Source organism: Mobula hypostoma, chromosome 4 (genome assembly GCF_963921235.1).
Source record: "Mobula hypostoma chromosome 4, sMobHyp1.1, whole genome shotgun sequence".
In the NCBI taxonomy this organism is placed as follows: Eukaryota; Metazoa; Chordata; class Chondrichthyes; order Myliobatiformes; family Myliobatidae; genus Mobula; species Mobula hypostoma.
The window spans coordinates 138,579,269-139,455,753 of record NC_086100.1 but is presented as its reverse complement, the minus strand read 5'-3'; the positions used below and the strand labels follow the sequence as shown (position 1 = coordinate 139,455,753).

Below are 876,485 nucleotides of genomic sequence, written 5' to 3'. Positions count from 1 at the left end.
TTCTGGTGAAGTTCTAAAAGCAGCTGATGAAGTCCTTTGCTAGTATGAGAAACTACATGAAGGAACCATTTATGACCATGCAACCCCGACAGCACACCAACTTTTATACAATTTTTTGTATAATTGCTGGAGGGCTTACCAGTCATCCTAAACTCTACTCAAATAATTACTCAATTCCTAAATAAACGTCAAGCCACTGGCAGAGTATTTTACCATTGGGTATATACAAACACTGCAGTTGGTTTAATACTTCAGGAAGCCAAAATGAGAATTACTTTTCCTTCTACTTATTGAGACCCCAAGATAAAAAAAAACTCTATTCCTTTGGCAATCTAACAGGATCAAAGAGAGGATTTGAAGCATACTGGTCACTCAGCTGAAACTTACCGGAAAATACATCCAGCAAACACCCCATCGAACATTGTCCCTGTACTGACCCCTGAAGGTCAAACGTCCTTCCGAGTCATATTCCTGAGCAATGCCATTCAATTCTCCATCAATGTAGGTACCATGAAGGCTGCTTCCATCCTCATAGGTGTATACAGCTTGACCTTGCAAAGCATCATCAATGCAGTTTCCGTCCAGTGTGCTAAATATTAAAGAGAATGCATAATGAGACACACTCCACTTCCCCATCCTCAAGAGACTGGTTCTGACGACACCAATGGCTGATGGAGTGACATTAAATATTCATTTGGATGATGTCAGAATTGTCATCAGCTGTAGACATAGATGTCATTTTTGAAATAACTGATGTATCCTCCCCACTTTTGCTTTTACAAAGTTAGCCACAACCAATTACACACAAAAACAGTTCCAAAACAGTAAGCAAAGACATAAACGGGGACTAAATGTCAAAATCCACCAGTGCAAAGTGAATATAGCAAGGGCAAATTTCAGTTTCCAATGACAGCTATGGTGCAGGGAGGAGTATTTTAGTCTCTGCATCTTAACACTACAGTTTCAGTTCAGGCAGGAACCAGCAAAGTACATGGTATTCCAGTACAGTGCTAAAGGACGTCTGCTGATGCCAATTTCAGATGGGAACACAAGCCCATGCTCCATCTATAGTTTTAGATGGATATAAAAAATCCCACTGGCACACTTTTCAAAAAAGAGACGGATACTCTGGCACCAGCTTTTTTGTTTTTTCCCTCAATCGCAAACATCTTCAGTCACTCTTCATCCTTTTATCAGATACACTTGCTACATTCTCTTAGCATAATAGATAAAGTTCTTTTTCTAATATAATATATAACACTTTTAAAATCACACAATATATAATGAATATCATATTTACTGCATATAGACAGGCTATTCCATTCTACAGTTCATCACCAGTTCTGAAATGATTTTGAGAAAACTATATGTTGCTTTGACAAATTTCCAACACTTCCACTGATACAGAACCCAACACAGACATTGGCTTTTAAACCCTTGGAAGAATCAACCATAATCTGTCCCAACATAATTAATCCCAAACCCATAAAGGCCACATTATAGAGTGGACAGAGACGAAAGAGTCAGGGCTTGTTCCAGCTGACCCCTGTCAGAAGTAGACACTGAAGATGGAGAGGAAAGCTCTCCATTGCAACAACTTCCATGGTCAAACAGAACAACTCCCATTGCATTGCTTCATAAAGGATGCTGAACCATTGTTTGAAAATTCTGAGGGTTCAGTATGCAGCTCACTTAGTACCATTTCCAGCTGTTTCCCACTTTCCCTTTAAATACAAGGGTCTCCATTACCCCTGTTCCTTTTACTCTTATCAGAGGCCCTTTATGTTCCTGTAACCTCACCAGGGCTTTATTTCACTTATACACATTGGAGTCCCATTTCCCTTTAAGTCACTGGGGTCACTATAAAATTTATTATACTCTCAGGTAACACCCAAAAAGTGTATTAAAAGTATGTTGGGGGACTAATACAAGTAACATCCAACATTCTGAAAAATCTGCTTGTTCAGCACCAAAGTCCTGAGGATGTGAATTTAGTTACCCCAATAACTAACTTCTAGTTCACCGTTTCATAGAATAGTACAGCACAGTACAGGCCCTTCGGCCCACAATGTTGTGCCAACCCTCAAACCCCGCCTCCCATTTAACTCCCCACCTTAAATTCCTCCATATACCCGTCTGGTAGTCTCTTAAACTTCACAAGTGTATCTGCCTCCACTACTGACTCAGGCAGTGCATTCCATGCACCAACCACTCTCTGAGTAAAAAACCTTCCTCTAATATCCCCCTTGAACTTCCCACCCCTTACCTTAAAGCCACATCCTCCTGTATTGAGCAGTGGTGCCCTGGGGAAGAGGCGCTGGTAGTGAGGGAGGAAAGAGGCAGCAACAAGTACACTGTACTAGGATGTACTTGCAATGTCGGAAAACCCCTAATTGTATTTGTTTCCACTCCCTAAAAAACGTAAGCAGTAGATCACCCCCACTGGTAGCCGAGTTATCCCAGATGGTCATGAGATTAGAATTCAAAGCAATAGTAGCAACGTCCACGGTTACGGCTGTGCAACTGACTGGGTGCGTGGTGCTAACCTCCAACATCAGGACGGCTCTTGCTGTGGAAAGTAGGCCTCAAGCTAGGCCACCTGCTCCACTGAAAGCTTACACTTGCCGACAGCACTACCTGGAACAAATACTGCAGATAGTGAGAATCTAGCAACAAGATTAGGTCATCACACATCTTCTGTTATTCAAACATACCACGCAATCCATATTTTAAATCTATATTTCTGCCTTAGTTCCATAACATTTAACATGATTATTATTAATCTCTAGTGAAATGGCTTCTAGGTTTTAGGGGAGAACTGTTCCAGGTTTCAACTAACCCCTGTGAAGGAGTATTCTTGATACCACCCTTGAATGGCCTGGTTCTAATTTTATGATCACATTTTCATGTTTTTTTTTACTCTTTTTGTCACACCCCCATGGTAAACAAAATCTCCCATCAACTTTTCTTTAAAAAAACATAACAGACCTCCCACCATCTTTTAGAATCAAAAGGATTACAGATATAGTCTGTGCATAACAGCCCCTTTGGCCTGTGCTCTCACACAGGGTGGGGGGGGGGGTAGTAGCTTCCACACAAGCAGCTGAAACGGCTTTAAGGAATTTACTTTGAATGAGGTACTTCCAAGTAGGTGTCAGAAAGATGAGAATAGCAAATGAAAATTTCCCATCAGTTTATGTTTCTCTCAACTCCACACAAAGAACACAGTGTAGGTGGAAGGTCCATCAGCAAAAAAAACAAACTAGAAGCAGTAACAAGGCTGCAGAAGACTAGGAACCATAAATTCTGAGCCATGTGTCATGCAGAAATATTTAAAGATTAGCTTTATTTATCATATGCACAATGAAATGTGTCATTTGCATCAATGAGGATGGTGCTGGGGGGCCACCCACAAGTGTTGCCATGCTTCCAGTGCCAACACAGCATGCTCACAACTGACTAACCCTAACCAGACATCTTTGGGACCTGGCGGCTAAACCACACCACTCAGGTGATCTCCCCGACACCAACAATTTAACTGCAGCAAGATGACACCAATTTATAAAGTACCTTTGATGTATAGATCCCAGGGTACTACACACTATATCCAAACTATGACACCACGTCATATAAAGGAAAATTATAGAGCAGATGGACAGAAAGAGAGTCATAGGGAGAGGGACACAGGCAGGGAGGTGAAAGGAGAGAATTCCAGAACTGAATACCTTAGCAATTGAATGCACAGACCCCAAGTTAAAATTAAATTTGGGGAAGGCAAAGAGGCATGTTAGAGGAGCTCAGGTGATGGTTTTAATGCCAGAAATAATAAAGGGATAACTAAATGGAAAGATATGAAAATAAATATGCAAATTTTAAAATGTGAAGAATTATTTGATAGGAATTCAATGTAGCTCAACAACTCAGAGGCAATGGGTGGGTAGGACTTAAAATACAGGCAGTATTTTGGATGACATTGCCATCTATTAGGTAACACAAGGGAAAGCCTTTGAAGTGTCAAATGTGGGAAGATAACCGCGTGTGGGAAGTGCTTAAGTACAGTTCTAATGCCGTATTTGTTGGCTGATGACACCAATGCTGTTGGCTGAATCAAATGTGGTGATGAATCAGCAAAATCTGGCTGAATGGTGCCACAACAACCACCCCTCACTCAGTGTCAGCAAAAACGAAGAGCTGATTATTGTCTGCAGGACTAAGAAATTGGGGGCCCACAACCCTCATCGGGGATTAGAGGTGGAGAAAGTCAGCAACTTTAACATCCTCAGCACTATCATTTCAAAGGACGGGTCCTGGGTCCAGCATGCAATGTTACAGAGAAAACATGGTAGCACCTCTACTTCTTATAAGTTTGCGAAGATTCAACCTGTCACTTAAAACTGAAACTTCTAAAGATGTGGTGGAGGGTATACTGACTGATTGCATCACAGCCTGGTATGGAAACACCGATGCCCTTGAATGGAAAAGCCAACAAGAAATAGTTGATACAGCCCAGACGATCACAGGTAAAGCCCTCCCCACTATTGAGCACATCTCCAGGGAACACTGTTGCCGGAAAGCAGCATCCATCAAACACACCCTCCTCCCCCCCACCATCTACGCCAGGTTCTCTTCTCACTGCTGCTATCAGGAAGAAAGGTACAACAGACTTGGGTCCCCCATCACGAGCTTCAGGAACAGTTATAAACTTTCAACTATTAGGCTCGTGAACCGGAGATAACTTCACTGAACTGATTCCACAACCTACGGACTCACTTTCAAGGACTCTACAACTCACGCCCTTGATACTTGTTACTTATTATTATCAATATTATTATTTTTATTCTTTTTTTGTATTTGCTCAAGATGTCTTTTGCACATTGGCTGTTCATCCATTTTTGTTGAGTGCAGTGTTTCGTTGATTCTATCCAGTTTCTTTGTACTTACTGTGAATGTCCACAAGAAAATACATCTCAGGGTTGTATATGGTGCCATATACATACTTTGATAATAAATTTACTTTGAACTTTGACTGGATGTGGAGTTCACTATAAATGAACTGAGACAGGGCAAAGACAAGGTAATTTATGGAGGCAGAGATACACGTTCTTAAACAAAAGCATATATATGCAATCCAAACAAACCCTTGTGACATCAGTGTCGGGAACAGTCCATCTCTTATTTCAGAGAGGGCCAGAGTTTGTGACGGCAACCCAAGCTTTGGCATTCCTAGTGTTTAAGGAGGAGACTACAGTCCCATCAGTACTTCAGTCCAGAAGGCATTCTGACTGTTGGAGGGCAAAACAAAAAATCAGGTATCAGCGAGACACAGCTTGCTACCTTTAAGTGTGCAAGTGGAAAGAGAAACAGTTTACACACAACATTGCCAACAGGCAGCATGTAGAGGAGAGAGAATGTTGCCATGAATGTTGCCATAGACAGACAATGAAGTGTGAAAGCAGTCCACACAAAGCACACAACCCAATGAATAGATATGACTTTTGACAAAAAGATTATTTACTTCTGCATCTATTTAATTGCATAAATTGCAAATAATTTAATATGAAGTTTAAGAGTATGTTGACAAGTCCAGGAAGTTGGTTCAAGATACCATATACTTTTGGGATTTTATCTGCCTATTGATTAAAATGACAAAAATGCTAATATAATTACCCAAAGGCATCGAACTTTATAAAAATACTACCTCATTGTTTCCCAATATTGTCATACACTTTTTATTTACTATCTTGTGCAGTAAGTACTTTGAATCAATAATATTAGCTCTTGTTCTTTGGGGAAAAATATTTGGATCACTGTCCTCAAAGGAGACTGAAGGTTAAAGGGTAGGAAACGTTTTGCAACTTTTAATGGCACTAAAACAGTATGGCAAATGAACTGAAAACAACTTGTGAAAGTTGCATAAGGATCAAGACTGCAAGGTTCATGGAATTGCACTGTCAGATTTCCCCGGTGTAAATCCGCATCACATCAGTTTCAGTGTAGCATTCTCCATTCTCAAGTATTTATGTCTGCTAGGATTCGAATACATCCCTGCAGCTCACCCCTAAAGGGATATACCCTAACACATGTAATGTATGAGGTGTGTTTGATGGCTTTGGGCCTGTACTTGCTAGAGTTCGGAAGAATGAGGGTGAGATCTCATTAAAACCTACGGAATACTGAAATGTCTATCGAGAGGGGGCATGGACAGGATGTTTCAAACAGTGGGAGAATCCAAGACCAGAGTGCACAGTCTGAGAAAAGAAGGAATTCACTTTAGAACAGATGAGGAGGCATTTCATTAGACGAGGGTGGTGAATCTGTGGAATTCACTGCCACAGATGGCTATGGAAGCCAAGTCATTGGGTAGGTTTAAAGCAGAGGTTGGCAGGTTAATGATTAGTAAGGCTGTCAAAGTCTACGGGAAAAAGACTGGAGAATGGGGTGAAGAGGGGAAATAAATCAGCAATGACGGAACGATGGCGTAGAATCAGTGGTCTGAATGGCCTAATTCTGCCCCAAGGTTTGTGGTTTTCTACAACTCTCCCAGCTATGGGGAATGTTACTAATGAATGTGGCAATGATAGAAGACAGCACTTTAAGAATGCACTGCTGAAGACTAGTGTACACAGGAAGCGTATGGACTATCCATACCGCCTGACATTTCAAATCAGGGATGCAGTCTATGAATGCTTGCTTCTCCAAGAAGCCCACTTCTAGTTCCTGCATACTGGAAGGAAAATAGGGGACATGCTCTCTCCTTCAGTAAGCTCTACAAACTGAAAGATGTGGCAGAGACTAGCGGTAGCAGCCTAGATGACCTACAGAATAAAAAAAGGGGAGCGTAACTGTGGTAACAATATGCGCAAGCAAGCCATGTGCAGGTGACTGCATTGGAGATCACCGGAGGTTACGGGTCTCAACAAAGACTAAGAATACATTTTGCACATTGCCCTTTCATTAGTACGATTCCACGGATAGAGTCATTAAAACCTGGATGTTCCCTGAATACAAGAGCTGTTGATCTGAAAATGACAAGGTAGAAGATCTTCCAGTAATCATATTTTTCACAGTGCATTACTGTTCATACAAACTGGTTAAGTTTTATATTACAAAATTGCTAGGGAAAATAAAATTGCTACTGAACCAGTCATTATACTCTCCACCACACACCTTTAGAAGTTTGTCGGTCCCACCTCCCCATATGTTCTTGCACCCAGGAACAATGGTTCATTCTTGGTTAAGCTAATTTTCACTGTTCAGGATCGTTAATTTTAAGAATTTCTAAGCCTACAGCCCCAGCTTGTAAAACTCCAAAGTAGATTTCAGAAAATATGCACGAATATCAAGCAAAATAAAACAGTCAGTATACCACACCACTTACTTCTGTAAATTTGGTAAGAACAGGGGAAGGGATGACAAGCCAATTTCAGTTCTGGATCTATGTCACAAACAGACCACAATGGCAAGGCCAGTACACTTCCTTCCCAAGCAGTGTCAAGTGAGCAGTTGTGTTTGTTTAAAAAACAGCAGCACAGTAATTTTGTGGTCACCATCAACATTTCCCATCACTGCCCCATCCCCCACCAGAATTATTTAAATTCTTGAATTTTTAAATTATCCAGCATTATGGCAAGATGTGAACTCATGTCTCCAGATTAACAGTATGACACTCTGGATCCCAGTGATCCTAACAATACCCCCTTGTATGGTGTGTAGTACTGTACATTTGGCATCTCGTTTATACTGTGCCATTCCTAAGGTGTGAAATGCTGTTGCTGATTTCACATATTTACTTTGCAAAACAGAACAATGTAATAGCTATTTATGCAAAAATGATTTCATCCTCAAAATCAAGGATAAACAACTATTTTATTCACTAATGTCAGGGGGCAAATACTACAGTTTCTTTGCTAGAGATCATCAACACTCTTAGAACTCCAGATCTGGCCCCAAGAACCTGAATGTATAAAAATAAAAATTTGCAAACACACAGTGCTGAAAGTGATAATGAGGAGCACCATTAGATGAAAATGAAAATAAAAATTTTTGGATTTATCTCAAAATGCTTGAGTCGAGTTCAGCTCAAGTATTTGACCTTCATGATTATGCAATTCTCTTGGAAACAAACAAGTACTGCAGGGCTTCACTGTTCCAAACACTAAATGCACAGTAATGTTTATTTGTATAGTGCCAGCTGGGTACAAATATCACATTTCAAATAACTGAACCTGAAGTAACTACAACTGGAGATTATCCATAAAATATTGTAAGTTATGAAATAATAGTTTGGTTTCATTTTTATTTTAGGTAAGGATTCCAGCCTACTATCAAGACCCCATTACTACTTTCCTTAAACTACCATACTCTGTTTATCCAATAGATCAGCACTAGTTTGCCCGCACTCTGCTCTGACTTCTGCTTAAGTGCCTTCCCCCAGCCTCACCCAGGCAGATTCCATGGCGGGCTTGCACTCGACCAAGTAAAGCATCCAATCTCATAATCACATCGATCATTTAAGGCCTCTGAACATGTAATCCTAGATCTTCAAGGGCTTTATGCCACTATTCAAGCAAACCTACTTAAATTCATATGAAGGTCTTCTTGAAATATGTGCTTAGTGTAAAATGTTAAATGCCTTCAACTGCCAATGTTTCTATAATCAAGGTGAATGGGTTGGTGCAAAAGGAAGGTACTCCTCTCAGTGTAGTCAAAACTCTTACATGTCAACTTAATTTCCCCCTGCCAGATTCTCATGTTCCCCCCTTAGCTTATGATTTGGAGTTACACACTCTCCAATCTATTTGTACTCCAGGAACTCTTCCCAATGTGTATTTATAAAAATTCCGAAGTAGCAAAACAGAATAATGCAGTTGATTAATAGTAGTATATACTTATAAATATCTTGAGCACCAACTACATTTAAAAACATTCTCACCATTGCCCAGTTAGGAGCATGTCCATTAATTTCAGTTCAATTCACATCCTACCTCAGAGACTTGAACATCAATTCAGGCCAAGTGAATGCTCTGGTGTTAATGGTGCCACTTTTAGAAGCGCGATAAACTGAAGCCCTGTCTGCCCTCTGAAGTGGATGGGTAAGTTTCCACAGCCAGACTGAATAACCATCTTACACATCATTAATTTGTTCAACTCTCTGCTGTGGGTGGAAGTTTGCAGTTTCCCCACAAGTCGCTGAACTTCAGAAGTCAGCCATTGGCTGAAAAGCACTTTGGAATGTTCCACCCTGACCAATGGCATGATAGAAATGCAAGATCTCTGTGTGTCTTACACTTACTTCATTTATCACACTATGCTGTTTTAATGCACTGCACAGAAAACTTTAACGTTTACCTGTCTTCTCTTAGGTTTTCATTTCTGAATCATACAGTATAAAGGCACACAAGTTTATTTTAGCTTAAAGGTAAACACACTTTGCCATATTATATCTGTCATGACTTATAAAATAAATCATATTGAGATATCAAATGAATGATTTGAGTCTTCAATTCTACAATTTATATGGCCTGGGTAAAGCATTTCTTTTAAAATAGCACCATCCCATCAACAAGATTAAAAGGGGGGGAAAAATCTAATGTTTTCCTGCTTTTCCATTTGACTCTCAACACATTAATATTGATAAATATAGGAATAACATGAAATTCATCCTACACTAACACTTGGAATAGAAGTATCAGTGTAAGTGCACCACAAGTCTGTGACACCAGTCATTCTCACCTCTACATGGCTCTTTGCAAGACAAGAGCAATATACCATAAAACTTCAGCACCCAATTTCAACTGTTTCAAATGGAGCACCTTGAGATAATTTTAGCTTGGCCTGATTGGTGGGAAACTGATAGGATGGTTGTCCATTTGCACACCATTTGATTTTGTTTTCTGTTCACTGCACCACCCATTTTGCAGACTAAATGAGCTGGTTTAAATAATGCCAGTTCATTTGATTATTACTACTTTTGTCACTACTCCCTCACTTCACCAACAAAGCAAGGCTGAAAGGCTTCTGCTCCTCATAAACAAGAGAAAATCTGCAGATGCTGGAAATCCAAAGTAACACACACAAAATGCTGGAAGAACTCAGCAGGTCAGGCAGCATCTATGGAAAAAAGTACACAGTCGACGTTTCGGGCCGAGACCCTTCGTCAGGGCTCATCATCTCTCACATTAATAAAATGTCTTGATGAAGGGTCTCGGCCTGAAACTTCAACTGTTTACTCTTTTTCATAAGAACATAAGAAATATGTTTAATAGCTTACCAATACAATCAGAGATGTTTACAACATTTCAACCCATTTTACAAATTTGACAGCGAGATCAGCCAAGGAATGTTGCACCACAAATGGAACATTCCTGCACTGTGCAGGGCTCCATGGATCAGTTCAGAGCCTTAGTTTCAGAAATAATGGCGTTTCTGCTACAATCAACTATACTGTGCCCATCTGGATGGGCTGCATAAAGACACGTCAAAAAGTTTTCAGGCAACACACACACAAATGCTGGAGGAACTCAGCAGGCCAGGCAGCATCCAGGAAAAGAGCACAGTCCTCACTGCCATTCAGGGCCTTAAACAGTCCTTCCAGGTGAGGCCACACTTCACCTGAGAGCCTGTTGGGGTCATATACTGTGTTTGGTGCTCCCGGTGTAGCCTCCCGTATATTGGTAAGACGACGTAGATCGGGAGACTACTTCGCCAAGCACCTATGCTCCATTCGCCAAAAAAAGCGGAATCTCCCAGTGGCCACCCATTTTAATTCCACTTCCCATTCTAATATGTCCATCCATGACTTCATGATGAGGCCACACTTAGATTGGAGGAACATCTTATATTCCATCTGGTTAGCCAACTTGATGGCATGAACATTGATTTCTCAAACTTTCAGTAATGACCCTACCTTCTCTCCTTCACCATTTCTCACCCCCTTTTCCCTCTCACCTTATCTCCTCGCCCACCCATCGCGTCCCTCTGGTGCTCCTGCCCCCTTTTCTTTATTCCATGGCCTTCTGTCTCTTCCACCAATCTACTTCCCAGCTCTTTACTTCATCCTTCCCCCATCCAAGTTACACCCATCACCTTGCGTTTCTCTCTTCCCTCCCCCCCACCTTTCAAATCTACTCCTCAGCATTCTCCTCCAGTCCTGCCAAAGGGTTTCGGCCCGAAACGTTCACTGTACTTTTCTTTCTACAGATGCTGCCTGGACTGCTGAGTTCCTCCAGCATTTTGTGTGTTGCTCAGATTTCCAGCATCTGTTTGACAGAGATTTCAGGATCTTCTTTCAGTACAAATTCCAGATTGGGTAATAAATCCATTCCTGACCACTGTAATAAGGAATTAACAGGAAAGGCGGAGGAAGAACTGATCTCAAAACAAAATAATTTTGAGCTGATGCTGAGGTTCAAAATAACCAAATCAAGACTTTTGGCTGCAGAAGGAAATCTCTGTACACTATCCTGCACTGTGGAAAAAGGTCAAGATTTTTTTTTAATTGATTTCCCAACATCATATTTACTGGAGCATGGTTTCAGTGCAGTCACCCAACTTCTTTCAAAGCAATGAAACAGACTGCAAATTACTGAACGTGGAGATCTGAGACTCCTGAGTGACATTCAGTCTGATGTTGAGAAGCTGATATCACTGCACCGAGCCCCTCCATCTCATTGAAAGGTGAAAAAACAGTGAAGTTGTGAATAGGTCGACTACTAATGAACGCTCTAGAACTATGGATGAAAATTGTTTTTACTCTAATTAAATACTTTTATTTGTAGCTTTAAATAGATTTGAATAATGATTTGCAATTATTTGTCACTGCTTTGAATGACAAGTTCCTATTTCCTTTCACTGAATTGTAAATCAAAATTCTTTAGAGCTTTAATGTAATAGCCGGAAAGGGAGAGTGAGGTGCAGGAGAAGTGGTCTGGGAGCTAAGGGGACGGTAACCCCCAAAAAAAGTTTGGGAACCACTGCTAGAAGCAATTAAAAAAAAGACTCCATCCATGCAGTTGGCTGAATGCAGTGACACAGCTTTGAAATTAAGGCACACATGCTTGAAATGCACAGCCAAATTCCATTTGGAAGTACAGCTCTCGGCAAAGGTCCACATTTTGGAAATACTACAAATTTTAAATATATTAAAACTCTAGGGGATAATGTGATCATATTATGAAGGATTTGTATGCTTCTTAAATTCTTGTTTAATTCCTCACCTTTGAATTTATAAAGTCAATTCATAGTGAAATACTTTAGATGGGAAAACTTGACAAAGTAGTCGGAATGATTTATGGCAATGCAGAGACTAGAGATCAGAATATTTGGTTTGCCTCAGAAACCTATTCCAAATAGATACCTGGAATTCAGATACTGAGAAAGTTGACAAAAAGTATAGCAAAAATCAGGAGCCTAGTTTTGCACAAAAAGATGGAAATTAAAATATATGATTTTAATTGTGCTACCATTTACTTAAGTTTATTTTTTAGCCAAACTTATTCAATATAATTTAACAAATATTGCTTGGTAACTTGTGTCATTCATTTTTCTTCAAAATTTTAAAAGACTTGCCATGCCCCAAATCTCAGAGTTTAATCATGTTTTCCTCTTCAAAATGTTTAAAAAGGAAATTTCACTTTGTTGTACTGACTACAAAAAAGTCTACAAAAAAAAGACTTGTATATCCAATAGAGCTTTCATAACACAAAATAAAGGTGTCAAGACAGCATTGATATTTAAACATTCTCATTTTTACATATTAACCCTGTGGAAATGAACCAGGGGGAACAGATCATCCTCAACAGTAATATATACGTAATCCAACTATTAAGTTCAAGTTTAATTGTTATTCAACCATACATGAATGCATCCAAACCAAACAGCATTCTTCCAAGGCCAAGGTGCAAAAAAAAATGTACCAACAGTCATACATAGAACATTTTATCGGCAAGAACTAGCCCACAGCTTGATCAACATACATTGCAATATATATTAAAACGAATGAAAAAAATAATGTTATTGTTTATCCAGGCATTGTTCCCAAGGGAGAATCTGGATGGGTATAGCAAGCAAATACCTACAGCCAGACTCAATTGGAATAAAATATCCAGCTGGAACACGTGCCCCCTGCAATGCCAGTCCAGTGATCATCAAGGTCTGTTGGCACGGCATCTAATGGCAATGGTTGAAAAGGCATGGAACATCCCTCACACCATTGTAAATATTCCCAGTAATAGATGATAAAAGAACTTTCTCACTCAGGTTAAAAACAAACTCTCTCTAATGGAGTAAACATAAATAAACAAAAGTGATAATTTTAAAATTGATGGTCTAGTGTTTTACCTGCCATCAAAAAAATAGAACTTCCCAGGACCATTCTTCTCACCATGTATAAAATGCCCTTCAAATCTGTCACTAGAGGAATAGGTAACTTTACAGAACCCATGTGGCTGGTTATCTTCATCCAGGGGACCTACAATAGGAACATTTTAAACTTACTGATCCTCGGCAAAAGTAACAGACATCGTTTCAAATCCATCATTGCATTCATTATTTGACGAAATAATTGTTACTGACTAAACATCAAGAGAAATATTCACTCTATCAGAAAGCAGGCATTTGCTGAAGATGACCGATTTCTCATCCGTGACAGCCCAGGCTGGAGGAGGGAGTTTTTTTTTCTGATTGGATTATTTATCACGAGTGAAAACAACAGATCAGCTTTCAATATGACGGCAGGGGGCAATTTATTTTACCTTTGTTGCGAACCCCACAATAACGTCTTAAATTGGGAAACGCCAACTAAATGCATCTTCATTTAATCAATTCCTCTGTACATTAGTACAAGCAATGGTATGTTAGATGGACAATCCTGTCCATCACCCCCTTCCTCAAAAGGTGATTTAACAAAGCATTATGAAAGAAAAAAAATACAGCATTGTTAATATAATGAGTTTCCCTGCTCTCGCTTCGCTCTACAGTGAATGAGCAACAAATTAAAACACGTTCCCTACCATTACACCAGCGCTTTCATGTTGCACTGAAAGCATTGACTGCATCACTATAATCCAGGTTACATAACTATTAAAATAGGCTTATTTTTCTTAAATAGAATCATCAACTTTAAAAATAAAATGCATATTAAGCCTCGGGAATTCAGGATAGTTTCTGATTCGTATCTTTTCGGTGTTCTTTTAACTTTTTAAAACACATTTTTCGAGTGTTGTTATGATGGCACCAAGTTACAGTAGTTATAGAATTCATCGTCGTGTCTTTCATCGGTTTAAGTAAACTCGCAGATTAAACGATTAAACAAACTTTTCAAAATTGTACTGAAAAGTAAAAATAAATTAATTGCGCGGGCATGTGATTTTTAGAAAAAAAAATTGATTAGCTGCAATAATTGCATTTTTCCAAAAAAGATTAATGCACAAAATAAAATGTTATTTTATTTTTGTTTGAAACGCACAATTTTGCGGCTCTGCACCGCACTGCCCCTCCCTTCTGCTTGGGTTCTTTCAGCATACTCGGTCACTGGGCCGCTGCCTTGCCTTCACACACAAACACACACGAGTTCGCCACACTGACACTGCAAGCAACAAGGCACGGCCGGGTGCTCTCACCTTCCACCGTCTCCTCCACATTGTCGTCGTCACTGTCCATTGCACGGAGCGGAGCGGAGCGGCCGCGGCCGGTCCCCGTGTGCAGGCTCGGCTCTAACTCTGCCCCGTGATTCTGCGACTTCTCTCGGGGGCGCTACTGCCGAAACAGCAATCAGCCGCTGACATCATCTCCCGGCCGCTCCGCTGATTGACAGGCGCAGCCCCTCTTCCCTCTGACATCATTCCCAACTCCTGCTCTGACTGACAGCTGCACCATCCCACCCCCAGCCCAAAAAGAAATGAGCGAAATCCATCGCCACCTCATTCACTTCGGCTGGAGAATCGGGGTAGCAGTAAAAAGACTTAGAATTGTCCTCATCTTCTTACCTTTGCCCTAGCATCACACCCTGGTGAGACCACACGATATTTTTGACTGTACTGTGTTTTAAACTTGGTCCCTATTAACTCCATCGCCACAATTCTGTCTCCTGCCTCCTGCCTCTGGGCCTGGTGACCTTCACTAAACTGCAGATTATTCACTCAAGCTGTTCCCCAATCTGGAACATAGCAGTGCCTAAGGGTGCTTGTTTCTGGTAAAAATACTTTCTATCACACAAAATATTTTGATTTAAAAAATGCATTCATACAGGCACAGGCTTAATAGATCTATCGTCTCAATCCAATCTGTTTCTTCTACGATAATGCCACAAGGCTGCCACGGTAGCGGTCTGCGCAACACTATTATAGTTCAGGGAGTACGAGTTCAGAGTTCAATTCCAGCATCACCCGTACCTCCTCCCCGTGGAATGCATGGATTTTCCCTGGGCACTCCGGTTTCCTCCAGCTGTCCAAAGACATACAGGTTAGTAGGTTAATTGGTCATTGTAAATTGTCCTGTGATTAGGCTGGGGTTAAATCGGTGAATTGCTGGGCAGTGCGGCTCAGAGGGCCGGATGTCCTAGTCTACATGGTGTCTTGATAAATAAATAAATCGTCTTACACATTGACCGCAAACAATTTTGATGGATATGGCATTATTCTTGAGCCTTGCCTGTAGGCCCTTTGCACAGGCTTCAGCCTTCTTGAGTGGGAGCCAATGCGGGAACACACACATCACATTGCAAGCCTTTTGACTAATCGATCCAACAATCGTGCTTCTCTGAGTAAGCCTACGGCAACTGAACATGCCTCGCAACATTAATGTTGTACCTAGACAATTACTTGAATTGCTATAGCTTAGAAGACTATGGACCAAGTGCTGGTAAAATGGATTGGTATAGGTGGGTACGGGTGTGCTGAAGGAGCTGTCTTCATCCTGTATGAATTTATAGCTCCATCGCAATTCTCCAAGTAAGCTTCCACAAACTGGACATGCCTTAACAGCAAAACTGGCCCAAAAGTCACCATAAAAGTAGGTCCACCTCAGGGCTGGCAGTGACCACATTTTTTTTCAATCCAAGGGTTTCCCCTCATTCAAAGAGACATATAAAAGGTCAAACTGCAATAGGCCACAAAACTGGGCTGAAGCTGGTCAATCAGAGAAAAACAATACTTCATGAATTCTCTAGCAATAAAAGCAGACATATCTATTGAGGGAGCATCAATGATAATGGGATCCATTGTGCCACTTCCTTTCAGGCAGGATCAAGGATAACCCTATGATCTTGGTCCAGTGCCAAAGAGGTCAATAAGACTGGGCTCTACTGGCAAGGTCACAGATTCAGCAAACAAGTATAGATGGGCGCAAACACATAGTCTTGCCCATATCCTAAAGAGCAAAACTCCAGAGATTAGGACAACAAAGAGGTGGTCTCTGGAAAGCCATTTCATGGATGATGTGGCAATTTCAGATCAAACTTGAATCAACGAAGGATACTCAACAGTTGTGGCAGGGCTTGAATAGTATCACCTCTTTAATCAAGTTAAATCAAGCAACATAGGAGACAGCAGGACTTTGCTTGCAGATGAGCTCAGTGCCTTCTATACTCACTTTGACCATCAAAACATGGAGGAACCATCACAAACTCCCACATCCCCCTGATGATTCTATGATTACCATCACTGAAGCCAACAGGGGAGCATCCTTCAGTAGGAAGAACCTATGAAAAACATCTGGCCCAGATGGAGTACCTTGTCACGTACTAAAGACCTATGCTGATCAACTGACTAGTGTGTTCATTAAGATTTTTAACCTCTCGCTTTAACAGTATGTGATAACCACCTGCCTAAAGCAGGTTTCAATTATACCGGTGCCAAGAAGAGCATGGTGACCTGCTTCAATGATTATCGTGCAATAGCACTTACATCCACAGTAATGAAGTATTTTGAGAGGTTGGTGATGAAACACATCAACTCCTGCCTGAGAAGCGCCTTAAATCTATTCCAATTTGCCTACCAGAGAAACATTCACAGCAGATGCCACCTTCACTCAACCCTGGAACATCTGGACAGCAAAGATGAATACATCAGGATGCTCTTTATCGACCACTGCTCAACATTTAATACCATCATGCTCTCAAAGCTAATCAATAAGCTCCAAGACTTTGGCCTCAACACCTCTTTGTGCAATTGGATCCTGGGTTTCCTCACTTGCAGACCCCAGTCAGTTCAGATTGTCAACAACATCGCTCCCACAATCTCCATCAGCACAGATGCACCACAAAGCTGTGTGTTTTGTCCCCTGCTCTGCTTGCTTTACACTTATAACTGTGTGACTAAGCAGTTATAAGTGTAAGCCATATTTATAAGTTTGCTGACGACATCAGTGTTGTTGGCAAAATCAAACGTGGTGATGAATCATATAGAAAAGAGACTGTAAATCTAGCTGAGTCGTGTTGTAACAATAACCTTTTACTCAATGTCACCAAGTCCAAGGACCTAGTTAATAGACTTCAGGAGAAGGAAACCAGAGGCCCGTGGGTCAGTCTTCATTGCAGCATCACTGGTAGAGAGGATTAACAGCTTTAAATTCCCAGGTATTATTGTTTCAGAGGACCTGTCTTGGGCCCAGCATAGAAGTGCAATTATGAAGAAAGCACAGCAGCGCCTCTACTTCCTTAGGAGTTTGTGGAGATTCCACATGACATCTAAAACTTTGACTAACTTCTACAGATGTATAGTGGAGAGTATGTTGATTGGCTACATCACAGCCTGGTACAGAAACACCAATGCCCTAGTGGATACACCCCAGTCTATCAGAGTAAAGCCCTCCCAACCATTGAGCACATCTACATAGAACGCTGTCACAGGAAAGCAGCATCCATCATCAGGGATCCCCACTAACAAGGTCAAGCTCTCTTCTCGCTGCTGCCATCAGGAAGAAGCCACAAAAGCATCAGACTCACACCACCAGGTTCAGGAACAGTTACTACTCCTCAACTATCAGGCACTGAACCAAAGGGGTTAACTTCATTCAACCTCACTTACACCCTCATAGAAATGTTCCTACAACAAATGGACTCACTTTCAAGGACTCTTCATCTTTTGTTCTCAATATTTATTGCTTTTTTATTTATTGTTATTATTACTTCTTTTTCTATTTGCTCAGTTCGTTTTCCTCTGCACTTTGCTTGAATGTCATAGTTGGGCAGCATTTCATTAACTCTGTTGGAGTTACTATTCCATAGATTTGTTGAGTATGCCCACAAGAAAATGAATCTCAGGGTTGTATATGGTGACATATATGTACAGATAATGAAATTTACTTTGAACTTTGATATCCTTTTCCTCATCTCCCTTACATCACACTCTCCACCTGGCCCTTCCCTCTTTCAGTTGCCCTACCTCAATCTCACCCCTCCTTCGGTTTCCCTCTCTCTCTCCTTTCTTCTTAATTCCTTAGCTCTTCCCACTCTTGCCATCCTTTAGCTCAGGGGTCCCCAACCTTTTTTGAACTGCGGACTAGTTTAATATTGACAATATTCTTGTGGACTGGCCGACCAGGGGGTAGGGTGTTGAAGTAGGGTTGCCAACTTTCTCACTCCCAAATAAGGGACAAAAGTAGCAGTAACAGGAAACTTGTGTTTACCCCGAGAAAGACTACCATGACCATGAAGCCTTGCGCGGGCACCTGTGTGCGCATGCATGTACGTGCCGATTTTTTTCTACAAATCGGTTTTGGCTTAATCTTCCGGATTCTGTTAAGGACTGAAAAGTGAGGAGAAGATGGCGGCGCAACGCAGCTCGCAGCAGCCACTCTGGTGAATGATATCTGTTATTTGTCAAGTAGGGTGCTGTGCACAATCCTGATTTGATGGAGACAGACATGAGAGCACAGAGGAACATCTGGTGAAACTTCTGAAATGCCTGCTTTGCTACTGCTGCTACTGTGTGATCCAGAATCTCCGGAGGAGAAGGCCCCGAGTCCTCGGCTTTGCTTGTTGCTCGGCGGCTGGGGCGGGGTCAAAGCGCTCGGCAGAGGATGGTGCTCAGAGAGGCTGTGTTGGAGGGCTGGTCGGAAGCTGGAAGTTTTCAGATGGACTCAGAGTCCACTGCGGTCGGGTGCTTCCAATGATGCTGCATCGGCAAGTTTGCGGCGCTTGGAGGTTCATGGCAGGGAGAGTTTCTCCTTTCTACCTTCTGCTTGAGATGATGAGGCTATTGGGACTTTGAGACTTTTTTTACCGTGCCCATGGTCTGGTGTTTATCAAATTATGGTATTGCTTTGCACTGTTGTAACTATATGTTATAATTATGTGGTTTTGTCAGTTTTAGCCTTGGTTTGTCCTGTGTTTTCTTGTGATATCATTCTGAAGGAACATTGTACCATTTTTTAATGCATGCATTTCTAAATGACAATAAATGAGGACTGAGTGTCCTCATAATATAACCTAAAAAAAAAGTGAAACTACACTTTATTTATACATTATTTCTACTTTATATAGGCTGTGTATTTATCATATCATTCCTGCTTTTACTATATGTTAGTGTTATTTTTGGTTTCATGTGTTATTTGGTATGATTTGGTAGGTTATTTCAAGTTCAACAGTGCGTGACAGAGAATAACGAAAGGTGCAGCTGATTGATATCATTTCCTCACGGCCTAGTAGCACATGCTTTGCGGCCCGGTACCAATCCGTGGCCTGGTGGTTGGGGACCACTGCTTTAGCTCAGCCCCTCCTCTCTGAGAGTGAAGCCATCGACCAATCTTTGTATTTTGCCTTCTTCCAGGACTTTCGCCAATCAATCACCCCCTAGCCCCAGCAGCTGTGTTGCCCAAGGCCTGTGACAAGATGGAAGCCCCTGACATCTCCCAGAAAATGCTGCAAGAATCATCAGTGTTGCCTGCACCAATAGACTGTAGTATCCCCATGCTCTACAGGCAGGCTACTGGGGTGCCAACGCCAGTATAAGAGAGATCACCATTATTCAGCGTGGACATTGATCTTCTGTTTCACATGTTACTCTTCAACTCAGGTTTTAACTCTGCCTCTCGGAGTCCTCATAAACTGAGGTATATTAATCATCCAATAAGAAATTTGAATTTTTATGAACAATGACACATCTAGATATAGTTCAAATTGTCAATGATGACTTAAACAGCCGCTGTAAAACTGAGGCTACAATACTACCAATGAAGGTGGAAATTGATAAAAACTCGTATGATGGCAAACCAACCAAGGCTTGTCCCTAAGCTCCTGATGTCCTCAAGGTTCAATATTCAAGATTGTTTAATGCCATTTATATATTTCTGTACATAAAGTGACTGACAGGAAATGATAAAGTATCTGCGGTGGTGGAGGGGTAGGTGTTACAGTCTCGGGTCTCAGGAAGTAACACAAAGGAGTGAGGCCACCACAGGAACTAGAAACAATAGGTTGTTATTAAATCAGAGTTAAGGTAAAGGGTAAAAAGATGACGTGTGGTGTGACGGTGCTGGCTGCAGAATGGGAGAGAGCCAGTGGGAGCGGCCTTGTTTTTAAGTAGCTCCCAGCAGGTGCCGGCAATAGAAAGGTAATTGCAGATGTCTCAGGGAACTGCAACACAGATTAAAGAGAAAACACAGGCCTGGAGACATACAGGACATACCACCCTCTCCCTTAAAAAGGTTGCTCTGGGCAACCTAAAGCTACCCCAATAATGCATACAGTAAGTTCAATAAAGGATACAGGGCGTAAGCAGATGCCAGGTACACTTATGACCTCAGAAGGGCATCTGCTAGCACAATAACCCTTCCACAGATGTGGTGAAGCTTCAGGCCATACCCATGCAGGAAAAAACTCCACCACGTTAAATGCTGGTTAGAATTCCCCATGTTTATGAAGGTCTGTGCAAAAATGTACTGAACTGTCTGATTTAGCAACCAAAAGACAAGGGGAACTCCAGGGACTTGAGCTGGGTTCAGCTATGCCATGTTCCAACATGTAGTTTGCTTCTTTACGCAGAAGCTGGTGCTTAACAGGGTTTACGCTGTACGGATGTTGCTTGATAGGGGTAGCATTACCCACATCAGTGCCATGCTGAAATACATTAGGACAGGATGGAATATCAGAGAAGAGGGCCAAATTCTGATTGAATACCTGAATTATGTCAGTGTGCTCAGGAGGGTTTAAATAAGACAGGTAAGTGTCCAAATCTGCCAGTTTTGGCCAAGTGTTTCCCTCTCATGAACAACTAGTGCTTGAAATGAAAAGAGATCAGATTATGATGAGGTCAAAGCACTATTACTACGTCGACTCAGGCCTAGGGGGCCGGCGTCGGGCATAGCAGCTATCTTGAAATCTTACGAGTCGGTTCCTGAGGCTTATCGCCAGCGCTTTAGGAGCTATAGTAAGCTTGACCAGCAAGGTTTGCCAAAGAGAAAAAGAATCTGTCTGACTGGTGGTGTTTAGCTCAGCAAGTAGAAACTAAAGAACAATTTAATCAACTCATCTTGCTTCAGGAATTTGAGAGCTGCCTTTCTGATGTTCTATTGTTTATTTAAATGCGCAAAAGGCATCAACCTTGAGCAAGCTGCCATATTGGAAGATGAGTATGTCTTAACCCACAGAGTTGTTTTGGCAGTAAACAGCTAGCCAAATAAAACTGTAGCAAATTCCTCGCTGTCTCCAGATAGTGAAATCTCAAACAAGAAACATGTGTTGGCTGGCTCTTCTTCCTTCTTTATGGATGCTTTCCATTTCTCTTGCCTCTGATCCTGAGTCAAAGCAACCCATTAAGAACTCGAGGGGCACAGGAGCTTTCCAGTCTGTGATTCTCCAGGATGTTTTGCCATTCTCTGCATCTGCTTTTGGTTCAGAGACACTTGTAAGAGTGTTTTGGTGCGGGTTTTTTTTTGTCCATGCTTTTGCATAACATTTGTCTCTAATCAGGTTTGTTTTCTGGTGAAGTTGCTGTTGCCCTCTGTTCCCAATCCCAGATGAGCCCCCATTATGTTAACCCTTGGCTCTCAGAAAGTATCATAAAGAAGTCAGTCCACAACAGGGATTACAAACAAAAGATAGTTACTAAATCAGAGTTAAGGTGAAAGGAAGACAAATGATGTGTGGTGTGGTAAGTGCTGGCTGCAGAATGGGAGGGAGCTAGTGGGGGTGAGGGTGGCCTTGGCCTTGATTTTAAGCAGTCCCCAGCAGGTTCCAGCAATTGAAGGGTAATTGCAGGCATACCAGGGAACTGCAACACCGGTTAATGAGAAAACACAGGCCAGGAAACATACAGAATGTAACAGTGTGTCAGTGGGTGGAGGTGTTGATCAGCATTACTGCTTGGGGAAAGTAACTGTTTTTGAAACAGGGCGGGTGGGATCCTTCATGATACTACTAGCCCTTTCTGGAATTTTTCTGTATATATGTCCTTGATGGTAAGAAGGCTGGTGCTGGAGGTGCATTGGGCAGTTTTGACTACCCATTGTTGAGCCTTCCTGTCCACTGTAGTACTATTTCCATACCATGCAGTGATGCAGCATGTAAGTATCCTCTCTACTGTACATCTGTAGAATGATGTGAGCATATTAGCACAGTCCAGCTCTCTTCAGCCTCCTCAGAAAGTAGGGCCATTGGTGAGCTTTCCCGATTGTGCAGAATGCATTCTGGGACCACGAGAGGTTGTGCAATGTGTGTATTCCCAGAAGTTTGAAACTGCCTGCAGTTTCCACTGCTGTGCCACTGATGTAAAGAGGGGTGTAAGCAGAGTAAGTTCTCCTGAAGTCAGAAACCATCTCCTTTGTCTTGTTGACATTGAGGAAGAGGGTATGTGTCTGGCACCAGGCCTTGATCTCTTCCACCTCCTCTGTGTAGGCCATCTCATTGTGTTGATAAGACCCACCACAGTTGTGTCTTCGGTGAACTTGACAATGTGATCCTTCCTAGCGTGTCGCACCAGACAGTCAGCCATTCTTGTCTGGCGCGTAGTATCAGGATTGGTCTCCTTTCCGATTAACCGGGTCACGATATGAACGTTCCTGACTCGACTCTTGTGTTTTTTTACAAGGCCGAGTGGCTAGCTCAACGCTCAACTGGGCACAGATGGAAAGCGTGCTCAGGGAGCTGCCCTACTTGGATTCGAACTCGGGAGCCTTGGCTCCGAAGTCCAACGCTGATGCCACTGCACCACCAGCCGGCAACAATGTGAATATTTGGGTGTTTGGCCATGCAGTCTTCTGTGAGCAGAGTGTACAGCAATGGACTCAGCACTCAGCCCTGGGGGACACCCATGTTGAGGGTAATGGGGAAGGTGGAGTGGTTGTGCATCATGACTATCTAAGGTCTGTTGGTTAGGAAGTCCAACGCCCAGTTAATCAGTAGTGTATTTAGACCAAGGAGTAGGTGTTTGTTCACCAAAGTCTGTAAGACAGTAACATTGAATGCCAAACTGAAATCCAGAAACAGCATTCTGACAAAAGTGCCCTTGTTTTCTAAGTGTGTCAGGGCCAGGTGCATGACAGATGTTATGGCATCTGTCGTACAGTGGTTCTGTCATTAAGCATGTTGGTGAGTGTTCAATATGGCAGGAATGGAGTATTTGTTATGTGCCATTATCAGACATTCAAAGCATTTCATGATGATTGGTATCAATGCCACTGGGCAGTAGTCATTTAGTTCTGAAGGCGTAGAATTCTTTGGTACAGGGATGATGGTGACTGATTTGCAGCACGTGGAGACAGCGGCCTGGATGAGTGAATTGTTGAAAATGTCCGTGAAGACACTAGTGAGCTGATGTATCTGCTTCCTGAGTATTTGACCAAAATTGTGGGTGTCAGAGATAAAGCAACTATCTTAACTTCACCAGAACCATCACCACAATGAACTGTAAGATAATCATAGATCAAATTTGTACTGAACAGCTTACATTATAATAGGGGACTATTTTATGTTTTAGTAACACATCGTTGCATGTGCTATTAGGCGCTTATTGATCTGTACGGGTGTGCTGAATTTGGATTATGCCAGTAAAGAACCATGAAAATTAGCTCCTGTCTCCAGCATTTTTATTAATAGCATTGTTGTGTAACCAGGCCACATACACAACAAAATTGAAAACTCTCTACACTGCCCTATCAGTGTGAAAGTCTCTCTGGTTGCTACTGGACTGGCAAGGGAACACAACAGGTTACAGAAGGATCTGAGAAACCACAAGGCATAACTTTTCTTCCTGTTTTAGACTTCGGGTCAGGGACGACATGCTTCCACTCTGGTTTTGGGGGTTCTGAGGTGACTGATAACACCGCTGTGGATACAGACTCTGCCACAGATGGAGAAGGAGCCGGAAGACATGGTCGGTGTGTATTTTATCAGGTGTTGAGCTCAATATGCCATTTACCCTAGGCTTTAGAGCACAATGAAGTCCTGAATAAACTTAGAATCCACTGTTTAGTCCATCAAAATGAATGGATTTTAAGTTCCCAACAACATCTTGAATATTCTTTCTTCACTTTGAGCAGTTATGGACAAGGGATTTTCAAGTGTGGGAACATCAGGCATTTCCAAGGAGGTTCTGAAACAATGCTTGTAACTTTTCTGCTGCTTAAGGTTATCTATAAAAACACAAAGAGATGTCATTAAGGACACTCTTTAACAAAATGGCTCCAAATATGACAGAATGCAATACTAAGTGAAAATCTGAATGGCAAGTAACATTTGTGTTACATCTGTGCCAGGTAATTCCTAACAGAAAGTGGGATCACTTACTTTTCAGATACAATTGATTATTAGAATATAAAACAAAGGGAGAACAGACGGAGGCGGAGTGGAGTTAAGATGGCGCTAAACAGCGACTCCTTTTAGATTATGAGAACACTCAGCCCTCTTTTATTGTCCTTTAGAAATGCATACTTGCATTAAGAAATGATACAACGTTTCTCCGGAGTGATATCACAGAAAACAGGACAAACCAAAGACTAACACTGACAGAACCACATAATTATAACATATAGTTACAGCAGTGCAAAGCAACACCATAATTTGATGAAGAGCAAACCATGGGCACGGTAAATAAAGTCTCAAAAGTCCCTGAGTCGATCAACTCCCGAGTCCCCGATAGCAGGCAGCAAAAGGGAGAAACCCCCTTCCATAAACCTCCAGGCACCATCAACTTGCCGAAGCCTTGGAAGCAGCCAACACTGAGTCCATCCGTCCGAAAACTTTGAGCTTCCGACCAGCCTCTCTGATACAGCCTCCCGAGTGCCATCCTCTGCCGAGCGCCTTCGACCTCTCCCCGGTTGCTGAAACACACAAAGTCGAGGACTTCAGGCCCTTCTGCTCTGGAGATTCCGGTTACCACACAGTAGCAGCGGCAGTGAAGCGGGCATTTCAGAAGTTTTCCAGATGTTCCTCTGTACTCTCACGTCCATCTCCATCAAATCAGAATTGTGCACGGTCCCCTACTTGACAGATAACAGACATCACCACTGAAGTGGCCGCACGCGCTGCTGTCGCGCTGCCATCTTCTCCTCCTCCTTTGCTTGCATTTTTGGAATCAGCTCTATTTCCATCTTTAATATCTTTGTTTTTTTTCTTTCAGGGTTCTTTTGAAGACCCTGACCTGGAGTTACACACTGACACTTTGTGGGAATGGGACCCATTCTCGGGGTTTCAGGACTGGCCATTGTTTGGCACACCAAGGGTTTGGCATGAGAGTCCGGTTTGAATTTGGAAGCCTAAGATCCCGGGGCTCTGGAGACAGACGGATCAAGGGTCGGTGTCATGGCAGGAGACCCGTGTGTCGTCGGGGAAGTCGGGATATCTGCTGTGGGCCCAAAGACCCGGGATCTGGCACAGAGCTTGAAAAAAGACTTTTAACATCGTAAACCAGCAAGCTGTTTGTTATGTCTCCCCACTCACTGGGAAAATGGAGACACTTCTTTCTCCCTTATTAGGGAGAGAGAGAATCTGCGGTATGTCGAATGCCGGATGAAACGCAAAGTCTTTGGGGTAACTGCAAGTCTGAGTCTTTGCTCACACTGAGTGCTTGGTGATGGTGCCAATGTGCGTTTTTTTTGCCTGTGGGGGGAGGGGGGATTGGTGCTTGATGCCATTTACACGCGGGAGGAAGGGGAGCTGGTGGGAGGAACTTTGGGGTTCTTATGTTTATCTGTCATTCATTCTTCGGGATATATAGCATCGTTGCAAAAACCTTGTGTGTATGTCAGATTTTGAGTGCAAATTGAGAGCAACAGTTAAAGAAACCATGGATTAAAAGGAGAGGACAAATCTTTGACAGAACAGTAATGTCTGAAAACAACAGAAGCATGAAGACAGCAAATGGTGACTCAGCCAAATTCATCATCAAGTATCTTGTGTGTACAACAAAGGCGAGCTCTGTCATTAGTGTCTCTGCTTCAAAAACAACATCGGCTTTAATTAAAATGAGCAATTTGTTACTGTCAGGACAAAACAGTGAAAAACTGTTCTGATGGTTGAGATATTCTGCTAACTGTGGTCTAACACCCTTTACAGTTAACAGGTTGGTGACTGAAGAGCTCAAAACTAAAGCATATTGTTGCATGCCTTCTGTCAAGTGCACGATTGGCAATATACCTGTCATGGATTGCATTCATGTTTAAATAGTAAATAAACATTCATTCAGTTCTAACTTTGGAATCCATATTTGAGTTACCATGGTGACACAATGCAGCAAGGAATCTAATATTACCATCGCTGAGTCTCCCACCATCAACATTCTAGAGATCACTGTTAACCAAAAACTGAGCTACAAGATCTGTGTGTTTGTTCTTTTGTGAATGAATCTCCTCCTAACACTCTTTTCAACACCTCAAGGCACAAGTGTGCGAAGGACTGTCCTTCATTTTACTTGGATCAATGCACCTCTGACTCTAAAGGACCATAATGCTGTCCAGGACAGGTTTGATTGATTGGCACCAAATACTACATCCTAAGCATCTATTCTCTCCACTAGAGGTACACAGAGGCTGCTGCATATGCTACATAAAAAGAAGTGTACAGATTGCCACAGCTCCTTCAACAGCACCACCTAAAAACCATAACCTCTACCACAAATGAATAAGGACAATAGGTTCATAGGACCGTCCCCACCTGCAATTGCACCCTCAGTAACACATACTGTCATTACTTCACTATTGTTGAGTTCAAACAGTGAAACTTCCCACCAATGACACTTCACAATGAGTGGCTCAAGGGAGAAGCTTACCATAACCTTCCCAATAACAGTTACGGATAAGCAACAAATGCCATCCTCTCCAAAACTGCCCATGGCCATTAAATTGTTACATAAACAGAACATCTGATATCTAATGGAGGAAAATCATTTGGGAAATTTAAAGCATGTTTTTTCATGTTTCTCAGTCAAATGCAGAGTTGAAGTTAGTCATGAGGTCTACCTGCTGACACTCCAATTACTCTTAGTTGTCTTCCACTTTAAACACACATAATCTAGCACATAATTCTCCAAAACCTCAGCCACCTCCAACGGGATCCCACCACCAAGCACATCTTTCCCTCCCCCTAGTTTCTGCTTTCCGCAGCATTCAGTCCCTACGCGACTCCCTTGTCCATTTGTCCCTCCCCACTGATCTCCCTCCTAGCACTTATCCTTGCAATGGGAACAAGTGCTACACCTGCCCCTACACCTCCTCCCTCACTACCATTCAGGGCCCTAAATAGTCATTCCAGGTGAGGTGACTCTTCACCTGTGAGTCTGTTAGGATCATATACTTTGTCCGGTGCTCCCTGTGTGGCCTCCTGTATATCAGTGAGACCCAACCTAGATGGGGAGACCGCTTTGCTGAGCATCTACGCTTTGTCCACCAGAAAAAGTTGGATCTACTAGTGGCCACCTATTTTAATTCCACTTCCCATTCCCATTCCGATATGTCCATCCATGGCCTCCTCCACTGTCGGGATAAGGCCACACTCAGGTTGGAGGAAAAACACCTTATATTCCGTCTGGGTAGCCTCCAACCTAATGGCACGAACTTTGATTTCTCAAACTTCCAGTAATGCCCCCACTTTCCTTCACCATTTTTCCTCTCTCATCTTATCTCCTTGCCTGCCCATCTCCTCCCTCTGGTGCTCTTCCCCTCTTTTCTTTCTTCCATGGTTTTATATCTCTTTCACCTATACTTCCAAGGTTTTACTTCATCCCTCCCCCTTCAGGTTTCACCTCTCACCTGGTGTTTCTCTCTTCCCTCCTCCCACCATTTAAATCTACTCCTCATCTTTTTTTCTCCAGTCCTGCCGAAGGATTTTGGCCCAAAATGTCGACAATACTCTTTTCCATAGATACCAAACAACAGGAATTCTGCAGATGCTGGAAGTTCAAGCAACACACATCAAAGTTGCTGGTGAACGCAGCAGGCCAAGCAGCATCTGTAGGAAGAGGTGCAGTCGACGTTTCAGGCCGAGACCCTTCGTCAGGACTAGACGAAGGGTCTCGGCCTGAAACGTCGACTGCACCTCTTCCTACAGATGCTGCTTGGCCTGCTGCGTTCACCAGCAACTTTGATGTGTGTTGCTTCCATAGATACCGCCTGGCCTGCTGAGCTCCTCCAGCATTTTGTGTGTGTTGCTTCCATTTTAAACTGCTTTTTTCAGTAGTTCAAAAGACACTTGCTTTTAAGTAGCTGGTAGAATCATCTATCAGATAGTTGCTTCTGACCAGAAATTCTGTTCTCTACTTTGTACTCTCCACAGATGTTAAACTGCTTTCCGAATACTTCCAGCATTTCCTACTTTTGTTTCAGATATCCGGCATTGGCAGTCAGTTTCATAGTTATGGAAACAACTGTTTGTAAATTTAATGTTGGAACTTGATCTTGTGGATTTCAGAAAGGTGACATATTTTGTGCTTTCTAAGTATGCATTTCCACCTCCTCGGTTTTCAGGCACGAGTCCCTCGAGTAGTGCGTGGGAGTTTGTGTCTCACCCAAGAAAAAGATTTCCGCCTTTTTTCCCCGTAAGCACTATTCAAGAATTACAACACTGTGCAAAAGTCTTAGGCACGTGTACAGAGCTTGGGTGTCTAAGGCTTTTGTACAGTATTGTATTTGTCAATGTGGAGCAGAATGCAAGTTTGTAAATCTGGCAGGGACAAAGGATATTATGAATGGCAAAGGTGGAACAACACAGGAAGAGTGTGGGATGGACGGCAGAGAAGATGCATTGGTGCTGTAGCGAGTGCAGGCACACCCAGCCCTGAGACACCAGGCAAGGTCATTTGATTCCAGACAATTGGTTTATTGATCATTACAGAATGTCTCTCTGGTGCCTCCCGCTCCCTCCTCTTTCCCTTCCCCTTTTCCCAACCACGATTCTCCTCTCCCTCCTTCTCATTCTCTGTCCACAATAGAGATCTATATTAGAATTAGGCTTAGCATCACTCACATATGTCATGATTCTTTTTCGTAGCAGTACAATGCAATACGTACATAAAATTACTACAGTACTGTGCAAAAGTCTTAGGCACCCTAGCTATACACATGTGCCTAAGACTTTTCACCGTGCTGTACAGTCATAGAGCTACAGAATCACACAACATGGAATTAGGCCTCTAGCCCCTCATTTCCACACTGAGAATCAAGCATCCATTTACACCAAACTAAACCCCGTTTATTCTCCCATATTTTAATCAACCCTTTTCACATTCCACTTGCACACTAGGTGAGATTTATCAGAGCCAATAAACCTTCTAATAGCATGTCTGTGAGGTCTCCTGAAGGAAACTCCCATGATCTGAGTGAGAATGTGCAAATGTCACACAGAAGGTCAGTATTGAACCTGGGTCATTAGAGCTGAGAGGCTGCAGCTGTACTATTCACACCACTGTACCATCCCCCAAAGTGCTTTGCTGCAAATATTTCACATTTAAGTGTTTGTACTACGGAAATTATAAAGATGGACTGTATCATTGTTGGCCATTTGACAGATTGTGCCGATCTTGACTTCTTGAAAGAGCTTTCCTATTGATCCTATTGATCCCATTTCATTGTTTTGACACATTGTCCTTGCACACTTTTCCTTGTGCCCTACAATCCTGTTTTCATCATCCATTCAGACAATGCCTTCCAGAACATCACCAGCTCATGCCATTGAATACATATTATCCCTTGTGTTACCTATACCAAATATTTTAAATCTGGGTCTACCCCTTCTGTCTGTGAGGAGCTGTTTATTTAATCAATTAAAACTCTTTGTCGTTTTGAGCACTTCTATTACATCTTCCCTTAACTTCCCTGACACTAAGAAGAACCATGTTAGCTTCCCTGGTCTCTTTGCATAACAGTAATACTGTATAGGTAAAGAGAGCACACAATCTATGGAGAATAAGGTGATACAAAGTGAAATTGGGTAAGCGATTAAGATGGTCCATTTTACTGCCCTTATTTAAAAGGTACATGTTTTACATTACAGCAGGAAAATTCCTATCTATTTCAGAAGTTTCACTTAGGGCAGCTGAGGTCTTGGTTAGATTAGACTGGATTTATTTATACTCACGTGTACTTTGAAAAATATAGTATCAGTAACCAACATCATCTGAGGAAATGCTGGTGGCAGCTTGCTAGTGTCAGCCGTCATTCCAGAGCCAACACAGCAAGCACACAATTCTCAGCAGAACAACACACAGCCAACATACAACAGACAACAACAACAAAATAAACCCCTTTCCCCCCCAACCGCCTCCACACACACAGATGGGCCTCCAACTCAGAGTAGCCATCTACTGTGTTACGTATCATCCATAGTCAAGTTAAGTCAGGTTTATTATCACTTAACTACATATATGTATATAATGTATATCGAAATGAAGCAACATTTCTTCGAACCAGGGTGTAAAGCACTGTAGTCCACATAACACGTGAGTACTTACGAAGGTAAGGATAAAATTTACAGATGAATCACACATAAATAACAAACTAAAGTGTATTAATGTTAAATATTGTACTGGAACTAATGACACTTTGAATACGATGCAGTAGCTCAGAAGCCTAATGGACTGGGGGAAGAAACTGTTTCCCATCCTGACCAGTCTTGTTTTTATGCATCATAGTCTCCTGCCTGATGGTAGAAAGTCAAAGAGGATGCCAGATGGATGGGTGGGATTCTTAATAATACTAAGGGCCCTGCATATGCAGTGCTCCTGTTAAGTATCCCCGATAGATGGTAGGAGGCCACAATGATCCTCTCAGTTGTTCTCACAGTCCTTTGTAGGGAATTCTGGTCCAACGCTTGACTGCTCCCGTACTGGATGGAGATGCACCTTGTCAACGTGCTCTCAATGGGTCTCCTGTAAAATGCAGTTAAGATGGGGGGAGGTGGGGAGGCCTTTTTTGCCTCAATTTTCTTTGAAAGTGGAAATGCTGCTGTGCCATCACATTGAAGTCAAACGTCAGGCTGCCAATCAAAGTCCCATCTTTTTCATTCATTCCCATCCTTCATGCAGCTAAGCTACTAAGTATAGCTACATTTAAAAAATGGGTTATGTTTCTCATCTAAGTATAGCACAACTGATATTTAAAAATAGCAATTAAAAACTTTCTAACGTAAAACATATTGCAGAAACTTAGGAGGCAATAATGAACTTTGAAATCAAGTCCTGATTGACATTGTATTGTGATTTGTGAGAAGAGATAATAAAGAATAAAGACTACAAGGGTGAAATTGTGCTTATTTCCGTGGTGGATAGTTTCCAATTAGTTGGTTCCTTTTTAATTAAGCTTTAAATCAGATAATGGATCCTGTTCGCACCTGGTAGCATTTTGCAAAGTTGGCAACACAATTGCTTAAGTGGTCAGATGATGCAGCTGAATCAGGTTATGGGTTGACATCACGTTCAGCAGAGTCCCAGAGCAATTTGCAATCTTCAATGTTTGCAGACCAGGATGGGAGTTCAATCCCAGTGTCCCCTGTAAGGAGTTTGTACGTCCTCCCCATGGAATGTGTGGGTTTCCTCTGGGTGCTCCAGTTTCCTCACACAGTCCAAAGATGTACCAGTTAGTAGGTTAATTGGTCATGGTAAATTGTCCCCTGATTGGGCTAGGGTAATCAGGGGCTGCTGATGGAGTGTCTTGATAGGACTATTCTAAATGGATATATAACTAAGTCCTCTTTCGCTGCCACATTTTCATGCCCTTAATTCTGCCTCTTCTGTAATTGTCACTTCAGCTTCTTTTTTGCTGTACCTCAATTTGTATGACTATTTTTTGCAGCATTCCATTCCTTTTGACCTCATTGTTGTATTTATTATTACAGTTTATTCTGTATGCTTTATGTGAGCAAGGAATCTCGTTGCACCCTGGTGTATATGACAAAAACTAATCTGAACCTGAATTTCATTTGATGGAATATTAGATCAAGGTCAGCTGCCCATACACTCAGATGCAAATGTTCCATGAACATTAGGGATTATAATTCTAATATTAAACTTTCAGCTAACATCACTAAAAATATAGACTATCTGGTCTACCAATTTCCTCCACCAAAGCAATGAATGCCCTTTAAATATAGTTAATTAGTTTGGGATGCACTGAAACTGCAAGACATCTTATATGAATTTTGACTCCCTTTTATGTCTTCCTGTGATAAACATTGAACGGTGAGAGAGTCAGAAATGATGAGGAAGTAAGAAAGAAAGGGCTGGAATACTCAGCAAGACAGGTGGCCTCTGCAGAGGCCTGCATCGGGTCAAAAAAGCCTTCTGACCTGTTAACTCTGTTTCTCCCTCTGCAGTTGATGCCATTTTGACCCTTTCCCCCCCAGATTTCAAGCATCTGCAGGTTTTGCTTTTGAGTGACATAGTGAGGTTGATCATGACGTCATCATTGATTGATAGATCTCCTCATTGTCAAGGTGTATGTTCAAACACAATTTCTTGGATAAAGCACAGAAGAATGTATAATTGTTTGCATGGATAAAACTGAAACATAATGAAACATATAAGATCTACAGTATATTTTTTAAGAGAAGAGCAAATACGTAATTGGGGAAAGCAGCTGTGGTTTGTCATGTGCTGTATATCGGCAATGAAGGAGAAGAAGAAGAATATTAAGGAAGAAATCTGTCTCCCCTAGTAACATCATACTCCATAATCATGTCCTTCCCACACTGTGATATGCATTGCATTTTCTCTCACGACAACTGTACTGGAATTAGGCAATGCTACTGAAGGCGTCTGGTTTAGAGAGCATTAGGTATAATGAGAGGTTGAACAAACTTGAATTCTCTGAAATGTTTGAGGCTGAGAGATGAACTGATAGGCATATATATAAAATTCTGAGAGGCTTAGATAAGGCCGATAGATGGAGTCTTTTTCCTAGAATGGAAATGGCAAATACGAGAAGGCATAGCTTTGGGGTGATGGGGGAAAGTTTAAAGGAGATTAGTGAGGCAATGTTTTTACACAGAGAATGATAGGTGCCTGGAATGTGCTGCCAGGGGAAGAGGTGGAGGTAGCTACAATAATAACACTTAAGAGGCAATTAGACAGACACATGGACAGTCATGGGATAGAAAATATAGACCATGTGCAGACAGATGTGTTTGGTTTAAATTGGTTTCATGGTTGGTACAGTGGGTCAAAGGACCTTTTCTCATGTCGTACTGTTGTCCTATGTTCTACGTTCTATAGTGATAGCATTATGTCTTAGGTTATACATACTTTCTTATAAGAAAGCTATGTGAGGAATAATCTTGCAAGTTGTTTCACATAGAGAAGTTAGTCAACAGGCATGAGCTTTAACTCAAATCAATGCATGAGTTTTATTTCCTGTATTTCTTTATGGTATGTTTGTATTCTGGTACAACTACTGAAAATTTAGTCTTAGGAAGGACTAGTAGTTTGTGAGATGTGATGTTAGAGAAGGTGAGGATAACCTTAGCAGTGTTTATAGATATGGACTACATTCTGTGGCCATTTTATTAGGTACCTCCTGTACCTAATAAAGTGGCTATTGAGTGCATGTTTGTGGTCTGTACCCCATCCACTTCAACGTTTGACATGTGTGTGTTCAGAGAAGGTCTTCTGGGCATCAATGTTTTAACAGATGGTTATTTGAGTTTCTGTAGCCTTTTGCCAACTTGAACCAGTCTGGCCGTTCTCCTCTGATCTTTCTCATTAACCAGGTATTTTTACCCATAGAACTGATGCTCACTGGATGTTTTTTTGTTATTTTTCACACCATTCTCTGCAGAACAGTCTCTAATGAAATTTCCAGCAATTTCTGAGATACTTAAATCACCCCATCTGGCACCAATGATCATGCCACATCCAAAGACTCTTAGATCACATTACTTTCCCATTCTGATGTTTGGTCTGAACAACAAATGAACCTCTTGACCATGTCTGCATGCTTTTATGCATTGAGTTGTTGCCACATGATTGGTTGATTAGATATTTGCATGAACAAGCAGGTGTACAGGAGTACCTAATATAGTGAGTCCTGGGTGTAAGTTATTTATAGAAATAGACCATGTGCAGGTCCTCCAGTATTAATTTGGATTGGCATCACACAGTTGGCTGAAGGACCAGTTATTGTGTTCTGCTTTTTATCTTCCATGCTACCTTTAGCTTATTGGAAACCTGCTTTTGAAGGTACTGTACAGACATTAAAAAAAATAGTGTACATATATTATTCTGAAAATGATAGTAACTATTTTGTTTCATTCTACAACAGCCGAAGAAATTCTGCATTTTGACAGATTGTGAAATTGCTGGACTGTCATTAAGTTGTCACACCAAAACTGTTAGAATGATAAAATAAAACAGATGATGTCCTACTTTAGATGCAGAATAAACAGGAAGATGAGCTTCAGTTTAAAATATATTTATTGTTCACTTCAGGCTTGCTTTATAAATTTTTGTCATTGTTTTTCAATACTTTAAGTGTATCTTTGATTAACATGAAATGTGTTAATGATGAGTTGCTAGTTTCCAAAGCTGCATCTATTCCAGTGTTCTCCAGTGCTTTGGTTACTAATCAATCACTCAAGTTCCATCCTAATTCACTAATTCACCAGTAGTTGTCTTAATTTCAAGTAAGAGACCATATGAATTAATCCATATTTTAAACGCTTAAATGATCAGTATATTAGTCACTAGCTATCAATGGCTCATTAACTACATCATGTTTAATCTGACAAATGCATAAATAGATTAATCTACATATAAATATGCAAAATGCATTAAGGTTTTTGACCCCTGTTTTTCTGCTCTGTTTTCTGCCAATTGGTTATCTGTTTAAGCAGGTTTAAATGCTTTAATTCAGCATCCTAGAAACACGAGCATCAATGACTGGAACAGACCTGCTGCTGTGATCTGCAACAGAGGGTAAGCCCGACCAATAACAAGTGGCTCCACCAGGACACATCATAGCAAAGGGCAGGAGACACCCAACTGCGTGGGGTATGGAGGCAGGATCGGATGTGTCTTATACAGATCAACTATCACAGCAATTACACTAATATACTGACTGAAACTGCAGGTCAAAAAACAAATTAGAGACTGCATTAGACATAGTGTGCCTAATAAATTCATGGCAGAATTCCAGATTTTCGTGAAATAGAGTGTTTGCACAGAACGTTTGTGGATGTTTAAACAAACAAATACATGAAGTGCTTCCACCTATATTGTTTGTCAGGCCTTTACTAATGAAATGGTATCTCAGTAGCATTCAGTGCCTATGGCTGGTCGGTGAACTACATTGAACAGCTTTTTCAAATTACCATCTTCTATGATATTTTAGTATTTATATTGGTAGCGTTGTGGTTAGTACAACACTTTACAGTACAGGCAACCCAGGTTCAATTCCCATCACTGCCTATCTCCCCATGACTGTGTGGGTTTCCTCCTGGTGCTCTGGTTTCCTCCCACAGTCCAAAGACCTAGCAGTTGGTAAGTTAATTGGTTATTATAAATTGTCCGGTGATTAGAGTACATTTAAATTGGGGGTGATGCTGGACAGGGCAATGATTAGAATAATTTTAAAATGGGGTGTTGATGGGCAGCACACCTCAAAGGGCCATGATCAGAATAATTTTAAATTGGGGGTGATGCTGGGCAGCACACCTCAAAGGTCCATGATTAGAATAATTTTAAATTGGGGTGTTGATGGGCAGCGCACCTCAAAGGGCTGTGATTAGAATGATTTTAAATTGGGGTGTTGATGGGCAGCGCACCTCAAAGGGCCATGATTAGAATAATTTTAAATTGGGGTGTTGATGGGCAGCACACCTCAAAGGGCTGTGATTAGAATAATTTTAAATTGGGGGTGTTGATGGGCAGCGCACCTCAAAGGGCCGTGATTAGAATAATTTTAAATTGGGGTGTTGATGGGCAGCACACCTCAAAGGGCTGTGATTAGAATAATTTTAAATTGGGGGTGTTGATGGGCAGCGCACCTCAAAGGGCCGTGATTAGAATAATTTTAAATTGGGGTGTTGATGGGCAGCACACCTCAAAGGGCCATGATTAGAATAATTTTAAAATGGGGTGTTGATGGGCAACGCACCTCAAAGGGCCGTGATTAGAATAATTTTAAATTGGGGTGTTGATGGGCAGCACACCTCAAAGGGCCGTGATTAGAATAATTTTAAATTGGGGTGTTAATGGGCAGCACACCTCAAAGGGCCATGATCAGAATAATTTTAAATTGGGGGTGATGCTGGGCAGCACATCTCAAAGGGCCATGATCAGAATAATTTTAAATTGGGGGTGTTGATGGGCAGCACACCTCAAAGGGCCGTGATTAGAATAATTTTAGATTGGGGTGTTGATGGGCAGCACACCTCAAAGGGCCGTGATTAGAATAATTTTAGATTGGGGTGTTGATGGGCAGTGCACCTCAAAGGGCCATGATTAGAATAGATTTAAATTGGGGAGTTGATGGGCAGCACACCTCAAAGGGCCGTGATTAGAATAATTTTAAATTGGGGTGTTGATGGGCAGCACACCTCAAAGGGCCGTGATTAGAATAATTTTAAATTGGGGTGTTGATGGGCAGCACACCTCAAAGGGCCGTGATTAGAATAATTTTAAATTGGGGTGTTAATGGGCAGCACACCTCAAAGGGCCGTGATTAGAATAATTTTAAATTGGGGTGTTGATGGGCAGCATACCTCAAAGGGCCATGATTAGAATAGATATAAATTGGGGAGTTGATGGGCAGCACACCTCAAAGGGCCATGATTAGAATAGATATAAATTGGGGAGTTGATGGGCAGCGCACCTCAAAGGGCTGGCGGGCCCACTCCGTGGCGTATGTCTAATAAATCAAAAACATAGAAGGACGCCATATCTTGAGGTCCATACAGACTCGCTGAGTAATTCTATTTCCACACTGGAGACACACGAGACTGCAGTGCTGGAATCTGGAGCAAGAGACAGATAATCTACTGGGAGAACTCAGCAGGTCAAGCAGTATTGCGGGAGGAAAGGAACTGTCGACACCACTGGTTGTAACCTTACACCAAGTTCTATTTCGCCACTAATTTTCCTTTAATCTATTCTTCCCTAAGATTCTACCACTAGCCTTGTGCATTGGGGACTTATAACAGTGGCCAGCTATCCTACTAATCAGCACCTTTGGAGTTGGAGGAAAGCAGAGCATTCAGGGGAAATCCATACAGTCACAGCAATGCAAATTCTAATATCTTAAGTCAGAATTGAACCTCTGCTACTTGAACTGTGAGACAGAAGCTTTACAAGTTACATTATTGTGCCATTCTATATTTGTTGCTTAGCCCTAATATTAAAATCACTTTATGAAAATCACTTAAAAATGGAGAAACAATAAGATGTTGTAGGGGAACAGAGCTCTGGGGGAGATCACAAATGAAATAATTACTGGTCACTGCTTTACAGGAATGATGCACTGATTTTGCAAGGTCTGGACTACAGATTCACCATAATTACATTGGGACAAAAGGCTTAAAGTTTGAAAATCGGTTGCATGTACTAAGCTTGTAATAATTTTAAAGTAGAAGATTAAGGACAAATCTAATTGAGTTTCAGATGTTTAAGAGATTTGATGATATGGAGTAGGGGTCCATGGACCACTTAGTTAATGATCGGGGCCCATGGCAGAAGCAAAGGTTGGGAACCCCTGCTATAGAGGGAGGAACTACTTCCTCTGTCAAAAGACCAAGATGAAGAAAATCTTTAAAATTTCGAAAAAGCTGTTTGATAGGTTTTCGTTCAGCAACGATGTATGTTAAAGGCTACTGGACCAGGGCAAATGTTTCTTTCTCCTAAAATGTGCAAACAATACATTAATTTGCTGCCTGTCACTGTCTGTACAAAGTTTCTACGTTCTCCCTGTGACCGTGGGGGTTCCTTCGGATGATTTGGTTTCCTTCCACATTAAAGATGTTCGAGTTAATTGGTCATATGAGTATATTTGGGTGGTGTGGGCTTGTTGGGCGAGAAAGACTTGTTACCATGCTGTATCTCAAATAAAAATAAAGTAACATAACATTCCATTTGCTTACATGATATCTGCACGACTTCAGTTTTTATTCCACATGAGTAGTAAGCCCAAGAGAATTTACTACATTCAAGCCTCTCCTAATGCCAAAGGAGGAGGGCCTTAAGCTGTTGCCCGCCCCCCCCCAAGCCCTTGCAATGGCTAAATCGAGCTTCAGTCTATCTCTGCACACAGAGTAAACAGTTCCTTACACTGGAAGACAGTCAAATTTGGGTAGAGCAACATGTAGCTTGCACAGAGTTTATCATTTTCCGGGAAATGTTGATGTTTATCAGTGTGCTTGTGTTTTCTTGGGAACACGCTACAGATCGCAGAGTTCTTTGTAATGCAGCTGTGTTTGAGAAACCTCAACAAAAACACTGATTCCCTTTCTAGTTCTGCTCGGAAAGTGCACACCCCAGTACAACAGTCTCGTCCACTCTGTAGCCTTGGGAGCAGTTGGGACAGGACTTGAAGCACCTTCAATTAATAACTCAAAAAGACTGAAGTTGGGTAAAATACCGAAAGGTTTTTATTCGCTGTACAATACGACCTCCATGGTGAGTGTCTGCCCCCGGACTGAGGGGGAGGGGGCAAGGCGAAATCACCTTTATTTAGGAATCTGTGGAAGGAGCCACAGGGGCAGTCAGCAGAGGAGCGTGTCCAGACAGCTAACCCAGTTACAACGTATATATGGTTTACCACATTCACCCCTCCTTTTTCTAAAAAGAGTCCCGCGGGGTGAAGTGACTGACAATATTTAAAACAAGCATATTTACAGGTCAAGTCTATCAGGCGGTCGAGTCCGTCGCTGTGATCTACGTAGCACCGGCGATGGCGGTTGTGCTGGTTCCGGCCTGACTCGAGGTGCCAGCACGTTAGGTAGGCGTCGGTAATCCCTCGTGCGTGTGTGTCGCGCCCGGTATGGGAATGTCGTGTGGTGTCTGTGTAGGGTTTGGAGTGCGCGGTGTCTCATGGGTACATACATCGGTGGGTACGGGGTCAATAGTCACCACGGAGTGTCCTACGGGCGCCAGATCGCGGATGGAGACCGTGACCTCCCGCCCATCAGGTAAAACCACATAGGCATACTGAGGGTTCGCATGAAGTAAGTGAACCCTCTGGACCATCGGGGAGTATTGATTGCTCCTCGCATGTTTCCGGAGCAGCACTGGCCCCAGGGACTTCAGCCAAGTTGGTAGGGTGGTCCCAGTGGTCGACTTTCTGGGAAAAGAAAAGAGCCGCTCATGAGGGGTGGCATTGGTGGCCTTGCATAACAGGGAGTAGATGGAGCGGAGTACCTCGGGAAGGACCTCCTGCCAGCGAGAGACTGGCAGTCCCTTTGACCTGAGGGCTAAGAGTGTGGCTTTCCACACCATGCCATTCTCCTTCTCTACCTGTCCATTCCCCTGGGGATTATAGCTCGTGGTCCTACTAGTTGCAGTTCCCCTAGCCAGTAGGTATTGGCCCAGCTCGTCACTCATAAACCAGGACCCTCTGTCACTGTGGATATAGCATGGGTATCCGAACAGAGTGAAGAGCTTGCGCAGGGCTTTTATAACTGATGTGGTAGTGGTGTTGGAGCAGGGGATGGCGAAGGGGAACCGCGAATACTCGTCAATTACGTTAAGAAAGTACACATTGCGGTCGGTGGAGGGAAGGGGACCCTTGAAGTCGACACTCTTCGCTCAAAAGGGCGGGTGGCCTTGATGAGTTGTGCCTTTTCGGGTCGGTAGAAGTGCGGTTTGCACTCTGCGCAGATTTGGCAGTCTCTGGTCATCATCCTGATCTCCTCAAGGGAGTAAGGCAGGCTCCGGGCTTTCACGAAGTGGAAAAGCCAGGTGACCCCCAGGTGGCAAAGATCTACATGTAGGGCGTATAGCCAGTCGATCTGCGCGCTGGCGCATGTTCCCCGGGATAGGGCATCGGAGAGCTCGTTGAGCTTCCCAGGCCTGTACGTGATGTGTTAGTTGTAGGTGGAGAGTTCAATCTTCCACCTCAGAATTTTATCATTTTTGATCTTGCCCCGCTGTTGGTTATTAAACATGAATGCGACTGAGCGCTGGTCAGTTAGCAGGGTGAACCTTTTGTCAGCGAGATAGTGCCTCCAGTGCCTAATAGCTTCCACTATGGCCTGGGCTTCTGTCTCCACTGCGGAGTGCCGAAGTTCAGGGCCTTGAAGAGTACGGGAGAAGAACGCCACTGGTCTTCCCGCCTGGTTGAGGGTAGCAGCCAGTGCGAAGTTGGAGGTGTCACTTTCTACTTGGAAGGGAATGGCCTCATCCACTGCATGCATTGCTGCTTTGGCAATGTCCCCTTTTATGCGGCTGAAGGCCACGCGGGCCTCGGCTGAGAGGGGGAATGTGGTGGACTTGACCGGGGGCGGGCCTTGTCTGCGTAGTTACAGACCCATTGGGCGTAATATGAAAAGAAGCCCAGGCATCTTTTGAGGGCTCTGAGGGTGTTGGGAAGAGGGAGTTCCAACAGGGGGCGCATACGGTCGGGGTCGGGGCCAATGACTCCATTCTCCACGACACACCCAAGGATAGCTAGTCCGGTGGTCCCGAATACACACTTGTCCTTGTTATAGGTGAGATTGAAAGCTTTGGCTGCTTGGAGAAATTTTTGGAGGTTGTTGTCATGATCATGCCGGTCGTGACCGCAGATGGTGATGTTATCCAGATATGGGAATGTGGCCTTCAGTTGGTACTGGTCTACCATCCGGTCCATTTCCCTCTGGAAGACAGATACACCATTCGTGACACTGAAGGGGATGCACAGGAAGTAATAAAGCCTGCCGTCCGCCTCGAAGGCAGTGTAAGGGCGGTCCTCCCGGCGGATGGGGAGCTGATGGTAAGCGGATTTTAGGTCTATGGTCGAGTACACCTTGTACTGTGCTATCTGATTGACCATATCCGCGGTGTGGGGTAGAGGGTACGCGTCGAGCTGTGTGAACCTATTGATGGTCTGGCTATAGTCCACAACCATCTTATTTTTCTTCCCGTTCTGAAAAACGACCACCTGCGCCCTCCAAGGACTTGTGCTTGCCTCAATGACCCCCTCCCTGAGCAGCCGCTGCACCTCCGACTTAATGAAAGCTCTGTCCCCCGCGCTGTACCTCCTGCTTTTAGTTGCCACGGGTTTACAGTCGGGGGTCAGGTTGGCGAACAGCAGTGGGGGAGGGATCCTGAGGGTGGAGAGGCCGCAAGTGGCGTCGGTAGTGTGGCAGTTGGCATGGTGTTGGGTGGGATGCGCGGGTCGGTGTGTGTGTGTGGTCAGTAGCAGGGTATATGACATATCCCTACAAAATTGGGGATTTACGACAGGTGGCTCTGGAAGTCGAGCCCCAACAGCACAGGGGCACACAGTTGAGGCATGATCAGTAATGTAAAGTCTCAATATTCTGTGCCCTGCACCACTAGTGTCGCTACACAACCCCCCCGGATGTCTGTTGTATGCGACCCGGAAGCCATGGTGACCCTCTGACTTACCGGCCGCATCACGAGTCCACAATCCTGCACCGTGTCCGGGTGGATAAAACTCTCCGTGCTGCCTATGTCAAACAGGCAGCTTGTCCTGCACCCCTCCACCAGGATGTCCATCATTGACCTTGCAAGCTGGTGGGGAGCGCTTTGGTCGAGGGTCATGGAGGCCAGGGTTGAGTCGCTGTCTTGGTCCGGCGTGGTGGGGTAGCCCGTGAGCACCCGTTGGTCGTAGGCGGTGGGAGGGGGCGCCGACCAAGATGGCCGCCCCCATGTCTCACACCTGGTGGCGGCGTGCAGGCAAGATGGCGACCCCCACGTCTTGCACGCGGCGGTGCTTGATCCCGCTCGCGGTTTGGACTTACAGACCTTGGCGATGTGGCCCTTCTTTCCGCAGCTGGAGCAGGTAGCTTGTCGGGTCGGGCAGCGTTTCCGAGGGTGCTTCTCCAGTCCACAGAAGTAGCACTTCGCGGACTCACAACTGGCGGCAGCTGAGGTTGATTTGCCGGCAGGTTGCGGGGTCTGCGGCACCCACGAGGCCATCGGGGGATTGCGTGCCTGGAGAGCCTCGGAGTTATGCAGAGCGGCCTCCAATGTATCAGCCAGCTCCATCGCCAAACTTAGGGTAAGATCGGCTTTTTCCAGCAGCCGCTGGTGCACGTACACTGACCTGGTCCCCGTGACGAAGGCGTCTCTCACTAGGAGTCCTGCATGCTGCGCCGCCGTCAGCTCCTGGCAATTGCAGGCTCGCACGAGTGTCCGTAGGGCCTGGACGAACTCAGCACTTGATTCCCCAGGCTGTTGTTGCCGTGTCGCTAAGCGATGCTGAGCATAGACGCTGTTTATCGGCCACAGATATTGTCCTTTGAGGGCGCTCATCGCGCCGTCATAGCTCGGCTGGTCTCTGATCAGCGAATAGACCCGTGGACTGACCCTGTAGAGTAGAACTCTGCGCTTCACTACTGGGTCGGTCGCTTTAATCTCCTCTAGGTACGCTTCGAAGCAGGCCAGAGTTCGAAAGTGTTTCCAGCTTCAGGCTTTTGCGGATCGAGGTCTAACTTGTCGGGTCTCAGCGTGTGTTCCATGCTTTAAAATATACAGTGAGTAAAATTGAAGAACCTTCAATTAATAACTGCAAAAGACTGAAGTTGGGTAAAATACTGAAAGGCTTTTATTCACTGTACAGTATGACCTCCATGGTGAGTGTCTGCCCCTGGACTGAGGGGAAGGGGCAAGGCGAAATCATCTTTATTCAGGAATCTGTGGGAGGAGCCACAGGGGCAGTCAGCAGAGGGGCGTGTCCAGACAGTTAACCCAGTTATGACATATATATGGTTTACCACAGGACTGAGACTGCAGTTGTGCATGAAGGATGTTATGGGAAAGGCCCTTTTCACCACTAGTTACACAAGGTGCTGGTGCTTGTTCAGATTTTGAGATGGGGCAGTGGCCAAATGACTTTGCTTGTTTGCTCACCGAATATTTTTGGTCTCCAGATGAGGGGAAATGGATCGGATGCCTGCTACAGAGCAGAAACAGGGAATTGGCCACTTTCAGAACCAGGAGGTGCAATGCACTTGCAAAGTCAGGCTTGGGTTTCATCCTGATGATTGTGTGATTCGACAGAGTCTGGTACAACTCTAGAGAATGCTCACTCATTCCATTCCGCCTGCATCCGTGTGTGTGTGCATTGCTGACCAGTCTAGGTCACAGTGAGAAAAAGTCAAGTGTGGGGGGAGTCCACCTCAACAAGCGGAGCCATTGCAGATCCAGCTGGAAGTTTATAAAACACTTCCACATGTTAAGCTGCAGTGTTGTTAATGTTACGACTTCCTTTTCCTAATATTTCTTCATTACTGTACTGGAATGTTGTGCGGACTCATTTTAACTCAAGGGTGGCAACAAGGAATGCTGCCAGTTCCTACAAGTTATGTGTGTTTAATTACAAATATGAAGGTTGAATTAGTCAGCACCTATATCAGCAAGCCCTAAAACACCTTGATCTGAAACATTGAGTATCCCTTTGTTTGCATGGATGCTGTTCAACCAGCTGAGTTAGGCCAGCAGTGTCTTTTGCTCCATTTCCCTCTCTTGTATCTCCCAAGGCACCACATTTGGTCCCACAATACTGCATCCAAGGAGAGTAAAGCCTGCTTTAGCCAAAAACAAAATCACCTCACCTAATATAGAGTTGAACATATTATTCTGCTTACTGCTTACTGCCTACCCCAAATGTACACAGTTTTCCACTGAGGAACAGGCACAACATGTGTCTCTGTCAGGAATTGTAATTTCCTGCCAAGAGCTACAAACCATATCAGTATTACTCTGTCAGACTTTGTCCAGCCCGTGAGTTAAACTAACAAAGTTTTATTAAATAATAGAATCTTCATGGAGCAACAGCATTTCTTTTCACTGTGTCCATTCTCAAACCGGTTCTAGCTGATTAAATACCAATAAACCTTAGTTGGTGACATGGTACGATTCGTAAAGGAATACAGATCGAATATTACATAAACAACATGTGTTATCATGTACCCGAACCAGTAATCCACAGTGTAGAGACTGGAGGTCAGAGGTACACCTCCTAACCGATGACTGTTCCCATCTTTCTTCCAATCACTTAAACTCCACTGCTCCTTCCATTTTTCCTTCTTTTGGTTGCCTACCCAGTCTGTGCTCTTCATCTTCCTTCCTCCTGTTCTATTAAATATCCCACCATAGGGCACCTGATCTTCAGCCTCCCCTCCTCAGGAACCGCCTGATGCCCACAGTGAGTGATGATAACGGTAAAATAGGTGGTGCAGTGGTTAAGGTATCAGGCAATAATCCATAAACCTGGGCTAATAATCTAGAGTTCAAATCCCACTATGGGCTTTGAACTCTTGTGGAATCAGAGCCAGAATCAGAACCAGGTTTATTATCACCAGCATGTGTCGTGAAATTTGTTAACTTAGCAGCAGCAGTTCAATGCAAGACATAATAAAAAACAGAAAAATAAAATAAAATAATAATAAATAAATAAGTAAATCAATTGCAGTCTTCGTATATTGAATAGATTAAAAATTGAGCAAAAAGCAAAAATTATATACATAAAAAAAGTGAGGAAGTGTTCAAGGGTTTAATATCCATTTAGGAATTGGATGACAGAGGGGAAGAAGCTGTTCCTGAATCGCTGAGTGTGTGCCTTCAGGCTTCTGTATCTCCTGCCTGATGGTAACAATGAGAAAAGGACATGCCCTGGGTGCTGGAGGTCCTTAATAATGGACACTGTCTTCTTGAGACACCGCTCCTTGAAGAAGTCCTGGGTACTTTGCAGGCTAGTACCCAAGATGGAGCTGACAAAATTTACAACCCTCTGCAGCTTTTTTCAGTCCTGTGCAGTAGCCCCCCCCCCACCCCCTCATACCAGACAGTGATGCAGCCCATCGGAATACTCTCCATGGTACATCAATTAAAGTTTTTGAGTGTATTTGTTGACATACTAAATCTCTTCAAACTCCTAATGAAGTATAGTCACTGTCTTGCCTTCTTTATAACTGCATCGATATGTTGGGGCTAGGTTAAACCTTCAGAGATCTTGACACCCAGGAATTTGAAGCTGCTCACTCTCTCCACTTCTGATCCCTCTATGAGGATTGGTATGTGTTCCTTTGTCTTACCTTTCCTAAAGTCCACAATCAGCTCTTTTGTCTTACTGACATTGAGTGCCAGGTTGTTGCTGCGGCACCATTCCACTAGTTGGCATATCTCACTCCTGTACGCCCTCTCGTCACCATCTGAGATTCTACCAACAATAGTTGTGTCCTCAGCAAATTTGTAGATGGTATTTGAGCTATGCCTAGCCACACAGTCATGGGTATAGAGAGAGTAGATCAGTGGGCTAAGCACACATCCGAGGTGCACCAGTGTTGATCGTCAGCGAGGAGGATGTGTTATCACCAATCCGCACAGATTGTGGTCTTCTGGTTAGGAAGTCGAGGAACCAATTGCAGAGGAAGGTAAAGAGGCACAGATTCTGTAACTGCTCAAGCAGGATTGTGGGAATGATGTCATTAAATGCTGATCTATAGTCAATGAACAGCATCCTGACATAAGTGTTTGTGTTGTCCAGGTGGCCTAAAGCCGTATGAAGAACCATTGAGATTGCGTCTGCCGTTGACCTATTGTGATGATAGGCAAATTGCAGTGGGTCCAGGTCCTTGCTGAGGCAGGAGTTCAGTCTAGTCATGACCAACCTCTCAAAGCATTTCATCACTGCAGATGTGAATGCGACTGGGCAACAGTCATTAAGGCAGCTCACATTATTCTTCTTAGGCACTGGTATAATTGTTGCCTTTTTGAAGCAAGAAACTATGGTCCATTATCATAGTAAGGTCACTTGTAATGTGAAGGGTTAACTTACCTGCCGGTTGGAAGCTCTTGTGCCATGTCAGTCACTGATTGGTCTGTTTGAAGGACGCGGCAGCTCCCTTCCATGCCACGGCAACGCCTTTCAGTACCGGGCACTCCAGGGGTATAAGAATAGCACATGCGAGAACCTCTGGCTCCTTTTCTCGTTAGGGATTCCCCTTCAGATTGGGTTGTGTTGGCCAGAAAGAACGACAATCAGTGAGTAAACAGGAATGGAGGTGGCCATTTTGTGAGACTGTCCTTGCAGCTGCCATTTTGTGAACTGTTTGTTGACCTGGAATAACTTAATCAGAGTAATTGACTGTGTTCACAAAGAGTTCCAGCTAATGACCTGCTAAACCTGAGATCATTCTCAGACAAGTAGCTACTTATTATGCAAAGTAGTAAGTTTACAGGAGGAGCAATCTATAATTTCATTAGGCTCACTGACTGTGTCACCTGGTTTAAATAGTTTAAACCAGTCAGAGTTGAAAAGAACAAAAGGCATGAGGCTGAGGGAAAAGACCATAAGAACAATACTGGTTGTAGCACAGGACCAGAGCCAATAAGAAGGTGACCGTGAGCCAATGAGTTGGAAATGCATCATTTGAACTGCTATGAAGAGTTTAAAGATAAGGAGCTTCAAATGGAAGGCAGCAGCAACTCTCTAGAGACCAACCATTGTGGATGTGTAGTACCCCATGGATGTGTAGAGTTTGCACTGGGGGCATGACGTACACCTTGCCACTGCGGACTCCTTTCCTGGGTACTGTATCACCTTTTCTATTCTTTGACTGTTCATGAAGGGTCAGGGAAATTAGTAGGTGTGTACACAGGTGTTCAGCTGTGTAAATTCACATGCACTTCAGTTGAGACAATAAAGGTACATGTTGGTAAATATGGATTCTCACGGTGGCAAATTGATTATTATGACTAAGAGGTAAATCCTTGTAACAGTTATGACCAGGACTGAAGGACCACAGAGAAAGTGTGCTGCAGAAAGAAGGACCCACACACACACTTAGATAAGTACTTGTTCGAGTTAGAAGTGCTATTAAATGTTTAGTGTTGTAGTTTTGTAACTTAGGAGGCTTAGAGAAGTAATTATAAGACCATAAGATCATAAGACAAAGGAGCAGAAGTTGGCCATTCAGCCCATCGAGTCTGTTCTGCCATTTTATCATAAGCTGATCCATTCTCCCATTTAGTCCCACTCCCCCGCCTTCTCACCATAACCTTTGATGCCCTGGCTACTCAGATACCTATCAATATCCGCCTTAAATACACCCAATGACTTGGCCTCCACTGCTGCCTGTGGCAACAAATTCCATAGATTCACCACCCTCTGACTAAAAAAATTTCTTCACATTTCTGTTCTGAATGGGCGCCCTTCAATCCTTAAGTCATGCCCTCTCATACTAGACTCCCCCATCATGGGAAACAACTTTGCCACATCCATTCTGTCCATGCCTTTCAACATTCGAAATATTTCTATGAGGTCCCCCATCATTCTTCTAAACTCCAATGAATACAGTCCAAGAGCGGACAAACATTCCTCATATGTTAACCCTCTCATTCTCGGAATCATTCTAGTGAATCTTCTCTGTACCCTCTCCAACGTCAGCACATCCTTTCTTAAATAAGGAGACCAAAACTGTCCACAGTACTCCAAGTGAGGTCTCACTAGCACCTTATAGAGCCTCAACATCACATCCCTGCTCCTATACTCTATTCCTCTAGAAATGAATGCCAACATTGCATTCACCTTCTTCACTACCGAATCAACCTGGAGGTTAACCTTAAGGGTATTCTGTACGAGGACTCCCAAGTCCCGTTGCATCTCAGAACTTTGAATTCTTTCCCTATTTAAATAATAGTCTGGCCGTTTATTTCTTCTGCCAAAGTGCGTAACCATACACTTTCCAACATTGTGTTTCATTTGCCACTTCTTTGCCCATTATTCCAATCTATCCAAGTCTCTCTGCAGACTCTCCATTTCCTCAGCACTATTGGCCTCTCCACCTATCTTCGTATTGTCAGCAAAATTAGCCACAAAGCCATCTATTCCATAATCCAAATCGTTGATGTACAATGTAAAAAGAAGCGGCCCCAACACGGACCCCTGTGGAACACCACTGGTAACCAGCAGCCAACCGGCATAGGATCCCTTTATTCCCACTCTCTGTTTCCTGCCAATCAGCCAACGCTCTATCCACGTATGTAGCTTTCCCATAATTCCATGGGCTCTTATCTTGTTACGTAGCCTCATGTGTGGCACCTTGTCAAAGGCCTTCTGAAAATCCAAATATACAACATCCACTACATCTCCCTTGTCTAGCCTACTTGTAATTTCCTCAAAAAATTGTAATAGGATTCCTTTAGGGAATCCATGCTGAGTTCTGCCTATCTTGTCATATGCCTCCAGGTACTCTGTAACCTCATCCTTGACAATCGACTCCAACAACTTCCCAACCACCAATGTCAAGCTAACAGGTCTATAATTTCCATTTTGCTTCCTTGCCCCCTTCTTAAATAGCAGGGTGACATTTGCAATCTTCCAGTCCTCTGGAACCATGCCAGAATCTATCGACTTTTGAAAGATCATCGCTAATGCCTCCGCAATCTCCACAGCTACTTCCTTCAGAACACGCAGGTGCATTCCATCTGGTCCGGGAGATTTATCTACCTTTAGACTATTCAGCTTCCTGAGTACTTTCTCTGTCGTAATTGTGACTGCGCACACTTCTCTTCCCTGCCACCCTTGAGCGTCCGGTATACTGCTGATGTCTTCCTCAGTGAAGACTGATGCAAAATACTCTTTCAGTTCCTCTGCCATCTCCTTACCTCCCATTACAATTTTTCCAGTATCATTTTCTATCGGTCCTATATCTACTCTCTCCTGTCTTTTACTCTTTATATACTTGAAAAAGCTTTTAGTATCCTCTTTGATATTATTTGCTAGCTTCCTTTCATAGTTAATCTTTTCCCTCTTAATGACCTTCTTAGTTTCCTTTTGTAAGCTTTTAAAAACTTCCCAATCCACTGTCTTCCCACTAATTTTTGCTTCCTTGTATGCCCTCTCCTTTGCTTTAACTTTGGCTTTGACTTCTCTTGCCAACCACGGTTGCATCCTTTTTCCATTCGAAAATTTCTTCTTTTTTGGAATATACCTGTCTTGCACCTTCCTCACTTCTCACATAAACTCCAGCCACTGCTGCTCTGCCGTCCTTCCCGCCAGTGTCCCTTTCCAGTCAACTTTGGCCAGTTCCTCTCTCATGCCACTGTAATTTCCTTTACTCCACTGAAATACCAACACATCGGATTTCGGCTTCTCTTTTTAAATTTCACAGTGAACTCAATCATGTTATGATCACTGCCTCCTAAGGGTTCCTTTACCTCAATCTCTCTAATCACCTCCGGTTCATTACACAATACCCAATCCAGTACAGCCGATCCCCTAGTGGGCTCAACAACAAGCTGTTCTAAAAAGCCATCTTGCAGACATTCTACAAATTCTCTCTCTTGAGATCCAGTGCCGACCTGATTTTTCCAATCCACTCGCATGTTAAAATTCCCCACAATTATCATAACACTGCCCTTCTGACAAGCCCTTTCTATTTCCTGTTGTAATTTGTAGTCCACATCACTGCAGCTGTTTGGAGGCCTATAAATAACTGCCATCAGAGTCCTTTTACCCCTGCAATTTCTTAGCTCAACCCATAAAGATTCTGCACCTTCCAATCCTATTTCACCTCTTTCTATTGATTTAATATCATTTCTTACCAGTAAAGCCACGCCTCCCCCTCTGCCTACCTTCCTATCCTTCCGATACACCGTGTATCCTTGGACGTTCAGCTCCCAGAGACATGTATCCTTTAGCCACGTCTCAGTGATGGCCACAATATCATACCTGCCAATCTGTAGCTGTACGACAGGATCATCCACCTTATTCCTTATGCTGCGTGCATTTAAGTACAACACCTTAAGACCAGTATTTGATACTTCGGTACTTTTCATTTTGATTTCACTGCAACTTAATTTTTTGACTCAGATGCTTAGTCGAGTGTTGCTATTTTTAGATAAATAGTAACTGTACTTAATCACAATCAGTATCTTCTGCGGCTCTTACTGAATCTGCAGTTTTGCTTTCATGCAACATTTGGCATAGTTGGCAGTACTTGGTGAGTGTAACTGGAGTTTGAAATGTTCAGAGAGAGGAGCAAGTGAGAAAACACCTTGTGTGAGGAGTGCTGAGTCCTGGGGTGGGTCAAAAACGGTGTTGGGTTGGGCAGTCTTGCCAATCTTCTAGCAGGCCACATCATGCTGGTGGATTGGTCAGACAAGTTGGTCTCCCACAGGGAGAAGATTGGATACCACATTATGTCCATATCTGAGGTAGGTTCCCAGATGAGAAGAGGAGCAAAAGGGATGCCTTTTGACCCCTGGCAGCCATCATAAAGCACCAGTAAAATCACACAGAAAGAGCAGGAGATACGAAGTCTAAAGAACAAGGTGGAGGAGCTGCATCAGCACTCTACCACCACTGGGGAAGTCTCCCGACTGATGGATGGTGCGAATGGAGAAGAGAAGGTAGAGCAGAGTCCTTGCAATGGTTGCTCTCCCTCCTACGCACCACAGACAGTACAAGCCAGACTGGTGACCACCTGCTCCCATACCAGGGAGGGGAGACTTTAGGTTGTGGTCCCTCTGAAACTCACAGGACAGGAAGAGGAGGACGAGGAATGTGGGGCCCCTCTGAGATGACAGAGATCATGAGTTCTGTCAAGGAACTGGTGGGATTGGGGTTAAGTACAGGCAGAAGCCAGGAGAGGCTCTGGCCATGTGGCTGTTGAGGATATGCGATGAGAGAGATATCAGAATGAGTCTACCTAATGGAGAAATGGGGGCTGTTATCCCAACACACAGTCAATAATGCCCTGACGATTCTGTCCGTTTGTCATGAAGGTAATAAGTCCTTATGGGATCAGGTGGCAGTGGCAGTGGCAGTCAAGGTTACGTACCCCGTTCATCTTGAGTGGGATTTAAAGCCCCAGGTAGAGTGGAGCACAGTAGAGGAAGAGACTGGAGCCTTTTGCCAGTGGCCTCTAATTACAGGTTTATTCAACGATAGTGATAACCCGCCAGAGGATTCTGAACTAACCTGGCCATGGTAGAGCATTTAGTTAAGACAGTAGCTCCCCATGTAAAGGATATGGTGCTGCCTTTAATGGAGCTGTTAGTCGGGGGGGGGAGGGAGTGCATGGGTTACCATAGATGTAGCCATTTGGCTGCAGGAAGGGTTGGAGTATGTGGGAGGAGATGTGCGTGGCTGGGTCTGGAAGCTCGATAAGTAGACGGGAAATGGGAGGATCCTGTGTGACCTGTAAGAAGATGTTTTTTTAGTGCTGCTTCAGGCAAAGGACCAGGTCAATGGAGTTCCCACTCCTATCCTCTGTGCGATGTGGAGGGAACACTGCGAGGGAAAGTTGGGCAAGTGAACTGTTAAGGGAAGGGGGTCGTCTTCCAAGCCCTTCCCGGATTTCTCCCCTTGCGATCAGGTTCCCTACATCCCAATTTGGAGGCCTTACAGTGGCACTAGCGGAACTCCATTAGCTGTAGGGGTCGGGTGGTGGGGAGCAGTCCCCTGCCCTAGTCACATAGAGATGGGGACAGAGCTCCCGGTAGCCCCTTCCCAGCCGGGAGACCCGAGCCCTAACACACCCATTGCAGTGGATTGGGGGAAAGGGGACCTGAGGCCTAACGCACCCATTGCAGTGTATTGGAGGAAAGGGGACCTGAGGCCTAACGCACCCATTGGAGTGGATTGGGGGAAACGGGACCGGAGGCCTAACGCACCCATTGGAGTGGATTGGGGGAAAGGGGACCTGAGGCCTAATGCACCCATTGCAGTGGATTGGGGGAAAGGGGACCCGAGGCTGAACACACCCATTGGAGTGCATTGGGGGAAAGGGGACCTGAGGCCTAACACACCCATTGGAGTGGATTGGAGGAAAGGACACCCGAGGCCTAACACACCCACTGCAGTGGATTGGGGGAAAGGGGACCTGAGGCCTAACGCACCCATTGGAGTGCATTGGGGGAAAGGGAATGTGCAGCGATGGACAGCACTAGTGGACACTGATCCTGTGCATTCCACCATTCCAGGAAACTCCAATTGTTGGCAGGTCCCTGTATTACAATAGAGAGCTTAGGGGCTGTTCCCTCGTTCCCACCAGGGAATTTAGCTTGCAGGTGGCCATCAGACCAGGACAGCCAGGACCCATTCCTGTCTTGGTGGCAGTATCTCCTGTGTGCATTTAGGGTATGAATGTGCTGAGGCGTAGATCCCTGCAAACAAGGAAGGGTATTTTACTTTTGGGGTGGTTCCGGTGTGAAGGTACTAGTGGCATTAGCCAAGTGGGAGCCTTTGGTGATTCCACTCCCCTCGAGGGTGGTCAACACCAAACAATACTGGATTCTGGGAGGGACCAAAGAGATGGGGGAGACTGTAGATGCCCTGTTATGGGAGGGAGTCACTCTCCCTGCCACCTCCCCCTATACCAGCCTGGTATGCCCAGTGCAGAAAGGGGATGGGAGATGGCACATAATGATTGACTATCAACAGTTAAATAAACATGCACCATACCACCCCACACCCACAGCAACTATCCTGCATGTGGTGACTATTATTGAGGACATAGGGGTTAGGGAGGGGAAGCATTGGTATATGTGCCTTTGGTATTCGGCTTTGGGGGAAACGGGAAGGAGGTATGCCTCTCCAGCAAGCCTGGCCCAAACGTATGGTAACAGCCTTGAAGAACTTGAGCCTTGGTGACCCCTGGTGGAGTGAGTGCTTTGAGGAATGGTATTTCCCTACTTATGACTTGTTTAACCTAAAGGTCCCAACTCTGAAAGTGATTCCCCAGCCAACAAGGAAGGGAAAGGAATGTTGGTATAGTCTGTATGGCAAGCACAGGTCCAACCAGTCAGTGGGACACAGTGACTGTGAGCACTAGTGGTATCTTTGGATGACTGTATCTATGCCGAGTGGTCCTATGAAGCTGAGCACTTCGAGGACACTGAATGACAATTACTGGGTATGTGGCTCCCCACGGGGTGGTATGGCTGCTACTGTCCGGGGTATGTGGTGCCATACATATTCCACCTCGGGGCCCTGGATGAGTATCCTGCCCATGATGGCCAGTACAGTAAGAGGGCCATCACAGAGACAGAAAGGGTTTGGATAATAGTTTCTCCCCAGTACGATTCAGCCAAACTATCCAGGGAACTGATACGCATGTGATGGAGACACTGGCTAATGAGACGGCCATAGCATTCAAGCACACAGAGGATGCCCTGACCTGAGTTTCTGCCAAAATTATGGTCATTGAATGTTTGCCTTACAGAATTGGATGGCCTTAGACTATCTGCTCACAGAAAGGTGGCAGTGGTGCTGTTATTGATCAAGAATGCAGCACCTACATTACTGATGAGTTGGGGAACATCACTCACCTGGCTGATCACATCTGAGAGTCAGTGGATAAGATTAAGAAAGTAGGGGACCTGTTCCATAATGCTGTTTCTATGCACAAACACAGGAGATGGCTTTAACTGGTGTATTAACATTGCAGTGAGACAGACAGCAGACAGCAGATCAATATGTAGTGCTAAAGGGGGGGGGGGTCATTGCTCTAAAAGAAATAGATCCATACATTACACTTCCTCCCCCTTTGATTAATGCAACATAAAACTGATCAATATGTAGTGCTAAAGGGGGGGGGGGTCATTGCTCTAAAAGAAATAGATCCATACATTACACTTCCTCCCCCTTTGATTAATGCAACATAAAACTGTATATGTACAAAATAGTCAATTTCCTTTTCATAAACTTTATTCTAAATGAACACGCTTTCACAATAACAGTCCATAACTAGCTTCACGGCTCTAAAGGTTCAGTCTTTTTGGTGGTGCTCTGTTTCTTTCAGGATAGCACCTCTGGACTGTGGAGTGGTATCAGGCTTGGTAGGCGTCTTGTCTAAAACAATGTTCTCGGTTTCTGGTGTCATGTTGCTGTCAGTGACATCATCACAGAGTTAAGTCCAGTTACTGTAATGTGTCTGCCTTCTTGGATGCAGTTGACTCAGGTGTGTTCTCCAGTTGAGCATCCAGTAACTTCCAAAAAGGAAGTTGTCCAACTTGTGCTGTAGAGAAATGTCCTCCTTGCTCATCGCTTTAATGGACTTCTTGAAGGTTTGGATAAATGTTTCATCTAACCCATTCGTTGCTGGGTGGTGAGGAGTTGACTTGAAATGTCTGATGTCATTTTTCTTCATGAACAGTCTGAATTCTTCTGACACATATTATGGTCCATTGTCACTCTCTATTTGTTCTGGTAAGCCGTTTCTGGTGAAGATAGTCCTCAGAGTGGAGACAGTCTTTGCTGAAGTGGTTGACTTCATTGGTATAACCGCCAGCCACTTTGAATGAGCATCCACAGCAATCAGAAACATTGAGTCCATGAATGGCCCAGCAAAGTCAATATGTACTCTTTGACATGGTGAAGACAGCTACTCCCATGGGTGTAATGGTGCCTGTGGAGGTATATTTTGAACTTTTTGCCATCCTGAACAGCTTTTGGCCAAGTTTTCAATCTGTTTATCTATTCCTGGCCACCACACGTATCTCTGGGTGAGACTTTTCATCTTGACTGTACCAGGTATCCTTCGTGCAGATTCTCTAACACTCTGGTGTGCAGTTTAGAGGGAACCACTACGTGACATACACACATCAGCATTCTTTGACATACTGACAGTTGGTCTCGTCTCACTAAGAACTCTGGAAACGTGGGGTTACCATGAGCTGGCCATCCTCGCATCATGATTTCATAGACTTTTGACAATGTTGGGTCATTCCTTGCTTCCCTTTGTATTTCAGAATTTATTACTAGCAACTGGTCCACCAATGTGGTGTGGAACACTTCTGCTGGGTCACAGTATGAAGACTTCTCCTCTTCAGTTGCCAGTAGTGGAAGACGTGACAAGTCATCAGCTTTGCCGTGTTGTTTGGTACCTTGAATTGTATGTCATAAGAGTGGGCTCCTAAGAACAGTGTCCAATGTTGTAACCGGGTAGCAGCCATCACAGGAATTCCCTTCCTGGGATTGAAAATGGACACAAGGGGCTGGTGTTCTGTCACTAACATAAAGCTCTGTCCGTAGAGGTAGTGGTGGAACTACTTTGTTCTCCGTACTAGACTAAGGGCCTCTTAGTCAATTTGTGTGCAGTTTCATTCTGTGCTCGTCAATGATCTTGAAGCAAATGTTAAGATCCATCTTTCATAATTGTGACAAAATGACTCCAAAGCCATAATGTGATGCATTGCATGCCAATGTGATGGGCAGGGATGGGTCATAATGGGTGAACAGTTCATTGGATGTTATCAGTCTCTTTGTTTCCTTGACTGCTTTACATATCTTTCTGACCCTTCCCTCTTTACTCCTGTCTGCAACAGTGCATTCAATAAATACAGCACTGTAGCAATGTTTGAGAGAAACGGGTAGTAGTAGTTTAAAAGGCCCAAGTATGACCTTGGTTGTGACACATTTTCCAGTTTGGGTGCCTGTAACACTGCTTCAATCTTCTCTTGTGACTTACATAAGCCATGCTTGTCAATGACATATCCACAGCATGAGATTTCATTCTTGGAAAAATTCACATCTCTCTCTCTTTGTGTGCAGACCACACTCACTCAGACTGGTAAGCACTTTACCTAAGGTCTGGAGGTGCTCTTCATCATTCTTGTCAGTGACAATGATGTCATCAAGGCAATAATGTGTTCCTGGGACACCAAAGATGAGACTATTATACTGGAACAGTCATTTGTGAGTGTTGATTGCGAGGAACTTCCTGCTTGATAACTCAATCTCCATTTTCAGATAGGCTTGTGACAAGTCAATCTTTGAAAACCTTCCCCCACCCACCAAAGATGCAAAAATATCTTCTATTCGTGGCAGGGGATACTGCACAGTACGCAGCACTGGGTTGATGGTTGAAATCCCCACATATGCGAACAACTCCAGCCTTCCCTTTCTTGATAACCAGGACAATGGACATGGCCCAATCATTCCACACAAACTTAGAGAGAATTCCAGATGCTTCCAAGCTCTGTAGATCAGTGTCCACTTTAGGACGTAGTGTGTACTGGACGCACCTTATGGAATCTTGGTGTTGCTGTTTCATCCAGTTCAATTCTGGTCTTCATGCCTTTGAGTTTATCAATCCTTTTCTCAAACACCTTCTCATTAGCATTAAGCAGCTGTGCCAGTGTCTGGTTAGTGCTACCATTGCCTTTTGATGTCACACAGAGCTTTGACTGAGTGCCAGTCGAGTTGGACTTTTCTCAACCATTCACATCTGTAAAGTGCTGGCCTTCCACTTTTCAATACATAAAGCTCTAACTGTTGTGTTTGGCCTTCGTATGTCACATTTACTTTCAGTTTGCCTTTTGGAGACACTGTTTCCACTTGCATAAGTCTTTAGTATCAATGAGGTCTTCTCTGACGGTATTTTAAAAAACAGTCTGTTGTAGTCAGCCTCTGGAATTATGGACAAAGATGACCGTGTATCCAGCTTCATTTTCAGTTTTACATTGGACACGTATATTGTGATCCAAATAATTCTGTGATCTGCTTCAGTAACACGATGCAGTTCTGGGCATGACAGTTCACCTTTGTCAGACTCTATGTTGTCTGATTCTGTTTTATATTCGGCAACTTTATGTATTTGCTTAGTTTTGTGTTTAAGACTTTTCATTTAGTTGTGCTTTTCGTCTGCCTTGCACATTCTCTCTGTGAACTTGACTGTGACACAGTCTGCAGACTTTTTCTATGAACCAACAGCCACTTGCATCATGGGAGGATCTGTCATATCGATAACATCTTTGGCTTTTTACCCCATTCAGGAACATTTTGTGCATTTCACATTCTAACCTCCTTCTCTGTAGTTCTGCTGTATCCTTTGCTGCAGTCTCCAATGACATTGCAATGGTCAATGCCCGTTCTAAGGTTAGGTCTCTTTCAGACAGTAGCCTCGTTTGAGTGCTTTGACTATACATGCCAAATACAAGGCTGTCCCTTAATGCATCAGAAAGTCCATCTCTAAAGTCACAGAACTGGGAAAATTTGTGTAGTTCTGCAATGTATTCAGAAATGCTTTCATCTTGACTGGTTCATTTTGTAAAATCTGAATCTCCCAGTGATTAGTAACAATTTAGGGCTCAAGTGATTTTGTAAAATGGTAACAGTTTCATCAAACATCTTGCTTGCTGGCTTTTCAGGGGTTACTAGGTTGCGTAAGAGATTGCACGTTCTTGGGGCCATTAAGCCAAGAAGTGTAGGGGCTTTGCTCGTCCACGTTGCTCATCTTACAATCCAGTTCAACCCTCTCGATATATGACCCCCCACAGCCTTCATTAGAGCTATTAAATTTATTAACTTTCCAGACTGAAGCCATCACCACGTTATTTTCACTCTAAATTCAGCGAGTCTTTCACGGTTACTCACAGGTTCTTCGACTTCTTGTGCTGTTTAACTCTCGCTGTTTTGTCCCATACCTGTTGGTGCAGTTCGTGATATTTTCTGACATTCAGGTTTGTACTCGTCACCAATTAGTGTCTGTGCACAACTACATAAATATTAAGTAAAAGCACACACAGGTGAGATGGCTTTAACTGGTGTTATTTCAGCAAGAAAGGGAGCGAGGGAACAATGCATATATGTAGATCAGTGGTCTGCAACCTCTGGGCTGCGGACCGATACTGGGCCGCGAAGTATGCAGGGGTGCAGTGGTAGCTGGGATGCACTCAGCTCATCTTTAAGAAAAAAAGCCGAAATAAACAAGCTAATTAATTGGGTGCCGCCGAGGTGCATGGAGCAAGTGAGATTGGGACTCGCCTCTGATCTGGGCTGACATTTACATGCCAGGCGGCACCCAATTAATTACATTGTTTATTTCGGCTTTTTTCTTAAAGATGTGCTGGGTGTGTCCCAGCTACCACTGCATGCTTCGTGGCCTGGCATCGGTCCGTGGCCCAGAGGTTGGGGACCACTGGTGTAGGCAACAGTGCATGTGCAGACAACAGATCAATAGGTAGTGCTGGGGGGGTGGTCATTGCTCTGAAAGAAATAGATCCATTCATTACACATAGCTATTACACCCTGGGGGGGAAGAAGGAGGCTCTTTGAGGTTGATAGACTACCATAGTACACTGGGTAGCTTAAAGTACTTGGCTATTGCAGTAATGGGCTGAGCCTCGATCTCCATTTCAGCTGGGTCAAACTGTCGTGACAGGGCATACGACTTGGTGTCCTTGGGAGGTGTGGTGCCCGGGAGGAAGTTGACTGTACAGTCGTGTGGTCTGTGAGGTGGCAGGGTGCTGGTTTCTCTCTTAATGAAGCCACTGGCAAGGTCGTTGTATTCCTGTGGGAGTTTGGTCAGGTTGAGTTTCTCCTCCATCTCCACGGATTTATGGGATGAAGTCGGCTGAGGTTGCAGCTAGGTGGGTCCCCAACTCAGCATGAGCTAAACGACCAGGTGAAATGAGAGTCGTGAGTGGGGAGGCAGGGGTACTCAAGATCAGCGCATCGATCAGGAGGAATTGGATGGACTCTAGGTACTTACTTTCTGATGTGTGTGTGTGTGTGTGTGTGTGTGTGTGTGTGTGTTCGTTCTGACCATCCCAGACCCCAAGAGACATCTGTCAACAGCTGTGATACAAAAGGGGTGAGAATGGACTCTATACGGAGTCCAAGTTTCACACATAGGTTCCAGTCCAGTAAGTCGCCTGCTGTGCCAGAATCCACCAGAGGCTCCTGTGTGCGTAGAGCTGTTGGCATGTAGAGGAGGACAGTTGGATTATGATGCTGGAACCAGGGGCCAGAAAGATCTTACCAGATAGAAGGTCCCTTGTCTCTACCTCATGGTGCCATTTCCTAGATGCAATGGGCTTGTGTGATTGGTAGCTCTGCAGTAAGCACACACGTTGTTTCTCCACCAGTGCTCACTCCCTTGGGTATTTAAGGAAGCTCTCTCCAACTACGTGGGCTCCGCAGGTGTTGCTGAGAGTCCTGCAGCCTGAAGTGGTTCTGGGATTCTGGCTGATGATTGAGAGGGCCAGAGTGCTGAGGCTTTCAAGGCCAGTCGACATCTTTGGGTAGTCAGCTCGTCTTTCAAATGCTCCGGGAGGCTGTGTTGGTAGTGGGTCAGCAGTGTTTCTGCATTCTAGCCACGCTCCTTCATGAGAGTTCTGAATTCCACTGTTATCCAGCACCAAGCATGAACCTTGACACAGGTGAAGTGTGCAATCTGCTGCATCCCTTTCACTTCCTATATAGTCAAAAACATGGCAAATGCTCAGCAACAAATTTCTTGAAAATAGTGGACTTATTTTCCTAGTTAGGGGCAACACAGATCAGAGCTCACCTGGTTGAGAGAGATGATGAAGGCAATCTTGGCTCAGTCCATGGAATACAGAAGTGTATGATGCATTGGGACAGGAATTTGCAGTGTTGGCTTGGGGATCCATCAGAGCGTTTGGGCACTGGAATCTGGGACTCAGAGGGAGGAGGTTAACTCCTCCGGTATTGTTTTATCAAGACACAGAGTGGCGAGCAGATGGTCAAAGGTTTCCTGCTGCTTCTGGATCATGTGCTCATATTGACGGAAGACTTCCTTTAGGGGATCATACTCTGCTGGAACAATCAATGGTTTACTCATCCTGTCAGGCAATGTAGAGGAGGTTTAACCCAAACACAGAGCAGCAGAGATGATTTAGCAGTGAGCAATCACTTTAATGACCAACTGCAAAATAACAAGCCATGAGGGGCCACAAAACAAGAGAGAACAGATGCTTAACATGACAAGGCATCAAGGTAACTGAAGGCTATGAGCAACTGGTTAAAGCTGGCTGGTTCGATGAGTGTACAAGGGGGTGGATGTCAGCTGGGCTTAAATAGGTTGCAGGTGATTCCTGTTAGCTGGGTGGAGGCAAGGAGGTGCCTGCCTGTGCAGGCCTGACAAAGTTATGCTCTCCAGCATCGACTGTGCTCCTAACCAAATAGTTTGAGTACAATTACATTGTCAGCTACTTGACAATGTGGAAAATTTGCACAGGTACATAGTGTTCACAAAACACAGAACAAATCCATCTGGTTAATTACTACCCAATCAGTCTGCTTTCAATCACTAGTAAAGTGAAGGAAGCTGTCATTGACAATGCTATCGAGCAGCACTTGATAATATGCCCAGATTGGATCTGCTCAGCTCCAGACCTCTTCATAGCCTTGGTCCAACATGGACCAAAGAACCAAATTTCAGAAGCGAACAAAGTGTGACTACTCCTGAGATCAAGGCAGCAGAGCTGATGTGTGGCATGAATGGACCCTGGTAAAATGGAAGTCAACAGCTTCAGTACCCTTATTAAAATAAGGTGTTCCAGGCTACCAGCCAGCTGTAGCTATCTGCCATTTCATAACTCTACATTCAGAGAAATGGCTTCCTTATAAACTCACATGAATTCATGAACAAATATTGTTACTCTATTCACAAAGACTGCCACAACAACACAAACCTCCATTCTTTATCTTTGGTTCTTGCTACTTTGTCAATTGAAATAGTGCACTGCTGATGGGAGCTATCCTCCGTAGTATCCAGGACATCTTCAGGAAGCAATGTCTCATAAAAGCAGCATCCCTCATTAAGGACCCACATCACCCAGGTCATGCCTTGTTTTATTTGCTACCATCAGGAAGGAGATACAGGAGCCTCAAGTCACACACTCAGTGATTCAGGAACAGCTTCTTCCCCTCTGCCATCTGATTTCTGAATGGACATTGAACCCATGAACACTACCTCACTTTCTTTGTTTCTATTTTGCACCACTACTTATTATTTAATATATATTTACAGTAATTCACATTTTTTCTATTATTTATTGCATTGTACAGTTGCCTCTAAGACAAATTTCACGACGTATGCCAATGATATTAAACCTGATTCTGAATGAAATTTGCAAGAGTCTTTATTGATGTTATTTAGACCAATACCTAATAGTCAATCAAAACCTTTTGCTGTTGGATTTTATACACCATGTGTAGGATTGCCTGAATGGAAACATAGGCAATGAAACTTAAACCAGATATCACACACGCAACTTTATTGCAGATATTTTTCTCATGGCTATTTGTAAGTTGCTGATCACATGGTCCCTCTTGATAAACGGAAGCTCACTACTATCAGAGCAAGCATCAATAGTGGGCTACCCAACTGTTCTTACAATCCACTTGCATTATAGGGAGCTGTCTCAATGCTCAAATAGCACATTCCCTTTTACTGCTGGGCAAGTTATGTTAGACATTGACAAGGGCCCTGGGCAGAAGGGTCAGCATGGTCACAGTGGGCAGAAAGGCCTCTTCCTGTGCTGCTTGACTCTGTGACTATGATTCCACCCTCACCATTAGGTGCCTGTCCCTCTGATCCTTAATCACTTCTTTCCTAATACTGACAGTCAGTAGCCAATGCTTTGTGATTCAACCAATGACATTCTTTAAACTGAGCAACACTCAGACTTGTATTTAAAATCAAAGCTATTGTCTGCCACACTAGATGAACAGGATGTCACTTACCCAGTAGCTGAGTTTAAAGGACTGCTCTCATTTCCTTTTTCTGCCTGCGAGGAATCAATAAATAAGGTCTGTGACATATTTAGAATGCCATATAAATGAAGTCCTACAATAGTACCTCAGGCCTTTCTTGACCAGATTTGCTCTCCTCCTAACAACCTAGCAACCTGAACATCTGAAGGTCTCGGCCGGAATCACTAACCGTTTACTCTTTTCCATAGATGCTGCCTGGCCAGCTGAGTTCTTGCAGCATTTTGTGTGTGTTCCAGTATCTGCAGATTGTCTCGTGTTTGTGATCCTCCTCCCAGACTTGCTGCCAGCAGTTTTCTTCTGTGCCTCCAGATTTGCATCTTCCCCGGCTAGCCAGCTGTTATTTCTGCGTTGTCTGTTTCACTCCCGGTTTTGTAGTTGTTTGTGTCTGCTTTCCCAATCTTTTAATATTGAAACCATGGTAACCAGTTTCAATCTACTAGTACTTCTCAAATAATAAACGACTGCCTCATGATGACTGACAACACCTAATAGGCTTTCATGCTAGTCTCCAGCAACAGTCTGGGATAATGAATGCCATCAATCCCTGAGCCTTGTTTGATTTAAACTTGTCCAGCGCTTCCATTTCATCGATACAAACAGTGTCTAGAGAGACGTTGTTTCCTCCATGTCTTTACTTCCTCAAAGTATTCACAAGAGATGGTTTAGAATTCCACGGAATTCCCTCTCAGCAGAGAGGCTGATGGAGCTCTCTGTCACCTATGCGGAAATGACGCAGCAACTTCAGTGAAAAAGTGGGGGCCTGCAGTTTGCAGTTTGAAGTTAGACTGGGACGCATATATTGTTAAACTCACATATCCAAAATTTAGTGTCTAAGTATAGATGTGCTGCCCTGCCATTGGCTTCACTAAAAATCTATAAAATGTGGGAATAAGGCCAGTGCCTCACACGTAAAGCCCTCCCCACCATTGAGCACCGTTTACGAAGAGCGCTGCCACCAGAAAGCAGCGTCCATCAGAGGACACCCGGCAACCAGGCCGTGCTCTCTTCATGCAACTGCCATTGGGCAGGAGGTACAGGAGCCTTGGGTCCCTCACCACCAGGTTCAGGAACAGTTATTACTCTTCAGCCATCAGGTTCCTGAACAGCTTGGATAACTTCATCCACCTCAATGCTGATCTGACTTCACAACCTATGGACTCATTTTCAAGGACTCTACAGCTCATGCTGTCAATATTATTTATTTACCTTTATGTTATTTGCACACTTATTCTTCTTTTGCACATTGGTTGTTTATCAGTCTTTGTTACTTATAGTTTTTTTTAATAAATTCTATTATGTCTTTATTTTCCTGTATATGTCTGCAAGAAAATGAATCTCAAGGTAGTATATCAAAGTTCAATGTTCAAAGTACATTTATTATCAAAGTATGTATTAATTATGCAACCCTGAGATTCATCCGCTTACAGGCAGCCACAGAAGAAGAAACCCAAAGGAACCCAATTTTTAAAAATGACCAACACCAATGCATAGGGAGAGAAAAGACAACAAATCATGCAAACAACGGCATTTGGAACAAAACTGAAGACATGAAACACAGAGCACTCGGAACAGGCTCAGAGCTTTAGTCTCAGATCATCACACAGCAGGGCAAATCGCCACCAAGCTCGCAGACACGAAGCCTGGAACAGCCAGAGCAGTCTCACAGACTCAGCGCCATGGAGAGAGGAGTAAACGTCACAGAAGAGTGGGCGGAATCTTCCCGACCATCGCCTGCAGTCCCAACACCCTGCCTTTCAGGGCCAGTGTTTAAATTGTCCAAACACTGGATCATCCCCCGCACTAGGACCCGGGCCCCGCTGCAGTGATACGCTTTGGGCCTGCACCCTTCTGCCACATTGCAGCCCATAATCGACCTTTCTGAATCAGCCTGGCACTTACCAACCTCACTCCCGGTTTAGGTGGATAGGGTCTGAAACTCCTCCACTCCAACTCCCCTCTGATTTGAACGCTCCAACTCTGTCTCGACCATGCCTCAACCTCGCTCCAACCACTTCTCCTCGAACATGCCATGCTCCAAATTTGCATCGCAACTGTATTCCCCGACCCTCGAGCCAGCCTCGTCTGCACTCGTCTCTTCATTGTTTGCCGTGATAATTTACCACAGAAAAAGTGCTATTAATAAAGTATTTCGTTGTATTTTTTGTTTTATGAACCACCAGTAAGTTGTCATCCAACAGTCAACTTAACCTGGATGCCATGTACAGTAACATATACATAATTTTATAATAAATTTAATTTGAACTTTCAACTTTGGACTTTAAAATGTTTTTTGAACTTTGTGTACTGAGTAGCAGTGTGAAGTTTGTAAAATAACTGAAAAACAAGATCAACACAGACATGTAACTATTGTCTATTCTCATCCAAGTAACATTTTAACTGTTATTTATTTCTTGCAAATAACCTGCTTTAATCATTTAGGTTCCTGGTGGCCTGTGCTCCTTTGTGCAACATTATCAGCTTCCATTTCCACATAAAAACATTAAAAATCTAAATGCACAAGGGCAAAGCTTAGAGCAAACAGTATCAGACTCTCAGCTACAGTAAATTTGGACCTGTTTGTGCCATACTCTATTTATCTTCATTTTCAGGATCAATTATATCTCTTTGTCTTTGTGCCTTTTCTCAGACTTCCCTCTTACTGCAACAGTAATGAGAGGATTTTCTAAACAGTTACAGAATCTTTTGTCTTTGCAGCTATATTGGTCCAAAAGAGTTAAGTTTCTGACTTAGTAGCCCAAGAATGTGCTGAAGACTGTTGAAGACATTTATGTCTGAGAACCTGAGAAAAGCCTCGTCTTCCTCAAGAAGGAGACGGAGTATTCCTTTCAGGACAACAAACAATGTGCTGGAGCACCGTGTGCAGGGTTTCTGTCTGAAACGTCAACAATATTTTTCCTTCCACAGATGCTGCATAATCTGTTAAGTTCCTCCAGCAAATTATTTGGTGCTCCCATTTCCAGCCTCTCTAGTTTCTTACTGTATGTCTCATCTTTTTGAGGAATCCAGGTAGTTCTAGTAAAAACAACATCTATTGCCTATTCCTGCTTTTCTTTGAGAAAGTGGACATTTTTGACCTCCAACCATCAATGTGAATGAGGCATTCTTATAATATCCTCATGTGGGAGGTTCCAGGATTCTAGTCCAGTGCAACAACATTTGATAAATTGTGGTTGTCCCTGATATTAGCAAGATATTGAAGAAAAGTCAACCAAACAACAGCTCCAGAGGTCCCAACCTTTTTTTAAGTCATGGACCAATGCAATAAGCAAGGAATCCATGGACCCCAGGCTGGGAACCCCTGCTCTGATCCATTATATTACGGCTTATTTATACCTCACTGCTTTCTAACAACCCCCTGTAGCTATGTCTAACAAAAATCTATTAATGGAAGTGTTGGAAAAATTTCATTGAACATCACCACAACAATCTTTTATTTTAGGGGCAGGGAGAATACTCTAGATTTTTACTACTCTTTAACATCAGCTTGAAAGATCTGACTTCTAAGTTTTTGCTCCCTTATCTGGATTCCACCAGCAAAGGAAATGGTATCTCCCAATTCCTTAATAAATGGATCATCCCTCTGCACATATTCTACATTTATGGGGATAAAAACCCGGTCCATGAAACATCTCTTTGTAATTTAACCCCTATATTGCCTTCACTCTAGTGAATTTGAAGTGCTTCTTCTCCAAGGCCAAAATATCACGGTTTCATTATGAAGTGAAACAGAATGAAAAACTCTAGATTGGTTTTAATCAAAGCTTTGTATTGTTGCAGCATAACAGCCAAGCAGCTGTGTCACAACACACATGACGTAATGACCAATGTTGCAAGATTAACACAAGAAATACTGGAGATGCTGGGTTGGAGCAACACACACACACACACACACACACACACACACAGCGAAATTCATCAGGTTCTACGGAGGGAAATGAATATTTGACATTTCAGGCCAAGACCTCTCAACTGGACTGGAAAGAGATATGGCAGAAACCAGAATAAAAAGGAGGGGGAGGGGAAAGCAGTAGTGGGCGTGTAATAAGGTGAATCTGGGTGAGGGGGGAAGTTGGGTTGCTGGGGAAGCGAGGGGGAGGGAGTCATGTAAATGATATGGCAGGTGAAAGAGCAAAGGGCTGAAAATGGGCAAGGATAGTTATGGGTTTAATTGTTTTTTTGAAGCTTTTGGTGATTACTGTCCTTAGGTCTTTGTGTCTCCCTACTTCTCCAAAGCTTCTCGCCACTTGGAGAATACTCTGTTCCAATGTGTGTTAGATTTTAGACCCAAAGTTAATTAACTCTCTCCTCTCCATGTGGAAATTAATCTTCTACTGTTTTGCTCATTCATTCTATCTATCAAAGCCCCTTTGCAACTTATTTCAGTATTTACTGTGCTTCTTGGTGTAGTCAGTGAATTTAGACATTTATTTCTCTATCACCTTGAACAAGGTGTTGGTGCGTGGCCAGGTGGTTAAGGCATTGGACTAGTGATCTGAAGGTCGCAAGTTCGAGCCTCAGCTGAGGCAGCATGTTGTGTCCTTGAGCAAGGCACTTAACCACACATTGCTCCTGCACGTTTATAGCTTAGCAGTGATGGTTGCAGTATGGACAAGACAAGACAAGACAGGTCATTTATAGATATAGTGCAAGTTGAGAGACCAGTGTAGATCATTGGGTTACACAACGAATTGTATTCTATCAATTTCAGAATCAGAATCAGGTTTAATATCAAGAAATTTGTTAACTTTACAGCAGCAGTACAATGAAATACAAATGAAATACATGACAAATAAATGTAGAGGAAGAAAACTGAATTACAGTAAGTATGGATACATCTATTCAATAGCTAAGTTAAAATAGGTAGTGCAAAAAAAACAGAAATAAAAATAGTAATGAGGTAGTGTTCATGGGTTCAATGACCATTTAGAAATCAGATAGCAGAGGGAATGAAATGTTCCTGAATTGCTAAGTGTGTGCCTTCAGGCTTCTGTACCTCCTTCCCGATGGTAACAATGAGAAGAGGGCAAGTTCTGGGTGGTGGAGGGGGGTGGGTCCTTAACGATGGACACCGCATTCCTAAGGCACTACTCCTTGAAGATATCCTGGGTACTATGGAGTCCAGTGCCCATGATGGAGCTCACTAATTTTACAAGTTCCTACGACTTACTTTGACCTAGTGCAGTAGCCGCGCCCCCCCCTCCCCATACCAGATGGTGATGCAGCCAGTCAGAATGCTCTCCATGGTACTTTTGTACAAGTTTTTGAGTGTTTAGTTGACAAACCAATCTTCTCAAACTCCTAATGAAATATAGCCAATGTCTTGCTTTCTTTATAGCTGCATCAATATGTTGTGTTGATGTTAGGTCCTCAAAGACATTGACACCCAGAAGTTGAAACTGCTGACTCTCTCCACTTCTGATCCCACTATGAGGATTGGTTTGCGTTCCCTCGTCTTACCCTTCCTGAAGTTCTCAATCAGCTCTTTGGTCTTACTGATGTTGAGTGCAAAGTCATTGTTGCAACAGCACCCAACTAACTGGTATATCTCGCTCTTATACGCCCTTTCATCACCATCTGAAATTCTTCCAGCAATGGTTGTATTATCAACAAATTTATAGATGGCATTTGAGCTATGCCTAGCCACACAGTCATGGATATAGAGAGAGTAGAGTAGTGGGCTCAGCACACATCTCTGTGGAGTGCCAGTGTTAATTGTCAGCAAGGTGGAGATGTTATTTCTAATCCACACAGACTGTGGCCTGCTGGTTGGGGAGTCAAGGAACCATTTGCAGAGGGAGTTTGAACAGATCTTCAATTTTCACCCATAATTAATTCCTACTGAAAACAATAGCTTGCTACCACATTGTAGCTCTTCCGATCCCATTTCTACTCCCTCACAAGTCTTAGTAACTTATAGAGCAACGACGCTGCAATGCTGCCAGATTCATCCCCACTCCATCAACTTTAGCAGATCCCAGAAACTAACTTGCTACCAACCCTATTTCAAAAACGGAATCAGAATCAGGTTTATTGTCACTTACATACAGTATGCTGTGAAATTGGTTGTTTTGAAGCAAGAGGACAGTGCAATTGCAACTTATAAAAAAATATAAGTTGCAATTTTAAAAAGTGCAAAAAATTAAGATGAAGACATTTTCTGTGGTGGGATGGAAAGATGATTGAGGAACCATCCTGAGTCTGAATTATTATGCATATCTAAAGCTGTAGCGAGAACACTTTGTCTAGGTTTAGTCACCGAGAAACAAGAGAAATATTCAAATACTGCATTTCTGGAAAGAAAGAAGCAGCAGGATGTTGACAGTTACAATGTATTTCACCAGCCAGTATCTTGCTTATCTTGCTGTAATAACCACCAAACAAAAGAAAAGACACAGACATTTTAAAAATCATGTGCTTGCAAGTTAAAGTAATACATTGATCATGATAGACAGTCTTGTTGGATGCATCATATCATTTACTCTTAAATATAGCTATACACAATTGCTATATGACATTAGTTACACTTCTGCTGAAAATTGTATTCAATTTTAAACCATTTATCTATTGTGTTATTTCATTTATAGTTGCAGCATAATTGCTATATCACTTAGCTATCATGTTGTTTAGCTGACTATAACAAACCAAAGTTTATGTAGCAGAGTATTGACATACTATAACAACTTTCACTTCTATAGAACTTTGAAGTAGGCAAGTCCCATTGTCCTGATGGAATATATTCCAAGGTACTGAAGAGTTATACAGAGGCATTTGTAATTCAATTCAAGCAATGCAAGATTGTTTAATGCCATTTCCAGTACACAAGTGTAAAGGAGAACAAAATAATTCACCAAAATTCTCTGAACACCTGGCAGATTGCAAGACAGTGAATGTCATGTCACAATTTAAAACAATGTAGACAAAAGGCAGGTAACTATAGGCTAGTTATCTTAATGTCTGTAGTCAGGGAAAATTCTTGAAGCTGTCACTTAGGAAGAAATAGCAAGTATCTGAAATACTGACACATCAGATTTCGGCTTCTCCTTTTCAAATTTCACAGTGAACTCAATCATGTTATGATCACTGCCTCCTAAGGGTTCCTTCACCTCAATCTCTCTGATCACCTCCAGTTCATTACACAATACCCAATCCAGTACAGCCGATCCCCTAGTGGGCTCAACAACAAGCTGTTCTAAAAAGCCATCTTGCAGACATTCTACAAATTCTCTCTTTTCAGATCCAGTGCCGACCTGATTTTCCCAATCCACTCGCATGTTAAAATCCCCCACAATTATCATAATACTGCCCTTCTGACAAGCCCTTTCTATTTCCTGTTGTAATTTGTAGTCCACATCACTGCAGCTGTTTGGAGGCCTGTACATAACTGCGATCAGGGTCCTTTTACCCCTGTAATTTCTTAGCTCAACCCATAAAGATTCTGCACCTTCCGATCCTATGTCACCTCTTTCTAATGATTTAATATCATTTCTTACCAATAAAGCCACGCCTCCCCCACTGCCTACCTTCCTATCCTTCTGATACACCGTGTATCCTTGGACGTTCAGCTCCCAGAGACATGTATCCTTCAGCCACGTCTCAGTGATGGCCACAATATCATACCTGCCAATCTGTAACTGTACGACAAGATCATCCACCTTATTCCTTATGCTGCGTGCATTTAAATATAACACCTTAAGACCAGTATTTGGTACTTTTCACTTTGATTTCACTGCAACTTTATTGCACTGCAACTCATCCCAATGGCTACAAATTTGCCCCATCACCTGCCTGTCTTTCCTGACATCTTTACTGCTCACTATCTTACATTTATTTCTGTTTTCCCCAAGATGTGAGGGTCCTGAATGATAGATGCTGCCTTCCTGAGGCACCACTTTTGAAGATGTCCTCGATGTGGAAGAGGCTTGTGTTTGTGATGGAACTGACTGAGTCTACAATCCTCTGCAGACCTTCGATCCTGTGCAGTGGTCCCTCCATACCAGGCAGTGATGTAACCAGTCAGAATGCTCTCCACGGTACATCTCTAGAAATTTGCTATAGTCTTTGGTGAAATACCAGATCTCTCAAACTCCTAATGAAGTATAGCCACTGGTGTGTCTTCTCCATTTCTGTGTCAATATGTTGGGCCCAGGATAGAACCTCCAAGATGTTGACAATCAGAAAATTGAAGCTGCTCACCCTTTTCACTGCTAACCTCTTCATGAGTATTTGTGTACATCTTCCTGACTCCCTGCTCCTTAAGTTCACAATCAATTTCCTGGTCTTGCTCATGTTGAGTGCAAGATTGTTTATGCAACACCACTTCCCAGCAGATCTGTCTTGCTCCTGTACACCTTCTCATTGCCATCTGAGATTCCACAAACAGTGATGGTAACGGCAAATTCATAGATCGTGTTTGAGCTGTGCCTAGCTACACAATCATGAGTTTAGAGATTAGGACATATATGGATATATTCTCTCTCTCTCTCCATCCATTTGTCTATATAGATAGATAGATAGATATATCCTATCTGTGTATATCTATCTATCTATCATATCTATACATAGATAGGTTGTGAGTGGGCAAGAGTTGGGCATATGCTGTACAAAGTTGGTAATGTGAGATCATCCACTTTGGAAGGAGAAATAGAAGATGAGATTATTATTTAAATAATGAAAGATTACAGCAAGCTGTTAAGCAGAGGTACTTGGGATTGCTGGTGCATGAAATACAAAAGGTTGGTTTGCAGGTACAATTGGCTATTAAGAAGGCAATGTTGTTCTTCATTGCTAGAGAAATTGAATTTAAGAGCAGGAAGGTAACAGGTAAAGACACATGTGGAGTATTGTGTGTCGTTCCGATCTCACTTGAGAAAAATTATACCTACTTTGGAGGTAGTGCAGAGGTTTATTAGGTTGATTCTGAAGATGAGGGGGTTTGCTTATGAGGAGAGATTGAGACGCCTGGGACTGTACTCACTAGAATTCAGAAGAATGAGAGGGGATCTTATAGAAACATATAAAGTTATGAAAGGGATAGATAAGATAGAGGCAAGAAAGTTGTCTGCAGTGGTACGTGGAACTAGAACTAGGGGGACAAAACCTCAATTTTTGGTGGAGTAGCTTCAGGATGGGGAAGAAGAGGAACTGCTTTTCCCCGAGAGTAATGAATCTGTGAAATTTCTCTGCCCAGGGGAGCAGCAGTGGCTATTTCATTAAATATATTTAAGACCAGTGTCTTTCATAGTAGGGGAATTAATGGCTCTGGGAAAAGGCATGTAGCTGATGCTGAATCCATGGTCAGATCCACCAGGATCTCACTGATGGGCTGACCAGACTTAATGGTCCAGATGGCCTACTCCTGCTCCTAGTTCATATGTTTTTATAAAGTAGCAAAGGAAAAAAAAACACTGCACATATGTGAAATCTGAAATAAAACAAAAAATCTGGAGTTAGCCCGTAGGTTAGGCAGTATCTGTTGAAAGAGAAATACATAAGGTTTCAGAATGCAGTCACTTCATCAGAAAGTAGCAAATCTTGCCAAGGTAATCTAAAACACAAATACACCCATTCAGTCAAAACTAAGTTCTTTACCTATACGTTTCAACCCTATCCCTTCACTTCTGGAACCAAAACCCTCATCTGCACTTTCACCACCTCACTGTTCTGATACTTGCAAAACTCTTGCAGGCCTTAACAAGGCAAATGCACAGATAATGTTTGCTCTGGCAGGGGAATCCAGAACCAGAGGGGTCTCTCTCAGTGTAAGAGGCTGATCATTCAGGGTTGAGCACAGAAGGAATTTCTTCACTGAGAAAAGTGAATCTTTGGAATTCTCTCCCTCAGGGGTTGTGGAGGCTCCGTCGTTGAGTATATTCAAAGCAGAGATTGAAAGGCTTTTGGATATGAAGGTTATCAAGGGATTTGGGGTCAGTGCATGAATGTGGCTTGGAGGTAGAAGATGAACCATGATGCCAACTAACGACACAGCAAGCACAGAAAGCTAAATGGCCTACTCCCACTTCTATTTCTTATGTTCTTATAACGCTGTTCTAGTCAGTCTCCAATCTCAATATACTAAAGTCCTTCACTTCCTTCAGCCCAGCCCCTCCAATACTGAGCTGGAGGCTGTTTGCCATGCTCATTTAAAACAGATGTTGATAGATTTTTGGGTATTAAAGGTTCAATGGATGTCATACAATAAAGGGAATATAGTAAAGTGGAAAAGAGGTAAAAGATAGCCATGATCTTATTGTATGGCCAAGCAGGTGTTAGGAGCTGAATAAGCTTCTATTTCGAATGCTCTTAATAGTGTTGCTCACTTTCTACTCCACCACTGGTCATTTATCTGGCCTTGTGCTATTTCTCTCACAGTTTATTTATTCTATGGGGGTTTAAAAGTCTCTTGACGATTGGATTCCTTGACTATACCTTGTGTTGCGCATCTCCATTTCCCCCAGCTTCCCATTCCTTTCTATCTAATTGCAGCAGAGAGCACTCGGTAAACGCTCTCCTTACACACTGCACACATACATTGCCTTGCCATTCTGCTGTCATGGCATTGCGTGTACTTCAATGTCTTCCCCGTTTTATTCTCATAATGGGTTTTAAACCAAGGTGACACGCTTAGGCTGGTTTTGTGCTGCTTTTCCCACAGTACGCGGCGGAATATTCAATTTCTTGAGTAAGGGGATGTTGTGTATACACTGTATTTAAGCTAGATACTTCTGTTTATTTTGTAACATGTTTGTAACTACATTGTGGAGTACATCATGTTCTGATTCATGTGTAGTCTTAACTTTGTGGGTAATTAAAGATGGTATGTTCTGGTACCTAATAAATGGTAACCACCACTCGCAGTGGGAGAGAGAGATCGAGGCTGTCAGGAGTTCACACTGAACTAAGTATTGTGTTGTTTGGTAAATATCTTTTTGTAAATATTGGCAGTTTTCTTTTCACTACTTCAGACATCCCACCCTGCAAAAACTCATTTCAGGGAGGTAACATCATCAATTTGCGGGAGACTCCTGGGAGAGGTGGGATGTCTGCAATAGAGTAGCTCCTTAGCAGCTAGCCAGCTAGTTTAAATAACGTTAGCTATGCTAATGAACGAATGACACCTGTTAAACTCACCTCAACATGTCTTTTACAGTCTTAACCCACCATGGGCAATAGAAAAGTCACTGTTGCAAACAGTGCAGTGAGCAACACTGTCATTATTTTTGACCCCTATTAGGCAGGGGTACACTTTAGTGTAGTCTGGGGTGACGTACGTTTTATTTTTTTTGGAAACACTGCCATGGCGTGCTCTCGCTCACACTCTCTCTTGGTCGCTCGCTCGCTCTCTCCCGCTTTCTCGCTCGCGCGCTCTCGCTTGCTTTCTTTCTCTCGCTCGCGCGCTCTCGCTTGCTTTCTTTCTCTCTCGCTCGCTCTCAAAAAAATTGATTTCTGTGATATTGTATATAATTTGCGGGCATCAGGGAGCCACTATTAATATGCGGGAGACTCCCAGAACTTCCGGGAGTGGGATGTCTGCCACTTTCGCTAATTTTTGTAAGTTTTTTTTTGACGCGCCTAATAAACACCCTTGCACGAAAGTGCTAAGTAACTCCAGACATTTTTTTTCCTTTGGACATAACCCACGTATCTAACACTAATGTAACCTTTGTCTCTATTAAAAGCATTACAAGCATTCTTCTGACCCACATACAGTAGAGCGTAGTGTGAATGTAAGCAGGGGTCACTTCTGCCGCAATTGACAAGCAGTCAGTTGTAATGATCAAATTTAGACCCGCAGAAGTGCACCACCATCAACCAAGTTCACAGTAACAAATCAATGGTATAAATTCTCCCACAGGAGAGGAAATGATCATTTTTCAAAACAGACAGATATGAACTACATTTTACTTCCTTGTCATTTCATCTTCATTTATTGAGTTTTCCCAGAGTGTCTGAGGATATGCTGTTTAGACTGACTGTTGATGTCATGTGTTTTCTTGGCCATTGATTTAAAGTAACTAACTAAAAATCTGTTTTTATTACATCATTCTTTATCAGTTTTATAGAGACTCAATTTTACAACTGTTCATTTTCAATGAAAACTGTATCAATGCCCTTGTTTATTACTGATATATATAGGCGGCTAGGTGTGAGGAGGTTAGTTCACAACAGAGGGATGGGAACCAGTGCAGAGAGACAGAGGGGTGTAAAGTGAGCGTAGAAGCAAAAAGTACAAAGGGGAAAAGTAAAAGTGGCAGGCCGACAAATCCAGGGCAAGCATTAAAAAGGGCTAAGAGAGTTGTAAAAGAGCGCCTGAAGGCTTTATGTGTCAATGCAAGGAGCATTCGTAATAAGGTGGATGAATTGAAAGTGCAGATTGTTATTAATGATTATGATATAGTTGGGATCACAGAGACATGGCTCCAGGGTGACCAGGGATGGGAGCTCAACGTTCAGGGATATTCAATATTCAGGAGGGATAGACATGAAGGAAGGGGAGGTGGGGTGGCGTTGCTGGTTAAAAAAGAGATTAACGCAATAGAAAGGAAGGACATAAGCCGGGAAGATGTGGAATCGATATGGGTAGAGCTGCGTAACACTAAGGGGCAGAAGACGCTGGTGGGAGTTGTGTACAGGCCACCTAACAGTAGTAGTGAGGTCGGAGATGGTATTAAACAGGAAATTAGAAATGTGTGCAATAAAGGAACAGCAGTTATAATGGGTGACTTCAATCTACATGTAGACTGGGTGAACCAAATTGGTAAAGGTGCTGAGGAAGAGGATTTCTTGGAATGTATGCGGGATGGTTTTTTGAACCAACATGTCGAGGAACCGACTAGAGAGCAGGCTATTCTGGACTGGGTTTTGAGCAATGAGGAAGGGTTAATTAGCGATCTTGTCGTGAGAGGCCCCTTGGGTAAGAGTGACCATAATATGGTGGAATTCTTCATTAACATGGAGAGTGACGTAGTTAATTCAGAAACAAAGGTTCTGAACTTAAAGAGGGGTAACTTTGAAGGTATGAGACGTGAATTAGCTAAGATAGACTGGCAAATGACACTTCAAGGATTGACGGTGGATATGCAATGGCAGGCATTTAAAGGTTGCATGGATGAACTACAACAATTGTTCATCCCAGTTTGGCAAAAGAATAAATCAAGGAAGGTAGTGCACCCGTGGCTGACAAGAGAAATTAGGGATAGTATCAATTCCAAAGAAGTAGCATACAAATTAGCCAGAGAATGTGGCTCACCTGAGGACTGGGAGAAATTCAGAGTTCAGCAGAGGAGGACAAAGGGCTTAATTAGGAAGGGGAAAAAAGATTATGAGAGAAAACTGGCAGAGAACATAAAAACAGACTGTAAAAGCTTTTATAGATATGTAAAAAGGAAAAGACTGATAAAGACAAATGTAGGTCCCCTGCAAACAGAAACAGGTGAATTGATTATGGGGAGCAAGGACATGGCAGACCAATTGAATAATTACTTTGGTTCTGTCTTCACTAAGGAGGACATAAATAATCTTCCAGAAATAGTAAGGGACAGAGGGTCCAGTGAGATGGAGGAACTGAGCGAAATACATGTTAGTAGGGAAGTGGTGTTAGGTAAATTGAAGGGATTGAAGGCAGATAAATCCCCAGGGCCAGATGGTCTGCATCCCAGAGTGCTTAAGGAAGTGGCCCAAGAAATAGTGGATGCATTAGTGATAATTTTTCAAAACTCGTTAGATTCTGGACTAGTCCCTGAGGATTGGAGGGTGGCTAATGTAACCCCACTTTTTAAAAAAGGAGGGAGAGAGAAACCGGGGAATTATAGGCCGGTTAGCCTAACGTCGGTGGTGGGGAAACTGCTGGAGTCAGTTATCAAGGATGTGATAACAGCACATTTGGAAAGCGGTGAAATGATCGGACAAAGTCAGCATGGATTTGTGAAAGGAAAATCATGTCTGACGAATCTCATAGAATTTTTTGAGGATGTAACTAGTAGAGTGGATAGGGGAGAACCAGTGGATGTGGTATATTTGGATTTTCAAAAGGCTTTTGACAAGGTCCCACACAGGAGATTAGTGTGCAAACTTAAAGCACACGGTATTGGGGGTAAGGTATTGGTGTGGGTCGAGAATTGGTTAGCAGACAGGAAGCAAAGAGTGGGAATAAACGGGACCTTTTCAGAATGGCAGGCGGTGACTAGTGGGGTACCGCAAGGCTCAGTGCTGGGACCCCAGTTGTTTACAATATATATTAATGACTTGGATGAGGGAATTAAATGCAGCATCTCCAAGTTTGCAGATGACACAAAGCTGGGTGGCAGTGTTAGCAGTGAGGAGGATGCTAAGAGGATGCAGGGTGACTTGGATAGGTTGGGTGAGTGGGCAAACTCATGGCAGATGCAATTTAATGTGGATAAATGTGAAGTTATCCACTTTGGTGGCAAAAATAGGAAAACAGATTATTATCTGAATGGTGGCCGATTAGGAAAAGGGGAGGTGCAACGAGACCTGGGTGTCATTATACACCAGTCATTGAAAGTGGGCATGCAGGTACAGCAGGCGGTGAAAAAGGCGAACGGTATGCTGGCACTTATAGCGAGAGGATTCGAGTACAGGAGCAGGGAGGTACTACTGCAGTTGTACAAGGCCTTGGTGAGACCACACCTGGAGTATTGTGTGCAGTTTTGGTCCCCTAATCTGAGGAAAGACATCTTTGCCATAGAGGGAGTACAAAGAAGGTTCACCAGATTGATTCCTGGGATGGCAGGTCTTTCATATGAAGAAAGACTGGATGAACTGGGCTTGTACTCGTTGGAATTTAGAAGATTGAGGGGGGATCTGATTGAAACGTATAAGATCCTAAAGGGATTGGACAGGCTAGATGCGGGAAGATTGTTCCCGATGTTGGGGAGGTCTAGAACGAGGGGTCACAGTTTGAGGATAGAGGGGAAGCCTTTTAGGACCGAGGTTAGGAAAAACTTCTTCACACAGAGAGTGGTGAATCTGTGGAATTCTCTGCCACAGCAAACTGTTGAGGCCAGTTCATTAGCTATGTTTAAAAGGAAGTTAGATATGGCCCTTGTGGCTACAGGGGTCAGGGGGTATGGAGGGAAGGCTGGGTTCTGAGTTGGATGATCAGCCATGATCATAATGAATGGCGGTGCAGGCTCGAAGGGCCGAATGGCCTACTCCTGCACCTATTTTCTATGTTTCTATGTTTCTATATATTACCTTACTTATTCATTAAATTTTCATTGCTTGCCTGATGCCATGAAAAATACATCAGGTTAGAGTTAAGGACATAGCTGCTATTTAGTGTTATTAAATTGAGAGGTTAGAAGCACCAGATGTTAATTTCCTTGGATTTGTCAATATGGAGTGAGCAGTTTGATAATTGTTCCATGCATAAGTGGTACCATGGATAACTAGGTCTTGATCTTTAAGATTTAATGCTTTTCTACTCAATCCATATTTTTTCGACTTAAACAGATTCTCACAATCAAGGATCACTTGCTTCCACATCAGTTTTGTGAAGTCTGAGGTAGCTAATGAGGTCAATTTAGGATTTGCAGACTCCTTTACAGATGCTCTGGTCACATTTTAAAGTTCAAAAGTAAATTTTATTATGAAAGTGCATGCAAGTTATCATACACAATCCTGAGATTCATTTTTGTGGGCATACTCAACAAATCTATAGCATAGTAACTGAAGCAGGATCAATGAAAGACCACCAAACTAGGGCATTCAACCAGAGCACAGAAGACAACAAACTGTCAAGTGCAAAAAGAAGAAACAATAATAATAAATAGGTAAGCAATAAATATCAAGAATATGAGATGAAAAGTCGTTGAAAGTGAGTCCATTGGTTATGGGAACATTTCAATGACGGGGGCAGTGAAATTGAGTGAAGTTATCCCCTTTGGTTCAAGAGTCTGATGGCTGAAGGGTAGTAACTTTTCCTGAACCTGGTGGTGTGAGTTTTGAGGCTCTTGTGCCTTCTTCCTGATGGCAGCAGCAAGAAGAGAGCATGTCCTGGATAGTGGGGTCCCAGATGATGGATGCTGCTTTCCTGTGACAGCATTTCATGTAGACGTGCTCAGTGGTTGATGGGTAGCTGTGTGGTGTGCTCCTTCCACTGCTTGCAGTGTTTCTGTGTACTCCTTATGTGTCAGCCTTGAGGCTCTCAACACTATCCTAAATGACCCCACAACCTTTGCTTGCAACATTTTCCTCTTGATTGATATTCAACCACTTTAGCTCAGAAGTTAGACATTCTTTTAATGGTTGATCCAAGCTCTGCATTGCTTAATATCTGGCACAGTGTATAAAGAGAGAGAAAAAAACAAAATATAATTGTAAATGAAGCTGTGGAAGTAGAACTAGAGGACATAGGTTCCAGCTAAAGAGAATAAGTTATATTAATGACAAACTGAAGTTATTTATGTCAGAGAAAAATTTTGATGTCCAATGAACATGTAGAGTAATCCTCCAGCTGTCACCAAAACAAAAATAAACAGAAATAATTTTGAAGAAGTTACAATAGGTAATTTTGAATCACCTGGGATAGAAAAGTAAAGGATTTATTCATTCTTAATTATCCTGTGATCCAAGATGTGATTCAGGTAATAAATTACCAATTACAATATGGAGTAAGGGCTTACAAAAATCAATTATCTAATTGTATGTGTGTTGTGGAAGAGTTTGGCTAAAAAGCCTGGATATTTGAATAAAAGGTGTTTGGTTCAGAGAGGAAAGAATTGTTCTTTTTTCATTATCTATTCTTCCTGCTTTGAAACCTGCACAACGGCCTTCATGATGCTTACCAGTCAAAATCTTCAACCATTCATAGTCCATCTCAACCATTGACTCTATTAGTAGACACTCTGTGTTTCTGATGATTGTCTGACAAGTCCTATAAATTACAGAGCCAATTCTTCCTTGATGTCTAAGATATAATTTAAAAAAAAACACTTGTAGATATTGTGATTCATATTCTTGACTGTGGCATCACTAAAGGAAATTCTTAGAGACACCTTGTGTGGTACAAACCAGTGCATTTTTGTCACACAGAAGACCATAAGATATAGGAGCAGAATTAGGCCATTTGGCCCATCAAGTCTACTCCACCATTTTGTCATGGCAGATCCAATTTTCCTCTCAGCCCCAAATCTCTTGCCTTCTCCCCATATCCCTTCACGCCCTGACCAATCAAGAATCTAAAGCAGTGTGGTCACAATGGCAAGTTTGAAAATTTAATAACTGGTACATTTTGTCAAAACAAATTTTCTATTTGCCTTTAACATGGGCAGATCAACTTAAAGGGATGAACATACATAAATATAACATTTCTTTCTGTGACAAGTCAAAGGCTTCAGAAATGATAGACAGGAGTTTAAGTCACTCATTTTATTTTCTACTCTGGTCTGGACACTAATAGTCATCTACAATATGCAGTCATATTGAAATTTTCATTAAATGATGGATTTTAAAGCAAACTTGATTTTACTGAGCTTGTGTACTTTTGAGGTGCAATTGCCCAGAAAAGCCACTAGATGTTGCTGTCGAATGATTCCCCGCCCCCCGCCCTCGGAAGGGTGCTTCACTTATCAGCTGATTTTATTTTACTTATTGACAGCTAATATAAACTCGCCCTCCAAATAATGAGCATCAGCATGGAGGTCGACTGGGCTTCCCTAGCCATCTTTATCAAAGATCGGTCGGAGGATGAAAAGATCAGTAATGAATTTAACACGACCAGGGAGTAAATCTTCATTTGGCATATTGCAACGAGGATACCACGGTGCTGAAGAATTGGGGTGATCTTTGCTGAACAGGTTTGTCCGAGGAGGTTGAAACGTAAATGGAAGAAGGGTAAAGGAGACATTGGCTGTTTGGACTTCAATATTCAAACCTTTCCGAGAATATAAAATAAACGGAAACTTATTTCAAAAGGATAATATTTTTTTTAACTCCTTGTGGAGTCCAACCACATATCACAGTGAACTTTATATTTTGAGATGGGGAGGGAACGGCACACGAACAATGGATGAGTTCTACAGTGCAATAGGCGACAGATCCTCGGGAGTAGGAACAGCTCAACAGGGTGGAGAACATGCGCTCACACAGGAAAGGGCAGGTTCAGAATCAGATTTAATAGCACCGGCATATGTCGTGAAATTTGTTGTTATGCAGCAGTAGTACATAGTACTACATAATAACTATAAATTACCATTATATATAAATAATATAAAAGTAAGGTAAGCAGTGCAAAAAAGGAGGAAAATAAAAGTGAGGTAGGCTTCATGTATTGATTGTCCATTCAGAAATCTGATGGTGGAGGGGAAGAAGCTGTCCCTGTAACGTTAAGTGTCTCCTCAGGCTCCTGTCCCTCCTCCTTGATGGTAGCAATGAAAAGAGGACATACTCTGGGTGATGGGGTTCTTTAATGAAGAATGCCGCCTTTTTGAAGCGTCGCCTTTTGAAGATGTCCTCGATACTGGGGAGGCCAGTGTCCAAAATGGAGCCGGCTGAGTTTGCAACTTTCTGCGGCTTTTCCCGGTGCTGTGTGGTGGCCCCTCCATCCCAGATAGCAACGAAACTAGTTAGAATGCTCTCCAATTTACACCTGTAGAAATTTGTGACTGTAGAAGTATGTCTTTGGTGACATACCGTCTCCTGAAATTCCTAATGAAATATAGCTGCTGTCCAGCCTTCTTTCTAACTGCATCAATATGTTGGTCCCAGGAAAAGGTCTTCAGAGATGTTGATACCCAGGAACTTGAAACTGCCCGCTCTTTCCACGGCTAATCCCCCGATGAGGACTCGCGTCGTTCCTTCGGCTTCCCCTTTCCTAAGTCCACAATTCACTGGTCTTACTGACGTGAGTGAAAAGTCGTTTTATTACAACACTAATCAACCACCTGATCTATCAGGTTTACCACTGACCCACGTCAACAGTGTTTAATATATGATCTAGCTGGGAGGAATACCCCTTTATTGTGTACACTTCAAGGGGCAAACGATTTTCTGCCAATGATATGAAGTTTATTTTGACATTTAAAAACAATGATATGAGGACGTAGCCTTTCCCGAAGCCAAATACAAAGACCTCACTCTAGGCTGGCAGTCAATTACCAACCGTGTCACGTCGGCGGGTGGGGCCGCTCATTTCTCCACCTGTTCCGGCTCTCTCCGCTCCACTGTGTCGGCAGCGATGAACAAAGACTGTGTCTTGCTGGCTGCTGTTTCATTGCTGTCTGCCATTCAGCAGGGTAAGAGACTTGTTTACTGTATCATCCTCACTGTAGGATACATGGTGCCTTTTGAACTACCTCACAAGGTGCTAAAATTAATCTCCACTGCGAACCAGCCCACAGTGGGAAGTCCCGCAAAAGTTAACATCACCTGACTTCCATAAGTGCGTCCGTTGCGTTCCTGACAGGGAGGCGCTGCTTTGGTGCGCATTGCTTCCTTTTTCCTCGTTGACTAAATTAGCACCGTGATCATTTTGTAAGGCTGCAATTTTAAATCCCTTAATTTAGAGACCCAGGCTTTACTCATACAAATCTTTTGAGGGTTGCAGGAGGAATGGGGAAGGCAAACCGCCCTTCAGTTTGAGGGTAGGAGAAGAGTTTTATAGAGGTCCTTTGGGTGAATCCTACATTTAAACCCCACTTGAAGTTTGGTCTCCAGTTCTAGATAGAACACTGTAGGATTTGGACTGGGGTCAGTTTACTTGAATGGTCCCACTGGTCAATCAAGTGGCCAGGCTAGGACTGGTAAAGAGGTGGTCATAATCATGCATCGATTAAAAGGTCAGTTAAGACTGACTTTCAAGTTAATTAGATTTGAGGGAGACAAATTTAAAGTGACTGGCAGAACAGATGTCAAATGAAGATTTACTCCCTGGTCTCATTCATTGCTGATTTTTCCTCCCTTCAAGCAATTGATTCCCCCAGGGCTGAGTATTTGATAGTTGTTTAAAGTTGACAGGTGTGATGTTGTAAGGGAAGGAGGAGTAAATATTTTTGATATTGAACCTCAAAAGTTTAAGGTAACTGGCAAAGATAAAACAGGAGATATGTTTTCTATGTAGTAGGCTGTTACGATTAAACATGTATAACGGGGTGATTGAAGGAGATTGAAATATTACTTTAAAATAACTTGAATTTATAGCTGAAAATGCAGACAAAAAGTTTAGAGCTATGGGTACAAAGCAGGACGTGAGACTAGTTAGCTCCTTCACGGGGACGTGGGGCTTCCTGTGGAAATTTGATGTGCTGAATGGCCTTCTATGTTGATCATTCTATCCTGCTTGGAAATTGGCTACTGTACTCTTTTCCACAGATGCTGCCTGGTCTACTGAGTTCCTCCAGCATTTTGTGTGTGTTGTCATGGTTCCTTGATCTTGCAATATGAAGATAGTAGAGTTGCCTCCAAGCTTCAAAATTGAGTTTCTAACTTTCTATTTTCCCTCAAGTCATTACTTTCTAACGTTGAGTTCCATCTAGCACCAAAAAAACACAATGATCTGTTAATTGCTTTTTTAAAAAATATGGTAACTTTCAGAGTTGTTTCTGATACATTTCACTTGTCTGCACTTCCACTCTGAGGCATGCAATAAATGAAACAGGAATAAAATAATTTTGGCATGACTTCATTTCCAGATACTGCATACTGCACAACACAGCCTGTTGTATGGCTATCACTCCTGTAGCACGTGCACTAGGCAGTCATTCCTGAAGAGACGGAACACCACAGCATTCTTAAGGAAAGCGGAAGGTATTTTGGAGGGGGAAAAGACCCATAGAGCCATACCGCATTTAAAAAAAAGCCATTGGGCCCTTTGTATCCATACTAGCACCCATTTGTGTTTGTCCTCTTGTATCCTCATTAATCACTAGCCACCCTAATGCTATCATATTCTCTTGTCACACGCTCAGTACATTATGAGCAATTGACAGTGGCCTGCGTTAGCAGGTCTTCAAGGTGTGGGGGGGCAGGGTATCAGAGCATCTGGAAGAAACTACATGGTCACAGGGAGAATGTGCAAACTCCACACACAAACCATCCAGGGCCAGGATCAAACTCAGGCCTTTGGATCTGTGAGCCAACAGTATAAACCAGTGTGGCACCCGAATGAGGGTATATCCTTCTTCAGCCAGAGATTCCCTGCTGTGTTGCTACAAGCGAGCAGTGATTTTTAAGTGGAAACACGATTTTTTTTCTTAAACTAGGAAATTGGGTCAAATGTAACAGAAGGTAGCATTTCTGCTCAATGTGACTAAACTGAGCAAACAAAGGAGAGACTTGGGCTATTTCCATATCCTAAGCCTCAGTTGGGTGTACTCTATATTATGGCATTTCAAATCTTAGTCCAGGTACTGTGCAAGTGTTTTGAGGATATCTGTCTCTTGCACCATTTTGAGGAGTGACCTCCAGACCTAGTTTCCTTCTAAGCTTTCTACCTTTGTTCCTCCAGATTGTGATTTCTTTGCTAAGGTAAATAGGGTCTTTTTGTCTAGCCCTCCCATTATATTACTTTTCTCCCTAGTCTGCTTTATCCTAAAAAAAATCCATCTTGGTTGATCTCTGTGCATGACTGTAATTCTCCATTTCTGAGTTCATTCTCATAAATCGTCTCTGGTGCTTTCAGGCACTTCCTTAGTGTGGAGGCAAGAACTGTAGGATTTTAGTGGGGACACACTATAAATTTTATTTTAAATCTAGTTTCTTGGCACCTGCACATTTCACTTAAGGTGATTAATAATAGGATGGGAAATGTTGTGGAGCTGGTTACTTTATCATTCCATGTTATAGTGTCAGAAATTAGCACTTAGTGTAATCAACCTACCTCTTAACCTTTACTAGAGTGTCGTCAACAAGGAGTGCCTCCTTTGGAAAGGAAAAGCACTCTACTGAACTGTCAACTTTAACTTCCTTTAGTTTTGGTGAAGTTTTGCACATTTATGTGCTGATTTTTATTTGTTTCACATGTGACATTAGAGAGAACACCCTTGAAGAAAACTCTGTGATCAAAATTATAATCTCAAGAAGTATCCCTGGTAGAATTTAAAAGGATTAGAAAATTTCTGCATTATTGTTGTACTTTAATTTTGTTCTTTTGGCTCCAAGACAGCTCCTCCAAAGAGATCTATGGCACATAGTGTTGAAATAGATGTTAGACTTCCTTGTTACCTGAGCTATTTAGACCAGACAGCCTAGTTTTAATTCTTATCAGCAGTACAGAAGCTAACCTCACCTCAGAGATGATGAATTTGCTTGGTGATGGACCATTGATGTGCTGGTGATGATCACAAAAGGATTTGGTTAAAGGAAAACTTCAGTCTACATTAGCTTAATTTTTAAGTCTTAAGAAAATCTATTTTCCCATCACATCGCTTACCCAGGTCTTCAATTGTCTGTAAAACTAACTCTGTTCTTTGTAGAAAATCTTCTTTATATATGCCTTTTTTTCTTTCATGAATTTTAGTTTGTATTTCCTTGTTTTATTTCAGTGTGCTGAAATATTTAGAAAGTAATGTTGGGGCTTAATCTTACCTGTATTTTAATGTGATGTTATTTAATTGTGTCCTTCATTTTATCCATTCTTTCCCTGAGTTAGATGTTTAAAGCAAAGCAGCAGCTTCCCCAAAGCTTGAATCCTTCCCCTACTGTGATATAAAATGCAAGAGGTTTTTTATTTGATATTAGAAGGAGAACAATTGAGATGTCCATCAGGCAAAAAGTAATGGTGATAATTCCCAGTCTGTCTTTTTACTGTCTGTCAAATGGCCCTGATCTGCAGTGAGGTGCCACATAAAAGGCTGGTGTACAAGAGCTATTGGTATTAGGGGAAGTGTGTTAGCATGGAATGAGGATTTATCATTGCATAGAAGAAAGAAGGTCTGAATACACAGATTTTTTTCAGATGGAATGAAACAACTAGTACAGTGGTCCTACTATTGGTTCTTGGCCTCAATCATTTACAGTTTATATTAATGACATGGAGGAGGGAGCAGAGCACACTGTGTCTGTTGCCAACGATATGAAAATGACAATCCTAAGAACTTTCCACAGGGGCACGATTGAGAGCATCCTGACTGGCTGCATCACTGCCTGGTATGGGAACTGTTCTTCCCTCAATCGCAGGACCCTGCAGAGAGTGGTGCGGACAGCCCAGCGTATCTATAGATGTGAACTTCCCACTACTCAGGACATTTACAAAGACAGGTGTGTAAAAAGGGCCCGAAGGATGATTAGGGACCCGAGTCACCCCAACCACAAACTGTTCCAGCTGCTACCGCAGCATAAAAGCCAGGACCAACAGAATTCGGGACAGCTTCTACCAACAGGCCATCAGACTGATTAATTCATTCTAATACAATTGTATTTCTATGTTATATTGACTGTCCTTTTTTGTACATACTATTTATTATAAATTACTATAAATTGCACATTTAGACAGAGACGTAACATAAAGATTTTTACTCATGAATATGAAGGATGTATGTAATAAAGTCAATTCAATTCAAAAGGTTAAAGAACATGCTGTAATGGGGTTAATTAGGACTGCAACAGGATATAGATTGAGTAAGAAGGCAAAAATGTAGCAAATATAAACCAGTAAGAGAAATTTATAGGCAGATTATAATCCAAACGGGGAAAGCCAGCGGACAAGTGAAGTACAGAGGCGTTTATTTGTAGTTGTGCATGGATTGCAAAATCCTAGTAAGAAGGTTAAATGTTATATTGGTCCTTATTGCAAGAGGGCTAGAGTTCAGAGATAGGGAACTACTGTTTAAATTTCACAGGGTATTGGTGAGGGCACACTAGCACTGTGCAGAGTTTTGATCCCCTTATTTAAGAAAGGATATACTGGCATTCAAGGTAGACTAAAAGAGATTCACTAGGCTAATTTCTGGATTGAGGGGGCTATCCTACACAAACAGCTAAAGAAATTGGTTCCATACTTCTGGAATTTAGAAGATTGAACGAATATTGCAAAGTATGATCCTTAAGTGGACCTGTCAGTGCAGAAGTTGAGGTGTTTCCACTAGGAAAAGATTCTGAAATGACAAGATATTGTTACAAAAATAGACAATGGTCATTTAATTAAAATGGAGGTACATATTGATTTCTTCACATTGACGATGGTCCATCTGAATATGTTTCTCAGTGTTTTGCAGTTTGATACACTGGGGATCATGTGCATTCTGATTGTACTGCTGCTGTCCTGAACTTTCTGTTTTAAATCTCAAAACAGAGGTCTGTTCTTTAATTGTTGTCAGTGATGCTTTCTCACACTGTAGGAGAGCAGCCTTGTGTTATTTTAACTTTGTAGAAATCTAATTTCTACAGATGTACCATGGAGAACATTCTAACTGGCTGCATCACCGTCTGGTATTTGGTGGGGGGTTGGATTACCACACAGGATCGAAGAAGCTATAGAAAGTTGTGAACTCAGTCGGCTCCATCATGGGCACTAGCCTCCCCATACCATCCAGGACACCTTCAAGGAGTGATGGCTCAAAAAGGTGGCATCCATCATTAAGGACCCCCATCACACCCAGCACATGCATTGTTCTTACTGCTACCATTAGGAGCTTGAAGCCACACACTCAGCAATTCAGGAACAGCTTCTTCCCCCCTCTGACTGTACTTGAACTCTTGAACATCACCTCACTTTTTTTTTGTACTGCGGACGCAAAAACAACAAATGTCATGATATATGCCAGTGGTATTAAACCTTATTCTGACTGATTTCCCCTCCACTCCTTTTTCTAGAAATGTAAAATCACTCTTTATCCATCACTTCCTTTAAATATCAACAATGAAAGTTCCATCAGAGCAGCCTGCATTGCACTGAGTGGGTATTCACCCAACAACATCTCCAAAGGATTGTGAATGAACTTAGGTGACTGACTATTCAACTGTAACAACACTTTCAAACTCTGCAGTCTCTTATAGCAAATCCCTTGCTATTAGTGATCATATGATACTCGTGAGTTTTGAGGACCAGTATTATGGTCCCCTTTTGCTCCTGATCATGCAGTACCCTACCAGTGTTTTGCCTGCAAACAGCAACATATAAAGATCAGACCTTGGATTTCCTTGTCAGTATGGCTTGGGTGTATTTGTTTGGATCAATTATTAAGCTTGCTGCCCAGTCCACTACCTTGCTGTATCAATATTGGCATAGATTTGAGTAATCAATACAATTGATAGTATTGCTTACTTAGATTTATCCCAAAAATAGGTTGTATACACTACATTGAAATTAGCTATGTTTCTTAACAAGTTAGGCCCTAACAGGAAAAAAAAATGCCCAGAGAAGATGGAGTCAGTAAATATTGTGGGAAAGAAGAGAGTCGGAGAGAAATAACTAAGCCACCGAGCATGAAGGTACAATATTAAGTTGTATCATGATTGATATGTGAGCCAGGTATAAATAATTTGTGTTTAACAGTTCAGAGTGGCTGTGGATAACTAAAGGGCATTTAGTTAGCAGTGCAGAACAAATTAGGCATTACACTGTCTATAAATGCTGAAACTTGATCAGATATTCGTCATGTTTTCTTAAGATCAGACAAAAGATTTTGCTAATTTTCAAGTGTAGCTTCATCGTTTTTCCTTTTAATGAGGCCTAGCACGTTGCTACATTAAGAATTCTTTTGAATCTGGAGTTGCAGGACATGTCAGGGGAAATGTTGAAGAGACCCAAAGCAAGAAATTCAGACTTTAACAACATATGTTGTGATACTAATCTTGGACTTGGAGTGTCAGATTATTTTCTCCAAGGTCTGTGCAGTGACATATTGCTGCAGTATTACACTGTCACCACTAGATGCCCTAAGTGGACTGTTTGCTGGCAATCTTGGCGCTGATACATTGAGCCTACATTGGAACATCATTGATGGCCTTCTGATGGCTTATCTTTCCTTAGTATTAACGGGCTGGATCAGTAGTTAACTCTGTGTTTGCCACAACGCTGAGTTAGAAATGACCTGGAAAACACAACACCCCATTGCTACTCCGTGCTGAGGCAGCTTGGAGAGGTGTCTGAGCAAGCTGAGTGGTTTCGGAGCTCTTGGAGAAGGAGGGATGCTTTGGCAGGATTCTTGTTTCTGTTTGCTATTTGGTGACATTTACTGAAATGAATACAACTGTGCTTCCTTTTCTGGCAGGTGAAGGGGTGTGGGGAATAGCAAGAACAGGTCCAGATTGTCTCTTGCTCACTTCCATTGGCTACACTACTGAATTTGATGATATGGGGCTTTGTTCATAGTTTAGGAGGGAGTGCAGGATTCCCGCAGGTTCCTCTGCTATGAGGTGAATTACCCCATTTGGAGGGGAATGCATATGAAGTGATAATCGGCTGGCACTGAACTGCAGACTAGGAAGTGCCATCGTTATAACCTTTGATACTGGGGACATGGCAATTTATCTCAATGCAACTCATCTCTTTGCTATTTAGGCTAATTGAGTTTCTATGCTTAATCATTCAAGTGTCACAGCAAATGTAGCTGACTTGCTTCTTGCTCTCTTTGATCTTAAAAGCATACGGACAGGTTGTTGCATCATCTAAGTTTCCGGATATCTGCCTCGAACTGGGACTAAAATGTTTCAATCAAGAGAATAGAAAAGAAAAAGATAAAAGAGAAAAGATTAGTTTTAATACCCAATTTGTCATCAGGTGACAAATTTGATCTGAAAGCTGATAAACTCAGGGCAGATTATCAAATGTTGCTTGTCCTTGTAGATGGCTCAACAATGTCTTTCTCTGCCTGTGATGAGTCCTGTAGCCATCCTAGCCAGCTTCAAAGAAAATCTCTTCTCTTGGGTTCAATGTATAGAAGTTCTGAGCTTGGTGCGGTGTCATTAGCAGAGGTCTGGTTCTGCTGTTGGTCCTTAAAAATTCATGACTGGAGCACTACCTTGAAAACAAACCAGAATGATACTGTTTGAACTGAAGGGTTACAGTATCTGAATATCATCTACATACACCTGCAGTGAAGTTCTTAAACTTTGCTCTGTATCCATTGCAATCAATTCATATACTTGCTTTCCCTGCAGTACCAGTATAGATGTGTACAGGTGTTTAAATATTGGACAACTTAAACAAATTGCCTCTGATTATGTACTATCGCTTGGTAAGCCGTGTATCTTCTGTACTTATGGTATTGTGTACAATTTATTTTGAATTTTGTATTACATCAGAAATAATTTTTTTTTAAGTTCCATTGTTGAAAAAATCACTTGTTTTCTTTAAAAAAAAGAATCTTTAATGCTCTTGAATTGACTTTCCTGTTGTGCGTGCAGCATATTTTGCAGTGCGAGTAGGAAATGCCAGGAAGAAGTATAAAGTGTTGCCACCAGCAGTTACAGGATCGCCTGATTTTGAGAGAATTTTCCGCGCACAGTAAGTTTATTCCAGTACACATTAACAGTTTGTATTAGCTCTGAATTGACCAAAGAACTTTTTCCATTTTATTCTCAAATGATTTTATTTTCAGTCTTCTATTGTTGCTCTAATTTTCTTGTCACTAAATTGTAAAAAAAGTTGTACAATAATAGAGTTTTATGGGAAGAAACAGGACTTTCAGCCCACCATGTCCATGCCAATGGTTTTACCCACCCACACTAATTCTATTTGTCTTGCCTTCTATGTCTTGCCTTGTTAATTGCCTGTCATAATTTTAACTTGCCCCTCAACCTGCCTCACTCCAGGCAAAACAAGCCCAGTCTACACAGCCTTCCCCTATAACTAAAGTTCTCTTGTCTAGGTATCATTCTGATGACTCAACTCTGCAATTTCTCAATGACTCAAACTCTGTAATCACATCCATTTATAATGTAGCACCCAGAACTACGCACAATACTCAAGTGTATTTAAGTGTTTTAATATTTGCAACATAATGTCACTATTTCTATGTTCTGAAGCCTAAGCTATAAGGGCAAGCATGTCTTCTTTGCCAGCCTAACTATCTGTATTGCCACTTTCTAGACACTGTGGACTTGAACCACAAAGTTTCTCTGTCCATCAACGTTCCCTAGCGCCCTACTAATTACAGCATATGTCTTAACCCTATTTGACTTTCCAGAAAAGCATCATATTGCACTTGTCAGGATTAAATTCCATCTTCTCTTACTCCGCCCAGCTTTCCATCTGATCCATATCCAGCCGTAAATTCGAAGTGCAGTTTTCTGCAATTAAGTATCAATTTAGTTTTATTAACTGTGAATTAATTTTTAAGGAGTTGAATAATTAACAGGGCTTTTAAAGTGGTGAATACTGTAGGAGAAGAGTCAGATTGACAACTCAAAGTATTCTAATCAGCACCACCACTTCACAACTGTTTGCCCATTCATTAACGCAGCCTTAAAGTTCCCCTTGACTCTGGCTGATATACAGAATAATAGGTTTTGGGATAGGCATTTACAAAACAATCAGAATGCTATACGTCCCTGACAAGAATTATACTTCCATTTGTTATCTGCTTTCCCTTTAAGGACAAGCTCTCTGATATATCTTCGATTGTACAAAGTAAATAATCAATTACATTTTCAATGTTTTTGCCTTCCTTCCTTGAAGATATTCAGCACCATGGTAACTTTCTGCTGTCTGTGTGCATTCTTGATTAATGAGTCTCAGCAGTAAATTCCATGTAGCTGCTTGGCTGTAGAGTACATCGCAGCCGAGGTTGAAGCTGCTCTGACAACATCTTCACACACGTACGTGTCAAGAAACTGGATCAATTTGAGCCTGTTTACAGGCATTTAACATGCAAATATTGATTTTACCTGAAGCACATCACACGGGGTGTAATCTGTGTGAATCCATGACCATTCTAAAATTGGACTGTGCTCTTCAGACATGTTAGAGCAAATCCTGAACTTTACTATAACATATTTGGCAAAGGATCTTTCATTCACCACCAACTAGAAACAGAACTCCTGTGTTCATAGAATGAATGTCGTATGACATTTTCAAAAATAAGGAGCAAATAAGATTGCCAGTGAGACATAGTCCCAGTTCTGAGATCAATATATTGCACACACCATCTGCCAGCCACATTTTGCAAACTCTTTGTTTTTTTTCCCCCATTAATGATTACAGAGCCTTTTTAAGATGTTATGTATGTCTGTGCACTGCGCTGTGATCTCTGCCTCAATGATTATTCAGCATCTCTCAGCGGCATGGAGCTGCTTCTGACTAAATGATCATTTTGAGCCCGATCACTCATGTAGGATTGCTGCAATGTGTTCACCACCATCCCCCTCAACCATTGCCCTTTCCCTCATCTTGAAGGCATCCTTTCACGCAGCTGGTCTATAGCCATCTTGGGAAGAGATGCTTTCCAGTAATCAATTTGGCTTTCGGGAGGTTCTTGTGCAACTGCCACTGGTAAGCACACAGCTCAAGTCTATCAGTTCATTCGCTGCAAGGGACATTACTGTCGTACCTTTCAGAGCACTTTTCATTCAATTTATCATTTTGTTTTGGGGTGGGGTGGGGGGAGAACAGCAAGCAACAAAGTTTTAGAGAAGTTAATTGGATCCAATCCAATATCTTGGCAATACTGTTTCCATTTGTGTTGATTAGCAGTTTGAGGCTGTATCCAGGATTGAATTAATTTCCCAGTATCCATTTTTCCATGTTCCCTTTGATATAGAAAGGAGTCATTTGGCCATTGAGTCTATGCCAGCTCACAGAGAAATCCCATTCCATCATACATGTTTCCTTATAACACATTCTCCCAAAATTGTATCAGTTCCCTCCGGATTCTACCAATCATCTCCACTCTAGTTGGCAATTCATGGAGGCCAGGTGACCAAATCGTATACCTTTGGGATGTGGGAGGAGGCTGAAATAGTTGGAAGAAACCAGGCAGTCACGGGGAAGATGCACAAATTTCACATAGAAATAACTAGAGGTAACAACTGAAGTCAGATATCTGGTGCTGTGAGCAATAGTTCTCCTGGATGTGCCATTGTGCCCTAGCTCAGGACAGTTACGGGAAATTTTTAGAAGGTATTTCATGGCGAAAACTTGCTAGACATTGGAGAACATCTTGTTTCGTGCTGAGGAAACACAGATTGTAACGTTAAAGTGTTCACCAATAGCTTTCTGAATATCGAGTTTATTGAGGGCAACATATCTTAAGGGTTTTCAAAGAGGTAGTGTACAATGAAAGAAAAGGCATCCTGCCAAAGGGGACCAATATTAGAAAGTTTTCCAGAGATCTCTGATTGGGGATAGGAACAGAGGGATCTTCGGGTCCACATCTATAGATCCCTCAAAGTTGCTGTGTAAGTTGATAGGTTAGTTAGGAAGGCATACTGTATGATGTAGGCTTTCATTAGTTGGGAGATTCAGTTCAAGAGTGGAAAGGTAATGTTGCAGCTCTGTGAAACTCTGGTTACATCACACTTGGAGTATCGTGTTCAGTTCTGGTCCCCTCATTATGGGAAGGATGTGGAGGGTGCAGAGGAGATTACCAGGATGATGTCTGGATTAGACAGCACGTTTTACAAGAAGATGTTGTGCAAGTTAGGGCTTTTCGCTTTAGAGAGAAGGAGGGTGAGAGGTCCTGCCGAAGGATTTTGGCCCAAAACATCGACTGTACTCTTTTCCATAGGTGCTGCCTGGCCTGCTGAGTTCCCCAGCATTTTGTGTGTGTTGCTCAGATTTCCAGCATCTGCAGATTTTCTCTTGTTTGAGGATGAGAGATGAATTTTTAGAGGTGTATAAGATGATAAGGGGCACAGATAGCATGAATAACAGGAGACTTTTCCCAGGGTGAAATGGCTAATATGAGGGGCATAATTTTAAGGTGATTAGAAGAATGTGTGAGGGAATGTCAGAGATGGTGTTTTTTCAACACAGAGAGTGTTAGGTGCATAGAACACACTACTAGAGGTGGTGGTGGAGGCAGGTGCATTAGCACCATTGAAGAGATTCTTAAATGGGCACATGGATGAAAGAAAAATGGAAAGCTATGTTGGAGCAAAGAGTAGATTAAAGGTCAGCACAACATTGTGGACCAAATAGCCTTACTGTGCTGTACCGTTTCAGTTTCTATAATTGAGATGGGATGAGTGCAATTTTGGTTTCAAGATGATCTTGGAGGATGTAGATAGAAGGATCTGGGGAAATTCCGGAGGATGGAGACCAAGGAAAAGAAAGTGTGGCTACCAGCAACAAGGTGAGTGGAGGAAAGAAGGAAGGAACCAGTTTGATTGGAGGTGTTTGCAGAAATAGAAAGGACCTATTTATTCCATGAAAGAAGTGGAAGCCAACATAAGTCGATAAAGATAATGGTGATAGTGAAATGGGACTTGCTACCTAGTAGGATGTGGGCAGCCGACTTGAATACGAAGTGATCAAAGATTTCTCTGAAAGACAGGTAAGGAATAGAGGTGGAATTAATTGATCTTCTGTCATTTAGAAGAACTTGGGAGCTGGAAACTGAGTTAGAATTGAGCAGGAGGCTGAATGTGGATTAAAACTCTTCAGCACCATTGCTACTTGTACAAGAGAACTTTTGGTGTCTGTGAAAGAAAACTATTTTACCTACTCAGACTATGGAGAGAATGGTTTGTTTTATTTGCTTACAGCTGCAATCTTTGATTGCCAGTAATTAATGTCTCAGCCCCATTTCTTTTAATTGAGTTATATCCATATAATGATACAGTGCTGGTAAATAATTTTGAAAAACTCTTTAGGTAACATAAGATTTAATTTCACGGAAATATGAATTGCATGTGTGTAACTTCACTGTGATGGCTACATGCCCAAATAATACAAGCACAATTTAAGATACAAGACTTATCTCTCAAGTTCATAGTTATATGTCATTCATACATAAAAACTCATGAATACAGCCAAACGTAGCAGCATTCCTCAAAGGTCAACGTACGAAAGTCATACACAGTACAAAGTGCAAATAGCACATATAAGATAGCAAGTAAACATACAGTCACACAAAATATACAGACTGTATATAGCCCAAGTCCCCGAGTGATATGTCCTGTAAATTGATGGTGCATGGGTGCTATCAGCAAGAACAAGCAGGTCTTAGCAGCCCACAGATAAATATACAAATGCATGAACGCTATGCAGTTTGTCTTCCATAAAGCGAACACCGGGTGGCACCACCTATAGGAGGGACCAGCCCCCAACCCAGCATGGACGCCTCATACTCCATCTCCAGCGTCTCCTCTCCTGGACTGCTGCAACAGGCAAGCCCGCAGCTTGAGGCCTAATCCTCTCTTCAACTGCAGCTAGGCAGCTCCCCTGCCGTCTGTCTCACCAATAAACATGGAGATGCATTTGCAGATTTTACATTACTGGTGTTTAACAGGGTCTTGCGATTGTAAGAGAAAGACCCCAGACAATCACTTGCTGTTAGACTGCCCACTGCTTTCGCACACTGCTCCAAAGGCTCTCTGTAGCAGGCAGTATCAGGTCCAACTCGTCTAACTCCTCCACCAATGAGCAGCTCACTGATGGGGTACACCTGCAGTACTATAAGTTCCTAATATCCAGCATTGTCTTGTGGGCATAAAAAAGATGCTTAAAAAAGACAAAAAGATCTTTGGTTGGCTCCCGAGGGGCCACCATCTTATTGGAAGTCACGGTAAAGTTATAATAAATATATCTTTATCAATTTGTTTAAATCTATTTCATGCAAGTGTTTTCCCAGGCAGAATAAATATGGAAGTCTTATTCTGATCTGATTGTCTCAAGTGGGAAATGCATTTGATTTGTAATCTTTCATGGCCAATAATTACCCTTTTCATAATTTTTACCAAAGTGTGGCTTCCTGTTCCCATCTCATACTAGTGACTATTTAAAGACTATTTGCAGTTTTCTTTCCTTTGCCCCATCTTGAAGCTGCCTGTTCCAAGTAGGGTGGTGCTTATGATTAGAGATATCATGTAGCTTGGAATCTGCAATCCTATTCAAAGCTTAACGCACTGAGAGATTAATTTGAGTAATGTGAAAAGTGATCTAATTTCCCCATTTCTTTCTTCCTTGGATATGGACATTGTAGTATTGCTTTCAAGACTCTAATTCTGAGGATGAGGACTTCCTTGGATATGGATGATGTTGTGTATTGCTTTCAATACCCTAGTCCTGAGGATGTCAGAATACAAATGTCAAACATAACATTTCCAGTTAAACTTCAGTTGTCACATTAAAAGGGACACTTGCACTTGGGTGGTGCCCAATTCTTTGCAGTCGGTGAACCATGTTTAAAGTATATTCTGTGTTGCAATACTGCCGCCAATTTGCACACAGTACGTTTCCCCTCAACAGCAATGACCAAATAATCTAATTTGGCTAGGTTGAGTGAAGGATAAATATAGACTCTAACTCTCTTTCAAAATGATACCATGGGCTGTTTTATGCTTACAGAGAAGGCCTAGTGGACATTGGTCTAGTGTTTTGTCCGACAGGTTGCAACCTTAACAGTACAGCACCCGCCCTTTACTAAAGGCACTAAAGATACAGCTGCTAAGACATACATTCCTAGAAGTTTCACTATGCGTCATATCAGACTTCTGAATAGTTGTTTTGATGTCCCACTTGTGGAAATGTCAACAGAAATTAGCAAGTTTGTATTCATCTCATTGTTGTTGATAACCCAGAACAAATCAGCCATGGTTCCCTGTTTCTGACCACAAATTGCTAAACCTCTCTAAGTAAATATAGTGAAGTCTAAAAGAATCCCAGTTCCATAGTAACCTTCCTGCATCAGCTTCAATTCCACATAACTCCTCATTCTTTAAAACAGCCTGATCAGGTACTTTCAGATAAGGGTGGGGGTTCCAGCCTGTGCCACCAAAGAAATTCGAAGAATAAGTCAGCACCTTCAGAAGAGTGAAGGTTTGATGAGCTGTTTAAAGGAAATGTCTTTTGTAATTTAATGTTTGTTATATGTTTGAATCTATACAGGCAGAACTCGGTTGAATTCTATCCCATGTTCTTGATTGTGTTATGGAGTTCTGGACTGTTTTTCAATCAAGGTGAGCAGTAGTTATCTAAAATTAACAACAGAGCTTCTCCATCGCTTAGACTTGTATTTGGTTAGTTTGATTGCAAGACATATTCCACTAATTTCTTGAGCAGTATGCCTAGCTGAACACATGCTCTATTGTAGGGGAAGGTTAATTTCTCATAATATTATAAGTCTCCATGATACTGGGGGCCATTTGGCCCGTCAAGTTCATGGCAGCATTTGGAGCAATCCCATCAACGTCATGGGCAAAGAAGTGGCAGATGGAATATAGTGTTGGGAAGTATATGGTCATGCACTTTGGTAAGAATAAATAAAACTGTTTATCTATTTTCTAACTGGAGAGCAAATTCAAAAACCTGAGGTGCACAGGGACTTGGGAGTCCTTGTGCAGGATCCCTTAGAGATGAACTTGTGGGTTGAGTCTGTGGTGAGGAAAGTAATTGCAATATTAGCATTCACTTTGAGAGGTCCAGAATATAAAAGCAAGGCTGTTATAATGTCAAGACTTTATAAAGCACTGGCGAGGCCTCACAGGGAGTATTGTGAGCCGTTCTGGGCCCCTTATCGAAGAAAGGATGTGCTAACAATGGGGAGGGTTAAAGGAGTTCACAAAAATGACTCGGGGATTGAAAGGCTTGTCATATGAAGAGCGTTTGATGGCTCTGGGCCTGTGCTCACTGCAATTCAGAAGAATGAATGGGGATTTCATTGAAACCTATCAAATGTTGAAAGGCCTCGATAGAGTGGACATGAAGAGGATATTTCCTATGTTAGTGGAGTCTAAGACCAGAGGACATAGGCTCAGAATAGAGGATGTCCATTTAGGATGGAGACGAGAAATTTCTTTAGCCAGAGAGTGGCGAATCTGTGGTATTCATTGTCACAGCTGCTGTGGAGACCAAATCATTGGGTATACTTAAGGCAGAGGTTGTTAGATTCTGGATTAGTCAGGGCATGAAAGGATATGGGGAGATGGCAGGAGAATGGGGGTGAGGGGGAAATGGATCAGCTACAATAAAATGGAGGAGCAGACTCGATGGGCCAAATGGCTTAATTCTGCTCCTATATCTTGTAGTCTAATAGTCTTATGGAAATACCCATAGTCAGGGAATATACAAACTTCGTACAGACAGCCCCGAAGATTTGGATTAAACCAGGTCGCAAGACTGTGAGCTTTACTTGCAGAGCCATTGTGCTTCTGGAGAGCACCACAGTTGAAGATAAAATAACTCTGTATTCCCTTCTACATTTTAACTTGGCTCTGCAGGGGGCTGACAAAACAGCACCAAAGTAGAATAAGGATATTTAACTTTTCCACTGTTCTCTGAAAATGCTGTAAAATCTCAGCAGGCTAGGAAATACCATTAACATTTCTGGTTGAAGACCCTTCATCAGAACTCAAATGTTAACCGGTTCTCTGAACTGCTAAGTTTTTCCAGTGTTTTCTGTTTTTATTTCACTTTTCCAACATCTGCAGTTTTTTTTTGATTCTCAGAAAGTGATGTGGTGTGTAAGTGCACTTCCCAGTGTGACACAGCAGAATAGGTTTGAAAAATCCTGGCCTTCTCTAACATTGTAAGCTGCTGTTCACCAACCTTGGCGGAAGTTATCGCCATGTTTTCACCGTGATTTTCGATTGCTGATCCCGGATTAAGACTGATAATGTGCTCTCTTTGTTCAGGATTGAGCAAAATCAGACTTCATTGTCCATCTGGAGAAATCCAGTCCATTCTACTTATGGACCGAACATTAAGAATGAAAAGTCAACCACATTGCTATGGGACTGCTCAGGCAGGCCACATCAGATAAGACCATTTTTCCCTGCAAGTCAATAATGAACCAGGATGGGTTTTCTCACATTGAGGTGGTTTCATGCTGGGCTTTTACTTGTAGATACATTAATTGTTAATCAAGTGATTTAACCACTACAGTACTACACCCAATCTTTTGGCACGCGAGGTGAGCAATCGAAAAGGATTTGTACAATACTCCTTGAGTTGTTATTTCAAACAATTAGAGGGAGAGTTCATTGAAAGAGCAGCTGGATCATGCAGGTGAGAGTCAGTGGCAGGGCTAGAGGCAGTCTATGGCACTCATTCAGGGTGGGGTTTATTTCAAGAAAATGGTTAGGAAAGATAGGTTTGGAAAGAGAAACGAGGTGGTCAGTAAGGCAGGCAATCAGTTCAGGTTAGCCTGAGGGTAAACATATTGAGTGGGTGTGCCTGTTGGACCAAAAAGAAAGTATCTAGATCACAACTTGGATTCACAGAAACGGCCAAGGATATAGTTAGCCTTTAGTGTCCATGAGCTTCTTCTGGCCTACCATGATGAAGATGTATAAACACAAGAGATTCTGCAGATCAACACAAAATGCTGGAGGATCTCAGCAGGTCAGAGAATATCAATGGAGAAGAATAAACAGTTGACGTTTCGGGCTGAGAGCTTCCAACACTGATATGAAGGTTAGCCAACACGTTACTCACTCATGGCATCAACAAATGTTTGTGCACACAGTTATGAGAGTTGAACCATGTGATTAGTTACCGTTCTTAAGACTACAGGATCCTTTTTAATTAATCCTGAAGCAGATATAACCATCTGGTTAAGGATTGTCTTGGAATGCAGTATATTTGTATAATTTCACAAGCATGATTTATCTTTTTAGTTTTTTAGTCTTAGAGCATTCAAATGTCAGTTAGGGCAGTGACATACTCCTCCTAAGGATATGGGAGATCAGGGAGACTGCCAGTGTCCCCGAGGACTTCACCTGAGGGGAGTGTGTCCAGCTGCAGCTGCTGACTGACTGTGCAAAGCAGCTGGATGCACTCAGGATCATCCAATATGTCGAGAGTTTCATAGATCTGAGTTTTAGCGAGGTGGTCACACTTGAGGTACAGGCAGAAAGTAGCTGGGTAACATTAGGAAAGAAAAAGAGAGTAGGCAACTTGGGCAAGATTCCCCATGGCCATTCTCCTTGAAACTAAGTCTACCATTTTTGGATACTGTTGGTGGGATGGCTGTTCAGGAGAAGGCAGCAGTAGCTGCAAAATTAGCGTAGGGGATGGGATCCAGATTTTTGGCCCATTAGAATCTCTTTAGTGCAGAGGTAGCTTGCACAAGAAGGGTGGGTTACACCTGACCCGGAGGGGTACCAATATCTTGGCAGTGCTGTAAGGGTGGGTTACACCTGACCCGGAGGGGTACCAATATCTTAGCAGTGCTGTAAGGATGGGTTACACCTGACCTGGAGGGGTACCAATATCTTAGCAGTGCTGTAAGGGTGGGTTACACCTGACCTGGAGGGGTACCAATATCTTAGCAGTGCTGTAAGGGTGGGTTTAAACTAGATTGGCAGGGGGCAGGATCCCAAGCATCAAGGAGGCAAAGAAGAGGCTGGAAAGTGATGCAAAAGTCGTTGATACCTAATTGAACAGGTATGACAGTCTGGAGAATGGCCAGGAGCAAGGAAAGTCAATTTGGATTAAATTATAATTATTTTGTTGCAGAAGGTCAAAGCAGATGAAATTAGGGCTTATATAGTTCTGTGGGACTGGGATATTATAGCCATTACAGAAACGTGGCTACAAGAGAGACAGAGCTGGCAGCTTAATATTCCAAATTTCACAGCACAAGTCAGAGTTACTTTGAAATTACTGAGGAATCATCCAGTGAGGCTTTATGGGTGGAGCTGAGAAATAAGAAGGGAATGGTCCACATCGGTGGGATTGTGCTATTGGCATCCAAGTACTCAATGTGAGCTAAAAAACCAAATTTGCAGGGAGATTGGGTTAGCATAGTAGGGGTTAGACTGCCAGACTGTTAAGGGCTTAGATAGGTGACATTCATTAAGTGTACCTGGGAAAATTACCTTGGGCAATAGATAGAGGGCCTTTCTACGTAGAGGGCAAAGCTCATCTTACTCTTGGGTATTAGGGTGGGGCAAGTGATTAAGGTGATAGTGGGGGTGAACGTTAAGACAAATGACCATAGTTTTATTAATTTTAAAATAACTATGAAAAAGGACAGAACTGGACCACAAGTTCAAGTTCTAAATTGGAACAAGGTGAGTTTTGACTGTATGAGACAAGAGCTTGCAAATATCTGATTGGAGTAGTTTGTTTGCAGCCAAATGAACCACAAGCAACTGGAAGGCTTTTAAAGGTGAGGCAGTGAAAGCTCAAGGTTTGTATGTTCCCGTTAGAATGAAGGGCAATGCTGAAACCCTGGATGATGAGGGATATTGAGGTCCTTGCTGGGAGAAAAAAGGCGGCATGGGTCAGTTACAAGTAGCTGAGATCAAATGAATCCCCAGATGAGTACAGGGGATGCAGAAGAATACTCGAGAAGGAAATCAAGCAAGGAAACAGGCATGAGATAACTACTTTGGCAGAGAAGATTAAAGAAAATCCAAAGAGATTATAGGAGTATTTTAAGGGAAAAGGAGTTACAGAGTCCTCAAGGACCAAAGGGAACACCTTGACACGGAGCTGCAGAAATGGGTAAGGTCCTCAATGAATATTTCTCTTCATAGAAAAAGAGAAATGAAAACTTTGGAATTAGAAAAGTAAATGGGAAGGTCTTGGAGCTCATTAGCTTTGCAATGGAGGAGGTGCTGGATGTCTTGAAAGGTACGAAGCTAGACAGGTATCCAGGACTTGACCAGCCTTATCCAACGACACATGGGAGACTTGAAAAGAAATTGTTTAAACTCTGGCTGAGATATTAGCATCTCCATTAACCATGGGTGAGATCCAGTGTAGACTGGAGGAAAGTGAATATTGTGCCTTTAGGAGGGCAGCAAAGAAAACCTGGGAGTATAGGTCAATCAGTCTAGCATTGCTGGTAGGTAAATTACTGGAGAGGATCCTGGTGGGTAAGAAATACATACAGTACATCTGGAAAGATGGATTGGTTAGGGGTAGACAGCATGGGAGATCATGTCTCATGAACTTGATTGAGTTTTTTGATGAGGTGATAAAGTTAATGAGGGAAGGGTTGTAGATATAGTTTATATGGACTTCAGTAAGGCCTTTGATAAAGTTTCATTTGGTAGACTCTGGAAGGTTAGATTGCATGGAATCCAGGGAACAATGTTAATGGATAGACAATTGGTTTGATGATAGAAAGCAGAGAAGGTTGTTTCCCAGACGAGAAGTCCGTGATTGATTGTGTGTTTTGGGTCAGTTCTGAGCCCATTTTTTATGTCATCTATATTAATGATTTGCATAAAATGTATGAAGCATGTTAACGACATGATTAATAAGTCTGCAGATAGTGCTCTGGACAATGAAGAAACATTAAAAATTACAGGCAAATCTTAATCAGCTGAGTAAGTGGGCTGAGGAATGGCAAATAGAACGTGAGTTAAGTGTGAGGTGTTGCATTTTAGATAGTCAAATCCAGGTAGGACATTCACAGTAACAGCATAGCCCTGGGGCAGTGTTCCATCTAATTTGTTTTATAGCTGTGCAGATCAACCATTTTTGTATGGCCCGAAAAACGTGCGGCACTTTAATAAAACATTATATAAAAGAATATTCCGGCTGTGCGGCAAAAAGGCTATGTATATGGGAGCATTTCAGTTATTGCACTGCTGTGCAGCTTAGAGTGAACAGTGCCCTGGGGAGTCTTGTAGAACAGAGGGAGGCAGACAGGATGGCCTTCACTAGTCAGGACGTTGAGAGTTCATGGTGCAGTTGGCAGTGAGGCCACACTTGGAATATTGTGATCAGTTTTAGTCACTCTGCTGTAGGAAGGATGTTGTTAAACTGGAAAGGGTGCACAAAGGATTTACCAGGGTGCTGCCAGGTCTTGAGGGATTGAGTAATAGGGAGAGGTTGAACATGTTAACACTTTATTTCTGAGAAGTTAAGTGACTAAGAGGTGAACTTATAGAGATGTATGAAATCATGAAGGGCAGGCAGTCTTTTTCCCAGAATTTGAGTGTCAAGGACTAGAGGTTTAAGGTTAGGAGGAAAAGATTTAAGAGGAACTTATGGGGGCAACATTTTTGTACAAAGGTTGTCATCTTTGCAGAATGAGCTGCCAGAGGAAGTGGTTAGGGTAGACACAACGGCAAGTTTTAATAGTTGGACAGGTAAACAGATTGGAAGGATTTAGAAGATTATGGGCCAAACAGTGTCAAATTGGACTAACCTGGATAGGGCATCTCAGTCAGCAAGGACCAGCTGAGCCATAGGACATATTTCCATGCTGTATGACTTTAATACTCTTATGACATGACATGAAAGCGGATGATGCGTGCTCTTTCAAGTCACAGCCCATGATAAGATGAAGCCATTGTTATCATAGACCTAAGCAAATTTCCTGAGACACATTTTTTAAATAGTTTAGTTTGCATTAATGTTCCCCCACGTAATAAGTATCAAAGTTGCACTATGGGAGCCCTTCCAGTGAAGCCAGGTTTTTTCCAGCCACAGTATCTCCCTCCTTTCACATCAAGCTCAACATGGATTTCTTCCTATTCTTAATTCCAGTTTAATATCGCAGAGTAAATTTCCAAATTTCAACCTATGTCATTCCATTAATGCCATCACCAACGCCACTAAATAAGTAAATGAGCTGAAAGTTTTGCCTGTATGGAGATGAATCTCTAGACTGTTTATAGTGTACATACTTTTGATAGTAAGTGTATTTCGAACTTTTTCAAAGACAACATCACATTCTCTAGTGATATTCCTACCTCCCTATTTACTTTTGAATTCAAGAATAATCATTCTAATGATTCATAAGTGTGACCAATATCCATAGGATCCCTAAGATTAAGACAAATCAAACATGGTACCACTTAGAGCCATTCAGCATAGAAGCATGTCATTCAGTCACCTTTCTACATAAATGCTTCTTTCCTGCACTCAGTCCATAGCTTCTGTGCCAAATCATTTCAAATAGCTATTGAAAGTTGTGAAAGTACCTGCTTCCTCCATCATCTCATCAGACACAGGGTTCCAGACCTCAGCCACTCTCTGATGAGAATAAAGATTCTTCCTCCAGTCCCTTCAAAAACTTCTACCCCTTACAGCTCCTTCTAGTTACAGACCCCTTTGCTAAGTGGAAGTGTTTCTCACCATCTCTATGCCCCCTCAGTCTGGCATACCATTATTGTGTTTCCCCCCTCAGCTAACCCAAATCTCTCCTCATATCTGAAACACTTGATCCACAAATTTGGCAGTGTGCTAGTGAATCGCTCCTGCATTCTCAATAATATAAACACTTTTTTCACTTACAGTGCGGTGACCAGAAATATGCGTAATACTCAGGCTGTGGTCTAACCAATGTTTTACCTGGTGGCACTATAACCTTCTTGCTCTTATAATCTATGTTTCAGTGAAAGAAATCATGGAAGTATCTCACATGTCTTCATAACCACCTTATTTGTGTGTTACCGCCTTCAAGAATTAAGAAGCCAGTAAGGAACCAAAGAAGGGAATTAGGAAAGCCAGGAGGGAGTTCATGAAAAGTCCTTGGCAGTAGGATTAAAGAGGATCCTGAGGCATTCTGTACATACTTCAAGTGAATGGATAACGAGAGAGGGTGGGACCACTCAAGGATAAAGGGGGAACATTTGCTTGGATGCAGAGAATGTGAGTGAGGTACTTAATGAGTACTTTGCTTCAGTATTTACCATGGAAAAGGATATCCAAGATCTGTAGATCAGTGCTGATGGTATAAATATGTTGGGTTTCCAGAGGTCAAAGAAGAAGAAGAGTTGGTCCTCCAAATGAGTATTAACGTGGATGTCCCCAGGGCCTGAAGGAATTTACCCCAGGTTATTGAAGGAGGCAGGAGATGAAATTGCTGGGCCTTTGACCAATATCTTTGTGTCCTCTCTAGCCAGAGGCGAGGTCCCGGAGGACTGGCGAGTTGCTAAAGTTGTACCTCTATTTAAGAAGGGAACAAGGGAAAATCCTGGGAACTATAGACCAAGGAATAACAAGTCAGTTGTAGGGAAATTGCTGGAGAAAATTCTTAGGGGTAGGATATATGAGCATTTGGAAATCCATGGCCTAATTAGGGAGAGTCATCATGGCTTTGTGCAGGGCAGGTCATGCCTTACCAACGTGATTGAGTTTTTTGACAAGGTGATGAGAGCGACTGGGAAGAGTAGGGCAGTGGATGTTGTCTACGTGGATTTTAGTAAGGCATTTGACAAAGTCCCTCTTGGGAGGCTAATCCAGAAAATTAAGATCCATGTAATGAGCGGTGAAAAGGAGCTGCTGGCAGGGATGACAGTAGAGCAGCAATGGCATGAGTTTCTGGGAAAAATGAGGAAGGTGCAGGACAGATGTATTCCAAAAACAAAGAAATACTCAAATGGCAAAATAGTACAACTGTGACTGATGAGGGAAGTCAAAACTAATGTAAAAACAAAAAAGAGGGCATACAACAAAGCAAAAATTAGCAGGAAGACAGAGGATTGGAAAACTTTTACAAACCTACAGAAAGCAACTAAAATACTCGTTAGAAGGGAAAAGATGAAATATGAAAGCAAGCTAGCAAATAGTATCAAAGAGGATAGTAAAAGCGTTTTCAAGTATGTAAAAAAAAAAGAGATGAGAGAGTAAACAACAGGAATTCTGCAGATGCTGGAAATTCAAGCAACACACATCAAAGTTGCTGGTGAACGCAGCAGGCCAAGCAGCATTTATAGGAAGAGGTGCAGTCGACGTTTCAGGCCGAGACCCTTCGTCAGATGAGAGAGTATATAGGTCTGCTAGAAAATGAGACTGGAGAAATGTAGAAATAATAATGGGGGACAAGGAGACAGCAGATGAACTCAATGAGTATTTTGCACCAGTCTTCACTGTGGAAGACACTTAGCAGTGTGCCAGATTTTGAAGGGTGCGAGGGAAGAGAAGTGAGTGCACTTATTATTCCAAGGGAGAAGGTGCTCAAAAAGCTGAAAGACCCAAGGGTACATAAGTCACGTGGACCAGATGAACTGCACCCTAGGGTTCTGAAAGAGGTAGCGGTAGAGATTGTGGAGGCATTAGAAATGATCTTTCAAAACTCATTGGATTCTGGCATGGTGCCAAAGGACAGGAAAATTGCAAATATCACTCCACCCTTTAAGATAGGAGGAAGGCAGCAGAAAGGAACTTATAGACCAGTTAGCCTGACCTCAGTGCGTGGGAAGATGTTGGATCAATTGTTAAGGATGAGGTTACAGAGTACTTGGTGACACGAGACAAGATAGGACAAAGTCAGCATGGTTTTCTTGAGGGAAAATCTTGCCTGACAAACCTGTTGGAATTCTTTGAGGAGATTGCAAGTAGGATAGATAAAGTGGATGCAGTGGATGCTGTATATTTGGAATTTCAGGCGGCCTTTGACAAGGTGCCACACGAGGCTGCTTCCACCAAGCTAAGATTGGTAGGAGGCAGCAAGTGGGAATAAAAGGATCCTTTGCTGGTTGGCTGCCAGTGACTAGTGGTGTTCTGCAGGGTCGGTGTTGGGACCTCTTTTTATGTTGTATATCAATGATTTAGATGATGGAATAAATGGCTTTGTTGCCAGATTTGCAGATGATATGAAGATTGGTGGAGGGGCAGGTAGTGTTGGGGAAACAGGTAGGCTACAGTAGGACTTAGATGGTTTAGGAGGATGGGTAAAAAAGTGGCAAGTGAAATACAATGTTGGAAGAAATAAATGTGCAAGCTATTTTCTAAATGGGGAGAAAATCCAGAAATCTGAGACTTAAAGGGACTTGGGAGTCCTTGTGCAGAACACCTTAAAGGTTAAGTTGCAGTTTGAGTTGATGGTGAGGAAACCAAATGCAATGTTAGCATTCATCTCAAGAAGTCTAGAATACAAGAGCAGGGATGTGATGCTGAATCTTTATAAGGCACTGGTGAGGCCTCACCTTGAATATTGTGACCAGTTTTGGGCTCCTCGCCAAAGAAAAAATTTGCTGGCATTGGAGAGGTTCAGAGGAGGTTCACAAGGATGATTCCAGTAATGAAAGGGTTATCATAGGAGCAACATTTGATAGCTGGGTCTGTACTCACTGGAATTTAGAAGGATGAGGGAGGAATCCCTTTGAAACCTTCTGAATGTTGAAAGACCTAAGAGTAGATGTGGAAAGGATGTTTCCCATGGCGGGGGAGCCTAGGACAAGAGGACACGGCCTCAGAAAAGAGGGGCTTCCATTTTAAAACACAGACGCTGAGAAATTTCTTTAGTGTTAGGGTGGTGAATTTGTGGAATTTATTACTATAGGCTGCTGTGGAGGCCAGGTCATTGGGTGTACTTAAGGCAGAGCTTGATGGGTTCTTGATTAGACATGGCATCAAAGGGAGAAGGCCGGTGAGTGGGGTTGAGGAGGGGATAAAAGGGGATCAGCCATGACTAAGTGGCAGAGCAGACTTGATGGGCCAAATGGCCTAATTCTGCTTCTTTGTCTTATGGAATTGGCTGTTTGGATTCAGAACTGGCTTGTTCATAGAAGACTGAGGGTAATGATTGAAGGGACTTATTTGAGCTGGAGGGCTGTAATTAGCAGGGACTTCTGCTGTGTATACAAACGCCATTTCCAGTAAAGTTGGGATATTTTCCAAAATGCAATAAAAACAAAAATCTGTGATGTGTTAATTCACATGAACCTTTATTTAACTGACAAAAGTACAAAGAAAAGATTTTCAATAGTTTTGCTGACCAACTTAATTGTATTTTGTAAACATACACAAATTTAGAATTTGATGGCTGCAACACACTCAACAAAAGTTGGAACAGAGGCATGTTTACCATTGTGTTACATCACCTTTCCTTTTAATAACACTTATTAATCATTTTGGAACTGAGGATACTAATTGTAGTAGGTTTGCAATTGGAAATTTTGTCCATTCTTGCTTGATATAAGACTTCAACTGCTCAGCAGTCCGTGGTCTCCATTGTCTGATTCTCCTCTTCATGATGCGCCATACATTTTCAATAGGAGATAGATCTGGACTGGCATCAGGCCAGTCAAGCACACGCATTCTGTGTCTACAAAGCCACGCTGTTGTAGCCCGTGCAGAATGTGGTCTGGCATTGTCCTGCTGAAATAAGCATGGATGTCCCGGGAAGAGACGTCACCTTGATGGCAACATATGTCTCTCTAAAATCCTAATATACGCCTCAGAGTCAATGGTACCTTCACATACATGCAACTCACCCATGCCATGGGCACTGATGCACCCCCATGCCATCACAGATGCTGGCTTTTGCACCTTTCACTGATAACAATCTGGATGGTTGTTTTCATCTTTGGCACGGAGAACTTGACGCCCATTTTTTCCGAAAACTAGCTGAAATATGGACTCATCTGACCACAGCACACGGTACCACAGTCTTTCGGTCCATCTGAGATGAGCTCGGGCCCAGAGAACTGACCGGCGTTTCTGCATAGAGTTGATGTATGGCTTCCTCCTTGCGTAATACAGTTTCAAGTTGCATTTCTGGATGCAGCGACTGACTATGTTGAGTGACAATGGTTTTCCGAAGTACTCCCGAGTCCAGGTAGCTATAATTGTCACAGTAGCATGACTTTTCTGTGCACTTTTCAATCTTATTTTAACTCTGTCCCAACTTTTGTTGAGTGTGTTGCAGCCATCAAATTCTAAATTTGTGTATGTTTACAAAATACAATTAAGTTGGTCAGTAAAACTATTGAAAATCTTTTCTTTGTACTTTTGTCAGTTAAATAAAGGTTCACGTGAATTAACATATCACAGATTTTTGTTTTTATTGCATTTTGGAAAATATCCCAACTTTTCTGGAAATGGGGTTTGTATATGTATATAAGTGACCCAGATGAAAATGTAGATGGGTGGGTTAGTAAATTTGCGGATGATACCAAGATTGGTGGAGGTGCAGATAGTGTAGAAGACTGGCAAAGAATACAGTATGATGCTGCAGATATGGGCTAAGAAATGGCAGATGGAGTTTAACCCAGATAAATATCAGGTGTGGTACCTCAGTGGGGCAAAATCAAGGAGACAGTACACTGTTAAGGGCAAGGTCCTGAACAGTGTTGCTGAGTAGAGAGATCTTGGGATCCAAGTTCATATCTCCTTGAAAGTGGCTACACAGGCTGATATGAAGACTTACGGAATGCTTGCTTTTATTAGCAGAGGCAATGAGTTCAAAAGTCAGGAGGTTATGTTACAACTTAATAAAACTCTGATTAGCTATATCTGGAGTATTGTGTACAGTTCTGATTGCCCAACTATAGGAAGGATGTTGAGGCTTTCGAGAGGGTGCTGAAGAGGTTTACCAGCATGCTGCCTGGTTTAGAGGGCATGTGCTATCATGAGAGGTTGGATAAACTTGGGTTGTTTTTTCTGGAGTGTTGGAGGGTGAGGGGAGATCTGATAGAAGTTTGTGAGAGGCATAGACAGAGTGGACAGAGAGTATCTGTACCCCAGGGTTGAAATGTCTAATACCAGATGGCATGCATTGAAGGTGAGAGGTGTAGGTTCAAGGTGGGTGTGAGGAGTAAGTTCTTTCTTATTGGAGAATCGCGGATGCCTGGAATGCACTGCCTGGTATGGTGGTAGGGGCAAATAAATGAGAGGTTTTTAAGAGACGTTTGGATGGGCACATGAATGTAAGGAAGATGGAGGGATTTGGACGTGGTGCAGGTAGGAGGGACTCGTGTTTGTGTTTTTGATTTGCTTTTTAGCTGGTTTGGCACAACACTGTGGGCTGAATGGCATGTTCCGTGCTGTACTGTTCTATGTTTTATGTAAGCAAGACAGCCAAAGTCTGCAGAAGAACTGTGGCAAGTTCTCCAAGATGCTTGAAACAACCCACCAGCCAATTTTCTTGTAAAACTGCACGACACTGTACCTAAGAGAATTGATGCAGTTTTAAAGGGAACGGGTGGTCACACCAAATATTGATTTGTTTTAGTTTTTTTTTTACTGTTTATTGCTCTTAATAGTAATTTTTTGACATTTAGATACTTCTCATTTCATTATTTTTGAAAGCATCTTTGCTTTACAGAATTTTTTTTGCACAGAACTGTATATAGAAGAAACAGCAAGGTTCTCTACAAAACATCACTAGTCACAGGTTTCCAGTCAAAAAAATAAACAACTTCCAAAGATCTACAAACACTTTCAGATCCAATCTGCCTAATTGCCTGGATCCTATGAACTCTTCCTTTTGAACTAGTCTCGTATAATAGACCTTTACAGAGGCCTTACTGAAGTTCATGTAGATTACATTGACTGCATAATCCTTATTGATGCACTTAATCACAAAATATCCAATCAAATTAGTCAGACAGAACCTTCCCTTGACAAAGACATTGTTGAATCCCACCTTTCCCAGTGTGGATTAATCTCATCTCTCAGAACTTTATTTTCAGTTATTTCCTTACCATTGGTATTGTATCAGGGTCAAAAGCCTGCAATTACCTGGCTGCCCTCCTTGAATAAAGGTACCCCATTCAGTATCCTCTAGATCTGGCATTTCTTCTGAAAAGATCTGAAATTTCTATGGGATGTGAATATTGCTGGCAATGCCAGTATAATTGTCTCCCCCATTTGACCCTGAACTTGGTGACTGCCATTCAGAAACCAGATAAGTGTCAACCACTTTGGGAGGTTTGGAGACGCACATAGTCCCGGGGAGGAAAGATGGAAGATTTTGTTTCCCCTGAAGTACATAATAAACCAGATAAGTTCTAAAACCATAATCTGATTAAAATTTTCATGATTAGCATCATGGATGCTAGCTTGTTATTTAATTGCTTGAATTTCATTTCTCCGTTGGCTATGGTGGCATTTGAACTCATGACGCTAAATCAGTTATCCAGTAACTTAACCACAGTGCTGCAGCACCCCATTAATAGATCATAATTTAAGATTAAAATTTCAGCCCATCCTAATTCATTTCCTCTCAAATGTGTGGTCGCCAACAATATTTAAAGATTTATCTCCATCAATGAAGCTTTTGAAAAAGTTGACAAGGAATTCTGTCTTAGATTAACGACTTAGTTTGCAGCGTTTTCTCCCTCTCTCTGATTATATTCCAAGTGCTGATATCATCTCGGGGAGAGATGACAGAAAGGAGTTGCCATGCCTGACAGACTGTGGAGCTAAATAAATTGCACTGTCGAATGACAACAGTGCTGGCCACCCCATGTTAAAGATGGTACTCACTGATGTTAATTAATTTCTGCCAGGGCTCAGTAATTCCTCCATCACATTAGCCGCAGTTCTTTAAAGTATGTGAGAATCCCTTTTAAGGGATGTTATTATTGGTATAAGTTATTGGTAAGCTTTTACACTGAGACAATATTCTCCCTACAGCTAGAAGCCAATTCTGCACCTTTACTTTATTTATGAAAGTTATTGCAACAATTCCACAAAGGAATTCTACCCCACCTACACCATAGTACCTGCAGCAGTGGCTATCCTCCAGGTGTGAGCCAAGGCCGGAAATTCTGACAGACTATTTCACTACATCTGTTATCCCAAGAAACGTCTTATCCTGTAGTCATATTGCGGCAGCAGATGACTCAGTTATAGGTGGAATTGATCATGAATCCTTCTGCCACATCCCTATGAAACACCTCAGTACTACTTTCTCATATATTTTTGAAAGATCTTGAATTGAGGGCTATAGGGAACTGGTAGAGAGAGTGGCTGAGGCCATGGGCATATTAAATGACTGAGCAGGCTTGAGGAGCCGATTCTTGCTCCCGTTTTCATGTGTTCTTTCTCTCTCTCTCGCTCTGTTACTGGTGAATAGCGTTCACTAAACCAACAGTAACAAAAAATGGCTAAAACTGCAAACTATATTGCCATTTTTATTTTCATGGCCAGCAAATGGGAGGAAAATCTATCACTAGGTAACATGGTAACCAGATATAAACTTAAGGTATTTTGTGAATGGGTTCAGGAGGCTCCGCTCTTGTCTGCATGGTACCTAGCATGAGAACATGTTATTACCAGCACGTGCTGCAAGAGAAGTACTTCATTGCAAATCTACAGTATCCCTCGCATTAATGCAAAAAGTACCTCAATGATTGACATGTGCAAAATGTAGAGACATCAAATTGTCCTTGGTGAAATTAATGATGGATGTATGTTACTGCTTTAATATCTTGCCATCATTTTAATAAGGAACTTGCCCAAATGAGATAGATTTCTTTCAAAATTTCTCATGGCACAAATTAGAATGTTCATTAGTAGTATTACACGGCAGAATTTTATCCTAAGGATTTGCTAAGGCAAACAAAATGGATAATCCAGGGAGGTGTAATTCCAAGAAATTATTTTGTAAATGTATGTCATTGTCATTAGGAGTTAACTATTGTTTAAACAAAAATTCTAGTGTCAAATGTATTTGGCTGAATTTTTTTTGCTTAAAAGCTCAATGGATTTTATTTAATGTACTGTTTTACTTACTATCTCAACAGTGGAAAATGTACATACACCAAACAGCATCTTGCATAACACTTAACATTATAACAATCCATAAGACTTCATGCAAGGTTTATAAAGTCATGTGCGGTGAGCAAAGGTGTAGGGTTTGTGGAACATCTTGAGTAAGAAACATGGCTGCCAATTGTGGAGTGATTTAATTTTTAAGGTAATCAAAAAGTTGAAGGAGCACAGAATTTCACGGAAGTTGCAGACTTGTGACAATGATAGCGATGATGAGACAAACACTAGTGGTTTAGAAGTTGAGGATTTGTTTAACTGAGAATCAACGTAGGTAGAAGGCATGGGTGTGAAAGGGAATTAGTGCAGTTCAGGATCCTAGCAGCAGAGTTTAGAAGGCATCAAATGTATAGAGAATGCAATGGGATGGTTACAGATGAGTATTAGAATTGGAGTCTGAGGGTTTCATCAGCAGGGGTTATGGCAGAGATGGGGGAAAGAGTCGTGATGATGCAGAGATGAGATCTAGTCATCTTGGGGTCAATCAAAGTACTCCAGAACGAGGGGTCACAGTTTGAGGATAAAGGGGAAGCCTTTTAGGACCGAGATTAGGAAAAACTTCTTCACACAGAGAGTGGTGAATCTGTGGAATTCTCTGCCACAGGAAACAGTTGAGGCCAGTTCATTGGCTATATTTAAGAGGGAGTTAGATATGGCCCTTGTGGCTACGGGGGTCAGGGGGTATGGAGGGAAGGCTGGGGCGGGGTTCTGAGTTGAATGATCAGCCATGATCATAATAAATGGCGGTGCAGGCTCGAAGGGCTGAATGGCCTACTCCTGCACCTATTTTCTATGTTTCTATGAAATGTTTCAGTCAGTTATTAGGAAGGCAGATGAAATCACTTGTTAGGAAGTGAAGCTGGTTAATGGCCTCAATCTTTCAATACTTAGTTGAAGGAAATTTCTGCTTCATATAGTAATGTTCCATCATCTTTCACAAGATGGTTTTGTACTGGTGAAATGTTGCATAAAGCCTTGTTGAACTGGTGGGTGGTCATTTTGATATGAAATGTTACAAGTCATAAACCATTGCAGCAAGTGTTAGAAAATGCATTCATTTCTATTGTTTTCAGCCCCCACCGCATTCTAGGTTTTGCAGCCTTACTCTTGCAATGGTTCAGATATTTTGAGGTAAAATTCTGCCATGTTTCATCAAATGTCCGTTTTTCATAATCGAGCTGAGACGCACAGTGTGGGCAGGTTGTGTGACCTTGGGAGGTGATTGCCTAGGTCTTCGTTGGCACACGGTTTAATGCACAATGACTTGGCAACTGAGCCTGGAGCTTCTACAATATGTGCAACACAGGACTACACTATGTGGAGCATTGTTCAATCATGCCATCACAGAATCTTGGACTTGGTGCAGCTCAATATGATGCTGTCAATAATTTTTTTTAAACTTTTGCTCAGACGATTCTTAATTAAACCCTTTGCATAAAAGCTGTTGGAAACTTCATAGGTTATGTAAGCACATCTAATGTGGCAAGCTGATATCCCCTTACTAATTACATTCTCTTCTGGTACAGCTAGAAAATCTTGCCCCAATTAATTTGTTTGGTTGCCAAAATTCATTTTCAGGAGGTGAATGCTCAGATCTGAGGTTCCTTATGGCTTGAATGAATCATCACAACTTGCCTAGTTATGGCTGAAAGGGAATGAGAGAACAAACAGAGACATAAGTAGTCACCTTTGCACTAAATGTAACACTAAATGTATCATCAGTAAGTTGCTACATCATTGACTTTTGTATAAGCCACAGTACAACATTTTGTGTTCAGTTCTGACTGCTGATAACTATTAATGTAGCCTTGTTTTGTGACTAAGCCACAGTCTGGCTGACGAACAGGAGGAAGTGCTATTCAAGGCCAGATTGTGACAGGGAGTTGATCAGCAGGACACATGGTACAAAACTGAGAGGATAAAATAGATTTCTGTAGGGTAAATAGAAATCTATCATTAGAATGCCAATTATAACATTCACTTTGCAGCATTAAAATAAATGCCAACACATTTTAAAATCTAGTTTCAAACGAAGGACATATTTCAATTCATTTCAGGGACTAAATGTAATTCTAAAATTGCAGTCATATGGCTAAGCTGGGTTAAAGTAAAGTAGAGTTGTAAAAGTAGATGCTTCCATTGAAGAAGGGAAAAATCCTGGCACCGATCGGTAAGTCATGTCGTGTTTATCTTCCCAACCACCAGCAGCACCCCCCTCATTTCTCTCCCTCTCACACATACATTCTGAGGGAATCAAGTGAAATGAAGATGAGTAGCACTGGGGTAGAAGATCAGCCAGGAATTTAATGAATAGTGAAGCAGGCAGGATTGGCCATATGGCCTACTCCTGTGCCTGTGTTTTAAAATTCTTTCCTCTCTCCAGTCAACCTCCAGTCTGAAGTCTTCAGGTTGCTGTCAGCTCAGAGGGAGTCTAGGCAGAATGGACATAGCAGCATAATTTAACAGGCTATTTTATTTCAGAGACATGATATTGTCTAGACCTGCAGAGATTAAGGTGAATCTGGTCGACCATGAACAGCTTCTGTTGACATAGCATTTTCACGAAAATTGTTACAAAGATATTCCATAAGGCAAACATTTCACTTTTAACTATTTCATTGCTAGGTTGCATAATTAAAACCACAGGCACTTCATATTTTTATGGATTCTTATTCAAATTTTCCTGGACAATCTTCCCCCTTCCCCCTTTGGTTACATGGATCACCTGCACTTTATCATTTGTGCATCTTGTCATTCCACATGTGAACATATTGGACTATTAACTGTAGACATATAGGATTATTGACAGTGGATTACTGACTGTGGACATACAGGATTATGCTATTTGACTGTGGAAAGTGTTGTGGTCTAGTAGAGTTTAATATTTGTGTGATATTCATTCACAGCTGCATCACAATGAAGTACTGGCCACTAACTGAACTTTCTCTACATCAGAGGCCAGTTCCAGGTCAAGAGACGTTAAAACTAGTTGTTACATCACAAACGTTCCTGTAAAAATTCACGATCATTACGCTGCTTTGTGATTAACGATACCAAACATGATCAAAGTTTATTAAAGAATTGATTATTAAATGTATCTCAAAAATGCAATGTTAAAGTTTTGCTCTTGAATATAGCAGCATTCATAATTAATAGCATGCCAAGTTATGTTGACTTTGATTGTTTAAACATGTTTTGTCTTCTTTCAGAAATTGCCTCAATCGTTGGCCTTCTGTACCTGTTCAGCAGGTTCATGTACTTTAATGAATATGCAAAGTCAGCAAAGAGAAGGTATGAGTTTAAGTTGATGGTAGGTTCTCCCTACATGTAGGGATATCCAAATGGGAGTACAGTACAGGTATATTGAATGATTCTTGTTCACTGGTGGAATGGTGCCATCACTGTCATGCAAAGTTGGCATTTAATTCCCATCCCAAACTGCTTATGAGAAAATCTGGAAAGTCATTTTTTTGAACTGCTCAGAAAGTATGGAGAAAAATACTTCCACACAACTTTTGGGTAGAAGTCTCTGGGACTTTAATGCAGTGATAAAGAAGGATTGGCTATATATTTCCAAGTTGAGGTAGGGAATTCCTTGGGGAATTCAGAAATGCTGAAGTTTACATCTTCCTGCTGCCCATGTCTTTCGAGGTAGAAATGGTCATAAATTGGTAGGTGTTGTTGAAAATAATGCTGGTGACCAATTAGAGTATATTTTGTTAATGGTTTTAAAGCCAACGTAAGGTAGTACTGGAGGGAGTGTGTGTTTAAAATGGATCAAGCAGACTGCTTTACCCTGTATAACTTTGAATTGTTTGATATGCTACCCCAGGCAAACAGAGAATATTCCATCACATTTTTGTGATCAATGTAATAATTAAGGAATGAACTTGTCCCAATCTAGGCAGTATAAATGGTTAATGAATCAATAACAAACTATTGGTTTTGCATTATTACTTGATGAATAAGATGTTGGAATGGTTCAGTAGGATCCTTATACCCAGCTCAAAGGCTGGTTGGGGCCCTAACATTTCATCTGAGCAATGCAAAGCAGAGCCTATTCCATATTGCACTGGAACGTAGGCCCAGCTTATCACAAAACTCTAGAAGGTCTCAACCTTCGACTGAAAGGTGGTTGCCCATTAATGGAAAATGGGAATTCCCATTTTCGTAAGCTTATATTTTCCAGTAATGGGCACATCTTTGAGACCATATCCATTTTTTTTTGTGTGGCCAGAGGCTGCCTGCTGACTTTTCTAATCTGCTATTCCCACCACATATCAATTGGATGACCACTACAGAAGCTAGCAGTTAGGTTAAAGGAAAGCCATAATTTTTTTTCTTCTTTTGCCTTTTCCTTGCTTTAGAACAATAGGGAAGACTTGGTTATCAGTATTCAGTTCACAGCCTAGACCACAGTAGGTGAGACACTTGTGCATCGAGCATCGAGCCAATGTGAGCTGGGAATGGAAACAAACATGCACTACAAAAACATCAAGTGTATTTAAAAATAAGTTGTGATAAGACATTGTGTGATTCTTTTTCCTCATACAGTTATTTCTGTTTTCAGGCTCCCTGGGTTCAGAATCGGTATAGCAGTGCTGCTGATATTAGCCAGTATGAGTATTGGAGGAATCACAAATTCTCTGTTTGACAAATATTTTGATTTTAACATAGCGAAAAAGATCAAAAAAATGATTTTATGATATGCAGGCAGTTGAGCCAAAATACAGATGATTATTGTATATTTTAAGTTTCAAATAATGCATGATTTAAAACACCCTTTTATGAATATCCATTGAATATCTGTAATTCACATACATCATATTAAGATGCCAAATAAAACATTTAATCTGTGCTTTTTGTCTGTAAAACTCATTGTAACACACTGCACAAAAGATAACCTGATCTTATTTTGCTTATTAATTTTGTTCATTGCATTCAGGTGGTGAAACAAGTCAAGGTAAATTAACATTAATTTAAATTCACTACATAAAAATAATTGGTCCCTAGATTGTCTCTAACTTTTAATATCGATACACTAACTATCCAAAAAAAAGTCCCTCAATTTAATATGTTTTGTCCTTGCTGCAATTTTCTAGACAAAATATTTTGTGTACTCAGGTACATTGATAAAGGGCCTGGTTGGAGCATCTGCAATCTTCAGCTTTCTATTGTTCTGTCATAGATCATCTCAAATTTCAAAGTAAATTTATTATCAAAGTACATGTATGTTTCCAAAAACAACCCTGAGATTCAGTTTCTTGCACAGTAAGTCAAAGAAACAATAAAATCAATGAAAGACCTCACTCAACAGGACAGACAAACAACCAAACTGCAAAACACAACAAACTGTGCAAATACAAAAGATAAATAAGTAAACAATAAACTTTGAGAATATGAGGTGATGAATCCTTGAAAGTGAGTTTATAGGTTGTGGGAATAGTTCGGTGAAGCGATCCCCTCTGGTTCAAGGGCCTAATGGTTGAGAGTTAATAACTGTTCCTGAACCTGGTGGCAGGAGTCCTGTGGCTCTTTACCATCTTCCTGATGGCAGCGGTCTACCCCTCACACACACTGCTGTACATTTTCCCTGTGACCCAGTGGATTTCTCCCGGCTTCTCCGCTTTCCTTCTGTGCTAGAAAGACGTAAGGGTTAGGGTTAGTAAGTTGTGGGCAAGCTATGTTGTCAGCAGAAGCATGGCGACACTTGTGAACTGCCGCAGCACATCCTCAGACTGTATTGGTCGTTAACGCAAAATGACGCATTTCATGGTATGTTTTGATGTACACGTGACAAATAAAGCACATCTTTAAATCTTTATTCTGTGAAAGGGAGCTGTAGCTGACATCTTAGTGCTTGCCTCATGGTCTTCCTACTGATCCTTTCCTTTCTCCAAGAGAGGCAATTTTAATATCCACACAGGATACCAAGCCGTCTGTTCCTGCTTGCTACCAGCTGCCTGGAGTGGAGCTTCCGTTTCTGTAGAACTACCACAGAAGAAGAATTGAGGCTGGCATTGATCAAGCTTGAAGAGGCCAAGGGCCTATGCTACCTCTTTTTTTCTTGTGTCCTTTAAGCTTTCTGTCTTGGAGGCATTCCAGGGAAAGTGGGTATTGTTCTCCCTCAACCAGTGCTGACTTTACCTTATGCAAGTAACTAGCTGGATTTGGCACCATGCTTAAAGACCATCTAGTCTCTACAGGGTAGCTGAGTGAACCAATTCACCTTCTGTCCCAAATGGGAGTGCTACCCTTTTGGTTAAAGATTCAATCAATGAGAAGGAAATCTGGGTAATTAGATACTTTATTGATCCCAAAGGAAACTGCAGTGTCACAGTAGCATTGCAAGTGCACAGATATACAAATATTAGAAGAGAATTAAGAAAGAATAAAAAAAAAGTTAGTTGTCTTAGTCTATTACTAAAAGTACTTCTCTGGTCAGCTAAGGTAAGAAACGTTGTCCAGAATTGCCAGGATTTTCCACAGGGTCCTTTGTTCTATCACAGCCTCCAATGCGTCCAGTTTGACTCCTTGAACACAGCCAGCCTTTCTAATCAGTTAATTGAGCCTGTTGGCATCACCCATGTTGATGCCATTACCCTAGCACACCAACACACAGAAGATTATACTGGCAACTACAGACTGCTAGAACATGTAAAGGAGAGGCCTGTATACTCCAAAGGACCTCAGTCTCCTCAGAAAGTAGAGGCTGCACTGGCCCTCCTTGTACATAGCCTCTGTGTTGATGCTCCACTTCAGTCTGACATCCAGGTGCACCCCCAGGTACTTGTAGGTCCTCACCACATTCATATCCTCATCATCGATAGTAACAGGGAGCAATGCAGGCTTAGTCTTCCTAAAGTCCATCACCATCTCTTTTGTCTGACTGATGTTGAGCTGCAAATGATTCAGCTTGCACCATTTGACAAAGTCCTCCACCAGGCCCTGTATTCATCCTCCCATCCATCCTTTATACACCCAACTATTGCTGTGTCATCAGAGAATTTTTGCAGATGACATGACTCAGTGTTGTATCTAAAGTCTGAGGTATACAGGGTAAACAGGAAGGGAGCCGATACAGTCCCCTGTGGCCACCAGTGCTGCTTATAACCATGTCTGTCACACAGCTCTGAAGCTGCACAGACTGTGGTCTGCCAGTCAGGTAGTCCATTGTCCAGGATACAATGGAAGTGACAATCTGTATTGAATGGAGATTGTCCCCAGCACTGAGGGCTGTACGGTATTGAAGGAACCGGAGAAATCAAAAAACATGATCCTCACAGTGCTGCCCTGCCTGTCCAAATGGGAGTAGGTTCTGTTCAGCAGGTAGATGGCAGCATCATCGACTCTAAGGTACTCCTGGTAGGCAGACTGCAGGGGATTGAGGGCTGATCTAACCAGGGGTCAGAGGTGAGCCAGGACCAGCCTCTCTAGGGTCTTCATGATGTGTGAGGTCAGGACCACTGGTCGGTAGACATTCGAGACTTTCAGTTGGCCCTTCTTGGGTACTGGAACCACACGTGATGTTTTCCACAGAGTCGGGACCCTTTCAAGACTGAGACTCATTAAAAATGCGCGGAAGGATGTCACACAGCTGTTCAGCACACTCCCTCAGGACCTTGCAGGTCACACACCATCCAGTCCCAATGCTTTGCCGTGTCTGAGTTTCCCCACAGCCCTTCTCACCTGCTCAGTAGTGAAGGTGAGTCCATGATGCCTGGGGGGTTGGTGGAAGCTGGGGGCTAGGGGGTGGTGAAGATTGGGACAGTAGCCATGGGTATGTGGAGGCGTGGATGGTAGGTGCAGGACAAGGAGCTGATGTAGATAGTAGTAGCCTGTGTTGTTCATCCACATGTTGAACTGGAGGAGGGAGGAGGGGAGGCAATGGTGCTCCTTGGCACCTGGACTGGGATGCTGAGAGGGGGGTGAACAGGAGGGCAAGAGGAGAGAAAGAAAATTGACATGCATCCCCAGAATGTCATGAGTGCTCCAAGATGAATTCATTTCTCTTTGAAGCACTCTTTGTTGCTTTATAGAAGATTTGATCAGCTTGTCACTAGTTGGTGTACCTCACTCCTGTACACTCTCTCGTCACCACATGAGATTCTACCAGCAATGGTTGTGTTGTCAGCAAATTTATAAATGGTATTTGATCTATGCTTAGCCACACAGTCATGGGTATATAGAGAGTAGAGCAATGGGCTAAGCACACATCCCCGAGGTGCACCAGTGTTGATCATCAGCAAGGAGGAGATGTTATCACCAAACTGCACAGATTGTGGTCTTCCAGTTAGGAAGTTGAGGATCCAATTGCAGAGGGAGGTACAGAGGCCCAGGTTCTGAAACTCCTCAATTAGGTTTGTGGGAATGATGGTATTAAATGCTGAGCTATAGTCAATGAACAGCATCATGACACAGGTGTTTGTGTTGTCCAGGTGGTCCAAAGCTGCATGGAGAGCCATTGAGATTGCATCTGCCATTGACCTATTGTGGCAATAGGCAAATTGCAGTGGGTCCAGGCTGAGGCGGGGGTTCAGTCTAGTCATGACCAACCTCTTGAAGCATTTCATCGCTGTAGATGTGAATGCTTCTAGGCAATAGTCATTAAGGCAGTTCACATTATTCTTCTTAGGCCCTGGTATAATAGTTGCCTTTTGAAGCAAATGGGAACTTCTGCCTGTAGCAGTGAGAGTTTGAAAATGTCCTTGAATGCTCCTGCCAGTTGGTTGGCACAGGTTTTCAGAGCCTCACCAGGTACTCCATCGGGACCTTCCACCTTGCGAGGGTTCACTCTCTTTAAAGATAGTCTAACATTGGCCTCTGAGAAGAGATCACAGTGTCATCAGGTGCAGCAGGGATCTTCACAGCTGTAGTTGTGTTCTCCCTTTCAAAGCGTGCATAGAAGGCGTTGAGTCCATCTGGTAGTGAAGCATCACTGCCATTCATACTATTGGGTTTCGCTTTGTAGGAAGTAATGTCTTGCAAGCCCTGCCAGAGTTGCTGTGCATCCGATATCACCTCCAACCTCATTTGAAATTGTCTCTTCACCCTTGAAATAGCCCTCCACAAATCATACCTGGTTTTCTGGTACAGGCCTGGGTTGCCAGACTTGAATGCCACAGATCTAGCCTTCAGCAGATGATGTACCTCCTGGTTCATCCACGGCTTTTGGTTTGGGAATGTACAGTAAGTCTTTGGAGGCACACACTCATCCACACAGGTTTTAATGTTGGTAACAACTGCAGCATACTCATCCGGATCCAAAGATGAACCCTGAATACTGTCCAGTCCACCGATCCAAAGCAGTCCTGTAGGCGCTCCTGTGTTTCCCTTGTCCATACCTCCTTGGTCCTCACTACCGGTGCTCCAGACTTCAGTCTCAGCCTATACTCAGGGAGTAGAACTACAGCTGGGTGATCAGACTTACCGAAGTAAGGGCGTGGAATAGCATGGTAGGCTTTCTAGATGGTGGTGTAGCAATGGTCTAGTGTGTTGTCTCCTCTGGTATTGCAAGTGATCTATTGATGGTAATGGCTTAGTAATTTTTTTCAGACTGGCCTGGTTAAAATCTCCCAAAACGATGGTGAAGATGTTGGGGTGCACTGTTTCGTGCATGTTAATCTCTTTGCTCTGATCATCTAAAGCCTGATTGACATTGGCCTGAGTTAGAATGTAAGCTGCTACCAAAATGACCTCAGAGAACTCCCGTGGTAGGTAAGAAGGATGGCACTTTACTGCTAGATATTCCAGGTCTCATGAGCAGAATTGGGACAGCACTGATGTATTTGTGCACCAAGAACTACTATGTTATCACAGGGAAGTGACTGAAAATACTGCAGATGCTGAAAATGTGACACAAAACAGGAAAACCTGCAAAGACTTTTCTGGTTGGGACCATCTGTGGAGAGAGAAAACCCTTAGGCAGTAACTCCCCTACCTTCCTGACCCATGGCAAGTTGTCGTCCATAGCGCCAACCCTGCTCTCCCGCTCCCCCCCCCCAAACTCCGCTGATGCTACTTGATCTATCTGCTTAGTTGAAGATTCATGTGGGAACGCATCTTTGTGCTCCCCCTGTAATATGAAGGGTTAACTTACTTGTCAGTCAAAAGCTGCTTCCTCCGTGCTGGTCATAGTTTGGGAGATGCAGCAGCTCTTTCCCAGTGGTTGCCTTGTGCACAAGGTGTCTGGTTCCAGTCGCTTCAGGAGTATAAGATTAGCGCATATGAGGACTTACCCTTTGTCTCCAGGGTCTCCTCTTCACACTGAGGTCGCTACCAGTGCTGAAGAACCACTGGGGAAGTATGCTGCGGATATAGGAGGGTCCACACGCACACTTAGCTAAGTATCTGATGAATGCTTAATTTGACAAACATGAGAAAATCTGCAGATGCTGGAAATCCAGAGCAACACACACACACACACACACACACACACACACACACACACACACACACACACACACACACACACATCAACAGTTGGAATGTTTATTGCTGTTGTGTAAATTGAGGAAACTTCATGAAGTATTTGTTGAGTTTGAAGTGATACTGAATATTTAGGGTCGTGGTTTTGGAACTTAGGGTGGCTTAGATGAGTATTTGTTTGACTTAGATGTTTGTCTGTAATTAAGTGGATAATATGCTTACTCATAATCTGTGTCTTCTGCCTCACTTACCAAGCCAGGGAACCCGCGTCCCTGTAACACCCCAAAACCATGAGGTGTTGCTGAGAAGCAGAACCATAGCAGGAGGAAGAGGAGAACCGAGGCTGCAACTGAGTTGCCCACTTTCTGCCCGATTGTCTATGAAGAACTAATCTGAGTTTTATACCATCAGGAACTTATCAGTTTTCCACAATCACAAACAAAATTCCCCACACTACTTGCCTTTTGATAACCACAATGCAGAATTAAAATTCACAACAAAATAGCCATTCCAAATGGAACTTTGAAATTAATCAATACCTTATCAAGTGCAAAATGAAACTGATTGCTGTTGTGTATTACCTTAATTTCCGTGCTGTTTTAGCGTGTGTTAGACTCTCCCTGCAGAATGGTGGTTGTCCATCATGCCTGATGGTAACAGGAAACCTATGTAGGAGAGTTTTTAAAGTGGAAAAGCCACTGTACTGGGGCAGTTCCTCTCTCTGGACCTCAGAATTTCAAGTGCAATGGTACGAACAAGCGTCACAGACTGGGGTCTTCTGTGGTTGCACTGACATCTTCGGTGCCTTGTCATTCCCTTCGCCCTCCACAGAGCGCCGCAGTACCACCTTCCCAGCCACTGGATCTCTCTGTAGATCTCAGCCACCCACTCTGCTGGAGCTGGCTTCGCATGCTGGGACAGGCATACCCGACTCACCTGGACTGCTACCCTCACCAGGTTTAGCACACCCGTTGAACCAGAGTGGCTGCTGTTGCAGGCAGACAGCTACTTGATGCCACACTTCAAGTGGGGGGGGGAGGGGAGAATTAAAGGTGAGTGAGTTATCCCAGAATGGACAAGCCCCTAGACCAGAGCTGCTACCCCATACACTCCCTGCAGTATACTTACTTTTCAAAAAGGCATTTGATAAGGAGCACCCAGATGGTCATTGTAAAGAAAATAACTCAGAGGACTGGGGATTCTACGTTGGCATGAAGAACTGGTGAAAAAGAGAAAGTGGAAATAATTTATTAGTGGAGTGACACAAGGATTTGTGCTGGAGTTTCATCGCCTTTGCAATCTGGACTGAGTTGAAAGGACGGCATGCTAAATGTCCAAATTTACAGATGATATCTGTAAAGGGAAATAGATTGTGAACAGGAAAGGAGCATTTGAATGAATATAAAGTGAGAAAATATGGCATTATTCATCATGCTAGAAACAATTAAATAAAAGGATATTTTTTGAAATGTGAGAAACAATAAGTGTTAGTGTAGGAAGCTATCTGGCACTGGTAGCAGAAGAAAATCTAAGAATTACCCTGCAGGTACAACAGGAAAATTAAATGTTATTCTTAAACACAAGAGAATCTGCAGAAGCTGGAAATCCAGAGTAACACACACAAACTGCTGGAGGAACTCAGCTGGTCGGGCAGCATCTATGGAAAGGAATAAAGAATCGATGTTTCAGGCTGAGACCCTTCATCAGCACTGAAAACACGGGTGGGGGCGGGGGGGGGCGCGAAGAAGCCAGAATAAGAGAATGGGGAGAGGGGATGGAATACAAGCTGGAAGGTGACAGGTGAAACCAGGTGAGGGGGAAGGGAAGTGGGTGGGGGAAGGGGTGATGAAGTGAGAAGCTGGGAGGTGAAAGGTGGAAAAGGTAAAGGACTGAAGAAGAATGAATCTGGATAGGAGAGGAGAGTGGACCATGGGAGAAAATGGAGCAGGGACACCACAGAAAGATGAGAAGGGTAAAAGAAAAGCCAAAAGGGAATAGAAAAAGAGAGGAGGGAGACGGGGAACAAAATTACCAGAAGTTAGAGAAATTCATGTTCGTGCCACCAGGTCGGAGGCTATCCAGATGGAATATGAGGTGTTGCTCCTCCAATGTGAGAGTGGCTTCATTGTACAGTAGAGAATATCACGGAGTGAATTGTTGGAATAGGAATGGGCAGTGGGATTGAAATGGTTGGCCACCGGGAAATCCTGCTTGTTGTGAATGGAGCAAAGATGTGTTTGATGGTAGAATCCCATTGAAGATGGCAGAGGTTGTGGAGATAAATGTTATTCTATATTGTAAGGGGGTTTGAAGAATATGAGTCAAGGAAGTCTTGATGAAATTATACCCTCCCCATGATCCTTTGGTCTCAGTGTCTGAAGATGATGTGCGGGCTGCCTCCAAGAGAGTGAATCCTAGGAAAGCATCCGGACAGGGCGGAGTACCTGGCCAAGTACTGAAGACCTGTGTCGACCAACTAGCTTTGTGTATTCACAGATATCTTCAGCCTCTTGCTCTGCCACCTGCTTCAAGCAGGCTTCAATCGTACCGGTGCCCAAGAAGAGCGTGGTAAACTGACTAAATGACTATCGCTCAGTGGCACTTACATCCGCAGTGATGAAATGTTTTGAGAGGCTGGTGTTGAACCATATCAGTTCCTTTCTGACTGCTGACTTGGATCCTCTCCAATTTGCCTACCGAGGCAATAGGTCTACAGTAGATGCTATCTCATTGACTCTTCACACAACCCTGGAACATCTGGATATCAAAGGTACATACATCAGGATGCTCTTTACAGCTCAGCATTTAACACCATCATCCCCTCAAAACTAATCACTAAACTCCAAGACTTGGGCTTCAATACCCCATTGTGCAATTGGATCCTGGATTTCCTCACTTGTAGACCCTGGTCAGTTCGGATTGGCAAAAAAAAACGTCGCTACAATCTCCATCAGCGCAGGAGCACCACAGGGGTGTGTACTTAGTCCCCGGTCTACTTGCTTTACACCGATGACTGTGTGGCTAAGTACAGCTCCAACACCATATACGAGTTTGCTGACGATACCACTGTTGTGGGCTATATCAAGGGGGGGGCGGAGTTGACTTAACAGCATACAGGAGGGAGACTGAAAACTTGGTTGAGTGGTGCAATAACGACAATGTCTCACTCAATGTCAATAAGACCTAGGAACTGATTGTAGACTTCAGGAGAGGGGAACCAGGTGTCAATGAGCCAGTCCTCATTGGAGGATCAGAACCTTTAAATTCCTGAGTGTCACTATCTCAGAGGACCTGTCCTGGTGCCATCATATAAATATTATTGCGAAGAAAACACATGCCTCTACTTCCTCAGGAGTCTGCAGAGGTTCAGCATGTCACTGATAACCTTGGCAAATTTCTTTAGATGTATGGTGGAAAGTGTGCTGACCGTCTACGTCACAGGCTGGTATGGGAACACCACTGTGTTTGAGTGGAAAATCGTACAAAGTCAGTGGATTTGACCTAGTACATCACAGGTAAAACCCTCCCAATCACTGGGCACATCTACATGAATCGTTGCTGTAGAAAAGCACCAACCATTGTCAAAGATTCTCACCACCCAGGCCATGCTCTTCTCTTGCTGTAGCCTTCAGGTAGAAGGTACAGATGCCTCAGGACTCGCACCACCAGGTTCAAAAACAGTTACTACCCCTCAGCCATCAGGCTCTTGAACAAAAGGGGATAGCTAAACACACTTAAGGACTCTGTTATATTGTTATTTCATGCTCGTTATTTATTGCTATTTATTTATATCTGAATTTGCAGCGTTTGTTTACAGTCACTGTTCTATAGATTTGCTAAGTATGCCCGCAGAAAAAGAATCTCAGGGTTGTATGTGGTGACATATATGTACTCTGATAATACATTTTACTTTGAACTTTGAGCACTGTATTCACACAGTTGAATATACTTGGAATCAGTGCAGCAAAAATTCACTGGTATTGGACTGATTTCTAGAATGAGAAACATTGAGAAAGACTGACCAATACACATTGGAGATTGGATGAATTATAGAGTAATATCTAGAGAGAAAGTAACAAGGTAGATGCTGTGAGACCAACTACTCTGTGTAGAGAATCTAAAAGTACAGGGAATCTTCTTGGGATCATCCATTTAGGACTGATGGGAAAGAGTATCTTTATTCAGATTAGTGTGAATCCTTGAAATTCTCTGCCCTACTTGTGTGTATATTCAAGGCTGAGATTGATAGATTTTTAGCCACTAAAGGAAGCAGGAGAGGAACATGGGTGTGAAAAAGGAACAATCATGATGTGACTGAATGGGAGTAGATTGGTTTTTAGTTCCCTTCTCATGCACTTAAATAGTTGCTTGTCCTTGTCCTACAATGGAATTTAAGTCACTGTTCATTTGGTGCTGCAGAACGTTTGGGGTTGCATTGTGCAGATGGAGGTGGTTAGCAGTTCCCAGCTGCAAAGGCTGAGTTCCAACTTGCAAAAACATGCCAGTTTGGTGCCAGATTCCCTGAAGTTTCTAGACACTGGTGCAGGCTTAGCATTCACAAAGCATTCAGTATATAGAACCATCAAATTTCTCTCACAGCTTGGCCCAGGAGATTCTTTATCTGAATGCTCGGAAGCTGCAACTATCTGAGTTTGTCCAACCTTAGAGCTAGAACTCTATAAACCAGGCAACTTCTTTTACTTTTCCTTCTTTCAAATATGATTCTACTACTAAGCTGCGATCGATTGGAACCTCTGATGTACATTTAATTGGTGTGTTTTGGAGCTGAATGAGCGATAATATATATCACTATCAACAAAGGTCTTAAAATTGATCCTTGCAGAAAACCACTGGTTACAGATCAGTGCACATGCTCTTGTTTGCGTCAATGGTGCTGAGGTCAAGAGCAGAGAGAGCTTCAAGTTCCCAGGACTGAACATCAACAATAGCTTGCCTTAGTCAAAACATGTATGCACCATGGCCAAGAAAAATCACCAGTGCCTCTGTTTTCTCACGAGGCTAAAGAAATTTGGCATGTCCCCTTTGCCAATCAGCAATTATTATCGATGCACTTTAGAAATCATCCTATCAGTCCGGTGTATGGGACTTCAAGCTTCTGCACCTCCTGCCAATGGTAGCTGTGAAAAGATGGCATGGTCAGGTGATGAGAATCTTGGATGATAGTTGGCTTCTTTAGGCAAAGCCTCCTGAAGATATTACTGATGGGCTGGGATGTGTCTCTGATGTATTGGGTAGCATCAACTACCCTCTGCAGCTTCTGTGCATTTGAATTGTTGTACCAGACAATGATGCAACCATTCAAGCTTCTTTCAATAGTACATCAGTTCCTTAGTATGATACGATGGACTCCTGTCCTCACAATCTACTTCTTTTTGGCTTTGTACCTCATTGTCTGCCTGCACTGCACTTTCTCTGTAATCGGAGCACTTTATTCTTTTATTGTTTTTCCCTTGTACTAACTTCAATGCATTGATGTGATGAAATTATCTGTATAGATGGCATGCAAAGCCTAGTTTTTCACTGTACCCCGATACATGTCACAAAACTAAACCGACTTACCAGGCTACCTGTCTTACCCTGCGCACAATGCATGCTATATCACCAGAGAGGTAGGAACCCATTGTAGTATATGCTGATTGCTTTATAGAAACAGTCTCTAATTTTGACAAAATACTTGCTCCTGCATTTGACAAAATACTCTGGCAAGAAGTTCCAATGCATTGCATAGCAATTTTAATTGCTTCACATCTGTGTTTGATTGACAACCCAATGACTTATCACATACCATATGCCCATGAAGCATATCAATCACGGTCCTCTGTGCAGATGGCATGCTTAAGTCTGAAGGCTGAGGAGCATCAGTTGCCATGCAATGTATGACTGACAACACCTTCATGATTTTACACTTTAAATACACTGTATGCGGACAGCTTGGGCCTTAACTATAGAACAGGTTGGAGAGCACTACTTCAAACTTTGCTTTGTTCTATTGTTGGACACAGGCTGCCTGGAAAATAAGAAAAGCAAGCATAAATATACATAAGACAGGGTCTCTATGGGTGACCCATTGTAGCCATTGGACTCCGTACCACATATGGCTGATATCACCTTCACAATTTTATACAATGGATGCAGTGTGTTCTGGTCTCCAGCTGATACCTCTCTGGAACAGAGCCTCTGACTGCATTGTATAATTGCTTTGATCGGGTAGGATGATCCTGGGTCAGGCCTTGCCCTGCATGCAAAGAGAAACAAAAATAAAAATGCTGGGAACGTAGCAGGTCAGAGAAACAGAACAGCTCACATTCCACCTGGGCACAATGTAATCAAAATCAAATGCAGCAATTTCAAGTAACACACTTGTGTCAGAATTAGCCAGTTCTGCTGTAACGTTATCTATTTGTAATACTTTCTTATCTTTTCCCTCTCCACGGACACTGCCTGATCTGCTGAGCATTTCTAATTGGAGAAGCCCTGACTCGTTAGTCCACAGATCTGGCCACTATAACTGCAAATCATTTTTAAAACCATTAATGGCAGCTTAGATTTGTCTGGTAGAACCTTATAGAACACTGAACAGGACAGCACAGTACTGGTCCTTCTGCCCACAAAATCAGTCAAGTGCTTCCCTCCCACATAGACCTCCACTTTTACTTCATCCATGTGCTTATCTAAGAATCTCTTAAATCTCTTTAATAAATCCACCTCTACAACCACCCATGGCAGTGAATTCCACTTTCTGTGTAAAAATCCTACCTCTGACATCACCCTATATGTTCTTCCCAGCACCTTTAAAATTAGGCCCTCTCATATCAGCCAAAGAATAAAGGTGCCAGATGTCCACTCTATAGATACCCTTACCTAATTTCCTCTCATCCTCCATCGCTCCGAAGAGAAAAGCCCCAGCTCACTCAAACTTTCCTCATAGGACATGCTCTCAAATCCAGGTAACACCCTGGTAAATCTCCTCTGCACCCTCTCTAAAGTTTCCACATCCTTCCTATAATAAAGTGACCGGAACTGAACCTGAACCTTATTTTCTTTAGTGAACAATTTACTCATTTAATTGTTTCTTTTCTTTTCCCGGACAAGCCTGTGTTCCAAAGGTAATACGTATATTAACAAAAAAAAAGCTGCTGTTTCTTCACGACCTACCTTGTTGTTTCTGCTAGATAAGTTGTGCTAAGCGGTTTGACAAAAATCACTAACATCATTTATTGTAACACAAATACAATCGAACTATTCCAATTTCTAACTTTTCAAAAATTCTCTTCATTTTTTTGCAGCCACCCCTTCTCTGTCAAGAGAAATCAAATTAATTTTATTCAGTTATCTGTGAAATGCAATTCAAATATGGCCAGTGAAATGAATTGTATTTGTACCAACTAATTTCTTTTTTCATATCTACAAGTACTGAAATACGTAGAACAGGAACACCTAGATAGCTCTGATTGTAAAAACAGGAGGTAGCTACTGAAGAATATGCTGTACAAAAAAGGTGTACAACAGTGTTCCTCCATTCTCTTGCTACTGAAAATACACCGGCAGTTTTCTAAAATAAATCAATTTTTATATTACAATGTACATTTCAAACATTTTACTTTATGCAAAAGGTGGCCATTTAATACATTTGTAAAGAATCAATTGCAGGTTTTTCGGCACGTAGGTAAGATCAAACCTGAACGATCCAAATAAATCAACAAACAAAACGCAATACCTTGGAACCGGCAGCAAAATACACACACATTCATAATAACAATTTTGCTTCAATGAGTTAAAATATTTCAAGCTTCAGAAAATTTCACTGTGGAGATTATAGTAACACCTAGGCCCAATTAAATGCATATTTGAAGCTGGTCACAAAGAGGTGCAGAAGTAAAAGGTATGAGGGTGGATTTCCATGGAGAGCAGCAGTCACAGATGACAGTACTCTACCACTGATAGGGTGATTAAGGCAGTGATGTGCAAGAGGCCAGAATAAGAAATCCCAAAAGTTTCCAGAGCTGCAGGTGACCAGAAATATAAAGGGTGAAGCCACACAAGGATTTGTAAACAAAATGAATTTTAAAATCTAGTTGTAGTCTATTTAATATCTCAGTAATATTTGAATAATATTGTAAATATATTGCTTGATTAAGCATTCTTTGCTTACATAATTCATTCTGGGTGATATGTAAGAAGAATGTGAATGGCATATTCCATTTCGCCACACCAAATGTGCACGCCTCACTAAAGGAAATGAAGCTAAGCACACATATTCTGGACTACCTTGTTTCGCTTTTGATTATTGTTTGGAGTTACAAAACATAACTCTAGGCTTTATCAGACCAGAGAACTATGTAGTTCAAGAGAAGAGGGATGAGTGAAAAGGTATGTTATATGCTATAGGCAGTAAATTTCTGGATGTGTTCTGATTTACAGTGTGAAGATGGCCAGCAGGGCACTGGAATAGAGGCAACAAGTTTAGAGACACACAGGCAGAGTCAGGAGTAATGTTCCAGTAGAGAAATTTGGCAGTCCCATTGATGCAAGGTTTATGTAGTCAGATGCTATTTGAAGATAAAAAAAGAGTGATATTAATGTTGCTGGTAGTTCATTTGCTTGTCTTTCCAGAAACATGGATGAATTTGGGGGTTGGAGAACGGAGTATGCAGCATTCTCCAGCACCCAGTGTCATCAACTATCTTCAAGATTTAGCTGGAACATCTTTCTCAAAACTGGAAGTTGAACAAGCAAAGTGACAAGTCACATGGATGTCTCTGATATACATATGGAACCTTATGTTCCATTTATTGATGATATTTCCAAGAAGCAGCATAAAATTAATAAACAGTATAGATCCTGGGTGCAAGGAAAGGATGGAAAGCCTTTGGAGATGATTTTCTGAAAGTGGACTGGTGACAGCAGTTCATCCATCTGTTTAATGGAGATCTGCTGCAGGAATATGGTATTGTTGACCACATCGAAGGTTGAAGGCAAGTTAAGAAGGATGAGGAGGGACAGTTTACTAATGTCACAGTCACATAGAAACCATAACAAGTGATTGTTTTCAGAGTCATTCCATTGCTCTGATGGCAATGAAAATCAAATTGAGGGAATTCAAACACAAAGCTGTGGGAATTCTAGGTGTAGAATTGAGAGAACCAGCTCAGAGACTTCAGAGGGTAAAGTAAAGTTGGAGGTGCGATTGAGCATTTGACAAGTCTAAGTATGATTCTGTATATTTCCCATTTTGTTAAAAGCTCCATGTTTTTTATCCTCTCAATAAAGGAGAAGGTCCTTGCTTACACAGCAAAGAGCAAATACACCTGAATTTCAGAACTATTGTACACTTGAAATCTGTCTGGGTAAACAAAACATCTACTAGCGATGGGTCACATTAAAATTCTTTTTTAATAAGATCTCATGATTCATTGACATAACATTTTCCACCCCCAACCAACCCCCACTCAAAAAAAATTATTCAACATCACACTTTTACACAGTAGAGGATTCTGTACAGGTTTAAAAAGAACGGAGCTCAGGTTCCAAGCACTGCTTAAGATACAGAGTAAAAATGAAATCTAGAAAAAAATTGTATCCAATGAACACATCTGTTTAGAGTTTACTGTACAAATAATTAGTAAGATATTGTCTGGTGCAATATCATTGCTTTGTTGATGAATTGAAAACTGTAAGATGAAATAAAAATACTTCAATATTTTGTTAAACAAAGAGCCATTCTTTACAGGAAGTAGACCCAATGGTAAGCCTTACATTTGGACTTATAAAAAACCTATTTACATGAAACCATTACAGTTTGTATCACGTCTACATGTACATCAGCACCGTAATGTAACAGCAGTGCAACTACAAAACTAGGTCTACTTTACTTGGTCCCTAAACACTTTTATTTAGAGGATGCTGTAATTTAACAGCTTTTAAAAACTTGTCTACTGCTGGCTACCAAATATTTCATCAAATTCTTGCATCCACCCTTCTGTTGATCCACTTTTGATTAGAGAGTCCATCAGATCAACACTGTCTGTCAAATTAGAGAAGGAACCAGCCCCTGATTGGCTGGTATAATTGAAGGTCAAGTCCTGACTTGTGGTTCTTGTGTGATACCCTTGACCCGGGTTACTATGTGCATAGCAGCCTCCTGCCAACTGTTGGCCTGTGGCCTGGTTAAAACCAGTCATGTTGTGGACTGTCTGAGTCATGCCAGACATAACTATTTGTCTAGGCTGGTTGGTCCTTGGCTGTCCTCCAAAATGAGGCATTATTTGTCCTCCAACTGCACCAGCAGACTCAAGAACAGACTGACCCATTGCCTGGGAAAAATGCTGCTTGGCCATCTTCGATTGACCAGGTTGCACCGGATAAGCCGATTTGTTGTTGAATGGATTGAGCTCATTGTTAGCCTGAGTTCTGTTGGGCATGTTTTGTAAACTATGTTGCTGCCAACTCTGAGCCGGAGAACCAGAACTTGCCATTAGTTGTAGTCTTTGAACTTGAGCCTTGGACATCTGCTGCCCTACCGGTCCTTTCACTGGTTGCTGTTGGACCAACACAGGGTTTCCAAGTAAGTTTTGTCCATAACCAGCTACCATTCCAACCCCTTGTCCTGCAACAGGCTGTTTCTGCATCTGGCTAACGTTACGTGCCATGTTCGCATTACTTTGGTTTGAATGCTGAAGAATTTGGTTCATGCCTGGACTCACACTGTACACTCCTTGCTGATTGCTCTGGGCATTATTGTAGGGCACCATGCCAATCTCTGACTGGCCAGTGGTGGCAGGCATTGCACCAGAACTTTGGACGGGTGGCATCTGCATCATGCCCTGATTCTGTGCAATCAATCTGGGACTTCTCACATTCTGGAGAGCTTGACTCCTTGCTGTCGCCAATTCCTGGGCTGTACCTGTAATGTAGAGAGATAAAAGAACATTGTTCTTTACTGCACAGTGTTAAAGATAAAACATGTTTAACATTATATTAATTCAGATCGCAATCAGATTTTTTTGTCTTACGTTAACAATATAGCATTAACCACATTTCATGGTATCACTTCCATTAAAGTTTAGATGGTAATGATTTATGTCATGGTACCCTGACAGAATTCCTCTAAGAATGTGAGTACTGACATCATGAGTGTTTGTCAAGCCTTTTCTTTTGAGCAGACTGGGGAGGTTTCAGATATAACTGACTGAGATTTATGTCCAGCATGACTCTTACAGATCCAAACACCACAACTCTTGGCAGGAGCTGAGTAGAGTTGGTGTAGAATGTGCATTTATCTAACACGAGTGAGAAGGAATTTCCATCACACGATTTTCTGCATTACCATTAGGTTCCTCCACCTAAGCTCCCCATTACATCACATTGCTGAGGTCGAATGCTTCATCAATGAATTGGGGTACTTTTCTTCTGTATGGTTTTGCACTGTAGCAATTGTGGATTTCATCATCAAGTTCTCAGATAAACCATTGCAAAGATATTTTATATTTTAAAATATTACTTATTCAACACCCACCCTTGTGTCACTGAAGTTAACTCGTCAGTGTTTGATTTCGAACAGAAAATATCCAGTTTATCTAGAATTTGCCTTCCAAGACTAGCATCCTTTGTTTCTTATTGTTTATTAGAAACCGCATGCCATATGTTTGGCATTCATTATCTTCCGCTGGCACCCTCACCTGTCCAGCTATGAATGGAAAATCGCAATGGTGAACTCCCTGCCTATTCCTGCCTGGCGCATTGTTCAGAACTCCAGAACTTGGTACTACTGTGACCACTATTTCCAGTTATTGACTGCACTGCTCCATCCAGCTGTATTCCAACTGTAATATTCCAAACAAAAGAGTTTGAATACAGGTTCTAAAAAGATTTTTTTTATATGTTTCATGGCCATCACATTCAGATTGAAGTGAATGTCACTTACATGTTCTTCCCAATCTTGACATTTTATTCAAACGAAATTAAGAAATACTTGAGTTATTTCAATTAAAATGACAAAGAAGCTAGAAGTTTGGGTCACAATATTTACACCAAGACTTGAATAGTCAAAAGCACTTCATGAAGGAATATGTACAACTCCTTCGTCTTCAACCAATGATACTACAATGAAATATTAGTCTATGCAACAAGTTAGCCAATGTTAAACATCATCAGATCTTACTCCAAATCCAATGACTACTTGACTCTTCCCTTAACCCCCCCCCCCATAGCAATGCTTTTGAATAATCTAAATATGTGTACTCAAGAGATCTCTCCTCATTCTTGGCTACAATTTTCATTTGATGACTTCCTTCAACATTGTTGGGTTCCCTCCTCACCTCCTCAAAACAAATCATAATTTCAAAAAGCATGAATTAAACTTGTTCAAAACATCTTCTGCTCCAAGAGTAATTGTACAAATACTTCAACACTCTTTGCTAACTATAGCTCTTCACTCCTGGCACCAATCCACTGAATCTTTGCTGGTAAAGACTGGGAGTGAATGAATTCCTTTTGCCTTCAGCTGTCATTGTGGTCTGCCTCATGCTTTGTGACAAACTGCACCACCCAGTGCACTACTCAATCACTGGGGCCAGAATGAATTTGTCATCGGATAACCCTTTGGATCTCTGTATATGTCTGTCTCTTGTTACAACCATCTGATCAAGGCGAACATAGACATTTCTCAATTTATTTCCATTGCTTTTCAAATAGCGTTTTGCACTGGAACCTCTTCACTGGTGTCATATGTGCTCTCTGGTAATGTCATTTTGACTCTTCACTTGCTTTGCTTAGGCTTTTGCTTTATTGCCCCTCTCAGTTAGGCAATACGAAAGTGTATTTAAATTGTTCCTGTTTTGCACTGTCATTGCATAAGTTCTTAAGGACTTCCTCCAGTGTGTGTACATGATCGCTGACTAGCTATAGCCATAGGGAGATGGTCTTGGTAGCACAGACCAGCAAAATTTTATCCATGGTGGACCAAAAAATCTTTGGTGAGAATTGACTCAGTACAGCAACTTGTAATGCATCCTGGAGTCAAAAGGCACGGAAAGGACCCTTCAGCCCTTTGCTTCCGTGGCAACCATCAAGCACCCATCCATATAAATCCTACACGAGTTTCATATCAACTGTTGCACCCCACCAACTCCTCCAACTCTTTCCACCCACCGTAATTTCTCCCGGCACTCCACCTCACGAGGGGCAATTCACATGATCCAGTTAGCTTGTTGCCTAACACATTATTAGCATGGGAAGGGAAACTGGAGTACCAGGAGAAAGCTACAGTCAGACAATATCCAAAGTCAGAATTACTATAAATTTGAGCCTCTGAAGTCGTAAGGCAGCAGTGCGAGCTGCTGCACCACTGTTCCATCTCCTATTGATCATGAAGGATTTCTGACTGTCCTCATCTGGGTTCAGCTTGAAAAATGTAGCTCCTGCCATCTTTGAAAAAAGGTCCTGATATGTTGGAAATGGATACTGTTCATTGGTGACAGTCTGATTTTGTTACTTTGTGGATGTCACACAATGTTTATCTGGCTTGGTTATGACTATTTAGTTATGAATTACTTTCACCAAAACTCCACTTTTTTCTGGTTTCAAGTGCTATTCTTCCATCAGGAATTCTTTGTTTGCAGTAAATTGGTTTGAAATCAGGTTTAAGTTAATATTCATGCCTTGTATCTCATGATCCCTTACTTTACAACAGTCTAAAACATGATTTTAGGTGTCTGATTGGAAGCTGAATGTATCCTTCTGAATTTCAGTGCCAATCCTTGCCCAGTTGAACACGATGACCCATATGATCAGCTATAACTATTGGCAAGGTAAAATACTGGCTGTTCTATAACACTGTACTTTCAAAACTTCTCCTAAATAAATTTGCATACCATCTGTGCTTCTTGCAAAAGTCACTCGACTGAAATTTCTCTCATTTGTTTCTTCACCCGTAATGGAACAACGTACTGTTGTAGCAAGCTGAATTAGTAATGAATTGCTGACCATCAGGACCATGAACCTAAAATTGTGCTGTCACACTTATGATATCTGTAGCATTGATGCTGTCCAGATTAAATTCTCCATTGCCTGTGCGGGTTATAATCTTGTACTGATTCCTTCTTTGTTGCTTCATAGGGGAGAACTTCTGGACTGATATTGCTTTTGAAGCATTGCTATTATCTGTTGCCTTGGGCTTGTAAGGTGCTGCAAGGCACCCTGTCTTCAGGCGTGAGCAGCATTTAGTTCCTAGAAAGGAACAATTAAGTGAAGAATAAATGCCATTACAGCAGTAACTCAGACATGCGACACATGCAGTCTCGGATGCTGTTCATGTTATTTTGACCAGTCTCGGTGGCTGCCTTTTGACAGCAGGCTACCATTACTTTTAGCCTTCTCTGACAATGATCAAGGGCAATGCTTTGGATGTGCAACAATGATATTTTTCCTGACCTTTCCAGCAGGTACTGATCTGCAATAGTACTGACAACAATCTTTGTCACCATCTGTCATGCGTTTGAGGATGAGCAGTAAACGAGACTGGGAATGTTGTTTAAGTTCTAACTACTATTTTTTCTCTAGAACATTAGGAACTTCAAGACAAGGCTACATATCTTATTCTGCTCTAAAGGCAATAATTTCACTCAAAGGGCTGCAACTTCACGAGGGGCAAAATGCTGGCATTAGCATCCTTCTGCATAAAGGCACAAATTTGTTTGGTCATTTGTGCTCTGCCAATGTAATCTCCATGGAATTCACTGCCAGGGCACAGACCTGCACTCATGTTGCATTATACATGTGTCAAATCTGAACCAGTTTAGATTTGGCACAGAATCCATGAGCTCATTCATATCAATGGAAATTATTAACACTGTGAAGAAAAATACAAGCATACATTTTTCATATACTTGTGTTTTCCTTTAATGCTTCTAACAGATTAAAAATTTATTTTGAAAGTTTCCTTTTCTATTTTTAATAATTCAATTTCTTAAACTGTTTACTTTGATTTTCACGAGCTTGTGAATACTTAAGAATGCCAAGGATATTCTGAAAGATTCAAAGGAGCTTGACAGCTTTCACAGCAGCAGAGCTGAAGGTTTGGCTTTGTTGTTTGTTGAACTTTCAGCCACTTTAATGTGAAGCTTGTCACCTCATTTGTCCAGGGTCAACGTGGGTTATAAAACAGTAATTGCATGATTCTTGCAATGTGTGTGACTGACAGCGTACTTTCAACAAGTTTCGGCCAAGTGTTAGGTGCTAAGAGTGTATGCTGAATGTGAATTATATTATAACTGGAGGATGGAAAAGTTGTTTGCAAAATTAGAAGTGTTTGATACTGATATGGGGATACTCAGGATCAAAAAGAAACTAACATCAGAGAATAGGTACAGGTGCTTGAAGACCCATATTCAGATTCAGAACATCTTTCAAAGTTCAAAGTTCAAAATAAACTTATTATCAAACTGCATATATATCACCATATACTACCCTGAGATTTATTTCCTTGCAACACAACAAAGAATTACAATGGAATTAGTGACAAACTACACACAAACGTTTCTTTCTCTCCACCGTCAGATTTCTGAACAATCCATGAACCCCATTATTCCTCTTTTTCCACACTTTTAATTTATTTTTGTAACTGAAGAGTTTTTAAGTGTTTGCTACCGTAAAACAGCAAACTTCATGTCATTAATCGGTGATAATAAACCTGATTCTGATTCTAATTCTGAGGATGCACATGAAATTTACTGCGGAAAAATGTAAACTGTGACACATCGGTGGAGATACAAAAATATGCACACACCATTAATTGTAATGAAATTGCTAAGACTGCGGCTGGCCAGTTTAGCACTCAATTTCTCCAATCAGTGTAGATGGCAAAACCAAAGTGAGATTTTTATACAGTAGCTACCCAGGCAAAATGGTGAAAAAAAATTGAAAGAGTAACCGTAACCAAACAGTACAGCATCTGCTCTTTGAATAATGCATCCTATTCTGGTTGTTCCGACTCAAGGGACAAAAATGAAGCAGTATGGAGAACAGATACGAAGCTCACTCCACATGTGAAGAGAGTGACTTATGAGGGAACACTCGAGGAACCCGGGCCTTTTAGCCTGGAAATTTTGCTCCTTGTTGTTCAAGCACCAGACAAAACATCTTTGAAATTCATTATCAACTAGTAAATAGTATTGTCTCCATCTCAAACACTGTACGGTATTCTATCCTTGCAGTTATTAACCCTTTCTATACAAAGCATGCAGTCACCAGGTTTGATGATAAATATATTGCAGCTGTGGTAAGGGTCTGTATTTTCCTAACCATAACCTCACACCCTGTCTCCAATTTTATCATTTTACTGAGGCCAATTAACCTACTACGCTGGGAGGAAACACATATAATCACAGAACAAATGCTCAGACAGAGTAGAGGTTCAAGACTAAACCCGGATCATAGAAGCTGTGAGAAAGCAGCTCTGCTATCTGTGCTATACAGTATCTATCCAATTTTCCATTCTGGTGCCAGGTCTGCAGCTGATTCCATAATATATTCATTGTATAGAATCCATTCTATATCATCCATTGTGATCATGTGACTTAAACATTCAGATGTAACGTCCTGGTTAAGATTTTGACTGCTATGCTGTATGTATTTCATTTTAGCAGCTCTGTAAGAGCAGTCTGTTCTGCTGTCAGCCTGTTTGGGTTTGAGCTGAGATAAGAAGCTTTGTTGTTCAATTCAGGAATGTGCTGTCAGCAATCAGGACAGTGGAATTGGTAGAAGATTCTGGAGAACGCTGAGTTGAGCTTTTTTTTTGGCGGGAGCTGGGAAAAGGCAGGAGGGAGGATGGCTGAGGATGCCGTCCCTGTTGCACAAGGTGCTTCGTGCAGATGAATGGCTTCAGGGAGGAAGGACCAATACTCCGGCGGGAGACCCGTTTGTTCGAGATGGATTTCGAGCAACATTTGGAAGGTGGTGTGTACTTTCGCCCAGCGCGTGAGCGACAGACAAGTTTAAGATGAGCTCCAACTTGTGCACATTTGGTTGTTTAAGAGTAATTGGCCCTTTTTGTTTTTTATCTTTCATGTAATAACTGTTTGCTTAAATTAACATTTTAAATACACTTTTGTAATTGTATACAGTGTACGATCTGTTATTTCATGCTGACGGGCCATTGCCGGGGGCAGTATATCACCCAGCATTCCCACAAACCGGGGTTTGGGTGGGCAAGACACCCCCACATCGGGGATTTAGCGGGACCAAAGTCGTATGACGTTTGAAGTCTGAGAAAGGTGCGTTTCTTGCCGCAAAGCCCAGTGGCTGTTATCAAGGGGCTAATGAGCCGCATTTTCAGAGACGCCCAGTAAAAAGGGGTTTCACAGACATTGAAAGTGAACACATTCCCATTTATTGCCAACATTCAGATACATTTTGCAAGCTTACAATAGGGTAAGCAGATATCTCGTAGCTTTTCCTCTTTATGGTACAATGGAGAATTCTGAGAGGGTGAAGGCTGCTCATACATCCGCTGTCTCACTTTTATAGCATACCACGTCAACAAAAGCAAGGATTCTCTCATCTGCTGGACTGCTGAAAGTTTGCTATCGGTACATTCAAGTCACTAAATATAATATATTCAATAAACAGAGGTTTATCTGTTAGATTGAATTTTCACTCACATTCAAATGGAGCCAATCATCCTAATGTGATAATTCAGTTCAAAGACAACTGCATCGCAATCAGCACAGCACGATCAAAAATATGTGAGAAATGCCTCATCAGAAGAAGAAGACATACGATATTTGGAATGAGTGGCCCTCTTCCTGATTCCCGAAGATTCCTGGTCTTTGCTGGGATATAGCTCAACAGGTTCTGCCAGATATCTAGCCCTTCATCCAAGTGACCATTTGCCAAGTGTGAACCAAGTAAGCTCCTGAACAAAATTGTACATTGCATTTTGAACCTGATCCTACTATTTCTGCTCACAAGCATGCCAGCCTGGATTGTTAGAAATTAAATCATTGACTTGAATCTCATCTGATTGTTTTTTCTGGTTCTCCTCCCATTTGACAATCTGGGGAATTTGAAGACAAACTATAACACTCGCAAGAAACGATCCAACTCATCTCTGATGGGGAATGCAATATGTACTGAAAGAGCTGCAATAGTTCATCAGCCCCTGTGAAGAAGGCGGCAGATTAATAAAATGTGTTTAGTCAGATACTGATGAATTCTACAGAATTTCAGTGTTCACTGCCTCCTTGAATCTTCTAAACTGCCACGGTTCTAATTTGCGTCTTTCAGTTCCAGACCACCTTATGTGTTCAGTATTTGGGAAAGGATCACAAGACGGAACTTGAGGACAAATTTGAACTTGGTATGTTGATGCGGAGGAGCTGATGGTTTCTGAGATACTATCCAACTAAAATGTTCTGTTCTGTCAGTGGGCTAGGGTATGATTGATTCTACCCACTGTCGAAGGTCACACCCTTAATCCAATTAATAAAAAAGTTATATAAATAATAAAACAGAATTAAGAAATGAAAATAAACAAATATCTTACCTGCACTTATGATTTTAACCTAATACCATGCTTGCCAGCCATTCCAAGCTGAAGAGTTGGTCCTTCAGGTTGGGATAGTTGTACTCTAACTACCAGTGGAGGGACGGAAAGAATATGACCTTCAGCTCACCCTTTTGACCTCTGTGCTTCAATGCACAGGAACACGTGTTAGAGATGAGACGACCGGGTACTGCGGTTAGTTGGTGGTTCCCAATCTCTACAGAATGCTCTGTAGAAGGGTTGTAGATACAACCACCTCCATCACAGACACGACCTTCCCCACCATTGAGGACATCTTCTAAAAGCAGTGCCTCAAGAAGGTGGAATCCATCATTTAGTATCCTACCATCTGGGACATGCCCGCTTTTCATTACTACCAGCAGCAGGAGATACCGCAGCCTGAAGGCACACACTTAACGCTTTAGGAACATCTTCCCTCAGCCATCAGACTTCTGAACAGTCCATAGGCCCCTGGACACTGCCTCACTATTCTGCTTCTGCACTACTTATTAATTTTATTTCTATCTAACTTTTTTACGTCTTGCACTATACTGCTGCCACAAAACAACAAATTTCACGAGATATGTCAGTGACTAGCAAACCTGATTCTGAATAGAAATGTCTGCTAAAAGAAAGACAATTCTACAGAGAGTAAGTGTATTTGAATTGTATTTGACATACAGAGTAGCAGTACTTTTCAAAAATATAGATGGTTCTGTTGATAATTGATACCATTGTCAAGTCCCCTCATCAAGTCTCATCAGGAGAAATAGCTTTTTTCTTTATTATTCCAACCCATCAGCTCCTTTAGTCATCTTAAATATTCCCATACTTAGAAGACCCTTTGATTTTCCATATATAGCTCCTATATTGGACTAAGCTGGAATCTAACTGGAGCTCTACAGACCTGTGAACTTCACTCACTGAGTATTCCAGCTCACTTGAGATCCAGGTTAAAATTCCATCAGCATTTATAATTAGCTTCTGTACCAGTTTTTTCAGAAATGTAGTGCTTTCTGTACCTGAACTTCTGAACATCTTTATTCACCAAAATCCCCATCTTTACAGATTTTTATTTGCTCTTTGACCCAAATAGGTGAGCTTGCACTTTCCTACATTAAATTCTGTATGCCATGGTGTTGCTCACTCACGTAAATCTATCAATATCTCCACAAATTTCCACTCCCATCTACATGGCTCACCTTGGTGTGCCTGAAACTTCAGAATTTTACACAGGTTTGGAAGAAGATAACTATCAAGTTTTTTTTTCCAACTAAATTCCTTGGGTTGGAAACCACTGCATCCTGGTTATTTGTGAACCTTTAATCCTAATTATCATTATTTCTGTACTTAAATTGAATTAATTTAATTCTTTCCTTTGATTTTTATTTTTCTGTATATTGCCTTCCATTTTATTCTCATCCTCTACAATGAAGATCAAATCAAGAGTGCCATTTATTTAGCTTGTTTGCCTTTTCTTCAAATGGGAACAACCCTTACACCGATCAGTATGGTACCCCATTATGCCCAGCACGCCTTTTTCTTTTAATACATTTCTTAAAATCTGTAGTATTTCCACTCTTCGTGTGTGCTACGTTACCTTGTCAGGGTATACATAATATTGTGCTCACTGACTTGAGCAATGGAAACAAAAATCGGTGCCGTTCCACTCAAAAGAGCAATTGATTTGAGTTGTGATGGAGGATTTGGCTGATGTCCTGTCATAATCTAAGTGGAAATGCTGAGGAAAAAGCACAAGAAGCATTTTCTTCTGAGGTTCCCGCTGAAGTTACAGTGGGAGATCAGGAAAAGCCCTGCAAAAATTCTCTGTGCTGCAGTTCCTGTCAGAAAATCGTTGTCAACATTCTAGGGGATATTACAGGGCCCAATTTTACTGCCTCATGTCATCGGGTAGCTTGCTGAGAGTCAATATCACAACCTCACGAATAAGGAATGGCTGGAGTACCAATAGCCACAGTACAATGCATGAGAATGAGCCAATCTTTTGGAAGGAGGAGAGGAGGGGGAGTGAAAATCAATGGGTAAAAAGCAAAACAAAATATAAATTTTCTTATCAAGAGAAGCATTGAAAATGAGGTATGACAGTTGGGCAGAGTAAGGGCTACAACAGTGTAGTATGATTAAACGTTTTTACTGAGTTGTGTTAGTAACGGTACACCGTGGGCAATTTATAGTATAGGAGCAACAAACCGGGCCCACTGAGATGAAAAGATGTGCACTTGAAAGCCCGTGCCCAAAAGAGAGTGTCACTCACACACTGGAGGCCCAATCGATTGGCTGCATGTGCCTTGCCACATTCTTGCAATTGGTCTAATACGGTACATGAAGTACTTACAAGAATAAATGACTTCATTCTTGTGCAGTCCATTAATTCAATATTTATAATTAAATCAAAATAGTTGTAAGGAGAAACTACTTCACCGTTGTATATGGGAGCACTGTTGAAAGACAGTAGAAAATTACTACAAGCATTAGAAGTATGGTAAGTTCTTGTGGTAAGTAATCTGTTGTCAATGAGTGTTCTGGCCAGAATTTCAGTGTGAAACAAATCGAAATTGAATCAGAATCAGAATCAGGTTTAATATCACTGGCATATGTTGTGAAATTTTTCGTTTTGTGGCAGCAATACAATGCAATACATAATAATTTTAAAAATTACAATAACAAATAAATATTTAAAATAAATTAAAGTAAATGGGAATGGATAAGTTGATCTTTTGCGTAAATGCAAATATGAAAAACTTGCTGGAAATATGAAAAACTACACTGGAATGGTCTAAAATTATACCACAAAGAATTGCAAATAACTTGAACTGAGACGTTAGCTGTCCTGTGCTATCACCAGTGGGATCATCAGTTGATCTGCCACCTGTCTTCAGCAGTTTCGGCCCACTTATGATCAGGACTCCCTCGAGGTGGTGGGCCAGCAGTGCTAAAGCACCACCTCCCACTGGTGAGCTTAAAAACTTGGCATCTGCCTCTATCAGAGTTGTTAGCATATAGATCTATGAAAGGTTAAAACTTCTGCCTATAATTCCACTCATGGCTCTTTTGAGCTGAGGTACAAAATAATATCAACAGATATATGCCTTTGGTAAAATAGCTGAGAAAAGACATTCAGACAGATGCCTGAGGCACTTTCAAATACTAGAGGGCATAGCTTTAAGATGAAAGGGGGAAAGTTTAAAGGAGATTTACGTGGCAAAGTTTTTACACATTATGTGCCTGGAATGCATTGCCCCCGGAGGTAGCAGAAGCAGATACAATGGTAACGCTTGAGGTGTTTAGACAGGCTCATAAACAGCAGAGAATTGAAGGATATGGACTACATGCAGGCGAATATGCAATTTAAATTGGCTTCATGGCCATCATGGGCAAAAGAGCTGTTCCTCACCTATCTGCTCTATGTTCACTTGATAAGCTGGTATCCTGCATTCAAGCTAAAGACTTTAGAATGAAGACTTTTCAATAGCAGCTATGGTACTAACAAGTTCAAATAATGCAGGGTTACTTTGTCCCTTCTTGCAGGTATTTAAGCAAATGGAAAAGTAAAGCACTCTACTTCCTACTCACTTAGACAGCGGCTGATTCAGTAGTTTCATGTAGTTCTGCAGACACCAACTAAAGCTCAGTTAATTTTTTTTTAAACTGCAGATGCTAGAAATCCAAAATAGTAAAAAAAAACAAATGCTGGAAATATTCAAAAGGTCAGGTGACATATGAGGGCAGAGAGACAGCATTAATGTTTGAGGTCCAATACACTTTGTGAGACCTACTCTTCACTGTCCTAATTTGCTTAGTGATATCTCTTGTGAAGACTGGGAATGATTAGAAGCGCTATACAAATGCAAGTGGTTTTTCATCTGTGAGAGCCAAAATAATCAGTGATGGCATTATTTTCAGTTGGGCAGAGTGCTGAGGAGAGGAGAGGTATCATAGCACATCTCTGCTCACCACCACGAACATCAAGTCTGAATATAACATTTCCTCCTTAGGGTAATCTAATTGGAACAAATCAAATAGCTGTATGTTGAAACCGAACTACTTACATATAGTGAAGTTATTCCTGCACTGACAGTACCTTAATAATTAAAGTCTTGCAGAACAACTTAAGGTTGGATATAATTCCATGTAAAATGTATTAAATTAAAAAGAAATTCACATAATTTTTAAAGAGGTTATTCTCTTAACAAATGTAAAGCACTCTTAAAAACTGACAAATATGGCATGTGAGGTATCTCTCCAAGAAGACCCTCAGTGGCAATGAAGTTCTAGTTGTTTTGAGTTACTGCGGTTTCACGGATTTCACTGATGAGTGAATCATTGTGTTAGTGTTAACGTTTAGTTTCACAGTTCTCTGCAAATCTATCTGAAGACTCTGGCAAATCCCAAATGTGAAATGATTCATTCAGCAAAGAGGCGATTTCACAAATAACAGAGATCAAAATTTGCACATGGCTCAATCCCTGACCGTGCCCCAGGTGGGAACTTGTTTTGGTAAAACATGTGTCAGGATGAAGAAGAAAGGTAAGGTCAGACTCTGCCACTGCAAGACTCAGCTGAAACATACCCCCAGCCACTAACCATTTTCCTTCAACGTTACATTGGCATTCATGTCATGCAATTTATTGTTGTTGTAGAATTCACTGGACAATGCCATGATAAAGTAGATCAATTGGCTGTTGGTACAATGGCAATACGTGTTACAATCAGATGGTGGGTAGAAAAATGGATTGTGCTGGGGAAAAGCGTGCAATTAACTAAACATAAGAGATTCTACAGATGCTGGAAATCTTGGGCAGCACACATACACAAATTCAACAAATCCCTCCCCCCTCTCCCACCCACTCACCTTCTGTCTTACCAGGTTTCACCCATCACCTGCCAGATTGTACTCCTCCCCCTCCCCCTCCCCCACCTTCTTCTGCCTTCTGCACCCTTCCTTTCCTGTCCTGATGAAGGGTCTTAGCCTGGAGCGTGACTATTTATTCCCCTTCATAGATGCTGCCTGACTAGCTGAGTTCCTCCAGCATTTTGTGGCGATTAACTAAGCCTGTATGTCACTCTGCCCCCTCCCCCAGCTGCCTATCACCTCCCTCATGGTTCCGCCTCCTTCTACTACCCATTGTGCTTTCCCCTATTCCTTCTTCACCTTTCCTGCCTATCACCTCCCTGCTTCCCCTCCCCCACCCCTCTATCTTTCCCCTTACTGGTTTCTCACCTGGAACCTACCAGCCTTCTCCGTCCCACCCTCCCCCAACTTGCTTTATAGGGCCTCTGCCCCTTCCCCCTACAGTCCTGACAAAGGGTTCCGGCCCAAAACGTCAACCGATCTTTTCCACGGATGCTGCACGACCTGCTGAGTTCCTCCAGCGTGTTGTGAGTGTTACTTTGACCCCAGCATCTGAAGAGTATTTTGTGTTTGCATTGAGAACTTGCATTCCCGTCTCGTTGCTGTGACCGGCCATGGTGGTACCTATCTTAAAGTAACTTCAGAGGTGCAGTACCAGCTGAAAAGTAGCTGGTGCCAATTAAAGCCACAGAGACACAAGAGACTGCAGGGGCCAGAATCTGGAGCAACGAACAATCTGTATCGGGGATTTGACCTGAACTGTCAGTTATCCTCTCCCTCAGATGCTGCTCAACCTGCATTCCAAGATGGGAAGGAGGAGGAGGAGAAGATAGCGACGCGCGCGGCCACTTCAGTGGTGATGTCTGTTATCTGTCAAGTAGGGGACAGTGCACAATTCTGATTTGATGGAAACAGATGTGAGAGTACGGAGGAACATCTGGAAAACTTCTGAAATGCCCGCTTCACTGCCGCTGCTACTGTGTGGTAACCGGAATCTCTGGAGCAGAAGGCCCCGAGATCCTCGGCTTTGCTTGTTTCAGCAGCCGGGGCGAGGTCGAAGGTGCTCGGCAGAGGATGGCGCTCGGGAGGCTGTTTCGGAGAGGCTGGTCGGAAGCTCGAAGTTTTCGGACGGTTGGACTCAGTGTCGGCTGTGGTCGGCTGCTTCCAAGGCATCGGCAAGTTGACGGTGCCTGGAGGTTTATGGCAGGGAGTTTCTCCCTTTTGCCGCCTGCTATCGGGGACTCGGGAGTCGATGGATTTGGGGACTTTGAGACTTTGTTTACTGTGCCCACGGTTTGTTCTTCGTCAAATTATGGTATTGCTTTGCACTGCTGTAATTATATGTTATAATTATGTGGTTCTGTTAGTGTTAGTCTTTGGTTTGTCCTGTTTTCTGTGATATCACTCCGGAGAAACATTGTATCATTTCTTAATGCATGCATGCATTTCTAAATGACAATAAAAGAGGACTGAGTGTTCTCATAATCTAATCTAATCCTGATATTTGGGAAACTTGGTGGAAGTCATGTTGAATAAGGGAAGAAAGAAGAACATCCAACTTTTGTGGTGATTACCTACATCTGTTTAACTTGATGCGTAATTCTTTTAACTTGTTTAACTTGGTTGAGTTGTTTAACTTGGGTTTATAGTTCTGGGTCCCATCATCAGATATTCCAGGGGTCAAAACTGAAGTTCAAAGTCTGCAGGTAGATCAGAAGTCCAGAAGCCAAAGCCTGGAATTGGAGGACTGTCTGCATATGTGCATGGTTGGGAAGTAGGAAAGGGACTTGGTTTGTTGTTGTTGTGTTCCATAAACAGAGTGACATAGATGCACTTACTGTATCTACTAAATGTCTACCCAGATTAACAAAACCCTGGCACTCACGGACATTGCTGTTTCAAGGATGAAGATGGATATGGATATCTTTCCACCGTATGCTTCAAATCAAATCAAAATTAACCCACGCAGGAAATGACGTAAAAAAACAGCTTACAGTATTGCGCAAAAATCTCAGGCACCCTGTCTATATATGTGTATGTGCCGAAGACTTTTACATAGTACTGCACAAGGTGAAAACATCTCTTTTATAACTTCTTCCCTTACACTTGGGCTCCCATCTAGGCTTAGGTCCCAACTGTTACACAATAAGAGAGTGAAGAAGGCAGATCTCATTATTTGATCTGGTGCTCACCAAATGTCATCAAGGGGGTAAGGCGGGGGGGCGCTCTGCACATTGTGAGTGAATGGTTACAGGTGGTCTGCAGTCAGAAGAGAGTTAAGATTAGCTTGGGTGCATTTCCACAGATGACAAGATTGCACATATTCTAGAGGACTAGGTGAAGCCTCTCTCCATCACGTTACTTGGAGCTCACTTATGTTAAATGAGATGATTCAGAATAGACCCAGAACCTCAAATCACTGCATTAATGAAGCATGTTGGGACTTGTTCATCCATCTTCAGTCAGAACCGCCAGTTGAATGATCTATCTCAGCCTCCTACTAAGGCTGCAATGTCACAGAAGCTAGTCTTCAGTCAATCTGATTCACTCCATGTGACATCAAGAAATGGGTGAGGATATTCCATGTAAGAAAGACAATGGGAGTACGCAATCGCCTAGCTGCAGTGGCAAAGATCAGTCCTCAACTGTGCTAAAGCAGAGCATTGTACAAATCAGCAAATTTGAGGCATTGTAATAGGAGCAATATAACAATCATTGGGGACTTTAATCTCCAATACATAGACCGAGCAAATCAAAATAGCAGTAACAGTGTGGAGAATGAATTCATGGAGCTACAAGAGCTTAATATATCGAACAACTAACAAGGGAACATGCTATTTTAGATCTAGAATTGTGTAATGCATTAATAATTTTGTAGTTAAGATGCCATTAGGAATGACAGAATTTTAAATGAAGATTGAAAGTGACTTAGTTCAATGCAAAATCAAGGTCTTAAATCTAAACAAGGCAAACCACTGGGAAACCGGATTGAAAATAAGCAAGCAACAACAAAACTTGGTGTACAGGAAATAGATATCCCTTTAAGGCACGCACACAAAAACAGGAAATGTGGTCCAGCAATACCTAACAAGAGATGGTAAAGATATTATTGATCAAAGAAACATGAGCAGTAAGCCTGGGGATTCGGAACATATCAGAATTCAGCAAATTCAGAAAGCAATGTAAAATATGAAAGTAATCTCACAAGAAACATAAAAACATTTTACAATTTTAAACAAGAGAATATCTGCAGCTGCTGGAAATCCAGAGACACACACACAAAAATGCTGGAAGAACTCAGCAGGCCAGGCAGCATCTATGGAAAAGAGTAAACAGTCAACCTTTCGAGACCCTTCTTTGGGACATGATGTAACTTCGACGTCATCAGGATTTAAAATGCTCCATTAATATAAAAGAAGAAAAAGGTAAGCATAAGTTAATGCAAAAATAAAAAGGCCAAGAGAAGAAAAAATATATAGGTGAACAGGGAAATGACAGAGAAGTTAAACAAATATTTTCCATCTTCATGAAGCAAAACATTGAAGACCTCCTGGAAATAGTAGGGAGAATCAGATGTAGCGTGAATGAGGAATGGAAAGAAAATAGCATTAAAGAAATTAATGGGACTGAAAGCCAATAAATTCCTTGGCCTGAAGTCTTCCATCTCAATGTTATGTTAGGTGGCATTGGAGGTAATAGAGATTGCCATCTTCCAGAATTCCCTAGTGTCTAGAATGGTTTCCACAGTTCAAAAGACAGAATGGTTCTCACAAATAAAAAGGTAGCAAGTGTAATGCTATTATTTGAGAAACCCTGAGTGCAGAGTGTAGGCTTCAGATCGTTGATAGGTGACCACCAGATGAAGTAAGGGGAGTAAGCAGTTAGTGCAGAGCTTCCCTGTGGCCATTCCCCTCAGCCTGGAAGGGTAGTGTCAGGCAGAGCAATAGTGACAGGAGTTAGGGTCATGGCCAGGAGATTCTGTGGCCATCATAAGAGATTCCAGGACGGTGTACTGCCCAGGTGCTAGGGTCCAGGATGTCTCAGAGTGGCTGCAGCAGCTTCTCCAGAGGGAGGGTGGCCAGCTAGATGTTGTGGTGGCCATCTGTAGAAAGGGGGAAGAGAACCTGAAAGGGGAAAGAGAGTTAGGGAAGATGCTGAAGAGCAGGACATTGCAAGGTAATAAACTCTGGATTGCACCCAGTACCACCTGCTTGTTAGGGCAGCAATAGTACAGATGAATGAGTGGCTGAGGAGGTGGTGTAGGGGACAGGGTCTGGATCATCCTGATCTCTTTCGTGGAAGGTGTGACCTGTACAAAAAGGACAGGTTGAACCCGAGGGGGACCAATATCCTTCAGGCAAGTTTGCCGATGGATATATTTAACATCTCTCTGGAATGTTCCAATATTCCTCCAGTGTCCAAGGTGGGAACCATCATTCCAGTGCCAATGAAGGCAACAGTAACCTGCCATAATGACTGTCGTCCAGAGGCATTAACGTTAACCATTACGAAATGGTTTGAGTGGCTGGTCATGAAGCCATATAAAGCCTTTTTCCCAGCGACATTGAACCCTTTCCAGTTGATTTATCGCTCAAGTCAATCCACTGACGATGCCCTCTACTCTGCCCTGTCCCACGTGGAAGATGGGGTCTCATAAACCAGGGAGCTGTTTATAGACTTTGGTTCAGCATTCAACATCTTCATACCCCAGAAACTGGTGGGGGAAACTGTCCTCGCTGGGTCCAAACACCTCCCTCTGCAATTGGATACTGGACTTCTTAACAGCAGGACCACAGTCAGTCCGTGTGGGCAGCAACGTCTCTCATCCCATTGCGCTGAGCACTGATGCTCCCCAAGGCTGTGTGCTCAGCCCAGGGCTGTTCACACTGCGGACGCATGACTGTGTTCAGGGATCCAGCTCAAACCGTGTCGTCAAGTTTGCGGATGACACAACAGTTGTTGGCCTTATCAAGAACGATGACGAGACAGAGTGTAGAGAGGAAGCGGAGCAGCTGGTGAATTGGGGCGAGAAGAACAACCTAAGCCTGAATGTGGAGAAGACAAAGCGAATCATTGTAGACTTCAGGAGGGTGCAGACGAACCATCACCCTCTGTGAATACATGGCTCCTCTGTAGAGAGAGTTAAGTGCATCAGGTTTCTGGGAGTTCACAACACAGATGATCTCACCTGGTCACTTAATATCAAATCCCTGAACAAAAAGGCACAGCAGTGCCTCCACTTCCTAAGAAGATTGAGGCAAGCAAGGCTCCCCCCACCATCTTAACTGCATTTTACAAGAGTACCATTGAGAGCATCCTGACAAGTTGCATCTCCATCTGGTATGAGAGCAGCCGAGTACTGGACTGGAAGACATTATAAAGGACTGTGAGAACAGCTGAGAGGATTATAGGGGTCTCCCTACCATCCATCGGGGACATTATCAGGAACGCTGCATATGCAGAACTCTTAGTATTATTAGTGATCCCACCCACCCATCCATCCAACAAGCTCTTTCAGTTCCTACCATCAGGCAGCAGACAACAGCGCATAAAAACAAGACTGGTCCGGATGGGAAACAGTTTCTTCCCCCAGTCCATTAGGCTTCTGAACTCCCTACTGCATCGTATTCAAAGTGTCATTAGTTCCAGTACAATATTTAATATTAATGCACTTTAGTTTGTTATTTATGTGTGATTCATCTGTAGATTTTATCCCTACCTTCATAAGTACTCGTGTGTTATGTGTACTACTGTGCTTTACACCCTGGTCGGAGAAACGTCTCGTTTCTATACATTATATGGTTATATACTTTACATGCATGTATGTAGATAAATGACAATAAACAATTTGACTTTCCAGAGCAGTTGGGGAGGGTTTAAGCTAACTTGGCAGGGGGACGGGAACCGGAGTGATAAGGTTGAGGATAGGACGGTTGGTATACAAGTCGATGCACTCTGCGGTGAGATGTGAGGAAGGACAGGCAGATGATAGGGCAAAATTACAGTCAGTGGGATACACTGAAGTGTATTATGAAGGCAAGATCAAAAAGGGTGATGAATACAGGACCGAAGATGTTCAATTTGAATGTACTCAGCATACAAAATGAGGTTGATGATCTTGTAGCACTGTTAGAGATTGGCGGGTATGATAGTGTGGGCATCACGTCATGGCTGAAAGAAGATCATAACTGGGAGTTTAACATCCCAGGATAAACAGTGCATTGAAAGACCAGGCAGGCAGGCAGAAGGGGTGGGGTGGGGAGGCTCTGTTGGTAAAAAATGAAATCAAATCCTTAAAAAGGTGCCATAGCACCAGAGGATGTAGAACCCTTGTGGGCAGAGTTAAGAAACTGCAAGGTTAAAAAGATCCTGATGGGAGTTACAGTATATACAGGCCTCTGAATACCAGACAGGATGTAGGATATAAATTACAACAAGAAATAGAAAAGTCATGTAATAAAGGCAATGTTACGATAGTCATAGTGGATTTCTATATGTAGGTAGATTAGGAATTTGTAGAATGCCTATGAGATTACTTTTTAGAATAGACATAGCTGAGCCCACTAGGGCAAAGGCAATTCTGGATTGGAGGTTGTGTAATGACCCAGAATTGATAGGGAGCCTAAGGTGAAGGAATCCTTAGGAGACAGTGATCATTATAGGACAAAATTAACCCTGCAGTTTGAGAGGGAGAAGATAAAGTCTGCTGTATTAGTATTACAGTGGAATAAAGGGAATTACAGAGGCATAAGAAAGAAGCTGGCCACAGTTCCACAGAAGGGGACACTATCAGAGATGATGGCAGAACAGTTTCTGGGGGCAATTAGGAAGGCACAGGATAGATATATCCCAAAGTAGAAGAAGCATTCTAAAGGGAGGATGAGGAAACTCTGGCTGATAAGGGGAGTCAAAGACAGCAAAAAAGCAAAAGGGAGGACATAAAATACAGCAAAAATTAGAAGTAGTGGGAGGATTAGGAAGCTTTTAAAAACCAACAGAAGGCAACTGAAAAAGCCAAAAGGAAAGAAAAGAAACATGAAGATACGCTGGGTAAGTGGATACCACAAGATATTTTCCAGATATATACAGAGTAAAAGAGAGCTGAAAGTAGATATCAGACTGCTGGAAAGTGATGCTGGAGAGGTAGTAATGGGAGAACAAAGAAATGGCAGATGAACATTAGTATTTTGCGTCAGACACTACAAGACACTAGTAGAATGCAAGACACACGAGAGTGTCACGGGGCAGAAGTGCATTCACTGTAGTTGCTCTTACTAAGGAGAAGGTGCTTGGAAAGCTGAAAGATCTGAAGGTAGGTAAGCCACCTGGACCAGGTGAACTACACGCCTGGGTTGAGAAAGAGACAGCTGAAGAGATTACGGAGCCATTAGTAATAATCTTTCAGGAATCGCTAGATTCTGGAATGGTTCCAGAGGAATGGAAAATTGCAAATGTCACTCCACTCTTTAAGAAGTTGGGGGGGGGCGCAGGCAGAACAAAGGAAACTGTAGGTGAGTCAGCCTGACTACAGTGGTCAGGAAGACATTGGAGTCCATTATTAAGGATGAGGTTTCAGGATACTTGGAGGAACATGATAAAGTTGGCCAAACTCAGCATGGTTTCCTTAAGGGGAAATCTTGCTTGACAAATCTGTTGGAACTCCTTGAGGAAATACAAGACAGAATAAACAAAGGAGAGTCAGTAGATATTGTTTACTAGGATTTTCAGGAGGCCTTTGACAACCTGCTGCATATGAGGCTGCTTAGCAAGATAAGAGCCCACAGTCGGGTGGACAGAAGGTTGGCTGACTGGCAGGAGGTGAAGAGTGGGAATAAAGAGGGTCTATCATGATTGGCTGCCAGTGATTAGTGATGTTCCACATGGGTTGGTATTGGGACCGCTTCTTTTCACATTAAGCAGTACTGTGTTGAAGTCTTAGGGCCATATGTGTATGTATATATGGGTGCCTAAGTCCTTTCCACAGTACTGTAGTAATTTTATGTATTGCACTGTACTGTTGCAAAAATAAAAAAGTTCGGCAGATTGGGAGAATGGGCAAAGAAGTGGCAGATGGAATACAGTGTCGGGAAGTGTACGGTCATGCACTTTGGTAGAAGGAATGAAAGCATAGGCTATTTTCTAAACAGGGAGAAAATTCAAATATCAGAGGTGCAAAAGGACTTGGAAGTCCTTGCGCAGGGTTTCCTAAAGGTTGACTTGCAGGTTGAATCGCTGGTAAGGAAGGCAAATCCAATATTAGCATTCATTTCGAGAGGACTAGAATATAAGAGCAAGGATGTAATGCGGAGGCTTTACAAGGCACTAATCAGATCACACTTGGAGTATTGTGAGCAGTTTTCGGCCTCTTGTCTAAGAAAAGATGTGCTAGCATTGGAGAGGGTCCAGAGCAAATTCACAAAAATGATGTTAGGTATGAAAGGGTTAACGTATGAGGAGTGTCTGGGATTGTACTCGCTGGAATTTAGAAGAATAGGGGGTGGTTTTCATTGAAACCTATTGAATATTGAAAGACTTAGCATCAGAGTGGATGTGGAGAGGATGTTTCCTGTGCTGGGTGTATCTAGGACAAGAGGGCACAGCCACAGAATAGAGGGACATCCATTTAGAACGGAGATGAGAGGAATTTCTTTAGCCAGTGGGTGGTGAATATGGGGATTTCATTGCCACATACAACTGTGGAGGCTAAGTCATTGAGAATATTTAAAGTGGAGGTTAATAGATTTGTGATTAGTCAGGCCATCAAAGGAAGAAAGCAGGAGAATAGGGTTGATGGAGATAATTAATTGGCCATGTTCGAATAGCGGAGAAGACTTGATAGGCCAAATAATCTAATTCTGCTCCTATGTCTTATGGTCTAAAGGGAAAAGGAAACTGGAAATATACAAAGGTAGCAGGGCATTTAGAAAATAATATAATGAATGATCAGAGTTCAAATGGACTAAAGAAAGAAAGAAAAACATGCTTGGCAGATCTGGGCATTTTTTGTTGAGGTTATGCTCACAAAATAAATAAGTTTATAAGTGGCTTTGGTCAGCAGTTCCTCATCATGGTCATAACCAAATTCTCCAGGCTTATAGCCCTTATATGGACTTGAACGTTTGAATATATTAAGGAAGCTAGCCAATCACAGGGTGAATGAATGAAGGCAGCTGTTTAGAGCTGCTGAACACTTCAAGTGGAAGATCTTGCAGTTACATACCAATTGATCGTTAATGGAATAGAAGACAACTCCATGGTGAAGGGAGAATGAACTTATCTGAATAATCGGGGGTGTCATGACACATTATGTGCAATGGTTTCCAGCCTGTGTCAGTAGAATAGCAGTCAGAGCTGCAAACTATTAGTCATTTTAACTGCCTGCATTGGTAGGCAGGTTAATACAATTGCATGCCTTCAAAAACAAAGCAGTTGTCTCCTGTCTAGCCTTGGAAAGAAGCACGGGCATAAATATTAAAAGCAATTCTTACTTTTACACACAGTTGTACAGAATATCTAGGCTGCAATAGGCAAGACTGGATAATGTATTACCCTACTGAAAAGTGGCTTTTCATTGAAATTTTAGTTAATCTAATGGATTTTTCTCTGAAAGTTGCGTAATGGACGGTCACAATAATAAGTAGAATTAAAGGGCGCCATGGTAGCGTGGTTAGTGTGACATCATTACAGCTCGGGGCATCGGAGTTCGGAGATCAATTCCAACAACATTTACAAGGAGTCTGTTTGTGCTCCCCGTGGAATGTATGAGTTTCCTCCGGGTGCTCCAGTTTCCTCCCACAGGCCAAAGATGTACTGGTTAGTAGGTTAATTGGTCACTGTAAACTGTCCTGTGATTATACTAGGGTTAAATCAGCGGCGGGGGTGGGGGAAGGTTTGCTAGGTGGTACTGCTCAAAGGGCTGGAAGAGCCTATTCCGTGCAGTATCTCAATCAATCAATAAACAAACAAACAAATAAATAAATAAATCTTTAAACTCACTTCTCAACCAATCAATGTCCAGACAGAAACCAAATGTCAGTCTAGATTTGGGGCTTTCCCCTCTCCTTTTCCCTTCTCTACCAGAGACAGTGAGAGGCAGCTTTCTGTGATAAACTTCTGTAGCTTTGGACGGGGTTGGGGAGATGATCTGATGATAAGTACTTTGTCAAAGTACACAGCCATTCTTTCTTGTGTGATTTTGTTAAAGGAGCTGTATTGCTTAAAAAAGATCAACGATCTCTGGTAACTTAGTGAAATGTCAGCATTTTGGGATAGCACTTTGTTTCTCACATTGGTGACCTCTATGTAACCATGGACTGTGGACATGAACTACAGTCCACCACCACAAGATCAAGCAATCTGTAAATCACTAAGGTGCTCTTTACTCAGCTGGAGGGACTTCATGAAGTTGTTCCAGTTTTCAAGAACCCATTCCCTACACGTTAACTCTACAGGCAAAGGATCAATTTTCTTAACAATTTTCTTGTTGTAACATTAGTGCCTTAGAATGTTTAGACTATCAGGTAAAACCTGTCTTGTCCTGGAGAGAAACACAGCCACGAATGTCAAAAGCAATTCTTATTTTACAGCCAGCTGTAGAGAACATCAATTGATCCACCAGACAGCAGATTGTCTTCTAAGTTGCAAAATTATGTCATACTACAAAATCACAGATGCTTTTTCCCGTGATTTTCTGTACACAGCCACAGATGAGAAGAAACGTGCAGATAAAGAACTTCAGCTTTCAATAAATTACTCAATGCATGGAGGTCCAAGTACTATAGGCCCATGCAATGCTCAGGACAGGGTTGGATAATCACTGCGAATGCATGGCTCTCAGTGACAAGTACCTTCGTTTGACATCTGAATATATATATATATTTATATATATATGGTTTTTATTCAGGGTTAGAGGGCAATTGCATGTTCTGAATGGAGTAGAAAACAAAGAAAAAATGCAAGTGGTGAACACTGTCGTTGGAGTGAAAGAGAGTGGTAGAATCTGAGGGTAAGACAACTGCATCATTAATTGGAATTAGAATTGGTTTATTATTGTTGCATGTACCAATGTACAGTGAAAAGTCTGGCTTGTTCACTGGTCATTTATTACACAGTGCATTTAGATAGTACAAGGTAAAACAATAACATAATGCAGAATAAACAGTAACTGCTACAGAGAAAGTGTAATGCAGGTGGACAATAGGGTGCAATAAGGCTTACCTTGGAACTGGTTGACCTGTTGTACAGGATATGGATTCCTCTGCTGGTCTTTGCACTGTGGATGTGGTCTGGGGAGATGCCGTTGCATCTGTTCATGTTGTTGCTGTAGTTGCTGTTGCTAATGGGAGGAAAGCAAACCCACTGATTTTGAATAAACAATTGCAGTCAGAGCAGTCATTGCAACCTCCTTAAATTTTTGAAAAGTTTTTTCCATCAATCCACTGACAAAGTTACTTAGATTTTCATCCCTCCTTTTTGGCTTTCCCAAAATCATTTGCTTATTTAATCCAACTAAAGCAATAGGAAAGCCTGAGAAAATAAAGGTTAGATCATTGATGTAGGAAATTAACCTACAGCATTAAACTTAAGGTGAAATTTACTGAGAGATGGCATTCCTATTGTATAACTTATCCACATTTGTTTAATGCAAGTGAGACCTCAATTTTAAAAAATGTGCAAGTTTCAGAGCTGGGTCTTCAACTGGTAACCAATATTAACTCACCCCTTCAAAGGCCCTCATTTATAATATTTATTGGTACTTTTAGTGAAGTTAACTTGAAGTAAATTGTATAAACTGCAGATGACTGCAGATCTTTTATAGGCCTGAAATTGATTGAAATATTTCTTGGATATGCAATGTATCCGGAGATATGGTAGAAAGAATTGAAAGTGTCAGTCCTCCTGGAGAGCTGCTGACCACTCAACTGATTTACATCTGGAGACTATGAGAATCACTGTGAAATTTGCAGGCCAATAGTTTTTCACAAACATTTTCTCTTCTCACCCTGAAATTGCCTCAGAAATTGGTATAAAAGTACAGCTGATGACTGAGCTTCATGCGTGAATTACTACAGTGAGAACTGCAAGCTAATTGGCAAACAACCTCTCATTTCTCCATCTGCACCCAATATACATGGACACTGCAGAGTTATGAGGAGCAGGGGCTTCATCCTGGGACACTATGACAAAATGTAGCCCCTTTCTCATTGCCCAAGAAAACTGCTGAGAGAGGGCAAACCTAGCACTGAAAGTTTTCCATCAGCTAATGTCCAGAGCTGAATTTACAACGAACCCACAATTCTTTTTAAGCAGTGTCTAATCACCAGTTATTTCCACTATTGCTCAAAATTTATTTGGGTGATTACACTGATAAATTCACTTCTCTACAGATGTTTAATTTAGATCAAATGTACGTTTTGAAATCCCCTTCATAACAATAGGGTAGACATTGACTTTGCCTCTACTACAATAATGGAGCTTGCTTCTTTTTCTAATGCGTTGACTGTAACCTTTATTTACTCTCTTGTCACCACCATTCCTGAGCATTTCAAAGACACCACTAGTTTTTAGTGTTCCCCTCCATAAATATCAGCTTTTTCAAAACTTTTCCCATACCTATCTCACATTGTCCTATCCTCGTCCATCATACTTCTCGCCATTTTACATTACATTTAACATTTCTTCTACTTTTTTTGCTTCCCTTCATAATTCTATGCCCCCATACCAGTAATCTACCCTAACCCCACCATCCATGGGTGCTAAGGCCTTTCTGCCTTTCTTAGATCTGCCAAGGCCCCTCCATTGCTCGGGGTTGACCATGGAAGTTGTGACCCAGCTGTCTATGTGATACGCAAGCCAGGGTTGTACAATATGGAGAGCAAGCTGTCGCCAATGTAGCAGGCTCCCCCTCTCCACTCAGCTGATGAATCCAAAGGAATGTCTGAGACTGATACAGTTTGGCACCAGCAGCGTCGCAGGAGTTGCCAGTCAGTGTTGAACTCAACGTCGGACTGCTTTAGAGACTCCAGGTCTGGATTTTTCTTGGGGTTTACTCCCGAAGCCTTCCCCATGAGTGAGTATAGCTGCAAGGTGGCAGAGGTTTGAGATCAGAGTCTTCCTTCTCCTAGGTGAGCTGCCGACCACTGCTGATGAGTCCCATCTGCCCAAAATTTGCTCCACAGGAAAGCATCTTCAGCTGCCCAGCCCCTGTTCTAGAACAGCTCCCCGTTGTTAACCCCCTCATGAAACACCCATCTTTTTTTTACAAAGGTTCAGTTCTCAGAACATTTCTCCCTTATTTCAGCAAATTTTTGTTTTGACTTTACATGCATGTAAAGCCAGTGAAGTGAACAGGCTCTTGTCACCACAGTGATAACAGCAATTTGAATTTATCTGGAGCACCTTTGCCACAGGAAAGCATCCCACGTACAGCATGGAAACAAACTGCACTGTTATGGGGTTATTAGTGAAAAGTAAAGATTCTAAATACAGCTACAATAAATGACTAGAATATTGCCATTAGCCTGAGAACAGAAAATAGAACAATTGCCTCACCCTACTTGGACAGGACAGTGCTCTTACATTCCACCCAATTTGAACAACAATTCAGATTTAGGAAGAAATAGAGAGATTCATTTGCAGGAATAAATTAGTTCCAGCCAGAATTTACAGTCTCTAGTCAGCTCAATCCCTTGCATTAACAGGACCTATTGCACCATCAAATCTCCACGCCTGTGGTCTGAACAAACCATGCCCACAACTTTAGCAATACTTTTTTTGTAGATGGTGTGTTTTCTTTAAAAGCTGGTTTCCCCAACATGAGAGCATCAAATACTTTCGTTTACCTACTCCATGCAGAATGAATGACTTTTAATCTTGACGAGTTGGCCCCATCTGGAGACTATAAGTGGATCAAGTAGTGAGGCAGTGTGAACAGGTTTGGCCTCATCAAAAGCAACACCCAGACAGGTGACACATGCTGAGAATAGATCATCCCTATCAAAAACAAGTGGAGCCCACACTTCCGACTGAAGAACTGGGTTTGTTTTTCACAGCATAGTTCTGGATGTTAGGGTGTAGTATTAGAAAAGACCATACATGTAGATCATGTGCCCTAGGTTAGTTTTCATGGAAGATCAAAATAGATCTGAAAATCAAATGCTGAATGTCTGTTATCCCTAAGTTTATAACTCATATTTTCACCCAATTGTGTCTTGGGTGGGAATTTTTGATATAATGACTTTGGAGCTCAGAATTTGCGTTTTAAGCTAAAGCAAGTGCAAGCTCATGGACTGGATGGTACAGGCCACATATCCACTGACCCCTCACCTTTGTGGCCATTCACCTCTCACCAAACTTGCTTCCAAAGTATTTGAAGCGGGCAGAATGCCTGAAGCACACATGGACAACACTGGTCACTGGACAGTTACCACTTTACAACTCTGCATCAGTCGTCCAAGGACACAGGCACCAATGTGTTAATCTGGGATTGACCTCGGATGTGACCTTGTTCACACTGCTGACCACCACTGGAACTTCAGAGATCTTTTAAAATATGGAGGGGCAATATCAACATAGTCTCTGCTTGGTGGTGGAAGGGTGCGGGCACTTCAAGACCGTGTAGAAAAGTGCAAATGATGATGTTTCGGTATTTGGGTCAGGATCACTGGACCTGGTGTCCTTTTGTTTCTTAATGTACTGAAAAAAGTTATAGAAAGAGCCAACTTTTAAGAGGAGATTTGTTTGACAGGTAATGAAATAGCTGAACAGCAAGTACCAGCCAAGTCCCAGTTCCCTATTATATCAGAGAACGGGGAAGAAATCAATTGATTTGAAAGTTGAGAGCACAGAAGCAGCTCTCCATCCTGGTCACATTCAGTGCTCCCGCAAAGTACAGAACACCAAGGCTCGTAAACCGCTACAATGTGCTATCCACTTTATATTAGTTAGGTTTGCAATGCAGCTTTGACCAACACCTAGTGGGTATGGACGTGGCACCGGTAAAAGCTTGAGAGATGCCCACCTACAGTATGACTTTCATTTGGTTCAAACCTTGGCCTGTGCTATATGGTGGGTGCACCCTTGCACCCCTGGCCTTAGTTGGGTAGTTGAGTGTACATATATGGGGTGTCCAGGGAGGTAGCATCTCTGCTGAACAGGCTAGTCATGTCCTTTCTGGGGCAGCTCGCCCACCTTTAGTCCACCGGACACTCAGCTCTCACCGCAAGTAGCTATTTGCATGCGACAGTGGCTACACCCCGGTGCAACGCTTTGAAGGCAGGCTAAACCAGGTGAGGGTATGCCTGTCCTAGCATGCAAAGTCATGTCCGGCAGATTGGGCAGATTAGATCTACAGTGAGATCCAACGGCTAGGAAGGTGGTACTGCGATGCCCTGTGGAGAACGAAGGGCATGACAAGGGACAGAAGGCGTCACGGTCATCCACTGCAACCAAGGAAGACCCCAGTTTGTGATGCTTCTTCGTAGCACAGGACTTGGACTTCTGAATCGAGAGAGTGGAACTTCCCCAGTACAATAGGTTTTCCACTTCAGAAACTCTCTTGCCCAGGTTTCCCATCATCGTTGGGTATGCTGGGTAACTACCACGTGTTTTACGTATACCAATCCAGGCGCATGATTTTATCCAGTGACCACTGCTGGTAAATTAAATGTGTGTGGGAATGTGAGGTTAGCTGAGAGCTGCTACTATCCTCCTTGAGTGGACTTGGTCTTGTTAGATGCCTTGGTCTCCATGTGGAGAACTGCCTGAGCAACGTAAGGAAACCATTAATAACTACAGACCTGCACAAGTCCTGGCTTCATAGCGAGGAGGAGGGCAAAAAAGGTCAGACTTCAGGGATGAAAGAAAAAGGGATTTTAAATCCTTGGCTAGAAAAGAGTAAATGAGGGGACTACAGGACTTCTTAAGTACTGAGACAGGTCATTTGTGCTATTTTTCCATAGTTCTAATACAGTCCCAATTAATGTGCAACAGGAGTTAAAACTTGGACATTTGCAGTGTCTATGTTCACAGGGCATCTAAGTGTTGAAGCTTCCATTTAAAATACCGAGGCGAGAATTGCAGAAACAATAAAACACACTGTGATTAGGTTCAGGCCTACAGAACTGGATTACAGCCCAGGATAAGTGGGTGGACAGGAGGACACAAGAGGGGAAGAGATTCCATTGCAGCTGAGAATCACAAAACCAAGGAAAGTGAAAATCAAAGACCAACACAAACTAACACAAAGCTAGAGAACGACAAGCATATCACTTCAATACTGTATCTGAGATGAGAGCGAAATGGGATAGTTGGACTGCTGTCTGAGGAGAAACTATGTTGATTGGGTTTGCATATACCCACTGTTTAGAATCAGATGTAACATAATTGAAACTAATAAAATTCCTACAAGACTGGACAGACCGGATAAGAGGAGGAATTTTCCCTTGGTTGGTGGGTTGATAACAAGGAGTCACAGCCTCAGGATATGAGAAAAAATTACTTCACCTGGAAGGCGATGAATGGGTGGAATTAGCTAAGTCACTGAACACAGTTAAGGACATAATTACATTTCCCGTTGCAAAAGGTATTGAGAGGTTGAGAAAACATTAATATGGTATTGAGATAAGAGATAAACCAATATTGTACTGAGTGTCAGAACAGGCTCAAAGGGCTGAATGGCCTAGTCCTGTTCCTATATTTTTAAGTTGCTATGAAAAGGAGACACAAAAAAAGAAAGAGAAATAAAAAAAAGTTACATGTACTCAGATAGGGCACATGTGACACTGATCGTAATGAGAATATAATGAAATCAGGGCAAATTCACAAGGGTCTCCTCCAATTAGACTAGCTCTGGATTTAGTAGGGGAATTCCTGAAGACTAATACCCCTCTGAGGGTTCTGAGGTACGAGAGGGATCCTGGGCTCCAGCCCCTGTTGCAGTCACTAGCTATAATAAATATTTACCTGCTCTGCCAGAAACTGCTGCTGCTGCCTTTGCTCCCTGAATAACTGCTGCTTTTGCTGCTCCATCATGTGAATCTGATGCATTCTCTGTCTCTCTTGCTCCATCAACAACTGTTTCATCATGACAGCCTGCTGCTGGTTTCCAAGGTAACCAGGGCCTCCAGGGTTACCAGTCATGGAGCTGGGCACTGGAGCCCCAGTGCCAGGACCTGGGACAGGGGGCTGGATGGATCCTGCAGGCCGAGAAGATCCCACTGGATTCTGATCCTGTGCAGAGAAAAGAACTGACTTAGTGCTCAAAGAATATACAGGATATAACAACAGCACAAACAGGACACTATATGCAAAAGGAATGGAATCAACAATTAGATCAGCAATAACCTCATCCCAACAATTCACGCTTTGCTTCTGAAATGTTAACAAGAGTGTTATGCTTCATAACTCCAAAACTAGTTGGAAGAAAAACATGGGAGAGCTGGGGTTAACTCGTGGACTTCATTTTTACTTTAAGCGGGGTACACACTGATGAAGTGGTAGCGTCACGACGATTGCAATTCATTTATTTTAACACATAACCCATAATGAATTATTTAAACAAAGAAAGAATGCTTAATCACAATTACAATATTACTCAAATATTACTGAAATATTAAATACAAAACACTCCTCCCAGCTTAGCTATAAACTCCAACTCAATATAGAATGAATCTTAACTCACATATAATATCCATAGCATAGTTAATTTTAAATTGCCCCACTCAGGCCTAAAGATTTCATCGGTGTGGGGTCTTTCTTACTCTTGTGGGATAATGTCTTCCCTGACAAGGGGATTACTCTGCTGAGCATGTGAAACTTGTGGCCGTGAAACAATCTCAGACCCTGGGGTCTCTGAGTGTTGGTTGTAGGAATTGACTCTGGAACTGCAGAAAGTGTTTCCGACAGCTCTGGACACATTTCTTCTCTAACAATTGAGACTGCTCGCATGAACTGGTCAATGTGTCATCTCCAGGTGACGTCAGAAGGAGTCTCCACTGTGTAGAAGAGTGGCCCATTTCTGTCCTTAATCTTGCCAAGTACCCACGTTTGGTCACCTCTGTAGCAGCTCACCTGGACCGCTTGTCCAAGAATGAAACATCGAACCTCCTTGTTTGAATAGTTTTTTGTCTCAGCTGTTTGTCCTGCACACTTCTTCTGAGATTGGGTATGAGGAGATCCAAGCAGGAATGCAAGGGATGAGCCAGGAACAGCGTAGCTGATGAGTTGTTTGTTGTGGAGGGTGCTGCTCTGTGATATGCAAGGTGGAAATTGGCCTAATTCTGATTCAGTGTCAGTAGTGTTTTGCTGACATTGCTCACAAAGCGTTATTTAGACTCTAAACAAACCTTTTCGCCAAGCTATTTGTAGCTGGGTTGCTCAGTGCAAGTGCAATATGTCTTATTCCAGTCACTTCTAGGAATGACCGAAACTCATCTACAACAAACTGTGGTCCATTGTCACTGATTAACTGTTCTGGAACACCAATCCTTGAGAAGAGCCTTTTCAACACATCAACAATGTGCGAGGCTGTAGTGGAGACAATTTGGGAACATTTCTGAGCATTTTGTAGCTCCATCCACTACTACCAAGAAATTTGTGCCCATGAATGGTCCCGCACAGTCCACACGAATTCTCTACCAGGGCAATGCAGGCCATCCCCAAAAAATGTATGGCAAGCTGCTCGATCTGTTGATCTATGCCAGGCCACCAGACAAAGCTTCAAGCCAACACTTTCATTTTAGACAACAGACAATAGATGCAGGAGTAGGCCATTCGGCCCTTCGAGCCAGCACCGCCATTCACTGTGATCATGGCTGATCATGCACTATCAGTATCCAGTTCCTGCCTTATCCCCATAACCTTTGATTCCACTATCTTTAAGAGCTCTATCCATCTCTTTCTTGAAAGCATCCAGAGACTTGGCCTCCACAGCCTTCTGGGGCCGAGCATTCCATATATCCACCACTCTCTGGGTGAAAAAGTTTTTCCTCAACTCCGTTCTAAATTGCCTACCGCTAATTCTTAAACTGTGGCCTGTGGTTCTGGACTCACTCATCAGTGGGAACATGCTTCCTGCCTGCAGCGTGTCCAATCCCTTAATAATCTTATATGTTTTAATAAGATCCCCATGAGATTCATGTAGAACCTCCAACACTTTAGCTCTCAGCTTGGATGTTACAACAACTCTCAATCCCAACATAAGACAATCTCTGTCAAGGGCAAGTTCATCCCAGCACTGATAAAAATGGGGAAACTGGAGTTTCTGCTGCACATTCCATCCACTTTGGGTGGCCCTGTAGATCTGAGATGGTGTGGAGTCTTTTCTGCTTTCGCTTAGGATCATCTCTGCCATAATAGGGAGTCTTTCCATTTGCATTAGGGAGAATATGTCCAGAAGAGTGTCCTCTTTTGTAAATTTTTCAGTTATCTAATTTTCCAGAGGTAAACAGGAACAATCCATCAGCATTTCCATGATGTTGTCACATTGCCTTGTCCATTTTCCTGATCTATAGGAATGTGTTCAAGGGGTAGAGCACAGTAGCCAGGTTTGACAGGAACCGTTATAGTAGTTGACAAATTCCAAAAAGGACTGCAACTGTAACATATCCTTTACTTTGGGGCATCTACCATTGCTTCAATTTTCCTCAGCACACTTGTGTAATTTATGTGTGTTAATGGTGTGATCACAGTAAGTGATGTCGGTTTAAAGAATTCACACCGGTTGCATCATGCTCCGAGCCCATAATCTTCTAATCTTTTTAACATTGCCTTGAGATTTTGGAAATGCTCCTTGTCATCCCTACTGGTAATAATGTTGTTCTCCAGGTGACAGTGAGTACCTGGGCAGCCTTGCAGCACCTGGTCCATAGCTTTCTACCAGAGTGTAGGAGCAGATGCTACTCCAAAAGTACGCCTATTATAGTGATAAAGCCCTTTTTGAGTGTTTATGGTGAGAAACACTTGGGTTATTTTTCCACTTCCATCAGTGGGTTGTAATTAATTGCAATTTTGTTTATGCTCACTTTCATTCCTGACTGCAATACAATTAGACTTAGCTAAGTCTACTTTGCTGAAGCGTTTTCCTTCAGAAACGCTTACAAAGATAACCTCCATCCTGGGCAGAGGGAATTGATTTACTTTCAGTACTGGGTTGATGGTTACCTTAAAAACACCAGAGTTTCTGACAGACCAATTCTTCTTGGCTATTGGGACCACTGGCATTGCCCCATGAGCTCCACTCAACCTTGGAAAGAATTCCTTCAGCCTCCATGTGATCTAGCTCACTGGCTACTTTATCACAGGAACCGGATGGGCTTTGTAAAATCTGAGTGTGGTATTTTCATTTAACACAATTTTACACTTGATATGTTTGAGTTTTCTGATGCCATCTTTGAGCACCACTGTGGCCTCATCCAGTACCTTTCTTAATTCACTTTGAGTTGACTTTATTGTAGGGGATGTGACATGTAAATGATGGCTGGATCACCAACCAAGTTGTAAGTTGTCTCAGCCAATCACACCCCTGGAATGCTGGTCCATCTTTTTTTTTAACCACATACAAGCCTAATATGGCTTGTTTGTTCTGTATTTCACCATTATGAATGTAATTCCCATAGGAGTTATCTTTTCTCCAGTATAAGTCAGATATCTGGAAGCTTTAGTTCAGCATCTTTAAATTACCATTTAGACTCATTTTTGTGGAATGACTGAAACAGCTGAGCCAATGTCCAAATCCATTTTAATTAATTTGCCATTCACTTCAGGTGTAAGCCATATTGCTTGTCTATCATTAGTTTTCACATTGTAAACTTCAAGGCTACCCAGTCCTCTGTCATTTTTCATCAACAGCATGAAGATTGGTACTCTTCTTGAAACTGCAACATGTCTGTTTACCTTTTTCTCTTCCCTGTGAAGTCCATTTATTTTGTCTGCCTGATATGCTCTTTGTATGTGTCCTGCGTTGTTGCAATTTCTACAAGTTTCACCTTCACACCAGTACTGGTTTGGTGTATGTGAGTCCCTGCCACAATGGTAGCACAGTTTGTTCAGCCAGACCAGTTTCTATTTAGACATTGCAATTTTGTTTACGCTCACTTTAATTCCTGACTGCAACACAACTGTGTCTCTGTCTTCCGTTTTCAACGATACAGCAATTTCAACTGTTCTTTTAAATGTAAGTTGTGCTTCAGTTAGGAGCCATTTTTGAATGCTATCTTTTAAGATTTCACAAACTAAATGGTGCATCATTAAGTCCATTACTGAACTGACAATGATTCAAACAATTTCTTCATTTCAGCCATGTACGCTGAAATGGACTCCCCTCATTTTGATTCCGCTTATGAAACCTAAAACATTCTGCATTCAACAATGATTTTGGCTCTAAATGTTCCTGTATTACTTTTACAGTATTGGCAAAACTCATTTCGGCTGGTTTGCTTGGAGCAGTTAAACTTCTAAGCAAACTATATCCCTTTAAAACCAATACACTCAGCAAAACTGCCTCTCGGTTATTTCATTTGCTTCAAAATACTGGTTAATTTGCTCAGTATACAATATCCAGTTATCGCTTGTGCAAGTGAACACGTCTATCTTTCCAATGTAGCCAGCCATTTCTGCTTTTTAAAAAAATTATGACTATTATCACACAGTACTCACTATTTAAGAACCTATGAATTCGACTGTTTTCTGCATTTTTTTTAGCTTGACTATCTTCTCTCTCCCCCTTTTGAAGAGACATGGGCTGTACAGCTTTATTTCTTAACTTGAACATCTCACTGAGCTTTTTTAAAACTCAAACGCCTCACTGCACTTCCACAGACAGGTAGTTGCCTTGGGTTCATTTTAAAAATACCCCATCACGTCCACTAGGCTTAGTAACTCCAAAACTAATCAGAAGAGAAACACGGGAGAGGCAGGGATAACTTGAGTACTTCGATTTTACCTTAAATGAGGCACGCACTTATGAACTGGTAGCGTCATGACATCTGCAATTCATTTATTTTTCCATATTACCCATAATGAATTACTTGAGCAAACAAAGAACGTTTAATCAAACAATATATTTACAATATTACTCAAATGTTACTAAATACTATATAATCCCAAGGCCTCACGAAACAGGGCCATTCAGCTTGTTATAAAGAGGTAAGTATTTATTTTTTTATAACATCTTCCCATCCAGTCTGATGAAAGTGAAGAAATCAAGTGAGGGAATTGTGATTGGGAAGCGGGAGTCCAGATTATATGAACTATAGCTCATTTGCAAAGCCAAGCAACCAGTAGCCACTGTCCAGCCAGATTAAACTATATAACATGGCTCACATGACAGCATATACCTCAACCGCGTACACTATAAGACCCAGGGGATTTGCAGCTATAGCTTTATTTCAGATTTTATACAACCAGTGGCTTGCCTGTACTTCACATAAGGCATTATGCAGCTGCATTCTCAGCTGAAGATTAATTTTGCCTGGCTTTGATACAGTAAAATGTTATGTCTCTCCTGCCACTAGTATAATACCACCAATCGCCAAGCAGGTCTGTAGTATACCACTGGCTTGTTTATTACACTTACACATTAAGACATTATTCAATAAACTGAAAGGCTGACATTCTAAGAGTCACAGCATTAAAAAAAACATACACAGCTAAAAGAATGGTTCTTTATCAGAAGAAAGCAGGCACTTGTTTCAAAGGATAATTACAACCTTCAGTTTTGATAATTGTATGCATGAATTTACAAAGGCAGGATCTCAAATATTAATATTTACATACATCACAAAGCAGCTAGTAATACGATATATTTTTAACATTCTAAGGGCTACAAATCAGTTGGAGGAAGAAGTATTTTTTAAAACATCGATTTATTTTTACATTTATTTCAGCACTCTTAATTTTTTCATATTATGCTTCTCCTGAGACTGCTGGTTCATAATAATATGAACAGCTCAGGTCCATGGAGATGGAAAAAAAAAGCCCTACTGTACTGTGCCCAGGTGTCAATGCTTTGAGAGCCCAAGCAATAATAAGTGGCAGGCTATTTGACTCCGTGCATGCTCAGGTGATTTTATTCTGGAGATGTGCACATCGTTAGCAATGCTGCTCTTATTGCTTATTCCTTAATTGCCCGAGAAACTGGTGCTGGAGGGTTCTGTTGCAATTGTGTTCTTTTCACAAGCTGAACTTGCTAAGAAGAGAAAGAAGAGAGAGGAGGGAGGAAAGAAGAGAGAGAGAGAGAAGAGAAAGGAGAGAGAGGAGACAGGAGAGAAAAGAGAGAGATGAGAAGAGACAAGAAAAAGAGAGGAGAGAGAGGAAATTGAGGAGAGAGAGGGGAGAGATGAGAGAGATGGAATTGAGGAGAAAGAGGGAATTGAGGAGAGAGAGGAGAGAGGGGAGAGAGAGATGGCTTTGCAAACTTTCTTCTAAAAATATTCATGAATAACATATGGTACAAAACTTAAAAATACCTCAGACTTGTTCAGACAAACACACAATTGAAGACAAGCCCGCACGACCTAACTGAATTTAATTGAAGAGATTCCCAGACCCACACTGTATGCCGCTGAAGACTCTGTGCACAGAGAACCCATAAATAATGTGGAGTCCTTTGTGAAGGTTACAGTCTAGAAATTCAATCTTGTGATCATGTTTTCTTTTACGAACTATGGAAATAAATTATGATGTAAAGGTGATCGCAAAACAGGACTGGGACTAAGTCAATCAGGCAAGTTATTCAGCATGGATAAACTAGGCTGAAAGGCCTGCTCCTGTGATGTGTAGTTCTATGACATTATTGAACCATACACATTACAAAGAAACACTGTTGTCATAAGAAAAGCTAACAGAGATTGTAGGCCCAATTCTGTTCTACCCAGAATGATGCAGCATGATGTGCAGTATACACCATTGAATTATATTTCTACTTCTCTTCAGGTGAGATCTTCTATTTCCTTTGGAGGGCTGGAATGGTGGCTGGGGGGAGGGGAGCTTTTTCCTGGCACTCAGTTCTCTGTACGGGTGTTTACAGTAGTGTCAAGAAAACAACCTCTCATAGAAACATAGAAAACCTACAGCACAATACAGGCCCCCTGGCCCACAAAGCTGTGCCGAACATGTCCTTACCTTAGAACTACCTAGGCTTACCTCTATTTTTCTAAGCTCCATGTACCTAGCCAGGAGTATTTTAAAAGATCCTATCGTTTCCGCCTCCACCACCGCCGCTGGCAGCCCGTTCCACGCACTCACCACTCTCTGCATAAAAAACTTACCCCCTGACATCTCCTCTGTACCTACTTCCAAGCACCTTAAAACTAGGCAACATCCTTGTACATCTCCTCTGCACCCTTTCTATGGTTTCCACGTCCTTCCTGTAGTGAAGCGACCAGAATTGAGCACAGTACTCCAAGTGGGGTCTGATCAGGGTCCTATATAGCTGCAATATTACCTCTCAGCTCTTAAACTTAATCCCACGGTTGATGAAGGCCAATGCACTGTTCGCCTTCTTAACCACAGAATCAACCTGTGTAGCGCTTTGAGTGTCCTATGGACTCGGACCCCAAGATCCCTCTGATCCTCCACACTGCCAGAAGTCTTACCATGAATGCTATGTTCTGCCAATGTCGCAAAAACAAAGGAGCTGGTTGTGGACTACAGGAGGAATGGAGACGGGCTAACCCCTACTGACATCAATGAATCTGGGGTTGAGAGGGTAAACAGCTTCAAGTTCCTCAGCATCCACATGACCGAGGACCTCACATGGTCTGTACACACCCGCTGTGTGGTGAAAAAGGCACAACAGCGCCTCTTTCACCTCAGATGGTTGAGGAAGTTTGGTATGGGCCCCCAAATCCAAAGAACTTTCTACAGGGGCACAATTGAGAGCATCCTGACTGGCTGCATCACTGCCTGGTATGGGAACTGTACCTCCCTTAATCACAGGACTCTGCAGAGAGTGGTGCGGACAGCCCAGCGCATCTGTAGTTGTGAACTTCCCACTATTCAGGACATTTACAAGAACAGATGTGTAAAAAGGGCCCATAGATTCATTGGGGACCTGAGTCACCCCAACCACAATCTATTCCAGCTGCTACCATCCGGGAAATGGTACCACAGCATAAAAGCCAGGACCAACGGGCTCCGGGAAAGCTTCCTCCATCAGGCCATCAGACCGATGAACTCATACTGATTTGAGTGTACTCTATATTACATTGACTGTAAATTATTATAGATTACTATGATTGCACATTGCACATTTAGATGGAGATGTAACATAAAGATTTTTACTCCTCAGGTATGTGAAGGATGTAAGAAATAAAATCAATTCAATTCAATTTCCATATCACGGATAGGAAGCCCATTTCTGTTTCTGGAACTTTTTGTACTCCAGATCACTGTAAGTCATCCAAGACCTCTAACAGACTACACGATGAGTTCCACAATGTCATTCAGCAAGGGGTTTGGCCATGGCTTGTGTACAGCTTTCAGCATAATGCATACTTAACGTGTAAAAACATATAATAGATGACAAATTGCACACTAATATGCACAAAAATCTGGCCAGATACTTATTGCTGCAAAAGATGTTTTCAGAGGTATTGGATCAAATCATTGCTCTACCCATCTCCCTTCAGACTGCCGTTTTAGTGCAGACCAACAAGCAAGCCTAAATCTCTAGGCCCTACATTGTCTTTTATAAAAACAAGTTTCCACACTCAATATGAATGACTCTGTAAATGATCAAAGGCATATTACATATCCAGTTTCCAAGTGTTTGAAGAAAAACAAATCGTGCTTGGGTGGCGTGGCTGCTGCACAGGCCCAGCATTCCAGGTTCGATTCTGATCTCGGCAGCTATGTAGTTTCCACATTTCCCTGTGACTGTGTTAGCTTCTCCCAGTGCTCTTGTTTCTTACCACACTCCAAAGGAGTGGAAATAAACTACAAAGACAGAAAAAAAAACTGCAGATACAGGAACAATGAAAAAAGAACATTCGAAAAAACTCAGCGGGTCAAGCATCAACTGTGGAGGTAGGGTTGCCAACTTTCTCACTCCCAAATAAGAGACAAAAGTAGCAGTCAAATACAGGACACTTGTGTTTATCCCAAGGTAGACTACCACGAGCATGAAGCCTTGCGCGGGCACCTGTGTGCGCATACATGACGTGCGCATACATGTACGTGCCGATTTTTTTTCTACAAATCGGTTTTGATTTAAACTTCCCGATTCTGTTCAGTGAAACTACACTGTACATACATTATTTCTACTTTATATAGGCTGTGTATTTATCATATCATTCCTGCTTTTACTATATGTTAGTGTTATTTTAGGTTTTAGGTGTTATTTGGTATGATTTGGTAGGTTATTTTTTGGGTCTGGGAACGCTCAAAAATTTTTACCATATAAATTAATGGTAATTGCTTCTTCACTTTACACCATTTCCGCTTACGAAAGGATTCATAGGAACGCTCTACCTTAGCGGGGGAAATATGGGACAAACCAAATTAGCCCAATATACGGGATGTCCCGGCTAATACTGGACAGTTGGCAACCCTATGTGGAGGCAAGAATTGTATGTTGATATTTCAGGTTGAGGGACTGCATTAGAATTTGCTAATTAATTAACTGGGTGATGTAAATTACTCTTAGTATAGGTGAATAGCAGAAGAACCATAGTGGCGGTGATGAGCATGCAAAAAAGAATGGGTTACAGGGAAATTGCAGAATGGGATTGACAGGAGTGCTCTGAGAAACGAAGTAGACTGGATCAGACCAATGGCCTTTTCCTGTGCTATAAGGATATGTGAGAAATTGGTTCATAAAAGAGATTTTTGAATTGTAATTAATTGCCAACTAACAATCAATTTCTTGGGCAATCTAATAATATCAGCGAAATTACCACTGCCACTAATCACAATTATGTTCTGTCAGCAGGTGGTTCAAAATAATGCATAAGTTTTTAAACACAGTGGATTCTGGTTAACTGGGACACATCAGGAACAGTACATTTTGGGCCAATTAGTTGAAGTTCCAAGGAAATAGTTAGAATGGTATAAAACGGACAAACTACCATTTAACTGTGTAACAAATTATGTATTTAAATGAATTACAGAACAAATTAGAACACTATCAATACTACTACAGTGCTTATAAAATTGTTTATTAGTTCCTAATAGTTATTGATGGAGGAATTCGTCCAGTATACGCGTACTTTTGATTAACAATGAACAAAATCAGTGCAGATACCTAGTGCAGGTACTGGACCGTCTTCATAAATGCTATCAACTCTTGCATCCTCCGAATCTTTATTTTCATTGTAACATTCAAGATGAATGTTGATACCTTCAAGTTCTTTGTAGTTCTGAACTTGGGAGTTGTTAAATCGTTTCACTTTCGCTCCCAGCTGTTTCTGGCATCTCCAAGTCTGAATGCTTGAACTCTCAGTGAGGAAAACAGTTCTGAATTTTATAACTGCTTACTCCTTGCCAAATATCAGTGACAAAAAAAATTGAACACAAGCACACACAACTTACGCTATTTAAATCTGTTTACTCTAAGCACTGTTTAGCATCTAATGGCCACACAAGTGCATGCACCCGTTGCTAGTAAGAATCTGACAACGGTCTACTGCCCTAATAAAGTGGCATAGTTTCCCAAATAAAAGAAGAGAATCTCAGCTATTTTCTCGATTAGTTTTTGTTCTTTAAGTTGTCTCAAATCAGAAGCTGCCCAATTAATCAATCACCTAATCCACGGTATATGAGTTTGGGGCACTAACATAAAACAAACAGACTCAATTCTTGGTTTAAATCTCAGTTCCCAAGACTGAACATTAGGCAGTGTATCCTTACTGATGAAGACTCAATATAGACTGCCAATTGTTACAGGCAAATAATTCTGCAAACTGTACAAAGTCAAAATAGATTTTTAAACAAAATGAAGTTCTTCAAATTTTACAAGCATTCAATTCTCAGATTTAATTAGAAGTCTTCTTCTATGTTTCATTTCTCCTAACGTCATGAATGGCTGTGATGCTTCACTCCCAGACGAACTCAATGCCTTTTATGCGCACTTTGAAAAGGAGAATAAAACTACAGCTACACGGATCCCTGCAGCATCTGCTCCAGTGACCGTGATCTCTGTCTCAGAGACCGGCATCAGGCTGCCTTTCAAGGGGGTGATCCCTTGGAAAGTGACGGGCCCCAATGGAGTACTTGGTAGGGCTCGGAAAACCTGTGCCAACCAACAAGCAGGAGTGTTAAAAGACATTTTCAATCTCTCCTTACTACAGCTGAAAGATCCCACCTACTTCAAAAAGGTAACAATTATACCTGTATCCAAGAAAAGCAGGGTGAGCTGCCTTAATGGCTATCATCCAGTAGCATCTATGGTGATGAAGTGCTTTGAGATGTTAGTTATGGCTAGAATTTTCTAAATATTGAGAAAATACAAAAATATGAGGCACAGAGAGATTTGGGGGTCCTTGTTCAGGAGTTTCTAAAGGTTAACTTGCAGATTGAGTCTTGGTAGGAAGGCAAATGCGATGTTATCATTCATTTCAAGAGGTCTAGAATATAAAAGCAAGTTGCATGCCATCTTGGACAATGTCTCCCATCCACTACATAATGTACTGGTTGGGCACAGGAATACATTCAGCCAGAGACTCATTCCACCGAGATGCAAGACTGAGCGTCATAGGAAGTCATTCCTGCCTGTGGCCATCAAACTTTACAACTCCTCCCTTGGAAGGTCAGACACCCCGAGCCAATAGGCTGGTCCTGGACTTATTTCCATTTGGCATAATTTACATATTATTATTTAATTATTTATGGCTTTGTATTGTTATATTTATACTCTATTCTTGGTTGGTGCAACTGTAACGAAACCCAATTTCCCTCGGGATCAATAAAGTATGACTATGACTATGACTATGTAATGTTGAGACTTTATAAAGCACTGGGGAGGCCTCACTTGGAGTATTGTGAGCAATTTTGGGCCCCTTATCTTTGAAAGGATGTGCTGAAACTGGAGAGGGTTCAAAGGAGATTCACAAAAATGATTCCAGGATTAAACGGCTCTGGTCCTGTAATTACTGGAATTTAGAAGAATGAGCGGTGACTACTTGATAACAGTGGATGTGGAGAGGATGTTTCCTATGGTGGGAGTGTCTAAGGTCAGAGGGCACAGCCTCGAAATAGAGGGGCATCCTTTTAGATTGGAGATGAGGAGGAATTTCTTTAGCCAGAGAGTGGTGAATCAGTAGAATTCATTGCCACAGGCAGCTGTGGAGGCCAAATCTTTATGTATATTTAAGGCAGAGGCTGACAGAATCTTGATTGCTCAGGGCATGAAGGGATATAGGGGGAAGGCAGGAGATTCGGGCTGAGAAGAAAAATGGATCAGCCATAATGAAATAGGCCAAATGGCCTAATTCTGTTCTATCTTATAGTCGTATAGAATTAACTCCTATCTCTGCAAGGATTTGGATCCACTGCAATTTGCCTATCACCACAATAGGTCTAAGGTGGGCGTGATCTCATTGGCTTGTCACACGGCCTTGGATCACCTATGTCAGGTTGCTGATTATTGACTACAGCATATAACACCATCATTCCTACAGTTTTGATCAAAAAGCTCCGGAACTTGGGCCTCTGTACCTCCCTCCACAACTGGACCCTTGACTTCCGAACCAGTGGACCACAATCCATGCAGACCAGAAACAACATTTCCACCGCGCTGACAATCAACACTGGTACAACGATATAACAGCTGTTGGCAGAATTTCAGAGGGTGACAAGAGGGCATACGTTGCACTCAACGTCAGTAAGACTAAAGAACTAACTGTGGACTTCAGAGATTGTAAGATATGAGAAAATGCACCAGTTCTCATAGAGAGATCAGAAGTGGAGAGACTGAGAAATTTCTAATTCCTGGGTTTCAATACCTCTGGACCCAACATATTGATACAGCTACAAAGAAGGCACACCAGAGGCTATACTTCATTAGGGGTTTGAGAATATTTGGTATGTCTCCAAGAACACTCAATAATATCTAGATGTACTGCAGAGAGCACTCTAACTGGCTGCAACACTGTCTAGTATGGTGGTGGTGGTGGTGGGGGGTGAAAGATTGAAGTAAGCTGCACAGAGTTGTAACCTTAGTCAGCTCTATCATGAGCACTCTCCTCCATAGTATCCAAGACATCTTCAAGGACCGGTGCCTCAAAAAGGCGGTGTCCATCATTAAGACCCCCATCACCCAGCATGCCCTGTTCTCATTGCTACCATCAGGAAAGAGGTACAGGAGCCTGAAGGCACACACTCAACGATTCAGGAACAGCTTCTCCCCCAGCTTCTACATACATACACATTTTATTTCTCTATTACTTTGTATATACTACTGCCATAAAGACAACCAATTTCACGACATATGCCGGTGATATTAAACTTGATTGACTTCTACTATCTGCTTCTGAAATGTACTTTCAACACCCAATCAACTACTTCAATTTCTTTAAAAGAATCTCAAGGCAAGTTGTTAATATATTTTGTTAAGACACCTCCATTATAAAAGTTAAGAACAAACCTTACATTATGACATCTTTCTACTATATAAAATGGGACAAAGAAAAATATTGTGGACAGGTGGTAACATAAGTTGACCTACTGTAATTTTGTCTGCCGGGTTTAGCTTCTGTCTTTATCTCTAAATGGTGATCAAAGCGTTTCATTTTCATAGTCGAGAAAAAAAATTGTATTCCACTATCAGAATCAGAAACTAATAATATATTTAGCTTAATGTATAGGTAAAATGCCAAATATTATTATTGTTCTAGTCAACTACATTGCACAATAACGTGGTAGATAAAACAAAGAAGAGTATAGCACAGAATTAGGACCTTCAGCCAACAATGTCTGTGTTGACCATGGTGTCTGAAACTAATCCCATCTGCCTGTACTTAATAGTAATAGTAACAACTTTATTTATATGGCACCCTCCATATATTATGATGCAGGCTCAAAGTTCTTTATTTGTCATAACTAGACAAAATTAAAAACCATAAGAAAAGACATGTAATCAAGTATACCAAATTATATAAATGGAATCAACCCCCATTAAGTAATCCTATAAATTGGTCAAGTTTAACATGTAGCTTTTTAGAAGTGTTTTGAAAAGTTCTAAAGTATTAGCCTGGCATATCTCAGTTGACAGAGTATTCCTGATTCTTGGTGCTTAAGAGCAAAAGGCCACATCACCAGTTCTTAATGCTTGGACCTAGGAACATTAGGCAAACAAGTATTCGCAGATCTAAGATTATGATTAAGGATGCAAGGGGTTAGACACTCAAAATATACAGAGGAGCTAGATTATTCAGAGCCACATTATTCATACGTAAAATTAAGAGTATTTTAAAATTGATCCAAAAGGACACAGGCAGCCAGTGTAATGAAGCAAAACCCAGTGAAATGTGCTCAGATTTTCTTTGTTTTAATGAAGATTTTTGCTGCTCCATTTTGAATAGGCTACAGCCAATTTATATCTTTCTTAGGCAGTCCTGAAAAGTGTGCATTGCAGCAGTCTAATTGGCTAAAACTAAAAGCACGCATCAATTTTTATACATCTTGAGATGTTCTAAGAAATCAAACTCTTGCAATGTTCCTTCAATGAAAAAACATAGTCTTAGCAATATGGTTAATATGAGATTTGAAATTTAGCTCGGTGTCAATAACACCTCTGGCTGTAACTTGAAAAGCCAGATGATCAAGTTTATTTCAAAGATTCATACCATTCCATTCCCTTCACTTACACATGAATGTCCAAATGTCTCAAATGCCAATATCATGTACGTTACCATCTCCACCCCTAGCTGGAGAATTCCAGGACCTACCACCCTCTGTAAAATATAAACTTGCCCCGCACATCGTCCTTAAACTTGCAATGATTTACAATGTGTCTCAGAGTTTGTAGTATCACAGAACTAAGTATGCATGGATGTGAGAGTTTTAGAAGTAGAACGGCTGCTGAGAGGAATAATAATTGAGATCAGTATTATTCAAAGGAGAATGCATAACATTTTAAAGAGACCATGATCCTGAGCATAAAAGCACTTGTGACTGGGAATCAGGTGAGTAACTTGAATCAGAAATATGGAGGTTTGGCTAGGGGACTACTTTGCTACTATTTTCAAATAACATAATTTCATTACTGTTGTCCCTGAAGTTTACTCTTTGTTTGCTGATGACACCACTGTCTTTGGCTGAATCAAAGGTGGTGACAAATCAGCATGTAGGAGGAAGATTGAAAATCTGGCTGAGTGGAGCCATAACAATAGTCTTTCACTCGATATCAGCACGACCAAGGAGCTAATTATTGACTGCAGGAGGAGGAAACCAGAGGTTCATGAGTAAGTCCTCGTCAGCAGATCAGAGATGGAGAGGATTAGTAACTTGTAGTTCCTTGGTGGTATCTTTTCAGAGGATCTACCCCGGGTCCAGCATATAAATGCCATTATAAAGGAGGCACAACAGCGCTTCTCCTTCCTCAGAAGCTTGCAAAGATTTGGCATGTCATCTAAAATAGAAGCACCATGGAGAGTATACTGACAGGCTGCGTCACAACCTGGTATGGAAACACCAATGCCCTTGAACAGAAAAGCTTACAAAAAGAAGTCGATATGGCCCAGTCCATTACTGATAAACCCACTGAGCACATCTACACAGAGCATTGTTGCAGAAAAGCAGCATCCATCATCAGAGACCCCCACTACCAGGACATGCTCTCTTCACACTGCTGCCATCAGAAGGAAGTACAGGAGGCTTAGGCCCCACACTACCGGGTTAAGGAACAGATATTACCCTTTAACGATCAGGCTCTTGAACCAGAGTGGATAACTTCCCTCACCCGAACACTGAACTAATTCCACAACATATGGACACACTTTTAAGGACTCTACAACTCATCTTCTCAATATTATTTATCTGTTTATTTATTATTATTATTATTATTTTGCTTTTATTCTTTTTTTGTATTTGCACAGTTTGCTGTCCTTTGCACATTGGTTGCTTGTTCCTCTTTGTTTCTGTAGTTTTTCACTGACTCTATTATGTTTCTTTCTATTTGCTGTGATTATTATCAAGAAAATGTGGACATACCGTATTTGTACTTTGATAATAAGTTTACTTTGAAAGGAAGCATCAGTGCTAGGCTTCCTGTTCATGAGCTTCAGTCCTACATTTAAGACTTACCAAGGAGTGAAAAAAAACTAGTTAAACTCTTTCAGCTGTGGAGTGATGTTTAAAGTGAAGTTACCGTTTTTGATAATTAAGGACAAATTTGCTGCAGCAAGTTGAACCTGTGCTGAATAACAACACTGGCTTTCTAGAGAAGTTGATTCTCTCATGAAGGATATGTTAGAATTGTATAATTGAACAGAACATTTAGCCAGACGGTTTATAAAAAGCTCTTTAGGTTATTGGTAGTTTCTGTCAGTCGAAAGCCTTGAAATTCAGGCCCCAAGAACTCAATACGGTCAAGTGCTCATCCAGGTGCTTTCTCTACCATCCGTTTAAGTAATGAGTTCCAGTCTTCCCACCACTCTTCCATTGAAAGAACTTTTCTTCAACTTCCTTCTAATTCTTCTACCAATTATCTTAAATCTGTTAAAAATTTAATAAAACACTCAGGTACTGAAGATTTGAAATAAAATCAGAAAATGCTGCAAATAGTCTGACAATATCTGTGGAAAGGAAAACAGCTTTTGAATAATTCAGCTAATAGTTTCTTCACCAGTTCTAATGAAGGGTCATTGACTGGAAACATTAGCTCTGTACAGTATCTCTTTTCTCAGATGCCACCTGACGTGCAGAGTTCTTCCAGTAATTTGTTCTTATGTTAAACTAATGACCACATAGGTCATTCCTGTTTGCCCTGCCTAAACCTCCTATAACACTATATGACTCAATTAAATAAGACCCCTTTGTTCCAATGAAAACAACCTCTGACTTATTAATCACTTCTCATAACCAAAATTCTTTCAGCTGTGTCTACATTAATTGGGAGCATTTGTGTTGATCCTGCAGGAATCGACGGAATAGTTTAACCAATACAAGAGTTTGTCTGTGGTGTGGTGAAACTCAGTCGGTTAGAGCTCAGAGAGTGAGCAAAAAGGTCTGGCAGTCATGTGCTGAAGCAGCTTATAAAAGGTAAGTAGTTAGATATAATTTTTTGGAAATTTAGCTTCCTTGGGAGTAGCAATAAATGGTTACTGAACACTGCTGATCATGGCTGTGGCCTGTAATAGCAAAATTCAGCAGGTGCTAGTGAAAGATCCTTACCCTCTGTGTTCATGCTGGTACTATTGCAGAACAGGCAAAGGAAGATCCCAAGCTAGTTCCAGAGTGAAGTCACACCAGGTCCTTACCACATTATTAAGTTCGCTGATGACACAGCAGAGGCTGGCCTCATTAACAACAATTATGCGTCAGTATAAAGAGAGGGGGTAAAAACAGCTTGTGGATTGGTGTGAACACAACAACTTGAGCCTTAACATGGACAAGACTAAAGAAATGATTGTGGACTTCAGGAAGTTGCAGCTCCTCCGTGGAAAGAATCAGGAACACCAAGTTTCTTGGGGTACACATCACAGGTGATGTCACTTGGTCCCTGAACACCACCTCTTTAGTCAGGAAAGCACAGCAAAACCTCCAGTTCCTCAGGAGATTGAGAGAGAGCAGCTCCCTGCCCCCATTCCAACCACATTCTACCAAAGCACCATCGAGAGTGTCCTGACCAGCTGAATCACCATCTGGTATGGGAACTGCACAGCACTTGACCACAAAACCCTGCAACGGATTGTGAGGACTGCTGAAAGAATCATCCGGGTCTCTCTCCACCACACAAGCCCCCCACCCCCAATCCAGGATATATACCTGAAGCACTTCATTGACAGAACCCTTTGCATTGTCAAGGATCCCTCTCATCCGCCCCACAACCTCTTTGACCTCCTATGGTCAGGAAGGAATTACCGCAGTATAAGAACAAGGACCGTTAGGCTGAGTGATAACTTCTAACCCAGGCTTTGAGGTTTCTGAACACTCAGTACAGACAATGTATGACAGGTCCAGTAGCATTATACTGTTGTATACTGTTAGATATACTGTTGTATATCTAACTATATGTCCTAAATGCACTTTATGCAAACTTCTACATCTACAGGATATATATATTTTAATTATCTGTTAATATTATCTTATGTGCTATGTGACAAAATAAAGACAAATAAATTTAATATTAGTGCAAGTTATACAGTCCCAAGATGGAGCAGATCGTTCTTGGGTTGGTTCAAGAACTTGATGGGAGTGGGGAAGAAGCCGAAGTTGAAGCTTGAAGTGTGCGCTTTCTGGCTCCAGTACCTCCTGCATGATGGTAAATAATGAGAAGAAGGCATGGCCTGAATGGTGAGGTATCATGAGGGACAACTGTGCATTCCAGCTCCTCTAGATCTCACAAAAATGACAATAGTTATTGCTTAGATTGGAGCAGTTGCTTAAAGTTTCTAAGCAAGTCAAGTCAAGTCACTTTTTATTGTCATTTCGACCATAACTGTTGGTACAGTACACAGTAAAAACAAGAGAACATTTTTCAGGACCATGGTGATACATGAAACAATACAAAAACTACACTGAACTACATAAAATAACACAAAAACTACACTAGACTACAGACCTACCCATGACTGCATAAAGTACACAAAACAGTGCAGGCATTACAATAAATAATAAACAAGACAATAGGCACAGTAAAGGGCAGTAGGTTGGTAGTCCGATGGCTTGGGGGGGAAAAAACTGTTGCATAAATAAACAACTGAGTCTGGGATTCCGTCCGTTTCTGTACTCCCGCTGAGTATTTCACTGGAGTCGGATGCAATCCAATTTAATGTCTATTGGAGAGCAATATGGATGGGACAGCCGGCCAGCTAGGGCTTCCTTTTTTCTTGACACGGACTTCTGCCCGCTTGCCTCGCTTCCGCTTCCTCGCACACCACTTACGATGTCCCCACCTCCAGCCACCGGCATCAGGCGACTCCGAGGACAGCAGGCCGAGGTCGCGCAATTTAAGCAGCAGATCTTCATGAAGGTTTGTTTTTGGGCAATCTCTGTATTGTAGCAGTATCTGGCGATGGTAGATAGTCGCTCTGTTATCCATTGCCCTAAACCCTAATTGTGCCTTAAAATTAAATTAAAAAACTAAATTAAAGTAGCACCAGATCCGAAAGGCTGCTGCTGCCGGGCCGCGCCACCTGCTGGATCAGCAACCATAGTTCCCTGCTTCATAGTGTATTTCAAAGTTCAAAATAATTTTATTACTGAAGTATATACAGGCGATTCTATTAACTGGGTCATCAGTTAATTGTGGCAGTCACTTATTTGGGACAATTAACTCTTAACCAACAAAAACTAATCGAGAAAATTGCTGGGATTCCCTTAGTTACTATGCCGCTTAATTGGGGCAGGAGACTGTTGTCCACAGGTTCTAACCAGCATCAGTCATGCACACTTGTGTGACCATTAGATGCTACACCGTGCTTCGAGTTGTTTTTAAATAGCGACTGTTTCACGTGTTTGTGTTCAAAAAGCAGTGAGTTTTGTCATGGAGAGTTGGTGATAAATAAGCAGTATGACAATTCTGAACTCTTGCTCATTGCAGCTTCAAGTATTCAGGCTTGGAAATGCCAGAAATAGCTAGGAATGAAAACAAAATTATTTCAGTACTTCACAAATATAATAACTACAAAGAATTTGAAGGTATCGACAATCATCTTGAATGTTACAATAAAAAAGAAGATTTGAATGATATAATCATCCACAACATTGTATGAAGGCGCCCATTATTTGCACTAGGTGTCTGCGTTAATTTGTTCGTCATGTATACTGGGTAAATTCTTCCATCGATAACTATTAGGAACTAATATACAGTTCCAGTTTGAAATTTTAATACTGTAGTACTATTGGTAATGTTAAAATTCGTCCTGTATTTCATTTAAATACATAATTTGTTACTCAGTTTGTCTTTTTCATACCTTTTAACTATTTCAATGAAACTTCAGCTAATTGGATCAAAATGTACTTGTCCCAATATGTCCCAGTTAACCAGAATCCATTGTATTACCAACATACTACCTTGAAATTCATTTTCTTGAAGGTATTTACAGGGGAAAAAAGAGAAAGACATTTAGAATTTTATGAAAAATGATACAGATACAGAAACAGACAAAGACTGACAAACAACCAATATGCGAAAGAAGACAAACTGTGCAAATAAGAAGTAATACCAAGAACAAAGAGAAAACTACGAAAGCCTGGTTAGACAACACTTGGAGTATTGACTTCAGTTCTGGTCACCCTATTATAGGAAGGATGTGGAAACTTTGGAGAAGGTGCAGAGAAGATTTACCAGGATGTTGTCTAGATTGGAGAGCATGTCTTATGAGGATAAGTTGAGCGAGCTAAGGCTTTTCTATTTTGAGTGGAAGAAGATGAGAGGTGACTTGATAGAGGTGCACAAGATAAGAGGCACAGATTGAGCGGGCAGCAAAGGCTTTTTCTCAGTGTGGCAATGGCTAATATGAGGAGGCATAATTTTAAGGTGATTGGACCCAAAGCATGGGGGCGTCAGAGGTTACATTTTTCACACAGAGGGTAAGTGGGTGCATGGAACACCCTGCTAGGGCTTGTTGCAGTGTCAGACACATTAGGGGCATTTAAGGAACTCTTAGATAGGCACTCGGATGACAGAAACATGGAGAGCTATTTAGGAGGGAAGGATCTTAGAGTAGGTTGAAAGCTCGACAAACTTCATGTGCTCCAGTCTCCAATGTTCTACGTTCTAACCTGAGCTGTAAATCTGTAGACTGAAGAGCCAGTTCAGAGGAGTGGTGAATGAAGTAATCTATGCTTGATGGTTGTAGGGTAATAACTGTTCCTGAACCTGATGGTGTGGGACCTAAGGCTTCTGTAGCTCCTGCCTGATGGTAGTAGAGGGAAGACTGCGTGGCCTTGATGGTGCTTTCTTGTGGCAGCACTCCATGTAATTGCACTTAATTTTGGATTGGGCTTTACCTGTGATGTACTGGGCTATACCCATCATCTTCTGTAGCCTTTTCTGTTCCTGGGCATCGGTAGACCACGATGCCAGCAGTTATATTACTCTCCATTGTGTATCTGTAGAAGTACCAGCTCAGCACACATTAGACCATCCATCGATACGCTCCTCTCTCAATGATGCACACAATAGGTAAAACTCCTGTGCTTTGTGTCTGATAAATAGTCTGCAAGTCTTGATCCACACGACGTGTAGCCACGCCTTGGGGTAGTTGCCGGTCTCTGAAACTTCCATCATTGGTGTGGTTATCCAATTTCAGCTCATGTGAATGGCAGCAGAAATTTAGAAAAAATTTGCAAAATGATGAGCTGATGTATGAGGAGATTACAGTCTGAAGTCAGTATCAGTCTGTTCTTGAGAAGCTGCAGAAGGTATTTGGCAGAAAGAAGATTACGGCCTTGAGATACTAACTGGTACATCCTGCACGCTGTTCCATGCTTCTATGACGCTAACATATATGACTCAGGGAGACTGAACAATAACTCCAAAAGGCTAATGATGGGCAACTGCCATGTAGTCAATTAGAGTAGCATCATGTATGCTCAGCACATTTTTATTCTCTATCTTATCCCTCCACACAACCACCCTAATACCGATATCCAGGACTAAAACTGATGGAACTGTATCAGCTATGTCAGCCATGCATTTGGAATCCGCGTGATTACCATGGCAACATCGTATTATCCTAATGGCAACTGGAGATCTTCGCAGAAGATCAGGTGTGATGGCTTTCCTCCACGCAAGGATTGCCAGCAATTTCTAACTAGCTGTTCAGATTCTGTCTGTGAGGTAGAGGTGACGGGAAGGGGAGGGGAAAGGAGCATAGAGATTTATATATATGTATACAAATATATATGTATACAGATACAAGAGATTACTTCTTGTTACAGTTCTGGAGCAGAGTTGTGAGATTTCTGCAGTTCTTTTTGCTGAAACTCAAAGGGACAGTGAGTCAGCCCTGCACCACAGCTCTAATGCAGAGCACTGTACTGTACTGGATCTTGGTCTGTAGGAGGGGCACTTGAACCACTTCATCACCAAGTTCACCTCCTTGCTTCCTCCACTGACACAGCCTTGTCGGACATGGGTGTGAGAGTCAGCACTCAAACCAAGTATCAAATGACACAAAGCACGCTAGCGTTGCAAAGTAGAAAATGCTCCTGCTATGGCGAAGTGCTTTAAGTTATTTTTAAAATATCTTCAAACCCATACAGAGCATTGAAGAGTTTTTGAAAAAAGAGCCCAGTTGACATCACTTTGGAAGACAGATGAAGGGTGTGGGTTAGACAGATGAAGGGTGTGGGTTAGACAGATGAAGGGTGTGGGTTCAGTGCTAGCATCACCCAGCTGTGTCATTGGAATCAATGTTTTAGTGGCCGTTCAGAGTTGAACACGTGGGGTTCTGCAGACCACTCAGGCACCTGTCAAAACAGCTGCACCGTTCCATTCATTAAGCAATTTTCACCTGGTAATGGGGATCAATTATCTTTGTTCTCGTTATGATCTCTGTAAAGTAACTAATTAGGCAGAACCCAGGCCTGGTCAGTATCAGGGTGGCAGACTTCTGCAGTATATTTGAGGCAGGCTGACTGCCTGGGAATGCAGACACCAAGGCGAGGGACAGAGATGATCACTGAGAAATGGATCTTAAGATAGGAATGAAAGGTGATGGTTTCCTTTTCTCTATATGTAGTTGGAAAAAGTTGTTCCTCACCTGGTACTAATAAAAGTAATAGACAGACTGATTCATAACTGAGGTAGAGAAAGGATCAATAGTGAGGTTAGCTGGGTGTCAGCAGCATGCCAGTGGGAAACAACGCTGTGTTCCTGGGGAAACAGGGGAGACACCAGTGGTATTCGTACAGCCTAACTGACGGTCTAATATAGGTTACATCTTCTGAATGATACCAGTGAAGGTTCTATTATGGCAATAAAATCCTAGTAGCATATTAACCAGGGATTAAAGTAGGCTGGCTTCAATAAAGAGGCCGAACAAGGCAAAACTTTTTTTTTGTGAGGCAAGGAGGAGCAAGATTCCTTCTCTGACTTCATCAGTGAAAGTTGCGGAAAGAGACTTCGGCGGATGGAGACAAGATAAGAGAGTGGGCGAAGATATACCCTTTGGTACAGAAGAAGAGATAAGATGGGAGTATTTTTGAAATGGTGAGTGACTGAAAGATGTTGAGGTTCCAGGGGGCCTTGCTGTCCTGTAAATGAATCACTTAAAGTTAACATGCAGGTGCAGCAAGAGGTTAGGAAAACAGGTCAGATGTTGACCATTATTGACAGAGGAGCAAAGAACAAGCTGCTGATGAACTCAAAGTGTCAAGCTGTTGAGGGAAATGGATAGTCAATGTTTCAGGTCGAGATCCTTAATCTGAGAACTTGTTGGCACAAGAGTTGAACTCTGAAAATTTCTTGCGCTGATGATTAGAAATGAACTACATTTGCTAACATCTGTTTGAGATGCATTAATTTGAGAACGAAACAATGAACAATGTATTAACTCTTCCTTTATGAGTTATGCATTACACGTATGTCCCTCCATAGACTATGTCTGACCTGCTGAGGTTTTCCAACAGTTTGTTTATTGCTCCACGTTCCAGCATTTGAGATCTCTGATGTCTTCTCTTAATTGCATGAAGATCTGATGACCTGAACACCATGGATTTTCAGGGAAGGTGGGATATGTCACCTCTTTTTAAAGATTTGATTTTATTTCTTATCCTCTGCCTACCTGCCTCTCCTTTCAATACAACGCATACCCTTGGATGTTAAGCTCCCAACTAATGATCTTCCTGCAGCCACAACTCAGTGATGCCCACAGTGTCATACCTGCCAATCTCTAATTGCGTTATAAGACCATTGGCTTTATTCAGTATACTATGTCCATTCAAATATAACTTCAAGCAACACACACAAAATGCTGGACGAGCTCAGAAGGCCAGGCAGCATCTATGGAAAGGAGTAAATAGTCAACTTCTCGGGCCTAGACTCTTGTCGGGACTGGAAAGAAAAGATGAGAAGACAAAGCAACAAGGTGGGGGGAGGGGAGAAAGTAGTACAAGGTGAAACTGAGAAAGGGCAGGGGTGAAGTGAAGAGCTGGGAAGTTGACTGGTGAAAGAGACAAAGGGTTGGAAAAGGTAGAATGTGATAGGAGATAGTAGAAGATCACGGAAGGAAGGGAAGGGGGAAGAGCACCAGAGGGAGGTGATGGGCAGGTACGGAGATAAGGTGAGAGAGGGAAACGAAAATAGGAGAATACTGAAGGGAGTGGGGCAATTATCAGAAGTTTGAGAAATCGATGTTCAAACACCTTCAGTCCGGTATTCATCACCCTTTTCAATTTTGCCCCCCATGATGCATTTCAACTCATCCCACTGACTGCAATTTTGCCCCATCATCTGCCTGTCCTTCCTCACAGTCTCACCACACACTGCATCTACTTGTATATCAACTGCCCCATCCTTAGCCCTATCATTCTGGTTCCCATCCCCCTGCCAAATTAGCTCAAACCCTTCCCCATAGCTCTAGGAAACCTTCCCACAAGGATATAGGTCCCACTCAATTTCAAGTGTAAACCATCCTTTTTGTACAGGCCATACCTTCCCCAGAAGAGATCCCAATGATCCAGCAATCTGAAACCCTGCCCCCTGCACCAATTCCTCAGCCACACGTTCATCTGCCAAATCATCCTATTCTTACCCTCAGTGGCGAATGGCACAGGCAGCGATCCAGAGATTATTACCCTAGAGGTCCTGCTTTTCAACTTTCTACCTAACTCCCTAAATTCTCTCTTCAGGACCTCCTTCTATTTCCTACCTATGTCATTGGTACCATTATGTACCATGACTTCCGGCTGTTCACCATCCTCTTTCAGAATGCTGTGGACCTGATCTGAGACATCCCTGACCCTGGCACCTGAGCAGCAAAGTACAATTCAGGTCTCTCTATCACGTCCACAGAGTCTCTCCCCTGACTATGGAATCCCCATCGCTACTGTACTCCTCTTCTCCTCCCTCCCCTCCTGAGCCACCGAGTCAAACTCACTCGCTGCAGCTTCTCCCTGGTAGGTCATCCCCCAAAAGTATCTAAAGTGGTTCTACTTATTATTGAGGGGAACAGCCACTGGAGTACTCTGTACTCTATTCCCCTTCCGTCTCCTGACAGTCACCTAGGTGTCCGCCTTCTGCAACTTAAGAGTGACTACCTCCCTGTGACTCCTTTCTATCACCTCCTCATTTTCCCGTATGAGCCTAAGGTCACTGAGATGCGGCTCCAGTTCGTTAACGCTGTCTCTAAGGAGCTGTGGCTCAGTGCACTTTCTGCAGATAGAGTTATCTGGGAGACTGGAGGTCTCCCAAAGTTCGCACACCACACACAAGGAGCATACCACTAACTCTGGACCCATTCTCAGCACACTAGCAATGTACTAACAGGAAAATGTATTTACTGGAAACTAACTTAGAATGTCTGCCCGTGCTTTCCCAAGGCTACTGAGCCAAAGCCAGACAACTCTAACACTGGCCCACTCTAAAAATGGCTGCTCTGCTCATACGTCCTTTCTGTTTATTGGCTCAAATAAGACTCCTGATGAGACATGCAGTTTTCAAATGGCTTCTGCCCTGCAAGATGTCGCTCTCTTGCTCACTACAATAATGTTTCCTTTCCTCAGAATTTTCCCTTAGCTTCAGCTGGTAGCCTACTGGAGAGAATTATTCTCTAAATATAATTACAATCATCCTAGCATAAGGGAAAATCAGCTGGGATTCACACCTTTGATGAATATCCAATGATCCTCTTTTGACGATTACAAAAAGTGATGGGTTTCGAAACATGCAGCAGGCAGCAAGCTCACATCAGTTCTCACCCACCAAAATAAAAGTCAAATAGCCCTCACTGTTAGTGCCTATTTGATACCACTGATGGGAACTGCATGATTAATTGGAAACAGTAAAAGTAATTGTGGATACATGGCTCTAGATGTGAAATAAATTAAATACATGTTGGAAGATTTGTCTATCAAGTTAGTACTGTATTACAGTCAATCAATGGGAAAGCAGTGCACTTCGAAAGAATCAGTTTTACCAGCAGTGTCCTCATTCCTATCTGTGCACAATAACTTTATCAGTTTGGTTAGGACTTAATATGATGTAAATTTGCAATTATCCCAATCATATAATTTCCAAATGATTCCCTTCCAAGGTAAGAAGCAGTCAGTTACCACGAGGGCTAGTGGCTGAGGATTGTTGAAGTGATCCAGATACCTGATGCTACTGAAATAAGCATAAAGAACACAATAAAACACACACAATAAATGTAAATACAGAACATGAACTGATATACACAGGTCTGACTGCACGTGCGTAGAGTGACAGTAGCTACAGGAGTACAGGTTTCCCTCACTATCTGAAAGTACAGCGTTCCTATGAAACCTTTTGTAAGCCAAAATGGCGTAAAGCGAAGAAGCAATTACCATTAATTTATATGGGAAAAATTTTTGAGCGTTCCCAGACCCAAAAAATAACCTACCAAATCATACCAAATAACACATAAAACCTAAAATAACACTAACATATAGTAAAAGCAGGAATGATATGATAAATACACAGCCTATATAAAGTAGAAATAATGTATGTACAGTGTAGTTTCACTTACCAGAATTGGGAAAATTTAGCCAATTTGTAGAAAAAAATCAGCATGTACACGCACGTGCACGTACACGTACGCGCACACACCTGCCCATGCAAGGCTTCACGGTCATGGTAGTCTTTCTCGGGGTAAACACAAGTTTAAAGCGGGTGCCTTTTCTCGTAAAAGTGAAAATCCTCTTCAGATTTCTTCGATTAGCGAAAACAGGTACTAATGCAGGTCTTTCGTAAAAGCGAAGTGGCGTAAAGCAAACTTTCATAAAGCGGGGACACCTGCATCTGTACATAAAGTGATTCTGAGAGGAAATGATAAACACAAAAGATTCTGCAGATGCTGGAATTCCAGAGCAACACGGACAAAATGCTGGAGGAACTCAGCAGGTCAGACAGCATCTATGGAAATAAGTAAACAGTCGACGTTTCAGACCGAGACCCTTCTCTAGGCCTGGAAAAGAAGAGGAAGGATGCCAGAATAAAAAGGTGGGGGGAGGGGAAGGAAGATTAGCTAGAAGGTGATAGGTGAAGCCAGGTGGGCGGGAGAGGTAAAGGGCTGGAGACAAAGGAATCCGACAGGAGAGGAGAATGGACCATGGGAGAAAGGGAAGAAGGAGGGGCACCCGGGAGGTGATAGGCAGGAGAGAAGTAAGAGGTCAGATTGGGGAACAGAAGAAGAGGGAGGGGGAGGGGAGAAAGTACCGGAAGTTGAAAGGGATGTACATGCCATCACGCTGGAGGTTTTGAAACAGAATTTGAGTTGTTGCTCCTCCACCCCGACAGTGGCCTCACTGTGGCAAGAGGAGGCCATGGACCGACATATTGGAACGGGAATGGAGATAGAAATTAAAATGATTGGCCACTGGAAAATTCCACATTTGGCAGATGGAGCAGAGGTGCTCAACAAAGCGGTCTCCCAATTTACATCAGGTCTCATCAATGGCGGTCCCCCAATTTACGTCAGGACTCACCAATGTAGAGGAGGAATGGTGGTGGTGGGGAGGGCTAGTGGCTGGAGGTGTTGATCAGCCTGACGTGATGGAAGAGGGACGAGCAGTCCATGAGCAGGGTGGGTGGGAACCTTCATATCTGGAATATTCTGTGAAAAGAGGTGGTGGAATCTGATACAAATGTTATGTCTAAGAGACATTAGACTGATATCATGTAAGCTAGGGATGGAAGAATAATGCAAGCAATTGGGATCAGTGTACATGGGCAAAAATGTCAACATTAACATGGAGGTCCAGAAGACTATGTGATTCTATGACTTGTTCAGCTCAATGATACACATTGACTGAACATCCTCAGGCCTTTGCGGTAGAGAATTCCAAAAATTCCTCAGAGTTAAGCAACCCTGATCTCATTTCGAAACAGCTCATTCCATTTCCTGAGGATCAGCTACCAACATCTAGATTCTCTGTCCAGAGGAAATAGCCTTTCAACACCTACTTTCATAAGATTGCTCCTCAATCTACTAAACTCGCCAGAGTATGGCCTGGTCTTATTCACTCCTCCTTTTCAGAAATAATCTAGCGTCCCAACTTATAGGAGCTATGTCTTTCCTTGGGCACAGAGTTTATAGCTGCATATAATTCAGAGTAAAGTCCTGTACAATTTTGGTAAGAATTCAATAGCCTTGAAATCCAACCTCTTGCAATAAAGCTTAACGTACCATGTGCCTTCCAAATGAATTTCTGTACATACTTTCACCTTCATGAACCAACTTTGTACACCAACAACCAAGTACAAGAGATTCTGCAGATGGTGGAAATCCAGAGTAACACACACAACGTGCTGGAGGAACTCAGCAGGACAAACAGCCAGTATGGAAATTTGGAAGTTTGGCTGATCGCCGAGCTTGGCAAAATGTTTGCAGATGTTTCAGCTCCAATTGAGAAGTCATCATCAGTGTGCAGTTGAGGGTGTTGTCTCCTCAGAATGCTGGCTTATATACTCCTCCAGAGCTGGCTGGTTCAAAACACGCTAAACAGTTTCGCAGTAGAAGATCCTGATTGGCCAGTGTTGAGGGAGATCCATTGGAAGTTTTTGCTTCACTGTCCAGATCCCGAGATTACTGGCAATTTGCTGATTGTTGACGTCATTGTTTCTCTTTTCTCCATGAGGGCTCATATGCTGGAGCTATGTCGTTGTGTTTGTTGATGGATCCTTCTGTAGAGAACCATTCTTCGAGTAATTCTCAATCTCCTCTTGTTCTTGCTGAAGTCAAGACTCTGGCTGTTGTCGAGTTGAAATGATGTCTTTCTTCGTCTTCATGAGCAAAACTGGGTCATGCTTTCTGCTCGCTTGCTGCTACTTGTGTAGCCTGGTCGATAGTTTTCTTCCTGTCTAATATTTGTCACAGTCACTACACTGGATTTTGTAGATCACATTTCTTCTTTCAGTAACATTTTTTTGTGCTTTGAGTTTTGCTCATGGAAGGTAGAATCAAGTCTTTGGAGAGGGTCAATTTGTTTCTGAGTGCAATGCCAGTTTTAAATCAGGATTTTTCTAAGAGAATCCACATACTTCACCAGTCTGCTGTAAAAGATTCTTTAAGTGCAAATAATGCCACAGGACATGCCATTATTCAAGGGGAAGTCCCTTCTGATCTATTAACTTCGACCAAATACCTTGTTCCTTTATTCTGTTCCCTATTTCTGTGTCAGATGGCAATGGCAGCTTGTCCATGAGGGTGAGCAGCCTGCGGAAATCAACACTTACACTAAGTCCAAAGAATACTGGCTTCATGAGGAAATAATGTCTTAACGGTTACAAGCAAGCAAAAATTTGAGGGGCTTAAAGCAACAGTCCCTTTTATTTGTATCAGCTAGATCTGGTACTGTCAGACTGAATGTTTGTCTGTTAATTAAAGCTGTTGTCACTTTTTAGAAACAGGCTAGATACCATGGCACCACCAAATTCTGGTTTCTCAGTATCAGCTCTGGGTGACTGGTGAGTAACACTCACAAAATGCTGGAGCAACTCAGCAGATCAGGTAGCATCCATGAAGAGAAATAAACAGAGAATATTTCAGTCTGAGGCCCTTCATCAGGAGTAGAAAGGAAGGAGGAAGAAGCCAGAACAGGAAGGTGGGAGGAGGGGAAGGAGTACAAGCTAGCAGGTGATAGGTGAAGATAGATAGATAGATAGATATACTTTATTAATCCCGAGGGAAATTTGGTTTTGTTACAGCCGCACCAACCAAGAATAGAGCGTAAATATAGCAATACAAAAACCACCAACAATCAAACAACAAAATGCAAACTATGCCAGATGGAAAATAAGTCCAGGACCAGTCTATTGGCTCAGGGTGTCTGACCCTCCACGGGAGGAGCTGCACGTTCAATGGCCACAGGCAGGAACGACCTCCCGTGCCGCCAGTGTTGTATCACAGTGGAATGTGGCCGAAGTCCAACAGTAAAAAGTTCAATATCCAGTCTGCAAACACGTTCCTCGATCGTAATATGCCCCGGATTGCACCATCTGTTGTTAACCAGATCAGTAAGCACCCAGCTCCTTTACGCTTACCGCTCTCAGTGCACTTCCAGTCAGCCGGAACGATATTACCCACCGAACTCCTCTTCTCCATAAGTCTCTGTTGTCTCGACCTGGTCCTCTTTCCTCGCCTTTGTGATCCCCCTCTGCATCCTCTGTCTGTTTTCCTCTGGATTTCAGCAGGGGTGTCCGCCGCTCTGCTCACTAAACCGGCCAGCATTTGCTGGTCCGTGGAATACACAATGCGACCTTGCTTCTGTCCTGCGTGTCGGGATGTAACCATTTCCAGCACTAAAAAAAACCCAAATAAAACTCTCTCTACCAGCATGTTAGAGAGGGTGCAGCTTCGACGTGTTACCGTGAGAAAAAAAATACAAAAAATAATGTAAATTAAAAAGTCAGAAGAAAGTAAGACTAGATCGGAACGGCTGTACCAGGCTGCATGCACGACCGGAGCATGCCCACTTATACACAGGTACAGGTGAGGGGGAAGGTGGATGGTTGGGGGAGGGGGGGATGAAGTGAGATCCTGGGAGGTGATAGGCAGAAAAGGTAAAGGACTGAGGAAATAGGAATCAGATAGGAGAGGAGGGTGATTCATGGGAGAAAGGAAAGGAAGGAAGTGACAATCAGGTGAGAAGAGAAGAGAGAGGAGGGGGAGACAGAATGGGGAATGGAAAAAAAAGAGAAGGGGGAGGAGAAAATTACCAAAAGTTAGTGAAATTGATGTTCATGCCATCAGGTTGATGACAGCCAGATGGAATATCAGGCATTGCTCCTCCAACCTGATAGTGGCCTCATCATGGCAGTACCGGAGCCATGGATCGACATGTTAGAACAGGAATGGGAAGTAAAATTAGGACGTTTGGCCACTGGGAAATCCCACCTGTTGCGGTGGACGGTGCTTGACAAAGTAGCTCCCCAATCTATGTCGGATCTCTCTGATGTAAAGGAGGTGGACCGGGAGGACTGGAAGGAGATCAGTGGGGAGGGAGTTACGGAAAGAGCAATCCCTGTGGAAAGCGGAAAGTGGAGAGAAACAGAAATAATGCATATGATCAGCATAGAGATGTGATTGAAAGGTTGGGAAATTAACTTTCAAAGGTGCTTGACATTTTAGAAGGATATGTAGAAAGGAAAAGAAATAAAATTAGAAAACACAAACAGCATCTGCAGAAAGACAAATGTCTCCAGTAATGTACCCAGACCTGAAACAGATGTTGGTGGACCTGATGAATGTTTCCAGCATTTCAGTTTTTAGTTCAGATTTCCAGCATCTTCAGATTTCAAAAAAGAAAAAGGCGGTGAGAATGTTTGCTAACAAAGGTGAGTTTGTCAATGGTAGGAGAAATTCTGGCACCCTGAAGACCAAGTTCAAGTTTATTGTCATCAGGACTGTACACATATACAACCAAACAAAGTAACATTCCTCTGAACCGCAGTGCATCCACAAAGTATATATCGCACACAGCACATAAAACAAAATATTACCACAAGTAGGTTAATAAAATATAATTCAAAATGATGTAGTGTGCAAACAAGTAAACAGTAAACAGCTTGCTGTCCTAGTGACGAGACCTCGGTGGTGGCAGGGTATTCATTAGTCTCACAGCCTGAGGGAAGAAGCTGTTACCCAGTCTGGCAGCCCTAGTCCTGATGCTTCTGTACCTCCTTCCTGACATTAATGGATCAAAGAGATAATGGGAAGGGTGACAGGGATCCGCAGCAATGCTTGCAGCCCTTCAAATACAATGTTTCCAGTAAATGTCACAAATGGGGGGGGGGGGGACCCCAGTGATCTCAGTGATTTTTATTATCCTATAAAGGGTCTTGTGGTCCGAGGTCTTGCAGCCAGTCAGGGCACCCTCGATAGTGCTCCTGTAGAAGTTGTTAGAACAGGGGCGTGAAGCTTTGCATGCCTTAACCTGCTCAGAAAACGTAGGCACTGCTGTGCCTTCTTGACTAATGAGGAAGTGTTGTGGGTCCAGGTTAGAACGTCTGTTACATGCACACCAAAGAACTTAGTGCCCTTCACTCTTTTCACAGCACAGCCATTGATGTGCAATGGAGAGTGGTCGATCTGCATCTTCCTGAAGTCCACAACCTTCTCTTCTGTCTTGTCCACGTTGAGACTCAGATTGTTGTTCTCACATTATTTGACAAGCCTCTCTACCTCTTATCGTTGTGACCATAGTTAATCGTAGCTGTAATATCGGCCTTAACAGTTTACTGTTAATTCCAAGGCCTTTACTAAGGAAAGGAGTGATCATAGACTTGTAGAATTTCTAATTCTGAGTGAGGATGAGAAACTTGAATTTGAAACTGAAGTAAAGGTAATTACAAAGCTGCATGGACAGAGTTGACTAAAACGCACTGGGAAATAGACTATAGAGTAAGCTTACAGAAGAGTGAAGGAGATATTTAATTAATCAGAGTGTATGTACATATGCTGGTCAGAAAGAGTGCTCAATGAGAAGGATGAACCATCTGTTGTTAGCTGAGGAATTTAAGCATCAAATTGAAAGGGGAGGAATACAATGCTATGAAGATTAGTGGTGGGTCAGGGGATTAGGGAAGTTTCACAGACCAGCAAAGGATGACAAAAAAAAATACAAAGAGGAAGAAGATAGAGTATGAGAATAAACTGGGAAATAATACAAAAACAGGCAAAAAGTGTTCTACAGATGAACGAAAAAGAGAGTAGATAAGGTAAATGTTGGCCCCATAGAGGGTGAGACTGGAGAATCATAGTAAAATGGCAAAGTTATAATAGTTAATTCTACACAGCAGAAGCCTCTTACACATACCTTAATAACAACAGTGGTACAATATTTATTCCAGTTTCATATATGCACCTTTGGTTAGGCTTATGCTCTAGGCTGCTAAAGCAAATCAAACTGAGAGTGTAGTTTGATTTATTCTCTCTGTTTTGCATTCTCTTCAAATATTGTTACACAGTGGGTGAGCAAATGTACTCTATAGTTTGCATGAAGGAATACTGAAACACAAGATCATCTGACGGTAGAGTCATTACAGACCACCTCCAACTTGTCTTTGAATGACAACGAGAAACCAAACAAAATGCAGGCCTTGGTGAGTCCACGTCTAGACTACTGTGAAAGGAAAGACTCCAGGAAAGTACAAGAGTTCCAGGTATGACATCTGGAAAGCCATCTCACATGAGACGTGGCAATTCCAGACCAAACCTGAATCACAGACGGATGCTTGACAGCTGTGGTAGGGTCTGAATGCTATCACCTCCTACAGGGCAAAAACAAGCAACGTAAATGGCAAAGTTTCGCTTCCAGATGAGCTCAATGCCTTTTGATCGACAGGACATGGAAGCACATTCACAAACCACCACAGCCCCAAGGACCATGTGATTTCAGCTCCTGATGCCAATGTGAGAGCATCCTTCAAAAGGGTGAACCCACAGTATGCCTGGCCAGGTACTAAAGACCTGAGCTAATCAACTGGCTGGAGTGTTCACGAACATCTTCAACCTCTTGCTTCAGCAGTCTAAAGTACCCACCTGGTTCAAGCAGGCTTCGATCATACCATGTAATTGCCTGATTTACCATGGATCCAAGAAGAACATGGTAACCCGCCTCAGTGTCAATTGTCCAGTAGCACTTACATCCACTGTGATGAGGTGCTATGAGAGGCTGGTCATGAAGCAGATCAACTCATGCCTGAGGAGTGGCTTGGGTCCACTCCAATTTGCCTACCCTTACAGAAGGATGACAGGACATACCATTTCATTGGCTCTTCACTAGGTTCTGGAACATCTGGACAATGACAATACATACATCAGGATGCTCTTCAATGACTACAGCTCAGCACTCAACAATATCATCCCCTCAAAATTAATTATTATGTTCCAAGACTTTGGCCTTGATAACATCTCGCGAAACTGGATCCTCGTTTGCAGACTCCAATCAGTTCAGATTGGCAACAACACCTCCTACATAATCACCATCAGCACAGGTGCACCACAAGGCTGTGTGTTATCCTCCTACTCTGCTTGCTTTATACCTATGATTGTGTGGCTAAGTACAACTCCAATGCCGCACTTAAGTTTACTAATAATGCCAATCTTGTTGGCTAAATCAAAAGTGGTGACAAATTAGCATATAGGAGGTAGATTAAAAATTAAAGACCCGTTTATTCTCATCATTTGCCTTCTGACAGCCAATCTTCTGTCGATGCTATTATCTTTCCTGTTATACTATGTGCTCCTCTTATATATTACTAGCTAGATTAACTACGTATTTTATCACTTCTCCCTTTATTGATTTTTAAAGTTTCCTCCAGTTGTTTTTTGGAATATTCCCACTCCTCTAGCTATTGTATGACCTCTCTCTTATGCTTTAATACTGTATTTGACTTCCTTTTGTCAGCCACAGTGGTCTCATTTTCCCTTTACATTGCTTCTTTTTCTTTGAGATGAAATGATCCATATTACTTACAGACTCTCCAACCATTGCTGCTCTACCATCTTCCCCGCTCATGTCCCCTTCCAATCAACTTTGGCCAGCTCCTCGCTCATGCCTCTGTAGTTACCTTTACTCAGCTGTGATACTGCCACATTTCATTTTGGCTTCTCCCTCTCAAACGGCAGGATGAATTCTATCATATTATGATCACCGCTTCCTAAGAGTTCCTTTATCTTAAGTTCCCTAACCAAATCTGGTTCATTGCACATCAAATCCCAAATTGCCTTTTCTCCAGTGGACTCCATCACAGTTGTTCAATCTTGTAGGCATTCTATAACTTCCTTCTCCTGTGATCCAGTGTCATCCTGATTTTCCAAGGCTAATTCTGCATTGAGATCCCTCATCACCACATAACATTGTTTTTCTACATAACTTTTCCATCTCCTGGCTATTATTTGGATGCCTGTATATAATCTTTAAGGTCTTTTTACCCTTGTAGTTTCTCAGCTCTACCCACAAGGATTCTACAATTCCAAATCCTATGTTACTTCTTGTTAAGAATTTGACCATGTAAAAATGCTTTAAATGTATCCCATGTAATTAATTTAGACATACCTCCTATATCATTAAAAAGAAAAAAATCTTTTATCTGGGTTTCAATGAAACTGACAAAGTCAGAGTTTTGCAATAATGTCTGAGACATGCGCCATGGTGGGCGAGCAGGAATGACATCATCAAATTCAAAAGACAAACTCAAAGGCGCCTGATCAGATATAGTAATAGCATCATATTCACAATTTTTAACACTAGGCAAGAAGCGGGGATCAATTATAATATAATCGATCTTCGAATATCAACTCTGTGATGCCCATTACATCATATCTGCCAATTTGTAACCATGCTCATCTACCTTGTTTCATATACTGCGTGCAACAAATATAATGAATTTCATTCCTGCATTCACTGCCCCTTTTCTCAAATTTGTTTCCATATTCCCTGACGTTAAATTCTCATCTCTTTCAAAACTTTGCCTTAATATTAATTCTGGAGAGCTCAGTAACCTCTACTGTGTTCTCCTTCTCTTACAATTTGTCTAGAGATTTCCAGGTCATTGAACCCAGCTTCCTACTATTTAGTTTAAAGCCACATCCACAGCCCCAGTTATACAACTAGTCAGGACCCTGGTCCAAACATAGTTCATCCTATTGGAACAGCTCCCTCCTTCCCCAGTACTGGTGCCAACGTCCCACAGGTTCAAACCCACTTCTCCTACACCAGTCTTTGAACCATGCATTTAACTCTCTACCCTTATTGATGCTGTGTCAGTTTGCACGTGGCTCAGGTAACAATCCAGAGATTTTTGATTCTGCTTTTTAATTTCATCCCTAATTGTTCAAATTTTCTCAGCAAAACCTCTTTCCTTGTTCTTCTTATGCTCTTGGTACCCATATGGACAACAACTGGCTTCTTCCTCCACTGACTTCCTCTGCAGATCATATGAGATGTCCTAAACGCAAGCACTGGGCATGCAACACAGTCTTTTGGACTCTTGTTCCTTGTGACAGAGAATCGTGTAAATTCCCCTGATTATACTATCTTGAAGGACAACAACATTTCTCTTCTCTCCTCCAACTTGACTAGCTCCCTTAGCACCATGCTATGGCTCGGTTAGTCATCCTTCTTACAGCCCCCACTCCCATTCGCACATGGAGCAAGAGCCTCAGACCTGTTGGACAGGCTCAAAGGCTGAGGTTCCTCTGAGACTACCTCTTGGATCCCCCTACCTGCCTCACTCGCAGCCACACCCTCTTGTCCGTGACCACAGAGACTGAATGTGAATTTGAAGAATGGGTGTGAATGCCCCCTCAAACAACTTACTGTAGTTCTGTTAAAAAAAATTTATTTCATATTATTTCATATTTTCTTAAGGCTTGTATAGGAGAGTGTCTATGCTCACTCTCCTATATACTTGACATTTAACGTTGAGGAAGGTTGCAAAGTGCTTTGTGGGACGATTGTCAAACTGTTGCTTAGCCAAATAATGGGACGGTAGACAGACAAAACTTGGTTAAGGAGGAGGTCTTAATGAACAATGAAAAGCAGGAAAAGGAGGTGAAAATAGAATGTAGTTTAGGGAGCAAATTCCAGAGCTTATGTCCCTAGTAGCTGAAGGTAATGATTCCAGTGGTGAAACATACGGCTCAGAGCTGAGAGGGAACAAGGCCATGAAAGGAGCTAAAAACAAGAGTGAGAATTTTACAACTAGAGTGAACTTTACAGAGAGCCAAAAGACCAGTAAGCTTTGGCAGGATGAGTGAATGAGACTCATAAACAGAAAGTCACAAAGGCCAATTAAAAAAAAACTACGCAAAAGATTATTAACAAAAATGTTCAGCATCAACTGTTTTTATTCTTCCATCCCTGTCCCAGTACACCCAAAGAGATTTCCCTCTTACCTCCTGCAGCACAAGAAAGAAATCAATCCACTTGCTCAGTTGAGAATCTCATTAAGAAGGGCTAATTGTATTTGACTGGTCACAGTACAGCAGTCTTAGTTTACAGATCATTACAGCTAATGCAGTGAGGGAGCTGGTATGCTACTATGAGCAAGTGTTATAATCAGGTGGAGGATTGTGTGACTGAAGTATTTAACATCAGATTACCATATGCATCCTGTCACTCTCCTCTGCCTCTTGTCTCTGTGATGTCTGGGAATTTTCGCAAATCCCTGCACATCTTTGCTGTAGTTCAAGTGCAGCCTGGCGAAGGACATGAGGCTGTACTAAAGGTGAAGGAATGGAGGTTTGCTCTCGGGGGCCACAGATCTCAAAGCTAACCACTGTTAATACCGGTCACTGGCATAAACTGTTAAATGCCTGCAGAGCAACACTGATCTTGTCCATCACTGAAGGAGGTCTGTGGGCCAGGAAAGTGAGTGATTAATGGTGTTTGAAAGTGTGACTCTAGACCTGCTGTTTCTGGTGCTGTGGATTCAGTCTCACTTTCTACGCTAGGTGTATCCAACAGCATCAGTCACAGAATCAATGAACTACATCAGATGGAAATGCTTGAGTGTAATAGGATTCCAATATTAGATGCTGCACATGGTGATTCTTGTGTGCTCACAGCCCCCAGTGACTAACACAGGATTACGTACAATGTATGGCCCAAACCTTCTGCTCAGTTGGTCCACGCTAGAATTTCTGCTTCCCAGGACCTCCTTTCCTTATTTACCGACCTCCAATCGTTCCTTCTTTACCCAAATCCCTTTATTCCTTCCTCCCTTCTTATATGTGTAGCTTCTGTTTAAAAGTGTCAATATAACTCAGTGTGACCACTCCTGCAGCAGGGAGTTCCACAACCTAGTCTCTCTCCGGGTAAAGGTTTCCCCTGAATTCCCTCGTGCACCTAGAAGTGACGAAATACTTCTGACATCTAATGTTGGTCCCCTTGCACATTTAGTTCCATTTCTTCAAGGAAGTTCATTGCAGTCATGTGACCACTCCCAGATGGTTCCAGTCAGTCATCCCACCCCGTCCTCCCCTGCTTTACTTAGCAGCATTTAAGCCAGGCAAAAGTGTGTCTGAAAAATAAAGACATGATAACTCAGAGAATGTCGGAAAAATAAAGAGCTCACGATAGCTCAGACTACTTAGCAATACCATGACTGAAAGGGAAAATTCTGTGATCCCAGATTTCACTGCATGGAACAAAACAAACACACACACACACACACACACACACAGTGCCCCAATGTCACAGCTCCAAGTCTGACCCGTCCCCCCTGCAACTTTAAATTACATTAATGTAAAATGACCCTAACGGGTCAATCATCTCCCTCTGCATGGCAGGCTTAAAATAGGCAGCAAGTGCAGACATCCATACCAAGTTTTACTGCATTCACTACTCAGACCAACTGTCTCACAGACAGTATCACAGAGAAATCCCAGAATTTTGGGCAGAGTGCCAAATCTAGAATTTCACCTTCTCTGCTTTAACAGACTAAACAGCTTAAGGATGAAGTATAGTCTACTGAATGGATCCTTTATCCTTAAATGTTATAAAAGGCAATACTGCATCTGTATACTTACCAACTTCCCTAGTAGCCTCTGATTCCCCACTTAATGCTTTTACACTGCATGCTGGAGGCTGGCTGAGAGCAGACATTCAGTCTGCACCACTTGCTGCTCCTGTGACATCATAAGTGAGGAGAGCGAAGGAGTAACTGCACTTCTCTTCATGAAGAGATCTGCATGGAGGCCTCCATATTGGGATTCACAACTCCTACCTCCAAATGCTACAAAACAAAAGAGGTTGCAGGTAGCACCACAGCAAAGTGAGTGACCTGGTCCCATGAATGTGTCACTGGTGAGATGTCAGCACAGACTGCCAACTCAGGGGCAACCTGCCAGGTGTGGCTGCTTGAGATTCAGGCCAAGGGTCTATAGTGTCTAGGGTATGGGAGGAATTGGCAGGAGGAGATATGGATGGGAGTTGTCAGCTTCCTGGGATCTCTGGTTCAGCTGTATGCATAAAACAGATTGTCCTGAATGCTGTAGATTGGTATTGGTTTATTGGTTACATATTTCTGTTAGCATGCCAATCAATCAGATGTAAGTAATTGGAGATAGTAAAAAAAAGCAAAATGCAGAATAAAGTGCAAGGGCACGATGTGGTAGATCACGAAATCAAGAGTTTATCTTTAGCATATGAGAGGTCTGTTCAGGAAGCTGGTAACAGTGGAATAGAATCTGTCCTTGAATCTGGTGGTAAAGGGATAGAAGCTCTCATTGAATCTGGTGATCATAGTTGGAATACCCTGTGTACCCTGCCCTTGTGTCAGGTAGTAACACGGGTTAGGACCTGCCCTGAGTCTGGAGGTTAACAGTGCAATACCAGTTGCATTCAGTCCAATACTGCTACAATGGTCCTTATTAGCACATTCGTGGGTTGAATGGGAGTCAAGCCTGTCATCACTGCCTGAAGCAATTTCAAATATGTGTTTCCTTTCTGGCCAAAATATATACCCTCTTATACCCAATTATCTGCTGGAAAACAAATGCAGCTAATTCTATGTAGACCTTCACAGTGGCTACAATTTTGAAAACAGGAAGAAGTAAAATCCTGCAAAGTATGCTCTATTGGACAATTTGGAATAATGTAAGTATCTCATTAATAAGCTTCTCCTTTAAAAGATGTTGTGGTGCAGTGTGTTCATGAGTCTGTGCTCCAGCTAAGTCAAATTATCATTGACTTTCCCTGAGAATGGTGGTATTGGTTGTCAGTGCAGGCCTCCAATTCCACACTCCAATTCCCAACACTTAGTAGTTCAGTGGGGCTTGAGTCCCCAGGATTTGGGCGGTCACTTCTGATTGGCAACGTTGGAGAGAACATGGTTGTGGTCTTAAGTAAAAGCTTATGGAGCTAATTGTTGCAAATAAACCATCTTAATATATCTCTTTAGAATAATCTGATTACTATTAATAATAGCCCATTCTTTTGCATAATGCAATACCAAATATTAATCTTTATCCCAGATGGTGTGATGTTTCTGCTCCATGAGCGATCTTGCATCTCACTCCATCCTGCACAATGAACAGATCTCTCTATTGCTGCTTATTTAACTTCTCATGTGCTCTTTGGCTCAATTATTTGACATGGTAGAAATTCCCTAGGTGAATGAACAGATGTAGATGTACTAAGCAGAGGTCAGGTCGCTGGACAGATGTTGGTGTGCTGGGCACAGGCAAGTTTTGAAACAGATGTTGCTGTGCTGGGCAGAGGTCAGGTAACAGGACAATGGGAGAAGTGCTAGATTAAGATTGGGACATGAGGAAGAGGCGATATTACTGGACAGAAGTCAAGCTGTAAGTAGAGGTCATGGTGCGAGGTAAGAGGTCCAAGTAAAATGATTGGCTTTAAAAGCAACCGGCCCTGAGAGAGGAGCATGCTTTGTGGTTAAGTGACTTCATGATGACTTGGAGGGGTGGAGCAAAGTCAAGATGGCGCTAAACGGCAACTCCTTTGCTTGCATCCTCGGTAACAGCTCTATTTCTATCTTTGATATCTCTTTTTTCCCTTTTCAAGGTTCTTTTGAAGACCCTGACCTGGAGTTACACTCTGGTTCTTTGCAGGATTGGGACCCGCTCTCAGCGCCTCACAACCGGTTGCTTTTCGATATCCCAAGGACGCGGCCTGGAAGACTAGTGCGCCTTCAGGGTTCCCGATTTACGTGACTCTGGAGACGTGCTGATTCTAAGCCAGTGCCCCTGACTGATGCATTGCGGGAGAACACGGAACACTGGGAGCAGCGGGTTAGCTGCCGTGGGTTGTGTGTCCGGAGATCTGCACATTTCTGGGGCCAACTCTCTGGGCTCAGAGCTCGGAAAAAGCGACGCAACAGACTTTTAACATCGTAAATCAGCAAGTTGTTCGTTATCACAAAATACTCTGCAGATGCTGTGGCCAAAGCAACATTCACAACACGCTGGAGGAACTCAGCAGGTCGGGTAGCATCCGTGGAAACGATCAGTCAACGTTTCGGGCCGGAACCCTTCGTCAGGACTGAAGAGGGAGGAGGCAGGGGCCCTATGAAGAAGGTGGGGGGAGGGTGGGAAGGAGAAGGCTGGTAGGTTCCAGGTGAAAAACCAGTAAGGGGAAAGATAAAGGGGTGGGGGAGGGGAGGCAGGGAGGTGATAGGCAGGAAAGGTGAAGAAGGAATAGGGAAAACACAATGGGTAGTAGAAGGAGGCAGAACCATGAGGGAGGTGATAGGCAGCTGGGGGAGGGGCAGAGTGACATAGGGATAGAGGAAGGGATGGGGAGGGACATTCATTATGTCTCCCCTCTCGCTGTGAAACGGGGACACCTCTTTTTCCCCTAAGGGAGAGAGAGATAGCCTGTGGTATGTTGAATTACCGGGTGAACAAGTAGTTTTTGGGGTACGGCAAGTCTGTGTCTTTACTGATGCTTGCTGCATGCTTGAGTTCTCGGTGGAGGGTGCCGATGCTCTTTGCTGGTGGGGGTGGGGGGTCATGTCTTGCTACTGCTTGTTCCTGGGGGGAGCTGGGGGGGCTTTGGGGTTCTAACATTTAACTGTCATTCATTCTTTGGGGCACTCCTTTGCTTTTGTGTCTGTTTGAAAAGAAAAAGAATTTCAGAATGTATATTGTATACATTTCTCTGACATTAAATGTACCTTCTATCTAGGAGGGGTCTGTTTTTTTGGAGACATGAGTTCAAATCTCATCAAAGCAATTGTGAACTTAAGTTCAATGAAATAAATCTGGAGTAAATTATTGTCGCTCTTAACAGGATAATTAGTCCCTGATACAAAAGTGCAATTGCATGTGATTCCTGACCCACCATTGTGACTGTTCCCTAAGCACCTTCTGGAAAGGAAAAGGACCAACAAATGCTGGGCTTACCATTGACTTCCACATTCCCTGAATGCAATATAGTCTGGAGTTGGGTGTTCTTGTTTGGTTTTTCATCAGTTGCTACTGTGGAGTTACAGGTGTAAAAATATGAGATGGAGAGGGGGCACAAAGCCTTCAAATGTTGAACAGGCTGCACTCTATCAGATGGCCAATGATTAGTAGCTGGTTGATTGAGGTCCCAAAACCACAGTCAGCATGAGAAAAAGAGCCGGAATTAGAAAGGGAAACAGAGTGATTAGGAGGTTTGCTTGAGTGATTTTTAAAACTGAAGAATTAAACGAAGCAAGATTGAACATGGCAATTTTCAGGTGAGGGTCCTCACCTGCCAGATATGTCTATCAGGTGTACTATTCACACAGTCGTGTGATGTTCTAGTTGTCACTTTAAATACTCGATAGATTGTACCCCACAGTGCCTAATTTTTGATCTGGTGCATTGAGCATCATTAGGGGTGGGTGGGGAACCATCATTGAGATTGGGGTATGGAATAAATTATTCCCACATACAGTATACAATGAGAAAATTCACATTCAAAGGAAAAGGAGCACAACATTTCACCTCAAAACATGAAACCTTTGATGCCATGAAGGACTTTCACCACTACGTCTATCACTTGGCTGACTGGCTGAAGGCCAGTCTCTGAGTTCACAAATTTAAGATGTCTTGTTAAAGAACAGGGCTCACTACATTAAAGACTTCAGCCTAACTAAAGGCTACCTTTCATCATTAGTTTGTTCTTAACATTACCTATAAGGGCAGAAACGAACTTTTTCTCCCCAGTCTTTCCAAGCTGAGAAATAACTTTTATGTAAAGTAAAATTCCATAAAGAACTGTCTCGCTCATCAGCCACTGAAAGCTAAATAACATTGAGGTATTGAAAGATGATCTGCTAATCTTGCAAAAACATGAATGGATCTTATCTTAATCAACAACAGATTTCAGACCTGAATAAATGTCATTATTTTTTATCTTACTTCTAAGTTAGTGACTTTATTGAGGATGAAAAATGGTTTAAGGAACATGGATGATAAACAAGTTACAGATCCGAGCAAAAGTGGAGTTGATCAAGAACATGTGCCTTTGCTACTTGAACTCAACCTCTTGAACATTTAGTGTGTTTTCTGTTTACTTGTTAGAATTCTATAAAACCCCGAAATTTAGAAAGGGACCAAGGCAACAGTAGTGGAAATCGGAAATAACTGCACAGAATTGTTTGAAACACAGAAATTTGTGCAGTATCTGAAATTTTTAAATAAGTCCATTTATTGAGGGAGCCTTACGCCTGAAAACTAAAAGATGCCTTCAGTTTCCAAACCTGACTGGCTTGATGTGGATTTGTTGTATTTTCTTCTTTTCTCTAGCTCTGTAATCTCCAGTCATCCTCGTTTTCCTTGTTTGAGAGGATAGAATATAGAAGCAAGGAAGTAATGCTGAGACTTAATAAAACATCAGTCAGATTGCATTTGGAGTACAGTGAGTAGTTTTGGGCCTCATATCTAAGAAAGGATGTGCTGACATTGGAGATGCTCCAGAGGAAGGTCACAAGAAAGATCCTAGGAATTAAAGGGTTAACGTATGAGGATGGTTGGATGGCTCTGGGCCTGTATTCACTGGAGTTTAAGAGAATGAAGATGGTCTCATTGAACTATTGAATATCATGTATGATTTATTTTCCCTTAATGGACTAAATGGCCAAATTCTGCACTTATGTCTTACGGTTATCCTATCTCCTTTTGAGACTTGGACTATCTCCAGCAGACACCAATAAAACAGTGTCGCCAATGCTGTCTCTCCAAATTCACTGGAAGAGAAAATGAATCATCAGTATCTCCTCCTGAGGCAATGTCCCCAGTACTGAGTCTCTAGTTACACCCAGTGAGCTACACTGTGTGCATTCCAGAGACTGGACTCTAAACAGAAGCTCTATCCTTAGCTGTGTCACAGGAAGAGATAACCCAGATGGACAGCAGAACAGATTGAAGGATATGCTTAAAAGACTTTCTGAAGAAATGCAAAAGCCCCTCCAACTCCAGGGGATCTCTGGCCTGTGATCAATTAAAGCTGGGAATGAGCTTTCAGGATGGCAGTAACAACCCTGAGTCCATTTCACCAGGAGTAACAGAATCCCTTCAGAATTGACAAAAGCAGTACCAACTATAAAGTACCTGCCAAGCTGTCGATGAAGTATCTCCTGCCTCATCTGTGAAAGAGTCTCCCTGACCTCATGCACCAGTTTAGGACATACAGAATTGGAGCGGAAACATGGCAGCCTTGATCATGAAGGACTGCCAATGAAGAAAATGAATAAGAATCTCCTACAGACCTTGATCAGTTCTGGCCTTTTAATCATCCCCTATTCAGATTAGTCCACCATTACAAAGTCCCTGAAATTCTTTCTCTAATCTTCCACCGCTCTACATCTATCCTGCTTTAATATTTTAGTTAAAACCTCGCTCTTTGACCAAGCTTTTGGCCATCCATTTTAAATGGTTTGATTGTGGATCTCTTTATGATGTTGCTCAACTTAAGGTAATTAAATGAAGCATGTTAACCAGATGCTCAAGATGGGCTGTTTTGAGCCAGCCAGCCCCTTTAAAAGGCAGAAATATTGATAATTATAAGTAAATATACCTTGCATTATCCCAGGACACAGACTGGCAAGTGCTCTGATAATCAGAGTCGCAGCTCTCAAATGGTAATAATTTTATGAACGTTTTGCATCCATAACAATGTCCTAATCCACGTCCAAATTCTCACTTGTATTGATACATCATCCTTTATTGATTGAGGTTAGCATGAGAGTTAATCACTTTTTACAAAAGAGAAAGTCATTTGATCTGTCAGATCCATACCAGCTCCCTGAAAGAGCAATCCCATCAGTCCCTTTGCTCTCTCTTTATTTCCCTGTAACCCTGCAATATAATCTCTCTCAAATGGCCCTCCACTCTCCTTTGATTTGTCTTGCCACTTACCTCCTTACTTACTAACTGCCTGTTATGCCGCTGGCATTTTGGGCAGCAATGAAGGTCCTCTATCTCTCTCTGTCCTTGGCCATCTTCTCTAATGTTCCCCAGGTATGATTCAGGGTCTTCAATCGCACACAGATATAGAAGGATTCTTCATTGCTGTTTCCGTAACAATTTTTTTAGACCAGTCAGGGTTGTTGGTCCTGCGCTGAACCCCCAAACCTGAAGAATTGGTGGAATACTCTTAGCTTGGCCTGTACTGATCGACCTGTTTGACCCTACCAAGAGCCAGAGCACAAGGCCCTGACTCCAGCCAACATATAGATCTCTGGGTCATTAAGACACACAAGCCTCCAAACCCTATGACAAGCTTGAGGTCCTCTTAGAGGTTGCCACTTACCTACACTAAGGGCTACATTGTCTTGCAGTTAACCTATTGGCATATCCTGAGCCAGTGGAAGGAACATGGAGCAACAGTGGAAAACCTGCAGTGGCAGTAGGAATCGAACCCTCATTCCTGGAAGTGTAAGACAGCTGCACTAAATGCTGTACCAATGTGCTGCCCATCAACAAACTACTAAAACTTTTACAGTACTGCTGAACAAAATGATTGGTTGAAATTGCAGCTTTGACTAAATGTGGGAATTTGCATTTATATGTCCGCAAGGTGCAAATTCTGCAACTGTCCACCCACGTTCATTATGTACGTCTTTACCACAACACTTTTACTCATATATCTAATGTCATGTTTCCTACTACATTCTATTCTCTCATGTGGGCCTGGTTCTAAGAAATGAGATACTGCCCCACCCAGAGCTCACCTGTATGTAAGTACAAAGTACCTATAGTCTTTTAACAGGGATATGAAACAGATGTGCAGTTCACTGAAGCATTGATGCGTTGCCTGTCCTTGACTTAGAACAACTGGATCACCCATTGTTGCATACAAATGGCTAATTCTTTTGTTAAATTTAATTGTATTCATTATGAATTCAGACACTGTCATTTGTGGTAATACCTCCCTTTTCACTCAGAAAGATCACTATTTTTGCTGATGAAGACAACGCATTTTCCTTTGTAATTCTAATCTCAATTTGAAAAATTATTCTCCCTTAACATTTAAAATATATTTATAAAACTGCTGTCCGTTTACAAAATCGGTCTTCCCTGTGAATTATTCCAGTCATAGAATCATAACGCACAGAAGCAGAATGACTTGCCTTTCACTTTGACATCACAACTCCCATCTACACCAACCCCCTCTTCTCTCCTGCCACTCAATAATTCTCCTTCAACAACCTTATTTTCCAACACTAGGGGCAATTAAAATACCAACCAGCATGTCATTGGCATGTCGGAGGAAATGGGAGGACCTAGATAAACCCATGCGGTCACAAGGAGAACATTCAAATTCAACATAGTAGAGGGCAGGATTGAACTTGAGTCTGAGGAGGTGTGAGGCTGTAGCACTAACCACCATGCCCCTGTACTGCTCAGCTGTTCAAAAGTGGAATATGAAAACACAAGTGTATAAGAGATCAGAACCAGTATATATACAATGATGGGGTGTATGGGGCGTCAGGGAGGGGTAGCACCTCAGTTGGGGGGACATGTCGCGTCCTTTTCAGGGCAGTTTGTCCATCTTTGGTCCCCACCTGGCACTCAGTTCTCACCTGTGGCTCCCCATAGCTGTTTGCATGTGACAGCGGCCACACCCTGGGCACTGGCTACCACAAGCCGGCTAAACCAGGTGAGGGTAGCCGACGGGTCTCAAACCCCGGTGAGATCGGGAGTTGTCTATCCCAGCATGTGAAGACAGACTCCGGCGGATTGAGCAGACGAGACCAATGGAAGGTCCAACGGTCAAGAAGGCGGTCTCTGCAAGCGTCGTGTAGAGCAGGACCAGACACAGAAGACGTCCTGGTCATCCACTGCGCCTAGTCCCATCTCCAGCCGTCTCGACTCTTGTCTTGCCACTGGATCCAGATGGGAATTGGGAAGAGAGAGTGAGGCTGACACTGCGCAACTCTCCTTCACTTAAATCCAAATCAAGGGCTAGTTTTGACACCGTTTATAAGCCGGCTGGTGGCGTAGTGACATCAGCACAGGACTCCAGGAGTGAAGGTTCCCGAGTTCGAATCCAGTCGAGCTGCTCCCAGGCATGTTTTCCCTCCGTGCCGGGTTGAGTGTCGGGCTAGCAACTCGACCTCGTAAAAAATACTAATGGTGTTGAGGTCTTCATTGATGATGATGGACCAACCTTACATACAATGACCCATTCTTAATTGGTCTTGTTCTGACTTGAGAGCTTTGGAGTCTCTAGATGCTCTTGAAAAGCCAGCTGTCTATTTAACTTTTGTAACTTACAAAAGAGGAGATATGTCAAGTTGCCCTCATGAGATGACTAATGTTCCCTTCCAAAGTAATCTGTATTGCAGGAGATTCAACTTGGATGCCTGAAAGTGAGGTTTTCTTAAACCAATGTGGAGATAGTAACGTTTATCCAGGGAAATGAGAATGGGGTTTTATGTAATGTTCTTGGTGGAGGGAACTAGATGTGTAATCCTAGGAAGCACCCCTTCCATCCTTCCCCAAACTACCGGGGTTTTGAATATCATAAAATAGGTATCATAGATAACTCAACAGTGACAATGGTTAATGAGGTGCTTTCAACGGAGTGAGCAAATTCACGCAGGGTCAGTTCAGAGGGTCTGTGGATTACAGTCTATATTTTCTTAGCCCCAGAATGACTGGCAGAGACGTGAGGGATTAAATTTAGTTGCCTTTTTCAATTGTTCAAAATCACTGGTTTATAAGTAAAGAAAAGCAAATTTTGGATCAGAGAGTGATTGAGAGAGAGAAAGAGAGACACTGTGTGTGTGTGGTGTGTGAGTGTGTGAGAGAGACTGTGAGAGAGACTGTGAGAGAGACAGAGAGAGAGCAGGGGTGATCTAATGCAATGCTGTGCTCTTGTTCACTGTCACTACTGTAATGTCAACTATCCACTAGTAAAGGGGTTCTCAACCTGGGTCCATGACTCCCTTGGTTAACGGTGATAGGATCCACGACTTAAAAAGGTTGGGAAGCCTTGCACTAGAAGGTCTGCTGGAACGGTGCTGAATTTTCAACTCTGCTCTTTCCCAAGCTCTAGGGAAGTGTTTAACCCCACATTTCCTGTCACTCTCGTCTAAATTGAAGTTCTGAACTTTGCTGCAATTTTGCTACTCCATCCATGTGGTGCAAGAACACAAACTTTACATAATCCACAGCAGGATCCAAGGTAAATTTCAAAGTAAAATTTATTATCAGACTATATGCATGTCCGCACATACAACCCTGAGATTCTTTTTCCTGTGGGCATACGCAGCAAATTTATAGAATGGTAACTGTAAACAGGATGAATGAAAGAGCAAAAACATTGAAGACAACAAACTGAGTAAATGCAAATATAAATAAATAGCAATAAATATCAAGAACATGAGATGAAGAGTACCTTAAAGTGAGCCCATTGGTTGTGGGAACATTTCAAAGTTGGGGCAGGTGAAGCTGATTGAAGTTATCCCCTCTGGTTTAAAAGCCTGCTGATTGAGGGGTAATAACTATTCCTGAACCTGGTGGTGTGAGTCCTCTGACTGCTATACCTTCTTCCTGGTGGCAGCAGCGACAAGAGAGCATATCCTGGGTGGTGGGGGTCCCTGATGATGGATGTTGCTTTCCTGTAACAGTATTTCATGCAGATGTGCAAAAAGCATCTGACGTTAAGTTCTCACACAACCTCCCATCACTTTGGATAGGTCATGAACAAATTTCCTGTCATCCCTGTTGGTTCATATCCTTCCATCAAGCCTTACTTTGTCCTCATCTACCATGTGGTTTCATATTCCACTTGTAAACAACTGAGGGTTTCGTACACTCCTGTTCACTGATTGGGCACAATTCAAACTCCATTTAGTCAGCTCCATCTTGGGTATTAGCCTACAGAGTACCCAGGAGATCTTCAGGGAGCGGTGTATCAGAAAGGCAGCGTCCATTATTAAGGACCTCCAGCACCCAGGGCATGCCCTTTTCTCACTGTTACCATCAGGTAGGAGGTACAGAATTCTGAAGGCAGACACTCAGTGATTCAGGAACAGCTTCTTCCCCTTTACTATCCGATTCCTAAATGGACATTGAATCCTTGGACACTACCTCACTTTTTAAAAAAAAATATAGTATTTGTTTTTTGCACAATTTTTAATCTATTCAATACTGTTTATGTATACTGAATAAAGTATACGGAATAAGATTTACTTATTAATTTATCATTATTATTTTATTTTTTTTATTCTACATTATGCATTGCATTGAACTGCTGCTGCTAAGTTAACAAATTTCACGTCACATGCCGGTGATAAGGAACCAGACTCTTGATTCTGATTCTGAGTGGTACAATGGCATGGCGGTTAGTGCTCCTGTCCCACAGCTCCAGAGACTCAGGTTCGAGCCTGACCTCCTTTGGTATCTGGGCCAACACTTTCTCAGATGCACTTCATATACAGCCCAATCCTCTCCATCCTGGGCCTCAAAGCCACTACTGACTTCTGAGAGATCAGAAAATGTGAACTCTTTGGAGTATGAGTACAACTGGAAGGAGGCATGGTGTTTCACTAGAAATCTCCTCTTCAGGGTGGGTGCACAAACTACATGGAACTGTGTGAGCATGTCTAGAACGTTTCAGGTACTGGATGATGAATATCACTGAGACTGGCTACTTCATCTGGTTTCAAGGCTGTGCTTATTCTCCACGCAAGGCATCCTCCCACTTCAGTTAACAGCATTAGAAATAGCAGCGGGAGTAGGCAACTCAACCCATCAAGACTGCCATGCCATTGGATATTACCATGGCTAATCTGGCACAGGCCACCTTTCCTCTTCAGTGCATCAAGGCCGCTGTTGCTTGATGATCTCCAGGATGAGCCAAGAGGATGCCGGATTAAGCAGGCCTTACTGCAATGAATCTTCCCTCCCATGCACACCATGTCTAGGCCCAGGAAAGAGCAGCACACGCTGCACAGCCACTGAAGGATGTAAACACCTTCAGCAGAGAGAAGAACATTAAAAGAAATTTTTGCTCCTTTCTTAAAGTGCACAAGTTTTGGTCTGTAAATATCATCAGTGAGAATTCTGACCTAAATGATGTGCATGGCATCTGCTCTGTTCAAGACGGCAAGAAACTGAGGGAGTTGTGGACGCAAACCAGCCTCTCCTCCATGGAGTTTGAACTGTGCCCAATCAGTGAACAGGAGTGTAAGAAAATGAAGTGGCTTCACACAGCTCCGCAATTGAAGATTAATAAAGCAGCGTTTTGTGGCAGTTTTCGGAGTTTGAACAATACTCTGGCACTGAGTGTGGTGCTGAGACTCGGAAGAGAGGTGAAGAGGACTGCTGTAGTGATAAGAGATCCCATTGATAGAGGAATGGAGGTGAGATTCTGTGGACGTGATAGAGTAACCTGGATGGTATGTAGCTTCCCAGGTGCCATGGTCAGGGATGTCTCAGGTTGTATCCATGGCATTCTAAAGGGGGAGGGTGAGCAATCAGAAGTTGTGGTACATATTGGAACCAAGGACATAGACAAGAAAGATGAGAAGGTCCTGAATAGAGATTTTAGGGAGCTGGGTAGAAAGCTGAAAGGCAGGACCTCCATGGTAGTAATCTCTGGATTGCTGCATGTGCCACGCACCAGTGAGGATAAGAATAGGAACATTTGGCAGGTAAATGCATGGCTGGTGTAGGGGGCAGTGTTTCAGATTTATGGATCATTGGGATCCCTTCTGGGGTAGAGCTAGTACAGCTACTAGGATTTGATGTTTCAATTCCACCGAGATGCAACACTGAGTGTCATAGGAAGTCATTCCTGCCTGTGGCCATCAAACTTTACAACTCCTCCCTTGGAGGGTCAGACACCCTGAGCCAATAGGCTGGTCCTGGACTTATTTCCTGGCATAATTTGCATATTATTATTTAATTATTTATGGTTTTATATTGCTATATTTATACTCCATTCTTGGTCGGTGCAACTGTAATGAAACCCAATTTCCCTCGGGATCAATAAAGTATGACTACGACTACTATGGTAAGTCGGCACTCTTGATGTTGGCAGTGGGCTTGGAGTGGTGACAAGGAGGGTAGGTACGCCATCGGGGTCATCAGGACATTCCTCCTTCTTTGACGTTTTGTTGATAAGCCCACGATGTCTCCAGAGTGCTCAACGGTGCTACCTGGCGTCCCCAGATAAACCCCCCCTCAGTTCCATACCCTCCTGTCTTCATCTTGCAGCCCAGTTGTTGTCTTTCCTTTTAATCCAAATCCAATTGCTGCTTTCTTCTGCTGCATTTGACAAGGACTTGATTGCTTGTTGGAGGGAGTGACCCCTCACCCCCATCTTCTTCAATAGACTGGTCGTAGATATAGCAACAAATCCCCTGCATCCCACTTCTACAGGGAAAATCTTGGTCTTCCAGCCATTCTGGGCAGCTTCAGTTGCCAGTTCAGAGTACTTGGTCTTTTTCCTCTCATAAGCTTCTTTGACACCATCTTCCCATGGTATTGTCAATTCCACAACATATGCCAGCTTGGCTGTTGTGGACCACAGGACCATGTCTGGCTGTTGTAGCCGCAATGTCTGGGGGAAACACAAGTTTTTTTCCCAAGTCCACGTCCATTTTCCAATCCTGAGCAACCTGCAGAATGCTTACAATTTTTGATGTTATATGGTGCTCTGGAGGTCGGCCTGCTGGTACAAATCGTGTGATGTGGACATTTCTTGCCGATGTTTGTGAAAATACAACCTATACTAAAGGGACGGGTTACACCTAAGCCAGAGGGGGAACAATATCCTTGTTGGCAGGTTTGCTAGAGCTGCTCGGGAGGGTATAAACTAATTTGGCACGGGGATGCGGGCCAGAGTGATAGTGCTGAGGATGGAACAGTTGGTTTACAAACGGAGGCAGGCTGATGACAGGGCAAAATTACAGTCAACGGAATTAGTTACAATATAAGAGGGGGACAAAATCAAAAAGAGTGAAAAAGATTGAAGGTGTTATATTTGAATGCATCCAGTATACAGAATAAGGTTGATGAACTTGTATCACAGTCACGGATTGACATGTATGATGTTGTAGGCATCACTGAATCATGGCTGAAAGAAGATTATAGCTAGGGGCTTAACATCCAAGGATACACATTGTATCAAAAGGACAGGCAAGTAGGCAGAGTGAGTTGGGTGGCTCTGTTGTTAAAAAATGAAATCAAATCCTTAGAAAGAGGTGACATAGCATTGGAAGGTGTAGAATCCTTGTGGGTAGAGTTAAGAAACTGTGAGGGTAAAAAGTCTCTGAAGGGAGTTATATACAGACCTCCGAACAATAGCAAAGATGTAATCTACAAATTACAATGTGAAGAAGAAAATGCATGTCAAAAGGGCAATGTCCCAATAGTCATGGGGGATTTCAACATGCAGGTAGATTGGGAAAAGCAGGCTGGATCCCAAGAGGAGGAATTTGTAGACTGCTTACAAGATGGCTTTTTCGAGCAGCTTGTGGTTGAGCTCACTGGGAGATCAGCTATTCTGGACTGGGTGATGTGGAATGAACAGGAACTGATTAAAGAGCTTAAGGTAAAGGAACCCTTTGGGACAAGTGATCATAATGTGATAGAATTCACCCTGCAGTTTGAGAGGGAGAAGCTAAAGTCAGATGTATCAGTATTTCAGTGGAGTAAGGAGAGTTATGGAGGCATGAAGAGGAGCTGGCCAAAGTTGATTGGAAGTGGACACTAGCAGGAATGACGGCAGAACAGCAACGGTTGGAGATTCTGGGAACAATTTGGAAGGCACATGTTAGACATGGCCCAAGAAGAAGTATTCTAAAAGCAAGATGACGCAACTGTTGCTGACAAAAGATCAAAAATTTGTGGGAAGTTAGTGGATTGGAAAGCTTTTAAAAAGCAATAGAAGGTAACATAAAAGTCATAAAGAGGGAAAAGATGGAATACGAAGGTAAGCTCACCAATAATATTGAAGTAGATACCAAAAATTGAGTGAGTGTCAAAAGTTGAGAGATACCAAAAAAGTGAGTGTCGGGGGTAGATGTGAATGAAGTTGCTACTACTAGGGAGAAGATGCTTGGGAAACTGAAAGACCTGAAGGTAGCTAAATCACCTGGACCAGATGGTCTACACCCCATGGTTTTGAAAGAGGTGGCTGAAGAGGTGTGGAGGCATTAGTAATGATCTTTCAAGAATCAATAGATTCTGGCATGGTTCTGGAGGACTGGAAAATTGCAAATGGTCACTCCACTCTTCAGGAAGGGAGAGAGGCAGAAGAAAGGAATTTAATAGGCCAGTTAGTCTGACCTCAGTGGCTGGGAAGATGTTGGAGTTGATTGTTAAGGATGTGGTTTTGGGGTACCTGGGGGCACATGATAAAATAGGCCAAAGTCAGCATGGTTTCCTTCAGAGAAAATCTTGCCTGACAAATCTATTGGAATTCTTTGAAGAAATAACAAGCAGGGTAGACAAAGGAGAATCAATGGATGTTATGTACTTGGATTTTCAGAAGGCCTTTGTCAGGGTGCCACACATGAAGCTGATTACCAAGTTAACAGCCCATGGTATTATGAAAAGTACTAGCATGGATAGAACACTGGCCGACTGACCTCTGCCCCTCTGACCCTCAACACAGGTGCCCCCCAGGGCTGTGTCTTAAGTTCCCTCCTTTACTCTCTGTATACCCATGACCATGTCGTCACCCACAGCTCCAATCTGCTAATTAAATTTGCTGATGACACTACACTGATTGGCCTAATCTCAAATAATAATGAGGTAGCCTACAGAGAAGAAGTCATCACCCTGACACAGTGGTGTCAAGAAAACAAACTCTCCTTCAATGTCGCAAAAATAAAGTGGACTACAGAAGGAATGGAGACAGGCTAACCCCTATTGACATCAATGGATCTGGGGTTGAGAGGGTGAACAGTTTTAAGTTCCTTGGCATACACATCACCAAGGATCTCACGTGGTCTGTGCATACCGGCTGTGTGGTGAAAAAGGTACAACAGCACCTCTTTCACTTCAGATGGTTGAAGAGGTTTGTTATGGGCTCCCAAATCCTAAGAACTTTCTACAGGGGCACAATTGAGAGCTTCCTGACTGGCTGCATCACTGCTTGGTATGGGAACTGTATTTCCCTCAATCGCAGGACTCTGCAGAGAGTGGTGCGGACGGCCCAGCACATCTGTAGATGTGAACTTCCCACAACTTGGATATTTACAGAGACAGGTGCGTAAAAAAGGGCCTGAAGGATCATTGGGGACTGAGTCACCCCAACCACAAACTGTTCCAGCTGCTACCATCTGGGAAACGATACCGTAGCATAAAAGCCAGGACCAACAGACTCCAGGACAGCTTCTTCCACCAGGCCATCACACTGATGCAATTCATGCTGATACAATTGTATTTTTATGTTATATTGACTGTCCTGTTGTACATACTATTTATTATAAATTACTATAAATTACACATTGCACATTTAGACGGAGATGTAACGTAAAGATTTTTACTCCTCATGTATATGAAGGATGTAAGTAATAAAGTGAATTCAAATCAATTCAATTAAAAAAAAAGGAGGCAAAGAGGGGGAATAAAGTGAAGCCTTTCTCATTGGCTGCCAGTGACTAATGGTGTTCCACAGGGGTCTATGTTGCGACTGCTTTATTTTTAACGTTATATATCAATGATTTGGATGACTGAGTTGATGGCACTGTGGCCAGGTTTGCAGATGGTACAAAGATAGGTAGGGGGCAGGTAGTGTTAAGGGGACAGGGAGACTGCAGAAGGACTTAGATAGAAGTGGCAGATGGAATATAGTATCAGAAAGTCATACACTTCGGTAGAAGAAATAAAAGCGTAGGCTATTTTCTAAATGGGGAGAAAGATTAAAAATATGAGGCGTAAAGAAGTCCTTGTACAGGATTCCCTAAAGGTTAATTTTGCAGGTTAAGTTGCTGGTGAGAAAGGCAAATGCAATGTTAGCATTCATTTCAAGAGGACTAGAATATTAAAGGAAGGATATAATGTTGAGCAACACACACAAAATGCTGGAGGAACTCAGCAGGCCAGGCAGAATCTATGAAAAAGATTAACCAGTAGATGTTTCGGGCTGAGACTCTTCATCAGGACACAAAAGCCCAAAATGTCAACTGTTACACGCAAACACGAGGAAATCTACAGATGCTGGAAATTCAAGCAACACACATAAAAGCTGCCGGTGAACGTAGCAGGCCAGGCGGCATCTCTAGGAAGAGGTACAGTCGACATTTCGGCCCGACCTAGAGATGCCACCTGGCCTGCTGCATTCACCAGCAACTTTTAAGTGTCAACTGTTTATTCTTTTCTATAAATGCTGCCTGGCCTGCTGAGTTCCTCCAGCATTTTGTGTGTGTTGCTTTGGATCTCCAGCATCTGCAGAATTTCTCGTCTTTGATGTAATGTTGAGTCTTTATAAGGCACCGGTGAGGCCTCACTTGGATTATCATGAGCAGTTTTGAGCCCCTTTGTCTAAGAAAGGCTGTGCTGACATTGGAAAGGGTTCAAAGGAGGCTCCTGAAAATTATTCCGGGATTGAAAGACTTATCATATGAGGACCATTTAAATTCCAGTACTCACTGGAATTCAGAAGAAAAAGAGGGAAATCACATTGAAACCTATTGAATGTTGAAAGGCCTCAGTAGACTGGATGGGGAGGGGCTGTTTCCTATTGTGGGGTCTACGACCAGAGGACACAGCCTCGGAATATAAGGATGTCTATTTAGTATAGAGATGAGGAAGAATTTCTTTAGCCAGAGAGTGGTTAATCTGTGGAATTCATTGCCATAGGTGACTGTGAAAGTCAAGTCATTGGGTATATTTAAGGGAGAGATCGATAGTTTCTTGATTAGTCTGGGCATGAAAGAATACGGGGAGAAAGCAGGCAATTGAGGCTGAGAGGTAAATGGATCAGCCATGATGAAATGGTGCAGTAGACTCGATGGGCCAAATGGCCTAATTCTGCTCCTTTATCTTATGCTCTTACAGTCTTCTGGGCTCTATCTATACTTCTGATTGCCTCAGTAAAGCCGATCACTTAATTAAAGATCCCACCCACCATGGACAAGGATATGAAAGCTTTAAAGTGCATACCACCAGGCTGAAGGACAGCTTCTATCCCATTGTTATAAGACTATTGAATGGTGCTCTGGTATAATATATGAGACAGATTGTGACGTCCTCTTGAGCTCTCAATCTAACTCATTATGGCCTTGCACCTTGTTGTCTGCCTTTGCTGCACTTCCTCTTTAACTATAGTACTTCATTCCACATTCTGTTATTGCTTTCCCTTGTACTGTTGTAATGAAACAATGCGTACAGATGGCCTGCAAAACAAAGTTTTTCACTCCACCTCAGTACATGTGACAAAAATAAGCCAATTTACCTCCAAAACTATTTATTTATTTATTGGGATATAGCACGGAATAGGCCCTTTCACCAGCTTCTCAGCCAACAGGTACTACAAGGTCCTCACAAAATTTAATAAGTAATTCACGTGAGAACCGGAAAGAAATCTCACTTGACTGAGAAACTGGAGTCTTTCATTATGGAATTTTAGTAGATTTTTAACACAAGGGATAGTCGACAATTGACAAGAAACAAGAAAGTAACAAGACCTCCACGAGAAAATCTTTGTTTTTATGTAATTATGCTCTCACAGAAGTACAGACCCACAAACATGTTTCTATGTTTTGATGTAAACTGCCCTGTAGATAAGCTGCTAACAGGCTACCTGATGTCTGCAGCCAGTCAGGTACAACACTGTGAGTGTTGACATGAAGCATTTTTTCCAGTGTGGGGGGCTAGCAGCTTGGAGTCCTGTTCTGGCATCTCTGGGCTCTTCCAGCAGATGGCTTAATCATGACCACGTTGCTTTTACCTTCTAGATAATGTGGCTAATGTACAGCCAATTCCAGTCAGCTGTGACAGCGTGTAGTAGGTAGCCTGGCAACCGGGAGCATAATGCTGAACAGATGGTGTTTGTACAGCATGATGGACACTGCACGCTGTATCCTGAGACAACCTAAGAATTCCCTGGAGCGTTTGAGGCCCATCTGAATAAGCACACTTCAGCTGCCATCTCTCTCACCCCTGCCTCCTCTCAACATCCCCAGGACAGCGCTGGCTGAGTAGCTCTTATTCACAGACAAGGTGGGGAGGGGGCGCAGGGAATGAGGGGGAGAGTGAAAGAGAGAGAGAGACAGAGAGAGACAGACAGATTGACAAACAGACAGAGTGAGAGGGAGAGAGATAGAACACGAGAGAGAGGGAGGGAGATAGAACACAAGAGAGAGGGAGAGAGAGAGCAGAGAGAGAGAGAGAAAGGGAGGGAGAGAGAGAGAGAACATGAGAGAGAGAGAAATAAATAGAAGCGAGAGAGAGAGAGACAGAGAGATGCAGCAGAAAGATGCAGTTTATTGTAATTCTTCATTTCCATATTTTTGAAGTTATTCACTAACAAGCTCATTAAGAACGATATTCAGTGGGACTCATTGTTATTGCAGTATGAGAATCAGGCGATTATAATAAAGCTGTAAAACATGACAGCATCAATCATCAATTACCTGTCTTGATTCGAGAAGAATGGACTATGAAATACTCACAAGACCTGCAGGTTCCACAGTCTTTTCCCATTCTTCATAAGTTTAATCCTTTTAGGTTTATTACTATAGTGTCAAAGAGTGTGCCAACAACCTAAGCAAAGTGCTAAACATCCGGCTATTACAAACCATGTAATGATATCAAATGGACCTTTACTTTAGGCCAAAATATCTTTTAATGCTTATTGAGCATTTCTTTTGTCCTGAGTGGTGATAACTGTGCTAGATAATTTAATTCTTTGTCTTCGTATCGTTAACTGTATTTCTTTAATATTGATTTTTTTGTCCGTGAATTTTTTATTTTATTTCTATTCTCAGGTCAATTTTTGGTAATGCTCCTTTGGTTCCAAGAGCCAGCAAACAACGCACACAGCAACAGCAATCAGCAAAGTTTAGGGAAAAGTTGGCTAAGTACACGAGGGAGGGAGGAATAAACAAATATGTTGGTGGGATCAGATAAAACTGGGTGGGATAAAACCCATACGTACAGAGTATAAAATATGGCACTGACCAGCTGGGCCAAATCCCTGTTTTCATATTATACAACAGTATTTAAATTTTTGACGACAAGAAGCTGTAATCCAAAGGAACATTGATCAGAAGGGGAGCCACAGAAATATTGAAGGTTGTCTGATGTTTGATCTCACTTCAATTTTAATATCAGGAATAACAGTAAATTGTAAGAACACATCTCCTTGTATTGAATTGAAGAATTCATTCACATTCCCCTCAACATATTACTCCACAGCCAACATTGGTTAGAGCTGTTTAGAGGCTATGTGTTGCTAGACTAGAAAGAGACTACATTTTCAACAGTCTAAGGAGAGGAGGACATTGACTAACTGATACATTGAATAGACTGAGGGACCAAAACATTAACTGCTTATTCATGTCCATAGATGCTGGCCGATCTGCTGAGTCCCTCCAGCATTTTGTGTGTGTTCTTGAGGGATCCAAGGTTCACCATGAGATGCATTGTGAACATTAGACCAAAAACATAAGAAATCAGGGCCACTGGAACACGTAACGCTACCCAGCAATTCAATATGATAATGTTTTATCCACTCTAGACTCCATCTCTTCTTCTGTGCCAATTCCACACAACCCTCGATACCCTGTTTACAACAACTAAAAAACTAGACCACTCTGTGCCATAATGCCCAACTCTGAGGAATTGGGAAGTAAGGAGTTGTTTCTTCCAGTGCTTTCTCAGTCCGAGTTCTATGGCACATTCCAATAAACAGTGGTGACAATACTTTGAACCTGAATAGAGAACTCTGCACTGCCTCCCTGCACTTTTTGCCGTGTCACAGTCACAGGAAGAAGAATTGAAATAAATGATAGTTGTGCATGAGAAAGGAAAACAAGGAAATGAATGTCTTCTATTGTAGGCGCACAGCACAATATAACTTACAATGTGAAAATAAGGCAGTTAGACAGCCAGTCCATACAGACAAGCAGATTAATACTGAACTATTACAACAAACATCATCTGCCCTTACAACTTATTTCAAACGAGATTATGCAGGAAGAGTGGCGAGCTCTTGCTTCATGAATATGAGAAGGAATCAGTTCAGCCACTGTCATGTTGAAATCTAGCATCCTGAGCCTATTACATCCTTCACAATCCTGATGGATTTTTATGTCAGAATCCTCCGGGATCCTCGACGGAATGACTGAACATTCTACAGCAAAGCATCAGATTGGTTGCACCCAGACCAGTAATACTTATTAATAATTCAGGAAGCAAGTCTTCCACATGACATGCCTGTTAGAATGAAAGCAACGAAGTGAACAGGCAGAGCTCACAGACCAACTAAAAGAACGGCAAATCAATTAATCCTGGCGAACTTCTCAATGAAACCTCTTCCAAATTCTATTATGCTGCTTACAGACTAGTCAAGAGGAGTTGTTCTAGGTCAGTGGTGGCTCCTGATCCAGGTCAGTCTGCTTCCATTGAACCAGGAATCAACTGCGCGTGGACACCACTGTGGTGCTCCACAATAACATGACCTTCGGCAGACATGTGGATGTTGAGCAAACGGAGGGTTTTCATCGGAAACATTATCCAAGGCGACACAAATACCGTGACATCTACTTTGATTTTTCAACCTTTCAGCAGCAGGTGGCTTCCCTCCTGTACGGGCATTACAGGATTCAAGTAGTCATGAACGAGGTTACAAATAACCTTCATTTGTGAAGCCATTATGTGATTGTACATCACCGCAATTGTAACATAAGACATCAGGCTCTTATTCCTATTTTAGTTTACTTTAGTTAACCAAAACAAGACTTGGGGATTTCCCAAGGATAGTGGGAACGTCTGGTGGGATTCTGTGTAGTGTGCTTTTCCACTTTCCCTGCCCATGCACGCATGCTCACCACACTGTTTTTATTCTTGCTGGAATACAACCCACCCTTCTGGACTTCTCATTATTTCAACAGGGATAAGCTGCAGAAAAGACCTGTTTAATCGCTATTTTAAGAAACTACAGTATTGTTATTTTAACATCACAACTTTGCGGCATTTCAAGCCAGGCTTGATATCTATATATCTGGATATATACATATACACAAAGAAAAAGAGCAAACAAGAGATAAAGAGAGTTGATTTTAATTGGCCAAGGAGAGTCACAGGAGGACCAGGCATTTAAACCTGATGTTCCTAGAAACTTCTTCCCTTGGCGGGTACAGAGCCTCTGGAATTCTCCACCCCCCCCCCCCCGCCAAGGATAGTGGAGCTCAGATCATTAGATATAATTAAGGTGGAATTAGGTAAATATTTGAAAGGTCGAAGAATTGAGAATTGTGAAGAACTGGGGCAGAAGAGGAGTTCAGGTCTGAACAGATCAGCCATGATCATATTGAATGGTGGTGCAGCCTTGAGTAGCTTTGTAGCCTAAAGAGAGGGAGAGGAAAAGGGTGAGGGAGAAGGAGGGGGAGAGGAAGGGAGGAGAGGGAGAGGAAGAGGGGAGAGAGAGGGGGAGTGGGAGAGGGAAAGAGGGGAAGAAGGAGAGAGAGAGAAGGAGAGGGAGGGGAGAGAGAGGAAGAGGGGAAGAGAAAGGGAGAGGAAAGGGTGAAGGAAGAGGAGGAGAGGCAGAGAGGGAGATTTAAAGAGGTTCTTTTGGAATGGCCTTGATTAGCAGGCAAAAAAAATACCACCCTTGCCAGTCCAGATACCGTGAAGACAGCAAAGCTAATGGCATTGGCATGAAACTGAACACCAACCATCAGAAACAACTCAATGATCATTAAACAAAGGCAGTATTGATGTTCACAGCAGCAATGGTGCTTGGAATGTATGCACTTGTCCTGGGTTCAGGATCATCAGTGGAGTGTGTGTTGTGTGTACTGGTTTTACCAGCTGCTACCACAAGCATCAGAAACAAGCACACAAAATGAAATAAAAATCTCAGCCACAACACAAGCAAGCAGCAGATCAGAATTATCTTCTGCCACACTATGCCATGATAAGGCCTGAAGCACGGTCACAATCCTTCACATAAATTTACAGCTGGTGTCAGCTGTGCATGAGCGTACAGCAGATGCCAAGTGAAAGCCATGGGTTTTTAAACAGGGAAGGAGACAAAGTTCAAAGGTGTGGAAACTCAGAGTAACCTCATGGAGTTTTCCACCTATCCGTCCACCACATATCTACACCGTGTTGAAATTAAAGCTGTAATTCCCTATTACTCTTCCACTGAAAGTGTTCAACTTTTAAAGTACAGTTCTGTGCAAAAGTCTTAGGCACATGTAAAAATATTCTGTAAAGCAAAGCTGCTTTCAAAAATAATGAAATGAAAGTTTCTAAATATTATAAAATTTACTATAATGAGCAGTGAATAGTAAAAAAGTTAAATTAAATCAATATTTGGTGTGATCGCCCTTTGCCTTTAAAACGGTTTCAATTCTCTTAGGTACACTATCGTGCAGTTTTATTATGAAAATCGGCTGGTGGGTTGTTCTTTTGGAGAACTTGCCACAGTTCTTCTGCAGAAATTGGCTGTCTTGCTTGCTTCTGTCTCTCCAGGTAATCCTATTCGGCCTTGATTATGTTGAGATCAGGGTTTTGAGGAGGCCATACCATCTGAAATCTTATAAAAAACCTAAGGGGTGCACAGTACTATACATTCTTGTTATCACTTAGCTGGCAATCACTGACTCATTGCCTTTTACCCATTTCTAATTTTGGTGAGTTATTGGATCTAATATTCCACTTGCATTAGTTAAAAGACAATTGATGCTACAGTGAAGTTATACTGCACCAATAATAGCATACAGGTACAGTAATAAGACACAAGGAGGCATGAGGAGGAACAAGGGGTGGCGAGTCAGCGAGCCGTGAGTTCAAGCCAGGAGTTTGGGGGCTCCTTCATTGGCTAGTTTGGGGGTTGATACCGTATTTTGAAGCCTGAAGGTCAATCAGAAGTCTGGAAGTTAAAGCCCGATGGCCAAAGCCTAGAGAGCAGGACTGGAGGCCTGGAGGGCTGCCCTGGAGTTGGAAGACTGTGTGTACAGTGGGTGGGAGAGGAGAAAGGGCCTTGTTTTGCTGAACACTGTGGGCATCCAATATTTGTACTAGAATGTGTGGCAACCCTTATGGGCTGCCCCAGCACATAAGGCCACATGACTACAAGATACAGGAGCAGAATTAGGTCATCTGGCCCACTGAGTTTGCTCTGCCATTTCATCATGGCTGATCCATTTTCCCTCTCAGCCACAATCTCCTGCTTTTTCCCCATATCCCTTCATGCCCTGACTAATCAGGAATTTGTCAACCTCTGCCTTAAGCGTGCCTCCACATCCTGAGCTTGTGTCGGTTGTTAATACAAGCAATGCACTTCACTGTATGTTTTGAATTATATGTGATAAATAAATGAATCTGAATCTGAATCATAAATCATCTTTCTAAATTAACCTGGCTTTAAGATCAAGAGCAAGGTCTACTTCAAGAAGGTAACAATACATGCGAAGGCAAAAGTGCTGACCACTGATGATCCTAATGAGTAGAAGGAATAACCCAGGTACAGCAACGACTTCTACGTATTACAGTTTCAGTCCAGTGAGATGTCCGGATGCTTTGCAGGAGCAACATCATACAACACAACTACAGCAGCTCAGCAGTTTATGTTGTTACCTCAATCTCCAGAGACCTGGGTCCGATCCTGACCTCGGGCGCTGTCTGCGTAGAGTTTACTCATTATCCCTATGGCGGTGTGATCCTCTGGCTTCTTCCAACATCTTAAAGATGTTGAGCTGGTGGATTGTCAAATAGGTGGCAAGAGTATTGTGGTGGGGAAGGGGAGGAAACTGATGAGGATACAAGAAGACAGACGAATGTGGATGGGTGCTCACTGGTTGGTATCGATGTGGTGAGCTGACGGGCGTGAATCTTTATGACTTGACAAATGAAGCTAATGAGGGATTGTGAGGTCCACTGAGGTAATTTTACTGTGTTGAATGTACACACAGAGTTCAGAGCAAATGCATACAAATAATTTCACTGGACCTCCAGGTTACTATTTGACATTTCCCTTCACTCATCCATATGAACCGTATCAGCAAAAAATTTACCTAGTGGAGTGGTCTTTCAGGAAAATGTTCTACAGATCGCTTTCCTCTTTCTGTGTTCATGTGCAGGCAAAGAATTGGCAGTACACAAATCTCTGCCTTCGACATGAGCAACCATGAATTACTTCAGGGTTCAAGGGTGTGCCACTTGGGACTCCATGATAATTCTGTACAGATGTGGGCCTACACAATACTAGGAGATTGGAACTGGATTATCAAGCTGAGGAGAAATCAAAGCCAACGCAGAAACAACCGCATGTGAGCAAAGTCACCCTGGGAATTCCAACTTTGAAATCTGTGACTTCAACATTAATAATTTGCCCCAGAGTCAAGCAGGCCTCCACTTAAGGTGGAAGTAAAAAAAAAGCGGCAAAAATCCAAGACCAGGCCAGTGGAATGAGCTGCATGTTGCTCTAGAGTGAAAAATTGTGGCCACAAGATACAAACAGAAGCACTTAGAAGGTCAGATAGCATCAGAGTTAATGCTTCAGGTGGAAGACCTGTCCGGTGTTCGTCCTGATGAACAGTCTCCCATAGGAAATGTTAGCTCTGTTTCTCTATAGTTGCTGCCTGACCTGCTGAGCATTACCAGCTCAGGTTTCCAGTAAATGCAGTATGTTCTTATTTTCACGTTGCCATGGATTTGTACTTACTTTTGCTTTGGCCACCTGGCTTCTGTCTCTGCAGAGGTTGGCCATCTTTAAGGTAGCACACAAAGATGTGGCAAGTGGAGCACAGAATCTCCCAAAATCATGGATACCTTACAACCGTAGCATTCACCAGCCAATTCAAAACCCCACTCCCCCCAAAGGCTCTGTCTGTCTTGTACAACTACATTTCCTAAAGAAATCTAACTTTTAAATGATAATAATTCTTCCGCCCCTCCATGGCCATTCCCTTTACATGCCTGAAAAGACACTGTGAGCTTCCTGTCTAATGGAAGTTATAAATAACTCAAGATTTTATCAGTTCATTTTTTCTGTATGTTCAGATTAAAAATAACTCCATTGGGCCATAGAAAAAAGACCATTATTTATAGACCATGAAATCCTAAAATGAAATTGATGTACAAATATATCTGTTTGGCACAATTGAGAGTTACACGTTCACAGGCATCTGCTATATTCAGCTCGGATGCAGACAACCTGTGCTTTAAAGATGCAAATTATCCAGGGAAACTAGATTAAAATCTCCATACTCCAGTGGAAAATTGCACCAGAGTAAAGGTGATCTTCTGCAAAATGAATGTGGCAGTGCTCTGGTGAAAGGGTCCAGCCACAATGTCAGTCACTGCCTTTCTGCTCTGCTTGTGCATTTCCTGCCACTTCAGATTTACAGCAGTTGCAATTATTTTGAATCCACTGATTCATATAAATGGAATGCAATGATTGGTAGAAACAAGTGGTTAAGTGTCCACTGAGTTGTTCTTTTGACCAAGTCCTGCTTTTGTATGTTTGGCCATATTCTCAAACTGTATCTGTGATCAAATTAATTCAGAAAGGGTTAGGGTTAGCTCCGATACTGCCCTTACGGACTCACCTTCAAAAACTCTGCAACTAAGGTTCTCAATATTTATTACTTAATTACTTTTTTTTAGTTTTTGCATTTGCACACCTTTTGCTCACTGGTTGGTTTTTTTGTCTTTGTTTGTGTGTAGTATTTCCTTGATTCTATTGTGCTGCTTTGTAATTACTGTGAATGCCTGGCAGAAAATGAATCTCAGGGCGGTATATGGTGACATATAAGGACTTTGATAACAAATGTACTTTGAACTTGGTGATAACTTGGGCAATGAATCTGAAGCTCACTGATGCACAGGATGGTGGAAGCAGCAGTGTGCCAACGGATCTTGTCGTTGTGGCCCAGCCATCTCAAGTTTTGGATGCTGCCCAGGTCTTCTGTTATCAAATGCGTTTTCTGGGACTGGAGAACGCATCGGAGAACTGGGAGGATGAAAGGGGCGTCAACCGTAGGATTGGCATAAACAAGAAGCTACTCGGAGAACTTCTTCCTTTCCACATCACCCTAGCAAGCATACTGTTAGCAGTACTGAACCAAGGCAGAACCCATTTACATTCTCAATAGATGGTTATATATTCATTTTAGCAAAACCTGAATTCTTCCAATATCCACTACGACCCTTTCCTAGGGTCCTGGAGTGTTACGTCAACATTAATTAGTGAATTTAAAATGATATTAGCAAACTGATACAATAAATGAAACAAAGTCAGGCAACAGAGGGGAGGGAGGGACAGGGAGAAGGAGAGAGAGATGGAGATGGAGAGGGAGATGGAGAGAGAGAAGGAAAGGGAGAGGGAGAGAGAGAGGGAGAGGGAGATGGAGAGGGAAAGGGAGAAGGAGAGGGAGAGGGAGGGGGAGAGGGTGAGGGAGAGGGAGGGGGAGAGGGTGAGGGAGAGGGAGATGGAGAGGGAAAGGGAGAAGGAGAGGGAGACGGTGAGGGAGATGGAGGAGAGGGCGAGGGTGAGGGAGAGGGAGATGGAGAGGGTGAGGGTGAGGGTGGCAGAGGGAGATGGAGATAGTGAGGGTGAGGGAGAGGGAGGGGGAGGGGGAGGGGGAGAGGGAGAGGGAGATGGAGAGGGCGAGGGAGAGGGAGAGGGAGATAGAGAGGGCGAGGGTGAGATACTGCGGCTTGTCACTGTGTTCAGGTCTGTTTACCAAAGCTCCTGGCTCTGTAGATCAGATTCCTCCATTGTGGGGGCTCAGATGCCAAATCAGCAGGGTGAGACCAAGCTTGGGGTGAGAGGCTGAGGTTTGTGGATGGGAGGTGGTCAGAAATAAGATTGGGAGATGTGGGTGGTGTTGGGGGGGGTGCTGAAGGGTGAGGATACAGCATGCGACTTACATCTAAGGTTGCGTGGGGAATGACATGATCTGATGTATTACTAACATGGAAACTGTGAAGGTGTACAAGGGATCTGAGATATGCGGTCAAATTTACAGAGAGGTGTGATCTGATCTGCAAATGGTGATAATTACATTCCACTCCAGGGAACAAAACAATCAATTTCTACATGTGTAACAGTGATAAAAACAAAACATAAACAAACACACACACACACACACACACACACACACACAGATAGAATAAGGGGTCATTTTTAAAATAAGGGATGTCCATTTAAGGCAGAGCCGAGGTAAATCTTAAATCTGTCAGAGGGCTGTTTGTTTTTGGAACTCTTTCTCTCAGAGGATAATGGAAACAGAGTCTTTCGGTACATTTAAGGCAGAGATAGATAGATCTTGATTAGAAAAACGGTGAAAGTTAATGGAGAATATGAAGTTGAGGATTAAGATCAGATCCGTTATAACAGTCCAAATGGCCCGCACTGGCAAAATGCTGGAGTAACTCAGCAGCTCAGGCAGCATCTATTGAGGAGAATATAGGGCTGACGTTCAACGACGACTGCTTATTCCCCTCCACAGATGCTGCCTGACTTGCTGAATTCCTCTAGCATCGTGTATGTTGCTCTGGATTTCCAGTATCTGTAGAATCTGTTGCGCTTATATATTTTTGCTGCTTCACATCTAAAAATAACAATATAATTACTGTATTAATCCTTGGTAGATTGGTCTATTGTTGTCACATGTACTGAGGTACAGTAAAAACTTGTATACTGTTGATAAAGATCATTTCAATACAACCCTGCACTGAGGTAAAACAATGACAGAGTGCAGAACAAAGTGTCCAAATTACAGAGGAAGTGCAGTGCAGTGCACAGTAAGGTGCAAGGTCATATTGAGGTAGATTGTGAGGTCAAGAGTCTATTTTATTATAAACATGTAAGGATTGTAGATCAATCAGAATCTGAAGGCATTATTAAAGGTCTGTTCAATTTACAACCAGAAATTATAATCTTCACAGTCCTTTGGTTCCTTTGCTGGCTGAATGTGTTTCTCAATGTAATAGGAGTTCTTCCTGGACTTCATAAGGACAGCAGTCCTTCTGAAGCCAACACCAGCAAAACCTCCTCTATTACACTGGTGCAGATACTCCCATTCTCTCATCGGCTATTCCTGCACCATTTTTGCTTCCAACCTGCAGCTCACGGTCAGCTTTTGACAGTGGATTCATGCAGGTTCACAACTAGGTTGAAATCTGAACCTATTTGGCACAGGGGTTTTATAGAGTGGGCTTCTTAACTGACCAGCTTGATCTGCATTCAAATCTAGATCCCATCTGCAGCACCCAGTCTGACAAAGAACGGGTCTCGAGCGAAATGCGGACCCTATAAAATGAGTGTGTGCTTTCCAGTTTTCCAGAGTGCAGCTGCTCTGTTTAATGCACGTATTCGTGGACTGACAAGAAACTTCCTTCTGCTCAGTAGTTCAGTTTCTTCAAACATTTATTTTAGAAAACAAGTAGATGGCTTTCAAAAGCACTGCTAGAATAAACATTTATATTAAACATTCTTCTTAAAACAGAGCAGCTTGCTATTTGGCAAAATGAAACTGCGACTTGGTAGGACCATGCATTTTGTGACCCTTGTCTCTGAATCAATAACTTGCAAGTCTGAGCCCAATCCAGATACCAGAGCGTAATAATTTTGTTTGATGCTACAATGCGATACCGACGGAGAGGCGGCACTGTTGGAGATGCCATTTGTTGAAGACACATTAAAACTGCGGCCCCACCTGCCTTTGTTGGTAGAGGGGAAAGAAATTCTATAGCAGCATCTAAAGAGGACAGGAGTTCAAGAGAATCACAGTTAATATTTAAACTTCAACCAACATTGCTAATGCAAATCGGTCTGATCCTTTATCTCAATGCTGCTTGTAGACCCACGATGTAAACAAATTTGCTGCCAGGAATCCTATCTTACAGCAATGACTACACTCTTTTATGATGTGGAAACACTATGAGGTACCCTCATTATGAAAGGCATGTTGTTAGTTTCTTTAATGGTACACAATAGCAGTTTCTACAAGACAGCAACACTTCAACTTATTGAAAGGAAGTTGATACATAATTAGCTGTTGGCTAACAGTGACATTTTTCAACTCAAGTCAAGTCACTTTTTATTGTCATTTCAACTATAACTGCTGGTATAGTAAAAATGAGACAATGTTTTCCAGGACCATGGTGCTACATGAAACAATACAAAAACTACACTGAACTACAGACCTATCCACGACTGCATATGGGACAACATATCAAGAACTTGGGTTCATGTTGAGCATTTAGAAGTCAATATATTGTGGTCTTGGAGGTAAGGTACAAAAGGGTTATGGCTGAGGAAACAAAACTGATTCCTTTATCTCTTGCTGCTGATTCAGTCCTTTCCCTTAACAGAGTCACTAGCCTCTTAGCCTCATGGTGGGCACATTTTCCTCTACATTTACAAATTCCAAAGCGAACTGACCCAATCTCACTAAAATGCTATGTTGTGAAATCAGTATCACGTAATTTTACTGAGCAATAAAGTAGCAATCAGCTAACTGAAACCATAACACCAGTGCTGGAAGCTCTATTTTCAACAGTTCCTCCTATCTGCCCTATAATCCCTAAAGAGCAATTTGATCACTAGTAGCACAAAAGATGATGATATAATAATCCATTATTTTGCTATGTGCTGCGCTCTTTCATCCAGTTCAAAACACTCGACCCATTGCAGGTGTCTCATGGGATCTCAAGCTAATGACCTGAACCATCTGGGCTACCTGGAGTGACACACAGTGAAAGCAATATTCTGAGGTAAAAATGCACGGATTCTGAACAATTACAATTGATTTACGTGCTCTGTAAAGTGCTCCTTTTTGAGAGTTTTAGTTATCTTCACTGAACTCATCTGGAGTCTGCCTTGAAAATTTCTGCCTTCTTTCTTTAATAAGCATAAGCACTAAATCTTAGAAGATATTCAGCATCTACTGTTAAAAATTCATTTTAACAATATAAAAGGTAAAATAAATAGAATTCAAATACTTATAATCATACTTAATGTCTTGACTATTTGCTTCAAGCTTAAAGTCAGCAACAGTGGAACTGAAGTGCCCAGGGGATGAAGCAGGACCTGTTAAGTGTTGGATTCCTTCTTGTGTGTTCTTTCTAGCACCAGCCAGCAAGCAGAACCAAGAAAAAATTATCTGCTTTTCACACCTCTCCATTACAAATGCCGAGATACTGGCTGCTATCACAAATGCAGAGATCACCCCCAATAACATTAACAAGGTGGATGTTGTGCTGCGCTGGGATACTGCCATGTATCCACAGAGAAGTCCTGGTTTCTGACGCTGGTGTGGACTTGATGTGCCACCTGCTGCCCTGTGTCACCAGTTCTGCCTGCCCTTGTATTGCACAAGTGAACAGGGCAGTGCAAACATCGACAGGTTGTCCAGCTGCTGACTTGCAACTTCAGTCCGCTCAGCTTGCACTGGGTTAAACCTGGTGTAAGCACAGACAGTCCCACTCCACATGAATGGAGAAACTGACTGCTGGGAAAAAGTAGCTGGTTTAAATTATTTAAGTGGGAATCAATACATCTAATTGATTTTTTTTGGCATTTTTAGTATTTTCAATGCAGAATAAAATAATGTGTTTAATCAATTTTTTTTTTACTTTATGAGGACCTAAGTGATGCTGACTGTTTTTGAATGGAGCAGGGCCACACTGGCTGTCAAAGCCTGGTTCTGAGTGCAGTCTGCTGTCTGCACTGACACAATCCCTATCGTGCACTGGGCCATGCTCCAGGGTTGGGAAATCAGTTCCACTTGGAAGACTGCAATGGAGGCCCCAGTGGAACAAACAGGGTGGCCCAGGGTCAGTTACACATCAGTGGCAAACTCTGCTCCATTACACTGTGTCATCAGCAACAGGCCAATGGATACTACTAATGTGACAATGCTTGGTAGAGAAACCAGGACCTGGGTGGCAACATGTTAGTTATTCATGTATATGATTTGAAAGCTTGATATCCATCATTCACAAGACTGTTATATAGGAAAGACCATGTTACTGCACAGCTGAGTTCTGATAGTCTCTTTCAGTCACACCACCCACTGGATCAATCAATTTTCTTGACATTGTTCGTTAAAATGCTTCATTATATTAGAATTCATTGCGGGGTATGAAAGAACCAAAGTAATTCAGATAATTAGATCTTATCAACATTAAAACATTTTACATATCAAAGAGCAAGAAAATTTAATACTGGTTTGTCATCATAGCAAGACTATGGCACTGAGATATAATCAAACATATCTGAATGCCAAGATCTTCAGCAATGGTTAAAACTAATCCAGTTTCAAAATATACAATTATATAACTGAAAAAGTACAGGCTCAGAAGTCTATTGCATAACACAATAGATCTTGATTGAATTGGGTTCAACTGCTGACCCTCAGGAGTTGGTTAGCAGCACCCATACTCATATCCACTCCTTGTCTCAACTTGATAAAAAATCACACTGGGTGGACTGTAGTCTACGTTCATATTTTAACTTTTTACTGTCTGGACTGAATCAAACTCCCATGTTTCTGTTTGGAAACATTGAGCTCTGTGTTTCCATTGGCTCTGGTCAATCACAAAATGCTTATGCAATTTCCTCGTCAGTTGCACACAGATGATATTATTTTCCATGCAGAACATGCCTGAAGGGCAGGCAGATGATGGGACATAATTGTAGCCAGCAGGGCGAGTATCATTGCATTAGGGATGCAGAATCAAAAAGGGTGGCAAATACAGCACTCTTAGTGTTCTATCTCAATGCACAGGGTATAAGGTGGATGATTTTGTTGCATTTTACAGATTGTCAGTATGATGCTGAATCGTGGCCGAAGGATGATTGTAGTTGGGAGCTGAATGTCTAAGGTTACACCTTGTATTGGAGGGAGAGGAAGGTAGGCAGAGGGAATGGTGTGGCCCTGCTGGCAAACAATGGCATCAAATCAGCACAAAGATCTGACATAGGATCAGAAGATGTTGGATCCTTGTAGGTTGAGTTAAGAAACTGCAAAGGTAAAAGGACCCTGATGGCAGTTATATACAGGCCTCCCAAAAGTAGCTGGGATATGGACCACAGATTACAATGGGAAATAGAGAATGTGTGTCAGAAGGGCAATGTTATGATAGTCATAGGAGGTTTGAACAGGCATGGTTAGAGCATTGGCTGATTGGTAGGAGGCATCGAGTGAGAATAAAATGATCTTTTTCTGGTTGTTTGCCAATGACTAGTGGTGTTCCTCAGCGGATGGTGTTGGGGTTTCTTTATTTTTATGCTGTATATCAATGATTTAGATGATGGAATAGATTGCTTTGTTGCCAAGATTGCACATGATATGAAAATTGGTGGAGGGGCAGGTAGTATTGAGGAAATAGAGAGGCCACAAAAGGACTTAGACAGATTAGGAGAATGGGCAAGAAAGTGGCAAATGAAATATAATGTTTGAAAATGCACCGTCATGCACTTTAGTTCTAAACAGGGAAAAAAATCCAAAAATCTGAGATGCAAAGGGACTTGGGAGTCCTTGTGCAGAACACCCAAAAATTAACTTGTAGGTAGAGTCAGTGGTGAGGAAGGCAAATGCATTGTTAGCATTCATTTCAAGAGGTCTAGAATAAAAGAGCAGGGATGTGATGCTGAGGCTTTCCTCACCTTGAGTACTGTGAACAGTTTTGGGCTCCTCATCTAAGAAAAGATGTGTTGGCATTGGAAAGGGTTCAGAGGAGGTTCACAATGATGATTCTGGGAATGAAAGGATTATCAAACGTGGAATGTTTGATGGCTCTGGGTCCGTACTCGCTGGAATTTAGAAGGATGAGGGGGGACCTCATTGAAGCTATTTCAACATTGAAACTATTTCCACAGAGTACATGTGGAAAGGATGTTTCCCATGGTGGAGGAAGTCTAGGATAAGAGGGGTGTCCATTTAAGACAGAGATGCGGAGAAATTTCTTTAGCCAGAGGGTGGTGAATTTGTGGAATTTGTGGAGGCCAGGTTGTTGGGTGTATTTAAGGCAGAGCTTGATAGGTTCTTGATTGGATATGGCATCAAAGGTTATGGGGAGTGGAGCTGAGGAGGGGATAAAAGGATCAGCCATAATTGAATGGTGGAGCAGACTCGATGGGCCAAATGGCCTAATTCTACTCCTATGTCTTATGGTCTTTTTCACTGGTGTGACCAGAGTGGAGATACAGGAGCCTAAAGATACACACTCAATGTTTTAGGAACTGCTTCTTCCCTTACGAAATCAGATTTCCTGACTGAACAATGAATCAACCCATGGACACTCCCTCACTATTTTTTTTCTTGCTTTCTGCACTACTTATTCAATAAATGATTAATTTACTTGAATTAATAGAGGGCATGTTCTGGGTGGTGGTGGGCCTTGATAATGGACGTTGCCTTTTAGAGGCATTGCCATTTGAAGATGACCTCAGTGGTGTGGAGATAAGTGCCCATGATGGAGCTGGCTGTGTTTACAACCCATTACAGCTTTTTCCAATACTTTGCAGTGGCCCCTCCATATCAAACGGTGATGCAATCAGCTAGAATGCTCTCCACAGTACATCTGAAGAGACTTGCTGGAGTTTTTGGTGACATACCAACTATCCTCAAACTCCTAATGAAATATGGCCGCTGGCATTCCCGCTCCATAAATGCATCAGTATGTTGGGCCCAAGGTAGCTCTTCTGAGATGCGGACGCCCAGGAACTTGAAACTGCTCACCCTTTCCATACTGACCCATCAATGAGAACTGATGTGTGTCCCCTCATCTTCCCCTTCCTAAAGTCAACCATCAGTTCCTTGATTTTACTGACATTGCGTGCAAGGTTGTTGTAACACCGCTCAGTCAGCCAAACTGTCTCACTCCTGTACACCCGCCTGATTCTGAGATTCTGCCTACAATAGTTTCGTCATTGGTGAATTTGTGGATAGCATTTGTGCTGTGCCGAGCCACACAGTCATGGGTGTAGAGAGAGTAGAACAGTAAGCTAAGTACGCATCCTTGAGTGTGCATTGGTGCTGATTGTCAGCGAGTAGGAGATATTATACCTCCTTTCTCTACAATGGAGTGACCTTAACAAGCAAACAGAGAATATTCAAGGATGTGCTCAGATGCTTATTAGCCATATGCCCCACCGCCATCTGGGTATCCCTCACCCAGGACCACTCCAAGAGGGGAAGGAGTAATCAGAATGATACTGAGACTCTCGAATCCACTCACCAGAAGCTCTCTGCAAGTGGTAGAATGAATCATCATCTCACAAACTAATGTGAAGCACTTCCTGCCCTTTCTGTAGAAGACATGCTCTCCTTAGTAGCTGCTTCTTTTTGGTCCACTCACCAAATCAAAATCCAAAAGATTGGGAGTGGAGGTAAATCATCCTCAATCCTATGGAAATGCTAAGGAAGAAAAGCAGCCTCAGATGCTGTATGTATCAGAGATTACATGAATCTCTTGCATGGCCTTGCTTCAGCTCATCAGCTGCAGAAATCTTCATCTAGTTATTTGTCATCTCTAATTTTGGCTATTCCAAAACACACGTCTCGTCTCCTGCCTTATGTAAATATGCATCCAATAATCTAAAGTTTGCATCATAATTGGAAACAAGAATTGCCATCTATGACAGGGGTCCCCAACCTTTTTTGCATTGCGGACCAGTTTAATATTGACAATATTCTTGTGGACCGGCCGACCGGGGGGGTGGCGGGGGTAGGGTTGCCAATGGACAAGAGTAGCAGTCAAATGCATTGTTTACACAGGAAGACTACAATGACCATGAAGCCTTGCAAGTGCACCAGTGCGCATGCACGTCGTGACCTGCCGATTCCCCCCCACCAGCAAATTCTTTTTGGCAATTCTGTTCGTGAGGGTGGGTGTTAATCACTACTGGAATATAGGCGATAAGTGGGTAATACACTCAATTGTGTTTCTAAAAGGGTTTATCTAACAAATTTAATATTAAACACACAGCGCATATTTTCCTCGCATGAATATAGTGATAAATCAATTATCAGGGGAGCTTGAAGTAAGTGTTGAACAAACTTCCAGTAGAAGTGGTAGTGGCAGGTTCGATATTATCATTTAAAGAAAAATTGGATAGGTATATGGACAGGAAAGGACTGGAGGGTTATGGGCTGAGTGCAGGTTGGCGGGACTAGGTGAGAGTAGCGTTCGGCACGGACTAGAAGGGCCGAGATGGCCTGTTTCCGTGCTGTAATTGTTATACAGTCACTTATAAGTCAATAGCATCATAACATTTTTAGTAACATTTGGATATTAAACACACAGCACATATTTTCCCCGTATAATTATATAAAATCATTGCAACACACCAGTATCACTGAATCAGTGGGAGCCCTGGGCTTGTTTCCCTGCAACAAGACGGTCCCATCAAAGGGTGATGGGAGACAGCGATACTCGAAGGGGGTTCCTTATGTCCAGTCTATTCTGCAATTTAGTTTTTGTTTCATTCAATGCAGAAAACTCCGCTTCACAGAAAAATGTTGGAAATGAAAGCAACGTTTTCAGTGCTTTTGTGGCTATCTCAGGATATTTAGCCTTGACTGTGATCCAAAATGCCAACAGAGATGTTATGTCAAACATACTTTTCAGCCTGTCGTCATTTGCAAGCTCGAGCAGTTGATCTCCTTCCCACCCTGACACAGATGATGCGCGGGTCATGACCTCGCATGCCTAATGGCTGATCAGTGGCCGTGACAGGGAATGAGGAAAGGTGCAGCTGAAAAAAATCGCCAAATCATATTGTTCCCTCGCAGCCCGGTAGCGCATGCTCTGCGGCCCGGTGGTTGGGGACCGCTGATCTATGAGGCTTGGCTACGTTCATTAACTTCTATTGATCTCAGTTTTCTCTTCTTTATTTCCAAATCCCTTCATCATCTTGTCTTCCATAGTTCTTTCATTTCCTTCAGCCCTGCAGCTCCACGGTTCTTCCCATTCTGATCACTTGGACATTCCCATCATTGGCAGTCCTGCCTGTAGCTGCTAAGGTTTGAAACTCTTGAATTCCCTCTCTAAATATCTCCACTTTGTAGAGTCAAAGACTCTGCTTCTTGTTTCTCTTTGTAAGGGGGTTTCTTTTTTTTATGTCACTGCGTAGTATAATTAAAATGGCTTCTTTGTTGTATTATAATTGAAAGGGCTTCTTTGTTATGTTAACTGCTGGGAAAGTCCTTCCCGCTAGCAGTTTGTTTGAGTCACGTTACTAATAGGAAGATGTTATGAACCAATTGCGATAGTTGTTATGTTTTTGGTGTATCTGTAAGATATTGTATGCGCGGGGTTTTTGGGGAGAAGGCAGGAGAGAGAGAGACAGAGGACGGACCAGGTGCTGTGAGTCCGCTAACGGGGTCAGACCCCGAGAGGGGCGTTCGGCGAGGAGAGGAGACGGAGACAGACTCGTGTGGAGCGTCTGGTCGACCACCATTGTTGGTCCCAGGCAGCCAGTCGAGGTGGTCCGGAGTGTCGCAGGGTGAAGAAGGGTCCTGAGCTCCAACTGTTTGTGCACGAAGAGATTGAACTTTAATAAGTGTGACGCCTCTTATTTTCCTTTTATATTTTATTCTCTATTAATTATATAGTTCCAGTGATATCTATAAACTGTAAATCATTTAAACGTATCTGGTGTATTGTCTGTTATTTGGGTGGGGTGGGGTACATCACACAGCATCCACACAAACTAGTTACGCAGTTTGGCGGGGCCGAGGGCTGTTTCCCTAGACGACAGCGAGCCGAGCGACCCTGAGGCTGGCCGGGGGGCTACATCTTTAAAGACACTTCTTTAAACCTTTCTCATTGGACTAGATTTTGGCATATTTCCATATGCAGGATGGTATCATACTTTGTTTAGTCATACAGTATTGTGCAAAAATCTTAGGCACATATATACAGCTAAGGTGCCTGAGACTTTTGCATAGTGCTCTAGTAATGTTACGTATTGCACTGTACTGCTGCTGCAGCAAAAAAAAATCATGACATGTGAGTGATGATAAACCTGATTCTGATATTGGTCTCTATTGTGGATTGAGAGTGGGAAGGGGGCAGGGTGAAGGGAATCATGGTTAGGAAAAGGGGAAGGAGTGGGGTGGGAGCGCCAAGCACTAGAGAGATATTCTGTAATGATCAATAAACCAATTGTTTGGAAGCAAATGACCTTGACTGGTGTCTCAGGGCTGGGTGTGTCTGGCACTCCTGTGCCACCTGTCCCACAACTCTCCAGTGGTGCTCCAACCTCACCATCACCAACCCCCTTTACTCCTGCCAGATTTCCGAACTTGCTCTCTGCTCCACATTGACAAATACAGTACTGAGCAAAATTCTTAGGCATCCTAGCAAAATGCAGTAAGTGTGCATAAGGGCTTTTTCACAGTACTGCATATCTGAGAAGTGCTTTGGAACTTTCTGTTACATTAAAAACTACAGCGTGAATCCTGTTGTTGGTGCAATGTAATCTTCTTTCTCAAACATTATTTGCCAAAGTTAAAGATACTCTAAAGTAGTGCACTGCGAACCTGTACCAATGCCAGCTGAAAGCTATTTCCTGTATCAATGAAACAGTTGCTACTGTATCCGTAATAAGGCCAGTAAAGCTATCTCAGAAAAAGAACGATCATTTATGAGTTTCTTCTCAGACCACAACACTCTATCTATAAAAAGAATAAATATGAAAATGCAAAATGAGGGAAGTATACTTGGTTCAACAATTCCACCTGTTTAAAAGGACTAAGTATTGTCATGGGCTCTTCTGCAGACTAATTGGTGAAGAATATATAAGAATATCTATTCTAATAATAAGTATTCCTCAAGCCAAGGTGCAACCGGCTCTAACTTGTTTTAACTGTGACACCACCCTTATGAAGGATTAATTTCCAGGATCACTTTACAGGATTGCCTTCAAGATGATGACTGCTGCTGTCAACGCTAGAACAATGCACCCTTTAACAACAAAACCTTCAGCCAGCCACTGAAAATAAAGGCACCTGACTGGAAAGCTCACATCTGAAGATCCAGTAGAGTAACCAAAGCAAATAAAAAAATAGCTAGCACTGTCTAATTTTTGTTTTAGTCGTTCTGAGATTATGGGCATTTAACCATTCTGTAGTTATTGGCAGGGCTCCACCCGGACTGCTAATGCTACTGTTTTCTAACTGCACTGATAAACAGTGAGTTCTGGAACTGTTAAGGCATTAACACTGAAGGCACAGGGACATGCCCAAGTGGCAAATATGTGCAGTTTGAATAAGGTCATCTTCACATACATCTGCCGGTGTTTTGCTTCTAAGTCATAACTGTTGAAGAGTTCTTGACAATCTGTGGCTGTGCATTCCACAGACAAGGGGGAAGTGCCACAAAATAACCACCTTCTTACCTCCTATATTAGCCACTGCTTCGTGACAGGCAGCACATTTCCACAAGCTGCTGTACTTCAATCATGCAGGGAAACTGGGCTGGCACCGGCATACTGTATCATTTATCGTGTGTGGAGGGGGCAGCCTTTATCCCCAAGGAGACATCTTCTAATGTTGCTAAGGGGATGGAAAAGTAGTGGGGAGTTTGACCAAAACATGAAGAAGGAATCGTCATGGCCTGCTGGAAAATGGGTACAGGCATGTACAGTCCTGTGGTGGTGATCACTCTTTGGCATGCATATACTCACATAAAGGAGCCCAACTTACTTCAGAAGCCTTCAACTGATTGTGTTCACTGGGAAGAAAGTCTTCTCTTGGTTATCTCCTTGATGCGCAGTATATGTAAATGACTGACTGGAAAAGGGGTGGCGCGCGATGGCAGATGGACAAACATTTAAGACACTCTTAGATCGGCACATGGATGACTGAGAAATGGAGGGCTATGTAGGAGGGAACGGTTAGATTGATCTTAGTGCTGGTTAAATACTTGGTACAATATCATAGGTCAAAGGGCCTGTAATGTGCTTTAGTGTTCTCTGTTCTCTGAGAGCTGTGGCACTGTGATATCCTGGAGAGATAGTACGGCAAAGAGGTTTAGGGTTCATTTCTGTTCTGTACGCATTGCTACCTGGGGGAGCAGGTTTTGTTTTAAGGGCTACAAGAGCCTATCTGAAGGATATACTCTACAAACATAGCACAAGACAGCCAGAAATTTTGGGGGGACTACACTTCCAATGAACGAGTTGTGTTCTACTTCAAGCAGTTCCTTTGCTGTCCTTCCTCTGACCCTTCGCCCTCTGTCATCCGCCAGAGACAAACCTCATGAAACGGAGATCTCTGCCCTTGCTACCCCTCTTTCTTCATGCAACCAGATCAGCACAATGGCGCAGCAGTTAGTGCTGTAGCCTTACATGGCCTTGATCCTAACCTCCCATGCTGTCTGTGTGGAGCTTGCAACTTCCCCTTGTGACTGCATGGGCTTCCTGCACATCTGAAAGAAGTGCTGCCAAGTTCTCGGGCTGCAGCATGTTACACCAAGTGAGGCTGAACACGAGAGCAGCTGATGGGCACATGAGCAAGAATAGGTTCCAGGGAAGTGTGAACCAACAGAATGCTCAGAGAGACAGTACCAGCTCAGTGACTGAATGGCCTGACTCCAGGTCATAATATAAGAAAGTAATGAGAAATGACATTCATTAAACACTCACCTTATTTAGGAAATAAAAAAAACAATCTCTGGGGAAAGTGCTCTTGTTAAAGTCAAACAAAAAAGCAAAACCTAAGACCCAAATCCTTGTAGGTGATTGCCTCCTTAAACATCGTTCTCAGATCTGTTCAGAAATCAATTTACTAATGAGTTCATGTTGATGGAGACTTCTGTTCTGATGTGCTAAAATTGCCTAAGAATCTAAGTAATATCACAAGATGATTGCTTACATGTCTTTACCTATCAGCCCCCAAAATAGAATAAATTTGGCAATGGACCAATACCAAAGTGGAACACAGCAGCAAGTTCCCAAGTGCAAATTTAGCTCTGCTTCTATACAACTCCTACTGGCCAGGGCAGTTAAATTTTCCTTTAGGGTATTGAGGGGGGAGGGTAAATAAATCAAAATAATAAGCAACTTATTTTTAATTATTAGGAAATCAGTTCCAGTGATTTATGGACACTTTCAGATACTCAATGAATCATAGGGAAAACATCAAGATGGTTCAGAAATTATGTGGTCAAGATTAGCTCAAAATTTACTTTGATAATTTTTAAGTGTAACCTTGATCTCAGCATCTGAAGAACATGTTCCACACTTGGCTGCACACTTCTGTCTGGTTTGACTGATGCATATGTATCTCCTGTAACAGTAGCAGTTATACAGATCTCTGGCTTCAGCCAAGTATAGAAAGAACAGCAAACATTAAGGATACACAATGGTATACATATCCAGTGGAATGCATGTCCTCCCTCATCTATCTTGCCGTACCAGTTATGTAATTCGATCCCCAATATCACCAGCACACAAGAAAATCACTACCAGTGGAAGATGGCCAGAGCTATCAACACAAGGAAATTTAGAGCGAAATTAGCTAGCAAAAAAAGTACAAAGTAAACAGCTGCATAGATTATGCGTAATCCTCACTAACCTATGGTCTGGATGCCTCGATATACACTCATCACTGGTTGCTGGTTAATTCTTCACATACCTGGTTGTTGATTTCTATTCAGCCATGAAAGGAATAAGGAAAGATAAATCTTCTATTGATTTCAAAAACAAGAGAAAATCTACACATGTTGGAAATGTAAGCAATACACACAAAATGTTGGAGGAACTCAACAGGCCAGGCAGCATCTGCGTCAGAGAGTACAGTTAACGTTTCAGGCCAAGACCCTTCAGCAGGTCCCTGACTATATCGTTCCAAACCCCTCTCATCTACGTACCTATCTGAAATGATACAATTTAATTCACATTTACCACATCTATCAAGGTGCCCGCCTGAGCTTTTGGCCCATGTCACTTTTCCCTACCCATTAATGCTGTTTAATAGAAGCATATTGAAAACAAAACAGAAATATTTTGTACACTGATGATCAAATGTCCTTTGTTCAATCAAGCAAAGAAAATAAAAGAATGAAATGAAATGCACTGAAAATGAAAGGACGGATTTCACGATCAACCTCACTTTTGCTGGGAGGTAATTCACAAGATAAGGGAGGTAGTCTGCATCTTTCAGAGTCTCCCTAACAATCTTTAATGTTATGAGCAGTGTTTTTCTGTGGGGGCAGGCTGACAGATGAACTTTGTCTTATGGATCTCAAATTAAGGAGCTTCCATTTCTTGGCTTCAGTGAATGAGTCAATCAGTGCTTGCAGCTTAGACTCTAAGATACTCAACCTATGATTTACCACTGAGCTGAAAAAACTACCATGGTTCAAAAGGACTTTGTTTTCATCTTCAGGTTCTGTGTTGTTACGTCTGTCCTGAGTGGTCCATGCTTCCTATTCTGCTTCCAACACTTGCATGGCAGATAAAGATGTTTTGTCTTGAATTTCACTGACAACGGTGTCAAATCATCAAGCTCATTTTTTCATTGAGGTTAACTTCTGCATTTCCATTCCCTGTGAACTTTTAGGGGATAACTTTTACTTAAATCTGCTGTTCTTGAGGTAATAAAATGAACAGACTTCCGTAGTTGCACAGACAACATTCTACTATTTAAGAACTGAGAAGAGGGTATTTTCCTGTATGACACAGAAACAAAACTATCTTGAGATTGTCAGGGATTTGTTTAGTTAATTTAGAGAGAGGCACACAGTTTAGAAGATATAAAACAAGTACCTTCCAAAATTAATCTGTAGCAGCTATATTTTAAAAGGGAATAGTAATCATTACTGGCCTTAGTTTAATATCCAAGTAATCTGAAGACATTATCTAGGGAGTTAACTTCTTAAAAATTAATTGTATTTTCATATTTATTAGGCAATTTCAGTTCAGGAAACAAGAAAGACAACCATTTTCTAGTAACTTTTACCCGCCCCCCCCAGATCATTCTCCAGCAATTTGTGGCAAATGAATAATGAAAGAAGCCACTGTTGACTTGACAACTAATTTGCACACAACACCACAAATAGGACAGTTGTGTGGGTTGGGTGAATTTCAAGGTGACAGTCTAAACAACTCCTCCATGTATGCTAGCAACACCAAAGCAGTAAAAAGTCACTGCTGCTCTTAAAAAAATTGCTGCCATTTAAGAAGCAAAAGTTCCTATTGCTCTCTGTCTGGGTGGCAACTCACCAAGAATCTGCAGTATTCAATACTGGGAGGTTTCAGGGGAAATAATGTATCTTTGTGGATGCATGAGCTACATGGATTAAGAAAGCTTTCCACATCCCTATTTACCTCGCGAGTCTCTTCACACATTCTATAAAAATATTTCATTGTGCTTATTTCACTGACATCTGTTCAAGCATCAGAGGCATTATGATTGATCTTTAGGCCACTGTGCTGGGGAATAGAAAACCAACCAGCATTCCTGAATTGAGAACGCTGCAGAAAATTGTGGTAAATGGGTTCTGCAACTGTATATGCTGTAAATCACTGAAGTTAGCCGTGTGCAAGTCATAGTCCAGAAGCACACGTATGGATTTGTACACCAGGAAGATACAAATGCTGGTTCCGTCTGCTTTAATGGAAGGGCCTTATCACCCGGTAACTGCTTATTAACTGAGGCCCCCTCCATTCCAGCAACATCAGACCGTCTTCACAGTGTACAAAAATAACGTGAACGTACAATTCAATTAGTTAACCATACCCCTAACTCCCAACCTCTTAACTGCATGGTCTAGATCAGAATCAGGTTTATTATCACCAACATATATCGTGAAATTCGTTGTTTTGTGGCAGCAGCACAGTGCTAAACAAAAATTACTATGAGTTACAATTAAAATAAATCAATAAAGAGTGTAAAAGTGGAATAGTGAGTGATAGTGGAATAGTAAAAATTCAAGGGCTGTTCAAAATCTGACGGGAGAGTGGAAGAAGCTGCTCTGAAAACACTTGAGTGTGGGACTTTAAACTCCCGGTACCTCCCCCATTTGGCAGTAATGAGAAGAGGGCATATCCCAAGTTGTAAAGGTCCTTCCTGATGGATTCCACCTTCTTGAGGCACCTCCCCTTGAAGATGTCCTCAATGGTGGGGAGGGTAGTGCCCATGATGGCGTCTACAATCCTCCGCAGCCTCGTCTGATCCTGTGCCTCTCTTCCAGACAGCGATGCAATCAGTCAGAATGCCTTTCACAGTGTATCGGTAGAAATTTGCTACAGTCTTTGGCGACAACCTAATCCCCTCAAACTCCTAATAAAGTATACTCACTGGCAGACATCCCACCCTGCAAAAACTCATTTCAGGAAGGTAGCACCATCAATTTGCGGGAGACTTCCGGGAGAGGTGGGATGTCTGCAATAGAGTAGCTCCTTAGCAGCTAGCCAGCTAGTTTAAATAATGTTAGCTATGCTAATGAACGAATGACACCTGTTAAACTCACCTCAACATGTCTTTTACAGTCTTAACCCACCATGGGCAATAGAAAATTCACTGTTGCAAACAGTGCAGCGAGAAACACTGTCATTATTTTGACCCCTATTAGGCAGGGGTACACTTTAGTGCAGCGGTCCCCAACCACCGGGCCGCGGACCGGTACCAGGCCGCAAAACATGCGCTACCGGGCTGTGAGGAAACGATATGATTTGGCGATGGGAGTCAGCTGCACCTTTTCTCATTCCTTGTCATGTCCACTGTTGAGTTTGAATGCACGCGAGGTCATGACCTGCGCGTCATCCATTTCAGTGCGGGAAGAAGATCAACTCCTCGAGCTTGCAAATGACGGCGGGCTGAAAAGTATGTTCGACATAACATTTCTGCCGGCATTCTGGATCTCAAAGTCAAGGCTAAATATCCTGAGGTAGCCACAAAAGCACTGAAAACGTTGCTTCCATTTCCAACATATCTCTGCAATGAATGCAACGAAAACCAAATTGCGTAATAGACTGGACATAAGGAACCCCGTTCGAGTATCACTGTCTCCCATCACCCCTCGATGGCACCGTCTTGTTGCAGGAAAACAAGCCCAGGGCTCCCACTGACTCAGCGATATTGGTGTGTTGCAATGATTTTATATGTTCATACGGGGAAAATATGTGCTGTGTGTTTAATATCCAAACGTTACTTAAAATGTTATGATGCTATTGACTTACTTATATAACCGTATAACAATTACAGCACGGAAACAGGCCATCTCGGCCCTTCTAGTCCATGCCGAACGCTACTCTCACCTAGTCCCACCGACCTGCACTCAGCCCATAACCCTCCATTCCTTTCCTGTCCATATACCTATCCAATTTTTCCTTAAATAATATTGAACCTGTCTCTACCACTTCTACTGGAAGTTCGTTCAACACTTACTTCAAGCTCCCCTGTCTTTCCCTGATAATTGACTTAACGCTATATTCATGCGAGGAAAATATGTGCTGTGAGTTTAATATTAAATTCGTTAGATAAACCCTTTTAGAAACGAAATTGAGTGTATTAGCCACTTATCACCTATATTCCGGTCGTGATTAACACCACCCCCCCAACAGAATCGCCGAAAAGGATTTGTAGAAAAAATCGTCACGTACACGCATGTGCAAAGCACACATGCGCACAGATGCCCGCGCAAGGCTTCATGGTCATTGTAGTTTCACGGTGTAAACAACGTATTTGGCTCTACTGTTGCCCGTTGGCAACCCTACACCCTCCTGCACCCCCCCCCCGGGTCGGCCGGTCCGCAAGAATATTGTCAATATGAAACCGGTCCGCAGTGCAAAAAAGGTTGGGGACCCCTGTTTTAGTGTAGTCTGGGGTGACGTACGTTTTATATTTTCTGTTTTTGGAACACTCTGCCACTCTGACTTTTTTTGGAACTCTCTCGCTCTTGCTCTCGCTCTCTCTCTATTGTGCGCTCTCTCGCTTGTGGTCACTCTCACCCGCGCTCGCTCTCTCGCGCTTGCTTTCTCAATCTTGCTCTCGCTCTCTCGCCCTTGCTTTCTCGCTCTCACTCTCTCTCTCTCGCGCTTGCTTTCTTGCTCTCAGTCTCTCTCTCTCGCGCTTGCTTTCTTGCTCTCTCTCTCGCTCTCTCTCTCTCTCTCTCTCTCGCGCGTTCTCCCACGCTTGCTCTCAAAAAAATCAATTTCCAGGACATTGTATATAATTTGCAGGCATCAGGGAGCCACTAATTTGCGGGAGACTCCCGGAATTCCGGGAGAGGTGGGATGCCTGCACTTACATGGCTTCTTTGAAATTACATCAATATGTTGGGCCCAGAGATGCTGACACCCAGGAACTTGAAGCTGCTCCCCCTTTTCCATGCTGAACCCTTAATGAAGTTTGATTTGACTTCCTCTTCTGAAGTCCACAATCAATCCCTTATAAATCCAAACACTTCAGTTTACTGAAATTTTGATTAATTCCTGATTGCTCCAAACCTGCCAAGTAATCATATTTTTCACAGAATTATTCAGTTCCAAGCCGACCTTTCCTCCTGTTCCCATCGAGGAGACTCATATTTTGAACAGCCTGGATATCAGAGAATTCTGGCACAGGATGCCTGACTTGCCAAAACACTGCTTCCAAAATGATGGACCATAATCACTAAAACAAAGTGGACAGCATAAAAACAATAAAGATGCCAACATCATTACAGGCACCCACAGAAAACTGAATGTAATTCAGTAGTGTGAAAGTCTCCTGAGCATATGGACACCACAACACTAACCTGCTAACACCATAGAAACATAGAAAGCCTACAGCACAATACAGGCCCTTCAGCCCATAAAGCTGTGCCGAACATGTCCTTTCTATAGAAATTACTGAGGGTTACCCTAACTCCATGTACCTATCCAGGAGTCTCTAAAAAGACCCTATCGTACCTGCCTCCACCACTGCTGCCGGGAGCCCATTCCACGCACTCACCACTCTCTGCGCAAAAAACTTACCCCTGACATCTCCTCTGTACCTATTCCAAGCACCTTAAAACTGTGCCCTCTCATGTTAGCTATTTCAGCCCTGGGAAAAAGCCTCTGACTATCTACATGATCAATGCCTCTCATTATCTTGTACACCTCTTATCAAGTCACCCGTCTACAACCACTCTTTGCCTTCTGTGGGCAAGCCAATTCTGGATCCACAAAGCAATGTCCCCTTGGATCCCATGCCTCCTTACTTTCTTAATAAGCCTTGCATTTGGAGTACCATTATCAAATGCCTTGCTAAAATCCATATACACTACATCTACCGTTCTTCCTTCATCAATGTGTTTAGTCATATCCTCAAAAAATTCAATCTGGCTCCTAAGGCTCGACCTGCCTTTCACAAAGCCATGCTGACTATTCCTAATCATATTATACCTCTCCAAATGTTCATAGATCCTGCCTCTCAGGATCTTTTCCATCAACTTACCAACCACTGAAGTCAAGACTCACTGGTCTATAATTTCCTGGGCTATCTCTACTCCCTTTCTTGAATAAAGGAACAACATCCGCAACCCTCCAATCCCCCGGAACCTCTCTCATCCCCATTGATGATGCAAAGGTCATCGCCAGAGGGTCAGCAATCTCCTCCCTCGCCTCCCACAGTAGCCTGGGGTACATCCCGTCCGGTCCCAGTGACTTATCCAACTTGATGCTTTCCAAAAACTCCAGCCCATCCTCTTTCTTAATATCTACATGCTCAAGATTTTCAGTCCACTGTAAAGCATCCCTGCAATTGCCAAGATTCTCTTCCGTAGTGAATACTGAAGCAAAGTATTCATTAAGTACCTCTGCTATCTCCTCTGGTTCCATACACACTTTTCCACTGTCACACTTGATTGGTCCTATTCTCTCATGTCTTATCCTCTTCCTCTTCACATACTTGTAGAATGCCTTGGGGTTTTCCTTAATCCTGTCCGCCAAGGTCTTCTCATGGCCCCTTCTGACTCTCCTAATTTCAATCTTTAGCTCCTTCCTGCTAGCCTTATAATCTTCAAGATCTCTATCATTGCCTACTTTTTGAACCTTTCGTAAGCTTTTCTTTTCTTCTTGACTAGATTTACAACAGCCTTTGTACACCATGGTTCCTGTACCCTACCATCCTTTCCCTGTCTCATAACCAAGTGGTCATTAGTTTTATACTTTTTGTAAAGTCAATTCAGAGGGTGAATTGTATCCATAGTAAATCTTGCTCCCTCTCGATATGCACGCACTCTGCATTACCAGACTAAACCAAGAATAAAAATCTAAATTCACCACAGGCAACAGAGGGGGAAATGCTTTCTTGTGCAAAAGATTTCTTAGTTGTATTTTCCTCCCCAGGCTAGAAATAAAAAGAGGGAGAATTTCATCTACTATTACCATGCTAAATGTGAGGGAATATTGGTGCTGGTTATGCTCACCTTAAAGTTCAGAAGTTCAAAGTTGAAAGTAGATTTATTATCAAAATACATCTATGTCGCCATGCTGCCATGAGATTCATTTTCTTGCAGGCATTCACAATAGAACAAAGAAGTACAATCGAATCCGTGAAAAATTGCGTACAAGGACTGACTCAAGCAACCAATGTGGAAGACAAACTGTGCAAATATATAAAAAAATAACAAATAGATAGATAGATAAATATAAAATACTGAGAAAAGAAGTCCATAGGTTGTGCTCAATTATCAGTTCAGTGTTGTGAGTGCAGATATCCACCCTGATTCGGGAGCCTAATGCATCAAGGATAAAAAATACTCTTGAACCTAATGGCATGAGTCCTAAGTCTCCTGTGCCTTCTGCTTGATGGTAGCTGCAAGAAGAGAGCATTCCTGGATGTCAGGGGCCCTTGGTGATGGATGCTACTTTCTTGTAGCAGTGCTCCTTGTCGATGTACTCAATGATGGGAAGGGCTTTTTCTGTGATGGGCTGGGCTGTATCCACCATTTTTGTAGGCTTTTTCTATTCTTTGATATTTCCATACCAGGCCTTAATGCCCTCTTGGTAGATGTGCTCAATGGTGGGGAGGGTTTTCCTATGATGAGCTGAGCTGCACTTACCACTTTCTGAAGGCATTCTGAAACTCCTGTGTACCCCTCTGCACATTCAATCCCATGAATGGCTATAGAACTGAGTAAAGATTAATTTCCTTCCTCACCATTCCATCAGTTCAGATCAGTTAATTTAGCACAGATCATGGATTGAAACATGGAATCTCCTTGAACTGGGGGCTCACTTTTGAGTCATGTTGATATATGCCTATTTAAGCACCAGATAGAGTAAAGTGTTTATTTGAATGCAAATGATATAAAAATACAGAAAATCAGAGGCGATGCCTGTACAGACACCACTATTTTCCTTGGGGGAGATTGCAGGCTGAGCCTTATCCTATTCCCAGGTGACATTCACTAACAGTATGGGTTCCCTGAGCAGCATTTAGAGTTGGAAGCCAGGAATGTTTACTCAGTGTCAAAATGTTAATATCAACAGAAGTGTCCTGAATTCTGCACTGTTAAGACTTGTTATCTGTTCACAAACTAGGGACTGAGTCTTGGAAAAACGCATGTCCTACAATGCTCATGCCAAACACGCTGTTACCTGTTGAGTGAGTAAATGTATTTGCTTGGATGCAATCATGGTATCTAAAATACTTCCAATCCCCTCATCCACATAACAACTTTAAATCATTAAGATTCTCTTGTGGTGCTCTGAGATCATCTGCTTAAAGTGCAGGTCTGCTCATTGTAGTATTTATCCTTCCTTTTCCCACATTGACAGAAATGTCTCTTCTAACAACATGACTCTCTTCCTCTACACCCGACCAATGGGTATTGTCCTGTCCCACTATGGATCTGATTCAAAGGGTTCCCACCTCTCTCTTACACACACAGGCACAAACACAATACTACCCCCATTCAGCTTTCCTTCACTGAATCTGTTCTCCCCAAGAGCATTTCTCTCCATTCCATTCCTCAAGGAAGGTCAGTTCAGTCGTTTCTAACTCTCCTTCCATTTAATGAGGATCTCTCACCCTCCCTCTAAACTGGAGAAACTCAGCAGGTCTGGCAGCAACAATGGAAAGGAATAAAGAGTTGATGTTTTAGACTGAGACCTTTCATCAGGATTTGAAAGAAAGGGGGAAGAAGCCAGAATAAGCCTCCAACCTGATAGTATGAACATTGATTTCTCCAACTTCCAGTAATTTCTTCCTCTCCCCCTTCTCTCTTTTTCCATTCTGGCTCTCTTCTTCTCCCATCCCTTCTTCGCATTTGCTTATCACCTCTCTCTGGACTCCCTTCTCCTTCCCTTTCTCCCATGGTCTACCTTTACTCTTATCAGATTCCTTCTTTTTCAGCACTTTGCCTTTTTCTCCTATCACTTCCCAGCTTCTCTCCTCATCCTCCCTGCCCCACCCACCTACATTCCCCCTCACCCCATTTTCACCTACCACCTTCCATCTTATACTCCTTCCCTCCCCCCCACCTTCTTCCTCTGGCTTATTCCCCCTTCCTTTCCAGTCCTGATGAAGGGTGTCAGCCCCAAAACATCGACTCTTCCTTCCTCTGCACAGATGCTGCCTGACCCGTCCAGTCTGTCCAGCATTTTGTGACCGTTACTCTGGATTTCCAGCATCAGTAGAGTCTCTTGTGTTGATCTTTTCCACGCCTTCCCTCCTAAATTATCCACCTCAGCTCTTTATTATTAGGGTTCAAGAATGTCAGATATCGTCGATGTTTATCACTGAAATGTCACTAAAATCAGCCTTATGCTAGTCCAATAATTAATTTGAGCTGTGCAAAATCTTTGATTTTACAAACAAACATGGAATATTAGATATTTTTTCCTGACTCAGATAAAGTTGATCATACAATTGCCAAGTAACAGCAAATGATTCTCACATTTATTTCCTTGCCTTAATATTTGCCTTAACTACCTGTTCTTTTCTGTTATATCTGTTGCTTGTTCCCATCTTCTGCAATCTTTAATCCCCAACAGCAAGCATATTTAATCTGAGCTGTTGTTTAACCTCTACAGGGCTCGATGGACATGATGTAGATAGAGAACAGATTGAGTGTGCAGGACCATCTGAGTAATTACATTGCAACATGCCCCTGGCACATATTAAACCAATATGGTGTTCTCACCACATACTCCTGCTATCAGATCCTTGAAAACTGGGGCAGGCCTATTTCACGGACAGAATCTATTGCATGTGTACCCCTAAAACACAGCGCACATACCAATGCACGTTCTGTAATCCCGTACCATACAGGCTGTATGCAGTATGACATCCTGTGACTAACAGAAATCAACTCTCTGGAGTAAGCATTAAGAACCACAACAGGAAACAAGTCCCTAGGGTGTACTGCACCAGAACAGATGCAAACGCTGCCACTGACAAGACAAGAAAGAGTTCCAACAGACAGACTAATGATTTCCTTTACATCTGAGATGACTGTAAAACTGTACTGTATCTTCTCAGGAAGCAGTTAATGAGCAGTGACAAAAAGTATATGCTCCTGCTTGTGATCTACTTAAACCAAACTTAACTGTGGCTAAATGGAATGCCCCAATAGCTATGAAGTCACCCCATTTATCAGCCATTCTTGCTGTCAACACCGTCATTAACCGCATCTACACTTGCTGTCCTTTAGTTTGCCAAATGATTCACCTTTTTAAAAAGGACCAGCAGGTTGTTTTTTTTAAAAAATGCTCTATCTGGAAGCTCAGTGGTAAATACAATGGTTGTCATGGTGAACAAGGGGCAACATTTGTTGTTCTAAGAAAGGCATCAATTTGAAGCTGACATCATGAGGAAATATCAAAGCACATGGTTGAGGAAATTGTGCTTGATGCATTTGGTATGCAAGTGCCTTCCCCTCCCCCATAACCAACATCTTGTAAACAATATTACCACTTAAGGCTGTGTGCAAAACACCATTCCCTGCGATACTAGATTTAAAATATTGTTAATTCCCTTGAACAGAAGAACGACTTTGCGAAACATTCAACCAAAAAAATCTGGCTCAGCTTACTGAGAAAATAAAAGAAAAATGCAGTTTTAAAGTATTGCATTATAGTATATTATGTGCACTGCGGTGGGGTGGGGTGGGGGTGGGTAGGAAGGAATCGAACCAGCCCACAGCATGGACTAAGAATTGCCAACTGAGTTCATCCAGTCTCAGGCAAAAATCGCTTCACTGATAACAGCAGCTTTGCAAACTGGCCACAATTAGTGGAACTCCTTCAACAAAAACCTGTAATTAATTAGTAAGATGTTTGCATTTCTCTGTAGAGCTCAGCAAAAGTCAGACTTTGCAGCCTGACTGAAAGATAGAGACGCAGGACTATACTGATCCCACTGTCATGCCCACTCTCCAGGCCAGGGTAATGGTGTCAAAGTCAAGGCCCACCACACTGCTCCTCACCTGACTTCAATGTTCCTTCATAGGTCTTCCCCAACTTCCGTCAATCCATGCTCCAATTCCTAGATGCTCCTTTCCCTCCTGCTCCAGATTGTCCTGGATTCCACTCTTGCCTCAACTGATCCTAGGGTGGAAGGTGCCAGCAAACCATGTAATAGCAGTGTCTCTTGAGCAATTATCATGAGCCTTTACAAAGAAATAGCACTGTAAGTCTACCAACTACCTATAAACATCACAAAATACCAGGCCCATTCCAACCTTCTACAGATGTGTGATGGAGAGTATATTGACTCGTTGCATCAGTGCCCTTGAATGGAAAATCCTACAGAATGTAGTGGATACAGCCCAGTCCATCAAAGTCCTCCCCTCCATTGAGCACATCTACACAGAGCACTGTCGCAGGAAAGCAGCATTCATCATCAAGGACCCCACCACCTAGGCCATGGTCTTTTCTCGCTGCTACCATCAGGAAGAAGGTAGAGGGGCCTCAGGATCACACCAGCAGGTTCAGAAACTGTTATTACCCCTCAACCATCAGGCTCTTGAAACAATAGGGGTAACTTCAATCAACTTCACTCACCCCATCACTGAACTGTTCCCACAACCTATAGATTAGGTTTCAAGGACTATTCATCTCATGATGTTGATATTTATTGCTTCTTTATTCATTAATATTATTTCTTTTTTTCTTTCTTTCTGTATTTGCAGTTTGTTGTCTTCTGCACATTGATTGTATTTCGATCACAAACAAGAGAGAATCTGTAGATGCTGGAAATGCAAGCAAAACACACAAAATAGTGGAGGAACTCAGTAGGCCAGGCAGCAACAATGGAAAAGAGTACAGTCGACATTTTGGGCTGAGAACCTTCAGCAGGACGGGTGGGTACTTCATTGATTCTATTACGTTTCTTGAATTTACTGAGTATGCCTGCAAGAAAACAAATCTCAGGGCTATATATGGTGACATATAACCATATAACAATTACAGCACGGAAACAGGCCATCTCGGCCCTTCTAGTCCGTGCCGAACTCCTACTCTCACCTAGTCCCACCAAACTGCACTCGGTCCATAACCCTCCATTCCCTTCCAATCCATATATCTATCCAATTTAACTTTAAACGACAACATCAAACCTGCCTCAACCACTTCTGCTGGAAGCTCGTTCCACACAGCTACCACTCTCTGAGTAAAAAAGTTCCCCCTCAAGTTACCCCTAAACTTTTGCCCTTTAACTCTCAACTCATGTCCTCTTGTTTGAATCTCCCCCACTCTCAATGGAAAAAGCCTAACCACGTCAACTCTATCAATCCCCCTCATAATTTTAAACACCTCTATCAAGTCCCCTCTCAACCTTCTACACTCTTGTACTTATGTACTTTGATAATAAATTTACTTTGAACTTTGAAACATATTTCTTGCAATCATGAAAATTAAGAAACAAGCCATCACTGAACATGCTCTCTGTCACTAGATGTCACTAGGACTGCACACACAATCTTTAAAGTCGGTAATTATGAGCTTAACACTTTTAAGTGATGCTGTCAGAATTCATGACTCTCATTGCTCTGTAAATTCCTTCTTTAAAGAGACACAGAGTCTAATTTACAGATTTAAGAGTTAGTTTTGTCCTCATCTTATCTCCAAAACTCTCATCCCTGACCCCAAGCAGCTCACAAAGTAGTGGATGAACTCAACATTGTCAGGCAGTATCTATGGAGGGAAAAGGTGTGAAGATCCCAGCAATTGCAGTCCCTTGTGCGTCCCTGCCACCAGGATGTCGGATCATATTCTGCGTAGAGAATAGGATGCAGCATAGGTACAGAATAGCTTCGGTAAACCCTGAGCCAGTGAGATCCATGGGTCAAAACTCAGTAAACATAAACAACTTTTTGATGATACCAAAAGGGAAATCACTCCCTACTCAGTCAGAAAGATCTATTTTACCAGACATAAAAGCTTGCCATCAGTATCAAAGAGGGCTGCTCATTCTGGAAAGTTTCCTAATAAAGTGGACAGCCAGATGGAGAAAGTGAAGAAAGTGACAATGGTGGAAGCACATGTTACAAAGTGGTTCTAATGGATACCACTGACTGGATGCAACAGCTCCCCCCACCACTGCTGATGGTTCTATTAAGACCCAAATCGAAGACAATTGCAGTAACCAATTTAAACTAGAAATACGCCAAAGGAAATGAGATCACAAATCAACAACCTTTTAAGTTCAGTATTACTTACGGAACAACCTTCACTGCCGGAGAAATTTCATTGCCTGGGAACATTAGGCTGACAAATCTATCTCTGGTGGCAAGACACCATATTTATTAAAATGATTGAGACATCGGCTGGTGGACACCATCTAAGTCAGTCTTTGATGAGGTTTTATGGCATATGACAAATGAAATCATTCCACAAGAACAGAAGGGTGTATCAATTATCCATCTGTCCAAATATAACGTCGGTAGCACTCCCATGAAATTCATAATTTTCCTACTTTGCTCACTCTATGAATGTGACAAAAAATATAAAGTTAAATGGAAATTTATTATCAAAGTATGAAGACAGTCAGTGGCCACTTTATTAGGTACCTCCAGTGCCTAATAAAGTCACCACTAAGTGTATCTTCATGGTCTTCTGCTGCAGTAGCCCATCACTTCAAGGTTCACTGTGTTGTGCATTCAGAGATGCTCTTCTGCACACCACTGTTGTAACGTGTGGTTCTCTGAGTTACTATCACCTTCCTGTCAACTTGAACAGTCTGGGCATTCTCCTCTGACCTCTCTCAGTAATAAGCACTTTGACCCACAAAACTGCCACTCACTAGATGTTTTTTTTTGTTTCTCCACACCATTCTCTGTAAACTCTAGAGATTGCTCTGCGTGAAAATCCCAGGGGATCAGTTGTTCCTGAGATACTCAGGCCACCCCATCTGGCACCAACATTCCATAGTCCACAGTCGAAGTCACTTAGATCACATTTCTTCCTCATTCTGATGTTTTGTCTGAACAACAACTGAACCTCTCAGTAATATCTACCTGCTTTAAAATATTGAATTGCTGCTGCATGATTGGTTGATTAGATACTTGCATTAATGTGCAGGTGTTTGGTGTACATAATAAAGTGGCCACTGAATGTATGCCTCTATATACTAACTACCTTGAGATTCATTTTTCTTGTAGTAAAACAAAGAAATACAATAGGTCATCAAAATACTACAAATATATAATTATATAAATGACCAGTTCAGAGTTGAGGTGAGTGAATTTATCCATGTAGGTTTAGGAGCCTGACGTTTTAAGGGTAATAACTGTTCTTGAACCTGGTGGTGTGGGACCTAAGGCCTCCTTCCTGATGGCACTAGTGAGAAGAGAGCATGGCCTGGATGGTGTGGGTTCTTGATGAAGCTTGCTACTTTCTTGTGACAGTGCTCCCTGTAGTTGTACTCAATGATGGGATGGACTGGGCTGCATCCATCACTTTTCGTTGGCTTTTCTGTTTTTGGGCTTTGGTGTTTCCATAACAGGCTGTAATGCAACCAGTCAGGATACTCTCCACTGTGCATCTATAGAAGTTAGTCAAAGTTTTAGATGCCGTGCTGAATCTGCGCAAACTTTTAAGGAAGTAGAGGTGCTATCATGCCTTCTTAGTAAATGCATTTATATGCTGGTCCCAGAACAGATCCTCTGATATGATAATGCCAAGGAATTTAAAGTTACTGATCCTTCCACCTCTGATTCCCTAATTAGGACTGGCTCATGGACCTGTGGTTTCTTCCTGCTGTAGTCTATAATCAGCTCTTTGGTTTTGTTGACATTAAGTGAGAGGTTGTTGCTGTGGCATCATTCAGCTAGATTTGAAAAAGGCAGAATAGCTACAAACATGGTCCTTATTGCCAGACAGTATCAGGAAAACGTTCAAAACAAAACTTAAGCCTCTGTTGATCTCACAAGCCCTTCAATATCATCAGACTGTTTAATCCTTGTTGTATTGCAAAGTAAATTTATCGATCCTGCTTTTTTAATTGTTTCAAGTTACGAGGGAAACAGGCACAGAGACATTTTGGCGACTTTGTCTTTCCTGCAGGTCAACTGCTCTCAAGCCATTCTGCTTGGAATGAAACAATAGAGAGGGCATGAGCAGAGGGGTGGGGTGGGGATAGGGATGGGTGAGAGGGGCTCATGGGCCTTAACTAGGATGCTGAGTGGATGCTAACACCTGAACTATAGTGAAAAATAGTACGTGAGGTATCTTTGCTTCACTAACAATGTCCTCACCAAAAACAGCCAGCTTTTGCACCACAGAGCTGCCAAAACAGCCAGCTTTTGCACCACAGAGCTGCCAAAACAGCCAGCTTTTGCACCAAGGACCACACTGCCAAGAGATGTAATTAACAAACCATAACCATAAACATAAATGCAGCTGGCTCCTTTCAAACTTGAGGTGTTCAGATTTGGAACATCTTGAGGTTCACTGCTGATTTTCGCACAAGGAAAGTGCCCACAGCTCCATATCCATGTCATTGTCTCTTCCCAGAGACCAGCCGATAGAGAGAACAAGTGACTTTGCTGTGATTCAATGCTAAGGACACCCACTGGCTGCTAACACATTGCTTTGTGGGTGTTGCGTGTTAGTGAAAACCAAAACAATACTGCTCCACAGATACATCAGCTGGTGTGCATTCAAAGGCAGCAAATCAGGCAGCTCAATGCCTGCTATCCCAGCTGTAGTCACAATGCCTACGCTCGTTGACAGTACTGGTGCCATTTGCAATTGTACCCACTATGAATGGCTTACAGGCAATAAGGATTACTGTCTGATGATGCCAATGTACAAGGCGCAACGTGCATGCAACTCACTCCAAACCCTGACATCAAGTGTCATGCATTGTGGCAACATGATCACTCCCTGGACAGATCTGGATATCCTGCAGCACCTGGCAGATCCAATGTTAAGATCAGATTCAGAATCAGAATCAGGTTTATTATCAAGGGTTATGTGACATGAAATTTGTTAACTTTGCAGCAGCAGTGCAATGCAATACATAATCTAGCAGACAGAAAAAATAATAAATAAAATAAAAATAACAATAATAATAACGAGTAAACCAATTACGTATATTGAATAGATTTCTAAAAACGTGCAAAAACAGAAATACTGTAAATTTTTTAAAAAGTGAGGTAGTATCCAAAGTTTCAATGTCCATTCAGGAATCGGATGGCAGAGGGGATGAAGCTGTTCCTGAATCGCTGAGTGTGTGCCTTCAGGCTTCTGTACCTCCTACCTGATGATAACAGTGAGAAAAGGGCATGCCCTGGGTGCTGGAGGTCCTTAATAATGGACGCTGCCTTTCTGAGACACCGTTCCCTGAAGATGTCCTGGGTACTTTGTAGGCTAATACCCAAGATGGAGCTGACTAGATTTAAAACCTTCTGCAGCTTCTTTCGGTCCTGTGCAGTAGCCCCCCGCCCCCCATACCAGACAGTGATGCAGCCCGTCAGAATGCTCTCCATGGTACAACTCTAGAAGTTTTTGAGTGCATTTGTCGACATACCAAATCTCTTCAAACTCCTAATAAAGTGTAGCCGCTGTCTTGCCTTTTTTATAACCACATCAATATGTCAGGACCAGATTAGATCCTCAGAGATCTTGATACCCAGGAACTTGAAGCTGCTCACTCTCCCCACTTCAAGTGCTAAGCGGTGTGCAGCATACTGCAAACCGCATCACCATAAGGGATTGATCATGGACGAGGATGAAAGAAGAAAAGGGAGGAGGAACCTTGGACAGCCCCACCCTGCCCAGACTATCTGAGTGCAATGCCAGTATTCACAACCCTACATATCCATTCATGTGAGACTCCATCCATCTCTGACTACAACGTACAGACAAAAGCCATCCCAAATTAAATATTTGAACCATAATTTACAAATAAAGTCATTACAGCCTCAGAATCTGGTTTATTAGAATCAAGTTTATTATCACTGACGTTGTGAAATTTAATGTTTTGTGACAATAGCAGAGGACATAAACATTTCTATAAATTACAAAAAGTAGATAGATAAATAGTGCAATAAGAGGAATAGTAAATTGGTGCTCATGGACCTTTCAGAAATTTGATGGAGGAGGGGAAGAAACTGGTCCGAAAAAGTTAAGTATGAGTTTTTAGATTTCTTTGCCTCCTCACTGATGATAGTAATGAGAAAATGGCTTGTCCTGGATGCTAAAAGCCCTCTATGATCAATGCCATCTTCTTGTGGCACTACTCTTTGTTCTCAATGAGGGGTGGGTTGTGTGTGTGTGCATGTCATACTCCATAACAAGTTACCTCATAACTTAGCCATCTCATTTACCTCGACCTAGCTCCAGTGTGTTATGCAATGTTGTCCTTGATTTTGTAGCAAGGCTAGTGACCAGTTGATGAATTTTGCCTAGAAGCCACGGCTACAGACTGCACCACCTCGGCTGCAGCCTAAAAGCTGTTCAGCATTTCAATTAAGATACGTAACTGAGCTAGTCCCATTTGTTCCTTCCTTTGGCAGCTAGTTCCATATACAGCATGTTCTGTGTGAAAGTATTGCCCCTCAGATCCCTTTTAAAGCACCCCCACTCACTCTAAAACTAGAGGACTCTCCCACCCTGGGGAAAAGAGTGTGGCTATTCATCTTATCTATGCCTGACGTGATTTTGTAAGCCTCTGTAAGATCACCCTTCAGCTTTCTATGCTTCAGTGAAAACAGTCCCAGCCTATTCAGCCGCTCCTTACAGCGCAAATCTTCCAATCCAGGTAACATCATCCTGAACCTTTGGGGCTAACTATCCTGCAGGTAACAGCAAGGGCAAAAGTGGAGTGGTAGAGGTAGAAAGTGAAATGGCGTCTTTCTCAGACGTTGACAGCAGATTTATGCAGTCACTGCCAGTCCTCAAGGATTGTGGCTCAGTAATCCTAGTAATCTGTTGGACAATGGATTATTGGATTGCTGTCATACCTTATAAATCCCTTTCGGCACTACAATCCGCAGTTGTGAAACTATTATACTGAAGATAAAGCTCAATCCAGCTGCAGAATAGTTGCATGGTCATGTCCCCCCACCCATGTGAGCCATCTCCCCAGCTGATCCTCTTCATAGTCATAGTCATACTTTATTGTTCCAACGTTCCAAATTTCAGCCATGCCATGCAAACTACGTTGAATTAATCAGCAGCTAACTTCCTAATGAAACTATATGGCTTTCTGTTGTTTATTTTGTCTAAGGCTGAAACAAGCCTCAGCAGCTGCATATGGAGAATTGTTGTGTAAAAGCATTAAATATCATCACTATAATTACTAAACCACAGACCACTACAGAGGGTGCAATGTCAACGGGGCCACAACATTATGACTATAAAGCGCCTCACACCTTGAATAGACATGATCAATGTTATGAATTATTGAAACAATTTATGCCCAGTGGCCACTTTATTAGGTACCTCCTGCAGCTAATAACATGGCCATTGGCTATATGTTCATGGTCTTCTGCTGCAGTAGTCTATCCACTTCAAGGTACAACATGTTGTGCATTCGGAGATGCTCTTCTGCACACCATAGTTGCAATGTGTGGTTATTTGAGTTACTGTCACCTTCCTCTCAGTGTGAACCAGCCTGGTCACTCTCCTCTGACTTCTCTCCTTGACAAGCTGTTTTTGGCCACTAAGCTGTCCCTCACTGGTCTTTTTTTTTGTTTTTCACATCAATCTCTGTAAACTCTAGAGACTGTTGTGCATATCAATCTCAGGAGTTCCGCAGTTTCTGAGACACTCAAAGCACCCTGTCTGGCACCAACAATCATTCTATGATCAAAGTCACTTAGGTCACATTTCTTCCCCATTCTGATGTTTGGTCTGACAAAAACTGAACCTTTTGACCATGTCTGCATGCTTTTGTGCACTGAGTTGCTGGCACATGATTGGCTGATGGGCTATTTGCATTAACGAGCAGATGTACAGGTGTACCCAGTAACTGGGTGTCTGAACAGGACCTTTCGCCCATTCAGTCTGTGTCGAACATCCAACCACCCTTCATACTACCCTACATTAATACCATTTTTGTTCTGCTGCATTCTGATAAATTCTGCCCCCCCAACCACACGCCGCATTCTATCACTCACCCACACACTGGGGGTAATTTACAGCGGTAAATTAACCCACCAATCGGTCAACCTTGGGAAATTGGGAGGACACCAGAGCACCTGGAGAAAGGTCACGTGATCACAGGGGAGAGGGTGCAAACTCCATAACAGACAATACCTGAGATTAGGACTGAGCAAGGCTCTCCGATACTGTGAAGCAGTGGTTTACCTGACCAGCTGGGACACTGTGCCACCCCTGACAAGAAAGGGATTTCAAAATACAGGAGCTAAATTTAATCTTAGGTCTACAACGAACTGGCGAAATAGCTCCTGGAAGTGCTGTGAGGCTCTAAGCTACTTTAAGGCAGGCAGCTAGCTGCACATATTAAACCAGTGCCCCAAGGCAGCTTATGAGGTCAGAAAATTGTCCTGCTACAGTGACTGGGTGAAGGTTCAGATGTCACAAAACAAGGTAAAAATGCTTAATGGCCATTTTCTGTTGCTCTCTTTGAGAACCAGTGGCTGCTCAAAAGTACTGCAAACTGGGGAAACTCACAGGCCTTTTAGTATGATGGTAAGTCAAAGTAAAACAATCCTAGGAAGACTTCTTGGTATTGTCCCTGAAGAGTAATCAATGTAAAATTCACAATAATAATGTACAGATCTACAACTAGTGGTAATGCATTGGGTACATTCTTTAATCTCTCCAAACAAAATCACCTTTAAAGTGTAAAAAAGACTCATCCACCATTACTTGTTGCTATAGGCCATGAGTTTCCCCAGCCTGGGGACAACGGACTCTTTGCTCAATGGGTTTGGTCCGTGGCATAAAAGAGATTGGGAACCCCTGCTATAGGCCATTTCTTTCCACCTTAAACAGCATTCTAGGAATGAGTTGAATTCAAAAGGCTATTTGTTTACCAAACACACAGAAAAGAATTCGTTGTTATCCTGACGTTTTGCTACGTCGGGCCCCATAACGTCAATCGACATGAAATGGTATTGATCTGCTCCTAGTTTGAAATTTATTAAATCATTTTAAAGTAACAGTCTATAAGCGACTAAGGTGAAAACTACCTGAACAAATACCACCATCACCCCATACAGAATAAAGGCTGGGAAAAAACTATTTCAAAGGTACAAGAATATTGGAAGACATTTGGATACGAGTCAAGGTATCCAAACTACAACTGCTTTTGCTTCTGACTGCTGTACGATTTGAAAAACAACACCTGCAGATCAAGTCTAATCCAGATGCTGACAGTCGTTGGGGCCGCAAATGAAAGTAAGACAACAGGAAATAGTGTATGGAGCTTAGTCACATAAACAGTTTCTAGAAATATACGAGGATTGCCCTTAGTATCTGATGAGTGTAGCAATGTGAGTTATGCATTACAGTAAATAAAGGACTTTTTAATTTTGTGTATATGGTAACATTACCACGGGGACGGTTACATGTCAATGCAACAGGATGCGTCGCAAATTTAGGGTGAACAGCATTCCGGGAGAATTTATACTAGGTTCCAAAAAAAAAGTAATAGATAGCTTAATATATGATCCAGTACACTCCATTCAGAAAGTGACAGTTTACTTCCTCTCTTTCTAAACCCTCTGGAGATGGATCAGAATAGCTGCTGAAGATAAGTGTCGCAGGGCCTTGCTGCTGTCACTCAGTGAAGACTTTTGGCCTGATACCAATTCTGAGGTACAGATGCAGCAGTTGGTCAGGTCTCTCTAAAATAATGTTGATGTATTTGCAACTCGTGAGCCGTCACAGAAAATAAGAACGCTGTACACACCTCTTCACAAGTTGCACCGTGTAGACCAGGCATTGAAGTTTACTTCTGTCACAGGATGAGAATACCCTAGGGATGGAGGATGAGATCCAAGGATGTGCCCAGAAATGAAATACCCCTGTCCACTGCTGGGAACCTCTTACCCATGAATGCTCAGGATGGCACTGAGAGTCTCAAGTACATGCTTCAGGAGCAAACAGAAGCCCTGTGCAAGTTGCCTCACGAACGGCTCACCTATCTACTGTTAACGGAGTATGTAGCTCCCACACTGACCTCATCATTCACATCAGAACCTACAAAACTCAAACTTTTCTCGAGCCTCAAAAAGAAGGAAAAGGAGTGTTCCACAGAGCAACTTTATTGTAACTGTATTATATCCAGAAGAATATGTTGCACAATTCTAATCTACTGAATATTCCTTCAATGACACTCTACTAAAAATCCCTCAAACAAAACTGGACACCACTCCATTACTGTTAGACTTTCTTGACCTCTACACTTCATGTTCTTTCCAGTTCCCTTCAGTACTTGTTAGTCGATGAATGGAAGCTGAATATAGACTATGTGCAGTGGAGAGTACCCTAACTGGTTGCAACACAGCCTGGCATGGAATGCCTACGAAAGGAGACAACTACAGAAAGCGATGGATACAGCCCAGTCCATCACAAAGCAAGCCATCTCTGCCACTGGGCACATTGACATGGAGCGTTGATCCATCATCAAAGACCCCCATCACCCAAGCCACACTCCTCTTCTCGCTGTTGCCATCGGACAGGAGGTACAGAAGCCCTAGGCCCCACACCACCAGGTTCAGGAACAGATATTTCCCTACAATCATCAGGCTCCTGAACCAGTGTGGATAATTTCACACGTCACAATTCTGAAATGATTTTACAACCAACAGACTCAATTTCAAGGGCCTTTTACACCTCTCGTTCTCAGTATTAGGTTTTATTTGCATGATGTATCTTCTTTCTCACGTTGGCTGTTTGTCAATCCCTGTTTATGTAGTTTTTCATAAATTCTATTGTATTTCTTTACTTACCTGAAATGTCTGCAAGAAAATGAATCTGAAAGTAATATATGCTAACATATACACATGTACTTTGATAATATAGTTTCCTTTGAAAGAAAAAGTGGGAAATGCCTATGGCTGACAATTGGTTGTACCCCAACTGTGCTAATTATTCTTGATAGTTATTCTCAGACTTCTCACTGTACTGCACGATAATCAGTTCTGTCGAATTGGACTGAAATGATGCTTCATCCTCATTACAGAGGAGATAAGTACAAGCCTATCTGCTTGGAATAATTTGGTTTTCGATGTTGGGGAGGGAGAGGGAGGGTAACTGTATTGTAGATGATCTTATCAGCAAATGAAACTGTAACAGTAAGGGGACGAGAAGGATATGATTAAATTCAAATATTTATTGGGAACCTATACAGGTGCTTGGCAAGGGAGAAAAATTATCCCTCAATACGACCCATTGTTTACATTCTTGGTAAGGTAGGCATTCACGCACTTAATGCTCAGGCGCTAATTACAGCCAGTATTTGATAGCCTTTTGAAAGTTCTAGGATAGCTACAGAATGTTTTAGAATTATTTCGTATGCCAGCGGAGCCACTCTGTACCATGATTTGAGAGTATTACACAATAACCATTTTCCTCAAAGCAAAGTTGTTGACAGGTTGTGGGACTGAAAATCTTCAGCAGTTTACTGTAACTTCCATGCCTTTCACTATAGGTAATAACAATCTTGGGCAAGTAATTGAATAAAATCTTGATCCTTTCTGGGTAAGAATGATGTTTGGTAATTTCTCCTCAAGTGAGACAATAGCAGGAGTTGAAAACAGATAAGCACATCATTGCATGTATTGAAATTCAAACTTTGCTTTCATTTAAACATGAAGCTTGTCAAGGTTCAAAGTTCTGAAGGATAAACTTAATGTTCTTGTTTCAACTTGGCTAATTGCTTTGAAATAGTTTTGAAGTGATTTAAACTAAAGGTCTTGAATTTCAAAAAATGTAAGATCTTTTCCAATTGAAACTTAATGCCAATACACAGCAGGAGTTCAACAAATTAGCATGCTTCTCTGTGGTCATTGCAAAATGCAGTTTGACAGAATCTAATAGGGCCTTGTACCCCCGATGGAGTGATCACACTTCTTGTGTGATCCCAGAAAGAGAAAGGTACAATTCAATCGTTGAAGGCACTTTAGATAGGTAGATAGATACTTTATTGATCCCAAAAGAAATGACAGTGTCACAGCAGAATTACAAGTGCACAGGTATTAGAAGAGAAGTAGGAAGAATAAAAAAAAAGTTACTACAAACAGTCTTACAGGAGGGGGTCATCACTTCATTGGGTATAGGATGACCTATTACAGAGCCTAATGGCTGAAGGAGAGAATGACCTCATACAGCACTCTTCGGAGCAGCGCCATTGTCTCAGCCTGTTACTAAAAGTGCTCCTCTGTTCAGCCAAGGTGGCATGCAGAGGGTGAGAAACATTGGCCAGGATTGCCAGGATCGTCCGTTGGGTCCTTTGTTCTACCACAGCCTCCAATGTGTCCAGTTTGACTCCTATAACAGAGCCAGCCTTTCTAAGCAGTTTACTGAGCCTGTTGGCATCACCTGTGTTGATGGCATTGCCCTTGCACACCACTGCATAGAAGACTGTTGTGGCGACAACGGACTGGTAGAACATGTGAAGAAGAGGCCTGCATACTCCAAGGGACCTCAGTCTCCTCAGGAAGTAGAGGCAACTCTGGCCCTTCTTGTACACAGCCCCTGTGTCTGTCATCCAGATGCACCCCCAGGTACTTGCAGATCCTCACCACATCTACGTCCATACCATCATTAGTAACAGGGAGCAATGCAGTCAAATTTGTTCCTGACCTCCATACACTGGCATCTCCCAGTTGTGATTCCTGAATGGGGACCTATATTTAAATATTAAATCAGATTACCCAAATTCATTAATTTAATTTTTGTTCAAAGGTGTATCAAATATTTGATGCATGGGTTCCCATAGCTCTTGCTACCTTATTGGCAAATGCATTTTCACTCCATACCACAGACTGAAGAAAGCTTTCTTTTGTGAAACATGGGTGTAATATTCTGAAACGTTTCTATTCTTACAAGGATTCCGATTCTCTCCACTTGACTCACCGCATTTTAGCTGCCGTCACTACTTTGACTTTCTGGGAGCAGCGAGACACTGACAAGTGGAAGGACTCATGAACTGAGGAAAAAAATGTAACGACTTCAGCTCAGCTGTCGATTGAATTGCACTGGCAGAGATGGGAGTTATGTCAAGCTCTTAAGCTAACTTAAAATCTAATGAGGCATTTTCGGCTGATGTTACACCTGCATGCCTTCAAATGAGCAATGGATAAGTTGATGGATCAGTTCACCCTAGAGTATTATGTTTTAATTCATCTAGAAGAATTGGTTAATTCACTTCAAAAACCTGGGAACATGAAAAAAGTGAGATGGACCTTCAAGGGTTTATTGGGTGGTAGAAATTGGTAAATCGTTTTGTACTGGCTTTTTAATCAAAAGGAATAGAAACTACCCCACTCACTATTACCAGCTATGCTGCAATTCACCAATGAGAGGGTCTTAAGAAAAGGATCCTCATGCAGATATCAAGCAGGCACTCTCTCTAAATTCCAGTGTATTTAACAGAAATCAAGTTCCCTGCTTTTATGGATTAGGACCTCAGGCACCAGCATCAATCACTGGGAGCCGGTGCAGGAAGATCTGGCTTCTACACTGGTGACCAATATACACTACCAGGGACTTACTCCTGATAGCCATCACTTCTCTGAGTTCAGCACCTGGTCACGTCGACAGATCCCGATCAACTCCAACAAATGACAGAGGTAGAAATGCTAATAGAGCAAAAAAAGCAAACAAAAGGCAGTGAGTGTCACTGTGAACTCATTATGAGTTTTTAAAGTGATGTTTGATTGATTGTTGGCATGACAGTGATTAATGATTGTTCAGGAACCTCTGCCTATGTGGATAATACAACTGAGGCCTTATATGACGGAGTGCATTTATATTCACAAATTGTGCTTTACAGATGTCATCATCTTCACACATACACAAACACATGTATTTAATAGAACCATAGAAATTTTGGTGGATATGGAGGCCATCCGAAAGAGGCTGGAAGAATCTCCCTGACCCCAGAGTCCATGGAAGCTGTGTTCCTCCAACTGCAGCCAGATCAATGAAAGGATTGTAATTCAATCAAGCTTCATGCTACAGGTGAGAGGAGTCTTGGTAGACTAGGTAGTCCTAATCCTCCTGGATCCATGAAAGAGTGCTAATACCTGCCTTAGATGGGCTCTTCTCCCAAAGATGCTTGAATTTGGCTGGAGAATGGGCAAAGAAGTGGCAGATGTAGCATAGTGTAGGGAAGCGTACACTCATGCACTTTGGTAGAAGGAATTAAAGCAAAGACTATTTTCTAAATGGGGAGAAAATTCAGAAATCAGAGATGCAAGGGGACATGGGAGTCCTCATGCATGATTCCCTAAAGGCTAACTTGCAGGCTGAGTAGGCGGTAAGGAAGGCAAATGCAATGTTAGCATTCATTTTGAGAGGACTAGAATATAAAAGCAAGGATGTAATGCTGAGGCTTTGTAAGGCATTGCTCAGATCGCACATAAGAGTTCTCTAAGAAATTTTGGGCCACTTATCTAAGAAAGGATTTGCTGCCACTGGAGTGGGTCCAGAGGAGGTTCACAAGAATTATCCCGAGAATGAAGGGGTTATCATATGAGGTGTGTTTGATGGCTCTGGGGCAGTATTTGCTGGAGTTTATAAAAATGAGGAGGAATTTCACTGAAACCTACTGAATACTGAAAGGTCTAGATAGAGTGGATGTGGAGAGGATGTTTCCTGTTGTGGGTGAGTCTAGGAGCAGAGGGCACAGCCTCAGAATGGAGGGACATCCCTTTAGAACAGAGATGAGAATGAATTTCTTCAGCAGGGGATTGGTGAATCTGTGGAATTCATTGCTACGGATGGCTGTGGATGCCAAGTCACTGGGTATATTTAAAGTGAAGGTTGATAAGTTCTTGACCTGCAAGGGTGTCAAAGGTTATGGGGAGAAGGCAGGAGAATGAGGTTGAAAGGGATAGAAAATCAGCCATATGGAATGGTGGAACAGACTCGAAGGGCTGAATGGTCTGATTCTGTTCCTGTATCTTATGGTCTCATGACTGTCAGCACCTATGGAAGTGTATCTGAGCAAGAATAGCCACCATAAAAATAGAGTAGAAATCAGGAGATGTAGAAAGTGTTCATGCAAAGTCAGTAGAAATATGCTACTACTAAAAGTACAAACACATGAAATTGTGCTTTTTATCAATGCTTAGATATATCAGTGTTTGGCCAGAGTCCTGATCATGACTGATAAGCACAATAACAGCAGGAAAATAATGTTCGTATATTACTTGTGAGTGCACCTGACTATTTTTGACAAATACTGGGTATATATGTATATTTAGCATAAGTGAAAATGATATAAACCAAAGCAACAAGCACATTTCATCCATTTTGTTAAAGTACAGATAAAGTTTAAAGCAATTTTGAAACCCAAATTATGGAAGTGCAGCTCCAGTATATGTGATGTTCAAATCTCAGGCAAGAGATGGGTTCATATTCACTGTTCCTTAGGATACAACTAAGGATTTATATTGACACAGTTGCTGTTGTAATCACTGGAGTCCTTTAGCAGTTTTAGTGCCAATAAAGAACTTCTGAACTGCAGTCACTGTTACAAGATAGGAACATACACTGGGAATTTGTGATGACTCCATTTGGCTGTGGTTAGCTTAGGGGTCTCAGAATTTGTTCAATGCTTTTATTTTAGAGTCTGACAACATCTCAAAACGTTCTGCTTTTGAGATTTGCTCTTTTTTGTGACACTTCTATGTGGTGGAGTTTCTCTGTGGTGCTGCTCTTTTCCTCCTCTATTACTCAATGTGATGCAGGAGATATCCTATCAACATTACTTTTGATACCCCAGATTTAACCAAGTTTAATTATGTACAAATTAACTTTTTGTAGGTGAATTATTTAACAGCTGTTTAAATGCCTTAAAAAGGAAATTCTCTGGGAAAAGTTCTACAGCCATAATATATGTAGCCTTTCAAATGTCAATTCCAGAGATAATGCCAATGAGAATAGTAGATTCTGTGAAATCTAAATGGGTTTTTAGCAAGCTCTTTAACAAAATCCCACGTGGCATTTAAATCAGGAAAGCAAAAGCCCATGGGATCCAAGTGAAAGTGACAAATTAAATTAAGAACTGGCTAACTGGGAGAATGCAAAAGGGTCATGGTAAACAGGAGTTACTGGAGGACAGTGAACAGTGTAGCGCTGCAGGGCACAGTACAAAGTCTTTTACTTTCTGTGGCATTTATGTTAATGATTTGCAGGAAGCTTGATAAAGAGGTTTTCCTTAACTAAATTAACACCATTGTTCATAATGATGGAGAGATTTCTAAGCTGCATCAATGGACTAGGTAGATGGGTACAAAAGCAGCAAATAAAATTCAGTCTGGAGAAGTCTGTGGTACAGGTGTCCCCCACTTTTCGAACGTTCGCTTTACGAAACCTCACTGTTATGAAAGAACTACTTTAGTACCCTGTTTTCACTTTCAGAAGGTGTTTTCACTGTTACGAAGAAAGGCAGCGCGCAATAAAAAATCAGCGCGTGATAAAAGGCAGCGCGTGCCCCGAGCAGCCGCTCTGCCCCGGATTTGGAACAGCATTGCTTAAACACGTTGCATTGAGCAGCCGTTAGCAAGATGAGTTCTAAGGTGTCGGAAAAGCCTGAAAGAGTAAGGGTGTTACACTTAGCGTAAAACTAGACATAATTAAGCATTTTGATCATGGTGAACGAAGCAAGGACAAAGTGAGTTTGGCTTGTGGAAGCTGATGAAGATGATGTTGAAGAGGTTTTGGCATCCCATGACCAAGAACTGATAGATGAAGAGCTGATGCAATTGGAAGAGGAAAGGATAACAATCGAAACCAAATGCAGTAGCAAAAGTGAAGCAACTGCGTGAGATTTTCCCTGCAATGATAAAATACGACTTTAATTTTGAAAGGGTACGTAGGTTGAGGGGATATTTGCAGGACGGTTTGAGTGCTTACAAAAAATTATATGATAGAAAAATGTGCGAGGCTCAGCAGTCAAGCAAGCCTTCCACATCAGCCACAGCAGACGACGAACCTCGACTTTCGACATCGAGGCGGGCAGTCATAGGAGAAGATGAGCTGCCTGCCCTGATCGATGATGAGATGACACCCCCGTGTCCCACCACCCCATCCCCCGGGCCCCAGACAGATACTGTACCGATTCACGGAGAATACAGCGGTAGCCGGGAGGCACACAGCACATCTTTGAGAAAAAAGCCGAAATAAACATGCTAATTAATTAGGTGCGGCCTAGCACATAATTGTCGGTCCAGATCAGAGGCGATGCAATCGGCAATTGCCTCTGATCTGCGCCAACATTTACGTGCTGAGCAGCACCTAATTAATTAGCATGTTTATTTGGGCTTTTTTCTTAAAGATGTGCTGTGTGCCTCCCGGCTACCGCTGTGTTCTTCGCGGCAATGTATCGGGTCGGCGGCCCGGAGGGTGGGGGCCACTGCACCACCCCATCCTGTGACGACTCAGTCTAACACACCATCATCAGTGTGCTTGGCGCTGTTTTCCCAATTCCGGTAAGTGATACTACACTGTACATACATTATTTCTACTTTATATAGGCTGTGTATTTTTTACATGTTATTTGGTAGATTTGGCAGCTTCATAGTTTAAAGGTTACTGGAGAGCGCGTTTATGCCAACAGCGCTTGTGTGAGATTTTCGCTACAGAGATCTGTGCAGGCAATCGTTGTACAGAAGTATTTCTACTTTATATAGGCTGTGTATTTATCATATCATTCCTGCTTTTACTATATGTTACTGTTATTTTAGGTTTTATGTGTTATTTGGCATGATTTGGTAGGTTATTTTTGGGTCTGGGGACGCTCACAAAATTTTCCCATATAAATAAATGGTAATTGCTTCTTCGCTTCATGACATTTCGGCTTACGAATCGTTTCATAGGAATGCTCTACCTTCGGATGGTGGGGGAAACCTGTAATGTGGTGAGGCAAGATGGACAAGTCCAGGAATGACACGATCATGGTAGGAGGCAAAGGACAAGATGGAGCCTAGGGGTGCATGTAAGTTGAACTTTAAAGAATAGCTGGATAAGGTGGGATTTAGGATCCTTGGTTTTATTTTCAGACACAAAGACTTAAGTGCAATGAAATCATAGTCGAGCCATTTCAACAATTATTAAGCCACAGATAGATTACTGCATACAGTTCCAGTCAGCACACTACAGGAAGAATATGTCAGCACTGGAAAGGATGCACAGATATATGCAGATGTTGTTCAGGTTGGAGAATTACAATTATAAGGAGCTGGAGATGTTTCCTTTTGGATAAAAGGAGACCAGGGGAGACTTAAAAGTGGCATTCAAATCTTTGAAAATCTACACTGAGTAAACAAAGAGGATCTACTTCCCTGACATAGAGGCTGATAACCATCCATTTCCTATATTCTATCCAGCAATGAATTCTGACCTACAGATCCAAAACCTACTTACTTCCATATCCTGTAGGTTATATTTTAAGTAAATAGTAAGCAAAATGAATGTAAAGGGTAATGTTTTGGTGAACTCCATGCATATTTACTTCAATTTTGTATTTAAATCAAATACAGAACAAATATGAACAGTTACCAGTGGTTGTCCATTGTGTCCAAAGATGACAGGAACCCTGTGCAAGAGAGCTTTTAAAGTGGAAAACCGCTGCACTGGGGCACTTCCACTCTCTGGACCTTGAAAGTCCCGTTCCAGTGGGATAACAACTGGGGTCTTCCTTGGTTGCAGAGAATGACCATGACTTCTTCTGTGCCTTGTCATGCCCTGTGCTCTCCACATAACATCGCAGAACGACTTTCCTGGCCGTTGGATCTCACTGTAGATCTCATCCGCCCAGTCCACAGGAGCTGACTTTACAAACTAGGACAGGCATGTCCCCATCTCACTGGGATAAGATTCCTGCCAACTACCCTCACATGGATTAGCCTACCTGTCCAAACAGTGTCCTGGGGTGTGGCAGCTGTTACATGCAAACAGCTACTTGGAGACACAGGTGAGAGCCAAGTGTCCAGTGGGGTCCAAAGGTAATATTCAAGATAATTGTCGATACCTTCAAATTCTTCATTGTTCCTAACATGTTGAAGTAGTGAAATCGTTTCATTTTCACTCCCAGCCATTTCTGGCATTTCCAAGTCTGGATACTTGAAACCACAGTGAGCAAAACAGTTCTAAACTGTTTCAGAGCTTATTTCTCACCAACTATCAATGACAAAAATCACTGCTTTCTGAACACAAACACACGCAACTGGCATTATTTAAAAAGTCACATAAAAGTTGCTGGTGAACGCAGCAGGCCAGGCAGCATCTCTAGGAAGAGGTACAGTCAATGTTTCGGGCCGAGACCCTTCGTTAGTCCTGATGAAGGGTCTCGGCCCGAAACGTCGACTGTACTTCTTCCTTGAGATGCTGCCTGGCCTGCTGCGTTCAACAACAACTTTTATGTGCGTTGCTTGAAATTCCAGCATCTGCGGATTTCCTCGTGTTTAACTATCTAAAAACTGTTCACTTTAAGCAGAGTGTAGTGTCTAACAGCCACAGCAGGTGAACTCGACTGATGCCTGTTAGAACCTGTTCGACAACAGTCTCCTGCCCCAATTAAGTGGCATAGTGTCCCAAATAAATGAAGGGAATCCTTATTATTTTCTCAATTTCTTTTTGTTCTTTGAGTTGTCCCAAATAAGGGGTTAGCCCGATTAACCAATGGCCTAATTAACCAGAATCCACTGTACTTCAAATCATTAAAAAAAACCACAGACCTGTCCTAAGCACAGCACAACATGATGACATACATGTAACAAGTGCTGGGTCCGCTGTGTATTTTCACACAGAAATCACATGTTAGCAGCAAAAATTACTGGGGCAGTTTTAGTCTTGTCCTTGTGACTGGTTTCAGATGAAACATATCTTCAGACTGTCGAAGATATGAACCTGATGTAGCAATCAATTGCCAGGTTACTTCACCATAAAATTCTTAAAGCCTTACTTGATAGCCAGATGACCTTGTTCATCTGGAAGGCAACAAATTGCTACTTGATTCATGTAGGCGCAAGAACAAGATGTTAATCCTTTTCCTGCAGCTGAGGCCTATAGCAGCAGGTTTGAATTCCACAGTATCACAGCAGTTATTTATTACTAGGTATTGCATTGATGGCAATGCCAGTGTTTACTACACCTCCCTAATTTTCTAGAACCCAGAAGGCACTTGAGCATGCTTCTAGAATCACACAGACCAGATTAGGTGGGAACAACAGGTCTTCTTCTCTGAAGTGCATCAAAGAACCAGATGTATTTTACAGCCATCTAATGCATTCTATGGTTAGCCTTACAGGATCAGTTAATTTTTTTTAAAATTCCAGATTTCTTTAATTGCTGTTGGGAGATTCCAACATGTGCCTCTGGTTCGGTAGTCCAGCAACTGAACAACTACACTGTCATAATCCTCACTAAAAACTGCGGATTGCGTCTGACTGACACAACTCAGTGCTTCCCAAGGCTCCAAGCGTAAGCATGTCGCACTAACACTGGACTTAAGTGGAATTTTTAATATATGTTATATGTCAATGAAGATGCTGTATTTCTCCAAAAACCTTGTCTCTGGCATCAACGTGACCAGGTCTTGATACAGCAGGGTAGATCACTCGGTGCAAATTTCAAAACACCTATAAATAGGAGCATACTACTTGAGACAGTGTTTTTTATTAAAGATGCAGCACTGAAAAGACAGGAATTGCATATACTTAGAGCAATGCTATTAAGTACTACTTTTAAGAAATAATGTCATTTGAGAAGCATCATAGTCTCAAAGTATTAAACAGTTGTCCAGAGATAACTTGTATTGCAACACTACAAAGCCTCCATGGCTTCTTTGTTAGATAACAAGGTGCAAACGTGCCAAATTGATCAACTTTATAAATTACCGTCTGATATCTGAGCAGCTGGTGATAAAACCAGCAGTGAAATAAATTCCACAAAGTAAGTTGATCATATACCTACACTTTAATTTATATACCCTTTTAAATCAATGCACCTTTATCACAATCAACAGAAATGTCATGCAAACATCACTGTGTAAATGCCTTTGCAGAAGTCAAGAGTTAATTCCCAGAGAAACCATTAAGGCTTTGTGACATGTAACAAAACATTGATAGAATTTCACTTGAGTATGATTACCCTTTCCAAAACTTTGTCCCTTGCAGAAGTGGTGACGTCTATCTGAATATTGGTAAAGCAACAAATGATTGCCAAATGCCTCGGCCAAATCTACCCTGCTCCCCTGTAACTTGAGACTTGACTATTTTGACGCATCCTGCACACTGTCGTTCTTTTTGTTCTAACCTCCATAAAATCAACCCAAATTCCACCAAAAATATCCTAACTCACACCATGTTTTAGAAACCCCTCAGCCCTGCATTTGCTGATCCTTACTGGTCCTGGGGAAACATTTGCTTAATTTTAAAACTGTCTTATAAATCCCTAACAATCTTGCTTTTCTGTGCACCCCTGTAATTTCATTCACCCAGTTATACAACTCTACACACCACAACTCTGGTCACTTGATCTCACTTGAATATAAATGCCCACCAATGTGAACTATGACTCCAGTTATCAAGTCTCCAAGTCATGGAGTTACACCCCTCAAGAACCTGCTTCTTTCTTTCGGTGCTCATTAAAACCTTCACTTGGCTTTTGGTCACTTGACTTAATACTGCAGTCACAGCAGAAGATAGCCAGTGACTTGGTTGAGAGGACAGGTCGAAAAGGAAGTACATTCTGGGAGGCACAGAGCGGTGTGGAGCAGAATGGAGACATTTTAAGACTTTAGGTTGTTGATAACTGAAAGGCCTAATGGCTGACAATCAAATTGAGGTTTGTTTAAGAGACCAGAAATAAATGAGTGCAGACATTTTGGAGGATCGAACTGCAGGAGATAATAGCTCTGAAGTGTTCTGAAGTATTTCACTGTGCTAAAGGTGAAGCATAAGTGCAAATTGATGTTGTTAAAGGGCTCAGTTTGCTTAAACCTGACAATTTAGAACCAACTAGTCAACAAAATTAAATTGTTGCTGTTCAGTCTTATGTTCTCATGATAATACTACCAAGCTTCTGTTAGCCTAATTATTGTAAATATACTTCAAAGCAATGGAGAGCAACAATAATCAAAACAAGCTACAAAAAAAAATCAGACTTACTTTAGTAGTTACGGCAAAATGGTTGTCACATGACTTGTGGGTAAATGGCTTCCTGTGCAGGGATCACTGACAGAGGATAAGGATTCAGGTTTGGTTACTAGGCTTTGGGGAGCTGATCTAAATCTGGGATGGTGTGCAGGCAGTGTGGTGTGATCACAGTGAAGTTTCTGCAGTGGGTCTCAGTGCCTAGGCCATTGTAGGAGCTGGAGTATCAGCCAAAAATCACTTTCAGTGGTTCAGGCTGGATTGTGCACATACTTGAATCACCTATGAGGAAGTTACCATCTACAGCCTTCCTTCCTTACTAGTGCTGTCTGCTTGTTACCGTTGAAGAGCTACACACTGAGTGGTTACATGAGGAGTTAACAGGCAACAGTTCAACACCAGCCCGGAGCAAATCTGCATATTTAGGCAATAAGGGTTAAAAACTGCAGGTGGAAAAAATTACAGGAACAGCAATCCTGACAGTTCTGTACATTATCAATAATTAATTATCGTCTGTTGATACAATAACCTATAATGTCTTTGTTTGCCTTGGTTCTTCAGATAAATGCTGGTTCAGTGTCTCAACACCCTGCAACACAAACAGCTTTTGCACCGGAAAACATTAAACGCGTTGGGCTCTGAGAGCGATGAATAGCCTGCAGCATTCGACAGGTCATACACATAGAGTGTGGAACGGCAAACTTGGTTTACAAAGAGACATCTGTTCCATTACTTAAATGCATTGTGGCTAATTACATCCTGGCCCGTCTGTGAAATGACAACCATTTATTCTCCAGTGAACCATAAAATCCTAACATGCTCAATCGAAAGCAGGGAGGGAAGCACATGACAATTATGTTTGCAGTGCAGTCCAGAAAAGCCAGAGATGATGAAACGGGAGCCAATTTGCCACAGACTAAGTGGGAAAAGCAAGCAGGTCTGAGAAAGACATTCATCTGCCATGTTGCCATAAATGGAGGGGCGGGTGAAGGGAAGGTAAATAGTCGGAGATGGTACTTGAGAAATAAAGAGCTGCCTGAAGCTCATATCACTTTATCATTTCACCAGCTATTTCCTTTCTACACTCCTCCTGGAAACAACCTACTATCAGACTGACCACTGCTTTCAAAATTTCCTATTATACCTTAATCAATGACAGGTTTCATGATACAATACCAGGGCATTTTTATATTAAGTCAATTCAATCCTGTAATATAAATTGTATTAGCACTGCTTAGAATGGGATAAGGTAGATGAATCACAAATAAGTTATTAATAACATAATTGAGCATGAAGATTACAAAGCATTTTTTCCCTGTTCATTTTAACCTCCGATTAAGCAATCAAAGTGTTGAATGACATGATGTCCACCTTGCCTAATTTCACCACAGGAAATCATTCCCAGCCAATCAGGAGTGTAGAATAGGGACAGCTGACTGGCAATTACTGCCATAATTTAATCACGGAACCCACTGACCAATCAAAGATGCGACGGGACTTCTGACCCGAGAACGCTCATCAGATGTAAATTAGGCCATCTCTCGCCTTGTTTGAAAGAATTTTCAGGAGCCATGCCAAATTTAGGAGAGCAAGGCCATAATGCAGCTCGTCAGATAAGCTTTCAATGTTGGTAATAGCACAGTTGTTCAGAAAATTGGCTTTTTAATGCCTTTTCCAGCACTAGTTGCAAACTCTGCCAATTTCATATGAAAAAGGAAGATTATCAGTGAAACATTAAAAATGACATGCAGAGTGCCTCAAGGGGTCCATACTAGGGCCTCTTCTGTTTAACATATACCTGCTCCCTCCAGCTCAAATCATGGTAAGCAACAAAATATCTTACCTTGATTATGCGGGTGCTACTCAGATTTATGTAACAGTGTCATCAAGTGACTGTGGTTCCATAGAATTACTAAAAACTATATTGAACAAATCACTGATTGGATGAACCAAAATTTCCTCCAGTTAAACCAAGAGTAATCTGAAATAATTGTTTTTGGTGCCAAAAAAGAATGCTTAAAAATCAGTACTCAGTTGGAATCCCTGTTGTTACAGACCACAAACCAAGCCAGAAACCTTGGTGTTGTGATGGACTCTGACTTAAATTTTAACTACCACAAAGTCAGCATACAACCATTTTAAATATATAGCAAGAGTTAAAGAGATTATGTCTCAAGAAGATCTAGGAAAAAACTCATCCAACATTTATTTTTAGTAGGCTTAACTACTATAATGGCATTTTCACAGGTCTCTGTAAAAAATCCCTCAGACAGCTGCAGCTCATTCAGAACACTGCTGCTAGAGTCCTCAGATCACCACACTGGCTTCCTGTCCATCGGAGGACTGACTTTAAAATATTACTACAGGTTTATAAAGTACTGAATGGTCTGGGGCCAAAATACATCTCTGATCTCCTGCTGCATCATGAACCTTCTCGAGCTCTCAGGTCATCTGGGGCGTGTCTGCTTACCATCCCCAGGGTCAAAACTGAACACGGTGAAGCAGCTTTTAGTTACTATGCTCCACATATCTGGAATAACCTTTCACAGGATCTGAAGTCTGCCCCAGCTTTTAAGCTCTTTTAAATCGAGGCTTAAAACTTTTCTTTTCGCTGTAGCTTTTAATTAGAATCTCCTGCACTGTAACTTCCATTTACCATATCTACTTTTTGTGTGACTTTATTCGCTTACATATTGTCTGAAATTTGATGTTTGGTTTTTATATCTTATCCTATGTAAAATGCTTTGAACTGCCTTGTGTTTGAAAAGTGCTATACAAATAAACTTGCTTGCATAAATAAGCATAAGAAAAAGTGACGGGAGAGAAAGAAAGGCAAAGCGAAGAGGCAAGCTAATGGAAGGCAAGGGGATCTCCTCTTCCATTTCCAAGCGCTGCAACAAGACTACAGAAGTGCACAAGAACACAAGGAATTCTGCAGATGCTGGAATTTCAAGCAACACACATCAAAGTTGCTGGTGAATGCAGCAGGCCAGGCAGCATCTCAAGGAAGAGGTACACCAGAGAAGGCAGTATCTCCCAGTGGCCACACATTTTAATTCCACGTCCCATTCCCATTCTGATATGTCTATCCACGGCCTCCTCTACTGTAAAGATGAAGCCGCACTTAGGTTGGAGGAACAACACCTTATATTCCGTCTGGGTAGCCTCCAACCTGATGGCATGAACACTGACTTCTCTAACTTCCGTTAATGCCCCTCCTCCCCCATCCCGTTATTTATTTATCATTGTATATATTCTTTTTCTCTCTCTTCTTTTTCTCCCTCTGTCCCTCTCACTATACCCCTTGCCCATCCTCTGGGGTTTCCCCCCTCCCCCTTTTCTTTCGCCCTAGGCCTCCTGTCCCATGATCCTCTCATATCCCTTTTGCCTAACACCTGTCCAGCTCTTGGCTCCATCCCTCCCCCTCCTGTCTTCTCCTATCATTTTGGATCTCCCCCTCCCTCTCCCACTTTCAAATCTCAGTCCTGACGAAGGGTCTCGACCCGAAACGTCAACTGCACCTCTTCCTACAGATGCTGCCAGGCCTGCTGCGTTCACCGGCAACTTTTAAGTGCACAAGGAGCTCCTATGATAACAGATTATGCCTTGTACAATGAACTCATGCTGAGAGCTGGAACATTGGTTGGCAGTGAATCATCCTTCCACTGAGAATGACCCTTCCTAACTGTGTATTGAGAGCGTAGAGTTTGTGAAGGGACATGGTTAAATTCTGGATTGAGGGTTGGGAGTTAATGAGGTAAATGTCAGTGTTAGAGAGCAGTATGGCTGGGAGGAGATGGGGGTGGGGGGACATCGGGAAGGTTCTGGATTAGAAAATAGTGAGAGTTAGATTCCAGAATTCAATTAAATGGGAACCTGCAATTAGTAGTTCATGAAAGAGTGAATGCTGGGAGGGTTGCTAGGCATGTATTGTGGGTTGGAACTGACGGGAAGGGGGTGCAGTTAAAGAGGAAGGCCATGCAGTAAGTAAATAATTTCCAAGACCTAGAATCACAGATTCATCCAGCACAGAAACAGGCCTTTGGCCCTACATGTTCATGCTTACTACAGTATGTATGTATATGAATCCTAATTATCTGCAGCTGGTCTATAGCCGTCTACGATTTGGTACATCAAGCACTTGTCTACTTCAGCCAAGTTCACCGTGCCTGTCGGGCGTGCTCTCTTCAAACTGCCCAACTGTAGAGCTCTGAAAAGTGATCTGACAGGCACCAGTTGGATAAGTTCTAACCTAACATCCCTTGAAAATGCTTTCAATGAATGTAGTCTAAGAGCAACAGCATTATGTTCGTGTCTCATCTGAAAAACTGCTCATCAGTGTTCACACCATTTGTGTTAAATGTCTGGTGAAGTTCAAGATTCAGATTTATTTATCACATGGTACCATGCATTGAAACATACAGTGAAATGTGTTGTTTCTGTTAAGAACTAACAGAGATGAGAATGCAGTTGCCACTCATCCCAGCACTGACATAGTCTGCCTACAATGTTCGACAGAACATCATTAACACACAAAACAGAACACAAGAAACAAAACAACAACAAAACAAGCTTCGTCCCTCCCTCCCACCCACCACCCACACACATACACAGCCCTCCAACACCAGGTCAAGCCATCTTCGTCCTCCAGTTTCCTGCAGAGTCGGACTCACAGACACTGGGCCTTCAACGGACTCGCTTCGACTTGCAGACTCCGTCCGGCCATCGGGCCCTGACTTGTGATCAGCACTGAGGCCTCAATCCTCAGCATTGAGCTCAGAACCCGCCAATCACCAAACACTAGGCCTCTAACTCCGGACTCACCGATTCGTGTACCCAGGGAGTCATTGAACCTCATCCCTCTTGCCCGTATGGAACTCGGACCTCTGTCCACTGTTCATCACTGCCCCTCCTCCTTATACTGGCCCATCTGTGTCCTCCGAGCTGAGTCCTGATGCAGGTTTTTGACTCAAATTCTGTAATTGTACTCTTTTCCCTCCAAAGCAACATAATCATGCTATATTTCTGGGCATGTCAGCTTTTGTCCATGTCATATTGAAAAGGCATCGTTGCAAATCTAGACAACTGTTCTCCTTATAGTTTAAGAATTGATTTATATGAAGCTTGTATCTCCAGTTAGATAGCTTGTCCCTACTTGTTAATAGATCTGTATACTGGACAGGTCCATCAGCTTGTAATTGCGCACACTACATTAATTCATATGAAACGTGCTCCTTTAAGAAGGAAAGAAAAATATTGCTGGTGTATTGAATACAAGTGCAGGGGTGCCTAGGCTTTAACAACCAAATGTAACGTGTGCTATGACCTTGATGTGTTGTTGCACCAGATGCTGATGTTAGTGAAGAGTTACCAACTTCAATAAAGATCATTCTGTTTATAGCTCTACTTATTCATGTGGCAACAGACAGAAACCTACAACACTACACTAGTGACAATAATGGGATGTTGCTGCTTGAGGGATAAACAGGACAATAAGCTTGTGAGAGGAAAGTGGATAATGGGCTCACTGGCAGGCAGTGCATATTCCAGATATAACAGAGAGTTCAGCAAGAACAAGTGAACTTAACCTTTCACTCTGTGTATGGAAGGCATTGTTCGTGAGGATATATTACTGAGGTCCCAGGGAACAGTCAAATCAGAGATTTATTTATTTATTTTTTGAGATACAGCACAGAATAGGTCCTTCCAGCTGCACTACCCAGCAATCCCCGACTTAATCCTAGCTTAATCAGGGAACAATTTACAATGATCAATTAACCTACGAACCAATATGTCTTTGGACTGTAGGAGGAAACCAGAGCACCCGGAGGAAACTCATGTGGTCACGGGGAGAGTATAGAAACTCCTCACAGGGAATGGTGGGAATTGAACCCCGGTCGCCTGTACTATAAACTGTTGTGCTAACCACTACACTACCATGTCATTGTGATTACTGTTATGCAAGAAGAGGAAGACAATCTGGTTGCTGGTGATAGGACTGAAGACTGGTGAGCCTACTAGCACCACAAGCTATGGATGAAGAACCCCATGAACATTATTTAAAGCTTGAAAGGGCATTTTAAATCTGGCATCACTGGAGATTTTTCAGTGTGACAAATTTGGTAAGTGCAAATCAGGAAGCAGGAGAAATTGATACTGTGCTGAGAAGTGACAACATGATGGTGCATTTTCCAGGTCTTCATTAATCTGAAGGGTGCTGCTGAATTGTTCAGTGTGCAGGTTGGTTGGTGAGGAGTTTGGGTGAAATTATTTAAACAGGAGACAGAGGCCAAAAGCTCACATTGGCAATTTCACTCCAAGTGGGATGGTGGTCAAGGGAAAAGAAGGTACAGAATGACCTGAGTTACAACGGGATTGCATTGGTGATGCAGCCAATCATTGCAGGATTAAGATATGGGGTAGGATGCACAGCAGGGCTGCAACTGAGTGGACGATGCATGGCCTTCAGCAGCAAGTGATCTATCAGACCTGTGCTCACTTGGGCATGAACCTTCAGGGTTGGCAAACCCACCTTTGCAGTTGAGAAAATCCCAGCAGTCATTTAAAGATTAGAAGATGCAATGGATTAATATTGGTTGAATATAATACTGGCAAACCTCTGCAAATATAACAATTTTTGTGATGTGGTGGTTAAATTACCTGGATCAGATTCTGGACTATTGACCCAAGGGCACAATTTTGAATCTCAGCAGGGGAGTTTAAATTCAAGTAATTAAATAGATTTGGATTATTTTAAAGCTAGTCTCTTCTACAGTAACCACAAAACTATCAGATTGTCAAAAAAAAAATCTGGTTTACTTAGGTGCTGCAGGAAAAGAAACTGACTTCTTTATGGGATTTCCGATCCATGAATGGATCTACAGGAACGTTTTACTCAGGGCAATGAGGGAAGGGCAAGAATCCTGTATTACCAATAATAGCCACACCCCTTGTATTAATCAAAAAAAATTAACCTCAACCTTATGTGTGTAATAAACTGATAAATTATAGGGGTTTACTATCTTTTTTAAAGGCTAGAGATCAAGTGTTTGAGTACTTTCAAAAATTGTGTGTATTACATATTATATTTTGGTCTTGATATGTTGCTGTCTCAGTCACTTAGTGGTTACTACTTTCATTGAGGGATACCATGTTTACAGCTCTACCTCTCAGTGTTCTTAAACTTTCACTCACACAGGTTCAAGATTCAAGATTGTTTAATGTCAGCTACAGTACACAAGTGTAAAGGAGAACGAAATAATTGTGACTTCTGATCTAGTGCAGCACAAATGAACACTCAGTTAGATAATGAATACAATAATAAAAAAAACACAATAAATATAAATACATAAGACAGCATTCATACATAGATTGATTTTATGTCCAAAAGGTGACGCTAGGCACAGAAGTGTCTGTACATAAGGTGACTCTTGACAGGAAATGACATAGTAGTGGTGGTGGGGGTGTGGAGCACTGGATCAGTGGTTGGAGGTGTTAATCAGCCTTACTGCTTGGGGAGAGTAACTACTTTTGAGTCTGGTCGTCCTAGCATGGATGCTACGGTCTGATGGGAGTGGGACAAACAATCCAAGAGTAGAGTATGTGGGATCCTTCATATCACTGGCCCTATCCCAGCACTTTTCTGTATATACAGTGGATTCCGGTTAATTAGGGCAGCCACTTATTTCGGATAACTCTTGAAGAACTAAAACTAATCGAGAAAATTGCTGGGATTTCTTTCGGTTACTTGGGACACTATGCAGCTTAACTGAGGCAGGAGACTGTTGCTGAACACAAGCACTTGTCTGGCCATTAGATGCCACAACATGCTTCAAGCGAACAGTTTTTAGAGTCGTGTCAGTTGTGCCTGTTTATGCTCAAAAAACAGTGATTTTGTCACTGATAGTTGGCAAGAACTATGACTATTCAAAACTGTTTTGCTCACTGTAGTTTCAAGCATTCAGGCTTGAAGATGCCAGACACACCCAGGAGAGAAAGTGAAATGCTTTCACTACTTCAACAAGTTTCGAAATACGAAGAACTTCAAGGTTTCCACATACAATGAAAATGAAGATTGCAGGATGCGATTGTCAACAGCACCATATGAAGGCAGTGCATCATCTGCTCGAGATGTCTGTGCTGGTTTTCTTCATTGCATACACTGGATGAATTCCTTCATCGATAGCTATTAGGAACTGACATACAGTTTTATAGTACACTAGTATTATTGGTAGTGTTATAATTTCTTCTGTATTTCATTTAAATAAATAATTTGTTACTTAGCTTGTCTTTTTTATACTGTTTTCACTATTTCCATGCAACTTCGGCTTATTGGGTCTGCTGCTTAACTGGGCCAACATATATTGGTCCCAATGCGTTCCAATCGGCCAGAATCCATTGTATGGCCTTGAATGCAGGTAGGCTGGTGCTGCTGATGTATTGTGCAGTTTTGACTATCAATCGTAGAGCCTTCCTGTCCGCCACAGTAATGTAGCATGTTAGGATCCTCTCTACTGCACAATTACAGAAAGACGTGAGAACAGATGAGCATAGTCCAGCTCTCTTCAGCCTTCTCAGAAAGTGGAGCCCCTGGTTGTGTAGGGTGTATCCTGGGATAATGAGAGGTGCACTCGCAGGTTCCACTGCTGTGTCAAATAAACCCACTGGCATGCTACCTAAGAATATCACTAATACTGCTATAAAAATATTTGTCAGGCTTTGCTGGTAATCATTTATATATTGATATGATGTTAGGGTTAACTCAAACTCTAACACTTGAGTGTAAGTCTGTATCTGAACGCAGTGCTGCCTTGCTGGAAGTAGTGTCATTTGAATGAGATTTTAAACTGAGGTTCTTTCTATCTAAACATATAAATGAAACTAAAGCCTATAGAACCTGAACAAGAATTGGTACTTTTAACTCTGGTTGGACGTGTTCTCAAAGGTTTCATTACATCAGCAGTCCCCAAACACTGGGCCGCAAAGCATGTGCTACCGGGCCGTGAGGAAACGATATGGGTCAGCTGCACCTTTCCTCATTCCCTGTCACGCACTGTTGAACTTGAACATAGGGTTGCCAACTGTCCCGTATTTGCCAGGACATCCTGTATATTGGGCTGAATTGGTTTGTCCCATACTGGACTGCCCTTGTCCCATATTTCCCCCACTAAGGTAGAACATTCCTATGACACCTTTCGTGCCAAAATGGCATAAAGCGAAGAAGCAATTACCATTAATTTATATGGGAAAAAATTTTGAGCGTTTTCGGACCCAAAAAATAACCTACCAAATAACACATAAAACCTAAAATAACACTAACATATAGTAAAAGCAGGAATGATATGATAAATACACAGCCTACATAAAATAGAAATAATTTATGTACAGTGTCGTCGGGAAGATTAAGCCAAAACCGATTTGTAGGAAAAAAATCAGCACATACGCGCATGCGCACACAGGTACCCGCACAAGGCTTCGTGGTCATGGTAGTCTTTCTCGGGGTAAACCCAAGTGTCCTATATTTGACTGCTACTTTTTACCCTTACTTGGGAGTGAGAAAGTTGGCAACCCTAACTGTAAAAGACATGTTGAGGTGAGTTTAACCCTACTTGAACACCGCACCCCCCCCCGGTCAGCTGGTCCGCGGTGCAAAAAAGGTTGGGGACCCCTGCTATAGTGAAACATTTTGCCTTGCTTGGCGCAGCTTTACATTGGCATCACTAAGCCCAGAGTTGAATGACTTGAGTCTCCTGTTCTATGGTCATATGTGCCAGCAGTAACAGACAACAGTGGAATGCCCTGCCATTATAAGCAGATATGTAATGGCCCTCCAATGTAAGTATTTTGAAAATTACATGATCTCATTATTATTTTTCTAAGAAGTCAAGTACTGCCCCATGCGCACATTAATTTTAATGAAATGTATGCTTGGGATAAAGATACGTTTAAGGATGCCAAGGCCTATAAATCCATTCACATAACTCCAGAAAACAGAACACTGCAATTGAAAATTGGCTTAACCTGGAGCGTAATAATTCTAATTATTCCTGGTTTTCAGTGGCATTTTAATTTATCTGATATTTTCTCTGGTGTAGGGCTCCTCCTGATGATGTCTACAGTGATAAAACCTGCAAAATTATCTGCAGCAAGATTTTCAAAGTCACTGATCTAAAAAATGACAGCTCATATTTACTCACAGAGTAACCACATTTCACCTAGCCTTATTCCACCTGAATTGGTATTTAAGGTCCGACAGATCAGCTGCATTCCTCACTGCGGCACCTTGCAAGCTCAAATACAGCCTCCCATCTATGTCTGAACTGCTGTACCCGTGGGACTCAAGATCATGGCTACTTTAATCTTCCTAACCTGAAATCATCCAAACTCCATATTCAAACTGCCTGTTTGCCTGTACTGCAAGTTCCCTCAAAGCGCAGGAATTCATATTCTTATGTCCTTGGAGACATCTTCCTGAAGAACTTACAATGGTAACATTTTAATCTAGTCTTGGAGAATCTTCAGAAGAGACAAGAGATACAGTATACAGGCCCTTCAGCGCACTGGATGTTTCTTGACCATTAAACACCCATTTACACTAATCTTACGATGGTCCCATTTTGTTTTCCCCACAGTCTCACCAATCTGTCACTTGCCTACATGCTCTGGGCAATTCTCAACAGCTAATTAACCTACAATGTCTTTGGCATGGGGATGGATACCATTTCAGGAAGAACATGCAAACTCTGCATAGTTAGCACTGAAGGCCAGGACTGATCCTGGGCCGCTGGAGCTGTAAGGCAACAGCTCTAAGAGTTTTAGCATTGTGCACAAGGTCTTCATGATCACCATTACACAAAAAGCACACCCCACTATTCTTCAACATTCTGACAATGATCCCCTGGGAGCACTTTTCCTTCTCTCTCCCTTCATTGCAAGACCAGTGCAATCAGCAGCCACTCTCCCCTGTAGCTGGCAGAGTGGTGTTTACACTGTTGGGTGCACAGATCCCACCTGTGAGTCTAAGCGCCGGCAGCTGCAAGAAATGTCAGTTTCAGTGAGGTGCTATGCAAGGGAACTCGAGTGTTGTCATGTGAACTTTGCAACTTAAAAATTTATCCTTTACGTGACTTTCACAAAGACATCAGTGTGACCACAGTGGTGCTTTAACACCATAGGAAATAATTTCAAGCCCAAAAGTTCTGCAAAGAGATGTTTTCAGGTTATGTGAGAGGGGAAAAAGATGGTCAATGGAGTATTATTGTAGGTAAGTGTGAAGTTATCCAGTTTGGTGGAATGAATGGCAGAGATTATTATTTCAAAGGTGTGAAATTAATGATGCAGGTAGCTCATACATGAAACACAGAAATTTCCTTTACGGATGCAGCAAATAATTTGGAAATCACGTAGAAAATTGCTAGTGGATGCAGTGTTGACAGGAGAAGTCTTACTCCTCACCTCAGGCTGTTGGTGATATCAAACTGCAGATAGCTTTAGTCTCTTTAGGGTCATAGGTCATAGAGTCATACAGAACAAAAGCAGGCCACTTGACCCTCCTCGTCCATGATAGCCAAGAAGCAGCCATCCATATGAATCCCACCTTTCAGAGCTTGGCCTTCTATCTTCTATGCCCAGGCGATTCATGTGTACATCTAGACACCTCTTAAATGCTGTCAACAACTCTGCTTACAGCACTACCTCAGGAAATGTATTCACCTGGATAAAAACTATTCCTTCAGATTCCCTCTAAACCTCTTACTCCTTTGCCTAAATCTTATACAAAGAGTTTACTTGACTTGAAGGCAAAGCAGGGAATTCATGCTAGACTGATTCCCCAGTTGAAATGGGTGCCTTATAAGGAAATATTGAGCAGACTGGGCCTATGCTTATCGGTGGTTAGAAGAGTGAAAGGCCATCTTACTGAAATATATAGATTCTAACGGAGCTTGACAGCGTAGACACTATGAGGATATTTCCCCAGATGGGTGAATTCAGGAGTAAGGGATATAGTCTCACAGTAAGGGTTCAACCATTCACTAAGATGAGAAGGAATTTCTTCATTCAGAGGATTCGGAATCCTTGGAATTGTGAAGGCTGAGCCTGCTAAGATTTTTGGATCGCAGAGCTAAAATGATTATCGGGGTCAGGGAGAAAATTAGAGTTCAGGCCAATGACTACCTAGCCACAATGTTATTGAACAGTCGATTGGTTTTAAGCATTGAATAGGTTATACTTGCTTTTAATTTCTTATGCTCTGAAATGGTAATTTCTCATGACCACCCAAGTTCCAAACCACATCATGAAATAACATGACCCCGTCTATCTTGCATAAATGGCATTTGACCCATGAATGAGCCTGAATAGTGGAAGAAAATCACTGGCAGGTCTCCATCATGCTCCTCCCATCAAGTCATTAAAAGGCTCTGTAGTCATAGTGACCAAGTAACACAATATCAGCACCACCCAAACAATCCTGAGGCACAATACTTTAAGTAACGCAATGGTCAGAGCATGGTCCAATATCCCTACTATTGCACACCAGAATGGTGATAGCAGCGCACCAGATATCCATGGCTCTGCTGTTTTTGAAGATAATTCTTCCTCCCCCCCCACTTTGCCTTGAAGGAGTGATATTACAAATGAAATCCAATGCATTTAACTCGTCACCTTACTGCCATTCTTTATATCGACAGTGCAACTGAAGAAAGTTAGTTGACCACTCTATCAAAAAGCAACCTGGGACAGACCTTGCTAAATATAAATCTCACCTCCACCCACTTAAGAAAAACTCTGAAAACATTAAATCTTGCCTGTAAATAAGTATGTCCCATTTGGAAAAAAATGCCAGCACATGCACTTGAGATTGACTCGAGAAGCGACTTGATTAAAGAAGAATTTCACATTCAGTATAGTTAATTAAAAATAAACCACCATCATTTACTTTAACATCCTTTCATTTATTTCTCTCAGTCTGTTAATCTTTGCTTAAACATTGTTTGAACAAAGAATGTTGTTGTTCAATTAACAGCCGCTGTTGATGTTGCATCTTCCCTTCCTCCCCCACCTCCTCCCCCTCACAAAATACCAGATTAGTCATTATGAGCCAGTTTGAAGCATTTCAGAAGGCTGTATATGCTTTACTGCATTTTGTGTGAACAGGGAGCAGTGGGCTAGCAGTCGGTGCTAACTGTTCCTGTTTTTTTGTCTAGAAATAATACTGGGGAACACAACGTGTTCCCATTTGGACTGCCACTTTCATAGCAAACAACTTCCAACTCTAGAGTAAAGCAGGACTTTTCAGAATAATGCTGTCCTATTCTGATAATCAAGTCTATCCTGACAAAGTCCATGTCACTAGAATCGGACAAGAAATATGACTTTTCTAACATTGCCACAGTCTGAGAATATACTTGAGACAAAACCATATGGATAAAAGATAAAGGGGAGACACATAATTTAAAGAAAACTTTTAAGACTGAATTTTTTGTGAGCTTTGTGTGCACAGCAACGGTTCCTACAGCATGTTATCTGTGAAATTTTAAATATGCCCCTCACTTAACTGACGAAGTTTAGTATATATTTGCATTTATGCAGTATTTTTAAGAGAGAAAAATGTTCAAAATATCAAAAAAAAATCTGAACTTCAACCACATAATGACATACTAGGACAAAGGGTCAAAAGATTGGTCAACTAAAGATGGACTTGGTCAAGGAGAGGTGGACTTCATCGATGAGAGGTGGACATAGTTATCTAGTGGTGACCTGGTCAATGAGAAGTGGACTTGGTCATCCAGTGGTGAATTTGGTCAACGAGAGGTAGACTTAGGGAATTAACTCTGAGGGCAGAAGTGGAGGAGCACAGGGTTGCAGAAGACTGCACAGAACAGAGCAGGCAAGCCATTTGAAAACACAGATAACAATTTTAAAATCAAAGTACTGCTTCACTAAGAAACATTATAGGTCCCCATTCCCAGCAGGAGCTCTCGCCTCAGGTGAAGCATGCTTTCAGCAGCTGGAGAGCTAAGGGAAAGTCCTACAGTATGGGGAATGTGCCTGAAAACTTGTGTTGTGACAATTTGAAAGTTGTGACAGGACCACACCCACAAGGCCAGCACGGTAGCATAACAGTTAGCATGGTGCTATTACTATGCCAGTGACCCTGGTTCAGTTCTCGCCACTGTCTGTAAGGAGTTCATACATTCTCCCCGTGATGGTGTGGGTTTCCTCTAACTGCTCCGGTTTCCTCCCACTTTCCAAGACATATGAGCAGTAGGTTAATTAGTCACATGGTTCTAGTTGCGCCAGACGGGCCTGTTACCATGTTGCATCTCTAAATTAAATTAAATATAATGACCCCATTTCCTGTGCAAAGCTTTTGGAGCATTGCAGAAGAACTTGAACCAATTGGAACCTGTTAATAGTCACTCTAATGATAACTCAGGAGATCTGCAAAGTTGGTAAATACTTAAATAAATCTATTGGTTCCCCACTCCAGGCTCTTTGACATCTCCCACTGTCCCAGCCATTTTCCAACCCACAGCTAGTCTCTTTCCTCAAACCTCACTATCAGGATGCCTGTCTCAATGTTCCACCAACCAATCCATTCCCAACATCGACTATCTATTCATTTCCATAGATACCGCCTGACCTGCTGAGTTCCTCCAGTATGTCGTGTGTGTTGCAGCATCGGCAGACTTTCTTGTGTTTATGATCTACAGGATCGCTTTTATGAAACAAAAGTCATTTTCTTTGTCTCTATAACTAATTCATCGACATCTGTGAGGATAAAAGTATTTCTGCAACTCTCCCTACTTCCTATTAATCAGGGCCTGGTTTACAGCTCATGAAATCGGAAGTGTCATTTGCAGCCATATGTCAAGTTGTTTTTCTCAAGTCTGCTGCAGTTTATCCAAACACTGTGCACTTTGCTGATAAACCCCAATATCATTCTTATTTTTGGAGCCTTTTCTTTAATCTGTTTGGTAAAGAAACAATAGCCTTTTGATAGGTTTTGCCTGCTGGCTGTGATAGGAGCATAGGTGCCACACTTTCTACCCACAAATGCAATGAATAGGCAAATTAGACAAAGTATACATTCTGTTATCACTTCCTTCAGACTGTTGTCACTCATTAGCCTGAGGATTCTCTTCATAGCTTTTTAAAAAAGAAGACAGTAATGGATGATTCAAGCAATTTCCCCGCAAACAGACTGCAACTGAAACCCACGAAACTTGCTCACTCTGTTGGGAAAATTAGCCCATTTCAGTGTAGGCTGAGAGCTTGCTAGCAATCCTCCCTGGCCACTCAGTCTGAAGCAATATCGTCATACCCAGAGGCTAATCAAGTCATAGTCACAGTCACAGTCATAGTCATACTTTATTGATCCCAGGGGAAATTGGTTTTCGTTACAGTTGCACCATAAATAATAAATAGTAATAAAACCATAAATAGTAATATGTAAATTGTGCTATGAAATAAGTCCAGGACCAGCCTATTGGCTCAGGGTGTCTGACCCTCCAAGGGAGGAGTTGTAAAGTTCGATGGCCACAGGCAGGAATGACTTCCTATGACGCTCTGTGTTACATCTCGGTGGAATGAGTCTCTGACTGAATGTACTCCTGTGCCCACCCAGTACATTATGTAGTGGATGGGAGACATTGTCCAAGATGGCATGCAACTTGGACAGCATCCTCTTTTCAGACACCACCGTCAGAGAGTGCAGTTCCATCCCCACAACATCACTGGCCTTACGAATGAGTCTGTTGATTCTGTTGGTGTCTGCTACCCTCAGCCTGCTGCCCCAGCACACAACAGCAAACATGATAGCACTGGCCACCACAGACTCACAGAACATCCTCAGCATTGTCCGGCAGATGTTAAAGGACCTCAGTCTCCTCAGGAAATAGAGACGGCTCTGACCCTTCTTGTAGACAGCCTCAGTGTTCTTTGACCAGTCCAGTCCAGTCCAGGGGTCACCGGTACCTTAGCTCTCCTCAGGTCTACCACCAGCTCCTTAGTCTTTTCTACATTAAGCTGCAGATAATCCTGCTCACACCACGTAGTGCCCTCCCAAACCACCCCACTATGAGAGGGTCTTTTTCCAAATTGGGAAGGAATGTAGGATGGGAAGGGAGGAAAGGAAGCCATCGCTCTATGTATCTATTCACTTCACCTCAGCTTTCCTCTGCTTTATCGCTCGCTCCAACAAACCATCACTGCTAGGTTTTGTAACTCCAAAATATACAACTAATTGAAAGAAAAACACAGAGCTTGGAGATGTGTGTATACTTCATTTCTTACTTTCAGTGAGGTGCTCAGATATGATGTGGTGGTGTAATGATTTACATATAACATATAATGAATCATTTAAACAAAGAATGCTTAAACAATATATTTACAATATTACTCAAATTTTACTGAAATATTAAGTATACAACTCTCCTCCCTGCTTATCTACAAACTTCAACTCAATATAGAATTAATCTCAACTATATACAACACATTTTAACACTGTCTTGAGATTTTGGAGACGTCCCTTCTCACCCTTACTGGTGGTAACAATGATGTTATCCAGATTAACACTGAATGTCTGGGCAGCCTTGCAGAACCTGGCCCATAGCTTTCTGCCAGATGCTACTCTAAAAATAAGCCCATTATAGTGATAAAGCCTTTGCGAGTGTTTCTGTTGAGGAACACTTTGGACTCTTCTTCCACAACCATCTGTTAGTAGCTCTCAGCTTAATCCACTTATTTGAAGGGTGTTCCTCCAGAAAGGTTTGCAAAGATCTCCTCTATCCTGGGCAGAGGGTACTGATCTACTGTCAGTACTGGGCTGATGGTGACCTGAATATCACCACAGACCTCGACAGATCCATTCTTCTTGGCTACTGGGACCACTGGCATTGCTCATGGGCTCCACTCAACCTTGAGGAGAATTCCTTCAGCCTCCGTGCAATCTAGCTCACTGGCCACTTTCTCGCAGACGGTATAAGGAACCGGACGGGTTTCGTAAAACTTGAGCGTGGTATTTTCATTTAACACTATTCTAACCTTGATGTGTCTAAGTTTTCAAATGCCATGCTTGAACACTGCCGTGACAACATCCAGTAACTTCCTTAATTCGTTGGGGATGTGACATGCAAATGGTGAATGGATCTCCAAACAAATTGTAGCTGTCTCAGCCAATCATGACTCCACAGTGCTGGCCCTCCTGTTTTCACCACATACAAGCCCAATTTGGCTTGTTGGTTGTTGTATTTCACTGTTGCGAATGTTATTCCCACAGGAGTTATCTTTTCCCCGGTATAAGTTCTTAGCTGCATATTTATGGGCTTCAGTTTGCTATCTTTGAAATGTCATTCAGACTCATTCTGTGGAATGACTGAAACAGCTTAGCCAGTGTCTAATTCCATTTGAATTAATTTGACGTCCACTTCCAGTGTAAGCCACATTGCTTGTCTTTTGTTATTTTTCACATTGTAAATCTCAAGGCTACCAGGTCCTGGGTTACTTTATTCATTATCAGATTTTTCATCAATAGTGTGCAGATTAGTGCTCTTTTTTGCAACTGCAACTTGACTTTTTAACTTCTTTTGTTCCCTTTGTAGTCTATTTATTGTCTGCCTAACACATCTCTTTGTATGTGTCCTACTTTGTTGCATTGAGTGAGCCCCTGCCTCTGCAGTTACACAATTTGTTTGGCCAGGCCTGTTTCTGTTTAGATGTTGTAACTTCGTTCATGATCCCTTTCATTTCTCACCGCAACTCAATTGTGTCTCTGGCTGCTGTTTCTATTGATACAGTGATTTCAACTGCTCTTTTAAAAGTGAGATGTGCTTCAGTTAGTAGCCATTTTTGAGTGCTTTCTTGCAAGATTCCACAAACTAAGCAACCCCTTAGTGCATCATTAAGCCCATTATTAAAATGGCAAAGCACAGACAATTTCCTCAATTCAGCCATATAAATTGAAATGGGCTACCCTTCCTTATGAAACCTAAAGTATTTTGCAATAAACAATGGCTTCATCTCTAAGTGTTCCTGCATTACTTTCATGCAAAGCTCATTGTGGCTGGTTTGGTTGGAGTAGTCAAACCTCTAAGCAAACAGTATGCCTGTCCAGCCAATGCACTCAGAAAAACTAGCACTTGCTTTTCATTGGCTATTTCATTTGCTTCAAAATACAGCTCAATTTGCTCACTGTACAATATTCAATTATTTCTTGTGCAATCATACACGTCTATCTTTCCAACATAGAAGCCAGCCATTTCTGCTCTTTCTTTAAATGTATGATTACTATCACTTGGTACTCACTGTTTAGGAACCTGTGAATTTTGTCTGTTTTCTACCTTTCTTTTTCTCGACCAACTTTCTCTTCACCTTGCAAAGAAACAAACATGCTGCACTTTCCTTCAACTTGAACATTTCCCTGGAGGTCAACAGGTCTCGGATTTGTTTTAAAACTTACTTGTCACCACTGTTAAGTTTTGTACCTCCAAAATATAAAGCTAATTGGAAGAAAACCAAGGAGCCGGGAGATGCATGTGTATTTTGTTTCTTACCTCAGGTGAGGTACTCAAATATGACATGGTGGTATAATGATGTAAGCCATTCACATACCTTTACATATAAACATAATAAATTACTCACACGAACAAACAATGCTTAATCAAACAATATACTTACAATATTATTCAAATATTACTAAAATATTTAACACACAACAATGGATAAAAATGTACAAAAATAACTGTGGTCCCTTCACTGGAGACACATAGTGAAATGGTGTTCTGTCAAAACATCCTGTTGTCTATCCTGAGCAACATACACAGAAATGCTGGAGGATCTCAGCAGGTCAGGGTGTATCAATGGAGAAGAATAAACAGTCGACGTTTCGGACAGAGAACTTTCATCAGGACTGGAAAGGAAGGGGGAAGCAGGTGGGGGAGTGATGGAGTACAGGCTGGGAGGTGATTGGTCACAGTGTTGTACAGTACAACAGCACAAAAACAGGCCTCTTGATTCACCTAGTCTACGCTGAACTGTATAGTCCCATCAACCCGCACCTGGACCACAGCACTCCATACCCCTCCCATCCATGTACAAACCCAAATCTCCCTTTAGTGTTGCAATTGAACGCCATCCACCACAGCTCATTCCACACTTGTACCGCCCTCTCATTGAAAAAGTTCCCCTTCGGCTTCCTTGAAAATATTTCACTTTTCTCCTATAACCTATGATTTCTACTTCTAGTCTATCCTCTGTTAAATTACACTTTTTACTTTAATTTTCAGTTTGTTTTAATCCTTAACATCTGTCTGCCCTGTTGTTTCTCAGACAACTCCAAGAGGATGATGTTTACGCTGAAGGGAGTGGGAGAGAAACTTACTCCCAACAGGAGCAGATTCAGTGACCTGAGCTGAAAGAACATTGTGAAAAGGCAGGTTTGGAGCTGTGTTTTGGCTAGATAGGGCATCAGAGGCCAAAAATATAGTCCGTAACGGGATTCTGGAGAGAAGGTTTGGAGACACGGATTTCAAACTCAATGGTTAAAGATTGAGTAAGGCTGGTTCCCTTTTACAACTGCAGAAGCAGGCCACATTCATAAAGAATTTTTTTTTGTCATAGTGCACCATACTGTTGCATTTTGTGGAAGAATTTCTATGCTTCGATTCTTGTGTTTGTGCAGCTGGAAGAAAAGTGGCACACCTGGTAAATCAATGGAGCAAGCTGTTTACTAGATTTGGAAGCAATGACGTCCATAATGAAAGCTTGGATAGCCTGACGATTTAAAGCTGGGCTGCAGTGTGAATGGAATGGAAAATTCAGTGCGAGATAAGGAGGATATAGGCAGAAAAGTGAATGGGCAAGGTCATGGCAGGTAAAAATACTATGGAAAGATGTATGCTTGTCCACTTCAGAAGAACGCAAAAGCAGAATTTTTTTTTCTAATGATGAGAATCTGAGAAGTATTCAGCTTGGAGAGAGCTAGATCAAGTTCAAGTTTAATTAGCTTTCAACCATACATGAATATAGCCAAATGAAACAACATTCCTCTGGGGCCATGGTGCAAAACACATTACCAACAGCACATAGCACACTGCAGATAATACATAGCACAAATAGCACCAATGGCTACGATTTCAGGAAAAAAAAACATACAGTCAAAAAGAAAACATTGTAGCCAAGTCCCTGAACGGCACGACTGTAGATTGTCTTGGGTCCAACTTGTGCTTCCACTGAGTGAACACTGAAGAGCAGCATCGTCAGGAGCCGCCAGGCCCCAATCCAGCATGAATCCAGTGCGCCCACAGAGACCCCTGCTCTTTCCCGAGTGGCTGCAACGAGCTGCTGTGTCCGTGATGACCCCACAGCCGAGGCCTAGTCCTCACCACAACCAAGGCAAAGTAGCTCCCTCACCATGGGTCTCGCCAATGAATGGACTTGCAGTATTCTACTTTGGAACGTGAAGGGTTAATTCACTCGCCAGTCGAAAGTCCCTTCTGCCGTGCCGGTCACTGACTGGCCCATTTGAAGGATGCAGCAGCTCTGTCCCTTTGGTTGCCTTGTGTGCAACGGCACCAGCTTCCCATTCCGGGCGCCTCAGGGGTATAAGATTAGTACATACGAGGACTCGCTCTTTCCCTTGTCTCCTGGGCCCGCTTCAGGCGAAGTTGCAACCAGTGCTGGATGACCATTGGGAAAGAGCACTGCAGACAATGACCAGCCTCCTGCATTTACATAACTAAGTACCTGCTTGTTGAATGTTTAGTTCTTTAGTTGTGCAGCTTGGGGAGACTTAACAAAGTACTTGTTGAGATTTAAGTGTTACTGAATGTTTAGTGTCGTAGTTTTTGTAACTTAGAGTGGTTTCGATAAGTACTTGTTTGACTTAGATGTTTGGTCGAGTATCGTACTGTTTGTCTGTAAATAAATGGTTAACGAGCTTACTCGTAACCAGTATCTTCTATCCCACTTACCGAACCCGTGAACCTGCTTCCCTGTAACATACATGACCGATGTCCAACAGGGTCTTGCGATCCCAAGAAAAACGTCCAAGATAATCACTCGTTCGTTTGTTAGATCATGCATTGTCTCAGCATGACGGTACCGCAACAGGTCCAGGTGAAAACCCAACAAAATGCACAATAAGTCCAACTCCATTGCTATTGAGCAACTTGCTGAAGGGATAGCCCTTCAGTGCTTGATGTTCTTAGTAGTGACTTGCGATTGTAAAAAAGGTTTACAAGACGGACAAATATATCTTTGATTGGACCCTGAGCAGCTGCTGCATCTGTGCTCACCGCCGTCCTCCTGGAAAATTGCACTTCTTCTACACAACCACTGGAAGTTGAGGTGCAGATTCAGCAAGTAAATGGTAAGACTAATGGTATACCGGCCTTTCTTATAAGGTTAAGTGAAGCAGTAAAAGAAGTTTAACTGCAGACAATACTTTGAATGCTCTGTACCAGGTCTGCTCTCACTAGTTAAGATTGAAGTTTCACCAGATTGATTCTCGGATTGGGTGAATTGATTGATGAGGAGAGATTACACAGAATTTAGAAGAGTAACAGATGAACTCATGGGCTTGACGGACTAGCTGATGGAACAATGTTTCGCCTGTGCGATCACAAGACTGAAATGAGAGGAGAATCTTTGAGATTCTCTATCTAAGTGGGCTGAACGGTGTACTCAAGACAAAGATCAATTAATTTTTTTGATATTAAAGCAATCAAGGATATGATTTAAGTACAAGAAAGTGGCACTGGAGTAAAAGAACAGCCACGACCTTCTAAGTAGGAAAGAAGGTAGAAGGAGCCAAATGCCCTACTCCTGCATCTATTTCTCCTGTTCTTATCACCAGGATGCCCTTTCTGCACCACATTGTAACTCGTCTGTGCATATGACTGCCTCTTCTGCTGGATCAGATGTCATTTTTAACTTTGTAGGGGACTTAAATTCTGGTCAAATAATGATGGAATTTCTGGCAGTCACTTAGCAGATGTAGATTTGATATTTGTCATATGTGACATGCATGGTTTTACAAAGATTCTTAAAAGCAGATGTTTGCACCAAGTGAAACCTTCGTGGTCTTTGTAACAAAGATAACTCTAAAATAAATACAGAAGTATCTTATCAACAGGGTTTTACAGTACTTGGTTTTGTAAAAATGAGAATAAGTGATATAGAACATAACTTCATAGATAGGTCAGGGCGTTTTCACAGATGACATGGTGAGAAACAGGATTCAATCAAAGATAGTCTGAGGTGACAGGACTAGACTCCTGCTCTGCCAACTGGAAGCTGTTTAGCTGAATAGTTAAAACAACCACTTGCAGTACCCACAGAGCTTTGCTCACGGGCTCTTACCAGAGTCCAGCCAATTACTGGAACATTTACCTCTGCCACAGGTTCCTGTTCACACGCCAGGAACTCAGCCCACAGTTGACCTGCCAATAACATACTTTGCTTGTGTGACTGTCAATCCAGGGCAAATTTCTTTCTTAAAACAAAATAGAAAATTAGACCAGTACCTGTTAGTTATTCCCCTAACTGAAACAGAAACCACTGCAACCTGAACCTCATCCAACATTATTTCGTCAAAGCCAAACACATTTGGTGTACTGTAGTCTGCAAACTTGTAATCTTTCTCTTCTTACAGCCAGTAAGGAAAAGGCTATTTATTAGTGGTGAGTGGCTTCCCTACAAGCTGCCCATTAAACAGGGGCCAGATTTACCCTCCCCCGCTCATATTCAATCTTTAACAGTCAGTAATAAGTTCCATTTCACTGCCAATCACATTTATTTTTGCAGGCACTTAAGTGGACACCTCAGCTGTTGCAGTGAAATGTGGAGGTGGGTGACAGCAATGGCGAAATGTAGACTGTTCGTTATTACAAAATATTTTTAATGCAGTTGTCTCATGTTTTTTTTAAGTTTACACCATGATTGCCATGACACAAATTACAGAGCAGCAAAAATGGTCCAACACTTCTAAGGCTAGGGCCCAAAATGGCACCAAAACAAAGCCCTTTAGTATTACAAATCAGCAGGGAGTGGGCAGCCAGATTGCTTCACTTCACATCAGAAGAAACCTTATAACAGCACAGTCCAAGCTGACTGTTAGAGCAGGCTGCTGATGTAGAAGCTGCCAGCACCTAGTACACACAGACACAAAGAACATGATCATCAATACGTTTAACACTTCTTGGAGCTCAACGCCAGCTCAAAACTATACTCAAAATAGGACTGAGACTAAAATTTGAATACTTTCACCTTAACCAAGCAGGTAAAGGCATAAGTAAACCAGGATTGGTATAAATACCCCCAGCTGGGGCTATAGTTGCCTTAAGTGTTGGTAAGTATTACTAGTGTGTATGTGTATATGGTTCCGTGTGTGTGGACATGTGTGTAAGTGTGTATGTGTGTATGGTTCCGTGTGTGTGGATGTGTGTGTGTGTGTGTGTGTGTGTGTGTGTGTGTGTGTGTGTGTGTGTGGACATGTGTGTGTGTGTGTGTGTGTGGACATGTGTGTAAGTGTGTCTGAGGTCTGTGTGCCGTTGTGTGTGTACAGTTGACTGATTGAGTGTGTGGTGTGTGGGCATAGTTGTATGCATGTGGTTGCATATAGGTATGTGCATGTGTCTGTGTGCATATGTTTATTTATGTGTGTGTTTATGTGCATGCAGATTTGTGTCCATTTGAATATGTGGCTTTTTATAGGGTGTGTTAAAGGTATGTGTCATCCATATGTGCTTATGTGTCTGTTTATGTACATGCAGATGAAGGCATCATCGTTTTTCCACGATGATAAAACAGAGGGCTTGTCTGCAGTTTAGAATGACTTCCTTAAAATAGCTACCACATTAAGCACACGATAGACATACCTTTTCAAAAAATAAACTTCTTCAAAAAAAAAGTACTGCATGAAGTTTCCTTTAGACATTAAAACTTACTTCCCTATTGCTGTGAGCTCTCAGGCTTTTTGCCAGCACTTGCTGTTCCTGCCTCTGCAAGATGATAACAGTGGCCTTGGGATGAATCACAATTCGAGTTCTCCTCCCTCCTCAGGGGAAAAGACAGGTCTTTGCTCAGTGTCACCAACTGACAGCCTGAGCTGTATCTGGCAGTTCTGTACGGGGATACGTTCGAGCAAAGGATCAGCATCATTTCCATTTTAATGCCTTTAAGTAGGGGTAGATAGAACGCAAGGAAAGTTCTTCCAGTTGATCAATTTTCCCCAGCTACTCTAGGATTCTAAGGCAGTACAATAGTCAGAGCTGAAAGCTAGTTCTGTTCTGTTCTTGGGTTTTCCTCTCGTTTTATAGCAGTCCCGGTCTGATTGGCTCTACAATGGAAAGTGAACTAACTACCCCATCAGTGAAGCCCCACATCAGGGTGCAAAGACATCACACAGAGAAGTGAAAATATGTGTCACAACTAAAGCTGATGGGAGAAGGAGCAGCACTTTCTCAGTGGTTAAATGTGGGGGAAATCTCTCTTCAATGACCAGTACAGAGTAAGTATTAATGGGCATTCCGTTATCAGGCTCCCAGCTTTCAAAATATCACAGCATAAAGTTGCAAATGGCACGAGGAATTATTGTGCTCCAAATCTTTCTGAGGTCAGATCCTCACTTCTGCAATTTGTGACTTGCAAAAGGAGGAAATCATGCCCAGCAAAGCATGAATGAAGTGAATCCTGAAAGCTTTTTTGTAACTGAACTAACAAGACCGAAGTGCAAGTACTCGCAGCAACTTCCGCTGCAGACTTTTTCCTTTAACACTTTCATTGACCTTGAACTTTCGCTGCTTCATTTCAACAAATCCTCTACCAGCGTGATGAGACTCCTCCCTAGAAATGTGCGATGTTGTTACACTGTTCTTTGGAGTCAATGTGAAAAAATATACAGGTCATTTTGAACAGTGTTGATATTACTTTATAATTTGATGTATACTTTTAAAACTGCAGACTTTTAGCCCTCTGCATGAGAGCTACAAAATATCTGTTTTCCAAGATTGTGAGCTAGGGATGCCTCTGCCCATTTTATTTGCTTACTTATTGAGATACACCGTTGAACAGGCCCTTCTGGCCAATCCCCCAATTTAATCCTAGTCCAATCACGGGGCAATTTACAATAACCCATTAACCTATTAACTGGTATGTCTTTGGACTGTGGGATGAAACCAGAGCACCAAAGGAATCCCACGTTCTCATGGGGAGAACATGCAAACTCCTTGTAGGCAGCGTTGGGAATTGAACCCGGGTCGCCTGTACCGTAAAACATTATGCTAACCACCGCACTACCGTGCTGCCCCACATATCACTGTATCAGCCCCCAACATCCCACCTCACGATTCCGTTTCTCCTCTTTTCCTCTGAAAACAAAAGACCACGTGTCAATGGAGAACTAGCTATGTTTACAGAAATTGGGGAAAAAAAAACCATGCATTCACAGGAACACTGTGCAAACTCCACAGATAGTACTAGGGGCAGGTCAGGACTGTGAGGCAAGTGCTTAACAGGAAATAGTGAAAAACTTCATGGCCGCTAAGCCTTAGATGGGCATAAAAAGTTCCTCTTCCAGTGCCAGACAGTTATCAGTCATTAGGTGTCCCGTGGACATTAAATTTAACATTACCATCCCAACCTCCCCAAGTAGAATGGATTCCCTTGGAATTGCCCGGGGAATGCACAGTTGTCAAAACTACCATTCAGGTTGACAAGATTTGGGTGGCACAGTGGCAAAAATACAGCAGAGTGCTGCCTCACATCCCTGACCTCCCTCTAATGCTCTCTGTGGAGTTTGCACAATGTTCCTGTGAACACGTGGGTTATTTCCACATGCACTGGTTTCTTCTCGCATCCTAAAGATGTCCTGGTTGTTAGTTTAATTGGCCACTATAAACTGACAATTCCCACTGTGTGTAGGATAGTGGAGAATCTCGAAGGAGTTAAGAACTGATGGGAATTTGTGGGAAATTGATCACAGGGAAAATTAGTGGGGGAATGGGAATACTCTAAGAGCCAGACATGATGGGCCAAATATCCCCTTCCATGTTGTAAAGAAATATAGACATTTCCCCTTGTCTCTTTCAATGGTGATGATGTATTCATTTGCTTGCACACATGAATACCTTGTTGCTGAAGTACTTTGCAGGAGTTTGCCCAATACCCCCTCCAGCTCTTCCACCTTCCACCTGCTCCCAGTTTCACAGCCTCCCTCTTCCTCAGTCACCATCTGCCCATGTGCTCTGTGTTCCTGGCCTGACAGCTGAGATTAAGACCTCCTGATTCCTTAATCAGGAGCATTTCTTGAGTGAAAAGAACCTCATGGCTACAGTGCATTCACACTCTTGATGGTGTGCTTCCACTACAGCTGTGGATGCAATAATAACACCCCCCCCATAGAATTCCCTTACTTTCTAATGAGTGCAATTTAAACAAACTGCTGCTATACCACTTAGCATCCAAAAACTGCAGCAAAGATAGGGAGCTCGTTGACAAAGGTGGGAGAGCTGTGAGAGCTCCAACTAGGGGCCTGCTCTCCAGTCATCTCAACCCAACTTCAATTGAAGCCTTACTCCAAACCTTCTTAATCACAGAAAGCCAACAGGGTAGGTAGACAGACAGCGATTCTGCACAAAGACGGACCAGGTTTAGGCTTTTGAAGGAACTGCCTCACTGCCTTGCTGCTCAGATTTTGCTGTCCTGACAGGAACCTGGGCTAAGTGTATAGACTTTCTAAATCTCAACGTTGTGGCAAATATCACATTATCACACTTACCCAAACAATATATTGATATTTAGATTAAACCAACAAGAGTGAAGAGTCGCTGCCCGAAATATCAACTGTACTTTTTTCCTTAGATGCTGCCTGACCTGCTGAGTTCCTCCAGCATTTTGTGTGTGTTGCTTGGATTTCCAGCATCTGCAGATTTTCTCATTTGTGAAAAGTTTCTCTTAGCACTTTTTGTCCAGCTCAACCCTGCTGAATGCAACCAGTCACCACTAGGAAGTTCACAGCTACATAAACAGAAGTATTCCATGGCCTTCGTGACTTCAAAAGATTTCACCTTTCAACTTTTTTGAACATGAATTGTAGTCTTTGGCTATATAATTTGCTCCTTTCAGGGTTATGCAATTGAAAGTTTAGTTTTCCAGATTGAAACTTAACAATGAAGTTAACTGTTCGACTACACACTATCATCACTTCAAAACTAATCAATAAGCTCGAAGACCTAGGTCACGATACCTCCTGAGTTCCTTACTTGGAGATCCCAGTCAGTTTTGATTGGCAACGGCATCTCCTCCACAATCTCCATCAGCACAGGTACACCACAAGGCTGCGTGCTTAGCCCTCTACTCCACTCACTTTATACCTACAATTTTGTGGTTCTCAGCTGCAACGCCATACTTAAGTTTACTGATGATACTTGGCTGAGTCAAGGATGGCGAACAATTGGCATTTAGGAGGGAGGTTGGAACACTGAGTGACTGGTGCCAGAACAACAAATTCTGATTCAACATCAGCTGATAATTGACTACAGGAGGAAGAAGCAAGATTCCATGGAGATCAGAGGTAGAAAGGGTCAGTAACTTTAAATTCCTTGGGTTTACCATATCAGAGGATTTGTCCTTGGACTAGCACGTGAGTGTCATCACAAAGAAGGCACAACAGTGCCTCTACTTTCTTAGAAGTTTGCACATATTCAGCATGTCATCTAAAACTTTGGCAAACTTCTATAGTGCACAGTGGAGAGTACGGACTGTTAGGGAAACACCATGCAGATGGTAGATGCAGCGCAGTCTATCCCAGGCAAACCATTCCCATTAATGAGCTCATTTACATGGTGTGCTGCCACAAGGAAGCGCATCCGCCATCAAGGACCACCATCATCCAGACCATGCACTATTATTGCTACTTCCTTCAGGCAGTAGGTACAGGAGCCTCAGGTCCCACACTACCAAGTGCAGGAACAGTTATTACCCTCCAACCATCAGGCTCCTGAGCCAAGATGAGGAACTTCATTCACCTGAATGCTGGACTGACTGCACAACCTACCAACTCACTTTCGAGGACTACAACTCATGTTCAAAAAAAGTTGAAAAATATATTTATTATCAGAGTACATATATATCACCATATACAATCCTGAGAGGGCATACCGAATAAATCTATAGAATAATAACCATAACAGAATCAATGAAAGACCACCCAGCTAGGGCGTTCAACCAGAATGCAGAAGACAACAAGCTGTGCAAGTAGAAAAAGAAAGAAATTAAAATAATAATAAGTAAAAAAGCGATAAATATTGAGAACATGAAATGAAGAATCCTTGAAAGTGAGTCCATTGGTTGTGGGAGCATTTCAATGCTTGGACAAGTGAAGTTATCCCTTGTGGTTCAAGAGCCTGACGGCTGAGGGATAATAATTGTTCCTGAACTTGGTGGTGCGAGTCTTGAGGCTCCTGTGCCCCCTTCCTGATGACAGCAACAAACAGAGAGCATGTCCTGGGTGGTGTTGGTCCCCGATGATGGATTCTGCTTTCCTGTACCAGCATTTCATATAGATGTGCTCAATGGCTGGGAGGGCTTTGCCCGTGATCGACTGAGCTGTATCCATTAGTTTTTGCAACACACATCAAAGTTGCTGGTGAACGCAGCAGGCCAGGCAGCATCTATAGGAAGAGGCGCAGTCGACGTTTCAGGCCGAGACCCTGACGTAGGGTCTCGGCCTGAAACGTCGACTGTACCTCTTCCTATAGATGCTGCCTGGCCTGCTGCGTTCACCAGCAACTTTGATGTGTGTTGCTTGAATTTCCAGCATCTGCAGAATTCCTGTTGTTTCCATTAGTTTTTGTAGGATTTTCCATTCAAGGACATTGGTGCTTCCATACTAGGCTGTGATGTAGCCAGTCAACATACTCTCCACCATACATCTATAGATGTTCATCAAAGTTCTTGATTTCATTCCAAATCTCTGCAAATTCTGAAGTAAGTATAGGTGCTACTGTGTTTTCTTCATAATTGCACTTATGTGCTAGGCCCAGGGCAGGTCCTCTGAAATAGTAACACCAAGGAACTTACATTGCTGACCCTCTCCATCTCTGATCTTCTGGTGAGAACTGGCTCATGGACCTCTAGTCTTCTTCTCCTTAGGTCTATAATCAGCTCTTTGGTCTTGCTGACATTTGAGTGCGAGCTTATTGTTGTGGCACCCCCCAGCCATATATTCAATCTCAGGTTTGCTGATTCATCACCACCTTTGATTCAGCCTATGGAAGTGGTGTTGGCAGCAAACCTGAATACGGTATTGGAGTTGTGCTTAGCCGTACAGTCTTGTGGTGAACCAGTGTTGATGGAGATCATGGAGGAAGTGTTGATGCCAATCCCAACTAGGATCTGCAAGTGAGGAAATCGAGGATCCAATTGCAGATGGTAGTGTTGATGCCAGGGTCTTGCAGCTTATTGATTAGTTTTGAGGGGATGATAGTACTGAATGCTAAGCTTAGTTGATAAAAATGCTTCCTGATGTTTGTATCTTTGCTGTCTAGATGTTCCATGATTGAGCGAAGAGCCAATAAGAAGGCATCTGCTGTGGACCTGTTGCTCCGGTAGGCAAATTGCAGCAAATCCAAGTCGCTTCTCAGGCAGGAGTTGATACGTTTCATCATCAACCTCTCAAAACACTTCATCCCTGCGGATGTAGGTGCCACTGGATGATAGTCATTGAGGCAGGTCACCAGGCTCTTCTTGGGTACTGGTATAACTGAAGCTTGCCGGAAGCAGGTGGATGCAGGTTAAAAATCTCAGTGAAAGATCTTAATGTTCTTGTATTAATTAATTACTTTTTTCTTAATATTTACACGATTTGTTTTCTTTTTGCACACTGTTGCCTGTCAGTCTTTGTTTATACGCAAACAACAGGAATTCTGCAGATGCTGGAAATTCAAGCAACACACATCAAAGTTGCTGGTGAACGCAGCAGGCCAGGCAGCATCTCTAGGAAGAGGTGCAGTCGACGTTTCAGGCCGAGACCCTTCGTCAGGACTAACTGAAGGAAGAGTGAGTAAGGGATTTGAAAGTTGGAGGGGGAGGGGGAGATCCAAAATGATAGGAGAAGACAGGAGGGGGAGGGATAGAGCCGAGAGCTGGACAGGTGATAGGCAAAAGGGGATACGAGAGGATCATGGGACAGGAGGTCCGGGAAGAAAGACAAGGGGGGGGACCCAGAGGATGGGCAAGAGGTATATTCAGAGGGACAGAGGGAGAAAAAGGAGAGTGAGAGAAAGAATGTGTGCATAAAAATGAGTAACAGATGGGGTACGAGGGGGGGGTGGGGCCTTAGTGGAAGTTGGAGAAGTCGATGTTCATGCCATCAGGTTGGAGGCTACCCAGACGGAATATAAGGTGTTGTTCCTCCAACCTGAGTGTGGCTTCATCTTTACAGTAGAGGAGGCCGTGGATAGACATGTCAGAATGGGAATGGGATGTGGAATTAAAATGTGTGGCCACTGGGAGATCCTGCTTTCTCTGGCGGACAGAGCGTAGGTGTTCAACAAAGCGGTCTCCCGGTCTGCGTCAGACCCCTCCTGTCTTCTCCTATCATTTTGGATCTCCCCCTCCCCCTCCAACTTTCAAATCCCTTACTCACTCTTCCTTCAGTTAGTCCTGATGAAGGGTCTCAACCTGAAACGTCGACTGCACCTCTTCCTACAGATGCTGCCTGGCCTGCTGCGTTCACCAGCAACTTTGATGTGTGTTGCTTGAGTCTTTGTTTATGTATAGTTTTTCCTAAATTCTATTGTATTTCTTTTGTTTCCTGAAAATGCCTGCAAGGCAATAAATCTCAAGGTCCGATATAGTGAGATACACATACCTTGATAATAAATTTGCTTTGACTTTGACCGTGACCCTGAAACAATACTGATGTCACAGTGCAGACTATGCAGTATTCCTTTAGGAGCGCCAAGAGCATGTGTCAGTGCTGGTGAACCTGGACACAGCAGAGACTGTAAGACATAAGAGCAGAATAATGCCATTCGGCCTAACGAGTCTGCTCTGTACTTGATTGGGCCTGATTTATTTTCCTGCTCAACCATATTCTCCCGCCTTCTCCCTGGAACTTTTGACACCTTATTAAGCAAGAACCTAACAACCTCTGTTTTAAATATACCAAATGACTTGACCTCCACAGCCATCTGTCACAATGTATTCCACAGATGCACAACCCTCTGGCTAATGAAATTTCTCCTCATCTCTGTTCTAGAATCCAGCAAGTACCCAGAGACATTGAATGCTCCTCACATGATAACACTTCATCCCCAGAATCATCCTCACGAACCTCCTCAGAACCCTCTCCAATGTTAGATCTGCAAGTTACCTTTTAGGGAACGCTGTGCTAGGACTCCCAAGTCCTTTTGCACCTCCAATTTCTAAATTTGTGCCCATAACACTGTAAGACAAAGGAAGAGAATCAGGCCACTCAGACCATCAAGCCTGCTCTGCCATTTCAACATGGCTGATCCATTTTCCCTCTCAATCCCGTTCTCCTGCCTTCTCCACATAACCTTTCACACCCTGACTAATCAAGAACCTATCAACCTCCACCTTAAATGAACCCAATGACTTAGCCTCCACAGCTACAGTAACTATGGCAATGAATTCCACAGATTCACCACCCTCTGGCTAAAGAAATTCCTCCTCATCTCTGCTCTAAATGGACCTCCCTCTATTCTGAGGCTGTGCCCTTTAGTGCAAAGAGATCCCCCCTCATTCCTCTAGGTTGCAGCGAGGATAGGCCCAGAGCCATCGTACACTCTTCATATGATAATCCATTCATTGCCGGAATCACTCTCGTGAACCTCCTCCGAACCCTCTCCACTGTCTTAGATAAGGGGTCCAAACCTGCTCACAATTCTCCAAGTGAGAACTCACCAGTGCTTTACAAAGCTTCAATATTACATCCTTGCCATTAATATTCTACTCCTCTTGAAATGAATGCTAACATTGCATTTACCTTTCTCACCACCTCTATTTTAAATGGGCACCCCTCTATTCTGAGGCTGTGTCCTCTGGTCAGCTCTAGTCACCAGCAACCAACCAGAAAAAAACTCCCTTTATTCCCACTCTTTGTCTCCTGCCAATTAGCCACTCCTCCATCCATGCCTGTATCTTTCATGTACTACTGTGGACTCCTATTTTGCTTTGCAGCCCCATGTGCAGCACCTTGTCAAAATCTGTGTGAAAATCCAAGTAAACAGTATCTACTGATTCTCATTTGTCTCTCCCGCCTGTTACTTCCTCAAAGAATTCCAACAGACTTGTTAGGCAAGAGTTCCTCTAAAGAAAGCCATGCTGACTTCAGCCTGTTTTATTATGTTCCTCCAAATAATTGAAAATTTCATCCTAAACAGGCCCAACCACTGAAGCTGTGGCAGAGCAGCTCTGCTAGCTGAACTACCTCAAGACATACAGGGTCTTATGCAAAACCTTTGGTCTGACCATCCATGCTTAGGTATCCTCATATTCTGTGTCCTCTTATGGCAAGTTGACGGTGCCTGGAGGTTTATGGCAGGGAGTTTCTCCCTTTTGCCGCCTGCTATCGGGGACTCGGGAGTCGATCAACTCGGGGACTTTTGAGACTTTATTTACTGTGCCCATGGTTTGTCCTTCATCAAATTACAGTATTGCTTTGCACTGCTGTAACTATATGTTATAATTATGTGGTTCTGTCAGTGCTAGTCTTTGGTTTGTCCTGTTTTCTGTGCTATCACTCCGGAGAAACATTGTATCATTTCTTAATGCATGTATGCATTTCTAAATGACAATAAAAAGAGGACTGAGTGTTCTCATAATCTAATCTAATTCCCACTGCAATACCAGGTTGTAGGAAATTGCCTACTACTTTTATTTGTTCCTGCCCCTTCTTCTCCTTGCACTGAACTGATCCCTTAACCAGAGCCTTATCCCACACCTTTCTGTCCTGATCTTACCACCCATTTAAGTTCCATGTCCTGAACCTTACATCCTATGATCACCTGTTCTCCAAGTACCCCAATCTTTCCTCTGCTATCCACCATCAGTGCCAGTTCCTCCTCACCCCAGCTATCCATCAGCATCAGACTTAAAGGTCTCCCCCCAAGTGGGCAGCTCAGGTCTCCAAAGCTTCCCCAACCACGTCTGCCAGGGCCAGATGCCATTTTCCTCCATCCCGTTCCGTCTATGTCCACTAGCCATCCACCAGCCTGCCAGGATGTAACTGCTACCCAGGAAGCGTGACACTCCTTATCTACGTAGTAACAACTATTTTACAGCAGAATAACGTGCACTTTCCAGGGCATTGAGTATCAACTATTTGGTGTAGAACTCCCGACTCATACATCGGACAGGGTAAGGGGAAGGGACGCATCACTATCCCACAGGGCAACTAATGAACTTGGTGTTTACAGACAATCTGCAGCTCCGCTGTCTTACTTTTGGTTGCCAGCTCAGGTGTGACATGGGGTTCAGCTTTGAGCGTGAGTTCCAGATTGGTAACTAATAAACTTATTATACAATGGGCTTGAACCTCTTATTTGAACAAAAGGCAAACACAAAGTCTGCTGGAGCAGACACACTGTGAGTGGGCTTAATGATTGTTTCTCAAAACACTGGGAGGGCAGGCTGTTTGTTCTCAGTGGGTTAACCGTAACTAGCAGCAAAAAGCTAATGTTATTTGTTCCTTCCTTGTTTCGTGACCAGCCAAGGTCCTCGGCTTTGCTGCCTCTTCCAGGAAAAGATCTGTTCTCACAGATGGAACGCAAGCTGCAGCACCTTACACCAGCTGGTCCGCAGCTGACATCTTGACTTTTGAGCAGCTGAGATCGTGCGTGAAGGAAGGTATCTCTCAGGAGGTGACACAGCAGCACAGCTTCAGGAGCTGCTGCCTCATCGCTCCAGGAATCTGGGCTCAGTCCTGAGCTCCAGTGCTGTCTGTGTGGAACACGTTCAGCCTCCGTGACTGCACCACCTTTCCTTCACTCACTCTGGTTCCCTCCCACATCCAAAGCCGTGCGGGATTGTTGGATAATTGGCCACTGTAAATTACCCCTGGTATGTAGGCAACTGGTAGAATCTGGCAGGAGTTGAACAGGTCTGAGGGGAGAATAAAATTGGGATTAGTGTAGGATTAGTATACATGGTGCTTGATAGTTATCATTCACTTTATGAGCCAAACGATTCTTCCATCTTGTGTAACTTTAATGGACATCATTACGATGATCAAGAAACACAATTAAGTGCAAATGGAAAAAAACTTGCTAAAACACAGAGGAGAATGGCCCTGTTACTGCAATTCCTAATATCTCTCCCATAGCAGTAAGTCTGTGCTCAATGGGGCAATCAGGCTGTGAGACACCTCTTCCGCAAGTCCATAAAGAGAAGTGGAAAACAAGTTGTTTGCAAAGCTCCGTCCAATAACCTGAGACTGACACACATTCTGCCTGGTGATCACCGGCACGAGTCTATCTGTATTCAAGGACATATATAAAGAAAGTTGATAGAAAAAGGCCAGCAATATCATGAAGGATTCCTTCCACCTTGTTTGTCCCACTCCCATCAGGGAAGAGCCTACGCAGCATCCATGCCAGGACCACCAGACTCAAACACAATTACCTCTCTCAAGTCATCCTGCTTATCAACACCTCCAACCATTTACCCACCCTAGCACGGCTACTTTATCATTTCCTGTCAGAATCAGATGTACAGATACCCCTGTACATAGTGTCACTTGTGCGTATAATCAGTATTTATATTTATTGCACTTTTTTATTGTATTCTGTACGGGTAGCCTTCAACCTGATGGCATGAAAATCGATTTCTCCTTCCAGTAAAAAAAACCCTCCCCCTCACAAACATGAGAAAATCTGCAGATGCTGGAAATCCAAGCAACACACACAAAATGCTGGAAGGACTCAGCAGGCCAGGCAGCATCTATGGAAAAGAGTATCGTTGACATTTCGGGCCGAGGCTTTTCAGCAGAGTTGCATTCTTTTCCATTGGTGCTGCCTGACCTGCTGATTTTCTCCAGCATTTTGTGTGTGTTCTCTCCCCCTCACCTCTTCCTCTATTCCCTACTCTGACCCCTTACCTCTTCCACCTGCCTATCACCTCCCCCTTGGTCATCTCCTCCTTCCCTTTCGCCTATAGTTCACTCTCCTCTCCTATTAGATTCCTCTATCTCCAGCCCTTTACTTCTCCTACCTACCTGGTTTCATCTTTCATCTTCTGCCTATCCTCCGTACTCTTCTCCCATCGTTTTATTCAGTCGTCCTTTCCAGTCCTGAGGACGAGTTTCAGCCTGAAACACTGACTGTCTACCCATCTCCATATATGCAGCTTGACCTGCCGCGTTCCTCCAGCACTTTTTGTGCGTTGCTTTATTTTATTGTGTTGTTTACACTTACAGTGGTGCTAGAAAATTTGTGAACCCTGTAGAGTTTTCTCTATTTCTGCATAAATGACTCAAAATGTGATCAGATCTTCATGTGCCCTAAAACTAGATAAAGAGAACCCAATTAAATACATAACACAAAACATTATACTTGTTCAATTATTTATTGAGAAAAATGATCCACTATTACATGTATTTTTGGGGAAGAGTATGTGGCTCCCTAGGGTAATATCCTCTACAAAAGCTATTTGGAGTCAGGTGTTCCAATCACTTAGATGAGATTGGAGGTGTGGGTTGTAGAGGTGCCCTGCCCTATAAAAAAGACACACAAAGTCAGGTTACTGACAGAAGCTGCTTTTCTCAAGAAAGATCTGTTTATGTGCACCATGCCTCGATCAAAACAACTTTCAGAGAACCTTAGAAAAATTGTAGACATGCATGAGGCAGGAAAAGGCTACAAAAGCATTTCTAAAGTGTTCAGTTCTGGTCGCTTCACTGTAGGAAGTATGTGGAAAACATAGAAAGGGTGCAGAGGAGATTTACAAAGATGTTGCCCGGATTGGGGAGCATGCCTTATGCGAATAGGTTTAGTGAACTCGGCCTTTTCTCCTTGGAGCGGCGGAGGATGAGAGGTGTCCTGATAGAGGTGTATAAGATGATGACAGGCATTGATTGTGTGGATAGCCAGAGGCTTCTTCCCAGGGCTGAAATAGCTAGCACAAGAGGGCACAGTTTTAAGGTGCTTGGAAGTAGGTACAGAGGAGATGTCAGGGGTAAGTTTTTTTTTACACAGAAAGTGGTGAGTGCGTGGAATGGGCTGCCAGCAACGGTGGTGACGGATACGATAGGGTCTTTTAAGAGACTCCTGGAAAAGTACATGTAGCTCAGAAAAAATGGAGGGCTATTGGTAACTCTAGGTAATTTCTAAGATAAAGACATGTTCAGCACAGCTTTGTGGGCTGAAGGGCCTGTATTGTGCTGTAGGTTTTCTATGTTTTTATGTAAAGACCCGAGTGAAATTGTCTACAAATGGAGGAAACTCAATACTGTTGCTACTCTCTGTAGGAGTGGGCATCCTGCAAAAATCACACCAATGCTGAAGGAGTGAAAAAGAACCCAAGGGTAACAGCAAGAGATCTGCAGAAATCTCTGGAACTTGTTGAAGTCTCTGTTCATGTGTCCACCATAAGAAAAACACTGAACAAGAATGGCATTCATGGAAAGACACCATGGAAGAAACCACTGCTCTCTAAAAAAACATTGCTGCATGTCTCAAGTTTGCAAAAGACCACCAGGATGTTCTACAATGCTTCTGGGACAAAGTTCTGTGGACAGTTGAGATAAAAGTTGAACTTTTTGGTAGAAATGCACATTGCTATGTCTGGAAGAAAAAGAGCACTGCACACCAACACTAAAACCTCATCCCAACGGTGAAGCATGGTGGAAGGAGCATCATGGTTTGGGGCTGTTTTGCTGCCTCAAGGCCTGGACAGCTTGCAATCATTGAGGGAACGGTGAATTCAAAATTGTATCAAGACATTTTACAGGAGAATGTCAGGGCAGCAGTCCATCACCTGAAGCTTAATAGAAGCTGGATAATGCAACAAGATAATGATCTGAAAGACAAGAGTAAATCAACAACAGAACGGTTTAAAAAGAGGAAAATTTGTGCTTTGGGATGGCCGAGTCAAAGTCCTTACTTAATCCTATAGAAGCATTGTGGAAGGACCTGAAACAAGCAGTTCATGCAAGGAAACCTACCAACATCCCAGAGTTAATACAGTTTTGTAAGGAGCAATAGCCTAAAGTTCCTTCAAGCTCATGTGCAAGACTGATCAACAGTTACCAGAAACACTTGGTTGAAGTTATTGCTGTACAAGGGCGTCACACACATACTAAAAGCAAGGGTTCACATACTTCTTCCAACAAATACATGTAATATTGGATCATTTTTCTAAATAAATAAATGAACAAGTATAATGCTTTTTGTGTTAGTTACTTAACTGGGTACTCTTTATCTAGTTTTTTGACTTACATGAAGAGTTGATATCACATTTTAGGTCATATTTCTGCAGAAACAGAGAAAATTCGACAGGGTTTAAAAACTTTCTAGCACCACTGTATTGTGGTTTTTTTATGCTACATCAGATCCGGAGTAATAATCATTTTGTTCTCTTTTACACTCATGTCCTGATGATTGACAATAAACAATCTTGAATCTTGAACTTATGTTCAACTCATGTTTTTTTTAAGACCATAGACTTCAACAAATTCAAACGGTTCATGTAGATTTTAGTCCACAAGCTATGGCTACCTCATTCAGTAGAACTAAAGAAAGCTGTCCTGTTCCAGCTGCCAACATTCAGAATACGTGTGAAGGCTTTGGAAAATGTTCAACCGAGATTTACCAAACTGGTTTGAGAATTGAAGTACTTTTAGTTACATAGGTAAACTTGAAAAGTTTATGTGATTCTCTTTGGGGTAGAAGTAGTTAAGGAAATCATGAAAGATTTTGATCAAGAAGAAAGAAAGTGTCCTGATGAAGGGTCTCAAACGAAAACGTCAACTGTCTATTCCCCTCCATAGATATTGCCTGATGTGCTGAGTTCCTCCAGCATTTTCTCTGTGTTGTGAGAAAAAGAAATTGTTCCAATCGGTGGAGCAGTCAAGAACGAGGGGACAAGGAATGGAGATAATTTGCAAAAGAGCCAGAAGTTCTATGAAGAAACACTTTTTAAACAGCGAGTGTTTAGTGTCTGGTAGATCAGAAGTGGTAGATGAGGTAGATTCACTTGAATCATTCAAAAGAGAGCTGAGTGGGTTGTTGAAATGAAAGAAACTGCGAAGTTCTGGGCTGGAGATCGGGCGAACACATCCAGAGAGATGTCTCTTTCTCAGATTCTTGACAAGATGAATGGCTGCCTTCTGTACTTCAATGTTCATTTAAAAAAACGCTAGATTCACATTTCACACTTACCACAGAAAGTAAATTGTTCATCCATTTTGCCACTGTATATAAGTATGAAGAAGGACATTAACCTTGTTATGGAAATGCCAGGGACATTCTGCTGATGCTAGCAGGTTCAATCAGATCTTTTTTTGTGCAAGACAGCCAGTTCAGTACTGTCTAGATAGTCTGCAATATATCTACTGTTCTGCTTGTATTTTACAGGTAGGCTAATTAAGTCTTTTAATTGCAAGCCATATAAATCTAAGCATAAGTATTTCAAAGATTAATCCACACAGTTAGCGACACTCACAATGTTACAAAGTGCTCCTGCTTGAGAGACACAACATGGAAGTAGGTCCTTCATCTCACTGAGTCTATGCTGACATCAGCTACGCCTACACACCAATTCTACATTATTCCAAGTAGTTTTTACTGCTTCACAATCTAACAAAAAATCTACCACTTAGCAACACATATAGGACCTCTTACAGTGGCTGAAGAACAACCTGTATGTCTTTGAGATGTAGGAAGGAAATCCATGTGGTCAGAGGGAGACCATACAAACTTCACACAAGCCAGGGATTGAACCTACATCTCTGTGACTGTGATACTACAGCACCACCAGCAGTAACCAGCGTCCCACCTTATAGGCCAAGTTATATGAGTGAGAATGTGGTTTCCAATTCTATTACAAAGACTCGATTCTCATCATCGTATGAGTATTTCTTTGCTGTAGTTGCTCATTCCCAGCGCCAATCCAAACTGATCCATCTGCCCATGCATGGTCTATATCCTTCTGTTCCCTGCCTGCCTAAATTGCTTCGTAACTGCTTCCACCATTTCCTGTGGCAGCATGTTCCAGGAACCGACCACTTCCTGTGTAAAAAAAAAACTTAGCCTGAAAAATCTCCTTTGAATTTTCCCTATCTCTTCTTACAGCTATGTCCTCTACTATTTGACATTTCCACCTGGGAAAAAGACTCCGAGTATCTACCCTCATAAACTTATTTAAATTATTACTCCACAGCTCCACTGCTCTGAGAAAACAATCCACATTTGTACAAGCTCTCCTTAGATAATAATCCCTAATCCAGGCAATACCTGGTGAACCCCTTTTGCACTCTCTCCAAAACCTCCACATCCTTCCTGTAATGCGCTGGCCAGTACTGCATGCAATACTCTACGCAGCTGCAACATGACTTGCTGCATTTTGTATACAATACCCTGGCCAAGTATGACACACACTTTCTTTACTCCCCTATCTATCTACTTGTGTTACCACTATGAGAGCTATGGACTTGCATCCAATACTCTTCCATTTACTGTATACTTTCCCCTTAAATTTCACCTTCCAAAATGCCAAACCTTGCCCTTCTCTGGATTAAACTCCATCTGCCATTTCCCTGCCCATTGTAGCGTAGTGGTACGGCATTGTAATGTAGTGGTGAGCACACTTTACAGTACCAGCGACCCAGGTTCAATTCCCGCCACTGCCTGTAAGGTACATTCTCCTTGCGACCACGTATGTTTCATACGGGTGCTCCGGTTTCCTCCCACAATCCAAGGACATACCAGTTGTAGGTTAATTGGGTATTGTAAATTGTCCCATGATTAGGCTAGGGTTAAATCGGGGGATTGTTGGGCAGTGCTGCTTGAAAGGCCAGAAGGGTCTATTCCATGCCATATTTCAATAAACAAGTAAATAAATAAATAAAATTCCCAACTTGTCCACATCCTGCTGAATCCGTTGAAAACTCCACCAATACTTGTGTCATCAGCCAACTTACTAACCTACCCATCTACATTTTGTCCAAGTCATTCATGCCTATCACAAATGACAGATGTTCCAGCACCGAATACCACAGCTTACAGGTATCCACTCAGAGTATCACTCCTCCACCACCACCTTCTGTATTCCATGGCCAAACCAAATTTGAATCCAATTTACCACTCTCCATGTATCCCGCTTGCCTTGAGCTTCTGGATCAGCCTATCTTAAAGGATAGTGTTGAAGGATTTACTAAGCTCCATGAATATGACACCCACTGCCTCTTCAATCATACTCATCCCCTCCTCAAAAAATTCAAATCAATTTTGTAAGACATGACCTCACCCCACACAAAACCATTCTGAACTTTTAAACAACGCACATTACAGCGCATTACAGCTCTAAAGGTTTGTATCTGCCCCATTCTTTTTCCACTGAGATTCACATAATCCTTTCCCCTCACCACACCACCCACTAACTCAACTGAGCAATTTCCATTCCTTTTCTCCAAGAATTTCATTCCTTCTCCTCTGCTGTCCAAAGAGAGAAATCCCAACCCTTTTCATTTTTCCATGATATTAATCAGCCTACATGAATTGCATACCTGCTCAAATTAACCAATCCCATCTTTCCAGCACTGATGTCTACTATAAGCCTACTGACTCTCACAGCTATCTGGACTATTCCTCTTCTCACCCTGTCTCTTGCAAAAATGCCATCCCCTTCTCGCAATTCCTCCGTCTCCGCCGCATCTGCTCTCAGGATGAGGCTTTTCATTCTAGGACGAGGGAGATGTCTTCATTTTTTAAAGAAAGGGGCTTCCCTTCCTCCACTATCAACTCTGCTCTTAAACGCATCTCCCCCATTTCACGTACATCTGCTGTCACTCCATCCTCCCACCACCCCACTAGGAATAGGGTTCCCCTGGTCCTCACCTACCACCCCACCAGCCTCCGGGTCCAACATATTATTCTCTGTAACTTCCGCCACCTCCAACGGGATCCCACCACTAAGCACATCTTTCCCTCCCCCCCCCTCTGCATTCCGCAGGGATCGCTCCCTACACAACTCCCTTGTCCATTCGTCCCCCCCATCCCTCCCCACTGATCTCCCTCCTGGCACTTATCCGTGTAAGCGGAACAAGTGCTACACATGCCCTTACACTTCCTCCCTTACCACCATTCAGGGCCCCAAACAGTCCTTCCAGGTGAGGCATCACTTCACCTGTGAGTCGACTGGGGTGATATACTGCGTCCGGTGCTCCCAATGTGGCCTTTTATATATTGGTGAGACCCGACGCAGACTGGGAGACCGCTTTGCTGAACATCTACGCTCTGTCCGCCAGAGAAAGCAGGATCTCCCAGTGGCCACACATTTTAATTCCACATCCCATTCCCATTCTGACATGTCTATCCACGGCCTCCTCTACTGTAAAGATGAAGCCACACTCAGGTTGGAGGAACAACACCTTATATTCCGTCTGGGTAGCCTCCAACCTGATGGCATGAACATCGACTTCTCTAACTTCCGCTAAGGCCCCACCTCCCCCTCGTACCCCATCTGTTACTCATTTTTATGCACACATTCTTTCTCTCACTCTCCTTTTTCTCCCTCTGTCCCTCCTAATATACCTCTTGCCCATCCTCTGGGTCACCCCGCCCCCCGTCTTTCTTCCCGGACCTCCTGTCCCATGATCCTCTCGTATCCCCTTTTGCCTATCACCTGTCCAGCTCTCGGCTCTATCCCTCCCCCTCCCCCTCCAGCTTTCAAATCCCTTACTCACTCTTCCTTCAGTTAGTCCTGACGAAGGGTCTCGGCCTGAAACGTCGACTGCGCCTCTTCCTATAGATGCTGCTTGGCCTGCTGCGTTCACCAGCAACTTTGATGTATGTTTCCTGGAGGGATCTGGATCGTGACCCTAAACTTGACGGGGATCTCAGGTTGCCTTCTTATGTGGTGTAACTGGTTTAGACTGGGCTTCTGTCTCTTTGTTTGAAGTAGAAGGTCACTAATAATTAACCCAAATGCAATGAAAACTACTGCTGGTGGACTGAACACCTGCATTTCCTTCCTATTTATTCACTGGAATGGGAAAGTGGGCAGCATGTTGAAAGGGAGACTGATCCACCAGTTCCAATTTTCCACCCACACACTGACGTTGAAAACGCTGTACAGGAATACAATGGGCTCCATTCTTTGAATGGTGTTTTTTACATATGTTAACTTCTACTTCATCCAAACCCCCTGGATTTAGTCTATCTTATTTTCTGGAGGAGTTTCAATGACACCCAGCTCTATCACACCATCATCTCTCCTGAATGTCCTTGAATCTTCAGACGTCCAAAATCCAAGTTGGGTTAACTAATAGTTCAGTTTTTAGATTCAAATCCATCCATGGCTTGTCCACTCCTTATCCTTGTGATGTCCTCCTGCCGGGGCTATACGCAGGAGTATTAACCTGATTGCTTATTAACTGGGTGCTTGACCACAATTTATCCTTAATGTTACAGGGGGAGTGTGCACAAGTGCCTCTTCACACCCTCACATTACATACAGTAAAACTTTATTTCAAGTTGAATATTGAGGGGATCACTGCCCAGGTTTGCTCTCCCTGTCTCCTGTTCTATAATTCTCCATGATACCAGTGTTCCTCCAGCTCTGGTCTTCAGCATCCTCTACTTCAATTGTTCTATTTTTGAGGGTAAGCCTTCAGTTGCCAAGCAATTTTAACTCAACTCCAGCCAACCTCTATGTCTTTCTTACCCTCTTTCCTCCTTTGGGACATTTCATCAAATTTTGACCAACCTTTTGGTCTTTTGCCCTAATCTCTTCTTATATGCTCCATGCCAAGTTTTGCTTACTGACACTCCTTCATTCCTTCTGAGGTCCTCTGGGATACATTAGCATGTTACTCATGCTTTAAAGTCACAGAGAGGCCGTATTACAGCCAGCGTAGAGAAAAGTCCTTTAGCCCACTATGAAACACCAATTTACACTAATCCAACATTAACCTATTTTTGTATTCTCCCCAAAATCTCCTTCAATCCCTCGAGTTTCTACCACACGGCCATGTACAAGTAGCAATAAACTTAGCGCCGCTCACAACTTTGGGACATGGGAGGGAACTGGAGCACCTGGAGGAAATCCGCATGGTCACACAGTGCCTGTGCACACTCCATGCCGAACAGCATCTGAGGTCAGGACTGAACCTGAATATTTGGCATTGTGACAACTGGCACATCTGCTCTACCAGATCTTTTAGATCTTGCCCTCTGTCAGATTTGTGTAGTGTTGGACTTTCATGTCCAGAAATTAAGCACAATGACAAAGGGAGACAAATTCATGAATGGCATGATCTTAAAGGGCAGCTGCATGAAAACCATGTACATGGTCATTTCAGAAAACATAAATTAGTGCATAATATGCATTTCTCTGTCATCTTCCCAGATAGTTCCTCACCAGCATTCAAACTACTGGGGAAGAGACACTTGTACTGCTCTGCATCAATGTTAAGCAACAAACAAAGAGAATGGTAAAGAGAACTAGTAAGGGAAACAACAGAGGTCTCTAGCCCAAATTAAAGAGCTATAACTGATTCAAGGAAGTTACAAGAAATATGTACCAGTAGAGTTCTCACAAGATCTGATGAATGACTTAGTTCCAATCACACACTATATAACCAATAAACAAAAACAATGCATTGATTTATTGTTTGCTTCCACTGTGCGACAGAAAAAGGAATATGAGGCAGAGTTGGTGACCAATTTATCTATTTATGTAGTCAGACATAAAAGTGACCATTTAGCACAGTTGGATATGATTGTGCATCTGACTGGAACATGCACATAAGGGAAACTCAGGCTTCCTGGTCCTTCATTATGTAGACATTTGCAAATTATATTGACCAGGAAAGCATGGTGAGTCAGTTATTTAAAGTGGAGGAGGTTGAGGGGTGGGTTTGTGGAAGAAAAAATCCTAATTACAATTGTTAATAATTATTGATGTATTTTCTAGTATTTACACACTGAAAGGGACTGTCTTCCAGAACTAAATTATGGCCATCTGATTCCACAAGTACTCCAACAGGAAGTGGGCAGCAGCTATGATATCCTTCTGCCACTGCGTTTGGGTGAGAAAGGAAACTTGCATTTATACAAGCCCTTATCACATCTTTCTAAAAAGTTTCAAAGCACTCTACAGATAATGAATTACACTGAAAGGGAACAACTGTTATTGTGTTAGTCAAGGCTAGGCACTTTATTCTCATAGCTAATTCCCACAAACAAGAAATCTGATGAACATGTACTTTAAGTATTTTTAACAGCTGTTATCTGAGAGAAGAATACTGTCCAGAGAACACTGCAGTGTGTCCGTGAATAGCTCCATGACATAGAATACATGGTACAATCTTTTGGGACAGGGTTTTGTATTCATTTGCCACCAAACAACCAGGATAAATATCCACTGTAGCTTTCAGATCACTTGCCAGTTTCCCAAGAGCTTTCTTACCCCGTCTGAACACTTCAGATAACACTGGTGAAAGAAAAGCTTACCAAACCCAAAATTGACAGGTTGCTGCTCTAACCTATGTTGGTCTAATTGTGCTATGGTGACTGGAATATTGGAGGTATTTGAAGAGGAGGTAGATAAATCTCTAAGCGATAGGGAACTGGCAAAGAAGAGTTCAAAGCTGGAGCAGATTATCATGATTGTGTTAAATGACAGGCAGACTTGATGGGCTGAGTGGCCTACTCCTGCCCCTGCTTTCATGGGCATCCTTTGGGTAGGTACTTTAGAGGCAACTACTGGCTTGTACCTTTGCTCCCATGACTCTACTTCCAAGATCTCAAGAAGGCCAATGCAGTGAAAACAGTACGCCCCAGTTCATGTGCTATTTTTCACATTGCTGATGTGGGCAAAGTTGATCAAGCATTGAGTGATTCTTTGCCGGTTGTACTTGGCCAAGAATACAGTATCATAAATTCAGGTCATTCAAAGGCTGGACAAGTTTCATTCTGCTTATGGAGAAGGTATAGTGGTTACCGTGGCTGGAGTATGTTTCTTACATGATTCTTTTTATTTTTACGACTTAGAGCAGTGAGTAAAGAATCACCATTTTTGAGTTGATTTGGCTGAATTATGACTAAGTAGAATTTTTTTCTGGTGTAGCATTGTGTGAGGTAATATTTCAATTAAAGCGTTTGTTGAAACCAGTGAAGAATGCCTTACTGAAAATTCCTGATTGTGGGAGTTCCATGGTGAGGGAGTGGAGCAGGGATCTGGAACTTTCTCCAGCACAATGGGAAAATACACTGGGACGATTAGAATAAAACATCATGTCAAAGGATTGATTGGCAAGATGACAACACCACCAGACATCCTGTCTGGTAGTCTGAGATAGCTTAGGTTAAGTGCTAGAGGTAGCCACGATTCCAAATTCCTGCAGGTAACCAACCTCACATCTCATCAGGGCTCCAAGGGGAATCTGTAGAGGATTGCGTGCATGGTTGTGTGAGTGTGTGGTGTTACCTATGCGTACTATGGCACCTACCTATGTTATGCAAATAATGGGGTCAGGCCTGGGACACTCTGAGTCACCACACTGCAAGTGAAGAGGAAGAAAGTTGGTTGTAAAAATCAATGATCAAAGCAGAGATACGTCTCAAATAATAGGTGTGAGAGATCCCAAAGGGGAGATTGGCCTCATTGAGAGTTCGTAAATATTTTATCTGCTAGCTGAGGGACTCAGCTCTCGTGTGGCTGAGGAAATGATGAAAGGATAAGAAAATATCCTCTTGAACTTAAAACATTGTTGCACTGGAAAAAAGACAAATGCCATAAAGGCATGATTCTATGAGCTGCCAAAAGTCTAAGTTGGCAAATAGCAGAAGCTGAAACTTCCTCACTGTTATATTTAAATCTTTTCCATGACCAGCAGCAGTTTATTGGGGAACTTGAAACAGGACAACTGAACATGTATTAGAGGATGGATAATGGTGCTGGGTGGAGAAAAATTAGAGAATACACTCAACATTAAAGGGTCAAATGTTAAACAATAGCTCTATTACCAATGCAGATGCTACCTCTCTCAATGTAGGAATACAAAATTATGAATGCTTTATCTTAAACAACCATTTAAGTATTTAACCCTGAAATATTAACTTGCTTTCCACAGATACAGCCTGACCAGCAGAGTATTTCCAGTATTTTCTGATTTTATTTTAATTTCCGATCACCCAGTTATTTTTGATTTTCAAACACTGAGCTATGTTTGCTGTGATCAACTTCACAGTAGCCCATAAGAAATAGAACTGACTTTGAAGATTTACTTTTAAAGCCTGAATAATTCAAAATGTAAATTATCTATTACGATCATTATATATTTGCACTTAAGGCACTAGTGCCTTGAAATTCTGCAGCACCTTAATAACCTGGAGGGTGATGTTCCAATCTGCTATGAGAGGCTGGGTTTCAGGGGGTTCAATTATGAAGATTATAAGAACAGGTTGGAAACAGGCACTTGGCTAATCATCAATTTGGAAAGTTTGGAGGGAGATTGCTGAGTGATTATTTGATGAGGGTGGAGATTGAGTGCATTTTTAGAATCCAAACTTACTGATCCATCAATGTATTGGGAGGACCATATAGTGCAGGGAAGGCTCAACCATGTGGGCTACCAGGATTACGTGATCTATTCCCTGCAATGTTGAGAAAACTGCGCAGAAATTATACCAGAATGCAAGAATAAGTCACAACGTCTATGAAATATCCGGTCCCAAATTTCAGGATAGGTGGAGGTAGAATCAAGTGTTTTTGAAGAATTTCTGGGAATAGTGGCTGTCCCAAGCTCTCCATCCTACACTGAGTGGATGGCTACATCTTTGCCAGAGCCTGAGGAAGCCTAATGCTGTCAGTAGTGTCACCACTAAGGCATCCATTTAATGAAGACGGAGTAGAGTTCCCCTATCCTCTCCACCACCCCACTCCTTCTTGATAAATGAAAACACATTTCTTTTCTCTCTTTTCCAATTCTGCTAAAAGTCACCAAACTGAGATGTTGACTGCTTTCCTCTCTCCCTCCAAAGATGCTGCCCGACCTGCTCTACGCAATGAGCAGATGGTGCGGAAGTCACACATTGCTAGATTCGGCACATCCTTAGGAATATGGGTGGTGACTGGGCAATTAACTGTCAGTTATAAAGTCTCCTAGTCGGGGCAAATGATGTCAGCTGAGTGTCCCTTTGAATTGAAAGGGAAGAAGAACATTCTCCAGAGATTTTTGTTTCCGTCGAGCTTTGAGCTCCAAATTATGTCACGTGAAACACACATTATGCCATCATCACATTAGAAATAGAACCTAAGCACGTGAAGCAAAAGGTCCTTCTGCCCCGTTGTGCCAGCTTGACCATGCAACAAGATCATGGCTAATGGTTAAAAGGGTGCTTGTCTGACAATAGCAGGCACACTGACATGGATCATCACCAATTTCCAGACTTTTGTGATTTCATCTAGAAATGGTTGCTAACATTATTCCGTTTGGCTCATTTTGATTCTGGATCACTTTGGGCTGAGATATCCTGTACTACAGGATCCAGTTTCCATGCAGGAGAGCCTTCAGTATGCTGCTGGAGCTGAAAATGTTGCAAATGCCCAGATTTTTGGTACTGGCTCTGTTACTCTTCATGAATGGGGTCAAAGACGATTCCGCACAGGCAAGACCTGACACCTGTACAGTGCTGTCCTGACTGGGAGAATCACATTCAAACCTGACTTCAGCACTGCTCCCTCGGCCTTGCCTTCAGATAAATGGACAGATCGTGTGGCCTCTGACCGCAAGAGTTAAGTATAAATGTACTCCAAGTTATCCTCCTTGTGGGATCCTGTGTTAACCACAGGGAGTATTCCTGCACAACATAAAGTACTGAGGGGCATCGCTGCCTGTAAAATGAGTCACACCCCCAAATATAATCAATGCTGCGAAATCCTAAACTTTTGAAAAACAGATCGGAAATTATTCTGAAACAGCCAAAAACATCTTAGCTCATTTACTGTATAAACAAAAACAACATCTCCAATGATTCTATGTCCTGACTGCCAACACAACCCATCCTACCTACCACACCCTTCCCCTACTCTTCTCCCGCCTCAGGCTCCCATGCCAATGGTCAGTACCAACCTTCTGGCTGCAATCCTCTAACTGTTGACCAACCTCCTTCCAGAACCCTTTCCACTGTTGACCCAATGCATGTGAGGCCCATCCATCCAGGCCTCAATTTCTCCCCATTCACCCTTTGAACCCAACCTTGCCCCGAGATGGCACCTGTTCTTCCGGTTCTCTGCAGAATGGGAAGGATCAAGTGTAATTCAGATGCAGTAGCTGCTGATACTTTGGCCCAAGTGCTCGGATGTAGAGATGTCACAGCTTATATCCACCAACACGCCTATACCAAGGCAGTACAACTCCTGGGCTAGTGTCTTTTATCCAGCTCATGGATGTGAAATGGCCATGGATTGTTTGTCAAGGCAAAAGGTGAGACTTACAATTGCCCCTCCTTCGATACAATTAGACCTAGTACAGACCCTGAGCTATATAATTACTAAGAATGTTACCATAGTTCTGAACCAATCAGTTCACAGCATGCTCAAAATGTGTAATCTAAATGCATACAAACTGACATACCACATCATTAACATATAGATAGATTTTTATCCTGTAAATTAGTGTGGATTAGCTCAAAAAGATAAGGAAATTCATTTCCATGTTCAAAAATGCACCATGGTGATGGCACAGAAGAAATAAAGTGGAACATTACCAACATTTTAACCCACAGGGAAACTCTCCTCTAAGAAAGCCTTGTCAAACTGGTTTGTTGGTGTGTGGTGGCTGAGAGATAGAACAGGCAGCATGTAAAATCACCAGTGGCAGCACACAGGAAACATTCTATTTGGTGCCAGGCCGTGGTAAAACAGGTAAATAAATTGACAAGAAAACCTGCAGATACTGGAATCCAAAGCAATGCACATAAAACGGTGGAGGAACTCAGCAGGCCAGGCAGCATCTATGGAAAAGAGTAAACAGTCAACAGTCAATCTTGATGAAGGGTCTCGGCCCAAAACTTCACCTGTTTATTTTTTTCTATAGATGCAGCCTGGCCTGCTGAGCTCATCCAGCATTTTTTTGTGTGTCGCAGGTAAATAGTGTTTTAGTTGAGTTTGTTCAAGAGCTGGCTACAGATTAAGGGAGCACATGTAATTTGTTGGAAAAATCCTTCACAGCCAAAGAAAGAAACACTTTTGAAGTGAAGTCATTGTTTTGATGGATCATTTCTACAAATATCACTAAGATAACAACTAGATAACGTGCTTGATAGCAATGGTTGAAGGAAATATGTTGGCAATGAGTCTCCTATTCTTAGCAATAAGCTACATGGAATCTTTGAGACATAAGAGGCTGCAAATACTGTAAAGGCGGAGCAATTCACAAAGGAGTTGGAGGAACTCAGAAGGTCATACAGCATCCGCGGAGGAAGATGGGTGGCCAATGTTTCTGGTCAAGATCCTTCATCAGGATTGGTGAAGGACGTTACTTACTACTCCAGGAAATGAGCTTTTGAAGCCTGTGGCTGAGCCCAGAATCAAGCGCACGGAGGACAAGAAGAAAGTTGAGGGCAGGAGGTGAAAAAAGGAGTACAGCACTGAGCAGGAGGACCACAAAGGGAGAGGGGAAGTTGATGGACGCAGTTTGAGAAAGGGGGAAGAGGTGGTAAGACTAAAGGAGATGGTCTTGAAAGAGTGATGGGTTTGAGGAGGTGTACTGTACTGTGCAAAGAGAGAAAAGGCGGAGAAAATGAATGTGGGCAAGATCACGTGATTATGTCCATCCGTATGTCAAAAATACTTGGCAGTTTCTGTTTGTTTGGGAGTACACCTAGTCTAGACAGCGAAGCTGTAAAGACCAATCCCTGGTACAGTGGATACAATAGATTACAGAAACATTGGTGAACTCCAACCATACCATTGACTTTCCGGAGGACGATGGAGATGGGAGATCATTGATGGCCTATGCTCCACTGGGAGCTAAGGGCCCAGGAAGAAGATGATAATAAAGCTGATTCTGATTCTGACAAGAATTCACATGGCATAGAAGGATATGGAAGTGCTAGCAAATGGGATGAGTGCAGATTGGTGCTTAATGGTTGGCATGGGCATGATGGGATGAAGGGCCTGATTTTGTTCTGTGTGACACCATGAGCTCACTGACATGCAACTCATCATGGCTTTGGATTCCAGAGAGTTTGGTCCTTGAGCAATGTCCTTCAAAAACTTCATGGTTCAATGAGAGGCTGGACAGGGGAAATGCCTTGAAGAAGTATAAGTTGCCTGTCCTCTTTCTGAATGCTTTCACATCAGATGCATTTTTGACATCAAACTTTCATTTGCAAGCTAATCCACCTCACAACCTCGCATGGTGTAGTGGCGCAGTCTGGAGCCTGGTAACCAGGGCAGACATGCCCAAGACTGTCCTTGGTGGCGAGCAACCTTTCAATAGCTTGGCTGTAGCCACTGCAGAGGAGATCTGGGCAGAAGTAATAGAGCAACCAAAGACGTGCCTGAGGAGATTGCACAGAATATGTGGTAAACAATCTTACAGTTTTTGTACCTGAATATGTATGTTTGGTATGTCGATTTGGTGAATTATTTAATTTTTAATTTTTTTAAATTTAGAGACAAAGCATGGAACAGGCTGTTCTGGCCCAAAAGCCATAACACCCAGCAACGCATCTATTTAGCACTAGCCTAATCACAGGGCAACTTACCATGACCAATTACCCTACTAACTGATACATCTTTGGAATGGGGGAGGAAACCAGAGCACCAGGAAGAAATCCAGGTCGTCACAAGGAGAACATACAAACTCCTTACAGATGACACCAGAGATGAACTCTGAATTCCGACAGCCTGAGCTATAATAGTGTTGCACAAACGGCTACGTTACCGTGAAGTTATTCACAGTATGTTCCCATTAGACAATGAGTTCAACAGCAACAAGGGGAAAGTAACACGGGAATTGTACTGGTTTGCAAATTCTGGTTACTTTTTATCCTTCTTCACTCAATGGATTTAGGCATTGTCATTAATCCCGCATTAAATGGTCATTCATAGTTATCGTTGAGAAGATTGTGTGAAACCCTGCAACCTTCATGTTGAAGGGACACAATTCCTAAAACTGGGGCCCACTGATCATGAAGCGAACAGCAATATATTTCCAGGTCAGAACAGAACAGGATAGTAGAAGTTACCACTTATCCAGCTGCTGTCGTGGAAGTAACAGAAAGTTGGGACCCACTAGTTTGAAAATGGTCCATTCTGTAGCCAAAGTGTACCAGTGGTGGACAGCAGTGTATGTTCTGGGTGGTTGGTGGGGCGGCAGTCACGTGGTCTGCTTTGTTGTGACCGATGTTAAGCTTTTTAATGTGCCTGGTGCTACAATCATCAAGACAAATGGAGAACTCTTTTCACAGCTCTGTTGTGGTGAGTTGTCAAATGGACGTTAGCAAGGCTATGGAAGTCAGAGAGTTGAGTCTCTCACTGCAAAATACTCATCCTTGTGCTCTTGCATCCATGGAAATGAAGGGCCCACTCAACTCTAGTGTTCTAGTCAGGAAATACCAGGCAATGGTAATGCTATTGAACGTCAAGCAGGAGCTCATCTGTGGTTGTTGGAGACCTGGCACCAGTGAGATATGATTGTAATTTGCCTTTTATTAGCAAGACTGATTGTTGCATACAGGTATAAACTGCCTCTTTGCCCAATCCCTTAATCAGTGGTGTGATACCTCTAGCTTCTTCAATGAGTAACACTCTCCATGCCGATACAAATGTAGTGCTGCAGAGTGAACTCCATCTATAGATCAGCAACCACCCCCTCAATAATCCTGAGGCAAAGAAGTTCAAGGTCACGGTGACCACCACAAACTAAGCAACCCAGTGTGTGCTGCTGTAGAAGGGTAATCTCTGTGATCACCTCCTCATCACACTTTAGCTACCAGATACAACATTGAGTGACAATGCTCTGAGGTCTATGGTGGAAAAGGCCCCTCTAGTCAGGGTCCTTCTCCCCGTTCTCCTCCAGACTCCATGGTTTAGAGGCCCTTCTGGAAAAAGTAATCTCTAACTCAATGCTTTCCACAATTTCCAACAATGCTTGCAGTATAATTATTCACACAATAAAAATACAAACAGGATCTCCTCCAGTTCAATCCTCAGCAAACCTACCATCTACATAAATAGAGTACTTGATGAAAGATGGTGTTTTGATGGTGAAGGATGGTGTTTGCATCTGATTTGTGTGCAGGGTGTACACAGCCGATCAGGTACACAGACCCAGGCCAATGTATCACAATTCACATCAAATCGGCTCCACACGAGGATTAACATTATCGACAACTTACTCCGCGGACTTCCAGCATGCACACTGAACAGAATTGCATCATTTAGGCAGCAGAATCAATACAGTCAGATGTAAACAAAATCCAGATGTGGGCAGATAAATGGCAGATGAAATTTAATGTAAAATGTAAAATATTACATAGAGGAAGCAAAAATATTAGATATAAATATACAATGGGGGTCTTGAGTTAGAAAGTTCACTGCATTGGACCTGGCATCCTGGTCTAGAGACATTCTCTGTAAGTGGTATAATGTGCTTGTGAGGCCACACCTTTGAGCACTGTGTACAATTGCGGTCTCCATATTTTGTGAGGGATGTAAAGGCACTGGAGAGAGTCCAGAGAAGGGCGACTGGACCCATTCCAGGTCTGCAGGGTATGAGCTGTGAAGAAAGATTGAAAGAATTACACCTTTTTAGCTGAAGTAGACCTAGAATGAGAGAAGACATGATAGAAGTGTGCAAAATCACTGAGGGTCTAAGTAAGGTGGATGCCAGCTGCTGCTTCAAAATTAATCCATCATCAAGGACACAGGGCCAGAGGTGGAGACTGGTTAAGGGGAGGTTTCAGACTCACATCAGGAAGCCTTTCTTTACACAGTGAATTGTGGACACATGGAACAAACTACCTAGTTGTGTAGTTGAGAGTAGTACCTTAGAGACATTCAAATCTAAACTTGATAGATATTTCAACACACTATGTGAATAGGAATTTGGCAAGTTTTGTTGGGTTGAATAGCCTGTTCTTGTCAAAAACTTTCTAATGTTCTAATTGTGATTTACAATGGCCAAGTGCAACCTCAAGTACTAAAGGCAAGATGCTGTAAAATCCAACTTCCAGGCCAGTCATTTCCCATGAAACATGATACATAGTATAAATAAAACAGTTCTGATTTAACCAAGGAGATTGTTTAATCCCGGTTTAGAACCTCAGCCTCTAGAAGCACATTAAAGAAAATCACATATTCTCCAATATGCACTTGCATTGGTTGAGGCTTCGCAGCAGGAATGAGCAATTGCAAAATCAAGCTGATAATACAAAGTTAATCTACTATCCATGCCATAGATAATGACTAAGGAATTTTAGAAAAATGTCATTATAAGACTGAAATAATTTAATTGCAACATTTTTATTAAACATGTAATGTAATTTTTATGTACATGATACACTGTAAAGGTTCAATTATAATTTGCTTTAAGGGAATAAGTCACTTGTATCAATGCTACACTAAAGATAAAATGCAATTTAACAACAGATAGATGGCATCAAATGAGCTCAACTTTCTAAACATTTGAAAACTATTATTTGCAATAAATATCATAATTTAAATTGTGCTAAACATATTAGAATAAGCTTTGGTTCATTCTTAGGAATCTTAATGAATTCAAGTATATTCTTTGATGAAATAAACTTTCATCTGAGTTTGCTAAAGGGCTTCTTTGGAGACTTAAATGAATCACAATCGCAAAAATGTTCACTTTCCCTTAAACTATACTCAGTATTTTAATTTTCAATAGTTATCAGCCATGCCCTAGGAGGGTGCTACTTAAACTAGAAGTCCGAATCCAAGGTTTGCTACTGAATATGGAAATCACAAATAAAGCAGTGCCAATCATGTCAGCTCTTTTCTCATCATTCTCCTTTACTCATTATCCATGGCCTCAGTCTGTATCCTACCCAGTAGGCAATGTTCCCTCTAAAGTGTTCATGTGTGCACACATCTTTTGCTACTAGCGCACAAAGTAATTTAAACTGCGCACAAAAGGTTGTCTCCTGGTTGGCCTGTTAACTATATTTCACGATCGTACACAATCACATTTCCTTTTCTAGTTTCTGATGCACACAATGTTGACAATGTGGAGTCAACAGATTCATCTGCAGATTTTAGAACTAGCTTATTTATACTGCTTTTAATGAAGAAAATATTCAGTGCACCATGTTGCTGTCACTGGGCAAAAAATTGCACAAGATTTTTGCGGACACTGGTCATTACAAATTAGAGAGAACATTGCTAGCAGGTCACAGTTGGATAAGGTTACATTCTAGTGATATTAAATGGAATATCATAAAGGGACTCTTGTCTTAAATTGATCAAAATCTTTGATTATTTAGTTTAAACTTTGAGTTAATTTCCATTTTTTCTTTCTTTCTTTCTTTTTAAATCTTTTTATTGAATAACTATGCAAAAGGGTAAACCATACAGGCACTAATACACTGTTAGAATATAATAAAATTACAGGAAATATTAATACAGAAAAAAAAGTGATACAAACAATGTAATTGAAACATAACATACTAAGGTAACATAATAGTATACTAATTTATATATATATATATATATATATATATCAATAGAGAAAAGGAACCCCCCCCCAAAAAAAAACCCACCGTGCAACTAAACTAAAAGCAAAGCAAAGCAATGGGCGAACTTGGAACCAAATAGAGTTAAAGAACTTAAAATCACGTCCTCAAACCCAACCTCCATTAAAAACAGTAAAAAAAAACAAGAAGGGTATATAAATATGGAGCAAAAAAGAGAAGAAAAAAAAATTACATTAAATGAAAATACTGAATAAAAGATCTCCAGGTCTGTTCAAATTTAAGTGAGGAATCATAAAGATTGCTTCTGATTTTCTCCAAATTCAAGCATAAGAAAACCAAAAAAAGGTGGTTGGAGCGTTAAGCTCTTTCCAATGTTGTAAGATACATCTTTTCGCCATTAAAGTAAGAAATGCAATCATTCTACGGGCTGAAGGAGAAAGATTACTGGAAATTTTAGGTAGTCCAAAGATAGCAGTAATAGGGTGAGGAGAGATATCTATATTCAATACCTTTGAAATAATATTAAAAATGTCTCTCCAGAAAGATTCCAGAGTAGGACAAGACCAAAACATATGAGTTATAGAGGGTATCTGCCCCGGACCTTTATCACAAAAAGGATTAATATGAGAATAAAAGCGAGCTAATTTATCTTTGGACATATGTGCTCTATGAACAACTTTAAATTGAATTAGGGAATGTTTAGCACAGATAGAGGAAGTATTGACTAATTGTAAAATCTGCCCCCAGTCATCCATGGAAATGATAGACCCCAATTCCTGTTCCCAATCTACCCTAATCTTATCAAATGGAGCTTTCCTAAGTTTCATAATAATATTATAAATCATAGCTGATGCACCTTTCTGACATGGATTAAAGTTAATTATAGTATCTAAAATGTATGTAGGAGGAAGCATTGGAAAAGAAGAAAGTATAGTACTTAGGAAATTTCTAACTTGTAGATATCTAAAAAAATGTATTCTTGATAAATTATATTTATTAGATAATTGTTCAAAAGACATAAGGGAACCATCTAAAAATAAATCCAAAAACCGTGAAATACCCTTAGTCTTCCAAATTTGAAAAGCACGATCCGTAAAAGAGGGAGGAAAAAATATGTTACCTAAAATAGGAATCGCTAGTCCAAATTGGTTAAGATCAAAAAATTTTCTGAATTGGAAATTTCCATTTTTTATGCAAACCCTTGAGTACTGGACAACAATTTTAAAACCCATAGCTTGCTGAGTGCTGTGCCAGCCATTTTCTGGCCTATTACTGTTGTGTAATTCAACTATCATGTAGCTGATATATGGCAGTAACCATGGTCTCAGAAGCCATCAAGATGTCCTGTCTTTAATGTTTAATTTGTATAGAATCCACAAATACATAATTTAATAAAAGAAAAGTGGAATTTAAAAAATTTGTCTGTCCAGGTCAGTCAGTCAGTCAGTCAGTGGGTGCCCTCCCGAATCCAGGGTTGGCAGCTATGCACCTCCATCTTCTTCGATCTTGCGCTCATTTTCTGGCCTCGGCATAACTCAACCCAGTCCATTGCCTCACATTATCGTACCAAGTGGTTCGCTGCCTTCCTCTTTCCCTCTTTCCTTCTATCATCCCTTCCACTAACAATTTCTGCAGTCCACCACCTCTTAACAAGTGCCCGGCATATTCCAGCTTCCTTTTCTGCACATTCTTCAGCTGAAGAATGTCCAGGTATACAGTAACATTAACTTTGTTGGAGCTTACAAAGGAATCTTATGTTTATATAGCACTTTTCATACTTTCAGCTCTCAAAGAGCTTCCAATCAATACAGTACAGTATTTCTGAAGTGTGGAGAAGCCAATTTGCACAGAGTAGAGTCCCACACCTTTGTGAATTGAGAAATAAATGAGGGGAAGGGGAAAAAAGAAGAACCCGCATGTCCTAAAATTGGATCTGACACTGCTGGAGTCTAGATTACAAACTCAAGATTTTGGCATGAGCCTTGGATTCCAAGATCCTCTTGGATTCCATACATAATGCAACCAGAGGTTTACCAAAGAATAGCACGGAAATCCATTTCCAATTTGCTAACAGACAAATATTCTGGTTTGCCAATGAAGGATTCATTGTTCACTCATTGTTCCTTCTTGCTGCACATCGAAACTGAATGCAGGATCGACGCTTACTCATCGGTTTCCATGAAGACCTCAACTTCAGAAGATCTTCAAAATTGTCGGGTTCCCTTCACAAGTTAAATTGGACAGTTGGGGCTCATGTATAATTGTTATATTGATTTTTTATTGCTCTGCTCAGTTCATCCAAACCAACTATCAACAAAAGGTTGTGCAGAGTAACACACACAAAATGATGGAGGAACTCAGAAGGTCAGGCAGCGTCTATGGAGAGGAATGGAGAGATGACATTTCAGGCAGAGATCCTTCATCAGGACTCTGATACGGTTATGCAGGTAGGGAGCCAGTCACAGCTGCTTCACTGCTAGCATAACTCGCTGCTCTCTTTCATTCCTAAAGTATTTGTTTACCTGGCCACAGCAGGCATTGCAGCCTTAAATGCCAGCGGCATAACAGGCTGTCTGAGATGCTCTCTGCTTCAGACTCTTGGTCCCAGTTCATTGTCTAAGGACCTGTTTTGCACCATGAGTTCCCTCATTCAATGTTAACAGAAAATGTGATGCTTCTAACACAGCCCACCCACCAGCACCCTTCTCCCCCACTCCCCATCATACTCCCAAAATGAAACGACTCCCTCAAGCTTTAGTATATTCATGAAACAGCAATCTGTGCTTATTGGAAGCAAGATTTGAAAAGAGTGAAAAATTCTGGCCCGAAGAGAGGGTCTTTTTAGCATCCAGATACACTGCAGGCAGGAATGGGAAAGAGACATAATGAAAACTATGGGGAAAACAAGCTTAAAGGAGAAAAGATTCAATGGGTGATCTCACCCAATATCTACCTAACCAGATCTTCATTTTGAGAGACAATTTGTGCTATAGCATAACTGAATATATGTGCAGCTCCTCTGCACAAGTCGGAAGGAATGCACCTTTTAGTTCTCCAATATAAACTGAGCTGTGTTATTAATTGTCTCTCATATTCCCCATACCAACCAGAAGTGAAAGGGGATATGCTAACTATTGTTAAACTCTGTTTACATGGGGGTAGGATATGATCAGAACCCACACAAACTTGGATCATGTTCTACCACAAGGTGAAGCAGCACAGTAAGTGTGTGTGATTTTAACCAACATTTCCTTTGGTTTACCTCCCAGTGCAAATGACTGAACCAAACACTATACACTACTCCCAATATGCCGCCCTCAACATACCTGCATGATTGAGTGTTGCAGGGTACGTGTGTGTAAATGCTGGCTCACCAGGGTGCTAATACAGGAATACTGAGCATTCTGAGGTTCACTTGGGTCAAATCAATCCACATTAACTTCCATCTCAATGCACACTGAGCTTAACTGACTACTGTTGCGACACACCGTACCGCCTGAAAATCTGCAAACAGCACAGGGCAATGACACCACCGTAAATTCTTTGCCAAACCAAGATTGTACAGGTTGGTAGACCAAAGTGTAGCAGCTAATGACATGATTTTGGATTTTAATTGTCATGGCCTGCACACCAGTCCCATTTTAAATAGCCTCTGTGGGATTGGTTTTGCTATAGTTCTATTTCCCCCATCAAACAATTACAAAGCAATATGCAATATGGCTTATTAACCTCTGGCTTTTGTAGTATTGCAGTGAAAAATGTAGAGTTAAAGAAAGGTGCACACTCTGTACTCATGACTAATAGGTTTATAGATTTTAAAACAATATGTTTAAATTTATCTTTTCTTCCTCCCCATCCCCCTTCCTACCCCACCCAATGCATTTTCTTAATCAGATCCTGAAGAAATATGAATCTCAGCTTTTTTGGCATGTACTGTACATCTATATTTGATTCCAGATTCTAGTTTTACAGTGACTGTGGTGCAGCAGTAAATCTTTTTGACACACATTTGTATTTAGTGCAGCTTTTCTTCATCTATACAAAACAGCATTAATGTCACCTCACTGTTCCCTCTGCAAACTACCACTTATGCAAACATAACAGCTCCTTGTTATCCATTTTAAGATGTAATTCTTCTCCCTTCTTTTGTACAGAACAAAATGCGGCTATGATATTTTTAATGTTGTTTACTGAGGGACATATGCTTGCATAGCATCCTGCTCCTTAAAATAATGGCTGCTGCAATGCTGATTAAACATTTCAACCGACAAACAGCTTCAATTTGAAGCAAACTCAGCCAGGTAGTAATATTATGCCAATAAGATTATACCGTTTGATTGACGGCATTATTTTTTTGTCATTATACACATTTTGAGCTTTCCTGCCTTGTGGCTGGCAATTTTGACTGCAGCAGCAGATATCCTGTGGGACACAAGATGAACTGATTCAATTCTGTACGCACTCAATTCACTCACTTGGAAAATGCTGTAAATTGTGAACAGTACCTATGGTCAGGGTTTGAGTTAATATTGCCCAGCACCATCGGGTGGATAGATACGTGGGTGCAAGGTGTACTTAGTGGTAAAATCATGACTAGGATGGTACAAAATTGTAAAGGAAAGAGGAATTTTAAAGAGAGGCTGTTTAGGGGGATTCTAAGCTAAGCTGTAACAATAAAAATGTTGCTGGCTTGACTCCGGATCTACAGTGCCTCAAAAAAGTATTCAGCCCCCACAACTATTTTCATTTCACTGTCTCATTTGCCTAAATTTCAAATATATTGAAGTAGGATTTTATCAGCTAATCTACAAATCATTGTGCATCATGTCAAATCAAAAGAAAAATTCCAAAACCTGTCATTAATTTACTAAAAATTAAAAATCAAAATTGTGAGGCTGAAAAAGTATTTATCCCCTTTGCAATTACTATGCTAAACTTCCTCAGTTGCAATATGCAATATTATTTTACCAACTCCCCCAATATGTTGATGTAGAAAATTTGAGGATCACTTGTTTTCAATGAATTCATAAGAATAAATAACACTTCCAACTGCTAGGTCCAACAGTATGGCAGGTTTTCAAAAGACCAAACCAAAATGAAGACAAAAGAGCATCCAAGACAAGTCAGGGAAATGATAATAGAGAAGCACAAATCTGGGGAATGGTACAAGACCTTCTCATAAGCATTGAACAAGCTCAATGCTTTTTCAAAGCTCAGTGCAGTCCACTGTGAAGAGGCGGAAAAGTATGAATCCACAGCCATACTGCCACTCTAAACCTAGTCGCTGGAGAAGACTGGCACTTGTAAGAGAAGCTACCGTGACTCCAACAGTCACTCTGAGATAGCTACATAAGTCAGTGGCTGCAACTGGAAATGGAGCTCATGGCTCCACAATCTCTAAGGTCTTGTACAAAAAAGGGTATTTATGGAACAGTGACAAGGAAAAAGCCCTGGCGATATTTTTAAAAAAGCATATCGTTGCCCGTAAAGGCTTTGCAAAGCGTCACTAAGAAAATTCTGTAAAGCTATAGAGGAAGGTCTTGTAGTCAGATGAGACTAAAGTGGAACTTTTTGGTCTCAACACTAAGCGGTGCGTGTGGCGTGATTCTAATAGAGTGCAACAGCCAGGTAACACCATCCCTACTGTAAAGTATGGTGAGGGTAGCATTATGCTATGGGGATGCTTTTCAGCAGCAGAGACTAGAGGTCTGACCAGGATCAGCAGGAAGATGAATGCTGTTAAACATGATGAGATCCTGGATAAAAACATGCTGGCCTCTGCCAGAAACCTGGCACAGCTTGAGCAATTCTGCAAGGAAGAATGGGCAAACCTTGCTCCATCACACTGTGCAAATCTAATAGAGACTTAATAAAAAAAAATGGATGTAATAACTGGGAGGGGTGGTTCAACGAAGTACTGACCAAAGGGGGATGAATACTTCTGAACTGCTGGCATTTCAGTTTTCAATTTTTAGTTTCTCATGCCTTACAATTTTCCATTTCTTTAGAGTCTACTGTGAAAAAAGAAGCACGTGATTCACAAATAAACATTCTCAGTTAAATTGATCAAAATCCCTGGTTGTAATACTCATTTATGTGAAGAGAGGGTTGGGGCTGAATACTTTTTCAAGGCGTGGATACTGACTGACAGCGTGATTTAGCTTCTGCATAACACTGCCATCATGGCTGATCAGCCAATTGACATTCACTGGCCAAGGTCACCTATGAAGGACACCCCCTCCTAGACATTAATGAACACTCAACCTGACCTTATGAAACCAAGCCTCAGGTGCTAGCTGGCAGCTCCTAGTTACAAAAAAGTGACATAGAACGAAACCTGGAGTTACAGCTGGCAAAGAGAACAAAAGCTCCAGAAATCGGGGGGAATAAAATGCCATTGCCAACAGATATAAAACTGAAAAACTACGAGAGCACTCCACTGAACTTCAGAGAATGCTGGAATAAAAATTCTGCATCCTGCAACACAATAAGTGCTCAACAAAGACAGAAAGAATGAAGGAACTCCTGGAGAGCCATGCAGGTTAGCAAAAGCTGAGAGTACCAGTATAAATGCTAACAATGGTAATCAGAGTAGAAGATAATTATCCAGTGCCATAGTCTGGGTAAAGGTCTTAACCCTTCATTGCCCCATCTACTCAAGTGCCTCCTTCATTTTCTCCTTGTTGTTATGTAATGTATGGTTACATATATGTACTGTACTTTGACAATAAATTTTCTTTGAACTTTTGTTTAATCCTGGCCCTCTCTGGTTCTGCACCAGTGACACTGTACATCACCAGTTATTATTCCTTTTCAACTGATCTCCAGCTTTTGGAGGTGGACAGTGAAGGGTCAATCCGTGCCTTTGTAACTGGCCCCTCTCATTCTTGTTCCCTCTCCCAGATCACTATAGGCAGCAAATTCAGCCCATGTGTTTATCGACTCCTGTCATCTATAAATGGAAATGGCTGAAAATTCACCCCCAAAAAACATCGAAAGAAATTAAGCTAATAACTGAGAAAAAAAAAGACTATTTTACTATATTGAAATCCCGTATCTTCGAGTTGGCTCTGAGCTGGCATCAGAGGATTACGAATAATGGATAGCATCACAGAGCCCTAATCATTATCAGGCAGAACATGTAGTCTCTATAGCAGCACCTTCAACCGCTTCATGTTCATATGTTCTGATATTTAAGTCTAAACTAAGCAAATGAAACAAGGAAGGTTAGTATGCACAGCAGACTCAATAATCAGTCACAAGGGTGTACAAAAGAGTGAGTAGTAGTTCTGAGTATCTACCTATCCTCTTCAGATTTTAAGGGACTCAGACCTCAGACAAGCTTATGGATTAGTCAAATCAAGTTAGTCCCTATATTTATACACATACACACACAACAAAGAAATTTTACAATGCCACAAAGACCAAACTGTACGTCAGAATTGATTCTGGGCAGAAATCAAACCAGATTCACTCAGGACAATTAAAGACAACTACGGTGTCTCACCTTCCCAGTGGTTCAATTGGTATTCTCAAATTTCAGTTTTTAAAAATCACTTGTGGAATCTCTTCACACCTTTTTTCTTCAGAATTAGTGTAGTAGAAAGTAAACAGCACCAACAGATGTGTGTGCAGTTTTTAATGAGCTTGATTTATGTTTTCTTACTAATAAGTGCAGGAAAACATGCACTCCATCTGTCTTACCCCACATCCCTAGGTATCAACATTTGAGAAACAAGAGCCTGGGGTTTTAAGGTTTTCTTTGCAGAAAGGAAAGAGGGATGGATAGTACAAGCTTAACATCCAAGGTCATCCGTAACCTCATGTAATACAAAGTTCAAAGTAAATTTATTATCAAAGTACATATATGTCACCATGTACAACCCTGAGATTTGTTTTCTTACAAGCATACTCAGTAAATCCAAGAAACACAATAGAATCAACGACAGAATGCACCCAACAGGACAAACAATCAATGTTCAAAGGACAACAAACTCCAATTACAAAAGGAAAAAAAATAATAAATAAATAATCATTAACGTCGGGAACATGAGATGAAGAGTCCTTGAAAGTGGGTTCAGTGATAGGTGAGTGAAAATTTCACCTCTGGTTCAAGAGCTGATGGTTGAGGAGTAATAACTGTTTCTGAACCTGGCAGTATGGGTCCTGAGGCTCCTGTACCTTCTTCCTAATAGCAGCAACGAGAAGAGAGCATAGCCTGTGTGGTGAGCGACCTTGACCATAGATGCTGCTTTCCTGCAACAGGGCTCCATGTAGATGTGCTCAATGGTGCTCAATACCCGTGATGGGCTGGGCTGTATTCACTACTTTTTGTAGGAATTTCTGTTCAAGGGCATTGGTATTTCTATACCAGGCTGTGATGCAATCAGTCAATATACTCTCCACCAGACATCCATAACAGTTTGTCAAAGTTTTAGGTATCATGCCAAATCTTTGCAAATTTCTAAGGAAGTTGATGTGCTGCCATGCTTTCTTCATAATTGTGCTTCGTGTTGGGCCCAGGATAGGTCTTATGAAATGATAACACAAATGAATTTAAAGTTGTTGACCCTCTCCACCCCGATCCCCCGATGAGGACAGGTTCATGAATCTTCTGTTTCCTCCTCCTGTAGTTAACAATCATCTCTTTGGACTTGCTGACATTGAGTGAGAGGTTGTTGTTGTGGCTCTACTCAGCTAGATTTTTAATCTCCTTCCTAAATGCAGATTTGTCACTACCACAATAATGGTGTCATCAGCAAATCTGAACATGGTATTGGAGTAGTGCTGAGCCTCACAGTCATAAGTATGAAGTGAGCGAAGCACACCGACTTCTGGTGCAGCTGTGCTGATGGGGGTCATGGAGGAGATGTTGCTGCCAATACAAACTAACTAGGGTCTGCAAGTGAGGAAGTCGAGGATCCAATTGCACAAGGAGGTATCGAGGCCAATGTCTTGAAGCCTATTAATGTACATGGAGGATGACGGGGCTACATTGCGATTCCTTCCTGTTCATCTTCGAAAGCAGTTTAAATTCTATCTTTGATGTCTCTCCTTTTCCCTTTCAGGGTTGGTGGGGTTCTGTTGAAGACCCTGACCTGGAGTTACCACAGACTTTGGTTCTTGGCGGTGGTGGGAGCCGCTCCCAGGGCTCATGGCCAGCCGTTTTTTGATATCCCAAGGACCTGGCCTAGAAGATGAGTGCGCCTTCTGTGTTCTGAGGTTTCGTGACTCTATAGGCAGACTTTCTAAGCCAGTGTCACTGACTGAAGCATCGCAGGAGAGAATGGAACATCGGGAGCAGCGGATCAGCTGTCACAGGCTCATACATGGTGAATTGTGCTCTCTCTCATTCATTGGTGGGTGAGAGATTGTTGCCGATTCTCCGGGCAGAGCACTTGGGGAAAAAAAGTGGCGCGACAGACTTTTAACACCGTCAAAATGCAAGATATTGTATTATGTCTCCCCTCTCGCTGCGAAAGGGGACACCTCTTTTTCCCTGTATTAGAGAGATTGAGAGCTTGTGACATGTCGAATTGTCGGGGAAACGGTTAGTTTTTGTTTTACCGTAGATCATGGTTTTTAGTGGGGGCTTTGCTATTGCATGCTTGGTGGGTGGAGGCTACTGATGCTTTTTTGCGGAAGTAGGGGGACTTTGGGGTTCTAACATTTGAACCGTCACTCTTCTGTTTTTGTGGATGTCTGCAAAGAACAAGAATTTCACGATGTATATTGCAAACATTTCTCTGATATTAAATGGAACTGTTGAACTATTGAATTTTCAGGGGATGATATGGTCAGCTGTACTCAATAAAGTTGATCCAGAAATATGTATCTTTGCTGTCCAGATGTTCCAGGGTTGATGAAATGGCATCTGCTATGGACCTGTTGTACCTGTAAGCAAACTGGAGTGGATCCAAGTTGCTTTCCAGGCAGGAATTGATATGCTTCATGACCAACCTCTTAAAGCACTTCATCACAGTGGATGTAGGTGCTACTGGACGATAGTCATTGAGACAGTTACCACTTTCTTCTTAGGCACCGGTATAATTGAAGCCTGCTCAAAGCAGCTGTGTACCCCAGACTGACGAAGTAAAAGGCTGAAGATACTGGTGTACTTTGTACATACAAGGTCACCTTATGTAATAACTGGATATTCTTCTTAAGTCTACCCAGTGCACATTTGTATCACCACTCCCAGCCCCAAAGCTAGTTTATTTTTTCCTCCTAGTCTCTTGCTGATTTTCTCACTTGTCTGCAGAAAGCATGCAATCCTTCCTGGGACATACTGTCTCTCCTGCTCTACTTGAGTCATCATTTTACATGAGTTAGTCTCAGCCAACTTGAATTCTTTTCCATCATAAGCATCATCATAAATTTGCTTGATCCTTATCTTAACTGACGTCCACACATAACAAACTTGAGTAACATTTTCCCCACCCTAAAGAGGTTAAGTTACTGGTTCCTGGAAAATATATATTTAATAATACATGGGCATAAGCTACAGAATTAATATTTCTACACTAATGCCCAAAAATATGAATTACTGAGCTAATAGGTAACTTCTGCAGTCAACGTTTTATGCTGTGGCTTCTATCACACTTGTGAGGTGCCAACTATTGCATTAGGAACCTATTAAGATGTCGGTGAAACAGCCGACAGTATTTTATGATTGGCAATGAAAAGAGAAAGATGGGACCTGGTTATTTGCAAAAGCCTTTGCATGATTAGTGGGAATAATTACCAGCTTCTTTCTTTCCCTTCCCCTCCCACCAAAACCCCTACACGAGGAATGAAAATGAACTGTGCCATTAGCAAAAAAAAAGTGACCAGAAATTCATCAAAAAGGAAAGTGGAACTGCATTTCTCCACCCTTTGAAGGGAGGCAGCCATGAAATGCAGGAATTAAACTATCCAGAGGAATAAAATCTATAAGCCTTTAAAAATGTAATTCTTTTTTTCTCATTGTCTAAGTAGAAGGGAAAAAATAGTTTGGATAACGACAGTGGAAGAAAATAGTGTGAATTGCAAAGATCTAGCCTGGAATATTAAGCCTGTGCATCACCTTGCTTCAATATCCAGTTGTTATCCATTGCATTCCTTGTCAGTTTGATTGATTCCCCTTCCTGACATTATTATTAGTGCTCGCTAGGCTCTGCAGCAAGCCGCCTAGTGCATCATCCGCCCTTATTTACATGTCAATGTGAAATCTAGCGTGAGGGCTTCTGATGCTCTGCATGTTGCTGGGCCCATAATGCAGCCAAAAGATTTAGCAGTACAGAAGTGTGCTGCCTTAAAATGCTCCCTTAGAGAGTCTCAACCAAAATCACGACGCAGCCAACATATCAGCTCCACAAGTCTCAACATGTGTGATCAGCTTCAGCACAGCTTGCATAAGCAACGAGTGGGGATGAGTAACATGTTTATATCACGAGTGTCTGACCAAGCTGACGTGAAAATTATAACAGTTACAATAAATGAAGCATTGTAGAGTAGGGAGAGAGAGGGTTATATTTTCAATGCAAACTTGAACCTTGAGCCAAGGCAAGTCTAACCTCAGAATGATTGTAAAACTCTGATTCATGCTGGTCATGTGACACCAATAAACGACTGTCAGTTTCATATTAGGTGGCCAAAGCAAATCTAATCCAAATCAGGAACTGTGTACTCCACAGGCTGAACACAATAACAAAAAAAGAATGCATCGTAGTATATATCAGCTTGCAGAGATAATACTTAACTTCAATTAGACAATATGGCCCAATGTAATAATTAAGTAAAACCTCAGGATTTCAGGTATATTTAGATGCCTTCAGTTGCATTACAAATGAACTAATATATCTGCCAATCATTATGATGCAGCACCCTTAAATTTAGCTCAGTGGCTTTCTAAAGTGTCTGATGCATGACCTAACCAGGAGGAAGGAACACAATGAAGGGTGGAGTTTATATTTTTTCATCCCTGATCCAACACCATCCTTTTGATTAACTCCTGGTCTGCCAACGTCTCATGCCTACATGGACCTGAAAAAAAGAGCAAGGCAAAAATCATCCACGATAAGTTAGACGATTCCATAGGGACTGGGAAAAGAGGAGGATTCCCCCCACAGCCATACAGTTAAAGAGAAGTTGGAGGGAAAGGCAAGCCATGTACAAATAGATGAGGATTTTGCTGGAGGTTATGTTTGGTGTTGGGCTCCTAAGGGGGTGGTGGGGTGGGAGGGGGATACAAACAACATGCTAGTGAGCATGTTGGAGACCAGAGGTGGTAAAAGGAGAATGAGTTCAGGGCCAGAGAATGGTAAAAGTAACAAAAATAAACCATGCCAGAATAAATAGTGAAGAACACAAGGAGGGTGCTCTGTAAAAAAATTGAGTAGCATTATATAAACAAGCTTGTATTTATAATTTCACAATATTCCAAACAATTTTACAGCCCCCTGATAAAGTGGGAAGAATGTGTACCTTATTTCTTTACAATAATACAAGAGGGAATGAGAGAGAACCACCATGATCTTGCTAAACAAATTTAATGAGGCATAAAAAGCCACTGTGGCAGCTGCCCTGGAGGACTGAGAAGCACCAATAAAAATTATGTCAGGATTATGAATCTTGTGATTAGATTATTATCCAATGAGGGGCAGAGCTGTTTCTTTAGCCTCCGTTATGGGCTTATTAATCAGAAGTGACTGAGAACCCAGTTGAGTATTAACTGATCAGTGGCTGTATCAGCAGAGACCAAATGTGTGTTTATGAAGGGCAGGCTGTATTTGACTAAGTGATCTGAATTCTTTGAGGGCTTATTACTAACAGGTATTGAAGAGGTTAGCGGGATGTCCATGGGTGCCATACGAATGGACTTCTATTAAGCTGTACATGAGCAAAAGTGGAATTGGAAGTAACCTTGGTCATTGTAAATTGTCTCGTGATTAAGCTAGGGTTAAATCAGGGGATTTCTGGGTGGCATGGCTCGTAGGACTGGAAGGAACTCAGAAGGTCAGGCAGCATCTATGGAACATTTAATGTTTTGCGATGAGACGCTTCATCAGGACTGGAAAGGAAGGATGAAGAAGCCAGAATAAGAAGGTGGGAAGAGGGGAAGGGGTACAAACTAGAAGACTGTAGTTGAAGCTAAGTAGATGGGGAAGAAGTAAGAAGCTGGGAGATGATAGGTGGGAAAGGTAAAGGACCGGGGAAGAAAGAATCTGATTGGAGAGGAGAGTGGACCATGGGAAAAATGGAAGGAGGAGGGGCAGCAGGGGGAGGTGACATGCAGGTGAGGAGAAGTGAATAGGTAAGAGGGGAACCAGAGTAGGGAATTGAAGAAGAAGGAAGGGGGAGGGCTGGCAAACAATGTTCATGCTATCAGGTTGGAGGCTACCCAGACAGAATACGAGGAATTGAGATAAAGAGAATATGCTCTAATTAGCAGGTTGTGAATAAGTGTTTTTTCTCAGAGATCTGTACTGAAAATTTAACTTTGAACTATTTATGAAAATGTGTAAAATGAATGAGTAGAGTTATATATCCAAAACTGTACCTGAGATGAATGTGTGAATCATAATATCTCTGTTACTACATATGTAAGGGAGAAAAATAGAAATGTAATGGGCAAAACCATGGCAGAAGAAGTGTGAGGATATCAATTTTGATTTGAGAAAGCACACAAATAAAATATTTTCTAAATCAAAAATAAACTATGTAGTGTGAAAGAATTAAAAGACTTGGGTTCCCTGATGTACAGTTTACTGAAATCTCATTCATGGGCATAAATACCAACCAACAGGTCTAATGGAATGTTAGCCTTTACTCCAAAGAAGATCTACTGTTAAAAGTTAGGATGCATTGTTTATGGCCTCAACTCATACACTATTTCAGATGCACAGCAACTAAGATAAATTTAACAAATTATATCTGACATAAAAGATAAACTTTAGAGACAGTTTGGAGAAATTTAGTTTGCGGTCCATTTTGTTTACATTTATTTGAAAGTGAGTTGAGACAAGGTAGGTTATAAAAACAGAAATCAACAGGATGTTGAGAAACTTTTATCTGGTGGGAAGTTAGGGCCAAAAAGATATCTTAAAAGGAGTGGAATAAGGAAACACTTTTCATATATTGGGGAGTGGAAAACAGAACTTGCTCTGCAAAAAAAAACATTAATCATAGTGTTGATTGTGAATTTCAAAAGCATGACAGGCAGCTTTTTATATGCTAAGGATATTGAGGATGATAACAGAGTTGAAGTACAGCTTAGCAATTTGAAATAAAACCTTAAATTAATACTGCACATATTGCATCCCCTTCACAACTTCCTGGTGCACTTTACAGTCAATGAATTTGTGTAGTTATTGAGACAGGGAGAATACAGCAGATAACTTATACATAGCAAGCTTCCATAAATACCTCTTTTAGTCAGATTCTTTGAAGGCAAGTTATTGGCTGAGACACAAGGCTAAGTAACTCCCCTGCTTTTCTTCAAAATAATGGTATGGTATCTTTTTCATCTACCTGACAGACCAGATAGTTTCTTGATTTAACGTCTCCTCAAACAGACAACAGCTTTGTCAATGTTGCCCTCTCCGGTACTGTACTCAAGGGTCAGCTGGATTTATATTCAAATACTTATAGTTCAAGTTCAACCACACATGAATATCGACAAACAAAACAGCATTACTTTAGAGCCAAGGAGCAAAACACAGTACCAACAGTCACACACAGCACAAGGCACATATATCACATATAAGATACCAAGCACATATATCAGTAAAATACAGTCACACAAAAAATATATCATCCAAGACCTTCGGTCCACGAATGTTGCACCAAGTCCCTAAATCCACGAGTGTTAGAATTGGAGTTAAGCATTAAGCCTTCTGTCTCAGAGCCAAGAACAGAAGCCACTGAGGTTGAGATGACATTGTTTGCAAGGGATTGGTTGAGAAGGGAAGCAACGGTTGATTGAGGACAAACATAGGTAGTCTGGGTGATTATGACTGAGTGTTGTGAGGATCAGGTCAGCACTTTGAGGGGAGGTATGATTGATAGTAAAAGGTGTTGGACAGAGGTTGTTTTGCAAGGAAAGAGAGGCCAAAGAGAGCAAGAAAAACAAACAATTGTGAAAAGCAGCATCTGCACATGTGAGGAGTATTCACTGTTTAGGATTTTTTTTTGCCAAGCTCAGCTTTCTAACATAGCTACTGACACTTGCAGAGATCAAAGAGTTGTTTACAACCAATATTCTTTGTTCAGTTTCATGTCATAAACAAGAGCCAGCCTTCAGTTCTTAATGTAAATGGCAAGCAATGATCAGTCCGAAATTAAGAAGGCAGGTTTGCAAACAATAGCACTGTCTATACAGCACAGGATGCTGACCCACAGCATAGAGCTGGTTGTACAGAAAGACAATGGGGTGTTTCAATTGGCCTGTTTCACACCAATCTATGCTGGCTAAGTTACTTAATTCAAGGAAGCTTGCAGACCAGAATGATACTAGTACTCAGCACATCAGACAACTGATCTATTAATAGTTGGAAGGCTGGTATATTCAAAGAGCTTCATAGCATTAATTGTGGGTGTCTGAGAACACTGTCTCCAGAAGCCTTTAGACAGTTTGTGTAAAAGAGTATATGAAAAAAAAATCACCTGCATGTGAAGTCACCCAAGTGGCAGAAAAAGAGTTTAAATGTAAGAGAGCAGTCAGGCTTGTTAGGAGTGGTCAAGGAAGAGCAGGAAGAATGACAGACAGATGGAGAGACGAGAATTCATTCCTCTGCCTTCAATTTCTGCGACAGCTCACTCGTTCATCTGCAAACTTGCTGATATCTTCTTTTAGCTTATAGGAATTGTGCCTGGGTTTTGGAAATTTTTTGTGATTTAGAAATCATTTGCAATTTGGAAATCTTTTTAAAGCTAGCAAAGCTCTCTGATTCTTAAATGTGTTCTAAGAATACGGTCTGGATTTAAACAAGTACCACTAAAAATAAATGAAGTATGTTTAAACTACTTTGTTAGCTGGAAGTATCTCCTTCTTGGCATGGAGGTGTATGTGGCTATTGGCAGTTAAAAGTGCCGTGGAGCCTAAGCAAGGAAGTGACCTAGTCTTTGAAGAGTAGGTGGCTACAGTATAATCTCCCTTTGGTGAGAGTACCCATAGCTATATATCAGACAGGGCTTAAGATCTTCATTAGAGTTTAGAACTTCGCCGACAGCAAGCACAATACCATCACACACAAACTACTGACAATACTTAAAGTGCCATCCACACACACGTTGTGCTCTCTTGGATGCCACTGTCCAAGTCTAGGGTTCTCCACGTATTAATGCTTTTATACCTATTTTGGACGAAGAATGACAACTGTGAGCCAACTTCCTAGCAGCAAATCCCCAACTTTCAATTTTACATTTTATTGAAATGTGACCATGTAGCTTTCAAACACATGATGCCATGTGGTCCAATGTATAAGCAGGGTGGTTTGGGAGCAGATACCAGGTAGATATACTGTAAGTTACTACATTAAGAAAAGGCATTGTGGAGGTACATTTTTGAAGACTGCTGGAAATTATCAACTTTAGTCAGCAACGTTCAATTCCTCAGTGTTTTGACCAGTGGAACTGTCCTTTGTCCAGCACATAAGTGCCATTACAAAGTAAGCATAGCAGCACTCTATCATCTTGGAAGTTTGTGAAGATTCAAAGTGTTACAGGTGGTCCCCGTTTTCCAAACGTTCGCTTTACGACACCTCGTTGTTATGAAAGACCTACATTAGTTACCTGTTTTCGCTAACAGAAGGTGTTTTCACTGTTACGAAAAAAGGCAGCACGCGCCCGAGCAGCCAAGTTCCTCCCCGGGAACTGCATTCTAGCCGGCATTGCTTAAACACGTGCTTTATCTCGATTTATTTTGTGCATCTGATAGCAAGATGAGTCCTAAGGTATCGGAAAAGCCTAAAAGAGCTCGTAAGGGTGTTACACTTAGCGTAAAACAAGACAAAATTAAGCACTTCGATCGTGGTGAACGAAGTAAGGACACTGTCCGCGCGTTGAACGTGCCTGCGTCCACCAGTCACATTATTTATACGCAGAGAGAAAGAATTTTGAAAGCTGCCGATGTTACTGTTCTGCTTGTAGCAAAGTGGTCTCTCTTAGTCGGCATCCAATAATGGATAAAATGGAAAGTCTATTGCTTGAGTGGATTGATGGGTGTACAAAGCGTGGTGTTCTATTAAGTTTTCTTATACTTAAGGAGAATTCAGTCAGTCATTTTAATAAGCTGAAACAGAAAGCACTGGACGATGGTGATGAAAGTGTTGCAAAAGTGGAATTCAAAGGTAGTCATGGGTGGTTTGATCGGTTTCTGAGGTGAGGGCAGCTTCGTACTTTAAGCAGTGGTCCCCAACCTCCGGGTCGCGGACCGATACATTACCGCAAAGAATGCAGTGGTGCAGTGATAGTCAGAATGCACCCAGCACGTCTTTAATAGCTGAAATAAACAAGCTAATTAATTAGGTGCCGCCCAGCACGTAAATGTCGGCACAGATCAGAGGCAATTGCCGATTGTGTCAGGTGGTTATTCGTATAAGCAAGTGTTTAACTGTGACGAAACTGCAACTTATTGGAGTCTTTCCAATTCTGGTAAGTGAAACTACACTGTACATACATTATTTCTACTTTATATCGGCTGTGTATTTTTATGTGTTATTTGGTATGATTTGGCAGCTTCATAGCTTAAAGGTTACCGGAGAGTATTTCTGCTGAGAGCACTTGCACCGTGTTTCTGCCGAGAGCGTTTCCGCGAGATTTTCACTGCGCTAGACAGTGCTGCAGAAAAGTATTTCTACTTTATATAGGCTGTGTATTTATCATATCATTCCTGCTTTTACTATATGTTACTGCTATTTTAGGTTTTATGTGTTATTTGGCATGATTTTGTAGGTCTGGGAACGCTCAAAAATTTTTCCCATATTAATAAATGGTAATTGCTTATTCACTTTACGACGTTCCGGCTTACGAACCGCTTCATAGGAACACTCTACCTTCGGATAGCAGGGAAAACCTGTATCTAGAACTTTGACAAACTTCTATAGATGTGTCATGGAAAGTATACTGAATGGTTGCATCATAGCCTGATATGAAAACACCAATGCCCTTTAATGAAAAAGCCTAAACAAAAGGTTGTGGATATAGCCCAGTCCATCCCGGGTAAAGCCCTCCCCATCACTGAGCACATCTACACAGAGCGCTATTGCAGGAAAGCAGCATTCACCACCCAGGACATGCTCTCTTCACACTGCTGTCATCAGGAAGGAGATACAGGAATCTCAGGACTCACAACACCAGGTTCAGGAACAGTTATTACTCTTCAACCATTGGGCTCTTGAACTGGAGGTGATAACTTCACTTGCCTCATCACTGGACTGTGCCTACAACCTATGGACTCACTTTCAAGGACTCCATCTCACATTCTTGATATATATATATATATATATATTATCTTACTTGTTCTTCTTTCATTTTTTCTTTTTTTTTGTTACTTTGTATTTACTGTGAATGCCCACAAGAAAATGATTCTCAGGATTGTACCTGGCGACATACATGTACTTTGATAACAATTTTATTTTGAAGTTTTTGAACTTTGAGACATTTTTCATTCTTCTTCAAACATGAATGAAGTAGACACTTTCCTTAAAACTAAAGCACCATAAGGCCTCTGATGTAAGTAGATATCAACCACTATGATTTGGAATTAGTGGCTTTTAATTATATTCTTGATGCAATTTTAAGTGTTCTCTTAGTATGACACAGAGTCAAATGAATGGACTCAATGAATCTCAGGTCTTAGGGAAAGTCAGTCGCTGTGAAGCAAGGTATTAGCATTGATCTATAACAAAGTAGCAAAGTTGTACTGTGTATAACCATCAGGAGAATTCCTTGATACGCATATGGTTAGCATATTTGTTGATGCTGTACTGTATTTACAATTGGCTGGGAAGCAACAAAATATGCAGTATCCTGCAACTTTTGGTAGAACAGGATGTCACAGTAGGCTGTGGAGGCCAAGCCATTGGGTATATTTAAGGTAGAGGTTGATAGGTTCTTGATTATTAAGGGTATCAAAGGTTACAGGGAGAAGACATTGAGGGGAATATAAATCAGCCATGTACAAATGGTGGAGCAGACTCAATTAGCTGAATGACCTAATTCTGCTCCTATGTCATGGTCTTATGCATCACACACTCTGTCAATGGGACAACTACATATGACGTTCCCATACTAATCGTGAAAGCCATATATAGTAAAACTAAAACAACAGGAATTCTGCAGGTGCTGGAAATTCAAGCAACACACCCTTCCTGATGAAGGGTCTCGGCCTGAAACGTCGACTGTACCTCTTCCTAGAGATGCTGCCTGGCCTGCTGCGTTCACCAGCAACTTTTATGTGTGTTGCTTGAATTTCCAGCATCTGCAGAATTCCTGTTGTTAGATGTAACTCCTGTTAGGTTCCTGGGCACAGGAGTACCAAGAGGAGAAAGTTAGGAAATCAACGCTGCTGACAACTTTAGTCCATATATCTGGTGGAAATGGCCTCCCTTTAAGTTAATAAAATGTAGTTAGAGGGAATATTATAATGAACTGAATCACAAACCCTTCACAACTTATATTAGCCTCTCCTCCACCACTCTAATTGGCACTATTCCATGGGATCTATTTAGTTTTTAAATGCCTGAGCAGGTCCTAGAAATTCTGGATACCAACTACACATTGGCACACTCTGTCACTGAGCTGTCATTTTAAAAGATACCACTTCTTATTTGGGGCAGGCATTTCTAATGGAAGGACAGATGATGATCAATATGGGATGAATGTGCCCTCATTGGATTTCTCAACCACAATTTTAAGCTTGAGAAACAGTTTAAGCTCAGGGATTTTAATTGTCATCCTGGGACAGCACTTAAACAGCTGTAGGGAACACAAACTGGAATATTCATTTAAGTGCTGTTTCTCCTAGTTTTCCTGTTCTGGAGTATTTACACACACTTTGAGGGAAGGAAAACACCTGTTGTGTTCAATCACCAATCCCATAGCGTACCATAATTCAACTCTGCATATCTACCACTGTCAACCAACAACCTGGTATCTCAGACAGTTCATTTGCTGTCATCAACATCAGGCTTTTTGACCGAAGTACAGGGGGCCATAGAAGATAAATATTAGAGGACAGGGATCTATGGGAAATCTGCAAGGCACTGGGTTGGTTTTGATGTGCTTGGGCAACCATACTTAATTGACACAATTGACAAAATGCTCCCCTTCTGTGTGTATTGCTTTGAACCCCAGCTAGTCAAAGCCCAATTCTGCAAGTACAAGGGAAAAGCATGCATCCACAAACACTGGTAGCAATAACATACAGTGAAGTTGTGGCTGTGCTTTGTTCTTTACTTCTGAAACTTGGTATTGTTGACTTTAGGAGCTGGACCTGAAGAAGCAAAGTAAAACACAGTAGCTAGACTTTTGTGGGTCTATCTCTATCAAAGATGAATATGCGCCGTCAAAATTATATATCTTCTGTCACTATATTATAGAGCCCCCCAAAAATTGTTAGAAGTTGTAAGGACACCTGATATTGCTCAGGTCAAAAAAGCAGGAATATTGTGCTATCATTAAACACAAGAACTAGACACAACCAATGCATTATGCTAGAAAACAAAGATTTTGCTTCCTGAATACTTTTGGGTGTTTCTTATGGGTTTTGGGCTGCTGATCATGAAAATCATCATGAAATTTCCCTATCACACACCATTTTTAAAAATCACCTATATTTGTTATTTCAATTTCTAATTCAAGTCGGAATAACTGATGCTAAGATTAAGGAAGGCATTTTTGTTGGTGCACAAATCAAACAGGTCATCAATGACAGGAAACTCGAAGAACTCTAGTGGGACAGGAGAAAATCGCATGGAAGGATTTCACAGATATTGTTGAAATTTTTTTGGCAACTGCAGACAACATGCTTCAGCATACAAAACCATGAAGTGCAACATGCCACTAAATGCCATTTTCTGTGTTTTCGTTTATACTTCTGCCCTGCAAATCTGTCAGTGGCAAGCATGGTGAAAGGCTTCACCAGGACATTGTGGTCATGGTGAAATGGCATTGCAGCAACTGCAATCTATCAATGCAGGCTGATTATTGTTGGACACAAGCAAGAAGCCTCAAACACTGAGTACAGACAAAAATCATCAACAAAACATTTTTAGCTTAGTTGAACTTTTGCAAAGCATCAGCACTGCTATGCAATTTAATGCATTACATTCAATAAAAGTTAAGTTCTTGTTTCTCCAAATTCCTACGTGATACAAGTAGTCTGAAATTATATTTGTGTTCAGCTTCAAGCGGTCTATCACAAATGTTGTTAAAATTCTGAGAAAGCAACATTTTCAAAAAAATTTGTTGTCCGGTGTTAACCCTTTATAAAGTCCCATAAATTATCACTCTATGCTGATGATTTACTTTTATATATTTCTAATCCTGAGAGATCTATTCCTGCTGTTTTAGAGTTATTAGCACAATTTGGTCTTTTCTCAGGTTATAAATTAAATCTTAGTAAGAGTGAACTTTTTCCGATTAATAAACATCTTCCCTTATATTATAAATTTCCATTTAAATTGATTAATAATTACCTTTCATATCTTGGGATTAAAATTACTTGTAAACATAAAGATTTATTTAAGACTAACTTTTTACCATTAATAGACCATATTACTCAACTTTCATCTAAATGGTTTCCTTTATATTTAACTTTGATTGGTCGTATTAATGCAGTTAAGATGTTTTTTTTGCCAAAATTTTTATATGTGTTTCAGGCATTACCAATTTTCGTTCCTAAATCTTTTTTTGATAAAGTCGACTCTAAAATTTCTTCATTTATTTGGCAGAATAAGAATCCGAGACTGGGTAAAATACATTTACAGAAAGCTAAGAGAGATGGAGGTTTAGCATTACCTAACTTTAGATTTTATTATTGGGCTATTAATATTCGACATATGAAATTTTGGTTACTTGACCGGGATATACTATCTATTCCTAAATGGGTAGCATTGGAATTACAATCTGTTCAGGGTTATACACTTGGTTCTATTTTAGGTTCATCTCTTCCTTTTGATTCGAAACGCCTTAAGCAGGTCTCTAACCCGATCGTTAAATATGCTTTGCGTATTTGGTTTCAATTCAGAAAATTTTTTGATCTTAATCAATTCGGGTTAGCGATTCCTATTTTAGGTAACATATTTTTTCCTCCCTCTTTTACGGATCGCGCTTTTCAAACTTGGAAGACTAAGGGTATTTTACGGTTTTTGGATTTATTTTTAGATGGTTCCCTTATGTCTTTTGAACAATTATCTAATAAATATAACCTATCAAGAATACATTTTTTTAGATATTTACAAGTTAGAAATTTTCTAAGTACTATACTTCCTTCCTTTCCAATGCTTCCTCCTATATATATTTTAGATTCGATAATTAACCTTAATCCATGTCAGAAAGGTGCATCGGCTATGATTTATAATATTATTATGAAACTCAGGAAAGCTCCATTTGATAAGATTAGGGTAGATTGGGAACAGGAATTGGGGCTTACCATTTCTGTGGATGATTGGGGGCAGATTTTACAATTAGTTAATACTTCCTCTATTTGTGCTAAACATTCCCTAATTCAATTTAAAGTGGTGCATAGAGCACATATGTCCAAAGATAAGTTAGCGCGTTTTTACTCGCATATTAATCCTTTCTGTGATAGATGTTCGGGGCAGATAGCCTCTTTAACTCATATGTTTTGGTCTTGCCCTACTTTGGAAACTTTTTGGAGAGATATTTTCAATATTATTTCTAAGGTATTAAATATAGATATCTCTCCTCACCCTATTACTGCTATCTTTGGACTACCTAAAATTTCTAGTAATCTTTCCCCTTCAGCCCGTAGAATGATTGCATTTCTTACTTTAATGGCGAAAAGATGTATTTTACAACATTGGAAAGAGCTTAATGCTCCAACTACCTTTTTTTGGTTTTCTCAGACGATTTTATGTTTGAATCTGGAGAAAATTAGAAGTAACCTTTATGATTCTTCATTTAAATTTGAACAGATTTGGGGACCTTTTATTCGATATTTTCATTTAATGTAATATTTACCCTTCTTGTTTTTTTTCACTGTTTTAATGGAGGTCGGGATTGAGGACGTGATTTTAAGTTTAACTCTGTTTGGTTTCAAGTTAGCCCATTGCTTTGCTTTGCTTTTAGTTAGTTGCACGGTGGGTTTTTTTTGGGGGTTTTTTTTTCTTTTTTTCCATTGATATATATAAAATCTAGTATACTATTATGTTATCTTGGTTTCTTATGCTTAAATTACGTTGTTTGTAGTATTTTCTTTTTGGTATTGTTACCTTTTGGAATTTTATTATACTTTAACATTGTATTAATGTTTATATGGCTTACCTTTTTTGTATACTTACTCAATAAAAAGATTTAAAAAGAAAGAAAGAACCCTTTATAACAAGAGCCTTTAACTGGCTATCAGGCAACCAAAAAGGTTTTACAGTTTGAACAAGGGATGTTATGTTTACAGAACCAACAACATAGGATTATTGCCTCAGTACAACAGATCAACTAGTCAGCTACTGCTGGAGAGAAATAACAAGACACGGCACAAGTGAGCAGCTCAGACATCAAACTGTGAAGCCTATGTTTTGCTACAAACCTTTAATCATATGCTGTTCCCTGGTTACGCTTCTTAATCTCTGAGAGTTTGTAAAGGCAAATCGTTCTCAGCATATTTACTTATTTAACATAAACTACACAAAATGCCCACCAAAGCAAAGCCTGAAGCAAGGAATTACTCATGTAGCCCAGAGAGTCAGTTTTCATCAGACCCCCTGATGCTCCAATCAATGAATCCAAAAAAAATATATGCATAACATTTAACATCAAGCTAATTAAAATAAGGGAGAAAGCCAAAAATTCAAAATTATTCACACACCACAGAAATTAGAGGAAGTGAAATAAAGAAATTCATCAGCAGGAGAAGGCCTCCACCTTGCCAGCATTAAATTCAATTTTCTCCTCTCACTTACCGGACCATGGTTTGGCAGTGCTCCATAAGGTATTGTCTGGGGAAGGAGTCCTTTCTGCTTCATTAACAGCATGCGCTTCTGTTCCTCACTAATATGAGAAGTCTGAGGCTGAACTTGTGGCTGCTGTTGCTGTAGGTAGGGCATCATGGGAGCTTTGTTCTGATTAGCCATTGGCGGGGTCATTCTCTGGCCCACGGGCTCAATATTATAATGAGACAGTGGCTTAGTGTTAGCATACGAAAGCATAGGCTGTTTGTTCACAGAGGTTTGCCCCATAGTATTTGGCTGTTGATTCATTATATTCATGTGGTTTTGTGAGAGGTAGTTATTCATGGCCTTCTGAGGGTTGCTTGTCATAGCAGGCACCATAGGCTTTTGATTATTAAAGGCCTGTGGGTACATCATTGGGCTATTTGGTTTGTCTGGAATAAAGGTGCCTCCAAAGGGACTGTGTGGCGGAGCTGCAGGGGACCAACCATGTGCCTGATTCTGCTGGTGTGGCTGCGTGTGCTGCTGCTGCTGTTTCTGCTGCAACAGCATCGCTCGTTGCTGTTGCTGGGCTGCCATTTGCTTCAACTGTTCTGCTCGGGAAAGATCAGTGCTCGTCGACGGTAGAGCTCCCGGACCAGATCCTGGCCCTGGCCCTGGCCCAGGTCCTGGTCCCGGTCCGGGTCCTGGTCCCTGTCCCGACCCTGACCCAGAAGACGTTGTCATCAAGAAGCCATTTCCTGACCTTGCATGTGCTTGAGTTTGACTTGGGGCCTGCTGTGAGGGTTGGCTTGCAGATGTCACTGGTGAAGTGGCGGGTGCAGAAAGGGATGAAATACTTGACACAGAGGACACACTGGAGACTGTGGAGACATTGGAAAATGGAGGGCCTGATGAAGATGGTCTAACCTGTGGCGATCCCATTGACAACTGATTAAAAGGAGACTGACACATTTCACTCTTTATACTTGGGTTATCTGCTGGAACTGGGGTCTGAGACGTAGGCTTGACAACCTCCATCTCCTTCTTTTCATCAAAGTCTTCATTAAATAGGTCATGCATGTCATCTTCCGGAACTGTGCTTGTTAGTTCATCAATTAACTCCTGCCACTCTTGCTCATTAAGATTAATATCTGAGAACAGTTTATTTTGATGGAGAAGGGAAGCATCCGAAGAGTCTATACAACTTGGATCATCAATCAATTCTTGTTTAAGATCCTTGGCTAAAATTAAGTTGAAGTCGTCATCCTCTCTGGTGCCATTAGCTTGTAAGCTCACTCTTGGATGCCTGCCCTCTTTATTACCGTCATCAAACCCTGTTGAATTATTTCCACTGGTAGATATTGGAAGTGACGGCTTCAAGTCAATTTGGTGCAGGGGAGAAACAGAAGGTATAGGGACGTTGTTGGAGAGGCTGTTGCCCTGGTCTACCCCAGATCCCTCTTTTCGAACGCGCTTGCTGTTTGGGGAGAAACTGCTGTCAGAAACTCCATTTTGCAGGTCTCCATTAAGTGGCGAACGGCCACCTTCGAGTTTTCTCTTTACCGTTTCTTGAAGCTTGAAAAGAAACATAAAGAAACTTGATTATTATTTTACTTTACCATTATGAAGAAATATCCATAATTCTCCATAATATAGTTACCGCTAATAGATATAAAATTCCACCAATCAGGAAAACGATCTTTTGTTAATTTTATTATACTTCACTTCACCTCAACAGAGGCAGATGGTGATTGCATTGGATATCACAGCACAGGACTCTGACGAGACCAAGGCTTTCAACAACTAAGATGGTAACTTTAACCAAACTCAAAGGTTGGCCAGCTGATGGGATCAGGAGCAGGACTGGTTTTATAACCCAGCTGACTGGGAGAGCAATGTTCAGTGAATTGTAAAACTAATATCACAGTCCTGCCAAAGGGTCCCGGCCCAAAACGCCGACTGTACTTTTGTTGCATAGATGCTGCCTGGCCTGCTGAGTTCCTCCAGCATTTTCTGTATGTTGCATGGATTTCCAACATCTGCAAATTTTCTCTTGTTTATAAAATTAATATTTGGGTTTCTGAATGTATTCTTAGGCTTACACTACCTCAAAGTTTCAGAAACATTAAGAGTCTGTCATGTGCTCCTCTCCTTTCTCAAGGATACCACAGTGCAGTTGCCACTACCAGCTCAGCAGCCCAAGAAGAGGCAAGATGGACACAAACATTTAATTGGGTCTCCAGTGTTTTGCTTTCATCTGCATCCCCAACCCATCCATGCACTCACTATAGTTGACCTCCATGTTCCTTATCTTGGCTGGAAGACTGGTCAGAGGAGAATCATCTGAAAATGCCATTCACTAGTTTCAGAGCAAAAGGAGTCTTGGAAACACATCTCCTTGGAGATGCGTCTGAGCTCGGTTGTAAGCTAATTAGAAGTCTTGATGTTGGACTATGAAGTTCGGTTCATTAATTACAACAAGCATCTAGAGACTATCTCCAAGGGTTTCAGCTGTCCTGTGGTAGAATGTATAGGAGTTCTGAACTTATTAGGAAGTTTGGAGCATCCGTGAGCCAAAGTTCTGAATTTGCTTTGATTAATCGGCAAGATCCAGTCCAAGAAACTTTCAATCAAAGCAACTGTATTGACTTGTTCCTCAGTATTCCTAGTGTGTTGCCACTGGAAATCTAATACACATTGGGATCATTACAGCCAGGTAAATTTATTTCAATTTGCATGGGGAACGTGTAGCAAAAACTAGAATGTAAGCAGACTTTACTGTACTGCTCTGAGAACTGCTCCAACCTTTAAAGGGAACAAAAACAAGCAACAGAAAACAGGACTTACATGTTACCTATCATGTAAATTCTATTCACTGGCCCAGGATACTGGCACAATCAGATAGCATATGCGCAATAGAATGTTGGCCTTCATTGTTAGAGGGAGAGAATTTAACAGCAGGGAGCTTATGCGACAACCGCACAAAGTACTTGTGAGGCTTCCTATGGAGTATAGCATGCAGTCTGGCCTTCTCAGCTGAGCAAAGATATACTGGCTTTAGAGGGCATGCAGAGGAGGTTCACGTGATTGATGAAGGGATCCTTTGAGGAGAGATTGAGTCACCTACTAATATACTCGATGGAATTCAGAAGAATGAGGGAGATCTTAGAGAAACATAAAAAAAATCATGCAAGGGTTAGATAAGCTAGGGCAAGAAAAGTTGCTTCCACTGGTAGGTGAGACTAAAACTAGGGGATATAGCCTCAAAATTTTGACATGGGAGAAGGTTAACTACAGGGTAGAGATGAGGAGAAACTGCTTTTCCTAGAGGGTAGTGAATCTGTGGAAGTCTGTGTCCAGGGAAGCAGTGGAGGCTACCTGATTAATTATACTTAAGGCACAGTCAGATAGGTTTTTGCATAGAAGGGGAATTGGAAAATCGATCCGCCATGATGAAATGGCAAAGCTGACCCGATGGGCCGAATTGCCTAATTTTGCTCCTATCTCTTATGGATCTGAGTCTATGGTCAGGTCAGCATGACTTTAATGAATGATGGAGCAGCCTCAATGGGCCAAATGGCCTACTCTTGTTCCTATTTCTTATGCTCTTATATACATCGAGAACCAAAGCAGCATCACTCATGACCACTGAATTATGAACGCTCTCTAGAAGCTCTGCACTTCTCCATTATGCCATTGTTGGAATCATGCAAGCTTCATGGCTTCTGCTAACTTGGTCCAACATTCATTAGTCGTTGTACTTGTAGTAAGTTTTATTCCTTTACAAGAGATCTCTTTTTTACCATGTTTTTAATGGTTCCTGTTCATGGTTTGGTTCTTCTGCAAAGAACAATCTGTGTTCTTAAGAGGGCTCCATGTAAAATATTCTAGCAAACCTTTTAATTTGTTGGTTTATGAATATATATAATGATGCAGATTGCATTTAGATACACTACCACATCTCTTGAAAGTGGTATCATGCTAAAAAGGAGGCATGCTTCCCCCTCTCCTTATAACAAATTTGTCATTATTTAACGTCTGTAATGCTTCAATTAAAACAATGCCAAAACAACACCAGAAACAGTTAGCCTGGGGGGGGGGGCGGATAAGAGAAGTAAAATTCCTACATGATCCAAGGTTATGTAGTCTATGATGTTCACTGCAGGATGTCCTGATCATTGCCCATAACAATCAAGTGGTAGAACTAACCTAAGTGTTCCGATGTTATGGAAGATGTTATGTAGTCCATGATCTTCACTGCAGGCCTGTGCTGATCATTTTCCATAACAATCAAGTGTAAAAACTAACATTAGCATTCTGATTCGGTACTTATTCCCTGATGAAGAAGCAGTCCAAAGTAAATTCCTGAAAATATTGGCTCACAAGTACAAAACAGTGAACATTCTGACAAGAACCATAGAGTGGGAAAAGGTTTTTAATTAATGCAATCTCATCTCTTCTTCTATGAACCAGACCCCGAGTAGAACCCTATTCAGGGCATTCCCCCTTTAAAAATACATAACGCTTAAGAAGCTGAAGTAACATATGGAAGGATGCAATCCAGAGACAAGAGTTTTTAACTGCTAATGGCTGCTGAAACTGATCTGCTCAGTGCCCTACAGATCCCAATACATTTCCTTCCCTAAAACAACACAAAAAAAACCGAGGTGTTACTATGGCAACAGACTAAGCTCAGTGTGGTGCACCTCCCCCCACCATCACTGTTTGCCACGGTGACTTCAGAGGACAGTTATTTCAGCTATGCAGAGGAAGTGACCGGTTATGCTCCACTCTTGTCTTTTATTTGCCTTTACTTGTTATGTTACACACAGTGAGATGACTGTTTTGCAGAAATGTCTTGTTCCTTGCAAGCACACAATACTTAAAAGTATAATAAAAATGACAAGTATGTTCTCAAATGCAGTTAGTCACTATTCTACTGGTTGTCCACAGTTTTCTTTATGCATTCCTTCGAGGAGTAGTTAATTCCTAATTCATCTCTGGCTTTTTTCCAGAATCTACCTGCTGGGGCCCCAGCAAAAAATTAAAAAAAACTGGGAAGATTTTTATTCTCGGAAATATTTAGCAGTGAGCAGGTCACTTCATTAAAATGAAGTGCAAGTGAGCTCTCTGACCAATCCACAATACTAACCCTCCAATCGGAACCAAAATCACTCTGAGGTTCATTTTGTCTCCTAGGCAGATGTTAAAATATTCAGAAAACTGTAGAAACAATCAGGTTTACATGGAAGCTGTAAAAGCTTTGACTATTGTATTTAAACAGGTAAATGACTAAAATTACTGTCATTTTAAAGGCTTCTTCAAGACTAAACAAAACAGCAGGGCTTACATAATAAGGCCATTAAATCCTCGAGTTTTTTTATTTCTAGTATACTTATAAGTGACAAATTAAACACTGAACGATCTTACTATTGCTTCTGTTTGACTGGGACCTGTGCTGCAGACTATCCTCTGGGTTCGTGCCTTAGCCATGTGTACATATGGTTTCATTGTCAGCTCTTTCTTGTAGCCAATGGAGTTTCTGAAGGAAACTGAACTGGCCTTATGCTCAGTTAAAAAGGTTTACACCACACAAGTGGATTTACTGCGTACTGCTCACAGTAAGCTACAGAAAATATCTCAAGACTTATGGACAATTCTTAGTTGAAGTAACGTTTAGAATTATCTATCCCTGGAAGGCTATTAATTTAATTCCTATTAGGGATGTCCTGAGGTCAATCACATGGAATTGTTTTCTTTGTTTTAAGGTACTGGTCGTAGATTGATCACTTCTCTAAATAAAGTGATTTGAGTGTGCCTGTTTTATTGAGATGCTACTTGAATCAGTCAGCATGCTAATATGATGCTGTCTGTGTATGTGACATTGCCATAAATAATGGCCATACTGGATGATACTTGGAAAACCTAACTAGGATGTGAACATACGTCTTGCCTTTATGTGCTTTAACATAGGAGTTTAAAATATCAGAACTGAATGAGGATTCAGAATACAAAGGGACACAACAGTTCTCTATCTGGTTAGCAAGGGAGGGGGAGCCGCGATGCACTTAACATTCAGACCCACTGCTGGCAATATAATTGACTGAGAGATGCTTAACATATTATCTTGTCAATCACATTTCTTTCCTCTTTCTCCCTTATTTTTTCTTTCCTGAAGTCAATGACTCATTCTGAAAGAAGCCTCCGCAGGTGCCAACATCCTTTAGTATCTCGCCCAAGTGGGCTATTCTTCATGTCTGGGCAAGCACCGCCAGACGATACAATTGCTGCAGGTCATGGACTGAAGGTAGGGAGGAACATCAGAGCCAAACATGAGCCTGCCTTCATATACACATGCAGTCTGTCAGCAGGGAGCACTGGATAGCATTTGTGGCTGAGACTCACAGAGGACTTTCTCCTTCCCATCCCAGCGACTCCAGTAACAGCACCCGCCACTGATTCTACTACTCTACCACTATCACGAGAGGAAACCCAAAATTTCCTGGTCAACACTCTGGACAAAATGTGGCTGTGAGGTACTTTATTTGAAGAGTGTTAACAGTAGTTCTGAAAGGTCAAGTTAAAGAAAATGTGCATGTCCCAGCAGGGAAATTTGGTCAACATGGTGACAGCAAGCAGTATAAATTACCAGAGCAACACACACAACACGCTGGAGGAACTCAGCAGGTCAGGCAGCATCTACGGAAAGGAATCACCAGCCGATGTTTCAGGCCGAGGCCCTTCTTAAGGACTGGAAAGGAAGGAGGAAGACCACGGGGGCGGGGGGGAAAGAAGGTTAGCTGGAAGGTGATAGGTGAAGCCAGGTGGGTACAAAAGGTAAAGGGTTGAAGAGAAAGGGAGCTGACAGGAGAGGAGACCAGACTATAAGAGAAAGGGAAGGAAGAGTGGATCCAGGGGGAGGTGATAGGCAGGTAAGAAGAGGTTAGGGGTCAGAATGGGGAATAGAAGAGGGGAGGGGGAGGGTAATTTTTTTTTAACTGGAAGGAGAAATTGATATTCATGCCATCAGGTTGGAGGCTACTCAGACGGAATATAACGTATTGCCCCTCTAAGCTGAGGATGGCCTCGAGGGCATGGACCAAATGTCGAAACAGGAATAGGAACTGGAATTAAATGTTTGGCCACCGGGAAGTTCCACTTCTGGGGGATGGAGAGCAGGTGCTTGATGAAGCAGTCTCCCAATTTACGACAGGTCTCACCAATGTAGAGGAGGCCGGACACAACAGACAACCTCAGCAGATTCACAGGTGAAGTGTTGCCTCACCGCAAGGACTGTTTGAGGCCATAATTGGAAGTGATGTTGGAGGTGAATGGGCAGGTGTAGTACTTTGGCCACTTGCAGGAATAAGCACTGGAGTAAGATTAGTGGGAGGAAAGGATGGACACAGGAATCATGGAGGGAGTGATCCCTGCTGAAAGTGGAGAAAGGCGGCGAGGTGGTAGGATCCCTTTGAAGATGACATAAGCTGCACAGATACTGTAAATTACCCTTGTTTATTGTCATCTTTGAATCCTGAAGTTAGTTGAACAGTCAGAATCTGCAGAGAGGTCCAGATTCTCCACAAACTTCATAAAAAGCCATGAACAGAAGATAAAAGAAGTGCTCACAAACCCCTCTCACTCCTGGGTCAAAACCTGCTGAGTATCCTCAATAAAGCGGTAACTGAGTGTTGCCCTAAATTCTAAACTCCCCCCTCCCTCTCTCCTACAAACCCCTGCATTCCATTGGAATTCCTTGCAGGAATTTCTCACTGTTACTGTTTCAGTCAGGCTACAAACAAGTAATTCAAAAGGGTCAACTTTAGAATCATCCTGTTCTAAATATTCTTAACCTTCTAATGTGATTTAATTGTACACTGGCAGCAACTTCTAAGTTAAAAACGGGAGTGCAGCATTTAGCAGAACGCTGTTACAACTCGGGGTTCGGAGTTCAATTCCAGCGCCCCCTGTAGGGAGCCTGTACATTGTCCCCGTGACCAGGTGGGTTTCCTCTGGGTGCTCTGGTTTCCTCCCACAGTCCAAAGACGTACCGATGAGTAAATTAATTGGCCATTGTGAATTGTCCCATGATTAGGTGGGTTGCTGGGTGGCGTGGCACTCTGGACCAGAAGGACCTGTCCCGTGCAGTTAAATAAAATAAGCAAATGGCAGGAATTCTTAGATCTGTGCATTAGCCCAAACTAATATCAAATTGTAGACTGGTACTCCAATGAGATTGAGGTGATTTAGTCTCCAATTCGAATGCAAGTCATCTCCATTACACAAGATGTGGGACATTTAGGGGAAGTTCGTATCAGTGGAGGTGTCGGCATATGTAGAGCAACAGAAACCTCTCTATAAACCAATTCACAGTTGATACTTTGGGTCGAGGCATGGTGACTGAAACATTGCTTGGGATTTCCCTCCACAGCTGCTGCCTGACCCACTGACTTCCTCCAGCATCTTATTTGTTGCTCTGTATTGTGGCATTGACAGGCTCTTCTGTTTCCATGCATCTTTCCAAATTCTCTTCCAAGTCCCTCAAACTGTTTGTCTTAACAGTCATCTGTGAGAGGACTTTCACATTCTGCATCAGTGATCATGACATTAATTCCTTGTAACAGTAAAACAGTATTGCATATTCACAAGCTTTCCTATTTTTTTTGTGTGTGTGAACATTTACTGAACCCAACTCAAACAAAATGGCACTTGTTTGAGCTCTATTTCCAGTGGCAAGCTGAGGAAGAACAGCTTGATTGCTACTGGTCAAAGGGTTGCTCTCCTTCCATTACAAAGAAGTGACTCCAGCTACATGAAGGATATTTGAGCATGTTACTTCACCTTTGAACCCTCCATACTTCACTTATGTGCGTGCCCAGTCTGCTGCAGGCGAAGGGTTCTCGGGTGCCTTGGTCTCAGTTCAAGCTGATTCGAAGCAGGAAACTCTTGCTTCTCTGACTGCGAACCTCACAATATCTGATGATATCTCAGTGACTGGGAGTGTCATCAGTTGAAACATTCGATTTCACATTGCAGCCATATGAAGGATGGCTCAGTAATGAAAAGACAGCACTTTAAAGCAGGTGTCATATATGTCCATAAATCCCATTGTTACAATTGCTCCACTGAAGGGTGCCTTCATTTATTCTGCTAACGACATGCATTTCCAGTAATGTTGTTAACTATAAGATCTTTCACTTTCCTCTGAACGGTTCCCCTGCAGATTGATTAGGTATTTTACTGCTGGATGGCAAAAGGAAATCAGATGCTGGTTTTTTCCTGCCACAGTACAGAGAGTACTGCTGCTCAGTGTGGTTGTATGACAGCAGCCCCCTGCGTCAGCCCCATTGCAGTGGTAATTGCACTCACACCTTCCACGAGGCCGACCACAAATGAAGCTGAAGTTTTGCTGCAGGAACGTGGCTCCCAGACAGCGCTGGGTCGCCCGCTGACTGAAATCATGTCAGTTTATAGCCTGCAGCAACCACAACGACGACGAAAAATGCACAGTGCCTCTCCCACCATCCCTTGCGCTTGGCATTCGAGATGATGGATGTGATCACACAAAGCAGCAGCCGTATTCAGCACCATCCTCTCTCTCTCTCTCTCTCTCTGCTGAGTACATGCCAGTGCTGGAACCAAATCAAAATCTTCACAGCCCCTCCCCCTCCCCCTTCTAGCCAACTGCTAAACAAACACAAAGCACTAAACCTGATTGAGTTAATTCACCTCCAGTCATTCTAGCTGAGCTCGATTGACTGAGTAGATGGTGCCAGAGACCTATTTTCATTGGTATTTCTTGTAAACTGTAGTAACTTTCTGGGCACTGAGTGATTTTCTTTATAACAGAATTGATTTCCAATTAGCTAATCCCAATCGGAACAACGCACTCAACCTGGAAACTACAATACGTGATGGCCCAGGAGTTCTGGCATACCACAGTGCTGCTTCAGTCTAACAGCGACCGGTAGATTCACCAGATGAAGCACACGATTTCCCAACCCGTTCGCAACAGGATAGATTGCTCAGCAATCAGTCAAAAAAACATTGCATTGTTTAAAACAAGATTCTTCAATTCCCACTATTACAGAAACCCAGCACAGTGTTACTATAGGCTTTGGTCTGGCTACTGTATGGTCCAATGCCATTGAGAACAAAAGAGCCTCTCTCAGAGGATGCAAAGTGCCGCAGGATCAGATGCAGGAAGAAATCTTCCATCCATCTAGCCCAGCTACTAGGAATGCCATCTTCAAAAAGTTGTGCTTCAAGAAGGTGGCATCCATCATTAAGACCCCCCCCCCCACCACCTCCACCATCTGGGACATGCCCACTTCTCATTACTAGTATCAATAAGACCTCGATCAGACCCCACTTGGTGTACTGTGTTCAGTTCTGGTCACCTCACTATAGGAACGATGTGGATATTATATAGAAAGAGTGCAGAGGAGATTTAAAAGGATGTTGCCTGGATTGGGGAGCATGCCTTATGAGAATAGGTTGTGTGAATTTGCCCTTTTCTCCTTGGAGCAACGGAGGCTGAGAGGTGACCTGACAGAGGTGTACAAGATGATGACAGGCATTGACCGTGTGGATAGTCAGAGGCTTTTTCCCAGGGCTGAAATGGCTAGCACGAGGGGGAATAGGTTTAAAATGCTTGGAAATAGGTACAGGGGATGTCAGAGTTAAGTGTTTCCACACAGAGAGTGGTGGGTGCGTGGAATGCACTGCCAGAGACGGTGGTGGAGGCAGATACAATAGGGTCTTTTAAGAGACTGTTAGGTAGGTACGTGGAGCTCTGAAAAATAGAGGGTTATGCGATAGGGTAATTCTAGGCAGTTTCTAGAGTAGGTTACATGGTTGGCACAACATTGTGGGCCGAAGGGCCTGTAATATGCTGTCGATTCCTGTGTTCTATGAGGGAGAGGTACTGGACCCGGAGGTGCCACATCCACACTCTTGGTAACAACATCTTCCCCTTCACCATCAGATTTCTTAACAGTCCATAAACACCATCTCACTATTTCTCTCTCATGCTATTTATTTATAACAAAGTATTTTTTATGCACTGTTGCCACAAAAAAACAAATTTCATGGTACAGTATATGTCAGTGGTAATAAACCTGACTCGACACTGCACTGTAGAAATGCTTCACCCTCCTTAAGCCAACGACATGCAACTCACAGTAGACAGTCTCGTTCAGGTCCCTGAGTTGGGCAGACTGTAAAATAGATCTTGAATTCTTAATTGTTGTTGCTGAGACCTTGTCTCATTTTGTAGTTACCAATGAAGGTTGAGTTCATAATAATCCAGTCCACAGAACTGCAACTGCAGACACCTTCCCACCATTTTATCATCACCGCACAGGATGAAGCAGGAAGATTGCTGTCTCTAATTATCCAGCAGATCTGGGTGTAGGAATCAGAATTACCATCACTCCATGGCCCGAGGGTTGTTAGCCAACTAACTGCTAGTCTGACTTTCTGCGTATTGTTGGAACTTAACTTTGGTGGAAATTAATTGCGGCAGGATGGATAGGGAATAGAAGATGACTCCTGGGCAAAGAGTAACAAAAGCTCTTTCCTTTTCCTTTGAACTCGAAAAAGGACATTAAAATAAAACTTAGCTGGAGGGCTGGTCAGCTTTCTAACCCTCTACATCTGACAAGAAAACTATGGTCATTTCTTCTATAAAGTCAAAGTTATGATTGCGTTTGGGGCCCACTACCATATTGAGACCCCAATTAGCAAATATAAATTAGCACCACAAGACTGGACTTGGCTTACTTAATAGGATTCTCTACGTTAATTAGTAACTAATTTTTCCTCAAAAGTTTTGCAACAGATGTCAGAAACAAACTAAGGGACCATCTAACTTCTTTTCCAAATTGATTAGCTAATTGAATTATTTGGGAATAATTGGGAATAAGGTAGAGGGTAATACCAGAGGAGGGTTTGCAGAGGTTATGAAAGAAAAATGCTGCATTTTGAAGTTTTGCCATTGAATTATGATCAGATTGGGCCACCCTTCCCAATACAACAAAGCAAAGCAAAAATATGAAAACCAAGAAAAAAACACTGGATACACTGGAAATTTAAAATAGGAACAGAGACTGCTGGAAATATTCAGAAGTCGGGCTGCATCTCGGAGGAGAGAAACAAAGTACCCTTCATCAGAACCAGAAAGGCGACAAAAGAAACTTGTTACGCTGCAAGGAGGTTGTAAGAGGGGGGACGAGTAAAAATGCTGTGACCATGTGGTAAGTTGTAAACAACCTTATCTGGTCAATACTGAATGGGAGCAGTTAGAGAATGAAAAATTAGACAAAAGAGCATTGGCGAAAGACAGAGAGTGACACACTCACAAGGGATTAGAGATTCTGAAACCTGGAGCAACACAAAAGGCTCAGCACGTCAGACAGCATCCATGGTGTTTCACTGGAAGAACTCAGTACGTCAGACAGCATCTGTGGAGTTTTACGTCAGGACCCTGATTCAGAAAGAAAGGGGGAAATTGCCAGTATAAAAGGGTGGAGGAAAGGCATGGAGCATGAGCTGGCAGGTGATAGGTGGAACCAGGTGAGAGAGGTGATCGGCAGATAAGGGCTGGAGAGATGGCAAAAGCTGGGAGTTGATAGATGGAAGTGACAAAGGGCTGAAGATGATGGAACATGATAGTTAGCTTTATTTTCATTACTGAGGACAATGAGATTGCTGTGCTATTCCATTCAGTGCAAAACAGCAGACTGGCAATTCAATTACTAAAAACATAATTACCAAATTTAAAATAGCGTCTCGGTTATTTAGAATGGCATCGAAGTTACAACTGAATTCACAACAAATAACTCTAAAATTAAAAGAAATAATGGCTGCCTCATTCAAGTATTGTACTTGCCCATGTTATAAAATGCAATCATTAAATATAAAGTAGCACTGAGAATTAAAGCTGAGATTAAAAAAATACAGAGTTCTGAAATCAAAGGAAGGTAGCTACCTCATTTAATTTTATTTTTTTATTGACATACAGCACGGAATCGGCCCTCCGAGCAGCACTGCCCAGCAATCCCCAGATTTAATCCTTGCCTAATCACGGGCCAACTTACAATGACCAATTAACCTAGCAACCAGTACGCCTTTGGACTGTGGGAGGAAACCCACACAGTCACAGGGAGAACGTACAAACTCCTTGCAGGCAGTGGGAGGATTTGAACCTGGGTCACTGGTAACGTAAAGTACTGTGCTAACCACTATGCTAAACCCAAATATTGCATGTGCCCATGTATTGCACTTAGAAATTGTTCATAGTGCTTACGGACTATGTGGGTAGGGGCGCCATCGTTCAGTTACACGACGGCCCTGGGGAAAACTGTTTTCCAATCTGGATGTCTGTGCAGAGATGTTTCTGTATCATCCGCAAGACGGCAGGAGATTGAGCAGGTGATAGGAGAGGATGGTGGAGAGTGGCATGAAGGAGAGGGATGTAAGGAGGGCAACAAGTGGACGGGTGATGGGCAGGTAAAGAAGGGAGAGGGACGGGGAGAAAGACATAAGGTGATGGGGGTGGGGTGGTTGGAGCAGGAGGAGAGCAAAAAGGGGGAAAAAAGTTAAAGAACATAGTAAAGAAAAACAAGACCGAAGAATGTCGGCAAGTTCTCCACTCCAAGGGGGAGAAAAGGTTGTGTGTGTTGGGGCAGGGGTGAATAACAAACTAGATGAGCCAATGTCACATGACAGATAGAATTCAAGTTACTTGATGTTTAGAATTCAAAGTTCAAAGTAAAATTTATTATCCGAGTGCATACATGTTACCACAATATTATTCAATATTGAATCCAATATTTAATTCAATATTTAATGCAAAAGACTGCATTGTGAGGTGTTCATTCCTCAAGCGTGCATGGATCTCACTGTAACAGTACAGGAGGTCACAGACTGATAGGTCAGAGCAGGAACAGAGTGGAGAATTAAAGTGGCAGGCAACAGCATCACACCTGCTGACTGAATATGAGTATTCTGAAAAGTGGTCACCTAGTCTGTGGTTGATTCTCCAATATAGGAGGAGACCACATTGTGAACACCAAATGCCCTGGCCTACAGGAAGTTAAAATAGAGACCAGCAAGGTGATGTAGCACAGGTGTCACCCATTTGTTGGGTCCAGATTACAAAATGACTCAACGATTCCTGACAATGTGTCCCCAAGCACTTGCTAACTGTAAATGGCACAGCAGTGGTTAAAGCATTCTGCATGTTCCCTCAGACAAGGTAGACAAATGGAGGGGATCACAAAGACAAAGGAACCATCACAACAAAAAATAAAAAGTAATAAAACAAAAATGAATTAAATGAGCATCAGTGACTGAAATTACCGTGCTGAACAAGGAATTAACTTTGGCTACAAAACCATCTTTCACTCAATAGTTTAATATTCAAATTTTCTCTGTTTTGAACCCTCAGTTACTCTGACAAGTGTGCTGGAAATGCAAGCCCTCTGTTTGAAAAGGTAAACAGAATATGTTTGCACCCAGCATACTCAAATATATTGCTTCTTGTGAAACATTTCTTTGGCTAAAATGCAACTAAAATGATTAAATAAAATATCGACCGGACGCAGGGATCAAAGAGTTGCTGATGATGCTCACAATCTGTCTTTTGCCTTTGTGCTCACTGGTAGTGCAATATATGCACCACACAAAGGGTTAGAAAGAACCTGGTAGGAGCACACGCCTCGGGAATCAGTCTGAGTCCTTGTAATACTAATGTAATGAGATATAATGAGCTCTGTATGTGTCCAAGCTCAATGCAATGGCAATGCAAGCCTCCCCTTCCATTACTGAGGGCAGGCAGTGGGTCAAACCTGCTTCAGAAGATGCTTGCTATGGACTCGGTCTCGCTCATCCAAATGCTTATGAATAGGCTGCATGCAAAAGATGTTGCTCGCATTAATCTAAGTCAGATTGGTTTTGTTTCCTTTGCTAATTGGAGGTTGTTTAAACACATAGTGTTTCCAATGGTTTCACACACTGCATGGTAAACACGATGAACTCCAATCCAATAAAGGTAACATCGGTTCAATGTGAGGAGGCAATTACTGCCAAGTCTCATGTGACCTCTGATAGTTTAAGGAGAAAGGGGAAAGGGGAAAAATAATTCCAGTTGAAAAGGCAAATCCAAAATTCCGATCCCAGCTGAGTCTCACATGGGAGCCCTAAGGCTTACAGTGGTCCTAGAACGTTTGTGTATCCTGTAGAATTTTCCCCATTTCTGCATAAGTATGACCTAAAATGTGATCAGATCTTCCCACATCCTAAAACTAGATAAAGAGAACTCAATTAAATAAATAACACAAAAAATGATACTTGCTTCTCTATGTATTGAGAGAAATTATATGCATTTGTTGGAAAAAGTATGTGAACCTTTGCTTTCAGTAACTGGTGTGACCCCCTTATACAGCAATAACTTCAAACAAACATTTCTGGTAACTGTTGTTCACTCCTCAACATCAGTTTAGAGGAATTTTAGACCATTGCTCCTTACAAAACTGGTCCAATTCTGGGATGTTGGTAGGCTTCCTTACATGAACTGCTTGCTTCAGGTGTTTTCATAACATTTCTATAGAATTAAGGTCAGGACTTTGACTTAGCCATTTCAAAACATTCTTCTTTTTAAAACCATTCTGTTGTTGATTTACTCTTGTCTTTTGAACCACTGTCTTCTTGCATTATCCATCTTCTATTAAGCTTCAGGTGACAGACTGCTACCCTGACATTCTCCTGTAAATAGTCTTGATACAATTTTGAGTTCATTGTTCCCTCAACAATTGCAAGCTGTCCAGGCCTTGAGGCAGCAAAGCAGCCCCAAACAATGATGCTCCTTCCATTATGCTTCACAGTTGGGATGAGGTTTTGGTGTGGGTGTGCAGTGCCCCTTTTCCTCCAAACATAGCAATGTGCATTTCTGCCAAAACTTTCAACTTTTGTCTCATCTGCCCAGAGAACATTGTCCCAGGAGCAGTGTAGAACACCCAGGTGGTCTTTTATAAACTTGAGACTGCAGCAATGCTTTTTTGGAGAGCAGTGGTTTCCTCTGTGGCGCCCTTCCATTAACACCATTCTTGTTCAGTGTTTTCTTTTAGTGGGTAAATGAACGGAGACTTTAGCAAGTTTTAGAGATTTCTGCGGGTCTTTTGCTGTCATCCTTGGGTTCTTTTCCACCTCCTTCAGCATTGCACATTGTACTCTTGGTGTGACCTTTGCAGGACACCCACCCCTAGGGAGAGTAGCAACAGTACTGAATTTCCTCCATTTGTAGACAATTTCTCTTACTGTGGACTGATGAACACTCGGGGTATTTAGAAATGCTTTTGTAGGTTTTTCCAGCTTCATGCATCTCTACAATTCTTCCTCTAAGGTCACCTGAAAGTTGTTTTGATCGAGGCATGGTGCACATACACAGATCTTTCTTGAGAAGAGCAGGCTCTGTCAATAACCTGTCCTGAGGAAGGGTCTTGGCCCGAAACTTTGACTGTACCTCTTCTTAGAGATGCTGCCTGGGCTGCTGCGTTCACCAGCAACTTTTATGTGTGTTACCTGATTTTGTGTGTCGTGTTTTATAGGGCAGGGATACAACCAACAGCTCCAATCTCATCTCATTGATTGGAACACCTGACTCCAAATAGCTTTTGTAGAAGGCATTACACCAGAGGTTCACATACTTTTTCCAACAAATTCATCTAATATTGGATCATTTTTTTCAATAAATGAACAAGTATAATGTTTTTGTATTACTTATTTAATTGGGTTCTTCTTATCTCGTTTTAGGACGAGTGAAGATTTGATCACATTTTAGGTCACATTTATACAGAAATAGAGAAAATTGTACAGGGTTGACAAACTTTCTAACACCACTGTAACTGTTACTGGATTGGCTGAGGACAATACCGGATAAACTCCTAACCCGACTGCAGAGTTGTGCCATTATCAATGGCCTGTCCAATCCTTTAGCAGCACAGCATGTGTGTTACACATGTACACATTATACTATTTTTGAACATCAACAAGTATTGCTACTTGTCACACTTTCCAAAGTAATTCTCTCTGACTAATGATGAAAGCAGGAATAAATTTAAGTTTATATTTAGTCCCTAGAATTTCTCCCCTATTCTTTCTAAGTAAGTGATTGCTTATGTCTGAGTACTGAAGTGTTCATGATGAGATGGAGGGTGGGAATAACAGCCAGTGTGGAACCTGTTTAAACTGGACCTTCAAAAGTTATCAGAAATGCAAATGGAAGTTCATGAATCGAATACCTAAATTAAAAAACTTGCCCAGCTTGGTCCCACATGAGAATCCTTGCTGACGTTGATCCAACTGATGTTAGCAAACAGAAAGCTAATGCACTGCAACCGGATCTCAGTGCTCTCCCTAAATGGGGTGAAGGAAACACTAATGGGAAGGAATTGCATGGGAGGCCAATACTGGCTCTGGTAGCTTGCTCAGTTAATTAGCAAGCTTATAACCACTGGGGAAATACAACTGGGCGGTGAACCTCAAGTGTACCGCTCCTTAGCAAGAGATGGGGAATGAAAATAGGTAGACTGCTTTCATCCAGGCCATACCCACTTCTCGCTGCTGCCATTGGGAGGGGAGGAGGTACAGGAGCCTTCGGTCCCACACCACCAGGTTCAGGAAAACTTATTACCCTCCAACCATCAAGCTCCTGAACCAGTGTGGAGAACTTCACTCCCTTCGACTCTGAACGGATTCCACAACCACTGGACCAATTTTCAAGGACTCTATAACTCATGTTCACAGTATTATTTATTTATTTTAATATGCACAGTTTGTCTTCTTTTGCACATTTGTTTGTCAGTCTTTGTGTATAGCTTTTCAACAGTTCTACTGTACTTGTTCTGCTACGAATGCCAGCAAGAAAGTGAATTTCGGAGCAGTATATGGTGACATAATTTACTTTGAACTTTATTTAAGGGAGAAATCATGGTGAATATTATAATTTTACCAAGCTATGTAAATGTAAAAGTTATTGCTTTCTAATGTTTTCAGTACGTTTCCTAGGAGAGAAATGGGCACAGTTCGAGTTTGCTCCAAGGTTGGAAGAGGAGTCATTTCATTGTTGATCGTCCTCCCAGGACCTTTGGCAATGCATGTGGTCCATTCCTAGTGGGATGTAGATCAGTAGCGTGTTAATAATGAGGCTTTGGAGTTCAAATCATCCAGGTCTCATTTCTGCAGCAACAGCTATGTTTCTCGCTCACTTAGAAGACGCACCTAAAATTCTTGAGGCCAGCCCCAAAGTAGTCAGAGAACCATCTGACTTCACACCCGAATCCATCTTATCCTCACCCCAGGCAGAGCATATGCAGAAATTTAAACCTGATAACTTTTGAAGGTCCAATTTAAAAAGCACATTGTATGCAAAGGTGCTAAAGTTTAATGATTACTTGAAGAGGGGTAATGGGGAAGCCATGTCCCTGGTGAACCAATGGTTTTATATGTGCCCTTGACCACATACACAGTTCAGATGAGCCAGATAGATCAGAAACTGAACATGAAGCCTTTTGGTTTACGTGATCTAAATGCGCAAAAGATAAAGCATTTCTGGTAGCAATGACTGAAGTTTCCATGATACTGCAGTGAGAAATTAAAACTCAGTACCTCAGGTTAATATGTGATGTCGTCAGTACAGTCAGTATCTAACCTGTTGTCTTGGGCCAGGGCGATATGACAGTTCTATTGAACTCGAATAAGGAAAGTATTAAGATTTCACTTCGTGCAGCCAAGTTACAACAGTAGCCTTCTGCTACTTCAAAGGCTTTGAAGTTTAGGGATATTATGGAAATCTTTCCTGTTATGATCCTACAGCAGGCTGCCTTGATTTTTGTCGTGTTTGTGTGCTAATTGATTTTGCTGCAGAGCCACCATGGTGGACTGCACCATCAATCAGGCTTTTAAACGATCAGCAAACGAAGCTCCGAAGGGCTACAATTGGCACTGAATACTTAGCAGATGGTGGCGGTGGGGGGGGGGGGGGGGAGTTTCCAGCTGCTGGCAATGTGAATCCCAAAACAAGCAAAAGCAACAGTTTATTTTATTACATCCCCTCCCATCACACCAACGCATGCAAACACATGCACATCTTCTATTCCCTGCACCCCCATGCCATTTCCTGAGGCAAGGGTGTGACTTGCTTTGGGTAGTCATATTTAGCTTCCAGGATATTCAAGCAACGCTCTTCATTAGATTTGTCATTTTCCTCAAAAGAGCCACAGTGCTTCCCACCAACTAAGATGGGACATCCCTATCCTCCTCAATTCTCTCCTTTTATCCCACTACTGGGTTCTCCTGAGGTATGAGGCTGTCTCTTCTTCTGAGGTGCTGTCGTTGTCACCTCTTTCTCCTGTTTGTGTATCATACACTGTCACAGAGGAATTATCTGCACAAGAGAGGAAAGAGGTAGAGAAAAAACGTGGAGTGAAATTCAACATCATCTCTCTTAAAACTGCCGTCCAGGGGTTCAAAGATAGCAGTGTGCTGGGCTGCAAAATGATCTCCATGCTATTATGTGTAACCTGCAAAAACCACCACATCTCGGAGTGACAGCACGCAGACCATAGACACAAGAGATTCCGCAGATGATGGAAATCTTCAGTACACTCACAAAAAGCCGGAGGAACTCAGCAGGTCAAGCAACTTCTATGGAGGGAAATTAACAGCTGACATTTCAGACCGAGACCCTTCATCGGGACTGGAAAAGTAGGAGGCAGAAGACAAACATGTAGACATTGGATACAAGTATTCTACATTTAAAGATAGCCAGTAGGGAGGAAGTTTGAGGTAGAGGATTTATGATAATATAGATACTGTGATTTGCCATTATAGTTTGCAAGATTCAAAACATTTGTTTGTTTCAAAGTGAGAATCTTCGACACAGAGGAAGAATCCTTAACAAGCAAAATCCTATTCACAGAATTGAGCTTCCACTACAATAATAGGACAGAGTTTATGACACAGCATGCTAAAATATCATCCGTGATTGGCAATAAAAAACCTGATGCCGTTGCTAATCAGAAAGTCCACCGGTGACCACTGAAAATTAAGCAGAAGTGCCAGAGAAATTCAAAATAACAGAAATGGGCTCAGTCAACCTTTACCTCCGGCTTGCCAGTTCCACGTTCCAATTCAGCTCCAGTGACTCAAGTACAGAAAGCTGATTCTCTAATGCAGTACAAAGCAAGTGACTCACTGACAGCTTTATCTGTTCACTTTGCAACATTCCAATGGTAGCTCCTATTTCAACTCCACATTGGACCCCCAGCCTTGATTTGGCTACACAGCAATAGCCTCAAGACATGTTGCAACAGAGCCTTGGCTGCACAGTAAGAGTTCTTGCTTATTCAAGACTCTTACTACCTTCGCTACCAAGAACGCCCAGATCAAAAGAAATAAATAATTTGAATGCCGCTGCCTTTTGGATGAGACTTTAACCAGAGACCACTTGTGATCCGCTAAATAAATCCCAGGTAAAAATTATGATTTCCCTTGTCCAGGGCAGTTTTTATTCCTTAAGTATTATAACCATTATAGTTTGTAAAGCTTGCTGCACACATATAGCCTGAGTATTTCCATGCCACAGCAGTAACTACATTTCAAAAGTACTTTGTTGGATGTTCTGCTTTATGTTTGTCCATTCATTATGTGCCACGACGTATCACATGGGCAATCATGGACTTTCCACGGCCCTGATTGCTCGTGGCAAATTTTTCTACAGAAGTGGTTTGCCATTGTCTTCTTCCAGGCAGTGTTTTTTGCAAGATGGGTGACTCTAGTCATTATCAATAATCTTCAGAGACCGACTGCCTGGCATCAATGGTCGCATAACCAGGACTTGTGATTATGCACCAGCTGCTCATACGACCATCCACCACCTGCTTTCATGGCTTCATATCACCCTGACCAGGGTCTAAGCAGGTGCTACAAGGGAGACCTGGAGGCTAGCAGAAGGAAGGAGAGCCTTATACCTCTTTTGGTAGAGATTTATCTCCACCCCGCCACCCATTGCTTTACAGTGCTCTGAAAGGAACATGCCTTTATAAATGTGCATTAAATCTTCCTCTCTAAAAGGAGAAGAATTGCATGGGGCTTTTGGGGTGGATCCAAGAGCTCCATGGAATAAGCAGCCATTATTCCATGGAGCTCAGGCAGTCACTTGTTTCAAGGCAACTAAGGTTAGTAATGAACTCAACATAGGAGAGCTGAGGAGAGATATTCAAGCACAGTTTAGATATTAGATCATAAGGTATAGGAGCAGAATTAGAGCATTTTGGCCCGTTGAGGATGCCTGGACTTCCAATCAAGGCTGTTTTCTTTCAACCTATTCTCCCACTTTCTCCCTGTAATCCTTAACCCTTTCAATCAATCAACTGAATCTATCAATCTCTGCCTTAAATATACCCGATGACAGCCTCTACAACCCTATGTAGCAACAAATTCCACAGATTCAACAACTTCTGACTAAAGAAATTCCTCCTTATCTCAGCTTTAAAGGGACATCCATTTATTCTAGAGATTGAGCTCCTAGATCCGAGGTCTTCCCCCTACTTCTCTCCACATCCACTCTACCCAGGCCTTTTAGTATTCAGTATATGAAGCTTTTTATTTACAATTCCGTGTGCAAATATTCCATGGACCTCATTGCCCATGCTTTGCAGGATCCTTAAGTCACGATGAAGGATCTCAGCCAGAAATGTCGCCTCCATACATGCCTCCTGATTTGCTGAGATTCTTTAGCATTTTGTCAGTGTTGTTAACTAAGCAATTAGCTTGTTTACATCATCGAATTCTCTCTGCAATCCAGAAACTCCCAACAATGTTCCTTTTCTGTTTCAATTCTGTTATGTCTAAAAATATTCAGTCTGCAAAATGTGAAATGAGGCTCCCCTTCTTTAAATTGGGAAGCAGTGTTACTGCTTATGCAGTTTGTCAGCTAAAAGTAAAAGACAAATTTGTTTATGTAATCTTCATTTCTAAGTGGGTGACATTACCAGCACATGGAAAGCATCTGGAAGCCTGGAACACAAGGAACAAAGAAAGGAGCAGTAGTGGGAAGTAACCCTTTAATTTGTTGATGCTGTCACTGATATTACTGATTATGTGCAGGGTATTCAAATAATTGTTGAACCCATTATGACACTTGTATCTGCTGCCGATCTAAAACACAAGGAAACTGCTCATTTGTACTGTGTACTTCTGAATTGCCTCTGGGAAGAAACAATATGCTTATCTGAAAAACAGCTTCAGAGTGCCATATGACTCTCTCATTTGTCTTCTTTAAAGCGGAGGAAAAGTCAGCCTTGCCTATCCAACAGGAATGTTATTTACTGCAAATGCCTTTTGAAGGATTACCATTTCCTTTGAAAAGCCAGACACGCCACACTTGAGCTGGCCCTAAGTAAGAGCTGTCGCAAACAGCAGCCAATAACATAGCAGCCTTGCTATCAGCTCTATTTCAACTGGTATTTCTTTGTGTCATATAAATATACTCACAATGCAAATTTTATACCGTGCAGCAGAATAATTCCCATATTGTTATGTCGTTTTTCCTCATATTTAATATCCACATTAATTTGGATTCAGAGGGCACAGGCTGCGCCAAGTGATGCTTCTTTTTGAGGCACTGTGAGGACCAAGTTACAAAATGGCATCAGTGGCCCATACCCATAATGCAAATCTGAACTATCTTAAAGGGATGAGTCCATTTTTACCAAAAGTCCACACAGATCAGATAAACAGATTTAAGCAATGTGAGGAAGAGCACTCTTCCCAGTGTATTTAAAGGTGCCATCAATTACTTACAGTGAAGCTGTTGGCTTATTTCTTCAGGGCTGATGCTGCCATTCTACTTTAAGCACATACTGCCACTGATTAAATCAGGAGTCTTCAGCAAGTGATTTGATAGCTGTTTTCTTTTTCACCATGCTAGGAAGAATGGAGCATGGCTCGGGGAATGAGCAGAGGAGGCAAAAGTGGGAAGAGCTGGAAGAAGGGCTTTCAAGAGGCGGCCACGTTTGCCCACAATATTATTCAAGCAATGAGGGTGAGTAATGTGCTTTACAAAATAGATAAGTCTCTGAAATTTGCCATTTGCAGCCACCACCTCAGCTGCAGAGGAGGGCAAAAACCGAACTGTCAAAGGATGTGAAGGCCCGTGTGTTTCTGACATCACCCTGTGACTGGCACATTGTAAGCTTCTGCTGGAGACGTTGGCAACATCAGGCTACTTACGGTGGATTGCTGAATATTGGATGTCACCGAGGCTACTTTGTTGTGAGATAACAAATTCCTTCTCTGCTACAAGGAAGGAGTAGATTCAGCTACACACCGAGCAATGATATCAGCTTTTCTCTTCCCACTGCCTTGTTATTGGGTGTCAGGTCTCCTGCCTCTTTGTAAGCAAAGCATTACACTCCTATGCATTTCTGTCAAAACCTTCAGTACTATTTCTGAAAGCTAGCAATCCACTCTCCCTCTCTGTCAGGCAACTTTCTTTCCCAGACCAGATCCAGGAGAATGACTTCCAGCACCTGCTATGATACCCAGCCCTTTTAAGGAATGCAGTGTAGCTTTAAGCAGGGTAGGTGCATCTGGAAAATCATACCTCCTGCTGATGCGTACAGCCAATGCACAGCAAGAGACAGAGCTGCATTCAGATATCATTCCTCTGAGCAGGCTGTACAAAGTTTCTACGATAGCTGGACTCCCCTCAACCTGTGTGGATTAATTGCACTACAACCCCCTTGCCTCTTTTCAGACAGTATTAGCTGAATAGTTATTTTCCGTGCACTACATACAGATGTTAGGTCCTTCCTCACTTGAAGCTTGGGGCCCCTCTCCCCCACGTACTTTGCCAAGGACAATGTTCCTTCAGAGATTGTTAGTCAAAGCCCGTACTTCAATCTTTATCTGTTCAAAAGGGATAAAAAAATAAATATCCTTGAGTTGTAACGTCTAATGCAAACAAAATCTTTATTCAGAGATGCCGTTCTTTGGCAAAGTTGCCTAGAAATATCAAGCGGGATTGTGTGGTAGTTGTGGGAGTGGGAGATGGAGAGTGGTTGGGATAGAATACTGTAGTATAGTCAAAGCATTCCTTATAGGGCTGGCTTTCAGTGAGTTGAATTAAATTAAATTGACTTTATTTCTTTTATCCTTCACATACATGAGGAGTAAAAATCTTTAAGTTATGTCTCCATCTAAATGTGCAATCATAATAATTTATAATAAATAGAACAGTCAATATAATATACACTCAAATCAGCATGAGTTCATCAGTCTGATGGCCTGGTGGAAGAAGCTGTCCCGGAGCCTGTTGGTCCTGACTTTTGTGCTGCAATACCGCTTCCCGGATGGTAGCAGCTGGAACAGTTTGTTGTTGGGGTGACTCGGGTCCCCAATGATCCTATGGGCCCTTTTTACACACCTGTCCTTGTAAATCTCCTGAATCATGGGAAGTTCACAACTACAGACATACTGGGCTGTCCACACTACTCTCTGCAGAGTCCTGCGATTAAGGGAGGTACAGTTCCCATACCAGGCAGTGATGCAGCCAGTCAGGATGCTCTCAATAGTGCCTCTGTAGCAAGTGCTTAGGACTTGGGGGCCCATACCAACCATAGGAAGCACTGTATATAGAGCAGGTGGATACATTCCAGAGTCAGATGTGAAGTATGTCAATCACTGAAGGTAGGTGCTTTGTGTTATTCTTTCTATGACAAATTCCCAGTTGGAACTGAAGGACAACCCACTTCATTCATATCTTGTTTCTCGTTTAAAGCAGACATTGGGAAAATTTAGTAAACTGTTTGCATCACACAACACACATCAAAGTTGCTGGTGAACGCAGCAGGCCAGGCAGCATCTCTAGGAAGAGGTACAGTCGACGTCTCAGGCCGAGACCCTTCGTCAGGACTAACTGAAGAAAGAGTTAGTAAGAGATTTGAAAGTGGGAGGGGGAGATCCAAAATGATAGGAGAAGACAGGAGGGGGAGGGGGATGGAGCCAAGAGCTGGACAGGTGATTGGCAAAAGGGATATGAGAGGATCATGGGACAGGAGGGCCAGGGAGAAGGAAAAAGGGGGAGGGGAACCCAGAGGATGGACAAGGGGTATACTCAGAGGGACAAAGGGAGAAAAAGGAGAGCGAGAGAAAGAATGTGTGTATAAAAATAAGTAACGGATGGGGTACGAGGGGGAGGTGGGACATTAGCGGAAGTTAGAGAAGTCAATGTTCATGCCATCAGGTTGGAGGCTACCCAGATGGAATATAAGATGTTGTTCCTCCAACCTGAGTGTGGCTTCATCTTTACAGTAGAGGAGGCTGTGGATAGACATGTCAGAATGGGAATGGGATGTGGAATTAAAATGTGTGGCCATTGGCGAGACCCGACGCAGACAGGGAGACCGCTTTGCTGAACACTTATGCTCTGTCCGCCAGAGAAAGCAGGATCTCCCAGTTGCCACACCTCCCCCTTGTACCCCATCCGTTATTTATTTTTATACACACATTCTTTCTCTCACTCTCCTTTTTCTCCCTCTGTCCCTATGACTATACCCCTCCCCCACCCCCTTTTTCCTTCTCTCTGGGCATCCTGTCCCATGATCCTCTCGTATCCCTTTTGCCAATCACCTGTCCAGCTCTTGGCTCCATCCCTCCCCCTCCTGTCTTCTCCTATCATTTTGGATCTCCCCCTCCCCCTCCCACTTTCTAATCTCTTACTAACTCTTCCTTCAGTTAGTCCTGACGATGGGTCTCGGCCTGAGACGTCGACTGTACCTCTTCCTAGAGATGCTGCCTGGCCTGCTGCGTTCACCAGCAACTTTGATGTGTGTTGCTTGAATTTCCAGCATCTGCAGTATTCCTCTTGTTTGCATCACGCACTCAGTTCTGACACTACAATAGAATAAGTTATATTTTTAAAAAGTGAAAGACAAAATATATCACCTCTATTAGTTATTTTCACTTTTGCCCGTATGTTGGCTCCCTCATCCACTCCACAATAAAACAGCGAGGAATCCTTCAAAAAGAGATGTAATTTTGTCTATCAGAATTTGAAAATTCACATGAAGACTCACTGTAAGCCTTCTCTCAATCGTACCTTTGGCGGAGGGAGAATCTACAACGTTTCCCTTGCTACTGTCTCTAGTCTAATTTTCCAAATTACTTGACCACAAATGTCAGTTTTACACTTTATTAATGCAGCAACACTTGAGCGTTAATAGGCACACCCCTGTTTTAAAGACAATTGCAACACACAGACCTTCTTACTTGTTTTCATGCACACTGCTTATTGGCTGGGGTTGAATTTGATAAACTGACAAGTCAATTGCTGTATAGGGATACTGCTCCTTCAAATGATTCATTTCTATATGGTCTCCAGCAGTGCATGCAACCCTGCAGCTGTTGTCTCTAACACGGCAAAGCACAATCTTCCGAGGCACTCGACTAAACCACAGAAACAAAACAAGGTTTTGCTGCGCAAAATACAACATATTCCTTTCATGATTTTAACGTGTCTCTATTAAGAAATCATGATACATACAGTACTCTGCAAAAGTCTTAGGCACATATATATATATAGCTAGGATGCCTAAGACCTTTGTACAGTATTGTATTTGTCAGCGTTGAGCAGAGAGTGAGTTCGTAAATCTGGCGTGAGCGAAGGATGTTGGGAATGATGAAGGTGGGGCACCATGGGAGGGGTGTGGAACCAGTGGCAGGAGGCCGGGGCGGGGTGGGGGGGGTGACGTAGGTGATGACATACAATTAGTTTATTACTGAATGTCTCTCTGGTACTTCCCGCTCCGTCCCCTCTCACTTCCCTTCTTCCCAGCCATGATTCCCTTCTCCCGGCCCCCTTCCCATTCCCAATCCACAATAGAGACCCATATCAGGATCAGGTTTGTCATCACTCACATATGCCATGAAATTTGTTGTTTTTTTTTTGCAGCAGTACAAAGCAATAGATAAAATTACTACAGTACTGTCCTAACAATATAGGTATATGTGCCTAAGAGTTTTGCACAATACTGTATGAACCCTTGCATGCATATTGCTGGGAAGTCTGTTCAATTTGGATGGAGTGAAGGCGGAGTTCAGTTTGAACTAGGTGCACCATACATTAGGGCTCATTAGGGTTTAATTCTCACTGGAGATGAAGAGTTCTCCCCTTTGTTTTAAACAAAGATTTGAATTTAGAATTCACATCACAGCATGGACACAAACCGGACGGCTTGAAATGAATCGACTGGCTTTTGAACCAATAGCTGACAGCTCAGAAACACACGTGCACACTATATAGTGATTATTATTCAGTTGTTACCAGGCAGGTTACCTATTAAAGCCAGCGCAATGCCTTACTGAGGTACCTTTCCTTAAGCAAAATAAGCTCACAGGTGGCAGGACACTATTTTTGGCTCATTCCTTCAGAGATTAGGTACTGAGAGCTATATTTTTAAGACAAATAGTGGAGACAGTGCTGATATGCTTTATCAATCTGCATTAAGGGTTCAACACCCTCTGATATCTTAGTGTTTTTAAGGAACAATACAATATATACCTTATTGCTAATGTCTACAATGATTTTCCTTTCTATCTGTTTCATGTTTTCCCAGAAATCAATGAGAATTAATTGTTAGTGGGGAAGGGGCAGAAGGGCTAAGAGTTATGTACTGGCAAAGGGTTGTGACTTAAGATTCTGCCATCAGTTCGCATCACTTAATCAATCACTTTCAAGTGGCACAATGTGGTTTGAAATGAAAGATATATCTTTTTTTTAAGTAATGGGCACAGGATCTGAAAAGTGCATTTGAACCTTACTTGTGTTGATTATGATTAAATCATCAGAATTAGAAGGAGGAGACTACCTGGCCCTAAGAGTCTGCTCTGATATTAAGACAAATCATGGCCCAAATTATTCTCGCACCTTAATCTCATTTACATAAAAAACAAGCTTCCGGGATATTAATAAATTCAGAAGCCCAGTATATGTTCATCTTTCTTGTTCTTTGTTATCAGACTTATGTTCTTTCCCTGCCATTCATTACAGTTCTGTGGATACAATATCAAACGATTTTTGTGTACTTTCCAACTTATGGAAGTCTGTAAAAATGGAACCGGTTCAATATCTAGGGATGGTATTTGTCTCTATTTAGAGGCGAAGGAAGAGTTGGTGGTGGGGCGGGAGGCTTTAGAAAGGGTGATATGAATTGTCCAGGGACGCATCTTCCTGCAAGGGTGAAGTGAGACATACCAAGTTCAGTGAACCCTGACTGACAAGAGCTATGGAAGCTCTGGTCAGGAAAAAGAAGGAAGCATACATTGCACCGATTCAGCTAGGTATGAATGATTCCCTTGACAAATATAAAATGCTTAAGAGAGAAATCAGGAAGGCAGAAAGAGGGTGTGAGAAAGATTTGTTGTGCAGGGGTAAAGATAATCCCAAGAGGTTTTTCAGTTATATCACAAGTAAAAGTGAGTGATTAAGTCCTCTTAAGGGCCATCAGGGCCGCCTATGTGTGGAGCTGGAGAAGGTGGCTGGGATTTTTAAAGTCTATTTTTCCTGTGTTTACTATGGAGAACATTATGGATGCCAAAGAAGAGGGCAATAAGTAAGGTTCTGGATCATTTGCACGTCAGGAGGAGGAGGGAACTGCAGCCTTGAAGCACATTAAAGTGGACAAATCCTCAGGGGCTGACCAAGTGCACCCCTGGACTTCATGGACGCTGGAGAAGAAATCATGGAAGCTCTTGTAGAGATATTTGCTTCATTGTTAGCCACTGTTGAAGTTCCAGAAGACTGGAACGTAGTTAATCTTGTTCCTTCATTCCAAAAGTGTAGCAAGGAGAGGCTGGGGAACCTCAGGCCACTGAGATTGACTTCAGTTGTAGGAAAGTTACCGAAGAGAATTCTGAGGGACAAGGTTAACCATTACTTGGATAGTGAAGGCTTGATGAAGAATAGTTAGCATAGTTTTGTACGTGGGAGTTCACATCTAATGAATCTTTTGGAGTTTTTCAAAGAGGTTACTAAGGAAATAAGTGAACATAGATCAGTAGATGTTGCCATTACGAACTTTAAAAATTCCTGTACAAGGTTCCAGATGGCAGGCTGATCTGGAAAGTTAAGTTGCTTTGGATTCAGGGGAATCTAGTGAAGAGAGTCGATGATAGGAAGCAGAGGATGATGGTTGAAAGTTGATTCTCTGACTGGAGGTCTGTGGCTCAGGGGTCAGTGTTGTGATGTCTGTTATGCATTGTTCATGTAAGTGATTTTATAAAGGATTACTCTATGGCAACACACACAAGTGGTGCTTTGGATTTCCAGTATATGCAGATTTTCTTGTGTTTGTGTACAATACTCTATGGCAGTCTGTACTCAAAAGGTGCTAGAGCAGGTATCAGTGATCAAACGGGATTTTTAGTAGAGGCTTCAGCAGGTTAGAAGGAACATTCCTAGACAGTAACTCCAGAGTTAAGTGACACAGGGTGTTGTCCAGCAGTTCTAATTAGCATGCAGTAATTCTACAAAAGGTTTTGATTAAGCTGTTATAGGTCCAGTACTGTTGAGTAGCTGATTGTGATTTTATGTTTTCATATCTCTGCAACATTGAAAGAGGCATTTGATCCATCAAGTCCATGCCAGTTCTGAGAGTAACCCCATCAATCCCATTCCCCCATATCAACACATAATCCATTCTCTCTCACATGTCCAGCACTAATATGCACAACTGTAATCTACTGTAACAAATCAACCTTTTAATCGACACAGACAAAATGCTGGAGGAGCTCAGCAGGCCAGGTAGCATCTATGGAACCTTTTAATCTTCAGGATTGGGAGGAAATTGGAGCACTTGATGAAAACCAATGCATTCAGAGGGAGAATGTGCAAATTCTGTGCCGAGAACTCCATGTCAGAGGTCAGGATTAAACCTGGTTCATCAGAGCTGTAAGGCTCTACCTACTGAATCAATGTGGCACTCAGCTATTTTTGGCAGTTTCAGAAAGTGGGAAATTCCTGGTCTGATTTTTACTGATTACAGAATACAGTCTAAAGGCCTAATTACTTCCCACATCAGGAAGCCTCGTTCCTAGGCCCTCTAAGTTCCCCCACGGACTACATGCTTCTCCTGACTCCAAGCCAGTTATGTCAACTGTGCAAAATGCAAGGGATTTCTTTGTTGCTGGAGCCCCAGACCTCTTCCTTAGCTTCACATCCTTGGTACTTGCTGTTGCACTGCTCCCAACTTAAAAAGGGAGGTTTCACTTCTATTAACTCAAAAGATTGTACCAAGTATTAAAATATTTAAAGATGGGACTATGATTGAAAGTATTTAGCATTCTATCCAGATGCAACACAGCTTGGTATGACAACTGGTCTGCCCAAGACTGCAATATATTTACAGAATTGTGATGTGACTGCAGCTCAGTCTATCATGTAGACTTGCATCCCTTCCACTAACTAAATCTATATGTCCCCCTGTCTTGGCAAAGCAACCAACATGATCAAGGACCCCTTCCACCTAGCCTTCTCTCTTCTCCTCCTTTCCATTGGGCAGAAGAAACAAAAGTTCAAGAACACAAACCACCAGGCTCAAGGACAGATTCTACCCAATGTTATAAGGCTCTTAAACATACCCTTTATCCAATAAACATGAACTCCTGATCTCTTAATCTACCTCGTCATGGCCCTTGCAGTTTATCTGTCTATCTGCACTGCACTTTCCCTGCCACCGGAACATTATATTCTGCATCTATAACCATATAATAATTACAGCACGGAAACAGGCCATCACAGTCCTTCTAGTGTGTGCCGAACTCACTACCGAACTCGTACTCTCACATCTGTTCCCGTTTCCTTTTTGTACTCTCTCTATGTACTTATGTATGGAATGCACTGCCTGGATAACACGCAGACATAATCCCTTCACTGTATCTCAGTATGGACGACCATAATAAATCAAAATTGTATGCACTTTTGGAGATAGTCAATCCTGCCACTGACTAGAACCACTTTAAGAGACAAATTGGGATTGTTTTACTCCTTACTGTGCAAGGCTCCAGTTACAAAGCAAGGCAGATTTGGTTCACTTGCCAATGAGTTCTTTCATGCTTCAGTAAGTAAGATTCAAAAGACAGAACATGAAGGGTGAGTCCTGTTATAAATGGGAACTTGGAAATTAAGCGGCCAGACTTGGCAATTTGAATGTAACTTCCAAATATAAAAGTGGGAAATCAAACTGTTCACCGTATCTAAGCAGCTCCAACTTTCTGACTTCAACAATGACCTTCTCTGACTTGGTTTGTTTCGCCACTTCCATCACTTGTACGTTTGAAATCATCGTTCAAATTACATTTGCTCTTAAAATTATGTACATTTTCATTAGCATTCAAGTTGTAGCAAATTGAAAAGAGGTTGTGTGGTTTACTACCATTGTGATAAGGGTGCTGAAAGGGAATGCTCCTTCAATACTTTCATGTTCTGCATATAACTGACCTTTAATACTTTCATAGTCCTCCATATTTACAAACTGATTACCTTTTCAAGTCAAGTCACTTTTTATTGTCATTTCAACCATAACTGTTGGTACAGAACATAGTAAAAATGAGACAACATTTTCCAGGACCATGGTGCTACATGAAACAATACAAAAACTACACTGAACTACGTAAGAAAAACAACACAAAAACTACTCTAGACTACAGACCTATCCAGGACTGCATAAAGTGCACAAAACAGTGCAGGCACTACAATAAATAATAATAAATAATAAACCAGACAGTAGGCACAGAATTTTTTAATTCTGTGATTTAAAAAAGACGGAAAGATGTACTAAGTTGAAAATCTGGTGCAAGGTAAAGAAGACCTCTTTAGGGGCAGCATGGTGACACAGTGTAAATCTATGACAGTGCAAATGGCCTGGGATCATTTCACACGACTACTCGTAAAGAGCTTGTATGTTCTCCCCGTGAGTGCGTGAGTTTCCACTGGGTCCTTCGGTATCCTCCTAAATTCCAAGACTGTACAGGTTAATAGGTTAATTGGTCAGATGGATGTAATTGAGTGGCTTGGTCTCATTGAGCTGGAGAGGCCTGTGACCATACTGTACCTGTAAATTATAAGGCAACAACATGCACCCATCAGGATGGGAGAGAGATGGGCTGAAACATATGTACAAAGGGGTGTCGTTAACAGCAAAGCAGAGAAGAAAGGATAAATCCAAAGTGAACGAGTCAGACAGAAGAGAGTGGCATGCGAAAGAGGGAGAAGGAAATAGTGTGAAACACAGGCACCAAAAGAGACAGAAAAGAGTGAGAGACACCAGTTGTCATGAGCTCCTTAACACAGTAAATGCAAGGCTGCAGGATTGCTCTGCGGGCCCCTTAGTGATTGATTTCAGTAATGACAGGGCTTTGTGAATTTTCAGTAGCGAGTAATAGCTGGGTGAATAGGGAAAGGAAGGCCCTTGCTGTGCAAATGAATTACAAATGAATCTGTCACACTTTAAAAGGACAATCCCTTTTTCTGATTTGTCCCCTTTTAATTTTTCCAACACATCATGTCATCAGAATATTGGAAGTACTAACTGCTAAACGTCATTTATTGGTGAGTCGTCCAGTTTAGACACAACACACTGTGAATTTGGCTTTGGCTTTAGTTTAAATAGAACACACTGCCTGAGGCATTTTGTATGATTTGAGATGTTAATGCTTAAGACACTGCCAACTGGTATCAATAATCCTTCGGAATTGCTTTGCAAGTTGAATTAAAAGATACCTTAAGCCAAATCAATGGTTGAGTTGGCAGTTGTGAAACGTAGCTGAGCCATACAGACTCAGACCTTCCCAGGTCTGACTCCCAGTAAGTGCTGAATCAGCTAACTTTTAAAGGATGTTATAATTGGCTCTTGGTTAAAGAAGGACAATTTGATTTTCTGCACCTGACTGCTGCCCAATAATAGCTTCTAGAAAGTGTGCATGCATAATTAATAAGATCTCGTCAGACTATTTGGGGTATCATATTTGAGTTAGTGCAGGCAGCAATAAGCAGTAAAACTGGTGTTAATTATCCAAACTTGTTTGGCCAAATGATTAAAAGAGCTTTTTCTTCTTTCATGGTGGTGGCATGCAGGAACTTTTCCTTATCTGCCTCCAGTTGTCTTGTACTGGGATGGATTCTTGGGAAAGAATCCACTCTGACATTCACGTCCACCCCCACTGGCAAGTCACTTCCAAGGCTGTTCTGTAGAAGTGATGTTGGGTAGTGAGAATTGGCAGCAAGGTTGTGAGGACCACAACCTCACTGCATATCTCACTGTCAGAGTGGATTTTTTTCCTAAAATCCCATCCCAGTGCAAAACAAGTGGAGACACACCGGGAAGGACTCCTGCCAATAGGATGGGATATTCATCTCTGCCCACTCAGGTAGACTTTCAAGGCACCACGACGAAAGAAGAAAAAGATTTTAATATTTTGGCCAAACAAGTTCAAATAATTAACAGCAGCCTTATTGCCTATTGTTTCCTGCTGTAACTCAAATACGATTCCCAAAAAATGGTATCGCTAGTTCAAAATACTTGATTCAAAGAAGAAACATGATACACTTAAGTGGATGCAAATTTTCTCACTCATGAATGAGTTAGGGGAAAATGATATATTGCATCGAGCTCACATTTAAACAAAAAGCTACTTTAAGACATTTCAGTGGCCTACATCTCATGTGGAATGGCTTGCACATGTGCTTGCTGGCTGCATGCCCACGAAATCCATTCTTGTTTGTTGAGGGTCCTCTGACGTGAACCTTCCCAGGTCAGCAGGCTTTCAGCTGATCTGGGAGATCAGGCCAGATCCAGACATAAATAGAAAACTGTCTGAATGATGGTGTGTAGCAGAGTGGTACAGCCTGTAGAGTTGTTCCCTCACAAATCCACCCATCCAAGTTCAATCCTGAAAGCCAGAGATGTCTACACATTTCCACTACTTGTGCTTCTCACAGGAGCTCCGGCTTTTTCCCACATCCTAAAGATGAGCAGATAGGCAGGTTAATAATGTGAGTTGCCTTAATGTGTAGATGAGTGATAAAATCTGGCTGAGAATCAGTGAGAATGTAGGGATAATAGATCAATGGAAACGTGTGTGAACTGGAGGCTGAAGATGCTGGAATGTGGTGCAGTGCACAATATGTTGGAAGAAGTCAGAGGATCAGGCAGTATGTATGGAGAGAAATGGACAGCTGACATTTCCCATCGAGACATCCATCTGGGTTTGATAACTGGTAGGCTAAGGGGCCTGCATGACTAATTGCTCAGATAGTCAGTTAAACCATCGCCCTGGCAAAGCTGGCACACTTACTGATGTCTCAAATATTCAGTAATGATTAAAACTTATTAACATTAAAATGTTTACGATATGGCCTGAACAATACAAACCCCCTCATTCTTCTTTTAAATACTGGCATGGGATTTTTACATCAACCCAAGTGATCAGAAGAGGCAACAGACACAAAATGCTGGAGGAGCTCAGCAGGCCAGGAAGCATCTATAGAAAAAAGTACAGATGACGCTTTGAGCTGAAACCCTTCGGCACAAAAGAGCAGCTGGGATCACAGAGGGGGAGCAATAAGAGATGGTTTCACTGAACTCCCATCAAGGGAAGATTTAAACTTCTTCAGGGTAAATTTCCCTGGAAGAGATTTCGTAGTGTAGTAATCCACGGTAGTCAACACAAAACATCAACTGTACCTTTTTCTATAGATGCTGCCTGGCCTGCTGAGTTCCCCCCGCATTTTGTGTTTGTTGCTTGGATTTCCAGCATCTGCAGATTTTTTCTTGTTTGAAATCAGAAGGTTTTAGTTTAATGCCCCATACTGAAGATTACTGGGAGTTCAGGATGAAGAGTGAGTATGTGGCCCAAGACTTGAGACTTTGGAGTTGTTTTGACAAGTAAGATTAATGGCTGTAGGGAAAGAGGATAGATGGAGGGTAGGGGTAGCAAGAGCAGGTCCATCTGACCTTCGAACTTGCTCTGTCATTCGATAAGATTTTGGCACATCCAACCTTGGCCTCAACACTCTCTACCTAATGCTCTTCAATCCCAGACCAGGCCTCATTTGCAGCTGGCATATTTCCTAACACCAGACTATCTTGGACCTTGGGCATGACTGAGATTTCCAGCAAGAGGCCAACAATATCTTCCTTGGATGACTCACCACTATGTTACAGCGGGGAAGGGAGGGTTGAGAATTCCAAAGATTCCTGACGTGTGGCGAGAAGAAATTCCTCCTGAACTCCATCTGAAATGTGTGACCTCCTTAATCAGGAAAATATACCCCCTAAATCTTGATATCCATCCACATTACAGGAAATATTCTATATGTTCACCCTGGTCCCAACATATCGATGCAGCTATAAAGAAGGCAAGACACAACTATACTTCATTAGGAGTTTGAAGAGATTTGGTATGTCAACAAAAATAGTCAAAAGCTTCTCTAGATATACCACGGAGAGCATTCTGACAGGTTGCATCACTGTCTGGTATGGGCTGCGGGGTGGGGAGAGGCTACTGCACAGGACCGGAAGTAGCTGCAGAGGGTTGTAAATTTAGTCAGCTCCATCTTGAGTACTAGCCTACAAAGTACCAAGGCCATCTTCAAGGAACGGTGTCTTAGAAAGGCAGCGTCCATTATTAAGGACCTCCAGCACCCAGGGCATGCCCTTTTGTCACTGTTACCATCAGGTAGGAGGTACAGAAGCCTGAAGGCACACACTCAGCGATTCAGAAACAACTTCTTCCCCTCTGCTATCTGATTCGTAAATGGATATTGAACCCGTGAACACCACCTCACTTTTTTTTAATGTAGATTATTTCTGGTTTTGCACGATTTTTAATCTATTCAATATATATATATACATACACACACACACATATATATATATACTGTAAATGATTTATTTATTTATTTATTCTTCTATATTATGCATTGCATTGAACTGCTGCTGCTAGGTTACCAATATAAGCTATGATAAATATGGAGATCTGAACTATGCATACTCCGGGGGTATGGTCTCATAAACACCCTGTAATGCTGCATCAAAGCTTTCTTACTTTTATACTCTATAACTCTTCAACATTCCATTAGCCTTCCTAATTACTTGCTGTACTTGCACGCACCAGGACCCCCAGACCCTTTCAACTGCAATAATTGTAGATTCACTCCATTTAGGCAACATTTCCCCTTTCATTCTTACTTTCAAATTTGTTGACCCCACATTAACCTCCACCTGCCAAGCTCATGCCCTCTCACTTAACCTATCAATAACCCTTTTGGGACCCTTTGTGTCTTCCTCACTACTTGTTAAATCTAGCCTTTCATTGTATCATCTGCAAATGTGGCTCCAGGACACTTAGTCCCTTCATCAAATGCACTTTTTAAATATTCTAAGTCCCAGAAGTACTCCCTTTAGAACCCCACTAGATACCAATTTATCTCAACTCTCAATTCTCTGTCAGTTATCTCATACCCTATATACGTCAATGTATTATCCCAGTCCAGTGCACTCTTACCTTGTATAGGAACCATTTTTGTGGCACCTTTTCAAATGCCATCGGCAAGCAAAGTACGCAACATCTACCGTTTCCCCTTTGACCACTCATGCTCAAAGAATTCCACCACAGTTTCTGCAACCATTTCCTTTAAAACCCAAGGACCAGATTACCAGGTACTTGTCACCTTGCCTAGGGTTTATTCACTAGTGTTACAGATTGTTTTATCTTCCTCTCTCTCCAGCAGTGAATTATTTAGTACTGATCAGGATAGCTGCACGGCGGTGTAGTGGTTAGCACAACGCTTTATAGTACCAGTGACCCCAGTTCAGTTTCTGACGCTGCCTGCAAGGAGTTTGTACATTCTCATTGTGACCACATGGGTTTCCTCCGGGTGCTCTGGTTTCCTCCCACAGTCCGAAGATGTACCGGTCGGTGGGTTAATTGGTCATTGTAAATTGTCCCGTGATTAGGCTGGGGTTAAATCAGGGGATTGCAGGGCGGTGTGTCTCGAAGGGCCTGTTCTATTCTGTATATCATTAAATTAAGATAGATACAGACAGACAAAAAAAAATAAATAAAATTTCTATTGCAAAGACTGATCCAAAATGATTGTAGTAAGACTCTGATAATCCAGCACACTTGCTACTTTGGCAGCGCTGTACTGGCAGTTTTATGGGCAACCATGGTTACTTCCATGGATACACTACCACACTTCCAAATAAGTTTTTTGTTGGAAGTTAAACAGTATTGTGACAACATTTCCAGTCAACCAGTTACATTCAAAGGGAGCACAGGAACCAGGGCCCCAGCAAGTTAAAAGGGAGTACAGGAACTGGGACCTTTTTGAGTGAGAAGGGAGTTTGGGAACCATCAATCCAGTGAATGGATAGGGAGCATGGCAAACATCACATGATTACACAGATGCCGAACTACTGTCTTTTTAAATGGTGGCATAGCAGATTATCAAAGTTTTACTGTACTTAGAAACTTTGCCATTTCTCTGTTTCCCCAATATTATCATCCCCAATGGGACCAAACCTTTTTACACTCTTCCTACTGTTTTTAGGTTATTTAGTTGAATCTCATACTCTATCTCCTCCCTTTTATAATTTGTTTAATCATCTGAAGATTTCTAAATTTTTTTCCAGTCGTCTTTGCAATAATCTTTGCAATATTCTGTATCTTGCAATTCAATGTCATTCTTACCCTCCTTAGTTAACAACAGATATGTTTCCTTCTCTTAGAGATTCACTATCTCCCTGAAATATATACTTGTTGATAGTTACAAAATATCTCTTCAAATGTTTGCCATTGCAGGTCCACCAAATTACATTTTAGTCTACTTTACCCAATTCTGCCCTCGCACCACCGGAAAATCAGTGCCAGGAGTGAACAAAGAGTTGAGATCTTTAAGTAGAGTTGGGTGCAGCATCAAAAGAGTATCCAACATCATGAAGAATGGGGCTGGTGGGTGCTGATGGCATCAGGGGAGGTTGGAATTGGAGAGGAAGCACAATTGGTTAGTGTAGTTTGGGGAGGATGGAGCCAGGGGGAGTGATTAAAATGGGGTTATTGCAATGATGGAACCAAAGATTTGGGAAACTGGGGGATTGGGACACTGGGCACGAGGGTAGCATAGCTGTTAACATGACACTATTACAGCTCGGGCCTTTCAGGGGTTTAGAGTTCAATTCCAGGGCTGTCTGTGAGGAGTTTGCACGTTCTTCCCATCAACCGTGTAGGTATCCTCTGGGTTCTCCACTTTCCTCCTACAGTCCAAAGATGTACTGGTTAGTAGGCTAATTGGTCATTATAAATTGTACTGTGATTAGGCTGGGGTTAAATAGGTGGACTGCTGGTCCACACTACATCTCAAAATAAATAAAGATTGTGTTGTGTGCAAGTCAGCGTTGGAGAGTTGCTTCAGGCACTTATAATACTTGTGTTAAAAACCATCACACTAATACAGCCTAGCAGTCCCACGTGCACCCAAAAAAGGGTGCTCTCAGAACAACATGGTCCAATTTCCCCTTTAATACTACAAAAGAACCACCGAATTGAGAATGATGTCATCTCATCTGTGTCTCACATGTAAATAGCCTGGCAAACCAGAATAGATTACTTCAGGAAGTACCCAATTCAGAGTGATGTAAAATGACCCGTAAAAGATCAATAGTTAATTTCACTCGAAGTAAAGTAAATTTTCAATTGCCCCATGCTGACTCTAACAGAGTTGTGCAACTGAAATTCAGGACCAGCATGTCTGAGTTTGGATCAAATACCTTCTCAGGATAGGGGTGAGATTTGGAAAGAAATGGCTGAGAAATGGAGCCAGAAACAGAACTAATCTAAAAATCTACCAAAAGAGAATAAAGTTAAACATCTGAAGCCCCTGTTGTGATTCTAGGAACATTCAATCCTTTAAAACAGACTCGTCTCTCACTGTAAGAGTATAAAACACGATAAAGGGAATAACACTGCATAAATAAAAGATTAGCCTTTTCTATTTCCTGAAGTTCTTTGAAATCTTCCAGCAAAGTGATTTGTTAATATTATTCACAATGTACTGATTTACCATAAATCAGCATGGAAATTAGCATTACTGATTTGGCCTCTTTTCCATTTGCAGTGTTCAGTACTTTCAGCATCTGTACCACGATAAACAGCATTGATTCACTGTTTTGGCCAATCAGTGCCAGAGGCAATCGGGAAACAGCACCAAATAGAATTGTAAGTAAGTATTTGGAGGTTTTATGTTTTAGTGATTATTTGGATTAAAAAAAAATCTCTTTGAAAGGAACCAAAGAAAATGTGTCACTGTGCATATGCATTGGATAGATATGTTGAACATTATTTTGTAAATCTCCAGGAAAAAGTCTCTAACTATTCTGGATATAGAAAGGAAGCAAATGAAAGATGATTTTTAAATGAACAGATAGTCCAAAAAATAAATCAATAATGAAATTTGAGATTGGATGAGAGAATGGACAGCACCTTCTGGCCAAGGGAAGACCTTCAGGCTCATGCACATTTTCTTTTGCTTTTCTTGTTTTGTCATTCTTGCTGTTATTTTATAACTTCTTCTTCAGTTGTATGTTACAGAAGGACAGGAGTATATAAATTCAAAACTCATAGCAAGTGGAAAATTTAAATTCAGTTTGTCTAATCACCTGAGAATGAAGATCCAACTCCATTAAAGACGACCCAGTAAAGGCTACCCAGTCAGGACAAAACATGACTCCAGTCATTGCCAGTTTGGTTAAATGAGTCAACTATAGCACCTTGTGGCCTCTGAGGTAGAGAGCCATGGCTGTTAAGTTCCATTCCTCAGGCTTGAGGATATCACCCTTGCTTTTTTTTCTCTAATGTAATAGTGGGTAATTTGACATCTTTCAGAAGTAACATGAAACAAGAGCCTCCATCCGCCTTTCCATGACTACAAAAAAATCTGGTGATACTGCTCTTTAGAAACACAAAGATCTTATACTGGGTGTCTTCAGCTTGACGTTCAGTACTTCAAAGCGTAATTCCTGTTTCAACATCAGACACGCAACAGGTAAACTGCGCTTTGCAAACTGCTGCTAAACACAGGGGAGAAATAGGCCAAAAGGCACAAGAACTAATCTGGTAAACAACAGCAACGCTTTGAAAATGAACATTTAATAATGCAAAGAATTGTGCGTGCTCTCTTACAATTTTGTAACTGAGCTGGGATCAGCCCTGTGAATTGTATGCAGATCTGAACAATTTTTAAACCCCTAGGGTGGCACATCAGCCAGTTGACTGCAACAGCTGATCAGCTGTCTCTAGAGATCAAATTTCCCCTGAGACAGCAAAGGGAAAGAAAAAGTACGCAGAAGTAATGGGGTCAAGTCTGCAGTGACAGCCAAAATGCGCATGCAAATAGGCTCAAGGGAATTCAAGTTATTTGGGCATGCACAGATAAGGTAGATGTGTCCTAGAGAGAGGGAGGACAGGGAGGAGAAACTATTCCTTTTGGATTTGAGACGCTGTAGTGAGATGCAGACAGTGTGAAGTTTGTTTGTTGTTACCTCAAGCCAATGCCCAAGTTTGGAATTGGTTGTAAAAGCATAGTTGGAATGGGGGATATGCTGTGAACTGGCAGAAGGTTTTATGAAGGCAGATTAGACACGAGAGTCAACCGGAGACGCAATAGACTGCAGATGCTGGAATCTGAGGCATGGACACTGGGGGAACTCAGCGGGCCAGTGCAGCATCTATGGAGGGAATTGGACAATTAATATTTCAGGCTGACACCCTTCATCTGGACTCAAGAGTCAAGATTTGGAGAAGTAAAGCAGCCAGCATAAACGAAGATCCCACCCACCCTGGATAATCGCTCTCCTCCCCTCTCCCATTTGGGCAGGGTTACCAAAGCTTGAAAGTTCCTACCACCAGGCACAAGGACAGCTTCTATCCCACTATTATCAGAGTTTTGAATGTACTTACTGTACGATAAGATGGACTTTTGGCCTCACAATCTAACTCTTTATAATCTTGCACTTTATCACTTACCTGCAGTGCACTTTATCAGTAGCTTTTACAGTTTATCATGCATTGCTATTGTTCTACCTTGTTCTAGCTGAGTGAACTGTGTAAAGATTTGATACGTATAAAGAGTATACAAGACAGGCTTTTCAATGTTATGCGACAATAATAAGCCCATCAGCCAGGAAGTCCATACAAGAAGTCCAGGTATGTCCTACGGAAGGCTATTTTAAGGGCGAAGAAACAATTCGGACTGAGGATAGAGACGGCAGCTCTGGCAGGGTTTGCAGGCCATTACTTCCCACAAAGCAGAATCTAACATCATGAATGACTGTGATGCTTCACTCCCAGATGAACTCAATGCCTTTCACGCATGCTTTGAAAGAAAGAATAAAACTACACCTCGGCGAATCCCTGCAGTATGTGGTGTCCCTGTGATCTCTGTCTCGGAGGCTGACGTCAGGACATCTTTCAAGAGGTGACCCCTCGCAAAGCATCAGGCCCTGATGGTGTACCTGGCGGGGATCTGAAATCCTGTGCCAACCAGCTGGTGGCAGTTTTCAAGTACATCTTCAATCTTTCTGTGCTGCAGTCAGTCGTTCCCACCTGCTTCAAAAGGTGAACTGCTCTGTCCCCAATGACTATTACCCAGTGGCACTCCCATCTACTATGAAGTGCTTTGAAACATTGGTCATGGCTAGAATTAACTGCTCCCTAAGCAAGGATCTGAACGCGCTGTAATTTGCCCACCGCTACAATAGGTCTACAGCAGATGCAATCTCACTGGCTTTCCACTTGGCCTTGGATTACCTGGACAATAGCAATACTTATGTCACACTGCTGCTTATTGAACACAGCTCAACATTCAATACAAGTGTACCTTCAAACCCTTATACCTAACCCTAACCTGGGCCAGCTGGTGGCGTAGTGGCATAAGCACTGGACTTCATGGCATTTGGTCCTGAGTTCAAACCCAGCCAGGTCCCAACCTGGGCAGCAGCAGTATCTGTGCGGAAGAAAGGCCTGGCAATCTACTTCCGAATCTTGCCATGAAAACCCTCGTGAAGTCACGAAGAGTCGGACTCGACTCAATGACTGAACAAAAAAAAATTAAGTAAACAACAAACTTCATGAACATATGCCAGCCTAAGAAACCTAATTCTGATTCTGAAAGGCTGTTCCTGGTCTTTGGAGGAAGTGGCCTCAGATTTCAGCAGTGGATCAGGCAGAGAAGTGGGAAACAGTGGAAGTGAATCTTAGGGCCCAACAGCTCTGATGATAGGGAAGTCAGGGGATGGAGATACAGCAGTCATGTTCCAATTCTCCCTCATGTTTGTCCACTGTGGTTCCCATCTGAAACAGAAAAAAACACTGTGCCAAGCAGAAGCTACAGATTTCTATGGAGGAGCTAAACAGAAAGTCAGAGTGGGTGCGAAGGTTAACAAAAAACTGAGATTTAAAATGAGAAGGGATAGGTCGCCTCTGAGAGTTCCAGGATGGCATGATGCTTGTATGAATTAAGTGGTGTAGCATGAAGGGCAGGGGTGCCTCTGGGAGAGTGGCAACACGGAGAAGAGAAATCAATCAAGAGAACAGCTAAAATTTAATTCAGCGTGGTTCCTGAGAAATTACTGATGAGCCACAGGTGCAGTTATATGGCAACACCATTTCCTACGAATTACTTACACACACTTACAGATCGTAGATAAATGCATTTAACATGTTTATATTTAATTAACATCTACCACCATTCAGTAATCAGAGCAGTACAGCATTTTAGCAACAAATGCACAACCAGATTAAAGGGCAAGTGCACATTCCGCGTAAATGAACAACGAAGTCACCCACAAACAATGGTGCTTGTTACTCCTATTATCTGCTAATTTGAAATACAATTAACCACAACTGCATACCTAATTTGCCACACATGTCCAGCAGTCAATGTACAGTACTGGACAATAAAGACCTGTCTGGTCTGCTGAATATGCACAAACTGATTTGATGCTTTTGGTTTAGATTTCTTCTGGATCTTCTGTGAAGTGGCCATGTATTGGAAAATTAAACAAATTACTTAATTATTAACTTACACGTTCAACAGTTCAGGCAAGATTCTCCCAAACCCGATCAAACTCTCAAACTCTCTATTGAGAAGTTTGTCTGAAGATCGAAAGCACTCTATTTTATTTTTATTTTAAGATACTGCATGGCAAGAGGCCTTTCTGGCCCAGCGAGCCCACACTGCCCAATTATCTATTAACTCTTACTCCTTGGAACGTGGGAAGAAACAAAGAGTACCCTACCCAGAGGAAACACACCAGTCACAGGGAGAATGTACTAACTCTTTGCAATGACGGAATATGCAGGAGAAAGGAGACATCTGTAACTCTTTCAGACTTTGTAAATAGATGCTGGGTCAATTAATAATTTTAAATATGATATATTCTCATTGATCAAGGTATTCGTGGATAAGGTTAAAAGGTGGGTATGTACTGGAGAGTTGGGTCTCGGATTACCCACATTCTCCCTGAATGCTGGAACAGGCTCAGAGTAATAAATAGTTTCCTCCTGCTTCTGTTTTCCTAACAGTGCAGGTGGGTGAGACCAGTCGCTGGAAGCAGTCTTCTAAATTCTACATTTGCTGTTTATAAGTCTGCTTGTGGCAGAAGCCTTATTCCAGACATTTCTTTCAAAGGAAGCAAGTGTAGCCAAAGGAAGTAGTTTATGAATGTATTTTTAGTACAAAGTCATGTCTGAAGGTCTTCACATTCACTTTAATTTTATGTTAAAACGTCTCCTGCGAATGCTGTTGTTGCTGGTATGTGGCTGTGTGTTTCAGGGTGGGCAGACAGGGAGTGGGCACAGGGCTAAGTTAGGAAGGGCTGAGGCTGGAAGGCCTCAGAGGAGTGAGGGTTGGACAGAGGATGAGTGTGAGACAGGGGTGTGATCGAATCAAAGGTGGGGGTGGTGATGAATTGGCATAGAAGAGCATCAGAGGGAGACTGAGAATCTGGTTGAGTGATGCCGCAACAATAACCTCTCACTCAGCATCGGAAAAACTACAGATTATTGACTCCAGGAGGAAGAAACGATGGGCCCATTAGCTAGTCCTCATTAGGGGAGAGGTTCAGCAGCTCAAACTTCCTCAGTGTTCACATGTCAGAATGTTTGTCCTGCAACCAACAGCTAAGTGTCATCACAAAGCAGGCATGGCAGCACCTCCACTGCCACAGAAAGTCTGCGCAAGTTCGACGTGTCACCAAAAACTTCGACAAACTTCTATCGATGCACAATGGAGAGTATCCTAAGTGGTTGTATCACAGCCTGGTCTGGAAACACCAATGCCCAGCAACAGGAAAAGGCTACAGAAAGTGGTGAATACAGGCCAGAATATCACAGACAAAGCCCTCCCCACCATGAGAACATTTACATAGAGCACAGCAGTCATCATCAAAGACCCACACAATCCAGTCCGTGTCCTCTTCTCACTGCTACCATTGGGCAGGAGATACAGAAGCCTTAGGTCCCACAACAGCAGAATCAGGATCAATTATTACCCTACAACCATCAAACTCCTGAACCAGCGTGGATAATTTCGTTCACCGCTACTCCGAACTGCTTCTATGACCTACAGACTCACTTTCAAGGACTCTTTATAACTCGCATTGTCAGTATTATCTTTTATTTGCACAATTTGTCTTCCTTTACACAGTGGTTGTTTGTCAGTCTTTACATTTTTCTCCCATAAATTATATTTAATTTATTCTATTTATTGTATTTCTTTGTTTTTCCTGTAAGGTGAAGACAGGGACGACAAGGGAGGGAGGGGAAGAAAACCTGAAGGACGTTCAGGAGTAAACATAGATGGAAGTGGGGCAAAAACTTGAGAGGCGAGTGGGGAAAGCAGGGAGGAGGAAGCAGTAGACCAGGAGATCTGTGCTTGAGCCCACTCCTGTACGTATGCAAAAGGGTGTCTGTGGTCTTCTGTCCCACTGTTATCAGAATCTTGAACAGATCTCTTGTGGGATAAGGACAGGTGAATTATTGATGGCGGAAATGGTCAGCATAAGCATGATGGACCAAAGGGCCTGTTTTGATTGTTGTAGGTAACAACAGAACATTGACAGATGTACAGCTGGGCTGAGAAGTGACAGATGGAGTTCAATCCAGAGAAGTGTGAAGTGATTCACTTTGGAAGGACAAATTTGAAGGCAGAATACAAAGTTAACGGCATGATTCTTGTGTGGTGGAACAGAGGGATTTTGGAGTCTACTTCTGTGGCTCTCTCAAAGCTGCCATGCACGTTAATGGGATGATTAAAAAGGTCTTCATTAGTCAGGGGATTAAGAGCCACCAGGTACTGTTGCTGCTCTGTAAAACCCTAGTTAGGCTACACTTGGAATATTGTTCTCGGATCTGGTTACCTCATTATAGGAAGGATGTAGGTGGTTTAGAGAGAGTGTGGCGGAGATCTACCAGTATGCTGCCTGGATTAGAGAGCACGTCTTATCAGGATAGGTTGAGTAAGCTAGGACTTTTCTCTTTAGAGCGAAAGAGGATGAGAAGTGACTTGATAGAGGTGTACAAGATGATAAGAGGCACAGATCGAGTGGACAGCCAGTTTTTTTCTCAAGGCAGAAATGGCTATTATGAGGGGGATAATTTTAAAGTGATTAAAGGAAAGTATCAGGGTGGGGGATGTCAGACTTAAGTTAATTACACAGAGTGCTGAGTGCATGGTTAGCCCTGACAGGGGTGTTGATAGAGGAGGATACATTAGGGGCATTTAAGAAACTCCTAGATAGGGGCATCGATGATAGAAGAATGGAAGGCTATCAAACAGGGAAAAGGTAGATTAATCTTACAGTAGCTTAAAGGGTCAGCACAACATTGTGCACCGAAGGGCCCGTGCTGTGCTAAGATATTCTACGTTCTTTAACAATACCTCATTTTCTCCTACTTCAGCATTAGAAAAGGGCAAGAGTAACAAAAGTTACAGGAATATGTTCACCGTCACTATCAACCAGACTTGGCCCTGTATTTCCATTCCTTCATTCCCACCGAGTTCACATATCCTAGAAATGCCAAGTTAGTACCTCGGTGTGAGGAACACCTCTCCATTACGGAGACTTGAAACCCGTGTTTGGACACCTTTCTGCCACTTGCCAATGATGCACCTCATACGGAAAGGGAGAAGGTAAAGTCTGTAGCAACTTTGGCACCTTCGATTTTTAAAGGACCAGGAGATATGCTGCCTTCATGCTTTAGAAAGGTAAAGTCAGTCTATCAAGTGAACCTTCCCATTTTACTGTTATCAGTACAATAGTCACAAATAGTAAGTTGAGAGAGTTAAAAATTTTGGTAGCAAGTGAAGTTTTCTGCTACTGACCACTGGCAGAATTAGGCGCCATTCATTGGAGTGGGAAGTTTTCATAAAGGCATCAATCAAAAGTGCCCAGCTCGTCCCACTGTCCAGTAAGTGAGTTGTAAGTCAGTGGTTTGGTAAGTGTGCTGGGACACAGAGAATGGTATATAATTAAGGATGTCCTGAGTAAACTTCTTATTACAGGGACGTGAAAGTGAATATTTTCTTGTTGAGACGTACAACACCAAAACAGGCTCTTTGGTCCATCATGCCTCTGCTGACCATTTCAGCCATCGATAATTCACCTGTCCTTAGCCTTCTGTGCCTTGGCAATCCCTGTGCTTGTCCAGATGCTTTTTAAATGTAACAAGCAATCTGCTGGAAGAACTCTGCAGGTTGAAGAGCATCTGAGCAGCAGCGAGATGCTGATCAACAATTCCTTTACCCACTGATTTCCTCCAGCAGACTGTCTGTTGCTCCAGACTCCAGCATTCTCAGTCTTTAGTGCTGGTTTCTTAAAACGTTGTGACAGCTGCTGCTGCCACCTCCTTAGGCTGTGCAATCCAGACTCCAACTACTCACTTTCTGTGGGAGGAAATTCCCTCTCAGATCCACTCTGAAGTCCCTACCTCTCACCTTAAACCTATGTCCTTGTCTTTGACCCACCACCAATGGAGAAAAGATTCTTGTTATCAACATCACTACTCTATATCCCTCATAATTTTGTATGCAAAGTTCAAAGTAAATTTATTATCAAAGTGCATATATATCCCCCGACATTCATTTTCTTGCTGGCAAATCTATAGAATAGTAACTACAACAAGATCAATGAAAGATCAACCAGAGTGCAGAAGACAACAAACTGTGCAAATGCAAAATAAATAATGAGAACATGAGATAATGAGATAAAGAGTTCTTAAAGTGGAATCATTGGCTGTGGGAACATCTCAATAGACCTTTACAACACGCTGGAGGAACTCAGCAGGTTGACGCTGCCCGACCTGCTGAGTTCCTCCAGCGTGTTGTGAGTGTTGCTTTGACCCCAGCATCTGTAGATTATTTTGTGTTTTCAATGGACCTTTATCAGGCCAACTCCTCAGCTTCCTCCATTTAAGCCTATCCAGCCTTTCCTTTGAACTGAAATGCTCCAACCCTGGCAACGTCTGGTGACTATGCCCTCCGCACCCTCATGTCCTTGTAGTGTCTAGAATTACACCTGCTGCTCCAGGTTTGGCTTCACCAATGTTTTATGAAGTTGTGACATGATACAGTATCTCAGCTCTTATATTCTAGCCCATATACACCTTGATACTGTGGTGCCCTGATGTGCTTCCTGCTGGGACTCATCTCCACAGCGGATGGGGAATATGGGGGGAGTGTGGCGCAAGAATTTAGGACCCTTCATCATTTGTAAGCACATTCGTGCTCCCAATTGTTACTACGTGAACTTTACTGGAATATGTCAATTATAGGCTGCTTCAAGAGACACAATTAAAATGTTAATGCAGGTGGTTTACAGAGTAAATTAGTACTGGAATAGTAAAGTTAACCAAAAATAAATGCTTCAAGCTACAACGAGGCAGCCGCAAAGACGGTACTGCAAACTGCTTTCCACGTGAGAGTAGTAGTGATGGGGGGACGAAGCTGAGGAAGGTACCCAGATGCCAGCCAACACTGCATCAATAAGCTCAAATTACTGAGAGTGCAGATTCTATTACAGCTACTTTCACTCTTCAGTTTAAGAGTCTGGGAAGAGACATCCATCATCAAGGATCCCCACCATCCATCCGTTCAGCACTCCCCCCCCCCCGCCACTGCTACCATCAGACAGGACGTAGAGAAGCCTAAAGTCTCACACCACCGAGTTCAAGAACAGCTACTTTTCTACAATGAGCAGATTCTTGAACTGACCTGCACAAGCTTAACCCTACCTCAGCAATGGTCCTCTACAAAACATACTTGCACTACACGGGACTTGTCTCTGATTACTTCTTGTTTTTTTTTGCACTAATTCCTGTTTTTGCACAGTGTTATTTTCTCTCACTTCACTGTCTTGTATAATTTAGGTCTAATTCATATTCTGTGTGGTGTCTGCTTGTCATGGTGCTGCAAGATTTTTTATTGTAGTTTTATCTCACTGTACTTGTGCACATGACAATAAAGTTGACGTGACTTCTGGAGAGTTGGCTCTCTCTAAGTTCCTCTGGAATCTTCTGTCCCAAGAATTTCTCTAGGGAGTGTTTCTGGAGAATTATTTCAGATTTGTTGTCAATGAATTTCTGCTGGGGATGGTGGGACATGAACTTATCCGGAGAGACTACTGTCCGTCAATTAGTCTGGATATTCTGCCATCCATGAACCAGTCCAGACAACCTGGGAGCATTTCTGGGAAGCCTGCTGTCTGAGAGTTTCTCTGGGAAGTCTCCTGTTGGCAAGTTGCTCTTGTGACTCTGCTGCCTTTATGTTACACTGTTTAATTCTGCAAGTTTCTGTAGGGAGCCTATCACCGTGGAGTCTAATTTCAGAGAGGTTCCCTATGGAATCTGCTGTCTGGCAGTTCCTTTGAAAAGTCTGGTGTCTGGGAGACTTTCCAGGCAGTTTGTTCTCTGGATTTTGCCATCGAGAGTCTGCTGACCAAGTATTGGTTTGGAGAATCTACCGCTTAGCACTTTATTTGGAAACTCTATCTTTGAGTTGTTTTATGTCTGAACTTTGGATCACATTCCTGTCATTTAAACAGCTGATCAGAACATTGTCACTTTTCCACTCGATTTAATGGCTGTTCAGACAATATTTTGATAAGGAGAGATCCGTACACCTTGACTACTCAGTCAGCACATCTGAGCAGGTGAAGAAAGTATAAAGTTAGCCATATGTGAGACAGGCTCCTCCTATCCTGTCCCAACAAGTTCAAAGTCCATACAGTATATGTCACCATATAAAACTGAGACTCATTTTCTTGTGGGCATACTCAATAATCATAATAGAATCAATGACAGACTGCACCTGCGACCTGTGCAATTCCCCGAAAACGGGCAAGCATTCCGATGCACTTGGACCTGGGCAGTTATTTTGCTCATGTTTCCACGACAGAATGATTATGGTTAAAGCCCTCAGATCAAACTTGCAGGGCTACTATCTCAAGCCACCACTTTAAAGGGTTGAGGATCTGAAGGATTCAGCAATGATAAAATTCCTCTGCTTTGAGACAAAAAACAATGCCTGATATGACTATGTGCTTGGCAGTGTTGTTCATCTTGAAAGGTCTTAGCCCAAAACATAATCTGCTTAATCCCCTGCATAATTGCTGAGTTGAATAAGGGCAAAAGATATAGAAGAATTAGGCCATTCCTCCCATCGAGTTGTCCTCAGCATTTTGTTTGTGTTGCTGAAGATTTACAACATCAACAGAATGCCTTGTGTTTATCATTCTGCATTACTGTTTTACCTTGTTCTTCCTCAATGAGTTGATCTGTATGAACAGTGAACAAGGCAAGCTTTTCACTGTATCTTGGTACATGCAATAATAATAAACCAATACAAGATTAGTTTTCCAAGTCCCACTAGTTTAACTACATCTTTTAATTTCTTCAGAAAGGTTAGGGAAGTGCCCAGCTTATGGACCATGTCTAACTTGCAGGATGTGCTGCCCTCTCCCAGCCCCACTGCTCCTCCACCTATCCTGGCTTTCTCTTCCATCCTATTACCTATGAGGCAATGCTCTGGATTGGTAATGTTGATTCAAATAACCACTGGATGTTTGACCTGCAATTCTCAGGGCCAAAGTGCCTTCATTGCTGCTTCCAGTAATTGCCCTGTCATGGCAGTGATCGCACCTGTCCCAAGTTCCTTCCGGACTGAGGCTGGCCGACGATTTTTGTGCTTAAACCCATTTGAGACCTTACTGGGACTTACGGCCAGCAGAGGGAGCAGGTCTCAAAACTGAAGTAGATTGAAAAAAGGATCAATATTTTAACCAATGTATCATCCAGTCACAGCTCTACTTTTAAGGGGTTGGATTGGAGGAGTGGGGAGGAGGAGGAGGAATGGAATTTAGTGGCATCATGTGTAGAACGTGATTTACCAGTTCTGATATCAAATTGCCTCTGGTGCTGTTGTAATGGTGTTAAGTGGAACAGGTTTAGGCTCAATTTATTCTGCACAGGCCTGAGTTAGCAACATGAAACTACCCAATTTGCAGGACTTGTACTCAATCTCATTCAGAATAAGAGGTCTGCTCTGGTATAAAGTTAATCTGGCACAAAACTGACCTGACCATGGTAAACCTGAGAGTGATCGTAGTCACAATTATGTTCATACTTGACATCATTTTTGCATCACCCAATATACCAACCCCAAACATGCAACTGATCTGCTTGTATCACTCTCTGTTTGTGAGTGAAACTCCAAATATTGACCAAGTCAGACCACGCATGCAGTAACGCTAAGCAAATCATTGCGACTTAGCCGAAACACTAAGTTATACCAAATTCATCCAAAACCCAAACGTTTTACACTACAGATACTCCTCACATTACAGAGAATTGTACTCCTGGAAAACTGTATTGCACTTTCCATAATATGAAGCCACATTATCTACGCATGCACTGAGAAAGAAAATAATATTTCTATTTATTTACGGTTATTTCTATATAAATTCCATGAAAGAGTACTTTTATCCCCTAAACTTGGATTTTTGGTAGTGATCTGTGATCACCATAAGGATGAACTTCCATTACCTGAACTGTGGTTGTCTATACCAAACAGGGTAAATACAAGTGGGTTCCATCAAGTAGCCAGGTTCTCGGCAGCCACAGACTGGCCAGTGTGGGAAACAGGATACATATAGTTCTGCAAATTAAACTGACTCCCTTCTAAGTTTGGAATGAAGCAGAAGGAAGATTTTAATTGCACTGAATATATGTTTCCCCTCCCTCAAAGAAATTCATCTCTATTTTACTATGCTACTACTATATTTTGGAAGGAAGTAGGGACAAAGAAAAGGTTTGCTAATATAAGGTATAGGGGGCTTTAATTATTAGGTAATAAAAAGCAGCTCTTTTTACCATAGCAAAACAGATCATGGATAATCTAACTGGGTGATGAAAATTATATAGAATGTATCAAAACTACTGGACTTTCACTGATCGGTTGATTTTCATTTTTGGAATACATGTAAAATCTTCAAAAGAAAAGATAAAAGAGAATTTCTGTTATCTTATAAAGAAAATTTGAAGGATCAGCTGCTTGAGGTTGAAACAGTTTGGATGAATTACACATTTATCCTCTTTAAAGAATTGTAGATGAACACATTTAAAAGGTGCATAGAAATGGAAGGGAAATAGGACCAAGTTTAATAGCTCTTTCACTGGATGTCATTATTAAACTGTACCATTCTACATTGCCGTATTGCATGATTCTGCTGATGCTCTTGTGCTTGGGGCTGTTAGCTCTATATCGCGTTGTATACCTAAGGCCAAGCTCTCCGTGGAAATATTTCAGTACGAGTGGATGGGGAGGAAAGATAAATGAATTCGGTATGGCTTGAGTGAACTTGGCAATAACCATTCCCACAGCAGGTCACTAGTCAATGAAGAATGCCACTGCAGAGGTTTCAGTGAGAGACTACATAATTAGATTATTGTGGATTTCAGCACAGCACCAGTGAAAGCCTCCTGGGGTGTCTATGGACACCTGAAATCAGGCTGAGTGATTGCATTCCATTTTATGAACAAGGTTTACATATCAGTAAGAGATAGGCCTGGCAGCAGCTGCATTGTCTAATGAACTAATAAGCTGCTTGTCTCACAAATATGTCCCCGTATGCCTTCGTTATTTTACTGCAGCCTCTGTGGCAACATTATGGCCTGTGGGCTGACCTTTGTCAGCTACTGTAGCGCGTGCGCGCGCACACACACACACACACACATCTACCTTCCATTAATTATAGGAAGAGCAACAGTACTTGACACACACACACTGGACTGTTTGTTTACAGTTAAATATTAATGGAACATTCCCTACAGAACTTTGTGTCATATGAAAATAAGCAAACTGTTCAGTGGTTACACTTTGCAAAAGAGTAATTGTACACCCAACAGAATAATCATTCCATCAACAGGTCTGAGGTCAGCACACGTTCTTGTGACCTTTCAATAATTTTGAACTTTGCCCCTTCACTGTTGCTAGTTTCATTTTGATACCTACTTTTCCAACCTGAATTCTGGGGCAAATCACACAAATTCATTACTACTTGTCCCCAGTTCCAGTGTCTACATAGAACAAGGGCTCTGAGGATATATTATACAATTCACTATTATCAAGTGCAGATTGTCAAACCTACTGCTAATTCTTCCAGGATGTCCTGCTGCAACCAACACACTGTATTATGCAACAGAGTGCGACGGGCTCCCTATCTCAGTAGTATTAGATATGGAGAACAAATCAAAGTTCATAGTTCAAAGTACATTTATTATCAAAGTATATATACATTATACAACCTTACGGGCAGCCACAAAACAAAGAACCCATTAAAAAAAACGAACGACAAACGTCCCATGTGCAGAGAGAGGGAAAAAAATCATACAAGCAACAGAACAGCAAATAGCATTTAGGATAATCCAAACAGAAAAGCAAGAGGGACAATAGCTAACAAATATGTAGCATTTTCAATTTCAGAAAGTGTAGAGAATCAGGAGAGATCATAAAGGAAAGAGAAGGGAGAAAAAAAATTTCCACTTCATGTAAATGTACTCCCAAAAACACTTCTTTTTAGATCCGTAATTCTGGTCTCTGATCCACTTATACATCCAAGTCATGCATCTATTTGGTCAGTTGTACAGAATACAGTTTCTCCTACATTATTCATATAGTGTCTACAACTTGTTACCATACAAACAAATGATTCCCCAACAATTACAATAATTGTATGTAAGTATTTAACCAGCCTGAGATAATATTTCAGCATTGGTAATGCAGCTCTCTCTTCATTGCCACTGCTTGCGAAGGAAATAGATCTGAAGTATTGCAAACTCAGCAGGATTTCTTGAAGGACTCAGAAGAGTGAACATACAGTTCTGAATTTGTCAGACAAGGGAGATCCTACAGCCAAGTGTGGAATCTTCAGGGGCTACAGTTGTATATCACACAACAGTATATTTTCAGCTAAAATACAAAGCTTACTAATTGCTGGCATTCTTAACATGTCATGTACCCAATCTTGTAATTGGGAGAAAGTTTTGTTTTCACCAAGGTGTGGTGAATGCCATCAAACTGGTTACTTGGTTATTTTGACTGATGTTTATCCCTGCAGAATTGAAAGAAATCTTAAGGAATTGCAATTGTGTGTATAATGAACAATACTAGGAGAGAACTGGACTCACAATTAGTATAATAAATCCCCAAACACAGTCCTGCCTGTCATTCGAAGCCATCAGTTCTGAAGGCCAGTCCACCAGGTAGACAGGATGTGGTATTGAGCTGTTCCAATGAATTGCAGATTCCTCTGCCTGCCTGCAGTTCATTACAGGCAATGTCAGTGTGGAGCTTGCATCAGTTAATCATGTCCACTCAAAGAGGAAAATGGATGACAGGAGAGCAATATTCACCAAAGAAAAGACAGTGATCATTAAAAATCCTCATAAACAAAACAAACTGATGGAATAAAATAGATCAGATTAGTAATGAAACAATGAGTAATGGCAGGGTTTGTAGTAAATACCAGAAAATTTCAGTAAATCTACAAGCCTTAAGTTATTCACAACTTTCATTTCATTCTTCCAGTTTCTTTCTCATATTTCTGCCTCTAAGCACTCTCCTCCCTCCCACCTCACCTTACAACCAAATTCAGTCTCCCATGTTTTTACATGAACCTCTTTGGCTGCATTTTCCCACAGTCCCAGTGTTGAGATTAGGCTTTGCCGGAAATGGAACTGACTTAACAAATTTAAATGATCAAATACTACACCGCTTAGTGAACTGACTGCATAAACTTGGTCGTAAACAACACCAATGGACCATCTCACCAAACTGAAACCTAGAGCACCAGCAACACAAAAGCATGAATAGGCCAAAAGCAGAATCTGAACACAGGATGAGAGTAAAATGGGCTGAAAAATGAGGAATTCTTGTCTAATATAATTAATAGAGAATTTGAAATATTTCTGTAGTGCAACCCTGTACATCGTGGGTGTTAGGGACAACTTTTAACACCCTATGCTGAACATACAGAGCAGGCCGAGAACACAGGAGGCATAAAATCACAGGTAGTGATACCTAACAAGACCATATTGAGTCTCCCTGGGCAAAGGGTCCCATGAACTCCATGGGAAAGAGTCCATGTACACAGACTCTAACTATTGCACACTAATTCTCCCTGGGCGACGGGTCCCATGTGCAGACACTCTTGCAGGGGGAGGGTGTGGTGGGGGGGGGGGGGAAACAGGTCTGAGTCACCAGTCAGATGACTTCACATTTGTCTGTACTAGAATGCATGCCATAACTCAGCCAAGCCATTTAATCCATTAATTACTCTTTGTAAATCTAATAAAATCTAATAAGTACAGATCCCAGCAGCATAATGTAGCCATGCGGAGCAAACTATAGACTTGTCCTCTGTATTGCAATAAAATAAAACATAGCTGCTTGGGGAATTCAACAATATCCCTGGTATATTCAAAACAACAATATAACAAGGCACATTATACCAAGGTTGCATTTATTGACTTAATATTCTATATTCATCTGTAATATAGAAATGTCACCAATCAAGCAAGACAACTTTAATTTTTGACCACTGCAATGCTAACTTATATTAATAAGATGCAACTCGAATTATTCAGTTTTTCCAACAGAATATAGCACATCACGCAGCATGTAGGAGTGGCAGACAGGATACTGTACATAATAAAGCAAAACAGGGTGATTAACTTTCGTCACTTTGATTTACTTTAATAGTTTAAAAGTGGTTTTATATTATAAATTGTTTTGACTTGATTTTATTGCAATATATAATACACTGAAAAGCCCCCCCCCGTAAATAAATCAACTGTGACTGATCTGCATATACCTATCTGTCACTTTAATAGTCTTTCTTAATTTCTAGTGCTGTGTATTTTCATGACACATCATTAATTGTAAGACATCCTTCTTGCCTTCTTGATGAGTCATTTTTCAAGTAATTCTGCTGTTTTTGGTCCGTGAGATTTCAGCAACTCGGGGAGAGAGCGATGAGTCACTGAAAGCTAGAGAATCTGTAGTAAGATAAAGTTACAAACAGGCTGCAGGAGGGACAGCATCTGCTATGTGTTGACAACGTACGACAGAATCTTCTCCTGATGCTTGATCCTTCATAAGACCTTTGCCAGATTGCCACAGACATTTATTACAATCTATAACAGAACTTGAGAGATCATGCGAGTCAACACCAGCAGGTACAATTTTGCATCCCCACCAATGGAGTGTTGATGGCTGCTAAGTGGTAATTTGAATGGATTGCATTGCAAGTTGCTATACCATAGGCAAAGCACTCAATATCCTACCAATCTGTTCACTGCACTGTTGAAAAACTAACAAATCCCCTTTCCATTCTACTACGGGACAAAGCTATTCAGTTTGCTCAAAGACACAGAAAGTTTTTTTTGCGCAAGGATTCTCAGGAAAGCATCTTCTTCAGTAGCTCAGGAGCTGCCTGTCCACAGTACTAATCTGATGGAGGATCCTTGGACTGACATATCGATGAAGTTTGGTGGCCAGTTGCTCTAAAATCTGTAAACAGAAAGGCACAATCAGATATTAATACTTTGATCATGCAGCTTATAAGAATCAATGATAATGTTAATTTTAAGCCAGTGATTATCTTTTACACATACTGCACCGTTACTCATTATTAGCCTGTTTGGAAGACAATCCAGATATTTTTATACTTTTCTAGTGATGTCATGTTATTATGCACAATTACATAGGAGATAACTAATTTTTTTAATCTATTGTAAAATTGAACATGACGTTTAATTTACCTGTAATATTTTTCTATTTGTTGAAGTAAAAGATGGTTATCTTTCTCATTTATGTTTCCAGCGTCATCCTTTCCTCTTCATCCCAGGCTATTGATTTCATTTCACATGTAGAGTCTATCCTTCAGCAAGTGTCCTGTTCAGTCTCCTAGCAGTAACTGTTAGTTTCACCAATGTTCTGTCACCCACGGAGGGTCCTGATGACAAAGCATTTAATTCAAGGACTCGGTTGACTTCTACCAGTTGCAACATGGTATTTCTTCCCTCCCCATGTTGCACTTATCAGCATGCTTGATTTGAAGCTGAAACCCAACGGATTTATCGCAGGTGCTGTACAAAATGTGCACAATTCCTCTACGTGCACCAGAATGGAATGAAAACTCCACCTAACTTAGACATTTCTAAATAATATTTCATAAATCTTCTTCAATGCTACTGATCTTACCCAATGTATTCATTAAGTTCCTGACTGAATGATTGTCATATAACTAGTCTGATTTTTAAACTTGGCTGGGGTTAAGTGAATCCATTTAATCATTAAATTGTATACTTTTAGCCCAACGTACAATGTTCAGCCTCACTGGCTTTTGTAAATTGATATTAATACCACCACATGCACTGTAACATCAGAACTGCTACATTCTATGTATCAGCAAGATGGCAATAAGGTAACTGTAAGATGTAAAATTACTCCTGAAATATTTAATTTCTCATTCTATATATAATCTCCCAAGTTGCCATTAAGTATGTGTAATCTGCATTTGTGTGAAGCTTCACGTTGACTGCCTTTGGAAGGGGCTATGTGGTACCTAAGCGAAATTCTGTTTCATACAAGTGCACTTTCCAGCAGGGAACCTCATACAACCATTCAGAGCTAGAGCTTCAGCTAATGTACTTTCCCCTGAGTTGGGTGACAATGGTATCCATCAGATCATTAGTAGAACGTGCTGATCCATAATTTCATCATTCTGTTCCAAGTCACCATGGGCTAGGAAGGATCATAGAAGCCAACAAAGAAACTGTGCCTGCTAGTTAGATCACTAGTGGCCAGAAAAGATGAAAGTTCTGCACTTCAATTCCTGAATTGTTGAAGAAAATGAGGCACTTTTTCCATCCCATGAGTCTCAGCTAGAAATGGACGAGACCTCATATTTGAAAGTTTAGTATGCTTGCCCATGAATTTCTCACTCATTATTGTCTCCCATTATAAACGGGCACAATACAAAAGCCTGTAGTACAAATACAATTAATTTAGTTAATGACTAATTAATGAGTATTAATTTAGCCCTAGCTCCCCCCTATTACCTTAAGATTCCCACAGTAGGAATACCTCGCTGTTTATTGGGGGTCGATGTGTCTGATCTGTTTTGTTGGGTTTTTTTCGCGCAGGAGAAGGAATTTATGGGTCAATGTGCAGGATTCGTTTTGCTCAGTGTTTGTATGGGAGGAGGGATTTGGGAGTTGATGTGCCTGTTCCATTTTTGTTTGTTTTTTTTATGGGCAGTGGGTGTTGGGGGTTCATGATCGTGCTGTTTTTCTTTTCTTTCTTGCTTTCATGGCTCCCCGCAGAAGAAGAATTTCAGAGTTGTATACTTTGATAATAAAATGGACATTTGAACCTGAAGACTGAAGAACCAAAGAGGGAAGAAGAGTTTATATTGAAGGTGAAGCGAAGTTGAACATTTGAGGGGTTAGAAGATTGGATCATGAATTATTCTAGTCTCTCAGAACCAAATAATCATATGATCAATGTTGATTGTTCCTCTGTGTAAGGAAGTATTTCCTGATGTTTGTCATACATTTACCAATACAATCTTGAAAACAATACTTTCACCCACAAATCTCACTTACATGAGTGAATAAATAAGGTTTCTCATCAAAGAAATATGTCTGATCAATTGGAAATAAATCAAATCATCTGGAAACATGACAGAGGACTCTATCCAGGAACCAGTACACAAAATAAAATCTAGTGTACTACTAACGACATGCAACATTGGCAGAGAAGGCATCCTTCAGAAGAGCCATCTCAGATGCATCCCAATAATCTTTTAAGTTAAAAATAATGATCATGTTAAGCACACTTGCTCTCAATAGGAAATTTCAAATGTAAATGTATTAGACCAGAAATTGCAGAAGGGCAGCATTTTGCTCCATGCACAAATAATTGGATTTGCTACATCATCATCATTATGTGCCCTGTTGTATGACGTGGGCAATCATGGTCTCCAAATTCTTGGCAAATTTTCCTACAGAAGTGGTTTTCCATTGCCTTCTTCTGGGCAGTGTCCTTACAAGATGGGTGACCAGAGTCATTATCAATACTCTTCAGAGATCATCTGCCTGGCGTCAGTGGTCACATAACTAGGACTTGTGATATGCACCAGCTGCTCATACGACCATCCACCTCCTGTCCCCATGGCTTCACGTGACCCTGATCAAGGGGCTGAGCAGGTGCTACACCTTTCCCAAGGGTAACCTACAGGCTAGCGGAGGGAAGGAGTACCTTTTTGATAGAGACATATTTCCACCCTTCCACCCAGATCACTTCTTCATCCATCAGATCTAGACATTTTTCACCCCAACAATTACTCTAATTGTGAACTGTTATTTGCCCAGCAAAATGTAGCAACAATCTAAACTTTTAAGCATTAAGATATAAAGAACTGAAAGAATAAAAGGAGGAGGAAATAACACGACTTGGGCATAAACTAATTACAGAAAGTGAAATGCAGAGAGGGAAAGAGGTATAGAAAAGACAAGAGAAAGGTTCAAATATAATAATAAAAAAAATCTATTTAACTTTGAATCCGAGTACATTCCAATGCTCGGTAATTAATTGACACTTAACACCTTTGCACCAATGACAGGTCTCACATGAAATACTACGCTAGACGCCATGAGCTTTTCCCATGCTTGGCACTACAATACATATCGGTCCATATTGGAGACGGCCTGCAACAGAAACATAGCAAGCAAGAGAAAGGCAAGTGGACTATTTAAACGCCAATAATTTCAAAAAAAAGACTGCGTTTTCCATAAATCAATGGCTGCTCTTCCAACCCACGGAAAGTCAAGCTCTGGATGCCGCCATATACATGAACTTTGATGCATTGTCTTCTATTGGCATAAGAACCAACTGAGCACAGATGGCCCTCCAAGTGAGCCTCTTTTCTATAACTCTCACCAGGGGCAGTGCAATGATATTTAAACATACTTTTCACTCATTTTTCTCCCCTGCCTTAAAGCTGCTAACTTTGTCCAATTGGATGCTTACTGTTCAGAAGATTACTTGACCACTAGGGATATTCAAGATGGCATTCTAATCTGACACCCACAAGTCTAGTCTAGCACCTCACAGCAGGATGCCATTGACCAACAGTGGAACCATCCTGGAATCCTTCTTCCCTTTACACAGTCATGGGCAGTTCACCTCTTTTAAACACTTTCATTATGCCAGGGCTAAAAGCAACTACATCGGCACGAGCCACAGCAACAGAGTGAGACAGTATCCAACTTCAAGCGATGTAGGACAAGGGAAGAATGCAGCTCAGCATAATGGATAAACTTGTTTATATTATACTAATTATGGGAGGAGGCGTGTAGAATTAGGATCAGTAACATAAATGTGAAAAGGTTTTTTTACATCTATTCAACCACTGTTAATTCATCAGTTTTACTCCATATGTTTATATTAATGCTTACATCTCTTCCCTTAACATTTAATCTAATTTTCTTCACACAGTTCCCTGTTAACCCTAAGGGAGTGAGGGAATAGAGTAAAAGTACCACCCCACTGCTTCTTGTCTGCCCCTGTTCACTTTTTGCAACAAAATCCATTTAAGAGCAAGAGCATCCACAAGAAGCGGACAGGGTCTTCATGATAAATCAAAACTGGCTCCTTCTAATCATTCTATCTTAGCCCATCCTACTTCTTGTCTTACATGCCAAACCTGGGCCATAAGATGGCCATTTGGTGTATCAGTTAAACTGATTCACAGCTGCATAGGGGGAAAGGACTGTTAATCATTTTTACTATAAGTTACTAAGATAAAGGCTTCTCTACTTAGAACTGTTCAAAGCGTACAAATCAGCTTCCATGACTTCCAACCTCTTCCAAATGAGTTTTGTTGTCTACAGATTAGTACACTGCTTCAAAGGAATATGTTTCACTTGCCAAATAAATGCAAATACGATCTCACCATGAGAATGCTCTGATACTACCAATTCCTTTGGGACAGCAAAGCACATGCACTGCCCTTTGTAAGCAGAACACCAGAGTAGCCCCAGGTGATCCAGAACTTCCATTTGGAATAGATATCGTCACCATTATAATGGTTGATGGCGTGTTTTGTGTTGGAGCGACTTGCAGCAGAGAGCAAACACTATTAAGTAAGAATGTAGCATCTTTAGCATGTTCTTTAGACAAGAACATTACAGAGAGAATAATGGGGAGGCAGAGAGGGATGGTGATTAGAGTGAATGGCAACAGAGGGAGGGGCAACAGTAAAGAGAGTGGTGAGAAAAGAATGGGAGTAAGAGAGAGGGGTGGAAGAGAGAGAGGGAAAGGGGAGAGAGTGGAGAGAGTAGGGGAAAGAGTGGAGGCATAGAGAGCGTGGGGGGAGAGAGACTGGAAGACAGAAGGAGAGACAGGAGGGAGGAGTGAAAAAGTGGAGAGAAATGATGGGAAGAGAGAGAGAGAGAAAGAGGGAGGTTTAAAGCTCTGAGTACCAACATCCGAAGGCTCAGCAATACATTGAGCGAGGCTGAACATCTAGAGGATACAGAAATTACAATCAGCAGAGCCATGAAGTTATTGGAAACGAAGACAGAATTATCTTTTACTTTAGGTTATAAGCAATGAATTATTAAGCCATTAAAGTAGATTCCACTTGAATTTGGATTTTCAATCAACAACTTCTTGCTACAGAAATCACAATACTTTCTAAAGCTCATAATATTGCTGAGCCTGTTTAGATAATGGTTCATAAGGTTGCATCTAATCACCACAATGTTATTCATTCCAACTTGATGACACCCCAAAAGAACATAACAGCCCAAAGCATATTGCTGCGGTGTGCCTCTCATACTCTTAAAGATTCATGGTTAGATACTGTATAGGAAATCAAAATGCATCTTCCTTTGTGAAGAGAATTTATTAAATTAATAGGATTTTTTTTTTGAGTTTCACTTAAGAACCAGGAAAAATCCATGTGAACTTATTAACAAGCCTTTTACCTTAAACAGGTTGTTTACAGGACTATCAGCATTAAACATTCCCCAATTGTTTGACAATGATCATGAAATTCTGGCATTATTCAGGCCTCAGGCTGGATGAACCCCCAGAGAAAGAGCATAAATGGAATTATGGCAGCTGGTTCATTTAATTCCCAGAGAATTTCAGAATCACTGTTGCCTAGGAATTTGCCTCCAGTTGATAGTGCTCTCTGCCTCTTAAATTCATTCCCTTAACTTCAACTGAATACATTTTGGAGGCACGGTATAATGCATCAATGCAATTATATAGTATTGCTGATTGGAGGTGAATTCCTAAACACACATAACTTCATCTACTGCTGTGTGTATGAGACTTTTGAAATTATGGGCCGTTCATTTATGCAATGCATATAAAGCTAACACAATGGAAATCTTACTCAAACAGCACCAAAACAGCCTGGCGTTTCCCCCTGAGTAAGTAAAGGTGATGCTGGATACAACCTTGTGGTAATTGTTTGTTTCAGTTCCACTGCCTATTGCAAATGAAGAAAGTTTACAATGAGCAGGTGCATCAGTAAAAATAGGCTTTTGCGTGGATTTTCTAATGATCTGAAATGTAATATATCTTGTCCTCCAAGCACCAAAAGACGTGCAATGTATCCTTGGGGCTGCATTGATGTTAATAGGCCAGATTATCACCACAACATCTGGGACCAAGATGTTTACTGTGAATGTTGAGGCTCTACAAGGCACTCGTGAGACCACACTTGCAGTATTGTGTGCAGTTTGGGCTTCTTATTTTAGAAAGGATATACTGACATTGGAGAGGGTTCAGGGAAGATTCATGAGAATGATTCCAGAAATGAAAGGGTATGAGGAACGTCTGGCAGCTCTTGGGCTGTATTCCCTGGAGTTCAAGAGAATGAGGGGGGATCTCATAGAAACATTCTGAATGTCAAAAGGCCTGAACAGATTAAATATGGCAAAGTTATTTCCCATGATAGAGGAGTCTAGGAAAGAGGGCATGACTTCAGGATTGAAGGACGTCCATTTAGATCAGAGAAATTGAAAAATTACTTTAGTCAGAGGGTGGTAAATCTGTGGAATTTATTGCCAAGAGTGGCTGTGGAGGCCAAGTCATTGGGTGTATTTAATGCAGAGATAGATAGGTTCTTGATTAGCCAGAGCATCAAAGGGTATGGGGAGAAGGCATGTGAGTGGGGATGACTGGAAGAATTGGATCAGCCCATGATTGAATGGTGGAGCAGACTCGATGGGCCAAATGGCCTACTTCTGCTCCTATATCTTATGGTCTTTTGGGCCTGAGATTCCATGGTGTGAAGGGATGAGTAAAGGCAGGGTTTGTAGAGGAAAAGTGAGTCAACCAATCACTATGACAGGACAGATATTCACTATCTAGGGTCAGGAAGCTTTTTGCTGAACTCGGCTTTTAGCACACCAGAAAAATCTGTTCAAGGTTCAAGATGCTTACTGTGAATGTTTAACTCATGCTATTTAGCCAATCTCTTGAGAAATAATGCTGTCCGGGCTCAGGAAGCCTACTGTTGATTTAAATGAGACTGCAACCTAATCAGAAGAAACAATATTGTCTGTTAACCTAAGGGTCCTGCCAGTCAATCTGATCAATGCAGTTGTGAACACATCACATGCAGATGAGTTTGTCACTAGATGGCCGTCAAAAAAAAGATATAAATATTAGAAAACAGGAAAGGTGCAGAGCAGTTGCAGAGATGTAGACACGGAGCCCACTGCTCAGCCTCGACCCACAAAGGAGCTCTTCCTAGAGCCTTCTTTTCATGACAGACGACAGGTTCATTGTTATGATTTTCTAGTTTGCAAGGACTGTAGTTCGGTTGGAAATCCTTTGTAGACATTTCTGATAGAATTACCCCTCAAAATAAAGGTGCTCTATTTAAAATAAAATAACTATTTAATCTGCTTTGTTAGCTGGAAACATCTCCTGCTTGGTTGGGAGGACGGACTCAACACTCACAATAGTGATTATTGACAGCTAAACTCGTTCAGAAAAGAGACAAATGGAGCTAAGCACATTAGAGTTTGAAACATAGATTGATACGATATAACCTCCCTAAAGTGAGGAGACATATAAGTATAGCACTAAGGCCTTAGCTTAAGTATTGGACTGTAGAATGGGTATTCCTAATATCATCACATCACCTGCTATAGCACCAGCAGAAGAACAAGCGATATGAATGGCCATTTTTTTCAATCACTGACACCATTTTTGAAGGAACTATGGTGGGAAATTGGTAGAGTGATCTTTCCTGCAGAATATTAGTGACCTGGAATACACCCAGTATGTACACATGTAGCCATTGGCAAGCAAAACCAATTTTGCACCTTGGCTGGAGAGTGTACCAAAAAATAAACAAGAAGAAAGTATCGATATTATTAAATAGAATTCAGCCACACTAAAAAATATTCTGTTTGTAACTGTGAGCACTTCTGCAACTAGATATTTTAAAAGCTAGAATGTTGTGCTGTCTTTCAGCTCATGATACTTCACCACTTAATTCCTACCATGTTCCATTTTCCCATTAAGCAGCTAGTGTGCTTACATTTGGCAGCTGGAATGCAAACTTGTACAAGGGCAGTGTTGTAATTGCATGGAATTCGATGACGTTCTCAGTTCTTTCCCTTCTCTCCCAATTATGTGCCAATGCACATCACCACCTACACATTCTTCAAACCTAACAGCAAATCCTGAACATGGCAACCCTATGAAATGTAGAAGTGTGCTGCAGTGGTGCCAGTGAAATAAATGTTGTTCATATGCAATTTGCAACACACACAAATAACATCAGTCACACACCCACAAAAATTATATCAATGTAATAGGTGGTAGTGATCTGACTTGGCAATCTATAAAAAAGGTGAGTCACGACCATTCAGTAAGATTAATATGTTTTACCTTCACCACAGAGTAAGTTAAGTTTCTTTTTCTCTGCATAGGTTGGTATTTATGTTTTCACCTTTTCTAATTAGTTGCTTTAAATCAGAAGAGTTCTGATATCCACTTTCTGCTTCACCACTAAGATCAATACTTCCAAGTCTAACATGAACTATGTCAATTACTGGTGAACTCTTTAGATTTTTTTTGGATTATGAGGACACACAGTCCTCTTTTATTGTCATTTAGTAATGCATGCATTAAGAAATGATACAATGTTCCTCCAGAATGATATCACAGAAACACAAGACAAACCAACACTAAAAAAAACTGACAAAAACCACATAATTATAACATATAGTTACAACAGTGCAAAGCAATACCGTAATTTGATAAGAACAGACCATGGGCACGTCTTTTGAATCAGCATCAGTTTTATTATCACTGACGTATGTTGTGTAATTTGTTTTGTCGTGGCAGTACAGTGTAATTCATAAAACATACCACAAATTGCAATAAGAAATATATAAAAAGTAGTACATAAAAAGAGCATAAATAGTGATGTAGTGTGCACAGGTTTATGGACCTTTCAGAGATCTGATGGCAGAGGGGTAGAAGCTGTTCCTAAAATGTTGAGTGCATGCCTTCAGACTCCTGTGCCTCCTTCCCTAATGGTAGTAATGAGAAGAGGGCATGTGCTGGGTGGTGGGGATCCTTAATGATGGATGCCACCTTTTTGAGGCATCCATCATTAAGATGTCCTCTGAAGTGCAGAAGCTGGTGCCCATGATGGAACTGGCTGAGTTTACAACCGTCTGCAGTATTTTCCGACCCTGTGTAGTGGCCCCTACATACCAGATGGCATATGCAACTATTTAGAATGCCCTTCAAGGTACATCTGTATAAATTTGCTTGTCTTTTGCGACGTACCAAATCTCTTCAAACTCCTATAGAATAGCCGCTGGTGTGCCTTCTTCATAATTACATCATTATGGAAACACCAATACCCTTGAATGAAAAATCCTAGAAAAAGCAATGGATATGGCCCAGTCCATCATAGGTAAAGACCACACCCCCCGACCATTGAGCACATCTACATACACACTATTGCAGGAAAGGCCCTACCAACCAGAACATGCTCTCTTCTTGCTGCTGCCATCAGGAAGAAAGTGCAAGATCCTGAGATCTTAGAATACCAGGTTCACCAAGGAATAACAGCACTCAACTTTAATTGCCCTATCATTGAAATGTTCCCACAACCAATGAACTCACTTTCAAGGACTCCTCATCTCATGTAGTCAATATTTATTGCTTATTTATTATTATTATTATTATTTTCGTATTTACACAGTTTGTTGTCTTCTCCAGTCTGGCTGAATGCCCCAGTTGAGTGGTCTTCCTTTGATTCTGTTATGGTTATCATTCTATAGATTTACTGAGTATGCCCACAAGAAAATGAATCTCAGGGCTGCATATGGTAACATACATATACTTTGATAATAAATTTACTCTGAACTTTGACTATGTTGGGTTCAGGATAGATCTTCAGAGATGTTAACACCCAGGAACTTGAAACTGCTCGATCTTTCTATTGCTGACCCTGCAATGAAGACTGGGGAGAGTTCCCTCAACTTCCTCTTCCTGAAATTCACAATTAATTCTTTGCTATCACTGATGTTGAGCGCAAGGTTATTATCGCAACGCCACGCAGCCAGCCGATTATCTCATTCATTGCTATCTCTGAGAGTTAGTGTTCAAACAGTCTCTTAGTAGGGTTCTAATTTTACATTTTTCATAAATTTATAGTCAACCAAATTTCTGGCACACCAATCCTTAGTCATGCTAAATTCTGTTTAACCCTTTCCTTGCCTTCATTGATCTTCACCAATTCTCACTCTAGCTGGACTATATATCAATTTTGAAACTCTGATTCCTGCTTTCAAGCCTTCCATATCTTTCCATACAAAATCTCATCTCATCAGCAATCATAGGAAGATGTGAGTTCAGAATAGAACCCAAGAAATAACGTGGCTGAGTGGACTAGGGGGAGAAAGGAGTGGAAGCAGCAGAATTAGTTATAACGGGTGGTGTGAATCTTCATTACAAAGAAATTGTCACCGTATTGAACAAGAGGGTGTGGGCGTTGAGGACGTGGGGAGCGTAGGAAATGTGGAACAGGAGTAGGTCGCTCGGCCTCTCAAACCTGTCCCATGGTTGTTTTGCTGCAGGCCTCATCTCCACTTTTCTGCCAGATCCCCAAGGCCCTCTGTTCCCTAATCCTTTACAAATAATATCCATGAACTAGCCTTCTCACCCTCCAACACACCTCTGTGAGAATTGTTACACACCTCAGTTTTAAATGACCGCCTCCTTTTCTTCTATGCCCTATCCTCAAGAGAAATTATTCTACTCATGGAAACATCCTGACATCAATCTTGCCATGCTCTTTCAGACCTGATAAGTTTCTGTAAGATCACCTCTTCTAACATACAAAGATTATACATCTATTTTCTTCCGCTGCTCATGATAGGACAACTCTGTCATTCCAGGAATTTGCCTTGTGAAACTCATTTGAAATGCCTCCAATGGCAGCATATCCTTTGTTAAATAATGGGATCAAAACTTTGTGCAGTATTTCAGGTGTGCTCTCACAAGATGCGCTCTACAATAGTAGGATTACTTCTGTATTTCTAAACTCCAACCATTTTGCAATTTGAAAAAAATGTTACCAACGTTAAGGGTTTTTTTTGCATTCCAGAACTAATGAGCTACTGTAAATCATCCAGCATTCTCAGTGCCCCTTTAATTCTGGTCTTCTGCCCAATACCAATTTTCACTGTTTCAAAATCATCTGCTTGGGCCATATGCTCTGGAATTGCTGCCTTAAACCACTCCTCCACCCCTATTCCTCTCATCTTTGATGCTTCTTAAAGCCTCCTTTGTGGCCAAGATTCTGATCAACCGTCCTGTAATATTTCTTAACACGACGTGGTACCAAATTTTGTTTGATAATTCCTACTGTGAATTGTTGTGGCAAATTTAAGTACGTTAAACATATTACACAAATGCAAGCTGTTGTTGCATTGAATGTTTCGCATGGAGGGAGGGCAGATAACTAGTGAAGGAGTAAAAGAGAGGATGGGACAAATGGGACTTAATCCATGACAGGATGTGTGTAGCTTATCCAGAATGGAAGGTGGAAAGTCAGCAAACAGATGTTTGAAAAGTTGAGCCTGAATGTCACGAGAATTTGAACGAGGACTTCACCGGCAGATGGGATGAATTAGGGCAAGGGAAACAAAGCTCAGCTTGTGAAGATATGGTGCAGCAACAGACATATGTGAGATTTATAGGACCACCAGTGCTCAGATGGGTTAATGAGATGCCAGTCAGTTTGGTTTAAATTAAAAACATGAGGAAATGAACAGTAAGAAAGCTGAGAGACTGTCCACAGAGGGCTGAGGATGACAAGCTTGCCCTTACTCATGACAGCCTGGATCACATCCATAATTCATAGAAGACAATCCAAGAATTCCAGGTAAGAACATATGCACTGAGGTGACATATGGAGGACCGGTGTCTGTTTTGTTTGAGGCCAACAGGAATCAATGCAGACATACAGTAGAACTTCACTCCTCCACCACCTCCTACCATGCCACAAAAGGTCACAGGGAGAGTTGGAGAAGAGGGCCATGGGGGTAGATGATGAGGGAAGGTCAAAGAGAATTACAAGGAGTAGTATCTTGTTGGAAATTTGAGGACTAACTGAGGAATTGGTAGGAAATCATGGTGTGTGGGTCCCAGGGCTTTGAAGACAGGAAGTGATTGCTGAGAAGGATCCATGTGCAGTGGAAGGAAGACGACTGAAGGGTGAACAATCCACACTGCTGCAATCTTTATTCTCTGGGTATGACCTGCTACTGCCATTGAATTTTATACTGTTCACCTTCTGCACATTTGTGGTCTACTGTATATCACAATCATGAATGCAGTCCAACACCCATCACCAAGTAAACCCAGTGGCTTGTATGTGGAAGCACGTTATATGCAGATAGGAATGGGTTGGAATTTTCAGAAGCATGTTATGTGGATCCAGTGTTAGTTTATAGATTAAAACAGAATCACATAGTGCACAAAAATTTAGGTTTACGTGACAGAATTTCGAAGCCAGGAGGTGAGGAAAAGAAATTGGCTACAGAAATATATTTGATAATGTCAAGAACAGAAAGGCCAATAAAGAGACAGCAAAGTCACAGAGATGTACCTACTTCTGCAACTGGATCCCTGACTTCCTCATCAGGAGACCACAGTCAGTGTGGAGCAGAAGTAACATCTCCTCATCACCGACTTTCAACCTAGGTACACGCAAAGGATGCCCACTCCTCTACCCTCTACATACGACTGTGTGACTAGGCACAGCTCAAGCACCAGTAACAAATTCTCTGATAAACTACGTTGTTGGAATAACCTCAGGTGATGACGAGGAGGCACACAAGACTGAGGTAGATTGGCTGGCTGTGTCGTATTGCAACACAAACCTTGCACTCAATGTCAGTAAGACCAAGGAATTGTTTGTGGACTTCAGGAAGGGGAAGTCAGGAGAATACACACCCACCCTCATCTAGGAGTCAGCAGTGGAAAGGGAGAACAGCTTCAGGTTCCTGGGTATCAACATCTCAAAGGATCTTTCCTGGGTCCAGCATGTGGATGCAAAAACAAAGAGTGGCCATACTTCATTAGGATTTGAGGAGACTTGTGGAGAGCATTCTAACTGGTTGCATTACCAGCTGGCACGGAGGGGCCACTGCACAGGATCGGAAAAAGGCTGCAGAGGGTTGTAGATCCATCATGGGCACTAGCCTGCCTGCCATCAAGCACATCTTCAATAGGTGATGCCTTAAGAATACAGCATTCATCAATAAGGACCTTCACCACCCACAACATGTCCTCTTCTCATTACTACCATCCGGGAGGCGATACAGGAGCCTGGAGACCTATACTCAACTTTTTAGGAACAGCTTCTTCCCCTCCACCATCAGATTTCTGATTGGTCCATGAACTCATGAACATTACCTCATTAATTTGCTCACTTTTTGCACTATTTGTTTATATTTCTTATTCTAACTTCGTCTTTTTTATGAATTGCACTGTACTGCTGCTGCAAAAAAACAAATTTCATGGCACATGTCCATGATGATTAACTTGATTCTGATGTTGGAAGGTTTTGAAGATAAGCCGGTGAGTAAGGGGCGATGGTTGTACGCGATGGTTGAGTTGGCTGAAGGAGGACTGCAAAGAGAATAAGCTCTTACCTAAAGAAAAGGGAATCGCAGAAATGGATACATACACACAAACGTACCACCAAGAAGCAGCACTTATACCTCAGTGAATCCCTGTTGATATTTTCCCTCCACATGAATGAAAAGGTCTAATCACAGTCACTCTAACTGGTTCAGTTCTTCCTTTCTTTCAAGCATGTCTTGAGTCAATTCCTGAACAGTCGTGCAAAGTCTACCTTAAATACCAACTGAAAATTAACTTTACATCTGCAAATACCTTGTGAGCAAGTTTCTGCTCTTTCAAATTAATGTTCTTAAGACATACACCTGTAATTAATTTTCTCCATGGCCCTACATTCTTAACCCAAAAACTACTGGAGAGGTTTTACGTCTATTTACTGGACACAAACTTTCACAGCAGAGAGTACAGAGAAGAGAAAGAGACGTGGGGACATGGAGTGGGAGAAAGAGTGAGGGAAAGGCAGAAAGGGGGAAGAGGCAGAGGGAAAGGAGAAGGAGGAGTGAGAGTGCTGGAGAGGGGGTGGGGAGAGAGAAGGCGGAGGGGAGAGAGGAAAGAGGAGAGAAAAACAAAGAAGTGAGAGAATAAGGGAAAAAGATGAGAAAGTGAGAGAGACAAGAGAGAGTGAAGGAACTCAGAAGGATGATAGGAGGGCAAAGGCTTGTTGCAGTGGTGAATATCATATTGCTTCAAGGGAGACATGTTGTGGAAATAAGAGGCAGGAATGAATCTGTAAAAGATTTTTTAAAAAATAGATATCCTGGCTGTCTGGGATGGACTGAAAAGAAATCAAGAAACCCTCTGTTGTAACTAACATCCACAGTCCACCAGCAGTGGAAAAGCCACTTGTCACTGGGGCTTAACAGGCTCAAATTACAGGGCAGCATATCCCGTCCATCAACAAGCGATCCGCTTATGATCTGAAACTAACCATCTGTAAGCTTTAACTAATGCCTTGGACTCAAAACAAATGGTCAGCTCAGCCACCTTGAATTTGAGTGCAGTCATTGCGAGCTGTTCTTTTAAAAGAGTTTGCTGACGGTGAGCGATGCTGCTTGGTAAAGGTTATTTATGTTGTGGCATGGAAGACAGTTGTCCACAAAAGGCAAGGTGGGGCACTGCAAAATGTCTGCCATCCACAAGGACAGGTAGATGCACCACTTCAGAAAAACTAAGCTGCAGTGACTGGCTGAGACCTTGGAGTCAGATATCAAGGCATCTAAAACTACAGTGCTTAGGTTAAGGGAAAGGGGCAAGAAGCTTAGAGAGCCTCTGTAAGATAAGGAAGGTTTTTTTTCCACCTAGAGGGGCGGTTGGAATCTGGAGTGTAGTGCTTGAGTGGGTACTGGAGAAGTAGCTGGACAAATACATTACCTGCCAACACACACACACTACTCTGGACCAAGTAAGTGCGAGTAAATATGATTAGTACAGACAGCTACTTGAGAGTTGGCATGGAAATGGCGGGTTGAAAGGGCTGCTTCTCTTCTGTCTGAGTCAGTTAAGAGGCAAGAATCGGTATCCACCTGGCTGGACAAAGGAAACGGGGCTCATTCTCTCAACTAGTGTGTGAGAGCAAGAGAGTGAGAGGTTGTGTATGAGTGTGAGGGAGGGGGAGGCAGGGAGGGAGAGGGAGAGAGCGAGGGAGGGAGAGAGAGAGAGGGAGAGAGAGAGTGAGAGAGACAGAGTGAGAGTGAGAGAGAAAGAAAGAGAGGCAGAAAGAGAAACAAAGAGAAAGACAGAGAGAGAGAGAGAGAGAGAATGGAAAGAGAATGGGTATGAGTGTACATGAGCTTTAGTTGGTCCTGTGATGCCCTTCATGGTTTAAGAAACCACCAGCCTTTCACGTCACATGCCAGTGATAATAAACCTGATTCTGATTCACTTCCAGGTCACAGACGAAGGACTGGATGGCAGCCACTGCAGTTGGAACCTCATCTCCCTGTGCTTTAGCACTTTCAGTTTAGAAAAGAAAAGATAATGTGCAGGGTGAAAGGTACATAAAACTGTCATTTTAATTTAAAATATCATAATGCTTCTGTTTGATGGTGCTTAAGAAGAATTATTCAAGAAATAGCTATGCATATCACATTTGGTCTGGACTTTCTAACAAATAAAGAATCTGAAATATGAAAGACTTGCCACATCCTTTGGTTCTGAAACAGTAGATTTATAAGACTAGCAGGGAAGAAGTGACAATTGCATATGTGAGCCCACCGTAGCCAGGGAAACGACTGATTACTGTTCAGAAAACAAGTGGTGTATGCCCAGTTTCTTTTTGAAACCTCAATACATGAGGTTTACCTTCTTTAAAAGGCAATATGGTTTGTTACCTGATTCAGATCTTTCCACAATGTCTATGTTTATAGTTCTCAAGAATGAGACTGGCTTTCTCTAGCAAGTTGCTGCATGTATTGACACTGTTAAGTTACATACTAATGTTACTTTTGGAGGCTGTTAAATTTCAGCTGATGTTCTCCCTGTTTACTCTGAAAGCCGTAGTGTTGCGATAGAACCATTGTTTGTAGACCTTTTTCTCTGAGATGACTCAGAGATTTTTTGGAGGTGGAAAACTTACAAAAAAATATCAGGAATAGGCCACTTGACCCCTCACACTAACTCCTCCAACCAAGATTGTAGTTGATTTTTTATTTCACCCCACTTTCCTATCCTTTAGTTTTCTTAATATACAAAGTTTCTTTCCATCTTTGCCTCTAGATTCCATGGAAACCCTAACCTCTGAAATGATTGGTTCCTTATTCTGATACTTCCAATAAAATATACCCACATGTAGCCAACCCTGTATCAAGCACCGCCACTGCTCTTCAAGCTTCCCTGCACCTAAAACACGAGTTAAAATCACCTAAAGCATTCACTATATTAGTTCCTTTTAGTGGGGCTTGTCTGATCATCTCAAAATGCTTTTTTTTGGCAAAAATACTGGCACAAAATGTGAAACAGCCCCAAAGTGTGGCAATCATACTGAGGCAACATGGAATAACTATTAAACATGCTCTTATACCAGCAATGGGCACCTCACAGTCCAACGGGTGTCCTGGTTTGAGAATGTGAAATGTTTCACCATTATTAATGCCATATTAAACACACTGCCAGGATTCTGCGTGATTGGATATGCACTGTAGCATGTGACTGGCCAGACAATGTTTGTGAAATGTTTCCTCACAGAACAGTGGTGCTGCCTTTTTGTTAAACCCTGGCTCGGGAAGCAGCTGCAACAGTGGTTTCAAGCTGGCAGTTTACGAGCACCACAAATGCTGGTCGTCTGTGCAAGCTACAGCACTGCCCTAAACTTGTTTGATCCAGTTTGCACAGCTAGGCATTTCTCTGGGTGCATTCCTGTGGTTGGATGAAGCAGTGTGCAGGATTAAAACCTGTTAGACCTCCTCGTTTTACAGCTGCCGGACAAAGGTCAGACAAGTGCTGAGCAGTGAGATGTTGCTCCACTGTGAAAGGACAAACTCCAGTGCTCGCCAATTGTACAGACAGGGATTAATATAGTCCGTGAAACTGAGATTTTAACTTGCGTCTTAGAAACAAAATACTTCACTTCAGTTTCCTAACTAAACTCCCCCGAAAATGATCAGAAATTACAGTTTTTGTTTACAAAATTAAGGCCTTCCACTAGTTTGCTATATTTATAAGACAAAATATTTTCTATCACTGTGAAGGAGCAATGTGGGTGCCAATGTTCAAACAATGTCCTGAAGTCCCGAAAGGTTCACATCAACTGCCTGAACATTGCAAAGGGGAGCTCGGGAGTGTTTTTTTTAAAGAGTATGTCTTCATCACCACTGTGTCCCGTTTATTAAATATTTAAAGACAAGAGATCGGGGGTGGGGAAGAACTAATTGACAGAGAAAGGTGGTTGAAATGAGTGATCAGGAGCTGAAATCTCTAGTATCTAACCAGCAAGAATGATAAATTTACAAAAAAAAACCCTCAAAAAAACCCAACAGCCTATGCTTACTGCTGCAAGGCCAAGCTATTTAGGTTACTCCCAGCTTTCAGTCCAGAACCTTGCAGTTACGATGCCTTAAGTGACTTCTTAAGAGTTTCTGCAATCATATTCCTTTCAGGCAGTGAATTCCAGATCCACACTACCATTGGATAAAAAAGAAATTTCCCAAACTCTCCACCTATTCAATCCATGTCCAGAAAATATAGACCTGTCATTGAAAATATTCACCCTGCCGATCTCTTTTATGCACCTCAGTTAAACTTCCCCTCGATCACTTTTATTTGAAAGACACAAACCTATTTTAGACAGCCTCTAGAATTCTCCAACCCTGGCAACATCCTTGTGCATCTGCTAGGTACCCTCCCTTGTACTCTCCCATCTGTCCTGTTCGGTGACCGGAACTGAGTGCAGTACTCTAGCTGTGTCCTATGTGGTGTTTTACACAAGCATGGATAACCCTGATCCAAAGAGTCACTTGTGAATAGAGGTGGCTACAGAGTGAAAAAAAGCAACTAATCTAATCCTGTCAATTCCCCGCTAGGAAAATAATGTCAAAACATTTGCATTTGAGCTTACACTTGGGAATGGAGAGATGAGTGAACATGAGTGGCAATATTAACAATCAAATCTTGCACTAAGCTTGATTGACTTTATTTTAACTTTAGAATTATAAAACATTCTGAAACAAAATCACCCATTGCAACTCACATGAATAGCAGTCTCCTGTAACTATATGACTCTTGATTCTTCATAACTTTATTTGTCGCATACACAAAAAAAATTCAGTTCAGTCGTAAAATTCTTTGCCAGTACATGAGAGCATCTGGTTCTTGTTCTGTGAGAGGGCAGTCCAAGTAACTGAGATCAATATTTTCATAGACAGGCTTGCAAGGTTTAAGCCAGCTTGACTAGTGGATGTTTTAAACTGGACATTGCTTTAAAAGAGAGAAAAGCAGAACTGGAATTGAAAGTCTCAAAGTCAGTGCATGAGTTTGAAGGCAGAGCAAACAATGGTTAGAAAACACTCCAAAAAAAGGATTCTGACCATGCTTAATGGGATATACTTAAATGCAAGGAACATAAGGAATAAGGAATAAGGCAGATGAGATCAAAAGCCAGGGACACTTGGAAGAAAGCTACTGCGGCTCTTACAGAAACATAGCTGAAGAAGTGGGGCAGGAATTGCAGCTGAGTACCTCTGCTACTGTTTAAACATTTTACAGACACAACTGAGGGGGATAAGAAGGGAAGAGGGGAATATTGCAATACTGGTTAAAGAAACAATCACAGCTCTAAGCAGGGATAGTGCATTAGAAGGAACACGAATTGAGGCTACATGATGGATCGAAGAACAAAAATAGATGGTAACTTTTTCTGGGTCCTCCTGTTCATCTACATTAAAATTTCGAACAAGTACACAACAATAGGGCAGTAATAATGGAGGCAAATCAATTAAATTCAGATTAGCAGGTATACAATCCTTACTGCGGGTATGGAGAAAAAAACAAATTCCTCAAGTGCATGCAAAAGAACCTTTTAAACCAGTATGTAGCAAGCTTGAGTACAATGTTGGTACGTGAGGGAAGGCTCAATGTTGGATTCAGCTTTGGGCAGGTGGAAGGGGCATCAGTTTTTTGGATAGTGATCACAATTCGGTTAGATTTAGCACTGTATGACAAATATAAAATAGAAATAAATAGTTCTAAATTGGTGAAGATCAATTTTACTAAGCTAAGAATCATTTACCAAATGTTGACTAGAAATAATACTTGAAGGTAAATCAACATCAGAGCAGCAGGATTCTTTCAAAAAAAGAGAATCCAGGGATTCTAAGTAAAGCTGTTTTCAAAAAGGAAAAGAGTGGAACTGTCCAATCTAGAGCTTCTTGCTTGATATGGTGAAAACGTGCAAAGGCTTTTCTTCAGATGCAGCAGCCAGAGCAACAGAGGGGAAGAGCTAACAGCTGCTCCTTTTTAAAAAATGTGCGATTGGCTAAGTATGTGATAACTCAGCCAATAAAAGGAGGGTAGAATAAAGATTAATGGCCGTTCTGTAAACAGTAGGTATCTGAGGCCTCCTACTCCAAAGCAGGGATGCAGGATCAAGTGATTTTTGTAGCTGCACGATGAGGGAGCTGATGGAACCCATCGTGTTTCCTGCTCACCACGTCTGCAACAAGTGTTGGTCGTTCAAGGAAATCAGGCTCAAAGTTGATGACCTGGGATCTGAGCTTCACATCCTTCACCAGGGAGGGAAGAAATACCTGAACACTGTGTTTCAGGAGAAAGTCACACCCACTAGATTTGGTCAGTGGTCAGGGTGTGACTGCGAGTGAGGCAGGTAGGAGGCCCCATGCGGTAATGTTGGGAGTTTCTCAGCCCCTGGGCTTGTCCAACAAGCCTGAGATTTTTATTCTTGCTCCATGTGAGGATGGGAGTGGGAACTGTAGGAAGTATAAACATCTGAACCGTGGCACTATGGTTCAGGGAGCCATTCAGGGAAGGTGGGGAGGGGGGAGAGGAATGTAGCTGTAACTGGAATAGTACTGTCAGGGAAATAGACACAATTTTCTGTTGCAAGGACTGAGTATCCTGAAGGCTGTATTTTTCTGCCTAGTGTGCTGAGTTTGGGACATCTCAACTGACCTACAAAGGAATTTGGAGTGGGAGGGGAAAGATCCAGTTGCGTGTTCCATGTGGGTACCAATGACATAGGAAGAACAAAGAAAGAGGTTTGGCTGAGAGAATTTGAAAATCTATGAACTAAATTAAAATACAGAACCATAAAGGAATTATTCTCTGGATTGTTACTTGCGAGGTGCAATTTGGCACAGGGTTAATAAGATAAGAGTTAAATGTGTGGCTCAAAGATTGGTAGGAGAAGTGGGTTTGAATTTGTGGGAGACTAGCACCAGTATTGGGGAGGGAAGGAGCTCAATCTGGACCATGCCGGGACCAGGGTCCTGGAGAATGGTACAACTAGGGCACTGGATCAAGCTTCAAACTAAATAGTAGAGGGCGTAAAGTGCAGGAGAGGTTACTGAAGACATGAAGCTTAGAAAGGGATAAGAATTTAACTTTGGACAACAAGGAGACAAAATTAAGAAGGGTGGTGAATACCGGACTAAAACCATTGTATTTGAATACACTCAGTATGTGAAATATGGTTGTTGAGTTTAAAGCACTGTTAGAAGTTGGCAGGTATGACGTTGTGGGTTTCACAGTCGTGGTCGAGAGAAAGTCACAGATGAGAGCTAAATATCCATGGATACTTATCCTGTCAAAAAGACAAGCAGGTGGGCAGAAGGAATGGGGTGGCTCTGTTAGCAAAAAATGAGATAAAATCCTTAGCAAGAAGTAACATTGGATCAGAAGATGTAGAATCCTTGTGGGTAGAAACTGCAAGTGTAAAAAGAACCTAATGGGAGTTATATGCAGGCCTCTCCGAATAAGTAACCAGGATGTGGGTTACAAATTACAACAGGTAATAGAAAAGGCATATAAAAAGGGCAATGTTATGATGGTCATGGGGGAATTTAAATAAGCAGGTAGATTGGGAAAATCAGGTTGGTACTTGATCCCAAGAGGAGGAATTTGTGGAATGCCTATAATATAAAAAGGCTTTTTTTTTAAAGAGCAGCTTGTGGTTAAGCTCACTAGGGAAAAGCACAATTCTGGATTTGGTATTGTGCAATGAATCAGACATACTTCAGGAGCTTAAAGAAATGGAACACTTAGGAAGCAGTGACTATATTATGACAGAATTCTCCCTGCACTTCGAGAGGGAAAAGCTGAAATTGATTGTGTCAGTACAGAAGAATGAGAGAGAAGCTGGCCAAAATTGATCAGAAGAACACACTAGTAGGGATGATGGTAGAGCAGCAATGACTGGAGTTTTGGGTATTGATATGCAAGATGCAAGATCAGTTCATCCCAAAGAAGAAGAAGCATTCTAAATGGAGGATCAGGCAACTATGACTTACAAGGGAAGTCAAAAACAGCATATAAGCAAGAGAGGGCATACAATATATGGGAAAAAAGTGAGAAGCTAAACCATAAAGACCACAAGACATGGGAGCAGAATTAAGCCTTTCAGCCTATCGTGTCTGCTCCTTAATTCCATCATGGCTGATTTATTAACCCTCTCAACTCCATTCTCCTGCCTTCTCCCCATCACCTTTGCTACTCTGACTAATCAAGAACCTACCTATCTCTGCTTTACATATATCGAACGACTTGGCCTCCACAGCTGTCTGTGGTAAAGACCACCCTCTGGCTAAAGAAGTTCCTACACATATCTGTTCTAAATGGATGTCCCTCTATTCTAAGGCTGTGCCCTCCGGTCCTAGATATAGGAAATACACTTTCCACATACACTCTATCTAAGCCTTTCAATATTCAACAGGTTTCAATGAGAGGCCCTTGATTCTTCCAAACCCCAGTGAGCACAAACCCAGAATAACCAAACACTCCTCATATTTTAACTATTTCATTCCCAGAATCATTCCTGTGAACCTTCTCTGGACCCTCTTCAATGCCACACATCTTTACTTAGATAAAGGGCCCAACACTGTTCACAATACTCTAAATGTGGTCTGACCAATGCCTTATAAAGTCTCAACATTACATCCTTGCTTCATTCTGGTCCTCTTGAAAGAACACGAGCATAGAAATGAATGTTCCAATAATCCCAAAATCTGAGCCCTGCCCCCTGCAGCAATTTCTCAGCCATGCATTCCTCTGTTAAACCATCCTATTCTTACCCTCACTGGCACGTGGCACAGGCAGCAATCCAGAGATTACTACCCTGGAAGTCCTGCTTGTCAGCTTTCTGCTGAACTCCCTATATTCTCTCCTCAGGACCTCATTCCTTTGAGGTGGCAACATACCATCCAGGTATCTCTTTCACATCCACAGAATTTCAGGTCTGCCCCTCCAACTATGGAACCCCCTGTCACTACTGCACTCTTCTTCTTCCCCTCCCCCTGCTAGAAAATTAGGGAGCTTTTTAAAACTAACAGAACGCAACTATAAAAGCAATAATGAAGGAAAAGATGAAATATCAATAGCCAATAATATAAAAGAGGATACCAAAAGATTTTTCAGATATATAAAGAGTAAAAAAAGAGGCAATCGGACTGCTGGAAAATGACACTGGTAGTAATGGGGAATGAAGAAATGGCCAACAAACCGAATAGGGATCTTGCACGAGTCTTGAAATTCCAGAAAGACATGAGGGAGTGAGTTCAGTCATTGTTACTAAGGAGAAGCTGCTTCGGAAACTGAAAGGTCTGAAGGTTGACAAGTCACCTGGACCAGATGGGACTACACCCCAGGGGCCTAAAATAGGTTATCTGAAGAAATTGTGGTGTAGTCCATCTAGTTCAGGCGAAATTAGTAGTGATCTTTCAATAATGATTAGATTCTGCAATTGTTCCGGAGGACTAGAAAATCACAAATGTCACTCCACTCCTTAAGAAAGGAGGCAAAAGGCAAGAAATTATAGGCCAGGTAGACTGACTTCATTATTAAGGATGAGGTTTCGGGGTTCTTGGAGGCACGTGATAAACTAAACCAACGTTAGCATTGTTTCCTTAAGGGGAAATCTTGCCTGATAAATCTGTTAGAATTCTTTGAGGAATTAACAGTCAGGAAAGACAAAGGGAAGTCAGTTTATGTTTACCTGGATTTTCAGGTTTACAAGATGAAAATGATGCTGCACATGAGACTGTTAAATTAGGAGCCCACAATATTACAGGAAGGATACTAGCATGGATAGAAGGTCGGCTGACTGGCAGAAGGTAAAGAGTGGGAATAAAGGTGGCCTTTTCTGGTTGGCTGCCAGTGACTAGTGGTGCTCGGCAGGGATCAATGTGAGAGCTGCTACATTATATGTTAGTGATCCGGATAACGGAACTGATGGGTTTGTGTCCACGTTTGCGGATGATACAAGATAGGTGGCGGGGCAGGTAGTACTGAAGAAGTAGGGTGGACTTTGACAGAAATCAGAAGCGTGAAGGGACATGGAATTGGATGTGCACGATTCTGTGAACTTTAACTTACAGGTTGAGTCAGTAATAAGGAAGGCAAATGTAATGATAGCATTCAATTTTGACAGAACTAGAATTTAAAAGTAAGGATGCAATGCTGAAGCTTTATAAAGCATTAGTCAGACCACATTTAGAGTACTGCGTGCAGTTTTGGGCTCCATATCTGAGGAAGGATGCGCCGATATTGGAGATGGTCCAGAGGTGGTTTACAAGAATAAACCTAGGAGTGAAAGGGTTAATGTACAAGGCGCATTAATGGCTCTGGGCCTGCACTTGCTGGAATCTAGAAGAATGAGAGGAATCCCATTGAAATCTATCAAATACTGAAAGGCCTGCATAGAGTCCACATGGAGAACATGTTTCCAATAGTGGGAGAGTCTAGGACCAGATGGCACAGCCTCAAAATAAAATGATGTTCCTTTAGAACAGAGATGAGGAGGAACCTCTTTAGCCAGAGGATGCGGAATCTGTGGAATACATTACTAGAGACTGCTATGAAGCCAACTCATTATATTTAAAGCAGAGGTTGATAGATTCTTGATTAGTAAGAGCGGCAAAGGCTGTGGGGAGAAGTCAGGAGAATGGGGCTGAGAGGTAAAAGAAAATTAGACATGATGGTATGGTCGAGCAGTCTTAATGTATTGAATGGGCTAATTCTCCTGCTGTGTTTTATGGGGGGTATAAAGAAGACGTATTAAAACAGAGGGAATTATAAGAGACACTGAGGGCACAACAACGCAGAGCCTGGAGAAACACAGGAAGTGCAGGCTTGAAATTAAAAGAGAAATTAGGAAAGCAAAGAGGTGACATGAAAAATACAGACAAAAAGTAATTCCTTTAAAAATCCAAAGTTGTTTCATATGTATTTAAAGTTGTTGAAGGCAGGCATCCCCGGTGCTGCCTAAAACAGACTTTTAGGCTGGGGGCCTTTGGGATACCTAGCCCCTTCACCGAATTGTCTGGTTTCAGCAGAGTGGGCTCTAGGTTAATATAAACATATTATTAAAAATCATGACACCATAAGACAGTGAGTTAAGTGACTTGGAGGCAGAAGTGTATTTGCAAAATACAACATCATTGTGGAGGCTTAAACACAGTAAGTCAGCCAGTGTGTTCAAAAGCCAAACTTAAGCTTATTGTCAAATGTACAATAAAGCTGAGGCTTTATAAGGCATTGGTCAGACTGCACTTGGAGTATGTAAGCAGTTTTGGGCTCCTTACCCGAGACATGCTGGCATTGGAGAGAGTCCAAAGGGGGTTCACTAGAATGATTCCAGGAATCTAATGGGTTAAAGTATGAAGACCGTTTGATGGCTGTACTCGCTGGAGTTTAGAAGAATGAGGGAAGGGGATCTCATTGAAACCTATCCAATACTGAGAGAGAGAGTGGATGTGGAGAGGATGCTTCCTATAGTGGGGGAGTCTAGGTCAAGAGGGCATGGCTTCAGAACAGAGGAATATCCATTTAGAACAGAAATAAGGAGGAATTTCTTTAGCCAGAGGGTGGTGAAGCTGTGAAATTCATTGCCACAGATGGATGTGTAGGCCAGTTCACTGGATGTAGTAAATCCTGGTTAATTGGGACACATCAGGACCAGTACATTTTGGCCCAATTAACTGACTTTCCATAGAAATAGTTAAAGTATAGAAAAGAAAAACTAACACATTATGTATTTAAATGAAATACAGAACAAATTAAAACACTACCAATACTATGATTCATTCCTAATAATTATTGACAGAGGAAATCATCCAGTGTACACTGTTGTGTTCTTTTGAGTGACTGTGAATGAACAAAACCAGCACAGACACCTGGTGCAGATAATGGACCGTCTTCATACAATGCTCCTGATGATTGCATCCTCCAAATCTTCATTTTCATTGTAACATTCAAGGTATTGTTAATACCCTCAAATTCTTCACAGTTCCTAACCTGTTGAAGTAGTGGAATAGTTTCATTTTCACTTCTGGCCGTTTCTGGTATCTGCAAGCCTGAATGCTTGAAATCGCAGTGAGCAAAAACAGTTCTGAATTGTCTTACTGCTTATTTCTTGCCAACTATCAGTGGACAAAAATCACTGCTTTTTGAACACAACACATGAAACTGACGCTATTTTAAAAATGTTTGCTCTAAGAACCGTGTAGTGTCTAACTGCTGCACAAGTGTATGTGACTGAAGATAGTTAGACACTGTTTGGCAACAGTCTTCCTGTCCCAATTAAGTAGCACAGTGTCTAGAATAAACAAAAATAGTTCCAGCCATTTTGTCAATTAGTCTTTGTTCTTTACAAGTTGTTCCAAATAAGTGGCATCCCTGATTAACCGATGGACCAGAATCCACTATATATAAAGCAGAGATATGTAAGTTCTAGATTAGTCAGGGCATCAAAATTTACAGGGTGGAAGGCAGGTGAATGGGGTTGAGAGGGATAATAAATCAGCCATGATAGAATGACACAGCATACTCGATGGGCTGAACAGCCTAATTCTGCTCCTACATCCTAAGTGCACGTACGCACAAGAGCAATGAAAGTCTCGTAGCAGCAGCACATCATATTGCTGGTCATGAACTGGTGAAAAGACCGTCACCAATTAGAGCATCCCTTATTTTAAAGTAGATCTTTACTTTGTCCTTTCCCTTCCTAATTTCTCTTTTTGCTAGCCTTCACTGTGTTTAGTAAGACCTCTTTCACTGTGTGCAATGACATAATAAAGTGGACCTGGGCACTTTGAATCAATTTTCAAGATATTCTAATAAATTAAAGAGTGATTGTAACACTTCATATTTTATTCAGCAAATGATACGGTATTTACACAGTTGCACAACATAACTGAACTGATGTTACCCAAATTACTTTTCATGCTGAGACTCAAGCATTTCTGGCACAGTCTCAATTGAGCTGAATGGGCCCCTTCAGTCCCGTCACTAATGTGAAGAGGCTCACACACTTGCCATCCAGGCGTAAGTGGACACCACCCAGGTCCTGTTGGTGATGGTTGGGTTTTCCAGCCTGCTAAAGGCAATGAATCAGTCTATCACTGGACAGTGCCGCTGGTAGCCGTTCAGTACCTCAGCATAGTGGGCAGTTTTCATTTGCATGTCTAGACGGTGAGTGTTGGCGGGCTTGTTGATTGTGGGAGCAAGTTATCCCAGCCAGATCCTGTTTTCAACTGATGAATGCACTCATACATTCCAACAAGGGTCATTGGACTACAAGTAGGCTTGTAAAGCCAATTTGAATTTTGTCCCCTAAAGCCAGCATCTGGTGTCCAACTGGTACCCCAGCTGAAAGCACAGATCATATTGGTTGTAATTACTCCCATGACAACAATGACTCCAAAATCAGAACTATCAATAATGGCCCTAATAGTTAGTTAAATGATGCATTAGATTACTGATGGACCCAGTCCTCAAAATTAAAATAATAACAATACATGAAATATATTTCTCTGACTGTGAAGTGCTTTCGTTTTGAGAGGAGCAATATAAACGCAAGTCTTTCTGTCGAATGGTACTAGCAACTTCAGAGTAAAATAATTTACAATTCCCGATATTTACAGCTTATAATGTAACTACAGTACAAAAGTAGAGCCAAAATCACTAAGACCCCAGGAATTGCAAGTGGGCATCTCATCACCTTACATATGGCAAAATTTCTGATCGAAGCAAAAAATTCTGCTTATGTCACACCATTAACAGAGTCCAATTACACAGGAATCTGCTCCCAGCAAAGGTTTCTTGGCAACTTGCACAGTTAGCTTAACAGTGAGTATGGAGTGCTGGTTGCTACGCTTTGCTTGGCTCAGTGAACATGTCGACCTGCAAGTTTTGAGACAATAAAAAGCCTTGTGTGACGATAAGACCAATCAATGGACTTCACTGTAGAAGTCTAAATGGCAGGCTTTCTTCTGCATGTAGCGGCAGCTCCTAACGCAAACAGGTCCACGTTAAAAAAAAAATCAGCTGAACTTGACATGCCACATTCTCAAGTTCACTCACAAGCCATTGACTGATGGAGCAAGTGGTCAAGTAGTGCAGTGTATAACGCTGATAATCACGGCACTTTTGTCAGGACTGTTCATCAGGAACCCGACTTTATAAACCATAACCTGTGTAAAACTGACCAAGGGACACATACACTGTTGAAATAAAGTAGTAAAACTGTCTTTTTCCAAGGAATGAACAAAGGCAGGTGTGGCAAGTGGTTAGGATGGCAGATGGCATGTTGGCCCTTAAATTACAAGGGAGATGGGTCTTAGCAATTGGGTATTGTTGTAAAAATTGTAGAGGGTTTGATGTTGCAGTGTTCGCAGAGCATGGCTCCAAAAACTGCGTACTGAGGATGTCACCTCAACTGGTGATGAAATGCCTGCAAGCTATCAGCGAACATCGCAATACCCAACGCCTCAGCCCGAGCTACAATATTCACCACCATCCTAAATTGTAGAGGGAGTGTGTGAGGCCACAACACACTTGACCTGTGCATGGTTTGATCTCCTCATCTGTGAAAGACTAATTCCTGAGCTGAGGGTGTTATCTTATCATGAGTAATTTTTTTTTTAAAAACTAGACATGTTTCTTTGATGTTTAGAAGAATGAAGGGTGACCTTAAAGGGATATGAAGGGGAGATTTTGTTACAATGTAGAGGTCAGACACTTAAAACAGAGGTGTATAACAATTTCCTTTCATGGAAGTTGGAGAGCAATAGGAACAGACAAGTTAGAAAAGCGTTTAATTGGAGTAAGGGGATTTATGAGGCTATCAGTCAGGAACTTGGAAGCTTAAATTGGGAACAGATGTTCTCAGGGAAAGGTACGGAAGAAATATGGCAAATGTTCAGGGGATATTTGTGTGGAGTTCTGCATAGGTATGCTCCAATGAGACAGGAAAGTTATGGTAGGGTACAGGAACCGTGTACAAAGGCTGTAGTAAATCCAGTCAAGAAGAAAAGAAAAGCTTACAAATGATTCAGAGAGCTAGGTAATGTCAGAGATCTAGAAGATTATAAGGCTAACAGGAAGGAGCTCAAAAAGGAAATTAGGAGAGCCAGAAGGGGCCATGAGAAGGCCTTGGCAGGCAGGATTCAGGAAAACCCCAAGGCATTCTACAAATATGTGAAGAGCAAGAGGATAAGACGTGAAAGAATAGGACCTATCAAGTGTGATAGTGGGAAAGTGTGTATGGAACCGGAGGAAATAGCAGGGGTACTTAATGAATACTTTACTTCAGTATTCACTATGGAAAAGGATCTTGGTGATTGTAGTGATGACTTGCAGCAGACTGAAAAGCTTGAGCAAGTAGATATTAAGAAAGAGGATGTGCTGGAGCCTTTGGAAAGCATCAAGTTGGATAAGTCGCCGGGACCGGATGAGATGTACCCCAGGCTACTGTGGGAGGCGAGGGAGAAGATTGTTGAGCCTCTGGCGATGATCTTTGCATCATCAATGGGGATGGGAGAGGTTCCAGAGGATTGGAGGGTTGCAGATGTTGTTCCTTTATTCAAGAAAGGGAGCAGAGATAGCCCAGAAAATTATAGACCAGTGAGTCTTACCTCCTTGGTTGGTAAGTTGATGGAGAAGATCTTGAGAGGCAGGATTTATGAACATTTGGAGAGGTATAATATGATTAAGAATAGTCAGCATGGCTTTGTCAAAGGCAGGTCGTGCCTTACGAGCCTGATTGAATTTTTTAAGGATGTGACTAAACACATTGATGAAGGAAGAGCAGTAATGTAGTGGAGATGGATTTCAGCAAGGCATTTGATAAGGTACCCCATGCAAGACTTATTGAAAAAGTAAGGAGGCATGGGATCCAAGGGGCATTGCTTTGTGGATCCAGTGCTGGTTTGCCCACAGGAGGCAAAGAGCAGTTGTAGATGGGTCATATTCTGCATGGAGGTTGGTGACCAGTGGAGTGCCTCAGGGATCTGTTCTGGGACCCCTACTCTTATAAATGACCTGGATGAGGAAGTGGAGGGATGGGTTAGTAAGTTTGCTGATGACACAAAGGTTGGAGGTGTCGTGGGTAGTGTGGAGGGCTGTCAGAGGTTACAGCGGGACATTGATAGGATGCAAAACTCGGCTGAGAAGTGGCAGATGGAGTTCAACCCAGATGAGTGTGAAGTGGTTCATTTTGGTAGGTCAAATATGATGGCAGAATATAGTATTAATGGTAAGACTCCTGGCAGTGTGGAGGATCAGAGGGATCTTGGGGTCCGAGTCCACAGGACGCTCGAAGCAGCTGTGCAGGTTGACGCTGTGGTTAAGAAGGCATACAATGTGTTGGCCTTCATTAATCGTGGAATTGAATTTAGGAGCCCAGAGATAATGTTGCAGCTATATAGAACCCTGGTCAGACCCCACTTGGAGTACTGTGCTCAGTTCTGATTGCCTCACTACAGGAAGGATGTGGAAATCATAGAAAGGGTGCAGAGGAGATCTACAAGAATGTTGCCTGGATTGGGGAGCATGCCTTATGAAAACAGGTTCAGTGAACTCGGCCTTTTCTCCTTGGAACGACGGAGGATGAGAGGTGACCTGATCGAGGTGTATAAGATGATGAGAGGCATTGATTGTGTGAATAGTCAGAGGCTTTTTCCCAGGGCTGAAATGGTTGCCACAAGAGGACACAGGTTTAAGCTGATGTCAGGGGTAAGTTTTTTACTCAGAGAGTAGTGTGTGTGTGGAATGGGCTGCCAGCAATGGTGGTGGAGGCGGATACAATAGGGTCTTTTAAGAGACTTTTGGATAGGTACATGGAGCTTAGAAAAATAGAGGGCTATGGGGAATTCTAGTAATTTCTAAGGTAGGGACATGTTCCGCACAACCTTGTGGGCCAAAGGGCCTGTATTGTGCTGTAGGTTTTCTATGTTTCTAAGTTGAAGAATCTCTGCAATTCTCTACCCTACATGGTTGTGGAGATTAGATCTTTGGAGGCATACAAAGTAGAGGTAGATAAATGTTTGTAAGAAAAATCACAGCCTGCAGCACTATGGAGAAGAGGCCTTGGTACATCAACCATGATCATCTTGAATGCAGGGCAGTTTTGAGGGCCCCGTTTCTATTCTCTTGGGGGTTCACCTTCAGCTCAAACATTCAACTTTCAGATCCCTGTCTGTGTGACCAATACATATAATATAGAGTAGCAGGTAAGCAAATTAATGGATACAAAATAACTTCTGTCTGCATAATTATTCGACTACTTCAGATTTAACTTGAATTAACCCGATAATGGTCCTCATGCTCACTCTCTCAGTCTGAGAAATGGTTTATTTATGAATTCCTAAAGGCTTGCCACATACAAGTGTTAAAGGACTAAGCACAAAGTCCAAATACAGAGTGATCTGCAAAATAAGCTCCACCTTCATCACTCCTTGCTCAACCAGTTGAGAGAGGGGTTAATATTTAAAATGGCTGCCACTCACCTTAGCTAACTGCCACACTCGGATGTAACTAATGGCCTTCAGTGTAAGCTACAAAACTTAGCTTGAATTTTTCCCTGGGTCCCCTTAAAATTTGCAACCAATTGGCATGTCATTGACTGGACAGATTACACTACCTTTTCAACACAGGTTTCCCCCGCCATCTGAAGGTAGAGCGTTCCTATGAAATGGTTCGTAAACCGGAATGTCGTAAAGCGAAGAAGCAATTACCATTTATTTATATGGGAAAAATTTGTGAGCGTTCGCAGACCCAAAAATAACCTACCAAATCATGCCAAATAACACATAAAACCTAAAATAACAGTAACATATAGTAAAAGCAGGAATGATATGATAAATACACAGCCTATATAAATTAGAAATACTTCTCTACAACGATTGCCTGCACTGTTCTCCGTGCAAAAATCTCACGCAAGCGCTCTTGGCAAAACACGGCACAAGCGCCGTTGGCAGAAAATCTCACGCAAGCGCTCTTGGCAAAACACTCTCTCCAGTAACCTTTAAGCTATGAAGCTGCCAAATCATACCAAATAACACATAAAAATACACAGCCTATATAAAGTAGAAATAATGTATGTACAGTGTAGTATCACTTACCGGAATTAGGAAGACAGCGCCGAGCACACTGATGATGGTGTGTTAGGCTGAGTCGTTGGAGGTTGGGATGGTGCAGTGGCCCCCACCGTCCAGGCAGCGAACCGATACCAATCTGCGAAGCATGCAGCGGTACAGACGTAGCAGGGGCACACCCAGCACATCTTTAAGAAAAAAGCCAAAATAAACACACTAATTAATTAGGTGCCGCCTAAATGTCAGCCCAGATTAGAGGCAATTGCCAATTACATAGAGCAAGTGAAATCGGCAATCGCTTCTGATCTGGGCCCACATTTACGTGCTCGGCGGCACCTAATTAATTAGCTTGCTTATTTTGGCTTTTTTCTTAAAGACGTGCTGGGTGCCTCCCAGCTACCACTGCATTCTCTGCGAATCGGTATCTGTCGGCAGCCCGGAGTTTGGGACCACTGGGGTGGTGGGACATGGGATTGTCATCTCATCGTCGATCAGGGCAGGCAGGTCATCTTCTTCTATGTCTGCCTGCCTCGATGTCGAAGGTCGAGGTTTGTTGTCTGCTGTGGCTGATGTGGAAGGCTTGAAAAACGACAGTATGCTTGACTGCTAGCCTCGCACATTTTCCTACCATACAGTTCTTTGTGAACCATCTTGCAAATATGCCCTAAAGTGACGTACCCTTTCAAAATTAAAGTCCTACTCTATCATTGCAGCGAAAATCTCACGAAGTCGTCTCACGTTCAGTTCCTGGACGACTTCACTTTCGGTCCGTTCGCTACTGCATTCGGTTTTGATCGTTATCCTTTTCTCTTCCAATTGCATCAGCTCTTCATCTATCAGTTCTTGGTCATGGGATGCCAAAACCTCTTCAACATCACCTTTGTCAACTTCCACAAGCCAAACTCACTTTGTCCTTTCTTCGTTCACCACGATTGAAGTGTTTAATTATGTCTAGTTTTGCGCTAAGTGCAACACCCTTATGAGTTCTTTTAGGCATCTCCGATACCCTAGAACTCATCTTACAAACGGCTGCTCACAGGCATGTGTTAAAGCAATGCTGGCGAGAATGCCATTCCCGGGGAGGAGCGGCTGCTCGGGGCGCGCGCTGCCTTTTATCGCACGCTGTTTTTTTTTGCGCCCTGCTTTTTTTGTAACAGTGAAAACACCTGCTGTTAGCGAAAACAGGTAACTAATGTAGGTCTTTCGTAACAGCGAGGTTTCGTAAAGCCAACGTTCGAAAAGCTGGGGACACCTGTATTAAAAAGCAACATCTTCCCAAACCTATATAGCAACATTGTCCATCAGCAATTTGGAAATATACTGTGTTTTCCACTAGATGGGAGGCAGTAGTTAGCCAGAGTTGAGCAACAAGCTGAGATGTTTGACAGGCACAGTACACAGGTCCTGACATACCACAAAATAAATCATCACACTCACACTATTCAGGGCTTTCTTATTTTTCACTATTCTAATCCATTTCATGCACAATGACCACATTCTAGCTAAGAAACATACTCTCAAGTTCATTTTTTGTCTTTAATACTAGTGAATGGTATATTTTTAAAAACCACTAACATTAGGACAGAGCACCACAGGTATAAAGGAATTTCATTTTCAACCTACAGGAGGAAAATCAACTTACATCTTTTACAGCCTCTTTCACAACTCAGCAACAAGCCACCTGTGAAAACTCATCCCCACCTGTCAGTCTTTCAAAGTCAATGAATCCTTACTAAGAACAACTTCCACTTATATCCTGTCTTTTGCAACTACAGGATGTCCAGCTTCTGAAATGCGTCACTTCTGACAGGATCTCCCAGCGCAAGGAGGAAAGGAGCAGGAAGATCACAGCGACACCATTATTTTCAAATCTTCGCTCGTTCAAGAACATGAGAAACAGGTGCGTGCGCTGGCATTTAAGTCTAACTTATTTTGGAAAGGGTGCCGTAAAACAATCGCATCTTTGGTCACATTATTTCCATATCCATAATGTGCTTCATGCATTCAAAGCAAAAATAACAAGAGTTCAAGGCAAATGTGTTTCTGTAAGCTAGGGGTAACAAGTTTAGTAAAATTTGAATGTCAAGAGATTGTGAGGGTTTATAAAGAGAAAAGGAAGGATAGACAGGGAACTAGTGACAGGGAAGGCCTGTCAAGAAAACAGTGTAGGACAGTGCTAAAAAAGGAAATTAGGAAGGTGAAAACGTGATTTTAAAAAATCACTGGCACACAAGGTTATGGTAAATCTGAAAGCACCCTATAAGTAAGTTAAGGGCAAAAGCATAACCAGGGAAGACGTAGGGCCATTAAGGACAACAGTGGCAATCTGTGCATGGAGCCTGAAAGTATAGGGGAGGTCATAAATAAATACGTTTCATCAGAATTCAGAGAAAAAGAGCCTGGAGAATTCAGTAAAAGGATAGGTGAATGTCTAGTGCAGGTCTCCATAAATAAAGAGGAGGTGCTTGATGCCTTGGAAGGCTTAAAGATGGATAACTCCACAGGACTGGATGGGATTTATCCTGGGTTGCTCCAGAATGCAAGGAAAGAGACTGCTGGGGCTCTGGCTGAGAAATCAAGATATTCACTGGACACAAGTGAGGTTCCAGACGACTGGAAGTTTAGCTCTTTTTCAAGAAATCCAGCAGGTAAAAACCTGAAAACTAAAGATCTGCGAGCCTTTCATCAATGGATGAAAAATGGAAAAAAATTTTGAGGAAGAGGAAGCCAGAGCGGCTTTATCAAGGGCAGATACTATCGAAGCAATTTGATTCATTTCTATGTGGAAACAAAGTGTATCAGTGAAGGTACACTTAAGAAAGGCCTTTGACAAGGTCCCACATGGGAGACTAGTTCAAAAGGTTAGGGTCCTTGGGATCCAGAGTAATTTGGCAAACTGTACCCAAAAATAACTTGGCAATATGAGACAGAGATTGATGATAGAAGGGTTGTTTGTTGCAATAGAATGACTATAACTAGTGGTGTTTCACAAGGGTCTCTGCCGGAATCCTTGCTGTTTCTAATATATATGTAAATGACGTGTACGTGGATGATAAGATCAGCAAATTTACAGATGACATCAAACCTGCCAGAGACATTAGGAAGGTAGTGTTTGGCTACAGAGAGACATCGATGTTATGGAGAACCAGGCTGTGAAAAAAATCAGACGGGAGTTGTAATCCAATGAACGTGAGGTGATACACTAATGAAGTAGGGCGTTCAGGAGTATTAATGAATAGAGGGATCTTGGCATAAAAATCCACAGATCCTTGATAGTGACAATGCAAGTAGACAATGTGGTTAGAAAGAGAGGGAACTGAGTACAGAGGTAGAAGGATTATGCTCCAATTTTATAAAGACTTGGTCAGTTCGCATCTGGAGTACCACATGCAGTTCTGGAGGAAGATACAAGAATGACATAACGGTGCTTGTCAGGGTACAAAACAGGTTCATCTGAGATAAGCAATTCAATGCCTGGAGTAGAGGAGAATAAAAGGAAACATGACTGAGGTATATAAAATCACGAGGGGTACCAACAGGTTCAACTGCAGGAAACTTTTCCCCATATCAGTGATAGATAAAACTAGTGAACATAGATTTGGGTAAAAGGGAAAAAAATTCAGAGGGGATATGCAGGGGACTTTCACCCAGAGAGTGGTAAGTAACTGTCATGCACTGCCTGAGAGGATGGTTGAAGCTGGGTCACTGACAGCTATTGAAAAAAACGATTTGATGAATACTTCAATCGTGTTAGCATTGAGTGCTCTGGACCAAGATTGGGGAAACGGGGTAAGTACAGAAGGATGCTTGCTGCTCAACGTGGATGGGATAGGTCAAATGGGTGCTCAACGTGGATGGGATAGGTCAAATGGGTGTTCAACTTGGATGGCATAGGTCAAATGGGTGCTCAACGTGGATGGCATAGGTCAAATGGATGCTCAACGTGGATGGGATAGGTCAAATGGGTGTTCAACTTGGATGGCATAGGTCAAATGGGTGCTCAACGTGGATGGCATAGGTCAAATGGATGCTCAACTTGGATGGCATAGGTCAAATGGGTGCTCAACTTGGATGGCGTAGGTCAAATGGGTGCTCAACGTGGATGGGATAGGTCAAATGGGTGTTCAACTTGGATGGCATAGGTCAAATGGGTGCTCAACTTGGATGGCATAGGTCAAATGGGTGCTCAACGTGGATGGGTTAGGTCAAATGGGTGTTCAACTTGGATGGCATAGGTCAAATGGGTGCTCAACGTGGATGGCATAGGTCAAATGGATGCTCAACGTGGATGGCATAGGTCAAATGGGTGTTCAACTTGGATGGCATAGGTCAAATGGGTGCTCAACTTGGATGGCATAGGTCAAATGGGTGCTCAACGTGGATGGCGTAGGTCAAATGGGTGTTCAACTTGGATGGCGTAGGTCAAATGGGTGCTCAACGTGGATGGCATAGGTCAAATGGGTGTTCAACTTGGATGGCATAGGTCAAATGGGTGCTCAACGTGGATGGCATAGGTCAAATGGGTGCTCAACGTGGATGGGGTAGGTCAAATGGGTGCTCAACTTGGATGGCGTAGGTCAAATGGGTGCTCAACTTGGATGGCGTAGGTCAAATGGGTGCTCAATGTGGATGGCGTAGGTCAAATGGGTGTTCAACTTGGATGGCATAGGTCAAATGGGTGTTCAACTTGGATGGCATAGGTCAAATGGGTGCTCAACGTGGATGGCATAGGTCAAATGGGTGCTCAACGTGGATGGCATAGGTCAAATGGGTGCTCAACTTGGATGGCGTAGGTCAAATGGGTGCTCAACGTGGATGGCGTAGGTCAAATGGATGCTCAATGTGGATGGCGTAGGTCAAATGGGTGCTCAACGTGGATGGCATAGGTCAAATGGGTGCTCAATGTGGATGGCATAGGTCAAATGGGTGCTCAACGTGGATGGCATAGGTCAAATAGGTGCTCAACTTGGATGGCGTAGGTCAAATGGATGCTCAATGTGGATGGCGTAGGTCAAATGGGTGCTCAACGTGGATGGCATAGGTCAAATGGGTGCTCAACTTGGATGGCGTAGGTCAAATGGATGCTCAATGTGGATGGCATAGGTCAAATGGGTGCTCAACGTGGATGGCATAGGTCAAATGGATGCTCAACTTGGATGGGATAGGTCAAATGGGTGCTCAACGTGCTTAACTATGGTAACAAATGGGAGCAGAAAAATCCCACAAAGATTACTTCATTTTCCCAAGGGTTTTTAATTCTACTTCAAAGTTTAAAGTTCAAAGTAAATTTATTATCAAATATGTGTACGTTAACCACATACTACCCTGAGATTCATTTTCTTACTTTATTCGTAGTCACCAAAACTTTGGTTTCCTCCAATGTCTAAGAAACCTGCTGATGCCAGAAATCTAAGATAAACATAGATAATGCCAGAAATACCAGATAATGCCAGGCCACAACAACAAGAAGCCAGAGTTGCTCCAATAACTTCAGTTACTTCTCTCCCTGTACTTTACCACTACACCTCTCCACTGGAGGTACGGGATCAATACTGGGCTTGACTTAAGCCATTAATCTTTGCTTTTTCTTTCATATCAACCTGAGTGTGCAGATAGTACCTTGGTTTAACATCTCATCCAAAATACCACTTCTGAAACAGCTCAGCACAGAAAAATCAGCTGGGTCTGTACTCAAGTGAGTCTTGAACACTCAACTTTCTGAGAGTTCCCATGCTGTACCATCCAAACATAGCAGATGAGAAGAGGATATGAACTGCAGTAGTCCTAAAGGCTGGCACCATCTACCTGGCTCTACATGAAATGAACAATGAATCAGGTCAGTTCAAGCCAAATTAAATCTATTGTCACATGCACCAGTAGGGTGAGGTACAGGTAGAATGAAACGCTTGCTTGCAGAGGCATGACTCAAGTCTGTGAGCAGAATGGCACAAAGAATCCTGCTTTCCTCCCCCTTCCTCTCGAGTTCTGAAGAAGGGTTTCGGCCTGAAACATCAGCTGTTCATTCCTCTCGAAGCATCAGCTGTTCATTCCTCTCCAAAGAAGCTGCCTGGCCTGCTGAGTTCCCCCAGCATTTTGTTTATGTTACTCTGGATTTCCAGAACCTGCAGAATCTCTTGTGCTTACACAAGATATTAGCGAAGACAATAAGCTCATGTTCTGGAATGGGACTTGGACGTGCAACTTGTTAACTCAAGAGCCCTTGGGCCATGCAGCTATTTGCAAGGAAGGGAAAGTATGGGGGACTGCCTCCGTTTGGTTGCTCTGTGCTGGGGAACAAAAGAAGTAGCCTGGGATCACACGCATCCTGTCAAGGGTACACCATCTAGGGTGGTAAATAAAAATGGAAGGATGAGGAGAAGGGGTGCATGCCTTCAGAAGTACCTTACTTGACACCATTAATACGACTCAAGAATGCACTCCCACCAAGCCAGAAAACACTGGGAAAACAGAATTACTCCAACACCAGATGAAAAGAATATAAATATTTATATAGAGACCCTCTAGCAGATGTTGAGACGCCTATTGTTTGAACACTACAATCTTGGGTTTTTTAGATTTCTAAAATTTGCCAGCAAACTTTCTATCAAATCCCTAAATGTTAAGATAGCACTTACCCATTTTAACTCCTGTATACCCTGATAGCAGTCGAAGGAACAATTAGTGGTATATGAAAGGAACAGACTAGGTCAATGACTGGAAAAGAACAATGAATATTTGCTAATGTCTTTGCCTGCTTTAATTCAAATACCTTCTAACCACTGCAGGAATTATTGTATTATTTGGAAGATAAAAGATGGGGTAAAGGGACAGTTCCCTAGATTTTAAAATGCCAGATCTTTCACTTGTGTTAAGACTGCCGGTCCGAACGGTGTTTCTTGATTCCCCAGTTTGCTGAATATTCAGCAGCATTTTTATCACATTACTAGCTGTCTAGTGAATACAATTCCCAAGTGCCTGCTGACTGGCTGGCCACCGTGGGAGGACGATTTGGTTTATCACAGCAGAACATCAAGCTGTGTGTAATTCACCCACTAGCTTCTGTCATCTGCTTCAGCCAGCATTGCCGATGAGTTATGACTGATGGATCATTTACGCAGCTGCTGTAAATTCTAATCTGTGCCAATCTACAGCTGTTTGAAAGCAAATTCAGGGCTTCTTCAGCTAGCTGGTCCCACACCCTTTACTATCTTTCCACCATTTTACACCTGATGAGTTTGCTATATCAGAGGAAGGCTAATTTCACCCTCATATATGCTTTTGTTACCTGATAATTCATTATCTGTAACCGTACACTGGCGCAGAAATCCCCAACTGTTGGTCTGTTTACAGCTCAAAAAGCAAGTCTGAGTTAATAAACTACCATCTTGATGGTCAATAATTAAAATATTATATATGCTAAAGGAATCGGAGATCGATTCAAGAGGTACGTATCATTATCTCAGGATCAGGACTCTGCATAGTATGATGTCAAGGTCCTGAATTTACTTGGATGTTCTACTGTGGTGCTGTTATAAATTTGGATCCGGATGTACAATTGCTGAGTTAATAGCTGTGTAATAACAATCTGTCCGAAAAAGTACAGGGCCATTAAATGCTGAAGGCTTCATTTTATGTCTGCATTACAGATCACCTTCTGAAACACGAGTCTAGACTTAGACAGAGAACTTCCAACAGGCAAGGCTGTGGAGGGTTGCCAAATCTTTTGGAGCTGTAACCCAGTGAGACTTGGTGCACTCAAGGGCCAAGTGCAGTCAATTGGCAAAAATCAACTGGCAACAACCCGTATAGGTAGAATCAGACTGCAAGCCCATGCCTCCAGCTCTCAGTCCATTGAAGCAACATCTTATTTACTGTACAGTCCTGCATTAAACGAAATACTTCACATGAAACGGGGCAGCCACTGGCTTTATGTAGGTAAATGCTTTGCTTATTTTGTAACTTCAACACTCATGAAATGGACTAACATTTAATCTGATTCCGGTGGGGTTACTTCAGGGAGGAGGGTTGGCCAGAATTCTTTGTTGGGGGGCGGGGGAGAGTGCCTGATTCTTTTTCAACCCTTAATGTGAGATTTAACTTGTTCACCAGGAAGCAGGACCTGTGTTGAACATCTCACCTGAGAGAATCCTTTCCTTTGATCCTAATCTGCCAAACCAGCACTGATCATGTACTCAATGGGAAAGGGATGTTACGCTTTTAGCATTTTCACTTAGGGGTGCAGCATTGCTGAAAACTGACAGTGAGACAAATAAACAAGAAGAATAAATTAAACCAGTGCAATACTGCAATGTCTTTACTATGTAAATAGGTATACACTCTCAGTAATTACACATGAACATAAAAATTTGGAAATGTGCTCACACATCATTATTGCAAAGAATGACATTCAGCATGCAAAAATGCCACAATCAACACAAATCAATCGGCACTTGATTTTATTAAGAGCCTCACATGACAGACTCTACTAAGTGCAACCAACAGCTGATGAAGGAAGCATACATCTCAACATCCCCAAAACCAACCAGGAGAAAGTGAAGTGGGATTTTTCCAAGAGAACACTAATTAACCTGGATGCAAATTTGAAATCCAGGGAAAGCTAATGATGGCCGGACTACAAACACTTCTCACTTCAACTCTCGCATCAGGGCAAGACGAAGAACCACCACCAGCAACGTACACATGAACTGGATCCTCCCACCCCAATTCTAGTACAAAGCACACAGGGCACTGTACATAAATTAACAACACATTGACCCATACATATCCTGAGTTTACAGTGCAGGATTTGAAGCTTTCTCCTTTCCAAAGTAATAATTTCTGGAGTTAGGAATTTATACATCAGCAGGTATTGGAAAATTCAAAACACTTAACAGCTGAGGGGTTAAATTCAGTTGTGTTCTCAAACTGTGGAACAGAACAGGGGTTAGGAGCTCCTAGGGCCTTGTTAAACACATACCACTTAAACATTAATGCCTGGTTCTCTCCTGAGAGATATTTGAATATCCTGAAAGATGTGAGAAACCCAGTGGCGTCTGGCAAATGGAAAAGGCATTTAGAATTCAAACAGTTAACAGTATCCTCAAATCATCTGGACAAGTGGTGGTACAGAGAGCCTCTGGTCTTCTTCTGGCTGACAAGGCAGAGCCTGCATCGGACAGGTAATCTGATCCTGCCTGTCCCGCAAGCATCCTGATCGGGAGGGAAGACATGAATGGAAACACTCGCGAGACTGAATTCAGATCCTGCACAGAGCCAAGTTCCTTCAATTCAACAGGGATCTGGTGCTGGGCAGTGGAGAAGCAAGAACAAAAGAATGGGATGTGCATACCTAGCCACAGATTACATCCAGATTTGTGGTGCTCTGTGCCAAAACTGAAGAACTTGTCAAAAATTACTAATTGCAACCCCCCCCCCCACCCCACCAAACACCGCCCATCCCCTTGTTACTCAGTAGTAGAGATGCACCACCTGTCCTCAGGGGACAACTACAATACTTGTGCAAAGATGAAATGTTTCCATTTTCTTCAGGGTAAATAACACAAGAAGTGCCGCTTTGGTGCAGGAATCTGATCAATTCAAAAGTGGTTCAGAAGAGGATATAATCTGCAAGATCAAAATTACAACTGTTTGTAACCAGTACCAAAGTTGTACTATTGTAGCCTACTGCTTAATATTTATTATTGTTTTATGAACTTTCTATGGTTTAGTTGCTTTATACGTATGTGTCTAGTGTATATTTTCATGCATTGGAGGAGCGGAAGACTATTCAGTTTGTATTAAGGCTGTTCAACTTTCCTGTAAAAAAAAGTTACCAAACATTAAAAATGTCTTTGCCTTTGAATACAGTCACTCTCTGGATACTGTTGTGTGTTCCACGTGCTCATTGCTCTAATAGCACTGCATTAAAAAGTAACACAGCATGGTTATCACATTCACACTTCTCCACATGCTGAGTTCCATAAACTAACCAGCAGACTAACTTGTCTGAGCTTAAGTGGGGTGTTTTGCACATCAAGAAGTGCGCAATCACCAAAGACCGAAAGGAAGCATTTTCAACAACATTCAGCAACAATTCATACATGTTTCATTCTAATATAATGAAACATCCAAAGACACTTAACAGGAAGATTATTAAAGAAATATTTTTTTCTTTTCATGTGCTGATCCATGCTCTAAGCTCATCTGTCTTACTTACAATAGTCCTTGCATTGAAATAAACACAAAGCAGAACATAATTCACACTAAACTCAACCTTTCAGTTCCTGTCTTTGTATGTAGGCTGAACAACATCTTTCCCCACAACCACTCCACTTGCTATCCTGTTTCCCATTCCCCTGCAACTCCCGCCACACCCCCGGAGCAGCACTAGTAAACCTTCCCGCAAGGACAGTAGTCCCCCTCCAATTTAGGTGCAAACTGTACAGGCCCCACTTTCCCTGGAAGATAGACCAATAATGGAAAGATGTATAGTCCTTCATCTCCTTGGCCATTATTTTCCTATTTCAGACATCACTAGCACATGGCACTTGTAGCAATTCTGAGATCACAACACTGGAGGTCCTGTGCTTTAATTTAGTATCTTATTCCCTGAACTCACCCTACAGGACCTCATCATCCTTCATGCTATGACACTGGTACCAAAGTAGACTCCAAATTCTTTCTACTCACCCTACCACTTAAGAACTCTATGGACTTGATCCGAGATGTCCCTGACCCTGGCATCTGTGAGCCAACATACCATCTGGGAATCTCATTCTCATCTACAGAACCTTTTGGCTGTTTCCCTAACCAATGAATCCCCAATCACTACTGCTTAATAAAGTTTGACACCAAAACACAGAGAGGAAATTTGGAATAAGTGACTATAGGCTTGGTCAGAGAAGTAGACCTTAAAGGATATTTTTAAAGTGAGAAGAGAGGTTGAGAATTCCAGAGTTTGGAATCAAGTTGCAATTGGCAGAGCAATTAAGATCACGATAGCCTAGTGGTTAGCACAACACCTCACAGGTAACTCAGCTTCAATTCCGCTGCCTGTAACAGACATCCCACCCTGCAAAAACTCATTTCAGGGAGGTAGCACCATCAATTTGCGGGAGACTCCTGGGAGAGGTGGGATGTCTGCAATAGAGTAGCTCCTTAGCAGCTAGCCAGCTAGTTTAAATAACGTCAGCTATGCTAATGAACGATTGACACCTGATAAACTCACCTCAGCATGTCTTTGACAGTCTTAACCCACCATGGGCAATAGAAAAGTCACTGTTGCAAACAGTGCAGCGAGCAACACTGTCATTATTTTGACCGCTATTAGGCAGGGGTACACTTTAGTGTAGTCTGGGGTGACGTACGTTTTATTTTTTTTTGGAACACTCTACAATGTCTGTCTGTCTGTCTCTCTCTCTCTCTCTCTCTCCCTCTCCCTCTCCCTCTCGTGGTCGTTCACGCACTCTGAAGTGCTCTCATTTGCTTTCTCTCTCGCTCGCTCTCTCTCCCTCTCTCGCTTTCTTTTGCTCTCGCTCTTGCTTGCTTGCTTGCTCTCTTGCTCGCACACTCGCTTGCCTTCGCTCTCGCTTGCTTTCTCTCTCACTCTCTCTCGTGCGTGCACTCTCTCTTGCTTTTCTCTCGCTCGCTCTCAAAAAAATTGATCTCTGTGATATTGTATATAATTTGCGGGTATCAAGGAGCCACTATTAATATGCGGGAGACTCCCGGAAGTTCCGGGAGAGGTGGGATGTCTGCTGTAAGGAGTTTGTACGTTCTCCCTGTGACCGCATGGGCTTCCTCCAGGTGCTCCGGTTTCCTCCCTCACTCCAAAGACAGATCAGCTGGTAGGTTAATTTGTTCTTGTAATTTATCCCATGATTAGGCTCAGATTAAATCGGGGGATTGCTGGGTGGCGTGTCTCGAAGGGCCTGTTCTCTGTTGCATCTCAATCAATCAAATCATCAGTCAATAAACAAACAAACAAACAAATAAAGGGGAGTGCAAGAGATTAAATTCAGAGCAACAACAAAACATGCAAGGTCTCTAAACTGGAAGAGAGACTGGATTAATAGGAACTTGTAACTAATGTAGAATGAAACTGAACAAATTTAATTAAGCACCAGCACAATGAAAATCCTACTTCGTTAACAAGGATACCATACTACACTAACGTGTGCATCTCCAACAGTTCCTGTTGTTCACCCCGTCCTTGCTAAAATGGCCAGTCAGAAAATGCCCATACTAACCTGCATCTAAGTACTCCTTGTATAGTAATCCAAACACTAAAATAGGGTTTCATAGTGATATCTTTAATTCCTATTTCTATCTCTTCAGACTTCATTTTAAGTAAATTGGATGCCTATATCCCACATAACAACAGTGAGACCATTTCATGATTACATTACTGAGAGACTGTGAAGTGTTTTGGGATGTCTTTAGCTCATGAAAGACACCTAACAAGTTCTTCCTTTCTTTTCTGTTGCCTTTATTTTTCTTTCATCTTAATATTTTCTTCAATAGTCCTTTCACTTTTTTCTTAAATAGACTTCAAGAATATATATAATTTCCAATAGAAATGGAAAAGAGCTGATAGCACCTGGATTGAAAGACACCGAGAATTTTTCCTTTTAGTTCTTTTATAAATACGTTAGTCAAAGGAGAGTAACCTTGGTGAGTTCTTTCAATGTAGCTGCTGTCCTGTGTTCAGCTTCCTTAATCTAGCAACAGGCTTAGATGCCATGTATAACTTGAGCTTAAATCTTGCAGTTAGGCACATGTTCTGGGGAGGAAGACGCTAGGCCTCCAATTAGTTGCATTGTTGTAAGAAGAGGTCTTTATGGCAGCTTTCTAGGGTCATTTCTCCTCCACTCTGCTACCACCTGAGCCACCCCCTCCCCAATCGTATTTCCACTCTTCTCTCTCACCTCACCAGTGGATTTTTTGGGCCTGGGAAAGTGCTTTATGAGGTCAGAATAAGCAAACACCATGCAGTTAAACTATATGTCTAAGTAGATCTTAAATGTTGATTTCTTATCTGTTTCCACCAACTTCCCTGACTTCACATATCTTCTTTAAATTTTTCCCTCTCAACTTAAATCTGTGCTTTCTAGTATTTGACATTTCCACTCAAGGAGAAATAGACTCTGAATATCCACCCTATTTATAAATCTCATAATTTTATGTACTTCCATCAGGACGCCTCCTATGCTCTAGAGAAAACAAAGTTTTTTTGAACTTTATAGCAAATACTCCCTAATCTTGAAAATACCCTGGTAAACCTCTCTGGCACCATATCCAAAGCCATATATACTTCCTGTAATGCAGTAACCAGAACTGCACACAATATTCCAACTGTGCCCTAACCAAAGTTTCATACAGCTGCAACATGACTTCCTGAGTTTTATATTCCGTGTCCAGGTAAAGGCACGTATACCATCTCTCTCTCTGAGTTTCTTCAGAGTAAGAGATTACTAAATCAGCAAGAAATAATTTAAAAATTCTTCAAGCTCCCTTGAAAAAAGTTAACATCCCAGTGATTCCTCGGAATTCCATGCCCCTGAATGTTCAATATGGAAAAGGAGAATCTCAAATCCAATCATTCAAGTGCACAAGCCCAATGTAAACGGAAGAAGGAGCACACCATCACCCACACTAGCAACATGTCCACCCTTCCTGTCCCACCTGGAGGTACCATTGAGTCATCAGCGTCTGCAGGTTCCTTACAGACATCATTCCCTACCACTAAACGGAACCCATCCTTGAACCCTCAGGAACTATACATGAAGAAGATGAGCATCTTCCAACTCACAAACCCCTCCAAGTGAAAACATATATGTACTCCTTATCCAAATTTCCTATCCATAAGGCAGGAGTAGTGTTCCATTGTTGCAGACCCCTTAACCCCTGAAAGTAGTCTGTAGTTATTTGCTCTTTCTGGTCCCTCTTCATTTAAATGCTGGTTGCCAATAACCTTCTCCAGCCTCAAGGTTTTCCAGATTTTGTTTTCATATTTATAATTCCTTTAAGAAATAATCTGTGTCAAAGAAATTAAAAAGTCAAGAGGTACAAAATATAGTTCAAACTACAGCTTGCAAATCATCTTAAATTTTGTTAAAGCTTGAATCCCGCCTCCCCCGCCCCCAATAGAAATGACAGGTTTGAGCACTGAATTAAATTCAGGTTTTACCAGCAACAAAAAACCATAAACAAGCTTTTGATCAATCGGCATTGACTCAGCAAGGACACCAGAGAACGACTGGGTTCATTTGTACACCTGATTAATTGTGCTAATGTATAACAATGTGCCACCGTCACACTAAACAAGCCTCCGGTCTCACTAATTCTGTGATGGTTTCAATTATTGATAGACTATTCCATTACAAGAGTAAGCTGGTTGGCAATGGCCTCAATAATGATTACTGGCATTCACAGTGTTCAGTTACACTTGGTTTAGTTAGAGCTCAATGCAACGCAAGTTATCAGGCACTATGCAATCAAACTTAGCTTAATCTATGTTTGACTTACTTAAACTGCTGGTGCTGCATGTTAGTTCTAAGAGGCATAGCAGTGGTTCACAAGCTATTTTCCAAAGTAATCACCCAGGACAAAGCTCAAGAGTAAAGTATGAGCATATGAATTACAAGATCGATCTAGCCCAGTACATCACAGGTAAAGCCTTCTCCACCATTGAGCACATCTACATGAAGCATTGTCACAGGAAAGCAGCATCCATCATTAAGGAACCCCACCATCCAGGTCACGCTCTCTTCTTGCTGCTGCTATCAGAAAGAAGGCACAGTAGACTCAGGTCTCATGCCAGCAGGTTCAGGAACAGTTATTACCCCTCAACCCAGGCTCTTGAACCAGAGGGGATAACTTTACTCAACTTCACTTACCTTGTTATTGAACTGTTCCCACAGCCCATGGATCCACTTTCAAGGACCTTTCATCTCGCGCTCTCGATATTATTATTTATTTCCTTTTCTATTTGCGCAGTTTTTTGTCTTTTGCACACTGGTTGGATGCCCAAGCTGGTGGGGTCTTTCACTGACTCTATTATGTTTCTCATTCTATTATCAAGTTATTGACTATCCCACAGGTTCATAAATGATGACATATATCTACTTTGATACTTTGAATTTTGAAGTTGCTGAATGAGGGCTTCACTGCTAATAATGTTGGCTTGAGAATTGGTTCTTATTCTCCCAGTGGATTTGGAAGATTGGCTGACAAAAGAAAAGGTTGAACAGTGTGTTAAAAGCCTCTCTGAAGAAATGCAGCATCTCTCCTGCGATTCCCAGACTCCTGACCACTCAAAGCAGAAAAGGAGCATTTGAGAAGGCATTGATGCCTCCAAGCAATATTCCAGGATTACACAGAAACCCTATGTGAGCAGAGGGAGGAGAGGAGCACCTCCCTTCCCACCCTGTCATCTCCTATACTTCCCATTTGAGGAAGAGTCCATGATCCTCACTTGGACTCATCAGCCATCAGAACACACAAGAGAGGAAAAGAAGTCAGTCCCCCTAGGGAGATAATATGTGGGCCAAAATGGTGTCCTCCATGTGTTACATGGGATGGACCCACACAACGAGTTTCTGCTAAATCCACTTATAAACATTTTGTACTTCGTCTCCTGACAGGAATATAATGCAAATGAAAGTTCTGTAATCTCTCTCATTTCTACACTGCCAAGCATACATTTTAAGTGATTAAAAGTAAAAGTACAGTACTGTTAAAATTAACAGGATGCCATATGGGCCACAACAGTGTGTTGATTGGGCCACATGTGGCCTGCTTGAGAACCACTGTGGCTTAGTAATAAGGCAGAGTTTGTTAGAGTGCAATGTGCATAGTAACCCTGTAAACAGTCTTTATCTCATGAACAATGTTGGACATGAAAGTGTAAACTTCATATAAAATCAAATTGGAAACTGAGCTTGGGAAGCCTGATAATTGTCAAAGTCTACTGCCGACCCTTTAGTTTTAATTGGCAGTTGGCTGGGGTCTTCACAGACATTTTTAATCTGTCCCTGGCCCAAGCAGTTGTCCCCACAAGCTTCAAGGTCGCCACCATCATGCCAGTGCCGAAGCATTCCACTGCCACGGGCCTGAATGACTTCCACCCAGTTGCACTCACCCCCATCATTGCAAAGTCCTTTGAGAGACTGGGTCTATCACATCTGAAATCCTGTCTGCCCACTACCCTGGACCCCCATCAATTTGCCTATCACACCAACAGGTCAACAGAGGATGCCATCTCCACAGCACTTCACTCTGCCCTGACCCACCTGGACAGCCCCAACTCTTATGTCAGAATGCTGTTCATTGACTTTAGTTTGGCATTCAATACTGTGACCCCCTCCAAGCTGATCACCAAACTTCACCAGCTTGGTATCAGCTCATCCTTCTGCAATTGGACCTCGGCCTTTCTGACTAACAGACCCCAATCAGTTAAGTTAGATAACCTCTCCTCCTCCACTCTCACCCTGAATACCTCAAGGTATTCAAGGCTGTGTGCTGAGTCCTCTTCTGTACTCCCTTTTCACCCATGACTGCGTTCCTGTACATGGTTCTAACTCCATAATCAAGTTTGCAGACACCACCACGGTGGTTGGCCTGATCAGAGGGGATGATGAGACAGCCTACAGGGACGAGGTCCAGCACCTGGCCACGTGGTGTGCTGACAACAACCTGGCCCTTAACACCCAGAAAATCAAGGAGATCATTGTGGACTTCAGGCATGCTAAGAGCCACACTCATGTCCCCATCTACATCAACAGAGCTGTAGTGGAACATGTATCAAGCTTCGAATTCCTTGGTGTCCATATTTCCGAGGAGGGGGAGAAGATGGCGGCGCGACGCAGTGCATGCGGCCACTCCGGTGGTGATGTCTGTTATTTGTCAAGTAGGGTACTGTGCACAATTTTGATTTGATGGAGACAGACATGAGAGTATGGAGGAACATCTAGAGAAACTTCTGAAATGCCCGCTTTGCTGCCGCTGCTACTGTGTGGTCCGGAATCTCCAGAGGGAAGGCCCCGAATCCTCGGCTCTGCTTGTTTTGGCGGCCGGGGCGAGGTCGAAGGCGCTCGGCAGAGGATGGCGCTCGGGAGGCTGTATCGGAGGGGCTGGTCGGAGGCTCTAAGTTTTTGGACAGACGGACTCAGTGTCGGCTATGGTCGGGTGCTTCCAATGCATCGGCAGTTGTTGGTGCCTGGAGGTTTATGGCAGGGAGTTTCTCCCTTTGCCGCCTGCTATCGGGGACTTGGGAGTCGATCGGGTCTTTGATACTTTTTTTTACCGTGCCCATGATCTGCTCTTTATCAAATTATGGCATTGCTTTGCACTGCTGTAACTATATGTTATAACTATGGTTCTGTCAGTGTTAGTCTTTGGTTTGTCCTGTTTTTCTGTGATATCACTCTGGAGAAACATTGTATCATTTCTTAATGCATGCATGCATTTCTAAATGACAATAAACGAGGACTGAGTGTTCTCATAATCTAAAAAAATTTCACCTGGTCCCTGAACTCCTCCATCCTGATCAAAAAGGCACAACAGCGCCTTTATTTCCTGCGGAGCATCAAGAAAGCTCACCTCCGTCCCAGGATACTGACGGACATTTACCGCTGTATCATTGAGAGCATACTCACCAACTGCATCTCAGTGTGACATGGCAATTGTCCCGTATCGGACTGCAAAGCACTCCAGCGTGTGGTGAAAACTGCCCAGTGGATTATCGGCACCCAATTGCCCACCATTGAGAACATCTACCATAACGCTGCCTGGGCAGGGTGAAAAGCATTATCAAGGATGCATCTCACCCTAACCATGGACTTTTTAATCTCCTCCCATCCGGTAGGCGCTACAGGAGTCTCCGCTCCCGCACCAGCAGGCACAGGAAGAGCTTCTTCCCTGAGGCTGTGACCCTGCTGAACCTCACATCACAGCGCTAAGCAGTATTGCACCCATATTGTACTGTCTCAGTACTGTTATATTTGTGTGCTGTAGCACATACTTTTTATTTGCAGGTATTTTGTAAATAACACTATTCTTTGCATTTCTGGTCAGATGCTAACTGCATTTTATTGGCTTTGTATCTGTACTCGGTACAATGACAATAAAGTTGAATCTAATCTAATCTAACCTTAATGTTGATGTCAAATACAATCTCTAAAGAAACCTCCGGCCCTCTTGTGCTTGGTTAAGTTTAATTTCAATCAATATGGAGTTGAAACAATTCCTGAAGTGAGAAGGACAAAAAGAATTTGGAAACGGGACCATCTTGGTCAGCATGGACCGATAGGGCCAAAATGCCTGTTTCAATGTTATATTTCTCTCTGAGTGTATGGCTCTAATTAAAGCAGAAAATTTCTATTCTGAAATGAATAGGATTGAATGATGCAGAACTCAGCTCTTAGGGCTTCCTAAATCCAGTAATATTCCCCCCCCCCCACCCCATCTTAGAGATAAAAGATTGTGGATTCACATTTCCTACTCCAGAGACTGGAGGACCAAATACAAGTGAATGTTCCCAAGGATCAGAGGGAGTACTCTAAGGTACTAACTTTCCAATGGAGCATTAAACTAGACACACCATCGTTCTTCTCAGGATAACACAGATTTCATAGCACTTTTCAAGGAATGGTGGTAGGATAGAGCAGGGTATTCTGGTCAACATTTGTCTCTCAGTATTCCTCATTAAAACAGAGTGCCTGGTCAGTGGTACAATGACTCTGCAATACTCAAGCCAGACTGCCATGCTTTCTAATTCCCAGCAGTGACTACACTGCTGAAGCAATTGTTTCAACACTGTTGCAGAGTTTGGTTTTCTTTTCAGAAGCTCGGCTCTTCCTTTATACTACCCTTAATTAACAAAAATAACTGAGAAGGCAAAAAAATGGGACAAAAATTAAATGCCGACGCCAGCCCAGGTGAATAAAAATGTTAAACAGTAGGTAAAAGAGCACCTCTCTCCTTCAGCAATGGTTAAACAAACTGATACAATTAGCTGGCAAGAGATTTTCTTTACCCATCTTTTGAAGAATGCATACACCTTCAGCCTACATGAGAAAACACGCCACTTAGAGAATAAACACAAGATATTCTGCTGATGTTGGAACTTTTGAGGAACACACACAATGTGCTGCAGGGACGCAGCAGGTCAGGCAGCGTCTGTGGAGGGGAATAAACAGTCGATGTTTCAGGCTGAGACCCTTCACCAGCAATGGAAAGGAAAGGGGCCTTAGACAGAATAAGAAGGTGGGGGGGGGACAGAAGGGGTACAAGCTGGCAGGTGGTAGATGAGACCAGGTGATGGGGAAAGTAGGTGGGTAGCAGAGGCGAGATGAAAGGTGGAAGAGGTACAAATAAAAGGGGAGCCAGAATGGGGAATGGAAAGAGAGCGAAGGGGAGGAGGGAGGGGAGCAACACCTCATATTCCATCTGGGTAGCCTCCAAACTGATGGCATGAACATCAATTGCTTTGACTTCCAGTAATTTCTCCCCAACCTCCCCCACTTCTCTCTTTTTTCATTCCCTATTCTGGCTCCCCTCTTTCTCTTCTCCTCAACTCTTTCTTGTGCCCTTCTTTCCTTTCTCCTGTGGCCCACTGTCCTCTCCAATCAGATTCCTTCCTCTTCAGTACTTTACCTCTTCCACCTATCACATCCGAGCTAATTACTTCATCATCCCGCACCCCCCCCCCGCCAATCTTCTTATTCTGGCATCTTTCCCCTTCCTTTCCAGTCTGATGAGGGGTTTCGGCCTGAAACATTGACTATTTATTCCCTTCCATTGATGCTCCCTAACCTGCTGAGTTCCTCCAGAGAATCTTATTTTTTGAGAGATAACAGCATGAACAGGCCCTCCCAGCCCAGCAACCTACCTATTTAACCCTAGCCTAATCATACAATGGCAAATTAACCTACTAATGGGTACGTCTTTCCACTGTGGGAGGAAACTGGAGCACCCAGAGGAAACCTACACGATTCACGGGGAGAAGGTACAAACTCCTTACAGACTGCCCTGGAATTGAACTCTGAACTCCAACATTCTGAGCTGTAGTAGTGTCATGCTGCCACTGACCACCACGGTATGACAGAACGGCAGGGTCAACATTAATCCTGCACCAAACACTCACATGATGGATGAAAGAAGGGACTTGAATTTGTATAGTAAATGTCTCTAGCACAGGGCAGCTCAAACATTGCTGCTGCAGTTCAGATGAGCTCATTTGTGTGCTGCAAGAACCTCAAACACAGCGCAAAAATGACTAATTTTTCAGTGCTGTTCGTTAAGAGGTAATAATTCACTCATGGGGAAACTTGTACCAGAGCCCCTGTTCTCTTTTGAAATAGAGCAGCAGAACTTTGTTTTTTGCTTCCAAACGTGCTTCAGTATAAGATCAAATCTGAAAGATGCCAGCTTCAACAATGTCACGCACCCTCAACATGGCACTGTACTGGCAGGTCTGGATTTTGCACGAAGATCAGCAGCAGGTTATAAAACCACTGACTTCTGACTTGCTGATCCAAGATTAGGAATTGCTTTACCAGCTTTAAATAAACAGCATTAATGGCATGTGGTTCTTCTTAAAGCAGATAATATCTCTTGACAGCGTCAGCTTCAGCTCTGTGTTCTGTATTGATCTACTGTAACTTCTCACTGCTGTCTGCATTTGGCCTTGTGGGTATCATGATTAAGTGGAGACATTATATTATAAACGACACTCTTCCAACTACTGGGCAATGCTCTCACCAGCTAACCAGGAACCCAAGAACGGTAAAGTCTACAGGAAGTGATGGACATAACCCAACCTATCACAGGCAAAGCCCTCCCCACTAACGAGTACATTTACATGGAGCACTGCCACAAGAAAGCAGCATCCATCATCAAGGGCCCCCACCATCCAGGCAAAGCTCACTTCTTGCTACTACCATTGAGCAGGAGGTACAGAAGCCTTCGGTCCCACACCACCACATTCAGAAACAACCATCAGCCTTCTGAGCCGAAGTGGACATCCTCATTCATCACAACTCTGAAACAATTCTCACTTTCAAGGAAGGACTCTTTATAACTCATGTTCTCAGTATTTTTTAAAATTTGCACATTTTGTCTTCTTTTGGACATTGTTGTCTGTCAGTCTCAGTTTATGCACAGTTTTTTGTAAATTCCATTGTGTTTCTTTACTTCCTGTACATGGTTGGAAGAAAGTTAATCTCAAGGTAAAATATGGCAACATATACTATTAATACTTCAACAATAAATTTGACTTGGAAATAAACAGATAATGTAATGATGGAGAGGAGGAATAGAATTGGGATCCAAGGAATAATGGAAATCCGGTGAAGAATAGTGACACCTGGATTGATGTAACTGCTAGTTGCTCCTGGCAGGAAGCTGCCAGAGAAGTGACAGAAGGACATAAGTACAGTCTATGAGTACCTGCATTTCAGGAATACTGACAAAGCATACATATGCCCCATGTGCACTCTGCCTGCTCTTGCACAAGAGACTGTTGGAATCTGGAGCAACAAACCATCTACTGGAGAAACTTAACTCCAATCCCCATATTCCGACCCAAATCGATGACTTTCCTTCCCCTCCTCCCCCCACCAACCCCTCACCCACATGGGTGCCACTTCTTCCAGCCGATGGCTTGTTGGAAAAGTAGGAGATGTCAGCATGGAATTTGGGTGACTTCCCTCATGAACCAGTGAGCTTCACTGTAGCAGATTCCATCAGCAACAGCTCACAGCAATCCTAAGACCAGAAGGCTAAGACTGACTGTAACCCTGGCTTCCTCAAGCAAACCAATACGGGCACACATGCCGCATTTGCAGTCATGGATGTTTACCAGTCTCAATAGGAACAAAGAATGCTATTTGTCTGGTAGGTCTTTAAACAGCAGGGGTTCAAAGGACATCAAATTCAAGTTGAAAATATCACAGGTGATGAATTCTGCATGTGATACTATCGTTGACATCATTTAGGTGAATTTTACACTGGAAAATAAGTTCTAGGGTAAACAAAATTCCCACTGAACAGCAGGGGGACTACTTTCCTGAGGGGATTAATTTTTCTTCCCCCGTAAAAGAATTTATAATTTTCTTTTAACACAGTCTCCAAATCGGAAAATCAGCTGAGTAATGGAGGACAACTTACTTCACTCAAAGGTGAGGAGTTTCATCATTGCCCAGAACTCTATCTGAAGTGCTGGTAAGAGATTGCTCAGCATCCTACTAGTTACCACATACAGCAATAGAAAATGAGTGTTGATGCTACACCTGAGAAGATTTTCTTTCCATACTGGCAGCTTCTTTGAGATATCACAGGCAGTCTTAAACTACACTGATGGACCAACAGACAGAAAATGCTGGAGGAACTCAGCAGGCCAGGCAGCATCTGTGGAAAGGAGTACTGTTGACGTTTCAGCCCGAAACGTTGACTGTACTTTTTTCCCACAGATGCTGCCTGGCCTGCTGAGTTCCTCCAGCATTTAGTGTGGGTTGCTCGGATTTCCAGCATCTGCAGATTTTCTCCTGTTTGTATATGGATGGATAATGCTTTGGACAGCAGTGGATAAAGGGAATGATTAGTTTATGAGTGCCAAGACCCCTGCGTTACAGACCCTTCACAGCTAGTCCAACATTGCTACTGTGCACTGCATTTGGGGAACCTCAGATCTCTGAAATGGATGGGTGGGAGGACAGGCTTGTTTGTTAGGGGTCTGGTGATGATTTTGGGCAGGCCAACCATCACCTGACTCCCATTAACCTGCTGGTGGTTGAAAGCATCCAAACTAGAAATGTAATATTAGTTTCCAGACTGGAGAGTTCATAATTTTCTTCCGTGGCCACATAAAAGTGTCTGGCACACAATAACCAACACCATTCTGAAGCAGGGCACCATATAGCCTCAGACAGTCCAACAGCCGAGGTTTCGGATTCTCTACACGTGACGGTTGAAATATCAGCTGGTGTTCATAAAAGATGAGCAATTAGCACTTTTGTGACATCACCACGTCACTGTTTTATATAGCGTGCAACCACTTCATCAACAGTAAAAGAAAAAGCTCAGACTTTGCATGAACCTTTCCAATCACTCATTTAAAAGCATTTGAATTTTTACACTAGTCCCAGACGTGGAGATGGTGAGGAGGGAGTTTGAGGGGAGAAGGAGCTGCATAATTCTTTTCTTACTTCTTGCAATAAACCTAATTCTGATTCAGATTCAAAGTAGCTGTGAGAGTCTGGATGCAATAGAATACAGCCCATCTACATTGTCGAATAGAATAGAATAGAATGCACAGCACAAAACATGAAGACAGTAATATGAACAAGATTGGGAACGTTGTCTCTGCCTGCCAGCTCTTTCCCCCTATTTCACAAGAATGGGATCACCAGTCAGAACGGGACGCAGTCAACCTCAACAGATCACGACATCTCTCTAGTTTGGCATCATTTCCAAGTCACAATAATAAACGCAAGGTTATGTGAGCAAATAATAAAGCAGTAAATTGCATTTTCACAAGATGTCATTAGATTTTCTAATTCCTCAGCAGCAGGATGGCAACTCCGTGCAACAATGACACAATGATGGTAAATACACTATCAGGACATGACAACTTCCCTTATACACAACGATGAATGAAAATCACAGTTTCTTGTCATTAATACATTAGGGGCATTTAAGAACTCTTAGTTCGGCACATCCATAATAGAGAAGTTGAGGGCTATATAGGAGGGAAGGTTAGATTGACCTTAGAGAAGGTTAGATTGACCTTAGAGAAGGTTACAAGGTTGGCACAGCATCGTGGCTGTACTGTGCTTTAATATTCTATGTTCTAATAAATACTTTCAGTTGAACTCCTAAGCACAAGACAAAACCGACACAAACATTAACGTCCCTGCCTTCTGAGATACAAACTAAGTAATTCCAAAGTACCGTGGGGAATGGGAATGGGCTTCTCACAACCAGGATTCTCCCTGTTAAACTTCGGTAACCAACTCCAATATGTTGCAACACACTTCTTGTTGCAGCCCGTGCCTTCACAAAGCATGTGTAAGAAACTGCTACTTGACAACTGATTGGAACAGCAGGTGTTGGCTCTTAGACATTGTGGGGTGCCAAAATCTGAAGCAAAGAGACAACACTACTATAGTTTCAGTGTTTTAAAAAACATTCATTTTATCTGCAACTTCTGTTTTTTGATGGTACACAAATTTTGGGGTTTTGCTAGGCCTGATGTTGAGTTTAAAGAACAGTTGTTTCTACCTACTCTGTTTCAGATTATTCTTTATTTTGATAACTGTTGTGTAGTTAATGTTTTAGTACTGTTTGAGTAATATTGTAAATATTGTTGTTGAATAAGCATTCTTGTTCATTTAAATAATTCATTACTGGTTATATGTAAAAATAAGTGAATTGCATACATCATGACACTACCACATGATCTGTGCGTGCCTTGCTTAAAGTAAAATGAAGTTAGACTCAAATTTCAGACTCCCATGTCTTCCTTTGAATTAGTTTAATGTTTTGAAGTTGCAAAACATAACAGTGGTGACAAGGTATCTTTAAAATGAAAGCGAGATGGCTACCGACCAGTAAAAGCGCGGCGAGACAATCAAGTTTAAAAAAAGGGCAGAAAATGGAAGAATTCACAGTTCATAAACAATGAATACCAGGTGATAATAATCATAAATAAAAAGAGCAGAAATAGCTGGCTACATCAGAAAGATTGACATGTTTGACTACACATAGTGTAACTGGTTCATGTATACTGAGCTAACTGAACAGTATTTTGAAGCAAATGAAATAGCCAATGAGAAATGAATAGCTGAGTACATTGGGTTTAAAGGCATACAGTTTGCTTCAAAGTTTGACTGCTCCAACCAAACCAGCAGAAATGAGCTTTGATGATATTGTGAAAGTAATGCAGGAACATTTAGAACTGAAGCCATTGTTGATTGCAGAACGCTTTAGGTTTCATAAATGGAATCAAAGGGAAGGGGTGTCCATTTCAGTGTATGTGGCTGAATTGAACAAGTTGTCTGAGCATTGTCAGTTTAGTAACGGGCTTAATGATGCACTGAGAGATAGTTTAGTTTGTGGAATCTTACAAGAAAGCATTCAAAAACAGCTCATAACTGAAGCACAACTTTCATTAAAAAGAGCAGTTGAAATTGCTGTATCAATGGAAACCACTGAACGAAAGTGAGCATGAACAAAATTGCAACATCTAAATAGAAACTTGCCTGGCAAAACAAATTGTATTACCATTGTGGCAGGAGCTCACACACCAGATCAATGCAGGTTTAAAAGCGAAATTTGCAGAAAATGCAACTAAGTAGGACACATATGAGCACTAACCTGCATGCTGTTGGTGAAAAATTTGATAATGATGAGAGTGACTCAGGACTGTGTAGTCTTGAGATTTTCAATATGAAAACTAACAACAGGCAAGCAATATGGCTTACACCAGAAGTGAACAGCAAGTAATTAAAATGGAATTGGACACTGTCTCAATTGTTTCAGCCACTACACAAAATGAGTAAGAATGGCACTTCAAAGATGCTGAACTAAAATCTATAGACATCTTTTCTCCAGTATAGGTTCTGAGTTGGATAACTCATGTGGGAGTTATATTCTTAGCAGTGAAATATCAACAAGCCACATTGAGCTTTCTTGTGATAAGAACAGGAGGACCACCAGTGTGGGGACATGATTGGCTAAGCCAACTACAACTTGATTGGAGATCCATCTCCCAGCAATAGAATCAAATGAAAGTGAATTAAGAATGGTACTGGATGATGCCACAACTGTCTCCATGCTGTACACCACGCTCAACAAAGGGCAAACAAGTATTGGTGCCTCTGGCTGGAACGCATATTGGACTAAGGAAGGACATGCTGCTCAAAGGAAGTGTGTAAATGACAAAAGCAATGGTCTTCTGACTACAACAGTTTTTGTACGCAACATATTTGAGAAAACTTCTGATACGTTGCTTGCAAAATATGGCTTGGTTTTAAGCTGGAAGAGAGCTTCAGGAAAGTTGCAAGCAATTGGCTTCTATCAGTATAAAGAACCACAATCTGCTTTGTGTACATTAAGGTTATTGCATGAACTTCAAGTGTGAGACGAAAAGTTGCTTGAAAAAGTAGATGCAAAGACCCAAGCCTGACTGGGTGAATGGAAGGCCAAAAAGTAAGGAGTCAATAGAGATACAAAAACAGAGTATTTGTCAGATGATGTTGTGGATGAGGGAACTAAGAGGAGAAGTCAGGTCATAAAGAAAGCACTAGAAGGATTAATAAGAGAATACTCAAAGGAAATTTTGGGTAGATGAAGCTCATCAGCCTGGGAAGGCAGTCCATCTAAGAGAGGGAAAACTCTGATTTCAAACCTCCGCTGCCTTGCGTCCATACTCACTCATGGGAAAGGCTTCTGGAGTAAACCCTGAGGACAAATCTGGAGTCCCTAAGGCAGTCCGACGTTGCCTTCAACCTCGTTCTGGTAACTCCTGTGACGACACTGGTGCCAAGCTGTATCGGCCCTTGCCCTTCCCTTGGACAACATCAGTGTCGTGGAGAGGGGAGACTTGCTGTATGGGCAACTGCCAGTCTTCCATACAACCTTGCCCAGGCCTGCGCCCTGGAACTTTCCAGGTGCAGATCCATGGTCTCGCTAAACTAACGGATGCCACCGCCACTCAAAGGAACTAAATTCACCTTCCCAAGACCTAGATGCACAAATTAGATCTACCACCATCAAAACCACTTCCTGCAGTCAACTCCTACAACCTAGAACCTGAGATTGTTTCACAGCCACAAATCTCACCTGCCAAGCAGAGTGACACCCTTTGTTAGGAATGACGTTACCCACAAGAACAAGAAACCCGAGACAGTGATTAAAACTTTAGGCCTGAATGGGACAATTTAAAGTTTACTATGCTGTGGATGTCTGTATACAGTAGTTGTATTACATAGTATACTGTGCATATAGTTGAGATGCATTCTATACTGAGTTGGAGTTTATAGCTAAGCAGGGAGGAGTGTTGTGTATTTAATGTTTCTGTAGTGTTTGAGTATTATTGTATAAAGTTGTTGATTAAGCATTCTTGTTTATTTAAATAGTTCAGCATGGTTATATGTAAAAGTAAGTGAATTGCATACATCATGACACTACCATATGATATATGCACGCCTTGCTTAAAGTAAACCCAAAGTTAGACACACATTTTGGACTCCCATGTCTTCCTTTGAATTAGTTTAAAGTTTTGAAGTTACGGAACGTAACAATAACCATTCCAATATTAATATCTGAGCTAAGAATGCTTTCTGTTATGTCTGTGTACGAAGGGTGAAGGCAAGAATATTGGCAGCACTTTGCAAAAAATATTTAAGAAAAGAGGCATAAAGGATTGATTCTACCTCATGTACATCGACATTTTGTTATCATCATTATCCTTTATTGAACCGGGCCACGTCAAACAAAAAAAACTCTTAAGACTTATTTCATTGCAGAACTATCAAGGAGAAAGGCACTAGTAAAACATTCTTGCTTCTGTTCAAGGGTCTGCAACTGCTGAGTTATTCCAAGATTCTTGTTGAAATCTACACTAACCAGCCGTGTGCTCAGTTTTCAACTAATAAGCAACTGATAGTCGTGCCTGCTGTCTGAGAAATGCACTTCTTTTGCTGTGTTCCGTATTATTCTGCCAAGCATTGTGGGCATGCTACGTTGGCGTCAGAATGTGTGGCAACAGTTGTGGGCTGCCCCCAGCACATCGATAGATGTGTTGTTTGTAATGTAAATAACACTTTCATCGATGTACATGTGATTAACAGATCTGAACCTGACCTTTTGCTTGGCACCCTTCATTTCTGCCATGAAGTACATTGTGTATATTTCCACATATAACCATGAAACTAACACAAAGTGGGACGGAAAGGAAATTGTTGAAAGACAATGGGTGTAGTTACCTTAAAAGTGAATGAGTAACTCACAGGTACATTGCACCCCATCTGTGAACAGTGGCCATATCATACTTAACCCAATTCACAAAGATTTTATATCTTGTATATGGCATTGTTTACTAAATATAAAATATATAAAGAGCTTTGTGAGGGGTTGAAGAAGTAAAACTCCATTAATCTGATCAGGATCTTGTTGTTGCTGGACTAGCAAGATTTTTCAATATATTAGATGTTATTTTGTTGATACCCCAACACACCTTTAATTCACTTTTTAAAAAAGACATTACACAGAAATAATATCTTAAAGATTGGACAGTTACATGAATAGGAAGGTGTTAGAGAGATATGGGCCAAACATGAGCAAATGGCAATAGTTTAGATGGGAGTCTTGGTCAGCACGAACCAGTTGGGCTGAAAAGCCTATTTCCATGCTGTATGACTGAGAAACACTCCAGTAAACCAAGTCAGCTTCAAGGGACCACGGACAACTGAACCACGTGAGCTTGCAGAGAGCATAGGAACTGGGGCCGCAGTATGGCTGCGGAGAGTGGGAACTGTGGCCCTTGTGAGTCGACTGGGAATGTGGCAAATATTACTTGGTAATGGCAAACCATCAGGATCACTACGTGACTCCCTTGTCCATTCGTCCCCCCAATCCCTCCCCACTGATCTCCCTCCTGGCACTTATCCTTGTAAGTGGAACAAGTGCTACATCTGCCCTTACACTTCCTCCCTCACCACCATTCAGGGCCCCAGACAGTCCTTCCAGGTGAGGCGACACTTCATCTGTGAGTCGGCTGGGGTGATATACTGTGTCCGGCGCTCCCGGTGTGGCCTTCTATATATTGGCGAGACCTGACGCAGACTGGGAGATCGTTTCGCTGAACATCTATGCTCTGTCCACCAGAGAAAGCAGGATCTCCCAGTGGCCACTCATTTTCATTCCACATCCCATTCCCATTCTGATATGTCTATCCACGGCCTCCTCTACTGTCAAGATGAAGCCACACTCAGGTTGGAGGAACAACACTTTATATTCTGCCTGGGTAGCCTCCAACCTGATGGCATGAACACTGACTTCTCAAACTTCCGCTAATGCCCCACCTCCCCCTCGTACCCCAGCTATTATTTATTTATTTATATGCACACATTCTTTTTTTCTCTCTCTCCTTTTTCTCCCTCTGTCCCTCTCACTATACTCCTTGCCCATCTTCTGGGCTTCCCCGCTCCCCGTTTCTTTCTCCCTGGGCCTCCTGTCCCATGATCCTCTCTTATCCCTTTTGCCAATCACCTGTCCAGCTCTTAGCTCCATCCCTCCCCCTCCTGTCTTCTCCTATCATTTTGGATCTCCCCCTCCCCCTCTCAAATCTCTTACTAGCTCTTCTTAAAGTTAGTTCTGACGAAGGGTCTGGGCCCAAAACGTCAACTGTACCTCTTCCTAGAGATGCTGCCTGGCCTGCTGCGTTCACCAGCAACTTTGATGTGTGTTGCGAGATCACTGGATTGTTGGAGTGTGGATTATCTTGTAGGAATTATTTGAGCTCTTGTCTACAAATATATTTTGGGGAGGATGCGTACTGTTAAAGAACCCAGCTTTCTTTATAATGAAAAAGGGCAGGGAACATCTTCATGTCCACTACAGGCAGGATAGCAGACAGCAGTAACAGAAATATCTAGACTAGGCACAGTTGCAGTAATAAGTGGCTGCAAGTTAAAACTGAACATTTCTGCAATGGCTTCAAATCATAAAAGGAACGAGGAGGTGGGATACTTATTGCCACAAGGACATGCTGGGATGTATTTAATATCTTACTTTATTCTTATTTACTATTAGACATTTGAAAAAGACTGTTGTGGAGTTTCAGGTCTTGGAAAAAATAGGTTGCAAGTTCCTGATCTCAGATAGTCCCATCAGTGGGTAAAGGAGCAAGAACCCCAGCTCCCGGGCAATGTGGTGTAGCTAACACCAGGCAGCCAAGAAATTGGAATGGTTTTTGACACTGTTGAAACGATGGGGGGAGGGAATGGAGTGAAATAAGAAGATACTTCAAAATACACAGAAGGCAAAGAAGGAAAGAATGCCAGACTAAATCCCTGTTTCTTGTATGCAGTCAATTACTAGTTCCAAAGTGGGTTGAGATCTATCAGACTGCCAGATCCAGACTGTTATTTTACATCCAGACTGTTATTTTACACAATGTGTCAACACTTGTATTAAGAGGTAATTTGACACCACCTGCATACAATTTTAGCCCAGGGAGCTCTAATTCAGTTTGGATTATTCAGCATCTTATTTGTACTGTAGAATGTTTCTGAATTGAACAGAAACCTAGTCCCTAAAGCTCAGGCCAATAATTATAAACTATAGAAAAGAAAAAAAATAGCAAATGCTGGAAATCTGATGTAAAAGCAAAAATCCTGCAGGAGCTCAGCTGGTCGGGCAGGATCTGAAGAGAGGGACACAGGTAAAGGCTGCAGGTCAATGGCCTTTCATCCAAACAAAGAAAAGTCATAAAACAAAGATATTTAAATTGCAGAGAAGGGGAAAGAGATGGAAAGGGCAAAGGGAACATCTGTGGAAAAGGAGTTGATCATGCAGGTCCTGATAGTCCACCTTTAAATGTTCCCTTCCCTTCCTCTGTTTCAGGGGACAGTGAGCAACCAGGATCCATTACAGGCCTGCTGACTCCCTCCCACAGGTAACTGCTCCACACCTCCTTCAACCCCGATTTCTCTATACACCATTCCATTCTCCTAGTTTCTCCATCTGTCATATCTGACCTGATGACAACAACACTCCCAAGGTGCCTTTCTTTTACTTTTACTGTGGCTTCCCCTCCGCTACAATGGGCAGTGTTTTCAATTCTCCATTTTACACACTTCTGCTGTCAGTTTCTCTCTTCCCAGCATCTCTTACCAGCCCTTCACCACCATTCTGTATATCATTTATTCGCTGTAATTTCCGCCACCTTCAACACGATGTCTCCACCATGTTCACTTTCTCTTCTACTTTCAGCAGTGTGAAGGAAACATTCATTCAGTGACAGAAGGGTCCACTCTTCCATCCCCACTGAAAGCCACTCTCCTTCTCACAATCAAACTGCAGATGCAACACCTTTCCTTTCACCTCTTCCCTTCCCTTCACACATACAACTGAAGCATCCATTCACTTTGACTTCTAGCTCAGTGCATGACATGCCCACCGCTATATTCCAGACACTAAGCACACATTAGAAAATGATTGGCAGAAGCTTCTATTCAGTCCATAGGTGTTATCCCAGGCTTGCGGTCATTTTAATTCTCCATTCCGCTCCCATTCTGATTCTTCTTTGGCTACCACTCACTGTTCCAGGGCAAGTTGGAGAAACAGCATCTCATCAATGTGGCATTCAACAATTTCCAGTAGCAGGACATCCCTTTAGAACAGAGATGAGGAGGAATTTCTCGAGCCAGCCGATGGTGAATGTGTGGAATTCATTGACATAGACTGCAGTGGAAGCCAAGTCATTGGGTATATTTAAAAGTGGAGGTTGATAAATTCTTGATTAGTAAGGACATCAAAGGTAAAATAAAGCAGCCATGACTAAATGGTGGGACAGACTCAAAGGGCCAAATGGCCTATTTCTGCTCCTATGTTTTATGGCCTTATTTACCAGAACTGGCCATTTCTGATGAAAGGGCTGTACAGGCTACTATGACAGGATTCCATTCCCGCAAGCTATCTGTGACCCAAACTGTTTATAAGGCGGAAGTGTACAGAAACTGTCGTGATACTAAAGCGAGCAGACTCAATGAGTAACGCAATGGGTCAGATAGGAACCGCAGAAAGAAATAGACAGTCAATACTTTAGGTTGAGGGTTAAGATGAACCAATTTCAGCTACTTTTTTTGGAATACCAGACATACTAGCTGCACTAACATAACTTAGCTGCTTCTTGTCCAGTGTCCTGGTTTCAGTCAGTTTTATCCACAATCCCTTCCAGTTGAGAAATTCAATAACACTGAGATGCAAAGTTTATACTGTGCTTGTTATTGTTTTAATTCTTGAACGTGTTCTGAGTCTTTCAGTGCGATACCAATGGCAACATATAAACAAGCAACTCTAACAGTGAGCAACAGAATAAAATTACAACATTTCTACCGTAACCAGACTTGTACCAATCACAATCTCTAACTCATTGTTTTACCTTCAGGAAGAACCTGACAAGAAAATGCCTCTCTGGAGTTAGCTTCCTCTGGAGTTATGGTGGGCAAGGAAGTTCAGTCTTAAAAAATAAGCACTTTCTTTCTGTCTATTGCACCCAGTACCTGTTCAGCTCCAAAGAGAGATTCCTACATGTCTGAAGGGGAATATGTACAGCCTCAGGCATTATACAACCCTTAGATCATCTCATTCAAACCTGTGCAAGCTAGACCACATTGATCAGAGAGGAAGAGCAGGCAGAGAAACTTTAACACCAGATTTTGCTGTCTTGTCCAAGAAACTTTTGGAAACTGAAGCTGTACCTGGGTGAATCTGCTCAACAGTAATTGCAAGAGACAGTGAGCATTTGTTCAAACTACTCGTTGAATTATACTATGAAATATAAAAAGAGCAGTACAATAGCACTATATAAATTCTGCACTGCTGCCAATATTGCTAGTTTTGCATTTCACTCCTGTGCTGTAATCATCGTTTGGAAGAAATGGCATAACTTGCATTTGTTTCTTTACATTTATTTCCCACCTCTACATTAGGCAGAAGCAGATGGGCTTTGCATGAAAGCTGTAAGATCTCTCTGTGGGGAGAGCTAGAAGAAAGAGCCATGCTTGGTTAATCGTTTCATGCTGCCTAGTGACAATGTGCAAGAGCTACTGACTACATGGGAGTAATACAAAAGGGGTTAAGACATCAGACCTGGTGGATCAAGAAAATAGATGTAAAGAGTACGGAACAGAACAATAGGCAGATTTATCTTGATATTTAGGACAAGAAAAATAAATCACAGCACCTCCTCTGTCCTTTGAGGTTTCACATGTGTCAACTACCAAGCATGACAGAGAAACTCACTTCTAACATTCAAAGTTTTTTGGCATGATAAGCATATCAAATGCAATAATTTATTCAGAACTTCCCTCCAAAGCTGAATAGAAGCAATGTCCTTCCAGATATTGCCCATTGATATTCTGAACAATCGTTGTTTGATTTCTCAAAGCAAATACATAAAACAATATCAAATACAAGACAGTGCTGTTAAGGTGGAAAACAGAAAGGAAATGCGCAGATCCCACTTTGAAATTGGTCATTTCGTTTTAATTTGTTATACATATATCCCATAAATAATTTCAAAATCAAACCTTTTGTCCCCGCCAAGAAAAGCTTGTCAAATGTATGCTTCACTTTTCAAACAAATGGTCTTTAAACTATCCTTAAAGTGAGAGCTTTTTCTCTAATTTCTGTAGCTAGTCAGCTTGGCTGTCAATCAGAAGAATCACCTCAGCATTGTACACACTGGAAACCGATCTCTAGAGAAGATCACAAAAGATTCACAAGGATGGTAGTTAGATAGGAGGGAATGAATTATGAGTAGAGTTTGGGTTGGCTGTGTTGTTTTCCTTAGAGCAAAGGATGCTGAATGATGAGTGATCTTAATTCCAATAGTTGTGAGATAACTATGAAGAAGGATAGTTCTGGTCCTCAGGTTGAGATTCTAAATTGGAGAAAGGCCAATTTTGATGGCATGAGAAAGGATCTGGTAGGTGTGGATTTGGATAGGTTGTCTTCTGGCAAAGGGGTGCTTGGTAAGTGGGAAGCCTTCAAAAGTGAAATATTGAGAGTATGGGATTTGCTTTTTTTGTGTACAGAAGGCAAGGCTAACAGGTTTAGGGAACTTTGATATTCAAGGGATATGGAGGCACTATTAACAAAAAGGAGGTACATAGCAAGTATTGCTTGCAAGCAACAAATAACGTGCTTGAGAAGTATAAGAAATGCAAGAGAACACTTAAGAGGGAAATCAGGAGGGCTGAAAAGGCATAAGGTTGCTCTGTCAGACAAGGTAACAGAGAATTCCAAGGGCTTCTTCAAATATATTAAGAGCAAAAGGATAGCACAGGACAAAACTGGTCCATTTTAAAATAAATGTAGTCATTTATGCGATGGGAGAGATTGTAAGTGGACATTCTGCAATCTGCATTTACTTGAGAGATGGACACGAGTCTTTCCAATGGAGGCAAGGCAGTAGAGAGATCATGGACCACATCCATATTACAGAAGAGGATGTACTTGTTGTCAAGGCAAATTAGGATGGATAAAACCTTAGGGCTGAAATAAGGCATCTCCTCAGACCTTGTGGGAGGGGGAGGGTAGTGCAGAAAATACAGAGCCTGGCTGAGGTATTTAATATTTGGCAGGTATTCTAAAGTAAGGAGATACAAGTTTTAGAATAGATAGGGCCTGATTAGGGATAGTCAACATGGCTTTGTGCAAGTAAGTCATGTCTAAACAATCTCATGGAGTATCTTGGTAAAACAGCTATGGAGTTGAATGTGGTTGGATACCACATGCATAGGAATATTTTAACTGTCACCAAAATCAGATTAAGCATCTTACAAGAGAGAATAGATCAATGGCATTCTATGACTGCACGCTGCAAAATGAAAAGGAACACTGGAAAAAAAAAGTGATGGTGAATAAAATTAAGCAGAATAACACATAATAATATCTTGGGCAATGATCTTTCACCAGAAGATGAACTGGAAGGTACCAGTTGCGATCTGGTGCCCCTCAAAGTCCAACCCTACGACCCCGCTGTGAAAGGTGGAAATGGGTAAGGCCATGCAAACGGGCTGTGGTGAAACTGTATAGGCAAATCCTTTGTACAGTGGATACAATGGATTATAGAAACATTGATGAACTCCAAGCATACCATCAACTTTGGACAATGGAGACAGGATGTCATCAACGGCCTATGCTCCACTGGGAGCTAAGGGCCCAAGAATGAGGAATAGTTGCAATCTGGCACAACTGTGAATGGTGATGTCCAGAAAGCTAACGTAAGGATCATTACCAGTGAGAGGAGCAATTCAATGCATCATAGTGAATTCATTCAGAAATACCCTCAACTAAATATAGCTGCATCCATCTAACTAAATAGCAATTTAACTTGATATATTGCAAACAGTTTCTTTTTAAGGGCTGGGACGAGTTTAAAAAATATTCATAAATTGGAAAGTTCAAATTATATTTGCGCATGTCTACTCAACTGATAACCTTCAATTTAAACCCCATCCAATTCCTGCTCAATCATCTCAATTTCTGACATTATTCCAACATCAAACTTCAGGAACAATCAGAACAATTTTATAATTTTGGAAAGCCCAGCAAGATTCCTCACAAGCTAGAAATAAATATTGAACATCTATGCAATGCAAATCATGCTATTCATGCACTGTATTTGAAACACATCCAGAAAAGAAAACTGGTCATATCCAAATTTCTGAATATTTCATAATTGACAAGTCTCTGCACTATTAGCCTAACGGACACAAAACTGTCCATTGTATCCCAACCTTGAATTGAACGCCAAGTTTCCCTAATACTTCAAGACCTTGGCTAACATTTTGATTATCTTGTCTATTTTTCCCACTGCCTGTTCTGTGCCCTTTCGTGTTTGAAGCAGTTCCTCAGTGTTTACCACTGTGATACCTGCCTTACTGTTTTTCTTTAGGGTTGTGTTGTAGCACCTGCCAACTCATGAGCCTCACTTAATGGTCAACCATCCCAAAATGGGTTTGGCCATGTCATCCCCGATATGCAGAGTAGCAACACATCTGTTAAACAGGGTATTGCTTGGTCTCCTGAGGCAAAATACAACTCATCAGAAATTGCCAATACTGCCACATAATCGCACATGTTATAAATGTGGGCAGAGGGTATTTTCACGGTCCGAAAGGAAAAAGCTGCTTGGAGAACATGAACTGCTCTCTGAAACATCACTGATGCTTTGGCACATTCTGTTTTTAACTCCCATCCATCTCATGTTTTGATCAGTCTTTATTTCTCCAGTGCCAGTTGCTCGCAAAGGGCTAAATCAAACAAGTACCTTAACTTTTGTCCTTCCAGAAGATGACAAGCTTTGATGCTCCCAGTTGTACACTTCTAATATTTGCAGTTGTTTATTCTTGTTGTACATGCAAAGAACCTCCAGCCTTGCACGTTACTTCTGCCTCTGCTTCTCTGTCCCAGTTCCCCTGAAGCAAGCTGGGTCACCCTGGAGGAGGGGCCACGGGAGCCTCCGGCCTTATAAACCTTTGGCAATGAGTGATACACATAAAAGTTACTGGTGAACGCAGCATCTCTAGGAAGAGGTGCAGTCGACGTTTCAGGCCGAGACCCTTCGTCAGGACTAACTGAAGGAAGAGTGAGTAAGGGATTTGAAAGTTGGAGGGGGAGGGGGAGATCCGAAATGATAGGAGAAGACAGGAGGGGGAGGGATGGTGCCAAGAGCTGGATAGGTGATAGGCAAAAGGGATACGAGAGGATCATGGGACAGGAGGTCTGGGAAGAAAGACAAGGGCGGGGGGGGGGACCCAGACGATGGGCAAGGGGTATATTCAGAGGGACAGAGGGAGAAAAAGGAGAGTGAGAGAAAGAATGTGTGTATAAAAATAAGTAACAGATGGGGTACAAGGGGGAGGTGGGGCATTAGCGGAAGTTAGAGAAGTCGATGTTCATGCCATCAGGTTGGAGGCTACCCAGACGGAATATAAGGTGTTGTTCCTCCAACCTGAGTGTGGCTTCATCTTTACAGTAGAGGAGGCCGTGGGTAGACATGTCAGAATGGGAATGGGATGTGGAATTAAAATGTGTGGCCACTGGGAGATCCTGCTTTCTCTGGCGGACAGAGCGTAGATGTTCAGCAAAGCGGTCTCCCAGTCTGCGTCAGGTTTCGCCAATATATAAAAGGCCACATCGGGAGCACCGGACGCAGTATATCACCCCAGCCGACTCACAGGTGACACTTGGCAACACTTCACCTGTGCATGGATGGGAGGGGTATGGAGCACTATGGTCTAGGGTCAGGTGAAGGGACTAGGCAGAAAACAGTTTGGCATGGTCCAGGTGGGCTGAAGTATCTGTTTCTGTGCTGCAGGGCTCTATGACTTTATTGCTGTTGTCCTAGGAAATTCCTTTTACCTTAGTGTCCAATGGACATGTAATTGGTATGCATTTGAAACTGCTTTGCCATTAATACATATATGATAACATTAGTTTTTCAAATGAACTCACAAGTGTGACAGGAAAAATAAGAAATGGTAAGCCCAGGGACTATACATTTTAACAGTCTACTAACTTTGATTCTTTTCTTCCCTACACATCAGTGTTCCTTTCAATCTGCTGCTGGATATGGAATACATTGCACTTCAGCCTGGCGTTCATTTATTTTCCGGCATGACCCACACATCCAAATAAAGCATACAATACCACGCACAATAATTTTGAATGTACGATAACACTAGATTTTTGACTCTCTTAAAGAACTAACCAATGTGCTTTCTTGTGGAGTTGGGTCCCACAAACAAGACAACATCCCTTAATGACTACCTCCCAATCGCTCTGATACCCACCATGAAGTGCTTTGAGAGGCTGGTCTTGGCAATTGTCAACTCCAGCCTTCTGACCTTGACCCAGTGCAATTCACCTACCACCGAAACAGGTCTATGGTGGATGCCATCTCCATGGCCCTACAAATCTCTGGAGAATCTGGACAGTAAAGACACCCATATGATATTATTGTTTATTATAGAGCTATCTTCAATGCTATAATTGCAAACCAACTCATCACCAAACTCTGGATACTGGGAGTCAACATCTTCCACTCCAACTGGTCTTCAACTTTCTGACCAACAGATCGCAATCAGTATGGATGGGTAGCAATACCTCTGCCACGATTAGTTGAAACACTGGTTCCCTACATGGTTCTGTTCTCGATCCCCTGCTCTACGCCCTGCACACTCATGACTGTGTGGCCAGATTCTGCACTAACTCCATCTACAAGTTTGCACAAGGTGGGTCGAACCTTAAATAATGATGAGTCAGAGTACTGGAAGGAGACAGAGAGCCAGGTTATATGGTGTCATGAAAACAACCTTTCCCTCATTAACAGCAAAACACAAAAGCTGGTCACTGATTTCAAGAAATGGGGCAGTCCATATGCTCCTGTCTACATCAACTGTATTAAGGTTGTATACTACTCGCTGCATCAGTAAAGCATCCAGCATAATCAAAGACCCCACCTACCCCAGACATTCTCTCTTCTCCCCTCTTCCATTGTGCAGAAATTAAAAAAGTCTGAAAGCAGGCTGTTATGAGATTACTGAATACAATACGATGGACTCCAGAACTCATAATCTGCCTTGTTATGATCTTGCATCTTATTATTTATCTGCACTGTACTTTCTCTGTAGCTGTTACACTTCGTTCTGCATTGTTATTCAAGCTCAATGCACTGTGTAATGATTTGATCTGTATGAATAATATGCAAGACAAGCTTTTTATTGTACCTCAGTACAGGTGATAATGATAAAGCAATTCCAATCACAATTCCGAGCAAGAATGTGTGATGGAGAGACAGGTGTCAGAATTCTTGGGAGTCTTAATGAAAGCAAACCTAAACTAGGAGGGATTATGAAAAGCACATGCAATGAAAGAAAGCTGAGGAGTACATTAAACAAAGGAAACTACTTCAGAAGCTCATCACATGATTGAGCAACATTAAAGAAAGGAATGGGAAATGCTCTTTCAGTACAGACACTCAACATCAATTGAAGCAGACTTCATCTCTGTGAAAGTCGATATTTGAACCTCACCAGGCAGACAGTACCCCAATACAGTCAGTTCCCAGGTTACACCATTGCTCCATTCCTGAGAACTGTTCAGGAGCCACAGTTGCTTGGAAGTCGGAAATGAACAAAACCAGGGTGTGGAAGAGGATCATGGAAACAAGCTGTGATGGGAGAGCGAGCGGGCGCGGGAAGAGTGGCCGCCGGCTGATCTCCCTGACAGAGCGAGTCGACACAGGGCTCCCGGCTCTGCTTGACTCAACCCAGCCCATTTGCTGCTTTGGGGTGGTGGTGGGGTGGAGAGAAAGCATGCGGAAATCCCTGTTTTTATCCAGAAGGATAGACCCGCAGCCACACACCATCCATCCCAGTGGTTTCTCAAATGCTTGTTCATATGTTTATATGCCGGGTGTTCTTGAATCAGGGAGGACCTGCACTGTGCTGGTGGGTAAAGATAGGGAATTAAACCTTGTGGACATTTTGTCCCACACACTCACAGAGCTTGAGAAATTGGGCATTTAATTTACCAGCCAGAAAGGACTTAATTTACCAGTCTTCTGCTCCTTTCCATTTACCCACAGGTTTAGGCGAAGAACAAATTCCATCAGATCCGCTGGGCCACTGGCTGAGCCGACAGCAGTTCCTGTCTCTCCAGAGGATATTCACACACTTCTTCACTGATTCATTGTTTTTCCTCCCTCTACTTTGCTAACTATAGTCTGCCCTTATAACTCTGTTCGCTAACTGAGTGCGTAAATGGCCACTGGCCGTAGTGTCCTCTAACTCAGTAACAAAATAACACGTTTGAAAAACCATCTGTGCACAAGTAAACACTGTGAGATCAGCTGCTCAGTTATATAAGGCTGAGGTTTGTCTTTCTCCCTCCCTCTTGTTCACTGGTATGTAAGGCAGAAAGTGCACTGCTTTAATTTTACCCGTTGCCTGCTGTTCGATAATGATAAATGGTATTTCTTTGTTTAAAGCAGACATCTTGTCTTGCACCCCTGTACCAGTGTGTTTTGTGGTGAGGGAGGGTGGGCCAGTAGGCGCGGGGGGGTGGGTAATAGTGGGAGGAGGGGGTTAGCATGATGTGGATAAGAACTGCAAGCCAGAGAAAGCCGTTGCTATGGTAATGGCATCTGCATGGCATCAGCAGTAGCTCTGAACTCTTGAGCACTGAGGAATATCATGGATGGAGCCAGCAAATGTCAGCTCTTTGTGATTCCTGATAAGTTTTAAGCTTGAAATCCAAATTCAGAAGCTTTTATAAACCATTTAATGCATTGCCTCCTGTTAAAAAATAGATGCAGAATGTAACCAGGAAGCTTTGGGCAAAAACACTCAACTCTTACAGTGCCAGTTCTGCAGTGGGATCCAGCCTTGTTCAGCACAGTAAGGGTTAAAGAGGAGATATTCAACATAGGGGCTGGGGTCCAAGCTCACTTGGGAAGCCAAGTTTAAACATGATGCCGCATGGTGCGGGTTGTTACAGTAACAAAGGGTGAGTAAATTCGATCTTTCCTAAACAAAAGGGTTAGGGAATTTGCAACCTGAATAATTTACAGCAAACAACCTCCTTAATTAAAATTAAATGGAGTAAAATGCAAATACTAATAGAATTAAAACAGGAGGGAGGATCGCAAAATTAATTGTTCACCCCAGATTTTGCTAATCCCAACCTGCCCCTCCTCCCCCACCTCAAATCTCTCCCCATTTATATATTAATTAGGTGCATATGATGTGCGAATCATGCCTGGATTAGTGTCACTGCTGTGGATTCTATTTTGCTGCACTGTGACATGCTGACAGCACTGAACACTGGGTTGGCTCGGATGCAAGGTGCTACAGGGTATGTAGATACTTTCCACTGGAATATGGATGGGACTCTGCACAAAGGAATGCACTACCACACACTTGGGTAACTTTTAACTTCAGTTCCTCCCAGACCTCTACTTCTGCATCCCCTCTCCCACCCCCCCAGCAATTCAGGTCCCTCCTCGTTGCCCCGTGCACTCTTTCTCACCAAGTATTAAAAGTAAAAGATCGTCCAAGAAAGATGGGGATGGGATGAAATTCTGTCTCCTGCGAATCTTTGGAAGTACCCGAGCCAAAAGGCAGGGAACACAGAGTTTCTGAATGCTTTAACTCAGAGGGAAATATGTTCTCAAGAAGTGAGAGGGGTCACCGGGGGTAAGAATGAATATGGAGCTGAGGTAGTACCCAGATCAGCTACAATCTCATTGAATGGCAGAGGCAGCTCAAGCAGCTACTGTAAGTGGCATATTCCCCCTCTCACTTGTAATGTTCTGAAGAGCAAGTCGGCCAGTGGACAGGTTATAAACAATTTCAGTCAAAAAGACTTGGGTGCGTCACTTATGCAAGAAGTAGTAAAATTATCTCCCTCAGAGATGAGGAAGAGCACACACCTCGAGGTGGGCCATGTTTCTATGTCTTTCCATGCCTGCTGCAGTGTGGAAAAGGTCTGCCAACCAGCTCCCTCAACCTGTAAACAACACCGGGGAGTGCAGGGGAGGAGGCAAATAACTGGCTGAAGGAACAGAACCGACACGTCTATCAGTCGTAAGCAGGCAAGTGGGTGAGTTTGCAAACCAAGTACAAAATGACCCCAGATTCAATCTCTAACAATAACTCAGAGCCAAGGCAGTGGCTTGGAATGTGTCGATGCCCCAATCTTAGAGGTCCTGCTCCTGCTTGTTACTTGGTAGTTCCTGGCCAATCAGAAGTGTATGTAAGTGGAGCTTTGAGCACGGCTTCTAATGAAAACTTCCCCTAGTCATTCTCCACACCTGTGCATAGAATGGCTACTTGGCCATAATGTGGGGAGGCTACTGGCATCTCCAATACCTGAGAAAATGGAAAAAGAGGTGACAAAAGTCAGTAGCACAAATTGTTTTGTGGATCACAGAGAAAATAGGGAACTTAATGTTAGCATCTTTTTGCATTTCTTACTGCATAATCGACAAAGGCAAAATTCTGTTATGCACGAGGAATTGTCAGGGCACCCCATTCAATACCATTGGTTAAATGTAAATAGATCCTTGCAATAAATAGACAACAGGATGGACAAAAATAAAATCAGATTGCCAAAACAAATTTAGTATTAACTCAAACCCACAACAAACCTATAATGAAGGTGTCCCATTGGCCACACTGAGTACCATTAGCAGAATTAATCCTCAACTAAAATTCTCTTAATCTCTCAATGCAGTTTGTCCATGGCGACAGCGCACTATTTAACTCTCACACCTCTTTTATTGCACTGTTTGCAGCCATCTCCAGCTTTCTTCTCTAAGGATGCCTTGTTAGTTCACTCTCCAATCAGTTATGGTTCTCCATTCTTGAGTCTCTATACATTTTTTTCTGCTTAGTTCCTTTCATTTTTTTTCCAGGAGGGTTCTCACTAATGAATAGGTGGATGAATGGTGGTTGTAGATAAACTACTGCTTTTGTTTCCTTCTTGTACTTAAACTTGTTTTCTGCTGTAGTTACATGTTCATGGTTTTGATTTCATATAAATGGAAGTAGAGTTGACTGCTGTCAGTACTGGTTTTGCAGTTGCACTCTCTGTATCACTTTGGAGAGGGATTTAAACTCATGAAGTTGTGGATTCAAATCCCACTCTAGAGACCTGAGCCCATAATCTCAGCTGACACTTCCGTGCAGTCATGTGGGAATCCTGTGCTATTAGAGGTGATTGTAGTGTGTTCAGCTCTGGCTAGTCACAAGGGTAAATTCTGACTGCATTAGTTTAAGTGCAGTGTGCAAGGGTGGGCGAACTGCAACAGAGGCATTATTATTAACTCAAACCCACAACAAACCTTTAATGAAGGTGTCCCATCAGCCACACTGAATACCATTAGTAGAATTAATCCTCGACTGAAATGGAGCCATCCTCCAACAATCATTTAACACTTTGAGGGGACACATGTCCATGTATGACAAGAATCCAATCACAAAAGCAAAACCTAGTTTTCCAAGGTTGGGGAATCAAGAACCAGCAGGCAGAGGTTTCAGGTAAGAGGGAAGAGATTTAATAGTAACCTGAGGGGCAACGTTTTCACCCAGAGGGTGGCCTGCATATGGAAATGAGCTGCCAAAGGAAGTGGTTTAGGTTGGTACATTTAAAAGACGCTCGGACAAATACATAGGTAAGAAAGGTGAATTTGTTTATTATTGTCCCATGTACTGAGGTACAGTGAAAAACTTTGTTTTGCATACCATTTATAGAGGTCATTTCATTACATTAATGCATTAAAATAGGATACAAGGGAAAACAATAATGGAATGCAGAATAAAATGCTACAGGTACAGAGAAAGTACATAGTTTGGATCAAATAGGATAAGTTTACATGACTTCTCAGTCGGCATGGTCTGTTTGGGCTAAAGGACTATGTTGTATGATATGATAAATTTATTCTCTTCACATCAAGTAATCTGACATGCAGCAAAACAGAGTAGCCAACCAGAGACAGAATTGGGCTCTACCTATTGCTATACTCACCATGTGTTTCTCTTTGGCTGAGTCCCAAGTTTTCTGGTGCTACCTGGTGTTCAGAATGGCCAGGCTAGTTACGAGTCAGTCTTTTTTCCAAATTATTCTTCACAGATGTAGGCTTGGTGGCAAAATTGTGCTAAAAAGTTCTTTCCCAACTGCCCTGAAGTTTGTATGAGAAATGCATTTCCACAGCATGACTGGGTAGGGTCCTCCAGGAATAAGGCCAAGGATCTACTTGTCCAAATGGCAGTGGTAATAGGAGATGCTGTTGAAAACCTTTTGGTGAGATGCTGGTGTGATTCTTATACAGGTAGATAGATGGTCCACACTGCACAAGACCATAAGACATAGGAGCAGAATTAGGACAACTAGCCCATCGAGTCTTCTCTGCCATTCCATCATGACTGATCCTGGATCCCATTCAACCCCATACTCGCCTCCTTACCATATCCTTTGACTGATCAGGAAACTATCAACTTCCGCCTTAAATACTTGGCCCCCACCGCAGTCTGTGGCAGAGCATTCCACAGATTCACTACACTCTGGCTAAAAAGGTCCTCCTTACCTTCATTCTAAGAGGACACCCCTCAATTCTGAGGCTGTGCTCTCTAGTTCTGGATACCCTCACCATAGGAAACATCCTCTCCACATCCACCCTATCCAGTCCTTTCAAAATTCAGTAAGTTTCAATAAGATCCGCCCACATTCTTTTAAATTCCAGTGAGTACAGGCCCAAAGCTGCCAAACACTCCTAATATATTAACCCCTTAATTCCCAGAATCATCCTCGTGAACCTCCTCTGGACTCTCTCCAATGATGACACATGCATATGCATGGTAATAGGTGGAGAGTGGTTTAAGAATTGACTTACATCTACCTCATGTCTGGAACCAAGTTTCTTCTTTCCTCAATGACCACATCCCCAGTTTCTTCACCATCCCTCGTTCCTCCACCAACAATACCATCTGGTCTGCCCAACCCATAGCATTAAAATCTATCTTTCCCACCTCCTAGTATTTGGCATTTTCACTAGAGGTGTTACTTCATCTGCATGTTCTATATCTTGAAAGCATGTTAAGAATATTAATACATCAACACTTCAATAATATAATTGGCTTTGAATTGCTTTGAATTACATGTAGTTAAAAGGTGCTACATAAAAGCAAGTCTTTTTGAAATATTGATGTTGTGTTGCAAATACACCCTGCATTAATATGTATGAACTTTGGGCATTGGAGAGGGAAAGACAGGCTTACACACTGAACTTGACTCTAAGGGCTTTGCATGGCAGAGCCAGTCGAATATCCCATCCTCTCCCTTCCCTTGTGTCAAACTGCTAACCTCCTTCAAGCAGCTGTTGCCAGTTTATATGCAGTCACACGACAGGCATTCCGTGCTCTCTGACAGACTCAGAAACTGCGCCAAAGTTTAATTCATCTCTTATCAGCCAGTCCGTCTTGCACCAGGCACAACTTTCTCTGGGCCATTTGCTTTTTTTTGGCGTGTGCCTGCATGCATGCGAGTCTGCGCGTGTGCGTCTGTGCGTGCCTGATGATGTCTTTTTCATGGCTTTTACAAGGTGCGGAGTGAGAGAGAGACGGTGTGGCGGGCCACTCCTCACACAGGCATTTTCGCCGTATCTTTCCCTTTATTTTACGAGGTCAAGTTGCAATCTCGACACTCAACCCGGCACAGATGGAAAGCGTACTCGGGAGCGGACCCAACTGGTTTCGAACCCGGGAACCTCTGCTCCTGGTCCGGTGCCGATGTCTTTGCGTCACCAGCCGGTCTCTGGGCCATTTGTGCAGCGACCCATGGTGCACTGCCCACTCAAGTGTAAAACGTCAGTTCAAGACTGAACGGCCCTCTTATATGGAGATGATAGGCTCTTGCTCTCTCAGTCTACCTTCTCAGGGACTTTGTACTCTATTTGGCTACCTGTACGGTACTCCTTCTGTAACTATAGTACTATACTGGCCATTATGTTTCTTCTCTTTCATACTACCTCATGTGTACAGAGCAACGTGCCTGGATGGCATGCAAACAAAGGCTTTTTTTTACTGCATCTTGGTACATATGACAACAATAATAAAAAAGACAATCCAACACCATTCAGCTGAATGTTCAAAACGGGTCAAGGGACATTCTGTCTAATTGAAGGGGGTTAGCTGGTTTACTAACAAGGGAATCTTTGGACAAAGGGTCTCGGCCCGAAACGTCAACTGTACCTCTTCCTACAGATGCTGCCTGGCTTGCTGCATTCACCAGCAACTTTGATGTGTGTTGAGGGGAATCTTAGTGTCTGAGTCATTGCTAAACCTGCAGAGTTTTGAACAGCTCAGCAAGGCGGTTCAGACCCACCTATGATTTCGAGGGACTTGGCTCCAGAAGTAGGTCTGTGGCAAGAGGACGCTGATCTGAAATCTGAATTCCCTCGATGAGAGGAGAAAAGTTGCTGTTAGGCAGCAAGGGTTTGTGAGGTGTGCTGCATGCCGGAAAACGTTGGAGAAGCAGCTTCAGCAGTAACTTTCAAAATGAGATGGGTTCAGGGCTAAAGAGGAAGACTGGAACCAACTAGATAGCCCTTTCAAAGAGCTGGAACAGGCACAATGAGCCAAATGTCCTCCGTCAGTGCTGTAACATTCTATTAATCTTGGAGGAATACACCTATTGCAATCAACAACACTTGGTTGAGGGCAGACACTTGAAGTTTAACTGGCCATGCAGTAGAGTGCTTCATCCACCCAAGCGCTTTAACTGGGCACAGCTTTCTTTGTACGCTGCGCAATCCTCCCAGTCAGATCCGCTAGGGGCTACAAGATACCAATATTATAAATTAGCCAGTCCAGCAACATCTGCATTGCTGCTCAATTTACAAATAAAATCATTTCTTTGACAGAAATGCACACGCAGCTTTGAGAATGTGAAAGAGAGACATTTTTTTGTTTTATTGGTAAAACCAGACACTGCCCATGACTGTGTTGTTGACTGCCAATTCCAAAAGAGTCACATGGGTACATTGAAATTATCTCCCAAAATACCACAGCACGTCAATATATTTCAACATTCTGTACCGAACTGAGGGTCAGCTATTTGGCTTTACTGAGGAGATCAATCATAGCTAATTCAGTAATCTAGGGTGCTGAAACCTCTTTCAATCAAATTGCCAGTCATCTCTCACACTATCACTCCTGGTGACCTCTGCTGGAACTGGCCTAGCGTTTCAACCCCAAGAAACAAGAAGCCGTTACCAACAGAAATATTCTAAAAATAAAAGGAATATGGGTCAAAGAACAGACACAAAACAAGAAGGACTTGAAGGAGTCATTTACATTGGAGTGGACAAAAGCAGAAGCAGTACAACTGGGATCATAATGGCCAATTGAACTGCTTGTCAACAGCTCTTCTATTCTCAGTTTGAGCCAGAACAGGAGGTTTCTGGAAGGAGCGAACAACTTTTCTGCTGCCACATACTATTGGTGGGTGGAAGATACCTTCCACTCTCATCTGTTCAAAGGCTCATCGTATCTACTTTCCTCTTCTTCCTTTGCTTTACAGTACCAGAAGGGTACAGTTCCAGTTAGTATTGTCCTCAGGTACTTCACAAATCAAACAGAATCAATCCAGCACTTAACTAATGGTCAATATCTCCAGGTACTGGAGCTCCCTAGGCCAACAGCTGGATGATATGCCAAACAACTCAAGTTACACTCAATTGTTAAAAAAATGACTGCCCAGGTCCTAAACCGGGACCACATTACGTGTACACTTAGCCAGCGATAATCAGAAAAGCTGAGAAGGTCGGCCACGGGAAATGTTGTCCTGGAGGAAACCCCGATGAATAAGATGGAAGGCTAAACATATTATGTCAACAAATCAGCTTCTTTATCACACAGTGCATGTTACCGGATGTGGCGAAGAAGGAAAGAAATTAAACTTTATAGGTTATGTAAGGGAGTTTCTTAATACCCTTGGCTTTGTGCAGCAGTATACAACACGTGAACAGAGCTGGGAGGCTGCTTACATCAATTAAAATGAGAATTGTGAGAGGCATGAACAAATCTGATGACTGGTAATCAGCTATTTTATAATACCCCACAAGCCAGGTTTACACCTATCAACAGCAAGAGCTTCGGAAGTTTTTTTTTCCTGGGTAGATCAGGTGTACACATTATACACTGGGGGAATATTAGCGCAAGGAAGTTAGAATATCTGACTGCATTGTTTGCAAAAAAGGTTCTCAGTGCATCAGGGATCACAAAAGCTTCAGCCAATAAAGTGAAATCCCATTCCTGAGAACTTGAGGTTAATCCTTTCAATGATACGAAACAGCCGTCAACAACATCTTCAGAGAGTCTGAATTGCATAGCTTCAAGCTAGACAGATTCAGGAATCAAGTTAACAACACAACAAAAGATCCAGCTACAAAGAGCACTTCAAACAAAGGAACCTCCAGTGGGACCAAGACTGCCATTCACTGGGAACGCTCCAAACTGGATGAAGTATCATCGGCAGTAATCAGAATTTCTCACATTTGCACCTCCTTCTGCATCATGGTTTTCAGAACTTTCTTGTATTTACTAAGTGGCATGATTGCAACATTATTCCACTTCCAATTGTCATGCATGAAAGGCTAAATGGTCTCCCGGATGCTGAACTCTCTTATCTCTAACCCGCAGCTACACTGTTAGGGCTAGAAATAACCCACTGTTGGAAAGACACAGCAAGGCAGCATGATAGCCACTCTGTGCAAGGCTTCCAAGCGTACACGGGGGGTGGGCATGGGGCGCAACACAAAGTGGGAAGTGGTAGAGCTCAGCAATTGGGAGCAGTGCTGGTGGGTGTGGGGCAGGGAGGGTTGAGCATACACAGTGCAGTGTTGGTGAAGACGGAGAAAGTGAAGGACCATCTAGTTTAGAGGACGGAGCAGGAGGCAGTGTTGGAAAGAAGGTGGGAGCTGACTGTGAGCGGGTGGTGAATGCGAATGAACGATGAGGTTTGAGAGGAGCTAAAGGTGTCAGTATGAATGGTATGGGGGGGGAGGGAGGAATCAAATAACAAAGGGCCAGCTGCAAGGTAGTGATCACTACCAGCACTTGGTAAGACTGGGCCCAAAACCAGCCTGTAATCTTCAGTTAAACCAACTATGTGGGTGGCCTGGGTCTTCCACAGTCCCAGTGTACAGAAGGATCCTGCTCAAGTGACACACAAATAACCACTGCAAATTACCTGCCATTGCTGAGCATCCCCAGAGTTTTCTGCCTATTGTATCTGACTCATGTTTCAGATAATATTTTGTAACGTTTTGCACACAATTGCTGGACAGTCACTGCCATATAGTCTTTGAGAGATGCAGGATGAAAGCAGGCCCTCTGAACCACCAAGTTGTGCTGACCATCAAACACCGATTTATCTTGTCCCAACCCATTTTATTCCACCCAGACTCCCATCAAATCTCTCCCCCAGAAAAAAGAAAACAGGAGCACCAAGAGGAAACCCACACCTTCACAGGGAGAACACACAACCTCCACACAGACGTCGTCAGATCCGACCCCTGAGAAGTTCTGTTCTACCCAATGTGTGAAGCAGGCCAAGGCCAGGGAGTTTTTATTTTATATCTAAACAGTCCTGGTTGTGGTTACACAATAACCATAGAACTTGGGGTGAACAGTGCAAGGACACACTGGCTGCCAGGCAGTGATAGCAAATTCAGAGAGTGGAAGGTTTGGTCAGAAGACATAAGGAGGAGTACCAGATTACAGTACAGGCAGCAGTACTAGTGGGACAGATGCCAAGACACTGTGGAAAATTTGTATATAAATGATTAATGGAGATTGCAATGTGCCCATTGTATTCAACACACAATTAACTTCATACACTTAAGGCACAAATGGAAATGAAAAACTTATACACCTAGAAACTGGATCTCCCCCTCTTCTGGTGCACTAAATGTGTGAGCAAGGCAGTAATGCACAATCAGGTTTCCTGTACGACTTCATGAAATTTGGCAGAAAGAAGGGCTCTAGCAGTTTGTACCCAAATGCATGCAAGGAAGCAGGACTCAGAAGTTCCCATCAAGAACTGCATGACAGCCGTCCACCACCATACTGATCACTGGGGTGTTCACTGAATCGGTGGTTAAACTGTTCTCCCCATGGCAAGTGCAGAGTAATAGCTGCATTAAGAAAAAAAGTTGCCATGTGGTGCAGGAAAACACCAGGGATGATAAATACATCGCTCTCGTATGGTGGGGCATACCCCAACGCCATGGTCTGTTTGAGCCGAATCCTGTGCTACCACTAAATGTGGGATGATCAAGTGGCTGGAAATTGCAGAATGCAGCTCTGACGCGAGTTTTATAAAAGAAGACTGCAAATAATGACAGGGCAAGCAGCATTGCAATTTCCATTATCCTGAGCACTGAACGTCCTGGCAGATGATGTGTTGTGCAAATTGATATTGCCATGCAGATTCTTTTATTGTCAATCCCCGTGCAATGTGCTTCCAATTCATCTGTGAGTGGACAACGTCAGTGATCCTGAAAGGCTTCATTCCTGCTCAGAATGGAGATAGCATGGTCTGGGAGGTCTCTGGTTATGTAAACGACCCTCGGAACATTTCAACAAGAAAAAGGTGAATTGTGTAAATTTGTCCATTTGCCAGAAAATGAACACCAGGGTAATTTTAGCAATAGAAAAGCGATCTTTATGCAGGATTTACTGAATATAGTAAAAAAAAAGGCAAGAGTTAATGAGTCCAATTTCCAGACAATAAAGTTTTACTAAACTGCAACAGCAAATGGAAGAACAAAACATCTTATAGCACTTATTTATAAAACATGCTTTCTAATCTTGGCTCTAGGAAGATGAATGCACTGCGCACGTCAATTAACACTTTACTTTTGAAAGCTTCTCAATGTATCCAGCTCTGTGAAGGAACTTGCCCTCTGTGTACAACTACTGCCCTAACATCAGCTCAAGCTGAGCTGAAACGCAGTCTATGGAACAAATAGTGCATGCAGCATTCAATCCCTGGTTTAAGCCAAGGCACTGGAACCCGTCAGTGGTCCCCAACCTCCGGGGTGCGGCCCGGTACCGGGCCGCGAACCATGCAGGGGTGCAGTGGTAGCCGGAACGCACCCAGCACATCTTTAAGAAAAAAGCTGAAATAAACAAGCTAATTAATTAGGTGCTGCCCGGCACATAAATGTCAGCCCAGATCAGAGGCCAGTTAGTGGCAGCAATCCCTGAAGCAACCAGCACTGATAGTCAGGCTAAAGCAGAGACTGGACTGGACAGATAGACAAGATGGGAAATAAAGGGGGAGGGCAACTTGGTGAGAAACTGCAATTAAACCAATGTGCTTGTTTGAAGGGGAAGCACCAAATCCAGCCGAATGGGCCAAAAGGCTTGCTTCCATGTTGTGCTTCAAAGTATAAAATGGCTGAAAACATGGAATATCTGCAAATATTTTTTTTAAATCAACACTACAAAATGAGTCCAATATTTTAAAAGTATAAATTTCTCCTGCTTTGCATTACAGTTCAAAACATTTCAGCAGAACACAATACATTATTCAGGAAACGTGAGTGGACACAAAATACTGAGCAAAATATGGAGCTCATTAAGAGAGACAGTGCTTGCTTTTACGATCACAGGCAGACCCTTAACAATGGGATAACAAGTCACAGGGGAGTGTTAGGTCATGGCTTAAAACGCCAACAAAGTAAATAGTAAGTCACCAAAAGAGCTCTCAAAATGCTAGAGGTTGGTCAGCATTCGATGAAAATTGTAGTTTTATAAACAGTCTCTGAAAATGTTCCATGGCGGGGCAACAGCAGCCTGAAAGACACGCAAAGCAAGTCTCAGGCCTTGAAATTTGCAGGAATAACATGGACAGCTGACAGTCCAATGAGGTGGGATACTTCCTTGCATAAACTCAATGCACTGGCTGCCATTTTAGCAAAAACTGAAACACATGTTTCCTGAACCCACGCATTAAACTTGCATAAATCCTAATTTGAATGTGCCTGTATGTATTAGGACCCCTACCAACAGCACGGCTGCCCTGAGAGTGCCTGGTGCCTAGCTGGTTACCCAAGGATAAAGGAGCAAGTGTGGAACCAGACTGACCACCGATCAAATGGACCAAGGTCCTTTCTGGATGAATCATAGCTTGATAATGCCATCCCCTGTGCTCAAGACTGCAGACACAGCTCAGCACATCATGAAAACCGACCTCCCCTCCAGTGAACACAGAACACAAAGCAGTGCAGCACAGTACAGACCCGTTGGCCTATGGTATTGTGCTGATCTTTTAACCTAATAAGATCAATTTAACCCTTCCCTTTCACACAGTGCTCCATTTTTCTTTCATCTATGTGCCTAAGAGTACCTTAAATGTCCCTAATGTATCTGCCTCTACCACTGCCCTGGCAGTGCATTTCACGCATCTACCACTCTCTGCGTAACAAACCCATCTCCAACATTCCCCTCGTACTGTCCTCCAAACAAAGCACCCTCGTATTAGCCATTTCTGCCCTGGGAAAAAGTCTCTGACTGTCCACTTAATCTATGTCTCTTATCATTTTCCACTTCTCTATCGAGTCATCTCTCATCCTCCTCCACTTGAAAGAAAAAAGCCTCATCATGGACCTTAGACCTCACTGTCTATCTACACTGCACTTTCTCTGTCACTCCACCTATAACATTACATTCTACAGTCTGTCTCTGCTTTCACCTTTGAACTACCTCGAGGTATTTAAATTTCGAAATGATCTGTATGGATGGCATACCAAACCAACCTTTTCATTCTCCCTTGGTATATGTGACAATAATAAACCAATCATTATTACCACTGTGGAATCAAATAAATCAAGTTAAACATCATTCTAGCATAGTGTTCCGTCCGTCACCATAACAACTACTGCCCAGGAGAGTCTACCACTGTCTATAACCCACCATTTCAGCTTACACAAAGTCCAAGGCCCAATAGGAGGTGGGCTTGGGCCGAAATCCATCCTATCACAAAAAAAAACTCCATTTCCATCTGCCAGCTCCTCCATTAGCAAATCTAAATGCCCACTCATCCGCTGGAAAATTAGCCAGGCCTTCATTCATAAGGCTTAGTACCCACTTAAGGTCAAAGCTAAAGGGCTCAAATCAGTTCAACATGAAGTACAAGATTCCAGATCGCTTGTTCTTTCCAACATTCCCTTTTCACTGAGGTGCTGACTGAGACTGTAAAAGATATTCCTGGGGTATTAGCAACTCTGACTCCAGTGAACGTTCTTCATGTGTGACTCTACACTCTGAATACTAATAACATATTCAACTCTCCTAGGGGCATGAACTCTCTTCCTGAACCTGTGTACTCTTACAAAAATCAGGAGCAGCTATTCTATCGTGTATTTAATATTTCAGTAAAATTATTTAATTGAATAATTCAGAAACGAATATCTAAGAGGATGTCATGAACAGAGCAAACACAAAAAGAGAAATTATGTATGAGATCATGAAAAGGCAACATAACTTCATTGGACATGTGATTAGGAAAGAGGAGTTAGAATGCATGGTAATTATGGGAAAGACTGAAGGGAAGAAAGCAAGAGGAAGACAAAGACAAATGATGATGGAGACAGCAGCCAAAGAACTGAAAATGAATACCAATGAATTGATCCACTTGACCCGAAATAGGAGTGTGTGGGCCATGGCAATCAAAGCTCAAACTAGGTAAGGCACCTGATGATGATAATGAATATTGTAAATATATTGTTTGATTAAGTATTGTCGTTTACATAATACATTACAGGATAAATGTAAAAGTATGTGAATAGCACATGTAATTACGCCATGACTTTGGAAGTGCATGCCTAACTAAGTAAAAACTAAGCGTACACATTCTCCCCGGTGTTTTTCTTTCAATTAGTTTTTGGAGTTACAAAACATAACAGTGGCAATGAATAGTTTTAAAATAAACCCAAGATGATTACCAACCTTTTGAAGCTCAGCACACTCATTTCTTTGCAAGGGGAGAAAGACAATTGAGATTTTTTAAAAAGCACAGCAATTTTTTTCTTTGCAAAGAGACAGGATGGTCGAGTTTAAAAAAAAGACAAAAAATGGATGAAATTCACTGATTCATAAACTGATAATGATCATAAATTTAAAAAAATAGAAATGGCTCACTACATTGAAAAGATAGATGGATTCGACTGCACAAAAGATAGCTGGGGGATGTATACTAAACAAATTGAGCAGTATTTTAAAGTAAATGGAATAGTTGATGAGAAACAAGTGCCAGTTTTGCTGAGTGCAATTGGTGGAACACCATGTGGTTTGCTTCGAAGTTTGACTGCTCCAACCAAACCCTGCTGAAATGAGCTTCACTGATATCATGAATATAATTGCAAGAACATTTAGAATGGGAACTATTGCTGATTGCAGAATGCTTTATGTTTCATAAATAGAATCAAAAGGAAGGTAGTCTGTCTGTATCTTGTTTTACGGCGGTTGGCATCCAGCTTAATGGTGCATTACCGCCACCCTCTGCTCCAGAATGTGCACTAGACATACATTCTAAATCCCTTCACCCAATCGCGCACGCATACACACACACATATATATATATACACACACAAACTTACACTTCACCCTCCCATCTTTGACCATCCTAGTATCCTATTCCTGTTTATTCATCATATTCTATAAAAAACCCCTGTACCCCTTAAAAACGCTAAAAATACCCGGACTTGCGCTCTCTCACCCATGCCCAGCAACCCTTTTAATGTGAATTCCTGCATCCCCAACTCCCTTAATTTATTTCTCATCATCTCTCTCTGTATCCCATACTTCCTGCAACACAAAACTACATGTTCTACTGACTCCTCTTCCTGACATTCCTCACACAATCCTGTCTGGTGTTTCCCTATCATTTTCAATGTTTTGTTTAATGCACAATGCCCCAGCCTTAACCTAGTCCACATAATTTCCTCTCTTCTGTTCCCATTACCTACCCTAGTAACTGAAGGAAGGTAGTCCATTGCAGAGTATGTGGCTGAAATGAAGCTGTCTCAGCATTGTCAGTTCAGTGATGGGCTTAATGATGCACTGAGAGATTGCTTAGTTTGTGGAATCTTACAAGAAAGCATTTGAAAATGGCTCCTAATTGAAGCACAACTCAAATTAAAAACAGCAGTTGAAATTGCTGTATCAATGGCAACTAAAGTCAGAAAGGCAATTGACTTGCAGTCAAGAATGAAAGTGAGCATGAACGAAATTGCAACACCTAAAGAGAAACCTCCCTGGCTGAAAAGATTGTACTACCAATGTGGCAGGGCTCACATACAGACCAATGCTGGTTTAAAGGCGAAACTTGCAGAAAATGTAACAAAATAGGACATATACATATATACAAAGAACATGTTGGACAGGAAAAAAAATAAATGGGCTGCACAGGGAGGAGAACAAGATTAAAAATCAAGTTACAGTTTCAAAAACAGCACAAATCTGTATGCTGTCGATGTAAAATCTGATAATGATGAGAATGTAAATCTCAAGGCTACTCAGTCCTATGTCAATGTAAAAACTAATTAAAGACAAACAATATGGCTTACAACAGAAATGAATGGCAAATTAATTAAAATGGGATTGGACACTGACTTGGCTGTTTCAGTCATTCTAGTTTGGCATTTCAAAAATACTGAACTGAGGCCTGTAGATATCAAACTAAGAACTTATACTGGAGGGAAAAGACTGTGGGAATGACACTCGTAACAGTGAAATACAACAACCAGACACATTTGGCTTGTAAGTGTTAGAAACAAGAGAGCCAGCATTGTGGAGCAGTGATAGGCTGAGGCAACTGCAACTTTACTGGAGATCCATCCACCATTTACATGCCACATCCCTTGCAATAGAGTTAACTGAAAACAATTTGAGAAAGTTACTGGATGATGCCACAGCAGTGTTCAAGGATGGCGTTTGGCATTGGAAAGCTCAAAGATAACAAAGATAAAATAGTGTGAAATGAAAATAACACACTCAAGTTTTACAAAGGCTGTCCAGTTCCTTATACTATCCACGATGAAGTAGTCAGGGAGCCAGTTCGCATGGAGGCTAAAAGAATTCTTTCTAAGGTTTAGCGGAGCTCATGGGCAATGCCAGTGGTCCCAGTAGCCAAGAAGGACAGATCTGTCGGGATCTGTGGTGATTTTAAGATCACCATCCAACCAATACTTAAAGTAGATCAATACGCTCTGCCCAGGATAGATGATATCCTTGCAAACCTTTCTGAAGGGAAACACTTCAGCAAAGTGGACTTAACTGAGGCCTGCCTACAGATGGAGATTGAAGAAGAATCCAAAGTGTTTCTCACCATTTACACTCAAAAGGGGCTTTATTGGTATTATAGGCTTATTGTTGGAGTAGCTTCTGGCAGAAAGCTATGGACCAGGTGCTGCAAGGCTGTCCAGACACCCAGTGTTACCTGGATGACATCACTATGTCAATGAGGGTGACAAGGAGCATCTCCAAAATCTCAAGACAGCTTTAGAAAGGTTAGAAGATTATGGGCTCAGAGCACGACGAAACAAGTGTGGATTCTTTAAATGAAGCATTACTGACTGTGGTCACAGTCACACCATTGACACACAAGAATTACACAAGTGTGCTGAGAAAATTCAAGCAGTGGTGGATATCCCAAGGCCAAAGAACATGTCACAGATGGGATCCTTTTTTAGGATTTGTCAATTTCTACAACAGGTTCCTGTCAAAGCTGGCTACTGTGCTCCACCCCTTGAATTCATTACTGCAGAGTGGGAAGAAATGGTAATGGACAAAGCAATGTGACTTGCTTTCGAAAAGCTATAGGAAATGGTGACATCGGACACTATACAGACATTATAATACACACCATCCAGTGAAGCTTGCCTGTGACACCTCGCCTTATGGTATAGGTGCAGTCATGTCACATGTTATGAGTGATGGATGTGAACACCCCATAGACTTTGCATCACATTCCCTTACCGCTGCAGAGAAAAGTTATGCACAAATTGACAAAGAAGCCTTGAGTCTGGTTTGGGGTGTAAAACATTTCAACCAGGACTTGTAAAGGATCATTTCTGATCATCTACCACTACTGTCCATTTTCAGTCCACAGGAGGGTGTGCCATTCATAGCAGCAACATGAATGCAGAGACGGGTTCTGTTTCTTGGAGGGCACAATTACAAGATTGAACTAAAGAGGACAACTATTCGTGGCAACGCTGATGGATTGCCCCATTTACCCTCGAAAAAGGAAGTACCTGAAAAATTTACAAAACAGGACGCTCCTCTTGACATTGGGCTAGAAGCTTTGTCTGGTGGCCTGGGACAGATCAGCAAATTGAGCAGCTTGCCATGCATTGTTTGGGATTTCAACACATCCATAAGAAAGGTATTCTGATCTGTCAGAACCACTTCCTGCAGTCCCTGTGTCAACGCCTACAACCATCAAGGAGGAGGCCCCAGAATCTGAGGTTCCTTCACAGCAAAAAGTCTCAGTTGCCAAGCAGTGTGACCTCCCTCGTAAGGAAAGACATCATCCCACAAAAGAAATCCTACACAGTGATTAAATCTTTAGGCCTGAATAGGGCAATTTAAAGTATATACACACACATATATATTGGAGTTGGAGTTTATAGCTAACCAGGGAGGAGCGTTGTGTATTTAATATTTCAGTAATATTGTAAATATATTGTTTGATTAAGCATTCTTTGTTGTTTACATAATTCAACAGGCCTTCTCATCATAAGTGAAAACTAGGCGTACGTGTTCTCCTGGGCTCCTGTAATTTTTTCTTTCGATTAGTTTTTGAAGTTATGAAACATAACAGACATTAACCCCTCCCCTAGCCTGCTGAATCCAGCTAATTCAGCACAATCAAGATTCCTGTTCACTTCTTATCTAGTGCTTTTTAAAAATCTGAATTTCAAGAAAACCATAAGGCCACAAAAGGTTTCATTGTGCCAGGATATACACTGTACCGAGAACAGGTTCTGTCCCATTTCACTGAAAAATATGCACATTGATTCAGTCCTTTAGTCTGAATGCAATTTATAATATCTATTTTCTCTGGCAAACGTTAAACATGTAATAGAATTCCATAAGTTCAGCGGGACCTGAATTTGAACCTCTTTTTATCAGGTGAGATCTCCAAAATGGAGTGATAGAAAATAAGCTAGATATTCCTCTTTACAAGCCATTTGCCATATTCTGCCACTCTTCCCTCACACCACTATGCATATGTCAAATTCACATACGTTCAGCCCAAATTTTTATTTGGCTCAACATTTCACAAAAGGAATGATTACTGTTCATTTATCATAAGCATCTCTTATTAGGGGCATTTCTCTCTAGAAAATATTAGCAAACAAAGTAACTACCTTGATAATATCAAATTTATATATGTAGATATAAAAATGTAGACAGACATGCATACAAAAGTGAAACTCATGCACTGATAACTTCTTAGTGAAAAAAATTGTGTTATTTAGAGTTTTGATCCATCAGTAGCTGTGGACATTTAAGGACTAAGTTAATCATCTTCCCCACATTTTCTTATGATCCTCTTCTTAATAGATTATTTTGATTCTTCTGTCAGACACAAATAGTCCCATGCTCCATGGTCTACTACTGTAAGTTGTCCTCGGTGTTCGTAGAAGAACTGCTTTAGTGGAATAGGAGAACTTCTCCTGTGTTGCCTCAAGCATGTTAAACAATTGCATTCTCAAGCCGAGGGCATTGACTGGCATGGCTAATGTTCTGCCCATCTCCCGTTATCGACTCAGCCAGCTTCAACACAGGCTCTCCATCATAGAAAGGTGGTACCTTAAGAACACAGCAGCTCTCATTAAGGTCCCTGGCCGTTCGGGACATGGCCTCTTCTTGTTACAACCATTGGAAAGAAGGTACAAGAGCATGACCTATACCAAACTACTTAAGAACAACTCCTTCCCCTCTGCCATTAGATTTCTGAACAGTCCACAAACACTGCCTCAGTATTCCTCTGCACTTTTTACTTTTGCAATACATCGATTTTGATGTTTTTTTCCACTGTACTGCTGCAAAACAACAAATTTCATGTCATATAGTAGTGGTGATGAATCTGATTCTGATTCTTGACCTTGAAAAGTGGTGGAACCTTTCACAGTCTATTTGGTGAAGATATACCCAACAATGAAAGAACAACGAAAAAAGTTCAAGTCAGGCTGGCATGCAACGGAAATTGGAAGACTAATGTACCTATTCAAAGTTCAAAGGTCAAAGTGAATTATTATCAAAGTTCATATGTCACCATATACAACCCTGAGATTCATTTTCTTGCAAGCATACGCAGTAAGTACAAGAAACACAACAGAATCAATGAAAGACTACACCCAACAGCACGGACAAACAACTAAAGTGCAAAAGACAACAAACTATGCAAATACAAAAAGAAAGAGAAAATAACAAACAAACAAATAAATAAGCAAGCAATAAATATTGTGAACATGAGATGAAGAGTCCTTAAAGTGAGTCCATAGGTTGTCGGAACAGTTCACTGACGGAGTGAGTAAAGTTATTCCTTCCTGTTCAGGAGCCTGATGTTTGATGGGTAATAATTGTTCCTGAAGCTGCAGGAATGGGTCCTGAGACTCCTGTAACTCCTTCCTGAAGACAGCGGCAATACAAAAGCATGGCCTGGATGGTGGGGTCCTTTACGATAGATGCTGCTTTCCTGCAACAGCGCTCCATGCAGTTGTGCTCACTGGTGGGGAGGGCTTTACCTGTGATGGACCGGGCTACATCCATTACTTTTAGCTGGCTATTTTGTTGCCGTACCAGGCCGTGATGCAACCAGTCAATATACTCTTCACCACACATCTACAGAAATTGGTCAGTTTTGGATGACATGCTGAATCTTCACAAACTTCTAACAAAATAGAGGCACTGTCTTGCCTATTGTCTTTGTCATTCTGCAATGCAAATATAGTGTTTGAAATTTGCAGATATTTGTTAAAATTGCAGAAAATATTTGAAAACCACAGAAGATGTAGTTAGTGGCTATGTTGTACTTTGCAGAGTACACAATGTATCCATGCTGGAAAGAGTGAATGCTTAAAACAGTAGCAGAAAGCAACCAGTTGAGCTGCTTTGTTTCAATTTATTTTTCTCTAAAATACGCCCAACAAAATTAAAGGATATCAATATGGAATTGCTTCCTGGTTACTTTAAGTCACCTTGCCTTGACAAAGCTCCAATTCCCAGGAAGCAGATTAAGTGGCAAGGCAGACCTTGCTACCAGCTATCGGTACCACATCCCCATCCTAGACCTAAAGTGATTAAAGAGTAGCATATTAGCTCTCGGGTAGTAGTGGACAGCTGACTTAAAGGAAAAGACATGGGCAATAAATTTAAATTTATGCTACTTTTTCACCGCTCAGATCAAAATCCAATGATTAAAATCTTCTGGGGTTGCTGCTTGAACGTGGCAATGCGAGACATATGTTCATCTCACTGGATACAACAAACTTATAATGGATAAAATTCTGATGCGAGCTGGAAATAACATCAGGTTCAAGAAAAAGAAGATTCTTAATTCTTTTGTTATTTTGCGGACCTAGAAGTGCTCTAAATTTGCACCTCCCCTAAGAAGTCTGGGATCACACCTTTAAAGAATGGAAACAATAATTGGAATTTACAGCACAACTTCTGTAACAATAGTTTGACATAACCTTGAACAAATTTTAGCATACTAAGCACAAATGAACATATTTGATTATTGCAACATTGGGAAATTGTCAAATTCACTCATTCTTCTCACATGTGAAGAATTGAATGGACTGCATAATCTGGAAATACTGGGCAATATCAAAGCAAGCCATGGCTCAGAGGCCAGAAATTGTGGGTACAAATTTCGATTAAAGGTATAATCTAATGTTAACGAACCTTGCTTAAAGACATCTGCTGCTTCTCTACATAAAATGAGAGTAGAGGTGCAGCAGTTGATCTGGAGGTCCAGGAGATTTTGTCTTCAAACTAATTCATTGGTCATTCATATTGATGTCAATTCCTCTCACATGAGATGTGTACTTCCTACTACATTAATGCAAATTTATTAAAACATTTTGAAGTAATAATTTTGTACTTTCTGGATTCATACTAAAATCTACAAGCCTTCTTTTCTTATCAATAAACTGATGGGAATAAGGCTGGATGATAATATTCTGCACTGGATCCTTTGCTGCATTGCTCTAAAATATACAAGAATGTGTCCAAAACATTTAAAAATTAGGCACTGAGCAATTCAAGATTTTTTTTCTGGCTTGACAAGGAAAGCCTTAAAGTATGGGAGAATAGATGTTAATTCTGGACAGCAAGGTGGGGGTGGCAGAGGAAGAGGGATTAGATCTTGCATATGAAGGCAGAGCAGTGCTTAAAAGGGTAAATCATACTAGATTTCTTTCTACAGGTTAACAGAGTGAATCAAAGTCAAAAAGCTCTTGTTGATCTCATATTATGGGATTAGTCCTGCTGTCAAATGTTGACAGAGACCAGTGTCGGTCACTGCAAGTTCTAAGCTTGACTCCAGGATAGATAATATGTTTTACATTAATAATTCTGCAGTCTTCAAGTCACAAAAGAAATTACGATGATTTTATTCCTCCATCTCATTTTATCAGACAAAATTTCCCTGTGATTTTAGTTGGGGTTTGTCTCGATTAGATGCTGATTCAAGATGACTTGTAGGTTAATTCCAAATTAAGAGCTAAGTACACATATGGCACATTACATGGGAGATTGTGCCTCTGAACTACCTAGAAACTGTGACACAGCCCACTCAATAACACCATCCGCAGGTCTCTTACAGTCATCAGCCACATTCAATCAGCCACAGAGATGACAACTAGTCATTTTGGATGCCTGGATTTTAAATTACATGGTATCCCACAGAAAATGATGAAATAATGCCAAGATTACAGGGGTACCTGCACATTCAACAGACTCAAGTTTGTGTGGCATGCTCGTAACTTGACAGTTACTTGGGTTGAAAACATCCTGTGAGCACCCAGCCCCGTACAAAGCATCTTCTCAATATTAGACTTTACTATCCATCTATAAACACCCCTGAGGAGACAAAGGTGAGCCCCCTTCTGAAATCACCTCAGTCCTGGTGGAGATACTGTCACAGTGCTGCCATCATTCAGACTCCATAAGCATGAAGAAGATCTGTTTTCAAATCAGGATGCTGTGTGACTTCGAATGGAACCTGCAGGTGTCTTGGTGGTTAAGGTTGTGGATTTACAGGGTGCTGTCAGTCTGGGAGGGTACATGCAGTGCATTTTTTTTAAAAAATGGTGCACACTGAAGTCATTGTGTGCAGGTGGCGGAGAAGATAACTATTTATGTGGACAGGGTATCAGTGGGATAGGCCGACGGCTGCCTCGTCCTGGATAGGATCAACTTATGTGAGATAAATGGAACGAATACCTCATCAGGCACTTGACTTTTGTCATATAGATAGTAGAAAAGCTTTGTGGCGGCGGGGGGGCAGGGGAGTGTCAAGAGAGCACTTACAGCAGGATATTCAGCCTTTTATTTGGTCCTGTACGAACTTACTTGGCTGGTCCAGCTGAGATGCCAGTCAGCGAGGACACCACAGATACTGATGCTGGAGACTCAATGATGGCAATGCCACTGAATGTCAAACGTAGGTGGTTAGACTCTCCCTGGTTTGTGGCATTCATTGCCAGGCACAAATATTTTTATCATTTATCAACCCACATCTCAACGTTGCCAGGGCTTTGATGTGTGTTTATCAAAATCACTCCAATTTAGTAGCATTAATACAGAGCTATATTTAAGGCATCCGTTAGTCTTGCGAGACCATGGGTATGCGCCTGGAAAGTCTTCACTCTCCAGGGCGCAGGCCTGGGCAAGGTTGTATGGAAGACCAGCAGTTGCCCATGCTGCAAGTCTCCCCTCTCCACGACACCGATGTTGTCCAAGGGAAGGGCAAGGGCCGATACAGTTTGGCACCAGTGTCATCGCAGAGCACTGTGTGGTTAAGTGCCTTGCTCAAGGACACAACATGCTGCCTGGGCTGGGGCTCGAACTCATGACCAATGCCTTAACCACTTGGCCACGTGCCAACACGGCCACGTGTTTATATTAACAATAAGTAAAATAAATAAGCAAGTCACTGAGCTGCACAGAAGTGGGAGGAGAGAATGAAGCATAGTGAGGAGGTACCCAACAGGTTTTAAAGTGGCTCACGGGTGAGGATCATGAGGAAGCTAATGGAAGTCCCTTGAATTTCCTGTATGAAATACTCAGTAGATTTAACTCTAAAGCCTAACTGAGTCATTTAAAAAAATAACATGTTTTGCTTTAGGATGTTGTTGTGGTAGATAACTCCTGTAAAGAAACTTTGAAACCCTACCTGCATTTTTCACAGACACTCCACGTGGCCGGGCATTCTGCCATGGTATTAGATCAAATATAGTTGGACAGAAAAACAGAAATGGGAGAGATGGATAAGAGCACACGTGTCTCCCAGGAAACCCAGCTGCCGTGCTTCCTTTCAAACAGGGAGTGCGCCAGACTAGGCTTGTCCCATGATCAACAGCAACCATTGGGACACAGATCGAGGACAGTGGGCTTTAGTAGTCAGTTCCCAGCAGCCTGGTGAGGACCGTCACAAAAAAAAGTCTTTACATAAGGAATTACAGAGAATGCGACAAAATCATGTATGGTTCACAACAGCCAGCTGATTATGAAGGTCATCAGTTGAAACTTTTTGATCCAATTTCTACTGATAAGTCATTAACTGACTTACCAGCTGCATAAATTGATAGCATCATCACCTGCAGTGATGGGGGAATAATATTACCAATGCCAGATCGAAATGGAAGGTATCTCCTCCAATTACTGATGGTTAGGAAAGCAGCACAAGTTGTATCTAATGTACCATTAAACATAAAAAGGGTGCAACATTTTAAAATATAATTTCTAGGCAAGACAATTTGGGAAGAGAATTCCAAGACACTGGGACTTGGATTGGTTGCCCATTAACAGCCTTGGAAAGTCAGAATTAGAGGCAGTCCAGGGAACAACTGGTGCATACCTATAATGTTGGATTAGGTTACAGATGTGGTGAGAGTACAGACCACGAAGGGAATTAACCAGAATGATAATAATGTCAAATTTAAGGCATTTGAAGATCGGATAACACATTTAAGTCACTGAGGACAGTGGTAACAGTCCAGTAGGACTTGGTGCACGGTGGAATCTGGGCACGAAGTTTAGGATGAGCTGTGGTTTACTGAGGTTAATGGGTCAATGGTCTGGGTCAGACCGGAATAAAAAGTACAGCAGATACAGGAAATCTGAAATAAAAATTAAAATGCTGTAAAGACAATAAGCCAAGCAATACTGGGGGCGAGGGGTAAGTGAGGAATGTGTCATTTAGGAAGGGGGAAGGGTCAGGTGTGGGTGGTGTGAGTGGGGGGGGTGAGAGACAATGAGTGAAGGGAACTGAGAGAGAGGACAAGTTTGAGAGGGGTGGGGGAGAGGAGAGATTTTAGAAGCACTGGAGTAGGTTTAGCAGAGGCTTGGTGACAGTTTTAGCAACATCCACACTGAACAAAGTGGAGGCAGGAACAATTGCAGAGTGCTTATGATGAAAAGGTTACATATCCAAATCATTGCTAGGATAAAACAGGGCTTGCTGACTGTAAGCAAGCTGGCTTGTCCTGTGAAGTAGAGTTTGTGGAGGAATCTAACAATGGGTTCAGCTTCTCATTCAGCTGCAGAAAATTATGTGAAAATTGAACGAGTCATAAAGGAACAGACAGGACAATCAGATCACTGAAGGAAGGTGGAGAGGTAGAGGTGGTTGTCATAGAGAGGGTTTTGATGCCGTCCATGTTCGTATCTCCAAGTGAAAGCCTGGGCAGAGCAAGTCCAATCAGGCCAGAAGTGACAACGAGAATACGTCGCTAAAAAGACTTCAACTGACAATTCAAATTTCATGTTTTAGCAAGTCAAAAACCACAGCAAGCCCTATATCATTGTCAAGTAACCATTCCAATAGTTTAATGATTCACCTCAACAACTGGTAGTTTTATGTTGGTCATCACCTAGTTCACTGAGTACCTGCAGATCTCATTCCTCTACTGTCCCTTCCCTATCGAACTGGAATTGTAAGACTGGCACTTTGCTCTCAGTTGTTGCCACTCTGTATAAGAATTGGTCAAAGGCTGATAACATTTTGACCTAATCATATCTATGTGCATCCTTCCAGAAGGGAATTATCTGAAGTAAAAGAGAAGATAAATTATATACAGTACTCAAGGATTTCAGCAGCACTGACTAAAACTTAAACCACTGGCAGGTTCAATTTGAGGGCTCACCCAATCTGCTGAAGGCATGAATTATGAATAAAAATGGGGCAAAGCGTCAGCTGAATTTAAAGGGAATTAGAAAATACTGACAGATGGAAGAGATTTCTTCCCCAGTTCAACCCCTCCCACCTCACACATAACGAAGCTGGCAAAAAAATAAAAACAAGATAAAGGTCTCCAGATTAGGTTCCATGAAATAAAGGGACAAAGTTTATTTACAAAATACTTCCAAGGATTAGGAGCTGAATTTTCATATGTGAGATTGCGTAGAATTGTGAGTTAAAATTGGCAAAGCTAAGCGCATGTTGGATAGCTGGCTCCAGCAGTCCAACTTACGCATCTGACTGTAGCATGTTGGCCAGCATGCTGGAAGCCCCTTGGGAGAGGGGCCTGTCTATTTCAATAGGTTAATTGCTCAATTACACCAATATTAAGATGGCTTTCACAATATAACATTGGATCTACAGGTTTCCTGGGCTTCCTGGAACTTGCCAGTGAAAACAGGGCAAAAGCACAGCTGGGGCATGAGGATATGACAGGGGAAAGTGCCAATAAGCACTGACACTTCACAGCTGCTTTCTTGCCAACAAGAAAAACAAGTTCTTGCATTGGGAAATTCCTTTGGAGGCATCACTTAGCTGTCCGCTTCCTACCTGCTGACAGAGAGGTGGTCGCAGGAGGCAGAGGGACGGCTACAGGATTGCTTCGAGTTGGTCGGCTGGGCCCTGTTCAAGGACTGGGGATGTGAATGAATACATCATAGTTGTCATGGACTTTATAAAAACAGTTGTAGACAAGTGTGTCCCCTCCCCCCCAAATCCTTCAGAGTCTTCCACAACCAGAAGCCCTGAATGAACCATGAGATCTACAATCTACGGTGGGTCAGATCAGAGGCATTCAAGTGTGGCAACCAAATAAGATACAAGAAATCCAGGTACAATCTCTGGAAAGCCATCTCACAGGCAAAGTGGCATTTCTGGACTAAACTTGAATGTTGATGCTCAACAGTTGTGGCAGGACTTGAATGTATCATCGCTTATAAAGTAAAATCAAGTGACATAGGCGGCAGCAGGGAATCGCTTCCAGATTATCTCAATACTTTCAATGCTTGCTTTGACCATCATTGCAAGGAGGAATTATCACAAACTCCCACAGCCCCCGACGATCCTGTGATTTCAGTCTCTGAGGCTGACGTGTGAGCAGCCTTCAGGAGGGTGAACCCATGAAAAGCTTCCAGCCCAGACAGGGTACCTGGTCAAATTCTAAAGACCTGTGCTGATCAAGTGGCTGGAGTGTTCACCAGTATCTTTAACCTTTCGCTTTGGCAGTCTGAGGTATCCACCTGCTTCAAGCAGTCTTCAATTATACTGGAACCTGAGCAGAGTGTGGTGACCTGCGTCAATGACCATCATCCAGAAGCATTTACATCCACACTGATGAAATGTTCTGAGAGTTTGGTGATCAAGCAAATCAACTCCTGTCTGAGAAGCGACTTGGATCCACTCCAATTTGCCTACTGGAGCAACAGGTCCACAGCAGATGCCTTCTTATTGGCTTTTCACTTAATCTTGGAGGAACATCTGGGCTGCAAAGATGCATACATCACAATGTTCTCCATTGATCAAGCTCAGCATTCAATACCATCATCTCCTCAAAACTAATCAACAAGTTCAATACCTCCTTTGCAAATGGATCCTCGATTTCCTCGCTTGCAGACCCCAATCAGTTTGGTTTGGCAACATAATCTCCTTCGCAGTCTCCAACAGCACAGGGCTGTGTGCATAGCTCTTGGTTCATACTTGCTTTACACTTACGACTGTGTGACTAAACACAGCTCCAATGCCACACTGAAGTCTGCTGATGACAACACTGTTGTAGACCAAATCAAAAGTGGTGAATGATCAGCACATAGGAGGGAAGATTGAAAATCTGACTGATTGAGTAAGAGGCTGTTGTGGAACCAATGTCAGCAAGAACAAAAAGCTGACAACTGACTTCTGTAGGAGGAAACCAAAGGTCCATGAGCCAGTCCTCAGAGGATCAGAGGTGGAGAGGGTCAGAAACTTTAAATTCCTCAGTGTTATCATTTTGGAAGACTTGTCCTGGGCCCAGCACGTAAGTGGAATTACAAAGGCGGCACAGCACTGCCTCTCCTTACGAGTTTGCAAAGATTCAGCATGACATCTAAAACTTTGATAAACTTCCATAGAAATGTGGTAGAGAGCATACTAACGAGTTACATCACAGCCTGGTATGGAAACAGCAATGACCTGAAAGGAAAATCCTACAAAAAGTAGTGGAGATGGCCCAGTCCATCAAGTGTAGAGCCCTCCCTTCCACTGAGAACACTTACATGGAATACCATCGTAAGAAAGCATCATCCATCATCAGGGACACCCTCCACCCAGGTCATCCTCTGTTCTTGCTGCTGCCGTAAGGAAAGTGGTACAGGACCCTCAGGACTCACACCACCAGGTTCAGGAACAGTTATAACCCCTCAACCATCAGGCTCTTGAACCAGAGGGGATAACTTCACTTGCAATGTTTCCACAATCTCCAACTCACTTCCAAGGGCTCTTTATCTCATTTTCTCAATATTTATTATTATAATTTCTTTCTTCAATTTTTTTGTCTTTTGCACACTGCTTGAACATCTAAGTCAGTGCAGATTTTCATTGATTCTATAATGGTTATTACTCATTATGGATTTGAGTATGCCCACTAGAAAATTAATTGCAGGGTTGTATATGGTGACATGCAAGTTCTTTGATATGAAATTTATTTTGAACTTTGATCTGAGAAGGAAAAGTTAAAGAATAGAGGATTTGGGGAGCACAGGCAGCAACAACCCTGAAGACCCACTATCGCGGATGTGGAGGACCCCACATTGGACTTGTGGAGATGAAACTGGGGCTATGAGGAATAACTGGCCAGTATACAAACCTTTTCCTGGGTATTACCTTTTCTATTCTTTGACGGCTCATGGAAGATTAGGGAAACCTAGTTAGTTCGTTTGTAAATTTATGTGCATGTCAGTTGAGACAATAAAGATACTTGTCAGTAAATACAGATTCTCCCAATGCCTAACTGATCATTAATATTGTGAGTTAATCCTCGTAAAACAACTAAGGAAACTTGATCACCCAGTCTGCAGTAACTTCCATTTCTCAATGTGTTGCTGATCCGGGTGGATCCATCCTGCAGCAATCCATCTCATGAAATTCGAGGGACAGGAGGATTATGAGAAGAGACCTCTTACAATCTCATTATGTAAACTATATTAGAGCTCCTCGAAAAAAATGGAAGGCCCATTTTAAAACCTAGTCAACATAGTCCACTTCAAAATGTGGTTAGGAACCTAAGGTGGATAAAAAACAAGCTGAATATCTCTAAAACCTTATTTACCATTACAATGTTGCTGCTTATCACACAACTATTATGTTTATTGACTTTTCCTGAGAGCAGCCTTTGCATCCAATTTTGCACTGTCTAATGTGGACTGTTTACCATCTGGTGTGCTCACGACTGACTTACCAGGTGAATCAGCAAGGGAAATCCCAACCACGTGCCTTACCAATTCCCAGGTAGGTATGGGGGCCTGGGCTGATCCATGATCTGCAAGAGACAATGCACTTGAGAGGGTGAAGCCCTCTGAAGAGTTGGCATTATGCTCAAGTAGTGAGTGTAAGAGGTTGGGGCGATACGCAGGTTGGTTTGCAGGTGAATTTGCCACTGTCGTCATCATTCCTGTTCTGTTTACACCAATGCAGGGAAACCACAAGCATGGCAGTGACTCCTGCTGGTGGCTTCATTGAGAATTTTTGCCACACTGACTTTGGTTCACATGCAACAGTCTTCCCTTCAACAGTGGTTGAGCAAATTCCAGTGGGTTCAAAAGAAAGCATCTGTCAACTGAAGCAAAGCCTGTGAAAATCTGGGCTCTATTCTGCCATTTCACTCTATCATACTCCCAATCATGAAATCCATTAAACTGCATGTTTGCAAAATTGCCTTAAATTAATCAATGAAATCATCTCACCAAGCCTATCCAAGAAATCTAGAAACCATATAGGAATAAGATGTGTTGACTAAATAGCCTCTGTCTAAAATGCTAAACGTACTTCCTGCATTTCCATTCTAAACCTCCTCCCACACTCTTCTAGTCCCAACTGAATATCTGGAAATTAAAACCTAGCCCAAGTATACATCTTATGAGGGACAGCAATCCTCTGAGGTTGCTGCCCATCTAAGAGACTTATAAGTTGTTGAAGAAACTGGTGACAGAGACAATACATCAGGCTGTGCTGTAAATTCTCTTTTGTTGTAGAAAGGTAATGCTGAGGGTGTGGATAAGGAATAGCAGAGATGTAAAATAAAAAGATACTGCATTTTAACAAACACAAAACTCAGTAGATACAGAGTTTAAATATGTCTCCTTTAAAAACAAAGCACTGTAATTTTATTTAACTATATACTTCTTTCTAATCTGGCAGCTTCTCATTTATCAATTCTGTCAGCTCGACCAGGATGTTCCACAGTCAGGCCTTCCTTACGTAAAAAGACACAAATAAAACACACAAACGTCTTGGATTATCGAACACAAGCGGCTAGATTAACACAACTCTTATTAATCTGCTCATCTTTAACCTAAATCACCAAATGATACGGCACACTGTCTAACTCGCATCTCTCTTGTTAGCACTGCTTTGATGTATGCGATCTGACAAGTCAGGCTGTTATGGGCCGTCTGCATCACTGTCACCATGACAACTATGTAAGACAATCCATGATCCCAGACCTTGGTCACACGTAACAGGACAGCTTATCTGCCCAGGACTCCTAGTTCTAATGGGAAAAGAGTAATTACATTCTTCCCTGTCAAAACCTCCCCTCTCATGTGAAGCTCTCTGTTCTTGTCTTAAGGTGCATACACCGGATCTCCCACAATTCATGAAAAATAACAATATAATAATTACATACTGCATCCATATCTTAAAAAGAAATCAATTTATAATACTTCCCCATAAAACTACATCAGGAGGTTTACCTCAGTCTAATTTACTGTCAGCCTCTAACACAGCAGCAAGAGCTTCACTTGGTGATGGTGGGGGAATGCAGCTTTGGTTTACAACAGAATAGCCCACAAATCAACAGCAGTAATGTATTCTGATTTAGGATTTATAAAAATACTATGCACTGGCATTCATTGCCAGAAGAAAGGACATTTGTTCAAAAGAAAGGCTATAATGACCCATTCTTGACTTTAAAATATCTTAGAGGATTTTTAATTCACTACAATTCATTAATTATTTAAGGACTAAATGGGAATTTTTGCACCATTTCAGAAAATAAATGGTTTGATTTTCTTTTTATTTCCTTCACAGATCAAGATAGGTCATGCTAGTTTGCAGTGATCCTTTGACTCTGGCCTGTTTCACTGGAGACAATGTATGGCATGAAACAGTAGAGTGGCCCAAAAGCACATTGAAGCAGCAGTTTCTCCCCAGCAATTTGCTTGCAAAATGTATTGCATGGTGTGGTGCAGAGCTGTACAGATGAGCAAGGTCCCAGGTTTGACCCATGAGCTGTGCAAAATGAGGTGATCTCAGCTGAGGTGATGATAACAGCTATATAATTAGCCTCAGAATCCTGAAATGGGGAAGTGGGTGGGAAGATAATCCAGTATTCCTATTCAATGGTGCTATGCAGCAATTACAGAGAAGTATAGTCATGTGGTTATTGTGCCAGGCAAGTTTTTTGCTGGCACTGCCTGGAAGGGCTTAACTAGAATGGCAAAGGGACAGAAGGGATAGAAGGAAGGGGAAACAAGGAAAAAAAACTGCAGGCGCGAGAAGCAGCAGCAAAAATGGAAGCCAAAGTAAACATGGGCAAAGTGGTAAATAGGGCCATTGTGCATACAAAGGCAATGAGCTAACATTGACAACAGATGTTTAACAGGTATAGTGCCTTAATGTGCAGAGCATTGAGAAAATAGATGAATTAACAGCACAAATGGTAATGACATAGGTGCTACAACAGTGGCATGACTGCAGGGGTGACCTAGGGTAAGAACTAAACATGCAAGGATACTCAAAATTAGGAAAGGTAGACAAAAAGGGAAAGGAGTTCAGATGCTATTGTCAGTAAAGGAGAAACCCAATGCTCAGAAAATTATGATATGCAAGTATAGGTGCTGGAGTCAAGAAACACCAAGAGACAATGTCTATACACCCCCAAACACTAGTGGTGTACATAATGGAATTAATCGGGAAATTAGAAACACATTCAAGAAGGGTCTAACTGTAATGTTGGGTAACTTTAATCTACGTATAGATTGGTCAAAATAATTTAACAATAATATCTAGAATGCATACATGACCATTTTTAGATGAGTATGTTGGAGTGTGATCTATCCTAGAGAGGATAGTTAATTATTCCTTTCTCATTGCAAAATTTAGTTGTGTGTGATCTTGGAAGGAGGAGAAATCATGATGGAGTTTTTGATTAAGGTGGAGAGTGAAGTAACTGAACAAGAAAGCAGAGTTCTGAATCTGAACAAAGGAAGCTATGAAGGAATGAGGCAATATTGCCTGTGATAGATTGGAGAACTACGAAATGGGTTGACAGTGAATAGGCAGTGGATATGTAAAGAATGTGCATATGAATTACAACAATTATTCATTCCTGTCTAACATAAAAATAAGTTCAGAGTGATGGCTCAATCTTGACATGTGATGGAACTTAGGGATAGAACTAGATCCAAAAAGGATGCATATACCTGCCTGAAAAAGCAACAGGCATGAGGATTTGGAGCAGTTTAAGGATTTAGCAAAGGAGTTCAATTAATTGATTGACAAAGCTGAATGAAATTTGAATGTAAACTTGCAGAGAACATAAAAATTGATGGTAAAAGCTTCTGTAAATGTAAAGACAGAAAGGTCAGTGAAGACAAATACAAGTCACCTGCAGTTAGGGGAGATTATAACTGGGAACAAAGAAGTGGCGTAGACATCAAACACATATTCTAGTTCTCCCTTCACAAAGGAGGACTTAAATCTCTCTGAAATATATTAGGGAACTGAGAGTGTAGTGAAGAGGGAAAATGAAGAATATCAGAGTTATTAAAGACATAAGTTCTAATAAATCCTTAGGGCCTGATAATCTTCACCCTAGTGTTGCAAATGAAACTCCTGAAATTATTGTCAGTCAACTTCAAAATTTCTTTACACTATGGAAAGTGTAAAGAGTGTATCCTTGCAGGTTACAGGGTGGCAAATACACTCAGTTAGGTACAGGAATGGAAGCCGGTGTGGCCTTATGCTACTGTAGCCCATCCTCTTCAAGGTTCAACATGTGTATTCAGAGATGCTCTTCTGTACACCACTATTGTAATGCACAGTGTTACGAGAATACACATAAAATTAAGATGTTTGCTGGCCTGGGCTAGCATCAGTGGCATCAGCAGTTGGTCTGCCACCTGCCCTCAGGGGAAGGAGAGATAAGGAACAATGGAGCAGCGTCTGGAGATGTGTAATGAAGGGATGTGGGAGGGAGAGCTGTCTGGAGCGGCTCCCCCCCTTTGAACCCTGAACTGTTTGAAGTGATGGACAGGCGATACCCCAGCAGGGGGATAAAAAGGGACAGGTTCGCTAAGACAGACACACACGCCACCCGAGGTAACGAGACCCTGGAAGCGGTGCGCCTCTCACGAGTGGTGAGAAGTACCGGACAACGCACAGGGTGGAAAGGTACGATCAGCGGGAACCCGGTGTGTGTCCGCCCTTGCCTGGGTGCCGGGTTCACTGCAGAGGATCGACCGCATCTGGAGGAGGGGTCACAGTCGGTGACCTCAGGTGACATCACCAAGGACCCGCCCAAAAGTTGCTCGTGAGCAATCTCGCTGGTCTGTGAGTGAAGCTGTGCTGAATGATGAGTTGTTCTCTCTGTCTCTCTTCCCCCACCTTGTCCATCGCCATGGCAACGATTACTGCGAACTGAACTTTGAGTCATTTTGAAATTGGTCATTTACCCCTAGACAACGGTAGAGCTTGATTGATGCTGTTATCTTAATTCTGTGCACATGTGTGGTTATCATTGTTGAATTGTTGCATTTATTATCCTTTCGATTACTGTGTTGCTTGTTTCTTTAATAAAACTTTCTTAGTTCTAGTACTCCAGACTCCAACTGAGTGATCCATTTCTGCTGGTTTGGCAACCCAGTTACGGGGTACGTAACATAAGTGGGGGCTCGTCCGGGATTTTGAACGCTAAATTTGGGACGGAGTAAATTGATTGGGTTAAAATTCCCGAAAGAAAGAAAAGACAAACAGCAGAAATGGAGGTTGAGGAATTTATAAAGGCGCCGACCTTGGAGGCATTAGAGGATGCCAGGAAATCGGAATTGATAGCTGTGGCCAAACGGGTGAATCTTGCTAAGGTGAAGTCGACAATGAGGAGAGAGGAGATACACAGAGCTATTGTAGAGCACTATGTATCTAAAGGTGTGTTTCCCCAAGGTGAGCTGGGGGAGGTGTCTATTGAAAAACCTGCTGGAGACGCGGTACAGGTACAGCTTGAAAAACTGAGACTCGAGCACGAGTTCCGGGTACGGCAGTTAGAACACGAAGAGAAGCAGTTAGAAAGGCAGGAGAAAGAGAGAGAGTTAGAAAGGCAGGAGAAAGAGAGAGAGTTAGAAAGGCGGGAGAAAGAGAAAGAGTTAGAAAGGCGAGAGAGAGAGAAAGAGGTAGAAAGGCAAGAGAGAGAAAGACAGTTGGAGAGAGAGGAGAAACAGAGGGAAAGGGAATTTGAGCTGGAAAAGTTAAGGATAAGGGCCGAGCAGGGGCTCGTGCCGAACCAAGGTGGAGGGTTCCGGGCGACCCAGGAGGTTAGGCTGGTTCCCCCTTTTGACGATACCGATGTGGATCGGTACTTTCTCCACTTCGAAAAAGTAGCTATAAGTCAGGACTGGCCGAGGGATAAGTGGGTTGTTTTACTTCAGAGTGCACTGAAAGGGAAGGCCCAAGAAGCTTACTCCGCCTTATCCGCGGAAGATGCCCAGAAGTATGAGGTGGTGAAGGAGGCCATCCTCAGGATTTATGAGTTGGTCCCGGAGGCATACCAGCAGAGGTTCCGGAATGCGAGGAAGCGGTGGGACCGCACGTATTTGGAGTTTGCTCGTGAGATGCAAACATATTGTGAGCGTTGGTGCGCCTCGAAAGGGGTAGAGGGGGATTACGACAGACTGCTGCAACTGGTTCTGATTGAGCAGTTTAAAGGTTGTGTCCCTGAGGGTATGAGACCCTACCTCGATGAGAAAGAGGCAGCCACGTTAGCCGCAACTGCTAAGTTAGCGGATGAGTATGCGTTGACGCATAAAATGAAGGTTGCCCCGAGTAAAGGCTACCAGAAGGGTAGTCAGGACGGCGGGGAGAGTCCGCCGGAAAAGTCAGAAAGTAAGCCGGGGACTAGTGAAAAGGATAAGGTAGACCGGGAGCAGTCTGGTCGGAAGTCTCCTGGGGTCGTCTGTTATAATTGTGGGAAAGTCGGACACTTTGCGTCCAGGTGCTTTGCCCCAAGGAAGGAGACGGGGAAAGGAAAAGCGGAAATTTTGAATGGCTGTATCGAGCTGTTAAGCGAACCGCTAGGGAAGGACAGGTCTGAAAAAGTCCAGGAAGGGCGTGAGAGGTTTATCTCGGCCGGACTGGTGTCAGTGAAGGAGAGGTTAAAACCAGTTCCAGTGCGGATCTGGAGAGACACGGGAGCGTGTCAGTCACTAATACTGAAGAGTGTATTAGAGTTTAGCTCAGAGACCCAGACTGGGGAGGTAGAGGTCAAAGGTGTTGGGGAAGGGACAGAGTCAGTCCCTTTGCACCGGATATATTTACAGAGCAACCTGGTCTCTGGACTAGTCACGATTGGGGTGAGGTCCGAATTACCGATGAAAGACGTGGAAGTCTTGCTCGGTAATGACATCGCCGGAGGAATCGTGTTCCCAGTCGTGAGATTGACGGGTCAGCCTGCCAGCATGGAGGCCCCGCCCGCGATGGTGAATTTGGCCGAAACATTTCTGCCAACCTTGTATGAGACAGGGTGTAGTGAGATAAGAGGTAGTGAGGGAGCTGGGACGGACGTAGCAGTAGCCAGGAAAGAATTTGTGCAGACGCAGGAGCGAGACGAGGGGCTGATGGTTTTAGCCGAGACCGCTCTCTCTGACACAGCCTTGACAAGCTATTGTGCGGATGAGGAAGTGCTAAGGAAGAAAGGGAAATCAAGTACAGCATCCGCAGATGAGGAGTGGGGGGTGGTGCAAAAGAGTTATGGGGATGAGGTTTTTAACATGGCCCACGAGGTACCCCCCGGTGGACATTTTGCGGTGCTGGAGGAAACAGTTGGTGGAATCATGAAAGAGATTTACCGGCTGCCCAGGGGGAAGAATGTTATTGATCATGACCGACGCGAACTGAGACGGTCACCGGCTTTCGATATGCTAACAAACCTAGTCGGTGTTAGCGTGGAAATCAATGAAGCTAGGGGCCCCCTGTTAAGAGGAAAAAACCATTTTGAAAAGATTAGGATGGGATCGGTCAGATGGGAGAAGGCTATTGTTTTGGCCAGGTCTACTGATAAGGTCTCTCCCTTAATCCCCGAAGGAGTAATTAAACGACTTGCACCCATGTGTTTGATTGTCCCGAGGAAATGCAAAGAACTGGGACGTTGGGTGATTGTGGTTACAATAGGGCAGCCAAGTAAACAACACCCATATTTTTCGAGTAATTCAGTGACTAAAGGGCTGATGAACACAGAGGTGTGTATTGGCAATTTAACACGGCTGTCTGAAGCCAGTTTGATAGTGAACCTTGAAAAAAATGAATTCGGCCACACGAGAGTCACTTACCTGGGAATTGTGGTGACACAGGGGCAGCTGGCAGTGATGCAAGCTACAGTGCAGGCTATCGCTGACCTCCCAACCCCGACAGACAAGAGGGCCCTCAGAAGGCTTTTGGAGATGGTGGGGTACTGCAGGAAGTTTTGCAATAACTCTGCGGTCAATACCCGTCCCCCTCCTACTAAGCCCTTGCGAGAGAAAACTGAGCCGGAATGGGACGACCCTTGTTGTTGTGGTCCGGGACAAAACCAAATGAGAGGTTACATTGGTCGCAATTCATCAGTGTTTTTGGCCACTATGAAGTTTGCTGAGTTGGAGCCTGGTCTAAGGGATTATTAATAACACGTGTAAAAGGAACAGAAAATGTGATGACTGTCTGTCAAGGTGTTGACAGCTTCAAATTCTCTGTATTAGCTAAATAACTGTTAAAGATGTATATTGTGTATGTATCAGATAATGTAGTCATGTTTGTAATTTTTACCTCCCGGTAAAAATCCTTAAAGGGGGGAAGTGTTACGAGAATACACATAAAATTAAGATGTTTGCTGGCCTGGGCTAGCATCAGTGGCATCAGCAGTTGGTCTGCCACCTGCCCTCAGGGGAAGGAGAGATAAGGAACAATGGAGCAGCGTCTGGAGATGTGTAATGAAGGGATGTGGGAGGGAGAGCTGTCTGGAGCGGCTCCCCCCTTTGAACCCTGAACTGTTTGAAGTGATGGACAGGCGATACCCCAGCAGGGGGATAAAAAGGGACAGGTTCGCTAAGACAGACACACACGCCACCCGAGGTAACGAGACCCTGGAAGCGGTGCGCCTCTCACGAGTGGTGAGAAGTACCGGACAACGCACAGGGTGGAAAGGTACGATCAGCGGGAACCCGGTGTGTGTCCGCCCTTGCCTGGGTGCCGGGTTCACTGCAGAGGATCGACCGCATCTGGAGGAGGGGTCACAGTCGGTGACCTCAGGTGACATCACCAAGGACCCGCCCAAAAGTTGCTCGTGAGCAATCTCGCTGGTCTGTGAGTGAAGCTGTGCTGAATGATGAGTTGTTCTCTCTGTCTCTCTTCCCCCACCTTGTCCATCGCCATGGCAACGATTACTGCGAACTGAACTTTGAGTCATTTTGAAATTGGTCATTTACCCCTAGACAACGGTAGAGCTTGATTGATGCTGTTATCTTAATTCTGTGCACATGTGTGGTTATCATTGTTGAATTGTTGCATTTATTATCCTTTCGATTACTGTGTTGCTTGTTTCTTTAATAAAACTTTCTTAGTTCTAGTACTCCAGACTCCAACTGAGTGATCCATTTCTGCTGGTTTGGCAACCCAGTTACGGGGTACGTAACAACAGTTACTTGAGTTACTGTTGCCCTCCTGTCAGCTTGAACCAGTCTGGCCATTCTCCCCTGACCTCCCTCATTAATGAGGTGTTTTCACTTACAGACTTGTCGCTCACTGGATGTTTCTTTGCACCTCTCTCTGTAAACTCTAGAGACTGCTGTGCATGAAAATCCCAGGAGATCAGCATACTTTGAGATACGCAAATCACCCCATCTGGCACCAACAATCATTCCATAGTCAGTTACTTAGATCACATTTCTTCCCCATTCTGATGTTTAGTCTGAACAACAACTGAACCTCATGACCATGTGTGCATGCTTTTATGCACAGAGTTGCTGCCACATGATTGGCGGATTAGATATTTGCATTAACGAGGAAGTGTATAGGTGTCCCTAATAAAATGGCCGCTAAGTGTATAACCATATTAATTTTAAAAAGGTGAGGGAAAGATGGGGGGTTAAAAAATCAGCCAGTCTAACATCGGGGGTGGGGCCAGGGAATGTTAGGGTTTATCATAAAAGATGTAACAACTGGACTCTTGGACAGCATTAACAACATTAGGCAAAGTCAGCCTGGGTTGATGAAAGCAAAATCATGCTTAATCTACCAGAGTTCTTTCTTTTGTTGAGGAGGTAACTAGAATAGAAAAGGGAGAACTAGTGTTGTATTTGAACTTTCAGAAGGCTTTTGATCTAGTACAATGCAAAAGTAAAGCACACCTCAGAGGGTTATATACCAGCATAGACTGAAAATTGGTTGACAGTCAGGAATCAGCAAGTTGGAATAAATACAACTGTTTCTCAGCAGGCTTCGTGGATCGTGGTCTGGGTGCTCGTTAAGCGCAATATATATCCATAATTTAGATGAGGGATTTAAAGCATTTCCATGTTTGTGGCAGACAATGCTTGGGGTAAGGTGGGGGGGGGGGGGAATTGGTAGGAGAAATGTAAATTGCATAGTAGATGTAAAGAGGCTCCAGAATGATAAAGACAAACTGGGTCATTAAGCAAATGCAATACAGATGCAGACTAACTCAAGCAACTGTGAGATTATCTACTTTGGTTCTAAAAATAGAAAGAGATTATTTTTACATTGGGAAAGGAAGAGTCGGGTGTCCTTGTACAACAATCATTGAAAACAAATGTTCAGATGCAGTAAGCAATTAGGTCCAAGTTTATTAGAACCCGGGAGCAAGAATATCTTACTGCATCTGTACAGGGTCTTGGTGAGACCTCAGGTGGATTCTGCAGTCCTTGCCTCTTTATCCAAAGAACAATCTTCTTCCCATGGAGGTGTTTTACTATACAGATTGCCGGGATGGCAGCAGATGCATTAGAGGAGGGAGTGGGTGAAGGTTACAAGGTTAGAAGAATGAAAGTGAATCTAATGGGATGGGAACCTTATGAAGAGAGATTAAAGAAAACTGAACCTGAAAAATGGAGCCAATCTCTTAAAAACATACAAAACTGCAGGAATGATGGCTTCCTTGCCTGGGAAGTACACATCCAGGTGTCAAAGTACCAAGATAAGCTGTTGGCTATCCAGAACCAAAATAAGAAGAATTTTCATTACCTAGGGCAGGGGCTCCCAACCTGGGGCCTAAGGTAGGAGTCCATGAGTACTCCTGACCTAGAGGAATGCAGTGGAAACAAAATCACTAATATAGTTAAAAAGCAAGAAGTTATATTTCTTAAAGTTATAGGGATACGAGAAGAAAGTGAAAACATGCTAATGGAGCAGATGATCATCCATGATCATGTTAAATGGTGGAGAGGACCAAACGGCCTATTCCTGCTATTATATTTTATGTCTGATCCCCACAGGTAGCAACTGCTGACCCAAGAGGAAACTAACGCTGGTATATCACAGATAACTTGCCAAAGCGTTGTGTTACTAAGTATAAATGTCTGGATTTATACTTAGTAGCCAAATGCCTTGGCAATTCATCTGTGATGTACCAGTATTAGTTTCATCTCGGGCGGAAAGGAAAAAAATAACCAGCACCTAAAGGATGTAGAAGGTGCCAGGCTGGCACTGCAGCATTTAAACCTACAACCCCACCATAAGGCAGCTATGATGCAGCTTCACATTCATGCCCATCTCTCCCTCTCTAAGTTTACATCAAGCGAAGGAGAAGGACAAGAATGTCCCTCAAATAACAAGAAAACATGCATACCACTAAGACCCTCTTGTCCGTACTCATACACTCACTTAGATAAACATAAGTAAGTGTTATGATTTTAGAAGCATCAATAATAAAGCTAGTAATATGTTTAAAGATCTAAAAGGAAATTATATTGACAAACTATTTCTGTTCATTGTATGTATTTATACTTATAAGCGGTAATCGGATTTGAAATCACAAGGTAAGCATATGAAATCAAGATCTGAGCTCTGTTACAGCAAAGCACAACAGGGATCCACTTGACACAAGTGGCCTGGAAACTGATCACCCTATTTAAACAGACAATGATTAGTTCCTTGATGTGTACATGTAACGGATATTGAGAGTCAGTGCAGCCAGTTCCTAACCTTTAATGAGTTGGAGGAAGGAAACAGAGAGTGGGGAAGTCAACCCAAGCAACTCACTTGCACTACACGTTAGTACATCATTCACAATTCCCTACCATGCAATAGTTAAAAAGGGGGAAAAAGGCTCATTTACATGGCACAATGAACAGCACACGTGACTTGTGGCGAGGGCTGCATACCAATCACAGACTTCAACGGCAAATGTTGTGCGGCCACCAACATTGCGGCCTCTCTCCCAAAAGAGCTCAATCGCTTTTACACTTGATTCGATGTCGCTAACTCTGACCCTCCGAGGAAAGCCACCGCTACAAACTGCAACCTGGTCATCTCTGAGGCTGAGGTATGCAGATGTTTCCAACGAGTGGACAGTCGCAAGGCTGCGGGACCAGACGGCATCCCAGGGCGAGTCCTCAGGATGTGCGCAGCACAACTGGCAGGTGCGTTTACTGATATTTTTAATCTCTCCCACTCCCAATGTAGAGTGCCCTCCTGCTTCAGATTATCTGCCATTGTCCCTGTACCAAAAAAGACCAAGGTAACACGCCTGAACGACTGGCGTCCTGTCACACTCACCTCAATAATAAGCAAATGCTTTGAGAGGCTGGTCAAGGATTATATCTGCAGCTTGGTACCACCCACACTGGACCCCCTACAATTCACCTACCGACACAACTCATCGATAGATGACGCAATAGTCACTGCTCTACGTGCCATCCTTACACATCTGGAGAAGAAGGATGCTTATGTGAGAATGCTGTTCTTGGACTACAGTTCAGCATTCAACACCATAATTCTATCCAGGTTCGACAAGAAGCTCAGAAACCTCAGCCTTGAGCCTGCCTTGTGCAGCTGGATCCTGGAATTCCTGTCAAATCGCCGGCAGGTGGTAAGAGTGGGCTCCCTCACCTCCAACCCTCTGACTCTCAATACAGGAGGCCCTCAGGGCCGTGTACTGAGTCCTTCCATTATTTCCTGTATACCCATGACTGTATCACCACCCACAACTCCAATCTGCTATTTAAATTTGCCAATGACACTACATTGATTGGCCTTATCTCAAAAAATAACGAGGTGGCCTACAGGGAAGAGGTCATCTCTCTGCCCCAGTGGTGTCAAGAAAATAACCTCTCCCTCAATGTTGCAAAAACAAAAGAGCTGGCTTTGGATTACAGGAGGAATGGAGACAGGTTAGCCCTTATTGACATCAATGGAACTGGGTTGAGAGGGTAAACAGCTTTAAGTTCCTCAGCATCCACATCACCGAGGACCTCACACGGTCTGTACACATCAGCTGTGTGGTGAAAAAGGCACAACAGCGCTTCCTTCACCTCAGACGGTTGAGGAAGTTTGGGATGGGCCCCCAGATCATAAGAACTTTCTACAGGGGCACAACTGAGAGCATCCTGACTGGCTGCATCACTGCCTGGTATGGGAACTGTACCTCCCTTAATCGCAGGATTCTGCAGAGAGTGGTGCGGACAGCCCAGCACATCTGTAGTTGTGAACTTCCCATGATTCAGGACATTTACAAGGACAGGTGTGTAAAAAGGTCCTGAAGGATCAGTGGGGACATGAGTCACCCCAACAGCAATCTATTCCAGGGGCTACCATCCGGGAAGCGGTACCGCAGCATAAAAGCCAGGATCAACTGGCTCCAGCATAGTTTCTTCCACCAAGCCATCAAACTGAAGAACTCACACCCATTTGCGTGTTCTCTACATTACACTGACTGCTTGATTTATTATAAATTATTATAAATCACTATGATTGCACATTTAGATGGAGATGTAAAGTACAGATTTTTACTCCTCATGTGAAGGACGTAAGAAATAAGGTCAATTTAATTCAATCACCATGCCTCAAAGTGCTGGCTCATTCATTAAAAGCATATATCTATACACTGTGAAGGGTTGTAAATAAAAGAATTCCAATGTTTATAGAGGAAAATTGGCAGTTCACAAACACACATCTTCAAAATTCTGATGGTGAAATGGGAAGCCCATTTCCTACCGATACTGTTCACAGCCCATTCAATACAGGTTTGTTTCCAATTCTAATCTTACATGCAGTAACTGTTCCATCAGATAATAAGCAAGCCAGCCATTTTACACACAAACAACAGGCGCATGACATGGCAATTAACTGCCTTTAATCATAATGTAAAACTCCAATAACTGCTATCAAAATGTTCACGAATCCCAAAAGACTGGTATCTGGCCTGATCGTTGTCATCTGTAATCCAGTGGGTTTAGTCCTGCTCAGACTGCCAATTTTTGTACTGCTTAATGCAAAGCAGTTCACCAATCGTCAATTATTTTACAGTACACTGTCAACTTTATTTCACTCAAAACCTCACTAGGCTCCATTTCCATGCAGCTTCTCAACTTCACACTCCTTTTAAATCAGAGCACTGTTCGCAGTTCGCCTTTGAAGCTAACTGGTGCGCTGTTTCCCACTCCCTTTAATATCACCAGAATCTGCTTCCTGTGTTTCCTCTAAACTCACCAGGGTTCTGCTTTCCGCCCCCTTTAAACAGACGGAGTTCACTTGCAAAATTTATTAAGTACAGTATCAAAAAAGTGAAATAAAGTGTGTTCAGGAATTAATGGGAATGGCATCCAACAGTCTGGAAACTTTGCTAACTTGATACAATTAAACCCTTGGAGAATCGATTATTGGAATTTATTATATTAGTTCAGAAAGAGATGTTGGCCAAGGGGGATCCATAGCATAGAAAAATTGGGAATTAGCTATTGAGACCATAATTAAGTATCTCATCCAGAAAATAGCATCAAGTGCAAATTACAAAAACAGATCTAAAGCTTCTGGTTCAACAGCAACATCTTACATTTATACCTCATTGTTAACATAATCAAAAGGTGCTTCACGAGGAACCACAGAAGGAGTTACTAGGGGAAATTAATAAAAGCGTGCTGACAATTAGGCTTTGAGCATCTTTTGAAATGAAAGAGAAGTAAATGAGGTGAAGGGAGGAAATTCCAGGATTCGGGATTTTGACATGTGAAGACCAGACTACTGAATAGAGAAACGATAAAATTCAGGGAACAGCAAGAGGCTAGAATTAAAGACGCAAAGAATCTTAGAAGATTAAGGGGCTAGAGGAGATCACAAAGTAAAATAAGGACATGACCATGGAGGCATGAAAGAGAATATTCAAATCACTAGTGATGGTAGCGTCAAATCCAAAAGTGCGACAGATTCAGCAGCAGTGCTTTGGGTGACTAAAGAGACTAGAATGATGGGCAGCACTGTGTCGACAAAGATGTGGCTGAGTATTTTAGGAAGTTGAGACTGGGGCTGAATCAAGTGATGGTACACACAGCTACAATGCGTTTCTAAATAAAAGTGTGAATGGAGAAGTGGCCCAAGAGTTATGTCAGACTCGAGTCCAAATATACTGCTTCAGTTTCAACCATCTCAAGGAAGTTTTAAATAGACAATTATTCCTGCCTTCATAATCTCCACTTGGAAGAAATTTCTACTTATGTAAGGGACCTGACCATTCCTTATGTAGAAAAAAAGTCCTCATGGCACGTTTATTTCTTTTGCCAATTATCTTTATTTTATATCTCTCAATCCTTACCCCTCAAATAGAAATACTGTCCCTCTTTCTTCGGAATGTCAACTCTTCATTATTTTAAGTACTTTTATCTTATGTCCACGAGGAACAACCACAGCTTCTACCACTCATCTGCTCATTTTTTAAGCAATCTAAAGGCACAATGACCTTCACTGGTCAAGAGGAACCAATTTCTCTCTCCACCAAGGATGGTTGCCTCATCTGCTGAGTGTTTCTGAAATTTGCTGCTCTTACTTTAGGGGTCCAGCATGTGCAGGAATTTTGTTTTCCAATTACTGTCTTAATGTAGGTGGATTTTAAAAAGGAGTTCGGAGAGGCATGAATGAAATGGCCAACAATGGCTTGCTAGGCAGCTTTTCTATTCCTCTGTATCAATACAAGTAAAAGCTGTGAAATGTAAAATTAACTAACAATTTGTTGCCGCTTCTTTCATACGCTCACCAGCCAAAATTCATCCAATGAATCAGGTAGTTTTTTGTGTGTGGCAGAATTAAAATAGTTTGCACTTTTATACTAACGTTGTAGAAACGCTGAAGCATTTAAGAGGCTATGAGATAGGCATGTGAATGTGCCGAGAATGGAGGGATACGGACATTGTGTAGGTAGTTTAGCGTCTAATTACTAGGTTAATTAGTTGAGCATAACACAGTGGGCTGAAGGGCCTGTTATTGCACTAGGCTGTTCTATGTTCTATAAAGTTGCCAAAAGAAGATCAGACTGAGAATTGCAGACAAAACACAGCAGGCCTGAGACTGAAGGCTACAGTACTGATCTGGCCCGCTCTGAGAAAGGAGTGAAGACCCAAAAGAAGAATAATGTGTCTCTCCAGGGATAAGGCAAAGAAACTGACTGTGGCCAAATATTATACAAAAGGAGAATGAGGAATTGAATGATGCCCCCTGCTGCACTTAAAATGGTGAACTTGGCATAACAGTAGAAGTGTAAGCAAAGTATTTTCTTGAGAGAAACAGCTTATTGATTTTTCTGTATCACTGTTGTTGAACATAATTTACCACACTGGCCACCACAATTCCAATTGTTATTGCTTTGAATTAAATGCATATTTGGGACCTCTGTCATCCTAATATCATTGGTAAATATCTAAGGAATGCACTATCCTACTCAACCACAGAGCTGGTTACGTTATTACAAATACAGTCATCATATGGATAACTTTCTAGATGATATAACGTGGATGAACCTACTCTTATGGACCCTTTAGCAAGTGATTTCAAAATATCTGAAGCCTAAGGTCCTTTCTCTGCTGGGTAGCTGGTGTTGATAGGAAGACGCCCACAAAGCAGAATGAAGTACACTTTTAGAAGACTGAGAGAGAAAGCTAACTGAACAAGTATCAGAGTCAATCAGTATGTGCAATGAGAGACTTGGTTAACATTTCAGGTTGATAGAATCTTCCATGATGTAAAGTCATTGACGTAAAATGTGAAGCATTTTGACCTGTTGAGTATTTCCAAAGATTCCCTTTTCACTTCAGGTTTTGATGGAGGCAGGTTAGAAGACGTGATGCCAAAAGTTGCCAAAGAAGAAGAACTAAAAGGATTACCTGCTGTCACATGAAATATTTTTTGTGACATCAGCAAAGGCAGGCATATGTTAGAGGGGTTTCACATGAAGCTTTACGTTAAGGCCTGTATTGATTTAAAAGCCAACAACACACTCAGAACCATTGGAGAAGAAACAGAGATTAGAGGTGAGGTAGTGGTTTATAAGGGTCAGAAATGTTTTTATTAAAAAGGACAATAAGGGCATACTTGAAGGTGGGGGTTGGAGCTCTGTATCTAGAGATAGGAAACAGTAAACAAAGCGACACACACAAAATGCTGGAGGAATTCAGCAGGTCAGGCGGAAGCTACGGAAATGAACAGATCATCAATGATTCGGGCCGAGACCCTTCATCAGGACTGGGAAGGAAGGGGGGTGAAGCTAGAATAAAAAGGTGGGAGGTAGGGGAAAGAGATTAGCTGGAAGGTGATAGGTGAAGCCATGTGGGTGGGAAAGGTCAAGGGCTGGAGAAGAACAAACCTGATAGGAGAGAAGAGTGAACTATAGGGGAAAGTGAAGGAGGAGGGGACCCAGGGGAAGTAATAGGCAGGCGAGAAGAACTAAAAGGTCAGAGTGGGGAATAATGATGGTGGTGGTGGTGGGGGGGAACTGGTTCTTCAGAAGGAGAAATCGATATTAATGCCATCAGGCTGGAGGGCAAAACAATCAATTGAAGAGGGAGAAGGGAAGTATGGCTGTCAGAGCAGCTGATCAGTCAGAACCTAGGAAGGCAAGGAGAGTGAAGAGAGGTATTCATTAAAGGCGTAAATTCAAGGCTAGGACAAAATTGGTGAGAGGAAAACGGAGAACCTTGCCCTGTGTGAGAGAAGCAAAAGAAGTGAAAAGGCAGCAGTGTCTGAACGGATGGCTGCACACTTATCGACAGCGAGTAACCACAGAGTTCTTCATACGGCCGGGGGGTTCACGTAGCGTACCGATAGTGTGACAGTACTACAGCCCGGGGCATCAGAGTTCGGCGTTCAATTCCAGCGTCCTCTGTAAGAAGTTTGCACGTCCTTCCCGTGAATGTGTGGTTTTCCCCAGGCTGCTGCAGTTTCCTCCCACAGTCCAAAGCTGTACCGGATAGAGTGTTAAGTAGGTGGGTTGCCGTGTGCTGCGGCTCATTGGACTGGAAGGGTCTGTCCCACAGTGTATCTCTAAATAAATAACACGATTCACAGTACGTGTGTTATAGACAGACCATGATATCACACTACACACACACAAACAACGCTGGAGGAACAGCAGGCCAGGCAGCATCTATGGAAAAAGAGTACAGTCAATGTTTCAGGCTGAAGTGTCGACTAATCTTTTCCACAGATGCTGCCTGGTCTGCTGAGTTGCTCCAGCACTTTGTGTGTGTATTGCTTGGATTTCCAGCACCTGCAGATTTTCTCTTGTTTACGATACCATACCATATGATGACAGAATATAGTATTAATGGTAAGACTCTTGGCAGTGTGGAGGATCAGAGGGATCTTGGGGTCCGAGTCCATAGGACACTCAAAGCTGCTGCGCAGGTTGACTCTGTGGTTAAGAAAGCATACGATGCATTGGCCTTTATCAACCGTGGGATTGAGTTTAAGAGTCGAGAGGTAATGTTGCAGCTATATAGGACCCGAGTCAGACCCCACTTGGAGTACTGTGCTCTATTCTGGTCGGCTCACTACAGGAAGGATGTGGAAACCATAGAAAGGGTGCAGAGGAGATTTACAAGGATGTCGCCTGGATTGGGGAGTATGCCTTATGAGCACAGGTTGAGTGAACTTGGCTTTTTCTCCTTGGAGCGATGAAGAATGAGAGGTTTCCTGATAGAGGTGTGTGTTCGTCCATTATCGGCGTCGATGAGGACCTTGACACCATTTGATGGTGTCGAGACTAGTGCCTTATTTGGATTTAAGTGAGGGAGAGTTGCGCAGTGCCAGCCTCACTCCCTCTTCCCAATTCCCATCTGGATCCAGTGACAAGACAAGAGTCGAGATGGCTGGAGATGGGACTAGGCGCAGTGGATGACCAGGACGTCTTCAGTGTCTTGTCCTGCTCTACACGTTCTACAATGCTTGCAGAGACCGCCTTCTTGACCGTTGGGCCTTCCATTGGCTTCATCCGCTCAATCTGCCAGAGTCTGTCTTCACATGCTGGGATAGGCAACTCCCTAGCTCACCGAGGGCCTGAAACCCTTTGGCTACCCTCACCTGGTTTAGCCGGCTTGTCGAAGCCGTTGCGCGGGGTGTGGCCGCTGTTGCATGCAAACAGCTGATGGAGGAGTACAAGATAATGAGAGGCACTGATCGTGTGGATAGTCAGAGGCTTTTTCCTAGGGCTGAAATGGCTAGCACGAGAGAGCATAGTTCTAAGGTGCTTGGACGTAGGTACAGGGGAGATGTCAGGGTAAGTTATTTTTTTTACACTGAGAGTGGTGAGTGCGTGGAATGGGCTGCTGGCGGCGGTGGTGGAGGCGGATACGATAGGGTTTTTTAAGAGACTCCTGGATAGGTAGATGGAGCTTAGAAAAATGGAGGGCTATGGGTAAGCCTAGGTAGTTCTAATGTAAGGACATGTTTGGCGCAGCTTTGTGGGCTGAAGGGCCTGTATTGTGCTGTATGTTTTCTATGTTTCTCTTTGCTTCTCTACTAACAGGAAAGGTTGGACAAGGTTTATTTTTAAATTATACAACAAAAACAGGCATTGGATTATAAATTCTTCAAGTAATAGACCAACACTGGACTTAAACATATGAAGCAGCATTACAGTCAGGCAATCAAATTCCAGAAGTTACAACTCAGAAGTAGGTCATTCAGTGTATCAATCCGTAATGGTGCCAATTGCAGCTTTGCTTTCTAATCCCATTCTCCTGGCCTTTTGTATATTTTTTTTATATATTTGTGCAATTCAATTTATCTGCCTTAATTTGAAATAGGATTTATCTTTACTGCCACCTAGCCATCTCTGCAGCACAGCTACGGTGCCCTTAATGTTATCTGCCACAAGTCTCTTATGTGGCACCTAATCAAACACCTTCCAAAAATCTATATTTAGAATTTCCTTTATCTAATCACTCCTGCAGTTTCCTTAAAAAATTAATTAGTCAAGCATGACCTGTCCTTTACAATTTTTTTTTATCATCAATTTGGTGTTTAAACACCAAACTTTAATTTCCTGTCTTCTACATTACAGCTTTCTTTAAAAAAAACTGTAACATCTGGCATACTTTGCCATAATTATGGTTTTCAATTTTTATGAACATTCTGCTAGTTTCATGCATATCAGTTGCACCATATAATACTTATAAAGTAGAAATGGTCATTTACTTTAAAAGAAAAAAATGTTAAAACACACGGTATTATAACAGGATGGAGAGTTACTGCAAGAAAAGGCAAAATGAGTGAAAAGATGTCTGTCTTCCCCACGGGGTCACACGGAGCAGTGAGAGTGTGTAGCAGCAGACAGCAGTGAGAATACAAGTAGCACCAAGAGATCTGAAGCTGGGTGAAAATGGCTGGGATTTAAGGGGAGGGAGGGAGGGAGGGGGTGGGGGGGAGAGGGAGAGGGAGAGGGAGAGGGAGAGGGAGAGGGAGAGGGAGAGGGAGAGGGAGAGGGAGAGGGAGAGGGAGAGGGAGAGGGAGAGGGAGAGGGAGAGGGAGAGGGAGAGGGAGAGGGAGAGGGAGAGGGAGAGGGAGAGAGGAGAAATATGTGGGGATGTAAGAAGTGATGAGAGAGAGGATGAATGTGTGTAGAGCTGGGCACACAAGGAGCAGCCCTGAGCTGTACATTGTAATCCAGAATAACGTCACTAAACAGCAGACTGGGAACAGTCGGCAAGTATTACACTTCATTTGCTCTTTAGAGGGAAGGGACCTAAACAGAAAAAAAGCTGGGGGAAAAGTATTAGATTAGATTAGATTATGAGGACACACAGTCCTCTTTTATTGTCATTTAGTAATGCATGTATTAAGGAATGATACAATATTCCCCCAGTGTGATATCACAGAAACACAGGACAGACCAAGATTGAAAAACTGACAAAAACCACATAATTATAATATATAGTTAGAACAGGGCAAGCAATACCATAACTTGATGAAGAACAGGCCATGGGCACGGTAAAAAAAAGTTCAAAGTCTCTCGAAAGTCCCACATCTCACATAGACGGGAGAAGGAAGAAAACTCTCCCTGCCATGCCCAACCACAGTCCAACTCTGAGTCATCTGAAAACTTCGAGCCTCCGACCAGCCCTCTGACACCGAGCACCATCTCTGCCGAGCGCTTCGACCTCAGCCCCAGCCGCGGCAGCAGGCAAAGCTGAGGATTTTGGGGCTTTCCGTCCAGAGATTCTCAATTGCACAGTAGCAGCAGCAGCGAACCGGGCATTTCAGTAGTTTCTCCAGATGATCCTCCGTGCTTCTTGCGGCTGTCTCCATCAGATCAGAATTGTGCACGGTACCCTATTTAACAAACACGATATCATTTCACCGGAGAGCTGCGCACACTGCATCACGCTGCCATCTTCTCCTCCCACCAGTCAATTATATATTAATTTAATATATAATAGACTGACTAGATAGAGGTCTCTACAACTTATTTTCGTCATATTAGTTATTTCCTTATTTACATATTTATTTATTTTTGTATTTGCAGTTCATCTTTTTTTTTGCACGTCGGTGTTTGTCGGTCTTTGTGTGTAGACTTTCACTGATTCTATTGTATTTCTTTGTTCTACTGCGAATGCCTGCAAGAAAATGAATCTCAGAGTAGCATGTGGTGGCATATATGTACTTGGATAGTACACTTACTTTGAACTTTGAAACGGCGAGGAAATCAGATAACTAGGGTTTACAAGTAGGAACACAGGTAAGGGATAATTAAATTTTAAATTAATAAAATCAATGTAATACAGCATTGATAGAACTTGGGTAAAGACAGGAAGATTGTCAAAGGAAGTAACAATAAAGTGTAAACAAATAGTCAGTACCATGGGCTCCTTGTAATCTGTTGACATATTAACCTTGTAATCTGCTTATGAAATTTGGCTTCACTGAATTCAAGGCAAACAAATTTTGGAAGCATAGCACAGTGTACAAATAGGAGCATGAGCCCAGCACATGCCATCACAGATGAACTTCTACTTCAGCATTTAAATGATAAAAATAAACCAGTGAACAAGGTCAAATCAAGAAAAATGTGGGGATAACTATAAATAATGGAATGCGAGGGTATAATCAGCAGAGTAGACGTGATCAAGAGATCTAAAGCCCATGTTACCTGCTCAGTGGTAAATTGAGAAAGAAGAACTTGGGAACAAGAGGGAAGTTGTCATAGCACATGCAAGAACCCAAAACTAGCCGAGAAAGGAATGAGATTCTGCCTAATAAAGAAGAGGAGGTTATAACAAAATATTACATTAATTAGATCCATGTCAAATAAATTTATCTGATTTTTCAGAACAGTTTTGAGGAGTTGAATGGCAGTGCACTGCTCCTACTTCTTATATTCTTGTTCTGAACACGTGCAGCAGATCTAGTTACACAGGTAACTTGGCACATCAAAAAATGAATGACAAACTGGAAAGGAAAGGGATAGTTTAGACATGAAGAATAATGTTAGGGTCTAGTGCAGGGGTTCACAGACCCCTTACTTAAGGGTATTGTTCCATGGCATAAACGAGGTTGCGAACCCCTGGTCTACTGAGAAATTATCTTGGCTTAGAAGATTAGTATGTAAAATGAGAATTAGAGGATTTATGAAGGGAGAAAAATCCCTTCAGAGTAGTTTATCATCTGTATGGGACAGGTACCCCAATATATTCGTTAAGAAATAAAAATTTGAAGCAAATGTAATGTTAGCACATTAGAGATCTAGGTTCAGTTCTGATTTCTGATGCTGTCTATGTGGCATTTATGCATTTTCCCTGTGTGGGGTTCCTGCAGCTAAACTTGTTTTCCTCCCACATCCCAAAGATATGTGGGTTGGTAGATTAATTAGCTACAGTAAATTGATTATATGTAACTGAGTGGGAGAATCGGAGAGAATTGGTAGGATCAAGGGGAGAATAAAACGGGATTAGAGCAAATGGGTATTTGATGAACAGTATGGACCCAATAGAAAGAAGGACATGTTTCCTTGCTATATAACTCAATGTCTAATGTTCCTGAATAATGGGCAAATATATTGAAATAAGTCATTTCCTGCAGCAATGTTATGGACTATTTTAGGTATAGTCTTAGGTAATGAGACAGGTTTAATTAGTACTTTCATCATAACGTATCTTCTAGGCAAGAGTGAGCAGAATGTGAAGGAATTTTTAAATTAAATTTCAAGACATTTTGAGTCGTAAACCAGATACTTAAATAAGCGAATTAAATGGGTATGAGAATAAAATGGCAAGTTAGAATAAAAAGGTATGTTAGCACATACAGCAAACGTTAAAGTAGTATTTTGTGATTCTCAACAAATATATATTCCTCTGAGAAATGTAAAATTCTGTAATAAATTGATTTATCCATGGATAACTAAAGTTATCAAGAATAGTATGGAATAGAATTAAATTTCTAAAAAACCTTATAGTATAGACTAGTTTGGTAATGGAGAGCTTTGGAAACCAATTTATTAACCAATTAATAATGAAAGGAATAGATAATGAACATAAACAATCCAAAAAATGTATGTGCTTTTACACGTTTTTGAAAAATAAGAGTGAATTTAAAACTGGAGCACCTTGAAGCTGAAGCAGAAGAAATTAAAATGAAGGGAAAAAATTGCTGGTGTTTCAAAAAAAGAATTACCCACCTTCATAAGAGATGATACAATGAACATATCAGAATTAGTGAGGAGTAAAAGGTCTAATGAAACCAAGAAACCTAATAATTAGGTTTAAAATTACAATGAAATACAGTCACAGGGAAAATCATAGACTAAGGAAATGAATTGTCCAGTTAAATGAAGATAAAACTGAAACATTTTTGGTTGGTCCCAAAGCTTAAAGTAATAAACTTTTTGATAAACCTGGGAACGCAACTTCCCTTGTAAAATCAGAAGTAGTAAGCCTGGGTGTTATCCTTGATTCAGATTGAATTTAAATCCCACGTAAAGAAAGTGACCAGAGCAGCATTTCCACACTTAAAAAAATATTGTAAGGGTATGTCTGTATCTGTCACATAATGATGCTGAAAAAGTAATTCACACTTTTATATCAAATAGATTAGATTACTGCAATGCATTTCTTACTGGCCTTCCAAAGCAACTTAATGACAAACTTCAACTCATTCAGAATGCTCTGCTAGACTTTTACCTCAAACCAAAATGAGGGAACATATCACTCCCATCCTAACTACTCTGCATTCACTTTTTGCATCTTTTATAATTGATTTCAAAGTTCTCTTACTTGTTTTTAAAGCCCTTAATGGTCTAGGACAGAATACATCACAGAATTGCTTTCGTTTTATAGTCCTGCTCGAGCGCTCTGGTCTTCTGCCAATCTCTGAAATTTCCCTCAAAAGATAATTGGCAGGTCAGCTTTTTTGAACTACTTTCCTGAACTGTGGAATTCAGACTTAAGGCTATAAGATATGCAGAATCAGTTAACACTTTTAAATGCCAACTCAAAACCTATTTATTTAATCTTGCTTTTAATTAACATCTTTGTCTTTTATTTTTCATATTTGTACTTTATCCCATTGTAAAACACCTTGAATCAAGTTTCAAAGTACTACATCGTTTGTATGAAAAGTGCTCTATAAGTTTATAATCATAATAATTATTATTTTGGACTAATTCTAAGAAAACAATGCTTGTGCGAGGGAAAAATGAGAGTGAGAGAAAATGGAGGGCTACAGACTGATACAAGTTGACACAAAATTCGGTATCAACTTTATGAAGGAGATCTGTAAGCAACAACATATCTGGACTTACAAAAGGCATTTTCTTCCAATAGCTATATACCATATAGATGTTTGTGTTGAGGAATTTCTGGGTGTACTGGTACATCAACAAAAGGGACTACAATCCCAAATTTAAGTTTAAAGGATTGGGTAAGAAGCTGTCAGATGTGTATTACAGAAGGAAATTTAAGTTTTTTCTTTTTAAAAAACTGAATTTTTAAATAGAATATAACAATAAAAACAGTAACAATATTGAGATCTAGGCAAGCTGGCTCAGGAAATGCATCGGGTTAACATGTAGATACAAAACAAAACAATTTTCAAAAAGTGTACATTGGCCTTCATTGTAGGAACTTGAATACAAGAGTAAGGAAGTCTTGCTTCAGTTAGAGAGAGCACCCAGAGAGCAGTTTTGGTTTCTATTCCCAAGGAAAGAGGTAGTTGGCTTAGAATTTATACAAAGAAAGTCATTAACATTGATTTCTAGGTTGAGAGGGATATCCCAAAAGGACGAATGCTGGGCCAATATCCTCCAGGTTTAGAAGAGACAGGTGATCTTCCTGAAATGTATAACATCTTGAGGGCTTGACAGAGTCAAGGCTGACAGACAGTTTCCACAGCTAGAGTCTGGAAACAAGAGTAATTGAATAATAATAGGAATCTGAGGAAAAATTTTTTCACTCAGAGGGTTAAGAACCTTTGGAGTTATTTATCCCAAAGGGCTCTCATATCCAACGATTTTTGAAATTTGGATACTAGATGGGAAAATGAATTTAGGATTAGCCAAAATAGATAGTACAGCATGCTTGAGAGGCCATGTATCTCACACAAGCTCCCCTATTTTTTTTTGCCCTTACACTCATTCTGGCCTTCAGTCTAAACCACAGAATATTTATGCGGTTGGAAACCAGCCACAAAGCCTACTGTTGACCAGTGTTCCAAAATCAAACATGATCAGGAATTTGAGTTGGCACTGACTTGCCTATAATTGATCAGTGAAGCAGGTTCTCCTGTGATTTCAATTGGAATGGGTTACTGGGACTTGAATGAGTTATGACCACCTCTAAATCCCATCAGCACAAACCATCAATTTACACCTATTGAAACAATGGGAAGAAAGAATCTCTCTGACAGTCAAATGTGGCATCAGGATTCTGAAACACGATAGCCAATGAACAATGATTTCACACTTGTATACATTGCTGTCTCAGACACAATTACCTGCCTATAATACCCAAATTATAGCTGTTCTTTTGTTCCAGCAGACAGCCGTACACAGAAATGGGTTAAATATTGGTAGTGGATCAAAGCTGATTACAATCTCTGAATTAACATAGTATCTCAGTAGTGATCTGTGCTGAACTGAATCAAATCCAATCTATCACTCTAAATTCTAACACAGGACCATCTATCCTCGATGTGCAATCAATGAGTTCCCACTCACTCACATCTTGTAGTCACTAATGGCTGAAAGCTCTAGCCATATGAATACTGCAGCTATCACAACAGTTCGGAGCCTGGATATCCTACAAGTGACTGAATTTCTGGACAAACCAAAACCGGGCCCCCAGTTGGTCCCTCCATCTATAAAATGGACTGTAGTTACTCACCTCGGCAACTCTGACAGCACCAACCAAACACGTGATCTCCATTACCAAGGAGGACAAGGACTGCAGGTACATGTGGACCACCACATGCAGGGTCCCCTCCAAGTCACTCACCATCGTGGCTTGGAAATAAATTGGCAGTGCCTCACGGAACCGTACAGCACAGACTTCAGCCTGCAAATGTCTGGGCCACCCATGATGCCAAATTAAACTGAACCTACCCGCCTGCAATGGAACACAGACACACAACACAGAAGGTGAAATTTTGCAATACACGTTGTGAATTAGTGTGGGCTTTTACACATTGTTGTAAGAGGACAACATTCAATGCTGCCAGATCTAAATTCTGGAATTTTCTACCTGACAGAAGTGTGGGAGAAGCTTACTGAAAGGACACAGCAGCTGCAGGAGGCTCCTTCTCAAGGGCAATTAGAAAGGGTAAAAAAAATGTGGCCTTATTAGTGACACTTATATACTCCAAAAATAAGAATACAGATTATTACCTTCCTGTTTTTATCACCTGTCTATTAAATTATCTTTGTGTATATAAATCCAAGATCATATTGTTATTTATTATACCTTAATAAGAACTGCAAGCTCTTACACACAATATACCAACCTCATTGCCTTGGGATCAGCTGAAACTTTTCGCATCACCCACTGTTCAGGACAAAGATGGAAACTACGACTCTAGCGACAGTTTTCCCATTTTATATTCTATTTATCAAATGCATATATAAACTTGGCTCTTTCACCTCTGTGATCGGAGCTCAATATTCAATCCTGACACCTGAACTTTGACCTCAAGTCCCAGATGAATTCCTTCAGATCCACCCTTCACAGTTTTCAGCAAGGAAAAGTGAAGGGAAGGGCAGTGGGATTAAAAATGCACCACCGCAGGACAATGAAATTCAACTAGATGAGATTGACCGAAAGGTAACTGATTAATGGAGAAGCAGTTGTTAGTTCACAGAGACAGAACTATCCTTGGTAACGTTTGGGCTATGTTTTGGCTTACAGCTTTGCATTATTTTATATTTGCAACAACGCGGGAAAGACATTCAGAAGAGCAATCCTGTTAGCTCCATTCCCCCATTCTATTTCCCTGCATCGCTGCAACTTTCTCATTTTCTCTCTCCCTTCCCACAGATTCATTTTGCTACTTACCTACACTAGGAGTAAACTACTGGCATGCCATTTGGTTATAGCACGAATTTAGAGAGCCTGGATATAACCCACGCTGTTAGAAGCTGCACCCAAGGTTAATTTGAACCCAGACACGCAGTGATAGGTTTGATGAAAATCAGATTTATTGCCACTGATATTATCCTTTGTATACTTCACCCAAAGATGCCGAAAGCACAGGCAATAAAGTCACGATGTTGGAAATCTTATCCTTGAATGTTGTTGGCTACGGTCTTTCAATGATTCCATCATGTTTCTTGGATTTACTGAGTATGATGGCCAGGAAACAAATCTCAGGGTGTATAAGGTGGCACACATGTACTTTGATAATTACTTTACTTTAAACTTTGGAAGTTTTTGAAATTACTCCTATCAATCGTATTAAAGCTGCTATAATTTTAAAACATCCACCTTCTGACATAAGATGCAGAAACTAAAACAAATCAACTTGCACTCATGTGGCAGCTTTGACCAGAGAACCATCCCAAACTGTTTACGAGAATCTTGCAGGAACCTGAGTTGCAGTACAATGTTTGCTTGGGTTTCCAGGGCATCACCACAGTCCACATACGTAACAGAATAGATTCAGGACTGGCAATTTTAATAAAAGGGCATTAAAGCAAATCCTGAGTGAATTTAATTATTATTTTTGTTTACTACCCTCTTTGTTTACATTGCATATTAGGATCCCATGTCGTGTCCAACAATGTTCTTCACCACAGTGTCAGTTTGGCTTACTACGTCGCACTCTCACTTCTGAGTTTTAAGATTCTGCATTCAACTTCCTTTCCAGTTACAGCAGTATTTAATCTAAGCCAATGTTCAAGAAACGCTGAAGGAGAGCATTATTTACTGGAGCTGTTGAAACTCTGCCTGCCCATTTCAATGGTTCATTATAGATACCCTGGTATTATTTGAAGAGCAGGATGCTCTCACTCAGCCAGTTTTTCCTTTAAAGATTAATTGCTTGTGCATTTTATTACTGTTTGTGGGATACAGTTTCACGCAAATAGATGGGGTGTTTAATCACATAACACCAGTGACCAACTTGAAATTCATTGTAAGGATGCTAAAATGTTTGTACGAGGTTTGATTGTAGATTACTATGTAAACATATGGCCTTATTTACACAGAGGCAAATGCACAGAGATTTACAGGACCAGACCTTGCTTGCTGTTGGTGATTGGAACACAGGTGGTCATAAAACAAGCAAGGCTATCTTCTGTTAAATAGAATCCTGATCGACCTGCATAAGTAGAACCACACATCAACTAATGGCCACTATAAGATGTGCAATGTGAGAATCACAGTGACTGATGTTACCACAGCAGCATCATTATTTTGCTTCTAATGAATTATAATTCTCTTGGGTTTTCAACCAGCGATTACTCCACAGAAGTGGAAGAGAATGAACATAATAAAGCACAGTGCAGAATGGGGGAATTCTAAGTGTTTTGCTCTCTAACCACCTTTATCTTTAAATATTTAAATTAAATGAGTCATTTTTTAAAAAAAATCCCTAAATCCTGCACTTTCTCCAGCTAACTGACTTGACTCTTGCCGGAGAATGGATCCACAAGAATCACCTGCTCTTGGATACCTCAGGCAAACGTATGATGTCATGGCGGTGCAGCAGTTAGTTCTGCTGCTTCACAGCTCCGGACAGCTAGCCTCAGTCCTGATCGCTGTCGCTGCCTGTCCACAGGGTGCTCCATTTCCCTCCCACATCGCGAAGATGTGCTGTTAGGTTAACCGGCTATGGTAAATTACCCAGTGGTGTGCATACATGGCAAAAGAATCAATGGGGGGTGGGGTGGGGGTTCTAAACAGGCGATGCAAGAAAGAGCAAGTTGCAGGAGACAGGAAGATAAAGGAGGAGTGGACAAATGAGATTGTTCTGCTGAAGCTGGCAGACCTATAGGACCAAACAGCCTCCTCCTAGTATGGTCAGAAGAATACATTATCCCCATGTGAATAAGGGTGAACAATTCAGTCTTGGACCATTACAAGAGAGCCTGATCTATTAACTACTTATTTGTTTTGCAGTTCTTTCGCGGTCACTGGACTTTAACCTAGTACGTAAAGTCCTTTACTGAAATTTCCCACCTTTTTTTTAAAAAAGGTTGAATTTCAGAGATTCAAAGCCCCTCTCCAGAGGCTCACGCACAAGATTTTCTCCAACCCTCCACAGAGGGAATACTTGGTACTGCCAAAGGTGTCTTCTTTTAGATAAGGAATCAAATCAAGGCCTAGGCCTTACATTGGGTGGATGCAAGAGATTCCATGCCAACATTTATCCTGTAACTCTATAATTTAAAGAGCAAATGATAAGATCACATTACAACCCACAGTTGACTCCCACAGCTCCTGCACTGCAATACAGACTACATTCAATCTTACTTCATTGGTTACAAAGCTCACAAGATGGTCCCAAAATTGCAAAGGTCCCATCTTAATACTGATTGTTTAGTTATTCATTTTCTTAAAAAAAACAAAAGCAAACAATGAATTAGGAAAGTTGTGAATGAGGGCGAGGAAACAGATAAATATGGGTAAAGTTGCTGAAGTGGCTTATTCACCGATCAACTACAAAATGTGATTGCCTAAGAAAGACAGACATGCTTACAATTACAAAGCACTTACTTGAACATTCCCTGCTTTGGGCTGAGATTGTATCTTGTGTTCGTGATCAAGTGATTATGAGTTAATCTGTGGGTGGGTGAGTGGGCGAGAAACAGAGAGAGAAAATCTGTGATTATGAGTGAGTCTATTTAACTACAAATTGGCAGGTAGTGCATTGCAAAGGGGTGTACCAGTAAAACCAAACTAAGGGAACCCATCCTGCAGAGGGTGAAATAGAATCTGCTATCCTTCAAATAAATTAATTACACATGGAGCTGATGATAGGATTAAAAAGTGTTACTTGCCTATTCAACTCGTTTTGGCACAGAAACACTGGGATTTGCCAAAGAATTCAATAAAGTGGGAAATTTTACCCTCTGTCCTAGAAGGTTCTTCACTCCACACCAGGGCCAGTGTGAAGAAATTCGATATTATATCCATGGAACACCATCTTTAACCAACTCTCCCACTGGTTAGCAGCTGTTGGCCATTTTCCTAACGCTGTCAGTGCCTGTCTCAAGAGCTTTGAGAATTTCAAAAAGGTTGGAGAATCACTTTAAAAAATCATTTCTAACCTGATCGGTGCTTAAACAAAAATCAAAACAGATGAAGCACGTTCAGTGATACACAAATAAAAGACAGCAGTAAACACTGACTGCTTTAGGAGCTGCAGTCAGCAGACAGAAGACTGTACAAAGATGAATTTTTGGTAACGTACTTCCTTCAGCATGGCTTCTACTATTAATTTTTTCCCTCTTTCCTTTTTGTCTTTATTTTTGCCACATTGAATTCATATGCTGATCCTTTAATCCTGGTTATGTACCTTCTTGTCTTTTCCATGTTCTTTACAATGACGATCTTAGGTGAAATTTGGTTTGCTTTATCAGCATGGCATTTAGAACCAACACCAAGTAAAAGCAAAACATGCAACTGGTCCAAAAGTTATGTGAATTAGCTCAAGATACAAATTCATAAAAAGCACTAAAACGAGACCTGCACGGATCCGAACAAGACCACACTCAATTGATTGCTGCTCCTGACCATCTGCTACTCATCTGTAAAGGGCATCAACCCTTAAAGGCACAGTCCCCATGGCTGCCAGACAACAGCAATACATGATTCTGATTGACAATGAGATGAGAAAGACTGCAGGTAAAAGCAACAGAGCTCCCAGATTTATTGAAAGGGACTCAGAAGTCCTGAGGCCGGATACACTTATTGGGTGGAAGCTGGGTAACGTGAGAGGAATGAGTGGAGTTCGCAGAAAGAAGCCTACTAGCTTGACAGCTAGAAAAGCCTGACTGCAAATGGTTCAAACTGTCAAGAGTTAGCGCCACCACTTAATGGAGTGACACTGAAAGCTACGTCATGATCTCCCAAGATTTGTCAGTCAGTTGTACACCACTGAAAGTATTGCTCTGTTCCCCAGACATACTTTTCCACAATCCGTCCATGGCATGGTGAGTCCTACAATCAAACTAGTTCTGTTGTAATTTTGTGGGGTTTTAGGAGAGGACTCTTGAACAACAGAAGTAGGAAGGAAGAATAGAGGAAGAGGAGGAGGGGGAAGACTGGAGCGAGGAGTAGGAGGAAGAGGAAAGACTGGAGGGAGGAGGAGTGGGAGGAGAAGGAGAGGGGGAAGCTGACCTGGTGACAGGAAAGATGGAGCTCATGGGCAGCTTGAAGCCCTTCAAATGCTGGGCATTAGCAGAGGCATGCCTTGTGAGAGTAGATCACTCTACGATACGCGCAGGAACACACCAAGCAAGAACTCACCCCTCTTCAAGAGCACAGCCATCCCGCACATTCCCACCTCACCCATTCGTGAAACTCTTTGTTCGTAAAGACAGTCCTTCTCAGAATGCACAAGGAGCCGCCTACAAGAATGGCGAGGATGGCAGGGACAAAGCACCTGCCATTCAGGCGCTATCAAGCCACTCAACTCTGTGTCTGGATGCAAAGAAGAATTTTAGTGTGATCTGATGAGCCAACATTAGTCCTTGGGTTAATATCCGTCTCTAAGGCATAAAGTCAGGAGATCATTATTTTTTATGTTGCATTCAGTGCACAGTAGAACTCGAGTTTTATGCAACATCTGGACTCTGCTGCCCAATTATTGGTATACAGTGTTGGTGCTGAGATAGGGTGGAGAGGCCAATTTGTTTGCATTGGGGACTTGCTGTGCAGACTTTCTGTGAAAATCATCTCTGCATTAACATTCCCCACATCCCATGTAACTGATGCCCAATTCCTCCAATCAGTGGGGAAACATGGCTGCGAATACTGAATAAGGACATCTGATACCTTTCTTCTGTCTCTTGATCCTGTTCTGGAAGCTTCGCCTCATGACCTCTGCTTCTTTTCCTTCTCTTTATGAGGGTGAATGCACACAGATTTCTCCAGGGGTGGGGAGTCAAAAATGAGAAGGCACAGGTTTAAAGTGAGAGGATAAAAATTTAGTAAGAACTCGAGGGGCAGCACTTTTTTTTTGCCCAGAGGATTATCTGTATATGGAATGAGCTGCCAGAGGGGGTGGTTGAGGCAGTTACATGAACAATATTTAAAAGGTACTTGGGCAGCTTTATGGTTAAGAAAGGTTTGGAAGGATATGGACCAAGATGGGCTTTTTGGTTGGCATTGACCAGTTGGGGTACTGGGCCTGTTTCCATGCTGTAGACTCTATGATCCTGTTTCAGTTGGACAACCAGGTCAGCACATCTATCAATGTGTCCCTGGACGGACAAGGGAAACAAAACCTTAGCTTCAGGAAAACTGCAGTGCTTCCCACTTGCAGGTCTCTTTGCTCATCCGCTTCGGTGGGAGGTATCTCGAGTGTGAGGAACCAGGGATTAGGAGAGAATCCTTCTCCCACCAGAATCTATTCCTAAGGACAATTCCAGACAGACATTATTTGGATGAAGGCATCATGTGTGCTTCCTAGCAGATGGAAACTTTCATGACCACTACCATCTGAATGCTCCGTGAGCAAAAACATTTCCTGTTCAAAAAAAAGTGTCCAGGTTACCGAGCCTTTACAGCATGAGAATGAATGAAACAGTGTCAGAGGTGACAACAGTTCCTCACTGAAACCAAGGAGACAAATTGTTCTCTACAAACACCATCTTTGAGCGACCTCTCTAATGCAAATAGGGAGGCAAGGTGGGAGATCTGTTGCAGCCACTGGCAAAGATCATAGGGTGAGGAAGATGAATCAAGAAAACCTTGACATGCACAGAGTGCAGTCTAGACACGAGTGCATGGACTTAGGTCTTACTGCGAGATGTCATGTATCTCAATGTTGACAGACTTCGAAAACCTGATCCTGTTCATCAGACAGTTCTCAGTATGTGAGGTAGCTAAAAACTCTTGAGGAGTAAGCTGTCTGCATATGGGCAAGTTCTACCTCCGTCCCCAGGAAATCTGACATAATTTAGTGGCAAGCAATGGCTATAATGTTGCCTCCAGTAACAACTGCCACCAACAGAGTAGCTACATAACCCATGTGCAAATTGCAGGAGAAAACACAGTTAGTGGCAACATGGCTTAAAGAACCACCTGTTCTGAAACTGCCCAGGCCCTTAAAACAATGAGAAAAGCAATGAGCAAACACTGCATGTTCTAGGCTCTGTGAAGACTTTTTTTTGTGATGGCCAATTTGTGTTGGTGCAGGTAAAAATGGACATTAAGCAGAAGATGATGTCATCAGCTGCTAAAAGTCAGGCACACTAATGTGGATTGTGCATTGTTAGTCAAATTTTGCAACTGATATGATTACACTGACAAACAATTATTGTTCAATCAACTATAGATAAAATGGAATTTCACACAATTAGTATCTTAAAAAACAGATCCTATACAATTCACTTTCCAAGCATGTGAATGAAATCAGACACTGCCTGTCGTTACTCCCTACTTTTCGTCCAGATTCAATCTCTTCCTGAGTTAACAAGTGCTGAATTCACCTGTCACGCAGGCAGAATTAATTGGCCCTGCAATCACAAACAGAACACACTCCAGCTGAATATTCAGGCGTGACTGAGAAATTTCAGATGGTCAATTAAAGATAACGTGCATTAGTGTTATTTGCAGAACAGAGTTTTAAAATACAAATAAATGACTTAACCAATAAGTTAGATTTTTAAGAAAACATTGAAGTAATAATTTGTGATGATGCAGCATATCTACAAAGAACAAGCCCTTTTCTTTTGACTTGATCCACTCCTGCTTTAAAAAGCAATTATCTGCTTGGTTCACTTGGAAGCACTTTAGCCTTGGAAACAGCAAGTCAAGGCTAAAGGCCTACTTTGGAACTTGTGCATTTAGTCCACAATGATACTTGAGTGCAACACTTAGAGTTGCTGCATTGTCAACATGAGCTTCATTGAGACAAGTTGCTGAACAAAGTTGCTACATATGATTCCAGTGGATGTAAAAATCTAATAGCACAGTTAGAATAGAAGACTCAAGTCTCACTCTGGCCAGCTCCATTGGATTGCCACTCCTGCGCTTCTGTTGTAAGTGAAGTGGCTACATGTTTCTTTAAATAACAGGTACTATCCAGAGAACTCTTGAGATCCATCTGAGTATTTTAAGAGTGCAGATGTTACACCTAATTTCCTTCACAAACCTAAGTAAATACTTAACCAACTAGTTTGTGAAACATAATGGATTTTGAAAAAATTAGATCTCCTGTTTTTTCTTTAATACATTCGAGGAGATATCACAAATGTCTACACTGTCCTGACTGCTAGGTTGTGCTGCATTAGATAATTTTAAATCTCGGATATTCCACTGCTCTGAGTATCAAAGGGATAGAGGAAGGCTTTCCTTTCACATCCTTTCTGCACATCCAATGAGATATTTCCAATGCACTTACTGGAAGGCTGCCAGCTTATTTTTCCCCACACAGCCGGCTCCTACATATAACAATGTGATCATCACCATCTGCCTGAAAGGTAAATATTGGTCAGCTCATCTGCGTTTTTTTTCCTTCAATTGCCACAGAATATTTTACATCCACCCTAAGAGATCATAGAATCTATCATCTCATCTAAAAGAAAGCACCTCCAACAGTGAGGTAGTCCCTCAGTTCTATAATGAAATAACCAGAGAGGATATATTTATTTTTATGCACAAAGCACTGGACAGGGACGAATGCTAATCAATCAAATATGACTAAAACTACGAAAGGGTAAAATACAAATCAGCCATATTTCAACCCTTGCTGCAAAAGGTGTGAGGATGAAGATTCAAGGTTGGAACTGGACACAGCTATGATGTCAACAAAGAGTTGACATTATTAAAAGGTAGTAACATTGCAAATTGGCCCTTCAGCTCTTTGAGTCTGTGCTGACAATCAAGGACCACTCTATTCTTTCCACATTCCTATCAACTCCACTCATCCACACACTAGCAGAAATTTACAGTGGCCAATTAACTTAACAAAGCAGTAAACTACTACCCTTCCAGACTTAAAGATGAAAATGATAAAAGTATAAGGAGTGAAGATGCATTAAATTGGCATTTTTGAGAGAAAATGGGAGGAGGAATGATAAAGACTAACAGCTGTAAAAATAGCAGTCATCGCATTAACTAAAATTTTTCTCCACTGAAAAGCACTAAACAGAGAGAAATCTTCAGGATACAGGATCGAGAATGGAGAACTGTTGCTTTAGTTTTAACCTAGTTCAGGGCCAGTCCAAAGAGTATGAAGTGAAGATAACATTCCTGAAGGTTAATGTTTAGTTATCACACAGCGCAGAACGAGTTGACTGAGATCTTGCTCTGACACTGCTTGGTATTTATTTATGAGGTTGGTAGTGCAATTATCCTCAACACAACAAGTGGACTGCTTCTAGTGGCATTCAGAACCCTGTTCGCATCCAATGGGACATGGCAACAAACTGTTCACATGGCCCACCTCTGAATCATGGTCAAAAGTAGGCGGGCTTTTAGAACATCGACAGAAAGCCAGGAGCTTCTCAAGTTGGATATTTCTGGCAAGAGGATCAGCAGGTTGCCTCAAACTTGTCTACACTGCTGGAAATATGTTTTCAAATTTGGTCACATCTTAGCAGGAGACGAGGAATGCAACTGTGAACATCTACAAGTTACATGGTCAATGTATAATAGAAAAGAGCAGAGAAGTGGGTGAGGCAGAGGGTACAGGATCAATCCATTCATTTTGAAGTTCCTCTGAAGTCCTAAGTGATTAAACACACTGCTGGTTGAGGTCAATTCAATCTTCTTCATTGAGTGAGTTGATCCCAACAGCGACATCAGCACTAAAATTAATCTGATTGCACTGGGTTGCCAAGGGTTTAGGACTAACTGAAGAAAATCTACAGATTCTGGAAAATCCTAAGCAAAACACACAAAATGCTGGAGGAATTCAGCAGGTCAGGCAGCATCTATGGAAAAGAGTACAGTTGATGTTTCCTTCAGGGTCTCGGCACGAAACATCAACTGTGTACTCATTTCCATTGATGCTGCCTGGCCTGCTGAACCCCCCAGCATTTTGTGTGTGTGGCTAAGGATTTAGTACTTTCCCCTGTCCCCTGTACAAACAATTCTTGATTAGTCATGCCAATCAGGAATTGCTTGTACAGAGAACAGCACAGCACACAGGCACATACCTGAATGAACAGTGTTGCAACGGCTAAAGTACAGGAGTCTGAGACTAACAAGTCAAAACCATGAGTGCAATTCCACCTTTAATAATTAGTTGAGTAAATAAGTTGGAATACTTTAGGAAAAACAGTCTCAGTCTCAGTATCATAGTAATCTATCAAGGTTTTCTAATGGCTTTTGGGCAAAGAAATTAACTGTCTTTGTTCCAGCTGGGCTAGCCAACTCCAGATCCACAGCAATGGGCCCTTCACCATCATCTAACAAGCCATTCCTTTGTATTAACTGCCATGTCGAATAGAGCCAGATGCACCACTCAGTATTGACTTCGGCACCAAGATTGGAAACAGCAACACATTTCCCATGAATATCTAAGGTGTCATATCTAAATTGCCATACAGTTGTTCCAATTTAATCAAACACAAGCACAGACATACCAAATTTCTACACCCCTTCTACACAATTCCTAGGTATGCTCCATCTCGCCACAGAGATCAAAGAATACTTGTGTGCAGACTGCCAGTAATCCACAACACTGATATTAGACCCCATGATATCTTGTGGCATCAGGCCCAACAGTGGCAAGAAAACTCTGGTGCAGATCACCAACTCTTGTCCTTCGTCAGCTGATAAATCTGTGTTCCTGGGTGTTGAACAACACTGGAAGAAGGACACCAAGATTACCTCACAAAACTAACACACACCCAAGTGCAAGAATTCAAAACAGCAGGCAGTTCATACAGAACGAAGCAATCCTATAAGCAACTGATCAGACCAACCCTGTCACATCCAGTCATGACTGGTAGTGGGTAATTAAGCAGCTCACAAGAGGAGAAGACTCCAAAAAACATCTTAAGGATCGTACACAGTTACATCCCAGCAAAAAAAAAGGTAAAACAATGTTAAAACTGAACACTCCTTTATTTTTTATTCAGCACTATGACACTGGAAAATAACTTCCTCTGGGTTGGTGGCACAGGAATTTTCCAACAATATATGTAATCGCAATAGAATTGATTTTGTTAACATTGCAAACACAGTGTGCAAACTATTCTATCCAGGACCTCAAATGCACACTGACACTCTGCTCTCCCCTATTTCAGCTGTTCATAGGTGTTCCAGGTTGATAATGGTTGAAAAAACAAATGCAACCCCTTTACAAGTCTTGGCCTGGCAATAAATCTACTGGGACAATCATAAAGGATACAGCGGTCTACGTTCCAAATACAAAAACTATCCACACAAAATGGCACAGACTGGTCCCCAAATCATTGGAAGGGCTGTACGGAAAGCATGGCAAAGGTCTTCAACCTTCATTGTTAGTTTCTCACTAATATTAAAAGGTAGAGGTCCTGAATATATCAAGGCTCAATGTCTTGATAAACAAAAATAGAAGTACTCTTTTCAGGTGTCCAGAAGACATTGCTCAATGTATGAAATAAAAAAGAACATCAGAATTAGTAAAAAGGAAAAAAGTGCTTAAAATATCACTTCAGAAGCTTTTTGACACATTAACTGCAAGAGTCTACAATAATAATAACTATGCTGCAATTAAAATTAAAGAAAATCCTTCAAAGCAATTGCAATCCACAAAATTTGCTTCATTGGTGTAAGAAGCAACCATTAATGAGGTGAAAAATAGAATATCATTGCCAACTGTGAGATCAATTGATGATAAAGGCTGCAATTTTAAAACTGAATTTTGGCGTTCAAAACTATTTGTAGCCTGTTCAAGTTTTCAAATTCGACCACTATATCAGTTAAAAGCAGACCTCAACTGAACTGCATATTTTAAACTGTAAAAAAAACCATATTTTGGAGCTTTAATTTTTTGTGTTTACCCACATTATTGTCTTCATCTGTTCTATCCCTTCCACACAGGATTTAGCCATTGCCTACCACCAGTAAAGTTAAGTGCTCTTATGTGTTCTCATTTCAGAGGATCCATCCTGGGACCAGCATGTAAGTGCCATTACAAAGAGGGCTTGGCACAGCCTCAACTTTCTCAGAAGTTTGCACAGATTCAGCGCATCATCTAAAACAGGTTGCGTCATGGCCTGGTATGGAAACAGCAATGCCCATGAATGGAAAAGCCTAGAAAAAGTGGATAAAGCCCAGTCCACCAGAGGAAAAGTCCTCCCCACCACTGAGTACATCGGCAAGGAGCACTGCCACAAGAAAGCAGCGTCCATCATGAAGGAACCCCACCATCCAGGCTATGCTCTCTTCTCTCAGCTGCCGTCGGGAAGGAGGTACAGGAGCCTTAGGTCCCACGCCACCAGATTCAGAACAATTATTACTCTTCAACCATCAGGCTCCTAAACTGATTCCACAGCCTATGGACTGACTTTCAACAACTCTACTACTCACATTCTCAATATTATTTTATTATTATTATTGGTATTATTGGTATTTGCACTGTGTGTCTTCTTTTAAACATTGGTTGTTTGTCCTTTGTATGGAGTTTTTCATTGACTCTATTGTGTTTCTTTTTATCTACTGTGAATGCCCACAAGAAAATGAATCTCAGGGCAGAAAATGGTAACACATACCTACTTCAATAGTAATAAATTTAAACATTGAACTCCACATCAGGTAAATAGCTTAGGAAGCATTTATTAAAATGAGTATCAGACCTTAGGGCCTAAGAATAACCTCAAACCAAATTTTAAAGTACCCTACCCTTTATAGCACAGGCTGCTTTTTAAAATTCAATCTCTGCTTCTAGATATGTCAACATGTTGTTCAGAACAGGTCCCCATTTCAATAAGTGTTTGTATTTTTTCCATATGTTTACTCTAACAATCTTGTACTGTTAAAAGTATGCTGACTGGCTGCATCATGAACAACAATTTGACTGCACAAGAATGAAAGAAGCTGCAGAGTGGTCGACTTTGGCCAATACATTACGGACACATCGTTCCCCACCAGTGATAGCATCTACTGGAGGTGTTGTCTGAGGAACATCCACCTTCAAAGGTCCCCAACATTGAGGCAATGCAATATGCTCGCAGCTACCATTGGACAGGAGGTACAGAAGCCTGAAGTCCCACACTACCAAGTTCAGCAGAAGCCTTTCAACCACTCAGTTCTTGAACATATCAGCACAACCCCAATCATTACATTTAGCAACATCGTGACCACTGATCAACTTGTGCTAAAATTAACTTTTTTTTGCATCCATTTATTACATCATTCAGGGATACAGCGCAGAGTAGACCCTTTGAGCCACACCGCCCCCAACAACCCCGCATCCCTGATTAACCCTAACCTCACCACAGGACAACTTACAATGACCAGTTTTCTGACCCAGTACATCTTTGGGCTGTGGAGGGAACTGGAGCCCCTAGGGAAAACCTGAGCATTCCATGGGCAGGACGTAGAGAGATTCTATTACAGAATGGTGCTGGAAATGTACTCCAAACTCTGGAATGGCCCAAGCTGTAATGGTGTTGCACAAACCGCTATGCTACCAAGTTGCCACACATGTACTTGCGCATATGACAATGAACTCAATTCTGACTTAGACAAACTCTTACCTGGAGAAAGGCTTCAAAACAATGTAGTGTTCCTATTGTAAAAATTGCATTTTTCTGTCCAATTTATTTGATGGAAAAAGTTACCACAGGGCATATTGCCATTCATTCTCATAAACTCTCTCACACTTTTGGAAGTCTGAGTGAGCAGTCATTTGTACAAATCCACTGTGCAGAATAGCTGGTCATGAACACTCTGCTGATACACAAGAACTCAGAATAACTTTATGACTCTGCGAGGTAGAATTTGGCTTTGTGTGACAGTTTAAAATAGTTGACAGAGAATCAGCCGCTTGTTTACAACTCTCCCATTTTTATTTACTTTTGAAAGAAAAAGTGAGGCAGTTAAATGACAGGCTGCTAAAAGCCAACCAAGTGATTTACACTGAAGTTCCTACCGCAGCTTCTATTCTCTCACTTCATGTAACTAGAGCGAAGCAATGCATGTGTATGTCACTCACAATTTTTCTAACCGCTCTGGTGCCTGATAACATGGTGTCAACAAGCAAGATGCTTGTCTACATGAGGGCAGAAAGTAGTTCGTTTTATAATCTACCCTTAAGACAGTCAATACCACAGCTTTCAGCATTACTCATTGGCTGGATTACAACAGAGAGAGTCAATGCACTGAACTAATTCTGAAAATGTTTAGCTTCTAAGTGTGTACCTTTTTGTGGTAAATTAACTTCTTTCTCTTTCTTGAACAATGCAATTTAAAACGCTGGGCTATCTCTGTTTATCTAAATTGCCTAAATTGTCACTATCCAAATCTTATAGCTACAGCTCAAGAGGAACTGCAATACCACATGAAAACATTCACTTTTACTGTAACAGAAGCGGGGAACATTTCGAATTGCTCTTCTACAGTGCCAGCACGAGCAACGAGGAATGAAGGGCCTTCTCATTTTCAGGATTCTAAATAAAGAAAAATCTTTATTTAGAAAACTTGAGGAAAAACTAAATTCACTATTGACAATAAAATAATGCACTAGTGCAAAAGATTGCTGATAGTTCAGAAGCAACCAATTTATGCATAATTTATATAACATTTTGGTCTCAAATCAGATAAGCATGATAAAGTTTACGTCTATTGTTCCATTTCTAGCAGCTTCTGGCAGAATTTAAATTATTTTCTGGTTGCGTTTCTCTGTTTCCTCCACCCCACCAAACAAAAAAAAATGTAACGGTCTTTTTATCTAGAATGAAATTTGGCCTTTGTTAGTTATGAGAAGCCTCAAGGAAAGCAGCAGACACCACAAGCAATTTTGTCTGGGTCACTCCATCAAACTTTTAGAATGTTCTTTTTTTCTGTCCATGAGCCTGTGGAATACAGATGTTATAACAAAAATTGGGCCATAATAGATCATTTACTCTCCCTATTCAGTTGAAACCCCTGACCTCGGAAGATACTAACCTTCATTTCCCTTTCCAACTCTTTCCACATTGAAACTATTCATCCACCTGTCTCCATTTCTCCTGCTCTTCAGAATCATGATCTGGTTTAATATCACTGGCACATGTCATGGGGACATTTTGCAACAGCAGCATATTGCAATGCATAGTAAAAAAAACCTATAAATTACAATAATATATATACTGTAAATAATATATCTATCTATACAGTATATATAATTAAATTAATTAAGTAGTGCAAAAAGAGAACAAAACTGAACAAAAATAATGAGATAGTGTATATGGGTTCATTATCCATTCAGAAATCTGATGGCGGTGGGGAAGAAGCTATTCCTAACATGTAGAGAGTGTGTGTGTGTTCAGGCTCCTGTACCACCTCCTTGATAGTAGCAATCTGAAGAAAGCATGTCCTGGATGATGGGGGTCCTTAAAAACAGATGCCCCCTTTGAGGCATTACCTTTTCAAGATGTCCTCAGTGATGGAGAGGCTTGGGCCCATGACGGAGCTATCTGAATTTGCATCTTTCTGCAGCGGCCCCTCCATACCAGATGATGATGCATTTGCATGGTACACCTACAAAAATTTGCAAGAGTCTCTGGTGACATACCAAGTCTCCAAAAACTCCTAACAAAATATAGTTGCTGTCATGCCCTTTCTGTAATTGTATCAATATGCTGGGCCCAGGATAGATCTTCAGAGATGTTGACACTCAGAAACTTGAAGCTGCTCACCCTTCCCACTGTTGATCCCTCAATGAGGACTGCTGTGTGTGTTCCCTTGACTTCCCCTTCCTGAAGTCCACAATCAATTCTTTGGTCTTACTGACACTGAGTGAAAGGTTGTTATTTAACCAGCTGATATATCTCACTCCTGTACACCTCCCCATCACCATCTCAAATTCTACCAACATCAATTCTGTCAGCAGCAAAATTATAGATAGTGTTTGAGCTATGCCTAGCCACGCAGTCGTGGGTGTATAGAGAATAGAAAACTGGACAAGACACACATGCTTAAGTGCACCAGTGTTGATCGTCAGCGAGAAGGGGATGCTACTTCCGATCCGCACTGACTGTGGTCTCCCGATGAGCAATTCATGGATCCAGTTGCCGAGGGAGCTACAGAAGCCCAGGTTTTGGATTAGTACTGAGGGTATGACAGTGCTGAACGCAGACTTGTATCAACAAACAGCACCCCGATGTGGGTATTGCTGTTGCCTAGGTGAGCCAAGGCCGAGTGGACTGCCAGTAAGATTGTATCCGGTGTACACCTATTGTGACGATAGGCAAAATGCAGCAAGTTCAGGTCATTGCTTAGCCAGGAGTTCGTTCTGGCCATGACCAACCTCTCAAAGCACTTCACCACAGTAGATGTGAGTGCAACTGGGCAATGGTCACTGAGGCAGCTCACCCTGCTCTTCTCGGGCACTGGTATGATTGTCGCCCTTTTGAAGCAGGTGGGAACCTCCGACTGCAGGAGGGAGAGATTGAAGATGTCCTTGAACACTCCTGCCAGTTGGTTGGCACAGATTTTAAGTGCCCTACCAGGTACACCACCAGGACCTGACGCCTTGTGAGGGTTCACCCTCATAAAAGCTGTTCTGACGTCGGCCTCTGACACAGAGACGACAGGGTCACTAGATGCTGCAGGGATTTGCATAGGTGTAGTGTTCTTTCCCCCTCCCTCTCAAAGCATATAAAAAGGTGTTGAGCTCATCTGGGAGTGAAGCAACACAGCCATTCATGATGCTAGGTTTTGCTCTGTAGGAGGTAATGGCCTGCAAACCTTGCTGGAACTGATCTGCATCCCATTCCATCTGTAACTTCAACTGGAATTTTTTTTTTGCTCTTAAAATTGTCATACATGGACTTCTTGTATATTTCTGGATCACTGGTCTTGACTGCCACAGATCTAGCCCTCAGCAGACTACAATTCTCCTGGTTCATCCACAGGTTTTGATTTGGGTATTTGATTTGACCATACCACACCATATCTTCTTGGTCTTCACCACTGGTGCTGTAGTCTTTAGTCTCTGGCCATACACCGGGAGTAGAAGTACAGTCAGGTGATGGACTTTCCAAAGTGCAGTGGGGATTGGAAAGGTAAGCATTCTTGATGGTGGTATAACAGTGATCAAGAGTTTTGGCTTGTCTGTTCCACAGGTGATATGTTGGTGATAATTGTTCAGAGATTTCTCCAAGCTGGTTCTTCAATGCTACCATACATTTCCTTTTTGCTTTATTGAACTAAAATCTTGTTGTCTTTTTCATTTCTTTCATGAATGAGGAGGCGGGGTGAAGCTAAGGTGGCGCTAAACGGCAACTCCTTTGCTTGCATCTTCAGAAACAGCTCTATTTCCATCTTTAATATCTTTATTTTTCCTTTTCAGGGTTCTTTTGAAGACCCTGATCTGGAGTTACACACTGACTTCAGTTCTTTGCGGGAATGGGACCCGTTCTCGGGGTTTCAGGACTGGCTGTTGTTTGGCTTGCCAAGGGATCAGCCTGAGAGTCTGGCTCGGATTTGGAAGCCTAAGATCTCGGGGCTCTGGAGACGGGCAGATTGAGGGTCGGTGTCATGGCAGGAGACCCGTATGTCGTCGGGGGAGTCGGAAAATCTACTGCTGTGTGCCCAAAGACCCGGGATCTTTGGGAAAAGAGCTTGAAAAAAGCGACATAACGGACTTTTAACATCGTAAACCAGTGAGTTGTTTGTTATATCTCCCCACTCCCTAGGAAAAAGGAGACACCTCCTTCTCCCTTATTAAGGAGAGAGAGAACCTGTGGTACGTCGAATGCCGGGTGAAATGCGAAGTTTTTGGGGTAACTGCAAGTCTGTGTCTTTGCGACTGCTTTGCTCACACTTGAGTGCTTGGTGACAGTGCCAATGCAGTTTTTTTTTGCAGTGGGGGAGGGGGATTTTTGCTCGCTGCCACTTACGCACAGGAGGGAGGGGAGCTAGGGGTGTGGACTTTGGGGTTCTTACGTTTATCTGTTGTCATTTTTTTGGGGCACTTCTCTGTTTTCGTGGATGTTTGAGAAGAAAAAGCACTTCAGGATATATATTGTATACATTTCTCTGACATTAAATTGGACCTTTGAAACTCTGAAGCAAGCATTTTCATCTCCTTAACTCCCAAATACTAGTCCTAGCTTCTGCCACATTTCCTGTGCCGGTACATACAGTCACCTTTCCTTTAACTCCTTGCTGAAATCCTTCTGTTCTAGTATCCAGCGAGATGCACCACCAACATGGTTATAATCAACATCGTTTACGATGAGAACCTCTGCCCCCACCTTCCAGTGAGGTTAGGGTCATCGATTGTATCTAGAGCTTACAATGTCCCAAATCAGTACAAAAGAAGAGATTGTGTAACCGCTCAATCTCCACCTGAAAGCAAGGTTAATCCAAGTTTGATTTTTCAAAGTGTATCACTTCATTTTTCCAGAATGAACTCCACCTGCCACTTCTCTGCACAGCTCTATATCTCACTGTAACCTAAAACATCCTCCTACATTATCAATAACACCAGCAACATTCTTCTCATCTTTCCCACGGAAAGCATCGAGCTCAAACAGTGTACTAGGCGAGTACCAAAGACCTGTTCTGATCAGCTGGCTGGAGTATTCGCCAATATCTTTAACCCCTCACTTTGGCAGTATGAGGTACCTGCCAGCTTCAAGCAGCCTTATAAATATACTGGTGCTTAAGAAGAGCATGGTGACCTGCCTCAATGAATATCATCCAGTAGCACTTACATCCACTACAATGAAGTGCTTTTGAGATATTGATGATAAAACATATCAACCCCTGCCTGAGAAGTGACTTAGATCTGTTCCGATTTACCTACTGTCACAATAGGTCCACAACAGATACCAACTCATTGGTTCTACACTCAAACCTGGAACAGCTGGACAGTAAAGATGCCTACATCAGCATGCTCTTAATTGACTGTAGTTTGGCATTCAATACGAACACCCCCTCAAAGCTAATCAATAAGCTTTAAGACCTGGGCCTCAATACCTCCTTGTGCAAATGGATCCTCAATTTCCTCACTTGCAGACCCCAGTCAGTTCAAATTTGCAACAATATCTCCTCCACAAGGCCGTGTGCTTAGCCCCTGCTCTACTTGCCTATACTTATGACTGTGAGGCCCAATCACAGCTCCAATGCCACATTTAAGTTTGCTGACAACACCACTGTTGCTGGCTGAATCAAAGATGGTGATGACTCAGCATACAGGAAGGAGGTTGAAAATCTGTCTGAGAGGTGCTACAACAACAACCTCGCAGTCAAAGTTAGCAAGACCAGGGAGCTGATTACTGACTTCAGAAGGAGGAAACAGAAGGTCATGAGCCCAGTTCTTATTGGGGGATTAGAGGGAGAAAGGGTCAGCAACTTTAAAATCTTAGGTGAACACTTAGGACATGCAACCTACAAAGATGAAGACACAGGCTAGTCCCTGAATGAATCTATGGCATTACATCTCACAGATGCCCTTCAACACAAAGATTCGGGATTCTGTTGCCAGCCTTTTTGCTGGCCTCAGGTTTATCTCCAAGAGGTGATTTCCAGGAACAAGTGTGGGGATTCCTTGATAGAAATTTATGGAAATACCCAGCACATCAGGCAGCAACTGTGGAGAGAGAATCTGCTTCAGTTTTCCAGGTTCTGCTGGATTTTCCATTTTTGGCGGCTGGTTGGGAAAAGAAATCATCCATCAGGTGATAGATGGTCATTGACCCGAAGTGCTAACCCTGCTTCTCTGCAGAGATTCCCTCTGATCAGCTGAGTCTTTGCAAAACCTGCTCTTTTTATATCTTATTTTAGAAATAAGATATTTCTATCTTTCAGCCCTTAACTTGAATGGAACAAATTTCAGAGGCAGACTTTAACACTGTACAGCGATACAACATAACAACTAAATTGCTAACAATTAGGGGATTGACATAAATCTAAAATAAGCAATGCAAAACAAAATATTGGGGAGAAAATGGGGTAAGAGAAAAAGTATTACAATTACATTCCAGAGTTCACAGGATCCAGCTTTTCACAATTAGCGCCAGGCAGATGATCCATATGGGCAGTCCTCTATTCACAACAAGAACGTTCCTGGGCCTAGACAAGATGGCCACCTACCAGAGTCCAATCAATCTGCCAGACTGCTTGCCTCTCTAGGTTTATGAACACCCTTTTCTAGATTTTCTGGCAAATAATCAAAACTCAATTTGTCTTTCTTTTCTTTTACAATGAAAATGTACTAATTGTTCTCAAGTACCTATCCATTCTCCCAAGGGTGCATGCTCTTTGATCTTGTCTACAAAAATGCCCCATCAATTTTGTTTCTTCACCATTTAAATAGTTTTCTCCAGGATGCAATTGTTTTCTCAATACAAGTAATACAATATTGGTTATACCTCCAATTGAAATAACAAGCCATATGTAACTATTCATTTCCCCAATAGGATTATTTTATCAGGCTGCATTAAGAATATTTTTAATGCTTTTGTTAACATGTAAAGATTTTCATAATCTCCAGGAAATGCATTGTAATTCATGGCTAGCTTCTTAGAGTTCTAGTTTTGGACTATAATTCCTTCACCTTTATTCCATTGCTAGCTTTAAATAAATGTGGAATGTTCAATTTCACTGAAAGCAAGCAGACCACTTTGGAAGAATGCATCCGTTGTGTTTGTAAAGAAGTAAACAGAAGGGTTGAAAGGAATGCGTGAACTCTCACTGGAAACATCCTTGTCTATTCTCTCCCCGGTGGCTTTCATGTTTTACTGACTTTTTGTTGACTTCGACTGCTATTAATAGAAACGTTGCATTTGGGGTGGAGGAGAAGGCAAAATTGTCTTGAACACTGGACCTTGTGTAAACATCCATTCCATCCTAAACATTCCAAGTTATTTTAACTAAAATGGTTGTGATCATCACTTCCAATGACACGCCTTATGTTGTTAATCTTAATTTGTTTTGTCATCCAGTAAGTGATACCTCTTTTGAGATCGGGGTTAATTTTTATGTAAATCAATAAGTGTAAGTCAGTGTTGCCTTATGCATTCCACTAAATATAACACCATTACCTTCAGCAATTAAATAGAACAAGGTGTAAAACCAATCTTGTCAACCTCCCCACAGGGGGGTTGGGTTAAACCTGCACCTTCCCACCACCAATATTTATCTCTGCCACAATCTTTCTGGTCAATTTCTGCCTTACTAGCACTTGACAGGTACACCACTTCTAAGCTTTCTTCACTCTTTCCTCCCCAACCACAAACTGGGCCTCCCACATTTTCTCCATTTCGTTTGGTTCTTTAATGTATTGAAATTAAAATTCACTGCTTATCATTGATTTCATATGGAAAACAGAAATAAAAGTGTCCAATTTTGTAAGATGCCCCTGAACCTTAGGACAGGAGCAACTAAAGCAGGCAGTAGACACTTAATGGCACTTTCTGATTCTCACGGGGAATCTGCACTGTCTGAATTGCTTGTTTTGCCCTCTGTGTGCCAGTTTTCTGTGCTAAAGGTAGCTGTCCAGATGAAAAAGAACTCTAAAAAAGGTCTGTAAGTTCAACTCCTGAATACCACTGTCAATCAATGACATCCCCTCACTAGTCATCTCTTCTTCAGCCCTGTGACCTGGCTTACTCCCAGCCAGGCAAAAATGGCCTCCAACTTGCCCAGAAGATTGCTCTTGAATTAGAAGGCAAAACAAAGTGGGCAGAAAGAGAATGCACATTGAATGGCAAGAGGTAACTAGTGGAGCAGCCAAAGGAAATGGACTGATGTACTGAGTTTCTTCAGCAAGTATGATGCAGACTGCAGCGTGGACATGCAATTTTAAGTTCAGAAGCACTGTAAACTATGTAGAGGAACGAACGGATTGAGTGAGTGGGTTAGCACTTAGAATTCATTGCCGAGCGGTGCAAAGTCCTGGAAATTTGACTTCATGAAAAACAAATTAGAAACATTTTCTTAATGGGGAGGGGATTTATTTGTCCATGTACAACCCTAGTAGGTAGGGTTAAGAAGATATCAAAGGATGATGAAACGTTAACCATTATCTCAAGATGATTGAGATACCAAAGGAAATGAAGTGATCTTTCAGTTGCATACTTTTGTGACCAGACTCCATTTGGAGCATTGTGTTCCACTTCAGACACTGCCACAAGGTATGCTGGCACTTCTGATGGATTCACCAGGATTATAATGGAGCTTAAAACACCAAGTTATGTGGGCTTGTTGCAAAAACATGAGTGAAAACTACTTTAGATTTAGGATTTTCAAAGAATATTTAACATGGTAATCCAATTCCTTTGTACGAATATGGAGATACTATTTTGTGCTGTTAGGATAAAAGAATATATGATTTTAATACTTGAACAACAACATTCAAGAATAAAACTGACTAAGACATTTCAAGCAAAAAATGAGATTAAAATTTAGCTCCTTGACCAAGCTTCTGGTCACCTATTGTGTTCAATTTTGTATGGTCATCTTCCCACAGTGGAACTTTGGACATTTTCCTACATTAAAGGCATTATTTAAAGTGAGCAGTTGTTTTCATTCCATACATACTTCTATGTTCTTCTCAGATAGTACAGACAAACTTCTTCCTAAAATCCAAAAAAAAACAACCCAAGGGAAATTCCCATCTCTTATTTTTATACTTACAAAATTCAGGTACCTCCATCAGCTTCACTCTTTTAGGCCCAGTTTCAGATTAAGACCGAAATTAATAGGTATTGGACTGTGGAATTTGATATTCCAATATCAACCAGCAAACACCCACTACTCCATGATCCAACTCATTTTCATGTTAAAAAGATTTTTTTTAAATGTCCACCATGTAAATTTAAAATAAGTATGCCCATATCCTCTTTTCCACTTTCTGTTTGAATCTTAAATATTGCCAGAAGCAACTAGAACTCCAAATCATTATGTATTTTGTTGCCACTTATTAATACACCAACATTCATTATTCATGGATTAGGGTCACTACTCACACATAATTGGTTACTGTGTCAAATGGGAATGCAAAGTTAGATGCCAACAGTGTAGATTACAGTTTCACATGTAAAGTGTATTCTCCAACCAAAATTACAGCCTGTCAGCCATACCTGCATGCAATCAGAAGTCCACAATGCAAAAGCTTTATCAAAATCCCCATTTCAAAGTGAATACTTAGCCCAGCATCACGCTAGTATACATTATGATTAGAACCCAACCTCAAAGAATCCCCCTCTGTGTTTGCACTCAACTAAATGCAATTGATAGTCAAGTAGTAACTTTCCCAGTGAACACAGCTTCGTCAAAGTATTGGAATTAAAATTTAAATGGAACCCCAATTATTGCACAAAGAGCTGTTAACCACCATTAAGAACGAGTAATTCCTAGGCTCAATCCCAACTGTGCTAAATTAGGGGGAAATCACATATCAGGTGGTAATCAAATTACTCGAGGTTAGTGGGTTCGGATAAACAGTCCGGTTATCCACTTTCTGAGACAGTCTTAAATAAAACAGGAAATGCTGGAAATAGTCAGGAGGTCATGCAGCATCTGTCCTGGGATTTCTAGCTGTCCCTCAGTTTGAGGCAGCTCTGTTCAAACGGGATTTCTAATTGTATGCCATCACCTATACTGCCTGGTCTGCTGAGTACTTTTTGCACCACTTCCTATTTCAGATGTCCAGCATCTCCAGTATTTCGGATTCAGAGACTTGTATGAGGAAATGCAGGTGTTAGGCAAGAATAAACATTACCTGCAGCCTCAGGATGTAATCTCTTTGACCTCCTACCATAGCATTAGGACAAGAACTGTTAAGATGGGAAATAGCTTCTTCCTCCAGGTCATGAGACGACTGAACTCTCTGCCATCACCCATTGTGTATGAAGCACCAGTAGTTTATATTGTTTACTTTCTTCAACTTGTGTTGTAAATGCACCTTATTATTTGTAGTAACATTACTTTTTATGTGTTGTGTGGGTGAGTTATATGTACTGTGCTGTGCACCTTGGTCAAGAGGAACGTTGTCTCGTTTGGCGGTATACATGGTGGTGTAATGACAATTATCCGAACTGGAAATAATGCAATAATTATAGGTAACTCGATTTTTTGTTTGAATCAGAACTAACTAGCTGTAGTTAGAATCAGAACTAATCAGAATCAGCTGTAATACGAACTCAGTTTATCTCCCTCCAGACACTAGCCGTTGTGTTGGTCATATGCAGAATTCTCCTTTTCTAGTCAGATTTTAGCAATAGTTTTGACATGTGTGCTAGGCCTTTTTTAATTTGGCGTTAAGGAGGATGAGAGGTAACTTCACGTAAGTGTAAGAGATGATACGAAACTTAGATAGAGTGGACAGCCAGAGACTTCTTCCCAGAGCAGAAATGGCCAATACAAAGGGGCATTTACGTTACCCAATTAGGATGATTGAAGGAAAGTATAGGGGATGTCAGGGGTAGTTTCTTTTTTAAACACAGAGTGTTAGGTGCAGAGATAAATACAATAGGGACATTTAGGAGACTCTTAGATAGGTACATGCATGAAAGAAAAATGGAGCACTATGTCGATGAGAAGAGTTAGATTTAACCTGCACTAAGAACAAAGGATGGCAAAACATTGTTGGCCAAAGGGGGTGCATTGTGCTGTACTGTTTTAAATTGTATGAACACCTTTAATGTATCCTGTTGCTTGTTCTCTTCTGAACTACCCTTATTATTAACCAGCCAGCTCCAAAGACATCAACATCTGGCCAACAGGGGTCCAACTCATTAGAGGTATTCCCTCTATCTTATCCCTTCCTCCCACATCTTAAAACTAACTTGTTTCCTCACTTTCTCTATTTTGATGAAGGATTTTTAAGCTGCAATATCAACTCTGTTTCTCTTCCAACAATGTCGTCTGACCTGCTGAGTGTTTCTAGTATTTTGCGCTTTTACTTAATATTTCCCAAATATGCACGTCTGACTTGCAGAGACTTCAATCACACACAGCCTGATTCCTAGCATCGGCATATGTGGCAAGTAAAGCCAGTTGGCCAGACAGCAATAGGGTCAAGTACCTGTAGAACTGCTGTCACATCCCAGGCCCTGATGCTGTGGTGGCATCCCACCAATGAGAGGGAGTATGTTAGCTGGTGGGAACACCACAACTCTGAGCCGAAAGACAATGGACTCAAGCCACACCACACAGGGCCTATGGATGAATTCTATGCTGACTCTCAGGCAGTCTGCATCTTCGGAGGTACCACCCAAATGAAATTTTAACCTATGGATCCATCGGTCCATTCCAGCAGACAACCAAGATTGCACAGCAAAGTAAGGGAGCTTGTCTCTAGTACCTTCACCAGTATTTACCCAGTCACTACACTGATATATGCTCTGTTCACTTTAATGCATTTTGACTTTAAAATATTGCAAATACACAAGTTATGGTGATTACAGAGGACAACATCAACACAAACTGGAGCTTCATTATCAATCATGGTCTCAGGACTAATGTCTGCAGTTCGAAGTAAGGAGATCTGTTGCTGCTGTGGGATTTGTTACAGTTCGCATCCTGTGGGACCACTGGACTGGCAATGGTAGCAGCAGCAGGTTGGAAAGCTAGGCCAATACAGGCCTGCCAGTCTACACATGGTTTGGCAATCAGGAGATAGCCGGCTGCCTTCTTTCCAGCTGGGCAGAAAGGATAATTTACAGTGGGCAGAGATACAATCTGATGTCTATTGCCTGTTTGCTCCTCTCATGTCCAATGTCTTGAGGAAAGTGGAAGAAAGTGGAGACAGAATACCCCTATCTACGAAATTCAGACATCCAATCTCACTAGCCAAAAATGAGCCCACTGACCTGCTCCTGTCAGTTCTTCAGGAGTCTCATTCTTTGCAATGCAGCTAAAGTGCTAATATTCTGCATTAGTTCCTCTGAACAACTGGAACCTGCAGCAAAGATCATTCATGGTGCAATGGTGCCATTTACATGCAGAGAAATTATGAATGAAATGCCAGGAAGACAAATAAAACTGCATGTGCTGGATTATCAAACAGAAATAGAAATGACCGAACAAATCAAAACGATATCAGTGGAAAGAGAACCTAGTCATTGTCTGTCCCTTCCTTGGCAATGGACTTCTGCCCTCTTCCAAGGGTTCCTATTCCTGCTTCAGATGATATCTGACAGTTGTTCCTGGTCCCTGTCCTGTAAGCAGACATTAGCCAAGGCAGCCTAGATATTTTGAATTTAGGGAAGATCTAAATCAGTAAATTAGCTATCTGTAACCTGCAATGTTTGGATCTTTGAAGGGAAGAGAATTGATTTAATTATGATACTTCCTTTGAGCCAGTCTCAGCCAGAATGTGTGCCACGGTTGAATTGAGCACATTTGAATCTGACTCCTAGGGCACTATTTAAGGTTAGCTGTGGTAATGCAATACAGGCAAGAGCTGCTGACTCTAGAAGTCTCTCCCCTCCTTCTGGTGAAGGACAGTAGGCTAGCACAAAATATGAAAAAAAGCTCAATACGGCCCTGAATGTGCCTCCTAATGATCACAGGGTCTCTCTTACATCTCGAACAATTGTAAACCTCACTAATTGGCCTCTCCTTCTTCCTAACACATATCTCCCCCACTACCTCTCTCAATAATGGCCAATCCCAAAATCCATTTCCTCCACTCTTTCCGCCAGAAATCTGTAGCTTGGTCTGCCCTCACAGCACCATACCCACCTATTCCCCATCTACCACACTGCAGCTTCACAGAGCCCTTACCTTCAGAATGCTGACTTGCGTGGTATATCAGTCAACTACAGGAATATAAGGAACCATTTCTTAGTGTGGCTTGGGGCCATGGTACAATTTCTAACTGTTCAGAAGGGATGGACTTAAGGCTTAATGAATGGTGAAGTAAATCTTAATGCAAACTAAGTGAACAGGTCGGAAAATAATCAACCCGTAGTTTTGTAAGTTAACTAGCCGCTGTAAATTGCCCCTAACATGCAGCTAAATGGTAGTATCTGGTGGGAGTTGATGAGAGTGTGAGAATAAAATGGGATTAATTTAAATGGGTGGCTCTTGTGGACTCAGTGGTAGGAAAGGCTGGTTTCCATGCTGTATGTTTATATGACTCTATGAATCACCTATTCCCAAATCCAGCTCTCAGACATTCCTTTTGTCCAAACCATCCCTCACTCACCCTCCCTGAACTTTAACAATTTACTCCAATTCTGATGAAGGGCCTTTGACTTCAAACATCAATTCTCTCTTTCGAAATATGCCATGTGTACTGCTGAATTCCTGTTTTTAAATCTATTACGTTTTGTTTCTCAGCAATAGCACACAAAAGGATCTTTTTCCACCACAAACTCCACTCTTAATGTGAAACAGGTACTCCTTTTATCTATCCTCTTTCAAGTATTCACACATACTGGAGAATCAAGCAACAGGGAGATTTCAATGCCACCTTAATCACAACAAAGTTTTCAGTTAACTTTTACAATGATTAGCAACATTTGATCAGACTTAAATACCTGTACACACTACTCAACATCAGGCCAGAGTCCACTGTTTGATTGACAACGAAGATACTTATAAAGAAAATGAAGAAAAAGTTCTATCTGTATACAGAACAAAAAATCCTTTTGGCAACCAGTCTTAACCTCACTGCATTGGATACAATTTTTCTGTAACCATTAAAGTTTCTACAGCACTGTCCAGTTTCTATTATTTCAGTTTGCTATTATCAGCTCACCACAGATAAGTCCAGAACAGACTAGAATGCCTTAGAACCAGCAAACTGCAAGCTTGCAAGGTTAGAACAAGGTTAAATCACAGCATGCTAAAAAAAAAGTAATGGGAATGTGAAAAGCAAGATGTAGATGTTGAAGGGCAACCCAGAGTGATCCGCATAGCTCTGGGCATTGATCTACAAAGCGAAACCGATAAGACGCCCCAGAGCAGGTCATCGGCCACTTTCTGGAAGAGTGAAGGGAAGCAGAAAAGTTAAATAAAGGAACGTCAAAATGTTATCCCCAGAGTATAAATAAATTTTAAAGTTTTAAAACTTTTAAATCTCAGTTTTTAAAACAAGTTTTAAATCTCAGCAACTTCATGTGACTCATGCAGGCAAGTGTGTGCTTTGCCCAGTTTGAATAGCTTTATCAATAGATCTTAATTCACTAGCCCATTGCACTACAACCCCGGAGCTGCTTAGGTAGGTAATGTCTCTGCTGTTGAATACCTTATTATCTGAGGATCACTGGAAATCATTAATTGGGCATTGTTATGGAGGTGGTGTTGGGCAAGTTGTTACCTAGCATCTCCAGACGAAGAAGGACGGGGAGAAGAATGGTAAAGATAATGATAATGATAAAGATAAACATAGAAACATAGAAAGCCTACAGCACAATACAGGCCCTTTGGCCCACAAAACTATGCCGAACGTGACCTTACCTTAGAAATTACCTAGTGTTACCCATAGCCCTCTATTTTTCTAAGAGAATCATTTTGTGGCCTTCCACAGAAACACATTTAAAATGATACCATGCCTGCTAGTCTCGAAGTCACAGAGATTAAGGCACAGAAACACAGTGGCTAACATCACAGATTCATCACCAGAGCCAAGGATTAAGATACTATTAACAGAATACACAAACACCTTAAAGTATTACATTACATACTTTACTTAATATACTTTCCTGATCCAGATCACACACAAGTATGCAATATCGAGAATATTTTTTCATACAGAAAACTGAATACATGTACAAATTTAATATCAGATCATAGATCTTTCCTACTTTAAACAGGATAACTACTCAGTAGTTCTATAGGCAAGGGGTACATTAGGAAGTGTCCTGCCATGAACTTTCTTGTGCGTATTTAGTCCATTAAATTGAGTTACTGCAGGAAAACTGCAGAGGTAAGTGCAAACTGCTGATCTCCTTCCAACTCTCATCTCACCCTCTCCTAACATCTGCATCCTCCATCTAATCCAGTGTCCATTCTTCTGACAACAAACATGAACAGCTCAAGGAATGGGGATTGGCTTCATTGCACACCAGACCCTGTCATCATATCACCACCAATGAATGAGGGTAGAAATAACCGTTTGCAAATAGAAACAAAAAATAACTACTATTTTATCTTCCCTGGATCTGAAGCATGTAGGATATTTCTAGTGTCTCTTTCTCAGCATTGATCCCAGGTTCACCCTTAGGAGAAGGCAGTGACTGGAGGTTTAATTGAAACAATCGAGACCAGTTAATCTTTGGCAAATTCTCCACCTTCCAACTATTCAAAGGCTTCCATTATCTGCAAGATACCAGTCAGGGGTATAATCAAATACAGTGGATTTTGGTTAATTAGGACACATTGAGATCAGTAAATTTTGACCTAATTAAGGAGCTATCCCAATTAGCCGAAGTTATATGGAAATGGTTACAAAGATATTAAAAAAAGACAAACTACCATTTAACTGAGTAACAAATTATGAATTTAAACAAATTAGAACACTACCAACTACAACAGTACTATAAAACGGTATTAGTTCCTAATAGTTATCGACGGAGTAATTCGTCCAATGTACGCTGCTGTGTTTGGGGTGTCCAGTGATGGTCAGTTTGGTCCCCACTGGACACTGGGCTCTCACCTGTGGCTCCAAGTAGCTGCTTACATGTGACAGCGGCCACAACTCTATTCATTGCTTCGACAGGCGGGCTAAACCAGCTGAAGGTAGCTGGCAGGCCTCATGCCCCAGTGAAATCGGGACATTACTGTCCTAGTATGAGACGTCACTGAGCGGATGAGACCTACAGTGAGATCGAACAGCCAAGCAGATGGTTCTGCAATGCTTTGAGGAGAGCAAAGGACATGACGAGGCACAGAAGATGCCATGGTCAACCACTCCAACCAAGGAAGCCCACAGTCTGTGACAACTGCTCGTATTGCAGGACACGGACTTCCAAGGTTGCGAGTGAAACTGTCCCAGTGAAACGGCTTTTCCACTTTAAAAACTCTCCTGACCGGGTTTCACTGTCATCATCAGATACAACAGACAACCAACACACCTGCTGTGTTCTTTTGATTTGACCGTAAATAAACACAATTAGCACAGACACCTAGTGCAGATAATGGACTGCCTTCATACAATGCTTTTGACTCTTGCATCTTCCAAATCTTCATTTTCTTTGTAACATTCAAGATGACTGTCGATGCCTTCAAGTTCTTCGTAGTTCCTAACTTGCTGAGGTAGTGAAATCATTTCATTTTCACTCCCAGCCGTTTCTGGCAACTCCAAGCCTGAATGCTTGCAACCGTAGTGAGCAAAACAATTTTAAATTCTCTTACTGCTTATTTCTCACCAACTATCAGTGACAAAAATCACTGTCTTTTGAACACAAACACATACAACTGATGGTATTTTAAAACTGTTCGCTCTAGGCATAGTGTAGTGTCTAACAGCCACACAAGTTCATATGACTGACCAGAGATGGAAATTGTTCGCAACAGTCTCCTGTGCTAATTAAATGGCATACTGTTCCAAGTAAGCAGAGGGAATCCCGGCTATTTTCTTGATTAGTTCTTGTTCTTTAAGAGGTGTCCCAAGTAAGCGGTTTCCCTGATTAGCTGAGGGACCAATTGACCAAAATCCATTGCACTTAAGCTAACCTGGATGACAGTAGCTTTGATAACAATCAAGACGCTCAAAACCATCCATGACAGGGCAGACTTCAGATCAGGAGCTTACTCAGATTCAGTTTTATGAATATCGGAACAGACAGTGAAATGCGCTGTTTGCGATAACAATCAACACACCCAAGGATGTGCTGGGGGCAACTGGCAAGTGTCGCCATGCATTCCAGTGCCATCACAGCATACCCACTAGGCTCAGAAGAACAACACAAAACAGAACATAGCAAACAACAAAGCAACAATAGCAAAACAAACCTATTTCTCCCTTCCACCCACCTACACAGCCCTCTAACCCAAGAACAGACCACCTTCTTCTTCCTCCAGCCTCAGCAAACTGATGGTTTCGCAGACATTGTACCTTCAACATCTCCAGCAGACTCAAGAGTTTTGAAGACTCCAGGCTCCAGCTATCGGGTCTTGACATCAGGATTTCTGACTGATCATCTGACTTTCATTTGGACTTCTGATTGACCTTTAGGCTTCAATCTTTGGATTCCACCCAGAACTTGCTGATAATGACAACAGAAGACCTGAAATCCAGGCCTCAGGCTCCAGACTGCCACACGCAACACTAATCCCAGAACATTCCAACACTCCAGCTGATAATTCATCAATTTGATGCAGGCACCCTTCCACTGCTGTTGTACCGAAGCACCCCAAGTTGTAGTTACTCATCAAGATCTCTTTAACAGAAACACTTAAAACCACAGCTTCCTCAAATTATACCACAATCTGCCCTCGAACAGTAATGCCATCCTTCACAGTGCCAGAAGCGAAATCCTAAAACTGTGGCCATGACTTTAGGACCTCATAAACTCACCACTAACTCCTCAGGGACAATCAGAAGATGCGCATCAAATGCTGACTTGGCTGGAAATGGGAAGACTGCAGCAATGTGAAATGGTGACCAGGAGCTGGTGAAAAGTATTAAAAGTCAAAAAGACGTGAAAAGAAACGTTTTTAAAATGGCACACCAAAGAACATTAGTGGTGATTGTAGATGTCTCTCGAAACCTCTGTAAGTGATGAGTGATCTTCAAAGGAGGTTTTGGGACACCGCCCAGCTAGGGTCAATAAAAACTGCTGTGCCTTTGATATTCAAAGTCTTCCCTCAGATACAGTTACTTCTTCAATAAATGGAAAAATGTCAAATTTTTTTAGGAGGTCCTTGATGACTATAAACAAATAAACCAGCTGGACAAGGCAGCAAAGGAGTTACTTATGACTACACAACGATATCAATAGGCTTGCAGAGGAGGTAAGTAAGTGACAGATGCAATTCCACATTGAGAAACTGTAAAGTCTCTTTGCAGGAGTTACGAATGGGGAAGAAAAAGTGAAACGTGATCCTTAAATATGAAGACTTGAATGCAAGGAGGTGCAGTTTTACAGCAATCTGAACTTCACCCATGTAATCATGCTTTATAGAGCTTTGACCAACAACCAATCTGGACATCAGAAGTTTTGAGAGGAGGGGATTGGGGATTTAACTCGGGTCCACTGCCCAAACAGAAAAGTCACTGCAGCACAGCAGGGCTTTGACTAGCGACCAATCCATGTTTTGGATTGATTAGCAAAAGCAAATTAAAGGAAGGCAGAGGCAAGTGCAGCGGCCGTCATCAGAATGGCGATCTTGAGAAAGGCTTCAGTTCAGAGAAAGCAAAATAAAAGAAAAGCTCAAGGCTAAGTTTTTTTTTCTCCTTTCTTTATATCTGCTCAGCTAGGAGAGTAGAAATGCCAGGGAGGATAGGTGAATGCTCCTCTAGCGGGATGTGGGAAGGCAGGGAGACCACCAGTATCCCTGACCACTACACCTGCAAGAAGTGCATCCAGCTGCAGCTTCTAACAATCCGTGTTAAGTAGCTGGAGCTGGAATGGGATGAACTCTGGATCATTCGGAAGGCTAAAGGGGTGATAGATAGGACAGATAGAGAGGTAGTTACACCCAAGCGCAGGACACAGAAAACTGGGTGACAGTCAGGAAGGGGAAAGGGGTTAGGGCATCAGTGCAGAGTAACCCTGTGGCCATCCCCCTCAACAAAAGGTATATCCCTTTGGATACTGTCAGGGGTGCAGGTGGGATGACTTAACAGAGGAAAGGCTCAGAGTCCAGCTCTGACTCAGAAGGGAAGGGAGGAAGAAAAGGCATGTTGTAGTGATAGGGTATTTGTTAGAGGAATGGGCTGGAGGTTCTGTGGGCCAGAACAAAATTTCCGGATGGTATTTTGCCTCCCGAGTGCCAGGGCCCGGGACATCTCGGATAGAGTCCTCAGCATTCTTAAGTGGGAGGGTCACGGTCCACGTAGGTACTTATGACATGGGTAGGACAAGTGATGAGATTCTGCATAGGGAGTTCAAGGAGTTAGGTGCTAAGTTAAAGGGCAGGACTGGCAGGGTTGTGATCACAGGATTGCTACCCATGCTACGTGCTAGTAAGGCCAGAACTAAGAAGATTATACAGTTTAACATGGGGCTAAGGAGTTGGTGTAGCAGGGAGGGCATAAGATTTTCGGATCATTGGGTTTTCTTCTCGGGAAGGTGGGGTCTGTATAGAAGGAACGATTTCCACCTGAACTGGAGGGGGACTAATATCCTAGTGGGAAGGTTTGTTAATGCTGCACAATGTGATTTAAACAAGAGCTGCAGGGAATCAAGAGTGCCAGAACAGATAGTGGAGAGGTTGTGGAGGTACATGTTGGTAAGACCTCAGACAAAGTTAGGAATCAAAAGATAGAGCGTAATGTGACTAGTGTCCCGAGATGTGTATATTTCAATTCACAACACCCAATCTAGAAACACCTTCCCCAAATGGGCCGAACCTCAAGCTACTCTAAAAAGCCATCTTGTAACAGAGAGGAGAGAGTGGCTATCGGACCACTGTAAAACAAAGCTGGAGAGGTAGTAATGGGGTACAAGGAAAAGGCAGACGAACAGAACAAGTATTTTGCATCATTCTTCACTGTGGAAGACATTACCAGTATGGTGGCAGTTCCAGGTGTCAGGGGGCATGAAGTGTGTGAAGTTACCATTACTAGAGATAAGATTCTTGGGAAACTGAAAGGTCTGAGGTTAGATAAGTCACCTGGACCAGATGGCGTACAATCCAGGGTTCTGAAACAGGTGGCTAAAGAGATTGTGGAGGCATTAGTAATGATCTTTCAAGAATCACTAGATTATGGAATGGTTCCAGAAGTGTGAAAAGATGCAAATGTCACTCCACTCTTCAAGAAGGGAGTTAGGAAACAAGAAGAAAGGAAACTATAGGGTAGTTAGTCGGATGTCAGTGGTTGAGAAGAAGTTGGAGTCGATTATTAAGGATGAGGTCTCAGGGTACTTGGAGGCACATGATAAAATAGGCCATAGTCAGCATGGTTTCCTCAAGGGAAAATCTTGCCTGACAAATCTGTTGGAAATCTTTGCAGAAATAACAAGCAGGATAGACAAAGGAGAAGCAGCTGGTATTGTGTACTTGGATTTTCAGAAGGCCTTTGACAAGGTGCCACACATGAAGCTGCTGAACAAGCTATGAGCCCGTGGTTTTACAGGCAAGATTCTAGCATGGTTAAAGCAGGGGCTGATTAGCAGGAAGCAAACAGTAGGAATAAAGGGGGTATTTACTTGTTGGCTACCAGTAACTAGTGTCATTCCACAGGGATCTGTGTTGGGACATTATATGTCAATGATTTGGATGCTAGGAAAGATGGCTCTGTTGCAAAGTTTGCAGATGATATGAAAAAAGGTGGAGAGGCAAGTTGTTTTGAGGAAGTAAAGAGGCTAGAAAGATTTTGACAGATTAGGAGAATGGGCAAAGAAGAGGCAGATGGAATACAACGCCATGAAAAGTATGGTCATGCACGTTGGTAAAATAAATGAAAGGATTGGCTATTTTCTAAATGGAGAGAAAATACTGAAAAAACTGAGGTGCAAAAGGGAGTTGGGAGTCCTTGTGCAGGATTCCCGAAATGTTAATTTGCAGGTTGAGTCTATGGTGAGGAAGGCAAATGTGATGTTAGTATTCATTTCAAGAGCAGTAGAATATAATAGCAAGGATGTAATGTTGAGACTTTATAAAGAACTGGTGAGGCCTCACTTGGAGTATTGCAAGCAGTTTTGGGCCCCTTATCTTAGAAAGGTTATGCTGAAACTGGAGAGGGCTCAAAGGAGGTTTGCGAACATGACTACAGGATTGAATGGCTTATCACATGAAGAGCGTTTGATGGCTCTGGGCCTCTATTCACTAGAATTCAGAAGAATGAGTGGTGACCTCATTGAAACCTATCAGATGTTGCAAGGCTTGATACAGGGGATGTGGACAGGATATTTCCTATGGTGGGAGAGTCGAAGACCAGAGAACACAGTTTCAGAGTAGAGGGGTGTCCTTTTAGAACAGAGATGTGGAGGAATTTCTTTAGCCAGAGAGTGGCAAGTGTGTGGAATACCTTGCCACAGGCAGCTGAGAAGTCCAAGCCTTTAAGGCGGAGGTTGATAGATTCTTGATTGGTCAGGGCATGAAGGGATACAGGGAGAAGGCAGGAGATTGGAGCCAAGAGGGAAAATTGGATCAGCCATGAAGAAATGGTGGAGCAGACTTGATGGGTTAAATGGCCCAAATCTGCTCCTATATCTTATGGTCTTATGGTGCTGTTTTGATGACAATGAAAACTGACAAGCTATCAGAAACCATTGGAAGTGGCTATATCAAGAAACAAGGCCAGTTTTTTTCCTGATAACGCTGACCACCAAACCATACGCAGACATTTCTGCTGAGCACCATATATAGGTTCTTTACTAATACCTCATGACCCATTCTGGATGTCTCTTTTTCTTTGCAAAATTCAACAGTTGACCGAAACCCAGAATCTGCCAAAACATCCATATTGAAAGGTAATGCACAACTGCAATTTTGATATTAAACACATAGGCTATACACATGCTGGCATTATTCTCAATAACCAAGCTTTCTAAGTGAAGCATTTAGTCTATTTGGCACAAGTCGCTCATTCTACTTCAATCATCTGTATGCTTATGCAGTGTTATAAGATGTAATATCACATCACATATTAGCTTATTTTACCATTGATCTCTGGTCCAGTTGTAAGGCCTAAATAAATGAAACATCATACATTGCTTTCTCTCTGCCACTTATTTCTCCCCCCCCCCCCCCCAGGCAATTACTCCTTAAACTACAGGGAAACTTATTCTTTAGCTCTGTTTGGGAATCCACTCTTGTTCAGCCTAGCGGCAGGTCACAGCTGGGTCAATCTTGGCAGATGTCGACACTGAAGAGTGACCAGAAATGGAAAATTTCCTCTTTCAGTCGACGATGGTCTACTGAGCCGAGCAAGGACTCATCAAAGCACTGGCTCCTTCCATGCCTCTGAAGTTTCAAATTAAAAATACATCACAACTTCCAGCCAGAACTTTATACGTTGCCCCTGGAACCCCCTTCTCCTCTTCCCCCACCACCACTCTGCATCCTCCACCTTCTAACTCTGACTCCTCATCTTTTTTTGCTCCTTCCTCATGACGGTCTCGCCCCAAAACAGCGACTGTACTCTTTTCCATAGATGCTGCCTGACCTACTGAGCTCCTCCAGCATTTTGTGTGTCACAACCTTAGTATCTTCTGAGATAAACACTTATCACTGTGGGCAGAATAATTCTGTAATAACATTGTCAAACTTCTGACCACCATCACCAGTCCAATCTGCAAAAGAGTTCAAGGGTTAATAACCAACAGCAACTAATGGTGACAATGAAGACTTCAGGATAGATGGGGAATAAAATTGATCTTCACAGGGTAAACACTGCTACGACTGAACGTGCCTCAGAACTTCCTTTTAATTAAGCCACAGACCATGTTACAGTGAATGACTCCACGCGCCTTGGAGGCAATGCAAATAACAGGGATTACTAAAGGTAGTCAGTAATTGTGAACTGTGTAGATAGATCACAAGGTGTCCCGATTCAGTTCCTGACACGTGCCGAGTTACCAGACTTCCACCCGCGTGGGAGAACGGCTGGTAGAATTGTTGCAGCGGATGAGGGCTGAGGAGGTAGGAATGTGCCCAGGTCCCCAGTTGTGCCACCTGGAAAAACATTCACATCTGGTGACATCCAGATTGGTGAAATTACCATTCACTGTCAAAAATGAGCAGCTGTCAACCACTATGTCAGGTCCATTCTTCCAATGATTATGTATGCTAAAGCATTCAATATAACAGGTGCACTAATAGACATGTCAAGTTAATTCTTTTTATTTAAATTGTGTTATTAAGGCCATGAAAGCCCAAGCCACAGTGCCATTAACATTCCACACAGTACTTCTTTTGATCACTGAATCTGCTCTGGATACAATATTCGAGTACATATTGACACCTGCTCTCTCTCAGACGTCAAGACCAGTGCAATTCATAAATGTGATGAAATACAGCGAGTTCTCATTACTTTCCCAGGCATGCTGAGGAACCTGCCTCTTAATACATCTTGCTCAAAGCTCTTGACCTCCAAAGTTGAGCATAGCTCAAAAGAGCTAAAGTCCCATCAGAAAATTGTCATGAAATTATTAACCTCTAGTGAGTCACACTACTACTCAGGAACATTATTCTTAATAGAAAAGCAAACATATTCAGAATAAAAGAGTCATACAGTAAAAGAATACTGCGTAGTAGGTGACTTTGCTGATGTAGGTAGGGTAACACTTATTTGTATTTACTTAGAGATACAGCATGGAATACGCCCGTCCTGCCCTCGAGATGTGCTGCACAACGACTCCGATTTAGCCCAAGCCTAATGACGGGACAATTTACAGTGACCAATTAACCTTCTAACAGGTGGGACTTTGGACGGTGGAAGGACGCCGGAGAACCCGGAGAAAATCCACACGTTCCACAGGGAGGTCATCCAAATTCCTTGCAGAGGAGGGCAAGATTGAATTCTGAACTCTGGCGCCCCAAGCTGTAATAGCATTGTGCTAACCACAATACTACTGTGGTGCCTAAGGTAGAGAGGAAAAACATCTTAGGTCAAATAACACGGTGCTTTTTAATAGGATATGATCACCTTTATTCGCCATATACATTTACATGCATTAGGAATTTTCCAAGGTGTGTTGGTCAGGGCATAACATGCAACAAAAAAACAACTTTCAACAATTATAAATAACAAAAGGACTGTATAAAAATAAAGTTAGAAGTTACAGGTATGGAATAAAATATGCATAAATACCAGCATGTATTTACAAGAATATACTCTTAGTGATCCGTAGATGACCCTTAAAGTAAGTAGGTAAGCAAAGAGAGCGTAATTAGTAGTTCTTTGTCTCCAGGGACATCATTTTGAGGCTACTTAATAGAGAAAACAGATGTATAAGCCAACACTTCCCTATTTGGCATCAACTGGCAATAGATTTTCAAAGCTGATGTGGGAAATGGAGAGGTAGAATAACGTCAGCATTTTTTAAGTTGTGGTTCAGCCACACTCTGTGGGTGGACCAGAAGGAGCTTTACACTACACGTTCTCCTGTTGCAAGAGAGCCTACACGATAAAATTCTGAAAGCCCTGACTTATTGCACCCTAAGTGAAAATATCAGAGCATTTGAAATATAAACTCTCATGATCATTAAACCCTCTGCTTTGAACATGCAGTAGAACTGCTGCTCTATCCCTTATCCTGTCACATGACAGAACAACTGTTGCCAGCCTGCAATGCTCACCACAAGCTGTTCAAATCTAGTAGACCTCTTCAAACTTTTTCTAGCCTGGTCTCCAATTCAGTATTGTACTCGGCCAAATCAAACTAGAATTTCATAAAGACTTCAGCCAGTAATACTCAGATCTATCCTAGCGTGCAACAGGAAACTTCAAATTACAAATCCTTCTTAACGAAAGGAAACAGACACAAAGAAACCAGAACAAATTACCCATTTGATTCTGGAGTTATTCAAGGATAGAGAAATAGTGAACAGGGTCTGTTGAGACTTTCTGCGGAGTTTGAGATTGCGCAAGCAGTGATTTGTTGAGTTCAAGAGCCAGATTTAAAAAACAGGGCCTCTTGGAATTTTCTACAGACCTTGATATCACACGGGTTATTAGGCACCAGGCAAGGGCCCATAAAGAAGATATCAGGCTTAAGCAGAGTGCCCGTTTTTGTTAAGAGTGGACCAGTGTTTGAGTGGAGAGCTAAGACTTAGGCTCAAGAGGCTTCGGTGAGAAGAGGTAGAGGCTAAGGTAAGATTCTAGTGAGTTTTCTTTCATTCTTATTGTAAATTTACAGCAGTGGGAATGACAGGACAGTGGAGCGATCCTCTTGTGGGATGTGGGAAGACAGGGAGACTTCAGTATCCATGACAACTACACTGTCAAGAACTGCAGCTTAGGGAACAGGAGCTGGATGATCTTTGGATCAGTCATGAGACAGAGTGGTGATTGACAGGAGTTACAAAAAGATAGTTACACCTTGGGTTTTGAGTCCAGTACTTTGACTGGACCTTGAACTCTGTTCTTGGCAACTTATCAACCTGTGGCAGCCACCAGCTCTTATCCTCAATGAAGAAGAGGAGGTGCTTGCTGTCTTGAGGTAAATTAAGGTGTACAAGTCCTCAGTTCCTGACAAAGTACCTCCCAGACTTTGTGGATGCGACTTGGCAGAATAATAGTTCAGCTTGGACCAGACTGGCCAAGTGGCCTGCTTATATGATGTAGTTACCTCTGACTCAGGATAAGTCAAACACTGGAGTTCAAACATTACCACTATCAATAGTGACAATGCTCCACCCCCAAGCCAGACAGATCATGCAAAGGAAGAACGTTCATCAGTATGTGCTCTACTTGGGTGAACTCAAACCAATGTGGTGCCAAATTCAAGTTGATCTATTATTGTTATCCACTATTCAGTTAAGCAATTGTAATAAGTAATAATGTACACAACAATAAAAATAGTAGGCAAAAATGAATGTCCAAATCTTGGTACTATTAACTGAAAGACAGTTATTGGGTAAGGCGCATGGTAAATTTGATTCTGTGCTCTGAAGTGCCATGTGATCCCTGAAAATGTTACCTCCTCCTGATTGGCTGATAGAGCACTGGTTTCCAAAGGCAACGCTTCCTCAGTCTTGCACTGCAGTTTCAGTCTCACTGATAGGCCAACAAATCCTCAAGCCTGATTTGAACCCACAATCTTTTGACCATCCACTGTTTGGAAAATGTGGATCCAGCACCCACTACGATGAAGGCACAGCACTGGTGAGAAGCAAATGGAAGTACAGAGTTCTCTCCGGCGTACTTCTGTCACAGATTATCGTACCCTTCCTATCTTAACCTTCAAACTCGATTCCACTCTTAGCCGCAGCCACACTCCTCCACGCTACATGTTCAACCTCTTTATTATGGCACAAGGAGTGTTCAATCTGTAATTCTGTGCTGTATACTGGGAGCCACCAATCCACCCTCTGGCAGAAGATGCATATTTTCAATCAAACCCCGAGCAGTTCATTCCCTGCTTCAGTACGGTGGGGGCATTTTGGATTGGTTGAATCAAGCACCTTGCCTGCGGTCCGAGGCACCACAGAAATAAATGACTTCTTGCTTCATTTATCCTCACGAAAATGAAGGATTCTTTTATTCTTTAAAGCCCCGGACTTGATTGAACAACTTGCCGAAAGATAAACTGAGCTATACTAAAATTTAGATACTAACCATTAAAGCTCTTGTTCATTGGTCTCTCCTTTGCATAATTTATTAAACTAAACTACAGTTTGCTGTACTCCATTCACCACACGCTATTACCCTGGTCACGAATCCCAACAGAGCAAACTTAAGTATCTGTGATGATGCTATGTTCGACTGGCAGCTCTGAAAACCGATTGACAGCTTAAACATCACAAAATTGTTAGGGCACTCTCCAGTACGAAGTCTTGCCCACCTGGTGTTCTGAACAGCTAAGTGCTCCCTGCTGTAGTCCAACAGCTCAGGAAATGTTCTGGAATAAAGCAATCTCTGCTTCCTGGGATTTCTCACACACTGTTTAGCCAACCTTTGCTAAAAGTATACAACATGAAACTTATTCCAGAGGATAGGGAGAGTGCTACAGGGCCCATCAACATTCACAGTATGCAGTGGGAGATATTCAATGTCTTTATTCATGCCCTTCTACTTGTTTTCTACCATGCAAACAGTAACTCAGTCCTGTTCCCCAGATAGGGGCATATTTTTGGCCAATAAACTGGAACAAAGAAAAACAATCAGGCATCAGCACTTTTGTGTTATGAACATGCTTGTTTCATTACCACAGATTGTTCCACCACTACCACCACCAGTAACAGGCCTGTAACTACCAGTACTTAGCCCAACTGTTAAATTAAAATTTCCCTCCAGGAACAACCCAGGTCTAGGCTGACAAAATCTGGTTCTGTTCTGCTGAGTGTTACACATTTCACACACCGCTGAGTGTTACACATTTCACACACCCACCGTGATGCTTTACTACAGCCAGTGACTACTGAACTGCAAGTAATAAATTCATGTTATCTTGTTCAACTACAATGTGCAATTTATTCCAAGTACTGCAGGATTTATGAGAGTGCAGCATTTTATTTATGAAAACAACAGGGCTTACTGTTGGAGAAAATGCAGTGGTTTTCACAACAGCCAAATAGGTCCCACTGAAGAAAAAAACACTTCAGTGGACATCCCCAAGGTCCAAAAAAGGATAATACAGGGAGGAAGAAATATTACTCCGTTGTCACAGTTGAACCCAGCCTGAAAAAGAGCCTTGGGCCTAACATATCATCTCCTTTCGCAACACAGACCGACCTTCATTTTTATGAAATGCATTTCTTCCCCAGCAGTTCTCAGATGTATTATAAACAGGGGCCTGATGAAATAAAATACAAGGCCCTAGAAATTAATTTCCTCTGAAATCAGCCGTGCGTTAACATTCAGCGCATGGCACTAGCACTGACTCTAACAGGTGGCACAAAGCATCACAATCCCTGTGCGGTTGTGTGATATTTTTCCACAAACACTGTTTCACAAAGACTATAAGACCACAAGACATGGGAGCAGAATTAGGCCATTTGGCCTACCAAGTCTGCTCTGCCATTTATTATCCTCTCAAAACCATTCTCTTGCCTTCTCCCTGTGACTGTGGTTGCCTTTCCTAATGAAGAACCATCAACCTCTGCTTTAAATACACCCAATGACTTAGTCTCCAGAGCCACCTGTGGCAATAAATTCCACAGATTCACCACCCTCTGGCTAAAAGTGGCTAAATGAGGCTAAAGAAATTCATTTTCATCTCTGTTCTAGAGGAACTCTGCCCCAACCTAGACATCCACTGCCATTCAGTGCTACTGCCAAAGTCACTATGCAACTGCCACTTCATGCCTTAATGCAGTCCAAGCAACCCACACCCACGAAAAATGGCAGAGAGAGCAGCAGGAGAGCCGAGGAAAAGTTCTCCCAGCTGGAGACTTCAAAATTTCAGGGGAAGGTATCCACTCTAGGAGGAAGTGATAGTCAATTGATGCAAAGGCCTGGTCCACCTGGTAAAAACTGGCAGAACTCACTTCCGGAGCAACACATCCCAAACTACGAAGCAACATTGGAAGTAACAGTACGATCTCAAGTGACATACAACAGCAAGACCTTAAAATTGTGCAAATACAATATGTGTGCTTTTTAATCCAGATGTTGACTCACACATTCAAGAACAACACTCATGGATCCACCTTACCAATAATGCAGGATACAAGGGGGGGAAGAGAGCTACCTTAGGCTCAAACACACCCCTTCAATGGATAATTCAACAGTTGATCTCCTTGCTCAAGTTCAGTGCACCAGTGCATGCAGCTTTGTTCCATTACTATCCTTACCTTCACATGTTAGCCATAGATATTCCATACTATGAACCATCTCTCACGAGCCCACATTGAGGAAGAAGCAGAGGAGGAGGATGACTCTGAGAGTGAATGGTTTTGGCTGTGATGGTTGGATGCTCTCAATCACAACGTCCTACCCCATCAGACCACATCTACACCTCCACTCTCAGGAACCAGGCCCAGACCCATGGCTCTAGTGCAGGGGTAGGCAACCTATGGCCTGCAAAGGTATTTTGACTGGACCGCGAGCAAATATTGGGATACTATACTTATCCAGCCCGCGAGCCTTTTTCTGAGTGTTTCACACGACCTCACTGATGGATATGCATGGCGTCTTGTTACACTGGCCCCAGATTCCGTTTTGCTCCAAACTAAACACTGGTATATATGAATGACGGGAAGGCAGACTACCTTATTAATATGTATTAGATACTCTCCGTGCACGCGCAAGTTTTCAGATGGGATCGTTAAAATTTGTAAACAGAAACAGCGTCACTGTGTTTTAACATGAAATCCACGCTAAATATCCAGATATTTACATGTGCTACGATACTTGAATAACTCTCGCTTCAAAATAAAATTGAAGAAAAAAATTCCAAAGGCAATGAATGCAAAACACAGGAAGTTAGACACTGAGTGCCGAAATTTCCAAGACACTTGGACATTAGATTACTTCTTCATTGAGCAAGCTGGGAAACCAGTTTGTCTCATTTGCCTAGAAAATGTTGTTGTGAAGAAGGTGGCAAATATCAGGTGACATTACGAGATCCGCCATAGTGGAAATTTGAACAAGTTTACTGGGCAAGCAAGGAAAGATGAAGTTGAGCGAATGAAGGCTAGTTTCAGAAAACAAACGTCATTTTTTTGCCAAGAAGAGCAGTGAAAATGAAGGAAATACCCGTGCCAGCTACAAAGTCTCAAAACATATTGCAGAAAAGATGAAGCCTTTTACAGATGGAGAGTTTGTCAAAGAACGTTTACAGGCAGTGGTGGATATCGTTTGTCCTGAAAAGAAATCTTTATTTGCATCTATCAGCCTGTCAGCAAGAACGATCACACAGCGAGGTGAAGAAATGTCAGCAGATGTTAAAAGCTGTTTAAGGGATGCCTGCAACAAATTGCGATTTTTTTTCAATTGCACTTGATGAGAGCTTGATCCGTTTTGCTGATTTTCGCTTGCATGCAAATGAGTTCAAGTTGATTGCTACTCCATTTGATGTGGCAGTGGACACTGCATCAGATATTTTTCAAATGGAATTGATTGAGATGCAGTGTGACGACATATTGAGATCAAAATTTCATTCTGAAGATGTGTCAGTGCTTGACTTCTATAGAAAATAGAAACGTTTGTATATTATCCAAGTGGGAAGTATCCTAACTTAGTGGACCATGCAAAAAAGATGGCATCATTGTTTGCCAGCATTTATCTGCGTGAGCAATTATTTTCAAAAACGAAGCACACCAAGAACTATTTGAGAACAAGATTGACTGAGGCCCATCTGGATAATGTCTTGCTCTTGGCAACAAGTCTGACACCCAATATTGAGAAGCTTTCAAGCAACAAACATCATCAACTTTCACATTGATTTATCGATTGCATTAACATTTTATTTTTATTATACTTAATTTACCACCATTCAATGCATCATGTTCATACGTTTTATTCTTTGTGTCCTTTTAATTGATTCATAAGATGCCTTGATTGAAATAAATTACAACTAAACTGAGTTATTTGATTATTAATTGGAATCCTTGGTTCAGCACAAATGATTTTCTAGCATGTGTTATTCATTAATTTGAGGCAAAACATAACTAAATATATTTAAATGTATAATTTCCATATTCTAAGTTTTTATGGCATTTATCTGTCCCACCGTCTGCTCATTAATACGCGATCCGGCCCAGAGGCAAAAAGGTTGCCAACCCCTGCTCTAGTGCCTCTGCACCAGTTTCAAATCTTTTTACAAACATTTCAAGAATATAACATTTAAGAATTGGTAGGAGTTGCTCCTGCCTGTCCTGACATTGATTAAATTACTGGCTGATTCAATCATGGCCTCAGCACTTCTTTCTCATACCCACCCCCACCCACAACTCCCCTGTCATTTAAATGTCTGTGAAGCTTCACCATGAATATATTCAATGACTGTCTCCACAGCTCTTTGGGATAAAGAATACCAAAGATTCCTGACCATCCAAGAGAACGGCTCCTTGCCTCTGTCTGAAATAAAATACTGTGAAACTATATCTCGAACATATAACAACACTGGACAACAAAGATTTTGCTTCCTGGATACTTTTTAGGTCTATGGACTTTGGGCGGCCGAACATAAAAGCCACCATGAAATTTCCCTACCATCCACCATTTTTAAAAATTTGCCTATATTTGTTATTTCAATTCATAATTCAATTTAGAAAAAATGATGCCAAGATTAAGGAAAGCATTTTTTGTTGATCCAGATCAAACAGGTTATCAATGACAGGCAATTCAAAGAACCTCTGGTGGGAATGGAGAAGATCGCATTGAAGGCATTCAACGTTGTTGTTGAAAATTTTCCTGGCAACTATAGAGCACCAAATTACGTGCAGTTGGTTGCCAACATGCTTCAAGTATACAAGACCATGAAGTGCAAAGTGTCATTAAAGATTCACCTTCTGCATTCCCATTTAGAGTTCTTCCCTGAAAATCTTGCCACTGTCAGTGATGAGCACAGTGCAAGGTTTCACCAGGACATTACGGTCATGGAAAAACAGTATCAGGGCAACTGGAATCCATCAATGCTGGCTGATTATTGTTCGACATTTAAGCAAGGAGCCTCAAACACTGAGTACAAATGAAAATCATCAACAAAACAGCTTTAGCCTAGTTAAACTACTGCAAAGTGTCAGCGCTGTAATGCAATTAAACGTATTATATTCAATAAAACTTACTTTCTTGTTTCTCCAAAATCCCACATGATACAAGTAGTCTGAAATTATATTTGTGTTCAGCTTCAAGTAGTCTATCATTAAACAAAAAAAAATGTCCAGTGTAATCAGTGGTGAGAGGCTAACATACTCTCAATATCCATCCTGTCAATCCCCCTCAAAAATCTCATTAGTTGTCATCAGACAACTTCTCATTCATCTGTACTCCAGTGTGTATAAACCCAATCGGCTCAAAGTTTCTTTACACGTTAACTCATTCATCCCAGGAATAAACGCTAGTCAGCTTCTCTGCACTGACACCAGTGCAGATATGAGTAGTGGTTGAGAAGCTCGTGGCCTAAGATAGAAGGAGTCAATTTTAGAAAATCTAGCACATTTATTTTTCCTACATTTACACACTTAGCCCAGCCGTCATGGAGCATACAGATTCCTTCTTTGTAGAAGTCGGCGTCTTGGACCTCCAGAAAATGGTCCACAGCGGGGGTGATTGATAAGTTTGTGGCCTAAGGTAGAAGGAGATGAGTTATACAGCTCTCGTTACATGCACGTGCAGTTCAACTCCTTGAGTGAAAATGCAGAAAGTTTGAAGTTAATAACTCATCTCCTTCTACCTTAGGCCATGAACTTATCAATCACCCCTCGTAAATCCTTCCTTAAATACGGACACCAGAACTGGCCACAATACTCAAGTCCCACCAGTAACCTAAAAAATCCTTGAATTTATAATCCATGTTCCTTTTAATAAAGGCCAACATCTTATTAACCTCCTAACTTCTCACTGTACCAGCATATTAATTTTCTGTGTTTCATATGCTTGGGTCTTCAAATTCCTTTCCATAGTATCAACTTACTATCTTACTCTGTTTAAATGATAATCTTACTTCCGAAGTGGATAACCACACATTACCCTAGGTTGTCCCCATCTGCCAACTTCTTGCTCACTGGCTCGGTCTCTCTACAGCACATCGATTTTCAATTCTTTGGGTTCTCTTCACCGCCTGCTAATCCACCCATTTTTGCACCATTAGCAAATCTGGCCACACCATACATGGCTCCATCTTCTAAGCCATCAATGTCGATTGTAAATATATGAGCCATCAGCACCTACTCCTGCAAAACCTTGCTAGTCATTGCCTGCCAGTCTGAAAACGGCCTATTTATCCAACTCTACTTTCTGTCAGTTAGCCCTTTAAGGAGCAATGCAAATATACCACGTCCATCAGTTCCCTTTATACCACCGATACGTCTGCTGTCTCTTCCGCCACTTTTAAACACCCAAGGATGCAGTTGTCATTAGTATTGAGATGGCCCATTGCAGCAGCTACTGCAGCCAATGCCACACAACTCCAGTGACATGGGCTCATTCTAGACCTCCAGTATAGTTTGTGTGGCGTTCGTATGTTCTTCCCAATGACTGCAATGGGTTTCCACTAGGTGTTCTGAATTTCTCCCACAACTCAAAGAGTGCAGGTTAGCTGGCCACTTCAAGTTGCCCCTACTGTGTGTGAGAGATGGGAGAACCCGGGTGAGTTTGAATGAGATAATAAACTGAGATCAGTATAAATGGTTGGCACAGACTTAGGGGGCTAAAAGCTTCTTTGCATGATGTATGACTATGACAACTTACCTTTTCAAAAAGCCACATTAACATCACCTGATTTTCTAAAGGTCCTCCTCTTACCACTTTAACAGTGGAATACCAGGATTTTCTGAATAGCTTCCTATCTCTCTCCTTTCTTGCGTGAACATTTTACATTTATTTTTCCCCCCAATCTGTTTGAATCTCTCCAGAATCCACGTGACTAAAGGTGGTTACCACCAATACATCCACTGCCTCTTTAGCCACTTCGTTAAAGTCTCGAGGATGCAGGTCCGGGCGACTTGTCAGCTGTTAGTCACATTAGGTTTTTTTGATATATGATAAGAAATAGTTTTAGTTTCTTCCCCAGAGCTCCTGAACTATCTATTACTATTTTAGTGGTCTTTGTTGAAGAAGCCTATCCAAAGTAATTATTATGAAACTGTCATTTTTCTATTTTCCTTATTAATTCCCCAGTGTCATTCTGAAAGAAACCAATATTTAGATCCTCTTGTTTATATGGCTATAGAAACTCTTACAATCTGGTTTTATATTATTTGCTACGTTAATTCCATTCTGTATGTTCTCCCTCACTGCTCTCTAAAAATATCACTGTGCTCTGATTATCTTTAATTCGCAATATTCCAAGTTTTGAAGTGGAAGCAGAAGCCTCAGTAGTGAGGTGGGCTGAGGGTGGGGTGTGCAGCTTTTAGAAAGTGCATTTCGCCCCAGTATGTTGTGGAGCAGAGTGCACAAGTTACTGACCCTTTAACTGTCCCAGCGGCAGGGAAACCATTTTATGAAATCTGATTGGTTTGCAAATAACCAATGACAGGGAAGCATTGGAAAAACGTGGATGAATTTCATCCACCATCACTGTAATCAAGGGTTGCATGAATACCGTGAACCAGGATAGATGACCTTGTGGGAAATACCCAAATTTCTAGAGTGGCACTCTATAAATGTCTACTGCTGAAAACATACACATTAAAGCAAAATATGAGTGAATTGCTAGACCTATCACTTTCTGAAATATTCAACCACAGTGTTAATTTATGAAAGGAAAACAAAATACAGACAGACGACAGTTATGTATCCCCAGCAGTGGCTGATGAGTGTTGCTTCCCTCAGCTCTGCCAGACATGTCTGGACAGCCTGTACCTGAATGATATCACAGATGTTTTTGATGAAACAGAGATCGAGAAACAGCCACAGACTCAAATAATACAAGTTTAACACTCATCAAAATGCTTCATCAGCACTGCACTCCTGCTGGGCTCACCTGTTGAAAAATGCACACGAAAACCTGTAGTCTAGAAACGGGATTTATTTACATCTATCAGCTGTCGGGAAAGTGGCCTAGCCACCACCGTGCATCATATGCATCCCAAATTACATCACACAACACACTTCAGCCCTTAACAAATTTTATTTATTGTGTTATTTATTTGGTAATAAAATGTGGACCAGGCACTTCTGGCCCAATGACACGCGCCACCCAGCAACCCACCTTTTTAACCCTAACCTGATGACAGGACAATTTACAATGACTAATTAACCTAACAACTGGCATGTCTTTGGACTGGGGGAGGAAACCGGAGCACCCGGACGAAAACCACATGTCACGGGGAGAACGTAGAGACTCCTTACTGGAATTGTGGAATTTGCGCTGCAATTGAAGTCCAAACTCCAACGCCCTGAGCTGTGTTAGTGTCACATTAGCCACAGTGCTACCATGGATAAACTGGAGTTTTGTTGGACAACACACGACTGTTGTTGATCAGTTACAATCAAACCAAGAGCATGGCACGCTCCTTTGCTGCTTTTAAATCTATTTAAGGGTGTTGGGAGTTTCAGCTAAACAGGCTGAAATCCCTGCAAGTTGCTCAAAGACTTTCCGAAGTTCAGAGTGCCCTTTTCAGCATTCAGCTGCTGTGATGTCCGTGCAGTATGTGTCACAGTAAAGAGACCAATGTTAGCTCTCCTTTACTGCATGGAATCTTATCGCAATGACTCACTGTGCAGGTGGGTCTGCAGAGAGACCTCTCGCATGGGGCTTTCAAAGACATTATGTTCCTGACTTGACCTCCACGTTGAACTGTATGTTCACAAGCCCAGGCTTCCCAAGGCTGTCATCCCAGAGATAGGTGCAACACTATGGCAATATCTTCAGCCACATTCTCACGCTCAAACTAGTCTATCCGTGGAGGTCAAGGTCAGCTCATCGCCCAATCTGCCACAAATTGTCTCTTAGGCGCTGAAATTTGCCTGCATTAACTTTTCGCCAAGACGGCAGAGCCAATGTCTCACAGCTGCAGTGGCACAGGCCCAGTGCTGACATCCGATGCTTTCCACGTGGAGTCTGCACGTTCCCTTTTCGATCACGTGGGCTCCCTCCCAACATCACTGTGACAGGGAGACCTGTAGGTTGGCAATTGCAACAGGTGTGTGGTAAGTGGCAGAATCTAGGGGGAATCGAGGGAATCGGGGAGAGAATAAAACTGAACTAGTGTAGGTGGTTCCTTGAAGGTCGGAGTGGCCTCAATGGGTGAAAGGGCCTACTTCTGTGCTGTATTTCTCTGCATTCGTAGAGTCATAGTCATTGGCAGCACATATTCACCCCTAGGGCGCGGCACAGTAGCCTGGTGGCGAGTGAAACACTTTACAGCACCAACGATTCACATCACTGCTTGTACAGGGCTTTATGTTCTCCCCATGGCCACGTCAGTTTCCTCCCACACTGAAATTAGCTATGATTAGGGTGAGGGTTAGTGACGTGGGCACGCTACATTGGCGCCAGGAGCTTGGAAACACGTGAGGGCTGCCCCCAGCACAATCTGCATACAGTGTCGGTCACTGAGGCAATTGATGCTTTTCACTGTACGTATCCTGTGACAAATAGAGCTCATCGTTAAGAACTCAACTTAATAATAAAGGCCATTTCCTCAACAGGGACGGATTCCACTCCCCTCTGTGTTAGTGTGGTTATGAATCATTTGAAGAACTTCCTCATTGTCATTGCCACATCTTCATTCTCAGGGCGTCCAGAAGCAGCCAGCACAGCCTGAAGGTAATGGATCCTGGGGCATCTTCAAATGCTTGGCTCCTCACACCAACTGGCCGCTGTACCACAGCTGCTGACTGCCAGTGACACAAGTGCCAGGATCATCGTGAAAAGATAATAGACAACAGACAATAGGTGCAGGAGTAGGCCATTTGGCCCTTCAGGCCAGCACCACTATTCACTGTGATCATGGCTGATCATCCATAATCAGTATCCAGTTCCTGCCTTATCTCCATATCCTTCAGAGCTCTATCCATCTCTTTCTTGAAAACATCCAGAGACTTGGCCTCCACTGCCTTCTGGGGCAGAGCATTCCACATATTCACCACTCTCTGGGTGAAAAAGTTTTTCCTCAACTCTGTTCCAAATGGCCTACCCCTTATTCTTAAACTGTGGCCTCTAGTTCTGGACTCACCCATCAGCGGGAACATGCTTCCTGCCTCCAGCGTGTCCAATCCCTTAATAATCTTATATGTTTCAATCAGATCCCCTCTCAACCTTCTAAATTCCAGTGTATACAAGCCCAGTCGCTCCAATCTTTCAACAAATGATAGTCCCACCATCCCAGGAATTAACCTTCTGAACCTACGCTGCATTCTCTCATTAGCAAGAATGTCCTTCCTCAAATTTGGAAACCAAAACTGCACACAATACTCCAGGTGTGGTCTCACCAGGGCCCTGTACAGCTGCAGAAGGGCCTCTTTGCTCCTATACTCAATTCCCCTTGTTATGAAGGCCAGCATGCCATTAGCTTTCTTCACTGCCTGCTGTACCTGCATGCTTGCTTTCAGTGACTGATGTACAAGAACACCTAGATCTCGTTGTACTTCTCCTTTTCCTAACTTGACTCCATTTAGATAATAATCTGCCTTCCTGTTCTTAGCACCAAAGTGGATAACCTCACATTTATCCACATTAAACTGCATCTGCCATGCATCCACCCACTCACCCAGCCTGTCCAAGTCACCCTGCATTCTCATAACATCCTCCTCACATTTCACACTGCCACCCAGCTTTGTGTCATCTGCAAATTTGCTACTTTTAATCCCTTCATCTAAATCATTAATGTATATTGTGAAACAGCTGTGGTCCCAGCACTGAACCCTGCGGTACCCCACTGGTCACCACCTGCCATTCCAAAAGGGACCCGTTAATCGCTACTCTTTGTTTCCTGACAGCCAGCCAATTTTCAATCCATGTCAGTACTCTGCCCCCAATACCATGTGCTCTAATTTTGCCCACTAATCTCCTATGTGGGACTTTATCAAAGGCTTTCTGAAAGTCCAGGTACACTACATCCACTGGCTCTCCCTTGTCCATTTTCATAGTTACATCCTCAAAAAATTCCAGAAGATTAATCAAGCACGATTTCCCCTTCGTAAATCCATGCTGACTCGGACCTATCCTGTTACTACTATCCAGATATATCGTAATTTTATCTTTTATAATTGACTCCAGCATCTTTCCCACCACTGACGTCAGGCTAACTGGTCTATAATTCCCTGTTTTCTCTCTCCCTCCTTTCTTGAAAAGTGGGACAACATTAGCCACCCTCCAATGCACAGGAACTGATCCTGAATCCATAGAACATTGGAAAATGATTACCAATGCATCCACGATTTCCAAAGCCATCTCCTTAAGTACCCTGGGATGCAGACCATCAGGTCCCAGGGACTTATCAGCCTTCAGGCCCAACAGTCTACCCAACACCATTTCCTGCCTAATATAAATTTCCTTCAGTTCATCAATTACCCTAGGTCCTTTGGCCACTATTATATCTGGGAGATTGTTTGTGTCGTCCCTTGTGAAGACAGATCCAAAGTACCTGTTCAACTCGTCTGCCATTTCCTTGTTCCCCATAATAAATTCACCCTTTTCTGTCTTCAAGGGCCTAATTTTGGTCTTAACTATTTTTTTTCTTTTCACATACCGAAAGATACTTTTTACTATCCTCCTTTATATTCTTGGCTAGTTTACCTTCGTACCTCATTTTTTCTCCATGTATTATCTTTTTAGTTATCTTCTGTTGCTCTTTAAAAGTTTTCCAATCCTCTGGCTTCCCACTCATCTTTGCTATGTTATACTTCTTCTCTTTTATCTTTATACCGTCCTTTACTTCCCTTGTCAGCCACAGCCTCCCCTTACTCCCCTTAGGATCTTTCTTCCTCTTTGGATGAACTGATCCTGCACTTTCCGCATTATTCCCAGAAATACCTGCCATTGGTGTTCCATTGTCATCCCTGCTAGGGTATTGTTCCATTGAACTTTGGCCAGCTCCTCCCTCATAGCTCCATAGTTCCCTTTGTTCAACTGTAATAGTGACACTTCCGATTTTCCCTTCTCCCTCTCAATTTGTAGATTAAAAGTGCCAAAAGTCTCGTGAAAATGAGATTCCAGTGTCTGCATCAATTGCAGACAGCAGACTTCACCACCGTATACAGCACAATCTGATGCCAGAGGACAAGCAATCTGTCGACCTGTAGTGCAAAGGCTATTAGTTGCACGACTCCAGAAGTGAGATGATATGGAAGGCTACCAGCAAAATGTCCCACTAGAAGCACCAAAAGCCTCATCCAAACAGACAATAATGCTGTTTATAATAGAAATATTTCAATGTTAGTTCCAGAAAAACTGATCTTTCAAATTCTCAGCTCCAAAATTCATCAGCTGGAATAATGCATAATAATTCCTCAGGTCCCCCAGTGCAGGACAACCTGCACTGATCACACCATCACTGAGCAAGTCCCCGATCTAATTACTGAAATTGTTCCGTTTTCAGTGTTGGGTAGCGCTCACTTGTGGTTTCATTCAGCAAGTCCAGTTGTAGAGCAAGAGAAACAGCAACAGACCCTCATGGAAGCAGCACAGAAAAAGGCCCTCCAGCCCAGATGGTCCACGCCAACCAAGATACCCCATCCAAGCTAGTGCCACTTGCCAGCATTTGGACCACAACCTTCTACACATGTTCCGTTGCCATACCTGTCCAAGTTAATGCAGACTCTCACACCTGGAAGAAACACCTGGAGCCACTGCTGCCAAGTCCTCCCAAAGGTGCCCATGGCACATCTTCTGGCTCCCTGGCATAAGAAACTGCCCTTCTGGAATTCCTCTCTCTGGCAACAGGACTAAATCATTCTGAAGGTTTGCAAGTTCCTTTCCCCTCTCTATGCACTGGCAGCCAAAATACTCTGTGTTGTTGGTGTTGTGAAAGGGAGTCTTTAAGGGCTAATGGTCTTCTCAGAGAGACGCATAACAAGCTGTTGGAAACTGCGTACAATTGACACGATCTTGTCGAGAGCCATGCAGATCCCAGTATGGTGTGCATTGCTGGGTGTAAATTACCATAATGCTTTTGGCTGAATGCTCAACTTTTTGCAATGGTTTGGTTTAGCTGTTAGCTTAATTTTGCAACACTGACTTACTCCAATAAGAAAGGGTGAAATCCAATTTCAAGGCAAATAGCTTGATTGGTGAACTTGCTCAGATTGCTTGCATTAGAAAAAATATACTTTTGTGCTCAAGCATGACCATAGTCACATTAAAAACTTACTTACTTCGAGGCAAGAATAGTAAACTTTAAAAACTCAACAGTACTAGAATGGATACAACATGCGCAAGTTCCTGGCGTGCTCATTCCTAACCCAACAGTCAGCAAGATATCGTCATGATGAATACCAAAATGGCATCAATCCACCTCCTATTCAGAATACAGTGCAGCCCGAGATTTCCCTGGCCATCCAGAGGATTTTATTGCAATGAAAGGGTTATGAGATGGTCATGGTAGGTGCAATTTTCTCATGGGGCATTCCAGCTGCTTAACTAGCAAATGTATTTGCCCAGTGGGTCACTCCTCTGTGACCTCTCTGCTCAGGACGAGTTAGAGCTACACTAGACCCCAGTTTATAAAAGAAAAACTTGATGCATGGGAATGCAATGTGAGCATTCATTTCAAAAGGATTCGAATATAAAACCAAGGATACAATGTTGAGACTTCATAAAGCACTGGTGAAGCTTCACTTGGAGTATGGCGAGCAGTTTTGGGCCCCTTATCTTAGAAAGGACATGCTAAAACTAGAGGGCACAAAGGAAGTTCACAAAAATGATTCCAGGATTGAACAGCTTGTCAAATGAAGAGTGTTTGATGGCTTTGGGCCTGTATTCATTGGAATTCAGTAGAATGAGGTGACCTAACTGAAATTTATCAAATGGTAAAAGATCTTGATAGTGGCTGTGGAGAGGATGCTCCCCAAGGTAGGAGGATTTAAGACCAGAGGACACAGCCTCAGAATAGAGGCATCCTTTTAGAACAGAGATGAGGAGGAATTTCTTTAGCCAGAGAGGGGTGAATCTGTGGAATTCTTTGCCACAGGCAGCTGTGGAGGCCAAGTCTTTATGTATATTTAAGGCAGAGGTTGCTAGGGTCTAGTGGGGATATGGAAGAAAAACAGGAGTTTGTGGCTGAGAGGAAAAATTGATCAGCCATGACGAAATGGCGGAGCCGATTCGATGGACCAATTGGCTTAATTCTGCTCCTGTCTGCTTCAGGACGAGAAACACTTAAGGCACCTGCAAAACTCTGCAGGTAAGGAAACAAACAAACAAAATGATGGCGAAGATTAACACTGTATAGAAATGAAAAAAAAAACTGCAGAAGCTAGAAATCTGAAATTAAAAAAGTAAAAAGTGCTGGAAACACTCACTGGATGAGGCAGCGTTTGTCGACTGAGAAACAAAGTTAAGGTATGAGGATGAAGAATATTTCATCAGAACTGTGATGGAGCATCCATGGTGTTCCACAACACAGGTTACATCCTGAGCTCCCCAAGAGTTCTGGCGAAAGATTATGTTGACCCTAGCTATCACAGACCTACACTAAAGGTCCTTCTCCTGCTATCAAGGCAATGGGGATTGCAGAAAGCAATTTTGGACCAAAGAGTTGGGGCTGGGATCTTTACGTGGGAGAGTGAGGTGCCTGGGTAAATTAAATTAAATTGGTAAATTAGGTTATTATTGTCACATGTACCGAGGTACTGTGAAAACCTTAGTTTTGCATGCTGTCAGTGCAGGGCGCAAGGGAAATATCAATAACAGAATTCAGAATAAATTGTTAATAGTTCCAGAGAAAACTCCACTGCAGGCAGACAATAAAGCAAAAGGCTATAATGTTGACTGTGAGGTCAACAGTCCAGCCTATTGTACCGGGGATGGTTTAGTAGTCTTGTAACAGCACGATAGAAGCCGTCTTTGAGTCTGATGGTATGTGCTTTCAAGAATTCCAGGGCATCAGGGAAAAACCCAACAGGGCTCGGGGTATGATGATACTGGCAGCAGTCGGTACTGCGAAATCTAAAGAAAGAAGCCTAAACTGCAGAAGATTAACACAGATAACTAACACAAGAACAGGCTTCAACCCAACCCAACTGTTTAAAAGATCTGGTTGTCATTCACAATTTTGCAGAAATGATGTCAACTGTGCCTTGTAGACCAGTTAGCATCACAAAACACTTGTCCAATGTCTTTTCAACTAATGTCATCATATAGAGAGAGGAGCCAAATCAAAGATCCAGGAGGACTTACATTTGTGCAAAGTACCTGAGTTTTAATTAAAACTTAATTGCCTAATGGGTAAAAATTTTATTTTTTAGTGCAGATGTGTTGTTGTTGAACTTTACTCTAGGTTCAGAAGACTCTGAACCGTTAAATATTCTAGAATGGGAGACACTTGGTATTCCATCATCACAAAACCAGAAGTAGCCAGTGTAAACCAAGTCGTCATATCATTCTTGTCTGTTCCTACAAAATGGACTAAGTTTTGCTCAAAGGTCACTGCTAAAAAAAACAGGCAAAATAGAAAAACGTTAACAGTTCAAAATAAAACATATTTCAAATATAATCTCTCAAAAATTATCAGAGGACATAACAAGAGTCAAATTTAAAAGTAAAAAATGCAACTAGACAGACAATAAGTTTAAGGGAGGTGATAAGGTTTGGCATTTATAATCACAAAAGAATGGGTGGTTGAAAGAGGGATATTCATGAAAGGTGAGCCCTTCATCTATCAATTTGGGATAAATTCAAAATGAGCTCTTAGGGATAGCTGTCGTTTCTTTTGACTTCTTAAAATATTTCTTATTTTCACGCCACTGTGTTTTTCTTATCAATAACACGTCCTTAGATTTTACCTCCAAAATAAGACTCATCTCCAGCTCACTTATCTCACCCCAGTTTAAATGATAACCAATCAAATCCCCTCTGGCACTCTTGATGGCGACAGATAGTGGTGACAACTTTCCCAAAACTTAAAAACCCATCACCTTAAAAACTGATCTCAGCTTCCACTCAGTATTCAATAACATGTGGCACCAAGGACCCAGAGATCAGACAAGATCCTCTAAAATGGAGAATAACTGTGCCTTTTTGGTAATCACTCCCCTTACACCAGACGTCACTGCACAGGTTCATAGACCCAAAAATCTACAGCCACTTCCATTAATGATTGTGTCTTCATCAAAAATAAAATCAGAGGTGAGCTGCTTACAAATAATTTCACTCTATTCAGCTTCACTTTTAATTCTGACACAATCTGGCACTTGCGCCAAGATGAGGACCAACATTGCTTGGGGACTCAATAAATGTGTCACAAAGTACTGGTTTCCCCCACTATCTGAAGGTAGAGTGTTCCTATGAAACGGTTCGTAAGCCAGAACGTCGTAAAGTGAATAAGCAATTACTATTTATTAATATGGAAACATTTTTTGAGCGTTCCCAGACCCAAAAAATAACCCACAAAATCATGCCAAATAACACATAAAACCTAAAATAACTGTAACATATAGTAAAAACAGGAATGATATGATAAATACACAGCCTCTATAAAGTAGAAATAATGTATATACAGTAAACTTTCACTTACCAGAATCAGGAAGACACCAATAAATTGCAGTTTTGTCACAGTTAAACACTTGCTTATATGAATAACCACCTGACGCAATCGGCAATCGCCTCTGATCTGGGTCGACATTTACGTGCCGGGCGGTACCTAATTAATTAGCTTGTTTATTTCAGCTTTCTTCTTAAAGACGTGCTGGGTGCGTCCCGGCTACTGCTGCACCACTGCATTCTTTGCGGTAATGTATCGGTCCGCAGCCCGGATGTTGGGTACCACTGCTTAAACTACGAAGCTGCCCTCACCTCAGAAACCGATCAAACCACCCATGACTACCTTTAAATTCCACTTTCGCAACACTTTCATCACTATCACCCAGTGCTTTCTGTTTCAGCTTATTAAAATGACTGACCGATTTCTCCTTAAGTGTAAGAAAACTTAACGGAACACCACGCTTTGTACACCCATCAATCCACTCAAGCAATAGACCTTCCATTTTATCCATTATTGGATGCCGACTAAGAGAGACCACTTTGCTACGAGCAGAACTAACAGTAACATCGGCAGCTTTCAAAATTCTTTCTCTCTGCGTATAAATAGTGTGACTGGTGGACGCAGGCACGTTCAACATGCGGACAATGTCCTTACTTCGATCACCACGATTGAAACGCTTAATTATGTCTAGTTTTACGCTAAGTGCAACACCCTCACGAGCTCTCTTAGGCTTTTCCGATACCTTAGAACTCATCTTGCTAACGGAAGCACAAAATAAATTGAGATAAAGCATGTGTTTAAGCAGTGGAGGCTAGAATGCAGTTCCAGGGAAGGAGCTTGGCTGCTTGGACCGCGCGCTGCCTTTTTTCGTAACAGTGAAAACACCTTCTGTCAGCGAAAACAGGTAACTAATGTAGGTCTTTTGTAACAGCGAGGTGTCGTAAAGCAAATGTTCGGAAAAGGGGGGCCACCTGTATTCGGTTTTTATTATTTCCAGCAACCAGTGGTGACACAATGGCTCAGCTGATAGAACCGCTGCCTCACAGTACGAGAGACATTTGGGGTCAATCCTGACTGTGCAGCCTGCATGTCCTCTGACCTGCATGGGTTTCCTCTGGGTGCTCCAACATCCCAGAGGCACATGGGTTAGCAAGTTAATTGGCCACTGTAAATTTCTGTGTGTGTGTGTGTGTGTGTGTGTGTGTGTATACACGCGTACGCGATAAAATCTGGGGGAGTTGATGAGAATTTCTAAAAGGGAGAATAAGAAATGAGATTAATGTAGATGGGCTCACCATTAGCACAAATTCAGTGAGCCAAAGGGTTTGTTTCTGTGCTGTCTCTCCATGAGTGTAACTACATGACATAAAACCACATTACTGTTATCATATGAACCACAGCATCCTGCGGTACCATTGACTAGATGCTCAAACGTACAAGCTACATAAATACTGTGGCCACAAGAGAAAGATTGAGTAGTCTGCAGTGAGCAGTTTTCCAAAAAAAAATGTTTCCACCGCTTGCAAGATTTATCAGGTGATGATACATTCCCCTTAGTTGTCTGGATCTGCATAGATGGAACATTAAAGAATCTCAACAACATCAAGAATAAAGCAGTTCACTTGGCTGCTAGATCATGCACAACTTAAAATCATTGATCCCACCCCATCATAGCACTGTTGCTTCAGCAATCAATTCCTGGTATCCACTGCCCACCAGTCCAAAGCTCAAAGCAAATTTATTATCAAAGTACACACAACTCACCATATACAACCCTGAGATTCATTTATTTGTGGGCATTCACAGTAAATACAAGAAACAGGACAGAATCAATGACAGACCACACACCACAGGACTAACAGCTGCTGTGCAAAAGACAACAAACTGCACAAGTACAAAAAGAAAGGAAAAAAGGAAAGATAATAAATAATAAACAACAAATATCGAGAACATGAGATGAAAGTGAGTCCATAGGTTATGGGGATAGTAGTGATGGGATGAGAGATGTTGAATGAAGTTATCTCCTCTGGTTCAAGAGCCTGGTAGTTGAGGGGTATTAAGAGTTCCTGAACCTGATGGTGTGGGTCCCGAGGCTCCTGCACCCTAATTCAGCACTACCTTTGATGTAGCCAAGGACACTGGTGTCATACACGGAACCGCAGGAACTTTACACAGGCTGCACAGACTGCAGTCCATCACCACATTCTCTCAAAAGAGACAGAGATGCACAATAAAATATTGATCTTGCTAGAAAATCCCAGGACACCATAATTAAATTACGAATTTTCACTATGTTACTTAATCTACAGTCTGTGTCTTTTATGCCAAGTCCTGTTAAACACAAGCAAGGACTTCCCAGTGAAGGGACCCAAACTCATCGAATTCCCTTATTCCAACCAACAGCTGTACCAGGCATCTTAAGGTTCCACTTTTTACAAAGCATGTCAGAAAACCCCAGGAAAGGAAAAACATATCACAATAGATTCCTGCCACTCTCCACAAGGGTACATTTATCACACACTCAGTTGCAGACGTTCCATGTGGCAAACTACTCATGGGCACTATGAGCCCACCATCGCTGCTGGCAACAGGCATCGGCATTTTGAGCAAGGATTTGTCTATTTGCCTTCCTTGCACAAAGGGTCACGAACCTGATAGGCTGACTAGCCTCCTTCTGTATTGTTAGATGCATAAAATAACACAAAATATGGTTATGGATGCTCGATGAATTAGATAGAAGGAAAATTGAGCAAATGGAGTAAGGTACAAAAAAAAACACATTAATTAAATGGTGCCGCAGATTCAAGGAGATCCCCTTTGCCTACGAGATACAACACTGGCAGATGTAAATGGAATTAGATTCCCATCAGCAAAAAGAGTATCATTCTTCAGTTCACTGAAGAGGCTTGGATATAATAATAAAGGATATACAGGATTGCCATGCACCATGCAAGTAAGCGCTGCTGGTAGGTAAGGTTATTGAAGGGATGCAATTGCTGAAGGCTGCCACTTAGAATAGGCCTTGGCCATTTTAAGCAAGGCACTATGATGCTAGCAGGCCAAAACCAACTTGAAGTGAACTGGAAGTAGCATTTTTTTGAAAAGACAACTTGAAGGTACAGAGGAATTAATATACGTCAAATTGCCTTAGGAGTTTTATTAATGCAAACTTTATTTTCTCATCTCTTCACGATACTGAAACAGTTTATGGTCTTTACACTCTGAAATATTTTGCTTTGTTCCTTCCATGACCTAAGGACACTCCCTACAGTGCTGAAATCAAGGCATATTGTGTAGTCTCCAGCTCAAATTCCAACTCTTCCCAGGACCTTAAAGCAACAGAACCAGTTTAACACCCGATCCCCACACTTCTGATACCAGCCTTCAAAAATTAAACTTGATGTTATCAGGACACTACTTCTTGACTTGTTTATTTCTCACATGTTCCAATCACGTCAAGTGTGGTACACATTTTAAGGCCTGAGGCTACTCAAAAAGGCAACCTGTCAATACCAAATGCAGCAATGTTGATGATTCAGAATCACAGTGCTCTTCACCCAACCTTCATCAGTGACAACATGGCAGCGATGACGTTGATTACTCCATCTGCGACAACAGGTAATCGAAACAACGCACTGTGTCAGTGCACGGTAACACTAAAGGGGACTGCACAATTTAAAAGCAATTCATACACATTGATTTATCAAAATGCTTACAATTACCAGGATATTTTGGCAGGTAGGAGATGACTAAAGATTTTAAGGAAATCATTGCATAAAATCTAGTCTACAGCAGAGCGTCTGAAAGTGAACTTCCCCATTATGCCCCATATTTTCAACCAAAGTAAAGCAAAACATTTTTATTCTCCTTTTGCATATGTGGCATTGTTTAAATCTAAGCAACAATTCCAGGACCAACTGAGTTTTGGAAAATCCCAACTAAAACACGCATGATGTTTTCACCTACTCCTGAACACAATGCCCGACTATATACTACAAACTACACTGGACAAAATTACCTTAGGTTTTATTACATTTTTGTTACAATATCTGCCTTTAAAAAGTCCAATAGAGTTCTCTTGGTAAATTTAAGCACCTCCGAAGCTACATTCTGCTGGAAGGGTCAGCTACAGAAAAGAAAAACACCTTACTCTTAAACAGCAGTTACTGTAATAAATCATTCCGAGGCATTTTAAAGAAGCATTGTTCAATCACATTCTGATACAATGCTATGGGAGGAGACAACAGGACAACCCCAGCCAATAGCCTGGTCAACAAGGCAGGTTTTACAGGAAAGCAGGTAGCAAGGTGTAGGAGTCTAGGGAATTCCAGGAGTTCAAGCTTAACCAACTTATGGAATTGGAGAATGGCAAAAGGACTGGAAAAAGATAGAGATAGTGGCACATTATAGAATGATATGAAACCAGGAATGGAAAACTTGGTATTCTTTAATAAGGTCCCTTCCCTATTGTTACCAGTCCGCCCCCGTACCGAACTGAGGCATTCCACCTCAAGTAAAATGGCCAGCAGCAATCACCTTCCACTTTAGAACAAAGCTGTTATTAACATGCAAACAATGAAGTAAAATCCAAAGTATGATGACGAGAGCACAAGTCATCTCTGCTCAGTGATGTACCTCACAATTATCTGCCTGCATCTTCATACGATTCCTTCAGTAAATTATGCTTTCTTGCTTACCAACATTTACTTTTCTTCAGTCATGTCACATGCACTAGATGAAGAAAGTGTGAGTCTCTATTTCCAGCCAATTTCACTGCCTGCAACAGTGCATGTTGGTCTGATTTAAAGGCTCCAGCTACTGCCAGTTAACTGGAATTCAGTAAGGGAAGTGGGGGTGAGAAGCAACATGCTCACTACAGCCACATTCCACAGCATTCCAAGCAACAGGAACTGTTGACTATATTAACAAAAACAACCAGTTGTTTGTGCTGGCTGAAAGAGATCACCAACACCCAACTCCCACCCCCACCCACACACCCGACCAACCATCCTCCCAGCTCCGCCCCACCCACTCGTCACAGCAGAAAACCCTCAGAACAGGGCAGATTAAAAGCTTCCTGTTGAAATTAGTCGCATGTCAAATAAAGGCTCTGGGGGAAGGAACCTGTAAAGTACCAAACTCGTCTTTTGTTGTGTGGGTCTGTTCTCCACACTGCTATGTGCCCCTTTAAAAAAAAACACAAGATTATTCTCAGGGAAAGAGATTCCTGCATGTCCAGATAAGAAAAAAATTCTGCACAGGGACAAATGTCCAGCATTAGTGCAGGGTCAGAGTCCTCTGAGCACTTGAGAATACCCAATCCAGTAACAGGCCCTAGGGACTACTGTTCTTTTTAGTACGAATTAACTGAATAATTGCTTCTAATGAAACAGCCACTTGTCTATTTACTGTTCAGTGCTTGAAAGGTAATTTTCAGTTCAGACTGTGTTTAGTTCTCTTAAGGATACAAGTTTAGTAAATATTTAACAAACACTATACAGAAACCAATTACGAGCTGCGAGCCCTATCCTTGCATTTGTTAGCGTTTTAAAAGTTTAATTTACAATAAACTGAAGGGAAACTAAATCTATCAAACTCCAATATGTTTGTTGGCTGCGTTAAGTAAGTTTAGGATATACAGTATTGTAAACTTTTTAAAAAATGAGTTAAATCCCTCTGTTACACACAAAAAAGTTGCTGGTGAACGCAGCAGGCCAAGCAGCATCTGTAGGAAGAGGTGCAGTCGACGTTTCAGGCCGAGACCCTTCGTCAGGACTAACTGTTAGACGAAGGGTCTCGGCCTGAAACGTCGACTGCACCTCTTCCTACAGATGCTGCTTGGCCTGCTGCGTTCACCAGCAACTTTTTTGTGTGTTGCTTGAATTTCCAGCATCTGCAGAATTCCTGTTGTTTGCGTTTAAATCCCTCTGTTGACCAATAGAAGCCTGAGTGAAATCTTAAGGCCAGTGCCTCTCACATTTAGCTTTATCATTATATTCTGACACAAGATAAAGAATATAACTGGTTGATTCAGTTGCGGGCAGAGCTGTACAGCACAGAAACAGGTCTATGCTCACCAGGACTATGCTGGCCATCAAACCCATTTATACTAATCCCACTTCTCCGCATTAATTCCATATCCATCCGTGCCTTACTCATTGAAGTACCTGCTCAGATGCCTGTTAAATGTCGTCATTGTTGCTGCCTCCACCACCTTTTCTGGCAACTCATTCCGCATACTAACTAATCATTGTGTGAAAACTTTAACCTCCTCCCTGTTACCATAAACCTATGCCCTCTAGTTTAACACTCCTTTACCATGGGAAGCAGGTTCTGGCTATGCCTTTCGTAAATTTTACATCCCTCTATCACATAAGCTGTCATCCATCTTTACTCGAAGGAAAACAGTCCTCGCCTATACAGTCTCTCCTTGAAACTTAAGTCCTCCAATCCAAGCAATATCCTTGTCAATCCTGTGAATCCCTTCAACAAACACAAAATACTGGAGGAACTCAGCAGGCCAGTCAACATCGACGGAAAAGGACATTTTAGGTTGAGACCGTTCATCAGGACCAAGTGGGGTCAAACCAATGACATAATACAGGTGTTAGTCTCTGAGTGACAGAGGGAGCAAACCTATTCCCCTCCATAGTTCCTCCAGCATTTGGTCTGTGTTGCTTAAGATTTCCAGCCTCTGCAGAACCTCCTGTGTCTGTGAATCTAAATTATTCCAGTTAGAAAGCAAGTTGTGGAATATCCCAAGGAATGTTCTGCTGACGACCTCACGCTAAATGGAACTGTATACAGACTACCACACAAAAAGTGGGACTGCATGCTTTCATCCAATAGCTTAAAATACTTCTGGGCTTTGCTACAGTTGCCTTAAAACAATTGAACATCAAATGTTTAAAAGGGAGTCTCTTGATCACTCCAATTCCAATGTTAGCTTTACTTATGGTAGCCTATAAAATCAGCTTCTTGGACGATTTACCCTGTAAGTGTCAATAGCACAACATGCACATAATGGGAAAAATCATGCAAGGCAAATTCAAGGCAGATAATTTCGTCTTCACTCCATCCGTCCTACCCCAGGCCTCACCTTGGCAATGCCACCCAAAAATTTACTTTAAATAAAAGCCAAACGCACAGTAATACAAATGCTGGATATCTGAGATTAAACACAGCAAGGGCAAGAAATACTGAGCAGATCAGACAGCATCTGCAGCAAGAGCAAGGTAAGTGATGTTTCAGAGAAAGTTCATCAAGCTGAATCAGTCACTGCTTCCTCCTCCCTAAAGATCTTGCCTAACTGGCTTGTACCTCCACAACTTGGTCTTTTTTATTTTGTAAAGAATGGCTATTCAGGTGAGATTTAGAAGGCTGTCAGTTACTGCCCTCATTCCTGCTGAACTCTCACCAAACTCTCCACCTCCAGAAAATCTTGATAAGAGTGGGTTCAGGAGGAGGATTAAAATGGGTACAAATCTGACTCCCAATTTGTACTATTCCTCTTCCTGCTGCTAATCCTGTGTTGGAGAAGTACTGCCACACAAAAGGCTGCTCTTTGTCATGGCAACACAGGTAGCAGGGTAGGCATGGTCAACAAGAATTCCCACGGTGGCTTCCTCAATCAATTGCTGTACCTTTTTTGACAAGTCACACACAATTCATGGTTGTGTACCAAGCACTGAATCAGCCTCACAGCTAGTCATCATCAGAAACCCACATTATGATTTTGACACAAATTAAATCAAACAATTCTCTTGGTCCTATTTCTGATCCGATCTAGGACATTAAGTGGAGGAACTACCATGACTCATATTGTTACATAGTGGCATATTTGAGAATCAACCAGGATCATCTCTCCAAGAATCAATGAGCTGCAGATACCAACTATTCAAGCTCATATCCAAAGCACTCTCTGGAATTCTCTATCCAGCAGGATTGTGGAGACTAGATCACTGAAGGTATATAAAGAGTAAATGGGTTTCTTTTTGATAGACCGGGGAATTTAGGGCTAGAGAGAGCAGCAACAAAAGAGGAGTTGAGGCCTGGAGCAGAACATCCATGATAATACTGAGTGGTAGGGCTGGCTTGCGGGGCTGACTGGCCTACTGAAGCTCCAATATTCCTGTGTTAAGTTATAGAAAATTCCTCTGAAAGTGCATGTTCAAAACAGCAAAAGATTAAACCTATACTGAATAAAACAGCCAAAATGGGGCTGTATTACCTGGAACCTCTTGACTAAGAGGCCTTTTCTCAAACTTTCCCTTCTTTGCACAGGGTACATACTGTGTTTTCAAGGAACAGAACAACAGAGTGCTGTTTTAGTTTTGTCTACCTCTTAGAATGCTATTCAGAGGTCAATACAGTTCAAGGGCTTCTTGTGCAGTACTTTCAGATTTATCAGGTCAGAATGTTCCCATCACCAGTGAAAGAGAAGCAATCAACCCAGAGTAAGATTATAATTTCACCATTACATTTTACCCAAGCCGTGCTGATCACACTAGCAGTAGCAAATCATAACTGGAGTTTCTCTGCAGATCTTCCTGACTGTAGCCAGAACTATTGCTAGGACAAGGAATGAAGTGACGTGAAGCAAGATCAGCATTATGATCTAAACGAATAGTGGAGCATTGACTTAGAAGTCTCTTCCTATGTACATAGTACAATGATTCTGTTGATGTCCCATCAAAACTCTGCCAACTGATTGAGAAAGCAGTTCAGAGAAAACTCCTCAATGCATCTGCTCGCAGTATGGGTAACTGGGTGAGTTGAATTTTCAAGCAAACAAGCTCACTATAACCAAAGACCACACAAGGAGCACTGTGACTGGGAGCACACCATCACTCAGGCTGAGAACCCTGTTACGGCAAACTGCTGCAACTTTGTGCTCTTAACAAAGTGGGAACATGAAGTCCTTCAGCCCTTTGAACTTGTTCCTGTTCCTCGTGGTCGAATGGAGAGTGGGGGTCTATGATTGTCTCAGACTGTTGGCTGAATGGATATTAAAGCCCATAGATGAAGAAAAGAGTGCAAAAAAAACACTCTGGTAAAAAAAACTCAGTCAAACAGCATCTGTCAAAGAGATGGTTGATGTTTTAGGTTTGGACACAACCCAAAATGTCAGCCATACATTTGCTTCCAGTGCTGCTTGATCCACTGAGTTCCTCGGCCAATTGCTTGCTCCAGATGTCAGCACCTATAGTATCTGTCAAAGTTTCAGTTGTTGAGAGAGGTCAGCCACTCACTGAACTTTGTGGAGGACATGTGATCTTTGTTTCCTGGGCCAGTTGCCATTACTCTCAAAACTCCCTCTCAGTTTTGCAGTCCGGAGGGCCAACTAAACAACTACTGTGCTGCAGATCACAAGAGGTTCTGCAGATGCTGGAAATCTTAAGCAACACCCACAGAATGCTGGGGGAACTCAGCATCTATGGAGGGAAATGAACAGTCGACATTTCAGACTGAGGCTTTTCCGCAGGGCTGGAACTTCCCAGTTTCTACCCAATGATCCTCTCTGCTCAGGCGCACAATGGACGGATCAGGCATACACATGACATCGACACATATGTGACTGAAGGCTCTCAGAGTCAAGGTGAGCTCAATAACCCTGACTTTACAGTTACACAGCACTGACAAAGATTCCAATATATTCTGTCAAAAGTAGAACAAGAGTGGGTTTAACCAAGAGGCTGGGTCTCACCTTTTAATCAGCTAGGAGGCTTCAAATTCAAAGTTAAAAGCCAAAGTTGAGTTCTCAAATACATATATGCACATATGAAAAAAAAGTTGTAAAGTATAATAGAACAGGATTTAAAAACATGGAATTCTGCACTTGTTTAATTTTTATTTCAGACGTGGAAGATAGCGAAATTAGGTGCAAAATCCATTGGCAAGATCACTGCCAATTCCATGGACTCCCCTCCAGCAGGTGACAGCTACCTTCCTTAGAATCTTGACAGAATATTGAAATACCTACGCATATTTTGTTTAAAGTCCCTTGCTTCAAAGAACCCCTCACCTTCCCAGCCTTTGCCCGTGTACTTTGTTTAATGCACCAACTCACATCGGGGAACTCAAAGGCAGTATCCTGGTGTCTGTCTTCCTGATCTGTGCATGAAGTCAGCAAATGCCACCCAAAGTCCAAGACAGTAACAGTGAACTATGCAACTGGGAAAGTCTATGTTGAGGTAAAAGGTACAAGCTATTTTCTATCTTGCCCTTCCAATAAGGAAGGATTTTTAGCCTTCTCCCCTTTTCCCATTCCTACCAAAACAAATTCCCTCTTCATTTTTATGACCACACACACACACACACACACACACAACAATGAAGCCATCACTTATTTCTCCAAGTTCTTAGTCATGGTAAGAAAACAAACTACTTGGACCCAGGGATCAAATAAGACATCTTAGTTGATGCATATATCTGGGAAATCAGGTATGTCCACATAGACCGCTGCCCTCACCAATTTTAGTGTAAATAAAAATTACATTATTTTCCCTTGTATCTGCTCAGGGAGAGGTGTACACTTTTCATCAGGTTTTCGATGGAAGAGGGCAGCCTAGCAGCATGTATCCCGCACTAGTTAAAGCTAATGAAATTCAGAACTACAATGTATATTGAAATTGGAAAAATATCTGTATATTGGGTGAACACAGGCCTTAATGTGCAATATGAGGTATACAAAGATGTGAAAGTTTATTAGGAGGAGGCAAATTCACTGAAATCTTAAAAGTCCATAAATCATGAAATCCAGTGCTGTATTAAGCCCAGTGCACTTCCCACAGCCTTGGTAAAGCAGCAAACATAATCAAAGCTAGCCACCCTAGTCATTCTCTCTTCTCCACCCACCCCCCATCTTGTCAGACAGATGATACAAAACCAGGTTCAAGGATAGGGGAGGGGGAGGGAACGTTCTATTGGCTCTATCCCAATTTTATAAGACATTTGAACGGATCTCTTGTACAGCAAAGATGAACTAAAGATCTCTCTTGTTATGGCCTTTGCACCTTAGTGTTTACCTGCATGGCACTTTCTCTGTAACGGGAACAGTAACACCATATTCTGTGTTGTTATTGCCTTTTACTTTGTACTACCTCAATGTACTTACTGTATGGTTTGTAATGATCAGTATGGACAGAAAGCAAAACAAGGTTTTTCAATGTATCGTGGGACATGTGACAATAATAAACCAATTGCCAGCTGCACCAGAAAATATTCAAATCCCGGTTTCACAACCATCTGAAAGTAGACCTACCCACCAATTGAAAACACATTCTACTACTCGTTAAGGGAAAGGGACTGAATGAACTCACACAACTGCTATATCAATGTAATCACAATGAACTAGTTGCTAGCGGTATCTTCTTTTCTGACAGTATACTTTACACTTGCCTCTCTCCACAGTCACAAATTGAAAGGGTCAAATTATCATCCTGACAAAAGGATCATTCTTCTTCTCCTCACCCAGAGAAAGTTAGGAGGATTTGAGTCACTGTCTACATCTACAATTGGAACTTGCTGTTCCTTTTAACACTGTATTTTAGCAGTGCAGTTTCAGTGTCAGTGGTTTTGGTTTCACATTTCCAGCATTCATTCATATTCTGTAACAATTATTAATTTCTCAGTTCATTACTGAAAAAAAACTCCTTCCATGAAATTGCTTATGATTGTCTCCAAACTGCCAACCCTTTAGCTAACTTCCTATTTATCATAACTTGTTCAAACAACCCTGGTTTGCAAGCCCCTGCTCCAGCAAACCTTTACTCTTTCCCATCCTTACTAGTAACCTCTGGTCTTGTTCCATTTCTCTTCCCTAAATGGATGTAAGCTTACTATGGCTCTTATAGAAATGGCTCTGCTGATCACTTCGAGGCCATGGAGTTTAATATTCCTACTGTAGTTTGGGTTCTTTTAATCTAGTCTGACATGAAACCCCTCAACTTCTCCACTCTCATCTCTACCAAGAGTTGCAACTAATGCAAGGATTTCTCTGACACCAAAAACCATCAGCCTAGCTGACTTATCTCCCTCATCTACCCTATGATGAAACTCTACCAGCTAGGCCCATCTACACGATAGCTCTACACATCTCTTGACAGTTTCTCTGCTACAGTTCCTCCAAACACACCTCATCCAAAATTTCTACTTTTTTCCCCCTTGACCCATCCCAATATACATGTAATCAAAACATTTCCTGCCCTCCATCTTAAATAGATATCACACATTGATCATTCATGCCAGGTACTGTTTTCCTTTTCAAACCCACCATAACCATCACTTCCTCAATAAACCACCAGTTACGATCATCCCACAGCAACATTTTTCTTAACCAAGATTCTGGAATGTGTTCATCTCCCCTAGGTTTATGCTTCTCCCTCCTGTGAATCTTCTCTTAATGTCTGTTCATTCCCACAGCTCCAAAGCACCGGTATATCAAATCACTAATGATAATCTTCATGACTGCAAAGAATTATTCGTCACCATCCTGTTTGATCTCTTTGCAACCTTTATACATCCAACCTCTCCAGTCCAAACATCTTCCCACCACCATTCAGCCCAACTGTTGAAACTGTCCCTCGTACTTCAACATACTGACACTACGTCAGAAGATTGCAGGGTCAAAAGTATCGGCAAAAATTTACTGCAGGACTAAAGGTGTGCCATATTGTCAAAGGTACCATTGTTTGAATAAAATTTTAATCAAGGATTTTGAGTGTCTGCTCAAGAGTTCTAAATGATACGGGGATATATTCTGGTGACCTTTCCTCACAACCACCACCAGATCATTGTAAATTGTCCCATGATTATGATAGGGTTAAATCGGGGTTGTCAGAAGTGTGTAGTGTGGCTTGAAGGCCTATTCCACACAGTATCTTTAAATAAATAAATATTACCAAGTCACTTCTCTCATTGCCATTTGTAAGACCACACTATTGAATGCCATATTTGTCCTTAAACTATCAACCCTACATCAAATGTATTGGTTGTGAAATGCTTTGCCATTGCCTGATAATGTGAACGGCAAGTTCTTTTATCGTGTCACAGCATCTCAGCCAATACCGTGTTGTCTGCATCCTGCCCCACACCAAACTCACTCACTCACTCCTGTCCTTGACAAACTGCGCCAGCAATGTGTCCCATACCGCACAACTTTCCCCTCCAAATCTGGACAGCGCCGCTGGGGTCATCACCAAAATCGCTCTCCCGAAACCTTGTTAGGTCTCTAAAGCCCATCGCTCACACACCGCTATTCCCCAGTCTAGTGGTTCATTTGCTGGAATCCCTTCCCTCAACCTCTCCAACGCAAACAGCTTCCCGACCATGTCATTTCCAGACCTTTTCCTCCCGACTTTCCCACATCTCCTATTTTATATATACACTATCAAGCCAGACTGGGATAGGCTACTGCGAATATTATGCATATGCAAATATATACAGACGTAGACAATTGAAACATTCTTAATTGGGGTAAATATTAACAACAATGTCTAGGCAGTTAACGCTCAACCATGGTTGAACTGAGACCTGGAGCTAGCTAGCTGTCTGTTGGATCGATCTCTCTCTCTCTCTCTCTCTCTCTCTGGAGTATGGATCTTTCAGCACTTCCTCCCCTCCTCCGTTCATCAGCCACGTCCCACCCACCTCTTTAAATACAAATCGCAGATCAACTCCCCTTTTACTGAGGTAGGAAACCATAGTAGATTGGAGCGTTTAAAACACGTCGGGCCGTTCGCAGTACGGGTGAAACAGCAAGGATCGAGAGGTTATAAAAATTAGAAAAATAATGTTTGTGTATGGGGGGTGAACATTTGAAGGGGGTAGGGGCAAAGTTTTGCACTTTGTTGTTTCACAAGTTGCTACACTTCGGGTTTCCTGTTTCAAAGATGAGTGCAATGTTGAAAGAGATGCGTTCTTAAGAAAACCATCCAGTACAGAAAGCGAAAGACAATCTCGTTACAATGGCATCGAGAGCCGAACCGGACTTGCACAATTCCTAATAAAAGGCGATATCAGGTAGCCCTAAATCAAATGTCAGGTGACTTAATTATTTTGACTGCTGCCCACTGCAAATGCTCCTACAAGTTTTATGACTCTAAGGTTTCCAATTTTCACAACATTAAATCAAGTTTGTAACTCCTGAAGCTCGTTCAACCCTCAAAAATAATTTGTTTAACAAAAAGGACAATTCCTCGTTATAACAGGTAAGGGTACCTTCTCCCCAGCGCTCCCTTGGATTTTTCCAAGCAGACAATAACACCCTCTCGCCCCACAGATGACCAATGGCAGAGGAGTCTGCCTGGACCTTTAAACGCGGAGACACAGGCAGGCAGACTTGGGAAAGTTTGGTCTTACCGCGATCAGAGTGTTGGTCCTCTGATCCGCGACCGCCGGTAAGGCGGCCAGGGCGGAAGGAGGTTCGGGCTCGCAGAGTTTGCTTCTGTAAGCTCCGTCCTGTTTGTTCTTGCCCGTTTTCTTTGCTTTGAGCTCCAGGCACCTCTGGTGGAGCGTCAAGGTCTCCTGGCGGTCCAGTTCAATCTGTTGAGCCTGGGCTTGCTGGCGCCTCACCTCGCAGTTGTTGTGGTGCTTCCTGAAGCCCTCAATCCGCTGCCGGAGCCTCTGCACCACGGTGCTGTGCTTGGGGATACCGCCGCTGGTGTTACCGGCGATAGAAGGGCCGTTGCCGTTTGCAGCCGCGGGGGCCACGAAATCCCCCATCCTTTGCAAAAGCAATTATCCAGGGCAACTTGTCGCTCTGTCTCTAGGTGTGTGAGTGTGCGTGTGAGATCTTCCCAATAGCCGGCAAAATATAAACACACACATATATACACACACAGAGAAGCGAAGAAAATTGCACAGGACACCCGAGCGACGATTTTATGCTGCTTTGCCTTCGGAAATAAATAAAGCAACAGAAAACAAACAAAAAAAGGTTGTGATAACTAACTCATTGCAACCCAGCGCCTTCCAGAGTTCAGCACAGTATTAAGCTGCATGAAACGTTCCTTCTTTTTCTTAGATATACATAGATATATTCCAATGTTTCTTCATCAACTCCACTGAAAGATCCGATTGTGAGCGATCATCATGCAACAACGAATCGTGCAAGCTTTTCTCTTTTTTTGCTGCTTTTTCAAAGAAAGTTTTTTTTGAGCTGTTTACATTTGTCCTGTGTTTGAAGAAGCGGATCTACGCTTGCAGACGTCCCGCGGCATTCATGCTTAAAATGCTGGCGTTTTACATGGGGGAGAATATCCTCAATGGGATCGCGAAAGTCGGACGGAACAGCGAGCAGCTGCTTGCTACTGCCACCGCCGCCACCACCATCACCTTCACCATGCCAGCGCATTGATCTGGGACAATCACACAGTAAACATCAGCCAGAGGCCGTGAGCAGACCCAGGGGTGGCAAGCAATACCCGCCACGGATCCCAGCTCAACTTCGGATCAGGACTCCAACAAGGGGCGGGGAGGAGGCAACGTTAAGTATAAAAAAACCCGAGACAGAGTTACTCTATAGGATTAGGACTAATACACCTAATCGGTAAGAGTCTCCGAGATGGAGCCAAGAAATCAAGATTTATGCAAACAGTGCATTTCCAGAGGAAAAACCCAGGGGCAGAAGAACGATACAGACACATGGTCAGTGTACCCAGCGAGTAGAAACTGAAATCCCAGAATCACAATTAATGCAAATAACACAGGGCCAGTAAGAAATCCAGACACAGAGCTCAAGACATGGAATAAGGAGTCATACATTCAATCAGAAATCCAGGGACAGAGTTTCAACACTGCATCGGGTCCACAGAGGGAAAGAATTAAATTCTGGAGTATAATCCCTATCTTAAACCAGGGCTTGTTAAAATAAAGCGGCAGATACAAATACAAGGACAGAGCTTCAGAAAACAAAATATGGAGTCATAAAGTAATAAAAATAAAAACGCTTGGGCAGAGTACAACTTGGAACCAGGATAAATGCAACAGGACAGGAACAGACAGAAACAGCAGAACAGAGTACAGATGCAGACTTCAGATTACAGTAGTGAAGCAGTGTCAAAGAGAAACCCAGTGACAGATCATATGCACAGGATCCGGATTTTTTCTAGGTTTTCCTTCTCCTCCTTGGCATGTAATGCTAAAAGAACTAGGGGAAGCAGATCAATACAGAGCCAGAGGCTAGCCATTGGACGGAGTAAAACAGCAGGATCAATATTCATAGATCAAGAAAATATAGGCGATGACAGCACAAAAAAAATCACTTTATTATTACTGACATACGATGTGAAGTTTGTTGTTCTGTGGCAGCAGTACCGTGCAAAGATAGTAATGTTCACAGGCTCAGAAATCTGATGGTGGATGGGGGATAAGCAATTGCCTAAATCATTGAGTGTGAGTCTTCCGGTTCCTCCCTGATCATAGTAACAAGAAGCATGTCCCAGATGGTGAGAATCCTTAATGATGGGCGTTGTCCTCTTGGGGCACCGTCTCTTGAACATGTCCTAATCTTTTTTATGTCCTGGACCCTTACCATTAACAGAGGGGTCTGTGGGAACCCCCGGTGGGAAGGGTTATGTCTATGATGGAGTTGGTTGTGTCTATAACGCTCTGCATTTCCACTGGAACCTCCAGGCTCTGATGCAAACAGGCAGATTGCTCTTCACTGTACCTCTACAGAGATTTGTAAGAGTCTTTGGCAACATATTAAACCTTCTGAAACTCCTAACAAGACAGAGAAAGGCTAGCATGGTTCCTTGACTTTACAACGAAGGACAGAGATAAACCTTGGTTTGTGAGGGAATTGGAAAGGGATGCAACAAAACAGACAAACGCTTGGGCAGAGAATTGCTGGAAATAGGAATATCAAAGGCAGAGAGAAACCCTGCTGTGCATCACCAATATGGAATTAGGATGAAGAGTGGGAAAACATAGAAATCCACAGGGAAGGGTGGGTACACAGATATGCAATTTTATCCAAGGAGGCTGGCAGAAATCCCAAGACAGAGCAGAGATAGATGATCAAAATCATTGTAATACTTTTGAAATACTGAAAATCTGGAACAGATTATAGTAACTAAATGGAAGACAAGGTGAAATTTTGGAACGGGGATATAAGGGATCAAGATAGAAGTTGCTGCTTTTGGGAGGGTAGGGCAGTGAGTGGAGAGGGGCAGAGCTACGGATGACAGTATCATAAATGGTGACATAGAGAAGTGATGTGTTCATTATTTTTATATGATTCCAACACAGAACGAAGTAATTTGGCTTGGTAATTCTACAATCGCAGATCAAGAGCAACCATGTGGTGGATACATCACAGGAAAAGGCCTCCCCACCAGTGAGCACATCTACAAAGAGCCATGCCATAGGAAAGCAGCATCCATCATCAAAGACCCTAACATCCAAGCCATGGTGTCTTCTTGCTGCTGCCACTGGGGAAGAGGTTCTGGGGCCTGAGGGTCCACACCACCAGGTTCGGGAATAAGTATTACCTTTCAATCATCAGGCTCATGAACCAGCATGGATAACTTCACTCACCTCTTAACAGAACTGATTCCACAACCAATGGACTTACTTTCAAGAACTCTACAACTCACGTTCTCAGTACTGTATATTTATTATCTGTTTATTTACACAGTTTGCCTTATTTTGCTCACTGGCCGTTTGTTAGTCCTAGTTTGTGCAAAGTCTTTCCATTTATTCTGCTGTATTTCTTTGTTCTACTGTGATTGTCTGCAAGAAAATAAATCTCAAGGTAGTATATGATGACATAAAATATAAAATTTAGTTTGAATTTAGAAGCATAATCCCATCTTCCAGTTCTTTGTCAATAGCCCTGCAGGCCATGGCTCAAGTGCACATACAAGTACTTCTTAAAATGTGATGAAAGTTGCTGCTTCTTTGGGCAGTGAGCTTTTAACCTCATCACCCTCTTGGTGAAAACAAATCCTGATCTTCCTTTCAATTTTCCCACTAACTACTTTAGCTCTCTGCCCCCTGGTTGTTGAATCTGCTAATGTAAATAGGTCATTGAACATAGAGCAGTACTGCTCAGCAACAGAACATTTGGTTTCTGATGTCTGCCAATCAGGACGCCAAATGAAACTAATCCTTATCTGCCTGCACACGATCCATATCCCTCCATTCCCTTCATGTTACTCCCTTTTTACACCACCTAGCCCTTAAAATAGTATACAGTATATCGGAATTAAGCCGTGCCTCGGCCTCCTTTAGACCAAAGAAACACCCTTGACTATGCAATCCTTTCTCACAGCTAAAATATTCTGAACTCCTCGCCAATGCAGTGACATCTTTTCTGAAATGTGGTGGCTTTCTTATATTCTATTCCTTGGCTAATAAGGTGAAGCATCCCATTTCATCATCCTGCTGTGCTACCTTAAAGGATCTGGGAATATTCACTCCAAGGAATCTCTGCACCTGCACACTTTTCAGTGTGCTATTACTTATTGTGTATTCCCTTAGATGTTGTAACTCCATGTGGAACTCAAATACTCACACTTACAGTTTCAGCAACAGCTCCTTCCCCTCCACCATCAGATTTCTGAATGGACAATGAACCCATGAACACTACCTCACTAATTTTCCCCTCCCTTTTTGCAACGTACTAATTATTTGATTTTCTTTTTTTAAAGATGTACTTATTTTAATTTATGGTTTTATTATGTATTGCAATGGACTACAGCTGCAAAATAACAAATTTCACAGCATATGCCAGTGATATTAAACTTGATTCTGATACTTCGTTAAAATTTATGCAGGCTACATCAGACACAGTCCTTGAAATGTCCTCAATCTTCTAGTTAGTCAGACATAATCATTCTTTAACAAATTCACACAACTATTCTCAGTGAAACTTTATACTGTCCTCAGAAAGGTTCCCAATAATTTGCCGCCTTCAATTAAACTAACTAGCTTCTAATTATTTATTTAACCCCTTCCTCCCTTTTAAAAGTTATTTATCCCACAATATTAGCAGTACTGTAATCCTCTGGAACTACTCCTACAGACATAATAGATTGAAAAAAGATGTTGGGAGGAGGGGCACAATATTTTCTTTCTTTGCTTTTTCCCCCCAAAAAATTTAACCTAGGACACATTTCATCCAAGTGTAGTGTTATACCTATTTTCAGAAATGGATATAACATCATGCATGGTTGAAATGTGTCCTAGGTTTAATAGTTTAAATACTTACTACTCTTCAATAATTACCACATTTATCCCATCCAATATTTCACACCCTTCCTTCTTAACTACAACATCGGCACTGTATCCAAACATCTGTGAAATATTCAAGAAGAACCTTAACCACATCTGCTTCCGCTGGCAGAGACTAAAAAGGTAACCTAATAAGGTTCTGAATGCACTGGTTGCCATCTGCCAGAATTCCAAAGTTTCTAGAACAGTCACAAAATTGAAAAGCGGTGAATATCATCCTACTATTCAAAGGAAAGAGACAGAAAATATGAAATTATTGATTGGGGGCAAGTAAAATGGTACCTTCTATTACTTATTATGTGCAAGAAGGCACACAGGAATAAAACACTGGATTAGGCAGAGTCAACTTGTATGAAAGTGAAAGTTTTTGTCATATCTGGTGGAATCCTTTGAGGTTATACATGAGGGAACAGCAGTTGGTGTATTTGGACTTCCAGAGAATTTCAATAAGCTGCCATATAAGATTTATTAGGGACATGTTATTTGGGGAAGATACACTGGTATGAATGGTGGGGGGAAAGGAAATCACAAAGCTACACATACTAGAAATCTGAAACAACAGAAGTGCTGGAAAATATCAGCAGATCAGGCTGAGATTTTTTCCAGCACTTAAATATTGTTATGTGAACAGAGAACAGTAGCAATTAAAGGGTCATTTTGATTTGTGAGGCTGTGTCCAGTGGGGTGCCTCAGGGATCAGCACCGAGGTTGACCCGCTCACGATCTATAAAATGTAACATATCAACGCTGAAAAATGATGCAAAGCTAGGTGGCAGTGTGGGTCAGAAGGAAAATACTGAGAAGCATTAGTGGGACATTGATGGGCCAAATGAATGGGCAGGCACTACCAGCTGAAATATAACAAGGAAAATTGTGAGGTAATTAACTTTGAAAGAAAGGTCAGAGTATTTTAAATGGTGAGAGACTGAAAGGTGTTGGTAATCAGAAAGGCCTGGGTGATCTTGTACACAAATTAGTGAAAGTCAATATGCAGTTTCAGTAAGCAATTTGAAAGATAAACAGTGTGTTGGTCTTTACTGGAAGACAATTCCAGAACAAGAGCAGAGACATCTTGTTCCAATTATATAAAGCCCTAGGATACCGTTGACAAATCTGGTTTCACTCTCAAAGAGGGACATACCCGCTGTAGAGGGATTTATCGGAATGATTCTTGGGTTGAGGGTTTGTCATACAACCAGAGAATTAGACTTGGTCTATACACTCTTGAAATTCATTATTTTAAGTGGTTAAATCATTGAAACATACAAATTTCTTCAGGAGTTTTTCTGAAGTAGATATACCCCACTCCAGCTAATGTCTGACAGATTAACTTTATTTGTCAAACGTACACTGAAATATCGAAACACTCAGTGAAGTGTGACATTTGTGTCAGTGACCAACAGAGTCTGAGGATATACTGGGGGCAACCTGCAGGTGTCACTATGCTTCCAGTACCAACGTAGCTGCCCACAACTTGCTAATGTGTACACCTTTGGAGTGTGGGAGGAAACTCGAGCACTTGGAGGAAGCCCGCGTGATCACAGGGAGAACGTACAAACTCCTTACGGACAGCGCTAGGAACTGAACTCAGGTTGCTGGCACTGTAAAGTGTTGCGCTAACTGCTACACTCAGAGTGTTAAAATCAGGACAAAGAAAGAAAGATCTTTAGTGAGATGGGACTAACCTTGGGATTTCACTTCAATGGAACACTGATGTTCAGTTTCTGAGTATATTCCAACCACAGAACAATACACATGGGTATTAAGAGGAATGCGGGATATAGAGCCACAAACACGAGGAAATCTGCAGATGCTGGAATTTCAAGCAAGACACATAAAAGTTGCTGGTGAACGCAGCAGGCCAGGCAGCATCTCTAGGAAGAGGTACAGACTATACCTCTTCCTAGAGATGCTGCCTGGCCTGCTGCGTTCACCAGCAACTTTTATGTATGTTGAGGGATATAGAGTCGATACATTTACATAGTGTTGAAGAGGATAATCTGCCAGGATCTTACAGATCTTAATGAATGGCTGAGCAGGCAGATGGGTCTGAATAGCCTAGAGCAATACACACAATGTGCTGATGGAGCTCAGCAGGTCCGGCAGCACCTACAGTACAGGTGGGAAAAACCAGTCGACGTTTCAGGCTGAGACCTTTCATCGGGACTGAAAAGCAAGGGGGAAGAAGTCAGAATAAGAAGATGGGGGGAGGGGAGGGAGAAGTACAAGGCGAGAGGTGAAAGATGAAACCGGGGGGGGGGGGTGAAGTAAAGAGCTGGGAAAATGACTGGTGAAAGTCAGGGGGTATCCGATGGGAGGGGACAGAAGACCACGGAAGGAAGGGGAAGGAGAGGAGTACCAGCGGGAGGCACGGGCAGGGAAGAAGGGAAGTTGTGAGAGGGAAACACGAATAAGGAATGGTGAAGGGTGGGGGCAGCAAATAGCCTAGTCATGATTTTATTTCTCACATTTTTTCCTCTTCTGATGTTCCTCCTCTTCTTTATGTACATATCAAACACATTGGGATTTTCTTGGATTTGACTTCCCAGCAATTTTTTCCCATGCCCTCTGTATCGCTTTCCTAGTTTCCCTTTTAGATTCACCCCTACATTTGTGGTACTTGCTTAAACTTTCAGCAACTATTAAACTCTTCATATCAGACACAATCTTCTGTTTGTTTGCTTTGCCTTGCTCTCCGCACACCTGGACGCTCAGGAGGCAGGGATTAAATCTATCTTGAACCCCTTATATTCTCTTCTGGAATCTCCTATGTACGTAGGATGAAGATTATTGTGATAATTGGGGACAAAGAAGAAACCAGATCTGTGGCATAGCACGAATAGTCAGTGAGATTACCCTTTAACTTGTGCTCAGTGGCCTTTTTACTACCTTGTTCCAAGTCACGTTCACACACTTTCATTGTTTTCTGATGCCACAATGCCTCCACGTTTAAAATTCTCACCCGCCACTAACAAGTGGCTTAACGATCTCTCGTCTTTTTAACCTCCTCCATACAGACAGACCCAATCTCCTCTGTTTCTGGCTTCTTGCACAGGTCTGATTTTTATTGCTCCAACACTTGCTGTTCAGTCACTGATTGGTACATGGGTCCTAAATTCCAGAATTCATTCCTGAACCCTCTAAGTCTCTCCCCAAAATCATCTTCTTTGACAAGGACCTTTTTCTCACCTGTCTTTATGTGGCTCTAATGTCATAACTTTATTTCATTACACTTCTGAGAAATGCCTGTGCCATTTTACTGTGTTAAAGGGTGTAAGTAAATAAATACTAGTTGTTGCTGCTGTGTTGTAAGAATAGCTGGCAGATTGAAAACCTGGGATGGATTTTTAATCTGTATCTGGATGATCATAAGAAGAAAAGGTAAAGGGAAACATCGGAACACACACACACACACAGACACACACACACACACACACACACAAAATGCTGGAGGAATTTAGCGGGTCATGCAACGTCTGCGGAGGGGAATAAACAATCAGCTTGTATTCCCCTCCATAGACTCTGCCTGACTTGCTGAGTTCCTCCAGCATTTTGTATGTGCTGCTCTAGTTATAGAACATCTACAGAACCTCTTGTGTTTAACGGAAGCAGATGGCAGGGTCGGGGAGCTAGGATATCAGAACATACCATGATACAAGTATAACTAAACAGGGTATGTCACCAAATGGTTTAGATTAATACAATTATAACGAATGAAAAATCTTAGCTTAACAAACAATAGAAACTGACAAAAAAAAGACAATTAAATACAAAGATAGGGTCACAGAATAGCAAGATAATAGGGGTTGAAATGATCCTTAGAGAAACCAGAGGGGATACGTTAATGTTGGAGTCAACAGGTAGAAAATACCTTATAGAAATTGAAACGTTAACCACACTCACTGTAAATCTGGACAAAAAATCTTCAACACTCTAAAGAGAAAGATACGGTTAAATTGAAAAATTAACAACCAGCAGGAAAAAATGAGAGCTGAAACCCAGATATAGGATTAAAAATTAAAGAAAGAGCAGGGATAAAACAGAGCAACTAATCTATCTGGATTAGGATGAAAGCACTCGAACACAAAAAAAATTACAAGATTGATACTAAAAAATGGCTGGAGCCTGAGATACAGCACTTCGAAGAAATAAAACTGACAAATATGTACAAGGGTTTGAACTAAATGTGGGAAGAAACTTTGATGTCAAGCAGGCCGACTTTTAAAAGAGGAGTTAACAGGCAGTCCCAGTTTGACTTAATATTCAAGGATGCACAATCTATCGAAAGGACAGCAGGAGGCAGAGGAGGAGGAGTGGCTCTGCTGGTAAAAAAATAACATCAAATCTTCAGAAAGTGGTGACATAGGATTGGAAGGGGTAGAACCCTTGTGGGTAGAGTTAAGAAACTGCAAGGGTAAGAAGACCTTGCAGGGAGTTATATACAGGCCTCCGAACAGTAGGCAGGATGTGGTCCACAAATTAAAGTATGTCGAAAAGGCAATGTTACATTAATCATAGGGGAATTCAATATGCAGATAGATTGGGAAAATCAAGTTGACGCTGAGTCACAAGAGAGAGAATTTGTAAATGCCTCCCAGATGGCGCTTTTGAGCAGCTGGTGGTTGAGCCCACCAGGGGGTCAGCAACTCTGGATTGGCTGTTGTGTAATGAATTGGATATAATTAGGGAGCTTAAAGTAAAGGAACCCTTAAGAAACAGTGATCATAATATGATAGAATTTACCCTGCAATTTGAGAGAGACGCTAAAGGCAGATGTATCAGTATTAAAGTAGAATAAAGGGAATTGAAGGGGAACTGGCCAAAGTTGATCAGAAGGGGTCACTAGCAGGGATGATGGCAGACCAGCAATGGTTGGAGTTTCTGGGAGCAATTCGGAAGGCACAGGATATATACATCCCAAAAAAAATGGAAGTATTCTAAAGGCAGGATGACAAAACTGTGGCTGACAAGGGAAGTCAAAGCAAACTTAAAAGCAAAAGACAGCATACAGCAGAACAAAAATGACTGGGAAGTTAGAGGATTTAGAATTTTTAAAAACCAACAGAAGCCAACTAAAAAAAACATGGGGGGAGGGTGGAGATGAAGTATGAAGGCAAGCATATTTTCAGATATATAAACAATAAGAGAGTTGAGAGTAGATATTGGACTGCTGGCAAATGATGTTGGAGATGTAGTAATGGGGGACAAGGAAATGGCAGATGAACTAAATGAGCATTTTGCATCAGTCTTCACTGTGGAAGTTGCTGGAAGTCCAAGAGTGCCAAGACTGCAGCTGCTATTACTAGGGAGATGGTGCTTGGGAAACTGAAAGGTCTGATGGTAGGTGAGTCACCTGGAACTGATGGGGTACACCCCAGGGTTCTTTAAAGAGGTAGCTGAAGAGACTGTAGAGGCATTCATAACGATCCTTCAAGAATCAATAGATTTTGGCATGGTTCAGAGGACTAGAAAATTGTAAATGTCACTCCACTCTTCAAGAAGGCAGGGAGGCAGAAGGAAGGAAATAATAGGCCAGTTAGCCTGACCTCAGTGGTTGTGAAGATGTTGTAGTCAATTATTAAGGAGGTGGTTTCAGGGTACTTGGAGGCACATGACAAAATAGGCCAAAGTCAGCATGGTTTCCTTAAGGAAAAGTCTTGTCCGACAAATCTGTTGGAATTCTTTGAAGAAATAACAAGCAGGATAGACAAAGGAGAATCATTGGATGTTGTGTATTTAGTTTTCAGAGGCCTTTGACAAGGTGCCACCGCGAGGCTGCTAAACATAGAAACATAGAAACATAGAAAATAGGTGCAGGAGTAGGCCATTCGGCCCTTCGAGCCTGCACCGCCATTTATTATGATCATGGCTGATCATCCAACTCAGAACCCAGCCTTCCCTCCATACCCCCTGACCCCTGTAGCCACAAGGGCCATATCTAACTTCCTTTTAAACATAGCTAATGAACTGGCCTCAACAGTTTGCTGTGGCAGAGAATTCCACAGATTCACCACTCTCTGTGTGAAGAAGTTTTTCCTAACCTCGGTCCTAAAAGGCTTCCCCTCTATCCTCAAACTGTGACCCCTCGTTCTAGACCTCCCCAACATCGGGAACAATCTTCCTGCATCTAGCCTGTCCAATCCCTTTAGGATCTTATACGTTTCAATCAGATCCCCCCTAGATGTCTTTGTACCTCCCTGCTCCTGTACTCGAATCCTCTCGCTATAAATGCCAGCATACCGTTCGCCTTTTTCACCGCCTGCTGTACCTGCATGCCCACTTTCAATGACTGGTGTATAATGACACGCAGGTCTCGTTGCACCTCCCCTTTTCCTAATCGGCCACCATTCAGATAATAATCTGTTTTCCTATTTTTGCCACCAAAGTGGATAACTTCACATTTATCCACATTAAATTGCATCTGCCATGAGTTTGCCCACTCACCCAACCTATCCAAGTCACCCTGCATCCTCTTAGCATCCTCCTCACTGCTAAACAAGAGAAGAACTCAGGATACTACAGAAAAGATACTAGCATGGATAGAGCAACACACATCAAAGTTGCTGGTGAATGCAGCAGGCCAGGCAGCATCTCTAGGAAGAGGTACAGTCGACGTTTCAGGCCGAGACCCTTCGTCAGGACTAACTGAAAGAAGAGCTAGTAAGAGACTTGAAAGTGGGAGGGGGAGGGGGAGATCCGAAATGATAGGAGAAGACTGGAAGTGGAGGGATGGAGCCAAGAGCTGGACAGGTGATTGGCAAAAGGGATATGAGAGGATCATGGGACAGGAGGCCTAGGGAGAAAGAAAGGGAGATGAGGGAAAGCCCAGAGGATGGGCAAGGAGTATAGTGAGAGGGACAGAGGGAGAAAAAGGAGAGAGAGAGAAAAAAAAGAATGAATGAATGAATGAATGATGAATGAATGAATGAATAAATAAATAACTAAATAAATAACGGATGGGGTACGAGTGGGAGGTGGGGCATTAACAGAAGTCAGAGAAGTCAATGTTCATGCCATCAGGTTGGAGGCTACCCAGATTGAATATAAGGTGTTGTTCCTCCAACCTGAGTGTGGCTTCATCTTGACAGTAGAGGAGGCCATGGATAGACATATCAGAATGGGAATGGGATGTGGAATTAAAATGTGTGGCCGCTGGGAGATCCTGCTTTCTCTGGCAGACAGAGCGTAGGTGTTCAGCGAAATGGTCTCCCGGCCTGCGTCGGGTCTCGCCAATACATAGAAGGCCGCATCGGGAGCACCGGATGCAGTATATCACCCCAGCTGACTCACAGGTGAAGTGTCGCCTCACCTGGAAGGGCTGGATAGAGCATTGGCTGATTGGCAGGAGGGAAAGAGTGGCAATAAAGGGGATCCTTTTCGGATTGGCTGCCAGTGACTAGTAGTGCTCTACAGGGGTCTGTGTTGGTACTGCTTCTTTTTACATTGTTTGTTAATGATTTGGATGATGAAATTGATGGCTTTGTGACCAAGCTTATGGACGATACAAAGATAGGTGGAGGGGCAGGTAATGTTGAGGAAGCAGAAGGACTTAAATTAAGAGAATGGGCAAAGAGGAGGCAGATGGACTATAGTGTCAGGTAGTGTATGGTCATGCACTTTGGTAGAAGAAATTAACTCATAGATTATTTAATAAATGAGGAGAAAATTCAAAAGTCCAATGTGCAAAAGGATTTGGGAGTCATTGTGTAGGATTCCCTGAAGGTTAATTTGTAGGTGGAATCGGTGATGACGAAGACAAATGCAGTGTTAGCATTCATTTCCAGAGAACTTGAATATAAAAGCAGGACGTAGTGCTGAGGCTGAATAAGGTACTGGTGAGGCCTCACTTGGAGCATTGCGAGCAATTTTGGACCCCTTATTTGAGAAGGGATGTGCTGATATCGGAGGGGGTTTAAGAGGAGGCTCATTAGAATGATTCTGGGAATGAAAAGGTTATCGTATGAGCAGCAATTGAAGGCTCTGGGCCTGTATTCACTGGAACTTAGAAGAATGAGGGAGATCTCATTGAAACTTAGCTAATGTTGAAAAGCCTAGATAGAGCTGATGTGAAAAGGATGTTCCTTTTGGTGGGCCAAGTCTAAAGGAAAGAGCACATCCTCAAAATATTGGATGTCCATTTAGAATTGAGCTAAGGAGGAACTACTTCAGTCAGAGTGGGGTGAATCTGTGGAATTCGTTGTTACCGGTAGCTTGTGTGGGCCTGGTCATTGGGTGATCTTAAAGTGGAAATTCATAGGCTCTTGATGAGTCAGGGCAAGGAGAGATACAGGGAGCAGACAGGAGACTGGAGTTGTGAGGCAGCCATGGTGAAACGGCGGGGAAGCCTCTGTGGGTCAAATGGCCTAATTCTGCTCCCATGTCTTATGCCCTATTACTTTTTGGCCAACACCTTGTTTGAGAAATTGAAAAGGAAAAATGATTAATCATTGCAGCATCTCAATAGTTTTCTACAATTACTGTTTAGCAAGGCATAGATAAAAGAAAATCATTGATTCATTATTAATGATGAACAACATTCAGCAAATTGCAGGGTGTGAAGTAACTGCACGTCAGAAGTCATGCCACATGGTACACCTAGTTCTTCAGAAGGTCTTTACACCTCCAGTAGACCAGTGCTTTCCCTTTTCAAGAATAAACTCTTAACATCAGTAACTATCTATACGTATGTACAATGTAAAACTGTTACTAAATATTTACAAATACACAGTCAATGACTATCGATTTAACTAATCATCAATTGCAAACTCATTTAACTCTGACCAATACATTTGCAAGGTACTGCAGTAACTATAATCGTACATAGTTTTGAAATGTTCCCAATATCACAACTCCTAAGTAAATAATTCTAAACTAAATTTTGTTTAATATTGCCACCTTTTTGCTTTCTTACACATGCTCTTTCACATCACAGTTCTCACTTGGGCTCCGCATTGCATCTTACATTTTCTACACTACTCTTTTAAAGCAAAGAATGTCACCTCTGACCTTCCCACTCAAGATGGTTGCCATCAAATGCAACTCAGCTACCTTGGCTAAGTGCATCAAGCTGAAATCAGTACTTCCAGGCTTAAAGTAACATTGTCAGACCATTGAAATGGCAATAAAATCCTTCCCCTTGACATTCAGCTCAGCATCAGAATGGTCTTAATGTTCTAGTGTACCAGCTGTCACGCTTCATGTGCAAATGTCCTGGCGTCTAGTTCCGAACTGGTTGCTAAGGACTTGGAATGCTCCTTATGCTTGAAAGAAGCAATACTACTGTCTCTGCTGCACTATTGACTTAAACAACCTCCAAAGATTGAACATCACTCCAAAAAAATCTCCCTCTGATCTGCATTTCTGGCTCTGGTAGCCTCTGCAGACTTTATGACCATGACCTGTTCTGCCCAAGTATCTGAGTACTGCAGGACATGCTGCCTCCCAATGTAGTGAACACATCCATAGCTATTGCTGGTAAGCCGTCAAACAGTCAACACCATAAATTTCTACATCCCAGAAAAAAAGGTACGGTTTAAGTTCCCAGCATGCAGCTCAATTTCACATCTGGGAATACCACTTTTACATGTGTTTTCATTCCAGTTCTTGGCTCGACAGTATTGGACCTTTCAGCAGCCTCTGGTATACACAGCCATTACATGCATTGATCATACTTCTTTCCTCCACTAGAGAAAACCTTGCACTTATTAATTCTCTCACCATATCATCCAAGTCATCCACTCCTCTCCAGCTAGCCACTCCTGAGACTGCTCTGTACAAATCACAGTGTATGGCTACCTGTACCATACCACCATACTGCCACCTATTGAAAGAGTCACTCGTTTTCACCTCCCCGAGCATATCAGTCCTTGCCTGACCAGATAGTAGAACAATGGCTGCTGCTTGTCTGTGGTAACCTTACTAGAGAAGGAGCCGTTATCTCTTGCTTTCTCAGCATCTTTAGGCCCCACTCACCTGACCAGTGGTCTTCCCCATCCAGCTCTGTAATCCTTTGCAACAGCTTCCATGACGCATAAAGTTGTACAGCACAGGAACTGGTCCTACAACCCACAATGTTGCATCAGACTAAAATAATTGGTAATTAGATGTCTACTTACTTAGTTTGGTCCCTTCTTCCTGCGCACTGTCCATATCTTTCCACCCCCTGCACATTCATGTCCTATCTAGAAGTCTCCTAACTGCCTCAATCATATTTTTCTCCACTATCACCCCTGACAGTGCATTCCAGGCATCCAGTACACTGTGTAAACAAGCTCACCTCCTTCAAACATAACCTCTCTCACCTTAAACGTATGCTCTTTGGTATTAGGCATTTCAACCCTGGGAAAAAGATGCCGGCAGTTTATAAGATTATGAGAGGCCGTATGCCTCTCAGACTTATGAGCTTGTATGAAGCCTCCTCTTGGCCTCCATGTACCAGAGAAAACAACCCAAGTTTGTCCAACCTCTCCTCATAACACAAGCCCACTAATCCAGTGAGCAGTGTGGTAAACTGTAGCTTCTCCAAAGCCTCTACATCGTTCCTGTAACGGGTGCAACCAGATTTGCATGCAATACACCAGATGCAGCCCAACTGGAATTTTATAAAACTGCAACACAACTTCCCAACTCTTGAAATCAGTGCCTGCACTAATAAAAGGCAAGCATGCCATACACCTTCTTTACCACCATATTAACCTGTGCAGCCATCGTCAGGACTTGGACACCAGGATCCCTCTGTACTCAACACTGTTAAGGGTCTTGTCATTGACAGTGTACTGTCTCTACTTTTACATTTGACTCAATCCAATCTTGACTGTAGCTATAAGGTTCTGGCTCATTATTGTGATGGTAACTATGCCCATCTGTCTCTACTAAAATGAATAGTCTAGAGAGTCCCTCTCTAGTTTACTCTTGCTTGGCAAAAAGATGCTCAAGACTCTTTTCATGACTCATTTTACCCTATTACTGACCGGTTTGCAGAAATGTCAATGAGTACATTGATCCTGACATCTTCAATTGATCTGGAAGCTACTAATGCTTTGTTGATTACTATACACATGCAGAGGGAGTTAATTCCACTTAATACACATAACATTCACTCTGATTCCAGCATATGCACAGTGCCCCATTGGAAATTTTCTACAAGCCCCCCTCACATCAAAGCCAAACAGGGACTACCATCTAGGATCTCCACAACACCATCTGCTTTCAGGGACATACCCATCTGTTCCACGTATAGCACAAATGGCTGTGACAGCTTATACTTCTTCAGCTCACCAACACATCTGTCTATGCTATTATTACTTCCTTAACCAGAAACTGTTTTATTTCACGTACTTTTGATCATTGCTTTTGGCCTTCTTCCGCATCAATGTGACATCCGTAGGTTCTTCTACACTGCTGCTTAATAAGTCAAGAAAACAAGGATAAAACTTCCAATCAAACATTCTTTATCAATGGCAAACAATGCTCAACTAACAGTTGAGTGGGCATAGTTTTAAGATGCTTGGAAGTAGGTACAGAGGAGATGTCGGAGTAAGTGTTTTTTTTACACAGAGAGTGGTGAGTGTGTGGAATTAGCTGCTGGTGACGGTGGTGGAGGTGGGCACGATAGGATCTTTTAAGAGATTGCTGGATAGGTAGATGGAGCTTAGAAAAATAGAGGGCAATGGGTAACCTTAGATAATTTCTAAGTAAGTACATGTTCGGCACTGCATTGTGGGCTGAAGGGTTTGCATTGTGCTGTAGGTTTTCTAACAGCAGGGTTTAACACAATACTACATCAAGTCACACCTCATGGTGTACCTAATTCTATTAAAATTACCCATGTGCCCAATGATCTCATCAGTTCATCTGCCATCATGCGATCTAGAGGTGAGGGGAAGTCACTACACGTGGAAGCCATTAAGAACAGATGGCACAGTTGTGTAGTTGTTGGCACAATTGCTTTACAGCACCAGCGATTGATGATTGGGTTTCAATTCCTGCCACTGTCTATAAGTAATTTGTGCGTTGTCACCGTGACCATGTGGGTTTCCTCAAGGTGCTCCAGTTTCCTCCCATATTCCAAAGACGTATGGACTAGAGTTAGTGAGTTGTTGGCATGCTACCTTGGTGCCATGATCATGGCAACACTTGTGACCGAGCATAATCCTGGCTGATTTGATTTGACACAAACAATGCATTTCACTGTATGTTCTGATGAACATGTGACAAATAAAGCTCATCTTTCTCTTTATGAAAGGAATCTGTTGACCAACAGCTTGATGGGAATACGATGGAGCAAGAAGGAAGTGGGATAAGTTTGGGGAGGGCATAATATCAAACGGTGCAATTATACCACTGATGTGATTTGAAGTATTACAGATCAAAAAGGTCAGAGGGTAGATTGCTAACCTGAGCCAAGGTAGCTGATCTGAGCTTCGGCAAAAGGATTAAAAGAAATGGTGGTTGCATTTGCCCTCCTGATCACAAATAAATAGTGTACACTAGGCTTGGACATGAATGTGGAAAAGCACCACTTCAAAATCATGGATGAAAATTGACCAATCATGAGGCAAAGCATATCTGAAACATTCAAGTAAATCTATACTAGTGGGGCTAGCAATAGGATCATTTCTTTCTTTCTTTCTTTCTTTCTTTTTGTTAATTTTCAGGTTCATAAACATAGTAACAATTGTAATCCAAAGAGATTGGAATTATATTATTGGTAATAGACATATGCAAATAAAACTATAGATAATACAAGAATACTAGACCTCCCAAACTCTCGATATAGTTAATCATGACAAAAGGAAAAATAAAAAAGAAATCACAAGAAAAAAACCCCAAAGTAACAAAAACCTAAGGAAAAAAAACTAAACTAAACTAAACCAAAATCTGCTCGAAACAAAACAAGTCTGGGCTAATATATTACATTGAATACAATCATCAATGTCGTCAACTCCGCTCCTCTATCCATATATTCTAGGTTAATAAAAAGGATTCAGAAAAGGTCAAGCTACATCAAATGAAAGTGTTGAATACATGGCTTCCAAGTCTCTTCAAATTTAACCGAAGGATCAAAAATGACATATAATTTTTTCCAAATTTAAACATGATATGGTTTGGGAAAACCATTGAAATGTAGTAGGGGGATTGGTCTCTTTCCAATTCAATAAGGTGGATCTTCTAGCCATTAATGTAACAAATGCAATCATCCAACAAGCTGAAGAGGATAAAGAGCTATGATCCATCATTGGTTAACCAAAAATTGCAGTAATAGGGTGAGATTGTAAATCAGTGTGCAAGACTGTTGAAATAATATTAAAAATATCTTCCCAAATGTTTTCCAAAACAGGGCAAGACCAGAACATATGAGTCAAAGAAGCTATCTCAGAGTGACATCTGTCACAAACAGGACTTATATGGGAGTAAAAACGAGCTAATTTATCTTTTAGACATGTGAGCCCTATGTACCACCTTAAGTTGTATCAACGTATGTTTAGCACATGTAGAGGAAGAGCTAACTAACTGAAAAATTTTCTCCCATTTATCTTTGAAGTTCCCTTTCCCATTCATTTTTAATTTTGAACTGTCTTTTGAACAATGATCCAATAAATATAATTTGCCCAGATCCCATTTTTTTGATATTTAAATACTATGCTACCTACCTTTCCAACTTCATACTCAACTGATATCACGGGAAAAAAATTAGGTTTAAATCCTTAGCAGAAGGGTTTAATAACAACTATTTATGATATAATTATGAAAATACAGCCAGGTATATCCGATAATTTCTAAAATGACAATATGTGATACATATTTTGAAAGTTCTAACAAACTCATAACCATAATAAAGCATATTTTCAGCTGCATGACTAGGACAAGACACTGTAGCTGTGATGGCACAACAGAAAACAGATATAAATACAAGGACAATTTTACTTGATAGATTTGAGTTAAAATAAGATTGACCATCAGGAAAGGAATACAGTGAACACACAAGATAATGTGGATCTCTAGAACTGAGAAAAAAATGGTGCAAATATCAGATAAATTTAGATCAGTACTAATCCAGGATATAGAGCATGACATGGTGGATCACAAACACATTACAGGATTAGAACAAAAGAAAGTGAGAGAAATAAATTAAACAAAATTGTACTCAGAAACTGAAAATTTGAGCTCTGAAAGCTCAAGACTAAAAAACATGTCATAGAGTATCTTTGAATACACTGAGATCAAAAGTCCTTGGCAGAATCAGATATTGAGGGCCAAAACTTAGAAGGCAAAATAATGCTGGAAATACAATATTGCGAAGAGGATCAGCATTTCACCCTGAGCTAGACCATTATAGTCAACCATGTGGGAGGCAATATCATCTACGTATAAAGCCAAACCTGGCAATAAAATCAAATGAGAAGCACCAAATTTAATTAAAAAAGGTGACAGAGCAGAAAAGGGGTGACATGATTAGCCTCCAGCAACGATAATGGGCTTCTTTTTTGTGAGATACAACTGCAGCTACCACAACCCTTTTCTCCACTCGGTTTCTCATCAGTACATTCAGTTTGATGCAGGGCTGACATCAAGGCAGCCACTATCACTTAGTAAAACCTGCCATTGTGTCCAGATATGGACAAAGATTTTAATGAGGAATGGAGCTTTGGAGTCCCGGCGAATCCAAGCTGAGAATAATTGCTGAGGAAACACTATGTGGCAGCACCACGGAGGACACCTTGCATCATTTTGCTGATGATGGATTTATTGAACTCATCCTGTATTTGAGGGCAAATGAGATCAATAACATTGAAAAAACTGTTTATGGTCACGGTCATCATGACATCCTTCCTGGAGTTTGTCACCTTGAGGTAGAACATCAATATCTTACAATAATTTGAAAGTATTCAGCCTGGAATATTGGTAGTGGAAGGATTTGTCCATAGGACATTGAACTAGCCCTTGGGTCCAGTGTCTGTGTAAACCATGATGTCAATCCCACCTGTCTACAAATGCCCTATATCCCTCCATTCCCTACCTGTTCATATGCCTGTCTAAATGACGCAAATGCAGTTATCATATCTGCTTCCCTGCTAGCACATTCCAGGCACATATCACTCTGTAAAACATAACTTGCCTCACACACCTCCTTTAAATTTTCTCCCTCTCACCTTAAAGCAGAGCCTGCTCCAGTATTTGAAATGTTCACTTTGGAAGAAAGGACTCCCTCTACCCAATTTTATACACTTCTGTCAGGTGGTGCATTCTCCTTGATCTCAAATACTGTCAATAAAGCATGAGTTTGAATTTTCTCAAATTGCATTCATGAATCTGTTCAGCAGGTGTACCGAATAGATGATCCCTGCTTCTTTCTGCGATCCCCACCATCACAAATGGTAGGCTTCAGTTAATACAGTACAACCCCAATGATATCAAGAAAAAGTTGACACCACTGGAAACCACTTCTTTCTGCTGGTGCTGAAGAATTGCTCTCGAGAATGAAATGCGTCGCCTGCCAAACTGTTCCTGTACACTGGCAATGCAGAAAATTGCCCAAATATTATCTGTTCAAAAAAGCAGGAAAAAATCCAGTCTGGCCATTTACCAGCTAAGCCATCCATTCTCGATCTTCAATGTGATGGAAGACGTTGTTAAAAGGCACTTGCTCACTAATAACCTTCTGACTGTTGTCCAGTTGGGTTTCCGCAAGACCATTTGGTTCCAGATCCTAACATGGCCCCACTCCAAACAGGAACCAAAGAGTTGAATTCCAAAGATGAGATAACAGTAACTGTTTTTGACAACAAGGAGGTGGCATCAAGTAGAACTGAATACATGGGAAACACTCCAGTGCTGAGAGAAATACCGCACACAAAGAAAGATGGTTCTGATTGGAGCTCAATCATTCCCAATGAGCTCCAATCAAAGCTTAAATTTGCAAAACTTTATTTAGTTATAAATGCACAGTTATTTATTTGAACTCACTGATTGTACAATTAATGCCATAATCCTAGACACAACCCTCTCCACAGCACACAACTCTAGATAGTTTGCACATAATCCTGCGCCTTCCAATATGCCAAAAAACAAAACAACAAATTTCATGAGACATATGAGCAATAGTAAGCCTGGTTTGGCCTTTGATTTAGAACTCGTCTGATAGGTCAATTCGAAAAGGGTGGACTCAGTCCAAAACATCAGTGCTGGGATCCTTCCCCATCATTGGGTGTACCTACATTGGATGTACATCAAGAAGGCAACATCTATCATCAAGATGCTCACCACCCAGGCCATAGTATCCGTTCACATCTATCATGAGGTATAGAAGTCTGAACCCCCACACCACCAGCTTCAAGAAAGCTAACTCCCTTCAACCATTTGGCTCTTGAACCAATCTACACAACCCTAACCAGTACTTCATAAGAACATAAGAAATAGGAGCAGGAGTAGGCCATCTAGCCCGTCGAGTGTGCTCTGCCATTCAATAAGATCATAGCTAATCTGGCCATGGACTCATCTCCACCTACCTGCCTTTTCCCCGTAACCCTTAATTCCCCTACTATGAAAAAAATCTATACAACCTTGTCTTAAATATATTTACTGAGGTAGCCTCCACTGCTTAATTGGGCAGAGAATTCCACAGATTTACCACTCTCTGGGAAAAGCAGTTCCTCCTCATCTCCATCCTAAATCTACTCCCCCGAATCCTGAGGTTATGTCCCCTAGTTCTAGTCTCAACTACCAGTGGACACAATTTTTCTGCCTCTATCTTACCTATCCCTTTCATAATTTTATATGTTTCTATAAGATCTCCTCTCATTCTTCTGAATTCCAGAGAGTACAGTCCCAGGCGGCTCAATCTCTCCTCATAGTCTAACCCCCTCACCCCTGGAATCAATCTGGTGAACCTCCTCTGAACCACCTCCAAAGCCAGTATCTCCTTCCCCAAGTAAGGAGACCAGAACTGCACACAGTACTCCAGGTGCGGCTTCACCAGTACGCTTTACGGTTGCAGCATAACCTCCCTGCTCTTAAATTCAATCCCTCTAACATTCCATTTGTCTTCTTGATAGTCTGCTGCACCTGCAAACCAACCTTTTGTGATTCATGCACAAGCACTCCCAAGTCCCTCTGCAATTTTTTTCCCGTTAGATAATAATTTGCTCTTTCCTTTTTCCTTCCAAAGTGGATGAACTCACATTTACCAACACTGTACTCCATCTGTCAGACCATTGCCCACTCACTTAACCTATCTATATCTCTCTGTAGACTCCCTGTATCTTCTGCACAATTTGCTTTTCCACTCAATTTAGTATCATCAGCAAACTTAGATAAATTAATAATCTGGAAGAGGGGACTGAGTGTAATGTACATCACGAACAGTCGTGGGCCCAGCACTGACCCCTGTGGCACACCGCTCACCACTGATTGCCAACCAGAATAACACCCATGTATCCCAACTCTCTGCTTTCTATTAGTTAACCAATCCTCCATCCATGCTAATACATCACCCCCAACTCTATGCATCCTTATCTTATGGATAAGTCTTTTATGTGGCACCTTATCGAATGCCTTCTGGAAATCCAAGTAAATAACGTCCATCTGTTCCCCTCTATCCTCTGTGCTCGTTATATCCTCAAAAAACTCCAGTAAGTTTGTCAAATAGGATCTGCCTTTGCTGAATCCGTGCTGCGTCATTAGGATGGATCCATTTCTTTCCAGATGCCTCGCTATTTCTTCTTTAATGATAGTTTCAAGCATTTTCCCGTTCACAGATGTTAAACTAACTGGCCTATAGTTACCCACCTTTAGCCTACATCCTTTTCTGAACAGTGGGGTGACATTTGCTGTCTTCCAATCCGCGAGGACCTGCCCAGAGTACAGGGAATTTTGGTAAATCATCATCATAGCCTTTATTATAACTCTTGCCATTTCTTTCAATACCCTGGGATGCATTCCATCAGCACCAGGGGACTTATCTATCTTCAAGTCCACAAGTTTGCAATTTTGATAGCAATTGTATTGAGGTCCTCACCTCCCATCGTATCCATAGCATCTCTCTTTGGCATGTTAGACGTGTCCTCCACCGTAAAGACTGACACAAAATAGTCATTCAACACCTCGACTATTCCCTCATTACCCAATATCAATTCCCCCTTCTAGTCCTCCAAGGGACCTACATTCACTTTAGCCACCTTTTCTGCTTTATATAGTTATAAAAATATTATATGTAATTATAATATTATATAGTTATATAGCAACACCATGACAACCTTGCACTGCAATGGAATTAGGGTTTTTTTGTTTTAATTGTAAAATTGATACTTCCTTATGAATCCTGCATGTCTAATGCTATGTGCCTGAAATGCTGCCGCAAGCAAGTTTTTCATTGCACCAGTGCATTACTTGGCATTGATTAAAAAGTATTAGCCTGGATCTGCAAAAAAGGGAACAAATGAATGTGCAAGAAAATCGGTTAAAATTAGTCAACGTTGGCAGTTCATTCCTTTTTCAAACTTCTTTTAGACAACAGTTGTCCTTTCATAATGTATGCCCCATGGTTAGCAGAACAAATGTGGTCTTCAAGATCTTCAACGGCCTAGTGAACCAATGTGCAGTGTACTCATGAGAACCATATTACAAGACCAGGTCATTAGCTCTAGGATAAGATTTCAGATATATTTGAGTCACCAAAGCTCTAATGCCTTACTAGTTGATGAAACTTCAAGTTGTCTATATTATGCCATTCTGGTTTCATGCAACACATCTGCTGGTCCCTCTGCCAGCGATTCCCATATATCACTCTGGAAAAGTACAGAGGAGCGACTGGCAGAGTGACCAGACAGGCATCGATACAATGAAGAATCAGAGTCAGAATCAGCTTTATTATCACTGGCATGTGATATGAAATTTGTTAACTTAGCAGTAACAGTTCAATGCAATACATAATCTAGCACAGAGAAAAAATATTAATAATAAAATAAAACATAATAATAAATAAATCAATTACTTATATTGAATAGATTTTTTTAAAATGTGCAAAAACAGAAAAACTGTATATTAAAAAAAAAGTGAGGTAGTGTCCAAAGCTTCAATCTCCATTGAGGAATCGGATAGCAGAGGGGAAGAAGCTGTTCCTGAATCGCGGAGTGTGTGCCTTCAGGCTTCTGTACCTCCTACCTGATGGTAACAGTGAGAAAAGGACATGCCCTGGGTGCTGGAGGTCCTTAATAATGGACGCTGCCTTTCTGAGACACCGCTCCCTAAAGAACATACAGTTATCATTTGTGATGAGAACTTTCCTTTTTAGTGAAAATGGTGTAGGTTTTGCAAATAAAAACAGCTGAGGCGTTTTGTCTTTAAGAAAAACTGTAACAACTCATTTATTGTACTACAAAAACTGAACACAAAGGGCAGTAAAAGTACTTTACATAATTATGTCATCACGTCAGACCAGCCTCTTAAAGTGAACCTAAGCTCAATGTCAGTGGCTGTGAATCAAGTACTTTTCAATCAATTACACTAACCCACACAGCTCCCCCCCCACCCCCAGAATTCACAAAATCTGGCTTTGTGAGCCCACCTGGAGCTCGGAAGAGACACCAGGCTCGGGTCCTGTATTCTATGGGTGGAGGAACAGCAGAGGCCTCTGACTCATCCACAGGTGTGCTGACACACTCGTGGTCATGTCGTGACGCCAGAGGCATAGTGCAGAATCCTTCAAATCTTGATGGGCCAGTTTAAGCCATCTACCACAATACATTCAGGTTTACCCCTCTTATCTATGATCAGATTCTTTTCTCCCTGTTCCAAAACGTGGAACAAGCCATCACAAGGGGGCCTAAGAGGATGTTTGTGTGCAGCAAGGTGGACGAAAACAGATGAGGCAGAACGTAGGTCAACAGGAACCCAAGAATACTGTACGCCATGATGGGAGGTAGCAATAGGTGAAAAGGAGTTGTATTTACTGAGGATGGTGGTAGTGGCATCAGAAATAAAATCACCTGGCACTCACAATGGCTGTCTGTATACCAGCTCAGCTACGGAGGGCTGCAGGTCCTCTTTTGGAGTTGTTCTGAGCCCCAGCAGGGCCCACGGGACATGATCGTGCCAACACTAATCAGGGCAGCCTTTAAGGAGCAGTGAAAACTCTTCCATTGGCCATTAGCCTGCGGATGATACACCAGGGTGTGATGTAGCCTAATGCTGAGGTTCTGGGCCATCGCAGCCCAGAGGCTTGGTATGAACTGGGGACATGATCAGAGGAAATATCAAACTGAGCAACCCAGGTGCTAACGAATGCTGAGCCACGTCTGTGGCCATCGTCAATGCGAGGGGAGCGACCCCTGAACACCAGCTGGTGCAGTACACCATGATAAAGAGGTGAGTGAAACCACGGGAGGGGAGAAGAGGGCCAATAAGGTCTACATTGACATGGTCAATCCGTCGCTCAGGGACCTCAAAAGGCGCCAATGGTTCCGGAACATGACAGTTTTGGCCCACTGGCAGTCCACACAGGTTGCAGTCCAATCATGCATGTCCGTTCGAAGGCCATGCCACATAAACCAGTTTCTGCGAGGCCTTCTGGCTCTGATGCGAGAGGACAGGTATGGAGTCAAAACCAGTCGGCCTCCAGCTTGTGCGCACAATGGGGCGAGGGCAACTGGTTAAGACATCACACAGGAGACAAACTCCATCTTCCCGGAACTTCACGTCAACTACCTGCAGGATTGTGACTGCTGTTCAGTAAGCCTGGTCCTCTGGGTCATTAGCTTGGTCGGCTGCCATGCCGACAAAGTCAACCCCTATGTGCTTGGCCTCAGTGGATGGCCGTGAGTTGCTATCAGCCACAGCATTATTTTTCCTCTTGATGTGTTGTTTGTCAGCTGTGCACTCTGATATGTAGGTCTGGTGGTGTTGCTGCAGGCCAGGGGTCTGATATTTTGACCATCGCATGCATGAGGGGTTTGTGGTCAACCAACGCTCTGAAATAGCAGCCCCTGGAAGAAAACAAAAAATGTTGGGCAGCCAGATAGAGACCAAGAAGCTCATGGTCAAACATGCTGTACAACCCTCTGGAGGGACAGAGCTGCCAGCTGAACAAGGCGAGCAGCTGCCACACGCCTCTGACCAACTGCTCGTGCACAGCACCCACAGCATCGTCTGTAGCATCAGTAGTAATAGTCTGTAGTAACAGCTACAGTAGTAATAGTGAGTACTCAGTAGTAATAGTCAGTAATAATAGCTACAGGTGCTTTGGTGGTGCAGGTGCGCCAGCAGGGTCACAATGGAAAGAGCTCGTTTGGTATCATCAAATGCCCTGGTCATGTCCGCTTACCAGTCAAGCACTTGATTTGGGGTACTGTATTGTCTTTAATCGCTCCATACCAGGGAAGCATAAGCTCAGCAGCTCGTGGAATGAAGTGGTGATAGAAATTCACCATGCCTAAAAACGCCGATAGTTTTTTAGTAGTGTGGGGTGGTGGGAAATCCATTAACGGCAGCTAATTTTGATGGGAGGCGTTTCTCACCTTCTGCAGGGAAGCAATAGCTGATAAAGTCGATGGTTGACAACCCAAACTGGCATTTAGCAGGGTTAATGACCAACCCGTGTTGGCTTAAGAGCTTGAAAAGTGTGCAGAGATGGGATACATTTCAGATTTGGATGTACTGCCAACAAGCATGCCACCCAGGTAAACAAAAAGAAAGTCTAAGTCTTTCAATACAGAGTCCATCAAGCATTGGTTAAAGTCTGTGCTGCAATTTTCAGCCCAGCTGGCATGCGCAGAAACTCAGAGGTTAAATGAGGTTATCACAGCCGTTTTGGGAATCTTTTCCAAGCACACAGGCACCTGGTGGTAGTCCTTAACTACAGCAATTCAGGAAAAAAAATAATTTCTGACTAAACATGCCGAAAAGTCCTGGATGTGTGCGACCAGGTAACAATTGGGGGTGGTGGCCTCATTAAGGAGATGTAATCACCACATGGGTGGTAACCACCATTGAACTTAGGGACCATATGGAGAGGCAAAGCCCAGGGGCTATTCGACTGGTGTACAATACCAAGTCTTTCCGTATTGGTGAACTCAGCCTTTGCAGTTGCCAGCTTTTCTGGGTCCAGTCTAGGTGCACATGGTGCATGTGTTTGACAGAGTCGTTGTGGGGTCCTTGACGTCTACAAGCTGGCACTTCTTAAGGCCGACACACAGGAAATCTTCACCAAGCTGAGGTCCAGCCACTTTAGCCAGGAAGAAGTCCCATGTGTAACGTCACCCACTGAATGAGAGCGTCACCCATCGTGTCCCGTAATCTCTTTCCGGGATCATAACCCCCAGTTTGCAGTCACATTAAACCTTCAATTATTGAGCAGACTGTAGTCCACTTTAGCTCCTGTTCATCTGTCTCAGGACTTTTTTCCACAATTGTGAATCAAAGCAAAGAATTTTCAGTTGAGGTTCAAATATCAAGATAGAGATTATGTGGAGATGCTAATGGGTGTGCCTAGTTGAGTAAACAATTAAAAAGAGCATTTCCTTCTGTAAAATGGAGATTGGGAGCAGATACAAGGTCAGAAGGGGGTTGGCCCAATGAAAAGCTCAGCTAGGCTGGTCCGACGTTTAGAACCTCTCATTCTTACTACTCAACAATGCCAGAAAACTGTCACAGGATTCTTCATTGGGACAACTTTAAAATGCTCCACCGATTTCATAACTTTATCTGAGAAATACTGGAGTCCTGTATCTGCATTATTTCTGGTGAGTTTGCCCAGCTGCTCTGTATATGGGACTCATGAAACACCCAATTACATCTCCTCCCAGGATAGAGAAGCAGCAATACACAGTGAATAACCTGATGAGAAATTTTTAAGAAACATGCGATTATGGATCATATGCACAAAAGACAAAAAATACCAGCTCTTTACAATCAAATTTCATTATTAGGATTCAGACATTTTTATATTATATATGGGGTGACAAACTGAACATGTTGAGGAACCAAGACAAGTTTGCAATTGAAGATTCATAATTCTGTTCTTCCAAAAGATTGTTCTGAATTGGGTCATTTCCAATTATATACCTTATTGAAAACTACAAAGAGATAATTAGGATTATCTTAGCATTGTACTTGTGCACTTCCCTAACCCTCAGTCAAACTGCCTCCTGTGAACCAGAAGTACTTAACTCCATCCTCCACTGGAGGGAAGTTGTTGCAAGATATTTTTCTATGATTAGCTTAGGACTTCTCTGAAGATATTGAAAATTAAAAGTTACGCAGGTCACTGACCAGCAAGCAGCAAAGTGCTTAGTAGTCTTGCATTCAGTTATCGAGCAGAGCACTGAGTACAAGAACTGGGATGTCATCTTACGACTATAAAATGTGTAAGTGAGACTGTATTTGTAGCAGTGTATGCAGTTCTATTTGCCCAGCTACAGGAAGGATGTGATTAAGCTAAAAGGGTGTAGAAAAGATTAATGAGGATGGTACTAGGAGTGGAGAGTTTGAGTTATAAGGTAAGACGAGAAGGTCCGGGACTTTTTTCCATGGAGTGTAAGAGGCTGTGGGGTAACATTTTAGAAGTAGGTATAAAGCCTTAAGGGCACAGGTAAGGTGAATGGTCTAGACTAGACGGCAAAGACTTATCAACACACACATAGCTCTGGAGGAAGTCAGCAAGCGGGGCAGCATCTAGGAAAAGAGTACAGTTGATGTTTTGGGCTGAAACCCTTTGGCAGGACCTGAAACATCGACTATACTCTTTTCCATAGATGCTGCCTGGCCTGCAGAGTTCATCCAGTATTTTGTGCGTGTTGCTCGGATTTCCAGCATCTGCAGATTTTCTCTTGTTTGGCAAAGATTTATGGTGATTAGCTACGATTTAAAGAGGACCCGTGGGTCAACTTTTCTCAGGCAAGGTTGGTGGGTCTGTGGATGAGCAGTCAAAGGAAGTAGTAGAGGCAGGTATAATTTCAACATTTTAAAGGCATTTAGACTGGTAGAAAGATAGAAAAGGTTTAGAGGTACTGTATATGAACAGATGGGACTTGGTTGGCACAGTTAAGTTAGACCAAAGGGCATGTTTACATGCTCTGTGGCAGTATGACTCTAAACTGACCTCAGACAAAAGTGAAACTCTTCATTTACCCTTGTCCTAAGAAATACCTCCTATACTTCCAGAGTGCGAGATTAAAAAAAGTCCACTGCTGTAGACTGACGACAGAGCCTCATACCCTCATGTGTTTGGGAAACATTTTCAACATAAGATTATGTAATCAAAAAGCAAAAAAAAAGAGGACCAGATGCTTGAAATCTGAAGGGAAAAAAAACCAAAAATGCTGGAAATATTCAGTAGTTCAGAAGATCAGGAGATGCAACTTGATCCACTGAATATTTTGTTACAGTTTTGTAATCATCCTTATGCAAATTTTCATCAATACCTATAGAATCTGTTTTGGCAGCGATGAGGGATTACTGGCAGTCAGGACAAATGACTGTATGCGTGGAAGAAATGGGGGGGGGATGTGGTTGGAGAGTAAAAGTAAAAGAACATTTTGGGACATTTAAACAAGGATCATGCCCAGTAATAGAATCAATATTGTAGCCATAAGAGATTCTGCAGATGCTGGAAGTCTTCAGCAACATACAAAATAGTTTTTCTACACATGGCCCTTGTATCTTCTTCAAAACTTTAAATCTCTGCCCCCAGTTTTTGAATCTTCTGCAAATGGGAACAGCTACCGTTTAAGCTGATCGTGATCTGGAAGAAATCTATAAAATCATCTTTCAACCTTTGTTCCAAGGAGAACAAATTCAGCCCTCATCTCTGAGTTGATCCCCATCCTTGTGGGAAATCCTTTCCATGCCATTTATTGGACCATTGTACCCTTCCTAAATGAAATTACCATTATATCATAAGCTTTTCCACTTAAAAAATACTTTATGTCACTGAAGTGTATTGCTGACTGCAACATCATGCGCAGTTCATAGACACTGCTTGTTAAAGTTAGTGTTCTGATGTTTGGTGATCAGACTGCCTGTTATCTAACCAGCGTATGAATTGATTTTGAACATCACAAACATTTTGAACTCTAAATTTACAACAGGCGTGCTTCTAAATTCAATGATGATTACTAAAACCAAGTTCCATTCCATAGATCGTATACTGTAGAGTGTTAAAAGTAATACATTTTCAGGCAATGTGATCATCTAGAAGCTAGTCTTTTACTTGCATTTCGTTTGGATGCACTTCACTAGTGTACTGCTCTGGCTGGAGTTACATAATGATAAAAGTAACCATTGATTCTAAATCTATATTGATTAGATGCTTCTATAACAACTTCATGCTTTAATCACCCATTTCTAACAAGGTGCAAGAGATCATTAGACTAGAATCACACCCACCATGAATCAGCACCTGTTGGAGAAGGTAGAAAATGTGGAGAGAAAGGTGCAGATGAGGATTGGTGGCAATCCTCAAATGCCCTTGAGCAGGGCCATAACTATGAGATAAATGTGCAAGAAATAAGGATTTCTGTCGAATCATGCGTAATATATAGGAGACACACGGAACTGCAGATGCTGATATCTGGAGTGAAAAACAACCTGCTGGAGGAACTTAGCTGGTCAGGTAGCATCCAGGGAGGAAAATAGACTGTCATCTTTTCAGATCAAGACCCTTCACTGGACTGGGATTCATGGCAATCTGCTGGAGTTGGCTTACTGAGTGACAATACCTTTACAGGATTAAACATAAAAGAAAATACAAAATTACAGCAGCAAAGTGCAAGTACAAAGTCTGTTAATGTAAGATACTTACCACATCGCTTAGAAATTCATTCCTTACATCACCAAAACAACATATTAGATCATAGATTAAGGGTGAAACAGCAGGGTATATAAAGCTGCCTTTAAGCATATATAGTAAATCCTAGACTAACATTCAGGTACGGGCTGCAAAACAGCACACGGTATTCATGCTACAAAAGAACAGGCAACAGGCATTTCCAACAAGAGACTAACCAGTGCCTCTACATCCTGAGGAGGCTAAAGAAATTCAGCACATCTCCATTGACCCTCGTCCGGTACACCATAGCAGACATCCTATCCAGATACATCATGGCTTGGTCTAGCAGCTGCTCTGCCCCAAACTGCCGGAGGTTGTGGACACAACTCAGCATATCACCGGAACCAAACTCCTCTCTGTGGACTCAGTTTACACCTCTTCCTGCTTCACTAAAACAGCCAACAGAATCGCCACTCTGAACATTTTCTCTTCTCTCCCCCATCCCCAATCAAGCAAATTATACAAAATCCTGAAAGCATATACCCAGACATCCCACCTCTCCCGGAAGTTCCGGGAGTCTCCCGCATATTGATAGTGGCTCCCTGATGCCCGCAAATTATATACAATATCCCGGAAATCAATTTTTTTGAGAGCAAGCAGGCGAGAGAGTGTGAGAGTGAGAGAGAGAGAGAGCGAGAGAGTGCGAGAGAGAGAGAGAGAGAGCACACCATTGCAGAGTGTTCCAAAAAAAGAAAATATAAAACGTACGTCACCCCAGACTACACTAAAGTGTACCCTTGCCTAATAGGGGTCAAAATAATGACAGTGTTGCTCGCTGCACTGTTTGCAACAGTGACTTTTCTATTGCCCATGGTAGGTTAAGACTGTAAAAGACATGTTGAGGTGAGTTTAACAGATGTCATTCGTTCATTAGCAGAGCTAACGTTATTTAAACTAGCTGGCTAGCTGCTAAGGAGCTACTCTATTGCAGACATCCCACCTCTCCCGGAAGTCTCCCGCAAATTGATGGTGCTACCTTCCTGAAATGAGTTTTTGCAGGGTGGGATGTCTGCATACCACTAGGTCCAAGCACAGCTTCCATCTCATTATAATAAGACTATAGAATGGACTCTTGAAAAATCACAATCTGCCTCAGGGCCTTGCACCTTACTATCTGCCTGCCCTTCCTCTCTCTGTGCTACCTCAATGTACTGATATGATGTACTGATCCATATGGATCGCATCCAAAATTAAGCTTTGCACTGTATCTATCCTCGGCAATACCATCATCTAGCCTCCTACCAAAGTTCAAATTTCACTGTGAATTTATTATCAAAATACATACATGTCAGCATATAGAACCCTGAGATTAATGTTCTAGCTTGTGTTCTCTATTAATTCACAGAGTAATAAGCATAATAGAATTATTGAAAGACTGCACCAACACCAGCATTCAACCAGTCTGCAAAAGACAACAAACTGCAAATGCAAAAAGAAAGAACTAATAATAAATAAGCAATAAATATTCTGAATCTGAGATGAAGAGTTGAAGAAAGTGAGTCCATAGGTTGTGGGAACATTTCAGTGATGGGGCAAATGAGGTTGAGTGAAGTTATCAAGAGCCTGATGAATGAGGGGTATTAACTGTTCCTGAACCTGGTGATATGAAGCCCAAGGCTTCTGTACCTTCTTCCTGATGGCAGCAGCGAGATGGGAGCATGTCCTGGTTGGTGGGGGTCCCTGATAATGGATGCTGCTTCCCTGTTAAAGACTTTTCTGTAGATGTGCTCAATGGCGGGGAAGGCTTTACCTGTGATGGACTGAACCGTGTCCACTACCCTTTTTGTAGGATTTTCTATTCAAGGGCATTGGTGTTTCCATACCAGGCTGTGATGCAGCCAGTCAATATACTCTCCACCTCACATTTATAGAAGTTTGTCAAACTTTTGGATGTCACACTGAATACCCTGGGAGTCACCACTGACAAGAAACTTGGCAAGTCCAACCACATAAGTGCAGTGACAACAAGAGCAAATCAGAAGACGAGTTTCCTGAGGTGATTAACTTACCTTCTGACACCACAATCTACCAGACACAGGCCAGAAGTGTGGTGAAATACTTTCCACCTACTGGATGAACATAGTGTCAATTAACTCAGAAGGAACATGAAATTGCCCGGGACAAAGCAGCCTGCTTGACTGCCGATACCTCAACCGCCTTGGATCTTTCCTCCATCACAAGCATGCAGTGGCTCAGTGTGTATCATAGAGAAATGTGCTTCCTCCACTAATAGCACAAAAATGCATTGTATGTTACTGCTGCCAACTCCCAAACTCGCACCCTCACTACCAAGAAGAACAAGGGCAGCAGGTGTGTAGGTACACCACCTCCTGCAGATTCCCCTCCAAGACATACATCTCCCTAATGTGCAAAGATAACACTGGTCCTGGACACCCTACCCAAGAGCACTGTTCAACTGTCATTCAAAAGGCAGCTCATCGCCACCATCCCAGAGGGCAATTCGGCTGGTCATAAATACAGGCCTTGACCAGGACAGCCAAATCTGAAAATAAATGTAAAAATCCAGGAAAAAGTTTCATTTTTTAAGCAATTTGAGCCAGCGTGAAAGCCACAATATGAGAGCAAGTATACTGAATCAATAAGGCTGAACTTAAAATTTGCCCTGTTGCAACTGCATTGTATTCAGAAGACTGGATGGAAAACTCTTTTGCAGAGAAGTTAAAACACAGGAAACACCAAGATGGATTAAGATTGAAGATCAGCTGCACATTCAATTTGCACTTGATGGGATAAGCTGGCTGGCAAAATTCAGTGTAATTTTAGTGCCATTCTCAGAAGATTCTGCCCAGATGATTGACAATAAAAATTGGGCATTTGAACTTGTTAGTTGGTGCTTTCATACTAATGCACAATCATAAAAGCACATGGCTGAGAGGTTGCACTGCTACAGTACTTTTAAGCTCAAAGTAGCGGATAATTTTCCTCTGAAGTTAGGAATTAATATCAATTCCTAGCAAGTTATGCTGCCTTGCGTTCAGCATGGCTGAGCCCAAGAGAGGTGACAACATCCTGGAAGGACTATGCCCGAGGAATGCACACACTAGATGGCTGGGCCAATGGTCATCGTGATAAACAAGATACATCATGACCAAAAAATCGCACTAAATAAATTGACTGAATTAGGACTGAATAAATAGGAAAATTAAAAAAAAAATCACAAAGTGGATCACTAATTTTTATAGATGCACTGTAGAAGGCATTCTTCTAGGGTGCATCACAACCTGGTATGGAAGTTGTCCTGTCCAAGACTGGCAGAAGCTGCAGAAGATCGTGAACACGGTGCAGCACATCACACAAACCAACCTTCTGTCCTTGGACTCACTTTACACTGCATGCTGTCGGAGCAGTGCTGCCAGGATAATCAAGGACACGACCCACCCAGCCAACACACTTTTTGTCCCTCTTCCCTCCAGGAGAAGGCTCAGGAGCTTGAAGACTCGTATGGCCAGATTTGGGAACAGCTTCTTTCCAACTGTGATAAGACTGCTGAACTGATCCTGACCTGGATCTGAGCTGTACCCTCCAAATATCTGGACCTGCCTCTCGGTTTTTTTGCACTACCTTACTTTCCATTTTTCTATTTTCTATTTATGAGTTATAATTTAAATTTTTAATATTTACTATCAATTTGTAATCCAGGGAGCGAGAAGCGCAGAATCAAATATCGCTGTGATGATTGTACGTTCTAGTATCAATTGTTTGGCGACAATAAAGTATCTGTGTGAATTAGTCACAAACCTTCAACAGAAAGACAATATAATCAAGAAGATGAAAGAGATATCTGACAGAATCTGATACAAAGAGTCCATTCTAAAAAGTGGAGCCATTACAGATTAAGAATATTTTAAAAAAGTGCACAAACGCACTTAAGTTTAACAAACAAATTTCTCCAGAGAGAAATTACTTTGATACCAAGGTCTCTATTAATTTGCTTCAACAGATAAAACTATGTGGAATGAGTGCCAGCTTTCTTGAAAGAAACTTTGGAGGGAACTAGCTAATAATACTCCTTATCCAAAAATCTAAAATCTGAAACCCTCTGATATCTTTAAGTTTTTTTGAGTGCTAGCATAATGGCACAAATGCAAAATTCCACAAGGCACTAGGATGATTCTTAGGCGATGCACAGGCCTCTACACAGCACAGACAGTTCTGAGAAGTGACCTCACAAATGTAATGAACAAAAGTTAATAAAAATAGAAAAACACCACATAAAATGAAAAATGAAGATCTCGATCGTGTATTGAAAGAGTGGATTTGTCAGTGTCAGAGTGAACATATGCTGCTTAAAGTAAAGCTGCAAAGATCTATCAGAATGAACTGAAAATTGAAGTGAATATTCAGCAGGCTGATTGCCAAAAATTAAGAAAAGGCACAGTTAAGTTTTTAACATGTCTGCTGATCACGAAGCAGCAGAGAAATTTACTGATGAGTTTGCCAAGATCAATGCTGATGAAAATCTAACACCAGAACAAGTCTACAATGCTGATAGTTTTTATACATTTATACCTTACATTAAACCTAAAAAAGTAAAATACAAATACAGTGTACTATAACATTTCAATCAAAACACAATATCGTAAGTGGAGACTGAGAGCCTGCCGTTGTTTGCTGTTGTTCAACAGCTGATTCAGGTATTTTCCTGATGCTGCTGTATTGCTTTTGTTACCCTGCACACATTCTATTTTCATTCTGTGAATGGTATGTAATAACTTTTACTGTTATGTACGTATGTGCAGACAAGTGTAAAGACTGCTTAACTGTAGCACATAAATTCAGAGCCGGAAATGATGCCAATCCCAAGCCATCTCATTATATGTGTAAATATGTAAAAATCTGAAATCCAAAACACCCCAAGCTTTTTAGACAAGGGGTACTCAAAGTGTAGCTAGTTTAATTGGTCTTTTGCACCTTTACCCAGGCTGGATGACCATTTTGCATGCATCTTTTTCAAAAGATACTGCCTGACCTGCTGAATGTCTTTTTAAATTCCAGATTTCTACCATCTCCAGTTGTTGAATTTTCTGCAACATAGAGCAGCTTTGCTGCTTGGAGTTTAGCAGAACACTGAGCTCTCTGACTCTGTGGCTCCAATTTCAATTCGACTTATAATGATTATTTTTCAGGCTCAAGTATTTAAAACCTAAAATACCCACATTTGTGTTGGGGGGAGGGTTGGAATTGATGGGGTGGTTGATTGACAGTGTGCAAGTTTGTCCATTATTCCATGCTGAGGAATTTTGTCATTACCTGAGACCTGGATCAATCTAAAACCAGGGATGGAGCAACTGTAATTGAAATGGATTGACAATATGCCAGCTTGAGTCAATTACAATTGGTCGAGTTATTTCTTTGTTTCTGGAAGTTGCAAATTGAAAACCCACATGAAACCAAATAGAATGCCCAGGGTCACACACTAATCCAGTACTAAAATCTACAGTGCCCCAGCGGAAGTGTAAGCTAAAGTTGAGCTGATGTTAGTGAAAGATACCTTATTACTTTTTGAAAAAGAGTGGCCAATCAGCCTCCTGGCATTCTGGCTAATATACAATCATCTTATCTAAAATAACCACAGGAGAGGATGTATGAGATAGGGGCCAAAATATGGGATAGAACCCTTCCTTAAAGCAAGCAGAATCATTACTCAATAGATATTCTACAGGAGTTGGATTTGAGTGCTAGAGTGAACCATTTCAACAAATCTTCACACACAGACAAATGCATTCACTTTATTTTAGACGAACTGCATTCAAAACATCTCAATATGTAATGGAGATCTGAGCATCCTCAAAACAATATTACGACTGAGCTCAAAGGTTTCAAACTATGCACCAAGGACTGCACACATAATGTTGGCTAAAATATGTTGATTACTGTAACAACAGATCCTTAAGATATGGGTCCAATAAAACGTACAGTATATAGCACATGCAGGATAAGAACCAAAATTATAAAAATATAATACAGGGATTGAAGACGGAATAGAATAGTTCTGGATGCTTATAAATCTAGTAATAAGCACTCACAGAATAAAAAACCTTGCGTTAAGGTTGAGGCAAAAAGCTCATGATAAATTAAATACACGATTGGGACATGACACCTTGTCTAAAATAAAGACCAAATTGAAATGGAAAGATAGAAAATAAACTTAATAATATCCAATATTAAAAGCACAGAGATAATGTGCAAAGCAAATGTATTTCAACACATTCACGGGGACCAAGGCCAAATGATGTGACCGCCACCGTCCCCACCCCCACCCCAAACTTTTAGCTCAGAAATATTTTCCCCTGTTGTCCTCATGACACGAGAGGCCCCAGGCTTAACCCTGCATGGTCGGCTTGGCAATAAAACAAAACTGGACACCTTAACGAACCAGAGCGGAAACACGGGAGAAAAAAAAGATTTGGTTTAGTTGCTGGAGGGTTGATAGGATGGAGTGTACGGTAATACATTAGATACAGGAGCAGGTTTGGGATCAGAATTAAAACGTGCGATGGAATCTTTATTGGAGTGGGACTAAGAAAGTAGATGTAGCCACGGTATAGAGACTGGATCTACTCCATGATCATGGCTAAAACCTGGTCCAGATCCGCGAACTGTGCCTGAGACTATTATCTCAGGCTGGATTTATGTCAACAATAAACCTGCAGTGAAGTAGGCAGGTACGTTAACGGATCAGTTTAGGATCAATATAGACTGATCTACGAAACCGCGAGATAGGATGACGGTGTCGGTGGGGTATATGACACCCAAGTAGCTAAAGGATGAGGGAGAAAACAAAATCAAAAATATGGACCGGATTATCGGCATAAATTCGGACTAAATACACAAACCTCTTGATAGCTGATCATCAGAGATTTCTTCTCCCCAGAACTATAGATTCACTCTAGAAATCAAACTTCAATTGATAAAATATGTTCTCCTGTACCTTCCTGTCTACATTGGAGGCTTTCATCAGAGAGAGAAAAAAAAGTTATGGCATAAATGTACATTTTAATTTACTCTTTCTTCTGAATCTCAGTTTATTGACAGAGCGAGCCGAACTCCGTAAAGAGTTTGACTCAGATCCACGTCCTTCCTACTTTTGACTTGAATTATCTACATGAGTGCACAGGATGAAACTGGCAATTAAACAGTGTTTTGAACCATGCCTTGGGTTAGGACATCGCAGTAACACTGATCCGAATGTTGTGCTCGCAAGACCGGGTTTATGAGGTTGATGATGAGATCTCCCAGTAGTTTAAATCAACTGAACTAAATCAAACTTACCTCGTCAGACGTGGGTTTCATATCACTTACATAGTAGAGCTTTCTCCCTGTAAACACTCAGGTCGTGTGAAGCCAGTATTGGTATCTCAGCAGCCTCGTTGTTCTCATGATAATGAAGCTGCTCCCCATAACAAAAGCTTCTTTCTCTGTCTCGCTCCCTCTTTAGAGTCTCACTCATGCAGTCTTTTAGCAATACTTAAACTGCATGTGCCTATAGTTTAAATGGGGCGGGGGTGGGAGGAGGGGACTGAGGAAAGGAAACTCTGATTTTGACAAAACTAGTACCTGCAGTGGACCGGCCAGTAATCTAAATGGATTTAAGTGGACTTTCTCTAGGAATACAAAAACAAAATGTGAAATAGAGACTTTACTGGATCAGGATTTGGGTTCAACAACGAACATGCTAAGGATTTCGGATGAGAAATCATAACACATTCTTTTGACGATATTATCTAAAATATGGGACAGATCTTTTCTAGGATCAGGATTAGGTGACACTTAAACGCTGGAATAGAGTAACTCTTGGATCGGGACTTCAAATTTCTATACATAAAGCTGCTGAGACAAAGTGGACAAGATGAAATGGTGAAGAAAGGACAGATCTGATAAGAGAAGTAAAGCAGGTTGTGAACATAGACACCTTCACTTCACAAGTTTACTTTAAATCTTAACATACACACACAATGCTGGAAGAACTCAGTGGGTCAGGCAGCATCTGTGGAAATGAATAAACAGCCGATGTTTCAGGACGTTTCATCAGGAGTGGAAAGGCAGGGAAAAGAAGCCTGAATAAGAAGTTGGGGAGGGGAAGGAATACAAGCTAGAAGGTGATAGGTGAAGCCGGGTGTGTGGGGAAGGGGGATGAAGTAAGAAGCTGGGAGGAGGTAGGTGGAAAAGGCAAAGGGCTGGAAAAGGAGGAATCGGATATTAGAGGAGAGTGAACTGTGGGGAAAGGGTGGAAAGAGGGGCACGGTGGAAGGTGATTACCAGGTGAGGAGAAGAAATGAGATGAGAAGGGGGCCAGAGTAGGGAATTGAACAAGAGGGAATCGGGAGGGGGAAAATTACTGGAAGTTGGAGCAATCGCTGTTCATGCCATCAGGTTGGAGGCTACCCAACCAGAATGATTATGACTATGGTTTTGCACCTCCAACCTTAGAGTGTCCTTATCGTGGCAGTAGAGGAGGCAATGTGGGAATGGAGACTGGAATTAAAATGGATGGCCAATGGGAAATTAAAGTGGTCCCCTAATCTACGTTGGGTCTCAACAATGTAGGGTGGCCACATCACGAGCTCCAGGTACAATAGGCGACCCTGCAGATTTGCAAGTGAAGTGTTGCCTCACCCTGGAAGGAAACAAATTAAATTAGCGTAATAAATGCATCAATTGTGAATGTCCTTGGGTGGTGTCTTTGAAGTAATACTTTGGTAGATCTTTTTCCCGCAGTTTTGAACCTTATAATTTTGAATAAGGTATGTAGTTGCTGTTACTCTAGATCACAGGATGGTAAGTTGAAGAGTACAGCTTTCAGAGATATCCTAATGTTTTAGCTCTGGTATTATCCAATTACTTTCTAAAATGCTCTAGAATATTTGGCTGCACTACCCTCTCCACAGATTTGTTTTATATATACTGTGCAGAAGAAGAAATGTGATTATAATTCTGAAGTTATTTGTTTCTGATCCAAACTAGTTTACATGTGTTCTCCTCCCACAGTTTCTTTACAAATAATATTCTAGGATTTTCTATTGCAGAAAATTTCCTAGATTTTCCTTAGGTTCTAGAATCCAGGATCATCTTCTGCCTCTTCACACTATGTAGACGTTATGGCTTGCTCCTTTGGTTTGAGAGGTTTACCTCTGAATTTATTCATGACATACATGTCCTGTCAATCTTTTATACTTACATGAATTGAGGATGGAACAAGACCACCCAATACTTTAAGACTGCTCCTACACTTAATAAGAATTTGACTGATCTGATTATATCCTCGACCCTCCAGTCCTATCTACCCACAGTAATCCTTCAACCTCCTGCTAATTACTATCTATCTCCCTCTGCCCTAAAAATAATCAAGGACGCTGCTTCTACATCTCAGGCACAAATGGTTGGTCCATTGTTTTTAAACAGTGAACCCCAATGCAAAATTCTTCTACAAAAGGAAGCATACTCTCCACAGCCTTCCTTGGGATCCCATATTTTTTGATCAAGTTCCCTTTCACTTTCCTAATCTCCAATGAATACATGCCTAGCCCAACCTTTTCTCATAAAAGAACCTGCCTTCCTGATGTTGGTCTTGCTTCTCTGAACTGCTTCCAACGCATTAATATCTTTCCTTAACTTACACAGTACTTCAGATATGGTCTCACCTACGTTCTGCATAACTGAAACATGGGTTCCTTACTTCTATTTCCATCAATGGTTTCGGTGACATATCACGAGATACATTTAACCAACTAGAGAAAGACCTATTTATTTATGTATAACCTCTGCTTCTTGTTAGCCAGTTAGTTTTCCATCCATGCCAAGGTGTTACCTCCTGTGCCTTGAGCCAATAGTTCTCGAAGCAGCAACAAGTCAAGTGCTTTCTGGAAATCCAGGTGTAGCTTATACACCAGTTGTCTTTTATTCATAATGTATGTTATTTTTCAAATAGCACCAATAAATTGGTCAAATGTGATTTCCTTCTCACAAAACAATGCTGATTTTTTTCTCTCTGACTGCCTTGAGGTTTTTCTAGGTGTACTGCTACAACATCTTTAATAATAGCTGCTATCATTTTCTCTAGGATAAGGAATAAACTAACTGGCCTGAAGTTTCCTGCTTCTTCGAATAAAAGAATTAATTTTTAATTCTTATCTGGCATTGTGCTATGCTCACAAATTTTACTTAAATCCTGGAATTTCTTAACTGTATATTCTGTTTCAATCTGCCTCTTCAAATTCAGATTAGTTTATTGTGGTATGTGCTAGGGCGAATGAGACTCCTTGCTCACTTGAAGCTCACAGGGCAAACAGTGAACAAGGTGACCTGCATACTGCAATGAATACCAAACAACGGAATGGTACAAAGTACAGTGGTGCACACTGAAGTAATATAAAAAGAAATGTTGAAGTGACCATAAGAGATGGAATTTAGGGTTCAAGGAAACAGCAGCACCACCAGGCAAGGGACATGAACTAGATGATCGGTTCAGTAGTCTGATGGCAGCAGGAGAAGTTTGACAGCAGCGATATCATCCACATATTTGTGGTTATGCACCGATCTCAGAATCAATGTCATTTATATACATTAGAAACAGTTAAAATCCCAACAGAGAGCTTCTAATTCATTACCTTCCTGCCATCAGATGTATTTTAATTATTTCTCAATCCTGAACCTTCACATCTTCGGATTTAATTTGCAGCCTTCCAGGTCAAACTTTAACCAAAGATTGGGTATTGAATATACACCTCCTCACTGGGCTGAATTTGAGTTACAGCAAAGATGAGGGTCATTTGTCTCATTGAAACCATGCCAGTAAATCCCATGCCCCCACCCACTCCCCACAGCCCTGCAAGTTTTTTTTCCCTCAACACAGAGCATACATAGGGAAATGAATGCTGAGTGTATTAATATGTTAGGGCATTTCAAGGTAGAGGAGGAGGTAGTGTTGTGTCTCTTAAGAAGCATTAAGGTGGACAAGTCTTCAGGGCCTGATGGGATTTACCCCAGGTTATTTAGAGAGGCAAAAGATGAGATGCTGGGGCCTTGACCAATATCTGTGTGTCCTCTCCAGCCATGGGCAAGGTCCCAGAAGACTGGTGAGTAGCTACTGTTGTTCCATTATTCAAGAAGGGATGCTGAAATAATACTGGAAACTATAGATTGAAGAGTGTCACATCAATGGTAGGGATGTTAATGGAGAGAATTCTTAGGGATAGGATTTATGAGCATTTAGAAAACCATGGTCTAATTAGGGAGAACCAGTGTGGCTTTGTGTGGGGCAAGTTGTATCTTATGAACCTGAGATTTTTGTCGACGTGACGAGGAAGTTTGATGAAAGTAGAGCTGTGGATGTTGTCTACATGGATTTTAATATTTTAATAAGGCAATTGACAAGATCCCTCATGGGAGGCTCATCCAGAAGATTAAAATGAATGGTATCCATGGCAAATGGCTTGCCCTTAGAAGGCAGAGGGTAGTGGCCAATGGAACTTATTCCAGCTGGAGATCTGTGATTAATAGTGTTCCACAGGGATCTGTGATGGGACCTCTACTGTTTGTGATGTACTGTATATAAATGACCTGGATGAAAAAGTAGATGGATGAGCTAGTAAGTTTGCAGATGACACAAAGGTTGGTGGTGTTGTGGATTGTGTAAATGACTGGCGAAGAATACAATGCAATATCAATCAGATATGGGCTCAGTCTTCACTCCTCTCTCCAGGACACCAGAGCCTTTCACTGTTCTGTCATTGGGTCAATTTAAACGCGGGCCCAGATGGACTGAAAAGATAGGGTGTTGGTTAGGATGAGAGCTGATTTCACTTGCTGTCTGCGATGGTCATCTCCATGGCACCGAGGACTACCCCAGCTGCTGTGCTCTGTGCCTGCTAATATGATGTACTGATGAGAGAGGCTTTGGGCCTACTCTGGGCTGCTCATAGGTTCAGATCTGAGGACTCAGGATTGGTTAGGAATGCCGTTATTGTTTGCTTCAATTGTTTGTATGATTTTTTTTCTTGTGCATCGAAGATTAATCTTCTACTTTTATTTTTATTCTTTTTTCCTGTAATTAGGTTTTTTCAGGGTTCTTGCTTTGTGGCTACCTGTGAGCAAACAAATTTCAGGATTGTATAATTTATACATTCTTTGATAATAAATGTACTTGAATCTTGAAATGGCCGATGGAGTTTAACTTGGCTAAATGTGAAGTGCTGGACCTGGGTAAGTCAAATGTAAAGAGACAATACACTGTTAAGGGCAAGATCCTGAATAGTGTTGACGAGCAGAGGGATCTTGCGATCCAAGTTCATAGCTCCCTGCTTCAACTATGCCAGTGTCTCAGAAGAATGTAGTAATATGCCTTAATGACTATCGTTCAGTAGCACTTATATCCACAGTGATGAAGTGTTTTGAAGGGCTGGTCATGAAACATATCAACTCCTGCCTGAGGAGCAACCTGGATCTGCTCCAATTTACCTACTACCATAACAGGTCTGTAACAGATGCCATTTCAATGGCTCTTCACTCAACCCTGGAACAGCTATACAGCAAAGATGTATACATCCGGACACTCATTATCAACTACAGCTTATTGTTCAATACTATCATCCCCTCAAATCAAGTCAATAAGCTTCAAGACCTTGGCCTCAATTCTTCCTCATGCAACACACATGAACACACAGTGTACTATCTCTTCTTTCAGTTAGTCCTGACGAAGGGTCTCGGCCCGAAACGTCGACTGTACCTCTTCCTAGAGATGCTGCCTGGCCTGCTGCGTTCACCAGCAATTTTTATGTGTGTTGCTTGAAATTCCAGCATCTGCAGATTTCCTCGTGTTTGCGTCTTCCTCATGCAAATGAATCCTCACTTTCCTCAGATTGGCAACAACATCTCCTCCACAATCTCTATCAGCACCGGTGTATCACAAGGCTGTGTGTTTAACCCCTGCTCTACTCACTTTACACTTCATGATTGTGAGGCTAAGCACAAATCCAATGCCATATTTAAGTTTGCTGATGGTTCCACTATCATCGGTGAATCAAAGGTGGTGACAAATCAGAATATACAAAAGAGATTGAAAGTCTGACTGAGTGTTGTCACAGCAACTGCCTCTTATGTAATGTCAGCAAGACCAAGGAGCTGACTATTGACTTCAGGAGGAGGAAATTGGAGGTCCATGAGCCAGTTGTCATCGAAGTATCAAGGTGGACAGTGTCAGCAACTTTCTATTCTTTGGATAATAATTCCATATCATTATAGAGGGCCTGTCCTGGGTCCAGCATGTAAGTGCAATTATGAAGAAAGCACTGCAGCACCTCTACTTCATTGGCTTGAGAAGATTCAGCATGACATCCATAACTTTGACTGACTTATATAGACATGTTGTGGAGAGTACATTGACTGGCTGCATCACAGCTTGGTATGAAAGCACTAATATCCTTGAATGGAAAATCCTATAAAATGTAGTGGATATGGCCCAGTCCATCACAGGTAAACCTTCCCAACCACTGAGCACAGCTACACGGAGTGTTGTTGCAGGAAAGCAGCATCCATCATCAGACTCTCCCACCGCCCAGCTCGTGCTTTCTTCTCACTGCTGCCATCAGGAAGAAGGTACTGGAGCCTCAGGAACCACATCACCAGGTTCAGGAACAGTTATTACCACTCAACCATCAGGCTCTTGAACCAAAAGGGATAACTTCACTCAAATTCACTTGTCCCATCACTGATCTGCTCTCACAACCTGTGATTAGTGGGTGAGGATAAATGGACAAGGGAAACACAGAGGGAGCGATCGCTATGGAAAGCAGGGGTGGGTGCGGTGGTGGCAAAGGCATGTTTAGCAGTAGGATTCCTTTTCCCACAAAATGCTGTATATTTCAATAAGATCATCTGCTACTCTTCTGAACTCCAGTGAATATAGGCCCAGTCCACATAGCCTCTCTTTACAAGACAATCTCTTAATCTCAGGAATTAACCTAGTGAACTTTCTCTGAACTGCCTGAAATCCAAGTACATCTCTACTTAATTAAGAAGATGAAAACTGTCCACAGCACACCAGGTATAGGTTCACCAATGGCCTTTAAAATTGTAGCAAGACTTCACAACTTTTATATTTCAACATTCCATTTATATTCCTAATTACCAGTTGAGTTTACGTGTTACCTTACAGTGTTTTATGCAGGGCACATAGATTGTTCTCTAGAGGAGCAAATTTTAGTCTTTCTCTATTTAATTTATGCTCTACATTTCAGTTCTTCCTACTAAAGTGCATGACCTCACGTTTCCCCGTACTATATTTCATCTGTCAGATGTTTGCCTACTCACTTAACCTGTCTATATCCCTTTGTAGATTCTCTGAGGCCTCACAACTTGCTTTGCTACCTACCTTGTAAAAACAGGAAATTTGACTGCAAGCCTTTTCATTAATATAGATTGTAAGTATCTGAGACCCCAGTATGATCCTTGTGATACTCTACTGGTTACAACTTGCCAACTTGAAAATGACCGAAATATCTCCATTCTCTACTTTATGGCTCGTAAACACAAAATAATCTGCAGATGCGTCCACACGTCCCTCCCCACGGATCTCCCACCTGGCACTCATCCCTGTAAGCGCAAGTGCTACACCTGTCCCTACACCTCCTCTCTTGCCACCATTCAGGGCCCCAAACAGTACTTCCAAGTGAGGTAACACTTCACTTGTGAGTCTGTTGGGGTCATCTATTACATCCGGTGCTCCCGTTGCGGCCTCCTCTACATCGGTGAAACCCAACGCAGATTGGGGGACCGCTTCGTCAAGCACCTCCGCTCCGTCTGCCAAAGTAGACAGGATCTCCCAGTAGCCACCCACTTCAACTCTGCTTCCCACTCCCATTCAGATATGTCCATACATGGCCTCCTCTACTGCCATGATGAGGCTAAACTCAGGTTGGAGGAGCAACACCTCATATACCGTCTAGGTAGTCTCCAGCCCCTTGGTATGAACATAGAATTCTCCAACTTCCGATAATTGTGCGCATGCGCCGGTCGTGCATGCAGCTGGTTACAGTTGCTCCGCAGTTTCTTACTTCTAAACTTTTTAACAGTTATTTGTTGTATTTTTTTTCTCACGGTAACACGTTGAAGCTGCACCCTCTCTAACGTGCTGGTGGAGAGAGTTTTACTTGTTTTTTTAGCACTGGAATTAGTTACATTCGGACACGTCTCGTTAGTATAGCAGCAGAATGGCCGCATTGTTTATTGGGACCAATTGATTGCGCTCATGCCCGCTGGTTTAGCAAACAGAGCAGCGGACATCCCGGCTGAAATCTGGAGGAAAACACACAGAGGATGCAGAGGGGGATCAAAAAGGCGAGGGAAGAGGACCGGGTCGAGACAACAGAGGCTTTCGGAGAAGAGAAGTTATAAGCCGTGTCCCCCCTCTCTTATCATGGGAAATGTGAGATCGCTGGGGAATAAAATGGACGAACTGACTGCGCTTGTCAGGAGTCAGAGAACATTTCGGGAGAGCAGTGTCATGTGTTTTACTGAAACGTGGCTGCATGAGGACGTACCTGATCAAAGCGTTTCCATAGAGGGCTTCCAGACCGTTTGAGCTGACCGGAATTGCACTGAGAGCGGTAAGCGTAAAGGAGGGGGGCTGGTGGTTCTGGTAAATAACAGATGGTGCAATCCTGGGCGTGTTACGATCAAGGAACGGGTCTGTAGCCCGGATATTGAACTTTTTGCTGTTGGACTCCGGCCATATTATTTGCCAAGGGAAATTTCGCATGCAATTGTGGTTGTTGTGTACATCCCTCCCTCTGCCAACCCAATGTCAGCGTGTAACAGCATTTACACCGTCATAGTCAGACTACAAACCCAGCACCCGAGTGCCCTCATTACCATCTCGGGTGACTTCAACCAGGTTACCATGGCTAGAACACTGCCCAACTTCACGCAGTATATGAGCTGTACAACCAGAGGGGAGAGGACTCTGGATTTGATGTACGCTAACGTTAAGGATGCATACAGCTCCTCTCCCCTCCCCCCACTGGGAAGGTCAGATCACAACCTGGTGCATCTAAAACCCTGCTACGTGCCTCTGTTGAAGAGTAAACCTGCAACCTCGAGGACAGTGAGGAAATGGTTGGAGGAGGCTTATGAGGCGCTCCAGGGTTGTTTTGAGGTGACAGACTGGCAGGCACTCTGTGAGCCACATGGAGAGGATATTGATGGGCTCACAGAGTGCATCACTGATTACATCAACTTCTGTGTGGACTGCAATGTTCCAACAAGAACTGTCCTTTGTTATTCAAATAACAAGCCATGGGTGACAAAGGACATTAAGGACATCCTGAACGCTAAAAAGAGGGCGTTTAGAGATGGAAATAGGGAGGAGCTGAGGGCAATACAGAGTGACCTGAAAGCCAGGATCAGGGAGGCTAAAGACAGGTACAGGAGGAAGCTTGAGTGGAAACTCCAGCAGAACAACATGAGAGAGGTCTGGAGGGAGATGAGGACCATCACTGGGTTCTGGCAAACTAGCAACAGAGGAGCAGAAGGCAGTGTGGACAGGGCCAATGAACTTAACCTGTTCTTTAACAGATTTGACAGTGTGGCCTCTGTCCATCCCACACAGGAGCCATCTATTGTCGGCCCCCAACCAACACATATTCCATTTACCCCTCCTACCCCTCCTCACAGTCCCTCACCCTGCTCTCATGACTATACCCCTTCCCCACATGAAACCCCCATGGTGGGCTTCACAGCTCTACAGGTGAGAAGGCAGCTGAAACGTCTCAACCCAAGTAAGGCTGCAGGACCAGATGGTGTCAGTACCAGGGTGCTCAAAGCCTGTGCCCCTCAGCTATGTGGATTACTTCACCATGTATTCAACCTGAGCCTGATGCTCCGGAGGGTTCCTGCATTGTGGAAGATGTCCTACCTCGTCCCTGTGCCGAAGACGCCGCGCCCCAGCGGCCTCAATGACTACAGACCGGTGGCATTGACCTCCCACATCATGAAGACCCTGGAGAGACTTGTTCTGGAGCTGCTCCGGCCTATGTTCAGGCCACACTTAGATCCCCTCCAGATCCCTACCAGCCCCGACTAGGAGTTGAGGATGCCATCGTCTTCCTGCTGAACCGTGTCTACGCCCACCTGGACAAGCCAGCGAGCACTGGGAGGGTCATGTTTTTTGACTTCTCCAGTGCGTTCAACACCATCCGCCCTTCTCTGCTGGGGGAGAAGCTGACAGCGATGCAGGTGGATGCTTCTCTGGTATCATGGATTCTTGCAAGTACGTGTGCTTGCAACACTGTGTGTCCGACAGAGTGATCAGCGGCACTGGGGCTCCACGGGGCACTGTCTTGTCTCCCTTTCTCTTCACCATTTACACCTGGGACTTCAACTACTGCACAGAGTCTTGTCATCTTCAGAAGTTTTTGGATGGCTCTGCCATAGTTGGATGCATCAGCAAGGCAGATGAGGCTGAGTACAGGGCTACGGTAGGAAACTTTGTCACATGGTGTGAGCAGAATTATCTGCAGCTTAATGTGAAAAAGACTGAGGAGCTGGTGGTAGACCTGAGGAGAGCTAAGGTACCGGTGACCCCTGTTTCCATCCAGGGGGTCAGTGTGAACATGGTGGAGGATTACAAATACCTGGGGATACGAATTGACAGTAAACTGGACTGGTCAAAGAACACTGAGGCTGTCTACAAGAAGGGTCAGAGCCCTCTCTATTTCCTGAGGAGACTGAGGTCTTTTAACATCTGCCAGACGGTGCTGAGGATGTTCTATGAGTCTATGGTGGCCAGTGCGATCATGTTTGCTGTTGTGTGCTGGGGCAGCAGGCTGAGGGTAGCAGACACCAACAGAATCAACAAACTCATTCGTAAGGCCAGTGATGTTGTGGGGATGGAACTGGACTCTCTGACGGTGGTGTTTGAAAAGAGGATGCTGTCTAAGTTGCATGCCATCTTGGTCAATGTCTCCCATCCACTACATAATGTACTGGTTGGGCACAGGAGTACATTCAGCCAGAGACACATTCCACCGAGATGCAGCACTGAGCGTCATAGGAAGTCATTCCTGCCTGTGGCCATCAAACTTTACAACTCCTCCCTTGGGGGGTCAGACACCCTGAGCCAATAGGCTGGTCCTGGACTTATTTCATAATTTACATATTACTATTTAACTATTTATGGTTCTATTACTATTTATTATTTATGGAGCAACTGTAACGAAAACCAATTTCCCCCGGGATTACTAAAGTATGACTATGACTATGAATTCCCCCCCCCTCCCTTCCCCTATCCCTATGTCACTCTGCTCCCTCCCCCAGCTGCCTACCACCTCCCTCTTGGTTCTGCCTCCTTCTACTACCGATTGTGTTTTCCCCTATCCTTTCTTCACCTTTCCTGCCTATCACCTCCCTGCTTCCCCTCCCCCACCCTTTATCTTTCCCCTTACTGGTTCTTCACCTGGAACCTACCAGCCTTCTCCTTCCCACCCACCCCCCACCTTCTTTATAGGGCCTCTGCCCCTTCCCTCTTCAGTCCTGACGAAGGGTTCCGGCCTGAAACGTTGACTGATCGTTTCCACGGATGCTGCCCGACCTGCTGAGTTCCTCCAGCGTGTTGTGAGTGTCTACTTTATGGCTGTTAGCCAGTCCTCTGTCCATGCTGTCAGGTCATGTACTATCCTATTATTCAATGCCTTTTGAAAATCCAATGGCACCACATCTGATAGTTCCCTTTTATCTACCTGCTTGTCACAGCCTCAAAGAAACCCAATGAATTTTTCAAAAACACAATTATCCCATTTACAAAATCACACTGATGCTACTTGATTCCCTTTTTTGTTTTTTACTGTATATACCCTACTTCCAGCATTTTTCAAGTGACAGATGCGAGGCTAATTAGCCTACTGTTTCCTACTTTTTGATCACCATGATTTCTTAAATATGGGAATTTTGTTAGTGATTTTCAGATCTGTCAGGACCTTTCAAGAATTCAAGGGCGTTTGGAAGACCACAACCAATGCAAACATTACGTTTACTGCGTCAAGTATTTGACATCTGAGATTTGGACTATCCCACAGTGTTCTTGATTATATTTTCTCCCATCTTGCTGTCTGTAAGGATGCCTTTCCATTTCCCATAATCCTCTGTCTCTATTGTCTCGCTCTGATGATGAGATTCCTGTATAGGTAGGTGCTTCTGAAACACCTCACCCCTACTGTAGTGGATTGCATTCATATCTATTTCTTGCACCTCTGCTCTCATCCCTTCTCCTGGACAAACATGAACCTAGTCCTTATCTTCCAGCCTTGACTTTCAATGGATCATCCTTTCTTTCTTTCCTTGCTTTCCTTCCCCTTTCAGCAGTTCAAGGAGATTGCTTGCTCTATCATGACCTGGTCTGCTTTTTAGCTCCTTCCTACCACTCTTTCTAATAGCACTCTTGCTTGTAGTCTCAGGTGACACAACTGCTCTTGAACTTCTTCCTTTCCTACCATCCAAGGACCCAAAAACCTTTCCAGGTAAAGCAGCAAATCAGATGCATCTCTTCCAATCCCAAATACTGCATCTCATGCTCACAATGTGGTCTCCTCTGCACTGAAGAAACTGAAGTCAAATTAGGCAATTGCTTTGCAGAACACAAACATTCATTTTACGGGACAGGAGTGATTCTGAGCTTCCGGATTCCTGGCACATTAATTCACCATTCTGACCTTCATAGCTGCGGCCTCCTACACTGTTACAATGAGGTCCAACACTAGCTTGAGGAACTGCACTTCACCTTCAGTCTGGACGCGTTGCAGCCTTCTGAACCTGGCACTGAATTCACCAACTTCAGGTAACTTGTTTTCTCCTGTTTGTTTTTGAAATGATCATTTCTGCTTGTCATCATTTGGCTCAGATACTTTTCACTTTTTGTACAGTTTGGCCTGCTAGACCCTCACCATTAGCAACATGTTAACAACATATTTGAAAGACTATGGCTACGTCCACACTAGACCGGATAATTTTGAAAACACTGGTTTTACGTAAAAACGACAGGTGTCCACACCAGGCGTTTTTCAAAATACCTCCGTCCACATTAGAACGGATATTTGGGCGAATCTCCTCCTACTGGGCATGCGCAGGACACACGGAAAACAAGCGAAGAGGAAACGGTATACTTGGTGCGTGTTTGTCCAGTTACAGACTAGGAAAACTTAAAAGGAATTGCTGTTGGCTCTCACGCAGGAGGACTTAAAACTAAAAAAAAAACAAATATTGGAGCGTATGGAGGCAACCGACAGGGAGTTCATGGACAGTATGACCCGGCTGACGACAAACATTGAAAAACTGACTAACTCTGTCGCATTAATAAAGCACCTTGTTAAATGTATAAAAATATGTCTGCATCAGCATTATCTTGTATTTCCATACAATGTTACATTAGGCTGTTACACATCTATTGTCAGAGAAGTACTTGCATAAATAGGTAAACCACCTTCATACAAGCAAGGACAGAAAACAGGGCAAAGTGAGTATACTTATTTATTCGGTAAGCTATGGCTCGAAGTATTTGGTGAGTACATTTCTAACTCTTCTGGCTTCAGTCTCATTGCCGTCTGTTCTGAAATTGTTAGGTTGTGTGGGGAGTTGCGTTCAAGAAAACAATGAAATGCCACGCAGCCGCCAGTATCTGTTCCGGCACGTCATGACAGCGTTTTTAAAAATATCCATTTACCCCGTCCACACTGCTCTGCACAATCGGCATTTTCAAATTAACACACTCTGGAGGGCACTTTAGAAAATCTCCGTTTTCAGGGGAGGAAGACACTGTTTCTGTGTGGACGGAGGGTCAAAATGAAGAGAAAAAGCTTCGGTTACGGATTTATCCGGTCTAGTGTGGACGTAGCCTAAGAAACTCCATCTAATTTTAACTGCTGTTTAACTACCATACTTAGAAACCATTTTTTACCCAGAGATATTACATTAGTTTTACCTATTTTTCTCCCACCAAATTTACTACCCCAAACTAGCTCCTACCCTGTTCTGATGATGTGGACCAGATCTGAAATTTCTCTTTCCATTGATGGCACCTTACCTGAATTAAAGTATGAACAGAATGCAGAGTTAATGTGACAGGAGATTGGATGCTTAGGATCACTCCTACAAATTAGTACCAGTTTATGTACAGTAATTACCTTCAGGTACCCAAGTACAGTTAATGAAGATGATATTTAGCATCCTTTAGTTTAGTCATAAGTTTGTTGGAATTCACAATAAAGTCAAAAAAATTAAATCATCCTTCATCCTTTTATTTGCAACATGACTCTACCAGTTCTGGCCAAATTTGGATTCTGAGCCATGGGACAACTTGATGTTTATTAATTTACACTTTCCAACAGTGAGAACCATTATGATTTACACCATTAGTAATATTCAGTTATTTCACACACTTTAAAGCCACCACTCTGTCCATAATTCAACACTGATTGGAAGATGCTTTTATCCAATCAGCCTTCTAGTATCAGTTTTGACTCTCTGATAGTATCTTAATCAGGATTCCACAAACAAGTGACATACCATGTGATTGCAAATGATAATCTGCTCCTCCCTATGCTTGTTAATCTTCTCAATCTGCCTGATTTTGTACCTCATAACATGATCTTTCAATGCTTCACTTCCATTGTTCAATTGGAGGGTCTATCTTGGCCTTGTTCCTACCCCAAGCAAGAAAATCATTGACAATGGGTCTTTTCCTGCCTTCAGTTCCATTACATCTAAAGTCCCTTTTATATTTCTCATCTATATGCTGCCCTTTGGTAAGCCTAACAAAAGATACATCAGATTCTATATGAATCCTGAGGATAACAAGCCAAGCCTCACCCATTTCGCCACACATATCAATACCTTCAATGCTTTTGCTTTATGCTAAGCATCTGATTCTCTATTGGAAAAGCAGGAATTGCCAGGTATTATGTCAACCAAAGTCCTTTGACCAGATTTGCTGTTAACGAGGCCAAAGACGCATTTAATTTGAATCTGTAAAGATTGTGATCAGAATTTCACCTTAAAATTTGTGAGACTAATGAGATAAATGGAACATAATGACTTTCAAAGTTCATAAGTTCAGAGTAAGTATATTATCAAAGTACATATATGTCACAATATACATCCTTGAGGTTAATTTTCTTGTGGGCATACTCAATAAATCTAATAAACGTAAGAGAATCAATGAAAGACCGCATCAATAGAGCAGACAGCCAAACTGTCTAAATACAAAAAGAAAGAAATAATAATAATAGTAATAACTATACATAAATAAATAATAAATATTGAGAAGATGAGATGAAGGTTTCTTGAAAGTGAGTCCACAGATTATGGGAACAGTTCAGTGATGGAGCAAGTGAATTTGAGTGAATTTATCCCCTTTGGTTCAAGAGCCTGATAGTTTAAGGGTAATAACTGTTGCTGAACCTGATGATATGAGTACTGAAGCTGCAGTACCTTCTTCCAGATGGCAGCAGCGAGACAAAAGCATGACCTGGGTGATGGAGGTCCCTGATGATGGATGCTGCTTTCCTGCAACAACACTCCGTGTAGATGTGCTCAACGGTAGGGAGGACTTTACCTGTGATGGACTGGGCCATATCCATTACCTTTTGCAGGATTTTCCGATCAAAGTCATTGGCGTTTCTGCACCAGGCTGTGATGTAACCAGTCAATATACTTTCCACGACACATCTATAGAAGTTTGTCAAAGTTTTAGATATTATGCTGAATCTTCCCAAACTCCCAAGGAAGTAGAGGCACTGCCATGCTTTCTTCATAATAGCACTTAAATGCTGGGCCCAGGACAGGTCCTGTGAAATGACAACGCGGAAGAATTCAAAGTTGTTGACCCTCTCCACCTCTGATCCTCCAAGGAGGACTGGCTCACGGAATTCTGGTTCTCTCCTCCTGAAATCAATACACTTGATCTTGTTGACATTGAATAAGAGTTTGTTGTTGTGGCACCACTCAGCCAGATTTTCAGTCTCCCACCTATATGTTGATCCGTCACCGCCTTTGATTCAGCCAACGACAGTGGTGTGGTCAGCAGAAGCTGAATGTGGCATTGGTGTTGTGCTTAGCCACACAATCATTAGTGTAAAGTGAGTAGAGCAGGCGAGTAAGCACGCAGTCTTGTGGTGCACCTGTGCTGATGGAGAATGTGGAGGAGATATTGTTGCCAATTGGAGCTGACTGGGGTCTGCAAATGAGGAAATCCAGGATCCAATTGTACAAGGAGCTATTAAGGCTGAGGTATTGAAACTTATTGATTAGTTTTAAGAATATGATAGTATTGAATGCCAAGCATCCTGATGTATGCATCTTTGTTGATAAGGAACATCCTGATGTATGTATTTTTGCTCTCCAGATGTTACAGGGTTGAACGAAGAGACAATGAAGTTGCATATGTTGTGGACCAATTGTACTGGTAGGCAAATTGAAGTGGATCCAAATCACTTCTCAGGCTGAAGTTGATATGCTTCATCAACAGCTTCTCAAAACACTTAATCACTATGGACGTAAGTGCTATTGGAATAATCATTTAGGCATGTTATCATGTTCTTAGGCACCAGTATCATTGAAGTCTGCTTGAAGCCAGTGGGTACCTCAGATTGCTGAAGTGAGAGGTTAAAGATCTCAGTGAACATTTCACCCAGGTCTTTAGAATTCAGCCATGTACTCCATCCTGGTTAGATTCTTTCTGTGGGTTCACTCTCCTGAAGGATGCTCTCACATTGGCCTCAGAGACTGAAATCACAGGGTCATTGGGGGCTGTGGGAGTTTGTGTTGGTTCCTCTATGTTTTGATGGTCAAAGCAAGCATAGAAGGCTTTGAACTCATTTGGAAGTGAAGCCCTGTTGTCACCTATGTCGCTTGATTTCATTTTATAAGAGGAAATAGTATTCAAGCCTTGCTGCAGCTGTCGAGCATCCTTTATTGATTCAAGTTTAGTCCAGAATTGCCACTCCACCTATGAGGTGGCTTTCCGGAAATCGTACCTAGACCTTTCGAAACGTTCTTGGTCGCTAGACTTGAATGCCTCTGATCTGTCCGCAGATCTCGTGGTACATCCAGGACTTCTGATTGGAGAAGACTCTGCATGATTTTGTAGGTACACACTCGCCTATGACCGTTTTTATAAAGTCCGTGACAACCATGGTGCGTTCATTCAGATCCACCGAAGAGTTGTAGAACACAGCCCAGTTCACCGACACAAAGTAATTCTGTAGCTGTGTCCCACGACCACCCCTTTGATGTCCTAATCTTTGTTGCTGTATCTGTGTGATAGATGCACACTAAATTTGCTATAGGTATTTAGGGCCAGTAATTACAACTATAAGTACACTTCTTAATGACCCAATGGTAGCTAATTACTTTCATTAATATAAACTGTAATGGCTGAAGTCCCAACACTAATCCTTGGGCTACCCCACTAGCTAAACCTACAAACCAGACAAAAGATCCATTTACATCTACACACTGTTTCCTCTTGGACAGCCAGTCCTCCATCCATGCAAATATTAAATCCTAGGTACCATATATTCCTCACTCTGCCATTATTTGCTCATTGTTTTAGCAATATAAAGCACAAAACTGATGTGAAGGGTGCAGTAGGAAAGTTCAACTGATTACTAATGCCATTATCTTTTCCACAATGGGAAAAAAATCTAAGTCTATTGTTTCCCTTTCTTGCCACAAGCACCTAGTGACTAATTTCACAAACATTAAATTTTCTAATTTCGGGTCATTCTTCTGTCAGTTTTCTACCCAGTCCCTCCTACACCCACCTAATCATAACGACACCTCCCAGCCCACCTCCCTGCTTATATCGTCTCATAAGACCATAAGCCCAGGAGCAGTATTGGGCCATTCAGCCCATCGAGTCCGCTCTACCATTTCATCAATGGTTGATTTATAATCCCTCTCAACTCCATTCTCCTGCCTTCTCCCTGAAACCTTTGACACCTTGATTAATCAAGAACCCATCAATGTCCACTTTAAATATGCTCAATGATTTGGCTGTCTGTGGCAATGAAATTCACACCGTCTGACTAAAGAAATTCCTCTTCATCTCTGTTCTAAATGAATGTCCCTCTATTCTAAGGCTGCGCCCCAGACTCCCCCACTATAGGAAACACATCAACTTTATCTAAGCCTTTCAATATTCAATAGGTCTCAATGAGATCCCCCTTCATTCTTCTAAACTCCAGTGAGTACAGGCACAAAGCTATCAAATACTCCTCATACATTAATCCTTTCATTCTAAGAATTATTCTTGTAAACCTCCTATGGACCTTCAAACTGCTCACAATACTCCAAGTACAGTCTGACCAACGCCTTATAAAATTTCAGCATTACGTCCTTGCTTTATATTCTAGTCCTCTCGAAACGAATGCTAACACTAACCACCGACTCAACCTGCAAGTTAACCTTTAGGGAAGCCTGCACAAGGACTTCCAAGTCCCTTTGTTTCTTCACCACCCCCCTCTGTCCATCATCTCCATCTGCCCATCACCCACATCACCGGATCCCTATCCCTAATGCTCCCATCTCTTATTTGGTTCTGTTCACTACTTTCTTTTCCTACTCATTTCCATCAGCTGTCACTCTTCTTCGCTTCCACTTATCACCTCCTGGCCTCTGTTGATATCACCACTCTTCCCTCCCTCACCTATCCACCTCTTATTCATCTCTTGCTAACTCTTGATCCACCCATTCCCTCACCCTTTTATATTGGCTATCTCCCCTCTATTCTTCAGTCCAGATGAAAGGTCTCAACCCGAAAAATGCCCCACTACAGATGCACCTTGACTCGCTTTGTTCCTCTAGCAGTTTCTTTCATTTTTCTTCAGATTCCAGCATCTGCTGTCTCTTGTATCTTTGCCAGTTTCAGTTACCTGTCCGAGACTGAACCAGACTAAGAATAAATTTAGCCTTCTAATTTATCTTGAGCTTCATTCCCAACACCATATGTCCTCTATTGGCATCTATATAGAAAAGAATGAATGATACTACTCAAAGAGCAAGATTACTTTCCATTATCCCTCAACAAACTTCACTCCAAAAACAGATTATTGATAATGAGAGTAAATATTTTATTTCACTGCTATTTGTATAAACTAACTGAATTTAACTTGGACACGTCTTACCTTATAACAATGTCTGCACTTCAGTCCTTAATTGGCTGTGAAGTGATTGAGAATGTTCTGGGATAGCAACTTTCTTTATTCATTCACAGGATATAGATATCATAGGCTAAGGTGGCATTTATTAACCAGTCATAATTGCTTCTGAACTGAGTGTTATGCTTGGCCATTTCAGAAGGCAATTAAAAGTTAACTATATTTGTGTTTTGGAGTCATTTCTTCGACCAGAGAGGGTAAGGATGGCAGGTTTCTTTCCCTGAAGGATATTAGTAAACCATTTAAGCTTTTGCAACGTTCATCAGTTTCATGGTCACCATTAATGAGACTAGCTACATTTATTCTATATTTTATTTAATCATCTGAATTTAATTTCCTAACCTAGCATGTTGAGATATGAACTAATGTTTCTAGATCAATATACTTTTCTAGTGTGTTAACCATTTGGTGATTGTGTTGTTTTTCTAACTATAAAGGTATAAGGACTATGAACAACAGACCAATGTACATTGTATTTAGATACAAAAAAAAAAGGAAAACTTAGGCAATCAACTGCATTTACCAGGGAAAAATATAATTGCCTTTCAAAAGTCCACATCACAATAGGGAAAATAATTTTTAGAAGGTCATAAAATTTTGACATAAGGTTTCATTTATTAATTTTGCACTTCCTGTGGGTGTCAGACTTTAGGATCTCATGTTCAAGCATGCAGTTTCCTTAACAGGGAGGGAGGCAGAAAAAGGATATTATAGACCAATTAGCCTGACCTCAGTGGTTGGGAAGACTGCTTGGAGTTAATTGTTAAGGGTATGGTTTTGGGGTACTTGGAGGAACATGATAAAATAGGCCAAAGCCAGCATGGATTCCTTAAGGGAAAACCTTGCCTGACAAATCTGTTGGAATTCTTTGAGGAAACTACAAGCAGGATAGACAAAGGAAAATCGGTGGATGTTGCATACTTGGATTTTCAGAAGGCCTTTGACAAGGTTCTGCACATTAGGCTGCTTGACAGGATAAGGTCCCTATAGTATTACAGGAAAGATACTAACAGGGATAGACCATTGGCTGATTGGTAGGAGGCAAAGAGTGGAAATAAAGGAAGCCTTTTCTGATTGGCTACTGGTGATTAGTGGTGTTCTGCAGTGGTCAGTACTGGGACTGCTTCTTTTTACAATGAATGTCAATGATTTGGATGATGGAATTGTTGGCTTTGTGGCCAAATTTGCAGATAACATGAAGATAAGTGGAGGGCCAGATTGTGTTGAGGAAGCAGGAAGGCTGCAGAGAGCTTAGACAGATTAGGAGAATGGGCAAATAAGTGACAAAAGGAATACAGTGTTGGTAGAAGAATAAATGCGTAGATTATTTTCTAAACGAGGAGAAAATCTGTGGTGCAAAGGGACTTGGGAGTCCTCGTGCAGAATTCCGGTAAGATTAATTTGCATGTTGATTTGGTAGTGAGGAAGGCAAGTGCAATGTTACCATTCATTCTGAGAGGGCCAGAAGGAGGCAGAAGAATGGAGTTGAGAAGGAAATGGATTTAGCCATGATGAAATGATGTCGCAGACTCAATGGACAGAATGTCCTAATTCTGTGTCTTTGTCTTATGGTCTAACGTTAAACAAGGGCTTAAAATTGATGCAAAACTCGCCTAAAGGTACTGAAATGAAAATCAAGTCACTCAAGTGGCGTGTAAAATTATCTTTCAAGCTATAGGATGGTGAGTGCAGTGACACCACATAAAAGTCAATTGCTGAAGCGAATAAGCAATATTAAAGATGTATCCATCCTTTGTAGTCATAAATAAATGATATGGTAATCCTTATAAATCTTTTCAAATATGCTCATCAATTCCTGGTAAAGTTTGACAAATCCTATTAATGTAAATCAATGTCCTGTGTCCACAATTGTTTGCTATGTAAATTGATCAACAATTCTTGCTGTCCACAGCCTATTATGCACAAATGTCGATGTTTTGTGCATAGTTTGAAGGATCTTAACATTAGTTGTCCACAATCCAGTTCTGAATTGCTGTATAAGGCCATCATTTTGTATGGGTACAGCAAGGATACAGTTATGTGTCTATCGGGCACATGTTTGTTGGATAGTTGCCAAGTTGTAATTTTTGATCATTTTGTTCTCATGAAAAAAATAGAGAACAAAATAAGTTATAATGATGCTGTATAAAACAAAGCAATTTCAGACAGATTTAAAGCACACCACTGCTCATTAGCATTTAATATATGTATTAAAATAGAGTCCGCCAATATTTGAAATGTGTTTGCTTAGCTTGACTTCAATTAAAGGTAGTCAGTGTGACTTGGCTAATTCAAGGTTCCTCATGACTTCGTATCTCAACTTATTTTGAGAAGACCTGGAAATTCTCTCTAGCAGAGGAAGGGATGAGGTATGGGCTACTCATGAGTGCATCTCCAAAGGAGGCCAGAGGAACTGCATTTCACTTGCTGACAGCACCTAATGTACAGGTGTGGTCAGTTCCCCTTTTAGGTTAGGTTTTTGAGATGTGCGGGTCAATATTCTTTCAGACGTACTTCATATTGAATAAACAACAAGGCTGGCCCATGTAGAATGATGAACTAACCTTCCCTTGCAATAAAGCCAGATATGGCAAGGTTTTAAATGTCTCTGTGATGAAAGAATCAAAGGAATACTACCTGAATCTGATCTTACGATGCTCCCCTGTTGTACCTCTGCATCACATTATTGCATAATCAACTGTTGAACATATTCCTTTCACGTAAGAGTGACCGTCAAAAGGAGCTTGTAACAATAATGTAACTTACAGTGCTTATAGCACTTTGATCTAGATGCATTCTGATGAATAATCATGCAAGCAGCTATAACACATGATATAATCAGAATCTCTTTATTAAACAAACATAAGAGTAATGGGTCCCTGTGCTTTCATTCTTTATTGCTATTTCAAAATGTCTCTCTCTGTTGGAAACACATCAATCTGAGTGCACAATCAAAACAAAAATTTCATAGGTAACGTTGTCCATTGGTGGCTAACTAAAGAGCTTAAGGATAGTATTAATTCAAAGAAGAGGCAGATAAGATGGTTAATAAGAGTTGTTAATTTGTGTACTGGGAGGGTTTTAGAAAGAAGTAATACATGATCAAAAATAACAAAGAAAGGAGGTATAGCAAATGAGAGGAAATAACCACATAAAAACACAAAAGCTTTCCCAAGCAGATAGAAAGGATGAGAGCAGCAGAAGTAAAAGCGGAGTAAATTGGAGAGAGGCAAGTTGAAATGGTTATGGGAAATAAGCAAGTGACTACGATGTTTTATGTCCACATTCAGAATAGAAAGCTCAATAAGCACACCAGAAAGAATGGCAATGTAGCAAAAATGTATTAGAAAAGTCATGTGATAGAAAACCAATAAATCACTGAACCTAGGGCTTAAGAGTATCAGTAGAGAAATATGAAGAATGGAAAGAATAATCTGGAGACCATTTAAAAATGTGGGATCTGGGTATTCTTGCACAAGAAAATCAAAAGTTTAACAACAAGGCCAATAAGCAATTAAGCGACGAGATGGCACGATGAGCATTATTGCCGGGTGGTTGGAATGTAAGAGTAAAGAAATCTTGCTGCAGTTGTACAGAGACGACATCAAAAAATCTGTGGCCTCTATGTTTAAGAACATAGAACATTACAGCACAGTCGAGGCCTTTTGGCCCATGATGTTGTGCCAACTACTCCAAGGTTTATCTAAACTTTCCCTCTTACATAGCCCTCCATTTTTCTATCATCCATGTGCCTATTTAAGAGTTTCTTAAACATTCCTAATGTATCTGCCTTCACAACCACCCCAGCAGGGTGTTCCACACACCCACCTCTTTCCATGTAAAGAAATTGCATTTGATATCCCCCTTACGCTTTCCTCCAATCACCTTAAAATTATGTCCCTTTGTATCAACCATTTCTGCCCTGAAAAAATATCTCCGGCAATCCACTCTATCTATGCCTCTTATCATCGTGTATGCCTCTATCAAGTTTCCTTTCATCCTCATTTCACTCCAAAGAGAAAAGCCCTAGCTCACTCAACCTATTCTCATAAGACTTGTCCTCTAGTTCAAGTATCATCTTGGTAACTCTCCTCTGTGCTCTCTCTAACTTTTCCACTTCCTTCCTATAGTGAGGCGATCGATATTCCAAGTGTGGTCTAACCAGGGCTTTATAGAGCTGCAACATTACCCGTTGTTCTTGAACTCAATTCCCAACTAATGAAGTCCACCACACCATATGCCTTCTTAGTGCCCCTATCAACCTGTGTGGCAACTTTAAGCATCCATGGATGTGGACCTCAAGCTTTCTCTGTTCTTCAACACTGCCAGAAATCCTGCCATTATTCTGCCTTTAAATTTGACCTTCAAAAGTGAATCACTTCACCCTTTACTAGGATGAACTTCATCTGCCAGTTCTCAGACCAGCTCTGCATCCTGTCAGCGTCCCGCTGCAACCTACTACAAGCCTCAACACTATTCACAGAGCTCCACCTATCTTCATGTCATCTGCAAATTTACTAACCCACTCCGCCACTTCCTCATTCAAGTCCTTTATAAAAATCACAAAGAGGAGGGGTCCCAGAATAGATCTCTGTAGATCATCACTCACCACCAACATCTAGGCAGAATGAACTCCATCTAGTAATACTGCCTACATTCTATGGGCAGGCTAATTCTGTATTCACACAGCCAGGTTTCCCTGGATCCCATGGCTGAGCTTAGCACTGGAAACCTTATAAAATGACTAACTAAAAACCGTATCTACTGCTCCACCTTCATCAAAATGCTTTGTCACATCCTCAAAGAATACAATCAGGCTTGCAAGGCATGACCTGCCCCTCACAAAGCCATCCCTAATCAGACTGTGCTTTTCCAAATGCTCATGAATCTTGTCTCTAAAAACCTTTTTCAATAAATTTCCTACCACTGAAGTAAGAATCACTGGTCTATAATTTCAAGGATTATCCCTACTCTCTTTCTTGAACAAAGCAGTAACATTTGCTACCCTCCAATAATTTAGTCCTACTTCTGTGGCCAGTAAGGATGCAAAGATCATTGTCAAAAGCAATATCTTCCCTCATTTCCCATAGTAACCTAGGGTATATCCTATCTGGCCCTGGGGACTTAAATATCCTAATGTTTTTCAAAAGTTCCAGTACATCCTCTTTCTTAATGTTATATGCTGTTATACACTGTCCTCTCAAACATTAAGGTCCTTCTCACTAATGAATACTGAAGCAAAATATTTATTAAGGGCCTCCCCTGCCTCCTCCGACTCCAGGCATGTGTTTCCTTTTCGGTCAGTGATTGGCCCTACAGTCACTCTTGCCATCATCCTGTACTTCACATACAGTGTGTGTAGAAAACCTTAGGGTTTTCCTTAATCCCACTTGTCAAAAGCTTCTCATGCATCCTTCCAGCTCTCCTAGGTCCATTCTTCAGCTCCTTCCTGCTTACCTTGTTATTCTCTAAAGCACTGTCCGATCCTCGTTTCCTAAACCTTAATTAAGCTTTCTGCTTCCTCCTGACTGGATATTCCTTATGAACCATAGTTCCGTCACCCTACCATCCTTTCCCTGCCTTGATGGGACAAACCTATCCAGAACCCCCTGTAAGTGCTCCCTAAGCAATCTCCACATTTCTGTTGAGCATTTCCCTGAGAACATCACTTCCCAATTTATGCTCCCGAGTTCCTGCCTAATAGTACCACAATTCCCCCATCTGCTCGTATCCATCTCTAAGGCTACAGTAAAGGTCAGATGGTTGTGGTAACTGTCTGCAAAATGCTCTCCTACCGAGAGATCTGACACCTCACCTGGTTTGTTGCCTAGTACCTGATCCATTATGACTCTTCTCTAGTCGGTCTGTCTATATCTTGAGTCAGGAACTATGTTATTGTGTGTGTGCACAATAAAGAACTTCAGATCCTAGTGGGCAATGCAGGTGGTTCATCAGCAACTGGAAGTGATGGTGGTGAGCTCGTTGCGTGTACTCGGGCTGGAGCAAAAGCTATTGCTGTAAATCTGTAGATAAAATAGTTCTAGCATTTTTACCCGTGCTATTTGTCTTTACAAAGAACAAACATAACATGGTGTTAGAAGTTGGTGTGAGGTCTAAACACAGACAGTAAATAAATAGCGTGTATGACTGAAGAAAGCGATGCTAGACGGAGAGTGATGGAGTGAAGCAGGCCAGTGAGACGACAGCATGTTGTGCCCTGAAATACAACGGATTCCTCAAGAAATCCAGGTGAGAGCCAAAAGGTTTCTGTCAAGGATGAACTAAGTCTTCCCACACCTATACATTTTACTGGCATTCTAACTGATAAATGGAAATGCTTCAGACAGCAATTCAACACACACACAGATATATACATATATATATAGTGGCTAGCGGAGCAGGAGGGATGGATGAAAAATTGAACACATCTATTTTTCTGCATGTCGTTGGTGAAGATACTTTGTACATCTATGATAGCTTTCAAATTGATGAGATAGCCTTTACATTGGATACTAATGACAGAATCTGAGTATTTTGTCCCAAGTAAAACCGTCTCATTTGAGAGATACAAGTTCTTTTCCTGTGATCAGAAACAATGGGATTCTGTCTGTGCCAGAAGTCTACCTAAGAACCATCCACGTGATCACATGACACGTAGTGTCGAAACCATGATGGATGACATCATCGGCTGGGGGTCCACCAAGGATGAGCATGATGCTTGACTGAGACAGGTACTTGATGAGACACGGAAAGTCAATTTAATATTAAATAAAGAGGAATGTGAGTTTGGTGTTAAGTCACTGACTTTCATAGGAGATGTCAGAAGAGGGAGTGAAGCCTGACCCAAGAAAGACATCCGTCATTGAAAGCATGGAAAGGTCCCAAAACAAGAAAGAGGTGAGACATTTCTTGGGGGTGGTGACTTACCTGGCTAGGTTCATCCCTCGACTGCCTACTGTGTCAGCACTACTTAGGTCACTTTTTGAGCAGCGAAATGAGTGGATTTTGGTCTCACAAGCAAGAAGAGTGTTTCCAGATGCTCAAGACAGTCTTAGCCGAAGAGCCCATGTTGAAGTTTTACGATCCAGAAAGGTGTACTAGGATCTCAGCTGATGTGTCCCAGAACAGCCTTGGAGCAGTACTACTGCAGCAGCATGATGACATATGGCAACTGGTGGCCTGTGCATCAAGGACTTTAACAAGTGTGGAAGCCAACTATGCACAAATAAAGAAAGAGCTTCTCACCAGTACATATGCAGTGTGAAAAATTCCAGAAGTATGGACAAGCTTTTGAAGTGGAGACAGACCACGACCCACTAGTCTCAATTATTTAGTGTTGAAACCACTGAATGACTGTCCCATGTTGATAAGGCTGCAGAAATATGTTGTGAAGATGACCTACACACTGGAAAATATATGTTTGCTGCTGACGTACTGCTTCAAGCATTCAACAAGAAAGAAAAGTGTGACCAAGAGATTAATGCAGATATACAGGCCTATGTTGAGGTGATTGTCACCTCCTTTCCAATATCTCCCGATAATCACCTCAACATAGGCCTGTATATCTGCATTAATCTCTTGGTCACCTCCTTTCCAATATCTCCCGATAGAACAGAAAAGATTAGGACAGCAGCAGGGACAGATGAAACAGTGAAAGTACTCAAAGAGACCATACAGAAAGGATGGCCAGAAACTAAGAATGACTGTCAAATGTGTGCTCAGGTTTATTGGGCATACAGAGTTGAACTGTCAGTAGTGGAAGATATAGTCTCCAAAGGGAACAGGTTTGCGATTCCAGTGTCCCTACACAAGGAAATGCTCCAGAAGATACATGAAGGGCATCCTGCTGATGAAAAATATAAATGAAGAGTTCATGAAGTGATGTACTGGCCAAGAATGAACCAAGACATCAGCAAGACCACAGCTTCATGTGAGATATGTCTTACCTACAGACCAAAGCAGCAAGAAGAACCATTTACACCCTATACCAGATAGGCTGTATTTCAAGTTGGAGTCAACATAGAACATAGAAATCTACAGCACATTACAGGCCCTCAGCCCACAATGTCGTGCTGTACATGTAACCCACTCTAGAAACTGCCTAGAATTACCCTATTGCATAGTCCTCTAATTTTCTAAGCTCCATGTACCTATTTAAGAGTCTCTTAAAAGACCCCATTGTATCGGTAAAGGTCCCAGAACAGATCCCTGAGGCACACCTCTGGTCACCAACCTCCAAGCAGAATATGGCCCATCTACAACCATTCTTTGCCTTCTGTGGGCAAGCGAAGGATCCACAAAGCAATGTCCCCTTGGATCTCATGCCTCGTTACTTTCTCAATAAGCCTTGCATGGGGTACCTTATCAAATGCCTTGGTGAAACCCATATACACTACATCTACTGCTCTTCCTTCATCAATGTGTTTAGTCACATCCTCAAAAAATTTAATCAGGCTTGTAAGGCACGACCTGCCCTTGACAAAGCCATGCTGACTATTCCTAATCATATTATACCTCTCCAAATGTTCATAAATCCTGCCTCTCAGGATCTTCTCCATCAACTTACCAACCAAGGAAGTAAGACTCACTGGTCTATAATTTCCTGGGTTATCTCTACTCCCTTTCTTGAATAAGGGAACAACATCCGCAACCCTCCAATCTTCCGGAACCTCTCCCAACCCATTGATGATGCAAAGATCATCGCCAGAGGCTCAGCAATCTCCTCTCTTGCCTCCCACAGTAGCCTGGGGTACATCCCATCTGGTCCCGGCGACTTATCCAACTTGATGCCTTCCAAAAGCTCCAGCACATCCTCTTTCTTAATATCTACTTGCTCAAGCTTTTCAGTCCACTGCAAGTCATCACTACAATCACCAAGATCCTTTTCCATAGTGAATACTGAAGTAAAGTATTCATTAAGTACCTCTGCTATTTCTTCTCGTTCCATACACACTTTCCCACTATCACACTTGATAGGTCCTATTCTTTCACATCTTATCCTCTTGCTCTTCACATACTTGCAGAATGCCTTGGGGTTTTCCTTAATCCTGCCCACCAAGGCCTTCTCATGGCCCCTTCTGGCTCTCCAATTTCCTTCTTAAGCTCCTTCCTGTTAGCCTTATAATCTTCTAGATCTCTAACATTACCTAGCTCTCTGAACCTTTTGTAAGCTTTTCTTTTCTTCTTGACTAGATTTACTTTGTACACCATGGTTCCTGTACCCTACCATAACTTCCCTGTCTCATTGGAACGTACCTATGCAGAACTCCACACAAATATTCCCTGAACATTTACCATATTTCTTCCGTACTTTTCCCTGAGAACATCTGTTCCCAATTTAAGCTTCCAAGTTCCCGCCTGATAGCCTCATAATTCCCCTTACTCCAATTAAATGCTTTTCTAACTTGTCTGTTCCTATCTCTCTCCAAAGCTACCGTAAAGGAGATAGAATTATGATCACTATCTCCAAAATGCTCTCCCACTGAGAGTTCTGACACCTGACCAGGTTCATTTCCCAATACCAAATCAAGCACAGTCTCTCCTCTTGCAGGCTTATTGTGTCAAGAAACCTTCCTGAACTCCACCCTGTCTAAACCCCTTGCTCTATGGAGATGCCAATCGATATTTGGGAGATTAAAATCTTCCACCACGACAACTCTATTATTATTATTACACCTTTCCAGGATCTGTTTCCTTATCTGCTCCTTGATATCCCTGTTACTATTGGGTGGCCTATAAAAACACCCAGTAGAGTTATTGACCCCTTCCTGTTCCTAACCTCCACCCATAGAGACTCCATAGGCAATTCCTCCATAGCGTCCACCTTTTCTGCAGCCGTGACACTATCTCTGATCAACAGTGCTATGCCCCCACCTCTTTTGCCTCCCTCCCTGTCCTTCCTGAAACATCTAAAACCCGGCACTTGAAGTAACCACTCCTGTCCCTGAGCTATCCAAGTCTCTGTAATGGCCACCACATCATTGCTCCAAGTACTTATCCATGCTCTAAGATCAACCGCTTTGTTCACAATATTCCTTGCGTTAAAATAGACACATCTCAAACTGTTGGTCTGAGCGTGTCCCTTCTCTTTCACCTGCCTATCCTTCCTCACACACTGTCTCCAAGCTTTCTCTATTTGCAAGCCACCTGCCTCTTCCCCAGTCTCTTCAGTTCGGATCCCAACCCCCAACAATTCTAGTTTAAACTCTCCCCAGTAGCCTTAGCAAACCTCCCCACCAGGATATTGGTCCCCCTGGGTATAAAGTGCAACCCGTCCTTTTCGTACAGGTCACACCTGCCCCAAAGGAGGTCCCAATGATCCAGAAGTCTGAATCCCTGCCCCCTGCTCCAATCCCTCAGTACACATTTATCCTCCACCTCATTCTATTCCTATACTCACTGTCACGTAGCACAGGCAGTAACCCGAGATTATTACCTTTGCGATCCTGCTTCTCAACTTCCTTCCTAACTCCCCGTAGTCTGTTTTCAGGATCTTTTCCCTTTTCCTACCTACGTCATTGGTACCAATATGTACCACGACCTCTGGCTCTTCTCCCTCCCACTGTAGGACTCCATCTCACAACCCTCCAGTCTATCCACAACACCCCAACTTTTGTGTTATCGGCAAACTTACTAATCCACCCTTCTACTTCCTCATCCAGGTAATTTATAAAAATCACAAAGAGGAGGGGTCCCAGAACAAATCCCTGCAGAACACCACTGGTCGCCAACCTCCATGCAGAATATGTGCCATCTACAGCCACCCTTTGCCTTCTGTGGGCAAGCCAGTTCTGGATCCACAAAGGAAGGTCCCCTTGGATCCCATGGATTTGTTTGAATGTAATGGGAAGAGTCATATTGTTATAACAGATTACTTTTCCAATTACCCAGAGGTTGCAACACTGCAATCAACATTCGGCAAAGCGGTCATCACCTTCCTGAAAACTGTGTTTGCGAGGCATCAAGTTCCATGTGAGGTGCTATCAAACAATAGTCCACATTATCAAACTGTGAATTTGAGACCTTTGCCAATGGCTGGGGGTTTTGACATATAACTTCAAGACCACATCATCCAAAATCTAGTGGCTTAGAAGAGAGTTTGGTCAAGGTAGTGAAGGGTCTCATGACGAAGGTGCAAGTTGGACAAGAGGACTTCCACAAAAATTTGATCATTTGTTGAAGTGCACCACTGCAGAATGGCCTTTCACCAGCCCAAGTGCTAATGGGTTGATGCATAAGCACTAACCTTCCAGTGCACTAAAACCTGTTGACATCTAAAGGATCACACAAAGAAAAATTGGCTAAAGTAAAATGGAAAGCGAAACAGAAAAAGTATCATGACAAGACTATGTAAAACCTACTAATCCTGATGCCTGGAGATCAAGTGCAAATCTAAGATCACAATTCAGGTATTTGATCCATGCAGAGGATATGTACAAGAAGAAGTTGCTCCACATTCCTACCAGATTCAGACAGAATGAGGAAAACCCTTGAGAGAGGATGAAGGAACCATGTGAATCTATGACCACAAGCGCCAACCCATAACTGTGATACTTCACCTGTCAGTACACCAAAGGGGCCAGCTGATGTAAAGAAAAAACTCTCAGAAAGACACAAATATTAATGCACCAAATACAAGCAATATACATGTGGAAACGCAAAGCAGAACAAAAACGATCATTAAACCACCCCAGAGACTGATAGGAAGTTGCTAAGTGAAAAAGGAACTGGCTACAGAATGTAAGTATCTTTGTTGTAAAGGATTACATTTTCTTGCAGTTTTATGGGGACATACTATTGTGCTTGTTTTTCTTTAAAGAGAGAAGACATGTTATTATGTGTGTATATAATAAAATAGTTCATTTCCCAGTGGGCAATGCAGGTGGTTCATCTGGAACTGGAAATGATACAGGTGGGCTTGTCATATGTGCTTGGGCTGGGGCAAAAGCCATTGCTGTAAATCTGTAAATAAAACAGTTTTAGTATTTTCCCCCATATTGTTTGTCTTTGCAAAGAATAAACATAACAGGAGCCCTTCCTGGACATACCCAACAAATTCCTCCCATCTAAGTCTTTTGAACTAAAGAGGTGCTAATAAATATTAGGGAAGTTGAAGTCCCCCTGACAACAACCCCATTATTTTTTCACCTTTCACAAATCTGCCCCCAGTTTTTCAGTGTTTTTCAGTGTCTCAGCTGCTATTGGGGGCGGGGGGTCTACAGAATACTCCCAATATAAGGTTTGCCCCCTTACTGTTTCTGACTTCCACCTATACTAACTCAGCTGATAATCCTTCCACAATATCCTCTTCTTCTGCAGTTGTGATACTATCCCTGATTAGCAATTCCACTCTCTACCTCTTTTATTTCCACCCTATCTTTTTTAAACCATTTCAACCCTGGAGCATCCAACAGCCAATCCTGACCTTGTGACAGCTAGGTCTCCATAATAGCCACAATATCACAGTTTCATGTATTAACTCATCCTCTAAGTTCATCATCCTTGTTCCTGATACTTCCTGCATTGAAATAGGTGCAATTCAACTCATCCCACTGACTGCAATTTTGCCCTGTCAGCTGCCCATCCTTCCTCAGAGTCTCCATATGTTGCATATAAACCTGCTGCTGCATCCTCTGACCTATCACGCAGGTTCCCAACCCCCTGCCAATCTAGTTGAAAACACTCTGCCCCAACAGCTCTAGCAAATCTACCTGCAAGGATACTGGTCCCTCTCAAGTCCAGATGCAACCTGTCATTTTTGTGCATGTCATACCTTTCCCAGCAGAGATTCCAATGATCCAGAAATCTGCCCCCTGCCCCCTGCACCAATTCCTCAGCCAAACATTCATCTGCCAGATCATTTTAAGGAAGGATATACTTACCTTGGAGAGAGTGTCGTGTAGAATCACAATATTGATAATTAAGAAGTTGTTCTTTAATGGTTGTCATTTAAGAAGTCATTGCATAGGGCAAAATATAAAGAAGAACAAAAGGGGATCGTATTGAAATGTTTAAAATCCTGAGCAAGAATAATGGGGTAGATGTTAAAAGACTGTTTCTTCTGGAACAAACAAAAATCTACCTGAGGTGCTTGTCTGGCATTAATATAGTCGTTTCATCACCTTTCCAGTGATGTTTAAAACTCTAAAAGAATAATGACAATTAGTAGTTCCCGTGCCAAAATAATACCAGAGGACTCACTTATGTAATCTTACCCTGCTTCAAGAACAGTGGGTCTTGGCAGCTATAGTTACTGCATTAGTAGTTGCCCTTCCCGCAGCTCATACTTCAGGAAGAAGTACTAAACAATACACCCAAACTACAATGGAGTGTTGACAAGAATCCAGTGCCTGTGGCAATGATGACAAAATAGCTGGCACAGGGTTCTAAAGAATAGTGTATGCTGGAGGCACTTTCCTAGTGTAAAGGATGGTTATGACAGGAGATTGGAAGGGAAGTGTCTACATGGGCTTGAGTCCCTCTATGAAATTAATACTACTGAGTAGCCAAATACCAATTCCAGATGTGAATGCAAAAGTCATGGTCACCAACTATCAATGGTTCCACACTTTTGCCAGTTGAGCTACTTTGAATTCTTCAGGGTGGCAGTGAGCAGTAAGGTAGTCAAACATTGTCAGGAGGTAGAAGGAACCAGAGGTGAGGATCCTGGTAGTGTGGATGACCCTGACTTTCACTTTGAGAGAAGTTCAGTCACCTGGGTCAGCTTATGCTGGTGGTTTACAGAAGAGAACAACTAGCTTTCAGCAATAAACAGACACATATAGCTGCACTGCATTTAGCTATAGAACATATACAGTGAGATACTGGGGCACAAATGACATGGTCCTCAACCAAGAATCAATGGGCTCCATTGGAAGGCGAACAAAATGAAGGTATTCCTGTAAGTGTTTTAAAAATCTGACAGTGAAGATCAAAGGTTTCAAAGGTACATTTAATGTCAGAGAAATGTATACAATATACATCCTGAAATACTTCTTCTTCGCAACCATCCACGAAAACAGAGGAGTGCCCCAAAGAATGAATGACAGTTAAATGTTAGAACCCAAAGCACCCCTCCCTGCAGCTTTCCCCCCAATACACGTAAGGAGCAGCAAAACAACAATACCCCCTCCCCCACCAGCAAAAAAAGCACTGGTGCCCTCCACTGGGCACTCAAGCATGCAGCAAGGCAACAGCAAAGACACAGATTTGTATTACCCCAAAGACTACTTGTTCACCCAGTATTCGACGTACTACAGGCTCTCTCTCTCCTTAATAAAGGAAAAAGAGGTGTCTCTGTTTACACAGCGAGAGGGGAGACATAACAAACAACTCACTGATTTACGATGTTAAAAGTCTGTTGCGTTGCTTTTTTCTGAGCTCTGTGCCCAAAGAGTTCAGGTCTCTGGGCACACAGCCAGCAGCCAGCTTGCTGCTTTCAATTTTCCGTCTCCCATGACACACTGAATTCCTCGATCCGCCTGTCTCCAGAGACACGAGATCCCAGAACTCTGAAGGCGATCTAATATCCTAGACCGTATCCTTGGCATATTGAATAACAGCCAGTTGTGAAACCCCATTCCCACAAAGAACCAAAGTCAGTGTCAGGGTCTTCAAAAGAACCCTGAAAGGGAAAAATAGAGATATTAAAGACAGAAATAGAGCTGTTTCTGAAGATGTAAGCAAAAGAGTTGCCGTTAGGCGACATTGACTCTCCTAAGCTCCTCCTTCATTCAAATTTAGGATTGAGTTAGCTGGTTGTGGATGGGAGATGTTTCTTAATCTATCAATAGGTAAAGACTTATAAGATATTAGAGAAAAAATATCTTCAAAATTTTTTCAATTTATCTTCTATGAATATGCACTTTGGCAGAAGAAATAAACGGGCAGACTATTATTTAAATGGGGAAAGAATTCAAAGTTCTGTACCCTGCACGTCTAAGGATTCGCATGTTAGATGGAGCTCTTCGTTTTTTTGATTCTCCATCGGATGCCCAGAGTTATCTGGATCAACTTTCATCTTCAACATCTTAATTGCCTTTTTTTAATTTTCTCCGTTGATCGGAGGCTGTGAATTGGTTGGTTTTAACTTTTCTGTGCCCTATTTGGGCAGAAAAGTTTACTTTCGATTTCTTAATATGGCTGCTAAACTTTCTTTTTAACTGCGTCATTTTTTTCTTTTCCCAGGGGATTCTGGGTGGTTACTTCCCTTTTGTCATCTTACGTATTTCCTGTGCGGCCTTAAATTTTGTAGTTTTTTTTAAATTTTATTCTGTTTTGCTTTTTATAATCATTTTATGTTAATAATCCTATTTTTTTTGTTGCTGTGTCTATTCATGAGTTTGAGGTTTATTGTGGTTTTTTTTAATATATACTTTCCGGCTTTTGTTCTGTTCTGTGTGTATTTTAATTGAGCTAACTTTTTTTTACTTATTTTTTACTGTTTTACAATTAGCTGATCCTTTTCATATTTATACCTTTTTTTTAGGGAGCGTATACCGGAAGTCATGGGGGTAGTTTTAGCGCTTGCTTCTTTCTGGCGGGTCTGCTTTAGATTTCGCCTTGGGGTCCTGGGGTGGGGGGCGGTGGGAGGGGCTTCACGTTTTAGTTTGTTTCTCTTTGGGCTATATACATTATTGAAGTATTGGTTACGTCCTTTTCCCCGGTATCTTTTGTATGTTCTGTTTCCTCTCCGGGTCTGTGGGTCGCGCCTATTGTCAATCCTCCTTGTTATGGGTTGACTTTAGGATTTATGGAGTCTATTATTAATTTTGTCTCCTGGAATACTAATGGTCTTAATCATCCTATTAAAAGGAAAAAAGTTTTTAAAGTGTTCCGGAGACTTAAAGCACAAATTTTATTTTTACAAGAGACCCATGTACGGAGGGGGGACAGACTACGTTTTTTCAAATTTTGGAAGGGTCAACAATTTCATTCGAACTCCAATGCTAAGATTCGAGGCGTCTCTATCTTTATAGACTCCTCAGTTACTTTTATACAACAGGATATTATCTCTGATCCGAATGGTAGATTTTTATTGGTTAGTGGTTTATTATTTAATAAAAAAGTAGTTTTGGTTAATGTTTATGCTCCTAATATGGATTGTCCGGAATTTTATAAATCATTGTTTGATCAGTTTCCGAATTTGAACGAGTTTTCATTGATTTGGGGCGGAGATCTTAATACCTGTTTATCTCCAGCTTTGGACCGTTCGGCTCCTTTACGGACTTTACCTAATAAATCTGCAAATTTGATTAATTTTTTCCTTTCTGATTCTGGGTCGACGGACATTTGGCGTTTTCTGCATCCTCAGGAAAAAGATTTTTCCTTCTTTTCACATGTTCATCATTCCTATTCAAGAATTGATTATTTTTTCATTGATTCTCGTCTCATTTCTTCAGTGATTAAATGTGATTATGATTCTATAACCATTTCGGATCATGCTCCACTTAAGCTTTCTATTAAAATTATGGCCAATATACCAAACAATAGACAATGGCGTTTTAATTCGCTGTTGCTTCAGGACTCGGACTTTGTTAATTTTATGAATGAACAGATTGAGCTTTTTTTTACAATTAACCATACAGAAGATATTTCGGTTAACACTCTTTGGGACACTTTTAAAGCCTATATTCGGGGTCAGATTATTTCGTATTCCGTTGCTTTGAGGAAGAAACAGAAGCAGGAGGAGATGGTAATTGTGGACAAGATTAAAGAAATTGATAAGAAATATGTTATGGCTCCTTCTGAGGAGCTATACAAACAAAGAACTGAACTTCAAATGGAACACAGTTTACTACTCTCGTCCTCGATTGTAAACCAATTAAAGAAAACAAGAAGTGATTTTTATGTTCACAGTGATAAAATTGGCAAGCTGCTGGCTAATCAATTGAAATCTAATTATGTTAAATCTCAAATCAATCAGATTTATAACCAAAATGATCGATTGATATTGGATCATGTGGGGATTAATCAAACCTTTTGTGATTTTTATTCTTCTTTATACCAATCAGAGTCTCCTCGAGATTCTAAATATATGAATGATTTTTTAGATAAGTTAGACTTCCCTCTGATTTCACAGGATATGTCTTCTTTATTAGATACTTCCATTACAATGGATGAGATTAAGAATGTTATTTTTTCTATGAATCTGGGGAAAGCTCCTGGCCCTGATGGGTTTACCGTTGAATTTTATAAATGTTTTGCTTCTTTATTGATTCCTTGGCTCTATAAGGTTTTTGAGGCTTCTTTGAAACTTGGTAAACTTCCGGAATCTTTTAATAGAGCATCAATTTCTTTAATACTAAAGAAGGATAAAGACCCTGCTCAATGTGCATCTTATAGACCAATATCTTTATTAAATGTTGATTCTAAAGTTTTTTCTAAGTTATTAGCAAATAGACTAGAAAAAGTACTTCCTTCTATTATTTCGGAAGACCAAACGGGTTTTATTAAAGGTCGTTACTCTTTTTATAATATTCGTACATTGTTAAATATCGTTTATACTCCCTCACAAAATGTTCCTGAGTGTGTTATTTCTTTAGATGCCGAGAAAGCTTTTGATAGAGTAGAATGGCCTTATTTATTTAAGGTGCTTGAAATGTTTAATTTTAGCTTGAAATTTATATCCTGGATTAAACTGTTATATTATTCCCCTGTAGCCTCGGTTCGTACTAACTCCTTAAACTCACCTTTTTTTCCTCTCTTTCGTGGTACTCGACAAGGCTGTCCTCTTAGTCCCCTATTATTTGATATTGCATTAGAACCTCTTGCAATTGCTATTCGAGAATCTTTAAATATTACTGGGATAACTCGGGGATTAAAGTCCCATAAATTATCACTCTATGCTGATGATTTACTTTTATATATTTCTAATCCTGAGAGATCCATTCCTGCTGTTTTAGAGTTATTAGCACAATTTGGTCTTTTCTCAGGTTATAAATTAAATCTTAGTAAGAGTGAACTTTTTCCGATTAATAAACATCTTCCCTTATATTATAAATTTCCATTTAAATTGATTAATAATTACTTTTCATATCTTGGGATTAAAATTACTTGTAAACATAAAGATTTATTTAAGACTAACTTTTTACCATTAATAGACCATATTACTCAACTTTCATCTAAATGGTTTCCCTTATATTTAACTTTGATTGGTCGTATTAATGCAGTTAAGATGTTTTTTTTGCCAAAATTTTTATATGTGTTTCAGGCATTACCAATTTTCGTTCCTAAATCTTTTTTTGATAAAGTTGACTCTAAAATTTCTTCATTTATTTGGCAGAACAAGAATCCGAGACTGGGTAAAATACATTTACAGAAAGCTAAGAGAGATGGAGGTTTAGCATTACCTAACTTTAGATTTTATTATTGGGCTATTAATATTCGACATATGAAATTTTGGTTACTTGATCGGGACATACTATTTATTCCTAAATGGGTAGCATTGGAATTACAATCTGTTCAGGGTTATACACTTGGTTCTATTTTAGGTTCCTCTCTTCCTTTTGATTCGAAACGTCTTAAGCAGGTCTCTAACCCGATAGTTAAATATGCTTTGCGCATTTGGTTTCAATTCAGAAAATTTTTTGATCTTAATCAATTCGGGTTAGCGATTCCTATTTTAGGTAACATATTTTTTCCTCCCTCTTTTACGGATCGCGCTTTTCAAACTTGGAAGACTAAGGGTATTTTACGGTTTTTGGATTTATTTTTAGATGGTTCCCTTATGTCTTTTGAACAATTATCTAACAAATATAACTTATCAAGAATACATTTTTTTAGATATTTACAAGTTAGAAATTTCCTAAGTACTATACTTACTTCCTTTCCAATGCTTCCTCCTATATATATTTTAGATTCGATAATTAACCTTAATCCATGTCAGAAAGGTGCATCGGCTATGATTTATAATATTATTATGAAACTTAGGAAAGCTCCATTTGATAAGATTAGGGTAGATTGGGAACAGGAATTGGGGCTTACCATTTCTGTGGATGATTGGGGGCAGATTTTACAATTAGTTAATACTTCCTCTATTTGTGCTAAACATTCCCTAATTCAATTTAAAGTGGTTCATAGAGCACATATGTCCAAAGATAAGTTAGCGCGTTTTTACTCGCATATTAATCCTTTCTGTGATAGATGTTCGGGGCAGATAGCCTCTTTAACTCATATGTTTTGGTCTTGCCCTACTTTGGAAACTTTTTGGAGAGATATTTTCAATATTATTTCTAAGGTATTAAATATAGATATCTCTCCTCACCCTATTACTGCTATCTTTGGACTACCTAAAATTTCTAGTAATCTTTCCCCTTCAGCCCGTAGAATGATTGCATTTCTTACTTTAATGGCGAAAAGATGTATTTTACAACATTGGAAAGAGCTTAATGCTCCAACTACCTTTTTTTGGTTTTCTCAGACGATTTTATGTTTGAATCTGGAGAAAATTAGAAGTAACCTTTATGATTCTTCATTTAAATTTGAACAGATTTGGGGACCTTTTATTCGATATTTTCATTTAATGTAATATTTACCCTTCTTGTTTTCTCTTCACTGTTTTAATGGAGGTCGGGATTGAGGACGTGATTTTAAGTTTAACTCTGTTTGGTTTCAAGTTAGCCCATTGCTTTGCTTTGCTTTTAGTTAGTTGCACGGTGGGTTTTTTTTTGGGGTTTTTTTTTTCTTTTTTTCCATTGATATATATAAAATCTAGTATACTATTATGTTATCTTGGTTTCTTATGCTTAAATTACATTGTTTGTAGTATTTTCTTTTTGGTATTGTTATCTTTTGGAATTTTATTATACTTTAACATTGTATTAATGTTTATATGGCTTACCTTTTTTGTATACTTACTCAATAAAAAGATTTAAAAAGAAAGAAAGAAGAATTCAAAGTTCTGAGATGCAGCGGGACTTGGGAGTCCTCGTACAGGATACCCCTAAGGTTAACCTCCGGGTTGAGTTGGTAGTGAAGAAGGTGAATGCAATGCTGGCATTCATTTCTAGAGGAATAGAGCATAGGAGCAGGGATGTGATGTAGAGGCTCTATAAGGCACTGGTGAGACCTCACTTGGAGTACTGTGGGCAGTTTTGGTCTCCTTATTTAAGAAAGGATGTGCTGACATTGGAGAGGGTACAGAGAAGATTCACTAAAATGATTCCGAGAATGAGAGGGTTAACATATGAGGAACGTTTGTCCGCTCTTGGACTGTATTCCTTGGAGTTTAGAAGAATGAGGGGAGACCTCATAGAAACATTTCAAATGTTGAACAGCATGGACAGGGTGGATGTGGCAAAGTTGCTTCCCATGATGGGGGAGTCTAGTACGAGAGGGTATGACTTAAGGATTGAAGGGCACCCATTCAGAACAGAAATGCGAACAAATTTTTTTAGTCAGAGGATGGTGAATCTATGGAATTTGTTGCCACGGGCAGCAGTGGAGGCCAAGTCATTGGGTGTATTAAAGGCAGAGATTGATAGGTATCTGAGTAGCCAGGGCATCAAAGGTTATGGTGAGAAGGTGGGGGAGTGGGACTAAATGGGAGAATGGATCAGCTCATGGTAAAATGGCGGAGCAGACTCGATGGCCGAGTGGCCGACTTCTGCTCCTTTGTCTTGTCTTATGGTCTAGGATAGCTAAGGCACTGTCTTGGGGCAGGCGAATTCACGCTTGCATTGCTATTCTACCGGCAACTTTGCTTTTGTCTGTCTCATTGTCTACAAGCAACATACATCAAAGTTGCTGGTGAACGCAGCAGGCCAAGCAGCATCTATAGGAAGAGGCGCAGTCGACGTTTCAGGTCGAGACCCTTCGTCAGGACTAACTGAAGGAAGAGTGAGCAAGGGATTTGAAAGCTGGAGGGGGAGGGGGAGATGCAAAATGATAGGAGAAGACAGGAGGGGGAGGGATAGAGCCGAGAGCTGGACAGGTGATAGGCAAAAGGGGATACGAGAGGATCATGGGACAGGAGGTCCGGGAAGAAAGACGGGGGGGGGGTGACCCAGAGGATGGGCAAGAGGTATATTCAGAGGGACAGAGGGAGAAAAAGGAGAGTGAGAGAAAGAATGTGTGCATAAAAATGAGTAACAGCTGGGGTACGAGGGGGAGGTGGGGCCTAGCGGAAGTTAGAGAAGTCAATGTTCATGCCATCAGGTTGGAGGCTACCCAGACGGAATATAAGGTGTTGTTCCTCCAACCTGAGTGTGGCTTCATCTTTACAGTAGAGGAGGCCGTGGATAGACATGTCAGAATGGGAATGGGATGTGGAATTAAAATGTGTGGCCACTGGGAGATCCTGCTTTCTCTGGCGGACAGAGCGTAGATGTTCAGCAAAGCGGTCTCCCAGTCTGCGTCGGGTCTCACCAATATATAAAAGGCCACATCGGGAGCACCGGACGCAGTATATCACCCCAGTCGACTCACAGGTGAAGTGATGCCTCACCTGGAAGGACTGTTTGGGGCCCTGAATGGTGGTAAGGGAGGAAGTGTAAGGGCATGTGTAGCACTTGTTCTGCTTACACGGATAAGTGCCAGGAGGGAGATCAGTGGGGAGGGATGGGGGGGACGAATGGACAAGGGAGTTGTGTAGGGAGCGATCCCTGCGGAATGCGGGGGGGAGAGGGAAAGATGTGCTTAGTGGTGGGATCCCGTTGGAGGTGGCGGAAGTTACGGAGAATAATATGTTGGACCCGGAGGCTGGTGGGGTGGTAGGTGAGGACCAGGGGAACCCTATTCCTAGTGGGGTGGTGGGAGGATGGAGTGAGAGCAGATGTACGTGAAATGGAGGAGATGCGTTTAAGAGCAGAGTTGATAGTGGAGGAAGGGAAGCCCCTTTCTTTAAAAAATGAAGACATCCCCCTCGTCCTAGAATGAAAAGCCTCATCCTGAGAGCAGATGCGGCGGAGACGGAGGAATAGCGAGAAGGGGATGGCGTTTTTGCAAGAGACAGGGTGAGAAGAGGAATAGACCAGATAGCTGTGAGAGTCAGGCTCAGAAGTGCTTGAGCTTGTCTTGAAAGGTGTCGGGGGCATGAAGTACATGAAGTTACCATAAGATCTGAAGGTAGATAAGTCACCTGGACCAGATGATGTACAACCCAGAGTTTGAAAAAAGGTGGCTGAAGAGATCTTGGAGGCATTAGTAATGATCTTCAAGAATCACTAGATTCTGGAATAGTTCTGGAAGAATGGAAAATTGCAAATGTCCCTCCACCCTTCAAGAAGGCAGAATTAGCCTGAAATGTTGACTGTACTTTTTTCCAGAGATGCTGCCTGGCCTGCTGAGTTCCTCCAGCATTTTGTGTGTGTTGCTTAGAAAGGAAACTATAGAACAATTAGTCAGACCTTAGCATTTGGGAAGATGTTGGAGTGGATTATTAAGGATGAGATCTCAGGGTACTTGGAGCCACATGATAAAATAAGTCATAGTCAACATGGTTTCCTCAAGGGAAAATCTTGGAAGTATATGTTTGTCTGACAAATATACTGGAATTCTTTGAAAAAATAACAAGCAGGATAGACAAAGGAGAATTGGTTGATGTTGTGTACTTGGATTTTCAGAAGGCCTTTGACAAGGTGCCAGACATGAGGCAGCATAACAGGTCCATGTTATCACAGGAAAAATTCTAGCGTGGATAAAGCAGTGGCTGATTGGCAGGAGGCAAAGAATGGGAATAAAAGGAGCCTTTTCTTGTTGGCTACCGGTGGCTAGTGGTGTTCCAAAAGGGTCTGTGTTGGGACCAATTCTTTTTACGTTAAACGTCACTGCTTTGGATGATAGAATTGATGGCTTTGTTGCAAAGTTTACAGACGATATGAACATTGGTGGAGGTCAGGGAGTTTTGAGGAAGTAGAGTGACTACAGAAAGATTAAGACAGATTATGAGAATGAGCAAAGAAGTGGCAGATGGAATACACTGTCAGGAAGTGTATGGTCATGCACTTTGGTAGAAAAAATGAAAGGGTTGACTATTTTCTAAATGGAGAGAAAATACTAAAAACAGAAGTGCAAGGAGACTTGGGAGTCCTTGTGAAGGATTCCCTAAAGGTTAATTTGCAGGTGAAGTCTGTGATGAGGAAGGCAAATGCAATGTTAGCATTCATTTCAAGAGGACTAGAATGTAAAAGCAAGGATGTAATATTGAGACTTTATAAAGCACTGGTGAGGCCTCACTTGGAGTATTGTAAGCAATTTTGGACCCCTTATCTCAGAAAGGATCTGCTGAAACTGGAAAGAGCATGAAAGCAGACAAAGGCACATTAGAAATGCATCAAGGGAATGCACAAACAGGACTGGATAACTTTGCATGGAAATTCATGGAAATTCGTATGGCCTCGCATAGATTTCTTGAGCAATGTTTATTTCTTTTATTATGCTTTTATTATTGCACTGTGACTTGATAGATGGCCACAGAGGAAAGATAAGGTGTCAGCTGCTGGTGAATAGAATTGTGCTTTGATGTCATTTTATGCTTCTGCATTCTCTATGGGCAGGCCAGGCAGTAATAGGAATCCCCTTCCTTTCATCACCCTTTTTCTTCTAATACCAATAAAATACTACTATTTGGCTACAGAACTATGTACTATTTTGTTATGGAAGTGTTGTCTATCTCTCTCCTGACTGGACCTAGGCCATGATGCATTGGGATTGAAGGTCAAAGATTTGCTCAGATTCAGAGGAATTCAGAGCCACCATGAGGAAGATATTTAATCACCCCGCCAAGGCCAGTCGAGCCTTAGACAGCCCGATGCAGATTCGACGGAGGGGGGACGTATGGTCAGCACCTGATCACATGATTGAATTTCGAACGTTGGCCCGGGGAAGTGTTTGGAATGAGGAGGCTTTGGCCATCTATACCGCCACGGACTCTGAGATGAACTGAAGGATGCCCTCACCTTGGGAAAGCCTGCAGACAACTGAGTGGTTCGCATCGACTAGTCCATCTGTCTTCATAATCGTCTGGCAGAGCGAAAGTGGGACCATTTCAGGAGATCAATGAGATACGGTCTGAGCCAGGTGTATTGCATTTCTACTGCCCTACCTCAGGCCACGCTCGAGATCCAGGTTGGTTACCCTCGGCTCTCCACCGATGAGAGGTCCCAGCATCAGAGTCAAGGTTGCTGTTTTCACTGGGGGGGAAGCAAATCAACTGTGAGCTGAATGTCCATAGCTGCAGCCACCTGGGGAACTGCTATGACTGTCTAGTATCGGGACGACTGGCACAGTAGCAGCCTCTATGTCCAATCCTATGGCTTCCGGTTTCGTTCTGAAGGCAGAGTTCACCTGGGGTAAGAACTTAAGGCAGATGAAGGCTTTTGTGGACTCGAGGATAACGGGTAATTTTCTGGATTTAGAAACTGCCCATTGGTTTGACATACCACTGCGAGAGTTGAGCCAGTCCTTGCCCACAACTGTCCTGGACAGCCGATCACTAGGTTCCAGGTAGATCCAGCAACTAGATTGTGGAACTGCAGTCAGGATAGGGGAGCATGTGGAAAACATTAGCTTCTACATTATTGACTCTCCACTCATACCCCTGATCCTTGGGTACCCTTGGCTGTCCCAGCATAACCCATCTGTGTACTGGAGAGAGGGGAGAATCATTGCTTGGATTAGTCATTTGTTTATGGCAATGTGTCCCGATACCCAAACTCTCTAGTGACTAACAACCTATAAGGGGACAGACTTCATTGCAAGGGACCCTGAGACCTTCTGGAGACCTAGTCCAGTCCTCAAGAGTGCGCAGTCTGGTTCTGGCCAATGGAACAGTGTGAGTCCCGATGCAGTCTTAGTTGGAATCCCACAGGAAGTAGAGGAAAGGAAATGCTAGGTCAGGAGAAGACCAAAGGGATGTCCAAGCACTCTGGGAGATTAGCCACTAAGCTGAAGGGACCTAGCCACCAGGTCTCAAGGAAGGGAAAGCCTCCTTTACACTAATCCTTGAAGCCTATTCCCAGGGATGAAAGACCTCTCAGTAACACCTTGCTGCCATGGCCTGTGGGTTTCGTCACGTCTAATGGCAATCTTGTAATGGACCCTACCAAGACCCAGGCAGTCAGAAACTGGCCACAACCATCCAATATCAAATAGGTCCAATGATTCCTGAGGTTTGCTAACTTGTACCAGAAGTTCATCAGGAACTTCAGCTCTTGTGGCAGCTCCAGTGACAGCCTTAACTAAGAAATCCACAGGCCCTGTTGGCTGGACTACTGAGGTGGAGGCTGCCTTTGCAGAGCTTGGACAGTGCTGCAGAGGAGGTTCACCAGGTTGATTCCAGAGATGAGGAGGTTAGACTAAATGGAAAGATTGAGTCGCCTGGGACTGTACTCACTGGAATTCAGAAGAATGAGAGGAGATCTTATAGAGGCATATAAGATCTATAAGCAGGAAAGTTGTTTCCAGGTGAGACTAGAACTAGGGGACATAGCCTTAAGATTCAGGGGAGTAGATTTAGGACTGAGATAAAAAGAACGGCTTTTCTCAGAGGGTGATGAATCTGTGGAATTTTCTGTCCAACGAAGTAGTGGAGGTTACCTCAGTAAATTTATTTAAGATAAGGGTGGATAGATTTTTGCATAGTAGGGGAATTAAGTATTATAGGGAAAAGGCAGGTAGGTGGAGATGAGCCCATGGCCAGATCAGCCACAATCTTATTGAATGGCAGAGCAGGCTTGACAGGCCAGATGGCCTACTCCTGCTCCTATTTCTTATGTTCTTACGGTTTACTACAGCTCCCATCTTGGTTTCTCCAAAATGGACCTTCCCTTCACTGTGGAGGTGGACGCCTCGGACATCGGAGTAGGTGTTGTCTTGTCTCAACGATCACCTTTGGATAGTAAACTGCACCCATGTTAATTCTTTTCCAGGCGGCAATCCCTGGCAGAGAGGAACTAAGACATCGGGAATTGGGAGCTGCTTGTGGTTGTGGAGACCTAGCTGTCACAAGCTTTGGAGGAATGGCATCACTGGCTGGAGGGGGCCAAGAACCCTTTTATCATTTGGACTGAATATAAGAACCTGGCCTATATTCAGGAGGCCAAGAGGCTGAATTCCAGGCAGGCTAGGTGGTCTTTGTTTTTTAACCAGTTTAATTTCATCCTGAGCTATCGACCGGGGTCTAAGAACAGGAAGTCAGATGCCCTGTCCCGCCAGTCTGGTGAACTGGGACAAGAGGAGCACCCTACCACCATTTTGCCCCAAGCCAGGGTTGTGCTGTCAATTCATTGAGAAATTGACACCCTTGTTCACAGGGCACAAGCACAAGGCGAGATTCCAAGAACGATCCTCCGGGACGCCTGTTTATCCCAAGTTCCATTCAGTCCCAGGTACCGCAATGGGGAAATAACATCAAGAATGATCACACATCCAGTGATTGCTAGGACCCTTGAGTTTATCAAAAGGAGGTACTGGTGGCCCAGGATGATGAGAGAAGTTCAGCAGTATATGCAGGCATACGAGGTGTGTGCCTGGAATTTGGTGCCCCGTACCCGACCCCCTGACCTGTTCTGAAGAGATCTTGGGCACACATCTCCATGGACTTTGTCACAGGTCTCTTGCCATCGAAAGGGAAGCCAGTCATCTTGGTGGATGTCGGTCAGTTTTCAAAAGCCTGCAAGTTCATTGCCTTGGAGAAACTACCTTCCACAGTGGAGACAGCAGAGATTGTCCTGGACTGGGTCCTCGGGGTCCAGGATTCCTGGTGGATTTTGTCTCTGATCTTCATCACATTTCTGGAAGGCTTTCTGTAAACTAATGGACAACAGCAAGCCTTTTCTCTGGGTTTCATCCACAGTCCAACGGTCAGACCAAGCGGACCAACCAAGATTTAGAATGTATCCTGAGATGCCTGGCTTGGAAAGCGGCGCTGAGTGGTGTGATCATTTAATGTGGGCAGAGCTCGTCCACAAGAACTTACAGCACTTGTTGCATGGGATGTCACTACTCGAGTGCCAGTTCGGTTATCCTCTGCCTCTCCTTTCCGGAACAAGAAACAAGTTTGGGTTCCCTGCGGCAGAAGATCTTGTCCAACGCTGCAAGGAGTATTGGATGAGGGCAAGAGAGGTTTTGCTGGCCTCTACCTGGAGAGTGGAGACCACGGCAAACAGTCTGGGACCCACGTTATGATCCGACTCTCATCCAGGACTACCAAGCAGCCAGGGCCGTCAGCAGTCAGCCACGTCAGCGGGTCTTGTTGTGAGTCACTCCCAAGCACATCAGCTTCTGAGATTTAAATGCTCTAACTCTCCGGAGTGCAGATAGCTGGCACAGCCTCTTTAAGCTTAGGATGTTCCTGTTAATTGATAATCATGTTTTGGGTGCTAAGAACTAATAACTTAAACGACACCTGAACATAGGCCTTTCGTCTAGCATTTGTTTTGTTCTCAGTTCTGGGTTTAGTTTGATGCCGTGTCTCTATCTTTGCTTTGGATACTCCTGCATTTGGGTCCAAGCCATCCTCGTCAAGGACTCTCGTTACACTCTCAACCCCATTCTCCTGCCTTCTTCCTGTAATATTTGACACCCTTAATAACCAAGAACTTCTCTATCTCTGTTTTAAACATAGCCTGTGACTTGGCGTCCACAGCTGTCTGTGCAAAGAATTCCGCAGATCTACCATCCAATGGATAAAGAAATTCCTCCTCATCTTTGTTCTAAAGGACCATCCTTCTATTCTGAAGCTGTGTCCTCTCGTCCTTGACTTGGAAACAGTTTCTCCATCCTCCCTCTATCTAGGCCTTTCAATATTTGATAGGTTTCAATGAGATTCCCCCCTCATTCTTCTAAATTCCAGTGAGTACAGGCCAAGAGCCATGAAATGCCCTGGTTGTGGCCAGAAGGTTGTGCATTGTTCAGAAGAACACTGCCAGTTCAAAGTACTGCATTGCACTCCAGGTCAGTGTAGCAGGAGATGCTGTCATCATACTAAGGCAATATGGCTTTCGTTGCCTGCACGCTGCCCAAGAGAGTGTGCGTGACATCATGAGCTGCAAAAGAAAATTTATGTATTTTTGTGGGGATGTCAATTGCATCGTTTTGCAGGGACTGTAAACCCAGCCTTGTACTGTACTGGACTAGAAGAGAATCCACTCAGACAATATCCTCCTCTTGTGTGACAACAGGCAGCAAAATGTGTCTAAACCCTTGGAGTGTTCTTCAATCTTATACCTTAACCTTTTCTCTCTGTCCACAGAGGCTGCCTCACTTGCTGAGTGTTTCCAGTACTTTTTGCTATTTTATTTCAGGCTTCTGGCACCTGCAGATATATTTTTAAAATTTCTGTTCAATACTAATCTTCCCCATCAGATGGAAAATTAGTCCTTTCAGTTAGTCCTGACGAAGGGTTTCGACCCGAAATGTCGACTGTACCTCTTTCTAGAGATGCTGCCTGGCCTGCTGCGTTCACCAGCAACTTCTATGTGTGTTGTTAGGTGGAAAGTTTGTTTCTTTATCTGCCAAGCTTTTCAGGTGGCTAAGAGCTTTTAAAGCAGAAAGGAACCTTTTAAGCTTGTGTGAATGATGTTTCTCTTTTATAAACTGGGGTCTAGTGCAGCTCTAACTCGTCCTGAGTAGAGAGGTCACAGAGGAGTGACACACTGGGTAAATACATTTGCTAGTTAAGCAGCTGGAATGCCCCATGACCATCTCATAACCTTTTCATTGCAACCAAAATCTTCTGGATGGCCAGGAATGTCTCGGGCTGCACTGTATTCTGAATAGGAAGTGGATTGATGCCATTTTGATATTTATCAAGACGATGTCTTGCTGACTGTTGGGTTGGGAATGAGCACACCAGAAACCAGAAGCTCACGTTGCATCCATTTTAGTACTGTTGAGTTTTTAAAGCTTACTGTTCTTGCCTCTAACTAAGTAAGTTTTTAATGTGACTATGGCCATGGCTGAGCACAAAAATATATTTTTTTCTAATGTAAGCAATCTGAGCAAGTTCACCAATCAGGCTACACACATAAAAGTTGCTGGTGAACGCAGCAACTTCTATGTGTGTTGCTTGAAATTCCAGCATCTGCTGATTGCCTCGTGTTCACCAATCAGGCTATTTATCTTGAAGCTGGATTTCACCCTTTCTTATTGGAGTAAGTCAGTGTTGCAAAATTAAGCTAACAGCTAAACCAAACCATTGCAAAAAGTTGAGCATTCAGCCAAAAGTATTATGGTAATTTACACCCAGCAATGCACACCATATTGGGATCTGCGTGGCTCTTGACAGGTTAGTGTCAATTGCACGCAGCTTCCAACAGCTTGTTATGTGTCTCTCCGAGAAAACTACCAGCTCTTAAAGGCTCCCTTTCAAAGCACCCAAGACAGCAACAAACCATAGAGTATTTTGGCTGTGGGGGGAGAGAGGAAAAGAGCACCCAGGTTTTCTGAATGAGCTAGTCCTGTCATCAGAGAGAGAGGAATACCAGGAAGGTAGTTGTTTATGCCAGGGAGCCAGGTGTGCCGGGGAACCTGGCAGGATGTGGCTCCAGGTGTTTCCTTCGTGAAATTTTCCACTCACTTGGAAAGGTTTGTCAATAGGAAATGTTTAGGTTGTGGGCCAAGTGCTGGGAAATGGGACCAGCATGGATGGGACTAGCTTGGCTGGCATGGACCAGCTGTGCTGAAGGGCCTGTTTCTGACTCTGTGACTCTAATAGAGAATGGAATGTATTTGGCTCACTTTGAGAAGAGAGCTTCAGTGATGCCCTGTATGCATCAGTGGATAACAAATTACGTGTTTCACATGTCACTGGCTCCAGATAGGAAGGGTCCAGATGCCATAGTCATAAAGATAGTGTGGATGATGGCTTGGGATTTCAGTTGTGTCTTCAGCAAATGGCAGATTTCAATGAGGATGTCCTTAATGAAGTACAGGCAACTCCCACATTGTTACTCGCTGAGGTTCAGGTAACAGTGTTTCTCCCCAAACCTCAAAATCTTTTCTGAGGACAAGAGTGCATAGGATTGAAAGTTATATGATGTTGTCCACCCACCAGAAGAGGCCAAGCGTAACACTGGCCAACAAAGATTTTGCTTCCTGAATACTTCTGGGTGTATCTCATGGATTCTGGGCTGCTGATTATGAAAATCTCCATAGAATTTCCCAATCACGCACCATTGTTTGAAATAATTCAAGTCAATTTAAAAGTTGCCCACAATGTAAGCTGAAAGGTTTTCTATCTTGTCTAGGCATGCCTATGTATGCTTAGGCAGAGCGGATGCTGCATGGCAGGACAGGTTTTAGAAAGGCCATAAAAGCATCACACACACACACACACACACACACACACACACACACACACACACACACACACATGCACACACGCACACACACACACCAATCTATGCATTGTGTTTACGAGTATATCGGTTTGCAATCACGTTGATGTGCATGCTCTGGCGCATCGCTTATTGTGCGTACTCATTATAATGAAGCAATTGTATTTTCAGGAGTATTTGTGATAGCAAAATGTCTCACCAATGTTGCAACAGCCATGATACTTTGTAATATTTGTGGTGAGTATATGCTTAAATCTTGAAGGTGGAGCGTGACTCCTCTTATTAAGAAAGCTTATGTGTTCTACTTTGGGTGTAAAATTGGCAACCAAGACAAAGCTTGGGCTCCTCATATTTGTTGCGTAACACTCACTGTTGATCTTAGAGCTTGGCTCAGAGATACCCAGAAGTCAATGCCATTCACAGTCCTGGTGATATGGCGAGAGCAGAAGGATCATGTGACAGACTGCTACTTCTGTCTGACCAGTGTGTCTGGTTTCTCTGCTAAAATCAAGAAATCAATTGAATACCCCAATCACTCTTCAGTCATAAGTCCTGTGCCAAATGACAATGGACTTCTGGTTCCAAATCCACCAGAGACATGAAGTCTAGAGGAGGCAGGCGAAGATGCCATGATACCCAAGCCAGGAATGGAAAACGACACTGATACTGATACAGATTTTGAACCTTTATGTCGAGTGAGCCTCATCTGATAACTCAATCTGAGTTAAATACACCTGGTTAAAGACTTGGGTTTGTCAAAGGCAAAAGTAGAATTACTGGGTTCAAGACTGCAAGGATAGATCTGCTGTCACCAGGCACAAAAAAAAATTTGTGAAGGATTTCAATATTTGATACAGATTTTGCCAGAATAACTGATGCCAATATCAAGGAAGGCATTTTTTTGTTGGTCCACAAATCAAGCAGGTCATCGATGATAGGCAATTCAAAACACTTCTAGTGGGACTGGAGATAATCCCTAACCGGGTATTCCCTAACAGGAAACCTTGGGTGAATTATGAGGTCAAGCCCCTTTTAAAGGTGAGAGCTGTGGCTTTTAGGTCCGGGGATACCAGTCGCTACACGGAATCCAGGTGTGAACTCTGGAAAGCCATTAAGGGCACCAAGAGGCAATATCGAGCCGAGTTGGAAGCCCAGGCTAACCAAAGGGATGCCTGTAGACTATGGCAGGGTCTAAATGAGATCACTGGGCGCAAAGAAAAGGCTGGGAATATCAATAACTGTGGCACTTCTCTTCCTGATGAACTTAACGTATTCTACGCAAGATTCGAACAGAAGAGGAGCGTCCCGCTCCCTCCGGATGAACCGGACCTGGTGGCATCGAGATTCATCGTCACCGAGGAGGACATTAGAAGGGCCTTCCTGAAGATAAATCCAAGGAAGATGACGGGCCCAAATGGCGTCCCAGGACGGGTTCTCCGGGCCTGTGCAAGTGAGCTAGCTGGAGTGTTTGCTGACATCTTCAACTGCTCTTTGCTTCAGTCTAAGATCCCCTCGTGTTTTAAGAAGGCAACGATAATCCCAGTGCTGAAGAAGAGCAAGGTGGCATGCCAGAATGACTATCGACCTGTGGCGCTGACATCAATTGCTATGAACTGCTTCGAGAGATTGGTTATGGCACACATCAACCACAGCCTACCGGTCAACCTCGATGCTTTGCAATTCGCCTACCGGAGCAACAGGTCAACGGCAGATGCCATTTCTCTGGCCCTACATTCCTCCTTAGAACACCTGGAGAATAAAGACACATACATAAAGCTCCTTTTCATTGACTACAGCTCTGCCTTTAATACCATCATTCCAAATAAACTGATTCCTAAGCTCTGGAACCTGGGCCTTAGCACTCAGATCTGCAGCTGGATCTTCAACTTCCTCACAGACAGGACCCAGGCAGTAAAAATAGAGGACAACCTCTCCTCTACAATCACTCTGAGCACCGGTGCCCCACAAGGCTGTGTACTCAGCCCCCTGCTGTACTCACTGTACACCCATGATTGTGCAGCCAAGTTTCCATCAAACTCAATATATAAGTTTGCTGATGACACAACAATTGTTGGCCGTATCTCGGGTAATGATGAGTTTGAGTACAGAGAGGAAATTAAGAACCTGGTGGCATGGTGCGAAGACAATAACCTATCCCTCAACGTCAGCAAGACAAAGGAATTGGTTGTTGACTTCAGAAGGAGTAGTGGACCGCATGACCCAATTTACATCGGTGGTGCGCAATTGGAACAGGTCAAAAGCTTTAAGTTCCTCAGGGTCAATATCACAAATGTCCTGACTTGGTCCAACCAAACAGAGTTCACTGCCAAGAAGGCCCACCAGCGCCTTTACTTCCTGAGAAAACTAAAGAAATTTGGCCTGTCCCCTAAAACCCTCACTAATTTTTATAGATGCACCATAGAAAGCATTCTTCTAGGGTGCATCACAACCTGGTATGGAAGTTGTCCTGCCCAAGACCGAAAGAAGCTGCAGAAGATCGTGAACACGGTGCAGCACAGCACACAAGCCAATCTTCCGACCGTGGACTCACTTTACACCGCACGCTGTCGGAGCAGTGCTGCCAGGATAATCAAGGACACGACCCACCCAGCCAACACACTGTTCGTCCCTCTTCCCTCCGGAAGAAGGCTCAGGAGCTTGAAGACTTGTACGACCAGATTTGGGAACAGCTTCTTTCCAACTGTGATAAGACTTATATTTAATATTTGTAACCTAGGGAGTGGGAAGCGCAGAATCAAATATCGCTGTGATGATTGTACGTTCTAGTATCAATTGTTTGGCAACAATAAAGTATAAAGTATAAAGTATAATCGCATGGAAGGCATTCAAAGATGTTGTTGAAAGTTTTCTTGGCATCTGCAGAGCATCAAACTACACGCAGCTAGTGGACAACATTCTTCATGCATACAAAACCATGAAGTGCAACATGTCACTAAAAGTTTATTTTCTGCATTCCCATTTAGACTTCTTCCCTACATATCTTTTGCACTGACAGTGACAAACATGGTGAAAAGTTTCACCAGGACATTGTGGTCATGGAGAAATGTATCATGGCAACTGGAAATCATCAATGTTGGCTGATTAATGTTGGACACTTAAATGAGAAGCTTTAGACACTAAGTACAAATGAAAATCTTTAACATAACATTTTTAGCAGTTGAACTATTGCAAAACATCAGCACCATTATGCAATTAAATGCATTATGTTCAATGAAACTTAATTTCGCGTTTCTCCACATTCCAACGTGATAAAGGTAATCTGAAATTATATTTGTGTTCAGCTTCAAGCAATCTATCATAAACAAGAAGAAAATCTGAGGAAGCAACACTTTAGAACATAACAAAAACAAAAGAAAAACTACAGATGCTGGAAATCCGAGCATCACACACAAAATGCTGGAGGAACTCAGCAGGCCAGGCAGCATCTATGGAAACAGTACAGTCGATGTTTTGGGCTGAAACCCTTCACCAGGACTGGAGAAGCAAAACTGAGGAGTAGATTTGAAAGGTGGGGGGGAAGTGAAAGTAAAACACCAGGCGTTAGGTGAAACTTGGAGGGGGAGGGATGAAGCAAAGAGCTAGGAAGTTGATTGGTGAAAGAGCCAGAAGGCAATGGAAGAAAGAAAAGGAGGGAGGAGAATCAGAGGGCGGTGATGGGCGGGCAAGGAGATAACATGAGAGTGGGACAAGAGGATGGGAAAGTGTGAAGGGGGTGGGAGGTGGAGGTATTACTGGAAGTTTGAGAAATCGATGTTCATGCCATCAGGTTGGAGGCTACCCAAACGGAATATAAGGTGTGGTTCCTCCAACCTATTCATTCATGGCTCTGTCTGCCTAAGTAGAGAATGGATGTGCCCGTTCCAGGGTGCAGACATGGGCGATAAATATGGGGAGATCCTGGGCTGTCCGGACATCAAGATCCCCCTCTCAGCCTCACAGATGTGGTCCAAAGGATTGTGAAGCAGTACATTTGCCATCAGCTTGGCTGCAGGAGCTGCCGGGAGGTGACGTGATATGTCATCCAACCGCCTTAGGGGCTCCACTCGGGATTTGCGTAGGGTTTACTCCTTAGCCTTCTCTTCTCCCGAAGATACCCACAAGGCAGTGGGATCCGTCACCCCGGATAGGGGCCCGTACCGGGTACTGTCAGCCGGAGCCAGCTGAGCCTGGGACTTGTGTAAGGCAACCTAAGTGTGGCCTTATTGCGATAGTGGAGGAGACCGTGGATGGTCATATCGAAATGGGAATGGGAAGTGGAATTAAAATGAGTGGCCACTGGGGGGTTCTGCTTGTTCTGGCGAATGGAGCATAGATGCTCGGCGAAATGGTCTCCTAATCTATGTCGGGTCTCACCGACATACAGGAGGCCACACCGGGTACACCGAACACAGTATAGGACACCAACAGACTCACAAGGGAAGTGTCGTCTCACCTGGAAGGACTGTTTGGGTCCCTGAATGGTAGTGAGGGAGGAGGTGCTGGGGCGGGTGAAATACTTGTTCTGCTTGCAAGAATAAGTGCCAGGAGGGAGATCAGTGGGGAGGGACGAATGGACAAGGGAGTTGTATAAGGAGCAATCTCTGCGGAAAGCAGAGAGTTGAGGGCGGGGGGAGGGAAAGATGTGCTTGTTGGTGGGATCCAGTTGGAGGTGGCAGAAGTTTCGGAGGATTATATGCTGGACACGAAGGCTAGTGTGCTGGTAGGTAAGGACAACAGGAACCCTATCCCTGGTAGTTTGTTTGGAAGATGGGGTAAGAGCAGATGTGCATAAAATGGAAGAGATGCGGTTGAGGTGCATTGATGCTGGAGGAAGGGAAGTCCCATTCCTAAAAAAGGAGGACATCTCCTTTGTTCTAGAATGAAAAGCTTCATTCTGAGAGCAGATGCGATGGAGACGGAGGAATTGAGAGAAAGGGATGGCATTTTTACAAGGCCTGCCTGTTTGTTGGCCATGTGGAACTGTCTATGTTCCAAGCCTACACTGGTGACCGTCCCACAGTTTTCCTATGCTTTATCGAAAACTACATTGGTGCTGCTTCCTACACCTGTGCTGATCTGGTCCATTTCATCAACTTTCAGCCACTCTGCGTCCAGCACATAATTCTACAAAACTTCCGCCACCTCCAACTGGATCCCACCACCTTCTACTTGAAATGTGAGGGGCAGATGCGAGCCTGTCTGTTCGGGGGAGGCCAGGATTGGATCAGTCCTCCTCTGGCACCTCGCCCACTGCTGTTCCTAAATGGGTAACCCTGAGTTGGCATCACCTGATGGAGTCCTTGAAACATGCAAGCCTCCGCATGACAGAAACTTGTTGATCCAGATTGTGGATGAATGATTGGGTAAGTTTAGACTAGAAATCTCAATTTATTGCTAAAGTGATTCAAACCAAGTTATAGACCAGGAAAATCTTCGGACAATACTTTGTACCATTGTCAAACAGAACCAGTTTAAAAATGCCATGGGAAGACCACCTCAAATGTCACTCAGTATATTTTCGGATGGCCCTAGGATTTACAAAAGGATATAGAGTTGACCGACGACAGGGGAGCTGCATTGCCACGGTTCTTGCACCAACAAGGCCCAGATGCTGCAGAGTCACCTTTTATGGCCAGTGCTGGTTGTGTGCCACTGGGTTCCGTACTGAGTTGGGGGCTGGCCCCCTCCTGTTAGTGCTGCTCTCCAGTGTTTGCTTCTGGGATGACAAGCTGATTATCTGGATTGTGTTAGTCTATGGCTGCACTTGTGCGAGATGAGGAACTGCTGCGTCTTGATCTTGCAGAAACATGGCTCCAGGATAATAACCATGCACCTTCAGTCTACAGGTCATGACACTCAGTGCCTTGGGCTGTATTATAATTTTTGTAAATTTTTTTGTAACTCTGTTTTTCTCTATATGTGTTATATGTGCTGTGTGTATTCCTGTGTATGGTTGAATGGCAATTAAACTTGAGCTTGAATTGAACTAGATATAGGCTATGTAAGTGGCCTAAGATCTGACAAATGGAATAAATATGAGGAAATATGGAATTGCCCTTTTTGGGCAGAAACCTTTTAGTGCCGTAGCAGTGTAGCAGTTAGCATGACACTACTACAGCTCAGGATGTTACGGAGTTCAGAGTTCAATTCCAACACTGTCTGTAGGAAGTTTATATGTTTCCCCTGTGAACTGCCTGAGTTTCCTCCGGGTCAGAATCAGAATCAGGTTTAATATCACCGGATATGTCATGAAATTTGTTGTCTTTGCTGCATTGCAATACACAATAATAGAGAAAAAAGAGCTGAGTTACAGACAATATATGTGTTAAATAGTTAAATTAAATAAGCAGTGCAAAACAATAATAAAAAATGTAGTGAGGTAATGTTCATGGGTTCAATGTCCATTCAGGAATTGGATGGCAGAGGGGAAGAAGCTGTTCCTGAATCATCGCGTGTGCACTTTCAGGTTCTGTACCTCCTTCCTGATGGTAACAATGAGAACAGGAATGAGTGTCCTGGGTGGTGGTACTCCGGGTCCTCCCACAGTCCCAAGGGCTACCAGTTAGTAGGCTAACTGGTCATTGTAAATTGTCCTGTGATTAGGCGAGTGTTAAATAGTGGGCTGCTGGTCAGTGCTGATTGGGCCAGAAGGGCCTGTTCTGTACTGTGTCTCTAAATAAACAGACGAACAAACAAATAAATCACTAAATAGACTTAAAAAGTGCATTATTTAACAGGTGAGAAACTGAAGAGTTCTGAGAAGCAAAGGGTTAGTATGTAGATATAGTGATTATTAGCAAGCTAATAGAATTTTATCGTATACCTACAAGGGAAGTGAATACAAAGTAGGCAGGTTCTGCTTCAGTTTATAGGGAATTTGTGAGACCACATCTGGAATACTGTTAATTATTTGTCTCCTACTCTGAGGAAGAACATCTTTGCATTGGAAGCAATTCAGAGAAGGCTTTTTGAACAAGAACCTGGAAGTGTGACCCGTCTTGTGAGGATAAATTGGACAGGCTAGGATTGCATCTTCTAGCTTTTAGAAGACTGAGAGGGGAATTTGATAGCAATAAATAAGATCAGGGGAGTGGATGTGGAGAGAATATAATTGTAATAAGATGAAGACAGCAGAAATATGAACTAACAATACAAAATGCTGGAAAATTTCAGGGAGGTGCAGACAGCATCCATGGAAAGGGAAACAAAAGGTGTTTCAGAACGTGATCCTAATGAAAGGTCTCCAAAATAAAAAGTTAACTGCTGCTCTTTCCACAGGTGTTTCCTTACCTGTTGACATTTTTCAACATTTTCTGCTTTTATTTTTTTGGTAGAGAACATATCACTTGTGAGAGAATCTATGTGAAGCAGAGAAGAGTCTTATTTTCCTAAACTCTCTTTTACAAAGAATCTGCATGCAGACTCTATGAAAATATTTAAGATAGTAATAGATAGCTTCAAGATAAACAAGTGGGTGAGGTGGTAGATGGGATTGTGGTAATAATAAGATTAGCTACTATTTTATTAAATCATGGGATAGCTGGCCAGTTCCTGCTTTCAAACAGTGAATACACATGTTCGAATGGGATCCTTTCGTTTCTTGTCTAGGCTATGACTCAGGACCTCACAGGAATCTTGAGTGCCTCCTGTACATAATAAAATGGCCACCAAGTGTATGATTGTGGTTTTCTGTTGCTGTAGCTCATCCACTTCAAATTTTGACGTGTTGTGCTTTCAGAGATGCTCTTTTGCACACCAAGTTGTTATCCCTGCACCAGCTCTCTAGGTGTTTGACCTCCTCCCTGTACATTGTTTCATCATTTTTGATGATGAGCCCCACCACTGTGGTATCATCTGCAAATTTAATGATCAGGTTCTCCTTGAATCTGGTTGCACAGTCATGTGTTAGCAGTGTACACAGCAATGGGCTAAGCACACAGGCTTGTGGGGATCCAGTGCTCAGTGTGATGGAGTCAGAGATGTTCCTGCCAACACAGACTGACTCTGGTCTCTCTGTCAAGAAATCCAGTATCCAGCGACACATGGCAGTGCTAAGGCCAAGCAGCGACAGTTTCTCCACTAGTCTCTGCGGGATGATGGTATCGAACGCTGAACTGAAATCAATGTACAGGATTCTGGCATAAGTGCCTTTGTTGTCCAAGTGAGAGAGAACTGTGTGCAGTGTGGTGGATATTGCATCCTCCGTAGTGCGATTTGGACGATAAGCAAACTGTAGAGGATCCAGCGATGAGGGGAGGCTGGCTGTGATATGAGGCTTGACAAGCCGTTCACAATATTTCATCACTATGGGGGTCAGGGCAACGGGATGGTAATCATTCAGACAGGCTACAACTGATTTCTTTGCTACAGGGATGATTGTGGAGGTTTTGAAGCATCTGGGGACAATAGCTTGACTAAGGGAGATGTTGAAAATGTCTGTCAGGACATCTGCTAATACATCAGCACATTCCTTGAGCACACGTCCAGGGATGTTGTCGGGACCTCCTGTTATGGTATTTAGAAGAAAGTCCTTAACTCCGAGTGGAGTCATTGAGACGCCATCATGATGACATTTTTTTTTTAGCAGGCTTTCTTATTTTTATGAGGCCGAGTTGCTAGCTCAACGCTCAACCCAGTACGGATGGAAAGTGTGCAAGGGATCCGGCTGGATTCGAGCTCGGGAGCCTTCGCTCCAAAGTCCGGTGCTGATGCCACTACACCACCAGTGTTATGGTATTGTCCTGTGTTTTATGCCTGGTGTCGAACCACAATCAATGCTGGTATGTTTCACATACTGGCAATAAAATAATTCTGATTCTGCTTCAAGTCAGGGACTGTTTCTGTGCTGTACTGTTCTATTCTCTGCGGAATTTCTATGTACTTTTTTGTTACAACTATCCTCAGAATGTGAATACTTGTGTCACTTGTAGCAGTTACGGATTGGTATGTATAATGTTGTGGGCATCACTGAATCATGGCTGAAAGAAGATTGTAGCTGGGAGCTTAACGTTCAAGGTTGCACATTGTATCGAAAGGACAGATAGGTAGGCAGAGGAGGGTGGCATAGCTCTGTTGGTAAGAAATGAAATCAAATCATTAGGAAGAGGTGACATAGGATCCGAATGTATTGAATCATTATGGATAGAGCTAAGGAACATCAAGAGGAAGAAGACCCTGTTGGGGGTTATATACGGTCCGCTAAGCATAGTAAAGATTTAGTCTACAAATTACAACAGGAGATAGAAATGCATGTCCATGCAGGCAGATTGGGAAAATCAGGTTGGTGCTAGATCCCAAGAGGAGGAATTTCTAGAAAGCCTATGAGATACCTTCCTAGAACAGCTCCTGGTGGAGCCCACTAGGGAATAAGCTATTCTGGATTGGGTGTTGTGCAATGAACCAGAATTGATTAAAGGAATCTGTAGGGACACGTGATCATAATATGATAGTGTTCTCCCTGTAATTTGAGAAGGAGAAACTAAAGTCAGATGAATCAGTATTACAGCAGAGTGAAGCGTAAGGCTTGGGCTACTAAAATGTTACACCTGGTCAATCTTGCTGTATGCTTCCGAAACATGCACTATAACACCAGAACTCCAAAGAAACTTAGAAGCAACAGAAATGTGGTTTCTTAGAAGAATGCTGAAAATATCATATAGAGATAGGGTAACTAATATGACAGTACTGCAACGTGCCCATATAAAAAGATCTTTAATGAGAACATTAAATAAGAGAAAACTTAAATTCTTGGGCCATGTCATCAGAAAGGGAGAAATAGAATGCCTTATGTAACAAGGCCGTATGCCTGGGAAACGCGGTAGAGGAAGGCAAAGAAGAAAATATATGGACACTGTGAAAGAACTAACAGATCTAAGTGTGCGAGGTATCATTGACGCTGCGAGAGATCGTTCGGTGCGGAGAGCCACGATTGCCCAAGCGTGTAATGCACAAGGCACATGAAGAAGAAGAAGGAAGCGAATTACAGAGGCATGATAAAGGAGCTGGACAAAATTGATTGGAAAAGAATATTGGCAGGGATGATGGCAGAGCAGCAATGGCTGGAATTTCTGGGAGCAATTTGGAAGGCACAGGATATATACATCCCAAACAGGAAGAAGTATTCTAAAGGAAGGATGACACAACTGTGGCTGACAAGAAGTTAAAGCCAACATAAAAGCCAAAGAGAGGGCAGATAATAGAGTAAAAATTAATGGGAAGTTAGAGGATTGGGAAGTTTTAAAAAACAACAGAAGTCATAGAGAAGGAAAAGATGGAATATGATGGTAAGCTAACCAATAATATTAAAGAGGACACCAAAAGTTTCTTGAGATACATAAAGTGTAAAAGAGAGGTGAGAGTAGATATTGGACAGATGAAAAATGATGCTGGAGAGGTAGTAATGGGGTCAAAGAAATGGTGCATGAACTGAATAAGTATTTTGCACCAGTCTTCACTGCGGAAGACATTAGCAGTATACTGGAGGTTCAAGAGTGTCAGAGGACAGAAGTGTGTGAAGTTGCCATTACTAGGGAGAAGTTGCTTGAGAAACTGAAATGTCTGAAGGTAGACAAAACACTTGGACCAAATGGCATACACTCCAGGGTTCAGAAAGAGGTGGCGGAAGAGACTGTGGGGGCATTAGTAATGATCTTTCGAGAACCAATTGATCCTGGCATGGTTCCAAAGAAATGGAAAATTGCAAATTGCCCTCTTCAAGAAGAGAGAGAGGCAGAAGAAAGGAAATTATGTGCCAGTTAGTCTGACCTCAATGGCTGGAAAGATGTTGGAGTCGATTGTTGAGGATGTGGTTTTGGGGTACTTGGAGGCACTGGATAAAATAGGCTGTAGTCAGCATGGTTGCCTTAAGAGTAAATCTTGCCTGACAAATCTGTTGGGATTCTTTGAAGAAATAACAAGCAGGATAGACAAAGGAGAATTGGTGGATGTTGTGTACTTGGATTTTCAGAAGGCCTTTGATAAGGTGCCACACATGAGACTGTTTAGCAAGTTAAGAGTCCATGGTATTTCAGAAAAGATACTAGCATGGATAGAGCACTGGCTGATAGGCAGGAGGCAAAGAGTGGGAATTAAAGGAGCCTTCAAGAATATGAAAGAGTGGGAGAGGAGAGACTGTCTTTTGATTGCTGGTGGGATTGCTCTGCTACAGAGAGAGATAGGCCTACTGCTGTACCCAGAGAATGTTATCCAGGTTTTCTGTGTTTTGGATATGGACTTGGACTGTAGACCTTTTTTCAGACATAGTTTTTTGCCTGATCTTTTTTGTTGTTTTGTGTGGGGTAGGGGGATTTGAGAGTCGACGTGTCTGTTCCATTTTTCTTTGTTTTTTTGTGCAGAGAGGAAGGATTTGGTGGTTGATGTCCATGCTGCCAATGTTCTCTTTCTTGGTTTTGTGGCTGTCTGGAGAAGAAGAATTTCAGAGTTGTATAGTTTGATAATAAATGAACCTTCCAATCTTTTCTGTTTGGCTGCCGGTGACTAGTGGTGTTCCATAGGGGTCTGTGTTGGGACCACTTATTTTATGTTATACGTTAGTGACTTGGAGGATGGAATTGATGGCTTTGCAGCCAAGATTGTAGATGATATGAAGATAGGTGGAGGGGCAGGTAGTTTTGCAGAAGTACAGAGCTACAGAAGGACTTAGACAGACAATGGACAAAGAAGTGGCAGATGGAATACAGTGTTGGGAAGTGTATAGTTATGCACTTTGGTAGAAGAAATAAAAATGCAGACTATTTTCTAAATGGAAAGAAAATTGATAAAACCTGAGGTGCAAAGGGATTTGGGAGTCCTTGTGCAGGATTCCCTGAAAGGTAAGTTGCAGATTAGTGGTGAGGAAGGCAAAGCAATGTTGCCATTCATTGAGAGGACTAGAATATAAAAGCAAGGATATAATGTTAAAACTTTATAAAGAACTAGTGAGACCTCACTTGGAGTATTGTGAACAGTTTTGGGCTCCTTATCTAAGAAAAGGTAAGCTAACATTGGAGAAAGTTCGAAGGAAGTTCACGAAAATGATTTCGTGAATGAAAGGTCTGTCATATGAGGAGCATTTTATGACTCTGGGCCTCTATTCACTGAAATTCAGAAGAATGAGTAGTGAGCACAATCTGTGCAAAGCGGAAACATCATTTCCACCTCGCTGACAATCAAGATTGGTGCACCTCTGGGATGTGTGCTTAGCCCACTGCTCTACTCTCTCTATACCCATGATTATGTAGCTAGGCATAGCTCAAATACCATCTATAAATTTGCTGACAATACAACCATTATTGGTAGAATTTCAGACCGTGACAAAGGGTGTACAGGAGTGAGATATATCAGCTAGTTGAGTGGTGCCGTAGCAACAACCTTGAACTCAATGTCAGTAAAACCCAAGAACTGATTGTGGACTTCAGAAGGGGTAAGTCGAGGGAACACACACCAGTCCTCATAGAGGGATCAGAATTGGAAAGAGTGATCAATTTCAAATTCTTGGGTGTCAGTATCTCTGAGGATCTATCCTGGACTGAACATATCAATGTAGCTACAATAAAGGCACAACAATGGCTGTATTTCATAAGGAGTTTGAGGAGATTTGGTATGTTTCCAAAAAAAACCTCAAAAATGTTTACAGATGTACCATGGAGAACATTCTAACTGGTTGCATCACTGTCTGGTGTTGGGGAGAAGGGGCTACCTCACAGGAATGAAGTTAGCAGCAGAGAGTTGTAAATTTAGTCAGCTCCATCATGAGCACTAGCCTCTGTATTATCCAGGACATCTTCAAGGAGCAATTCCTCAAATAGGTGGCATCATTCATTAAGGATCCCCATCACCCAGGACATGCCCTCCTCTCATTGCTACCAACAGGAAGGAGGTACAGAAGTGTGAAAGCACACACTAAATGATTCCAGAACAACTTCTTCCCCTCTGTCATCAGATATATATATTGTAATTCAGTCTTTTTTCTGTATTATTATGCATTGCATTGTACTGCTGCTGCAAAGACAACAAATTTCATGACATAAGCCAATGACATTAAACCTGATTCTGACCACATTGAAACCTATTGAATGTTGAAAGGCTTCAACAGAGTGGATGAGGAGAGGAGGTCCTCCATCTTTGATGGTGTTCAGGGCTTCCTTCATTGTGTGAGTAACTTCTCAGGTTTCACTACTGTCAGTCATGCAAGTTCTGGGTGGAGGCTCAGGGATACCGTTGCACTCAGATGTAGAAGGATTCTTCATTGCTGTTTTCATAACAATCTTGTTTTACCAGTCAGGGTTGTTAGCCCTGAGCTGAACCCCCCGAACCTGGAGGACCAGTGGCCCACTGCCAGTCTGAACCAGTTTGGCATGGGTGACCCTACCAAGAGCCAAAGCGTAATGCTCCGACTCCAGCCAACATAGCTCTCCAGGTCACTGAGGCACAAAAGCCTCCAAACCCAAAGACAAGGTTGTGGTCCTCTTGGAGGAGATGGGAATATAATAATGATAAAATTAAGTGATTTTGGTGTCACAATTATAACCTTGTTCTCAATATCTGCAAGATCAAAGGATTGATTGAAGAGAAACTCAGGAGAACATATACCAGTCCTCATTGAGGGGTTAATGGTGGAAAGAGTGAACAAGTTCATGTTCATCATCTCAAGGGATCTATCCTCGGCCCAAGGTATTGGTGCAATCACAATTAAGGCCTGCCAAAATTCATTAGAATTCCTTTACACTACGTATTTGTTTAATTTTTATTGCAACATACTGTATAGTCATTTGTTACGTCTGAATTGTACTGCTGTCACAAATTTTGCGACTCATGTCAGTGACAATAAACCTGATTGTGATTCAGAATACTGCTTTCCTCTCAGAAACAGTAAGGTGCCAATTGTAAGAATCTGCCCTACTGAAATCTTTCTGGATTTGCGACTTCACTGTAAGTGAGCTACTGAGGGAGAGCCACAACTGGTGCCAATACTCTCTGAAGTTGTACATTTGGCCTCATTTCTAGGTGCAGGACAAATCCAGGGTGGATAGACTTGAAGCCAGAGGGCTAATCCACTCTACTTTCAACACCTTTGAGAGGGCCCAGGAATTTCCAGGTTAATCTTAAATATGGGAATCATATGGTATCGTTATCTGCAAGATAGAATGGACAGAGAAATTTGCACCGTAAAGAAGCAGCCCCTAACTCCTAAAATTGCTTTGATTAAGTGGCTGGAAGCAATGAGATAATGATTAGAAGAATTCCTTGCTTAATCCAGAAATGTAACGCACCAGCAAAGCTAGACCAGCCATACACGATTTTCAGGCTGTTGAAAGTTTACCTTGCTGTGAATTTAAGGCCGTTTTCTCCTTTCAGATTGATCACGGACAGAATTTAGAGGGGGCGAAGGCATACACAGAAAAAGACGAAGATTAAGCCTCAGTCGCACTGTCTGCGATCTGCATTGTTAAGCCTTCTTCCACATAAGGCACAGTATGCCAAGTCCTATAGAAATTAAATATTCACATCACTATTGGGAATGAATGACACTACTAAAATTGAAAATACATCTCCTGCAGATTCAGATTCGAAACAGTCAGTAAGATATTCAGCTCTATGTAGTTCTCAGCATGAGCCTGTATTAGGTGTGATGATATGGCATGCAACGAGCAATTATATACTATTTGAGTGCTTTATTGGGGTGAAAACATCTAAGAATGTGATTGAAGAAGCACTTGTAGGGATTTAATGGGCACCATACCACTTCATTGTTATTGATGATAAGTGATTCAAATATGTTACCAGTGTGTGGAGGAGCGGCCATTGTAAATAGCATGCATACTTCAAACAGTGTACTCATCAGAGATGTGCCAAGTTGCTCTTATACTGCTTGAGCTGTGAAAATGATTTAAACTTTTAATGAGTGGTTACAGATCAGCTGCTTCAGTTACCTCTCAAAGCCTTGACCACCCCCACTTCTCCATGCCCCTAAAGAGAGCTCATTAAGGAGCTGGGGATCTCCAATATTCAATAATTCTCCTCTTTGACAACCTCCTGCAAAGAAACTTTCATAACTGTATCTGAGAGGAGAGATTCTCTGCACTGATCTTTACAGATGTATTGTAAATGTACATATTTTACATTTTTAGCAAAACTACTTTGCCAAATGCAGCAAAATTAAATATCAAGATACTGGGCCTTTAATCTCCTACATTCCCTTGATCCCTACAGTATCACAAAAGAGAAAGCTACATTTATATAACATGCTTCACAAGCTCAGACTCTCCCTAAGTGACCTGTCATCAAAGTACTGTTGCAAGAAAGAGTTACTTTACTCTCTGAAAGATCGAACAAATAGAGTGATATTGCCCAGAAAATGTTTTATTCTAGTGATGTTGATGTAGTGCTGTTGAATGAAGGATAAATATTGGCAAGGAAAACTCCATTCCTCTTCTTCAAAACAATGTTACTGGATTACTCAGACCCTCTTCAGAAATCACTGAAGATCTTGTTTTGACATCCCAACCAAATGACATTACATATGACTGAATCCCTCTATATTGTGTCCTGGATTTTGAGTTCGCTATATTTTAATGAAGATGACTAGAAATGATGATGGGGGTCATATTATGGTGGTCTTTGGGGGCCAGTCTTCTAATGTTTGAAATCCTTGTAGGAGTTTGTCAGGGCAGAGTCCTATGCTCAAATAATTTCAACTTCTTCATTAGTGACTTCTTTCATCAGAATGTCAGAATGATCTCAGATAATTGCACAATTATAACTTAAAGTCTTCCAAGAATGAAGCAGCTGGCAGGAGGTGGAGTAATGATGATGTGACAGATAACATTCACATCACAAATGTGACAGGCAATGACCATCTTCAACTTGACTTAAAAACAGCACCTCAACTTCGTCTGGTTAGTTTACAACACAGAGACATGAATGATGACTTTTTCAGTTTCAGATAACCTCCTTCCCCTCTGTCCATTTCTTCTCTTGGTCCACCCAATTCTTCCTACACACGCACACATCTCCCCATGCCACACCACTTGTTTCCTTTTACCCACCTCCACCTGCCCATCTCCCTTATTTGAGTCCATGCTCTCCCTTCCTTTCCTAAAATAGCCCTCTGCTGCCTCCACCTGTCACCTCCCAGCCTCTGTCACTGTTACCACTCTTTACAGCTCCCACCTGGATCCTCCTGTCGCTTGCCAGCTCTTGCCCTGAGAGGGAGAAGTGGAGAGTCCGTCATCGTGCCCGACGCCGGCCCCCGGCCTGGGTCAACGACATCGTAGTAGTAGTAGTGCCCTGTCCTGTCCCCCACCTCTTTATATTGGCTACCTCTACTGCTTTTGTCAGATGAATGGTCTCAAACCACTTCCCTCTACAGATGTGGCCTGACCTGCTGAGTCCCTCCAGCAGTTATTTCTTTCTTTACTCCAGACCCTGGCATCAGCAGTTCTTGTGTTCCATTCAACTGACTTTGTCTAACTCTCTATCCTTGTTATTGATATTCAAAGGCATTACCAACAACAACTCCCCATCCCCAACAGAAGATCGTAAGGACCAACATGAACTGGAAGTTCTTTCATCAACCGCATGAATATTATGGCTCCAAGAGCAGGTTGAAGGTTTGGAAACCTGTGTTCAATGATTTACCTTCTGACACCCCAAATCCCTTCTAACCTCCACAAGGCGCATGCATGAATATCCATCTGGCTGGATGAATGCAGCTTTCCAACACTCAGCTAACCACAAGTGAAACAAAGCAGCAGTCAGCTTGACTGGTACCCTATCTACCACCCTGGATATTTAATCTATCCACTGATGGTACATTCTGGCTGCAGGGAGTAGCAGATACAAAATGTATTGCAGATACTCATCAAGGCAACTGCAACAACCCATCTCAAACCTGCAACCTCTGCCACAAGGAAGGAAAAGAGTGCAGGTTCATCAAAACGTTATCAGCTGCATGCTTCCTCCAAGTCAAGTACAAACTTGGCTTGGAAATAAACATCTGTTCTTTCAATATATCTGTTCTAAATCCTAGAGCACCTCAGCTGGCAACCTGTAGGATGATCCACAGTGAAGGATTGCAGCAGTTGAAGGACTTCGAAGGACTAGGGATAGACAATAAAGGCTGAGCTTGTAGAGGGAAAAGAAATGTCACATAGCTTCCTGATTGTTTTAGTTACTTCCTGAGAAAAATAAAGAAATTTGGCCTGTCCCCTAAAGCCCTCACTAATTTTTATAGATGCACCGTAGAAAGCATTCTTCTAGGGTGCATCATAATCTGGTATGGAAGTTGTCCTGTCCAAGACTGAAAGAAGCTGCAGAAGATCGTGAACACGGCACAGCACATCACACAAACCAATCTTCTGTCCTTGGACTCACTTTACACTGCATGCTGTCGGAGCAATGCTGCCAGGATAATCCAGGATACGACCCACCCAGTCAACACAGGTTTCGTCCCTCTTCCCTCCGGAAGAAGGCTCAGGAGCTTGAAGACTCGTATGGCCAGATTTGAGAACAGCTTCTTTCCAACTGTGATAAGACTGCTGAACGGATCCTGACCCGGGTCTGGGCTGTACCCTCCAAATATCCGGACCTGCCTCTCAGTTTTTTTGCACTACTTTACTTTCCATTTTTCTATTTTATATTTATGATTTATAATTTAAATTTTAAATATTTACTAATTTTTACTATTTTTAATATTTCATATTTGTAATCCAGGGAGTGGGAAGCGCAGAATCAAATATCTCTGTGATGATCGTACATTCTAGTATCAATTGTTTGGCGAAAATAAAGTATAAAGTAAAGTATAAAGTATAGTTTGATTGGTGCCATACATCCACAGATCCATCAAAGTTGCAACACACATTCATAGGATGGTTGAGAAGGTGTATGGTGTGTTTGCCTTCATTAGTCTGGGAATTAAGTTCAAGAGCCATGAGGTAATGTTGCAGCTCTATAAAACCCTGCTTAGACCACACTTGGACTATTGAGTTCAGTTCTGGTTGCCTCACTTTAGGAAGAATATTAAAGCTTTAGAGAGAGTATAGAGGAGATTTATCTGGATGCTGCCTGGATTAGAGAGTAGGTTGAAATAGCTAGGGCTTTTCTCTTTTGAGTGAAGGAGGATTTGTTTGAGGTATACTAATTTAAGATGCATTAATATAGTGGATAGCCAAAGACTTTTTATAGGGAAAAAATGGCTAATACCCAGGGGCATAATGTTAAGGTGGTTGAAGGAAAGCACAGGAGCGAAATCAGAGGTAAATTTTGTATACAGTGTGGAGAGTGTGTGGGATGTCCTGACAGGGGTGGTGCGAGAAGCAGATACATTAGAGGCATTTAAAAAACTCTTAGATAGGCTCATCGATGATGGAAAAATAGAGGGCGATGTAGGAGGGAAGGGTTAGATAGTTCTTAGAGTAGGTTAAAAGTTTGAAACAATATTGTAGACCAAAGGGCCTGTACCGTATTTGATATTCTATTTATTTATTTATTTTTATTTATTCTGTGTTCTATATTCTATATCTGAAAATCCTTTCACCTGTAAGTTGACCAGAAAATTAAGTATTCTACATCTGTTGTACTTAGTTGTTTTCATATATAGGTTTTTTCTTGCCATATCCAAGTTAGCATCCAGTTGGATGAACCAAGTACTCTGGTGCATGATCCTAATTATAATCTAACATTAAAATTAGACCATCTCTTACTTCAGCAATTATTGGCAATAAAATTGATTTAGCATAAAATTGAAGTCTGTCTGTAATGTGGAGATAACTATCTCCCATCACGTAATGGTCAGCCAATACATTGTTACTTTTATTTCCCTTATTTTCTGGGGGATGCAAAAAGAAAATCTTCAAAACTGGACCACTATTTTTTTTGCCATGAACTGTTGAACATTTTAATTGTAATTCATTTTCTTCAATAACTTGTGCTTAGATGCTTGAAGGATGCAGAGTGTTCAGTGAGTCATAAAACAATGCAGATCAGACACATTCCCCACCATCTGGCCACTCCTGTTCAGCTTTCACTGAGAAGGTTACACATTTGTCAGTCTCACTTTAGTTTCAAATCACTTAGCAAAGTGCATACATCCTGTTTACCTAAAGCTGAAGGATGCCAGTCATCAGGACTCACTTGTTCAAAAGGAACTCCATTGGACATGGCACTCTATACAGTCAGAATTCAATTGCATAACATGATTTTGAACGTTGCACGTGGATGATGTCAAACCATGTATAATACCAATTGATTTCCCTCTCTGAAACAGAGTCATGAATATGTAATTAACCTCCAGCGAAACATGCCAAGTAAATTTGCCTGAAGAGCTGTGGAAAGCCATATCTTCTGTTCTGCAGCAATTTAAGGGAATATCAATTACTTCCATGATTTTTGGAGACTGTATTGGAGAAACTCAATTTGTGCTTAGTGGCATGGTAGCGTAGTAGTTGGAGTGATGCTATTACAGCACCAGCTTCTCAGGTTCAATTCTGTTGCTGTCTGTAAGGCGTTTGTATGTTTTCCCCTTGGTAAAGTGCATTCCCTCCGGTTGCCCCGGTTTCCTCCCACATTCCAAAGACCTATGGGTTAGTTGGTTAAAGGGTCACGTGGGTGAAACTGGGTGGGATAGGCTCATTGAGCAGAAAGGAACTGTTACTGTGCTGTATCTCTAAATAAATTAAATAAAATAAAAGCTGACTGCACTCAGAGCTGAAGACTGTAGTTGAAAATCTTGGAGGGATTGTCCATCAGGCTGGCTTTTGACGCCGTGCATATGGAAATATTAATGTTAAACTGCCAGCATGTCCAAGAGGAGGAAGGAAAAGTTGCAATGTTGACTAAACAGAGGGGAAAGGACATAGGGCTTAGACCCCAAGTTCTCCATGAACCATGCTCCTGTATGTAAGGCACAGTGCAGCTGGAGACTAAGGTGGTTATCAAAGTCTTCTGTGGGTGGAGCTCCAGTCATGAACCTGCACCTGGATTGTTAGATCACTACATTTTTCTGAATTCCGCTGAGTACAGGCATTGAGCTATAAAACGCTCCACATATGACAAGCCATTCAATCCTGGAATCATCTTTGTGAACCTCCTTTAAGCCCTCTCCAATGTCAGCATATCCTTTCTTAAATAAGGGGCACAAAAATGCTCACAATTTTCCAAGTCAGGCCTCAGCAGTGCCTTATAAAGCCTCAACATTACATCCTTGCTTTTATATTCTAGTCCTCTCAAAAAGAATGCTAATATTGCATTTGTCTTCCTCACCATCGACTCAAACTGCAAATTAACATTTAGGGAATCCTGCATGAGGACTCCCAAGGACTGCTTTGTACCTCAGATTTTTGACTGTTCTCTCCATTTAGAAAATAGTCTAGGCTTTATTTCTTCTACCAACGTGCATGACCATACACTTCTCCACAGCGTATTCCATCTGCCACTTCATTGCCCATTCTCCTAATCTGTCTAAGTCCTTCTGTAGTCTCTCTGCTTCCTCAAAACTACCTGCATCCCCACCTACCATATCTTCTTATCATCCACAAACTTGACCAGAAAGCCATCAATTCCTTCATCCAAATCATTGATATATAATGTAAAAAGCAGCCCCAACACAGACACCTGTGGAACAGCACTAGTTACTGGCAGCCAATTAGAAAAGGCTCCCTTTATTCCCACTCTTCGCAGTCTGCCAAACAGCCAAGGCTCTTTCCATGCTAGCATCTTTCTTGTAATACCATGGGCTCGTAACTTGTTAAGCAGCTTCGCGTGTAGCACCTTGTCAAAGGCCTTCTGAAAATCCAAGTACCCAATATCCACCGATTCTCCTTTGTCTAAGCTGCTTGTTATTTCTTCAAAGAATTCCAACAGATCTGTCAGGCCAGATTTTCCCTTAAGGAAACTATGCTGACTACAGCCTATTTTATCATGTGTCTCCATGTACCCTGAAACTACTTCCTTAACAATCGACTCCAATGTCTTCCCAATCACTGAGGCAGACTGAAGAGTGGAACGACATTTGCAATGTTCCGTTCCTCCAGAACCATGCCAGACTCAATTGGTTCTTGAAAGATGAGTACTAATGCTTCCACAGTCTCTTCAACCACCTCTTCTGTACCCCAGGGTGTATACCTTCTGGATAACTGATTTATCTATCTTCAGACCTTTCAGTTTCCCAAGGACCTTCTCCACAGTAATGGCAACTTCATACACTTCCACCCCCTTACCCTCTCAAACTTCCAGCATACTGCCAGTGTCTTCCACAGTGATTCAGTCAGTCCGCCATTTTCTCGTCCCCCATTTCTACCTCTCCAGCATCATGTTCCAGCAGATGGATCACTTTTCTTTTACACTTTATGTATCTGAAGAAACTTTTGATATCTTCTTTAATATTATTAGCTTGCTTACTTTCGATTTCCATCTTTTCCTTCCAATTAACTATTTTAGTTGCCTGCTTTTGGTTTTTAGAAACTTCCCAATCCTCTAACTTCCCACTAATTTTTGCTCTGTTATATGCTTTCTTTTTTGATTTTATGTTGCCTTTAGAATATTACTTCTTTGGGGTACATCTCTCCTGCACCTTCTGAATTGCTACCAGAAATTCCAGCCATTGCTGCTCTGCGTCATCCTTGCTAGTGTTTTCTTCCAATCAATTTTGGTTGGTTCCTCTCTGATGTCCCTGTATTTCCTGATATTCCAGTCTAATACTGATACATTTAACCTCAGCTTCTCCTTCTCAAATTTCAGGATGAATTCAATCATATTATGATCACTTGTTCCATAGCGTTCCTTTACCTTAAGCTCTCTAGTCAATTTTGGTTCATTGCACAACACCCAATCTGGAATAGTAGATCTCCTAGTGGTTTTAACCATGAGCTGCTCTAAACACTCATTTCGTAGGCATTCTACAATTTCCCAGTTTTGTGATTCAGCATCAACCTGATTTTTCCAATCTACCTGAATATTGAAATCCCCATGGCAATCATAACATTGCCCTTTTGACATACATTTTCTATCTCCTGTTGTAAATTGTATACCACATCTGCACTGTAGTTTGGAGATCTGTATATAACTCCCATCAGGGCCTCATTGCCCTTGCAGTTTCTTAGCGGTACCCACAATTCTACACCATCCAATGTTCCTTCAGAAGGTTCTCAGGGGAACGTGAAGCCTGTTGGCATGAGAGCTAGTATCATTGTGCACGCCTGGGACAACTAGGTCCTCACGGTGCTGTATTGGGCTTTCAGCTTTGTTAGCTAAAACCCTATTTAGCTTACCTACGTCTGCAACTGATGCTATCTTGCAGAAAAACCCACTGAAACTCCAACATCCTAAACCTCCAATGTTTCCAACACTCCAGACCCAAGCCCTAGCCATTTACCATCCCCCGGTTACCTGAACCCAGTGTCTATCATCTCCAAAGGGTCCTAATGAAGACTCTGATCTCCTGACTTCTAATCATCCTATCTCCTAAGCTTCTACTCAACTCTTGGCAACCCAGATGCGCAATCTTATTGTGGCTGTAATCCCTTTCCCCTCATCCCCATCATACATCCACCCCCACCACAGCCCAAGGCTTCAATTTCGGTCATTCTTTTTGCAACTCATCATGACGTAGGGACGTTACACCTCTCGCATTCCCACTGCACCCCAGTAGCAGAGTACAGAGTGCACCAATCTCCCTCAGCATCCTCCCCCATCTCCCCTGACAGTCCTGTGGCCATAAGCAATTCCAGCCTTTGGGCGCTATATCCAGACAGTACAACTTCAATCGAAAAAGTGACAAACACCAGCTCACTTGAAGCCTTTCATGCTCTATCACCAAAGCCCATTTAGAAGGTCCCTTCTCAGTCTTCTTTATCTTTTCATCAGTAATTTTCTCCGTATAGTTTCTGCTGTGTTTACTAATTGCTTACTATGTTCAAAAGTGGGACTTCAAACAAATGGAAGTCAACAAATTGCTACTGGAAAAGGTTACAGGCCCAGGATGTATTTGCAAATGCAGTGAAGGGCAAGGTCCGTGAGTAGAGTTTCCAGTCTCTTAGCTGCCCTTTGTTGGTACTGACTGGGCAACATCCCGTTCGAGTCATAGTGTTTACAGCATGAAAACAGGCTTTTCAGCCCTACATAGCCGTGCTGATTAAGATTCCTATTTAAAATCGTCCCATTTGCCCGTGTTTGGTCCACGTTCCACTAAAACTTGCCTTTTTTTTTGCTGTCTTTTACATGCTATCTCTGTTTTTCCAAATTTAGCGCTGAACTGAATTTATAAAATTTGTAATATTCTTTTCAAGATCAAATGTAGCATATTGAGTTAATGCTTAAGTCAGGAAGCAAGGAGCTGAGATCCGTTGTCATAGAAATTAGGAATATTAATTAGGTAAACAAAGAGCTGCTGTTTCTGCACTATCTCAAGCATTTCACGCTATGTTGATACAATGTTTCCCAGGAGATACCTGAGCTTCTGGCATTTAAACTGCCTGTTTATGCATCCTCACTTAGCTTTGACGTAATGAAAAAGCCACGAGTTATCAATAATTAGCTCTCTGAAACAATATTGATAGCTGCTCATCCAGGCTTAATTGAATTGTGAAAGGTATACAACTTTTCAAAAGAGGTTTTAGTTTGGAGCTGTTGGGCTTTACAGCTGAATGGACCAAGATCTTCATAACACTGGGCTGAATTCGATGAGCAGTGTCTGGTATTATCAAAGTATTCAGCACTCCCCAATAATTTGTTTTAAGTCCATGATACAATTCTGAGCAAATGCTTGCACATCTGTCTCTTGGCACCGCTGATGGAGCTGACTCGATATGGAGTCTGACCACAACATTGGAAAATGGAGCTTCCAGTGATTCCAATTTCATCATCCTGAAGAAAGCAGTTTGGTTAATTGGCTAATATTGCTGAAAGTTCATTTCCAATTCTGCTTCTTTGTTTATTTGCTCACTCCCCCCCCCCCCACCCCAATCAGCATGCCTTGGTCTGCTATTTGCAATACAGCATACCAGAATTCTTTGTTACCCTCTGTCTGAACCCATTAACAACTCATCTCCATGGCAATCCTGGCCTCACCTTATTATAGATATTCCCTTTGGAAGGAATCCCTCTTTCCCACCTCCTTCATCTGCAACTTCTTCTCTCCTTCCCAGCTTTAGCAATGGATTTTGACCTGAAACAATGATACTGTTTTTCTTTCCATGGACACTGTTCCATGTTTCCGGCAATTCCTGTTTTCAGTTTTCGTTGTTTGATTAATACCTCATTAGTGACCTAAGGAAATTTTCCCTCCACTGCAGTATGTACCATCCACAAAATGTAGTTGAGATACTTATCTAGCCTACTCCAACAGCACCTGCCAAACCTGCAACATCTACCATGAAGGAAAAAAATTAGATGGTGCTGGCAAACACTATCAACTGCATGCTCTAAGTGACTGTTGACTTAGAAAGATACTACTATTCCCTCTTTGTTGCTGGGTCCTCCAGTGACGGCTTCAGCAGTTCAACAAAGGTCATTTACCAGTACTTTCTAAATTATGGATCAACATCCTGAAAAAATAATAAAAAATGACTAATAAAGACAAATTTATAAAGAAAAAGATCCACCTGAAGCAGTCATTGATTCCTTGCAAACCAAATATTTGTACAATTTGTTTTTTCATTTTTGCTGGAAAATCCCCTGGGCAAAGACCTTCAGATTCATATGGAGTAACGTTATAATAAATAGCGATAGATTGCTTCCATTGTCTGACATAATGTTTACTACAAGTTGCAAAGTTAAAATGATCTAAAAAGAAATTATTGAGTAGCTTAGGAGTAAAATACTTATGGAAAGAGTGGGGAAAATGTGGAAAATTCCAAAGCACATGGTATTATTGAAACAGGCAGTATTCATGCTCTGAAAAGGAATTGGATTAAATTGATAAAGTGGAGGTTTTCAGTATGTAGGAAATGAGCTGAATAGCATCAGATTAGAAGAATTTAAGGTACTCAATGCACTAAAAGCTGTGCTGTTAATTTTTTTTGATTTTGCATGTAAGCAATGGAGGAAGAGGAATCAACTGTACTATAAAGATAAAACACACAACAGTAAGTGCTGGAGGAACTCAGCAGGTCAGGTAGCATATATCATCATCATCATCAGGTGCCATGCCCAGTTTGAGCTTTGACTGCCGTGGCCCACACACTCCTGTTTCGGGTCAAGTGGATCAATCCATTGGTATTAATTTCCAGTTCTCTGGCTGCTGTCTCCATCATCATTTGTCTCTGTCTCCCTCTTGCTTTCTTCCCTTCAGTCTTTCCCATAATTACCGTGCATTCTAACTCCTCTTTCCTAATCACATGTCCAATGAAGTTACGTTGCCGTTTCATGATCTCATACATTATTTCTCTTTTTGTGTTTGCTCTGTTCATGACATCCTCGTTAGATATTCATTTTGTCCATGATATTCTTTGCATCTTCTTCAAAAACCACATCCCTGCTGCTTCAATTCGCTTCCTCATGTCACTAGATATTGTCCAACATTCTGAGCTATATAACATAACTGGATAAACGTAACATTTCAGTACTTTGAGGTGGGTTGTCATGCCTAGTTTAGTATTAGTCAGTATACTCTTCATTCTCATAAAGGTGTCTTTTGCCATCCCTATTCTTCTTTTGATGTCCATGTCACACTTGCCATCTGATGTCACCCAGCTCATAAGTAGCAAAAGTTCTGTACTTGCTTTATGTCTTCCCTGTTTATTCTCAGCCTGGAGATGGGATTCTCCTTCTTTTTGGATATCACCATACATTCTGTCTTTTTGCAATTGATAGATAGACCCATTTTTGCACTTTCTTCAACAACTATATCAATTAAGTTTTGTAGCTCTTCCTCTGTACTTGCAATTAACACAGTGTCATCTACAGATCTGAAATTATTGATGTTTTCACCGCCAACTTTGATTCCCAAGATGTCTCTTACTTTTTTTGCAGCATCTATGGAGAGGAATAAAGAGTTGGCATTTTATGCCAAGACTTGATGAAAGGTCTCAGCCCAAAGCATCAGCTCTTTATTATTCTCTATAGATGCTGCCTGACCTGCTGAGTTCCTCCAGCATTTCGTGTGTGCTGCTCTGAATTTTCAGAGAATCTCTTATACTTTATTTAAAATGAAAAATATGATTAAATGTGTAAGAGTAGCTTGCAATTCTGATTTCCATTTAATACCTGCTTCTAGCAAGATGTAGATTAACATTTTTAAATAACTCGCACACATGCACCACCTTAATGTAATGGGTTCTGCCTTGAGGTGTAGGAAAAGTGGATTCAAAGCTAAAGAAGGAAACATTAAGAGCAACAACTTGGCTACACACAACAGTTTTAAAGTCTTAAAGGGAGAGGCCAATTTCCCATGGAGTCTTAAAATCTGCTGTGATTAGGGAAAGCCATTCAAAGGTGACTGCTGTGTTAAGAAATCGGGAGAGTGAATCCAAATATTTTGCTGCTGTTCAGGCCATTCTTCTTAAATAATATGTGGCGACTTCATATTAGTGAATACTTATGCCAACTATTGACTTTGAAAGTGGCTGTCAAATCTGATTTAGTGCTTGGAATTGTTTGTAGAAAGTCACATTGGATGCTGCCTTTCTGCACAAAAAGGCAAGGAAGCCAGTCATATCTTTTTAGCAACCCACTATGTAAAAATAATAAATGACATCTGCTTGCTGTTTGACATCTGAATTGAGCAGGTTCACAGGGAATTCCTCCAGAAATTTCCAGGTCAGAACCTATTTTTTTCTGGGGATCTTTGGCAGAGTTGAACGACCCCTCTGCTGTGGGTTATTGGCTGATGAACAAATCCCGTCAGTTCAAGCAGGTCATAGTGGGTTTTCCTGCTGAGGATTCCTCTCTATCTTTGTTCCCTGGATGGGCAAACAGCACTGGTCATTGGCAACCACCTACAATCCCCTACTACAAACATGTTGGCAGAGGTGTACCCATTTGGATTTGAACACCTTCACTTTCCAAAGGAGATGCTTGGTTTTATGCCAGATGCTACAGCGCTTTTCACAAACTGCATCACTCTGCCAATGGATGTTAAAGTCACCATTGCCCTAAGTATATATGGCTGTTTTTCATTTCTAGCTCCCACTGAGAAAATCTGTAAATAAGCCTGACTGAAGCACAGGTGACAGATATATTGTTCTCTCTAACTGGTAGTCTCATCAACTTCCCGTAGGCCACTGGTGCCAATATGATCGAGTACTCCAATATTATCAATTGGCGAGAATCTCTCCAGAGTCATAAATGGCACGGAGAGGGCCTGATCTGTTCCTTTCACTGGGTATAGAACGATGGCAAAAGATGCTCTTCTTTCATTGTGCAGTTTAGTTGTGACAATAATTTGCTGTCATGCAATTGATTGTCTGCTTGTCAGCTGCTAAGATGCTTTTGTTTGAAGAAGCTCCAAGGGTCCTGGCACTTCAGCTCAGGACAGGTCTCTGGGTGCACTTCAAAGATAACGATTCTCCTCCACAACCTTGGCCACTCGCTCTGATGCACCTTCCTCAGTTGCAGTTGTAGAATTCTAAATGAGCAGTTCTTTCACAAGGTTTCTATTGCATTTAATATTAAAGCACATCCAACACGCTAAAAATGTGTTAATCTGGTTTCAAAGATCATGGACGTGTTCTCAATGGTACACAACCTTTTTAAAAGCCCCTTATGGAGGACTCCAGGGTCTCCATCATATTAATTAGATTGGTGTTGATCAAAAAGAGCAGAAATATGTAAAGAAAGGAGAACAAAATGTTGTCAGCAACAGGACTCCAGTGTTGGTCTGATGAGCAACGATGGGCTTCAATTTAAACAAGGCTAATTACAGAAATATGTTGGGTAAGATGCCTGAGATAGATCATAAAATTAGGCTAAAAGCTGAAGTAAGTTAAGTAATAGCAAGCATTTAAAACAACAAATGTCAATTAATATAAATTCCCATGAGAAATGATAAGCACCAAAAGGCATAGGGTAAGTAGGAAAAATAAAGGAAGATTAACTTAATTGAAGGTTAAAATGTTGCCAAAGTTGTGGTAAATCAGAGGAATAGGACACTTTCGAAAATGAGCAGAGGATGGCCAACAATTGATAAGGAACAGTACAACAAGGAGTATAAAAGTAAATTATAAGAACTGTTTCAAATGTGTGAAAGAATAAGATTTGCAAAATTAAATATGGATTGCTTGCAGACAGGGACTAGCAAAGTTATAATGAGGAAAAGAAAATATCAACGATGTTAAATAATATTTTGAGTTTGTTTGTATAGTAGCAGAAATAGGGAATGTATTGGAAATTGTGGGGAACCAACGTGAGAGTGAGAAATTAAAGTGATAAAGTGAAGGTACTGGATGAATAACTGAGATTAAAATCTATCTAATCCCGTCAAGCTGATGCCTGTATTCTTGGGCATTAAAAGAGGTGGACACAGAGATGGTGAGTATATTGGACTTGGTTTTTCTGACTTCCTGAGATTATGCAATGGGTAATGTTGATTGGATGGCTGTATATATAACCTGGATGGAAAAAATTGTAGATACTGGAAATCTGAAACACAAATAGATAATGCTGAAGGCACTTGGCAGCTCAGGCATTATCAACGGGAAAGTTCTCATCACCTTCCCCCTCTCTGCAACTTAAAACACGCTTGCTTTCTTAGTTTTCAAGTTTGAATGAGGCATCCTTGATCTTAAACCTTGGCCATGTTTCTCTCATTTCTGATATTGCCCAACCCACTGAGAACATCCAGCATACATAATCTTCCCATTGTATAAAAGAAATGAGAAAATTGGGAAAAGAGAAATGAAAGCCAACTAGTTGTTAGGAATATGCGTTGTCTCAGAAAGGTGGTGTCCATTATTAAGGACCCCCATCACCCAGGATATGCCCTCTTCTCATTGTTACCATCAAGAAGGAGGTACAGAAACCTGACAGCACACACTCAGTGATTCAGGAACAGCTTCTTCCCCTCTGCCATCCAGTTTCTAAATGGACATTGAACTCATGAACACTACCTCACTTTTTAAAATATTATTTCTGTTTGTACACTATTTTAATTTATCTATTTAATATACATGTGTACTTACTGTAATTCATTTATTTATTTTTTCTCTATTTACCACATATTGCATTGTACCGCTAAGTTAACCTATTTCATGACAAATGCCAGTGATATTAAACCCGATTCTGATAGTGAACCAACTATTAACGTACATGTATAATCATAATGGGCTGAAACTCCTGTCCATTGATTATGGTTGCATGTCCCTTCAGTAGTCTCAGTTTCCTGCATTGGTAACGGGCCTAAAGCAGTGGTCCCCAACCACCGGGCCGCGGACCAGTACTGGGCTGCAAAGCATGTGCTACCGGGCGGCGAGGAAAAGATATGAGTCAGCTGCACCTTTCCTCATTCCCTGTCACGCACTGTTGAACTTGAACATAGGGTTGCCAACTGTCCCGTATTTGACGGGACATCATGTATATTGGGCTAAATTGGTTTGTCCCATGCGGGACTGCCCTTGTCCTATATTTCCCCTGCTAATGTAGAGCGTTCCTATGAAACCTTTCGTGCCGAAATGGCATAAAGCGAAGAAGCAATTACCATTAATTTATATGAGAAAAATTTTTGAGCGTTCCCAGACCCAAAAAAAACCTACCAAATCATACCAAATAACACATAAAACCTAAAATAACACTAACATACAGTAAAGGCAGGAATGTTATGCTAAATACACAGCCTATATAAAATAGAAATAATGTACATATAGTGTAGTTTCACTGAACAGAATTACCAAAAACCATTTGTAGAAAGAAATCGGCGCGTACACGCATGCGCACACAGGAGCCCGCGCAAGGCTTCATGGTCATGGTAGTCTTTCTCGGGGTAAACACAACGTATTTGACTGCTACTCTTGTCCGTTGGCAACCCTACCCGCCCTCCCACCCTGGTCGGCCGGTCCGCAAGAATATTGTCAATATTAAACCGGTCCGCGGTGCAAAAAAGGTTGGGGACCCCTGGCCTAAAGCACCTTCAGCTCGGCATCTTCCACCCTTCTCCCTGTGCTGCTGGCTGCACCTGTGTCCAAGGTGAGGACAAAAGGGTCAGAATGGACTTCTGAAGACTTTCCGGCTCTGAGGATGGAAACCTTGCCCGCTGAGCACGTGCAGTAGCTGTATTCCAGTGAATATAAAACACATTTGGAGAGTTGTGTGATGTTCTGATCGCCACATCATCAGAAGGGCTGCATTGGAAAGGGTGCAGAGCAGATTCAGCAGGATATTGCCGAGAATCGAACACTTCAGCTATGACGAGAGGCTGGTTAGGCTGGGTTTGTTTTTCTTTGAATAGAGAAGGCTGAGAGGTATACTGATTGCAACAAACAAAATTACGAGGGATTAAAATGGTGAGAAACATTTCCACTTGGTAATGGTATCTTTAACCAAAGGGACTTAAAGGGATGGAGACTTAGAGAGGACTTGAGAAAGATTTATTTTCCCCCTGAGACTGACTGCAATCTGGAACACACTGCTTGCAGTGGTCTCCCAACACTTAGGGGGTACTTGGACAAATGCTTAAATCACTGTGCCATTGAAGGCAATGGGAGAAGTGCTGGAAAAAGGATTAGCGAAGATAGGTGCTTAATACTCAGTATTGACACCATGAGCCAAAGGACCTGTTTCTGTGCTGTATTGGTCCATGACTCTAAATTAGCTGCGAGGAAAATAGTAAGTGAAACTTATTTTATGATTTAAATTAATTTCAGTCTGTTTAATTGCTTTTGAGCATATACATGACTTTGAGTACAAAATGTGAAAACAGTTATTTCTAATCAATGTTGTTATTTTTTGACAACTGCTGAATCTGGGGAAAGACGTCACCAGCTATAAAAGCTGTTCTCTGTATGTTGCAGGCTTACTATGATCTGGCAGCTCCTACTTTGTGCTGGGCCATCATATATTGGGTCATCTGAGATCCCAATGCAAGACTGTGTCAGTGGCACTCCTGTAACAACTGACATGGTCCAGGGATGGGTTATCAGTGATTTCAGTGTCATAGAAGATCTGGTTCAATATGCTTAGGCACAGAGTTGTTATAGTGGGAGAAAATTATGATTGACAGCTCTAATACTATTTTATGAGGATGTGAACAGCAGGGCAGATAAGATGGAAGAAGGGGACACAAGAGACTGTGGATGCTCATATCACACATTGGAGGAGCTCAGTGAGTCAGCAGCATCAATGGAGAGGAAGGGACAATTGACGTTTTAGGTCGAGACCCTTCATCTGAACTGGAAGATAGAAGAAGGGATATAGCACAATAGATTTTCAGAAGCTCTTTGAGAATGAGGTTCACAAGAGGTTTTTATACAAGGTTAAGACTCATAGAACTGGGCATAAAGTAAAGATCAAAGATTGTCTTTATTTGTCACAGATACATCAAAACATTCAGTGAAATGCGTCATTTGCGTCATTGACCAACACAACCTAGGATACGCTAGGGGCAGCCCATTAGTGTCGCCATGCTTCTGGAACCAACGTATCATGTGCACAACTTACTAACCCATACGTCCTTCAGCTGTGGAAGTGGGGGGAAAATGACATAAGTTAGGGTCTGGTCACTAGATAAAATGAATGACAGTTCATTTTGGCTTTGCAGTGGAGTATAGTTCAATTAAATTTTGTACTTGGATCTTACGCACTTATAGTCTGTATCAATGACTTGGATATAGGTCTAGGTGTGACACATGCAAAGATGCTGTCAATACAAAGCCAGGTGAGAAAGGTATCTGTCAGAACAATAGATTGAGATAGTGAAAAGAAAGACTTGCATTTATCTAGGGCAGATCCCATAAGGATCTCCTTCGTTCTTCTTCAAAATAATGCTAAGGGAAACTTTTACGTTTGCTCAAAAAGATGGACAGATCCTTGGTCTATTGCCTAACACATAAAATAGCATCTTCAACAATGTATGACTCCTTCAGTACTACATCATCAGAAATTATAGACAAGTTTCTGCAATGACTCTTCAACCCACAATCTCCTGACTTAGAGTTAGTGCAACACACTGCGCTGCACCTGACTCTGAGCCAGGTTTAGAGATTGTGAGTAGAAAGTGGCGGCTGGAATTAATTAAGGCTTCGGTGAGACCACACCTGGAAAACTGTGCGCAATGTTAATCTCCTTACCTGGAAAAGGAAAAGATTGCCTTAGAGATGTGTGCAGCAGGTGCCTGGTGGAATATCTGGCAGGGGAAAATTAAAATTCAAAGTTCACAATTCAAAGTAAGTTCACGATCTAAGTATATATATGTCACCATATACTACCCTGAGATTCATTTTCTTGCGAGTATTCAATGTAGAACAGAGAAGTACAATAGAATCAATGAAAACTACACACAAAGACTGACAGAAAAGAAATTGCAATAAGGAGACAAACTGCAAAGAAAAAAAGTAAATAAATAGTGCAGATTCATTGAAAGTGAGTCCAAAGTCTGTGGGATCGGTTCAGAGTTGAGGTGAGCCTGATGGTTAAAAGGTAATAGCAGTTCCTGAACATGGTGGTGTGAGGCCTAAGACTCCTGTACCTCCTTCCCGATGACAGCAATGAGAAGAGAGCCATGACCTGGATGGTGGGGGTCCTTGATGATGGATGCTGCTTTCTTCGGGCAGTGCTCCTTGTAGATGTGCTCAATGGTGGAGAGGTCTTTTCCTGTGACGGACTGGGCTGCATCCACCACTTTTTGTGGGCCCGCCCATTATTGGACATTTGCGTTTCCATACCAGGCCATCATGCAACCAGTCAGGATACTCCCCACTATGTAACCTTAGAAGTCTGTCAAGGTTTTGGATGACATGTCAAATCTGTGCAAACTTCTAAAAAAGTAGAAGTTCTTTATCACAAACATCAGAAAATCTGGATGAAGGGTCTCAGCCCCAAAGGTCGACTGCGTACTCTGTTCCATAGATGCTGACTGACCAGCATTTTGTGTTTTTGATTAGAAATTCTTTATGATGGCACTTATGTGCTGGTCCCAGGACAGACCCTCTAATATAATAACGCCACTGAATTTACAGTTACCTCTCCACCTCAGAAACCCTAAATAAGGTCTCAAAAGTTTGTGATCACCACGGTTGATCTCCCAGGATGGTAATCATGGAGGTTGTGGATTTGTGGGTGAACGAGCGTTGAAGAAGAAGGAAGACAATGAGGAGCTCTTCATGATCAGGTGGGTGCCTGATGTGAGCTTAATCTGCTGATGTCTGATGTATGGTTGGATCCTAATCCTGACTGGGAAATCACTCTAACAGCTCTTTCCAGCAACCGAACCTGCTATAACCAACCAGCTCCATTAGCGTGCTGCAGTGATGCACACCTTGGGAGGAGTACAGGGGATTCAAACCATCATCAGAGTGGCAGTGAAGGACCTCAGAAATGGGCACCCGTTCACAATGAATATTTTCATTATGAATGTCCTGATGGATTGCTGAAAATTTGAGGCAAAGGACATCTGCTGCCTCTAGAACATTCCCAGGTAATGCATATTTTAATGTTATCTTTAAGTACCCGGTGGAATGGCAGATGGTACTACAGGACTTATGGGAGGAACAAGACTCCACTGTCACGTCTGAAGGCACAGCCACTCTTTTGGCGCAGGTGTGACCTGTACAAAAAGGACGGGTTACACTTGAATCCTAGGGGGACCAATATCCTGGCAGGGAGATTAGCGGGGGCTACTGAGGTGACTTTAAACTAGAATGGTTGGGGGGTGGGAATCAAATTAAAGAGGCTAGGTGTGAGGAGGTTAGTTCACAACAGAGGGATGGGAACCAGTGCAGAGAGACAGAGGGGTGTAAAGTGAGGGTAGAAGCAAAAAGTACAAAGGAGAAAAGTAAACGTGGCAGGCCGACAAATCCGGGGCAAGCATCAAAAAGGGCCACTTTTCAACATAATTGTATAAGGGCTAACAGAGTTGTAAAAGAGCGCCTGAAGGCTTTGTGTGTCAATGCCAGGAGCATTCGTAACAAGGTGGATGAATTGAAAGTGCAGATTGTTATTAATGATTATGATATAGTTGGGATCACAGAGACATGGCTCCAGGGTGACCAGGGATGGGAGCTCAACGTTCAGGGATATTCAATATTCAGGAGGGATAGACATGAAGGAAGGGGAGGTGGGGTGGCGTTGCTGGTTAAAGGAGAGATTAACGCAATAGAAAGGAAGGACATAAGCCGGGAAGATGTGGAATTGATATGGGTAGAGCTGCGTAACACTAAGGGGCAGAAGACGCTGGTGGGAGTTGTGTACAGGCCACCTAACAGTAGTAGTGAGGTCGGAGATGGTATTAAACAGGAAATTAGAAATGTGTGCAATAAAGGAACAGCAGTTATAATGGGTGACTTCAATCTACATGTAGATTGGGTGAACCAAATTGGTAAAGGTGCTGAGGAAGAGGATTTCTTGGAATGTATGCGGGATGGTTTTTTGAACCAACATGTCGAGGAACCAACTAGAGAGCAGGCTATTCTGGACTGGGTTTTGAGCAATGAGGAAGGGTTAATTAGCGATCTTGTCGTGAGAGGCCCCTTGGGTAAGAGTGACCATAATATGGTGGAATTCTTCATTAAGATGGAGAGTGACATAGTTCAGAAACAAAGGTTCTGAACTTAAAGAGGGGTAACTTTGAAGGTATGAGACGTGAATTAGCTAAGATAGACTGGCAAATGACACTTAAAGGATTGATGGTGGATATGCAATGGCAAGCATTTAAAGGTTGCATGGATGAACTACAACAATTGTTCATCCCAGTTCGGCAAAAGAATAAATCAAGGAAGGTAGTGCACTTGTGGCTGACAAGAGAAATTAGGGATAGTATCAATTCCAAAGAAGCAGCATACAAATTAGCCAGAGAAAGTGGCTCACCTGAGGACTGGGAGAAATTCAGAGTTCAGCAGAGGAGGACAAAGGGCTTAATTAGGAAGGGGAAAAAAGATTATGAGAAAAAACTGGCAGGGAACATAAAAACGGACTGTAAAAGCTTTTATAGATATGTAACAAGGAAAAGACTGGTAAAGACAAATGTAGGTCCCCTGCAGACAGAAACAGGTGAATTGATTATGGGGAGCAAGGACATGGCAGACCAATTGAATAATTACTTTGGTTCTGTCTTCACTAAGGAGGACATAAATAATCTTCCAGAAATAGTAGGGGACAGAGGGTCCAGTGGGATGGAGGAACTGAGCGAAATACATGTTAGTAGGGAAGTGGTGTTAGGTAAATTGAAGGGATTGAAGGCAGATAAGTCCCCAGGGCCGGATGGTCTGCATCCTAGAGTGCTTAAGGAAGTGGCCCGAGAAATAGTGGATACATTAGTGATAATTTTTCAAAACTCGTTAGATTCTGGACTAGTTCCTGAGGATTGGAGGGTGGCTAATGTAACTCCACTTTTTAAAAAAGGAGGGAGAGAGAAACCGGGGAATTATAGACCGGTTAGCCTAACGTCGGTGGTGGGGAAACTGCTGGAGTCAGTTATCAAGGATGTGATAACAGCACATTTGGAAAGCGGTGAAATGATCGGACAAAGTCAGCATGGATTTGTGAAAGGAAAATCATGTCTGACGAATCTCATAGAATTTTTTGAGGATGTAACTAGTAGAGTGGATAGGGGAGAACCAGTGGATGTGGTATATTTGGATTTTCAAAAGGCTTTTGACAAGGTCCCACACAGGAGATTAGTGTGCAAACTTAAAGCACACGGTATTGGGGGTAAGGTATTGGTGTGGGTGGAGAATTGGTTAGCAGACAGGAAGCAAAGAGTGGGAATAAACGGGACCTTTTCAGAATGGCAGGCGGTGACTAGTGGGGTACCGCAAGGCTCAGTGCTGGGACCCCAGTTGTTTACAATATATATAAATGACTTGGATGAGGGAATTAAATGCAGCATCTCCAAGTTTGCGGATGACACGAAGCTGGGTGGCAGTGTTAGCTGTGAGGAGGATGCTAAGAGGATGCAGGGTGACTTGGATAGGTTGGGTGAGTGGGCAAATTCATGGCAGATGCAATTTAATGTGGATAAATGTGAAGTTATCCACTTTGGTGGCAAAAATAGGAAAACAGATTATTATCTGAATGGTGGCCGATTAGGAAAAGGGGAGGTGCAACGAGACCTGGGTGTCATTATACACCAGTCATTGAAAGTGGGCATGCAGGTACAGCAGGCGATGAAAAAGGCGAACGGTATGCTGGCATTTATAGCGAGAGTATTCGAGTACAGGAGCAGGGAGGTACTACTGCAGTTGTACAAGGCCTTGGTGAGACCACACCTGGAGTATTGTGTGCAGTTTTGGTCCCCTAATCTGAGGAAAGACATCCTTGCCATAGAGGGAGTACAAAGAAGGTTCACCAGATTGATTCCTGGGATGGCAGGACTTTCATATGAAGAAAGACTGGATGAATTGGGCTTGTACTCATTGGAATTTAGAAGATTGAGGGGGGGTCTGATTGAAACGTATAAGATCCTAAAGGGATTGGACAGGCTAGATACAAGAAGATTGTTCCCGATGTTGGGGAAGTCCAGAACGAGGGGCCACAGTTTGAGGATAGAGGGGAAGCCTTTTAGGACCGAGATTAGGAAAAACTTCTTCACACAGAGAGTGGTGAATCTGTGGAATTCTCTGCCACAGGAAACAGTTGAGGCCAGTTCATTGGCTATATTTAAGAGGGAGTTAGATATGGCCCTTGTGGCTACGGGGGTCAGGGGGTATGGAGGGAAGGCTGGGGCGGGGTTCTGAGTTGGAGGATCAGCTATGATCATAATAAATGGCGGTGCAGGCTCGAAGGGCCGAATGGCCTACTCCTGCACCTATTTTCTATGTTTCTATGTTTCTATGTTTCACTGTCCCCTCCAAGAAGTGTGTGATAATGATGCATATGTTCAATCAGCAGATGCCCATTGTGTCCTGGCCTGTTATGTCGAGGGAGCAGGAAGCTGTGTGGAAATCAATGACCTCCTTGGGAGGTCTGGACTGCCAATTGCCAGGAAGGGCTGTTCACAAAGCAGAAGTTGCAACTGGTGTGGAGAGGCAGACTGTCTCTACAAAGCCTGCTCACGGAGGGAAAATTAGCATCTCTAAGTGTGCACAGAGTAAAGAGCACCATGCAATATGTTAAAGCCTTGCAAGACAGATGTGACATTTTTCAAGCAACACACATAAAAGTTGCTGGTGAACGCAGCAGGCCAGGTAGCATCTCTAGGAAGAGGTACAGTCGACATTTCGGGCCGAGACCCTTTGTCAGGACTAACTGAAAGAAGAGCTAGTAAAAGGTTTGAAAGTGGGAGGGGGAGGGGGAGATCCGAAATGATAGGAGAAGACAGGAGGGGGAGGGATGGAGCCGAGAGTTGGACAGTTGATCGGCAAAAGGGATATGAGAAGACCATGGGACAGGAGGCCTAGGGAGAAAGCAAAGGGGGAGGGGGGGAAAAAAGCCCAGAGGATGGGCAAGGGGTATAGTGAGAGGGACAGAGGGAGAAAAAGGAGAGAAAGTAAAAAAGAATGTGTGTATATAAATAAATAATGGATGGGGTACGAGGGGGAGGTGGGGCATTAGTGGAAGTTTGAGAAGTCAATGTTCATGCCATCAGGTTGGAGGCTACCCAGATGGAATATAAGGTGTTGTTCCTCCAACCTGAGTGTGGCTTCATCTTTACAGTAGGGAAGGCCATGGATGGACATATCAGAATGGGAATGGGACGTGGAATTAAAATGTGTGACCACTGTGAGATCCTGCTTTCTCTGGCAGACAGAGCGTTCATTTCACGCACGTCTGCTCTCACTCCATCCTCCCGCCACCCCACTAGGAATAGAATTCCCCTTGTCCTCACCTACCACCCCACCGACCTCCGGGTCCAACATATAATTCTCCGTAACTTCCGCCACCTCCAACAGGATCCCACCACTAAGCACATCTTTCCCTCCCCCCCCCACCGCTTTCTGCAGGGATCGCTCCCTATGCGACTCCCTTGTCCATTCGCCCCCCCCGCCCCCCCCATCCTTCCCCACTGATCTCCCTCCTGGCACTTATCCTTGTAAGCAGAACAAGTGCTACACATGCCCTTACACTTCCTCCCTTACCACCATTCAGAGCCCCAGACAGTCCTTCCAGGTGAGGTGATACTTCACCTGTGAGTCGGCTGGGGTGATATACTGCGTCCAGTGCTCCCGATGTGGCCTTCTATATATTGGCGAGACCCGACGCAGACTGGGAGATTGTTTCGCTGAACACCTACGCTCTGAAAAGGGGGAGGGGGGAGAAAAAGCCTAGAGGATGGGCAAGGGGTATAGTGAGAGGGACAGAGGGAGAAAAAGGAGAGAGAGAAAAAGAATGTGTGAATATAAATTCCAGCATCTGCAGATTTCCTCGTGTTTGTGTGCCATTTTTCAGAGGTGTGTACTGCCACATTTCCGCAACTACTGGAGATGGTCATAGTGATTGTCTATACGTTTGGAGGAATGATGGTCTGAATATTCTGCTGCAGGGAGGCAACGTCTCTATCAATGAAGTCAAGGAGGTGGTTCGTGAATGTAAAGTACCTTAACAATCCACTCTGGCTAATTAATGCATATGCCTCCTCCATGCTGAGCAAGCAGCTAATTGTCCTCCAACAGCTCCCTCTGACATTCTTCCCTGTGACTTCAACTGCATCATTGACAATGCTGGACAACCGGCAGTGCCTGCAGGAAAATGGACAGCGGCTCCAGTCTCCTGATGGAAACCGTTAGAGACACAAGAAGTGCAACACCAACAGCAACCCCAGCTGCAATACACTAGACTGGAGTGGATGCAGATAGACTTCCTGTTCCTACCCAAGGCGGTCACGGTCAGATCCATTGGCATCACACTGGAATTCTCTCTGACCACTGCATCCTTCGTGCCTCCTGTCACCTGCTCGAGGACCAGAAGGCAGGATGTGGAAGTGGAAACCGACCACAGAGAACATCAAGGAACTAAAGAGAGATTGTGCAGCTTGGAGAATCTTGAAGACCCTCTTTGACTCTCCAATACACTGGTGAGAAGCGATCAGGGAGAACAGCGAGAGGGGTTTCTACCTCTAAGACGTTCAGAAAACAAGACCAAGTCAGAGGGAATAAAAACACACACAAAATGCTGGAGGAACTCAGCAGGCCAGGCAGCATCTATGGAAAAGAGTGAACAGTCAAGTGTTTCGGGCCAAGACTCTTCATCAGGACAGGAAAAAAAGAGATGAGATGAAGAGAAAGAATCACAAAGAAGTACGAGATTTCTCGAAGTTCTGGTAGTTGTGCCTCTCCCCTCTCCCGCACCTTTCCCCATTCCCTATTCCCATTTCCCTCTCTTACCTGTCCATCACCTCCCTCTGTTGCTCCTCCTTCTTTCCTTTCTTCCATGGCTTGCTGTCCTCTCCAATCAGATTCCCCCATCTCTTCCACCATTCGATTTCTCAGCTCTTTTCTTCACCCCGCCCCCTCTCCTGGTTTCACCTATCACCTACTACCCTGTACTTGTTCCTCCCCTCCCCACACCTTCTTACGCTTTTTTCCAGTCCTGATGGAGGGTCTCGGCCCAAAATGTCGGCTGTTTATTCCTTCCATAGATGCTGCCTGGCCCGCTGTGTTCCTCCGGCATTTTGTGTGTGTTACTTTGATTTCCAACATCTGCAGATTTTATTTTGTTTCAGAGGGAATCGTGTTAGGTCCAGATAGACTTGCAGCAACTTCACCTTCCACGAAGGATGGATGTGAGAGAGGAACTTCGAGAGGTGAAGACCAGAAACTGCACTCTTTGTCTCAGAGTCACCCAAGATCATCTTCAGATCCAGAGTCACTTTGTGCAGCAGGATGTGACGTGTTCACACTTCATCCAAAAGGTTCACAGAGAGAACTCTGTGATTCAGAGCCGCAAGGAAGAGGATGGTTCATCAACATCCTCAGAGACAGGTATACTGAGGGTCTACAGAACCTCTTATGCCAGTCCACATGGCAGTAACAGCGCAGACAGCAGAGTCTCCCAAAACTTCCTGTCCTCTATCATGGAGGTTCTAGATGACAGTAACTAGGAGGGTCTGGATCAGCCACTGTTCCTGGAAGAACTGACTGGTTGCATCTATTAACACACATAAAAGTTGCTGGTGAACGCAGCAGCCCAGGCAGCATCTCTAGGAAGAGGTGCAGTCGACGTTTCAGGCCGAGACCCTTCATCAGGACGAAGGGTCTCGGCCTGAAACGTCAACTGCACCTCTTCCTAGAGATGCTGCCTGGCCTGCTGCATTCACCAGCAACTTTTATGTGTGTTGCTTGAATTTCCAGCATCTGCAGAATTCCTGTTGGTTGCATCTATTCCTTTGGCATGAATACGACTTCGGGAAGTGATGGCTTACAGGCTGAGCTGTACTTAGCTCTGTGGAATGGATGGGCTCAGATCTGCTGGAAATGTATAATGCTACGGTTCTGGTTGGCAGCAAGTCAGACTCCGTGAGAAATCATCCTCATTGACAAGCAGAAGTGGAAGAGGTAGACATTGGGAATTGGAGACTCATTTCATCGTTGAATGTGGACTATAAGATCCTGCCAATGCCATTTTTAACTCAGAAAAGTCTACTTTGGGACAGGTGATTCTCTCAGACCAAACCTGCTGAACCTGGCAGGAAAATCTCTGATAGTCTTGCGTTTCTCAGGGATACCATTGCCCATGTGCAAACAGAGGTGCTGATGCCTGCTGGTCACCTTGGACCAGGAGGAGGCCTTTGACAGGATAGCACACACGTACATAGACTATTGAAGGTGGTGCTGCCATAAATCGGCAACTTTCTGCAAGCTGCAGACAATTGTACCAGTTTTCCTCTTAAATATACTCCTTTTGAATTACTTTCACTGCAATCTGCAGCTTGTAAATTTCCTCTTAGTGACGGACTACGACATGACATCAATGAACTTCGGATCTCATGACTGACAACCAAATGTGGAGAAGGAGTCATGAGCGTCAGTGGAGCAGTTAAGCACAGCGCCTTTAGGGGTCAACGACATGGCCAAAAACTTGGCAGGAGAGGCAGAGTTCAAACCAGGCTAAAACACTGAGGGCTCAGGCCTCCTCTACCTAGCATCTTGTTGGCGAATATGCAGTCACTGGTAAATAAGATTGTTGATCGCAGGTCAAGGCTGCTGTATCAAAGGCAGATGAGGCAGATGAAAATCACATTCTTTTGTTGCATTGAGACTTGGTTAACAGCGAATATTCCACACTCAGTTATGTGAGCAGAAGATTTTACAATTTTCAGAATAGATTGAACTGCAAACTCTGGTAAGGAAAAAGATGGCTGTGTGTGCTTTTTAGTCAATTCTCTTTGGTGTTCGGATGTTCGGGTTATGTCAACCTCTTGTTTCCTGACTTAGAACACCTAACAATTAAATATAGACTATTCTATTTGCCTTGGGAGTTCTCATCCGTGATCCTGACTGCAGTTTATATACCACTAGCAGTCGATTATAATCCAGTGCTCATGAAACTGCACAATGTTGTCTGCAGGCAAGAATCAGCCCATCCTGACACATTTCAAATTATAGTCAATGACTTTAACCAGGACTGTTCGAAGACAACCTTGCCCAATTATCGTCAGGACGTAAACATGTTGCACCAGAGGTCCCAACACACTAGGCCACTGCTACACTACGACAAGGAATGCCTACCATTCCCTTCTGAGCACACATTTTGGCAAATCAGACCATTTAGCTGTACCCCTACTACCTGCAAACAGACAGAGCTTGAAAAGCAAGGTTCCAGAGATCAAGACAGCTAAGATGTGGCCTTGGGAGGCAGAGGAAAAGTTATAGGATTGCCTTGAGCGAGTGGACTGGACCGTGTTTGAGCACACATCTGAGAATCTGAATGACTACACCAGAAGCGTAACAGAATTTATTAAAACGACTGAGGATGAGTGTGTCCCCGTGAAATTGTTCAGGGTTTATCCCAGTCAGAAGCCCTGAACCAGGATGAACCATGAAATCTGGAATTTGCTGACAGCCAGTTCAGAGGCATTCAAGTCTGGAGATCAAGAATGCTACAAGAGGTGCAGGTATGATCTCCTTTCACCCATGATGTCGTGTTGACCTTTTAACTTACTCCAAGGTCAGTCTAAATCTTCCTTCTTACGTTGCCCTCCATTTTTCTTTCATCCATGTGCCTATCTAAGAGTCTTTTATATGTCTTTAATGTACCTACCTCTAACACAATCTCTGGCAGTGCATACCACCAGGGTAGTGCCTACTTCTGACAACTCTCCTGTACTTTCCTCCAATCACCTTAAAATAATGCCTTCTCATATGAGCCATTTCCATCCTGGGAAAAAGATGCTGGCTATCCACTTTTTCTATGCCTCTTATCAACTTATACACTTCTATCAGGTCACCTGTCATTCTCCTCTCCAAGAGAACAGCCCTAGTTTGCTAAACCTTTCCTCATGAGACATGTTCTCTAATTCCCTTCTGCAACTTCCCTAAAGCTTCCACATCCTTCCTATGATGAGGTGACCAGAACTGAACACTAAACTCCAAGTGTGGTCTAACCAGAGTTTTATGGAGCTGCAACATTAAACCCAGGGCACCTTCCATGAATATGGTGGACACACTCTCTGAAATGTGTTTTGGGGAGGGAATCAAAAATTGGGTCCAATACGCTACACAGATACCTCATGCAGCCCCAATCAGCTCATATGGGTGGGAGACAGAGAGCTTCCCCATCACGCCTGGAGTCAGGCAGGGATGTCCATCATCTGCTCTTTTTATGTTCACTGCAAGGAATCGTCTGCCAAATCCACCAGCAAGGACGAGATCAGTGGAGGCACTCAAGTTAAAACCTCTCCACACATGGACAATGTTGCTGTCCTCTGCTCAGTTCCATGGTTAGTTCACAGATTGTTCTGCATCTGTGACAAGTTTGAGTTTGTATTGGGGCTATGCTCTATATCACCCCAAATCTTGTTCTTCCTGAACTGAGATGTCTGTATGGGAATGCTGCATAGTTCAATTTTCCCCCTGAAGTGTTGCAGTAAGACCATAAGACATAGGAGCAGAATTAGGCCATTCAGCCCATCAAGTGTGCTTCGCCATTCCATCATGGCTGATCGCTCAGCCTGATACACCAGCCTTCTTGCTATATCCTTTGGTGTTCTTAAATGTACGTACAAATTTGGCCTCACCACAGTCTGTGGGAGAGCACTCCACAGATTTACTACTATCTGCCTAAAAAAATTTCTCCTTACCTTTGTCCTAAGGTGGCGGTGGGGGGGGGGGGTCACCACTCAATTTTGAGGCTGTGCCCTCTAGTTCTGGATACCCCCACCATAGGAAACATCATCCCCACATCCACCCTATCTAGTCCTTTCAACATTTGGTAGGTTTCAATGAGATCCTCCCTCATTCTTTTAAATTCCAGTGAGAACCAGCCCAACGCTGTCAAATACTCTCATGTGTTAATCCTTCCATTCCTGGCTTCATCCTCGTGAATCTCTTCTGGACTCTCTCCAATGACAACACATCCTTTCTGAGATATGGGGCCCAAAACTGTTGACAATACTCTCAGCGGGCCTGAATAGTGTCTTATTAAGACTCAGCATTATCTCCTTGTTTTTATATTCTATTCCCCTTGAAATAAATGACGACATTGTGCTTCCCTTCTCTACTACAGACTCAACCAATAAATTAACCTTCTGGGAGTCTTGCATGAGGACTCCCAAGTCCCTCTGCACCTCTGATGTTTGAATCTTCTCCCCATTTAGATAACAGTCTGCACTATTGTTCCTTTTACCAAAATGTATTATCATACATTTCCCAACACTGTATTCCATCTGCCATTTTTTTGCCCATTCTTCTAATTTGTCTCAGTTCAACTGCAAACACATTGCTTCCTCAGCAATACCTACCCCTCCACCTATCTTTGTATCATCCGCAAACTTTGCCAAAATGGCATCAATTCCATTAGCTAAATCATTGACAAATAATGTGAAAAGCAGTGGTCCCTATACTGACCCCTGAGGAACACCACTAGTCACCGGCAGCCAATCAGAAAAGGCCCCTTTTATTCGCAGTTGCTGCTTCCTTCCTGTCAGCCATTCCTCTATGTATTCCAGTATTTTTCCTTTAATGCCATAGGATTTTATCTTGTTAAGCAGCCTCATGTGTGGCATCTTATCAAATGCCTTCTGAAAATCTAAGTAAATGACATCCACTGCCTCTCCTTTGTGCACCCTGTTTGTTACTTCCTCGAAGAACTCCAACAGATTTGTCAGGCAAGATTTCCCTTTACAGAATCCATGCTGACTTTGACTTATTTTATTATTACTCTCCACATGCCTCGAAACTTCATCCTTAATAATATACTCCCAACACTTTCTCAACCACTGAGTTTAGGCTAACTGGCCTATAATTTCCTTTCTTTTGACTTCCTCCCTTCTTAAAAAGTGGAGTGACATTTGCAATCTTCCAGCCTCCAGGACCATGCCAGAATCATGTGACCAATGCATCCATTATCTGTTCAGCAACCTTTCTCAGGACTCTGGGATGTAGTCCATCTGGTCTTGGTGACTTATCTATCTTAAGACCTTTGAGTTTGCCTAGCACTTTTTCCTTTGTAATAGCAAAGGCACTTACTCCTGCTCCCTGATACCCATGACCTCTGGCACACTGCTAGGGTCTTCCACAGACAGATGCAAAGAGTCCATTAAGTTCATCTGCCATTTCTTTGTCCCCCATTACTACTTCACCAGCATCATTTCCCAGTTGTCCAATATCAACTCTCACCTCTCATTTAATCTTTATATAACTGAAAAAACTTTTGGTATCCTGCTGTATATTATTGGCTGGTCTTCTTTTCCCTTGTTATTGCTTTTTTAGTTGTATGTTGTTGGATCTTAAAGCTTCCCAATCATCCAACTTCCCTCTTACTTTTGCTACCTTATATGCTCTTTCCTTGGCTTTTATGCAGTCCTTAACTTCCTTTGTCAGCCATGGTTACCTACCCCTGCCATTTGAGAACTTCTTCCTCTGTGGGATATATCTATCCTGCTCCTTGTGAACTATTCCCAGAAACTTCAGCCATCTCTGCTCTGTTGTCATCCCCATAAGTATCCTCTTGCAATCCACCTGGGCAAGCTCCTTTCTCATGCTACTGTAATTCCCTTTATTCCTTTGCAATACTGATACATGTGAGTTATGCTTCTCCCTTTCAAAGAGCACCATGAATTCAATCATATTATGATCACTATCCCCTATGGGTTCCTTTACATTAAGCTCCCTAATAAGATCTGGGTTATTACCCAACACCCAGTCTAGGATAGCCTTTCCCCGAGCAGGCTCAGGCACAAGCTATTCTAAAAAGCCATCTTGTAGGCATTCAACAAATTTCTTCTCTTGCGATTCAAAACCAAATTGATCTTCCCAATCCCCTTGCATATTAAAGACCTCCATTAAAATTGTGTCATTACTCTTATTACATGCCTTTTCCAACTGCGTTTGCCACCTTAACCCCACATCTTGGCTACAATTATGATTCCTATAATGTTTTTTCATCCTTGCGATTTCTTAACTCCACCAACAAAGATTTGACATTCTCATGACCTCTTTCTAAAGATGTAATTCCATCTCTTACCAACAGCGCCACACCACCACCTATGCCTTCCTGCCTGTCCTTTCAATACAAAGTATATCCTTTGATGTTAAACTCCCAACTCTGGCCTTTTTCAGCCACGGCTCAGTAGAGATGCTTGTTCTTTTGTGTATTGCATACAATAACTACATCTCTTGTAACAATGAAATCTCTCGAACACTGTGAATAATGCCACAAGAGCAACGTGCAAGGAGTATATCTATAAACTAAAGGTAAGAGAGATTTCCTATCCATTTAATCAGCGCAATCAGGAAGATCTCACTTGTGTCTCATTTTCGTTGAAGGCTAAACAGATACATAAATTCCTGCCAAAGGGTCTCGGCCTGAAACATTGACTGTACTTTTTTCCATAGATGCTGCCTGACCCGTTGAGTTCCTCCAGCATTTTGTGTGTGTTACGTAAATTCCAATAAGTTCATCAGACATGGCATCTTGGAAATTTGCAAATAAGATATTTACTGCATTAATACTTTTAAATTGGATCAAGATGCAATTGTGGGCCCCTGCTATGAAGAAAATCTTTCCACTAATAAATGAGAAGGTGAGAATTACCAATAAGAGTACTGATTGAATTAAGGGATTAGTGTGTCAGATTAAATCTTGAAGAGTATTGTTCAACACCTTCTCATTGACATTTTTTATGAATGACTGTAGTGCTCGATTGTGTATGTTGTAGAACCAGTAAAAGATGCAGTGACAGACAAAAGGAAATAAGAAATGAATCACTTAGCATTAATACCATGAGAAATGTAGTGCAGGGCATAGTCACAGTGTTGAAAGGTGGGCAAGTAAGAACATTGTCTTATTTTAACATGGTTGTAAACTTGATAGTTCATTAGTAGTTATAAATTAATTATTAATTATAAACTAAAAGTCCTGAAGATGGAGAAATTCTTGAATTTTGTAAGGCAAACTCTAGAACTAAAGGTCATGGGTTAAGGGTGAAAAGTGAAATATTTAATGGGAACATGTGTGTGAACTTCTTCACTCAGAGGATGGTGGGAATGTAGAACGAGTTGACGGCAGAAGTGGCGGATGTGGCTTTGATTTCAATATTTAAGAGAAGTTTGGATAAGTGTATGTGTGGAGGGGTATGGAGGGCTATGGTCCGTGTACAGGTCAATGGGACAAGGTAGAATAATAGTTTGGTATGAAACAGATAGACCAAATGTCCTGTAGTGTTCGATGACTGAAGGCTAATGAAGTTGTCAGTTGTCTGTTGTCGGACGTGTGTGGCTGATTATCCCACATAATTCATGGGATCAGCTAATTTACAGAATATTAAGAGATAAAGTTGCAAAAAGAGAGATGATGAGGGAAGACTCTGCAGTAAATTTAAAAATGTGGACAGCTTAAAGCATCTTCAACTTTGCTGTAATACTGAAGCTTTCATCAGTGGGTAGACTTTCCTGGGAAGCAGAAAGTAGCCTTTTGCACAAGACTACTTTCAGATGGCCACAGAGCTTTCTGTAACAGAGTATGACATTCAGATCCAGAGACTGCAGCCTCTCCACAACTGAGGAGATACAGGATGCTGAGTTTACATAGAAGAAAGTCTGTGAAAGGAGTTATTGAGGCTTCATGAGAATGGTAGTGATGACAGGTACACCTCCACTACTCTCACATTTACCAGTGCTAGAAGAAACTAGAGTCATAGAAAAGTACAGTAAGGAAGCAGGCTCTTTGGCCCATCTAGTCCATGCCAAAATAATTTAAATGGCCTACCCCCATTGACCTGTACCAGGACCATAGCCCTTCATACATCTGCTATCCATGTACCTATCCCAACAATATAAATGTCGAAATCGAGCTGGCATGTGCTACTTGTGCTGGCAGCTCATGCCACACTCTCATGACCTTTTGAGTGAAGAAGCCTCTCCTCATGTTCCCCTTAAACTTCTCACCTTTCACCCTTAACCCATGACTGCTGGTTGTAGTCCCACCCAACCTCAGTGAGAAAAGCCTGCTTGCATTTACCTTATCTATACACCTCATAATTTTGTATACCTCTATCAAATTTCTTCTTGATCTTCTATGTTCCAAGTCCTAACCTATTCAATTTCTCCTTATAATTCAGGTCCTCCAGACCCAGTAACATCTTTGTATATCTTCTCTGTACTCTTTCAACCTCATTTACATCTTTCTGTTAGTAGGTGACCAAAAACTGCACACTATACTCCAAATTAGGCCTTACCAATGTCTTACACAACTTCATTATAACATCTCAACTCCTATATTCAATTGCAAGGGAAAATCTGCAGATGCTGGAAATCCAAGCAACACACATAAAATGCTGGAGGAACACAGCAAACCAGGCAGTATCTATGGAAAAGAGCAAACAGCTGACATTTCGGGCTGAGACCCTTCATCAGGGCTCAATGTATTTTGATTTATGAAGGCCAATGTGCCTTTCTTTATGACTCTACCGTGACACCACATTCAAAGAACTATGGACCTGTATTACCAGATCTCTTTGTTCTACCATACTCCTCAGCGCCTTACCGTTCAGAGACCTACCCTGGTTGGGCCTATTGAAGTGCAACACCTCGCACTTATCAGTATTAAATTCCATCTGCCATTTTTCAGCCCATTTTCCCAGCTGATTCAGACACCTCTACAAGCCATGATAGCCTTCCTTGCTGTCCATTATACTCCCAATTGTGGTGTCATTGGCAAATTTGCTGATCCAGTTAACTACATTATCATCCAGACCATCGATATAGATGACAAACACCAATGGACCTAGAACCTATCCCTATGGCACATCAATAATCACAGGCCTCCAGTCACTACCACTCTCTGACCTCTCCCACAAAGCCAATGTCTAATCCAATTTACTACCTCATCTTGAATGCTGAGCGACTGAACCTTCTTGAACAACCTCCCATGTGGGATCTTGTCAAATGACTTGCTAAAGTCCATGTAGACAACATCCACTTCCTAGCCTTCTTCCACTTCTTTGAAAAACTCTATAAGATTGGTTAGACATGATCTATCATGTACGAAGCCTTGCTGACTATTCTTAATCTGTCCATGTCTTATATATCTAGGCTGGCTGGTGGCAAAGTGGCATCAGTGCTGGACTTCAGAGTGAAGGCTCCTGAGTTCGAATCCAGCCGGCTCCCTTGCATGCTTTCCATCCGTGTTGGGTTGAGCGTCGAGCCAACAACTTGGCCTCATAAAAATAAGAAAACCTGTTAAAAAACACCATCATGACGGCGTCCCGATGATTCCACTCGGAGTTAAGGGCTTTCTTCTTTCTCTTATATATCTGGTCCCTTAGAATACCTTCCAATAACTTCCCCATAACTGATGTCAGAAATACTGCCTATAATTTCCTGGTTTATATTTAGAGCCTTTCTTAAACAGTGGAACAATCTTGGCTATCCCCCAATCTTTTGGTACCTCTAAGGATGATTTAAATATCTCTGCTTGGGCTCTGGCAATTTCTGCACTTACCTCCTGTAGGGTCTGAGGGAACATCCTGTCAGGCCGTGGGGATTTATCTACCCTGTTTTGCTTCAGGACAGCAAACAGCTCCTCCTCTGTAATCTATATAGGGTCCATGAAGTTACTTTGCTCTGTAGACACTGTGTCTGTCTCCTGAGTAAATACAGATGCAAAAAATTTATTTAAGATCTCCCCTATCTGATTTGGCTCCTCATATGGATTACCATTCTGATCTTTCAGAGGGCCAATTGTGTCCCTTGCAATCCTTTTGAAGGCCTCCCACTTTCCAAGTACACCTTTGCCAGAAAACGGCCTGTCCCAATCCACACTTGCCAGATCATTTCTGATACCATCAAAATTGGCCTTTCTCCAATTTAGAATCTCAACCCACGGACCAGTCCTATCTTTTTGTGTATTTACTTTGAAACTAATGGCGTTGTGATCACTAGATGCAAAGTGTTCCCCTACACAAATTTTTATCACTTGCCCTGTCTCATTTCCCTCATAGCAGATCAAAGATCTGTTGTTGCGACGTCTACTTCTCCTTCTGATGAAGGGAACTTTCCTGAACACATTTGACAAACTCAATCCCATCTAGTCCTTTTACAGTGTGGGAGTCCCAGTCAATATGTGGAAAGTTAAAATCACCTTACATAACAACCTTATGTTTCTTGCAACAGTCTATGATCTCTCTACAAATTTGTTTCTCTAAATCTGTGGACAGTCGGGTGGTCCGTATTAGCGTGATCATACCTTTCTTATTTCTCAGTTCCACCCATAACGCATCACTAGTCTGACTTGATAGAGTATTGCCGTGACACTTTCCCTGGCTAATAATGCCACCCCTCCTCCTTTAATCCCGCCGCTCTGTTATGTCTAAAACAATGGGATAATGGAGTATTGAGCTGCCAGTCCTGCCCCTCCTGCAACCAAGTCTTACTAATGACTACAATATCATAACACCATGTGTTGATCATGCTTTGAGCCCATCTGCCTTTCCTACGATACTTGTTGAATTGATTTCAAAAGTCTGGTTTCCAAATATTGCAGGTCTGTGCCCCTTCTATTTCAGGGATCCCCAACCTTTTTTACACTGCAGACCGGTTTAATATTGACAATATTCTTGTGGACTGGCCGATGGGGGGGTGGGGGAAGGTGTTCAAGTAAGGTTGCCAACTTTCTCACTCCCAAATAAGGGACAAAAGTAGCAGTCAAATATGGGACACTTGTGTTTACCCCGAGAAAGACTACCATGACCATGAAGCCTTGCATGGTCAACTGTGCGCATACATGACGTGCGCATGCGTGTACGTGCCGATTTTTTTCTACAAATCAGTTTTGGCTTAATCTTCCTGATTCTGTTAAGTGAAACTACACTGTACGTACATTATTTCTACTTTATATAGGCTGTGTATTTATCATATCATTCCTGCTTTTACTATATGTTAGTGTTATTTTAGGTCTTATGTGTTATGTGGTATGATTTGGTAGGTTATTTCAAGTTCAACAGTGCGTGACAGGGAATGAGGAAAGGTGCAGCTGACTCATATCCTTTCATATCGCCAAATCATATCGTTTCCTTGTGGCCCGGTAGCACCTGCTTTGCGGCCTGGTGGTTGGGGACCACTGTTCTACATCTGTATTATCCTATACCCTCTGAGGTCTCTTGACTTCTCGAAATTTGCTGCATTGATCACCTCCAGATTTGGAGGTGTACTGTTGACAAAGCTGCCTCTGTTTGCTGAAACTCTAAATCCTTCAGTTCCTGCTCTCATCTTCTCCAAATGCAATTCCTCCATTAAGCATTCGAATCTAACTTGTTAAGCAAGCTTTTGGCCATCTGCCCTGATATCCCACTGTGGTTCAGTATCAAATTTTTAATTGCCAGAAATATCCTGCAAAGACTTTGAGATATTTAACTATATTAAAAGCACTATATACATAACTGTAAGTTATCACATGCCTGACTTAATAAGAAAATTAACATGTTCCCTTTCTTTATTTCATAACCAGGGGATCTCTGATCACCCTCATCTCTTAACAGGAAGATCAGTTATCATGCTCAGCATCCTATTCTTCTGTAGCTCTGTCACATAGACTTTCTATGGTAAAATTGCATCTTCCGCAAAACAGACTGGTGCAGTTCGATACTACCATCATGGAGAACATGTCCATCAGTCATTACTGTGTGGTGCAACATCCTCTCACAATGTACCAAAATTACAGTGAACTCTCTGGTCAACAGATAAGGTCACTGGCAGCAGTCTATCATCATGACATGACTTGTACTGTTTGTGCCCAGGACAAAGAAGCAGACACATAAAAATCATTACGAACGCTATCCATCGCAAACTGACTTTTCCAAAAAGTCACTTCTGGAATCAAAAAAATTCATGCCATCTTAAATGTTTCTTTCTCCAGGCGGTAAATCTGATAAACCACTCTAGTTAGCCCATCATTGTAGACACCTTAAAACACATTTTATAATGCTATTTACATTGTAAGTGGACATTCTGCATTCATACACATTTTATTTTACATCCTTTAACCTCTAGCTTTATATTTTATATAATTCTATATTTGTTATAATTGTTGAATAATGTTTGTTTTGTTGCATGCTGCTCCCTGACCAATATACCACTGCACATTCCTAATACCTGTAAAGTTGATTGTTGATCCTTGATCCTATTTCAAACTCTCCTTAGTAGGCTTACTTCAATAATTCTCACCAATGATTCCTGTGAACCTCCTAACTATTTTCTCTGCAGCAAATTGAAATATACCATTCACCTTTACAAAATACAGGTAGCAATGTGCAACATTGGACACTGGCATGAGGACTTGAACATCTTGGAACTCCAAAGTCTTGAAAAATCTATGTTGGACTCTTTGAGGCGGCATTTTATTTTGGATGTGGCAGATTGAAGTCAAAGAACCAAGTGAGTTGCCACAAAGCATTTGTGAATGCCCTAAAGACTTTTGCAAAATTTGTGAGGAAGTTACCATGTAATCACTGGGTATTGAGGAATCACGATGAGTGATTAATGTGTGACTAGTGAAAGATACATGCAAAATTCATGCTATTGCCTAATTATCGTGGTTTCAACTTTCAGACAGCACTAACTACCTCAGTGGACATCAACTTAATGACTGGTAGTATCAGGTGAACACGGCTTGAGGTCAAGGTTGTAGCTCCTGCATAGAAGATGCCTTCTCAAATGGTGGATGTTTCTCTAGTAATTTAAAAGGTTACTATAAGTTACAGACATGAGAGAGAGAGAGAGAGAGAGAGAGAGAGAGAGAGAGACAGAGAGAGACAGATGCAGAGAGATACAGAGAGAGACAGATACACAGAGATACAGAGAGAGAGATACAGAGAGATACAGAGAGACGGAGAGAGAGAGAGAGAGAGAGAGAAAGAGAGAGAACACACACTAAGTATTCAGCATGACTCCATACATTCCAATAGATGGGATGAAGAAAAGAACACTTACCAAATTTGTAATCCAGTGGTAGTGGAATCAATCAGGATTATTATCACTGACATACAGTATTTCATGATATTTATTGCTTTCTGCAAAAGTACAGTGCAATATATTTTTAAAAAAACTATAAACTGCATAGAAACATAAAGCACATTACAGGCCCTTCAGCCCATAACGTTGTGCCAACCATGTAACCCACTCTAGAAAATGCCTAGAATTTCCCTAACACATAGCCCTCTATTTTTCTAAGCTCCATGTAACTATTGAAGAGTCTCTTTAAAAGGACACTTTATATACTGTAATAAGAAATATATAAATTAAATAAGTAGTTTAGAAAGAGAGCAAAAATACTGAAGTAGTGTTCATGGGTTTGTTGACTATTTAGAAATCTGATAGCAGAGGGGAGGAAGCTGCTTCTAAAACACTCAGAGTGTGTCTTCCTGCTCCTGTACCCCATCCCTGATGGTAGTAATGAGAAGAGGGCATGTCCTGGGCGGTGGGGGTCATTAATATTGGATGACACTCTCTCGAGGCATCACCTTTTGAAGTTGCTCTTGATGGTGAGAAGGCTGCCATCCTCCCCACCTACATATGAGGGGGAAAGTGGGATGAGGAGATCTTAAATACAGCATCAGGAATGAGGAGCAAGGGAACTATATGCAATCGTGCAAGAGGTTTAATGATCTAAAACACATCAAAAATCAGCAACTAATTCTCTGATCCCAGGTACTGCTAACCGCAATATTAACCTCAAACTCTGCAGGTTGCAACCATCACTCATCAGTCAGTGACAATGAAGGACCAGTGATGTACCGTATACCCAAATCAGGATGGTGAACAACTTGAAGAGAAGCCTGCAGTCACGTGCACTTGCTGCCCCATGGCCTTCTCGGTGGCTGAGGTTGTGGCTCTTGGAGCTGTCTGGGTGAGCAGCTGCAGTGGCTTTGTAGGTAACTCACACTGAAGATGCCGTGTGCCAGTCACAGAGGGAAGAAGTTTGTAAACTAGCTGGTCTGAACCCAGCAGGTTGCTTTCCCTGGATGCTTTCTTGAGGGCTGTTTTTGTTTCAGGCATCAAGCTAAATGGAGAATACCTTGTGATTGGGGAGAAATCTTGGGGTGGCAGGAAGTGAGTTAATTCATTACAGGATACCCAGCCTCTGGCCTACACTTGTGGCCACATTATTTTATTTCACTAGTCCAATTGTATTACTGGGCAATGGTGACTCCCAGCAGGTTGAGTGTAGTGATTTTAGTTCTGTAGAATGTCAAGTGGATGAGCTGTTATCGTGTACTTTTGTAGCCTGTATGCTGCTGCCGTTTATCCAGTCATAAGTGAATATTGTCTAGGAATTGCTACATGCCAGCATGGTCTACATCCTTTGCTGAGGAGATGGAAATGAAAATGAACAGCATGTCATCATCAGTGAATATCCCTTGACCCCATGATGGAAGGAAGATAATTAATGAAACAACTGAAGATGGCTGAGTCCTGGACCTTGCTCTGAGGATCCCCTACAATGATGTTCTGTGACTGGGATGAATTAATTCTGACCACCACAAGCATCTTTATTTGACCAGCTGTTAGAGTAACTTCCCTTGGATGAGCATTGACTTCAGTTTCACCACAGAATCACGATGAAATACTACATTGATGTCATCAGCGATCACTCACACCTCATGTTGGATGAAGGAAGTAGCTAAGAAAGAAGACTGACAGTAAAAGCCATCTATTTGGCCTTCTGACCACAAACTCTACTCAAATTTGTACTCCTCCATTCTCAAGCAACCTCCTTGGCAAAAGACCAAGATGATTAGACAGTTGCACATGATAATTGCACGATAATGAATCTGACCCATTACTCCTGATTCTTTAAAACTGAGGTGCATCAATGGCAATGCCTTCCTTACAAAAAAAACCAGCCAATTACTCCCCATAATACTGACACAAGAGCAAAACAAAACAATGAGATGAATGCATTCAAGAAAATCATGGTAATAGGAAGTAAGGTACTACTTCTTTAACATCTTTTAAAGAGGTCCTTTAACATCTGCCGGACGATGCTGAGGATGTTCTACGAGTCTGTGGTGGCCAGTGCTATCATGTTTGCTGTTGTGCGCTGGGGCAGCAGGCTGAGGGTAGCAGACACCAACAGAATCAACAAACTTATTCGTAAGGCCAGTGATGTTGTGGGGATGGAACTGGACTCTCTGACGGTGGTGTCTAAAAAGAGGATGCTGTCTAAGTTGCATGCCATCTTGGTCAATGTCTCCCATCCACTACGTAATGTACTGGTTGGGCACAGGAGTACATTCAGCCAGAGACTCATTCCACCGAGATACAACACAGAGCGTCATAGGAAGTCATTCCTGCCTGTGGCCATCAAACTTTACAACTCCTCCCTTGGAGGGTCGGACACCCTGAGCCAATAGGCTGGTCCTGGACTTATTTCATAATTCACTGGCATAATTTACATATTACTATTTAACTATTTATGGTTCTATTACTATTTATTATTTATAGTGCAACTGTAACAAAAACCAATTTCCCCCGAGATCAATAAAGTATGACTATGACTATGACTATGACGTTGAAGTAAATCTGTGAATAACCAAAGGTATACATTCAGTGGCCAGTTTATTAGGTACATCTGTATACCTGCTCATTAATGGAAATATCTAATCAACCAACATGTGGCAGCAACTCAATATATAAAAGCATGCAGACGTGGTCACAAAGTTCAGTTGAATGAGGAAGAAATGTGATCTAAGTGACTTTGACTGTGGTACAATTGTTGGTCCCAGACCAATTATTGGGTATCTCAGAAACAATGTTAGACAGTATATTAAATGTTGCTTGACAGAGGAGAATGTATTACTAATAACCTCTTAACTAAATGGCACATTAGTATAGCGGTTAGCATAATTCTATTACAGTACCAGCCAACACAGATCGGGCTTTGAATCCCGCCACTGTTTGTAAAGAGTTAGTACGTCCTTCCTATGACAATGTGGGTTTCCTCCGGGTGCTCTGTTTCCTCCAAAGATCCAAAGACTAGGGTTATTAATTTGTGGACGTGCTATTGTAACACCCTGGGAGAGGTTTCACTGCTAATGTAATGGCCTTCCTGTAGGAGCAGCGTTTGGGTAATGGTTAGAGATAACGGGTGCTTTGGAATGTGAGCCGTCCAATGATGGAGGGTGTTTTCGTGCCGTGTGCCTGACGCTGCTGTGATCTGGGTCTTTTGTTCAGCAGGAGATGAAGAGAGAAGAGGCCGTAGGGCTCGACCTGGAATGGAGCCATGATCCGACGAAGGCTGGGGAGATGGAAGGAGGATCGGCGAAGGGGAAATTGTGATCTCCAACTTGTGCACATTAGACTGTTTCATTAAAATGGGACCTTTGCTTTTTTTGCTTTTTCTTCACTAACCCTGTAGTCAAATTAAGAATTAGAAAGCTAAATTGTTTAATTGTATGTGGTGTACTCTCTGTTATTTGTTGGTACTGATTTGTAACAGGGTAACAAATCACTCAGCATCCACACAAATGGGGGTTTCGGGGTGGACTCGCACCTCAATCTCACCCGTTTGGCGGGGCCAGAGATTGTCTTCCCTAGACCTACGCAGCTGACACAACCAGAGTGTTTCATTATGTTGGCGCCGAAAGTGTGGCGCCACTTGTAAGCTGCCCAGTTCAATCATCGCTGATGTTATTTGACAAAAACAATCCATTTTACTATATGTTTCAATGTACGTGTGACAAATAAAGCTAATCTTTAATCTTTAAACTTTACTTATCTTCTTCTCTTTCAGTGATGTAGTTCACTCTGAGTACTTAAGATGCTGAGTGTAAGAACCCATCCTTTGAACATTCCAGTCAGATTCCTGTCTGAGCAGCAACTATCATCATCCCCTCCAAGCTAATCAATAGGCTTCAAGACCTTGGCCTTAAAACCTCCTTGTGCAATTGGATTCTTGCTTTTCTCCTTGCAGACACCAGTCAGTTCAGATTGGCAGCAACATCTCCTGCGAGATCTACATCAATACAGGTGCATCGCCAGGCTGTGTGTTGAGGTTCCTGCTCTTCTCGCTTTACACTTCTGTGTGGCAAAGCACAGCGCCAATGCCATATTCAAGTTTGCTGATGATACCACTGTTATAGGATGACTCAAAGGTGGTGACAAATCAGCGTATAGGAGGGAGACTGAAATTCTGATTGAGTCTTCTCCTTTGGTTGTCCATTGAAATCCGATGACGATGTTCACTCCTTTAACAGTGAGATCTTTGATGACCATACAGTCCTATCCTGGACCCACAAGCTCTATTGCAGGTGGGACATGTATATGTAGTAGTGGTGGCAACCATGGCTGCATTTCTCCTGGCTCTCTTCTGCTGTCTTTTGGTTGTTCTTTCCATCTTCAGAAAACGAACCCTGTCCCTGCTCAGCTGTCGCCAAGTGGTACAGTCAGCAGCAACATCCTCCAGGTCCTCGGGTCTGATCTTGCACTTCCTTAAAGCATTCTTCATCTGATCCTTATAGCGCTTCTTCGGCCCTCCAGCTGAGCGTCAACCATGATGTAGCTGGCCGTATAACACTCTGCGGGGTAGCTGACATGGGGGCATCCTTATCATGTGCCCCAGCCACTGCAGCTGACGCTGGGTGATCATGGCCTCAATACTTCTGCAGTTGGTCTTTACAAGTATTTCAGTGTGAGGCACCTGCTCACGCCAGGTAATTCCCAGGATGCGCTGGAGGTAGCTTATGGGGAAGCGCTCCAAGGGCTTGATGTGAGGGCTGTAGGTTACTCAAGCTTCACAGCTATGAAGGAGGGTGGTGACACAGACGGCTTGGTATATGGTGACCTTTGTGGAGGGACAAAGGCTCCTGTTTTGAAAGACTCTACACTGAAGTCTCCCAAAGGCAGCTGCTGCCTGTTTAATGTGGCTCTGGATGTTGTTGTCAATGCCATTATTCTCAGAGAGAATACTCCCCAGGTATTTGAAAGATGGCACTACTGACAGCTTTTCATCACCAACAGTGAAGGCAGGTAGAAAGGGTGGGACACTGGTACTCGGTTGGCAAACCATTTCTGTCTTGGTGGTATTGACAGTCAGCCCCATCCTGCTGTACGCTCTCACTGCCACAGCAAGGACAGTCTGAAGATCCTCCGGAGTATGGGCCACAAGAGCACAGTCGTCTGCATACTGTAGCTCCAGGACCCGCTCTCTACGGAGTTTGGTGGTTGCGTGGAGCCTCCTGATGTCAAAGAGGTTGCCATCTAAATCTGACGTCCACTACCACACCGCTGCTGTCTTCAATCTCGATGTGGAGAAGCTTGGTACCACACAAGAGGAAGATGTTAAAGAGCACTGGCGCTAGTACACACTCCTGTGCATACAAGGAAGGGCTCGGACTCTTGTCCTCCTATGGTTACCCAAGCAGTCACCCATTGTGGAACTGGCGGAGAATGTTAACAGCCAAACCTAAGGAGGACATCCCATAAGACCTCTCTTTGCACAGTGTCGAATGCTTTGGAGAGGTCGACAAAGGCCATAAACAGGTCCTGATGTTGCTTCTGGCACTTTTCTTGAAGCTGCCAGGCTGTAAAGATCATGTAAATCAGGCTGCTGTTCTTCCTAAATCCACACTGTGATTCAGGCAGGATTGGCTCAGTGCTGTTGCTAATGAGTCTCTGAAGCATCACCTTAGCCAGGACTTTTCCAGCAACAGAAAGGAGTGATATGCCCCTACTATTGCCGCAGATGGCCTTGTCACCTTTGTTCTTATAAATGACAACCATGTTTGCATTTCTCCATTGATGTGGGTGTTCTAATCAGTCCAGGCCTTGGTGATGTACTGGTAGAGAGTGCGCATACACATGTACCCTCCATTCTTCAGTAACTCAGCAGGGATATTGTCAGTGCCAGGGGACTTGTTGTTCTTAAGGGAATGGACAGCTGATAGAACCTCCTGGAAGGTTGGTGGTAGACTGAGGTTGTGGATAGGAGGAAGTTCAGACAGTTTGTCCAGGATGGATGGGTCTGCGTCAGAGTCCTGATTAAGCAGGGTGTTAAAATGCTCAGCCCACCTCAGCAGAATGGTATTCTGACTCTTCAGAAGTGTTAGACCATCTGCTGTTTTCAGGGGAGAAACGCATCGATTTATTGGGCCGTAGATGGTTTTGACAGCATTGTAAAAATTATGCATGTCATTATTATCCGTAAAGGACTGGATTTCATGTGCCTTTTCAGTCCACCACTCATTCTGTATGGCCCGTATTGCCTTTTGCACTTTCCTCTGAGCTGCTGCCAATGCTGCCTGATGCTGGTGGATGACGGGTTGTCTAAAGTTGCCCGGTGTACTTTGTGCATGTCCATAAACAAGTTGTGGATGGTGTCTGAGTTATTGTCAAACCAGTCTTGGTGGTTCCTGCTCTTATGGCTGATGGATTGGGCTGCTGCCTCACAGAGCACAGAGCTGATATAGGTCCACTGTTGTTCCATGGTATTTTCTGAGCTCAGACAAGTTTCCAACTCTGTTAGTTTCTCAGCTAGGATGCGTTGAAACTCACTTCTTGCTTCTGTGTTTCTCAGGCAGTTGCAATTTAGCCGCTTTTTATTAGATTTTTGCAGCCGCAAGGGGGGACGCACTTTCATATGGAGCTTGGCCACAATCATATGTGGTCAGTCCAGCACTCTGCACCTCTCATGGCACGGGTGATGAGAACATCCTTGATGTCACTACGTCTCACAATGATGATGTCGATCACGTGCTGATGTTTAGAGCGAGGGTGCATCCTCGAGGACTTATATTTTGCCTTCTGCTGGAAGATAGTGTTGGTTATGGTAAGGTTATGCTCAGAGCAAAGAGTAAGTAGCCTCATGCCATTTGCATTCACCTTACCAATGCCATGCCAATCTAGCACTCCACTCCATATCCTGTTGTTCTGTCCCACCCTAGCGTTGAAGTCCCCAAGCAAAAGGATCTTATCATTCTTAGGGATCTGGCAAACAGCTTCATCCAATGTCTGATAAAAGCCTTTCTTAGCCTCATTCTCAGATGGCAAAGTTGGTGCATAGGCACTGAGGAGCGTGGCATAACGTTTCTTTGCCGGGGGATACGGAGGGTCATTAGTCTTTCACTAATACCAACAGGTGTTTCTGTAAGACTTGGTAGAAAGGTGTTCTTGATGGCCAAGCCTACTCTGTGGAGATGTTGTCCACCTGTGGGGAAACCTTTCCAGAAGGTGTAACCCAACCCTTCCTCTGTTAAAGAGCCTTCATCCAGGAGCCTGGTCTCACTCAGGGCAGCAATGTCGATGTTGTAGCGCCTTGGCTCAGCAGCGACTAAGGCTCTTCTCCAGTGAGGTCTGTCAGAGATGCTGTATGAGTCGAGGAGAGTCCTTACATTCCATTTTTAGGTTGTATTCTTTCTTATTTCGACCGCAGTAGTGGAATAACCCGATAGGCACAGTAACCTATCCAGGTGAGTGATTGAATGGGCAATTTTTAGGCCACCTTTTCTAGGCCCTTTCCCATTTGGGGTGAGCAGTGCGGTCCCCAAATAGGTCTGCTCAGTTGCATAGGGGTCTGCGGAATACAGCTGCCACTCTGATTGAGTGGTGCCATAACAACAACCTCTTATGTAATGTCAACAAGACCAAGGAGCTGATTATTGACTTCAGGAGGAGGAAAGCAGAAGTCCATGAGCCAGTCCTCATTGGAGGAGCAGAGGAGGAAAGAGTCAGCAAATTTAAATTTTTGGTGTATTATTTCAGAGGACCTGCCCTAGTTTCAGCATGTAAGTGCAGTTATGAAGAAAGCACAACAACGCCTGAACACGGGTGATGCCAATAGCCTCAGTAAACTGATTAGAAAGGCTGGCTCCGTTATAGGATTCAAACTGGACACTCTGGAGGCTGTGGTAGAACAACGGACCCAATGGAAAATCCTGGCAATTCTGGACAATGTTTCGCACCCTTTGCAAGTCACCTTGGCTGAATAGAGGAGCACTTTTAGTCATAGACTAAGACAGCTCTAAAGAGCACTCTATGAGGTCATTCTTACCCTCGGCCATTAGGCTCTATAATGAGTCAACCTATAGCTGGGGAAGTGATGACTTCTTCTGTTAAACTGTTTGAGGTAACTTTTTTTAATTCTTTCTTTCTTCTCTTCTCATATTTATATATTTGTATATCCGTGCACTTGTAATGCTACTGTCACACCGTAATTTTCTTTGGGAACAATAAAGTATATATCTATCTATCTACTTCCTTAGGAGTTATTGAAGATTCAGCATGACATCTAAAACTTTGACAAGCTTCTATAAATGTATCGTGGAGAGTATATTGACTGGCTGTATCACGGCCTGGTATGGAAACACCAATGCCCTTGAATGGAAGATCCTACAAAAAGTAGTGGATATAGCCCAGTCCATCATGGGTAAAGCCCTTCATCTACACAAAGCGTTGTTGTGGGAAAGCAGCATTCATCATCAGGGATTCCCATCACCCAGGACATGCCCTCTTCTCACTGCTGCCATCAGATAGAAGGTATAAAAGCCTCAGAACTCACACCACCTTGTTCAGGGACAGTTATTACCCCTCAACCTTCAGGTTCTCACACCAAAGAGGATAACTTAACTCAACTTCACTTGCCCCATTACTGAAATGTTCCCACAATCTATGGACTCACTTTCAAAGACTCTTCATCTCATATTCCTGATATTTACGTGTATTTATTATTATTATTATTTCTTTCTTATCGTATTTGCACAGTTTATGCTCAAGTTGGTGCAGTCTTTCATTGATTATATTATTGTTATTATTCTAATATGGATTTATTGCGCATGCCTGCAAGAGATTGAATCTCAGAACAGTATGAGGTAACATACAGTATATGTACTTCGAGAATAAATTTACTTTGAACTTTAAAATCTTATCAAGGCACAGGCAAAACAGGGAGACACTTGCTTGGGAGCACATTCCAGTATTCCCTCTAGCCCACCATTCTGCAAATCTTTCTATCAGAAGTCACGTCAAGTGAAGGTAAGTCAAGTCAGGTTTATTGTCTTGTGCACAAGTACAGTGAGGTACAGATGCAGTGAAAATCTTGTATATAGCCATCTCATGGATACTTAAGTACAGAAAACACACAAAATATAAATGATGCATAAATTATACCAGACAGTGACAAGAGAGAAAGAAAAGATCATTTAAACACGAGAGATTAGTGGAAGTAAATGCTCATCAGAGGAGAGTACATAGTGCAAGAGGTGGTCTGTAATGTCTCCTTCTCATCTGCAATCAGATTTCTGAACACCCATGAACCCATAAATACTATCCCATTATTCCTCTTTTACACTATTTATTTAATTTTTGTAACTTACATTAATTTTTATGCCTTGCACAGTACTATTGCCACTTAACAACAAATTTCACAACATATGTCAATGATGATAAACCTGATTCTGAGGTAGGATTAGGGTTGTGCAGGTTGGTTGAAGAACCTTATGACTGTAAGAAAATAACTGTTCCTAAGCCTTGTGGTGTGAAACTTCAGAAATCCCAAAAGTTGCCACTGTGACCATGACATTTTACCAATGGCAGCTGCTGAAGGTGACACTTGAAACAGAAAAGGAAGCTATCAAAGGATAGTTTATCACCCAGAAACAATTTGGGATTTTAGTGACTTCCAAAAACTCAATTGCGCCTAAGTGGAAAAAGAAGTGACGACCTCCAGCAAATGTGGCATTCCCATGGAGAATTCGTGAATTGAACCGTCAAGGAGTGAAACCAGCTACTAGTTTGGAAATTCACTAGGTTCACAAGGGAGCTCCTCAGTGAGATATACCTTGGGGAGAATCAAGAACATGGCCAGGTTGTGTAATCCTTGCATGGAGTCATATCAAAAAAAAAGATAAAATGTCAGGCGATGATATCTCCTCCCCTTTCACAATTTGGAAGGGATTCTTGCCTTCATGACACGATGAGCTACTCATCCACTTCCGCCATTACACCATTGTCCTCTCACAGCACCCGCTCATGTAACTGGCAAAGATGCACGGCCTGTCCTCTTACCTCCTCTCTCGATGAACTAGATTTTATACCTGAACAACTTCCGGTTCCATATATTGCATTCAGTGCTCACATTATTGTCTCTTCCACATTGAGAAGTCTAAACACAGAAATGCTTTATTGAACATTTCTGTTCACTCCACAAGGGTGACCCTGAGTTCTCATTTTAATTCTCCATTCTGTAGTCATTCTGACCTTCTTGTCACGGGCCTCCTACACTGTTCCAACGCAGTTCTATAAAAACCTGAGGAATGGCACTTCACCTTCCAGCTTGGAACACTTGCATCAAATTTAACAATTCTGGATTATATTCCATTCCAGTCTAGTTTTCCATTTTTCTGTCTTTTTTTCTCTCTCCTTTTCCAATATATCAGATTTTTTCCCTTTCCTTTTTACAACTTCTACAGCTTTCTTCATACAGCACCACTATCAACTGTATTGTCCTGGTATGGGGGGGGGGGCACTGCACAGGATCAGCAGGAAGTTGTAAGCTCTGCCAACTCCATTGTGGGCACTCACCTCCCCAGCATCCAGGACACCTTCTAAAGGTGAGGCCTCAGAAAGGCAGCAAACATCAACAAGAATGCCATTACCAGGACAAGCTCTATCCTCATTGCTACCATCAAGGGGGAACTACAGGAATTTAAAGGCAGACTCTCAGTGTTTCAGGATCGGTTCCCCTCTGCCATCAGATTTCTGAATGGACAATGAACCCATGAGCATTACCTCAGTATTTTCCCTCTCTTTTTGCACAATTTATTTAACTTCCTTTTTTTTTACTTCTTATTGTAACTTACCATTTTTATTATCATATATTGTACTACTACAGCATAAGACCACATTTCATGACATATGAAACCTGATTTTGATTCTAATTCTGATTTCACTTCCAATCACGGTCCTTCCCTCCCTTGTTTTTCACACCCACTCTTATTTAAACCCTATTTCATTTCCAGTTTTTTGCAGTTCTTGATTTGTTAACTATGTTTCTCTCTCCACAGATACTGTTTGAACAGTTAAGTATTTTTAGTTTTTGTTTCACACTTCCAGCATCAGCAGTATCCAATGCTTTAGGCAAATCCCCAACTCTCTTGCAGATCATATTAATGAGCTGGTAAGCGCTGTGCTGGACAACATGTGGGTTTACCAGGTGCGCTTTGTAGAAACTGAAAAAGAACCTGTTATCAGCAGAAATTGAATGATATCGATAGCCATCTAAGGGCTGTTTAGTCATAGTCATAGTCATACTTTATTGATCCCGGGGGAAATTGGTTTTCGTTACAGTTGCCCATAAATAATAAATAGTAATAGAACCATAAATAGTTAAATAGTAATATGTAAATTATGCCAGTAAATTATGAAATATGTCCAGGACCAGTCTATTGGCTCAGGGTGTCTGACCCTCCAAGGGAGGAGTTGTAAAGTTTGATGGCCACAAGCAGGAATGACTTCCTATGACGCTCAGTGCTGCATCTCGGTGGAATGAGTCTCTGGCTGAATGTACTCCTGTGCCCACCCAGTACATAATGTAGTGGATGGGAGACATTGTCCAAGATGGCATGCAACTTAGACAGCATCCTCTTTTCAGACACCACCGTGAGAGAGTCCAGTTCCATCCCCACAACATCACTGGCCTTACAAATGAGTTTGTTGATTCTGTTGGTGTCTGCTACCCTCAGCCTGCTGCCCCAGCACACAACAGCAAACATGATAGCACTGGCCACCACAGACTCGTAGAACATCCTCAGCATCGACCGGCAGATGTTAAAGGAGCTCAGTCTCCTCAGGAAATAGAGACGGCTCTGACCCTTCTTGTAGACAGCCTCAGTGTTCTTAGACCAGTCCAGTTTATTGTCAATTCGTATCCCCAGGTATCTGTAATCCTCCACCATGTTCACACTGACCCCCTGGATGGAAACAGGAGTCACCGGTACCTTAGCTCTCCTCAGGTCTACCACCAGCTCCTTTGTCTTTTTCACATTAAGCTGCAGATAATTCTGCTCACACCATGTGACAAAGTTTCCTACCGTAGCCCTGTACTCAACCTCATCTCCCTTGGTTTGCATCTTGGTCTAGCTTGTATTGCATTCTCTCTGAACTGAAGTCTACAAAGGAACTGCTGTGATCATTGGTCGCAATATTGCTTGAGGTACAGTATAAAACAGCATTTGTAAAGCAGGGGAGATCTGGGATCACAAAGGTCACACAGATCTTTACTGCACACAAGAGCCGGGGGAAGGCAGGATTAATACCTGCACCAAATAATTAGCCAGAAGTCATTCGAGCATTCATGACCTCAATTCTCCTCCCATCAACAAACAGGATTCCAGGAATCCATCGACTAATTGTTCGTCTAGACAGCCCTTCCATGATACTGGCAGTGTGCAACACTTGACATCCTTTAAAAGGGATCATTTTGAAGGATGATCACACTTTTTGACCCAGTAAGTGGACTGCAGGATTGTACTTGCTACCCCTTCAGCAGATGCTCCCAGTTGTGTGCTGTACGCTGCTGCAAGTCCCTGTTGAATATAATGAATCACTCGAATCTCCTGCCGATGCCAATGATGCTAACTAGATCTATTCACAGTAACCCAGAGCAGCACAATTCATAAGCTCATAACATTTTCTCCTGGGTATAGAGCCCAAGACACCACCTTTGCTTCCTATTGCCAATGAATATATTAGTCTTCACCAACATCCTTCTCCTGTGCTGAGTTCTAGTGAATAGTATAGATTATGCTCTGTTGTCACTGTTCATTACCCTTTCTGAATCTCATAATTTTACTGCTGTCAATACTAAATTACAACTGTCGCTCATTTGCCAAAATCCCCAGTCTACTACCCTCTTTCCGAGTTGAGTCAACCAATTCCCCATCGATTGCATTGTCTCCCAGTTTGGTGTTATCTGCAGGGTTCCCTTTTTGTCACTGTGTCCAAGTCATTAATATACATTGTTACTCCCAATATCTCAGCGTCCTTAGGCATCTCTTTCCGTCTATCTATGCTAGTCTGATTCACATTTAAAGTCCATTTAATTTCAGATTTTATGTTGATGCACTTTTCAATGTCTCCCAAATTTATGATTATATACCAATCTACCATGTAACACAGTATCAAAAGAATAGCAGAAATGATTAAAAAAAACATCCACTGAGCTTTTCTTGTCACCATATCTTGTTATAAGCACAAATTCAAAGAACGTGGAGAGATTCGTCAGGCATGCTCTTCATCCCATAAGGCCAGGATACTCTGTTAATGACCTGCATTTCTGCTGATGATTAACCATTCATTCTTTCAACATGCCCTCCAGCAAATGCATGACAGGCTGCCTCCCTGACTGCCTTTTTTGCTGTGCACATATTTAATCTGAATTTTTTTTCAGGTTGAATTTTAGTATTTTTATTTCTATCCACCTGCTTATTTATTACATCTCCTCACTATCTTCTTAGAATCGCTGATCTTGTTTTGGCACTTTCCTTTTGCTTTATTTGTCTGTCTTTTTTTGTTTTTGTCCTTTTCCGTCTCTTTTGTTATTTAATGTAAATTCCCTTACTCTGATATGGGGCAGATGCTGACTCTACCTATTGGTCTTTAAGGAAAGAGCAGGGAAGCATGACTAATCTGATACTCAAACAACAGGAATTCTGCAGATGCTGGAAATTCAAGCAACACACATCAAAGTTGTTGGTGAACGCAGCAGGCCAGGCAGCATCTCTAGGAAGTGGTGCAGTCGATGTTTCAGGCCGAGACCCTTCGTCAGGACTGCACCTCTTCCTAGAGATGCTGCTTGGCCTGCTGCGTTCACCAGCAACTTTTATGTGTGTTACTAATCTGATACTGTTGGGCTGAATGACTAGTCCTCATCTATTGCTTAACTCAATGATTTATCTCTTACGTGAGTTCAATGAAACAATTTCCAGAGAAAGGTAAATGGGATGCCATCTTTGTTGCGGCCCTTACAAGTTTTCTCTCCCGAAGTGGCTGTAACCAAGGGGTTCAATGGTTCAATTGTTCAATTTTAATATCAGAGAACCAGAAATCCTGACCCTCCGAGACTCTTCGTCAGGACTAACTGAAGGAAGAGCTAGTAAGAGATTTGAAAGTGGGAGGGGGAGAGGGAGATCCAAAATGATAGGAGAAGACAGGAGGGGGCGGGATGAAGCCAAGAGCTGGACAGGTGATTGGCAAAGGGGATATGAGAGGATCATGGGACAGGAGGCCCAGGGAGAAAGACGGGGGGGGGGGAACCAGAGGATGGGCAAGGGGTATATTCAGAGGGACAGAGGGAGAAAAAGGAGAGTGAGAGAAAGAATGCGTGTATATAAATAAATAACGGATGGGGTACGAGGGGGAGGTGGGGCATTAGCGGAAGTTTGAGAAGTCAATGTTCATGCCATCAGGTTGGAGGCTACCCAGACGGAATATAAGGTGTTGTTCCTCCAACCTGAGTGTGGCTTCATCTTTACAGTACAGGAGGCCATGGATGGACATATCGGAATGGGAATGGGACGTGGAATTAAAATGTGTGGCCACTGGGAGATCCTATTTTTTCTGGTGGACAGAGCATAGGTGTTCAGCAAAACAATCTCCCAGTCTGCGTCAGGTCTTGCCAATATATAGAAGGCCACATCGGGAGCACCGGACGCAGTATATCACCCCAGCCGACTCACAGGTGAAGTGTCGCCTCACCTGGAAGGACTGTCTGGGGCCCTGAATGGTGGTAAGGGAGGAAGTGTAAGGGCATGTGTAGCACTTGTTCTGCTTACAAGGATAAGTGCCAGGAGGGAGATCAGTGGGGAGGGATGGGGGGACGAATGGACAAGAGAGTCGCGTAGGGAGCGATCCCTGCTGAAAGCGGGGGGGTGGGAAGGGAAAGATGTGCTCAGTGGTGGGATCCCATTGGAGGTGACGGAGGTTACGGAGAATAATATGTTGGACCCAGAGGCTGGTGGGGTGGTAGGTGAGAACCAGTTGAACCCTATACCTAGTGGGGTGGCGGGAGGATGGAGTGAGAGCAGATGTGCGTGAAATGGGGGAGATGCGTTTGAGAGCAGAGTTGATGGTGGAGGAAGGGAAGCCCCTTTCTTTAAAAAAGGAGGACATCTCCCTCGTCCTGGAATGAAATGCCTCATCCTGAGAGCAGATGCGGCGGAGACGGAGGAATTGCGAGAAGGGGATGGCATTTTTGCAAGAGACAGGGTGAGAAGAGGAATAGTCCAGATAGCTGTGAGAGTCAGTAGGCTTATAGCAGACATCAGTAGATAAGCTGTCTCCAGAGATAGAGACAGAAAGATCTAGAAAGGGGAGGGAGGTGTCGGAAATGGACCAGGTAAACTTGAGGGCAGGGTGAAAGTTGGAGGCAAAGTTAATAAAGTCAACGAGCTCTGCATGCGTGCAGGAAGCAGCGCCAATGCAGTCATCGATGTAGCGAAGGAAAAGTGGGGGACAGATATCAGAATAGGTTTGGAACATAGATTGTTCCACAAAGCCAACAAAAAGGCAGGCATAGCTAGGACCCATACGGGTGTCCATAGCTACACCTTTAGTTTGGAGGAAGTGGGAGGGGCCAAAGGAGAAATTATTAAGAGTAAGGACTAATTCCGCTAGACGGAGCAGAGTGATGGTAGAGGGGAACTGATTAGGTCTGGTTAGCGGAGAGCTTTGAGACCTTCCTGATGGGGGATGGAAGTATATAGGGACTGGACATCCATGGTGAAAATAAAGCGGTGGGGGCCAGGGGACTTAAAATCATCGAAAAGTTTAAGAGCGTGAGAAGTGTCATGAACATAGGTAGGAAGGGATTGAACAAGGGGGGATAAAACCGTGTCGAGGTATGCAGAAACGAGTTCGGTGGGGCAGGAGCAAGCTGAGACAATAGGTTTGCCAGGACAGGCAGGTTTGTGGATCTTGGGTAGGAGGTAGAAACGGGAAGTGAGAGGTGTGGGAACTATAAGATTGGTAGCAGTGGATGGGAGATCCCCTGAGCGGATAAAGTCAGTGATGGTGTGGGAGACAATGGCCTGGTGCTCCTTAGTGGGGTCACGATCGAGGGGTAAATAAGAGGAGGTATCCGCGAGTTGTTGCTGTGCCTCGGCAAGGTAGAGGTCAGTACGCCAGACTACAACAGCACCCCCCTTATTGGCGGGTTTAATAGTAAGATTAGGATTAGTGTGGAGGGAATGGAGAGCAGAGCGTTCGGAAGGAGTGAGATTGGATTGGAAACAAGGTGTGGTGAAGTCGAGACGGTTGATGTCCCGTCGGCAGTTAGCAATAAAGAGATCCAGGGCAGGCAGAAGACCAGAGCGGGGTGTCCATGAAAAGGAGGAGGGTTGCAGATGAGAGAAGGGGTCATCGGTGGGGGTGGAAGAGCCCTTGCCGAAGAAGTAGATCTAATCTGCATTCTGTTTTTCCTCTTTACTGTCTCAATATATGGAATGACACGAGACAGAAGCTTTTCTCTATACCTTGGTACATGTGACAATAATATAAACAAAACCTCAGTAAACCATTTTAAGAAGATCACGATGTCTTCCACAATAGTTGGCTTGTGTGGGATTCTCTTTATGTAGCCCCCTCACTGGGCTTGTACATCTATATTGGCAATCAGCTGCTGTGGTCGGAGAGTGCATTGGTATGAGGAGCTGAGGAACCAGAGTATGGCCCTTTCCTCCAGAATCCAATCCCATGGAGATTGCAGGCTGTTCAAAACATCCAGAGAAACTGAGGATGAAGGAGTTGCTCATATTTCCCAGAAACATGGTATTCACCATGAGAAAATTCTTCTGATGACCCATGGTCACCTGCACCTCGTAGGAATGTAAGCCCTTCTTGTTATTAGATGATGTTCTTATGGTCATGGGTACAGTCCATGATTATGCCCTTAATAAATTTGAAGTATATGAAATCTGTGTCTGGATCAGCTCTCTGATGAAATGCTGGGCAGTAATCTGCTGCAGCTGCTTGGATGGAGCCTATAGCAAGGGAGATCAGGATCCAGGTGACCATGATTTGAGTGCAGAGGGCAGTCCAAGTATGAGAGCATCGGCAAAAGTCTTCGCACAGTGAATGACACAGCTGTGCGGTAAAAACCTCTTCATCGCAGAGCTTAAACAGGATGTGGAGTCTCGCCACATTCTCTGGCAGCAGGCTCTTCGATGATGAGTAAATCTCTGCCTGTTCACCTGAGGTCCTTAACCAGTCCTGAGTGTCAGCCATAGACATATGACTTGCCTAGTGATGCCATCATTGAGGCACACACAGAGGGAGTGTGTTTGCAGCAACATGAAGGTGAAAGTATGCAGCCTATCATGGGCATAAAGCATTCCCATCTGCAGTGATTCTTTCAGAATCAGTGAGCAACAAGATATTCTACAATCACCATCAGGTCCCTGGAGTGGGAATATTTAACGTAACAGTTGAACAATTGTGTATTTCCAGAATCACCTATATGAGGCATTGCCAAGAGTTGGTCCTTGAGTTTTAATGAAGAATCTGGTATGGTAATCCTATTATGATAATTCGGACTCTTGACCTCACAACCTACCTCCTTACGATCTTACACCTTACCGTTTACCTGTACTGCACTTTCTCTTTAGCTGTTACACTTCATTCTGCATCGTTATTGCTTTATCTTGTTCTACCTTAACGCACTGTGTAATAATCTGATCTGTATGAACAGTATGATCAGTAAGAAAGGTTTTCACTGTACCTTGGTACATCTGAAAACAATAAGTTCCAATTCCAGTTCCAACTCTTGCTGTTACGTGTGGCCCTATTACTCATTCAATAACATCAATGAGACAGTGTGAAGTTGCTGTTGGCATTCCATCATTACCTAATTGATATGCAGGCCAAATGATATAACAATTGAAATATAATTCATCCTTTCCATGTTTCAGTGTATCACTAAGAGTGATGCAGCACTTCTCAAGTAATCCATGGTCACTCCTGGTACTTTAGCTTTGATTAATAGTTTGAGGAGCTCAATGAAGAGGAGATGTAAAGGGTTTTAGTCCAACATGAAATATTCCAGAACAGAATCAAAATCTGATTTTTTATCACTGACATACTGTATGCTGTGAACTTCGTTGCTTTGTGGCAACAGTACGGTGCAATAATAAAATAGACTATAAATTACAATGAGGAAACGAATATATACAGTGTGTGTGTGTGTGCAAATATAGCAAGATAGTGTTCACATCTGTCCTTAGAAAAACATGCAAGAAATAAACACGCAAACAACAGGAATTCTGCAGATGCTGGAAATTCAAGCAACACACATCAAAGTTGCTGGTGAACGCAGCAGGCCAGGCAGCATCTCTAGGAAGAGGTGCAGTCGACGTTTCAGGCCGAGACCCTTCGTCACTGATGAAGGGTCTCAGCCTGAAACGTCGACTGCACCTCTTCCTAGAGATGCTGCCTGGCCTGCTGCGTTCATCAGCAACGTCGACTGCACCTCTTCCTAGAGATGCTGCCTGGCCTGCTGCGTTCACCAGCAACTTTTATGTGTGTTGCAAGAAATAAACACAATGTGATTATCTGAACTTCAGACAGTGACTTTTAGCAATGACAACTGCAGCAGCTTTTCTATATAGCAAAAATGTAAACATTTAGTTTTGATTGACAGGGAAAAATGTTACATGACATTTGTAACAGGGTTTTGATTTTAATACATAAATAATTGGTGGAAAATCTGACAATAATAAGCTGCCATTTGTTGATAAGTTCCTTTCAACATATTTAGCCTACACCCGTGAATTAGAAAGAAAATACTCTGAGATACTTTGAGAACTTTGTTTCAATGGACTCGTGATCTGCAGACCAGCACCACGAACGGTGATTCAGGAAAGGAAAGAATATGCAAGAGACTTCATCAAGAGCAGCTGAACACTTCATGAGGGAGAAATATTGCACTTAAGGCAGAGATTGATAGGTTCTTGATTAGTCATGGCATAAAAGGTTATGGGGGAAAGGCAGGAAATGAGGTTGAGAGAAAAATGGATCAGCCATGATGAACTGGCAAGCAGAATCGATGTGCCGAATGGCCTACTTTGAAATCAGAGCAGATAAACATGATTCCACTCCTTTTACACTGTTGCTGTGATGACCCATTTTCAATCCTGACTTACAGTGTTATTAGTCAAGTCAAGTCAAATTTACTTATAAAGCACATTTAAAAACAACCCATGTTGACAGAAGTGCTGTACGATACATAACAGGTAGCTAAAATCACAACTACAAGAAACACAGATATAAACAACAAGGCACACAGCTTATAGGCACAAAATAAACAACACATGAGCCTAAGCACAAGCCAAAAAGAATAGTGTGGAGTTTCCATACTTTTCCTGCGATTGATTGGATGCACCTTTCTTAAAGAGCAGAGTGACATTTCCAATTTTCCATTCCTCTGGAACCATTCCAGAAACCTTTCTTAAAGAGCGGAGTGACATTTCCAATTTTCCATTCCTCTGGAACCATTCCAAATTCCTGAAGGATTGAAAAATTATTATTTATACTTCCACAATCTCTTCATCTACCCCTTTCAGAACCCTGGGGTGTAGTTCATCTGGTCCAGGTGACATCTACCTAAAGACCTTTCAGTTTCCCAAACACCTTCTCCATAGCGATAGATACTACACTCATTTCTGCCTCCTGACATTTTCAAATTTCTGTCATACTGCTGGTGTCTTCCACAGTGAAGACTGATCCAAAATACTTATTGCGCTCATCAGTCATTTCCTTGTCCCCCATTACTACCACTTCAGAGTCATTTTCTAATATTCTGATATCCACTCTCTCCTCTCTTTTACTCTTTACGTACCTGAAAAAAAACCTTTTTGTATCCTCTTTTATATTATTAGACAGACCATAGGAGAAGAATTAGGCCATTCGGCCTATTGACTCTGCTCCACCATTTCATCACTTCCCTCTCAACCTCATTTTCCTGTCTTCTCCCCGTAGCATTTTACGCCATAACTAATCAATAACCCATCAACCTCTGCCTTATATACACCTAATAAACTGGCCTTCACAGCCGCCTGTGGCAATCAGTTCCGCAGATTCACCACCCTTGCTAAAGAAATTCCTCCTCATCTCTGTTCTAAATGGATATTCCTCTGTTCTGAGGCTGTGCCCTCTGCTCTTAGACTCCCCTCTCCCCTCCCCACCAAATGAAACATCCTTTCCACGTCTGTCGTCTAGCTCTTTCAACATTTGAAAGGGTTCAATTAGGTCCCCCATCATTCTTCTAAATTTTTGTGAGCACAGGCCCAAAGTCACCAATCCCTCCTTAGATGATAAGCCTTACTTTCACGGCATCATTCTTGTGAGCCTCCTCCGACCCTCCTGAATGTCAGCACATTCCTTCTTAAATAAGAGACCCAAAACTTCTCACAATACTCCAAATGAGGCCTCACCAGCACCTTATAAAACCTCAGCATTACACCTTTGTTTTTATATTCTAGTTCTCTCAAAATAAATGCTAACATTGTACTTGCCTTCCTCACCGGAAACTTAGCCTGCAAGTCAACCTTTAGAGAATCCTACACAAGGACTCCCAAGTCCCTTTGTACCTCTGATTTTTTAATTTTCTTCCCAGTTAGAAAATAGTATACACCTTTATTCCTTCTACCAAAATGCATGTTCCATTTGCCACTTCTTTGCCCATTCTGCTAAACTATTTAAGTACTTCTGCAGATTCTTGCTTCCTCAGCACTATCTGCCCCTCTATCCATCTTTGTTATCACACAAACTTGGCCATAAACTCATCAATTCTACCACCCAAATCGTTGACAAAAAATGTGTAAAGAAGCAGTTCCAACACTGACTCCCAAGGGACACTACTAGTTTATGGTAGCTAACCAGAAAATGCCCCTTTTATTCCCACTCTCCCTCCTGCCAATCAGCCAATGAGCCAATGCTCTGTCCATTCTAACGTCTTTCCTTTAAACCATGGGTTCTTATCTTTGACAAGTACCTTGAAACCACATCCTTAGCAATCAGCTCTAATGTCTTCCTGACCACTAAGTCAGGTTAACTGGCCTATACTTTCCTTTCTTCTGCCTCCCTTCCTTCTTGAAGAGTGAAGTGACATTTGCAATTTTCCAGTCCTCTGGAACCATGGCAGAATCTATTGAGTAATTACTAAAGCCTCCACAATTTCTTTATCTATCTCTTTCAAAACCCTAGGGTGTAGTCCATCTGGTTCAGGCAACTTATTTACCTTAGACCTTTCAGTTTCCAAGAACCTTCTCCCTAGTAATAGCAGCTGCATGCAGTTCTACCTCCTGACACTCTTAAACTTCCAGCACACTGCTAGTAAAGACTGATGCAAAATACTTATTCAGATCAACTGCCATTTCCTTGTCCCCCATTACTACACCTCCAACGTCATTTTACTGCAGTCCAATATCTACTCCCACCTCTCTTTTACACGTTATATATCTGAAAAAGCTTTTGGTGTCCTCTTTGATATGATTGGCTAGCTTACTTTCCTATTTTACCTTCCCCCCTCCCTCATGGCATTTTTACTTACTTTCTGTTGTTTTTTAACAGTTTTCCAATCCTCAACTTCCCACTATTTTTTGCTTTATCGTATGCTCTCTGTTTTGCTTTCGTATTGACGTTGACTTCTCTTGTCAGCCACGCCAGCATCATCCTTCTTTTAGAATACTTCTTCTTCTTTGGGGTGTATATATCCTACAACCTCCAAATTGCTCTCAGAAACTCCAGCCATTGTTGTTCTGCTGTTGTTCCTTCTAATGTCTCCTTCCAAAGTTCCTCTCTCATGCCTCTGTAATTTCTTTTACTCCACTGTAATACTGATACATCTGACTTTAGCTTCTCCCTCTCAAATTGCAGGATAAATTCTATGATATTATGATCAATGACTCCTAAGGGTTTTTCTAGGTACCTTAAGCTCCCGAATGAAATCTGGTTCCTTACACAACACCCAATCCAGTGGGCTCAACCACAAACTGCTCTAAAAAGCCACCTCACAGGCATTCTACAAATTCTCCTTCTTGGGATTCAGCACCAACCTGATTTTCCCAATCTACCTGCATATTGAAATCCCTCATGACTATTGTAACATTGTCCTTTATACCTGCCTTTACTATCTCCAGTTGTAATTTGTACACCACATCCTGGCTACTGTTCGAAGGCCTGTATATGACTCTCAACAATGTCTTTTCACCCTTACAGTTTCTTAACTCCATCCACAAGTATTCTACGTCTTCCAACTCTATGTCTCCTCTTTCTCTATTTTCACTTGCTGGTTAACCCTAGGACAAAGTATGATAGCTGTAGTTTTTGAAGGCTGATAATCTCACCACTAGACATTGCTTGTTGTTCCTCAAGGCAATACTCTACATTATGCCTCTCACAGACTCATCAATGCCCTTCTTTCTAACATCAGATTTGAAAGTTACTCTTCAGCTCCTCAGATAACAAAATGGTGCTTACACCATTATGAAGTAAGATCCAGACAATGTTTAAACTTGGTCTAATAAGTGACAAATAACAGTTATAACACTTAAGTCATAAGAAATGAGCATCTTAACTAAGATAAGCTCTAGCAATCTTCCCTTAACATCAGTAACATTAACATTAACATTAACATGGTTCAGTCCTTTGCCATCACCATTCTGGAAAGTTGCCATTTAAAGGGATTATCTCTATGAATACTTGAGCGGAATAGATTGGGAATATGTTTTATATTCTGTCACAAATAGCTCAACTCCCAACATCCCAAAGATGTTTGATGATAGACAAGACACAATGTGTAAGCCAGGGTAATGACAGAGTAAGTCTCCAACTGAAAGGATGAATGCAGTTCCATCAAGACTCAAAAAGCTCTATACCATCCAGACAAAACAATCTATCTGATTGACACTCTACCCATTACCTTAAACGTTCACTCCCTCTTTCACCAGCACATGGAAACTGTTTGCACAATTCACAAGACACCCTCTAACAACTTGCTGAAACCCCTTCAAAAGCATCTCCCAGATCAACAAGCCCTACCAACTGGAAGGGCAAAGACATGAGAGTAACTCCACTTCCAAGTTAACCTTCCAAAACAGGTATCATTTCAACTTTAATTTCTTTACTGTCTTTGGGCTTATATTTTGGAACTGTATATAATTTATGAAAAGACCTTCACTACACAACTCTATCAAAAGAGATGAAGAGTGCAAATATTTGCAAATAATCGATGCAATTTAATGCAGAAATATGTGAATTAGTGTATTTTGATAAGAAATTGAGGAGAAGCAGGTGCAACAACAGGAAGACCTGGGTGACATGAGAAAGAAGTTTACTAAGCTTTTATAGGACACAGTTTAGGACTCAGAAGCAGTTTTGTGGACAATTTTACCCACAACACTTTAGAAAGTCACTGGAGAAGGTCATGGGGAGTTCAATAGAAGAGTACCAGGGATAAGGAGGTTGAGTCATGTGGAGAGATTATTCTCTTTAGGGCAGTGATAATTAATGGGTGATTACATTAAGTTGTGCAAAATCTAGAAAACCTTGATAAATGAATAAGGAAAAATATTTCCATTGGTCGGAGCATTGGTTAAAAGAACATTAATTTAAGGCAATTTGTAATAGAACCAGAAATAAGAAGATTTGTTTTTAAATGTAGGAAATTGTTATGATCTCAAATAGATTTCTGATGGGCAGGTCAAAACATACAAAGTAATTTTCTGAAGAAATTTGATAAGTACTTGATGCAGGAATAAAAGCTGAAGAACCATTGGGAAAGTGCAGAAACATTGGGCTAGTTGGATAGCAGTGGCTGAGTGGCCTTCCTTTGTGCTTTCTCTGCTAGAAGTGATGCCTTTTAACAAGTGGAAATCAGTGTAAAGCCGACTAATGTTAATAATCTCTTCAGTAACAGCTTGAGCTCTATAAATGTTCAGATTAGCTATGACCTTTCCAGGCATAGCCAGTAGCTCAAGTGCTTAATGACTGTTTGAGAAGTTCAGCCTCAGGAGAACACTTCAGATGGAGGCTGAGTATGGTGGTTTGTGTGGACAGTATCAAGTGGATGCTATATGCTTCTTATTTGTTCTTTTACTCAATGAGAAACCTTATTGTGATGTCTTTACAAATTGCCAGTCAATGGAACATAGATTTCATTATAGAAAGTGCGTAATAGAAAGAAAAGTAGTGAAAGAGTAGATAAAAAGAAAATGATTACTTCTCGCATATGATACAGAATTCCCTGGCAGGCCCTATAAACCATACTGTCCCTTGTAACAATGCAGGTAATGTATTTTATATAGACCTTCATTACGTCAAGCATTATGAGCTCTACTTCTCTACTGGAAGCCTCTTTATATAATGAGACTTTCAGCAAAAAGTGCTTCAGAGCAAGAACCCTGTGCAATTTCAGAGACTGGGCATGATCAGCTGACCAATTTTTGGCCAATAAAAGCTCAAAAAAATCTATGCCTGTCTGTTAAAACAAATATAGTTTTTTCTTGCTCATGTTTGCTCCAACTTCTTGTTCAGATCTGTTTTAGTTATCTCATTAATCTTGGTGTTCATGTTCTGTGAGAACATACTGCAGCCACAGGAACAGTCCCCACCCAGATTTAGAAGCAGATTATTGATAATAAAATATAATTTACTATAATGTGAAAGGTTTCTCCAGGAGATGAGTGGATGAAATAAGCTTCTTAATCAGATCTCCCTCCCGGCACTTATCCTTGTAAGCGGGACAAGTGCTATAGCTGCCCTTACACTTCCTCCCTCATTCAGGGCCCCAGACAGTCCTTCCAGGTGAGGCGACACTTCACCTGTGAGTCGGCTGGGGTGATATACTGTGTCCGGTGCTCCCGATGCGGCCTTCTATATATTGGCGAGACCCGATGCAGGCTGGGAGACCGTTTCGCTGAACACCTACGCTCTGTCCGCCAGAGAAAGCAGGATCTCCCGGTGGCCACACATTTTAATTCCACGTCCCATTCCCATTCTGATATGTCTATCCACGGCCTCCTCTACTGTAAAGATGAAGCCACACTCAGGTTGGAGGAACAACACCTTATATTCCATCTAGGTAGCCTCCAACCTGATGGCATGAACATTGACTTCTCTAACTTTCGTTAATGCCCCACCTCCCCTTCGTACCCCATTCGTTATCTATCTATTTATTTATTTATTTATTTATTATTTTCTCTTTTTCTCTCTCTCTCTCTCTCTCTCTCTCTCTCCTTTTTCTCCCTTTGTCCCTCTCACTATACTCCTTGCCTAACCTCTGGGCTTCCCCCCTCCCCCTTTTCCTTCTCCCTAGGCCTCCTGTCCAATAATCCTCTCATATCCCCTTTGCCAATCACCTGTCCAGCTCTTAGCTCCATCCCTCCCCTCCTGTCTTCTCCTATCATTTTGGATCTCCCTCTCCCCCTCCCACTTTCAAATCTCTTACTAGCTCTTCCTTCAGTTAGTCCTGACGAAGGGTCCCGGCCCGAAACGTCGACTGTACCTCTTCCTAGAGATGCTGCCTGTCCTGCTGCGTTCACCAGCAACTTTGATGTGTGTTGCTTGAAATTCCAGCATCTGCAGATTTCCTCGTGTTTATGTTCTTAATCAGATTCTTTCGTTTCATTCTCAGGATCCAAGCACTACCAGCAATGCCATTATTTAAAAGTCAAAAGTCAGAAAAGCACCAGCTCAGTTTATTTTCATATCCACAAATACCCTTAAGCAGAGGAGGAATGAAAAATCTTACTTGCAACAGTATCACAGGCTGTATAAGCCCAAAATAAAAATTAAGCATAAAGTAATCACAATTTCTACCAGAACAAAACATAAATAGAACAAAAGAAAATTATATTTTAGTGCAAAGTGATTGAAGTAGTCCTAGTTGTACTAAACTCCAGTGATCTTCTTTTGGTTGGTTTAAGAACTGAATGGCTGAAGGGAAATAGCTGTTCCTGAACCTGACGGTGTGGGACGTCAGACTCCTGTTCTTCCTGCCCAATGATAGCTGCAAGAAGGTGGGTTGGCCTGGATAGTGGGGTTTTGATGGTGAATATTCCTGAGGCAGCGCCTGGTGCGGATGCTACCAGTGCTGGAGAGGGATGTGCCAGTGATGTATTGGGCAGAGTTCACTATTTCTCAGCTTTTTCTGCTCCTGCACATTTGAATCTGATTGAGGCTTACTTTGCTACACATCAAGGTTCTCCACCAAGAACAGTCTGATGGATGAAATAAGGCCTCTAACATGCTATTGCTCACAGAGACATACAGAAGATACTCAAAATTTGTTCAAAAAGTCTCCAGTGTAAGTAGACTTGACGTTACTGGGTTCAAATCCTGGAGCCCCCTACCCAAAGCACTGTCCTCACCAGCATTCAAGAAGGGCATTTAAGGGTGGATAATAAACATTTGTCTCATCTCTTCATCCTGTATTTAAATAAAAGCATAATTGGTGGGAATTTAAGAACGCAAACACGAGGAAATCTGCAGATGCTGGATTTTCAAGCAACACACATAAAAGTTGCTGGTGAACGCAGCAGGCTAGGCAGCATCTCTAGGAGGAGGTACAGTTGAAGTTTCGGACCCAGACCGTTCGTCAGGACTAACTGGAAGCTTGAAAGTAGGAATTAATGTTTTTGATATGATTAGCTCTGTATAAGCTGCCATGTCCATCTGTCTCTTTTTGACCCCAGCCAAAGTCAGAGGAATATCCTGTGATGTAAAGCCAGTTTATGAACTGTCTCCATCAATTTCTCTTTAACAATGAATTAATGTTGCACCCATTACTTTAAATGTGATATCAATTGCAGCTTATGGCATTGAAATAGGAATAGATTTTTCACCTTATAGGTAATCTTAAATTGTAATCTGAATTATGTGTTAGTTGGAATAAGAAATAAAGTTAAAATACAGTACGTATCACACACAAAATGCTGACTTGTCCTGATGAAGGGTCTTGACCCGAAATATCGACTGTTTATTCATTTCCATAGATGCTGCCTGACCTGTTGAGTTCCTCCTGCAATTTGTGTGTGATATTCTGGATTTCCAACATCTGCAGAATCTCTTGTATTTACAGTATGTATTAGCTATCCTTTGGAAACTTCAGAAAATTACCCGCCAGCAAACTGTACAAGATATTATAGTTTGATTAAAATAAAACTATAGTTCAGCTAATGAGTTAAGTGTAATTTTAAAGAAATACTTTCAATTAAAAAAAACACCAGAAATCTATGTAATGGGTTTTACTTGTCAGTTTGGAAATTGAAAAAAAAAGAAATGTCCTATTTTATTCTAGAGAAATGTCTGTTGTTTAATACCTCATCTTATGATAGACAACATGCTTTCAGTGCCAAACCCTGCTGTAGCAATTAAGTACTTAAAGTATTAAATCTCTCTGGTTCTCTGGTAATAATAAAGCTTTTCACAGTGCTGGCTGAGGGTAATTCAGCATTGTTAGATCAATGTTCTGCACGAGGGCATAAATTCAAACAGAGCTATGAGCAAGGAGCAGAATCTGAGTAGGATCAGATAGACTGCAGAAAATCTAAAATAAGGCATAGAATTAACTTCTGTGTATTTGTATTCTTTTCTGTTTTTAACCTTGTCTCGGAATCCCCTCTGAATATTCCACTTGGTTGGACTGTTTGTCTGGTTGTTGATTGATTAATGATCCTGCTGCCATGACAATGAGACAGTGGGAGTCATCACTTTAACTATTCATTAAATTTCAGTGTAGCTGTCTGATCATCAGTTTGAGCAATTTTTGGATGGTTGTTTTTTTTAAGATTCACATGTGTTTTTAAAAGAACACTATTGAGGTAGATGACAATGCAGAAAATGGAGGTAGACCCATACCCCAGAGGTGTTTTTGATTACTGTAATTCTGAGCCACGGATACTTTGCTTTAATCTACTGGATGATACACCCAAAATAATGCTCTGTTGCTTACAGCTATTTTCCTTCTGCAAAATCTCCATCAACTCTCCAAGTAACTTAGTGAGTAATCAGGATGGAAGATACAATGTAGAACAGTACAGCACACGAACAGGCCCTTCAGCCCACAATATTGTGCTGAACCAATTAAATTAGTCATTAACTTTCTAACTAAACTAATCTCCTTCCATTTCCCTCATATTCATGTGCCTATCTAAAGGTCTCTTAAAAGTCTCTAACTTATTTGCCTCTATCACCACTCCTGGGTGTTCTAGGTGCCTACAACTCTGTGTAATAAATTAGCAACTCACATCTCCTTTGAAATTACCCCCTCTCACATTCAATGCATGCCCTCTGGTATTAGACATTTCAACCCTGGGCAAAAAGATACTCCCTGTCTACTCTGTCTATGCCTCTCATAATCTCATAAACCCCCCTCAGATCTCGTCTCAGCTCTGCCATTCCAGAGAATACATCCCAAGTTTGTCCAACATGCCCTCTAATTTAAGCAGCATCCTGATGAATCTCTTCTGCACCCTTGCCAAAGCCATATGCCTTCATAACCACCCTCTCAACCTGTGTCGCCTCTTTCAGAGAGCTATGAACTTGGACCCCAAGAGCCCTCTGCTCATCAACACTGTTAAGGGTCTTGGCCTTAACAGTATACTGTCTGCTTACATTTGACCTACTAAAGTTCCAAGTTCAAAGTATATTTATTATCAAAGAACATATTATGTCACCATATACAGTGCCTTGAAAAGGTATTCAGCCCCCAATCCTTCGTTCACAATTTAACTGAGAATTTTTATTTGTGAATTATATTCTCCCTTTTTCGCAGTAGAGCCCCAAAAATAGAAAATTGTAAAGCATGAAAAGCTAAAAATTCAAAAACTGAAATGTCAGCAGTTTAAAAATACTCATCCTCCTTTGCTCAGTACTTAATTGAATCAGCTCTCGCAGCTATTACAGTCTTTTTGGATGTCCCTATTATCTTTGCACAACATGATGGAGCAAGATTTGCCTATTCCTCTTTGCAAAATTGCTCAAGCTGTGCCGGGTTAATTAGGGAGTGGCAGTGGGCAGCAATTTTGAGGTCTTAGCTGAGATGTTTGATCAAGTTAAAGTCAGAACTCTGACTAGACCACACAAGGACATCAATTTTCTTCACTTGAAGCCACTCCACGATTGCACTGGCCATCTGCTTTGGGTCAGTGACCTGCTCAAAAATGAACTTACTCCCCAGGTTAAGCTTTCTGGCAGAGATTAGCAGGTTTTTATCCAGGATATCTCTGTATTTAGCAGCATTCATCTTCCCATCAATCCTGACCAGATTTCCAGCCCCTGCTGCTGAAAAGCATTCCCACAGCATGATGCTACCTCCAGCAAACTTTACAGTAGGGATGGTGTTACCTGGCTGACGCACAGTATTAGATTTACACCACATGTACCGCTTCGTGTTGAGGCCAAAATGTTTCACTTTAGTCTCATCCAATCATAACACTTTCTTCTACATCTTTACCGTATCTTCTAAGCGACGCTTTGCAAAATCATCATGAGCAAGGATATGCTTTTTTTAAAGCGAGACAGGATGTGTGGTATAAATCCAGTAGTGCACAAGTAACTCTCTCTGGTTCCTGACTAATGCTCTCGTAGTTTGCCCTGCTCCAATTTAATATTCTCCCACAAGGCCTATACTTATCTATAGCATCTTAAAACTTAAGGAATTGTGGTCAAATGTACACCCTGACGAAGAGATAAGATTCACAGAGGTAGAGGGGATGCACCTCATCTCCTCGTCTGCATGGAGAGAGCCGACGATGATGTCAGCACAAGGTGGAGTAGGGCTGATGTTGAACAGCAAGGCGAAGAAGGCACTGAGGGGCGTAGTCTCAGTCAGTGACAGAATCCTTACTGCGGAATTCGATGGAAACCCGGCAACTCTGTCATCATCTGTTACTTCCCGCACAACTGCAGCGAGGAGGAGGTGGAGGCCTTCCACAGTAAACTTCACAAAGCTGTCACTTCAATACCAGTACATAACTTCCTGGCTGTGCTCGGCGATTTTAATGCCCAGGTCAGACTGGAAGATGTTCCATACTTATACCAAGACTTTACCAACAGAAATAGACAATATCTAGTTGATTTCATCCAGGAACACGGCCTCATTGCCGCCAACACACAATTCAAGAAGCGAGCTGGTAAACTGTGGATATACGAAAACAGAGCCTCCATCTACAGGAAACAGCTTGACTACATCCTCGTAACAACAAAGTGGTGTAATTATGTGATCAACACAGAAGCCTACAGCACCTTCAACTCGGTCAGTTCTGACCACAGAGTAGTGTCAATGCAAGTGAGACTGAGCCTGCGGCAACCCAAAGCCACAGGTCCCAAGGAGAAGATAGACTGGAAGGCATTCTCCTCACAACCTGTTCTTCAAGCCCAGTACACAGTGGAGGTGAGAAATCGCTTCAGCCCACTGGAAAGCGGGGAGGAAGAAACTGCCATCGACCACTATCAATGGCTCAATAGACGCACACACAGATGCAACAAAGAGTTTGCCTACTGAGGAGCGAATCAAGAAGAGTCGGATCTCGAAACATCCTGACATCGTCTCAGCAAGAAATGTGATCAATGTTTGTCATGCCGAACTTAGAAGGAGCGAAACAGAAGAGCTAAGAGACAAGTTCAAGACAGCAAAGAAGAATCTCTTTGCCACCTACGACCAACTGAAGGAAGAGGAACTAGCTGAGAGGATTAGAGAGATAGAAGCTGCTAATGAAGACATGCAGCATGGAGAAGCATGGCACCTTGTCAATGAGATCAGTAGATGGAAGAAGTCCCCATCAGGTCAAATAAGTGGTAAAACAGCAGAGGACCGTGTCCTGACATGGTTTACCCACTTTAAGAACCTGCTGGGAAGCCTTCCAACGATCACGGAAGACGAAGAGGACATACCCAGATACTAACGCAAGTCGACATCGATGACGGCGCATTCACCATTGAAGAACTGAAGAAGGCCAAATATGCACTCAAACAGGGCAGGAGTGCTGGACCAGATGGGATACCACCAGATCTCCTGAAGAACTGCGACCTGGACGACACCTTGCTGGACGTATGTAATACGGTACTGATGAAAGGTGACAAACCAGAACGGTGGTCACTCTCGAACATTATCCCAGTCCCCAGGTCTGGATCCCTTATAGAGACAGATAACTACCGCGGTATCAGCTTGACCTGCATCTTAGCAAAGTTATATAATCGGATGATCTTGAACAAGATTCGCACCGCCATTGACCCTAAGCTAAGATTCAATCAGAATGGTTTTCAGCAGAAGCGCACAACAATAATGCAAATACTTGCTCTCCGTAGGATCATCGAGGAAGTCACGAAGAACAACCTACCAGCCGTGCTTACTTACATCGATTTTCACAAAGCTTTTGACTCCATTCACTGAGGTAAAATGCTGAAGATGCTGAAAGCTTATGGAGTGCCAGACCGTCTACTGAGAGCAACAGAGTCCAGCTATACCAAAACCATGGCGAAAGTTGTATCACCAGACAGAGAAACAGCAGTGTTCGAGCTCCTAGCTGGTGTGCCGCAAGGAGACACTCTGGCACTCTACATCTTTATAATCATCCTTGATTACACCCTGCGTCAACCTACCAAAGATCATGACAAGCTTGGTTTTACCATAAAACCAGGGCGAACCAAAAGGGTCAGACCAGTTACGCTCATAGATCTCGATTTTGCAGATGACATAGTCCTGCTCTCTGACCAGATGGAGGAAGCACAGCAGCTACTGACAAAAGTGGAAATTGAGTGCAATAAAGTCGGACTTCACCTAAACGTTAAAAAGACAGAGTACATGGTGTTTAACTGCGACGAAGGTACTCTCAAGACCGTAAAGAATGATACCATTAAGAAAGTCTTTGACTACAAGTACCTCGGGTCAATAATGATGAGTTCGGAGAAGGACATAAAGATACGGAAGGCGCTGGCGTGGAGGGCTATGAACGACATGAAGGAAATCTGGAAGTCGAACCTGACCAGAGGGCTTAAAAAGAGGATTTTCATAGCAGTCATAGAGTCCATTCTTACGTACAGATGTGAGACGTGGACACTCACCAAGATGATGCAAAAGTCTCTAGATAGTTGCTCTGCACGAATGCTCCGGATGGCTCTTGATGTGACTTGGCAACAGTACATGATGAACGTTGAGCTCTATAACAACCAACCGATGCTCACCACTAAAATCGAGGCGAGAAGACTGCAATTAGCAGGGCACTGTCTACGCCACCCCGAGCTACCTGCCAGCCTAGTCATCATATGGGAGCCCAAGCACGGGAGGATGAACCCTGGGCACCCTCCCAAAACTATGGTCAACACGCTCCTAGAAGACAGCGGTGCGGCTAATATAGATGAACTGAACACACTGATGAGGGAGAGGGAGAAGTGGAGGGTCCGTCATCGTGCCTGACACCGGCCCCCTAGGCCTGAGTCGACATAGTAGTATTAGTAGTTCCCTAATTGCCCACCAACTGAAAGGCCAGTCACCCGACCAGGCTCATTATCCAACAGCAGGTCCAATACAGCCCCTCTGCTTGTTGGACTCTCTATATATTGAATTAAGAATGCCTCCTGCTTGCACCTAACAAATTCTGCCCCATCTATACCCCTTGTGCTATGAAGGTCCCAGCTGATACTGGAGAAGTTGAAGTCCCTCATGACAACAACCAAATTGTTTTTACACCTTTCCTCAATCTGTTCCTCAATGTCTCACTGGTTACTGGTGGGGGGGTGGTCTGTGGTGCAATCTCATCAGAGTGATTGCATCCTTCCTACTCTTGAGTTCTAGCTCAATAGACATAGTGGGTGAGCCCTCCACTATGTCCCCTCTATGTGCAGCTGTGATATCGTCCCTGAATAGTAGTGCAATTCTCCCACCCTTCCACCATCTTTTACCTTCCTCTCTATCTTTTCTTAAACATCAAAAACCTGGAATATTAAGAACCTATTTCTGTCCCTCTCTTAGCCAAGTCTCTATAATGGCCACAACATGATACTTCCATGTACTGACCCATTCTCTAAACTCATCACCTTTATACATAATGCTCCTAGCATTAAAATTCGCACATGTCAAACTATCCATCCCACCATACCTATTACTTTGGTCCTGCCTGTTCTTACTGGCCCTGACATCTTCCTTTCTCTCCAACCCTCTACTTTCTGACCTAGTACCCTGGTTTCCTTTCCCCGCCAAACTAGATTAAATCCTTCCAAGTAGCTAGTGAACCTCCTGGCCAGCATCGTCTAGTTTGGGTTCAACCCGTCCCTCTTGTACAGGTCACCTCTGCACTGGAAAAGGTTCCAATGATCCAAGAAACCGAAACCCTGTCCCTTGCACCAACTCCTCAGCTACATTTATATACGTACTGTAATTTATTTATTTATTTATTTGTTTTTCTATATTATCATCTATTGCCACTAAATTAACAAATTTCACAACATATGTCGGTGATATTAAACTTGATTCTGATTCTTGGATTGCCTATCTAGATCCATAAATTAAGCTCACACATAAGATTGTTGTGTATTAATTGTTAAGATTCTTGTATTGAGATATCAGCATTTCTATAGAGATGGTGGGGGAAAATCTAGTGTGAAATCTAACGTGAAACATTGTAGTTAGTAAGTTGAAAAGAAAATAAGACACATCGTTACTTTGGAGGTAAAACAAGCAACTACAAATGTAAGTGGTATGCTGTCCTCCAGTGAAAGAGAGTTGGGGTGAAAGAATGAAACACTCTTCAGGGTGGAGACCAAAGATTGGGAGGACATGCAGGTTTGGCTTCAGGGTGGATACACTTGCCTTGAAGACCCCTGGGTTTTGAGGAATGACTGAGCAGCATGGTCTGAGTTTAGGAGAATGAGAGGGAATCCCACTGAAGTACTCTGGAATCAGAGTGTAATTGACGAAAAGTCAAGAACTGGGGGCATAATCTCAGCACAAAGAGCCTAATGTTTAGGACTGAGTTTTAGAGAAATTCCTACACTCTGAGACTGATGAATCTTTGGATTTTCCTGCTGTAGAGGACTCATTCAGTGAGTATATACAAGACTGAAGTCCATAGGATAATATATAAAGCCTCCGTGATATCAAACATTAAAGTAAACCATTCAGGCAACTTCACCCCCATAACATCCTTAGATCCTGTAATGTTAGGCTAGAAATAGAGAACTCCAATAGTGACAGACCTGAACTCAAGTGACGGATGCCTGCAGTATGCAGCCCAGACAGCATACCTCCAGAAGTGGAGACAAATACAACTGAGGCATCTAAGGGGATAGGCACATGAATGTGCAGACAATAGAAGGATATGGACATTGAGTCGGTTGAAGAGACTAGTTTAGTTAGTTGTTTACAAGTTAAATTAGTTTGGCACACCGTTGTGGGCCGGAAGGCCAGTTCCTGTGCTGTACTGTTCTATATTCTATGTTCAAACAGATTTTCTTTACTCCAATGAACTTGGTTTAGAGCAGGAGTTCCCAAACTTTTTATGCCATGGACGTCTACCATTAACTGAGGGGTCCTTTGACCCCAGGACGGGGACCCCTGGTTTTGAGGATCAGTCACAATATTATTGAACAGGGGGATAGGCTCAGGAACTCCTGCTCCTAATTCTCATGTTCTTATGTCAGCAGGTAAAAAACTAAAACTTAACCCTTCCTGACTTGATGCTGATTGGTTAGATTACTTAATATAATTAGGTTCATTTTTGCTGTAACATTGTCTTTTGTTTACATATTTTATGTGCTATCTCTACATATGTGTTTTTTTATTGACAAGATGAAAAGAATGAGTCTGGGAAAAAAATTAGGAGTGATTCCAGGAAGATCAGCTTCGTGTGCTGGTCTGTGTACGCAGACCAAGGACATGGCAGTGTACGCATGGGGGGAGCAGCAGCAGAAACTGAGGGCCGACGTAAACAGCCAACGGGGAAATGAAAGGGATTGACAATATCAAAGGTAACACTGGGACGCAGGCTCAAGCTTCAGAGAAAAGCCGCCAGTGAGGCTTTACACAAGAAAACCTGCACAAAGGACTAATAGATGAAAGAAATGCTTCAGACAATATGAGAGGGGTCAACATCTGCAAAACACGTCCTGGCTTGTGACAGGGCCTGGTGGTTGGATTAGATTTGCTTTACACACCTGCCCACAACAGTTTCTGTGTTGCTGGAACACTGACAGTATCACACCCATTAATCTCCTCGATTCTTGTTTTCCCAGGGAAATGGATTTCAGTCTTAATAACTATCATCACATTTGCTGTAAAATTGGAAGTTGAAATGTTTGTCCTTTGATTGCTGTCTGGTGACAAGAAATGTGAGGGACTTTGCTGAAGAAAGGAGATAGGTACATGCTTAGAATTAGTTTCAGTTCGCCCGTACAGCTTCAACAGATGTATAAATGGGGCTTCTGACAAAAGTCTTGGCAGTGGAATGGGAACAACTCCAAGAAAATTCCTGGTCTCAATTTAGTGGTATTTATTTAATTCACACAGATAATGACTGTCTGTACCTATGTGCCTGTGATGCTGCTGCAAGCAAATTTTCCTTTGTACCCGTACCTCACTATAGTCAAGCAGATGACAATAAACTCCACTTGACTTAACTTGATATAATTAAATGGTGGCATAGAGAGAGAAATGAAGTCCTCTCAGGCACAATGGACTAGATTTATTTTCAGAATTTGAGCTCACTGTTAATGGAGTAAAACGACAACAAGCCACAAAAAGCGGCCTTTAATTCCATCTACTCTGCTGCCCTTTGTGCCAAATGCATTGGTTTTGGCTGGTTTCCTTCATGAGATATACCTGGAATGTGGTGAGACATTAGTTGTTACAGGTTTCCCACAGGCAGTCTTGCTTCTCCCAGTTAACGTTAATCTGCTTCTTATCTAGATGTTAACCCAAGTGCAATCACTTCCTTAGAATGTATGTCTCACTTATTTATGTAATATGCTGAAGTATCAAGTGGTTTCTTAGTCATTAGTAGGAAGGTTAGATACTCAGTGACTGAATTTGGTAAGTATAATTAGTGAAATATATTGAATTGGCATTTATATTGATCCTTTAATAAAATAATAACAATGGTACAAAGTGTAAAGGAGCAGCCAGAAGTTGTGGTACACTTTGGTACCGACAACATAGGTAGGAAAAGCGATGAGGTCCAGAAGAGTGAAAATAAGGAGCTAGGAAGAAAGTTAGAAAGCGGGACCTCAAGGGTGGTGATCTCTGGATTGCTGCCTGTGCCATGTGCCAATGGGGGTAAGAATAGGATGATATGGCAGATGAATGTGTGACTGAAGGATTTGTGCAGGGAGTAGGGTTTCAGATTCATCAATCATTGGGATTGGTTCTGGGAAAGGTGTAACCGATACAAAAGTGATGAGTTACACTTGAACTCGAGGGGGACCAATATCCTTGTGGGCAGGTTTTCTAGAGCTGTTAGGAAGGGATTAAACAAGGTTGGCAAGGGGATGGGAACCAGAGTGATAGATCAGAGGATGGGGCAGTTGGTGTAAAATTAGATGAAACACGTAGAGAGACAGTGAGGAAGGATAGGTAGAGGATAAGGCAAATTTGAAGTCATTTGGATGGATTGAAATGTGTCTATTTTAATGCGAGAAGTTTGAGGAACAAGAGTGATGAACTTGGATCAGTGCATGGAACTACAACATTGTGGCTATCACATAGAGTTGATTGTAACAAGGGCAGAAATGGCTGCTGGATGTTCTGGGGTTTAGCTGTATCAAAGCAGATGGGGGTTGGCGGGAGTGGGGGGACAGGTAAATGAGGTGAGAAAGTGGTGCTGCTAATCAGGATGGTATCACAGTTGCAGAAAGGGAGGATGTCATGGAAGGATCGTCCACTGAGTCAGTGCGGGTGGGAGTCAGAGACAGGAAGAGAGCAGTCACCCTATTGGAAGTAACCTAGTGACTTCCCAGTAACAGCAGGAACAGGAACAGATAACGAGGCAGAGGTTGGAAAGGTGCAAAGTAACAGGGTTGTTGTATGCTTGACTTCAACTTCCCTAATATTGACTGGCACGTCCTTAGTGCAAAAGGTTTAGATGGGGCAGAATTTTTTTAGGTGTGTCTAGCGTTCCCGACTCAAAACGTGGACATGCTGACTAGAGGAGAGGTTGTACTATATCTAGTACTAGGCAATGAATCTGGTCAAGTGACAGATCTATCAGTGGGTGAGTATTTCGGAGAAAGTGGTCACAACTTCCTGACCTTTACCATAGCCTTGGACAGGGATAGGAGCAGACAGCATGGGAAAGTATTTAATTGGAGGAGGACAAATTATGATGCTATTAAGCAGGAATTTAGATTTTAAATTGGGAATAGATGTACTCATGGAAATGTACAATGGAAATGTGGAGGTTGTTGAGGGAGTACCTCCTTGGGATTCTGGATAGGGATATTCCACAGAGGAGAGGAAAGGATGGTAGAGTGGAGGAACCATGGTTGACAAGAGATGTGAAATATCTGGTCAAGAAGAAGTAAAAAGCGTACTTAAGGTTTAGACAGCAAGGATCAGATAGGGTTCTAGAGATTTACAAGGTAGCCAGGAAGGAATTAAGAGACTTAGAGGAGCTAGAAGGGGGCATAAGAAGGCTTCGTCGAGTAGGATTAAGGAAAACACCATGGTGTTCTACATGTTTGTGAAGAACAGGAGGATGACCAGAGTGAGTGTAGGGTTGAAACATGCACCTGAAGGCAGAGGAGGGAGGGGAGGTCCTTATTGAATACCTTGCTTCAGTATTCGCCAATGGGAGGGACCTTGACAAATGTGAGGACAACATAGAACACATTGACGTTAAGAAAGAAGATGTACTGCAACTTTTGAAAAGCATAAGAGTAGATAAATCCTTGGAACCAGATGGGATAAACCCTAAGGGATTACTGCACCTTTGGTTATGATCTTTGCATCCTCACTGGCTACGAGAGTAGCAGCAGAGATTGGAGAGTGACGAAAGTTATTCCTTTGTTCAAAAACAAAATGTAATCAGGATAATCCTGGGATTATAGACCTGTGAGTCTTACATCAGAGGTGTGCAAAGTATTGGAGAGGATACGTAGAGACAGGACTTGCTAACATTTGGAGAAGCTTAGTTTGATTAGGAATTTTGGGCTTGGAAGCTGTGATATTGTTAAGTCTCATAACCTCATCCCACTCTCATGAGAGACAATCATATCAGCAAATGAGTGACGTTTGTTTTGATGGGAATTCAGCTGGAATATTTCCAGATAATCCTGGCTGCATGTATTTGAAGTACATATTCTGCCTTGCTTTTATCACCACACCAGTGAGAATTGAAAGTTCATGGTGTCTCCTCCTCCCATTATCGTTCACCACCGCTCATCATTGGAAATAGCAGGGCAGTGGAGTTTTGATCTGTCAATAGTGGGTCTGGTCACCTCAGTCATTAGCGTGCTGCTTCATGTTTAGCATGCACATGACCATGTACTGTAGTTTCTTCAGGTTGGCACTTTGATTTTAGGAACACCAGGTGCTGTCCCTGGCATAATCATGAACACTCTGTTAATTTGACAAAGCTCAAGAACACAAAAGCAACAGTGTGTCCCATTAGTGGGCTGGAAAACAGAGTGGACCATCCCAATAAAGATAAAAATGTATTAAATAACATGAAATTAAGCCCCACCTTCTCAAGGTGGAAATCTTATACCTGGGTTTATGTTTAAGGTGAAAGAGGGAAAGGTTAAGGGAGATTTGCAAGGCAAGATTTTTACACACACAAGGCGATAAATTAAGTGGTTACAGGAAGAAGGCAGGGGAATGGGGTTCAGAGGGGAAATAAATCAGCCATGATCAAATTGAGGAGCAGACTTGATGAGCCAAATAGTTGAATCTGGCTCCCATGTCTTTTAATCTTTCATTCTAAATGCCTGGAAAGCAGTGACAGGGAAGGGAGTTGAGCAGATAAGGTAACAATGTTTAGGAGGTATTTGCACACACTTGAACAGGTGGGAAATTTAGGGATCAGAACAATATGCAAGCAGATGGGATTAGTCAGATTGGCATTGTGTTGGGACTGCTTCTTTTTATGTTACACGTCAATGACTTAGAGGATGGAATTGATGGCTTTGTTGCAAAGTTTGCAGATGATATAAAGGTAGGTGGAGGAAGTACATCCTTTTGGAAGTTTTAAGGAAGCAGAGAGGTTACATAAGGACTTAGACAGATTAGATGAATGGGCAAAGAAATAGCAGATGGAGTGCAGTGTTGGGAAGTGTATGGTCATGCACTTTGGTAGAAAAAAAAGGATAGACTATTTTCTAAATGGAGAGAAAATTCAAGAATCAGAGGCACAAAGGAACTTGGGAGTCCTTGTGCAGGATTCCGTAAAGGTTAATTTGCAGGTTGAGTCTGTGGTGAGGAAGACAAATGTGATGTTAGCATTCATTTCAAGAGGACTAGAATATAAAATCAAGGATGTATTGTTGAGGCATTATAAAGCACTAGTGAGGCCTCACTTGGAGTATTGTGAGCAGTTTTGGCCCCTAATCTTAAAAAGGATGTACTGACTTTGAAGAGGATTCAAAGGCGGTTCACAAAAATGGTTCCAGGATTGAACGGCTTGTCATAATGAGAGGGTTTGATGGCTCCAGGCCTATATACACTAGAATTCAGAAGACTGAGGGGTGGCCTAATTGAAACCTATCAAATGTTGAAAGGCCTGATAGAGTGGATGCAGAGAGGATGGTTCCTATGGTGGGATAGTCTAAGGCTAGAGGACACAGCCTCAGAATAGAGTGGCGTCCTTTTAGAATGGAGTTGAGGAGGAATTTCTTCAACCAGAAAGTGGTGAATCTGTGGAATTTGTTGCCACCGGCTACTGTGGAGGCCAAGTCCTTACGAATATTTAGAACAGATTTTAATAAATTCTTGATTAGTAAGGGCAAGAAGGGATATGAGAAGAAGGCAGTAGATTGGGGCTGAAAGGGAATGAAATGGCGGAGCAGACTAGATGGGCCAAAATGGCCTAATTCAGCTCCTCTATCTTCTGGTCTTATGGTCTTTTTTTGGTCAGAGCAGACATAGGATGCCAATTCCTGTGCTGTACTGTTCTATGTTCTATGATCCTGGGACATCCTCATAATATTATAGTCAGACAAATACCATATTAAGTGCACATCTTTGTTATAATGTAGGAACTATGGGATCCATTTGGCAAAAGGCAAATTCCTACCAATTGTAATGTGACGATGACAAATCCATTTATTACTAGATGTTGACTTAGGGATAAATGATTTTCAAAACAGTAGGAATATCTTCTCCACTTTTCTCATCTACATTAGTCAATAGGAATTTAGTCGAAAGATAGAACTATAAACAGAGATCTTGTGCCACTAAAACATTCCCTGAGTGTGGTGTTAAAGCATTAGCATAGATTTTGGACTCAGATCTCTGGAGTGCAGGTGGGTCAGCAATCTTCTAATTCAGAGGCAAGTGTATAAACACCTGATGTTGACATCTATGTACAGATTGTCCTTTATTCTCTGGGACCCTTTAGGTTTACTACTGTGATTTTGATGGTGCATGTGGGTAGATGACCTCCACCAAGGATCTGGTGAAGTTTACAAGCAGATGAATGGCAAGGATTGACATAAAAGGCTTGCCTGTGTCTAACCATATGTACAAGGTTGACCGTTCCACTAACCCCTACTTGTACTGATGGGGTCAGTACAGAAGAGCATATTGAATGTGATCCTGGATTAAGTATGTGGATTGTGACCTACGGAATTTTGAGACCAGAGAATTTATCACTTGGAGTCATTGTTTGAAAAGAACCCACTCTATTCAAAACAGATTTGATTTGCATTGAGGTCAATAATTAAAGAATTCAAGAACAATTAAGTCTACTCTGTAAGTAACTCTTTGTTGACACGTCAAATGGAAGAATTTGGAATTCTAATTGAAATGAATTAAAAACTAAAGACCAAACACATTTTGGAAAAGCAAAGTATTACTGCTCTGAATAAAGCTAAAGAAAAAGATTAGCTTTCTTTGTCACATGTACATCGAAACATATAGTGAAATGTGTAGATTGTGTCAAATCTAATGAGCAAGGATTTTGATGGGAGCAGTTTGTAAGTGTCGCCATGCTTCTGGCATCAACATAGCAGGCCCACAACTTACTAACTCTAATCCATACATCTTTGAAACGTGGGAGGAAACTGGAGCACTGGAGGAAACCCACATGGGCACAGGGAGAACGTACAGACTCCTTATGTGATGGGAATCAAGCCCCGATCTTGCTGTTGCTGTAATAGCAGTAGAATCTTTCTTCTATCTTTCTAACATACCCATTATAAGAAACAACAGACCAATAGCCCTTGAGCCAACTGGGGTATTCAGTAAGATCCTGGTTGATCCAGTTTTTGCAATAATACCCATTTTCCATTCTCTTCCCTATACACCTTGATTCCCTTATAGTTCAAACGTCTGTCTGTCTCTGACTGGAATATATTCAGTAACTCTACCTTCAGATATATCAGCATGGGAGAATTACAAGAAGTCAAGGCTCTCCAAGAGACAATAATTCCTCCAAAGGATACAGGACAGAGACAAAGAGTGGGGAAGAAGATCTCACTATTCTACCAACACACAGGAAGTGCTGGAGGAACTCAGAAGGTCAGTCAACGTTTTGGGCTGAGACCCTTCATCAGGGTCTCTTGTAACATTATTGCACCGACCTTGAAATTCAGTGAGATGGGAGTAAGAGAGAGGGAACTGAGCTCTTTGCTGAGGTTGATCCTTTAGGCTCAAAGTGGGATACAGAAAGCGTGATGAACGGCAAAAAAACCTAAAAGAATATACTTCCCTGCTCAAGGACAGCTTGTATCCTGTTGTTATAGGATTATCAAATGGTCTCCTTTAGTTTGACCTCACAATCTCCCCCATCCTTGTCTTGCACCTTATCGTCTGCCTGCACTGCACTTTCCCTGTAACTGAAACACTTCATTCTGCTTTTCCTTTGTACTAACTGAATGTACTCACGTGATCAAACGATCTATATGGACGGCTGCAAAATAACGTTTCATCACACCTCAGTACATGTGACAATGTTACCATTTTAACTCTTTAATAAAATCTTGCCTCCTCTCAGAATCAAAATTGAACTATTTCAAATTGGTAACTACTATACAATATCTACAACTATGCCAATGTCAAGCGGATTCTAGTTCACACACGCAATATCATAGGAGGTGAAGTAGCAAAGCTATCAGGCTTGTACTGGAATGCAAGGTGAGTTCTTGCCAAGGATAATGAAGTAACACCATTACTTCTGATTACAGCATAGTGATAACCTTTGGCCAAATCTAGCCTAGCTTATTTTTTTGTTTAAAGACTGCATTTGGAGTCACCAGACATCACCAAGCAGTAAAGGTATATTTAATTTCTGGAAGATAACTCAGAGCTAAAAACCACTGTTTCTATTGCAAGTATCCAATGAGCTATCTTGAGCAGTTAGGTAGTTGTTGAGGGCATGGAATCCCTTGATTTGGTAGAAGAGAGAGAGGGACTACACTTCTGAATTTCATTACTCTATTGCTTTTCCTCCAACATCTGTCAAGGTTTTCAACCTTGATCTAAAAACAAACTGATAAATTGGTTTATTATTGTCACATACACACAGAAACCATTTTATATGGTAGCTCCTGTACCTAATAAAGTGGCTACTGAGTGTATGTTTGCAGTCATTTGCTGTTGTATATAGCCCATCCACTTCCAGATTCGATGTGTTGTGCATTTGGAGATGCTCTTCTGCACACCGTTTGTAATATGTGGGTATTTAAGTTATCGTTCCCCTTGTCTCAGCTCGAACCAGTCAGCCCATTCTCCTCTGACCTCTCTCATTGAAAAGATATTTTTGTTCACAGAACTGCCGCTCACTGAATGTTGAAGCAACACACATCAAAGTTGCTGGTGAACGCAGCAGGCCAGGCAGCATCTCCAGGAAGAGGTACAGTCAATGTTTTGGGCCGAGACCCTTTGTCAGGACTGATGAAGTCCTGATGAAGGGTCTCGGCCAGAAATGTCGACTGTACCTCTTTCTGGAGATGCTGCCTGGCCTGCTGCGTTCACCAGCAACTTTGATGTGTGTTGCTTGAATTTCCAGCACCTGCAGAATTCCTCGTGCTCACTGAATGTTTTTTTGTTTTTGGCCCAAAACTGCTCACAATACTCCAAATGCAGTCTTGCCAATGCCTTATAAAGCCTCAGGATTACATCCTTGGTTTTATATTCTAATCTTCCCATAATGAATGCTAACATTGTATCTGCCTTCCTTACCACAGACTCAATCTGCACGTTAACCTTTTTGGAATCCTGCACCCTACATGAGGACTCCCATGACCCTTTGCACATGATTTTTGAATTTTCTCCTAATTTAGAAATTAGTCCACATCTCTATTCCTTGTATCAAAGTGTGTGACCATACACTTCCCTGCACTGTATTCCATCTGCCACTTCTTTGCCCATTCTCCCAATATGTCCAAGTCCTTTTACCAGTAATCAAGCCACAAAGTCAAAAATAACAGAGTTTGCTCAGGTTTTTGTACTCAAGTTTGTGCAGAAGTCTTCATTTTCAGTTTGCATCCTTGATATCGCCATTTTTAAGGGAATTTGTGGAAAACTAACAATATAAAACCGTAAACACAAGAGATTCTGTAGATGCTAGAAATCCAGCGCAGTACACACAAAATGCTGGAGGAACTCAGCAGGCCAGGCAGCATCTATGGAAATTAATGGACAGCTGATGTTTTGGGCCAAGACCCTTCAGCAGGACTGAAATATGAAACTATAATGCCTACTTACTCTGCGAAACAGTGTGCTAAATTAACTCATGGCCAGATAAATGACAGACTACAGCATCTACAGCTACCTGTTATACCTTCTGGCAATGAAACTGAATTTCCAATGGTGTGAGGGAGAAGCATCTCTTAGATTGGTACTCTATGCCACTGTAGGCAGTCGGGTCACCTCATTAGCACTACAATGCTGCAGCTGCAATCAGAAATGACACAGTAAGGGCAGTGCTGTAAGGTAAATGTAGCATTAGACAATCTTATTTTTTACATGGCCCATTAGGCTGTGTTATCATTCTTCGTCCTAATTAGATTACATGGATCACTGAAAGGACACTGTACTGAATTGTGTTCGAACACTGTGTTTTGGTAGACGCAGCAATTTCAGCATCAATTTCTCAGCAATAACCACTTCATCAATGCTTTTAGGCACCAAAGCCACATCAGCAGTTTTGAAGCTACGTGTAAGGACGAAAGCTCTGATGAGAGTTCACTGATTGATATTTTCAAATCAGTGAGGGACACTACATGGGGAAAAAGTTCATAGACTGATGGCTAAACCAGCAATGCAAAAAGGAATTTCTTTACATTTTACAAGAGAACACAATATTTTTTGAACTCCTGACAATAAGTTACAACCATTTTGATAGGTTAGAAACATTAAATCATCTTGTTGTTGCACAATCAGAAATGGCTGAGCTTTATTATGTGGTTGAGAAGAAATTCAATATTACAATGTATTGTTTAATTCATTTGATGGATTTTATGAGTTTCAAATATTCACTTCTTACTTGAGTTAATGTAATGATAATGATATAAACCTTGTTGATACTTTCCCTGCAATGACTTGTGTTACCTTGCTTTGCAATGTGCTGTCACTCAGGGCAATTTTCTCTGTATCTACCCTGTAATTGCATTTGTGTTTAGATGATATTGTTAACAGCAAAATTCCCAAAACATTAGGAATAAAGAAAATCAGACACAGAGCTGTATTGAACTTGAGCTAACATTCTAGCACTCGGAGCAATCAAGCTGTTGTTATGAAGGTAACTCGGAGAGGTGAAAAAGTCGAGTACTGGATTTGGGTGTATGAATGGAGCTAAGGTGAGGAACTAATTTTGGGTGTGTGTTCTCACATGTTACTGTCAGATTTAGAGCATTGTAAAGCATTGCTGGTGGAATAAAATGTTACTGCCATTTTCAACCAACACCACTAAACCATGCACGGTCAGGTGTACACATGCAAGTTTGCTTTAGAAACCATACAAACCATAGAAAAACTACAGCACAGAAACAGGCCTTTTGGCCCTTCTTGGCTGTGCCGAACTATTTTCTGCCTAGACCCACTGACCTGCACACGGACCATATCCCTCCATACACCTCCCATCCATGTATCTGTCCAATTTATTCTTAAATGTTAAAAAAGAACCCGCATTTACCACCTCGTCTGGCAGCTCATTCCACACTCCCACCACTCTCTGTGTGAAGAAGCCCCCCTTAATGTTCCCTTTAAACTTTTCCCCCCTCACCCTTAACCCATGTCCTCTGGTTTTTTTCTCCCCTTGCCTCAGTGGAAAAAGCCTGCTTGCATTCACTCTATCTATACCCATCATAATCTTATATACCTCTATCAAATCTCCCCTCGTTCTTCTACGCTTCAGGGAATAAAGTCCTAACCTATTCAACCTTTCCTGTAACTGAGTTTCTCAAGTCCCGGCAGCATCCTTGTAAACCTTCTCTGCACTCTTTCAACCTTATTAATATCCTTCCTGTAATTTGGTGACCAAAACTGAACACAATACTCCAGATTCGGCCTCACCAATGCCTTATACAACCTCACCATAACATTCCAGCTCTTATACTCAATACTTTGATTAATAAAGGCCAACGTACCAAAAGCTCTCTTTACGACCCTTTACTTTTGTCAAGGAATCAGAATCAGATCTATTATCACTAACTTATGAGTGATGAAGTTTGTTGTTTTACAATTGCAGTGCAGTGCAAAGATAAAAAATTACAATAAATCACAAAATAAATATATAGTGCAAAAAGAAGGAATAATCAGGTACGTTCATAGACTTTATTGACTGTACAGATATTTGATGACAAGAGAGAAAAGCTGTTTCTGAGTGTCTGAGTGTGAGTCTTTAGCCTCTTGCACTTTCTCCCCAATGGCAGTGATGAGAAAGGGGCATATCGCAGATGTTGATCCCAGAGTCAGAGTGGTGATCTTAAGGCATTAGCTCTTCACAGCTTCAGTGAAGAAAGGCTTCTCTCAGGGAAAGCAAAGGAAAGAAAAGTGCAAGTTTTCTCCTTCTCTTCTTTATATCTGCTCAGCAAGGACAGTAGAGCTGTCAGGCAGGAGAGTGCAATGCTCCTCTTGCGGGATGTGGGAAGGCTGGGAGCCCTCCAGTATCCCTGACCACTACAACTGCAAGAAGTCCATCCAGCTGCAGCTTCTAACACTCCGTGTTAAAGGGTTGGAGCTGGAACTGGATGAACTCGAGATCATTTGGGAGGCTAAATCAGAACCAGAATCAGGTTTATTATCACCAGCATGTGTCGTGAAATTTGTTAACTTAGCAGCAGCAGTTCAGTGCAATACATAATATAGAGGTAGTGTCCAAAGATTCAATGTCCATTTAGGAATCGGACTGCAGAGGGGAAGAAGCTGTTCCTGAATTGCTGAGTGTGTGCCTTCAGGCTTCTGTACCTCCTACCCGATGGTAACATGCCCTGGGTGATGGAGGTCCTTCATAATGGACACTGCCTTTCTGAGACACCGCTCCCTAAAGATTTCCTGGGTTCTTTGTTGCCTAGTGCCCAAGATGGAAAGATGGAGCTGACTAAATTTACAACCTTCTGCAGCTTCTTTCGGTCCTGTCCAGTAGCCACCCTCTACCCCCCATACCAGAGAGTGATGCAGCCTCTCAGAATGTTCTCCACGGTACATCTATAGAAGTTTTTAAGTGTATTTGTTGACATGCCAAATCTCTTCAAACTCCTAATGAAGTATAGCCAATGTCTTGCCTTCTTTATAACTGCATCAATATGTTGGGACCAAGTTAGATCCTCAGAGATTTTGACACCCAGGAACTTGAAACTGCTCACTCTCTCCACTTCCGATCGCTCTATGAGGATTGGTATGTGTTCCTTCATCTTACCCTTCCTGAAGTCCACAGTCAGCTCTTTCGTCTTACTGATTTTGAGTGCCAGGTTGTTTCTGCAGCACCATTCCACTAGTTGGCATATCTCACTCCTGTATGCCCTCTTGTCACCACCTGAGATTCTACCTACTATCAGCAAATTTACAGATGGTACTTGAGCTATGCCTAGGCACACAATCATGTGTATTTCGAGAGTAGAGCAGTGGGCTAAGCACACACCCCTGAGGTGCACCAGTGTTGATCGTCAGCGAGGAGGTTATGTTATCACCAATTCACACAGATTGTGGTCTTCTGGTTAGGAAGTCGAGGTTCCAATTGCAGAGGGAGGTACAGAGGCCCAGGTTCTGCAACTTCTCAATCAGGATTGTGGGAATGATGATATTAAACGTTGAGCTATAGTCGATGAAGGGGTGATAAATAAGACATATAAGTTAACAAATTTCAAGACACATGTCAATGATAATAAACCTGATTCTGATATAGAGTAGTTACTCCAAGGTGCAGAGCACAGGAAACTGGGTGATAGTCAGGAAGGAGAAGGGGATAAGGAGCCAGTGTAGAGAACCCCTGTGGCCATCGCTCTAAACAACAGTTATAGCACTTTAGATACCCTCAGTGGGGATTGACCTAACAAAGGAAGGTCACAGTGATCGGGTCTCTGGCTCTGAGTCTGCCTCTGTCACTCAGAGGAGAGGGAGAAGAAGAGGCTGTGTCATAGGGGATTCACTAGTTAGGGGAACAGACAGGAGGTTCTGTGGGCAAGAACGAGTCTCTCGGATGGTATGTTGCCTCCCGAGTGGAGGGTCCTGGATATCTCAGATCGAGTCCTTAGCATCCTTAAGTGGGAGGGTGAACAGCCAGAAATCATGGTCCATATAGGTGTCAGTGACATGGGAAGGACAAGTAACAAGGTTCTGCATCTGGAGTTTAGGGCGTTAGGTGCTAAATTAAAGGGCAGGACCTCCAGGGTTGTGATCTCAGGATTGCTACCCATGCCACGTGCTAATGAGGCCAGAACTAGAAGATTATACAGTTTATTACGTGGCTAAGCAGTTGGTGCAGGAAGAGGGCATAACATTTTTGTTTCATTGGGCTCTCTTCCAGGGAAGGTGGGACCTGTACAGAAGGGATGGTTTGCACCTGAACTGGGGGGGACAAATATCCTAGCGGGAAGATTTGTTAATGTTGAACAGTGGGGTTTAAACAAGAGTTGCAGGGGAATGGGAACCATAGGGCCAGAAGAGTCCGTGGAGAGATTGTGGAGGCAGATGTTGGCAAAACCTCAGACAAAGTTAGGAACCAAAAGGCCTACAAATTTCAATGACAGATAGAAAATTCAAGCCAATAGGGCAATGGTACAATAGTCATGGGCGATTTCAATATGCAGGTAGATTGGGAAAATCAGGTTGGTGCTGGATTAGAGGAGTGAGAATTTCTAGAGTGCCCACGAGACGACTTTTTAGAACAGCCCATGGTTGAGCCCACTAGAGGATCAGCTTTTCTGGACTGGGTGTTGTGCAAAGAACTGGAATTGATTAGAGCGCTTAAGGTAAAAGAAACCCGAGGGGCAAGTGATCATAATGTGATCAAGTTCACCCTGAAATTTGAGAAGGAGAAGCTAAAGTCAGATGTATCAGTATTACAGTGGAGTAAAGGGAATTACAGAGGCATGAGAGAGGACTTGGCTAAAATTGATTGGAAAAGAATGCTGGCAGGGACAACGGTAGAGCAGCAATGGCTGGAATTTCTGTAAGCAATTTGGAAGGCACCAGGATATATACATCCCAAGGAGGAGGAAGTATTCTAAAGGAAAGATAACACAACCATGGCTAACAAGAGGAGTGAAAGCCAATGAGAGAGCACATAATAGAACAAACATTAGTGGGAAGTTAGAGGATTGGGAAGTTTTTAAAAACCAACAGAAGACAAATAATAAGTCATTAAGGAGGTTAAGTTGGAATATCGAAGAGGATACCAGAAAATTGTTTCAGATACATAAAAGAGATGTGAGAGTGGATATCAGACAGCTGGAAAATTATGATGGAGAGGTAGTAATGAGGGACAAGGAAATGGCAGATGAACTGAAATAAATATTTTGCATCAGACTTCACTGTGGAAGACACTAGCAGTTTGGTGGACACTCCAGGTGTCAGGGGGCATGAAGTGTGTGAAGTTACCATTACTAGAGAGAAGGTTCTTGAGAAACTGAAAGGTCTATAGGTAGATAAGTCACCTGGACTAGATGGTACACAGCTCAGAGTTCTGAAAGAGGTGGCTGAAGGAATCATGGAAACATTAGTGATGATCTTTCAAGAATCACTAGGTTCTGGAATGGTTCCAGAAGACTGGAAAATTGCAAATATCACTCCATTCTTCAAGTAGGGAGAGAAGCAGAAGAAAGGAAACTATAGGCCAGTTAGTCTGACCTGAGTGGTTGGGTAGATGTTGAAGTCTATTATTAAGGATGAGGTCTCAGGGTACTTGGAGGCACATGATAAAATAGGTCATAGTCAGCATGGTTTCCTCAAGGAAGAATCTTGCCTGACAAATCTGTTGGAATTCTTTTAAGAAATAACAAGCAGGATAGATAAAGGAGATTCTGTTCATGTTGTGTACTTGAATTTTCTGAAAGCCTTTCACAAGGTACAACACATGAGTCTGCTTAACAAGCTATGAGCCTGGATAAAGCAGTGAAAAGGATATAGTGAAACTGGAGAGGGTTCAAAGGAGGTTGACGAAAATGATACCAGGATTGAATGGCTTGTCAAATGAAGAGTGTTTGATGGCTCTCGACCTGTATTTACTAGAATTCAGACGAATAAGGGGTGACCTCTTTGATGGTGAAAGGCCTTGATAGAGTGGATGTGGAGAGGATGTTTCCTGTGGTGGGAGAGTCTAGGACCAGAGGACACAGCCTCAGAATAGAGGGGTGTCCTTTAGAATGGAGATAAGGAAGAATGTCTTTCGCCAGACAGTGGTGAATCTGTGGAAGTCATTGCCACATGCAGCCATGTTTAAAGCAGAGGTTGATAAATTCTTGATTGGTCAGGGCATGAAGAGATATGTGGAGAAGGTAGGATATTGTTGCTGAGAGGAAAATTGGTTCAGCCATGATGAAATGGCAGAGCAGATGTGCTGGGCCAAATGGTCTAATTCTTCTCCTATACCTATCTTATGGTTTTATGTTGAGTGCCTTTGGTGATGGATGGTACCTTCTTGAAGCACTCCTTCTTGAAGATGTCTGCAATGATAAGGAGGGTTGTGCCTATGATAGAGATAGCTGAGTCTTATAACCCTCTGCAGCCTCTTGTGATCCTGTGCAATTGGAGCTTTTGTACTGGGCTGTGTTGCAACAAGTTAGAATGCTCTCCCCTGTACATCTATAGAAATTTGTAAGATTTGAGGAATAGCCTCAAACTCCTAGCAAAGTAGAGCTGCTGGAGTGCCTTCTTCATGATTGCATTAATGTGTTGACCCAAAGAGAAATCATCAGAGATAATCAATGCCCAGGAACGTGAAGCTGGCCCAGCAATGAGGACTGCTGCATGCTCTGATGACTTCCCCTTTCCAAAGTCCACAATGATCTCCTTGAACTTGCTGCTGTTCAATTTGTTGTTGCAACAGCACTCAATCAGCCGATCTATCTCACTGAGATGTGGAGATCATCATTAATCAATTTCTGGTTTCCTCTGTATAGCTAATATCTGGGCAGAGCTGGTACTTGAGTACTCATAATTTATTTAAGTACATTTGAAATCTTGATAAGACATGCAGTAAGTAGCAAAGCAATGTGAAGTATCGTTCTTCTCCAAACTGATTTTCCCACAAGTACTATTAAAAAGTGCAAGTTAAGCAGTGCTTAAAAGTTACACAGAAGCTCCTGGTCATCTACCTGCTTATTGCCACTTTACAGACGATTTGTACCAATGCCTGATTGAACAAAGATGTTCATATCCAGCAAACCTTTATGGAACTATCTTTGCAGATTACCAGCAAATGTAACTTCATTTTCTTCAAGATGCAAAAGCAGTGCAAGATACGTTAAAGACATTCTGATGCAAAATATTTAGTTATCTGCAGAAGTTGACAAAAAAACTTCAGGCTTGAAAAATCTGGAGCAGAAACAGAATGGTGACCCCCCCCCCATGCAAAAACAGGGAATGCTAGGAATACCCAGAAAGCCAGGCAACATAGCGAAAGAAAACAGGCAAATATTATTGGTATGGACCTTTCCATGGAGTCCAGCTATCTGTAACACTGCTAATAATTTTCAGAGCTTCATTATTCTTATAACTCACTTGTCTTCAGAAACGTTTGACTGTTATTTTTATGTAAATGCACAGCATAGCTGTTCTATCATAGTGATCATGATTTGAATTATCTGAGCATGCTATACCTTTAACCTACCAATCCAAACTATGAGACAAAATTGATTATCATGGAGACTTAACTCTGAGGCTAGCCGTCATAACTAAGAGGTACATCTCCTTCACACTATGACCGCCTTGCAAACATTTCTGAAGGATACAGTCAAATAAGTTTTTCAGGATATGACTGTGCCAAATGAAGCCAACAATAATATTTAGACATTAGCATGTTTTACTTATCCACCCCCCTTCAAACCACACCACCTGCTCCATACACACATATTACACACCATACAATACACACACACAACAGAAACCCCTCAAGCTATCATCTGACAGAAGCCAATACAGACTTGTCATTAGTATAAAGTCTCCATGCACTAAGTGACATCTGTGCTACTTGAAGACTCCCAGACTAAAAAAAGTGAAAAAAGATACAGCTTTCACAAAATAACATAGAGGCTACAACTTTTTTTTATAATTTAAAATAACTGATATTTTAAGGTTAGAAAATCAGCAGTAAGATAAAGACAGTCTCTCATCCACAGTTGATACAGATTATGAGCTATAAGGCATGGACACAGGCTTTATGGCCCAACACATCCATGTGGACCAAATTGCCTGTCTGTAATTGTTCCATTTTCCTCCATTTTGCCTGTATTGAATTGAATTGACTTTATTACTTACCTCCTTCATATACGAGGAGAAAAATCTTTACCTTACGTCTCCATCTAAATGTGCAATGCGCAAGTCATTGTAATTTATAATAAATAGTATGTACAACAGGATAGTCAATATAACACAGTTGTGTCAGCAAGAGTTATGCTGTCTGGTGGCCTGGTGGAAGAAGCTGTCCCAGAGCCTTTTGGTCCTGGCTCTTACACTGTGGTACTGTTTCCCGGATGGTAGCAGCTGGAACAGTTTGTGGTTGGGGAGACTCGGGTCCCCATGATCCTTAGGGTCCTTTTTACACACCTGTCTTTGTAAATGTCATGAATAGTGGGAAGTTCACAACTACAGATGTGCTGGGCTGTCTGCACCACTCTCTGCAAAGTCTTGCGATTGAGGGAAGTACAGTTCTCATACCAGGCAGTGATGCAGCCAGTCAGGATGCTCTCAATTGTGCCCCTATAGAAAGTTCTTAGGATTTGGGGAACCATACCAAACTTCTTCAACCGTCTGAGGAGAGAGAGGTGCTGTTGTGTTTTTTTCACCACACAGCCAATATGTACAGTCCACATGAGATCCTTGGTGATGTGTATGCCAAGGAACTTAAAGCTGTTTACCCTCTCAACCCCTATTGATGTCAACAGGGGCTAGCCTGTCTCCATTCCTCCTGTAGTCCACAACCAGCTCCTTTGTTTTTGCAACATTGAGGGAGAGCATGTTTTCTTGACTCCTCTGTGTCAGTTGTCATAGACTGTTCATAAACATTCTCTTCCCCATCTTCATCACACATCATCATTTCAACCCCGGCTTTAGAAAATACCAATTCTTTCCGAAATAAATTTGCCTTATTAAACAGTTTGTCATTATTATTTTCACTTTTCAATCTTATTTGTTTTTAAAGGTGTCAATTCAACCATCCTCCTTAGGAATTTGTTCTACATATTAACCAGCTCTCAGTAGAAATATTTTACCTATACTTGAACTGCTTTAAGGTATGTGATATCTGCCCAATGATAATACATAACTTAAAACAAGGAAGTCATAGCAAACCTCGATAAAATGCTTAGAGTGACAGTGTGGATCAGTTTCATGTCCAGTTCAAAGGGATAAATTTCAGGAAAAAATGAAAAGGCTTTAGAGAGGGTGAAGAAGAGATTTACCAAATGTAATCCTGTGATGAGAGATTAAGTAGAATGAAGAAACCACAGTTGCTTATTCTGGGATGGAGAAGCTTGTGAGAGAATCTGATAGAAGTATTTAAAATCATGATGAGCTTAAGGGAGAAACTGTTCATCCTGGTGGAGAGATCAAGAACTAGAATGCATAGAGTGCAGCATGCTTAGTACCCAGCTACTTAACCCTAGCCTAATCACAGGACAATTTACAATGACCAATTAACCTACGACCCGGTGCATCTTTGGACTGAGAGAAAACCGAAGCGTCCGGAGGAAAACCACATACACACGGGAAGAACATACAAGCTTTCTTACAGAGGACATTGGAATTGAACTCCAAGCTCTGACGTCCTGAGGTGTAAAGCATTGTGCTAACTGCTACGCTTGAAATTGACTGAACCGAAACTAACATGAGAAAGTGGTTCTTTATGGCGTTTGTGGCAGATTGAATCATAACTATGAATTTTATTTGTTGAAGAAGGACATAAGAAAGAAACTCAAGAGAAAGCTCAAAGAATAAGAAAAAACTCAAAACAGTGGGACTAATTGTATTGCTTTAACACTGACTTGAAAGATCAGATGAATTCCTTCCAAGATTAAGTAATTTGCAATGGTGCCTTTAAAAAGGCAGTCAGAATAGTCAACATTATAACTCCAACAACATTGGACTTTAGTTGCTTCTCCATATAACTGGTGCTTAACACTTGCCCAATAATTACAGTAAACCATTTGGACAAATAAGTCATTGAATTTGATGGAAAACCCATCAGTGATCATCTGCAACTATAAGTTTCTGCATCAGTTTTCTGGAATCATTACAATCAGCTTTCTCTTTAAACTGTAATGCCAACCTGATGCATGCAACAGCACGGCAAAGCCCCAGGGATAAATTGGTCTCCCAAGCTCAGCCATGAGCAGAATAGAATGTAAAATAAAGTAAATAATAGAATGTAGAATAAAGTATTACAGTTACCGAGAAAGTGCAGTACAGGCAGACAATAAAGCGCAAGGTCATAACAAGGTAGATTATGAAGTCAAGAGATCAACTTATTGTTGAAGGAGAACATTCAATAGTTTTATAACAGCAGGATAGAAGGTATCCTTGAGCCTGGTGGTATGTGCTTTCTGGCTTTTGTAATGGAAGTAATCCATCACTTTATACTGTCTCAAATCCTTTTATAATCTTCAGTTTCCAATATACTCTACTCTTAACCTACTCTGTTCTCAACTGCAGTCTCATCTCTGGTATCATCTTAGTAAATCCACATTTACTTTAATTTCTATGGCTGTGAATTTTTTTTATTGATTTGTGGTCAGTACTGTGAACCTCATTCCAACTATTCTCATTTCATTGAGACAATCTTTCAATACTACCTGTCTGATCATATCAGGGACCAACACCCCCATGAGACATTTCCCAGAGTCCATCTTCCAATTCTCAATACTTGCTGCCTTTAGCTCTATCTAGGGATGAAATGGTGCTGTATTTTATGGGTGCCAGATCTTGTTACATCTGCAATTCTATTTTATAGTAGAAAATCATGTTCAGGCCCAAGGATCTACAGAAGGTGGGAATCAGGAGTGGCACTGAGGGAGCAATACTGTTGGTAAATGGACAGAAGCAAAGGGAGGATCAGTACTAACTTGAGTAGACAAGCGAGCAGCACCATTTCAGTGCCAGCTTAAACTGGGGAGAGAGAGGGCAACAGTTTTAATCGTGGCAAAAACTGAGGAGAGCTTGAATTGAGGGGTAAGATGGAACAGTATCACACCTGAAAGTTGAAAGGAGTGAGAGGGAGAAGGAAAGGAATTAAAGAATGAACTGGAGACCAGAGACGAAGAGGATAGAAATCCCCACTTGAACTTGAACTGAGGAGAAGCAGAGCCACAGTTTGGCCAGATGTGAGGAGTTGGAGCTAGGAGAAACGTGGAGTGGGGTGGGTGTGAGTGGGTGTTTCAAAAGTTAGCTATCCCAAATCAAACTGCCAAGAGAATTGGAAGTGCTATATTGGGGTGGAGGGTATGCACAGAGAGAAGATCTTTAGGGAAGAGGAAGGTTAATGACCGTCTCTGATTTGAGTGGAGATTTGGAAGAATGACTTTGTGGGAGCATTGGAAAAGAAAGGAATAGGGGCAGCTTTGCGCCTTCAACGTTGGACACAACTAGGTATGAAACTTGAAAGAGAAAGTGCCTCATGGCAGGTGGGAGGTTAGATCAATGGTCCACAGTGAAACCAATCTCAGCGAGACCATTGTCAAACTAACTTGCATGATTGCCCCGACGCCTTTCTTAATCTTTCTCTCACCTCCAATAAACTTCCCACTAAAGTGAAGTAATCTTCAAAACTAATGTTAAACTGTTCAGTTTATGGCAACTGTTCTCCAGTGCCAAGACCACGACCCTCAGGACCTGAACTGCAGTTTGTAGATGATGATCCCATGGAGGTCAGGGTCTAAGACTCATTCACCAGTATACAAGAAGGCAAGCCTTACACTCAGTATCTGTGAGACAAAGGTACCTTACAAATGCCACCCCCCTCACTTCACTATACTGTCTTCCATCTACAAAGGTTCATAGAAAGACTCCAAAGACAACTAATTATTTCTTATATCTTGGGAGACACTTCTTGGCCAAGAAGACAAACTGATGAAATTTACCACTGCATTCAATGCATCAGCATGATCTTTTACTGACTGAGGAAAGGGTATTTTCCTCAAAAATTATCTGTCCTCAACACGTCCTTAGACTGTGAGAGCTGTTAATGCAAATGATGCATATCACTGTATGTTTCAATGTACATGTTATAAATACATGAATCTGAATCTGAGGTATTTGAAGATTATCACCTTGGACTATCCTAATGTTCTTAATTGGCAGCAGTGATCCCTGCTTTCTTATACCCTTCTGAGATCTGGACTACCCATGGAAGTCACTGCAAGGCACTGGAAAAATACCATCAACATAGATTCTAAAAAGTACTACTGTCATAAGGTGGGCGTTGAAGGCAGACCCAAATGCAAGACACAGACACTGAAGTACTAGGAATGGGACTGGACACAGACTAGGAGCTGGGACAGGAACACAGACTTGGGCTAGGGCTTCGGCTGGGAAAGCAGGACCAGGACAAGGAACTTGGAACTAGGAGCCTGGGCTTGGACTCCGAGCTAGAGACTGGACAAGGGCCCAGAACCTAGGAATTGACTCTGGCTCGGACCCTGGAATGAGGCGAGGACGTGACAAGGCTTAGGTTCTTTTAGGCTTGGGTTCTTTGAGGCTTGGATATGGACTCCGAGCCAGAGACTGGGCAAGGACCCAGAACCTGGGTCTTGACTCGGCCTTGGACTCCAGAACTAGGTGAAGACATGACGTGGCTACAGGACTGGACGAGACTTTCCTGGGCAGGATGAGGTACTCCTGGGCTGGGCGAGGCACAAGGACAGGACAAGACCCCGAAGCCTTGACTTGGTCGTGGCAGAACAGGAAACACAGAGACTTGGTCTTGGCAGAACAGGAAACACAGAGACCTGGTCTTGGCAGAACAGGAAACACAGAGACCTGGTCTTGGCAGAACAGGAAACACAGAGACCTGGTCTTGACAGAACAGGAAACACAGAGACCTGGTCTTGGTAGAACAGGAAACACAGAGACCTGGTCTTGGCAGAACAGGAAACACAGAGACCTGGTCTTGGCAGAACAGGAAACACAGAGACTTGGTCTTGGCAGAACAGGAAACACAGAGACTTGGTCTTGGCAGAACAGGAAACACAGAGACTTGGTCTTGGCAGAACAGGAAACACAGAGACCTAGTCTTGGCAGAACAGGAAACACAGAGACCTGGTCTTGGCAGAACAGGAAACACAGAGACCTGGTCTTGACAGAACAGGAAACACAGAGACCTGGTCTTGGTAGAACAGGAAACACAGAGACCTGGTCTTGGCAGAACAGGAAACACAGAGACCTGGTCTTGGCAGAACAGGAAACACAGAGACTTGGTCTTGGCAGAACAGGAAACACAGAGACTTGGTCTTGGCAGAACAGGAAACACAGAGACTTGGTCTTGGCAGAACAGGAAACACAGAGACCTAGTCTTGGCAGAACAGGAAACACAGAGACCTGGTCTTGGCAGAACAGGAAACACAGAGACTTGATCTTGGCAGAACAGGAACTCAGAGACGGTCTTGGCAGAACAGGAACATGGAACACAGAGCCGGGACCCCTCCTTGGTAACAGGACTTGGGGCCGGTGCTCTACACAGAGTCAGGACCCCTCCTAGGGAGCAGGACATAGGGCCGGGATTCATACACAGAACACAGAGAGACGGTTCCCAACACAAGGTAGTGCAAACAGCCAGACCTACCTAGCGAAGGCGTGGACACAGAGACAGTTCCCAACACAAGGTGGTGGCAAATGGCCAGACCTACCCAGTGAAGGCGTGGACATGGATGAGGTTGCAGGCAAGGCTTCAGGAGGAAGGTGAAGGGAAGGGAAGGGAACGGTCCACCTTCAGGGTAATGGCAAAGACGGACAGGCTTACCCAATGGAGGCAAGAACAGGAAGGGACAGATCCAATTGCAGGGTAACGGCAAAGACAATCTGACTTACCCCATGGAGTCGAGGACAGGATACTGACGAGACAAACCAGCACCCACACTCGAACCCAGGGCCACTTATATTCCCAGCCCCAAGAAGAGCATCAGGTGCCTATGATTAAGCCCAAATGAAACAAGGGACAGCCGGAAGACCCGGAGTCCAGAGTCCACAGACCGGACCATGAACCCGAACGTGGACTTCACGGACCAGACCATGACAACTACGAATTGACTGGAAAGTTAGGCAGGCCAATGTCTATGTCTTCTGGAGTCACAAGAGACTGCAGATTCTGGAATCTGGAGCATGAAAGAAAACTGCTGGATGAACTCAGAGGTTCAGGCAGCATCTATGGAGGATAATGGACAGTCAGCTTTTTGGGCCAAGACGCTTCATCAGTGTCTTCTCCCAAGACAGCATCCCTATATTGAGACCCTAGTTATGATGTTTTGTGTGCCCAACATCAGACTTCAAAACAGACCCCCTATTCTGAGCTCTGTCTTGGGAGGAGATTACCATGCAGATAGAGAAATAAATCAATAATGTTCTCAAAACATATGACCTGGGAATCCCCAGGCCATGACAGTTCAAAGTGGAAAAAGAGCCTTGTGCATGGTATTGAATATCTTAGTTTGGTACATGGGGAGTGCACAGAAACAGTCTATATGCAATGGAAAGAGTGAATCACATCACAGTCTACCCACCTGACCAGCAGCATCTATGAAAAAGGGTAAATAGTCAAGGTTTTGGGCCAAGACCCTTTTTTCTTTTTGGCCACCCATTCATCCAGCTGGGCTTTGGTCATTGCAGCTAATTTATAAGCAACTTTTTGTCTCCCTCTTGAATTCATGAAATAACCTTAGTGCATGCAGAGTAGATTTTTGTTCTTTATACTTACAAAAGCCCAATGCTTGCAACTTTCCTGAAGCTCCTTGAACTCTCTTCCAGATTCAAACTTTTGCAAGTAACTGCCTGATTAACATACAAGAAGCTTTCTCAGGTATGTTGCCTACAAAAACTGCTGTAGTCGGACCAATACTTTTGTCACTTTCACAATTCCTCTGATCAGCATGATCCTTCCTTGGTCCAATATGCATTCCGACCGGAGGCACAGATGCTGGCACCAGCAGTCGTTTGTCCTCTGTTGGGAAATGGTTTATGGTGGTTGGAATGGAGACAGTTTTGGCACCATCACTCATATATTTCTAAATTTGTTTTCAATTGACTGTATTGTGGGGGTTGTGACATACAATGGTGGATGGATCTCCAATCAAGTTGTAGTTGTCTCAGCCAGTCATATCCCCACAATGCTGGTCCTTCTGCTTTTACCACCTACAAGCTCAATGTGGCTTGTTGGTTGTTGTATTTCACTATCATGAATGTCATTCCCATAAAAGTTATCTTTTCTCCAGTGTAAGTTCTTAGTTGGATATCTGCAAGCTTCAGTTCAGTATCTTTGATATGCCCTTCAAACTCATTCTGTGGAATAACTGAAACAGCTGATCCGATGTTTAATGCCATTTTAATTAATTTGCTGTTCACTTCTGGTGCAAGCTATATTGATTGTCTATTGCCAGTTTTCACATTGTAAATCTCAAGGTTTATACAGTCCTGTATGACTCTCATCATTATCAGATTTTTCATCAACAACATGCAGATTAGTGCTCTTTTTGAAACTGCAACTTGAATTTTTAGTTTTTTCTCTTCCCTGCGCAGACCATTTATTTTTGTCTGTCCTACATGTTCTTTGTACATGTCCTACTCTGTTGCATTTTCTGCAAGTTTCGCCTTTAAATCTGCATTGATCCAGTGTATGTAAGACCTGGAAATACTTCTGGCACCACAATCATTCCATGGTCAAAGTCACTTAAATCACATTTCTTCCCCATTTTGATGTTTGGTTTGAACAACAACGAAACCCACAATTAGCTGATTAGATATTGCATTAAAGAGCAGGTGACTAGGTGTACTTATTAAAGTGGCAACTATGTGTATCTTTCAGCAAGTTTGAAAAGAGGCCAAGGTTTCTTTTCAATTTACTTTCTGACACATCAAAAAATGTTGGACAATGAGAAAAGTTCCCAGTTTAGTGACCAGAATTATGCCAATTGTCTGCTATAGAAATCATTCCTTAAAAAACACTGCAAAGTTCTGCAGCATAACACATGACATAATTCCACCATGGTAAACACTGGATTGGCCATACGATCTGTGTCCTTGCTAGAAATTAAAGAGGAGTGGTGTAGGGGATTGATCTGACACCTGACTAATGAACAAGAAGAAACCATTGTGTGCTGCCACAAACACTGGTACTGGAGCCAGAAGACACACACTCAACGATTCAAGAACAGCTTCTTCCCCTACATCATCCATTCACTTTTGGTGTAAGCCACATTGTTTGTCTATTATTGGATTCTCACATTGAAAATCTAAAGACTACCCTGTCCTGTGTCACTCTCATCATTATCATAGGGGAGGAGAAGATGGCGGCGCAACGCAGCGCGCGCGGCCTCTCAGGTGAATGATATCTATATTTGTCAAGTAGGGGACTGTGTACAATTCTGATTTGATGGAGACAGACGTGAGAAGCACGGAGGAACATCTGGTGAAACTTCTGAAATGCCCGCTTCGCTGCCGCTGCTACTGTGTGATCGAGAATCTCCGGAGGGGAAGACCCTGAATCCTTGGCTTTGCCTGTTGCTTGGCGGCCGGGGCCGGAGTCAAAGCACTCAGCAGAAATGGTGCTTGGTGCTCAGTGTTGGAGGGCTGGTCGGAGGCTCGAAGTTTTCGGATGGACTCAAGAGTCGGCTGTGGTTGGGTGCTTCCAGGGTGCAGCATCGGCAAGTTTGTGGCGCTAGAGGTTCACGGCAGGGAGAGTTTTTTTCCTTCTACCGTCTGTGTGAGATGATGGGACTTTCGAGACTTTGAGACTTTTTTTTACTGTGCCTATGGTCTGTTCTTTATCCAATTACGGTATTGCTTTGCACTGTTGTAACTATATGTTACAATTATGTGGTTTTTGTCAGTTTTTTAGTCTTGGTCTGTCTTGTGTTTCTGTGATATCATACTGGAGGAACATTGTATCATTTCTCAATGCATGCATTACTAAATGACAATAAATGAGTACTGTGTGTCCTCATAATCTAATCTAATCTAATCATTCATCAACAGCATGCAGATTAGTGCTCTTTTTGAAACTGCATCTTGACATTTTATCTTTTTCTCTTCCCTGAACAGTCCATTTATTTTTGTCTGCCCGGCATGCTCTCCATATGTGTCCTACCTTGTTGCATTTTCTGCAAAGTTCATTTTTAAATCTGAATTTGTTTATTGTATGTGAGCCCCTGCCACAACGGGCTGGTTTCTGTTTAAATGCTGCAATATTATTCATGCTCACTTTCATTCCTGGCTGCAACTCAATTGCATCTCTTTCTGTAGTTTCCACTGAAACAGCGATTTCAACTGCTCTTTCAAATTTAAGTTGTGCTTCAGTTAGGAGCCATTTTTGAATGCATTTTTTTAAGATACCACAAACTAAACGATCTCTCAATTCATCATTAAGCCCATTCCTGAACTGACAATACTCAGACAATCTCTTCAATTCAGCCACATACACTGACTTTTTATTTTAAAAATTCAATCGTTGGTTCAACCAACAAAAAAAAACCCTTCCAAAGAAGACGTGCTGCACTGCTTTTTCTAAAACATGACATTCCTAGCTGCATTTTTTTTAACATTCAAACGTGTTGCTGTGTTTCAGCTGGTCAGTAGCCATCTCTGGTTCATTTTAAAAAATACCTTGTTGCCCACATAATGCTTTGAAACTTCAAAATATTAAGCTAAATCAAAGGAAGATATGGGAGTCAAAAACATGGGTCTAACTTCAAGTTTACTTTAAGCGAGGCGCTACACGTATTACATAGTTATGTGATGATGTATACAATTCATATATTTATACATATAGCTTGTAATGAATTATTTAAACAGGCAAGGGTGCCAAATTAACTAATATACATACAAGATTACTCAAATATTACTAAAATATCAAATATACAGCAATAATGTGTGTGCTGAGCCCTCCTCTGTACTCCCTTTTCACCTATGACTGCGTTCCTGTACACGGTTCCAACTCCATAATCAAGTTCGCAGACGACACCACGATGGTTGGCCTGATCAGAGGAGATGATGAGACGGCCTACAGGGATGAGGTCCAGCACCTGGCCGTGTGGTGTCCTGATAACAACCTGGCCCTTAACACCCAGAACAACAAGGAGATTATTGTGGACTTCAGGCATGCTAGGAGCCATGCTCGTATCCCCATCTACATCAACGGAGCTGTAGTGGAGAATGTATCAAGCTTCAAATTCCTTGGTGTCCACATCTCTGAAGATCTCACCTGGTCCCTGAACTCCTCCATCCTGATCAAAAAGGCACAACAGCGCCTTTATTTCCTGCAGAGCATCAAGAAAGCTCACCTCTGTCCCAGGATACTGATGGACTTTTACCTCTGTACCATTGAGAGCATACTCACCAACTGCATCTTAGTGTGGTGTGGCAATTGTCCCATATCGGACCGCAAAGCACCCCAGCGTATGGTGAAAACTGCCCAGTGGATTATAGGCACCCAATTACCCACCATTGAGAACATCTACCATAAACGCTGCCTGGGCGGAGCAAAAAGCGTTATCAAGGATGAATCTCACCCTAACCATGGACTTTTAAAGTCTGATTTATACTTCTGTGTCAACGCGACGCCGTAAGTACTGCGTCACCGCAAACCATACGCAAAGCTGACACGGATCCCTACGCCAGAGCCTGCGTTGCTGCGACGCACACCTCTCCCAAAATGTAACCGCACGTCGCGGCAACGCAGACCGTAAGAACTGTGATTGGTCCGCTTGGTAGCATCGCATTTCCTCCTACGCTGCAATAGCTTCCCATTGGGCGCCTGAAGGGCAGGGAAGGAACTCTGGCTGCAATGCTTTCCATAAAGCTTTACAGACCTCCGAAATTATGCAGAACATATTTCGCTTTTACGAAAAAAGACGCTCGCTTCTTGTTTACCCCGAGAAAGACTACCATGACCACGAAGCCTTGCACGGGCAGGTGTGTGCGCATGCGTGACGTGCGCGAATTGCAGAGCCACGCAGACACATCAATGCACAAGCATAAATGCTCACAATGCGCGTAAGTCACTTGCGTAGGTTACGGTGTCGAGTTAACGCAGAAGTATAAATCAGGCTTAAGGCTGATTTATACTTCTGCATCACTATGTAGCCGCGATCCCTACATAGAGCTTACACAGATCCCTATGCCGTAGCCTGATGCGCACCTCTCCCAAAATGTAACTGCGCATCGCAGCAATGCAGACCACAACAGCTGTTATTGGTCTGCTTGGTAGCATTGCATTTCTTCCTACGCTGCAATAGCTTCCCATTGGGCGACTAAAGGGCAGGGAAGGAACTCCAGCTGCAATGCTTTCCATAAAGCTTTACAGACCTCCGAAATTATGGAGGACACATTTCGCTTTTACGAAAAAAGACGCTTGCTTCTTGTTTACCCTGAGAAAGACTACCATGACCATGAAGCCTTGCGCAGGCAGATGTGTGCGCATGCGTGACATGCCCGAATTGCAGAGCGACACAGGCACACCAACACACAAGTGTAAGTGATCACCACGCACGTAGGCCACTTGCATAGGTTACGGCGTCCATTTGATGCCCAAGTATAAATCAGCCTTTACTCTCCTCCCATTCGGTAGGCGCTACAGGAGCCTCCGCTCCCGCACCAGCAGGCTCAGGAAGAGTTTCTTCCCTGTGGCTGTGACCCTGCTGAACCTCTCATCACAGCGCTAAGCAGTATTGCACCCATATTGTACTGTCTCAGTACTTTTATATTTGTGTGCTGTAGCACATACTTCTTATTCGCAGTTATTTTGTAAATAATACTACTCTTTTGCACTTCTGGTCAGATGCTAGTTGCATTTCATTGGCTTTGTATCTGTACTTGGCAGAATGACATTAAAGTTGAATCTAATCTAAATAATAAATAAATAATAAATAAATTTTGAGATTATGTGATGAAGATCCTTGAAAATGAGTCTAGAGGATGTGGGAACACTTCAATGATTGGACAAGTGAAGTTGAGTGAAGTTATCCCCTCTTGTTCAAGAGCCTTGGTTAAGAGGTGATAACTGTGTCCTGAGGCTCCTGTTCCTATTTCCTGATGGCAGCAGTGAGAAGAGAGCGTGTTCTGGTTGGTGGATGTCTCTGAAGATGCTTTCCTGCAACAAGGCTTCATGTAGACATGCTCAGTAGTGGGGAGGGCTTTACCCATGACGGGCTGGGCTGTATCCACTACTTTTTGTAGGATTTTCTATTCAAGGGCATTGGTGTTTCCACACCAGGTTGTGATGTGGCCAGTCAATATACTCTTCGCTACACATTGAAAGAAGATTCTCAAAGTTTTAGATGTCTTGCTGAATCTTTGCAGACTCTTAAGGAAGTATGGCCATTACTATGCTTCCTTTGTAATTGGATGCTGGACCCAGGAGAGGCTCCCCTGAAGTAATAACACTGAGGAATTTGGAGTTACTGACCCTCTGGATAAGGACTGGTTCATGGACCTCTGGTTTCCTTCTCCTGAAGTCAATAATCAGCTCCTTGGTCTTGTTCACATTGAGTAAGGGGTTGTTGTTGTGGCATCACTCAGCCAGATATTCAATCACCCTCCTATAATGCTGATTCATCACCACTTCCATTTGGTCTATAACAGTGGTGTCATCAGTAAACCTGAATACGGCTTTGGAGCTATACTTAGCCACACAGTCATAAGTGTAAAGCGAGTAGAGCGGGGGCTAAGCACACAGTCTTGTGGTGCACCTGTGCTGAGAGAGATGATGGAGGAGATGTTGCAAACCTGAACTGGCTGGGGTCTGTAAGTGAGGTAATCAAGGATCCAATTGCACAAGGATGCCTCAAAGAAAGAGGGGATGATGGTATTGAAGGCTATGCTTAATCGATAAAGAGCATCCTGTTTTATGTACCTTTGTTGTACAGATGTTCCAGGGTTAAGTGAGGAGACAACGAGATGGCACCTGCTGTGGACCTGTTGCTCCAGTAGGTATATTGGAGCGGATCCAAGTCATTTCTCAGGCAGGAGTTGATATGCTTCATCACCGACCTCTCAAAACATTTCATCGCTGTGGATGTAGGTGCTACTGGCTGATAGTCATTGAGGCAGGTCACCAGGCTCTTCTTAGGCACCGGTGTGATTGAAACCTGCTTGAAGTAGGTGTGTACCTCAGTCTGCCAAAGCAAAAGGTTAAAGATTTCAGTGAGCACTCCAGCCAGTTGATCAGCACAGGTCTTTAGAACTTGACAAGGTAATTTACATGGATTGTTTAGGTGGGCTCACTGTCTTGAAGGCGGCTCACACGTCTGGTTCAGGGATCATCGGGGTTGTGGGAGTTCCCGATGGCTTTTTATGTTTTGGTGGCAGAAGCAGGCATAGAAGGCATTGAACTCATCTGGAAGTGAAGCCCTGGTGTTTCCTATGTTGCTTGATTTAACTTTATGAGCGGTTATAGTATTCAAGCCCTGCCAGAACTATTCAGCGTCCTTCATTGGTTCAAGTTTGGTCTGGAATTGCCACTTTTTAAGAGATCATACCTAGCCCTCTTGTAATTTCCTTATGAAATTATTATTATCCTCTCAAATGCGAAGTGTAGTACTTTGGGAGATCAGATATAAAGGGACAGTGCATTGTTAATGTAAGATCCTTAACATTGTTGATGTGCGCAGGGATAGTGGGGTCAAAATGCATAACTCCCTGAGGTGGCTTCACAGGGATAGTATGGTTTATGACATGTCTGCCTTTGTCAGTCAAAGAACTGAGTTCAAGAGTTGGGAAGTTATGTTGCAAATTTATAAAACTGTAGTTAGGCTGCATCATTCAATTCTGTTCACCCCACTATAGGAAGGAAGTTGAGACTTTGGAGAGAGTGTAGAAGAGATTTACAAGGATTCTGTCTGGGTTAGATGGTAAGTGTTTATGAGGAGAGGTTAGACAAACTTGGGTTGTTTCCCTCTAGAGCAGCAGAGCCTGAGGGGAAATAGGGTTATGAGAAGCATAGAAACAGTAGACAGCTGGTATCCTTTTGCCCCCGAGGCTGTAATCTCTAACACCAGAGGGCATGCGTTTATGGCAAGAGGGGATAATTTCAAAGGCGGTGTGAGGGGCAAGATTTTTACAGAGTGATGCAGGTGCTGCCAGGGGTGGTGCTGGAGGTAAAAATGGCAAAGGTGAACAAGAGGCGCATGAACGTGCAGAGAATGGAGAAGCATAGCCTTGTGTGGGCACAAGGGAAAAATCTAGTTGGACACTTGATTAATAATTTAATTAGTTCTCCTACACATTGAGGGCCAAAGTGGGTATCTCTGTGCTACACTGTTCTATGTTCGTAAACCATGGATCTATGGGTCCTGGTCTCAGTTTAAGGAGTTGGGCAGAGTTTTGCTAAGCAACTAACTCACTGATTACATTTCACAGAGTTACAAGACTACATAATTGCAATTAAGAATGCTCTCCTTCACGTACTCATGTTTCCTTGGAACTTTGAGCTGCATGTTTTCAGGTGAGTACTTTGCTTTCAGATTCTGGTTTATTTTTGACTTTGCCAACCCTCAAAAAGCACCTACTAATTAGTGTGGATACGGTTCCTGCTTCTCTCCCCTGGAAAGCAAAAGAATTTGCAAGAAAAACCTGAAGAACTAAACTGAGTTGGTTAGAGCTGTTTGATCAGAAGGAACAACCTACATAGTGTCACTAGAAATTAGAAGCAAATATTCAGGTTCCTTCAATACTCTTTACCAGTACAGCATTCAACCTCCTGACAGAGTTCTATATTTATTTATTGAGATACATATAGTGTGAATAGGCCCTTCTGGCCCTTTGAGCTACACTGCCCAGCAATCCCTTGATTTAATCCTGGCCCAATCATAGGGCAACTTGCAATGAAGAATTATCCGACCAACCGGTACCTCCTTGGACTGTGGGAGGAAACCGGAGCACCCAGAGGAAACCCACATGGACACAAGGAGAACATCCAAGCTCCTTACAGGCAGCAGTGGGAATTGAACCTGGGTCGCCTGCACTGTAAAGCGTTGTGCTAACCACTACGTTACTATGCCACCCCAACAGATGTGGAGAGTATGTTGATTGGTTGCTTGCCGACCTGGCATGGAAACACCAATTCCCTTGAATGGCAAAGTCTATAAAAAGTCATGGATATGGTCCAGTCCATCGGGGGTATAGACCCCTCTACCATTGAGAACATCTATGTTGAGCACAGTCACAGGAAAGTTGCATCCATCATCAAGGACATCCACAATCCAGATCATGCTCTCTTCGCACTGCTGCAATCAGGAAGTGGGTACAAGAGCCTCAGGATCCACACCACTAGATTCAAATAACATTTTTTTTTCATGAACAATTATTACCACTCAACCATCAGGCTGTTGAACCAGAGGGAATAACTTCACTCAACTTCATTCACCCCATCACTGAACTTTTCCTACAACCTATGGACTCACTTCCAAGGACTTTTCTTCTCATGTCCTTAATATTTATTATTTATTTCTTATGATGATGTTGATGATGATGATGATGATTATAGTATATATTCCTTTTTTCTTTCATTTTGTATTTGCACAGTTTGTTGTCTTTTGCACATTGGTTGTTTGTCTGTCCTGTTGGATTGGGTCTTTCATTGGGTCTTTCTATTGTGTTTCCTGTATTTACTGTGAATGCACAAAAGAAAATGAATTTCGGGGTTGTATATGGTGATATATATGTATAAACTGTTCTTTGATAATAAATTTACTTTGAACTTGAATTTTGAACTCTTCCGCATTCAATTAGATAGTCTCTAATCAATAGCTTGCTTTTGATTCATTTGTTTTGATGCACCTACTCAATAAAAATATTTCAACTTAAATCATGAAACCTCAGATTGTCTACCACCTTTTGAGAGTGAAAGAGATAGAGAGATAGCATGTGTATGTGTGGCTGCGTGTGAAAGAGAGAAAGTGTGTGTGTGTGTGTGTGTGTGTGTGTGTGTGAGAGAGAGAGGGACAGAGAGAGAGAGAGAAAAAAAGAGTATTTTCATTTCTACAAACCTATGTGTAAAGAAATGCCTCTTGATTTCATTCCTGAATGCTTTGGAAAATTAAGTCTTAAGATGATGACATTTTATTTCTCATTTCCCCATAAGGGCAAATGCCCTATTAATTCCTTTTGAATTATAGACCCCATAACTAGATCACTCCTCAACCTTTGCACACTATCCAGAATACAATTCTGCTTTGCTCATAATTTAACACAATAATACTGACATATTTGTGCAGCACCTTCTCCAAAACCAATATATCTTTCTGAAGTGAATATAGTACTTCAGACAGAGCCTCATCAAGTCTCTCAACAACTGAAGCATAACTTCCTTTTCTTTGTATTCCAGCCCCCTTGGGAAATAGGTTAACATTCCACTATTTGCAATTGTTTTTAGTACACTTTTCCCACACAAATCTTGAGAGTATTTCTGCCATTTTGCCGTGACAAAATGAAGATGATAGGTTGGGGTAAGCACAGCAGCAAAGTGTAGCGTTGGAGGCTGAGGTATTGGACAAAAGTACAAAAACATAATTAATCAAAGTCATAGCCTAAGCTGCAAGTATAGTGAACTGTTATTTTCATTCTAATTTCAATATCATATAATTATTTTGGTGGGCAAATGATTAATTCATAGTGTTTCTGTAAACTAAGGTTTCGCTGGCTGAAATAATCTTGTGGACAGATCTTACTTAATAGAACCCTTGAGATGTGTTTGTGACCAGAGCTTCCTGGAATGCAAGATTGAGAGGGCCAGACTGCAGCTGAACAGAACTTTGGCTGCTGTTTGGGCAGACTGTCCCAGCGGGGAATACAGCAGTCCTTCTGATATTGGTTGAGGGATGTTGAAGGAGCAAGCAGAATGGCTTCCTAGAGGAAGTACAACAGCTGCCTTGGTTTTACCCAGCCTGCTGCTATGGCCAGCACACTGAGTTCACCTAAAGGACAAGAACAGGAGACTGCAGAAACGATGACTTCACAGTCCTTCGCACTCCTGTTAGCTGAGTGGAGATTGGGAGGTGACTGCCTGTGCAAGCGTGATAGCTGTAGCTGATTGACAGAAGGCCTGACCTTTGAGAGTGTGAGTGGAGACCTTACTTTGTGAGAAAGTAGAGAGAGGAGAAGAGGAGGCCCAGCATGGGAGAGTGGAGGGTTGTAGTGGTGGTGAAGGAAAGCAAGGGAAAAGATGGAAGTAGTAAGACCATAAGACCACAAGACATAGGAGCAGAATTAGGCCATTCAACCCATCGAATCTGCTCCACCATTCCATCATAGCTTATCCTGAAACCTACTCAACCCCGTACACCTGCCTTCTCACCCTATCCTTTGATGCCCTGACCAATCAGGAAACTATCAACTTCTGCCTTAAATATACCCACTGACTTGGCCTCCACCACAGTCTGTGGCAGAGGATTCCACAGGTTCACTATTCTCTGGCTATAAACATTCCTCCTGACCTCTGTTCTAAATGGCCATCTCCCAGTTTTGAGGCTGTGCCCTCTAGTTCTGGATACCCACACCATAGGAAACATCCTCTCCACATTCACCCTATCTAGTCCTTTCAACATTTGGTAGGTTTCAATGATATCGCCCTGCATTCTTCTAAATTCCAGTGAGTACAGGCCCAAAGCTGCCAAACGCTCCTTATATGTTAACCCTCTCATTCCCGGAATTATCCTCATGAACCTCTTCTTGACTCTCTCCAATGACAACACAAACTTTCTGAGATATGGGCCCCAAAACTGTTGAAAATACTCCAGGTGTGACCTGAGACTTGGACTCAACATTATCTTCTTGCTTTTATATGAATTCATTTCCATTTGAAATAAATGCCAACATTGCATTTGCATTCTTCACCACAGATTCAACCTGCAAATCAACCTTCTGGGAGTCCTGCCTGAGGACTCTCAAGTCCCTCTGCACCTCTGATGTTTGAACCTTCTCTCCATTTAAATGATAGTCCACACTCTTAGGAGTAAGGAGGCAAGAGCTGGGAGAAAGGAGTTCGAAAGTTAGGGTCAGAAGGGGAGGGAATTGAAAGAGGGCATGAAGGTGTGTATGTGTGTGTGAGAAAATAGGAACAAGCATGTGTTCATTTGCGACACAAAGATTCATGAAAGGGAGGAAGTAATTGTTATTTCCTGAGCAGAACACTCTTACCATGATTTTAAGTCTATGTTAACCAACTCCAAACCAGAATTTGGGGTGCTTCCCTACTCCTCATCCCACCCAGTCATAGCACACTTAACTTTTATTGTACACTACACTTTCATAGAGAAGAGAAAGAGACAGAGGCAGGGAGACAGAGAGAGTCAGAGAGAGAGAGAAATGTTGTGAGTTACTCACTTAAAGGAAAATACAGAAATATGAGGTCTTTGGATATTCTCCAAAGTGAAATGAGGAAGGAATTCAATTGTTGATTTGACTGCAAGACTGAAGTGAAGAAGGAGTTATGATCTGAAGTTTCTGATCTGCAACACCTGCATAAGGCAATCCTCTATACTTGTAAGGGAGCTTTCCAGAAACTATTCTATACTATTTTCTGTAAGTGATAAAGGTTTGGTGACCGCTATGGAGATTAGAATGTGGATTGCAAATTAAAATAGTACAGAATTGTAGCAAGTGATTGCAAAGTCACCTGCCAAAGATTGGCCAGGAAGTGAAATTTGAGCCCTTTGGCATCTTTTGAATTTTGAATACAGTATCTACTGACACCTGGTGCTCTTTATAAAATATTGCACAATCATTTATTCAGCAGAGCTATTTAATCTATATAATCTTAAATTTAACTGTCAATATTTTATTTTGCACAAAGATAGAAAAAGTATCAACTTTCTAGGCATTGACAAATAAATTTAGAGCATATATTAAAAGCAAACATTATATATTTTGTAACGCAAACAACAAGAATTCTGCAGATGCTGGAAATTCAAGCAACACACATCAAAGTTGCTGGCGAACGCAGCAGGTCAGGCAGCATCTGTAGGAAGAGGTACAGTCGACGTTTCAGGCCGAGACCCTTCGTCAGGACTAACTGAAGGAAGAGCTAGTAAGAGATTTGAAAGTGGGAGGGGGAGGGGGAGATCTAAAATGATAGGAGAAGCAGGAGGGGGAGGGATGGAGCCAAGAGCTGGACAGATGACTGGCAAAAGGGATATGAGACAATCATGGGACAGGAGGCCCAGGGAGAAAGACAAGGGGTGGGGGGAAACCCAGAGGATGGGCAAGGGGTATAGTGAGAGGGACAGAGGGAGAAAAAGGAGAGTGAGAGAAAGAATGTGTGTATAGAAATAAATAAATAAATAAATAAATTCTTTCTCTCACTCTCCTTTTTCTCCCCCTGTCCCTCTCACTATACCCCTTGCCCATCCTCTGGGTTTTCCCCCCTCACCCCTTTCCTTCTCCCTGGGCCTCCTGTCCCATGATCCTCTCATATCCCTTTTGCCAATCACCTGTCCAGCTCTTGGCTCCATCCCTCCCCCTCCTGTCTTCTCCTTTCATTTTGGATCTCCCCCTCCCCCTCCCACTTTCAAATCTCTTACTAGCTCTTCCTTCAGTTAGTCCTGACGAAAGGTCTTGGCCTGAAACGTCGACTGTACCTCTTCCTAGAGATACTGCCTGACCTGCTGCGTTTGCCAGCAACTTTGATGTGTGTTTTTTATATGGTAGAAATTTTTGAGGAAAGGTATTATAAAAACTTGGCCCAAATTTCTTCAAGAGGTACAGGAGTATACCATTTATATCATAAGACCATAAGGTATAGGATCAGAATTAGGCCATTCCATCATGGCTGATCTATTACCTCTCTCAATCCCATTCTACTGGCTTCTCCCTATAACACTGATGAGCAGAAACCTATCAACCTCCAGTTTAAATAAAGACTTGACCTCCACAGCCATCTGTGGCAATGAATTCCAGGTATTCACTACCCTAAGGTAAAAGAAATTTCTCCTCATTCTGTTTTAAATGAATGCCCCTCAATTCTGAATCTGTGCCCTTTGGACCTAGACTCATCCACTATAGGAAACATTCTCTCCGCATCCTCTCTATCAAGACTGTACAATATTCGATAGGTGTCAATGAAGACCCTTGTAAGTTCAAAGATGAAAGCAAAATTTATTATCAAAGTACATGTATGTCAACATATACTACTCTGAGATTCATTTTCTTGTGGGCATTCACTGTAAATACAAGAACTACAATAGAATCAATGAAAGACTGCCCCCAAAAGGATGGACAAACATTCAATGTGCAAAAGACAACAAACCACAAACACAAACAGAAAAAATAAGTAATAATAATAATAAAGGCAATAAACACTTTAGCTAAATCCATATTAACATATTCTTTTGACATAATATCTTGGTCTGAAACTAATCTGGAATATTTACAAAGAAAAATAAGAACTGAAATGACAAATTTTATGAAACATTGTGCACTTGAACACACTTAGATTAACACTACCTATGACGGAATTACAGATGTTAAAAAATTTTCAGGGCAATCAGATGAAATTCCTAAGGATATATTTTCATCAACAAAAACAGGATTCAGCACTCCATGCGAGCATATGCAATTCTGATAAGAGGTACACACCACTAAAATTAAATGAAAGCACAACCCAGGAAAATGAAAAACAATATCATTATAGAAGAAAAAGTTAACCAATGGAAGAGCATGACTCTCCATGGAAGACATTCCCATGATCTGAGCAGACTAGGTGTCAACAAGGAAGCGTTGAACGCCTGGCTCAGAGTTGAAGACCTCTTCCCGGAAACAGGGGGTTCCTTGTGGCAATACAGGACTAGCTGGTTAACACAAGAAATGATCAAAAATACATAATAAAAGATCAACAAATTCAAGACAATAAATGCAGAAAATGTCAAGAGTAACCAGAAGCAATCCAACACATTACAAGATCCTGCAGCAGTTTAACTCAATCTGATTACTTACACAAGCATAATCAAGTGGCAAATTTCATTCACCACTTGCTTTAAAAATTCAAACTCATAAAAGACACCATACCTTACAATGAATACAAGCCTGATCCAGTTTTAGAGCTTGAGTTCTATAAATTATGTTATGTTATGTTATGACCAATCCATTATTACAAAAAGGACAATCCATAATAACAGTCTGGATATTTATCTGGATCTAATATTACAAGACAAACAAGCAAGAACAACTTACTTAATAGATATAGCCATTCTAAACACACATACATACAGAAATCAATAAGTGGAAAAACATCAGAAATATGCTGAATTAAAAGAGGAAACTGAAAGAACATGAACAGGGTATACATTGTCACAATAGTAACATCTACAACCGGTACCATCCCAAAGTCACTGCACAATAACGTTAAATGTCCTACACAGCAATTATTTCTGTAAATCTCCAGAAAGCCACATACTAAACACCACTTGAATAGTCTGGAAGTTTCTAGCAATTGAGTGTGCTTGGCTATGGCTGTACCTCAGGTTTTACCAGCTTGGGCTGAGAAAATTACTTTAAAAAATAAATAAGCAATAAATATGAGAACTTGAGGTGAAGAGTCCTTGAAAGTGAGCCCATAGGTTGTAGGAACTGGTCAGTGATGGGGTGAGTGAAGGTAAGTGAAGTTATCCCCTTTGGCTCAAGAGACAGGTCCAAAGCCATCAAACATTCCCCACACATTAGCCCTTTCATTCCAGGAATCATTCGCGTGAACCTCTTTTGGACCCCTTCCAATGCCACCTCATCTTAGATAAGGGCCCAAAAACTGCCCACAATATTGGTGTGGTCTGATCAATGTTTTCTAAAGCCTCAGCATTACATCCTTGCTTTTATATTCTAGTATTCCTGAAATGAAATCCAACATTGCATTTGCCTTCCTTACCACTGACCCAACCTGCAAGTTAACCTTGAGGGAATCCCGCATGGGGACTCCCAAATTTCTTTGCACCACTGATTTTTTAAAAAAATTTCTCCCAATTTAGAAAACAGTGTATGTTTTTATTTTTTCTACAAATGTGCATGACCAAACACTTCCCTACACTATATTCCATCTGCCAATTCTTCGCCTATTCTCCCAATATATCTAAGTCCTTCTGCAGATTCGGTGCCCCCTCAGCACTACTTGCCCGTCCACCTCATATTATCTACGAATTTGGCCACAAAGCCATTAATTCCATATCCAAATCATTACCGTCTAATATGAAAAGAAGCAGTCCCAACATCGATCCTAGTGGAACACCACTCGTCACCAGAATCCTATCAAAAAGGCCTCCTTTATTTTACTCTTTGTCTCCTATCAGTCAGCCAAATCTTCTATCTATACTAGTAACTTTCCTGCAACACCATCTTGTTAAGCAGCCTACTGTGCAGCACCTTGACAGAGGCCTGATAAAAATCCAGGTAAACAATTCTCTTTTGTCTATCCTGCTTGTTATTTCCTCAAAGAATCCCAGCAGATTTTTCAGACAAGATTTCTCCTTAAAGAAACCATGTTGTCTCTGGCTTACTTTATCAGGTAACTCCAAGTACTCCGAAACCACATCCTGAATAATCAACCCCAACGTTTTCCCAACCACTGAAGTCAGGCAAACTGGCCTATATTTTCCTTTTTTCTGCCTCCCTCCCATCTTAAAGAGGGATGCGACATTTGCAATTTCCCAGTCTTCTGGAACTATTCCAGTATCTAGAAGTAATTACTAATGCCTCCACAGTCTCTTCAGCTGCCTCTTTCAAAACCATGGGTTATAGACTTCCTCATCTAGGTGACATCTACTTTCTGACCTTGTAGTTTCCCAAGCACCTTGTATTTAGTAATAGAAGCTACATTCAATTCTTCCCCCTGACACGCTCGAATTTCTGGCATACTGCTAGTGTTTTAAACAATGAAGACTGATGCAAAATATTTATTAAGTTCGTCCAACATTTTTTGTCCCTCATTACTATCTCTCAAGCAACACTTTTCAGTGGTTCGATATCTACTCTTGCCTTTTGTTTTACTCTTTAAATATCTGAAAAGACTTTTGATATCTTTTTTATATTATTAGCTTGCTCCCTTCATATTCTTCTTTTCTCTCCTTGTGACTTTTTTTTTAGCAGCCTTCTGTTGGTTTTTAAAAGCTTCCCAATACTCTAACTTACCATTAATTTTTGCAATATTATTGGTCCTCTCTTTTGCTTTTATGCTGCTTTTTACTTCCCTTGTCAGCCACAATTACCTCATCCTCTCTTTAGAATACTTAATCTTTGTATCTCTCCTGCACCTTCAGAATTGCTCCCAGAAACTCCAGCCATTGCTGCTCTGCCGTCATCCCTGCCAGTCTCCCCTTCCCATCAACTTTGGCCAGCTCCTCTCGCGTGCCTCTGTAATTTCCTTTACTCCACTGTAATACCAATACATATAACTTCAGCTTCTCCCTCTCAAATTGCAGGATGAACTCTATCATATTATGCTCAATGACTCCGAAAGGCTCCTTTACCCGAACCTCTCTAATCAAATCTAGTTTATTACACAACCCTCAATCCTGAATAGCTGATGTCCTACTTAGCACAACCACAAACTGCTCTAAAAAGCCATCTCATAGGCATTCTACAAATTCTCTCTCTAACATTGCCCCTTTGACATATTTCTTCCTCCTAAACTGCAGGGTGAATTCTCTTTGGGCCCACGAGGCTGTGCTGCTTTTCAATAAGAGCATCGTAGATCCAATCTTGGCCTGAACGGAATCTTTCCACCCATCTCATTCATCGACTGGCAGAACCTTCACAACCTGTGCTCACATCAGCAAATGTGACGTTATCATGTGTAACATCTGTCCAACTATTTCAGGCCATATCTTGAAGGGGAAGACCAGAACTGATTCACAGAGGCAAAGCACTTTAGAAACAATAACCTGGGAAACAATAACCATGTTCATAGGAAGGATAAGGAGAGGAAAAATGTTTTAAAATTTTAGAATATTAAAGCAGAACAGAGACACTCATATTTTGTGCAGTCACGATTACGAAAATTCCAGGATAAGTACTGAATACAAGGCACAATTCGCTGTTTGGACAATTTAAATGACAGCCCAGATAGACTGGAAAGGCAGAATGTCGAGAGTTAGGTGAGGTTGGAATGCTCTGGGTACTGAGCTGATTTGGAGAGGTCAAGATCAGCTTCTTCTGCAGCAAAATCTAGGCCCAGAGCAGTTCACCATGGTGGAGCCAGGGTCCTAATGCAAGGTACAATCTGCTCTTCGGGCAACTTAAACACCGGCCCAGAGAGCCTGGGGGCTCCTCTCTCTGTGACACCGTGATGCTGAGGCTGTGAGGCTGCCACTGGCTGCTGTGCTTTGTGTCCATAAATTTTGTAGTGATTCACCCTGCTAATACCTAATAAACTGAATACCAAGGTTCTGGGCCTACTCCAGGCTGTTCTGGAATTTGGCTCTAAGGACTCCGTTTGGTTTGGAATGCTGTTTTTGTTGCTTGTTTCTATTGTTTGCACAATTTGTGTTTTTTTTTCTCTTTCTCTGTGCATTGGGGGTTGGTCTTTTTTTAAATTGGGTTCTTTCCGGTTTCTTGCTTTATAGCTGCCTTCGCAAGGTTGTAGAAGTTATGCATTCTTTGATCATAAAGGTACTTTGACTCTTTGAATGGCACAGTTGTGTAGTTTGTAAAGCTTGGAGAGCTTCTGCTTCAAAGCACCAGGTACCAGGTTCAATCTGTATGGAGTTTGTCTGTCCTTCCTGTGACTATGTGGGATATCTTGAAATGCTACAGTTCGGAATATAAATAGGAAGAGTCAGCTTCCATGCTATAGCTCTCTGTAATTCTATGACTAAGTTGCTAAAATTATGCATGAGGTCTTATGCTTACTTTTGGCAAAGGTACAAAAGCAAAGAACTTGTTCTAAAGAGTAAATGTTGCGACGCCTCAGTTGAAGTATAGGGTTTGGTTTGGCGTTGTAGAGGGGGCAGAAAGTATCCACAATGATATGGTTAGGGTATACTTTAAATATGGGTCATATGTGAAGGTAGGGATTATTCAGGATGGAGAAAGTAAAAATCTTCAGTGATTTATCTTCTTTAAGTAAAAGGGTGGCAAAGGAGGCAATAATCAAAGGAACAGAATGGAAATTTGGAAGAGGCACCATCCTCCAAAGTGATAATGGGTGATTTCCAAAGCAACATACTTAAACCGAAACTTCCTTCCAATGTTCCTTCTAATTTTTTTTTACAGCTGCATGGACCAACTATTGCTCTGTGCAGGAATTTTTACACAACCTGAAAACTGCACGGCGCTTTAAATGTTTTTTTTTTGTAATGTCCACACTATGGATATTTAGAATGAAAAATCACATGTTTTTGATTAAATTATTAATTGAAAGGTATAATGAAATACAGTACAACAAAGAAAATATTGCACATTCTGTAAACTTTTTCTCACCTGTCTTTATTCCTGCTGTGTGGCAACAAGGGCTATGTGCACGGGAGCATTTCAGCTATGGTGCGGCTGCACACTTGCACAGCTTACAGAGAACAGCGTTTCACATGCTACACATGCTTTCCATTGATGGTGTGACATTGTTACATTGTTACAAAGTATGCCTATTATTTAACACACTAGTCCAATCAGTTTACAGTATGAACACGTGTAAACACACACGGAATGTAATATCCATTCATAATGTCACTTGACAAAGGTGTTGACAGAAGAACCCCAAATGATATGAGCAGCTTGTTTTTTAACATGGCATATTTTTATAAAGTGGAATTCTTTGCCTGAAAGCCTGGTGCAAGCAGATTAATTAGTTGTATTCAGAAGAGAGTTGGATGAATAGTTGAAGGGAATAAATTTATAAGGCTATGGGAAAAGAGCAGGGTATTTGCATTAATGTGGTAGCTTTTTAAAAAAGCTGGCACAAGCACAATGGAATAAGTGTCCTCCTTTGTTCTGTCAACCTATGATCCGATGGTGTTTGACTTAATATGGAAATGTTGGGAAATTATACTTGTCATCATGTGCATTGTAGCAATGCTCAGCACAAGTCCTAATTAAACACCCCAAATCCACAAATTGAAATTCAACAAAAAAATCGATGCATTTTCAAATAACCTGAAGCCATTGGTTGTGTGTGGTTACTCCCAATCAACCTTAAAAGTTGAGGCAGGGGAATCTGCCAAAATTATTTAATTGGCCTTAAATCGGTTATGGTCAGTAATGAATCCTTGCGGCAGATAGAACTCTGTCTCCATTTTATTTCCCCTGGTACTATAGCTAAACGGAATATTCCTTACTGCTTTCAAATGCTCGTCAGTCAGTCTGATGTACATATGCATGGTGCAATATCTACAGCCTGGTTATATCACGTCGATGTCTTAGTCATGCCATCTTAAGTCTTCTAATATGGAAAAATAGAACGGTACAAACACAAATCAATTTGATGGTTGGCAATGATAATTCAAAAGGATGTTGTGAAGATTAATTCTATATTTGTCTCTTGATATATGTTTGTTTCAGTAATTGGTTGCTTAGTTGACTACATATCTTAAATTTTTTTGCTATATCTTTGTTCCCCTGTCATCTTATCATAGTCACTGTTTTCCTTTCAAGTGTGAAATAAATAAACAGTATGTTAAAAATAATTGTGATTAATATTTCTGCTGGCAAATGTGTCTGATGACAGAATTTCACCATGTAAATGTTAAAGCTCTCTGTGAAATGATTCACAGAATCAGCGAATCATAGACAATGTTTGATGAAAGGAAAGGATATTGGCCATCTTGTCATTATCGGTTGAAAAAGAGCTACAGTAGGTCAGTCAATAACATGGCAAGATCCTTGATCTTAGTCCTAAAACTCACTGCTCTTCAAGAACATGTCAAAGTGTTTTTAAAGTACAGTATGTTCAGAGCTTCCGCCTACACCCCTCTGAAAAACATCTTTCTGTCCCCTTTAATCTTTCTATCAATTAGTTGAAATTTTTATCACTTGGTTTTTGAGCCCTCACTTTGGCAAAAAAAAACTCCTTCTAATTTAGTTTATATAGGCCTTCCGTAACTTAATATGCACCAATTAAGTCCACCCCAATGTCTTTTGTTACAAAGGAAACATCTCTGCAATATCCAATTATTCCTCATAGCTAAAGATTTCCAGGCCTAGCATATCCTCAGAGTTTTTCTCTGTACCTGCCCCAGTACATTCACAACTTTCACAGAATGTAATGAACTGAACTGCACAGAGCATTCAATTCAAACTACGCTCTAAACAACAGTGGTTAAAGTTCTTCCTGCTTTATGTTCTATGATTTGGCTAATAAAGAAAAATATCCCATATCCTGTCTTGAGCACTACTGCATGGTAAATATTAAGTACCATTTTCATGAAAAAGGGAATTAAAATTGAGGGATCTGACTTGCAAAACTTGTAAAAATCCACAAACTGAATGGAATAAAATTCAATGCGACCAGGTCAATATAAACCAGTGGCTCAGGGGCAGATACTAAAGGCTCTGATACTTTTTATCTAATTCCAGTGAATGTTAAGAAAAGTATGTAAATCTAATATTCAAAGTATGCAAATCTAATATTTTTATTGAGTCAATATTTAAAACATTAATATTTCAACACGATATATGCATCGGAGCTCAAGAAACTGCAGATGCTGAAATCTGGGGTAAAATAATAAACTGCTGGAAGAACTCAATAGGTCAAGCAGCACGAGAGAGAGCGAGAGAGAGAGATATCAGTATGTAATACTGCGAAGAAGGGGTGAGACAGAGATTGGTAGGTTATACAATCAGAAACAAGAGAGAACTTGCAGATGCTGGACATCCAAACAACACACATAAAATGCTGGAGGAACTCAGCAGGCCAGGCAGCGTCTATGGAAAACAGTACAGTCGATGTTTCGGACCAAGATTCTTCTGCAGTCCTTAACCCCTTTCTCCTTCCTGACTCTCACCCAGTTTCCTGTGTCCTGCACCTACCTCTCTATATCTCCTAGCTATCACCCATGTAGCTTACCAAATGATCCAGAGTTCATCCAGTCCCAGCTCCAAACCTTAATGCAGATTGTTAGAAGCTGCAGTTGGATGCACTTCTCGCAGGCGTTGTCGTCAAGGACACTGGAAGTCTCCCTGCCTTCCCACATCCCGCAAGAGAAGCATTCAAGTACCTTGCCTGGTATCCCTACTGTCCTACCTGAGCAAATGTAAAGAAGGAAGGAAATAAAAACTTTACTTACAGCTTTTCTTTTCTGCTTTCTCTGACTTGAACCTTCTCCTTGCTGAAGCCTTGAAGAGCTAGTTCTGTCCACTCCAACGAAGGCTGCTTTGCTTGCCCCTGCCTTTCTTTAATTTGTTACTGTTAATTAATCCCAAATGCTGATTGGCCATCAGTCAGAGCTCCAAAAATACCGCCGTGAATTGTTGCCTTTTTCTACTCCGTTAGCGAGCCTGAGTGAAATTCCCTTTTCTCAAGCCTTTTATCTCCTGATCGGTCGTTGGTCAAAGCTCCAACAAATTGCAGGAACGTTTGGACTATTCTAGTGGTGTGCCTTTCTGAAGGTTTACATAAATATTGCTGTTTTAACCAAATTGCTTAATGTTATTGTGTATCGATTTTGGGAAATTACCATTTGTAGATATTACTATTGTGGTAATGCAAACCCTATTCATGTCCAATAGTCTTTCAATTTCCTCTTTTAATTCAGCATATTTCTAATGTTTTTCACTTATTGATTTCTGTATATTATGTGTGTTTGGAATGGCTATCTATTGAGTATGTTGCTCTTGCTTGTTTATATATAATATTGTATCTGGACAGTTATTATGAAGTGTCCTCTCTGTAATAATGGATTGGTCGTAATATAACTTGCAGGACTCTGACTCTAAAAACTGAATCAGGCTTGTCTTCATTGCTACGTATGGTGTCTTTTATGAGATTGTATTTTAAAGCAAGATTTTGGTGAATGAAATTTGCCACTTGATTGTGCTAATGTAAGTGATCAGATTGAGTTAAACTGCTGCAGGGTCCTGTAACGTGTTGGATTGTTATGGTTTCCCTTGACATTTTCTGCATGTATTGCCTTGAATTTGTTGGCATTTATCATGTACTTTTGATAATCTTCTTGTGTTAACCTTCTGGCCTTGTATTACCACAAGGAACTCAAAAGAATACATTAATTTGTGTTCATCAAAACTGTTTGTTGACTTTGTTATATTTTTCCTATTGAGCTCTGTTTGGCAGATTTTCTCAAGGCTTGAAGTAAAGTCTGTCACAACTTTTCCTTTTATCGCACAATAATCTATTTTCTTTGCTTGTTGATATCCCAGGAACAGTGAAGTAAAGGGTGAGAGACCCTGGGTAGACTAGTCAGAGCCGGAAATGAAAACAAGGGGAGTGGGCTTTTCTTTTACTATAGACTCGGTGGCCACCTTATTAGGTACCTCCTTTACCTAATAAAATGGCCACTGAGTGTATATTCAAGATCTTCCACTGCCGTAGCCCATCCACTTCAAGTTTCGACAGAAGCTCTTCGATCCGAGATGCTCTTCAGCACACCACTGTTGCAACATGTAGTTATTTGAGTTACTGTTGCCTTCCTGTCAGCTTGAACCAGTCTGGCCATTCTCCTCTGAACTCTCTCGTTAACAAGGTGTTATTACCCACAGAACTGCCACTTGCTGGATTGTTTTTGTTGTCTTTCATACTACTCTCTGTAAACTCTGGGGACTACTTTGTGTGAAAATCCCAGGAGGTCAGCAGTTTCTGAGATACTCAGATAACTCTGTATGGAACCAACAATTATTCCATGATCAAAATCATTTATCTCACACCTCTTCCCATTCTGACATCTAGTGTAAACCTCTTGACCATGTCTGCATGCTTTTATGCACTGAGTTGCTGCCACATGATTGGCTGATTAGATGTTTGCATTAATGAGCAGATGTACCCAATAAAGTAGCCGCTGAATAGGATTCACAAGACACAAGATTGGGTAGGCAATTACTATTTAAATGTATGTTTTTTGTCTACTGTAAATGTACATTTTTACCATTTATGTTGGCTTTTAATATTGTTTTTATTTACATAAAATCAGTTTCAGAATGAAACAAGCCGTTCAAAAGGGCACTTGAGTGAAGTGAATTTTAGATTACTGTACTTGTACTAATTATGGTCCAATTTGATGACAGACGAGCGAAAGCTAAAGGAAACCAAATGTTTATGGTTTTTTTAAGCCACTAGTTGTAAACTCTAACCTTTAACTAGTTTTCCGGCGAGCTGAAGATCAGGTGTCAAAGTACCAGGTACTGTTTCAATTATTCATTGCTGAGCATCCGATTCAGATGAACTTGAACCAACAGATCTTCCAGCTCTCTTTTGATGGTTAGGAACTTGATCGCTGTTTGCTTGGGAAGAATATGGATCAAGCTGAAATTCCAGAAGAGGACGGCACCTTCACGACCATTTCTCTAGCCGATGATTCAGGTAAAATCTAGTTAATAGATAACTGGCAACTCGAAGTACAAAGGAAATTAATAAGTTTTGGTATCGTATGCAGTTACTCCCAAAGCAGATTGATTGAACTTCGTCCGCACCCAGGACTTAATGATTTGGAATTAGGATGGTGGATGGATTCGGCGTGGCGAACCATTCTTCAGATAAGCAGAAGAGAAAAGATCAAATGTGTATACATAAGAAAAAAATACAAAGAAAAGATGTGCAGCTCCTTCGGGGCGGAAAGTACGCTTACTCTTTGTATAAACTCACATTCACAAGTTCTGTCGGATCTTAATACGATCGTGTCATTGATGTCGTAGCTTTATTACTGTTTTCAGTTCTTCTTTGGTAAAAGTGTTCGATTACATTTGAGCCTTTTTGCAATTGAAGAGATGGGTGAAATATTATTTGTTTGGAAACAGTCAAACTGTATGAAATAAGGTTTCTCAGCGTGGCACTATGGTGACGTGGCAAAACATCTGTTTTACCTTGGTTTCCAACTAAAATTGGTTTGAATCAACTTGCTTCTTAAAGTTAAGTTTTTAAGTCAAAGAACTTGAGATCAAAGTAGATGGTTTGCAAATTATTGCGATGTTTCTCTTTTGCTTGAAGTGGCTTTCAATGAATTAACACTAAAGAAGTAAAGAAAGGCAGATTTTGAATTTGTTGACACTGTCTTGTTTTAATTGTGGTGGATTTTAACCGGTGGAAGAAGGTTGTGCTGGCTGGTCGGACGGACAGGAAGCCTTCCCGCGGCCGGATGATGAGTGGCAGCGCCGGCCTCTCGCCATCTTCCTGTTGGGGCGGCTCTCCCTCTGGTGGCCGCCTTGTTCATGGCAGTTCTTTCAATCTCCTCTGTCTGAAAGCTGCCTGGAGCCCCTTGTTTTTTTTCCGTCCGGATACTGTACACCGATCCACGGACGGCGGCTGGCCGGCGCAGGCAGGTGAGTACTGGGTGGGGAGGCGTCGGGTCGGCGAACCCAAACAGGGAGTGAGTTTTCGGTAGGCGTAGGCCTTCCCTGTTCCGACCCGCAGTTTAATGCTCAGGGAAGGCCTGCCCCAGCCTTCTCCAGCCTTCCTCGGACCGAAGGGAGAAACCCCAAAGAGGCAAAGCACCCGGGAGACGTGGCAAACGAGAATGCACGACCCGCCAGAGACTCTGACCAGTGACTGCTTAAAAACTAGCTACTGTGTGTCTCCCTCTGTGCTCAATTTCTATTCACCAAACCATGTTAATGTGTCAGGTTTAAAGCCCTCGACAGCAGTCACAGTGTATTTTGCAGATGCTGGGAATCCAAGCAACACACACAATGCTGGAGGAACTCAGCAGGCCAGACAGCATCTATGGAAAAGAGTACAGTCGACGTTTCAGGCCGATACCCTTCATCGGGATTTTGAATTTTGATTTGCACAGCTAGGATTTGGATTTCAGAGTAGCTTCCTTCAGCGGGATGTGATGGAAATTCATTTAACATTGTGCACAATTGGTGCATCTTTTGTGAAATTGGACAGGGCATTTGCGCTGGAAATTCTCCTGGTGTAGAGACATAGAGTAGAGAGCATGAAAACAGGCTCTTTGGCCCAGCTCTTCCATGCCAACCACGCATCCTCCCTGCTAATCCAAATAGCCCACATTCAGCCCATAACCCCTCCATGTACCTGTCCAAATGCCTCTTTAATGTTGTGGTTCTACCTGCCTTGTTCTCTTCCTCTCACGGTTTATTTCAAGTACTCACAACCCTCTGTGTAAAGAAGTTACTACGTGGACCTTTTTTAAAATCTCTGCTCTCTATTTTGTATTTGTGCCCTCTAGTTTTAGATTCCCAAACCCTGGGGAGAAGACTACGACCATTCACCTTATTCGTACCTCTGATTTTGATAAACTCTGAGGTCACCTCTCATACTCCAGCAAATAAAGATCCAACGTGGCCAACCTCCCCTTATAACTCCGAACCTCTCATCCAGGCAACATCCTTACAAATTTCTCTACACCCTCTCCAGCTTGATAATGTCTTTTCTATGACAGGGTAATTGAAACGGTACACAGTACTCCAAGTGTATTTTCCTGGCTCAAGTTTAATGTCACGCACAAATACGGTCAGGTGCGGATACAATAAAAAAACTGCTTTTAGTAACATCACAGGCACGAAAGTACAGAGAACACACAGAACACAAATTAGGTATCAATTATACCGGAAAGTGAAGCGAGAGAGAGACAAAAATAATTGCAAAAACAAGACTGTAACGCAAAGCAAAGACACAATCATTTTCATCAACTTTGCCTCCAATGTCCTTCTTGACTTTAAATTGACTTGACCCATCTCTGATGCTTCTCCCCCCTTAATTTCTGTCTCCATCTCTGGAGACAGAGTATCCACTGATATCTTTTACAAACCTGCTGATTTTCAGTTATCTTGACTATACAGCTTCCTGTAACTTGTAAACATGCTATTCCATTCTCTAAGTTCCTCTTGTCTCCTCCACAACCATTCTCAGGCTGAAGCTTTCTATTGTAGAACATCTTAGATGTCCTTTTTTTTCCTACCAAAAGAACAGGGTTTCCCTTCCACCATCATCGATGCTGCCCTCACCGGTATCTCCTCCATTTCCCACACATTTGCCCTCATCCCATCCTCCTGTTATCATAACAGGGATAGGATTCCGCTTATCCTGAACCACCACCCCACGAGCCTCCGTATCTAGCACCAGCATATCGTTCTCTGTAATTTCTGCCATCTTCAGCAGGATCACACCACAAAACACTCCTGTCTCTACACACTACCCACCTTGCTTTCTGAAGGGATTGATATCTACATGATACCCTTGTCTAGTCCTCCCTCCCCACTGATCTCCCTCCTGACATTATCTCCACAAACGTGGCAAGTGCTACTCTTGCCCCTACCCATCCTCCTCCACCACTATTTGAGGCCTGAAACAGTCCTTCTAGGTGAGGCGACACTTTACCTGTAAGGCTGTCGGGGTCACCTGTTGCATCCAGTGCTTCTGGTATGGTCTTCTCTACACCAGTGGGGCGCTGATTTGTTGATCACCTTCACTCTTTCTGTAGGATCTGCCATTGGCAACCCACTTCAATTTGACTTACATTCCCATTCTGACATATCTATCCACAGCCTCCTCTACTGCTGTGAATGAGTTCACTCAGTTTGGAGGAGCAACACCTCATATTCAGTATGGGTGGCCTCCAGTCTGATGGCATAAACATTGAAATCTACAACTTTCAGTAATTTCTTCCCCCTCCCTGCCTCTCTCTTTTTCCATTCCCCATTCTGTTTACTCTCTTACCCTTTTCCTCACCGGCCCACTACCTCTCTTTGGTTTCTCTCCTTCCTTTCTTCCATTGTCCACTGGTCTCTCCTATCAGATTCCTCCTTCTTTATCCCTTTATCTCTTCCACCTATCCTCTCCCAGCTTACTTCATCCGCTACCTCAGCCACCTACCTTCTCCCTCACTCGGTCTCATCACCTGTCAGCTTGTACTCCTTCCCCTCCCTCCCCCCACCTACTTACTCTGGCTTTCTGCCCCCTTCCTTTCCCGGGTCTTGAAGTGTCAATTGTTTATTCCCCTCTATAGATTCAGCCTGACTTGTTGAGTTCCTTGAGCATTTTGTGTGTGTTGCTGAAAATGTGAAAGGCTGGCAGCCATGTTGGATCTTTCCTGGAAGTGTTCTCTGTGCGACCTGAAGTGCTCAGGGTGGCTTCATGCAGAAACCCAGCAGGGAAACGAGCCCTTCTGTGCTGACCATCAAAGAACCATTTATTCAAATCCCATACTGATCTTATTTCTTCATTCTCCCTACCTTCTCATCAGTTCTCCTCCATCAATCACTCTAAGGGCCAATGTACCCACCCATCAGCATGTCTTTAGGATGTGGGAGTGGGAGTACCCAGAGGAAACCCAAAAGGAAAATGTGAAAACTCTGCACAGGTAGCACCTGAGGTCAGGATTGAAGATGGGTGTGTGCTGCTGTGAGGCATCAGTTCTGCAGGCTGTGCCACTGCACCATCCTATTTCACTCTACTACTTTGAAATATTAATGTTTTTTACTTGTTCACCGTGGATTCTTCCATGGCTTTGAAAGGGAACTTCAAGCTGGATAGCACAAACAAATAAGGCAAGATTGGTGATCTGAGAGGTTGAGGTACCGATTTACTTGTGTCGGACTTTATTCCTAGGAATATGGAAGATTGAGGGGAGATTTGATGGCGGTATACAAAATTAAAAGGTGTATAGAGAGGGTGAGTGCAAGCAGCTTTTTCCACTGAGGTTGGGTGGAACTACCACTATAGGTCATGGGTTAAGGGTGAAAGGTTTAAGGGGAACACGAGGGGAAACTTTTTAACTCAGGATCTTGAGAGTGTGGAGCGAGCTGCTAGTGAAAGTGGTGCACGCAAGCTCGATTACAATGTTTAAGTTAAATTTGGATAGCTACATGGGTTGGAGGGCTATGGTCCCAGTGCAGGTGGATGGGAGTAGGCAGTTTAAATGGTTCAGCATGGACTAGATGGGTAGAAAGGCCTGTTCCTGTGCTGTACTTTTCTATGACTACGACTCTAAAGACCTTATCCCTATTGAGTTTGCAGAGATATGTGATTTCATCTCTGTTTCCAAGGAACATTGTCTCTGCAGCTTTATGTTTATCAAGTCAGTAATCAGGGGTATATTCATCAGCATATATGCCAGTAGTGCTCTAACCATTGAGAACAAGGTCACAACTTTCTACTGCAGGATTAATTCAATCTTCTGTTGCTGATGTGAGTCATGTGTCAGCTTGTGGCTCACCGTGGTGTCTAACAGACTGTCTCTTCTGGATATTCAATATGATCTTTCTAAATGGACATAATGTGAGCGAGTTCCAAGCCAACACATTCTGCACTCGATTTGGGGGTGGGGTGGGGAAGAGCGGATGAATTTCTAGGTCAAAGTGCTTCATATTTATTGAAACTTGTTATTGGAGAGAAGCTGAGTCATAAGGCCCAAGGTGCCACCCTCCTGTTTATAGATCCCAGCTAAGGCAGAGGTAAGTCAGAAGTGTTACTCTTGGAAAACATGTGGATAGGAATGGGCGTGCTAACTTTGAGGATTTAAAAGTAACCACGCTCACGTGGAGTAGCGGCTTACTCAACAATTGATACTGTTGCAAGGAATGGTAGGAGACGGGTGGAAGTTGGTACAGTACATTCATTTTCCCCAGTGAAGTTGTTAGCAGCAGAAATGTAGGAATGTCTGAAGTCCTGATGTCCAGCCGAGGGCTTCAGTTATTGACTATTTCATCCATCCCATTACCCTTTCCATCAATTCACTTGTGCCTCTGCCATGGCTTGTGTGATTGAGTGTTTGATGACTCTGGGCCTGTACTCGCTGGAGTTTAGAAGAATGGTGGGGGGTGTGTGGCAAACCATGTATATATGTTGTAACTCGGTTACCTGTCTGGACACACCCCTCTGCTGACTGCCCCTGTGGCTCCTGTATAAAGGTGTTCGTCTTGCCCCTCCCCCTCAGTCCGGGGGCAGACACTCACTGTGGAGGTCGTATTGTACAGCGAATAAAAGCCTTTCAGTATTTTACCAAACCTCAGTCTTTTGGAGTAATTGAAGGTGCTTCAATTTTATTTGCTGTATGTTTTAAAACATGGAACAGGCCCTGAAATTTGGCACTCTGCAGTAGAGAAAGAGGCCCAGGCCATAGTGGAAGCTATAAGGCACTGGAGGCACTATCTTGCCGGCAAAAGGTTCACCCTGCTAACTGACCAGCGCTCAGTCGCATTCATGTTTAATAATCAGCAGCGGAGCAAAATCAAAAATGATAAAATTCTGAGGTGGAGAATCGAACTCTCCACCCACAACTATGACATCATGTACAGGGCTGGGAAGCTCAACGAGCCCTCCGATGCCCTATCCCGGGGAACATGCGCCAGCGCGCAGATCGACCGGCTATACGCCCTACATGTAGACCTTTGCCACCCGGGAGTCACCCGGCTTTTCCACTTCGTGAAAGCCCGGAGCCTGCCTTACTCCCTTGAGGAGATCAGGATGATGACCAGGGACTGCCAAGTCTGCGCAGAGTGCAAACCGCACTTCTACCGACCCGAAAAGGCACCACTCATCAAGGCCACCCGCCCCTTTGAGCGACTGAGTGTTGAATTTAAGGGCCCCCTTCCCTCCACCAACCGCAATGTGTACTTTCTTAACGTAATTGACGAGTACTCACGGTTCCCCTTCGCCATCCCCTGCCCCGACACCACTACCACGTCAGTTATAAAAGCCCTGCGCAAGCTCTTCACTCTGTTCGGATACCCATGCTATATCCACAGTGACAGAGGGTCCTCGTTTATGAGTGACGAGCTGGGCCAATACCTACTGGCTAGGGGAACTGCAACTAGTAGGACCACGAGCTATAATCCCCGGGGGAATGGACAGGTAGAGAAGGAGAATGACACAGTGTGGAAAGCCACACTCTTAGCCCTCAGGTCAAAGGGACTGCGGTCTCCCGCTGGCAGGTGGTCCTTCCCGAGGCACTCCACTCCATCCGCTCCCTGTTATGCAAGGCCACCAATGCCACCCCTCATGAGCGGCTCTTTTCTTTTCCCAGAAAATCGACCACTGGAACCACCCTACCATCTTGGCTGACGTCCCTGGGGCCAGTGCTGCTCCGGAAACATGCGAGGAGCAATAAATACTCCCTGATAGTCGAGAGGGTTCACTTACTTCATGCGAACCCCCCGTATGCCTACGTGGTTTTACCTGATGGGCGGGAGGACACGGTCTCCATCCGCGACCTGGCGCCCGCAGGAGCTCCGGGCCCCTACCCTGAACACTCCGTGGTGACTATTGACCCCGTGCCCATCAATGTATGTACCTATGAGACACCGTGCACCGCAAACCCTACACAGACACCACACGACACTCCCATACCGGGCGCGACGCACACGCACGAGGGATTACCGACGCCTAATGTGCTGGCACCTGAAGTCAGGCCGGAGTCAGCACAACCGCCATCGCCGGTGCTACGTAGATCACAGCGACGGACTCGACCGCCTGATGGACTTAACCTGTAAATATACTTCTTGTAAATATTGTCAGTCACTTCACCCCACGGGACTCTTTTTAAAAAAAAGGAGGGGTGAATGTGGTAAACCATGTATATATGTTGTAACTCGGTTACCTGTCTGGACACACCCCTCTGCTGACTGCCCCGTGGCTCTACAGAGTCCTGTATAAAGGTGTTCGTCTTGCCCCTCCCCCTCAGTCCGGGGGCAGATACTCACTGTGGAGGTCGTATTGTACAGCGAATAAAAGCCTTTCAGTATTTTACCAAACCTCAGTCTTTTGGAGTAATTGAAGGTGCTTCAGGGTGGGGTGGGGGATGTTATTGAAAAGCTTAGATAGAGTGTATGTGGAGAAAATGCTTCCCATTCTAGGGGAGTCTATGACCAGAGGGTGGTGAATCTGAGGAATTATTTGCCACAGGTGCTATAAAGGCCAGCGACTTGCTGTATTTAAAGCGGAGTTTGATCGGTTCTTGATTAGTAAGGGCATCAAAGATTACAGGGAGAAGGCAGGAGAATAGACTTGTAGGGTAATAAGGATAATAAATTAGCTGTGATGGAATAATGGAACAGACAAGATGGGCCTCTAATTCGGCTCCTGTGTCTTATAGAAATTCCAGTCAAATGTCTGATGTAGCTGAATGTTGCACTTATTTGACAAGACCAGTAATCTGCCTGTGGGTGGTTCCTGTTGGAAAAACATAACTGCTCAGCAAAGCACTCATTTAAAAAATATAAGAAGCCTTCCTTGCTTCCTCCCTTGTATGTCCAAATTGACTAAATTTTTTGCTTTAAAAATTCCCATACCACCTGCATTCCATGCCCCTCCCCGGCATCCCAAACACACTTGCTCTTTGAAGCAGTTTGTTCCATATCTTCTCAAAGTGCTGGTGGAGCTCAGCAAATCGGGCAGCATCTATGGAAAGGAATAAAGAGTCAGTGTTTGAGGCCAAACGCCCTTCATCAAGATCAGAGTCCCGATGAAGAGTCTTGGCCAGTAACATTGATTGTTTATTCTTTTCCATAGATGCTGCCTGGCCTGCTGAGTTCCTCCAGCATTTTGTGTGTGTTACTTTCTAGTACGTCCTTCTGTGCAGTTATTTTCCCCTAAGTATCTGAAATCTTGTGTGGCAGAGAGACATCTTATATCTCTGATTATTTATTTTTAAATTCTCAACCAACTTCTTGTGGAGCAGTTGGCACAAATTATTTTCTTCATGGATGAAGAGGTGTTGGATGAGATAAATTTTGAAGGATGAGAGTGGTGGTCAGTTTCTCAGCAAAATAAATAAAACAGAAGTTGCTAAAATAGTTGGCACATCAGAATGAATTTTAATGTTAACTCTGTGTCTCTTTCCACAGGTACCACTTGATATGCCGAGTATTTCTAACATTATCTGTTTTAATTCAGATTGCCATCAATATCTGGAAATGTGACTTAATTGGCTAAATTAACCAATACTGATTCAAGCTAATTCAAATTTTGGGCAAAATTAACATTTTGGGTTGATTATGGTAAATAGATACTGCCCTTTTGAATAATTGTACTAGTTTTGCAGTGGTATTTTTAAACTGTACTACTTCTGCATAATGAAATGTATTTTCTTTTCTCCCGAACAATATTATTGAGTTGAAATTCAAAATAACTGCAGGTCCTGGAAATTTGAAATAAAAACAGAAAATGCCAGAAAGCAGGCAGCATCTATGGAAAGAGTTAACATTTTAATTGGGGACAGAATAAATAAACAATACCGACCACATACCACTCTTGCAAATTCATCCGAAGTATTCTCCTTATGATGTAAAGTGTTGGGTTTGAATCTGGTTTCTTTGAGAAGGGTCTAGCCCTCTGTTTAATTGAGCCGCCACCTCTTCAGCTGGTATTCCTCACAGTTTGGATATGGTGTTGAGAGGCTTTTTGACATTACTAGTGCATCACTACTGAATCATCCTGTCATCACCTGATATCTCTAAACTTGTATGGTTTCTAGGAGAAGTTATTGGATTGTGATCAGGAGTAAGGATTATTGTTCAATCTTTCCCCTTCCGAACCAAAGGTGTTGAATTTAATTGCTGTTCCAACTGACACTGAGTAACAACATTCCCACTACTATTTGGTGCTAAAATTTGTTAATTCAACAGAAGCTGGAGATTAAACCTGGGATATTTCTCCTCCGTATGACTTTTGAGGGTCATACCCTCGCTCATTTTTCACTTTTTCATTTTTTTGGATCCAAACATAATTTGGGGAGGGGGAAGCTAACATTTATTACTAGCAATTGATTGTCTTAGAAAAGATGGTGTTGACCTACCATCCTGAACCTCTGCAGTCTTTCTGGTATAGAAATACTGATGGATAAGAAGCTCCAGGATTTGTACAGGGAAAGGATGAAGGAACATCAATATATTTTCAAAGTCTGCAACTTGGACAGAAGCTGCAAATGGTCCCTTGCACATCCTGGTGGTAATAGCCATTGATATGGGGGGCACTGGTTGATGATTCAGATAAGCTTATGTGAGATTCTTCACCGGTATTTTTAATGTCCATAAAGTAAACTTTAGCTTTATATTTCCTTTTAGGAGATTCTAGATCAACAATCTCTGATTCAAATATTGACAGTGAGCTGCTTGTGATGAATGCTGATATGGAAGGTATGTCAAATCTACAATGACTTGTTACTAAATGTAATCTACCATCTTGTAATTATCTTTCAGGTAAGGAATTTCCTGTTCCCATTTTATTTCTCGCAGGGAAAGATGAGATGGGGGAATTCTTACAAAATCAGCTGTTACTCTGGCATCCAGAGCCAAAGTACTACTTTTCTGACACCAAGACTTCAGCCTGGTGCCTGACTAGACATTAATCTTTGCAGGTGTTGAATCTTTTAAATTTTTTTGTCTGATATCTCTGTCCCAACACAGTAAGGAGCTTTGTGCTTCACTGAATTAGATAAATGGGAAGTTAAGTGAATGCTTATTTATTTTTTTTTGACATTGGTTGAGAGAAGTGTGGCCTAAGACCCGCGTGTAGTTTCTAAGACAAAGGTTACACAGTAGGACATAGATTCCTTCAAAAGCTTGTGTTACTGCTCAGTTGATCTTCTACTTCAACTTCACTTAGAGTACTGAGTTTTTAAAGATTTTATTGAGATACAGCACAGAATAGGTCCTTCCAGCCCTTCGAGCCAAACACCTAACAACCCCCGATTTAACCCCAGCCTAATCACAGGACAATTTACAATGACCAATTAACCTACCTACTGGTACATCTTTAGACTGGGTGGAAACCAGAGCACCTGGAGGAAACCTATTGGTACTGTAAAGTGTTGTGTGAACCACTATGCTACTGTGCTGCACCTGGAGGAAACATATTGGTACTGTAAAGTGTTGTGTGAACCACTATGCTACTGTGCTGCCCTTTCCAAAGGTTTGGACCCTTTCGAATGAAGAAATCTCTCTTCATCTTTACATGAGCAGTGCCATTACCTTTCTTGACCCCTCCGTTTTGCCCAGATTATAAGATTACTTGTTAACCTTCACTGTTAGATGAGTGACAGGTATTTCCAACTAAATATTGTGATGTTCAAAACCTTAATCATTGAATAAAGACACAAAAGTCCTTCCTTTGCAATTGAATCCACCTTCCCCCTCAAAGCTGAGACAGTCAGTTCGTGAAGTGGTATCTGTTCAGACTGTTAAGATGAGCTAGAATAGATGATGGCAAACCAGTTGATGGGGATTTTCAGAAAGCCTTTGTTAAAATCCCATGTGCGTAAAATTAAAATGTATGGTATTGGAGTATTGGCAAGCATTACAAATTGGTTGTTAGGAAATGAGTAATGAAATAGAGTGGTTTTTAAGGGTCTGGTCAGTAACTAGTGGAGTACTGAAAAAAATCAGTGCTTTGACCTCAGCTATTCGTAATATATCAGTGTTTTGGGTGAAGAAACAAAATGTAACATTTTCTAGTTTGCCAGTGAATTGAGTGGGATTGTGAATTGTGAGGAGGGTGCAAAGAGGCAAAAATGTGAATTGTGAGGATGCAGCAAAGTGCCAGATGAAGTGAGTGGGCAATACTTTGGTGAATGTAGTGTTACATGAACAAATGTGGAGTTGTCTGTTTTGTTTGGAGCGCAGAGAAGTGTTATTATTTAATGATGATACAATACTGCAATGCTGGAATCTGGAGCAAACATCAAACAAATGGAGGAGCACAGCAGGTTTGGTAGTACGTGTGAATAGAAATAGACGTTTGAAGCTTTGGGTCAAGACCCTTCCTCTGGAATGGTTTAAAATTGTTGATGTACAAAAAAGCTTGAATATTCGTGTACATTAGTCACATAAAGCAAACAAACAGATATAACTAGCAGTTAAGAAGGCTAATGGTCTGTTAGCCATTAGAATGACAAGCAAGAATGTCTTGCTGAATTATATTGGGCCTCATTAGATCCTCTTAGCTGAGAAAGAATATACTTAGTCTAGAGAAAATGCAGCAAAAGTTCACCAGACCGAGGAGATGTTAGGTTGATTAAGGTTGTATTTGATTGAGATAGAAGGGTGAGAGGGCATCTAATTGCAGCCTATAACATTCTGACGGGCTAGATAGACAGGATGCGAGGAAGGTGGTTCCCTTGACTCAGATTGTGACGAGAGATCATTCAGGACTGAGATGAAGAGAATTTGCTTTCAGAGTGTGGTAAACCCATGAAGTTTGGTAGCACATGGGGCTGCAAAGGCGAAGATGCTAGGTATATTTAAGGAGATGCACACATTTCTATACATAGTAGGAATAAAGGAAGGCAATGCAATGTGATAATGAGATGGATGTATTGAAGAGCAGAGCAGGCCCAAAAGGCCAGAATGACTTGCTGTTGCTGCTATTTCTGTTTCTGTCTCTGCTGCAGACTATCCTTCACTTAAACCACCTACTTCTCACTCCATTATGTTGCCTGACTCTGTCCAACTTCAGTTCATTTGCTATTCATCCATCCCTTGTGCTTATCTTTAGACTTGACTTTTCCAGCATACTCTGGGCCAATTACCCATGCTGTGCCTTCCAAGAATTTGAAATCATTCTAAAATCTGCTGCCAAACCTAACTCGTACATAGTCCCATTCCCTTAAGTTTGCTCACCCACAGTGGCTCTGCTTAGAGTTCTGATTTATATAGTTTTTGAAGTCCATCTGAGATCCACTGCTCCCCGCTATATTTTAAACAGGGACTGGCAATGAGGGAGTTAGGCCATCTGATGGTTTCCATAACCATTGGTTGCTGGCACATCTTCAGTTCTGGCTTTGTGAGTAACTCTAGTTTTAATCATTATTGCTAGCAGCCATGCATTCTACTGCAAAGACCTAAACCTCTTCATTGTTGCTTCCTTTTAAAAATGCAGCTTGCCACCTACTGCATTTGGCCTGTACCCTTCTATTCATTTCCTACCCATGTACCTGTCCAAAGAGCCTTTTGAGCACTGTGATTTTTGCCTAGATTTATCACTCCTCTGGTAGCTTGTTCCTTTCACCCACTACCCTCTGTGTAGAAAATCTTGCCCATCAGATCTTCTTTGAGAATTTTTTTTTTCTCTCAGCTGAAACCTATGTCCTCTAGTTTTACACTCCCTCACCCTGAGGAAAAAGACTGATTATCTAACCTGTCCATGCAGCTTAAGATTTTATAAGCCTCTGTTGTCCTTCAGCCACCCTATCCAATCTCTCTTTGTAACTAAAGCCCTCCATTCCAGCAACTTCCCAGTGAGCCTTTTCTGGTGTCTTCCTAGTGCTACCATGTTTTTTTCCTGTAGTGTGTTGACCTTAACTATACCCAGTATTCCAAGACTGGCCTTGTACAATGTCTTGTACAGCTGTAGCATGATATCCCAACTCAATATTCAATACTCCTACTGGTGTATCACCTTTTCCAGAGACCTGTGAACTTTCACTCCAGGATTGCTCTATGAATGAACACTCCTAAGGTTTCTGTCATGTATTGTACATGTGCGTCCTGCCAGTAATAGATGACCTAAAATGCATTACCTCACATTTATCCAGATTAAATTCCATCTGACATTGCTACACCAAACTTTCCAGCTAATCTAGGTCCCTCTGGATTCTTAGGCAACCATTCTGTTGTCTACAACTCCACCAATATTCATGTTGTCAGCTAATTTGCTTTAGCAAACACAAACATTTTCATCCATATAATGAAGAACACCAAAGGCCCCTGCACCAATCCCTCCGATACACCACTGGTTACAGACTTCCTATCTGGAAAACCAACAGTCCACGACTGCCCTCTGCCTCCAATCACTGAGCTAATTTTGGACCAAGTTTGCCAAAACACCTTAGATCTCATGTGACTTAATCTTCTGGACCAACTTATCCTGAGGGACTTTGCCAAATGCTTTACCAAAGTACATGTAGACAACATCCACTGCCCTACCTTTATCAATAATCTTTGTCACTTTCATAAATTTGCGAAGGAGAAACTTCCCTGCACAAAGCTAAGCTGACTTTAAGCCCAGGCTTTTCCAAATGCAAATAAATCCTATCCTTAAAACTGGTTGAGTAATTTCACTCCCACTGATGTAAGGCTCATTAGCCTATAATTTCCTGGTTTGTCCTTTTTGTTCTTGAACAAGGGAATAATATTGTCTATTCTACAGTTTTTTGTGACTGCCTATGACAAAAAGGATGTCAAACCCCAGCAATCGGCATGGACTAGATGGGCTGAAGAGCCTATTTTTATGCTGTAGTGTTCTATGACTCTAACTCCTCCCTTGCCCCTCTCAGTATCCTCGGGTAGATTCCACCTTAATATTTCCCATTATGCACACCTCCTCCTTAATACAGATACCCCAGAGTATCGTCCCCAATGTCAGAATAATCCATATCCTTTTCTTTGGTGAATTCTGATGTAAAGAACTTATTAATGACCTTACCCACTTCCTCTTTTTCAAACAAGAATTCTCTCCTTTATCCATTTGTGGAAGCACCCTTTCTCTAGCTACCCTCTTGCTCCCAATAAAAGTATAAAATGCCTTAAGATTCTCCTTAATCCCTCTTGCTAAGAACATTTCATGGCCCCTTTTAGTTCTTCTAATTCTTTAAGTTCTTTCCCACCTTATATTCCTGAAAGCCTCGTCTGATTTCAGATTTCTAAACCTTACATATCCTTTTATCTTTTTGATGAAACTTCAAATATCGCTTGTCAACCAAGATGCCCAAACCTCACCATTTTGCCTTTTATCCTCACAGGAATATGCTGGTCATGGACTCTAACTAGCCTTTAAAAGATCCCTGCTTGTCAGATGTGGATTTGCCAAGCAGCCTCTCCCAATCTACTTCCCCAGCCTAATATTGTAGTTACCCTTTCAGTAATCTTAACTTTCACCTGAGAACCAGTCTTAATTTTATCTGTAATTACCTTAAAATTTACATAATTATGATTAAGCTCCTAAATGCTCCCCTCCCCACCACAGAAACAACAATCACCCGGCTAGGCTCATTCCTTAATAAGAGGTCCTGTACAGCCCTAACGCTTGAATATATTGCTTCAAGGAACCCTCCTAGACCTGACAAACCTTGCCCTGTTTTTTTTCCGTAATCATTTTTAAGAATGTTGAAAACTACTTAACCCAGTAAATTTCTCTTAACGATTTAGTACTTTTCCTCATCCTCTACAATTCCCATGTATTTAAAAAGTACCAATTTTTCAGATTGCAGATTACTTCTGAAGGAAGGACTTTTGTTATACATGAAGTGTAGTGTTTCTGGTGAAGAAAAGATAAAAATTAATTGAATGACATTTGAGCTTTGGGGAAGACAAGGTAATTTTTTTTGGGCTTTTGTTTGGCATCTTTAGTTTATTCAAGGGTAATTGCAAAATACTACTAAAATTACCTCAATTTGATAATTTGGAAACATTATGATTTTGGATGCTTTATTCCCTTTGATCAATAATATTTGGAGTACTTAGGGAGAAGTAATTCTTTAAACATTTGGATGGGATATAAAAAAAGACATTGAAATGAAAAGCAGTGGTTTCTGTGCTACACCTGATTGAGCAGGCCAACAGACAGTCTGCTGCAGCTTCTGCTGCTGCTATTCTAGGACTGTCTGTTAAAAGGTGTGAGGAACAGGAGACACACTTTTCCTTTCTGTGGGGAGAATGTTCACTTCCTACTCCAGATTCCACTTCAGATGGCGTTATTACCAATGTAAGCTTTTAGTTGCCATGAACATATGTACAAGACTTTTCAACTGCAACTTTATAAATTTCTTATTCTGAAAATAAAATGTTTGGCATTGCACAGATAAAATTATGCTTTTGAAATTGAATCAATTGTTAAAAAGGGGGTTTAAGAATGTAATACAAAGTCTGTAATATTTGTGTATTTTCAATGCTGTGTAAAGTACTTTAGCAATTATTTAAACTGAGTATTGTGGTCTTTCAACATGTTTCTAAGTTATTATGTAACCTTTTTTAATAGAAAAATACCATAACATGACCACTGGGTGGGTGTAGGTCCAATGTATGGTGGTGGAAAATGTGTGACGCCATTATTGCCAGAGATCTTGCAATGGGGGTTAATAAAACAATGCAGCTGTAATATAAAACATTATTTTGCCTTTAATTGTGCTAAAATGTGAAACTAAAGTGGTTATCTGCTTACAACTTTCTACAAAAATTGATGCTTTATCCTTGCTCTTAGGAAAACCTGTCAATGACTACATTTCTGTGCTCTCTTCTTCCGGCAGATTTTATAGTTCATTTGTGCTTAGACCATAAGGCATGAGAGCAAAATTAGGCCATTCACCTCATCGAGTCTGCTTCACCATTCCATCTGGCTGATCCCAGATCCCATTCAACCCCATACACCTGTCTTTTGCCATATCCTTTGATGCCCTGACTGATCAGGACACTATCGACCTCCGCTTTAAATATACCTATGGACTTGATTTCCACTACAGTCTGTGGCAGAGCATTCCACAGATTCACTACTCTCTGGCTAAAAAAAAAATTCTTCTTGCTTCTGTTCTAAAACATCCTCTCCACATCAACCTTATCTAGTCCTTTCAATATTCAGTAGGTTTCAATGAGATCTCCCCACAATCTTCTAAATTCCAGAGAGTACGGGTCCAAAGCAGCCAAATGCTCCTCACATGTTAACCCCTTCATTTCCAGAATTATCCTCGTGAACCTCCTCTGGACTCTCTCCAATAATAACACATCCTTTTTGAGATATGGGGCCCAAAACTGTTGACGATACTCCAAGTGCAGCCAGTCTTATAAAGGCTCAGCATTATCTCCTTGCTTTTATATTCTATTCCCCTTGAAATAGATGCCAACATTGCATTTGCTACCCTTACCACAGACTTGACCTGTAAATTAACCTTCTGGGAGTCTCGCGGGAGGATTCCTGAATGACATCCACTGCCTCTCCTTTGTCCACCCTGCTTGTCACTTCCTTGAAGAACTCCAACAGATTTGTCAGGCAGGATTTCCATTTACAGAAACCATGCTGCCTTTGACGTATTTTATCATTAGTCTCCAAATATCTCGAAACCTCATCCTTAATAATAGATTCCCAACACTTCCCCAACAACTGAGGCTAGGCTAACCGGCCTATAATTTCCTTTCTTTTGCCTTCCTCCCTTCTTAAAGAGTGGAGTGACATTTGCAATTTTCCAGTTCTCCAGGACCATGCCAGAATCAAGGGATTCTTGAAAGATCATGACCAATGCATCCGTTATCTCTTCAGCAACCTCTCTCAGGATTGGGATGTAATCCATCTGGTCCGGGTGACTTTTCCACCTTAAGGCCTTTTGAGTTTGCCTAGTACTTTTTCCTTTGTAATATCAATGGCACTCACTCCTGCTCACTGACACTCAGGGGCCTCTGGCACGCTGCTAGTGTCTTCCACAGTGAAGACTGATACAAAGTGCCCATTAAGTTAATTTGCCATTTCTTTGTCCCCCATTACTACCTCACCTGCATCCCTTTCCAGTGGTCCAATATCAATTCCTACCTCCCTTTTACTCTTTATATAACTGAAAAATCTATTAGAATTCTGCTTTATATTATTGGTTAGTTTGCCCTCATATTGCATTTTTTCCCTTGTAGCTTTTTTTTTGTTACCTTTTGATGAATTTTAAAAGCTTCCCAATCATCCAACTTCCCACTCATATTGCCACTTTATATACTCTTTCCTTGGATTTTATGCAGGCCTTAGCTTCACTTGTCAGCCACAGTTGCCTACTCCGCCAGTTTAAAACTTCTGTCGGACATATCTATCTTGTGCTTTGTGAACTATTCCCTTAAACTTCAGCCACTTCTGCTCTGCTGTCATCCCTGCCAGTATTCTCCTCTAATCCACCTGGGTTAGTTCCTCTCTCATGCCTCTGTAATTCCCTTTTATTCCATTGCTATACTGATACACGTGAGTTCTCCCTCTCAAATTACAGTATGAATTCAATCATATTATGATCACTACCTAAGGACTCCTTTGTGTTAAGCTCCCTAATAAGATCTGGGTTATTACACAACACCCAATCTAAGATGGCCTTTTCCCAAGTAGGTTCAAGCACAAGCTGCTCTAAAAAAGGCCATCTTGTAGGCATTCAACAAATTCCCTCTCTTGTGATCTGACACCAACCTGATTTTCCTAATTCCCTTGAATATTGAACATTACAATTCTGTCAATACCCTAAATACATACTTTTTCCAGCTCCCTTTGCAATCTCAATCCTACATCTTGGCTGTTATATGGAGGCCTATTTATGATTCCCATGATTTTTTTTTTACCTTTGCAGTTTCTTAACTCCATCCACAAAGATTCAACATTTTCTGACCCTCTGTCACCTCTTTGTAAAGATGTAATTCCATCTCTTACCAACGGAGCCACACCACCGCCTATGCCTTCCTGCCTGTCTTTTCGATACAAGGTATATCCTTTGATGTTAAGCCCCCAGCTATGGCCTTCTTTCAGCCACGACTCAGTGATGCCCACAATGTCATACTGACCAATCTGTAATTGTGCCACGAGTTTGTCCACCTCATTCTAAATGCTATGCGCATTTAAATACAGCACCTTCAGTCCTGCTTTCTTCACCCTTTTGAATTTTGCCTCTGTGGTACAATTTAACTCTTTTCTCTGTCTGCATATGTATCCAGTCAATCGGCTTGCCCTCCTTACATTCATGTTACACCCACCATCTACTTTTAAACCGCTGGCTCATCCTCAGCTCTATCGTACTGGTTCCCATCCTCCTGTCATATTAATTTAAGCACTCCCAACAGCTCCAGTAAACCTGCCTGCAAGAATATTGGCAAACATGAGGAAATCTGCAGATCAGATGCTGGAAATTCAAGCAACACACACAAAAAATGCTGGTGAACACAGCAGGCCAGGCAGCATCTATAGGAAGAGGTACAGTTGATGTTTTGGGCCGAGACCCTTCGTCAGGACTAACTGAAAGAAGAGGTAGTAAGAGATTTGGGAGGGGGAGGGATGGAGCTAAGAGCTGGAAAATTGATTGGCAAAGGGGATGCGAGGCTGGAGAAGGATCATGGGACGGGAGGCCTAGGGAGAAAGAAAGGAGGAGGGGAGCTGAGGGCTCCCTCTCCCCTTTCTTTCTACCTAGGCCTCCCGTCCCATGATCCTCTCCCTTCTCCAGCCTCGTATCCCCTTTGCCAATCAACCTTCCAGCTCTTAGCTCCATTCCTCCCCCTCCTGTCTTCTCTCCTATCATTTCAGGTCTCCCCCTCCCCCTCCCACTTTCAAATCTCTTACTAGCTCTTCTTTCAGTTAGTCCTGAAGAAGGGTCTGGGCCCGAAACGTCGACTATAGGAAGAGGTACAGATGCTGCCTAGCCTGCTGTGTTCACCAGCATTTTTTGTGTGTGTTGCAAGAATATTGGTCCGCCTCTGATTCAAGTGCAACCCGTCCCTTTTGTACAGGTCACACCTACCCCAGAAGACATGCCCCCTATTCTCTCGAGTTGATTCAGAAAATAAGGAATGAACTCACTTACTTGCCTCTGCCCATTCTCGCTGAAGCCTTGTTGAGCCAAAGTCTTACTACTCTGACTCGGACTGCTCCAATGACTGCTCCGCTAGATGGTACTTCTCTTTGATAGAGACTGGGTTTTTAAAGCTCTTCACTGAACTTGCATGGGTATGCTTCTGTTGTATCTGTGCAGTACTCCAATCGAAGACTTGGGGGGAGTATCACCAAGTGCTACATTATTGGGATTCTCAAATCCAGTGAGCAATTGAAACATATCATTGGTCCAAAGAACTTCAGGAGAAAACTTTTAAGTGTTTTTGAGATAGCCTAACATGGTATTTAATTTCAGATTTGCTCTCTTCGGAGCAGTTGTTTTACTGAGGATTTTATGTGGGTTTGCCTTATATAATGTTTTATTTCAGACCACCCACTATCCCAGCATCCGTACAGATGATTATAGTCACAACTACTATTTGCAGTCATTAGCTGTATCTAGCCTTGGCAATTATAAGGTTTTGGCTTTCTTCTTGAAAACATCCTAACGATTAGCCATAGGTCTCTTCATAATTACGAGTGGTGAAAAGAACGAACGCGACAACCTGGTAACATTGATCTTTAAAGTAACTGGATGTGTTTGCCAGTCATCTTTTTGAATCCTATTTGCTTCCTTCTATTTTTGATTTGTAAAGTTGTGTAATCTTTTGATGTTAGTAATTGACCCCGAGAGTCAAGTAGAATTAGAAGAGAAGACACGGCTGATTAATCAAGTTTTGGAGCTTCAACATACTTTAGAAGGTAAATTAATTTTGTCTGAATGCCATAGGTTAAAGAATATGCCTTTAATCCATGGGAGCCTTGAATATAAAATAATACAGACAATGTGCTAGAGGAGCTCAGCAGGTCAGGCAGCATCTATAGATGGGAATAAACGGTCGACGTTCCGGGCCGAGACCCTTCATCGGGACTGATGTTAAGTATAAAGTGTTTTTCCACTTTGCCATCTCTAGGTTTGTGTGCAGTTTCCATGAACTTCTACCGCTTTCTGCCCCTCTCCCACAATCCCCACACCTTTCGGAGGACAATCAGATGGAATGAAGGGAAAGGTGATGGTGACGGGAAATAAAGATGAGAGAAGTGTAACACAATTAATGGATGACATTGCAGTTTAAAGTAATCTGCATGGGCTTCATTAAGACCTTTTTGGAAACAACATTGGAGATTGGTTCAAAAGATTATAGCCCATGGACTCCAGGGCAAGTTGGCAAATTGACTTGGAAACAGAAGGGTGGTGTTGGAGGGTTGCATTTGAGGTAGAAACCTGTGACTGATGGGGTACTATAAAAGATCAGTACTGGGACCCTTTCTGTAGCAGTAATTATTATTTGTACATTAATAATTTGGATATGTGTATAAGAGGTATGATTAGTAAGTTACCAGGTAAATGACACATAGTAGTGTCATTGATAAGATGTGAGTAGCTGCATGTAGGCTATGGCATGATATTGATCCATTTGGTAAGGGGAACAGAGCAGCGCCACATGGAATTTAATCCTGATACGTGTGAGGTGCTGCATTTTGGGGAAAATACAATAATACTTTAGGGTTCACCCAATATGTGCCAGAGTCTTAGAATGTATTGAACAGAGAACTGTGGTTTCCAAAGATCAGTTTTATTTGTCATAGTTACATCAAAACATTGAAACATATGGTGAAATGTAACATTTTGTGTCAACAACCAATAGAAACTGAGGATTGTGCTAGAGGTAATCACATACCCAAAACTCACTAGCCCTAGCTGTACATCTTTGGAACGTGGGAGGAAACCCATGCGATCACAGAGGGAACGTACAAGCTCCTTGAAGACAGTGGGAGGAATTGAACTCCGCTTTGTGATTACTGGCAGTGTGAAGTGATTGCGCTAACCACCATGCTACCGTACTGTCCTCAGATCTGTTCAAGCCCAACGATCCCAGATGGTGGCAGTACAAGTGGATAAGGTGCTGAAGAAGCCATATGGGATGCATGTCTTCATTAGAAGGAGATAGAATACAATGGTACAACTTTATAACGTATTAGTTATGTTGCATCTGGAGTTGTGCATACAGTTCTGGTTGCCACACTGTAGAAGAACATAACTGCACTGGAAAAGGTGCAGAGGAGGTTCATGAAGACGTCTGGGATGGAGCATTTTGGTTATGAGAGAGTTTGGATAGGCTGTGTTTATTTTCCTTGGTGTAGAGAAGGCTGAGGGGGAACTGATAGAAGTGTATGAAGTTATGAGGAGCATGGGTACAGTTGCAAGAAAAAGTTTGTGAACCCTTTGCGATTAGCTGATTTTCTGCATTAATCACGCATAAAACATGGTCTGATCTTCATCTAAGTCACAATGATTGACTAACACAATCTGTCTAAACTAATAATACACAAACAATTGTACTTCTCGTCAATACTGAGTACACTAAACAATCACAGTTTGGGTTCAAAAAAGGCATGTGAACCTCTGGGGTAATACCGTCTACAAAAGCTGTTGGAGTCAGGTGTTCCCATTAATGAGATTGGAAGTGTGGGTTGTAGAGGTGCCCTGCCCTATATATTACAAAAAAATACACACAAAGTCAGATTACTGACAGAGCCTGCTGTTCTCGAGAAAGATCTGTTTATGTGCGACATGCCCCGATCAAAACAACTTTCAGAGGACCTTACCAATACTTGAAGCTGGAAAAAGCTACAAAAGCTTTCCAAAGACCTGAGGAAACACAATACTGTTGCTACTCTCCCTAGGAGTGGGCATCTTGCAAAGATCATGCCAATGTGCAATTCTGAAGGTGGTGAAAAAGAACCAGAGGGTAACAGCAAAAGACCTGCAGAAATCTTCAGCAAGTTCTCAAATCTCTGTTCGTATGTTCACTATAAGAAAAACACCGAACGAGAATGGTGTTCATGGAAGGACATCACAGAGGAAACTACTGCTGTCCAAAAAAACATTGCTGCATGTCTCAAGTTTGCAAAAGACCACCTGGATGTTCTACAACACTTCTGGGACAGTGTTTGGTGGACAGAAGAGACATAAGTTGAACTTTTTCGCAGAAATGCACACTGTTATGTTTGGAAGAAAGGGCAATGCACACCAACACAAAAACTTCATCCCAATTGTAAAGCATAGTGAAAGGAGCATCATGGTTTGGGGCTGCTTTGCTGCCTCTGGGCCTGGACAGCTTGTAATTGTTGAGAGAAAGATGAATTCAAAATTGTATCAAGCCATTTTACAGGAGAATGTCAGGGTAGTGGCCCATCACCTGAAGCTTTGAATGATCAACAAGACAATGATCTGAAACAAGAGTAAATAAACAACAGAATGATTTTAAAAAGAAGAAAATTCGTGTTTTGGAATTGCCAAGTCAGAGTCCGGAACTTATTCCAATTGAGATGCTGTGGCAAGACCTGAGGAGGACTGTTCATGCAAAGTATCCCAGAAGTATTGATGAACTGAAACAGTTTTGTATGTAGGAATGGTCTAAAATTCCTCCTCACTCCTGTGCAAAACTGATGAGCAGCTATAGGAAATGTTCGATGGAGGATATTGCTGCTGAAGAAGTTATTAAATACAAGGGTTCACATACATTTTCCAGCCTGGACTGAACGATTAAACAATGTGTTCAATAAAAACATGAAAAGTACAATTGTTTGTGTTATTAGTTTAGGCAGGTTGTGTTTCTGTATTATTGTGACTTAACTGAAGATCAGACCACATTTTATGAGTAATTAATGCAGAGAACTAGGTAATTGCAAAGGGTCCACAAACTTATTCTTGCAACTGTAGATAAACCGTAAGAAAAATTACAACCTCCCATTACAGGCTTATCTAAAACTAGAGGGTGTGGGGTTTTCGGGTAATGGCTGGAAGGTTTAGAGGAATCTGAGGAAGAACTTTTCCCCCAGGGTGGGGTTTGAATCTGAAATGCATTCCCTGAGGGGGTGATGGATGAAGAAGTGGCCAAATGAAAACTAGAGTTGCTGAGGTACAGAAGGCTATGGACCTAATGCTGGGAAATGCGATCAGTGAAGTAGTGCATGATGATCAGCATGTACATGATGGCCCAAACAGCAGTTTCAGAAGCATTGCTGTCAATCCTTGTCCTTCTGTGTCACAATGCCATTGGCTGAAATCTCAGTGGAGAAATGACATGTAAGGAGAAGCCATTTTTGGACAGAGAACCATTAGTGTTGCTTTCATTTTATTCCTGCCCCTCAATCTAGCTGAAATGTAAACAATAATTAATTGCCTTTGCTTGTAGTCAGCAGTGCTTGTCTGGGTAGAATTGGCAAAGTTTATTTCTGAACCAATTTAAAATACTGCAGAACAATTCCACAATTTATTGTTTCTATATTCCAGTCAGCTGTTAAGCCTTAATATTTCTCCTTTGCTTTCTCAGAGCTGTCTGCACGTGTGGATGCTGTGAAAGAAGAGAATCTGAAGCTGAAATCTGAAAATCAAGTTCTTGGACAGTACATAGAAAACCTTATGTCAGCTTCTAGTGTTTTCCAAACAACAGATACAAAAGGCAAACGAAAATGAGGGCTGGCATTTATAGTATGTTTGTATTCTGTACAATGTCATAGTCCACATCATTTTCTTGGCTGTTACAACCAGTAAAACCTGCCTGACATGACTTTTTTTGTGTTATTTCTAAATTGACCTCTGAGAAATTATCCAAGTCTACATTGTGGAAAACTCCACTGATCAGCTGGTTGGCCCTTGTTAGAAAGATGTTGAAGCATAATCCTTAACATTTAAATGTTTCCATAAATTAACCTGATTATTACAATACATGGAGTATCTTGTTGGAAATACTCAGCAGGTCAGGTGGTATCTGTGATTGAGAAAATTATTTCTTATCTTAGCATTTCCAGTATTTTCTGTTTTAAGATATCAGACATCCCACCCTGCAAAAACTCATTTCAGGGGGGTAACATCATCAATTTGCGGGAGACTTCCGGGAGAGGAGGGATGTCTGCAATAGAGTAGCTCCTTAGCAGCTAGCCAGCTAGTTTAAATAACGTTAGCTATGCTAATGAACAAATGACACCTGTTAAACTCACCTCAACATGTCTTTTACAGTCTTAACCCACCATGGGCAATAGAAGAGTCGTTGTTGCAAACAGCGCAGTGAGCAACACTGTCATTATTTTGACCTCTATTAGGCAGGGGTACACTTTAGTGTAGTCTGGGGTGACGTACGTTTTATATTTTTTTGGAACACTCTGCCATGGCGCGCTTTCGCTCTCTCGCTTGCGTGCTCTCAAGCGCTGTTGCTTGCTCGCTCTCTCTCCCTCTGGCTCGTGCGCTCTCGCTTGCTTTCACTCACGCTCTCACTTTCTCGCTCTCGCTTGCTTGCTCTCTCGTGGTCGCTCTCGCGCTCTCTCTTGCTTTTCTCTCGCTCGCTCTCAAAATTGATTTCCGTGATATTGTATATAATTTGCGGGCATCAGGGAGCCACTATTAATAGGCGAGAGATTCCCGGGTGTTCCGGGAGAGGTGGGATGTCTGAGATATCCAGCATCAACAGTTTTTTGTTTTTGTAGAGCATGTCTACATTTTTAGTACTGGAGCCCCAGAATCAAAATAATTTATGTTCCTGTTACCTCTAGCTTTAACTTGACTTGGTTGAAACATATAACTTAGATTAAGAAAAAGTGCAATATAATGTTAACATTTAGAAAATTAACTATTTTAACATTGCATATGCTAATCAGAAAATGCATGAAATTTTTAAGATGGCCTCCTTTATGTAAAGTGAGGTAATGCCTATAATTCTACTGTGCTGTTTGTACTTGTCATATTAAAATTGGAGCTAATTTTTTAAGTTGTAGGGCTATGGTGTCTCTTTTAAATTCAAATTAGATGGCTAACTTGGTTCTCAATAACTGAGTATTTAACGGACTTTTCCAGGACACACATTACCATCGCTAATGAAAAAAATGTTTGGACTGTTTCTAAATGAATTTGATGCATTTTTTAAATAGAACTAAATCAAAGGTAAAGGAATGCAGGAAATTATTTAAATAGTATCTAACAAATACCCTGAAGTATTTTCTTTCAATACCCTGTAAGACACAATTTATACTTGTCGGGGGGGGGGGTGGTGGAGAATAGGTTGTAGGATGTGAAAACAGGCTGGAGTCTGCATCCTCTGTGATTAAGTATGCACATACACATAAAGGGTAACTTAGTCCTGGAAAAAAGAGATTTTCCATGTTGACACCTGCATAAAGCACACGTGGAGAAACTGCACATTCTAGCCAATATTTTTATTTCCTTTAACTCAAGAGTGAAATGTACACAATTTCCTGACGTGCATCCGAAATTTATTCTCCATTCTGAGAGCAGGCAGGCGACTTCCTTATTAAAAAAAATCCATTGAACCCTTGCATCCTAAATCTCCCTATGCAATGTTGGGATGACAGTTCATTACTGTCTCATTGATTAAGACATAACTTCTCATAGTGAAATTAGGATTTGATCCAGTTAAAGTTAATATTATTCTGATGAATTAAACCTGTTTAAACAGCTACTTGAACACAATAAAATATCTTTAACTCAAGTTTTAATTTGTTTAACAATCTGGCGTGCTTACTGTCTTAAAATTTCTTTCCTAAACATCTTAATTCACAGTATACTTTTCAGTAACTGGAATCATTTGAGTCCTGGTGTGTCCCATCGAGTGTGCCTTACTCTATCCTTTAAAAAGATTTACAGAATTTACAGATATTTAAGGAAAAAGAAAATAATTACCATAATTATCACAATACAATCGTGCAAAACATAAAGATGTCATCTGTAACTGATATAGGACAGGTTGATGACCACCTGTGTGGTTGCAGTGCTTAGTGGTAGCAGTAAGTGAGTAAGCAAGTCTCTTTCCTTTAGTTGTCTTCTTGAACAGATTAGGCTAATAGGTTAAGGGCAATATTAATTCTATCTCATGGGTGCTCAATGGCTGTTCTAGTATGCATCACCTTAAGTATATTTTATGGATTTTGGGTAGTGTCCCAGTGGTCTCATACTACTAAATTTGCCAGTGGAACAATCATTTATAATTACCCTAATGGTGATTCCTCGATGAGCAGACTGGCATATGACTTCCACACATCTTTCCCCTACTTTGGGCTTGCTTGGCTCACCATACCATATCTTGTTTGAGACACTTTCCCCAGACACTGTCAAAGCAGAAGTTGAATTAAGTTTATCCTTTATATGTCTAGTTTACTAGCATGTAGGAGCCCTCTTTGTGACACTGTTCCAGTTTTTGCACTCTGCTCAATTTTCTCTGATTTCCAGCTTTTGGGAGATCCAGCTGAAAGACATCTTTTTAATAATCTCTAGCTGAAGACAACTTAAGTTAAAAATGCAACTCAATTATTCTTTGTTCTTATAGGATCCTTGATGGTTCTTTCACAATTTCTGCTTTTAAATAATAAACAGGAATACACTGAATTGAGAATATTAAAAATTGATTAGAATTCTTAGTTAATTTTCAACTTAACTTCCAGCATATTAATATATTGTAACCAAAATTCCTTGAAAACATGATCTCCTAATTAACTTCTGATTATGCATTTCTAATGTAATTACTGATGCATATGAACCCTTGAACAGAGACCATAGGTAGCTACACCAGGTTTATTAGGATCAAGGCAAACTCTGGAATGTTAACACGAGCATGCTGAACCAAGGTTTTGACCAACCTTGCCAACATATATTTCCAAAATTCTTTCCCGGCGTACTAATTTTGTTGGTTCATCTTAATCAGGTGCTTCTCTTTGTCCAGGCATTGATGGCGACAGTATTTTCCTATTTGCAGATACAGTATGCACCCAGTGGCCAGTTTATTAGATATCTCCGGCACCTCATGGCCTTCTGCCGCTGCAACTCCATCCATGTCAAGGTTCGATGTGTTGTGCACTCAGAGATGCTCTTCTGCACACCACCATTGTAACACATGGTTATTTGAGTTATTGTTGTCTTCCTGTCAGCTTGAACCAGTATGCCATTCCCCTCTAAACTCTCTCATTAACAAGGTTTCTTCGCTCATAGAACTGCTGTTTTATGTTTTCCACACCCTCTCTGTAAACTCTAGAGACTGTTATGTGTGAAAATCCCTGCAGTTTTGAGATTTGTCTGGCACCAACAATCATTCCACGGTCAAAGTCATTTACAGTATATCATATTTCTTCCCCGTTCTGATATTTGGTCTGAACAACAACTGAACGAATTGACCATATTTATGCATTGAGTTGCTAGCATATGATTGCTTAATTATATATTCAAATTAATGAGGTGTAGAGGTGTACCTATTAAAGTGGCCAAAGAGTGTGAATATATTTTGCATTATTTGGGCTCCATCTATGTTCATTTTAATAAGCTGATGACTCAGAGCCCTGGTTGAAACAACAGGCCAGTTTTCATGAATGTCTGACGTTGCAATGAAGCAGAGGTACATACATTTGCAGCCATTATAGTGAATAATCAGAGCACATCTCTCCTCAGTTCTCTTAGGGTTAAATATAGAAGCATCATTGAGGAGAATGATTAATCCTTGTTTTGAGATGAAGGTCAATGAGTATGGTTCATTCTGGCAAGCTGAATGGAATCATCTTGCAATTGTATTTGACTGCAGCTGAAAAAATATATTTTCTTGTTTACTGGTCTTCAGTTGGTACCACTCATTTCTTTCACTTTTAGTTTGGGATCTAAACCAGGTATAGTTCTATTTACAATGAGGGAGGGGCCCTTCTATTTTAGGAGGATCAGTATCATAACAAGATAAGAGCCCATGGTATTACAGGAAAGATACCAGCATAGATAGAAAACTGGCCAACTGGCAGGGTTCAAAGAGTGGGAATAAAGGGGGTCTTATCTGGTTGGTTGTCGGTGACTAGTGGTGTTCCTCTTGGGTCAGTGTTGGGGCTGCTTCTTCTCATGTTACATGTCAATGATTTGTGTGACGGAATTAATGAATTTATGGCCAAGTTTGCAGATATTATGAAGATGGGTGGCGGAGCAGCTAGTGTTGAGGAAGCAAGGAGTCTGCAGATTGGGAGAATGAGCGTATAATTGGCAGATGGAATATTGTGAATATAGGGAGTATCGTCATGCACTTCGGTTGATGGAATAAAAACATAGACTATTTTCTAAATGGGGAGAAAATTCAAAAGTCAGAGTTGCAAAGAGACTTGGGCGTCCTCGTGCAGGATTCTTTAAAGGTCAACTTGCAGGCTGAGTCAGCGGTAACAAAGGCAAAAGCAATGTTAGCATTCATTTTGAGAGGCTTTATACAGCATTGATCAGACCACACTTGGAACATTGTCAGCAGCTTTGGGCCCTAAGAAAAGATGTGCTGGTATTGGAGAGGGTCCAGAATAGGTTCATGAGAATGATTCTGTGAATGAAAGGGTTTGCATATGAAGAGCATTTGATGGCTCTGGGCCTGTCATCGCTGGGGTTTAGAAAAATGGGGGATAGGATCTCATTGAAACCTGCTGAATATTGAAAGGCCTAGATAGAATGGATGTGGAGAGGGTGTACTGTGGGGGACGTCTTGGATCAGAGGGCACAGCCTCAGAATAGAGATGAGGAGGAATTTCTTTAGCCAGAGGCTAGTGAATCAAAGGAATTCATTGCCATAGACAGCTGTGGAGGCCAAGTCTTTGGGTATATTTAAAGCGGATGTTGATCGGTTCTTGATTAATCAGGGTGTCAAAGGTTACAGAAAGGTTACAGGCAGGAAAATGGGGTTGAGAGGGATAATAAGTCAGCCATTATAGAATGGCAGGATAGACTCAATGAGCTGAATGGCCTAACTCTGTTCCTACCTCTTATGGTCTTATAACTACATCTGGCTGGTACTCAAATGTCTGGATTTATTTGTCAAAGTACCTTTTAATCTGTTCTCTGCCTTTCTCAGCATGCAGAGCCTTAGACTCCTTTGGTTTTTAAATGTGTTTAATCACTACATTTATCTGACCCTTGGCTGTTCCTTGTTGGTACGGAATAAAAAGATGAGTTGGAGTGTTTGTCAGCTGCTCTGCAGTACAATGCAGAGTCACTTTTATGCCTATCACTGTGTCAGGGTGTGGGGCAATTTTCCATTGTTTTTCATATTCCTATCATTGTTCCAGCTGTCTGTGGGTGCTGAAAAATGCAACCAGTTCCTTAGGTGTGAGGACATTTTCCCAGTGAAATGTGATCCCTGGATTGGTATTCCCCACCCAAGGACCACTAAAACACCGGAAATTTTCCTTTTGTAAATGCCGAGTTGCTGGGGGAGGCTTCAACGCATTTTGTTAACTTGTCCATCAAGACCAAGCAATACCTATAGCCTGAAGGCATTGTGGAGAATGTGTCTATAAAATCTACCTGAGTGTATGTCTGGGATATGTGCGTGTGCGCTGTGCAGTGGCGTACAGTTTAAGTCAGCGGTCCCCAACCACCGGGCCGCAAAGCATGCGCTACCGGGCCGCGAGGAAACGATATGATTTGGCGATAGGAGTCAGCTGCACCTTTCCTCATTCCCTGTCACGCCCACTGTTGAGTTTGAACACGCGCGAGGTCATGACCCGCGAGTGATCCATGTCAGCGCGGGAAGGAGATCAATTCCTCGAGTTTGCAAATGATGGCGGGCTGAAAAGTATGTTTCAAATAACATCTCTGCCGGCATTCTGGATCAAAGTCAAGGCTAAATATCCTGATAGCCACGAAAGCACTGAAAACGTTGCTTCCATTTCCAACGTATCTCTGCAATGAATGCAACGAAAACTAAATTGTGGAATAGACTGGACATAAGGAACCAGCTTCGAGTATCGCTGTCTCCCATCACCCCTCGAATGGACCGTGTTGTTGCAGGAAAACAAGCCCAGAGCTCCCAGTGGTTCAGCGATATTGGTGTGTTGCAATGATTTTATATGTTCATACGGGGAAAATATGTGCTGCGTGTTTAATATCCAAAAGATACTTAGAATGTTATGATGCTATTGACTTCTATAACCATATAACAATTACAGCAGGGAAATAGGCGATCTCTGCCCTTCTAGTCCCACCGACCTGCACTCAGCCCATAACCCTCCATTCCTTTCCTGTCTATATACCTATCCAATTTTTCATTAAATGATAATATCTAACCTGCCTCTACCACTTCTACTGGAAGTTCGTTCAACACTTACTTCAAGCTCCTCTGATAATTGACTTATCGTTATATTCATGCGAGGAAAATATGCGCTGTGTGTTTAATATTAAATTCGTTAGATAAACCCTTTTAGAAACGAAATTGAGTGTATTAGCCACTTATCACCTATATTGCGTTCGTGATGAATACTCCCGCCCCCGACAGAATCGCCAAAACCGATTGTAGGAAAACAATCGGCACGTACACGCATGTGCGCACTGGTGCCCGCGCAAGGCTTCATGGTCATTGTAGTCTTTTTCGGGGTAAATCCAACGTATTTGACGGCTACTCTTGTTCGTTGGCAACCCTATCTCCCTCCCACCGGCTGGTCCGCAAAAATATTGTTAATAAGAAACCGGTCCGCAGTGCAAAAAAGGTTGGGAACCCCTGGTTTAAGTGGTGCCTGAGTAATGGTGTCCTATAGCTAGAACTGCTGTTCTCAAATTTCTTTTTGCTCTCTAGACACTTGGTTACTGTGGATAATTAGTTTTAAGTAGGTTCCTCTTAACAGCAGCACCCAAAAAAACAGTAGATAAAGTTCCCATGAATTGAGGCATACATGAGTCTCTGGATATCTGAGCTGGGTGTTATGTGTGAGAACAAGACTAAAACTGCATGGGACTGGGCTGGCAAGTGAACGAGGTAGAAAATATGTCATGATCTTACTGATGAGAGAAGAGCGTGGAGGGCCAATGGCCCAAGCTTCTTCCTATTTCTTGTATCCTTTATGTGTTGCCCAATGTGATTAAAATGTGTATGAAGACAAGAATGATATGAAGTACATTATTCCTTCAGATCAGGAACCAGCTTGTAGCCATGCCTGATCTGTTGCCAAGTTTTCAAAATCACTAAATGAGAAACAAAAATGTCTTTAAAAATTGTTCAAAATTTGCTTGAAACCACACTGTATTTCTGAATTGCAGCAATGACTTTTGGAAGTTAAGCATCATGTTTCATGTTAATGTTGATCATGTTAAGCATCAGAGTGCTTAAGGAAGTGGCCCAAGAAATAGTGGATGCATTAGTGATAATTTTTCAAAACTCGTTAGATTCTGGACTAGTTCCTGAGGATTGGAGGGTGGCTAATGTAACCCCACTTTTTAAAAAAGGAGGGAGAGAGAAACCGGGGAATTATAGGCCGGTTAGCCTAACGTCGGTGGTGGGGAAACTGCTGGAGTCAGTTATCAAGGATGTGATAACAGCACATTTGGAAAGCGGTGAAATGATCGGACAAAGTCAGCATGGATTTGTGAAAGGAAAATCATGTCTGACGAATCTCATAGAATTTTTTGAGGATGTAACTAGTAGAGTGGATAGGGGAGAACCAGTGGATGTGGTATATTTGGATTTTCAAAAGGCTTTTGACAAGGTCCCACACAGGAGATTAGTGTGCAAACTTAAAGCACATGGTATTGGGGGTAAGGTATTGGTGTGGGTGGAGAATTGGTTAGCAGACAGGAAGCAAAGAGTGGGAATAAACGGGACCTTTTCAGAATGGCAGGCGGTGACTAGTGGGGTACCGCAAGGCTCAGTGCTGGGACCCCAGTTGTTTACAATATATATTAATGACTTGGATGAGGGAATTAAATGCAGCATCTCCAAGTTTGCGGATGACACGAAGCTGGGTGGCAGTGTTAGCAGTGAGGAGGATGCTAAGAGGATGCAGGGTGACTTGGATAGGTTGGGTGAGTGGGCAAACTCATGGCAGATGCAATTTAATGTGGATAAATGTGAAGTTATCCACTTTGGTGGCAAAAATAGGAAAACAGATTATTATCTGAATGGTGGCCGATTAGGAAAAGGGGAGGTGCAACGAGACCTGGGTGTCATTATACACCAGTCATTGAAAGTGGGCATGCAGGTACAGCAGGCGGTGAAAAAGGCGAACGGTATGCTGGCATTTATAGCGAGAGGATTCGAGTACAGGAGCAGGGAGGTACTACTGCAGTTGTACAAGGCCTTGGTGAGACCACACCTGGAGTATTGTGTGCAGTTTTGGTCCCCTAATCTGAGGAAAGACATCCTTGCCATAGAGGGAGTACAAAGAAGGTTCACCAGATTGATTCCTGGGATGGCAGGTCTTTCATATGAAGAAAGACTGGATGAACTGGGCTTGTACTCGTTGGAATTTAGAAGATTGAGGGGGGATCTGATTGAAACGTATAAGATCCTAAAGGGATTGGACAGGCTAGATGCGGGAAGATTGTTCCCGATGTTGGGGAGGTCTAGAACGAGGGGTCACAGTTTGAGGATAGAGGGGAAGCCTTTTAGGACCGAGGTTAGGAAAAACTTCTTCACACAGAGAGTGGTGAATCTGTGGAATTCTCTGCCACAGCAAACTGTTGAGGCCAGTTCATTAGCTATGTTTAAAAGGAAGTTAGATATGGCCCTTGTGGCTACAGGGGTCACGGGGTATGGAGGGAAGGCTGGGTTCTGAGTTGGATGATCAGCCATGATCATAATAAATGGCGGTGCAGGCTCGAAGGGCCGAATGGCCTACTCCTGCACCTATTTTCTATGTTTCTATGTTTCTATGTTTCACCTAAACTCATTCTCTTACCACCGGGTACCAAATTTCCCATTTTATCTGCACCAGAGCATCATATATTGACATGACTGAGAACAGAGGCAACCAGGCCTCAAGTCTATTGAAAATTGTTTAAAGAGAGATTTAGCCACATAATTTTCTGGTGATGATGTAAAAGAAAGAAAAAAACTTTGTTTTCTGCAAAATTTGCTACAAGGGCTGATGTATCTGATTGACCTAATACATAAGTTTTATGCAAAGTGATTCAAATATAAGCGATTTGCACTTCTAGTTAATCGATTGCATTGACCCAATTGATTTCAATACATTTTAATTTTGAACACATAAGTTTTAAGTGGATGCAAATTATTTTAAGAAAACTGCAATTGGCAGTTGTAAATGAATCTGAATTTAATAATGCATAAATTTTAACAGGTTTTATTTGAACATTTTGCAAATTGGTTTAATTATCTCAGTGTTGAATATTGTATAATTTTAATTGCTTTCCTGAGGAGGATGCCCATGTCTGAAAGTATTTTATAACATTGCCATCCTCCTGCTGACAGACAGTAGAGAACATAATCCCGTGAATATGGAGCCTCCTGGACATCCTTGAGTGAAGAATGACAAAGATGCACGGGCAGCTTAGCTGAAGCCCACTCTTCATGGGCACTGAGGAAGCCAGTCTGTTAGGTTTATTTCCTAAAACAAAATCTATTTTTTTTCTCTCTCAGCAGATTAACTACATATGTACAGTACTTTGGTATCTCACTTAACTATCAGGATGCAAACCCAGGAAAAGAAAACACTATTATAACCAGAGCTAAAAGGGTTCATTATAGCAATGGAGATGTGTTATTGACACTGTTACTGTACCAGGAACTGAACACAAATTGAGCACTGAATTGCCTTACAGTTCAGTGTGGAGGTTGTTTGTGATGGCTCATGTTGGGTGGACCAGAGTGTGCAGTACCACTGGCAAAGGTGAGATGTGGATGTGCATTCTGCAAGCAGGGTGAATGTGGACCATTGCTAGAAACTGGCAGTAGCTGCCTCATGTGTTGGAAGACACGCGGACCCTCATCATCGTCCATTGGCTGTGATAGAAGTTGCACTCTTCTCCTCTCTGCTTGGCTGCAGTATTCTCACTAGCTCTGTTGTTTCTCAATGGTAATAAGTAACCACTGCAGAATTTGATTTTGTTAAACTAAGTCTTTATTTAGATTATTCTCCACAGCCTTCTAGAAAATTCCAAAACTTCAGGATCCTCTGGCAGGAGAAATTCCTCCACATCCCCATTATAAATGGACTGCCTTTATTTTGAACTAATGTTCCCTATTCTTTGATTGCCCAAGAGGAATCAACCCCTCTACTATGTCAACACCTCTCATCTACCATTTTTTTCTCAACATGCTGAACTTTTCCTCAGAAGGTAATTCCTTCTTTCCACAAACCAACCCAGTGAACTTTTCTGAGCTGCCTTCAATGCAAATATTTCCTTAAAGAAGGAAAATAAACTCATAAAAACGATATGCAGTATTCCAGGTATGGTTCCACCATTGCATTGTAGGAGTTTTACCTCCATTTGTCCTCAGCTTCCATTGCAATAAACGGCAATATTCCATTTGCTATCCTGATGACTTACTGTATATATAAATAAACTTTCTACTTTATATATCTGAGGACACTTAGACACACCTCTACCATGGTATTCTATAGTCTCCCTCCAGTTAACAATATATTGCTTTTCCATTTTCCCAGGCAAAGTAGTACCCCTGCTGTGGGGCACAGGCTGCCAACAGCAGCTCGCAGAGTTCTCTGTCCTGGACCTTAAGTCGATCGTCCCTTTGGGTTCTGCTTTCACCGCTTGACTTCATGCATCTTCTCAGCAAAGATCCTTCTTCTCCCAGCAATGAAGTTTTTAAGAGCTTCTATTGGTATTTATGCGAGTCCAGCTTTTATGGGAAGGGGTTGCTAGCCCCATGCCCTATCCTTCACTTTTTGCAGCCAGGCTTGGGATTGTCCATGGGGGAGTTAGGCAAAACAGATAATCTCATTATTTCCCCACATCTTTGTCCATTTACTTAACCTACTCGTATCCCTTTGTAGACTCATGTCCTTGTCACAATGCTTTTCCTATTTCTTTTCTACCTGCAACAAATTTGGTTAAATTATCCTCATTGCTACGTCATTGATGTAGACTGGAAACAGTTGAAGCTCCTGCCATTTGATCTCTGGGATGCTCATCAACCCGAAACCAATTCACTAATTCTGACCTCTGTCTCCCTTTACTTAGGAAATCCTCTATCCCTGCTAATATATTACCTACAGTGCTGCAAGCTCTTGCCTCATATGGCACCTAAGAGAACACTTTCTGGAAAATGAAACTCAAATCCCCTTTATATGTCTTTCATGTTACATCCCAAAAAACACTGATAAATTTGTCAAACTCTATTTAGATTCCTGACACTACGGCACAGAAATAGGCCCTTTGGCCTAAATAAACTATGCCAAACTATTAATCTGTCTAGGCCCATGGATCTGCACCCAGACCATTGGCCTCCATACACCTTCCATCCCTGTTCCTATCCAAATTTCTCTGAAATATTGAAATCGACCCCACATTCACCACTTCCGCTGGCAGTTCATTCCAAACTCTCACCACTCTCTGAATAAAGAAACTCACCCTCATGTTCCCCTTAAACATTTCACATTTTCCCCTTAAACAATTACCCCTAGGTCTAGTCTCACCTTACCTCAGTGGAAAAAGCTTGCTTACATTTATTCTATTGATACCTCTCATAATTTTGTATACCTCTATGAAATTTCCCCTCATGCTATGCTTGAGGGAGTAAAGTCCTAACCGATTCATCCTTTCCCTACACTCAAACCTTCAAGTCTTGGCAATATCATTGTAAATTTTCTCTGCACTCTCTCAATCTTATTAATAACTTTCCTGTAGGTAGGTGGCAAGAACAATGCTTCAAATTAGGCCTCACCATTGTTTTAAATAACTTCAATATAACATCCCAACTCCTGTACTCAATTTATGGAAACCAATATGCCAAAAGCTCTCTTCACAACCCTATGATGCTACTTTTAAGGAATTACACATCTGTATTCTCAGATCCATCTGTCCTACTGTACTGCTCAGTGCCCTACCACTCACCATGCAAGTCCTAACCTGGTTTGTATTCCCAAAGTGCAAAACCTCAGACCTGTGAGCATTAAATTCTACCTGCCATTTTTTAGCCCATTTTTCCAGCTGGGCCAGATCCTGCTGCAAGCTTTGATAGTTTTCCTCGCTGTCCACTACGCCTGCAATCATGATCTCATCAGCAAATTTGCTGATACAGTTTACTACATTACCACAGATCGCTGATACTGATGATGCCACGGGGTGCCATGGTAGCGTTGCAGTTAGTGTGATGCTGTTACAGCACGGGGCGTCAGAATTTGGAGTTCAATTCTGGCGCTGTTTGTAAGAAATTTGTATGTCCTCCCCACAAATGCGTGGGTCTCCTCTCCATGCTTTGGTTTCCTACCACATTCCAAAAGCGTACTGCTGAGTAGGTTAATTGGTCATTGTAAATGGTCCTGTGAGTAGCTCAGGTTAAAGAGGTGTGTTGCTGGGCTGTGAGGGCCTGCCTGTTCCATGCTGCACCTCTAAAAAAAATAAAAAATATCAAACAATAATAGACCCAGCACCAAACCCTGTGGCACACCAATAATTACAGGCCTCCAGTCAGAGAGGGAACCACTCTCTGGCTTCTGCCACGAAGCCAATGTCTAATCTAATTTACTATCTCATCCTGAATGCCAAGCGATGGAACTTTTTGACCAACCTCCTAGGATGGTCAAAAGAATGTAAATTTTCTCTGCATTCTTTCAATCTTATTGATATTTTTCCTGCAGGTAGGTGACCAGAATTGCACATAATACTCTAAATGCCTCACCAATGTCTTATACAACCTCAACATTCCAACTCCTGTACTCGATAATTTATGAAAGCCAATATGTCAAAAGCACTATTTACAACACTATCTACTTCTAATTCCACTTTCAAGGAATTATTGACCTCTCTCTTCCACTGCATTATAAATTCTATGAGATTTACAGGAAAATGTTGTTTTCTGCTTGGCATTGCTGTCTGCTGCACCTCCAACAGAGCCCCTAGGTCAGCTGCAGGTCATCAGCCAGGGACCACTGCTCATTGATGTTTTACTCCCTTATGCCTGGTACATCGGGTGACAGGGACGTCTCCTTGGCACCCCCTGCAATTTCCAGTAGGCTTAGTCATTTCCCCCAGTTTCCGTCCTTCCAAAAGCTGCTCTTTTCTGCCTCTTCAGCCAACTCTCTGGTGGCCCTCCTGAGCCTCGTTCCAGTCACTGCCATATCATAAAGCAACCTTGTCATCTTCCACCTCTTCCGCCTGTGGGCAGCCCCCACTCCTCCCTCTCATGGAATGGTTAACTCAATGAGGACTATCAGTACTACGTCTGGGCGGAGAGATGTGGTGGTGATTTCCATGGGGAACCGTAGCTGTCTGCCGAGATCTGCCCTCGTGTTCCACTCCTTGCCTGTGGAGAGGAGGCCTGAAGGTGCTCTTGGGCGGGTGCATTCAGTGCTTTTATCAGCCTTAACAAAAGGGATGAGTTGTCATTCCGCTGGGGAAAGGCTGTTTCTGGCATCCTGTCTGCAGGCCCCCAGGATCTCCCTCAGCTTCTTTAGGACGTAGTTGTGCTGCCACTGTAGCACCCTTGGGACAGTCCAGTCTCGCATCCTGCCAGGATGTGTTGGAGTTTGGCATTAGGGGTATCACACAGGGGCAGCTATCCTCACTGCCAAACCAGTGGTGAAGATTTCAGGGCAGGGCAAAGTATCGTAGGTTATCCTGATGAGGAAGCAGAGTCTGGTTTGTAGGACCTTCCACAGGTCAGACCAGCTGAATGACCTGTTGATGGCGCCCTCCAATGTTGTCCAGATTTCCTGGTGGCCTTGTGCCGCTGCCTTCACCCTGTAGTACTCTTGCTCTGTCCTTGTCAGCTCCTCCACCACCATAGTTTTCCTACCTTTCTTCGAGGCCTTGGACTAGAAATGTGCTGCCTTCTCCCAGCCAAGTCCTGTACATCCAGCCTGGACTCTGCCAACAACCTCTTGGTGCTGCAGCCTGGTCTGCTTCAGCTTGAGCTCTCCATTTACAGCCGGTATGGATTGAGGGATTTGTACTCCTCACCAATGGGTCACTGGACTCCTTCAGCATAACGGTCTGTCGGGTTTTCTCTTGCATGTACCCCAGGCCGATGGATCTTAGTGGCAGCTGCAACATTCTTCCTGAAGAGGCCAGTGTCTGAGAAATACCGGGGCAGCCCCCGTCATTTCCGGATGTACCCTGGTTTGTCCTTCCAAAGTGCAACACCTCAGACCTGTCTGCATTAAATTCCATCTGCAATTCTTCCAGCTGACCCAGATCCCACTGCAAACTTTGTTAGCCTTCCTACACCCCCACTTTGGTGTTATCCACAAATTTGCTGATTAAGTTTACTACATGATCATTCAGATCATTGATATAGATGACAAACAACAATGGACCCAGCAATAGAAACAGTGGTGCTAGAAAGTTGGTGGACCCTGTAGAATTTTCTCTATTTCTGCATAAATATGACCTAAAATGTGATCAGATATTCACACAAGTCCTAAAACTAGATAAAGAGAACCCAATAAATAACACAATACATTATATTTATTTATCTGAGAAAAATGATCCAATATTACACATAATTGTTGGAAAAAGTACATGAATCTCTGGGGTAATGCCTTCTACAAAAGCTATTTGGAGTCAGATGTCAGATGAGATTGGAGGTGAGGGTTGTAGAGGGGCCCTGCGCTATAAAAAAAACACAAATTCAGGTTAATGACGGATCCTGCTCTTCTCAAGACCTGCTTATGTGCACCATGCCTCGATCAAAATAGCTTTCAGATGAATTAGAAGAATTGTAGAAATGCATGAAGCTGGAAAAGGCTACAAAAGCATTTCTAAAGACCTGAGTGTTCATCAGTCCACAGTAAGGAAAAATGTCTACGAATGGAGGAAACTCAGTACTGTTGCTACTCTCTCTAGAGGTGAGCATCCTGCAAAGATCACACCAAGAGCACAACATGCAATGCTGAAGGTGGTGTGTAAAAAAAAAACAAGCATAACAGCAAAAGACCTGCAGAAATCTCTAGAACTTGCTAAACTCTCTGTTCATGTGTCCATTACAAGAAAAACACTGAACAAGAATGTGTTCATGGAAGAACACCACAGAGGAAACCACTGCTCCCTTCCCCACCCCCAAAAAAAACTTTGCTAGACGTTTCAAATTTACAAGGCACCATCTGGATGTTCTGCAATGCTTCTGGGACAATATTCTGTGGACAGATGAAACAAAAGTTGAACTTTTTGGCAGAAATGCACACCACTATGTTTGGAGGAAGAAGGGCACTGCTCAGCAACACCAAAATTTCATCCCAACTGTAAAGCATGGTGGAAGGAGCATCATGGTTTGGGGCTGCTTTGCTGCCTCAAGGCCTGGACAGCTTGCAATCATTGAGGGAACGGTGAATTCAAAATTCAAGACATTTTACAGGAGAATATCAGGGCAGTCCATCACCTGAAGTTTAATAGAAGTTGGATAATGCAAAAGTCAATGATCCAAAAGGCAAGAGTAAATTAATAACAGAATGGTTTAAAAGAAAATCCATATTTTGGAATGACTGAGTCAAAGTCCTGATCTTAATCTTATAGAAATGTTGTGGAAGGAACTGAAGCAAGCAGTTCATGCAAGGAAGCCCACCAGCATCCTAGAGTTGAAGCAGTTTTGTAAGGAGGAATGGCCTAAAATTTCTCCAAGCTGACGTGTAGGACTGATCAACAACTTCTGGTTGAAGTTATTGCTGTACAAAGAGGTCACACCAGTTACTGAAAGCAAAGGTTCACACACTTCTTTCAACAAATACATGCAATATTGGATTATTTCTCCCTCATTAAATGAACAAGTGTAACTTTTTTGTGTTATTTATTTAATTGGGTTCTTTTTATCTAGTTTTTGGACTTGTGCAAAGATCTTATCACATTTTAGGTCATATTTGGGCAGAAATAGAGAAAATCCTGCAGGGTTCACAAACCTTCTAGTAGATCCAGCATTTTTCGAATGTTTCACTAGCCAGTAATTTCTGATTTTTGTCTCCTTCATTTCTTTGATAGGGTCTTCTGGTTTGCTTTTCAGAATACAGTATAGAGATTCTGACTCTGGAGACACTTATTTTATGCTATAGGATTCAGGCCATTGAGCGCAGGGAACATGTCCTGTTAGTTTGCTCTACACCTTTTCTCCAGTGATAATGATTGTTTTAAGCTGTTGTTCTTTTTTGTTCCCAGGTTTTCTACTATTATTGAGATAAGTTCACTGTTTTAACTATAAAGATAGATAACATAAAAGTAACTCTTGCATTACCTTATTTTCCATTAATAATTCTCCAGTCTCATCCCTTCTTTTTTAGGTGTGTGAAAACCCTGTTATATCCTTACCCTCATAACTTATTTATTTCCTTTCCAATATTTGACATTCTTTGACAGTTTTTAAAATCAGAGTTGGCAATGTTCTGTGTTGCATTCTAACAAAGAGAGGGGACATTAGAAAATCAATAGCTGTAATTTATCCAGACTTCCATAAGGCTTTTGATAATGTACATTATCATTAGACAAATGACTCAGAGAATGTAGAACCAAGTGACAAGTAACTGAATAGATTTCTAGCTGAATTCACGACCGAGCACAAAGGCTGTGAATAAAGATAATTTATTCATGGTTTAAGAAATTGGGCAACAGTTTTCCAAAAGGATCAGTGGTTCAGAATTTGCATTAATGATTTTGCTTTTGAAAATAAGAACATAATTTATAATTTTGATACCATATCAGCGATGGTTGGAAATGATATTTTAACAAATTCTAGGTCATTAGACCATAACACCACAAGGCATAGGAACAGAATTAGGCCATCTGGCCCATTCAGTCTGCTCCACCATTTAATCATGGCTGATCCTTTATTCCCCCTCCTCAGACCCACTTCCTGGCCTTCTCTCTGTAACCTTTGATACCCTGGCCAATCAAGATCCTATCAATCTGTACCTTAAGTACACCCAACGACCTGGTCTCCCATGGTGGTAACAAATTCCATAAATTCACCACCAAATTATTGTTTTTAATAAACTTGAAGAATGAACAAATAACTGGAAGACAAAATGCAACAATATAAATCTGAGGTAGCAGATTTGTGCAGAAAAATATCAAATTGCATATTACAAATGTACTTTGAAGATATGATTTCAGTGGAGTACAGGAACAAAGAGATCTTGGACTACAACTCCATTATTTACTAAAGTTTGTGCCACCAGTTGACAAGGCCACAAAAAATAGCAAACCAAGTGCTAGAGGGATAGAACTGAAAAGTGTGTAGTTAAGCAGAATCTGTTTCACACATTGATAAGACCATACACGGAGAATGCAAAGGATGCAAGGGAAGGTTTACCAGAAATACATCACAGGGATAATGAATTAATTGGGTCTCTTGTCAAGACTGAAGGCTGACACAAATGGAGGTTTTAACATGATGCAGGGTTTTGTCAGGAAATATGCAAAGAGGAAGTTTCCATTTGTAGCAACAATCATTGATAAAGGATAATCACCAAAAAAATCCACAGGAAAATTCAGAAGAAACTTTTCTCTCTGGGCTGTGAGAATTTGGAACTTAATACCAGAGAGTGGCAGTACAGAAATCTTGGAAGAAAGACTATACAAGTCAATTTGAATGAATGAACAATAAACATAAAGTCATCTTGAATAATTTTGTCCATTTACTGCGAATTTAAAGTCGAGGTAGTAGATGGGCAAAGGAAGAAGGAAGCTTGATATAAATGTTCAATGGCCAGTTTCGTGGCAGGTTGCTATATAATCCATAACTTCTGACTGTTATGCAGCAACATCCATGACCCTGACACCCACGAGGCAACACATCACCCCCAAATCATATTTACAGTCATAGAAATGTCTATCCCCAACGTCCAATTCCTTTTCATTTAAGCAATCTGCATTGCCAAGTGAAAGATTTGTCTCTGTCTGCAAGCATTTAAGTACTATCAGCATTTTTTGAATATACTCGCATAAGTGCTATAGTGCTGCCAACTATTGCTCAATACTTGAAATATGGATGTAGAACTCTTCCAGTTGATAAGATCTACAAAAATGGCTGTCCAGACACAAGAAACATCATTGGCTTCCTATACGATAGAGAAGGCACATTCAAAACTAACAGAAAAGTTTTGTCATGCCTCTATTTCTGAAATGAAGTGTTAAGGCCCAACTTCTCTCACTGCCCTGCACTTCGTATTGGGATTATTTTGTTGGTTTAAATGTTTGAAAATTTTTATTTTTAAAAAAATAACCATGTTGATTTTTACGAACAACAAATTGCATCTGCCTGGAGCCAACAGGCTTATTCTGTGTACGATCTGACTTTTGCTTCAAGTGCTTTATAGCTTGGTTTTTGTCAGACACAGTTTACCTTGCAAATTGCTGCATTTGGGTATGGCTTTATGGTAAAATCTATCTGCTTCGGTATTGCTGAATATAAGTCATAGGGAATCTTATAAACTTTATTAAAAATATTTTGTTTAAGTATAAAGTTGATGCACAGTGGAGGCTTAAGTCCTAAATCTGATATAACAAGCAATCAAATAATTACGTGAATACATTGAAATGTACCGAATTAAGTTTTGCCAGAATGTCTGTAAATCTAGAAAACTTCGAATCCCTGCCACAGTGAATTCAACATTGGCTAGAAATAGATAGAAGTGCAGAAATGTTAAGGCTTCTTTCCTTGTGCGGCTTAGTAACCAATACAATTGTTCCATTTTACCATGCAAAATGACAAGTTGTCTATTTGGTGGGTGATTATATAATGAAGACCCTAATAAATAACTAGTTTGAATCCTGCTTCAAAGGATGTGAATTACATCAGCTACAACCTGGGAATAGACTATTCACCTGTATCTAATGTGATCATGAACAGGCAGATGAAAATCTGGGCATAAGATGCAACACATATTGTGGAAATTGTACAAATAATTTTAATCAAATTATATCCACTAAATATTTAAGACTTCAATGAGTACGTTCAGTCCTATCGGTACTATTAAAATGCACTCTCGTCTCTTATGTGCCAAGGATGTGGAAAGGACTTTACAGTAAAAGAATTAGTTTTTAAATCAGCACAGTGGCTTCCAGTTTATTGCAAAAGATAGACAAAAAGGAAAAAAACTGACCTTTTACTCTTTTTAATATTAATTGAAGGATGGATATTAGCCAGGCCCCAGCATAACTCTACTCTTCTTAAAATAATGCTTACATTTTTTTAAAACTCTCACTCATATAGACAGCTGGGACTTAGTTGAATGGTTCATCCGAAAGAAGTTGGACTGGAAATTTTTCAATATTGGTTAATTTGGCCCAAAACAATGAAGCTGAATTCCACTTACATAATGCAAATAGACACTTAGAACCATGGAATAGACGACCCCGATCACACACACAATCTTCCACCATGGTGAAGAGTGGATAATGTAGGTTGTGGAGGTAGAGGTGGACTCAAATGAAGAAAGTAGAAAAGACAAGTTCAATAGAAAGAGTAGGTAGACATCAGAAGGGAAGCATGAGTGGACTGGTAGGCATAACTGCACTTAATTTAATGCAAGTAGCTTTACAGATAAAGTAGATGAGCTGAGTGTGAATCAGCACATGATATTATGATATTGTTGCAATAATGGAAATGTGATTAGAGAAGTGCAGGAGAGGACAGGGTGTTGCACTGCTGACAAGGGAGAGTATTATGGCTATACTTAGGATGGATATCATACAGGGATTGTTCAATGAGGGAATATAGGTAGAATAAGGAATAAAATGGCTGAACACCTTGATGTGTTTATTTAATAGGCCACCTAATAGTCACTGAATGAGAACGGACTGCAGAAAGGTATATAAACAATAAGGTTGTAACAATAAGGCATAATAAGTAATGGGGGGGGGGGTGGAAGGCAGATTTCATTTGTGTGAAACGGGACCTGGTAAAGGTAGATTGGGAGTAGCTGCTAGTTAGGATGCGGTTGGGGATGGGAAAAGAAATGATAGTGGGAGGTGCTTACTAAGAGTTCAGAGTCAACATGTTTGAAATAAATTATCAAAGTATGTATACTATATACAAACTTGAAATTCATTTTCTTGTAGGTAGCCACAAAGAAACAATAGAAACCATGTAAAATCACACACGACAAAGATTGACAAACTCCAATATGCGAAGGAGAGCAAATTGTGCAAATAATAAGTAAATAAATAATACACAGAACAGATACTGCAGAGTCCCAAAAAATAAATCTACAGGCTGTGGAGTCAGGCCAGCACTGAGGCAAGTAAAGATGGTCCAGGAGTCAAATGGCTTTAGGACAACAACTGCTCCTGAACCTGGTGGCGCGGAACCCGAGATAACTTCACTTCCCACCTGATAGCAGGGCAAAAGGAGAAGGTAGATAGCAAGTTTACATCTTGAGGTAAAGTCTGCATGGACAAGGTGGGCTGCAAGGGTCTGTTTCTGTGACCCTATGAGTGTCGTGGAGGGCTTAATCTACAGTTGTAAAACAAACCAGAAGAACAAAAGGTGGCATAAGAAACAGAATTTCCTCCAAGAAATTACAGGAAGCAGGATAGGAAGGTTATTATCATTTGAGAATTCTACATTTTTTGAAGTCAGAAGAGGTACTCTGGGAGGTCATTTTCCTAATCAACAATGTACCAGACTATGGGCATCTGGGTTAAGGTCCATTTTCAGGCAGAGAGCACACACCAGGCATTAAAAAAACCCCAAGAATAATACTTATTAAATAATTAAATGATGCCAAGCTTTGCCATGCAATGTTTCATTACAGCAAGCCAAAATTCTCCTAAAATATCCATATAATGTGTAATTGAATCACATTGTGAAATAGGAAATTAAAATGCTTTATTTATTCTTTTTATTAATAATGCTGTCCTGACTGGTCAGTCAAACTGATTTTCATTACTTTCCTCTTGGCTGGGATACAAGTACTTTCCTCATCTTTTTTAATTTCAATTTAATAACAGGTAATAGCAGCAAAAAAAAACACAATCAAATAACAAAGTGTGCATTTTCTCATTGTGAACACCACACTTAATTCAGTGTTGCTAGAAGTGCTGTACTTCCAAAAAAAAAGGATTTAAACTTTGTTGGTCTCCACAGACTAAGATTTTTTAATGATGCTAGCTTAAAAAAAAACCCTTAGGAACTAAAAAATCTATAACAAAAGCAAATCTCTATGAAAGAGAAATTCTCATTAACAAAGGATCAATCAGGCTTACTTCTGAAGTTATACATTTTCACTTAACATAATACCCTAATTAGCTTCACTCTAGAAGTGTATACAGTGCATTTTGATGTGTGCAAGACTTCTAAAAAAATTCTGATTTCTGACAAAAGAACCATCCATTTATAAATTATGAATTTACAAATCAATACTCTGGCATATATTTGACATATTCCTTAAAGATGACTGTCAGTCCACTTATGAAATTCTATGCAATGGTGCCAATATCAAACATTAGAGATTGCATTATATCTGTGAGAAGCTAACAAATGTGTTACGTTAGTTCAGGCAGGAGGATTGACCACTGAAAATTAAGATAATAAGACATAGGAGCAGAATTAGGCCATTTAGCCCATCAAGTCTGCTCCAACATTTCATCATGGCTAATCCGCTTCTCTCAAGCCCATT

General features: G+C 42.1%; 4 protein-coding genes and 1 long non-coding RNA gene across 12 annotated transcripts in view; 3 read left to right on the top strand and 2 right to left on the bottom strand.

Annotated features, from left to right (window-relative positions):
- The window catches only part of setd7 (SET domain containing 7, histone lysine methyltransferase), a 26,527-nt gene extending 11,746 nt beyond the window's left edge, over positions 1–14,781 (bottom strand). Inside the window, exons 1-3 of one of the 2 annotated variants that reach the window (XM_063046637.1) lie at positions 14,619–14,781; positions 13,339–13,468; positions 388–589 (exon numbers count right to left, since the gene is read on the bottom strand). In XM_063046637.1, coding sequence (XP_062902707.1) covers positions 388–589; positions 13,339–13,468; positions 14,619–14,658 — 372 coding nt within the window. In that variant the 5' untranslated portion in view covers positions 14,659–14,781. Of the gene's footprint in view, positions 1–387; positions 590–8,984; positions 9,117–13,338; positions 13,469–14,618 lie in introns of those variants that run through there. The other variant, XM_063046638.1, reaches the window with a different exon arrangement.
- A 24,705-nt stretch (positions 14,782–39,486) lies between these two features.
- Positions 39,487–116,384, top strand: mgst2 (microsomal glutathione S-transferase 2). 4 transcript variants are annotated; one of them, XM_063045071.1, is made up of 7 exons: positions 39,493–39,535; positions 69,912–70,097; positions 89,371–89,470; positions 91,361–91,456; positions 96,014–96,084; positions 114,742–114,823; positions 116,103–116,384. In XM_063045071.1, the coding sequence occupies exons 1-7, from the start codon at positions 39,508–39,510 to the stop codon at positions 116,236–116,238; spliced, it is 699 nt and encodes a 232-aa protein (XP_062901141.1). In that variant the 5' UTR covers positions 39,493–39,507; the 3' UTR covers positions 116,239–116,384. The 4 variants fall into 4 exon arrangements, with proteins under 4 accessions (XP_062901144.1, XP_062901141.1, XP_062901142.1 ...); XM_063045074.1 differs by lacking the exon at positions 69,912–70,097 and having other exon boundaries at positions 39,487–39,535; XM_063045072.1 differs by lacking the exon at positions 91,361–91,456.
- Positions 116,385–131,088: 14,704 nt separating this feature from the next.
- On the bottom strand, positions 131,089–646,570 carry maml3 (mastermind-like transcriptional coactivator 3). 2 transcript variants are annotated; one of them, XM_063046633.1, is made up of 5 exons: positions 646,411–646,570; positions 354,544–356,088; positions 162,358–162,624; positions 156,613–156,730; positions 131,089–132,884 (listed from the first exon to the last, which is right to left on the bottom strand). In XM_063046633.1, exons 1-5 carry the CDS (start codon positions 646,429–646,431, stop codon positions 131,914–131,916), a joined length of 2,922 nt encoding a protein of 973 aa, XP_062902703.1. In that variant the 5' UTR covers positions 646,432–646,570; the 3' UTR covers positions 131,089–131,913. The 2 variants fall into 2 exon arrangements, with proteins under 2 accessions (XP_062902703.1, XP_062902701.1); XM_063046631.1 differs by lacking the exon at positions 646,411–646,570 and adding an exon at positions 608,418–609,466 and having other exon boundaries at positions 131,090–132,884.
- On the top strand, positions 374,688–442,672 carry LOC134345640 (uncharacterized). Its single transcript, XR_010017739.1, has 4 exons — positions 374,688–375,047; positions 377,507–377,620; positions 393,752–393,852; positions 426,345–442,672. It is a non-coding gene; the product is annotated as an uncharacterized LOC134345640 (long non-coding RNA).
- A 184,004-nt stretch (positions 646,571–830,574) lies between the features above and the next one.
- LOC134345639 (short coiled-coil protein B-like) lies at positions 830,575–855,906 on the top strand. 3 transcript variants are annotated; one of them, XM_063046636.1, is made up of 4 exons: positions 830,575–830,771; positions 840,431–840,502; positions 850,569–850,652; positions 854,291–855,904. In XM_063046636.1, the coding sequence occupies exons 1-4, from the start codon at positions 830,705–830,707 to the stop codon at positions 854,431–854,433; spliced, it is 366 nt and encodes a 121-aa protein (XP_062902706.1). In that variant the 5' UTR covers positions 830,575–830,704; the 3' UTR covers positions 854,434–855,904. The 3 variants fall into 3 exon arrangements, with proteins under 3 accessions (XP_062902706.1, XP_062902705.1, XP_062902704.1); XM_063046635.1 differs by lacking the exon at positions 830,575–830,771 and adding an exon at positions 830,852–831,026 and having other exon boundaries at positions 854,291–855,906; XM_063046634.1 differs by lacking the exon at positions 830,575–830,771 and adding an exon at positions 831,521–831,727 and having other exon boundaries at positions 854,291–855,902.
- The last annotated feature ends 20,579 nt before the right edge of the window (positions 855,907–876,485 follow it).

What these genes read in the sequence shown, in the direction of transcription:
- LOC134345639 (XM_063046634.1), top strand. Translation starts at nt 831,544, where the DNA reads ATGATGAGTGGCAGCGCCGGCCTCTCGCCATCTTCCTGTTGGGGCGGC. An exon ending in CGGCTGGCCGGCGCAGGCAG is followed by an intron (nt 831,728 to 840,430) that starts GTGAGTACTGGG and finishes ATTTCCTTTTAG; the next exon opens with GAGATTCTAGATCAACAATC. An exon ending in GATGAATGCTGATATGGAAG is followed by an intron (nt 840,503 to 850,568) that starts GTATGTCAAATC and finishes TTTTGATGTTAG; the next exon opens with TAATTGACCCCGAGAGTCAA.
- maml3 (XM_063046631.1), bottom strand. Translation starts at nt 608,780, where the DNA reads ATGGGGGATTTCGTGGCCCCCGCGGCTGCAAACGGCAACGGCCCTTCT. An exon ending in GGACCAACACTCTGATCGCG is followed by an intron (nt 356,089 to 608,417) that starts GTAAGACCAAAC and finishes TTTCTTTTCAAG; the next exon opens with CTTCAAGAAACGGTAAAGAG. An exon ending in ACAGGTCAACCAGTTCCAAG is followed by an intron (nt 132,885 to 156,612) that starts GTAAGCCTTATT and finishes TCTACATTACAG; the next exon opens with GTACAGCCCAGGAATTGGCG.
- mgst2 (XM_063045071.1), top strand. Translation starts at nt 39,508, where the DNA reads ATGGAGACCGTGACCTCCCGCCCATCAG. An exon ending in CGTGACCTCCCGCCCATCAG is followed by an intron (nt 39,536 to 69,911) that starts GTAAAACCACAT and finishes GTTTTCCCCAAG; the next exon opens with ATGTGAGGGTCCTGAATGAT. An exon ending in TGGACTGTTTTTCAATCAAG is followed by an intron (nt 96,085 to 114,741) that starts GTGAGCAGTAGT and finishes GTCTTCTTTCAG; the next exon opens with AAATTGCCTCAATCGTTGGC.